The 934,482-nt window shown below is 48.2% G+C and overlaps 1 protein-coding gene and 1 pseudogene across 4 annotated transcripts; one reads left to right on the top strand and one right to left on the bottom strand.

Annotated features, from left to right (window-relative positions):
- Window positions 1-247,363: 247,363 nt before the first annotated feature.
- Window positions 247,364-760,535, bottom strand: OGT (O-linked N-acetylglucosamine (GlcNAc) transferase). Of its 4 annotated transcripts, none has more exons than XM_086948604.1 (22): window positions 760,068-760,535; window positions 691,635-691,785; window positions 654,460-654,703; window positions 622,907-622,975; window positions 598,324-598,440; window positions 597,519-597,598; window positions 584,997-585,192; window positions 584,556-584,696; window positions 582,960-583,060; window positions 582,559-582,712; window positions 565,654-565,755; window positions 563,504-563,683; window positions 534,842-535,000; window positions 495,655-495,744; window positions 472,738-472,863; window positions 456,684-456,854; window positions 456,459-456,575; window positions 456,205-456,372; window positions 379,902-380,054; window positions 305,617-305,920; window positions 283,647-283,770; window positions 247,364-248,804 (listed from the first exon to the last, which is right to left on the bottom strand). In XM_086948604.1, the coding sequence occupies exons 1-22, from the start codon at window positions 760,102-760,104 to the stop codon at window positions 248,630-248,632; spliced, it is 3,159 nt and encodes a 1,052-aa protein (XP_086804730.1). In that variant the 5' UTR covers window positions 760,105-760,535; the 3' UTR covers window positions 247,364-248,629. The 4 variants fall into 4 exon arrangements, with proteins under 4 accessions (XP_086804730.1, XP_086804729.1, XP_086804728.1 ...); XM_086948603.1 differs by having other exon boundaries at window positions 563,483-563,683; window positions 760,068-760,493; XM_086948602.1 differs by having other exon boundaries at window positions 691,635-691,815; window positions 760,068-760,483.
- LOC147668319 (protein BTG2 pseudogene) lies at window positions 681,831-682,289 on the top strand (annotated as a pseudogene).
- Window positions 760,536-934,482: the final 173,947 nt, after the last annotated feature.

Raw genomic sequence — 934,482 nt, forward strand, 5'->3', positions numbered from 1 at the left:
AGAGAGATTATTAGCTTACGCTCTAGTTCCTAAGTGGTACTGGGCTTGGGTATGAGTCTGTCTGGTCAACTCCTTACCGCTGTAAGAATACTTGGACGGTGTGATGATCCACTCGTTCCAGTCGGTTGTATTGCTTCCTCAGTACTGGGCGTAATCCAGCCGCTCTATTATATCCAGTCAGGTGATGGAAGTCACATGACGTGGGGTGATATGGCAGACATTTGGAGTGGGGTTTCCAGTGTGACCGGGAATGGCAGTGAGATTATACGAGTGCACCGTGGCCTGTCTGTATACGGCAGTGCTCGGGGACGATAGTGATTAAAAGTGCAACAGTTGTGTTAAAAGCATTTAGATGGATTATCAGATTACATTCAGACACATTATGCTCTGTCATATTCTCTTGTCCTTAATGCTATTAAGGCTTATACTGGAACAGTATTTTCGTTTACTCATGTTTAAGTAGCAGAATTGTCCAATGTACCAACTACAGTAGATTAGTCCAGTCCTCACTTTTGTTCAAACCAGTCCGGATAGTATTGAACTGGATTATGGACTTTAGTTCTTCTCTGTTCAGGAGTTGGGCGAGATTTCCACCCCTTTGCGGGAGCTTGATGACTTCGAGGATTGTCCATTTCATATCATCAGCTGTATGATTCAGCTCTGTGTAGTGTTCCACCAGCGGCGCATTAGGCGTCTTGCATCTAATTCTGCTCCGGTGCTGGCAGATGCGTGTCTTTGCTTTCTGGCTAGTTTGGCCAACATACATTTTCTGGCAGGGGCATAGTATAGCATAGATTACATTACAAGTGTTGCAATTCGTGAATGATTTCATTTCAAAATGAATGCCGTTATGCACGATGTTGCGAGCCTCAATTGTAAATTCACAAACATTGCAGTGGCCACATTTCACATGCCCAGATAATGGTGGAAGTCCCCAGTTGGAATCTATGGTGGTACGTGGAGTGGGGACTGGTAGGGATGCCCTGACCAAATGGTCTTTCAGGTTCTTGTTTTTCCGGAATGCAAAGATGGGTCTCTCTAGGTTGATGGGGCCTGCATTTATGGTGGGCCAATGTCTTAGGATAGGTTTCCGAATCCTGTTGGATATTGGGCAGAATGTGGTCACACAGGCTATTCTCTCCTTACTGTCCCGCGTTTTTGGTGTTAGGAGGACATCGCGTGGACAGTACCAAGCTCTTTTGGATGCTGCTCTGACTAATCTTCTGGGATAGCCGTGTGCTTTAAGTTTGTCTGATAACACATTGGCTTCCTTGGAGTAGTCTTCTTTGTTCGAGCAATTGCGCCTTATCCTGAGGAATTGGGAATAGGGTAAGGAGTCTTTTAGGGCTCTGGGGTGATTACTACTGTAGCTTAACAGAGTATTCCTCTCTGTAGGTTTTCTGTAGAGGCGTGTTAGTAACTCGCCTTCAAGGCTGTAGATTGTTAGGTCAAGGAAATCTATTTGGGTTTTATTGTGGGTCATGGTGAAGGTTAGGTCCGCACAATTGTTGTTAAGCCAGTGGAGAAACAGGTTCAATGAAGTGATGTCAAGGTTCCAGACTACAAAAATGTTGTCAATATAACAACGCCACAGGGAAATTCCTGTGAAGAAAGGGTTACTGTCAGTTAGGATGACGCCAGTTTCAAGTGCATCCATGAACAGTATTGCCAGGTTGGGAGCAAAAATTGCCCCCATGGATGTACCCTTTATTTGTTGGTAGTACATACCATCAAAGCTAAAAAAGTTCCTAGAGAGGCACAATTCTAGCAGTTGGAGGATGAAGAAGGTTGGAACCCTATGTGGACGAGGTCTTGTATCCAGAACCTTTTGGATCACACGTAGAGCCGCTATCTGTGGGATGTTCGTATAGAGCGACTCTACATCCATAGTGCACAGTGTGTTAATGGCAGGATTAAAGGGGTAGTGCTCGATCAAATTTATCATTGCCATGCTGTCTCTTACATAGCAGGCTGTGGAGGGCACAAACTCCTTAATAAAAAAGTCCACATAGGCTCCAAGGGGTTCCAAAATCGAGCCACATGCAGAGACAATTGGTCTGCCGGGGGGTTTATCAAGGTTTTTATGGACTTTCGGTAAGGTGTATATCACCGGAAGCCGGGGGCTTTTCACATTGAGAAAACAGTGTTCTTTTTTACTCAGAAATCCCTCATTACGTGCATGGGTGGTAAGCTCCATAATGGTAGCCTGAATCTCATTTGGTGGGATTCCTGGGTAGACGCTTGTAATGATCAGTATTCCCAAGTTGGCGGAGAATTTCTGTTTTATATGCGTCAATATCCTGAATGACAATCCCGCCACCTTTGTCGGCACTTTTGATGATGATGGAAGGGTTATCTTTCAAAGTACCGATCGCATCTTTCTCAGAGCGTGAGATATTGTATGGGATATAGAGTTTTTTCTTTTCTAGTCCAACCAGATCCTTTATGACAAGTTTTTCAAAGGTTGCAATTTCTGAGGGGACCATACTTGCTGTAGGTGAGAAGGTGGAGGGTGGGCGGAAAGGGGTATTGGAGCTACTTAGTGATGAGGGATGTGGCTGGAAAAAGGCTTTCAGGCTAATTAATCTGAAAAATTTAAGTAATTCTGCCTGTAAATCCATGAAATTCGGACGGATGGTTGGGACAAATGAAAGTCCTTTCTTCAGGAGTTCAAGTTCGGGGCCCTGCAGTATATGATGAGATAAATTAAAAATGGGAATTATCTCAGAAGGTGAATTAATATTGGCCACGTCTTCTACCATTGGTAGTAGTTGTTGCGTGTTTTTGGTTCCGCCCACCCTCCACCTTCTCACCTACTGCAAGTATGGTCCCCTCAGAAATTGCAACCTTTGGAAAACTTGTCATAAAGGATCTGGTTGGACTAGAAAAGAAAAAACTCTATATCCCATACAATATCTCACGCTCTGAGAAAGATGCGATCGGTACTTTGAAAGATAACCCTTCCATCATCATCAAAAGTGCCGACAAAGGTGGCGTGATTGTCATTCAGGATATTGACGCATATAAAACAGAAATCCTCCGCCAACTTGGGAATACTGATCATTACAAGCGTCTACCCAGGAATCCCACCAAATGAGATTCAGGCTACCATTATGGAGCTTACCACCCATGCACGTAATGAGGGATTTCTGAGTAAAAAAGAACACTGTTTTCTCAATGTGAAAAGCCCCCGGCTTCCGGTGATATACACCTTACCGAAAGTCCATAAAAACCTTGATAAACCCCCCGGCAGACCAATTGTCTCTGCATGTGGCTCGATTTTGGAACCCCTTGGAGCCTATGTGGACTTTTTTATTTAGGAGTTTGTGCCCTCCACAGCCTGCTATGTAAGAGACAGCATGGCAATGATAAATTTGATCGAGCACTACCCCTTTAATCCTGCCATTAACACACTGTGCACTATGGATGTAGAGTCGCTCTATACGAACATCCCACAGATAGCGGCTCTACGTGTGATCCAAAAGGTTCTGGATACAAGACCTCGTCCACATAGGGTTCCAACCTTCTTCATCCTCCAACTGCTAGAATTGTGCCTCTCTAGGAACTTTTTTAGCTTTGATCGTATGTACTACCAACAAATAAAGGGTACATCCATGGGGCAATTTTTGCTCCCAACCTGGCAATACTGTTCATGGATGCACTTGAAACTGGCGTCATCCTAACTGACAGTAACCCTTTCTTCACAGGAATTTCCCTGTGGCGTCGTTATATTGACGACAATTTTGTAGTCTGGAACCTTGACATCACTTCATTGAACCTGTTTCTCCACTGGCTTAACAACAATTGTGCGGACCTAACCTTCACCATGACCCACAATAAAACCCAAATAGATTTCCTTGACCTAACAATCTACAGCCTTGAAGGCGAGTTACTAACACGCCTCTACAGAAAACCTACAGAGAGGAATACTCTGTTAAGCTACACTAGTAATCACCCCAGAGCCCTAAAAGACTCCTTACCCTATTCCCAATTCCTCAGGATAAGGCGCAATTGCTCGAACAAAGAAGACTACTTCAAGGAAGCCAATGTGTTATCAGACAAACTTAAAGCACGTGGCTATCCCAGAAGATTAGTCAGAGCAGCATCCAAAAGAGCTTGGTACTGTCCACGCGATGTTCTCCTAACACCAAAAACGCGGGACAGTAAGGAGAGACTAGCCTGTGTGACCACATTCTGCCCAATATCCAACAGGATTCGGAAATCTATCCTGAGACATTGGCCCACCATAAATGCAGGCCCCATCAACCTAGAGAGACCCATCTTTGCATTCCGGAAAAACAAGAACCTGAAAGACCATTTGGTCAGGGCATCCCTACCAGTCCCCACTCCACGTACCACCATAGATTCCAACTGGGGACTTCCACCATTATCTGGGCATGTGAAATGTGGTCACTGCAATGTTTGTGAATTTACAGTTGAGGCTCGCAACATCGTGCATAACGGCATTAATTTTGAAATGAAATCATTCACGAATTGCAACACTTGTAATGTAATCTATGCTATACTATGCCCCTGCCAGAAAATGTATGTTGGCCAAACTAGCCAGAAAGCAAAGACACGCATCTGCCAGCACCGGAGCAGAATTAGATGCAAGACGCCTAATGCGCCGCTGGTGGAACACTACACAGAGCTGAATCATACAGCTGATGATATGAAATGGACAATCCTCGAAGTCATCAAGCTCCCGCAAAGGGGTGGAAATCTCGCCCAACTCCTGAACAGAGAAGAACTAAAGTCCATAATCCAGTTCAATACTATCCGGACTGGTTTGAACAAAAGTGAGGACTGGACTAATCTACTGTAGTTGGTACATTGGACAATTCTGCTACTTAAACATGAGTAAACGAAAATACTGTTCCAGTATAAGCCTTAATAGCATTAAGGACAAGAGAATATGACAGAGCATAATGTGTCTGAATGTAATCTGATAATCCATCTAAATGCTTTTAACACAACTGTTGCACTTTTAATCACTATCGTCCCCGAGCACTGCCGTATACAGACAGGCCACGGTGCACTCGTATAATCTCACTGCCATTCCCGGTCACACTGGAAACCCCACTCCAAGATGTCTGCCATATCACCCCACGTCATGTGACTTCCATCACCTGACCGGATATAATAGAGCGGCTGGATTACGCCCAGTACTGAGGAAGCAATACAACCAACTGGAACGAGTGGATCATCACATCGTCCAAGTATTCTTACAGTGGTAAGGAGTTGACCAGACAGACTCATACCCAAGCCCAGTACCACTTAGGAACTAGAGCGTAAGCTAATAATCTCGCTCTTTTCCCCATGCAGCGGATCGTGTATCTCACCGACCGCAGGACCGCTCAGTCGCTTCGCCAACGGTAAGAAGCCCTACTTCTTGTAGATTTAGGCCCCTTCCCCGTATGAGCATAGATTTGATTCCACTCTCCTCCTCCTCACAGCCAATCGAACTACTTATCGACCGCGTCAACCCCACCGGACAGGACCACAAATAGGGACCTGCCACAATACTTAGAAATCAAGCCGCAATCGGTAAGCCAATGTTACATAGGTTGCCGGCTGTCCTTAAGCTTCCTCGATAATTAATGTTTATTTTCCTATTTAGTGTCTCGGAAACGTATCACTGACCTCCTTTCCATAACCAAACCACGTGCAGCACAGCAGCTTCCCTGCACGGTGGGTACGTTACTAATTTACCTCTCCATTATATTAGTCAGTTCATAGCCGTCTCCACACCGGTATTCGGTCACCCTGGCAACCCCAAACCTCCCACCCCCCCCGGTTAAATACACAGGCTTCCGCATGGAGGAGCTAGTCTTTCACAACCGTTCTCATCACTTCACCAACTCTTTCCCAAATCAGCCCTTTTACAATAAGCATTCTCCTAATAGGCACGTATTACGCACAATTGCACGATCTTTTAAATATGGAACACTGGCTGGCACCTTCACCGCACTGCGATTCCGGAAAATGTAGATATCGAATGTGACTAAAGTTAAACTCAATTTATCGCCGCAAAAATGTGAATATAATTTCGTCTTTGCTTTTCTGTCTTTCCCTGTTTTCCATTACAGGCGTACATAACAAAAAGTGTACCAGGCAAAAATTAATAAGTCCTGATGATGATCCCATTATAAATTTGAGCCAGGGATCGAAACGCCGTCGACTTGGTTTAGTAAACATACAGCTAAATCTGTGAATACTACTGCATGTATGGTTTACTCTGGGGAGTACTGGCAATTCTAATGTATAGCAGTACCCAGTTTTGCTCACTACTTCTTGCCTGATGTAAACTTTCTTTCTTCTTTATTCTCCTCCTCCAACTTTCCAGTACGGCACAGGCTTGTGCCCTACTTCACATGTATATGGTTACTGTGAAACTGTAATTCAAATATTCTGAGTATATCAAATGAATAAATTCCTTGCCCGGCTGGGTACAGGATAAAACTATATAGTTTCCCATTGAGGTCTATATATACCTGTTTTTTGAAAATTCCAAGCTTAGGACCTTTTGTTTTTGAAAATACTTGATACCCATGGTCCAAAGCTACCTTTTGGGTCCCTCTTGTTTTTGGTAAAGTGTTGAAATGTGGTGGGCAGCCACTTGCTTGGTGCCAGTGGTAAGGGCTCTCACTCCAAGTGGCATTGGACGGCAAGATAATGTTCATACATGTGAGTAGTGGTACTCGACTTCCTTCCCGCGGGAGGGGTGGTGTGTGAAGTTGGCCTGGTATATACTGACCACTAATTAAAGTGGGCACCTTGTACCAGTCCAAACAACCCTTATTGATGAGTTAAAGATAACTTTTATTTAAAGCTATCCTAGTCTTGCCTATGGAGAGCAGCCTTCAGGCTAAGTCTCGAAGAAATGTAAAGCAGCTTGTTTTCCCAGTATACAACCTCCTGAATGACCAAATGAAAGGAGAACCACACAAGGAATATATAAAATATATGTATTTATTACTAAACACTCTCTACTAACCTCTTTATGAGATTAGAGAACCAAGCACACAATATTAAATCACTAGAACGACAGTAAATAGTACAATACACAGCGGGCTCCAGGGGGAGACCAAACCATATACTAAGAAAGTGGTATAACAACCACAACTTGATTAGACACAGTTCCTAGAGCACGTAGAATCGCTGGGACTCCAAGGAGCCACCCAAGGTAGGGAAACAGGGGACCCAGGGAGGATGGGTGCAGTGTGAGAACACAGACGCGAGCTCCGTACAACTCTATGGGAAAGTCGTGGTTGGAGTTTTAAATATTAAGGACACTTCTAAGAGGACTTTGAGCAAACCCTCTCAAACTTAGAAGGTTCTAAGGCCAGCACCCTTGCGAGTACCGGAGTACCCGTGTTACCTCACCCAGGAAATCCGGGTGCATAGGTGTCAAGTGGTGTTGGGAATCTTCGTTTTCAATGGCGTGATGCTGCTGTGAAGATGAAAAGTGACCGGTGTGATACAAGCCTGGATCGGGGTTGAGAAGAACCTGAAAGCAGAGGGGACAGAGTCTAGGTCACTTCAGGGTGACCAGGGACTCGGTGGATTAATGCCCACAGATGTTGGGTACTTCAGGTGAGAAGAGGTGAAACTTGACTCTGCAGCCACAGGGATCAGGAGACGTTGATGACAACCAAAGTCCGGAGGTGAGCTGTCCCGCGAAGGATGTCGAATGCTGGGGGGTCAGTGTGCGGATTGAACACCAACAAGCCTTGGCAACTGCAACCCATGCTGTCAGAGGAAATCAGCTTCTGTGAGGACCAGCAAGGTCCTGAGTACTCTCCAAGCTGTGGAGAGTCAGGGCACATCTGGAGCAACCAGGAAAGCCCACTGAAAGTCAAAGTTACCTTCACAGGGACCCACAGGTCGACGGACCAGGGATCGCGAAGGGACTTTGAGCTGAATCACGAAATACCAGCCCACGGAATACTCGTGGAGTGTAGGCCGGAAATCTTTGGTGCAATTACTGCTTGGGATCAGGACCACAAGTAGCCCAAAGCGCAGCCTCAGGGGGTCGCCAAAAAGCATATGCTGCTGTAAATATACGCGGTGCACAGGGGTTCGGGTTGCATGGTCCCCACGAGGGATACGGGCCTCAGAATAGCTGAGAGCGCAGATCAACCTCAGGGACCACGGAAACCCACCTCCTGTGTTGCAGAAATCTTCACAGTCCTCAGGAGCTTCGTAGATGCAAACCGGTCAGATGCGTTTATGTGCCTGCCTTGCAGGGGAGTAACTCCTTTTCTCCTAGGGAGATTTTTCCTTCTTCCAGCGTCATGCAGATGGTCAAAGTACTTGGTTTCTGTAGCAGAGTTTGGTCCAGGTAAAATCTAAAATCCTATAGTCAGGGTTCATACTTTATACCCAAGGAAGGAGTGAGACAAACTCTTGGGACCCACCTATGGGAGGGTCAGGACAAAGGGGTGGTTACACCTGTGTCCTTTGTCCAGTTTCGCACCAGAGCAGGAGCAAATGGCCCCCACAACCGGTTTGAGCTGGACTATGGACAGGGACACCAAATGTGTCCCAAGTGCAGACATCAAAGCACTCTCAGAGGGCACCCACCCAGCTCCAATACACTAAAGCCTGTCTGGGAGGTGGTCACACCTCCCTGTGACAGGAAACCTATTGTCAAGCCTTCTCCTGCCGGAGTTTCGTCCAGCAGCTGGAGGGCAGACTCGTGTCTGTGGCTGGCAGCATCCATCTTCTGATGCCAGGGTCGAGAAAGTTGGTACCGGGTGTACCGGTGTTGTCATATTTCTTCCTCTAGGAGGGTGGAATCATACCTCCCCTGCCAGTTACTGGCGGGGAGGTATGATTCCAAGGTGTTTGATACCAATCACGACATGTTTCCATGCAGCCGTTTTAAAGTTAGCATTTACCATGAGGTTATAATGCACTTAACAGTATATGGTTGGCTGCATCCCGAACAACCCCGGAATATAGGTTCCGAAGGCTGCAGAGGGGCTCTGCTTATGAAAGAGCACCCTCTCAGATAAATCCCAGCACCCTGCCTTCAGGATTGATAAGGCCTGCCATAGGTGTGACTGGTAGTGATATAGGATAGATATAGTGAACCTATATCCAAATAAGGAGCATGCACCACCGTACACAGGCTGCTGTAGTAGACCTGTGGTGTCAGTTTGAGTGGTCTCTCAGGGGAGGCATAATACATGCTGCAGCCCCTGGGAGGCCTCTGGGGTACCTATGCCCTGGGTATATAGTATACCATATACTAGGGACTGATAAGGGTACCCCAGAATACAATCTGGAGTGTGCCTAGAATACTTGCAATCAATTTAAAGGCGAAAGCAGCTAGGCTGGAGTCCAGGATAGCAGGATCCCGGATAGCAGGATCCCGGCCAGTCTAAGTTGAAAACAGTGAAACACCAGCAAAAAGTGGGGGTAACTATAAGAAGCAGATCCTACTCTCCTACAGGTGGGAATGTTTACGCAATTTCATCAAGAAGTATTTCCATCAGCTTATGTCTATTTGTAAATTGTTACTTAGTATTAATTAGTGAGTGTTTAATAAATGTACTTTTTTATAAAGAAAAGCACAGACTGGACAATCATTTATTGAGTGTCATTTCTGCCTTTCTGTCAATGGTGATTAATAACCCACACCACCTCCCTTGCTTAAGCCTTGGACTGCTCTGCAACGCCACCCTCTGAGAGTCAAGCGCTACCCTGGGGTCTTTGGTTCCCAGTGAAGGAAAAATTACTTATGCAAGCCACACAGCTAATGCCTTGTTTTCCAACAGATGGTCATATTTTTTTAATTTCTCACTGAATTCTGTAAAGAACCAATGACTTAGGTATAATTAATTTAATTTATTTATTTGAAGAGTTTTAAATAGCGCTGGCTAGACCCGAAGGTATCAGAGCGCTTTACATGACAATCAGCGAGTTACAAGTTACAAAATTACATCAGTTACAGGAGCCAAGTATAACATAGGAGAAAAACAGTGAATTCTCAATTAAATGGGTTATTAGCGCATAGCATAGCCAAGACACACGTCAAATGGGGCAGGTAGGGGGGATATGAAAAAGGGGTAAGGATTGCATAATCGGGTCAGGCAGACCGGCAAGAGAGAAAGTACTTACAAAACAGTCACAGTAAAAGACATACAAACCAGCTGGGGACCAGCAATCATAAATATCCCGTGAATCGGTGATAGTATAAGATGGGAGGGGAGTAGGAGACCGAAGGGGGGACGACTTGAGGAAAAGAACAGACAGGCGAACAAGGAGCAGTCCAGCAACAATGAGGATAGGTCGAAACAGCCAAGATGGAGGACCCAGGCCATGGGAACCGACAGCATCAACCCAAAATGGCGGAACACACAAAAATCCAACACGAAAACCACAAGGCAGCAGACTCGAAGGCTTCACGCAGGGTCAGATGGGGGAAGCAGCCACATGACCATGGAGGGAAGAGGGCAGAACACCGCCGATCACAAAGCAGGTTGTCGACGTACATACACCCGGGGCTCCAGGGGCAGCAGCATCGTCATTCAGAATGCAGCGAAGACAGGGGAATGTCAGATTTGGGCGCTAGGCAACAGCCCCGGAGAGGTGGACCAGGAGGACACGCCTTCCCAAAACTCAAGAAGCAAAAACAAGTTTGGGGTACTAATCAGCAGCGCCGCAGTACTCACTGCCGCTGAACCCCTGCCGGGTGAAGCAAGACTCATGCATCTCTGTCATCGCTAGGGAGGCGGTGCAAGAGGACAGGCAACTGCAGAAAAACCCAGAGGGTAGGGGACGGCCAGGAGGGGAGATCCCCAGCCGATCCCCTCCCCAGGCACCCATGCATACCTCACTGGTCATCGGCCGCTGAAACGGCTCTGCTACTAGCAGTTCCTCTGCAACTCATCGGAAGGCGGGGGAGAAGAGGAAAACACAGCGGAGAAAAGATGACAAACCATGTCCAATGTTCGGCTGGGTAGGTGACGGCTGAGCGGGAGAGCCAGAGGCAATCTCCTCTATAGCTGCCTAAACAGCTCCACCAGGCATCGGTCTTGTTGATCGAGGCTCCGCAGTCAGCACACTACCCAAGGTTCATCGGAAGATCTCGAACTGGGTCGCGGGAACTGGAGAGACGAATGGCCCCAGTCCATAAGAACCTCAGGTGAGCAAAAAAAGGTCCAATGGGGGTAGATTCCAGGGGATTAAGGCCAAAAAGGAAATCCCTGTCCAGGCGACCATCTTGTCCAGTGCAATGCATCATCACTCCACCAATTATTACCCTCAAATTCTTGGTCAGACTGAGAGCAATAATTAGGTTCTGGTACGGTATCGCCATTGTTTCTTAATGGATTACCAAGATCAGTTAACGCAATGGCTCCCTTTCATCAGAGTTTGTTCAAAATAATTCACTCTGCAGTGCCTTACATGTCTCTATTTTTTCCTGTTCACTTGAATAACATCCTAGAATCTGTGCAAGGAATTCTCATCTTCCATACTATACGTGATTTGTGGATAGCAGTAGCCAACCTGACTCTCCCTGTCATGTGCCTTGTCTTATTTCTGCTTTTGAGCCCCCCTGGCATCGCACATTTATTTATGTTCTTTTTATCATGTAGGTATATTTTACAATGCATGATTTTGTTTCTAATTTCATTTACATATGCTCACAGTATAATAACTTTTTTGTAGGTTGGTAGATTCAAACAATTAGTTCATTCATATATTTATGAATTATATTTAGAGAGAAACACAGTAGTCAGACAAAAGTGCAAGGTGAGTATCATGATTCCTTTCATCCCAAATACAGAGGATCATGATTTTCTTGTAACGATGCTCAGAAACGGTATATAAAGTCTCCAGCAAAAACCTTTTAATGCAAATACAATTCAAACATAAGACAAAAAGCATCTAACCTGAAACAGTCTGTTCAAGGTCAGACAGTGGTACTTGCTAGCAATAGAAATCAGCTTCCCGAAAGAATGGTGATACAATACATCAAGGTTAGATTTGTTTATCAGCGAAGACTGCAAACTAGAAAAAGACTGAACATGGAATTATGAGGAGTTATGAGTGATCAGCTCTATTTCGGAAGCTCTTATTTTTGGTAAGATCAAAGGGCATATTTGCAAGAAATAGCGATATTTATCGCTAAATGCGCTTAGCCCCTTTTTTTTAATCGCTGAATATGTTAGCGGAGAAAACCTGCTGTTAGCAACGTTTTTCTCCATTGTGCTAAAATATCCAGCGATAGTGGCAAAATACATGAATATCGCTGGAAATCCAGCGATATTCACTCATTAACGCGAATGGGGACTTAACCTGAGAATCCACCTCCCATTGGATAAACAGGTAAGTCATATTTTTAGCAGGTGTTAGTTAATAGCGATAATAGCGCTTAGCGCGATTTTTTTATCGCTATGCCTGCCTTGCTGATAGGCAATAGCGACGTTAGCAACTGCTTTCAGTCTCTAACAGGTTGGGTACGCCCACTTTGCATGTCATTAGCGATAAATATCGCTGACATGCAAAGCGGGCCCCAAACCGGTCGCTATCGCCTAAAAGCTGTCGCTAACTGTTGTTAGCAACAGCTTTCTAATAGGGCAATAAAAATATTGCTGCTTTAGCAGCAAAAAGTGCCGCTGAAGTGGCGATATGGCCCTTGCTAATATGCCCCTTAGTGCGAAGATAGACATTAGCTAGGACTAGAGAGAAAAGATTCCATCATTTATACCATCCAGTGAGTGCCATCTGTTATACAAATATGTAGCCAATTTTCAGTATATTTGCATGTATTGTCTTTATTTTCCTTAACATTGTGTTTATAGCTGTAATTACACGTATTCGTAGTCTCTCTATTAAAACTAGCCTTTAAAAATAACAGCCCCTTTTAAAATAACATTGTGGATTGCTTCAATGTCCTCATCCTTCAGTAAAAGTTATTCCAGTAACCTGCACCTAAATAAAATGAATTCTCACACTACAGAAAGTCAGAGAGGATACGAAGACTTGGAGCATGACCTTCGGGAACTCGTGGATCTGCTACTATGTTACATACAGCCCCCGAAACTCGGGTTGTGCCAGAACAAGTTGCAGGATTGGCGTTGACGTCAACCGTCTTCGGGAGCAATATCAACAGGCATGACAATGCCCTCGAGCATACTCAGGTGTATGAGAGTGGCCTTAATGGGCAGAGTCTCGCTTGGATTTCTTATGATTTTTCTTTGACTTACCGAAGATTTGGAGTGCGACAGCGATCGAACTTGGGACCAACTTCTGAACCGGGAATGGGACTGAGACCAACCTTTGGACTTAGAGTAGTCCTGTCGTGGGGTCTACTGATGCTTGGCCACAAAGAGTTTTGGCTTCAAGTCCTGAATTTATCGACTCACAGTCACTACAGGCCTTAGAGTAATGAGTCAACCCTAGGCACCACAGGCAAACCTGATGGAGATCTGTCACAAATATTTGCTTGTGACAATCCCTACAGGGTTCAAACCCTGTTGTCTTGGGAGGTGACATTTTCCCTTACACAGTGGTTATAGTCAGAATACTTTTAGGTAAAATTATCTCGATGAGAGGTAGCTTTGGATCCATGCCTGGTGGCGCAGAAAGAAAATTATGTCAGAGTGCAGGAGTGGCTCCTATATGGCTCTCCACGTCAGAGCCAAACTACTTCAATTTGGAGTTGCATGGTACCACCTACCAGCATACAGAGATACTGTTCAAAGGTTTCAGGATCCAGCCTGACGATTAGGGAAATATTCAAAAGGTGAGTAATTTGTGGTGCGAAGTGTCTATCAAAATGTCCTGCCATCTAGCAGTCCACCAACTGGAGCACACCAGCTTCGACTCCTGGACGATATGGTCACCAAGGGGCTAGTTACAGCCCCTCTACTTCTACATCCCACTTCAGCGGCCCCCTAAACCAATCTATTCCATACATTTCACTGCACTGCACCTTCCTCTGTATGGAGCCAGTATGTTATCGGAGACCTTGAAGGAGTGTTTGCCTCTCTGTACCCTCCCCTTTTTCTCTATGAAGTCTGTTTAGGTCTCGCTAGCGAACGCAGCGCATGCGCTGCTTCGCTAGCGAGCCTCTATTGTTGCCGCTTTGGTGCTGGAAGGGAGACAGGAGATGGTACGCGCGGACAGGAGATGTGCACGCGTACGGACAGGAGATGTGCACTCCGTACGCGTGCACATCTCCTGTCCCCGGAGGCTGGCAGCACGCGCATTGCGCGCTTTCAGTTTCCCTCCCCCCGTCGGCTTCACGGAGCCAGCTTGTTCATTTCAGTTACAAATCGTTAGTTTTAGATAAAAGCTGTCCAATTTGAGGTGCAAGATCTGAATTTAGAAATTCAGTGTGCCTCGCTGAGTATGTCATGCCGACTTTTCGGATGCCTTTTTCTGCCTCCGCCTGGGACGACTCATGGTGGCCTCCAGCCCTGGGAAACGCACCAATACCAACGGACCACGCACGTAACCTGGGCTTCATCCTGGACTCCTCCCTCTCGATGACCAGACAAGTCAACGACGTCTCATCATCATGCTTCAACATCCTACGTATGCTCAACAAAATCTTCCGTTGGATCCCCATCGAAACAAGAAAGACGGTCACCCATGCACTGATCACAAGCCGACTAGACTACGGAAACACCCTTTACGCCGTAACCACAGCCAAACTACAGAAAAAACTCCAACGCATCCAAAATGCCTCAGCCAGACTCATCCTAGACATCCCCCGCCAAGCTCACATTTCCGGTCACCTGAAAGACCTCCACTGGCTCCCCGTCAACAAGAGAATAACTTTCCGTCTCCTCACCCACGCACACAAAGCCCTCTACAACCTAGGACCCGAATACCTCAACACGCGCCTGTCCTTCTACAACCCCACCCGCCAACTTCGATCGTCCAATCAAGCCCTCGCCGCAATTCCACGCATCCAAAGATCCACTATGGGAGGAAGATCCTTCTCCTACTTAGCGGCCAAGACCTGGAATTCCCTCCCCACCCAACCCCGCCTCACACAGAACCACCTCTCCTTCAGAAAACAACTAAAAACTTGGATATTTGTAAAGCTCCCCCCCTCCCCTAAGCGCCTTGAGACCCTCTGGGTGAGTAGTGCGCTATACAAATTTAGCTAGAATCCACCTTATGCTGTGGTCGAAGTGGGAGGGATTGAGGTGCACGCGTGCCTATGTTATGAAAACCCGTTCCCCTGCTTTTTGTGAAAGGACAACCGTCCCAGAATGTTTAATTCCTAGAGTTCAAATGCTTCAGTAAGGCTTGGAGTCTCCTGTGCTGTGAAACAGAGGAAAGGGCTGACAACTAAACAACCCTTTCCGAGGTGCCTGCTTGCCTGAAAGAAATGCAGATGTGCACACCTTTTTAATCTGCAAATGTACTATTGCAGGAACCACAGGTATTGGAAAATCCATCAGAGAGTTGGGATGAGATCTGGAATGGGTCCTCCATTAAGATTGCTGCCGCTCCTGGGTAATGATTGCAATTGCAACGAAAGAGTTCTCTCCCCTCCATCAAGCAGAACATGTTATTGGTTCCTTCAAGTTAAGTAATAATCCGGCACCCCTTTAATTCAGTTAAAACCGTGTGAAAGGACAGGGAGGAAAGGGAGCATGGATACTAGGAAGACATGCAGGATCCTGAGTGAGCTTGACTTACAGCACCAGCACGTTCCTTCGCATTTCCAATGACTTTACAAGACTATCACTGGGAAGATAATCAACCATACAGCCAAACACCAGCACAAGCAAGCCAACTTCAGATGAAGCTTGTGAGCAAATCATCTGCAGAAATGTCAAAAAGGAACTAATAATTACAGAAGGCACTGTAAGTACCTGGGTTACTATTCATTTTCCTGATCGGTGTATGTGTTTGAACTACCTGCAACTAAGCTCTAGTCAAAAGCCCATTGCTCAGACATCTCACATTGCACCACTTGACGAAGCAAACACATCTCAGACCAGTTACTGAATGCTAAGGCTGGATATAAAACAAAATCCATAAAACTCACACACTGGCTTCAAACAGTTACTGTGGAAAAGGAAATGGAAGTTTTTGCAAAAACGTAAAAAGGATGGCGAAAAAGAGAATACAAAAAAATAAAAGGTACAGTTACTGTAGTCTGTTTTCAACTCCTGCCTGCAACCCTGAACAGAAGGCCAAATGAAAGAAGAGACGGGGGATAGAAAGAGGAAACAACTGAAAAATTAGAGGTTAATATGAATAGTATACTGCTGCATGACAAGGGGATACTAAAATGAGTGGGTGGGGGAGAAGAGTTGTGTTTTCAAAGGGCAAAGTAGCAGAACTGGGATGAAGAAAGTGAAGAAAGTAAGTCCAAAATATGGTCAAGGGTGCAATGGTGGAAGCTATATGAAGTGCTATGAGGCAACAGGGAGAGCAGAGGGGGAAGTCTTATTTGTTTGTAAAGTGAGAGTTTGGGAGAGTCAGGGTGGGGGAGGAATCAGCAAACTCTATTACAAGGGTGACAAAAGTGGAAATAATAAAAGAGGGCAAAGAAGTGAGGTTTGGAAGTTTCCAATATTCCACTCCCCACCCCCCAAAAAGAAAAACAGTAGGAAGAAAATGGTATATATGATCTAACGTAACGTGCAGCACAATTAAGCAATTGCCGGCATGCTGGGCATTCAACCTGGTAAATGTCATTCATTTTAAAAGTGTAATTGATTTGGGGTATACAGAAAAGGGGTGTCAAAACCAGTTTTATTGGGTTGTTTTGGCCCAGATTACATATAAACCTTTATTATTATTTTGTTTTAAATATTTTTTTTGCAAAATCATAAAAAGGCACAGGTTTACATGGTCATCCAAACCACTCATATGCAAGGTTATTAACATGCAGTTTCCAGGATAATACACAGCTGTATAGGCCCACATCCCGGAGGCTGGGCGGCGTAGAATCAGAGCATGTAGAAAGGAAAACTCAGTTGTGCGTTAAGGATACGGAACTATCTTTGTATTGGGTAATTTTCCTTTTTTCTTTTTTTAATTCTGTTTAACATAAAACAAGAAACAAACTCCCCCGAGCATGGCATCATTAGTAAAGTATTTAAAGAATCAGGCTATCTATGTGAGGCCCAACAAAGGCACAGTCATTATTATGCAGGAAAGACCTGTATGGATCACAGCAAATCACAGCTATACGCACCAAGGAATATTAGCGTACATTCGGTGGGGTACTACACCGGACTCAAACCCCCCATTTCAGCTCCTCCCCCAGCACACTCGGACTCAGACTCATCAGGGGTGAATAATTCAGCGCTGGTGGCATCAGAATCATTACGTGTCAACCCCTCTATGCACAGCATCCTCCAAGCAAGCAGATCATCTTGCAACTTCCCATCTCGGCGAGTGCGCTGCATGTGCATCTCTTCAGCTAGGGCCCATTCTCTGGCATCCTTCAGCCAGAGGGAAATCTCGGGAGCCCTTTGACCCATCCAGGTGATAGCCACGCGCCTCCTTGCCAAGACTAGCAGTAGTTGTAAAAATTTATAAGAAAGCTTCTTCTTTCTGGGCGTGGGCACTAGAGCCAGGAGACAATGGAGCAGGTCTAGCGCAAATCTAAGTTTTGTGGCACGACCGATATGGTCCACTACTTAACTCCAGAAGGTATTGACCAGAGGACATTCCCACGCGAGGTAGAAAAATCCCGCTTTCTGCGCACCACACCTAGGACAATTGTGTCGCCTATCTGCAGATATGCGATTCAGAGAGACTGGGGTCATATAGGTGCGGTGGACAAAGTTGAAGTGTATACGTTTGAAACAGGCATTACAGGAGACCTTACGGGTCAAGAGCCCGATTCGTTTACGCTGTTCCGGTTCCAACTCCACCCCCAAATCTGCCTCCCAGGCCGCCCAAGACGGCGCGGTCGGGGGGGTCGAGTCCCGATGCATGGCCGAATAGAGCAGGGAAATCAGCCTTCTACCTCTACCACAGGATAAAATGATGTCAAGAGTATAGGTCAGCGGGGGCGCCTCCGGGAACTGGGGCCACGTCGTTCTGGCTATGTCCTGAAGGCCTCTGTAGTGAAGGTATTGCCCCCTACTTAACCCAAAAACTCTGTGGCCCGTTCAAAGGACACAAAAGAGTCATCTGGGTAGAGGTCCGCCAGGGTCTCACATCCGCCACAGCGCCACTCTCGGTAGGACATGTTCTCCTCCATCCGGAGTACCGGGGCCAAGATCCACACCGGGAGCTACCTATGAAATGGGGCCCTTCTTAATACCTTCTCGACGAATCACTGCCAGATTCCTGCTGTGTGACGCACCACATATGGCAAAGTTTTATCAGCGCCACGTCCCTGCATCAAGGCCTCCCTCAGAGCCCTGTCATTCGCCGTGCCTGCCAGCAGAGCCAGTTCCCAGTTCTCCTCGTCAGCGAACCACTTTGCGGCTGGGAGAAGTTGCGCCGCATAGTAATATAAGTCAAATCTCGGGGCCTCAAGGCCTCCCTCTTCCCAACACTGGGTCACTGTGCGCAGAGCGACTCTACTGCGCCTGCCCGCCCAGAGCAGGGAGGTAAGGAGCGAGTCGAGTGTGCAAAACACTCGGGGAGGCAATGGACATAGGGTATTCTGCAAAACGTACAAAAGCCTGGGAAGCATCACCATTTTGGCGATCGCCAAGCGCCCCATAAGGGAGAGAGGGAGTGTGTTCCAAAAGGTGACAGATTTGTGGAGAGCTTGGAGTACTCTGTCGATGTTTTAAGTCAGCAGGGTCTCGTTAGTTGCGACCACTTGTATGCCAAGGTAGCGGAACGCTTCCTGCTTGCAACGTAGACCCAAATATGGGATGTCCACGCTTGGGTCCGGAGCACAGCCTGCCAATGGGAAAATCAGGGATTTACTGAGGTTAATATGCAGCCCAGAGGCCGCACCAAAGCGGTCCAGGGTCCGCATCAAAATGGGAAGGGCCTCGGAGGGAGAAGTTAGATAGAATAGTGCGTCGTCAGCATAAAGTGAGATCACATTGACCGTGTCACCTACCGTAATTCCCCATTGCTGTAGCTCTGCGCGGGCAGAGACCGCAAGGGGTTTGATCGCTAGAGCAAACAGAAGAGGGGAGAGAGGGCAACCCTGACGGGTGCCTCTCCCCAAGGACCATTCCTCCGACCGGGCCGAACCCAGCTGAACCCTGGCACGGGGCGCCCTGTAGAGCACAAGGATCCAACTGCAAAACCCAGGTCCAAACCCCGTCCTCTGGAGCACCTCCATCAGAAACCCCTAATGTACCGTATCAAAGGCTTTAGCTAGGTCAATTGATACAAGCACGTGAGGACCCTTTCTCTCACGTACCTCATGAAGGACATGATTTAGGCGACGCAGATTCATCGCTGTGTTACGGCCCGGGATAAATCTGCATTGGTCCGAGTGGATCAATTGAGTCATGTGTGGAGCTAGGCGAGTGGCTAACAGCTTAGTGAGGATCTTTGCATCCGTATTAATCAGGGTAATAGGATGGAATGCCGCTGGATCGCAACTATCTCCGCCAGGTTTCAAGATCATGCAGACTTCCCCTTGATTCGTGGTGGGTGGAAGGGTGCCAGTGTCCAGCGCTTCATTGTAAACTTGTAATAAGAAGGGAGCCAGAACGTTCCCGAAAGTGTGATAAAACTCAGATGGGAAACCGTCCCCGCCAGGGGTCTTAATTCGTGGGAGGGCGGCTAGCGCCGCGCCAATCTCGCCCAGCGTCAGCTTGGCCTCAAGTTCCTTCACTGCCGCCTCTGGCAGGGTCTGGAGGTCTAAGTCTCGAAGATATGGTCGATAGGAGTCCTCTGTAACCAAGGGGTCAGCCTCGTACACAGTCTGTAGATGGGAACGGAGGACCTCAAGGATATCTGACTCCGAATGGACCATATCACCACTCGAGTTTCGCAAGGCAACTATCCTTTCAGGCGCAAATTTACGACGAAGGATCCAGGCTAATAAGCGACTAGATTTGTCGCCTTCGCGATGGAGACGCTGCCTGTACTGGCCCAATGTGAACTTGTCAAGTCGGGTAAGGATGTCATGTATCGACACCTGCACCTCCTTCTCCGTCCACTGATCTAGAGCGTCAGGATCTGGTCTGGACTGGGTGCGTTGAAGCACAACCTCCGCATCATGCAGTTCAGACAACAACTGTTTCCGGACCCCGTATGTGAAGCCCATGCAGGCTCCACGCACCACCGCCTTCAGGGCCTCCCATTTAGTAGAGTAGGGTAGATCATCGCCCCCCCAGTAGAGATCTATGTAATTCGACAGAGCAGTCGCCACATGGTCCTTACCCACCTGATCCTGGAGAATGTCAGTGGGCATTTGCCAGGTGCGGGGACGGGCAGCTCGATCAGCCCACTGCGCCATGCACGTCACCCGGGCATGGTCTGACAAGTATCGGGCCTGATGCGTAACCATCAAGGTGAGAGACGGGGTGAGATAAGCCGCAAGCATGCGGTCCAATCTGCTATGGGTACCATGTGTCGGAGTATAACACGTGTACAGCTTCTGGGTGGGATGACAAGTTCGCCATACATCCAGCGCCCCCAAATTGTGCATCACTTTCCGACGGCGCGCCGTCATACGGGGCTTTGTGCCCGACCGAGGGGGATGTCGATCCAACTCAGGGTGCAATACGCAATTGAAATCTCCAAACCAGAGGAAGGGCGCATCCAGATCTGAAGCTACAAGATCTTGGATTCGAGAAAAAAAGGTTGGGTCATCGATATTCGGTGCATAGGAGTTAAGGAGTAATAATTCCTTGTCATCTAATTTAAGCCACACTAACAGATACCTGCCGTCTACGTCTGCCTCGACATACTGGACAGCGAAAGGGATCCATGGGGCCACCCAAATGAGGACCCCCCTGGCATATGTGGAAAAGGAGGAGTGGAAGATCTGACCTCTCCATTTCTTAGACAGTCGCTGTGCGCCGTCTTCATTCAAGCGGGTCTCCTGTAAACAGGCCACTGAGACCCCATGCCATTTAAGGAAGGAAAGGACTCTGTGTCTCTTGGTGCAGGTACCCAAACCACACACATTCCGAGTTAAAAATGTAAAACCCATGGTCGATGATTGCGCCCATCCGGGCCATAGTATATGTACAACATGACCTGCCGCCTCCCGGCCCCCACTCCAGTTAGACCGGAAGGAGTAGCCCTGTCAATGAGCCACACATATGTCGGATTCATTATGCATATAATGCCAGCAATAACCTCTACAGTAACCCTACCCCACCCTCCAAAAACCCTAGAACTCAGAACTTCTTCAAAAACAGTTTCCCCAGCCCCACCCACGAGCAAGAGGATAGCAACAAAATAAAACGCCACCCCGCCCTTCCCCTGCCAGTGCCAGGACGTACACAGCCACCCCATACAACTCACTCAACACACACTTCACACAACAAACCAAACCCACCCACTCTCCCCCCAGCTCCCTGAGAGACCCAGTGGTCTAAGACAGTTCCCGGGCATGTCTACTAAAGACAGTTATTAGTACGGGCAACATTTTGCTCAGGGTAAAAATGGACCCCCCCACCCCGTAACTCAGTCCATTGGGGTGCAAGTCCTCCTCTTCAGCCAGGTATCCAGAACCTCTAGTGCCGATTAGGAGCAGTATTGGACCAGTAGAGTTCCAATAAGAAGCCACCCAAATCGGAGGACAACAGAGCGTAAACCAAACAGTGTCTCAAGTTAAGTCTTTACTCCAACCTCGGTTCAGAAAGGGCAGTTTCCGGGATCACCGGAGCTGTGGAGTCCGTGTCCGGCAGCGTTTCCCGCAAGGTGTCTGGGACCAAAATCTCACTAGGGACGGACGCCCCAGGAGACTCCGGAACTGTCCTCCTCGGTGATGTTCCCATATGGAGTGCGCCATCTGCTCCTACTGGAAGCCGAGTCTCAGAAGAACCTCGGGATCTAGAACGGCGCCTTCCTCTGCCTCGACGCCTCTTCTGGGGCCTGGTCCCCCAGGTCTCACGTGGGCCACCACGCTCACCCGGGGGCAGGTCGTCTCCCCTAATCTCGAGCCACTCCCACACCTCCGCCGGGGACTCGAAGAAGTGAGCACGGCCATGGGAGAGGACCTTAAGCTTGGCTGGATATAAAAGCATGTATTGGAGTTTCATTTCCCGAAGTTTTTGTTTAACTCCCAAGTAGGACTTTCTCTGCTCCTGCACCTGTTGGGTATAGTCAGGGTAAATGGAGACGCAGCTGTTCTCAATTGTGTGGGACTCCGTTTCCCTTGCAGTCCTCAAAATACAGTCACGGTCTTTATAGTTCAGGATCTTGGCGATTAGGGCCCTACGGGGCTCGCCCGGCCACGGAGGGGGGACAAGGGCCCTATGCGCTCGCTCCATGATAAAGACACTGGACAGTCCAGTTGGGCACAGCTGAGTGCGGATCCAGGTTTCCAGGAAGCGCTCAGCCTCCAGTCGTTCCGGTACTCTCAGGACCCTGATGTTACTTCGACGGGTCCTACCTTCCGCGTCCTCAGCTCTTCTCTCCAGCGCACGGGTAGTGGATGTAAGTTGCTCGACTGACTTTTGCAAGGAGGCCACCTCAATTGCAATTGGGTGATATTACCCTCTGCGTCTGAAACCTTGTCTGCTACCTTGTGGAGATCCGTTCGGAGTAGATTAACATCTATGGAGACAGTCTCCATTTGCTTCTCCAGGGTAGAGTGGGATCCCTGAATAGCCATCAAGATCTCTGCTCTAGACAGCTCCGCCGGACTATCCCCTCCATCCTCTGGACCCGTCTGCCGTGTGATCCTCTGAGAGGGCAGATGCGGGGTAGTATACTGCACTATAGTGTTAGGTTGGGAGGACTTTGAGGATCTATCTTTGCTTGTTGCCATTGTGAGAGGCAGATCCTGCACCTATCCAATATGTTCCAAAGAGTTCCCCCCAGGCCCCGCTGGCCAGATACGGGATGTAAGGGTGGGCCGAGGTTGGGAACAACAGGAACGATGAAATCGCACCAGGCAGCTTCAGGCAAGCGCAATGCGGGTAGTGTCCAAACCAAGTGGGTTGGCCAACTAATAGTAGCAATGTTGAGGAATCAATCTCTTGTCTCCCCCTCAGTAAAAATATGCTTGTAGGGGCTGGAGTCCTGTACTTTCAATGGTGACGAGAAAATGGGCGGCCAGCAGGACACAGTTCAGGTAGTGGGATCTCAGGCAGCTCGGCCGAGACAGGTCAGCAGGGTCCCGCGTCAACAAGGGCACTCCAAGGCGCGCCCCTCACCTTCAAGCGGCAGCAGCACAATCCCCAAGGTTCTAGGTATGTCCCCCCCGAGGAGCACACAACTGCAGTGTAGGTTGGGCCAGGAATCTCTCACACCGCGTTCCTCCACAGAGCAGAGAAGGAAGCACCCCGGCACTCAGGCAAGATGGCAGGCAAGTGGGGGAGGGGCGCCAATTTGGTTGTGTCTCTTATAGCGCTGCATCATGGGTCTCCACAAGTCAGCAAGGTCACATCCAGCTCCCGGCGGGAGGTCTAGTGAAGACAATGGTTCGGGGGAGGGGTGGGTCCGTGGGCTCTGCAGATTGCGGCAACCGGGGTAGGCCGGGCCGGCCGCCCGACAGTTCCGAGTCGGCCCCACTTAGTCGCCGCCTCCAACAAGGGCCGAGGCAACAGTACCCCCGTCCACCTCCGCGTTCCACAAGCCCCCCAAGGTCGCAGGGGCCAGCCAACCACTCACCAGGGGCAGCGGCGCCTGATCGGCAGCTCCGCCTCAGGAGGGCAGCCCGGGGAGGGCAGGCGCTGTGATCTCCTCGCGCCGGCCGGCGTGTGTCGCCAAGGTCCCCCGGCGGCCGCCAATCGCTTCTAGATGTCCGCCGGTCGCAGCCTGCAGCACATGGGGGCTCGTCAGGGACGCGCCTGGTCCAGGATCAGTGGATCGCCGCGTCTGGGCGGGCCACTCGCACCTCGGTACCTCACCACAGGCCCAGACCATGGCGTCGCGTAGTTCGGCTTGGAGCTCCGGGCGCCGACAATGCCGCCGTCGCTGTTTTGTGGGGATTCCACGAATCGCTCCTTCAGCGTGGGGGTCTCATTTGATTCAGGGAGGCTTCCGGTGCGTTTTCCCTCGATTCGACAGCCCAGGTAGGATCTTTACTCAGGATTAATGGGTTCTCGGGACGGAGCTGGTGGAGCTCATGTCCTGTCGGCCATGCTGCTTGGCCACACCCCATCATATAAACCATTTATTGCCTCGATTCGAACACCCCTTGGTGCGTGTAAACAGGCGCAATGAAAGAAATGAGCCGGGGAGTTGCTTGCTTGGTGCCATCAATCAAGAAGCTTAGGGTTGTGTAGTTATGGAGGCTGTGATAAAACTGAAATGTTGTAGAAGTGCCAACAGCCCTGTGAAGGAGTTCCTGGGTCAAGAGGCTATGTGTCAATATTGATTAGGAGCCTCAGCGGGACGACTCACATCACTCCTCTTGGCCAACACATGTCCTTTTATACTCATGATGCCTGTTGGTGGGGCTTGAAGTGCTTTACAATGGCACACAGCTGCCAGGATTACATGAAAAACGAAGGGGTTTGGTAACTACAGCGCCTTGAGACCCTTACGGGTGAGTAGTGCGCTCTACAAATTTCCTGATTGGTTGATTGATTGATTGATTGATTGATTGATTGACTGGGGCCGGCAGAATCAACACACAGATACACCTATTTGCCTCAGGCAGCACTGAAATGGGGGCAGCGTTCAGATGAAGACACACCTGTCTCAAACCTGCCTGTATTATTCAGGATATTGTTAGTCCTTTCTGTATGTTTTTCCACAATTTCATTGTAACACTAGCAGTGCCAGTGCAAGCATTGGCAATGCCAATATGACAGCTTTCATTGTCAATGACTGGTGAGTTTAGGCACTCAGTAAGGTATCATCATACAGGCACTATTATCAGTCACTCTTGCACTTAGGAGTCAATCAATTCATCCACCCACTGGCTCATTCGTGCATTCACTCACTTACCGATCCAGACTAAAACACACACACAAACTCATCAAGGATATGCAAGATGACAGAAAAGACTAAAAGGAGAAAAAAGGAAGCACACTGCCACCTAAAAGTGGAATGCATATGCTTGCAATAAAAAAATAAAATTCAATCTAGAAGCTCCAGGCCGTCTTGCAACCGTTTTATACATAGTGTATCATTGTTTTAAAGTTCCCAAATGGCAGCCATTGTTAGAGGGTATGATCAGCCATTGTTAGAGGGTATGATCAGCCATTGTTAGAGGGTATGATCAACCATTGTTAGAGGGTATGATCAGCCATTTTTAAGCAATAAAACAATGCCACACCTTACCAATCCAAGTGACTACTCAGTAAACATCCAGCGGCCATCTTGGAACAGTACTGCACATAGTGTGTTATTGCTACACAGGCTCTCGTACTGCTTCTAAACATGGCGGTTTTCTGGAAACAACAAATCAATCATACGCTGTGGAGAGTATATTCCAAGATGTCCACTCACTTTAGAAGCAGTGGCCACACGGGATGGCCAAAGATAGCCATATCAATGGCCCAGAGTCACTGTCTGGGAGCTGCAGGATGCTCTTAAAACAAGCATTTGCAATGCAACAGGTCTCACATGATTAAAGTTTGAGCTATTGGCATTGCTAATAATCATGCAACACCAATAGCTCAAACATTCGCTCAAACTTTAATAATGCAAGACCTATTGCATTGCAAACGCTTGTTTCAGACCCTGGTGGACAGATTCAACAGTGTTTTGTCTCTCTTGGCCTTCCCCTGCTGCCCTTCAGTGTTTCAAAATGTGTCCTTTGGTCCTGTCCTTGACTACTGGAGGAGGAAGAGAAGGGGTAGTGTAGACATCAGTGATCTGTTGCATTTGTGTTGTTTCTTTCTATTGTTTTACAAGGTCTATACCTTAAAAAAAGGTAAAAATGCAGTGTTACCAAGATTGTCATTTTATATTTATTTATTTCAAGCGAGGATGCCTTTGGTAGGACAGTGCCTGTTTCTGTTGGCAGGGGCTGCAGGCATTGAAACTACAGAGGCCTTTAGGAAGGGGACTTATGTGGTGATGGAATCACCAACTTGAAGAGGAATGTAGATTACAGCCATTAGCAGCTGGACAGCTGCCCATGATTCTATGGGGCTGAAAACTGGGGTGGAAGCATTTATGGTGAAATAAGTTATAAAACGTATGATGCTTGCAAGACTGCTTGGGTTTTTAGGTTATTTTTTTAGTTATTCAAATATTATTGAGAATTTCATTTAACGCACAAAAGCAAATACCAATGTAAAGAGATGCACGGAGAGCCTGCCGTGAGGTAACCCCACTGTATGTTGAGTCCTCCGCAGCCCTCATAAATCAATGCCCTGGCTCCTCCCTGTGGTCCTCGGGTGAAAGATGCATGGAGAGCCTGCTGTGAGGCAACCCCACTGTATGTTGAGTCCGCCGCAGCCCTCATACATCAATGCCCTGGCTCCTCCCTGTGGTCCTCGGGTGAAAGATGCACGGAGAGCCTGCTGTGAGGTAACCCCACTGTATGTTGAGTCCGCCGCAGCCCTCATACATCAATGCCCTGGCTCCTCCCTGTGGTCCTCGGGTGAAAGATGCACGGAGAGCCTGCTGTGAGGTAACCCCACTGTATGTTGAGTCCGCCGCAGCCCTCATACATCAATGCCCTGGCTCCTCCCTGTGGTCCTCGGGTGAAAGATGCACGGAGAGCCTGCTGTGAGGCAACCCCACTGTATGTTGAGTCCTCCGCAGCCCTCATAAATCAATGCCCTGGCTCCTCCTTGTGGTCCTTGGGTGAAAGATGCATGCTCTGGGCTTTACTCCCCTTCACCCTACTCCCCTGTGCAAGCAGAGGAAGCTGCAAGGCCATAGCATGAGAACCACTAGCCCCAGGATCAACTTCTTGCTGCTATGTCTCCTCAACTTCACTTCCTAGGATTCATCAGCAGCAACTTACAGAATTCCTTTGATTGTGAACTGTAGAGCATGGCATATCATACAAATCGTGTGCTAAAAACACATGTGGGCATATTCTCAAGGACACATCGTAGATTTAGCGGCACTTTTCTGCCACGAAAGTGGCAATAGATTTATTGTCCTATTCACAAGCCTGCACTACGAGCCAACATTGTCAGTTTACCTGCAATAACTGCTGCTAAAAACATTGCCAAGGCGTACAGCAACAACTAATGCTAATCATATGCAGAGTAGGCGTTCCTGTCCTAAAACTCAAGATAACACCACTTTGCGATATTCTCAACGAGCAGCCAGATCGGCGATGCGGTCCAAAAACAGGCGATAAGGCACGTTAGCAGCAGGCACTTAAGAACAGTTTTTTCAGGTCATAAGTAGGACGAACACCTGCAGTATAAAGGGAGCCCCGCCCAGAGCAACATCTGAAGACCAACCGATGCCATGGGGCTACTAATCATGCAGCAGCTTTGAGACCCAAGAGGGCCACAACATCCACCGCCACCACCCCCAGGACCACCGCCGCCCCCAGGACCCCCTCCCCCCCCCCGGACTCCCACCTCCAGTCTGCATTGCGGTTTCCGGTCACTTCTCTTCACTCAGACTGCATTCACCTTGGCCAAGATGGACTGACATATTGCATTTTTAATTGCCAATGACGCAGTGGGGGTGATGAACAGCTGTTGGTGGTGTTTCACCACCTCCGTAATCAGGATCTTGTTTTCCTGCGGACTGAATCGTGGGTTCCTCTTCTTCTTCTCCTTGCCCTTCTTCTTCCCCGAGGTCCCTGACTGGGCCTCCGGGGGTTTTGTTGGGTTCTGGTTGGCCTCTTTAGTTGCTCCAGCTTCCTCCATGGTGCTTCTTAGTAGTTTTTTTTTTTTGTGAAGCTTTTATGTGATTTTTCCCGCCTGACGTGGGAATAGCAAGCCTGGCCCTGCTTATTGCTGATGTTTAGGTCTCGCAGAGAGACCTATTGCAGTCAAACCAGAAAGCTGAGTTCACAATGCGGATTTGTAGAAGTGCACGTGCTTGTGAACGCGCTTCTATCCCCCTGCCTTACTCTTCAAAGGCTCCCCTTACCATTTGCTCCTGCCTCCCCGCCCACTGCTTCACACTTCACGGCCGCCAGGCCGTGACTCGCATTTCTGTCCAGCCCAACCTCTTATTTACAACTGTTAGTCCTTTTGCTTTAGTTTAGAGCTGTATTTCATGCTTTCCCACTCTTAGACTGCCACTATCTTTATTTTACGAATGCACACACACACACCTCCCCTTCACCCTCGCTTTTCCTCTCCCTGTATCTCTTACTCGCTTTCTTCATTTCCACTTAATCTCTCACATGCTTTTAACCTTTCTCTTTCACTCTCTTTATTACTCATTTTCAATCTCACTTTCTCAAAAACAATATCTTTCGTGGCCTTGCAAACCGCTCGCACTCCGCCTTAGACTCTTTCTCACGCCCACTGTCTCCCCCCCCACATCCACTCTGAGCCTTTCACCCCCACCTTTCTCTCTCCCACTCGCAGCCTTCTTGATCTCTGTGTCCATGCCTTTCTTCCTTCTCTCACTCATCGTTTTCCCGACCTTTCTCTGCTCTCTGTTTAAACCTGTTCGAATGGCACAATATATGTTTTAATTTTACTAAAAAACCATGATCTGAGCAGTTATTTGTTACAACACAGCTGTTTGGTTGACGCAATCGAACAATGTTTTCAGATAGGCACAATTGATGTCATGTGCGTCTAATGTTGTGTAATGTTCGTTTCATGGCAGCAGGGCTTTCTTTGCACTATAAAGTGCCACTCTCCTCCAAGATAACCTGGCCAGATTTGTAAACTTTCTTAGCCCTTTTCAAGTGCCATATTTGCACGTATTGGCCCATGTGTGCGAAAGCCTCCGAGAAATGTCCCAAAAGTTCTTCCTTATAGTTCTCAGATCTCATTCTTTCGTTTGCTATGTTGTTTGTTTTTCAGAAGTTTTCAGTCCACCTTCCCACCTGAGCCAAGTCTATTATCCCCCTGCCTTGCTCTTCAAAGGCTCCCCTTACCATTTGCTCCTGCCTCCCGGCCCACTGCTTCACACTTCACGGCCGCCAGGCCGTGACTCGCATTTCTGCCCAGCCCCCCTCCCAGGCCCTCTTCTGTCTGTTTTACCCCTTCACGCTCTGCCTCTCACTCACAGCTTGGTGCCGCCAGCAGCTCTTCCCGCTCCGCCCCCTGCTGCATCAAAGGCTACCCTAATTATTCACGGCCCGCCGGCCGTACTTTCAGTTTCACGGCCTCCAGGCCGTGTCTCCTTTTATTTTAACTTTTTATTTTTATTTTACCCGTTGTTTGTCTTCTGCCAGCCTCCTTTTCTCTTCGCTACCCTTTTCTATGTTTTTTAATCTTTGTTTTCTCACTGTACTGCCTTTTGCCCATCTCTTTCTACTGTCTCTATCCCTTTTTTGCTCCTTCCCTTCTGTATGATGCATGTCTCTTTTCTGTATCGCACTTTGTCTGTCCTGCCCCACCCAGTCTCTCCCGTGGGTGCACTTACATTTCTCTATAATTTCTCATTGTCTCCACTAAGTGTCTTTATTGCTCTCTTCCTCTTGTGCGTTGATCTTCGTTTTTCTCATCCTCATTGCCTGTCTAATGCATGTCTCTTTCCTACTCTGCCCTTAAAATATTGGAATTCCGAGTTTCCCATTCACTCTCCTAGTCTCTTTATTGCTGTCACTCTATCTCTCGTTGCTATATTTCTCCCAGAGTATTCTATCACTTGCCTGTGTCTGTTTGTGCACCCATGCTTTTATTGTCTGTATAGCTCTCCTCTCTTGGACTCAAACTTTACACTTCCTCTTGCCTCTCTCTCTCTGTCACTTTTACCCAATGATGCCCTCTTCTTTCTCTTTCGTTCTCCCTGTGTCTCACTGTACGGCCTTTTGCCCATCTCTTTTTTTCAACTCGTCCATCTACTACCACTATCTCGTCTGTAGTACGTACTTCCCAGTCCCTCATTTGCTAGTCCCATGCATTCATTTTTCCCCAACTTCTCGTTGTGTCCCTCCAGTTTGTCTTACTCTTTCTCTCCCTTTTATTCATATTGTCTGCTCTCGTCTTTCTCTCTTGCAATCTCTCTGGCCCACTCATACCTTTTTCAGACTCACTATCTCCTTCTTTCATAGCACCTACAATCTAGCTGCCACTGCCCTTCAGTCTCTCTGTGCCCCTCCTCTCCCCGTGCTCTGCCTGCTCTATGCCTCTCCACGGCTTGACCTGCTCGGTGGATCGTCGTCTTCCATATCTGCCTTTGCCCCTCCTGTTTCTCACCGCATGATCTCTGTCTGCGGCACTCTTCTTCCTCAAAGCCTGCCATCCTTTCTCTCTTACTCCTTCTTTGTATCTTTTTCTCAGGCAGTTTCTGCCTTCTATCTCCCCTCCTCTCCCTCCTTCCCTCTCGTCCTCCCTCTCCCTCCCCTCACTCTCTTACTCTCCCTCTCTCTGTCTACCTCTCTCCCTTTCCCTCACTTCCCTCTCCCTCTCTCCTCTCTCCTCTCTCACCCTCTCCTTCTCTCTCTCCTCTCCCCCTCTCTCTCCTCTCTCCCTCTTTACCTTCCCCCTTCTCTCCTTTTTCTCCCTCTCCCCATCTCCCCCTCTTCCTGCTCTACTCTCTCTCTCCCTCTCTCCCTCCCCTCTCTCTCCCCTCCATCCTTCACTCTCGTCCTCCCCCTCTCTTCTTACCCTCCATCTCTCCCTCTACCCTCTCTCGCTTTCTCTCTCTCCTTTTCCCTCACTTCCCTCTCCCTCTCTCCCTTTCCCTCTCTTCCCTCTCCTCTCTCCCCGTCTCTGTCTCTCTCTCCTCTCTCTCTCATCTCTCCCCCTCTCTCCTCTCTCTCTCTCTTTACCCTCTCCCTCTCCCTGCTCTCCTTTTTCTCCCTCTCCCCATCTCCCACTCAGCACCACCACAGCATTACTCAACACCACAGCATCACTCAGCACCACTCAACGCCACAGAACCACTCAACGCCACAGAACCACTCAACACCACAGCACCACTCAACACCACAGCACCCCTCAACGCCACAGCATCACTCAACGCAACAGCATCACTCAGCGCCACAGCATCACTCGGCACCACTGAATGCCACAGCACCCCTCAACGCCACAGCGCCACTCAATGCCACAACACCACTCAACGCCACAGAACCACTCAGCGCACAGCATCCCTCAACGCCACAGCATCACTCAACACCACAGCATTACTCAATGCGACAGCATCACTCAATGCCACAGCACCACTCAACACCACAGCACCACTCAACACCACAGCACCACTCAACACCACAGCACCACTCAATGCCACAGCATCACTCAACGTCACAGCAACACTCGATGCCACAGCATCACTCAAGGAAACAGCATCACTCAATGCCACAGCATCACTCAACGTCACAGCAACACTCGATGCCACAGCATCACTCAAGGAAACAGCATCACTCAATGCCACAGCATCACTCAACGCCACAGTATCACTCAGCACCACTCAACGCCACAGCACCACTGAATGCCACAGCATCACTCAGCACCACTGAATGCCACAGCATCACTCAGCACCACTCAACGCCACAGCATCACTCAGCACCACTGAAGGCCACAGCATCACTCAGCACCACTGAAGGCCACAGCATCACTCTCTGCAACATTCAACAACAACTGGTTCTAATATGTTCTCTCAATGTTTCAAGCTTTATTACAAATGTCACAAAAAGATGTTAATATTTAACTGCTGTTCTTTTCATCACAATAAAATACACTGAACATAATCTTCCCAGAAGTTATTTACAAAAGTTTAAGCTATTGCCATTATAAATTACAATAACTTTTATTTAAGTATTAGTTATCAAAAAAATAAAAGCTATTGTTATTTGTAATATTAATACATCAACACATATTGCATTACAAATGCTACAGGTGTCACGCTTTCGAAAGTTAAAACTATTGGCATTGTAAATGACAAAGGGGCATATTATCAAGGGGGTTTATCTCTGCTTTTTTGGCTTTAAAAGCCAAGAAAGCGGAGATACAATTATCTCCCTATTACCTAGCTGTCGCTAACACCAGTTAGCGACAGCTAGTAGGAGATAGCGACCATCTTGGGCCCCACTTTGCATGTCATTGATATTTATCACTAATGACATGTAAAGTGGGCGTGCCAAGATGTTAGCGACTGGAAACAGTCGCTAACATCGCTATCTCCTATTACGAACTTTTGGAGATATTTGCGCTAAGCGCGAATATCTCCAAAAGCTAACACCTGCCCTGAGCTGTTCTTAGCCATGTTATCCAATGGGAGGTGGATAACATGGCTAAGAGCATTAGCACGCTAATGCATGAATATCGCAGACTTTTCAGCGATATTCATGCATTGCGGACGATTTTTTTCGCATTTGCGATAAACCTTGGTAATACCAAGGTTTATCTGCGATAAAAATCGCCGCAGCTCGGCGATAATTTTTTCACGCTAACCAAGCAATAGCGATAATTATCGCTATTGCTTGGTAATATGCCCCAAAGCTATTAATTTTGCTATTTTCAAAACCAACACATAAATAAAATATTTGTCATTTACAATACCAATCGATCAAACTTTCCTAATGCGAGACCTATTGCATTGCAAATGCTTGTTATCACTGTTGAGCCCATCGCAACTTTTTTCACGTTTGGATTTCCTTTTTTATTGGCGTCCCGGTAATTTTAACGCAGACATTTCATGCGTAATCCGTAAACTATCGCCTGTTGCCGGCATGTTGAGAATATGCAGTTAACACGTGGTTAGTTTCCCGCGATAGACTGCGTTATGTAAAATTGCGTTAACCTAGGTTGGCGATAATTATCGCCCGTTCTTGAGAATATCCCCCATTGAATAATCTGGCATTATTGCAATTATCATTGTCTCTCTACCACCAATTGTGGTGTTGCATTTAGAGTGTGTATGTGTGTATGTATATACATAAATGTATATATACCATAATGTGAGCAGAAAACCAACATAAAGGGATCCACATTCACTGCACTCACCTGTCTCAGCAGATGCAGAACTTAAATGTTTTTTCATAACAAACTGAAATGCCAACAGATACACTGGAGGGAGTTGGAGTGGGGCGGATCTGGGAGATATGGGGTAGTAACTACAGCCAGCTTGGCCAGAGATGTTGTGAAGTACAAAGTTACCAATAGATTTAAATAAAACAAAAAAACAGCAATATGCAAGGACATCATGACAACACATCTGTCTGTACACTGAAAGTTGACTAAAACAATACATGATTGCTGTCAATCTCCAAAAGCAGTTGCAAGTTGCAAATAGTATAGCAGCATTAAAAAACGATAGGCGGATGTTAATATTGATGTTAATGTTGATGTACGCAATGATACGTGCATGCAAAAAATCGAAATTGAATCACTGGTGTCGAAATCTCCCGCTTTGACCTCTCCATCAACCCCGAGTAAGAAATACGAGGTCAGGTAGGTGCTGCAACCTAGTCCTGATACTACTGATTGACAGATCACAGGTGCGGTGGCACGTAACCAGCAGGACAAACGCGCAAACAGGAAAAACCCAGATTAGTCCCAAGATAGCGGCAACACCACAATGGTCCTAGAAGATTGCCCCCAATAAAACGCAGATGGCGGGATGAGCTCACAATCCCAAAACACCATAAAATCAGATGCTACATGAAGTTTGGAACACTCAGCCAATCAAGCCACAGCAGTGATCATGGGTACCTCATGCCGGATATCTGGACACTTTACACGTTGACCCTCATTGGGTCCATGAAAGGTCGAGACCCATCACCATTTGTCATCAGGTAGGAGTAATTCATGGCTTCATGATAAGACCCACATTCCACTCCCATACCAGGATCTGTGAATTGCTTTATGATGCTTCAAGAAATATATTTAAAAAATTCAAAACGATTGTACTTTGAGTCCGGCCTCAGACCCGTTTCTGTATGCTGCACACACACGGCCGTAGTGTTTGATTAAACCAACTGTTCCTGTTTTCCCAAGAACCTCATGTCTTTGCTTTTTCAAAGTAAATTTATATTCAAGCAACATTTTGGCGAGCCAGCCAAGAGAGATTGGTGCTCCGAACCAGACTGCAGCCAAAGGAAAGGACCCCCTCTGACGGACTCACATCAGCGCTAAAAGGAAGTTGAGCAGACGCCACAATTGATTGAAAGCTCGGTTGACTCCGCCGGGTGGAGGTCCATCTGAAGATGCCATCAAGTCGGTACAAGACTACATCTGATCCTTAGTCCACAGCATTTCGCGTATGGCAAACCAAGAAGAAGCACAAACATGTAACTAGAGTGCCCTGCCACTGACAGAAGTCTGACATATTGCCCACTTCATGTGTACAAAATGAGCAGTCACAAGACGGCCTCAGGGGTGTTCCAGCAGAGGTTACTTTTCTTTGATAGTCAGCAGGCCAGGAAAGGTGAATATTGGCTGTCGCTTGGACCGCTGGGCGTGATACAGATGGTACACTTGTACCCTGGGTGTGATACAGGGGTGAGGCCTCACCGCTTGGACCCCTGGGCGTGATACAGATGGTACACTTGTACCCTGGGTGTGATACAGGGGTGAGGCCTCCCCGCTTGGATCGCTGGGCATGATACAGATGGTACACTTGTCCCCTGGGTGTGATACAGGGGTGAGGCCTCACCGCTTGGACCCCTGGGCGTGATACAGATGGTACACTTGTCCCCAGGGTGTGATACAGGGGTGAGGCCTCCCCGCTTGGATCGCTGGGCATGATACAGATGGTACACTTGTCCCCTGGGTGTGATACAGCAGTGAGGCCTCACCGCTGGGACCCCTGGGCGTGATACAGATGGTACACTTGTCCCCAGGGTGTGATACAGAGGTGAGGCCTCCCCGCTTGGATCGCTGGGCGTGATACAAATGGTACACTTGTCCACTGGGTGTGATACAGGGGTGAGACCTCACCGCTTGGACCCCTGGGCGTGATACAGATGGTACACTTGTCCCCTGGGTGTGATACGGAGGTGAGGCCTCACCGCTTGGATCGCTGGGCGTGATACAAATGGTACACTTGTCTCCAGGGTGTGATACAGGGGTGAGGCCTCACCGCTTGGACCAATGGGCGTGATGCAGATGGTACACATTTCCCCTGGGTGTGATACAGGGGAGAGGCCTCACCGCTTGGACCGCTGGGCATGATACAGATGGTACACTTGTCCCCTGGGTGGAATACAGGGGTGAGGTTTCACCGCTTGGAGCGCTGGGCGTCATACAGATGGTATGCATAGGCCCTAGGTGTGATACAGGCGTGAGGTCTCAATGCTTGGACCGATGGGCGTGATACAGATGGTACACTTGTCCCCTGGTTGTGATACAGAGGTGAGGCCTCACCGCTTGGACCCCTGGGTGTGATACAGGGGTGAGGCCTCACCGCTTGGATCTCTGGGTGTGATACAAATGGTACACTTGTCCCCTGGGTGTGATACAGAGGTGAGGCCTCCCCGCTTGGATCGCTGGGCGTGATACAAATGGTACACTTGTCCACTGGGTGTGATACAGGGGTGAGACCTCACCGCTTGGACCCCTGGGCGTGATACAGATGGTACACTTGTCCCCTGGGTGTGATACGGAGGTGAGGCCTCACCGCTTGGATCGCTGGGCGTGATACAAATGGTACACTTGTCTCCAGGGTGTGATACAGGGGTGAGGCCTCACCGCTTGGACCAATGGGCGTGATGCAGATGGTACACATTTCCCCTGGGTGTGATACAGGGGAGAGGCCTCACCGCTTGGACCGCTGGGCATGATACAGATGGTACACTTGTCCCCTGGGTGGAATACAGGGGTGAGGTTTCACCGCTTGGAGCGCTGGGCGTCATACAGATGGTATGCATAGGCCCTAGGTGTGATACAGGCGTGAGGTCTCAATGCTTGGACCGATGGGCGTGATACAGATGGTACACTTGTCCCCTGGTTGTGATACAGAGGTGAGGCCTCACCGCTTGGACCCCTGGGTGTGATACAGGGGTGAGGCCTCACCGCTTGGATCTCTGGGTGTGATACAAATGGTACACTTGTCCCCTGGGTGTGATACAGGGGTGAGGCCATACCACTTGGACCGCTGGGCGTAATACAAATGGTACACTTGTCCCCTGGGTGTGATACAGGGGTGAGGCCTTACCACTTGGACCGCTGGGCGTGATACAGATGGTACACTTGTCCCCTGGGTGTGATACGGAGGTGAGGCCTCACCGCTTGGATCGCTGGGCGTGATACAAATGGTACACTTGTCCCCTGGGTGTGATACAGGGGTGAGACCTCACCGCTGGGACCACTGGGCGTGATACAGATGGTACACTTGTCCCCTGCGTGTGATACAGGGGTGAGGCCTCACCGCTTGCCCTGGGTGTGATACACATGGTACACTTGTCTCCTGGGTGTGATACAGAGGTGAGGCCTCACCGCCTGGACCGATGGGCGTGATACAAATGGTACACTTATCTCCTGGGTGCGATACAGGGGTGAGGCCTCACCGCTTGGACCAATGGGAGTGATGCAGATGGTACACTTGTCCCCTGGGAGTGATACAGGGGAGAGGCCTCACCGCTTGGACCGCTGGGCATGATACAGATGGTACACTTGTCCCCTGGGTGGAATACAGGGGTGAGGCTTCACCGCTTGGACCGCTGGGCGTGATACAGATGGTATGCATAGGCCCTTGGTGTGATACAGGGGTGAGGTCTCAATGCTTGGACCGATGGGCATGATACAGATGGTACACTTGTCCCCTGGTTGTGATACAGAGGTGAGGCCTCACCGCTTGGATCTCTGGGTGTGATACAAATGGTACACTTGTCCCCTGGGTGTGATACAGGGGTGAGGCCTTACCATTTGGACCGCTGGGCGTAATACAAATGGTACACTTGTCCCCTGGGTGTGATACAGGGGTGAGGCCTTACCACTTGGACCGCTGGGCGTGATACAGATGGTACACTTGTCCCCTAGGTGTGATACAGAGGTGAGGCCTCACCGCTTGGATCTCTGGGCGTGATACAAATAGTACATTTGTCCCCTGAGTATGATATAGGGGTGAGGCCTCACCTCTTGGACTGCTGGGCGTGATGCAGATGGTACACATTTCCCCTGGGTGTGATACAGGGGAGAGGCCTCACCGCTTGGACCGCTGGGCATGATACAGATGGTACACTTGTCCCCTGGGTGGAATACAGGGGTGAGGCTTCACTGCTTGGACCGCTGGGCGTGATACAGATGGTATGCATAGGCCCTTGGTGTGATACAGGCGTGAGGTCTCAATGCTTGGACCGATGGGCGTGATACAGATGGTACACTTGTCCCCTGGTTGTGATACAGAGGTGAGGCCTCACCGCTTGGATCTCTGGGTGTGATACAAATGGTACACTTGTCCCCTGGGTGTGATACAGGGGTGAGGCCATACCACTTGGACCGCTGGGCGTAATACAAATGGTACACTTGTCCCCTGGGTGTGATACAGGGGTGAGGCCTTACCACTTGGACCGCTGGGCGTGATACAGATGGTACACTTGTCCCCTAGGTGTGATACAGGGGTAAGGCCTCCCCGCTTGGATCGCTGGGCGTGATACAAATGGTACACTTGTCCCCTTGTAGAAAATAAGAAGTATTGATGTACATAGGCAACGTTCATTTCCCTTTTCCCACTCCCCTCCCTGCACGCACCGTGAAATATTGTAAAGCATTGACTGCATCCCTCAGCCCGCAAAGGCCTGTACCCATGTGTACATGATAGCCATTTTAGGCACCTTGGCCTCTTGCCCACTCATTAGAATCACTGGCTTCCCTCCTGCGCGCATTTGAGCACACCCCCCCTCTCCCACTCTCACATACATAGACCATGAAACCCGGCACTCTGCGCGACCCTGCTATGAAAGGCAACCCTCCTGCTTGACCCAGGCACCACCCCCCCCCCCCATTTCCCTCTTGAAGAGGCATCCTTCGCCTCAGCTGACATAGCCCCCCAGTTGTATCTGACTGCCCCTGTTCTCTCATATACAGGTCATAAGATCTCTCTCTCTCTCTCCCTCTCTCTCTCTCTCTGCGCGACTCTGGCCCTGCATGCACCCTGACCCCCCCCCTCCTCCTCCTCATATGAGCAAGTCATAAACCCTCTTCTTTCGCAAAGCCCTGTCCTTGAGAGTCACGGCCGCGCCTGACCAGCACCTCCTTCCCTTCCATGAATGCCCCTCTATTGACGAGCCCTCCCTCCGCGCTCGATTGTCCACGCAGGCATGAATACCACTCCTTTGATGACCCCTTCCCCCGAGTTCGGCTGACCACACATGTCCGAGGCCATCGCCTAAGCCAGGAGATACCATTTACTGCCCTTATTGTATGCCTAGCCACCCCACCCCCTGGGCCATGATCAGGCGCACACATCCTACGACACACTCAGTTGCACGATCGCCCTTCCCTCTTATCAGCAGGTCAAGGGTCCCCATTGTGAACGTATGTGGAGTAGGATCATCACGAGGATTATAGGAATGTTTTCCTTTTGCGACACACTGACCTGATTGTATCATCAAATGTTCTGCAAATGTATAAAAGCCAGAGTCTCACGCTCACTTGTTAGAGCACCTCCCGAAAGACACTGTGTTTCGTGTCCGAAATGACTGGCTCTCCTCATGAGAAATAAACTCTGTTCTTGATTCCTGCTCCCAGCGCCCGTCTCTTTATTTGGTAAATTATTCGGAATGGAAACTAAGAGGCGGTTTGCGCCAGCAGCCTGGGCATTGGTAGAATTATGGGCTCACTTTCAACAATTGGCGTCCCAACGCGGGGTCCATCAGTGACATAGGGTTCGGTAAGAGAGATCCAGACGAAGAAGTGAACGTCTAAAATGATCGGAGTATACCTGCCTTGAGAGGGCCCTAGCCCGGCTGCCGATCGACAGAACTTCACCAATTCTGAACGGACCTCTCTTGAGTGACCTATTGTCCTGACTGGAATCCCACAGGAATGCTACATGGAGTAAGAGAACGATCGGGCGCTGGAGGAGGGAGTCGAAGAACTGTCCGTATGGTCCGGTCCGGGTAAGATTAAGTAGGGTGTTTTTACGCCTGATTGGTAGGGTGGTTCTATCCACCTGATTGATTGAATTGATTGTATTGAAATCGGTATTTGTATACTGATATTGTATTGGTTGGTATTGGTTCAGTTAGCTTTGAAGGCTACTTGACATATTGGTTCTCTTTTGAGAACGAGACATTCTCTGTTTGCAAACAGCGGCGAATAGGAACGTCGTCCCTCTTTGCAGATAGAGAAGGGTAGGTAATGCAGACTTTTGTCCCCGTTGTAATCCGTCATGCCTACTTTTCTCCCCACTGATTGTTTGAAGTCGATTAATAATCGATTGTTGCTCTTTGAGATCTTCCCTGTCCACAAACAGAGACGAATAGGAATATTCTGTTCCCTTTATGGATAGCGAAGGGCAGGTAATGCAGACATTTGTCCCCGTTGTAATCCGTCATGCCTGTTTTTCTCCCCACTGATTGGTTGGTTGCCTGGACATTGTTGTTCCAGGAATTGTTTCGTTTGAGGTATTTTCTATTTGCAAACAACGTGAAATAGAAACACTCTGTCTAGTCTTTGCAAGTAGAAAAGGGTAGGTTATGCCCCTTTGTGAATTCGTCAGTCCTACCCACTCCCCACTGGTTGGTTATTGTGGGGTAGCTCGCATGGTCCGCCCAGGAGACTACTATTATGGAGGACATATGCTCTCTACTCATGGACCATTTAATAGAAATAGACTGACTGGTCCGTCCAGGAGGCTACCCTAGTAAGTGGAAGTACATCGCTCGGTCTGTCCAGGATGATACCCTAATGAAGGAATATATGTTCCCCTTTTGATCGATAATCTCGTTCCACCCCGGACCATTTATTGGAGGGGACTCGTCTGGTCCGTCCAGATGTACCCCCCCCTAGTGAAAAGGACACATAAAAATATGAAGTGATCACCGTTCCCTACTAACAGAAAGCTTTAGCTCGAAACACGCTAAGGAAGAGAAAGAAAAATAAAAAGAAATCAGGCTAAGTCAGTAACCCCCTGATGAGCTTTTGACTTCACCAAAAATAAGAAACATTAGAAGTAGTTCGTAATAAGAAATGTAAAATGGCGAAAAGATTCGATAGCAGAGCATAGGCACGAGGTAGCTAGGCTTCACTGCCTGTTCCTGTTCCCAACATGTCTGCCTCATTGCCCGCCCCGCCCAAATAACGGTCACATGAAATAGAAACAACTCAATAGGTACCTACCCCCGTTCCGGAAGCTCCCGAAGTGCAACAGGTCCGCGGTTACGCCCATCCGGAAGGCGAGGCCTGGAGGCACGAGGGACTCGCCTGGCCACGGTCAGGAGGAGATGATGTTGGGCAGGCGGTCCAAAGGATGACAAGGACCTCTCCGTCTTCTCCCTTCTGCCGCCCTGGAGGCCGCGGGGAGAGAGGGGGCTGTCTTGCCTTGGCCACCGACCACCCCTCTCTCTCACCCGATCCGGCTTTTGCCGAAGGCCGACGCCAAGGCGAGAACGGCGGCGAATCAAGTAGTCCCGCCACATTTCAAATTCGCCGCATGCCATCGCCTGCTGGTCCAGAGCCGAAGCCAAGGCAAGAACGGCGGCAAATCAAATAGTCCCGCCAGATGCCAAATTCGCCGCCTGCCTGCATAGGTGCAGGCAGTCCCGCCACATTCCACGCTCCCTGGAGAGTTGAAGGTAGTCCCGCCACATGTCGCCAAGGGAAGGGGGGGGGCTGTCTTGCCTCAGCCGCCGACCACCCCCCCCCCATCATCAATGGCTGGCACGGCCAATGTCGAAAACGATGGAGCCGGGGAACGGCGCGGGGTCGCTGGAAGGGGGAGGTGCAGCGAACGACCCTCCCCCACCTCCCTCCAGGTGGAGGCTTCCAGCGACACCCCAACACTCTTCGCTTAAAGAGGGTCAACATCAAAAAGAGGTCTTCTGCCCAGGACGGGCACACGCTCCATATCGCCTCTCCTCGACCTTGAAGATTCTATAAGAGCCGGGGGGCCCCCGACCCTCTGCATGGGTGCCCCCGCCCCCTTCACTGGGAACCACGACATCGGTGCTACTCCTGCCGGCACCAGACTCGGATCGGAAATGGCTAAGATGCCGCCACGGCACAGGCTTGTTCAGTTCCGGAGGAACACCAGAATGACCCGGTAGGAAAATTGTTGCCGCCCTTCCCACTCTTTGACTCATGGTCCATATTGTTAGACTGTTAACAACATAGCACGAGACTTTTTGAACTGCCAACGGAAAGTCTGAGCCAACCATGTGAGACTAGAGACACTCTGACTGTGCTGGAACTTGCCTGACCCCACCCAAAATGGCGCCGACACAAAATGAGACGTTTTTAATGAACTTTGTTGCACCCTGATTGCGCAAGCTTTTTGCCCCGAGATATATATAACGTTTGGATAATGAAAGTAGATATGAAGGATATTGAGTATGTGCTTGGACAATGAATTGACTTAAGGGTGGGTACTGATTATGAGTTGGAAAATGAATTGGTGTAATTTAAGGTAATGAATGAACATTGGATGATGTATTTATGAATGTATTAAAGATGAATTACTGACATACATCCTGCTTGCTCTGTAGGGGAGTTTAATATGATTTTATTGCACTGCCGCACTTTATGCAATGAACTGCCACCAGCTTCGTTCTTCCCATGTACAGTTACAATCTGCTCCGTGGCTAGCCCACCGGGTTGTAGGCCTGTATTTATGTGTCAACCCTCTTTATTAAAGGTATTTTTGGAAACGAAAGCATAGTTGTAGCGGATTGCATTAATGAGTTTTGAATGTATTACTACTATGAGCAACGAGAAAGTATGATGAAGGCTAAAGGTTAAAAAGGACCCGATATTTAGCAGCCACACTATGTGTGACAGGCAGCCGGAAAGGTGCTTTAGAAGCCCTAAAAACGACACCACAGAAATGCCACCTGACCGCCACCCTTGTACCCGATCAAAAGGGGTTACTACCAAGTAGCTCATGTCGCACAGATCGTCAATGATTATCTGTCTGACCTTTCTGGTCCATCTGGGCTTAAACGCCGTGATGGTAGGGAAATGCACTACGTGAAAATAGGTCGAGTATGTGGTAGGTAAAGCGTTTCCGGATTACTGCACGTTGATGAGGTTTTGAATGTTGCCCCCCACCCCTTCTTTTTCCTCCCTTCTGCAGGTCACGTCGGAACACTGGCTGATGTATGGATGGACGACGACCGAACCGCCGATGAGAGGGGGAAAAAGGGAATATGAGCATGGTCCTTAGGACAAATAAAAGTTTTTAAAAGACGTAGACTTAAACATGACTGTTCCTCCTTAGAACATAGCAACGGGAGGATGGACTGACATAGAGACTGGACAAGTACTGAATGACAAAAAAATTTGACTAGAAACGACGCGTTAAATAATGTAACTGGACGTTTTGACTAGGTAGGGAAAGGACAAAGAAAAATTGTACGGGTAAGGGTTGCCACGGCACCACCAGCCTAGGAAGTTAGAAATGTTGCCGATGTTCAAAATGCACTGCCCCCTTTCTCACACTCTTACAGATATAGCCAAGCTGTCCGACTGTTTTCCGGATCAATACTTGCCGTCGCCTCAGCCTGGAGAACTTCCCACCAAAGGAAGGAACTGAAAAATGGTTTAAGATCCAACCATGGGTAACTAGCGCAACCAGGTTAATTTCCGATCAACCAACCGAGGTGTGAGTATTGGTAATTGGGAACGCTCGCAGGCGTGACAAACGAGAAGGAAAAGGGGGGAAGGGCAGAAAGAGCTAAGCACGTAGATAAATAGGATAGTAAAAGATACGTAGGATATATATAAAAACAGATGTTGTAGACTAACAATTGTTTTCTGTCTTGTTGTGAATGTCTTGTATGTGTGTAATACATGTGCCGTCTTCCCTGTCTGAGTTTGTGTGTGTGTAACGTACGAATATATGTCTCCCCTCTGTCTATATCTGCATGATACCCGACCTTTGCTGTTCTGTGTTGTGAGCGCACTAAATGACCTATTTTCGTACACGTCTCTCTCTCTCTCCACCCTTTTTCCTCTCTCTCTACATGTCATACGTGTACCGAATGGCTCGTTTAGATTGCGGACGACTCTCACTCTCTATGAGAGTCTCCCTATTTTCTCTCCCTCTTTTTGGTAAATTTGTGCCCCACCGGCACCAGTCTGATTTGATACATATTGAACACGAAGGTGTTCAGCGAAATTGACCGAAACTAAAATGACTGTATCTCGCCATGTTACTGCCTCTCCTTTCTGCAAAATGAATGAACTTGAATTGGCTGAGAAGGAAAGGACAGGTAAGACGGCTAAGGTCCCCCAATTTGGCCTTTTATAGGGGAACTATATGTCAATGGCATCCTAATTTTTATTGTTAGAAACAAGCGCCAAGGTCCAGATTGACCCCCAATGCCCAGATTGCCCCACCCCTTTGCACCCAAGCACGAATGCCCGAAGCGTCCCCGCCCCACTTGATCGACCCCAGCTACTGTCCCCGATATATATATATGATGACCATGAGTAACTGCCGCCCCTCGAGAAAAACATGTTTGACTCTGTCTTTCAATGATTGCACCCCCGCTTGTTTTAAAGAGTTAGCCAGCTCTAAAGGGAAATGTAAGACTGTTAAGGCTCGAATTAGAAGGACGAGTCTCTCCTGAATGTTGTCAGTCTTGGGGTTTTTGTTGAAATACGCAGGTGATAAGAGTCCGACCTCTGTCCATATATGTCATGAACGAACGCCGACTAGACCTGGTGCGAACGCAGTAGAAATACCCACCTACTTACTTCATGGTAATAGACTTCTGACTATGACCAATGAGCATAACGCCAGGTGCTAGGATTGCGAGTGGAATTCATATGTAAAAATCTCTTCTCCTGCCAGTTCTCTAAAACTTGTTTTTACCCATTTAAAGATACTCAATCACCGGAGGAGAAGGGCCGGACGTGACGCACAGCGTGGCTGCAGATCATGAGACACATGCAACCTCAACCAAAGGTGGAGCCGCAGGACAACAAGAAACGGGACGAGGCAGCACTCTCAAAGGCGGTAAAAGAAAGAATGAAGGGCTGTCCTGAAGCTCTCTGTCCGCCAACCCACGTGTGCCTGGAGCCTCCGTCCCTCTTTTCAAGCCCGATTGATGGGCCTGCTTGCTTGTTACCCATTGCTCCCTTGGTCCCTTTGGTGTGTCCCGGGAAAATCTGCCCCCACTCCGCCCTCTCACTCCCATCGACTAACGAAACAGCACACCCTCTTTTCCATGCGACTCTCTGCTGAAAGGAAGAACAGCATCTAGATGGAAATGGGGTTACGCCACGGAAATATAGGTGCCAAGCTTAAGGCGCCACTCAAAGGATTGGTTAGGGAACAGGACTGTGGTCTAACAGCAGAGGACTGACCGCACCCTGCAACGCGTAAGGATAGAACCGAGCTGGACCTATAGCTCCACCGCGGGTGCTCAACAGCGCCAACGAAAGGACACGGACTAGAGCCTACCAGTGATGGCTCACTGATAAAAGACACTGTGACGAAGAGATCTTGCGTATTGAACTGAATTCCTCCCTTGACTACTTGGTCAAAATGTTCATTGGTCACATTTTTAAGTCAGAAACATTTATGCTATGTAGTGATTTGAAATGATAGGAACTCGACAAATGCCATCCCCTATGTGCTGCGTTCTGCCAAACACATCAACTGTCCATGATTATATGCCCTATGTTAGTATTGACAAATGCAAATTCTTCGATCGCACCTGTTTATATGTACCTTCATCGACTGCAAAAATGAACTTTGCTATGTAAAAAGGGGCGACTGTAGAAAATAAGAAGTATTGATGTACATAGGCAACGTTCATTTCCCTTTTCCCACTCCCCTCCCTGCACGCACCGTGAAATATTGTAAAGCATTGACTGCATCCCTCAGCCCGCAAAGGCCTGTACCCATGTGTACATGATAGCCATTTTAGGCACCTTGGCCTCTTGCCCACTCATTAGAATCACTGGCTTCCCTCCTGCGCGCATTTGAGCACACCCCCCCTCTCCCACTCTCACATACATAGACCATGAAACCCGGCACTCTGCGCGACCCTGCTATGAAAGGCAACCCTCCTGCTTGACCCAGGCACCACCCCCCCCCATTTCCCTCTTGAAGAGGCATCCTTCGCCTCAGCTGACATAGCCCCCCAGTTGTATCTGACTGCCCCTGTTCTCTCATATACAGGTCATAAGATCTCTCTCTCTCTCTCCCTCTCTCTCTCTCTCTGCGCGACTCTGGCCCTGCATGCACCCTGACCCCCCCCTCCTCCTCCTCATATGAGCAAGTCATAAACCCTCTTCTTTCGCAAAGCCCTGTCCTTGAGAGTCACGGCCGCGCCTGACCAGCACCTCCTTCCCTTCCATGAATGCCCCTCTATTGACGAGCCCTCCCTCCGCGCTCGATTGTCCACGCAGGCATGAATACCACTCCTTTGATGACCCCTTCCCCCGAGTTCGGCTGACCACACATGTCCGAGGCCATCGCCTAAGCCAGGAGATACCATTTACTGCCCTTATTGTATGCCTAGCCACCCCACCCCCTGGGCCATGATCAGGCGCACACATCCTACGACACACTCAGTTGCACGATCGCCCTTCCCTCTTATCAGCAGGTCAAGGGTCCCCATTGTGAACGTATGTGGAGTAGGATCATCACGAGGATTATAGGAATGTTTTCCTTTTGCGACACACTGACCTGATTGTATCATCAAATGTTCTGCAAATGTATAAAAGCCAGAGTCTCACGCTCACTTGTTAGAGCACCTCCCGAAAGACACTGTGTTTCGTGTCCGAAATGACTGGCTCTCCTCATGAGAAATAAACTCTGTTCTTGATTCCTGCTCCCAGCGCCCGTCTCTTTATTTGGTAAATTATTCGGAATGGAAACTAAGAGGCGGTTTGCGCCAGCAGCCTGGGCATTGGTAGAATTATGGGCTCACTTTCAACACCCTGGGTGTGATACAGGGGGTGAGGCCTCACCTCTTGGACTGCTGGGCATGATTCAGATGGTACACTTGTCCCCTGGGTGTGATACAGGGGTAAGGCCTCACCGCTTGGACCCCTGGGCGTGATACAGATGGTACACCTGTCCCCTGGGTGTGATACGGAGGTGAGGCCTCACCGCTTGGATCGCTGGGCGTGATACAAATGGTACACTTGTCCCCTGGGTGTGATACAGGGGTGAGACCTCACCGCTGGGACCACTGGGCGTGATACAGATGGTACACTTGTCCCCTGCGTGTGATACAGGGGTGAGGCCTCACCGCTTGCCCTGGGTGTGATACACATGGTACACTTGTCTCCTGGGTGTGATACAGAGGTGAGGCCTCACCGCCTGGACCGATGGGCGTGATACAAATGGTACACTTATCTCCTGGGTGCGATACAGGGGTGAGGCCTCACCGCTTGGACCAATGGGAGTGATGCAGATGGTACACTTGTCCCCTGGGAGTGATACAGGGGAGAGGCCTCACCGCTTGGACCGCTGGGCATGATACAGATGGTACACTTGTCCCCTGGGTGGAATACAGGGGTGAGGCTTCACCGCTTGGACCGCTGGGCGTGATACAGATGGTATGCATAGGCCCTTGGTGTGATACAGGGGTGAGGTCTCAATGCTTGGACCGATGGGCGTGATACAGATGGTACACTTGTCCCCTGGTTGTGATACAGAGGTGAGGCCTCACCGCTTGGATCTCTGGGTGTGATACAAATGGTACACTTGTCCCCTGAGTGTGATACAGGGGTGAGGCCTTACCATTTGGACCGCTGGGCGTAATACAAATGGTACACTTGTCCCCTGGGTGTGATACAGGGGTGAGGCCTTACCACTTGGACCGCTGGGCGTGATACAGATGGTACACTTGTCCCCTAGGTGTGATACAGAGGTGAGGCCTCACCGCTTGGATCTCTGGGCGTGATACAAATAGTACACTTGTCCCCTGAGTATGATACAGGGGTGAGGCCTCAACACTTGGACTGCTGGGCATGATTCAGATGGTACTTCTTGTCCCCTGAGTATGATACAGGGGTGAGGCCTCACCTCTTGGACTGCTGGGCATGATTCAGATGGTACACTTGTCCCCTGGGTGTGATACAGGGGTGAGGCTTTGCTGCTTGGACCGCTGGGCGTGATACAGATGGTACGCATAGGCCCTTGGTGTGATACAGGGCCAGCACCTTGATCTCAATTTGTAGTCTAAAAGGGCTTTCTCGGTGCTACGGGTTCCTTAACACTGTTGGTATAAGAAAGACGTGGGAGGTGTTAGTCGCTTTGATTGCTGGGCGTGATACCGATGGTACGCATGACCCCTGGGTGTGATATAGGGTGTAATTCAGACATTAGGGAAAGTTTGGACCTGCGAGATGAAATGTAGCTTGTGCTTGACTATCCAGTCATATGAAAAAGCTCCCTATGGATATATCTGATTAGATCTCACACCCAATTAACATCCTTCTCACAATCATACCATATGTTTCCCTTGAGACATCAAGGTAGGACCCATGACTGTACACCTCTTTCTTTATTTGTAAAAATCACATTGTCTGTACTGAATACAAGATGTTTTATACATAAATTGTAAAAGGTATTTTGAAAACAAACTGTAACAAAGCAATCAGTCCTTTAGGTGCATAGGCATGAAATTGAACAGCAATAAGTACAAGCATTTGCAATGCAATAGATCTCGCATTTGCCAGCATTTGAGCTATTGGCATTGCAAATATCAATGCCTTTTATGTATGTATTTTAGAAACTTGCAAGCGGTGTGTAAACACGCACTTTGTACTTACAGTTGTTGCATACAATAAGTAATACTGGCAGTAACTAAATCTCTTTTACTGTCAGCCTTTCTTTTCGTAAGCAAGGACAATCAGTACAAAGGGCGTGTTTACGCACCACTTGCAGCTTTTTCCAAACACAAAGATAAAAGGCGTGGTCATTTACAATGCCAATAGCTCAAACTCTCCCAAATGCGAGACCTATTGCATTGCAAATGCTTATTCCGGCAGGGCAATACAGGAATCTGTAGTCAAGCATGGGTCCTAAAATATTGATATTTTTATTGGAAGGTCCATCAGGTTTCGGCATCCTGTCCGGGTCCTCCAGTGATAAAATAGACAATTTCTACTTGTCGCCAACTGCTAGGAAAATTCTTTCTCATCAGTCCTGATGTCTCCTTTCAGTTACGGCTCGTGAAGGGTCCAGTCCTCAGGTCAGCTAGGCCTTCTTGGAAATCCGTCGTCTTTGTGTACCCCTAGAACGACAAACAGGAAGACACCCACTTGAGCACAGTTCCCGACCCTGAGTGCTAGCAGGAGTGAGAACTTGTCTTCTTTCTGCAGGGCATTCTTCTCCAGGTGCAGTCTTTCCATGTCCAGGAAGGTTCTGAGGAGGTGGTGGTGATGAGTTGCTAGTTTTATCCTGAGCACTAACCAATGACTGAAGAGTTTTCCCTACCCAGGAATGTCTTCTTTCTTGCTCTTTGCACACCTCCTTTTGCAGCACTTTCTATTTGCTTTACTGTCAACATTCTCAAAAGTTCTAAATTTGAAAAGGCCCCGTTTTACCCTCTGAGGGCTCTACAGACAGGCCTCTGACATCACCACTACTTAGATGAGCTTTTCTCCTCGGTCATGACCAGAAATGGTTCTCCCTCCAGCTGGGGTTAGAAGCAATGTAAGTGAGTAAGTAAGTACAATTTTTTTATTGTATGTAGTTAATGAAAACCTTTACAATATTGATGACATAAAAAAGAAAAAAAACACGTGATTTAAAACTATAATGAACAAGCTGATGGATCATTAAAAAAGAAAACTTTCTGTAATGTCTGTGAGCATGATATATTTACGGATGTAACTGATTTATTACACGTTCACACAATCGAATTCAGACCTTTGGAATCCTTGTTCTCAATGTTCACTATTAACTGAAGTGCCTTTTGGCAAAATCTAGCGGCCCTGCAAGCTATCTGCAGTTGGTAACTGTTCAAAGCTGGCATAACGGCTGGGCGGCATGATCTGATTTGAGAAAGTCGGAATACGTGGAGTAAATAATAACGTCTCAAGTTTGTCAAAGCCGGACAAATGCACAGTATGTGCATCATAGTTTCTTCCATTTGGCCACATAGTCTACAAACAGGTGTCGCCATGTTTGTTTCCATGCAGGTGTCTGATCTTTTAATATGGAGGTTCCCAGCCGTAATTTTAGAAGTATTTTTTGGGCTGCTGGGGATATATGATTAACTAAATATGGTTGCGGCTCTAATTTCCTGTACGAGGCCAGCACAGTCTAACCGTGCTTTTTCTTCGCTGTAGCAGCTTTGTCTATTGCCCATGATCTTTGCTTTGCTGCCGCGTTGGTCTCTTTTTTGAAGGCCGCAAATGATTGATTTGTATTCCATGCCTTCTCCAACTTGAGGTTTGACACGGCGTTCTCCCATGCCATTTTCCATGTTTTTTTAAAAACTTTTTCCGGTTGTTCATCTCAATCCAACAGAGGCCCATGAGCGTGTTCTCTTCAGCAGATCTTAGTTTCCAACATGTTTTTAATAAGGCTGCTTGTCTGCTTAGGTGCTGATTTAGTGAACTAAATTCCAAGCGGATCTGTGGTTGGGAAACAAACCTCGGAATCTGGAAAATATATTTGAACACCTCTGATTGTTGTGTGTTCAAAAAGTTAGCGTCTTTTCCCTTGTACAGTTCCGACCCATATGTAAGAGATGGAAGAAATTTTGCAGCTATTACCTTCAACAAATGCGAGTTAGATGGACAATTCAGTTTCGTTTTTAATAGGTTTAGTGCAAAGCGTAGTTTGATTGCCTGAGCCTTTCTGTTTGACTGATGGTCTTTCAGCGACCACCTGGCATCGACTACTACTCCCAAGTATTTGTAAGTGGAGGTCTGCTCTATTTTGTTGCCTGCAATGTGCCAATTAAAGGATTTCCTCCCTGGCCGAGAGGCAAAACAGACTATCTTTGTTTTTTTGTAATTGATTTGCAGACCTTGTGCACTGATGTAATCGTTGAGCTTCGTGATGGAGCGTTGTAGACCCAACGGGGTCTGACTGCATAGTACGATGTCGTCTGCATACTGTATGCTCCTGATTTTGTGGTTGGCTAACTTTGGTAGATCACTTTCTATTTCCGCAATGCTCTTGTCCAGGTCCCCTGTAAAAATGTTGAAAAGAGTTGGTGCTAAAACGCAGCCCTGCTTGAGGCCTACGTAGGTGGGGATTTTTTCTGTCATTCTATCGCCATTGGCTAGTTTTATTCAAACCCAGGTGTACGAGTATAGGTTTATAATGGCCCGCAACAGTTTCGATGGTATTCCCCAGTTGTCCATCTTTCGCCATAATGCCTCCCTCGGGACTGTGTCGAACGCTGCTTTGAGGTCTACAAAGCATGTGTACAGCTTGGCTGATTTTTCCTTTCCTTTATCCACCATAAGATTTAGCGCCAGCAGGTTGCATGATGTATTGGTACCAGGCCTGAAACCTGTCTGCGTGATCGGCAGAATCTTATTCGCACAGACCCAATCTTCCAAGTCCCTCAGAAGATTTGAGGCATAGATTTTGGCCTCGACATCTATAAGTGCGATGAGGCGGTAATTGCCTGGATCGGACCTTGTACCGGCCTTGAAGATAGGATGTAAGATGCCGCCTCTCCGTGACTCAGGTATATTTCCGTTTTGAAATACATTGTTATAAAGTGGGGTGAGATATTCTTCCCAAAACTGTTGGCCTTGTTTGAATAGACCATTCGGTAGGCCGTTTGGGCCTGGGGCACCTTTGAAGCAATTGATCTAGAACCACTCTAGGAAAGAATGGGACCAGGAAGTCAAAAGAAGAGGTGTTTAAGATGCCCTTTGTTCTGCCATCTGTCCTACATTGTTTCCTAGATGGTTAATCCCTGCTAAGTGTCCAGTTGTTGACAGCACGTCTGCCCTCTTGGGTACAGAGCCAGGTTTTTGTTCTCTGGCAGGCAGTCATCAACTCCGGCCAGGAACGTTTATTGACATTTGGAGTACGAGGACTTGCAGAACTGGTTTTTGAAAGTTCTGGCTCAGGCAGCAGAAAGTGCATTTTTACAAAGTTACTTTTCCAATACAGTAATGAAAAATTATACTTTTAAAACTATGGGAAAAACAGCATTCATGCCCTTTCACAAGCAAAGATGTCAAATAAGTATTTTAATCTCACACCATTATTGTCTTATGGAAAAGGTAGCTGAATCTACACAACAGAAGTAGCTTTTAAGCCTTCAGTCACCATAAGGGCACCTCTGTCAAATATATGGCATGCCACTTTGTGTAAATTAGACAACCTATACTAGTGGCTTGCACTTTAGAGAGAACGTATTATTAAAATAAAAACAGGGCTTTTTACATTGTTATAGCACTTTTCCTGGCCAAGTGTCTTTAAATTGCAGCCCAGCCACAGTGCAGTGGTGCCCTATGCAATCACTATTCCAGTCAAATGTGAGTGATGCGAGTGCCCACTGCAGCCAGCATATGTTTTAGGAGCATCCGTTTGAGGGGGGTAAACATTCCAAGCGATGCCCTACATCTGGTAATGGGGATGGTTGGTATGTTCAGATGCCCCTGGTGAAAACACTATAAAACACAATTCATTAAAATGTAAAATTGACTAACAATATAAATGGAAGCCATAAAGCAAGTCAAAATTGTAGTTGCTTAAAGTGGAAGCTAAAACCAGTTAAAGTAATAGTTTGGCCATCAAAAGCAAACATGCAGCTAATTATCAAAAGGGACAAATAAGCCACATATCCAAAAACCATAAAATGTATCACCAAAAGTAAAAGGCTCAATCATTAAAAAACAAAACTAACTCCTCAATTTACGTAAAATTAAAAAACACAAATTTAGAGGGTGGGGCGTAACAACGAGAGCTGCCAACTTTGGACCTGGGGAACCAGGTTAGAGTTTCGGTGTCTGCACAACATCTAGTGATTCGGGGCAAATCACTCCATCTTTAATAGAACCAAGATGATTGGTTGGCTATAATGAATGAATAAATGACATTCAAACAATGTTATCGAATTCTTGTGGTACGCGGTTGGTGATTTTTTTTTTTTTACCACATATGGAATTTTAGAGGGAACCCCAAACGTTAGAATCCCATAACAAAATGAATTAAATCACAACTGCCAATATTTTGCTTTTACATACATTAATGTTTCAATTTTGTGCGTATGTTCTCATCAAGTGCATTGTTTTTTAGCTGCTGCAATCCCTCCGCGGGGACGAAAAGAGGTAATCACTGCTGTTCCCACATGGAGACCTCTCTGAAAGGCACCACTGTCTTGATCTGCTTTACTGAGACCTCCTGAGGGCTCCCCCTGAGCTCCTTCCTTCTGACCTAGAACTTTCACTGGTCTTCTAGTGATAGGATGCACCGCTATCTGTCGTCATTCGACCAGCTTTGCTTAGTGACACATCATCTTCAGAAGAGGAAAGCTATCGGTATAATGTATTCCAAGACGTGGACTACGCAGCAGGACAGACAAGGGATGACAAAGCACCATTTAGGGATATCAGGAACACAGAGCGATGCTCCCAGTCCAGTAACACAAGGGTGTTGTCAGTCAAGATTGAGTTTCATTAGCAGAGTCTGTTTATCACATTTGGTGTAATATTGGCACGTTGATACCTTTTTTGGGTTGAGCATTTACTAGCGCACGTGTCTCGCTTGCGAAACTCATGTATTAAAAAAGGGCTTGGAGCCCGCCCTTACTTACTCATTTGTTGACTAGCGTGTTACTATAGCCTTATACCCGCCGTAGAGGACTATACCGGCGATTAAAGGCCCTCTCCAGCGTTAAAGGCCCGAGCCAAAGGCGAGGGCCTTTAACAAGGGAGAGGGACTTTAATAGCCGGTATAGCCCAGCTACGAAGGGCTATAAGGCTATCAGAACATTCTGCCACTAGAGGGCAGAATGTTCTAACAAAAAAAACCAAAGCCTTATGGGAGCATGGGGGCATTGGAATCCCCTCAGGCTCCCCAAATCCTTTGTTCACAGCCAGAGCTGTGAACAAAGAAACATTGGAATGTTGGAGCTCCAGGCTTATACCAGCCACTATAAGCCCGGAGCACTCCATTGTTTTCAATGGATCTCCCAACATTCCAATGTTCTGATCTTCTTTACAGCCTCGTAATTAGTCACTTGAAATGTGTCCATAACTGTCTCCTGAGGCAAGCATGTATTCCTGAATTAGACTGCATGGCCCAGAGTGTAGTAACTGTATATCTCTTAGATCCCTGGCCACACATCACCCAGGATAATGTGCTGCTTGGCTAAACAATTAAAAGACCCCAAAAGCGGACCTATTGGCTATGCCAATGCTTGTTCAAGTTAGGGGGCCAGACACCTAAAGTGCCCTACTCTCCCTCCCCTTCAGAAATTAGAACAGCTTCTGTGTGGACCCTGATTTGCTCTGGGCACACTATTGATCCCATCTGGAAATTTGCCACATCAGGACTAACTGGATTTAGGGGCATTCTTGTTGGTACAGGCAGAATCTCCAGGTTGGGGTCCAACCTTCTTACAGGTGCGACACCAGGCCTCTAGCGGATCAAAATCTGGCACCCTTATACCCACCAGTCTGCTGAGAAGTCTTCTGGGACCCATCCTCCTCAATAGGTTTGTAGGGGCCGTGAGAAGACTTGTGGCTTTTGCCTGTGGTTGGTTTAGTTCAGGGATCCCCCTCTAGAAGGGACCCCTGAGTGCATGGAATAAATCAGACACTGAAATCGGTGCGGGCTCATTATTCTGAGATATTTAGTAATGGGCGGGTGGTATTTATATAGGGTAGTGGAGATACTAGGGGAAATTCACAAGCTGGTAAGCTCTGACCTTATCTTGAAAGCGGGGCTGAAGGGTAGAGAGAACCCCCCTTCTTCCTATAATGTGGCCTCGGCCAGCCGAACAACAAAAACACAATCCCCAGCACACGCAAAACTACAATCCAAACTCAATTAAATGCCAGAGTTGACAATCAAGTTATCTTCTTTTATTGCTTTTTTTCTCTTTATTTCTTTTCATTGTTCTAATTCCTTGGCTAAAACGTGTTTCGTCACCAGTGTGCATACTGTCCCGCGGCTTCCTCAAGGCTAAGTACAAAAGTAAATTACAAAAAAAGCACAAACCATTGTGGCAACCACTCAGAGTTATGCCGCGTATTTAGATCATCTCACCGTGACTTCAGAAAACAATCAGAGGTCGAATGATTCTTTCTGTAAGAGCACATCGTGGAAACCCATGCATTCCCATAAGTCATCACCATATTTCATCACTAGGAGAATTATCCAATTGAAATAACATCATACATTTTACAGTGAAAAGGGAAAACAAATGAATCAGTGTCTTGGTCCATTGTAAAAGTCTGCATGTGTAATTTATTCCTAATGTTTACCAAGAGAGTGCCGCACACACCAAGCCTCTCCCGAGGGACATGCGTAAAGGACATGCGTAAAGTTGAAAACCAAATAAATACCTCAATCTTCTGTATATAGAACCTAATGTCAAATAGAGGAAAATAAGTCAACACAAAAAGATCCAAATTGTTTCATCTATAGGAGATGGGTGTGAAAATAAAGCCATATTTCACCTACTTCTCTTTCGGTGATAATTCCATCCCGTAGGATTTGTAAAATCACCTCCTCTCCATGTATTACAGGCACAATCGTCACAGCTGTATTAACCAGTCATCAATCCTGGTAAGTGCACCCCGTGTACGGGGATTGTTCATAAACAGGCCTGTCCCTATAATCTGAAGTGAGACGATATCTATATAGCAATCGATGAGCCAGAACAAAAACGTGCCATTAACAAGTCGGTAAAAAATAGATAAAACGTCTCCTTACCAAAACGGCTGACTAGCGAGTATGCAGCGATTATAAAGAGGGCCACTCAGACAATAAACCGGGGCCCAGCACTGCCCCAGACAAGGGGAAATATATTCCCAATATGGAAAATAATGAAAAAGAAAAAGGGATCTGTGGAAACTTACTGTTTTCTCTTGGTACAGTCCACCCACCCCTTCCCCTCTTCTTAACTTGGAATGTTCCGCTGGAGCTTGGTTTAGAATGTTAACAATCGTCAGTTGTTGAGGAGAGTCAAAAATTTGCTAGCATTCGCGCCAAGAATTTTCAATTCTATTAAGGACACTGAGGCGAGGATTATGCTTCTCAATCTATACTGCAAAAACACAGCAGCCAATGAAAATGAGTATTTTCATAAATAACAGTATAACAAACTACATTGCCCATGATGCACACATGTATAGGCACGCCCCCACAGTCCATAAGAACCCTCTGCGTGCTCCCATCATCCTCTTTCTTTGTAGCGAAACAAGTCCAAACGCTAACTTGAATAACAGCATAGCTCCTCCAACATGGAAGAAACGTGATCCTCAGGCATAAGCTCCTGGCAGCCGTCTTCGTTTATTCAGACTACTTGTCTGATCCTGAAACAAAGGAAATGAAACAACCGTAACCACTGAATATATGAGTGGGCAAGCTTGTTACTCTTAACCAAGCCGGGTGGGATAATCCTCGCCTCCGCGTCTTTGATAGAATTGAAAATTCTTGGCGCGAATGCTAGCAAATTTTTGATTCTATTACAGGACCGGAGGCTTCAGATTATGCTAGTTTAACACTCATTAAAAACCACAGAAGTAATATCACCCACCGGCTAATAATAAAATGTCTTAAATGTTGACTCAGAGGAGCAATCTGCACAACGCATAATGTCCTGAATGTTAGAACCCAACATGAACGTTTTCGACGCCATAGCGCCTCTCACTTAATGAGCACCAAATATTTGAGTGTCAATACCAGCTTCTTGCATTATAAACCGAAGCCACCTGGCAATGGTGGCGGCCGCCACAGGTTTAAATGGTTTCTGCAGTGCAATCAGCAATTGAGAACAACCTTGAGGCCTTAAGGCCTTCGTACATTCCTCATACATCTTTAAACATTGTACCACACCTAATTTTTAATTTTCAGGAAAAGCATTATAATCAATATGACGTGACAATGTTTTAGTACGACCTGTAATAGTTAATGAAACCCCTTCAGGAGTAAATACTCTACCTGTAACGTCGAGTGCTCTCACATCCAATGAACATCTGCACGACGACAGGCAAAGCAGCATGGCCAGCTTGGCCGATAACTGCTTCCTAGATAAGAGTGCATTAACAGGCCATTTGTTAAATAAGGAAATGACTAAAGAAACGTCCCACAGACCTGTATATTTGGGTCTAGGTGGGTTGGCAACCCTAATTCCCTTAAGCAATTTGCATACCACCGGGTGCATACCTACCGGTTCCCGTCTATCTGGGCATGCCCCGCAGAAATGGCTGATCGGAAATTGTTCACTGATCGATAAGCTAGACCGTCTGCTGCCTTATCTGACAAAAAATTCAACACGTGGTGTAATTCCGCCCCCACGGTATCCAAATGTCGTTCCACGCACCAATCCACCCAGTTCTTCCAGGCTGAGGAATACCGTTTCCTGGTAGAAGGTGTCTAGGCCTGTCTGATAAACTCTGAAGTCCTGTTCGAAAATCCCGCTAGTTGCCACTGTTCCCTCCATGCCATCAGCGTTAGCCTGCCCTCTAGAATCAATGGGTGCCGTTCCTGAAGAGGACCCAGCAACAGCGATGCTGATTCCAGTAGTAACCTGGGAAGATCGCAACTCCACTGTAACAACTTGGGGAACCACGACTGGGACGTCCACCACGGCGTCACCATGACTATCTCCGCCCGTTGTCTGATGACCTGCGTCATTACTCTGGGGATCAGCAAGAACGGGGGAAACGCATACTGGATCCCATTCGACCAATCCTGCAGAAAGGCCTCCAGCTGAAAAACTGGGGAATCTGGTATGTGAGTCTGGAGGCAAATAGGTCCGTCTGGAATGGACCCCAAATCCTCTGAAGCCACTGGAAGACTTTGGGAAGCAACTTCCAGTCGCTGTAATCCCTGAGATGCCTGGAGTTCCAATCCGCCACCTGATTGGACTGGCCCGGGAGGTATTCTGCCATCACCGAGATCTGATTCGTGAGGCAGTAATGCCAAAAATCTTTGGCTATCTGTACAAGAAGAGACGATCTCGTGCCGCCCAACTTGTTGATGTACCTCACCGCTGACACATTGTTCATGCGGAGGAGGATGCAACAAGAGGTCTGCCTCGGGGATAGCGTCTGAATTGCGAACGACCCTGCGAGCAGTTCTAAGCAATTTATGTGCAAGGATAGCTCTTGCGGAGACCATCTACCACCCGTGGAGATATCCCCGCAGCGCGCGCTCCAGCCCCATCGGCTGGCGTCGGACTCGATTATCACCTCTGGCTGTGAGCCGAATATTGCTCTGCCGTTCCAGGCGTCCACATGTCCTAGCCACCACTGTAGCTCTGTCCTGACTTCCTGTGACAGTGGAATGGCGTCCAAATAGAGCAGTCCTTTCTGAAGATGCCTGATTTTCAGGCGCTGAAGGGCCTGTAATGAAGAGGGCCCGAGAATATCGCTTGAATTGATGAGGCCAATATCCCTACTACTCTGGCAATCGCCCTGAGTGTGACCATCTGACTGTTCAATAACTTCAGGATTTCCTTCTTGAGACCCTTCAGTTTTGTCTTTGGAAGGCACAGCTGGACTGACTGTGAGTCTATCGTAAATCCGAGGAAGTCTATCACCTGAGTCGGAACAATCACCGACTTCTTTGGATTGATGACAAATCCTAAGCTCTGAAGCAGCGTTGTCGTAAGGACGAGGTGCTGCTTGAGTGTGGTTTAACCCATGATCAAGATGTCGTCTAGGTATATTATGAGTCGTATTCCCCTCTCCCTGAGATGGGCCACCACTGGTTTCATCACTTTGGTGAAGCACCAAGGAGCTGAGGAGAGCCCGAAAGGAAGAGCCAAATATTCGTACCATCGGCCGTTCCAGCTGAACTGGAGAAACCTGCGATGCGGCGGGAAGATTGGAATGGAGAGGTAGGCGTCCTTGAGGTCCAACCTGACCATCCAATCCCCTTCCTGCAACAAATCCGCTAGAAGATGGATACCTTCCATCTTGAAATGGTTGTACGTTAGGAATTGATTGAATTGTTTGAGATTCAGAACCAGTCTGTTCCCACCTCCTTTCTTCTGTACTATAAAGATGTTGCTGCAGAAGCCATGAGGCTCCTGGTTGGACGGTGCTATTGCGTGCTTCTGCAGCAATTCTGCAATCTCCTTTTCTATAAAACTGCGATCTTGTAGGGAAAAATGGAGATCTGCTGGGCGACTTGACTGAAAAGGACGAGAGTAAAACTCTAACTGAAAACCCTGCACGGTTTGCAACACCCAGGCTTCCTGAGTTAGATCTTGCCACTGTCGTAGACAGTGCTGAGTACGACCCCCCAAAGGAAGAAGAGAAAGGTCTACAACACTCACCTGTGGATTGCTGGGCCTTGAAGTTCGCCCTGTTATTGCCGGACTGGAAACACCCTCTGTTGAACCTCCTGCGGGATGGATAGAAGGTACCTCCACGTGTGGAGTCATAGTCGTTTCTTCCGCGACCGAAGTCGCCTCTCTGGGAACCTTGGTGACCTCCACGTCCTGATGAGCGGCCCCCGCCTCGCCCAGCCCGATTAAAAACACCCTGGTTGAAGACTCGTTTTATCCCAGATTGCGCTTTATCCAGGGTAGTAAACGTACTGACGTACTTCGAAACGTTTATGATGAATCGCTCCCCAAAGAGCTGTCCAGCCGCTAGGGGTCTGGGTTCTGCATCTGCCAGCTCCGTAAGGTTGCTGCCCATCCTTATCAGGAGTGACTTACGTCTCTCCGATGATATCGCACAATTGGCGTTGCCTATGAGGCATATGGCCCATTGGGTCCAACTGGCCAGGATATCTGGGTCTATCGGGATAGAGGACTCCTTGGCCGCCAAGGCCATCTCTAGGATCTTGGCCAAAGGGCCCACAACGTCCAGCATTTTATCCTGGCATCCCCGCCAGGCGTGGTCGATGCCACGTTTGGGGTCCTTTGAGAATTTCCGTAGGAATGTTAAAAGGCTTGCATCAATTTCGGGAGTCTCCGCCACCTTGTCCGGCAGCTCGGTGCGCAGACATTCGGACTTCAGGCGATTGCGCACTTCCCTGGGGAAACTTTTCTTCAGGTTCTTATGGAGGTAGGCAGAAACTGCGGGGGAGGAACCCAGTCTGATGATCGTGGGTGCATAATCTCAGAAGGATCGAAGGTGAACGGGGTATTGGGAGGTTCCGCCATTGATGGAAGAGTCGTCCTCGCCTTCTTTTGTGGAGGAGGCTCCTCTGAGGTGTCGGTGTTGGTGTCTGTGTTTGTAGTGGTAGTGTCGGTATCTGTGTCGGTGTTGGCCTTGAGCTTTGCTTTGGCCTTTGCTCCTGAATAGGAGTGGTCAGCCGCCCCACTGGCGGGCAACGCGAAAGTAGCCTGTGCATGTGGCCACTGCTCGGGGTTGGAAGTGCCCTGACCAGACGTAGAAGCCTCTGACTTCCTCTTTTGCGGCTTTTTGTCATAGCTGTGTCTCTTGGCGAAGCCTTCCAGCTGCTTCCTGATAGGGCGCAGAGCCGCCGCTAAGGCCTGCTGAACAGTTTGCGGGACCGTGGTCTCCATTGCCCTATTAACAGAGGACTGGACCGAGGCGTCCAATGCATTCACTTGATTGTCCTCTAAAACAGCCTCCTGGTGTCCGTCATATGCCTCCTCCTCAGCATATTCCTCTGGGTATTGTACCCACTCATCCATTTTCAGGGGTGGCGTGAAGCTTTTATAGTATTTGTATTAATACAATTGAAATGATAGTCTCTGTTAGTCTCTTTCACAGCCACAAGGAGGGGTAATGGGGGGGTCAGCCCACCAGCACACAAACTTTACACCTAGAGACCCCATCAGCAAAGCTGTAGTCCAGCGGGTCAGAGACCCAGGCCAATCCAAAAATATAAAGATCGTGTGCTCACTCTCTTCTGGCCAGAATTTTACAACCTGAGACAGGCGATTTAGCAGGCAGAGCGATAACCGTCTGGAATGCATTTAAACTACGGGAAAATTTGTGCTGCTAACGCGCTGCCCAAAGCGGGACTGAAAAACCGCCCAAATACAGCCCAATTCAGCGCGGTTGGGGAGCGCGTCACTGCCGAGAGCCACCCGGTACTTGCAGCATCACAGGGCGATGAGGGAAGCCCTTGCGCCTGCGCGAGGAGCGCACGCCTAATGGGGAAATTAAACAACAAACCGGGAACGAGGCGCCGTGAAAGACAAAGGTATCGGTCTGCCCCGGTCAACGACCGTAACACCAGCGCGCCCTGAAACGGCGCAAGTCTAATATGTGAGCCACAGAGGAATGCGGAAAGAAAGCGGTCTGATGCGACGCGCTCCCGACCAATCGCTCGCCTGCTAATGCACCATTCCCTCACAATAGATCAAATTAAATACCATACCGTAAATAAACAAAGCTTAATCACTCATTAAAGTACCAGAATCCTTAAAATACTAAACAATATGCACTACAGCAGAGGGAGGGAACAAAGGTGCACTTATCTCTTGCTGTGAGCAGCAAAGAAAGAGGATGATGGGAGCAGGCAGAGGGTTCCTATGGACTGTGGGGGCGTGCCTATACAAGTGTGCATCATGGGCAATGTAGTTTGTTATACTGTTATTTATGAAAATACGCATTTTCATTGGCTGCTGTGTTCTTGCAGTAAAGATTGAGAAGCCTAATCTGAAGCCTCCGGTCCTGTAATAGAGTTGGATGGCCATTAAAGCATATTTGGAACTTTCTTTGTTTCCTGTGCTTTTACATTTAACAGGGTTGTATATAAAACCCACTCATTGGAAATAATACATTGTATTTAGTTAAGTAGAGTCCCCTCCTCATCACCATATCAATTCCTTACCAGTTCATAAACACCATCAGTCAGTCTCATCATCATCATAAAACTTTATTCGTTTTTTTGGTAAACCATAAAAGTCACACAGAAAAAAAAATACATAAAAAACATAGAAATAACAGAGAGGAACTTAACAAACTTTAGATTCATGAAAAAGCACGTCATAGCTTTCAGGTCACCGCAGAGAGAGTTCATTAAGCAGAGCATGTAAACATTCTAAAAAGTGCACAGTGACTTTTCAAAGTGGTAAGCAGGTTTCGATAAAATACATAGAGAACATGAAGCAAACAGTCAGTCTATCTCTGCATGAGTGATCTCAATCGGAGTGTCCACGTTCTTCCGCTGACTTTTTAAAGTTTCCGCGATGTAGGCAGGAAGTGAATATTCCAAATAGGACCAATGTTCCAGTGAGTACCAACCCGGGCGCCATCTTGTAATGTACAGCCAGCAGTAGCCGCTGTATTCATACAAATGAATTCAAGGCGTCACAGGTTCAATAACTTAAAAAAAGAATGAAGAGACTGTCTATTCCCAACTCCCAGTGTGTACGGTCTCAAACAGGTGTGTATGCTCATAAGTGCTTATGTCTAAATGATTCCATAATGTCTGTTATGAGTAAGCATAAAGAAGGGACTACTATCTATGTTTACTAATATAGTCACAACACGGTCCAAAGTTATGATTCCATCTTACTCGTAGTATCGGGAAGCCTATATTTGCTTCCATATGTTCCGAACGCTGCTAACAATATCAGGTATGGAAAAAGGGCCAATAAGTAGATTGCTAAATAGCACATTAGCAAATCATGAATATTGCTACCAATGTGTATGGCACTCCCAAAGTAGACCCTTGGTCATCCCTAGCATGTACATGGAGCAATTTATTTATCAATAAATAACATCAAAAATGAGTATCCATGCCTAAATTGTAATTTGTACCGGTCATACATCTGTCTGGTATAGATAAATACATTGTACAAATATATTCATGAAAACAAGGAACGGATCACAACATACTGTAGATAACATGCATGCCGTGCTTTCAAAATGGGCACACCTATATACATTCCTGCTTAGAGAGCTGTTAATATTTTCCAGAAACAAAGCAAACGCCCTTTCAATCAGCTGCCCAGAAAGTGATGCAACTCTTCATCTAAGTTTGGTCCGGTATCCACACTGCACAATCTCAGAATCCATAATGCCTCTCGTTTACGTAAGGCTAGTTCCCTATTTCCCCCTCTCAGGTGCCTTTGTGTGTGCTCAGTCCCCAAAAATGAAAATTCCTGTTTTTGTCTTGGGATGGGCAATGCGCTATGTGTGAGGAGATGGGATATCTTACATCTCCTTGTTTGACGGCTCTCATAAGCTCGCCCATCCTTTCTTTGAGGGCCCTGATTGGGCTCCCTACACATACTTCTTTCCATTTTTACTTTCTATAATCTAAACAACAAATTTGGTATTACAGTTTATACTAGAAGTGATTGTGTAGATCTTCCTCTGAGGGCCTTCAAAAAGCTTCTTTTTGTTGCAAGCCCACTTACATGAAGCGCGTACCCCCCACCCCAGCCATTAGATACGGAATGTGATTGGACTCTAGTAGAGCACCGGGGTGTGGGCAGGGTGGATAGGGGCTGGCACGGGCAACCATACGTATCCAGCCAAATACCCACACAAAATAGGTACAGCGGTCTGGAACTGGTCGACTGACTACAGCATATTAGGGATGAAACTCACGGGACTTCCGAAAGTGGGAGCAATGCACACTTTGAGGGAGTTTCGGAGCCAACCAGTAGCCAATTGTCTAGCGATTCTCCAGATCCCCATTTGTTTACTTGGGATACTACTACAGCTAATAATGATGACCTACTGGGGAGAACGACTGCAGCCCGAATCCCGCATATGGCTGTATGCAAGGAATTGGCTTATAATATTATCTCTTGGAATATTTCTGGGCTGGCGGGAAAGGTTAAAGACCCAAAGTGGGTAGAGTTCATTAGGCCATTCCCGGTGATTTGCCTGCAAGAGACGTGGTTGGTGGAATGCAATATATTTTTAGAAGGCTACAAAAGCTTTTTTGTGCCGGCTGAACCATCACGAAGTGGCAGAGCCAAAGGGGGTTTGGCCTCATATATTGACCCAGCCTTGAGCTGTGTTGTTAAAACAATAACTACCAACAACACTGATATTCAAGCAGTCACTATAAAAAAGGTAATGTAATGGTGTCCCTGATTTACTTCTACAATGCCGTAAATGTTAGAGGGGTATGTAGGATTGCAGAATTGGGCGACTTTATTAGACAGCACTGTGACAGCTCTTCTAACCGGATTCTTATTTCGGGGATTTCAATGTGCACCCCTGTGGGAATCCTATGAATACTGCCGTGGGAGGGTTGGGTTGCCCTAGGATGGGGGGCCTTCACTTCGAACACTCTGGCCGGGGAGACATGCTGAATCATTTATTAAATGAATTTGACCTAACTTCAGCTATGTCCTTGGTGGATGTGTGTAGTCACCAGTCCGTTCCTACATTTAAAGGTTACTCCGGGTTTTTTTTTATTGATCACATTCTGCTCTCTAATGGCCTACAATCCATTATATATCGGGCTTTAAAATCTTAGAAAGCATATATAGTGACCATAACCCAGTTTGTATTTTACTGGATGGTAACCTATTAAATTTACGGGCAAAGACGACAAACCAGGGCGTTTTGAAATGCACGGATGGAAGGCGTCGCCTAAAATGGTCTACTGTGAATTCGGATCTACTTTCTGACAAGATCCATAAAACATGTGCCCCTGAGCTATCATCGTGTGTGTCATCTGCATCTCTTCCGCCAGACATCCTCTTATCCTTTGATGGGATTGTCTCAAAAGTAGGCTATATGCTAACTGTTCCGTCATCGGGCCCCTCTTGCAGGGACCCTAAATGGTTTGATCACTTGTTCAAAAGCACCTTGAGAATTAAAGGCAGCATTGAAGATTAGCCCTAGAGACCCCCTACTGATCGGTCACTACGCCTGTCCTACAAAAAGGCCCTGGTAAAACGCAAAACAGAACTAAAGGGTAAAATCTGGCAAGAACTGTTAGATACCATCACTCTTTGCAACAGTGAGAGATTTTGGGGAATTATTAATAAACCACTGTTTGATGGGGCGGGGGATAACTCGGTACTAACATTACTGAAGATGAGTGGGTGTCTCATTTTAGTCTCATTTTTAATAGTAATACCTCACGGACAGATGAGGACAGCGGCGAACAAAGAGTAACTCTGCCACTCTTTACAATGAGTGAGGTTGAGAAAGGCATCTTGGGGCTATCGAGTAACAAAGCACCGGGACCAGACGGTATGCCCCCGGATTTATTTAAATCCAAAGTGTCTCTCTGGGTGCCGGTTTTCCCTGCTGTGCTTAACGCAGCCGCAGAACATGGCTGCCCAAGGTCATGGGGGACTTCTACGATAGTGCCAGTCTTTAAGAAAAGAGACCGTAATATTACCACCTGTTACAGGCCGATTTCACTCATCGACTCTGTGGTCAAGGTAGCGGGAGGAGTAATCCTGAACAGATTGACAGCCTGGGCTGATGAACATAGAGTCATTTCCAAAATCCAATATGGGTTTCGGCCAGGCCACTCAACAATGGCGCAATGCCTCAATTTGTATATGGTCCATGGGAAGTACACCATGGCCCGGCAGGGCACCGTCCACATGGCGTTCATTTTTTTTTTTTTTAAGACCAATGGTCCCAAATTTTATTTAGTTTCACAAGTAAGAAGTCAATTGATCACACAATGTCATAAAAAATAACTACTACAAACGTTACCCAGCTAGTAGCATGCTTTGACATGTCGGTCATACATAAGTGAAATTAAACAGTAGCCAGGGGAGATGCATTAGTCCGCAAACATCAGTGCCAGGAAAAGTCTCGGGGTGCAGTGCTTGTAGCACGCAGCACTGCAAAAGGACCAAGGTGGTCATGAAAGCCAACAACCATTGTCTTAGGCCGCGCTCCCTGGTCGGCACAGATGTAGTCAAAGGCAGGAATCGTCTCCCATATTGTCATATGGGTCGCTGGGCTACAGTCTCCTGATCTTGGCAGTGTCCAATAAGCATTGTGTGAAGAGTAAACGGGGAGGGGAAATCGAACATCATCATGAGTACAGCAGAAACAAACTCACTGTCTACCAAGAGACACAACAGGGAAATAATGAAAGAAGAATAAAAAAATGGAAAAAAAAGAGGGGAGGGAGAAACATTTCAACAACAGTTGGACTAGTATTAGTGTGTACTGTAATGTATCAGTGATCCTAGCTGTGTATGTTGCGCCCTATATGGGCCGTGCGGGGTTGGGGACGGCTGTGGATGTAGGGTTGCCGTGACCGCAGGGGGAGGGGGGGGCAACAGGGGACAGCTCTTGTTGGGTATGACCTCGGTGGCCGAGGGGGGGAAGGAGGGGGGGAGAAGGGGAAGGAGGGGGGGAGAAGGGGAGGGGGGGGGCTCGCGCGGTGTATGGCAGGTCCCTCACTGTTCCGTGTCAGGGTGGGCACGCTATACCGGCCTGGGTGCACGCCCGGTGGTACACAGTCAGGGTAGTGTCCCAGTCTTGGGCAATCGGGTACTTCCGGAGACCCGCTGTCTCTTCCCTGTGTAGAGACACACTCTCCGTGCGAGCCCAGTTGTCAAATGAGCGACGCCAGTCAGCAGGGCGTGGGGGGGCGACACTCTTCCATTGTTTCGTGATGAGTCGCTTAGCCGTAATGAGCCCTAGGTCCCAGAAACGTGCCCTTAGTTTGGTCTGTTTGGTTCTCTTATAGAGTCCCAGCAGGCATGCTTCCCAAGTCTTGGGGAGGGTATCGCCCGTGGCCGCCGTCAATGTGTCAGTGACTGCCGACCAGTACAAGGTGAGGTGAGCGCAACTCCAGAGTGCGTGCAGGATGTCCGAGTTCAGGAGGCCGCACCTGGGGCACGCTGACGATGTGAGTCCGAAGTAGCGGTTCAGTTTGTCTGGGGACAAATATGCACGGTGTATTATGTAATATTGGATGATCTTAAATTGCGCGTTGCGAGGAATATTTCTGGCGCCCGACAACACCGCGGCCCACTGTTTGTCCGTCCATTCACTACCCCGGTCGGTCATCCACTTCTCCCTCAGCCTTTGGGAGGAGAATTGAGTATGGCTGTTCAGCGCCTGTGCTAACCAATGCTCTATATGGGAGCCATCGCCCATCACATGTAGGTACTGAATAAGCATATGTGTGGTCGGCTCATGGGTCAGGTCACCCCATGCCTCCGTTAGCGCACGAAGAAGCCTGGCGTGCGCCAGAAATTGGCCTGCTGGCAGACCGGTGTCAGCGGCCAGAGTCTCGAAGGGCAACAGCTCCCCGTCGCTATACAGGCCGCCCAGGTCGTCCAAGTCTGCCGCAGTCCAACTGCGTAGCTCGGTTGAAGACAGCGCGCCAGTTCCCAGGGGGGTCCCCTGCAGAGGTAGGTTCGGGGCATAGGGTACCGTGCTCTTGGTGAGTCTGAGGCTCCGCATAAAGCACTGCCTTGCGACTGCCACATGGACCTGAATGGGGGGCCGGCCCCGCGTCAGGGGGTGGAAGAGCGTCAGCACCTGTATGGGGGACAGGGTAGTGTCTACCGTGGCCGTATCCATCAGGTTCTTACCACTCAGCCAGTAGGCAACCCATTGTAGCTGGGCCGCTAGGTAATATAGCTCCTGATTGGGAACCGCTGAGCCTCCAGAGTCCGAGGCCGCGTAGAGGGTCCTCAATGCTACCCGGGGGCGCCCTTTATTCCAGATGAATTAATAACTATTAATTGTTGTGCTCAATGGCAATGATTATAACAACTGAGGATTAAGAATGGCGGAAAGAAGTGCACTCACAATTATATTGTATACTTTAAACTTTATAGACTCTTACTGAGGACAATTTTTATCATACATAATGATTCATAGGAAAAACACAAACAGTACATAAGGGTGCAGTGTGTCCCAAGTGGGTAAAAAAACAACAACCAAACTCACAGTACATAAAACATGAAAGCTCCAAAGGCACAGTGGTTTCTAACTAAATATATATGTTGGAAAAAGACCCAGAAAAAATTACAACAAATGTAATGAGTGAATCTACACAGTCATAGGCACTCTCTTATAAGGGTTCTTTTTCACGTGGGCGTCCCTTATAAGAGAGTGCCTATGACTGTTTTATGTTTTATGTACTGTGAGTTTGGTTGTTGTTTTTTTACCCACTTGGGACACACTGCACCCTTATGTACTGTTTGTGTTTTTCCTATGAATCATTATGTATGATAAAAATTGTCCTCAGTAAGAGTCTATAAAGTTTAAAGTATACAATATAATTGTGAGTGCACTTCTTTCCGCCATTCTTAATCCTCAGTTGTTATAATCATTGCCATTGAGCACAACAATTAATAGTTATTAATTCAGAATATGCCACTGGAACCAATGTTCTTGATATAATTAATCGCCCTGGTTCCTTGTGAGTAGGGTCTCCCTTGTCCTTTGTGAAAGACTTTATTCCAGATGAGGCGCCTGGTGAGGGCTTCCAACCCCTTGAATATGCGTGTCGGTACATACACTGGTAGGTTAGCATAAAAATAGAGGAGCCGGGGGAGCATTATCATCTTAGTCAGCGCCACTCGGGCCGGCACATTCAGTGGGAGGGAGTTCCAGAACGTGACCTGGGCTGACAGCGAGGATATGGCTCTCACGAGGTTGCCCTCCAGTAGATCAATGGGGTCTCGATATATGAGGATCCCTAGATACCTGAATACCGTCGGGTGCCATCGGAGCGTCTCTCCCATCATGCGCACATCACATTGTGGCATTGTGTCACTGAATGCATAAGCTCCCGATTTAGCCCAGTTAACACGGAGCCCTGACATGTCCCCGAACGTTTGGAAGATGTCCGTGATTGCCGCGGGTATATGGGCGAGGTCCCTGATATATAACAATAAGTCGTCGGCATACAGAGACACCGAGTGGATGCCATCTGCCAGTGGGATACCCCAGGTGACGCCGGAGGCACGGAGCAGTTCTGCCAATGGCTCCATCACAAGGGCGAATAAGAGAGGGGAGAGGGGACAGCCATGCCTGGTGCCCCTCCCAATCCGAATTCTGTCAGAGAACAATCGCCCAGTCCGGACTCGTACCTCGGGTGCCTGGTAGAGGAGCCCCACCATCTGGACATAGGCGTCGCCCAGCTCGTACTTCTAGAGGACTCGGAGGAGATAGGGCCACTCCACTGAGTCAAACGCCTTTTCCAGATCAAGTACTATGCATCCTGAACGTGGCCAGGTGGAAGTCGCATATCGTTGGACTCTGAAGAAGCGGCGTAAACTGTAAGACGTGCTTCGGGTGGGCACAAAGTCGTTCTGGTCAGAGTGCACCAGTGTGAGGACTAGGGGTGCAAGCCTCCGAGCCAACGTCGCTGCTAAGATTTTGTAATCGGTGTTGAGGAGTGCCAACGGCCTGTACGAGCCGAGCTCGTTCGCCTCTCTACCCGGTTTTAGCAGGGAGATCACGTTGGCTTCGTTCAAGGACGCCGGAAGTTCAGCATCCTCGGATGCCGCCTTATACACCTTTAACAGTTCCGGTATTAATACCAAGGAATAGGCCTTGTAGAATTCAGCCGGGAGCCCGTCTGGGCCCGGTGCCTTGCCATTAGAGAGGGAAAAAATCACCTCCCGTAGTTCCTCACTGGTAAGCTCAGCTCCTAGCTCCGCCTGGTGGGCGGGAGTGGCTGTCGGAAGTTGTAGTGTCGCCCGATAGTCCGTGATCTCCACCTCGGTGGCACGCAGTTGTGAGCTGTATAAGGACCTGTAATGTGACGTGAACGCTTCGTGTATCTGTTTTTGGGTGAAGACTTCAACGCCCTGAGTCGTACGGATCGACAGCACCGACGCGGACTGAGTGTCTTGTCGTATCAGCCACGACAGGAGCCTGCCAGGTTTATCACCTGTGTTGTGGGTGCGTGCGGAGTGTGCTGCGAAATTAATGTTCTTCAGCCTCTCCATCAAAAGAGCGTGATCTGCCCCGGCCGAGACCAGTTGGGAGTCATCGCCCTCCGCCGCCTCTCGTTCTTTGTCTAGTAGCGCCACTTCCGCTTGTATCAGATCTCTCTCCACCTGTTCCCATAGGCCCGCTTGCACGCCGAGGCAGCTCCCCCGGGTCACTGCCTTGAAGGCGTCCCACTCAATTTTCGGGGACGAGGTCGAGTCGCTATTGTCCTCGAAATACTGTATTATCCTCCTAGATATCTCCTCTCGGAATGGGGTATCGAGTAGGAGATCCGGTTGTAGGCGCCATGTGGGTACAGGTGGGCGTGGGCGTCTCCATCCATAAACTAGAGTGTGTGGGTTGTGGTCTGAGTGTGTCCGCCCCAGGTAGTCAGTGTCTGTTACGGAAGGAATCAGGTCGCGGGACATCATATATCTATCTAGTCTGACGTGCAACGAGTGGGCTCCAGAGTAGTAGGAATACACCCGGGCGGTGGGGTTTCTGACTCGCCAGGCATCCTGTAGGTTCCACTGTGTCGCCCAATCAAGTAGGGCCCTGGAGGCTGCCTGCGCTGGGGCTATGGTAGCCGGGGGAGACGAGCGGTCAAGGGAGACATCCAGCACACTGTTGTAATCACCACCCAACAGTAGGGGTACGTCAGGCCAAGGTGCAATCACCGCTGATAATCGTGTTAGGAATTTCCCATGTTCGACATTAGGTGCGTAGATGGAGGCTATAACTATCTGCTGCCCGTCTAGTCTGCCCTGTATGAAGACATAGCGCCCCTCAGTGTCAACGTTGCTGTGTGTCAGTGCAAATGGAACCCCCGGCCGTACCCAGATCAGAGTCCCCCGTGCAAACGCTGAAAAGGTTGTGGCGAATATTTGCCCCCTCCACCTACGGCGAAGTGTGGCTACCTCTGCGGCTACCAGGTGGGTCTCCGCAAGCAGTGCAATGTGTATCTGATGTCTTTTAAGATAGGAGTACACCTGATATCTACGTGAGGGTGTGTGCATGCCCCTGACATTCCAGGTACAAAATTTAACCGTAGTCATCACAGTATCTATCTCGCCCAAGCACTCGCACCCCCCCCCTCAACCCCCAGCCCGTCCCGCCCACACATGCACATCAGCAGATATCAATGACCATTTTTCCAACCCGCCATCCCACACAGACCCAGGAATGTGCGCTGTAACACTTCAGTGCCAACACTAGTCTCAAAAAGAACAGTAACAGAACCATAATACCAAAAGGGCAACAACAAAACAAGTCGCCGCCCAAATGCTCTAACGAGCTCAATCAATCCGTGAGGTCAGTGGGGGGATGACAAAGTACGTTACTCAGGTAATACAAGATAAGTCACTAGGCCAAGAGAGCCGTGGTGGCACCCCTCCACGGGCAGTGGGCCAAAGGGCATCAAAAGTCAATGGCAGTGCCCACAATCAGGTCCAGAGTGTCTAATGTCACAGGACCTGGGTGCTCAGTTCCGGGGGGACCTCCTCTGCTTTCCCCCGAGGGGGCACTCACCTCTAGGGGTCCGTCCACCCCTTCAACACAATGTTTCCGGTGTTACTCAAGTGGAACGACTCCGACCCCCTTCCCGGTGGCAGGGACAGCTCAGAGTCCATCCGGGAGGTGGGGGGAGCGGAAGCAGAGCACAGGCCCCGGGGACGGAGCCGGTTGTGGCCACTGGAGTCTCTAGAAGTGCCGGTGGGGACCCCCAAGTGGGTCAACCATTGTAGTGTATAGACTGCTAAATGTCGCCAGCTGCAGCAGTCCATCCAGGACTAGGGTGAGGAGGGTTGCTATGCTATTAGGTCCGCCGTTTGGGGTGTGACATCTGGTAGGCCCTCTGTATTTGGGTCATCCGGCAGTCCGTACAAGTATTCGTCGTCTTCGCTCCCGCGTGATCGTGGGCTGGCGTTGGAGATCAGGATGGGTGACTGCGATCCACTGATCTCAGCCGCTATCCGGAGGGCCTCTTGCTGTTCACTTTGAATTTGCTCTGGTGTGGGGCCTATTTCCGTGTCCGCAGCGGGCGACCCGGCCATCGAGGTACGCCGGTGTCTTCGCCTGCGGGTGCCGCGGTTTCTACGTTGCTCCGTCGGTGCGGACCCGTGGCCCGTATCTATCCCAGAATCCAGCCAGGACGCCGCTGCCTCAGGAGTATCAAAGAAGTGAGTCTTGTCCTGTGCCACCACCCGGAGGCGTGCCGGGAACAGTAGTGAGTACTTGAGAGCCAGACGCCTGAGTCGCTGTTTCACCGCTAAGAACGATTGACGTTGCTGTTGGACTTGCACGGTGTAGTCGGGGAAGAACATCACCTTGGCGTTGTCCACCTTTATGTCCGATAGTTTCCGAGTTTCACGTAGGATGGCGTCCCGATCACGGTAGTTCAGCACCCGCATAAGCATTGGTCTAGGATTGGAGCCCTCCGGGGGTGGACGGGACGGCACTCTGTGTGCTCTTTCCACCACAAAATGTGGTGACAGTGTGCCCTCCGGCAATAGTTCTCGGAGCCAGGTCTCCATGTGTTCCGCTGTCTCCCTCCGCTCCCATCGTTCCGGCAGGCCTACTATGCGCACATTGTTCCTTCTGGCCCGCCCTTCCGCATCCTCCGCTCTGTCCTCGAGGAACTCCACCCGGTTGAGGAGGTCACGTATGTGCTTATCTGTCTGCACCAGCTTGGGCGAGGCCTCCGCCATTGTTTGTTCCAGGACCGTGGTGCATTCGGACAGTTTCTTGTGGTCCGCTCGGAGATGTGTCAGGTCCACCGCTACCTTATCGATCTTGGTCTCCAGCGACGTACGGGTCAACTGCATGGATTCCTCCAGGCGCTCCATGGCTGCCAGCATAGTGTCCAGTTTGGAGGCAGTCTGGTCAGCTTCGGAGTTCTTCACCATCTTTCCTTTGTTCAGTGTTCCACCGGTGCCGGTCTTCGCTCTAGTCCCCCCTGACATGGGGCTGGTCGACGCTGCAAAGCAGCCGGGTGGGTAGGCCCCCGCGATCAACACTGTTGAGTCCCGTGCGTGATGGCCACAAGGTCAGGCACTCTGCTCCACTCGTTCCGGGCGGTGCGTGGTCAGCGAGGGGACCACTATACTGCTAGGGCCCTCAGGATCCTGCTCTATGACACCGTCTGGGGAGAGCGAGATGGCGGCGTTGTGACTGATGCGGGAGCTCCTATGCGCCACCGGGTGTCACTGCGAGTGTCTCAATGGCGAACCGCCTCCTGGCAGTGCCACGTGTAGGTCGGCTAGGCCGGACCGCGTGGTCTCTCTGGTCGGTCCCGTCCCTCGGGTCTGGAAGGTTACGCCTGTCCGGGCGACCCTGGACACCACCCAGCGCTGTGCAGGGCTCCGTGCGTCTCAGCGCGGGGTAAGCAGTGGTGATGAGTGCGAGGCCGCACTGGTTCCGTACCCGCGCGGGCAAAGGCCAGTCCCCCCAGTGTAGGGCCGGCCGCCGGTGGGGTTGCTCAGGTGCGGTCGTAGTCTGCATAGAGCGTAGGCCGGGTCTCCGAGGGTGGGCCAGGCCCGATGCTGGTTAGTGCCTGCTGCTGGGTGGAAGGTGGGAGCAGGGGCCCCGGATATGGGACTTCGCAGCCTCCGTTGGTGGTCACTGGGGCCCAGGGGCAATATGGTCAGTGAGGGCCCCCAACCGGTAGAATGTGATCTTCCTCCGGAGACCACGAGGCTCGGCTGGGTGTTCCCGGGGTCGTCAGGCAGGAGGGCCGGTGTCACAGCCTTCGGTGGGCGAGGGTGTCGTCTCCGCTTTCAGTTTCTGGGGCCCCCGAGTAGTGGGGCCGACGGGGGCACCAGGCGCCGTGACGCGATCCCGTTCCCCGCTCTCTGTTGCGCAGGGGAGGGTGCACACGTCGCGGCCTACCTCGTAGGGCCGGATCCCCAGCCTCTGGTGGTCACGTTCGCCGGCCGGAAGTGAGCCCAGGGCGGGTAGGTGCTGGGGCTGCCGTCGGTCGGAGGGTCCGTCGCTCCGATCTGCCTCAAAATCGCACTGGCGGTGGATTAGGCTCCGGGGTGCACTCGGTCCAAGTCTGAGCCACAGCTAAAAATGACGGAGAAATGGCCCGTGGTAGGGGAGCTTCACTCGGAGCTCAGCCCGGGCACGTCCGTTCACATCGCGCGCTTAGCCACGCCCCCCCATCCACATGGCGTTCATGGACCTTTCCTCCGCGTTTGACTGTGTCAACCGGGGGAAACTGTGGGAATCTATGGGCGCCATGGGGGTGGAGCCTACTTTGGTTACCCTTCTGAGGGACCTGTATCGGGATACAAAGGCTAACGTGAGGTATTCGCAGGACCTTAGGGTATCAAGGGATTTTAGTGTCCATAGGGGCGTTAGGCAGGGCTGTATTTTGGCCCCACTTCTTTTTAATTTATACATTAATGATTTGTGCCAACTAAATACCGGAGCTGATTATCCTTATGTTGGCTGTAAGGGTCTACCTGTTCTATTATACGCAGACGACGCCGTCCTCTTGGCTAGAACTGCAAGGGGTCTCCAATCCTTATTAAGTGCCTTTTATAGTTTTATGGCTGCCCATGATTTATCTATTAATAATACCAAATCCTACACAATGCAGGTGGGACAGCGTAATAAGAAACTGTACTCATTTAGGGTAAATATGGAGACGGTCCCCATGACTAGAACATTCTCTTATTTGGGAGTCTTGTTCGATGATCAGTTAAAATGGGGCTCATTACCCCAAAGGAAAAGGGGTGAAATAATTTGGGCAAACGCTGCTATATTTAATTTTGCTAGGAAAATGGGCAAACGTACCATTGCTGCATTACTAAAGATCTACCAGGCAAAAAGTGTGGCACTAGGGAGCTACGGTAGTGAACTTTGGGGTTACATGGCAGCTGATGATATTGTGGTGGCTGAGAACATTTTTTTGAAACAGTTGTTGGGGGTTCCAAAGGGAACTTCCAACTTAATAGTGCATGAGGAAACTGGCACCCCTTTTATTAGTGATACCCTAGCACTATGGCCACTAACTTTCTGGCTAAAATGCTGGCTTCACAAAGATTCGGTCCTAAATCACTTGCTTTTATAGGAAGAATTGTCCATGGATTGCATGCTCAAAATCCCTTGGTTAAAATACTTAAAAGCCTGTTTTCTTGCATTGGGGCGCCCAGAACTCTTTTTTAATCCTGATTCAATTGCTTTTGCTGACGTGGAGTTTGTGAAAAAAAACGTTCTCTTTATTACAACAAATGAATCGTGATGAGGTCGAACTTATTAAACCCAGTGTCCGCAAATACGCTATGTTAAAAACTGCACCATTAATGGAGCCTTATGTATCATGGCCCATATCGGGCTATGAGCATTTTTTGTTATCCAGGTTCCGATTGGATTATTATCACCTTTTATTAACTGTTCCAAGGGGCTCTCATAGAGGCAAAGTGTTACCGTGCTGCATCTGCGACAACGAGTCTCCGCAGGATTTGGTGCACTTTTTATTTATGTGTCCCCTCTAGGATGCACCCCGGAGGTTCTTCCTAAAGCCCCTTTGAAAAAAACTGAATTTCACCCAGGTCCGACCAGCCCTTTGTTACCTGCAACTGGTAAAGCCTGAAAGCACTTTATTCCTGATTGGTTTCCTAAAATCAGCCCTAAAACTTAGAAATAGCAGGAGAATTAACTGTTCATAAATGCTGCTACTATTATACCTGCTCACCAGTGATTGTTGTTAATAATATACATTTTAACGGAATGATTTTTTATGATTGTATATTAAGGTTTTATTGTGTAACATATATTAACTGTGATATTGTGCTTTTATGTGTTTTTTTTTGAAAAACGGAATAAAGATTTTCTGATCTGATCAGTACCATGACTATTTCTAAGTGCGATGTGCTGAATCCCTTGCTGCTCAGCGCGCATCCTCTGCGGTTGTCATTCTTGAGCAAGCCTGCGTTACGAGAGCGGCTTTACTGTGAGCCATGGAAAGGCACGAGCATTGGTCTGGGGATTCTATATCAACTTTGCAAGGGCCTGGAAATCTAGACATTTGGTATCAAGTAAGAAAAGACGTTTCACATCACCACATCTGGTACCAAATCCCTAATTTGAATTATGTCTCATCATCCTCGGTCCCTTCATGACTCCTGTCAGTCCTGGACCTGTGGTGTTCGTGTACCTTGTATTGGCACACAGCAGGCACAACTGGATGCCAAAGCTGAAATTGATGCTGGGCAAACTTTGATCATTATATTCAGCATTATTAGTGTTGCTGATCCTATTACAATCACCAATATCCATGATCCCAGCTTCCCAACCTTGACATTAAGGAAGGGTATGTCAATGTCCCTTGCAAACATGACTGCAGTTACTATTATTCTTGGAACAGAGGTCAATTGTGCTGTCGGCACGCTGGCCACCCTCTCTCCGCCCTCCTTGTCCGAGCCATTGTCAACAGTTCTTGGAGTTGGAAAACTCTGACGGTTCTGGGCGAAGCAGTTAGTATCTTCATCTAACCAGCATGTCTTGTGCTCCTAGTGAGGCAGGCGCCGGCCATACTTTCAAAGGAAGTTGCTGATGCTCCTGGTGTGCACCGTCAGAGGTCCATGTGATGTCACTGAGCACTTGAAGAAAGCATAGGGACCCTCGGAAACATTACATCTGGAGGCCCGGCCTGCTGTGAGCAGGGATCTGCCTCTCCACACTTTACGCACGTGTTGCTAGTGTGGTTAGTTGGATCAAGGCCTTATCATCTGTTGTATTTTCACACTTTTCTAAGGTCTGCTGCGGAAGGGTGCAGAGCCTCCGTGATGATACCTGTGAACAGAAAAGTAACCGGTGGTGCTGGCCTTCAAGTATTCGAGAGGTTAGCAAGCACTTCAAATGCTTAGGCACTTTCAATATGAAGGAGGCAAACAGAGGAGAAATAGAGTGAAGATGTCTCGTGTCACAGGTTGTAGAAAGAGGGGTTGGGGTGTTGATATTCCAGGCATCTTTAGTTGATGTATTGTTGGGGCTCGCTCATTCACTCTTTCTTTCTCTGCTGTGTGCAGCACGCACAACCCTTCAGGATGCACCTGGGGGCCTTTCTCGCTTGTTACTTGTTGTGGAGCGCATGTTGTAACAATGCTGCCCTTGATGAGACACAGGGAAGGCGCTAGAGGCGGTGGCGTCACTTCTTTCTTTGTATGAGAGCCCTGGATCCAGGACGTCAGGTCCTCACACTTGGCCACTGTTGCTGTTGTCAAAAGGACCTGATAAGACCCCGGCCACATGTGTTGGAGACAGTGCCGTCTGTTCCCTGGCTGGAGGCCGTGGGCTGCAGTGTCTCCGCTTCAGGAGGGGCCCGATGCATCTAATGAGGTCAGTCTTTGGGGCAGGGTCAGGCTGCAGGCGAAGGTGGCCCTGGAGTTGTGAAGCTCCGCCAAACCGCCCCATATCCGGACAAATATCCTGCTAGTAACGCAGCCATCTTGGACTACGAAGCGCGGAATCGAAACTTCTAATGAGCCGTCTGCACATTGGGGGCCCGACGGCTCCAGAGGTCTGCACACCTCACGTTGCTCACCTGGTCTGGAGGCATCACTGGCAGCCGCAGTGCTCGGAGGATCGTGCCCTGGAACCCTCTGCGCTCTTTGCGTCCTCGGCGGCCTTCGCAGCTCCTGTGGCGCGAGAGCAGGTGAGTTCCCGGTTCAGGATTTTGGGGCGGCCTAGGAAGGCCTGTCTGCTGTTCCGGGGCCCGCTGGTGACGACATACATAGTGGAGAGGAGCCATCCGGCATTTGCTGCTGCCCTCTTGGTCTGCCTGGTCACCTGCTCAGGTAAGCTGGCCCGACATTCCCCGGAGGCCCTGGGGCAGCAGGGGCCACAGGTGAGCCTTGGGGCCGGACGCGCGGTCCAGCGGTGTGCGGGTGGCTAGGTTGGGAGGGATTGCTATGGTGGCTCTGGGGCGGCAGGGGCCACAGGTCAGCCTGGGGGCCGGACGCGCGGTCCAGGGTGTGCTTGTGGCTGGGTTGGGAGGGATTGCTAAGGTGGCCCGACTTTCCCCCGGAGGCCCTGGGGCGGCAGGGGGGCACAGGTCAGCCTGGGGGCCGGACGCGCGGTCCAGGGTGTGCTTGTGGCTGGGTTGGGAGGGATTGCTACGGTGGCCCTGCTTCTTCACTGGGAGGCCCACATCGGGACATGGGTCATTTTGCTGGACTTCTGCGTCACCAGTAACTGATTCTGTCCCTGAAGATAAGAGATGGAGTCTATGACCCCTTAATGACGAAACCAGTGGCATATGGCACACACCCTATTGTGGCCCCAGATTAAATATACTGAGGGATCACAGTCACTGGTTCCAGGCTGCTTGAGGAGTTGCATTCCTCCCCTGCTGTGGTAGTTCCCCCCAGACCAGCAACAGATTCCTGCAGCCACCTTGGGCCCCCCTGGACGGGTTGGTGGTACACAGTTTGTACTGAAAGGAAGCGGTTTACATCATGGTGCGGAAAGACCCGAAGCAAAGAATACCCCAGTTTGCTAAGGCCAGTGACCGTTCACGCAGCACTGATCCCAACATGGCGGAAGGAGGTGTGGAGCCCACCCACACAGCGAGTGCCCCTTCTGGCTCGGACACCATTATGACGGACCTGCGTGCAGGGTTCCGCTCCTCAGACAGTCAATTTGATTCCCTTGAAAAGAGGCTAGACACTATGGGGGCCTGACGGGATGTACATGACCGCAGGCTGGGCACGGCAGAGGCTCGAATTTCGGATTTAGAAGATGGAGCCACGCAGTCAGTCAAGAGGCTTGATAGTGTGGAAAAGATCCTAAAAACCATTGGAGATGAAACAATTAACGCATTTTCGGGCGGCCGAGTCCACGAACACTGGTCGAACTGACCTTTTTGTTGAAACATTACTCCCTGATCTGTTTTGGAAAGAGCCTTTCCCCATACTTTGGGGTAGAGAGGGCGCACAGGCCCCTTGGCCCCGGCCCAATCCGGGCGCCCCTGCTAGATCGATTATAGCGAGACTCATGAACGTCCGAGACAGGGACACAGCATTGCGTCTGATAATTCTCGCCTCGGTGCCTGTTCCAATCACGGAGTCCCACTCTGCAACTCTGGACAATAGCTTGCTTAATCTCCACAACGGCCCCCACAACGCTAAGGATGCCTTGCCTCCACCTTGGGGGTGCCCAGGAGTGGACGCCTCACAGAGAAAGCCAGGATGGGTTCCACAGCGGTATTCGTACAAGCGCCTTATGACCCTTGCGGGTGAGTAGTGCGCTATACAAGTATCTCGGGGATCTCCCCCGCACAGTGGGTCGGTGGTGCTAAGGCGGGAATTGTAATCTAGAATCGGAAATAGGACTCTAGAATCCTGTCACAGGTCGATCGGACCTTTTTACCTGTCATAGAGTGTAGAAGGAAATCTTTTTCAACATGTCAATCCGAACTACCTCCATCGCCTTCCCCAAAGAACCACTGACAAAAAGTCAAGTTTGAAAATTTATTATAAAGCCAAAAGCAGTTGTGTACATAAACACCTCAGTAAAAGGTTCAGCAAATATACGGGCACTAATACAAACATAATCCTACGGAAAAGTCTCAATCGACTGAGAAACAACACCAGTATGATTTCCAAGACCACAAGACTTGCAAGGATTGCTACAATTTGGGTCTTGGCAGGCATTGAAGAAAAGAAGAAATACATCAGGATAAATCTGTCCCTATGCTATACTAAATGACATCCCTATACCACAGGTTCCCTCTTAACAAAAGGTGTCAGCCGTGGTGACTTCCAAATGATGATGATGATGATGATGATGAGAATTTATAATGCGCAAAAACAATAACCCGCAGGTATCAAGGCGCCTAATAATATGATCAAAAGTTGAAACAGACGTCCTTACATATTGGCTTGCCGAAAGAGGAGAGTTTTTAGGGCAGTTCGGAAGTTCTGTAAAGACGGAAGGGATCTCAGGTCCAGGGGAAGATCATTCCACCATTTAGGGGCTAGAGTGGAGAAGGCCCTGCCACCCCATCTAGCTCTTCATACGCGGGGGGCTGTCAAAAGCAATTTCCCGGAGGAACGCAAGTTCCTTCCAGGGATGTAGTGGGAAATGATGGATCCAATTCCCGTGTCGCTATTTTTGGCTATGGCTCTGTAGGTCATGCATAAGACTTTGAACCGGATTCGATATTCTACCGGTAGCCAATGCAGCGTTTTCCTGGCCGCAGTGGCCGAGGAGCGTCTGGGAATATCCAGGACAAATCTGGCTATGGCGTTTTGGACTACCTGTAAGCGCTGCAGGTGGCTCCTGTTTAGCCCAGCATACAGCGCATTACAGTAGTCCAAACGAGAACCAATGAGTGCGACGACTATTTGTTTTCTAGCCTGCAAGGAAAGGTATTTCCTAATCCTTCGTAGGGTGTGAATCAAACCCCAGCAGGTGGAAACGGTTCTACTCACCTGGCTGCCCATGTCAAGGGCAGGGTCTATCATCACCCCGAGATTCTTGGCAGATGTTGTGGGGAAGGGCATATTCCTAGTGAGTCAGGCCACCAGTTGGCTGACCAGATGTTTTCTTTCCCCCCAAACACCATCACCTCAGTCTTCTCCCCATTCAGTTTAAGAGAGTTCTGAATCATCCAATGACCAACCGCCTCCATACAAGATCTAAACTTGGAGGCGGTTAGCACATCTGAATGGGGAGAGAGACGAGTATTTGGGTGTCATCTGCGTAAGAGACTACCTCCATCCCGAAAGATCTTATTAGTCTGGCTAGTGGGGTCACATAGATGTTGAAAAGGGTCGGGCTAAGCGCCGACCCTTGGGGGACCCCACACAGCACTGGTCGGGATGGAGATAGGAACTCCCCCAGCTTGACTCTTTGTTCCCTCCCCGTAAGGAAAGAAGTCAAGAGATCCAAGGCTGCGTCCTTCAGCCCCACATCCCTCAGGGGAGATGAAAGTACTGAGGGGGAGAGGGTATCGAAAGCCGCAGTTAGATCTAGCAGGACCAGGAGGGTGGTCTGGCCCCCATCCACTGTCGTGCGGATCTTATCGAGCACGATGGTGAGGGCTGACTCTGTGCTGTATTCCCTCCTGAATCCATGCTGGGAGGAATCCAGGCATCCCGAGCTTTCCACAAAAGCAGCGAGATGCTTGTTAAGATGTGCCTCAAGCATCTTCGCTGGGGCAGGAAGCAGCGAGATAGGCCGGAAGTTTTTTAGGACCTCCGGATCCAGGGAGGCCTTTTTTAACAGGGGTTTTACTACCGCCTTCTTCCATTCCATAGGGAAAATACCGTCTCTGATGGCTAGATTCATTACCTCTAGCAGCGGTGGCAGGAGGGTCTCCCTACACTGCTTGATGACTTTCAGTGGGCAGGTATCCAGGGGAGAACCAGACTTGGTCTTATTTAGCAGGGACTCCAGATCTTGCAAGGCCAGCGGAGGAAAAGAGTCCAGGGTGCACAGTGGGGAGATGTCTGTAGTAATCATGCTCATCTCAACCCCTGCAGTGGGCGCACTGATACAAACTCTTTGTTCCTCAAGTGCCAGGTGAATTTCCTGTATTTTGGTGTGGAAGAAGGAGGCAATCTTATCACATAGGTCCTGCGAAGGAATGACAGGATCAGGGGTTTGCAGTTTGACTAGAGAGTCGACAGTTTTAAAAAGCTCCTTCGGAGAGGAAAGCGAGGTAGTCATGGTAACAAAGTAGTCTTGTTTGGCCTGCACAATCTCAGCTTTATATTTTCTAACAAGGAGTTTGTGGGCTTCCTTGTTCTTAAGGTCCCAACTAGCGTGCCAGAGCCTCTCCTTTCTCCTCACTTCTTGCCTAAGAAGTCCGAGGGAATCAGAGAACCAGGGGGCAGATAGTCTCTTTCTGGCTCGGCGGCGGGACTGTACTGGGGCCAATTTATTCAAGGCCTCAGTGGTAACCTGTTCAAAATGGCCGACTGCGGTCTGTACGCTGTCCAAGCCAGTGATAGAAAGGCTTGCAGCCCAGGGGGCGAAGGAATCACTGCTGATATTCCTAAAATTTCTAGCAGTTTCCATTATGTGATTCCCTTTTTTGCGGGAGTCCACCCTATGGCGTTCCAAAAGAAAAGGAACCGCCAAATGGTCAGACCAAGATAGATAGATCGGATCCTTAATAGTCAGACGAGGGTCATTGGAAAAAATACCATCCAGTGTATGTCCTGCACGATGGGTGGCTCCGCTAACTTCCAAAGAAGTTCACTCACTTCGTTCGTATGAACCCATCTTCGCATAACATCGCTCTCTGCCTACCCAGCATCTCTCTTGGTCCTCGTACGCTTCTACTCTGCTCTCCTCCCCGGGGTGCTGTCCCTAATACGAAACCCACAATTCAGATGGCACGCCCTAAGGGACGCCCCTCTCAAAGTGTTAGTTTTCAAAGCGGCTTCATGGTGATATCTTCATCTTTGTTCGCCTTGGGTCCCACAGTCGTCTTCTCTTGAAGTTGCTTCCCTAAAATTCCACAGCCACTCCTCCAGGTCTGGAACTACCATCCTAACTCTCTTACACAATGGGCCCCTTTTCTACTATCTTTAGTTAACCTTGCACCTGCAAAGGAACGCACATAAATCGGGTTGCATTAACATGCTACTTGCAATTAATTCTCTAAGGCAACCTTCTAGGAAAAGGCAGTTCCATGATTTAATGTTAAGAGAAACATTCCTAGCTCGGCCTACACAATCCTCTATCCCCACCTGGGCCTCTGCACGTTTCGAGATGTCACCCCCTAACATTGGCAAACAGTTTTGCTAGTTAGGCCTACATCATTATAGCAAAAGAAAGAATACATTTTCCAACTAAATACTTCTATGTTGTTACATGAATACAATAATGAATTACTAAACATGCATTGGAATACATGATGCATTACTTCACAAATACATTTCTAGGTTAACATGGCATTAGTATTTCAAAAGCACTTTATGTTGCAGCTATGGAAAGTTCTGATACATGAGTTCATAGCTTGTGTCACACGTTAAACATGATTATAAGCCTCTATATATGCGGGTGCGGATTACTTGTGAATATGATGCACCCCTACAATTTCTAACACGAATTTTGCGCTCTCTCAGTGGCTACTGTAGAGTTGTTCACTTTGGATTGATTTGTTTCGGTTATCCAATGTTAGTGAAACACACTCTCTATAACTCCTCCGAACATTGAGATAAGTTTTGTGGGTGGGTTTGTATTGAAAGTGACTGTAATGGTGGGAGTTTAGCGAGGCGTTGCCACCCCCAGGTTTTTATCACCTTTGATTAGTTGCTTAGTGCACAATGCATTGTTTTGTTTACAGTGTCCCAATACTAGGGACTGTTTTTGTTGTTTTTTCCCTATTAGGCAGAGGGATATGTCCCTGCGATTGGGTGTGCAGGGATGGGAGGGGGTGTGGCGGGGAGGGGGATGTTAATTGTAGTTTAGGAAATTCACCATTGATTTTATTTGCTTTGCATAGCTGGTACACTGTCCTACAAGATACACGTTAAGACACATTGGTAAACACTTCACACTATGACTCGTAATCATTTGGCTCCCTTCTCGGAGTTAAAACTTCTCACTTGGAACGTTCGGGGGTTAAACAATACTAGAAAAGGGGAAAAGGTGATGTTCTACATGCTGCAGCACCGGGTTGACATTGCTTTCCTGCAGGAAACCCATCTTCCAAAAACTGCTACCACACCATATGCTACCTCCTGGGCCCCAATAGATACTTCGCAAACTATAGTTCTTACGCCAGGGGTGTGGCAGTCCTCGTGCGTAAAAGACTTCCTTTCCAGTTGACTAAGGCTCACATAGACGGGGAGGGTCATTATGTTATGGTAGCAGGCCACTTGTTTGGTTATAGGATAGCCCTTGTTTGTATCTATGCACCAAATCTGGATGATCCGGACTTCTTTTACACCGTTCACTCAGAGATTTTTCAGTTAGATGTCGACTATATCTGTATGGGAGGTGACTTCAATCTACTACTTGACCACACTAAAGACAGCATGTCAGCCACTGCAGACACCAAGCCCGAGCCCGTTGTGCGCTGATGGAGCTTTGCCACGACTTCAGCCTCTTAGCTATATTGCGCCATTGCTGCCCAGGGGAAGTGGTGTTTACCCATTACTCCGCTCCCCACCACACTTGGACAAGACTCGACTACTGGCTTACATCCCCCATGCTCTCTACGTGGTACAAGACTATTCAACGCTTACCTAGAACCCTTCCGGATCACTCCCCAGTAATATTGACCCTCACAACCCCACGCCCAGAGGGCTGCGAGAGACAGTGGCGATTCCCTGATCAGGCGCTGTTAGACGAATCCACACTGAGCTTCGCGACGCAATTGAGGAATATTTTGACATTAACACAGGGTTGTTTGACTCCTGGTCCACACTGTGGGAGGCATTCAAGGTGTATCTGAGGGGGGTGTGCATTTCTAAATAGGCAGAGCGTAGTGCGCGATCTGAGGCCCACGCTTAAAAAGTAGAGCAACAGCGAAGTGCGCTAGATAGGGAGGTGTTGGAGAGTCCTGACCAGACACAGCGGGGCTGTAGATAGAGGCTGCTAACGGAATTCAAGGAAAGTGCAGAACATGAGACACGTTTTTTAAGTAACTATGCTACGGCATGCCAATATGGTGAGGGAGAACAACCTGGCCATACCCTGGCGAGACCCTTGAGACCTGTGGCAAGATAGACATGCATTGCAGCGCTTCATTCTGTGCCAGGAAGGTTACTCACTAGCACTCCAGATGTTAGGGACGAATTCATGAGATATTATTCCCAGTTGTACACATCGAGACTACGCAAGGGAATGGGGAACGGAAGGCATAATTAGCCGAAGTGGCCTTGGTGTGGCTAGATAGAGGCATGCTGAAATTTCTGGCCTAGCCCTTCTCTACGGAGGAAATTATAAGCACTATTGACACCATAAATGGCACAACTTCTCCAGGATTAGACGGATATTCAGGAAACCTCTATAAAGCTTATAAGACTATACTCGCTCCACATCTCCTGGAAGTTTCTAATGAGACCAGAGAGCGACGGGCATCACTTCCCTCTCTGCGTGAAGCCGCCATAATTCTGCTCCCAAAGCAGTCATGTGGAAAATGGGTATGCCAAAGAACTCACATCCATCCTATATGAATTACCCACAGTTCGACTCCGTCTGAATGGCACTCTCTCCTGACGTGTGGCACCAGGCAAGGATGTCCGCTTTCTCCATTATTATTTATTATTGCCCTTGACACCCTCGTCCGGCAGCTACAAGAAAAGCATTTGCCCAGAGGCCTCCAATTTAAAACAGGACCTCTATTGATATCACTGTATGTGGATGACGTACTCCTATGTGTAAGCAAGCCTGAGGACAATGTAGTTCCTCTCATCAGGGAAATGATCCGGTTTGGCGGGCACTCTGGATTGGGTATTAAATGGAACAAGTCGGTAGTCTTCCCATTGACACCCTGCACAGTTCCACTGGGAGTGCGAGTTCCCATTGACGTGGTGTAGTGATACCACAAGATTCTTGGGGATTAATACTCATCTAGATGCTGAACCGGTGATTCGCTTAAACTATGGTCCGGCGATACATATGTTAGAACAGCAGGTAGAGGGCTGGATTAAGCTCCCCATCTCGCTGGCTGGTAGAGTGGCAATTATATAGATGGTGGTACTTCCCACATTTTTATATTTATTTCACAATATACCCATCCCCCTCCCCAACAGTTTTTTTTAGCACAATTCGTTCCCATCTTATCAGGCTTGTATGGGGTGGGAGGAAAGCATGGGTCAGTTGAGATACATTGACACTGCCCTACAAGAGGGTGGGTTTGGGGGTTCCGAACTTACACATCTATTATTTGGTGGCGCAATGTAGTTATGTACGATCGTGGTATCATCCAGACGCGTGACTGCCCTATTCCCAGTTAGAAACAGACCTAGTGCACCCTATACCGTTAAATGCCATTTTGCTGAAGGGTTTCCCCAGAGACCCGTGGGATATTCAGACTGTGTCTGCGACCTGCTGGGCTTGGAAGAAGTTAGCGCGAATGACTGGGGGACGTTCTCTTTATTCCTCTGCAATACCTCTGGCAAATAATCCATGGCTACCTCTAACGGAAGAGAAGATTGTACAGTGCACACTCAACTCCTATTCCTTAGGCACATGTGGTGACCTTTCCCCAGAGGGGTATGTATTCCACATCATGGAAGATGCACGATTCTGTGAAGCACCCTTCATGGACAGATTTGTCCTTAATAGACTCAGATGCGCGTTGAGAGCGCAAATTGCGGACTTTTCCCTAGAACCGGAGCCCTATTTGCCACTAACAACCCTAATTACTAGTGTTGAGGGAAATCACCTATTTTCAAAAGTATATAAGGCTTGCATGACTCTTGTCCCTGCCAGAGACTCTAAAATACGGGCTGTTTGCGAACGAGACTTAGGACACCCAATTGATGATTCACAATGGTCCTTTTGCTGCACGCAGATTAAAGAAGTGTCTTCCGATAGCAGGTACAAGTTGCTCCACTTTAAATTTCTGTGGAGAGCTTATCTGACACCGGCCGAACTTAACTCTTTCGACTCCTCCAAATCACATAAATGTCCCAAGTGCAGTGCGGATTATGCGGACTCTGCCCACATGACGTGGTCTGGTGTAAAAATAGAGGCCTACTGGAGCGCAGTGCAATTTATCCTTACTCGCATGACTGGCTTAATCGTGCACCCTACCCCAGAGGTGGCACTACTAGGGTATGTCTGTAACATTCCCAAGCAGCTACGCAGAAACACACCCATTGCGCGGTTACTAGCAAAACGAGAAATAGCTCTACACTGGGGCAGTAAGTTCGTCCCTACCACTAAGGCCTGGTTAAATAGTCTCATCTACTGGAACACGAGTAGTGATTTATATGCAACTACACTCCCCAGGACATCCAGAGATATTTGAGACCTCTTGACATCCTGTTTGTTAGAGATTGAGAATTCCACCTCATCACAACCACCATCGGGAATAGTTCCCACATGAGTGGGATGAATCCACCCTCCACCCCACAAACAGGAGTCTGATATATCTGTCGATGTGCGAACTGTTGAAGTGGTTATATGAATGTCTATGGAGGTAGAAGGGTGCTTTTGAGAATGGTAAAGAGTCTACCAAAATGTGTACTTTGTAGTGTGTATTGCAAATATTGTATTATGGACATGTACCCGATGCTTGTTCGAATATGATAAAATGGAAAAATAAAGTTATAAAAAAAAGTGTTAGTCTTTTGCAGTATTGAAGAAGCAGATCATTAGATACGGACAGAGGCACAATAGACCCGGGGCCTGTGATGTTCATTGGCCGTCCAAATGCTATTTCATGTGGGCTGATCTTTGTCACTCTGTCTGAAGTGCTTCTCATGGACAACTGGTCAAGTGGTAATGCATCAAGCCAGGTCAGTTCAGTGGATGCACAAATCTTCCCGATCGTATTTTTCAACACTCGGTTCTTTCTCTCAACAGCGCGCGCTGCTGGTGGATGATAGGCACAATGTCGTTTCTGTGTAGGTCCTAGCCCCTTGCACAGCCCCTCAATCACCTGTGAGATGAACGTCGGTCCATTGTTATAACACAAAAGCATAGACACTTAAAAGCGCAGAATGAACTCTTTCAAGAGGCATTTGGCAACAGTCTGTGCATCGCTGTTCTTGTATGGGTATGCCTCAGTCCATTTACTGACATCCACACTATTACCAATACATACTTCTACTTCTTAGTGGGGGAATGTCCATCTGGAGACTCTCAAAGGGTCCATGGGAGGTGGAAAGTGGCCAGGTGCAGTTGGTGTACTCTTCCCAGTGTTGTACTGTGCACAAACATTACATTTCTTGCAAAGTCTTTCCGCTATCGGACGGAACTTGGAGTTGTACTAACATTGTGAAAACAAGCGGTTCATGCCATCTCAGGCAACATGTGAGGGACCATGGAAGAGACGTGCCATGGAGGAGAGCAGTGATGAGGGCAAACATATTTTCCTATTCGGTCCTGTCCATAACCCCTCCTTTGTTTGCACACACCCTCTTTTTCGTTAATCAAAACAGGACGCTGATCTGTCACTGTAGTACTTTTGGGAATCAAAATACTCATAAAAAATATTTGAAATCACTCCTAAAGACTGGACTTGTAAACTGAAAGTCATCTTAAATCTGTACACATTGTATCCTGAAAACATTCTAATTATAATACGAAGCATAGTTATTCAATGCACACTTTCCTTCTAGATTGGCATACACTCATTACTAAACATCTATATATATATATATATAAACATGATATTACTACTTGTATCCTATCCTTTGTAGTCCCTGGCAAATGCACTGCATCAAAATGCAGTTTAGTGCATCCCACCTTACAATCAAAATCCTTATAATGATATTTTCTGTAACTTTGAAGAACCTATAAAACAAAAACATTAATATGCATCCACATTATTTTATTCAGATTCATACATTAAACAGTCACTTCTCCTCGCGCCGCTAATTGGTCAAAACCCTGCAAGAACTCGACATTCCGAGTACTATTCTATATGGCCTTGTTAAAGTGTGCAAAATTTTGGAACAAAATAAATATATTTTCATGGTCACTGGGGCGTGTGTGTGGGGATGGAGGTGTTGTAGGTGAGGTGGCCGTTTCTGAATGTGTTATACTTTTTTTTTTTTCTTCTTTTTTTTACACTTGTTCCACACTCAGTCGTTGCTGTAAACACCCACCTTCTGCTGTTCAGGGGTCCGGATGCCACCGGCAGGAGGGCCGGATGTGGCTCCCGGGCCGCACTTTCACTATGATGGCAGTTGCATTTCACATATGTTTGCATGTATGTGTCCTATAAAACTACATCCTACTTTTAATTAAGTAGCTTTTTAGTTCAAAGTAATGCAATCTCTTGTTCTTTAAAACAACAGTTGTCTCCTGTTGTACAGTACTTCTGTGAGGGTGGGGTGGGGGACCTTGGAATGCCATTACTCCGGCCCTTACAATGTCAATTGACAACAGACATACCATGAAACAAGACATAAAACACACGTACGAGAGAAAATGAACATCTCTTCACCCGCCGCAGTGCGTCCATTGGGGCGTAGGGGCGTAGCCCCACTAGCCACATGGACCCACCGTCGCGGCTGCAAGGACACTGAAAATATTGCCATGCAAATTAAATAATCATGATGAATTTAATAAGCGGCGCTACCCGCCCGCCGCCGCCGGGAATCCGGGCAGCACCCGACTTATCTGGAGTGCGCTGCGCGCAGGGGGGCTGGACTGCTGCAGCTTGAGTGACACTCCGCACACTCACTCAGCTGCAGCAGCAGACAGTACCTGTAGTGCGCAACTGAAGCTTGGGGCTGAAACTAGCCTGAGCATGCACATAATAAAGTTCCCCTTAGAGAGAGCGATCAGGGGGGTGCTGGCTTAACTGGGCCGCAGCCCCCGGTGTTACAAAGGGTGACTGGGCAAGCAGCGAGCAGTCAGTGTGCCCCCCTAGCCAAGCCTGGTGCTGCATGCAGCGCCGGGATTGGCCGGTCCACCGCGCAGCAGGGCAGGCAATCCATTATTGGATGCTGCGCGTGGGTGGTGGCACACTGCTCAGCCGCACTGCATAATGGCCAATCACTGTGTGACTTCATGTGAAGTCATGCAGTGATTGGCCATTCCAGGACTCGCGCGGCGCTGTGACGTCGGTTTGATCGGTTCTACTCTATCTCTGTTTAGCCTGTGACTCGCCACGTGACTCCCGCTGCCTGAGGCGCCTCACCGACCGTCACAACTTTTTCCTGTGCTGTCGCTGTGCCTGACTGTGTTGCTGTATCGATTCGCCATGCACGTGCTCTGCGGTACACAACACTACACTACTAGTAGTTAGTACCACCAGGTAAGGCCACAGTGCTGGGTCAGGGGCTCATCTATCGAGTACAAAAATGGAGCGAGAAAAAAAAATACACGTCTGGCCTGCCCTTGTAAAAGGACTTTACTCGTTAGACAACCTGCTGACTTTATTTTCTCCATTTACAACCTCTTCTATCGCCACATGCCATAATGTGAAATGCCCCATGACGGGTTACAAGAGATCGGTTTCGCGTGTTCTTTCCTTTGCTTTCTATGCCAGTCACTAAGCCTGCCTTCAGGGGAAACACTGTTTGCTTCAGTTGATAAAAGATTTTGGATTGCCAGCAGAGGCTCGGCACTGGAATACGGTGCTCCGGATCCTTAGATTCCAAATTAAAGCTCTTACTAAACAATGTCTAACTTTACATGTTTGAAAAGCATGTTACTGCCAGGCGCTTTGTGTCCGTGTTGGTCTTGGATGCTGGCGTAACCATGTTATTTTACTGATATAGGTGTGTTTTTTTTTAGAAAGAATCCAACGACACACCAGTCTCTGAAGGTGGGCTGCTCCATATTTTGATGGCGTAAAGAACACGTTAGAAGGAAGCCAAATGAATAGGAACAAGTTGCTATTGGTTTACTTAAACTACATGCGGTGGATTTGTTTTGTCTGTGTTGTTATACACCAAAGGAATGAGGGTTCCATCGAGAGCAGCCCCAGTGACAGTTGTCTCCCACCACGGACCAGTTATTTGCCTGGCCGCACTCGCGCTCCCGGTTCCATTTCAAGACACGTGATGTTAGTGCACCCGCCTTGAAGGCATCCGGTTGGCCATATTGTTGGGCTCTATTCAGATCCAGCAGATTGCACCTTGATTCACTGCCTTGGACCTATGCCATATTTATGTTATTCTACTCCAAACCATGCAAATAATTGCAGAGATACAGACTTGCCTATACTGAGTAATCCCAAGACTTGGGACTTCATTAAAACTCGACTTTACAAACCCTGAAGATTGTGCTTACCAGCGCTTCCACAGAATCTTAAACCAACCTCATCTTGAAGCACAGTGATCCCACTAAGAATCACGTGGGCTCGCGCGCCCCAGCTAGAAGGGCCCCCCTAACTGAAGCCAATACCTTCCCGGACCACCACCTTGGTGTTATAAATAATTATGTTCAGGCAATATTAATTTCTTGTCCTGATGATGATCCCGTGATATCTGAGCTAGGGATCGAAACGTCGACCTTAAAGTAATTCATACATGTACTTATATAATACTATTGTGTGTATGAATGACTCCAGGATACACTGCTAATGTATATTTAATGTCAGTGACCTGCTAGCTTACTTTGTTTGCCTGATAACTTTCCTCACTTACCTTTACCCTCTTGCTCTCCCCTTTTTTCTGTATGGCACAGGACTGTGCCCCAATTTAACCCTTACCGCTTGGGTTAATTGCTGTATCTATGACATCATAAACAATTGAACCAATAAACATTCCTTGGCCGGCTGGTCAAGGAATCTTAGACTATATATGATTCCATTGTGATCTATATATATCATTTTTCCCTTATTCTTGTATGCTCAGGACCACTTGTTGTTTTGATAAATACTTGCTACCCATGGTCCCGAGTGATTAAATGGGTTCCCCTTGTCCTCTCTAATGTCTCCTCCCAGAAGCTCAGAAAGCGCATGACGAACTCTATCAAACTGAAATCTCAATAGTGGAGTCGGCAACTCCAATTCAGTAACCACCTGGTCCCAAGTCCTGGCGACTCCCTCGACAAATAGATCCCCCGCAACCTTAATGTTAAATTTCAGCATTGCAGCTACCACCCTCCTCTCCCGGAGGGGAGGCAACCATCGTACCCAGTCGAAAGGCATAATAGGAGAGTACAGTAGCGCACCATTTTGGATACGCAACAGCCTGGACCATGTGTGATTCGTAGATGTAAGGGTATCTAGTATTCCAGTCCTGCGATCTGTGACCAAAGACCGTATGAGAGAGTGTGAGTGGCTGAGCGAACAAGGTCTCCATTTTAACGTGTGGTATATCCCGATTCTCGTGAACCCAAGTGTGTAGGTGTGCAGCCTGCGCTACTCTGTAGTACACTTCAAGGTCAGGTGTGCCTAGTCCCCCCTTGAAGTAGGGCAGAGTGAGAAGCGACCATTTAGCTCTGGGCTGACCGCCTGCCCAGGCAAGCTTCGTTAATAGTTGTTGCTAGGGTGACCAACCGTCCGTAAATTTCACGGACAGTCCGTAATTTCGGGCATCTGTCCGTTGTCCGTGAAGGATCTTTTAACGGACGCCATTTGTCCGTAATTTTAACAAGGCACCGGAAGCTGGCGCAGCTTCCACCCACCTCCCTTCTTGACTCCGATGCTGAGGTCGGGTGTAACAGACTCCGAGGCAGTACAAAAGCTCAGATACCCAGCAGAGTTGGAGAGGCACAGCGGGATGTCAACCCTCACACCTTCAGCTTTTGATGAGCTGTTAAGAGGTGCTTGCTTGAAGGTGACTGAGAGGGGGGGGGCGACAGCTTCAGGAGCGGGGCATCTATTCAGATGCAAACAGCCCTTAATGCGCCATGTCTCCGCAATTTAGAGGGGCTTCCCACATTCCATATTTTCCCAGAGCCCCAAACATCCTAGATTAGGACATGCCATGATTACACCGAGGCAGCACGTGGTTCTCTTCACAGAGCGTAATTACTGTCACTAGATTGTAAGCAAACCTCGGTTCTTTAAACATGCAGTCTATAATGTAAGAAAATAAAGAAATGGCACAATCGCACCCACACTGATTGACAAAGTATGGAGGACAATCAGTTAAATCAGTTCTCTTGGAGTATCTCCTGTAAGTACTGTACATCACAGTGGGGGAAGAGACTAAGATGATACCAGAATACTGCATGCCCACCCCCTGTGCCCGCCCTGGTGGATCCTGTTCCCCCTCCTGTGATGGGTCCTGCCCCCCACCCCGCCCCTGGTGATGGCTCCTGTCCCCCCATGTGGTGGCTCCTGCCCCCCCCCCTCCCCACCCTCTGCCTGTGATGGCTCCTGTGCACCCTGTGGTGGATCCTGTCTCTGCCCTGGGTGGCTTCTGTCCCAGTCCTGGAATGGCTCCTGCAGCGAGGGTGAAGTTCTTGATGGGCCTCTTCTCAAAAAGGCTCAGCTCAAAATTAATATGAAAAGGTTGGCGAGTGAGTAAGTGAAGGGATGGCTGGATTTATTAGTGAATGGATGAATGAAATATTGAATACATGGATAATGAGAGGATGGATGGATAGATGAGTGAGTGGAAGGATGGAAGAGAGAAAAGGTAAATAGCTGGATGTATGGGTGGAAGGGTAGCTGGATGGGAAAAAGGGTGGATGGATCAATGATTGAAAGGATGGATGAGTGAAAAGGTGGATGCTGAGTGAGTGAGTGGGTGGATGCATGAGTGAAATGATGGATGAATGGATTGATGAACTGATAAGTGCAAGGGTGAATGGATGGACAGATGAGCGAAAGGGTGGATGAGTGAGTGAGTGAAAAGGAAGGTAGATGGCCAAAAGGATGAATAGATGAGAGAAGGAGTGAAAGGATAAATGGATGAGAGAAAGGATGGATGAGTGATAGGGTCAATGGATGGATTCATGAGTGGATGAGTAGATGGGTGGGTGGGTGGATGGATGGAAGGAAGGATTGCTAAGTGAAAGGGTCGATGGAGAGAGAAAGGGAGGATGGATGACTGAAAGTGTGGAAGGATGAGTGACTGGGTGGATGGACAGTAAGTGAAAGGATGGCTGGATGGGTGAAAGGGTAAATGGCTGGATGATTGAGGGAATGGATGGATGGGTAGAAGAGTGGATGGATGAGTCTACAGATGGATAGGGTGAAAGGGTGGATGGATGGATAATGGATGGATGAGTGAAAGGATGAATGAAGGGATGGATGAGTGAAATGATAGATGGAAGGATACATGATGGATAGGTTTGCAAATGGTTGAATATGTTTGGATATGGCTGGGCTTACTTATATACTATTGCGCGACCTCTGATGTGTCTGTAAAACTTTTCCAATTGTCCTGAAGTTTTGTCCTGAATTTTGACCTCCTGTCCTGAATTTGTGTCCTGAATTTTGACCCTTTGTCCTGAATTTTTACACTCACCGTCCTGAATTTGCACCAATGCCAGTTGGTCACCCTAGTTGTTGCAGCCTCTGGAGAAACACCCTCGGAAGCACCATAGGGATGAACACAAACAGGAAGAGGAATCTGGGGAGTACCACCATCTTCATAATGGCAATTCGCCCCAGTAGGGAAAGGGGGAGTCTACACCAGACCTCCACATCATCCTCCAGTTTGCTGAACGCAGCGCCATAATTAGCCCTAAACATGGTCTCTGGGTCTATGTGTAGTTGGACCCCCAGATATCTTATCGTGTCAGTTGTCCATTGAAGTGGGTACTCCATGGTGGTCAGTTGTGTAATTGGAGTCAGGGGGAAGGCTAGTGATTTTGAGCAATTGACTTTTAATCCAGATAAGGTGTCGAAACGGACCACCTCTCTGAGAACCGACGACAAGTTATTGTCAGGGTCGCGGACATAAAGCAATGTGTCATCCGCATACATGGACACCACAATCTGATAGTTCGGGAAGCCTAGGCCCCTATTGCCATGATACTCCCGCAGGGCACAAGCCAAGGGCTCAGCCACGAGGGCATATAACAGGGGCGAGAGTGGGCATCCTTGCCTAGTACCCCTCGTGATCGGAAACAAGTCGGTGACAGAATCATTTATTCTGAGCCTAGCACGCGGTCGGAAGTACAGTGCTCCTATCATTTGGAGGAAAGGCTGCCCCTGAGAATGAAAGTGAACACAACACGATCATTTATCTGCTGCTCAATTGGTGCGTCTTCCACCAACATTCCCAGTTTCGTCAGGTTTTCCATATGATTTCTTGTGTATGCATGATTCTTTATTTTTTCCGATAAATGCTTCAAGTCTGTGATTCCTTGACGTGTCCAAGAAAAGTCACCACCAAACAGCAAGCAGGGGAAGCAGAACTGAGAATTTCTTATAGGGCATCCTGTAAGCCAATCAGCTTTTGTGTACCAGACATTTGAGAATGTACGTTTTGAAATGTTTCCTCTGTCCTGGGAAGTTTGCTGTAGGTTTATTTCAAATCATGAAAAAGGCTGATGAGTGGCCGTGACTGGTATTGATTAATTTATTCTTGATTTATTTATTCTCTTTTAATGAGAGGGGCCTATATGAACTACGGTCCTCCCTAGGCTTGCCCGGCTTCAGTATCGTCACTAGTAACGCCTCTCTCATTGAGTTTGGCATAGTGCCCTCTACACAAATATCGTCAAAAAGAGCCGACAAATGCGGGATAAGCTGGTCCTTGAAGGTTTTATAAAATGCAGCTGTGAGACCATCTGTGCCAGGAGCGCTTCCCGATTTCATTGCAGCCAAAGCATCCATTATTTCATCTTTTTCTATCGGCTGCATGAGGGTTTCCCAATCGGCGTTTGTTAACATGGGAATGTCTATATGGCTAAGGTTGTCCTCAATGTCATCCTCAAGGCTCCCACCCCGTGACATGTATAGTTTTGTGTGGTAATTTTCAAAAACTTCCACTACTTCTAGGGGATCGGAAAGGAGAACTCCGCTGGGCGACTTTATTTCTATGATGGAATGTCGTTTTCTAGTCCCTCCGATAATCCTGGCCAGCAAAGCGCCAAGCCTGTCACGTTCTCCATATACTCTCGCCGTCGCATACTTCCCCATGTGTTTATTTTCTCTATCAGCCTCCTCGTGGTACTCAGACAATAGCCTGTTAATGTCAGCTGCCACCGTCTCGTCTGCCTGTTCTCTCTGTCTCCTCTCTAGCGCCCCCAATTGTTTCTCCAGGTCTGCCAATCTCGTCCTAATGGATTTAAGTAGTCCAGAGTGCTTTGACATAGCCACACCGCGTATATACACTTTAAAAGCCTCCCAGACTACCTGAAAACTCTCGGCCGAGCCAGGTTAGTGTAAAAAAATGTGTCTATGGCTTCCGCCAACTCACCCCTAAACACCGGATCTAGTAGCGAGTATGGCGGGAACCGCCAGGTAAAAGGGGGGTGGGTCTGCCCGGAGTCAGCAGCTCCAGTAGCACAGGAGAGTGATCAGATAATGTCCTAGGGAGCACCCTACAGTCACCAACCGTACCCATTCTGAAGGAGTGAACAAGCATGTAGTCTATTCTAGTGTGTATGTCGTGGTAAGCGGAATAGTGCGTGTAGCCTCCCTGTTGTGGGTAGCAGGACCGCCGTACATCTTCAAGGCCCAGGCAAATCATAGCCCTCTGTAACTCCATTGCTGCCGCTGACGGCCTACGATGAGGGCCCGATGACCTATCTAGGGCAGGGTCAAGGGTGAGTTTCATATCCTCCCCCCACAACAGGAGACTAGGGTTGTGTTGTCGTGCCTTGGCCTCCAGTGCCCTGTAGAAATCAGGGGAATTAAAGTTGGGACCATAAGTGTCAATAATTACCAAGGTCAGCCTGAGACCAGTGCACCTGGAGATAACGTATCTGCCCTCAGGATCTGCCTCTAGGGTGTGCAGCGTTAGTGTGGATTTTGGATTTACCTAAGTCATCACACCCCTGGCATGGGTTGTAAAGCCCGCAACAGCCGTATTTCCCTCCAGGCCCCTGCACTTCAGCTTCCCACTATTGTTTGGAAGGTGAGTCTCCTGAATTAACGCTAGATCAATATGCTGACGCTGTAGGTAGCTAAGTACCTTCCTGATCTTCTTGACCTTCCTGTGGTCGTTGAGACCTCGTACATTCCACGTAAGTATCTTAAGCCTGGGCGGGGTTGTGCGGCCTCCGCTATCCGTCATTGCCGCCATTAATGCCAGTCATGAGTGTCGCCGCTATGGACGCCGCCTGCATGCGCTGTGTGGGCCCCGTGCTAGTAGGAGATCGGTACATTTTCCCTTGAGCAAATGAACAAACCCATCCCAGAACCCCTCCACCCCCTCCCACAGTAGACCAACCCCAACTCGGCCTAGCATGTCAGCTCCCCTCCCTAGAGTAACCACCCTGAGAACGCCAAAGGGCTCCCAAGGGAGCCAAAAAGGCACACAGCGCTGGGGCCGAGGTTACCAGAAGAAAAGTCAGTAACTCAGAAAATTTCCGACTTGTGAACCGCCCCAAGAGCCATCGCCCTACAGTCTTATCTCAACGAACATCAGCACAGCACTGTAATAACGAACACCTTAGATACAATGCCGCTTCAGCGTACAGACTCCAATATGTATACAGATAGGAACTGCTTACACTCCCGTCTAGGAGTGCTCTACCAGAGCATAGTGTCCAACATATTCATATACCAACATTACAAAACTATACAGTTCGGAATGATCTCACCCATAGGCCAGTTAGTCTGTTTCCTTGTGATTGTACAGGATACCCGTTCACAGCCCTCGGGCTGGAGCGGAAACGGCGTTCCCATCAGTGGCGAGTGTCAAATCCGATTTGAAGCATCATACCAGAGAAAGAGTCTTGTCTCGAGTCCTGTTCAGTGTACCGGCCCTCGCACTCATTCCTGTTCATCCAGTTGACTGTTATTGCTCTCTCCTTCAGTCTGGCCGCTGGGGCTTCCCGATGTCCACACCTTTAAGGTCTTTTGGAGATCCTTCGGGTCCGTGAAGAAGTGGGAATGGCCCTGTCGGTTAATTCTCAACTTTGCTAGGTACAGCATGGCATAATCCAACCCCAGGTCATGCAGCTGTTTTTTATATGGGGCGAAATGTTTACGCTCTTCCTGCACCTTTGCTGTAAAGTCCGGATATAAGGAGATTTCTGAGCCCTCGTATTGCAGGGTCTTCTTTTCTCGAGCAATACGTAAGGCCGTGTCTCTATCCCTATAGTTCAAAAGTTTTGCGATAATAGGCCTTGGGGGAAACCCCGGACGGGGTCGGGGGGCCAGCGTGCGGTGCGCTCTCTCTACAATGAACATTGGTGAGAAGACGTCTTCCCCCAGCAGCGAGAGGAGAAGTTTTTCAACGAAAAGTTCAATTTTTCCAGTGTGTGTAGTCTCTGCAAATCCAGTAATCCGTATGTTAGATCGACGTGAGCGGGCCTCCAAATCCTCCGACTTGTCTTGTATCACCTGAAGAAGCCTGCCCATCTGCTTGCGGTCCTTATCCAGTTCCGTTTGGGCTTCCTCCACTTCAGTCAGGCACCTCTCCGACATGTCGAGGCGCTCCGCATGCTTGTCCACATGCTCAGCCATGAGGTCCATCCGGTAGGTGAGGGCATCGATCTTGGTGCCGATGGACGCCATACTGTCCTGGAGGCCCTTCTCCATGGGGATCAGCAATTCTTTAATGTCCGAGTAGACATGGGTGCGCCATCCATTTCTTGGGCGTCAGAGGACTTGGCGCGGCGGCTCTCAAATGGGAGCTTGCTTTGTGACTTATCTCCTTTACCCATTCTGAAGCACAGCACCGCTCTGTCGCAGGGAGACGTCACCCCCAGTGGCAAGGAACACCAGGATCAGCGAACCCCGTAGTGTATCACACCAGTAGTATTCCGCTATGATATCGAGCCGCTGGGCCGCAGCAGGCACCCCGAGTGTAGCAAGCCGTGAGGGCCTCCCTTCGCCTTCAAGTTATAGCCAGGCGTCGCAGCTTAACCCTCGGTGCAAGACAGTGCAGCTTTTTCGCAGTCTGTCCGGTTGCAGAGCAGCAGCGATTAGGCCATACTCCCCATTAAAGGCGCGTCTGGGCACTCCACGCTCTCCACCAAGGGTCTCTCCGGGTCAGCACGCAGGGGACTCAAAGCCTTTAAGGGGATTGAAGCCCGCAGTACAGGGATCAATGCCCAGGTCGCAATCAGCTGCTCCCCACCATCCAGAGGGGGGGGGGGGGGGGGGGGGAATGTCCAAGAGTGCCCTCCGCAGGAGCAGGCCGGGGGGGAGGGGGAGGGAGGCGACCGCTCTAGGGTGCCACAGAGAGCCCCCATTCACCACCAAAATGATCTCCTCCATGCTCCCACGTCGTGCCCTGTAAGTGTGCTCAGTGGCAAGGATGACCGCCACTCTCCTCAGCGTGTCCTGCCGTCGATCCCAGGGCCGTCTCACAGAGCGATGTCAGCAGCCGGGCACAGCCCCCACCGCAACGCCACACGTCGAGTTACGCCGGCCGGCGTGCGTCTACCTCAGATCTGCGGCTCTGCGGCCCAGCGCTCGCAAGGTTCCTCCTCCCGCCGGCAGCTCTGTAAGAGCGGAACAGGGGTAATTGCGCCCGCACAGGAGACCGGAGGTGTCCGGCTAGCTGATGGTGCGATTTCCGGCCCCTGGGGCCCGTCCAGATAGGATTTTGGAAGGATAATGTGGGCGATGGCGTGGAGCTCTAGAATCAAGAATCCGCCATCATTGTGCACTGTTACACCCACCAACTCAATCTTATTATGCAACAGGCAGTATCAAAGATCAGAGCGACACAAATTTTCTTTCAGGATATAGGAGGCCTAGCAGCATTCTTCTCACGTTCCCCCAAAAGAACAGAAGCCCTTCATGAGATTGTGGACAAAAGCGTTCCAAGGGGATCCTCAACTCGTCGGAACATTTGTACAGTCAACCTAATCTTTGAAAATAGGGAGGGCCTTGAGAAATGTTTTGTCGCCATAGAAGCCAATGATGAGTTTGATCACACAAGTCAGAATGAAGCCCATGGCTTTATTAGAACACTACAAGACAGAGAGTTTCAGGGGCATATTACCAACAACTAGCGATAATTATCGCTATGTTGGCTTAGCGGCAATATTTTTATCGCCGAGCTGCGGCGATTTTTATTGCTTAGGAACCTTGCTATTATCAAGGTTTATCTCCTAAGCGATAAAAATCGGGCGAAATGCATGAATATCGCTGAAAAGTCCGCGATATTCATGCATTACCGAGCTAATGCTCTTAGCCATGTTATCCACCTACCAATGGATAACATGGCTAAGAACTGTTCAGGGGCAGGTGTTAGCTTTTGGAGATATTCACGCTTAGCGCAAATATCTCCAAAAGTTGGTAATAGGAGATAGCGATGTTAGCGACTGTTTCCAGTCGCTAACATCTTGGCACGCCCACTTTGCATGTCATTAGTGATAAATTTCACTGACATGCAAAGCGGGGCCCAAGATGGTCGCTATCTCCTACTAGCTGTCCCTAACTGGTGTTAGCGACAGCTAGGTAATAGGGAGATAATTTTATCTCCGCTTTATTGGCTTTTAAAGCCCAAAGAGCGGAGATAAACCCCCTTGATAATATGCCCCTCAGTTCTTACTGTTTTTATTTCATGAAATAATGCGTGATGTCGACGTGTTATACAATCGGTTACAAGGAACAGACGTAGATACTGTCTTTGTGAAACAATCTACCACTACATTTATACAAAGCATAAGGAAAGTGAGAGATGGGGTAGACAATTTAGAGAGCAAACGGCCGGAGCATTCTACTTTTGCAAACCGCAGGCAAAACATCACCTCTCTGGTTAGAAGTGCAAAGGAGATATGTGACATTGTAATTGTGCAGGCACAAGAACGTTTTTCATTCACTAAACATTTAGTGAGTGCCACATTATTGCAAAGTCAAGAGTTTGTAAAATATGATGAATCCTTCCCGGAGCGTGCTCTGAATGAGGCTGTGCAAGCATATCCGATGCTCAAAAAAGAGCAGCTGAGAACTGAGTTGACTGTACTGTACGCAATGCCTGTGTACCAGAAGCTCACAAGTGCCTTGACTTTGCTGACTTTAATACATAAACTGAATATGCAAAAGTCACTTACAGAGACAGAGACTTTACTAAACATTGTCATTACCACTCCAATGACAACAGCCGAAGCTCAACGATGTTTTTCAGCCTTAAAGCGCATTAAGACATTCCTCAGGAACACCATGCTAGAGGAAAGACTCAATGCTTTGGCGATGCTCTCTGTAGAGAGCAAGCTAGTCCAAAAAATACCGGACTTCAACAATTATTGACAAGTTTGCTACACTGAAAGAGAGACGTGCTGATTTAGTTTACAAAAAGTGAATGCTACTACTTGTTTGTTAAGTAAAAAAAATACTGAGAGAGGTACTCTGAAATGCATTGTTATCTCTGTTTTTAAAAGTTTTCTAGTGTTTGTTCTATTTGGGGACTAAACAGATTTTACTGATCAAATGGCACATTAAGTACATTTTGTTTCACCTAAACACTATAAACTGTGTGGAAAGACATGCGTGATAAAGTCACATGCGTTCTAATGGAAACGTGCTAAAGGTAATGCTTGGTTCCCAATGCTTTGTGAAGGCTGTTTCCCAACTGCTGTGCAACTTCTTCTACTCTTAGAGCTGAGATTTTCATGAAAGTCTTATAGTCTGAATTCAGCACCTGAGCATAATAGGACGGAATGTATGAAGCTCTGTGGTTATACTGAATAACCAGCTACCTATGTTATGCCATCTTTTAATGTAATAAATGCACTTTCACAATTGCTTTATTAAGCTTCCTGCTTTCTCAAATTTGCTTGAAAATGCACGATTTTTCTTCTCTTTTTTCAAAATTTTCTTGGGGGGGGGCTCGATGTGCTCGCTCGCTACGGTGCAGTATGCAAATCCGTTTACGCCCACCACTTTCAAATGTCACCAGCCGCCCCTGATCTTCACTGACGTTCTGCATCTGAAAAGGAAAATGTTAGGTAACCAACCTTTGCACCAAACATATTAAAGCCCATATATGCAAAATAACTTTTTTTTGTCTATCGTTAAATGACCTTTAAACAAACTATAAGTTGTAACAGTATTCAGTCCTATTTTATTCATATAAATTTAAGTATTTGCGTTCCTTTCCATTCTCAGCTGCGAAGAAAACTTTTTTAACTGACTGTGTGTTCTAGTTCCGTTCATAATCACAGGAAACGGTTACAGTCTGTGCTTTGATCTTGGTGCAAAGCCCAGACTCTGTGGCCAGCCAGGATCGTTATTTCAAAGGCGGCCCAGAATATTCTCTTTTAACCCTTGGATTTATATCATTGTGTTATAGGCCTTGCTGGACAGAACATCTCTCATTAATTAGTTGTAAAGTCTTCTAGTTACTTTTTGTGAGTACAGGGCATGCAGTTACCATCTCTAAGTTCTTTGGTACATCTAGAATTTTTAGTGAAGCCCGAAGGTCCCACCTCTGGCGTCATTTGTCGATCGCATATCCATAAACTTGATTTATTTGTGAATCTTCCCAAGATGGTAGGTCTGAATCGAAACCCCATAAATGTGTCATGTCCCAGCCGTGTTCCTGTCCCAAAGCGGTACAAAAGGGGGTGGTGATGGACGGAGCATCTGAACCAATCAAACACTCACACCCAGTCAACAGATCTGGGTTTGATCCATCACCGTTCTTTAGCCCACTCTGCCACCCCAGTTCCGACATGGCAATATGCAAATCAGTCTGACCCTGTGCCTCATGGGAACAGTCCAGCCCGAACTGCCAAGCCATGCCTTCCCTGGACCGGAAACAAGCTTCCGAGGACCGGTTTCTGGCATTTCAGCCGTCTTCAGCCCGGCTTGCTTGAATCCAGTGGCAAAGTGAACAAGGGACTCACGTCTGAGCATACCCTGCCAACTTATGGCGAACAAAGTGGTACAAAAGGGGGTGGTGATGGACGGAGCATCTGAACAAATCAAACACTCACACCCAGTCAACAGATCTGGGTTTGATCCATCACTGTTCTTTAGCCCACTCTGCCACCCCAGTTCTGACATGGCCATATGCAAATCAGTCTGACCCTGTGCCTCATGGGAACAGTCCAGCCCGAACTGCCAAGCCATGCCTTCCCTGGACCGGAAACAAGCTTCCGAGGACCGGTGTCTGGCATTTCAGCCGTCTTCAGCCCGGCTTGCTTGAATCCAGTGGCAAAGTGAGCAAGGGACTCACGTCTGAGCATACCCTGCCAACTTATGGCAAACAAAGCGGTACAAAAGGGGGTGGTGATGGACGGAGCATCTGAACCAATCAAACACTCACACCCAGTCAACAGATCTGGGTTTGATCCATCACCGTTCTTTAGCCCACTCTGCCACCCCAGTTCCGACATGGCCATATGCAAATCAGTCTGACCCTGTGCCTCATGGGAACAGTCCAGCCCGAACTGCCAAGCCATGCCTTCCCTGGACCGGAAACAAGCTTCCGAGGACCGGTGTCTGGCATTTCAGCCGTCTTCAGCCCGGCTTGCTTGAATCCAGTGGCAAAGTGAGCAAGGGACTCACGTCTGAGCATACCCTGTCAACTTATGGCGAACAAAGCGGTACAAAAGGGGGTGGTGATGGACGGAGCATCTGAACCAATCAAACACTCACACCCAGTCAACAGATCTGGGTTTGATCCATCACCGTTCTTTAGCCCACTCTGCCACCCCAGTTCCGACATGGCCATATGCAAATCAGTCTGACCCTGTGCCCCATGGGAACAGTTAAGCCCGAACTGCCAAGCCATGCCTAACGATGGATTAATCCCAGATCTATGAATGGGGGTGAATGTTTTGCCATTGTGCAACATTCCGCTCATCATCTTGTGTGTTTTGCTGTTCACCCTATGTGGGAAGGATATGCCCAGACGTGGGTCCCGTGCTCACTATGCCACTGGAGTCAAGCTATCCTGGCTGAAGACGGCTGATAGCCAGAAACCGGTCCTAGGATGCTTGATTCCGCTCTAGGAAAGACATGGCTTGGCAATTCGTTCTGGATTGTTCCCATGAGGCACAGGGTCAAGACTGATTTGCATATGGCCATGTCTGAACTGGGGTGGCTTGGTGAGCAAAATAACAATGGATTAAACCCAGATCTGTGACTGGGGGTGAATGTTTTGCCATTGTGCAACATTCCGTCCATCATCTTGTGTGTTTTGCTGTGTTCCTGTCCCATCCGTGTTCCTGTGGCAGCCGTGTTCCTGTGGCAGCCGTGTTCCTGTGGCAGCCGTGTTCCTGCCACAGCCGTGTTCCTGTGGCAGCCGTGTTCCTGTGGCAGCCGTGTTCCTGTGGCAGCCGTCTTCCTGTGCCAGCCGTGTTCCTGTCCCAGCCGTGTTCCTGTGCCAGCCGTGTTCCTGTCCCATCCGTGTTCCTGTCCAAGCCATGTTCGTGTGGCAGCCGTGTTCTTGTGGCAGCCGTGTTCCTGTGGCAGCCGTGTTCCTGTGGCAGCAGTGGTGCCACCCTTGGCACTGTAGTGCTGGTGTCTGCGCCCTGTGTGTGTTGCGCATCATCACGGCGCACAGAGGGCAGGTCATGCAGTAGTTTTGTTCCTGCTCGGAACAGCACAGCTTCTTGGGATTCTCTACTGTTGTTTGTCTGGAATTGATCAATTGTTCATTTTTCCTCAACTAATTCTTCTAGTCATTTTTGATATTTTTCACAGGCACTTTTTAGGAATCTTTGACGTGGTGTAAATTTTAATGGGCGCAGGTCTAAGTATGCTGTTTTCACTGGCGTCTCACAGGCATTTTGGGGGGCTACGATGTGCTGCTTTGTCTGAGAAGCATACCCTACCGCGTCCCACATTCGTGTTTGCTTCTGGGCCATGCTGCGTGCATCAGCAGCGTGTGTGCCACTCAGGTCGGTGCAGTCTAGCCCCATCCACAAGTCTTCAAATGGTCTGTGTTCTTTCTTTAAATAATTTGCCCTTTCACCTATTTCCTTTCTCAATGCAGCCCGGGAGCGAGTATTTGTGACTTCGTTGAGGTAGTCTTTCGACACTCCCCTTTCAGTAGTTTGGTGGCCGCATCGCTGCTGGCTGCCTGCTGTCTGTCTGTTTGCTGTTTGCGGTCTGTTAGCTCAGTGTGTTTGCTCCCTGCTGTGGAGGACTAAGTAATACCTTTCTTCTTCCCTAACCTCGCTGTTATTTTCTCTTCTCACATCTACTTCTCTTCCTGACCCTCCTCCTGTGACATGCGCTACTGAAAGGCTCCAACAACATCACGTGATCTTCTCTTCGAAACTGTGCAGCCTTTTGTTCCCAAAACCCTTATTTTAAATGCAGCAATTCTTTCAACAGTGATACAGCCTAACCCTCTATGGATTTGCTTATTTTCTGGATATTATTGCATTGAGTCGTGTTATAGTTGGTGGCCATGCTGGTCTGTTCTAAGGCTGTTTGTTCTTTACCTGCCTAGGCCTCCACCACTTTCTTTTCCTTCTCCATTTGCTCCTGGTATTTTCTGAACTCTTGGCCATTACATCTTTCCTGTCTGCTTCCATCCCCTTCACGCAGATGTGGAAATCGCCTCTTTGACCATCGTTCTATCAACGCCTCGCTCTAGCGATCCTCGCATTCACCGCGTGCATGAGTTACATAATGCAGCCCTGGTGCCACGTGCTGGATATAGGGTTGAGGGTTGCATGCCTTTACCACGCATGCGTTACAACGCGAATGCCATCACACGCATATCCTTTACCATGAAAATGCCTTTTACACGCATACTTTTACAACGATTTTCATTGTTAAAATATGCATGTTAATGGCATTTTCATGTTAAAGGACATCACCCTAAAAATGTACCCTTTAAATGTACCCTGCGTGACATCACCCCCTCATTCCCCCATACCTCTCCTCTCCTTCATCTTCAGAGGTGCACGTCGTTAAGAGGAAGCGGAAGTGTCCTTGCGTTTCTTCTAACAACGCAATTGTCGCCACATCTTTTGCTTTAAACGACGGAAAGAGGAGCGTTTTTTAAAATTTTATTTTGGGGGTGGCCCCCATTCCCTTTTTTAATCCCATCCCACGTTTTTTTGGGGGGGGGGAGACCCCCTCAAGCCCCCTCTTTTTTTTCTTTTAACTTTAGTACACATGCCTTTACTACATATCTCGTAGTAAAGGTATGCATGGTAAAGGCTTTTCGTTGCAACTACGCATGCGTTGTAATGCTTACGTGGTTATGGTAATGTGTGGAAACGGCGGCGTTGTAGTGGCCGTTTCCTGGGTGGAGCTGGTCCACTGAAGTGGTGTCTCTACCAACGTGGATGGGGACAGGTGTCAATTTGATGGCCTTGTTGGTGGTAACTGAAACATGTTGCACCACTCTTGGCCCTACCCCTCGTCCTTTCCACTGTAGGCCGGTCCCTTCTTGTTTTACCCTGTCTCTAGTGTAGTGTTTCCTTTAATCCTCTTCCTTATGGTGTAGAATGTTGGAATCTTACCCGCATAGCTATTTTAGTTTAATCTATATGCGCTGACAGGGCTGACAGTTAGTTCCTGGAGCTGGTGGTCCTGCTGCACGTCTGGTTGTGAATAAACCTTTCAAAACATATCTTTTGTCGAGTTTTCACTACACATTTATGGCGACGATTCACGACCAGACGGGACCCATGTCTCTTCATCTCGTCGTGTGGATCTGCCTCCTTTGACTCTTGAAGTTGCTGTTTCCAGTGACGCTGTTCTCTACTCGGACATCTGTCGGTTTCGCATGAGGCTGCTGCTCAATTCCTGCAATTCCTGCCTGGTGCCTTTGCCCGTATTTTCACCTGAGAGCACTTCCTCCATCGACGTCATATCTGGAGGCTGTTTTTAATTTTTTTTACTTTATTGTGCCCAGCTTTCGTTAAGGTGCCACTATGTGAAGGTGCTGCTTGGTCGACATACTCAGGGTTTGGAAACATCTGAGCTGTAGTGCCGCTGAGAGGAGCCGCTGCTGGTTTGTCACTTAGCTTTTGTGAGGAGCATTAGCTGAGGTGTTGCTAAGCTGAGGTGCCGCCCTCTTCCTCCAGCCTTCCTTCTTGCTGGCAGCGGATTGGGCACTTCTGTGTCTCCTCACTGTCCACACTGCCCAGCGAGACCTTAGTCAGCTGGGAGCTGGTTCCAACGTAGTTCAACGGACGCTGTGATTTTGAGCTGCTTTGGCACACAAGTCTTACGTGTAGGTCAGGCAAGCTTTCCAGCCTCTTTGGCCGTTTTCTCCTGCTTCCCAGGTTTTGTTTTGCTCGCGTATCTGCTTACGTGGTCCAGGGAAGCCATTTTGTTCGCTTCACTTTCTCTGGCAGGGTTACTTAGCAACCCGGACGCCCTGCATATTTTCATCTGACTTCTTCACTGTATCTACGCTCATTAGCACAGCAAATTCATTGTTTGAGCACAGATTCACACAGTTGTTTGTGTGTAGTATGTTTCAAGCTTCTGTTTACTATGTGCGATTTTTACACGCTGACTCGCACAGCGTCGCATTTCAATTTAATTTCTTTTGGGTTTTTTTCTCTTCTGTTTCTGTGTATATTTCTTTGGATTTCTGCTAGTTTAGATACCCTCTATATCTAGTTCCTGCGCTGATTCGCACAGCTTCTTCCCTTTAACTCACAGTGCGTTTTTAATCAGCATTATTTGTTCATTATCATTCCAAATATTGAAACTGCTACTCCTACATCACTGTGGTGCACAGTCAAAATATCGATTGCCTATTATCGACCTACAGTAATATCGAGTCAAAAATATCGAAGGTGAAGAATATCGAGGTCAAGAATATAATTTGACAGAATATCGACCCTAAGGTAAGTAATATCGATTTTGTTTATTGTTGTGTCTCGAGCTGTGCCGCGCGTGTATAGCCGCGTGTTAACCTAGTTGCAGTCTCCGTTGACAGCTCGTGTGCAACACTAGGTTGGTATGTTTTGAATGTGTGTGGGTTTCGAGGGTTTATCGTTGTGTAGTAAGGGACACAGTTAATGAGAAATCTGACCGGCGGCTGCGCCCGCAACCTCTGGATGCTACATGGATTCAAGCTATTAAATAGATATTACTCTTTAATGATTCTGAGTAATTCTTTTCAACAATGGCGACGATGGAGCTTGAATCCTCTTAAAGAACCTGCGCATTGTGAATTTGGATTTATCCATTTCTACAATTTTGGGATTTCAATCCATTTCATGGAACCTCGTACAATTTAGTTTCTACGTTTCGTGGATCGTGACTTTTGTGAACAGCATCCAGCGAGGATATATTTACACCTCTTAAGGTATTTCGCATTTATTTCAGCTTTTCAAAAAAACTAATTCAGACGAACTTGGCAGTGTGATTTTCTTTTCAAAAGTGATTACAGTTTACCGTGGTTGTTATCTAACACCTGCACATGTTTTAAACGTGATAATTTTAAGCTATTCTATCGCGTTTTACTTACTGTGCATCTTTTAACTTCCACCGGTCCAACAGGAAAGATTCCACTGTCGTCAGCGCAACTGGAAGCTGCCTAGTACACACATGCATGGAACTTTCTTATGGCGTGTTAGTCTTCCGTTCTTTGAACACTGCAAGTTTATTCTACGTATGTCGTCTGCACGTTAGGGGTCACGCAGCGTGACTCCATTTTGGAAAATATTTCAAAATCTATTTAAGGATTTTGTCACGGAGTCTGGTATTACTCACAGGACCACTTCTGTTTATCATCCCGAGGGTAATGGAAGCGTGGAACGCTTCAACAGGGTGGTCAAAGGATGTATTGAGTTATCCAACAGTAATGGGAGGAATTGGGAGGACGAATTAAGGAAGACTGTTGGCGCGTACAGAATCACTAAGTGTGATTCTTTAGGTTTTTCCCCTTTTGAAGTCATGAGAGGGCGCTCTCCACGTACTAAAGACAACATGGGTTGGCTTGCACACACCAGTAAGGTGAATTCGTCTGTGGAGGGTGTTAGACAAAATCTGGAAAAAAATCAGCAAGTGTGGTGTAACAAGTTACAGAAAAAGAAGAAGTGCATACTTTTGAAAGTTGGTGATGTTGTTAAAGTGAAGAAGGGGAGGATGGTGTGTAAGGGTGAAAGTAAGTACTCTACACCCCTCAAAGTCATTAAAGTCCTATGTAATTCTGCTCTTCTCAGTGATGGCAAAGTTTGGAATGCCAACAGGATTGCCTTGTTTAAAGGACAGCTCAAATCTAATGAGAGCAGTGGAAAATTTGATTGAATTGAGGATGTTGATGACAGTGTGGATCCTAAGGATACGGGGGTTACGGAACAACCTTCTTGTAGCAAGATTCCCACTGAGAACTGTGATTTGGGTGTGTGTGCTGATCCTGCTGTAGTACCATTTAATGGTGCACACAGTGGTGGGACCACAATTTGTGTCTCGAGCTGTGCCGCGCGTGTATAGCCGCGTGTTAACCTAGTTGCAGTCTCCGTTGACAGCTCGTGTGCAACACTAGGTTGGTATGTTTTGAATGTGTGTGGGGTTCGAGGGTTTATCGTTGTGTAGTAAGGGACACAGTTAATGAGAAGTCTGACCGGCGGCTGCGCCCGCAACCTCTGGATGCTACGTAGATTCAAGCTATTAAATAGATATTACTCTTTAATGATTCTGAGTAATTCTTTTCAACATTTATATCAATATAAGTAATATCGAAGTTAGTAAAATCGATATCAAATATCGATGTCACTAATTTTGATGTTACTAATATCGATATTTGTGTGTTATGTATTTTATTATGTATGTATTATATATTTTATATGTATCTGTTATATGTTTTTTGTTAAGTATTTTATTTGTTTTAAATTATATGTGTACTATTTTTTATGTATTAAAATTTTTATTTTTTATTTAATTTTATGTTTTAGTAGTGGAGCGGGTTGTGGGTTTATGGGAGAATAGTGTGGGAAGTAATTTAATTATAGTAAATTAATTATTACATTTTAGTAATTGTAAATTAATTTTAATTAATTTTTGCGTTTAAGGTCTGTAGCGGGTTGTGGGTTTATAGGGGAATTGGGTGGGAAGTAATTTAATTGTAATTAAGTAATTATTTATTTTTTATTGGTATTTATAATTATTTAATTTCTAATTAATTATTTTAATTGGTAATTAATTCTTTTATTTGGTAATTAAGGTTTGTAATTGGTAATTACATTTTCTAATTGGCAAATAGTTTTTTTAATTGGTAACTAAGGTTTGTAATTGGCTATTACATTTTTGAATTGGTTATGAATTTTTTAACGGTTAATTGATGTTTGTAATTGGTAATTAAATGTTTTAATTGGTAATTACTTTTTTAGTTGGTAATGATTTTTTTAAAATTGGTAATTGATAATTGTAATTGTTAATTAATTTTGATTAATTGGAAATTTATTTTATTCATTGGTAAATAATTTTCCATACAAAAAATATTTTTTAAAATAAATGTATTGTTTACCATTTTCTAATTGTTAAACAATTTGTAATTATTAATATGTTTTTTGTTTTGAAAAATATTTTAGTGCTCAATATGTATTATTTGGTCATTTACATTTATTAATTTATATGTATTGGTATTTATTGTTATTTTATTGTTAATTAATTATTGAATTGTAATTATGTTTTTATTAATTATTAATGGGTATTTGCAAATGATGTAGAGTTATTTAAAAATTAAATTGTTTAATATTTTATTTACAGCAATTATTTATAAGTATGTTATATTTAACTTCTACACTATCCAATGCTTTCCCTACTGTTGCACTCTCTGGAGTGGGAATAGTAATTTCCACCCCTACGCAATCCAACGCTTTCTCTACTGTTGCACTCTCTGGAGTGGGAATATTAATTTTTACCCCTACGCTATCCAACGTTTTCCCTACTGTTGCACTTTCTGGAGTTGGAATTGTAATTTTTACCTCTACGCTATCCAACGCTTTCCCTACTGTTGCTCTGTTTGGAGTTGGAATAGTAATTTTTATCTCTACGCTATCCAACGTTTTCCCTACTGTTGCACTCTTTGGAGTTGGAATAGTAATTTCTACCTCTACGCTATCCAACGTTTTCCCTACTGTTGCACTCTCTGGAGTATGAATAGTAATTTTTACCTCTACGCTATCCAACGCTTTCCCTACTGTTGCTCTGTTTGGAGTTGGAATAGTAATTTTTATCTCTACGCTATCCAACGTTTTCCCTACTGTTGCACTATCTGGAGTTGGAATAGTAATTTTTACCCCTACGCTATCCAATGCTTTCTCTACTGTTGCACTCTTTGGAGTTGGAATAGTAATTTCTACCTCTACGCTATCCAACGCTTTCCCTACTGTTGCACTCTCTGGATTTGGAATAGTAATTTTTAGCCCTACGCTATTCAACGCTTTCCCTACTGTTGCATGATCTGTAGTTGGAATAGTAATTTTTACCCCTACGCTATCCAATGTCATTCTTCAGCACTAAATTAGGCCGAGGAACATTTCATTGCCAGGGAGTAAACACCCCTTTATGCATAAGTAAAACGTTTCATTAGCCAGGCCCCAGGGACAATTATCATGGAAAACCCCTTTTGGATGTGACCTTAGCAGTGTTCTAAACTGGGGCAACACAGCAAATAGTTCCAGCATTACCTGTTCAGGGGTTAACTCTACTAAACTCAGGCCCAACTGTCACTGAGGGGCTTGGTCCATGGTCTGGCCGAACTTGGTGGCCTCCGGTGGGTAATCAAGGCCAACGGGGCTCAACAGCAGTGTTCCCCAGGGGAGGGGTGAGCCTAGGGCCTCCTGGAAGCCTCCCGCCCTCTTCCCCGGGGATTACCTACGTCTTCGGGCTTCCTTAGCCTCTTTCGTGGGTCCGGTTAACTGAGGAGGGCTCCTCCTGCCCGTGTGGCATCACTTGGCCCTGTGCTGTCAGAAGGACCGGGCCCGGGCCTCTGTCAGGCTACTCCAGCCTCGGTACCAGTCAGAGGCAAAACGGCATCTCGCGGAGGGCTCTCGGTACTCCCCGAGCTGTAAAAGGGTACGTAGACAACCAGTGACCAAAGACCCTTTTATGTTGCCCGGCGGTGTCGCCTCTATTACCCACAAAATATTAATTAATGAAGAAGCAGGCACTGGAGACTGAAAGGCAGGAAACGAGGGTTTATTCTCTCCGGAGGAGAACACATCAATTCGGACAGCAAGTATCGTCACGAGGTGCTCTAACCGCATCTCTGAGGCCTGGCCTCTTATACGCAGGTTTATTGCTTTATTACATGAAACACATATCTGTCAATACTTTGATGTTCGGAAAGGCATCCTAGGAATCCCCGCTTCAAGCCCGTTCCCACACGTTTACAGTTGAAATCCCCACCCTGGTCACAACAGGTGATGATCATCGCGCAGCTGGACATTCCGCCGATTCACGGAATGTGTGGAGTTGATCGGATCTCATGGGGTGAAGGGTGTTCGATCGACCCGAGGGTCCTTTGATAGGGGGAAGCTTCCTACTGTACGGGGGTGTGATAAACAGTATCCGCAGGGCCAGGTGGCGGCCTGGGAACAAGGGAGACAAACGGGCACACACAGGAAAAGGGGTTTGTATCAAAGGACTTGGGACCATGAAAGGGATGAAGGGAGGTGTCGCGCTGGGAACAGGATGGGATTCCGAGGTAGAGCTGCGCTGAAGGGGGGGTTTATGACCTGAGGCATATGGGAGCGGGAGGGGGTTGTCAGCGTGCGAGGGATGCCTGCGAGGTTAGGAGAGAGAGAGAGGCGCGCTGGCTATCAGCGAGGGCAGGGAGGCCATGGTGCTTAAAATGGCTGCCGCTTACGCGCATGAATGGGCTCGAAAAAGAGCAAGATGGCGCCGATAATGTTGACGTTTGCAGCCTAACTTTTAACAGTGCCCTCCGGTACAGTGATATCCTGTTCCCGGGAGCCAATCAGGAAGCGGCTCCGGGAGGCGCTGTAGCGTCAGCCAATCGCTGCATGGCAGTGGACGGGGGTGGGGCCGGTGACGCGGCCGTCACGTGGGGCTGGTAGGCGGCTTCACTGGGCCTAGCTGAAGTAGCGGCGGCCCTCTCCTGGTACCGGGGGCCGCCTAGGGGGGCACTGAAGATGGCACACAATCGGGCCGGGTGCGGCCCACCACGACGCGGTGGCAGCCCTCTCCTGGCACCAAGGGCCGCCGGGGCAAAGTACAGCTCCCCACAGGGCAGCCTCGGCTGCATGGACCACTGGGGCTGCGGCGGTGAGTAGAGGCAGCAGTGCTTCAGCGATGCACACAGCGCTCGGTCCTCGCATCGCCTCGTGGGGCAAGTGAGCGCTTGAGGGCAAAATGCATCGCTTATCAGGGGGTGACAGCGCTCGAAGGTAGCTTCAGGATTAGAGCGCTTCTCACGGGCGCAGTGGGGAAAAGTAAGCGCCTCGTGGAGGCAGCACTCCGGGCCCCAGACACAGCGCTAGCTTGCTCACAGCAGTTCTTGGGACCACAGCAGGTCAGGAATAACGCCCAGGAACTTCGTGGTACTTCAAGGCAGTTACAGCAGTTCAGATGATGAAGGGCAGGCCACACGACAGTGGCAGGATAGCAAAGGGGGTCCAGGACAGGATTAGAGGGCGCAGAAGTAATACAGCCCAGTACCTGGTTGATCCACAGCAGTCCTGTGGTAGTTAGGTTTCTTCTTGGCGCTGGATGGTTTTGGCGCCCTTGTAAATAGCAGTTTCTTGTTTCTTGAAGGAGGGGGTTGAGTTGAGGGCTGCAGGCAGGATTCCTCTGCAAGTCACTGTAGATGGTCCCTGGGTTCCCCTCCCGTGGGCCAGATCAGTGGGCTAGCTCAGAGTACCTCACTCAACTTAAGAGGCAGCACCTAAGTCCTGTCACTCCCAGTGGCATAAGTCCCTGACTAGGCCCTACCGCCTAAATCTCCTGCGTGGGTCCCCCAGATCAGTGATGCCCCAACTGACTGGAAAGTTTCCCTCCCTTTCCTTTTATAGGCCCAGGTCAGGTGACCACCCTCTGAGGCGGCAAAACTAAGCTCCGCCCCTATTCTAGAAGGTGCCAGGAGCTTCCCTACTCTAACTGTGGGCAGGCAAGGCCGGCTGGAATGGCAACAATGTATGGGGACTCAGCCAGCTCCTGGCAACTAGAATGCGCCTTAACAAGACCACGCTGCAGTAGCAGGGGCCTATGGCAGCCATGTTGAAGGTAGAGAGCACCTGCACCTATCATTGATTTTAACATTGCACAGGGCATTTTAACCTCACAGGGCCTATACAACTTTGTTACAACGGGGGGGACATCCTGGATTAGGGGAAGCGAAAAGCAAAGAATTTCCGGGAAAAGGGCCAAGTCCAACATAGTATATAATTCATTTTAAAAATATTAAAAGTATATTTAATTTTTTTAATTTATTAAACATTATTCTTTATTTTCTGTTTTAGTTTTTGTTTTATGTTTGTAAATGTATTTGTAATTTATAATATTTGTTATTAATTTATAAATTATTAAAATAATTATAACTTATTAAGTATGTATATATTATATATTTTCTGTATGTGTTTAATTAATGTATTATATATGTATTATTTATTAATTTTAAACATTATTAGATATTTTTAACTATGTTTATTTTATTTATTAGTGTTATTTACTTTACTTTACATTTATATTTTTACAGAAAAAAACGATATTTTTAACATCGATATTTTTGACATCTATATATTTTTTTCGATATTTTTGCACTTACCATGTTGTAGATGGGATGTCGATATTCTTGCCTTCGATATTTCTGCATCGATGTTCCTGTAGGTCGATTTTTTCTTGGTCGATATTTTGTCAGTGATTCATCACTGTTAATCGACCAAAATACTTTTTGTGTGTTCCTGGAGATCAACCAGTTCCTTGGTTACAGTGGAAGGAATATTTTGTGAATTATTTAATTACTATTGACCATGCTAATAAGTTGTCAGCAGAAAAGAAAAAAAGTTTGTCGTTGCACTCTTTAGGTCCTGAAGGCTTAAGAATTTATAGTCAATTGAACAAAGAAACAGTTGGTGATGAAAACGTTTTCAATGAAGCCATTAGGCATTTAGACAATTATTTTTCTCATAAAGGTTGTATTGGTATTACTCGTTATGAGTTTTTCCAAAGAAAACACGATAAAAGTGAATTCATTGATGAATATATAACTGCTTTAAAAAAAACTTGCATTAGACTGTCGCTTCGGGGTCATTCAAGAAGGTGGGGATCAAGTAGTAATGCATGCTTATGAAGCGTCTATACAAGAGAGATTGTGTATTAATGATGATAGTCCCCTAAAAGATGTTCTCACTGATGCTAGGAAGGCTGAAATGTCGGGAAGGTGTGCCAAAGCACTGCAGAAAGATGGGCAGTTACCTGAGCAACAGGAGTCTGTTGCCAGGGTGCTCTCTAATAAGTCCCAAGTTCTTAACTCAGCTAAATCTTCCAAGAAGAAAAATGCAAGTAAAAGTAAAAAAGAACTCAAATGTTTTTGTTGTGACAGTCAATATCATTTAGCCAATGATAGGAAGTCTCCAGCAATCAATCAAAGTGTACTAACTGTGGGAAAATTGATAATTTCAGCTGCATTTGCAATACTAAACAATTTAGAAATGATAAAGTTAAATGTCATGAAGAGTGTGTTCCTTCATCGTCTAATGATGATAGTGATGATGATGAAGATTGCAAGATTCAAATTTAAAAAAAAAACTTTCTTGCAGTGATGACTACAGTAAACCTATGTGTTCGATGTCGATGGTTGGGGTTAGTATAGACATTGCTGTGGATTCCGGTTCACCGTTTACTATTGTCAATGAATCCATTTGGCTAAACAAATTTGTTGATAAGCTTGGTCCTAATTTAGTTGATGCTGACATTTCCCCTGAGAGTTACACTGGTGAATTTATTGAATCGCTAGGTTATAGGAATCTAATTTTCAGTTTCAAAAACAGACACGCTTTTTGCAAGATGAATGTTTCAAAGAAAGGTCTGTCTGGTCTTGTATGGAAGGATCAAAGGAAACTTAATATTATTTTGGATCCTAATGGAGTTAAACAGGTGTTAGTTTTGGATGAAGGTGAGTATTTTGGTAAAAGAGTATGTGAGGAGTTTCCACGTGTTTTCCCTGTTAAATTAGGCAGATTAGATCGTTTTGAACAGAAAATTATTCTTAAATCCAATGCTTCTCCTAAAATTCATAAACTTAAAAGTGTTCCTTTATCTGTCAGAGATGAAGTGGCAAAGGAATTGGAGAGGTTGGTCAAGGATGGTGTCATTGAACCCATCGAGTCCACGGAGTGGATTTCTCCATTGGTCGTCGCCAAGAAGGCAAACGCAAAAATCAGATTGTGCATTGATTTGCGCAACCTTAATGGTAATATTTTGGTGGATCAATTTTCCCTTCCCAAAATCAGTGAAATGCTAACTAAAATAGAGGTATGGAAATTTCTTTACACTATTGACTTATCACAAGCCTGGCATCAAATTCCCCTGTGTGATGAGGGTAAAAAACTTAACGTGTTTCTTCTCTCATATTGGTTGTTTTCAATTCACATAAAATGATGTTTGGTTTGGCTTCTGCGGCCGCTGTTTTCCAGCGTATAATGCACAACATGTTTAGTCACTTGGAATCATGTTTTAATTTTCAAAGGTGATATTCTTGCCATGGTGAAGGAGTATAATGACCATAAAATAAAATTCAACCATGTGCTGTCACTGTTAATAATAATAATAATGATCTTTATTCGGTTTTTACAATTTGAAAAGCCATAAAAGATAACATGATGATTAAAAACAATCATTTAAGAAACAGTTACATTTAGGTAATTTTTAAAAAAAGGATTTTACGAGGAGTAAAAAGGTAGAAAATTACAGGTTTACAAATTGTTTCTATGTCTCATGATGCTTTTTAAAAAGTTTAGTACATGGTATACTGTACATTCAGAGTCCAAACATTGGAGTGATAACATCGCTGGACGACACTGCCTAGGACCCCATTTTTTTAATAAGGGAATTAGCCATGTCTTTCGATGTGGGTAATAGAACTTACAAAAAAGTACTGTATGAATGGTGGACTGGCGGGAATGCTCATCACAGGGGCAGAGGACCGTTTGGGTGCTCCAATTGTTTTTATCAGGAAAAGTCACTAGTCTGAAAAACTGGTTCAATCTGAACCTTGTTAGGAGCATCTTTTCATAGGTGGAAATCTCCAGTGTAAGGTATGGCTGGATTTTCAAGGTCTGTTGGATCAAAATGGCGTGGATGGCAGATTTTTTTGTGGCCATCGTTGCTAGTCTCAGAGAGTCTAGATGGCTCAGTGCTATATTTTTTAGATCTTTTTTAGAGATTTCACTCATTAGTTCTGGGTTATTATAGTATTTCTCAATACCCATATCGGAGAGGAAGTTTCTAATGTATGTGAGCCAGGGTATTTTTTTTACGTTATCCAACTCCATGATGTCTCTAAGAATATTTTTTGTCAAGTTGTTGTCTTCGGATAACCAGACTCTTCTCCATAGCATTAGGGGTTGGATTTTATCAGGTCTTCAATGAGGGGGATTCCCAGTTCAATATGCGAGGCGTAGATGGAGGTGCCTCGTGAAGTTGATAGGAGGAATCGCGTGAAGATGTTTTCCTCTTTTTGAATGTGGCTGGTGTTAGTATGCCCCCAAATCCCAGCACCGTATAATGCTATGGATTGGCACTTTGCGATGTATATTTGGAGCAGTTCGACTTGGGGTTTTTTCCCTAGTCTTCTTGAAAATTTCATAAGCGCCAGAATCGCTCTTTTGAAAAGATGTCTCCTGGCCTCAACCGCCGGTTTCCAGCTTAGGGCATCATCTATCATGATGCCCAAGTACGGGTATTGTGAGGTCCTTTCAATTCTTTGGTCTTTCAAAAAAATGGATTTTGCCTGTTTTTTTCCACCGCCTGCCACCATGACAAAGGTCTTTTTTACGTTTATGTGCAGATCCAGGGCGGCCATGAAATCTGCATATTTAGTCAGTAGCTTCTGTAGTTCAATTGGGGTCCGGGCTAAAATGACGGCATCATCAGCGTAGAGCAGGGCGGGGATCAGGCGATCTTTTGCTTTTGGAAGGTCTCTTCCCCCCTTCAACATGCACTCTTCGAGACCGTTGGTATATAGTGAAAAAAGAAAGGGGGCCAGGACACAACCTTGCCTCACTCCCCGCTCTACCCCAAATGGTGCCGTCAGTTCTCCTCTTGTACCAAACCTCACTCTCGCTGTGGCCCCGCTGTAGAGCTCCCTTAGATAATCCAAAAGGGGGGGGTCAACCCCCATCTTACTCAGCAGTGACCAGAGCTTAGAATGTGAGACGCAGTCGAATGCAGATGACAAATCCACGTATGTCATAAAGATTGTTCCTGTTTTTGCGAGGATATATTTAGATGTAAGCAGGGAGAGGTTCAAAACTTGGTCAATAGTTCCAAAGCCCTCCCTGAAGCCAAACTGTAGGTCGGAGAGAATGTTTTCATCCGCTGCCCACTGTTGCAGTTTACCAAGGAGGACTCTGCCAATCACTTTACCCACGGAATCAAGTAGGGAGATTGGGCGATAGCACTTAACGTCTTGCCTGTCCCCCTTCTTGAAAATGGGGACCATTATTGATGATGACCATGAGTCCAATAGTCCGAGTTCCGTGGTTGCCATACAAACTCTTGTTATTATTGGGGTCCAGAGATCGGGGAGAAATTTAAATAAATCAACAGGAACCCCGTCTGGACCGGGGGCTTTTCCAGGTCTACTTAGGGATAGGGCTTTTTCGAATTCTTGTAGATCAATTTCCATAGGAATAGGAAAAGCGGCTGGATTGTGTGCAGCCTGTTGCGATTCACAGTTAGATGTTGATTGGAAGATTTTCGAAAAATGACTCATCCATGTGACCTCATCAATGGCCACATCTATTTTTGGTCCGTTAGGGTCAGTTAGTGAGGGGGATTTAACTATTTTCCAGAAAGACTGGGAATCCTTCGCCAATGCACTCTCGTGTAGTGCTTTCCAAAGGGATGTTTTTAATTCTTTTTTCCTGATCTTTCTGGCAATGGTGTATTCTTTTCTGAGGCCCTGAATCTTTATTGGGTCTCTGTTAGTTTCTCCAAGGGCTTTCCTCAAGTTGGTATGTGCTTTTGTACAATCTTTATTAAACCAGCCTGTAGACTTTGTCTTATTTTCGTTGTGAGGTCTGGTTAATAAATTTTTGACATGTTCTATGATTATGTAGAAATTTTCTAAGATTTGGTTTGCCTCTGCGTTGGTATCAAGACATATCATGATGTTTTTGTAAGCGAGATTAACAAGTCTCTTCGTAAGGGTATTAGGGTCCACCTTATTCCATTTAATTGTAAAGCCATTTGTCTTATGCAACTCGAGCCTATTCTGTGATAGGGTGTTGGCTATTGTTACCATCAGAGGGTTCGGGTGAGATAGTTGAAGACTAAGGCTGAGGGCGGAGTGGTCACTGAGGCAGTTTTCCAAGATTTTAAATTTTCCAACTCGCGATTTTAGAGCTTCTGTAATTAATATATAGTCCACGGTGGTCTCATGGCCCCTTCCTTTATATGTTGGCTCAAATTTGTTACTAGTTTGTTGCACGGGGTTCAAAATATAGAGATCCAAGTCTAATAATATTTTATTCATAGCAGACCCCGGTCCTGAATGAGAAAAATGGGTTAGAGGAATATCCGATTCGTCTACTATTCCACAGACGTCGATGTTCTGGCAGGGATGCAGATTGAAGTCACCACCCCAAATTATGTAGGAGGAATCCACTTTCTGCTTATGGTGGATATGTTCTGTTAACTTGTCTTGGATCTGATCAAGAATGATTAGAAATTTGTCAGAATCCAAGTTATTATATATGTTGACTAATGATAAACGGATTTTTTTCCCTACAGAGAGCGTAAGAATCTGGAAATTCGGGAGAAGGTCAGTCTTGATGATCTTTATATCTGTGATGGTATTGGCCTGTCTGGTCTTGTATGGAAGGATCAAAGGAAACTTAATATTATTTTGGATCCTAATGGAGTTAAACAGGTGTTAGTTTTGGATGAAGGTGAGTATTTTGGTAAAAGAGTATGTGAGGAGTTTCCACGTGTTTTCCCTGTTAAATTAGGCAGATTAGATCGTTTTGAACAGAAAATTATTCTTAAATCCAATGCTTCTCCTAAAATTCATAAACTTAAAAGTGTTCCTTTATCTGTCAGAGATGAAGTGGCAAAGGAATTGGAGAGGTTGGTCAAGGATGGTGTCATTGAACCCATCGAGTCCACGGAGTGGATTTCTCCATTGGTCGTCGCCAAGAAGGCAAACGCAAAAATCAGATTGTGCATTGATTTGCGCAACCTTAATGGTAATATTTTGGTGGATCAATTTTCCCTTCCCAAAATCAGTGAAATGCTAACTAAAATAGAGGTATGGAAATTTCTTTACACTATTGACTTATCACAAGCCTGGCATCAAATTCCCCTGTGTGATGAGGGTAAAAAACTTAACGTGTTTCTTCTCTCATATTGGTTGTTTTCAATTCACATAAAATGATGTTTGGTTTGGCTTCTGCGGCCGCTGTTTTCCAGCGTATAATGCACAACATGTTTAGTCACTTGGAATCATGTTTTAATTTTCAAAGGTGATATTCTTGCCATGGTGAAGGAGTATAATGACCATAAAATAAAATTCAACCATGTGCTGTCACTGTTAAAAAAGTTTGGATTGACAGTGGAGTATTTCGAATTTAAATTTGCTGCTAAGAAGGTCACAAGATTAGCGCTGTTGGCATTCATCCTAAAAACCAAACTTGTTTCTGCTATTTCTGATGCTCCCAGTCCTAAAAACAAGGACGAGGTAAAATCCTTATTGTGACTTGTCGATTTTTTGCCAAATCTGTGGAAAATTGTTCTAGTAGAACTTTCCACATTAGGCAACTTTTTAAATTAAGAGCAAATTTTGAGTGGTCCGACTGTCAAAAGGAGTTTGTGGATGACAAAAATGCTATTTCCTTTGCCCCCACTTTGCAAGGTTTTGGCCCTTTGTGTGAGAGTGTGATTACCACTGATGCTAGTGGTGATAGCATTGGTGCGTTTCTTTCTCAAGTAGGAAAAAATGGATGTGAATGTGTTGTTGCGTATGCGTCAAGTTCGTTATCTCCTGCTGAATGGAATTACGCTGTAAATGAAAGAGAAGCTCTTGCGTGTGCATAGGCTCTCGAACATTGTCGCAATTTTTTTTTGTGTAGAGATGTTATCATCAAATGTGATCAAAAACCTTAGTCAAGGATTGTTTCCGCTAGACTAGCAAGGATTTCCATGAGGTTATTAAATTTCATTTATAAAATTGAATATTTATCTGGGAGAAAAAATACTGTTGCAGCTTTTCTGTCACGTGTGCTGATTCAAATGGTTGAAAACCAAGATGACCTTATGGAAAGTGTTCAGTTATCCTGGTTGTGGGACCAGGGTTTGGAATTTTGCAGCTTTTCTGTCACGTTTGCTGATTCAAATGGTTGAAAACCAAGATGACCTTATGGAAAGTGTTCAGGTATCCTGGTTGCGGGACCAGGGTTTTGATTTTTTTTAATAAGAATGAATGGATTGAAGGGTGCAAGAATGATTTGCGTTTCATGAGAGTGGCTGAATTTGTGAGTAATGGTTGGCCACGCAAAATAGAGTTGAAAGATCTCACTGCGTTCTGGGAAGTCAGGGATGAGTTGACCATTATTGACTGGAATATTGTGAGGCGAAAAGTTGGTTTCACCCAAAAATTTGAGAAGCAAAATAATATCTCTATGTCACGAAGGACATTTGGGGATTATTAAAATGAAATCTATCGTGAAAAGTAGGTACTGGTAGCCCGGCATGGACATCGAGGTGGAGACAGTGGTAAGAGAGTGTAGTTCATATTTGTCTGCTGACAAAACCCTTAAAACTTTGAGGCCTCCCATGAGTAATTTCATGTGTCCTGAGTCTCCCTGGGACATCATGGGTCCTGTTGGAAGTTCTGGAAAATTTGTAATCTCTCTTATGGAAGTTTTATCTAAATGGCCTGTTGAAAAGATTATTAGGAAATTAGACACTGTTACAGTCATAACATTTTTTAATGAAGTGTTTCTCAATGAAGGCACCCCGATCATCATCATCAGTGACAATGGGAAACAATTTACTTCTGATGTTATGTTGCAGTATCTGAAAAAGTGTGGAATCAAACACAAAACGACCTTGCTGTACAATCCTAGTGGCAACGCTCTTGTTGAACGTTATAATGGAGTTTTGAAGGGTGCATTTCAGTTATCTTGTAGGGAACACATACCCTGGGAGACTTGTGTTTACAATGGTCCGGCCATACAGAGTTTCAGTGGTTGATTCCACTAAGTTATCTCCTTTCGAACTAATGAGGGGAAGGAAACCTAGAGCCAAATGGTTTCCAGGTTGGATTAAAAGTATTGGTGACGCCAATTGGTCATCCACCGAGGTAAAAAAAAAATATGTTACTTAAAAATGATAAATATAGAGAGTTGTATGCCAATAAGTATAATACCAAACATACCAAGCTTTCTGTGGGTCAGAATTAAGAAACCTGGATTTGTAGCCAAAAATGAGAGCAAATTTCATGAACCTCAACGTATTGCTGAATTGAGGAAAAACTCTGATCTTAGATAATGGTACATGTTGTAGTCTCAAAAGAGTTGCCTTATGTGAGCAAGTTATCATGGATAATATCAATGGAGCAACCGTTGTTCAGAAGGAGAACGTCATAAGCCGAGGAAAGAGAAACCTCAATTGTTCCATTGCTTTAAATGATTAAATCTGTGATTAAGCTCTTTATCTCCTTATTTGCCTGCTTGCATAACCTTATTGTATTTAATATTGGGTTTTTTTTTTAGGGGGGGGGGAGTTATTGGCAAAGGGGGAGATGATGTAGTGTTTTCTTTAATCCTCTAACTCGTGGTGTAGAATGTTGGAATCTTACCTACGCAACAATGCCTGTTTTAATCTGTATGCGTTGACCAGACCGACAGTTGATAGTTGGTTCCTGGAGCTGGCGGTCCTGCTGCGTATCTGGTTGTGAATAAACCTTTCAAAACTTACTGTTTGTTGAGTTTTCACTACACATAGTTATATGTAATGCTATTCATCCCTGACCATCCTCCTCCAACCTTTTGTCTGCAACTGTTGTGACCTTGTCTATTATTTGCTTTCTGGTACTCTTGCCAGGACGCCAATAGTGGTGTCGACGGAGCACAGAGTCCATGTGCAAAACTGAGGGTGTCCTGTATGAGAGATGGTATTAAACTGTTGTAATAATATACTTTCCTCTGTTAGTTCAAGTTCAGAAATTTGTATAGCGCAGAATTCACCAAGAGGGTCTCAAGGCGCTTGAGGGAGGGGGGTACTTTACTTATCGAATATCCAAGTTTTTAGTTGCTTTCTGAAGGAGAGGTGGTTCTGTGTAAGGTGGAGGTGGGTGGGGAGAGAGTTCCAGGTTTTGGCCGGTAAATAGGAGAAGGATCTTCCCCCCATGGTGGATCTATGGAAGCGCGGAATTGCGGCGAGGGCTTGATTGGACGATCGTAGTTGGCGGGTGGGGGTGTAAAAGGACAGGCGCGAGTTGAGGCATTCGGGTCCTAGATCGTAGAGGGCTTTGTGTGCGTGGGTGAGGAGACGGAATGCTATTCTCTTGTTGACGGGGAGCCAGTGGAGGTCTTTCAGGTGATCGGAAATGTGAGCTTGGCGGGGGATGTCTAGTATGAGTCTGGCTGAGGCCTTTTGGATGCGTTAGAGTTTTTTCTGTAGTTTGGCTGTGGTTCCAGCGTACAGTGTGTTTCCGTAATCCAGTCGGCTTGTGACCAGTGCGTGGGTGACCGTCTTTCTTGTTTCGGTGGGGATCCAACTGAAGATTTTCTTGAGCATGCGTAGGATGTTGAAGCATGATGATGAGACGGCGTTGACTTGTCTGGTCATCGAGAGGGAGGAGTCCAGGATGAAGCCCAGGTTACGTGCGTGGTCCGTAGGTATGGGTGCGGTTCCCAGGGTCGGTGGCCACCATGAGTCGTCCCAGGCTGCTAACGTGAAGCATTGACCATCCACAGGCGAGTAGGCATGTATTGGTGTGCTGTCCACACCACCTTCCATGGTCTATTGTACAGTGCGGTGTTACTTCCCTTTTATACTGCTTTGCCCTTCTTTTAACAACGTCCTCAGTCCTAAACTTATTTATTCAATCCTTTTTACGAAAATAATCACAGTCACAATCAAGATATTGTAACGCATAAAATGTACTATTTAGTCCTTTGTCCTCTTTTCATCCACAACCTTTAAAGTCGATGAAATAATAATGCAGTCTGTTACTTTTAAGGCACTTGTACACAAATTGCAACTCTTTGTAAGTCCTTGTGGGAAGGAGTCAGCTGTCCCTTCCCTTCTGTGTCCTGTTGACTGCGTGTGCAAAACCGCTGATACTACTTGTGTTACCAACAGTTCAGTTATACTGGACAAGGAGACAAAAGAGGAAGGACAAACGGTACCACACACTTTTCGACCATTCTTTAACCTTTGCGGGAGCCATCCGTCATTCAACCTACAATGAAATTGCTACTAGTTCACCTAAGAATTCCCAAGTTGGAAGGGAAAGAAACATCCTGGGTACTGGTGTTCCTTGCCAGTATAAAAGATGACAGGCAGAAACATGAAATACAGAAGTAGGAATTCAGTCCCTGCACAGTGGTGATGTGTTATACCGTGTGCTATGGCTTAGTGATGTATTCCCAACCTAGTCCCAAAAGAATAATATTAGAACAGGAAGAGGATAATGGGGACCTCAAGTGTGATAAGAAATATCATACAGGCAGAGGGTCATCTGACCAATAGAAAGTATACGTCAGGAGGTCCGTTAGTCAAATCAACAGTCTGTATCAAAATAGCATCAACATAGCATTATGACATTTCAAAGAAACATTTGTAGTAAGGCGGCTGTTAATCAGTTTTTTGACATTCAAAAGCATATGAAATTTCAGTCGCAAAAAACGAAGAAGCTCAACGAATCACAATACGTTATGTGACAATCAAAGACAGCATATCAAAAAATAAAAGCACTTCAAATGAATGCATATAAGCAAAACCAACCCACTCCTTGTTGTGAGTAGGTGGACACCTATTCACATCTGGAGACCACCCTTGGTGTCCAGCAGGAGGCAGTCCTCCAGAGCCAACCGCTCTCTGGCTACACTACAGTGTGGCTAAGAGCACCAAACACCAAGGTTGTCACAAAAACAGACGCCAACGTACTTGTTGCAACAAACAGGGAGAAGCACTTCCTGCTAGCACCCCTACGATATCGTCAGGCACTCAATACCAGTGCCAAACTGGGGAGCAATGCCCCCATCAACACTAAACCTGAGGAGCACTACCTGCTATCTGTACAACGTGAAGCAATACCTGCTACCGCCCAAAATCTGAGGAGATTTACCTAGTGACGTCCTCTCCAGGAATACTCACCAACCTCTTGTGCTGCTCATGGCTGAAGCCTTCGGCCCCTGACTGAGGAGTCTCTGCTGGCAAGACAGGGTACTGCAGTACTTCACCCTCTCCGACCCACCATCCGTCAAAGGGCTGCTTAGAATCAGAGAGTAACTGCTCGTATGGGAAAATACGGAATTGTATGCCATCTCCAGTGCCCACGGGTGAAGGCGACAGCTCAGTGACTAAAATCCAAATTTAAACACACCTGAGTAAATAGGGAAATACGTGGCCAGGCAGCACAGATGGAGAGAATCGCACTAGTAGTGCAAAATCAATGGGGCCTGTGACCCAACGGTCGCCCAGAGGCAACAACAGCAGACAGAAAAAGAGAGGGAATAAAACAGAGGACAGCACAATCAGAGGATATATATGAGACCAAAACAAATCCTCCTCCCCTTTGTAACTGGCCCACCACCAGGGACAACTGAAGGGAAACACGCAGGGAGACGGCAACTTGTCCCTCAGAGGCTAGAGGCAACATGATGGTGCAGTACTTGCCCAGCGCCAGAAGTGCACATCAGAGAGAGACAGTCACCAACAGACAGCGTTGTGACAAACCCGAAAACACAAAACCAAAGAAACAATCAGGTAAAGGAAAGAAAGGGAAGGGCCAAGACTCCCGCCAGCAGGGCAACCACAGAGAAAAGACAGTTTCCACAGGTATACTTTGGGAGCCACATACACATTGGTAGTGATACTCTTGATTTGCTAAAGAGCTATTTAACAATCAACTTCTTGGCCCTTTTTCCATACCCAATATTATTAGCAGGGTTTGGAACGTATGGAAGCAAATATAGGATTCCCATTATTACAAGTGAGATGGAATCATAACTTTTGACCTTGTTGTGACTATATTAGTAAACACAGATAGTAGTCCCTTCTTTATGCTTACTCATAACAGGCATTGCGGACTCATTTAGACATAAGCAATCTCCACTTTATTGTTATAAGTTATTGAACCTGTGACTGTACGTTACAAGATGGTGCCCGAGTGGGTACTCACTGAAACATTGGTCCAATATCGATATTCACTTCCTGCCTACTTCGCGGAAGCTTAAAAAGTTAGCAGAAGAATGCGGACACTCTGATTGAGATCACACTTACGGAGATAGACTGACTGACGGTGTTTATGTCCCGGTAAGGAATTGATATGGTGATGAGGAGGGGACTCTGCTTAACTAAAAACGATGTGTTATATCTGATGAGTGGGTTTTATATACCAACCCCGGCTCTAGAAATGCCATCATCAACATGGAAATAAGTTGTGGACAACTCTACACGTGAGCCTGTAAGGACTCCAGGAGCACTTCTATGTCCGGCGGTACAACCAATGGAAGTGTCAGACACAGGTCTAACATGCAGCCAAAACCGCAGAAGAGGCAACGGATCACAGGCAGGACACAGTCTAGCCAGACCAGTCTAAAAGACAGGAACCAATGCTCACTCAGCTCTCGAAGCCGAGGCGTAGTCAGGTAGAACACCATACACTCTTGACAGCGTTGTTCCTGTAGTGTTCTCTCCATGTCTTGAAAGATTGCAATGTCCATTGCGAAGCAATAGGAATAAAATCAGGAGGTCAGCTATCGATAGCAGGGCCAAAGAAAGCCCTCCAAAAATGCTTCCAAGTACGGAGTGTATGAAAACTGGAATTACTCCGAAGATGGCCTGAAAGGTGGTTAAGAAGCCTGATCCATGGTGCTTAAATAAGTGTACAATCCCACTCATATCAGACATGTTAAAGATACGATGAACCAGTTCTCTGAATTGGATCGGGCAATTTGTACGGACCAGGGCCGTTGTCTCTGCTGAAGACCTTGCAATCTGGAGATCAAAAGTCTCTCGGCTGAAGCTAAGGCCACATTTTATTGAAACATGGCTTTCAGTCTGCTCAGCGAATCAAACCTTACACTGGAAACATTCAACGAAGGTCACAGTGGTGCCACCCTAACTATGGGAGCCGTGGGAAACAATACTTGCTTACAACAAACAACCCTGAGGTTTACTGTGACTAGATATGCAATGCCTGGTGCCATCCCGCAACAGCGTGGATCATTCAGCATTAAATAACTCCTATTCAAAAGTAACTCACAAAACTGGATGAATCACATGCAGCTGGGGTGCTTATCAAGTAGCAAGATAGGTTTGCCTTCAAAGCATTACATGCTCCATGAAGCGAGGCCTCCTTACACACTAAAGATGCACTTAAAGCCTTCTCGCAGTCTGTTCCACTTAAGAAAACTTCAGTGTCCCTATTTCTACACCTATATCTGTATGTACCCTTCACCCATCGCTTCATACCTGCATGCTTTCATATATCTAAGGCAGTATTGGAACTGGAATGTCGTGATTCGAAGTGTGATACAGACATGAATTAACCATTCCGTAGACAGTGACTCTGCTACCGTAAAAGGTAACTCCTCTAATTTCTCAATAAGCAGCATGGTGTACTTAGCATCTCTGTGTGCCATGGTCAACTGTCTGTCAGTCAGATTCTAAGTCGAAAACAGATTTGAGACGTTAATGTACTGCCATGGCACATGGCCAGAACGCAGTGATTGTGGCGTCCAGCTCAGAAGCAAAATGGAGCGCACTTGAGATTGCCCATGTTTTAGAATAGACAAATCTTGTTCCTTTATGTCAATTGCCAAGGATACAATGTTGCCCAGTGAAAAAATACGCAAAGAAAGTGTGGTCATACCATTGTCTACCACAGCCAAGACCTTTCTAGGTTAATCCTATCAATCTCACATAATCTCTCATCAGCATCCTGTTGGGAGACTTTCCACAGTTCATTGTAGATGGCATATAAGAAGCTTTTCTTACACAGTTTCTTTGGACCTAGCAAGAAATCCCTAAGATCCATGTGGTTGACAGAAGGGAGAAGTGTAGTTTCACCTATTGTAGCATTGAGGTTTTTAGCCATTCTAGGCACAACTTCTCAACACTAGAAGAAGTCACTACCCCTGGGTTGTCTGTGTGTACATAGCTTGAGTCAGGCCAATGGATACTAAACCCTGCAGTGGTATCCTTGAATCTTGACTGACACCTATTTGTGTTGATAGGCCAAACCATCTAACTCTTCCAATTGGGAGCTGAGGAGTTGTTGTGTATCATTGCACCCAGCATCTCCTCACTTGTTAGTGTGTCATTTAACATTCCTTCAGTAGGTGTGGGCAAGGAGATACGTGGTGTTTTCAGGTCTTTTATTTTTGCAAACCCATAGCAGGTAGTCTGCTGCACTGTTCTGTTCAGGATTATTATCTGTAAACGCATATGGTGCAATCTCTAAATAAAGCCTCAGATCCCTGAACTTGCCATTCTTTTGTCCCCCAGATGGATTTTGTGTCTATCGTGACCCTCCAAAGGAAAACACCCCCAGAAGAGAACGTATCACTCCCTGACTATGAATGAAACTCATAAAAAACACATCTCTCGTGAACCGGAGGTCGTATATTAAAGGGAAAAAGAAAGCAGAAAGTGATACTTTTTAAAGACAAGAACCCTCACTTACCCGATAGAGCCACTCCAGCCCAATGGATAGAGCAATAATCAAGGAGGGCTGGGCAAACGCTTACTCGATTAGGCGATCGAGGGGCAATTGCAAAATGCGCAGACTCTCAGGCTGAGGAGACCCAGGAATCAACCAACGGAGATCGCTGCCAACTACCAAAAGCAGTGTCCGCTGCAGACTTGTATTTGTATTTGTATTTGTATGTGGATTTGTAGAGCGCGATTGCTGCCCGGGGGCGTCCAAGCGCTAGGAACCAGCAGAGGTGATTGGCGGAAGCAGGAGGGCTAGCTGAGAATTACTGTGGGGAGTTGAAAAGGAATGTTTTGAGCTGTTTCCGGAATGAGGAGAGATTGGGGTTGTGTTAGACGGACCGGGAGGGTCGGCCGAGATTACGGGGAGAGGTCTCCAGGGAGAGCCGTCTCCAACGACTGTACAGATAAGTAACTTCCCCCCCACAGACGGACACCACACAAGATTGAAGGTTAACGAGACTTTATATGCACTTCTTAGGTTACGTTGATATAATACAAGGAGGTCTGGACTCAGGGGTCCCCTCGGTTCTGATCTCTGGTTGAGGAAAAGGGTAGCGGGACAGTCTTAGTTACCAATGAGTTCAATAGCTCTCAATCCTCGAGCTCGGCGTGGTTGCTGATCGGGCCGTGGAGGAGCCAAGCAGGTCCCGAGATGGATGAAGGGTGGTCGGCGGGCCGTGGAGAAGCCAAGCAGGTCCCGATATGGATGAAGGATGGTCGACGGGCCGTGGAGAAGCCAAGCAGGTCCCGATGCAGATGATAGTTACAACGGTCCGCGGCCTCGCCAGCAGATCCGGACGACGGTGAAGGATGAAGGTTACGACGGCTGTGGCAGCGCCAACAGGCAGGATGATGGTGCACAGGACAGAGCTACGGCAGCGCCAGTAGTCCGTCCAGGATGAGTTCTTCTTTCGTCTCTCGACTCCAAGATACAACTGCCTTCCTGTTCTGGAGCTGCCCCAGTTATAGGGCTGGCGTGCTTTGATGTCCGGACCCTCGCACTTGGAGGTCGGGAGGTCCGGGATGAGGGAGTCCAGACACCCAGCAGGGGGGTGGAGCCAGCGCCCGGGGAGGCGATGGGCGAGCGGCACTGGCCGGGGGAGAACCATCGACACCTCTTTCTCCCATTGACTGGCCAAGTAGCTCGCTCGCCTCCTGGGTGGAGGGTGGTGCCGGAATGTCTGAGGCCGGGCTAGGCCCAGGGTTGAGGTCGATCGGGGGCCAGGCGGCCTCGTGGCGAAGTGTCCAAGATGGCGGCCCGGGCTGGGCGCGTGGGTCGGCCGTGGATCGGACCCACGAGGTTATCATGCTCGAGGGCAGGTGTCCCTGAGGGGACGTAGGACGTGCAATGGTGGTGTGTGGTGCTTGTATGACTGGCTCGGGCTTGGTCGAGCCGGGGGAGAGCGGCCCGTCATGTGGCCTGTCCAACATGCGTCCCCCCCAGCTGAAGGCGGGGAGAGTTACCCATCCTCTTGGGGACTCTCTTCGTCGAGGCGGAAAAACCGGGACAGGCCATCCGCGTTGGCGTGGTCAGACCCAGGCCGGTGTTCAACGGTAAAGTCCATACCTTGCAAGGAGATGGACCAGCGTAGCAGTTTTGGGTTTTCCCCCCGCATATGCATCAACCACTGCAGGGGTCGGTGGTCAGTCTGCACCCGGAAGTGGGTGCCAAAAAGGTAGGGTCGGAGCTTCTTGAGGGCCCATACCACAGCGAAGGCTTCCCTCTCTATGGTGCTCCAGCGTTGCTCCCGTGGTAGGAGTCTCCGGCTGATGAAGGCCACCGGTTGATCAAGGCCTTCGGTGTTCACCTGGGACAGGACCGCCCCAATGCCCTGGTCGGAGGCATCCGTCTGGACGACGAACTCCCGGCTGTAGTCTGGGGCCTGGAGTACAGGAGCGGAACACATGGCGGCCTTTAGCTGTTCGAAGGCCGCTTGACATTCTGGGGTCCAGTTCACCTTCTTGGGCTGATTTTTCGACGTGAGTTCGGTGAGAGGCCCTACGATGGTACCATAGTCTTTCACGAACCTTCGGTAGTAGCCCGTGAGGCCCAGGAAGGCTCGCACCTCAGTTTGAGTGTTAGGGGGTTGCCAGTTCTGGATGGCGGCAATTTTCAGTTGAAGAGGGGCCACTAGACCGCTTCCCACTTGGTGTCCGAGGTAGGTCACTGACCCTTGTCCAATTTGACATTTGCTGGCCTTGATCGTGAGGCCAGCTCGCTGAAGGGCTTGCAACACTGCTTGGAGGTGGTGGAGGTGCTCGGTCCAGTGGTGGCTGTACACAGCGATGTCGTCCAGGTAGGCGGCGCTGAACTCTTCGAGCCCCGCCAGGACCTGATTGACGAGCCGTTGGAACGTCGCTGGGGCATTTTTCATGCCGAAGGGCATGACCGTGAAGTGATAGTGGCCATCGGGGGTGGAGAAGGCAGAACGTTCTTGTGCTCGGGGTGTGAGGCCGATCTGCCAATATCCTGCCGTTAGATCGAAGATGCTGAGGTAGCGGGCAGCGCCCATTCGGTCGACCAGTTCATCTGCCCGGGGGATGGGGTGTGCGTCCGTTCTGGTGACTTCATTCAGGCCCCGGTAGTCGACACAGAACCGGAGTTCGGGTGTGGTTCCGGGGGCGGCTGCTTTGGGGACCAGTACGACCGGGCTGGCCCATGGACTGTCGGAGGGCTCGATGACCCCGAGCGTGAGCATCTTAGTTACTTCCGCCTGGATGCAGGCCCGTACCCGATCAGGTACGCGGTAGGCCCGGTGGCGGATAGGAGGGCTGTCTCCGGTGTCCACATCGTCTCTCATTTTTGGCCAGAAGAAGTGGGTCACTAGGCGGCTGTAGGTTTTATCTTGTCCCAGGTGCCCTGCCAGGGGGACATCGTGGGCCAGATTTAGCAGGAAGTCTCTAAAGCGGAGTGGCACCACTAGTACTCGGTTGGCCCCCAGCTCGGCGATTCGTTGCTCGCTGTACAGTAGGTCATTGTCCCAGTAGACCCAATGAGTTCCGGAGGTATCCCCTGCGCTTTGGGCGAGCGCTTGTTGTCGGAGTCCCTCAAGGGAGGGACAGGTCTTCTGCTCCTGACGAAATTGTTCTTGTGTGGGCCCCCCTTCTTGAGCCCACTGGTCGAGATTAGCAAGGTCGGAAGGTTGAGCAGGTTCGAGGGGGATGCCCTGGTCGGGGGTCTCGGCGGGGGCGACCGGAGGCGGAGGCGCCGGCCATTCTGGTTCTTCTGGGTGATGGTTGGCACGGGCGGCCATAGACCGGGTGGTGACGCACGCCCAGTCTGGGACGCCCAACATCCCCAAGTGTTCTTTTCGCTCCACGGCTGCCCACGGGGAGCTTTCCAGGTCATTTCCGAGGAGGCAGTCCACGGGGGCGTCGTCTCGGACCGTTACTTTCAACATGCCGGAGACCCCTCCCCACTCAAAGGGGACGCAGGCCATCCGACACAGACTCTCCGAGTTGTCGGCTGATCGTACAGGGCAGAGAATGTTCGGTAGATATTGTTCTGGGGTCACCAGATGACAGCGGACGGCTGTCACACTGGCCCCGGTGTCTCGAAGGGCTTCGGCCCGTTGTCCATTGATGCTCACCCATTGGCTGTACTTCTGGGTGTTAGCGGGTAGGGGGACCCGCGGGACCATGTCTCTTCCCCCTAAGCACGCGAGAGTCATGGCGGCTGGCTCCCACCCTTGATACTCTTGCTCGTCTGTTTCTGGTTCCTCGGAGATCTGTTCTTCCCCTAGTGCCGCGGCGGCCACCTGGCGGGGTCTTGGGCTCGGATACTGCGGGCAGCTTGGGTCATTTGCATAGTGGCCTACTCGTTGGCATCGGTGACATGTAACATTGGCTCTGTATCCCGGTCGCGCCGGGGTGCTGCCCCGGTTGGCCGGGGGGGTGGTGCTGGTAGTGGGGGCGGCCGGAGTGTTGTCTCTTCCTCGTCCTTGGCCCCCTCCTCCTCCTCTGGATCGGTGGTGACCATTGTTGTTCCTGTTCTGCTCGTAGGACCCATTCCGGCCCACTCGGGTGATCTCCCACCGGTCAGCTTCGGCTGCGAGCTGCCGGGGATCGGTTAACTTGCTGTCGAGGAGGTGTTGGCGTAGTTCAATGAAGCAGTTGTTGGACAGATGCTCCCATACCATCAGATTGAACAACTGCTCGTAGGTCGTGACGTTGTTCCCTCTGATCCAGCCTTCGAAGGCTCGGCTGAAGTACGTTACATAGTCCACCCAAGTTGTACCTGGAATGCGTGTGCAGTCTCGGAACCTCTGACGGTACATCTCGGGCGTGAGGCCATAGCGAGTGAGGAGGGCCGCTTTCATATGGTCGTAGGAGGTCATCTGGTGGTCTGGGAGCTGTAACAGAGTATCGCGGCCCTCATTGAGGAATTTGCCCCATAGGCCGGCTCCCCAGTCGGCTCTATCGATCCGGTGCGCAGTCATCGCGATTTCATATGCCTTAAACCATTGCTGGATGTCGTCTTCTCGAAAATATTCTCGGACCACATCCTTGGGGATGTGCACTTTTTTGTCCGTGGTCCCGGGGGTGGACGGTCTGTCGGGCACCCCTAATTCTTTATTCTGTTTGCGCAGGTTGATCTCGGCTAGGTTCCGCTCGTGCTCGTACGTTAGTCTTTTTTCCTCGAGCTCCCTTTGCCTCTGTTTCTCCTCTCTTTCTTCTCGGAGGCGAAGGTGCTCTAAGTTTATTTTTTGCTCGGCCAATTTGAGTTCTATGTCCATCTTGAGTCGGGCCATTTCAAGTTCGTGTAGTCGGGCTTTTTCTCTTTCTTGGATCTCGTCTTGCGAGAGACCCGTTCTTTGCTCTTCAGGGGCCGTGTTGGTTTTTTTCGCGGTGCTTTGCTCCGGGGCTTCGACATCCCCGGTCTCTGCCCAAGATTCTAGGGCATGCTTAAAATCGTCCTTGGTACTTAGTCCGGTGGTAGCGATACCTAGTTCGATGCAGAACTGCTTTAGTTCACGATGGCTGTATTCCTCTAGCTTTTCCATTTGGAACTTCTCAGTTGATCCGCTCTCTTTAGTCGACATTGTTGTTCGTTGTGGGGTGAGCTACTCTCTGTACGTTATGCGGTGATTCGGATCGCGCCGCTGGCCACCAATGTTAGACGGACCGGGAGGGTCGGCCGAGATTACGGGGAGAGGTCTCCAGGGAGAGCCGTCTCCAACGACTGTACAGATAAGTAACTTCCCCCCCACAGACGGACACCACACAAGATTGAAGGTTAACGAGACTTTATATGCACTTCTTAGGTTACGTTGATATAATACAAGGAGGTCTGGACTCAGGGGTCCCCTCGGTTCTGATCTCTGGTTGAGGAAAAGGGTAGCGGGACAGTCTTAGTTACCAATGAGTTCAATAGCTCTCAATCCTCGAGCTCGGCGTGGTTGCTGATCGGGCCGTGGAGGAGCCAAGCAGGTCCCGAGATGGATGAAGGGTGGTCGGCGGGCCGTGGAGAAGCCAAGCAGGTCCCGATATGGATGAAGGATGGTCGACGGGCCGTGGAGAAGCCAAGCAGGTCCCGATGCAGATGATAGTTACAACGGTCCGCGGCCTCGCCAGCAGATCCGGACGACGGTGAAGGATGAAGGTTACGACGGCTGTGGCAGCGCCAACAGGCAGGATGATGGTGCACAGGACAGAGCTACGGCAGCGCCAGTAGTCCGTCCAGGATGAGTTCTTCTTTCGTCTCTCGACTCCAAGATACAACTGCCTTCCTGTTCTGGAGCTGCCCCAGTTATAGGGCTGGCGTGCTTTGATGTCCGGACCCTCGCACTTGGAGGTCGGGAGGTCCGGGATGAGGGAGTCCAGACACCCAGCAGGGGGGTGGAGCCAGCGCCCGGGGAGGCGATGGGCGAGCGGCACTGGCCGGGGGAGAACCATCGACACCTCTTTCTCCCATTGACTGGCCAAGTAGCTCGCTCGCCTCCTGGGTGGAGGGTGGTGCCGGAATGTCTGAGGCCGGGCTAGGCCCAGGGTTGAGGTCGATCGGGGGCCAGGCGGCCTCGTGGCGAAGTGTCCAAGATGGCGGCCCGGGCTGGGCGCGTGGGTCGGCCGTGGATCGGACCCACGAGGTTATCATGCTCGAGGGCAGGTGTCCCTGAGGGGACGTAGGACGTGCAATGGTGGTGTGTGGTGCTTGTATGACTGGCTCGGGCTTGGTCGAGCCGGGGGAGAGCGGCCCGTCATGTGGCCTGTCCAACAGGTTGGCTCTCAGATGAAGGGGTAGGGCATTCCACGTCCTGGAAGCATTATGGGTGAAGGTCCTACCACCTGATCTGGCCTTTTTTATTCTGGGTGCTGTGGCCATAAAGGCCTGGTTTGAGCGGAGGTTTCTGCTTGGTTGGTAATGGGAGACTAGGTTGCAGGTGATCAGAGGACCTGTGTCCCAGAAAGCCTGGTGGGCGATACACATGGCTTTGAAGTGGATTCTTTGGCGTACTGGCAACCAGTGTAGGTTGATCAAGCCAGCTCTTACTGATTGTCGACGAGGGAGCTGAAGTAGTGTGCGAGCTGCACAATTCTGCACTGTTTGAAGTCGCCGCAGTGTATAATCAGGAGCAGCAAGGTAGAGGGCGTTGTTAAAGTCCAGGCGGGACTGGATCAGACCCTGGATGGCTACCTGCTTAGCCTCCATGGGTAAAAGATGAAGAACTTTCTTTAGCATCCAGAAGGCCAAAGCAGGTAGCCGAGAGTTTGGTAGCTTGAATGCCAAATGAAAGGGATCTGTCCAGCCACACCCCGAGGCTCTTGATGTTATCCTTAGGTGCCGGGGGGGTGCCCAGACAGGGTGGCCATAGGGCATTGAAAGAGCTAGGGTCAGCGGGGCCCAGAAGCATCAGCTCTGTCTTGTCCCCGTTTAGTTTAAGTGATGAGGAGGACATCCAGCTCTTTACCTCCTCTAGACATTTTCTGAGCCCTCCTCCCATTGGCATATTGGCTTCCTGCGCCAATGAGACCACCAGCTGGGTGTCGTCAGCGTAGGAAATGATCTTAACTCCAAACAGACGGACAACCTCAGCCAGTGGCCTCATATAAATGTTGAAGAGCGCAGGGCTTAATGAGGAACCTTGTGGGTCCCCGCATCTTAATGGTCTGCTTGTGGACATTGACTCGCCGTCGAATACCCGAAAGGATCTGTCCTTCAAGAAGGACTCGAACCATAGCCATGCCTTGTGTTTAATTCCAATACTAGTCAGACGATTCAACAAAATGTCATAGCTGACTGTGTCAAAGGCCGCACTGAGGTCAAGGAGGATCACTGCCACTGATCCTCCTTGGTCCAGGATGTTTCTGGATTCCTCGGTGACCATGAGAAGGGCGGTTTCAGTTCCATGCTTGGGTCTGAAGCCTGTCTGGGTGGGGTCTAACAGTTGGTTGTTTTCTAGGTAAGCGACCAGTTGGCCGTTGATGTATCTCTCTAAGACTTTACTCAGCCAAGGGAGTAGGGAGATTGGACGGTAGTTGCTGAAGTCTGAAGGGTCCAAGCTAGGTTTCTTTAGCAGGGCTCGGACCATGGCCCGTTTCCATTCAGGCGGGACCGTGCCGGAGGTGATAGAAGAATTCAGAAGGTCCATTATGATGGGAAAAATGACCTGGGATGCTGACATAACAATGTCTGGCGGGGCTGGGTCGTCAGGGGAACCAGATTTAACTTTCCGAGCCACAGATTCCAGGGACGCCAGTTTGAGAGGGGGAAAGTGGTCCAGTGTTGGAAGAGGCTGAGATGAAGGGTGTGCCAGAGTTGTGTTGGTCCGAGCTGGGAGGGGGGTAGCCAGGGGGGAAGGATTCATAGATTTTATTGACTTTTTGGTGGAAGAAGTCTGCCATCTTGTTACAGTGTTCTGTGGATTTGGTCTCAAGCAGGCTAGGTGGCAGCTTTGTAAGATTTTTCACAATCTGGAAAATTTCTCTGGGTTTTGATTTGGCTGAAATAATTTTATTAGAGAAGTGTGCAGCTTGGGTGACTTTGATTTCTTCTTTTTACTCTTTGATTAAATTTCGGTATTGAGTTTTTTTCCCTGGTGAGAAATCTAGACGCCATTTCCTTTCAGCTTTCCTACACTGGCGTTTCTTTGCCCTAAGGGCCTCTGAGTACCAGGGAGCGGATTTATGGGAACGTTTCAATGTGGTTTTTCTTTTGGGGAGAGAGTAGTCCAGTGATTGGGTGATCCATTCTTTGTATGTCTGGTTCGCTAGGCAGGGGTCCTCATTGTAGAGAGGAAGGCTGCTAGCCAGTTTGGTGGTCCATTTTTCGACTGGAAGGCGAGACCAGGGTCTGGCTATTCTTACTGTGGGTCTGATGGTTAAGGGCCTAGATGTGGTCCAGGTTAAGGGGACCAATAGATGGTCAGTCCACGGGAGGGGGATTGTTAGACTAGTTGCCAGATCTACACAGTTGCTGAATACTGGGTCCAGCAAATGACCCTTAACGTGGGTTGGAGAACTGACAAATTGGATTAGTTGCAGAGCTGCTAAGTCGTCTGTAAGTGTGGTTGCCGTGTGATCTGCTACGGAGTCAAAGTAAAAGTTAAGATCACCTAGCAGGGTGAAGTTAGAGGAGGTGCTAACTCGTTCAGCCACAATCGAAGCAAGATGGTTGTGGAATTGCTTAGGGGGACCTGGGGGGCGGTAAATTAGAGTTCCTGAGAAGCAGTTGTTAGGGGAGAGTTCGAGACTGAAGGCTAAGCTCTCGCAATCAGGGATAGTTTCCGGGATAACTCGGCAGAGGAACTGATCTTTATAGATAATTGCTAAGCCTCCTCCTCTACCCTCAGGACGGTCCTGACAAGTGATTTGGAAGCCGGGGGGAAGGGCTGTGACCAGGGCAGGGTCCGAGTCTGTGGCAAGCCAAGTTTCCGTCAGGAAGACAATGTCTGGCATACGTTATTCCAGCAGTAGTGCAAACTCCGCCTTATGTTTAGGTAGGGATCTACAGTTTAGCATGAACATGCAGTACTCGTGTGACTGGTCTGGGGCCGGCTTGGGTTTAAGGGTAGATTTGCAGGTAGGGCAAGTTTGTGGGATTTTGCCTACGTGAAGCAAATGCTGGCTGCACTCCTTTCGATGGGGCCTTAGTCCAAGGAAGGTTTCGGCACTGTATTGCCTGGGTTTTGCGGCCTGAGATATAGGGGGGATGGCCCTAGGCCCGGTCTCGGCGCGGACGAGCGCAGACGAGCTTGCCTTAAGCGCGCCTTCGGCACGCAATCGTCACGCCCGCTGCGCTCGTCCGCTGCGCTTCCTCCACATACACATGATTTATGGGGGGATGGAAGGTGAAGGGGGGCATGGCCTCGAGGGGGCGTGGCCTCTGTGCACGCCAGTGATGGCGGCAGCTGTTATAATTTGCAGGAGGGCCGCGGCTGCGATAAGATCCGCAGCGCGGTATGTCAGCGTCGAGGTCTCTGACCTTGTCAGAGCATCAGAGAATGCTGGTGAGTTTTAAAAAAAGCACAATACAATAACATGACTCTCAAGTGTAAATTTTAAAAACAGCTAAGCAAGTAAGACTCCCGGCTTCCGCCTCAGGAGTGGTGGCTCTTAACCGGAACTCCTCCAACTGTGGTCCTGAGTGAGACATACACTCTCAATCAGCCGGCGACATCACTGACCTCTTCTGGGTAGACGTGGTAGTGCAAACTTACCGGCTACCCGTGGTTAGCAGCATAACAGGGGTCCTGGCGAGAGAAGGACTTCACGTAGTTGTGCGACCATGAAACCGTCGTCTCACTCACGGGTATGACGGCACGGCATCATACGCGTAAGGAGCATCTTGGAAAGTGTAGTCCCATGCGCGGAGCGCGGAACATGAAACGTAAGGTTTAATCAAAGTTGAACCCCCTGCCAGTAGGCTTGGAATATCATCGCCAGTGTAGGTTAGTTACAGGGTGTCCTAAACAAATGTGTGGGGATAAAAAAGGGTTATAAAGGAAGAATATGAACAAATGATGCAGAGGTCTAGCCCAGGACCAGGGTTCAATTCCCCGCCTCGGCAGGTCTTGGGCTCAAAATTCCACGGACCTGATAATACTCACCTCGGTGCCTATTCCTATCATGGAGTCCCACTCTGCAACTCTGGGCAATAGCTTGCTTAATCTCCACAACGGCCCCACAACGCTAAGGATGCCTGGCCTCCACCTTGGGGGTGCCCAGGAGTGGACGCCTCACCGGGAAAGCCAGGACGGGTTCCACAGCGGTATTCGTACAAGCGCCTTGAGACCCTTGCGGTTGAGTAGTGCGCTGTACAAGTATCAATTTACATATATAAGAGGAAAAAAGGCTTATCAAAATGAACGCAAGTAAAGTTAATGATACTCCCTCCAGGGCAATATTCGTTGTGCCTAGAATGAAAAATGGCTGCCCTCAGAGAGTCGGAAGAACTAGGTGTTGCGCATACAAAGAGGGGCTGAATAAAATTAATAATTAAATCACTGCAAACTCCAGTTGACTAAGTCAAAACGCATTAAGGGGTTGAGGGGGTGTCCCTCACAGGTAACCTGGACATGGGACAGCAGAAGTTGATACAGAAGTGGGTACAGTCGGACAAGGGTCTAGTAATGGGGACGCTAAAGTCCACTTAAGAGAGAGAGTTATCTTCCCAGACTGATCCAGGGGATGTCGTCATTAAGTACCTGGGTATCACACCAGAGTCTATAAATCCACCTCTACTCCATGTGGAACAGGACAGATTTGTGTGTGCCCATCCCCTTGACATACCTAGGCCTGTCAATGACTGCCCAAAATATGTCATCTTCAGAGTGACCTAGACTCAAATAGTGTCTTGTCAGCTTTGTGTTCTCCTTTTTACATCTAATAGAGCTCCTGTGCTTGCCTATCCTCAGTTTGACCTTTCGTGTCGTCATCCCTATATACAATAGGCTGCATGGACATCCCAGTAGGTAGATGACCCCATCTGTGTTGCAGTTTGTCAGGGAGTTAAGCAACAACTGGGTGGGCAGTCCCAGGTCCATTGTGAGCAGTATTGATGTCAAAGCACAGACAGAGCAAGACCCACACAGGTAGTGTCCTTTCGCCGGATTTTATGTCCATAGTCTGTTTTGTTTTGCCTTCATGACTGTGCTGCGTGGATGAGTATGTACTAACACATCCTTAATGTTCAGACTACGCTCCAGTGCAAACAAGGGCTTGGGAGGTGTGCAGTACCAGGGTTGAGGATGAGCCAGTTCCTATTGATCGATGTTTTTCACTGTTTTTTTTTTCTTTTTTTGTCCTCATTTGCCTGTACCTCTTGCCCGCAGACTATATAGCCAACCACCTGTTCGTGCGACTCGGGGTGGAACGCACTCACTATCGCCACATCTTTGGGGAACATTCTGGCGGGAGACCAAATCTGGGTTTACTGAGGTTTTTGTGACGAGTGACCACCAGCCATACCCGACACAGACTCCATCGAGGTAGGGACTACCGCGAGGTCCTTTACTTGTCTAACGGTACCGCCACAGTGGACTCTGAAGTTTGGAGGCATAATCATAGGACCGGGGAAAAAAAAAACCCGGCACACTAACACCAAGAAGATAGTAGATTCCAAAAAGAGAGGTTTTTTCTGCTGCAAGATCTAGCCAGATCTACCTTTTATGTTTTAATTAAAGATGATAGCCAGCTGGCATGTGTTGGCGCCTTGGAGTCAACCCAAAATTTACATATCTGACGCCTGGCGAGTAAAATTGCATAAAACAGTAACGGCCTTGCTGTACCAGTCACATTATCAACCATTCCAGAGATTATCAGTGTTAATGAACAGGTTAAGGATACTTTAAGTATCGAGCCCAGTGTATCCAGGACTTCCGCCCAGAAAGTCTTGATTGGTGGGCAGTCCATAAACATGTGAACGTCTGATGCGCCCTGAAGACTGCACTTATTACAACATTTACCAGCTTGGAACTTTGCCAGCTTTTGTGGTGACCAATAGGCTCTGTGTAGTGTGAAGAGGTGGTTTCGCCTCAACCATGCCGGTTTGACAGTTTTATATAAAAGAGTGAATGATCTTATCCACCAGTCTTCTCCTTGAAGGAGCGTATCCTCCGCCCATATTGCATCAGGAAGGTCGAAGTCTCCGTCCACCTCCTCCAATATTGCCCAGTACCAATGTGCCACTTCTTTGCTTCCCTGAGATTTCTCCACCAGCTGTTGTTCTAACATGCTACACCTCCCCACCAAGGCATTCTTTTTAAAGAGCTCTCTAGACCAGCTTACTAGTTGCATGTATTTAAACCTTGATAGCCCTGGGCTTACCTTTTCAAGCAGATTATCCCATGATATTAATGCCCCACCAGCTAACAAGTCTCCCCATCTCGTGATCCCCCCTTCTCTTAGTGGCATCGAGAGGTTGTCACCCAGACACGGAGGGAGCCCCGGGGAACCCCAAATTGGAGCCAAATTTGAATAGTAGGCCAGCCTTGTTGACCTCTTAATCCTTGTCCAGGCTCTGGCTAGCAACTACAAGATCTTCAACCTCACCTTCTTGAAAAATTTCTGGTCTCCAAATTTAAATAAAAACCCGTCCATTGGCAGGCCCATTCCAGTTAACATGGCCTTGAACATTCTCCCTACTGATGAGTCTGTTGGGGTTTTCAGTAGCATTCTTGAGAATGATAACTGAAAGGCCCAGGCATAGTATTGTATGTCTGGAAGGGAGAATCCACCCTTTTCCCTCCTCCTCCTCAGTTTCTTCCATGCTATCCGAGTTGCCTTATAAATCCAAACAAACGAGTTGATGTCCTGTTGACATTTCATGATTTGTTTTGGGTCAAAGGCTAATGGAATGCTGTTGAATATAAATGTAAGCTACGGTATAATTGACATTTTTGTAAGGCTTACCCTCCCATAGATCGTTAGTGGGAGAAAGGTCCATGCCTTTAGAAGCGCCCGACATTCTCGGGAAACCCGATCCAAATTTACCTGAGCTATATTCTAGACTTCCTGGGTGATCGTAATTCCCAGATAGCGCATTGAGGAAGTTGTGTCCAGTTGTGAGTTGTTGATATTCCACTCCATTATTTCAGTTTTCCCCGCATTTATCTCGTACCCCGAGATCTCACCAAATTCTTCTGCTCTCATGACAACTGTTGGAAAGGCCTGAATGGGATCTGACTTATATATAAGAATGTCGTCTGCATACATGCCCAGACGTTTCACCCATCCGCTGAACTGGAAGGGGATAATACTCTGTTCTTCTCTTATTATCTGTGCAAAAGGCTCTAGATAAAGGTTAAATAGAAGCGGGGAGAGGGGACAGCCCTGCCTAGTTCCTTGTGAAATCTTAAATGGCTCAGTGAGTGTGTCGTTTACTAATAACTTAGCGGTAGGAGCTCTATATAGGAGCTGGATAGTTCGGCAAAACTTCTCGCCTAGTTGGAACTTCCTTAATACTGCCGTCAGATAGGGCCAATTGACCCTGTCAAAGGCCTTTGTGGCATCTAATGTTAGGGTGGCCAGGGGTAAGGAAAAAGTTGTGGCGATGTCTATTGCCGCAACCAAGTCCCTAGTTAGGTCCGCCATCTGACGTCCCCTGATAAAGCCCTTTTGATCTTCATGGATTATCGAGCCGATCTCGCTTGCCAAACGTGCTGATAAAACTGCAGCGAAGATCTTATAATCTATATTCAGCAGCGAGATCGGCCTATAGGACCCGCAGTCAGTTGGATCTTTACCTGGTTTCGGTATAAGGACTATGGTTGCTTCACTCCATGATTCAGGAGGCACTAACCCTTTTGTGAAGATGTTATTGAATAACTGAGTCAATGTTGTTACTAGCTCTGAATGCAAAACCCGGTATAATTCCCCTGGGAGGCCATCTGGCCCAGCCGCCTTCCCCTTCTTTAATTGACCTATCACCTTACTCACTTCCTCCTCCGATATCTCCCTATCAAGGCGGTCGATCTGATCTCCTGAGAGGGTGGGTAGTTGGATCCTACCTAGCCATAGATTTCTTGCCTGGGGATCGTCTTCAATATCTTCGGTATATATGTTTTGAAAGAACTCCTGAAAAGCCCTACCGATCTCAGTGTTGGTGCTCCTAACAGTAGTGTCTCCCTCCTTACGGATGCCCTTTATAAACTTTTTAAATTTGCCTGTTTTGACTTTCCAAGCTAAAACCTTACCAGCCGCCTCTCCATATTCAAAATTCGAAATCTTGCTTGCCTCCCACCTCCTCTCTACTCTTTCCTGTAGTATTTTATTCAGTTCCCACTTCACTTTATTTCGCTCTTCCTGCTCTGCAGAGGTACCCCCAAAAGAACCACAACTCCTATCTAGGCTAACCAGATCCCGTTCTAGGTTCCTGATTTTTTCCCTATAAACTTTTCCTCTGAATGATGCACGATTTGTAATATGCCCTCTTAAAAAAGCTTTGAGGGTTTCCCATACAATACTTATTTCCGCAGAGTCCAGATTTTTTTCCAAGAAGTTTGACACTTCTTCTACAACAGGTCGATCTCCACCTGATCTAAGAGTATCGTCCGATCAAAAGACCATGACGAAAAATGTTTTTATTGCGTGAGTGTCAGAGAGAAAATTAGCGCTGAGTGGTCTGAGAGGTGGGGGGTAAATACCGTAACCCCTTCACCTTCTCTTGGATGCTGTAACTAAAGAGAGCATAATCAATCCTTGAACCATGTTTGTACTTGAGGTTCCTGTACGAAACCCCAAGAGCATTCACAGCCCTATCTCTCCATACATCTGCCAACCCCAGAGACGAAATTATGGACAGCATAACAGGTCTTGATTTGAATTATACCAACGCTCTGGAATTTGGGAACTTATCAAGCTTGGGGTTTAGGACGATATTGAAGTCCCCCACCCATATGATAGGATGATTCAAGGTGACTAATGCCCCTTGGATTTTTTGGAGGTAGGATTGTGGTTCCGTGGTCCCGAATTGGGTTCGATAGTTCCGAAACCCGATTTATAAAGATTGTCGGAAATGGACGATCTTGCTGTCAGCAGACCGCAAATGACGAGTCTAACGCGTCTGAGTGTTTTCGTATGAATCGATATAGGAGAACACTCTGTATTTGAGGATTTGGTTTGAACCCTCGAGTACCATTTTGTTTGTGGCAGCCATCTTGTATGGTTGCCCTAACATAGGCCCTATGATTGTGGCCGAACGAGTCCTTGACACGTACGCCTTAGCTGACTTCTGGTTGACCTGGCCGAACTGACTCCTCGCCTGGGGCGAATCCTGCTGAGCCAGTTCCTTGGTTAGCAGCTGTACTGATAAAGATCAAAGAACAGGACGTGGTCCGATTTTATGGCCCACCGTTCCCACTCCTTTATCTCCTTTCCATCTGTTTCTGCCTTTCCTTTACGACATGTTCATCGATCTGGGTTGAAGGTTTTATGATGGGTTTGTCCGGCCTGATCGAACAGGAAACTAGCATATGTGCGATCGTTTTGGTGGGCTTGACAACGGAAAGTGGGATTAACTTTGACTGTCGTGATTCGCTACTTTTTGAAATGCTACTCGTTCATTGGTCAGTTTTGTATGCACTGAATGTAAATTGTGATGTTGCCAGCAGCGTAATTTTCGGCATAAAAGACTGAGTTTTGTTCATTGAGATGGTGCAGTCTCTTTCGAACTACCCGTGTGTACTTCGTAGACCTCTGTCCCTGGTTGCAACCATTAAACTTTGGTCTTTGACGCCATCAAGAAGTATCCCGTGTCTCTGTTTGCCAAGACAGGGGAATCCGGGGTCTTTGGGTGTTGCCCTGACACCGCTGGGTTATTGTAGTAGTATCGGTTCCGAGAAAACCCAGTACCTCAGGATGGGTCGTCCTGGTTCGGACCGTAATACCCTACGAGTGTATGATGTTGACCATCTAACGTTATTTTCAAACCAGCCACCTACCACTAAGATCTTCCTCATAAGCCAGAATTTGCGCTTTTGCAGATTTTTTAAACAGAATGAGAATCCCACGAATGTTGGCGGACTGGTTTGTACAAATAAATTTATCAACCCACTTCTGTGTTTTCAATATTGTTTCCACTTCCTGTTTAAGCAGGTGTGTCTCCTGTAACATTATAATCTGGGCCGGGGAATCCCTGAAGTATTGTAGGATTCTATGGCTCCTCCCCTTCACTCGCAGCCCGTTGATGTTCCAGGATAAAAAATGTATTTCTGTCATGTTTTTTCTCCTCTTCTAACCCTCCACGACTCTTTATATCCCCCTCCCTTTAGCAGAGTTTTTAATCTCTCTCGGGGTGACGACGTAATGTTAGTTGATGTTGTTTGTGAGTGGACTTAAGAGTGTGATTGGAAAAGAGAAAATGGATACAGGCATCTGAGGTTTTTTCATTGCACCCCCCTACCCTCCCCCCACCCTTGGAAACCCCCCCCTCACTTCTCCTGGAGTGTTGGTTTGCCAGGTTTACGTAGGTGTGTTTGGTCTCTAACCCCATCACCCTCTATCGGTGAGACTGATTACCTGCTATTTTTAGAAGTTGGTATCCTCCATATCCCCCCACATTAAGTAAAAGTGGGAGAGGAAGGGTTTTTTTTTGTTAATTTTTTTCTTTTTTTTTATTGTTTAGTATGTTTTAGCTTATAGTTGTGTTTTTTCCTCTATTACCTTTTCCCTCCCTTTTCTCACTCTTTTTTTTTTAAAAAACCTTCACCCCGTACGGTGTAGGCGTGGGTGTGGTATGGATGGTACTTTTCTCCATGTTTTGTGGGAATGTCCGATTGTCTCGGCCTTCTGGTCCAGAGTGCACGATGTGATGGGACGTGTCACTGGAGTCCCCCTCCTTCCTGAGGCACGGCGTTGCTTGCTCAATGTGTGGGAGCCTACGGATTGTACTGCTGCTCAGACGTTCTGGGTCACTCTGGGCAACATGGTTGCTAAGAGGGACATAGCTCAGCTCTGGGGCTCCGCCAGACCACCACGGCTCAGTGCCTGGAAGGATAACATGGACTGGTGCATGTTTCGAGAAAAGACGGTGTATGAGGCACGGGGTCGTCCCAGGAAATGGTCCAGGGTTTGGGCACAGTGGAATTCATACCGTGGCGATATTTGTTCCCCTCCACTTGATTACGAGGTTCCTGTCCCCTCCTCCCCATGATCGGCGTTCCGCTTTCTGTTTTCCATATCTTCTGTATCCTTTCTTCCTTCATGTTCGCCGCCCCTTGCCAGATTCTTTCCTTTCTATATTTACTCCTTTTCCCCTTCCCCCCCCTCCTATGACCCTTGCCAGTATGATACCATGTGTTTGTGTGTTGTTGTTTTTCTTCGACAAAATCATAAAATTAAACCTTTAATATCCTTTTAGTACGGTTTTATGCTCCACACTATAATGTGCGCTCAGTGATCGTCTTACAAGTGTACTGTCCTTTTTTATTCTTTCAATATGTGTCATAGCGGCCGGCCCTGAGGGGTTGTAGGCAGACGCTGTGTAATGTGCATTTCATAAATAAAGGTTTAAAAAAAAAAAAAAAAAAAAAAACCTTCACCCTTTGATCTTCTCGTTTTTTTTTTAGTTTTTTTCTTTACTTTTACTATTTTCCCTTACATTTATGTTACATTTATGTTTTAAGTTTTTTTTTTTTTTAACTCATTATTTCCTTTAAGGGTTAGTACTTCACCCCCCGCCGGATGTCTGGGAGATGTATTTTCGTTCCTAGAGCTTCGTTCTCCCCGCGTGTTCAGAGATGGAGATAATTAACTCATCCGCTTCCCTGGGGGAGCGAATGTTGTACATCTTGTTGTTGTACATTATTTTTAGGAAGGCGGGAAACCTCATTTGTACCGTTGCCCCCACTGCCCTGAACTTGTCCATTCTTTGCCCTAACTCCCACTGCCTTTCTAAGGTGACCTTTGATAGGTCTGACGCACATCAAATGAAAAATCCGGGGCTTTTAACGATTTAGCTTTCAGGGCAAGATTGAGAATCTTCTCTTTCAGGGAGTATGTCAAAAAATTCAGAAGAATTTTCCTTGGCTTCACTCTCCCAGAAATGAGGCGAAATGGGTCCCTGTGGATTCTCTGAATGTCTTTGGCCAACTCTTCCTCAGTTTCTTCCAAATTGAGGGCGCCTTTTAATAGAGATAATATGTAAGTCTTAAGGTCTCCCCTTCCTTTGCTTCAGGAACCTTCAAGATTCGTAAGCTGTTTGTTCTAGAGAAGTTCTCCAAAGATTCGACCCTTTCCCTCATCTCGTCCCCCTCTTTCCTTAGGGACTGGATCCTGACTTGTGCTGTCTCCAAATTGGCTTTTAGCTCCCCTACAGATCCCTCTAGTGTCTCTGTTCTCTCTGAGAGCCCGTCTACTTTTCGCTCCAGGGTGTCGCAGGCTGTCCTGATCTCGCTCTGATTTTGTTTGGATTCTGCAAAACCCAACTTTATCTCTTTTCTCATAGCAATTAGCAGATCCTCTAGGGTGACCCCTCCTTGCTCCTCCCCCAGCTCCTTCTCCTTCTCCGTGTACCTTATACTCCCCTCTTCTCCGCCACTGGTACACCTGTCAACCACCCCGCCAGAGGCCTCTATTGGTAACGTAATTGCCTCAGGCACATGTAATTGTACAGGTACATCTAGCGTGACCCCCTCTGGACCCCTCAACTCTGCCATCTTCTGTGTGGATATTTCAGGAGCTTGTCTAACTGGGTTGTCTGGGCTGTGGGTGACCTTTAGGACCTGAGGAAAACACCTTAAAAAAGGCACGTAGCGAGGGAGTTATTCTCGAGACTGGAGCCTTCTTGTCTTTCCCCATTGCCTGTATGTTAAAATCAGGGGCCAGGTTATCTCCCTGTCCAGGCTCCCAGAGTTTTCCTGTACAGCCACCTGTTTCACCAATGATACCTTTGGCTGCCCCTTCTCCAAAACCGCCACTTTTGTCACTCGGGTCAGTCAGTTCTAGGGAACCCCCCACACAGTGTTCCTTACACCCTGGGCTAGCTCCCTTCCTCTTTCCTTTACCACCCTTTTTCTTCAAGGCCTCTTTCTTCCTGCTGTAACTAGTGTTTTTTGATGATTTCAAGCCCTGCTTACTGTCAAAAATCGGGGCTGCTTTTAACCCACCGCCACCCTCTAAATTAACTGTCCAACCCCTCTCCTTACTTTCACTGTAGGTGTTGTCTATATCACAATCCTCGCCTGCTGTATTAAACCCGTGGGCGGTCTCTTCGTGTAATGCAGCCGCTTTCAATTTCAGCTTTCTAGCAGCCGTCTTCACGGCCTCGAGCTCTCCGTTTCCTGATTGGATGCGTGTGGATACCGTGGACGCCGTCGGCGGGCGAGCTTTCTCGCACCCTTCTGTACCCCCTCTAACTCTGAGGCAACCGCGGGCCGCCACCCAACGCCCTCGCCGCAGCTCCACGGCTGCTCGGAACCACTGCTGCAAGGTGATGGGAGGGGCAGGCGACGCCGGGGCTGGAGCCGCGATTGCACACATCCGCGTCCGATCCTCCCCAACTGCCTTCGAAAGGGAGTCTGCAAGGGAGAGTCTGCGAGCTGTCACCGAAAAATAGGCAGAGCTGCCACTCGCGCCAGGACACCAAGACACGGCAAGACTCTAGATGCAGGTATTTTTTGCGTCCAAAATCAGCATGCGGGGGAAGAGACCATCACCTGCGTGCGAGCCGCTCTAACTCGCGGCCGCCATGTTTTCCTATGTGATTTTTTTTTTTTTTTTCACTGTGTTTGTCAAGTGACTATAGGTGCTGACACAGACCAATCTGTCCATAGGGCTCTTTGTTGCTGGACCCAGGAGAGCATCACGATTGTCATTCCTTGCTCGCTTCTGTGCTGTCGGTATGACCCTGAGTGGATATGCACGTTGTTGTAGACGAGTACTCCATGTTAGTGAATGTTCTTTAAATTTCCCTATTTCGGTACAGGCCTGCCGATGCCTCAAAAACTGGCCCACAGGAAGACTGTTCCTCAGTGAATGTGGGTGGAAACTGGTGTAGTTCAAGAGAGAGCTCCCAGCCATCGGTTTAGTGTAAAATTTGGAGCAGATACCTCCATTTCTCGGATACAGCAACAAGCCTAAGAAAGGTAAAGAGACTTTGCTGTGCTAGTGAGTGAACTTCAGGTAAGGATTCTGTGAATTCAATGAGATCGCAAAAGTTTCCAGGCTGGCTACTGTGCCCTCCCATATTATCAAGATGTCGTCAATATATCTCTTCCACAGTTTCATGTTGGAAGAGTAATGGTTTTCAGCTGGGTAGATGTGTTTAGTCTCAAAATCATGCACGTACAAATTTGCCATGCTAGGGGCAAATGTACTGCCCATCGCTGTTCCAGTCATCTGCAGGTACAGCTGTTTATTATATCAGAAGAATGACAGAGGGTACACTGGGATCCCTCTCTTGAACAGAGAATCACACAGAGCATGACATGGAATCCATCACCGTTGACAAGCACATGAATGAATTGACCCGCAATTTGAACTTTCGAACCCCTGCCCCTTTGGAACTTGATGTCCTGAATAAGGGTCTTGGATTTCTGCTGACACATCTAGGAGACGACTTCAACACACGAACAGAGTTGGCCCAATTTTTTGCGAAAATAAGATTGAACTTCTTTCAAGAAAGGACGATGGAGAACCTTGAGCAAGATACCAACACTGGCCTTAAACCTAAATCTACCTTCAACCCACTACTACATAAGGTGCCGGTTGAAGTAACGACGTTTGAAAAAGTGGTCATCAAGAAGTTTGAGAAATTGAGGCCATCAGCAAAGATCCTCTTTTTCAATATATCTAAGAAGGAGCTGAATTGTCTCCGTGCAGTGGGCACAGACCGAGAGTTTGTAATCAACCCAGCAAACAAAGGCGGGCCACTGTCATGATGGATGTGAACACCTACCATTCGGAATGTCAGTTGAACAACAAGACATACTATTGCCGGCTGAATAATGACCCCACACCACATAAACTGAAGATCGTCGTTGTGCTTCAACACCCTGCGTATGCTCCGGAAGATCTTCCGGTGGATCCCCACCGAAACCAGGAAGACGGTCACCCAGGTACTCGTCACCAGCCGACTGAACTTCGGAAACACCCTCTACGCCGGAACCACAGCCAAACTTCAGAAAAGACTCCAACGCATCCAGAACGCCTTCGCACGACTCATCCTGGACATCCACCGACACAGCCACATCTCCGGACACCTGAGAGACCTGCACTGGCTCCCTGTCAGCAAGAGGATCACGTTCAGACTCCTCACCCACGCACACAAGGCTCTCCACGACCTGGGCCCCAGGTACCTCAACACCCGCCTGTCCTTCTACACTTCCACCCGCCAGCTGCGATCCACCAGCCTCGCCCTCGCCGCCGTTCCACGCATCCGCAGAGCCACCACCGGAGGAAGATCCTTCTCCTACCTGGCAGCCAAGACATGGAACTCCCTCCCCATCCACCTCCGACGGACCCAGGACCACCTTTCCTTCAGGAAGCAACTCAAGACCTGGCTCTTCGAGCAGTAGCAGACCCCCCCCCCCCCAGTGCCTTGAGACCCCTCCGAGTGAGTAGTGCGCTATACAAATGCGATGAATGATTGATTGATAGATGATAGTTGAGCAAGATCTCGAGTCTGATTGGATCACAAATGGAAAAGCGGATTTCTTAGTCAATGCAAGACCTAAGACTCCTTACTTTTACGTGCTACCTAAGGTGCATAAAACAACGAGACCACCGCCGGGGAGAGCTATCGTATCTGGGATAGGCTCACAATTGGAACCACTTTTGAAGTTCATGGATTGGTTTCTTCGCCCCCCTAGTCACATAGATGCCTTCATACCTGCAGCACACGAAGCACATTCTAAATACTTTGACAGATATCCTTTGATCCAGAGGTTCACATTTTAGCATCCTTTGATGTAGAATCTGTGTACACTAATATCCCACAGGACGAATCTCTGAACACCATAAATTCACTATTGGAAGGACGTGAACAGGATGATTTGACACCAACCTCCTTTGTGCTACAATGTGACACACTGGCAATGAAGGAGAATTTCTTCCAATATAATGAACCTATTTGGAGAATGTGATTCTTATACATTATTCTCCCCCATTCACAGTTTGTTTTTCCTTTTCAGATGGAGATGGTGTATTAACCACCCATCATTTCCGTGACAGCACATGGACACGGGCAGTATAGCCATCTGATTGCTTTATTTCATTTTATTGTTGTATGCAGAGTGACTCGAATTATTTGTTTGTCCTGATGAATGCCTAAGAACTCCTGATGGAGTCTAACACAGACAGAAGCATGTTGACCCCTATGGGGGTATATTTGCTCTGAACCCCAGTCCTCTTAGTTTTTAACCCTATCCAAGGGTACAACCTGATAAAGTTATTGGGTCCCTGAGATAGTTTTAATGATATCACAGAATTGTTTTTTGCACTCTGCCCCTCACTCACCCTTGAGCTTAGGTTTAGCCCCCACTATAAAATACATCAGCTCCTCTCCACCCATCCTCTTCTTTGGTGGAGAGTCGTAGCCCACATCTGGGACCTAGCGGGCCTAATATGAGGAGAGAGCCCAATGATGAAGCATTCGGGTGAGTGAGGGTTCTAGTCCTTAAAAATCTGCTTTCTTTTTCCCTTTAACTTTTTTTTTTTTTTAAATATATTTTTATTGCAGGAATCAGCCAAAGTTACATAATAGATCAAAGACATAGCTGTAAAGGAAAACAGAAGCAACAAACCCCCCGTGGGGGAACACTTCTCGTACACAGCCATTCAGCCCACAACCCGTAGGTCGGGCGGCGCCTGCGGTAAGTCCGCGCACGGGGATCTGGTAGTCTGCTGGAGTCGATCTGAATAAATGAACGGTCTTCGTCTGCTTTTCTAAATCATCCTAAAAACTCCCCCTAATTCCCACCCAACCCAACTTCCCCCAGAGGATCGGGGACTAATCACGTAGAATGAAAAAAAAAAAACCCAGAATGACAGTGATATGAAATGAGAGTATCCTACCTCCCCTCTACCTCCATCCACCCCCTTCCCCATGCCTAGCCCCGCCATCAGTGTGTTGTGTGTGTGATAAGAGCTTGTGGAAAGGAACCTTCACCTGCTGTATAGAAGATCAGTGTGATGTATGTCTAACGGGACTCAGGTTGCGCCGCGTCATCACTCTCGGAATCGCTGGAAGAGCTGTAATCGCGCAAGGCCTGCACCAATGTCTCCCATTCCTGTGCAGCTTCTAGCGCCCTCTCATTCTGCTGTCGCCTCGCCAGTTGGTACCGCAGGGTGCTCTCCCCCGTAGCCCATTTCAGGAGTTCGTTGTGCCATTTAGTGCCTGTAGGACCAACTTGTGCTTTCCAATGCCTGGTTATCTCTCTCTTTGCCAGAATGAGCCCCAGGTCAATGAACTTACTGGAGATTTATGTTTTAGGGGTATGAGGGAACCAATGTAGGATCCCCACCTCCGCGTCAAAGGTCAGGGATCTCCTAGTGACTCCATTGAGGGTGTCACCTATCAACAGCCAGTATGAGGACAGCGCTGGGCAGGACCACAGCATGTGTATAAGGTCCGCCGCAGGTGATCGGCATCTGGGACAAGCCGCTGTGTCTGAGGCGAAGTATTGTTGAATTTTCGCCGGAGTCAGGTAGGCCCGGTGGAGTACGTAAAAATGAACCAATTGAAACCGGGCGTGGCGCGTTCCTTTCCAGGCACGACGCATTAGTTGTGCCCACGTGGTTTCCGGTATATCTTTCCCAACGTCGGCCTCCCACCGATTCCTTAGTGTATCGAGCGGGGGCAGCCCTTCATTGATCAATCTAGTATATAAACACGTGACCGCTTTGACCGTCCCCGACGACATCATGACATATTGGCACACCGGTGATGTTGGTGGCTCCTCCATACCCTTCTTCCAGTGCGTCTGAATTGCTCGAGTGACTGTGGTGTGGAGCAGGAAGTCGCCTCGGGGAATGTCAAAGCGGTCCAGAATCTCCTGGAAGGGCAGTTACACTCCGTCCTCATAGAGGTCTCCCACTAATTGTAACCCTGCATCTTCCCAGTGCCTTAAACGCGACCAGTCTCCACCGTGTGGCAAGGCAGTAATCATCCCCAACGGAATCTCCGGAGCGTACGGGAGTTTCAGCTCCCCTCGGCCATGGGCACGGTTCCAGCATAATCGTATAGTACGTTCCTCGAGCGTAAGGTCTTTCAGGGCTAAACGCTGGCGTAATGCAATGTAGGAGATAATGTGTCTGGGCATACCTCTTCCCCTTCGGAATTCCCTCGCTATCTCCTGGGTAAAGGTTTGCAATTGAGCTGCTAGATAGTATTTTTCGAAATCTGGCACCGCTAGGCCGCCCTCCGATTTTGGTCTCATCAGGGTCTTGAGCGCCACCCTACGGCGGCCCGATCCCCAGAGGAACCCCACCAACATGGATCTCAGGAGCCGGAAGGTGGCCGGCGGGATCCAAATCGGGAGCGCTCGGAAGTAATATAACAGCCGAGGGAGTGCCACCATTTTCAGCAGTGCTATACGTCCAGCCACCGATAGCGGCAAGGTGGCCCAAAAGTCCATACTGCCTCGTAGCGCGCGAATACAACGGGCTATATTGCCGTCCAGGAGATCGGCAGGGTCATTGTACACATATACTCCCAGGTACTTGAGGCAGCTAGGTTCCCATCTGATCTCTCTAGCGGTGTTAGGTCTGGACTCCCCTTTTCGAACCGGAAATAAGCAAGTTTTGGTCCAATTAACTTTGAGGCCGGAGATCTCTCCGAATGTCGTGAGGGCCGTGTCAGCCCCAACCAGGGCATTGCTCGAATCCTCGAGGAAGAGCAGCAGATCATCGGCATAAATAGAGATGTATTGTTGCCCCGATAAGGTCTGTAGCCCACCGAAGTAGGCCCCAGTCCGGATCGATAACGCCAGCAGTTCCACCGCGAGCGCAAAGAGCAGGGGGGATAACGAGCATCCCTGTCTCGTGCCTCGTTCCACTGGGTATTGTTGGGAGACCAGGGGGCCCGTTCTCACTCTGGCCGTCGCCGAGGCATATAGTACCATGGTCCATCTGGTAAACCCCTCTCCTAGACCAAAATGCGCTAACACCCTAAGTAAATATTCCCATTCCAGGCTGTCGAAGGCCTTTTCCAGGTCAATCGAAAGGATTAAGGGGCACGGGGCCTCTGCGTGGGATTCCTCTAGTAAACGGAATAAGCGACGGATATTCATAGTCGTATTGCGTTTAGGGATGAATCCTGCTTGATCTTCATGTACTACGGCACTCATGTGACCCAACAGTCTCGACGCTAATATGCTGCTCAGAATTTTATAATCAACCGTTAGCATCGATAGCAGTCGATAAGACGCTGGGTCATCGGCCTCCCTGCCAGGTTTGAGGAGGGGGACTACTAAGGCTTTGCACGTTGAGCCGGGGAGACGTCCCAGGCGTTTCGCTTCCCTATATACCACCAACAGTCGGGGAGCCAGGAGGGCCACGTAGGCGGAGTAAAATTCCACCAGGAGCCCGTCGAGGCCCGGAGTCTTGTTTCTCGCCATCCCCTTTATGGCGCTACGGATTTCTCCGAGCTCTATGTCTTTACCCAAGTCCTTCGCAATTTCAGGTTCCAGTGCGGGGATCTGCAAGGTCTGTAAGTAGTCATCAATCTGGGCAGTGTCCTGAGTCAGTCTACTATGATATAGCCTTTCGTAATACCTCAGAAAGCAGTTGAGTATCTCTGGCTGGGTGTGTACCTCGGTTCCCTCCGCGGTGCGCATAGACACCTTCGGGGTGGTTCGTCTCAGGGGTTGGCCAGCCAGGCTAGGAGTGAGCCAGATTTATCCCCTTCTGTAAGTGATCTGGTGACATAAGCCTTATAGTCAAAACACCGCAATCGTTCGACTTCCGCCGCCACCGCTTCCCTCGCTGCGGAAGTTCGTTCTTGAAGTTCTGGGCGGCCGGGGCGGCAAAGCTCCATCTCGCGGAGTTTCCGGTCTGCGTTGGCCAGGTCATCAAAGATGACCCTTCGCATTCCCACCTTCTTGGTTATAGAGTAGCCTCTAACCACAACTTTAAAAGCATCCCACTCCAAGGCCCTCGACCCAGCTGTGCCTTCGTTTGCCGCAAAATATTCAGCGATTTTATCCTCTAGGTCCGCCTTGAACACTATATCTTCCAATATCTCGGGGCGTAGCTTCCAAGTGGGTACACTAAGAACCCCCGGAAACCATCTGAAATCCACTAACAGGGGGTTGTGGTCAGAGATGGTCCTAGTCAAGTATTCAGACCGCACGGTCGCGGACACTAGTTCCGTCGACCCCAAGAACCTATCCAGTCTCACATGCAGTTCATGCATACCAGAAAAGTATGAGTAGTCATTAGTATAGGGGTGTTGTGCTCGCCAAACGTCTGTCAGCCCCCATTGAGTCTGCCACTCCCTCCTGCCTTTAGCCACCCCTCGGACTGGGGAATCTGGAAGGGGTGGGTGTGAACGATCCATGTCAACGTCCACCACCGAGTTAAAGTCTCCTCCCATCAGGAGGGTCCCCAATAGGAAATGGGCTAAGGATCCGATAGCGTGGTCAGGAAAGCGAGTTGGTCCACGTTAGGCGCATAAATGCAACAAATATTCAGAGCCCTACCCCCCAATGTGCCGTAAATCGCCACGTATCGTCCCTCTGGATCCACCATGGATTTGGAAACCTGCAGGGGTATCCCAGCCCGTATCCAGATCAACACCCCTCTCGCGTAAGCTGAGTATGTGGTGTAGTATACCTGCCCTCTCCACCTACGCTGTAGCGCCAACCCTTCTGCTTTAGTAAGATGTGTCTCTTGTAGCAGCGCTATCTGCACCCCTCTACGCACCAGATAAGCGTGGATCTTGTGCCGTCTGGACATGGTGTGAAGGCCTCGCACATTCCAAGTGATACATTTCAGATTAGTGACATTAGCCATTGTCCCAAATTGTCTCATCTAGGTTCCCCCAGCAACGCTCAGTTATGTATAGTCTTACAGTCAATTCAACACCAATGGCGGCCTCCCCTCCCAAGAACAAAAGAACTTCCCCCTGGAACAAACTCCCTCCCACCCTCCCCAGAACAGGTCCCAAATAGTACCATCTAGTTTCCATCCAAACCGTACCCTCAATAAACCCCCCTTTCCCAACTAACCCTACGGTAGTCACCGCAGGTATGCCTTAACGGCTGAGTGGGGGTTGAGCGCCAACAAGGGGTCACCGAGTCTCAGGCTACCGAGACTAGACCGAGCTCCAGATCATGAATATCAGGCATAGCAAGCCACCCCAACCCATCCGGTGATCCATGGCCCAGCAGCGACTTCCACAGTCCCTTCACCCCCCGCCACAGTCCGCCGCCCAAATGGAATCAGCTCACCCGAGTTCATCCCTGCCCATCTAGTAGGCCTTCTGCCGAGTCAGGAGTAATCATAGGTAAGTTCAAACTGTCAGTTTCCGAGTCCTCCGTGTCCGAGTGGCCCCCATCTCCGCCAGGTTCCGAGTCTTCGGCGATGGGTCCGCCCTGGGAGCCAGATAAGTTGGAAACCATTTCCAACACTCCTCGCCGCTCGGCCATAGTCTCTATCTTCGAGGGTTTGCCCGGTTTACCGCGGCGGCTCCGAAGTCTTTTGGATCTCCGTTGCTGTCCAGCCTCCGACGTCGCTTGAAAGGAGGAACCGAAGCTATCTTTAACAGCTCTGTACAGTTCAAGCCAATTGCAGACGTCCTCCGGAGTTTCAAAGAATTTGGTCGCGTCATCAAGGATGATGCGGAGTTTCGCTGGAAAGAGCAGGGAGTATTGTATACCTTCGCTCCGCAGCTCTCGTTTGACCGCTAGGAAAGAGGTCCGCTTACGCTGGGTCTCATAAGTATAGTCAGGGAAAATGTTCACTCGACTGTTCTCCACCTGATATGGGCCGTTGTACCTGGCGGCATTGAGGAGAAGATCTCTGTCCCGGAAATGTAATAGTCGCGCCACCACCGGTCGCAGGGGACGGCCTTGTTGAGGAGGTCTGGCCGGTACCCTGTGTGCCCGCTCCAGGGTATAGAAGGAGGAGAGCCCTTCAGGTGCCACTACAGTCCGGAGCCAATTCTCTAGATAGGTCACCATGTCGCCATTTTCAATCTTCTCTGGCAGGCCCACCACACGGATGTTGTTCCTCCTATTATGCCCTTCAGCGTCCTCCGCTCGTCTCTCCAATTCACCGATCCGGGTCAGGGCATCTTTTATCGTAGCGGCCAGGGTCTTTTGCGGTGGTTCCAGGACCCTCACCGAGCTCTCTACCTCTTTGACTCTGTCCGAGAGCTTACCGTGGTCCGCTCTGAGAAGGCCCAAACTCGTTGCAACTTGAGCGATGTCCTGTTGTAAGGCCGATCGTGTATCTGCGATCGCCTCTAGGATCCTATCAAATTGCTGCTGTAGGTGAGGGCTTCCGGATCTCTCCGGGTCATGTCGATCATCTTTGTCCGGAGCCTCCGTGTCCGAGACGGCTGGAGTGCCACCTTTAGGTCCCCTTGGCTTCCCCATGGCGGTCGTGCTCTGTAATAGAAGGCTTGACAGACGACCCGCCAGGAAGGGGTCTCAGCTGATAGCCTTCCGGTGAACGGCTGTGTTGATACGGGCCTTCTACCGTTCCCAGCGTAGTGGTGCAGGGTTCCTCCACTAGCCAGCCCTCTCGTGATGAGCCGCAGCGGAGTCCCCGGGAGCAACAGAGGGGGGAAGTAGGAGCGATCACCGTCAGGCAACGCAGTCTCGCCGGACCGAGTTAGGCCTCGGTCTTCCGCCACCGATGTAGCCGAACCCCCGGCAGGACATCCGAGTGTTGTATCGTCGCTTGTAATGTTCCTCAGGGCCCGAGGGGCCGGATTCAAGGCGTCGAGCACCCTCACCGGTAGTTTCAGGATCTCGGCGGAGTAAGTTCGCCCGTCTCGGGTGGCTCAGCGCCTCCAGCCACGCCCTCCAGCAATGAGGGCCCTCTCAACGCCGATAGATTGATCAGCAATCTTCCGGGGAGGTCTTCGGTGTCCGGAATCTCCCGGGCCGTCGGACTCCAAGAGAAGAGATGGAAAGAAGACGAGCGCAGAGCCGGCAGCCTCTTCCGGGCTGGGGTTCTCGCCAGTTCTATCGAGCCGGATCGGGCGCCATCTTGAGCTCCGCTCCACTCTCTCCGCAATTTCGCCTCTCGTCAAGATCAGCCGGTTTTTGGGTTTCTTCAGATGCCCCACCAGGTCGGCCCCACCAGGACCTTCAATTTGAGGGGATCGGGGCGCTTAACACCCTCGGGATTCAGGATAAATGCGGGCTCAGTCTCGGAGCCGAGCTCTCAGGCGACCACCGCCATTGGCGTCCAAGCCACGCCCCCTTTTTCCCTTTAACATACGACCTCTGGTTCACAAGAGACATTTTTTGTGATTTTCATTTGATGTATTGAACCCTGAAAAGTATGCAAATTCCTGTGCGAATGTGGCGGAACTACCTTATAGCTGTGTCAGGCAATGTTCCCATTGACGGTAAGCGTTAACAATGTATGGCACACTAGCTCTGTGCAAAAAGGGATAACCATAATGCTGGTAACAATATATACTGTCGAAGTCAGGTGTATCTTCATACAATTCCCTGTAAGAAAATGCAGCAGATTGTTCTAAATCTGAGAGCAAGTATTTGCAGTCTCAATGTCCCAATCATCAGAGAGTGTACTCGGGGTAATTAAATCATTCAATGAAATTTTAAATGCTTGCAGAATTTTCAAATCTTCAGTAGGACCAAATACATAATAATAAACCATATCCCAAACTATACCGTCCGGTACTGGAACTGCTGCAATGTTCACTAGGGAAAGGTCTCTTTGTTCACAGTGAGATGACGTAGGTGGCTTCAGGACCAAGTTCACAGGTTGTACTGCAGAGCATTGTGGGAGGTAATGTTCATTCAGTAGTAGGACAAAGACAGTTACTATGCCAATCCAACTTTTAACAGGAACATGCTCCCTAATGCAAACCAAAGATGCAGACAAGGGGACACAAAGTAAGTCTTTTTCAGCCAGAGATAGAATTGTCAAAATTGTTCTTTTTTTAGAAATGGGTGGCGTTTGCTCAGGTTCACTTGGATCTAAAGAAAAGTCCTTGAAGTTGATAAAGTAGCCAGACGCAGTTCGCTCTATCGTTGGGAGCTAAGCAGTGTTTGTAGAACTGGCAGTAGCTTGCTTCTTGTGAAGGCACATTGATGTAAACTTCATTTTTGGGCCGAATTGCAATTTGCGTTTCAGTTGCATTTGGATGTTGTTCACTTTCAACAGGTGTAATTTGTACTCAGTTATTGGCTACTCCGGCATCTTTCACAGAGGAGTTTTGGATCGCTATTTGTCTTTCCATCTGAACTTCTGTATAGTAGCGAGAGGAGATTTGCGGCCTACTGTTGAGAATCCGCCACATAGTGTGGTTTGATCAGATCAATGGAGACAAATCTGTTTTTCTTTTTGGCCGGCAGGAGGTGGAAGTAGTACTGTTCTTGTTCCTTGAACTGCTAGGATAGGTACAGGTGTTCTGTTTTATGGCCCAAACTCCTTCTGGTCCACAATCTTTTCTCTGACCAGGTCCCCAATCTCTGGGACCCAGGCAGGTCTTGCCATAACCGGTTTCACTTCCCAGTGCAGTGCGTTTTATTTGGACATTGTTCTGTAATGCCCAGAATTCATTGAGTTCCTGTAAAACAGCCAAACGATCATTCAAATCAAATGGTTTTACATCCGCTACTATGCTGGCACATTCGAGGTCAGGTTCCCACATTCTTGTCCTAAACAGGATCACATAGGGGGTACGTCCTCCAAAGGATTATCTTGGAATTTTGTTTAGTGCCCTCTGGACCCCATATGGTTGATTGTCCCAACTACTGCCCGCACCTAATACCCTTGCTGTCAACACCACCTGTATACCCGTCGTCGGGTCTGAATTTCGCTGGGGTTCTCCAGGAGGAACCAAACCTGCTTCTGTCCTCCAGTCAGATCCCGTAGTAGCGGATGTCTTTCTGTAGTTTGTCCAATTTCTTGGACTGGGTGTTAATGTCAAAGTCCTTGATGGTTTTGTCCAGGTGTTCTAAAGCCTCCTTGGTATTCTTAAGTGCTGTATCTCCAGTAATCTCTTGTTTGAGTTCAGCAATCTCTTTGAGGAGTTTCTCTACCTGTTCGATGGCGGTTTCATCCCCCAACACCATCCAGTGGCGTGAGCAATTGTTAGCCATGAAGCTAAAGTTCTCTTTGAATTTGGGGATTCCACAAATATCGCCGGCTTGTTCCTGACTTGAAGTCAAACCGGTATTATATTCACTCATAGATATTTGGTATGTAAATGCCCATGGAGTAGAGTACGAAATTTAGACCTGACGACGGGTATACAGGTGGTGAATACACAGAGCAGCCCTATTAAAATGTATCCTCCTACGAGCTCACCCCAGATGAGAAGGGGGTACTTTGTGCCCACCACCTGCTCAAATCAATTCAACATTAAGGCAGAGCTTCACCATTTCTTTAGGAAGGTTAGATTGAGGTACCATTAAAAAAAAATCCCCGGCACTTCCTTCCACATCACACACTGGCCTACGAGTACCATCAACCTCATGCCAATGGCACATCTTGTTTCCAACAAGATACGTACATATGAGAGCGTGGTGTCAGGGGATGTCTTGAAGGTATGATTTGAGAGACAATACGTCAAATACAATATTACCAAGTCAGAACGAGAAGCTCTACAGTCATTTAATAATAGCCGACAGAGTGTCATCAAGCCTGCAGACAAGGGCGGCGCCATACTGGTCCAGAACACCAAGGACTACAAAACGGATGTTCTTAACCAACTTGGTGATGGCATCAGTTACACCCGCCTGAGGATTGACCCCACTAAGAAGGTGGCTAAGTTGATTCTTAAAGTAGCAGAAGAAGGTCGGAGAATGTGATTCTTATCAGATTTGGAATGTAATTTTTTAAATCAGAAACAGCCTTGCCTTCATACGATCTATCCCTACGGAAGGTACACAAGAATTTGGAACATCCTCCAGGACAGCCGATAGTCTCTGGCTGCGGCTCCCTATTAGACTCACTTCGCAAGTACGTTGATTTCTTCTTGAAACCAATTGCGGAGGCAATCAGAACTTACTTAAGGGACACCATGGAGATGATTACAATGGCGGACAATTTATCCTTCAACCCAACACATCAGGGCCTTGTGACTTTGGACATAGTATCTCTGTATACTACTATCTCACAAAAACCAGCCTTGGAGGTCATCTGTGCAGTCAACAGATCTGGGTTTAATCCATCACCGTTCTTTAGCTCATTCTGCCACCCCAGTTCAGACATGGACATATGCAAATCAGTCTGACCCTATGCCTCATGGGAACAGTCCAGCTCGAACTGCCAAGCCATGACTTCCCTGGACGGGAAACAAGCTTCCTAGGACCAGTTCCTGGCATTACAGCCGTCTTCAGCCAGGCTTGCTTGAATCCAGTGGCAAAGTGAGCAAGGGAATCACGTCTGAGCATACCCTGCCAACATATGGTGAACAAAGCGGTACAAAGGGGGGTGGTGATGGACGGAGCATCTGAACCAATCAAACACTCACACCCAGTCAACAGATCTGGGTTTAATCCATCACCGTTCTTTAGCCCACTCTGCCACCCCAGTTCAGATATGGCCATATGCAAATCAGTCTGACTCTGTGCCCCATGGGAACTGTCCAGCCCGAACTGCCAAGCCATACCTTCCAAGGACAGGAAACAAGCTTCCTAGGACCGGTTTCTGGCATTACAGCCATCTTCAGCCCGGCTTGCTTGAATCCAGTGTCAAAGTTAGCAAGGGACTCACTCCCCATCCCAGATTAGTTCAGTTGTTTCCTCTTGCTTCTTTGCCCTCTGCACTATTAGGAAAATTTCCCGGTTTTTTTCTTTCCCCGCTTTGAAATTAATTTCAATGGCAATGGCCCTTTCCCGGCTGGACTACGGTAATTTGGTGTACAATGGTTCCCCCGCATACGCCTTTCACTGTCTCCAGCTAGTCCAAAATCAGGCTGCTCGCCTGATTTATGGGCTGCCCAGATTCCACCACTCTACCCCACTACTCAAATCCCTGCATTGGTTGCCTATTAAGGAACGGGCTCTCTTTAAACTAGGCTGCACTACTTTTCAGGCCGTTGCAGGGACTGCCCCAGCGTTTATTTCATCAGCCATTAAGGTTTATTGTCCTAACAGAGACCTTCGCTCCTCGACTCAATTTCTTCTTTCTGTTCCCCGGTTCAAGAAAAGCAGATCAGGGGGTTTGAAATTTGCTGTTCTAGCCCCTATCTTTTGGCACACCTCACCCCTGCAGATTAGATCTCTCCCTTGCTATCTTGAATTTCGTGGGGCCCTTAAGACTTTACTTTTTGCACGTGCCTTCCCTTCCCAGTGATCCTTTTTGCTCCAGCCCTCAGTTAGGCATCCTTCAGCGCCATGAAACCGCCAGGTAGACGTGCGCTATACAAATATCTGTAAATTCAAATTCACAGTGGTGCCACCCTAACTATGCGAGCCGGGGAAAACAATAATTGCTTACAATAAACAACCCTGAGGTTTACTGTGACTAGATATACGATGCTTGGTGTCATCCCACAACAGCCTTGATCATTCAGCATTAAATCACTCCCATTCAAAAGTAACTCACAAAACTGGATGAATCACATGCAGCTGGGGTGCTTATCAAGTAGCAAGATAGGTTTGCCTTCAAAGCATTACATGCTCCGTGAAGCAAGACCTCTTTACACACTAAAGAAGCACTTAAAGCCTTCTCGCAGTCTGTTCCACTTAAGAAAACTTCTGTGTCCATATTTTTACCCCTATATCTGTATGGCAACTCCCAGGTTTCCTGTATGTATCCTTCACCCAACACTTCATACCTGCCTGCTTGTATATATCTAAGGCAGTATTGGAACTGGAATGTCGTGATTGGAAGTGTGATACAGACATGAATTAACCATTCCGTAGACAGTGACTCTGCTACCGTAAAAGGTAACTCCTCTAATTTCTTAATAAGCAGCGTGGTGTACTTAGCATCTGTGTGTGCCATGGTCAACAGTCTGTCAGTCAAATTATTATAAGTCGAAAACAAAATTGAGACGTTAATGTACTGCCATGGCACATGACCAGAACGCAGTGATTGTGGCGTCCAGCTCAAAAGCAAAATGGAGCACAATTGAGATTGCCCATGTTGTAGAATTGACAAATCTTGTTCCATTATGTCAATTGCCAAGGATACAATGTTGGCCAGTGAATAAATACGTAAAGAAAGTGTGGTCATACCATTGTCTACCACAGCCAAGGCCTTTCTAGGTTAATCCTATCAATCTCACATAATCTCTCATCAGCATCCTGTTGGGAGACTTTCCACAGTTCATTGTAGATGGCATATAAGAAGCTTTTCTTACACAGTTTCTTGGGACCTAGCAAGAAATCCCTAAGACCCATGTTGTTGACAGAAGGGACAAGTGCTGTTTCACCTATTGTAGCATTGAGGTTTTTAACCATTCTAGGCACAACTTCTCAACACTAGAAGAAGTCACTACCCTGGGTTGTCTGTGTGTACATAGCTTGGGTCAGGCCTATGGATACGAAACCCTGCAGTGGTATAATTGAATCTTGACTGACACCTATTTGTGTTGATAGGCCAAACCATCCAACCCTTCCAATTGGAAGCTGAGGAGTTGTTCTGTATCATTGCACCCAGCATCTCCTCCGTTGTTAGTGTGTCATTTAACATTCCTTCAATAGGTGTGGGCAAGGAAATGCGTGGTGTTTTCAGGTCTTTTATTTTTGCAAACCCGTAGCAGGTAGTCTGTTGCACTGTTCTGTTCAGGAATATTATCTGTAAACGCATATGGCGCAATCTCTAAATACAGCCTCAGATCCCTGAACTTGCCATTCTTTTTACCCCCAGAAGGAATTTGGGTCTATCGTGACATTCCAATAGTCAAAACTCTGTATAGACAGTTGGGAGATAAAAGGTGCAGGATATATGAGCTTGGTGTTTGTCAGCATCATTTACTTCGCAGTTGTTTTCATTTGTACTAATTTATAGTAGTATGATATTGGATCTGATGTATTGAAAAGTCAAAAAACACACTAGGGATCCAAGGGAGACACCCCCAGAACAGAACGTATCACTCCCTGACTATGAATTAAACACACAAAAAAACATGTCTCTCGTGAACCGGAGGTCGTATATTAAAGGGAAAAAGAAAGCAGAAAGTGATCCTTTTTAAGGACAAGAACCCTCACTCACCCGATAGAGCCACTCCAGCCCAATGGATAGAGCAATAATCAAGGAGGGCTGGGCAAACGCTTACCCAATTAGCAATCGAGGGACAATTAAAACATGCGCAGACTCTGAGGAGACCCAGGAATCAGCCAATGGAGATCGCTGCCAACTACCAAGAGCAGTGTCCGCTGCAGACCTAACAGGACTTCCTCCCACTGTGGTCCCGAGTGAGACATACACTCTCAAACAGCAGGCAACATCGCTGACCGCTTCAGGGTAGATGTGGTAGTGCACACTTACCGGCTACTCGTGGTTAGCAGCATAACAGGGGTCCTGGCGAGAGAAGAACTTCACGTAGTTGTGCGACTATGAAACCGTCGTCTCACTCACGGGTATGACAGCACGGCATCATACCCGTAAGGAGCATCTTGGAAAGTGTAGTCCCATGCGCAGAGCGGGAAATGTAAGCGTTCGATCAAAGTTGAACCGCCTGCCAGGAGGCTTGGAATCTCATCTCCGTGCAGGTTAGTTACAGGGTGTCCTAAACAAATGTGTTGGGATACAAAAAGGGTTATAAAGGAAGAATATGAACGAAGGACCATTGCAGGCCATGATATAAGAGGAAAAAGGCTTATCAAAATGCACCCTAGTAAAATTAATGATACTCCCTCCAGGGCAATATTCGTTGTGCCTAGAATGAAAAATGGCTGCCCTCAGAGTGTCTGAAGAACTAGGTGTTGCGCATACAAAGAGGGGCTGAATAAAATGAATAATTGAATCACTGCAAACTTCAGTTGACTAAGTCAAAACGCATTAAGGGGTTGAGGGGGGTCCCTCACAGGTAACCTGGACATGGGACAGCAGAAGTTAATACAGAAGTGGGTACAGTCGGACAAGGGTCTAGTGAATGAGGACGCTAAAGTCCACTTAAGAGAGAGAGTTATCTTCCCAGACTGACCCAGGGGATGTCGTCATTAAGTACCTGGGTATCACACCAGAGTCTATAAATCCACCTCTGCTCCATGTGGAACAGGATAGATTTGTGTGTGCCCATCTCCTTGACATACCTAGGCCTGTCAATGACTGCCCAAAATATGTCATCTTCAGAGTGACCTAGACTCAAATAGTGTCTTGTCAGCTTTGTGTTCTCCTTTTTAGATCTAATAGAGCTCCTGTGCTTGCCTATCCTCAGTTTGACCTTTCGTGTCGTCATCCCTATATTCAATAGGCTGCATGGACATCGCAGTAGGTAGATGACCCCATCTGTGTTGCCGTTTGTCAGGGAGTTCAGCACCAACTGGGTGGGAAGTCCCAGGTCTATTGTGAGCAGTATTGATGTCAAAGCACAGACAGAGCAAGACCCACACAGGTAGTGTCCTTTCGCCGGATTTTATGGCCATAGTCTGTTTTGTTTTGCCTTCTTGACTGTGCTGCGTGGATGATTATGCACTAACACATCCTTAATGTTCAGACAACTTTCCAGTGCAAACAAGGGCTTGGGGAGGTGTGCAGTACCAGGGTTGAGGATGAGCCAGTTCCTATTGATCGATTTTTTTCACTATATTTGTCAAGTGACTATAGGTGCTGACACAGACCAATCTATCCATAGGGCTCTTTGTTGCTGGACCCAGGAGAGCATCACAATTGTCATTCCTTGCTCGCTTCTGTGCTGTCGGTATGACCCTGAGTGGATATGCACGTTGTTGTAGACGAGTACTCCATGTTAGTGCATGTTCTTTAAATTTCCCTATTTCGGTACAGGCCTGCCGATGACTCAAAAACTGGCTCACAGGAAGACTGTTCCACAGTGAATGTGGGTGGAAACTGGTGTAGTTCAAGAGAGAGCTCCGAGCCATCGGTTTAGTGTAAAATTTGGAGTAGATACCTCCATTTCTCGGATACAGCAACAAGCCTAAGAAAGGTAAAGAGGCTTTGCTGTGCTAGTGAGTGAACTTCAGGTAAGGATTCTGTGAATTCAATCAGATCGCAAAAGTTTCCAGGCTCTCTACTGTGCCTTCCCATATTATCAAGATGTCGTCAATATATCTCTTCCACGGTTTCATGTTGGAAGAGTAATGGTTTTCAGCTGGGTAGATGTGTTTAGTCTCAAAATCATGCACGTACAAATTTGCCATGCTAGGGGCAAATGTACTGCCCATCGCTGTTCCAGTTACCTGCAGGTACAGCTGTTTATTATATCGGAAGAATCACAGAGGGTACACTGGGATCCCTCTCTTGAACAGAGAATCACACAGAGCATGACAAGGGATCCATCACCGTTGACAAGCACATAAATGAATTGACCCTCAATTTGAACTTTCAAACCCCTGCCCCTTTGGAACTTGATGTCCTGAATAAGGGTCTTGGATTTCTGCCGACACATCTAGGAGACAACTTCAACACAGAGTTGGCCCAATTTTTGGAGAAAATAAGATTGAACTTCTTTCAAGAAAGGACGATGGAGAACCTTGAGCAAGATACCAACACTGGCCTTAAACCTAAATCTACCTTCAACCCACTACTACATAAGGTGCCTGTTGAAGTAACGACGTTTGAAAAAGTGGTCATCAAGAAGTTTGAGAAATTGAGGCCTTCAGCAAAGATCCTCTTTTCAATATATCTAAGAAGGAGCTGAATTGTCTCCGTGCAGTGGGCACAGACCGAGAGTTTGTAATCAACCCAGCAAACAAAGGCGGGCCACTGTCATGATGGATGTGAATACCTACCATTCGGAATGTCAGTTGAAAAACAAGACATACTATTGCCGGCTGAATAATGACCCCACACCACATAAACTGAAGATCGTCGTCGTGCTTCAACACCATGCATATGCTCCGGAAGATCTTCCGGTGGATCCCCACCGAAACCAGGAAAACGGTCACCCAGGTGCTCGTCACCAGCCGACTGGACTACGGAAACACCCTCTACGCCAGAACCACGGCCAAACTTCAGAAAAGACTCCAACGCATCCAGAACTCCTCCACACGACTCATCTTTGACATCCCCCGACAGAGCCACATCTCCGGACACCTGAGAGACCTTCACTGGCTCCCCGTCAGCAAGAGGATCACGTTCAGACTCCTCACCCACGCACACAAGGCTCTCCACGACCTGGGCCCCAGGTACCTCAACACCCGCCTGTGTTTCTACACTCCTACCTGCTAGCTACGATCCACCAGCCTCGCCCTCGCTCCACGCATCCGCAGAGCCACCACCGGAGGAAAATCCTTCTCCTACCTGGCAGCCAAGACATGGAACTCCCTCCCCATCCACCTCCGACGGACCCAGGACCACCTTTCCTTCAGGAAGCAACTCAAGACCTGGCTCTTCGAGCAGTAGCAGACCCCCCCCCTCACCCAGTGCCTTGAGACCCCTCCGGGTGAGTAGCGCGCTATACAAATGCGATGATTGATTGGTTGATAGATGATAGTTGAGCAAGATCTCGAGTCTGATTGGATCACAAATGGAGAAGCGGATTTCTTAGTCAATGCAAGACCTACGACTCCTTACTTTTACGTGCTACCTAAGGTGCATACAACAACGAGACCACCGCCGGGGAGAGCTATTGTATCTGAGATAGGCTCACAATTGGAACCACTTTTGAAGTTCATGGATTGGTTTCTTCGCCCCCTAGTCACATAGATGCCTTCATACCCGCAGGACACGAAGCACATTCTAAATACTTTGGCAGATATCCTTTGATCCAGAGGTTCACATTTTAGCATCCTTTGATGTAGAATCTGTGTACACTAATATCCCACAGGACGAATCTCTGAACACCATAAATTCACTATTGGAAGGACGTGAACAGGATGATTTGACACCAACCTCCTTTGTGCTACAATGTGACACACTGGCAATGAAGGAGAATTTCTTCCAATATAATGAACCTATTTGGAGAATGTGATTCTTATACATTATTCTCCCCCATTCACAGTTTGTTTTTCCTTTTCAGATGGAGATGGTGTATTAACCACCCATCATTTCCGTGACAGCACATGGACACGGGCAGTATAGCCATCGATTGCTTTATTTCATTTTATTGTTGTATGCAGAGTGACTCGAATTATTTGTTTGTCCTGATGAATGCCTAAGAACTCCTGATGGAGTCTAACACAGACAGAAGCATGTTGACCCCTATGGGGGTATATTTGCTCTGAACCCCAGTCCTCTTAGTTTTTAACCCTATCCAAGGGTACAACCTGATAAAGTTATTGGGTCCCTGAGATAGTTTTAATGATATCACAGAATTGTTTTTTGCACTCTGCCCCTCACTCACCCTTGAGCTTAGGGTAAGCCCCCACTATAAAATAGATCAGCTCCTCTCCACCCATCCTCTTCTTTGGTGGAGAGTCGTAGCCCACATTTGGGACATAGCGGGCCTAATATGAGGAGAGAGCCCAATGATGAAGCATTCGGTGAATGAAGGTTCTAGTCCTTAAAAATCTGCTTTCTTTTTCCCTTTAACATACGACCTCTGGTTCACAAGAGACATTTTTTGTGATTTTCATTTGATGTATTGAACCCTGAAAAGTATGCAAATTTCTGTGCGAATGTGGCGGAACTACCTCATAGCTGTGTCAGGCAATGTTCCCATTGACGGTAAGCGTTAACAATGTATGGCACACTAGCTCTGTGCAAAAAGGATGACCATAATGCTGGTAACAATATATACTGTCGAAGTCAGGTGTATCTTCATACAATTCCCTGTAAGAAAATGCAGCAGATTGTTCTAAATCTGAGAGCAAGTATTTGCAGTCTCAATGTCCCAATCATCAGAGAGTGTACTCGGGGTAATTAAATCATTCAATGAAATTTTAAATGCTTGCAGAATTTTCAAATCTTCAGTAGGACCAAATACATCATAATAAACCATATCCCAAACTATACCGTCCGGTACTGGAACTGCTGCAATGTTCACTAGGGACAGGTCTCTTTGTTCACGGTGAGATGACGTAGGTGGCTTCAGGACCAAGTTCACAGGTTGTACTGCAGAGCATTGTGGGAGGTAATGTCCATTCAGTAGTAGGACAAAGACAGTTACTATGCTAATCCAACTTTTAACAGGAACATGCTCCCTAATGCAAACCAAAGATGCAGATAAGGGGACACAAAGTAAGTCTTTTTCAGCCAGAGATAGAATTGTCAAAATTGTTCTTTTTTTAGAAATGGGTGGCGTTTGCTCAGGTTCACTTGGATCTAAAGAAAAGTCCTCGAAGTTGATAAAGTAGCCAGACGCAGTTCGCTCTATCTTTGGGAGCTAAGCAGTGTTTGTAGAACTGGCAGTAACTTGCTTCTTGTGAAGGCACATTGATGTAAACTTCATTTTTGGGCTGAATTGCAATTTGCGTTTCAGTTGCATTTGGATGTTGTTCACTTTCAACAGGTGTAATTTGTACTCAGTTATTGGCTACTCCGGCATCTTTCACAGAGGAGTTTTGGAACGCTATTTGTCTTTCCATCTGAACTTCTGTATAGTAGCGAGAGGAGATTTGCGGCCTACTGTTGAGAATCGGCCACATAGTGTGGTTTGATCAGATCAATGGAGACAAATCTGTTTTTCTTTTTGGCCGGCAGGAGGTGGAAGTAGTACTGTTCTTGTTCCTTGAACTGCTAGGATAGGTACAGGTGTTCTGTTTTATGGCCCAAACTCCTTCTGGTCCACAATCTTTTCTCTGACCAGGTCCCCAATCTCTGGGACCCAGGCAGGTCTTGCCATAACCGGTTTCACTTCCCAGTGCAGTGCGTTTTATTTGGACATTGTTCTGTAATGCCCAGAATTCATTAAGTTCCTGTAAAACAGCCAAACGATCATTCAAATCAAATGGTTTTACATCCGCTACTAGGCTGGCACATTCGAGGTCAGGTTCCCACATTCTTGTCCTAAACAGGATCACATAGGGGGTACGTCCTCCCAAGGATTATATTGGAATTTTGTTTAGTGCCCTCTGGACCCCATATGGTTGATTGTCCCAACTACTGCCCGCACCTAATACCCTTGCTGTCAACACCACCTGTATTCCCGTCGTCGGGTCTGAATTTCGCTGGGGTTCTCCAGGAGGAACCAAACCTGCTTCTGTCCTCCAGTCAGATCCCGTAGTAGCGGATGTCTTTCTGTAGTTTGTCCAATTTCTTGGACTGGGTGTTAATGTCAAAGTCCTTGATGGTTTTGTCCAGGTGTTCTAAAGCCTCCTTGGTATTCGTAAGTGCTGTATCTCCAGTAATCTCTTGTTTGAGTTCAGCAATCTCTTTGAGGAGTTTTTCTACCTGTTCGATGGCGGTTTCATCCCCCAACACCATCCAGTGGCGTGAGCAATTGTTAGCCATGAAGCTAAAGTTCTCTTTGAATTTGGGGATTCCACAAATATCGCCGGCTTGTTCCTGACTTGAAGTCAAACCGGTATTATATTCACTCGTAGGTATTTGGTATGTAAATGCCCATGGAGTAGAGTACGAAATTTAGACCTGACGACGGGTATACAGGTGGTGAATACACAGAGCAGCCCTATTAAAAATGTATCCTCCTACGAGCTCACCCCAGATGAGAAGGGGGTACTTTGTGCCCACCACCTGCTCAAATCAATTCAACATTAAGGCAGAGCTTCACCATTTCTTTAGGAAGGTTAGATTGAGGTACCATTAAAAAAAATCCCCGGCACTTCCTTCCACATCACACACTGGCCTTCGAGTACCATCAACCTCATGCCAATGGCACATCTTGTTTCCAACAAGATACGTACATATGAGAGCGTGGTGTCAGGGGATGTCTTGAAGGTATGATTTGAGAGACAATACGTCAAATACAATATTACCAAGTCAGAACGAGAAGCTCTACAGTCATTTAATAATAGCCGACAGAGTGTCATCAAGCCTGCAGACAAGGGCGGCGCCATACTGATCCAGAACACCAAGGACTACAAAACGGATGTCCTTAACCAACTTGGTGATGGCATCAGTTACACCCGCCTGAGGATTGACCCCACTATGAAGGTGGCTAAGTTGATTCTTAAAGTAGCAGAAGAAGGTCGAAGAATGTGAATCTTATCAGATTTGGAATGTAATTTTTTAAATCAGAAACAGCCTTGCCTTCATACGATCTATCCCTACGGAAGGTACACAAGAATTTGGAACATCCTCCAGGACAGCTGATAGTCTCTGGCTGCGGCTCCCTATTAGACTCACTTCGCAAGTACGTTGATTTCTTCTTGAAACCAATTGCGGAGGCAACCAGAACTTACTTAAGGGGCACCATGGAGATGATTACAATGGCGGACAATTTATCCTTCAACCCAACACATCAGGGCCTTGTGACTTTGGACATAGTATCTCTGTATACTACTATCTCACAAAAACCAGCCTTGGAGGTCATCTGTGCAGCCTTACACAAGAGACTTGCACCTACCCTTGTACCCATAGACTTCATTGTTAGATTGCTATGATGCATAACTTTTTCTTCTTTCAGGGAGAATTCTCTCTCCATACCAAAGGAGTTGCAATGGGGGCTATCTTTGCCCCAGATCCGGCCATTATACATATGAACCACTTTGAAGAGACTTTTGTACACAGGGAGAGGACGACGGTGCGCAATTCGTTGCTTAGATAGAACAGCCATCACCCCAGAGGGTTGCGTGATAATTTGCCCTTTGGCCAATTACTGAGGATACACAGGAATTGCTCTCGCAATTTGAGAATCTTACTGATTGCCTCATTGAGAGGGGGTATCCGCGCAGGTTGGTAAAGCGCACAAGAAAAAGAGCTTGGTTCAACCCCAGGGAACATCTACTTGTTGCCAAAACACGCAAAGAAGAGCTTGGCAAGAGACTGAAACGCGTCACCACCTTCTGTACCCACAGTAATGCCATAAAACAGATTATTAACCACTACTGGGAACACATCTCTGATGATTTGGGATTGTCTGAACTACCCATGCAGTCTTTCAAGAGGGGGAAGAGAATACGAGAGCACGTTGTGCACTCTCTCCTTGAAACTCCGCCAGCAACGACCATCCAATCCCTTTGGGACCTTCCGGAGATAGTTGGACACTACAAATGTGGACACTGTAAGGCTTGCAGCCTTACCATCAACACAATTGGAATACAAACACCACACAATTGATTTAAAAACCCATACCAATTGTAATACAGCAGATGTCATCTACGCCATCCTATGCCCATGCGATCTGATGTATGTTGGACAAACACATCAAAAAGTGTAGGCACATGTTTTGCAACACTGCAGTAGTACGTGTGGTGTAGTGGGGGCACGTTTGGTAGAAAACTTTCGGGGATCCAATCATTCACCAGACAGCATCAGTTGGGTTGTCCTTGAGAAGATCAGCTTGGGCATTAGGGGTGGTGACATACAGCAGGTCCTTAATACGTGAGAATGCAAATGGATGCATACCCATGACACAATCCAGAATGGGCTTAATGAGCTGGACGACAGCAGTGCCCAGCTATCATGCCTGGTGAGGGAATGATTGATGGTCTAGACTTACATCAGCGATCCCGCATAACGTAACATAGTATAGAAGCCCACCATTGGTTTTATGGCCTTCCACTAATATGTACACTATAATGGTTATACACATCTGTGTGCCGTTGAATGTTTTCTTAAATCACTCTGCAGACAATGATACATTTTATGGTGTCTCCATGTATTCATGCTTGACTTGGACGATTGTCACACTTGAATCACTTTTTCTGTATCAAGATTGTACGAAATCTATGTGTATCGCTCAACAAATGTGTTGTCTTACGTATACATAATCAAGTATTGTACATATGAGATACTCATATTGTTGTCTAACAATAAGGAACCTCTTGCCAACATGTTAGTATAGTGGAGAAGTGTGGCTCAATGATTAGAGTGGCAGACCCTGATGCAGAGGTCTAGCCCGGGACCAGGGTTCAATTCCCCGCCTCGGCGGGTCTTGGGCTAAAAAATTCCACGGATCTAATAATTCTCGCCTCGGTGCCTATTCCAATCATGGAGTCCCACTCTGCAACTCTGGGCAATAGCTTGCTCAATCTCCACAACGGCCCCCACAACGCTAAGGATGCCTGGCCTCCACCTTGGGGGTGCCCAGGAGTGGACGCCTCACAGGGATAGCCAGGATGGGTTCCACAGCGGTATTCGTACAAGCGCCTTGAGACCCTTGCGGGTGAGTAGTGCGCTATACAAGTATCAAGTTACATTTACATTTTAGTATACATTGATAATATTACATGTGTATGAATATTCTGTTCTCATTGACCATAAGGCATCTTTTGCCTACATGTTGGTATACATAGAGCACATTACATGTTTAGGGAGAGACTGCTCCCTTTGATGCCATGATGATGTCAAATGTTGTTGAACATTGCACACCATGTATTTTATCTGTAGCATATTTTCTCTAACTGCGTTAGAAAATACTAATTGTCTGGTTCATACACCCCTGTGCATCTCTTAGATGTGTGCACCGGGTTTGTCAAGTCCAAAACCAAGTCGAGTTCCTTTCCCACTCACATCCTTCTGGGATGTAATGTATCACATGTAAACACACTGCGCACAATGCTTTAAGCGTGCGCAGCCCAAGTTGACTTGTCGCATGCATTCGAGCGCAACTGTAGCATTTTATAAATGCCCTTAGAAACCCCCGTGTAACGTACATACCGGGTCTGTTATGTCCAAAACCCAGCTTGAGTTGTCAAAATCCTACCCAAATGTGATACATTGTATCACATGAATAACATACCGCGCATTAGGACTGGCAGCGTGTGCCCTTTATTATAACATGCCACTGTCAATATGGTGGTGTTTGAGAACTGAGGAATTTGTCCTTCCAATCAAACCAGGCGAAGCTGTTACTTCGGAATAGCTATTGGCTTTCACGAGGCGTTTCCGACACGTTGGCTCTGGGAGAACAGCATTCAGCTGCAGCTCACTGGAGCATAACGGATGCATGCATTCTGGCAGAGAGAGCCAGTATTTAGAAACCAAACAACTCCCAACAGTGGCTGACATAAGATTCAGCATATCAATCCCAGTCTGTAAATAATAAGTGTCCTGTGCATTCGCTTCCAGAGCCTGCCACAGTTAGGCTCCACTGGGATCCAGGAAAAACAAATTCTGTTGAGAAAGAAAGGTGCACAAGGGATGGAGTCAGAGTCACCCAAGTAAGTCCAGCAATTTTCTTTATTGGTATCAATATTTTAAAATGGCCATTAACCAACACGTTTCGTTCCTATGGAGGAACTTCATCAGGGCTTTGATTAAAATGTGAAGAGTTCTGTGCTCATATAAAGCAGCTCAGGAGAACAATCTCTCAATAGGGGTCAAACAGTAACACATCCAATCTCCTGAATTATCAGGTTGGAGGATATTTATCTAGTCACAAGCATTGCAACCTGGGAAGCACCCCGTAATACGGGCTGGCAGTATACCCTTTCAATATCCATAGTAAGATATGTCCATGCATTGGTCAATCCGGTATCGATATGCCAGTATTTATTCAGTTGCCGGCTCAGTGCGCATTCTCAGTTCGTTGAAACAGATGCAAGTCTTTACACAGAGGTATGTGCTCAACACCATGTCCCGTGGGACACATTAATCATTACGCAATTGCCTGAGTCTTCTCTTAGCGGTGGAGGCTAATCATTTCGGTGTCTCTTGTTTTTAATTTTTATGATCCTTGGGTACTTTTTGATTTACTCAAGCCCATGATCACATATAGATACTGCATTAGTAAATAAGTCCCATACTTGGTCTTGCTGAAGACCCTACAGTAAGAACTCCCGTTGTCAACATTCATCCCCCAGGGTCGAAACGTCAACTGCTAGATATTGTATTTACCATTGTGGACAAGAGTGATAGGTTCTTCACGTTTCCTAATATTATGGTGTTGTAAATATATTAGCCATGTACCTTAGGCCGGATTGGCATTTTACACGATTTGGATGTATATATTGCTCACTGCCCTCCCTCTCTCACATACCCTTGCCTTTGCACATCGATGCACTTACCCTTCCTTTCCCATTGGGGCACCTTCTTTGAATGTATACTATTGCTGTACTCGCAGTGAAAATGAGAATCTATGTTTCATATGAATAAATGTGCTGAATCTATCGCAAAACTGTTTTGAATTAATTCCACAGATGACGTCAAAAGACTGGTCTTAACTTTGTGTCCACTTGGGCCATTTTCTCCATGTACCGTTCATTACCCAGGTCTATAGTGATTTGTCGGGGTAAACCCCTTTGTTTCATAAGCCTTTAGAGGTGGGCAATTTTCGGGGAATAATTGTTGAAAGTAGTGGTCTAAAATAAAAAGCACACATAGTGGTGAGGCAATTAGGGCCTGTTGCTGCCATTACTTGTTCAGTTCTCAGCTATCTATGCCTCCGTTTATCTTCGTGCTAGAACAAGTGATTGTAGAAACAGCAAAAGTTTGCACTGTTGCCTTGGCGGCTTAATCAGCCAGTGAATTCCCTTCAACGTGTACACCAACACATTGATGACTCAAGGTATGAATAACTTGAGCCTGTGGCAGACATGCTTTCAGCTTTACCACTGATACCCATAACAATTTATGTGCAATTGTGCAACCCTTGGAATCTCTAAACCCATTCTGGCCCCAGTAATGAAGATATTCATGCTAGAACTGCACACAATAAAACAAATCGCACACTGTCAGTGAGGGGAATTCCCGATCTGTGTACTACAGTTCCAATATCAGGGCTTTCAGCTCTGCCAACTGCACAGTACAAACTCCTAGAGATTGCGTGGTCATATTGGTAGGATGGAGCTTACCATCCCGCCTACATCCCTTAACTAGATGTACTATACTGTTGTTTACTTCCTATGGGAGGCTGACCAGAACCACCATTATAAATGATGTATTCATATTTCTCTAGAGGAAGATTTCATTCAGGAGAGGATATTCTTGTTAGCACTGCAGGAACGCTTGTTTTTTTAATGTAGAATCAAATTTGTAATCTGCATCTGTTGCAGTCAGGGAATTAGCCCATTGTGTCCATCACGGATGCAGTGCTTTCACATTTGGAATGCTTGTTTGGGTAACAACTCCTAAAGTTGGTACCAGGGTTACAACAAAAATGCCTTTCCCCTGTGCTAGTGCTCTATCTCACACTACATCAGTCGGCACTGCAGTTGATATTTATTCAGTTGTCGCAAATTGCATTTCAGCATTTGTGTATAAATGTGACTTGTATGCAATTGGGACTGTCTCACCTTCATTGAAAGTGATGCATGTATATCCTTATAAACCCGTGTGCAAATGTTAGGATGCTATCTGTAAGAAATGGGGGTTACCCAAATCTCCAAGGGGGTAGCATGGAACCAAGCGGGCAGGCCAAACTTCGGAGGACATGTGAAGCACTCACGCAGTACCAACAGACCACACAACAGACGACACACAAGAGGCAGGACACCAGTTTGAGTTGGAAAATTAAAAAGTTTAGTATCTCCAACCTGCAAAGCAAAAATGCATAACAGTGGTATCATAACACGGCGCCACCTGGCACCAGAGCCAAGTGTATCAAGGGGGGATTATTTACATGGGAAGTAAGGGCTGAGTCTGTAAATCCATGCTGAAAGGAAAAAGGATGGCATTAAAATGACATTAGATCTGGGGCCAATCTGGCGGGGCCTACTCAGACTCTCATCCTTAGGGGTAGGCTGTAATTGCAAAATACCACATTAGCATAGATATAAATCATGCACGATAAAGCCAACCCAACCCCTGTAAAGGAAAACTGCAGGGCATCACAGTAAATCCCAACTAACAGGAACACCTGTCATAAATAATCAGTGGGTTATAACCAAGGGCCTGGAATAACACGTCAGGCCAACCTATAGACCAACATTAGGCAGAACATACCTCACCCAGCATTAATATCAGGTAGGGACCTTCCTCATAGACCAGAAACACCTGTAAGGAAACAGCTAGGCTCCCTCTACCATCAAACTAGGGGTATCAAACATCAGGGTGTACACAGCAGCCAACCCTCTTTACTTCTAGGCTCCCTTAGACATTTCCTTCCTCAGGCTTCCTTAATAACTGGGGACCTCAGGGCAACCCATACAGTAGGGACTCTCTACCCCAAAATATTCAATAAGGGCAACCGGCTTGCTCCCGAGTTGTCTGGTAGGGCAGTTAGTTGCAGGAAAATCAGGGCAGTTCAATACATCTGGAGCCCAAGTCGCAGGTGCCCTCTGCCATACGGGCACCTGATAAGGCAACACAGTCCCCGGGGCGGGCACCGGGAATGTACCCCGTTGCCCTCTCTGTCCCCCACACATTTAAGCGTAGGCCCCACTCACTGGGCTCTCCTCGATGGCTCCTGCGGGGCTCGGTAGGTTCTGCAGGCGTCCTCTGGGGTCTCCTCTGCAGGGGGGACCAGGCACCGACAATGTGCCTCGAGGCCCCAGCCGCACAGCACTTGCGTCGCGGGGCTCTCCCCACACTGGGTCACGGATTGCAGGCTGGGCGGTTCCCAACGTCTTTGCGGCCAGGGAAGACACTGCTCAAATGCCTCGCAGTCCCTACACTTCTCTCTCCTCACCACGGTCAGCTGGCGGCAGGCACGGGGAACAGGCGGGGCTCTTTCTCTGCTTCCCCGGGTCCCTCCTCTCTCACGAGGACCCGGGACTTCAAAGTGGCCTTTGTGAGGCTGCCGGCTCCTTTGGGGGCGGGGGACCAGCGCAGGGGAGGCTCCCGCCCAGCTCCTACTATTGCGGCGTCACCCGGGCCCCTCTTCCTCACGAGGGCCCGGGGGGGTTAACACGGCCTCTGCATGGCACAATCAGGGCTCCCCCGAATGCACGGGAGCCCCGCAGTCACTCTGCTCCTCCGGCCGGCTTCGTCCCCGGAGGCGGGGCTGGCACCGACAGTGTGCCCCGACCCCGCCTATCTCACCGGCCCCGCACTCAGGGGCACAGACCGGCGGGGTGGCCTCCCGCTCCGGTCACTGGCAATCGGGGCTCCCCCTCCGTCACGGGGGCCCCGCACCGACCCTTCACCTGGGTCCCCGTGATCCCCCTCCCTCACGGGGACCCAGGGCTGCGCGTTGCTCTTCTTCCCGGGCTGCCGGCCGGCAGCCAATCCCTGCGCGGCCTTCTGGAGGCCTGGCCGCGTGGGCCAATCCGGGAGTGGCGTTGGCGGAGGCGGGCCGATGATGCGGCCGGGCCCCAGTCACGTGATGGGGAATCTGACGGCCTCAGGGCCTAGCGCGGCCCTTTCTTCACTTCGGCGGCCCTCTCCTCACACCGGGGGCCGCCGCAACGGTATACACGATAGTGGGGGTCCCTTAAAGGCGGCGCCGGGCCGCGGTGGTGATTTTCACCAATTTACAACCGGCGCAAGGCAGCGCCAACACTCCTTGGGCTGCGGCGGTGATATCGGCGGCAATAAGGGGTAGGCTCCCTTTTAATTAATTATTTATCTGTCGCTATTCTCCACAGAAAAAGGGGCGCTTTTCTTGGAGGACAGCTCCTCCCTCAGCCCACACAGTTCTCAGGGCCAACAGCACTTCGGGGGCCACACCAATCACAGGGCACAGTCCCTTGGGGGCACAATCCTCCCCAGGCAGCTCCACAGGCAGCAACAGTCTTTGGACTCCCAGCGCTTAGGGGGCGATACTGCAGTTTACGCCAGTCAGCAGTCCACAGCCCTTCACCATAGGCACCTCACAGCCCAGCGCTTCCAAAGGCGCCACAGCTTCCTAGGGGGCATCAACCTCCCCAAAACAGCGCTATTGCAGCACAGCACCTGGCAGCACACCTCACAGGGGGGCGAACAGACCCACAGTCCGCCTCAGGGGCACACTCCTCACCTCCTGGGTGCTTCTTCACGCAGTGCTGGCGTGGTACCCGGTCCAAACAGCGTCAGTGACCTGGGTAGGGGCCCTCCCTTGTCAGGGGCCCGTGGAAACAGCAGAGGGAGGGGTTCTAGGCCCATGTGGCGGTAGCACATCACAGCAGGTCCCCTCTCTTCCTTGTCCCAGCTCTGACTGACTCTCTGGTGGCACTTCCCCCTTACTTATACCCTCCTCCCAGGCAGTGCCAGAACCTTCTAGAATGTTGGCAAAGCTGGCCTAAACTGGCTCAAGGGAAGGGGGTGAGCACCCTGGGTGCCAGGCTTTCCCTCCAAAAGCTAGGGGTGGCTGGGTAATATTATCTAGACCGCTGACCTATGCCAGTCCGGTGGCAAAACCCATGGCCATGGCATCCATTTTAAATACAGTACATTTTAGTCAGGTGCATTTTTAAAATGGGGAAATTTACAAGTGCTCACACCATTACATAGCATTACAATTTTAACAAGGTGTCTCACACCACTTATGGCCTATACAGGTTTAATCCCATGGGGGAGACATCCTAGACAAGGGGGTCAAAAGCGAAAAATTTTAGAGAAAAAGGCCAAGTCCAACACTATCATGTCAACCTGAACTGAGCGTAGTGTATCTGTATGTTCCTGTGCCCACTGATGTGCTGTGAAATCAGGTCTGAGTAAGTCATGGAAAGGTTTCACTCTTTCTGCATAATCTAGAATGTACGTTCTGCCAAAATTTAGAAATCCTAATATGGATTGCAAACCTTTGAGAGTCTTTGGAGGTTGGAGCAGAACACACTTTTCTAAAAAAGTTGGCTGCCAGACTCTTGCCTTCACCTGAGAGCTCATTTCCCCAAAATAGGACATTGAGATGGGCAATTGTTGATTTTTTAAAACTAAATTTGAAGCCCAAGCTGGCGAATCAAACAATTATGCTCTTCACCGTGCTCTATTAATTCATCGTCAGATAGATGTCCTCTACATAGGACACTGCAGCTTCATCACGTTTGTAATATTTCTGACACTCTTCCCAACGATAGCCCCGGGCAACCCCTGAGGCAAACAACTAAATATTAACCAAGTGCCTAGGGCAGAGAATGCTGTCAAACATCTGCTGTCAGGAGATATATTTTGGCAGAAGAATCCATTCGAGATTTTAATGTTGTTTTGTATTTCTTCCGCACAATGTTATTCATTAATGCGGCACTATGTGAGTTTTGAACTGCAAATGTTTGTGTGCTTGAGTTTAAATATTGGTAATCTAAAACTAGATGATATGTGTTATCATGTTTCATTACTGGAAACAAAGGATTATTCATCGGGGAGGTGCATATCTCATTAACACCTTGGTATTCAAGTTGGTCTAAAAAAATGTGACCCGTCTTTTTGCATCGTTTTTAATAGGGTACTGTCTCTGAGGATTTGGAGTAGATTTTAGTATAATATTTTGTGGTGAGTAGACTCCACGTCCCACCCTATATGGTTGCGGTATAATGCCGGAGCTAGTGCTAGCGCCCACTCCTGCGCGTATGAATGTTTTAGATTTTTGAACGAGGTCGGCGAAAAAAAGACAAAATGATGCTTTCCCCCTGTGGGCAATCCATCACAAAGTCAGGTGGCCAATCGTTTTCTGCTAGCAGAATGTCATATCCATATGTTAAGTTCTCCCAAAAGAGACCTTTAACCTTTCTTGAGATGTCCCCCTCTATTTGGAGCGTAATTTCGTGTAATCGATGTGGGACACTAATTCTTGTATCAGGTGTTTCCACTTTGATGTGTTTATTGAATACTGCGGTCACCAGAAAATCCTTCAGGTTCTGGCGAGTTATTGTTACTTCTGCTGCACTGTCTAGCATTGTCAGCTTCTGAACGAGAAATGGGTTCTGAGTGCTCACTAACCCCGGCATGTACAATTGTTAAGCCAGCTACTTTCTTCTGTTTGAATTGAGGTTTTGCCTTAGGATGTTCTTCCTTTTGATAAAGTAATCTGAAATTCAATGTTTTTTCCTTTGGTCGATCTTCCTGCTTTTGTTCTGATTGGCCAACCCTCTCCAAGTTTTTTGATGAACCCTGAAAGGAAGGTGTATCAGTGTCCTGATATCCATCAAGTCAAATCCAGTCCATCTACGACAACTTCAACAATGCCAGCCAACCCACCATCTCTACCTGGACCCCTTCTACCACCGAAGACACCAAATCAAATATGAAAGGCATCCACGCAGGAGCACCCATGGATCCCGGACCTCTGCACATCTTCCACAGAGCTGCCGCCATCGTACCGGAACTACGATGCATCCTTAACACAACCTTCAAAACCGTCACCGTCCCATATGACTGGAAACACGCAGACGTCAAGCCCCTGCTCAAAAAGCCCTCGGCAGACCCCTAAAGAACTATAGACCCATCTTCCTCCTTCCCTTCATGGACAAAGTCACTAAGAAGACCGTCAAAGCCCAACTAGCAAAATTAATTGAAGAGACTCCATCCTCGAACCCTCCCAATCCAGATTGGGAGGGTTCGATCCAGAGACTGCCCTACTCACTGCCACAGATGACATTCGCACCCTCCTTGGCCAAGCCCACATGGCGGCCTTGATCCTACTTGACCTCTCTGCAGCCTTCAACACCATCTCCCACAGCACACCCGCTGCCAGACTCCTCGAGGCTGGCATACAAGGAACCGCCCTTGAATGGCTCTGCTCCTTCCTCACCGGCAGGACCCAAAGAAACAGACTTCCACCCTTACTCTCCGAACCCACAGAGATCAACTGCAGAGTGCCTCAAGGATCGTCACTTAGTCCTATGCTCTTCAACATCTACAAGGCCCCCTCACCGCTAGACAGCACAGACTCAACATAGTCTCCTACGCCAACGACACCCAGCTCATCCTCTCCCTCACCAAGGACCCCATCACCACAAGACTCAACTTTCAAGAAGGAATGAAGAACGTTGCATCCTGGATGAGCAGAAGCTCCCTGATGCTCAACTCGGAGAAGACATAGGTCCTCGTCCTTGGGCCCTCCTCCACTACATGAGACATCACCTGGTGACCCACCGCCCTCTGCAGACCACCCGCCCACCCCAACCAACGACGCCCGAAACCTCTGCATCATACTCAATTGGGCTGTGGGCTTTCTCAAGGTTTATGGGGTCAAGAAGGGGAAAGGTAAGGATGTATTAGAAGGACAGGGTCCCATTGGGGAGTCAAGAGGAAAAAAGTGATAGAGTGAACAAAGTGGGATCATGGGGAAAATAGCAGAGTGGCAGAGCAGAGAGAAGAAATTGAATAAAACGTTAGAGAAAGAAGAAGAGTTGAGGTGTGGGGAGAAGTTAGGAGGGAAAGGAGGGAAAATGTCAGTGAAAAGGGAAGAGAAGGGCATGGGGAAAAGTTGGGCGGAAAGAAGAGGGAGGGAAAAAAAGGATAAACCACCACTCATTTCTACTCTGCAAACCATGTCATCAGATGACATGGTTTGTAGAGTAGAAATGAGTGGTGGTTTATCCTTTTCCCCTCAGGGCAAACAAGGGGCGATTCAAATGGTGTAGAAAGGGTGGACCCCATGTGAACAAACACCAAAAATAAGGTAAAGCGTTGAGATAGTGCATAAATTAGGGGATATTTAGAGACACAACATTTACATATGATAACGAAACTCTCCATTCGTGTTACAGAAGGAATACATTACCATGAAGGGCTGGATAAATTGAAACTAGAGAACCCTTGAAAATATCATTAACGGTTATGTAATCAGGTAAATTAACAAAATAATACCTGTTTAATCACAAAACCCGTACAGATCCTTACAATTTGGACTGTAGGATATATAACATATAAAAACAATAATAAGCGGGGAAATATAAACGAATGGAGAGAGGTAAAATCAGACTAATCCCCAGACAGAAATAACCTCATTCTACAAGTATGGTGTCCACACAAATGTTTCCCCATGCCCAAGCATCAGCGGTGGAGGCAATAGTTTGTGCATGTATAGAAGATAAAGTGATGGAAGTAGTGCACAATATGCATCCTGTAGTAGTTGGGAACAGGAAATGCCAGATATGTACAAAGGGCAGTTAAGGGGCCCCCCAAATGAAGTGTTTTCTGTAAAAGTGTGCTAAAAAGGAATAGCATGTCACTGCACAGTATTGATGAAACTATGAGGTGAGATTGAACCCCATGTATATGAATAATGTATTTTATGAATATAGCAAGAGTGTATAGGATGCCTATATAGAATGAAGGTGATATTCATGCAAGATACTTATGGAAATATGTTTATCTGCAGGACAAATCTTGTTAGTGGCAACCAACCAGTGCCCAGAAACAGGAGAGACTGATTATTTAGTCTTGATAAAGATGGTAGATTATCGATAGAAGCCATCGAAATGCGTCGACGCCACTTCTGCACAATCAAGAGACCGAATCTACCCTGTGGACAAGATATTGAGCGGGTCCAGGTTTAGATTTTCTGAACATTAGGTTCTCAGATGTGCAAACTTTATGACCAATAAGGAGTGTCCTTGTATGTCTCTCCCCCTTTTGTTATTTCCTTGTATAGCCAATTGATGACGACAAGAAGTGATTGTTAGCAAATGTATTTTTAAGTTTTATATGTAAAAAATTTCGATAATGAAATTGTAATGTGTTTTCAATGTAAGTGCACACTGTGTTGTTTTTAAGAAGTGTAATATCTATGACAAGTTTTTTTAACAAAAAATAAACAGTTATTCATATTATTGTTGTGTTGGTGTATCACATTGTGTTAGGACCCACTGCTAATATTTGGGTATTTAGATAACTACTAAGAATGTGAAATTCCAAGTCTGTCCGCCAAGGGAAATTTTTTTTTTTACTAAATTAATTGATAGCCATTAGCTGTGCTACCCAATAGTTTTTTTATTTTTTTATTTATTTAGGTTTTTATAGAGCGCGTAGTCACCCTCGAGTATCCCAGCGCTGAAACCTCGTACTCCTAAGGGGGGGGGGGGAGGAAACTTCAAGTGGATCAGGGGAAAAGGAGGGTTTTCAGGGACTTCCTAAATCTTAGGAGGTTTGGTTCCGCTCTGAGGTTCGGGGGAAGAGCGTTCCATTTTCTGGCCGTGTTTACCGAGAATCTGCGACCACCAAAGCGGGTTTTCTTCACCCTAGGGACAACGATGAGGTTCCCTGTTCAGGCGCTCTAGGTGGTCTGTATGGGGTGATCCACTTGCTCAGAATGGGGGGTCCAACGTTGTGCAGGGTCTTGTGGGCCAGGCAGAGGGCCTTGAATGCGACTCTTTCCCTCACGGGGAGCCAGTGAAGTTTTCTCAACGCCGGTTTGGCCGATGTTCTTGATGGGGTGTTTGTGAGCAGACGAGCTGCGGCATTTTGGGTTTTTTGTAAAATCTGGTAGGTGGCTTCCGGCGCTCCGAGGTAGATAGCGTTGCTGTAATCTAGCCTTGCTAGCACTAGACCTTGAATTAGCAGGAGGCGAGACTGGAATGGTAGCAGGGGAAGTACCTTTCTGCATGATCTAAGAAGCCCATAGCAGATGCCGGCTGTTTTCCTAGCCTGAGTCCTAAAGGTGAGATCTGTCTCTAGCCACACTCCTAGACTCTTTACCTCTGTTTTAGGGGAGGGGGGGGTCACCCATACAGGCAGGCCAGATGTCAGGTGGGAGACTCGAGGATTTGTGGCCGAGGAGCAGGATCTCTGTTTTTGACCCGTTGAGCTTTAGGTCAGAGTCGCTCATCCATTGGTGGACGGTGGAGAGACAGTCATGCAGGTTGGAGGGCTTTAGCTTGGGGTGTGAGAGGGCCACCACCAGCTGGGTGTCGTCAGCGTAGCTGACGATCGTGACTCCGAATGGGGCGACCAGCTCCTCCAGTGGGGCCATATACACGTTGAAAAGCGTGGGGCTCAGTGAGGAGCCCTGAGGCACTCCGCACTGGAGGGGGATTGAGGGGGAGCGGCTTTCTCCTTCCCAAACTTGGAAGGAGCGTTGGGAGAGGAAGGATGTAAGCCATCTCAGCGCACTGTCTTGTATGCCTGTGTTGTCTAGGCGCTGGGCTAGGACCTGATGGTTGACAGTGTCGAATGCCGCGCTGAGGTCCAGGAGGACCACTGCCACTGATCCTCCTGTGTCAATGATTTCCCTCGCTTTTTCTACGGCCGCCAGGAGGGCGGTGTCTGTCCCCTGACCTGGTCTGAAGCCAGTTTGGGAGTTTTTTAAGAGAAGGTTTGCCTCCAAGAAGTGGGACAGCTGTTTATTTGCAAGCTTCTCTGCAACCTTCCCTATCCAGGGGAGGAGCGAGATGGGTCTATAGTTGGACAAGTCCGTGGGGTCTAGTGACGGCTTCTTCAATAGACCTTTGACCACGGCCTCCTTCCAGCTTTGAGGGACTTCTCCTTGGGTAAACGAGGTGTTAATGAGGGCCGTGAGTCTAGCTGTAATGGTCCGAGCGATGTTTTTTGTGAACCGTACGGGCACTGAGTCGCTGGGAGCGCCACTTTTCGTGGCTGCTAGGGTGGTTGCCACTTCTTCTTCCGTGAATGGTCCGAATAGGGCTAGGCGAGGGGGCTCGGATGAGTCCGTGGGATTTCTTGCCGTGAGGGCACAATCCTTGGCTGATCCGGGGGTACCTGATTGATGGTAGGTAGGGAAGAAAGGATTTTCTTAATTTTATTATCAAAGAAATTAGCCAGGTTGGCGCATTTCTCCTCGGCTGCTTTAGGGTTCAAGGATATCTGTGGGGGGGCTGGGACGTGGAGAAGCTCTTTAAGGATAGAAAAAGTCTCCTTAGCAGAGCACGAGGAGTTCTTTATTCTCTCCTCAAAGAAGGAGCTTTTTGCACTGTGGAGGGCTTGTTTGTATGCCTTCATGGCTGTTTGATAGGCGATTTTGTTCGTCGCCGATTTATTTTTTCTCCAAGTCCGCTCCGTCTTTTTGCACTCCTTCCTGAAGATGTTCAGGGCCGGAGTGTACCAAGGAGCATGGTTAATCCTTTTTACATGCTTGAGGGAGCATGTAAGTGGGATGAGGCTGTCTAGGGGGTTGGTGAGCCAGCTGTTAAATTCTCTATCGGCGGTGTTAGGGTCAGTAGAGAGGGGGCCGTCGGATTCCCTCAGCTTCACTTCCCATTCTTCTGGTCTTAGCTTGTGCCAACGTCTGGTTAGAATCTTGGTTTTCTGTTTAGGAACCGTGGCGGGCTGGTAGGACCAGTGCATGGGGACTAGAAAGTGGTCGGTCCAAGGAAGGGGGGTAGGGTCTTGGGTTTGGAGACTTTTAATGTTGGAGAAAACTGGATCTAGGAGATGGCCTTTCTCGTGCGTGGGTTTCGAGTTCAGGAGCAGGAGGTCAGCTGACATGAGGTCTGCTAGAAGGTTGGCGGCCGTGTTGTCTGCCGGGTCTAGAAAGTGAAGGTTCAAGTCCCCTAGAAGGAGGAAGTTGGGCGTTTCTATTGTTTTTAAGAGGATGTGATCCATTAGTGTGCTTGGGAAGTCACCTGTCGCGCCTGGTGGTCGGTATACCAGCAGACCTGATAGTGAGGAGGTGGGGGAGATCTGGAGGGTAAAGTTGCAGTTTTCACAGTCCTTGACCGTGCCCTCGTTGATCCTGCAGCTGAAATTGCTTTTATAGAGAATGGCGAGCCCGCCACCTCTTCCAACTGGTCTATCAAGGCAGCAGACTTGATAGCCGGGGGGGGGTTGCATTAACCAGGTCCGAGCCATTGCTGGAGGTCAGCCAGGTTTCGGTCAAAAATAGGGCGTCTAACGAGAGGGTTTGAGTGAGGAGGTTAATCTCATGCGAGTGTCTTGCTAGCGACCTGCAATTCAGAAGGCCCAGTTGAAGCATATGACTAGGTTCAGTAGCTTTGGGGGTATCACAAAGGGGACATCCTGTGAACGGGGTGTCATCCTTAAGAATGAAATCGCACTGAGGGTTTTTCTTTGTGTTCCACAGACGGAGGGTATCCGGGGAGTAGGATAGGTGGAGTTGTGATTTGGGCATAGTGTCTGGTCCTAGGGCCGGCTGGGCCCGGACGGGCCCAGACGGGCTTGCCTTTGGCGCGCCTTCGGCACGCTGACGGCGCGCCCGCTGCGCCCGTCCGCTGCGCGTCCGGTAATTGCACATTTTTTATGGGTGGAGAAGGTGCGGGTGGGCGTGGCCTCGGGATAGGCGTGGCCTGTCTACCTCGCCGTCAATGGCGGCACAATTGTTCTGTGTCGATTCCTACGTTGCAGCGAAAAGGTCGCTGTTCGGCGCTTCTATCGCCTGTTTTCCGTGATGGCAGGGGGTGAGTGAGATTTAAAATTGCAATAATGCGCAAGGTGAAAGCAAGAAAATACAGTTTTTAAAATCAACAGGTCTCCCGGCTTCCGCCTCAGGAGAATTACAAGGTCTAAATGAGTAGCGCTGAAGGCAGCGTTTTTATGCTGTGGAGGGCGGGTGGGCGTGGCCTCGGGGTAGGCGTGGCCTGTCTACCTCGCCGTCAATGGCGGCACAATTGTTCTGTGTCGATTCCTACGTTGCAGCGAAAAGGTCGCTGTTCGGCGCTTCTATCGCCTGTTTTCCGTGATGGCAGGGGGTGAGTGAGATTTAAAATTGCAATAATGCGCAAGGTGAAAGCAAGAAAATACAGTTTTTAAAATCAACAGGTCTCCCGGCTTCCGCCTCAGGAGAATTACAAGGTCTAAATGAGTAGCGCTGAAGGCAGCGTTTTTATGCTGTGGAGGGCGGGTGGGCGTGGCCTCGGGGTAGGCGTGGCCTGTCTAGCTCGCCGTCAATGGCGGCACAATTGTTCTGTGTCGATTCCTACGTTGCAGCGAAAAGGTCGCTGTTCGGCGCTTCTATCGCCTGTTTTCCGTGATGGCAGGGGGTGAGTGAGATTTAAAATTGCAATAATGCGCAAGGTGAAAGCAAGAAAATACAGTTTTTAAAATCAACAGGTCTCCCGGCTTCCGCCTCAGGAGAATTACAAGGTCTGTATAGTATTTCTAAATGTTGAGGAGTTCTGTCCCTCCGTCATACCACCCCCTCACCAGCTTTTGGGTGGCTATGCGGGGTGGCTTCCCCACCCACTGGAGTTCTCTCTGTTCACTTTCAATGGTTCTAAAACAGGAGGTAGGGACTGGATATGGTGCATTGTGCAAAACATATAAAAAGCGTGGGAGGGACATCATTTTGAATACTGCAGCGGGTCCCAATAACAACAGCAGGAGGTTCCTCCAATGTCACAGGTCACTCTTCAGGTGCTGCAGCGGAGGCAGATGATTTTGGTTGTAAAATCGCACCTAGTCGTTAGTAATCTATAAGCCAAGGTATCAGAACCCTCCTCTGCCCTCACCACCTCACATCCCCTGGGTAGTGGTGGGGGGGAGAGAACTCATCGCTCAACATGAAGATTGACTTTGCCCAAAACTCAATTTGTTTAAGATTTGGGCGACGCTTACTACAACAATCTGTTGTCCGCATAGAGGGAAATTCGATATTCCCAGCCCTCTGTCCATCTCAGACCTCTAATCAATGGATCTTTGCATATCCATGATGCTAAAGGTTCAAGTAGTAAATCAAAAAGCAACAGCCCGGTCGTCCCTCTTCTGAAAGCGAAGACTGGGGACTTTTTATTATTTTTTCCATCACCTGAGCTAATGGGTCGTTGTATAGGTGTCTAATCCAGGCCACAAAGTTAGGACCAAACCCCATTTTGTTCAAGACTGCAAACAAATAGGGCCATTCAATTGTATCGAATGCCACTTTAGCATCTAGGGACATGATTGGTGTATTTACTCTTCCCCATACCCCATGCAGCCAAAAAAGATTGAGTGATATGTTCCTTTCCGGTATAAAGCCAGATTGGTCAGGTTGTATCACTTTCGGGATAACCTGTACTACGCGCGTGGCAAGCAGCTTTGCTAAGATTATAACTTCTGCATTAAGCAATGAGATGGGACTATATGAGGAGCATGTATTCTTCGGTTTACCTTCTTTCTGAATGACGACTATTATGGCCAATCTCTGGTATGTTGGAAGTCTACCCACTTCTTGACTCTCTAGATACATCTATCAGGTAGGGGGCTATTTTATTGAGAGCCAATTTGTAAAGATCTATTGGGAGGTCGTTGGGCCTCATCGTCTTTCTAGACTGTAGTGAAGCAGGGTCTATTTTTGACCCCAGGCCAATTCTGCCCACCCTTGCGGCATGAGACCCTGATAAGCCCCCACCAGCTAGCATAAAAGGAATCTGTTAAATTGACCCAATTGTCCCAGCTGTTCTTTTTCTATGAATAGGCCCCAAAGTGTCTCTCTCATACAAATCTTCTCAGCGAGGCTCAGCTCCCCCGGAGCCCCCACTTCCTTGATCTGCACCTCTTCTCTTACACCCACGTAGATACCGCAAGAATAGCAATACCGCAGGAGCTGGGAACTTCCCGAGCTAAAAGAGACATCACGCAATACCTGATGGTTGGGGCCACTTACCATCTGTCATCTTTCATATTATTGTATCTGTTGCTAGCTCTAATGTAACTAAGATATGCAACCAATATCTTCCTAAATGTTCCTCTTTCTTATAAAAGTTTCCCTGAAGTGACGCAAATCCTGGTCAATAGATGTGCAATTTCATTATGATTCATGGTCAAACATCCTGTGACCTTTTGAGAAATCTTTTGTAGCGTGGGTGGCACTTCTGTTTTCGTAAATGTTTTCCAGACGTGACCAAAATTTGTCATGTCCTATAGGTCAAAGACACCTGATAATGTCGTCATTATGTGGTCAATGGTTCATCATTGAAAGAGTATAAAGATCTGCTCCTCAGTCCATTCAACAGACTACCTAGATGCAGTGACCCCTTGGGTCACTGACGCCTGTGTGGTCTCCTTCAGCCCTCTATCTAAGCATCTTTGGCTGAAGCTCTAATTGTTTCTGGCACTTTGAAATTGTCTTTTTCTCTCTCCTCTGCGTCGCCCTTATTCTAAAACATTATTGCAATTGCAAAGTAATAACGTTGTTCCTACTAACTTAACATGTGCATTACTAGCATTGCAGTCAAGAGTAGTTTGCAATTTGAAAATATTTCCATAGGTTTAAAATATTTTTGCATTGCCTGAGTTTCTCCTTCACTCCAAAAATGTGTGTTTCATTCCCTAAGTAATTTCAATTGTGCCTTTTTAATAATCCTGGCCCCTCACATTTTGGGTCTCTTTAAAATGTTGAACCTGCATTAATTATTCTCTTCAGTAAGGCTTGTTTCAAGTTCTCTATATTTTCATAGAATGTATTATGTGTCTTTCTGAGTCTCTAGCTGATTTAAATGTGGTTTTGAATGGATCCTCACTCCAGCTTGCCTTATAGTTCTCATCAGCAAGACTTGATTCTAGGCACTATGATTTCATAACAAACGTACTCCATGTCTTTGGATCTCTAGCAGTTTTCCATTATGCATTTTTAAGAGTTACTCATTTCAGCTTTGCTCGCAGCATTTTAGAAGCGATTGCTATTTAGCATGTACTCCTGGCAGAGTGAAGCCAGGTTTTCTTAAGAGTGTTCACTAGCAATGGGTTTTATTGAAATACATGTGTTTTGTGTAATAAAAGTGCCACTTCAACATGAAATGTCGTCATCTCACCTCATTGTTCCTCCTTTCTCAGTGCATTATTGAGACGGTACTCCAGATCACAGTGAGCGTGACCACACCCTCAAAGGGGGCTCGGAAGGGCCTCCCCTCTGTCAGTAGGCATATGATGGCCTGCGCTATTTCTTAATTCGTTATGTCCCTTCCTAGTAGTGTTAGATCAGCTGTGAGGGATGGGAGGGGCATATCCACCAATACGGCTCTCAATTCCTCTTCGGGCAAGGTTTATTTATTTATTATTTATTTGAGTTTTATATAGCGCTGGCCAGACCTGGAGGTATCAGAGCGCTTTACATAAGGTACCACGAAATTACATCAGTTACAAATTACATCAGTTACAAGAACACATTTCAAGAGTGTCAGTTATCAGAAGTATCTAGGACGGCATGAATCCCATACTTGCCTGCGTCTCGTCAGCAATGATTCGTCTGAGCAAGAGAGGTCCTAAGGTTTTCCGGAACCCCCAGTAAGTTTCCAATGGCCATGTGTGTAGCGACCTTATAAACAAACAACATTGACTGATATCAATGCCTGGCTAGCTGAAGATAACATGTTTTCGGAGAACTGCTTTAATCTCAGACTCCCAATTCACCCAGTCCAGAGGACTTGTAGGGAATGAAATACGATTCTTCTGGCTGACTGAAGCCTCTCCTCTGGAGTAATATGTTTAGTGAAATAAAATCAGGATTGCCAGGAACTGGTCTGTGATGCCTGGACACCTCCCTATCTACCTGTGAGCAGAAACAGGGCTTTGACCAAGTGCCCATCAAAAACATCCCCATCATCATCTCCCTCTTGGGGCACGGAAAGAGAGGCAAAAAAGATAGTGCAGCTTCTGCTGTTGCGTCCGCCTTGGTACTTACACTGGTTCAGAGTCAAGCTGTATGAAGAGCTCTTTTGAAATCTTAAATTGTGACATCGGCTGAATCAAACTGGAAACATAACGGTGTCTGACATCAGAAATAGCACCAGATTCTCCCCCGACGCCGGCCACAAAGGCACCAGATTCGGTCATAATAGCCCGGTGCAGGTCTTGGAGAAGGATTTGATGTTTTTAATAAAGTTAGTACGTTGCCTGAAGTGGCTCCTAAACAGTCAGTTGCTGCTGAAGACAAATCTACTGACAGTAACCCAACTGGAGGCTCCTGAGGTTCCTTGGGGTCTGAATGCATGCCAAACAGAGGGTGCCAAAAATCGGCAGCATAGCCTTCTTTAAGGCATAATTTTGTTGAGGCATCATCGATAGTCCAGAAAACTCGGGCGCATCAGAATCATCTGGGGAATCGGCTTCACGACCAAGGTCCTGATGGTAGGATGACTTGACGTTGTGGCGCCCATGTGCCTTCTCTTTGAACGCAGAGTGGTGTGGTAGGGTTGAGTCCTACTTCGTGGATTGTTTTGCATTTGGAATTTACATTTTTGACTTTCCGGAGGTACCATTTGTGAGTAGTGTGCTGCGAACTCCTCCATCAATTGTGGATCATGTAGTATTTCTCCTCCATCTGCTATGAGCTCTGTTACTAGTCTATTCGCTAGCTGAGCCAGCAAAATCCCTGCCTTATCCCCCACCTCATATATCTTATTAAGAGTTGCTCTATTTAGTGCCTTTGCTGCATGGGTGACTACTAGGTCTTTATATTCTCTGTTTTGTGTCTAGCTTGTGTTTGATATCACCAATTCATCCCCTCTCAGCTCACCCTCCAAATGCAAGATGTCCCCCTCTAGTTTGACAAGCACCGCATGTGGGAAGCTGGCTCTGTATATGCTATACCAAAGTGAGGTATAGTGTGCACAGAGTCCAGTGGAAGGCAGAAGTAAAGTTAGAAAACACCTCACTCTCTATTTGTGGTAGTGTGGTCGAGCAGTAAGGCAGTGTCAGAGGAGTGTTAAGCATTTGTTGTACACACTCAGTCATCAAATTAATTCACTCACTCAAAGACTGAACTTCAGACCAATTGTTTTTGTATAAATATATTCTTTTAGTTATTTTATTTCCTAGAACCAAGCATGCCTGCCACAGGTAGCTGATGAGTACCTTGCGGTAAATATACAGATTGTAACACAGGTTGGATTGCAATTGTAAATGTACTTTGATTTGATTACAGCAATGTTACTGATAATGAAACGCTTTTCAGAATACAGTACATATATTTTTCATAGGATTTTAAATAACATTACATGTAAGTTACTTTTGAGATTACTTTTCTTACACAGTATAGAATACCTGGATACTACACTGGGACATTTCCTGTAAACAGGTAAGTATACTCGTTTTTGTTAAAACAATTTTAAAGAATTTCTTTAGGTTTTAAAATTCCACACTTAGAAACTTTTCCAAGAAAAACAGTCAATGTTATCCGATGTAGGAAAACAGTGTTCTCAGAATTAGGGTAAGTATTCGGTAGTGGGAGTTGAGGTTCTGGGAGTACACTCAGTGGTCCCAGAGGGTCAGGGATGCCCTCTCATTACACCCTCGGTGGCACAGGGGCGGCTGGGTGCACTGTGCTGAGGCTGAATGTTATCCATTGGGGGAGAGGGGGCTTCATGTTGGTGGCTGCTGACAAGCATCCCCTTTGGTTTTGCTTTGTTCGCCCTAAGTTGGCAGGGTATGCCCAGACGTGGGTCCCTTGCTCACTTTGCCACTGGATTCAAGCTAGCCTGGCTGATGATGGCTGATTAGCCAGAAACCGGTCCCAGGATTCTTGTTCCTGATCCAGGGAAGACATGGCTTGGCAGTTCGGGCTGGACTGTTCCCATGAGGCACAGGGTCAGACTGATTTGCATATGGCCATGTCTGAACTGGGGTGGCGGAATGAGCTAAAGAATGATGATGGATTAAACCCTGATCAGTTGACGGGGTGAGTGCTTGCAATGTTCAACACTCCGTCCATCATCCCCTTTGGTTTTGCTTTGTTCGCCCTAAGTTGGCAGGGTATGCCCAGACGTGGGTCCCTTGCTCACTTTGCCACTGGATTCAAGCTATCCTGGCTGAAGACGGCTGATTAGCCAGAAACTGGTCTCAGGATGATTGTTTCCGGTCCAGGGAAGACATGGTTTGGCAGTTCGGGCTGGACTGTTCCCATGAGGCACAGGGTCAGCCTGATTTGCATATGGCCATATCTGAACTGGGTGGCCGAGTGATCTAAAGAATGATGATGGATTAAACCCAGATCAGTTGTCTGGGGGTGAGTGCTTGCAATGTTCAACACTCCGTCCATCATTCCTTCTGTTTTGCTTTGATCGCCCTAAGTTGGCAGGGTATGCCCAGACGTGGGTCCCTTGCTCACTTTGCCACTGGATTCAAGCTAGCCTGGCTGATGATGGCTGATTAGCCAGAAACCGGTCCCAGGATGCTTGTTCCTGATCCAGGGAAGACATGGCTTGGCAGTTCGAGCTGGACTGTTCCCATGAGGCACAGGGTCAGACTGATTTGCATATGGCCATGTCTGAACTGGGTTGGCGGAGTGAGCTAAAGAATGATGATGGATTAAACCCAGATCAGTTGACAGGGTGAGTGCTTGCAATGTTCAACACTCCGTCCATCATCCCCTTTGGTTTTGCTTTGTTCGCCCTAAGTTGGCAGGGTATGCCCAGACGTGGGTCCCTTGCTCACTTTGCCACTGGATTCAAGATAGCTTGGCTGATGATGGCTAATTAGAAACCGGTCCCAGGATGCTTGTTCCCGGTCCAGGGAAGAAATGGCTTTGCAGTTCGGGCTCGACTGTTCCCATGAGGCACAGGGTCAGACTGATTTGCATATGGCCATGTCTGAATTGGGGTGGCGAAGTGAGCTAAAGAATGATGATGGACTAAACCCAGATCAGTTGACTGGGGGTGAGTGCTTGCAATATTCAACACTCTGTCCATCATCCACTTCTGTTTTGATTTCTTCGCCCTAACTTGGCAGGGTATGCCCAGACGTGGGCCCCTTGCTCACTTTACCACTGGATTCAAGCTAGCCTGGCTGATAACGGCTGATTAGGGAGAAACCAGTCCCAGGATGCTTGTTTCCGGTCCAGGGAAGACATGGATTTGCAGTTCGGGCTGGACTGTTCCCATGAAGCACAGGGTCAGACTGATTTGGATATGGCCATGTCTGAACTGGGTGGCGGAGTGAGCTAAAGAACGGTGGTGGATTAAACCCAGTTCAGTTGACTGGGGGTGAGTGCTTGCAATGTTCAGCACTCCGTCCATTATGCCCTTTGGTTTTGCTATGTTGGAAGTCTACCTACTTCTCGACTCTCTAGATACATCTCTCAGCTTGATTTGATTTGATTTAAATTTTATAAAGTGCAACAAATGCCCGCAGGCTTCTTGGTGCTGAGGACTGAGAGGGTCAAGCCAGAAAGGGTGCAGGGGAGAGTTAGAGGTCTTCTCAGAATAGCCAGGTTTTTAGTAATTTTCTGAATAAAGTGAGATTCGGGCTATTTTTGATTGAGAAAGGTAGGAGGTTCCAGAATAGGGGGCAATTTTATTGGGCGCCAATTTGTAAAGCTCTATTGGGAGGTCGTTGGTTTCCATCTTCTTTCTAGACTGTAGGCCTCTGATGGACTGCGCTATTTCTTAATTTATTATGTTCCTTTCTAGTGTGTTAGATCATCAGCTGTGAGGGATGCGAGGGGCATATCCACCAATAAGGCTCTCAATTCCTCTTCGGGTAAGGTATTAATGGATGCATACATTTGTGAGTAGTGTGCTGCGAACTCCTCCATTGATTGCGGATCACGTAGTATTTCTCCTCCATATGCTATAAGCGCTGTTACTAGTCGATTCGCTAGGTGAGCCATGCCGGCAACATCCCTGCCTTATCCCCCACCTCATATATCTTATTAAGAGTTGCTCTACTCAGTGCTTTTGCTGCATGGGTGACTAGGTCTTTATATTCTCTGTTTTATGTCTAGCTTGTGTTTGATATCACCAATTCATTTCCTCTCAGCTCACCATCCAAATGCAAGATGTCCCCCTCTAGTTTGATGAGCACCGCATGTAGGAAGCTGGCTCTGTATATGCTGTACCAAAGTGAGGTATAGTGTGCACATAGTCCAGTGGAGCCCCAAAGGTAGGCAGAGGTAAAGTTAGATAGCACCTCACTCTCTATTTGTGGTAGTGTGGTCGAGCAGTTAGGCAGTGTCAGAGGAGTGTTAAGCATTTGTTGTACCCACTCAGTCAGCAAATTAATTCACTCACTCAAAGTCTGAACTTCAGACCAATTGTTTTTGTATAAATATATTCTTTTAGTTCGTTTATTTCCTAGAACCAAGCAAGCCTGGCACAGGTAAGTGATAACTGCTTTGCAGTAAATATACAGATTGTACCACAGTTTGGGTTGCAATTGTAAATGCACTTTGATTTGATTACAGTAAAGTTACTGATAATGAAACGCTTTTCAGAATACAGTACATATACTTTGCATAGGATTTTGAGTAAAATTACAGGTAAGTTACTTTTGAATACCTGGATACTACACTGGGACATTTCCTGTAAACAGGTAAGTAAACTCGTTTTAGTTAGAACAATTTAAAGAATTTCTTTAGGTTTTCAAACACCACACTTAGAAACTTTTCCAAGAAAAACAGTCAATGTTATCCAATGTAGGAAAATAGGGCCCGATGTAGGTAAACGCGATTTTCCGATTTCAAAATACCGAGGCGGGCCGAATCGGTATTCTGAAATCGGAAAACGAGATGTAGGAAAAAAATACCGAATGAATACCGATTCGGCCGGCATCGGTAATGAGATTCGGTACGTTCCGATTCTGCTCGGTCCGAATCGGAAATTACCGAATCGGCCAACAACGAATCGGAAATCACCGAATCGGCTACCACCGAATCGGATATTCCCGAATCGGCGAATACCGATTCGGTAAAAGCCGAATCGGTAAAATCCGATTCGGCAATCATAGACCCATGGCGAAAAAGCCCATAGGAATGCATTGAATGAACCGAATCGGCTTTTACCGAATCGGATAATACCGAATCGGATTTTACCGATTCGGATATTACCGAATCGGTAAAAGCCGATTCGGCAATAGGCGATTCAGCCAATGAGGTGGCTCCCCCCCCCCCACCCAAACAGGGAGTGGCAACCCTGGCAGGTGCAGCTAATTAAGAAGTTTCTAGAAGTTTCTGGAAAGCCTGCCTGAGCCCAACACACACAGTTAGCAGCAGTGGGAGAAGGAGGTTGCAAACTGAACAGGAGAAAATGGCAGATCAGGCAGGAAGCCAGAAGTCCTCCCAAAAGAGGAAGCCCAAGTTCACCACCACCGAACTTCAGGTGCTGGTTGAGGAGGTGGTGAGGGTGCACCGCCAGCTGTTTGGCAAGCTGTCCCTCAACGTGCCAGACAGCACCAAGAGGAGAATGTGGGCCGACATCGCCCAGAAGGTCAATGCTGCTGGTGTCACCCCCAGGTCCATTGAGGAACTGAAGAAAAGGTTTTACGACCTCCGCAGCCTCACGAAGAGGAAGCTGGCGGACATTCAAAGGCAGGCTGGACACACCGGAGGAGGCCAGAACCCGGCGCCACCCCTCACCGAGCTGGAGGAAATTGTCTCCAGCACCATCGAGAGGGCGAGCATCGTAGGAATCGGGACCCTGGACAGCTCTGCGAGAGCCACAGCTACAGGTAAGAAGCATGCGCATCATGACACACCCTACCAGACACCTCCCCATTAGACACAATGCATAGGCAAACACCAGCACTGTACTGTCACCAACATACAAGAGACAAGCATCATGGTACATGTAGTCAGCAGAAGTTAGCCAAATATGTCAGTGCAGAATCTCAAGACAGGAAACAGTGTGACACAGTGTAAGGAGATGCAAGGACATGTGGAATGCCATAATTGTACTGACTGTAATACATCGGCACTCAGTTTACAAATGCTTCTTTGTACCTAGGGGCACCATCAGGCGGCACAACTGTGACAGCAGAGGGAGCAGCAACGTCCGACACTGCAGTCGCAGGGCCGAGCACCAGCCAGGCTGGCCAGGAGGAGGAGGAGGAGGATGAGGAAGGAGACACCCCAGGGCTAGGAATGGAGGGAGTCCTGGTGATTGATTTCCAAGCAGTGCACTCCCCAGTACTGTCCAGCACACCCCCCTTGCTATTCTCACCAGAAAACTCCCCTACAAGGCAGACCATTCCGCCTACACCAGCTCCTGCCACAATCGTGGCCTTGCCACCTGTCCAACCAGTCCTGGGAGCAGGGGCTCAGGGACCGGCCAGCACCACACCCCCACCAGTGGCACCCCAGCCCACTCAGCAGGCCGGAAGCAGCAGTGCCCGACGCCGTGCCACCACCACCACCACTGCTGCACCAGCACGGGAGGGCAGTGTGTTCCTGGGCCTGGAGGGACAGATGGTCAAAGTCCAGCGCCAACAGGCCAGATCCACCATGGCCTGCCAACGCCAGCTCCTGCAGCACAACATGCAGATGGGGGAGTTGGTGAAGGGTTTCCAGGCTGTTGTGGACAGCAACAAGGAGGTGGCAGCAGGGTTAGGCAGGCTGACCACTGCCATCACCCACTCATCTGCCCGACAGGAGGAGCATGAGGTTGCGCGCAGGAGGGATGCCCGGGTGCTCAACCGGGCCATGGCCCGCCTTGCAGCGGCGACCGCACAACTGTGCCATCGCAGCTCCAATCAAGAGTCTGTGCTCAGTCAGCATACGGCTGAGCTGACTAGGGGGATGGCCAGGATCACCACGGCCATGGAGGCCATGTTAATATCAAACGCCGCCTCCAATCCTGCCCTGGACCTGGGTGATGCTGGAGACAGCAGCAGCCGCAGCAGCCCAGCCAGCGCTGCATCAGAGCCACGGAGGAGCACCAGGCGATCCGCTGATGCTGCTGGCCATTCGGAGGGGGCCGAGGGACACCCCAGTGGGTCTGGAAAGCGGGCCAAAAAATAGCCTGGCAAGGGGGGATGAGCAAACCAGAACACTGGACTTTATTTGAGTTTACAATCTCCATTTTTTGATGCACATCAGTGCTGTAACTGTGGTGCATCACTATTAAAAATTTATTTTTTGCAAGCAACATTTAGCTGTCTTTGCATCTGTACTCAGTCAGAAATAGTTCTCAGTGATCTCCTCACGTCTGTATCTGCCATCACTTGGCGTACACACCCCAGCTGGCTGTGTCAGTGGCACAGCTTCGTCGTCGTCATAGTCCTCGTAGTCAGACAACTCCACCTCAGTGCCCTTCTTGACCGCAAGGTTGTGTAACATTGCACATACAGCTATGATCTTGCAGCAGGTGATGGGGGTATACTGCCTTGCACCTCCACTCTTGTGCAGGCATCTGAATCTACTTTTCCAGATGCCAAAGGTCCGTTCAACAACATTCCTGGTGCGTATGTGGGCCCGGTTATACCTCCTTTGGCTGGGTGTGGAGGGGTTGAGGTAGGGGGTGAGTATGAATGAGCGGAGGGCATATGCACTGTCGCCTGGAAGAGAAAGGGGTCACATTAGACACATGCATACATGTATTCCACCTACCTACTATGTGTTATGGGGGTCTGATGATGTGTCTCACCTAGGAGGTATCCTTCTCCAAATTCGCCAGCCATCAGCCGTGCATATATGCCGCTCTGTTGGAATATATAGGAGTCATGGGTACTTCCTGGAAATTTTGCTACCAGGTCTGTGATGGTGCACTTGGCATTGCAGATCACCTGCACGTTGATGGTGTGTGTAGATTTCCGATTGCGGTATATGTATTCGGTGTCCGCTGGTGGGCAAATCGGAATATGCGTGCCATCTATGCAACCGATGATTTGGGGAAATTGTGCCATCTGGTAGAAGTCAGCTTTGGTTTGTAGCAGTTCTGCGTGGGTTGCAGGGAATGAGATGTATTGGTCCATCCTGTCTATCATGGCGTCAAGGAATATGTGGAAGAACCTTGACAGGCTGCTCTGGCTCACCCCTCCTGCTGCTGCTACTCCACTTTGATAGCTGCCAGACGCTACCAGGTGTAGGCTGCATAGCACCTGGACGTGCGCAGGGATGGCGTGTGCCCTTGGGGTGTGGTGGTCCAAGTATGGCTTAAGGTCCCTGATGAGCTCAAGTATGGTGTCAGAGTCCAGCCTGTATCTCTGTAGGATCTCAGCCTCAGTGAGCATGAACAGGGTTATCCTCTGTCTGTAGACCTGTTCATTTCTTAGCCATTCCCTCTGTCCTTCCTGCTGTAGCCGTAGCCGCCTCGCAATGACATAGAAAGCTGCCATCCTGCAAGTTGCAATGCATTTTGGGACTGTTTATATGGGTTGGAGTTGGTTACCACCTGATTGCAATCCATGGTAAATACCGAGTGAATTCTACCGATTTTGAGCCGATTTCGGTGTTTCTGTGCCTCCCTACATCTCCCCAACTGTCGGAATCGGGGAATTTCCCGATCGGAGAATCATACGAATCGGCATGTTTTCCGATTCGGCTCATGTCCGATTCGGTATTTTTTCCGATTCGGTACGTGGACCGAATCGGTGATTTTCCGATTCGGTGTCACTTACGAATCGGTTCTTGGACCGATTCGGTGATTTTCCGATTCGGTGTCACTAACGATTCGGTAGTAGGACCGAATCGGTGATTTTCCGAATCGGTGTCACTAACGAATCGGTTCTTGGCCCGATTCGGTGTCACTAACGATTCGGTACATGGACCGATTCGGTCTTTGTAACCAATTCGGTGTTTTTCCGATTCGTTATATATCCGATTTTCGGTATGTACGTATCGGATTCTTTCCCATTCGGTACTCATTCCGAATCGGTTTTCTATCCGATTCGTTCTGTTTTTGGTTCCCTACATCTCGATGGCTGTTTACCGATCGGTAAGGGCCAAAAATCGGTATTTTCGGCCGATACCGATCGGTAAAGCCCTACCTACATCGGGCCCTCAGTGTTCCCGGAATTAGGGTGAGTATTCGGTAGCGGGAGTTGAGGTTCTGGGAGTGCACTCACGGGTCCCCCAGGATCAGGGATGCACTCTCATTACACCCTCAGCGGCACAGGGGCGGCCGGGTGCAGCGTGCTGAGGCCGAATGTTATGCAATGGGGAAGAGGGGGCTTCCGGTTGGTGGCTGCTGACAAGCAGGCCACTTGGCTGTGGGAGCAAGGCTCCTGGGCTTTAACTCAGGGTACATGGGTAAACAAAATAGCCCCAAAGGTGCACCCTCACCAGCACCAGCCGGGTCCAGGGTGCTGTATTGGAGTCGGGCGTCCTGTTTGCAATGGGGAACCTTCGGTTTGCAAAGGCACTGCAGGCTCGGAGACAAAGATCTTCTGGGTGCGATCACCACTTCGAGAGATAAGTTGGTTGGGAGTTGGTTAGGCACCGTCAGTTGGGCCACCCAAGCCTTGGGGCGTCTGGTGCAGGGATGCCTTTTAGGGTCAGATCTTCTTACCAGCTCCTGGTTGCGGTTGGGTGGGGGCCTTCCAGATTTAGGCAGCAGGCGTTGGCTGGAGGCTTCAGGCAGGTCATGGGTCGATGGATCTCGTGTCAGGATTGCCGGGAAGACCTCCTCGTGGTGTTTGTCCACTCGAGCTTGGGCCTTGGACTGCAGGTGCAGAGTGGTGTGGGATTGTGTTGTCCGGCCGGAGCCAGCGGTTGGAGATTAACAAATCTGGTGATCAGGGGAGACACAGTCTTTGTGGTTGAAGGCAGGCAGGTCCTCCGGGGTTTGAGGTTGCTGGCTGCAGGACACACAAGGATTTCGCAGGATGAGGTTTGAGGTGGAAACAGGCCGGTAGGGCTGAGGCCAAGTCAGTGGGCGTCTTCCTCTTATTAGCTTCAGCACGGCTGTTCGGTCGTATCCTTTTCTTGTAGTTTCTTCTGGTCTGAGGAAGCAAGGTTCATGGGTGCCCCTAAATACTAGATTTAGGGTTGTTACAGGTAGGTAAAAAGGTTGGGACCAATGGGTCCCTTCGCTGGGGTGGGTACACCCCCTATTCCATCCTCCAGTGGAAGGTGAGGGCATATGTCTTTTCAAGGTTGGCTGAGTCCCCCCCCCATCTGCAAGATGGTGGGGCCTGAGAATTGCTTTACCTCGCCTCCCCCACCTGAGGAGTGGAGTTGGCAGAGGTGGACACACCTCTCTTCTTCACTTGTTTTTCCTGCTGGTTCTCACCCCCAAAGTGGGGTTCAGAATCCGTGGCGACCAGTTGCTGAAAGCAGCAAGTGGCCTGGAGAAGCTCAGAAAGGTGGCAAACCTTTGAAGCGTCCCCTTCGTGGACCCTTCTCATCCTGGGGGACAAGACTTGGCACCTCTTTCCAGGATGTGCATTGTTTCAGGTCCCCGAGAGCAGTAAGCTCTCCACCCAGGGATCCAGAAACATGCCTGGTGGTGGAAGCTGAAAGCAGCCACTCAGCCTGGACACTAGTGGTAGGTCAGTTTTCAGGGGGCCCTCTGTGTTCATTTTTAATTAAATCACACACTGACATCAGTGTGAGTGCAACATGCTGAGAAGAATGCAGGAAGGAATACAGGCCCTGGGTACCTGTGTGGCAGGAGCCCAGGGACCACTTAGTCAAAGCACATCAGCAATTCAGCGAAGAGTGGGGGCAGCCATTCAGAAAGAGGGCACTTTCATACACTGCCGCCTGCCCTCTGGGCATGAAAACGTCTCCCCCCCCCGACTCGACCTGTCGTGGTTCTTTTGGGGAGCAAGTATCAGCTTTAAGTTACTGCCATAGGGTCCCTTCATCAAACCACTCCTGCCGTAGTGGAGCCCTGGCACATCACCGATACCTCGCGCCTGGGCACGGTCTGATGCTTCTCAGACAGCGAAGTCCCAGTGCAACACCATAAGGGCCTCCACCATCTTCTGAACCACCCCGATCCGCTGAGCTGTAGAGGCCAGCACCTGGCCCACAGTTGATTCTTTTATCTTGTAGCGCGGTCTCCGGCTTCCAGGCCTAAATTTGCGATCCTCTTATTTCAGAGGGGGTGGGGGAAAGACACCCGCCTCCGACCGGGGCCACTCGACAGTCTCTCCGAAGCCCCAGCAACATGTCATCAATCTCACATCTGCACTGAGCTCTCCCAATTCCCAGAGGCGCTACAAATTCCTATATGGGTGGCTTGGCAGTTCGGGCTGGACTGTTCCCATGGGGCACAGGGTCAAGACTGATTTGCATATGGCTGGGTTCAAACTGAATGGCATGGTGAGCAACAAAACGATGAATTTAGGCCCAGATCTCTGTACTGGGGTGAATGTATGACATTGTTCTGCATTCTGTCCATCAACTTGTTTTTGCATTGGTCACCCTGAGTGGGACGTGTATGCTCAGACGTGAGTCCTGTGCTCTCCATGCCACTGGAATCAAGCTATCCTGGCGGATGAGGGCTGAAAGCCCGAAACCGGTCCTAGGGTGCTTGTTTCCAGTCCAGGGAGGACCTGGCTTCGCAATTCGTGCTGGACTGTTCCCAGGGGGCACAGGGTCAAGACTGATTTGCATATGGCTGGGTTCAAACTGGAATGGCATGGTGAGCTAAAAAAAATATTGATTTCGGCCCAGATCTCTGTACTGGGGTTAATGTATGACATTGTTCTGCATTCTGTCCATCAACTGTTGTTTTTGCATATGGGTGGCCTATGGCACCGGGCCCCTCGCTCACCCGGAGTGCAGATTTGGGACCACACCCTTCTGGCGGGCCACCAGTTGTGCTTGTATTCAGTCGAGGTCACGGCCCACAATATCTACTGGGGTTGGATGCCCCAACGGACCCCATTCTCTGCTCCTGGTACACAACCACCCGCACACAATCTTCCCCTTGGGCGTACTCCTCCAGCACTGGCGTCTTCTCTCCCTAACCTCAGGGATTCACTGTGGGTGCTGCGGGAGAAAAGGAGCTGTCTCGATCTCAACTCCGCTCTCCCAGCTCACGACTGTAGCCCACACGGGCTGACTCCTGCTTCTGTAGAGCCACGGGCCCACTAATTGAGTCCGAGGCTCAGGATCGTCCGCAGGCCTCCGCTCACCTTAGTGCCATCAGCTGCACGGGAGACGAGCGTGGTTTTACTTATAGTTTGATGCAGTGGTCTCAGGGGCGACACAGCCCTGTTGCTGCTTTGTACTTCGGATTATTGACAGATTTTTAGGCGGTGGAGGCTAGAGTGTCTCGGCCTCTAACTTGCGGCCATTTTCGCTGATGCTTAGCCACGCCCACCCCCCAAAGTGATTCTTGATGACAAACTAAATCTCAGCAAACAAGTAAACTTCGATATAGCCGCCTCTTACAATACTCTATCATGAAGATTCTACTCTACATAGCTATTAGTGCCAGAAAAACAGTTGTATCCTCTTATTCTATCCAAAATTGCTATTGGCTTATATATCAATCTACAGAAACAATACCTCAATAAATTGCAGGTCCTTCAAAACTCAGCCGTCAGAGTGCTTCTTGATCTCCCGAAACATCATTCTGTGTCCCTTGCCATTAAGGAACTGTACTGGCTCAGTCAGGAAACGCATCAAATTCAAAACGGTCTCACTTTTAAGGCACTAAGGGCCCGATGTAAGTAAACGCGATTTTCCGATTTCAAAATACCGAGGCGGGCCGAATCGGTATTCTGAAATCGGAAAACGAGATGTAGGAAAAAAAAACCGAATGAATACCGAATCGGTCGGCATCGGTAATGAGATTCGGTACGTTCCGATTCTGCTCGGTCCGAATCGGAAAGTACCGAATCGGCCAACAACGAATCGGAAATCACCGAATCGGCTACCACCGATTCGGATATTCCCGATTCGGCGAATACCGATTCGGTAAAAGCCGATTCGGTAAAATCCGATTCGGCAATCATAGATTCGTAGCCATGAAAACAGACCCATGGCGAAAAAGCCCATAGGAATGCATTGAATGAACCGATTCGGCTTTTACCGATTCGGATAATACCGAATCGGATTTTACCGATTCGGATATTACCGAATCGGTAAAAGCCGATTCGGCAATAGGCGATTCAGCCAATGAGGTGGCTCCCCCTCCCCCACCCAAACAGGGAGTGGCAACCCTGGCAGGTGCAGCTAATTAAGAAGTTTCTGGAAAGCCTGCCTGAGCCCAACACACACAGTTAGCAGCAGTGGGAGAAGGAGGTTGCAAACTGAACCAGAGAAAATGGCAGATCAGTCTGGAAGCCAGAAGTCCTCCCAGAAGAGGAAGCCCAAGTTCACCACCACCGAACTTCAGGTGCTGGTTGAGGAGGTGGTGAGGGTGCACCGCCAGCTGTTTGGCAAGCTGTCCCTCAACGTGCCAGACAGCACCAAGAGGAGAATCTGGGCCGACATCGCCCAGAAGGTGAATGCTGCGGGTGTCACCCCCAGGTCCATAGAGGAACTGAAAAAAAGGTTTTACGACATCCGCAGCCTCACGAAGAGGAAGCTGGCTGACATTCAAAGGCAGGCTGGACACACTGGAGGAGGCCAGAACCCGGCGCCACCCCTCACCGAGCTTGAGGAAATCGTCTCCAGCACCATCGAGAGGGAGAGTATCGTAGGAATCGGGACCCTGGACAGCTCTGCGAGAGCCACAGCTACAGGTAAGAAGCATGCGCATCATGACACACCCTACCAGACACCTCCCCATTAGACACAATGCATAGGCAAACACCAGCACTGTACTGTCACCAACATACAAGAGACAAGCATCATGGTACATGTAGTCAGCAGAAGTTAGCCAAATATGTCAGTGCAGAATCACAAGACAGGAAACAGTGTGACACGGTGTAAGGAGATGCAAGGACATGTGGAATGCCATAATTGTACTGACTGTAATACATCGGCACTCAGTTTACAAATGCTTCTTTGTACCTAGGGGCCCCATCAGGCGGAACACCTGTGACAGCAGAGGGAGTAGCAACGTCCAACACTGCAGTCGCAGGGCCGAGCACCAGCCAGGCTGGCCAGGAGGAGGATGAGGATGAGGAAGGAGACACCCCAGGGCTAGGAATGGAGGGAGTCCTGGTCATTGACTTCCAAGCAGTGCACTCCCCAGTACTGCCCAGCACACCCCCCTTGCAATTCTCACCACAAAACTCCCCTACAAGGCAGACCATTCCGCCTACACCAGCTCCTGCCACAACCGTGGCCTTGCCACCTGTCCAACCTGTCCTGGGAGCAGGGGCTCAGGGACCGGCCAGCACCACACCCCCACCAGTGGCACCCCAGCCCACTCAGCAGGCCGGAAGCAGCAGTGCCCGACGCCGTGCCACCACCACCACTGCTGCTGCACCAGCACGGGAGGGCAGTGTGTTCCTGGGCCTGGAGGGACAGATGGTTAAAATCCAGCGCCAACAGGCCAGATCCACCATGGCCTGCCAACGCCAGCTCCTGCAAACAAAACAGGTGATGGACCGAATGTGGATCAATGTCACACATTCAACCCAGTCCAAAGATCTGGGCCCAAATCCATCGTTTTTTTGCACTCCACACCACCCTGGGTTAGACAATGGCGATATGCAAATCAGCTCTGACCCTGTGCCCCATGGGAACAGTCCAGGCCGAACTACAAAAGCCATGTCCTTCCCAGAACGGAATCCAGCATCCGAGGACCGGACCGGTTTCGAGGTAACACCTCTCATCAGCCCGGCTAGCTTGACTCCAGTGGTATGGAGTGCCTGGGACCCACGTCTGAGCATCCCCAGCGCACTTATGGCGGCAATTGCAAACAAAACAGGTGATGGACCGAATGTGGATCAATGTCACACATTCAACCCAGTCCAAAGATCTGGGCCCAAATCCATCGTTTTTTTGCACTCCACACCACCCTGGGTTAGACAATGGCGATATGCAAATCAGCTCTGACCCTGTGCCCCATGGGAACAGTCCAGGCCGAACTACAAAAGCCATGTCCTTCCCAGAACGGAATCCAGCATCCGAGGACCGGACCGGTTTCGAGGTAACACCTCTCATCAGCCCGGCTAGCTTGACTCCAGTGGTGTGGAGTGCCTGGGACCCACGTCTGAGCATCCCCAGCGCACTTATGGCGGCAATTGCAAACAAAACAGGTGATGGACCGAATGTGGATCAATGTCACACATTCAACCCAGTCCAAAGATCTGGGCCCAAATCCATCGTTTTTTTGCACTCCACACCACCCTGGGTTAGACAATGGCGATATGCAAATCAGCTCTGACCCTGTGCCCCATGGGAACAGTCCAGGCCGAACTACAAAAGCCATGTCCTTCCCAGAACGGAATCCAGCATCCGAGGACCGGACCGGTTTCGAGGTAACACCTCTCATCAGCCCGGCTAGCTTGACTCCAGTGGTGTGGAGTGCCTGGGACCCACGTCTGAGCATCCCCAGCGCACTTATGGCGGCAATTGCAAACAAAACAGGTGATGGACCGAATGTGGATCAATGTCACACATTCAACCCAGTCCAGTCCAGCTCCTGCAGCACAACATGCAGATGGGGGAGTTGGTGAAGGGTTTCCAGGCTGTTGTGGACAGCAACAAGGAGGTGGCAGCAGGGTTAGGCAGGCTGACCACTGCCATCACCCACTCATCTGCCAGACAGGAGGAGCATGAGGTTGCGCGCAGGAGGGATGCCCGGGTGCTGAACCGGGCCATGGCCCGCCTTGCAGCAGCGACCGCACAACTGTGCCATCGCAGCTCCAACCAAGAATCTGTGCTCAGTCAGCATACGGCTGAGCTCACTAGGGGGATGGCCAGGATCACCACGGCCATGGAGGCCATGATAATATCAAACACCGCCTCCAATCCTGCCCTGGACCTGGCTGATGCTGGAGACAGCAGCAGCCGCAGCAGCCCGGCCAGCGCTGCATCTGAGCCACGGAGGAGCACCAGGCGATCCGCTGATGTTGCTGGGCATTCGGAGGGGGCCGAGGGACACCCCAGTGGGTCTGCCAAGCGGGCAAAAAAATAGCCTGGCAAGGGGGGATGAGCAAACCAGAACCCTGGACTTTATTTTATTTTACAAACTCCATTTTTTGATGCACATCAGTGCTGTAACTGTGGTGCATCACTATTAAAATTTGTTTTTTGCAAGCAACATTTAGCTGTCTTTGCATCTGTACTCAGTCAGAAATAGTTCTCAGTGATCTCCTCACGTCTGTATCTGCCATCACTTGGCGTACACACCCCAGCTGGCTGTGTCAGTGGCACAGCTTCGTCGTCGTCATAGTCCTCGTAGTCAGACAACTCCACCTCAGTGCCCTTCTTGACCGCAAGGTTGTGTAACATTGCACATACAGCTATGATCTTGCAGCAGGTGATGGGGGTATACTGCCTTGCACCTCCACTCTTGTGCAGGCATCTGAATCTACTTTTCCAGATGCCAAAGGTCCGTTCAACAACATTCCTTGTGCGTATGTGGGCCCGGTTATACCTCCTTTGGCTGGGTGTGGAGGGGTTGAGGTAGGGGGTGAGTATGAATGAGCGGAGGGCATATGCACTGTCGCCTGGAAGAGAAAGGGGTCACATTAGACACATGCATACATGTATTCCACCTACCTACTATGTGTTATGGGGGTCTGATGATGTGTCTCACCTAGGAGGTATCCTTCTCCAAATTCGCCAGCCATCAGCCGTGCATATATGCCGCTCTGTTGGAATATATAGGAGTCATGGGTACTCCCTGGAAATTTTGCTACCAGGTCTGTGATGGTGCACTTGGCATTGCAGATCACCTGCACGTTGATGGTGTGTGTAGATTTCCGATTGCGGTATATGTATTCGGTGTCCGCTGGTGGGCAAATCGGAATGTGTGTGCCATCTATGCAACCGATGATTTGGGGAAATTGTGCCATCTGGTAGAAGTCAGCTTTAGTTTGTAGCAGTTCTGCGTGGGTTGCAGGGAAAGAGATGTATTGGTCCATCCTGTCTATCATGGCGTCAAGGAATATGTGGAAGAACCTTGACAGGCTGCTCTGGCTCACCCCTCCTGCTGCTGCTACTCCACTTTGATAGCTGCCAGACGCAAGCAGGTGTAGGCTGCATAGCACCTGGACGTGCGCAGGGATGGCGTGTGCCCTTGGGGTGTGGTGGTCCAAGAATGGTTTGAGGTCCCTGATGAGCTCAAGTATGGTGTCAGAGTCCAACCTGTATCTCTGTAGGATCTCAGCCTCAGTGAGCATGAACAGGGTTACCCTCCTGTCTGTAGACCTGTTCATTTCTTAGCCATTCCCTCTGTCCTTCCTGCTGTAGCCGTAGCCGCCTCGCAATGACATAGAAAGCTGCCATCCTGCAAGTTGCAATGCATTTTGGGACTGTTTATATGGGTTGGAGTTGGTTACCACCTGATTGCAATCCATGGTAAATACCGAGTGAATTCTACCGATTTTGAGCCGATTTCGGTGTTTCTGTGCCTCCCTACATCTCCCCAACTGTCGGAATCGGGGAATTTCCCGATCGGAGATTCATACGAATCGGCATGTTTTCCGATTCGGATCATGTCCGATTCGGTATTTGTACCGAATCGGTAATTGGACCGAATCGGTGAATTTCCGAATCGGTGTCACTAACGAATCGGTAATTGGACCGAATCGGTGATTTTCCGATTCGGTGTCACTTACGAATCGGTAATTGGACCGAATCGGTGATTTTCCGATTCGGTGTCACTAACGATTCGGTAATTGGACCGAATCGGTGATTTCCCGATTCGGTGTCACTAACGAATCGGTAATTGGACCGAATCGGTCTTTGCATCCGATTCGGTGTTTTTCCGATTCGTTACATATCCGATTTTCGGTATGTACGTATCGGATTCTTTCCCATTCGGTACTCATTCCGATTCGGTTTTCTATCCGATTCTTTCTGTTTTTGGTTCCCTACATCTCGATGGCTGTTTACCGATCGGTAAGGGCCAAAAATCGGTATTTTCGGCCGTTACCGATCGGTAACGCCCTACCTACATCGGGCCCTATATGGCATGGGTCCCGAATATCTAAAAAAAATGCCATCTCTTGGTATACCGCCAGCAGGAATCTCAGATCTCTGGGTACCCACATAGTCTCACTCTCTAGGTTCAAGAAAACCAAATGGGGTGGCAGCAGCTTCCTTGCTGGAGCTCCTAGATGCCGGAACACCTTGCCCCTCCACATTAGATCCACAGCATCTTTACTGACTTAGAAAACTTCTCAAAACTTGGCTTTTCAATAGGTAAACTTTCTTTCCACTGCTTTCCCTTACTCTGCTTAGTTTCAGTGCCTAGACACCCTGGTGTATACACTGCACTATACAAATTAATTTAACAACGCATCAGGCATCAAGGGAACCACAGAACCACCAAATTGGGCCACAGGAAGTTGTTAGGCTGACAGGACTAGCAGACCAGTCAGCTTCGTTGCAGGACCAGCAGATTCAAGGGAGTGACTCCTTCACTCCAAGGGAGTTTTCCTTGAAACTCCTTTATGCCCACAGGTCTTCTGGAAAACCGGAGCAAAGCAGAGACAGGCAAGGCAAGAGCAGGAGTCTTCTTTGATGCAGTCTTGGTTACAGGCAAGTCCGACAAAGTCCAAACGTCTAGACTGTAAAAGAGTGTCTTGGTTTCAGAGGCAAGTCTGAATCGGAGAACACACCCACAGCGCAGCTCGTACAAACCCCCCAAAAAAGGATTGGAACAACTCGTGGATGCCTCCCATAAGAGGGGCTGGACAGAGGGGAAGATACTCCCCTGTCCTGGTTGTATGATGTTGCAACGCGATCCAAAAGATCGCGGTACATCACAACACATCTTTTACAATGCAAGTCGTTAACACGACTTGCGCTGTAGGGTGCTGGACTTAGGAATAGTAAGATTTACTATTCCAACTCCAGCCTACGTACAGTAAGGAAGGTGTTGGAATAGTAAATCTACAATTCCTTAGTCTAGTGGGCCTTCCAGCGCCAATTTTGGTAATGACTTACATTGTAAAAGACGCGTCGTAATGGCACCGCAGTGTTTTGACCGCGGTGTAAAGGCTGTTTACCCATGTCCTTGGTCCAGTTTCGTGCTAAAGAGGGAACCAAGGGTTCCTAAACTGGTTCAAGCCGGAGTATGCATGGAGGTCAACAAATGTGCTCTTTGCAGCAGTCTGGTGGTGCTGAAAAGCACCCCCAAAGTTCTACACCTCACTGACAGGAAACATTGTTCTACCCACCCCTGCTTGAGCTCAGCTCAGCTCAGCAGCAGGAAGGCAAAACAGTGTCTTAGGTCAGCAGCAGCGCTAGATTTCTGGCAGACCCCGAAAGGCAGTAACTAGGACAGGGGGCTTGAGTAAATTCCCTGTTGCTTTTGAAAGAATGAAACCTCCTCTTCCGCTTCTTTTTGGAGCAGCGGGTCTACTTTGTTTTGCAATAAGACATGTTGATGACCGGCTTGATGTTGCTGCCGTATCCAGTGAAGGGGTGTAACGCTCTGTTGGTATGATTGCCGATCACAGGGACATAACTTGCAACAGAATTTCTTACACCTCTTCAGGCCCACTGCCTTGAGGATATCTAGTTCTGATTTCATTTTTGCCATGTCATCATCCGCTTATGTTCCGAACATAGAATTGCCTTGAAAGGTAGATTTAGGGCCCGATTCACAGTTTGGTGGTTCGTGGACCACCAAAACGAGGGTGGTGCAGCGGTGGCGGTGCGCCTGGACTGCGTTATTTGGAGTTTGGTGGTCGGACCGCCATTGAACCATCGCCAGGGATCTGTGATCCCTTGGCGGTGGCAGTGAGCCCGCCACAACTACTGTGCCCCCTGCTGCCTCAGGTCAATGGGGACGCTTGCAGGGGGCACATGGTGTGCCCACCAGTATGCATACACCCCCAGTTCCTGCACTCCTTGTCTGAAGTCCCAGTCAAAGATGATGCTGCAGTGTGTGTTTTTATTGTAGCAGCTGGGATGATGGAATCTGGAGCAGGACCAGATCCAGAAGAGTGAGCCTTGTCTTCTCAAGTATGCATGATCTTGCAGCCTGTGGTGATGCTGGAGTCAGGTGGCTCCAAGAGATCTGGAGCTCGAGGTAGAAGGTCTGGAGGCTGCTCTGTGATGGAGAGCCTTGAATATGACTGAAGAAGTGACCGGTGAAGTAATGTCAACATTCAGCTGCTCCTCTCGGGAGTGCGTCCTTGAAAGTGTTGAGATCATTCACCGGAGAAGCCCCTCACTGGGGGGGGGGAGGCTCTGCCTATGCTGGTGAAAGCCTCGAGCTCTGGACAGTCTACTTCTGTGGGGGTCCTAGATCTCTCTCTGCCTCCACCGGGTCCTGCATAAAGACCTCCCAGCCCTGTGGACTCAGATCTTTGCAGGGCGGCCGGTACCTCAGGAAGTGAGGCTGGAGCCTGAGGATGAAATGCTGGGGAGGAGCCCATTGTGGCAGGGGTGTGATGCACGGGGAGGAGCCCATTGTAGCAGGGGTGCGCGCTCCCAGACCCTGGACGGGGTACAAGTCTGAGAATGATCCGACCCAGGGCTCTGAGGAGGGTCTCGCCATTAAGTAATGCTTTGTAGCCACCGGGGAGGAAGCCTGATGGGTGGGTTAGCAGGAGACTTTCCTGTAATTGGAGCTCCTCCTCATATGGGAAACCACCTTCTTGGCGCAGCCTCTCCTTTCAGCAGGCTCACAAACTGAAAAGTACCCGGCTGCTTCACTACTTTGTATCCTCTGCAGTGAATCATCCAGTGCTGACCTGAAAATGGCATGTTCACTACTCCTGCTCGAACCCAGACACCCTCAGGAATGCAAGCCTTCTTAGGGCGCACAGCTGTCTGTATGGCTGCATCCAAGACAGATTTTAAGCAAGTGTTGCTTTTCTGCATTTGTTCTCTTCCTATACTGCTCTGGGAGATGTTGCATTAACTCCTACTCACCCTCCTATTGGTGTCTATGTTTTGAGCAGCACTGAAATTAGCAATTTGCCTTTAGGTGAAGAATCGCCTCTCTATTTTCACTCTTATCCATTTTGTTGCTCTCACTGGTGGCGGTCCAATGGCAGTGGGGCGTTGGACGCTTCGCGCATTGTGGTGACAATTCAATCTACTGCCACATTTCCCTGTATATATGCAGCAGGGTCCTGATGTTTATGACTGTGGCCATCACCAAACAGATTCTGAGGGTCACCTGGAACCACATGATGCCACCTGGACACCAGAGAACCATTTCTGGAGAAAACGTTTCCCGAAGCGGTCTGAAGTCAGGAAGGAGTATTCCTAAGGTTGGTAACCTGTAGGAAGATATGTCCATCTGAAGTCTACTTTTCCTGCTTTTGTGATTGTCCACCGTTTACCAAGTGTTGAATTATTGTTCTAGAAAATTCATCTCAAAACAATGGATCGTCATACTGCCCCCCATAGGACCCACATGGAAGCACAAAGCATCACATTCGCTTTACAAACCAACAATTTGTCTTTATGCCCTTCTTCCGGTTTGCTTCGTTTACATGCAAAAAACAAGATCATTCTTTAAGAAACCGTGCAAGGGCTCTGCCTTTGAGCAATGCTGAATTTTGCAAAGAAGCTTCTACACCTCTGTAGGCAGCCGCCGAAGCTTTTGTGAAGCCGGTAGAAGGACAGTACGCGTTCTGTGCTGTCTGCAAAGGTTCATGGAGCGACACAAAACCTGCGCAGAGGCTGCAGCAAAGCCCCGACCTCTGCAGTGGGGGATTCTGGGGAAAGTGCTGTATTCTTTAGATTTTACAAATGCGGTTCAGCCCCTTCACTTGGATCCAGCAGTGCAAGAAAAGCGGTTGTCCCACATTTGATAAATGAAATCAAACCAGGCTAAGGAGGGTGTGCTTAACTTTATTCTGGGAATGTGTGTGCGTAGCATCCTTTTGGAGGGAAGCTGCTCACAGATTTGTATATGCTCCTTATGCAGCTGCAGAGAATCTACCTAGGAGGCTTCCACTTATTTACACGTGTAATTCTTTTCAGTCAATAACCAGTACTGCTGTTTTTGCCAAATATATTACTGGATTTGGACCAAAAGAAAACAAGTTACTTACCTGTAACTACAGTTATCCAGTATTGGTGTCTTTCATAGATTCACATGCCTGAATCATTCACCGTCGGCAAGGCAGGAGTCCCACGGTAAATTACAAAAGTAGTGCCATGAATAAATAACAGTAGTAGGCTAAAAGAAAAAAGCCTGAGGCCTAAATCTTAGTAGCCTATCTACATCCTTATAGTAAAAAGACCCCCTGCGGTGATACGTAGGTCTTACGAGCGTTACAAGCGCTGGGTATACACAAAGCGGGAGAACTGTTTTCGAACGGAGTCGCCAAAACATGGGACAAAGCCACGGCCAATACAGAAACACTCTCTTTACTGCAACCCTTCTAGTTCCACACAGTACGCATAACGCTGCATCAACAGCTAGGGGATGATTTGAACAAGCCCCCTGAGGTGCAAGAACTATTGTATCTTATTAAAACTAAAGCTCCCCGTAAACTTGTCTCCAACATATACAAACTGGCTATGTCCCATAGAGCTAATCAGTACACTAGGGCTAGGCTGGTCTGGCAACGCGACCTGGACAGGATAATAGATGATGCCATGTGGTCTTATTGCTGCAACAACACGAAACGCACATCACTGCACGGCAAACACAGACTGATTCACTTCAAATATATTAATAGAGTGTACTACACGCCAGAGAGATTGCATAGGTATGGATTGAGAAAGGACGCAGCCTGCGACAGATGTCGTTCCCCGAGGGCAGATTTCATACATTTAGTGTGGGGTTGCCCGGGAGTTTTTCAGTACTGGGAAAAGGTATTCCATGAGATAAGCATTATAGTAGAATTGGAAGTCGCTCCCGACCCAGTGGTGGCGTGGCAGGCTATTCCAAAAAAACTGCCAAAGGCAGCTCGCAGACTGGTGGACTTAGGTCGGTCTACTGATGGCAAAATGCAGAGTTGCAATGCGCTGGTTGAGGGGACCCTTGGCTACAGTGTCACAGTGGTCACGCGATGACCTTTATTGTTGCATACAATCAGAAAACTTCAGCGAATTACTCCCTCCACGGAGCAGACCAAAGAACCTCTGGGGGATATACACTACATACCTGAAAGGAAAAGGAGAGGGCCCCACTGAAGAGACAACGATAGGGTCAGAATTAGGAGCCCATACCCCAGCACCATAGAGGACAGAGCTACTTTACAAACTAGGACGCACACTACATACAGGGACAACTACTGAGCTCCGACTGATAAATGGGGCTGGAAAATAGGGTGGAACTTTGTGGACATAAGTAATGACAGGTGGGAGGGAATAGGAACGGATAGGTACACGGACAAGAGACTCATTGTTTAGATTATACGCAAGTTGTAAGAGTCCTGATAGCGGCAGGTTGGGCTGACACCTCTTTGTTTGTTATAAAATGTGTGACCCGCCTAGGTTTACTGAGGCGCAGCAGGCCCACTTTGTACATCAACAAGAATTGCAACCCTTAAGAATGACGCTGCCTGGCCTCCAGGATGTGAACAATGCCGCTGTGTAAAGTGCCTTATGTATATACGCTGCTGCCTCAGGGTTGTACTGCTGGCCTCAGGGTTGTAGGCGAACTGCTGTGTATGTCTGTCACCTTGTACAATATATTTGGTTAAAAAAAAAGTTTTGATTATGCTCTGAGCATGAGATTTGGCCAAAATTTCACAACAGTCTTGCGAAATGTCGAGGTCCTTGAACTTTAAGAAATCAGGAGCCATGCGTGCAAGTGTAAGGACCGTGGGTCCGGATGAACTACTTGGCCTCTGTCCCTTGTCAACATCGTTGGGAGTCTGTAGAAGGCGAATGGGATTGTATTGAGACAATCGCAGAAGTTCCTGGAACCAATACTGTCTTTGCCAACGGGGAGCAATCAGAATTAGAGAGCAACCCTCTAGCTTCATCTTGCAGAGCACTTTCGGGATCAATGGTATTGGGGTAAAAGCGTATGCACAAATCTCTGACCACCGCATGGACAGGGCGTTCCCCCTTTGAGCCCTGTTGAGGGAACCTGCTGGCATAGTATCTGCATTTCTTGTTTTCTCTCGTTGCAGATAGATCCAGTGCTGAATTGCCCAAAGCCTGGAATACTCTGTTCATCTGCTCCTGCTCCAGCTAGTGAAAATCTGATTTACACCTGCGCAGCGTATCCACCAGAGTATTAGGAAGACGCCTGACGTATTGTCGGTACGGACCAGAACTGAGGAACCCGCAATCCTTGGGAGGAACGCTTGCAGAGACAGAAAGATGGCGCGGAACTCCAGTCTGTTGATATGCTGCTGTTTGTGAACTTGAGACCATTTCCCATGAATCTGCAAATCTTGCAGATGACCTCTCCATGGAGGCATTGGTCGTTAAGGCAAAGTCTGGAATGGTTTGCAGGAATGTGAGATCTTGATCTAGGTTCGTTGTTTGTGTCCAGCAATGCAGAGAATCTACCATGCACGGTGTGATCTTGATGGAATGGTCGTATGACCCCAAAGCTTGTTGCCATTGAAGGTGTAGCTCCTCCTGAAGAGGCCTCATTTTGAGCCGTGCCAAGGGTATGAGATTTATTGCAGAGAGCACATCCCTAGGAGTGAAGCAAACCTTCAGACAGAAACTGACCTTTTTGAAATTATAGTGGCCATTTTGGAGACATACTTGGCGTTTGTGTGACAAGAATGCATAGTACTGGACCGTGTCTAGCATTGCTCCGAGAAAAGGAATGACTTTAAGTGGACGCAACTGCGATTTGCTCTACTGAGAGTCAGCCCCAGAGAAGCGAGGAGCAGAGTATTTTTTCTCTATGCGAGGAAGCACCGCCGGAATGGTTGCGGGAGTCTTCATGATCTTAACATACAGCTTGCATGATTTTCTGGACTCCTCCTTGAAATCAATCAAAAAACAGAGTCTGTTCGACATTAACCCTTTCGATGCTGATGACGAGCTCAGCTCGTCATCACCCACGGGTGTCGTGTGCTGATGACGAGCTGAGCTCGACATGGTGCTAGCAAATGGTAATTTGCAGCACAGCGCAAAAATCCCCGCAGCAGCCATGTGGTTAACAGGCAGTTGGAATTTAGCAGCTGCCGGCTGCATTAAATTATGAAAGCCCCTGATGTCCTCAGGAGGAGAAACAGAGGGTAGCGGATGAGGTGGAGAAGGCATGGGAATTATATGTCCGTCCCAGAGATAGGTCATGGGATTATTCTCAGGTAACTCTTCCCTCCTCAACCTCAACCTCAGAGGAGGTAGTATCATGCTGCACTTGATCAGAAGGACCCAAATGATGAGCTGGCGTAAACAGAGTCTTAGGATCAGGTAATGGATAAGGAACCACCGCAGGCGGGTTCTCTGAGACAGCCTGCTGGGGGGGGGGGGAAACCTTTGATGGTAATCCCCCAGCATATCCTGAAAATCCTTTATGAGCGTTGGAGGCAGGTGACTCATTTCCCTCTGGCGTGGCTCCCTTTGATGGAATTGATATCTATGATGCAGAACCATAAGTTGTTCCTGATAATATTGTTCCTGGTAATCGGCATCATATTGACACTTGATGTTAAGCTCAGAAGGGTGGTGAGCTGTGCCAAATGGTCCCTCATCATCTTCGTTCACATAGTGATCATCCTCAACGTAGGTTTCTAAGATGTGCTAAGGCAGAAATCTTAGTATAATCCTGTTGTCTTTGGAAAGTCAGGTGTTTGTAAGATCCAGTCGACATTGGGGTTGACTGTGGAGGTATAGTGATCACTGCTGATACATTAGAGTGAATTGGTACATCCGTAGTCGACAGGCTTAGTCAGTGTCTTCACCGATGGTGCAGCCGTCGACGGAACAATAGTCGACGGGGCAGACGTAGTAGACTTTGTCGATGGTAATACCTTAGTCGACGGTGGAGGCTTCGTCGACGGTACCGTCGTCAATGGACTAGACGTCGACCTAGTCAATTTCCTCGTCGACGATTCTTCAAGAACAGCATTTTTGGAGGCAATTAAGATTCTGGTACACAGAATAAGTGAGGTAATGGCCGTCGGACCGTAGCCGTCGACGATGGGGCAGAAGAAGTCACAGAAATCGTCAGCAATGGAGTCAAAGTGACAGTTTTAAGATGTCCTTTATTCATGGTTTTTGATGAAGATGTTTTCTTACACTTCTTGACCGATGTGAAGGGTGGAGACAGCGTTGACCCAGAGGAAAGCTTAGGTGACCTCTGAAGGGTCAGAAACCTCATGGGACGATTTATGGTGTTTTCTTCCCTCACTTGAAGAGCTGTCATGTGAGCTAGCTCTCTTGCTGGAACTAGAGGCTCGGTCATCCTCCTCAGCCGAAGACGATTTGAGCCATAAAAGCAGTCTTGCCTCTCTATCCCTAAGGGTCTAAGGGCCATATGTATGAACACATTTTCCCATAGACACAGAATGAGTAAAATCCTTTGATACATCTGGCCCTTAGTAGGGAAAGTACGGCAAATCTTACATACTTTTGACTCATGCTTAGGATAAAGGCAATACATGCAGTCCTTATGTTGATCATCAACATGGATCCTCTCATCACAGGTCCTGCAGGGTTTGAAAGGAAAATGCTATTTACCAGTATGCAGCGGTTCTTGGCATGTAGAGCTGCAGATTCTCACACGGAGCATTAGATCGCCACCTGGTGTTGGGCTCGGATGCTTGCACCTTGTTGTCTTGGAAGAAGTCTTTGTAGTCATGAGATAGGTGACTCCTCCCTTGGACGATAATGCACAAGGGCCTCGACTCCATCCTTTGATTGATTTTCGCCATGATGGAAAATGGAGTTAGTAGAAACAGAAAAGATGGCTGTGTGTATATCTAAAGAAGATAACAACTGGAACAGATACAGGTCCCGGGGAGGTGTGTGGGGGTGTGAGAACCTGCAGCTCTACATGCCAAGAACAGAGGCCAACTGGTAAGGAGCATTTTCCGTTCGAGGCATATGAGCTGCAGATCTCACACTGAGCCTTGACTGTACAGCAGTATCTCCCCTAGTGGTGGTCACCTGTATTTGTTGCAGTAGTTTGAAAGAGAGTTTTAAGAACAGCTTGGCCTACAGCAGCTTGCTGCTTGGCTTATACATCAACACAATAGTGTTTAGTAAATGAGTGTGTGTTGTACACCATGCTGCTGCTTTAAAGAAAGCCATAGAGGCTCCTAGTTTGCGTGTGGAATGCGCTCTAGGAGGGACTGTTAATGTACGCTTTGCTTTTTGATAGCATATCTGGAAACATTCAAGATCCACCTTGCAATCCCAGCTTTTGAAATGGTATATCCTTTATGTGGTAGAGAAAAATCTACAAACAATTGTTTTGTTTTATTAAAGGATTTTGTCCTGTCAATGTAATAAAGTGCTCTTTTAACATCTAGAGTGTGTAGTGCTCTCTCTGCTACAGAGTTTGGGTTTTGAAAAAAACACTGGCAACTCGACTGACTGATTAAGATGAAAAGGGGAGATGACTTTAGGAAGGAATTTTGTATTTGTTCTAAGGACCACTTTGTTACGATGTAACTGTAAGAATGGTTCCTGTATAGTGAACGCTTGAATTTCACTTACTCTTCTAAGAGAGGTAATGGCAATTAGGAAGGAAAATGCTACTTACCAGTATGCATCTGTTCTTGGCATGTAGAGCTGCAGAGTTACACACTGTGCATAGATGGCCACCTAGTGTTGGGCCCGGATGTTTGCAGTTTGTTTTGTTATAGATAAGTCAACGGAAGTCACAGGATAGGTGACTCCTCCTTTGGATGAAACTGCGCATGGGCATCGGCTCCATCCCCAGATTGTTTTTCGCCATTAGGGAAGTGATGGAGCTGTACAAGAAGTAGTGATGTCCATGTGATTTGTATCTAATTAAGATAATACTGGAACAGATAAAGGTAGCCGGGTGGGCGTGTATAACTCTGCAGCTCTACATGCCAAGAATAGATGCATACTGGTAAGTAGCATTTTCCGTTTGAGGCATATAAGCTGTAGATTACATACTGTGCATAGATTGTATAGCAGTACCCACACCTAGCGGCGACCACCAGTATCTGTTGCAGTTGTTTGAAACAGTTTTTAGTACAGCCTGGACCACAGTGGCTTGTTGTTTAGTTTGCAAATCTACACAATAGTGTTTTGTGGATGTGTGCGGTGTAAACCATGTAGCTGATTTGCATGTCATCTAGGGGAATGTTCCCTAGGAATGCCATTGAAGCCCCTATTTTCCTTGTAGAATGGACTTTTGGAGGAATTGTTAACATACGTTTGGCTTTGTGGTAACATATTTGTATACATTTAACAATCCACCTAGCTATCCCACGATTTTGATATGGGGTTGCCTTTATGTGGTGGTGAAAAAGACACGAAAAGTTGTTTTGTTTTACGAGAAGTTTGTGTTCTTTCGATGTAGTACAGTAATGCTCTTTTGACATCTAAGGTGTGTAGACCTCTTTCTGTGACTGAGGCCGCAAGAAAAATACAGGAAGCTCAACAGATTGATTTAGATGGAATGGTGAAATGACTTTTGGAAGGAATTTAGGATTAGTGTGGAGAACCACTTTGTTATGATGCATTTGCAGAAAGGGTTCTTGAATGGTAAATGCTTGTAGTTCACTAACCTGTCTGAGAGAATAGCTACCAGGAAAGCTACTTTCCAGGTTAGGAATTGCAATTCACATTTATGTAATGGTTCAAAGGGAGGTCCCATTAATCGTGGGAGAACAATGTTTAAGTTCCACACTGGTGAAGGTGGCGTTCTGGGAGGATTATTCTATTGAGTCCTTCCATGAAAACCTTTATAGCTGGTACTCTAAAAAGAGATAGATGTCTATTGTGTAAGTATGCTGCAATGGCAGCGAGGTGTAGCCTGATAGACGTATCGGCTAAATTACACATTTGAAGGTGTAATAGATAACCTATGATGTGTTGAATAGACATGTCTAAGGGATTTATGTGGTTGTTTTGACAGTATATGGCAAACCTTTTCGACTTAGCAGCATAACAGGCTCCAGTAGTGGAACGTCTAGCTTCCTTGATAACATTCATACATTCTGGAGGAAGGTGGAGGTAACCAAACTCTGACTTCAGGAGCCAGATCACTAGGTTGAGCTGAGCTGGATCCAGGTGTCTGATCTCTCCATGGGTCTGTGTTAATAGGTGTGGAGATAGGCTTAGTTTTTGGTGTGGTACCATAGATAGTTGCAGCAGTGTGGTGTACCACAATTGTCTGGCCCAAGTTGGAGCTACTAGAATGAGCGTTCAGGAATGTTGCTGTAGTTTGTGTACCACTAACGGACGTAGTGGGAGAGGAGGAAAAGCGTACGCAAATTGTCCTGACCAGTTCACCCATATCGTTGCCTTTGGACAATGGGTGTGGGTATCTGGCAGCAAAGTTTGGGCATTTTGCATTTTCATGGGTGGCGAAGAGGTCTATCTGAGGTTGTCCCGACATTTGAAATAACGGTTGAAGAACTTGCGGATGAAGTTCCCACTCGTGAATCTGCTGCGTTTGTCGACTTAGCAGATCTGCTATGGTGTTTTGTACTCCTGCGACGTGTTGGGCTACGAGGAAGATCTTTAGTGGTATAGCCCATCTCTATATCTGCTGTGCTAATGGGGATCTGCAGAGAGTGTGTTCCCCCATTTGTTTATGTAGTACATAGCTGTCATATTGTCTGTGCGGACTAAGACAGCTTTGCCTGACACTCGATTTTGGAATGCTTTTAGGGCTAGAAAAACAGCTAGCAGTTCCAAATGGTTGATGTGGAGTAACTTTTGTTGCAGTGTCCACCTGCCTTGCTTGGTGTGATGCAGTAAGTGAGCTCCCCAGAAGGAGAGCGATGCGTCCGCTGTCATGACTATTTGAGGAACTGTCTCTAGAAACGGTCGCCCCTTGGAAATGTTTTTGTTGTTCCACCATTGCAGAGAACGATGAGTCCGACCGTCTGCCAACACTAGGTCTGTTAATTGACCCAGAGCCTGATTCCATTGGCGTGCTAGACACTCTTGAAGTGGACGCAATTGCAATCTTGCGTGAGGTACTATGAATATGCAAGATGCCATCATTCCTAAGAGCTGCATGAACACTCGAACTGGAAGCGAGTGTTGCAGTTTGAATTTTGTTAGGAGAGTTTGAACACTTGTTATCCTGGCTGGAGAGGGATAGGCTAGTGTTAGGTGGGTGTTTATTGTAGCACTGAGATATTGTTGTATGTGTGAGGGTTGCAGATGTAACTTGGTGTGATTTACTGTGAATCCCAAGTCGTGAAGCAGTTGGATAGTAGCGTGAGTGTGTTGTACACACTGGCTGCATGAGCTGGCTTTTATGAACTAGTCGTCCAGGTATAGGAAGACATGAATATGTTGTCTTCTTAAGTGTGATGCTACTACTGCTAGGCATTTGGTAAACACCCTTGGCGCTGTTGTGACTCCGAATGGGAGCACTTTGAACTGGTAGTCCTGCCCGTCTTGCACAAATCTGAGATATTTTCTGTGTGCTGGGAATATGGATATAGGCGTCCTTGAGATCTAGAGTGACAAGGAAGTCGTTTTGTAACAGGAGTGGAATGACTTGTTGGAGTGTGACCATGTGAAAATGGTCCGACTATGTAAATGTTTAGAGGTCTGAGGTCTAGGATAGGTCTTAGAGATCCGCCCTTCTATGGAATTAGGAAATTTAGGAAGTATACTCCTTTGTTTTCTTGATGCTTTGGGACTATTTCTATTGCATTTTTCTGCAGGAGGGTTATTACTTTGTTGTATTCTAGGTTTCATGTTATGTACCTTTAAGACACTTGCCTGCAGCTGCCACTGTATCTATGATGTCACTGCATCAAGTCTATTGTGGAATGTTATATTTCAATACTGTGAGCCAACCGACTTGGGGACAGATGTGACCTGCAGATGATGAGCTGTGTAGTGTTTATTCAATTAAACTTAAATTGATGAAGTATCCAGTCTCCTGAGATTACTACAAAATTTGGCAATGAGGACCTACACAGCTGAACCCACGCATATTTTAAGAAGACTCATCATTCTTCAATCCAAGAGTTATCATCTGCATCAACTGTCCCATCCTTTTCAACCAGCTAATTTATCAATGAGCTCAACCTTTACTTGTGGATTCTATCATCGGATTTCAACAGATCCTAAGAACATTTTGACAGCCTTCAATTCAGATAAGTCTATTTTGCATATTACCATCATTTTTGAAGTAAGACTTTACTCCTTGGTAAATCTATTACTCACTCTTACTGTCGCGGTTTATGAGACTCTTCAAAAACCAACACGAGTTAAGTGCATTTTTTCCTAACGGCACATTTTGACTTGTGATGACGGTCCTCTAAATCAGTGTGTGTGCTTCCTGACACTACGGCTGTTGAGGTTTCCACATCACGTATTGTAAGGAATATGCTACTTACCAGTATGCATCTGTTCTTGGCATGTAGGGCTGCTGACATTCATATCTGTGCATAGATCGCCGCCTAGTGTTGGGTCCGGATGATTGCACATTGTTGTCCTGGAAGAGTCTTCGAAGTATCACGAGATAGGTGGCTCCTCCCCTGGACTACAGTGCGCATGGGCATCCTCTCCATCTTCAGATTGTTTTTCGCCATTGTGGCAGAGATGGAGTGTAATACAGTAAGTGATGACCATGCCTGAGAATGATTCTGAGTGCTACAGTTGCGACAGGCACCAGGGAGGAGGGCGGGCGATCTGAATGTCAGCAGCCCTACATGCCAAGAACAGATGCATACTGGTAAGTAGCATATTCCATTCAAGGCATGTGGGCTGCTGAATTCATATCTGTGCATAGAATAAATAGCAGGTACCTCCTTAGCGGTAGTTGCCCGTGCCAGCTACAGCAGTCTGAAAAAGAGTTTTGAGAACAGCCTGTCCTACAGCAGCTTGATGTTTGGAGTGTACATCTACGCAGTAGTGTTTGGTAAATATATGTATGGTGGTCCATGGGGCTGCCCTACATATATCCTCTAGAGGAATGTTACCCAGGAAAGCCATGGATGCCCCTAATTTGCGTGTGGAATGCGCTCTTGGGGGGAACTGTTAACGTGCGTTTAGCCTTTTGATAACATATCTGTATGCACTTAACAATCCATCTGGCTATACCGGATTTGGAAATGGGGTTGCCTTTGTGTTGTGGAGAGAAGGCAACAAACAGTTGCTTAGTTTTCCTGAAATCTTTTGTCCTGTCAATGTAATACAGGAGAGCTCTTTTAACATCTAAAGTGTGCAGTGCTCGGTCTGCCACTGAATCTGGATTTGGGAAAAAAACGGGCAGTTCTATGGTTTGATTAATGTGGAACTGCGACACCACCTTTGGCATGAATTTAAGGGTTGGTACGGAGCACTACCCTATTAGCATGAATCTGTATGAAAGGCTCTTGAATAGTTAGGGCTTGACGCTCACTAACTCTTCTTAGTGATGTGATTGCTACTAGAAATGACACTTTCCATGTCAGAAACTGTATCTCACAAGAGTGAAAAGGTTCAAAGGGTGGTCCCATTAGTCTGGTGAGAACTATGTTCAGATTCCAGACAGGTGAAGGAGGGTGTCTGGGAGGAATCACTCTTTTGAGCCCTTCCATAAAAGCTTTAATGGCTGGCACTCTGAAAAGAGAAAGATGCTGTCTGTTTTGAAGATAAGCTGCGATTGCAGCCAAATGTATCCTGATGGAACTATATGCCAGATTGCATCTGTATAGCTGCAACAAATAACATATAATGTTTTGCGTGGACGCATCTAGCGGATTTATGTAATTATTGGAACAGTAAATGACAAATCGCTTCCATTTGGCCGCATAGCATGCCCTGGTTGTAGGTCTTCTTGCCTCCTTGATGATGTTCATACAGTCAGAGGGCAAGTTGAGGTAGCCAAACTCTATGACCTCAGGAGCCATATTGCAAGGCTCAACTGTTGCGCATCTGGGTGCTGAATGTCTCCATGGCTCTGAGTGAGGAGACTGGGCGTGAGGCGCAGTCGTTGGTGAGGCACCACTGAAAGTTCTAGGAACGTGGTGTACCACGCCTGCCTTGCCCACGTTGGAGCAACCAGGATGAGCGTCATGGAGTGCTGTCACAGTTTGCGTGCCACTAGCGGGATGAGCGGTGCTGGAGGAAAAGCGTACGCAAATCTGCCTGACCAGTTCATCCATATCACAATGCCCTGTGACTGCGGGTGTGGGAATCTGGCGGCGAAGGTTTGGCATTTTGCATTTTCCTTTGTGGTGAATAGGTCTATCTCTGGATGACCACACTGCTGGAAATATGGTTGGAGCACCGAGGGGTGTATCTCCCACTCGTGCATTTGATGGCTGTGCCTGCTGAGCAGGTCCGTCATCTGGTTGTCCTTGCCTGGGAGATGTTCCGCCATGAGGAACATGTTTCTTTGAATGGCCAACTTCCACATGCTCTGTGCTAGATGAGACAATTGTGGAGAGTGTGTGCCTCCCTGCTTCTGGATGTAATACATGGCAGTCATGTTGTCCGTCCGGATCAGCACAATTTTGTAACACAAATGCAATTTGAACGCCTTCATTGCCATGAAGATTGCCATCAGCTCTAACAGGTTGATATGCATCTTTTACTGCTGCGTCGTCCATATTCCCTGCACCGTATAATGGAGGACATGCGCTCCCCAGCCCTGGAGAGATGCGTCCGTTGTCAGCACTATTTGTGGTACAGGCTCTTGGAACGGTCGTCCCCTGCAAAGGTTTTGTGTGTTCCACCAATGCAAAGAGTTGTATGCACGACCGGTCACCAACACTAGGTCTTTTAGATGTCTATGAGCCTGGTTCCACAGTCGTGCTAAACACTCTTGAAGGGGACGCATGTGTAGCTTTGCGTGCGGGACTATGAAGATGCAGGAGGCCATCATACCTATCAGCTGCATAAATACCTGCGCTGGGAGTGAGCGTCGGAGCCTGAATTTCTAAATTAGCAATTGCATGCTGTTGACTCTGGCAGAGTTTGGCTGCGCTGATGCTGTCAGAGTGTTTATTGTCGCACCTAGGTACTGTTGCATATGTGCAGGTTGAAGGTGTGATTTCGGGTAATTCAGTGAAAATCCTAGACTGTGTAGGAGGTGAATTGTGCGGGACATGTGGCTGGCACATTGCTGGGCCGACTTTGCTTGGACAAGCCAGTCGTCCAGATAAGGATAGACATGGATGTGTTGCCTACGAAGGTGCGCAGCCACTGTCGCCAAGCACTTGGTGAACACCCTGGGGGCAGTAGTGACCCCGAAAGGTAGGACCTTGAAGTGGTAATGCTGGTTGTTTATGGTGAACCTGAGCTATTTCCTGTGTCCTGGGTGAATGGGAATGTGGAAATATGCGTCCTTTAGGTCAAGGGTTGCTAGGAAGTCCCCCTGACTGAGCAATGGTAGAACTTGCTGCAAAGTTAGCATGTGAAAATGTTTTGACAAGATGTACTGGTTCAGGGGTCTGAGGTCTAGAATGGACCGGAGAGACCCGTCTTTTTTTGGGATTAAGAAGAACAGTGAGTACACCCCTGTACCCTGCTGTTCTAAAGGCACGAGTTCTATGGCCCCTTTTTGCAGCATGCAGATTACTTCTTGCTGCAATAAGTGCATGTGCTCTGCGGACATAGGACGGTGCCTTGGGGGTATGTTGGGTGGAGTGGAAGTTAGTTCCAGACAATAGCCGGATTGGATAAGTTGTCTCACCCACCTGTCTGTGGTAATGCTTTCCCAGACTGTCAGGAACTGCTGGTCGTCCCCCGAGCAGTGTTATATGGTCTGGGGGCAGTGACAAGGAGTCACTGCTTATTGGTGGCGGAGGATCTGGCATTATTATTTCCACGCCCTCTGTCTTTGGTGCTGTTCCCACGATATCCACCCCTATTGTTCTGGTTATAGGTGGCCTGTGTGCTCCCTTTGTAGTATTGTGCTTGCTGTGACGCTTGACCTCTAGAGGCTCCCCTGTTACCAGAGCGACGAAAGGAACCGTCCCTGAACTGTTGTGACTGCAGAGCCCCCATGGATTTTGCGGTCTCAGTGTCTTTCTTAATCTTTTCAGAGGTCGTGTCTACATCAGGGCCAAAGAGGAAGTCAGGGTTAACAGGCTGATTGAGCAAAGTTGTTTGGATCTCTGGCTTAAAACCAGCGATGCGTAGCCAGGCATGCCTTCTAAGCATTACACTCGTGTTAATGGCCCTAGCTGCCGTGTCTGAAGCATCTAGTGCACACTTGATGGATGCATTGGAAATCAACTTCCCCTCCTGTATCAGCATTTCTGCTCCCTCCTTATAGGTGTCAGGCAGGTGTTGTAGTAGCTGCTCTAACGTGTCGTAGTAAGCCCTATCATATCTGGCTAATAGGGTCTGTGTATTTGAGATCCTCCAAATATTAGCCGCTACTCGTTTGCCAGAAGCTTCCAAGATTTTGGATTCTCTGTCTGGAGGAGGAGCATCACCACTTGTTTGAGAGTTCGCTCTCTTAAGAGCATTAGCCACCACTAGGGAGTCCAATGGGAGCTGGCCTTTGATGTACGTAGGGTCAACCGGCGCAGGCCGGTATTTCCTTTCAATCCTTAGGTTTACAACCCTCGCCCTTGTGGTCTCCTTGAAAATGTCAGTAGCGTGTTTAAGGACACCCTTTAGAATAGGCAATGTCTTTACTGATCTTTCTGAAGTTGAGAAAGTATCAAACAAAAAGTCCTCTTCCACGGGGTCAGCATGCATTTCCACGTCATGGTTATTGGCTGCCCTTTCAATAAATGCGTTAAGCGCAGCAGTATCTTCAGTAGGCGAGGTTTTGACGGTATAGGACTGAGTGTCAGGCGTGGTGTGTGGCTCACCAGGGTCAGTCCAGGGTTGAGGTTCTTCTTGATCTGTGTCAACAGGATAAGTAAATTCCTCCTCATTGTATCCCTCCCCCACATCCTCATTGGTGCGTGTGGGAGAATAGGCATAGTCTCGTCCATAGGACTCCGCAGGTTCAAAAAGAACAAGTGAGGTGGCAGAATCCCTTTTCCTTTTAAGAGGGATTTTATATGACTCCAAAGGTGTTTCTGGAATGATTTTTCTTTTGTAAATGGTGAGTCGACCAGAATCCGAGTCGATGAACAGTTTCGACTGATTGTCATAGGAGGGTGTTTGGAACACCATATCCTCCTCAGTGGGCTGAGTCCTGGAAACTACTGACACCTTTTTGGCCGTGTCGGCGCTCTTTTGTGGTTCGAACGCTTTGGGTCGAGAAGCTGGAGGCAGTCCGTACCTAATTTGTGACGCAAGCATTGGAGACAAACCAACCTTTTTTGAGGGTGGCGCTGTCTTCGATCCGATCGACTTCGTGTGATCACCAGTTGGCTTGCGGCTCGACTCAAACTCTTGGTGCGCAGCAGGCACGCTCTTTTGCTTCAACGCGACATGCTCTTTCGGGTCGGGTTTGCTCTTCGACTCGAAAGCCTTACTCAATATTGGCTTGGAGGCTGTAAGCTTCGGATCGATAGCCTTTTTAGCCTCGAGTCCTTTGCCAGTGTCGCCATCTTTGGACGTAGACGTCGACGGCATTAAGGCGACGTGCTTGACTGTAGAGACAGGCTTCGGAGCCCCGGTCTTCGGGCCGACGCCCCCTTGTGACCCCGAAGGGTCGATGACACTTTTCGATTTGATTGGAGCCGACGAATCAGAGGCCGTCGATCAGAGGACTGGCTTTAGCAGTTTTGGTTTCGATTTCACCGCTGAGAGTGGTTGATCGACCGATGGCTCTTTAGAAGTATCTTAGCCGGGCCTTGACGCAGGGCTATAGAATGTGGATGAAGATCTTGGCTAAGGCCTTCCGGCGATGCCTCGACCCGCGCCTTAGAGAGTACGGTGTCAGTATTGGGCCGTGTTCATCGCTCGAGTTGTCATCGACGGCTCCGATGGCCTCTGCGTCGTCTCCTACCTCGACGTCTTCCTCATGGACGTAGTCTTCTTCTTCGTCCACATCATAGGTAGAGTCGTGCTCCGACGCAGGGTCCGACTGCTGGTCAGGATCCTCTTCATCGACGCCCACGTCGTCATCAGTCTCGAAGATGTTCTCCGGGTCGGGTGCCGTTGTCCGCGCCGACTGTCATGTGGCGCGTCGAAGCCGAAGCGTTTTCTTTGACCGGAACTTGGAACAGGCCATGCAGCTGGCCTCGTCGTGGTCCGGAGAGAGGCATTTATTGCACAGTGGGTGCACATCAATGTGAGGGTATTTGGAGTTGCAGACGGGGCACCTCTTGAACGGGCTCCGTTCCATCGTCGATCGTAGTTGGGGCCTTGGTGTCGAAAAAGGCAAATAGCCTTCGACTTCCCGTTCGAAGAACTGGATCAAGTACTAGGCACCGAACGAGAGACAATACCGACGCCCCGAAGGCCTTTTGGCCTTGCGAAAATAGTTTTATATCGATTCCGAACTTGAGTCAAGAAAGTACATCCGAACCCAATGGCGGAAAAAAACAATCTGAAGATGGAGAGGATGCCCATGCGCACTGTAGTCCAGGGGAGGAGCCACCTATCTTGTGATACTTCGAAGACTCTTCCAGGACAACAATGTGCAATAATCCGGACACAACACTAGGTGGCGATCTATGCACAGATATGAATTCAGCAGCCCACATGCCTCAAACACATTTTTCTTACAAGCTGTTCTTCCAATAAAAACTAGTGTTCCTGTTACTATTGGCTTGCGCATTATTCCATATTGCCCTCGCGCATTATCGTGAGCTTTGAATACTTGCTCTGTGCGGGTAATCCTTATTTTGCCAACCACTACACTGCGTTGCCAATCAAGTGTTGCTGTATGCTTAAGAACGTCGTCCAGTGCTTTTGCCAACCACGTTTTTTCTTTACGCTGCCAACCACGTACTGACGAACTCAAAACGTCATACTGCATTGTGTTGATCACGATTTGCTGCGTGTTTAGAACATCTTCCAGCACTGTTGCTAACCACGTTGCTGTTTCTTTACGCTGCCAACCACGTAGTTCCTGGAATGCAGTATTTATGATGTCACTGTAACTATTAGCCCTTTCATCAAGATTCTATTCTAAGAGTGTCACAATACTGTTTCAGCAAACAAAGGCTTGCTCACTTTGCTTGACCAACGAGGTCCTAATACTCTTCTGGAATTATCTACTGGTCTTTACATGGACATCACTACAAAGCATTTTTTTTTTAAATTAATTTCTCCCACTTCTTTATTAATATCTAAAACAATTTTTATGGATTTATTATTTCTTTCAACTTTAAAAGTGCTTTTATTCTAGGCTGAATTTTTCTGCAAGGTACAGGAAAGTTACTTATTCTGCGGTGGCTCACATATCTAGATTTTCACAGAGTGGATCACTATATCCTTATTTATTAAAGAGTGCTTCTGTGATTTGTACACTACATTATTACTGTGAATTTCAAGTGCTTTTTGTGTTTTATCACCTTTACCACCTTTCACTATTATGTCTTCTTTACAATCTATCAATGCTCCTCCCTCTTTCTGGATACCCCGGGAGATCCTCCAGTAAAGTGGGATGTGTAGTTTCATGCCTTTGAAACTTACCTTGGTGCCATCGGAGCTTTGAGATACCGTCCTGAAAGAAAAAATTGTCTTGTTACAATCTCTGCAAAGTAGTTATGAAACTTAAGCTTCGTTTCGACAAACAACCTAATCTGATTGTCCTCAGGCATAAATTCTTCAAGAAAAAATAATCAGAAAACAAGGATGCTGATGCTTAGACCTCAGTTCTCAGGAAATTAGCTTCAGTCTGTCTTTTTGAGAATTTTACTGAACAGTTAATTTGTGATCAATTTGTTGGTCACTGCAAAGACAAAAAGATTAGGCAGAAGCTACTTTCTATGGACAATCCTTTACTTGATGAAACCATCAAGGTAGCAAAGAGCATTGAGACATCCCGCTCTTAAAGAACTTGAAGACAAACCAGTTGAGTGTCAATTTTGTTGTTCCCTCTATGAAGTCTATGAACAAATCTATGAAGAGTGGTTACAACCATTCTCCCAAGTTCAAAAATGATAATTCTGTCACAGGTGTGCCCAATAATGTTTGTTTACGTTGTGGTAGTTCTACTCATGGTAAGGGGTCAAAATGTCCAGCTTTGAATTCTATGTGTAACTACTGTAAAAAAAAGTTGGACACTTCGCCACTGTATGTCTAAAGAGAAAATTCCAAAAGAAAACTGTGGCCTGTGTTTTAGAATCAGATGATGATTCGGATGCAGAAATTATTTCTGTTGTCCAAGATCATACTGGCTCTAATGTATCTTCAATACCCCCTCACTGGTGATCCCTCATCTTGTATTGAACCTATAGTTGAAATATTTGTAGGTGAAAAGAAATTTAACTTGTTAGTAGATTTGGGTGCCAGGATTACTATAATCACGCAAAAGCTCTTCCATGAAACATGGGGAGGGAGAGACATGTTTCCTCCTAACAGATCTCCGGTCTCTTATGTGGGACGGAGAATTGAATTACTGGGGTTCATTGAAGATTATCTAGTATTCAAAGGAATGAAAATCAGGGGTAAAATCTATGTGGCAGTCAAAGGACTTAACATACTAGGATGGTTTCGAAAAAGGCCTTTTTGGCATGCAACTTAAAGCTGGTACCAAAGAACAGGTTATGCTCGTCACTTGTGAAGAGGAAAGTAGCAAGTGGATTGATGAATTTCCATTTGTTTTCAACAATGAATTGGGAAAGATCACTGGGTTCAAACATAAAATCATTGTTAAGGAAGGTGCAACCCCTATCAAACAAACTCAGGAGTGTTCCTATCAGCATAAGAGAGAATCTAAACAAGGAACTTTCCTCTTTATGTGAGAAGGGAATTATTGAATCTACTGATTCATCCTTATGGTTGTCTCCTCTAGTTGTCGCACGTAAACGTGATGGCAAGCTAAGGGTGTGTGTGGATCTCAGATCCCCAGAGTTACCATGTTTCATAACTATAGATGCCAGCAAGGTTGGTTTAGGAGCAATTCTCACACAAATATCTGGTAATCAGGAGTACACTGTTGAGTTTGCTTCTAGGGTTCTTAGAAGTGCTGAAACACCATACTCTTGTGATTGAAAAGGAATTGTTAGGCTGTCTCTGGGCTATCGATAAGTATCGCCCTTATGTTTGGGGAAGACACTTCAATTTAATGACAGATCACAAGCCACTTGTTTCAATTTTGTCTTCTGGTCCGAGCAAATGTCGTACACCTAGAATTACTAGGATGGTCAGTAAGATACTTCAAAATCAATTTGAAATTTCACACATTGCTGGTGGTAAGAGCACAAGGGCCGATTTATTATTAAGTTTTTCCCAAAGTGGTGACATTAGTGATGGAACAAGCTTTCAAGAATTAAATGAGGAGGATGAAGAAGATTGTTTTGTGGCATCTGTAGAAATTCCTATTTTAGCGGTTGGTACTGAAGAAGATTGTAGAGCATCTCTGGTGAAAGCGTTTTACAGGATGTTTATATGTTTGTCAAAAATGGGTGGCCCAAAGAAAAGTCTTTGTCTTCTGAAATACAACCGTACTGGAAGGTGGAATCAGACTTCGATAGAGGATGGTTTTATTATGAGATGTGAGAAGTTAATTCCACCTCATTCTCTTAGACCCATCACTGTAAAAGAAGCTCAGAAGGGGCATTTAGGGATTTCCCTTACCACACAGCGAGTTAGTCAAGATTTTTGGAGGCCCAGTATGGACAATGAAATCAAAACAATTATAGAAAATTGTCCGGTGTGTAGTTCTTCGGAAAAAACACTTAAGGTTGTTGTTCCGCCTTTGTCTCCTATAGAGTGTCCATCTAGACCAGGGTTCTCGAAACCGGTCCTGGAGGGCCGGATCCATGCCAGATTTTTTGGATATCCCCATTGAGATACATGTAGTAATTTTAAAAATCTGGCATGGATCTGGCCCTCCAGGACCAGTTTGGAGACCCCTGATCTAGACCATGGGTCAAAGTAGGTGTTGATATCATGGGTCCATATGAGGTTTTACTGTGGGGAATGAAATTTGTTTTGGTTTTGATGGACTACACATCCAAGTGGCAAGAAGTCAAGGTTGCTAGGGAAGCCAATACTTCTAGTGTTATCAAATTTCGTAAGGAAATGTTCTTGAGGGAAGGGTTTCCACAGTTTCTTGTCTCAGACAATGGGACACAATTTTGAGCGAGGAATTTCAAACCTTCTTGAAATGTAGTGGTGTCAAACATCTTAGAAGTTCACTTTATTATCCACAGACCTATGGTCTATTTATGGAGAGAATGAACAGAGTCATAGGTGATTGTGTCAAATAGGCAGCCTAGGCAGGCATGATGTTTTTTCATCTCTTGAAAGCATGTTGTGGTTTTATAGAACTACCACACATTCATCCACTAAGGTGTCTCCATTTGAAGTTTTGAGGGGGGAGGAAAGCAAATACCAGTTTTCGACCAGGATGGATGTGCAAGTGGGTTGACTATATTTAATGTTGAATCACTTTTAGAGACAGTTAAAATGAATTCGGAAGTCACAAGATAAAGAGAAAAAATGGTTTGACAAAAAAGGTGCCAAAGTGGTTTCTTTGTGTGTTGGTGATTTTGTTAAAATTAGAAGTTCCGGGCATACAAAGAAAGGTAAGGGTAAATTTAGTGAATCTATTAAGGTTACAAGAATTGGTAATAATGCTGTCCAAGTAGAAGGCGGTTGTCGGTGGAATCTTTCCAAGGTGGTTAAAACGAGATGTTTTTCCTCTGGTAATCAGAGTCCAAGCGGTCAAGGTGCCAACATTAATCCATCTGTTTCACAAAGGAGGAAAAGTACTAGAATTTCAATAACAACTCGAAGATTTTGTGATTGAACATCGTTTTACTCATGGTTTTTTTTTTATAGAAGGAAAGGAAATGTTACATTACTTCTTCATAATCACCAGATTTTGTTTTCACTTTGTTTCTGGTTCTATCTTCGGTTTTGTAAATATTTTTGCTATGCTTTTATGTTTCAGGTTTTATTGTTTTTTTTTTAGAAGAAAGGGAGGTATATTGTATTCTAGGTTTCATGTTATGTACCTTTAAGACACTTGCCTGCAGCTGCATCTATGATGTCACTGCCTCAAGTCTTTTGTGGAATGTTTTATTTCAATGCTGTGTGCCAACCAACTGGGGTACAGATGTGACCTCCAGATGATGAGCTGTGTAGTGTTTATTCAATTAAACTTAAATTGATGAAGGATCCAGTCTACTGAGATTACTACATACTTTCTGTCTGAGCAGTGTTAAATGTTCTTGTGACATTGGACGCTGCCTGGGTGGTATGTTGGGGGGAAGGGGGGGTGAGGATGTTAGTTCTAGACAGTAACCGGATTGAATTATTTGACGCACCCACCTGTCTGATGTGATGTTTTCCAAGACTGGCGGTACTGTTGTAGTCTTTACCCGACAGGAGTGGAATGGGAGAGGGGAGTCATTGGGCAGGGGTAGAGGCAGAGCGGGAGTTGTTTTAACCTCTGCCTTTATTATTGTTACCCCTGTAACCACCCTTTTGGTAGCCCTTACTATAGGTGGATTGTGTAGGAGCTTTGTAGAAGGTGTGTCCGAAGAGTATCCCCTGGTGGCGCCTCAGTAAGATGAGCGACTAAATGAACGTCTGGGAGCCTGCGACCATAGATTTGGCTGTATCTGTATCCTTTTTCATTTTTGGAAGTGATACATCTACATTGGGTCCGTAATTTCTTTAGGTTTTTTGCCAATGTCTTCAACCGGAGAAGTAGGAGTCTTTTTCGGCTCCGATGATTTTTTCGGCTCCGATGTAGTTTTAGGATTTGATGGTTTTTTCAGTTCAGGCAGTCTTTTTGAATCCGAAGTGGGTTTGCTTAGTTCAGACCTGGGTTTCGGTGCCAAAGGAGTAACAGTATGCTTCAGCGCCGATGGTTTGGATGTGGGAGTGGCCGTTGCCTTTTTCGGTGCCGGTAGTATGCTGGCACCATGGGAAGGGCGACTCGAGCCCGAGTCGCCTGAAGACTTAGCTAGCTTCTTAGCCGGGCCCAAAGGTGGGGCAGTAGAAGCAGTGTGTCTGTGTGCACCCGAGGCCCTCTTTGAGTGTGCCTACGGTCTTACTTACGACCCGCTGTGCTGGAGTGAGGTCCTCAACATCGGAATCTTATGCCTCGGAGTTGCTGTCGACGTCATGTTGTTCTGGGACGTCGACGCCTTCTTCAAAGATGTAGTCTGGAATTGGAGCTGAAGATCGAGCTATTGTTCTTCTAGCTCTTGGGTCCGGATAGTCTTTTTGGAGCGGAAAGAGGCACAAGCAGAACAGTCTCTGGCCTCATGCTCCGGGGAGAGGCAAAGGTTATACACTTCATGGAGGTCGGTGTGGGGAAACTTCGACCCCACATTGAGGACAATTTTTAAATGGCGTCCTTTCCATGAGCTGGAGTCGAGGCCTAGTTAGGCCCGAAGGCGTCGACGATGACCAAAATCTTCAGTGTTGAGAGTAGCTTCGACTGGAAAAGCGTTCGAAACTAAGTTTTGCAAGTTGGTGAGGATTGGACGCCGAAGGAACTCTGTTTCAACACGGAGCACTGGAACACATCAGAGACTGGTGGCGGAAAAAAACAATCTGGGGATGGAGCTGATGTCCATGCGCAGTATCATCCAAAGGAGGGGTCACCTATCCCGTGACTTCCAAAGACTTTTCTACAGCAAAACAAACTGCAAACATCCGGGCCCAACACTAGGTGGCCATCTAGGCACAGTGTGTAATCTGCAGCTCATATGCCTTGAACAGCTGTTTTCCATGTGAGGAATTGTAGTTCACATTTGTGTAAAGGCTCAAATGGGGGACCCACAAGCCTAGTAAGAATAATATTTAGGTTCCATACTGGAGAGGGTAGTAACCTAGGAGGAATTATCCTTTTTAAGCCTTCCATAAAGGCTTTAATTTCAGGTATTGTAAATAATGACAGGTGTCCGTTTTGTAAGTAGGCAGCGAGATGTAAACGTATAGATGAATATGCTAGATTACATCTTTGCAAATGCAGTAGGTAGCAAATTATATTTTGGATGGAAGCATCCAGTGTATCAATTTGATTGCTGTTGCATTAAATTGCAAATCTTTTCCATTTTGCAGCATAGCACACCCTAGTAGTAAGTAGGTCGTCTGGCTTCTTTAATAATGTTCATACAGTCTGGTGGTAGGTTAACGTAACCAAACTCTAAGACTTCAGGAGCCAGATCGCCAGATTCATCTGATTGGATCTAAATGCCTGATCTCTCCATGGTTCTGCATTAGCAGGGATAGAGACAGGCACAGTCTTTGATGTGGAACTAGTGAGAGTTCTAGCAGAGTTGTGAACCATGGCTGGCGAGCCCATGTGGGAGCTACTAGAATTAGTTTCGGACTGTTGTCGGAGCTTGCGTACCACTAGTGGAATTAGTGGGAGCAAATCTGCTTGACTAGTTCATCCACATCGCATTGCCCTTGCACAACAGGTGGGAAACCTGGTGGCGAAGGTTGGGCATTTTGCGTTGTCGTGTGTGGCAAACACATATATGTCTGGTTGACCCCACTTGAGAAAGAATGGTAGAAGAATGTAGTTCCCATTCGTGAATCTGTTGTGTCTGTCAACTTAACAGATCTGCAATCTGATTGTGAACGCCTGGAAGGTGTTCGGCCAGTAGGTATATTTTCTGAGGGATGGCCCATCTCCAAATGTTCTGTGCAAGCTGGGACAGTTGCAGAGAGTGTGTCCCCTCCTTGTTTATGTATATAGAACATGGCTGTCATATTGTCCGTTCGGATTAAGACCGCTTTGTTTTGTACATGTATTTGAAATGATTTTAGAGCTAGGAATATTGCTAGTAGCTCTACATGATTTATGTGGAGCACTTTCTGTTGAGTGGTCCATTTGCCTGGAGTCGTATGTTGGAGGAGATGAGCTCCCCAACCTGTGAGTGATGCGTCTGTTAGTACTATCTGTGGAACAGGTTCTAGAAATGGCCGCCCCTCGGACAGGTTTTTGGTGTTCCACCACTGCAGAGTGCGATGTGTGCAGCTGTTCACCAACACCAGATCTGTAAGATATCCTTGAGCCTGTTTCCACTGTAGTGCTAGACACTCTTGCAATGGGCACATTTGAAGTCTTGTATATGGTACAGTAAAGATGCAAGATGCCATCATGCCAAGAAGTTGCATGAACACTTTGGCTGGAAGAAAGTGTTGGTTTTAAATTTTGCAACTAAGGCTTGAATGCTCGCTATCCTGGCTGGACTGGGATATGCTAGAGCTGTAGAGGTGTTTACTGTGGCTTCCAGATACCGGTGTATATGGGAGGGCTAGAGATGCGACTTGTAGTTGATTGTGAACCCTAAGTCGTGTAATGTTTGAATGGTTTGACGAGTGTGATGCACAAGATTGAGTGACTTGACTTTTATTAGCCGGTCCTCGAGATATGGGAAGACATGAATCTGTTGTCTTCTGAGATGTGCTACTACTGCGAGGTACTTTGTAAACACTCTTGGTGCAGTTCTCACAACGAATGGGAGGACTTTGAACTGGTAGTGTTCTGTCTAAGACAAACCTTAGATACTTCCTGTGAGAAGGATGTAAAGGATGTATGGGAATGTGGAAGTAGGTCTCCTTGAGATCTAGTCTGGCAAGGAAGTCGCCTTGTTGTAACAGTGGAAGTACTTGTTGCAGAGTGACCATGTGAAAAGGATCTGACTGTATATATTTAGTTGAGGGGCCTGAGATTGAGAACTGGTCTTAGTGTCCCGTCCTTATTGGGTTTTAGGAAGTACAGCGAGTAAACCCGTTCCTTGACGCTGTAAGGGAACAATCTATATTGCATTCTTTTGAAGCAATGAGAGAAATTCTTGTTTTAGTAGCGTAAGATGTTCTGTGGATATAGGACGTTGCTTGGGTGGTATGTGTGGAGGTGTAGCTGGTAGCTCTAGGCAGTGACCATGTTGGATAATTTGTCTCACCCACCTGTCTGTTGTGATGGAATTCCAGACAAGTAGGAACTGTGTCAATCTCCTCCCGACTGGAGTAGGATGTTGCAGGGGAGCGGAAGGAAGTCACTGTTTAGTGTTGGGAGAGGTACGGTTGGTGTTATTACCGCAACCTCTTCCCTTATTGCGGTTTCCTCTATATCCTCCTCTGAAATATCCTCTACTGGGCGATGTTTGTGTGTGGGATTTAAAGGAAGAGGAACTGTCTGCTCCCATTTGTTTGTAGGTTCCTCAGTAGAAGGAGCGACAAAAGGAGCAATGTGCTTGTGGGGACTGTAAAGCTCCCATGGATTTGGCAGTTTGTGTCCTTTTTCATTTTTTTTTAGTGCAGTGCCCACAGCCGGGCCAAAAAGAAGTTGTTGGTTAAATGGCTGATTAAGAATAGTAGTTTGGACTTCCTGCTTGAAACCTGAGATGTGTAGCCAGGCGTGACGTCTAAGGAGCACACTAGTATTTATAGCTCTAGAAGCAGTATCTGCTACATCAAGTGCACATTTTATTGATGCATTTGAAATTAGTTTACCCTCTTGGATGAGTTATTTTGCTTGTGTCTTGTAATGATCAGGCAAATGCTGTAGTAGGGTTTCTAACTGGTCGTAGCGAGCCCTGTCATATCTTGTGAGCAGTGCTTGGGTGTTAGCTACGCGCCATGTATTGGATGCTTGGAAAGCTATTCTTTTGCCTGAAGCATTTATCATTTTGGATTCTTTATCAGGAGGTGGAGCTTCTCCTGATGTTTGGGAGTTAGCTCACTTCCTAGCATTAGAAACAACCAAAGAATCTAAGGGCAGCTGACCTTTAATTATAGGCATGATCTGAAGGTGCAGCCCTATACTTTCTCTATTCCTGGGTTTAGGATCCTAGCTCGTACAGGATCTTAAAATATATCAGGGGCATGCCTAATGACTCCTTTGATCATAGGTAACTCTAGTAGTTGGGTCTGGAATCGTAGTCTTTTCCTTCTTTTTTTTTTGTAGCCCAGGTGGGCGTCGACGTCCCACCTTTTGTTGTACTTCCTGTGATGTCGGCACTCTTCCTGCGGAAGCTCGCACCTTTGGGCGCCATCTTCGGATTCTTTTTTCTCTTGTTTTTGTGCCCTCTCCGTGAATCCTTGGCAATGTTTTCAAGTTCTTCCTTAAGTAAATGATTTCTCACTTTGTCCCTTAAAGTGTCTCTTTGTATTTTATGCTCTGTATTTCCACCTTCTTCTCCTGCCTCATCTTTCTGGTGGGTGGGTTCGCTAGTGATTCCAGAAAGATCTTGAAGCTGCATAACTACACAGACAGGTAAGAAACTACTTTGCAGCGTGAATCTTTCTGGATTCACTATGCTGTGCATCGACTTTGTAGCGGTTTGTTATGTTTGTGGAGGCTGGGTGGAAGATGAGCGTTGGTTGTTGATTATATGTTGAACCACTTTATGTCCTACTTGTGCTTCCTTGTTCATTTGTATATCCACGCAGTAGTGCTTAGTGAACATGTGCACTGAAGCCCATGTTGCCGCCAGGCATATGTCCTGAATGGGTGTATTAGCCAGGAAGGCTATTTTTGCTTCCGTTTTCCTGGTCAAATGGGCTTGTGCCTCCTCCGATAGTTCTTGACCTGCCTATGTGGCAGAATTGTATCATTTAGTGCGATCCATCGTGTGATGGTGTCTTTTGTTACTGGTTTACTCAGGAAACTGGTTGCGAAGGACACGAAGAACTGCTTTGTTTTCCTGTGCTCCTTCGTTCTTTCTATGTAATGCATTACTGTCCTTCTAGCGTCCAGAGTGTGCAGTGCCCTCTCTGCGCTTGTTGATGGTTTCTGAAAGAAGCTTGGTATCTGTATTGTTTGGTTAATGCGGAACCTTGACACCACCTTTGGCATGAAGTGTGGGTCAGTTCTCATTACCACCCTGTCATTGTGTACTTGGATGTAGGGTTCTTTCAGCATCAGTGCTTGCAGCTCGCTTACCCTGCGCAGCGAGGTGGAGTGAAGAAGTGTGGCTCAATGATTAGAGCGGCAGACCCTGGTGCAGAGGTCTAGCCCGGGACCAGGGTTCAATTCCCCGCCTCGGCGGGTCTTGGGCTCAAAATTCCACGGACCTGATAATTCTTGCCTCGGTGCCTATTCCAATCATGGAGTCCCACTCTGCAACTCTGGGCAATAGCTTGCTTAATCCCCACAACGCTAAGGATGACTGGCCTCAACCTTGGGGGGGCCCAGGAGTGGATGCCTCACAGGAAAAGCCAGGATGGGTTCCACAGCGGTCGTACAAAGCGCCTTGAGACCCTTGCGGGTGAATAGTGCGCTATACAAGTATCAATTTACATTTACATTATATTGCCACCAGAAAGGCTTTCTTCATTGTCAGCATTTGAAGTGAGGCCTTATGTATGGGTTCAATGGGCGCTTCCATAAGCTCTGTTAGGATTAAATTAAGGTTCCATGCTGGTGGCGGCATCCTCTTAGGTGGTGCGATCCTTTTAGCCCCGTCCAGGAGTCTCTTTACTACTTGCAATGTAAAGAACCTCTTTCCTGTCTCTCCTCTTGTGTAGGCTACTATCGCTGCTAGGTGTACTCTTAACGAGGATGAACTCAGTTTTGCTTTCAGCAGGTGTGAGTGAGATCTTAGCACCGTTGATTCCCTTGTCATCTTCTTGTGCAGTTTTTTCTTGCTGTAGCATTGTGTGAATCTCTTATTTTGCCACATAGCACCTTCGTGTGGTAGGTCTCTTTGCCTCTCATACAAACCCGCAGGGTGCTCTCCGCTAGCTGTTCTTCAGGAGCCATGCAGCTAGGCTGAGGCTCTCTGGGTGTAGTACTTCTCAGTTTTGCATAGAGTAAGTCTTTTATTTTCCAGAACTTGTGGGGTGGTCCCTGTGCCATTTCCGTTATTTGTGAGTAACAGGTCTGCCTTGCCCACTGTGGTGCCAAAAGGATCAGCGTCATGTTGCTGGTTCTGCACTTGCTGAGTACCCTGTGTATCAGTGGTATCGGGGGAAAAGTGTAGACAAATGTTTTCGACCAGCTTATCCATAGGGTATTCCCCTGGTTGCCTGGATGCGAAGTATTGGCATTTTGCATTCTGGTGTGTTGCAAATAGGTCTATCGTTGGTTTTCCCCACCGCCTGAATAGCCTTTGCGTTCCTGTGCATTGAGCTCACACTCGCGAGATGCTGTCTGTCTACTGAGCCTGTCTGCTTCCACATTGTCCTTCCCTGGTAGGTGTATGGCTAGAAAGTCTATTTTGAGTGGGATGGCCCATCTCCATATTTCCTGCACTAGGTTGGATAGCGCGACTTATTGTGCTCCTCCCTGTTGATGTAGAACATCGTTGTTGTGTTGTCTGTTTGTATCAACACTCTAGTTGTACAGTTGTTTCTGGAAGGCTTTCAGGGCGAGGAACACTGTCTTCAGTTCCAGGTAGTTGATGTGTCTGACCGCATCTGCTGGAGTCCACAGACCCCTCACCTTGAGCTTGTTCATGTGTGCTCCCCATCCCATCTGGGATGAGTCTGGTCACCGTTGTGGTTGGTGGTGTTCAAGGCTTCCCTTTTGTTATGTTCTCCTTGTTCCACCACGTTATCTCCTCCTGCACTGCATGCGTTACAACCACTAGATCTTCCCAACTTCCTGTAGCTTGTGACCATTGTTGTTGCAGCCATTCCTGGAATGGTCTCATGTGGAGCCGTATATTGGGGACCAAAAGTATGCAGGACGCCATCATCCCCATGATCTTGCTCGCTATCCTCACTGTCAGAGCTCACCCCTTCTGGTAGTGGCGTGTCTCCTTCAGCAGGGCCAGGGTTCTCTTGTCGCTAGGGAACACCTTGCTCTGTGTGGTGTTGATCTGTGCACGCAGGAAGATCTTCACTTGCTCTGGTTCCATTGAGGATTCCCCCAGTGTATGGAGAATCCCAGGTCTGCCAGCGTTTGTGACCCGCTGTGCGTGTTCCTTACATGTCCTGTGGGAACTTGCTTTTATTAGCCAGTTGTCGAGGTAAAGGTATACATGAATCCCTTCCCTCGGCAGGTAGGCTGCCACGGCAGCGAGACATTGGTGAAGACCCTTGGTGCGGATTTTAGTCCGAAGACTAGGGCTGTGAACTGGTAGTGTTCTTTGTGGTGGTAAATCTTAGTAGATGTTTGTGCTGTCTGTTCATGGGAATGTGCTGGTAGGCATCTTTGAGGTCTAAAATAGTTTGAGTACACTCCCTTGTTTCTTTCTCTGAATGGAATTGGTTAGATGGCCTCCTTTCGGAGGAGTTCTTGTGCTTCCTCTAGGAGTAGCGCTAGTTCTTTTCCTGACTGCGCCTTCCTTTTTGGTTTTCTGTTTGGTGGTTTCTTTTCCAGTTCTATGCAGTATCCAAACTGTATGTTGAGTATCCATTTGCCTGTTAACTTCTTCCATTCCTGGAAGAAATGTCTTAGCCTGCCTCCTACTGGTGTTACATGTTCGTTGCTGTTTGGTCCGTGTAACCCTCTTTTGTTGACCTTGTTGTTCTCCACCCTCGGAGGGTTCATGTGGGTGGGCACGCTTTGCAGGGCGAAGTCACTTTGAGGTGGGTTGCTGGCCCCCTCTTGTTTGTCCTCGCCCATTCGCCCTCCCGCGAAAGGACTGGCCCAGAGATTGGTACTGCCAAGTTTGTTTTTGCTGTCCCTGCTGTGCTTGATGGACACCCTGGTGGGCCGGCTGGAATGTCTGGTGTGACATTCCCGGCTGGTTTCCCCCCTTCTGTTTGGTCTCTGTGTCGGGGTACCCCTTCTCATCCCCATCCCTCTGAATTGAAGGCCCCCATGGACCTTGCAGTTTCATTTTCTTTCTTGAGCTGGGTGAGTTTTTCATCCACCGGTGCCCCAGACAGTGTTTCTCCGTTTAAAGGGGTGCTCAGAATGTTCTGCACTTCCGGCTTAAAGCCTGAGATCCTCAGCCAGGCATGCCTTTTTTCTGTGACTCCGATCATCATAAGCCTGCTGGATGTGTCAGCCCCATCCAATGCTGTTTTCAGGCAAGAATTTGCTATATTTTTTACTTTCTCTACCAGGTGCGACGCTCTTTGTTGGTATTGCTCGGGGAGGTGCTTGAGCAGCTGTCCGACCGCGTCCAAATGCTGGTATTGGTGTCTGTTTAGCAGGGCATTGGAGATTTCCATGCGCCAGTGTACAGCTGCATTCCTCTCTATTTTTCTCCCAGTTAGGTCCATCCTCCTACAAAAAGAAAAATGGTTTTTAGATGTCAGAAAATGGGCGCACTGCCAGTATGGAAGCACTGTAGGATAAAGTGGGAGGTGGTGCAACTGGGTGAGTGGACAACCATATAACCACTCAAAGGAGAAGTCAGCAAGCTGCACTAATCCTACGCTATAGAGAAAAACCTACCCTATGCACACACTCTATAAGTACAAATGGCCACAATGTGGCTTAATACAAAAGTCCAATATAGTGCAGAGAAACAAAAGTAATAGACAGTAATAAAATGGACATGTGTTGAAAGAAGGTCTTGGTTTCCGTGTTTTTAATGGAACAAAACTTGAAAACAACCAGCCGACACGTGTTTCATCGCATCTCGCGAATCTTCAGGGCTCAAATGGTTGTGCTTGGACCAAGAGGTCGCTCTTCCGGTGATACTTCCGACCCGGAAGGGCTCAAGACCAGCAAATTTCAGTATTCAATTAAAGTTAATTAGCTTGCAAGCGTAATGCGCTTTTATTGATCGCCCGGGAGAAGATGTAATGATAGAAATAATCGGTTCACTCAATATCTCAGGGTTTGTAGTTCGAGGACTGAAAAGAGGTTGCTCTGTGGCCTCGCGTTAGTTCGATGTCTGAAAGACGTCTTGATTCTTTCTTGTCTCCCGGGTCTCTGTGTTCGAAATGACCGAACACAGAGACCCGGGAGACAAGAAAGAATCAAGACGTCTTTCAGACATCGAACTAACGCGAGGCCACAGAGCAACCTCTTTTCAGTCCTCGAACTACAAACCCTGAGATATTGAGTGAACCGATTATTTCTATCATTACATCTTCTCCCGGTCGATCAATAAAAGCGCATTACGCTTGCAAGCTAATTAACTTTAATTGAATACTGAAATTTGCTGGTCTTGAGCCCTTCCGGGTCGGAAGTATCACCGGAAGAGCGACCTCTTGGTCCAAGCACAACCATTTGAGCCCTGAAGATTCGCGAGATGCGATGAAACACGTGTCGGCTGGTTGTTTTCAAGTTTTGTTCCATTAAAAACACGGAAACCAAGACCTTCTTTCAACACATGTCCATTTTATTACTGTCTATTACTTTTGTTTCTCTGCACTATATTGGACTTTTGTATTAAGCCACATTGTGGCCATTTGTACTTATAGAGTGTGTGCATAGGGTAGGTTTTTCTCTAGGTCCATCCTCCTACTTTCTTTGTCTGGTGGTGGGCCTGATGTTGGAACGTTTGCCCTTTTCCTGGCTGTTGCCGCAATAATGGAGTCACGCGACGGATCCCTGGAATGTAGAGAGGGTCCTTAGAGGACTGCTTGTATTTCTTCTCGGTCCTAGCCGTGACAGACCTGCAGGTTGCTGGATCCTTGAACGCCGCCCTCCCTTGGTCCAGGACACTCGGAAGCATGGGGAGGAATTGACTCATTGTTTGAGTGGGAAACAGGGTCTCTAAGAGGAAGCATGCCCTTGTTTTTTTTCTCCTCCAATTTGACTCCATAAGCCGTTGCAGAGTTCCTGATGACCATGTTGTAGGCCCCAATATCATCTGGTGGCAAAGGCGTCGAAGTGTACGTCTCCACAGGCTCTTCCGGGATTTCAGCATCTAGGTCCTGCCACTCCAGGTCCTGTGCCAGAGGATGCCGAGCCGAAACTCGTCCGCTGGTCGTCGCCTTCTTCCTCGTAGTATAGGCCCTCTTCCCCTAGGTGTTCCTGGGGCTCGGGAGTTTTTGGCGGCGTCAAACTCCTCTTCAATTTCGGCAATTCGATGGAATCGTGAACCTTTTCATTTTCTCGTCAAACTCTCTCTTCCTTTGCAGGATGTTATCCATTTCGGCCTCAAGCCTACTCTTCTTTCTCTCCATCTCGGCGGCCTGTTCGTTGTTGAGCCTTCCAGCCGAACTCTTAGACGTAGTCGTCGACGTCTAAGCAACCTTCGGGTCCTTCTCCTTCGAAGTTGAGTTGTCTTTTTCGGGGACTTGCTTCAACGACCATGGCTTTTTACCGGTCTTCGCCGCCTGGGAGTCCTTTTCGAAGGATCCGCTGGGCTGTTTGTCCTTGGATGCAGCTGCAGCTGTCGAGATTTTCGGCGCCAGTGCTCCCTTCCAGGACTTACTCTTTTGAGTCTGGCTCAGGCTTTCAAGAGTCTGTTGGGGTTTAGGGTCTCGATGTCTCTCCTACCTCTTTAGATGTTTTCTTATCGGTCTCTACTACCGTGTAGTCATCTAGTCCCTCGGCGATGTGGTCCTCTTCGTCGCTGGAGAGGCCCAGGTCCCGAAGCGACGGAGGTTGGCCTTTGTCCTGCATGGTGTAGTTGGCTCTTCTCTGTCTCTCTCTAACCTTGTGTGTGCTCGGGGTGAAGGTGGAGCAGGCGTTGCAATCCTTGATCTCATGGTCGACCGGCAGGCAGAGGTTGCAGAGCGGGTGCTGGTCCTTCTGCGCGTATTTGTGGTGGCAGTTACGGCAGAATTGAAAAGGTGTTTTGTCCATTCCTGCCCTTAGGGGGCTCCCTGTGTGTGCATTCTCTATTGGACATCTAAGTTCTCCTCTTTCTTCGTCGTATCGGATTGGTGGTCTTGTTCCTCTGTGTCTTATCCAATCTTTTCCGTGTAAAATTAGTCTTTTCCGTCTTCTTTCCTCCAAAAACTCTGGAGCCTCTCGGTGACGCTCCAGACTTAACGACGGAAAAAAGAATCTGAAGATGGCGCCAAAAGGTGGAAGCTTCTGCAGGAAGCGTGTCAATGTCATGGGAAGTATACCAGAAGGTGGGACATCGAGGCCCAATTGGGCTACAAAAGAAAGAAAAGACTACGATTCCGGACCCAACCACTTGACGGCGGAATAATGCACAGCATAGTGAATCCAGAAAGATTCACGCTGCAAAATATTTGTACCGACTTTTGGGAGTGCTCAAAAGTGTAATAAAAAGTCCTTCTTCATGTGAGTGCATTGTGACCCCATGATAGATGGCAGCTCTATTATTTAAATGTCCAAAATCCATGTTGTCCTCCGGATGAGATGGTTTTGAGGGGTGTGTGTGTGGACTTGGGATGTCTGGGATCTTTTGTGGTACAGGGTACTCCCATTCAGGTGGGTCAGTTGGGTATGTGAAAGGGTCATCTAGGTCGCCCCCAAGTCCCATGTCCTCATCATCCTCATTAGGAGGGGGTGTATGTGGAGAAATATTAGGTGGAGCAGTGTGAGGTGGAGGTGTAACAGGCTTAGGCAGAGGAAGAGGGTTAGGAGGAATTATAGGAGAAGAAGGATGCATAGGAGATGTGGCAAAGTCCTTTTTAACAGGCACTGGAAGAACAAGTACTGTATCTAATTTCCTCTGTTTGGTTCAGAGGTAACATGTACTGTTTTTGGATCAATATAGATCTTTTTCTGCTTTGGGTCAATAGGATCCGGCTGAAAAAGCTCCTCTATCTCATGATCCGCTATTGGTGCCCATTTTTTCAGTTCTGAGCAGGGTTGTTACTTGTTCTTGTCTTTAGCCTTAGGAGTTGTAAAAGAGTCCTTCGGCGCAGCTTTTGGCTCTGAGGGTTTCGGCTTCGGCGCCAAAGCTAGCTTTTTCGATACGGAAGCCATTTTATCTACGGGCTTCAAAGCTTTCAAGCTCCGGTTGTCTCTCGAAGTCGACGGCGTTGGAATCTGTTTCGGACCTGGGACTTCTTTCGGTTTCGGTGCCGAAGGCGCTGGAGATATTGGAACATGCGGTTTGCTCGGTCCCGAGCTACTGGAAGGCTTTTGGGTTTTCTTCGGAGCCGAGCTCGAAGGCAGAGCTTCTGAAGGTTGTTTTCAGTCTCTACTGTGCCCAGCAGGCAGCGTGTTGACCAATGCCTTCTTTGGTGAAGAGGTTGGGGTAGGGGCAGTAGTACTCACGCTTTGACCCGGAGTAATGGAGTCATCGTAGTAATCTGCCCCTGAAGCGAATTGGAGATCTTCAGAATCTTCTTTGGGAACATCTGGGACTTCATCGAACATGTCCACCGGTTCCGGAGCGGATCTCTGCATGATGTGTCGACGGGCCCTTCGATCTCGGATGGATTTCTTGGATCGAAATGAAGCGCATGCTGGACTCGTCGTGTTCCGGTGATAGGCCCAGGTTACAGACCTTGTGATGGTCACTGTGCGGGAACTTTGCTCCACACTGGGGGCATTTTTTTGAATGGCATCCTTTCCATGGGCTGTAGGGCTCAGGGCGTGGATAGGCCCCAACGGCAGACGTCAACAACCGGAATGGAAGCGATGAAGTTGAGTAGAAGGCTTTGTTGTTTTCGAAGTAAATTTGAAGTTTTAAGTAAGTTTTTTCGCATTGAACTAGTAGTTCTAACAGGAACGGAAAAGTTAAATCCGAACCCCTATGGGGGAAAAAAATTATCTAAGGATGGAGTCGATGCCCATGCGCACTATCGTCTAAGGGAGGAGTCTCCTATCTCGTGACTACAAAGACTTCTTCCAAGACAACAACAAGGGGCAAGCATCTGCGCCCAACACCAGGTGGCGATCTAATGCTCAGTGCGAGATCTGCAGCTCATATTCCTCGAACAGAGCTTTTCTGTCACCAATTCTAAAGAGTTGAAGAGAAGAAACTGAGTGGCACGCAGGGAGACTCCCTTCCACACGGCGTGCAGTGAAAATCTGAGAACTGACTCTGCTGAGTGTTCTAGAGGGTGCTGGTAGCTGATTGGTTGGAGCTGACTTTTGGCTCTTTTTACTATAAAGATGTAGATAGGCTACTAAGATTTAGGCCTTGGGCTTTTTTCTTTTAGCCTACTTCTATTTATTTATGGCACTACTTTTGTAATTTACTGTGGGACTCCCGCCTCGGCAATGGGGAATGATTCAGGCATGTGAATCTATGAAAGATACCCCAATACTGGATAAGAATAGTTGCAAGTTGAACAGCTAATCATCATCAGTCATAGTCCATACTAAGACTGGATGGTGCATTGGTAATTGATTCTATTTTGGAAGAGCACAGCCATGTTTCGATACTGAAACTGATGGAGAAGCAGTGAGTGGTTCTGAAACAGGAGCAGGTGCTATTTTTTTTTTAGCATCAATGGGAGGGTAAGGACCATTAACATAGTATACTGGGGCTCAGACACCAGAGTGAATGCCTTTTCCCATACTTAAATTATGCTGTTAGTCTAGAAACCCACAAAGATCCCAGGAGGCGCTTGATAATTAAATTCCCTCTATGCAGAGCAACTCTCAAAGATTTAATTACAAACTGAAAGCTGAATTAAATCCTTTGGAACTGAGAAAAAAAACAATGTGCTGTTCTTTTTAATAAGTAACTAGCATCAGCAAAGCCAACTGGTTTGTATTCTAAATGGAAGTGTCTGGATACATCCATCCATCCAGTTAATCGCTCATCATTTAACCCCTTCGCTGCTCATGACGAGCTCAGGGACCCCCAACAGCCAAGGTGTTAATGCCCTCAGTCACTGTTGCACTCATCCGCACAGTCATTCTTGCATTCACCCACATACCTATCTATACCACACAGATAAACTCACCAGTCAATGAAGAGGCACTTTTAGTTATAAGCTTGAACTATTAGGTTTACCAATTACTGTTTTAAACTGCAAATTAGAAAGGTATTTTAAAAAAGCATGCAACATTTCTAGTTAGTTTAGAATTAGTATAGCATCTTCTATGGTCATTACAGTGTCTCTAGATGAGTTACACTAGCATTGATTAATTAGCGTCCCCATTCAAGGTGAGTCATCTACAAAGGTAACAAAATGTTCCAGAGGAACGCAGACATTGTGCACAGTCTTGTGCAAGGGTGCTTTTTCTCTTTACAACAGTCTAATGTATACAGTCCCATAACCCACAAACCTGAAATTAAACGCAGACTAGAAGAAGATTCATCATTTAATGAACATATATCTACCAAGTCAACTCCAAGCCAATACTTACCTGGGATCTGCTGAAAGCGACGAAAACAAAACTCAAAATGGAGGACAAGAAAATCCAATGTTTCCCAACACTTGATCTTGAACAAATTACAAATGCGCATAGAACAAAGAAATACAAAGCAAAACAATTAATGGGGGCTGTGAACACGGCTGCCTGAAAGCAATGCATTACACTGGGCAAACCACAACTTCATTAAAACAACAAAAACAGCTCCCCCGTTTCCTCTAGCCTTGGGAGATTCCTTTTTGTTTTGTGAACATTTGGTATTTGGCACCAGATCATAAGTAATGACAGGAAACCGGGCTTTCACTCGGGGGGAGTGGGGCGGGTGTGAAAGGCTTCCATGAGCTAATGGAGCCAATGGAGAAAACGTCTCTAACTCATACTGGGCCAGGGTTGCCAAAACAGGGCACCCGACTTTACATACAGGGCAGTGACTGAGTGGTTTATAAAACCTATAAAATACAATGAACTACTTATTCTTGTTTCTGCTTATTCAACCTACATTATGAGAACAGATTTCACTCCTCTGTAAGGAGCCATAACTCCTAAAGCAGGTCCCATATATCAGATGGTATTTACATGCTGGCATAAGCTACCAGCTTCGGAGGAGGGGGGGGAGGGATGGGGGGGAAGGAACATACATAAAGGTCATCTGTACAAAGTCAGGGGTGAGCTAATACAGGCCCGTCTAATCCTGAGAGCAGACAGTGCACAGCATCTAAGTTCACGGACCATACAATAGATGTCCCATTTCAATTAAGGGACCATTCAAAAGGTGGTGCATTTTCTGGCGATGAAAGAACGTCACACGCACACATCTCAAAAACAAATAATTAAAAAGCCTCAATTCCAAATGTACATACTGATAAAGAAGACATGAACTGAATTCACATGAACAGAGTACTCAGTCCATAAAGCATAATTTCCTGGCAGTAAAACACACACACCACCCACCAGATATTTTAAGGAAACTGCTCCAAATTAATTCTTAACGTAAAGACCTATGCAAACACATCCCACCTGAAGGGCCGCATGGCAGTACCCTGGTGTAGCTGCACTCTACCGCGGGTATTTTTCAGGTTGTGGTCTATTCATTTGCCTTTTTACTATTATATATTAGCGGCCACAAAGTACCAGGTAGGTGAAATAGAAATAGCACAGTCAAGAGGCCAAGTACACAACAGCTCCTTGGAGCACGAGGTCCTTCACGCAGACTCCGTCGTTTCCACTGGTTTGACAAGATGATCAGGCTTGTTTCCAGCTGCATAGTGCTCCCACATCTGCAGATAAAGCCGCTCCAGGTCCATTGTGTACTGCTTCGTGTTGAAGAGAGGGCTAGATATCCTCTGCTTCCAAACCTTGGCACGGATTTTCTTCAGACTACAAAGAAATTAAAGTGAAACTCACATCACATAGGACTATTGTCATTGAAATCAACATCTTTAAGTACTTTAATAGTTCCCTCTCTGTGTAGAATGGAAGTTACTTACCTATAAGGAAAATGTTACCCTGAAATCATCTGCTCGTGGCATGTAGAGCTGTAGATTCACATGCAATGCATACTCTTACCATTTTGAGTTGGGCTTGGATGTGTGAAAGTTGTTTTTCTTCTAAGAAATCTTTGGAGTCACGTGGTGGTGACGAAGACTCTTGGTGATAATACGAATGGGCATAGTCTCCTTTGAGAGATTGTTTACCCGCATGGAGGGAGGTGTGAGAAACGAAGAGGCAAGTAAGAAGATGTCAATGCACAAGAGGAAAAAAATGCTACTTAGCAGTATGCATCTGTTCTTGGCATGTAGAGCAGTCGATTCCTATACTGTGAATAGATCGCCATCTGGTGTTGGGCTCGGATGTTTGCACTTTGCTCTATTGGAAGAAGTTCTTTGTAGTCACAAGATAGGTGACTCCTCCTTATGACGATAGTGCGCATGGGCATCGACTCCATCCTCAGATTGTTTTTCGCCAAAGGGTAATGATCGAGTTTGTGAGAAATAGAAAGAGATGTACATGTGTGATGTGTCTAAGTAAGATAGTATTGCAACAGATAAAGGTACCTGGGGAGGCGGGTGGGCGTATATAATTCTGCAGCTCTACATGCCAAGAACAGATAACTGGTAAGTACATTTTCCGTTCGAGGGACATGAGCAGCAGAATATATACTTGTGCATAGACTGTACAGCAATTCTCTCCCTAGCGGTGGCCAACTATATCTGTTGCAGTGGTTTTTAAAATAAAAAAGTCCTCAGAAAAGCCTGACCCACACTATCCTGTTTTGCGTGCACATCTACACAGTAGTGCTTTGTGAAAGTGTGTGGTGTAGACCATATGTTACTGCTTTACAAATGTCATCCAAGGGAACGTTACTTAAGAATGCCATAGAAGCCCCTAGTTTGTGTGTGGAATGCGCTCTAGGGGGAATGGATAATGTACGCTTTGCTTTTTGGTAGCCTATCTGGATGCATTTACCGATCCACCTGGCAATTCCAGGTTTTGATAAAGGATTGCCCCATGTGGTGGTGAGAAAGCCACAAAAAGTTGTTTACTTTTCCTGAAAGTTTGTCCTTCCAATGTAGTAAATAATAGCTCTTGACGTCAAGCGTATGTAGAACCTGTTAAGCTACTGAGTCTGGTTCAGGAAAAAGACTGGTAGTTAAACAGACTGGTTAAGGTGAATGAAATGAAAAGAATATTTGTAAAGCACATGGCTACCAGAAGGCCTCCCAGCACTAGGCAAACTCATGATGAGGTGGAACAGCAACATTCAAGGGAACAGGAAGTTTAAGTTGTTTCCAGAAGGCAAGATGACCAGTCTCTTTCCCGATATGAGGGGGCAGAGCGTTCCAAAGCCTGCCGGCATTAAGAAAGAAGAGTCAACCGCCACTTCTGCCTCGTTTGATTCTGGGGATGTTGACTAGAAGAAGTTCATCCGAGCGAAGTTCTCTTCTAGCTTTATAAGGCTCAATTCCAGAGGAGGACCCTCCGCTGCAAGGATCTGTGAACGAGAGAGGTTTAAAAATAACTCGTTCTTTCACTGGGAGCCAGTGTAGTAGGCGGAGGGCTGGTTTTGCGGAAAGGAAAGCAGAAACTACTTTTGGTAAGAATTTCGGGTTGGTCATAAGAACCACTTTGTTGTGATGTATTTGTAAAAATGGTTCTTGTAAGGTTAATGCCTGGAGTTCGCTAACTCTTCTGAGAGATGTGATCGCCACAAGGAAAGCTACTTTCCATGTAAGAAATTGTAATTCACATTTATGTAAAGGTTCAAATGGGGGACCCATGAGCCTGGTAAGGACAATGTTTAAATTCCACTCTGGAGAAGTGGAACTCTGGGAGGAATTATTCTGTTAAGGCCTTCTATGAATGCTTTAATGGCAGGCACCCTAAACAATGACAACTGCTGCCTGTTTTGTAGGTAAGCAGCTTTCGCGGCAAGATGTGATCGTATAGATAAGAATGCTAGGTTACATTTTTGTAGATGCAGGAGATAACAAATAATGTTTTGAATTGAAGCGTCAAGTGGATTGATTGTGTTATTGCAGTAGATCACAAATCTTTTCCATTTAGCTGCATAGCATACTCTAGTGGTAGGACGTCTAGCCTCCTTAATGACGTTCACACAGTCTGGCGGGAGATTGAGGTAACCAAACTCTAAGACTTCAGGAGCCAGATTTCTAGATTCAGTTGAGTTGGATCTGGATGCCTTATGTCTCCATGGTTCTGCTTGAGAAGCTTTGGGGAGAGAACTTTTGATGTGGAACTACTGAGCGTTCCATCAGGGTTGTGAACCATGGTTGCCAGGCCCATGTTGAAGCAATTAGGATCATTGTGAGACTGAGCTTGCGCACCAGTAATGGAATGAGCGGGAGAGGCGGAAAAGCGTACGCAAATCTGCCTCACCAGTTCGATATCTCATTGCCTTTCGACAAGGGGTGTGGATACCTGGAGGCGTAGCTTGGGCATTTTGTGCTTAACTGTATGTCTGGGTGGCCCCACATTTGAAACAGGTTTGAGCTATTGACATTGTAAATGACAATGTCTTATTTATTTTTTGGGTTTTAAAACATAAATAAAAGGCATTGTCATTTATAATACTAATAGCTTAAACTTGCAAATGCGAGACCTATTGCATTGCAATAAAAGGCATTCTCAACTGCGTGTTAGGTTGTAAATATCAGAGGAACATAAAACAGTCCATGACCAGTAAGTGGGAGTCCTCTTGAAGGGATATAGTATCTGGAGAGTCTATAGGGAACAAGTTTGGTGACCACCATTGTCGTATCAGTGAGTATTTACACATTGGTGCAAGTTTCCTAACTTCTCAGTCAATGTTTTTTTCGCCCAGCCGCAATTGGTTCTTTTTCAGGGGGTGTGGGGTGTGGGGGGTGGGGGGGGGGGGGGGGGAATCTCCGAAACTTCAAATGGGAGCTCTGTCACCTCTCCTTCATATTCAACAGCCTGACCTGATTAAAAGGCTGCCCACAGTGACATTACAAGGTCTGGGGCAAGTAGAGAAGTAATAACGTCGCCGCCGATTATGGAGTATAGCACAGTTTCGGTAAATAACTTAAAGAGGAGCACCAGAACATGCATAATAAAAGTAGCAGGGAATTTATAAAAAAGAGGGCGGCGGTGTATGAAATGCAAATGCTACTTACCAGTATGCATCTGTTCTTGGCATGTAGGGCTGCTGACATTCATATCTGTGCATAGATCGCCACCTAGTGTTGGGTCCGGATGATTGCACATTGTTGTCCTGGAAGAGTCTTCGAAGTATCACGAGATAGGTGGCTCCTCCCCTGGACTACAGTGCGCATGGGCATCGCCTCCATCCCCAGATTGTTTTTAGCCATTGGCAGAGATGGAGTGAAGAATGTGAGTGATGACCATGCTATGAGCATATGTATGTATATGATAAAAATCTGCAGCTGCTACAGGCGCCGGGGAGGAGGGTGGGCGATATGAATGTCAGCAGCCCTACATGCCAAGAACAGATGCATACTGGTAAGTAGCATTTGCAGTTCGAGGCATGTGGGCTGCTGAATTCATATCTGTGCATAGAATACATAGCAGTCCCTCCATTAACGGCGGCCGCCCGTGCCAGCTGCAGCAGTCTGAAAAAGCGTTTTTAGAACAGCCTGACCAACAGCTGCCTGCTGTTTGGAATGTACGTCTACACAGTAGTGTTTAGTGAAAGTATGTGTGGTAGACCATGTGGCTGCTCTACAGATATCTTCTAAGGGAATGTTACCTAGGAAAGCCATAGAGGCCCCCAACTTCCTGGTGGAGTGGGCCCTCGGTGGGATAGTGAGAGTGTGTTTAGCTTTAGCGTAACAGATCTGGATGCACTTTACTATCCACCTAGCAATCCCCGCTTTGGAGATTGCGTTTCCCTTGTGGTGAGTAGCAAAAGCAACAAAAAGTTGTTTGGTTTTGCGGAAATCTTTTGTCCTGTCTACATAATACATCAAGGCCCTCTTAACATCAAGGGTGTGGAGCATGCGCTCCGCCAGCGTCTCTGGGTTTTGGAAAAACACTGGCAATTCGATGGTCTGGTTAATGTGGAATTGGGATACCACCTTGGGCAGGAATTTAGGGTTAGTGCGGAGCACCACCCTGTTAGCATGTACCTGGAAGAAAGGTTCTTGGATGGTGAGCGCCTGCAGCTCGCTAACCCTCCTAAGCGATGTAATCGCTACTAAGAACGCAACCTTCCAAGTAAGAAACTGAAGCTCACAAGAGTGCATTGGCTCAAAGGGAGGACCCATCAGCCTTGTAAGAACCACATTGAGGTTCCATTCTGGAGCTGGTGGGGTCCTTGGTGGAATGACCCTTTTGAGTCCTTCCAGAAAGGCCTTGATAGCAGGGACCTTAAAGAGTGACAGGTGCTGCCTATTCTGGAGGTATGCTGCCATAGCAGACAGGTGAATACGGATGGAAGAGTACGCTAGATTGCATTGATACAGGTGGAAAAGGTAACAGATGATTTTCTGAATGGAAGCATCTAGCGGGTCAATATTGTGGTTAGCACAGTAGATGACAAACCTCTTCCATTTAGCCGCATAACAAGCTCTAGTAGTGGGCTTCCTTGCCTCCCGAATGATGTCCATACAATCGGGGGGAAGATTGAGATAGCCAAACTCTAGGACTTCAGGAGCCAGATCGCCAGGTTGAGCTGTTGCGGATCTGGGTGCTGAATGTCGCCATGGCTCTGCGTCAGAAGGCTGGGAGTGAGATGAAGCCTCTGATGCGGTACCACGGAGAGTTCCAGAAACGTGGTGTACCATGGTTGGCGAGCCCACGTCGGAGCAACCAGGATGAGCGTCATCGAGTGCTGCCGGAGCTTGCGTGCCACCAGCGGTATCAGAGGTGCTGGGGGAAAAGCGTACGCAAATCTGCCTGACCAGTTCATCCACATCGCATTGCCCTGTGATTGCGGGTGTGGGAACCTGGCGGCGAAGTTTCGGCATTTTGCGTTCTCCTTTGTGGCAAATAGGTCTATCTCTGGATGACCCCACCTTTGGAAGTACGGTTGGAGTACTGATGGATGTATCTCCCACTCGTGCATCTGATGGCTGTGCCTGCTGAGCAGATCCGCCATTTCATTGTCCTTGCCCGGGAGATGCTCTGCCATGAGGAAGATGTTCCTCTGAATGGCCCACTTCCACATGCTCTGAGCCAGATGAGACAGCTGTGGAGAGTGTGTGCCTCCCTGCTTCTGGATGTAGTACATGGCCGTCATGTTGTCCGTCCGGATCAACACGACCTTGTTGCACAGATGTACTTTGAACGCCTTTAAGGCCATGAAGATTGCCATCAGTTCTAACACATTGATGTGCATCTTCCTTTGCTGTAGTGTCCATAGTCCCTGCACCGTGTAGTGGAGTACATGCGCTCCCCAACCCTGGAGAGAAGCGTCCGTTGTCAGGACAATCTGTGGGACAGGCTCTTGGAATGGTCGGCCTTTGCAAAGTTGTGGATTCCACCAATGCAGAGAGTTGTATGCCCGACCGCTCACCAACACTAGGTCTGTCAGTTGCCCACGAGCCTGAGTCCACTGACGTGCTAGGCACTCCTGAAGCGGACGCATGTGTAGTCTCGCGTGCGGGACAATGGAGATGCAGGAGGCCATCATGCCTATCAACTGCATGAACCCCTTCGCTGGAAGCGAGTGCTGGGGTCTGAATCGTTGGATCAGCGCCTGGATACTGGCGATTCTCACTGAATTTGGCTGCGCAGTGGCTGCCAGAGTGTCGATGGTCGCGCCCAGATACTGTCGCACGTGGGCGGGCTGGAGATGGGACTTGGGGTAGTTCAGAGAGAAACCCAGATCGTGCAGGAGATGAATGGTGCGTGACACATGGTCCACGCACTGTAGTTCCGTCCTTGCCTGAATGAGCCAGTCGTCCAGATAAGGAAAGACGTGGACGTGCTGGCGACGGAGATGCGCCGCCACAGTCGCTAGGCACTTCGTGAATACCCTTGGTGCCGTGGTGACCCCGAACGGCAGGACCTTGAACTGGTAATGCTGGTCTAAGATCGTGAATCTGAGATACTTTCTGTGGGAAGGATGCAGGGGGATATGAAAATAGGCATCTTTCAGATCCAGCGTAGCCAGAAAATCCCCTTGCTGAAGCAGGGGAAGCACTTGTTGCAACGTGAGCATATGGAAGTGCTCCGAGAGTATGTACCAGTTCAGGGGCCTGAGGTCCAGGATGGGCCTGAGGGATCCGTCCTTCTTGGGAATCAGGAAATACAGGGAGTAAACCCCTGTTCCCCGCTCTTGCAAAGGAACGAGCTCTATTGCCCCTTTTTGCAGCATGACTAGAACTTCCTGCTGCAACAAGGTCAAATGCTCGCCTGACATAGGACGGCTTCTTGGGGGTATGTCCGGCGGAATGGAAGTAAGCTCTAGACAGTACCCGTCCCGGATAAGGGACCTCACCCACCTGTCCGTGGTGATGTTCTTCCACGCCGGCAGGAACTGCTGGAGTCTCCCCCCAACCGGTGTTGTATGGTCGGGGGGCAGTGACAAGACGTCACTGCTTGTTGGTGGTGGTGGACCTGGAGCTATTGTTTCCACGTCCCCTGCCCTTGACATTTTTGCCTCTGTAACCACCTCTACCCTTGTTGTTGTACGTGGTCTGGGTGTTACTTTTGTAATACTGCGAGGATTGGGATGCCTGCCCCCTTGTGGTGCCCCTGGAGTTTGAGCGGCGAAAGGAACCACTCCGAAACTGCTGACTTTGTAAAGCCCCCATTGATTTGGCAGTTTCCGTATCTTTTTTCATTTTTTCCAGGGTGGCATCCACCTCAGGTCCAAACAGGTGGTCAGGATTCACTGTTTGATTCAATATCGTAGTTTGGATGTCGGGTTTGAACCCTGAAATTCGAAGCCAGGCATGGCGTCTAAGCAACACACTGGTGTTGATAGCCCTGGAGGCTGTTTCTGCCACGTCTAATGCACATTTGATGGATGCATTTGTAATGAGTTTGCCTTCCTGGATCAGCATCTCCCCTGCCTCCTTGTATTGGTCAGATAAGTGTTGCAGTATGGCCTCTAAGGTGTCATAATAGGCCCTATCATAACGTGCAAGCAGGGCTTGGGTGTTAGAAATTCTCCAGATATTAGCTGCCTGTGCAGCAATCCGTTTGCCTGATGCCTCGAAGACCTTGGACTCTTGGTCTGGGGGAGGAGAGTCACCAGTAGTCTGAGAGTTCGCCCTCTTCCGAGCGTTGGAAACAACCAAGGAGTCTAATGGCAAGTGTCCCTTGATATAGGTAGGATCCGTCGGCGCCGCCTTATATTTCCTGTCGATTCGAGGGTTGACCACACGCGCCCGTGTGGGCTCCCTGAAGACCTCCGTTGCATGTTTAAGCACGCCTTTGAGCATCGGCAGCGTTTTGACTGTCTTCTCAGCCACAAAGAAGGTGTCGAATAAGAAGTCCACATCCACGGGGTCCGAGTGCAGCTCGACGTCGTGGTTCGCCGCAGCTCGCTCGATCAGAGCATTAAAGGCCGCCGAGTCCTCCGTCGGGGACGTCTTGGCCGCAAAGAGTTGCGTGTCCTGACCCGATTGCGGGTCCTCCGTGTCGCCTCCGGCGGACCAAGGGGCACGCTCCTCCTCCGGATCCGAGTACGCCGGATAGGTGTACTCGGCATCGTCTTCGTCCACATCGGCTGCGGGGGAATGCGTTGGCGAGAGTCCCAGGGCCTGTGGGGACACAGGTTCCACCAGAGTCGAAGAGTCCCTTTTGTTTTTGAGAGGGATCTTGAAATGCTCCAACGCCGGCTCCGTCGTGATCTTCCTCTTGAGGAGAGACAGTTTTCCGGTGTTGGCGTCGATGATTACCTCACGACGTTCTTCCTCAGCAAGCGGCTGGAGCCGAAGCTTCGATGCCACCAAGGTAGCTTTCGGCGTTAATACCTCCTTCGAGTGTCCGCCCTGTGTCGACGCGAAGGCCTTCGGCGCCGTCTTGGGTGGTAGGGTGAAACGAATAGGCGTTTGCCCCTTCGCAGGCTTAAGTGGGAGCTGAGGCGCCACAGCGTCCTGAGCGGAAACCACACTGTCCTTTCGGATCCGCTGCAGGGATTCCGTTACCTTCATCGTCAAGGCCGGTGAGGGCTTGACCGGTCCGACCGACCCTCCGCCGTCGAGAGCCTGATCGCCGGCAGCCACCTTCTTCGGAGCCGACGCCCCATGGCCATGAGCGTTGTCGCCCTGCCGCTTCCTCGGAGCCTTTTTCGGGTCCGCGACCCCTTTCGAAGCCGACGCAGACGCGTCGGACGATTTCGCCTTCGGCACCGACCCCGAGGGCTTCGGGTCGGCCATTTTGGCGTGGCTCCTAGAGTCGGCCATTTTGACTTTCTTGGAAGTTGACGCCTCCAGAACCTTCTTGACCATCTCAACTTTCGCTTTCGGTTTCGCATCCGAGGGTGCGGGACCAGTCGGCTTCACTTTCGTTTTCTTCGAAGTAAGCGATGGTTCACAAATGTCCGTGACCGGGCCCAAAGGCGGGGACGTAGGACTCATAGTTAGATCTTGGGTAAGGCCCGAAGGCGATCCCTCGACCTGGGCCGTATGAAGGGGACTAACCCCTGAGTCTGTTTGGGGATGCTCCTCCTCCGAGCTATCCCCCATCGTGGTAAAAGTCTGATCGTCGTCCCCTACCTCGTCGGTGACTTCGGCACAGTTCTCCTCACCCGCGTCGTAGGTCTCCCCTTCGGATGCGGGATTAGAGTCCGAACCTTGCTCGTCGCCTTCGTCCTCGACAGATTCTTGAAAAATGTCATCTGGTGGGGGCGCCGCAGCTGATAACTTAGCCTGGAGCCTATGGGCTCGACGAATCTTTAAAGTCTTCTTGCTCCGGAACTTCGAGCACGCCATGCAGGCGTCTTCGCGGTGATCCGGTGACAAGCAGGTATTGCACACCGGGTGCACATCGAGGTGTGAGTATTTAGAGTTACACACCGGGCACTTCTTAAACGGAGTCCGCTCCATAGCAAGAGTGTAGTGTAGGCCCGTCCGCGCCGAAAGCACGTGGAAGGGCAGCAAGAGATTGGGGCTGAGAGTCAGAAAGAAACCCGAACGCAACTATACCGACGCCCAGCCTAAAGACCTTTTGGTCTCGAGTAGAAGTTGAACAACTATCGGTTCCGACAGAGGGAACCGAAACACATCCGAACCCAATGGCGGAAAAAAACAATCTGGGGATGGAGGCGATGCCCATGCGCTCTGTAGTCCAGGGGAGGAGCCACCTATCTCGTGATACTTCGAAGACTCTTCCAGGACAACAATGTGCAATCATCCGGACCCAACACTAGGTGGCGATCTATGCACAGATATGAATTCAGCAGCCCACATGCCTCGAACATCAATAAACCAAAGCCCCAAATGTAAACAAGTTGAGTGGGGCTGAAGATCAACCCTATGTCTTTTTGATTTAAAAACAAATAATGAAACTGAAGTCATGTGTACACAGACCGATTGAAGAAGTGGCAATTGTGGATGCATGGAGACCAATAATGAGACGAGAAGTGTCCTGTATCTTGAAATTGATATGAAATCACTTGGCATGCTGTAATTAGACAAAGAAAACGATCTCCGACAGCTGCGCCAACGCAGTACTCAAATAAGGGCAGTATCTAGCCGGTCAAAGTGGAACATACCGGGTAAGTAAAAGCGTGACACACCCAACCTGGTGTTGAAAGAGGGTAAAAAAGTACACAGGAGGCTTGATAAGCCTGAAACCAAAGACACAAATACATTTATGTGTTGATGTGACGTGCTATCATGACAGAAAGGCAGAGTGATATCAAGTTAGAATCGAAGTGCACGGAGCTCTTACCTTCAGAAGTGACAAGCAGTCTGTGAATGTAATCCCGACAATGTGCCAATGATATAGATCACGGCTGAGAGAGAAGGACTGGCAATGAGACGAGAGCTATATTTAAGGTGCAGACGGTTGCCAACATAGCAGAGGGAATTGTCCCCAAATGCGCGAATGCAGCAGCATGTATTTTATTTTGCATTGCGCTTTCACTTTAACTATAGCAGTTAAAGTGAAAGCGAGATACTTAAATAAACACGCGGCTGCTGTTGTAGGGTGACCAGATTCTCAAAACAAAATGGAAGTGTGTGAGTCTCGCCCTGCAAACTAAAATAAAATAGGGAGACATGATGGGTGGGAACACACGGAGTATGGAGGGAGACATGACGTTCGAACTCCTTATCCGTCAGCGGGGATATGAGGAGAATTAAACAGGCAGCCAGTTTTTGGTGGTGGGAGGGAGGGCACCCTACGGGGAGATGAAGCTGCTAAGATGAAAGCACGGCGCTCATGAAATGGACACCGCGCTGAATAGTTTAAAGTAATAAAAACAAGCCTGCAAAAAGAAAAGACCAGCTCCGACAGCGAAAGGGAAACCTTCCTTGGGGCGGCTCTTCCGTCTTCGGAAGCGCGCGCATGCGCCCACGGAGAAGCAGTGCTGGTGACGTGGGGCTCATGCCCAAGGGAGAGCCCCGCGGAGGCAGCAAGACTTCAGAATGACGGTAAGTGGGGGGGCGCTTGCATGTATGCGGCGGCTGGGGGTGGGGGGGGGGGGGCACTTGTATGTATGCAGCGGCTGGGGGGGGGGCACTTTTATGTATACGGCGGCGGCGGGCGGCGCTTCTATGTATGCGGCGGCGACGGCCAGGGGAAGGGGGGCCGCTTCTATCTATGCGGGGGCGCGGGGGAGGGGTGGCCCTTCTATGTATGCGGCGGCGGGGGGGCTTCTATGTAGGCGGCGGGGGGCCTTCTATGTATGCGGCGGCGGGGGGGGGGGGGGGGGGATCTATGCATCTATGTATGCGGCGTCGGCGGTTCTGTATGTGTGTAGGTGCTCTCCTGTGTGTGTGTGCCTTCCTGCCTGCATGTGTGTGTTCAGTGTGGCTTTCCTTGCGCGGCGACGTGCGCGCTCACGAGATACAATCTCCGGCTGGAGAAGCTCGTGACAGTCTGCTGTCCACATTCCCCCAAAAGTGATTGCATAAGTTGTCTCGCCCTAGACAGCAAAAAGCTTCGCTTTTTGCTTTCGTCTAGGCGAGACCTAAAAAAACAGACTAAGAACTTGCGGATCAAGTTCCCATTCGTGGATGTTTCTGACAACTGAGCAGATCCGCAATCTGTGTATCCCTTGAAGATGTTCTGCTAAGAGGTATATTTTTTGAGGAATGGCCCATCTTCATATGCTTTGCGCTGCGCGTGAAAGCTGCAGTGTGTCCCCCCTCCCCCCCCCCCCTCCTGTTTTGGTACATAGTACATTGTCATATTGTCTGTACGGATGATTTTAATTCGAGGTGATTGATGTGGAGCAGTTTGTTGATGGGTCCAGATACCCTGAATGGTATGGTTTAAGAGATTACTACCCCCCCCCCCCCCCCCCAAGCTGGTGAGCGATATGTCCGTTGTTAGTACCATCTGTTGAACCGGGTCTAGGAACGGCTGCCCTTTGGAAAGGTTTTGTGTGTTCCACCACTGCAGAGAGCGATGTGTGCGGCTATCCACCATCACCAGATCGGTAAGTTGACCTTGAGACTGGTTCCACTGATGAGCTAAGCATTCCTGTAATGAACACATTTGAAGTCTTGCATAAGATAAGAATAAAATGCAAGAGGCCATCATCCCTATTAGTGGCATAAACACTTGGGCTGGTAGTGAGTGTTGAGGTTGAAATTTTGTTATGAGAGCTTGCATGCTGGCTATCCTGGCAGAATTGGAATATGCAAGGGCTTTTGAAGTATCTATTGTGGTGCCTAGATACTGTTTGGTGTGGGACGGTTGAAGATGTGACTCGGTGAGGTTTGTGAATCCTGTCGTGCAGCAGCTGGATTGTTTGTGTGTGTGTGGTGCACACAATCGCTGTGTTACTTGGCTTTTATGAGCCAGTCATAGAGGTAAGGAAATCCATGAATGTGTTGTCTTCTCCAGTGAGCTGCTACTACTGCGAGACATTGTGTGAAGACTATGGGTGTTATAGTCACTCCGAATGGGAGCACTTTGAACTGGTAGTGCTGACCGTCCACTAAGAACTGTAGATATTTCATGCGAGCAGGGTGAATAGGAATGCAAAAGTAGGCATCCTGGAGATGTAGTGCCAAGGAAATCGGCTTGTTAGAGCAATGGGAGAGTAACCATGTGAAAGTGGTCCGGTTGTATGTACAGGTTTAACAGTCTGAGGTCTAATATTGGCCGGAGAGTACCGTCCTTTGGGATGAGGAAGTAAAGGGAGTAAACCCCTGTACCTTGATGGTGTACGGAAACCGGTTCTATAGCATGCTTTTGCAAGAGAGAGAATCTCTTGTTTTAAAAGTGTGAGATGTTCTGTGGACATTGAACATTGTTTGGGAGGTATGTGTGGAGGGGTAGAGGCAAGTTCCAGGCAGTAACTATATTGGATAATTTGTCTCACCCACCTGTCTGTGGTGATGGAATTCCAGACAGGTAGGAACTGGGACAGTCTTCCTCCGACCGGAGAGGAAGGGTCTGTGGGGGTGAGAGGGCGGAGAGGAGTCACTTGTTTAGTAGGGGGTGCGGGTGTTATTACTGCTGCCTCTTCCTTTGTTATTTCCTCTGTAACCCCCTCTAAAATATCCTCTGTTAGAGGAAGTTTGAGTCGGGCTATTGTAGGAAGAAGTGTTGTCTTTCCCCATGGTTATGGAGGCTCCCCTTTAAAAGGAGCGACAAAAGGAACCTCTAGTTCAGGGGTCTCCAAACCAGTCTTGGAGGGCCGGATCCATGCCAGATCTTTAAAATTACCACATGTACCTCAATGGGGATATCCAAAAAATCTGGAATGGATCCGGCCCTCAAGGACCGGTTTGGAGACCCCTGCTCTAGTTGTTGGTAACTGTAGGGACCCCATGGACTTAGCTGTGTCAGTGTCTTTTTTCATCTTCTCTAAAGAAGTCTACAGTAGGTCCAAACAAGTATTCTTGATCAAAAGGCTGATTAAGAATTTGAGACTGGGGGGAGGAGCCAAGATGGCGACCGCGACGGCTGCTTAGACGCCCGGCTCAGGGGGCCTCCTCGCCCCGCTCCCGCATCCTGACGCCCATCCTGAACCAGGACCGCATTTCTATTAATGCGATGTTTTCCTGTCGCTGGCGGTGGTATCCCGAGATTCCTGCGAGCTCGGAAACCGAAGAACTCTCCTCCCGCGATACGCGGCCTTTTTAGTGCCGAGACAGGGGCGTTGCGTGCGGAGCACAGCCGGACAACACAGCATCAACATCGGTCACTGGAGTGTGATGATTCGATAGACCCGAGCTTAGCAACGCCCTTTCAGATTGACCTGTGGTACGCTCCGGGACTGGACTGAGCGCCGTAAGTCTGTGGGCTTTTTACAGTTTATTGACCCTTGGCGTATAGTTCAGCCCGGCCATTGCCCTAGTTTCTCCGTGAGGAGTGGCCCTCCTAGGAACTTAGAGAACCCGGCCGACATTCTTGGGGGCCTCGGACAGTGGCATTTTGTCTGGCGATTTGACCTGAGAGAGGTATCCGGGTGGTTGGTGCTAAACTGAGTGAGGAGCTACATCACGAGAGACGGACATTGGCCCAGACACGCACGATGGAGCCCACGGTTCGAGACCTCCGTGCTGCTCTCGGCTCCCTCCATGCCGCCCTGGAGGGAGGAGCCAGAGAGCTTGGACAGAAGCTGGACGCCATTGTTGTCCCATCGGTGAATGGGAGCCCCGATGATCCTCAGACAAGTGATGCCACTCACGATTTTGCACCGGCACCGAGGGTTATTGCTGCACAACTACAGTTGGCTACGTGGGGGGCCCTGGCAGGTATGAGGGACGGGTTCCACTCTGCCGATTACACGAGTGCTGCGTGGGGGCTTGGAACTACACCGCAGGCGGAACATTTCCACAGAACAGTGCTTTGCCCACCCGAGTTGCACCTCCTTTGCACCCTGTTGATGTGGCTCTCTATCCTCTGCAGCCCTTGCTGTGTCGTGATTTGAGAGGGTGGCTTGGAACCTTGTTATCGGACCTGGACATTCGTATGTTGTGTTTTGTCGGTTCTTTGCTGCTGGAGTCTCACGAGGAGTTGGTTTTGCTTTGCTTTCCTGGCGCTTCGGATCGTGTGGGATTGTACTGTATGGCGAATGTTCATTTGACGTGTACAAATGGACGGGTTAGAGCGGGTCAGGGGTGAATTTCTTCCAGATGCCAAGGGACGGATGCCTAGCCAGCGACTGAGAGGGGTGTGCTTTATTGTTTTGTTCTTAATAATGCTATAGTCTATTGACACTCCCCGGGTTTATTTAAGACCGATCCTGGGCTACTTAGTGCGAGCGGGGCGGGGGAAGGCCGGGGCCCGGTCTTGATGGCTCTCCTCCGCTTTTTCCCTTCTTTGGGGTTTTCACTTAGGGGGCGACAGGCACGCTGGTAGGGGGGTAGGCCGTAGCCTCTTCAGATGTGCAGGGTGGGGGGTTGGGAGAGGTGGGGTTTTTAGTTTTGTGTATTCCTTATTTCTATGGCCCTCTTTCTTTTGCTGTGCTCTTTCTCTGCTATTGTCTTCGTTCACGGGTTTTCCCTTCTATCTAGTGTAAAAGTCTTTTCTTCTCTTGCTGTATCTATATTTCGGGTACTCGTTTTATGGGTGACAGGCACGCTCCTGGGGGGGGGGGGGGGGGGGGGGGGGTTGGGGAGGTAGGCCGTAGCCTCTGCAAGGGTGCAGGGTGGGGGATGGGCTTTTTGTTTCGTCCTCTTAGTTACTATGGGCCTTCTTTTTTCTCCTTCTCTTTCTCTCTTGTTTCCCTTATCTGTCCTTTCTTCTTTTGGGTCAGTATGGTGGGTCAGCGTGGTGCCTCTTGCTGTTTTCGCTCACTGCTGTGATGCAAAAGGTATTAGGGTTGTCCCACGCTCATGGGGTGGGCGATGACTGGTGCGACAAGTGAATATGTACCCCCTTATCCTGTTAAGTGTATTTTAGCACCGGTATTCTGATTATCTGCTTTGTTGCCATCCTGATGTGTGAATTGCCCACTCGTTGTCTTTGTTCGATTGTATAGCATCTGATCCTTCATATTCTTAAATTTTAAAATGAACCTTATCTACTCCTGCATCTCAGTGGTCACGTTCACCTTAAGTGCTACACGGAATATTTGCTGTTTTTCTATCGGTGGACTGCTGAGTTGTCGTATAATTTGCGTATATGATGCAAATTGATGTCGAGGCCGGCCAGGATGGTTGTAGGCCGTAACTGTATGCTATTACTGCACAATAAAGGTTTAAAAAAAAAATAAAATAGAATTTGAGACTGAACCTCCTGCTTAAAAACAGATATGCATAGCAATGTGGGCCTGTGCAGTAAAACACGTGTATTAACAGCACGAGATGCGGCCGAACGGGGCTAGGGGCCAGGCCCCCGGTTTGTCCGCCCCCGAGAGAGCACTATAACGCTCAGCAGCTAATGTCTCTTCGCCCCCCCATTGGGGAGAAATGTAAGCACAGTATGAGGCTGGGGAACTCTGACAAGAAATGTATGTTCTGCCCTTTTACTATCAGCCGCCAGCGGGAGGTCAGATGTAAGGAACAAACACTGAATCTTGCCCTTATCAACTGCCGGTCATTAGCTAAGCATAGGTTGGAACTCGGTGACCTCCTGCTGGATGGACAGGTAGACTCCCTCTTCCTTACCGAAACCTGGCTTTCTAACACCTCGGCTCCCGACATCATAGCTGCTCTCCCGCCAGGGTATGGTATTAACAGAATGGACAGGCAGAAGGGAAAAGGGGGTGGGATTGCTATAATCCACAAACACTAGCTGACATGCACCTTGGAGAACGCAGAAATTGTGGACAGTGAGACGGGCTCCTTGTCCATATCTGCGTCCCATAACCATATTCTCAAGGGACTTCTGGTTTATAGACCCCCAGGACCAGGGGCGCGGTTCGCTGCTCATTTGATTGAGAACTTAATGCAGCCAGCCCTTCGGTACGAGAGACTCCTTATTTTAGGAGACTTGAACCTACATTTTGATGACCCCTTAAGCGGGGAAGCACAGGAACTTCGACAAGAGCTAGCTGGAATGCAACTTATGCTAAAATCCGAGCTACCTACCCACTGCCAAGGCCACCTTTTAGACCCCATTTTTTGCTAACTGGAACATGCTTTTCGTAACCCCTCCCATTCCTGTGATCTGGTGGACCATTATTTGGTCACGTTCAGAGCCGGAGTACCTGAGCTCACAGTACGGGATGAAATGGACACGAAAATTAGATGGAGAAAATGGGCTAAGTTCTCAGTAGAGGCATTCAACAAGGCCTTTGGCAGGGACGGCCCACCAAGAGGGATGGGAGTGGATGTAGCCTGCGAGGCATTAGATAGGCGCATTACTGAAGCTCTGGACTGCACAGCACCTTGGTCACACAGGGCCCCTCTGAGAAAGTCCAAATCTGCACCCTGGTTTAACGCGGAACTTGGAGACAAAAAGAGATTTAAACAATTGGAGAGGCTGTGGAGAAGAAGCTACTCCGAATCAGAGAGAAACATCTATAAAGCTAGCCGGAGGGAATACCATGCTCTAATCAGGAAGGCCCAGAGAATCTACTACTGCAGCAGGATAGAGGGAGCTGACAACTAAGAGGGAACTGTTTATGGTCTACAAAGAGCTGTCAGACCTGTCTAGTACAGGTACCCCTATGCTGAGGGGTTCAGTAGAATCCTGCAATCAGATAGAGTATTTTGCCAATAAGGTGGATAAAATCTATTCCACCTTTCCGGACACGGCCAGGGTAAACGACGGAAAAGACGTTGCCCCCGTAAACCCGGGCAGGAACCATCTAACTGCTTTTGAGGTGCCCCCGCGGGAGACCCTATGTCAGAAGTATCAAGTCAGGCTCCCCTGCAGACCCTGCACCCCCCAAAGCACTTCATGGATGTGTGGAAATTCTTGAGCCACATATCACACAACTATTAGAACTCTCCTTTGAATTAGAGCAGGTGCCTAAATCATGGAAAGAGGCGGTGGTTCTGCCTTTGAGGAAAAAACCAAATGTCAGTATGGAACAACTTGACAACCTACGCCCCATTTCGCTTCTTCCATACTTTGCAAAGATTGCGGAAAAGGCAGTCAATAGACTCCACTGAGTCAGCACTGCTCTTGTCAACTGAAAGCTTGAGGAAACATGCGGATGAGGGTCAAACAGCGGCACCGATCCTGCTCGATCTGAGCGCCGCGTTCGACACTGTGGCTCACCACACTCTGCTACGGTGTCTAAAGAGGGGAGGAGTGGTAGGCAAAGCATGGGAGTGGCTGGAATCTTTTCTGGCTGATTGTAGCTTCCAAGTGGCACAGGGTCCCTTACGATTGAACAAAATTAACCTAAAACAGGGAGTACCCCAGGGATCCAGACTCAGCCCAACTCTATTTAATCTGTATGTAGCTCCGGTTGCTGACATCACTGACAGATTTGGGATAGAAGTAGTATCCTATGCGGATGACACGCAATTGGTGGTGACACTGACACAAACTAAGGAGCAATGTGCCACCAACTTCAATGCGTGCATGCAGGAACTCGCCACGTGGATGGCGGAGAACTGCCTTAAATTGAACGGAAATAAAACGGAGGTGCTGATTGTGGGCAGGGCCCCCTCAGTATGGACCTCGGCATGGTGGCCCTCCACGCTGGGCAATCTACCCCATTCCCAGCAATCCAATAAAAAACCTTGGTATCTGGCTGGACAATAAGATCTCTTTCGAGCACCAGACCAAACAAGTGGCAGGCACTTGTTTTGGAATGCTGAGGATCCTCAGAAAAACCCTGAACCTCCTACCACAGTCGGCTAGACAGACTCTAATCCATGCCGTAATCACATCTAGACTGGATTATGGAAATGTCTTATACTTGGGAGCCAGTGCCAAATGCTTACAGAGGTTGCAGCGCGTTCAAAACGCAGCGGCCCGTCTGATTCTGATGCTCCCTAAGAGAGCGTCAGCTAAGAAAACACTTTCTACCCTGCACTGGCTGCCAATCAAGGAACGGGTGGTCTTTAAAGCACTCTGTGTAGGCCACCGGATCTTACAGAGGAAGGGCCCTAAGTACCTTCACAATATGCTTGAACCCTGTAGTCCGACGCGCCAACTGAGATCTAGTGGAACTGGGCGAGTCCAGGTCCCAAAGTTCTCCAGAGCTAGAATGTGGGGAAGATCCTTTAGAGTCATGACTGCTACCTACTAGAACAAACTCCCACAGAGATTACGACTTGAAACATCTGAAGCGGTTTTACGCAAAGAGCTCAAAACCAGCCTGTTTCCCACTAGCTAACTTACGCGCTAGGGGGCTCCTAGATCTCTGCTCTCCAGTCTGTCACTCAGTCTGACTTCTTAGCGCGGGGACACACTAGCTAGTGTAACCATGCGCTTTATAAGGTTCACATAAATAAATAAATGCTGTGTCCGCTGCATCAAGAGCACATCTGATAGAGGTGTTCGTAATTAGCTTTCCCTCTTGTATGAGGTTGTTAGCTTTAAATCTATATTGTTCTGAAAGATATTGCAAGAGTGTCTCAAGCTTATTGTAATGTGCTCTATCATACCCGGCCGGCAAAGCTTGGGCGTTGGCAATGCGCCAGTAATTTGCCGCCGATGACGCAACCCATTTACCAGATGAGTCCAATAATTTAGATTCTTTATCCGGAGGAGGGACGTCACCTATTTGGGAATTTGCCCGTTTACGGGCATTTGACACTACTAGAGAATCTAGAGGGAGTTGCCCCTTGATATAAGCTGGATTATTTGGAGCTGGTTTATATTTTTTATCAACCCTGGGGTAGAGAACTCTAGGCCTGACAGGGACTTTAAATACACCAGGGGCATGCTTAATCATACCTTTTAACATAGGTAAAGTATTTGTTGACTTTTGTGATTATGTAAAAGTCTCTAATAAAAAATCTTCCTTAAAGGGTCTGAGTGTACTTCTACTCCATGATATATGGCTGCTCTATTTAGGAGTTGCGCAAAACCTACGTTGTCGTCTGGAAGGGATGGTTTAGATGGATACAAGTCTGGCTCAGGTATATCTGGGATATTAGTATAATAATCCTCCCACGGGTCAGGTTGTGGGAGACTGTGGATATCATCATCATCATCCCTTGTTAGTCTCCATCGCCATCCCCACCCCCAAATTCCTCTTAATCATCTTGTGGTGCAGGTGAAGGAAGTAGAGGAGAGAGTGCTGGAGAAAGAAGTATATTTGGAAGATTTGAAGAAGGAGTAGAGGGTCTGAAAGGTGAATTTGCTATGTCTTCTTTAAGGGTATCTCGGGTGCCTCTGAGGTGTCCAATTTCCTTTTTTAGGTGGTATTGTGATGACATGGCCAGTAACAGGGTCAATGTGTAGAATCTGTTGTTTCGGATCCAAGGGATCTGGTTGAAACTGTTCCTTTGAGCTATTGTCTTTTTGGCACCGAAGACTCAGAGTGGTGCTTTGGTTTAGGCTCTGTAGCTTTAGGAAGTGTCTTGGTCTCCTTATGCTTCGGTGAAGTTAAGTCAGAAATCTTTTTCGGCTCTTAAGATTTGACTTTTCGGTTCCGAGGGCTTGTCCTCTGTGTTTCGGTGCCGAAGCACTCGGCATCGAAGCAGTCTTCGGTGTCGATAGAACCGGGCGTGACACTGTCTCTGGTTTTGTTTCGGTGCCCAAGATGGTTTTCGGTACCACGATGTGGCTGGCTCGATCCCAAGCCCCCTGGAGGCTCATCTCTGGACTTCGGAGCTTGGCCCGAGGGCGGGGTATCTGAAGTATTATCATGTGTGGACCTGAGCCCAAAGGTGAAGGTGTCACCGGAGCCTTGCATTTCATTTTGGATGGGGCAGGGCTCTGGATCTGGGTACTCACGATCCTTTGACCTGGAGAAACCGTCTGATCCTCTGCATTTGATTAGTCGGCCTCGGAGACGCTGATGTCTTCATCCTCCGGTTCTTGTGGAACATCGGGCCTGCATCAAAGATGTTGTCCAGCGCCGAGGTAGTTGATTGAGACATTACGTGACGTCGAGCCCGGCGATCACGTATGGTTTTCTTTGATCTGAAGGAAGCACAGGCCTTGCAGTCTGTCCTAGTGTTCTTGAGAGAGGCAAAGGTTACAGACCTCGTGGAGATCAGTGTGTGTGAATTTAGCACCACACAGGGGGCATTTTTTTAAAAGGAGTTCTTTCCATTGACTACCGGGCCTGACGGCGCAGAAAGGCCAACGGCCCGCGTCGATGACCGGAATCAAAGGACTTGATTAATTTTTTGGATGCACTTCGAAGGGGAACGTGATTGAAACAATACCGTCAAGTGGTGAGGGATTGCGCAAAGGGGGATCGAGTACGACACCGACCCGCACCAATTTACGTCTGAACCCGATGGCGGAAGAAAACAATCGGAGGATGGAGTTGATGCTTAAGCGCACTATCGTCCTAAGGAGGAGTCACCTATCTCGTGACTACAAAGAACTTCTTTCAGTACAACAACAAAGTGCAAACATCCGAGCCCAACACCAGGTGGCGATCTATGCACAAGTATATATTCTGCCGCTCATATGCCTCGAACATAAAAGTTAGAAAATACTGCAACTGCTAAAGGCACCCAGGGAAGAGAGAGGGGACATGTCATTCTACAGAACTACATGCCATAAACAGATGCTTAACAAGGTAAGTAGCATTTTCAATTTGAGGCATGTGTTGCTGTAGATACACATGCTATGCTATGTATATACCACACCAAAATGAAGTATAGTGTGCAGCGGTATAGCAGAGGCTAAATTAGTACTACTAACAGCTCTCTTTATGGTAGTGTGGGCGAGCAGTTAGGCTTATCGAGAGGGTATGTTAAGCATTATTTTATTCACTGAATCATGGACTCTACACACTCAGCGACATAATCCAGACCAATTAGGTAAGTATAAAAAAGGTATACTTGTGTTTTATTTTAAAAGCAAGCAGGACTTGGCACGGGTAAGTAAAGGAAAATGCTACTTACCAGTATGAATCTGTTCTTGGCATGTAGAGCTGCAGAGTCCTACACTTAGCAATAGATCGCCACCTGGTGTTGGGCTCGGATGATTGCAGGTTGTTGTCTTCTTGGAAGAAGTCTTTGTAGTCACGAGATAGGTGACTCCTCCCTTGGACAATACTGCGCATGGTCATCGACTCCATCCTCAGATTGTTTTTCGCCATGATGGGAAATGATGGAGTTAGTAGACGTAAAGAGAAAGGATGTCCATGCGTGTGCATCTAAATGAGATGAGTACTGGAACGGATACAAGTCCCGTGGAGGCGGGAGGGCGTGTAGGACTCTGCAGCTCTACATGCCAAGAACAGATGCATACTGGTAAGTAGCATTTTCCGTTCGAGGCATACGAGCTGCAGATCCTACACTTAGCAACGATTGTGCAGCAGTGTCTCCCCTAGCGGTGGTCGCTTGTATCCGTTGCAGCATACTGAAATAGTGTTTTAAGGACAGCTTGGCCCACTGCAGCTTGCTGCTTGGCTTGCACATCAACACAATAGTGTTTAGTGAAGGTGTGCATTGTAGACCATGTTGCTGCCTTGCATATGTCCTCTAGTGGTATGTTTCCTAAGAAAGCCAAAGAGGCTCCTAGTTTGCGAGTGGATTGTGCTCTAGGAGGAACTGTTCGTGTACGTTTAGCTTTTTGATAGCATATTTGAATACACTTTACAATCCATCTAGCAATTCCTCCTTTAGTTATGGGATTGCCTTTGTGTGGGGGAAAGAAAGATACAAATAGTTGTTTTGTCTTTCTGAAGGATTTAGTCAGGTCTGTGTAATATAGTTGAGCTCTTCTAACATCTAAGGTGCGTAAGGCCCTTTCTGGTTCCACGTCGCCATGAGAGGATTCTGTGAAGACTAGCCCCCGCAGTCTGGAAGTACTCCTATCGCGAACTCTCAGAGAGATCTGTTCGACCTTACCCGGGCCCTTGAAAAGAGAACGTATGCCGTTGAAGTCTCCCGTCCAACACCGTCCTTCAAACCCAGACGCGGCCATGATCACTAGCTAATTATCGGGAATCCATCCCTGCTGTTTAAACGCTGCCCCAGGAAGCGAAAGTTATGAAACTCGACTCCCGGCCGGCCTTTGACTGTTAGACGTGGCCTCCATGCCCTTGACAACATCAGGAATCCTTCCCTGCTGGTTAAACGCTGCCCTAGGAAACATAAGTTATGAAACTCCGCTCCCGGCCAGCCTCTGACTGTTAGACGTGGCCTCCATGCCCTTGACATCATCAGTGTGACTCCTCAAAATCCGAGCATTGGATACATGAAGTTATAAAGACCTTTTGAATGGAGCTGTATACCGGATTCTTTTTCCAATGCTAGTGAAAGCTTGTGTGTTCCTCTCCCCTACCATCTCTGCCAGCCCTGACGAAGGTGCCCTACACCGAAACGCGCGTTGGCGCTACCACCAAGAACGGCAATATTATTCATTCTAATCTGCCCTTTCATAGTTGCACCCCCGTCCATGCAACCATAAGTCCAGCTCTTTGTTGCAGGTCACGCGAGATCTACCCTTGTGAATTGGTTGAATATGTATGAGTGTGAATGACCCCACGAAGGTGTGAGTCTGTTGAGCCCCCTGTAATGTGCCGGAGTGAGTGGAACACCTAACTCTTTGGAGAATGTTTTTCCCTATATGAAATGATGAACTTTATTGACTGTATTTATTAATTCCGGAATCTGTTACCTGTGAATGTTTTTTAGAAATGACTGATTGCATAAAAATCAATAAAAAAAATATATATTTTCCACAAAAACATGAACTGAATGCTATCTATTTGTTGCCTCTGTATCCTCCTCTAAAGTATCCTTTATTAGAGGAGGTTTGCGTGTTTGTTTTAAAAGATGAAGTGGTCTCTGTGTCTGTTTGCGCCTCCTCTATAGAAGGAGCGGCGAAAAGAAACCTTTATTTTGGATTGTAACGCACCCATAGACTTAGCTGTGTCTGTGTCCTTTTTCATTTTCTCTACTGTGTTGTCTATCTCCGGCCCAAACAACTGGTTTTGATTGAAGGGCTGGTTCAGGATGGTAGTTCGTACCTCTGGTTTAAAACCTGAAATGCGTAACCACGCATGACGTCTGAGAATCACACTAGTATTGACTGCTCTGGATGCTGTGTCAGCTACATCTAGTGCGCATTTAATTGAGGCATTGGATATTAGTTTGCCTTCTTGTAAGAGCTCTGCTGCCTGATCTTTGTATTGATCAGGGAGATGTTCCATTAACTTTTCTAGTTGGTCGTAGTGAGCCCTGTCGTAGCGTGAAAATAAGGCTTGTGTGTTTGCTATGCGCCATATGTTTGCTGCTTGTGCAGCAATCCTTTTTCCCGACGCATCAATAATTTTTGATTCCTTGTCAGGCGGGGGTTTGTCACCAGAAGTTTGGGAATTGGCTCTTTTACGTGCATTTGACACTACCAAAGAGTCTAGTGGCAGATGTCCCTTAATATAGACCAGATCAGCTGGTGCTGGTCTATACTTTTTTTCTACTCTGGGATTTAGCACCCTACATCTTACTGGATCTTTAAAAATGTCCGATGCATGTTTAATGACCCCTTTGATCATAGGTAATATTTGAGTAGACCTTTGTGACTGCTCAAAAGTGTCTAGTAAGAAATCCTACTCAATGGCATCAGAGTGCATGGACACCCCATGGTAAAGGGCAGCTCTGTTTAATAAATGATTAAACCCAATACTATCTTCTGTAGGGGAGGGTTTTGTTGGGTAGTACTGAGGCTCAGGGATGTCTGGTGTAAAACCGTATGCCTCGTCCTCCTTGGGATATTGGGGGTTGACATCCTCATTTAAAGGGTATGTTGCGTCATTGCCCCCACCTACATCATACTCTTCGTCAGTGTGGTGTGATGATGCAGGAGATTGAACTGGAGAAGTTATAGGTTCAATGTAAGGATTAGGAGAGGAAGAAGGTGAAGGAGAGGAAGGGTGCATTTGAGAAGTTGCAGTCTTTCTTTTTGGCAGGAACCACCGGTGGAAGTGGTGTGTCTGCTGGTCTTTATTATAGGGAATTGCTTCTGGTCTTTTCTTATATCGAATTGCTTCCACATGTCCAGTTTTTGGATTAATATAGATCTTTTTTCTGTTTAAGATCTGGCTTACACAGTTCTTGCTCTACAATCTTTTTTGGCGTCGATTTTTTCGGTGCCAATAGAGTTTGATTAGTGTTCTTTGCCTTAGAAGGAGTGATCGAGTCCTGTCTGGTAAGTAGAGGCCTGGATAACCAGGCTCTCGGGGGTGGGGTGGGTGGACAAGAAGCAAGGGTCGCCCGGAGCCGGGCGGTAGTATCTGGCCACGTTCCTATCCACAGGCTGACCTGTAGCGGGCCTGGACCAAGTGCCCAAAAGAACGTCACACAAGGCCTCATTAAACGGCAGCAGAGGCTCAGCCGAGCTTGCCTGCGGTTTAAGGACCTCAGTGAAGAGGTAAGTCCTCACGGCCGCGACGGGGAGCTCCAGGCTCAAGGGCTTGGCCGCCCGCATCAACACTACACTTTAGGCAGCCCCCTCCTCCGTAGCCAAGGTTGGAGGGGAGACAAAACCAGTGTCTGGCGAAGTGCCCAGTCCACTGGCATCCCCAAGCTCACATGTCCAGTCCTGCTGAGACTGGCACTTCTGTGCCAGAGGGTCCACAGACCCCTCCCAATCCCCCTCGTCATCCATCACCTGAAATTCAGGGTCAAAGGATGGGGTCGGTTCGTGGAAATAAAAATCTCCAAACTATGTCGAGAGCGGCATCCAGCGGCGCTGCTCTGGCGCCGGAACTGAATCTAGGGCAGGATTGGGGACGGCGTCGCCCGTAGGAGGCGCCGGGGGTGACACTCTAGGGGCCGGCGTCTGAGGTCGACCAGCGACGACCCGGATCCGGAAGCGGATCCAGTGAGGGCATGCGGCGCCGGGACCGAAGTCGCCGGTGGCGTCTGGGCCAAAGCATCCGGCGGCGGAGCCTTAGCACCTGACCCGCTAGGCCCCCCCAGCCAGGACCGCTGGGCCCGAAGGCGCCACGGAGCCCAGCAGATGAGGGAGGGACCTCATGGCCATGAGGTACCGCTCGACCTCAGGCGTTGCATCGTGCCCAGGGACCGGAAGGTGTGGGGCAGGATGCGGCACCCGCGACTCCGTCGGAGCCACGTGGGTGGTGTCACCCGAACCCCCAGCCACGTCGCGCGAGCGTCGGGGTGGGTCGGAAGAGCTATGACGCCTTTCCGACCTCTCATGCCTCTTACCTGAGGATCTTCATTCCGAAGACCGATGCAGACTCTCTGAGCTACGAGGGCTCCGACCTCGCGACCGGTCCCTCGACCTCCTGTGTTACTGGGACCGGGACCTTGAATGGCGTGGGGCAGGTACGGTCGTTGTGGTCGAGGCCTAAACACTGAAGACACCAGCGATGGGGGTCGGTAACCGACATCATTCGGTTACACTTGGATCAGGGTTTGAACCCGGGCATCCCTACCGGCACCGTAGGAGTCGAACGACTCGAGAAAAAACAGATCAAAAGATCAAAAAAGTTTAGTCAAAAAAGTGACTAAGGGGTAGAGCTTTTCCGGATATGCGCTAGCTGGCGTGGAAAAAAGAAGAACTGACGTCACCCCACGAGGGCGGCGTCTAAGTACTCCAGTGACGTCATTCCGGCGCCTAAGACGCAGATGACGGGCGCGGAGCCGCGGATGACGCCTACCGACGCGCAGGGGTATTGCTACCCAAAGTTTCCAGATCCAGTCTGACGCCTGGGTATATTCTAAGGTAGGGAATCTATCACTAACGTGTCTCTTTCAGATACCTGAATTTTCTTTCATTGGATAACATTGCCAGATTTACACTGAAAAGTGTGAACTTTTAAAATACCTTTTTATTCCTTAAAATCATTGCAGTAACCAAAACGTTTTTACTAAACTGTTTCCAGCTTAGACCCCAGGACTGAATCTAGGATCCAGTTCTGGACTCACAAGTGAATATGCTACTTACCAGTATGCATCTGTTCTTGGCATGTAGGGCTGCTGACATTCATATCTGTGCATAGATCGCCGCCTAGTGTTAGGTATGGATGATTGCACATTGTTGTCCTGGAAGAGTCTTCGAAGTATCACGAGATAGGTGGCTCCTCCCCTGGACTACAGTGCGCATGGGCATCCTCTCCATGCTCAGATTGTTTTTTGCCATTGTGGCAGAGATGGAGTGTAATACAGTGAGTGATGTCCATGCTCCATAGTAATTCAAAGTGCTACAGCTGCTACAGGCGCCGGGGAGGAGGGCGGGCGATATGAATGTCAGCAGCCCTACATGCCAAAAACAGATGCATACTGGTAAGTAGCATATTCGGTTTGAGGCATGTGGGCTGTCTAATTCATATCTGTGCATAGATTATATAGCAGTCCCTCCTGTTAGCGGCGGCTGCCCGTGCCAGCTGCAGCAGTCTGAAAAAGAGTTTTGAGAACAACCTGTCCTACAGCTGCCTGCTGTCTTGAATGCACTACTACGCAGTAGTGTTTCGTAAATGTATGTGTGGTGGACCATGTGGCTGCTCTACATATCTCTTCTAAAGGAATATTTCCCAGGAAAGCCATGGATGCTCCTAACTTACGTGTGGAGTGTGCTCTTGGAGGAATGGTTAGTGTGACTTTAGCCTTTGCGTAGCAAATCTGTATACACTTAACGATCCATCTGGCTATTCCTGCTTTGGAAATGGGGTTGCCTTTGTGCTGTGGAGAAAAGGCAACAAATAGTTGTTTTGTTTTCCTGAAATCCTTTGTTCTGTCTATATAGTACATAAGAGCTCTTTTGACGTCTAATGTGTGTAGAGATCTCTCTGCGACATTTTCTGGATTAGGATAGAAAACAGGCAGTTCTATGGTTTGGTTCATGTGGAACTGCGAAATCACCTTAGGCATGAACGTAGGGTTGGTGCGTAGTACAACTCTATTTGCGTGGACCTGAATGAATGGCTCTTGAATGGTTAGTGCCTGGAGTTCACTAACTCTTCTTAGTGAGGTAATGGCTACTAGGAAAGCAACTTTCCAGGTAAGAAATTGAATCTCACAAGAGTGTAGAGGTTCAAAAGGTGGTCCCATCAGTCTGGTGAGGACCACATTCAGGTTCCATACAGGTGAAGGTGGGTGTCTGGGAGGGATCACTCTTGAGTCCCTCCAGAAAAGCTTTAATGGCAGGCACTCTGAATAGTGAGAGGTGCTGCCTGTTTTGAAGATAAGCTGCTATTGCGGATAAATGTATACAAATGGAACTGTACGCCAGATTACATCTGTATAAGTGCAACAAATAACAGATAATGTTTTGAATAGATACATCCAGTGGGTCAATGTCATTATTGTTACAATATATGACAAACCTCTTCCATTTAGCCGCATAACATGCTCTGGTTGTGGGTCTTCTTGCCTCCTTGATGATGTTCATGCATTCTGGTGACAAGTTGAGGTAGCCAAATTCTAAGACTTCAGGAGCCAGATCGCCAGGTTGAGCGGTTGCAGATCTGGGTGCTGAATTTCGCCATGGCTCTGCGTTAAAAGTCTGGGTGTTGGCCCCAGTCTTTGATGCGGTACCACGGAAAGTTCTACTAGCGTGGTGTACGATGGCTGGCGTGCCCACGTTGGAGCAACCAGGATGAGTGTCGAGTGTTGCTTCAGCTTGCGTGCCACCAGCAGTATTAGAGGCACTGGGGGAAAAGCTTACGCAAACCTGCCTGACCAGTTCACCCATATCGCATTGCCCTGTGACTGCGGATGTGGGAGCCTGGCGGCGAAGCTTTGGCATTTTGCGTTTTCCCTTGTGGCGAATGTGAGAAGGTGGCCTGATATGCAGTGCTCACTATTCTAGTGAACACTATGTATCAGTCCAGCAACCCTTATTGATGATTGGTTGTAAGTCAACCTTATAGACCAGCTATCCTAGTAGCGTGGATACGAGCAGTCTAAGGCTAAAGACTCGAGAGGGCGTGTTAAGCCAGCTGTTTACCACACATATACCCCTTGAATACCAAGTGAAAGGACACCACACAAGTGTTATGAAAATAAACAGTTATTTATTTAAAGATCACAACAGCCCTGTACTCGTTATGAGGACAGGGTACTAAGCACAAACCAAAACTCTTACAAAAATACTTAAGTTAGCACAGTATATACAAATGCCCGAGGGGCACGGAAAACCATATACTCTGAAAGTGGAATGCGAAATTCCTAGCAGGTAAGTACAGTACTAATAGCTTTTGGAATCGCTAGGACTTGACTAGGGAATCGTTAGATTACTTCTAGGAGGCCTAGGGGACTCGGGTGCAGTGTGTGCACTCTCACGCGAGATGCGGGACAAAAGTCTATGGTAGCTAGGAATTAGAAAGTTAGTGTTCTCGGGCGAACCCGACCTGGTAGGGAGAAAACGAAAGTAGATTCTGACCCTTGGATAGTGAGGCTATGCTGGGGCACCGAAATGCCGAAGTTACCTAGCCCAGGGGCTGCAGCTGCATAGGTCTGAAAAGACGTCGGGAATCCTCGTAGACGGACCAGGAGCCGGAAGAAAAGATGCTGGCCGGTGACCAGTGAAGAAAGTTCAGTTGGATCCAAGCCTGGATCTCGAAGAAAGATGACACCTGAAAGCAGAGGGGACCAAGTTCGAGACTACTAGCCAGTAGTCAGTGGGCACCAGGAGGGCACCGGATGGTAGCCACCTCGACAAGGTGAGTGGGTGACGCTTGACTCGAAGATCTCACGGACCAGGAGGCGTTGTCGGCGACCAGGATGGAGGATCGAGCTGTCCCACGAAGATAGAAGCTGTCGGCGTCGCTGGACCCAGGATTGGGCAACAAAGCCTTGGCAAATTCAAGCCCACGCGGTGGACCTAAAATGGCGTCTGGAGTGGACCAGGAGGGTCCGGGGTGCCTCTCTTGAGGAAGGAAGCAAGGGCCAGCCTGGAGCAACCAGACCAGCAGTCGTGAAGTCGTTGGGCGTCGTTCAGAGGGCCACAAGCCAGCCGGCTAGTAGCCAAACAACGCGGTGCACAGCTAACAGCAGAAGGGCCCCACGCAGATCGTGGAGATGCAGGGGGGCTGATCTTGGGTGCTGGAGCTGCGCAGGGTCGGGGCTTCTCGGACCCCAAAGCACTCACCAGTGGAGGACACGGTGGGCTTGCAGTAAAGATGTCGTGCAGTCTTGGCGATCGTCGGTCCCTTGAGGTCTCGTCGCACTCACGGTTCTCAGCTTGGCTGTAGAGGTGAGTAGAGGTCAGAGGTGCCAGGGAAGCCGGGTCTCGTCGAGCTGGGTCGTCGGATTCGTGATGAAGGACTTGCAGCAGACCGCAGTGTTCTTTAGGATGGTGCCTGCGGATGCAGGGTGACTACTCCTTAGCCACAAGGGAGATTCTTGAAGAAGAAATCGTGAAGTCCTTTCGAAGAAAGTGGTATCTTGATTCCAAAGATGATCTAATTTTAACAGGGGGCCCGCTCCTATCTTTATACTAAAAAAGGGGGCTGGCCCGGTGACTAGGTCCTGCCTATGGGTGGGACTAGGTGGGGGGTGGTTACACCCCTCAGCCATGCCGGACTTCCCCAGGCCAGGGGCTGGTGTGCCCCTGGAACTGGTTCAGACCGGCCTATGCGTAGTGAGCACCGGGGTGCCACTCAGCAGTCACCTTCCTGTAAAGCCCTGCCTACCCAGGATACACAAAACCATGTCTGGGACGGTGCTAGCACCGCCCCTGACAGGAAACCCTTTGTCCAGGCTCCCCTCGCTGGAAGGACTCCCAGCTGTAGGGGGTCAGACTCGTGTCTGTGGTGGCAGCATCCATTTTGTGGAGCTGAGGCTTCAGTTAACTTTAACCGGGGTTCATGGTTACATACATGTCGTGTCCCTCTAGAAGGGTGGAATGCTAACCCCGTCGCCAGAATTGGCGAGGGGTTAGTATTCCAATTCGTATGACACCTTACTCGACATGTTTTGATAAAGCAATACCAAAGATAGCATTTAACCGCGAGGATTATAATGCACTTAAGAGTATATGGTATGCGATATCATGGAACAGCTATTAGGACTTGATTCCGCAAGCTGCAGACAGGCTCAGCTCATGCCAGAGCACCATCTCACATGATTCCAAGCACTCTGCCTTCAGGATTGTCAAGGCCTGCCATAGGAGTGACTGATAGGAATCTGTGTGTCCATTTTAGGGTTAGGTATAGGTATACTACACCTACAGCAAAGGGTGATTACACGACTTTGCCCCAGCTGTCATGCAGCCAGTTGTGTCAAATTTAGGAGGCCAGCCAGGGGTGGCACAATACGTGCTGCAGCCCCTGGCAGCCCTGGGTACACCTATGCCCTGAGTTACAGGGTCTGATAGGGTGGCCCAGTACCAATTGGAAATGTACCTAGGGTACATGGAATCCATTTTAAAGAGAGAGCAGTAGGCCTGGGGTCCTGATTGGCAGGGTCCCAGGTCGACTATGTCCAAAACCAGCTAAAACACAGGGCAAAAAGTTGGGGGCAACCATAGTCAGGAGGTACCTTCCTACAGCGAATAGGTCTATCTCTGGATGACCCCACTGCTGGAAGTACAGCTGGAGTACTGATGGATGCATCTCCCACTCGTGCATCTGGTGGCTGTGTCTGCTGAGCAGATCCGCCATCTGGTTGTCTTTGCCCAGGAGGCGTTCCGCCATGAGGAAGATGTTCCTCTGAATGGCCCACTTCCACATGGTCTGAGCCAGATGAGACAACTGTGGAGGGTGTGTTCCTCTCTGCTTCTGTATGTAGTACATGGCAGTCATGTTGTCCGTCCGGATGAACAAGACCTTGTTGCACAAGTGTACTTTGAAAGCCTTCATTGCCATGAAGATTGTTATCAATTCCAGAAGGTTGATATGCATCTTCTTTTGCTGTGCTGTACATAGTCCCTGCACTGTGTAATGGAGGACATGCGCTCCCCATCCCAGGAGAGATGCGTCCGTCGTCCGTATAATTTGTGGCACAGGCTCTTGGAACAGATGGCCCTTGCAAAGGTTTTGTGGGTTCCACCAATGCAGAGAGTTGAATGCCCGACCGCTCACCAACACTAGGTCTTTTAATTGTCCTTGAGCCTGATTCCACTGACGTGCCAAGCACTCCTGAAGCCGACGCATTTGTAGTCTCGCATGCGGGAATATGAAGATGCAGGAGGCCATCATGCCTAACAACTGCATGAACACTTTTGCTGGAAGCGAGTGTTGAGGTCTGAATTTTTGTATCAGCAATTGCATGCTGAATTTGGCTGAGCTTTGGCTGCCAGAGTGTTTGTCGCGCCCAGGTACTGTCGCACGTGGGCGGGTTGAAGATGTGACTTTGGATAATTCAGCGAGAATCCCAGATTGTGAAGAAGATAAATGGTGTGGGACATGTGGCTGGCACACTGCTGATCTGTCTTTGCTTGAATAAGCCAGTCGTCCAGATAAGGGTAGACATGTTTGTGCTGTCTCCTTAGGTGTGCTGCTACTGTCGCCAGGCACTTTGTGAACACCCTGGGTGCCGTTGTTACTCCGAAAGGGAGGACTTTGAACTGATAATGTTGATTCTGAATAGTGAACCGGAGATACTGTCTGTGTGATGGGTGTATGGGTATATGGAAATACGCATCTTTTAGATCCAGTGTTGCGAGGAAGTCTCCCTGACTGAGTAACGGCAGAACCTGCTGTAAGGTGAGCATATGAAAATGCTGTGACAGAAAGTATCTGTTTAGAGGCCTGAGGTCTAGTATAGGTCTGAGAGACCCGTCCTTTTTGGGTATTAAAATATACAGAGAGTACACCCCTGAGCCTTGGTCTTCTACAGGCACGATCTCTATGGCTCCTTTTGCAGCATGCTGATGACCTCCTGCTGCAATAAGTGTAAGTGCTCTATCTGGCTAAGAGTGCCTGAGTGTTGGAAATGCGCCAGATGTTAGCTGCCTGCGCAGCCACCCTCTTTCCTGAAGTTTCCAGTACTTTCGACTGTTTGTCAGGAGGAGCATCACCTGTAGTCTGGGAGTTTGCTCTCTTACGTGCATTAGAAACAACTAATGAGTCCAATGGCAACTGTCCTCTTATATAAGTAGGGTCCACAGGTGCCGGTCTATTTCTTTTCGATTCTTGGGTTTAATATCCTAGCCCTGGTGGTTTCCTTAAAAATGTCACCAGCATGCTTAAGGACCCCTTTTAGCATGGGCAGGGTCTTGACTGTTCTTTCTGAAGTGGAAAAGGTGTCGACTAGAAAGTCTTCCTCCACAGGGTCAGCATGTAGTTGCACGTCATGGTTACTTGCCGCTCTTTCAATAAGGGCGTTAAAGGCAGTAGTGTCCTCAGTAGGAGATGTTTTTACACTGTATACATGTGTGTCAGGGGCAGTCTGCGGATCCCTTGGGTCAACCGGGTCAGCCCATGGTTGGTTTTGATTATCGGGATCATTGTCCACATGATAAGTGTCATCCTCATTATTGTCATCCCCCACATCCACATCTGAGTATGTGGGTGAAAAAGACTGAGGTTCCTGTCCATAGGATTGCAGAGGTTCCACAAGAACTGGTGATGTGGTTGAATCCCTCTTCTTCTTTAATGGAATCTTATATGACTCCATGGGTGTTTCTGGTATTATTTTCCTCTTATACATGGACAGTCTACCAGTGTCCGAGTTGATGAACTGCCTCGACTCCTGTTCTTCGGGCTCTTCTGTAGCCCCTATTCCCATCGACACTTCTTTAATGGCTCCGATACCCTTTTTGGGTTCGAACATCTTCGGTTGCACCATCGGTGGCAACCCGAATTTGATTGGTGCCGATGCGGTCTGAATTTTCCCCGACCAACTTCGGGGTTGGGGCCTTCTTCGGTCCGACCGCCGTAGCCTTTTCTTTGATACGTTGGATTGACTCAGACACCTGTTTGGATACGAATGGGGTCAGCTGTGTCGACTGGACAGGGTCCTTGGAGCCAGTCTGTCTTGGTCTCGGGCCTTGTCTGAGGATCTACCCCTTCTCTCGGTTCGAGCCTTTTGTCTGTGTCGACTCTCTTTGGTGCCGACTTCGTCGGTTCGACAGCCTTGACCTTGGTCTTCGGTGCACCAACCTTCGGCTCGACGACCTTTTTGAACTTCTCGGTATCGATGGCCTTCTTCTGTTTCTTCGGCTCAGAGGGGTTTGAGGTCTTGGAACCGACCAGAGTGAGCTGCACTTTCGGTTTCGTTTTTGGTAGTGATGCTTTCGGTTTTTTTGGATCGACCGATGGCATTTTCGATACCGATGGCTCTTTATATATGTCCATAGCCGGGCCTGTATGCGGAGCTGTAGAACGATTCGATAGATCTTGGGTAAGGCCTTGAGGCGATCCCTCGACCTGAGCCTTATTGAGTGCTTCATCGTTGGCCCCCGTATCGACGGTTGGGCCTAGCTCCTCGCCTGAGCTATCTTCTACGGCCCCAAGGGCCTCTACGTCGTCTCCTACCTCATCGACGACGTTTTCTTCTTCCAATATCTCTTCATCTTCGGCGTCATACTCCGAGTGTTCTTCCCGATCCTCCAGATCAATGACCTCTTCGTCTTCGGTCCCGAAGAGGTTTTCTGGATTAGGCGCTGATCTCTGCGACTCTAATCGAGCCGCGCGTCGAATCCGAAGAGTTTTCTTTGACCTGAACCGGGCTTCGTTTTGATCCGGGGACAGGCACTTGTTGCACACCGGGTTGACATCGATGTGCGGGTATTTTGCATTGCAAAGTGGACACCTCTTGAATGGGCTTCTTTCCATCGTAGATCGAAGATCAGGTCGAGTGTGGAAAAGAAAAACCGTCTGATTCCTCGATGTCCTCTCGAAGCAAAGTTACCGGTACCGAACAAAACGATACCAACGCTGTCGAAAGCCTTTTGGCTTTGTAGAAAGTTTTCCTAACTTGAGCTAAGATAGTAACATCTGAACCCAATGGCAGAAAAAAGCAATCTGAGGATGGAGAGGATGCCCATGCGCACTGTAGTCCAGGGGAGGAGCCACCTATCTTGTGATACGTCGAAGACTCTTCCAGGACAACAATGTGCAATCATCCGGACCCAACACTAGGCGGCGATCTATGCACAGATATGAATTTAGCAGCCCACATGCCTCAAACCTATATTTTTATATACAAAACAATTAGCCTAGAGTTCAGTTCTTGAGTGTGAGAGACCATTTGCTGACTGAGTGTGCACAACAAATGCTTCACACTGTCCTTTGATACTGCCTTACTGCTAGACCAATCTACTATTTTAAAGAGTAAGGTTATATCTAACGTCAGCCTCTGCAAAACCTTTGGAGACTGGGGACTCTATACATACTGTACCTTACTTTGGTGCAATATATACAGAGCTACTTTCTTACAATCAGTCCTCATCCAATGGTACTGCAGTGGCCTTTTTATTGAGGACTGGACAAACTATTCTTTCAAGAACAGATAAGTGATTCTAGATCCAATCACTTTCATTTACATCTGCAAGGTCTAAACTAGATTTACCAATCATGAAACAAACCTGAAAACAACTTCTTGTTTACCATCTGACAACTTCTCTCTGCTCTAGGTACAGACGTTAAATGTAATGCTCCTCTTAGCTGAGGGGGCTCTTGCATGCATAAAGTGTCTCACTTCTCTCATGTAACGTTTTGCTCTTCCCACAGATGTATACGTTACTTACTATTCCAGCTCCGTTCCAAGTTTCACAGCAATATCCTCATACTCCTGCCTGTTTTTTGCAATTAGTTCTGGACAACCAAGGCAGGTGAGCTGTGATGCAGCTACTCTGGATGCAAGCGTTTCTCCTAAAAATAAAGGTAAATTTACTTGTACCAAAATGAAAATATATACTGAACTTCAAACAAAACATTTAATTAAACCAAGTGGAAAGCAGTGATGCAGAAAGAGCAAACTTGGAGATACACACACTGAAAACACTGTCCACGTGTACTACAGAAAACAGATCTTTGTTGAAAAGAACACAGAATCCTATCCTTAACCGTGTTTGAAACACATGATGTGATAAACATGCTCCGACCCCAGTAATCAAAATCCATCCATGTGCAAGCTCTGATGTGTGAATGACCCTGACCCAAGATCAATAATCTGTCACTTCTGAGTTGAAGGTTAACTAGACCACACCATCACAAAGCTGCAAACTGCATGCTGCAGCGCTGTCTCAACTATGCTTGGTTAGAAAACCACTTCCACTCCATCCATATTTTAATATGGCACACCCTCAGGTGTTTAGTCATGCATACAGACTGCAAGGGCCCCAGTCTCCTCAAATGGCCTGGAAGGCAAAAAGAAAAGGAGAACTTGACACGCTGTACAGTACGTAAGACCTCTAAATTTAGCAGTAAGCATTGGAAGAAAACTTACAGTGGGGAGCTAGAGGGGGCAGTATGCGATTTCATGGAAGAAATATTTCATTTAATCCCATTACAGAATAACCATTTCACCTAAACTGTTACACGGAAATTTGCAGGATGAATGGCCTTTCAATGCACAGAAACCAGTTCATAGAAAGTCATTTTTGGAAATTGTCATTTGCATGTTTATTTTTTTAAGGCGTAAAAGCAAAAGGGTGCAGGTCTTACTTTCAGATTTTTCTTTTGTCTGAGGTACGTATTTCAACGCTTTCAAGTGGCATTTTTGGGTTAATATTTTTACACTTTACCATTACGCTGGATGCAATTAATTCCCTCACCTCTCAATACACAACCCCATCTATCTCTGACCCCTTCATTCAATCCATCCTAACCCCCTAAAGACCATTCACTACACCTAAACATACCCATCAGTGATCCCTAACCTCCAACAGTTCTACCCCTACACTCCACTCATCCTTGAACCCTAGAATGGTTTCTAGACAAACTCCACATACCAAACTCCTAAAACCGGTCACCAACTTGTCATTGAACCTTAAAAATCCTCACCAGCCCTAAACTCCACCCAGCCCTAAATCCTATAAACTCCTCAGCACCGCTAAACTCTATTCATACGGGAATGCTAAAAACTCCTCAGCAGCTCTATCCATTCCTGATCAGTAAAAAAACCACCACCCTTAAACTCCACTCGTTCCCGACCCCTAAAAAACCCTTTCCGCACCTCATCTCCAACCACTTGCTGATCCCTAAAACCCCCTCATCACACCGAATCATCCATTCCTGAACCCAAAAACCTCTGAACTACACCCAAGTATAATGTAATTTTTAATTGTCCTTGAAGGATTAGGTTACTTACCCTGTAAGCATCTGATCTTGGCATTTAGTGCTGTAGATTCACATGCTTTGCATATGACCGCCATCTAGTGTTGGGCTCGGATGAATATAAGTTGTTTTTGTTCCAAGAGCTTTCTTGCAAGTCATGAGGCTGTGACGCTCCTCTTTGAAATACTGTGCATGGTCATCTACACCATCTTCAGATTGATTTGCCATGGTTAGGTGAGAACATAAGAATGCTGTGTATGTAAGCACTGAGATGGCCATGCATAACTATGAAATAAAGTGTATCAACTGCAACCTACACAATTATTTGTGAGGAGGGTTGTCACATGTGAATCTATAGCACTACATGCCAAGAACAGATGCTTACAGGGTAACTAACCTAATCAGTTTGAGGCATGTGAGGTGTAAATACACATGCTTTCCATTAACTGTAAAGCAGTCCCTCTCCCTAGGTAGTGGTTAACTTGTGGGGGTTGAGACACTGGCTTGTTTAAATCCATCCACGCAATAATGTTTTCTGACGGTGTGTGGAGTAGACCATGTTGATGCTTTACAGATATCAGCAATAGGAATGTTCCCTAAGAACATATGGAAGCTCCAATTTTTCTTGTGGTGTGTGCTTTTGGGGGAACAGGTAAAAGTTGTTTAGCTTATGCATCGCACGTTTGGATGCATTAAACTATCCATCTTGAAATGCCAGATTTAGAAATTGCTTTCCCTAAATGAGGAGGTGCAAAGGAAACAAACAATTGTTTTGTTTTTCTAAATGATTTAGTCTTATAGATGTAATACATTAATGCCCTTGTGACATCTAAAGTGTGTAATGCCATTTCTGTAACTGTGTCTGGCTGTGGGGAAAAACACAGGTAAAGCAATGAACTGATTAATATGGAAGCTACTTTTGGTAGGAATTTAGTGTTGGTTCTAAGCACAACCCTGTCCTGTTGTTGAAAGAAAGGCTCTTCTAGGGGTTAAGGCCTGCATTTTACTGACTCTTCTAAAATAAGTAATGGCAATTAAAAAGGCAACTTTCAATGCAAGATATTGCAATTGACAAGACGGTAATGGTTCGAAAGGAGGGCCCATTCATTTTGTTACAACAATGTTTAAATTCCATTCTGGAGCAGGTGGAAGTTTAGGGGGAATTATTCTTTAAGTCCCTCCATGAAAGCTTTTATAACAATCCTTTTCTTAAATCTTTTTTTTTTTTTTTAAACAATCCTTTTCTGGATTCACATGCTATGCATCAGATTACGTGGCGGTTTCTCCCTTCTTGGTGAGGCTGTGGTAAAAGGTAGAATTTGCGAACGTGTGTTGAAGTACCTATTGTCCTATTTCTGCTTCCTTATTTATTTGTATGTCCATACAGTAAGGTTCAGTGAAGGTGTGTGGCCTAGCTCATGTAGCTGCTGCACATATAGTGTCTATGGGCAAATTGGCTATAAATGCCAGTAGCTCCCTTCGTCCTAGTTGAGTGAGCTGTTGGTTGTACTGTTAGTTCTTGGTTTGCGGTGGTATAGCATAGTTGTGTGGTGTAGACTATCCATCCTGCATATATTGCCTTTGTGACAGTGTTAGTATGTGAATAGGCAACAAATGCATTTTGTTTTGCAAGTTTGTTCTGTTTTCTGTAGCTAGTACAGTAGTGCCCTCCTTACCTCCAGGGCATGGAGGCTTCTTCCCCCTCTTGCTTTGATATTTGCATATCACTTTTGGTAGGAATTGTGGGTTCGTTTTTAAAATAAACTTGTCCTAATGGATTTGCATGTATGGTTAGCACTTGTAACTCACTCTTCGTAAGGATGTCATGGCAATTAGAAAAGCTGTCTTTAAAGCGATGTTTGAGGTCTGCTTTATGCATGGGCTCAAACGGTTTTGTCATTCGTTGTGTGAACACTGTATTTAACTACACATGGGGACCGGAGCTGTTCTAGGGAGTGCAATTCTTTTGGACCCCTCTAGGAACCGTTTTATGACCGGCCCTGATGTGCTTTGACTGAGTGTGCCCTGAGCTCCTGCCAATCATGTTCCCAGGGCCTTTGTTCTTCCCCTAAAACTGCATTGAAAACAAAACCTAATTGGCATCTCTGCCCACATGTCAGCCCCTATTAAAGGGCACCGTGGGGTACCCAGGGCACTGTGACCAGAGAAGGCTCCTAAGGGCTGCAGCACCCTTAGAGGCCCTGTACCCTGACACATACACACTACATTTGCAGGCTGCGTGTCTTGGTGAAGAACTAAGTGAGGAGTCGACATGGCACAAATCTGTGTGCCATGCCTACAATCCACTGCCCTGGCATAGGTCAGTCACCCTACTAGCTGGGTGCGCCCTATGCCAGTGGTGAGGGTACAGGTGCATGAGCCCTGTACCCCTACAGTATCCAGGTCCATTCCTGGGCACTGTGAGTGCAGTGCTGCCATTAAGAGTATATGGTAAAGTTTCATTACGAACTCCACAGCACCATAATGGCTACACTGAAGACTGAGATGTTTGGTATCAAACTTCTCAGCACATTAAACCCACACTGATGAGAGTGTGGGATATAATGTGAAATGCACAACAGAGGGCATCTTAGAGATGCCCCCTAAAACTCTACCAACTCCCAGTGACCGGACTAAGTACCTGCCACCACCAGACATGTTTCTGGACCCCTGGGTCGAGAGCTGCTGCTCTAGGGGTCCTGAAACAATGCACATCCTGGGACGAGGTTCCAAGCCTCCTCTCCCAGGACGGGCAGGGTTCACGAAGGAGAAGCTTCAAAGGCCTACCGCGTTTGTGAGCCTCTCCAGACCACTTGCTGTACTCAGCAACTGGTCACCACTGGTTCTACCCCCCACTTTTGGCGGTAGACCCGGTGGGAAAAACAAAGTGAGGAAGAGAGGTATGCCCAACTATACCCCTAAGGTGGTGTAGGCGAGGTGAAGCACAACCTCGAGTCCCTGCCAACCAGGGACAGGCTCCCCCCACCCCCTTCCACTGGAGAGTGGCAGAATAGGGGTGTGCCCACCCCAGGGAAGGGACCTGTTGGTCCCTGCCCTTTACAACCCTTTAACACCCTTAAATTTAGTATTTAGGGGCTTCCTGAACCTTCCTTCCTCAGATACAGCAACCACAAGAAAAGAAGGAAAAGAAGCTGTGCAGAGCTAACAAGAGGACGATGCCCACTGACTTGGCTCCAGCCCTACATGCCTGTCTCCCCTAGAACCTGCTCCTGCGAAACCCGGCGTGTCCAGCAGCCAGCAACCTCAAAAATCCCGGAGGACCTGCCTGCATTCACTTTACAAGCTGTTTCTCCTGTGAACACCAGACGTGTTTTAACTGCAGCTTCTGGTGCCAGCCAGAAACCGCAAATCTAGCACTCTGCACCCATCAAGCCCGGCCCATGATTGAGTGAACAAACACCACGAGGAGGTCCCCCCGGCAACCCCTGACCTGCCTCAAGCCTCCAGACAATGCCTGCAGCCTCAATCCAGAGGACCCCCCCTACCTCGACCAGAGTGGGTAAGAAAATCCGACGTCTAAAGGCACCCCTGCACCCAACGGCCTTGTGTCCCCAACCCAGCGGTGCCTAACCATCCGTCTACATCCCAACTTACCCCTCAAAGTGGTGGTCACTCCAGGAAGATCCTCGTCCCCGACCTGTAGTGTTTTTGTCACGGGTAATCACCATTGAAATCAACAGGGAACCCGACCTCAAAACAGCACCCTGCACCCAGGTGCCCTAGCGCCGCAGAGGGTGCCCCTTCGGTGCTAACTTGGTCCCCAACTTGCCCTGAGCTTAACCCTAGGAGCTTTGCTCCCACAACCCTGTGGCCTGCTTGCCAGCTGCCAACACTCTGCACCCGGGTGCCCGCGTGCCGCTGAGGGTGCAATAGTGCATCACTGACCCTGGGAGATTCCTAGACTCTAACCCCAGAACCCCAATTCAAAAGACTATTACTTACCTTGAAACCGATAACTCATTTTTCCTGGGGGGAGGAGGCTTGGAACCTCGTCCCAGGATGTGCATTGTTTCAGGCCCCAGAGAGCAGCAGGGCCTTGACCCAGGGGTGCAGAAACGTGTCTGGTGGTGGCAGCTGAAAGCAGCCACTCAGCATGGACACTAGAGGTAGGTTAGTTTTCAGTCCCACCCAATGTCCGTCCCATGGGACGGATGGTTCCAATCTTTTTCTTTTTTGTTGCCAACTAGAGACCTACGATAAAAGTATCAGAGACAACACCTGAGCTTGATCTCTGGAACCTCAGCTTGTCGAACAGGTTGAAAATTCTTTGGGAAATACACGAAAGTGAGTATATAACGGACATTTTTTGTATACTGTAGGAAAGGTTTGAGAGGAACTCCAATACGTGAAGAATTTAAGAGTACTTTTGTGTTCTGATTGTACTGTTCAGAACACTGTTGAAATGTACGTCATAGTCTCCTCCTGCACAGCCTATGAAGAAGCGGGGTCAGCCGTTATTAAGAGTAGTAAATCTATTCTAGAAAGGTCAGTTGTTGGAACTTTTCCATTAAGGAATACGTCTCACACTGGGTGCCACATATGATTATTACAAAGTGTTCACAACCTAATCTTTGCACAATTATGTTCTTGGTCTGTATTCTCACTTCTTTTTTGTCCTTTTAATTGTAAGACAACTTCTTTTCACCCTTTGAAATAGAATTTCATTCTTTGATCAAGAGAGGATCACGCATTTGTTTTCATCCCAATAACTAAGCATTTTCTCTGGAATCTTTTTCCTTCTTGGCTCACTTAATATTTATAAAAGTACCAGTTTGCAGATTATGTGTTGGACAATGTTTTTATAGATTTGGCTACTTAAGATATTTAGATAGTATGTATGAATTTCTGTCATTATCTTTGCAGTCTTGAGAAAGTCACTGGATGTGACCAAACACGTGTCTGCTGTTCTTGTGCCCAAACCAAACACAACAAAACACAGCATAGCTAAACAAAACAAAACCTACCAAACACAACAAAACATAGCATAGCATAGCATGCAGCATCACTCAGCACCACCACAGCATCACTCGGGGGCACCACAGCATCACTCGGGGGCACCACAGCATCACTCGGGGGCACCACAGCATCACTCGGGGGCACCACAGCATCACTCGGGGGCACCGCAGCATCACTCGGGGGCACCGCAGCATCACTCGGGGGCACCGCAGCATCACTCGTTCGCTACCACAATATCACTGAGCACCATCACAGCATCAATCTGTGCAACCATTCAACAACACCTGGTTCAAATATGTTCTCTCAATGTTTCAAGCTTTATTACAAATGTAACAAAAAGATGTTAATATTTCACTTCTGTTCTTGGCTTTTCGTCACAATAAAATACACTGAACATAATCTTCACAAAAGTTATTTGCAAAAGTTTAAGCTATTGCATTTATAAATTACAAAGTTTAAGTTATTGCCATTATAAATTACAATAACTTATTCAACTATTATTTAAAAAAATTAAAAGCCATTGTTTGTACTATCAATACATGTAAGTCACATAAATGCAACACATATTGCAATACAAATACTATAGGTGTCACATTTGCGAAAGTTATAACTATTGGTATTGTAAATGACAAAGCTATTAATTTCGCTATTTTCAAAAACTAAACAAATAAAAAAGGTGTCATTTACAATACCAATAGCTCAAACTTTCCTAATGCGAGACCTATTGCATTGCAAATGCTTATTATTTTGTGTTGTCTTAATTATTTCCTGAAATTGTGTTTTTAAATGCTTTACATACCTGTCTTTGAAGTTAAGCCTGTCTGCTCGCAGCCACGTTACCAAGGGTTGAGCATAGGAATACTGTTCTAAGACCTATGCTGAGTCTTACCATGTGCCAGTGGCAGACCTACATTTGCCCCTACCAATAACCCACTTTCCAACAAGAGGGTAATCAAAGGCATTGTTCATTAATGGTTTACACATCACTAGAAAAAGAACATGTATTTCAACACATTTTCTTTACAGTAGTTATTTTAAAATGCTAGAATCTAGTGCACATAATATTGGCAACCACAGAAAATAAAAAGCAGCTAGGCCTTTAATTAACAGTGAAAAAGGGAATTATAACATCACAATGTGTAGCCCTTGACACACACTGTGCTATCTCTAAGTGCTATGTGCTAGTTCTAGCAGATGAATTAATAAGCCTGAAATTCGGTTGTGGTGCGCACAGCTGGACAGCAGGGTTTGTTGTCTGGAAGAGTTGTGAGCTTTTTTTTCAAGCTCCAGGCCAAGACGTATGAGATTGCGTCTTTGCCAGAACACAATCCTAGCACCAGTAAATAAAGCAGAATGGAATGTGTTGCAGAGCCTGGGACAGTTTTGTTGGAGGCTTCTTTGGTCGAGATGGTGTCTGGTGCTCTGCTAATCGGAATTTGCTATGTGCTTCTGTGGTCTGGATGAGGTTTCTCTCCCACCTAAGTGGTCAAGTGATAGTCCTTAAATACTGTACCTTATCGGAGATGGAATTTGCAATACTGTAGGAATGTGCCCCTTTATGCATGGTTACCCCCCTAACGTTTTCCCAGATACCCGATGTCAACTTGACTGAGTGTGCCCTGGGTCCCTGCCGATCAAGTTCCCAGTGCATGTCTTCTTTCCCCAAAATATACCTTTAACTCCACAATTGGCACACCGCTGTTATATCCCCTCAAATGTGGAACCTTAAGTTGACTTCACAAAAATGTATCACCAATGTATCACAGACAAACAGATGAAGTTGTACAAAAAGCTTTTTTTTCTTTAATTTGTGCAAATATCTTAAAACATGACAATTACAGTCAAGACGGTATAAACCCCTATTTTGCGATCCATACAAATGGGGAGCTATTGTACAAAGAACTTAATGCTACAGTCTTGATCAAGATGGGAGGGTGTGGGGTTGTGGGGGTGGGATTGGGAGGGTGTGGGATTGGGAGGGTGTGGGGTTGTGGGGGTGGGATTTGGAGGTTGTGGGGTTGGGATTGGGAGGGTGTGGGGTTGGGAGGATGTGGGGTTGGGATTGGGAGGGGGTGGGGTTGTGAGGGAGTGAGGGCGGTGGGTTGTGAGGGAGTGAGGGCGGTAGAGTGAGGGAGTGAGGGCGGTAGAGTGAGGGAGTGAGGGCGGTAGAGTGAGGGAGTGAGGGCGGTAGAGTGAGGGGATGGTAGAGTGGTAGAGTGCGGGGGTGTGAGTGGTAGAGTGCGGGGGTGTGAGTGGTAGAGTGCGGGGGTGTGAGTGGTAGAGTGCGGGGGTGTGAGTGGTAGAGTGCGGGGGTGTGAGTGGTAGAGTGAGGGGGTGCGAGTGGTAGAGTGAGGGGGTGCGAGTGGTAGAGTGAGGGGGTGCGAGTGGTAGAGTGAGGGGGTGCGAGTGGTAGAGTGCGGGGGTGTGAGTGGTAGAGTGCGGGGGTGTGAGTGGTAGAGTGCGGGGGTGTGAGTGGTAGAGTGCGGGGGTGCGAGTGGTAGAGTGAGGGGGTGCGAGTGGTAGAGTGAGGGGTGCGAGTGGTAGAGTGCAGGGGTGTGAGTGGTAGAGTGCGGGGGTGTGAGTGGTAGAGTGCGGGGGTGTGAGTGGTAGAGTGAGGGGGTGCGAGTGGTAGAGTGAGGGGGTGCGAGTGGTAGAGTGAGGGGGTGCGAGTGGTAGAGTGAGGGGGTGCGAGTGGTAGAGTGCGGGGGTGCGAGTGGTAGAGTGAGGGGGTGCGAGTGGTAGAGTGAGGGGGTGCGAGTGGTAGAGTGCGGGGGTGCGAGTGGTAGAGTGCGGGGGTGTGAGTGGTAGAGTGCGGGGGTGTGAGTGGTAGAGTGCGGGGGTGTGAGTGGTAGAGTGAGGGGGTGTGAGTGGTAGAGTGCGGGGGTGCGAGTGGTAGAGTGAGGGGGTGCGAGTGGTAGAGTGAGGGGGTGCGAGTGGTAGAGTGAGGGGGTGCGAGTGGTAGAGTGCGGGGGTGCGAGTGGTAAAGTGCGGGGGTGCGAGTGGTAGAGTGCGGGGGTGCGAGTGGTAGAGTGCGGGGGTGCGAGTGGTAGAGTGCGGGGGTGTGAGTGGTAGAGTGCGGGGGTGTGAGTGGTAGAGTGCGGGGGTGTGAGTGGTAGAGTGAGGGGGTGTGAGTGGTAGAGTGAGGGGGTGCGAGTGGTAGAGTGAGGGGGTGCGAGTGGTAGAGTGAGGGGGTGCGAGTGGTAGAGTGAGGGGGTGCGAGTGGTAGAGTGAGGGGGTGCGAGTGGTAGAGTGAGGGGGTGCGAGTGGTAGAGTGAGGGGGTGCGAGTGGTAGAGTGAGGGGGTGCGAGTGGTAGAGTGCGGGGGTGCGAGTGGTAGAGTGAGGGGGTGCGAGTGGTAGAGTGAGGGGGTGCGAGTGGTAGAGTGAGGGGGTGCGAGTGGTAGAGTGAGGGGGTGCGAGTGGTAGAGTGAGGGGGTGCGAGTGGTAGAGTGAGGGGGTGCGAGTGGTAGAGTGAGGGGGTGCGAGTGGTAGAGTGAGGGGGTGTGAGTGGTAGAGTGAGGGGGTGTGAGTGGTAGAGTGCAGGGGTGTGAGTGGTAGAGTGCGGGGGTGTGAGTGGTAGAGTGCGGGGGTGTGAGTGGTAGAGTGCGGGGGTGTGAGTGGTAGAGTGCGGGGTTGTGAGTGGTAGAGTGCGGGGGTGTGAGTGGTAGAGTGCGGGGGTGTGAGTGGTGGGGGTGTGAGTGGTAGAGTGAGGGCGGCAGAGTCAGGGCGGTACAGTCAGGGCGGCAGAGCGAGGGCGGCAGAGCGAGGGCGGCAGAGCGAGGGCGTGAGGGCGGTAGGGTCAGGGCGGTAGAGTGGTAGAGTCAGGGCGGTAGAGTGGTAGAGTCAGGGCGGTAGAGTGGTAGAGTCAGGGCGGTAGAGTGGTAGAGTCAGGGCGGTAGAGTGGTAGAGTCAGGGCGGTAGAGTGGTAGAGTCAGGGCGGTAGAGTGGTAGAGTCAGGGCGGTAGAGTGGTAGAGTCAGGGCGGTAGAGTGGTAGAGTCAGGGCGGTAGAGTGAGGTTTTTTAAATAGTAAAAGGTTATTTGGCTAATAATACCTATAGACCCTTAACTCATGACATCATCACCTCGGGTAAATAGTGCACTCTGAATTCTGAATATACTCGCCTATTATCACTTATCCTATCGGTGCACAGCGCGTGCAGTTCTGGGTGGTAGGGAGGGTGCTGCGTGAGGCAGTACTGGGCATGTACAACACAGAAACACCATGTCCGAACTCAAACATCTGCCAGGGGTAACGTCATGAGAGCAGGGGGCGAGGATAGATTGCATCCCTGCAGGCTGGGCTAGGTTACCTCCCAGGGTAGTGCGCGAGGTTGACATCTGTATCCTCTCCCCCACTCGGCCATCCTGGAATCCCCGCCCCACTGCTGCCACAGTTTATTTGGAAAGAGTATGTTTGTTTAGCGAGGTGATGTCATGTGTTTGTGTGTGTGTATGTATGTGTATAACACGAGGGTGGCGCGTGGCATGTGATGTAGAAGAGGGGCGTCGACAGATGGAAAAGGGTGGAGGCCGGAGAACAAGAAAGAGGCTGTGGGGGCAGATACGACGCAAAAACGAAAGAAAGAGCGAAGGGGGTCACAGAGGAGGTATACTGAGGTAAAGAAAGAAAGAAAACTGAAAACTGAGTGAAAGGAAAGAATACGTAAGGCAGAACTAAGACAACCGAGAAAGGGAGCACAGGGACAAAATAGTGAGTTACAATGGAGAACTAAGGAGAGAGCGAGAGAGGGAACACCGGTGATGGAAACTGAGGGAAACAAAGAAATGGGTAGAGAGAATGGAGAAGTTAGGGACAAAAGGGAATATAAGCCGATGATGGAGGAAGAATATGCAATAGAGAATGGACAGGCAAAGGAGGGGGACATGAGCTAGGGGGGGCATAAATGGGGAAGAGAAAAGATATGAAAACGGAAATAAACAAATGAGCACAAAAAAAACAAGCTCTCAGCATTGCATGGCGTGGGAGCGGCTTCCTTTGAAGTCGGATGCCGAGGCTCAGACAAATGGTGTGGGATGTGGCTGGCAATAGTGTGGGTGTGCGATGTGCACACGCCTGGCTCACATGAACTGTACGCGATCCGCAGCTAGGTAGACTTTTCGGACCGCTTACTATAATCTCGCCTATCCATCCCTACGGGATAGAATATGCGAGACCTAAAAATGCAACACCAGTTTATAAACATAAGTAATCTTTTTATCTTTTAAATGACACCAAAACGAAAAAATCCACTGTAGGGAACCAGAGATGTGAATTTGTAAAGATTAGTCACTTTCTAGTGCTTAGAAACCAACAGTGCGCCTTTTAGTCATTTAGTTTTGTCTGTCAGGGTCACACCTTTATAAATTGTTCTGAAGAACTTTCTCACTACAGTGCTGGGCCGCCTCCTTCAGCAAGCAGGGTCCAGTTAGAACACCTTCCTGGAGTTTTGCTTGCGGGTCCTAAAGTATCCCACACACAATCCAAGGTTCTGGAATCTCCAAGAGGGTCCTTGAAAGTGGGAAACTTTAATTCCGCAATCCACTTGAACAAAACCCTTACAAATCCACTGGTACTCCAGGCTTAGAATTTTTTGTGGGGCTGTCCAGGTGAGCTCTGTTAACCTGTAGCTTGCAGGGAGTCCACAGAGTCTTTTTTCAGCAAGGTAATCCACAGGGCTGCAGTTTCACTTGGTGCAGTCTTCAGAGGTCAGGCCTTAGAAATCTTTGCACAGCAAGCTTCTTTTCAGCAGGGCACTTCTTGCTTCAGTAAGTTTCAAGCAGCAGATCTGGAGGGCTCTGCCCCTCTCAGATACGTATTCAAAATTCTCTGGGTCAAGCACCAGGTCACTTCTGACCAATGAGAGCAGGGCAACTCCTCATAGTTATGACCACATCCTGTTGAGTGTGGCATTATTTTGTCAGAGTGCATCATTCTTCCAAATCTATAATGGCTGATTTTCCAGCGAGGAGATAAGAGCTGGCTACACACACCCCCTGGGATGGCTTATTTCCATGGACTCTCCCCCTACCATCGGCACATACCTTCCTTAAGCCTAGCCCTGACTCTGGATTAAAAGTGTCAGAGTAAAACTTAAACCCAGGCCTTCCCTCTGCCTTTGAAGAGGATGGTTTATAACTCCACCCCCTGGCCTGGCATCCCTATAGACCAGCACACTGCACTCCCAGCAGAGTGATTAACCCTAGGGGTTCCTTATCAACTCTTCAAAGCAGCCTGGCTAATCCACTTAACTCTGACCAATCAGGGCAGACCATTGGAAGGCTGAATTTGGACTTACAAACAAGAAAGTCTTATAACTTCTTGTATGTATACTTTAGGAGAAATTCAACAATATTGTTGGATTTACTGCCACCATTCTGGGAAGTCTTTGAATGGTCCGGCTAGTTAGTCCTCTATCAATACTTATTAATCAATAACTTCCTACTATGTTAACCTATGGGACATGGGGTTTGCAATGGGGAAAATGACTTGGGCCAGTTTTCTATCACCAGGGCTTATAAAAACATTTTATAAGCATTTCCCCAATTTCTACAGGACCCACACTCCATGTGCAACTAGGGGAGACTTCAGGGGTTCTGAATCTGCATAAATATTGCAGATCCTCCACGCCCACTTCTTCTAGCATCAAAGTCGAATTTGAGCAGCTCTTTAATAGAATGTGGGGAGTGAAATGTAAAATTTCACTTTACCCAGGCATATAAAAACTAAATTTATATGGGCGTACCTTATAGATAACTGACCCCCATCCCTGGCATACTTAGGGGTGGGCCTGGGGGTCCCAAATATGCAAAAACATGGTAGATTTTTAATTTTAAGGGCCACTACACCCAAAGTCGAGTTTGGGCACAATGTAAGGTTTAAAAGCTGTCCTGGCAACCAGTGCTGCTTTTAAACTGACCTCGGGCTTCAGCACTGCACACATGCTGGTGCAGAGAATCTGCTGGCCTCTAAACTGCCATGCCCCAGGATACTGGAGACTTCTAGGTAGTTTCAATCCCCTGCCCCATTACATACTAGGGGCTTATGGGGTAGGTCATGCCAATTACAGCGGTACCCCACCAATGCATAGTGTACCCTAGTGTATGTTGGGTGTCTTAATTATTATTCTAATGTGTTCCTTTTAGCTTGGCACTGGCCCGGGGCCTGGTTAAACAGAGCCCAGGGTCAGTCAGAGTCAGTTACCACCAGTTCCAGTCAGCAAAAAAGTTGGGGGGTGCACAGGATGACTTTGCAACACTTCTCTCCGTTAGCAACCTAAAAGCATTGACACCACCTCATTTATGTACTGGGTCGAGTCCTGCGGGGCAACAATCGCCTGTTTTCAATTTCAGTGCTGGTTAACAGAACCAAGTTCACTTGTTTAACCTGCGGTGTGGAAAACTGTAGAGCTTAGCCAGTTGATACCGTTCATTATTCCATTGATGGTCTATAATGCTGTAAGTGAAATGTCCACCTTCTACTGATCAGAGTTGTGGGAAAACTTTGCATACTGGAACCTCTCTGTGACGATCCAGACCCAACGGCGGAAAAAAGAATCTGAAGATGGCGACCAAAGGAGGGAGCTTCCCGAGGAATCGCGCAGATGTCACAGGACACCAAATGGTGGGACGTTGACGCCCACCTGGGCTACGAAAAACAATGCTAAGATTCCGGACCCAACCACTAGACCGCGGAATAATGCACAGCATAGTGAATCCATACAGATTCATGCTGCAAAACTAAAATGTCCACCTTCTACTTATCAGTGTTGTGGGAAAACTTGGCATACCCTGGTCCACATCAGGGTCATACCCAAATAATGCCTTTTGCCTTCGATAGTCGAGGCAGATTAAGGATCTGGCTACAGACTAACTGGCTGCTGTTTTATAATCTTGTAGCAAGTCATAGGTTTGGAGTGGTTGCATGACTGCTCATTATCAGAGACAAGCTCTGGAATCCGGTCTGGAGTAGTCTGCATATGTTCTGACAGAAAGGATTGGGCTGCATCCAGGGCCCAGAGTGGAAGTGTGCACCTGTGTCAGAACAGGAAAAGGAATGGGTTCCACAGGGTCAATCTGTATGAAGGAAGGGCCTGCCAGTGGACACCTTGCAGTCTGTGGGGCTCACAGGCATGCCAGAGAGCCATAAGCATCTGAAAGAGCTAAGCCATGGCCTCCTTGAAGGTGGCCATTTGCAGCAGGGTCTATAGTGGCTAGGGAGATTTGGGGTGAGCAAAGACCACTTGCAGGACCAGATTCAGAAGACACTATTGGGTATGATCTTTTGATTGTTGCCCATGTCCCTGCTCACATGATTTCAAATGCTGGGATTGGGAAGACTCTCCTTAAGCTTTCTTGGCATTATGGCGCATCTTCAACTTCCTGAAGACTTGGAGTGAGAATAGAAGTTCACACTGGACTGGCTTCTTGAACAGCATCACACGTGGCTTTACTGCTATGCTTAAGTCATGAATGGAGCTCCAATCATGAAAGACACATTGTACGGGTTTAAGACACACATCTGATCATGAAGTTGTGGGACAGCTTGAAGACTTTCCTGTCACAGTCCAGGTACATTGTGAAACTGCTGGAAGACAGAGCTGGGAGCAACACTCAGTCAATGGGCATGGACAGAAAGACCCTGATGTCAGCGTACAGGAGTGGTACTTATATGGAGCCCTGCTCTGGAATCTTCTGGGTAGTAGTCTCTCTACAGAGTCAGCACTCGATGGTGCATTGCTGTGAAATCCTCTGGATCCAGTGTGGTGCCCCAGGAGGTTCTAAGGGTTTAGGAACCTGTGATTAGATGTATCCATCAGAAATGAAAGTGAAAAAACTAATTCTGCATTTTATGGCTGCCTTTGAGTGCTGATGAGAGCATGAACTTGTTTGAGTCACACCCTTGCTAAAGAGTCCTAATATACAGCTACCTTGTGCCTTCTACTATTGCTGATGCTTGGACATTGTACTTATCAAGTCCCTGGCATTATATCATCCCGGTGAGAAGTTGGCCTGATATATGATGCTCACTACAGGGGTGTGGAATTTTTAAAATAGTCTACTTGTCCAGGGGACTAAAGGAAACAGAAATCTACTTGTCCTGTAAAGAGATCAACTTGTCCTAGCTGTTGCCTAAATGGATCTGCTGGTCTACGGGTTTTATTCTCACACACACCATAGGCTTGCATATCCCCATACACGACACAGGGATTGGTGACGTTACAACGCAGGCTATTACAACGCCTGCTGTTACAACGCGGTTTTTACATCGCATACCACTACAACGCATAGTGCTTTTAAGCGCTGGATAGTTATTTATTTAATTTACTATTCCAACTCCAGTCCCCGTGGATAGTAGGGAAGGTGTTGGATAGTAAATTAAATATATTCCCTATCCTAGAGCGCCCCCCAGCGCAAGGCGTTGTAATGGTTTGCGTTGTAATGGTTGCGTTGTAATGGTAGTGCGTTGTAATAAATGCGTTGTAAGTGATGTTTCCCACGACACAGAGTTATGAGTTCCTTCTCTCAACTCTTAGAGTATAGCATAAATTCCCTTCAGCCTCTATTTCATGAACTTTCCATGCTTAGTGTGTTGTGGTGTGAGAGCAGGGGGTGCTCTCCCACCACAGCCTACGTGTTCCCTTTCATATATTTTCTCACAATGCAGTCTTCCATTATGTTTCACTATTTCCTCAATTTCTTTCATTGCCATTTTCTCATCACAGGTCCAAGCTTACCTTATAGTATCCACTCTGTTGCCAGCAACACCATTCCCTTTTGCTTCCAATCTTTCACCACAGGCTGACTCCAGAAGTCTTGCTATATCAGCCACCCACCTTAAGCTGCATACCTTTTTTTCATCAAATTTCTAACCATATGCAGGCTGTTCTGTCTGCACAGCTACTCTTCTACCATACTCTACATGTTTCATTTTCTTCTACTATTTTAACAAAATCTCCATTCCACTTCACCTAATCCCTGTCATTGCAGACTCCATTTCATTTCCACATCCTACCAGAGGCCCGTTCCCATTCTTCTCCAGCACACTGGCTTGAAATCCTCGTTTGTTTTGTGGCAACTGCTCCTTCTCACTTTACACCTACTCACAGACCTTAGGCTTCTTAGAACTCCATTTTCAATATGTGAATTGAGCTGTGCTTGCTAGTGGTAAAACTTCTTCACTAAATGAAAATGAAGTCAGAGGGGAAAACCCGTGCATCCAACCATCTATTATTGCACTGGAAAGACAGACAAAACAAATGTATTTAATAGTCAGTTCAAGTGGCAATAGCCACTATGATAATGCAAAAGAAATAATGGTTATGTTTTTTGGCACTAGCATAAGTGGGAACTAAGGGGGCTGTGCTTTGTTTTCTGGGACTTGATAAACATATACCAGACGGTCCTTAATTGTTTACCGACAACAGTGTTAAGAAAAGTGGTCCATGTTAGTTGCTGATGCAGTTCAAACACAATGGTGGATGAAGGTGCAGGATTTTCTTTTCCTAACAAAATACAGGTCCTGTTATCCTGACTTCATTTGGAAATGTAAAGGGCAGGCAGATGTTGCGGCTATAAAATGTTCTGATAGCACAACCCCCGCCATCAGTCATGACACATTAATTAACCAGTGAGAAAGAACACTCCACTCTGAGGCAGATTAGAAGTTGGAAACCGTGCATTAGATTTTTTTGTGTGCACATTTAACTGTAAAATGAATTGGCATACTCTTTTAAATAGACCTGTAAAGACAAATACTTCCTTTTTAGTTACGATTCCACAGGTCGATCTAGAATTCACCCTGCATGTGAGGATGTGTAGAGTCATTGCTTCTTGCATCCTCTGTGTTTACAGTGTAAGGCAAGAGGGGGGGTCGGGGCTGTAGTCCATATGGAAACTTGATCTGCAATGCTGCAAACAATCGCAAGGCAGACGTGTGGGTTTTCCATGGCAGACTTGGTTACCTAATGACTAAGTAGTGACGGTGGCACTTGAAGACTGACACTGCGTTCCCATCAGCTCCGTATTACATAAACAAATCTTTCATACTGCCTAAAGTACTTAATTTTTTCTCGCTCCAATGTTGAATTTTTTTCAAATAAGTTCTTTCTTGGGCTCTTCCTAAAGTGCTTCACGACCTGCAGAAGGCTTGCAGACTCCTAACAGCACAGTCAAGTAAAGATCTGTTTTACGCTGGCTCAGTGGGAATTCAAAATTATCAGATGTGTTTGGGGCTTTGATTCTGAGCAGAGTCGACTGTGTCCTGTGTAACGTTCATGCATTTCTCCATTGCACTTGTATGCCCTTAGCGCCCTGGGCTCGTAAACACTAACATGGAGCAACATTTTTAAACCAAATAGGACAACTGCACGCCAAAGAAAAGAAGAACATATTATAAGTTCCTAACCGAGTACACCATCGAAGAGAGGGGCTAAAGGTCCACACGTTTACTAAACTCAACAGCTGATCTCAGCCTCGAGAACAGACTCGGGTTTCCAGCAAATCAGAGAGTGTAAAACATTTCCTTCCACTGGCGAGATTTGCCTCCACGTTTCTCATAGATTGTATTCAGAATCGCCTCAGTGCTGGTTCTGTTTACCGTATTTACGGGTTAAAACAGTTACAGACAAGGAATTTTAGGCTGCTCGTTAAAAATAATTGACAATCAGGTGTAGCAGTGTAGAAAGAATGTCTGCTTGCCCATCGGACAAAATGGAGTTTAAAACTTCTTGTCTCTGACTAAAATCCACATGTTCCGGGCGTCGGGCGATATAAATTCCCCACCCCTGTCACTAGTTCTAGTGATCACCTTGTATCAATCCAAACAACAGGTATGTGATTGGTTGTAAGTCAACCTTTTAGACCAGCTATCCTAATGGTAGCATGGACAAAGCAGTCTTAGGCTAAACCCTTTTGGCATGTGAAGCCAGCTGTTTTACCACATATAACCCCTTGAATACCAAATGAAAGGACACGAAACAGGTTATGATGAAAATAAACAATATATTTATTAATAACAAACACTCTTTATGAGGTCAGAGGGCTAAGCACATGACAATACTCTTAAGAAAAATACGTTAAGTTGCACGAGTTACAATGTTGCCTTAGGGGCGCAACAAACCATATACTAAACAAGTGGTATAAGGAAGTCGATAGAAGGAATGGAGCTGTCCAGAGGCTGTAGGATCGCTGGGACTACACTATCCTAACTTTAGGTAAGTAATAGGAGGCCCACGGAACGAGTGTGCAGAGTGTGAACTCACTCGCGAGATGCTTAACAAAGTCAATGGACAGTACAGTTTACGAAAAAGGTGAGTACGGACAATCCTGACTAGTTAGGACTAGAACGACTGTGAATCTGGACACTAGGAGAGTCAATCTACCCTTGAGCACCGAAATGCTCTTGTTACCTCACCCACAGGCTGCGGGTGCATAGGTGCGAAGTTGTGTCAGGTTTCTGCAATGAAGTCTATGGAGCCTGGAAGAAAAGATGTTGCAGGCCCAGGAGGAAGATGTCCGGTGTGATCCAAGGGTGGATCAGGGAAGCTGAAGACCTGAAAGCAGAGGGGACAATGTTCAAAGTCACTAGCCAGTGACGGGAGTGGAACCAGGAAGGAACCAGATGCTGTTGTCGCGATCAGGTGAAGAGTGGACGCTTGACCCTGCAGCCACGTGGACCAGGAGGTGTCTTCGACGACCAGGATGGAGGCACGAGCTGTCCCACGCAGGCTCTCGCTGTCGGCGGTGTTGGTTCCGGATTAGGCGTCAACAGGCCTTGGCAAAGGCAACCCACGCGGTGAGTGGAAAAGGCGTCTGGTGCGGACCAGGAGGGTCTGAGGTACTTCTCTTTTGGAATCAAGCAAGGGCCAGTCTGAGCAACCAGACCAGCAGTGTTGATGTCGTGGATCGTCGTCTAGGAGGCCACTAGCCAGCCGGCAAGTGACCAGACAACGCGTCGAGCAGCAATCAAGCAAAAGGGCCCCACACAGATCTTGTGGATGCTGGAGGGCTGATCTTCTGTGCAGGAGCTGCGTGGGGCTGGGGCTTCTCAATCCCCAAAGCACTTTGTCGAGGATACCTCCGAAGTCGTGCTGGAAGCAAAGTGCAGTTTCGTCAAGATGGCCGGTCCCACGTGTCTCGTCGCACCCACGGATCTCAGCTGTGCTGCAGATGTAGGTTGAGGTCGGAGAGGTCTGGAAGTCCGGGTCTCATCGGGCTCTGAAGTCTGGATCCACTCGGGAAGACGACAAAGTGAACTGCTGGAACGCTTGATGGTGCCTGCTTGTGCAGGGTGGTCACTCCTTGGCCACAAGGGAGATTTCTTCAGTCTTCTGTGGAGCAGAACGTCGAAGTCCATAGTTTCTTCTTGTAGATTCAATTCAGGATAATCTAATTTGGAATGGGACCAGCTCCTACCTTTATTCTCCTAAAGGGGGCTGTACTATCACTAGGTCCCTCCTATGGGTGGGACCAGGAAGGGGGGGTGGTTACACCCCTATCCTTTGTCCGGTTTCGCGCCAGAGTGGGGCTGGAGTGCCCCAGCAACTGGTTTGAACCGGTGTATGCACAGGGCACCTCGTGTGCCCCAGGCATGTCTAATTCCTTTCAGCACCACTCCAGACAGAATTTTGTGTATTAACAAAAACATGTCTGGGGAGGTGCTAGCACCTCCTAAGGCAGGAAACCCTTTGTGCAGGCCTCCCTCGCTGGAAGGACTCCCAGCAGCAGTAGGTCAGACTTGTGTCTGGTGGCAGCATCCATTTTGTGATGCTGAGGCTCTAGTTTAACACCTTGGCTGCTAGCAGTTTTCCCGTCCTGTGCTGCAAATTGCCATTTTGCTGGTGTCCTGACGAGCTCAGCTCGTCATCAGCACAGCTCAACCGTGGATCATGACGAGCTGAGCTCGTCATCAGCATCGAAAGGGTTAACTTTAACCGGGGTTCACAGTTACATGCATGTCGTGTCCCTCTAGAAGGGTGGAATGCTACCCCCGTCGGCAGAATTGGCAAGGGGGTAGTCCAATTCGTATGACACCTTATTTGACATGTTTTGATAATGCTATGCCAAAGTTAGCAATAACCTTGAGGATTATGATGCACTTAAGAGTATATGGTATAGAGTTATCATGGAAACAGCTAAAGGACTTGGTTCCGAAAGCTGCAGACGGGCTCAGCTCATGCTAGAGCACCATCTCACATAATTCCAAGCACTCTGCCTCCAGAATTGTTAAGGCCGGCCATAGGAGTGACTTATAGGAATCTGTGTGTCCATTTTAGGTTTAGATATAGGTATACTATATCTAAAGCAAAGGGTGAATACACCACCTTGCCCCAGCTGATTGATCAGCCAGTTGTGTCAGATTTGGATGGCCATCCAGGGGTGGCATAATACATGCTGCAGCCCCTGGTAGGCCTTGGGTTCACTTATGCCCTGGGTACCTATGGTACACTGTACAGGGACTTACAAGAGTGACCCAATACCAATTGGTAAATGCACCTAAAGTACATGGATGTCAATTTAGAGAGAGAACAGCTAGGCTGTGGGTCTGATTAGCAGGCCCACAGCCAGGGAAAGTCGTAAACCAGTGAAGCAAAAAGCAAAAATCTGGGGTGACCATAGGATTGCAGACCCTACTCTCCTACAATCCCTACTCTACAAAGTGGCGTTAATTGTTTACTGGTACAGTAAGCGTTAAATCGTGCAACACATTGTAAATGAACATCTTGTGTACAGGTATGTCATTAACTCCAAACCCAAATAATATACCGTAAGAAATAGGCATGGGTATGGAAACAATTTTCAAGTCAACTACTGAGCTAGTGTACAAGGTGCAATTAACTAAAGTCACTCGCTTGGATTAGATTCAGAAAGGGCTAAAAGTCATATGAAAACTTGCCTCACAGAATCAAAAGTATCTGCCCATGTTGCCAGCAGTAAGGGCTGGACAATAATGGGTAACACTCCCCATAGGCAGAAAAAGAAGGTACTGCCAGTGAGATGTGGATGAGACTGAACTTCAGTGATGCACACTATCAGCAAAAAGCATTCTGCATGTGTAAAGCACACTCATCTCAGACTGTGAGCCAAACCAGGTTTCTGCACAGCCTCAGATTCAGCACAAGACAATCCCACCCCTTCACAACACCCTGTAGTATGTATTCCTGCGCAAGTCAGGTACCATGACACTGTAGAATTAGATGGTAGCTATACTGGGCCCTATGAATTCTATGTATTAAACAGAAGCACAACCCTCCCAATTCCTTACGTAAACCAGCACAACACTAAACAGACGAGCATGCAGAAACTCAAGCAAGAGATATATTACCGGGCACCCAAAAAGACAAAATCATCAAGGCATAAAACAAATTACCGTCACTATATTTCAGACAGTCTTTACAGAGGGACAACAAGTGAAACACACAAATGCAATCCTAATTGAAATCAAAGTAATAAAAATTCAAATTACCTGAAGAACAACCCCTGTTGAGCACAACTAAGCTTTCCGTTGGTTCCTTACCTGGCATAGTGACCATGGGCGTTCCTGCCCAGAGCACATCCATGCCAGTGGTGTGCCCGTTACAGAGGGGAGTGTCTAGACAAACATCGGCCAACTGGCCTCTCCTCACGTGTTCCTCCTTGGGGGCAACAGGAGAAAAGATAATCCTGCTCTGAGGAAGACCCATGCTTTGGGCATACTGCTGTATATTTGGTTCTCCCACAGCTGGAAACCGTAGTAGCCACAGTACGCTGTTCGGGACACGTTTTAGAATCTATAAAAGAAAAAGTAAAGATTATATTCAAACTTAGCAAAGTCCTAAAATTCCAAAAGAATTCAATTAACTTAAATGTCTGCTGGGTTTCAGACTTTTACAGCCATATATATTCTACAGTAGTGAGTAGAAAAGCAAAGGAATATGCTACTTACCAGTATGCATCTGTTCTTGGCATGTAGGGCTGCTGACATTCAAATCGGTGTATAGATCGCCGCCTAGTGTTGGGTCCGGATGATTGCACATTGTTGTCCTGGAAGAGTCTTCGAAGTATCACGAGATAGGTGGCTCCTCCCCTGGACTACAGTGCGCATGGGCATCCGTTCCATCCTTAGGATTGTTTTTCGCCATTGTGGCAGAGATGGAGTATAGTACAGTAAGAGATGGCCATACAAAGAGTGAATGCTAAAGCTGCGACAGGCACCGGGGAGGCGGGTGGGCGATATCAATGTCAGCAGCCCTAAATGCCAAGAACAAATGCATACTGGTAAGTAGTATATTCCGTTTGAGGCATGTGGTCTGCTGAATTCATATCTGTGCATAGAATGTATAGCAGTATCTCCCCTTTGGTTGCCCGTGCCAGCGGCAGCAGTCTGAAAAAGAGTTTTGAGAACAGCCTGTCCTACAGCAGCTTGCGGTTTGGAAGGTACATCTAAACAATAGTGTTTGGTAAATGTATGTATGGTTGACCATGTGGCTGCTTTACAAATTTTGTGTAAAGGAATATTTCCTAGGAAAGCCATGGATGCCCCTAGTTTGCGTGTAGAATGCGCCCTAGGGGGAACTGTTAAGGTGCAGTTTGCCTTTAAATAACATCGTTGAATGCACTTAACGATCCATCTGGCTATACCGGATTAAGAAATAGGGTTGCCTTTGTGTTGCGGTGAGAAGGCAACAAACAACTGTTTTGTCTTGTGAAATGCCTTAGTTCTATCTATGTAGTGTAGCAGAGCTCTTTTGACATCTAGAGTATGTAAGGCCCTTTCAGCAACTGTCTGTGGGTTTTGAAAGAACACTGGCAGTTCTATTGTTTGATTTATATGAAAATGGGATACCACTTTTGGCATGAATTTAGGGTTTGCTCTTAGAACTACTCTATTTGCATGTTTTTGGATGAATGGCTCTTGAATAGTTAGGGCTTGCAGCTCGCTAACTCTTCTAAGTGAAGTAATGGCAATAAGGAAAGCCACTTTCCAAGTAAGAAATTGTAGTTCGTATGAGTGTAGTGGTTCAAAAGGTGGTCCCATAAGTCTAGTTAAAACAATGTTTAGATTCCAGACTGGTGAAGGTGGGTGCCTTGGGGGAATTACTCGTTTAAGTCCCTCCATAAATGCTTTAATTGCTGGCACTCTAAATAGTGAAAGGTGTTGCCTGTTTTGGAGATATGCTGCTAACGCAGCTAAATGTATCCTGATGGATGAGTAGGCTAAATTGCAACGTTGTAGGTGCAAGAGATAGCAAATGATGTTCTGTGTAGAAGCATCTAATGGGTTTATATTGTTGTTACTGCAGTAAATGACTAATCGTTTCCACTTAGCCGCATAGCATGCCCTAGTAGTGGGTCTTCTTGCCTCTTTGATAATATTCATGCAGTCTGGAGGCAAGTTCAGGTATGCAAACTCTAGGATTTCAGGAGCCAGATCGCCAGGTTCAGCTGTTGCGGATCTGGGTGTTGGATTTCCCCATGGCTCCGAGTTAGAAGATTGGGTGTGAGTCGCAGTATTTGATGAGGCACCACTGACAGTTCTAGGAAGGTTGTGTACCATGGTTGCCTCGCCCATGTGGGAGCAACTAGGATTAGCGTCAGTGAATGTTGGCGCATTTTGCGTGCAACTAGTGGTATTAATGGAGCTGGGGGAAAAGCGTACACAAATTTGCCTGACCAGTTCATCCATATCGCATTGCCCTGCGACTGCAGATGTGGGAACCTGGCGGCAAAGTACTGGCATTTTGCGTGTTCGCTTGTGGCAAACAGATCTATCTCCGGTTGTCCCCACTGCCGGAAGAATGGTCGGAGCACATTGGGGTGAATCTCCCATTCGTGCATCTGTTGACTGTGCCTGCTGAGCAGGTCGGCTACTTGATTGTTCTTGCCTGGGAGGTGTTTTGCCATGAGAAACCTGTTCCTCTGAAGAGCCCATTTCCACACACTTTGCGCTAGATGCGACAGTTGTGGGGAATGTGTTCATCCCTGTTTTGAATATAATACATAGCTGTCATGTTGTCCGTCCGGATCAACACAGTCTTGTTGCATAAGTGTTTCTTGAACGCTTTTAGTGCTAGAAAGACCACCGTCAACTCTAGTAGGTTGATGTGCATCTTCTGTTGTGTAGTCCAGAGACCCTGGACTGTGTAATGCAGGACATGGGCTCCCCAGCCTTGCAGGGATGCGTCCGCCGTCATCACTATTTGTGGGACAGGCTCCTGGAACAGTCGCCCTTTTCAAAGGTTTTGTGGATTCCACCAATGCAGAGAGTTGTATGCCCAACTGGTCACCAACACTAGGTCTTTTAATTGCCCCTGAGCCTGGTTCCACTGCCTTGCTAGGCACTCCTGTAGCGGACGCATGTGTAGTCTGGCATGAGGGACTATGAATATGCAGGAGGCCATCATGCCTATTAGTTGCATGAACACTCGAGCTGGCAATGAGTGTTGTGGTTTGAACCTTTGGATTAACTTTTGCATTCCATTAATACGTGCTGTGTTTGGATATGCCTTTGCTGCCAGTGCATCAATTGTAGCTCCCAGGTACTGTTGTACGTTGGAGGGTTGTAGGTGTGACTTTGGCTAGTTAAGCGAGAAACCTAGACTGTGCAGGAGATGAATGGTCTTTAAAATGTGGCTGGCACATTGCTGGGCCGATGGCGCTTGTATTAGCCAATCGTCCAGGTATGGGTACACATGAATGTGTTGTCTCCTGAGATACGCCGCCACTGTTGCTAGGCATTTTGTGAACACCCGTGGAGCTGTTGCTACACCGAATGGCAGGACTTTGAACTGGTAGTGTTGTCCTTGAATTGTAAACCTGAGATACTTTCTGTGAGCAGGGTGTATTGGTATATGAAAGTATGCTTCTTTGAGGTCTAGAGTTGCTAGGAAGTCTCCCTGCCGCAGCAGTGGTAAGACTTGTTGCAGAGTGAGCATGTGAAAATGCTCTGACAAAACGTACTGGTTGAGGGGCCTGAGGTCCAATATTGGTCGGAGAGACCCGTCCTTTTTGGGAATGAGGAAGTATAGTGAGTATACTCTTGTTCCTTGATGTTTTAATGGGACTGGTTCTATGGCCCCCTTTTGCAGCATACTGATGACCTCTTGCTGCAATAATGTTATATGGTCCTTTGACATTGGACGGTGTACGGGTGGTATGTTGGGTGGTGTGGATGTGAGTTCTAGGCAATAGCCATGTTGGATAATTTGCCTGACCCACTTGTCTGTAGTGATGTTTAGCCAGACTGGTAGGAACTGTTGTAGTCTTCCCCCGGCTGGTGTTGTATGGTACGGGGGTAGTGCCACGAAGTCACTGTTTGGGATTAGTGGAGGATCTATTGGTATTGCCTCCACGCCCTCTGCCTTTATTATTTCCTCGGTGTCCACCACGATTTGTGTTTTTATTGTATGTGGACTGCGTATTACTCTTGTATGTGGAGGATTGCTGCGATGTATTACCTCGTGCTCCTCCTCTGTAGTTTGAGCGACGAAAGGAGCCTCTGTGTTGTTGTGACTGAAGAGCCCCCATTGACTTTGCAGTCTGTGTCCTTTTTCATTTTGTCCAGAATTGAGACAACTGCTGGACCAAATAAAAAATCAGGATTGATTGGCTGGTTAAGAAATGTGGTCTGGACCTCACTCTTAAATCCAGATATCCGAAGCCATGCGTGTCTCCTAAGCAGTACGCTTGTGTTGATAGATCTGCAGTGTTTGGAGCACACTTAATGGAGACATTGGTAATGAACTTTCCCTCCTGTACAAGTTCATCGGCCTGCTGTTTGAAGGGCTCAGGTAAGTGGTTCTAAAGTGTCATAGGGCGCTCTGTCGTATCTAGCCAACAAGGCTTGGGTATTGGCAATTCTCCAGGAGTTTGCTGCTTGAGCAGCTACTCTCTTGCCTGATGCTTCTAAAACCTTTGACTCCTTGTCGGGAGGAGGAGCCTCTCCAGTAGTTTGAGAATCAGCACACTTACGTGCATTGGAGACTGCCAGTGAGTCTAGAGGCAGTTGTCCCCTGATGTAAGTAGGGTCTAATGGTGCAGCCCTATACTTTTTTTCAATTCTAGGGTTGATGACTCTTGCCCTAGCAGTGTCTTTGAATATTTCATTTGCGTGCTTTAGGACCCCTTTCAACATGGGAAGTGTTTTGACACTTTTTTCTGATGTTGCAAGCGTATCAAACAAAGTCTTCCTCTATAGGATCTGCATGCATTTCTACATTATGGTAGAGCGCTGCTCTATCTATTAATGAGTTGAATGCCACTGTCTACTGTAGGTGATGGCTTAGCTGGGTATGCAGGTGCGTCTAGAATGGGTTGAGCCTCATCAAGGTCTGGGTCAACCCCCCATGGTTGTGAGTTGGGGTCTACATCTGGGTTTTGTGGATATCCAAAATTACCATCTGTGTCCTGATCTACATCTGGCTCGTAGTCAGAGCGTGTAGGAGTAGTAGGCATAGCTGGAGAGATAGGCTCGAAAAGAATAGGAGAGGTTGCATAGTCTCTTTTCTTTTTGAGTGGAATAGTAGAAAAGTCTTCAGCAGGGGCTGGTCTTTTCTTCCATTTGTAAACAGTCACTTTCCCAGTATTTGGGTCCATATATAGTTTACACTGATCTTCTGTAGAGGGGTCTGGATGGATGATCTCCTCTTCCACAGTCTTTTGCTGCCTTGGCGCCGAGGTTTGCGGTTTGACCTTTTTCGGTTCGATGCCTTTTTTCGGTTCGACCGGTTTCGGTGCCTGGATCAGCTTTTGAGGCTTTATGGGCAGTGTCTGTCCGATCGGTTTTGTCGGTGCGACGGATTTCACAGGTTGCATCACTGCTTTTGGGCCGATTGGTTTTGTTGGTTCGATAACCTTTATCGGGTGTTTCGGCTTGTTCGGCTGTAGAGGTGTCCTCGGAGCCTGTGGTTTCAGCTCGATGCCCTTCTTCCTATCAATGGGCTTCGGCTCAACTGTTTTTGGTTGGTCTACTTTAGGGTTCGCTTTCGGTTAGACGACTGTTTTGGGCGTAGCCCTTCTGGTTTCGTAGACAACCTTTTGTCCCTTTTCGGATGTTGAACTGTATTTGTTCGAGTCGATGGGCCTAGGCTTCGAAGGTTTATATGGAACGCAGGACTTCGGCTCAGCACCCTTTGTGTTTATCACCTTCGGTTCGACGACGTTCAGTCCGAAGACAGTCTTGCCGATGACTTTCGGGTGAACCGCTCTTGGATGACGTGTCTCAGAAGGCTCTTTTTGTATATTCTTAGCCGGGCTGTATTGCGGGGCTATAGAATCAGTGTTTAGATCTTGGCTAAGGCCTGTTGGCGATGCCTCGACCTGAGTCTCTGATAATGGCGTAGTGTCTGTGTCGGGCGGTGTACTCACGGTTCGCCCCCCGTTGTCATCGGAGTCGTCCTCGACAGCTACGATGTCTTGGTCATACTCCCCGACCGACGATTTGTTCTTCGTCGTCAATATAATTGTCAGAGTCGTGCTCGGATCCTTGATCCTCTTCTTGATCCGAGTCTTCGACGCCACCTAGTTCTTCCTTGTCGAAGATATTCTCTTGCTCCGGTGCCAACCTCTGCATCTCTTGCCTTGCCGCCCGCCGATTCCGGATCGTCTTCTTGGACCGGAACTGGGAACAAGCTAGGCAATCGCTTTCATTATGATCTGGCGATAAACATTTGTTGCATACAGGATGCTTATCTGTATGCGGAAACTTTGAGTTGCACTGCGGGCAGTATTTGAATGGATTTTGTTCCATCGACCGTCGGTCCACGTGGCATCGAGAAGGCCAAACGGCCCGATTCGACGACCCGATTGTGAAGAAAGCTTTTCGGTACCGATCGAAAACAATAACCGACGAATCCCAAGGCCTTTTGGCCTTTTAGATAAGTTTATTTCGATTCTAAACTTGGAGTACAGGAAAATGCATCCGAACCGCCGAGCACCTCTACTTCCAGATACACACCGACCCAAAGACAACCCTCAGAGTCACCCTCGTCTACAGACCCCCAGGACCACGCACACAATTCAGCGAAGACATCACAGACTTCATCAGCCCGCACGCCCTCCCCTCCGCGGACTACATCCTCCTAGGGGACCTCAACTTCCACCTGGAGAACAACAAGGACCGCAACACCGCCGCCCTGCTGGACAACCTCGCAAACCTCGGACTCAAGCAACTGGTCAACACCCCCACTCACTACGCCGGCCACACGCTTGATCCCGTTGTCTCATCCAGCAAGCACATCACCTCAGCCACTCCACCGGACTTCACTGGACCGACCACAGCTGCGTCCACTTCAGCTTCAGAAGAACAACGACCCACCACCACCCACAACAGGTTCCTCACAGGAGCTGGAGCAAGATCACCGCCGAGCAGCTCACCACCTCCCTCAGCCAGAAACCGCCCGCCAGCACAACGGACCCCAACGAAGCAGCCCGCAACTTCACACAGTGGCTGACTGCCTGCGCAGACTACCTTGCGCCACTGAAGAACCCTCCCAGCAGACCCAGAAGCAAGAAAGCCACCTGGTTCACCGACGAACTCAAGGACTCCAAGAAGAACTGCCGCACCCTCGAGAAAGCCTGGCTCCTCGACCAGACCACAGACAACATGACCACCCTCAAACAAGCCACCCGCAAGCACCACCAGCTCATGAGCACCACCAAGAAGAAATCCCTGAAGGAACGACTGGACAACAACGCCCACGGCAGCAAGGAACTCTTCAGCATCGTCAAGGAGTTCTCCAACCCCAGCACCGGCAACAACGACACTCCTTCACAAGACCTCTGCGACTCTCTCGCCTCGTTCTTCCACCGCAAGATCGCCGACATCCACAACAGCTTCGGCGCACCATCCACGCACCCTACCGTCGAACCAACGCCCCCCACCGCCACCCTCCGCACATGGACCACGGTGACCACTGAAGACAGCCCACACGATGAACACCATCCACTCCGGATCTCCAACCGACCCCTGCCCCCACCACATCTTCAACAAGGCCGACTCCATCATCGCACCCCAACTCCGGGACATCATCAACATCTCCTTCAACACCGCCACCTTCCCGGAGAGCTGGAAGCACACCGAGCTCAGCGCCCTACAGAAGAAACCAACAGTGGACCCCACCGACCTCAAGAACTTCAGCCCCATCTCGCTCCTCCCTTTTCCTGCCAAAGTCATCGAGAAGACCGTCAGACAGCTTGCCGCCTTCCTCGAGACGAACGGATCCCTTGACCCCTCGCAGTCCGGTTTCCGAGCCAATCACAGCACCGAGACCGCCCTCATCGCAGCCACCGACGACATCAGAACCCTGCTCGACAACGGGGAAACAGCGGCCCTCATCCTCCTGGACCTCTCCGCAGCGTTCGACACTGTCTGCCACCGCACCCTAGTCCAACGCCTCAGCAACACAGGTGTCCAAGAGAAGGCACTGGAATGGATCATCTCGTTCCTCGCCGGAAGAACACAGAGAGTCCGCCTCCCCCCGTTTCGATCCGAGGCCACCGAAGTCATCTGCGGCGTACCACAAGGATCATCACTCAGCCTCACCCTCTTCAACGTCTACATGAGACCCTTTGCAGCCATCGCACGCCAACACAACCTCAACATCATCTCCTACGCCGACGACACCCAACTGATCCTCTCCCTCACCAGAGACCCCGCCACCGCCAGAACTAACCTACACGAAGGGATGAAAGACGTCACCGAGTGGATGAAGAACAGCCGCCTGAAACTGAACTCAGACAAGACGGAAGTACTCATTGTGGGACCATCGCCCTCCGCCTGGGACGACTCCTGGTGGCCCCCAGCCCTGGGCATCCCTCCCAAGCCAACAGACCACGCACGCAACCTGGGCTTCATCCTGGACTCCTCCTTCACGATGACCAGACAAGTCAACGCCGTCTCCTCAGCATGCTTCAACACCCTACACATGCTCCGCAAGATCTTCCGATGGATCCCGACCGAAACCAGGAAGACTGTCACCCAGGCACTCGTCACAAGCCGACTGGACTACGGAAACACCCTCTACGCCGGAACCACAGCCAAGCTACAGAAAAGACTCCCAAAGCATCCAGAACGCCTCAGCCCGACTCATCCTGGACATCCCCCGACGCAGCCACATCTCCGGCCACGAAAGACCTGCACTGGTTCCCCGTCAGCAAGAGAATCACGTTCAGACTCCTCACCCACGCACACAAGTCCCTCCACGACCTGGGCCCCAAGTACCTCAACGACCACTTGACCTTCTACACGCCCACCCGCCAGCTACATTCGACAAGCCTCGCCCTCGCCGCCGTACCACGCATCCGAAGAGCCACTGCCAGAGGACGATCCTTCTCCTACCTGGCAGCCAAGACATGGAACTCCCTCCCCACCCACCTTCAGCTGACCCAGGACCATCTCACCTTCAGGACACAACTCAAGACCTGGCTGTTCGAGCAATAGCAGACCCTCCTTCCCCCAAGCGCCTTGAGACCCTCCGGTTGAGTAGTGCGCTATACAAATGCTATGATTGTTTTTTTCCTCCATTGTGTTCAATCAATCAATCTAAAGATGGAGGATGCCCATGCGCACTGTAGTCCAAGGGAGGAGCCACCTATTTGTGATACTTCAAAGACTCTTCCAGGACAACAATGTGCAATCATCCGGGCCCAACACTAGGCGGCGATCTATGCAGAGATATGAATTCAGCAGCCCACATGCCTCGAACCATTTATACTCGAGACATTACTTTTGCCGCCTCCACCAGACCATCACAAGGTAACCTTCTTATGATAATCTACACACTACACCAACCCATCCTCTGTTAATCAACCCACACTGCCCAATCCCATGACAATCTGCACTGTACAGCCCCCATTTTACAATAATCACTACACAGCTCCACAGCCCTATTCACTCATGCATCACGCTGCACAAGACTATGAAACCAATGACTCAGTGATAATGGTGGTAGGGTCTAGTAGGGCTTGTACAGAAAACTTTACTGTGAATGGGCGTCAGTGTTTGCTTGTGACATCTATCTCTATCGAACCCACAATGCCCCTCTACATAACCATTATTTTAGATTTGATATATATAAATATATATATATATATATATATATATATACATACAGCCCTTGAGACTCATTCTAACTTTTAGCGATCAGCATCAGGCTATTAGGAGAATTATTACCAGGAATTGGCCTCTGATTAAGAACGATCCAATTTTGGGGGAGAAACTCACGTTCCCCCAATTTGACTTTCAGAAAAGCTAACTCCATGAGTAACACCTTGGTTTCCAGTAGTCCTGAAATTAAATCTTCTACAGACTGGCTGACGAAAAGTAAGGGCTTTATCAAATGTGCTGTTTGTAAAGCATGTAAGCAGGGTATTAACAAGACTGAATATCATAGCCCATTCCATAGTACACCTAGGAAAATAGATAAAAAACTTACATGCAAAACGGAATATGCGATCTATGTATTGGAGTGCCCCTGCGGATTAAAATATGTAGGGAGCACTAGACCTCAGTGTCATAAGAGAGTCCTTCAACATCTACGGGCTATTAAAAATGGGGATGAATCATACCCCGTGGCTCGTCATTTTTCTGCAGTTCATGCAAAGGATTCTGATCTGCTGAAATATTACATTGTTGATTGCATCCTACCCCTGAGGCGTGGTGGTGACAGAAATGCTAGATTAAGATTGGAAACAAAATACATTCTTGAGATGGACACTAAGAGCCCCAATGGGTTGAATTCAACGGAAGATTTTTATACGTTTTTATAAATCTATATCGGAAGTTTAAGGTGGTTTTAAAGCTGTATATATCTTCTAGTGTCCTTCCATAATGAATAAGTCAATATGCCGCATGTAAAATGAATTAATTTTAAGTATTTTATATTTTCTATTTTTGTTCAAAATATCTTGGGTTTGGGTGGTGAATACACTGTTCTGATATATATCGAGTTGGTGGATGATTAGAAGTATGCCCACTTGGGCTTTATTCAAGAGAATTCACTCTCATGTTCCTGCAGGGGCAGAGGCTTAATACAACCCTCCTCATGTGCCAGTCACGGATGTGACTCATGTTTGAGTGAACTAGACCCATTATTTGAAGCAGCCGTGGAGGACTTTTGTAGCATAGATTTTTTAATCATGCGTTTATTTTAGAAAGTTCCTTTTATTGAGGTTGTTTTTTAATAATGGAATGTTTATCAGAAATAATGAATTTAATTATTTATTGATGTTTTTTACTCGATGTAGCAAATATTTATTGTAAATGTTTACTCGAATTGCGAATTTGCACATGATTTTGGCACGTTTTGCACTTAAATTTTATTGTATTTAACAGCAATATTTGCACAGGAGGTTAGCACAACAAGCCAAAGCCAAATAGTACTGTATTTTACAGATATAACTGCATTTAAGCAGGGACTGAGTCTTTCATCCATGTTTAGCACATTGGTAATTGCACTGTCACTTTAAAAAGTGTTGATCTGCCCATGTGATTGTCATGTGATCAAGGTACGAGAGGGACCGAAACGCGTCATGGCGGTGGTGTTGGGCGAGTAACCACAATATAGGAATATTTAGCACAATTTTGGGTCTGCATCGTCTCTTGGGATTCGAATCCTGTGTGCTAGAGGCGAAATCAGGATATATATATATATATATATATATATATATATATATATATAGAGATATAGAGATATAGAGATATAGAGATATAGAGATATAGAGATATAGAGATATAGAGATATAGAGATATAGAGATATAGAGATATAGAGATATAGAGATATAGAGATATAGAGATATAGAGATATAGAGATATAGAGATATAGAGATATAGAGATATAGAGATATAGAGATATAGAGATATAGAGATATATAGAGATATATAGAGATATATAGAGATATATAGAGATATATAGAGATATATAGAGATATATAGAGATATATAGAGATATATAGAGATATATAGAGATATATAGAGAGATATAGAGAGATATAGAGAGATATAGAGAGATATAGAGAGATATAGAGAGATATAGAGAGATATAGAGAGATATCACGAAGACGAAACCAATTACCAAAAAGCCTTAAGCATATATCACAAAGCTATACGATCTGCACGCAAGAACCATGTTACCTCACAGTTGGAGGCAGCTGGTAACGATTTTAAAGTTCTGTACCAGATTGTTAACACTTTTTTAAAACCCGTAGCATGTGAAAGTGCAGACATAGCGTCACAACACCTCTGCGATAACATCTCGAACTTTTTCACTGAAAAAATTGATGCCATTTATGAAAAAAAAGAGGCACTTATCCCTGCCACGACTAGCCAGGATAATCAAACTCTGGTACAAACTGTGCCTACTAATTCTTATTCATTTAATGATTTCCCCGAAATATCCTTACTAGAGGTTCAGAAGCTGCTCACGGACATCAAAAGTGGGAGTCCAACTGACCCACTTCCAGCCAGGCTTATGGGTCCTTTAGGGAGAACACTTGGTCCTGACATTCAGAGACTGGTGAATCTCTCACTTACAACAGCAAATGTCCCACAGCAGTGGAAAACGGCCTTATTTAGACCAATTAGGAAAAATATATCTTCCCCCTGGACCAACATGTCTAACCTTAGGCCGATTTCCCTACTACCATTCTTAGGGAAAATTATCGAGAAGTACACCAACAAACATCTTTCTAACTACCTTGAGCAATCAGACAGCCTTGATCCATCACAGTCAGGTTTTAGGCAAAAATACAGCACCGAAACGGCCCTGCTGTCGATAACGGACGATCTACGTATGTACCAGGACAATGGTTATTCCGTTGTCCTGGTGCTACTTGATTTATCGGCAGCGTTCAATACCATCTCACACAACATCTTGATCGAACGACTGTCTGAGTGGAATCGGCGGAAAGGCACTGGACTGGATTAAAAGCTTCCTCTCCAACCGCACCCAACGTGTCACCATGGGTGAGTTTAGGTCGGAAGAGGTCAAGATCACCAAGGGGGTCCCGCAGGGATCGTGTTTGAGTTCGACCCTGTTTAATACCTATGTGGCTCCCCTGGCAGAAATAACCAGAGCCTTAGGCTTCTGCCCAGTGTCGTACGCTGACGATACGCAGCTACTCTTCCCCTTTAAACAACTTACACCGGAGATTATACAATCTTTCTCCGATGGGATGAAGGCAGTAGCGCGATGGATGTCTTCCAACTTTCTTCAATGTAATGTTGGGAAGACCGAGGTGATGCTCTTCGGTAAAGCCAGGGTCCAATAGTCCCCTGATTGGTGGCCTCTGGATCTAGGCCCAGTCCCTGAGCCTAAATCAATAATCAAGAACCTGGGGGTACGACTGGAACCGGAGTTGACCATGAAACAGCATGTCAACATCACTGTGGGATCTTGTTTCCACGTGATAGGTCTCCTCCGTAGGATATTTCCTTTCCTTCCCGACTCCCACAGAAGAACTTTAGTTCAGGCTTTAGTGATCAGCCGTCTTGATTATTGTAATGGTCTTCTGGCAAATGCTAATGAAGAGGTTCTAGACAGTCTGCAGGTAGTGCAGAATACAGCAGCCAGGCTGGTGCTCAATGCACCTCCTAGATCTCCATCTAAACCTTTATTACAAAAACTTCACTGGCTGCCCATACGTCTACGAGTGAAGTTCAAGACCTGTTGTATTATTCATAAAAGTCTTAATGAACTAGGACCAGAATATTTGGCTAGAAAATTTGTCCCATATGTTCCTGCCCGCACCCTTAGGTCCAGCGAACAGCTGCTATTAAATGTACCTAAGATCAGTAAAACCAGGCTAGGCGGCAGGGCCTTACATGTGATGGGTCCCAATTTCTGGAACATGCTCCCACTTTCATTGAGACAATGCTCTAACCATCTTCGTTTCAGAAAGAATTTGAAAACGTTTTTGTTTCGTTCATTTTAGCTAATTTCCCTTTCGTGGGATTCTGATTCTCTGTCCCAATAAATTTAATATCTTTGCTACCTCTATAGTTTCTCAGGCAGGCTGTCATAAGCGCGGAGATACTCCTCCGGGAGTTTATTCATAGCGCTATAAAAACCAGCAAACAAATAAATAAATATTAGAGCTATCACGGGTAAAGATCAAGCGCACCCGGTTGCTAGACATTTTGAGCAGTCGCACAACAGCAATCCCAATTTGGTGCAATATTATGTAATCGGCATGGTTGACCCCATGAAACGGGGTGGCAACCGAGAAGCCAAACTTAGTCTCCTTGAGACATGTTACATAATAGAATTAGACACTATGCATCCTTTGGGGTTGAACTCTAGCGAAGATTTTCACACCTGTCTGTAACCTATTTTAGAACTGCATTATATAATGCTGCTATTCTTTTAAAAGTCTGGGTCCTCTGCCTTTTACATCCTTTTGATATATTAGTAACTGAATTTGATTAGGATCTTCTTTTATCAATATGGGCTCATACTGAAAAAGATGGAGTTGACTGACAATATTTAAATAGGATTTGTCTAGAAGTATTTTTTTTCACAACATAGGGTTTGGGGTTTTCACTTTCTAGTGGAAGTACACAGCATCAGTATTAGATGGCTTAGGCTATAGTTTTAGAGATGCTAGGTGACAAGATTATTGGCTCTTGCACTTTTACACAATTTCAGATTTAATAGTATATTATGCACATATATTTCACATTCAGTAATTTGACAATTTCATAGATTCGAACCAACACGGAACTAAATAATGCCCACTTGGGCTAGATTCAGTGTTTACAATAATGGTGCAAGTCAAACATCACAGTCTAGAAACGGCCACTTGGGCTAGATACAGTCTGTTTAACATAATTATATGTAAGGGCAACATGATTGCACACAGCGTTTTATTTTTTCATATGATGAAACCCATTAAATAGAGTTATATATATTTTTATATTTCTATTTTTGCAAAAACTTGTGCTTTTAATATCAATTCAATGAGCGAAAACATTTTTTTAATTTAAAGTCTACAATTTTTGGTTATTCATAATTTAACATTTAAAATGTATGTTGCTGCTATTATATTGCTGCTATAACATCGTTTACATACTTTGCTGAAATTACATTTGTGAGATTTGCACATCCAGTCGTTAATAGGCTGCTACTTCGTCTTACATTCCAAATGTATTTTGCTGCTAATACAAAGCGGCTATATAACTGTTTACATATTTTGTTTACAGTGCGAAATGTGCATATTTAGTTTTTACTAGGCTGCTATCCATATTTTGCTGTTATTTCAATGGTTGTGATGAATATCTAAAATACCCTGCACTAATTTTTGCTTATTTTGCACAAATCCAATGACAATTTGTTTGATGTAGTAATTCTTTACGGTCTATGACGGACTGGGTCAAATGCCACTTCCTGTATTTGCACTAAGTAACCTCCGCCTCCATGACAATGATTCATGTGATCAAGACCCAGTGGGGGTCAAAACGCGTCATGGCAGACAGGCTGGTCGACAATTTGAGCAAATAAACTTGATTGGTACGAATTTACGGGTCCACTTCTCGTTCTTGCCAGGCTAACGGCAGTTGAAAAGCGGAGGGGGGGGGGGGGGGGAGGGATATATATATATATTCAAACACAAAAGGTTACCCTCGTGAGGATGCCGCTTTCAATAGGGTTACCGCACTCAGCGCCGTAGGTAGCAGTTGGGTGAGCTGGCTGCCCCATTTCTTTAGGCCAAACGCGTTTCGAGCTCCCTTGAGCTCTTGTTCACTGGCGAAAAGGAAACAGGATGCGGAGTAAGAACAGCTGTTTTATTAGCATTTGGAGTCCCGCCCCAGTGGGCATAGGCATGCTGGTCATGGTAGTTCATAGCGCTGTCCCCGGACTCTCAGTTCATCAAACCCAGTGGATGCCGCTCCTGCGCCCTTAATAAAATAGTTGTTCCTTGCTAGGAGAAAGGTGTTGTCAGTACTGCTTCCCTCAGCCAATTTCATCCTATGGCTCAGGCCCCCGATGTCCTCGTAGCACTCGTGTTTGCAAGCGCCAAGGATCCGCCTCTCAGCGTCAGAGCATCCTCGCGGCCGGGCACAGCCGCTTAATTTATTCAAACACAAAAGGTTACCCTCGTGAGGATGCCGCTTTCAACAGGGTTACCGCACTCAGCGCCGTAGGTAGCAGTTGGGTGAGCAGGCTGCCCCCTTTCTTTAGGCCGAACGCGTTTCGAGCTCCCTTGAGCTCTTGTTCACTGGCGAAAAGGAAACAGGATGCGGAGTAAGAACAGCTGTTTTATTAGCATTTGGAGTCCCGCCCCAGTGGGCATAGGCATGCTGGTCATGGTAGTTCATAGCGCTGTCCCTGGACTCGCAGTTCATCAAACCCAGTGGATGCCGCTCCTGCGCCCTTAATAAAATAGTTGGGTTTGATGAACTGCGAGTCCGGGGACAGCGCTATTAAAAGATCCACACTTCATGGGTCTCGGGAGGGGGGTGGTGGCGACAATGGCACACCGCCCGCAACGCCAAACACCCGCTAGGCACCTAACGCTCTCCTTGAACTGGATCAATCCACGGGGGAACCGGACCCCGTGGATTAATACACAAACCACAGGTTCCCTAATTTTGTTTGAACCCTCTTTTTTCTGGTTTGTTCTTTTTGCACATTTTTTGACACATAATTCTGTCTTAACTTTCACGTCCTCTGGCTAGGGTAGGCCTTAGCGCGCCTATACCACCGAGGTACACAATTACATGGTCCTGACGAATGCCCAGTAACACCCATACACCTAAAGGGCAGAAACACGTTGACCCCGTTGTAATTTAAAAGGGGAAAACACCCAACACATTAGTTGGTATATTTCCCTACACATACTTTTAACCAATACCCAGCTAACCACGGAATAAAGTTTTTTGTTTGGTAAAGCGGTTTGGTATTTTTTAAACTCACTTTTTTGCACACTTTGTCACAAAAAAACCCCGCTCCGCAGTAACCTGGCGTAGCAGCACACCAGGGAGGCATTCGGTTTCTCCTGGTGGGCCCAATGATGAAGCATGTCACCACCCAGGGTGGTGAGTGAGGGCTTACAAGAAATCCCTGGGAAATTCCTGTTCAGGTTGATTTGACTTTCCCATCTCTGTGCTGGACACTACTACCCCTGTGTGGACACTCTTCTGTTTGTAATTACTTCCCGGGGGACCGAGAGTGCCCCTTCTCTTCCTCTCTCTCTCGTTGTTGTTATTGTTGTCTGTCTGTAGCAACACCCTCTGCCTGTACAGTCTTGTCTGGAAGGCTTTCAGTGCAAGGAAGATTGTCTTCAGTTCTAGGTAATTGATGTGCTTTGTCGCATCTGCTGGCGTCCAAAGACCCCTCACCTTGAGTTCCTCCATGTGAGCGCCCCATCCCTTCAGGGATGCGTCCGTGGTGATGGTCACTGTCGGAGTTGGGAGTGTAAGAGGCTGTCCCCTTGTTAAGTTCTCCAGGGTCCACCATGCCATCTCCTTCTGCACTGCGTGGGTCACCACCACAAGATCCTCCCAACTGCCCGAAGCCTGTGACCATTGTTCCTGCAGCCATTCTTGCATGGGTCTCATGTGGAGCCGCACACTCGGCACTAGGTGGATGCATGATGCCATTATCTCCATGATCTTGCTCGCAGTCCTCACTGTCCGAGCTTGCCCCTTCCGGTATAGGCGTGTTTCCTTGACCAGTGCCCTTGCTCTCTTCTTGCTGGGGAACACTTTGCCCTGTAAGGTGTTGATCTCTGCCCCCAAGAAGATCTTCACTTGCTCCGGCTCCATTGATGATTTCTTCCAATGGACGGAGAACCCCAAGTTTATGAGTGTGCTCGTCACTGTATGTGCATGCTGCTTGCACTTCTGGTACGAGTTTGCTTTCACCAGCCAGTCGTCGAGGTAAGGGTATACGTGTATCCCCTGTCTTCGTAAGTGCGCTGCGACTGCCGCGAGGCACTTCGTGAATACCCTCGGTGCTGATTTCAGTCCGAAGGCCAGCGTTGTGAACTGGTAGTGGCCTCCTCCGATTGTGAACCTGAGCATATGCTTGTGCTTCTCTTTCATCGGTATGTGTAAGTAGGCGTCCTTGAGGTCTATCGTGACCATGAAGTCTCCGACCTGCAACTGCGGCAGCACCTCCTGCAAGGAGGTCATTTTGAACTTTTGTGTTCTTATGAATTTGTTGAGGAACCTCAGGTCTAGGATGGGTCTCATTTTGTCGTCGACCTTTGGTACTAGGAAGTACGTTGAGTATATTCCCTTGTTCCTTTCCCTGAAGGGAACTCTTTCTATGGCCTTTTTTTGTAGAAGTTCTTGCACTTCTTCCTGGAGCCTCGCCAGTTGTTCTTTTGCTGGTGGCTTCCCCCTTGGTTTTCTGTTTGTTGGTTTTCTCTCCAACTCCAAGCAGTATCCGAATTGAATGATGTTTAGGATCCATTTGTCTGATGTTATTTCTCTCCATTCCTGGAGATAGAATTTTAATCTTCCTCCCACTGGTGTCATGTGGTCGTAGGTCATTAGATTGTCCTGACCCCTTCGTACGTGGTGCCCCCGGGATCTTTTCTGTGGTCGGGCAACCGGGGGAGTGTGAAGTCACTTCGAGGTGGGCTGCTGCCCCCCTCTTCTATTCTGGCCACGTCCATTTCTCCCTCGAAAGGACTGACCCCTTGGTTGGTATTGCCAGGACTGCTTCTGGTGACCTTGCTGAGCCTGCGAGTCTGCCTGGTGCGTCTGCTGGAAGGCCTGGTGCGATGTACCTGGCTGGTTTCACCTCTCCCGCCGGGCCTCCGTGCCTCTTCTGTTGCCTCTGCTCTCCCGCCGGGCCTCCGTGCCTCTTCTGTTGCCTCTGAACTGCAATGCCCCATGGATCTTGCAGTCTCGTTATCTTTTTTGAGTTGGCATAGTTTGTCGTCAACCGTTGCTCCGAAAAGCATTTCGCCGTTGAACGGTGTGTTCAGGATAATGTGTTGTACCTCGGGTTTGAACCCTGAGATCCTGACCCAGGCGTGTCTCCTTTCCGTGACACCCATCATCATTAGCCTGCTGGCGGTGTCTGCTCCGTCCAGGGCAGTCTTAAGGCAAGAATTTGCCGCGTTCTTCCCTTCTTCGATCAATTTTTCGGCCTTCTGCCTGGCATCCTGGGGTAGGTCCTTCACCAAGTGCCCCAGCCCCTCCATGATCTGGTACATGTGTCTGTTTAACAGGGCGTTGGAATTAGCCATGCGCCAGTGGGTCGCGGCATTTCGCTCGATCCTTCTCCCCACCAGATCCATCCTCTTGCTCTCCTTATCCGGCGGTGGGCCCGAGGTAGTAGATACGCTCGCCCTCTTCCTAGCTGTGGCCGTGATAATGGAGTCAGCGGAGACATCGCCTCGAATGTAGGCCGGGTCCTTCGGGGAGTGTTTGTATTTTTTCTCTGTTCTGGGAGTTACCGCCTTGCATGTTGCGGGCTCTTTGAACGCTTCCTTTCCCTGCGCCAAGACGCTCTCGAGCATTGGGAGGAACTGGCTTCTTGTTTGCGTTGGGAGCAATGTCTAGCAGGAAGTCTGCTTTCTGCTTTTCTTCGTCGAGCTTTAACTTGAATGCAGTCGCGGCAGATTGTATCGCCGAGTTGTATGCCCCGATGTCGTCCGGCGGCGAGGGTCTCGAGGGGTATGAGTCGACCGCCTCCTCCGGGCGCTCGGTGTCGACGTCTAGGTAATCCACCTCACGTGGGTCAGAGGTGACCGACTCGGCGTCCACTCTACTGCCCTCTTCGTCCTCGTAGCTGAAATCCTCGTAGGGATTTTCTTCAGCTTCCCGGTCGTCGACCATCTCGTCGCTAGGCACATGGTCGTCGACGTGTTCCTCTTCCTCCTCGACCAGATCTAGCACGGCGTGCTTGGTCTTGTGTGGAATCGTGAAGGCACTCATCTCGGCGGCGACCTCCTTTCTCCGCTGCAAGAGGCTTGCCATCTCTGCTTCCAGCCGACGTCTTTTCCTTTCCACCTCGGCCGCGTTTTCGGCTTCGGAACGTTCGGCTCCTCTCTTCGGCGCCTGGTTTGGCGTCGAGATTTTCGGCGTCGACGGCTTGGACGTCGAACTGGCTTTCGGGTCCTTGGACGTTGCAGAGGCTTTAGGGTCTTTCTCCCTCGACGTCGATCGGTCCCTTTCGGCGACGATCTTCGACGCTTTCTGCTGGTCAACAGCCTTCGGCGCCAGGGACTCCTTCTCCGAGGATCCGCTGGGCCTGCTCGTGGTCGCGGACGGCAGATGTTGCTGCGTCGGCGCCTTCGGGCTCTTGGCCTCGTGCTTTCGAGACTCAGAGTCTCTCGTGTTCTTGTGGGACGTCGAGTCTCCTACCTTATCAGGTGTCTTCTTGTAATCGGTCTCTACGACCGTGTAGCCGTCATCTTCGGCGGCAGCGTTGTCCTCCTCCTCTGAGGACATCCCCAGCTCGTACAGCGATGGCGTCGGGGATTTTCCTCCGAGGGCGGCGTGTGCTACCCTCTGTCTCTTCCTCACACGGAGGGGTCTTCTGGGCGAAGACGGCGCAGGCGTTGCAGTCCTCGCTTCTGTGTTCTACCGGTAAGCAGAGGTTGCAAACCGGGTGCTGGTCTTTCTGTGCGTACTTGTGTCTGCAGTTTGGGCAGAACTTGAACGGCGTGTTGTCCATCCTCGTGCGTTCAGGCCTCCCTGAGCGCGTGGGCGTCGACGATCGTCGAAGTTCGAGGTTTTCACCTTCTTTCCTCTTCGTCAATGTTTTGTGAAGTCTTCTTTAGTCTTCTTCTTCCAATATCTCCTCCAACTTCCACTCTTTTCAGTACTTTCTCCAAAAATGTCTGGAGCCCAACGGGAACGATCCAGACCCGACCGCGGAAAAAAGAATCTGAAGATGGCGCCCAAGAGTGGGAGCTTCCGCAGGAAGCATGCCGACGTCACCGGAAATGCACCCGAGGAGGTGTGACGCAGACGCCCACAAGGGCTACAAAAACAAAAAAAAAAACACCAAAGAAAAGACTACGAATACGGACCCAACCACAAGACCACGGAATATGCACAGCATAGTGAATCCAGAAAGATTCACGCTGCAAAACTGAACGTCCCAAAAAACTGCTGGCATAGGAAACAAAGAACTGCTATGTGTTTCTGCACTCCTTTGTCCTTTCTATATAGTGCATTACTGCCCTCCTGGCGTCCAGTGTGTGTAGTGCTCATTCTGTGCTTGTGGCGGGGTTTTTTTTTTGGAAAAAACTAATAGTTTACCTGTCGGTGTAGTTTTGCAGCTTGAAGATCTTTCTGGATTAACTATGCTGTGCATATTCCGCAATCTGGTGGTTGGGTCCGGAATCGTAGTCTTTTTTTTTTTGTAGCCCAGGTGGGCGTCTACGTCCCACCATTTGGTGTACCTTCGGTGACGTCGGCATGCTTCCGGCGGAAGCTACCACCCTTGGGTGCCATCTTCGGATTCTATTTTTTTTTTCTGTCTCTTTTTTGTTTTCTGTGTTTAGTGAATCCATGGCTATGTTTGTTAATCTTTTTTTTTTACGTAATTCTTTTCACGTATCTTGTAGGCTTCAACTTTCTTTTTCTATGCGTTTCCACCTTCTTTTCCAGCCTCATCTTCAAGCTGCAAAACTACACCGACAGGTAAGAAACTATTCGTTTTGCAGCGTGAATCTTTCTGGATTCACTATGCTGTGCATAGATTTTGTAGCGGTTTTTGTTACTTTTGTGGCGGTTGGGTGGAAGATGACTGTTGGTTGTTAAATATATGTTGAAGCACTTTTTGTCCTACTTGTGCTTCTTTGTTCATTTGTACATCCACGCAATAGTGCTTAGTGAACGTGTGCACTGAAGCCCATGTTGCCGCCAGGCATATGTCCTGAATTGGTGTGTTGGCCAGAAAGGCAATTGTTGCTCCTTTCTTCCTGGTCGAGTGGGCCTGTGCCCCCTCCTGTTAGCTCCTGCCCCGCTTGCTTGTGGCTGAATTGTATTGTCTGCGCGATCCATCGAGCTATGGTGTTTTTAGTCACTGGTTTACCCATGTAACTGTTTGCGAAGGATACGAAGAACTGTTTTGTCTTCCTGTGTCCCTTCGTCCTTTCAATGTAGTGCATCACTGCCCTTCCTGCATCCAGAGTGTGGAGTGCCCTCTCAGCGCTTGTAATGGGGTTTTGGAAGAAGCTCGGGATCTGAATACTCAGATTCATGTGGAACCTTGATACCACCTTCGGCATGAAGTGCGGGTCTGTTCTCATCACGACCCTGTCACTGTGTATCTGGATGTAGGGTTCCTGCAGTGTTAGAGCCTGCAGTTCGCTCACCCGCCGTAGCGAGGTGATTGCTACCAGAAAGGCCGTTTTCATTGTCCGCATTTGCTGTGATGCTTTGTGGATGGGTTCGAAAGGTGCTTTCATGAGCTCTGTCAGTACCACATTAAGGTTCCAAGCCGGTGGCGGCATTCTTTTTGGTGGCGCTATTCTTTTAGCCCCTTCCAGGAATCTTTACGACTTGAGATGTGAAGAAGCTTCTCCCTGTTTCTCCTCTTGTGTATGCCACAATCGCTGCCAGGTGTATCCTTAGCGAAGATGAGCTTAGCTTAGCCTTTATTAGGTGCGTGAGGTACCTTAGCAACGTAGATTCCCTGGTCAGTTTTCTATGTAGTTCTTTCTTGCAACACCATTGAGTGAATCTTTTCCATGTTTCCCCATAGCACTTGCGTGTGCTGGGCCTTCTTGCCTCTCGCAGCACCCGCAGGGTGCTCTCTGGCAGTTTTAGATGCGCAAACTCCAAGTCCTCAGGAGCCAGGCTGAGAGGTTGAGGCTCTCCGGCTCTGGGTGTAGAACTTCTCCGTTTCCCATGGAGAGTAGGTCTCTTCTTTTCAAGAACTTGGGGGGGGGGGGGGGTTGGCCTGCGCCATCTCCATTATCTGAGAGTACCAGGTCTGCCTGGCCCATTGTGGTGCCACCAGGATGAGAGTCATGCTGCTAGTCATGCATTTGTTGAGAACCCTGGGGATCAGTGGTATCGGGGGAAAGGCGTAGGCAGATGTTTTTGACCAACTTATCCATAGGGCATTCCCCTGTGATAGTGCCTCTGGTTGCCTGGATGCAAATTATTGGCATTTTGCATTCCGGCGTGTTGCAAACAGGTCTATTGTTGGGGTGCCCCACCTCCTGAATAGTCTCTCAGTTTCCTGTATATTGAGTTCCCACTCGTGGGATGCTGAAGTCTGGCCCATCTCCAGATTTCCTGTGCCAAGCTTGACAGAGGGAATGATTGAGTTCCCCCCTGTTTGTTGATATAAAACATTGTTGTGGTGTTGTCTGTTTGTATCAGCACCTTCTGGCTGTACAGGTGTTTCTGGAAGGCCTTGAGGGCTAGCAACACTGTTTTCAGCTCCAGGTAATTGATGTGTCTGACCGCATCGGTAGGGCTCCACAGACCCCTCACTCTGAGCTTGTTCTTGTGTGCGCCCCATCCCTTCTGGGATGCGTCTGTGGTGATGGTCACTGTTGGGTCCGGTGGGGTTAGAGGTTTCCCTATTGTTATCCTTTCTTTGGTCCACCACCTTATTTCTTCCTGCACCCTGTGCGTTACAACCACTAGATCCTCCCAACTTCCTGTAGCTTGTGACCATTGCTGTTGTAGCCACTCCTGGAGTGGTCTCATCTGTAGGCCTACATTGGGGACCAGGTTTATGCATGACCATCATTCTCAAGATTTTGCTCACTGTCCTCACTGTCAGAGCTCGCCCCTTCTGGTAGTGACGTTTCTCCCTCGGTAGGCTGAGTATCCTCTTTTCTCTGGGTAACACCCTGCATTGGACGGTGTCGATTTGTGCAACCAGGAAGATCTTCACCTGCTCCGGTTCCATTGAGCATTTTCCCCAGTGTATGGCGAATCCCAGGCCTGTTAGCGTTCTTGTGACCTGCTCTGCGTGATCTTCGCATGTCCTGTAAGAGCTTGCCTTTATGAGCCAGTCGTCGAGGTAGGGGTACACGTGTATCCCCTCCCTTCGCAGATGTGCGGCCACTGCCGTGAGGCATTTGGTGAACACCCTTGGTGCGGACTTGAGACCGAAAGCTAGGGTTGTGAATTGGTAAGGATCCTGGTTCACTGTGAATCTTAGCATGTGCTTGTGCTGCCTGTTCATGGGGATGTGCAGGTACGCATCTTTGAGGTCTATGGTGGACAAGAAGTCCCCGGCCTTTATCTGCGGGATGACCTCTTGTAGGGACGTCATCTTGAATTTTTGAGTCTTTACATATTTGTTTAGGAACCGTAGGTCCAGGATTGGTCTTAGGCTTTCGTCCACTTTTGGCACCAGGAAGTAGTTTGAGTACACTCCCCTGTTCCGTTTTTTGAATGGGACCGTTTCGATGACCTCTTTGAGGAGGAGTTTTTGAGATTCTTTTTGGAGCAATTGCAGCTCTCTTCCCGAGTGCTCTCTTCTCTTTGGCTTACTGTTTGGTGGATTCTTTACCAGCTCTATGCAGTATCCGAACTGCATGATGTTTAGTATCCACTTGTCTGTGGTTATTTTTCTCCACTCCTGGAGAAAAAATCTTAGCCTGCCTCCTACTGGTGTTACATGTTCCTTTGTGTCTAGTCCGTGTAGCCCTCTCCTCTTTGTTTTTCCGTGCTCCTCCGCCGGAGGGTTCGAGTGGGTGAGCACCTTTTCCCGTGTGCAGTCACTTAGAGGGGGGTTCACCGCCTCTCCTCTGTCCACGTCTGTTTCCTCTTGATCGAAAGGACTGGAACCTGTTCTGGTAGTTCCAGTTTTGCCTCTGCTGGCCCTGGTTACCTTGGTTGTCACTCTGTTGGCCCTGGTGGAACGCCTGGTGTGATTCTCCTCGCTGGTTTCCACCCCTGCCGTTCGGCCTCCATGTAGGAGTGCCCCTTCTCATGCCCCTGAATTGCAGGGCCCCCATGGACCTTGTCGTCTCGTCGTCCTTCTTCAGTTGTGTGAGCTTCTCATTAACTAGGGCTCCGAACAGTGTTTCACCATTGAAGGGTGTGTTCAGGATGTTCTGAACCTCAGCTTTGAAGCCTGAGATCCTGAGCCAGGCTTGCCTTCTCTCTGTGATGCCTATAGCCATCAGTCTGCTGGATGTTTCAGCCCCATCCAAGGCTGTCTTCAGGCACGAGTTGGCAATGCTTTTACCCTCTTCCACAAGGTGTGATGCCCTCTCACGGTATTGCTCCGGGAGGTGCTTGAGCAATTGGCCCATCTCATCCTAATGCTGGTATTGATGACTGTTCAGGAGGGCGTTGGAGTTCGCCATCCGCCAGTGCGTTGCGGCGTTCCTCTCTATTTTCCTGCCCGTTAGGTCCATCCTCCTGCTTTCCTTGTCAGGTGGAGGCCCAGATGTTGGGACGTTGGCCCTCCTTCTGGCCGTCGCAGCGATTATTGAATCTGCTGTGACAGACCCCTTGATGTAAGCCGGGTCCTGGGAGGAGAACTTTTATTTCTTTTCCGTCCTCTGCGTTACTGATCTGCATGTAGCCGGGTCCTTGAAGACTTCCTACCCCTGGTCTGTGATACTTTTCAGCATGGGCAGGAATTGGCTTCTTTTCTGCGTGGGGAGCAATGTTTCCAGCAGGAAATCTGCTTTTGGCTTCTCCTCCTCCAGCTTAACCCCATAAGCTGCTGCTGCCTTCCTGACGACCTCATTGTATGCCCCGATGTCATCCGGCGGCGAAGGCCTCGAGGGGTATGTCTCCACAGCCTCCTCCGGGTTTTCGGCCTCGATGTCCTGCCAATCCTGGTCTTGGGCCGTCGAGGAACCTGAGCCGTAGCTTGACTGCTGTGCCCCGTAATCACCTGTGTAATAGAGGTCCTCTGCCTCTTCGTGCTCCGAGGGCTCCGTTTTCGGCGGCTCTTCGACGTCGAACTCCCCGTGCTCCTGCACCTCAGCGACGACCGTTGCCGGCCTCGAGGGGATCTTTTAACTTCTCATCCGTTTATCGAAGTCTTTCTTTCTCTGAAGGATGTTCTCCATTTCGGCCTCGACCCTTCTTTTCATGCTCAGCATTTCTGCGGCCGGCTCATCGAGCGTTTCAGCTGCTCTCTTTAACGGCGGCGTGGACGTCGAAGCTTTCTTCAGCTCCTTTTCTTTCGAAGTCGAAGACCCTTTTTCGGGGGCTTGCTTCGACTACCTTTGCTTTTCGCCGGTCTTCGACCTCCGGGAGTCCTTCTCGAAGGATCCGCTGGGCTCTTTTTCGGAGGATGCAGCTTCGGACATCGAACTTTTCGGCGCCAGTGATCCTTTCAAGGCTCTGGACTCTGACTTACGAGAGACCGCCTCTGGCTTTCGAGGCCCTGTGGGAGTTTTCGGGTAGACTCTCCTACCTTGTCAGGCGTTTTCTTATCGGTCTCTGCGACCGTGAAGTCATCTGGACCTTTGGCGATGTTGTCCTAGTCATCGGTGGAGAGGCCCAGTTCGTAAAGCGTCGGGCCTGGCCCTTGCCCTGCATTGTGTGGTGAGCTGTCCTCTGTTTCTCTCAAACCCTGAGTGTCTTCGGCTTGAAGACGAAGCAGGAGTTGCAGTCTCTGCTCTCGTGGTCGATTGGCAGGCAGAGGTTGCAGACCGGGTGCTGGTCCTTCTGCGCGAACTTGTGGCAGTTTTTGCAGAATTTAAAGGGTGTCTTGTACATCCCTGCGCTCAGGGGGCCCCCTGTGTGCGCATTCCTCCAAGGACGTCGAAGATCTCAATGTTCTTCCCTTTCTTCGTTGTCTCTTCTCTGATGGTCTTCTTCCAATCTTCTCAGGTCTTTACCGTCGGAGACTTGTTATATTTCCTCCTTTTCTCCTCCAAAACTTCTGGAGCTTTAAGCGACGATCCAGACCCAATGGCGGAAAAAAGAATCTGAAGATGGCGCCCAAGGGTGGTAGCTTCCGCCGGAAGCATGCAGACGTCACCGAAGGTACACCAAATGGTGGGACGTCGACGCCCACCTGGGCTACAAAAAAAAAAAGACTACGATTCCGGACCCAACCAGCATAGTGAATCCAGAAAGAGTCACGCTGCAAAACTAGGTATTTGAATTGTTTGTTTGATGTGGAACCGTGACCCCACCTTTAGCATGAAGTGTGGGTCTGTTCTCATTACAATCCTATCGTGCATTTGTAGGTAGGGCTCCTGCAGTGTTTGCGCTTGTAATTCGCTTACTCTTCATAGTGATGTGATAGCCACTAAGAAGGCTGTCTTTAGCTTGAGCATGTGCAGTGACGCATGACACCATCATTCCCATTAGTTTGCTCACTGCCACAACTTGCTCCTTGCAGTACAGACGTCTTTCCTTCAGTATTGCCAAAATCCTCTTTGTGCTGGGGAACACCTTGCATCTCTGCCCCTAAGAATATCTTCACCTGTTCCAGCTCTATTGACAACTTTCCCCAATGGATTGAAAAGCCCAGTTGAATTAGTTTTTGTATCACCTGCTGGATGTGTTTGCACTGGCTGTAGGAGCTTGCCTTCAACAAGCCAGTCGTCGAGGTAGGGGTACACATGTATTCCCTGTCCCCTTAGGTGAGCTGCTACTGCTGCTAGGCATTTTGTAAACACCCTTGGAGCTGACTTGAGGCCGAATGTGAGCACTGTGAACTGTTAGTGAGTCTTGCTGATCTCAAATCTTAGTAGGCATTTGTGTCCTTTGTTGATGGGGATGTTCAAGTATGTGTCCTTTAAGACTATAGTTGCCATGTAATCCCCTTCCTGTACCTGGGGTATTACTTTTTGCAGAGAAGATATTTTGAATCTTTGTGTTCTTATGAACTTTTTTAAGAACCTTAGGTCCAAGCTAGGCCTTAGTGTTTCGTCCACTTTTCCTACGAGCAAATATTTGGAATAAACACCCTTTCCTTGTACGGTACTATCTCTAGTGCCTCCTTGTTGAGCAGTTCCAGAGCCTTTAGTAGCAAGAGTGAAAGTTATTTTGCTGAGTGCGCCTTGTGTTTTGGCTTCTTGCTGGGAGGATGTTTTAGTAGTTCTATACAGTAGCCGTATTGTATGAGGTTTAGTATCCATTTGTCCATTGTGACCTTCGATTCCCGGAGGAAGTTCCTTATTCTGTCTTCTACTGGTGTTATATGTTCAGGGAACTGTTTGTCTTGTGAAATCTGTTCTTGGACTATTCTTCTCTTTGGTTGCCCCCCTAGAGGTGTTATCTGGGTGGGTGTTTGCCTTTCGGCGAAGTCACATGGAGGTGGGTAGTTGCCCTCCCCTCTGTGCCTGTGCTCGTCTGTTTGAGAGACATCGAAAGGACTGCCCTCGTGGCTGGCACTGCCAGTTCTGCTGCGGTCCCTGCTGCTGTTGGCCATGGCAGTTTCCCTGCTAACATTGTTGGAAGGTTTGGTGCAAGGTACTTGGTAGGTTGCCTCCCCTACCATTTGTACTTCTTGAGGGCGTACCCCTTGTCATCCCTCTGAACTGTAGTGCTCCCATGGACCTTGCAGTTTCGTTATCCTTCTTGAGTGGAGTAACTTTTTGTCAACTGGTGTCTCAAAAACTTGTTCTCTGATGAAGGGGTGTGTTCAGGATGTTGTTCTGTACCTCAGACTTGAAGCCCGAGATCCTAAGCCATGCGTACCTTCTCTTCACCCCAATCATCATCTGCCTGCTGGAAGTCTCCGCTGCGTCCAAGGCCAACTTTAAACATGTGTTTGCTATGTTTTTCCCTTCCTCTACCAGGTGGGTTGCCCTCTGCTGGTACTGATCCGGTAGGTGCTTCAGGAGTTGCCCTACTTCCTCTCCCAGTGCTGGTATGCTTTTCTGTTGATTAGGGCATTGGAGCTGGCGATGCGCCATTGAATTGCTGCACTCTGTTCTACTTTCCTCCCTGTGAGGTCCATTCTCCTACTCTGGAGGGGGTCCTGCATTTGTAGGCACATTGGCCCTTTTCCTAGGTGTTGCAGTAATTATTGAATCAGCTGGCACTGCTCCCTGAGTGTATGCAGGGCCCTTTGAGGAGTGCTTGTACTTCTTTGTTCTCTGGGTCACAGATTTACATATAGCTGGCTCCCTGAAAGCCTCTCTGCCCTGGTCCACCACACTAGGGAGCATGGGCAGGAATTGACTCCTTGTTTGTGTGAGTAAAGAGTCTCCAGGAGAAAGCAAGCCTTGGGCTTCTCCTTCTCCAATTTTACCCCATATGTCTGTGCAGCATTCTTGACCACCACATTATAGACCCCTATATCGTCTGGTGGTAAAGACCTCGAAAAGTATGAGTCTACACCTTCCGACATTTCGGCATGGAGGTCATGCCACTCCAAGTCTTGCACACAAAAAAAAAACAGCACAGAGGCAACACAAGGTACAACAGCATAAATGCTATAAAAGGCAAGGATTTTGCCGGACTCTTCAATGGCGTCAATCACAATATTTTAATAGTTGCTTTGTTCAAAACATTGATGCACCAATGCAGCCAACGTGTTTCACCCTGAATAGGGCTTCCTCAGGGCAATAGACAACTGTACCGCGGTTCAAAATAGTTTCTTTAGCTGCGCAGTTGGAGGAAATTTGTCAAATGTAAAATTTATGAAGTATGTGAGGCACTTGAAGTATATTATTTCGTCCAGTCCCAAAATACGCTAAGTTGTCCACTGTGGCAAGTTGAAACAAAATAGGTAGAATTTCCAGATAGTGGACTCGAAGGTACAGAAACATTTGGTGGGACACGATCTTTCATGCTCCCGCCATCACGGAAGTAGTGTGTCCAAGTCTAGCGCCTCCGAGGACGTCGAGTGAAGGGAGGTTAGCGGCTCCTCCTCGCCTTGTCCCCAAAGTAATACAAGGCTTCTTCCTCCTCTTCGACCGGTTCAGGCGTTTTCAGCGGTTCAGGGTCTTCAAAGCCCATTTCGACCTCTGGCTTCGGTGAGATTGTGTGCTGACTCATCTTGTCGAAGTCCTTCTTCCAATGCAGGATGTTCGCCATTTCAGCTTCGAGCCTCCTTTTCTTTCTTTCCATCTCAGCAGCCTGTTCGGCGTCGAGAGTGAACGCTTCACAGTCGTCGACGTGGTCATCGAAGCAGTTGTTGACCCTTCCTTTCTCGGCTTTAAGGAGTCCTTTACCGGCACTTCCTTCAGCAACCTTGATTTTTCATGGGACTTTGCCATCTGGGAATCCTTTTCGAAGGATCCGCTGGGGTGTTTGTCTCTGGGTGCAGTTGCTTTCGTCGAGTGTTTCAACGGCACTGTTTACTTCGAGGACTTGGTCTCACTCTTTTGAATGTCGGTCAAGTGTTTGGGAGTCGTCGACTCTTACCTCCTTCGACGTTTTCTTATTGACTTCAACCACCTTGCAGTCCTCTGGTCTTTCAGTGATGTTGTCGTCCTCCCCACTGGAGAGGCCCAAGTCTCTGAGCAATGGACGTGGCCCCTGCATGGTGTTGTTCGCCCTTCTCTGCCTCTCTTACTCTCAGGGTCTTGGGTGTGAACTCCAAGCAACGTTGCAGTCCTTGCTGTTGTGGTCGAGCTGCAGGCAGAGGTTGCAGACTGGATGCTGGTCCTTCTGGGCGTATTTGTGGTGGCAATTGGTGCAAAACTTGAAGGGGGTGTGTCCATTCCTGCACTCTGGGAGCCCCCTGTGTTCGAATTCTCATGTGAACGAGTTCTCTCGAAAATTTCTTCTCCTTAGTAGTCCCGGCAACCTGGCTTGTAGTTGGGTGCGATGATAACCTTCAATTGTGTTGATTTTTTTCAGTTTTCCGTCGATTCCTTTCCCAAAACTCTGGAACTAGAATCTGAAGATGGCGACCAACAATAGGAGCTTCAGGATTAAGCTTGTGCGAAGTCACAAAAGACACCAATTGGTGGTATGTCGACGCCCAGCTGGGCCACGAAAAAGGAATGAAAAAAGGCTACAATTCTGGACCCAACCACTAGATGGCGGAATAATGCACAGCATAGTGGATCCAGAAAGATTCAAACAGCAAAACTGTTTTGATTTGCTATCTGAAATCTATTTAATATTCACATGCTCTGCATCAATTATGAATTTCCTCCAGTGGGAAAGATGTGAAAAGATGTTTTTCTAAAATTGTCGAACTGCAACCTCAGGTCTCTACTTACAAAATGGTGTTTTCAGTAAGTGTGTTGTTAGGACCATGTGGCTGTCCTATAGATATCTCACATTGGGATTTTGGCTATGCATGCTTAGCTGGCCTTTCTTTCTGGTAGGTAAACTGTTCCCCAGGCCTGGCTTAAAGTGTATTATTAGCCAATATTTTTAACTATTATCTGGCGATTGTGTTCTTGGTTAGTTCTGTGCTAAGAATCTGGTGAATACCGTCCAAAGCATTGCTTCTAATGTGGTGTGTAAAATGCACCTAACTCAGGTGTCCTGACTGAGTGGTTGCTCACCAGCTGCCACCACAATACAGGTTTCTGGACCACTAGGTCGAGGGCCTGCCGCTCTTGGGGTCCTGAAACAAAGCACAAACCGGGACGAGGTGCCAAGCCTCCTTCCCCAGGATGGGCATGGTCCACGAAGAGGAAGCTTCAAAGGCTTGCCGCCTTTGTGAGCTACCCCAGACATTTGGTGCTCCCAGCAACTGACCCCCACCGGTTCTGACCCCCACTTTTGGGCAGGAGAATCAGCAGGAAAACTAAGAGCAAGCGAGACGTGCCCACCTTTGCCAACTTCCATCCCTCAGGTGGGGGAGGCGAGGTGAAGCACAACTCTGTCCCCGCCATCTTCCAGATGGGGGAGCCAGGCAACCAGAGTGAGGCTTATGGCCCTCTCCCACTGGTGGGTGGCATAATAGGGGGTGTGCCCACCCCAAGGATGGGACACATTGTTTCCGACCTGTAGCTACCTTTAACACCCCTAAGTCTAGTATTTAGGGGAACCCCAAACATTGCCTCCTCAGACAAGAAGAAACAAGAAGGACACCAACTAACTTGTCCCCAGCCCTACCGGTGTGTCTAGACCTCTAACGACTACAGCGAAATCCCGGATTGTCCTGCAGCCAGCAGCCCCCAAGAATCCGGAGGACCTGCCCTGCCTTCCCAAACTAGACTTTGCCTCCCGTGAGCACCGGATTTACACACAGAGTGGCTCCGGTTAAATCTGTAAGTCTGCACCCGACGCCTACGGCCCAAGTATGAGTGGCCCAACACGACTGGGAAGTTTCCCCCACGATCCAGACTTCGGATCTGGTGATTCCTGATCTGCCTCAAGTCTCCAACCGACACTTCCAGCCCCTTTCTGGAGGATCACCCCAACCGCAAGTGGAGCTGGTAAGAAAACGAGATGCCTAAAGAAACCCCTGCACCAGACGTTCCACAGACTTGGGTGGCCGATGGGGTCGAGCATTCCCAGGCATTCCAACTTACCTCTCCAACCGGTGGTCACCTCCAGAAGATCGCTGTCCCCGAACAGAGGCCCTGGGCACCTGGTTGGCAGGAGCACAGGGCACACTCAGTAAAAGCACATCAGCAGTTCAGCAAAAAGTGGAGGCATACCAATGCAAGAAAGATGGACCTCTCTCACAATTTGGTTGTTTACTCCTGGAAGATGTTCTGCTAGGAGATACTGCTAGGTGGTTCAAACACTATGGGCCACCCAGATTTTTTTCTTTTAGAGCACCTAATTGTTGATACAAAAACAATTAGAACAGTGGGACCTTCTAGCTGCCAGCACCTAACATTATCACTCCAACAGAAATATCCCTTCTGTACTTTTAAGGGTCAGTGTGCACACACATTAGCACCCACCGTCACAGTGCTTGTTCCCTCAGGAACCCAACAGTTTGAACCAAAAGCAAAGGTGCACCACACAAAAAAATTAGATCAGTAAGAACAATCATAAAGTCCATCTATACTACTATTATAAAGAGAGAACTTGCACCTTTAGGCAAGGTAAACTCGGGAACTATAGCGCCAATCTACACACCCAAGACATCTTAGAAAACCTCAGGGCAAGCAGAAGGACATAGGCTACATAAAAATAAAAATAAATCGTTTTTTAAAATATTAAATACATTTTAAAAAGTAGTCCCTTGCAACTAGCGCCGACCGCGACGTCTGCGTGAGGGGAGGAGCGGCGTTGACCACAACCAGGAAGAGCGGAGGACAACAGCGCCGGTAGGAGCTGCGAGAACCGGAGGAGCAGTGGCGGTGAGAGGTACGTTGATGGGGCGGGAGGCGGGAGGGAGTCGGCGGGCGCACCGCGCGGGCTGCTACCTAACTTTAAAACTAATGTTTATGGAGTCCGGGCGGGAGGCGGGACGAAGCACTGCTACTTAACTTAATTCGAGTCCGGGCGGGAGGCGAGCGGCCGACATGCTTCTTGCAAGGGAAAATGTGGCATCGAGAGACGCCCTCACCCGTAGAAATACAAGAACATCCTCTGCTGCCTAGGGAATACAGGCCATTAATATTAGCTATAACTGCAGGTCAATGTTCTGCTTCCTAGAAAATATGAAGCATCAACTGCAACAGTCAGTGCCAGACACGCAGGCCCTGGTCCTGCTTCCAAGAGAATATGTGGCATCAGCAGCAGCCATCAACGTTAGAAATTAAAGATCTTCTAGCAAAGGAATATGTACCATCACTACAAGGCTAAAACTACAGGTCCGTGTTCTGCTTCCTAGGGAATAGGGTTCATCAAGGGCAGCCCTCAGTGCTACAAAAGCAGGCCCCTCGATAACATGCTGCCCCAGCCACCTTCAGCCCCGGGGTAAAAATGCAGCGCCCAGCCCCCTTCTGCCCCAGGCAACGCTGGGGCGGGCTGCTAGTATCTAATAACAAGAGAAAAGGGTTCCTGAGTTTTTCCTCTCTTCATTTCATTTTTCATAGAAAACAGAGTCCAGTTCAAACATACATTACAGCCGACGCGTTTCGTCCTAGTACAGGACTTCTTCAGGGCACTGGCTAGTAGTGGAGTCAACGATTTCCAAGGGCTGAAGAGGACTTTAATTTTTCTGTTCTTTAGGCTGGTTCCCGACTGGCAAAATATAATATCAAGACTTTAGAAGCAGTCTGTACAAGAGCCATGACTGGTCAATAATTACAATGCCATCCCGCAAATCTGGAGTCCATTATTTGCCTCAGAATAATTGCGATGAAGATGAAGTTCAGATTAAACCTATAGTAAATGGTCTTCAAAGTGTCACATGAAGGTCTAAGGATAGGCTGGATAACACCAAATGATGAGAAAAGGCTTGAGTGATGGAAAACACCACTGGATCTATATCATCTCCAAATGGACGAAGCATCCCATCACCAAGCAACTTCTCGCTGGTAGCCCGAACAGGCAGGAAAACTATCAGCTGCAATATAATAGTTGCGATCACCGGCAAGTGCTTCAATACGTCGCAGCAAGGGAAAGACCTCGAGCAGGAAAACCTAATTGTTGAGCTTTTACTGTGGGGAATCTTCATAAGTTGGGACTCACCCACGGTGAACTCAGGATGTATGAGACTGCATGGGGATTTTACTGGTGGCCCCTTGGCTTGTCCAGGCCACTGCGCAGCAGCTGGAGTAAGGGACACCAGGCTGGTTACATGCAGACACATGTACATGCGTGTGCACACGTGTAGGGGCTGCGCAGGGGAGATTCCTAGGGTACGCAGTATAGGAGCAGCTACAGAGTGAATGATATAGCAGGACTTATGCAGACTTGGGTGGTGACATGGAATAGGCTTTATACACTGGAAAGAAACATGCCAGGGCTCTGCGTCAAAAGCTTGGGTGTGAGGTGCAGCCTTTGATGCGGTACCACAGAGTTCTAGAAACGTGGTGTACTATGGTTGGCGCGCCCACGTTGGAGCAACCAGGATGAGAGTCATCGAGTGTTGCCTCAGTTTGTGTGCCGCTAGCGGTATTAGCGGTGCTGGGGGAAAAGAGTACGCAAATATGCCTGACCAGTTCATCCATTTCGCATTCCCCTGCGACTGTGGGTGTGGGAACCTGGCGGCAAAGCTTTGGCATTTTGCGTTTTCCCTTGTGGCGAATAGGTCTATCTCTGTATGACCCCACTGCTGGAAGTACGGTTGGAGTACTGATGGATGTATCTCCCACTCGTGCATCTGGTGGCTGTGCCTGCTGAGCAGGTCCGCCATTGGATTGTCCTTGCCTGGGAGGTGTTCTGCCATGAGGATGATGTTTCTCTGAATGGCCCACTTCCACATGCTCTGAGCCAGATGAGACAACTGTGGAGAGTGTGTACCTCCCTGTTTCTGTATGTAGTACATGGCCGTCATGTTGTCCGTCCGGATCAACACTACCTTGTTGCACAAATGTACTTTGAATGCTTTCATTGGCATGAAGATAGCCATCAGTTCCAGAAGGTTGATGTGCATCTTTTTCTGCTGTGCTGTCCATAGTCCCTGCACTGTGTAGTGGAGTGCATGAGCTCCCCATCCCTGGAGAGATGCGTCCTTCGTCAGTATAATCTGTTGCACAGGCTCCTGGAACGGTCGGCCCTTGCAAAGGTTTTGTGGGTTCCACCAATGCAGAGAGTTGTATGCGCGACCGGTCACCAACACTAGGTCTTTCAATTGTCCGTGAGCCTGATTCCACTGACGTGCTAAGCACTCCTGAAGCTGACGCATGTGTAGTCTCGCGTGTGGGACTATGAAGATGCAGGAGGCCATCATGCCTATCAACTGCATGAACACTCGTGCTGGAAGCGAGAGTTGTGGTTTGAATTTCCGTATCAGCAATTGCATGCTTTTGATCCTCACTGAATTTGGCTGTGCTTTGGCTGCCAGAGTGTCTATTGTCGCGCCCAAGTACTGCCGTATGTAGGCGGGTTGCAGGTGGCACTTTGGGTAATTCAGTGAGAATCCCAGATCGTGAAGAAGGTGAATGGTGTGGGACATGTGGGCGGCACACTGCTGGGCCGACTTTGCCTGGATTAGCCAGTCGTCCAGATAAGGGTAGACGTGAATGTTCTGTCTCCGTAGGTGTGCCGCCACTGTCGCCAGGCACTTTGTAAACACCCTGGGTGCCGTGGTGACTCCGAAAGGTAGAACCTTGAACTGGTAATGTTGATTTTGGATGGTGAACCCGAGGTATTTTCTGTGTGACGGGTGCAGTGGAATATGAAAATACGCATCTTTCAGATCTAATGTTGCGAGAAAATCTCCCTGACTGAGCAATGGTAGGACCTGCTGCAGTGTTAGCATGTGAAAGTGCTCTGATAGAATGTACTGATTGAGGGGTCTGAGGTCCAGTATGGGTCTGAGGGACCCGTCCTTTTTTGGGATTAAGAAGTACAGTGAGTACACTCCTGTACCCTTTTGTTCCACAGGCACGAGCTCGATTGCTCCTTTTTGCAGCATGGCTAGTACCTCCTGCTGCAATAAGTGCAAATGCTCTGTGGACATAGGACGGTGTCTTTGGGGTATGTTGGGTGGAGTGGACGTTAACTCCAGACAATAACCGTACTAGATAAGCTTTGTGACCCACCTGTCTGTGGTGATGGACTTCCAGACTGGCAGGAACTGTTGAAGTCTCCCCTCGACAGGTGTTGTATGGTCGGGGGCAGTGACAAGGCTTCACTGTTTGTTATCGGCGGAGGACCTGGAGCTGTTGTTTCCACGACCTCTGCCCTTGGCGCTGTTTCCAAGATAACCACCTCTACTTTGTTTGGTGTATGTGGTTTGCACGCCACCTTTATTGTACTGTGTTTGCTGGTACAGCTGGCCTCTGGAAACACCTCTATTGCTTGAGCGACGAAAAGAACCATCCCTGAACTGATGCGACCGTAGAGCCCCCATAGACTTTGCAGTCTCAGTGTCTTTCTTGATCTTCTCCAAGGTGGTGTCCACCTCTGGGCCAAATAGATGGTCAGGGTTTACTGGCTGATTCAGAATGGTGGTCTGTATCTCTGGCTTGAACCCGGAGATTCTGAGCCAGGCATGTCGTCTCAACATGACACTAGTGTTAACGTCTCTGGCCGCGGTGTCTGCTGCGTCTAGTGCACATTTGATAGAAGCATTTGATATGAGCGTTCCTTCCTGTATGAGCATCTCAGCTGCCTCCTTATATTCATCTGGTAGGTGCTGCAACAGGGTCTCTAGTGTGTCGTAATGGGCCCTGTCATACCTGGCTAAGATTGCCTGAGTGCCGCTTGAGCTGCCACCCTTTTCCCTGATGCCTCTAACACCTTAGATTCCTTATCTGGGGGGAGGAGCATCACCCGTTATTTGTGAATTAGCCCTCTTCCGGGCATTAGAAACAACAAGAGAGTCCAACGGCAACTGTCCCTTAATGTAAGTAGGGTCCCCAGGCGCCGGTTTGTACTTCTTTACAATCCTGGAGTTTATCACCCTGGCTCTTGTAGGCTCCTTAAATATTTCCCCAGCATGTTTCAAGACACCCTTCAACATAGGCAGAGTCTTGACAGTCCTCTCTGAGATGGAAAAGGTGTCAAAAAGAAAGTTCACTTCAATAGGGTCAGCATGGAGCTGGACGTCATGATTCTTGGCTGCCCTTTCAATGAGTGCATTAAACGCTGCTGAATCCTCAGTAGGCGACGTTTTTACAGTATACACATGTGTCTGGAGCAGTGTGTGGATCCCCAGGGTCAGCAGCATCTGCCCAAGGTTCATTAGTATCCTCTGGATCAGTATCCACAGGATAGCTGTATTAGTCATTATCACCTTCCCCAGTGTCCACATCTGAATAAGTGGGCGAGACATCATGGCCACGTGGAGATACAGGTTCTACAAGAACAGGTGTTGTAGTAGAATCCTTTTTTAGTGGGATTTTATAGGACTCCATTGGATGTTCCGGTGCAATCTTTCGTTTATAAAGAGAAAGTCTGCCTGAAAGCTAAAACAAGTTTTGTTTTATACACCTTTAGATTATTCTATAAAGACAAAGCCCTGATGAGAATCCGTTGAGGGAACATACCAGATTCGAAACGCGTTGGCGCAAAAGAGAGTAGACATCAGTTTACTAATAGACTAAAGAATTAATTTATGGTCTATTTTTTGGAAAAGAATAGTTAATTGTATTGATTTATTGTCTATTTTTGGTTTTCATCAATTGTCTATTCTAACTTGGAGTCCATAGCGTGACTTATCTTTACAAGAAAATGAATGCTTGTTGTTTGTGTATATATCAAAACAAATAACTGTTGGTGTATTTATGTGATGTTATGAAAATGTTTTGTGTTGTAAATAATTGTTCTTATGTGTGAGCAAAATAATACGAAAAGTGTTCTTTTCATATATGAAAAAGAAAAAAAAGATGAAAATAATAAACAGAAGAGAGTAATAGCAATATACCCAAATAAACCCAGGAGTTCCACTTGGTTTTTTCCTCAAAATAGAGGACCCAAAACAATTGTGCAGTTGGCATTCAGTTTTTTCGAAGTATAACTTATGGTCCAGCCGACTGCACGTCCCAGGACCTGACTCCCCCTTTCTTTACCTTCATCATCCCCGGCATCGAAGATGTCCACTGGTTCAGGTGCAGTCTGCTGGGCTTCCTTGAGCGCAGCGCGCCGATGCAGAAGTGTCTTCTTGCATCGAAAACAGGAACAAGCCATACAGCTGGCTTCATCATGATCCGGCGACAGACACTTGTTGCACACCGGGTGGACGTCGATGTGGGGATATTTCGAGTTGCACACAGGACATCTCTTGAACGGGCTCCGTTCCATGATGGGTCGTCGATAAGGCCTCTGGAGTTGACCGGGCCTTCAGCGTCGAAAAGCACGCGGCTCTCATGGATATCCGGCTCTGGAACTGAGCTGGAACAGAACTGGGCACCGATCGCAAGACAATACCGACGAAAAAAATAAAGGCCTTTTGGCCTAAAGAAACTTTTATATCGATTCCGACCTGAGGGAACCAATAGGCATCCAAACCCAAAGGCGGAAAAAAACAATCTGAGGATGGAGTCGATGCCCATGCGCACTGTAGTCCAGGGGAGGAGCCACCTATCTCGTGATACTTCGAAGACTCTTCCAGGACAACAATGTGCGATCATCCGGACCCAACACTAGGCGGCGATCTATGCACAGATAGGAATTCAGCAGCCCACATGCCTCGAACTGTTCTGACAGGATGTACTGGTTTAGGGGCCTGAGGTCCAATATGGGTCTAAGGGACCCGTCCTTTTTTGGGATCAAGAAGTACAGCGAGTACACCCCCGTACCTTTTTGTTCCACAGGCACAAGCTCTATGGCTCCTTTTTGCAGCATGCAGACTACCTCTTGCTGCAATAACTGTATATGCTCTGCGGACATAGGACGGTGTCTTGGGGGTATGTTGGGTGGAGTGGATGTTAACTCTAGACAATAACCGTACTGGATAAGCTGCCTCACCCACCTGTCTATAGTGATTGAGTTCCAGACCGGCAGGAACTGTTGTAGTCTCCCTCCGACTGGTGTCATATGGTCGGGGGGTAGTGACAAGACGTCACTGTTTGTTAGTGGCGGAGGATCGGGAGCTGTTGTTTCCACGACCTCTGCCCTTGGTGCTGTTTCCAAAATAGCCACCCCTATTGTTCTTGTTGTAGGTGGTCTGCGTGCCTCCTTTTCTGTACTGTGTCTGTTGGGACACCTGGCCTCTGGAAGCTCCTCTATTGTTGGAGCGACGAAAAGAACCACCCCTGAACTGCTGCACTGTAGAGCCCCCATAGACTTTGCAGTCTGTGTCCTTTTTTATTTTTTCTAAGGTGGTGTCTACTTCTGGGCCAAATAAGTAATCAGGGTTAACTGGCTGATTGAGTATGGTGGTTTGTATCTCAGGCTTGAAGTTTGAGATTCTTAGCCAGGCATGTCTCCGTAACATAACGCTTGTATTAATAGCCCTGGCTGCAGTGTCTGCTGCGTCTAGCACACACTTAATAGACGCGTTGGATATAGGTTTCCCTTCTTGTATTAGCATTTCTGCTGCCTCCTTATACTCATCAGGCAAGTGTTGTAACAGGGTCTCAAGTGTATCATAATGAGCCCTGTCATATCTGGCCAAGAGTGCCTGTGTGTTGGAGATTTGCCGGAGATTTGCCAGACATTGGCCACTTGAGCTGCCACCCTTTTCCCTGAGGCTTCTAGCACTTTAGATTCCTTGTCAGGGGGAGGAGCATCACCCGGCTTAACACGCCCTCTCGAGTCTTTAGCCTTAGACTGCTCGTATCCATGCTACTAGGATAGCTGGTCTATAAGGTTGACTTACAACCAATCATCAATAAGGGTTGCTGGACTGATACATAGTGGGCACTAGAATAGTGACCACTGCATATCAGGCCACCTTCTCACATTGGTGGCAGCGGTGGGATTCGAACCCACGCCTCCAGTCTCTCCGGAGGCGTGGGTTCGAATCCCACCGCTGCCACCAATGTGAGAAGGTGGCCTGATATGCAGTGGTCACTATTCTAGTGCCCACTATGTATCAGTCCAGCAACCCTTATTGATGATTGGTTGTAAGTCAACCTTATAGACCAGCTATCCTAGTAGCATGGATACGAGCAGTCTAAGGCTAAAGACTCGAGAGGGCGTGTTAAGCCAGCTGTTTACCACACATATACCCCTTGAATACCCAGTGAAAGGACACCACACAAGTGTTATGAAAATAAACAGTTATTTATTTAAAGATCACAACAGCCCTGTACTCTTTATGAGGACAGGGTACTAAGCACAAACCAAAACTCTTACAAAAATACTTAAGTTAGCACAGTATATACAAATGCCCGAGGGGCACGGAAAACCATATACTCTGAAAGTGGAATGCGAAATTCCTAGCAGGTAAGTACAGTACTAATAGCTTTTGGAATCGCTAGGACTTGACTAGGGAATCGTTAGATTACTTCTAGGAGGCCTAGGGGACTCGGGTGCAGTGTGTGCACTCTCACGCGAGATGCGGGACAAAAGTCTATGGTAGCTAGGAATTAGAAAGTTAGTGTTCTCGGGCGAACCCGACCTGGTAGGGAGAAAACGAAAGTAGATTCTGACCCTTGGATAGTGAGGCTATGCTGGGGCACCGAAATGCCGAAGTTACCTAGCCCAGGGGCTGCAGCTGCATAGGTCTGAAAAGACGTCGGGAATCCTCGTAGACGGACCAGGAGCCGGAAGAAAAGATGCTGGCCGGTGACCAGTGAAGAAAGTTCAGTCGGATCCAAGCCTGGATCTTGAAGATAGATGACACCTGAAAGCAGAGGGGACCAAGTTCGAGACTACTAGCCAGTAGTCAGTGGGCGCCAGGAGGGCACCGGATGGTAGCCACCTCGACAAGGTGAGTGGGTGACGCTTGACTCGAAGATCTCACGGACCAGGAGGCGTTGTCGGCGACCAGGATGGAGGATCGAGCTGTCCCACGAAGATAGAAGCTGTCGGCGTCGCTGGACCCAGGATTGGGCAACAAAGCCTTGGCAAATTCAAGCCCACGCGGTGGACCTAAAATGGCGTCTGGAGTGGACCAGGAGGGTCCGGGGTGCCTCTCTTGAACAAGGAAGCAAGGGCCAGCCTGGAGCAACCAGACCAGCAGAAGAGTTGTCGTCGGGCGTCGTTCAGAAGGCCACAAGCCAGCCGGCTAGTAGCCAAACAACGCGGTGCACAGCAAACAGCAGAAGGGCCCCACGCCGATCGTGGAGATGCAGGGAGGCTGATCTTGGGTGCTGGAGCTGCGCAGGGTTGGGGCTTCTCGGACCCCAAAGCACTCACCAGTGGAAGACTCGGTGGGCTTGCAATAAAGATGTCGTGCAGTCTTGGCGATCGTCGGTCCCTTGAGGTCTCGTCGCACTCACGGTTCTCAGCTTTGCTGTAGAGGTGAGTAGAGGTCAGAGGTGCCAGGGAAGCCGGGTCTCGTCGTGCTGGGTCGTCGGATTCGTGATGAAGGACTTGCAGCAGACCGCAGTGTTCTTTAGGATGGTGCCTGCGGATGCAGGGTGACTACTCCTTAGCCACAAGGGAGAATCTTGAAGAAGAAATCGTGAAGTCCTTTCGAAGAAAGTGGTATCTTGATTCCAAAGATGATCTAATTTGAACAGGGGGCCCGCTCCTATCTTTATACTAAAAAAGGGGGCTGACCCGGTGACTAGGTCCTACCTATGGGTGGGACTAGGTGGGGGGTGGTTACACCCCTCTGCCATGCCGGACTTCCCCAGGCCAGGGGCTGGTGTGCCCCTGGAACTGGTTCAGACCGGCCTATGCGTAGTGAGCACCGGGGTGCCACTCAGCAGTCACCTTCCTGTAAAGCCCTGCCTACCCAGGATACACAAAACCATGTCTGGGACGGTGCTAGCACCGCCCCTGACAGGAAACCCTTTGTCCAGGCTCCCCTCGCTGGAAGGACTCCCAGCTGCAGGGGGTCAGACTCGTGTCTGTGGTGGCAGCATCCATTTTGTGGAGCTGAGGCTTCAGTTAACTTTAACCGGGGTTCACAGTTACATACATGTCGTGTCCCTCTAGAAGGGTGGAATGCTAACCCCGTCGCCAGAATTGGCGAGGGGTTAGTATTCCAATTCGTATGACACCTTACTCGACATGTTTTGATAAAGCAATACCAAAGATAGCATTTAACCGCGAGGATTATAATGCACTTAAGAGTATATGGTATGCGATATCATGGAACAGCTATTAGGACTTGATTCCGCAAGCTGCAGGCAGGCTCAGCTCATGCCAGAGCACCATCTCACATGATTCCAAGCACTCTGCCTTCAGGATTGTCAAGGCCTGCCATAGGAGTGACTGATAGGAATCTGTGTGTCCATTTTAGGGTTAGGTATAGGTATACTACACCTACAGCAAAGGGTGATTACACGACTTTGCCCCAGCTGTCATGCAGCCAGTTGTGTCAAATTTAGGAGGCCAGCCAGGGGTGGCATAATACATGCTGCGGCCCCTGGCAGCCCTGGGTACACCCATGCCCTGAGTTACAGGGTCTGATAGGGTGGCCCAGTACCAATTGGAAATGCACCTAGGGTACATGGAATCCATTTTAAAGAGAGAGCAGTAGGCCTGGGGTCCTGATTGGCAGGGTCCCAGGTCGACTATGTCCAAAACCAGCTAAAACACAGGGCAAAAAGTTGGGGGCAACCATAGTCAGGATGTACCTTCCTACAGTCTGCAAGTTCGCTCTTTTACGAGCATTAGAAACAACAAGAGAGTCCAATGGCAACTGTCTCCTGATATACGTAGGGTCCACAGGTGCTGGTTTTTATTTTTTCTCATTCCTGGTGTTTACCACTCTTGCCCTTGTGGTCTCTTTAAACAAACCCCCCAGGATATAGCGGCATGAATTAGCAAATTTAGAGGCACAAAAATTGAAATTTAGCAGCACAAATATGGAAATTTAGCGGCAATTTTGCGGCATTTTATGTGGCCATTTTTCCCACAACAAACACAAATATCGTACTTTTTGTAGTTATTTAACAACATGAAGCACACGCGCACACACCCCCACACACATCTTCTACCATCTCTCTCCTTTCTACCCGCTCTCGTGCCCTCTTCTCTCTTCCCCTTCTGTTTCCTCACTCCCTCATCTTCGACCGCTATCTTCCTCTCTTTCTCCCTGTCCTCTCTCTCCATTCTCTCTCCCACATTTCTGTCTGTCTCCCTCTTTCGCTTTTCTCTTTCTTATCACCCCCTTTCTCCCCTCCCTCCACACTCTCCCCCGCCTCTTTCCTTCATGTCCCCTTCCTATCACCCACACCTTCTCTTTGCTTCTTCGCTCTCCCCATTTTCCAACTCCTCTCTCCTCCTTATCCTCTTTCCTTCTACTGCCTTACCTTCACCTCGGTTGTGCTTATCTAATGCTTCTCTCTCGCTGCTCTCCCACCTCTTTCCCAATTATCTCTCTCGCTTTCTCTCCCACTCCTTTTTTCTCTCTCTCCTTACCCTGTCCCTCACTGACCTCTCTCCTTCTCACTCTCACTGATCTTTCTCACTGCCCTTTCTTTCCCTCTGTCTCCCTCGTTCACCTTTATCCCTCCCTCTCTTTCTCACATCACTTCCTCGCTCTCGGATTCTCTTTCCTCGCTCTTCCCTTCTTTCTCCTCACCCCGTCCTCCATATGTCGCACCCCATCTCCTTCTGTTTCTTTTTCCTTTCTCTCTCTCCCTCTCTCTGATTCCGTTTCCTCTTTCTCTCCCTCCACTCTCCTTTTCCTCACTACCCCCTAGCTCTGTATCTCTTACCCTCTCTCTCTTTCTCCTCAATTCCCCTTGTTCCCCTCACCCATCCTCTCCCTCCCTTCTCTCATTCTCACTCCCTCTCCCGCTCCCTCCACTCTTTCCCCTCACTTCACCCTCCACTCTTTCCCCTCACTTCACCCTCTCCCATTTTGTATCTCATACCCTCTCTTTATCCTCACTTCCTTCTCTTCCCCTCTCCCCACCCCGCTCTGTAACTCATCCCCTCTTCTTGTTTCTGTTTCCTGTGTCTCTCCCTCCATTCTCTCTCCTCACCTCTCCCCGTTTTGAATCTCGTAACCACCCCCCCTTTCCATATGACAACTACTGCCTATCCCTCCCCCGGGTGCTACAAACTGCTTGCCAATGCCTAATCTTTCCAGCCTCGTTTGCCACCCCTTACAAATGAGCTCCCAATATCACTCCTCCGATTGCCTCGCTTCTGAAATGGAAACAAAAAACAAAAGCAGCTGTTCTGCCGTTCGAAGCCATCCTGGGTTTATTTAGGCGCTTCAATTACAACCTGGACGTGGACGCGCTGCTCGGAGCCGGAAGCTCGCCTGTTGGGCCAACAAAGGCTTTGTCTGCTCCCAGCAGGCGAGACGAGCAGCCGCGTTCATTATCACCCGCAGCATTATTAAGATTCTTCCATCAGGACCCCTAATATCCCGCTGCAGAAGAGGGTGCAGTTAAAACCCTTGCTCAAATTTAAATCACTACCGTAGCTGCCTGAGAGCCTGCCGTGGTGCACCACGCGATCATGTGATGCATTTTTCATTTTTGCGACCTAGTCAGACCCCCCTCGACCTCCTCGCTCCTTCTCGCCGCGAAATCTAAGGCGGAAACGGCGCAAACGGCAAATTTCGCGGGCTTTTTGGCAAATATCGCTGCATTTCCCGAGATCGGCCGATTTCGCGATTTTTTTGCAAATCGCGAAATCGCGATAAGCTGGAGGGTCTGTTTAAAGAAGTCTCCAGCGTGTTTCAGGACACCTTTTAGCATGGGTTGAGTCTTGACAGTTCTCTCCGAGGTTGAGAAGGTGTCAAATAAAAAGTCCTCTTCAATAGGGTCAGCATGGAGCTGGACATCATGATTTTTTGCTGCCCTCTCAGTAAGTGCGTTAAACGCAGCCGTGTCTTCTGTAGGTGATGTTTAAACAGCATAGATATGACCGTCCGGGGCATTTTGTGGCTCCCCTGGGTCAACAGTGTCTGTCCAGGGTTCAGTGTGGTCTTCTGGATCAGTGTTTACAGGATAACTGTAATCCTCATTGTCACCATCCCCTGCATCCACATCTGAATGTGTGGGTGAAAAAGGAGCAGGTTCTTGTCCATACTGTAGTAGAGGTTCAAACAGAAGAGGTGATGTTGCAGAATCTCTTTCTTTAATGGAATGTTATACGACTCCATAGGCTGTTCTGGGGCGATCTTTCGCTTGAAAATGGAAAGTCTACCAGTCTCAGCGTCAATGAATTGCCTCGACTGATCTTTCTGCAGAGGCTGTCTATGCTTGGTGGCCCCTTCAGTAGTTGTAGGCTTTGGCCCCATGGACACCTTCTTGGCCGCTTCGATGCCCGTCTTAGGGGCGAACGCCTTAGGTGCCACTGGCGGCGGCAGTGTAAATGTAATCGGTGCCGACGACTTCGGAGGTCTACTGACTGTCTTTGGGGGCTGAGTGGCCTTCGGTCCGACAGCAATAGCCTTCTCCTTAATGCGCTGCAGCGAGTCCGACACCTGCTTCGAAAAAGAGGCGGATGGTTGTGTTGACTCGACGGGGTCCTTAGAGCCACTGCTTGTTTTGGACTCTAGGTCTTTACTGACCTTTGCTTTGTCGAGTCGACGTTTAGGATCGAGAACGTTCTGTGTATTGAGTCCTTTGTGTCTACGGTCTTCGGCGCCGACTTCTTCGGGTCGATGTCCTTGACCACCTTCTTCGGTGCCCCGGCCTTCGGCTCGACACCCTTTAGCGACCTCTCCTGGTCGATAACACTTTTGTTTTGTCGGAGCCGATGGTTTAGAAGCCTTCGACCCGACGAAAGTAATGTGTACTTTCGGTTTCGATTTTGATTCCGGTGCTTTCGTAGTCACCGATGTTTTTGGTTTCGATTTTGATCGATCAACCGATGGCTCTTTGGAATTGTCCGTAGCCAGGCCTTGAGGCGAGGCTGTAGAACTATGCGTTTGATCTTGGGTAAGGCCTCGTGGCGATCCCTCGACCTGAGCCTTATAGAGTGTTCCAGTCTCGGCCCCCATACCAACGGTTGGGCCTAGCTCCTCGCTCGAGCTATCTTCTACGGCCCCAAGGGCCTCATCGTCGTCTCCTAACTAGTCAACGACGTCTTCATTTTCGACCATTTCCTCATCTGCGTCGTAACTGGAGTCAATCTCTGATGCAGGATCAGACAGGTTCCCTTGAACTTCCTGCTCGACTCCCTCACCTTCCTCGGCATCGAAGATGTTCATCGGGTCAGGTGCCGTCTGCTGGGCTTCCTTCCGCGCCGCGCGTCGAAGGCGAATTGTTTTTTGGATCGGAACCGATAACAAGCCATACAGCTGGCTTCATCGTGTTCCAGGGACAGGCACTTGTTGCACACCAGGTGGACATCGATGTGAGGATACTTGGAGTTGCAAACGGGACATCTTTTAAAGGGGCTCCGTTCCATAATGGATCGTTGATAAGGCCTCTGGCGTCGACCGGGCCTTAGTGCTGAATAGCCACGCAGCTCTTCTTGACATCCGGCTCGAGGATAGAGCTGGAACAAGTACTGGGCACTGATCGCAAAGACAATACCAACGATAACTAGAGGCCTTTTGGCCAAATCTAAAGTTTTTTATCGATTCCGAACTTGAGTTAACAAATATACATCAGAACCCAATGGCGGAAAAAAACAATCTGAGGATGGAGAGGATGCCCATGCGCACTGTAGTCCAGGTGAGGAGCCACCTATCTCGTGATACTTCGAAGACTCTTCCAGGACAACAATGTGCCATCATCCGGACCCAACACTAGGCGGCGATCTATGCACAGATATGAATTCAGCAGCCCACATGCCTTGAACTAGAGAGTATACTCTAGTGCCTTGATGTTGAAAAGGGACTGGCTCTATGGCACCCTTTTCCAGCATGGATAGCACCTCTTGTTGTAACAGCGTGATGTGTTCTTTGGACATTGGATGGTGTTTGGGTGGTATGTTGGGTAGAGTAGAAGTGAGTTCCAGGCAGTAACCATACTGGATAATTCACCTGTCTGTCGTAATGGCGTTACAGACTGGTAGGAATTGTGTTAGTCTGCCTCCGACTGGTGTTAAGTGGTCTGGAGGGAGTGTGAATAAGTCACTGTTCGTTGGCGGTGGAGGCTCTGGAGCTATTACCACCACGTCTTCTGCCCTTGGTATTGTTCCCTCTATAACCTCTGTTGGAGCCTTTATTAAAGGTGCCTTGAGTAGTACTTTTAAATGATGAAGAGGTTTGGGATGAGTTTCCTCTGCCTGAGCTTCGAAAAGAGGAGCGATGAAAGGAGCTCCTAGACTGTTGAAATTGAAGTCAGCCATGGACTTAGCGGTGTCAGTATCTTTTTTCATCTTTTCTAAGATGGTATCAACTGCAGGGCCAAACAAGTTGATTGAGTATGCTAGATTGCACCTCATTTTTAAAACCCGATATGTGGAGCCAGGTATGCCGGCGTAGCAACACACTAGTGTTAACAGACCTAGCGGCTGTATCAGCTGCATCAAGGGCGCATTTTATGGATGCGTTAGTGATGAATTTCCCTTCCTGTATTAGATTAGCTTTTGATTTATAGGATTCTGGTAGATGTTGTAATAATCCCTCCAGTTCATCATAGTGTGCTCTGTCATAGCGTGCTAGGAGAGCTTGTGCATTGGCAATTCTCCAGGTATTTGCTGCCTGAGGGGCAACTCTATTCCCTGAGGCTTTTAAGATTTATGACTCCTTGTCAGGAGGGGGGGGGGGGCATCACCTGTTTGCAAATTTGCCCTTTTCCTAGCATTAGAAACAACTAGAGAGTCTAGTGGTAACTGAGACTTGATATAAGAGGGGTCTGTAGGGGCTGGTTTATATTTCTTTTCAATTCGTGGATTGAGGACACGCTCTCTGGCTGGGTCTTTAAAGATGTATGGTGCGTGCTTTAGTACTCCCTTTAGCATAGGGAGTGTACGTACACTTTTCTCTGATGTTGGGAAGGTGTTTGTAGGAGAGTAGGGTCTGCAATCCTATGATCACCCCAGATTTTTGCTTCACTGGTTTACGGCTTCACCTGGCTGTGGGCCTGCTAATCAGACCCACAGCCTAGCTGTTCTCTCACTAAATTGACACGTGTACCTTAGGTGCATTTACCAATTGGTACTGGGCCACCTTATCAGACCCTGTAACTCAGGGCATAGGTGTACCCAGGGCCTACCAGGGGCTGCAGCATGTATTATGCCACCCCTGGCTGGCCATCTAAACCTGACACAACTGGCTGCACGACAGCTGGGGCAAAGTGGTGTAATCACCCTTTGCTTTAGATATAGTATACCTATATCTAACCCTAAAATGGACACATAGATTCCTATCAGTCACTCCTATGGCAGGCCTTAGCAATCCTGAAGGCAGAGTGCTTGGAATCATGTGAGATGGTGCTCTGGCATGAGCTGAGCCTGTTTGCAGCTTGCGGAACCAAGTCCTAATAGCTGTTCCATGATATCGCATACCATATACTCTTAAGTGCATTATAATCCTCGCGGTTATATGCCAACTCTGGTATCGCTTTATCAAAACATGTCGAGTAAGGTGTCATACGAATTGGAATACTAACCCCTCGCCAATTCTGGCGACGGGGTTAGCATTCCACCCTTCTAGAGGGACACAACATGTATGTAACTGTGAACCCCGGTTGAAGTTAACTCGAGCCTCAGTATCACAAAATGGATGCTGCCACCACAGACACCAGTCTGACCTCCTGCTGCTGGGAGTCCTTCCAGCGAGGAGAGCTTGGACAAAGGGTTTCCTGTCAGGGGCGATGCTAGCACCATCCCAGACAGGGTTTTGTGTATCCTGGGTAGGCAGGGCTGAATAGGAAGGTGACTGCAAGTGGCACCCCGGTGCTCACTATGCATAGGCCGGCTTGAACCAGTTCCAGGGGCACACCAGCCCCTGAGCTGGGGAAAGTCCGGCATGGGAGAGGGGTGTAACCACCCCCCTTCCTGGTCCCACCCATGGGCAGGACCAAGTCCCGTACCAGCCCCTTTCTTTAGTATAAAGGTGAGAGCGGGGACCCTTCCAAATTAGATCATCTTTGAATCCTGAAACTACTTTCTACGAAAGGAACTCAAGACTTCTTCTCAAGATTTCTCCCTTGTGACTAAGGAGTAGTCACCCTGCATCTGCGGGCACCAACTAAGTAACCTGCGGTTTGCTGCACGTCCTTCCTCCGGAACCAGACCGACCAGCACGACGAGACCCGGCTTCCCTGGCACCTCTGACCTCTACCTGCATCATCAGCCCAGCTGAGATTCGTGGGTGTGACGAGACCTCGAGGGACTGGCCATCTCCAGAACTGCACTACACTTATCCAGCACGACCACCGAGGGATCCTCGAGTGAGTGCTTTGGGGTTTAAGAAGCCCTAACCCTGAGCAGCTCCAGCACCGAAGTCCAGCCCCCCAGCATCGACGAGATCTGCGTGGGGCCCTTCTGCTCTTTGCTGCTCACCGCGTTGTCCGGCCACTTGCCTGCTGGCTTGTAGCCTCTTGACGACGAATGACGACATCTCCATCGCTGGTCTGGTTGCTCCAGACTGGCCCTTGCTCCCCTCCAACAGAGGAGCACCCCGGACCCTCCCGGTCCACTTCAGACGCCATTTTGAGTCCACCGCGTGGGCTTGCATTTGCCAAGAGTTGTTGCCCCAATCCTGGGTCCAGCGACGTCGACAGTAGATACCTCCGTGGGACAGCTCGCACCTCCATCCTGGTCGCCGACAACGCCTCCTGGTCCGAGAGACTGCAGAGCCCAGCGTCGCCCACTCACCTGGTCGAGGTGACTTCGTCCGGTGCCATCCAGGTGCCCATCTAATCACTGGCTAGTGATTCAGAACTTGGTCCCCTCTGCTTACAGGTATCCTTCATCACCGATCCAGGCTTGGATCACATCGAACTTCATCACCGGTCGCCTGCCAGCAACTTCTTCTTTCAGGCTCCATAGACTGCAACGAGGATTCCCGACGTCTTTTCAGCCCTATGCAGCCGCAGCTCCTGGGCTAGGTAACCGGAGCATTTCAGTGCTCCAGCATAGCTTAACTATCTAAGTGTCCAGATCCTTTTTCGTTTCAGCTCTACCTAGTCGGATTCGTCCGATAACACTAACTTTACGAAATCTAGCAACCATAGATTTTGTCCCGCATTACGCGTGAGAGTTTCCACTCTGCACACGACGTCCCTAGGCCTCCTGCTTCTAAGCTAAGGGTTCAGCATTGTAGGTCCAACGTTTCTAAAGCCTATGAGAGTAGTACTTACCTGCTAGTAATTTCGCATTCCACTTCCATAGTATATGGTTTTTCGTGCCCCTCGGGCATTTGTGTAAATTGTGCGACTTTCGGTATTTCTTTAAGAGCTTTGTATTGTGCTTAGCGCCCTGTCCTCATAAAGAGTCCAGGGCTGTTGTGTTCTAAATAAATATCCTTTTATTTTCATAACAACTTGTGTGGTGTCCTTTCACTTGGTGTTCAAGGGGTATATGTGATGGTATAACAGCTGGCTTAACACGCCCTCTAGAGTTTAGCCTAAAGACTGCTCTTGTCCATGCTACTAGGATAGCTGGTCTATCAGGTTGACTTACAACCAATCATCAATAAGGGTTGTTTGGACTGATACATAGTGATCACTAGAATAGTGAGCACTGCATATCAGGCCAACTTCTCACAGTGTTAAATAGGAAATCCTCCTCTACAGGGTCAGTGTGCATGCTTACGCCATGATACTGAGCTGCTCTGTCAACTAACTGGTTAAAGGCGACAGTGTTGTCAGTAGGAGATGGCATTGAGGAGTATGTCGAGGGATCGGGTATGGGTTGTGTAATATATGGGTCATCATCGTCATTCTGATCGTCCCATGTGTGATCCTGGTTTCATTGATCATCGTGGTCTTCACCCATGTCTTCTCCCTCAGTGTGGAGGTGTAGGAGAATATGGAACATAAGGCATGTGAGGTGTGAAAGGTCTAGAAGGGGATGTCCCAAAGTCCTTTTTCTTAGGAGGAACAGGAGAAGGAGCCTCAGTGTCCAGTCTTCTCTTGCTCTCATTGTAAACTGCTATATGTCCTGTATCGGGTTCTATATGGTCTATTTTGGTCTGGACTCACTGGATCAGGCTGAAAGAGCTCTTCTTCCACTGTCCGTGGCTTCGATGTTTCTGGATCAGTCGCTTGCTTGTTTTTATTTTTCTGTTGAGCTTTTGTCGGCTCGGCGGTTCTCGGCTCGACGGCCTTGGTCGGGTCGACGGCCTTTTTCGGGTCGACAGTCTTTTTCCGATCAACGTCCTTCTTTGGTTCAACGGTCTTTTTCGGATCGACATTTTTTAATGTCTGCGTCCGTTCTCGGCTCTGCAGCCATTTTTGAGTCGACGGCCTTTTAGGTAAGTATTTTGCTCGGTCCCGGGGTTTCGGAAGGCTTGGGTATTGTCTTCGGAGCCCAGCGGAAGGGGGGCTTCTGAAGCAGTGTTTCGGTCACGGCTAAGGCTTTTAGGCGATGCTTTGACCGGAGCCTTGTCTGGAGGTGGAGGCAGGGAAGGGGCTTTGGTACTCATGGTTTGCCCCGGTGGGATGTCATCGGAGTCCAACTAGTCTTCTACTGTGACTAGTTCCAGGTCGGAGTCCACTGCCTCTGGGAGTTCATGTTCGTCGTCGAAAATGTTTTCCGGTTCAGGTGCCTGTCGCTGCATCTCTTGTCGAGCAGCTCCTCGGTTCCGGATAGTTTTTTCGACCGGAACTGAGCACAAGCTGGACAGTTTTCTTCGTTGTGCTCCGGAGATAGGCACCTGTTGCATACTGTATGCTTGTCGCTATGTGGAAACATGGATCGACATTGTGGGCATCTTTTGAACTGGGTCCTTTCCATCAGCAGGAGGCCCACGTGGGGTCAAAAAGGCCCAACAGCCCACGTCGACTACCAGAGATAGATGGAAAGAGTTGTCGAGTCGCGGGATACCGAGCAGAAAAAATACAGTCAAAAGTATAAGGTTTTTGGCCTTAGAAAATTGGAAAAAAATCGGTCCCAAAGTTGGAGTTGTCGAAGTGTATCCGAACCCAATGGCGGAGAAAAACAATCTGAAGATGGAGAAGATGCCCATGCGCACTGTAGTCCAGAAGAGGGGGGGGGGGGGGGTCACCTATTTCGTGATACTTCAAAGACTCTTCCAAGACAATAAGGTGCAAACATCCGGACCCAACACTAGGCTGCGATCTATGCGAAGATATGAATGTCAGCAGCCCTACATGCCAGGAACAGATGCATACTGGTAAGTACCATTTTTCGTTCGAGGCAAGTGGGCTGCTGAATTCATATCTTAACAGACTGTATAGCAGTATCTCGTCTAGCGGCGGTCAACTGTACCAGCTGCAGCAGTCTGAAGGAATATGCTACTTACCAGTATGCATCTGTTCTTGGCATAGAGGGCTGCAGAGTGGTACATTTATGAATAGATCGCCATCTGATGTTGGGCTCGGATGATTGCACTTGTTTTTCTCTTGGAGAAGTCTTTTCTAGTCACGAGGCTGGTGACTCCTCCCTTGGGCGATAGTGCGCATGGGCATCAGTTCCATCCTTAGATTGTTATGCCATAGTAGGGTTAGATGGAGTAGTATGATAGAATACAGAAAGATGCCCAAGTAAGTGTATCTAAATAAGATAATGTTGGAACAGACACAGGTTTCCGGGGAGGCAGGGAGGGCATGTACCACTCTGCAGCCCTCTATGTCAAGAACAGATTCATACTGGTAACACCCTTGGTGCTGTTGTGACTCCAAACGGAAGGACCTTGAATTGATAATGTTGTCCTTCTATTACAAATCTGAGGTATTTTCTGAGAGCTTTGTGAATTGGGATATGAAAGTAGGCGTCTTTTAGATCCAGTGTAGAAAGAAAGTCCCCTTTCTTCAGTAAAGGAAGTACCTGTTGGAGAGTGACCATGTGGAAATGTTCCGAATTTATGTATGCATTGAGAGGTCTGAGGTCTAGTATAGGCCTTAGAGATCCGTCTTTTTTGGGAATTAGAAAGTATAGAGAGTATACTCCTGTTCCTTGTTGATGTTGTGGAACCTCCTCTATCGCATGCTTTTGTAGCAGCAATAGTACTTCCTGTTTTAATAATGTCAGATGATCTTGACTCATTGGACGCTGTCTGGGGGGATGTTTGGTGGGGTAGCAGAGAGTTCTAGGCAATAACCATGTTGGATAATTTTCTCACCCACTTGTCCGATGTGATGTTTTCCCAGACAGGCAGAACTGTAATATGCGTCCCCAGACCGGTGTTGCATGGTCTGGGGGAGCTGCATGAAGTCACTGTTTTGGGGTAGGAGAGTTGCGGTTGTGGTTGTTTCCGTGACCTCTACCCTTGTTGTTGTTACCTCTGTAACTGCCTCTAGAAATACCTTTAGGTGATGTTGGTGTAAAAGAGGTTGATTGCTGGTTTGTGCCTGTATTTTTTGATCCGCCTCTATAGGTTGACCTACGAAAGCAACCTCTCTGAGATGGCTGTTGCAATGCTTCCATTGACTTAGCCGTTTGTGTCCTTTTTCCTTTTCTCCAACGCCTCATCTGTGCTGGAGCCGAAGAGTGCTTTCCCATCAAAAGGCTGGTTCAATAAAGAAGTTTGTACCTCCTGTTTGAACCCTGAGACCCTGAGCCATGCATGTCTTCTTAACATGATACTGGTGTTTATAGATCTTGCCGCAGTGTCTGCTGCGTCTAAGGCACACTTAATGGAAGTGTTGGTTATTATCTTTGTGAGAAGTTGGCTTGATATATAATGTTCACTATTCTAGTGAGCACTTTGTATCAGTCCAAACAACCCTTATTGATGATTGGTTGTAAGTCAACCTTCTAGACCAGCTATCCTAGTAGCATGGATACGAGCAGTCTTCGGGCTAAACTCTAGAGGGCGTGTTAAGCCAGCTGTTATACCATCACATATACCCCTTGAACACCAAGTGAAAGGACACCACACAAGTGTTATGAAAATAAACAGTGTATTTATTTAGATCACAACAGCCCTGTACTCTTTATGAGGACAGGGTACTAAGCACACAACAAAACTCTTACGAAAATACTATAAGTTGCACAATTTACACAAATGCCCGAGGGGCACGGAAAACCATATACTACAAAAGTGGAATGCGAAATTACTAGCAGGTAAGTACTGGACTAATAGGCTTTGGAATCGCTAGGACTCTACTACTGAACCTTCAGATTACTAGCAGGAGGCCTAGGGGACTCGGGTGCAGAGTGTCCACTCTCACGCGGGATGCGGGACAAAGTCTATGGAGGCTAGTAAAAGCAAAGTTAAGGATATCGGACGAATCCGACTAGTTAGGCTGAAAACGAAAAAGGATCTGGACCCTTGGATAGTGAGGCTATGCTGGGGCACCGAAATGCCGAAGGTCTGCATAGGTCTGAAAAGACGTCGGGAATCCTCGTTGCAGTCTATGGAGCCTGAAAGAAGAAGTTGCTGGCAGGCGACCAGTGACAATTGTTCGGTGGATCCAAGCCTGGATCGAAGATGGAGGACACCTGTAAGCAGAGGGGACCAAGTTCTGAATCACTAGCCAGTGATTAGATGGGCACCAGGATGGCACCGGCTGAAGTCACCTCGACCAGGTGAGTGGGCGACGCTGGGCTCTGCAGTCTCACGGACCAGGAGGGGTTGTCGGCGACCAGGATGGAGGTGCGAGCTGTCCCACGATGGTTGCTGCCGTCGACGCCGCTGGACCCAGGATTGGGGCAACATGTCTTGGCAAATTCAAGCCCACGCGGTGGACCTAAAATGGCGTCTGGAGTGGACCAGGAGGGTCCGGGGTGCTCCTCTTTTGGAAGGGAGCAAGGGCCAGTCTGGAGCAACCAGACCAGCAGTGTTGTTGTCGTCTGTCGTCGTCGGGAAGGCCACAAGCCAGCGGGCTAGTAGCCAGACAACGCGGTGAGCAGCAAAAAGCAGAAGGGCCCCACGCAGATCTCGTGGATGCTGGGGGGCTGGACTTCGGTGCTGGAGCTGCTCAGGGTCGGGGCTTCTCGGACCCCAAAGCACTCACCAGAGGATCCCTCGGCGGTCGTGCTGGATAGAAGTCGTGCAGTTCTGATGATGGCGGTCCCTCGAGGTCTCGTCGCACCTACGGTTCTCAGCTTAGCTGTAGAGATAGGTAGAGGTCAGAGGTGCCAGGGAAGCCGGGTCTCGTCGTGCTGGTCGGTCGGATTCCGGAGGAAGGACGTGCAGCAAACCGCAGTGTTCTTAGATGGTGCCTGCGGATGCAGGGTGACTACTCCTTAGTCACAAGGGAGAAATCTTGAGAAGAAGTCGAGAGTTCCTTTCGTAGAAAGTAGTGTCTTGATTCAAAGATGATCTAATTTGGAAGGGTCCCCGCTCCTGCCTTTATCCTAAAGAAAGGGGTGGGTACGCGACTAGGTCCTGCCCTAGGGGTGGGACCAGGAAGGGGGGTGGTTACACCCCTCTCCCATGCCGGACTTTCCCCAGTTCAGGGGCTGGTGTGCCCCTAGAACTGGTTCTAGCCGGCAGATGCAGTGAGCACCGGGGTGCCACTTGCAGTCACCTTCCTCTAAATCCCTGCCTACCCAGGATACACAAAACCCTGTCTGGGATGGTGCTAGCACCGCCCCTGACAGGAAACCTTTGACCAAGCTCCCCTGCTGGAAGGACTCCCAGCTGTAGGGGGTCAGACTTGTGTCTGTGGTGGCACAATCCATTTTGTGATGCTGAGGCTCAAGTTAACTTTAACCGGGGTTCACAGTTACATACATGTCGTGTCCCTCTAGAAGGGTGGAATGCTAACCCCGTCGCCAGAATTGGCGAGGTGTTAGTATTCCAATTCGTATGACACCTTACTCGACATGTTTTGATAAAGCGATACCAAAGATAGCAGTTAACCGCGAGGATTATAATGCACTTAAGAGTATATGGTATGCGTTATCATGGAACAGCTATTAGGACTTGGTTCCGCAAGCTGCAAACGGGCTCAGCTCATGCCAGAGCACCATCTCACACGATTCCATGCACTCTGCCTTCAGGATTGTCAAGGCCTGCCATAGGAGTGACTGATAGGAATCTGTGTGTCCATTTTAGGGTTAGATATAGGTATACTATATCTAAAGCAAAGGGTGATTACACCACCTTGCCCCAGCTGTCGTGCAGCCAGTTGTGTCAGATTTAGATGGCCAGCCAGGGGTGGCATAATACATGCTGCAGCCCCTGGTAGGCCTCGGGTACATCTATGCCCTGAGTTACAGGGTCTGATAAGGTGGCCCAGTACCAATTGGATAATGCACCTAAGGTGCACGTGTCAATTTAGTGAGAGAACAGCAAGGCTGTGGGTCTGATTAGCAGGCCCACAGCCAGAGAAGTCGTAAACCAGTGAAGCAAAAAGCAAAAATCTGGGGTGATCATAGGATTGCAGACCGTACTCTCCTACAATCTTCCCTTCTTGTATCTGGCCTTTTTTGATGTTCCTTAGGGAGCTGTGTAATGAGTTTCTCTAACTCATCATAATGAGCTCTATCATAGCGTGCAAGTAGCGCTTGAGTATTTGCTATGCGCCAGCTGTTTGAGATGCTACTCTCTTGCCATAGGCATCTTTTAACTTCGACTCCTTGTCAGGAGGAGGAGCTTCTCCGGTTAGTGAGTTCGCCCTCTTACGAGCATTTGAGACTACTAACTAGTCCAGAGGTATTTGGCCCTTAATAAATACTGGGTCTTTTGGGGCTGCCTTATACTTTTTGTCAATTCATGGGTTTAACACCCTAGCCCTCACAGGATCTTTAAATATATCTGATGTGTGAGTGAGGAGACCCTTTAGCATTAGTAGGGTCCCTGAAGATTTTTGTGATAGTGTTTCTAAAAGGAAATCTTCTATCTGAGGTTCCGCATGTAAATCTACCTTGTGGTATTTTGCTGCCCTATTAATTGTGCAAAACCCGAATTATCATCAGGGGGAGAGGGTTTTGAGGGATACAGGTCAGGGTCATTACCATTATCTGTCACTGCATCATAATCTTCCCATGGGTCTGTATCTTCTGGGATAGTATTGTTATCATCCCCAGGAAGGTCCCCATCCCCTGTGTCACTTTCTACATCTGTTTGAGGTGTAGATGGTCTTGGTGTAAAAGGTCGAGCGATAGCTGGCAGAGCATGAGGAAGAGGAGAAGAGGGTGTGTCCATAGGCTGTGGAGAAAGGGGAGGAGTTGTATTTGTCCGAATTGTTCTCTTAGGAGGAGGAGCTTTCCCCTCTAACGGTTGGGTCTTCCTCTTTTTAGGTGGTTTGTCACCACCTTGCCAGTTTGTGGCTCAATGAACAAAGTCTTTTGTTTTGGATCTGTCTCTTGCTCCTGTGTCGGTACCGAAGCCTTTGGGTCAGATAGGTGCTTTTGCTTCTGTGTCTCAGTGTTATGTGTTTTCGGCACAAGAGTTTGCTAGAGTCCGATTTTTTCGGTGTCGAGGGAGTCTGACGTCGAAGCATGTTTTGGTTTCGACATGGAATGTTTCGACTTCGAGCTCTCTTTGGTATGGAGCGCCAATGTCTATGTCGACCGTTTCTCGGATCTGACATAATGGGAGACCGAGTGTTTCGGTTTCGTTGCCGAGCCAGAAGGCGCAGCGTCGGAAACTTTTTTCGGTTGTCTGACCGGGCTCGAAGGCGGGGTCGACACCAATTGGGGTCGGTTTTTTGGCAAAGGGACGTCGCCACTCACGGTTTGATGAACGTCAACTTCTTCGACATCAGACTCGTCCGCTTCTGACCCGACCCGTCCTCATCTTCCTCCTCCTCCTCGGAGTGTTCGTCCTCGAACAGTTCTGGGATTGCACCTGACTACATCCTCGAAATCTCGTGTCTTCGGGCTCGACTGTTTCTAATCGTCGACTTGGAGGAGAAAGCCGCACAGGCTTCACAATCCCTGGATTCGTGGTCAGGTGACAGAGGTTGCACACCTCGTGTAGGTCCTTGCGTGGGAATTTAGCACCACACGTTGGACATTTCTTGGAGTTCTTTCCATGGACTCCGGGCTGGACTACGGCGAAATAGGCCTCCCGGTCCCGTCGACGTGAAGAAATCTTCAGTGTTGACGTAGAAGCGCGTCGAAATGGGAATAAACTCGCGCTCGATAAACAATACTGTTGAAAGGGAATACGCGCCGAAATATAACTTTTTCCCGAAGTCGATCCGGAGCGCTTCGATCCTCATTCGAACCCGATGGCGGAAAAAAACAATTTAAGGATGGAGCCGATGCCCATGCGCACTATCGCCCAAGGGAGCAGTCACCAGCCTTGTGACTACAAAAGACTTCTCCAAGAGAAAAACAAGAGCAATCATCCGAGCCCAACACCAGCTGGCAATATATTCATAAATGTACCATCTGCATCCCATATGCCTCGAACAAAGAGTTTTAAGGACAGCCTGGCCTACAGCAGCTTGCTGCTTTGTTTGCAAGTCTACACAATAGTGTTTAGTGAAAGTGTGTACGGTAGACCATGTAGCTGCCCTACATAGGTCTTCAAGAAGAATATTCCCTAGGAAAGGCTTGGATGCGCCCATTTTTTGCGTAGAGTGTGCTTTTGGGGGGATCTGTTAAGAGTGCGTTTAGCTTTTTGATAGCATATTTGAATGCATTTAACTATCCACCTGGCTATTCCTGATTTTGAGATGGGATTACCTTCATGTTGTGGGGAAAAAGCAACAAACAGTTGCTTTGTTTTCCTAAATGATTTAGTCCTGTCAACATAATATAGCAGAGCTCTCCTTACATCTAATGTGTGTAGGGCTCTTTCAGCTACTGACTGGGTTTTGGAAGAAAACTGGCAATTCTATTGATTGATATGGAAAGTGAATATGACTTTTGGCATAAACTTAGGGTTAGTTCGAAATACTACCTTATTTGCATGTATTTGCATGATAGGTTCTTGAATGGTTAGAGCCTGTAGCTCACTCACTCGCCTGAGGGAGGTAATGGCAATCTAGAATGCCACCTTCCAAGTTAGAAATTGTAATTCACATGAATGAAGTGGTTCGAAAGGAGGTCCCATAAGTCTGGTAAGTACTCCATTTAAGTTCCAGACTGGTGAAGGCGGGTGCTTTGGAGGATTATCCTTTTAAGACCTTCCATAAAAGCTTTGATTGGGGGTACTTTAAACAGGGAAAGGGGTCGTCTGTTCTGGAGATATGCTGCTATAGCAGCAAGATGTAGCCTTATGGAAGAGTATGGTAGATAGCATCTTTGAAGATGCAAGAGGTAACAGATAATGTTTTGGATGGAAGCATCTAATGGATGGATTTGGTTATTGCAATAAATTACAAATCTTTTCCATTTAGCTGCATAGCATGCTCTAGTAGTTGGCCGTATTGCCTCCTTGATAATGTTCATGCAATCAGGAGGCAAGTGAAGGTATCCAAATTAAGACTTCAGCAGCCAGATCGCTAGGTTCATCTGATTGGGATCTGGGTGCCTGATTTATTCATGGTTCTGAGTTAAAAGATGGGGCGAGAGGCGCAGTCTTTGGTGTGCAACTACTGAAAGTTCTAGTAACATTGTGTACCATGGCTGTGTTGCCCATGTGGGAGCAACCAGGATCATTGTGAGAGACTGCTGGCGTAGTTGGCCTGCCACCAGCGAAATCAGTGGGGCTGGTGGAAAAGCGTATGCAAATCTGCCTGACCAGTTCATCCATATCACATTGCCCTGTGACAACGGATGTGGGAACCTGGCAGCAAAGTACTGGCATTTTGAGTTTTCGTTTGTGGCAAACTGATCTATCTCTGGAAGCCCCCATTTTTGGAAGAATGGCCAGAGAACTGGAGGGTGAATCTCCCATTCGTGTAGCTGTGTCTGCTTAACAGATCTGCTATTTGATGGTCTTTCCCTGGCAGGTGTTCTGCTAGGAGAAAAATGTTTTTTGGAATTGCCCACCTCCATATGCTCTGTACTAGGTGAGACAGTTGTGGAGAGTGTGTCCCTCCTTGTTTCCGGATGTAATACATGGCTGTCATGTCCGTCCGGATCAACACAGCCTTGTTGTACTAGTATTTCTGGAATGCTTTTAGTGCCAGAAATATTGTTAGCAACTCTAAGTGGTTGATATGCAGCGTCTTTTGTTTTATTGTCCAGAGCCCTTGGACTGTGTATTGAAGTAAGTGGGCTCCCCAAACGGTCAGTGATGCGTCCGCTGTTGGTACTACTTGTGGAACCGGCTCTTGGAACAGTCGCCCATTGGAAAGGTTTTGTGGGTTCCACCACTGCAGAGAGTTGTAAGCGCGACTGTCTACCAACACTAGGTCTTTTAGTTGTCCTTGAACTTGGTTTCACTGCCGTGCTAGGCATTCTTGCAGTGGACGCATTTGAAGTCGGGAATGAGGGACAATGAATATGCAGGAGGCCATCATGCCTATGAGCTGCATGAACACTCGAGCTGGCAAAGAGTGTTGTGGCTGAAACTTTTGAATGAGAGTCTGCATGTTGGCTACCCTGGATGGATTTGGATATGCCTTTGCTACTGAGGTATCTATTGTCGCCCCCAGATATTGCTGTACGTGGGAGGGCTGTAGATGTGATTTTGGGTAATTTATGGAAAAACCCAGACTGTGCAGCAGCTGGAGTGTCTGAGACTTATGGCTTGCACACTGCACGTACGAGTTGGCTTTTATGAGCCAATCGTCGAGGTATGGAAACACTTGGATGTGTTGCCTTCTGAGGTGTGCTGCTACTACCGCTAAATATTTTGTGAAAACTCTTGGGGCTGTGGTTACCCCGAAGGGGAGAACTTTGAATTGACCTATTGAGAACCTGAGGTATTTCCTGTGAGCTGGATGTATAGGTATGTTAAAATATGCATCTTTGAGGTCTAATGTAGCAAGGAAGTAACCTTGCTGGAGTAACGGGAGTACTTGTAGAGTAATCATATGGAAATGCTCTGAGAGTATGTGTTGATTTAGCGGTCTGAGGTCTAGTATGGGTCTGAGGGATCCATCATTCTTGGGAATTAGGAAGTATAGAGAGTATACCCCTGTTCCTTAGTGTTGAAAAGGGACTTGTTCTATTGCACCTTTTTGTAGCATGGAAGCGACCTCTTGTTGTAACAATGTGATGTGTTCTTTGGACATAGGACGGTGTTTGGGTGGTATGTTGGGAGGAGTAGAAGTGAGTTCCAGGCAATAACCATATTGGATAATTTGTCTCACCCACCTGTCTGTGGTAATGGAGTTCCAGACTGGTAGGAATTGTTTGACTCTGCCTCCGACTGGTGTTAGATGGTCTGGTCTGGAGGGAGAGTGATGAAGTCACTGTTTGGTGGCAGTGGAGGCTCTGGTGTTATTGCTGCCACGTCCTCTGCCCTTGTTATTATTGCCCCTATAACCTCCCCTGTTAGAGCCTTTGTTAAAGGAACTTTGGGTGTTGCTTTTGTATGTAGAGGAAGTCTGATGTGTTGCCTCTTGCGGAGCCTCTGTAGGAGGAGCGACAAAAGGAACCTCTATGTTGTTGAAACTGCAGTGCGCCCATAGATTTAGCAGTTTCGTTATCTTTTTTCCTTTTGTCTAAGATGGTATCTACTGCAGGGCCAAACAGGAAGTCTTGGTTAACTGTTTGGTTGAGGATGGTGGATTGCACATAGTTTTTAAAACCAGTGATGCGTAGCCAGGCGTGTCTGCGTATTAATGGACCTGGCTGATGTGTCAGCTGCGTCAAGCGCACATTTAATGGGAGCAGTAGTTATAAATTTGCCTTCCTGTATGAGGTCGTTAGCCTGAGCTTTGAACGGTTCTGGCAGGTGTTGCAGTAAACCTTCAAGTTGATTGTAATGTGCTCTATTATAGCGTGCTAGTAGAGCTTGTGTGTTCGCAATCCTCCATGAATTAGCAGCCTGTGAGGCTACTCTTTTGCCTGAGGCTTCTAATATTTTAGACTGTCAGGAGTGGGAGCATCTCCTGTTTGTGAGTTCCCTCTTTTTCGAGCGTTTGCTACTACTAGTGAGTCTAAAGACAACTGGGATTTAATATAAGTAGGGCCGCCTTATATTTCTTCTCAATCCTGGGATTGAGTAAACGTGCTCTGGCTAGATCTTTGAATATGTCTGGTGCGTGATTTAGTACCCCTTTTAACTTAGGAAGTGACCTGACGTTTTCTCAGAGGTAGGAAAAGTGTCAAATAGAAAATCTTCTATTGGATCAGTGTGCATGTCGACCTTGTGGTATTTTGCTACCTGTAGGAGAGTAGGGTCTGCAATCCTATGATCACCCAGATTTTTTGCTTTTGTTTCACTGGTTTACGACTTTCTCTGGCTGTGGGCCTGCCAATCAGACCCACAGCCTGGCTGTTCTCTTTCTAAATTACGACATGTACCCTAGGTGCATCTACCAATTGGTACTGGGCCACCTTATTAGACCCTGTAACTCAGGGCATAGGTGTACCCAGGGCTGCCAGGGGCTGCAGCATGTATTATGCCACCCCTGGCTGGCCTCCTAAATTTGACACAACTGGCTGCATGACAGCTGGGGCAAAGTCGTGTAATCACCCTTTGCTGTAGGTGTAGTATACCTATACCTAACCCTAAAATGGACACACAGATTCCTATCAGTCACTCCTATGGCAGGCCTTGACAATCCTGAAGGCAGAGTGCTTGGAATCGTGTGAGATGGTGCTCTGGCATGAGCTGAGCCTGTCTGCAGCTTGCGGAACCAAGTCCTAATAGCTGTTCCATGATATCGCATACCATATACTCTTAAGTGCATTATAATCCTCGCGGTTAAATGCTAACTTTGGTATTGCTTTATCAAAACATGTCGAGTAAGGTGTCATACGAATTGGAATACTAACCCCTCGCCAATTCTGGCGACGGGGTTAGCATTCCACCCTTCTAGAGGGACACGACATGTATGTAACTGTGAACCCCGGTTAAAGTTAACTGAAGCCTCAGCTCCACAAAATGGATGCTGCCACCACAGACACGAGTCTGACCTCCTGCTGCTGGGAGTCCTTCCAGCGAGGGAGGCCTGGACAAAGGGTTTCCTGTCCGGGGCGGTGCTAGCACCGTCCCAGACATGGTTTTGTGTATCCTGGGTAGGCAGGGCTTTTCAGGAAGGTGACTGCTGAGTGGCACCCCGGTGCTCACTACGCATAGGCCAGTCAGAACCAGTTCCAGGGGCACACCAGCCCCTGGCCTGGGGAAGTCCGGCAGGGGAGAGGGGTGTAACCACCCCCCTCCTGGTCCCACCCATAGGCAGGACCTAGTCACCGGGTCAGCCCCCTTTTTTAGTATAAAGATAGGAGCGGGCCCCCTGTTCAAATTAGATCATCTTTGGAATCAAGATACCACTTTCTTCGAAAGGACTTCACGATTTCTTCTTCAAGATTCTCCCTTGTGGCTAAGGAGTAGTCACCCTGCATCCGCAGGCACCATCCTAAAGAACACTGCGGTCTGCTGCAAGTCCTTCATCACGAATCCGACGACCCAGCTCGACGAGACCCGGCTTCCCTGGCACCTCTGACCTCTACTCACCTCTACAGCCAAGCTGAGAACCGTGAGTGCGACGAGACCTCGAGGGACCGACGATCGCCAAGACTGCACGACATCTTTACTGCAAGCCCACCGTGTCCTTCACTGGTGAGTGCTTTGGGGTCCGAGAAGCCCCGACCCTGCGCAGCTCCAGCACCCAAGGTCAGCCTCCCTGCATCTCCACGATCGGCGTGGGGCCCTTCTGCTGTTTGCTGTGCACCGCGTTGTTTGGCTACTAGCCGGCTGGCTTGTGGCCTTCTGAACGACGCCCGACGACAACTCTTCTGCTGGTCTGGTTGCTCCAGGCTGGCCCTTGCTTCCTTTTTCAAGAGAGGCACCCCGGACCCTCCTGGTCCACTCCAGACGCCATTTTAGGTCCACCGCGTGGGCTTGAATTTGCCAAGGCTTTGTTGCCCAATCCTGGGTCCAGCGACGCCGACAGCTTCTATCTTCGTGGGACAGCTCGATCCTCCATCCTGGTCGCCGACAACGCCTCCTGGTCCGTGAGATCTTCGAGCTCCAGCGTCACCCACTCACCTTGTCGAGGTGGCTACCATCCGGTGCCCTCCTGGTGCCCACTGACTACTGGCTAGTAGTCTCGAACTTGGTCCCCTCTGCTTTCAGGTGTCATCCATCTTCGAGATCCAGGCTTGGATCCAACTGAACTTTCTTCACTGGTCACCGGCCAGCATCTTTTCTTCCGGCTCCTGGTCCGTCTACGAGGATTCCCGACGTCTTTTCAGACCTATGCAGCTGCAGCCCCTGGGCTAGGTAACTTCGGCATTTCGGTGCCCCAGCATAGCCTCACTATCCAAGGGTCAGAATCTATCTTCGTTTTCTCCCTACCAGGTCGGGTTCGCCCGAGAACACTAACTTTCTCTTTCCTAGCTACCATAGACTTTTGTCCGCATCTCGCGTGAGAGTGCACACACTGCACCCGAGTCCCCTAGGCCTCCTAGTCGTAATCTAACGATTCCCTAGTCAAGTCCTAGCGATTCCAAAAGCTATTAGTACTGTACTTACCTGCTAGGAATTTCACATTCCACTTTTAGAGTATATGGTTTTCCGTGCCCCTCGGGCATTTGTATATACTGTGCTAACTTAAGTATTTTTGTAAGAGTTTTGGTTTGTGCTTAGTACCCTGTCCTCATAAAGAGTACAGGGCTGTTGTGATCTTTAATAAATAACTGTTTATTTTCATAACACTTGTGTGGTGTCCTTTCACTGGGTATTCAAGGGGTATATGTGTGGTAAACAGCTGGCTTAACACGCCCTCTCGAGTCTTTAGCCTTAGACTGCTCGTATCCATGCTACTAGGATAGCTGGTCTATAAGGTTGACTTACAACCAATCATCAATAAGGGTTGCTGGACTGATACATAGTGGGCACTAGAATAGTGACCACTGCATATCAGGCCACCTTCTCACACTACCCTATCAAGCAATTGGTTAAAAACAATAGTGTTGTCAGTAGGCAACGGCTTTGTAGGGTATGGGGAGGTGTCTGGGATGGGTTGTGTGTCATATGGATCATTCTGGTCATCCCATGTATCATCCTGTGCATGATGATCCTCTGGTTCATTAAAATCATCCTGAGGATCTTCCCCCAAGTTATCCCCATCATTATAATCTGAATTTGTAGGAGAGTAGGGCACAAAAGGCATATTAGGATAGTAAGGAGGAGGAGTAAAAGGCCTTGAGGGAGATGTCCCGAAGTATTTTCTTTGGAGGAACAGGGGAAGGAGTGTGTGTCCAATGGTCTCTTTCCGGTGATAAACTGTAATGTGTCCTGTTTCAGGGTCTATATACAGTTTAGGTTGTTCCTCAGTTACTGGATCAGGATGGAAGAGTTCTTCCTGAACTGTCCGTGGCTTTGGCGCCTATGTTTTTGGCTTTGTGACTTGTTTGTGGCCTTTCGGCTCGAGGGCCTTTGGTTGTGGAGTTTTATTCGGCTTGACTGTTGCTTTAGGGTCGGTAACCTTTTTCGGTTCGATGTCCTTTGTTGGTTTCACAGTCTTTTTCGGACCGGCGACCTTGTTTGGGTCGACGACCTGTTTCGGATCGACCGGAGCTTTTGGTTAGATACGTTTTTTATGCTCGAAGGCTTTTTTCGGCTCAAGGTTTTTGGTCGAGTCAATGGCCGATTTCGTCTCGACAGGCTTTGTGGTGTGATCCTGTTTTTGTTGAACGACACTTTTTAGGATCGACAGCCTGCTTTGGTTTTGGATCGACGACTGGTTTTGGTTCGAGGCTCTTCTTTGGCTCGATACCTTTCGACTCGATAACCTGTTTGGGTTGGGCGACCTTCTTTGGTGCGACCACCTTCTTGGGTTCGACGACCTTCTTCGGATCGACGACCTTCGGTTCGACAACCCTCTTGGGGTCGATAACCTTCTTGGGGAGAATGGTACTCGGTCCTGGGCTATCATAAGGCCTGGTTTTTAGCTTTGGAGCAGAGCCGGGTCTTCTGAAGGAGCTGGTCGATCTTGGCTAAGGCCTTGAGGTGATGCTTCGACCAGAGCCTTATCTTTTGAGATAAGAGGTGTTGGGGGCTGGGTACTCACTGTTCGCCCCGGCGAGATCTGGTCATCGGAGTCTGACTGGTCATCAACAGTGACTATTTCTAGATACGAGTCCGCCGCTTCTGGGAGGTCGTGTTAATCATCGAAGATGTACTCCGGTTGCGGTGCCGGCCGCTGCATCTCTTGCCTAGCGGCCCGTCGATTCTGGTCTTCTTCGAACGGAATTGGGCACACTCTGGGCAATTTTCTTCGTTGTGCTCTGGTGATAAGCACTTGTTGCATACTGTATATTTGTCAGTATGCGGGAATTTGGAGTGGCATTTTGGGCACCTTTTGAACAGGCTCCTTTCCATCGACAGCAGGCCCACGTGGCGTCGAAAGGCCCAACGGCCCGCATCGACGAGCGGATCGAGATGGAAAGTTTGGTTGAGTCAAAAAGTACCGAACGAGAACAATACCGTCGAAGTAGAAGGTCTTCTGGCCTTAGAAAATAGTTTAGTTTCGGTTCCGAAGTTGGAGTAGAGGAATGACATCCGAACCCAATGGCGGAAAAAAACAATCTGAGGAGGAAGAAGATGCCCATGCGCACTGTAGTCCAGGGGAGGAGTCACCTATCTCGTGACACATCGAAGACTCTTCCAGGACAACAAGGTGCGATCATCCGGACCCAACACTAGGCGGCGATCTATGCTAAGATATGTATTCAGCAGCCCACATTCCTCGAAAAAAAAAAATATATATATATATAGGCGTCTGCTGTAAAAAGCTTGGGGATCAGGATAAGCAGTGACATCAATGAAAACCCAGATTAACTCAGTGGCCTCTGCTTGCTTCTTCCTACGTAAAATTAAGAAAATCAGGATATTTTTTTATCAACAGAAGCACTCACCTTGGTTGTCTTAGCGCTCATCACCTCACGATTAGACTATTCCAACTCCCTTTATGTTGACATTCCTGCGTATCAAGTGCGGCGCTTGCAATTAATTCAGAACCACACTGCCAGGTTAATTTTCAATCTCCCTGTTCGTCAGCATGTGAAGCCTCTGCTGAAACAACTTCATTGGCTCCCGGTGGTTCAAAGCAGCACCTTTAAACTTGGATGTACAATACGCAAGGCGCTTTCAAAAAATGGTCCGAAGTTGATTGCCGAAAAAATACAGAGGTATATTCCTCCTCGTACCCTTCAATCATCTAGCCACAACCTTCTGTTCATTCCTAGGTTCAAGCGCATCAAACAATGGGGACTTAGGTTCTATACGTTAGCTTCCTAACTTTGGAACTCCATCCCCCTATCAATACGCACTACTGACGCTCATCTTCAGTTCAGAAAACAACTGAAAACCTGTTTTTTTATCAAAAGCTTACAACGAATAGCCCACTGACTTAGCTCAGATCTGCCATGTCCCAAAGCGCCAAGAAACCAACCCGGTGAACGTTGCGCTATATAAGCAATTTAACATAACATAACATTTTAAATGTCCCACCACTGATCCTATGGGCACTGCACGTCTGCACAGTTTAAGAGTAATTAAGAACCTACTGGAGGAATAAAGTTGTTATTAATGCTGAGAACTTATCGGAAAGCACTTTAACCTTATGGGACATTTTGACTGAGACCCATGGAACCAACTGTGTTTGTGTTTTCCCAATTGCTATCAAGCATATTAAACACCTGGGCCAAGCTCAAGAATTTAGGATTAAAGGTTGGGAAATTCGAAGGGTGTGTTCTACATGCCCTTCCTCCAAACTAGTCATTTTGGTATGACACTCTATTGACCCAGTACCTAAGTGGTCAAAGGATTTCTGATGTACTCCGATATTTTCTTTAGTAGCCAACAGTTTATCATACAATGGATCGTCTTTTTCTTTCCCAGGGAGGCCCGGTCTTCTGGTGGAAAGCTGTACCTTTGTAGACCGAATCTCCTGAGGCGGAAAGCCGGGAGAAGCACCAATTGCTTTTTACTGTGTTTGCTGTGTTTTTAAAACCAAACCTTAATCTGTTGATATTTCGCGCTGACACTCGACCTACCTGGGTATTCCTCCCGCCCTCACCGACGCCGAGGCTGCTGGCCACGCCCACTCTTAGGCCACGCCCCCTCCCGCCCTTCTAGCTTCATAAGCGCTGATCGCTAGCGCTTCGTGAAGACCGAATCTCCTGAGGCGGAAAGCCGGGAGAAGCACCAATTGCTTTTTACTGTGTTTGCTGTGTTTTTAAAACCAAACCTTAATCTGTTGATATTTCGCGCTGACACTCGACCTACCTGGGTATTCCTCCCGCCCTCACCGACGCCGAGGCTGCTGGCCACGCCCACTCTTAGGCCACGCCCCCTCCCGCCCTTCTAGCTTCATAAGCGCTGATCGCTAGCGCTTCGTGAAGACCGAATCTCCTGAGGCGGAAAGCCGGGAGAAGCACCAATTGCTTTTTACTGTGTTTGCTGTGTTTTTAAAACCAAACCTTAATCTGTTGATAAGCAGCACTTTCCGGGCTCGGGCTCGGGCGGACAGGTCAGCGTTCTAGTGGCCCCTACGGCCTATAAATGTGTATAGGCCAGCGACCGCGCAGCGGACGCGTGCAGCGGGCGCGCCGGAAGCGCGCCGAAGTCGAGCCAAAGTCAAGCCCGTCTGCGCCCGTCCGCGACTGGACGGGGCGCGGGGCCATAAACCCTGGCTCACCGACATCGACCATCACAAGGTATGGCAGGCAAGAGCTGCTGGATATACGCTCCAACATCCCTTTATGTGATAAACAACCGATGCATGTCCTATCGCTAATAAACTGCTCCTCTTGCACTTTTTCCCCTGTCACCCCTGTCACCATTCAGAAACCGGCCAGTGATAGTAATACAATAAAGTCAGCTCTGTTAAATTGCAGATCCCTCCGAAAACATAGCTTAGAAATTTTTCATCTACTGGAGGACGATACTATCCAAATTCTGTTTCTTACAGAAACATGGCTGGATGAACACTCCGAGCCTGATATCATACAAACCCTTCCTCCTGGCTTCGTCCTTTCCAGATTGGATAGGAAAGATGGCAGAGGGGGGGGCATTGCGATAGCCACTAAAACCCCATTAGAATGTACCCTCTCTTCTACCATGATTGACCACTGTGAAGCGGCCACTTTCACCATCACCACTCGTCCCAATCATTCCCTCTCGGGTATTCTGGTGTACCGACCCCCTGGACAACTGTATGATTTCACTCCTACTCTGGTAGAAGCCATCACTCATCTTGCGCTCAAAAAAACCTGCATTCTAGTGCTTGGTGACTTTAACGTCCATTTTGACGACCTACTCAATAAAGAGGCGGCGGATATCAAATCAGAGCTACTCTCCTTAGAACTAGAGCTAAAAAATACCGATCCTACCCACCACCATGGTCATCTACTAGACCCGGTATTTGGAAATTGGAAGGGAATTCAAACCTCTGCTCCTCAGCCAATTCCTTGGTCTGATCACTTCATAGTGCCAATATCCATTCAACTAGAAAGGTCTGAGCAGTACAAACAAAGCTCACAACGTTTCAAGCGTAGAAGATGGAAAAATTTCTCCATTGACTCCTTTTCTAACATCATACAGGATGCTGGCCCCCCAAAAGGATCTGATAGTGAGACAACCTATGCTCACTTACAGGATAATATCACTAAAGCGCTGGATGCTACCGCTCCCATTCGTACTACCACCAATGCCACAAGAACTAGAAAAACTGCCCCATGGTTTAGTCAGGAGCTCCAGATCGCGAAAACAGCGTGCAAAAAGCTCGAAAGAGATTGGCGTGTCAATTTCTGCCCTGAAATAAAAACCAGATATAAAACAGCACAAAAAGATTACTACAGAATGGTACGTACATCTAAAGCTTCCTACTATAATAAGCGGATCCAGGAAGCTGAGAACTCCTCTAAAGAGCTTTTTCTGATCTATAAGGAGATCTCTATAGTTGAGTCCAACCCCACTCCCCAGAATGATTCAGTGGATATTTGCAATAAGATTGCCAAGTATTTCTCCGACAAAATCACCAACATCTATGCTAATTTTTCTAGCAACATAAAATCTGGCAATGACTTCATAGAGAATGATGCTTATATAAGCACTCCCATCCATCTAAGTACCTTTTCTGTACCTCCAACCGAAACTCTAACTAAAATCTGTAAGAGTATTAAGTCTGGTTCACCACGCGATCCCGCCCCTCCTAAAATTCTAACGGCCAGTCTCCCGGCCCTGGAACCGCATTTCAGACATATGTTGCAAGTATCATTCTCTACAGCTACTCTCCCCGCGGACTGGAAAAAAGCTATAGTATTCCCTATTAAGAAAAAACCTAACCTGAGCCAGGATATATTGGAGAATCTACGTCCAATTTCTCTACTCCCTTACCTCGCTAAATTAGCTGAGAAAGTAGCTAATGCCCAACTTATGAGACATCTTGAAACACAAGAAACCTTCCATCCCTCACAATCGGGCTTTAGATCAGGCTTCTCCACAGAGACAGCACTCCTAAGAGCTACTGAAACTCTGCGGGAGGGAGCGGACATAGGCAAAACCATGGCCTTGATCATGCTAGACCCCAGTGCCGCGTTTGACACTGTAGCCCACTCCATACTGCTACAGTGTCTAAACAGAGCGGGAGTCACAAAAGAGGCTCTAGGATGGCTGAAAGCTTTTTTAACCAACAGAAGCTTTCAGGTCCAAAGAGGGACCTGTCTCTCGGACAGCCTAACCTTAGAACAGGGGGTACCTCAGGGCTCGGCCCTGAGCCCCACCCTGTTCAATTTGTATATGACACCTTTGGCAGAGGTGGTCCAATCGTTCGGCGTGGAGCTTGTCTCCTACGCCGACGATACACAACTCCTGATCTCCCTGTCCCAATCCCCCTCCTCGGAGGCCGATAACTTCAAATCCTGTATGTGCAAGCTGGCCATATGGATGAATGAGCACTGTCTCAAATTAAACGGAACAAAAACAGAGGTGCTCATTATAGGGGGAAACAACACCAATTGGACCAAAGACTGGTGGCCTACATGTCTGGGACCAATACCTACCCCCAGTCAGGAGGCCAAGAATTTGGGTGTCTGGATTGACAACAAACTCTCGTATGACAGTCATGTTAGAAAAACAGTTGGAAAATGTTTTGGAGTTATGAAGACGCTCAGCCGCACCATGGACCTACTCCCATTGAGTTCCAGGCGCACCATGACACAAGCTCTGATCACTTCCCGCATTGATTACGGGAATGTGCTTTTGTTGGGCACTTCTGAAAAAAACATTAGAAAGCTGCAGGTCCTGCAAAACTCAGCGGCACGCCTTGTGCTCAGACTCCCGCGCAGAGCTCCATCTAAACCTTCCTTGGATGCTCTGCATTGGCTGCCCATTAGAAAGAGGCTAATTTTCAAGGCACTCCTCTGGTGCCATAGGATCATTCATCAGAGAGCACCCTCCTATTTGTCCGACCTAGTTTCCCGTTATGAACCCTCCAGATCTCTACGTTCTAAGGGAACAGGCTTGCTTAAAACCACACGCCCAAAAAGAGCCAGACTTGGAGGCAGGTCCTTTCGCACTCTTGCGGCCAAGGAGTGGAACACCCTCCCCATGAATATTAGACAGGAAAAAAGCGAAACATCTTTTAGGAAACTTCTAAAAACACATCTTTTCATCAGCTAATTTCACTGGTTGCTGCCTGTCTCTTCTTCCGCCCAAGTAATACTCTCTCCTAAGCGCGGGGACACGCCGGGAGGCATCACCAGGCGCTTTATAAACTCCTATAATAATAATAATAATAATACCTTTGGTGCAGAACAGAGCATTTAAAGAAGTCAGAACCAGAAGGGTGAAAAACAAGAGACCAGATTGGTATCAACAATCTATCAACAATCTTATAAAGCGGGGAACTACTTCCGGTGTGGGTCTCAAGCCAGGGGTTGGTCAGACTGCAGGTCAGTCGAAGAGCTAAGTCTTGAGGTCCTTCCTGAATTGCGGTAGCGTTGGTGATTGCCGGAAATGCAGAGGCAGGGAGTTACAGATCTTTTCAGCGAGGTAGGAGAAGGATCTCCTCCAGCTGGGGTCTTGTTGACCCGTAGGACGGTGGCCAAAGACTGTTGGGTGGAGCAGAGATGTCTGGTGGAAGTGAAGGAGAGGCTGAGGATGAGGTATGCAGGTCCAGCGTTGTGGAGGGTTTTGTAGGCATGCGCGAGAATCGTGAAGGGGATTCTTTTGTTGACAGGTAGCAAGTAAAGGTCCATCAGGTGGCCAGTGATTTAGTTGCAGCGTGGAATGTTCAGGACGAGTTTGGCAGAGGCGTTCTGAATGGTATGTTTTTTCCCCCAAATGACTCTGGCTGATACTGGCATAAAGTGCGTTGCTGAAGTCAAGCCTGCTGCTGACAAGCGCAGGGTGATAGTTTTCCTGGTGAGGATCCATTTGAAGAGCTTACTCAGGAGGCGGAGGGTGTGGTAGCAGAACAACAAAATGGCATTGACTTGGCCGAGAATTGAGGGTGAAATCCAAGGTGATGCAGAGGTTTTGTGTGTGATGGGTGGGGGCTGTTTACCTGTGAGTTTTCCTGAGGGGGGACAGTGTGTTGGCGTGGTCTGAGCGAGCTACAACGGTGGAGGTTGCTTGCTTGGGTGTTGGCATCTATGTGTGTTTGAGGTGAGGTCTTGCTGAGGGAGGGGGTGAGCTGGTCTTCGGTGATTTGTACCAGCTTCTACAATGATATTTTTGGGTGTGGTACCGTGCAGTGGGTTTGGTTAAGGAGAAGTGAACACAGTGGTGGTCCGTCCAGTGTGACTCGGAAGTATAGCTGGCGAGGATGTTGTTGCTGGCTGAGAATATGGGGGTCGAACGCGTGTCCTGCCGAGTTGGTTGGCTTTGTGATCAGTTGAGACCGATTGTGGCGAGGTTCTCCAGTAGGGATGAGGCTTTGTGGTCCTTAAGGTTCTCCAGTTGGAAATTAATGTTGCCAAGGAGGATGTAGTCCATTGACACCAAATTGTGGTGAGCAATGAAGTCTGTTGGGGCTTCACTGAAGGGAGGCAGGGGCTGGGGGTATGAAGAGGAGAGTGCCCGGAGGGTGGCATTAGGATGGGACTGGATCTTGAAGTGGAGGTGCTCCATGTTGGGGGAATGGTCATCGGAGCTGGCTGTGAGGCACAGGGTGAACGTGTACAATTCCTCCCTGTAAGTTGACGCAGTCCTTGTGGGCGATTAGTAGCCGTGTGGGATGGCGATTGAGATATCCAGGACACAGCTGGACTTCATCCAAGTTTGTGAAGGAGACATCGGAGGAGATGGAGTCGAGCAGGTCCCAGATCTCCACAGTGTGTCTTCTGAGGGAACGAGTTGAGTAGGATGCATCTGAGGTCTTCTGGTCCAGTTCTTGAGGGTTGTGAGGTCGGTGAGTCTGGTGCTTGAAGGTCGACAAAGATGTAGTTGCAAGAGCAGGAGGTGAACGGGCTTTAGGTGTTCTTCCGCGACCAGAGGTGGCAGGTAAGGGTAACATCTGGTGTTGAGAGCCTGGAGGGGGCTGGCGTCGCAGTGGTGGAAGGTCCAAGGATCAGATTCTGTGGCACTGGGTGCGTTTCAGGCAGGGATGAGCTTGCCTTTGGTGCGAGAGCAGCACAGCGGCCACCATTAGGTATTGCGAGGGGGAGGGCTGGACAGCTGGGAATCAGCGCTGGAAGGGGCGGTAACGAGCAATGGCAGGGACACGGCAAGCAAAACGCACAAAAGTAAAAAGTACAGAATTGAGAAAGTGACCAAAGAGCAGAAAAACTAAAGATGAAAGGAGGAACAAAGAAGTAAGAGGAGAAATGGCAGAAAGAGAGATAGAGTAGTAGCATAGCAGAGATACTCCCCACTGGAACACCAGGGAGGAGGCGGCGGCGGGTGCCTGCTGATGGAGGAGGGCCCCGAGCTCGCAGACCTGCAAGGGTCATGGGCAGCAGCTACCAGGCGGAGGTGTGCAAAAAAGGGAAGCAGTTCACTGTTTAGTACATTGTGGGTTTCCAGACAGAAAAGAATCAGTGATAGTACTCAGCTTTAATTTACTGGTCAAACTAAACAGTTAGGCAAGTTAAGGAGCATTAGAGCAGGATCTCAAAGGAAGCAGATCATTAGAGAATAATAAGATACAATGAGAGTAAGGAAACGTTACCTGTTTGCTAGTTCTGAGCACTGCTAATTTAAATGTGCAGGATCATGTACAATAAATCTGGTGAAGAGAATCACAAATTCTAGCAAAAGATTCTCCTGCTTTAAAAATACAACATACAGTTGTAAGGTGTTCTCTCATGTATAAAAGCAATGATCTGGACAACCCACCCTCGCTTCCCCATTCAGTGCCCCTGCAAGTAAGTGCAGCTGCATTCGGGGGCAACATCAGGAAGTAACAAACACAGAATTAACCCCGAATGCCAAGTGATCACAGAGGTAGTTTATCCTGTTACTTACATTGGCCCACATCTGCAGTGTAGAGGGGTCGATCTTGTAGAGTTGGTTGAAGTTACAGTACACCACAGCATCTTCTGGCAGACCATACTGTGAACGAGTAGTGACTATTATTGTGCGGGGTACTTCCTCACCAGTTGCAGCCTTATTGTTGATCTGGAAAAATAAGAATGAATAAGTATTTATTTCAACTGAGTTATCACAGTAAGGAATTCATCCTTTAGGTATATTTTGGCAGCCTAGTGTAGGAAAGAGCCCCTTTTTGGATGGTTGCACTCCAGTTTTTGGATGATGTTTGATGCTCCTTGACCAAGTGTGCCCTAGGTTCCTGCTAATCAGTGTAAGAAACTGGCTCTACATATACTGCACCAAAGTGAGGTACAGTGTGTATTGAGTCCAAGGGTCTCCAGAGGTAAGCAGAGGTTACTCTCTATTTGGGGTAGAGTGGTGGAGCAGTAAGGCTGTATGAGAGGACCGTGTTAAGCATTTGATGTACACACTCAGTCAGCAAATTAATTTACACACACAAGAACTGAAATCTAGGCCAATTGTTTTTGTATAAAAATAAACTGTTTATTTTTAAAACCAAGCAAGCCTGGTACAGGTAAGCATTAAATACTTTTCAGTAACAAGTTAATGGATATAGAACAGTTTGAAAATGCTACAGGAATTGTACTTTATTTGTACGATTTTTAAAGAATATCTTTAGTTTTCAAAACTCCACACTTAGTCGTTTTTTAGAGGGAAAAATTGACAATTTTATCCTATGGAGGAAAAACAGGTTATGGGTTTGCAGGTAAGTAAACAACTATGGGAGTTAAGGCTCTGGGGTTGGACTCTGTAGTGTCTCCCAGGGTCAGTGATGCACAGGAATTGCACCCTCAGTGTTACTAGGGTGGCCAGTTGCAGAGTGTTGAGGCTCAATGTCATCCTATGGGGGATAGGGGGTCTCCGGTCGGTGGCTGCTAGCAAGCAGGCCACAAGGCGGTGAGAGCAAAGCTCCTAGGGTTTAGCTCAGGGAAAGTTGGGGACCAAAGTAGCACCAAAGAGACACCCTCTGCGGCGCTAGGGCAGCTGGGTGCAGGGTGCTGTTTTGAGGTTGGGTGACCTGTTTCCAATGGAGAACGTACGGGACAAAAACACTGCAGGCTCGGGGACTAGGATCTTCCAGGTGCGACCACCACTTCAAGGGGTAAGTTGGGATGTTGAGGGTTGATTAGGCACCGTTGGTTTGGTCACACAAGGCCATGGAGCGTCGGGTGCAGGGGTGACTTGGGACGTCTATTTTCTGACCCACTCCGGTCTCCAGTAAGGGGGGGGGGGGGGGGGGTCCTCTGGATTGAGGTTGCAGGCGTCGTCTGGAGGCTTGAGGCAGGTTTGGGGTCGCCGAATCTCGGGTCAGGATACCCGGGGGGACCTCCTCGTGGTGTTTTCCACTCTAGCTCGGGCCGGGTTTGGCAGAGCAGCGTGGGCTGGATTCACGGTTTCTGGCTGGCACCAGAAGCTGCAATTTAAACACGTCCGGTGTTCACGGGAGAAACAGTCCTGAAAGTGAAGGCAGGCAGGTCCTCCGGAGTTTTTGAGGTTGCTGGTCGCTGGACATGCCGGGGTTTTGCAGGAGCAGGTTCGAGGGGAGACAGGCCTGTAGGGCTGGGGCGAAGTCAGTGGACGTTGTCCTCTTGTTAGCTCTGCACGGCTTCTAGTCCTTCTCTTCTTGTGGTTGCTGCATCTGAGGAAGGAAGGTTCAGGGTGCCCCTAAATACTAAATTTAGGGGTGTTACAGGTAGGTAAGGGGCAGGGACCAATGGGTTCCTTTCCTGGGGTGAGTACACCACCTATTCCGCCACTCTTCAGCCTGGTTGGCTGGGTCCCCCCTATCCTCAAGATGGCGGGGACTTGAGGTTGTGCTTCACCTCGCCTCCCCCACCTTAGAGGTGGAGTTGGCAGAGGTGGGCACAGCTCTCTTCCTCACTAGTTTTTTCCGTCGGTTCTCGGGCTCAAAGTGGGGGGTAGAACCAGTGGGGACCAGTTTATGAAATCAACAATGGTCTGGAGAGGCTCACAAAGGCGGTTTGCCTTTGAACCTTCTCCTACATGAACACTGCCCATCCTGGGGGATGAGGCTTTGTATCTTGTCCCAGGATGTGCATTGTTTCAGGCCCCCCGAGAGCGGCAAGCTCTCGACCCAGGGGTCCAGAAACATGTCTGTTGGTAGCAGCCTAGGCAGCCACTCAGTCATGTCACTGGATGTTGGTCGAGTTTCAGAGGAAATCTCTAAGATGCCCTCTGTGGTACCAGTCGGTGTAGTTTAGCAGCTTGAAGACTTTCTGGATTCAATATGTGGTGCATCATTCCGCCATCTAGTGGTTGGGTCCGGAATGGTCTCGAATTAATTTTTTCGTGGCCCAGGTGGGCGTCGCCATACCACCATTTGGTGCCACTTTGTGACGTAGACGAGCTTCCTCCGGAAGCCCCCACCTTTGGTCACCATCTTCGGATTTCTTTTTTTAAATTTGGTTCTTGTCCTTCAATATTCTTCCTACGGTCTCATCTTTCTGGCAGAGTAGGGTGGGATCGCGAGTGAATCCAGAAAGTCTTCAAGCTGCAAAACTACACATGGGATAAGACTATTGCAGCGTGAATCTTTCTGGATTCACTATGCTGTGCATAGACTTTGTAGCGGTGTGAGAAAGTGGCTCTATATATACTGGACTATAATGAAGTACAGTGTGTATAGAGTCCACCAACCCCAGAGGTATACCAGAGGTTAAAGTCAGAACTGACCTTACTCTCCAAAGTGGTAGCTTGCTCGAGCAGTAAGGCAATACCAGAGGACAATGTAAAGCATTTGTTATACACACTCAGTCAGCAATAGGTTTCACACACTCAAGGACTGAACTCCAGGCCAATTGTTTTTTATATCTACAGATATAGGTGTTTTATTATTAGAACCAACAGTTATACAAATACACTTTTCTTGTTATGAGTTCTCATGTGATTACTTGGCAAAGGAGCAATAAAGTTTGTGCACACAATTAATGCAGTATTGGCAGTAAGCAACACAATCCTGAAACACACTATAGCATTGAGCTCAATGGGTTTTCCACATGTAAGTACAGTTGATTACTATACATATTACTTTAGTAATCCTCCCAGAACTAGATCTTAGATTCGGTCCAGGGGTCCAAGCTGAAACCAGATTAGCAAAAACTTTTCGTTACTGTAGTGAATTTTCAGGAATATAAAGCTTTTAAAAGTTCACACTTAGAAACTTTTCAATGAAATCTGACAATGTTATTCAATGGGAGATAATTCAGGTTGCAGGTAAAGTACGATCGCGTTACTTTTGTAACCCAGCACTGGTCTCCTAGGGCCAGCTCTGGGGTCTTAACTCAAAACAGGTAGGTAATTGCGTGTCAGTATTTCGTGTGATTTTTAAAGAATATTGAAAGTTTTCAAAAGTAGACAAAAGAAATTTCATAGAAAAGCAGACAACGGGTTCCTATGGAGAAAATACAGATTACTAGTAACCCCGCTAGGGATTACTTTTGCGGTTCAGTACTAGGCTGAAAGGTACAGAACTGGCTTCTCGCCGGATCACAGACGAGTACTTCGGAATTTGGCTGATTTTATGTGAATATTTTTAGATTTCAAAACTTCACACTTCGAAAATGTTTGAGTCAATGAGCCAATGTTATCCAATGGCAGGTAAGTAAATTACGTTCAGGGCATAGACTCAGGGGTCCCCCAGGGTCAGGTAAGTACAGTTAGTGCACTCCCAGCAGCACAGGGGCGGCCGGGTGCAGAGGTAGGTAGGCCCAATGATATCCAATAAGGGAAGGGGGGCCTTCGGATGGTGGCTGCTGGCTAGCAGGCCACGCGGCTGTGAGAGCTGGGCTCCTGATCACTTGCTTAGGGCAAGGGGGAGAAGTAGGATAGGACACAGGGGTCACAGACAGCGGCACTCGGGCGGCTGGGTGCAGGGTGCTTTTGAGCCTTCGGGCGCTCAATGTTATCCAATGGGAAAGGTCAAAAAGGAACAAAGGCTGCAGGCTCGGGGACGGAGACTCTCCAGGGGCGACCAGCACTTCGAGAGGTAAATTGGGATCTTGGAGCACAGGTAGGTACTTTAAAGTGAGGCACAGGGGGCTGTAGGGCGTCGGGTGCAGGGGTGTCTTTGGGTGTCGGAAAAGCTTACCCTCGGCTGGTCGCGGTTGGGGTGGCCCCTGGTTCTGAGTCTGCAGGTGTCGGCTGGTTCGTCGAGGAGGGTCTTTGGACACTGGACTTCGGGTCTCAGTCGCCGGGGGGACGTCCTCGTGGACTTGGTTCGGTTGGGTCCGGCCCAGGCTCGGAGGGTGCAGAGTGGGCTGGTCCGGAGCTTCCTGGCTGGCACCAAGTGGGTTATTGCAGCAGAGCCTCTGCTGATCAGAGTCCCAATCTTCAAGAGGGTCAAGGCAGGCAGGTCCCTCTGGGTGTCCCAAGGTTGCTGTCCGCGGGAATCGCCGGGTTTTAGGCAGGTGCAGATTCCAGGATCAACAGGCCGGTAGGGCTGGGGACAAGTCAGTTGTCCTGTTAGCAGCTGCACGGCGGGTCTTCTTGATCTTTTTGGTATCGGGAGGAAGGTTCAGGGAGCCCCTAAACACTGAATTTAGGGACGTTACAGGTAGGGCAAGGACAGGGACCAATGGGTCCTTGTCCCGGGGTTAGTACACTCCCAAGCTTGCTCCTCTCCTGTGGGAGGGGGGCAGGAGCCTACCTGTGATTGGGCAGGGCTCCCCATCTTCAAGATGGCCGGAGCCCAGGGTCGTGCTTCACCTCGTCTTCCCCACCTGAGGGGTGGTGTCGGCACAGGGTGGCACCCCCCCTTCCTGACGTACTTTTTTTCGCCAGTCTTCCCGCCAGAGTGGGGGTCAGGACTGGTGGGAGCTGGTTGCTGGGTACAGCAAATGGTCTGGAGAAGCTCAGAGGCAGCATGCCTTTGAAGCTTTCCCCTGCTCATCTTGGGGGAGGAGACCTAGCACCTCGCCCAGGATGTGCATTGTTACAGGCCCAGGAGAGCGGGGGCTCTCCTACCCAGGTGTCCAGCAACATGTCTGTTGTGTGGCAGCCTCTGCAGCCACTCAGCCGGACGTGGATTGTAGCGAATAGTTTCTTACCTGTCATTGTAGTTTTGCAGCTTGAAGATCTTTCTGGATTCACTATGCTGTGCATTATTCCACGGTCTAGTGGTTGGGTCCGGAATCATAGTCTTTTCTTTTTGTTTTTTGAAGCCCAGGTGGGCGTCGACGTCCCACCTTTTGGTGTCTTGCCTGTGACGTCGGCATGCTTCCTGCGGAAGCTCCCACCCTTGGGACCCATCTTCGTATTCTTTTTTCCCTGTTTGTGTTCTGTTTCTGATAGTATGGCAATGTCTGAATATTTGTTTCACCGCTTTTTCCTTCAAGTATGTTCAAGTCCTTGCCCCGTTTTTACCATCTCTTAATCCAGTCTCATCTTTCAGGCGGAGGTGGGTGGGTTCGCTAGTGAATCCAGAAAGATCTTCAAGCTGCAAAACTACACCGACAGGTAAGAAACTATTCGTTTTTGCAGCGTGAATCTTTCTGGATTCACTCTGCTGTGCATCGACTTTGTAGCGGTCTGTTATCATTGTGGCGGCTGGGTGGAAGATGAGCTTTGATTTTTGAATATGTGTTGAAGCACCTTCTTTCCCACTTGTGCTTCCTTGTTCATTTGTAGGTCCACAGTGTAGTGTTTTGTGAACGTGTGCACTGAAGCCCATGTTGCCGCCAGGCATATGTCCTGAATGGGAGTGTTAGCCAGGAAGGCTATTGTTGCACCCTTTTTCCTGGTTGAATGGGCCTGTGGCCCCTCTGCCAGTTCTTGCCCAGCTTGTTTGTGGCAGAATTGTATTGCTTGTGCGATCCATTGTGCAATTGTCCCCTTAGTAACTGCTTTTCCCATGAAACTGTCTGCGAATGACACAAAAAAATGTTTTGTTTTTCTGTGTTCCTTAGTTCTCTCTATGTAGTGCATGACAGCTCGTCTGGCGTCCAGAGTATGCAGTGCCCTTTCTGAGTTTGTTGTTGGTTTTTGGAAGAAACTAGGTATTTGAATAGATTGGTTGATGTGGAACCTAGACACCACCTTTGGCATAAAATGTGGGTCCGTTCTCATCACAACGCTATTGTTGTGAATTTGTATGCAAGGTTCTTGCAGCGTTAACGCCTGTAACTCGCTCACCCTGCGCAGCGAGGTGATTGCCACCAGGAAAGCAGTATTCAAGGTTAACATTTGTAGGGAGTGTAGGAAGGTACCTCCTGACTATGGTTGCCCCCAACTTTTTGCCCTGTGTTTTAGCTGGTTTTGGACATAGTCGACCTGGGACCCTGCCAATCAGGACCCCAGGCCTACTGCTCTCTCTTTAAAATGGATTCCATGTACCCTAGGTGCATTACCAATTGGTACTGGGCCACCCTATCAGACCCTGTAACTCAGGGCATGAGTGTACCCAGGGCTGCCAGGGGCTGCAGCATGTATTATGCCACCCCTGGCTGGCCTCCTAAATTTGACACAACTGGCTGCATGACAGCTGGGGCAAAGTCGTGTAATCACCCTTTGCTGTAGGTGTAGCATACCTATACCTAACCCTAAAATGGACACACAGATTCCTATCAGTCACTCCTATGGCAGGCCTTGACAATCCTGAAGGCAGAGTGCTTGGAATCGTGTGAGATGGTGCTCTGGCATGAGCTGAGCCTGTCTGCAGCTTGCGGAATCAAGTCCTAATAGCTGTTCCATGATATCGCATACCATATACTCTTACGTGCATTATAATCCTCGCGGTTAAATGCTAACTTTGGTATTGCTTTATCAAAACATGTCGAGTAAGGTGCCGTACGAATTGGAATACTAACCCCTCGCCAATTCTGGCGACGGGGTTAGCATTCCACCCTTCTAGAGGGACACGACATGTATGTAACTGTGAACCCCGGTTAAAGTTAACTGAAGCCTCAGCTCCACAAAATGGATGCTGCCACCACAGACACGAGTCTGACCCCCTGCAGCTGGGAGTCCTTCCAGCGAGGGGAGCCTGGACAAAGGGTTTCCTGTCAGGGGCGGTGCTAGCACCGTCCCAGACATGGTTTTGTGTATCCTGGGTAGGCAGGGCTTTTCAGGAAGGTGACTGCTGAGTGGCACCCCGGTGCTCACTACGCATAGGCCAGTCAGAACCAGTTCCAGGGGCACACCAGCCCCTGGCCTGGGGAAGTCCGGCAGGGGAGAGGGGTGTAACCACCCCCCTCCTGGTCCCACCCATAGGCAGGACCTAGTCACTGGGTCAGCCCCCTTTTTTAGTATAAAGATAGGAGCGGGCCCCCTGTTCAAATTAGATCATCTTTGGAATCAAGATACCACTTTCTTCGAAAGGACTTCACGATTTCTTCTTCAAGATTCTCCCTTGTGGCTAAGGAGTAGTCACCCTGCATCAAGCGGGCACCATCCTAAGAACACTGCGGTCTGCTGCAAGTCCTTCTTCACGAATCCGACGACCCAGCTCGACGAGACCCGGCTTCCCTGGCACCTCTGACCTCTACTCACCTCTACAGCCGAGCTGAGAACCGTGAGTGCGACGAGACCTCGAGGGACCGACGATCGCCAAGACTGCACGACATCTTTACTGCAAGCCCACCGTGTCCTCCACTGGTGAGTGCTTTGGGGTCCGAGAAGCCCCGACCCTGCGCAGCTCCAGCACCCAAGGTCAGCCTCCCTGCATCTCCACGATCTGCGTGGGGCCCTTCTGCTGTTTGCTGTGCACCGCGTTGTTTGGCTACTAGCCGGCTGGCTTGTGGCCTTCTGAACGACGCCCGACGACATCACCGCTGCTGGTCTGGTTGCTCCAGGCTGGCCCTTGCTTCCTTCTTAAAGAGAGGCACCCCGGACCCTCCTGGTCCACTCCAGACGCCATTTTAGGTCCACCGGGTGGGCTTGAATTTGCCAAGGCTTTGTTGCCCAATCCTGGGTCCAGCGACGCCGACAGCTTCTATCTTCGTGGGACAGCTCGATTCTCCATCCTGGTCGCCAACAACGCCTCCTGGTCCGTGAGATCTTCGAGCTCAAGCGTCACCCACTCACCTTGTCGAGGTGGCTACCATCCGGTGCCCTCCTGGTGCCCACTGACTACTGGCTAGTAGTCTCGAACTTGGTCCCCTCTGCTTTCAGGTGTCATCTATCTTCGAGATCCAGGCTTGGATCCAACTGAACTTTCTTCACTGGTCACCGGCCAGCATCTTTTCTTCCGGCTCCTGGTCCGTCTACGAGGATTCCCGACGTCTTTTCAGACCTATGCAGCTGCAGCCCCTGGGCTAGGTAACTTCGGCATTTCGGTGCCCCAGCATAGCCTCACTATCCAAGGGTCAGAATCTACTTTCGTTTTCTCCCTACCAGGTCGGGTTCGCCCGAGAACACTAACTTTCTACTTCCTAGCTACCATAGACTTTTGTCCGCATCTCGCGTGAGAGTGCACACACTGCACCCGAGTCCCCTAGGCCTCCTAGAAGTAATCTAACGATTCCCTAGTCAAGTCCTAGCGATTCCAAAAGCTATTAGTACTGTACTTACCTGCTAGGAATTTCACATTCCACTTTCAGAGTATATGGTTTTCCGTGCCCCTCGGGCATTTGTATATACTGTGCTAACTTAAGTATTTTTGTAAGAGTTTTGGTTTGTGCTTAGTACCCTGTCCTCATAAAGAGTACAGGGCTGTTGTGATCTTTAATAAATAACTGTTTATTTTCATAACACTTGTGTGGTGTCCTTTCACTTGGTGTTCAAGGGGTATATGTGTGGTAAACAGCTGGCTTAACACGCCCTCTCGAGTCTTTAGCCTTAGACTGCTCGTATCCATGCTACTAGGATAGCTGGTCTATAAGGTTGACTTACAACCAATCATCAATAAGGGTTGCTGGACTGATACATAGGGTTCACTAGAATAGTGAGCACTGCATATCAGGCCACCTTCTCACAGGGAGGCCTTATGGATCGGTTCAAAGGGAGCTTTCATGAGTTCTGTCAGTACTAGGTTGAGGTTCCACGCGGGTGCTGGTAACCTCTTTGGCAGTGCGATCCTCTTTGCTCCTTCCAAGAATCTCTTTACAATTGGTGAAGTAAAGAAGCTCTTCCTGGTCTCTCCTCTAGTGTACGCTACTATGGCTGCCAGGTGTACCCCTTAGCGAGGATGAGCTCAGATTAGTCTCAAGCAGGCACGTGAGGTATTTAAGCACTGTTGAGTCTCTTGTTATCTTGTTGTGCAGTTTTTCCTTTCGGCACCATAGTGTGAACCTCTTCCATTTGGCCACGTAGCACTTTCACGTGCTAGGTCTTCTCGCCTCTCGAAGTACCTTCAGGGTGCTCTCAGGTAATTTAAGGTGTGCGAATTCTATGTCCTCAGGAGCCAGGCTGCCAGGCTGAGGCTTTCTGGTTCTGGATGCAACACCTCTCCGTTTTGCATGGAGAGTAGGTCTTTCCTCCTCCCAAACCTGTGCGGTGCACTCTGTGTCATCTCCATAATCTGCAAGTACCAGGTCGGTCTGGCCCACTGTGGTATAACCAGTATCAGGGTCATGTTGCTTGTTCTGCACTTGCGGAGTACCCTGTGTATCAGGGGGATCGGCGGAAAAGCGTAAGCAAATGTCTTTGACCAGCTTATCCATATGGCATTCCCCAGTGACCCTTCCTCTGGTTGCCTGGATGCGAAGTACTGGCATTTTGCATTCTGGCGTGTTGCAAACAGGTCTATTGACGGTGTTCCCCACCTGTCGAACAGTCTCCTTGTCTCTTGGGCATTGAGCTCCCATTCGCGTGAAGCCGATGTCTGTCTGCTGAGTCAGTCCGCTTCCACGTTGTCCTTCCCTGGTAGGTGAATGGCCAGTAGATCTCTTTTTAGTGGGATGGCCCATTTCCATATTGCCTGTGCTAGTTCTGACAGCGGGGCTGATTGTGTTCCTCCCTGCTTGTTTATGTAGAACATCGCTGTTGTGTTGTCAGTCTAGATCAACACGGTTTGGTTGTACAGCTCTGTCTGGAATGGCTTTAGTGCGAGGAACACTGTCTTCAGCTCTAGGTAATTGATGTGTTTGACCGCATCCACTGATGTCCACAGACCCCTCACTGAGATTTTTCATGTGTGTTCCCCATCCCTTCTGGGATGCTTCTGTGGTGATGGTCACAGTTGGTGTTGGTGGCGTTAAAAGGCTTCCCTTTTGTTATGTTTCGAATATGCACTTACCAGTATGCATCTGTTCTTGGCATGTAGGGCTGCTGACATTCATATCTTGTGCATAGATCACCGCCTAGTGTTTGGTCCGGATGATCGCACATTGTTGTCCTGGAAGAGTCTTCGAAGTATCACGAGATAGGTGGCTCCTCCCCTGGACTACAGTGCGCATGGGCATCGACTCCATCCTCAGATTGTTTTTAGCCATTGTGGCCAAGATGGAGTGAAACTAAGTGAATGATGACCATGCTAAAAGTATACGTGAATTCCGCAGCTGCTACAGGCGCCGGGGAGGAGGGCGGGCGATGTTAATGTCAGCAGCCCTACATGCCAAGAACAGATGCATACTGGTAAGTAGCATATTCGGTTCGAGGCATGTGGGCTGCTGGATTCATATCTTGTGCATAGAATACATAGCAGTCCCTCCATTAACGGCGGCTGCCTGTGCCAGCTGCAGCAGTATGGAAAAGTGTTTTTAGAACAGCCTGCCCTACAGCTGCCTGCTGTTTGGAGTGCACATCAACACAGTAATGTTTTGTAAATGTGTGTGTGGTAGACCATGTGGCTGCTCTACATATGTCTTCCAAAGGAATATTTCCAAGGAAAGCCATGGAGGCCCCTAACTTTCGAGTGGAGTGGGCCCGTGGTGGAATAGTGAGAGTGCGCTTGGCTTTCAAATAGCAGATCTGAATACATTTAACTATCCACCTGGCTATACCAGCCTTGGAAATGGGGTTACCTTTGTGTTGTGGAGCAAAGGCAACAAAGAGTTGTTTAGTCTTCCTAAAATCTTTGGTCCTATCAATGTAATACATTAGGGCCTCAAGTGTGTGGAGCCTTCTCTCCGCCAGTGACTCTGGATTTTGGAAGAACACGGTTAGTTCTATAGTCTGGTTGATATGGAACTGAGACACTACCTTAGGAAGGAATTTAGGGTTAGTGCAAAGCACCACCCTGTTAGAATGAATTTGAATAAAAGGCTCTTGGATAGTTAGTGCCTGGAGTTCACTAACTCGTCGCAGAGACGTAATCGCTAAAAGGAAAGCCACTTTCCATGTCAAGAATTGAATCTCGCAGGAATGCAGTGGTTCAAAAGGGGGACCCATCAGCCGGGTGAGGACCACATTGAGGTTCCACTACGGAGCTGGTGGAGTCCGCGGAGGAATGACTCGTTTGAGTCCTTCCAGAAAGGCTTTAATGGCAGGCACCCTGAAGAGTGAGAGGTGCTGCCTGTTTTGGAGATAAGCAGCCATTGCAGATAAATGTATGCGAATGGAAGCATAGGCTAGATTACATTTGTACAGATGTAAAAGATAACAAATGATGTTCTGAATAGATGCATCTAGCGGGTTAATGTTGTGGTCTGCACAATAAATGACAGACTGCTTCCACTTTGCCGCATAGCATGCTCTAGTGGTGGGCTTCCTTGCCTCCCGGATGATGTTCATACAGTCAGGAGGTAAGTTGAGGTAGTCAAACTAAGATCTCAGGAGCCAGATCGCCAGGTTGAGCTGTTGCAGATCTGGGTCCTGAATGTCGCCATGGCTCTGCGTCAAAAGCCTGGGTATGAGGCGCAGCCTTTGATGCGGTACCACGGACAGTTCCAGAAACGTGGTGTACCATGGTTGGCGAGCCCACGTTGGAGCAACCAGGATGAGAGTCATCGAGTGCTGATTGAGCTTGCGTGCCACCAGCGGTATTAGAGGTGCTGGGGGAAAAGCGTACGCAAATTTGCCTGACCAGTTCATCGATATCGCATTGCCTTGCGACTGTGGATGTGGAAACCTGGCGGCGAAGCTTTGGCATTTTGCGTTCTCCTTTGTGGCGAACAGGTCTATCTCTGGATGACCTCACCTTTGGAAGTACGGGTGGAGTACTGATGGATTTATCTCCCACTCGTGCATTTGGTGGCTGTACCTGCTGAGCAGGTCCGCCATCTGATTGTCCTTGCCTGGGAGGTGTTCTGCCATGAGAAAGATGTTCCTCTGAATGGCCCACTTCCACATGCTCTGAGCCAGATGAGACAGCTGTGGAAAGTGTGTCCCTCCCTTCTTCTGAATGTAGTACATGGCTGTCATGTCCGTCCGGATCAACACGACCTTGTTGCACAGATGTACTTTGAAGGCCTTTAGAGCCATGAAGATTGCCATCAGTTCCAGAACATTGATGTGCATCCTCCGTTGCTGTGGTGTCCATAGTCCCTGCACAGTGTAATGGAGTACATGAGCTCCCCATCCCTGGAGAGAAGCGTCCGTCGTCAGGATGATCTGTGGCATAGGCTCTTGGAACGGTCGCCCCTTGCAAAGGTTTTGTGGGTTCCACCAATGCAGAGAGTTGTATGCCCGACCGCTCACCAACACTAGGTCTATCAACTGTCCGTGAGCCTGAGTCCACTGACGTGCTAAGCACTCCTGAAGCGGACGCATATGTAGTCCCGCATGCGGGACTATGGAGATGCAGGAGGCCATCATGCCTATCATGAACTGCATGAACACTCTTGCTGGAAGCGAGTGTTGAGGTCTGAACTTCTGTATCAGCGATTGAATGCTGTTGACCCTCACTGAATTTGGCTGTGCTGTGGCTGCCAGAGTGTTTATCGTCGCACCCAGATACTGCCGTATGTGGGCGGGTTGCAGGTGGGACTTCGGGTAATTCAGTGAGAACCCCAGATCGTGAAGGAGGTGAATGGTGTGGGACATGTGGGCGGCACACTGCTGGGCTGACTTTGCCTGAATGAGCCAGTCGTCCAGATAAGGGTAGAGGTGAATGTTTTGTCTCCTCAGGTGCGCTGCCACTGTCGCCAGGCACTTTGTAAACACCCTGGGTGCCGTGGTGACTCCGAAAGGCAAAACCTTGAACTGGTAATGTTGGTTTTGGATGGTGAACCGGAGGTATTTTCTGTGCGACGGGTGCAGCAGAATGAAAATACGCATCCTTTAGGTCTAAAGTTGCGAGGAAATCCCCTTGACTGAGCAACGGGAGTACTTGCTGCAGGGTCAACATATGAAAGTGCTCCGATAGAATGTACTGATTGAGGGGTCTGAGGTCCAGTATGGGTCTGAGGGACTCTTCCTCCTTTGGTATCAAGAAGTACAGTGAGTAAACTCCTGTGCCTCTTTCTTCCACAGGCACGAGCTCGATTGCCCCTTTTTGCAGCATGACTAGTACCTCCTGCTGCAATAAGTGCAAATGCTCGGCAGACATAAGACGGTGTCTTGGGGGTATGTTGAGTGGATGTTAACTCCAGACAATAACCGTACTGGACAAGTTTTGTGACCCACCTGTCTGTGGTGATGGACTTGCAGACTGGCAGGAACTGCTGAAGTCTCCCCCCGACCGGTGTTGCGTGATCGGGGGGCAGTGACAAGGCGTCACTATTTGTGGTTGTTGGCAGAGGATCTGGAGTTGTTGTTTCCTCTGCCCCTGCCCTTGGTACTGTTCCCACGATATCCACCACGATTCTGTTTGGCGTAGGTGGATTGTGTGTTGCCCTTATAATACTGTGTGGTTTGTGAGCTCTGGCCTCTAGAAACACCTCTATTGCTGGAGCAACGAAAAGAACCACCCCTGAATTGCTGGGACTGCAAGGCCCCTATGGACTTAGCAGTGTCAGTGTCCTTCTTTATCTTTTCTAAGGTGGTGTCCACCTCTGGGCCAAACAGATGATCAGGGTTAACTGTTTGATTAAGAATGGTGGTCTGTATCTCTGGCTTAAATCCCGAGATTCTAAGCCAGGCATGTCATCTCAGCATGACGCTAGTGTTGACGGCCCTGGCCGCGGTGTCAGCCGCGTCCAGTGCACATTTAATAGAAGCATTCGATATTAGTTTCCCCTCTTGGATGAGTATCTCAGCCGCCTCTTTGTATTCGTCAGGCAGGTGTTGCAACAGGGTTTCCAGTGTGTCATAGTGTGCCCTGTCATACCTTGCTAGAAGTGCTTGTGTATTCGAAATGCGCCAGATATTGGCCGCTTGAGCCGTCACCCTTTTCCCTGATGCCTCAAGCACCTTTGATTCTTTATCTGGGGGAGGAGCATCACCCGTTGTTTGAGAATTAGCCCTCTTCCGGGCATTTGAAACAACAAGAGAGTCTAGAGGGAGCTGTCCCTTGATGTAAGTAGGGTCAGTAGGTGCTGGCTTACACTTCTTCTCTATCCTAGGGTTTATCACCCTGGCTCTGGTAGGCTTCTTAAAAATGTCCCCAGCATGCTTTAAGACACCCTTCAACATAGGGAGAGTTTTTACAGTCCTCTCCGAGACGGAAAAGGTGTCAAAGAGAAAGTCCTCCACAATAGGGTCAGCATGGAGCTGGACGTCATGGTTCTTAGCCGCCCGTTCAATGAGGGCATGAAAAGCCGCAGAATCCTCAGTGGGTGACGTTTTCACCGCGTAGAGTTGAGTGTCCGGGGCAGAGTGAGGGTCACCAGGGTCAGCTCCAGCTGCCCAGGGCTCATTGACATCAGTGTCTGTGTAGACAGGATAGCTGTACTCATCCTCATCATCACCCTCACCAGCTTCCACGTCAGTAAGTGGGCGAGGCATTATGGGCAGGTGAAGAGAGTGGTTCCACAAGAACAGGAGTCTAAGTGGAATCCTTTTTCTTCTTCAAAGGAATCTTGTAGGACTCCATAGGCCTTTCCGGGGCAATTTTCCGTTTATGTAGGGAAAGCCTGCCCGTTTTGGCATCAATAAAGTGTTCACGTTGTTCCTCCAACGAAGATTGTCGATGCTTCTGGGTTGGAACCCCTGTGGTCGACTTCGGTACCGAGGGCACCATCTCGGGCACACCCGTTCCCAACTTCGGGGCGAAAGCCTTCGGCGCCACTTTTGGTGGAAACGTGAAATGAATGGGCGTCGACCACTTTTGAGGCATCTCAACCAGCTTCGAGGGTGGAGCATCTTTAGGGCTGACCGTCGAGGCCTTCTCCCTGATGCGCTGTAGGGAGTCGGTCACCTTGGTGAAAGCGGTGGACGGCTGCACTGAATCGCCGGGATCCTTCGAGGCACCACCAGACACGGACTCGTGGGTTGCACCGCTCTTGGCCTTATCTTGTTGGCACGGAGTCTCGTGAGCCTTCGGATCACCAAGCCCTTTATTGGCGCCGACCTTCTTCGGCACAGATTTACTCGACCACCTTGACTTGTGTCTTCGGCGTGGCAGACTTAGACTCGACGCCCTTGACTTGCGTCTTCGGCTCGACCACAGCCTTGTGCTTCGTCGGCTCAGAGTGCTTGGATCCGACCAAGGTAACTTGCACTTTCGGTTTCGTGGAGGGTACCGGTGCTTTCGCCTGCGTCGAGACCGCTGGTTTTGCTTTCGGTTGCGATTTCTCAGGGCGCGGCTCTCGACCCCGAAGGCGGGGCCGTAGAACCCATTGCAAGGTTTTGGGTAAGGCCTACTGGCGATCCCTCGACCTGAGCCTGTTGAAGCGGTACGGCCCCAATGTCTGTTTGAGTTAGCTCTTCACTCGAGCTATATTCCATGGCCCTAAAGGCCCCGTCGTCGTCTCTTACCTCTTCGACGACTTCTTCAGCCTCAAACATTTTAGCGTCGTAGTCTACCTCCGATGCGGGATTCGACAAATTTTCTTCAACTTCCCGTCATCTCCATCATCCCCGACATCGAAGATGTCCGCAGGTGCAGTCTGCTGGGCCTCCTGGCGAGTAGCGCGTCGATGCTGAAGCGTCTTCTTGGACCTGAAACGGGAACAAGCCATGCAACTGGCTTCATCGTGATCCGGCGACAGACTTGTTGCACACCGGGTGGACGTCGATGTGGGGATACTTGGAGTTGCACACGGGACATCTCTTGAACGGACTCCGGTCCATGATGATCAGTCGATAGCGTCTTCGACTGGGCCTTCCGCGTCGAGAGCACGCGGTTCTTTAGACTCCGGCTCGGGACCGAACCAAACAAGTAGGCACCGAACGCGAGACAATACCGATGAATAAGACTAAAGACCTTTTGGTCTTAAGAAAGTTCTTTATCGATTCCGACAGAGTGAACCAATATACATCCGAACCCAATGGCGGAAAAAAACAATCGGAGGATGGAGTCGATGCCCTTGCGCACTGTAGTCCAGGAGAGGATCCACCTATCTCGTGATACTTCGAAGACTCTTCCAGGACAACAATGTGCGATCATCCGGACCCAAAACTAGGCGGCGATCTATGCACAAGATATGAATTCAGCAGCCCACATGCCTCAAACCCTTTGTTCCACCATGATATCTCCTTGTGCACTGCGTGCGTTACAACCACTAGATCTTCTCAACAACCTGTAGCTTGTGACCATTGGTCCTGTAGCCACTCCAGGAGTGGTCTCATGTGGAGTCGTTCATTCGGCACTATGTGTATGCATGAGGCCATCATGCCCAACATCTTGCTCGCTGCCCTCACTGTCAGAGGACGCCCCTTCTGGTAGAGTTGCGCCTCCTTCACCAGTGCCAACGTTCTCTTCTCGCTGGGGAACACCTTCTACTGTACGGTGTTGATCTGCGCACCCAGGAAAATTTTTACTTGGTCTGGGTTCATTGAGGATTTTCCCCAGTGGATGGAGAAACCCAGGTCCATTAGTGTATCTGTCACTCGCCATGCGTCCGTTTGCATGTCTTGTATGATCTTGCCTTTACTAGCCAGTCGTCCAGGCAAGGGTATACGTGGATCCCTTCCCTCCTTAAGTGTGCTGGGACTGCTGCAAGGCACTTTGTAAATATCCTTGGTGCTGTTTTTAGTCCGAATGCCAGTGCCGTGAATTGTTAGTGATTTGTGTGGACGACAAATCTTAGCAGATGTTTGTGCTCGCCTGTTCATTGGTGACAATGAAGTCCTTGCCTTGTATCTGTGAAGGACCTCTTGCAGGGACGTCATTTTGAATTTTTGGGTTTTTATTTATTTGTTGAGGAACCTTAGGTCTAGGATGGGTCTCACTGTTTAGTCTACCTTTGGTACCAGGAAGTACGTGGAGTACAACCCCTTTTTTCTCTCTACGGGAGGTACAGGCTCGATAGCCTCTTTTAACAGGAGTTCTTGTGCTTCCCTTTGAAGCAGCTCTAGTTCCTTGTATGCTAGTGCTCTTCTTTTTGGTTTTCTGTTTGGTGGTGTCTTTTCCAACTCTATGCAGTACCTGTACTGTATGGTGTTGGGAATCCATCTGTCTGTAGTTATTTTCTTCCTCTCCTGGAAGAAACGGTTCAATCTTCCTCCCACCGGTGTTACGTGCTCTTGCATGTGTAGTCCGAGCCACTCCTCTTTTTTTGTATGTGTGCTCCACCCCTGGAGTTGAGAGGGTGTGCACTGGTAGTGTGGCAGAGTCACTTGGAGGTGGGTTGTTGTCCACCTCTTCTGTTTCCCCGGCCAGTCCCCTTCCTGCGAAAGGACTGGCCCCTCTGTTGGTACTGCCATTGTTGTTTTTGCTGGGCCCTGTTGCGTCTGAGTGTCGCCCTGGTGTGACTGGTGGAAGGTCTGGTGGGACGTTGCCGGCTGGTTTCCCCCTCTCCCGTTTGGTCTCCGTGACGGGGTTCCTCTTTTTGTTCCACTGAACTGCAAGGCCCCCATGGATCTTGCGGTGTCATTGTCCTTTTTCAGATGGCTGAGCTTTTCGTCCACTGGTGCTCCGAACAGTGTTTCGCTGTTTAACGGGGTGTTCAGGATATTGTGTTGCACCTCGGGTTTAAAGCCTGATATTCTGAGCCAGGCTTGTCTCCTTACCGTGATGCCCAGCATCATAAGTCTGCTGGCTGTGTCTGCAATATCCAGTGCTGTTTTTAGGGAAGTATTTGCCACGTTCTTCCCCTCCTCTACCAGGTGCGTAGCTCTTTGCTGGAATTCTTGTGGGAGATGTTTGAGTAACTGGCCCAGGTCGTCCAGGATCTGGTGTTGGTGTCTGTTCAGCAGGGCGTTGGAATTGGCCATGCGCCAGTGCGTTGCGGCATTTCTCTCGGTCTTCCTTCCAGTCAGGTCCATCCTTCTGCTCTCCTTGTCTGGAGGTGGTCCTGACGTTGTCGGGACATTGGCTCTTTTCCTTGCTGTTGCAGCAATGATGGAGTCTGCAGTGAGTGTTCCCTGGGTGTAGGGTGGGTCCTTGGGGGAGTGCTTGTATTTTTTCTCCGTCCTGGGTGTGACGGGTTTACAAGTCACCGGCTCTTTGAAGGCCTCTCTCCCTTGTCCTTTAATGCTTTCGAGCATTGGCAGGTACTGGCTCCTTGTTTGTATTGGGAGCAGTGTTTCCATGAGAAAATCTGCCTTCGGCTGTTCCTCTTCTAGTTTTACTTTGAGCGCTGCTGCTGCATTCTTGACGACTTCATTGTAAAGTCCAATGTCGTCGGGTGGCGAGGGTCTCGCCAGATATGTGTCCACTCCCTCTTCTGGACTCTCTGCCTCGATGTCCTGCCACTCTAGGTCCTCAGAGTATGAAGAGCCCTGAAAGGTACTCTGGTCGTCATCTTCCTCCTCGTAGTAGGGGGTCTCTTCTCGATATCCCGGATCTTCCTGGCCTTCCGACGGTGCTTCGACCTCAAACTCCTCTTCTTCCTCGACTAACTCGACCACCGGTGGCTTTGACTTCGACGGAATTGTATATGCTTTCATCTTTGTCAAAATCTTTATTTCGCTGCAGGATGTTCTCCATCTCTGCCTCGAGTCTTCTCTTCTTTCTTTCCATCTCGGCAGCTTGTTCGGCGTCGATTGGTTGTGCCAGTCTCTTTGTCTGGCTTGATGGTGCCGAGACGGGTTTCGGCGTCGAGATGGTTTCGGTGTCGAGATGGTTTCGGCGTCGAGACTGATCTTGCGTCTGTCGGCGCTTAAGAGGTCTTTGGCGTCGAACGTTCCTTTTTGTGGACGCTTTTCGACGACCTTGGTTGGTCGCCACCCTTCGGCGCCTGGGAGTCCTTCTGTGAAGATCCACTGGCCCTGGGTGTTGCTGCGGACGCCGGAGATTCCGGCGTCTGCGCTTTCAGGGTCTTTCCCTCGTTTCTTCGAGAGTCTTGGGCAGACGGTCGAGAGTCTTTCGGGCCTTTTTGGGGCATCGAGTCTCCAACCTTTTCTGGAGTCTTCCTATTATCAGTCTCTACGACCGTGTAGCCGTCTTCTTCGGCGACGTAATCCTCCTCGTCGGTCAATAGTCCCAGGTCTCGAAGCAACAGAGGTTGGCCCTTGCCCTCCATGGCGAAGTTAGCTCTTCTTTGCCTCTCTCTCACTCAAAGGGTCTTCGGCGTGAAGGCGGAGCAGGCGTTGCAGTCCCTGCTTTCGTGGTCGACCGGCAGGCAAAGGTTGCAAACTGGGCGCTGGTCTTTCTGTGCGTACTTGTGGTGGCAGTTCCGGCAGAAATGAATGGTGTGTTGTCCATCTCTTGCGTTCAGGGAGCCCCCTGATTGCGCATTCTCTTCTGGACGTCGAAGTTCCTCGAAGATCTTCTTCCTTAGTCGTTCCCTTCGATGCTGTAGTCTCACTTAGTCTTCTTAAGTCTTTTCTTCCCAAAAACTTGGTTCCTGGCTTCTCTTTTCTCCAAATCTCCGGAGCCCTCTCGGGACCGATCCAGACCCAACGGCGGAAAAAAGAATCTGAAGAGATGGCGCCCAAGTGTGGGAGCTTCCGCAGGAAGCATGCCGACGTCACAGGAAAGACACCAAAAGGTGGGACGTCGACGCCCACCTGGACTACAAAAAAAAAAAACAAAGAAAAGACTACGTATCCGGACCCAACCACTAGACCGCATAGTGAATCCAGAAAGATTCACGCTGCAAAAGTTAGGTTTTCAGTGGGCATCTCTATGATGCCCTCTGGTGCATTTTACATTAAATCTCACACTGGCATCAGAGCGGGTTTAATGTGCTGAGAAATTTGGTCCCAAACTGGTCAGTCTTCAGTGTAGCCATTATGGTACTGTGGAGTTCGTAATGACAACCTCCCAGCACCATATTCTCTTAATGGCATCACTGCACTAACAGTGCCCAGGAATGGCCCTGGGTATTGTAGGGGCACAGGGCTCATGCACCTGGGCCCACACCACTGGCATAGGGCACCCAGCTAGAGGGGTGATTGATGTATGCCAGGGCAGTGGGTTTGTAAATGTAAATGTAGTATACTTGTAAAGCGCACAGCTGCCCCAGCAATGGGGCGTCCCGGCGCTGTATAACGCTGTGGAACCCTTCCTGGCTCTCCCTGTGAGATGCCCTTCCTGGGCACCCCCAAGGTGAAGCCAGGCATCCCAGTGTTGTTGGGGCTGTTGTGGAGATTAAGCAAGCTATTACTAAGAGTTGCAGCTTGGGACCCATGATTAGAGTAGGCGCCGAGGCGATAATTATCGAGTCCGCGGACATTGAGCCCAAGACCCTGCCGCGTCAGGACTTGAACCCTGGTCCCGGGCCTGATCTCTGCTTCAGAGTCTGCCGCTCTAACCAGTGAGCCACACTTCTCCACATGTGGGCATGGCAAACAGGGATGTGTGCCATGTCGACTCTTTGTTTAGTTCTGTACTTGGGCACTTACCCTGCCAAAGGCAGTGTGTGGGTACCCAGGTACAGGGCCCCTAAGGGTGGCACAATAAGTGCTGCAGCCCTTAGGGGTCTTCCCTGGTCACCATGCCCTGGGTACCTAGTGTAACATTTACTAGGGGCTGATAGGTGGCCAGTGATGCCAATTGGGTTTTGTTTCAACACAGTTTTTAGGTAAGGAACTCAAGCCCTGGGTACCTGGTTAGCAGGAGCCCAGGACGCGCACAGTCAAAGCATATCAGCAATTCAGAAAAAAGTGCGGGCATACCAAGGCAAGAAAGATGGCACTTTCTCACACAAACCCCCCCCCCCCCCGCCCAAACAAAAGGTGATGAGACTAACCTTGCCCTAGGGAGTCTTCATTGTCTGAGTGGAAGAACCTGGAAAGTCCATCTGCATTGGCATGGGCAGTCCCTGGTCGGTGTTCCACTTCCAAGTCCATACCCTGTAGGCAGATGGACCATCTCAGTAGTTTGGGATTTTCCCCGTTCATTTGCATTAACCATCTGAGAGGTATGTGGTCAGCTCGAACCAGGAAGTGGGTCCCAAACAGGTAGGGCATCAACTTTTTCAGGGAACAAACCACAGCAAAGGCCTCCCTCTCAATGGCACTCTAATGCTGCTCTCTGAGTAGTAGCCTCCTGCTTATAAAAGCAACAGGTTGGTCTCGGCCTTCCTCATTTATTTGGGAGAGGACCGCTCCTATACCCAGCTCTGAGGCATCAGTCTGCACTATGAACTGCTTGGAGTAGTCTGGTGCTTTTAGAATGGGTGCGGAGCACATTGCTTCTTTCAGGGTGTCAAAAGCCTTTTGGCAGCTAACAGTCCAGTTTACTTTCTTGGGCATTTTATTGGATGTGAGTTCTGTGAGGGGAGTCACAATAGACCCATATCCCTTCACAAACGTTCTGTAGTACCCAGTCAAGCCAAGGAATGCCCTGACTTGGGTCTGGGTGGTTGGAGCTGCCCAGTCCAGGATGCTCTGGATCTTGGGCTGTAAGGGTTGGACCTGGCCACCCACAAGGTAGCCCATGTACACCACAGTGCCCTGCCCTATCTGGCATTTGGATGCCTTGATAGTCAGTCCTGCAGATTGCAGGGCTTGTAGTACCTTCCCAAGATGGATCAGGTGATCCTGCCAGGTGGAGCTAAAGACAGCAATATCATCAAGCTTCCAACCCAGTCAAGACTTAGTGCACCAACCTCTGGAAGGGGGCAGGGGCATTCTTTAATCCAAAAGGCATCACAGTAAACTGATAGTGCCCATCTGGGGTGGAGAATGCAGTTCTCTCTTTGGCTCCTGGGACCATGCCAATTTGCCAGTACCCTGCAATTAAGTCAAAGGTGCTTAGGAATGTGGCTGCCCCTAGTTTGTCTATCAACTCATCTGCTCTTGGAATGGGGTGAGCATCTGTCTTGGTGACAGAGTTGAGCCCTCTATTGTCCACACAGAACCTCATCCCTCTTTCCACCTTGTTAAAGAGGTTTGGGGACTTGAACCACTGGGCTAGCCCAGGGGCTCTCAGAAGGTTCAATCACCCCTAGCTCCAGCATCTTGCTGACTTCAGCTTTGATGCTTTTCTTGACTTGGTCTGATTGTTGATAGATTTTGTTTTTGACAGGGTTACTGTCACCAGTGTCCACATCATGGGTACACCAGCTGGTCAGACCAGGGGTCAAGGAAAAGATGCTAGCAAACTGCTGCAAGTCTTGCTTGCAGTCAGTCTGCTGTTGGGGAGTAAGGGTGTCTGAAAAGACTACTCCATCCACTGGCCCATCTTTTGGGCTGGAAAAGAGGAGATCAGGGAGAGGTTCACTCTCTGCTTCTTGTTCTTCATCAGTCACCATCAGCATGGTGAGGTCAGCCCCTTCATTGTAGAGCTTGAGGCGGTTCACATGGATAACCCTTTTGGGTGTCCTGCTAGTGCCCAGGTCCACTAAGTAAGTGACCTCACTCTTTCTCTAGGATAGGGTAAGGGCCACTCCATCTGTTTAGGAGAGCCCTTGTTGCTACTGGCTCCAAAACCACACCTGTTGCCCAGGTTGAAATTCAACCATGGCAGCTTTTTGGTCATACCAGTACTTCTGCAGCTCCTGGCTGGCCTCAAGATTTTTGGATGCCTTATCCATTTACTCAGCCATTCTGGACCTTAGGCCAAGCACATAGTCCACAATGTCTTGTTTGGGTTCTTGGAGAGGCCTCTCCCAACCCTCCTTTACAAGACAAAGTGGTCCCCACACAGGATGACCAAACAGAAGTTCAAAGGGTGAAAACCCCACTCCCTTCTGTGGAACTTCCCTATAAGTGAAAAGCAGGCATGGCAGCAGGACATCCCATCTTTTTTTGAGTTTTTCAGGGAGCCCCATGATAATACCTTTCAATATCTTGTTGAACCTTTCTAAAAGACCATTGGTTTGTGGGTGGTATGGGGTAGTGAACTTGTACTGCACCCCACACTCCTTCCACATGTGTTTCAGGTAAGCAGATTTTAAGTTGGTACCTATGTCTGAAACCACCTCCTTAGGAAACCCTACCCTGGTGAAGACACCTAGGAGGGCCTCGGCTACTACAGGAGCTGTAGTAACCCTAAGGGGAATTGCTTCAGGGTACCTAGTAGCATGATCCACTACTACTACAATAAATTTGTTCCCTGAGGCTGTGGGAGGCTCAAGTGGACCCACAATGTCCACATCAACACGTTCAAAGGGTACCCCCACCACTGGCAGTGGTATCTGGGGGGCATTGGGCTTGCCACCTGTCTTGCCACTGGCCTGACAGGTAAAAGCAGCTCACAAACTCATTCACTTTTTGGCTCATCTGGGGCCAGTAAAAGTGGCTAACCAGCCTTTCCCAAGTTTTGGTTTACACCCAGGTGTCCAGCTAGGGGGATGTCATGAGCTAAAGTTAGGAGGAACTCCCTGCACTTCTGTGGCACTACCACTCTCCTGGTAGCTCCAGGATTGGGGTTTCTTGCCTCAGTATACAGTAATCCCTCTTCCTAATAAGCTCTGTGGGTACCACTGACATCTCCCTTTGCTTCTGCTTGCTGCCTCAGGCTTTCAAGAGTGGGGCAGTCTCGCTGAACCTGGCACAGCTATTCCCTAGTAGGTCCCCCTGGGCCCAGGAGTCCAGCCTGGTAAGGCTCAAGCTCCATAGGCTCAGTTCCCTATAGGGTTTCCAACCCTCTCCCTGAGGAGAGTGGTCCTGAGAAGCTGGCTGTGTAGAAGCTGGTCCCCCCTCAGTCTTCTTGCTTTTTCTCTTGGTTGGTTGGGCCATACTTTCAGGCTCCAACCTCACTTGTTCACCCTTCTTTTTGCTCTGGGCTCTGGTTTGGACACACCAGTCTAGGGATACCCAGCATGGCTGCATGGGCTACTTGCTCAACCTCAGCGCAGGCTGAGGTTTCCAGGTCATTTCCAAGCAGACAGTCAGCTGGCAATTGTGGAGAGACCACGACCAGTTTCAGGCCAGTAACCTCCCCCATCCTAATGTCACCATAGCCAGAAGGCGTTGGGTGGTAATGCGGTCAGCATTGGTGACTGGGTAAGTTTTCCCAACCAGGTATTGCTCTGGGGAAACCAGCTTTTCCCTTACCATAGTGATGCTGGCACCTGTATCCCTCAGGGCTTCTACTTTAGTTCCATTAATGGAGGGGTATTGCAGATTCTGGTTACAGTTGGGTGGCCTGAATCAGTTTGTGACTTTATTATGCGGTATGATGGCGAGAGAGAGATGGATAATTAAACCCGTTTATATATAAGGGCAACTTCCTCTTCGCAACATAACCGGGTTATATCACTGCACTGTTTTTGAATCATAGACGGGCCGTTTCTCTTTATTACCTGCCATGCCATATCGACAATCTAAAATATATTAGAATTAACATCAAACTGAATTGATGTAATCGATAGTCTTTTAAATCGGGCCGTTTCACTCCATTATATGGCATTGGTATGTCGACAAATTAGAAGATATTAGAATTTACATCGAATGGAATTGATTTAATCGAAAGCAGTTGTTTTCAATCACCAGGAGCTCCATATATACTACATGGGTATTAACCCATAACAAGGGTGACCGCTTCCCATATGAGACTTACTGTACCTCTTCCATCCGGCCCCTAGAAACTAGATATCATAAAAACGTCAGTACAACATCAAGTACAACTATCAGAAATCTATATGTGCAATAGACGGCTACCTGATGAAGGCACGTATGCCGAAACGCGCGTAGTTGACACCTGCCGCACTGCCTCCATCAACTTCACGTCTATCGTTTTTTGTATATAATTGTGTTGGATATGATGAAATAATTTTTATGAAATAATTGTTATTAAATAGAAACTATTAATGGATATATGACAGGGATTTCTCTCTGCTTTGGACGCCGCTGCTACATTCTACAGAGCCTTTCGTTTTAATTCATTTCAACCCACATCTTGCGGTACCCGCTCCGCGGGTCCCGCTGCGAGGAAGGCGGACTCACAGCTTCAACGAGGGAAAGTGAGAGAAGCAGGGCTGCGAGCTGTTGCTGGCGCAGGACTACCTGTCCCAGGAGCGCCAGCAACCTCCCCAAATTGAGACCAGCTGGGGCGCTCTCCCTGCCGGCTCCTCCCTCGCACCAGCAGTGCTGATAAGCCTCTCCCCCTCTGCTTACCGGTGGATTTCTCTCTGCTTTGGACGCCGCTGCTACATTCTACAGAGCCTTTCGTTTTAATTAATTTCAACCCACATCTTGCGGTACCCGCTCCGCGGGTCCCGCTGCGAGGAAGGCGGACTCACAGCTTCAACGAGGGAAAGTGAGAGAAGCAGGGCTGCGAGCTGTTGCTGGCCCAGGACTACCTGTCCCAGGAGCGCCAGCAACCTCCCCAAATTGAGACCAGCTGGGGCGCTCTCCCTGCCGGCTCCTCCCTCGCACCAGCAGTGCTGATAAGCCTCTCCCCCTCTGCTTACCGGTGGATTTCTCTCTGCTTTGGACGCCGCTGCTACATTCTACAGAGCCTTTCGTTTTAATTCATTTCAACCCACATCTTGCGGTACCCGCTCCGCGGGTCCCGCTGCGAGGAAGGCGGACTCACAGCTTCAACGAGGGAAAGTGAGAGAAGCAGGGCTGCGAGCTGTTGCTGGCGCAGGACTACCTGTCCCAGGAGCGCCAGCAACCTCCCCAAATTGAGACCAGCTGGGGCGCTCTCCCTGCCGGCTCCTCCCTCGCACCAGCAGTGCTGATAAGCCTCTCCCCCTCTGCTTACCGGTGGATTTCTCTCTGCTTTGGACGCCGCTGCTACATTCTACAGAGCCTTTCGTTTTAATTCATTTCAACCCACATCTTGCGGTACCCGCTCCGCGGGTCCCGCTGCGAGGAAGGCGGACTCACAGCTTCAACGAGGGAAAGTGAGAGAAGCAGGGCTGCGAGCTGTTGCTGGCGCAGGACTACCTGTCCCAGGAGCGCCAGCAACCTCCCCAAATTGAGACCAGCTGGGGCGCTCTCCCTGCCGGCTCCTCCCTCGCACCAGCAGTGCTGATAAGCCTCTCCCCCTCTGCTTACCGGTGGATTTCTCTCTGCTTTGGACGCCGCTGCTACATTCTACAGAGCCTTTCGTTTTAATTCATTTCAACCCACATCTTGCGGTACCCGCTCCGCGGGTCCCGCTGCGAGGAAGGCGGACTCACAGCTTCAACGAGGGAAAGTGAGAGAAGCAGGGCTGCGAGCTGTTGCTGGCGCAGGACTACCTGTCCCAGGAGCGCCAGCAACCTCCCCAAATTGAGACCAGCTGGGGCGCTCTCCCTGCCGGCTCCTCCCCCCATAGCTCAAATAGTTCATTAGCAGTCGAAGGGTCCCGCTGCGCGGGAGGGCGCCGGGAGAAGCCCGGGACAAGGGCGGGACCGACTGCGACCGACAGAGACTGATAGAGGCTGGGCTGGGACACATCCCTTTTATCTTTCATTTAGGTTAATACTGGTAACATTTATACCCATTTATTACCATCCTTATTGTTCAATTTTATATTATTGATATTTATAGGATTGTATTGTGTCCCACATTCGCCCTCGTCCTTTATATATAAGATGACTACCAAGAAACTAAGATCCGGGCGAGTACTAGTTGGTAGAGCCTGTTCTAAAACCAAATCTAATCCTTTGCGAAATAGAAACGGGCCAGCCCTACAAGTAAAAAGTACATGCCAGTTATATTCATTATGGGATAAGGGTAAAGACAAAGTGGATCGAGAAGAAGTCAACTCTGAAAATACTATCATTAGTACTAAAGGTCAGGTACAAGACTCCTGCATGAATAAGATAGCTAGTATTTCGCCAGATATTACAGCTCCATCCCACACTGAAGTGTTAACCTATAAGAATCAAGAACAAGATATAGTTCTCCCTCCAGAAACCCAAAATCTGGTAACTAAAGTGGTAGATCAAGGTTCCCCATTATTAATTATAGCTCATAATCCTTCTCCCTTTTTAAATAATGATCAAAATATATGTCCTGGTTCGTCAACCCCGCTGCATATTCCTCCAGAGGACTACACCCTTCCTGATATTAATCTTGAGTCCCAGAAAGTTTCAACTCAGAATCTTACCCCAAGACAGGATATTATGGCTACTCCTATGTTGCATCTATACAGCAGCACACCCTCTCATAAATCTGATTTTTCTACCCCAGAAATGAATCTATTTGTTAGTCCCTCTCACGTCCAAAATCAAGATAAGGATCGACATAATTCATATGTACGAGAAAATAATGTAATCTCCGATTCCTTAACTACCCTAGAGCGACTAATTTCTTCTATTTTAATACTTTTGGAAAAATTAGTAAATGGATCAGATAATGTCTTTGATACAGTAACCCTGATCCTAAAGGCACTATTGAGTAATCATACAGGACTGGAAGATATCATCTATCCAAAAATAACAAATTCACCTCAAAATTTAGGTGAGGAACAACAATATGAAATAAAGGATAAAATAATTACTGATCTGCCTACTGCGTCCGATTCTCCGGGTAAGACTAATACAGACCTTATAGTCCCGATCCACTCTCCCATTCAAAGGAATGGGAATTTAATTAAAAATAATTGTGCCGCTCTTATTGGACAAGAGATTGAGACTTCTCCGCTTTTGGAGAATAAAGAGAGTAATACCCTACCTCCTATCTTTCCTATCTTTGTCCCTCAAACAAATAAAGAAACACTAAATTCGTTGGCCTTATTGGACAAAGCGCCTCCCTCAGATGAGAATAAAATCGAAATAAAGGTATCTAAAAAACAAAAAGGGAAAAAAAGAAAACTAAATCGTAGATTCTATAAAAAGAGAAAACGGAAAATTATTTTCGAAAATGTTAAAGATTCTCTAATGAACAACTCCAATCTGGTGGATTCGGATCCTAATTTATCAAATGAACTAGTGTCAAGTCCAAAGGTAACTTCTCCAGTAGTACAACAAGAACTAATAAGCCACACAAATCAGCAATATACTGATGTTCAACGTACCATTGTAAATGACTTAAATTTAATTCCCGCCTCTGATTCAGTTTCAAGAGCAATCCTTAATCCCTTGGCTATTCCTTTTTCACAAGTTGTTGTACCTGAAATTACATGTAAGACAGCCCCTAAGATTAGAGAACATGTAGATACTCTCTTTCTTGATTTTATTCCCATCTTTGATCCAGACCTGATTCTAAATAGATCTGTATTAGTTAATTGCTTTCAGGAAATAGAGAGCCTAAAATTAATCCACTCGGCAGATATAGACGTTGTAAATCTAATAACTTCGAATAATGGAAAGATAGCTCGTGTGAAATTTTACTCCAAATTGGTATTAAACCACATTCTTCAGTGGGCAGAAGAATTCCAAATAAGAGGAATTGATGTTGATACTCACATACCGGCCAAATTAGTCGGCCAAAATTGTAAAGGATTGTTAACCTATCAGGGGTTGAAAGCCTGTTCTTCGGACAATCTTCCTATAAAGAATGAAGAGTTGAAAATACGGATACAAAAAAATAAGCGACAAGTGATAGTCAATAATCCACTCCCGTTAAAACAGACTAGGGTAAAAGATGCTGATTTTGAGTGGAGTTGGTTACCCTCTATTCTGTCGAATAAATCGGGTCCTTCATTTGGAGTCAATCCTAATCTTTAGCGATAACTTAAAAATAATTTCATGGAACGTTGCTGGTTTAACCCAGAGTTCCGATAAATTGTTATTTTTAAACTCTTTAGATACAGATATAATCTGCTTGCAGGAAACCTGGCTAATAGGGCACTTTCCAGTCGTGAAAGATTATTACGTGCTAGAGAGTAGCGCCACTCCTATAAGAGGCCGAGCGAAAGGTGGGCTAGCTTGTTTGCTATCTAACAAAATTACATGGAATTATACCCACTTTGTAGATTCGAATAAATTATTCCAGGCGATCACATTAATAAATTTCCTGAATGATGGCTCGAACAAATCGGTCATAATAATAAATGCTTACTTACCTCCTGACTTAAAATATAACTGTGGTATTAAGAAGATCTGCTCCTTTATCCTTAATCTACAGGAATCTTGTCCCCCTCCATACATTATACTGGTGGGTGATTTAAATGCAAAAATATCTAATGGAGCTTTAGAGTTATTTAGAAATAAAACAAAGGAGGAAATGTTCCAGATACCAAAAGCCATATTCCCAAAGAACATTAAAACAAATAAAAGAGGGAAATTAATCCTAGAGAGCTTAATCGAAGCAGACTGTATTATAGCCAATGGGAGGTTTTCCTCTGACAGTCCTGCTCATTTAACACATAAATCAGGAAATGGTGGTTCGATTTTGGATTATGTGATTGTCGATAGCACATTTTTTAGTTTTTTGATGGACTTGGTAGTGTTAGCTACCGATCTTAGTGATCATAATGTCTTGATGTTGAAGTTGAATGTATCATCTCCTCATAAAAATCACTGGAAAATTGGGGATGATTTATTGAACTTTAATATTAAAAGCAGGAAGTGCTATTGGAACCCCGGGACTATTAAAAATCTGTCCAACTTACTGGAATATACAGTAGATAATTTAGCTTTATGGGAAGGCAGAGAATTAGGCTGCTTTACGTCATTTTTACAAATTTTAAAATTAAAAGCTCAAAAGCCACTAACAGCTAAGGTAATGCCCAAAATTCCCTCTGATCTCCTTAATTTAAATAAGGAAATAAATAAGCTGGTAAGGGCCCAATACCTTTTCCCCTCGCCAGACCGTAGACAAAGAATTTCACTTTTGAAGAGGAGAAGAAATAGGCTGAAGGTCAGATTAAAACGTCAGAAGGAAGATGCTCTTTGGTGTAAATTACGTGAAGCAGCCAAGAATGGTCGAACTAAGACCTTTTGGTCATTAATTGGGGAGGGTTGTGGGGTGAGAGCCAGACCCTCTCCGATATCAATAAATGAGCAGACTTGGGTAAATTTTGTTCAGGGTCTATATAGTAGTAATGGTGAGGAGTTTGATCTTAATAAATTGCAGGAAGATTTATGTCCTTATGATCCTCCATCCGAATTAGAAATTGAAACCGCAATTAAAGCTCTCCGCTCGTCCGGTGCCCTCGGCCCAGATGAAATTCCAATTTCAGTATTGAAATCTCATAGTGCCTTATGGGGAAAAATTCTATACCCCGTTTTTAAAGCTTGTTATAATAATGGCATTGTTCCACACTCTTGGAAAGGGAGCCTGTTAATCCCTATCTACAAAAAGGGCGCCAGGGATTCTCCTGAAAATTATAGACAAATAGCTCTCCTAGACGCTATAGGCAAGGTTTTCACCAAGTGTCTACTGAATTCTATAAATGACTGGGTGACCATGTCTGCAATTCTTCCACTAGAGCAGACTGGATTTAGAAAACAACACGGTACCTTAGATAACTCTACTGCTCTCCAAATTTTGATTGAAAAATATGTCACAGTCCGTAGAGGAGGTCTTTATGGAGCATTTATTGACTTCTCTACGGCCTTTGACAAGGTGGAAAGAGTTCTGCTTTGGAGTAAGCTAATAAAATTAGGAATGCCCACAAGCCTATTGAAACTAGTTATCGCACTCCATACAGACACCTGGTGCAGAGTTTTAATGGGTGGTGATAGAGGACTTTCCAGGATAATACCTACCAATAATGGGCTTAAACAGGGCTGCCTCCTGGCGCCCCTGTTATTTTCCCTATACATTGCGGATTTACCTAAAGCCATATTATCCACGAGCAATGGTATTGCCCCTGTATTAGGGGGATCATCCATCGCATGCTTAATGTATGCTGACGATATTTTAATTCTAGACCTCACCCCAAAGGGTCTGAATAATCGTTTAAAAAGTTTGAACTCCTACTCCGAGGCCCACTTTTTAAAAATTAATACCTCAAAAAGTAAAATAATGTGCTTCTGTGGAAGGAGAAAACCTAAATACAGCGATTATTTCTGGTCTGTCGGGGGTGAAAGATTAGAAGTAGTTAAATCCTACCCCTTCCTTGGGAAGATCGTCACGAGTAGTCTTTCAGAAAAAACCCATACAGAGAAGAATGGTAGGAAAGCTCTCGCTCAAGGGAGGAGCCTTATCTCCTTATACAAAGCGACAGGTCGGAGGCATTTTTCTATATTGCTCGAAGTCTATCGGGCAAAAATCCCCGCATCTCTAATCTACGGACTAGAAATTGTGGACATGGCATGCTGGAAATTCCTGGATTCTATTGAAGGAAGAATTCTTCGTAATTTAGCCTCTGTAAACACTGCAAGCTCTACGTCATCGTTACGACAAGAGTTTGGTCTGCGAAGTGCACGGTCCCAGGCAGTGGCGAGTGTGGTGCGATGGGTTTTTTATATTGCTGAAGGAAAACCTGGCACCCTGAGGTTTCAAATAAAAAATGAGCTGCTGGGTTCCTATAATGTTTACTCCTCTATTGTAAAAAACTTCAGACAGGCAATTTCTCTATTACAGATAGACGAACAAAGTCTTTTTACACTATCAGCTCCCCAACTAAAGTTATCTTTAAAGACCTCGTCTTGGGAGTTGAGTTTTAGAGCTGACAGTACGATCCGAAAGTCTAAGAGAGGAATGTTCCCCCTCGGTAACTCTTGTGAAATTAAAAAATTTCAACCATATTTAGGTTGGAATCTTCCTCATGCAGTTAGGCGATTTATTTTTTTGATAAGATATGATTTACCTCCATTGAATTGTTTATTATCTAAATGGCATGGCGGTACAGATATCTGTGACCTCTGTAAACTTTATCCCCAGGATTTATACCATGTAGTTTTTGTTTGCCCAGCCCTTATGGTACACAGACGAAAATGGGTAAAACCTTTGTGTTTTCAGCTGGGTATTTTTACTGCTTATGATTTCATTGTAGCTATGTTTAATCCTCCTAACGAAATGTTTTGCTTTAAATTGTTTTCCTTCTTTAAATGTTTTTTAACACTGTATTGACATTTCTATTTAATCATGTAATCAATGTTTTTCTTTTTTTCTTTTTTTTCTTTATTGCTAAACTGTTATGTGGATCTCGACAGAGTTCCGTTATCATAAAAATAAAAACTTGAAACTTGACTTTTAAAGCGGATTATGAGCTATATACAAAATAAGAAAATACATTTGGTTTGATTAATTATTTTGTGTGTATACATCTATTAGAATAGGATGGTTTCCTTTTGCTTCTGAGATATAATATGTGTTTGTGTTTTCTATCAGTACCTAGCTTAACTTTTTTCTTAAAATAGAGTTGAGTGGCCAACCAGCTACATTGGCAACCTCCATTTCTCCCAAGGAGACCAGACTAGCTTTAGTGTATTCCCAGATTTGCTCTGGGCACTCCTCTGATCCGATCTGTAAATTTACTGTCCCTGGAGTGGCCGTATTGGGTGCCTAAGGGGCTTGGTTGTAGGTGCAGTTTTTGTCAACAGTTAAATGTCCCAACTTCTCACAGTTGTTACAATAGGCCTTGTTATGATCAAAGTTTCTTCCTCTATAGCGCTGAGGCGCATAGGGAGTAGTTTAGGACCCACCCACCTGCACAGGTTTTTGAGGCCCTTTGTTAGACTCAAGACTTTATCTTGGGGATTCTCACCACCTTTCCCCTGGGGAGGTTTTGTGACCACTTTCTTTTGGTCACCCACAGTGTCCGTCGTTGTCGCCCTAGTCTTGACCCAGTGGTCTGCCTTCTTTCCCAATTCTTGGGGAGAAATTAGACCTAGGTCTACCAAATGCTGATGCAACTTTTCATTTGTGCAATTACTCAAAATGTGTTCCTTCATAAACAAATTATAAATTCCAGTAAAATCATGTACATTGTGTCCAGATATCCAACCATCCAGTGTCTTTACGGAGTAGTCGACAAAATCTATCCAGGATTGGTTCTGGGTTTGGTGAGCCTCCCGAACCTAATTGTATACTCCTCAGTAGTGAGTCCAAATCCCTCAATCAGAGTTTTCTTCATGAGTTCATAGGACCCTGCATCTAGCCCATAGAGGGTCAGAAGCCTGTCTACAGTTCCCAGAGAAGTGGCCCCCAGAGAGGTTTCTTTAGTTTTCTGATATCACAAGCCCTCTAAAAGGCTGTGAACCACTTGGTGAGGTCATAACCTTCCTCAAAATTAGGGACAATCCCTTTGGGGATTTTAGGATCATAAGATTGCTCTCTATCCTTGTTATTGGTATTGCTGCCACCAGAGATGGGGGCTAAGTCCATCTCTTTTCTTTCTTTTTCGAGAGCCAGGAGTTTGCTAAGAAGTGGTCCTCTTCATTGGGGCTTTCCCAAATGTATTCTCTGGGGCCCAGTCCACCTGTGTGGTTCTCATGCTCCCAAAGGCTGACTCTTGGGGTCCAGGGACAAGTGACCCCTTCTTCCCTAGGAATGATGGAGGGGATTATTAACATCCTTCTCATCCACTCCTTCCTCTGGCTGGGTGTCACCCTGCTCAGAGGGGTGGTCTTTTGCATACTCAGCCAGGAGCTCCTGGAGCCCTTGTTTGGTTCGATGCAGACCTGCAGCTATTTTTTTAAACTTTGCATAGGGCCCTCAATTCCTTGAAGTCCAGGTGCAATTAAGGTGTGAGGTAGAGTTCCTCAACCAGGTTTACATTATCTTCACTAACTGGGTTCTTTTGAGACATTCTAACCTGACAGTTCTAACCCTCTATCCTAGCTGGTAGTGACTTATTTTTCAAAAATTCTAATGGGACTTAAGCAAGGCCCTACCAGACTTTTAGTATTTTTTGAAAAGACCAATTTCAGAATTCTAAAGGAAATTTATGAGTTCTATTGTGTGATCAGATGGTAACCAAGTAGTCCAACAAATGCAAGTTTGTATCCCACCCCTGCCAGCAATGTGAGAAAGTGGCTCTATATATACTGGAATTGAATGAAGTACAGTGTGTATAGAGTCCATCAACTTCAGAGGTATAACAGAGGTTAAAGTCAGAACTGACCTTACTCTCCAAAGAGGTAGCTTGGTCGAGCAGTAAGGCAGTACGAGAGGACAATGTAAAGCATTTGTTATGCACTCAGTCAGCAAAAGGTTTCACACACTCCAGGACTGAACTCCAGGCCAATTGCTTTTATATCCACAGATATAGGTGTTTTATTTTTAGAACCAACAGTTATAAAAGTAAAATGCTACTTACCAGTATGCATCTGTTCTTGGCATGTAAAGCTGCAGAGTTGTACAATATGCATAGATCGCCACCTAGTGTTGGGCCTGGATGTTTGCAGTTTGTGGTCCTGAAAAGTTCTTTGGAAGTCACAAGATAGGTGACTCCTGCTTAGGACCACATTGCGCATGGGCATCGGCTCCATCCCCAGATTGTTTTTTGCCATTAGGGAAATGATGGAGCTTTGCAAATACAGGAAGGATGCCCGTGTAATTTGTATCCAATAAAGATAATACTGGAACAGATAAGGGTAGCCGGGGACGCGGGTGGGCGTGTACTGTTGCTTTGGCCAGGAGGACAGTCACTTGGATTGTCTCCCTGCCTGGAGACCCAGTGAGCTGGCTCGGGGCCCAGCCTTGCCCCCTGCCTGCTGCATTTCTTGAAGGGCTCTTGCTGTACTTTTGGAGCCTCCAGCGCCTGGAAGCGCTGTATTGGTTGCCTGCTAGCGCTCAGAGCACTTTGTTTTCCACTTATAGCGCTTGCCTAGCGCTTGGGAGCGCTTCATTTCCCTGAAGCGCCTGGGAGCGCTTGATCTTGGGGCCCCAGCGCTTAAGAGTGCTTTATTTTGTCTCTAGCGGCTGCCCACGCCGCATTTTGAGTGAGGAAAGCAGGTGCCCACCCTGCGTGTCGCTGCTTGTTCGCAGCTGCACACGCCGCACCTGTGGCCGTTTTGATTGCCCCGATCGAGTGCCCACCTAGATCTATTCTTTATTTAAAAAACAGCCGGTGCCCACCCGGCATTGCCCCTCGAAAATCACCGCCGCAGCCCAGGGGCATTGAAATAGTTGCCGGGCCGCTGCCTAGTGCGACCCGGAAGTGCCGCCTCCACGTCCCCAGGGCCGCGCTACTACTGGCTGCCCTCAGCAGCGCGACCCGGAAATGCCCGTGGCTCGCCTGGTTGTAGGTGGGACTTCTGGACAACAGGAAGAGGCCGGGAGCCCACCCCGCCTCCTCTGGAAGCTGCAGAGGAGTCCGGGCAGCCCACGCCTGAGAAGCCGAGCCGGAGGAAGAGACCAGGTGGAGCCGTCCTGGGACCGGTAGGGAGAGCCCTGCATAGAGAAGAAGAGCAGGGCCAGTAGAGAAGCCGGTGAGTGACCGGGAGGGAGCACACTGAGAGGCATAGCCCTCAAGGGCTCCAAGGCACTTTTCCTCCTCGAGTTCCCTGGAGGAAGGGGGCCCCACCCACGCCGCAGTTGCTGCCAGAGCCTGTCGAGGCTGCACGATCCAAGGCGGCATATGTTGTTGGAGCCACGAGTCTCCGGGGCAGTTTCCTTTCCCTGTTGAGCGGCCCCAGTTGGTAGAGGGCCGCTCCAGCGACTCCGGGGGCAGTGGTTTCTCTCGAGTCCCAGAGGGGGACTCCACCAGAGGCCCACAGCACCCCAAGTGTTCCCGGGTCTCCCGTGAGGGACCCCACCGCCCAGTGAGGCTGCAATTTGTTCTTGAGCCCTGAGAGAAGGCTCGTGGCGGAATTCATTGATTTAGAGTCCCCAGAGGGCGGACTCCAACGTTGGTGCCACATTTGCTCGAGCCCAGAGAGGCTCAGGGGGACAGCGTAATTGTTCAGAGCCTGAGAGGCTCCCACGTGGCCCCCTCATTGTCCACACAGCTGCCCAGCACTTCGTGGGCAGCTGCCACGTTTAGGCACCCTTGACACTGGGACACACGACATCCTAGCCCCAACAAGGCCAGAGGGCCTAGGGACTGTCACAGGTGGTGACTTATGTGAGTTTGGCTCAATTGTTCTTTTGCTGCACCTCTGAATGTGTTTTTATGCGTCAGGTGCTTTGTTTTTACACTGCTGAATGTAGGTTCTGCATCATGTGTTTTCCTCCCCTACACCTCTGAATGTGTTGTGATGCATCATGTGTAATGTGCTTATACCCCTACAGGTATTGTGATACGTAGGTGGTTGTTTTTCTCCTAGTACAGGTGGTGCTAGTGAGGTCCTGGTTCCCTGCGTGACCTGTTCCTAAGGTTGTTAGGATTGCGTAGGTGGTACTTACCGGTTACCAGTGATTATTGGTTGTGTGCTTTATGTTCTATTTTGTGCTACAGTGATTTATATTCCATGTTCTAAGTGCTAATTCTACCAAGTGCTAAGTTCTAAAAGTGCTGATTCCTGACAGTGGTCCAGGTGGCCCTGTCTTGTACATATCCCCTATAAATTCTGCCCTTGCCTGTTGGCACATTGTAAAGTGTGCGTTTTTATCTAATGTGTTTTGGTGTAATACAAAGGCTATTTTTATATATAACCTTGTGTGGAGTTTCCTTTGTTGTGGGCCTTGGGTGTTGCTGGGGTGTGTGCGCAAATACTTAACTCACATAGCCTACAAGTTTAGCCTTGCTGCTCGCGCCACGTTACCTAGAGGGTTAGCAGGGGTTATCTTGGCGTGTAACTCCCTTGCCCTGACTTTGGAGTGGTGGTCTCTGAATGACTTTGGCGCAAGCCCTGGCCAGCCAGGGATACCATTTCTAACACCTTCCAACTCTATGCAGTACCCGAACTGTATGATGTTGAGTACCCATTTGTCTGAAGTTATTCTCTTCCACTCCTGGAAGAAGTGCTTCAGTCTTCCTCCCACTGGTCTTACATGCTCGCAGGTGTTTAATTCGCATAACTCCTGTCCGTTGTGCTTGTGCTCCACCCTGGGAGTTTTTGCTTGGGTGGGCACATGGAGCTTGATTAAGTCACTTCGAGGGGGGCTGTTGTCCCCCTATCCTATTCTGTCCACGTCCATTCCCTCTCCCGCGAAAGGACTGGCCTCTTTGCTGGTACTGCCAGGACTGCTTTTGTTGCCCTTGCTGTGTCTGGGTGTCTGCCTGGTGGGCTTGATGGAACTCCTGGTGCGATGTTCCCGGCTGGTTTCCTCCCCTCCCGTAAGGTCTTCGTGATGGGGTGCCGCTCTTAGTACCTCTGAACTGCAATGCCCCCATGGATCTTGCAGTCTCATTGTTCTTCAGTTGGCTGAGCTTCTCATCTACTGAGGCACCGAACAACGTCTCTCCGTTGAACGGAGTGTTCAGGATGCGGTGTTGCACTTCTGGCTTGAAGCCTGAAATCTTGAGTCAGGCTTGTCTCCTTTCCGTGATGCCCATCATCATGAGTCTGCTGGAGGTGTCTGCTCCGTCCAGGGCAGTTTTGAGGCACGATTTTGCCACATTCTTCACCTCTTCGACAAGGGTTTCAGCACTTTGCCTGCATTCCTGAGGCAGGTTCTTTATTAACTGGCCCAGCTCTTCCAGGATCTGGTACTGGTGCGCGTTGAGCAGCGCGTTGGAATTTGTCATGCGCAAGTGCATTGCGGCAATCCGTTCAATTCTTCTCGCCACGAGGTCCATTCTCCTGTTTTCTTTGTCTGGAGGTGGCCATGAAGTAGTAGGCACATTGGCCCTCTTCCTTGCCGTGGCCGCGATGATTGAGTCTGCTGAGACCGAGCAATGAATGTAGGGTGGGTCCTTGGAGGAATGTTTATGCTTTTTCTCTGTCCTGGGAGTGACTGCTTTGCAGGCTACAGGCTCCTTGAAAGCCTCTTTCCCCTGTGCCATGACGCTTCAGAGTATGGGCAGGTACTGGCTCCTGGTTTGTGTGTGGAGCAGTGTCTCTAGAAGAAAGTCTGCCTTCTCCTTCTCTTAGTCGTTTTACCTTGAAAACTGCAGCTGTATTTCTGAGGACTGTTGTAAATCCCAATGTCATCAGGCAGCGAGGACCTCGAAGGATACGGGTCGACGCTTTCTTACGGGCTCTCGGTGTCGACGTTTTGCCAATCTATTTCCTGAGTTTCCGAGGATGCAAAACCGAGGAGCGTCCTGCGGTCGTCGTCCCCTTCATAGTCTTAGTAGGAGGCTTCCTCTTCTTCTGGTTCGTCGAAGGCCTCAACGCTCTCCGACTGTCCTTCGACGTCGTAGTCCTCCTCCTCCGTTATCGACCACCTGTGTCTTAGGTTTTGTCGGGATCATGAAGTCTTTCATCCATGTGTCGAATTCTTTCTTTCGCTGCAGGATGTTCTCCATCTCGGCCTCGAGCCGTCTCTTCTTTTTCTCCACATCGGCAGTGTGGTCTGTGTCGAATGGTTCGGCCTGTCTTTTCGGCGGACAGGTCGGTGCTGAGCCGACCTTCGGCGTCAAAGGTTTTGGTGCCGAGCTGACTTTCAGGTTTTTTGCCGGCACCGAAGAGTTCTTCGGGTTTTTTTCCCACTGCGTCGAACGCTCCTTTTCGGAGACGTTTTTTGCTGTACTCCAGCTCTCAGCACCGGGGAGTCCGAGGATCCGCTGGGCATGGGAGTAGCCGCGAACGCCGAAGTCTTCGGCGTCGGCGCTTGAGGGTTTCCCCTCGTTTTTTCGAGACTCCGGGTCTTTCGGGGGTCTAGGGGCCGTAGAGTCTCCTACCTTCTTCGGAGTCTTTGTATTATCGGTCTCTATGACCGTGTAGCTGTCTTCTTCGGCAGCGGCGTTCTCCTCTTCGTCTGATGATAGCCCCAGGTGTCGAAGGGACGGTGGCTGGCCCTTGCCCTGCATGTTGGCGTTGGCTACCCTCTGTCTCGCTCTAACTCGAAGTCTCTTCGGCGTGAAGGCGGAGCAGGCGTTGCAGTCCTAGCTCTCATGGTCGACCGGTAGGCAAAGGTTGCAAACCAGGTGGTGGTCCTTCTGCGTGTACTTGTGGTGGCAGTTACGGCAGAATTTGAAAGGAGTGTTGTTCATCTCATGCGTTCAGGGGGCCCCCTGAGCGTGCATTTCCCGATGGACGTCTAAGTTCTTGAAGTTCTTCTTTTCCTTCTTCGTCCTCTTCGATGATGTTGTCTCCTGTAGTCTTACCCAATATCTTTTCGTCCAAAAATGCGTATTTTTCTCCTACTTCCTCTAAAAAAAGTCTGGAGCCCTTTCGGGAACGATCCAGACCCAACCGCGGATAAAGGAATCTGAAGATAGCGCCCAGGAGTAGGAGCTTCCGCAGGAAGCGTGCCGACGTCACCGGAAATTCACCAAAGGTGGGACGTCGACGCCCACCTGCCCATCTTCAGCTCTACATGCCAAGAACAGATTCATGTGGTAAGTAGCAGTTTCCTTTCGAGGCACACGAGCTGCAGATTGCACACTATGCATAGATTATATAGCAGTACCCACTCTTAGCGGCGACCACCCCTACCTGTTGCAGTAGTTTGGAATAATGTTTTGAGAACAGCCTGGCCCACATTAGCTTGTTTTGTTTGCACATCTACACAATAGTGTTTTGTGAATGTGTGCGGTGTAGCCCATGTGGCTGCTCTGCAGATGTCATCTAGGGGAATGTTCCCTAAAAATGCCATTGAAGCCTCTATCGTTCTGGTAGAGTGGGCTTTAGGAGGAACAGATAGTGTACGTTTAGCTTTGTGGTAGCAAATCTGTATGCATTTGACAATCCATCCAGCTATTCCAGATTTTGAAATGGGATTGCCCTTGTGTGGTGGTGAGAAAGACACAAAAAGTTGTTTGGTTTTACAAAAGGGTTGTGTTCTTTCTATGTAGTATAGCAATGCTCTTTTGACATCTAAAGTGTGAAGAGCTCTTTCTGCTACTGACTGTGGTTGCGAGAAGAAAACGGGCAGTTCCAAGGATTGATTGAGATGGAATGGAGAAATGACTTTAGGCAGAAATTTTGGATTGGTACGCAGAACAACCTTATTTTGATGCATTTGCAAAAAGGGTTTGTAGGAGAGTAGGGTCTGCAATCCTATGATCACCCAGATTTTTTGCTTTTGTTTCACTGGTTTACGACTTTCTCTGGCTCTAGGCCTGCTAATCAGACCCACAGCCTTGCTGTTCTCTCACTAAATTGACATATGTACCTTAGGTGCATTATCCAATTGGTACTGGGCCACCTTATCAGACCCTGTAACTCAGGGCATAGGTGTACCCAGGGCCTACCAGGGGCTGAAGCATGTATTATGCCACCCATGATTGGCCATCTAAATCGGACACAACTGGCTGCACGACAGCTGGGGCAAGGTGGTGTAATCACCCTTTGCTTTAGATATAGTATACCTATATCTAACCCTAAAAATGGACACACAGATTCCTATCAGTCACTCCTATGGCAGGCCTCGACAATCCTGAAGGCAGAGTGCTTGGAATCGTGTGAGATGGCGCTCTGGCATGAGCTGAGCCCGTTTGCAGCTTGCGGAACCAAGTCCTAATAGCTGTTCCATGATAACGCATACCATATACTCTTAAGTGCATTATAATCCTCGCGGTTAAATGCTATCTTTGGTATTGCTTTATCAAAACATGTCTAGTAAGGTGTCATACAAATTGGAATACTAACCCCTCGCCAATTCTGGCAACGGGGTTACCATTCCACCCTTCTAGAGGGACACGATATGTATGTAACTGTGAACCCCGGTTAAAGTTAACTCGAGCCTCAGCATCACAAAATGGATGCTGCCTCCACAGACACAAGTCTGAACCCCTGCAGCTGGGAGTCCTTCCAGCGAGGGGAGCTTGGACAAAGGGTTTCCTGTCAGGCGGTGCTAGCACCATCCCAGACAAGGTTTTGTGTATCCTGGGTAGGCAGGGCTTTACAGGAAGGTGACTGCAAGTGGCACCCCGATTGCTCACTATGCATCTGCCGGCTAGAACCAGTTCCAGGGACACACCAGTCCCTGGCCTGGGGAAAGTCCGGCATGGGAGAGGGGTGTAACCACCCCCCTTCCTGGTCCCACCCCTAGGGTAGGACCTAGTCGCGTACCCACCCCTTTCTTTAGGATAAAGGCAGGAGCGGGGACCCTTCCAAATTAGATCATCTTTGAATCAAGAAACTACTTTCTACGAAAGGAACTCTCGACTCTTCTCAAGATTTCTCCCTTGTGGCTAAGGAGTAGTCACCCTGCATCCGCAGGCACCATCTAAGAACTCTGCGGTTTGCTGCACGTCCTTCCTCCGGAATCAGACTGACCAGCTCGACGAGACCCGGCTTCCCTGGCACCTCTGACCTCTACCTACCTCTACAGCTAAGCTGAGAACCGTAGGTGCGACGAGACCTCGAGGGACCGGCCATCATCAGAACTGCACAACTTCTATCCAGCACGACCGCCAAGGGATCCTCTGGTGAGTGCTTTGGGGTCCGAGAAGCCCCGACCCGGAGCAGCTCCAGCACTGAAGACCAGCCCCCCAGCATCCACGAGATCTGCGTGGGGCCCTTCTGCTTTTTGGCTGCTCACCGCGTTGTCTGGCTACCAGCCCGCTGGCTTGTGGCCTTCCCGAAGACGACCGACGACATCCCCACTGCTGGTCTGGTTGCTCCAGACTGGCCCTTGCTCCCTTCCAAAAGAGGAGCACCCCGGACCCTCCTGGTCCACTCCAGACGCCATTTTAGGTCCACCGCGTGGGCTTGAATTTGCCAAGACTTGTTGCCCCAATCCTGGGTCCAGCGACGTCGACAGCATCAACCATCGTGGGACAGCTCGCACCTCCATCCTGGTCGCCGACAACGCCTCCTGGTCCGTGAGACTGCAGAGCCCAGTGTCGCCCACTCACCTGGTCGAGGTGACTACCATCCGGTGACATCCTGGTGCCCATCTGAATCACTGGCTAGTGATTAAGAACTTGGTCCCCTCTGCTTTCAGGTGTCATCCATCTTCGATCCAGGCTTGGATCCATCGAACAATCTTCACTGGTCGCCTGCCAGCAACTTCTTTCTTCAGGCTCCTGGTTCGTCAACGAGGATTCCCGACGTCTTTTCAGACCTATGCTGCCGCAGCCCCTGGGATAGGTAACTTCGGCATTTCGGTGCCCCAGCATAGCCTCACTATCCAAGGGTCCAGATCCACTTTCGTTTTCAACCTACCTACTCGGGTTCGCCAGAGAACACTAACTTTGCCTTTACTAGCCTCCATAGACTTTGTCCCGCATCCCGCGTGAGAGTGCACACTCTGCACCCGAGTCCTAGGCCTCCTACTAGTAATCTGAAGGTTCAGTAACGTAGTCCTAGCAATTCCAAAGCCTATTAGTCCAGTACTTACCTGCTAGTAATTTCGCATTCCACTTTCATAGTATATGGTTTTTCGTGCCCCTCGGGCATTTGTGTAAATTGTGCAACTTGAAGTATTTTCGTAAGTTTTGTTGTGTGCTTAGTACCCTGTCCTCATAAAGAGTACAGGGCTGTTGTGATCTAAATAAATACACTGTTTATTTCCATAACACTTGTGTGGTGTCCTTTCACTTGGTGTTCAAGGGGTATATGTGATGGTATAACAGCTGGCTTAACACGCCCTCTAGAGTTTAGCCCGAAGACTGCTCGTATCCATGCTACTAGGATAGCTGGTCTATAAGGTTGACTTACAACCAATGATCAATAAGGGTTGTTTGGACTGATACAAAGTGCTCACTAGAATAGTGAACATTGTATATCAGGCCAACTTCTCACATTGGTGAGCAGCGGTTGGGATTTGAGCTTGCTGTTTTACCACACGCATTCTAAGAATATCTTGTGAAAGATCACATAAGTATAAGTACATATAACTTAGCTTAGAATAATGAGTTCTACTGAACCAGCTGTTGCAGTTTAACAAGGCTTAGCACACCTTGACTACAACTCTTAGCAAGGGATCAGTAGGCAAACAAATAGTGTAGGTAGGTGCATCACTTACACCACACTAGAAGCATGTCTAACCACGGAGAGTCATCAGAGACCCCTCTTGTGGTTGTGGACCCTCCACAGGTCCCTTCCAGATATGCTGCTCTTAGCTTCCAGGAGATGAGACAAATCTGTACATCCAGGAAGCTAAAACAGGGTTCTAACCCTACCATTCCTTTTCTGATTGGTCTCTTAGAGACTGATGCCAGGAGGTCTGCCAACACAGATCCTTCTCATCCAGATGGGAATTTGCCCCCCTTACAGGGTCCCTTTGATAACCATGACCATCCCCTCCAGGAGGCAGATGATGCTGAGGATGAGGATGAAGATGAGTTATCAGGGGAGGAGGCAGAAAAAGGTCAGGTAGAAGTCAGTAGACTCACTAGGACCAACTTAAGCAGGCATGAGAATGGATTTGGGGGACCCCCAGGGCCACTCTCAGGCAGACTTAACATTGGGAATGGACGAGATAGGTCTCTATCCAGAGGCTCTAACAGATCCATTCGAACCAATGGCTCTCAGACCTCTTCTCGTAGAGGGATGTCATCCCCTAAGAGAAGGGAGCATGAAGCTAAGATGAGGGAAGCCAAACTGAGGATTGAAAGGGAAGAACTTGCCCTGGCCAAAGAGAGGCTTGCCTTTGCTAGACAGCAAAAGTTAAGTGGACTAGATTCCACTGGTGGCAGCATTCTCCCAAGAGAAAAGGACAGGAGTTTAGACACTAGACACCTGAGTAAGATAGTGCCCCCCTTTAAACAAGGGGATGATATCCACAAATGGATGACTGCTTTGGAGAGGGCTTGCACTGTACAGTGTGTCCCCCAGAGTCAGTGGGCAGCTATCTTGTGGCTCTCCTTTGAAGGTAAAGGTAGAGACAAGCTCCTCACTACTAGAGCTGAGGATGCTAACAATTACCAAGTCCTGAAGAATACACTGATAGATGGGTTTGGCCTAACCACTGAGCAGTACAGGTTGCTGTTCAGGGATACCCAGAAAACTCAGTCTCAGGATTGGTCTGACTTTGTAGATTGTGCCACTAAGGCTTTGGAGGGCTGGTTGCTGGGCAGTAAGGTTACTGATTACACAGGATTGTATAATCTGATCATGAGGGAACAGATTTTAAACAATTGTCAGAACCAGTTGTTGCATCAGCACCTTGTTGACTCAGATCTGACCTCTCCCCAAGAATTGGGAAAGAAAGCAGACAGATGGGTCAGAACAAGGGTTAAGCAGAACAAGGGCCAGAACCAGGGTGGTCAGAAGAAAGCAGACCAGAAGGGTAAAGATACTAAGGGTGAACAAAATGACCAGAAGTCTTCAACAGGTCCCCAACAACCCAAAGAGGGTGGGGGTCAGGCTTCCCAGAAGAAGAAGAATCAAGAAGGCCAGTCAAAAAGGTGGTGCCAATACTGTAAAAGTAAAACTCACTGGTTTAGTGAGTGCACCAAGAAAGGAGGGCAAACTCCTGCCACTGCAGCCCCTAAGGCAACTGCACCCCCTAGTACAGCCAGCAGTGGTAGTGCACCTCCCAAGGGATTAGTTGGGTTAACCTTGGGTTCTGAGGGGTATGACAACTTAGTTGGCACACTCACTCAGGCTGTCCTTGTCTGTACAGGGGATAAGGATATATCCCCTGATGTCAGTCCCAATACTTTGGGCAAATACAGGCAGACACCTTTGATAAATGGCAAAATGGCTCAGGCCTATAGGGACACTTGTGCCAGTGTCACCATGGTGACACCTAACTTTGTGGACCCTGGACAGATCATGCCAGGTACAGATTTCCTGGTGACCAATGCCAGCAACGTCACTACCAGTCATAGTATGGAGATTGTTGCTTTCTCCTGGGGAGGGGTAAATGGCCAAAAGAAGGTTGTAGTTAGTTCAGACCTCCCAGTGGATTGTTTGTTGGGCAATGATTTGGAGTCATCACAATGGTCAGAAGTGGAGCATAGAACTCACATGGAGATGTTAGGCTTGCCAGCACATGTGCTTGCTGTGACTAGGTCACAGGCCAGAAGATGCCCCACTGAACAGGGGCTGGATCCTGGAACAATGGACCAGACACCTTCCAAGAAGAAGAGCAGTAGGGTTAAGGCATTGCCTTCCCCCTTGCCCCAGGTTGAGGATCAAGTCTCAGAGGAGGCTGACCTACAGGAACTGAGGGCAACTCAGCCTAAAGAATTTGAACTTGATCAAGTTGAATTTCTGGGCTCAGGGGGACCCTCCAGAGCAGACCAGGGGAAGGAACAGTTAGCCTGCCCTTCTCTTGAAACCCTCAGACAGCAGGGTGCTGCTGAGGCTGCAGGGAACGCCACAGGTGCCCACAAGGTATACTGGGAAGATGGACTCCTATACTCTGAGTCAAGAGACCCCAAGCCTGGTGCAACCAGGAAGCTGGTCATCCCCTCGTCTCTGAGAGGTTTCCTTCTCATCTTGGCCTATGATACTCCCCTTGCAGGTCACTTAGGCCAGAACAAGACTTGGGACAGAATTGTCTCACACTTTCACTGGCCTCACATGAATGAAGATACCAAGGAGTTTTGTTGCTCCTGTGTCACTTGCCGAGCCAGTGGTAAGTCAGGTGGCACAACAAAGGCCCCCCTTATACCAATGCCTGTGGATTGACATTGTTGGACCAATGGAACCCCAGACAGCATCAGGGCACAAGTTTATACTGGTGGTGGTGGACCATGCCACCAGGTATCTTGAAGCTATTCCCCTTAGGACCACTACAGCACCTGTTGTGGCCAGAGCCCTAGTTGGAGTGTTCTCCAGAGTGGGCTTCCCTAAGGAGGTTGTCTCTGACAGAGGTGCACACGTCATGTCAAGCTACGTAACTGCTATGTGGAAGGAATGTGGAGTCAACTACAAGTTCACTACACCCTATCATCCACAATGCAATGGGCTTGTTGAAAGGTTCAACAGGACCCTAAAAGGGATGATTCATGGACTACCTGAAAAGCTGAGGCGTAGATCGGATGTCCCGATTCCCTGCCTTTTGTTTGCTTACAGAGAGGTCCCACAGAAGGGGGTTGGCTTCAGCCCTTTTTAACTTCTGTATGGGCATCCTGTGAGAGGACCCCTGTGTTTGGTGAAGGAAGGATGGGAGAGACCTCTCAAAAAGCCTGCAACCAGCATAGTGGACTATGTACTTGGTCTCCGCTCCAGGATGGCTGAGTATATGGAAAAGGCATCTGAAAACCTTAAGGCCAGTCAAGAACTCCAAAAAGCTTGGCATGACCAAAAGACTGTCCTGACTGTTTATCAGCCTGGACAGAAGGTGTGGGTGTTGGAGCCAGTGGCCCCAGCAGCACTCAAAGACAAATGGTCTGGGCCCCACACAATCCTTGAGCAAAAGGGAGAGGTCACCTACCTGGTGGACCTTGGAACTCCCAGGAGCCCCCACAGAGTGCTCCATGTAAACAGGCTCAAAGCATATGTCGACAGGAAGGACATGAGCTTGCTCATGGCCACAGATGAGGGACAGGAGGAAGAGAGTGACCCTCTCCCAGACCTGCTCACTCAGAATCCTGATGATGGATCAGTAGATGTTGTCGTCTTTTGTGGCAGACTCTCTGAACATCAACAGAAGGATTGCAAACAAGTTCTTCAAACCTTCAGGCATATGTTCTCTCTAACACCCAGTCAGACCAATTGGTGTACCCATGAGGTTGACACTGGTGACAGCTTGCCAGTTAAGAGTAAAATCTACAGGCAGCCTGATCATGTTAGAGACCGCATCAAAACAGAAGTGCAGAAAATGTTGGAGGTGGGAGTCATTGAACCCTCAGATAGCCCTTGGGCTAGTCCAGTAGTTCTAGTGCCAAAGCCTCACACCCAGGGTGGTAAGAAAGAGATGAGGTTTTGCGTAGACTACAGAGGTCTCAATGCAGTCACTAAGACTGATGCCCACCCAATACCAAGGGCAGATGAACTTATAGATTGGCTTCTGCCAACTACTTAAGTACATTTGACCTGACAGCTGGGTATTGGCAAATCCGGTTAGCTGAGGATGCCAAGCCCAAGACAGCATTTTCAACCCCTGGTGGACATTATCAATTTGTGGTAATGCCCTTTGGTCTGAAGATTGCACCTGCCACCTTCCAAAGGCTGGTGAATCAAGTTCTCACTGGGCTGGATGACTTCTGTGCAGCAAATCTCGATGATATAGCTGTCTTTAGTTCCACCTGGGAGGATCACCTGGTCCACCTGAGGAAAGTGTTAGAGGCACTGCAAGCAGCAGGTCTCACTATCAAGGCCACAAAGTGCCAGATAGGGCAGACACAGGTTGTATACTTGGGCCACCTTGTAGGTGGAGGCCAAGTTCAGCCACTGGAGAGAAAGATACAGTCAATCAGGGACTGGGCTCCTCCAACCACCCAGACTCAGGTTCGAGCTTTCTTGGGCCTGACTGGTTACTACAGAAAGTTTGTCAGGAATTATGGGTCAATTGTGACTCCACTAAATGAACTGACAAGTAAAAAGATGCCAAAGAAAGTTCAGTGGACAGAAGGCTGTCAAAAAGCATTTGATGATCTAAAGCAGGCCATGTGCACAGCACCTATCCTCAAGAGTCCAGACTACTCCAAACCATTCATTGTCCAAACAGACGCTTCTGAGTTGGGTGTGGGAGCTGTTCTATCTCAACTGAATTTTGATGGTAATGACCAGCCCATTGCTTTTATAAGCAGAAGGCTGACCCCCAGAGAGAAAAATTAGTCAGCTATTTAGAGGGAGGCCTTTGCTGTGGTTTGGGCCCTGAAGAAACTGAGGCCATACTTGTTTGGCACTCATTTCAAGATTCAGACCGACCATAAGCCCCTCTTGTGGCTAAATCAGATGAAGGGTGAAAACCCCAAACTGCTTAGGTGGTCCATTTCCCTACAGGGGATGGATTTTACAGTGGAGCATAGACCTGGCACTGATCATGGCAATGCAGATGGGCTCTCCAGGTATTTCCACTTAGAGCAAGAAGACTCACCTGGTCAAGGTTAGTTTATTGTCCCAAAGTTGGGGGGGGGGGGGGGGGGTCATGTAGGAGAGTAGGGTCTGCAATCCTATGATCACCCAGATTTTTTGCTTTTGTTTCACTGGTTTACGACTTTCTCTGGCTGTGGGCCTGCTAATCAGACCCACAGCCTGGCTGTTCTCTCACTAAATTGACACGTGTACCTTAGGTGCATTACCCAATTGGTACTGGGCCACCCTGTCAGACCCTGTAACTCAGGGCATAGGTGTACCCAGGGCCTACCAGGGGCTGAAGCATGTACTATGCCACCCCTGGATGGCCATCTGAATCTGACACAACTGGCTGCACGACAGCTGGGGCAAGGTGGTGTAATGACCCTTTGCTTTAGATATAGTATACCTATATCTAACCCTAAAAATGGACACACAGATTCCTATCAGTCACTCCTATGGCAGGCCTTGACAATCCTGAAGGCTGAGTGCTTGGAATCGTGTGAGATGGTGCTCTGGCATGAGCTGAGCCTGTTTGCAGCTTGCGGAACCAAGTCCTAATAGCTGTTCCATGATAACGCATACCATATACTCTTACGTGCATTATAATCCTCACGGTTAAATGCTATCTCTGGTATTGCTTTATCAAAACATGTCGAGTAAGGTGCCGTACGAATTGGAATACTAACCCCTCGCCAATTCTGGCGACGGGGTTAGCATTCCACCCTTCGAGAGGGACACGACATGTATGTAACTGTGAACCCCGGTTAAAGTTAACTCAAGCCTCAGCATCACAAAATAGATGCTGCCACCACAGACACTAGTCTGACCCCCTGCAGCTGGGAGTTCTTCCAGCGAGGGGAGCTTGGACAAAGGGTTTCCTGTCAGGGGCGGTGCTAGCACCATCCCAGACAGGGTTTTGTGTATCCTGGGTAGGCAGGGCTTTACAGGAAGGTGACTGCAAGTGGCACCCCGGTGCTCACTACGCATCTGCCGGCTAGAACCAGTTCCAGGGGCACACCAGCCCCTGGCCTGGGGAAAGTCCGGCATGGGAGAGGGGTGTAATCACCCCCCTTCCTGGTCCCACCCCTAGGGCAGGACCTAGTCGCGTACCCACCCCTTTCTTTAGGATAAAGGCAGGAGCGGGGACCCTTCCAAATTAGATCATCTTTGAATCAAGAAACTACTTTCCCCGAAAGGAACTCTCGACTCTTCTCAAGATTTCTCCCTTGTGACTAAGGAGTAGTCACCCTGCATCCGCAGGCACCATCTAAGAACACTGCGGTTTGCTGCACGTCCTTCCTCCGGAATCCGACCGACCAGCACGACGAGACCCGGCTTCCCTGGCACCTCTGACATCTACCTACCTCTACAGCTAAGCTGAGAACCGTAGGTGCGACGAGACCGAGGGACCGGCCATCATCAGAACTGCACAACTTCTATCAAGCACGACCGCCGAGGGATCCTCTGGTGAGTGCTTTGGGGTCCGAGAAGCCCCGACCCTGAGCAGCTCCAGCACCGAAGTCCAGCCCCCCATCATCCACAAGATCTGCGTGGGGCCCTTCTGCTTTTTGGCTGCTCACCGCGCTGTCTGGCTACTAGCCCGCTGGCTTGTGGCCTTCCCGACGACGACCAACGACAACACTGCTGGTCTGGTTGCTCCAGACTGGCCCTTGCTCCCTTCCAAAAGAGGAGCACCCCGGACCCTCCTGGTCCACCCCAGACGCCGTTGCAGGTCCACCGCGTGGGCCTGAATTTGCCAAGACTTGTTGCCCCAATCCTGGGTCCAGCGACGTCGACAGCATCAACCATCATGGGACAGCTCGCACCTCCATCCTGGTCGCCGACAACACCTCCTGGTCCGTGAGACTGCAGAGCCCAGCGTCGCCCACTCACCTGGTCGAGGTGACTACCATCCGGTGCCATCCTGGTGCCCATCTGATCACTGGCTAGTGGTTAAGAACTTGGTCCCCTCTGCTTTCAGGTGTCATCCATCTTCGATCCAGGCTTGGATCACTTCGAACAATCTTCACTGGTCGCCTGCCAGCAACTCCTTCTTTCAGGCTCCTGGTTCGTCAACGAAGATACCCGACGTCTTTTCAGACCTATGCAGCCGCAGCCCCTGGGCTAGGTAACTTCGGCATTTCGGTGCCCCAGCATAGCCTCACTATCCAAGGGTCCAAATCCACTTTCGTTTTCAACCTACCTAGTCGGGTTCGCCCGAGAACACTAACTTTGCTTTTACTAGCCTCCATAGACTTTGTCCCGCATCCCGCGTGAGAGTGCACACTTGCACACTCTGCACCCGAGTCCCCTAGGCCTCCTACTAGTAATCTGAAGGTTCAGTAACGTAGTCCTAGCGATTCCAAAGCCTATTAGTCCAGTACTTACCTGCTAGTAATTTCGCATTCCACTTTCATAGTATATGGTTTTTCGTGCCCCTCGGGCATTTGTGTAAATTGTGAGACTTAAAGTATTTTCGTAAGAGTTTTGTTGTGTGCTTAGTACCCTGTCCTCATAAAGAGTACAGGGCTGTTGTGATTTAAATAAATACACTGTTTATTTTCATAACACTTGTGTGGTGTCCTTTCACTTGGTGTTCAAGGGGTATATGTGATGGTTTAACAGCTGGCTTAACACGCCCTCTAGAGTCTAGCCTAAAGACTGCTCTTGTCCATGCTACTAGGATAGCTGGTCTATCGGTTGACTTACAACCAATCACCATAAGGGTTGTTTGGACTGATACATAGTGATCACTAGAATAGTGAGCACTGCATATCAGGCCAACTTCTCACAGCCTTTATCAACCAATCGTCCAGGTACGGGTAGACAAACACCTTGTTCTTCCTTAGGTGTGCTGCTACCACTGCAATGCACTTCGAGAATGTTCTGGGCGCAGACTTCAGTCCGAATGGCAGTACTACGTACTGATAATGATTGGTGCAGACTTGGAATCGCAGGAACTTCCTGTGTTTGTGTGCAATGGGCACATGGAAGTACGCATCTTGTAGGTCTATAGCACATAGCCAGTCTCCCTGTTGCAAATGAGGATAAATCTGATGCAACTACAGCATTCGAAACTGCTCTCTGCAAATCCACTTGTTTGCCTGTCGCAAATCCAGAATGGGACTGAACTCGTTCTTGTCCTTCTTGCGAACCAGGAAGAACCGGGAGTACAGACCTCTTCCTCTTTGAGACAGAGGTACGTCTTCTATCGCCCTTTTCCTTAACAGGATATCTGCCTCCGCCTGGAGCTCGCGCAGCTGAAACTGCGAGCCGACCGGAGGAATTGATGGAGGCGGGCTGGTGAACCGAAGACTGTATCCATTGCAAACAATATTCAGCACCCACTTGTTTAGAGTTATTTTTCTCCACTCTGCCAGAAAAAATTGAACGCTTCCCCCCACCGGAGTGGGTAACGGATGCAGGGGAAGTAAAAACTCAGGGCCTATATGTGAGAAGTTGGCCTGATATATAATGTTCACTATTCTAGTGAGCACTTTGTATCAGTCCAAACAACCCTTATTGATGATTGGTTGCAAGTCAACCTTATAGACCAGCTATCCTAGTAGCATGGATACGAGCAGTCTTCGGGCTAAACTCTAGAGGGCGTGTTAAGCCAGCTGTTATACCATCACATATACCCCTTGAACACCAAGTGAAAGGACACCACACAAGTGTTATGAAAATAAACAGTGTATTTATTTAGATCACAACAGCCCTGTACTCTTTATGAGGACAGGGTACTAAGCACACAACAAAACTCTTACGAAAATACTATAAGTTGCACAATTTACACAAATGCCCGAGGGGCACAAAAAACCATATACTATGAAAGTGGAATGCGAAATTACTAGCAGGTAAGTACTGGACTAATAGGCTTTGGAATTGCTAGGACTACGTTACTGAACCTTCAGATTACTAGTAGGAGGCCTAGGGGACTCGGGTGCAGTGTGTGCATTCTCACGCGGGATGCAGGACAAAGTCTATGGAGGCTAGTAAAAGCAAAGTTAGTGTTCTCGGGCGAACCCGACTAGGTAGGTTGATAACGAAAGTGGATCTGGACCCTTGGATAGTGAGGCTATGCTGGGGCACCGAAATGCCGAAGTTACCTAGCCCAGGGGCTGCAGCTGCATAGGTCTGAAAAGACGTCTGGAATCCTCGTTGACGAACCAGGAGCCTGAAGAAAGAAGTTGCTGGCAGGCGACCAGTGACGATTGTTTGATGGATCCAAGCCTGGATCTAAGATGGATGACACCTGAAAGCAGAGGGGACCAAGTTCTTAATCACTAGCCAGTGATTCAGATGGGCACCAGGATGGCACCGGATGGTAGTCACCTCGACCAGGTGAGTGGGCGATGCTGGGCTCTGCAGTCTCACGGACCAGGAGGCGTTGTCGGCGACCAGGATGGAGGTGCGAGCTGTCCCACGATGGTTGATGCTGTCGACGTCGCTGGACCCAGGATTGGGGCAAAATGTCTTGGCAAATTCAAGCCCACGCGGTGGACCTAAAATGGTGTCTGGAGTGGACCAGGAGGGTCCGGGGTGCTCCTCTTTTGGAAGGGAGCAAGGGCCAGTCTGGAGCAACCAGACCAGCAGTGTTGTCGTCGATCGTCGTCGGGAAGGCAACAAGCCAGAGGGCTAGTAGCCAGACAACGCGGTGAGCAGCCAAAAAGCAGAAGGGCCCCACGCAGATCTCGTGGATGCTGGGGGGCTGGTCTTCGGTGCTGGAGATGCTCAGGGTCGGGGCTTCTCGGACCCCAAAGCACTCACCAGAGGATCCCTCAGCGGTCGTGCTGGATAGAAGTCGTGCAGTTCTGATGATGGCCGGTCCCTCGAGGTCTCGTCGCACCTACGGTTCTCAGCTTAGCTGTAGAGGTAGGTAGAGGTCAGAGGTGCCAGGGAAGCCGGGTCTCGTCGTGCTGGTCGGTCGGATTCCGGAGGAAGGACGTGCAGCAAACCGCAGAGTTCTTAGATGGTGCCTGCGGATGCAGGGTGACTACTCCTTAGTCACAAGGGAGAAATCTTGAGAAGAGTCGAGAGTTCCTTTCGGGGAAAGTAGTTTCTTGATTCAAAGATGATCTAATTTGGAAGGGTCCCCGCTCCTGCCTTTATCCTAAAGAAAGGGGTGGGTACGCGACTAGGTCCTGCCCTAGGGGTGGGACCAGGAAGGGGGGTGGTTACACCCCTCTCCCATGCCGGACTTTCCCCAGGCCAGGGACTGGTGTGTCCCTGGAACTGGTTCTAGCCGGCAGATGCATAGTGAGCACCGGGGTGCCACTTGCAGTCACCTTCCTGTAAAGCCCTGCCTACCCAGGATACACAAAACCCTGTCTGGGATGGTGCTAGCACCGCCCCTGACAGGAAACCCTTTGTCCAAGCTCCCCTCGCTGGAAGGACTCCCAGCTGCAGGGGGTCAGACTCGTGTCTGTGGTGGCAGCATCCATTTTGTGGAGCTGAGGCTTCAGTTAAATTTAACCGGGGTTCACAGTTACATACATGTCGTGTCCCTCTAGAAGGGTGGAATGCAAATGCTACTTACCAGTATGCATCTGTTCTTGGCATGTAGGGCTGCTGACATTCATATCTGTGCATAGATCGCCGCCTAGTGTTGGGTCCGGATGATTGCACATTGTTGTCCTGGAAGAGTCTTCGAAGTATCACGAGATAGGTGGCTCCTCCCCTGGACTACAGTGCGCATGGGCATCGCCTCCATCCCCAGATTGTTTTTAGCCATTGGCAGAGATGGAGTGAAGTATGTGAATGATGCACATGCTAAGAGCATATAAATATATGTAAATGAATGCTGCAGCTGCTACAGGCGCCGGGGAGGAGGGCGGGCGATATGAATGTCAGCAGCCCTACATGCCAAGAACAGATGCATACTGGTAAGTAGCATTTGCAGTTCGAGGCATGTGGGCTGCTGAATTCATATCTGTGCATAGAATACATAGCAGTCCCTCCATTAGCGGCGGCCGCCCGTGCCAGCTGCAGCCGTCTGAAAAAGCGTTTTGAGAACAGCCTGGCCAACAGCTGCCTGTTGTTTAGAGTGCACATCTACACAGTAATGCTTTGTGAAAGTATGTGTGGTTGACCATGTAGCCGCTCTACAAATATCTTCCAAGGGAATGTTACCTAGGAAAGCCATAGAGGCCCCCAACTTTCTAGTGGAGTGGGCTCTTGGTGGAATTGTGAGAGTGCGTTTAGCTTTAGCGTAACAGATCTGAATGCATTTCACTATCCACCTAGCGATCCCAGCTTTGGAGATAGCGTTTCCCTTGTGATGTGTGGCAAAAGCAACGAAAAGCTGCTTGGTTTTGCGAAAACCCTTTGTCCTGTCTACATAGTACATCAAGGCTCTCTTAACGTCAAGGGTGTGGAGCATCCGCTCCGCCAGCGTCTCTGGGTTCTGGAAAAACACTGGCAACTCAATTGTCTGGTTTATATGGAATTGAGACACAACCTTGGGTAAGAATTTAGGGTTAGTGCGGAGCACAACCCTGTTAGCGTGTACCTGGAAGAAAGGTTCTTGGATGGTGAGCGCCTGCAGCTCGCTAACCCTCCGTAGCGATGTGATTGCTACCAAGAACGCAACCTTCCAAGTTAGGAACTGAAGCTCACAAGAGTGCAGTGGCTCGAAGGGAGGACCCATCAGCCTTGTAAGAACCACATTGAGGTTCCATTCCAGAGCTGGTGGTGTCCTTGGTGGAATGACTCTTTTGAGTCCTTCCAAAAAGGCCTTGATCGCAGGGACCTTAAAGAGCGACAGATGTTGCCTATTCTGGAGGTATGCTGCCATAGCAGACAGGTGAATGCGGATGGAAGAGTACGCCAAATTGCATTGATACAGGTGGAACAGGTAACAAATGATGTTTTGAATGGAAGCATCTAGCGGGTCAATATTGTGGTTAACACAGTAGATGACAAACCTCTTCCATTTAGCCGCATAACAAGCTCTAGTAGTGGGCTTCCTTGCCTCCCGAATGATGTCCATGCAATCGGGAGGAAGATTGAGGTAGCCAAACTCTAGGACTTCAGGAGCCAGATCGCCAGGTTGAGCTGTTGCGGATCTGGGTGCTGAATGTCGCCATGGCTCTGCGTCAGAAGGCTGGGGGTGAGATGAAGCCTCTGATGCGGTACCACGGAGAGTTCCAGAAACGTGGTGTACCATGGTTGGCGAGCCCATGTTGGAGCAACCAGGATGAGAGTCATCGAGTGCTGCCTGAGTTTGCGTGCCACCAGCGGTATCAGAGGTGCTGGGGGAAAAGCGTACGCAAATCTGCCTGACCAGTTCATCCACATCGCATTGCCCTGTGATTGCGGGTGTGGGAACCTGGCGGCGAAGCTTTGGCATTTTGCGTTCTCTTTCGTGGCGAACAGGTCTATCTCTGGATGACCCCACTTTTGGAAGTACGGTTGGAGTACCGATGGATGTATCTCCCACTCGTGCATTTGATGGCTGTGCCTGCTGAGCAGATCCGCCATCTGATTGTCCTTGCCCGGGAGATGCTCTGCCATGAGGAAGATGTTCCTCTGAATGGCCCACTTCCACATGCTCTGAGCCAGATGAGACAGCTGTGGAGAGTGTGTGCCTCCCTGCTTTTGGATGTAGTACATGGCCGTCATGTTGTCCGTCCGGATCAACACGACCTTGTTGCACAGATGTACTTTGAACGCCTTCAAGGCCATGAAGATTGCCATCAGTTCCAACACATTGATGTGCATCTTCCTTTGCTGTAGTGTCCATAGTCCCTGCACCGTGTAGTGGAGTACATGCGCTCCCCATCCCTGGAGAGAAGCGTCCGTTGTCAGGATAATCTGTGGCACAGGCTCCTGGAATGGTCGGCCCTTGCAAAGGTTTTGTGGATTCCACCAATGCAGAGAGTTGTATGCCCGACCGCTCACCAACACTAGGTCTGTCAGTTGCCCATGAGCCTGAGTCCACTGACGTGCCAAGCACTCCTGAAGCGGACGCATATGTAGTCTCGCGTGCGGGACGATGGAGATGCAGGAGGCCATCATGCCTATCAACTGCATGAACACCTTCGCCGGAAGCGAGTGTTGGGGTCTGAATCGTTGGATCAGCGCCTGGATACTGGCGATTCTCACTGAATTTGGCTGCGCAGTGGCTGCCAGAGTGTTGATAGTCGCGCCCAGATACTGTCGCACGTGGGCGGGCTGGAGATGGGACTTGGGGTAGTTCAGAGAGAATCCCAGATCGTGCAGGAGATGAATGGTGCGTGACACATGGTCGACGCACTGTTGTTCTGTCTTTGCTTGAATGAGCCAGTCGTCCAGGTAGGGGTAGACATGGACGTTCTGGCGCCGGAGATGCGCCGCCACGGTCGCCAAGCACTTTGTAAATACCCTCGGCGCCGTGGTGACCCCGAACGGCAGAACCCTGAACTGGTAATGCTGGTCCCGAATCGTGAACCTGAGATACTTCCTGTGGGAAGGATGGAGTGGGATTGCAAATGCTACTTACCAGTATGCATCTGTTCTTGGCATGTAGGGCTGCTGACATTCATATCTGTGCATAGACCGCCACCTAGTGTTGGGTCCGGATGATTGCACATTGTTGTCCTGGAAGAGTCTTCGAAGTATCACGAGATAGGTGGCTCCTCCCCTGGACTACAGTGCGCATGGGCATCGCCTCCATCCCCAGATTGTTTTTAGCCATTGGCAGAGATGGAGTGAAGAATGTGAGTGATGACCATGCTATGAGCATATGTGTTTGTATGAATAAATACTGCAGCTGCTACAGGCGCCGGGGAGGAGGGCGGGCGATATGAATGTCAGCAGCCCTACATGCCAAGAACAGATGCATACTGGTAAGTAGCATTTGCAGTTCGAGGCATGTGGGCTGCTGAATTCATATCTGTGCATAGAATACATAGCAGTCCCTCCATTAACGGCGGCCGCGCGTGCCAGCTGCAGCAGTCTGAAAAAGCGTTTTTAGAACAGCCTGACCAACAGCTGCCTGCTGTTTGGAATGCACGTCTACACAGTAGTGCTTAGTGAAAGTATGTGTGGTAGACCATGTGGCTGCTCTACAGATATCTTCTAAGGGAATGTTACCTAGGAAAGCCATAGAGGCCCCTAACTTCCTAGTGGAGTGGGCCCTCGGTGGGATAGTGAGAGTGCGCTTAGCTTTAGCGTAGCAGATCTGAATGCACTTTACTATCAATCTAGCAATCCCCGCTTTGGAGATAGCGTTTCCCTTGTGTTGTGTGGCAAAAGCAACAAAAAGCTGTTTGGTTTTGCGGAAATCTTTAGTCCTGTCCACATAGTACATCAAGGCCCTTTTCACATCAAGGGTGTGGAGCATGCGCTCCGCCAGCGTCTCCGGGTTTTGGAAAAACACCGGCAATTCAATTGTTTGGTTTATGTGGAATTGTGAGACCACTTTGGGTAAGAATTTAGGGTTAGTGCGGAGCACCACCCTGTTAGCATGTACTTGGAAAAATGGTTCTTGGATGGTGAGTGCCTGCAACTCACTAACCCTCCGTAGCGATGTAATTGCTACTAAGAAAGCCACCTTCCAAGTCAGAAACTGAAGCTCACAAGAGTGCAGTGGCTCAAAAGGAGGACCCATCAGCCTTGTAAGAACCACATTGAGGTTCCATTCCGGAGCTGGTGGTGTCCGTGGTGGAATGACTCTTGAGTCCTTCCAGAAAAGCCTTGATAGCAGGGACCTTAAAGAGTGACAGGTGCTGCCTATTCTGGAGGTATGCTGCCATAGCAGACAGGTGAATGCGGATGGAAGAGTACGCTAGATTACATCGATACAGGTGAAAAAGGTAACATATGATGTTTTGAATGGAAGCATCTAGCGGGTCAATGTCGTGGTTCACACAGTAGATGACAAACCTCTTCCATTTAGCCGCATAACAAGATCTAGTAGTGGGCTTCCTTGCCTCCCGAATGATGTCCATGCAATCGGGAGGAAGATTGAGGTAGTCAAACTCTAGGACTTCAGGAGCCAGATCGCCAGGTTGAGCTGTTGCTGATCTGGGTGCTGAATGTCGCCATGGCTCTGCGTCAGAAGGCTGGGAGTGAGATGAAGCCTTTGATGCGGTACCACGGAGAGTTCCAGAAACGTGGTGTACCATGGCTGGCGAGCCCACGTCGGAGCAACCAGGATGAGCGTCATCGAGTGTTGCCTGAGCTTGCGTGCCACCAGCGGTATCAGAGGTGCTGGGGGAAAAGCGTACGCAAATTTGCCGGACCAGTTCATCCACATCGCATTGCCCTGTGATTGGGGGTGTGGGAACCTGGCGGCGAAGCTTTGGCATTTTGCGTTCTCCTTTGTGGCGAACAGGTCTATCTCTGGATGACCCCACATTTGGAAGTACGGTTGGAGTACCGATGGATGTATCTCCCACTCGTGCATCTGATGGCTGTGCCTGCTGAGGAGGTCCGCCATCGGATTGTCCTTGCCCGGGAGGTGCTCTGCCATGAGGAAGATGTTCCTCTGAATAGCCCACTTCCACATGCTCTGAGCCAGATGAGACAGCTGTGGAGAGTGTGTGCCCCCCTGTTTCTGGATGTAGTACATGGCCGTCATGTTGTCCGTCCGGATCAACACGACCTTGTTGCACAGATGTACTTTGAACGCCTTTAAGGCCATGAAGATTGCCATCAGTTCCAACACATTGATGTGCATCTTCCTCTGCTGTAGTGTCCATAGTCCCTGCACAGTGTAATGGAGTACATGCGCTCCCCATCCCTGGAGAGAGGCGTCCGTCGTCAGGATAATCTGTGGGACAGGCTCCTGGAATGGTCGGCCTTTGCAAAGGTTTTGTGGATTCCACCAATGCAGAGAGTTGTATGCCCGACCGCTCACCAACACTAGGTCTGTCAGTTGCCCATGAGCCTGAGTCCACTGACGTGCTAGGCACTCCTGAAGCGGACGCATATGTAGTCTCGCGTGCGGGACAATGGAGATGCAGGAGGCCATCATGCCTATCAACTGCATGAACACCTTCGCTGGAAGCGAGTGTTGGGGTCTGAACCGTTGGATCAGCGCCTGGATACTGGCGATTCTCACTGAATTTGGCTGCGCAGTGGCCGCCAGAGTGTTGATTGTCGCGCCCAGATACTGTCGCACGTGGGCGGGCTGGAGATGGGACTTGGGGTAGTTCAGTGAGAAACCCAGATCGTGCAGGAGATGAATGGTGCGTGACACATGGTCTACGCACTGCTGTTCCGTCCTTGCCTGAATGAGCCAGTCGTCCAGGTAAGGAAAGACGTGGACGTTTTGGCGACGGAGATGCGCCGCCACAGTCGCTAGGCACTTCTTAAAGACCCTTGGTGCCGTGGTGACACCGAACGGCAGGACCTTGAACTGGTAATGCTGGTCTAAGAGCGTGAATCTGAGATACTTCCTGTGGGAAGGATGTAGGGGGATATGAAAATAGGCATCTTTCAGATCCAGTGTAGCCAGAAAATCCCCCTGCTGGAGCAGGGGAAGCACTTGCTGCAACGTGAGCATATGGAAGTGCTCCGAGAGTATGTACCAGTTTAGGGGCCTGAGGTCCAGGATAGGTCTGAGGGATCCGTCCTTCTTGGGAATTAGGAAATAGAGGGAGTAAACCCCTGTTCCCCGCTCTTGCAGTGGAACGAGCTCTATTGCCCCTTTTTGCAGCATAACTAGAACTTCCTGCTGCAACAAGGTCAAATGCTCGCATGACATAGGACGGCTTCTTGGGGGTATGTCTGGTGGAATGGAAGTAAGCTCTAGACAGTACCCGTACTGGATAAGGGACCTCACCCACCTGTCCGTGGTGATGTTCTTCCACGCCGGCAGGAACTGCTGAAGTCTCCCCCCAACCGGTGTTGCATGGTTGGGGGGCAGTGACAAGACGTCACTGTTTGTTGGTGGTGGTGGTGGACCTGGAGCTGTTGTTTCCACGTCCCCTGCCCTTGATGTTATTGCCTCTGTAGACACCTCTACCCTTGTTGTTGTATGAGGGTTGGGTGTTACTTTTGTAATACCGAGTGGACTGCGATGCCTGACCCCTCGAGGTGCCTCTGGAATTGGAGCGACGAAAGGAACCGCTCCGAAACTGCTGGGACTGGAGGGCCCCCATCGACTTGGCAGTGTCCGTATCTTTTTTCATCTTTTCCAGCGTGGCATCCACCTCAGGGCCAAATAGGTGGTCAGGATTAACAGTTTGGTTCAGTATTGTTTGGGCTTGGGTGTTAGATATTCTCCAGATGTTAGCTGCCTGTGCAGCAATGCGTTTGCCCGAGGCCTCAAAGATTTTTGACTCTTTGTCTGGGGGAGGAGCGTCACCAGTAGTTTGAGAATTCGCCCTTTTCCGAGCGTTGGAAACAACCAAGGAGTCCAATGGAAAGTGTCCCTTGATATAAGTGGGATCCGTGGGTGCCGCCTTATATTTCCTGTCGATGCGAGGGTTGACCACCCGCGCCCGGGTGGGCTCTTTGAAGACCTCCGGTGCATGTTTAAGCACCCCTTTAAGCATCGGTAGCGTTTTGACTTGCTTTTCGGCTACCGAGAAGGTGTCGAATAAGAAGTCCGCATCCACGGGGTCCGAGTGCAGCTCGACATCGTGGTTCGCCGCAGCTCTCTCTATCAAAGCATTGAAGGCCGCCGAGTCCTCTGTCGGGGACGTCTTGGCGGTGAAAAGTTGAGAGTCCTGACCCGACTGCGGGTCGTCTGTGTCGCCTCCTGCGGCCCAAGGCACATGCTCCTCCTCCGGATCCGGTACGCAGGATAGTTGTACTCGGCATCTTCCTCGTCCGCATCGGCCGCTGGGGAATGCGTCGGCGAGTGTTCCAAGGCCTGTGGGGACACAGGTTCCACCAGAGCCGAAGAGTCCGCAGAGTACTTTTTATTCTTGAGCGGGATCTTAAACGGTTCCAACGCCGGCTCCGACGTGATCTTTCGTTTGAGGAGCGACAGTTTCCCGGTGTTGGCGTCGATGATGACCTCACGACGTTCTTCTACCGCAAGCGGTTGGAGCCGAAGCTTCGACACCACCAAGGCAGCTTTCGGCGTTAACACCTCCCCTGGATGTCCGCCCTGTTTCGGCGCGAAGGCCTTCGGCGCCGACTTGGGTGGAAGGATGAAACGAATAGGCGTTTTCTCTTTAGTAGGCTTAGGCGTGAGCGTAGGCACTACAGTGTCCTGATCGGGAACCACCGTGGTCTTTCGGGTCCGCTGTAAGGATTCCCCCACTTTCTTTGTAAAGGTTGCCGAGGGTTGCACCTGCTCGAGCGACCCCTCATCTTCGAGAGACTGATCGCCGGTAGGCTTCTTCTTCGGGCCCTGACGCTTCTTCGAAACCGTCTTCGGGTCCCCGACCCCTTTCGGCACCGACGCGGTCGCGTCGGAGGCCTTCGCCTTTGGCGTCGACCCCGAGGGCTTCGGGTCGGCCATCTTGGCGTGGCTCTTTAAGTCGGCCATTTTGGTTTTCTTGGAAGTTGACGCCTCCAGAACCTTCTTTACCAACGCAACTTTCAGTTTCGGTTTCGCATCCGAGGGTGCGTGACCAGTCGGTTTCACTTTTGTTTTCTTCAACATAAGTGATGGCTTAGAAATGTCCGTGACCGGGCCCGGAGGCGGGGACGTAGGACTGATAGGTAGATCTTGGGTAAGGCCCGAAGGCGATCCCTCGACCTGGGCCGTATGAAGGGGAATAACCCCTGAGTCTGATTGGGGATGCTCCTCCTCTGAGCTATCTCCCATCGTGGCACAAGCCAGATCGTCGTCCCCTACCTCGTCGGAGACTTCGTTAAAGTCCGCCTCACCCGCGTCGTAGTTTTCCTCCTCGGACGCGGGTCCAGAGTCCGACTCTCTCACATCGTCTTCTCCCTCGACAGATTCCTGGAAAATGTCATCTGGTGGGGGCGCCGAAGCCGACAATTGAGCCTGGAGCCGATTGGCCCGGCGAATCTTTAAAGTCTTCTTGCTTCGGAACTTCGAACACGCCATGCAGGTGTCTTCGCGGTGATCCGGCGACAAGCAGGTATTGCACACAGGGTGCACGTCGAGGTGTGAATATTTGGAGTGACACAGCGGACACTTTTTGAATGGAGTCCGCTCCATAGCAAAGGTTGTAGTGTAGGCCCGTCCGCGCCGAAGGCACGTGGAAGGGCAGCAAGAGATAGGAGCTGAGAGTCAGAAAGAAACCCGAACGCAACTATACCGACGCCCAGCCTAAAGACCTTTTGGTCTCGAGTAGAAGTTGAACAACTATCGGTTCCAACAGAGGGAACCGAGACACATCCGAACCCAATGGCGGAAAAAAACAATCTGGGGATGGAGGCGATGCCCATGCGCACTGTAGTCCAGGGGAGGAGCCACCTATCTCGTGATACTTCGAAGACTCTTCCAGGACAACAATGTGCAATCATCCGGACCCAACACTAGGTGGCGGTCTATGCACAGATATGAATTCAGCAGCCCACATGCCTCGAACATGAAAATATGCATCTTTCAGATCCAGCGTAGCCAGGAAGTCCCCCTGCTGAAGCAGAGGGAGTACTTGCTGTAACGTGAGGATATGGAAGTGCTCCGAGAGAATGTACCAGTTGAGGGGCCTTAGGTCCAGGATGGGCCTGAGGGATCCGTCCTTTTTGGGGATTAGAAAATACAGGGAGTAAACCCCTGTTCCCCTTTCCTGCAATGGAACGGGCTCTATTGCCCCTTTTTGCAGCATGACATGGACTTCCTGCTGCAACAAGGTCAAGTGCTCGCCGGACATAGGACGGCTTCTTGGGGGTATGTTTGGTGGAATGGAAGTAAGTTCCAGACAGTAACCGTACTGGATAAGAGACTTGACCCACCTGTCCGTGGTGATGGATTTCCACGTGGGCAGGAACTGCTGGAGTCTCCCCCCGACCGGTGTTGTATGGTCGGGGGGCAGTGACAAGACGTCACTGTTTGTTGGTGGTGGTGGTGGACCTGGAGCTGTTGTTTCCACGTCCCCTGCCCTTGATGTTATTGCCTCTGTAGACACCTCTACCCTTGTTGTTGTATGAGGGTTGGGTGTTACTTTTGTAATACTGAGTGGACTGCGATGCCTGACCCCTCGAGGTGCCTCTGGAATTGGAGCGACGAAAGGAACCGCTCCGAAACTGCTGGGACTGGAGGGCCCCCATCGACTTGGCAGTGTCCGTATCTTTTTTCATCTTTTCCAGCGTGGCATCCACCTCAGGGCCAAATAGGTGGTCAGGATTAACAGTTTGGTTCAGTATTGTTGTCTGAATATCGGGCTTGAACCCTGAAATTCTCAGCCAAGCATGCCGTCTAAGCAACACACTGGTGTTGATTGCCCTGGAGGCTGTATCGGCCACATCCAGCGCACATTTTATGGACGCGTTTGTGATGAGCTTTCCCTCCTGAATCAGCATTTCTCCTGGCCCTTGTATTGGTCAAGCAGGTGTTGCAGTAGTGTTTCTAAGGTGTCATAATGAGCCCTATCATAGCGTGCAAGTAGGGCCTGTGTGTTTGAGATTCTCCAAATGTTTGCTGCCTGTGCAGCAATACGTTTCCCTGAGGCTTCAAAGATTTTGGACTCTTTGTCTGGGGGAGGAGCGTCACCAGTGGTCTGCGAGTTCGCCCTCTTCCGAGCGTTGGATACAACCAACGAGTCCAGTGGCAAGTGTCCCTTGATGTATGTAGGATCCGAGGGCGCTGCCTTATATTTTCTGCCAATGCGAGGGTTGATGACCCGCGCCCGGGTGGGCTCCCTGAAGACCTCCGTTGCGTGTTTCAGCACCCCCTTAAGCATCGGCAGTGTCTTGACTGACTTTTCGGCTACTGAAAAAGTGTCAAATAAAAAGTCCACATCCACCGGGTCTGAGTGGAGCTCGACGTCGTGGTTAGCCGCAGCTCTCTCAAGGAGAGCGTTGAAAGCCGCTGAGTCCTCCGTCGGTGAGGTCTTTGCCGCAAATAGCTGCGGGTCCTGACCCGAGTGCGGGTCGTCTGGGTCGGCTCCGGCAGACCAAGGAGCATGTTTCTCCTCCGGATCCGAGTACGCCGGATAGTTGTACTCGTCGTACTCATCGTCACCTTCACCTGCATTATAACCAGTAGGAGACCGTTCCACATGCGTGGGAGACGAAGGCTCCATAGGGTCCGAAGCACCCGTCGAGTCCTTTTTGTTCTTAAGAGGAATCCTAAAATGCTCTAGCACCGGTTCCGCGGTGATTTTTCTCTTGAGGAGGGACAATTTCCCAGTATTGGCGTCGATGATGACCTCTCGGCGCTCTTCCTCTCCGAGTGGCCGGAGCCGAGGCTTCGACACCCCTGACGCCGCCTTGGACGTTGATGACTCTTTTGAGGGCACGTCCGCCCCCTGCTTCGGAGCGAAGGCCTTCGGCGCCGACTTCGGCGGCAGGGTGTAGCGAATAGGCGTCTGCGCCTTCGCCGGCTTCGATGCGGGCTTCGGCTTCACTCCCTCCTGCTCGAGAACCTCAGTACTTCGAATCCGTTGGAGGGATTCCACTACCTTCCTCGCTAGCGTCGGAGAGGGCTTGACCGGCTTGTGCGCTTCCCCCGAGTCTGAAGTCGAGCCTGCCGGGGGCAGCGTCTTCGAAGTCGACACCGTGCCATCCTTGGTCCCCAAGTTCGGAGCCGGCACAGCCGGAGCCGAGGAATCGCTGTGGCGCTTCTTCTGAGCCTTTTTCGGGTCGTCGACCCCCACCGTCTTCGGCGCCGACGCAGCCGCGTCGGACACCTTTGCCTTCGGCATCGACCCCGAGGCCCTGGGGTCGGCCATCTTGGCGTGGCTCTTCAAGTCGGCCATCTTGATCGTCTTAGGTGTTGACACCTCCAGAGCCTTCTGCACCATCAATGGAGCTTTCACTTTCGGTTTCGAAACCGACTGCGTGGATCTCGATGGCTTCACTTTCGTTTCCTTCAACGGGAGTGGCCCCTCCGAAATGTCCGTGGCCGGGCCGAGAGGCGGGGCTGCTGGACTAGTAACGAGGTCTTGGGTAAGGCCCGAAGGCGATCCCTCGACCTGGGCCGTGTGTCGGGGATTGACCCCTGAGTCAGTTTGGGGATGCTCTTCCTCCGAGCTATCCCCCACGGTGGCAATGGCCTCATCGTCGCCCCCTACCTCGTCGCCGGCTTCATAAAAGTCTTCATCTTCAGCGTCGCCGGGTTCCTCTCCCTCCGACGCAGGGTTAGAGTCCGAAACCTCCAAACCTTCGAAGATGTTGTCCGGCAGGGTCGCAGGGGGTTCTGCCAACTGGGCCTGGAGCCGAGCAGCGCGACGCTGCTTTAGGGTCTTCTTGCACCAGAACTTTGAACAGGCCATACACCTGGTCTCGTCATGTTTCGGTGTTAAACACTTGTTGCACACAGGGTGCACGTCGAGGTGTGAATATTTGGAATTGCACACCGGGCACTTCTTGAACGGAGTCCGTTCCATGATAGGAACTTCGAGCGTCGAGTAGGCCTGTCCGCGCCTAGAGCATGCGGAGGGGCAGAGAGTGTTCGGAGCTGAGAGTAAGATAACCCGAACGAAACAGTACCGACGCCCAACCTAAAGACCTTTTGGTCTCAAGTAGAAAGTAAACCAACTATTGGTTCCGAGAGGGAACCGAAAGACATCCGAACCCAATGGCGGAAAAAAACAATCTGGGGATGGAGGCGATGCCCATGCGCACTGTAGTCCAGGGGAGGAGCCACCTATCTCGTGATACTTCGAAGACTCTTCCAGGACAACAATGTGCAATCATCCGGACCCAACACTAGGCGGCGATCTATGCACAGATATGAATTCAGCAGCCCACATGCCTCGAACTGCTAACCCCGTCGCCAGAATTGGCGAGGGGTTAGTATTCCAATTCGTATGACACCTTACTCGACATGTTTTGATAAAGCAATACCAAAGATAGCATTTAACCGCGAGGATTATAATGCACTTCAGAGTATATGGTATGCGTTATCATGGAACAGCTAGTAGGACTTGGTTCCGCAAGCTGCAAACGGGCTCAGCTCATGCCAGAGCACCATCTCACACGATTCCAAGCACTCTGCCTTCAGGATTGTCAAGGCCTGCCATAGGAGTGACTGATAGGAATCTGTGTGTCCATTTTTAGGGTTAGATATAGGTATACTATATCTAAAGCAAAGGGTGATTACACCACCTTGCCCCAGCTGTCGTGCAGCCAGTTGTGTCAGATTTAGATGGCCATCCAGGGGTGGTATAATACATGCTTCAGCCCCTGGTAGGCCCTGGGTACACCTATGCCCTGAGTTACAGGGTCTGATAAGGTGGCCAAGTACCAATTGGAAATGTACCTAAGGTACATGGAATCCATTTTAGAGAGAGAGCAGTAGGCCTGAGGTCCTGATTGGCAGGGCCCCAGGTCAACTAAGTCGGAAAACCAGCAAAACACCAGGCAAAAAATTTGGGGGCAACCATAGTCACGTATCCACCTTCCTACACTATACCAGGCCGGGCCTTTGGTCGCTGCTGCAGACTGTTGGCCGCCTCTGCCTTTCTGGCGCTTCTGGAAAGGTCTTCAGATTTGCTGCTGTTGTTGCTGCTGTCCCGAAGTCTGGCCACGCCCTCTGCCCTGTCCACCGAACCGCCTCTGGAACGGGTGGTAAGATTTCTTGGTATCCTTGGGCTTTTCCAGACCCACAGCTGTGAGCGTTTCGGCCTCCGCCTTCATGTGGGCCATTTCGTCATCTGCATGTTTTCCAAACAGGGTTTTGCCAGAGAATGGTAAATTGGCAATCCTTTGTTGTACGTCAGGCTTCAGCGACGTGGGGCGGAGCCAGGCATGTCGTCGGTGGTTAACTCCATGGCAGTACCCATGCGCCGCCAGGAGGGAAGAATCGGCTGCAGCACGGATGACCTGATTCACCACCAACATCCCCTCATTCATCACCTCTTGGAAATCTTCTCTTGTCACAAGGCAGGTGTTCTACAAACTGCTGGAGGGATTCCCAGAGGGCTCGGTCATACCGCCCTAAGGCAGTGGCACTCGCCGCCTTCATGGAAGTTGCCGATGTCCCACAGACCTTTCTCCCCGCTGAGTCCAACCATCTAGATTCCTTATCTGGCGGGACTGTGGATGACGGAGTGATGGCATGCTGCTTCCGAGCCGCCGTCACTATCACCAAGTCTGGCGGAGGATCCACCCTCAGAAAAGTTGGATCCTAGTCGGGAGCCCGGTACTTCTTCTGGAGTCTCGAGGGGGCCACCTTACTCACCGCCGGGGTGAGGAACAGGTTCATGGCCGGCTCCTCCAAGCCCGGCACCAGCGGTAGTAATGGCTGAGACAGATGTTTCTGGTGCAGCGTCTCGAAGATCACCGATGTTTTGGGCGTGGGCACCGTCAACGAGATGCCCAACTTCGCTGCACCCCTCAACAGGACATCATGGAAGGACACAAGATCGTCAACCGGTGACACCCTTGTCCCCGGAGACCCCGACAACGTCGGTGAATAGTCCCTGGTCTCTGAAGCCCCCGTATGCGAACGGGACCTGCGCCTCCTGTGGCGTCGTCTCGAGCTTGTCGACCTGTTGTGACTCCGTGATCGCTCCCTCCTCCTGGAACGAGATCGCGACCTCCCAGTTTGTGGACGCTCCACAGGCCTCCGCGGAGGTGTCTTCTGTGGCCTATCCAGGGGCTTCGGCTTAGGCGTCCCCAAAGGCGGTGTAGGGTAGCGAGGCAGCGACACCAACCTCGGTGGAACAACAGGAGGCACGTCTGGCAGAGGGCCGTCCTGAGGAGGCGGAGGTTGTGGGGGCCGTGGCAGCGATGGCGGAAGTGGTGGAAGAGGAGGATTGCTGGGAGGAGACTCCTTAGGAGGAGGTGGGGGCGTCTTCGGCCGAGGCGGTGTATAAACCACCGAGCCCGGTGACTTTTTCGGGGGAGGGGACTGCGAACCAGCCCCTCCAGTCGGTGATCGCCGTATCCGGCATCCACCACCAGATCCAGCGTGGCTTCAAGCGCCATAACTCCTTCTGCACCGCTTAGGAGAGTTGGAAAGCCTCCGAGACGCTGATCTTCTCGATGCCGAGCGCCGCTTCTCCGGCGTCGAACGTCGCCTCCGCGACGTTGAGCGTCTCCTCTCCGGCGTCGAACGCCGCCTCCGCGACGTCGAACGTCCAGTCCTCGGCGACGAGCGTCTACTCCCTTCTCGACGCCGACCGCTCGAGGTCCTCGACGCCGACCGCCTTCTCGACGCCGACCTGCGGTATCGCCTCGACGGCGAGCGTCGACGCCCGCCGCTCTCTCTGACGTCAATGGCTCGACACTGACGTCGTCGTCGACGAAGAATCCATCGACTGATCGACGGCGGCCTACCCAGGCCCTTCGACGTCGATCCTCCACGACGTCTCGACCCAGAGCCCTGGGGAGATGGGGAACACGCAGTCATCCCTCTCGACGACATCGACGGAGACCGGGACTGTTTGCTGGGCTTCCTGCCTCTGGGGAGCCCCCCAGAGGCCTCAGCAGGGGCAGAGGGAGCCTTCCCAGCCTGCCCAGACCCACCAGCAGCCGTCTCTGCTCTAGGCCTTGCAGCCTGCTCTTCAGCCTTTCCCTCAGGGTCCTTGCTGAAAAGTTCTGGCAGATGTCACATTCCTCAGGGGCATGTGCAGCAGGGCGACAGAGGATGCAGACGTCGTGTGGATCGGACTGACTTCTTCATTTCACATTCTGGGCACTTATGTTATGTTATGTTATGTTATATTGATTTATTATGCGCACAGATACCCCAGCCAAGGGGCGTCCCGGCGCAGAGACAAGGTAGAACATAACACAACAGGAAACTAAAAACATGAAAGCAGCTAAAACAGGAAAGTTTTTAAAGCCCTCCGGAAAGTCAAGAGGTCCTCCATCAGACGAATTTCAACAGGAAGGGAGTTCCATGCTGACGCGGCCTTTACACTAAACGAGCGGCCACCCATGCGACTAAGCCTAAATCTGGGGACCACCGCAAGGGCCAAACCCTGGGAACGGAGGGTGCGGGTGGGAACATAAAAGGAAAGACAGCTGGATAGGATTTCCGGGCCAATACCTCTCAGAATCTTAAAAGCGAGACACAAGACCTTAAAAAGGATGCGCTTCCTGACAGGGAGCATATGTAGGGTACGAAGGACAGTTGCCACCGAGCTGAATCTGGGCAGGCCGACAATCGCCCTCGCCGCAGCATTCTGAACCCGCTGCAGACGGGTTAGCTCGGCCTGGTTAGCCCCAGCCAGAAGAGAGCTGGCATAATCCAGGCGGGAGATGATAGTTGCCTGGATCACCAGCTGCCTGGTCGGGGCGTCAAAGAACTTGAGAACAGGTCTCAAGCCCCTTAGGAGACCGAAACAGGCCGCAGTTTTTTTAGTATGCCCTACAAAGGAGAGGCCCGCATCCAGCCAGACCCCCAGGTTTTTCACCTCAGATACCGGGGTCGGAGTGGGTCCCAGCTCAGAGGGCCACCATTGGTCACCCCACAGCTCCACTCCCTTACCGACAACCATCACCTCCGTTTTTGTGGCATTTAGCTGAAGGCAGTTGCCTGTCAACCAGCTAGCCACCGCCTTCAGTCCAGACTGAAACCTGGGGGCCTCAGTCTCCGCATCCCCGCTGAGAGTAACCGCCAGCTGTGTGTCGTCGGCATATGAGACCAAAGTTAGGCCCCACTGCCTAGCGACATCAGCCAGCGGTCTCACGTAAAGATTGAACAACGTGGGACTCAGCGAGGACCCTTGCGGAACCCCCATGGCCAGCGGTTGGAAATTGGACTTGAAGGGAGGGATGGCAACACAGAAGGAGCGGTTATCTAGAAAGGAGTGGAACCATTGCAACACCTGACCGCCAATGCCGGTCTCCTCAAGCCGATGCAGGAGGATGCTGTGGTCTACCGTGTCAAAGGCGGCGCTAAGGTCTAACAATATAAGCGCCGCCGTTTGACCAGCATCCAAAGAGAGCAGGCATTTTAGAGCACTAAAAAGCCTGAACTAATACACAGATATGAAGAAAAACACCAAGCACACAAACTGAAACACTTTTAGACACCAAAAGTGCACAAAAATCCAATAGACCCGTGGGAGAGCTCAATGCTCCAGGGTCCTGCTAGCAGGAGCCAGAAAAAAACTGAAAGTAAAAGGAACCTGCAGTGCATTCTGGGATACTGTGAAGTTCTGGAAAGTTCTCTTAAAGGCACAGTATCCTGTTCTGAGCCACATAATGGCAGCCTATGGGGCTTGTCTGTTCATGTCTTCCGCTCTATCATTCCAGAGGGTTTTTGCTGTTAAAGCAAGGGAAATCTGGACAGACTTTGCTGTTTGTGGATTTTTGGGTGGAATTTCTAGTTGAAGTACTGGACAGTGTAGCCTGGTAATATAGGCTGCATTATCGGTCTTTAATTCTCTTAAGTGTCTGTGCAGTTCTGCATTTTTCGACACCTCAAGAGATTATTTTTGATTGCACATGGGCGGGACTATTCACTAGATTATGACTGTACACAGAGATCCCCTACTACAGAAGTTATACAACTTTGTAAGTCAAAATTCAGCCTTCCAGTGGTCTGCCCTGATTTGTAAGAGTTAAGTGGATTAGCCAGGCTGCTTTGAAGAGATGAAAAAGAACCACTCTGCTTGGAGGGCAGTGTGCTGGTCTATAGGAATGCCAGGCCAGGGAGTGGAGGTTAAACCATGCTCTTCAAAGGCAGGGAGGCCTGGATTTCAGTTTCACTTTTACACTCTTGACCCAGAGTCAGGGCTAGGCTTATGGAGGGTATGTGCAGATGGTAGGGGGAGAGGCCATGGAAATAAGCCATCCCAGGAGGTGTGTTTAGCCAGCTCTCACCTGCTTCCTGGAAAATCAGCCATTATGGATTTGGAAGATTGGTGCCGTTGGAAAACGAGGCAGCATCTGTGAGCCCTGCACAAACAGGAATACATTTGTCCTTCACTGGGAACCAAACACCCAACTGTAGCGCCTGACTCTGAGGGTAGCGTTGCAGAGCAGTCTGAGGCTTACTCAAGAAAGGTGGTGTGGGCTAGTAATCGCCATTTGCAGGTGCGCAAAAATAACACTCAATTTATTGTCAAGTTTACTTTGCTTTATTAAAGAGTACATGTATTAAACACACACATTCTATGCACCAATTTACAAATATACATAAGCTGTTTGAATTACTTTGTGACGTTGCATAAAATCTCCAACCCTCCCGCAGGGGGGGTGGGGTCTAGTACCACCACTCCCACGTATGCACATCATCTTGCCCCCAAATGCAGGTGGTTGAACATAACCTGGAGCGTGGGCCCTGCGTACTGGCACCATCCCAGTGGGGAACCACCTCACTCCCTCAACAAGCATTAAAAATGGGTATAGCTGCCTTGGTGACATGACCCTGAGCATCTCCTACTAACCATAAAGTATGAACCTCTATATCTTATGGGCTAGCAGTCTGGGGTCACCTAAATGCAGCAGCAAGAATACATGCTTACGCACACTTTAGAATGACCGCACTCCGCACATTTGTGGCTCCTTAGAATGCATTGCAATTACAGCCCCTAAAGGCATCACAGATGAAATCACCAGATTAGGATTATGCATATACAGCAAGACACCCTAGCTGGAGTGTGACAAAATAACCACTCTTTGCTTAGGACATCACCTTTACCATGTACTTCACATTAAAAACATGAACATTAGTCTCCATAAAAGAAATAACCATTAGTGAATGCAGTTCTGGTGCAATTACACCTCTTAACCTCCAAGGGATGCCCTTCTGCAGATATCCCCTACTCAGCCATTCACTCCATGAAGCACTTTTCAATTCACCCTCATCTGAAGAACAAAAGTTCCAGCCCAGAAGGTGTTAATTGCAGGCTGAACCCTAGAGGTGTTATTCTTTCCAATCCCCAAGACACACAGGGTGGGACTTTTCTCTTTGTGCAGGGGGGGGGAGACTGCGCTTCTCCAGCAGGTCCCCCAGCCCCTGCACATTATTGTAGTGGTGACGTCGTCCTCCTGGGGCCACCACAAGCAAAAAACACGCTGTTTTGACCCTGCAGGCCGGTCCGTGCCTGCAAGGAATTATGGGGCAATTCCTCTTTAGCAGTGAATATGGTAGCAGCTGCTCCCCCGCTGCATTGGGGTGTAGCGTTCTAATCTAGGACCCTGATCGATACTGTGACCTTATGCCCCTATTCGGCTATAAATCCATTTATTCCCTATATTGGCATAACCGTTCAAGTGCAATATTCAGAAACTCGTCTCTGGCCTTACACGAACAGAGCCACATTTCAGAATCGCTTTCTCTGCCACTTCCTTTGCAACCAATTAGTGCAATGACATAGCAGAAGTTAGTATCTGAGATTCCTAGATTAACACTCTTCTTCAACAAGATAAAAACTCAGCAACCTGGAAATCCCCGCTTGCTATGTTTTGATTAGTAATAGAACTCTAATGAACACTGATAGACGATCACTTCCTAGTGACATCTTTATTGACGTCTTATGTCCAGCAAACTTACGTCAAACAAGGCACCTTTCAGGTATAAATATTACCAACGTTGCCTTAAGCAAATGCTGCTGTTTTGCTGAAGCTATCGCTGTCTCGCTGCTGAAGAAGTTGCTGTTATGCTGATGATACCATAGCTGCTATCGCTACTGCTATCGCTGCTAACTAGCGAACGATGGTGTGGTGAACTTAGGAGCTGAACAGCCGTCCCCTGCAAGAGCCCAGCAGATGCAAGCTGCCCGCGGACGCTGCCCCTCCTCTTCCTCGACGCGCTGAGAGAGACGCTGTCTTTTCTCCAGCAGAGAAATCCAGCTCCGGCGTTTCCAGCCACTCTTGCGAGTGACTGGGATATCGACCCCCTGAAGGAGATACCAGACCTCCATCATTCTATTCCAGAGGTATGATGTTGACTAAACCCTTAGAGAATTCTTGAAGCAAACCTTGGCAAAACCAACTTAACTTAAAGCTACTTACTTACTCCCTTCCCAAGTATTAGGCTTAGGTCAGGTACACTGGGGTAGGCGTAGTTAGAAGCACCAGTTGAGTATTTTAGCCTAATGTATATATGAATGTATATATGTTTTATTCATTTTAAACCATTGTATGGCTAAGAAACCATATCAATGCTTTTACAGTATTATTTCGCAATACTCATCTTACTGTACGTACTTTTTATAATAACAAGTCTTGCAATTGTGGCAATTCATTTCTCTTGTACGAGAAGAAAGACTGTTCAATAAATGTTACCCTTTATTGAAAACGCCCGTCTCTCTATTCTCTACATATTGTGAAAGTAATCTGCACTACCACTGACTGAGTAAAATAACTGTATTGTTTCACACGACCCTAGAGACTGACTCTGATCTGAGGAGCAAAGTTGTCATGTTGCACGGTTGTTGGAAAGCTGATCACTTCCTATTCAGTCAAGAAAGTTTCCAGTGACCTCTGAGCTAGTTGGTAACAAACCCAATTAAGTTTAGCATAGTCAGTGGAGGCCTGGAAGATCCGCACTTCTACGTCGATACTACTGTTTATGTTATTCCAATGCGCAGGGCCTATTGGGAAAATAGGAACTACACTACAGGGGAGAGCCGCGATCTCACAACCGTGGCTTCAGTACCACCTCTCCAGGCTTCGTTGGGGGCCTGGTCCCACCCGGACCCCCAAGGTACGTCTATCTGCGGCTCGGGAAGCCCACCCCCAGCCGCTCCGCTGGGTGATGGGGGCCCGGTCCCACCCGTGCCCCTGCCACTCCCCTTCTTCCTGCGGGGCCCCGGTCCCACCAGGGCCCCCCACGCCGATTGCAGAGGTGGGGCACTTCGGGGCCCAGGGATAGGGCCCCCGGACATCTTCGCGGAGGGGGGTGTGTGTGTGTGGAGGTATGAGGGGGGCAGGGTGGGGGGGGGGGGGGGGGGTGCGACGGCGCTCCCCCGCCTCCATCTTTTGGTGGGGGCCAGGGTGGGCTCCTGGCCCCCATGAAGGGCAACTTCACGGGGAGCACGACAACACTCCCTGGCTTCCCTTCTCCGTGGGGGCAGGCCCCAGGACCTGACCCACCCAGAGGGCATCTCTGAGAACAGTGGCGGACCCCCTCGTGCTTCGCCGTTGGTCTTGTTAGGGGTCAAAGGTCGCCAACCTTCCGGGGGCCATATCTCAGGCCCTGAGGGTCCTATCAGCCACATTTTCACATCTTATCGCTCCTTGTGGCGTCCCCCAGCCACTAGGAGCACTCTCCTCTGTTTTCTCTGGCTCCCTGCACCAGACTTTCACCTGGCTCTCCTCCTGGGTCTCTCTTCTCCATGCGCAAAGGCCACTGCTTCTGCGCACCGGTCCTGGGATCTTCTGGCGCTGCTAGGGCCCTGAGAGGCAGTCAGGAGGTCCTTCCTTCCAACTGCCCATTGCCAGGCTCCAGCACATTTCGTCTCCGCAGACCACACCCTAGAGAGCTTCTCTTCCTGTGCAAGTACTTTTTAAAAGTTGAGTAGGGGGCTGGCAGGAAGTCTCTATGTGTTCTATCAACCAGCGACACAACTTCCCTGCCCCTGCTCCCTCCTTGTCCAGTCTCTGGCCACATGGCTCCCCTTCCCCCAGTGCTGCCTTCACCCTGGTTCAACTTGGTGCCTGGCACCAGGCGACAGCGGTTGATGGGTTGGCTTATAGCTCCACCTATCTCCCGTCCTTTGAGGGAAGATCTTCGCTCAGTGAAGAATGGGCATTAATCTAACCTGCCAGGGCCAGACCCCAGCCAGGGACTCCAAGAAATATGACATTTCTGGACGACCCAAAAGCTGTACAAATATGACTGGAATCTGCAGAATACTTCCTTTCACCTTCACTACGCTGGACTTTAGTGCTTGTCTGGAATCTGTAGGTCTTGTTGAAGTCATTCTAGCCTTGGACCCCACATCCCCATAGGGGAATATGGAAGTGAAAACACAGTAAAACACACTTACTTTCCCTGGCATGTTTCTTTCCAGTGTATAAAGCCTATTACAGGTCACCACCCAATTCTGCATAAGTCCTGCCACACCATTCAATTTTACCTGATCCTGGACTGCGCACGCTAGGAATTTCCCCTGCGCAGCCGCTACACGTGTGCACACGCATGTGTCTGCATGTAACCAGCCCTGTGCCCCATACTCCAGCTGCTGCGCAGCGGCCTAGTCAAGCCAGGGGGACACCAGTAAAATCTCCATGCAGTCTCCTTCATTAGGAGTTCACTGTGGGTGAGTCCCTGATTATGAGGCTCCCCACAGTAAAAGCTCAACAATTAGGTGCTCAAAAAGCAAAAAATCCGGGTGGCCCCTACTGTCAGAACCACCTTCTAACAGGTGCACTCTGGGACAAAATAATGCCACTCTCTACAGGATGTGGTCATAACTATGAGGAGTTACCCTGCTCTCATTGCTGCCTCGTTTTCCAACAGGTTAGTTTTGGGGAACAAACACAGGCCCTGTGAACCTGGGACAGGGACCCAGGGCACATCAAGTCAAAGTACATCCGTTGTCTGGCAAAAAGTGGGGGGGTTTACTGCAACAGAAACCCACTTTCCTACAGGGCACAATTTACTCTAAAAGCAGTACTGTAAAACAGGGCTACTTTTAAACTGACCTCAGGCTCAGCAGTGGACACATGCAAGTGCAGAAAAGGGCTGCTGGCCTCCAAATTACCATGCCCCGTTACACACTAGGGACAGAGGTAGTTTCAATCCACCTGCCCTATTATGTAATAGATCCCTATGGGGTAGGTCATGCCAATCACAGGTGTACCATGTACCCTATAGTATGTAGGTGTTTTCACTGTATTTTGAGTGTTTTCAGAATAGCACTGGCCCTGGGCCTAATTAGGCAGATCCCAGGGTCAGTCAGTTACCACCAGTAAGCAAAAAGTTGGGGTTGCCCAGGGAACAGGATGACTTTGCAACACTTGTGGCACCACAATGCACAATTTACATATATAACATAAAACAGATTACCTATGTGCACAGTAGACAAACAAACGCAAATGTCACTTGAGTTCTCCAAAGTTCCCATTTCTGGTAGCATTTTATACTTTTATATGCTTTTCACATTAAAGTGCATATCTTGGGTATGGCTGAACTGCTCTCAATTCTTAAGGTGCGTTTTGCACTGGCTGCTGGTCTCTACATATCTTTAATAACTGTTTCACATAATGCCGGACAGATCACTTCAGCACCTTTACATGACTCGCAGGCTTGGTCTCTGCTACCAAATGTCACCCTCTTTATCTACATATGGATGGAACCAGCTCCACTACAATCATCTACTGCTGTAGCAGCTAGCAGGGGCATATTCGCCACATAATATCCAATGAAGGGTTCATTTCCCTTTTACCTGTGTAGTTGCCAATCCATTGCTGATGTTGAAGCCGTTAATGGTTATCTGAATCTGTCCACGGTTGATCATTTCAATTATTGCCTCAGCAATGGTGTTCATGGGGATGACTGGCATGCTGAGAGCAGAGTTGCTGTCTGAATTGTCACCACCATCGGGGCATTTCATCTGAGGAATGGAATGTGAGGATTAGAGACTGTTCATGAATCTGTACTTGCCTCAGAGAATGAGCAGTTCATACAGAGATGACTTACCTTCACCATTTTCACATCTGGCAAGCTGTCAAGGAACACCTTCAGGTCGATGCCATTTAGAACGATGCGGTTGTCATAAATATGGCCATTAGATTTGAAATCGATCACTGCCTTTTTCTGCAAATTGAGACAAACCCAAGATTAACCTTCCAGTCAGTAAACACCAGCCAATGATGCATGCACCCTACAAAACAGCCCAGATGACTCCATCATGGAGGAGATTACCTTCAGGTGTGGAAACATGTTGGCATGGTCACCAATGAAGAAGGTGTTGGGCATGTAAGCCAGCTTCTCAGAATACTGCTCTGCCACTTCAATGGGTGATGTTTCCTTGTCAGTGATTATATAATCCATGAATGGAGCCCCACTGGTTCCTGGGTAACCCAACCACATGGCCTGCAAGGAAAGGAAATAATGGGTGGGTTTGTAAGGTAGGCAGAACTGGAAAACATCAAAAGATTAATATCACGACCATCTTGTAGATGGGGAGCCCTGCCCAATCATAGCTAGGCTCCTGCCCCCCTCCCACAGGAGAGGAGCAGGCTAGGGGGTGTACCCACCCCAGGACAGGGACCTATTGGTCCCTGTCCTAGCGCTACCTGTAACGTCCCTAAATTCAGTATTCGTGCAGCTGCTAGCAGGACGACAACAACTGACTTTGCCCCAGCCCTAGCGGCCTGTCGATCCTGGAACCTGCACCTGGACCTGCCTAGACCCTCTTAAAGCCTGGGACTCACATCAGCAGAGGCTCTGCTGCAACAACCCCCCCCCCTGGTGCCAGCCAGGAAGCTCCGTACCAACCCACTCTGCACCCGCCGAGCAAGGCCCGTGCCAGATTGATCAAGGACCACGACGATCCGGCGACTGGGACCCTCCTCGACGACCCAGACGACGCCTGCAGCCTCAGGACAGAGGACCCCTCCGACTGCCACCAGCAGGGGTCAAGATTTCCTGACCTCAAAAGACACCCCGGCACCCGGCGCCCCACGGCCCCCTGTGCCCCACTCCTGGGTGCCTACCTATCCTCCAAGATCACAACTTACCCCTCGAAGTGTTAGTCGCTCCAGAAGATCCTTCGTCCCCGAGCCTGCAGCCCGTTACCTTTTCAAGTTCCTCATTGAATAACATTGAGCGCCCGACGGCTCCAAAGCACCCTGCACCCAGTCACCCAAGTGCACCTGGCAGTGCAACCTGTACCCTATCCTACTTCCCCATTTGCCCTGAGCAAGTGACCAGGAGCCCAGCTCCCACCGCCGCGTGGCCTGCTATCCATCAGCCACCAACCAGAGGCCCCCTTTCTCTCATTGGATAACACTGGGCCTACCTAACTCTGCACCCGGCCACCCCGGTGCCACTGGGGGTGTACCAACTGTACTTATCTGACCCTGGGGGGCCCCTGAGTCTATGCTCAGAACCGTAAATTCACCAGCCAAGTACTCACCTGGAAACCGGTAACTCACTTACCTGCCATTGAATAACATTGACTTATTTTGACCCGAAATTTTTTTAAGTGTGAAGTTTTGGAAACTGAAAATATTCATATATAATCAGCCGAATTCCGAAGTACTCGCCTGTGAGCAGGGGAGAAGCCAGTACTGTACCTGGTAGCCCAGTCCTGAGCCGCAAAAGTAATCCTTATCGGGTTTACTAGTAATCTGTATTTTCTCCATAGGAACCCATTGTCTGTTTTTCTCTGAAATTTCTTCGAAGTGTCTACTTTTGAAAACTTGAAATATTCTTTAAAAATCATACGAAATACTGAAACGCAATTACCTACCTGTTTGGAGTTAAGACCCCAGTGCTGGTCCTAGGAGACCAGTGCTGGATTACAAAAGTAACACGATCGTACTTTACCTGCAACCTGAATTTTCTCCCATTGGATAACATTGTCTGATTTACATTGAAAAGTTTCTAAGTGTGAACTTTTAAAACCGCTTTATATTCATGAAAAATTCACAACAGTAACTAAAACGGTTGTACTAAATTGGTTTCAGTTTAGACCCAAGGACTGAATCTACTAAAGTAATCTGTGTGGTAATCAACTGTAATTATATGTTGAAACCCCATTGAGCTCAATGCTAAAGTGTGTCTAGACTTGTGTTGCCTTCAGCAACACCTGTATCTATTGTGTTTACAAACTTTATTGCTTCCTTGCAAAGTAATTACATGAGAATACTCATATCGAGAAAAGTATATTTTTATGCCGGTTGGTTCTAAAAATAAAACTATATATTTCTATATAAAAACAATTAGCCTGGAGTTCAGTCCTTGAGTATGTGAAACCTTTTGCAACTGAGTGTTTAGAACAAATGCTTTACACTGTCCTCTGGTACTGCCTTACTGCTTGACCAAGCTACCACTTTTGAGAGTGGTGTCAGTCCTGACTTTAACCTCTGTTATACCTCTGGAGTTGGTGGACTCTATACACACTGTACTGCATTATAGTCCAGTATATATAAAGTTACTTTCTCACACCCTTGATCTCCAGGTCCCCCAGATGAGAACCCCACCCTAAAGTGGATGCATCCGTAATCACTGTGGCCACTGATGGAGGGAGATGGAAGGGCTTTGCTTGAGACAGATTGCCCTCCACGCTCCACCAAGACAAATCCGCTACAGCCTCTCTGGAGATCCAGATTGACTCCCCTAGATCTCCGTTGTGTTGATACCACTGTCTGCGGAGGCACCACTGGAGCGCCCTCCTGTGCCAGCGTGCATGGTTGACCAACAGAATGCAGGAAGCAAACAGACCGAGCAGAAACAAGGGAATAATTTCCTGAATGTCGAGATTCCTTTGTGGTGGAGGGAATGCTCGACAGACAGTGTCCAGTACCGCCCCTATGAACAGGTTGCGTTGAGAGGGCACCAGGTGAGACTTGGGCACGTTTATTTAAAAACCTAATTGGAACAACAGATGGGTTGTTCCCTGCAGATGATGAAGCACCATCTCTGGCGACTGTTTTGAGAAGCCAGTCCAGATAGGGGAAATCTAGAATCCCCGATCGTCTAAGATGGGCTGCCACCACTGCCATCACCTTAGGTTAAGTAGTAAGCTGCAAACCCACCCTAAAACGGAGATACTTCCTGTGCGACTTAAGATTCGGGATATGAAAATACGAGTCCTGCAAGTCTATCGACACCATCCAGTTCTCTTGTTGCAGCGCCTGCTGAACCTGCGCAAGGGTGAGCATCTTGAACTTTTCTTGCTTCAGAAAAAGATTCAAGATCCTGAAATCCAGGACTGGACGTAACCTGCCATCCTTCTTGGGTATCAGGAAATACTGGCAGTAGCATCTCTGACCTCTCCCGCTCTGGAACCACCTCTATTGTACCTTTTTAAAATAAGGTTAGGACTTCCCCCTGCAGGAGAAGGAGATGGTCCCCTGAGCAAGCACCTTGGTAAGGAGGGTAATTTGGAGGGAATTCCCAAAAGGGAAGGGCATACCCATTTCCCACAAGATTGAGAACCCAAAGGTCCGTTGTGACAGATTCCCAATCTTGTCGAAAATGAGTAAGCCGACCCCCCACAGGACCAACATGATTCAGAATGGGGAATCTAGGGCTGCTTTGCTGTGGTAAGGGGGGGTGTAGAGGGAGGAGGAGGGCTGACAGCCTTGAGGGCAACCCCTGTTTTTGCCTCTATAGGATTTGTATAAGGTGTTTTGTTGCTGCTTTTGATTGCCTATATGTCCGAAAGGACGACCTCCCAATACCTCTATCTGCTAAATGACAAGCATCTAGATTGAGCTTGTAGACCAAGAGATTTGGCTGTTGCCTTGCTGTCTTTAAATCTCTCCAAAGCAGCATCTGCCTTGTTCCTATTAAGTCCTGAACCATCAACGGGTAGGTCTAAAAGCGTAGCTTGAGCATCTGCCCAGAACTCTGTGGACTTCAGCCATCCACCCTAGTAGCCACAGAAGATCCCATGATTCTGGCGACAGAGTCAGCAGTGTCTAATCCACTTTGTATCACCGGACGTGCAGCCACCTGAGTATCATGTAACACTTCCTCAAAATTCTTTCTATCCTCCTCGGACAATTTAGGTGCCAGCAGTTTAGCCGAATCCATTAAAGCATGGATATATCTACCCATAAGGCAGGTAGCATTAGTTGACTTTAATGCCATGCTTGCCGAGGAGAATACTTTCTTGGGAGATTAATCAAGTCTCTTCGACTCGGTCTGCCTGAACCTGCAGAAATGCACCCGAAGATCTTTAGGAAAAGGCAGCCTGAACAACTAGACTTTCCGGAGAAGTATGAGTGGATAAAAATTCAACATCCCCCGAAGCCACCCTGTATCTCCGTGCAATGGTTTTGGAAACTGAAGCAGAAAAAGGCTTGCGCCAATCTTCCATCACAGGGTCAGTGATTGCCTCATTGAATGTCAGTAGAATTTCTAATTCAGAAGGTGAATGGAGAACTTCTGTTAAAATGTTCGACTTAAACTCAGTGGGAAGCTGAATAGCCAAAAGTTCTGCTGCCTTTTTGATCACTGTATGATATGGGACCACATCCTTGGAAGGAGTATCAGATGCAGGTGAAAGTTACCACTCTGGAGAGATAAAGGCCACTTGATTCTCTCAACTCAGGAAAATATTCATCAGAGTCCTGGAGCTCACCTTACTCCATCTTCTCCAACTGGTAACTCTGTTCCTCTAAAACCCTTCAGGCTTCTCTCCTAGATCTTTATTCTAGGTGCAGGTGTCGATGGAGCCAAGACCGACTCCATTGGATTCGGAGCCGGCGTCGTGCACGGATCAGACGGCACAGTTTGCGCCGAACGAGGTCCAATAGAAGGCACCGGAGAAGATGGAAGCGGCGTCGATATTCTCAGCGCTGGGAAATGCCAAGACAGCGCCGCCGGAAGAAAAGGCATGAAAGGGGCCTGGGTTTAGGCCTAAGGAACCCCCAAATTAAAAGCTAATGGACCCATGGGACCCGAAGGCGCACCAGAGGGGTGCATTGCCCTGTTAAAGATTCCGTACATAGCATTGAGGATGTGACGGATCTTGACCCGGAGCTGGAGAGGCTAGACTCCCAGGACTAAAACTGAGGCAGGCGTTACCGTATTCGGGCCAGCCGACGTCGGAACCAATGGAGTCGCCTGATCATCCGGCACATGAATCTCTTATTCTGGAGCCGGAGAATAAACCTAAGCCGGTGAGAGAACCGGCGTCGGAGAGCGAGGTGGAGAAACTGCAGGTGAAGCCGATTTTTCAGGAGAAGCTGGATTCGAGAGGAAGGAGACACAAAGTCCGTACGGCAAGAGGTCGACTTCGGCGCCGCTTCTTTATCAGAATGGAGTCTTGATGAATGACTCCTTGTGTTTCTTGGCTCTCGAAGTATGCCCCGACTTAGAGCCAGACCTCGATCTGGAACGAGACCTAGACCTTCTCCTACCTCTTTTTTCTTTTCTCATTTTCACTATGAAGAGCTTTGCTTCTCTCTCCTTCAGCGCCTTCGGATTTATTTTTCTGCAGCAAGCACATCCCTCGACGTCATGGTCCGAAGATAAACACCAAACACAGTCCTCGTGTGAATCAGTAATGGACATAGGTCCTCCGCATTCCCTGCAAGACTTGAAACCGGACTTCCTCAACATCCTTGAAAGGAAACCAGAAGCAGCACAGGAATACAGCCAGAAAAAAAGAAGTATCAAGCGTAACAACGGAGAGCCCTAGAAAACCGTTAGCGTCGAAGGCGCAGAAAAAAGGGAACGGACGTCATCACGCCGACGAGGCTCCTTTATGGCTCTAGTGACTTCAGCGGAGTCGCGAGCGTAGCCAAGGTTCTACGACGCCGTCCTCGTCAGCATGGAGAGCTACAAAATATTTCCGAAAGGCTGCTGGCACAGGGGATATTCACAAGGTGAGGAATCCACTGGCAGATGTATCCATCAGAAAACCCTTTACCACTTCTAGGGTAGCGCAAGGTGAGCCCTTCCCAGTTTAACAAGCCTGCATGACCATGAGACAGGCCTAGGTCATGGCGTAGACATATCTGTTCGTCTGACCAAAAATCAGTAGCAGGGATCCTGATGCCCGTGCACCCAGGACACTGAGTGAAGGGATGCACGCCCATCACCACACATGGGACATTTCTGTCAGAACACACACTATGTTGGCCAGACCAGAAAAATTTCTACTTGCACTTATGGAAAAAAGTGGAAGGATATTTTCTCCATACCACCTACCCCTCAGTCATTCTCCAAATAAGACCGGAATTCTCAGTTGCAGCAATGCTGCTCCAAGGTGAGGTACCGTCTAACAGTCATGTAAAGTCTCGTCACAAGAACGGAAGAAGTCCACAGCTGAAACCCAAGATACACTGTCGGCAGATGTTTTTCCGTTGCAGGGTTAGAAGTCCCAGAGCTGGCACTTGAAAGTCCAAAAGGAAATGTAGGAAAAATACAATCTAAAGGTGGAGTCTTAACGAATAGTTTCTTACCTGTCGGTGTAGTTTTGCAGCTTGAAGATCTTTCTAGATTCACTATGCTGTGCATTATTCCGCGGTCTTGTGGTTGGGTCCGGAATCGTAGTCTTTTCTTTGGGTTTTTTTCGGAGCAGACGTGGGCGTCGACGTCTCACCTTTTGGTGTATTTCCAGGGACGTCGGCATGCTTCCTGCGGAAGCTCCCACTCTTGGGCGCCATCTTCGGATTCTTTTTTCTCGTGTTTGTTCTGTTACCGAAGTTATGGCAATGTTTAACCAAAATTATTCACCGCTTTAACCTCCAAGGTTTGTTATTCCAAGAATTGTCTTTGTTTAAACCCCCTTTTCTCTCCAGCCTCATCTTTCTGGCGGAGGTGACTGGGTTCGCTAGTGAATCCAGAAAGATCTTCAAGCTGCAAAACTATACAGACAGGTAAGAAACGATTCGTTTTGCAGCGAGAATCTTTCTGGATTCACTACGCTGTGCATAGACTTTATAGTGGTTTCTCATGTTTGTGGCGGCTGGGTGGAAGAAGAGCTTTGGTTATTGAATATGTGTTGAAGCACCTTTTGTCCGACTTGTGCTTCCTTGTTCATCTGTATATCCACACAGTAGTGCTTCGTGAACGTGTGCACCGAAGCCCATGTTGCCGCCAGGCATATGTCTTGAATGGGTTGGTTGGCTAGGAAGGCTATTGTAGCTCCCTTTTTCCTGGTAGAGTGGGCACGTGTCCCCCCTGCTAGTTCCTGTCCTGCCCGCTTGTGGCAGAACTGTATTGTTTGGGCGATCCATCGCACAATTGTTCCTTTAGTTACTGGTTTACCCATGAAACTGTTAGCGAAGGACACAAAGAACTGCTTTGTCTTCCTGTGGCCCTTTGTTCTCTCAATGTAGTGCATGACTACAGAAGCCGGTACTGTTCATGTATTGTGACTGCTGCTAATATTTTAAAAATACTGCTGCTATTTGTTTTAGATAGATTGCGTGTATAAAGACTGCCCATGTGTTTTTAAACTTTATTGGAGAGTGCAGGGCGCGAACCCCCGTTCCCACCTCACTGGTCCCGCCATCTTGCGTGAGGGGGACGAGCTGAGCGAGCATTCTAGTGCTCTGCCCCGCCCGCACCTGACTCCATACAATGACACCCTGGCCCAGGAGGCGCAGCGGACGGGCGCAGCGGGCGCGCCGGGCGCGCGCCGAAGCCGCGCCAAAGCCAAGCCCGTCTGCGCCCGTCCGCGTCCGGACACGGCCCAGGGCCTCAACCCCTGGTCCTGTGGATCGGATCATATGGAGTAGGGACGAGCTTTTAAATCTGTCCTCCGCAAAATGCAGACCTGGACTTCACATCTTGCACACAGGGGTGGACTCAGACTGCAAGCACTGCCAATATCAGTTCTGCACTACTATTTCAGACATCGGGAACAACCCCTCCCTGTCATGTGGCCTACTAAATGCGAGATCGCTGCGCTGCCATAAGCTTGACATCCATGACTTACTCATGGATAGACAATTGGACCTACTGTTCCTTACAGAAACATGGCTGGATGCGCACTCCGACCCGGAAATCATTCAAGCACTGCCGGAAGATTATCAAATGGTTAGATTGGATAGATCTGAGGGCAGAGGAGGAGGCATAGCGCTTGCATTTAAACATCACCTGGCCTGTCAACTGGAATCAGTCCATTTGGCGGCAGGTGAAGTGGGGGTGTTCACAATAAAAATTAATGGGGGTACCACTGTGAAGGGTTACTTAGTTTATCGCCCGCCGGGCCCTCTGGCGAGGTTTAAGGGCACTCTCATAGAATGTGTTACGGAGATAGCGCTGCGGAGAGACAGGTTTTTGCTACTGGGAGATCTTAACATGCATCTCGAAGATCTATCCGACATAGGTACGAGGGAGTTCTTGCAGGATCTTCAATCACTTCAATTAGAGTTAAAAAGCCAACTCCCTACACACCAACATGGCCACCTACTCGATCCAGTTTTCGCTAACTGGGAGGAAGTAAGTGTGGCGCCCCCAGTGCCTCTCCCGTGGACCGATCATTTTTTGGTACCTTTTGAAATCCACCTCCCCAAGCAAAAGGTGACCGATTCCACTCCTCTCAATTATCCTAGACGCAAATGGGCTAGGTTCTCCCTGCCGAAATTCCATGTAGCTCTCACTGCTGAGGGTCCCCCTGGTGGTGACGATGCGGATTCGGCAAATAAATTGCTCAACGATCGCATCACGGCTGCATTAGATCGCACCGCCCCACTGGGTCACACTAAGGAGGGCGGGCGCAAACAGAGATCGGCACCATGGTTCAATGAGGAGCTGCGCGGTGCCAAAAGGGAGTGCAAGCGAGCGGAAAGGCAATGGAGGGAAGCCTTTGATAGTCAGGCGAGAGAGAGATATCTCGTCAACAGAAGAGTATACCATAATTTGATCAGGAGAACTAAGACCGCCCACTACACCAGTAGAATAATGGATGCCGAGAACTCAGCGAAAGAACTGTTCAGTGTATACAAGTCTCTGGCTGTCCCCAATTCATCAGCGGGGCCAGTGGACTGCTCTGCGGTCACCTGTAATCGCATTGCCGAGTATTTCGCCGACAAAGTGTCCAAAATTTACTCCGCCTTTCCCGCCCAACCAATAGTCGGAGGAGAGTTCGTAGCTCCTGATAGGGAGGTGAACGGACAAAACTTGCTGCTCAATTTTTCTATCCCGTCAGCAGCAGACCTGATTAAAATTTGTAGGTCAGTGAAGTCAGGCTCCCCACGGGACCCTGTGTCTCCGAAACGGCTGGCTGACAGCCTGACGACACTAGAACCATATATCAGGCACCTGTTGGACATCTCCTTCAGGTCCAGCACCCTGCCTCGTGAGTGGAAACAGGCAGTTGTGCTTCCCCTCCGAAAAAAGCCCAACATCAGCTTCGAAAAGCTGGAAAATCTACGACCCATATCCCTCCTTCCTTACTTTTCGAAAGTGGCGGAGAAGGTGGCAAATTTGCAGCTAATGCAGTTCATGGAAGAGACAAATCTCCTACACCCCACCCAATTTGGATTTAGACCTCGACATTCGACTGAGTCGGCACTCCTCATGGCATCAGAAGCCATCCGACAGGGGGCCGACGAGGGCCATACCATGGCTCTGATCCTGCTGGATCTCAGCGCTGCATTCGACACTGTAGCACATTCCATCTTGCTACAGTGTCTGAACATAGCAGGGGTAGGCAACGCAGCGCTAAAATGGATTCAGTCGTTTCTGTCGGGCCGAGGTTTTCAAGTCAGGCAGGGCGACTGCTACTCCAGGAGAGTGGCACTGGACCAAGGGGTACCTCAGGGCTCGTCCCTAAGCCCGACGCTTTTTAACCTTTATGTTGCCCCGGTCGCCTCCATAGTTGAGAGACACGGCCTGCGCATGGTATCCTACGCCGACGACACGCAGCTAGTCATCTCCCTATCGCGAGCGCCCGGTCTTGCGGCAGACATCTTCAGAGCATGCATGCAAGAACTTGCTGCCTGGATGTCTGCCAACTGCCTTAAACTCAACGGCGACAAGACTGAGGTGCTGGTGGTAGGGGGTGATCGGGCGGCATGGACGTCGGCGTGGTGGCCGCCGTGCTTGGGACCAGCTCCTACTCCCTGCCGGGAGGCGAGGAATTTAGGTATTTGGTTCGATTGCGATCTGACCTTTGGTCCCCAGGTAAACAGGGTGGTTGGCACCTGTTTCGGGATCCTTAAGACCATCAGGAAGGTATTGGAGCTCCTTCCCACCGAAGCCCGCAGGACACTAGTGCACGCTTTAGTCACGTCCAAAATGGACTACGGCAACCTGCTCTATTTGGGTACCCTTGAGAAAAACCTGAGCCGCCTTCAGGTTTTGCAAAATGCCGCTGCCCGGCTGGTGCTCAAACTGCCGAGAAGATCAGCCTCCAAAGCCGCTCTCCAGGCCTTACACTGGCTCCCGGTCAGAAGCAGGGTGGAATTCAAGGCCCTCTGCACCTGTCATCGGATTATTAACGGCAGGGCACCCTTTCCACTTCAGGGTCTCCTGACTCATTACGAGCCGACACGCGAACTCAGATCCTCTGGATCAGGGCGCCTTACCATTCCCAAAGTGACCAGAGCTAGGATGGGCGGCAGGTCCTTTAGGTATCTTGCCTCATCCAGCTGGAATAAACTTCCGGTTGCGCTGCGCTTGGAACCTAATGAGTCGATATTCAGAGCAAAGCTAAAAACACTCCTATATGTGAAATAACGGCCTCCCCTCAGTACCGCCTCTTACCATGCTCGTATCGGAGCGCGGGGATACGCCGTTGTGCGTCACCATGCGCTTTACATGACCCCCTATTATTATTATTATTATTATTATGACTGCCCTTCTGGCGTCTAGGGTGTGCAGAGCCCGTTCGGCACTTGTGGCCGGTGTCTGGAAGAAACTTGGTATTTGTATAGTCTGGTTCATGTGGAACTTTGACACCACCTTTGGCATGAAGTGTGGGTCCGTTCTCATTACCACCCTATCGTTGTGAATCTGGATGTAGGTTTCTTGTAGCGTTAGCGCCTGTAGCTCGCTTACTCTGCACAGTGAGGTGATTGCTACCAGGAAAGCTGTTTTCATGGTTAGCATTTCTAGGGATGCTTTCTGAATTGGCTCGAAAGGCTCTTTCATGAGCTCCGTTAGGACTAGGTTAAGGTTCCATTCAGGTGGCGGCACCCTCTTTGGTGGTGCAATCCTCTTTCCTGCCTCCAGGAATCTCAACCACCTGTGATGTGAAGAATCTCTTACATGTTTCCCCTCTTGTGTAAGCGACTATCGCTGCCAAGTGAACTCTCAATGAGGATGAGCTTAGTTTTTTTTCGAGCAGGTGCGTGAGGTATTTTAGCACTGTTGAGACCTTCTGCATCTTATTGTGCCGCCTTTCCCTCCTGCACCACAGTGTGAATCTCTTCGATTTTGATACGTAGCACTTTCGTGTGCTGGGGCTCCGTGCCTCCCGAAGCAGCCTCAGGGTGTTTTCCGGTAGTTTCAGATGCCCAAATTCTATGTCCTCAGGAGCCACGCTTCTAGGCTCTGGCTCTTTGGCTCTGGGTGCAGCACCTCTCCGTTTTGCATGGAGAGTAGGTCTTTTCTCCTCCCGAACCTGTGGGGTGCCCTCTGCCATCTCCATGATCTGTGAGTACCAGGTCTGCCTGGCCCACTGCGGTGCGACCAGTATCAGTGTCATGTTGCTCGTTCTGCACTTGTTGAGTACCTTGTGCATCAGCGGTATCGGGAGAAAAGCGTAAGCAAATGTCTTCGACCAGTCTATCCATAGGGCATTCCCCAGGGACCTCTCCCCGGGTAGCGAAGTTTCAGCATTTTGCATTCTGGCGTGTTGCAAATAGGTCCACAGACGGTGTTCCCTACCTGTCGAACAGCCCCCTTGTTTTTTGTGCATGGAGATCCCACTCGTGAGATGCCGATGTCTGTCTGCTGAGCCAATCTGCCTCTACATTGTCCTTCCCTGGTAGATGTATGACTAGCAGGTCTATCTTAAGTGGGATGGCCCATGCCCATATCTCCTGCGCTAGCTTAGAAAGCGGGGTTGATTGTGTCCCACCCTGCTTGTTGATGTAGAACATCGCTGTTGTGTTGTCTGTCTGGATCAACATTCTCTGGTTGTACAGCTTTGTCTGGAATGCTTTTATAGTGAGGAAAATTGTCTTCAACTCCAGGTAAATGAGGTGTCTGACCGCATCTGCTGGTGTCCACAGACCCCTCACACTGAGTTTCTCCATGTGAGCTCCCCATCCTTTCTGGGATGAGTCTGTGGTGATGGTCACTGTTGGCGTTGGTGGCGTCAGAGGCTTCCCCCTTGTTATGTTCCCCATGTTCCACCATGCCATCTCTTTCTGCACTGAGTGCGTTACAACCACTAGATCCTCCCAACGACCTGTAGCTTGTGACCATTGCTCCTGTAGCCATTCCTGTAAGGGTCTCCGTATATTTGGCACTAGGTGTATGCATGATGCCATCATGCCCATGATTTTGCTCGCTGTCCGAGCTTGCCCCTTCTGGTAGAGCAGAGTCTCCTTCACCAGTGCTACCGCTCTCTTCTTGCTCTGGAACACTTTGCTTTGTAAGGTGTCGATCTGTGCTCCCAGGAAGATTTTTATCTGCTCTGGTTCCATTGAGGATTTCCCCCAGTGGATGGAGAATCCCAGGTTCATCAGTGTGCTTGTCACCCTCTGTGCGTGCTGCTTGCATGTTCTGTATGAGCTATGGGTTTACGTGTATCCCTCCCTTCGTAGGTGTGTTGAGAGTGTTGCGAGGCACTTTGTGAAGACAACAAAGGGGGTGGGAGCATGCCGCTGACACGTCCAGCGTGATTACCTCTAGCATCATGGTTCATGTAGTTCGTGTTTCTCGCTCAGTTCTCAGTTCATAGCCAGTGCTCGCATCATTATTTCAAAGCGTATCCCTAGACACGTGTTTCTGGATTATTCCTTCATCAGTTGAGAAAAAATATTAACAGGTTTCTGGACATGCTGCCGTCATCCATCAGGACCAGTTACGCTCTCAGCATGCAGGCTCTGCTCCCGAGCTCGTCAGCTCGGCGGCTCACAGGAGCCATTTTAAACAACAAAGGGGGTGGGAGCATGCAGCTGACACGTCCAGCGTGATTACCTCTAGCATCATGGTTCATGTAGTTCGTGTTTCTCGCTCAGTTCTCAGTTCATAGCCAGTGCTCGCATCCTTATTTCAAATGGTATCCCTAGACACGTGTGAAGACCCTTGGTGCGGATGAGTACGAACGCCAGTGTTATGAACTGGTAGTGGTCTTCTCCGATGATGAATCGGAGCAGATGATTTGTGCCCTCTGTTCATTGGGATGTGCAGGTAGGCATCCTTGAGGTCTATGGTGACCATGAAGTCTCCGCCTTGCAATTGAGGAAGTACCTCTTGTAGGGAGGTCATTGTGAACTTTTGCGTTCTTATGAATTTAAGAATCTTAGGTCTAGGATGCGTCTCATTGTTTAGTCTACTTTTGGCACCAGAAAGTATGTTTAGTACACACCACTGTTCCTTTCTCTGTAAGGCACTGGTTCTATGGCCTGCTTTTGCAGGAGCTCTTTTGCTTCCTCTTGAAGTAGCTCTAGCTCTTTCCTTGATAGCTTTCTTCTTTTTGGCTTTGTTTGCTGGTTTCCTTTCCAACTCTATGCAGTACCCGAACTGTATGATGTTGAGTACCCATTTGTCTGAAGTTATCCTCTTCCACTCCTGGAAGAAGTGCTGAGTCTTCCTCCCACTGGTCTTACATGCTTGCAGGTGTTTAATTCGCATAACTCCTGTGTTTAGTGTTTGTGCTTTTGCTTGGGAGGGCACATGGAGTTCGATTAAGTCACTTAGAGGGGGGTTGTTGTCCCCCTCTCCTACTCTGTCCACGTCCATTTCCTTCCCCGCTAAAGGACTCGTCTCTCTGCTTGTACTGCCGGGACTGTTTGTGCTGCCCTTGCTGTGACTGGGTGTCTGGCTGGTGGTGTGATGTTCCTGGTTGGTTACCTCCCCTCCCGTTAGGTTTTCGCGAGGGGGTGCCTCTTTTAGTACCTCTGAACTGCAATGCTCCCATGAATCTTGCAGTCTCGTTCTCCTTTTTTAGTTGGCTGATCTTATCTACTGGGGCCCCGAACAACGTCTCTCCATTGAACGGGGTGTTCAGGATGCAGTGTTGCACTACTGGCTTGAAGCCTGAAATCTTGAGCCAGGCTAGTCTCCTTTCCGTGATGCCCATCATCATGAGCCTGCTGGAGGAGTCTGCTCCGTCTAGGGCAGTTTTGATGCAAGAGTTTGCCACATTCTTCCCCTCCGACAAGATTTTCAGCTCTTTGCTTGAATTCCTGAAGCATGTTCTTTATTAACTGGCCCAGTTCAACCAAGATTCGGCACTGGTGCCTGTTGAACAGCGCGTTGGAATTTGCCATGCGCCAGTGCATTGCAGCATTCCGTTTAATTCTTCTGCCCACGAGGTCCATTCTCCTGCTTTCTTTGTCTGGAGGTGTCCCTGAAGTAGTAGACACATTGGCCCTTTTCCTTGACGTGGCTGCAATGATGGAATCTGCTGAGACCGAGCCCTGGATGTAGGGTGGGTCCTTGGAGGAATGCTTATACTTTTTCTCCGTCCTGGGAGTGACGGCTTTGCAGCTTGCAGGCTCCTTGAAAGCCTCTTTCCCCTGTTCCATGACGCTTTCGAGCATGGGCAGGTACTGGCTCCTAGTTTGTGTGGGGAGAGGTGTCTCTAGAAGGAAGTCTGCTTTCTGCTTCTCTTCGTAGAGTTTTACCTTGAAAACTGCAGCCGCATTTCTGATGACTGTTGTAAACCCCAATGTCATCCAGCGGCAAGGGCCTCGAAGGATACGTGTCGACACCCTCTTTCGGGCTCTCTGTGTTGACGTCTTGCCATTCTATCTCCGAGGATGCTGACTAGGAGCGTCCTGCGGTAGTCGTCCCCTTCATAGTCTTAGTAGGAAGCCTCTTCTTCTGGATCGTCGAAAGCCTCAACGTTCTCAGACTGCCCTTAGACGTTGTATTCCTCCTCCTCCGCTATCTCGACCACCTGTGGCTTAGGCTTCGTCGAGATTATGAAGTCTTTCATCCTGGCGTCAAATTCTTTCTTTCGCTGCAGGATGTTCTCCATTTCAGCCTCGAGTCGTCTCTTTTTTTTCTCCATTTCGGCAGCGTGACCTGTGTCGAATGGTTCTGCCAGCCTTTTCGGCGGACAGGTCGGCGCCGAGCCGACCTTCGGCGTCAAAGGTTTCGGTTCCGAGCCGACTTTCGGGTTTTTTGTCGGCGCCGAAGTGCTCTTCTGGGACGTTTTTCCATGTCTTTTGCTGTTCATCAGCTCTCTGCGCCAGGGAGTCCTTCTCAGAGGATCCGCTGGGCCTGGGAGTAGCAGCGGACGCCGAAGTTTTCGGCATCAGCGCTTTCGAGGTTTTGGCCTTGTTTCTTCGAGACTCCGGGTCTCTCGGGAGTCTAAGGGCCGTAGAGTCTCATACCTTCTTAAAAGGCTTCGTATTATCGGTCTCTACGACCGTGTAGCAGTCTTCTTCGGCGACATTGGTTGTCCTCCTTGTCTGATGATAGCCCCAGGTCTCGAAGGGACAGTGGCTAGCCCTTGCCCTGCATGCTGGCGTTGGCTACCCTCTGTCTCGCTCTAACTCAGAGTCTCCGGCGTGAAGGAAGAACAGGCGTTGCAGTCCTCGCTCTCGTGGTCGTGCAAACCGGGTGCTGGTCCTTCTGCGCGTACTTGTGGTGGTAGAATTTGAAAGGAGTGTTGTCCATCTCATACGTTCAGGTGGCCCCCTGAGCGTGCATTCCCCAATGGACATCGAAGTTCTTGAAGTTCTTTTCTTCCTTCGTCGTCCTTTAAGATGTAGTCTCCTGTAGTCTTCCCAATATCTTTTCGTCCAAAACTGCGTGTTTTTCTTCTTTCTCCCAAAAAGTCTGGAGCACTTTCGGGAACGATCCAGACCCAACCGCGCAAAAAATTATCTTTAGATGGCGCCCAAGAGTGGGAGCTTCCGCAGGAAGCATGCCGACGTCACCGGAAATACACCAAAAGGTGAGACTTAGACGCCCACCTGGGCTACGAAAAAAAACAAAACAAGGAAAAGACTAAGATTCCTGACCCAACCACAAGACCACAGAATAATGCACAGCATAGTGAATCCAGAAAGATTCACGCTGCAAAATTATGGTTTATTGTAGGCTAAGGAAGGAGTTTAAACAAATTGAGACTCAAAACACAACTTTGTAGGATACGTGGCTGTAGGTATGCATGCAAGCAGTTTATCTTCAAACACTTTATTCTCAACTATCTCACCTGGATGGGTGCTGCTCGCAGAGCAAAAAGTTCATTCCGCGCGCCCTTGGTATAGCCGTTCATGTTTACCAGAATGTGAACTCCATCCTGATGTATACGATCAGCTGCTTTTCCATTACACGGAATCTAGTGGAAAAACAAAACTGAGTTTCAAATATCAACACATTACAGGAAACAGACCACTTTAATCAAGAACAACCATAGTACAAGATTCACAGGACAACTAATATAACAAGTAAGAGAGGGACCTGACCTCAGTGGGTGACACACATTGCTGATTTACTGCATTAAGCGTTTGCAAGAAAATACATTTTGACAAGTGAAACTCACTCTAGTGGGGTGATGAATTTCAGCAAACATTTGCCTGTTGGTGTGCTAATACATCCACGCAATAGTGTTTGGTAAATGTATGTGGTCTAGACCATGTTGCCGCCTTACAGATATCAGCTATAAGGATGTTACCTAAAAATGCCATAGATGCCCCTATTTTGCGAGTGAAATGCGCTCTCGGAGGCATTAAAAAAAGTTCATGTTAGATTCTGCGTCGCAACTTTGAATGCACTTAATCATCTTGAAATGCCAGATTTAGAAATAGGATTGCCTTTGTGGGGTGGTGTAAATGAAACAAACGTTTGCTTTGTTTTACGAATGGCTTTTGTTCTTTAGATATAATTAGGGCTCCCGGTTTTATGGTATTTATTTTTTTGCCATTTCCGTCTGTATTTATCTACATTTATTTTTGCCACAAGCAAAAGACGCTACAGCTAGTATTTTTCCACATTTATTTAAACCAACAATTTTATTTGTTTTCTAGTACAATATAGGCTATATTGCACTAGAAAATGAATTAAAAAATGGTTTAAAAAAAGGGCAGGAAGTTAACGGTGGAGAGAGAAGCATGAGGTGGAAGCATAACTATAGAGCCTTTGGTGTTTGGTAACTCGGGGGCTTCTAACAAAAAACTCTGGGCCTATATAATGCGACACTTACCCCGGGCTGTAACGTCCCTTACCCGCGCTGCAACAGCCTTTGCTATTCCATTTCACCACATAGGTCTCTGCAAACGCCCTGGATTGCTGGCCTTCCTCACCCCTGAAATCCCAGTTCTGGGACCAAGTAAACACTGTGCCAGTGCTCCTGCTTCCTGGCCTTCAGTGCCTCTGCTTGTCCAGCACTCGTACCCCATTCAGCTGTCTGTGCACCCCGCCTGCTCTTCCTTACTACTGCCATTAAAGCACCAGAATCCAGACACAGACCAGCCAACATGCATCAATCGGAAGCAGCAGGTCGCTGCTGCTGCAGAGCGGGACCCAGGCACCTCTGTGAATGTACTTGTAAGAGAGGAAGAAATAGCTACTAATTCTGTGTTGGGAAAGTCTCACATCAAGAGAACGATGAAGGATCGCGCAGAGCTTTAGTAGGAGGGGTGTCCACCTACACCCAGAGTCCCAACAGAACTCCCCAGTACTTATATATAAGGTACTGAGAACGTTGACCAGCTCTGAGATATGTACTTTAAGAGCTACCCAGCTTTGATAAGGTTGACAACACTGTCCAGCTATGACAAAGTACTGAGGACACTGCTCAGCACTGAATGTAGTGAGCGAGCTGCCCAGCACTCAGCAATGTACTAAGATATCTGTCCATCACGGACATCGTATTAAGGATGTCGCTATGTACAATGTATCGAAAAAGCTGTGCGGCACTGAGTAATGTCCATCTGTTCGCCCTCAAAGTAATAGCGAAGCAGCCAGCTACCTTCACTGCAGTGGACAAAGGTACTGGGGCAGGGCAAATAATCTCTTCTGAAGGGCTTGGTCTTTCTCACCTCTTCGCTTGCAACTACATGCTGAAAGTATCCGGACATCAGCCTGCTCAGTCAATACAATCCTCGAGACTCGTCCAACTACCACAGCATGTCTATTGCATGATTATTGACTGGCATGCTCTGGAGGTGCCAAATCCTAATGGCAGTACTAGCAGCTAGTGAGGTTTTCAGCCCCCTACGACAATTGGCAATGTACACATGCGCTCGATTGTTATATGAGGGCAGTGCCACCCTCCCCCACCGTCCTGTGTGTCAGCCCAGGCTGCCAGCTGCACCAGAGTACTTCGCAGGTCTTTTAAAAGACCATTCACTTGTTAACTAGGCTTTGTTTTTTTCACTCCTTCTTACCAGACTGCAGGCAGTGTCCACAGGACCCCCCCCCCCCCGATGCTCAGTGGCTTAAACCCCGAACTGTGAAGAGCTGCTTTAAACACAGGACAGCAGAATTGTTTGGACCAAAGAACGTGCACTGACAGAGGGAAGCAACTCCGCATTCACTGCTTCACGCCAGGGTCGAAATAGAATATAGACCCTCTCTCCACTAAGTACAAGCAGCTTGTAGGAAGGTGGATACCAGACTATGGTTGCCCCCAACTTTTTGCCTGGTGTTTTGCTGGTTTTCCGACTTAGTTGACCTGGGACCCTGCTATTCAGGGCCCCAGGCCCACTGCTCTCTCTCTAAAAATGGATTCCATGTACCTTAGGTACATATCTAATTGGTACTGGGCCACCTTATCAGACCCTGTAACTCAGGGCATAGGTGTACCCAGGGCCTACCAGGGGCTGCAGCATGTATTATGCCACCCCTGGCTGGCCATCTAAATCTGACACAACTGGCTGCACGACAGCTGGGGCAAGGTGGTGTAATCACCCTTTGCTTTAGATATAGTATACCTATATCTAACCCTAAAATGGACACACAGATTCCTATCAGTCACTCCTATGGCAGGCCTTGACAATCCTGAAGGCAGAGTGCTTGGAATCGTGTGAGATGGTGCTCTGGCATGAGCTGAGCCCGGTTGCAGCTTGCGGAACCAAGTCCTAATAGCTGTTCCATGATAACGCATACCATATACTCTGAAGTGCATTATAATCCTCGCGGTTAAATGCTATCTCTGGTATCGCTTTATCAAAACAGGTCGAGTAAGGTGTCATACAAATTGGAATACTAACCCCTCGCCAATTCTGGCGAGGGGGTTAGCATTCCACCCTTCTAGAGGGACACGACATGTATGTAACTGAACCCCGGTTAAAGTTAACTCGAGCCTCAGCATCACAAAATGGATGCTGCCACCACAGACACAAGTCTGACCCCCTGCAGCTGGGAGCCCTTCCAGCGAGGGGAGCTTGGACAAAGGGTTTCCTGTCAGGGGCGGTGCTAGCACCATCCCAGACAGGGTTTTGTGTATCCTGGGTAGGCAGGGCTTTACAGGAAGGTGACTGCAAGTGGCACCCCAGTGCTCACTATGCATCTGCCGGCTAGAACCAGTTCCAGGGGCACACCAGCCCCTGAGCTGGGGAAAGTCCGGCATGGGAGAGGGGTGTAACCACCCCCCTTCCTGGTCCCACGCATGGGCAGGACCTAGTCGCGTGCCAGCCCCTTTCCTTAGTATAAAGATAGGAGCGGGCCCCCTTCCAAATTAGATCATCTTTGAATCCTGAAACTACTTTCTACGAAAGGAACTATCGACTTCCTCTCACGATTTCTCCCTTGTGACTAAGGAGTAGTCACCCTGCACCCGCAGGCACCATCTAAGAACACTGCGGTTTGCTGCACGTCCTTCCTCCGGAATCCGACCGACTAGCACGACGAGACCCGGCTTCCCTGGAACCTCTGACCTCTACCTACCTCTACAGCTAAGCTGAGAACCGTAGGTCCGACGAGACCTCGAGGGACCGGCCATCATCAGAACTGCACAACTTCTATCCAGCACGACCGCCGAGGGATCCTCGAGTGAGTGCTTTGGGGTCCGAGAAGCCCCAACCCTGAGCAGCTCAAGCACCGAAGACCAGCCCCCCAGCATCCACGAGATCTGCGTGGGGCCCTTCTGCTTTTTGCTGTCTGGCTACTAGCCCGACATCACCACTGCTGGTCTGGTTGCTCCAGACTGGCCCTTGCTCCCCTCCCAAAAGAGGTGCACCCTGGACCCTCCTGGTCCACTCCAGACGCCATTTTAGGTCCACCGCGTGGGCTTGAGTTTGCCAAGACTTGTTGCCCCAATCCTGGGTCCAGCGACGTCGACAGCAGCAACCATCGTGGGACAGCTCGCACCTCCATCCTGGTCGCCGACAACGCCTCCTGGTCCGTGAGACTGCAGAGCCCAGCGTCGCCCACTCACCTGGTCGAGGTGACTCCATCCGGTGCCATCCTGGTGCCCATCTAATCACTGGCTAGTGATTCAGAACTTGGTCCCCTCTGCTTACAGGTGTCCTCCATCTTCGATCCAGGCTTAGATCACTTCGAACTTCTTCACTGGTAGCCTGCCAGCAACAACTTCTTTCAGGCTACATAGACTGCAACAAGGATTCCCGACGTCTTTCCAGACCTATGCATCCGCAGCCCCTGAGCTAGGTAACTTCGGCATTTCGGTGCCCCAGCATAGCCTCACTATCCAAGGGTCCAGATCCTTTTTCGTTTTCAGCCTAACTAGTCGGGTTCGCCCGAGAACACTAACTTTGCTTTTACTAGCCTCCATAGACTTTGTCCCGCATCCCGCGTGAGAGTGCACACTCTGCACCCGAGTCCCCTAGGCCTCCTGCTAGTAATCTGAAGGTTCAGTAGTCCAGTCCTAGCGATTCCAAAGCCTATTAGTCCAGTACTTACCTGCTAGTAATTTCGCATTCCACTTTTGTAGTATATGGTTTTCCGTGCCCCTCGGGCATTTGTGTAAATTGTGCAACTTATAGTATTTTCGTAAGAGTTTTGTTGTGTGCTTAGTACCCTGTCCTCATAAAGAGTACAGGGCTGTTGTGATCTAAATAAATACACTGTTTATTTTCATAACACTTGTGTGGTGTCCTTTCACTTGGTGTTCAAGGGGTATATGTGATGGTTTAACAGCTGGCTTAATACGCCCTCTAGAGTTTAGCCCGAAGACTGCCCGTATCCATGCTACTAGGATAGCTGGTCTATAAGGTTGACTTGCAACCAATCATCAATAAGGGTTGTTTGGACTGATACAAAGTGCTCACTAGAATAGTGAACATTATATATCAGGCCAACTTCTCACACACCTCACAGTACAAGAAAATGAAACCGAGGTGTATATCCCATGTTCACCTTCACCATGTAAAGACAGCGCTTGCCGGAGTATTAATTCTATAAACGCTCTTGCAGCCATTGTAACCATGTAATACACCTTACACTGGGTCTAACTCCACAAAGCAGCTGCGTATAACCGGTCTAGACACCACTGTTTACATGAGTCAGTGAATTACACTGAATTTACGTTACACAGAGATTCCTCCACTCACAGCTGCTCACAGCGGGGTCCAAGTAGCAGGCAGTGTCAGGTATTGTCGATGGAGCAGACTTATACCAGGTCTAAGTCAGGGCCACTGAAGTCAAGAGATTCTGCAGCAAAATACAGACGGCAGCGCGGCAAATTTTTCTAGTATTTTGCAGTTTCTAAATATAAATACAGACAAAGGAAATCTAGTTTTCTGTCTGTATTTATATGTAAAAATCTGTTAAAACGGAAAACCGGGAGCCGTGGATATAATACAACAGAGCTCATCTGACAAGTATGTAAAGAGCCCATTTTACTACTGAATCTGGTTGAGGAAAGAACACAGGTAACTCAACTGATTGGTTAATATGGAAAGCAGAAACCACTTTAGGAAGGAATCTGGGATTGGCGTGAAGAACGTGCCTATCTTTATTGAGTTGACAGTAGGTTTCTTCTATGGTTAATGCTTGTAGCTCACCAAATCTAAATAAAGTTCTTGCAATGAAAGATGCAACCTTCCATGAGAGAAGCTATAAAGGACACTTGTGCAGTGATACAAAGGGTGGACCCATAAGTCTTGTAAGTACCATATTAAGATTCCATACTGGCGTTGGGGGAATTCTATTAGGTACAACATTAAGCCTTTAATAAAGGCTTTAATGACAGTAACTTTGAACAAAGACAAATGCGGTCTGTTTTGCAAATGCGCAGCTACTGCTGCCAGATGCAACCGAATTGATGTGTAAGCTATCCCACATTGCTGTAGGTGCAGAAGATAACAATGTTCTGAATAGAAGCATCCAGAGGTAGAATTTTGTTATTACAGTAGACAAATCATAAACTCAAGCTCTGGTAGGTTTTCTTGCTTCCTTCAGAATAGTCCTACAGTCTGCTGGCAAATAAGAATATCCAAACTCTGACTTCAGTAGCCAAATCACTAAGTTGAGCTCCTTGGGATATGGATGCTTGATTTCTCCATGGTTCTGAGTGAGAAGAAAGGAGGGAAGATGCAGCTTTTGATGTTGTACTACTGAGAGCTCGAAGGGGTGGTGTACCACAGTTGACAGGCCCATGCGGGAGCTACTAGAAATAGTGTGAGGCATGTTTGCATGAGCACCGAACCAGAAATGGAGGGGAAGGGAGAGGCGGAAAAGCATAGGCACATATCCCTGACCAATTCATCCATAGGGTATTGCCTTTGGATAGAGGGTGTGGGAACCTGGAGGCAAAGTTTGGGCATTGTACGTTGTCTGCTGTGGTGAACAGATCTATCTGAGGATATCCCCATTGTTGAAAGTATGGAAGGAGAACTTGGGGATGAAGTTCCCAGTTGTGTATTTGTCGTCTCCTGCTGAGGAGGTTGGCAATTTGATTCTTCACTCCTGAGGTGTTCTGCCAGAAGGTGAATCTTGTGATGGATTGCCCAGTTCCAAATTGTGAGACATTTGTGACAGTTTGAGAGTGGGTCTACCTCCCTGTTTTTCTACATAGTACATTGCTGACATGTCCATGCGGAATAGGACAACTTTGGCTGAGAGATGACTGAAAAGCTTTCAGCGCTAGAAATACTGCTAGCCGCTCTAGATACTTGATGAGGAGTCGTTTGTGTTTGTCATGTTATGTTATACTTACTTATATAGCTCGCAGCTGCCCCAGCAAAGGGGCATGCCGGCGCTTATCAAGAGGAAAGAAGAGGACAGACGCAGCAGATGTGCAAGAAGGAATAACATATCGGCGCTGTCTAGCAGAAGAGAGGAGTTTTAATTGCTTTTCTGAAAGCCAGGAGATCATTCAGCCCACGTATCTGCGGTGGTAAAGCATTCCAGAGTTTTGCAGCCGTATGTCGGAAGGAGCGTCCTCTCATCCGGGAACGCTTTATTCGGGGAACCATTGCAAGGTTCTGTCCTTCCGATCTTAGAGTTCGCCGGGGAGAATACTTGGTCAGAAGAGAGCATTGCATGGGAGGAGAGGCAGTTTTCAGGATTTTAAATGCAAGGCATAAGGTCTTGAATTGAATCCTCTTTTCCACAGGGAGCCAGTGGAGTTTGGTGAGGGTGCTTTCCGCCGACTGGAAGCGGGGGAGCCCTGTCAGGGCTCTAGCAGCTGCATTCTGCACACGCTGTAGTCGCCCCTTCTCCGTCTGGTTGGCTCCTAGGAACAAGGAGTTTGCATAATCCAGCCGCGAGAGAATGGCAGACTGCACCACGAGCGGACGTGTGGAGGGAGGGGGGGGTCGAAAAATTTCAAGATTGGCTTGAGATTTCGCAGGATTCCAAAACAAGTTGCAGCAACTTTCTTTGTATGGTAGACAAAATTCAACGAGGAGTCGATCCAGACTCCAAGGCTTTTTACTTCGCTTTTGGGCTCAGAGGGATTTCCAAGAATGTCCGGCCACCATTTATCACCCCAGGCTGAGGCTTCATTACCTACCAACAGGACTTCAGTTTTTTCAGCGTTAAGATGTAGGTAGTTAGCTGTCATCCATGTGGTTACTGCGGTAAGGCCCTGTCTGAAGTTGTGTGCCTTCACCCTGGATTCATCACTCAACATCACCACCAGCTGAGTGTCGTCCGCCTATGAGACTATAGACAGTTCCCATCGTTTAGCGACCTCAGCCAGTGGTTGAACGTAAAGATTAAAAAGCAGACTGAGCGCAGACCCCTGGGGCACATCCTGCTCAACTGCACGTTCTTTGGACAGAAACGGAGGGGTAGAGACCCGAAAGGATCTACCAGTCAGAAATGATTTAAGCCATGCCAGGGCCTGTCCTGTAATCTCTGCCTCCTCCAGACGATACAGCAAGACCTTGTGTGAAACGGTGTCGAAGGCAGCACTGAGGTCTAATAAAATCAGTGCTGCCGTCTGCCCGGAGTCCAGAATGGTCCGGAGGTGTTCCGTCACACTGAGGAGTGAGGTTTCAGTGCTGTGGCCAGCACGAAAGCCGTGCTGGGAGGCATCCAGAGTTTGGGTACTGGAAGATCAGGCTGCATTAGGGGAGTCTAGAGCCATGAGAGGGGAGTGTGGCTCCTAGATTGGATTGTATCTCGGAAGACTGAAGGCGAGACTTTTGAATAATGACTGAAACCCAATTTGTGGAGTAGGAGGTGTAGTGTGGTCTGAGTGTGATCTAAAAACTTGGAGTGCGCTTGTTTTGATGAGCCAGTTGTCTAGGTACGGAAAGACAGGAATTGATTGTTTCCTGAGATGAGCTCCCAGTACGCTGGGAGCAGTAGTTACTCAGAATGGGAGTACTTTGAACCCATAGTGTTTGCCTGCTATCACAAATGGGAGATATTTGCAAAGAGCTGGATGAACAGGAATGTGAAAATATGCGTCTTTTACATCCAGTGTGGACATAAAATCGCCTTGATGTAGACGTGGAAGTGCCTGTTGAAGCGTTACCATATGGATATGCACTGGTTTAATTCTCGGAGTTCCAATAATGGTCTTAATGAGCCGTCCTTTTTGGGGATCAGAAAATAAAGAGTAAACCCCTGTACCTTTGTATTGTAAAGGAACTGGTTCTATGGCTCCCTTTTCTAAGAAAGATAGAACTTCTTATTTGAGTAACTAAGTGGTCTGATGACAGTTTGTGAATGCGAGTGGAATGTTTGGTGGAAACTTCCAGGAAATAACCATGTTGGATAAGGTCGAGCATCCATTGGTCTTTTGTTATAGATTGCCAAATGGGGAGAAAAAGTAGAAATCGTCCACCGAAAGGTTGTAAGGGATCGGGGGTAAGTGTGGGCAAGTCACTGTTTGTTAGATGAAAGGGGGGTTATGCGGTGTGGCGCCTTTACCTCCCTGTACCGTAGGAATTGTTTCCTCTATATCCTCCTCTATAGAAATCTCTAGAGGGAGAGGACTGGGTATTGCTTTTATAAGAGGAAGCATTTGGATCTGATGATGTTTCGGGCCCGGCTCTGTTAAATGAGCAGCAAAAGGAGCCTCTATTGGATGGGGACTGGAGAGCTCCCAAAGATTGCACTACTTTGGTGTTCATTATTTTCTCTAAGGACTGGTCGACTACAGGACCAAACAGGTGTTCCATGTCAACGGGGCTGTTCAAAATTGACTATTGAACTTCAGGCTTAAGGAATATGCTACTTACCAGTATGCATCTGTTCTTGGCATGTAGGGCTGCTGACATTCATATCTGTGCATAGATCGCCGCCTAGTGTTGGGTCCGGATGATTGCACATTGTTGTCCTGGAAGAGTCTTCGAAGAATCATGAGGCTCCTCCCCTGGACTACAGTGCGCATGGGCATCCTATCCATCCTCAGATTGTTTTTCGCCATTGTGGCATAGATGGAGTGTAATACAGTAAGAGATGACCATGCCTGAGAAGTATTCTGAGTGCTACAGCTGCGACAGGCACCGGGGAGGTGGGACATATGAATGTCAGCAGCCCTACATGCCAAGAACAGATGCATACTGGTAAGTAGCATATTCCGTTCGAGGCATGTGGGCTGCTGAATTTATATCTGTGCATAGAATAAATAGCAGTTACCTCCCTAACGGCGGTTACCAGTGCCAGCTGCAGCAGTCTGAAAGAGTTCTGAGAACAGCCTGTCCTACAGCAGCTTGCTGTTTGGAGTGTACATCTACACAGTAGTGTTTTGTAAATGTATGTATGGTGGTCCATGTGGCTGCTCTACATATGTCCTCTAAAGGAATGTTACCCAGGAAAGCCATGGATGCCCCTAGCTTGCGTGTGGAATGCGCTCTTGGGGGGACTGTTAAAGTAAGTTTAGCCTTATGATAACAGATTTGAATGCATTCAACTATCCACCTGGCTATACCTGATTTGGAAATAGGGTTGCCTTTATGTTGTGGAGAGAAGGCAACAAACAGTTGCTTAGTGTTGCGAAAGTCTTTTGTCTTGTCGATGTAATACAGGAGAGCCCTTTTGACATCGAAGGTGTGCAGTGCTCTGTCTGCCACTGCGTCAGGGTTTAGAAAGAAAACTGGCAGTTCTATGTTTTGATTAATGTGTAACTGCGAGATTACCTTCGGCATGAACTTGGGGTTGGTGCGCAACACCACCCTATTAGCATGAATTTGTAGGAAGGGCTCCTGAATTGTGAGGGCTTGAAGCTCGCTGACCCTTCGCAGCGATGTAATGGCTATTAGAAAGGCCACTTTCCAAGAAAGAAACTGTATCTCACAAGAATGGAGAGACTCAAAGGGGGGCCCCATGAGCCTGGTGAGAAAGATATTTAGATTCCAGACAGGCGAAGGAGGGCGTCTGGGAGGGATCACTCTTTTAAGGCCCTCCCAAAAGGCTTTGATGGCAGGTACTCTGAAAAAAGAAAGGTGCTGCCTGTTTTGAAGGTAAGCAGCTATAGCAGACAAATGTATCCTGATGGAACTATATGCTAGGTTGCATTGGTACAGATGCAGTAGGTAACATATGATGTGTTGCGTGGATGCATCTAGCGGATTAATGTCATTGTTGGAACAGTAAATGACAAACCGTTTCCATTTGGCTGCATAGCACGCCCTAGTTGTAGGTCGCCTTGCCTCTTTGATGATGTTCATACACTCAGGGGGCAAGATGAGGTAGCCAAACTATGACCTCAGGAGCCAAATCGCTAGGCTCAACTGTTGAGGATCTGGGTGCTGAATGTCGCCATGGCTCTAAGTGAGGAGACTGGGAGTGAAGCGCAGCCGCGGGTGAGGCACCACCGAAAGTTCCAGGAACGTGGTGTACCAGGCCGGCCGTGCCCACGTTGGAGCAACCAGGATGAGCGTCATGGAGTGCTGCCGCAGTTTGCGCGCCACCAGCGGTATGAGTGGGGCTGGGGGAAAAGCGTACGCAAATCTGCCTGACCAGTTCATCCATATCGCATTGCCCTGAGACTGCGGGTGTGTGAACCTGGCGGCGAAGCTTTGGCATTACGCGTTCTCTTTTGTGGCGAAGAGGTCGATCTCTGGATGACCCCACTGCTGGAAGTATGGCTGGAGTACTGATGGGTGGATTTCCCACTCGTGCATCTGATGACTGTGCCTGCTGAGCAGGTCCGCCATCTGGTTGTCTACTCTCCGGGGGGTGCTCCGCCATGAGGAATATGTTCCTTTGAATGGCCCACTTCCACATGCTCTGGGCTAGGTGAGATAGCTGCGGGGAGTGTGTTCCTCCCTGTTTCTGGATGTAATACATGGCAGTCATGTTGTCCGTTCCGGATCAACACGACCTTGTTGCATAGGTGCAACTTGAATGCTTTCAGTGCCATGAAGATTGCCATCAGCTCTTACAGATTGATATGCATCTTCTGCTGTTGTGTTGTCCATAGCCCCTGCACTGTGTAATGGAGGACATGCGCTCCCCAACCCTGGAGAGATGCGTCCGTCGTCAACACTATCTGTGGGACAGGCTCTTGGAACGGTCGTCCCCTGCAAAGGTTTTGTGGGTTCCACCAATGCAGAGCGTTGTAAGCACAACCGGTCACCAACACTAGGTCCTTCAGATGCCCATGAGCCTGGTTACACTGACGAGCTAAGCACTCTTGAAGGGAACGCATGTGCAGTCTTGCGTGCGGGACTATGAATATACAGGATGCCATCATACCGATCAGTTGCATGAACACCTGCGCTGGGAGTGATTGTTGAGGTCTGAACCTCCGAATGAGCAGCTGCATGCTGTCGACTGGCAGAGTTTGGCTGCGCTGTTGTCGTCAGAGTGTTCAGTGTTGCCCCTAGGTACTGTTGCACATGGGCTGGCTGCAGGTGTGACTGTGTAGTTGAGTGAGAACTCCAGGCTGTGGAGGAGGTGAATCGTGCGCGACATGTGGCTGGCACACTGCTGGGCCCACTTGGCCTGAACGAGCCAGTCGTCCAGGTAGGGATGGACGTGAACATGTCTGCGAAGGTGTGCAGCCACGGTTGCCAAGCACTTGGTAAACACTCTGGGGGCAGTGGTGACCCCGAAAGGCAGAACCCTGAATTGGTAATGCTGATTGTTGATGGTGAACCTGAGAGATTTCTTGTGACTTGGGTGAATGGGAATGTGGAAATATGCATCCTTGAGGTCTAGGGTCGCTAGGAAGTCGCCCTGACTAAGCAAAGGCAGGACCTGCTGTAAGGTTAACATGTGAAAGTGTTCTGAAAGGATGTATTGGTTGAGGGGTCTGAGGTCTAGAATGGGCCGCAGGGATCCGTCCTTTTTTGGGATTAAGAAGTACAGAGAGTACACCCCTGAACCTCGTTCTTCTGCCGGCACGAGCTCTATTGCCCCTTTTTGCAGCATGGAGAGTACCTCTTGCTGCAATAAGGTCATGTGCTCTGCTGACATAAGACGGTGCCTTGGGGGTATGTTGGGGGGGGTGGAGGTTAATTCCAGACAATAGCCGTATCGGATAAGTTGTCTCACCCACCTGTCCGTGGTAATGCCTTCCCAGACTGGCAGGAACTGCTGGAGTCTTCCCCCGACAGGTGTTAGATGGTCGGGGGCAGTGACAAGGCGTCACTGTTTGTTGGGAGCGGAGGATCTGGCGTTGTTATTGCCACAATCCTCTGCCCTTGGCGCTGTTCCCACGGTATCCACCCCTGGTATTCTTTGTGTAGGTGGATTGCGTGCCCCCTTTGGTATACTGGGACTGCTGTAAAGCCTGTCCTCTCGAGGCTCCACTATTACCGGAGGGACGAAAGGAACTGCCTCGAAACTGCTGAGATTGTAGAGCCCCCATGGATTTGGCTGTCTCAGTGTCTTTCTTTATTTTCGAGTGTTGTGTCTACCTCGGGACCAAAAAGGAAGTGCGGATTAACCGGCTGGTTGAGCAGAGTTGTTTGAATTTCGGGCTTGAAACCAGAGATGCAGAGCCATGCGTGACGTCTTGGCATCGCACTAGTGTTTATGGCCCTAGCAGCTGTGTCTGCTGGGTCCAGTGCGCACTTGATGGACGCATTAGAAATTAGTTTGCCTTCTTGTATAATCATCTCTGCTCCTTCCTTGTACATATCAGGCAGGTGTTGCAACAACTGTTCTAATGTGTCGTAGTGTGCCCTGTCGTATCTAGTCAACAGGGCCTGTGTATTTGAAATCCTCCAAATATTAGCAGTCTGCGCCCCCACTCGCTTCCCCGACGCCTCCAGAATCTTCGATTCCTTGTCCGGAGGTGGAGCGTCACCACTAGTTTGTGAGTTAGCCCTCTTGCGGGCATTGGCCACTACAAGGGAGTCCAAGGGGAGCTGTCCTTTGATGTAGGTAGGGTCCACTGGAGCAGGCCTATACTTTTTTTTCAATCCGTGGGTTGATAACCCTAGCTTTAGTGGGTTCCTTGAAAATGTCTGTAGCATGCTTGAGGACCCCCTTAAGCAAAGGCAAAGTTTTTGTGGAACGTTCAGAGGTGGAGAAAGTGTTGTAGGAAGGTGGATACCTGACTATGGTTGCCCCCAACTTTTTGCCTGGTGTTTTGCTGGTTTTCCGACTTAGTTGGCCTGGGACCCTGCCAATCAGGACCCCAGGCCTACTGCTCTCTCTGTAAAATGGATTCCCTGTACCTTAGGTACATAACCAATTGGTACTAGGCCACCTTATCAGACCCTGTAACTCAGGGCATAGGTGTACCCAGGGCCTACCAGGGGCTGCAGCATGTATTATGCCACCCCTGGCTGGCCATCTAAATCTGACACAACTGGCTGCACGACAGCTGGGGCAAGGTGGTGTAATCACCCTTTGCTTTAGATATAGTAATCCTATATCTAACCCTAAAATGGACACCCGTATTCCTATCAGTCACTCCTATGGCAGGCCTTGACAATCCTGAAGGCAGAGTGCTTGGAATCGTGTGAGACGGTGCTCTGGCATGAGCTGAGCCCGTTTGCAGCTTGCGGAACCAAGTCCTAATAGCTGTTCCATGATCACGCATACCATATACTCTGAAGTGCATTATAATCCTCGCGGTTAAATGCTATCTCTGGTATCGCTTTATCAAAACATGTAGAGTAAGGTGTCATACGAATTGGAATACTAACCCCTCGCCAATTCTGGCGACGGGGTTAGCATTCCACCCTTCTAGAGGGACACGACATGTATGTAACTGTGAACCCCGGTTGAAGTTAACTCGAGCCTCAGCATCACAAAATGGATGCTGCCACCACAGACACAAGTCTGACCCCCTGCAGCTGGGAGCCCTTCCAGCGAGGGGAGCTTGGACAAAGGGTTTCCTGTCAGGGGCGGTGCTAGCACCATCCCAGACAGGGTTTTGTGTATCCTGGGTAGGCAGGGCTTTAGAGGAAGGTGACTGCAAGTGGCACCCCGGTGCTCACTATGCATAGGCCAGCTAGAACCAGTTCCAGGGGCACACCAGCCCCTGACCTGGGGAAAGTCCGGCATGGGAGAGGGGTGTAACCACCCCCCCTTCCTGGTCCCACCCAAGGGCAGGACCTAGTCGCGTGCCAGCCCCTTTTCCTAGTATAAAGATAGGAGCGGGCCCCCTTCCAAATTAGATCATCTTTGAATCCTGAAACTACTTTCTACGAAAGGAACTCTCGACTTCTTCCTAAGATTTCTCCCTTGTGGCAAAGGAGTAGTCACCCTGCACCTGCAGGCACCATCTAAGAACACTGCGGTTTGCTGCACGTCCTTCCTCCGGAATCCGACTGCCCAGCACAACGAGACCCGGCTTCCCTGGAACCTCTGACCTCTACCTACCTCTACAGCTAAGCTGAGAACCGTAGGTGCGACGAGACCTCGAGGGACCGGCCATTATCAGAACTGCACGACTTCTATTCAGCACGACCGCCGAGGGATCCTCGAGAGTGCTTTGGGGTCCGAGAAGCCCCGACCCTGAGCAGCTCCAGCACCGAAGTCCAGCCCCCCAGCATCCACAAGATCTGCGTGGGGCCCTTCTGCTTTTTGCTGCTCACCGCGTTGTCTGGCTACTAGCCCGCTGGCTTGTGGCCTTCCCGACGACGAACAACGACATCAACACCGCTGGTCTGGTTGCTCCAGACTGGCCCTTGCTCCCTTCCAAAAGAGGAGCACCCCGGACCCTCCTGGTCCACTCCAGACGCCATTTTGATTCCACCGCGTGGGCTTGAATTTGCCAAGACTTGTTGCCCCAATCCTGGGTCCAGCGACGTCGACAGCAGCAACCATTGTGGGACAGCTCGCACCTCCATCCTGGTCGCCGACAACGCCTCCTGGTCCGTGAGACTGCAGAACCCAGCGTCGCCCACTCACCTGGCCGAGGTGACTCCATCCGGTGCCATCCTGGTGCCCATCTAATCACTGGCTAGTGATTCATAACTTGGTCCCCTCTGCTTACAGGTGTCTTCCATCTCCGATCCAGGCTTGGGTCACTTCGAACTTCTTCACTGGTCGCCTGCCAGCAACTTCTTCTTTCAGGCTCCTGGTTCGTCAACGAGGGTTTCCGACGACACTTGAACCCTATGCAGCCGCAGCCCCTGGGCTAGGTAAACAGAGTACCCCGGTGCTCCAGCGTAGAAAAACTCTCTAAGTGCCAAGATCCACTTTCGTTTTTGACCTACCTAGTCGGGTTCGCCCGAGAACACTAACTTTTGCTTTTACTAGCCTCCATAGACTTTATCCCGCATCCCGCGTGAGAGTGCACACGCTGCACCCGAGTCCCCTAGGCCTCCTGCTAGTAATCTGAAGGTTCAGTAGTCCAGTCCTAGCGATTCCAAACCCTATGAGATTAGTACTTACCTGCTAGTAATTTCGCATTCCACTTTTGTAGTATATGGTTTTCCGTGCCCCTCGGGCATTTGTGTAATTTGTGCAACTTAAAGTATTTTCGTAAGAGTTTTGTTGTGTGCTTAGTACCCTGTCCTCATAAAGAGTACAGGGCTGTTGTGATCTAAATAAATACACTGTTTATTTTCATAACACTTGTGTGGTGTCCTTTCACTTGGTGTTCAAGGGGTATATGTGATGGTGTAACAGCTGGCTTAACACGCCCTCTAGAGTTTAGCCCGAAGACTGCTCGTATCCATGCTACTAGGATAGCTGGTCTATAAGGTTGACTTACAACCAATCAATAAGGGTTGTTTGGACTGATACAAAGTGCTCACTAGAATAGTGAACATTATATATCAGGCCAACTTCTCACACACAGTATGATCAACAGCCTCAGACCACTGTTGTGGCTCATCCTGATCAGTGTCAGCGTGATAAGCGAAGGCCGCTTGACCATAGACTTCACCCATGTCCTCCTCGCTTTGTGCTGGAGAATATGACATTTGCTGCGAATAGTCCTGAACGCTCTCAAAGAGAACCGGTGAGGTAGCAGAGTCCTCCTTGCGTTTAAGGGGGATTTTGTAACCCTCTAAGGGATGTTCAGGCACGATCTTCCGCTTGTGGATGGTCAGCCTGCCTGACTCCGAGTCGATAAAGTCGACTGGTTGTCGTATGAGGGCTCGTGGAACACAACCCCTTCGGAGGCGGGCTTCAAGGGCGCCGACGACGTCTTGGAAGGTTCAGCGCTTTTGTGGAGGTCGAGCTGCTTCGCGCGGGCCGTTGGCGATAGACCAAACTTAATCGAAGGTTGTCCGACGGTTTTGGTGCTGGATGCAGTGGTCGAGTCGAGCTGCTTCAGCGCTTGAGGTGGACGGGTGCCAGATGGCGTCGACCCAAGCTCCTGGCGTGTAGCCTTTTCAGCCTTAGACGTCGACGATACCTGATGTTTCGGGTCGGCTTTGCTTTTTTGCTCGAGGTGCTTGCTGAGCAGTGGCTTGAGCCCTGAAATCTTCGGCTCAACAGCCTTCTTTGCCTGGAGGCCCTTGGCCTGGTCGCCATGTTCTTTCGTCGAGGTCGACGGCGTCGAGGAGACGTGTTTGCTAGATGAGCCGTGCTTCGACGCTCCAGTCTTCGAGGCGAGAGGCACTTTCGACGCCGAAGGGGTGTTGACAGTCTTGGATTGGACTGGCGTCGAACAGACCACCATCTTAAGTAGTTTCGGTTTCGATTTTGGCTCCGTTGGTTTCGGTTTTGAGGAATCGACCGATGGCTCCTAAGTTGTGTTCTTAGCCTGGCTTCGGCGCGGGGCTATAGAACGTGCTTGAAGATCTTGGCTAAGGCCTTTTGGCAATGCCTCGACCTGAGCCGTAGGAAGCACAATGTCAGTAATAGGCCCCGCCACTGCGGTTGGGCCTGGCTCATCACTGGAGTCGTCATCGACGGCTCAGATGGCCCCTTCGTCGTCCCCTACCTCGACGACGTCTTCGTGAACGTACTAATCAGCTTGCTCGTGCACTTCGAAGTTGGAATCATGCTCCGCGCTGGTTCCGACTGTTCAGGAACCTCTTCTTCCTCGTCGTCTTCCTCTTCGACGCCTTCTTCATCACCGGCTTCGAAGATGTTGACCGGCTCTGGCGCCGACTGCTGCGCCGACTGCAGCGCGGCGAAGTTTAAGCATTTTCTTGGAGCGGAACTTCGAGCAGGCCATACATCTGGCCTCGTCGTGGTCGGGGGACAAACATTTATTGCACACAGGGTGCACATCTATGTGGGGGTATTTCGAATTACAGACGGGGCATCGTTTAAACGGGCTCCGGTCCATCGTCGTCGTAGTCTGGGCCTGTGGTGTGGAAGCGAGGAAACAGCTTCCGACGTCCGGTTTAAAGAAACTGGAAGGAACAGGCACCGAACTAGACAATACCGACGCTTTGAAGGCCTTTTGGCCTTAGGAAAGAGTTAATACAAAGTTTCTGAACTAGAGTCGAGAAAGTACATCCGAACCCAATGGCAGAAAAAAAACAGAAGGATGGATAGGATGCCCATGCGCACTGTAGTCCAGGGGAGGAGCCACCTATCTCGTGATACTTCGAACACTCTTCCAGGACAACAATGTGCAATCATCCGGACCCAACACTGGGCGGCGATCTATGCACAGATATGAATTCAGCAGCCCACATGCCTCGAACACCTCCTAAGTAGAATGCACGGTTCGCTGCATCTAAAGTACATTTGATTGAAGAGTTAGACATTGTTTCTCTTCTTCAACTAACTGCTGTGCTTCAGTTTTGTGTTCATCTGATTCCCAAACTTTTTCAACCCCTGGCTCCCTTGGCTTATTGGTAGCGGCTCCCTATGATGTGACTTTTTGTGCGGGTGGATGGATGCAAGTCAAGCTACGGGAGTACTTACACTTTTCTCCTTGAAAATAACTGGGATAGAGTTGGGTCATGTACCATGACATGCCGATCAGTCATGGTACATGACCCAATTCTTTTATATTTATCAGACATTAGGAAGATGTACTTTATAACTTCAGGAAGCCAAATATTGCAGTCTGCTCTCAGAATAAATGTTTGTGGTTACTTGGTAGCTAAAACTATGCTGTGGGCTGTCTGACCATCTATGACAGAAATACAGCTTCAATGGTATGTTCATTTTTGTAGCTAAGGCACAAAGTCAGGGTACAGTTTTGCAAGGCTATATCCAACTTGGTTCTGTAGATGGAATACACTGTTCTTGTTGAGCAGCATTGGTGGAACTGCGCTGCTCGAGCACCATCCATGCCGGGGGTCGGTTGTACTTTCTTCCTATCTCCGTTTCGTTTTAGCTCAAGGTGTGTGCTCCTGTTGAGCAGATGTGTTCTGCAGTGCTGTAGAGGTGGTAGAATAGTCCGAGGACTGTGTCAGGTGCCGTTGTAAATCTGAACACTTTAAAATGTGATACAAGTATTTGGGTGTTTGAAAAGATTCAATAGCACCCCTCGCATTTCACGTGCAATGGACTACTTTAGGTCAGTAAAAACATCAGTGTAACACCTCTTTGTAGAAGCACCTTCCACACTTAACAGTGATAGAAACAATGAACACAGTTCAAATTATCGCATATTTTGCATTTATGAAAATGTCTGCATCTGAAATCACACAAAAGGGTTTCCAGGGAGACTAAAAATAACTTGACGCCGGCATTAAGCATAGTACATGCAGTCAAATTATGCATGGCAGGCAGGGAACGTGTGGTAGTTTGTCCCCAAAATTTCAAAATTAAAACTAAAGGGAAGTATTTATTTTACAGTTAGCAACGGCACTCTGTAAGAAAGTGGCTCTGCATATACTGGACCAAAGTAAGGTACAGTGTGTATGGAGTCCACAGATGTTTGACAGAGGCTAAAGTTGGATATAACCTTACTCTCTAAAGTGGTAGCTTGTTTGAGCAGTAAGGCAGTATTAGAGGACAGTGTAAAGCATTTGATGTGCACACTCAGTCAGCAAATGGTCTCACACACAAGAACTGAACTCTAGGCCAATGGTTTTGTATCAAAATATATGGTTTTATTTTAGAACTACTAAGGTATCAAAATATACTTTCTCAAAATGAATTACTTTAGTTTAAATACTTTGTGAATAGGCAATAGACTTTTTAAGTACAGTAGTTACAGTTGTTGCAATGGGCAACACAATTTCAAACAATGCAACATTGAGGTCAATGGCAATTTCTAGTCAAATGCAATTAGTTACTTTATGGATTACTTTTCTAACCACAGGACTGGATTCTGGATCCAGCATTGGTGCATCTCCTGTAAACAGTTGAAAGTATGTGTTTAAGTCATACAGGCAATTTTTAAGCAATATTTGTAGTTTGTGAAAATCGACACTTAGAAACTTTCCAGGTGAAAACTTATAAAAGGAAATACAAGTTACTGGTAAGTATGGTTAAAATTACTTTTCAGGGTCAGTGCTGGGCTAAAAGATGCAGCACCGGGTTCTCTCCTCGTAACAGGCGAGTACATCGGAATTCATTGTTCAGCTGATTTTAGATTAATATCTTAAAGTTTCAAAACTCCACACACAAAAGAATTTCCATGTGAAACCAGTCAATGTTACCCTATGGAAGAAAAGTGAGGTATCTGCTTTGGGGTAAGTTCTCGACTGGCAGAGTTAAGGTTCTGGGCATAGACTCAAGGGTCTCCCAGGGTCAGGTAAGTACAGTTGGTACACCCTCAGCGGCACATGGGGGAAGTGGACTAGGACAAAGGTTGCACTGCCAGGGGCACTCGGGCGGCTGGGTGCAGGGTGCTTTTGAGCCGTCGGGCGCTCAATGTTATTCAATGGAGATCTTGGAAGGTGAACAAAGGCTGCAGGCTCGGGGACGGACACTCTTCAAGAGCGACCAACACTTCGAGGGGCAAGTTGGGATCTTGGAGGATAGGTGGGCACCCAGGAGTTGGGCAATGGGGGCCGTGGGGCGCCGGGTGCGGGTTTGTCTTTTGAGGTCGGGAAATCTTACCCTCTGCTGGTCGCAGTTGGAGGGGTCTCCTTTAATGAGACTGCGGGCATCGTCTGGGTCATTGAGGAGGGTCCTTCAGCATTGGATTTCAGGTCACAATCGCCGGGGGGACGTCCTCAGGGTCGTTGTCCACTCTGGCACAGGCCGGGCTTGGCGGGTGTAGAGTCGGCTGGATTTGCGGTTCCTGGCAACAGGGGTATTGCTGTTTGAGCAGAGCCACTGCTCGTGAGAGTCCCAGTCTCTAAGAGGATCAAGGCAGGCAGGTCCTCCGGGGTTTTCAAGGTTGCTGTCCATAGGAGATGCCAGGATTTAGCAGGAGCAGGTTCAAGGATCAACAGGACTGTAGGGCTGGGGCCAAGTCAGTTGGTGTGGTCCTCTTGTTAGCAGCTGCACGGCAAGTCTTCTTCTTGATCTTTCTTGTTTTCGAATCGGGATCTGGGGAAGGAAGGTTCAGGGTGCCTTTAAATACTACATTTAGGGGCGTTACAGATAGAGGAAGGGCAGGGACCTGGGGTGAGTACACCCCTATCCTGCTCCTCTCCTGTGGGAGGGGGGGCAGGAGCCTATCTAGGATTGGGCAGGGCTCAGAATCCTAAAGATGGCCGGAGCCCGGAGTTGTGCTTCACCTCACTTCTCCCACCTGAGGGGTGGAGTTGGCACAGGCTGGCACATCCCCTTTCCTCACGTAGGGTTTCCCGCAAGTCTTCCCGCCAGAGTGGGGGTCAGAATAGGTGGGGGCCAGTTGCTGGGTACAGCAAGTGGTCTGGAGACGCTCACAAAGGTGGCATGCCTTTGAAGCTTACCCTGCCCATCCTGGGGGAGGAGACCTAGCACCTCGCCCAGGATGTGCATTGTTTCAGGCCCAGGAGAGCGGATGGCTCTCTACCAAGTGGTCCAGCAACATGTCGGCTGTGTGGCAGCCTAGGCAGCCTCTCAGACAAGACGTGGATTGTAGGTTAGGTTCAGGGGGCATCTCTAAGATGTCCACTGGCGTGAATTTGGCATTAAATCCCACACTGGCATCAATGTGGGTTTAATGTGCTGAGAAGTTTGATATCAAACTGCTCAGTCTTGAGTGAAGCCATCATGGTGCTGTGGAGTTCGTAATGACAACCTCCCAGCACCATATACTCTTAACGGCAGCACTGCACTTACAGTGCCTAGGTATGGCCCTGGGTACTGTAGGGGCACAGGGCTCATTCACCTGTGCCCACACCACTGGCATAGTGCACCCAGCTAGGGGTGACTGATGGATGCCAGTGCAGTGTGTTGTAGGCATGGCACACGGGGATTTGTGCCATGTCGACTCTTTGTTTAGTTCTGCAGCAAGACACTCGCCTGCAAAGGCAGTATGTGTCTGTCAGGGTACAGGGCCCCCAAGGATGGCACAATAAGTGCTGCTGCCCTTAGGGGTTTTCTCTGGTCACAATGCCCTTGGTACCTAGGGTACCATTTACCAGGGGCTGAAAGCTGGCCAGAGATGCCAATTGTGTTTTAGTTTCAACACAGTTTTAGGGAAGGAACACAGGCCATGGGCACCTGGTTGCTAGGAGCACAGGGCACACTCAAAGCACATCTGCAATCCAGCAAAAGTGGGGGCATACCAATGCAAGTAAGATGGCACTTTCTCACAGTATGATTTGGACTTCGGCCTCAACATCCCCTTCTGGCCCCTTGGCGAAGTTCTCATCGCTAGACAGGCCCAAATCTTGCAGGGATAGTGTATGTTAGCCATGCATGGTATGGTGAGCTACTGTGTCATTATCTTACCCTCAGGGTCTTCAGCACAAAAAATACACAGACATTACAATCTTCACGGCAATAGTCCACCAAAAGGCAGAGATTGCAAACTGGCTGTTGGTCCATGGTCCTTTGTCGCGAACTTGTGATGGCAGTTCTTGCAGAACTGGACTGGTGTTCTCTCCATCACGGAGTAAAGCACCCACCCCAACGTGCTTTTTTTCATGTTCTTTGGTGAAAATACCCTGTTTTGCTCCCAGACCTTCCCTTTATTTTCCCTCGCTGACTACTACTCTCTGGAGTAGATTTTGGTCTTTGATTACTTTATCCTTCCCGTCGATGGAAATATAGCCAGACCCAACGGCGGATAAATATCTGATGATGGAGACCAAAGGTGGGAGCTTCCAGAGGAAGCACAATAACTTCACAAGGTGTACCAAACGGAGGTACGTCGACAACAAAAACAAACAGAAGGACAAATGTTTTCAGAGACAGCTCTAGACATAACCACTAGATGGTGGAATAATGCACAGCATGCGGATCAAGAAAAGATTCACGCTGCAAAACCCAGTTTCCCCCAACATTCAAAATTGACTGCAGTACACAATTCTTCACAAGTGTAGTCCACAAACTATGTTGCATCACTCAACAAAACTGCTTATTTACAGAACTAAAGAAATGTGGAGAACCTCACCTGCGATAGGTCAGTGAAATGGTTTGCTTCAGCCATAACTTTCACTCGAAAATTTGTACCATCATCAGGACTGAGGGCATAACAAAACACCTACAGTTAAACAAAACAAATACAACATACATTAGATCTGGGAACAGCACAGAATTACAAACCAAGTTAAAAAAAAAAATGCAGAGAGCCAGAAGTGCACTCCTAAACCATGTTGCCCGTTCAGTGCAGAGCTGTCTAAATATGCAAGACCGAATTACCCAGCATTATGGAAAACGTTACCTACTCATAACTAGGAATCTCCATCAAAAATACCTTTCAAAGAATATAATACTTCAATTGATCTCAGTCAGACTCTTCGAAGCAGCGCCTGTCTCACTAGTGGTTCCACTTTGGACTCAAGGCATGAGTTCTCGTCGTTGACACTACATAAAATCCCCAAGGATATTCAGGCAAGAAGAGCAGTTGTGGGAGAAGGGAGATTGTATCTCAATAGAACATACTTACTCTAAAATAGAACACAAAATATAAACGGGACACACTGAGAAAGTGCCCTCTTTCTACATGGTTGCCCCCACTTTTTGCTGAACTGCCGAGTGTGTCCTGGGCTCCTGCCTATCAAGTACCCAGGGCCTATGTTCTTCCCTAAAACTGCATTGAAGCCTAAACCGAATTGGCATCTATGGCCACAGGTCAGCCCCTGGTAAATGGTACCAGAGGTACCCAGGGCACTGTAACCAGGGAAGACCTCTAAGGGATACAGCACTTACTGTGCCACCCTTAGAGGCCCTGTTTGTGTGCGCGCGCGCACACACACACACACACCCACACTCCTTCCCCCGCCCACCCCACCTTTGCAGGCTGCGTGTCTTGGTGCAGAAGAAAGTGAATAGTCAACTTGATAAACATTCCTGTGTGCCATGCCTACAACCCACTGCCCTTGCATACATCAGTCATCTCTCTAGCTGGGTGCACTATACCAGTGGTGAGGGTACAGGTGCATGAGCCCTGTACCCCTAGAGTGTTCAAGTCCATTTTTAGACTTGAAGTGCAGTGCTGCCATTACGAGTATATGGTGCTGGGAGCTTGTCATTACGAACTCCACAGCACCATAATGGCTACACTAAAAACTGAAGTTTGGTTTCAAACTTCTCAGCACATTAAACCCACACCGATGCCAGTGTGGGTTTACATTTAAAAATGCACTTGGAGGGTATCTTTGATGCTGCCTTAAAAACGACCTACCACTAGAGTCCAGGCTGAGTGGCTGTTTCCAGCTGCCACCACCAGACATGCTTCTGGACACCTAGGCCGAGATCCTGTTGCTCTCGGGGCCTGCAACTATGCACATTCTGGGACGAGGTGCTAAGCCTCCTCACTTAGGGTGGGCATGGTACACGAAGGGGAAGTTTCAAAGGCATGCCGCCTTCGTGAGCTTCCATAGGTCACTTGCTGCTTTTCGGCAACTGGTCCCCACTCGTTCGGACACCCACTTTGGGCAGGAGAACCAGCAGGAAAAACAAGTGAGTTAGAGGTGTGCACACCTCTGCCAACTCAACTCCTCAGATGGGGAGGAGAGGTGAAGCACAACCTCGTGTCCCCGCCATCTTGCAGATGGGGGACCCAGCCAACCGGGGAAAGGCTTATGCCCCCCCCCCCTTCCCACTGGAGGGTGGCGTAATAGGGGTTGTACCTACCGCAGGGAAGGGACCCATTGGTGCCAACCTTTTTACCTATTGGTAAAGCCCCTAAATCCTAGATTTAGGGGCACCCCTGAACCTTGCTTCCTCAGACAAGAACCTACAAGAAGAGCAGAAGGACCGAACAGCTTTGCCGAAGCTAAAAAGGAGGACGCCTATTGACTTGGCCCCAGCCCTATTGGCCTGTCCCTACCTCGAACCTTTTCCAGCGAAATCCCAGTGTTTTATGCGGCCAACAACCTTGAGAAACCCAGAGGATCGGCCTGCCTTCAAATCCAAAGACTGGCTCCTGTGAACACCGGATTTGTTCAAACAGTTACCAGCTCTGCAGGGATCCATGAGTTTGCAGCCCTCTGCACCAGACACCCACGGCCTGAGTTAGAGTGGCCCAACACCAAGAGGAGGTCTGCCCGGCGATCCTGACCAGAGATCCAGTGGCCCCTGACCTGCCTCAAGCAGACGCCTGCAGCCTAAATCTGGAAGGTCCCCCCCAAACGCGACTAGGAGCTGGTAAGAAGATCCAACCCTAAAAGGCAGCCCTGCATTCAATGCCCCACAGCCTTGGGTGGCCCAACCGACAGTGACTAACCAACCCCTAGCACGCCAACTTACCTCACGAAGTGGTGGTCGCACCCAGAAGACCTTAGTCCCTGAGCCTGGAGTGCCTTTGCAAACAGCAGGTTACCCATTGCAAAGAGGGCGCAGACTTCGAAACAGCACCCTGCTCCAGGCCGCCCTAGTGCCGCTGAGGGTGTAACGAGTGCGCATCCCTGGCCCAGGGGGACTCCTGAGTGTACCACTAGAACCTCAACTCCCACTACTGAATAATTGCCCTAAAACAGATAACACTATTTTCCGGCATAGGATAGCGTTGACTGTTTCTTGGAAAAAGTTTCCGCATGTGGAGTTTGAAAACGAAATGGTTACCAGTAGTAGTTTTGCAGCTTGAAGAATTTTCTATATTCACTTGCTGTGCATCATTCCGCCATCTAGTGGTTGGGTCCGGAATGGTCTGGTTTTTTTCTTGTTTTGGTCGCTGTCAACCAAAATTTGGTGTTGGGTATGTCCCCTGTGTGATCATCTTTAGATTCTTTGTTCTGTTCTTGTCTTTGTAATCCTTCAGATGGTTTAAGCAATACCGATATAATTCTTTGCTTCCCCACCTGTTTGTTTTCCTTATAGGGGAGACCGGGTGGGTCGCATGTGAATCCAGTAAATTCTTCAAGCTGCAAAACTACTCCTACTGGTAAGTAACCATTTTGTTTTGAGCGCGAATCCTTTTCTGAATTCACATGCTGTGCATCCGATTACGTAGTGATTTCTCCAGTGTCTGGGAGGCTGTGGTGTAAAAAAGACCTTGCAAACAGGTGTTGGAGCACCCTTTGTCCAATTTGAGCTTCCTTATTCATTTGTATGTCCACTCAATGTCTTGTAAAGGTGTGTGGTGATGCCCCTGATGCTGCTGCGCAAATGGAATCAATGGGAACATTAGCCATAAAGGCTAGCGTTGCTTCTTTCTTTCTAGTGGAGTGAGCAGTTGGTTGCATTCTTATTTCCTTTTTGGCATTGGAACAACATAATTGGAGGGTTGTACTATCCATCTTGCAATAGTTGCTTTTGTGACCGCTGACCCTGTGTTGGTGTGTGCATAGGCGACGAACAATTGCTTGGTCTTCCGGATTGGTTCTGCTTTTGCAAATAGTATATGTGAGAAGGTGGCCTGATATGCAGTGGTCACTATTCTAGTGCCCACTATGTATCAGTCCAGCAACCCTTATTGATGATTGGTTGTAAGTCAACCTTATAGACCAGCTATCCTAGTAGCATGGATACGAGCAGTCTAAGGCTAAAGACTCGAGAGGGCGTGTTAAGCCAGCTGTTTACCACACATATACCCCTTGAATACCCAGTGAAAGGACACCACACAAGTGTTATGAAAATAAACAGTTATTTATTAAAGATCACAACAGCCCTGTACTCTTTATGAGGACAGGGTACTAAGCACAAACCAAAACTCTTACAAAAATACTTAAGTTAGCACAGTATATACAAATGCCCGAGGGGCACGGAAAACCATATACTCTAAAAGTGGAATGTGAAATTCCTAGCAGGTAAGTACAGTACTAATAGCTTTTGGAATCGCTAGGACTTGACTAGGGAATCGTTAGATTACGTCTAGGAGGCCTAGGGGACTCGGGTGCAGTGTGTGCACTCTCACGCGAGATGCGGACAAAAGTCTATGGTAGCTAGGAAATAGAAAGTTAGTGTTCTCGGGCGAACCCGACCTGGTAGGGAGAAAACGAAAGTAGATTCTGACCCTTGGATAGTGAGGCTATGCTGGGGCACCGAAATGCCGAAGTTACCTAGCCCAGGGGCTGCAGCTGCATAGGTCTGAAAAGACGTCGGGAATCCTCGTAGACGGACCAGGAGCCGGAAGAAAAGATGCTGGCCGGTGACCAGTGAAGAAAGTTCAGTTGGATCCAAGCCTGGATCTCGAAGATAGATGACACCTGAAAGCAGAGGGGACCAAGTTCGAGACTACTAGCCAGTAGTCAGTGGGCACCAGGAGGGCACCGGATGGTAGCCACCTCGACAAGGTGAGTGGGTGACGCTTGACTCGAAGATCTCACGGACCAGGAGGCGTTGTCGGCGACCAGGATGGAGGATCGAGCTGTCCCACGAAGATAGAAGCTGTCGGCGTCGCTGGACCCAGGATTGGGCAACAAAGCCTTGGCAAATTCAAGCCCACGCGGTGGACCTAAAATGGCGTCTGGAGTGGACCAGGAGGGTCCGGGGTGCCTCTCTTGAACAAGGAAGCAAGGGCCAGCCTGGAGCAACCAGACCAGCAGAAGAGTTGTCGTCGGGCGTCGTTCGGAAGGCCACAAGCCAGCCGGCTAGTAGCCAAACAACGCAGTGCACAGCAAACAGCAGAAGGGCCCCACGCCGATCGTGGAGATGCAGGGAGGCTGACCTTGGGTGCTGGAGCTGCGCTGGGTCGGGGCTTCTCGGACCCCAAAGCACTCACCAGTGGAGGACACGGTGGGCTTGCAGTAAAGATGTCGTGCAGTCTTGGCGATCGTCGGTCCCTTGAGGTCTCGTCGCACTCACGGTTCTCAGCTTGGCTGTAGAGGTGAGTAGAGGTCAGAGGTGCCAGGGAAGCCGGGTCTCGTCGAGCTGGGTCGTCGGATTCGTGATGAAGGACTTGCAGCAGACCGCAGTGTTCTTTAGGATGGTGCCTGCGGATGCAGGGTGACTACTCCTTAGCCACAAGGGAGAATCTTGAAGAAGAAATCGTGAAGTCCTTTCGAAGAAAGTGGTATCTTGATTCCAAAGATGATCTAATTTGAACAGGGGGCCCGCTCCTATCTTTATACTAAAAAAGGGGGCTGACCCGGTGACTAGGTCCTGCCTATGGGTGGGACCAGGAGGGGGGTGGTTACACCCCTCTCCCCTGCCGGACTTCCCCAGGCCAGGGGCTGGTGTGCCCCTGGAACTGGTTCTGACTGGCCTATGCGTAGTGAGCACCGGGGTGCCACTCAGCAGTCACCTTCCTGGAAAGCCCTGCCTACCCAGGATACACAAAACCATGTCTGGGACGGTGCTAGCACCGCCCCTGACAGGAAACCCTTTGTCCAGGCTCCCCTCACTGGGAGGACTCCCAGCTGCAGGGGGTCAGACTCGTGTCTGTGGTGGCAGCATCCATTTTGTGGAGCTGAGGCTTTGCTTAACTTTAACCGGGGTTCACAGTTACATACATGTCGTGTCCCTCTAGAAGGGTGGAATGCTAACCCCGTCGCCAGAATTGGCGAGGGGTTAGTATTCCAATTCGTATGACACCTTACTCGACATGTTTTGATAAAGCAATACCAAAGATAGCATTTAACCGCGAGGATTATAATGCACTTAAGAGTATATGGTATGCGATATCATGGAACAGCTATTAGGACTTGATTCCGCAAGCTGCAGACAGGCTCAGCTCATGCCAGAGCACCATCTCACACGATTCCAAGCACTCTGCCTTCAGGATTGTCAAGGCCTGCCATAGGAGTGACTGATAGGAATCTGTGTGTCCATTTTTAGGGTTAGGTATAGGTATACTACACCTACAGCAAAGGGTGATTACACGACTTTGCCCCAGCTGTCATGCAGCCAGTTGTGTCAAATTTAGGAGGCCAGCCAGGGGTGGCATAATACATGCTGCAGCCCCTGGCAGCCCTGGGTACCCATGCCCTGAGTTACAGGGTCTGATAGGGTGGCCCAGTACCAATTGGAAATGTACCTAGGGTACATGGAATCCATTTTAAAGAGAGAGCAGTAGGCCTGGGGTCCTGATTGGCAGGGTCCCAGGTCGACTATGTCCAAAACCAGCTAAAACACAGGGCAAAAAGTTGGGGGCAACCATAGTCAGGATGTACCTTCCTACAGTATATTAAGGCCCTCCTTACATCCAGGGTATGGAGGCTCTCTCCTTTAGCTTTTGGGTCTTTGGGGAAAAAACGGCGGGCAAACTTTTTGATTTAACTGATACTTAGATATCACTTTTGGTAAAAACTGTGGATTGGTTTTTAAGATAACTTTATCCTTCTGAATTTGTAAGTAGGGCTCTTGTATTGTTAACGGTTGCAGTTCAATTACTCCTAGTAGTGATGTTCGAGCATTGAGAAAGGCTGTCTTCATAGTAATATCCTTGAGGTCCGCTGCATGCACGGGCTATACTGAAGCTCCATGTTGGTACAGGAGCAGCTCTTGGTGGAGCTATTCTCTTGGCTCCTTCTAAGAAGCTTTTAATGACTGGTCTTGTAAAAAAGCTTTTGCAGGATTTTCCTCTTGTGTATGCCACTATGGCCGCAAGGCGCACTTTAAGGCTGGAAAAGTTGATGTTGCTGTCCAAGAGGTAAGTAAGGTATGTAAGAACGGTTTCTTGTGTATAGATTAACCACATTTGTTGTTAGCGGTGCACCATGTAGCGTATTGCTTCCATTTAGTTGTATAGCACTTTCTTGTTGAGTGCTTCCTTGCTTCCCTTAGAACTTCCATAGTTCACAGAGGCAGGTTGAGATGCCCCAACTGTATGTACAAGCTGCTAGCTGTAGTATCGCCGGTTCTGGGTGGGAAATCTGATGTGCTGCATTGTATTAGGTCTTGTTCTGCTTTGATCCGGACCATCTCTCCCTTGGTTAGTTCTAGGAGGGTTGAGTACCATGTTTGTCTTGGCCATTAAGGGGCAATGCGAATCACTTCTTACTGGGCTTTTTGCAACATTCTTTGCTTCAGGGGTATTGGTGGAAAGGAGAAAGCAAATGTCCGACCAATTGAGTGAAAGTGCATTTCCCTTTGATAGGTGGTGTGGAAACCTCAAGGCAAAGCGCTGGCATTTCTTGTTCTGCACTGTTGCGAACAGATCTAGCACTGCGGTTCCCCAGATGTTGAATTGATATTGTACTGTAGAACAAGTTACTTACCTTCGGTAACGATATATCTGTAAGAAACATTAGTTAGTGTTAGATTCCTTACCTTAGAATATCCCCAGGCGTCAGTCTGGATCCGGAAACTTTTGCGTAGCAGTACCCCTGCGCGTCGGTAGGCGTCGTCTGCAGGCGTCCCCTGCGGCTCCGCGTCCGTCGTCGGCGTCGTGCGCCGTGATGACGTCGCTGGAGTACATAGACGCCGCCTCCGCGCGCTGACGTCAGTTCTTTGCACACAGCATTTCCGCGCCAGGAGACGCAGAGCCATGAGAGAACCAACACTGGTGCCATTTGAAACTAGGGCCCTGAAAGGGATGACCTTAACCCTAGGTATCAGTTCGCAGAACGGGGAGGATGGGTGGGTTCGGTAAGGAATCTAACACTAACTAATGTTTCTTACAGATATATCGTTACCGAAGGTAAGTAACTTGTTCATCTGAAAGAAACACGTTAGTGTTAGATTCCTTACCTTAGAATACATACCCCAGCAATACCAACCCCGGTGGTGGGTCTGCGAACCAATACAAAACTACACCAGAAAGTCCTGGAGGACAGAACGGCCAAAGAAGCCATCCCTCCGGACTTGACTGTCCAGGCAGTAGTGCCTCGCAAAGGTGTGCAGCGAGGCCCACGTAGCCGCTTGGCAAATGTCCTGCAAGGGGACTCCCCGGCCCAGGGCAGTGGTAGCCGCCGTGGCCAGAGTGGAATGGGCCCTCAGCCCAACAGGAGGCTCCTTCCGAGCCAAAGAGTAGCACGCTTTGATGCAGAGGACGACCCATCGAGAGATGGTTCGTTTACAGACCGCCCGTCCCTTCTTCGCACCCACGTAGCCAACAAACAGTTGGTCATCCACCCGGAACTGGCGTGTGCGATCCATGTAAAATGAAAGCGCACGTTTTGGGTCCAGACGATGGAGCCGCTCTTCATCCTTTGAAGGATGCGGAGGCGGGAAGAAGGAAGGGAGGGTGATGGACTGCCCGATGTGAAAGGCCGAAACAACCTTGGGCAGGAAAGAAGGTCTAGTCCTCAGAACCACCTTATCAGGATGAATGGACAGGAAAGGAGGTTGGACAGAAAGAGCCTGGAGCTCACTCACTCTCCTGGCAGAGGTGATGGCAACCAGGAAAGCCGTCTTTAAAGTCAGGAGACGGAGAGGGCAAGAATGAAGGGGCTCAAAGGGAGCACACATGAGAAAGGTCAGAACCAGGTTCAAATCCCACTGAGGCATCACAAACGGAACAGGTGGAAACATGTGAGTGATGCCTTTCAAGAATCGAGTGACAATCGGGGATTTGAACAAAGAAGGCTGATCAGGAAGCCTCAAAAAGGCTGAAAGGGCAGAAAGGTAGCCCTTGATAGTGCCCAGAGCAGAGCCCTGCTGGGCAAGAGAAAGAAGAAACAGAAGAACCTCCGAAAGAGGGGCAGAAAGAGGATCCACAGCCTTTGCTGTGCACCATGCCACAAATCTGTTCCACCGACAGGCGTATACCGACTTAGTGGAGGGACGCCTGGCTGCCAGAATAACATCACAGACTTCAGGAGGCAAGTCAAATGGCCTCAACTGCCGCCGCTCAATCTCCAAGCATGGAGGTGGAGACTGGACAGGTTCGGGTGGAGGACCGTCCCCTGCTGCTGCGACAGAAGGTCCTCCTGAAGGGGCAGGCGGATCGGGGGACCGACTGACATGCTGAGTAGCTCGGGATACCAATACCTTCGAGCCCAGTCCGGAGCCACAAGGATAACTTGGGCCCGGTCGCGCCTGATCTTCTTCAGCACTCTGGGCAGAAGTGGTATAGGCGGAAAGGCGTATAACAGACCGCAACTCCACTCGCGCCGAAAGGCGTCGCCGTGCGAGTGCCGTCTTGGAAACTCCAACGCGCAGAACTGATGACATTGCGCGTTCTCTTCTGTGGCGAATAGATCTAACCAAGGCTCTCCCCATTGCCGAAAGATGCCTTGCGCCACGTCCGAGTTCAGACGCCATTCGTGATCCATCGAGCACCGACGGCTGAGTTAGTCCGCCCTGGCGTTCAGAGAACCTGCCAGGTGTTGAACCGTCAGAGTCACGCTCTGACGTTCCAGCCATTGCCAGAGGCGCAGAGCCTCCTGGCAAAGGGTCCACGACCCCACTCCGCCCTGTTTGTTGCAGTACCACATGGCGGTGGTGTTGTCGGTGAACACCTGCACTACACTCCCGTTGACAAAGGGGAGGAATGCCTTCAGTGCCAGACGAATCGCCCGCAGCTCCAACAGGTTGATATGGAGCCGGGACTCCGCCGGAGACCAGATGCCTCTGATCTCTGCCTCTCCCAAGTGGCCACCCCAGCCCTGGAGGGACGCGTCCGTCACGACTACGTGCTCCGTTTGGGGAAGGGAGAGGGACTTGCCCCTGACCCAATCGCGGTCCGTAAGCCACCACTGCAGTTGTCTCGCAGTGCCCTCCGAGATCAAGACGTGGTTGGACAAGTTGCCCTGATGCTGGGCCCACTGAAACTTCAGGTCCCACTGCAGAGCCCGCATCCGCCACCGGGCGTGATGCACCAGAAGGATGCAGGAAGCCATCAGTCCCAGCAGCCGCAGCGTCAACCTGACCGAAACTCGGGATAGCGGCTGAAAGATGGGAATCAAAGCCTGAATATCCCGAACCCGCCGTTCCGGAGGATAAACCCGAAACTGCGCCGAGTCCAGAACCGCTCCAATGAAAAGGAGCTTTTGAGAGGGACACAGGTGTGATTTCGGCACGTTGATGGAGAACCCCAGGTCGTGCAAGAGGTCTGCCGTCATCTGAAGGTGGTGGACGACTGTTTGGGGCAAGCCCGCCTTCAACAACCAATCGTCTAGGTAGGGGAAGACTGAAACCCCCAACCTGCGCAGATGGGCTGCGACCACCGCCATCACCGTTGTGAACACCCGTGGGGCGCTGGTAAGGCCGAAGGGGAGCACGATAAACTGAAAGTGCTCCAGGCCTACCGTGAACCGCAGGTAACGCCGGTGGGCCGGCAGGACGGGGATGTGAAAATAGGCATCCTGCAAGTCCAACGCTACCATCCAGTCTTGTGGGTCTAGAGCAGCCAAGACCTGAGCTAACGTCAACATCTTGAACTTCTCCTTCCGGAGGAAGCCGTTGACGTTCCTTAGATCCAAGATAGGACGTAGGCCCCCCTTGTCCTTCTTGGGCACCAGAAAGTAGTGGGAATAGCAACCACGCCCTACTTCTGGCCCAGGAACGCGCTCGATGGCCCCCTTGGCCAAGAGGGCCGTAACTTCCTCCTGCAGAAGTGTCAAGTGGTCCCCCGACACACGGTGGTTCTGCGGTGGCATGGCTGGAGGAGAGGTCTCGAAGGGGAGGGAGTAGCCCCTTCGGACGATTTGCAGCACCCACCTGTCCGAAGTGATCGTGCGCCAGTGAGCGTGGTGATGGCGAACCCTGCCACCCACTGGCGTCACATGGGGCCGAAAGCACGGACTAGGAGGATTTTGGGGTAGATGCTGCGGGGGAAGGTGTGGTCTGACCCCGCCGTTGTCCCCGACCGCCACCACGGCGGTTTCCACGGCCGCCACCGCGTTGGAAGGATTGTTGCGGCGCGTGGCTTCCTACCTGACGAGCCTGACGAGTGGTGTCGACTTCCGGAGCGCCCGGCGCGGCTCCGCGACCGCTCCCTCGAACGCTCTCTCGACCTCCGGCCGGACCGGGACCGCTCCCGGTCCCGACGTGGGGCCAACACCCGGAGCTCCAGTAGCTAGCGGGACCGCTCCCGCCTAGCCTTGTTGGTAAGGGCCCGGCAGTCGACGCAGGAGTCCACGTCGTGGTCGGGGCCCAGACACCGGAGACAGAGGCGGTGATGGTCTGTGACCGACATCGTGCGCTCACAGTCATCGCAATTCTTAAACCCAGGCATCCTATCAGGCACAATAGAGAAAAAACAATCGAAAAACTTGGTCAAAGACCGGAGTACTGCTCTTCAGATCTGCGTCCACTGGCGCGGAAAAAAGAAGAACTGACGTCAGCGCGCGGAGGCGGCGTCTATGTACTCCAGCGACGTCATCACGGCGCACGACGCCGACGACGGACGCGGAGCCGCAGGGGACGCCTGCAGACGACGCCTACCGACGCGCAGGGGTACTGCTACGCAAAAGTTTCCGGATCCAGACTGACGCCTGGGGATATTCTAAGGTAAGGAATCTAACACTAACGTGTTTCTTTCAGATCTCTGCTTCAACTCCCATTCGTGGGAGCAGTTGTTTCGTCTGCTCAGTTGGTCTGCTGTAATGTTGTGTATCCCTGGTAGATGTACTGTCTCTAGATTGATCTTTTGAAGAATTGCCCATTGCCAGATTTCCTGTGCGAGTTTGCTTAGTGGAAAACACTGTGCACCACCCTGTTTGTTCAGGTAGAACATTGGTGTATTGTCTGTTTGGATTAAGAGGTTCTTCCCCTGAATAGGTTTCTGGAATGCCTTGAGTGCCAGAAAACAGTTTATCATCTCCAAGAAGTTGATGTTTCGTGGAGTTCCGTTTACTCCACTGACCATGAACTTTTAGCTGGTTTAAGTGTGCACCCCATCCATTGAGGAATGCATCCGTGGTGATGGTCACAGATGGAGTTGGGTTCCTGAAAGATCTCCCATGTGCTAGGTTGTTGGATGCCCACCATTGTGTTTGTGATTGCACCCAACTTCCTGTGGCTTAAGACCAGCTGTTGGTGAGCCATTCTTGGAATAGGCGCATGTGTAGGCGAGCGTGAGGGATAAGTGGGATGCATGATGCCATCATGCCCATTAGTTTCATTACTTTCCTTACGGTCAGACTGATCACTCTGGTAGATGGCTGTTTCGTTGTGGATAGCTTGTATCCTGGCCTGTGTGGGGTAAGCCTTTGCATTTGTTGTGTTTAGTCTTGCTCCTAGGAAGGTTTTCTCTCTTTCTGGTGCTGTAGAAGATTTGCGGTTAGAGAAACCTGGGTCTTGTAGCATTTGAATTTTTTTTTAATATGATTGTGACAGGTCTGTTTTGTATGCCCCCTTACTAGCAAGTCGTCTATGTAGGGGTAGACGTGGATTCCTTCTCTTTTCAGGTGTGCCGCCACTGCGTCTAGACGCTTTGTGAACACCCATGGAGCAGATTTTATGCCAAAATGGAGGACCTTGAATTGGTAGTATGTTCTATTGTGCAAGAATCTTAGGTACTTTGTGTCTTTTGTTCATAGGGATACGTAGGTAGGAGTCCTTGAGGTCTATTTTGCCAAGGAATACCCTTTTTGAATTTGTGGGATTTCTTGGAGTGTACACACTTTGAAGCGTTGTGTTCGTATGAACTTGTTTAAGAATCTTAAGTCCATGATTTGATCCTGTTTGGGTACCAGGAAGTATGGCGAGAAATTTCCTTTGAACCATTCTAGTGTTGGTACCTTGTCTAGTGCCAGTTTGAGGTATAGCTCTTTGATCTTTGCGTTTAACAGTGTTTGTTAATCTTTCAGTTTTGGGCAGATTTGCAGGTGGGGTTCTTGTGAGCTCTATGCAGTATCCGTATTTTATCAAATGTAATATCCAATTGTCTGTTGTGATCCTTTTCCACTGTATGTGGAAAAAGAATATACTTCCCACCACTGGTGTTGTGTGGGACCTTTTTTGGAATTAAGTCAGTTAGACCCATTTCCTCTTCCTCTAGAGGATTGGCCTCTTCCTCTGCCATGGCCTTTTCCCCAAAAGGGCTGCTTTAGTTGTTGTTGCCAACCTTGGTAGCTAGACTGTTGGCCCATTTGTTGGTTTTGGTTCTGTCCTTGGGATTGTTGTGGCATTTGCTAATCTTGACCAAAGGTGCCTCCACCTGTGGGCTTTCTGTCACTGAAACCTCCTCTTCTGAATGAAATTCTTCACTGTAGGACCCCTATTGCCATTGAATTTTGTTGTCCTTTTTAATTTGCTGAACGGATCCATCCACTTCCTTGCCAAATAGACCTTCCCCATTGAAGTCTGTTAAAGATTGATGTTTGAACTTCCTGCTTGAAACCTAAAGTTCTGAGCCAGGCGTGCCTTCTGAGGATGATTCCTGTGCCCATTTGCCTACTTGCAGTATCTCCTGCATCTGGGGCAGACTTTAGGCAGGTATTGGCCACATTTTTATTTTTTTGGACAACAGATTTTGCCCTCTTTTTGTCTTCTTCGGGGAGTTTGTTTACCAACTCTTCCATCATCCCACTGCTGGAGGCCATATTTATTTAACAGTGCATTGGAGTTAGCGTTGCGTCATTGTTGTTGCTGCCGCCTCCATTCTTTCTCACCACTATAACAATCCTTTTACTTTCTTTTTTTGGTGGAGGACCGATGTTGGAGACTGCATTTGCTCTCCTTCTGGCAGTGGTGACAATGATGGAGTCCGGTACTGTACTTCCCTGAATGTATTTAGGGTCCTTTGAAGAAGGTTTATACTTTTTCTCCACCCTGGGGATTACCCCCGTGTTTGAAGCTGCCTCTTTGAAAGGTTCTTTGCCCTGATCCAAGATACTGGGTAACATAGGTATATACTGGGTTCCTTTTGTGGTGGGTGCCAGGGTTTCCAGTAAGAACCAGGTGTCCCGCTTTTCTTCCTCTAAAGGTAGACAAAACAGATTTGCTGCCCTCTATACAATGTCATTGTAGAATGCAATGTCATCTGGGAGGGGGGTGGGGGGGAGCTTTCGAAGGGTGGCAGCAAATCTCTTCTGGGCTCGCAGTGTTGAGGTCGTTCCATGTATCCATGAAGATTCCAGAGTTTCTCTTCCTCAGGTAGGACTCCGTAATCCTCTGGGTCTTAGCATCGAGGTTCTGGTGTTGAAGGGGATTTGAAGACACCTTCTTCCTCTCCTTCTGAGTCTTCAAGATAGACTCTCTTAAGTTCGGATAACGTTTTAGGGATCGAAAATCCTTCAGTGAGGCGTCAAAATCTCTTTTCTTTTGTATGAGCGTAGCCATCTCCTCCGCAAGTCTTTCCCTTTCGACTTCGAGGGCCCTCTCTGTCAGAGGCCGGAGATTTTCTCTTCTTCCCGGCATCGACGTTAGTCTTTGGCGGTGTTGTGCCCTTCGCTGGTTCGTTGTAGACCCTGATCTTCGGTGCCTTCTGCGACTTTCCCTCCTCTGTGACCTTTGGTAGGGTTCTGTGGGGTTCTTTTAATTGAGGCTGACCCTTAATGGTTTTTTTGCTCTGCGTCGGGGCTGCCTTGGGCGTTTTATGCTCGTGGCCCTTCGGTTCTGACGGATCTTCATGGTGTCTTGCCTTCCTAGTCTTTTTTTTTTTTAATCCCTCGCCTTCTTCTCGGCGTGGAGTTTTTCGGAGTCTTTATAGGATTTCAACGTCCAATCCTTCGTTTGTCAACTCTGCTGGAGCTCCTTCGCTAGAGAAACCCAGGTCCTTCATGGAAGTTTTGTTCCTAGACTAAAACACTGGTGTAGTGGGCCGGTCTTTGGTTTCGGTGTGTCACGAGTGTCTTCGGCAGGAACGCTGCGCAGGTCTCACAGTCCTTGTCCTTATGATCTTCGGGCAGGCAAGGGTTGCACAAGTCGTGTGGGTCGCGTTGTGCATATTTGTGGTGGCACTTAGGGCAGACTTTGAAAGGGGACTTTCCGCGCCAGGACCACAGAGCCATGCAAGACACTGACCACCGGTGCACAAACCTAGAGCACTGAAAGGATGTCCTTAACCCTAGAAATCAGTTCGCATAACGGGGAGGATGGGTGGGGCAGTAAGGAATCTATAACTAATGCTGCTTACAGACATATTGTTACCGAAGGTAAGAAACAGTTACAGATTCCTTACCTTAGAATAGATAACCCAGCAATACCAACTTCAGAGGAGAGTCTGCGAACCAAGATCACACCAGAAACCCCTGGAGAACAGAACAGAACTGCCAAAGAAGCAGTCTCTCTGGACTTGACTGTCCAAGCAGAAGTGTCTCGTTAACGTCTGCAACAATGCCCATGTAGCTGCCCAATACATGTCATTCAGAGGGAATACTCGTCCCAAAGCAGTAGTGGCTGCTGTCGCCCTGGTGGAATTTATTATTTTACAAAGTTTTATATAGCGCGAACTTGACCCAAATCTGGTATCAGAGCGCTTTACATAGCACCAGGAATGAGTGCGTAGCCCCACTGGAGGCTCCTTATGAGCAAGAGAGTAACAGGCTTTAAATACACAAAACGACCCATCTAAAAATGGTGCGCTTGTGTACGGACCAACATTTCTTGGCACCCACGTAGCCAACAAAGAGCTGGTCATCCACCCAGAACTGTTGGGTGCGGTTCAGGTAAAATGAGAGCGCACGTTTTGGGTCCAGACTGTGGAGCCTGCCTTCCTATCTGCAATAATGTGGAGGCAGAAAGAAGGTGGGCAAAGTGATGGTTTGCCTGATGTGAAAGGAGGTGACCACCTTGGGAAGAAAGGTTGGACGAGTTCTTAGGACAACCTTGTCCAGCTGTACAGCCAGAAAAGGAGACTTGGATGATAGAGCCTGGAGCTCAATCACTCTAGCAGATGTGATGGCTCCCAGGAATGCAGTCTTAAGAGTTGAGTCTCGAAGAGGACAGCTGTGAAGCGGCTCAAAGGGAGCACACATCAAATAGGTCAAGACCAAATTCAAGTCACACTGAGGCACCACGAAGGGAATAAGAGGAAAGAGATGAGTGATTCCTTTTAAGAAAAGATTTAAAACGGGGGACTTGGAGAGAAGGCTGATCAGGAAGCCCAAGTGTTAGAATTGGGGGTCTCCAGTTGGCACAGGTAGGTACTGGTAACAAATTGGGACCCTCTCCTCTAGTCAGGGTAAGGAGGTACACTCCTAAAATAACCCCTGCTCACCCCCTTGGTAGCTTGGCACGAGCAGACAGGCTTATATCAGAGGCAGTGTGTAAAGCATTTGTGAACACATATAGTAATCCAGTGACAACACTACAAATGGACACCACACAAGGTTTTATGTCAAAAATAAGTATTCTTTTATATAGAGTTACCACAAGACCATAAATGACAAAAATAATCCACAATACTATTAGAATTCAAGAGTTCTGTTGAATATTGTGTGCTTTTAAAATTTGTTGCACTGTGCAAACACCTTTGGCCCTACCTGTGCTACAGCTCAGCGGCAGACAGCTTGTCGCTTCGCTCGTAGAGCACATCGCGTCCTGCCGTCATTCCAGGTCGCCGGCAGACACGCCCACCGCGCCTGGCCACGCCCCCCCGCCCAATTGATATAAATTACGCGCCAAAGCGCCAGCGCCCATTTGACAACTTGGAATACTACTGAGGCGGAAGCCGGTAGTCGCTCGTTTTTAAAAATTGAATCTGTTGAATATTGTGTGCTTTTAAAATTTGTTGCACTGTGCAAACACCTTTGGCCCTACCTGTGCTACAGCTCAGCGGCAGACAGCTTGTCGCTTCGCTCTTAGAGCACATCGCGTCCTGTCGTCATTCCAGGTCGCCGCCACACGCCCACTGCGCCTGGCCACACCCCCCTCCTACGCAACGACGCCGCCCATCAATTATGAGCCTCTGTCGCAAGCGCAGCGGGCGCGATGAATGCGCGCCGAAGGCGCGCATAAGGCAAGCTCGTCTGCGCTCGTCCGCGCCTCGGCAGCGACCGCAGCGCTCTCCAATGCTCCTGCCCTTTCACCTACCACCAGCATTCCGTATCTGACACGTGAGTCTCTACTCTCCCTTAGAGACTGTGCTCATGAAGGTCAACTCTCCTTCGCGGACACCGCCTACCCCCTACATGACTTCGCCTGTAAAGGCTTACTGATGGCCGGCCTGCTGAATGTCAGGTCATTGCCTAAACACGCAAATGAAATTTCCCAGCTTATTGAGAATCATCACCTCGACGTATTGTTCATGACCGAGACCTGGACCCACTCCGACTGTAATATAGATCTGGACTGGGCATGCCCACAAGACTTTAAAATCTTGCATCTCCCCAGACCTAAGGGTCGGTGGAGTTGGCATAATTTACAGAGCCTCCTGGTCCATAAAAACACTCGACATGGACCCAGTGGCTGGTACGGAAATACTTGGTCTTTCAATCAACTGTCTCTCCGGAACAACTTTCACGGCTGTAATATGTTACCGCCCGCCGGGAGCTTTTAATTCTACACAGCAGCAGTCGCTTCTTACGACTATCACTAATCTGGCCACTTCCCACAACAAGTTGATTGTTCTGGGCGATTTTAATCTTTGGCCCAATGGCAGCTTGGACTCTGCTCTAAACAATCTCTTACTCTCCTGCGAAGGCATGGGACTTTCTCAAATGGTCAGTAAACCCACACACTCGGCTGGAAATCAGCTCGATTTAATTTTTTCCTCCACCCAGTTAGTTTCCCTGAGCGACATCCTGCCTATGTGCTGGACTGATCATGCGCTTATCAAATTTTACATAGCCAGCGGCAGAGCCAACAAACCGTCACTCAGTGCCGCACCTGCCCCCCTGTATAGAGATTGGAAAGCCTTGGATAAACGGAGGCTGGCCGGCCCCGTTTTTGAGGTGGAATGTAGGAAGGTACATCCTGACTATGGTTGCCCCCAACTTTTTTTGCCCTGTGTTTTAGCTGGTTTTGGACATAGTCGACCTGGGACCCTGCCAATCAGGACCCCAGGCCTACTGCTCTCTCTTTAAAATGGATTCCATGTACCCTAGGTACATTTCCAATTGGTACTGGGCCACCCTATCAGACCCTGTAACTCAGGGCATGGGTGTACCCAGGGCTGCCAGGGGCTGCAGCATGTATTATGCCACCCCTGGCTGGCCTCCTAAATTTGACACAACTGGCTGCATGACAGCTGGGGCAAAGTCGTGTAATCACCCTTTGCTGTAGGTGTAGTATACCTATACCTAACCCTAAAATGGACACACAGATTCCTATCAGTCACTCCTATGGCAGGCCTTGACAATCCTGAAGGCAGAGTGCTTGGAATCGTGTGAGATGGTGCTCTGGCATGAGCTGAGCCTGTCTGCAGCTTGCGGAATCAAGTCCTAATAGCTGTTCCATGATATCGCATACCATATACTCTTAAGTGCATTATAATCCTCGCGGTTAAATGCTAACTTTGGTATTGCTTTATCAAAACATGTCGAGTAAGGTGTCATACGAATTGGAATACTAACCCCTCGCCAATTCTGGCGACGGGGTTAGCATTCCACCCTTCTAGAGGGACACGACATGTATGTAACTGTGAACCCCGGTTAAAGTTAAGCAAAGCCTCAGCTCCACAAAATGGATGCTGCCACCACAGACACGAGTCTGACCCCCTGCAGCTGGGAGTCCTCCCAGTGAAGGGAGCCTGGACAAAGGGTTTCCTGTCAGGGGCGGTGCTAGCACCGTCCCAGACATGGTTTTGTGTATCCTGGGTAGGCAGGGCTTTTCAGGAAGGTGACTGCTGAGTGGCACCCCGGTGCTCACTACGCATAGGCCAGTCAGAACCAGTTCCAGGGGCACACCAGCCCCTGGCCTGGGGAAGTCCGGCAGGGGAGAGGGGTGTAACCACCCCCTCCTGGTCCCACCCATAGGCAGGACCTAGTCACTGGGTCAGCCCCCTTTTTTAGTATAAAGATAGGAGCGGGCCCCCTGTTCAAATTAGATCATCTTTGGAATCAAGATACCACTTTCTTCGAAAGGACTTCACGATTTCTTCTTCAAGATTCTCCCTTGTGGCTAAGGAGTAGTCACCCTGCATCCGCAGGCACCATCCTAAAGAACACTGCGGTCTGCTGCAAGTCCTTCATCACGAATCCGACGACCCAGCTCGACGAGACCCGGCTTCCCTGGCACCTCTGACCTCTACTCACCTCTACAGCAAAGCTGAGAACCGTGAGTGCGACGAGACCTCGAGGGACCGACGATCGCCAAGACTGCACGACATCTTTACTGCAAGCCCACCGTGTCCTCCACTGGTGAGTGCTTTGGGGTCCGAGAAGCCCCGACCCTGCGCAGCTCCAGCACCCAAGGTCAGCCTCCCTGCATCTCCACGATCGGCGTGGGGCCCTTCTGCTGTTTGCTGTGCACCGCGTTGTTTGGCTACTAGCCGGCTGGCTTGTGGCCTTCTGAACGACGCCCGACGACAACTCTTCTGCTGGTCTGGTTGCTCCAGGCTGGCCCTTGCTTCCTTTTCCAAGAGAGGCACCCCGGACCCTCCTGGTCCACTCCAGACGCCATTTTAGGTCCACCGCGTGGGCTTGAATTTGCCAAGGCTTTGTTGCCCAATCCTGGGTCCAGCGACGCCGACAGCTTCTATCTTCGTGGGACAGCTCGATCCTCCATCCTGGTCGCCGACAACGCCTCCTGGTCCGTGAGATCTTCGAGTCAAGCGTCACCCACTCACCTTGTCGAGGTGGCTACCATCCGGTGCCCTCCTGGTGCCCACTGACTACTGGCTAGTAGTCTCGAACTTGGTCCCCTCCGCTTTCAGGTGTCATCTATCTTCGAGATCCAGGCTTGGATCCAACTGAACTTTCTTCACTGGTCACCGGCCAGCATCTTTTCTTCCGGCTCCTGGTCCGTCTACGAGGATTCCCGACGTCTTTTCAGACCTATGCAGCTGCAGCCCCTGGGCTAGGTAACTTCGGCATTTCGGTGCCCCAGCATAGCCTCACTATCCAAGGGTCAGAATCTATCTTCGTTTTCTCCCTACCAGGTCGGGTTCGCCCGAGAACACTAACTTTCTATTTCCTAGCTACCATAGACTTTTGTCCGCATCTCGCGTGAGAGTGCACACACTGCACCCGAGTCCCCTAGGCCTCCTAGTCGTAATCTAACGATTCCCTAGTCAAGTCCTAGCGATTCCAAAAGCTATTAGTACTGTACTTACCTGCTAGGAATTTCACATTCCACTTTTAGAGTATATGGTTTTCCGTGCCCCTCGGGCATTTGTATATACTGTGCTAACTTAAGTATTTTTGTAAGAGTTTTGGTTTGTGCTTAGTACCCTGTCCTCATAAAGAGTACAGGGCTGTTGTGATCTTTAATAAATAACTGTTTATTTTCATAACACTTGTGTGGTGTCCTTTCACTGGGTATTCAAGGGGTATATGTGTGGTAAACAGCTGGCTTAACACGCCCTCTCGAGTCTTTAGCCTTAGACTGCTCGTATCCATGCTACTAGGATAGCTGGTCTATAAGGTTGACTTACAACCAATCATCAATAAGGGTTGCTGGACTGATACATAGTGGGCACTAGAATAGTGACCACTGCATATCAGGCCACCTTCTCACATGGAAGATAGCTTCTCCACCGCCCGGTCGGTGGAGGACAACTACTTGTCCCTCTGCACCAAGATCACCAATACCTCAGAGCGTCTCGTCCCTCGGAAAAAATGCAAACCAAGGAGTAGAGCAGCCGCCCCCTGGTTTAACGACTCATTGAGAGCCCTGAAGCTGGCCTGCAAACAATCTGAGAGAAAGTGGAGACAAGGCTATCTTGACTCCAACAAAATTCTCTGGAAAAATAACCTTCGGGCGTATAAAACTGCCATTGTCCAAGAAAAGGCTAACTACTACTGTTCTACTATTTCCAACGCCACCAACAGCTCAAAAAGTATTTTCCAGATACGTAGAAATCTAACTCACCCAGAATGCGCTACGTCAACGCAGCCTCCCACCCAAGCCCTCTGCGATAATCTGGCAACTTTTTTCATTAATAAAATCAATATCATTATTCAAAACTTGAAGACCCCCCCCTTACTGGGAGATGCCAACACCCAGGGAGCCAGTACCTGCCCTCACGATTTGCCGCCTCGATCCTCCAGCTTATCGGCTAGACTGCGAGAATTTCCTAAGATCTCTGAACCCGAGTTTGAAAACCTGGCGCTCGGAATCACCTCGGGTTCCCCGCTCGACCCTCTGCCTCCAAAAATTTGGAAAAGCTCGGGAACAGAACTTTTTGGCATCCTGCGCCAAATATGCAACCAGTCTCTGCAATGTGGCTACGTCCCTACCCCGTGGAAACAGGCGCTTGTAACTCCGCTCTTGAAGAAACCCTCCCTGAGCCCAGATTGTCTTTCTAACTATCGACCCATCTCCCTACTGCCTTTCCCTGTGAAGGTAGTGGAACGATGGGTCAGTTCTTGCCTCTCCATTCATCTTGAGCAGAACAACCTTTTAGACGATCTCCAGTTCGGTTTCCGCCCTGCCCACGGCACCGAAACTGCGGTTCTAACAGCCATGGAGGATCTTCGCATGCGTGCAGACAGGGGCCAGCCAGTAGCATTAATACTGCTGGACCTGTCTGCCGCATTCGACACGGTCAACCATAGGACGTTGCTACTGAGACTCAGGGAAGCTGGTGTGGAAGGCTCAGCTTTGCTTTGGTTTCACTCTTACCTGCAGGACAGGAGACAGGCTGTCTCCCTCCCCCCATTCCAATCCGCCTTCTCACCTGTGCCACAGGGAGTCCCCCAGGGATCTTCCATTAGTCCCATCCTTTTTAATGTGTACCTTACACCACTGATCACATTAATTAAGTCATTCGGGTTAAAAACAATCAACTACGCAGACGACACCCAGCTCATTCTCTCCTGCGAAGGAGAAGATTCCATCTCTCTGACCTCCTTCCATGAGTGTCTTAGAGAAACGGCTGGATGGCTCCATAGGAACTCTTCAATTTAACGCCTCCAAAACAGAGGTTCTGTTCTGTGCTGGCACCACTCTATCCTGCCAGTTCCCGAGTGACTTTTGGCCGCCTGAGACAAGAGAGAAACCTAAACCCGTCTCCTCGGTCCGCAACCTGGGGGTCATGCTCAATAACAAGCTGAGTATGGAAACCCAGGTTGCAAAAACAGTGGGGATATGCACGGCTTTGCTACGCTCCCTGCGAAAAATTATGCCACTTCTCCCTGCACAAGCCCGGGCGTTGGTAGTCAGGTGTACGATTCTGAGTCGCCTTGACTACTGCAACGCCCTGCTCCTAGAGTCTCCTGTCACGTTACTGGACCGGTTGCAGCGAATTCAATCAGCCGCGGCCAAGTTGGCTCTTGGCTGGTCGAGAAGGTCTTCGGCCACAGCGGCATTGGCCGAACTGCATTGGCTACCCCTAAAGCAGCGGGTGGCCTTCAAGTCCCTTTGCATTGTATTCAGGGCTCTGCATGGACTCGGGCCCAGGCCCTTGCAAGCCTTGTTTCAGTGGTATACTCCCGCCAGAGACCTGCGATCATCCTCGGCGTATCTGGTAAGGGTGCCCAGATACAATAAAGCCAGAACTGGGGGTAGATCCTTTAGGGTCGCAGCCGCCAAATTATGGAACAGCTTGCCCATTGACATACGCCAGATCCCCCAACTTCTTCCATTTAGGAAGCGCATCAAGACCTGGCTTTTCCCTTAGACCTCCCCGCCTCTACATACCTCGGTCTCTTTCTCAGTAGAGTATTCTCCAGCGCCAGGAAGCCTGCAAGGTATCAGCTGCGCTATATAAATAATTAAAATAATAATAAATAATAATAAAAAGGCTAAAATCCAGGTTCTGTACGAGGCGGTAGCCCTGTCCGGCTACAGCGTTGCTGAAAGAACACAGAGTCTAACAAATCCAGTGGACCGCGACGGTCCGGGCCCACTTAAATGTCGACAGACTCAGTCACAGTACCTTTTACTTGATGTGACTGGCACAGACGTGCAAGCCGGTTCCGGTGTTCGTCGCAGTGCAGAAAAGAAAAGGTTGCAGGATGCATTGTCCCTCAATGCAGTACAGGCAGTGGCCCGTTGACGGAGTCGGTGGATCCAAGGCGTGCGTTGCAGGGCGAGATGGTTGCTTCGCTGCGGTGCGGCGACAAAGCCGGAGTTCGTGAGATGGCGATCAGTCCGGACAGCGGTCAAGTCGGGAGGTGCGTCGGGAAGAGTGCGAGGCGGTGCCCAACTCCGGTGCGTTCACAGGATTCGAAGTCAGCAGCAGTGACCGCCACGGTCAGACCAGTACGAGTCGGTGTAGGGAGGAGTTGCATGTCACGGTGTCCACCAGTCACGGTGCATGCAACGGCTCGGTGACGGCATCTGGACGGAGTCGGTGAGCTCAGACCATGCGTTGTTCGAGGCGGGCGTTGGTCGATGCGGTGCCTACAGGACACCAGAGCGGTCGTGGGAGTGTCATAGCTCCCTGCCTCTGTAGCCACTGAAACAGCGTTTCCAGCAGCAATCCACAAAGGCTGGTGAAGACTACTGGTTCAGAGACTTCAGTCAGGGGGAAAGCTCTCTTCCAAGCCCTTGGAGATCTTTCACAAGTTGAAAATAAAGTACACAAAGTTCTCTCTCCTTCCTTTGGCAATCAGGCAACCACTGCAGGCCAATCCCCCAAGCAGCACTTCAGCTTGGGAATAGTCTCTCCTCAGTTTCTTCAGGTTCCTCTCCTCAGCAAAGGTTTCTTCTTGTAGTCCAAAAGTGATCTAATTTCTTGGGATCAGGGTCCCAATATTTATACCCTAAAATCCTTTGTTCTCTGAGGGGAGAGGGGCCTGTGCCTAGTCCAAACCAGTTCTGAAGCACTCTATTTACGAGACTTCTCCTTTCCTTTCACAGTGCCGGGCAGGAACATCAGACGCCCCACAGGAGGTGGAGCCAGCATTGTGTAAGGAGAGTACAGCCCTGGAGCACTTTGACAGTCTTCCTTCTCTTCCTTCAGTGTGCAGGGCAGAGACATCAGCCGCACCCCAGGAGGAGGAGCCAGCTTTATGGAAGGCAGGCACAGCCCTATTCAGAGTTCAGGTGCACCCCTCTCCTCCCATCTAGATGCAGATGGAGTATTTTCTGTCCTGTAACTCCAGTTCTGTAGTAGGGGTAGCTCTGTTATAGTCATAATCTAGTGAATAGTCCTGCCCATGTGCGTGGACCCCGGCAATCAAAAATAATTTCTTAAGTTGTCAAAACATGCAGAACTGCAAAGACACTTAAGAGAGAATTTAAAGACAAATAATGCAGCCTATATCCACAGGCTACACTGTCCAGTACTTCAACTAGAAATTCCACCAAACAAAAACCACACACAACACAGCCTGCCCAGTTTCTTCTTTAGAGAAACTTGCCTCTACCAGTAAAAGACTCTGGAATGATAGAGAGGAAGGCATGGACAGACAAGCCCCATAGGCTGCCATTATGTGGCGTAAATAGGATACTGTGCCTTTTAGAGAACTTTACAGAACTTCTCCCAGAATGCACAGCAGGTCCCTTTTACTTACAGTTCTTTTTTCCGGCTCCTGCTAACGGGACCCTGGCATTGAGCTCTCCCTTTTTCAAGGGTTTATTGGATTTTTGTTCACTTTTTTGATAAGTGTTAAAGTTTATATATCTTGGTGGTTCCCTTCACTCCAGTGTGTTTGCTCAGGCTTTTTATGGCTCTAAAATGCCTGCTCTTTTCGACAAGTGCCCAGCATGTGGAAGGAAGAAGTCCAAGACTGATCCACACGACGTCTGCATTATCTGTCTCCCTGAAGCACATGTCCCTGGAGAATGTGACTGGGCGGGACTATTCACTAGATTATGACTATACACAGAGATCCCCTACTACAGAACTTTCTATTCATCACTGGGCTGACTCACCCTGTCCCCTGGGATCCCGCAGCCCTGTCACTCACAAAACCAGACAAAGGAATACACAACCAAGCAGAGGCAGGTTTGAAAGGTCAGGCAAACAAATACCTACTTTCTAAAAGTGATATTTGCAAACAGAATATTAAAATAAACTTTATTAAAATATATATTTTATTATTCTGAGTCCAGGCATACTAAACTTGAATTTCTACCATGTTCTCCGAGTCGGTTAGGATTATAAAATGTAATAATTCTAACAGTCAATTCTGGCCTATGGAGACCAGGTAGCAATGCAATAGTGAAAAACGAAAATGGCTGTAATTCACTATTAGGTCATGCCACACACATCGGGGCTTGTCCAACCTTATACTTACAATGCACCCTGCCCTTGGGCCTACCAAAGGGGTGTCTGATATGAAGAAAACAGAAGGATCAGGGACTGGCAAGTGGGTGCAATTGCCCAGTCAGCATAACAGTACCAGACTGCACGCAGGCTCTGCAATGGCAGACCTTAGACACATTTTACAAAGCTGCTTCTGTGGGTGGCACAACCAGTGCTGCAAGCCCACTAGCAGCATTTGGATTTACATGCCCTGGGCACATTCAGTGCACTGTACTAGTGTCTAACATGTAAACCAAATAGTCAATCATGGAATCACTAAATAATAAGGAATATGCTACTTACCAGTATGCATTTGTTCTTGGCATGTAGGGCTGCTGATATTCATATTTATCAATTGCTCGCCGCCTAGTGTTGGGTCTGGTGATTGCACATTGTTGTCCTGGAAGAGTCTTCGAAGTATCACGAGATAGGTGGCTCCTCCCTCGGACTACAGTGCGCATGGGCATCCTCTCCATCCCCAGATTGTTTTTCGCCATTGTGGCAGAGATGTATAGTATAGTAAGAGATGGCCATGCAAAGAGTGAATGCTACAGCTGCGACAGGCACCGGGGAGGCGGTGGGCAAGAACAGATGCATACTGGTAAGTAGCATATTCCGTTCGAAGCATGTGGGCTGCTAAATTCATATCTGTGCATAGAATGTATAGCAGTATCTCCCTTAGCGGTGGTTGCCCGTGCCAGCTGCAGCAGTCTGAAAAAGAGTTTTGAGAACAGCCTGTCCTACAGCAGCTTGCTGTCTGGAATGTACATCTACACAATAGTGTTTGCTAAATGTATGTATGGTTGACCATGTGGCTGCTCTACAAATTTCGTGTAAAGGAATATTTCCTAGGAAAGCTATGGATGCCCCTAGTTTGCCTGTAGAATGCGCCCTAGGGGGAACTGTTGCCTTTAAGTAACATATCTGAATACACTTAACGATCCATCTGGCTATGCCCGATTTAGAAATAGGGTTGCCTTTGTGTTGTGGTGAGAAAGCAACAAACAACTGTTTTGTCTTTCCAAATGCCTTAGTTCTATCTATATAGTATGGCAGAGCTCTTGACATCTAGAGTATGCAAGGCCCTTTCAGCAACTGTCTGTGGGTTTTGAAAGAACACTGGCAGGTCGATTGTTCGATTTATGTGGAAATGGGATACCACTTTTGGCATGAATTTAGGGTTTGTTCTGAGAACTACTCTATTCGCATGTATTTGAATGAATGGCTCCTGAATAGTTAGGGCTTGCAGCTCACTAACTCTTCTAAGTGAAGTAATGGCAATAAGGAAAGCCACTTTCCAAGTAAGAAATTGTATTTCGCATTAGTGTAGTGGTTCAAAAGGTGGTCCCATAAGTCTGGTTAAAACAATGTTTAGATTCCAGACTGGTGAAGGTGGGTGCCTTGGGGGAATTACTCGTTTAAGTCCCTCCATAAATGCTTTAATTGCTGGCACTCTAAATAGTGAAAGGTGTTGCCTGTTTGAGATATGCTGCTAATGTAGCTAAATGTATCCTGATGGATGAGTAGGCTAAATTGCAACGTTGTAGGTGCAAGAGATAGCAAATGATGTTCTGTGTAGAAGCATCTAATGGGTTAATATTGTTGTTACTGCAGTAAATGATGAAACGTTTCCACTTTGCTGCATAACATGACCTGGTAGTGGGTCTTCTTGCCTCTTTGATAATATTCATGCAGTCTGGAGGCAAGTTGAGGTATCCAAATTCTAGGATCTCAGGAGCCCGATCGCCAGGTTCAGCTGTTGCGGATCTGTGTGTTGGATTTCCCCATGGCTCCGAGTTAGAAGAGTGGGAGTGAGTCTCAGTCTTTGATAAAGCACCACTGACAGTTCTAGGAACGTTGTGTACCATGGTAGCCTTACCCATGTGGGAGCAACTAGGATTAGCGTCAGTGAATGTTGACGCATTTTGCGTGCAACTAGTGGTATTAATGGAGCTGGGGGAAAAGCGTACGCAAATTTGCCTGACCAGTTCATCCATATCGCATTGCCCTGCGACTGCGGATGTGGGAACCTGGCAGCAAAGTACTGGCATTTTGCATTTTCGCTTGTGGCAAACAGATTTATCTCCGGTTGTCCCCACTGCTGGAAGAATGGTTGGAGCACATTGGGGTGAATCTCCCATTCGTGCATCTGTTGACTGACTGCTGAGCAGGTCGGCTATCTGATTGTCCTTGCCTGGGAGGTGTTCTGCCATGAGAAACATGTTCCTTTGAATGGCCCATTTCCACACACTCTGAGCTAGATGCGATAGTTGTGGGGAATGAGAACCTCCCTGTTTTTGAATATAATACATAGCTGTCATGTTGTCCGTCCGGATCAACACAGTCTTGTTGCATAAGTGTTTCTTGAACGCTTTTAGTGCTAGAAAGACCGCCGTCAACTCTAGTAGGTTGATGTGCATCTTCTTCTGTTGTGTAGTCCATAGACCCTGGACTGTGTAATGCAGGACATGGGCTCCCCAGCCTATCAGGGATGCGTCCGCCGTCATCACTATTTGTGGGACATGCTCCTGGAACAGTCGTCCTTTGCAAAGGTTTTGTGGATTCCACCAATGCAGAGAGTTGTATGCCCAACTGGTCACCAACACTATGTCTTTTAATTGTCCCTGAGCCTGGTTCCACTGCCTTGCTAGGCACTCCTATAGCGGACGTATGTGTAGTCTGGCATGAGGGACTATGAATATGCAGGAGGCCATCATGCCTATTAGTTGCATGAACACTCGAGCTGGCAATGAGTGTTGTGGTTTGAACCTTTGGATTAACGTTTGCATTCCGTTGATACGTGCTGTGTTTGGATATGCCTTTGCTGCCAGTGCATCTATTGTAGCTCCCAGGTACTGTTGTATGTTGGAGGGTTGTAGGTGTGACTTTGGGTAGTTCAGCGAGAAACCTAGACTGTGCAGGAGATGAATGGTCTTTAAAATGTGGCTGGCACATTGCTGGGCCGATGGCGCTTGTATTAGCCAATCGTCCAGGTATGGGTACACATGAATGTGTTGTCTCCTGAGATACGCCGCCACTGTTGCTAGGCATTTTGTGAACACCCGTGGAGCTGTTGCTACACCGAATGGCAGGACTTTGAACTGGTAGTGTTGTCCTTGAATTGTAAAACCGAGATACTGTCTGTGAGCAGGGTGTATTGGTATATGAAAGTATGCATCTTTGAGGTCTAGAGTTGCTAGGAAGTCTCCCTGCCGCAGCAGTGGTAAGACTTGTTGCAGAGTGAGCATGTGAAAATGCTCTGACAAAATGTACTGGTTGAGGGGCCTGAGGTCCAATATTGGTCTGAGAGGCCCGTCCTTCTTTGGAATGAGGAAGTATAGAGAGTATACTCCTGTTCCGTGATGTTTTAATGGGACTGGTTCTATGGCCCCCTTTTGCAGCATACTGATGACCTCTTGCTGCAATAATGTTATATGGTCCTTTGACATTGGACGGTGTACAGGTGGTATGTTGGGTGGTGTGGATGTGAGTTCTAGGCAATAGCCATGTTGGATAATTTGCCTGACCCACTTGTCTGTAGTGATGTTTAGCCAGACTGGTAGGAACTGTTGTAGTCTTCCCCCGACTGGTGTTGTATGGTCTGGGGGTAGTGCCAAGAAGTCACTGTTTGGGATTAGTGGAGGATCTATTGGTATTGCCTCCACGCCCTCTGCATTTGTTATTATTTCCTCGGTATCCACCACGATATGGGTTTTTATTGTATGTGGTTCGCGTATTACTCTTGTATGTGGAGGATTGCTGTGAAGTGTTACCTCGGGCTCCTCCTCTGTAGTTTGAGCGACGAAAGGAGCCTCTGTGTTGTTGGGACTGAAGAGCCCTCATTGACTTTGCGGTCTGTGTCCTTTTTCATTTTGTCCAGAATTGAGTCAACTGCTGGACCGAACAAAAAATCTGGATTGATTGGCTGGTTAAGAATGGTGTTCTGGACCTCAGTATTAAATCCAGATATGCGAAGCCATGAGGGTCTCCTAAGCAGTACGCTTGTGTTGATAGATCTGGCAGCTGTGTCTGCCGCGTCTAGAGCACACTTAATAGAGGCATTCGTAATGAACTTTCCCTCCTGTACAAGTTCATTGGCCTGCTCTTTGAGAAGTGGTTCTAAACCGTCATAGTGCGCCCTATCATATTTAGCCAACAAGTCTTGAGTATTGGCAATTCTTTATGAGTTTGCTGCTTGAGCAGCTGCTCTATTGCCTGGTGCTTCTAAAACCTTTGACTCCTTGTCGGGAGGAGGAGCCTCTCCAGTACTTTGAGAATTTGCACGCTTTCGTGCGTTGGAGACCACCAGTGAGTCCAGAGGCCGTTGTCCCCTAATGTAAGTAGGGTCTAATGGTGCAGCCTTATACTTTTTTTTTTAATTCTAGGGTTGACGGCTCTTGCCCTAGCAGTGTCTTTGAATATGTCATTTGCGTGCTTTAGGACCCCTTTCAACATGGGAAGTGTTTTGACAGTCTTTTCTGATGTTGCAAGCGTATCAAACAAAGTCTTCCTCTATAGGATCTGCATGCATTTTTACATTATGGTAGAGCGCTGCTCTATCTATTAATGAGTTGAATGCCACAGTGTCTTCGCTAGGTGATGGCTTAGCTGGGTATGCAGGTGCGTCTATAATGGGTTGAGCCTTATCAGGGTCAGGGTCTGGGTCTGAGTCACCCCCCAATGTTTGTGAATTGGGGTCTACATTTGGGTTTTGTGGATATCCAAAATTACCATCTGTGTCCTGATCTACATCTGGCTCGTAGTCAGAGCATGCAGGTGAGTATGGTGCATGTGTAGTAGGCATAGCTGGAGAGAAAGACTCGAAAAGAATAGGAGAGGTTGCACAGTCTCTTTTCTTTTTGAGTGGAATAGTAGAAAAGTCTTCAGCAGGGGCTGGTCTTTTCTTCCTTTTGTAAACAGTCAACTTTCCCAGTATTTGGGTCAATATATAGTTTAGACGGATCTTCTGTAGAGGGGTCTGGATGGATGATCTCCTCTACCACAGTCTTTTGCCTAGGTGCCAATAATTTAGGTTTGACCTTTCTCGGTTCGAAGCTTTGTTTCGGTTCGACCGTTTTTGGTGCCGTGATCTGCTTTTGCGGTTTTATGGGCAGTGTCTGACAGGTTTTGTCGGTGCGACGTCTTTTACCGGTTGCACCACCTTTTTTGGGCCGATTGGTTTTATTAGCTCGACAACCTTTATCGGGAGTTTTGGCTTGTTCGGTTGTACAGGTGTTCTTGGAGCCTGTGTCTTCGGCTCAGCGCCCTTCTTCGGGTCGATGTGCTTCAGCTCGACAGTTCTTGGTTGGTCTACTTTCGGTTTCGGGTCGACGACCGGCTTGGGCGTAGCCTCTTTGCTTTCGTAGACCAGCTTTTGCCCTTTTTTGGCTGTCGAACTGGATTTGTTCGAGTAGACGGCCCTTGGTTTAGAAGGTTTATATGGAACGCTGGCCTTTGGCTCGGCGCCCTTTTTGTTTATCTCCTTCGGTTCGACGACGTTCGGTCCGAAGACTGTTGTGTCGATGACTTTCGGTTTTGATTGAACCGGTCTTGGATTACGTGTTTCAGAAGGCTCTTTTTATATATTCTTAGCCGGGCTGAATTGCGGGCCTATAGAATCAGTGTTTAGATCTTGGCTATGGCCTGTTGGCGATGTCTCGACCTGAGTCTCTGATATAAGTGTAGTGTCTGTGTGGGGCGTTTTACTCACGGTTCGCCCCTCGTTGTCATCGGAGTCGTCCTCGACAGCTACGATGTCTTGGTCGTATTCATCGACCTCGACGATGTGTTCTTCCTAGTCGATATAATATTCAGAGTAGTACTCTGAGTCCTGATCCTCTTCTTGATCAGAGTCTTCGACGTCTACTAGTTCTTCCTCGTCGAAGATATTCTCTGGCTCCGGTGCCGACCTCTGCATCTCTTGCCTTGCCGCCCGCCGGTTCCGGATCATCTTTTTTGACCGGAACTGGGCACAAGTTAGGCAATCTTCTACATTATGATCTGGTGATAAGCATCCTGTATGCAACAAATGCTTATCTGTATGCGGGAACTTAGAGTTGCACTGCGGGCAATATTTGAATGGACTTCGTTCCATCGACCGTTGGACCACGTGGCATCGAGAAGGCCCAAGGACCTGATTTGACTACCGGAGTGCACGTAAATTGTGAAGAATGCTTTTCAGCACCGATCGAAAACAATACCGACGAATCCGAAGGCCTTTTGGCCTATTAGAGAAGTTCATTTTGATTGTAGTATAGAAAAATGCATCCAAACCCAATGGCGGAAAAAAACAATCTGGGGGGGATGGAGAGGATGCCCATGCGCACTGTAGTCCGAGGGAGGAGCCACCTATCTCGTGATACTTCGAAGACTCTTCCAGGACAACAATGTGCAATCATCAGGACCCAACACTAGGTGGCAATCTATGCACAGATATGAATTCAGCAGCCCACATGCCTGGAACTTTCATTTACAAAAGGGAGCACTTGCACTGTGGCACTGGACAGCAGTGGCACAGTGCCCAAAGCATCTAACACCAGCAAAAACACACGAGGCAACAGCAAAAATGGAAGGGAGACCCACGCCAATGGTGCCAGGTCTAACACGTGTCCCCTCCAGCTGAAATGTGGGGAGAACTACACTACCTCCTGGGAGTTATCACTAAGGCGGAAAAATCTGGACAGACCATCAGTGTTGGCGTGTTCTGTACTAGGGAGGTGTTCCACCGTTAAGTCCATACCCTGTAGGGAAATGGACCACCTCAACAGCTTTGGATTCTCATCCCTCATCTGCATCAACCATCTGAGGTCTGTCTGAACCCGGAAATGAGTCCTAAACAGGTATGGTCTCAGCTTCTTCAGTGCCCAGACCACAGCAAATGCCTCACGCTCAATAGCACTCCACCTCTGTTCCAGTGGAAGTAACCTTCTACTGATGAAGGCTACAGGTTGATCTAGGCCCTCGTCATCTGTGACAAAACAGCCTCCACACCATGCTCTGAAGTGTCTGCTTGAACGATTAACTCTTTGAAGAAGTTGGGTGCCAGGAGCACGGGCGCCGTGCACATGGCAGCTTTCAGGGCCTCAAAAGCTTTGACAGGTGTCAGTCCGAATCACTTTCTTGAGCTGCTTCCTGGAAGTCAGCTCTGTCAAGGGTGCAACAATGATGCCATACCCCTTGACAAACCTCCTGTAGTACCCTGTGAGTCCTAAAAAGGCCCTCACCACTGTCTGGGTTTTGGGGGGTTCCCAAGCCAGGACGGTTTCAATCTTGGGTTGTAGGGGGATCACTTGATGGCGGCATACAATTTGGTGTCCCAAGTACACCACAGAACCCTGCCCGATCTGGTACTTACTCGCCTTGATCGTGAGGTCTGCCCTACGCAGCGCCAACACCACTTCCCAGAGGTGGCGCAGATGTTCCAACCAACTGACGCTGAACACTGCGATGTGATCCAGGTAGGCGCCACTGAATTCCTCCAATCCAACCAACACCTGGTTGACCAACCTCTGAAAGGTGGCAGGGCATTCTTCATCCCAAAGATTAAGTGTTGTATCTAGGTCCCAGCATAAAAATGGCAAAATTATCAGTCAAATCTACACCTCGCAATTACCATAAAAAGTGGGGAAGGTGTGGTTTTCGGGCTGCTAACAAGGTGGTAATCTTAATGGCACAGAGTAAATTATTCAAGCAATCTCCAGTCAGCATTTTTAAGATTTAATTTAAAAGGAATATGCTACTTACCAGTATGCATCTGTTCTTGGCATGTAGGGCTGCTGACATTCATATCTGTGCATAGATCGCCGCCTAGTGTTGGGTCCGGATGATTGCACATTGTTGTCCAGGAAGAGTCTTCGAAGTATCACAAGATAGGTGGCTCCTCCCCTGGACTACAGTGCGCGTGGGCATCCTCTCCATCTTCAGATTGTTCTTCGCCATTGTGGCAGAGATGGAGTATAGTACAGTAAGAAATGTCCATGCAAAAGAGAATGCTACAGCTGTAACAGGCACCGGGGAGGAAGGTGGGCGATATGAATGTCAGCAGCCCTACATGCCAAGAACAGATGCATACTGGTAAGCAGCATATTCCGTTCGAGGCACGTGGGCTGCTGAATTCATATCTGTGCATAGACTGTATAGCAGTATCTCCTCTAGCGGTGGTCACCTGTGCCAGCTGCAGCAGTTTGAAAAAGTTTTAAGAACAGCCTGTCCTACAGCAGCTTGCTGTTTGGAATGTACGTCTACACAATAATGTTTTGTGAAAGTGTGTATGGTAGACCATGTGCTGCTCTACAGATATCCTCAAGGAGAATATTTCCAAGGAAAGCCATGGATGCCCCCATTTTGCGCGTGGAGTGTGCTCTTGGGGGAACTGTTAAAGTGTGTTTACCTTTTTGATAGCATATTTGAATGCACTTAACTATCCATCTGGCTGTTCCTGACTTTGATATGGGATTTCCTCTGTGTTGTGGTGCGAAAGCAACAAACTTTTGTTTTTCTGAATGCCTTTGTCCTGTGAACATAATATAGCAGAGCTCTTTTGACATCTAGGGTGTGTAGGGCTCTTTCAGCTACTGACTGGATTTTGGATAAACACTGGCAGTTCTATAGATTGGTTGATGTGGAAATTGGATATGACTTTTGGCATAAACTTAGGGTTTGTTTTAAGTACTACCCTGTTTGCGTGTATTTGCATTAAGGGTTCTTGAATAGTTAGTGCTTGTAGCTCGCTACCTCTTCCAAGTGAGGTAATAGCAATAAGGAAAGCCACCTTCCATGTGAGAAATTGTAGTTCACAGGAATGTAGGGGTTCAAAGGGAGGCCCCAAAAGTCTGGTGAGTACAATGTTTAGATTCCAGACTGGTGAAGGTGGGTTTTTTGGAGGAATTACTCTTTTGAGGCCCTCCATGAGCGCTTTTATTGCTGGTAAATGTGTGGTCTGTTTTGGAGGTATGCTGCTATAGCAGCTAAGTGTAGTCTTATAGAAGAATAAGCTAGGTTGCACCTTTGAAGGTGCAATACGTAGCATATGATGTTTTGTATAGAAGCATCTAATGGATTAATTTGCTTATTGTTACAGTAAATAACAAATCTTTTCCATTTAGCTGCATAACATGCCTAATAGTTGGCCTTCTTGCCCCCTTAATAATGTCCATGCAGTCTGGAGGCAAGTTAAGGTATCCGAACTCTAAGACTTCAGTAGCCAGATCGCTAGGTTCAACTGATTGGGATCTGGGTGTTTGATTTCTCCGTGGCTCTGAGTCAGAAGTTTGGGTGTGAGTTTTAGTCTTTGATGAGGCACTACTGAGAGTTCTAGGAACGTTGTGTACCATGGCTGCCTTGCCCATGTTGGAGAAACTAGGATAATTGTGACTGACTGTTGCCGGAGTTTGCGTGCCACTAGTGGAATTAGTGGAGCTGGGGGGAAAGTGTACGCAAATCTGCCTGACCAGTTCATCCATATCGCATAGCCCTGTGACAACGGATGTGGGAACCTGGCGGCAAAGTACTGGCATTTTGAGTTTTCTTTTGTGGCAAACCGGTCTATTTCTGGGTGCCCTCATTTTTTAAAGAATGGTTGGAGGACTGGAGGGTGAATCTCCCATTTGTGTAGCTGCTGGCTGTGTCTGCTGAGTAGATCCGCTATTTGATTGTCCTTCCCTGGGAGGTGTTCTGCCAGGAGAAAGATGTTTTTTGGAATTGCCCACTTCCATATGCTTTGCGCTAAGTGAGACAGATGTAGAGAGTACGTTCCTCCCCGTTTCTGTATGTAGTACATGGCTGTCATGTTGTCCGTCAGGATCAACACAGTCTTGTTGTACAGGTGTTTCTGGAATGCTTTTAGAGCTAGAAATATTGCTAGCAACTCCAAATGGTTGATATGCAATTTTTTCTTCTGGGTTGTCCAAAGGCTCTGCACTGTGTATTGGAGTACGTGGGCTCCCCAACCTAACAGTGATGCGTCCGCTGTTAACACTATCTGTGGAACCTGCTCTTGGAACAGTCGTCCTTTGGAAAGGTTTTGTGGGTTCCACCACTGCAGAGAGTTTTATGCACGACTGTTACCAACACTAGGTCCTTTAATAGTCCCTGAGCTTGGTTCCATTGGTTTGCTAGGCATTCCTGCAGTGGACGCATGTGAAGTCGGGCATGAGGGACAATGAAAATGCAGGAGGCCATCGTGCCTATAAGCTGCATGAACACTCGAGCTGACAGGGAGTGTTGTGGTTGGAATTTGCGAATGAGCATTTGCATACTGGTTATTCTCGCTGCGTTTGGATATGCCTTATCCAGCGAGGTGTTTATAGTAGCTCCCAGATATTGCTGTATGTGGGATGGCTGTAGGTTGGATTTTGGGAAGTTTATAGAAAAGCCTAAGCTGTGTAGCAGCTGAAGTGTTTGAGACATATGGCTCTTGCACTGTTTGTACGATTTTGCTTGTATCAGCCAGTCGTCCAGATATGGATAAACATGAATGTGTGTCTCCTTAGATGCGCAGCTACTGTCGCTAGACATTTTGTGAACACTCTTGGAGCTGTGGTCACCCCAAAGGGGAGAACTTTGAATTGATAGTGCTGGTTTTGGATTTTGAACCTGAGATACTTTCTGTGAGAAGGATGTAAGGTATGTGGAAGCATGCATCCTTGAGGTCTAAGGTTGCTAGGAATTCTCCTTGCCTTAGCAACGGTAGGACTTGCTTTAGAGTGATCATGTGGAAGTGCTCCGAAAGTATATACTGGTTTAGGGGTCTGAGGTCCAGTATTGGTCTGAGGGACCCGTCCTTCTTGGGAATGAGGAAGTATAGTGAGTATACTCCTGTTCCTTGGTGCTGGAGAGGGACTGGCTCTATGGCCCCCTTTTCCAGCACACTTTGTACCTCTTGTTGTAACAGAGCGATGTGTTCCGTGGACATTGGACGGTGTTTGGGTGGTATGTTGGGTGGAGTAGAAGTCAGTTCTAGGCAGTAGCCATACTGGATAATTTGTCTTACCCACCCGTCTTTGGTAATGTTGTTCCAGACCGGTAGGAACGGTTGTATTCTTCCTCCGACCGGTGTTGTGTGCTGGAGGTAATGTATTGAAGTCACTGTTTTGTGGCAGTGGAGGTTCTGTTATTGCCTCCACGTCCTCTCCCCTTATTGCTATTTCCTCTGTATCCACCTCGATTGGGACTTTTATTTAAGCTGGACTGGGTATTGGCTTTATATGCTGAGGCACCTTGTGCGGTGTTGCCTCGTGCAGCTCCTATGTATGATGAGCGCCGAAAGGAGCTTTAATGCTGTTGGAACTGCAACGCACCCATTGATTTTGCAGTCAGTGTCTTTATTTTATCCAGAATATTATCTACTGCTGGTCCAAAGAGGAAGTCTGGATTGACCGGCTGGTTTAGAATAGTAGATTGCAGCTTGCTTTTAAAGCCTGAGATGCGTAGCCATGAGTATTGTCTTAGCAAGACACTAGTGTTAACGGATCTTGCTGCGGTATCTGCTGCGTCTAATGCACATTTAATGGAAGCATTTGTGATGAGCTTCCCCTCCTGAATAAGAGCATCAGCTTGTTCTTTGAATGGCTCAGGTAGATGTTGCAGTATGCTCTCTAGTCTATCATAGTGTGCCCTATCATAGCGAGCTAGTTGAGCCTGCGTGTTAGCTATTCTTCATGAATTGGCTACCTGTGCAGCCACTCTTTTTCCTGAGGCTTCAAGGATTTTTGATTCTTTATCGGGAGGTAGTGCTTCTCCAGTTGTTTGGGAGTTAGCCCTTTTACATGCATTAGATAAAACTAGTGAATCAAGTGGTAGTTGACCTCTAATGTATGTGGGGTCTGTAGGGGCAGGCCTATATTTTTTCTCAACCCTAGGATTGATAACACGTGCTCTGGCTGTATCCTTAAAGATATCAGTGGCGTGTTTTAGTACACCCTTTAACATAGGGAGTGTTTTAACATCTCAGAAGAGGCAAATGTGTCAAAAAGGAAATCCTCCTCTATTGGGTCACTATGCACATCAACATTGTGGTATAGTGCGGCCCTGTCCACTAGTAGGTTAAATGCTACTGTATCATCTGTGGGTGATGGTTTTAACGGGATAGGAGGAGGTGTCAGGGATGGGATGTGTATCATATGGGTCTTGTTGATTGTCCCATGTGTTATCCTGTGTCTCTTGGTCCTGTGGATAGTTATAATCCTGCTCAGGATCCTCTTCTTCATAATCTACATTATACTCAGACTGTGGTAGGCATAGTAGGAGAGACAGGTTGGAAAGGTCTAAGTGGAGAAGTGGCAGAGTCTTTCTTTTTCTTTAGAGGAATTGGTGAAGGTGGTTCAGTGTCCACAGGTCTCCTCTTTTTCGGTAAACTGTTACTTTGTCAGTCTTAGGGTCTATGTACATTTTTGATTGTTCCTCTGCTATAGGATCAGGGTGAAAGAGTTATTCTTCCATTGTCCTTGGTTTTGGAGTCGAATCCTTGGGTTTTGTCTTTTTTGGTTGGACGTTTGTTTTTGGATCGACAGGTTTTGTAGGCTTAGGTGTTTTTTCAGCCTTTTTCGGGTCGAGGCTTGGTTTCGGATCGACCGGACTTGTAGGTCGGACCGTTTTTTTTAGGAGTTTCGAACTTCTTTGGTTGTTTGTCCTTTGTCGAATCGATTGGTTTCTTCAGTTCGACTGGGTTCTTCGGAGCAGTTGTGCTCGGGTCGATTGGCTTTGGCACAACCTTCTTTGGTTGGACTGCTTTCGGTTCGTAAACTTTGGTTCGACCGGCTTTTTCGGGGTGACGGAGTCGATGCCCCTTTTCGTGTCGACGACCTTCAGTTGTAAAGGCTTACGCGGCACGTCGAGTCTCGGCGAGCTTCGGGTCTGCGACTTTCATTACGATGACATTCAGTCTGACAGCCTTCGGATCGACAACCTTTGGTTTTTTGAGAACGTGACTTGGGCCTGGAGTGTCAAAAGGCTTTTTCTTGGTATTCGTAGCCGAGCTTGAAGGCGGGGCTATTGAATCAGTGTCTTGATCTTGGCTAAAGCCTGTTGGCGATGCCTCGACTGGAGCCTTTATTCTCGGTAGAGTGGGTTTCAGGGGCAGTGTACTCACAGTTCGCCGCTGCGCGACCTGTACGTCTTCCGAATCGTCCGACGGCCACGATCTCTAGATCTGATTCTTGTACGTCGACAAGCTCTTGGTAGTCGTCGAAAATGTTTTCCGGGACTGGTGCTGGTCTCTGCATCTCTTGCCTAGCGTCTCGTCGATTCCGGATAGTCTTTTTGGAACGGAATTCGTCACAAGCCAGGCAATCTTCTTTATGGTCCGGTGACAACGACTTGTTGCATACTGGATGTCTGTCAGTATGCGGGTACTTGGAATGGCATTGTGGGCAGAATTTAAATGGACTCCGTTCCATCGACGATAGGCCCACGTGGCGTCGAAAGGCCCAACGGGCCGCGTCGACGACCGGAGAGGGGGAAGTTTATCCGAGGTAATAGGCACAGAGCGGAAAGCGGAAACAATACAGTCGATTCCGAAGGCCTTTTGGCCTTTAAAAAAAGTTTTGTTTCGATTCCGAACTTAGAGTGAAGGAAAAACATCCAAACCTAATGGAGGAAAAAAACAATCTGAAGATGGAGAGGAGGCCCATGCACACTGTAGTCCAGGGGAGGAGCCACCTTTCTCATGATACTTCGAAGACTCTTCCAGGACAACAAGGTGCAATCAACCGGACCCAACACTAGGCGGCGATCTATGCACAGATATGAATTCAGCAGCCCACATGCCTCGAACAAAGGTGTTATCAGATTCCTACATGTTTAAGGATGCTGCGTCATGTGTCGGATGAATTATGATGACAATCATATGAAGAGAAATATCATAAAGGACATTGTGCAGGTTGTGTAACTTGCAAAGGCATTTCGACATCAGAACAGATAGATGAATATATTAGTGATTCTTCGCAGATAGTCGAATGGGTGGAAAAATGGAGGTCCCGCCCATCTCATGCTCAGGATGAAACTGAAAATTGACAAAATATAGAATCCTATCAATGCTGAAGCACAGAATCATTTTGTGGGCCAAAAAGGCACTTCGATAGGAGCACATAAGCTGGTTAACAGTGATTGTGCACCAACATTTTATGCTTACCTCAAATTTGTCCGGGTCATGCATGCCAGGGATAGACTGCATAAGATGGGAGGTTGGGTGATTTCCAAAGTCTGAACTAACGTAACCAACACGCAGCCTGCCTTCGCTCGCTTTCAGGTCTTTTGGGTGCTCGTAGGGTGGCTTGTGAAGGACATTAATCTGCAAAATATATCACAGTGAGTTCAAATTCTGAACACAAATGTGTAAAATGTTAAGCATGTATAGCTGACTGTTGGAAAGTGGATTATTGGTAGGGGCAAAAGTAGGTCTGCCACTAGCAATAAGGCCACTAACACATGATAGGACTCAGCATAGGTCTTAGAAATTTATTCCTATGCTCAACCCTTGGTAACGTGGCTGCAAGCAGACAGGCTTAACTTCAAAGACAGGTACTTAAAGCATTTAAAAACAATTTCAGGAAATAATTAAGACAAAACAAAATAAAAATCCATCATTAGTTTATAAAAATAGGTAATATTTTTATCTTTTAAATTACACCAAAACGATAAAAAATCCACTGTAGGGAACCGGAGATGTGAATTTTTAAACATTAGTCACTTTCTAGTTCTTATGGGTCAGAGCAAGGGTTTTTTCCTCTAGCACAGCTATGTAATAACGCTAATATACCAAAAAGTGGTGATTCCCTGAGAGTTGAGGTGCAAGCGGGTGAGGGGATAAGCCCTAAAACCCCCCAAAAAGAAGTACTAACTGGCGCTAGCTCTGGATAATTACAAAAACAAAATACCCATGAACACTTTAAAATAAGTTAGACAGTAATGTCAGTATTGAAATGTGAAACATTACGGAGACAAAGGCCTGAAAAAACACACAATAATGATGATATATTTAGGCTATTCAGGCGTTGATGTGAAGTGTCTTAATGTTCAGACACGGAAAGACCAGCCGACGCGCGTTTCGTCGCGTGTGCAGTCTGCATGCGACTCTTCAGGGCTGGGTGAGGATACAAGGAGGAATGTTTTGGGATGTATACCAACATTGTTAAACTTTTGCTTTGCAGTGTTACAATTACTGCATAAAACGGAGGTGCCAAAGGAAAAAAAAAACAATACGTGTTGTGTGGGGTAAGGGTTTGGTGAGGGGTGTGGTTGGATAAGGAAACCACACTGAGTGTCCCTGGATAATTGTAGAGAATCACCCCAGGGCCAACAGAGGTGAGTTATGATGAACGTTGTGAATTGAACAACAGTATGCAATGGTGAGGGTGAAAATCGTGACAGTCAGGATGGGGAGCAAGGGAGACAAAAACAGTGCTGTGAGTAAACATGACAAACACTGCCTTTGTGCCTGAGGAGAGTTGCCAACAGCTGATCGTACCTGTACAAGGAGAGTTTAGGATAAGAAGGTCTGTAAAACACAAAGGTGAACTACTATAAGCTGCTTGCTTTTAGTGGTATACGGGTCAAATTGTATAAGTCATCGACCTTGTGGAAAACTAATCATGGAATATCTCTCCGCTCTGTCGGATGATAATTCCGACCAGCTAGAGCCTCTGGACCGGGTAAAAATCGTCTAGTCGATAGGTGTAGCCCTGTACTTTCGTTTGCATTATTTAGGTATCTACCTATCTCAGGTGTAAGTGTACAGGTGAAGCAGCCATCCTACTGGGTTTCGAGTAAAGCACATCTGTGACCGCTTGCCAGAAAGGAAGTGTCCTATTGGGTATCCCGTAGGGTCGTAGAAAACGATACACTTTGAGTTTAGCGGTCAACTCTAGTAAGAACATAACGGGAGGAAAGGCGGAGTTAAAAACGGGAAAAAACTAGATGAACAACTCTGCTAACAATAGGGGGAAATCAATATTGGCCACTGTGGTGTATAAAAGCAACCAATAATGTATCCATACAAAGGTGACAAGCCGTGTAGGGGGAGTGGGGTGCTCAGCCCACAATGAGCTCGCTAGGTCATGTAGTCCATAATAAAGTATGGCGTGACATAGTCGAGACACGACTGGGAAAAGATAATCTCACATGTGTATTGGCATAAGAGTAGTGGTTATAATGTCGAGCCATGTCGTGGTAAGCGCGCTCATAAGCGGCTGAGAAGCCTACTGTAAATATCCCGAAAGTCCTATACATAAACGAAGTGGATAACGAGCAGAGTGAAGTGGACCACTGATTTGAATACATGTCATGGGTATGAGCAAGTGTGAGATTAATAAAGGGGAGAACTTACAGGTGAGTGGTCAGAAGGATACAACCACAGTGTGGTAAAAGCATGTGGATCAACGATCCCAAATAGCGGAACTGAAAACAAAAAGTAGAGGGGAAAAAGTCTAAAAACCAGTAAGTACGAGAATATCGAAAATATTACAACTGCGAGTACACCGGCCGGTGTATCTCAAAGTGGAAGACTTACCAAGTTTTTCGACGGGTGCGTCTGAAAACAGTATCTCTTCTGTGCGCCTGATATGGTCACAGTAAATTTCCGCTGGATGCAGAAATAAGTACCCCGCCCCGTGGGAGTGACGCAGACCCGATTCGGGAAAGCTAGACTGCTACTCGGAAGGAGTGAAAACAACTTCCGGTGCCCGTGTCATATGACTAGAACGTTAACCTGGAAATATTGTGTGATGCGACAATAGGACTTAAGGTTGTGTTACGAGCGCTAAGAGTGACACCCAAGTCACTAGTAAGTTAAACAGTGAGAGAAATCACAAAAACTATTAAGTGTGCAGAGTTGTAGTGAGCCAGAGACTCAAGCGAGAAAAGAGACAACATAAAATTAAAAGGTACCGATGAGAGTGAGTGTGATACAGAAAGGGGAATGGTGGAGACTGGGAAGATTTTGTGCATTTGAAAGCAAAAAGTAGAGAAAAGGCTGCGATGACACCTTAGTACAAAGTGAGCATGCGCAACCACAAATCGTTCCTGTTATATGCAGGCAATATATTAGCCAGTCTTAGTTGTATTCATATAGCAAATATTAAACAGGTTAAAATACATGTTTATGCATTACTTGTTAAATCATTAAATATGGGCAGAATTCTTGGACAGTTCAAACAATATGTGCCCCAAAGCATGTTATATATATTGCATGATCGCCGTCAACATAGGATATTTATAATGCTCATTTATGGATGCATATACAAGTTACAGCGTAAAAAAGGACATTCAAGTGTATCCATTATTCAAAACAAATACCACATTCAGTTTTCGAACAATTTTAGGTCATTATTAGTAGGTTGAGGAAGACTGGAAACATTTCATGGTGGTTTCAAAATATGTAACAAGCGAAAGTGACATCATCAGTAACAGATATTCTAATCCCCTAGGAAGTACTGAAGCTCATGGTCATAATTAAGACCGCACTCAACTGAACAATGGAGCATGATCACATGGCCTCATTCCGTCTTAATTGCAATTCCCTGTTGCCACCCCGAATAGTGGGTGGGATGATGTATATGCCAAAGAACTTAACCTTTGGGTGATCATCACAGGATGCCTGACATGCGGCCGCATGCAATGCAACTGGGTATCATGGATCTTGTTTTTGAATTGCACATGTGTTCAGTGATCCCGTTTTTCAACGGTCTGATTGTGCTGCCTACATACATTTTACCCCAGGTACACTCAATTATATATGTGACGCATCTAGTAGTGCAGTTGATGTTACTTTTGATCGTGTGTTTCTCTCCGTTGGGACTAATGAAATCTTTGGTGTTGTGTTTAGCCCATCTGCCCATAGAGCAAGACCTGCACTTATAAAAACCAATACTGTGCTTGCTCTATGTGCAGAAGAGCTAAACACAACATCAAAGATTTAATTAGTCTTACTAGATTCGTCACATATATAATGGAGTGTACCTGTGGAAAAAGTATGTAGGCAGCACAATCTGACCGTTCGCTTGGTACATATTTTGAAACCACCATGAAATGTTGCCAGTCTTCCTCAACCTACTAATAATGACCTACAATCGTTCGAAAACTGAATGTGATATTTTTTTTAGTTTAGTTTAGTTTATGGCATTTATTAAGCGCTTGGTTGCACAGAGAACAGTGCGTCCCCGCGCTGACAACCCTTCCTACAACTCTTCGGCCGGGCTCAAGAGGCTGGACACAGGGGCAAGGGAACACTATGCTGAGTTTAACCTGGGAAAAAGATGGGTTTTCAGCCTCTGTCTGAACCTGGTTTCAGAGGGCTCCATCCTCAGTTCGATAGGTAGGTTATTCCAGTTGTTGCTGGCATGGTATCTGAAAGAGCGTCCTCCCATCCTTGCTCTATGTGTCCGAGGTACCACTAATTGCATGCTACCCATTGACCTCAAAGGACGTGTAGGGCGATATACTGGAAGCAAGTCCTGGAGATATGGAGGTGCTTTTTTGTAAGCTATACGGTGGGTGATGCACATGGTTTTGAAATTGATTCTTTCCATTATTGGGAGCCAATGAAGGGTGCGTAATGCATGTTTCCCAGAGGCTCTCCTAGGGAGGTTGAGGACCAGCCTCACTGCAGCGTTCTGGACGCGTTGAAGCTGTGTTAGGCCCTTTTTACTAAGTCCACATAGGAGGGAGTTCCCATAGTTCCCAGGAGGGAGTTCCCATAATCTAACTTTTGAATAATGGATACACTTGAATGCCCTTTTCTACGCCGTCACTTGTATATGCATCCATAAGGAATATGCTACTTACCAGTATGCATCTGTTCATGGCATGTAGGAGCTGACATTCATATCTGTATATAGATCGCCGCCTAGTGTTGGGTCCGGATGATTGCACCTGGTTGTCCTGGAAGAGTCTTCGAAGTATCACGAGATAGACGACTGCTCCCCTGGACTACAGTGCGCATGCGCATCTTCTCCATCCTCAAATTGTTTTTCGCCATTGTGGCAGAGATGGAGATAGTAAAGTAAGAGATGTCCATGCAAAAGATAATGCTGCAGCTGCAACAGGCACCGGGGAGGAGGACGGGCAATATGAATATCAGCAGCCCTACATGCCAAGAACAGATGCATACTGGTAAGTAGCATATTCCGTTCGAGGCATGTGGGATGCTGAATTCATATCTGTGCATAGAATACATAGCAGTATCTCTTCTAGCGGGGGTCACCTGTGCCAGCTGCAGCAGTTTGAAAAAGAGTTTTGAGGACAGCCTGGCCTACAGCAGCTTGCTGCTTTGCTTGCACGTCTACACAGTAGTGTTCTGTGAAGGTGTGTATGATAGTCCATGTGGCTGCTCTACATACGTCTTCAAGAGGAATATTCCCTAGGAAAGCCATGGATGCCCCAATTTTTCACGTAGAGTGTGCTCTCGGGGGGACAGTTAAAGTGCGTTTGGCCTTTTGATAGCATATTTGATTGCATTTAACGAACCATCCGACTATTCCGGATTTTGATATTGGATTTCCTTTATATTGTGGTAAAAAAGCAACAAATAAATGCTTTGTCTTCCTAAATGATTTCGTTCTGTCAACATAATAAAGCAGAGCTCTCTTTACATCCAGTGTGTGTAGAGCTCTTTTAGCTACAGACTGTGGATTTTGGAAGAACACTGGCAGTTCTATTGATTGATTAAAATGGAAGTTGGATAGGACCTGATCGCAAGATTCATCTGATTGGGATCTGGGTGTCTGATGTCTCCATGGTTCCGAGTTAGAAGATAGGATGCCAGGCGCAGCGTTTGAGGAGGAACTACTGAAAGTTCCAGGAACGTTGTGTACCATGGCTGTCTCGCCCATGTGGGAGCAACTAGGATCAGTGTGAGTGACTGTTTCCGCAGTTTGCGTGCCACCAGCGAAATCAGTGGTGCTGGGGGAAAAGCGTACACAAATCTGCCTGACCAGTTCATCCATATCGCATTGCCTTGTGACAACGGATGAGGGAACCTGGCGGCAAAGTACTGGCATTTTGAGTTTTCGCTTGTGGCAAACAGGTCTATCTCTGGGTGCCCCCACTGCCTGAAGAATGGTTGGAGAACTTGGGGGTGAATCTCCCATTTGTGTAGTTGCTGGCTGTGCCTGCTGAGCAGGTCTGCAATCTGATTGTCTTTCCCTGGGAGGTGTTCTGCCAGGAGAAAGATATCTTTTGGAATTGCCCACTTCCATATGCTCTGTGCTAGGTGGGACAGTTGTGGAGAGTGTGTTCTTCCCCGTTTGTGTCAGCTGTCAGCCCAGAAGGCAGCGTGGAGTACCGACGGAGAGAGCGGTGCCCCTAGAACCTGAGCTGTAGCCAGGTGAGAAGCACATTCCTCTCGCATTTAAGGAGGACTGATAGGACGAATCGGGTGATATCCTGCTCTTTTGTTTTTTCACTTACACATATTTTTGAAACAGTAGCAGAGTTCTAATTGGTCCTGATGAAGCAGTAGATACCTTTTGAGGATCATAAAACTGCAGGAACATGTCGACCTAAACATCTAGTCAGTAGTTATTTGTTGAACCCACTGACTCTTTGCACTAATTATGTTTTTATCCATTGGAAGTGTACGGCCATAGAATAAAGCAAATTTTGCGTCCACTCTCCAATTTTAATTGAGCACTTTATCTCACTCATCTTTCTTTATGCACTGTTTCTAGTAACCAATCCTTGCCTACTTAACAACTTAGTGAGTCCCACACACTTCACAGCTAGATTCTAGTGAAGTGGTTGCAACGAGGACTCTCCCCTCTGTGCAGTGGCCCAAATGATGGAAAGGGCGGTATAGGATGGTTAACTGATGGTAACCTGACACGTTGTGCGAGTATCCTGTTGCATACCATACTGACACATTGGATGTATTTAGGTAATAAGTCATAACACATGAGACATACTATAGGGCCTTTTTGCCTAAGACCCACAGTTACTCTTTTGTATTTATATGTTCTGTTAGGGGACTGTAAATGTTGTGGGGTCTATAAATATTCCCTTGGACCCTCCTTTCAATAAATGCTTTTGTTTTTATAGTACATTGCGGTCATGTCTGTCCGGATAAACACAGTCTTGCTGTACAAGTATCTTTGGAATGCTTTCAGGGCTAGGAATATCGCTAGCAACTCTAGTTGGTTGATATGCAGTTTATTTTGTTTGTTTGTCCATAGCCTGTGTACTGTGTAGTGAAGGAGGTGGGCTTCCCAGCCTGTAAGTGATGCGTCCGCTGTTAGTACTAGTTGTGGAACCAGCTCTTGGAACAGTCGCCCCTTGGAAAGGTTTGGTGGGTTCCGCCCCTGCAGAGAGTTATGAGCGCGACTGTATCAACACTAGGTCTTTTAGTTGTCCTTGAGCCTGGTTCCACTGCGTGCTAGGCATTCCTGCAATGGGCGCATTTGAAGTCTGGCATGGGGGACAATGAATATGCAGGAGGCCATCATGCCTATGAGCTGCATGAAGACTCTTGCTGGAAGAGAGTTGTGGCAGAAATGTGCGAATGAGCATCTGCATGCTGGCTATCCTCGCTGAGTTTGGGTATGCCTTTGCCACTGAAGTATCTATAGTCGCTCCCAGATATTGTTGTAAGTGGGATGGTTGTAGATGCGATGTTGGGTAGTTTATGGAAAACCCTAGTCTGTGTAGCAGCTGGAGGGTTTGAGATGTGTCTTTTGCTCACTATTGGTACGATTTTGCTTGTATGAGCCAATCGTCTAGGTACGGGAACACATGGATGTGCTGCCTCCTGAAATGTGAAACTACTGTGGCTAAGCATTTTATAAACACTCTTGGAGCTGTGTTCACCCGGAAGGGGAGAACCTTGAATTGGTAGCTGACCTATTGTGAACCGGAGATATTTCCTGTGAGCTGGATGGATGGGTATGTGAAAATACGCGTCCTTGAGGTCCAGCATTGCCAGGAAGTCTCCTTGCTGTAGCAAGGGGAGCACTTGCTGTAGTGTGATCATATGGAAGTGCTCCGGCAGTATGTATTGCTTTAGGGGTCTGAGGTCCAATATTGGTCTGAGGAAACCGTCTTTCTTGGGAATAAGGAAGTATAGGGAGTATACCCCCGTCTCTTGGCGTTGGAAGGAGTAGTTTCTGTCCTGTAACTCCAGTACTGTAGTAGGGGTATCTGTTATAGTCCTAATCTAGTGAATAGTCCGCCCCCTTGTGCGTGGACCACGGAGCAATCAAAAATAATCTCCTACGGTGTCGAAAAATGCAGAACTGCACAGACACTTAAGAGAATTAAAGACAGATAATGCAGCCTATATCACCAGGCTACACTGTCCAGTACTTCAACTAGAAATTCCACCAAAAATCCACAAACAGCAAAGTCTGTCCAGATTTCCCTTGCTTCAGCAGCAAAAACCCTCTGGAATGAGAGAGGAAGATATGGACAGACAAGCCCCATAGGCTGCCATTATGTGGCTCAAAACAGGATACTGTGCCTTTAAGAGAACTTTCCAGAACTTCACAGTATACTAGAATGCACTGCAGGTCCCTTTTACTTTCAGTTCTTTTTGAAGGCGTAACACGCCAGACCTGTAGCATTCCTTACATGAATATCTCTCTCCGCCGGGGAGGAGGGCAGGCGCTCATGACTATAACAGATACCCCTACCACAGAACTGGAGTTACAGGACAGAAACTATTCCTTCTGTAGTAGGGGATCTCTGTGTATAGTCATAATCTAGTGAATAGAAGGCAAGCCCATCCCCACACCAAAGCGGCGGTGGATAAACGAGAAATAACACCACTACTGTGCGAACAAATTTCGCAGCGAAGCCTGCCCAACCTGAGCGTCTGCCCTGGCATCAGTGTCCAGGCAGTAATGCTTGGCAAAGGTATGGACCGACTTCCAAGTGGCAGCCTTGCAGATTTCTGCAATTGGAACATTACGTAGCAAAGCCGCCATGGCAGCTTTTCCCCTGGTGGAATGAGCCTTAGGTTTACCCCCAAGGTCTTATTAGCCTTTTGGTAACTAAGTTGTATGCAGGTCACAATCCACCTAGAGATGGACTGCTTAGAGGTAGCAAGACCCGTCCTGACTGATCTATAATTGATTAATAATTGGTCTGACCTACGATTATCTTTGGTCTTATCCAGATGAAATGTTAACACCCTCCTAACATCCAGGGAATGTAAAGACCTTTCCGCTGGAGATGAAGGATTCTGAAAAAACATAGGCAAAGTTATAGTCTGGTTGGCACGAAAATCAAAAATAACCTTGGGAAGAAATTTAGGGTGAGTACGCATAACAACCTTAGCAGCATGAAATACAGTATAAGGTTCTTGGCAACACAACGCCTGAATTTCACTCACCCTGCGGGCCGATGTAATGGCCACGAGGAACGCCGCCTTCCAGGACAGATGCTGCAACGAAGCCTTATGAATAGGTTCAAAAGGCTCCTTCATCAATCTGGACAGCACCACATTCAATTCCCATGAAGGCGAAGGAAGCCTGACAGGAAGGAATACTTTCTTCAAGCCTTCCAAAACATCTTTGATCACAGGGATCTGGAAGAAGGAAGTCTATGAAGGGCATTTCCTGTAGGCATTCAAATGCAGCTAGATGAACCTTAATGGAATGAACATTAAGGCCAGACTGCGCCAAAAGTAGAAGGTAAGGAAGGATGACGTCCTCCTTGCACGTCGTAGGGTCATAGTTCTTGGACTTGCACCAGATACAAAACCTCTTCCACTTGTAAGCATAGGAAGTCCGAGTGGAAGGCCGCTTAGCCTCCTTCAGTAGGTCCATGCAATCTCCGGGAAGATACAAATAGCCATATTGCACTCTCTCAGGAACCATGCTGCCAAACTCAAAGACGAGAGGTTGGGGTGCAACATCCGCCCCTGAACTTTGTGAGAAGGTCCGGCCTGCACGGCAGCCGTATGTGAGGAAAGAGATCGGGGAAGCAGGTCCGTGAACCACCACTGTCTGGGCCATTCCGGGGCGATCAGTATCATACGCGCCCTGGACCGGGACAGCTTGATAAGCACCGCTGGAATCAGGGGAATGGGTGGAAAAGCGTACAGAAAGCTGTTCGACCAGCTGATCCATAGCGCATCCCCCAGCGTCCCTTGCTGGTAGTACCTGGAGGTGAAGTCTCGGCATTTGCTGTTTTCGGCGGTGGCGAACAGATCTATGTCTGGAGTTCCCCACCTTGCGAAGACTTCTCCTAGTACTTCGTCGTTTATGACCCATTCATGATTTTCCTGAATCAGTCTGCTCAGTGCGTCCGCCTGAACATTCTGCACACCTGGCATATGGGTAGCCGTTATCGTCAGTCCTCTGGCCAGAAGCCAGTGCCAGGTCGCCTGCGCCTCCTGCGACAGTGCGTGATCTCGAGCTCCCCTGCTTGTTGAGGTAATACAGCGTGGTCGTATTGTCCGTCTGTACAAGCAGAGATTTGGTCTGAAAGGACGGATGAAAGGCCTTCAGTGCCAAGTGAACAGCTCTGAGTTCCAGGAAATTGATGTGATACGTGGACTCCATCTGGGACCACGTTCCTTGAATTTGTAAGTCTCCGGAGTACGCCTCCAACCGTGGAGAGAAGCATCCGTCACGATAGTCTGAGTGGGAATGTCCTTGTGGAAGGGGACCCCTCTGAGGAGATTCCTCGCTGAACACCACCACTTCAGAGACTGAAGAGCATGCAGAGACAATCGTATCTTGTCGTCCCAAGACCCTCTCTTCTGATCCCACTGATCCTCCAAGCACTCCTGCAACGGTCTCATGTGCAGCCATGCGTGGCGTTAGGAAGATACAAGAGGCCATCGATCCCAGTAGAGAAGACACCGTCCTCAATGTTGTAGATGGAGTGGTCATAAGAGCCTGAACCTTCCGAAGGAGTGATAATAGTCGCTCCTCCGAAGGAGACACGCTTGCTGACAGCGTATTGCTGGTGGCTCCCAAGTACTGAATGCACTGGACCGGAGTCGGGACAGACTTGGACATGTTGATGTGCAACCCCAGCTTGTTCAAGAGAACGCACGTCTTCTGGAAGTGTGCCTGAGCTTCCGAGAAGGAGGCCTTGATCAACCAATCGTCCAGGTATGGGTAGACAAACACCTTGTTCTTCCTTAGGTGCACTGCTACCACTGCCATGCACTTCGAGAATGTTCTGGGCGCAGACTTCAGCCCGAATGGCAGTACTGTGTATGGATAATGATTGGTGTTGACTTGAAATCGCAGGAACTTCCTGTGTTTGTGTGCAATGGGTACATGGAAGTACGCATCATGTAGGTCTATTGCACATAGCCAGTCTCCCTGTTGCAACTGAGGATAAATCTGATGCAACGACAGCATGCAAAACTTTTCTCTGCGAATCCACTTGTTTGCCTGTCGCAAGTCCAGAATGGGCCTGAACTCGTTCTTGTCCTTCTTGCAAACCAGGAAGAACCGGGAGTACAGACTTCTTCCTCTTTGAGACAGAGGTACGTTTTCTATCGCCCTTTTCCTTAACAGGATATCGGCCTCCGCCTGGAGCTCGAGCAGTTGAAACCGCGAGCTGACCTGAGGAATTAATGGAGGCGGGCTGGTGAACCGAAGACTGTATGCATTGCAAACAATATTCAGCACCCACTTGTCCCGAGTAATTTTTCTCCACTCTGCCAGAAAAAAATTGAACGCTTCCCCCCCACCGGAGCGGGTAACGGATGGAGGGGGAAGTAACCGCTCAGGGTCAAGACCCGGCCGGGCCCTTGTTCGCTGTAGAGGACTGCTGTCCCCCTCTACCCTTCTGGCGCTTCTGGAAGGGTCTCCGGAACTGCTGCGGTTGCTGCTGCTGCTGTCCCGAAGACTGACCTCGTCCTCTTCCCTGTGCACCGAACCGTCTCTGGAACGGGCGGTAGGCCTTCTTTTCTTTGGGCTTCTCCAAGCCCACAGCCGTCAGGGTCTCTGCCTCTGCCTTCATGCGGGCCATCTCATCATCTGCATGCTTTCCGGACAGGGCAGACTGGCCACCCGCTGCTGGGCCTTCGGCTTGAGTGATCTGAGCCTGAGCCAAGCATGGCGCCGCTGGTTGATCCCATGACAGTATCCATGGGCAGCCAAAAGAGACATCCGCAGCCGAGCTGATGACCTGGTTTGACACCTTGTGTAAATTTTACAGGAGTGTAACCCATATACCAATTCAGGACTGGGTAGGTAAGGTGCAACAAAGAAACAATGTCCTGAGAGGTAAGGATATGTAGACAATTAAACATGCATGCATATAGCATTACTTGTAAGGAAAGAAGGAGAGCACTCATTGGTATGAGAAAAGATAGTTCACCCAGAGTTTGTCTATACCCAGAACTTATAGGCTAGCAACCTTACTAACACTGAACTACCTAATACACTGTCTCAACCTCTAGACCACCCTCGGCCTCCCATCTAGAAGGCTATCCATACCCACAGCCGCCCTCCCTTACATATTGTTCCTTTCTATATCACAATTGTATAATATGTCGCAGTGAGGCACACTCAATTCTAAGGATCTCCACGAAATGCTGACAATAGACTGCCCATTGAAACTGTCTCCTCCGCAATGCTTTTAATGTTTTTGAGCAATTGTATGATATGTATAAACAGGAGAGAAAGGGCAAAGTTGAATACTCTCACACCCCTTCGGATAATCAATCAAAAACAACTAAAGAGTATCTTTAACTATAATTTACATAAAGCTCAAAAGGAGAAACGGTAAGACCAACCGTCCACCAACACTCTTAAGTGCCCCATGCAGAAATATTAGCTGTGTCAAAAAGGTAGTGAATTTTCAATGAGGAAAAAAGGGGAACCCTCAGGCACCCACACTAGGTAGGTAGCCGTTTGTCTTTATCGGGTTCCTTTAGTTAGTGCGTGTAATGGTACAACAAACCAAAAAGGTGCAGATTAACACCTTGGCTGCTAGGTGTTTTCCCCCTCCTGTGCTGGAAATTGCCATTTTGCTGGTGTTGTGACGAGCTCAGCTCGTCATCAGCACAGCTCAACTGTGCATCATGACGAGCTGAGCTCGTCATGAGCATCGAAAGGGTTAAAAGGAGTATAGACCACTCCCTCGACCAACACTTAATAGAGGGGTGATTCGAACCCAATTAAAAAACAGTGTACTTGAACGGACAAAAAAGGGTTAATTAAATTTGAACCCCCTGTCCTAAAAATCGGACATGTTTCAGCTTTAGGGTCTTGTTCGACCCAGCATTCCTCAGGACCAGTAATGTAAAAACTCTTGAAACGAGGCAGTACACCCCCTAAAGTGCCTACTCACATTGGAAGGAAGATCAGCTATAGATATGCGTTTTTACCAATTTGTGTTCGCTGCACTGGTAAAAAAAAAAACTCAGGTGCGTTACCTCTGTTCTATGAGGATTATGGAATTCAGTTAGTTTTCCAATTTCCTACTAAACACAAGGAAAGACAAACTTTCTCTTTAGGATTCAGTTATTCCTAAACAAACATCTCCATGAGTCCGTGGTGGGGGAAATCTTCACGTCAACATTCGCTGGCTGACGGCTCCCCACATCTCCACCTACTCTTGGCTCATCCACGGCTCGAAAACAAGCACTTAAGGGTGTTGGTGGACGGTTCGTCTTACCGTTTCTCCTTTTGAGCTTTATGTAAATTACAGTTAAAGATACTCTTTAGTTGTTTTTGATTGATCAATTGTATGATATGTCTATGCATTGCACAAGCAATCCTTGAAATAGTCCTTTTGACACTTTATTTCAAAAATCACAATACTCTGATAATTAATTTGTTGCTCTTCTTAACGACTTATGCTGAAACAATGTCTCAAAATGTCCGTATGTGCGAGTCACGATATGCATGTCCTTGTTAATTAAGATTTCCAGTTCGAGTTGCTTTCCACGGTCACAACAGACGCGTCACTATGGATACGCTTGACGCCTCCCCCTCCTAAACCCGGACATGTAATCAGCGACACGTCCGTCACGCTTTGTTCCCCGTAGGCTCTCTGTCTCTGACATCACTCAGGTACGCCTGCGGGAACGCCCAGATCCCGCCCCCCTCCCCTGACCTAACTCCGCCCAGACACGGAAGTTAAACACCCACACCCTACAGGCTTTCACACACGTAGATCGAGTCTAGCAGCAGCACCCGATTGAATCCGGTACGTGCCCGCTCCACCAGCCAACTTCCATGATCGCACCGCTACTGTTTCGCGATCCGGCTCACGACCCGATTCTAAATGCCACATTGATTTCTCTGCAGATAACATGCTGGAACACGGCCAAATCTAAGAAGGCTGATTTAGGCACAGATTCTTCCAAGGTATGTCGCAAATACATTCCCCAGCGGCTGCGCATACCTCCTACCCCAAATTGATCGCTTAACAGCCATCACAGGTTTGATGGCTTAACAAAGACGGCCGCATTTTCATCCACAGCGCGCCTGCCCAGCCATACCATACAGAGTTTAATTGATCCCCTCCCCCCTTTCTTTCCTCAGTGCGCACAAGCAGGCCCCAGATGATCCCTGATTGGACCAGCCACATGCATTGCAGGCTGCCCCACATAATCGTGATGGCTTGTTACCAAGCAACCTACTTTTCGGGCTACCGGAATCTAATCAAGGTAACTTGACATCCTGCCTCCCATCCCATTCTTTTAACCCACCACCTTTCCCCGCCCCCCCATTCCCCCATCCCCACCTTTGAACCGCCCACCAACTTTCTCCTTTCCTTGCAGCACGCCCCAAATCAGACAACCAAGTCCTGATGACGATCCTAACTAATGGGGATCGAAACGCCGTCGACCTAACAGCCCAACAATAGGCGCACCTCTCCTCCGTGGCTCATCAAATTGAAAGAACTACTGTTTACTGTGATATCACATTGTCACATGTTTCTTGAGCCACTCACTGTAAAATATCAGCACTTTGTTCACAGTGCGCCGCTCACGCTGTTCACTCCTTCACTTGCGTCGCCACCCTCACTTTGAACACCTTATGCACCAAGTACTATATGGTTGTCACTAATTCAATCTATGCAGTGCTGTTTCTAACTGTATATAAGTCGTACCATGAAATTAATGTCATGTCAAAGATGATTAACTATCTTTTCTCATACCAATGAGTGCTCTCCTACAAGTAATGCTATATGCATGCATGTTCAATTGTCTACATATGTATAGTTAATCAAAAAAGGACTAGCTGGGATGGGGTTGGTATGATATTATATTGTAATCATACTGGTGACTCAGTATTGTTTTGTCAGGGGGAGGTGGCACCTGTTGGGTGTCTTTAGAAAGCCCTCACCCACCAACCTGGTTGGTGGCATGCTTCATCATCGGGCCCACCCAGTGACACCTAGCGCGTCCCGGGTGTGCTACGACGCCTGACTACAGCGGAGCAGGTATGTCACTGTGTGTGCGGTGAAGGGTGTTAAGTAAGTGAGTTTAAAACGGCTTGACCGGTTCTGCGAAGGAGGCACAACAGGTCCCACGCCGGCTCTGACCAGTAATCCTGGTCAACCCCATGCCACTTCAATAACCTTGAAGTCTGACCTACCTAAAACTAGCGTGATCTTGAGAAGGGAATCCCCCCTCTCACAGTTAGATACACTTTAGGGCGTGTAGACACATAGCCTGCACTACACAACCCTATTTTAACCACACACATTCTTATCAGTCCTGAAAGAAAGCCAGATTACAGATAAGGCACTGGCTGAAACATGTTGACACATTAAAGGACGTAGGAGGTCGTGACTCGCCTCCAACGTCCCGCTGCCTTATTTTTAACCGCTGGCGGAGGCCCATTTAATAAAGTATTTTTACCCTTTGGGTATTGGGACCCCCGCCAAGCCGTTTTAAACTCACTTACTTAACACCCTTCACCGCACACACAGTGACATACCTGCTCCGCTGTAGTCAGGCGTCGTAGCACACCCGGGACGCGCTAGGTGTCACTGGGTGGGCCCGATGATGAAGCATGCCACCAACTAGGTTGGTGGGTGAGGGCTTTCTAAAGACACCCAACAGGTGCCACCTCCCCCTGACAAAACAATACTGAGTCACCAGTATGATTACAATATAATATCATACCAACCCCATCCCAGCTAGTCCTTTTTTGATTAACTATACATATAAACCGGGGATCTGGACTAACTACCTGGTCCTCTCTCTCCCTCTTGATACACGTAATTGTCTACATAGCCTTACCTCTCAGGACATTGTTTCTTTGTTGCACCTGGTTTCACACCAGCATCCCCTCCGTGAGGATCTCTTGGTAGTCCTCCCTCTTGTCTCGTGGCAGAAGTTCCGTGAACTGTTGCAGGTAGTCCCACAGGGCACGTTCATAGCGCCCTAGCAACGCCGCATCGCTGGACGCCTTCATGGCCGTGGATGCAGTCCCACAAGCCTTCCTTCCAGCCGAGTCGAACCATCGACTCTCCTTGTCAGGCGGCACTGTTGGCCTCAGTAAAAGGGGACTGACCCAGTTACAATGTGTCCAAAATGCGGCGGCCAGGCAGGTGCTGAAGCTGCCGAGGAGGTGGTCAGGTAAGCGTGTTCTTCAGCGCTTGCACTGGCTCCCCATGAGGGAACGCATTAGGCTGAAGACCATGTGCTTTAGTCATCGTATTGCACAGGGCAAGGGTCCGATCTATCTTCACAAGTTGACTATCTATCGTCCTAGATGACTTCTGAGATCCATGGGCAGTATGCAGTTTGCGATACCTCGCAAACATTAAATACATAAAGCACGGACGGGAGGGCGATCTTTTAGATTCCTGGCCAACCAACAATGGAATGACCTTCCTGTTGAATTGCCGATGGAGCTGTCTGAAACTGAAGACCCATCTATTTCCGGAAGATTAGTTTTAACTTAGGGTTTTCTTTCCTCTGAACCCACCCCCCCCCCCCCCCACCCCCACCCCCCCCCCCTCCGCCCCATCTCCTTGGTCTGCTCTTGATCTTTCTGTGTTGGAACGCATCCTAGCGCGGAGACGCACTGTCCTAGTGTATTCAGGCGCTTAATAAATGTTTATTATTTTCATTATATATCGTTACCGAAGGCAAGTAACTTGTTTGTAATGACAACTTCCAAGCGCCATATACTCTTAATGGCAGCACTGCACTTACAATGTCTAAGAATGGACTTAGACACTGTAGGGGCACAGGGTTCATGCACCTGTATCCTCACCACTGGTATAAGGCACCCAGCTAGAGGGGCGGCTGATCTATGCCAGGGCAATGGGTTGTAGGCATGGCACACAGGGATGTGTGCCATATCAACTCTTCACTTTGTTCTGCACCAAGACACGCGGGCTGCAAAGGCAGTGTGTGTGTGTCAAGGGATAGGGCCTCTAAGGGTGGCAAAATTAGGGCTGCAGCCCTTAGAGGTCTTCCCTGGTCACAGTACCCTGGGTACCTGTGGTACCATTTACCAGTGGCTGACCTGTGGCCAGAGATGCCAATTGGGTGTACAAGGTACAGTTTGGGAAAGAACAGGGTCCTGGTTACCTGATTGGCAGGAGCCCAGGGCACATCAAGTCAAAGTGCATCAGTAGTCTGGCAAAAAGTGGAGGGGTTACTGCAACAGAAACCAAGCCTCAGTCCTCTTCTCCAGGGCGCAGGGCGGCTCAATACAGGGGTGTCTAGAGGTCTGATTTCACGATGCCAGGCCATTATCAGTTGGGTAAGGGGGTCTCTGTGCAGAGGGTGCAGGCGATGTCAGGGAGTCCGGGAGGGGCCAACTCATGGTGGACTCGTACTCTGGAGCGCTGGGGGACATCACTGGGACTGGTAGGAACTCTGATACAGGTCTTAGGCATCTGGTGCAGTGGTGGTTCAAGGCATCTTGGTTTCTTTGTCCTCAGCAGGCTCAGAGTGTCTCGGGAGCTTCTTATAAACAAAGCTGCTGTTCACAGGATATCCAGTCTTTGTTGAAAGCAGTCAGTCCTCCCAGGGGTTATGGAGATAGCTGGCTGCAGGACAAGGAAAGTTTGGCACAGTCTCCCTGAAACCTGCAGACGGGCTGGTAGGGCTTCGCCCAAGTCAGTTCTTCTCTGCAGTCTGCTCTGCTGGGCGTCTTTCATCCTTCCTCTTCGTAGGTTGCGGGAATCTGGAATCTTGTTTCTGGGCTGTATTTACGGGGCATTTTAGGGGTCTCGAGGTAAGTAGCCAATGGGCTACTAACCTTTGGGTGACTACACCCTTGGTGTGCTCACCCCACATGGGGGAGTGGGCCCATCCCTAATCCTGATTGGAGAGTGCCTGTCATCTGCAAGATGGTGGGCACTGAAGAGTGGGCTTCACCTCGCTACCCCCACCTGAGGGGTGGGGCTGACAGAAGTGGGCACACTGTCTGGGCTTTGCTACTTTTTGCCACCTGTCTTCCTGTCGAAAAGGAGGACACACAGGAAGGGGGCAGGCTCCTGATAGCAGGAGAGGCTGGGGGTTGCGTTACAAAGGTGGGAAGGTCTTTGAAGCTCCACTGTCACAGATGGCTCTTCCTGGCCTGGGAGAGGTGTTCACCTTAGCCCAGGACAGGCTTTGTTTCTGGGCGCGGGGAGCGAAGTGGCAGGCTGGTTTTTACAAGTCAGGGAATCCACAAGAGGCTGTTAGTTTTTCAGGGGTCATCTCTAAGACACCCTCTGAAAAGATTGTATAATAAATCCTACACTAGCATCAGTGTGGGTTTATTATGTTGAGTAGTTTGCTAAAAAACTTCCCAGAATTCAGTAAAGGTATGATGGTGCTGTGGACTTCGCAATGACAAACTCACACCACCATATACTCTTTATGGGTTTACTGCACTTACAATGTCTTAGAGTCGACTTAGACACTTTAGGGGTACACTGCTCATCCAACTGTACCCGCACCAGTGGTAGCACACCCAGCTAGAGGGGTATCTTACCTATACCATAGGCAGTGGGCTGCATGCATGGCATACAGTTGTGTGCCATTTAGACTGCACTTTTCTGTGGCCAGAGGTGCAAATTGGGGGTACAAAAGTACAGTTTTGGGAAAGAATCTAGGCTTTTTTCTTAGGTCCTCACATATCCAGTTTCTAGGTCTGTGGGAGCCATTTAAATATTACATTTAGGATGCGTTTTAGGGGAGCAGGAGGTGGGGGCGAATGGGCACCTTACCATGGGAGATTAAACAGTCTATTTATTATGCCACCCTTTTGTGTGGTCTCCCCATTTTCAAGATGGCAGGTACTTGAGGTTGTGCTTCACCTCCCGTCCTTACCTTAGGGCTGGGTTGGCCCACCTCCTTTTCTTTTGAATCTTTGCTGCCTAAAGGGGGGTTGAAAATCAGACCTGCCTCTGCTACTAGCAGCAGAGGCTAGGGGTGGCATTACAAAGGCGGCTGGGGCTTTGCAGCTTCCCTCTTCAAACACAGGCCCATCTTGGAGGAGGAGGTGCGACACCGCCGCCCAGAATGTGCATTGCTACTGGTCCCAGAGACCGGGAGCTCTCTACCTTGGGGTCCACAAACATGTCTGGTGGTGGCTGCCTACAGCTGGTCAGAGACCACACTGGGGTTGGTAGGTATTTAGGGTGCACCTCTGAAGTGCCCTCTGAGTACATGGAACAATAAATCCCACACTTGCATCAGTTGGATTTATTGGAAGGAGTAGTTTGGTACCAAACACTCCTGTGTTCATTGAGGCCCTCATTGTGCTTTGGAACTCAAGTTGTCAAGTTCCCATGCCATTTACTCTATAGCTTACCTGGCACAATATTAGGAAAATGGACCCCAATATTTTAGGGGCATATCTGCTCATGCAGATATGGCCTCACCGGTGGAATAGTGCACACTGCCTTAAGACTGAGGCCTGCCAGAGGGGTGGCGTAACTATGCCTACAGGCAGTGCTGGCTGGCATTGTTGTATTCTTTGTTGTTTTTCCCTCACAAGGGTCTGGCCTCTTGGAGGGGGGGTGGGAGAACAGTGCCAGTGGACCCTCTTCAGATCCCAGGCCCAAAGTACCCAGGATACCATTTACTAGGGACTTCTAGGAGGAAGACTTACCAATTGGGGCATTGTTTTTAGGGAAGAAGCAATGGTACAGGGGACCTGCTTGGCAGAACAGCGTGCACTACATTTGGAACTACATCAAAATCAAGCAGACTCTTGTGGAGTCAAGAAGAGAACTGGTACCGAAGTCAGACCTAAGCCCTGAGTGGATCCAGAGGTCTCTAATGGAGCCAAGGGCAGATACATCGGCAGTGGCCCAGTTGGGAGACCTTGAGGCCCACAGGAGCACCAGTGAGAGTTTTGCTAAAGTCCTCAATTTGCTGCTGTGCAGAAATTCTGGTTGCCACGGAAAAAGGGTCAGAATAGACTCCAGAGTAGTGACTTCTGGAGCACAACAGAGGCACAATGATGCCCTTATCGTGGGATAGAGAGAGGCAGGAAGGGGCAGAGTCTTGCTTGTAATTTTTCAACTTCTTGTTTTTGTCTGTGGATTTAGATCGTAAAGACCTGTCACTGGAACAGGTCCTACCTTTAGACCTCGAATGATCATGGCATGTGGTCTTGCTGTGCTTTGGCAAGAAGAGCTTTGCTTCTCTGTCTCAAATGGCCTTGAGTTTCATCAAAACACATTCACTGCATACGTTAGAATTGCAGTACGACCCCAGGCAAATCACGTGAAGCAGTCAAACAAATTTGTTTGAAACATTCCCACAGAGTTTAAAGCCTATAGATTAGGAAGGCCACATATTCCAATGTGCACTGCTTAAGTAAAATTCTTTGATGAAGTCTTTCAATGAGACATGAGTGGTATCATGGTTTCATGGTGTGCTGAAGGGGCGTGGCTTGGATGCCGAGGAGGTAGGCAGCGTGAGCTCGGAGCTCCGTGCCCGATCCCGGAAAATATCCTGAAAATTCATTCGAACCCCGAGATAAAGGACATTATCCGGTACTAGACGGTACTGCGGAGGGTCCGGGACCCGCGGAGAACGACACCGAGCCTTCCCGCAGCAGTATCTTAACTTTGAAAGCTGAACTCGGCCGAGAAGTCGCGGACCCCAAAATGGCAGCGGTGGCATGAGACTGCTTGTGACGGAGACATCTGCCCGGAGACCCACTGAAGACCGCTCCCGGACACGCTAGGGGTGCTGGCGGCCGCGTCGCGCCTCTCCCCAGGTGCTGGAAGAACTTTGGGCGCGCCCTTGGGCGGTGGTTGAGGACCGTCTCCTGATTGGGGCGACAACGGTGCGACAGTGACTCGGAGACGAGGACCCCGGATCTCAGGCGCAACTGGCGCTGGCCGGGCCACGACCGCTCGGTGCTTCCTGCCTCTTGGTGACATTTCTGGGCCTGAGAACCCGGCCGGGGGACGGTGCCCGGCGACGCTCGGAGGGCGACCAGGAACACATTTGAGGATCACCGCCCATCCCGGCCCAGATGGGGAAGCCGAAGGGGAAGGGAGATGGCGCGACCGACACTGAGGCGGCGGAAGGAGCGGAGAGAGACCAAGCGGCGTTACAGCGGATGCAGGATCGTATCCTGGAAGCCATCGCCACCACAAAGGATGCCCTGCAGCAAGATATAGCTCAGGTGGCAACGGGCTTGGGCCTCCTGAAGGCCGACCATGATAAACTCAAGGACAGGGTGAAATCCGTGGAGACCACGGTTAAGGACTTAGCCCCGGCCCAGGCAACGGTGAAGGCCCAGATGGCCGACGTGATGGACCGTCTGAAGGTACTGGAAAGGAGGGCCGAGGATGCAGAAAACAGGAACAGGCGCAACAACGTACGCCTAGTGGGCCTGCCGGAGAAAATTGAAGGCGACGACATGGTGGGCTACTTGGATAACTGGCTGCGGACGGAGGTGGCACCTGAAGGTCTGTCCCCCTTCTTCTCCCTAGAGCGGGCACATAGAGTTCCGGCGCGTCCGCCTGCCTTGGGCCTTCCTCCTCGCCCGGTGGTGTTCAAGTTGCTCCATTACCGGGACAGAGACTGGCTTTTACAGAGGGCGAGAGAGGCAGGGCCCTTTCAAGTGGAAAACAACAGAGTCACCATGTTCCCGGACTACACGTTTGAGACTCAGCGGCTTCGGGCAAACTTCTTGTCCCTCAAGCGAGAGCTCCGCCAGGAAGGCATCAAGTACTCCCTGTTGTTTCCTGCCAAGCTAAGAGTGGTGGTGGACGAAAAGTCTTTATTCTTCACGACTTCCGCGGATGCATGGGACTGGTGGGACACTTATAAGGCAGGAACGGACGGTGCTAAGACCAGGGAGGAAGAGGCCAAGGTGGAAAAGCCGATCAGGCAGTCCCAACGGATCAGAAAGAATCGCAGGAGGACCGGGAAACCCTCGATGTCGCAGACGGAGGCAGAGAGGCAGGCGGCCCTACAGGCGGTGGTGGACTTATCTAGAGCCGCCAGGACTCAGTCTGGGAAGGGCACGGATTCGGAGGCCCCGGGAACGGGCTCAGAGACAGGTCTATCGGAATTTGGTGGAGCCCGGGGCCCTATTGTGACGCCGCAGACCTCGGGAGAGATACTGGAGGCGTGTTGAACTGGTTTGGCGGAATGGACTCGCTGGTTGGACACCGGGGCGATGGACCCACAGCAGTGGAATGATATTGACTGAGGTTTTGGGGATCTGTAATGTGGGGATTGTGGGGTGGAGCGCGCGGGGCTGATTTGTCGGAGGTCTTATAGCACTGAGCCGCGCCTTACTGGCCCCTAAGGTCGTCGCAGTGGGGACTGCGAATATTACCACCTTTCCTTGAGGGGTGGTCGGGAGTGTTGGTTTGGATGGGGGTACTTCCAGTTGCGGGGGGGCCTGTCCTGGGGGGGTGGGAGTTGCGAGCAGTTTGGGTTGCTCAAGGGGTTGTAGTTGTTGGAGGGGTTTGGCTTCCTGTTTGGAGAGGGTGGGGGGGAGGGCCCGTGGTCGCGAGACTTAGGCGAACACTGTTCTTTGCTATATGGTCCGGTTGTGTAGGGGGGAATGGCTAGTACTGGAGCGTTGAAATGTGTGACCTGGAATGTGCGGGGCATGCAGTCCATGACGCGCAGACATAAGGTTCAGGCGTACCTCAAGCGTAGGGGGGTTCACATAGCGTTCCTGCAGGAGACGCACCTCAATAAGCAGGAAGGGGCGGCTCTACAAAGGCGCTGGAGGGGGCAGTTGTTCTACACGACATTTTCGGCATTTGCGAGGGGGACATTGATTTGGATACGGGCGGGGGTCCCCTTCCAGGTTTCGAAGTCGTCGATAGACCCAGAGGGCAGATATGTGGCGGTGGAAGGAAGGCTGAGAGGCAGGATGATATCGCTCTGCAATGTATATGCTCCTAATGTAGACCTGCCCGCTTTCTTGTCTAATGTCTCGGGCAAATTGGCGGGTTACTTGGCAGGACCGGTCCTCCTGGGGGGGGACTTCAACTCGGTTGAGGATGTGCTACTAGATAGGTCCCACCCCCCGCTACGCGCGTCCCCAGCACATAGGATCGCCAAGCGTAGATTAGAATGGCAGGAGAGCTGGGCCCTCACGGATGCATGGAGGGCGTTGCACCCCACCACTAGGGACTACTCCTTTCACTCGCACCTGCATGATTTACATGTAAGGCTGGATGCGTTTCTTTGTTCGGAATGTGTGCTCCCTGCGGTGGGAGGGGCGGAATACTTGGCAAGGACAATATCGGACCACAACCCCTTGTTGATGTCTCTGGAATGGATGGTGACTGTTAACTGCGTGCCAACATGGCGCCTGCAACCTGACACCCTGGACGACTTGTTGTTCAGGGAGGCCCTGAGTGAACGTATCGAGAGGTATTTTGAGGAGAACAGTGGCTCGGCTTCCACGAGGGCGGTTGAATGGGATGCTTTCAAGGTGGTGGTGCGGGGACACTGTATTGGGCACACGGCAGGGGCACGGAAGACTTTGTTGGATGATTTAGATAAGGCTGAGACACGGCTGAGGGATCTTGAGAAGAGGCGCCCGAATCACCCAGAACTGCAGGAGGGGCTTAGTGGGGCGCGGGAGGGGCTGGCGGTAGAGCTAGAGCGGCTGCGTAGCTTCGACCACAAGGCGTACGTGACGAGGGCGCATGCGGAAGGTGATAAGGCGGGGGCGATGTTGGCTTGGCTTGCTAACCCTATCCGGGGGGGAGGGCCGATCATGAGGATCCAGGAGCCAGGGGAGGAGCCTTGCCACTCCCAACCCGGGATCCTGAACAAGTTCCGAGCCTATTATGAAGGGCTCTATCTGAGTGGTGATACGGGAGGGACGGAGGAGCTTGAGGAGTTCCTGGACGGGCTAGAGTTGCCGCGCGTGGAGGACTCGGAGGCAGAAGAGTTAGGGCGGCCCATCTCCCTCGGAGAAATAGGTTGCGCTGTAAAACAGATGGCTAGAAACAAGACCCCGGGCCTTGACGGTCTACCGATCGAATTTTATGGCAAATACCTAGAGCATCTTGCTCCGCGGCTGCGCGAGGTATACAATGAGGCGCAGGAGAAGGGCCGACTCCCGGGCTCTATGTGCGAGGCCCTTATGATCCCACTCTTGAAGAAGGGCAGAGAGGGTACGGCGCTGTCCTCGTACCGTCCGTTATCTATGTTGACGACGGATTATAAAATCCTCAGTAAAATTCTGGCCAACAGACTGCTAGTGCACATGACGAGCCTGGTTCATGGTGACCAGTGCGGTTTCATACCGACACGCAACACCACTCATAACATCCGTAGACTCACGAGACTGATGGGTGTGGACTGGCCAGATACCGTCTCCCCATTTGTCCTGTCCATCGACATTGAGAAGGCATTTGACAGCCTCGAATGGGGATACCTGTATGAGGTGATGCGTCGCTTCGGGTTGGGAGACGGATATATACAGTGGACCAAGGTCCTCTACACTGAGGCGGTAGCGAGGGTCCGGGTGGGTGCGCTGATCTCGAGACAATACCCGATCAGGCGTGGAACTAGACAGGGTTGTTCCCTATCCCCGCTACTGTTTGCGTTAGCGATGGAACCCTTCGCTGCGGTAGCCAGACTGGGCCGCCACTACGCAGGTTTGCCTTTTAGGGGGAGGCCGCACCTCATCTCCCTTTATGCGGATGACCTGTTGATGTTTTTGGCCAATGCCGGCGCCGAACTACAGGGGGCGCGGAGGCTACTGGAGCAGTTCGGTAGGTTATCGGGCCTGAAGGTCAACTGGCCTAAATCCTGTCTGTTTCCCCTGAGGCCGGGGGAGCCGTGCCCACTCACTGCTCAGGAACTCCGGTGGGAGCCGCGCTGCCTCCATTATCTAGGGGTCTATGTTTACCACACCCCGTCCGACCTGCTGGATGGCAACGTAACACGCTGTATTAACGCCCTGCGTGGATCTATGGACTTCTGGGCGACCCTACCGCTCTCTCTGGCTGGTAGAATTTCCCTGCTTAAAATGATAGCCCTGCCCAGGCTTTTGTACTATTTTAGGACACTGCCGGTATGGATCCCGAGTTCGGTTTTCAAACGCCTGAGGTCACTGATCATAGCGTTCCTGTGGGGCACGGGTAGGAGACGCATAGCGCTCGACACGCTGTTACGCCCCAAAGATGAGGGAGGCATGGCAGTGCCGGACTTCGAGGGATATTACCTCGCTGCCCAGCTGCAGACTTTTACTCAGGAGGTGGCGAGAGTATATAGAGGCCCCGAGGACGCGAGAGTCGAAGGCACCCCGCGACACGTTCTGGCTTATATCACGCTACACCGGAAACTCCGAGTGGGAGACCTGACGGTCGAGGAGCAGTCTTTCCGTCTATGTTGGGACCGAGCCCGTAAGCGGGCGGGTGTCCGCCTTATGTACGCCCCCGAAATACCGCTGGGGATGGTCACTGCCCTCCCACATGGAGGTGACTGGTCACGCTTGCTAGGGTGGGAGGAGGCGGGAATACACGTGCTGGGTGACCTCTACGAAGATGGGGTGTTGCTGCCGTTTCGGGACCTGCAAGAGAGATTTGACCTACCGAGGGGTGACTATCTGCTGCACGCGGCAGTCACAGGCGCCATGCGAGCCCACTGGGGGGAAGGGCTGCAGGAACCAGGTACCTCGATGGCCTGCCAGTACGCCATGATGGCGGCGGGGACCTTTAAGGCCGTCACATGCCTGTACTCGAGGATGCAGCGGGAGGCCTTGCAACCTTTGGCAGCCCTGAAGGCCAAGTGGGAGCTGGACCTCCAGGTGGAGATACCAGACACGACCTGGGGCCAACTGCTGAGGAGGGCGCGGAAGAGCTCGAGGAATGCCAGGTTCCAATTGATCCACTTTTATGTTATCCACAGGGCATACCTCACGCCCGGGAAAATCCAACAGTACTTTGGGGCGGCCGACGCTGCTTGCCCCAGATGTAATACAGCGGGGGCGGATCTGTGTCATATGCTGTGGGATTGCCCTTCTTTAGGCGACTATTGGCAGGAAGTTGGGCGGGCCCTTAACGGTGCGACGGACCGGGATATCCAGTATACTAAAGCAGTTGGCATCCTTCACTGGTTCCCGCACACACCTAGAAATACGATGTCGAGTAAATTTATAGACTTAGGGCTTATCTTGGCCAAGCGGGAGATCACACGAAATTGGAAGTCCAGAGTGGGGCCCACGTATAAAAGATGGTATGGGGAGTGTCTGAGATGGGCCGCGTGTGATAGTACCCTACGATACCAGATGGCCTGGAGGTCGAATGATGAGAAAGCGCTAGAAAGGGCGACAGCATGGGAGGTGATGGTGCAGGCGCTCAGGGATGTGGACGATGAGGGGCAGGAAGGCGAGAGCGAACTAGCCGGAGCAGACCCTAACACTATACAGGAGAACACACCTTAGCGATTGTTTGCTTCCTCCTGCAACACACCAAGCACTGATACATGGTTACTCAAGCGCAGCGCGACCACGGGGGAGGGAGGGTAGGAAGCTGGTTTGGAGGGATGTTGGGGTACCGAAATTTGAGGAGGGGGAGGGGCGAAAACCACAAAAGCATTCCAGGGTTATGTGCAAAATGAAGCGGTCAGACAATGTAAGAAGTACGAGACCGAGACGGAGATGAAGCCACCCGCATCACTAGCGGGGGAAGCCCCCAGGACGAAACACGAATATCGCCAATTGAACTGGTCCATGTCATACTACTTTTGCTGAATATCTTGTCTGTACATTTATATTGGTGATGCAATAAAAATCTTTAAAAAAAAAAAAAAAAAAAAATGGTTTCATGGTGTGCTGGCGCAGAAAATATCTGATGTCAGCATGTATGGGTGCAAAAACAACAGTTGATGGACAGAATGCAGAACAATGTCATACATTCACCCCAGTACAGAGATCTGGGCCGAAATCCATCTTTTTTTGCACTCCACACCACCCCAGTTCAGACATGGCCATATGCAAATCAAGCATCCTAGGACCCATCCCATTGAGCATTGTTGTTTTTGCATTTGTCACCCCGAGTGGGCTGGGTATGCTCAAACGTGAGTCCCATGCTCTCCACACCACTGGAGTCAAGCTATCCTGGCTGAAGACGGCTGATAGCCAGAAACCGGTCCTAGGATGCTTGATTCCGGTCCAGGAAAGACATGGCTTGGCAGTTCGGGCTGGACTGTTCCCATGAGGGACAGGGTCAAGGCTGATTTGCATATGGCCATGTCTGAACTGGGATGGCGTGCAAAAAAACGATGGATTTAGGCCCAGATTTCTGTACGGGGGTGAATGTATGGCATTGTTCTGCATTCTGTCCATCAATTGTTTTTGCATGTATGGGTGGCATCTATATCGGCCCGAACCGGTCACATCAGGCGCAGAACTGATAAGCCTGAGTCACCTGCCACTGCACACAGCTGCAAATGCATAGGATTGAGTCCGAGGGAGTATTTAAAAAGTGAAGATTCTGCAGTTAGGAGTGTGTCAGGATAGATTAACAACTGACTAAGATATAGCATTATATATCAACAAGGAGAGAGGTAGGGAGAGTCAAAGACACTCTTAGTCCCCGGTTAAATGTCAAACAACAAAAAAAGAGAGGTCTAATCTGGTCAAGCACACGGCTACCAGAGATATGGAGCAAAAAGATAAGTGGATGGTATTGATCACAGTCACTCTATTTGAGTGGGATCACAGTCACTCTATTTGAGTAGGAAAGCCCTCACACACCGACCTGGTCAGTGTCATGCTTCATCATCGGGCCCCACCAAAGAGACCGAGTGTCTCTTCGGTGTGCTGCGACGCCAGAAAGACTGCGGAGCTGGTTGTGTGGCTGAATTTAAACAAAATCCTAATAACCTTGGCTATTAAATTCAGACACATATACCACTTACACGTGTCTTAGGGATCACTCATTAAAGTTTTTTTGATACCCTATTAGTCACTTTTAATTTGAGAATTTTCACAACACATCCTCCCCACACAACCAGCTCCGCAGTCTTTCTGGCGTCGCAGCACACCGAAGAGACACTCGGTCTCTTCGGTGGGGCCCGATGATGAAGCATGACACTGACCAGGTCGGTGTGTGAGGGCTTTCCTACTCAAATAGAGTGACTGTGATCAATACCATCCACTTATCTTTTTGCTCCATATCTCTGGTAGCCGTGTGCTTGACCAGATTAGACCTCTCTTTTTTTGTTGTTTAAGATATAGCATTGTCAAGTAAATTCCAATATTTGCTGCAGAACTTTAGTAAGGTGTCTGTGAAAATCATGCCAGCAATAGAACACAGTTCAAATACACTAGCTGCAGGCCTATTCAGACATTTTATGCCATTACACTACTTTCACAAGACTTGGATACCTAGGCATGCAAACATTCCTTCAGATGCTATCCACTGTGCAGTTAAGCAGGTGCCTATCGTTAAAGTATACCTTTGTACGCTCAGATGTTACCTTGTCCAAACACAGGTTTCCATGTCTTTCTGCAATGGCCTTTCGGAAAGCATGAGAAAGTGGGTAGAGCATGCTGTGGTGCGGATGGACAGATGGCAGTCGATTCTTCTCCAACTGGTCAGCAACAATACTGACCAGCTTCTTCATTCGTTCATCATAATCAGTCCAATCGCATACAATCTAAAGGAGCAAACAAAACTTAGTGCCCAAATCTGACACTGAAGTGCACATAAAACAATGAAAGAAGAGGAGAACATTCGGCAGGGAAGGACTCTTGTGCAGCCCTGCTTCAAAGGATAGAAGAAGCCACCAAAGAATGACAAGAGATTACCATCTGCCGTCAATTTACAACAAGATAAAAAATGGCTTATTTGGAGAGAAAAAAAAATCAAAATCTACTTTCAGGTAGTTTGTTAATGATTCTTGTGAGGAAACTGGGTGTATTATGGTGTGAAGTGACCTACTGTGAAAAAGGGCCCCGTTTCTGCATGGTTGCTCCAAATTGTTGCTGAGCTGCTGATATAATTTGACCGAGAGTGCCCTGGGCTCCTGCCAATCGGGTACCCAGGGCCTGTGTTCTTTCCCTAAAACTGTGGTAAAGGCCAAAATCCAATTGGCACTCTCTGGCCACAGGTCAACCGCTGGTAAATGGTACCACAGGTACCCAGGGCACTGTGACCAGGGAAGACATGTAAGAGCTGCAGCACTTATTGTGCCACCCTCAGAGGCCCTCCACCCTGACACACACACACTGCCTTTGCAGGCTGCATGTTTTGATGCAAAGTGAAGTCTCGACATGGCACACACCCCTGTGTGCCATGCCTATAACCACCTGCCCTGGCATAGATCAGTCACCCCTCTAGCTGGGTGCACTCTACCAGTGGCGAGGGTGCAGGTGCATTAGCCCTACACCCCTACATTGTCTAAGCCAATCCTTAGCCGTTGTAAGTGCAGTGCTGCCATAAAGAGTATATGGTGCTGAGAGTTTATCATTACGAACGCCACAGCCCCATAATGGCAGCACTGAGAAGTTTGGTATCAAACTTCTCAGCACATTAAACCCACACACATGCCAGTGTGGAATTTAATAAAAAATGCACACAGAGGGCATCTTAAAGATGACCCCTAAAAAATGACCTCACACTAGTGTCCAGGCAGAGTGGCTGCTTTCAGCTGCCACCATTAGACAGGTTTCTAGACCCCTGGGTCGAGAGCCTGCTCCTCTCGAGGGTCTGAAATAATGCACATCCTGGGACGAAGTGCCAAGCCTCCTCCCCCAGAATGGTTAGGGTCCATGAAGGGTAAGCTTCAAAGGCTTAGAGGTATTCCTTGGTCACAGTGCCCTGAGGACGTGTGGTACCAATTACAAGAGTCTGACCTGTGGCCAGCGATGCCAACTGGGTTTGTTCTCCAATGCAGTTTTAGAGAAATAACAAAGGCCCTGGAAACCTGATTGACAGGAGCCCAGCACACACTCAAAGTACATAAGCAGTTCGGCAAAGCAAAAACTGGGGAAAACCATGTAGAAAGAGGGCACTTTCTCATAAACGGCTTAGCTCTTTTTGGTATACTATACAGGGAGCCAGCTTTCTACACCTGGTGAATTGTTTGTCCTCTTTACTCTATGAACATGCTGCTATCGTCTTAAAATACGAACCACGTGTTTATGGAGGGCATACCATGTGTGACACCTTCATTTCCCTAGTCTCATGGCATAACAAAACTGGCAGAAACAAATCTTTCAAATGTCCTTAACAACTTGCATTATTCAAGGGCTCCAACCACGTCGGCGTAATGCATCTTGCATTTACAATCAATATTGCACATATGTAACTAGCAATGGCATTCCCCTAAGAACAACATTACACATTTAGAGTCCATTGATTCAACTCACTTTCAAAACCCCATAAAATAATCCAATTTAAATGCTCATGGTTCCCAAATCTAATTCAATCCAAACGACAGTCAATAGACACTTTTTACTTAAACATACATATATAACATGCCAGCGTCCTTTATCTTTCACTCCTTTGTCCCAGACTAAAGGAAAGACTTCAGAAAGGCTCAAGTTATAAACCAAATAATATATCCAATGTTAGATGTTTGAGTATGTATATCCCCACTCAGTTGCACATGCAAACACCCCTCACCTGCAAGCAGTGCGCTAAATTGCAGTAGGCATCTGGGAAGTCTGGCTTCAGTTTAAGAGCAGTGCGGTATGAAGCAATTGCTTCTGGAATATTTCCTGAATCCTAAACAAATGCAAAACACAATTAAGCATTTTAGAGCCAGAGAAAGTGAAGTACAATTACAGAAAATAAAGCATTTTTTCTTTAAGATATTTATATCACCTACACAGAAAATACTCTGGCACACTGATTGAACCAGTTTCCGATCCCATTAGGGCATCAGAAAACGTTTTTGGGGAAACATACGAGTCAGCACTTAAGAAACTCATCACAACAGGATAATTAAACACAAATAACTGATCGGGTAACCATAGAAAGGCCAAATAACCTTAAACTGTCACCCCATTAAGAACTTGCTGGAACAACGGAAGGGAAAAAAGCAGGAAGTCAGTAACTGGGTTGATAGGGTCTAGATATGCCTACAACGCCTCCACAAAAAACTACTCCCAGCTTACGCATAGATTTTATGGAGACTTCTTGCCGTCCGACATTTACTACCCCGAGAGTAAGGTAACCAGCAGTTTACTTTTATGAAGATATAGGACCCTGCCCTAAAACATGAGACCCTTCCAAAGCGGTAACCGGATAGGAGGAAAGATGTTCTTTGTTCCACACTCTGCTAGCCTTAACAGAGCCCCTAGCATAACTTGAGCTCCCTTGTTCTTGATCTTCAGAACTCTGGGAAGGAGAGCTAGAGGCAGGAAGGCATAAAAGAGTGTCTGCCCCAATCTAACGGAAAGTCATCTCAGAAAGAACTGCATTGGGAACGTAAAAGAATGAATATAAAAATATTGTGCATTCTCGGGGATATCGAAAAGATAGAGATTGGGTTATCCACATTGTTGAAAGATGCGCGGTGCACCTGGATTGTAGCCCCAAATCGAGCTTATCTAGTTAACACCGGTTGAGTTTGTTCACTCTGCCATTTAAAGATCTGTCGGTGTTGTACAACCAGTGAAATGCACTCACAACTCAGCCAGATCCAAAGAGACAGAGTAGCTTGTGACAGGGCACACAACTTAACTCTGGTTGTTGTAGAACCAAATGGTAGTGGTATCTGTTGCAAAGTCATCCTGTGCCCTGGGCACCCCCCAGCTTTTTGCTGACTGGAACTAGTGGTACCTGACTCTTACCCTGGGCTCTGTTTAACCAGGCCCAGGGCCAGTGCCAAGCTAAAAGGAGCACATTAGAATACAGTTAAGACACCCAACATACACTAGGGTACACTATGGTATGGTGGGGTACCCCTGTAATTGGCATGACCTACCACCTAAGCCCCTAGTATGTAATAGGGCAGGTGATTGAAACTACCTAGAAGTCTCCAGTATCCTGGGGCATGGCAGTTTAGAGGCCAGCAGATTCTCTGCACCAGCATGTGTGTAGTGCTGAAGCCCGAGGTCAGTTTAAAAGCAGCACTGGTTGCCAGGACAGCTTTTAAACCTTACATTGTGCCCAAACTCGACTTTAGGTGTAGTAGCCCTTAAAAATGAAAAATCTACCATGTTTTTGCAAATTCGGGACCCCCATGGCCACCCCTAAGTATGCCAGGGATGGGGGGTCAGTTATCTATAAGGTACGCCCATATAAATTTAGTTTTTATATGCCTGGGTAAAGTGAAATTTTACATTTCACTCCCCACATTCTATTAAAGAGATGCTCAAATTCGACTTTGATGCTGGAAGAATTGGGTAAGGATGATCTGCAATATTTCTGCAGATTCAGAACCCCTCAAGCCTCCCCTAGTTGCACAGGGTGTGGGGGTCCAGTAGAAATTAGGGAAATGCCTAAAAAATATGGCTTTATAAGCACTGGTTCTTGAAAAGTGGCCGAAGTCATTTTCCCTATTGCAAACCCCATGGCCCATAGGTTAACATGGTAGGAAGTGATTGATTAATAAATATTGATAGGAGAGGACTAGCCGGACCATTCAAAGACTTCCCAGAATGGTATTAGTAAATCCAACAATATTATATTGTTAAATTTCTCCTAGAGTGTACATACAATAAGTTATGAGACTTTCTTGTTTGTAAGTCCAAATTCAGCCTTTCAGTGGTCTGCCGGATTGGTCAGAGTTAAGTGGATTAGCCAGGTTGCTGGGAGGGCAGTGTGCTGTTCTATAGGAATGCCAGGCCAGGAGCTGGCGTCGTGAACTATGCTCTTCAAAGGCAAGAGGGGAGGCCTGGGTTTCAGTCCACTATGACAGTCTGACCCAGAGCCAGGACTAGGCTTAAGGAAGGTATGTGCAGATGGGAGGGGGTGTGTTTAGCCAGCTCTTACTTCCTTGCTGGAAAATCAGCCATTATGGATTTGGAGAATGATGCACTCTGGGACAAACTAATGCCACACTCACCAGGATGTGGTCATAACTATGAGGAGTTGCCCTGCTCACCAGTGACCTGGTGCTTGACCCAGAGAATTTTGAATACGTATATGAGAGGAGCAGAGCCCTCCAGATCTGCTGCTTGAAACTGAATGAAGCAAGAAGTGCCCTGCTGATGATTTTTGCTGTGCTAGGAACTCTAAGGCCTGACCTCTGGAGACTGCACCAAGTGAAACTTCAGCCCTGTGGATTACCTTGCTGCCAAAGGACTCAAGAGCTGAACTCCCTGCAAGCTACATGTTAACAGAGCTCACCTGGACAGCCCCACAAAGAATTCAAAGCCTGAGTACCAGTGGATTTGTAAGGGTTTCGTTCAAGTGGATTGCGGAATTGAAGTTTCACACTTTCAAGGACCCTCTTGGAGATTCCAGAACCTTGGATTGTGTGTTGGATACTTTGGGACCTGCAAGCAGAACGCCAGGAAGGTGTTCTAGTTGGACCCCGCTTGCTGAAGAAGGCAGCCCACTACAGTGGTGAGAATTCTTCAGAACAGTTTATAAAGGTGTGTCCCTGACAGAGAAAACGAGATGACTTGAGGGGCACCGTTGGTTTCTAAGCACCAGAAAGTGACTAATCTTTAAAAATTCATATCTCTGGTTCCCTACAGTGGATTATTTTCGTTTTGGTGACCTTTAAAAGATAAAAATATTACCTATGCTTATACATTGGTGTTGGATTTTTATTTTTTGTTGTGTCTTGATTTACTGAAATTGTGTTTTTAAATGCTTTACATACCGGTCTTTGAAGTTAAGCCTGTCTGCTCGCAGTCACTTTACCAAGGGTTGAGCAAAGGAATTATTTTCTAAGACCTATGCTGAGTCCTATCATGTGTTAGTGGCCTTATTGCCAGTGGCAGACCTACATTGGCCGTTACCAATAACCCACTTTCCAACAGTATCTGTAAGACTCTGAACCACTTTCCCCTTGAAGGACAGGAGGAAAGCATTTATTGCTAAGCATAATGCTTGTAATTCCAACAGGTTGATGTGGATGGAGTAGTTTCTGTCCTGTAACTCCAGTTCTGTAGTAGGGGGTATCTCTGTTATAATCATAATCTAGTGAATAGTCCCGCCCATGTGCGTGGACCCCGGAGCAATCAAAAATAATCTCTTAAGGTGTCGAAAAATGCAGAACTGCACAGACACTTAAGAGAGAATTAAAGACAGATAATGCAGCCTATATGGCCAGGCTAGACTGTCCAGTACTTCAACTAGAAATTCCACCAAAAAATCCACAAACTTTAAAGTCTGTCAAGATTTCCCTTGCTTTAGCAGCAAAAACCCTCTGGAATGATAGAGAGGAAGACATGGACAGACAAGCCCCATAGGCTGCCATTATGTGGCTCAGAACAGGATACTGTGCCTTTAAGAGAACTTTCCAGAACTTCACAGTATCCCAGAATGCACTGCAGGTCCCTTTTACTTTCAGTTCTTTTTGAAGGCGTAACACACCAGACCTGTAGCATTCCTTACATGAATATCTCTCTCCACCGGGGAGGAGGGCAGGGCGCTTATGACTAAAACAGAGATAACCCTACTACAGAAGGAATATGCTACTTACCAGTATGCATCTGTTCTTGGCATGTAGGGCTGCTGACATTCATATCTGTGCATAGATCACCGCCTAGTGTTGGGTCCGGATGATTGCACATTGTTGTCCTGGAAGAGTCTTCGAAGTATCACGAGATAGGTGGCTCCTCCCCTGGACTACAGTGCGCATGGGCATCGACTCCATCCCCCAGATTGTTTTTAGCCATTGTGGCCAAGATGGAGTGAAACTCAGTGAATGATGACCATGCTATGAGTATATATGTGAATACTGCAGCTGCTACAGGCGCCGGGGAGGAGGGCGGGCGATATGAATGTCAGCAGCCCTACATGCCAAGAACAGATGCATACTGGTAAGTAGCATTTTCAGTTCGAGGCATGTGGGCTGCTGAATTCATATCTGTGCATAGAATATACAGCAGTCCCTCCATTAGCGGCGGCCGCCCGTGCCAGCTGCAGCAGTTTGGAAAAGTGTCTTGAGAACAGCCTGCCCTACAGCTGCCTGCTGTTTGGAGTGCACGTCTACACAGTAATGCTTAGTAAATGTGTGTGTGGTAGACCATGTGGCTGCTCTACATATGTCCTCTAAGGGAATGTTTCCAAGGAAAGCCATAGAGGCCCCCAACTTTCTGGTGGAGTGGGCTCTTGGTGGAATGGGAAGAGTGCGTTTTGTTTTTGCATAGCAGATTTTAATACATTTCACGATCCACCTAGCAATACCAGCCTTGGAAATAGGGTTACCTTTGTGATGTGGCGCAAAGGCGACAAAAAGCTGCTTAGTCTTTCTAAAATCCTTGGTCCTATCGATGTAATACATTAGGGCCCGTTTAACGTCAAGGGTGTGGAGCATCCGCTCCGCCAGTGACTCGGGATTTTGAAAGAAAACCGGCAACTCAATAGTTTGGTCGATGTGGAACTGAGACACAACTTTGGGCAGAAACTTAGGGTTAGTGCGGAGCACTACCCTGTTGGAATGAATTTGGAAAAAAGGCTCTTGGATGGTGAGGGCTTGCCGTTCACTAACCCTCCGTAGCGATGTAATTGCTACAAGGCAAGCCACTTTCCATGTCAAGAACTGAATCTCGCAGGAATGCAGTGGCTCAAAGGGAGGACCCATCAGTCTGGTAAGAACCACATTGAGGTTCCACTAAGGAGCTGGTGGAGTCCCTGGCGGAATGACTCTTGAGGCCTTCCAGAAATGCTTTGATGGCAGGCACCTTGAAAAGTGAAAGGTGCTGTCTATTTAGGAGATACGCGGCCATCGCAGACAGGTGAATGCGAATGGACGTATAGGCCAGATTACACTTGTATAGATGAAACAGGTAACAGATGATCTTCTGAATAGAAGCATCTAGCGGATCAATGTTGTGGTTCGCACAATAGATGACAAACCGCTTCCATTTTGCCACGTAGCAGGCTCTAGTAGTGGGCTTCCTAGCCTCCCGAATGATGTCCATGCAATTGGGAGGAAGGTTGAGGTAGCCAAACTCTAGGACTTCAGGAGCCAGATTGCCAGGTTGAGCTGTTGCGGATTTGGGTGCTGAATGTCGCCATGGCTCTGCGTCAGAAGGCTGGGTGTGAGATGTAGCCTTTGATGCGGTACCACGGACAGTTCCAGAAACGTGGTGTACCATGGTTGGCGAGCCCACGTTGGAGCAACTAGGATGAGAGTCATCGAGTGCTGCCTGAGTTTGCGTGCCACCAGCGGAATCAGAGGTGCTGGGGGAAAAGCGTACGCAAATTTGCCTGACCAGTTCATCCATATCGCATTGCCCTGCGACTGTGGGTGTGGGAACCTGGCGGCGAAGCTTTGGCATTTTGCGTTCTCCCTTGTGGCGAACAGGTCTATCTCTGAATGACCCCACCTTCGGAAGTACGGTTGGAGTACAGATGGATGTATCTCCCACTCGTGCATCTGGTGGCTGTGCCTGCTGAGCAGGTCCGCCATCTGATTGTCCTTGCCCGGGAGATGCTCTGCCATGAGGAAGACGTTCCTCTGAGTGGCCCACTTCCACATGCTCTGGGCCAGATGAGACAGCTGCGGAGAGTGTGTGCCTCCCTGTTTCTGAATGTAGTACATCGCCGTCATGTTGTCCGTCCGAATCAACACGACCTTGTTGCACAGATGTACTTTGAAGGCTTTGAGTGCCATGAAGATCGCCATCAGTTCCAGAACATTGATGTGCATCTTCCCCCGTTGCTGCGTCCATAGTCCCTGCACAGTGTATTGGAGTACATGCGCTCCCCAACCTTGGAGAGAAGCGTCCGTTGTCAGGATAATCTGTGGCACAGGCTCTTGAAACGGTCGGCCCTTGCAACGGTTTCGTGGATTCCACCAATGCAGAGAGTTGTATGCCTGACCGCTCACCAACACTAGGTCTTTCAACTGGTTGTGAGCCTGCGTCCACTGACGTGCCAAGCACTCCTGAAGCGGACGCATATGTAGTCTTGCGTGCAGGAAAATGGAGATGCAGGAGGCCATTATGCCTATCAACTGCATGAACACTCTTGCCGGAAGCGAGTGTTGAGGTCTGAATTTTTGGATCAGCGATTGAATGCTGTCGATTCTCACTGAATTTGGCTGTGCTGTAACCGCCAGAGTGTTTATGGTCGCACCCAGATACTGCCGTATGTGAGCGGGCTGGAGATGGGACTTTGGGTAATTCAGTGAGAACCCCAGATCGTGCAGAAGGTGAATGGTTTGGGACACGTGGTCGGTGCACTGCTAGGCCGACTTTGCTTGAATGAGCCAGTCGTCCAGATAGGGGTAGACGTGGATGTTTTGACGTCTTAGATGCGCGCCACCGTCGCAAGGCACTTTGTGAAAACCCTGGGTGCCGTGATGACCCCAAAAGGCAAAACCTTGAACTGGTAGTGTTGGTTTTGGATGGTGAATCGGAGGTATTTTCTGTGTGAAGGATGTAGTGGAATGTGGAAGTATGCATCCTTCAGGTCCAGAGTTGCCAGGTAGTCCCCCGGTTGAAGCAGTGGAAGAACCTGCTGCAGTGTGAGCATATGGAAATGCTCTGATAGGATGTAAAGATTGAGTGGCCTGAGGTCTAGGATGGGCCTGAGGGATCCGTCCTTCTTTGGAATCAGAAAGTACAGGGAGTAAACTCCTGTACCTTTTTCCTGCATGGGCACGAGCTCTATTGCTCCTTTTTGCAGCATGACGTTGACTTCCTGCTGCAAAAAGTGCAAGTGCTCGCCGGACATAGGACGGCTCTTTGGGGGTATGTTGGGTGGAGTGGATGTGAGCTTTAGACAATAACCATATTGGATAAGAGATCTGACCCACCTGTCCGTGGTGATGGACTTCCACACGGGCAGGAACTGCTGGAGTCTCCCCCCCGACCGGTGTTGCGTGGTCAGGGGGCAGTGACAAGGCATCACTGTTTGTTGGTGGTGGAGGACCTGGAGCTGTTATTACCACGTCCTCTGCCTTTGACGTTGTTGCCACGGTATCCACCCCAACCCTTGTTGGTATAGGAGGGTTGGGTGTTACTCTTATAGAATTGCGTTGACTGTGACACTTGACCCCTCGAGGTGCCTCTATTATTGGAGCGACGAAAGGAACCACCCCGAAACTGCTGGGACTGCAAGGCACCCATAGACTTAGCGGTGTCGGTGTCCTTTTTCATTTTCTCGAGGGTGGTATCAACTTCTGGGCCAATCAGGTGGTCTGGGTTGACAGTTTGGTTGAGGATGGTAGTTTGAATGTCTAGTTTGAAACCGGATATTCTGAGCCATGCATGCCTACGCAGTAGAACGCTAGTGTTTATCGCTCTTGAGGCGGTGTCAGCCACATCCAGAGCGCACTTAATTGAAGCATTGGTGATAAGCTTCCCCTCCTGTATCAACATCTCAGCTGATTCCTTATAATGCTCTGGCAGGTGTTGTAGAAGGGTCTCTAGAGTGTCGTAGTGTGCCCTGTCGTAACGCGCAAGCAGCGCCTGTGTGTTGGATATGCGCCATATGTTGGCTGCCTGCGCAGCAACATGCTTCCCCGAAGCCTCAAATACTTTTGATTCCTTGTCTGGGGGAGGAGCATCACCCGTAGTCTGTGAGTTGGCTCTTTTGCGAGCATTGGAGACAACCAAGGAATCCAGAGGCAACTGTCCTTTGATGTATGTTGGATCAGTGGGCGCTGCCTTGTACTTCTTGTCAATACGTGGGTTGACGACTTGCTCGGGTGGGCTCCTTGAAGACCTCTGGTGCATGTTTCAACACCTCTTTTAGCATTGGCAAAGTCTTTACAGTTTTTTCAGCGACTGAAAAGGTGTCAAAAAGAAAATCGACGTCTACTGGGTCAGCATGGAGATCGATGTCATGGTTGGCTGCCGCTCTTTCAATTAGAGCATTGAAAGCTGCAGAGTCCTCAGTTGGGGAAGTTTTTGCTGAAAAGAGCTGAGGCTCCTGTCCTGAATGCGGGTCCCCAGGGTCGCCACCAGCAGACCAAGGCTCAGTCACATCCTCTGGGTCTGAGTAGACTGGACAGGCATACTCATCCTCGTTGTTACCATCACCCTCCTCAACATTAGAATGAGTGGGTGAAAGTTCATGGCCTCGGGGTGATGCAGGCTCCAAAGGGGCAGAGGCACCAGCAGAGTCCATCTTTTTCTTAAGTGGGATTTGGAAATGCTCCAAAGCTGGTTCAGGGGTGATCTTCCTTTTAAGGAGAGAGAGTTTGCCTGTGTTGGCGTCTATGATCACTTCGACGCTCTTCTTCTGCCAGTGGTTGGTGCCGCGGGCTTGGAACCACCAACGATGCCTTCGGCGTCGAAGATAACTTCAAGGGCACCCCGGCCCCAGGCTTCGCTGTGAAAGCCTTCGGCGCCGTCTTCGGCGGCAACGTGAACAGAATCGGCGTTGGCGCTTTTGCCGGTTTCTGAAGAGGCTTGGGCGGCACAGTGTCCTGCGGCTCGACTGCTGCGGTCCCCTCCCTAATACGCTGAAGGGACTCGTTGACCTTTCTAGTGAGCGAGGCGGAGGGACGCACCGGCTCGAGAGAGTCTTCTGAAGCAGATTTTGGGCCGGCGACCGAGGCCGCAGTCTTCGGAGCCGACGCAGCTGGCCCCTTGGCCTTGTCGATTGGAAGCGGGGCAGTGATAGACTTGGGGTCGTCCTGCCGCTTCTTCGTGGCCTTCTTATGGTCGTCGACCTTCTTGGTATCGATGCGACTTTTAAGTGTGTCAACCAACTTCGGCGCCGACGCAGCCGCGTCGGCTGTCTTCACCTTCGGCTTCGACACCGTAGTCTTTGGGTCGGCCATTTTGGCGTGGCTCTTGAGCTCGACGGCCATCTTGGATTTCTTCGGCGCCGAGGCCTCCGAAGCCTTCGACCCGACCAGTGCGACTTGCGCTTTCGGTTTCGATACGTCTGGCGTCGAGACCGATGGTTTCACTTTCGGTTTCTGTACCGTAAGTGGTGCCGTATCAATGTCCGTGGCCGGGCCGGAAGGCGGAGCCGTGGGACGGGAATCAAGACTTTGGGTAAGGCCCGAAGACGATCCCTCGGCCTGGGCCTTAGAATGGTGGCTGGCCCCGGAGTCAGTGTGAGGAAGCTCCTCTTCCGAGCTATCCTCTACGGTGGCAATGGCCCCGTCGTCGTCCCCTACCTCCTCGACGACTACATCGAAATCCTTGTCTTCCGCGTCGTAGTCTTCCTCGACCTCAGACGCCGGGTTAGATTCCGTGATATCTTGGATAGTGTCGTCGCCGACATCCTCCGTGTCGAAGATGTCCGTCGGAGGGGGTGCCGATCGCTGGGCCTGCAGTCTTGCAGCTCGGCGGAGCTTAAGTGTCTTCTTCGACCGGAACTTGGAGCAGGCCATACACTTGGCCTCGTCGTGGTCCGGCGACAAGCACTTATTGCACACTGGGTGCACGTCGATATGTGGGTACTTCGAGGCACACACCGGGCACCTCTTAAATGGACTTCGTTCCATGATTAAAGTAGTTTGGAGCGTCGTGTAGGCCCGTCCGCGCCGAAAGCACGCGGAAGTGCAGTGTTGGCTCGGATTCGATGAAACAAACGAACCCGAACGATAGACAATACCGACGCGAGTCCTAAAGACCTTTTGGTCTCAAGTAAAAGAAGTTAAACAACTATCGATTCCGACAGAGGGAACCGAACACATCCGAACCCAATGGCGGAAAAAAACAATCTGGGGATGGAGTCGATGCCCATGCGCACTGTAGTCCAGGGGAGGAGCCACCTATCTCGTGATACTTCGAAGACTCTTCCAGGACAACAATGTGCAATCATCCGGACCCAACACTAGGCGGCGATCTATGCACAGATATGAATTCAGCAGCCCACATGCCTCGAACAAGTAGGATCAGTGGGCGCTGCCTTGTATTTCTTGTCGATTCTTGGGTTGATGACCCTCGCCCCGGTGGGCTCTTTGAACACCTCAGCCGCATGTTTCAACACCCCTTTTAGCATTGGCAGAGAGTCTTTACAGTCTTTTCAGAGACCGAAAAGGTGTCAAAGAGAAAGTCGACGTCCACTGGGTCAGCATGGAGCTCGACGTCGTGATTGGCTGCTGCCCTCTCGATGAGGGCATTGAAAGCCGCGGAGTCCTCTGTGGGGGAAGTCTTGGCTGAGAAAAGCTGAGGCTCCTGCCCTGAGTGCGTGTCCCCAGGATCGCCACCAGCAGACCATGGTTCAGTCACATCCTCTGGGTCTGTGTAGACGGGATAGCTATACTCATCCTCGTGGTCGCCGTCACCTGCCTCGACATTGGAATGAGTGGGTGTGAGCTCGGAAGCCTGTGGCGAAACGGGCTCTATCAAGGCAGAGGCACCAGCAGAGTCCATCTTTCTTTTGAGTGGAATCTTGTAAGACTCCAATTGTGGTTCAGGGGTGATCTCTCTCTTTAGGAGGGAGAGCCTGCCCGTGTCGGCGTCGATGAAAACCTCCTGACGCTCCTCTTCTGTTAGTTGACGTTGCCATGGGCCTGGGACCACCAACAACGGCTTTGGCGTCGAAGACACCTTCACGGGCACTCCGGCCCCTGATTTCGCTGTGAAAGCCTTTAGCGCCGTCTTGGGCGGCAAGGTGAAAAGTAACGGCGTTGGCGCCTTCGCCGGTTTCTCCAGAGGCTTGGGCGGCACAGGGTCCTTCGGCTCGACTGCTGCGGCCCCCTCCCTAATTCGTTGTAGGGACTCCGTAACCTTTTCGTGAACGAGGCGGAGGGACGCACCGGCTCGAGAGAGTCTTTTCCAGCTGGTTTCGGGGTGGCGACCGACGATGCGCTCTTCGGAGTCGACGCACTTGGCGTGGCCCCCTTGGCTTGGTCGAGTGGAAGCGAGGCAGAGAGGGACTTGGGGTTGTCCTGCTGCTTCTTTGGATCGAGAGTGGACTTCTTATGGTCGTCGACCTGCTTTTTGTGATCGAGTCGACCCTTACTGGCGTCGACCGTCTTCGGCGCCGATGCAGCTGCGTCGGTCCCTTTAACCTTTGGCTTCGATGCAGTAGCCTTCGGGTCGGCCATTTTGGCGTGGCTCTTCGGCTCGACGGCCATCTTAGATTTCTTCGGCGCCGAGGCCTCCGAAGTCTTCGACCCGACCAGCGCGATCTGCACTTTCGGTTTCGATACGTCTGGCGTCGAGACCGTGGGTTTCACTTTCGGTTTAGGATGTACCGGGAGTGATGCTGTATCAATGTCCGTGGCCGGGCCGGAAGGCGGAGCCGTGGGACGGTCATCAAGGTTTTGGGTAAGGCCCGAAGGCGATCCCTCGACCTGGGCCTCATAATGGCGGATGGCCCCGGAGTCAGTCTGAGGAAGCTCCTCGTCCGAGCTATCCTCCACGGTGGCAAGGGCCCCGTCGTCGTCCCCTACCTCCTCGACGGCTTCATCGAAATCCTCGTCCTCCGCGTCGTAGTCGTCCTCGACCTCTGACGCTGGGTTAGATTCCGTGATCTCCTGGATAGCGTCGTCCCCGACATCCCCGGCTTCGAAGATGTCCGTAGGAGGTGGTGCCGATCGCTGGGCCTCCAGGCGCGCATCTCGGCGGAGCTGGAGTGTCTTTTTGGACCGGAACTTGAAACAGGCCATACATTTGGCCTCGTCGTGGTCCGGCGACAAGCACTTGTTGCACACCGGGTGTACATCGATATGCGGGTACTTCGAGGCACACACCAGGCACCGTTTAAATGGACTTGGTTCGATGATGGAAGAGTTTGGAGCGTCGAGTAGGCCCGTCCGCGCCAAAAGCACGCGGAAGGACAGTGTTGGTTCGGAGCCGAGGAAATTACAAACCCGAACGAGAGACAATACCAACGCAAGTCCTAAAGACCTTTTGGTCTCAAGCAAAGTAAAGTTAACAACTATCGATTCCGACAGAGGGAACCGAACACATCCGAACCCAATGGCGGAAAAAAACAATCTGGGGATGGAGTCGATGCCCATGCGCACTGTAGTCCAGGGGAGGAGCCACCTATCTCGTGATACTTCGAAGACTCTTCCAGGACAACAATGTGCAATCATCCGGACCCAACACTAGGCGGCGATCTATGCACAGATATGAATTCAGCAGCCCACATGCCTCGAACATGTATGTATGGTAGTCCATGTGGCTGCTCTACATATGTCCTCTAGAGGAATGTTTCCTAGGAAAGCCATGGATGCCCCTAACTTGCGTGTTGAATGCGCTCTTGGGGGAACTATTAATGTGCATTTAGCTTTCTGATTACAAATTTGTATGCACTTAACAATCCATCTCGCTATACATTATTTGGAAAGGAAATGGGGTTGCCTTTGTGCTGTGGTGAAAAGGCAACTAACAGTTGCTTAGTTTTCCTGAAAAGTTTTGTCCTGTCTGTATAGTACAGGAGAGCTCTTTTAACGTCTAGGGTATGCAGAGCTCTTTCTGCCACTGAATCTGGATTTGGGAAGAACACTGGTAGTTCTATAGTTTGATGTGAAACTGGGATACCACCTTTGGCAGAAATTTAGGGTTTGTACGTAGCACTACCCTATTTGCACGCATTTGTATGAATGGCTCCTGAATAGTTAGGGCTTGCAGCTCACTAACTCTTCTAAGTGATGTAATTGCCACTAAAAAAGACACTTTCCACGTTAGGAATTGTATCTCACGAGTGTAGAGGTTCAAAAGGTGGTCCCATCAGTCTGGTTAGAACCACGTTCAGGTTCCAGACAGGTGAAGGTAGGTGTCTTGGAGGAATCACTCGTTTGAGTCCCTCCATGACAGCTTTAACAGCAGGTACTCTGAAGAGTGAAAGGTGCTGCCTGTTCTGAAGATAAGCTGCCACCGCAGCTAAATGTATACGTATGGAACTATAGGCTAGATTGCATCTGTGTAAATGTAACAGGTAACATGATGTTTTGAGTTGATGCATCTAGCGGATTTATGTCAATATTGGTACAATAGATGGCAAAAAGTTTCCACTTCGCCGCATAGCATGCTCTGGTTGTAGGTCTTCTTGCCTCTTTGATAATATTCATACAGTCAGGAGGCAAGTTCAGGTAACCAAACTGACTTCAGGAGCCAGATCGCAAGGTTCAACTGTTGCGGATCTGGGTGCTGAATGTATCCATGGCTCTGCGTTTAAAGACTGTGTTAATCGCAGCCTTCGATGAGGCAACATGGAAAGTTCTAGAAACGTGGTGTACCATGGTTGCCTCGCCCACTTTGGAGCAACTAGGTTGAGTGTCATTGAGTGTTGTCACTGCTGGAAGTACGGTTGTAGCACTGAGGGATGTATCTCCCACTCGTGCATCTGGTGGCTGTGTCTGCTGAGCAGGTCCGCCATCTGGTTGTCCTTGCCCGGGAGGTGTTCAGCCATTAGGAAGATGTTCCTCTGAATGGCCCACTTCCACATGCTCTGAGCCAGATGAGACAGCTGCGGAGAGTGTGTTACTCCCTGCTTCTGGATGCAGTACATGGCCGCCATGTTGTCCGTCCGAATCAACACGACCTTGTTGCACAGATGTACTTTGAAGGCTTTGAGTGCCATGAAGATTGCCATCAGTTCGAGAACATTGATGTGCATCTTCCGTTGCGGTTGCGTCCATAGTCCCTGCACTGTGTAATGGAGTACATGAGCTCCCCATCCCTGGAGAGAGGCGTCCGTTATCAGGATGAACTGTGGCACAGGCTCTTGAAACGGTCGGCCCTTGCAAAGGTTTCGTGGATTCCACCAATGCAGAGAGTTGTATGCCCAACCGCTCACCAACACTAGGTCTTTTAACTGCCCATGAGCCTGAGTTCACTGACGTGCTAAGCACTCCTGAAGCGGGCGCATATGTAGTCTCGCGTGCAGGGCTATGGAAATGCAGGAGGCCATCATGCCTATCAACTGCATGAACACTCTTGCTGGAAGCGAGTGTTGAGGTCTGAATTTTTTTATCAGCAATTGAATGCTGCTGACTCTCACTGAATTTGGCTGTGCTGTGGCCGCCAGAGTATTTATAGTCGCACCCAGATACTGCCGTATGTGGGCGGGCTGAAGGTGGGATTTTGGGTAATTCAGTGAGAATCCCAGATCGTGCAGGAGGTGAATGGTGTGGGACATGTGGGCGGCACACTGCTGGGCTGACTTTGCCTGGACGAGCCAGTCGTCCAGATAAGGGTAGACGTGAATGTTCCGTCTCCTGAGATGCGCCGCCACTGTCGCCAGCACTTTGTGAACACCCTGGGTGCCGTGGTGACACCGAAAGGCAAAACCTTGAACTGGTAGTGCTGGTTTTGGATGGTGAACCGGAGGTATTTCCTGTGGGAAGGGTGCAGTGGAATGTGAAAGTACGCATCTTTTAGGTCTAAAGTTGCGAGAAAATCCCCCTGACTGAGCAACGGGAGCACTTGCTGCAGGGTCAGCATATGGAAGTGCTCCAACAGGATGTCTTAGTTGAGTGGCCTGAGGTCCAGGATGGGCCGGAGGGACCCGTCCTTCTTTGGTATTAAGAAGTACAGGGAGTAGACCCCTGTGCCTCTTTCTTGCATAGGCACGAGCTCTATTGCTCCTTTTTGCAGCATAACGGTGACTTCCTGCTGCAATAAGTACAAATGCTCGGCCGACATAGGACGGTGTTTTGGTGGCATGTTGGGTGGAGTGGATGTTAACTCCAGACAATAACTGTATTGAATAAGTTTCCTGACTCACCTGTCTGTGGTGATGGACTTCCAGACCGGCAGGAACTGCTGGAGTCTCCCCCCGACCTGTGTTGTGTGGTCGGGGGGCAGTGACAAGACGTCACTGTTTGCTGGTGGCAGAGGATCTGGAGCTGTTTCCACGATCTCTGCCCTTGGCGCTGTTGCCACGATATCCACCTCGACTCTTGTTGGTGTATGTGGACTGAGTGTTGCCCTTGTAGGAGGAGTGTGGCTCAATGGTTAGAGCGGCAGACCCTGATGCAGAGTTCTGGTCCGGGACCAGGGTTCAATTCCCGCCTCGGTGGGTCTTGGGCTCATAATTCCTCGGACCTGATTTCTCGCCTCGGTGCCTATTCTAATCATGGGCCCCACACTGCAACTCTGGGCAATAGCTTGCTTAACCTCCACACCGGCCCCAACAGCGCTGTGGATGCCTGGCTTCACCCTGGGGGTGCCCAGGAGTGGACACTTCACAGGGAAAGCCAGGAGGGGTTCCACAGCGGTATGAGTAATAGCGCCAGGAAACCGCTTGGTGACAGTGCGCTCTACAAATACCTTGACATTTACATTTACATTTACATTTACTTGTAGTACTGCGTGGAATGGGAGAGCTGGCCCCTTGAAACGCCTCTAGTGTTTGAGCGACGAAAAGACCCACCCCGAAACTGCTGGGACTGTAAGGCACCCATGGATTTCGCAGTCTCCGTGTCCTTTTTTAATTTTTTCTAGGGTGGTGTCAACCTCCGGGTCAAACAGGTGATCTGGGTTGACCGTTTGGTTAAGGATGATGGTTTGGATCTCTGGCTTAAATCCAGAGATTCTCAGCCAGGCATGTCGCAGCAGCATAACACTAGTGTTTATAGCCCTGGCGGCGTTATCAGCCGCGTCCAGAGCGCACTTAATTGAAGCGTTAGAGATCAGCTTCCCTTCCTGAATCAGCATCTCAGCCGCCTCCTTGTATTCATTAGGCAGGTGCTGCAACAGAGTCTCCAGTGTGTCGTAGTGTGCCCTGTCATAGCGCGCCAGCAGCACTTGTGTGTTAGAAATGCACCAAAACACACAGGCTGCAATGTCTGGGTGTAGGTTTGTGGTGAGAGGTCTCTGAGGGTGGCATAATACATGCTGCAGCCCTCAGAGGCCTTTACATAGCTACCATGCCCCTGGTAGCATAGGCACCACTTACAAGGGACTGACAGGCAGGCAAGAGTTGTACTAATAGTGGAAACAATGGTACGGGTTAGGGAAAGAACACAGGCACTGGGAACCAGACTGGCTGGGACCCAGGGCACATCAAGTCAAAGTGCATCAGGTATATGGCAAAAGGTTAAGGGTAACTATGCAAAAAGGGGCACTTCCCTACAAGAGAAATGCAAAATTAACAGTAAACACAATAAGAGTTGGAGCCTGGACTCAACGTTTACACCATGTCAGAGAAATATGTACTGCTTGTTTCTCAAACAGGAGTTGCATTTCATAGCCTCCAGTTTACTGAATTTTATTTGTATTCCGCTTACGTTTAAGGCATTTTCATGCGAGAAGAGAAGTACAGCACCAATAAGATCACCACATTTGGTCGCAGTAGCAGAAAACTGGAACAGAGCTCACCTGGTTTGTCCATGAGGTAAGTGTTTTTTGGAGTGCTTCACACAGTGAAGCGCTCCTTCATAATTATTCAACTCAATGAAAGCTCGAGCACCATGATCATGATACAGTTCTCACCAGGATATGAACAAGTGAATTAAGGAAATGAACATTCTTGCATTTCAAGGGGGAAAAATATGAACTGCAGCAAAATATCCAAAATGGGCTTTCAACCCACCTTGTGGATGGAGGCCAGGTTACTGTGGGCATCTGCAAAGGCCGGGTTGATTTGAATGGCGCGAGTGTAGCACTGCAGAGCTCCCTGCACATCCTGCATCTCCTTCAGCGTGTTACCCATGTTGGAGTAGGCATCAGCAAATGTGGGGCTGATTCTGTAACAAGAGCAGCACTTAACAAAACCATTTCCAACGGAACCTTCTACAGTTTGGCAACAAACTACATCCACTAGTAATCTCCAACAAGAAGGGATGGGAGCGGATCTACACGAGGCCCAATTTAAAGAACAGGGCCTTTAATTTCAAGCAAACCGCTGAAGTGGTCAGATTTCTACTCAGTGAACACCTCACTAAATAGGGCTCCTTTTAAGTGACCACCATATCATGAGAATCAAAGTCCTACCTGATGGCCTCCTTGTAGTGCATCAAGGCCTCTTGGAGTTTACCCTGCTGCTGAAGAACACTGGCCAAGTTTGAATGAGCAGCTGCAAACTCAGGGAAGACCTGCAAACATGCAACAAGATCAGTTAGGAGCAAGGACTGTTCGCATTACCACTTTACGGGAGGATTCCCACCCATTCACTCAGGCATCATCTCATCATCTACAGACCTTTTCATAGCCTAACATACCATCTTCTCTCACACCTCATCCAAGATCCAAGAGTCAATTTAAAGTCACCAGTCCTGGAGGCAAATAACTTGCACTACAATGGCAAAGCTCATACATTTACAAAGCAAGCACTGAACCCTTTGCAGCTCCAATTGAATCATTCTCCTCTGGGCACTTCACGATCCTTCGGCATTCAAGTTAATCTGCCAAAGCATAATCTACAGCATGGTAGTGGTTTACAAGCTCTGATGTAGCGTGATGCAGTAATGGTGGCTAGTACACAACGCTTTTTGCATGGTTTTTAAAGTAGTATTGCCCTGCCACTAGAATTGTTCTGAGCAGTCCAGTATGTTAAATCTAGGGAGGTCAATTATGAGCTCACTGGAGCTGCTCCATGTTTGTGATTCTTACTGACAAAGCTGGGATTTGATGTGAGGGAGTCCTCAGTTCTGACTGAAAGTGGCGGCCACTCACTTCTAGCAATGCTGGATCCAATGGTGGTGGAAGCAGATTTTTTAGTTTAGAGCAAAGTTCTCCTTAAATGTACCACTATGGTGAGACGGACTACTAGCTCTCACCAGTAAATGTCTATTAAATTCCCAAAACATGGAGTCCTAAATGTATCTCATCAGGGACATGGGTGTAGGATTTTGATAATGTACATGTGGGATGTGTGGTTCACGGATGTTTTGGCCAAATGAGAGATTTGTTTATAGCCTGCGTGTTCTTCACATAATGGTAACTTGTGCAGATAATTCTGAAGACCTCCGACATGCCAGCATGTGTATACCCCTTCCTGCTACGTCCCACAACTGGTAAACCTAGTAGCATGGATGTATTTCAGCCCACTCACTTGAACCTACTTTACCCTGCTGCAACAGCCTTTTTTTGGTAAAGGGAACAGATGCAGACATGAAGTGTGGCTACGTTTTCCACCAAACTATCAAAAAAATATATATTTTTTTTTAAATCAAGGTTTTTACTACAGTATAAATGAGGACCAATGGATCGTCTGGTTTATGATCATTCTCAATGCAGGTGGGCACATTAAAATTCACTTAACAGGTTAAATATACCATCCAAATAAAAAATGAATAGCAATCCATCAGCAAGATCTTCCCATCTTCTATAACACAAATGTTAGAATGAAAGTCAGAAGCTGCTCAACCTGCATCTGGAGGATACTTGTTCAGTACATGAGTGAGTCTTAAAGGACACCGTTGTATCCAGTGCACCAGGTGGTAAACAAGAATGACCAGGGTAAACTGCACACAAAATCCCTCCTATAAACAAACTTATTGCAAGATCACTTCTAGCTACACTTAACTCCCTCTCTTCATCTAGAGTGCTTATTAATAGGAAGACTTTTTGAACATCTCTTTTGCTTACTTCTAGTGCTTTCCGGTAGAGACGCACAGCTTCTTCAATATTCCCCTGTTCTCGCTTGATGTTTGCCAAGTTATTGAGCGAATCGGCATGTGTAGGACAGAGACGTAGAGCAGTATTATAACATTCTTCTGCCTCAGTAACCTGTGGAATAAAGAAAATCCAACTCCATCAGGACATACCAATTGACAGCTCCGTTTTTATTTAATGGCTAGAAATATGTACAACAGTTTGCTTAAAAAATACCATATCCGACGTCACTAGTACGTGTCCCATTCACTGTAGAAATGTCACTTCAACAGATCAAGGACCATCTCTGAGCAACATGAAACAAATGCTGTGCTGGTAAACTAGATGCCCCAACTGCATTATTCATACCATGTTCTTGAACAATCAGAAATCCCAGTCAGAGCCTCCCCCTTAATTTAAGCCATGAATACGTACACTTCCTTTCTCCTTGAGAGCATTGGCCAGGTTGCAGTAAGCATCAGGGAAGTGAGGCTGCAGCTCGATTGCCCGTCTGTAGGTGTCGATAGCCAGATCGATGAGCCCCTGTTCATAGTACACGCACGCCAGGTTACCATGCACCACTGCATGATTGGGACTTAAGCTTAGTGCACGGAGATAGGCCGCCACTGCTCTGTGAAGCACAGCACAAAATCACTATTAGCCCTGATATACCAAGGGATAAAAGCAGCTAAATGTTCAGTTCATACAGGAGCAGAGCTGATGAAAGTTTACTTATGTATAGTAGTCAAAAGGTTAATATATTGGACAGCCACTAAAAAAACTACAAGAAACTAGGTCTGTACTATATCCACAGGGAAAGCAGAAGTTCTGTAAGAAAACTAGTCTAGTGACAACCCAACTGATTTGAGTCCTTTTAACCCCTTCCATGCTGGTGACGAACCCCAGCCGTCATGCACTACAGTGCTCGTGTGCTGATGACGGCTGGGGTTCGTCATGGCTCGCCCGTGTTCTGCCGGCGGCAGCACACGGGGAAAATCGCGGCCGCACGGAAGGGGTTAAGATTGTGCACATAAAGCCAGAAACTCTTAAAGAAGCCACACATTCCATGCAGAATATCAAAGTTTTCCAAATGTGAATAATGTGAAATAGTTCCATTGAGGAGTAAACTTGCAGATATCACAGAAAAACCATGAAGAATTATTCCCTGAAGTAATAACCTTAGGAATTAATGAACTATTCTAAACCCCCAAAAATCTATTTTTTTTAAAAAAGTCAATTTTTGGCTTTACAACGGTCTTAAAAACTTGACTGAAAAAATTCCCAAGGGTGGCACAAGTGCTGCAGCCCATAGGGGTCTTCTCTGGTCACAGTGCCCTGGGTACCATTTACCAGGGGCTGACATGTGGCCAGAGATGCCAATTGGGTGTAGGCTTTAGTACATTTTTTAGGGAAGGAACACAGGCCCTGGGTACCAGATTGGAAGGGACCCAGGGCACACCAAGGAAAAGTGCATCTGTGTTAGAAGGTGGTTCTGACACTAGGGGCCGCCTGGATTTTTTGCTTCTGGAGCACCTAATTGTTGAGCTTTTACTGTGGGGGAGCCTCCTAATCTGGGACTCACCCACAGTGAACTCACAATGAAGGAGTCAGCATGGAGATTTTACTGGTATCCGCCTGGCTCTACTAGGCCGCAGCGCAGCAGCTGGAGTATGGGACACTGTGCTGGTTACATGCAGACACAGGTGTACATGCTTGTGCACACGTGTAGAAGCTGCGCAGGGGAGATTCCTAGCGTGCGCAGTCCAGGATCAGCTCGAGAGTGAATGGTGTGGCATGGAATAGGCTTTATACCCTGGAAAGGAACATGCCAGGGAAAGTCAGTGTGTTTCACTGTGTTTTCACTTCATTATTCCCTTATGGAGATGTGGGGCCTGTGAGAAGTTGACCTGATATGCAGTGCTCACTATTCTAGTGATCACTATGTATCAGTCCAAACAACCCTTATTGATGATTGGTTGTAAGTCAACCGATAGACCAGCTATCCTAGTAGCATGGACAAGAGCAGTCTTTAGGCTAGACTCTAGAGGGCGTGTTAAGCCAGCTGTTATACCATCACATACCCCTTGAACACCAAGTGAAAGGACACCACACAAGTTTTATGAAAATAAACAGTGTATTTATTTAGATCACAACAGCCCTGTACTCTTTATGAGGACAGGGTACTAAGCACACAACAAAACTCTTACGAAAATACTATAAGTTGCACAATTTACACAAATGCCCGAGGGGCACGAAAAACCATATACTATGGAAGTGGAATGCGAAATTACTAGCAGGTAAGTACTATACTAATAGGCTTTGGAATCGCTAGGACTTGACTACTGAACCTTCAGATTACTAGCAAGAGGCCTAGGGGAGTCGGGTGCAGAGTGTGCACTCTCACGCGGGATGCGGGACAAAGTCTATGGTTGCTAGGAATTACAAAGTTAAGGATATCAGACGAATCAGACTAGGTAGGCTGAAAACGAAAAAGGATCTGGACCCTTGGATAGTGAGGCTATGCTGGGGCGCCGAAGTTACCTAGCCCAGGGGCTGCGGCTGCATAGGTCTGAAAAGACGTCAGGAATCCTCGTTGCAGTCTATGGAGCCTGAAAGAAGAAGTTGCTGGCAGGCGACCAGTGAAGATTGTTCGGTGGATCCAAGACTGGATCGAAGATGGAAGACACCTGTAAGCAGAGGGGACCAAGTTCTGAATCACTAGCCAGTGATTAGATTGGCACCAGGATGGCACCGGATGGAGTCACCTCGACCAGGTGAGTGGGCGACGCTGGGCTCTGCAGTCTCACTGACCAGGAGGCGTTGTCGGCGACCAGGATGGAGGTGCGAGCTGTCCCACGATGGTTGCTGCTGTCGACGTCGCTGGACCCAGGATTGGGGCAACAAGTCTTGGCAAATTCAAGCCCACGCGGTGGACTCAAAATGGCGTCTGAAGTGGACCAGGAGGGTCCGGGGTGCTCCTCTTTTGGAAGGGAGCTAGGGCCAGTCTGGAGCAACCAGACCAGCGGTGTTGATGTTGTCGGTCGTCGTCGGGAAGGCCACAAGCCAGCGGGCTAGTAGCCAGACAACGCGGTGAGCAGCAAACAGGCAGAAGGGCCCCACGCAGATCTCGTGGAGGCTGGGAGGCTGAACTTCGGTGCTGGAGCTGCTCAGGGTTGGGGCTTCTCGGACCCCAAAGCACCCACTCGAGGATCCCTCGGCGGTCGTGCTGGGCAAGAGTCGTGCAGTCTTGAAGATGGCCGGTCCCTCAAGGTCTTGTCGCACCCACGGATCTCAGCTGAGCTGACGATGTGGGTAGAGGTCAGAGGTGCCAGGGAAGCCGGTTCTCGTCGTACTGGTCAGTCGGATTCCGGAGGAAGGACGTGCAGCAAACCGCAGTGTTCTTGGATGGTGCCTGCGGATGCAGGGTGACTACTCCTTAGTCACAAGGGAGAAATCTTGAGAAGAAGTTGAGAGTTCCTTTCGTAGAAAGTAGTTTCAGGATTCAAAGATGGTCTAATTTGAAAGGGGGCCCACTCCTATCTTTATACTAAGAAAAGGGGCAGGCACGCGACTAGGTCCTGCCCATGGGTGGGACCAGGAAGGGGGGGTGGTTACACCCCTCTCCCATGCTGGACTTTCCCCAGCTCAGGGGCTGGTGTGCCCCTGGAACTGGTTCTAGCCGGAAGATGCATTGTGAGCACCGGGGTGCCACTTGCAGTCACCTTCCTCTAAAGCCCTGCCTACCCAGGATACACAAAACCCTGTCTGGGATGGTGCTAGCACAGCCCCTGACAGGAAACCCTTTGTCCAAGCTCCCCTCGCTGGAAGGACTCCCAGCTGCAGGGGGTCAGACTTGTGTCTGTGGTGGCAGCATCCATTTTGTGATGCTGAGGCTCGAGTTAACTTTAACCGGGGTTCACAGTTACATACATGTCGTGTCCTTCTAGAAGGGTGGAATGCTAACCCCGTTGCCAGAATTGGCGAGGGGTTAGTATTCCAATTCGTATGACACCTTACTCGACATGTTTTGATAAAGCGATACCAGAGTTAGCATTTAACCGCGAGGATTATAATGCACTTCAGAGTATATGGTATGCGTTATCATGGAACAGCTATTAGGACTTGGTTCCGCAAGCTGCAAACGGGCTCAGCTCATGCTAGAGCACCATCTCACACGATTCCATGCACTCTGCCTTCAGGATTGTCAAGGCCTGCCATAGGAGTGACTGATAGGAATACATGTGTCCATTTTAGGGTTAGATATAGGTATACTATATCTAAAGCAAAGGGTGATTACACCACCTTGCCCCAGCTGTCGTGCAGCCAGTTGTGTCAGATTTAGATGGCCAGCCAGGGGTGGCATAATACATGCTGCAGCCCCTGGTAGGCCCTGGGTACACCTATGCCCTGAGTTACAGGGTCTGATAAGGTGGCCCAGTACCAATTGGATATGTACCTAAGGTACATGGAATCCATTTTACAGAGAGAGCAGTAGGCCTGGGGTCCTGATTGGCAGTGTCCCAGGCCAACTAAGTCGGAAAATCAGCAAAACACCAGGCAAAAAGTTGGGGGCAACCATAGTCAGGTATCCACCTTCCTACAGGGCCCATGGCTAAAATGACTTCCACAAGACCTACAGATTCCAGACCCGCACTAAAGTCCATTGTAGAGTAGGTGAAAATAAGTATTCTACAGAGTCAAGTCATATGTACTGCTTTTGGGTCATACAGAACTGTCATATTTCTCTGAGCCAGCCATGACCAGACCCAGGCTGAGGGTTAACCTCAGCTGGATGGATTGATTACCTTTCTTCCACAAGCTAGGGCCTCCTCTCCACAAAGAAGATGGGTGGGGCTACAGGCTCATCCATTAGCAGCTGTCACTGGGTGCCAGGCATCAGGCTGCACCAAGGAGGAAAGAGTTGGGTTTCAGTGGCCAGAGACACTGGACGACTTCATTTTGAACAAACCCAGAGTCTGGACAAGGAGGGAGCAGGGGCAAGGAAGTGATGTGTCGCTGTTCGATAGGACCCACAGAGACTTTCTGCCAGTCCCCTACTCAACTTTAAAAAGTACTTGCACAGGAAGAGAAGCTCTGGTGTGTGGTCTGCAGAGGCGAAAGGTGCTGGAGCTTGGTGCAATGGGCAGTTGCAAGGACACCCCCGACTGCCCCCCAGCCCCTAACAGCACCAGAAGAAGAGCCCAGGACCGGTGCGCAGAACAAGAGGCCTCTGCAACGGGAGAAGAGAGGCGCAGCAGGAGAGCCAGGCAAAAGGCTGGCGCAGGGAGCCAGTGCAGACCGCTCCCTGCTGAATGCACCCTCTCGGAGACCGGGAGGGTGAAGGAGAGTGCTCCCAGTCTCTGCGGGTCACCGCCAGGAGCAATAAGACACGCAAATGGGGCAGATCGGACCTCCAGGGGCTGAGATATGGCCCCCAGAAGGTGAGCGACCTTTGACTTGTGGCCCCCTGATGGCGAAGCGCGTGAGGCTCTGCCGCCGGTCTAGAAAAGGTCCCCAGGGTGGGTCAGGTCCCGGGGACTGCCCTCCAACGTGAACCGCCTTCAGGGGTCCCGAGTGGGACCGGGGCCCCGAACAAGGTAGGGGGAGCCAGGGGCCAGGGTGGGCCCGGACCCCTGACCAAAGCGCGGAGCGGCCGAGCGGGGCTACCCGCGTCGTATACCCTTACCCAGGGGTCCGGGTGGGACCGGGCCCCTCACCGAGGCCCCAGAAAGCAGCAGGAGCTTGAAGAGCACCATGATGCCTTGCAAGGCATGAGGAATGGATTGTTTTGGGCGTTTTGGTGGCCCCCAGAAGTGACGGGTCACCCTTGAGTGTGAAAAGGTGCTGGGGAGCTGCTGGAGCAGCGCAGTCTCGCCCCCAGCACAAAGCTAAGTCCCACCCTAAGTTTCTTGAGGATTTAAAAAGAATAACCCCTCAACTCTCAGCGAAGATTGCATCACCTCCTAGGCTGGAACTTTTGTTCTACAGCTGGGGTTTCATTGAGAAGTGCATCAAGATTGAAGGGCTGAGTTGGAGATGTCTACAGAAGAGCATCCCCTGGAGGTGAAATGGCATAATTGCACGGAAATGCATTTATTAATGGTTATTTCTTTTAGAGGGACTGATGTTCAATGTGAAGTACTGGTGTAAGGTGATGTCACTAGCAAAGTGGATTTAAGTGGCTAGACACTCCTGCTAGGCTGTCTGACGGTATTTATTACTTAATCCTGTGATCATCAGTGATGCCTTTAGGGCCTGCAATTGCAATGCATTTTTAATGATATCGAAATGTGCCGAGTACTGCCATTCTAAAGTGTGCGTAAACATGTAGTCTTGCTGCTGCGCTTAGGTGAAGACCCCAGACTGTTAGCCCTTAAGATGTAGAGGGGCATACTTTAGGGTCAGTAGGAGATGCTTGGTCAGGGTCATGTGTCACCAAGGCAGGTGTATCCCTGTTTAATGCTTGTTGAGGTAATGGGATGGGGACGCCACTGGGATGGTGCCAGTGCGCAGGGCCCTCGCTCCAGGATAGCTTCAACTAATTGCATTTGGGGGCAAGATGATGTGAATACACGGGAGTGGTGCTACTAGACCCCACCCCCCCCTTGCGGGAGGGTGTAGATGTTCTGCAATGTCACAAAGTAATTCCAACAGCTTATGTATCGAATATGCTACTTACCAGTATGCATCTGTTCTTGGCATGTAGGGCTGCTGACATTCATATCTGTGCATAGATCGCCGCCTAGTGTTGGGTCCAGATGATTGCACATTGTTGTCCTGGAAGAGTCTTTGAAGTATCACAAGATAGGTGGCTCCTCCCCTGGACTACAGTGCGCATGGGCATCCTCTCCATCCTCAGATTGTTTTTCGCCATTGTGGCAGAGATGGAGTGTAATACAGCGAGTGATGTCCATGCTACATAGTAATTCTGAATGCTACAGCTGCTACAGGCGCAGGGGAGGAGGGTGGGCGATATGAATGTCAGCAGCCCTACATGCCAAGAACAGATGCATACTGGTAAGTAGCATATTCCGTTCGAGGCATGTGGGCTGCTGAATTCATATCTGTGCACAGATTACATAGCAGTACCTCCTATTAGCGGCGGCTGCCCGTGCCAGCTGTAGCAGTCTGAAAAAGAGTTTTGAGAACAGCCTGTCCTACAGCTGCCTGCTGTCTTGAATGCACATCTACGCAGTAGTGTTTCGTAAATGTATGTGTGGTGGACCATGTGGCTGCCTTACATATCTCTTCTAAAGGAATATTTCCCAGGAAAGCCATGGATGCTCCTAACTTACGTGTGGAGTGTGCTCTTGGAGGAATGGTTAGTGTGACTTTAGCCTTTGCGTAGCAAATTTGTATACATCCATCTGGCTATTCCCGCTTTGGAAATGAGGTTGCCTTTGTGCTGTGGAGAAAAGGCAACAAACAGTTGTTTTGTTTTCCTGAAATTCTGTGTTCTGTCTATATAGTACATAAGAGCTCTTTTGACGTCTAATGTGTGTAGAGATCTCTGCGACATTTTCTGGATTAGGATAGAAAACAGGCAGTTCTATGGTTGGGTTCATGTGGAACTGCGAAATCACCTTAGGCATGAACGTAGGGTTGGTGTGTAGTACAACCCTATTTGCGTGGACCTGAATGAATGGCTCTTGAATGGTTAGTGCCTGGAGTTCACTAACTCTTCTTAGTGAGGTAATGGCTACTAGGAAAGCAACTTTCCAGGTAAGAAATTGAATCTCACAAGAGTGTAGAGGTTCAAAAGGTGGTCCCATCAGTCTGGTGAGGACCACATTCAGGTTCCATACAGGCGAAGGTGGGTGTCTGGGAGGGATCACTCTTTTGAGTCCCTCCAGAAAAGCTTTAATGGCAGGACTCTTAATAGTGAGAGGTGCTGCCTATTTTGAAGATAAGCTGCTATTGCAGATACATGTATACGAATGGAACTGTACACCAGATTACATCTGTATAGGTGCAACAAATAACAGATAATATTTTGAATGGATGCATCCAGAGGGTTAATGTCATTATTGTTACAATATATGACAAACCTCTTCCATAGAGCCGCATAACATGCTCTGGTTGTGGGTCTTCTTGCCTCGATGTGCATGCATTCTGGTGGCAAGTTGAGGTAGCCAAATTCTAAGACTTCAGCAGCCAGATCACCAGGTTGAGCTGTTGCGGATCTGGGTGCTGAATTTCGCCATGGCTCTGCGTTAAAAGTCTGGGTGTTAGCCGCGTTCTTTGATGCGGTACCACGGAAAAGTTCCACTAGCGTGGTGTACCATGGCTGGCGTGCACACGTCGGAGCAACCAGGATGAGTGTCATCAATTGTTGCTTCAGCTTGCGTGCCACCAGCAGTATTAGAGGTGCTGGGGGAAAAGCGTACGCAAACCTGCCTGACCAGTTCATCCATATCGCATTGCCCTGTGACTGCGGATGTGGGAACCTAGCGGCGAACCTTTGGCATTTTGCGTTTTCCCTTGTGCCGAATAGGTCTTTCTCTGGATGACCCCACTACTGGAAGTACAGTTGGAGTACTGATGGATGTATCTCCCCTCGTGCATCTGGTGGCTGTGCCTGCTGAGCAGATCCGCCATCTGGTTGTCCTTGCACGGGAGGTGTTCCGCCATGAGGAAAATGTTTCTCTGAATGGCCCACTTCCACATGCTCTGAGCCAGATGAGACAACTGTAGAGAGTGTGTTCCTCCCTGCTTCTGTATGTAGTACATGGCAGTCAAGTTGTCCGTCCGGATCAACACGACCTTGTTCCACAAGTGTACCTTGAAAGCTTTCATCGCCATGAAGATTGCCATCAGTTCCAGAAGGTTGATGTGCATTTTCTTCTGCTGTGCTGTCCATAGTCCCTGCACTGTGTAGTGGAGTACATGAGCTCCCCATCCCTGGAGATGCGTCCGCCGTCAGTATAATCTGTATTATCAAAAACAATGGCCCAATCCGTATTTGTTGGTTGTATCAATCAATGATATGTTCTCAGTTTATCACTTTGGAAATTTAACGAGGATTCAAGTTATTTACCTCCAAGGTGACTAAATCATGAAAAGTTCATTCTACAGGGAAAAAACAACCACCTGTCACAACTCATTTATTTACAAAGGAGGGAGTTTTTAATAGAATACTCCAAAAACAGCGACACATTTATTTATATACATTTTTACAATATTCACAGCGAACGGTAAAAGGAAAGAGCTAGTGCTTCTATAAGGGTGCCAGAAAAAAGAGAAATGGTGATTTGAAGGAAAAAGGGGTGTAAGCCTCAAATGAAAACGTGAGAAAAAAGATTCAATAAACTTAAGAGCAAGGCTGGTGTTTATCCAGCGTATTGAGTAACCAGGCCACTGTTAATGTCAGTCCAATTATTTAGACAATCATACAGTCTTAACTGGCATGTATGATGTTCAAAGGGATAGTGGTCCTGATGGTTGAACAAAAGGGGGCGTCGACGTTTCGACCCGTCTTGTGGTGCTAGGGTAACTGGGGACCTCGACCTGCGGGTCTTCCTCAGGACGTAAAAGGCAAAAGCCTTTGTACCGTGGCTAAAGCGCTGTCAGCCCAAATTGCTATGATGGGGGATTCACAATCCTCGTGTCTCTAGAAGGACGTGAAGGGAATGGCCATGGTATAATCTGTGGCACAGGGTCCTGGAACGGTCAGCCCTTGCAAAGGTTTTGTGGGTTCCACCAATGCAGAGAGTTGAATGCCCGACTGCTCACCCAACACTAGGTCTTTTAAATTGTCCTTGAGTCTGATTCCACTGACGTGCCAAGCACTCCTGAAGCGGACGCATATGTAGCCTCGCGTGCAGGACTATGAAGATGCAGGAGACCATCATGCCTATCAACTGCATGAACACTTTTGCTGGAAGCGAGTGTTGAGGTCTGAATTTTAGTATCAGCGATAGAATGCTGTATATCCTCGCTGAATTTGGCGGAGCGTTGGCTGCCAGTGTTTATTGTCGCGCCCAGGTACTGTCGCACATGGGCGGGTTGAAGATGTGACTTTGGATAATTCAGCGAGAATCCCAGATTGTGAAGAAGATGAATGGTGCGGGACATGTGGCTGGCACACTGCTGGGCCGTTTCGGCTTGAATAAGCCAGTCGTCCAGATAAGGGTAGACATGTATGTGCTGTCTCCTTAGGTGTGCTGCTACTGTCGCCAGGCACTTTGTGAACACCCTGGGTGCCGTTGTTACTCCGAAAGGGAGGACTTTGAACTGATAATGTTGATTTTGAATAGTGAACCTGAGATACTGTCTGTGTGATGGGTGTATGGGTATATGGAAATACACATCTTTTAGAATCAGTGTTGCGAGGAAGTCTCCCTGACTGAGTAACGGCAGAACCTGCTGTAAGGTCAGCATATGAAAATGCTCTGACAGAATGTATCTGTTCAGAGGCCTGAGGTCTTATATAGGTCAGAGAGACCCGTCCTTTTAGGGCATTAAGAAATACAGAGAATACACCCCTGAGCCTTGGTCTTCTACAGGCACGAGCTCTACGGCTCCTTTTTGCAGCATGCGGATGACCTCCTGCTGCAATAAGTATAAGTGCTCTGCGGACATAGGACGGTGTCTTGGTGGTATGTTGGGTGGAGTGGATGTTATTTCCAGACAATACCCGTACTGGACAATGTCTCTCACCCACCTGTCTGTGGTGATGGATTTCCAGACCGGCAGGAACTGTTGTAGTCTCCCCCGACAGGTGTTATATGGTCAGAGGCAGTGACAGGGCGTCACTGTTTGTTATAGGCAGAGGATCTGGAATTGTTGTTTCCTCTTCCTCTGCCCTTGACGTTGTTTCCACGATATCAACCCCTATTTTTACTGTAGGTGGATTGTGTACCTCCTTTATTGTACTGTGTCTGCTGTGTGGATTGGCCTCTTGAAGGTCCTCTAGTATTGGAGGGACGAAAGGAGCCACCCCGAAACTGCTGGGACTGCAGAGCCCCCATAGACTTGGCAGTCTGTGTGTCTTTTATTTTTTCAAGGGTGGTGTCAACCTCAGGTCCAAATAAGTAGTCCGGGTTAACTGGCTGATTGAGGATATAAGTTTGTATTTCTGGTTTGAATCCAGAGATTCTCAACCAGGCATGTCTCCTCAACATTACACTAGTGTTGATGGCCCTGGCTGCAGTGTCAGCTGCGTCTAGCGCGCACTTGATGGAAGCATTGGTTATAAGCTTTCCTTCTTGGATTAGCAGCTCTGCTCCCTCTTTGTACTGATCTGGTAGGTGTTGCAACAGTCCAACGGCAACTGTCCTCTTATATAAGTAGGGTCCACAGGTGCCGGTCTATATTTCTTTTCAATTCTTGGGTTTAACACCCTGGCCCTGTTGGTTTCCTTAAAAATGTCACCAGCATGCTTAAGGACCCCTTTTAGCATGGGCAGGGTCTTGACTGTTCTTTCTGAAGTGGAAAAGGTGTCGACCAGAAAGTCTTCCTCCACAGGGTCAGCATGTAGTTGCACGTCATGGTTACTTGCCGCTCTTTCAATAAGGGCATTAAAGGCAGTAGTGTCCTCAGTGGGAGATGTTTTTACACTGTATACATGTGTGTCAGGGGCTGTCTGCTGACCTTTTGGCTCAGCTGGGTCTGCCCATGGTTGGTCTTGATCATCAGGATCAGTGTCCACATGAAGAGTGTCATCCCCTGCATGTGGGTGAAAAAGTCTGAGGTTCTTGTCCAGAGGATTGGGGAGGTTCCACAAGAACTGGCTACGTTGAATCCCTCTTCCTTTTTAAGGGAATCCTATATGACTCCATGGGTGTTTCTGGTATGATCTTCCTTTCATATATGGACAGTCTACCAGTTTGAGTCGATGAACTGCCTCGACTCCTGTTCTTCAGGCTCCTCTGTAGGCTCCACTTCCATCAACACTTTTTTATTGGCCCTGATACCTTTCTTTGGTTCGAACATCTTCGGACGCACTGTGGGTGTGATTGGTGCCGATGCGCTCTGAACGTTTCCGACCAGCTTCGGTGTTGGGGCCTTCTTTGGCCCGACCGCTGTAACCTTATCTTAGATGCGTTGGAGTGACTCCGACACCTCCTTGGCTATGAATGGGCTCGGCTGCTTCGACTCGACAGGGTCCTTGGAGCCAGTCTTTGTCCGCAGGCCTCGAATCAAACCCTTCTTTTGGTTCGGGCCTTGTGTGTGTGTCGACTCCCTTCGGTGTCGGCTTCGTCGGTTCCACAGCCTTGACTTTGGTCTTCGATGCCCCAACCTTTAGTTCGATGACCTTCTTGAGCTATGAATCGACGGCCTTTTTCTGTTTCGGCTCAGAGGGGTTTGAGGCCCTGGGGCCGACCAGAGCCAGCTGCACTTTTGGTTTCGGTTTTGGCAGCGATGGTTTCGATTTCTTTGGATCGACCGATGGCGGTTTCGATACAGATGGCTCTTTACATAAGTTCGAAGCCGGGCCTTTATACGGGGCTGTTGAACGAGTCTGTAGATCTTGGGTAAGGCCTTGTGGCGATCCCTCGACCTGAGCCTTAGTGAGTGCTTCATAGTCGGCCCCCGTATAGCTGGTCTCAGACAATGGCACATCAATCTTATGTCAGTCAGGTTTTACAAACCTAAACTATACCAGGGTTCTCAGATTCTGATAAGTGAGGTTCTAAGGAAAAAGCCCCACTAAGCAGTTTCTACAAGACATTTAGTTTACAAAACAGCATCCAGTGGTACAGGGCCCCAAGTTTTACAAGCCGTTGAAATTTACAAATATACAACCCCTAATCCAAGAGATATGGGGTAGATGCAGGGGACACAAACACATGAAGTATGAGGGCAGAGATTTTTATAGCCTCAACCAGGAGTTACATCGTAAAAATTTAAGCCTACTGCTCATCTTGGTGCCTGCCACTCTAGACGATAACCTAATCAAAGTGGACAAAAGAAATTAAATGAAAATATATTGAGAGCAGGTCATCTCCATCATACCTGTCAAAGATCCGTGCCTCCTTCAGCACATTACCCAGATTGATATAAGCATCCAGGAAATTAGGATCGAGCGTAACAGCCTAAAAAGACAATTAATACAACACCATAAATATTTAGTGAAACTGAACTATGCATAGTGACACCCATCTCTCCATATCCCCCTAACCGGACCATCAGGTGCCACAGATGCATGCAGTCACCACAATCTATATACAAACACATCCAATTTTAGCCCAGTAGTCAAAAGCATCAAGAAGCCAAATCATAGCCACATAACCGAACACAAACTGCAACCAGTATGCACTACTACAGAGGTCCAACCATGCATACCAAAGAGTGTAAAGATACGAAGTACTCCAATATGGGTTTAACCATTCACTGATGAAAGGAATCCTGGATTCGTTGACCATTAGCTTAGCAGTGTGGGCTACTTGCACAGTTATGAAAAGTAAGAGTACATCTGTGTGGTATCCCCGCTCTAAACAGACTACAGAAAGCTAGAAACATCAGCACTGGAGACAAGTGCAGCTCAGCCATATAGGGCTCTCCAGGTAACAACTAGGGCATTTCATGAAGACATAAGCCCCAAACCTTTCCCCCGAAGTGGAAAATAAATGAGACTATTTATTCCTTTGGTCAGAGCTTTGGGCACACCAACAAGGAGAGTTTATAAAATACGCTAACCATTAAAGTCAACACTAGATACATTTTAGCTGTATACATACACACTTCAGAAAGTAGCGGTTCACAAGAAAGGTAAATGACACGCCTCAGTCCATGGTTCAAGGTTACCAGCCATACCTACCTTTTCAAAGTGGTGGATTGCAAGCCATATCTCCCCTTGAGCATTAAATACACAGCCCAAGTTACTCCATGCAACCGCAAAGTTGGGCTGAGTCTCGATAGCTTTCAGGTAGCAAGCCTTGGAAGAGTGAATGAAGGAAGAGAGGGGGTGGTAGTAGTAAGGAGAGGGAAGGAGAATTTGCAAAGCAAGAGTGAGAAAAAAAAGAAAGTAACAGTTAATATTCATCCTCATAACTACCAAAAGTGAACCTGCAGTATAGGCTTTGCAGACGCCCCAGATAATTCGCTGCACACGCCTGGAGGTCCTATGCGCGCGCTAACCAGAACCCAGGTGCAGGCTGCCATTTTCTAGTTCAGCTGAACTCTAAGTGTTAAATACCCAACTGAAAAAGGATTACGTAATGTATCAAGTGGTTCTCTAGCATGGCCCCTCTTCAGGCTCACATGCTGGTTTCAATGTTGACAGAGGATACTCGACAACACTGAAAATAAAAATAGAAAAAAAAGAAAACTTGCTCAATATCCTAACGTAGTTCATTTGGCGAGCTGGAAAAGAGGAGCCAGAGTCTCATTGGAATTGTGGAACTTGTGGGGTCATATGGGAATCTACGACTGATTCCTTACCACACAAGTTTTTTATTTGCCTGCACATTTTCCTTGCTCTGTATGCAGTCTGCTACACTGCAGGACTATACATCCACAGCACACAAGAATTTAAATGCTTATTGACGAAAAGCATAGACTGGTTAGTAACAGAACTGCATTTCTGCAAGAGAGCATTTCTTGAACACTACAGCGGAGAGGCATTAGTTTCTTCCATTAAGAGTACCTAGATTCTGAAAGCGTTACTGGACCATATGAACAGCACAAAAGTACTACATGAATGGGTGTAAAATCACCAAATCAGATTGTAAATAGTTCATAGAAACATGTTGCTTCGTAATTCTTCCCTTCACATCAACATTTGCACTTTCATCAAAGTGGGGATAAAGTGTGGTGAAGAATGACATGGACAGTTCGATCTTAAAATCTGACACCCTAGAAAAACACCCGATTCTAGAAGAGACTTTATTCTGAAAAAAACTTGATACAGCATCACAGCAGTTTTTGTGTGTTAAAGATTGAATTAAAAATAACTCCAAATAAGCATGTGTGCGATGTTGAAATACACTCCCAATTGCAAGCAGCGCAGCACAACATTGGGTAATGCATCCTCCGCTTTCTAAACAAATTAAGAATCTAAAACAGGTTTTTGAAGATAGATGCTGAAACTGCCTAGAGTGTGACATGGAAATCTGGAAACAGTAATGTGGCATTCTGCTTCTCTAACAAAATGTGAGGATTAACAATGCTACCTATGTTCAAAAGGGTCACAGAAACTAAAATACCTTCATCTTGAAAAGATTTTATATTGGCACAGTGCTCTAGTTGACTGTGTTTGTATGCATAGAGTGCATGGCCAGACATCAACCAGAGGACAGTATGACAAGGCCGCTACAGCTGAACTGATCGAAAGACACCCGCCACCATGAGAAACCACCAAAGATCCAAGCATGGAGTAAGCGACACTACTGGTTACAACAGGTTTATGGGAGTTCTACGGCCCACTTAAAACAAGCAGCTACCTTTGGCTCTCATCATAAAAGTACAGGAAGTATACAAATAAAACTCAAGGTAGGTCTGCAACAAAGACAGTGCCTGATGTAACGAGATCTTTACTTTGCAGCCATAAGATGCTGGCTTTAAAATAGATTTTAGAACGAGATTAACATGCTGTTAGTTTACTATACGCTACTTGTGTGTCATCAAGTAGTAGCTCACTGGTCTCACCCACAGGGATATCCACATGCACTGCCACTGGATTTTTGCGCTTCTGCCGGTTTTCTCATCATTTTCGAATGGTCACATTTGCCACAATCTTCTGCTGCAAAAACTGCAGATTTTACCAAAAATAAATTCGTTTCTAGCTCAAACAGATCAAAAGTTACTAAAAATATGAGGACATGTGTTCCAGTGCAGTGGAAGGGCCTTTGCAAAGGTAGACTCACCTTTCAGATACTTATTGCTGCATTTAGGTATTAAATTAGAACTAAGGTGAAATATTTTCCCAGTGTTACCAGGTTTAAAAATGGCAACACCCTGCAGTAACACTATTACAAAATGTGATGCATTCTGCTGTACACAGACTTCTTATTGCATAATTTAGTCAACCTTGTCGCATAATTTAGTCCTTCAATGGTGCAGAATTCCAGTAGTTCTGTCAATGTTAATTATAGCGTCTGTTTCTTTTGTCAGCACCACATAAGACTGTATAGGGGTTCAAGTGAATGTTAACTTAACTCCGCTATTTGGGTATTCATGTGGCCTCGACGGAGGAGCAATCACTGGCCTGCAATATTGACAGGGTGATTAGGTCCCTGCAGCGCTCTGTGTCCTTCGGGAACACCCTGCCGTTATCACTCATGGGTCGGTTGGCTGTCGCTAAGATGGTGATGTTGCCTAGAACACTTTACATATTCAGAACACACTGTGTCCTCTTCCCCATAGAGTCTTCCGGACTCTGAATGTGCTCCTTACGTCTCTACTCTGGGCGGGCAGGCGTAGTAGAGTAGCCCTTCATACAATGGTGCGTTTATTAGGAGGAAGGAGGACTAGAGGCATCACCCTTTGATTTGTATTATGCTGCGCAGCTGCTACCAACTGCTAGATGGTTTGCGGATACAGACGTCTGGGAGACACAACTGTTGGCAGGTAGAGCAACGGTACTAGAGCTACGGGAGGCTTTGATGCGGGGCAGAGGGGCAAGTGAGACTTTGCCCTACGTAGTGAGGCACATGGCGAGGATTTGGCACAGATTCGTAGAGAGGGTGTTGAAGACAGCACCCTTCCACAGGGGCTTACGAATTTGGATCCTGGTGCCCATGGTGACAATGGAACATCATGTCCTTCCGGGCCTGGCGGGAGGGGGGCTGTGAAACTTTGGCCGACCTGTACCCCACCGAGACCTTTCTGACTTACGAACAAGCGGAGGAGGCCTTCGGTCTTCGAAGAGAGCAGTATCTGCATTATCAGGGGCTACGCGATGTAGTGCGGTCGCTTTGGACTCAATATGCAGAGGCGCCCCCTATGACTCACACCTTAAATATCCTGCTGTCATGTGGTAGGGGCCATAGACTTATTTCCCAACTATATGATGCCATGCGTCGGGACTAAGCCCCGCAGGTGCCACCGACGTGGGCGGCCTGGGAGGCGGACTTAGGTACACCACTTGACCAGGGGCAAGGTAAGCGAATAGGTGCTCTTACTCGGAAGTTATCTTGTAATGCACGCTTTAAAATATTACATTTTCATTTCATGCACCGCACCTACCTCACTCCAATCTTATTGAAGCGCTATTCCCTGGATAGAGATTATGCTGGTCCCAGATGTGGCGTGGGAGAGGCAGCGTTTCTGCACTTGGCTCGGAACTGCCCGCTAATTCAGAGTTTTTGGGCGAGCGTAGTAGAACATAGTGGCCACGACGGGATTACGCATCAGACTGACACCTTTGCACTACCTGTTGGCACTGGTCCCTAGGCCAATGAAACGAAAGCTGTCCTATAGATTAATGCAATTGATGTTGGTCCAAGCTAGACGCAGGGTGGCTATTACCTGGATGGGTCAGAAAGCCCCGGAGATGCACACGTGGCTCAGGGATCTGAGGGAATGGACCCTAGCTGAGAAAACACATATGCAGAGCAGCAGGAGGGATGAAAAATTACAGGAGGACCTACTGGCCTGGCGGGTTATGTGAGCTACAAGCTTGGGGGGGATGGGGACACACGTCCCACAGCGATTCTGAAGGGATGAGTGATGAGCTATTCTCGCCGCGGGGATCGGGTTCTGAGTAGGAGGCCAAGGGTATCCCATGTCAGCAGCCTTACATGCCAAGAACAGATGCATACTGGTAAGTAGCATATTCCGTTCGAGGCATGTGGGCTGCTGAATTCATATCTGTACATAGAATATATAGCAGTCTCTCCCTTAGCGGTGGCTACCTGTGCCAGCTGCAGCAGTTTGAAAAAGAGTTTTTAGAACAGCCTGTCCTACAGCAGCTTGCTGTTTGGAATGTACATCTACACGGTAGTGTTTTGTGAAGGTATGTATGGTAGACCATGTGGCTGCTTTACATATTTCCTCTAGAGGAAAGTTTCCCAGGAAAACCATAGATGCCCCTAGTTTGCATGTAGAATGCGCTCTTGGGGGAACTGTTAAGGTGAGTTTTGCTTTTTGATAACATATTTGAATGCACTTAACGATCCATCTGGCTAACCTGGATTTTGAAATTGGGTTGCCTTTGTGTTGTGGTGAAAAGTCAACAAACAATTGTTTAGTTTTCCTAAAATCCTTAGTTCTGTCAATGTAGTAAAGAAGAGCCATTTTGACATCTAGTGTATGTAGTGCTCTTTCAGGTACTGGTTGTGGATTTGGAAAGAACACTGGCAGTTCTATTGTATGATTGATATGAAAGTGGGATACCACCTTTGGCATGAATTTAGGGTTTGTTCTAAGCACCACCCTATTTGCATGTATTTGGATAAATGGCTCTAGAATAGTTAGGGCTTGCAGCTCGCTAACTCTTCGAAGCGAAGTAATCGCTACCAGAAAAGCCACCTTCCATGTTAGAAATTGTAATTCACATGAATGTAACGGCTCAAATGGTGGTCCCATCAGTCTGGTTAAAACAATGTTTAGGTTTCAGACTGGTGAAGGTGGGTGTTTTGGAGGAATGATTCGTTTGAGTCCCTCCATGAATGCTTTAATTGCTGGCACTCGAAACAGCGAAAGATGCTGTCTGTTTTGAAGAGAAGCTGCTATGGCAGCTAAGTGTATTCGTATAGATGAATAAGCTAAATTGCAAAGATGGAAGTGCAAAAGATAGCAAATGATGTTTTGTGTTGAAGCATCTAATGGGTTTATGTCATTATTACAATTAATGACAAAACGCTTTCACTTTGAAGCGTAACATGCTCTGGTAGCAGGTTTTCTTGCCTCTTTGATAATATTCATGCAGTCTGGAGGTAAGTTTAGGTACCCAAACTCTAGGACTTCAGGAGCGAGGTTCAGCCATTGCGGATCTGGGTGCGGTATGTCTCCATGGCTCTGCGTTAGAAGAGCAGGTGTTAAATGCAGTCTTTGATGAGGCACCACGGAGAGTTCTAGAAATGTTACATACCACGGTTGCCTCGCCCATGTTGGAGCAACTAGGATTAGGGTCATTGGATGCTGGTGTAGTTTGCGTGCCACCAGCGGTATTAGTGGTGCTGGTGGAAAAGCGAACGCAAATTTGCCTGACCAGTTAATGTATATCGCATTCCCCTGCGACTGCGGATGTGGGAACCTGGCGGCAAAGTACTGGCATTTTGCGTTTTCCTTTGTGGCGAACAGGTCTATGTCTGGTTGTCTCCACTGTTGGAAGTATGGTTGTAGCACTTTAAGATGAATCTCCCACTTGTGCATCTGTTGGCTGTGTCTGCTGAGCAGATCCACTATTTGATTGTCCTCGCCTGGGAGGTGTTCCGCTATGAGAAAAATGTTTCTTTGAATGGCCCACTTCCACATGCTTTGAGCTAGGTGTGATAGTTGTGGAGAGTGTGTTCCTCCCTGCTTCTGTATGTAATACATTGCTGTCATGTTGTCTGTCCGGATCAACGCAGTCTTGTTGCACAAATGTATTTTCAATGATTTCAGTGACAGAAAAACTGCCATCAGTTCTAGTAAGTTGATGTGCATTTTCTTTTGGGTTGTTGTCCATAGGCCTTGCACTGTGTACTGAAGGGCATTGTCTCCACATCCTAACAGGGATGCTTCCGCCGTGGTTCATTGGGACCCCTTCCTCTTAACACTCCGCCGTGGTACAGGCTCTTAAAACAGTCGACCTTTGCAAAGGTTTTGTGGATTTCACCAATGCAGAGTGTTGTATGCACGACTGGTTACCAATACTAGGCGTTTCAATTGTCCTTGAGCCTGGTTCAATTGTTGTGCTAGGCACTGTTGTAGTGGACGCATGTGTAGTCGTGCGTGAGGGACTATGAATATGCACGAAGCCATCATGCCTATGAGTTGCATAAACACTTGTGCAGAGAGCGAGTGTTGTGGCTTGAACTTTTGGATGAGCAGTAGCATACTGTTGATCCTTGCTGTGCTTGGGTATGCTTTTGCTGATAGAGTATCTACTGTTGCTCTCAGGTACTGCTGTACATGGGACGGCTGTAGGTGAGATTTTGGGTAGTTCAGCGAGAAGCCTAGACTGTGTAGGAGATGAATGGTGGGAGACATGTGGCTGGCACATTGCTGGTCCGACTTTGCTTGTATTAGCCAGTCGTCCAGGTACAAGTAGACATGAATATGCGGTCTTCTTAGATGTGCAGCTACTGTCGCTAGGCATTTTGTGAACACCCGTGGGGCTGTTGTCACGCCAAAAGGAATGTTGTATCGGTACTGGTTCTATGGCTCCTTTTTGCAGCATGCTGATAACTTCTTGCTGCAATAGGTTGAGATGTTCTGTGGACATAGAACGGTGTACGGGTGGTATGTTGGGCGGTGTAGAGATGAGCTCTAGGCAATAGTCATTTTGGATAATTTGTATTACCCCACCTGTCCGTGGTGATGTTTTGCCAGGCAGGTAGGACTGCTGTAGTCGTCCCCCGACTGGTGTTGTATGGTCTGGGGGTAGCGACAAGAAGTCACTGCTTGGTGTTGGTAGAGGATCTGGTGGTATTACCTCCTCTCTCGGTAACCACCTCTATTATTGTTTTTGTTGTAGGTGGTTTGCGTTTTCCCCTTGTAGTTTGAGCTGTGCTGTGACAAGGTACCTCTTGCAGCTCCTCTGTAATTGGAGCGACGAAAGGAGCCCCTATGTTGTTGGGATTGCAATGCTCCCATCGACTTAGCAGTCTGTGTCCTTCATTTTGTCCAGAATGTGGTCTACAGCTGGACCAAACAAGAAATCTGGATTTACTGGCTGATTTAATATAGTGGACTGAAATTCATTTTTGAAACCTGAGATGCGAAGCCACGCATGTCTTCTGAGCAGGACACTGGTGTTAATTGACCTGGCAGCTGTGTCTGCAACGTCTAAGGCACATTTAATGGAGGCATTAGTAATGAACTTTCCCTCCTGTACTAGTTCCTCAGCCTGTTCCTTGTAAGGTTCTGGTAAATGCTGGAGGAGTGTCTCTAAGGTGTCATAATGTGCCCTGTCGTACCTAGCTAGCAGGGCTTGCGTATTTGCAATACGCCATGTGTTTGCTGCTTGTGCAGCTACCCTTTTGCCTCAAGCCTCAAGAATTTTCAACTCTTTGACTGGAGGAGGAGCTTCTCCTGTTTGAGTTTGCACGTTTACGTGCATTGGATACAACCAATGAATCTAGAGGCAGTTGCCCCTTAATATATGTGGGGTCTAATGGTGCTTGCCTGCATTTCCTCTATTCTGGGGTTAATTACCCTTGCCCTAGTTGTTTCCTTAAATATGGCTCCGGCATGTTTAAGTACCCCTTTCAACATAGGTAATGTTTTTACAGACCTTTCTGATGTTGCAAAAGTGTCAAAAAGGAAATCCTCCTCAAAGGGGTCTGCATGCATCTCTACATTGTGATGGAGGGCTGCTCTGTCTATTAGTGCATTAAATGCAGCCGTATCCTCTGTAGGGGAAGACTTAGTAGGGGTATGCAGGTGTATCTGGAATGGGTTTAGAGCTCTAAAGGTCCACTGAGTCCGCCCACGGATGTGGCTGGGTGTCTGGGTCAGAGTCTACTGGGTAAATGTAATCCTCATTATCTTGATCAATAACCTCTTCCTCCGAGTGTGTGGGTGAATCTGTGTATGGGTTAGGCATAGCTGGATGGATAGGCTCAAATAGAATAGGGGGGAAGTAGCACAGTCCCTTTTCTTCTTTAGTGGGATAGTATAGGAGTCTTTACTGGATACTGGTCTGACTGTCCTTTTGTAGAGAGTAACTTTGTCAGTATTAGGGTCAATATAGAGTTTTGACTGTTCTTCTGCTGAGGGGTCCAGGTATAAGATCTCCTCTTCAGCAGTTTTTGTCTTTAATTGTTTCAGTCAGACACTGCTCTTTGGGTCGACCAGTCTTGACGTGACAAGAGTTTTTTGCGTTTTGTCAAGGGGAGTTGGTAGTCCAAATTTCATTGGTCCCAAAGGCTTCGGCAGTCCAACCGTGTTTTTTGGCTGTGCTGGTTTCTTTAGTGCTGATGTTTTGATCGGTTCGGCGTTTCTAGTCTGCTCGATCGACCCCTTTTGAACTTGCGGCGTCTTCGAAAGCTGTTGTTTCGGAACGATGTCTTGAGTTTTCAGCTCTATGCCCCTCTTTGGATTGATTGGCTTCGGCTGGATAGTTTGATGGAACTACTTTTGGCTTGTCGACTGTTTCGGTTCGACGACCCTTTTGGGATCGAGGCCTTCTCGAAGAACCCCTTTTGTTTTATTTGCAGTCGGAGCCGATTTTATCGGGTCGACAGCCTTCGGTTTCATAGTTTGTATAGGCACGTTTGCCTTCGGCTCGGCGACCTTTCTGTTTGACTCCGATGGGTCTACATATTTCGGTCCGAAGACTGTATTGTCTATCAGTTTCGGTTCCACTGTTTTTGGTTTCGAGACCAATTTTTTATGATATTTATGAGATGGCTCTTTTTGAATATTCTTAGCCGAGCTGGGGTGCGGGGCTATAGAATCGGTATCGCGATTTTGGCTAAGGTCTTCCGGCGATGCCGCAACCTGAGCCTTTGTAACCGACGTAATGTTTTTGTGGGGTGGTGTACTCACGATTCGCCCCGCTTCGTCACTGGAGTCGTCCTCGACAGCTCCAATCCCTTGATCGTCGTCTCCTACCTCGACGATGTCTTAGTCATCGACGTAGTAATTGGATTCATGCTCTTAGTCTTGATCGGACTTTCCCTCCGATTCTTCGGCTTCGACAAGTTCTTCCTCGAAGATATTTTCTGGCTCCGGCGCTGATTGTTGCATTATTAACCTAGCGGACCTTCGATTCCAGATCATCTTTTTGGATCGAAACTGGGCACAGGCTAGGCAGTCTTAGTTATGATCTGGGGATAGACATCTGTTACATACAGGGTTTTTGTATGTGGGAATTTAGCGTTACATTGAGGGCATCTTTTAAAAGGAGTCCGTTCCATCGACGACCGATCCACGTGGAGTCGAGAAGGCCCTGCGACACGATTAGACGTCCGGAGCTGGATAACTCTAAACAAAGTTTCTCTAGATCGATCGAAACAATACCGACCAACTCGAAGGCCTTTTGGCCTTTTAGAATAACTTTTTACGATTCTGAACTTCGAGTAAAGGAATGTACATCCGAACCCAATGGCGGAAAAAAACCAATCTGAGGATGGAGAGGACGCCCATGCGCACTGTAGTCCGAGGGAGGAGCCACCTATCTCGTGATACTTCAAAGACTCTTCCAGGACAACAATATGCAATCAGCCGGACCCAACACTATGCGGCGATCTATGCACAGATATGAATTCAGCAGCCCACATGCCTCGAACAAAGTTTAAAAAAAAATGTATTAACTTAACTCCGGGCTACAGCTAGTCATCACATGAAGCAAGCTCCCATACCAATAATCTTGAGGTAATGTAATAAAGAAAGAGTTGGTGGTCGCTTGATGTTACACATTCACAAAGAGGGGCCCTTTTACCCTCACCAGGCATTGTTACAGGGATGCCCGCCTCAGGCACCAACGTGGTACAAGGAAGGTAAAGAGATAACCAGTAACAAACTAGAAGGATTCAGATGCCAGAATTGGACCATCATTTTACAGGACTATCCTAAAATCTATAATGCACGCGAGCGTTTAGGTCAGACGGAAGAGCCCCCTCGAGTGGGGAGAAGCTGCATCTTCTGCTTGCAGGCGCATGCACATTTATTAAATGATGCAACAAAGTAATGGCCCAGTCACTTAGGCTGGAACCTTAGGCAGCAACTACACTGCTCGCTTCTTAGAAGACTCAAGTAGCTCATTTAACCCCAAATAGTAATTTGGTGCCCAGTGTAAATATAAAGGACATAATGTGCTTTTATTTTAGGGTATAGGAAATCAAACCCCTCTAAAGCTACTTGCGCTGACCCAACAGTTTTAAGTTGTTCAAATACAAAGAACAAATCAGCAAATGGCCTCGACAGAGCCTAGACAGACAGAGCATGGAGGATTCCTAATGGATAGAACTGAGACACTCGCTATCCAACTAAAATGTTGTAGGGGGAGAACAGCCTGGTTATACAGCCATCGGCCGTTTACACCACAGCCTGTAGAGTGTCTACAATCTATGGCTGAGTGGGCATGGTTCCTTTTTTGCAAGGTTTTGTGATTCTGCTCTTCTACTCCTTTTCATAGCACAGAATCCACAGAACCCTGCAGTCGAGAGATTCTGACATGGATTACTCGCTGCAAAGAATCTCCTCACCGTGGCAATGGTGCTTGAGGCAAGTCAAGCTTGGATTGCTGCCTCGAGTTTCATAGCACATGTGCTTGTAAGGCATATCTCACCTGATCCCTGTTCATTTTATCAATAGGCCTGTCTACAGAGAGGTCCAGCGTTTCAAAACAGTCATCCAGAGACGGGACTATGCAGCAGATACTAGTTTACTAAAACGGACCCCAAAAGGTTTTTTTCAATGTCAGTTCTCGGTTTTTCTACATTACAATGCGTTTCTCAAGGTAAAGAACGGTCTCTAATGGCCTCGAAGCATCTAAGCGCAAGGCCAACCAAGCAATCTCAGGGGTTTTGCAAAGTGAGGCACTGTTCCACTTTTCAGTAAGAAGCACAATAGTTCTAATGAATAGTTCAAATATTTGTTCCAGACTCAGGAGAAAGAAGCCCAAACTCTGCATAGCGTTGAGTGTGTACAGCACATCAAGTCACACAAGAACTACTGAATATTCACAGAAGCAACCAACGGCAAGGACAGAATCACTAGACGGCAGGAGAACGCAGCATCATCCACATGGATATAGTGGGCAGGCTAGAAAAGGGTTTTACGATGCATTTGCGAATTCGCAACCATTAGAAGAGCAATGGCCAATGTGACATCAAAAAGGTCAATAACGGACAAGCGTAACATTACAGTCCTGGGCTTCTACCGGATGTACACGTGGCGAGATGAAAAACATTTTTATGTCTAGCTCCCAATCATTCCTTTCTTCATTTAAAGCCTCTACTGTAGAACTAAATGTAGAAATGAAATCTGCAGAAGGTGCATTCAAGGCCAGCATCTCATAATTGCCTTTAAATAAAAAGAAAAGGAGTAGTTTGTCCTGTAACTCCAGTTCTGTAGTAGGGGTATCTCTGTTATAGTCATAATCTAGTGAATAGTCCCACCCATGTGCGTGGACCCCGGAGCAATCAAAAATAATCTCTTAAGGTGTCGAAAAATGCAGAACTGCACAGACACTTAAGAGGATTAAAGACAGATAATGCAGCCTATATCACCAGGCTAGACTGTCCAGTACTTCAACTAGAAATTCCACCAAAAAATCCACAAACTTCAAAGTCTGTCCATATTTCCCTTGCTTTAGCCCTCTGGAATGATCGAGAGGAAGACATGGACAGCCAAGCCCCCTAGGCTGCCATTATGTGCTCAGAACAGGATACTGTGCCTTTAAAGAGAACTTTACAGAACTTAACAGTATCCCAAAATGCACTGCAGGTCCCTTTTACTTTCAGTTCTTTTTGAAGGCGTAACACGCCAGACCTGTAGCATTCTTTACATGAATCGACCTCTCCACCGGGGAGGAGGGCGGGCGCTTATGACTATAACAGAGATACCCCTACTACAGAACTGGAGTTACAGGACAGAAACTACTTCTGTAGTAGGGGATCTCTGTGTATAGTCATGATCTAGTGAATAGAATGGCAAGCCCATTCTGGGTACATTTGCTAGCTGTCTGAAAGATATGGGACCACAAGTCCTAGAATGCACCTGCTCAGGTTTGAGCATAAAACAAACAGGAAAATAGCGGCGGCCAATTTTACTGAGAGAAAGCAGACCCCAGCATTATCGAGCAGTGGCTGAGTAGCAGGTAATCACCCATACTGCTTTAGTAAGCGTTCAACTTGCACCACCATACGCTTGAATATACTGCTACGGTCGCGTTTTGTTTTCAATAGGACGGTGACAGTGACACACCTTTCCTTTGAGAATAAGAAAACGAACTAAGGTAGGCTAACTTCCTTGATTGTTAGATTTTATCTAACGTGACACACTGGTTGTACGCTGCCTCGCTAGTAGCGCAGATCTCCCCCATATTGTAGATCTAACCCTGATGGTCACGCCGCACAATTGATTCCGCCGCAATCCGGCAGTTCTTAAAGAATAAGGTACGCTTCCCCCCTCCACTTTTGATCTGTTCTCGTAACTAGCGAAACAAACGGATAAATATTGCAACTTACAAACATTCTAAAAAATCTCTTTAGGCATCTCTGTCTGGCCACATTAGTTAGCAACAGGACCACCACAAGACCCTTCACGAAGCCCTCCTTCAAACAGAATTGGTATGTAGCTCAGAACGGTTTGTAGCTATTGTATGGAAATAAGGAATCCACATGCTAGGTTAAGTAAAACAATGTCTTTGCATCTTGCAGATATAAAGAATATACAGCCCTGATGACAGACCAGTGACTTTGCGCCTGGTCTTGAAACGCGTCGGCAGTGTTGTTTGGGAGAAATAAATCACCATTTTTAAGATACTAGGACCGGCTAATCCAGTATTCAAACGTCTATAAGTCATTGAGTTACTTACATTTTTTCCCCCCAAACTGAGTTTCTCTCATTAATTGTTTGTAATAATTGTTTGTGACATAATTATCATTTTTTGTAATGCTTGATGTCGAAATGTTTTCTAATGTGTAAAAAATGTTTGTCTTTAATGTATGTACAAAGTCTATTTAGCCTTGTAAATATTTGAATTTATTGTCTTTTTTCTTCTATGATTTTTTTGAAAATATGAAAAAGATATAAAATAATGGACACAAAGTAACGCTGTCTAGGGAAGTGACAATAAATTGGTTTCTTACCCGTGAAAAACATGTATTGAGTAATTGTGGTGTGGGCACTGTGTGTTGATTGCGATTTATATAGGGTCTAGCCCCCCACCACGTAAAGGACCTAACCCCTGTTCACCAACATCCCTACACCAAAGCGGCGGTGGAGAAACGAGAAATAACACCACTATTGTGCGAACAGATTTCGCAGCGAAGCCTGCCCAACCTGAGCGTCTGCCCTGGCATCAGTGTCGAGGCAGTAATGCTTAGCAAAGGTATGGAGCGACTTCCAAGTGGCGGCCTTGCAGATTTCTGCAATTGGAACATTACAGAGCAAAGCCGTAGTGGCAGCTTGCCCCTGGTGGAATGAGCCTTAGGTTTACCCCCTACGGTCTTATTAGCCTTTTGGTAACACAGTTGTATGCAGGACACAATCCACCTAGAGATGGACTGTTTAGACCTGTCCTGACTGATCCATAATTGACAAACAATTGGTCTGACCTACGAATATCCTTATTTATCGAGATTAAATTGCAACACCCTCCTAACACCCAGGGAATGCAGCGACCTTTCCGCTGGAGAGGAAGGATTCTGAACAAAAGTAGGTAAAGTTATGGTCTTGTTAACATGAAAATCAGATATAACCGTTGGAAGAAATTTAGGGTGAGTACGCATAACAACCTTAGCTTTATGAAATACAGTATAAGGTTCCTGGCAACACAACGCCTAAATTTCACTCACCCTGCGGGCGATGTAATTGCCACGAGGAACGCCGCCTTCCAGGACAGGTGCTGCAACAAAGCCTTATGAATAGGTTCAAAAGGCTCCTTCATCAATCTGGACAGCACCACATTCAATTCCCATGAAGGCGAAGGAAGCCGGACAGGAGGGAACACTTTCTTCAAGCCTTCCAAAAAATCTTTGATCACAGGGATCTGAAAGAAGGAAGTCTGTGAAGGGCATTTCCTGCAGGCAGTCAGCGCAGCAAGATGAACCTTAATGGAATGGACATTAAGGCCAGACTGCGCCAGATGCAGAAGATACGGAAGGATGACATCTTCCTTACACGTCGTCGGGTCATAATTCTTAGACTTGCACCAAATGCAAAACCTCTTCCAATTGTAAGCATAGGAATTCCGAGTGGAAGGTCGCTTAGCCTCCTTCAGTATGTCCATGCAATCTTCAGGTAGATTCAAATGGCCATATTGCACTATCTCAGGAGCCATGCCGCCAAACTCCAACACGAGAGGTTGGGGTGCAATATCTGCCCGCCGAACATTGTGATAAGGTCCGGCCTGCACGGCAGCCGTATGTGAGGAAGGAGAGACTGGTGAAGAAGGTCCGTGAACCACCACTGCCTGGGCCATTCCGGGGCAATCAAGATCATCCGCGCCCTGGACTGGGACAGCTTGATGAGCACCGCCGGAATCAGGGAAATGGTTTGAAAAGCGTACAGTTCGACCAGTTGATCCATAGCGCATTACCCAGCGTCCCCTTCTGGTAGTACCTGGAGGCGAAGTCTCGGCATTTGCTGTTTTCGGCGGTGGCGAACAGATCTACGTCTGGAGTCCCCCACCTTGCAAAGACTTCTCCAAGTACTTCGTCGTTTTTGACCCATTCGTGGTTTTCCTGAATCAGTCTGCTCAATGCGTCCGCCTGAACATTCTGCACACCTGGTAGATGGGTAGCCGTGATCGTCAGTCCTCTGGCCAGAAGCCATCGCCAGATCGCCTGCGCCTCCTGCGACAAAGTGCGTGATCTCAAGCCCCCCTGCTTGTTGAGGTAATACATCGTGGTCGAATTGTCCCTCTGTACAAGCAGAGAGTTGGTCTGGAAGGACGGATGAAAGGCCTTCAGTGCCAAGTGAACAGCTCTGAGTTCCAGGCAATTGATGGGATACGTGGACTCCGTCGGGGACCACGTGACTTTAATCTGTAAGTCTCCGGAATGCGCCCCCCAGCCATGGAGAGAAGCATCAGTCACGATAGTCTGAGTGGGAATGTCCTTGTGGAAGGGAAGCCCTGAGGAGATTCTCCGCTGAACACCACCACTTCAGAGACTGAAGAGCATGCAGAGACAGTCGTATCTTGTCGTCCCAAGACCCTTTCCTCGGATCCCACTGATCCTCCAAGCACTCCTGCAACGGTCTCATGTGCAGTCGTGCGTGTGGCATTAGGAAGATACAAGAGGCCATCGATCCCAGTAGAGAAGACACCGTCCTCACTGTTGTAGATGGAGCGGTCATAAGAGCCCGAGCCTTCCGAAGGAGTGATAATCGTCACTCCTCCGAAGGAGACACGCTTCATGACAGCGTATTGATGGAGGCTCCCAAGTACTGAAAGCATTGATCGGAGTCGGGTCAGACTTGGACATGTTGATGTGCAACCCCAGCTTGTTCAAGAGAATGCACGTCTTCTGGAAGTGTGCTTGAGCTTCCGAGAAGGAGGAGGCCTTGATCAACCAACCGTCCAGGTACGGGTAGAGAAACACCTTGTTCTTCCTTAGGTGTGCTACCACCACTGCCATGCACTTCGAGAATGTTCTGGGTGCAGACTTCAGTCCGAATGGCAGGACTGCGTACTGATAATGATTGGTGCAGACTTGGAATCGCAGGAACTTCCTGTGTTTGTGTGCAATGGGCACATGGAAGTACGCATCTTGTAGGTCTATAGCACATAGCCAGTCTCCGTTGCAACTGAGGATAAATCTGATGCAACAACAGCATGCAAAAGTCTGCGAATCCACTTGTTTGCCTGTAGCAAATCCAAAATGGGCCTTAACTCGTTCTTTTCCTTCTTGCGAACCAGGAAGAACCGGGAGTACAGACCTCTTCCTCTTTGAGAGAGAGAGATACGTCTTCTATCGCTTTTTTCCTTAACAGGATATCGGCCTCCACCTGGAGCTCGCGCAGCTGAAACTGCGAGCCGACCGGAGGAATTGATGGAGGCGGGCTGGTGAACCGAAGACTGTATCTATTGCAAACAATATTCAGCACCCACTTGTCCTGAATAATTTTTCTCCACTCTGCCAGAAAAAATTGAACGCTTACCCCCACCGGAGTGGGTAACTGATGCAGGGGAAGTAAACGCTCAGGGCCTAGACCCGGCCGGGCCTTTGGTCCCTGCTGCAGACTGTTGGCCGCCTCTGCCTTTCTGGCGCTTCTAGAAAGATCTTCGGAACTGCTGCTGTTGTTGCTGCTGCTGCTGTCCCGAAGTCTGGCCACGCCCTCTGCCCTGTCCACCGAACCGTCTCTGGAACGGGGGGTAAGATTTCTTGGTATCCTTGGGCTTTTCCAGACCCACAGCTGTGAGCGTTTCGGCCTCCGCCTTCATGCTGGCCATTTCGTCATCTGCATCTTTTCCAAACAGGGTTTCGCCAGAGAATGGTAAATTAGCAACCCTTTGTTGTGCGTCAGGCTTCAGCGACGTGAGGCGGAGCCAGGCGTGTCGTCGGTGGTTAACTCCATGGCAGTACCATTGCGCCGCCAGGAGGGAATAATCGGCTGCAACACTGATTACCTGATTCGCCACCAACATCCCCTGATTCACCACCTCTTGGAAATCTTCTCTCGTCACAAGGCAGGTGTTCTACAAACTGCTGGAGGGATTCCCAGAGGGCTCGGTCATACGGCCCTAATAAGGCAGAGGCACTCGCCGCCTTCATTGGAAGTTGCCAATGTCCCACAGACCTTCCTCCCCGCCGAGTCCAGCCATCTAGATTCCTTATCTGGCGGGAATGTGGATGACGGAGTGGTGGCATGCTGCTTCCGAGCCGCCGTCACTATCACTGAGTCTGGCGGAGGATCCACCCTCAGAAAAGCCGGATCAGAGTCGGGAGCCCGGTACTTCTTCTTGAGTCTCGAGGGGGCCGCCTTAGTCACCGCCGGGGTGAGGAACAGGTCCATGGCCAGCTCCTCCAAGCCCTGCACCAGCTGTAGTAATGGCCGAGACAGATGTTTCTGGTGCAGCGTCTCGAAGATCACTGATGTTTTGGGCGTGGGCACAATCTTCGCTGCACCCCTCAACAGGACATCATGGAAAGACAAGATCGTCAAGCGGCAACACCCTTGTCCCCGGAGACCACGACAACGTCTGTGAATAGTCCCTGGTATCTTAAGACGCCGTATGCGAACAGGACCTGCGCCTCCTGTGGCGTCGTCTCAACCACGTCGATGGCCTGTTGCGACTCCGCGATCGCTCCCTCCTGGAACGAGATCGCGACCTCCCAGTTAGTGGACGCTCCACAGGCCTCCGCGGAGTTGTCTTCCGTGACCTATCCAGGGGCTTCGGCGTCCCCTTAGGCGGTGTAGGGTAGCGAGGCAGCAACACCGACCTCGGCGGAACAGGAGGCACCTCAGGCCGAGGGACGTCCTGTGAAGGCAGAGGTGGTGGGGGCCGTGGCAGCGATGGCGGAAGTGGTGAAGAGGAGGATTGCTGGGAGGAGCCTCCTTAGGTAGAGGTGGAGGAGGTGGGGGCGTCTTCGGCTGAAGCGGTGTATAAACCACTGAGCACACCGAGCCCGGTGACTTCTTCGGGGGGAGGGGACTGCAAACCAGCCCCTTTAGTCGGTGATCACCGCCTCCGGCGTCCTCCCCCAGATCCAGCATGACTTCCGGCGCCAGAACTCCTTCTGCACTGCTTAGGAGAGTTGGAAAGCCTCTGAGACGCTGATCTTTTGTTCTCTACGCCGAGCGTCGCTTCTCCGGCGTCGACCGTCGCCTCCGCGACGTCGAGCATCTCCTCTCCGGAGTTGAATGCCGCCTCCGAAACGTTGAACGCTTCTTCCTAGACGCCGAACGACACCTCCGCGACGTCGAACGTCCAGTCCTCGACTACGAGCGTCGACTCCTTTTCGACGCTGACCGCTTTCCTCGAGGTCCTCAACGTCGAGGATCCCCTCTACGCCGACCGTCTTCTCAACAGTGACCGGCGGTACTGCCTCGACGACGAGCGCGGACGCCTGCCGCTCTCTCTCAGACGTCGATGGCTCGACGTGGACGTCTACGACGAAGAATCAGTCGACGGTGATCTCGGCGGCAGCCTACCCAGGCCCTTAGACGTCGATCCCCCACGCCATCTCGACCCAGAGCCCTGGGGAGATGGGGAACATCCCTCTCGACGTCGTCGAAGCAATCGACCCTGACTGAGACCGGGACCGTTTGCTGGGCTTCCTGCCTCTGGGGAGCCCACCAGAGGCCTCAGCAGGGGCAGAGGGAGCCTTCCCAGCCTGCCCAGACCCACCTGCAGTCCTCTCTCCTCTAGGCTTCGCAGCCTGCTCTTCAGCCTTTCCCTCAGGGTTCTTGCTGAAAAGTTCTGGCAGAGGTCACATTCCTCAGGGGCAGGTGCAGCAGGGAGACAGAGGATGCGGACGTCGTGTGGATCGGACTTGGACTTCTTCCCTCCACATTCTGGGCACTTGTCGAAGAGAGCAGGCATTTTAGAGCCCTAAAAAGCCTGAACAAATACACAGAAGTGAAGAAAAACACCAAGCACACAAACTGAAACACTTTTAGACACCAAAAGTGCACAAAAATCCAATAAACCCTTTAAAAGGGAGAGCTCAATGCTCCAGGGTCCTGCTAGCAGGAGCCGGAAAAAAGAACTGAAAGTAAAAATGGACCTGCAGTGCATTCTGGGATACTGTGAAGTTCTGGAAAGTTTTCTTAAAGGCACAGTATCCTGTTCTGAGCCACATAAAGGCAGCCTATGGGGCTTGTCTGTCCATGTCTTCCTCTCTATCATTCCAGAGGGTTTTTGCTGCTAAAACAAGGGAAATCTGGACAGACTACTGTTTGGGGATTTTTTGGTGGAATTTCTAGTTGAAGTACTGGACAGGGTAGCCTGGTGATAAAGGCTGCATTACCAGTCTTTAATTCTCTTAAGTGTCTGTGCAGTTCTGCATTTTTCGACACCGTAAGAGATTTTTGATTGCTCCGGGGTCCACGCACATGGGCGGGACTACTCACTAGATTATGACTATACACAGAGATCCCCTACTACAGAACTATCACTTCACCTTGCAGGTGTTGAACCCGCACTTTAATTCACTTTTATAAGGGAAACAAACAGACTGGTGGGCAAAAACATTCCTGTCTGAACAGTTTGACACAGCCACTTCACAGCTACAAGGGCAGCGGCTGTCAACAGTTGGGGCCTTTGGTTTTGAAATAAACTAGAGCCTTGCAATCAATGTTAACTGGGAGGAGCAAATCCAAAAATGATGGGCAGAGAACAAGGAGACCACCTTATTTCTGCATCATATAATCACTGATAAGCATCTGCGCCAAACAAGGGGACCTTAGCAGCATAGGGAAAAGAACGTCCAGTAGAGCAAGGCTTGGCCTAGCAGGGTGTCCACACCACAGAGTACAGGCCACAAAGCTACAAAAACTAAACTGATTTCCAGATAAGCTCATTCAATTCAAGTCTGAGAAGCAGCAGCATCCTTGTCCTTGCAGGAACGACCGCTACATCTAGCAAAGCTTTCCTATAGCTTTTAAAAACAAATTGAGGCAGAAGCAGATTTTATGAGCAACAGAGTTTCTAAAATACAAACCCTTTCCAAATAGCACAACAGCTACAGAAAATCTCATCAGCATGTCACATCACACCTTTAAGTATGGGAATGGTCTTGTGATGACCTGTGTGTAGAAGCTAAAGTCTCGCACAAAAAAAGCTTTTAGTGATTCTTTGTGCAGTTCAACCCCGTAGTAACGTGCAGCCTTGGCAATGAGATCTTGGTGGGATACATTGTCGTCTGAAGGAGATTGTTTGGCTGGGTAAAGGTCTTGATCAGTATCACCTGGGGGGGTCAATTGTGCCATCTGTCCATTGATCTCCCCATCATCTGCATCGTCATGGTGTTATTGTGGGGAATCCGGAGGTGTAATATCCAAAGGATTCGGAGGTGGAGACGGAGGTGCTGAGGAAGGTGATGGAAGATGGAAAAGACTTTTAGATATATAGATTTATTTCTTCAAGGGGATCTTGTCAGAAATGTCCTCATCTTTAAGCTTGCGTTTTTGATGTGGTCTTGTTTAAATATGACCAGTCTCTGGGTTAATTTGTAGCCTCTTCTGCTTTGGATCTAGTGTTAGAGGAATAGTGTCTAGTTTTGGATCCAAAAGGGGCTCTTTGTGTTTTGGTACCAAAGCTTTTGGTGCCGGTGTTTTTGGTGCAGAGGAAGGCCTTTCGTCGTGGAAGGTTACGGCTCTGAAGAGTTCTTGGGATTCAGCAGGGAGGATTTTGATTCTGTGCCTGACTTACTTGTAACTAGAGGGTTTCGGCTCAGAGAAAGACTTTTGGCGACTCAGTACCGAGCCGGAAGGCTTGAATGGCTGTTTCAGAGCTGGGTCCGACGGCGGGGCATTGGTGACGTCGTCTCTGCGACCTTGGGTAGAAGGTGGAGGTGGTGCTGAACCCTTGAATTTATTTCGTGTTTGAGGGGGCAAGGTGTCTTTGGTACTCATGTCACCATGTCCCTGCGGCAGTTGTTCGGCGTCGAGGTCTATCTCTAGCTCAGAGATGGAGTCTTGTTGGGAGAAGGCTTCCTCCTCTTCTACCGCTGATGCCTCAATGTCTTCTTGGCTGGATTCTTCACCGCAGATGTCCGGCGTGTCTTCGATGCTTTATAAGAAGCACAAGGGGAGCTTGGCCCTAGAGGACAAGTGGGGAGGCTGGGCCTAAGTATATGAACAATCAAAGAAGAGTGCCTCACCACTTACATTTGCAACCACATTTACGGAAAGTTGAACACGTTGTTTGTCGTTATCAACTGGGTATTTTTATTTATACCGAATACTTTTTTGATTAAACTCTGTCAGACACAACATATTATGGACAGACAAAAACATATGTACAATGTGACTTTGAACCAAGGTTAGACTTTTCTACACAACAAAGTGTCACAAACTAAATGTAGTCATTGATCACGAAAAATGAAAAACAATGTGAAACAGACAGTTATGTCTCGATGTAGAGCCCGACTGTCACAGAGTGTCTTTTTTACTGGAACGATTTACAAGCGTCACAGTTTTCTTCTTTGAGCTCAGGAGCTAAGTACAAGTTGCACACTTCATGTTAGTTGATTAGCGGAAACAATAGAGTTGATGCCCATGCGCACTATGGCTGAAAGGTGGAGTCACCTTACTTCATGACTAGAAAAGACAAACATCCGGACCCAACACTAGATGGCAGGAGTATGCAAAGCATGTGAATCTACAGCATATATCATACCAAAAGTGCAAACGGTAAAGTGGCAGAGACTCAATCATAGCCTCTATAACTAAGTCACATTATGGTCATCAGATACAATCCTGTAAACCAGCTATTAACAGAGCAGTCTAAAAAGCAGTTTAAAAACAACCAAAAGGTGGCAAAGTGTGACCGTCACAATTCAGACAAAATCTTTATGTACAAGTAAACAAGACCGTTTAAAACATGTTAAGCCTCTTTTAGAGTAGTTATGTTAATCAGTGCTGAATGTGTTTAATTGTTGCAAAGATTGACATTTTAACTAGTAACTTAATTTATGGGTCATAGGAAAGAATGTCTTATGTAAGGGAGACTTAAGGGGCTCTAGTGCAACCTGCCGTTCAAAGAGTTGTCAAATTATCTAAAGTTAGTTGTTCTCCAAATGTTTAATACTGTAGAGATAGATTACAGCTCTCTATGCTGCGTTGTAAGACATTTACATGTCAAATCCTTGACCAATTTGCATTCGTACAGGTCATTAAAAGACTACATTAAATTTATCCAAGCGATTTATTTAGCATGACTTTTCTTGGGAACCGATGCTGCCATTGACTAAACTAAGTTCTTCTAAAAAATGAGATTAATCTCCACTTTCCACCACTGAAGAGCATAGCTGCTAGTACCCTAACGTCACTTTTTTAGTCCTTTAGACCTTACTCAGTCTCAAGCAAGCAAAAACTAGAACTATTAGAACTGATGCCACTTACTATAATGCACATGACTACTCTACACGACAGGTTAAGAAGCCCTTCAAATAAAAAAGGGGACAGTCAAACTAAGAAAACAATGTAATTTTAAATATAGTATTGAAATAAGTGACAATTAAAGTTTCATGAGATCAAGGAAATACCCCCTCCCCTCAATCAGGGCTCGAGACACTGCCATACCGCACCCAAACCTTGAATGGCAGCCCTGCACAATGGTTGAGGTCCCTGTAACGCAAGCGCAAGTCGCCAGCCGCTCACCAACGCGCAACGCAATCGCTGCGCAGCGCAGCCGCTTGAGATGAATGGCCAACCTGAGTAATCCACCAAGAGTAACTGGAATTTGGTTTTGACTTAAGTAGTAGTGACCCAACGCAATCATATTCCCCAAAACCACCAGCCCACCACAGTGTATTCCTCAAGTTGACCAATCATGTGCATCGCCCCTCCCCCCCCACGCGCAGCACAATCCCAGCGGCGCGGCCTCTGCGCTACTGCAGGTCCACAGCGCATCATGAGAAGAGCAATCCAAACAAAGAAAAAGGAAATAAAATGGATCAACCAGGAGAGTTAGAAGCTTGTACTAGTTAAACTAACTCCAATTACAGCTGCATTTAGGGGCTTATTCTCTTTTTACTTTTACTATATTGCTCTGAAAGAACTGTGGCAAATAGAAAACATTCTCTTACATTACTTGCTTGTCAATAAAATAACTTAAGCTGTTCCTGAAGCCACAAGACAGAAGAGTCAGGCATGGAGCAAATGGTTTTGCTGTGGCAGTTACAAACCCGTTACCATCTCTCATCATCTGCCTGTACGGTGCGTTCCTTGCTGGAAGAGGAGGAGGTGCATGTCTGCCCTAGATCCAGGCCTCGAGCTCCCTTCAGCGAGGCACCTTTACGCATGGAATAGCAGGTTTCACCCACCTGAAACCTTCTAAATACAATGTCAATGGTGAAAAACCAAAAACAAGAGAGAAAATACAAGATTAGTACAATCTCAAGACAGCATTTGTATTCTTTGGCTCTACAACAAACATTGGAATGAGGGCATCTCGGGTCTGGTAACATGAATATCATGCAGTAGGATGACAGGTCTTGGCGCTCGGCTACCAGGGGCCAGTTAGGAGGCTCTCAAATTTTCAAGGGGCGGGGCAGTTGGTTTGGGAGGAATTGGCTGGCTTGATGTAACAAATGCACTGATTGCAAAAGAGTCAGGTTTAAACACAAACTGGTTGTTGATTAAAATCCGCAGAGAGAAACGCTTCCCAACTGGGCGGCTCCAGTTCTGAAATAAAGAGGTGAGCGGCAACCTACGCAGCGCGGTGTCGCATCCTGAGCCAGTCACACTGAAGCTGCAGTGGAGTGTAGATTAGTGCTAGCTGTCCGCTCCGAGAGCTGGCTGCCCATGGCAAAACTCAGCATGAGCATCACCCCGCCTGCCAAGCCCCCTCCCCATATCTGCGCCATCATAGGCACTATCAGCCTTGTATAAGTATCCAAGCTGTGTAACAAATTATCTCCTTGCATGTTCTCCAATCCTGGGCAGTCTGCTCCCGCACTTACCCAGTCACTTAAACTGTGTTCTTTTTCCCATCTCTGACTATGGAAATCTAACTGTTTGTGGGTGTACAAAAGCCTTCTTTCATCTGCCTTACCAGCCCCCAAAAAAAAGAACCCTTCCATCCAACCCTCAGAGCTGGGTTTAAAAGTGATTGCCTTCCCAGTGGCTGCAGCAGCAGAACGGACAGCTACGCGGCGCGTACACTCCACGTAGTAGCATGCGCGTGGGGCAGGGAGCGGCGGAGAGCCGTAGCAGCGGCGACATCCCTTGGCATCTCCGTACTCGCCACCCCGGGCAGCGCAGACGCACAAGGTGGCTTGTAACAAGACAAATCTCATTTCTCAATCATGGTTTATTAATGAGTGCAAAGCTGCAGCATTTGATCTCTTGGGTCAAATTTGCAAGGTTTGGAAAAGGCGAACTGCTAGAAGCCACCTTCTTATCTCAGCACGATTTTCTTTCCATCAACCCATTTCCTCCAACAAGCCAGCCTCATCCTTACCCAGGGCAGTTTCAGGGTCAATGGGGGGGGACGGGGGAAGGAGTGAGAGGGCAGGGCTAGACTGGGGATCAGATTCTCCTGCAGTGATCAAACCAGCCTTTCTTCCTCAGGACAGTGGTGTCGGAGGATGAGGGTGAAATGTCAACAATGGTTCTCGTGGCCATCCAGGTTGAAATGACAAGACACAAAAGACTTGAAAACACCTGAAACCTGTGGGAGACTGGAGTAAAATCCTACGGTCTGGATTACACCCAGGGAAGAAACTCCAAGGGTGTAACGGGGAAATGGTGGCAGGGAGTGGGCATGAAGGCCCCTCCCACAATGAAGGAAAGCTAAGTGTGCAGGTCAGCTCCTTACTGTTCACGTTCAGACAGGAGGTGGGCTTGGTGTCCGTGGATGATCCATCACTTCTGCTCCTCGAGCTTCCAGGACTGGAGTCGTCACAAAAAAGACTTGCTAACAAATTTTAAACGCTCTGCGCAAATAGTTCACACTAAACACCTACCTTGGCTTCTTCCAGCCGACCAAGGGCTTTCAGCAGGTTTCCCAGGTCACTGCGGACACAGTACAAATCCTACAATAGAAGAGTGAACTCAGCAAACTCAAAACCACCAGAATATTGTATAGAAATAAATACTCCATAAGCTGTCTGAAGAGAAAATCTACAGTACCCTCACTGAACTCCCAAAAATCAGACAAACATATCCACGTAAAAAGAAAAGTCCACTGTTCCAGCAGATGCAATAACTAAGTGTAGGAAGCTGGCTCTGTATATACAATACCAAAGAAAGGTATAGTGTGCACAAAGTCCATTGGATCCCCAAAGCTTACAGAGGTAAAAGTAGATAACACCTTACTCTCGATTTCAGGTTGTGTGGGCGAGCAGTAAGGCTTTATCAGAGGATATCCTTACGCATTTCTTTTACACACTCAGGCAAGAAATGATTTCACACACAGACTGAACTCAGACCAATTTTTGGTATAAAAATATTTGTTATTTTATTTTTAGAACGAAGCCAAACTTGGTGCAGGTAAGTAAAAGGAAAATGCTACTTAGCAGATGGCATCTGTACTTGGCATGTAGAGCTGCAGAGTCACACACTGTGCATAGATAGCCATCTTGTGTTGGGCCCGGATGTTTGCACTTTGTTGTTGTCCTGGAAAAGTCTTTGGAAGTTACGAGATAGGGAATTCCTCCTTTGGACCATAGTGCGCATGGGCATCGGCTCCATCTTGAGATTTTTTTCGCCAGTTTGAGAAATTATGGAGTTTTTTCGTTAGTTAGGGAAATTATGGAGTTTTTTGAGAAACAGAAACAATGCCCATGTATATTGTACTAAGTAAGATAATACTGGAACACAAAAGGTAGCCGAGGATGTGGGCGTGTGTGAAATCTGCAGCTCCACATGCCAAGAACAGATGCATACTGCTAAGTAGCATTTTCCGTTCGAGGCATATGAGCTGCAGATCACACACTGATATATAGCAGTACCCCACCCTAGCGGCGACCACCAATATCTGTTGCAGTTGTTTGATAGAGTGCTTTGAGTACAGCCTGGCCCACACTTGATAGTTGCTTTGCTTGCACATCTACACAATAGTGTTTTGTGAATGTGTGTGGTGTAGGCCATGTAGCGGCTCTGATGTCATCTATGGGGATGTTCCCTAAGAAAGCAATTGAAGCCCCTATTTTTCTGGTAGAGTGGGCTTTAGGGGGAATAGATAACGTGTGTTTTGCTTTTTGATAGCAAATGTTTATGCATTTGTCAATCCACCTTGCAATTCCAGCTTTTGATACAAGATTGCCTTTATGTGGTGGTGAGAAGGATACAAAAAGTTGTTGAGCTTTACAAAAAGGTTTTGTTTTGTCAATATAATTAAGGAGTGCTCTTTTGTGAGTCTAGCGTATGAAGAGCTCTTTCTGCGACTGTTTGAGGTTGCGAGAAGAATATTGGCAACTCTACAGCCTGGTTGAGATGAAAGGGAGAAATAACTTTAGGAAGGAATTTTGGGTTTGTTCTGAGAACCACTTTGTTATGATGGAGTTGTAAAAATGGTTCTTGAATAGTAAGTGCTCGAAGCTCACTGACTCTTCTAAGGGAAGTGATAGCCAGCCACTAGAAAAGCGACTTTCCATGTGAGAAACTGCAATTCGCATTTGTGCAGGGGTTCGAATGGAGGACCCATTAATCTTGTGAGCACAATATTTAAGTTCCACACAGGTGAGGGTGGTACCCTGGGTGGAATTATTTTGAGTCCTTCCATAAAGGCTTTGATGGCAGGTACTCCGAATAGTGACAAATGTTGTCTATTTTGCAAGTAAGCTGCTATAGCAGCAAGGTAAACCTAATAGATGTGTATGCTAGGTTAGACCTTTGGAGATGTAGTAGGTAACCTATGATGTATTGGATTGACACATCTAAGGGATTGATGTTATTGTTGCAGTATATAATTAATGGTTTCCACTTGGCTGCATAGCAAGCTCTAGTGGTGGGGCGTCTAGCTTCTCTGATCACATTTATGCAATCAGGAGGAAGGTTAAGGTAACCAAACTCTAGGACTTCAGGAGCCAGATCGCTAGGTTGAGCAGTGCCGGATCTGGGTGTCTGATGTTTCCATGGCTCTGGGTTAGGAGGTGCGGAGAGAGGTGTAGTTTTTGGTACGGGACTACAGATAGTTCCAGTAATGTGGTGTACCACGGTTGTCTGGCCCATGTTGGAGCAACTAGGATGAGAGTCAGTGAGTGTTGCTGCAGTTTGCGCACCACCAGTGGAATGAGTGGGAGAGGCAGAGAAGCGTACGCAAATTTGCCTGACCAATTCATCCATATTGCATTGCCTCTAGACAATGGGTGTGGATACCTGGCGGCAAAGCTTGGGAATTTGGCGTTTTTGTGTGTGGCTAAGAGATCTATCTCTGGGTGCCCCCACTACTGGAAAAATGGTTGAAGAACTTGGATAAAGTTCCCACTAGTGAGTCTGTTGCATTTGACAACTTAACAGATCTGCTATAGTGTTTTGGACTCCTGGAACATGTTGGGCTAGGAGAAATTGTTTTTGAGGAATAGCCCATCTCCATATGCTTTGTGCTAGTTTGGAGAGCTGCAGGGAGTGTGTTCCGCCCTGTTTTTGTTGGTACTCATCTGGTAGGTGCTGCAGCAGCTGTCCGATCTCATTCAGGATTTGGTACGGATGCCTGTTCAGCAGGGCGTTTGAGTTTGCCATGCGCCAGTGCATTGCAGCGTTTCTATTTTTCTCCCAGTTAGGTCCATCCTCTTGCTTTCCTTGTCTAGAGGTGGTCCTGATGTCGTTGGCACATTAGCCCTTTTCCTCGCGGTTGCCGCAATAATGGAGTCCGCCGTAACAGATCAACGGATGTATGGAGGGTCCTTGGTGGAGTGTTCATATTTCTTCTCCATCCTAGGCGTGACGGACCTGCATGTCGCTGGTTCCATGAACGCCTCCTTCCCCTGGGCCACGACACTCAAGCATGGGGAAGTACTGGCTCCTAGTCTGCGTGGGGAGCAGGGACTAAAGGAGGAAGTATGCTTTCGGTTTCTCCACATCTAGCTAGACTCCAAAAGCTGTTGCCACATTCTTGATAACTATATTGTAGACCCCAATGTCATCTGGCGGCGAAGGTCTCGAAGGGTACGTGTCCACAGCCTCTTCTAGGCTCTCTGTGTCAAGGTCCTGCCTCTCCAGGTCCTGTGTCCCGGAGGATGCTGATCCGAGGGTCGTCTGCTGATAGTCTTTCCCCTCCTCCTCGTGGTATGAGGCTTCTTCCTCCAGGTGTTCCTGGGTCTGGGGACTTTGGCGGCTCTTCGGCCTCAAAGTCCTCCTCCTCTTCTATTTCAACGACCACCGTGCTTGGCTTCGACGGGATGTTGAACCTCTTCATCCTTTCGTCGAACTCCTTCTTTCTTTGAAGGATGTGCTCCATCTCGGGCTCGAGCAGTCTCTTCTTCCTCTCCATTTCAGTGGCCTGTTCGGCGTCGAACGGTTTGGCTGCTCTTAGACGTAAATTTCGACGTCGAGATGGGCTTCAGATCCTTTGTCGGCGCCAAAGCTATCTTCGGGCCTCCTCTTTAGAAGTCGAACGTTCCTTCTCGGGAACTTGCTTCGACGACCTTGGCTCTTCGGCGGTCTTTGCCGCCTGGGAGTCCTTGTCGAAGGATCCGCTGGGCTCTTTGTCCTTGGATGCAGCTATAGCAATCGAGATTTTCGGCGCCAGTGCTCTCTTCGATGACTTTGACTCGGTTTTTCGAGAGTCTGTCTCAGACTTTCGAGGCTCTGTCATGGTTTTAGGAGTCGTTGACTCTCCTACCTCTTTGGAAGTCTTCTAATCGGTCTCCAAGACCGTGTAGCTGTTGTCTTCTCCGGCGACGTTGTCCTCCTCGTCACTTCAAGAACCCCATGACTCGCAGGGACGGCTGTTGACTTTAGCCCTGCATTTTGTACTTTTCTCGTCTCTGCCGCTCTCTAACCCAGAGAGGCTTCGGTGTGAAGGCGGAGCAGGAGTTTTAGTCCTTGCTCTCGTGGTCGACCGGTAGTCAGAGGTTGCAAACCGGTGCTGATCCTTCTGCGCGTATTTGTGGTGGCAGTTACAGCAGAATTTAAAAGGTGTGTTGTCCATGCCGCGCGTTCAGGGGGCCCCCTGTGCGCATCCTCAGTTGGACGTCGAAGTTTTTCGAAGTTCTGCTTGTTCGTCGTCCCGGCTCGATGTTATCCCTCGTCGTCTTCTCAGGCTTTTCCTCACAAAAGCGGCTTTTCAGTGTCTTCTTTCCCTCCAAAAGTCTGGAGCCCCTCGGAACCGATCCTGACCCAACGGGGGAAAAAAGAATCTGAAGATGGTGCCCAAGGGTGGGAGCTTCCGCAGGAAGCGTGCCAACGTCATGAGAAGGACACCAAAATGTGGGACGTAGACTCCCACCTGGGCTACAAAAAACAAAAAAAAACAAAGAAAAGACTACGATTCCGGACCCAACCACTAGACCGCGGAATAATGCACAGCATAGTGAATCCAGAAAGATTCACGCTGCAAAATTATCTTTCCCTCAAGGGTCTCAAGTTCATCGTAATGTGCCATATCATACCTGGCTAACAAAGTTTGAGTGTTGGCGATACGCCATATGTTACCTGCTTGTGACGCTGTTCTTTTGCCAGAGGCGTCTAGTGTGGACTCTTTATCAGGGGTGGAGCGTCCCCGGATGTCTGAGAGTTGGCCCTCTTCCTTGCATTGGAAATGAATATGCTACTTACCAGTATGCATCTGTTCTTGGCATGTAGGGCTGCTAACATTCATATCTTAGCATTAGATCGCCACCTAGTGTTGGGTCCGGATGATCGCACATTGTTGTCCTGGAAGAGTCTTCGAAGTATCCTGAGATGGGTGGCTCCTCCCCTGGACTACAGTGCGCATGGGCATCGGCTCCATCCCCAGATTGTTTTTCGCCATTGTGGCAGAGGATGGAGTGAAAAGTGTAAAGGATGTCCATGCTAATGATTGAATACAATAGTATATCTGCAGCTGCGACGGGCACCGGGGAGGAGGGTGGGCGATATGAATGTTAGCAGCCCTACATGCCAAGAACAGATGCATACTGGTAAGTAGCATATTCAGTTCGAGGCATGTGGGCTGCTAAATTCATATCTTAGCATAGAATACATAGCAGTCCCTCCATTAGCGGCGGTTGCCCGTGCCAGCTGCAGAAACCTGAAAAAGTGTTTTGAGAACAGCCTGCCCTACAGCCGCTTGCTGTTTGGAATGTACATCAACACAGTAGTGTTTTGTAAAGGTATGTGGTGTAACCCACGTGGCTGCTCTGCAAATGTCCTCAAGAGGAATGTTTCCTAGGAAAGCCATGGATGCCCCCAACTTGCGTGTGGAGTGTGCCTTTGGGGGTATTGTTAAAGTGCGCTTGGCTTTTTGATAACAGATTTGAATGCACTTAACAATCCATCTGGCTATTCCCGCTTTGGAAATCGGGTTGCCTTTGTGTTGTGGTGAGAAGGCAACAAAGAGTTGTTTCGTCTTCCTAAAGTGTTGTGTCCTGTCTATGTAGTACATCAATGCCCTCCGTACGTCTAACGTATGGAGCATTCTTTCTGCCACTGTCTGTGGGTTCTGGAAGAATGCCGGCAAATCGATAGTTTGGTTGAGATGAAAATGTGACACCACCTTTGGAAGGAACTTGGGGTTAGTACGTAGCACCACCCTATTTGGATGAATTTGAATGAAAGGCTCTTGTATTGTGAGCGCTTGCAGCTCACTAACCCGCCTTAGTGACGTAATCGCAATTAGGAAAGCAACTTTCCACGACAGGAATTGCAGTTCACACGAGTGCAGTGGCTCAAATGGTGGTCCCATCAGTCTGGTGAGGACCACATTGACGTTCCACACCGGAGCTGGCGGTGTTCTTGGGGGAATGACTCGTTTCAGACCTTCAAGAAACGCTTTAATGGCAGGCACCCTGAAGACTGAGAGATGCTGCCTGTTTTGAAGGTAAGCTGCGATGGCGGATAGGTGTATCCGAATAGAAGTGAACGCTAGTTTGCACTTATAAAGGTGTAACAGATAGCAAATGATGTTAGGGATAGATGCATCTAGCGGGTTTATGTCATTGTCCGCACAGTAAATGACAAAACGCTTCCACTTTGCGGCATAGCATGCTCTGGTTGACGGCTTCCTCGCCTCCTTGATGATGTTCATGCATTCAGGAGGTAGGTTGAGGTATCCAAACTCTAAGACTTCAGGAGCCAGATCGCCAGGTTGAGCTGTTGCGGATCTGGATGCTGAATTTCTCCATGGTTCTGCGTCAGAAGTCTGGGCGTGAGGCGCAGTCTTTGATGCGGCACCACTGAGAGTTCGAGGAACGTGGTGTACCAGGCTTGGCGCGCCCACGTTGGAGCAACTAGGATAAGTGTCATCGAGTGTTGCCGTAGTTTTCTCGCCACCAGTGGTATCAGAGGTGTCGGGGGAAAAGCGTAAGCAAATTTGCCTGACCAGTTCATCCATATCGCATTGCCCTGCGATTGGGGGTGTGGGAACCTGGCGGCGAAGCTTTGGCATTTTGTGTTCTCCCTTGTGGCGAACAGGTCTATGTCTGGACGACCCCACCTTTGGAAGTACGGCTGGAGTACCGATGGATGTATCTCCCACTCGTGCATTTGATGGCTGTATCTGCTGAGCAGATCCGCCATCTGATTGTCCTTCCCTGGGAGGTGTTCTGCCATGAGGAAGATGTTCCTCTGAATGGCCCACTTCCACATGCTCTGAGCCAGGTGAGACAGCTGTGGTGAGTGGGTGCCCCCCTGCTTTTGGATGTAGTACATCGCGGTCATGTTGTCCGTCCGGACTAACACCACCTTGTTGCACAGATGTACAATGAAGGACTTGAGCGCCATGAAGATCGCCATCAGTTCTAGATAGTTGATGTGCATCTTCTGTTGCTGCGTCGTCCATAGTCCCTGCACTGTGTAAGTGAGCAGATGAGCTCCCCATCCCTGGAGAGATGCGTCCGTTGTCAGGATAACCTGTGGCACTGGCTCCTGGAACAGTCGGCCCTTGCAAAGGTTGTGTGGAGTCCACCAATGCAGAGAGTTGTATGCCCGACTGGTAACCAACACTAGGTCTGTTAATTGTCCCTGAGCCTGTGTCCACTGATTTGCTAAGCACTCCTGGAGCGGGCGCATATGCAACCGTGCGTGCGGGACTATGAAGATGCAGGAGGCCATCATGCCTATCAACTGCATGAACATTCTTGCTGGCAGTGATTGTCCCGGTCTGAATTTTTGGATCAGAGACTGTATGCCGTCTATCCTGACCTGGTTTGGTTGCGCCTTGGCCGTCAGGGTATTGATTGACGCACCCAGAAACTGCCGGACATGTGCCGGCTGAAGGTGTGACTTTGGGTAATTCAACGAGAAACCCAGGTCGTGAAGGAGATGAATGGTAGTTGACATGTCCGCGGCGCACTGCTGTTCCGACCTGGCTTGAACGAGCCAGTCGTCGAGGTAGGGATAGACATGGATGTTCTGCCTCCTGAGGTGCGCTGCCACTGTCGCCAGACACTTGGTAAACACCCTTGGGGCAGTTGTGACTCCGAAGGGTAGGACTTTGAACTGATAATGCGTGCCCTGGATAGTGAACCTGAGGTACTTCCTGTGGGACGGGTGTAGCGGAATGTGGAAATAAGCATCCTTGAGATCTAAGGTTGCTAAGAAGTCTCCTTTGTTTAACATAGGAAGAATCTGTTGGAGTGTAAGCATGTGGAAATGCTCTGACAGTATGTACAGATTGAGGGGACGGAGATCCAGAATTGGTCTGAGAGATCCATCCTTCTTTGGAATGAGGAAGTACAGGGAATAGACCCCTGTGCCTTCCTCCCCCACTGGCACGAGCTCGATTGCTCCTTTTTGCAGCATCACCAACACTTCCTGCTGCAATAAGTGCAAGTGCTCTGCGGACATAGGCCTTTGCCTTGGTGGAATGTTGGGTGGAGTGGATTTTAACTCTAGACAATAACCGTACTGGATAAGCTGTCGCACCCACCTGTCTGTGGTGATGTTGATCCAGACGGGCAGGAACTGCTGTATTCTCCCCCCGACAGGTGTTAAGTGGTCGGGGGGCAGTGACAGCGAGTCACTGGCTGCTTGGTGCAGAGGAGCGTGAATTGTTGCCTCCTTTGCCGCGTCCTTTGTTGCTGTTTCCCCTGTAGCCCCTCCTGTTTTGTTTGGGGTACGAGGATTGTGCTCCACCTCTAGGGAACTGTGACTGCTGACCCAACTGTCCTCTGGTGACTCCACGGGCACCTGAGCGACGAAAATTATTGCCACGAAACTGCTGTGATTGTAGGGCCCCCATAGATTTAGCAGTTTCAGTATCTTTTTTAATTTTTTCCAGGGTGGTGTCAACATCTGGACCAAACAGTCTATCCGGGTTGACTGGTTGATTAAGTATTGTTGTCTGAATGTCAGGTTTGAACCCTGATATGCGGAGCCACGCCTGCCTTCTGAGCATAACACTGGTGTTAATGGCCCTAGCGGCTGTGTCCGCGGCATCAAGTGCACACTTTATGGCCGCGTTGGAGATCAGTTGCCCTTCTTGTATAATCATTTTGGTGCCCTCTTGAAACTGCGGAGGCAGGTGTTCCACAATCTGCTCTAGTGTGTCGTAATGTGATCTATCATAACGTGCCAGTAGTGCCTGTGTATTTGCAATACGCCAGAAATTGGCAGCCTGCGCAGCCACTCTTTTGCCTCCTGCCTCTAGCACTTTGGACTCCTTATCCGGGGGAGGAGCTTCACCCGTTGATTGGGAGTTGGCCCTTTTGCGTGCGTTTGCGACCACCAGGGAGTCAAGCGGCAACTGTCCTCGAATGTATGCAGGGTCCGCAGGCGCTGGTCTGTACTTTTTTTCAATACGTGGATTGACCACCCTCGCCCTGGTAGGCTCCTTAAAGATGTCCGCAGCGTGCTTGAGGACCCCTTTGAGCATAGGCAGTGTCTTTACAGTTTTCTCCGAAACTGCAAAGGTGTCGAACAGAAAGTCTTCCTCAACTGGGTCAGCATGCATGTCCACATCATGATTAGCAGCTGCCCTTTCAATGAGTGCATGAAAACCTGTGGAATCCTCTGTAGGGGACGCACGTGTACTGAAAGTCTGTGGGTCTTGTCCCATATCTTGGGTGCCCTGGTCCCCAATGACATCATATGAATCTGGCTGTGCCTCAGGCTCATTGACTGGGAACGTGTATTGTTCATCTTCACCATAGCCTTCACCTTCAGAGTGGTCTGGAGACGGTGTTAGGCTCCTTCCCATAGGAGGCTGGATAGGTTCCATGAGGCCTGAGGCGTCTTGTGGAAACTTTTTCTTCTTTAGGGGAATGACATAGGATTCCACCGGCTGCGAAGTGATCTTTCTTTTGTAAAGGGTTAACTTCCCCGTGTCCGCATCTATGAAACACTCCGAATCCTCTTCCTGGTCGAGCACCTGACCCGAAGATGGCCCAGCTGCAGAAGATTCCGCCTTCTTTGGCGTCGATTTCGACGAAAAGGCCTTCGGCGCCACTTTTGGCGGTAGAAGGAAGAGGAGTTTACTTGCGGGCTTGACCGGCACGTCTGCCGCCTTCTGCGTCGATGGCGCTGGCGTCGACGAAGAAAAAGCCTTCTCCTTAATTCTTTGTAGTGAAGAAGCAACGAGAGATGCGTCGGTGACCGATGTCTTTGGCACCGACGAGGCGGCCTTGCCGTCGGAAGCGACGTTCCGGTGCTCCTTTGGAGGGACGGACGACGCCGACCCCGAGTCCTTGGAGCGATGCGCAGATGTCCCCGTTGGAGCCGGGGCTGTGTCGCTTACTTTGGTTGGCTTTGCCGGCGCCGACGCGCTAGTTTTGTGCGTGCCACTCTTTTTAGCGGGTCTCTCCTCCGGCGCCGATTTTGACCTTGTGGAATCGCCGTGTTTCTTCGACTTCTGTGGACCGGAGGTCGACGGAGTCGATGAGGCTGCCGGTGTAGGTGTTTTTGCGGTGACGACCGCCATCTTAGGGACGTTTGAGTCCTTGACTTTCGGTTTCGGTTTTGGGTCGGCCATCTTAGGTGCTGCCGAGACCGTTGCTTTCAGTTTCGGTTTCGAAACCCTTGGCGCAGCAAGTGTGTCCGTGGCCGGGCCAGCAGGCGAGGCCGTGGCTTGCGCTCCAGGGTCTTGGGTAAGGCCGACAGGCGATCCCGCGACCCTCTCCTGATGTCCGTCAACTTCGGGGCATAGCTCGTCCCCTGAGCTATCTTCCGCGGCCCCATAAACCATATTGTCGTCCCCTACCTCGTCGACGTATTCAAGGTCTTGATCCACGACTCCGTCGTCGTCATATTCCGGATCGGCCTCGACCTCCGTCTCGGGCGGGGAGATTTGAAGATGATGACTCTGGTCCTCGTCTTCTTGGTCGTCGAAGATGTTTTCTGGATCCGGGGCCGCCTGTTTGGCCACAAGGCGCACCGCGCGCCGAATCGTGAGAGTCTTCTTCGACCTGAAACTCGCACAGGCCCTGCAACTGCCTTCGTCGTGGTCCGGCGAAAGGCATTTATTACAGACCGGATGCACGTCTATGTGTGGGTATTTAGACCCACAGAGCGGACAGAGTTTAAACGGACTCCGCTCCATGTTGGGAACTTGTTGTCGAGTCGCGATGAGAAGGCCTCGATGTCCGAAGAGTGTTACAAACTCCGCTGAATCCGGCTCCGAGAGACGGAAGAACTCGAGACCGTACGCAAACAATACCGACGTAAAGAACCCAAGCCTTTTGGCCGTAAAGATTGATGTTTATTCGGTTCCGACGGAGAGACGTCGAGACCGCATCCGAACCCAATGGCGGAAAAAAACAATCTGGGGATGGAGCCGATGCCCATGCGCACTGTAGTCCAGGGGAGGAGCCACCCATCTCAGGATACTTCGAAGACTCTTCCAGGACAACAATGTGCGATCATCCGGACCCAACACTAGGTGGCGATCTAATGCTAAGATATGAATTTAGCAGCCCACATGCCTCGAACCTACTATTTAATCTAAAGGTATTGGGACTTTAATATAGTCTGGGTCCCTAGGGGCAGCTTTATACTTGTTCTTGATCCTGGGGTTAATAACGCCAGCCCTTACAGGATCTTTAAACACTTCATGTGCATGCTTGATGACCCCTTTTATCATGAGTAAAATAGAAGTGGACCTTTGTGAGTTATCAAAAGTGTCCATTAGGAAATCCTCTTCCACTGGGTGAGTGTATAGGTTAACCCTGAGGTATTGGGCGACTGTGAAGCAGCGGATTAAAACACTTGTGTCCTCAGGAGGGGAAGGCCTAGAGGGGTTGATGTCCTCCTGTGGAACATTAGGGACGTCTGGCGAGTTGTAATTGTCCCAAGGATCAGGGGAAGAAGGTAGACTATGGTCCTCTAGTGGCTCCTCATCTGCACCCCCCCTTAATCAGAAGTGTTATCATCGTTCCTTGGTGAAGGAGATGGTGCAGGAGAATGGGGTGGTGGGGGGGAAAGTGGAGGAGGCGGTGGAGGAGTGACCCTGAGGGGAGATGTGGCAATGTCCCTCTTTTTAGGTGGTGGAGCCAGTGCAGGTGTATCCAATGCGCTCTTTTTCGAACTTAGGGTGAGTTCACCAGTGTTAGGGTCTTTTTGAAGAGTTTTTTGTTAAGGGTCTGGTGTAAAAAGTTCTTCTGATGGAGGCTGATCTTTCGGCACAGATTTCTGTAGGCTTACGCGGCACCGACTCGGTAACAGTTTTGTGGTCTTTTGGCTTGGCACCGTGATGTTTTACAGTCTCTGTGGCTGTTTGTGGAACCGGTTGTTTCCTTGGTTCCGAGGTTTTTTTTCGGCTCCGAAGGGCGTGGCTCTGAACTTTTAGGGAGCGGCTTTTTGCTCGGCTCCGAGTTTTTTTCGGAGTGGACGGGTCGGTGCTTTGTAGATGTAGGTGCTGAGTGCTTGGATGTGGAGGCCGCGATCGGCAAGGAGGAGGAGGGCGTTTTTTTTGCCGGTGCCGGTGACCGGGTTTTGGTACCTGTGGCAGACTGACTCGAGCCAGAGTCGCCTGAAGGCCTAATAGGCTTCTTTGCGGAGCCCGAGGGCGGGGCATGGGAAGGAGTCTCTCAGTGTACACCTGGGCATAAAGGTGTAGGTGTGACCGAAGCCTTTTTAGATGGTGTATGGAGGGAGTAAGAGCAGACGTCTTTAGTTACAACCCCCTGCGCAGGAGTGATTTCTTCAACTTCGGAGTCGTCCTCTTCAGAGCTGCTGCCGAGTGGTTCTTGGATTCGCTCCTTTTCAGGTACGTCGACACCCTCTTGGAAGATGGCATCGGGAAGCTTGTGCTTGGATGACGTGAATATGACCTGCATCAGGAATATAGAGTTTCTTTTGCTTGTGATCAGATTTGGACGGTACAATGTCCATTTTCGGATTTGAAGGATCTGAAGGGACTGAATGTTTTGGAGCGGAGATGGAGTGACCTTTCGGCGTAGAAGATTACTGCTCGGAAGGTGGTTTGCTGCCTCTTGGAGTCAAAGATTTTGGCTCCAAATCAACTTTGTGCTTGGAACCAGAAGGTTTTGGCTCAGAAGTGGATTTGAACCAAACTGGTCCCGAGCCGGAGGGCTTGACAGTGTGTTTCGGTGCCTAACCGGTGGGCGGAGCATCAGAAACGTTGTCTGGGTGCCAGCCTTGGCCAGAAGGAAGGCGTGGTGCTGAAGCCTTAGATTGTTTAGGGATTGGTAGACGGGGCAAGGGGACTTCTGTACTCATCACCCTGACCCTGTGGCACATCGTCAATGTAGAGGTCTATCGCCAGCTGTGATTTTTGAGTCTGACACGAAGGCCTGTTCTTCCTCTGTCGCTGTGGGCTCAGGGTCATCTTGCTCGGAGTCTTCCTTAGATATCCGGCGTATCGTCTTTATACTGGTGCTTTATCGCCAGACTAGTACGGAGAGTTTTTGGACCAAAACGAATTACACGCGTCGCAGTCCTGCTCTCTGTGCTCTGAAACAAGCACAAGTTACACACCTGGTGCATGTTGGTACGCGGGTACTTGAGTGGCACCGGGGGCAGAATTTGAATGGAGTCCGTTCCATCAACGAAGAGCGAGACAGGCGTGTTTAGGCCCGAAGGCCTCACACAAAACTTTGATTGGAAATAGAGATTTCTTTGACCAAATGGAAAGCAGAGAAGTGATAAGGAGTAGTTTCTTACCTGTAAAACCAGTTCCGTAGTAGGGGTATCTCTGTTATAGTCAAGTAGTGACTATAACAGAGATAGTGAAGTAGTGTGGCTCACTGGTTAGAGGCGGCAGACCCGAGAGCAGAGGACGGCCCGGGACCAGGGTTCGATTCCCGGCGCGGCAGGTTTCTGGACCAGGTTCAGCGGACTCGATAATTCTCTCGCCTCGGTGCCCACTCTGATCAGCGATCACACTCGGCAATGCAAATGCTACTTACCAGTATGCATCTGTTCTTGGCATGTAGGGCTGCTGATATTCATATCTGTGCATAGTCCGCCACCTAGTGTTGGGTCCGGATGATTGCACATTGTTGTCCTGGAAGAGTCTTCGAAGTATCACGAGATAGGTGGCTCCTCCCTTGGACTACAGTGCGCATGGGCATCGCCTCCATCCCCAGATTGTTTTTAGCCATTGGCAGAGATGGAGTGAAGAAAGTGAGTGATGACCATGCTATGAGCATATGTGTATATGAATGAATACTGCAGCTGCTACAGGCGCCGGGGAGGAGGGTGGGCGATATGAATATCAGCAGCCCTACATGCCAAGAACAGATGCATACTGGTAAGTAGCATTTGCAGTTCGAGGCATGTGGGCTGCTGAATTCATATCTGTGCATAGAATACATAGCAGTCCCTCCATTAACAGCGGCCGCCCGTGCCAGCTGCAGCAGTTTGAAAAAGCGTTTTTAGAACAGCCTGACCAACAGCTGCCTGCTGTCTGGAATGCACGTCTACACAGTAGTGCTTAGTGAAGGTATGTGTGGTAGACCATGTGGCTGCTCTACAGATGTCTTCCAAGGGAATGTTACCTAGGAAGGCCATAGAGGCCCCCAACTTCCTAGTGGAGTGGGCCCTCGGTGGGATAGTAAGAGTGCGCTTAGCTTTAGCATAACAGATCTGAATGCACTTTACTATCCATCTAGCAATCCCCGCTTTGGAGATTGCATTTCCCTTGTGTTGTGTGGCAAAAGCAACAAAGAGTTGTTTGGTTTTGCGGAAATCCTTTGTCCTGTCCACATAATACATCAAGGCCCTTTTCACATCAAGAGTGTGGAGCATGCGCTCCGCCAGCGTCTCTGGGTTTTGGAAAAACACTGGCAATTCAATTGTCTGGTTCATGTGGAACTGTGAGACTACTTTGGGTAAGAATTTAGGGTTAGTGCGGAGCACCACCCTGTTAGCATGTATTTGGAAGAAAGGTTCTTGGATGGTGAGCGCCTGCAGCTCGCTCACCCTCCGCAGCGAGGTAATTGCTACTAGGAACGCAACCTTCCAAGTCAAGAACTGGAGCTCACAAGAGTGCAGTGGCTCAAAGGGAGGACCCATCAGCCTTGTAAGAACCACATTGAGGTTCCATTCTGGAGCTGGTGGGGTCCTTGGTGGAATGACCCTTTTGAGTCCTTCCAGAAAGGCCTTGATAGCAGGGACCTTAAAGAGTGACAGGTGCTGCCTATTCTGGAGGTATGCTGCCATGGCAGACAGGTGAATGCGGATGGAAGAGTACGCTAGATTACATCGATACAGGTGAAGGAGGTAACATATGATGTTCTGAATGGAAGCATCTAGCGGGTCAATGCTGTGGTTCGCACAGTAGATGACAAACCTCTTCCATTTAGCCGCATAACAAGCTCTCGTAGTGGGCTTCCTTGCCTCCCGAATGATGTCCATACAATCGGGGGGAAGATTGAGGTAGCCAAACTCTAGGACTTCAGGAGCCAGATCGCCAGGTTGAGCTGTTGCGGATCTGGGTGCTGAATGTCGCCATGGCTCTGCGTCAGAAGGCTGGGAGTGAGATGAAGCCTCTGATGCGGTACCACGGAGAGTTCCAGAAACGTGGTGTACCATGGTTGGCGAGCCCACGTTGGAGCAACCAGGATGAGCGTCATCGAGTGTTGCCTGAGCTTGCGTGCCACCAGCGGTATCAGAGGCGCTGGTGGAAAAGCGTACGCAAATCTGCCTGACCAGTTCATCCACATCGCATTGCCCTGTGATTGGGGGTGTGGGAACCTGGCGGCGAAGCTTTGGCATTTTGCGTTCTCCTTTGTGGCGAACAGGTCTATCTCTGGATGACCCCACCTTTGGAAGTACGGTTGGAGTACTGATGGATGTATCTCCCACTCGTGCATCTGATGGCTGTGCCTGCTGAGCAGATCTGCCATTTGATTGTCCTTGCCCGGGAGATGCTCTGCCATGAGGAAGATGTTCCTCTGAATGGCCCACTTCCACATGCTCTGAGCCAGGTGAGACAGCTGTGGAGAGTGTGTACCTCCCTGCTTCTGGATGTAGTACATGGCCGTCATGTTGTCCGTCCGGATCAACACGACCTTGTTGCACAGATGTACTTTGAACGCCTTTAGGGCCATGAAGATTGCCATCAGTTCCAACACATTGATGTGCATCTTCCTTTGCTGAAGTGTCCACAGTCCCTGCACAGTGTAGTGGAGTACATGCGCTCCCCATCCCTGGAGAGAGGCGTCCGTCGTCAGGATGATCTGTGGGACAGGCTCCTGGAATGGTCGGCCCTTGCAAAGGTTTTCTGGATTCCACCAATGCAGAGAGTTGTATGCCCGACCGCTCACCAACACTAGGTCTGTCAGTCGCCCATGAGCCTGAGTCCACTGACGTGCAAGGCACTCCTGAAGCGGACGCATATGTAGTCTCGCGTGCGGGACAATGGAGATGCAGGAGGCCATCATGCCTATCAACTGCATGAACACCCTCGCTGGAAGCGAGTGTTGGGGTCTGAATCGTTGGATCAGCGCCTGGATACTGGCGATTCTCACTGAATTTGGCTGCGCAGTGGCTGCCAGAGTGTTGATAGTCGCGCCCAGATACTGTCGCACGTGGGCGGGCTGAAGATGGGACTTTGGGTAGTTCAGAGAGAATCCCAGATCGTGCAGGAGGTGAATGGTGCGTGACACGTGGTCTACGCCCTGCTGTTCCGTCTTTGCCTGAATAAGCCAATCGTCCAGGTATGGAAAGACATGGACGTGCTGGCGACGGAGATGCGCCGCCACCGTCGCTAGGCATTTTGTAAAAACTCTTGGTGCCGTGGTGACCCCGAACGGCAGGACCCTGAACTGGTAGTGCTGGTCTAAAATCTTGAATCTGAGAAACCTTCTGTGGGAAGGATGCAGGGGAATATGAAAATAGGCATCCTTCAGATCCAGCGTCGCTAGGAAGTCCCCCTGTTGAAGCAGGGGAAGCACCTGCTGCAATGTGAGCATATGGAAGTGCTCCGAGTTGATGTACCAGTTCAGTGGCCTGAGGTCCAGGATCGGCCTGAGTGATCCGTCCTTTTTGGGGATTAGGAAATACAGGGAGTAAACCCCCGTTCCCCGTTCTTGCAATGGAACGAGCTCTATTGCCCCTTTTTGCAGCATGACCAGAACTTCTTGCTGCAACAAGGTCAAGTGCTCGTCGGACATAGCACGGCTTCTTGGCGGTATGTCTGGTGGAATAGATGTAAGTTCTAGACAGTACCCGTACTGGATAAGAGACCTCACCCACCTGTCCGTGGTGATGGATCTCCACGCCGGCAGGAACTGTTGGAGTCTCCCCCCGACAGGTGTCGTGTGATCGGGGGGAAGTGACAAGACGTCACTGCTTGTTGGTGGTGGTGGACCTGGATGCATTGTTTCCACGTCCCCTGCCTTTGATATTGTTGCCTCTGTAGCCACCCCTGCCCTTGTTGTTGTTATACGAGGACTGGGAGCCACCCTTGTAGTATTGCGTGGATTGGGATGCCTGGCCCCTTGAGGTGCCTCTTGAGTTGGAGTGGCGAAAAGAACCACCCCGAAACTGCTAGCTTTGTAAAGCTCCCATAGATTTGGCAGTTTCAGTATCTTTTTTCATTTTTTCTAGGGAGGCATCCACCTCTGGGCCGAACAGATGGTCAGGATTCACTGTCTGCCCCAATATTGTGGTCTGTATGTCAGGTTTGAACCCTGAAATACGAAGCCAGGCATGACGTCTAAGTAAAACACTTGTATTGATGGCCCTTGAGGCAGTGTCAGCTACATCTAGGGCACACTTGATGGACGCATTTGTAATGAGTTTACCCTCCTGAATGAGCATCTCCCCCGCCTCCTTATACTGGTCAGGCAAGTGTTGAAGGATGGCCTCTAATGTGTCATAATGGGCCCTATCATAACGTGCGAGCAGGGCTTGAGTGTTAGAGATCCTCCAGATGTTTGCTGCCTGTGCAGCAATGCGTTTGCCTGATGCCTCAAAGATTTTGGACTCTTTGTCAGGGGGAGGAGCGTCACCAGTCGTTTGCGAATTTGCCCTTTTTCGAGCGTTGGAAACCACCAGGGAGTCCAATGGCAAGTGTCCCTTAATATAAGTGGGATCCGTGGGCGCCGCTTTATACTTCCTGTCGATGCGAGGATTGACCACCCGTGCCCGGGTGGGCTCCTTGAACACCTCCTGTGCATGCTTCAGCACTCCTTTAAGCATTGGAAGCGTCTTGACTTGCTTTTCGGCGACTGAGAAGGTGTCGACCAAAAAGTCCGCATCCACTGGATCCGAGTGGAGCTCGACGTCATGGTTCGCCGCAGCTCTCTCTATCAGTGCATTGAATGCCGCCGAGTCCTCCGTCGGGGACGTCTTTGCGGCGAAAAGTTGAGTGCCTTGCCCCGACTGCGGGTCGTTTGCGTCGTCGCCTGCTGTCCAGGGCACCTGCGCCTCGTCCGGATCCGAGTACGCAGGATAGGTGTACTCGGCCTCTTCCTCGTCGACGTCAGGCACGGGGGAATAGGCCGGCGAGTGTTCCAGGGCTTGTGGAGACAGTGGTTCCATCAGAGCCGAAGAGTCCGCAGAGTACTTTTTGCTCTTGAGTGGAATCTTAAAAGGTTCCAAGGTCGGCTCCGATGTAATCTTCCTCTTGAGGAGCGACAATTTTCCCGTGTTGGCGTCGATGTGCACCTCACGACGTTCTTCCGCCGCGAGCGGCTGGAGCCGAAGCTTCGACACCACCAAGGCAGCCTTCGGCGACAAGATGTCCTGAGAGTGTCCGCTCTGCTTAGGCGCGAAGGCTTTCGGCGCCGACTTGGGAGGAAGGGTAAAACGAATGGGCGTTTGCCCCTTGGCAGGCTTCGTCGTGGGCTTAGGCCCCGCAGGGTCCTGGCTGGGAACCACAGACTGCTGGATACGCCGTAAGGATTCTCCCACCTTCTTGGTAAGGGACGCCGAGGGCTCAAACGACTCGAGCGACTCTTCGTCTTCGAGAGCGTGTTCGACGGTAAGCCTCTTCTTCGGCGCCGACGCCCCATGGCCTGGCGCACTGTCGGCGTGACGCTTTTTAGAAGGCGTCTTCGGGTCCGCGACCCCTTTCGGTGCCGACGCATCCGCGTCGGATGCCTTCACCTTCGGCGCCGACCCAGATGGCTTTGGGTCGGCCACTTTTGCGCGGCTCCTCTGGTCAGCCATTTTGGCGTGGCTCTTCAAGTCGGCCATTTTGGGTTTCGTGGAAGTTGACGCCTCCAGAACCTTTTTCACCAGCGCCACTTTTGGTTTCGGTTTCGCATCCGAGGGTGCGAGACCAGTTGGCTTCACTTTCGGTTTCTTGTGAGAAATGTCCGTGACCGGGCCCGGAGGCGGGGACGTAGGACTGGTCGTTAGATCTTGGGTAAGGCCCGAAGGCGATCCCTCGACCTGGGCCGTATAACGGGGAGGAACCCCGGAGTCTTGTTGGGGATGCTCTTCGTCCGAGCTATCACCCATTGCGGGACAAGCCCGGTCGTCGTCCCCTACCTCGTCGGAGACTTCGGCATAGGCCTCATCATTCGCGTCGCCGGTCTCTTCTTCGGACGCGGGGCCGGAGTCCGATTCTTGTACGTCGTCTTCTCCCTCAACCGATTCCTGGAAGATATCATCAGGTGGGGGTGCCGAAGCCGACAATTGAGCCTGGAGCCGATTAGCCCGGCGAATCTTCAAAGTTTTCTTGCTCCTAAATTTGGAACACGCCATGCAAGTGTCCTCACGATGATCCGGTGACAAGCATGTATTGCACACGGGGTGCACGTCAAGGTGAGAATACTTTGAGTGACACAGCGGACACTTTTTGAATGGCGTCCGCTCCATAGCAAGAGTGTAGTGTAGGCCCGTCCGCGTCGAAGCACGTGGAGGGGCAGTAGGAGATCGGAGCTGAGAGTCAGTAAGTAAATCCGAACGCAACAATACCGACGCCCAGCCTAAAGACCTTTTGGTCTCGAGAAAAGTAGAACAAACTATCGGTCCCGAGAGAGGGTACCGAAACACATCCGAACCCGATGGCGGAAAAAAACAATCTGGGGATGGAGGCGATGCCCATGCGCACTGTAGTCCAAGGGAGGAGCCACCTATCTCGTGATACTTCGAAGACTCTTCCAGGACAACAATGTGCAATCATCCGGACCCAACACTAGGTGGCGGACTATGCACAGATATGAATTCAGCAGCCCACATGCCTCGAACCTCTGGGCATTAGCTTGCCTCATCTTCACTAACGGCCCCACCAGACCGCCCGGGATGTCTGGTCTCACCCTGGAGATACCCATTAAGGGACCATCTCTCAGGGAAGCCAGGAAGGGTTTCGCAGCGGTCGAAGCGCCTTGGGACCCTACGGGTAAGTAGTGCGCTATATAAATGCCAATACATTACATTACATAATCTAGTGAATAGTCCCGCTCATGTGCGGGGACCCCGGAGCAATCAAAAAATCTCTTAAGTGGTCTTCTTTGCAGTACTGCATAGACACTTAAGAGAAAATTAAAGACAAATAATGCAGCCTATACATGCAAGGCTACACTGTCCAGTACTTCAACTAGAAATTCAAGGATATTCCAAAAGTATCCCACTGTAGACCGGTTTTGGCAGGTTTCACCATGGAGAACACTTCCCTTCCCCCCCCTCATGTCTCCAAATCCTTGGAATGATGGAGAGGAAGGACAGGACAGACAAGCCCCCATAGGCTGCCATTAAGTGGCTTAATAAGGGATACCGTGCCTTTAAGGAATCTTTCAAGAACTCTCCTGGTATCCCAAAATGCACAGCAACTCCCTCCACTTTCAGTTCTTTTTGGAGGTGTATCAGCTAGACCTGTAGCATTCATCATTTCATCACTTTCTCCACCAGGGAGGAGGGCGGGCGCTTATGACTATAACAGAGATACCCCTACTACAGAGCTGGAGTTACAGGTAAGAAACTACTCCTTCTGTAGTAGGGGATCTCTGTGTAAAGTCAATCTAGTGAATAGAATGGCAAGCCCACCCAAAAACAACCCGGCGGTGGAGAAAAAGACTCCACTATTATGCGAACAGATTTCGCAGCGAAGCCTATCCGACCTGAGCATCTGCCCTGGCATCAGAGTTCAGACAATAATGTTTAGCAAAGGTATGGACTGACTTCCAAGTGGCAGCCTTGCAGATCTCTGCAATGGGAACATTACGAAGCAAAGCAGTTGTGGCCACTTTGCCCCATGAGCCTTAGGCTTAACCCCTAAGGTCTTATTCGCTTTCGGATAACAAAGCTGGATACACAACACAATCCACCTAGAGATAGATTGCTTCGAAGTAGCCAGACCCATAGTAAGTAAGCCAGACTAAATGACCCATAGTTAACAAACAATTGGTCAGACTTCGAATGTCTTTAGTCTTATCCAGATAGAATTTCAACCCCCTCCTAACATCCGGGAATGTAGAGACCTTTCCGCTGGAGTGGAAGGATTCTGGAAAAAAGTTGGTAAAGTTATAGTCTGATTAACATGAAAATCAGATATCACCTTGGGAAGGAACTCCTAGCAGCATGAAACATAGTATAAGGTTCTTGGCAACATAACGCCTGAATCTCACTCAACCTGCGGGCCTATGTAATGGCCATGAGGAACGCCGCCTTCCAAGACAGGTGCTGCAGCAAAGCCTTGTGAATAGGCTCGAAAGGTTCCTTCATCAGCCTGGACAGCACCACATTCAGTTCCCATGCCGGCGAAGAAAGCCGAACAGTAGGGAACACCTTCTTCAACCCTTCCAAAAAATCCTTAATCACAGGGACCTGGAAAAAGGACGTCTGCGAAGGGCATTTTCTGTAAGCAGTCAATGCAGCCAGATGAACCTTAATGGAATGGAAATTAAGGCCAAACTGAGCCAGATGCAGAAGGTATGGAAGGATGATATCCTCCTTGCAGGTCGTGGGATCATATTTCTTAGACATGCACCAGATGCAGAATCTCTTCCATTTGTAAGCATAAGAGGTCCTAGTAGCCGGCCTCTTAGCCTCCTTCAATATGTCCATTCAATGCTCAGGCAGATTTAAGTGGCGATTTTGCACTCTCTCAGGAGCCATGCTGCCAAACTCAAGGATGAGAGGTTGGGGTGCACCATCTGCCCCCCGAACTTCGTGAGAAGGTCCGCACGACACGGCAGCCGCCGATGATGATGCAGAATAGAGCGATGAAGCAGGTCCGTGAATCACCACTGCCTGGGCCATTCCAGAGCAATGAGGATCATCCGCGCCCGGGCCAGCTTGATGAGCACCGCCGGAATCAGGGGAATGGGTGGAAAAGCGTACAGAAAGCTGTTCGACCAGTTGATCCATAACTTGTTATCCAAAGTCCCCGGTTGGTAATACCTCGAGGCGAAGTCGCAGCATTTGCTGTTTTCGGCGGTGGCGAACAGATCGACGTCTGGAGTGCCCCACGCGGCTAAGAGGTCTTCGAGCACATCGTCGTTTATGACCCATGTGAGAAGTTGGCCTGATATTCAGTGTTCACTATTCTAGGGATCACTATGTATCAGTCCAAACAACCCTTATGGTGATTGGTTGTAAGTCAACCGATAGACCAGCTATCCTAGTAGCATGGACAAGAGCAGTCTTCGGGCTAAACTCTAGAGGGCGTGTTAAGCCAGCTGTTATACCATCACATATACCCCTTGAACACCAAGTGAAAGGACACCACACAAGTGTTATGAAAATAAACAGTGTATTTATTTAGATCACAACAGCCCTGTACTCTTTATGAGGACAGGGTACTAAGCACACAACAAAACTCTTACGAAAATACTTTAAGTTGCACAATTTACACAAATGCCCGAGGGGCACGGAAAACCATATACTATGGAAGTGGAATGCGAAATTACTAGCAGGTAAGTACTGGAATAATAGGCTTTGGAATCGCTAGGACTACGTTACTGAACCTTCAGATTACTAGTAGGAGGCCTAGGGGACTCGGGTGCAGAGTGTGCACTCTCACGCGGGATGCGGGACAAAGTCTATGGAGGCTAGTAAAAGCAAAGTTAGTGTTCTCGGGCGAACCCGATAAGGTAGGTTGAAAACGAAAGTGGATCTGGACCCTTGGATAGTGAGGCTATGCTGGGGCACCGAAATGCCAAAGTTACCTAGCCCAGGGGCTGCGGCTGCATAGGTCTGGAAAGACGTCGGGAATCCTTGTTGACGAACCAGGAGCCTGAAGAAAGAGTTGCTGGCAGGCGACCAGTGAATATTGTTCGAAGTGATCCAAGCCTGGATCGAAGATGGATGACACCTGAAAGCAGAGGGGACCAAGTTCTTAATCACTAGCCAGTGATCAGATGGGCACCAGGATGGCACCGGATGGTAGTCACCTCAACCAGGTGAGTGGGCGACGCTGGGCTCTGCAGTCTCACGGACCAGGAGGCGTTGTCGGCGACCAGGATGGAGGTGCGAGCTGTCCCACGATGGTTGATGCTGTCGACGTCGCTGGACCCAGGATTGGCAACAAGTCTTGGCAAATTCAAGCCCACGCGGTGGACCTAAAATGGCGTCTGGAGTGGACCAGGAGGGTCCTGGGTGCTCCTCTTTTGGAAGGGAGCAAGGGCCAGTCTGGAGCAACCAGACCAGCAGTGTTGTTGTCATCGGTCGTCGTCGGGAAGGCCACAAGCCAGCGGGCTAGTAGCCAGACAACGCGGTAAGCAGCCAAAAAGCAGAAGGGCCCCACGCAGATCTCGTGGATGCTGGGGGGCTGGACTTCGGTGCTGGAGCTGCTCAGGGTCGGGGCTTCTCGGACCCCAAAGCACTCACCAGAGGATCCCTCGGTGGTCGTGCTGGATAGAAGTCGTGCAGTTCTGATGATGGCCGGTCCCTCGAGGTCTCGTCGCACCTACGGTTCTCAGCTTAGCTGTAGAGGTAGGTAGTGGTCAGAGGTGCCAGGGAAGCCGGGTCTCGTCGAGCTGGTCAGTCGGATTCCGGAGGAAGGACGTGCAGCAAACCGCAGAGTTCTTAGATGGAGCCTGCGGATGCAGGGTGACTACTCCTTAGCCACAAGGGAGAAATCTTGAGAAGAAGTCGAGAGTTCCTTTCGTAGAAAGTAGTTTCTTGATTCAAAGATGATCTAATTTGGAAGGGTCCCCGCTCCTGCCTTTATCCTAAAGAAAGGGGTGGGTACGCGACTAGGTCCTGCCCTAGGGGTGGGACCAGGAAGGGGGGTGGTTACACCCCTCTCCCATGCCGGACTTTCCCCAGGCCAGGGGATGGTGTGCCCCTGGAACTGGTTCTAGCCGGCAGATGCGTAGTGAGCACCGGGGTGCCACTTGCAGTCACCTTCCTGTAAAGCCCTGCCTACCCAGGATACACAAAACCCTGTCTGGGAGGGTGCTAGCACCGCCCCTGACAGGAAACCCTTTGTCCAAGCTCCCCTCGCTGGAAGGACTCCCAGCTGTAGGGGGTCAGACTTGTGTCTGTGGTGGCAGCATCCATTTTGTGATGCAGAGGCTTGAGTTAACTTTAACCGGGGTTCACAGTGTCCCTCTAGAAGGGTGGAATGCTAACCCCGTCGCCAGAATTGGCGAGGGGTTAGTATTCCAATTCGTATGACACCTTACTCGACATGTTTTGATAAAGCGATACCAAAGATAGCATTTAACCGCGAGGATTCTAATGCACTTAAGAGTATATGGCATGCGTTATCATGGAACAGCTATTAAGACTTGGTTCCGCAAGCTGCAAACGGGCTCAGCTCATGCCAGAGCACCATCTCACACGATTCCAAGCACTCTGCCTTCAGGATTGTCAAGGCCTGCCATAGGAGTGACTGATAGGAATCTGTGTGTCCATTTTTAGGGTTAGATATAGGTATACTATATCTAAAGCAAAGGGTGATTACACCATCTTGCCCCAGCTGTCGTGCAGCCAGTTGTGTCAGGTTTAGATGGCCATCCAAGGGTGGCATAATACATGCTTCAGCCCCTGGTAGGCCCTGGGTACACCTATGCCCTGAGTGACAGGGTCTGATAAGGTGGCCCAGTACCAATTGGATAATGCACCTAAGGTACACTTGTCAATTTAGTGAGAGAACAGCTAGGCTGTGGGTCTGATTAGCAGGCCCACAGCCAGAGAAAGTCGTAAACCAGTGAAACAAAAGCAAAAAATCTGGGTGATCATAGGATTGCAGACCCTACTCTCCTACAACCCACTCGTGGTTTTCTTGCAGCAACCTGCTGAGGGCGTCTGCCTGAACATTCTGTACACCGGGCAGGTGAGTCGCAGTTATCGTCAGTCCTCGGGGTAGCAGCCAGTGCCAGATCGCCTGCGCCTCCTGTGACAGGGTGCGCAATCGAGCCCCCCTGCTTGTTGAGGTAATACATGTGGTTGTATTGTCCGTCTGTACAAGCAAGGAGCTGGTCTGGAAGGACGGAAGAAAAGCCTTCAGTGCCAAATGAACAGCTCCGAGTTACAAGAAATTAATGTGATACATGGACTCTGCCTGAGACCACTGTCCTTGGATCTGCGGATGGTCTGAATGCACTCCCCAGCCCAGGAGAGACGCATCCGTCACGATATTCCGAGTCTGGATATCCTTGTGGACAGGAACCCCTCTTGAGTAGATTCTCTGATGAGCACCACCATCTCAGGGACTGTTGGGCGTGAAAAGACAACTGAATCCGGTCATTCCAACACCCTTTTTTCTGGTCCCACTGGTCCTCCAAACATTCCTGTAGCGGCCGCATGTGTAGGCGCACATGTGGAGTGAGGAAGATACAAGAGGCCATCGAGCCCAGTAGAAAAGACACCGTCCTCACTGTTGTAGATGGCGCAGCTATGAGAGCCTGAGCCTTCCAAAGGATGGATAAGCGTCTCTCCTCCGAAGGAGACATGCTTGCCGACAACAAATTGATGGAGGCTCCCAGGTACTGCAGACACTGCACAGGAATCGGGACAGACTTGGACAGATTTATGTGCAACCCCAGACTGTTCAGTAGGACGTCCGTCCTGTTGAAGTGCAATTGTGCTTCCTGGAAGGTGGAGGCCTTGATCAACCAGTCTTCCAGGTACGGTTAGACAAACACCTTGTTCTTTCTCAGGTGCGCTGCTACCACAGCCATGCATTTTGAAAAAGTCCTGGGTGCGGACTTCAGTCCAAACGGTAGTCGGTGTACTGATAGTGATTGGTACCGACTAGGAAGCGCATGAACTTCCGATATTTTCGTGCAATGGGCACATAGAAGTACGCATCTCGCAGATCTATCGCACACAGCCAGTCTCCCCTTTGCAGCCGAGGATAGATCTGGTGCAAAGACAGCATGCAAAACTTTTCCCTGCGCATCCACTTGCTTGTCGCAAATTCAGAATGGCCTGAACTCGTTCTTGTCCTTCTTCTGTAATAGGAAGAAGCGCGAGTAAAGACCCTTTCCCCTTTGAGACAGATGGACGTCTTCTATCGCCCAGGGTATCGGCCTCCGCCTGGAGCTCGCGCAGTCAGAACTGCAAGCCGACCGTTGGAATTACTGGAGGCAGGCTGGTGAAACGAAGACTGTATCCATGGCAAACAATATTCAGCACCCACTTGTCCTGAGTAATGTTTCTCCACTCTGCCAGGTAATGTTGAATGCTTCCCCCCCACCGGAGCGGGTAACGGATGAAGGGGAAGTAACAGCTTAGGGCCTAGACCCAGCGGGCCTTTGGTCGCGGATGAAGCCTGCTGACCACCCCGGCCGTTCTGGCGCTTTTGGAACGGGCGCTGCTGGAACTGCTGCTGTTGTTGTCCAGCCTGGCGACCTTGCGTCCCTTACCGTCTCTGGAACGAGCAGAAGGTCTTCTGTTCCTTCGGCTTTTCCAATCCTACAGCCGTCAAGGTCTCCGCCTTCATAGGGGCCATCTCCTAGTCTGCGTGTTTTCCAAACAGGGTCTCACCAGAGAAGGGTAGATTGGCAAACCTCTGCTTCGCCTCGGGCTTCAAGGACGTCAGACGCAGCCAGGCGTGGCACCTCAGGTTCACCCCATGGCAGTATCTGTGCGCTGCCAGGAGGGATGAATCCGCAGCCGAACTGATCACTTGGTTGGAGACCATCAGTCCTTCATTAAGGATTTCTTGGAATTCTTCCCTATCCTCCCGTGGAAGACGTTCCACGAACCGTGTTAGGGACCCCAGAGGGACCGATCATAACGTCCCAACAAGGCTGAGGCACTCGCGGCCTTCATAGACGTGGCTGCCGTCCTGCAGAACTTCCTGCCTGCTGAATTTTCCAGCGGCTCTCCTAGTCAGGAGGCACTGTCGATGACTGGGTGGTTGCGGACTGCTTCCTCGCCTCTGTCACAATCACCGAATCCGGAGCAGGGTCCAAGCGAAGAAATGCAGGGTCCGTGTCAGGGGCCAGATACTTCTTCTGCAGCCTGAAAGGCGCTGCTTTAGTAACCGCATGGGTGAGTAAGAGCTCCATGGCGGGTTCCACCAGCCCTGGCACCAACGGAAACTTTGGGCGAGACAATTGCTTTTTGTGAAGGGTCTCGAAAATAACGCAAGTCAAGGGGGTGGGCGTAGTGAGCGAGATGCCCAGCTTAGCCGGTCCTCGCAGCAACACCTCCTGAAGGAGACAATGTCGTCTATCGGGGAGTCTAGGCTGTGGAAGCCCCGTAGGCGGCGTCGGCAAATGAGGCAGCGAGACAGACCTCGGCGGAGCCGGTGGAGGAGGGCGGTGAGGAGGAACCGGAGGGGGTGGAGGCTGTGGCGGAGGAGTCTGGGTACGCAGAAGGATCAACGGGTAAAGGAGGAGGTGTAGGCTTCCTCGGTTTGGAGGGCAAGTAGACTGGAGTACTCCGAGCCCGGAGACTGTCCCACTCCTTTTCTTCCTGCCAGATGGGGGCGATCTAGAGGCCCTCCCCCTCGTGGACGAGCGACGGCACCGCCGCGACCGCATGCTCGCTGAAGCTGAGGACTCTGTCCTAGTCTGTCTAGTCTTCCCCCTTGACGCGGAGTGTCCTTTCGACGCCGACTAACTTCTCCTGGACTAAGACCAACGTCGTCTCAACGCCGACGAGCATCTGATTTCGACAACAGCTAAGGTGCACCACAAGCAATAATATATAAATGAATATTACAATAAGTTGCAAACGATGATTTTCATTTTATGGATTTTCAATCTTTATTCAGCCAAAAATGGAGTACCACACAGCCGATGTTTCTCGTCCCATGCAGGGGACTTCTTCAGGGCTTGTTATAATTAAAGCTGACCTCCTGATGGATGTGACCAGTGTTCTATAAAGCGTTATACGTAATGCCTCAGTTGTCAAGTGGTATCTTAACGTTTATATATATGTATAGCCTAAACTCCTATTCAGGGTGTTTTCTTGGTTTGAGAGGCGGTCATAGGCTAACTTAAATCACCAGTCACAAGGTGGAGATCAAAATATAGTGGTCTCTTTAAAATTTAGTTCAGGTCCTTGGTTGAAGCTTTGAAGATATTATAGAAAGTGGTATTTCTCCAGACACAAGTAGATTCTGTATTTTATTTTTGAGAACCAGTCTTAGTAGAACTGCTCTCTGGATAACATGTGGGAAACTTCCGTCTGAAGCATGATAAGTCCTCCGGAGGCATCTGCTCGGCGTCGATGGCAGTCTCTTCGACGAGCGGTGCCTCGACGTCTATCGTCTCCTCGACGACAGCGTTCACCTCGGCGTCGACGACCTCCGTCTCGACACCGATCTTAGTCTCGACGCCGCTGACTTAAGTGTTGACGTCGATTGCGACCGGCGGTGTCGCCTCGACGGCGAGCGCCGGCATCTTGACCCCTCTCGGCGTCGATGATAGCTCAACGACGAACCAGTCCTCTACGTCAGAGGTCTCTAAGTCAGGCCCCTCTACGTCGAACGTCGATGACGCTTCGACCCAGAGCCCCGGGGAGACGGGGAACAGACTGTGGTCATTCCTTTCGACGCGGACGTTGAGGGTATCGACGTCGATGGAGAACAGTGGTGTTTTCTGGCCTTTTCTCTACTGGGGAGCCCCCCAGAGGCGACGCACTGGCAGAGGAAGGAGCCCCTTTATGGCCAGACCCACCTTGTCCTTGCTGCCTTCCCAGCTCCAAGCCTTGGAGCCTAGTCTTCTCCCTGTCCTTGAGGGTCCTTATAGGGAACTGCAGACAGATATCACACTCCTCAGGAACATGAGAAGAGGCAGGCACAGGATGCACACCCTGGGAGGATAGATTTTGCCTTTTTCCTGGAGCACTCAGGACATTTATCAAATAATGCAGGCATATTTGATAAAAGAGCAGCCAAAACAGCAGAGAAACTCCAGCCAGATGAGACGAGGCAAAAACACATCGAGCGAACACACTAACACTTTTAAAAGTGCACAATTAGTAGAAAATAAACCCAAAAAAGGGAGAGCTCAATGCTCCAGGGTCCTGCTAGCAAGAGCCGGAAAAAAGAACTTCAAGTGGAGGGAGTTGCTGTGCATTCTGGGATACCAGGAGAGTTCTGGAACGTTTCCTTAAAGGCACAGTATCCCTTTTTAAGCTACATAATGGCAACCTATTGGGGGCTTGTCTGTCCTGTCCTTCCTCTCTATCATTCCAAGGATTTGGTGAAGGGGGGGGGGGGGGGGGGGGGGGGGAGGAAGGAGGGTGTGGGTGTTCTCCATGGTGAAACCTGGCAGACAGGGCAGACCGGTCTAAAGTGGGATATTTTTTGAATATCCTTGCATTTCTAGTTGAAGTACTGGACAGTGTAGCCTTGAATGTATAGGCTGCATTATTTGTCTTTAATTTGCTCTTTAAGTGTCTGCAAAGAAGACATCTTAAGAGATTTACACAGATCCCCTACTACAGAAAGCTCATATGGAAACAATACTGTCAAGGGTAGAGTGGATTGTGCTCAGAGGGTAATCTGAGGAACGATTCCGAACCAGAGCTTAGCAATACAAGTACGAACCCGATGGCGGAAAGAAACTAACAATGGAGTCGATGACCTTACCTCTTCACTGGAAAGACTTCTTCGAAGACAATAATTTGCAAACATCCAGACCTAACATTACATGGCAAGAGTATGCAAAGCATGTGTATCTACCACACACATGCCTATAACACGGGGTTATTGTTTTGAGGGTAAGTGAACGGTCTTGAGAGTTTAGGTTCTGGGGCTAGAATAAGGTTCCCCCGGGGTCAAGGATGAACTCACAAAACACCCTGAGCTACACTAGGGCGGGGGATAAGGGGCCTCTAGTTGGTGGCTGCTCACGAGCAGGCCACAAGGTTTATGGAGCAAACCTCCCAAGGTTAAGCTCGGGGCAAGGGGGGGGTCAAGTTATCACACAAAGAGCACCCACAGTGGCACAACGGGTACAGGGGGCTGTTTTGGCATCAGGTGCCCTGTTTTCAATGGGGATTCTATGGTTTCAACAAACACTGCAGGCTCGGTGACGAAGATCTTCTGGGGCGACCACAAGTTGGAGAGGTAAGTTGAGAGTTTGTGGGATGCCGGGACACAGTAGGTTGGGCCACCCAAGGCAGTGGGGAGTCAGGTGCAGGGATTTTTTTGGTGTCAGGATTTTCTTGCCGGTCGCAGTCATCCTCCAGAAAGGGGCTGCAGGCGTCGTCAGGAGACTTGAGGTAGGTCAGGGGTCACCAGATGCCAGGTCAGGATCGCCAGGGAGACCTATACTTGGTGTTGGGCCAATCGAACTCCGGCCATGGGCATTGGGTGCAGCGTGGTGCAGGTTCACAGATTTGGCCAGGCCAGAGTCTTTTAGTGAGCAAATCCAGTGCTCACGGGAGACAAAGTCTTGTTGGGGAATGCAAGGCTGGTCCTCCGGGTTCTTGGAAGCTGATGGCTGCAGGACACACTGGAATTCCGCTGGAGGTCGGGACAGGCGGGTAGGGCTGGGGCCAAGTCAGTTGGTGTCGCCCACTTCTTCCTTCAGAACAGCTCTTCGGTCCTTCTGAAGCGGTGAGGTTCCGGGTTGCCCCTAAATACTAGATTTAGGGGCGTTTCAGGTCAGTACAGGTTGGGACCAATGGGTCACTCCCTGGGGGTGGGTACACCCCCTTTTATTCCACCCTTCAGAGGGGTTGGGGGGCATAAGCCTCAATGGCTGGCTGAGTACTCCCATTTTCAAGATGGCAGGGACAGAGTTGTGCTGCACCTCAGCTCCCCCACCTGAGGGGTGGGGTTGTCAAATGTGGGCGTACCTCTCCTCCTATCTAGGTTTTCCTGCAGATTCTCCAGCCTAAAGTGAGGGTCAGAACAGGTGGGGGCAAGTTGCTGGAAGTAGCAAATGCCAGGGTAAACTCACAAAGGCGGCAAACCTTTGACGCCTCCCCTTTGTGGACTCTGCTCATCCTGGAGTAGAAAGATTGGTACCTCTGCCCCAGATGTGCGTTTCAGGATCCAGAGTGGGAGGCTCTCGACCCAGGGGGTCCGGAAACAAGCGTGGGGGTGGTAGCTGGCGAGCAGCCAGTCTGCAAGGACACTAAAGTCAAGTCATTTTTCAGAGGTATCTCCAAGATGCCCTGTGAGTGCATTCTTCATTAAATTCCACACTGGCACTAGTGTGGGTTTAATGTGCGGAGAAGTTGGATACCAAACCTCCCAGATTTCAGTTAAGGCATTATGGTGCTGTGGAGTTGATAATGTTATGTTATGTTATGTTATACATGGTATCTAGGAGCTCACATGTGGCCAGAGAGGTGCCAGTATGGGGGTACACAGTACAGTTTTAGGGAAAGAACATAGGTCTTGGGTACCTGGTTGGCAGGAACCCAGTGCACAGTCAAAGAGCATCAACATCAGACAAAAAGTGGGGCAACCATGTAAAACGAGGCACTTTCCTACACCAACTGTCTCCCCATCTGCGGCAGTAGCGAGTAGCCCCCACGACCGAGGATGCATTAGCAAGCCACAACCACTTTTATAAGACATTAATTTACCAAAACAAGCAGCAATCTCAAATAGATTTCCACACACACACACACACACACACACCAATGCACAAATATGAGCCAAGATTCACTGTAAGGGAAAGTGCATATGATCCTTTGACCATTTGGGTAAGGTACTCACAGGGTTGTACTGGAGTGCAGAGACATAGGCCTGCACTGCCCCCTCCATATCACCAGCTGCCACCAAAGCAGCAGCCAGGTTGATGTATCCATCGATGAAGTCTGGTTTCAGACGAAGAGCATGGCGGTAATGCTCAATCGCCTCTTGCAGCTGTCCACGCTCCTTGTAGACATTGCCCAAGTTGGAGTAGGCCTCTGCCAGCAGCGGATTCTGTTTGATAGCCAGTGTGCTAAAGTGAGCAGACCTGCAGCAGGAGGTTGCATTGAGAAATGTTAATATATAGGACCTAAAAGCAGGTCCATGAAGTGCAGTTTATATCACAATTATCACATTCACCGTATTCAGTAGCTTGTTTAACAAAAAGGACAATCACAAGAAACAAACTAAAAAGGAGTTACCCTAAAAAAGCAGTGACATTTTTCTTTGGTGAAGTGTTTACTAATAATCAGATAAATGCATATTTTGAAACTAGCAGTTCTAGAAAGAAAATATCACAAAGTAAATGTTGATCGCCGATATGGAAGCAGAAAGCTGCATCTATTTGCTGAACAGACTGCATTAGAAGAGTGAAGTTGCGCCCTCAAAGAAGAAGAGTTATGAAGAGTTTTGAGGAGGTTTTTGTTGTAAGCGGTGAACTTAAGTATTCACAGTAGACCCTTGTAAACAGACCAGTATTTTTTTAACCCTCTTTTTTTTTTTTTAAAACATTTTAATTAGTTTCAGCAGGCTTGGCAATACATACAGAAATCACTTACATTACAATAATGACTCTAGTGCATTCCATCCATAAGTGTTTGAGTTTTTGATATGATGCGCACCCTCACCCTGCGTCAATACCCCCTTTCCAGTAATTTCCCAGTCTATACCTCCTCCATCTCCTCATCCGAACTATCTCCATCTGATTCCGCCAGCGGATTACAAATGTCCCCTCTGAAGGCATTCCAGGGAGCCCATATTTTATTTTCATGGACATTTCCGTACGGTATACACCAAGTTCAGTAATCATTTTTAGGTCCATGTTTCTGTACCAAGCGGACAGCGTCTGTGCCTCCGTAGCTCCCCGTATCTGAGCAATGTCTCTCTTAGCAATTAAGAGCCCCAGCGTGACCCATATCAGTCCATATCGTGTGAGATAACTTGGTTACCATATGTTTAGCAGACATCGTCTTGGTTCTGGCAGTAGCGAAATGGTGCGTAGCACCTGTCTCCAATAGTTCATTATTATTGGGCAGTCCCATACTGTATGAAAAAAGGAGGGGGGTGTATATTAGCAGGTTGACAAAATACTATAAAAACCACAGGATGGTCACAATTTCAGTACGAGCCACTGCCTGTAAGTGGAAGCGTACTCCAGATCATCTAGGATCTAACGGCAGTTAGTGTTCTGCCCAGGTTGCCATTGAATAAATCCGATGACTGCATATATACTTTTATACCTATGTAACAAAATGTGTCTGCCTTCCACAGTTTCCTTTCACCATTGATAACATACCCAGGGTATGAGTACCGGCATTAACTCTGTTCCGAAAGGGCAGAAAAATCTTGCAGGGTATGCGCCAACTGCTGAGGCACATTTTCAATCTCTCTAATATAGACCAACAGGTCATCCGCATATAGGAACACTTTGTGTTTGCCAACCCCTAATAGGATACCGTCTCTCAATGTAGCACTGATTGTCTCTACCTAGTGGCTCTATGGTTGCGTGAAGTGGATGGGGGGGTGGACTGCCTAGTCCGTACTGGGATGGAGTCTAATATATATGGATCTACTTTGACTGACTGCTTCGTGTATAGTACACAAACCAGTTGAAGGAATGTGGGGCCTAGATTATAACTCTCTAGCGGTGCAAATAAATAAAAAAACATTCCAGAGTCAAATGCTTTCTCTAGGTCTAATATTAGACAAACTGTGAGCAGCTGTAGGAAGCTGGCTCTGTGTATATACTATACCAAAGTGAGGTATTGTGTGCACAGAGTCCAGTGGAACCAAAAAGGTGGGCAGAGGTAATGTAGATAGCACCTCACTATTTGCGGTAGTGTGGTCGGGCAGTAACTCTTTATCAGAGGCCCATGTTAAGTATTTGTTGTACACACTCTGGCAATAAATGTTGTCCCACACTCAAAGACGGAACTCGGACCAATTGTTTTTGTATAAAAGGGAACTTACCCAGTATTCATGTTATGTTAGGTTATGTTATTAAGATATTTATTGAGCGCACTATCACCGATTGGTTTCTTGGCGCTAAAGTAAACAGTAACATAAGCGTGGATGAGGAGTGGAGAGTTATTAAAGTGCTTGTCTGAAGAGCCAGGTCTTCAAGGCTTTCCGGAAGGAGAGAAGGTCTTGGCAGTTTCGAATCTCCAGAGGGAAGGTGTTCCATAGGCGAGTGGCAGGTGTTGCGAACCTACGGCCTCCAGCGCGCTTAAGTTTGAAAGGAGGCGTAAGCAGGAGGCTCTGATGTAGTGAGCGTAGGTTTCGCGATGGTGTGTATCTGATGATTAGTTGGTCAATGAATTTAGGGCTTTTACAATACAGAGATTTGAATATCAGACAGCCAGTTTTAAAGGCACAACTCTGAGTGACTGGGAGCCAGTGCAATTTCCTAAGTAGGGGAGTGGCTGCCTGCCATCTTGGCTGATTTAGAATTAGCATCGCGGCATAGTTCTGTACCATCTGGAGAAGTTTAGATAAGTAGTTAAGAAGACCTAGATAAATGGCATTCGCGTAATCCAAATGGGACAGAACGGTGGAGATCACGACCTGGGTGATTGCCTTGGGCGGGCGTAGGCGACGGACCTTCCGAATTTTTTTAGCTGCAAAAAAACACTTTGAGACCACCTGGCCTACTTGTGCTTTCAGTGAGAGTTCGCAGTCAACGATGACTCCGAGTGTTTTGGCCGATGAAGAGGGTGTCGGAGCTGGACCAAAATCCGAAGGCCAATAATGTGGGCCCCAGTGCTTGGCGCTTGTGAGAAGTTGGCCTGATATATGATGCTCACTAGTTCTAGTGATCACCTTGTATCAGTCCAAACAACCCTAATGGTGATTGGTTTTAAGTCAACCTTATAGACCAGCTATCCTAATGGTAGCATAGACAAAGCAGTCTTTGGGCTAAACTCTTTTGGCATGTGAAGCCAGCTGTTTTACCACATATAACCCCTTGAATACCAAGTGAAAGGACACCACACAGGTTGTTTTGAAAATAAACAAGTATTTATTAACTAACATACACCTCTGAACTCTATGAGATCAGAGGGCTAAGCACATGACAATCTCTTAGGACAAATACGTTTAAGTTGCACGAATTACAATGGTGCCCTAGGGGCACAACAAACCATATACTAAGTAAATGGAATGAGAAAGTCGATAAAAGGAATGGAGCTGTCCAGAGGCTGTAGGATCGCTGGGACCACGCTATACTAACTCTAGGTAGGCACTAGGGGGCCCACGGAACGCGTGTGCAGAGTGTGAATCACACGCGAGATGCGTAGCAGTGTCTATGGACAGTACAGTTCAAGAAAAAGGCTAGTACGGACAATCCGGACTAGGTAGAACTAAAACGACCTTGGAACTGGACACTAGGAGAGTCAAGCTACCCTTGAGCACCGAAATGCTCGTGTTACCTCACCCACGGGCTGCTGGTGCATAGGTGCCAAGTTGTGTCGGGTTCCGGCGTTGAAGTCTATGGAGCCTGAAAGAAAAGATACTGCAGGCGGTCAGGAGGAAGATGTCCGGTGTGATCCAAGAGTGGCTCAGTGAAGAGAAGAACCTGAAAGCAGAGGGGACAATGTTCAAAGTCACTAGCCAGTGACTTGAGTGGAACCAGGAGTGGAACCAGATGTCGTCGCGATCAGGTGAAGGTGGACGCTTGTCTCTGCAGCCACGTGGACCAGGTGGTGTCTTCGACGACCAGGATGGAGGCACGAGCTGTCCCACGCAGGCTCTCGCTGTCGGCGGTGTCGGCTTCGCATTCGGAGTCAATAGGCCTTGGCAAAGGCAACCCACGCAGTGAGTGCAAACGGCGTCTGGAGTGGACCAGGTGGGTCCGGGGTGCTCCTCTTTTGGAAGGGAGCAAGGGCCAGTCTAGAGCAACCAGACCAGCATTGAAGATTTTGCAGTTCGTCGCCTAGGAGGTCTCTAGCCAGCCGGCAAGTGACCAGACAACGCGTCGAGCAGCAAACCGGCAGAAGGGCCCCACGCAGATCTCGTGGGTGCTGGAGGGCTAGTCTTCGGTGCAGGAGCTGCTCAGCGTCTGGGCTTCTCAGTCCCCAAAGCACTTGGATGAGGATGCCTCAGAAGTCGTGCTGGATCGAAGTGCTGCTTCTTTCAAGATGGCCGGTCCCACGTGTCTCATCGCACCCACGGATCTCAGCTGTGCTGCAGATGTAGGTAGAGGTCAGAGAGGTCTGGGAATCCGGGTCTCGTCGGGCTCTGAAGTTTGGATCCTGGCAGGAAGACGACAAAGGGAAGCCGCTGGACGCTGATGGTGCCTGCTTGTGCAGGGTGGACACTCCTTGCCCACAAGGGAGATTTCTTCAGTCTTCTGTGGAGCAGAACGTCGAAGTCCAGAGTTTCTTCTTGTAAAGTTGTTCAAGATAATCTAATTTGGCATGGGACCAGCTCCTACCTTTATCCGGCTAAAGGGGGCTGTACTATGACTAGGTCCCTCCTCTGGGTGGGACCTAAACCCCCTATCCTTTGTCCGGTCTTGTGCCAGCTCTGGGGCTGGAGTGCCCCAGGAACTGGTTTAGACCGGTGTATGCACAGGGACACCTTGTGTGCCCCAAGCAAGTCTCATTCCTTTCAGCCCTGTCCTACCTAATACACAAAATCCAGTCTGGGGTGGTGCTAGCACCTCCCAAGGCAGGAAACCCTTTGTCCGAGCCTCCCTCGCTGGAAGGACTCCCAGCTGAAGGAGGTCAGACTTGTGTCTGTGGTGGCAGCATCCATTTTGTGATGCCGAGGCTCGAGTTAACTTTAACCGGGGTTCACAGTTACATACATGTTGTGTCCCTCTAGAAGGGTAGAATGCTACCCCCGTCGCCAGAATTGGCGAGGGGGTAGTATTCCAATTCGTATGACACCTTACTCGACATGTTTTGATAATGTTATACCAAAGTTGGCAATAACCGCGAGGATTGTAATGCACTTAGGAGTATATGGTATAGCGTCATCATGGAAACAGCTAAAGGACTTGGTTCCGAAAGCTGCAGACAGGCTCAGCTCATGCTAGAGCACCATCTCACATAATTCCAAGCACTCTGCCTTCAGGATTGATAAGGCCAGCCATAGGAGTGACTGATAGGAGGATATGTGTCCATTTTAGGGTTAGATATAGGGATACTATATCTAAAGCAAAGGGTGATTACACCACCTTGCCCCAGCTGATTGATCAGCCAGTTGTGTCAGATTTGGATGGCCAGCCAGGGGTGGCATAATACATGCTGCAGCCCCTGGTAGGCCCCGAGTGCACCTATGCCCGGGGTACCTAGGGTACACTGTACAGGGACTGATAAGGTGACTCAGTATCCAATTAGATATGCACCTAAGGTACATTGTTAATTTAGAGAGAGCACAGCGAGGCTGTGGGTCTGATTAGCAGGCCCACAGCCAGGGAAAGTTGTAAACCAGTGAAGCAAAAAAGCAAAAATCGGGGGTGACCATAGGATTGCAGACCCTACTCTCCTACATGACCCCCCCCCCCCCCAAACTTAGGGACATTAAACTAACCTTGACCAGGTGAGTCTTCTTGTTCTAAGAAGAAGTACCTGGAGAGACCATCTGCATTGCCATGGTCAGTCCCTGGTCTGTGCTCCACTGTAAAGTCCCATTTCCCTACAGGGAATGACCACCTAAGAAGTTTGGGGTTTTCACCCTTCATTTGATTTAGCCATTAGAGGTACTTCTGGTCGGTCTGAATCTTGAAGTGAGTTCCAAACAAGTATGGCCTCAACTTCTTCAGGGCCCAAACCACAGCAAAGGCCTCCCTCTCAATAGCTGACCAACGTTTCTCTCTAGGGGTCAGCCTTCTACTTATAAAAGCAATGGGCTGGTCATGACCATCAATATTCAGTTGAGATAGAACAGCTCCCACACCCAAATCAGAAGCATCCGTTTGGACAATGAAAGGTTTGGAGTAGTCTGGACTCTTGAGAATAGGTGCAGTGCACATGGCCTGATTTAGGTCATCAAATGCCTTTTGACAGCTAACTGTCCACTGAACTTTCTTTGGCATTTTCTTACTTGTCAGTTCATTAAGTGGAGTCACAATGGTTCCATAATTTCTGACAAATTTCTTATAGTAACCAGACAGGCCCAAGAAAGCTCTGACCTGTGTCTGGGTGGTTGGAGGAGCCCAGTCCTTTATGGCCTGTATCTTGCTCTCCAAAGGTTGAACTTGGCCTCCACCTACAAGGTGGCCCAAGTATACAACTTGACTCGGCCCTATCTGGCACTTAGTAGCCTTGATAGTGAGGCCTGCCTTTTGCAGGGCCTCCAAAACTTTCCTCGGGTGGATCAGGTGATCCTCCCAGGTGGAGCTAAAGACAGCAATATCACCTAGATATGCTGCACAGAAGTCATTCACCCAGTGAGAACTTGGTTCACCAACCTTTGAAAAGTGGCAGGTGCATTTTTCAAACCAAAGGGCATCACCACAAATTGGTAATGACCTCCTGGGGTAGAAAATGCTGTTTTGGCCTTAGCATCCTCGGCTAACCTGATTTGCCAATAACCAGCTGTGAGGTCAAATGTACTCAAGAATTTGGCAGAAGCCAATTTATCTAGGAGTTCATCTGCTCTTGGTATTGGATGGGCATCTGTCTTAGTGACAGCATTGAGACGCCTGTAGTCTACACAAAACCTCACCTCTCTCTTACCATCCTGGGTGTAAGGTTTAGGCACTAGAACTACAGGACTAGCCCAAGGGCTCTCTGAGGGTTCAATGACTCCCAATTCCAACATCTTTTGTACTTCTTGTTTTATGCAGTCCCTGACGTGGTCAGGTTGCCTATAGATTTTACTCTTTATAGGCAGACTGTCACCAGTGTCCACCTCATGGGTGCACCAGTTTGACTGGGTGTCAGAGAGAAAATTTGTCTAAAGGATTGAAGAACTTGTTTGCAATCCTTTTGCTGATGTTCAGAGAGGCTGTCAGAAAAGACTACACCATCTACTGACCCATCATCAGGGTTCTGAGTGAGCAGGTCTGGGAGAGGGTCACTCTCTTCCTACTGTCCCTCATCTGTAGCCATGAGCAAGCCCATGTCTTCCCTGTTGACAAATGCCTTGAGCCTGTTCACATGAAGTACTCTGAGGGCTCCTGGGAGTTCCAAGGTCTACAAGATAGGTGACCTCTCAATTCTGTTCAATGATAGTATGGGGTCCAGACCATTTGTCTTGGAGAGCTGCTGGGGCCACTGGCTCCAACACCCACACCTTCTGTCCAGGCTGGTAAACAGTAAGGACAGCCTTTTGGTCATGCCAAGCTTTTTGCAGTTCTTGGCTGGCCTCAAGGTTTTTAGATGCCTTCTCCATGTGCTCTGCCATCCTGGAGCGGAGATCAAGTACATCGTCCATTATGTCTTGCTTAGGCTTTTTGAGAGGTAACTCCCATCCTTCCTTCACAGGACAGAGGGGTCCCTCTTACAAGATGCCCAAATAGAAGCTCAAAAGGGCTGTAGCCAACCCCCTTCTGTGGGACCTCTCTGTAAGCAAACAAAAGGCAGGGTAAAAGGATGTCCCATCTTCGCCTAAGATTTTCTGGTAACCCTTTTATCATCCCTTTGAGGGTCTTGTTGAATCTCTCCACAAGCCCATTGCACTGTGGGTGATAGGGGGTGGTGAATTTGTAATTGACACTACACTCCTTCCACATAGCAGTCAAGTATCCTGACATGAAGTTTGCACCTCGGTCAGAGACAACCTTCTTAGGAAACCCCACTCTGGAGAAAACTCCAAGTAGGGCCCTGGCCACAACAGGAGCTGTAGTGGTCCTAAGGGGAATAGCTTCTGGATACCTGGTGGCATGATCCACTACCACCAGTATAAATCTGTGCCCAGATGCTGTTGGGGGGTCCATTGGTCCAACAATGTCAATCCCCACTCTTTCAAAGGGTACCCCCACCACAGGTAGTGGTATAAGGGGGGCCTTTGTGGTGCCACCTGATTTGCCACTGGCTTGGCAGGTGACACATGAGCGACAAAACTATTAGTGTCTTCAGACATATGAGGCCAGTGAAAGTGAGGGACAAGCCTGTCCCAAGTCTTGTTCTGGCCTAAGTGACCTGCAAGGGGCATCTCATGGGCCAAGGTAAGAAGGAAACCTCTCAGAGACAAGGGGATGACCAGCCTCCTGGTAGCACTAGGCTTGGGGTCTCTTGCCTCAGAGTAAAGGAGTCCATCATCCCAGTACACCTTGTGGGTACCTATGGCATTCCCTGCAGCCTCAGCAGCAGCCTGCTGTCTGAGGGGTTCAAGAGAGGAACAGTTTAACTGTGCCTGCCTCAAGTCTGCCCTGGAAGGTCCCCCTGTCCCAAGAAACTCAACCTGTTCAGGCTGGAGCTCTTCTAGGACAGTTCCTTCTGGGGTCTTTGGGTCAGCCTCCTGAGAGAGCTGATCCATACCTTGAGGCAGGGGGGAAGGCACTGCCTTAACCCTACTGCTCTTTCTCTTGGGAAGTGTCTGGTCCATTGTTCCAGGATCCAGCACTTGTTCAGCTGGGCATTTTTTGGCCTGTGACCTAGTCACAGCAAGGACATGTGCTGACAAACCTAACATTTCCAAATGAGTCCTATACTCCACATCTGACCATAAGGAGGATTCCAAATCATTGCCCAAAAGACAGTCCACTGGGAGGTCTGAAATAACTACAACCCTTTTGAGGCCAGTTACCCCTCCCCAGGAGAAATTAACAAGTGCCATACTATGGTTGGTAGTGACATTGCTAGCATTGGTCACTAGGTAGTCTGAACCTAGTATTACCTGTTCAGGGTCCACAAATGCTGGTGTCACCATAGTGACACTGGCACAGGTGTCCCGAGCCATTTTTCCATTGATTAAAGGCGTTTGCCTGTACTTGCCCAGAGTACTGGGACTTATTGTAGGGGTCATATCCATGTCCCCAGTACAAACAAGAGCAGCCCGAGTAGGTACCCTGACTCGGTCAGAGCCTGCCTCCGATACCAAGGTTAACCCCACTATAGCCTTGGGAGGAGCACTACCACTACCAACTGTACTAGGGGGTGAAGGTGCATTAGGGGCAGTAGTGGTAGGAGCTGGGAGTTTTCTTGGTGCACTCACTAAACCAGTGAGTTTTACTTTTACAGTATTGGCACCATGGTTTCCTCTGACCATCCTTCTTTTGGGAATTCTGGGACCCACCCTCCTTAGATTGTTGGGGCCGTGTTGAAGACTTCTGGTCATTTTGCTTATTCTCATTACCCTTCTGGTCTGCTTTCTTCTGGCCACCACCCTGGTTCTGGTTCTGCTGCTTGACCCTTGTCCTGACCCATATGTCTGCCTTCTTTCCCAATTCTTGGGGAGAGGTCAGATCAATAAGGTGCTGATGCAACAACTGATTCTGACAATTACTTAAGATTTGCTCGCTCATAATTAGATTATACAACTCTGTGTAATCAGTAACTTTACTTCCCAGTAACCAGCCTTCAAAAGCCTTAGTGGCACAATCAACAGTCTCAGCCCAATCCTGAGACTGAATTTTCTGGGTGTCTCTGAACAGCAAACTGTACTGCTCAGTGGTTAAGCCAAACCCATCAATCAGTGTATTCTTCAGGACTTGGTAATTGATAGTGAGGAGCTTATCTCTACCTTTACCTTCAAAGGAGAGCCACGTATAGCTGCCCACTGACTCTGGGGGATGCACTGGACAGTGCAGGCCCTCTCCAGAGCAGTCATCTATTTGTGGATGTCATCCCCTTGCTTAAAGGGGGGCACTATTTTACTCAGGTGTCTAGTATCAAATCTCCTGTCTTTATCTCTAGGGATAATGCTGCCACCAGTGGGGTCTACCCCACTCAATTTCTGCTCTCTGGCAAAGGCAAGTCTTTCTTTGGCAAGGGCAAGTTCTTCCCTCTCAATCCTCAGATTGACTTCCCTCATCTTAGCTTCATGCTCTCTTCTCTGAGGGGATGTCATCCCTCCCTGAGAAGATGCCTGAGAGACATGGGTGCGAATAGATCTGTTAGAGCCTCTGGAGTGAGACCTAACTCGTCTTTTCCCAAGGTTAAGCCTGCTTGAGGATAGGCCTGGGGCTCCCCCAGTTCCATTCTCATGCATGCTTAAGTTGGCCCAGGTAAGTCTGCTGACTCCTCCCTGACAATGGTTTACCTCACCATCAGATGAGTCTCCATCTCCCTCCACTTCATCAGTTTCAGGAAGATTAGAGTCCACCTCTACTGGGGGTATGGTTCCCTCTGTAGGATCCGATGGGCCTGGATTAGAAGTCCTTCTGGCATCAAATGTCTCTAAGAGACCTATCAGAAAAGGAATTGTAGGGTTAGAACCCTGTTTCAGTTTACTGGAGGTGCACAATTGTCTCATCTCCTGGAAGCTAAGGGCTGCATATCTTGACATGACCTGTGGAGGGTCAATATCACCAAGGGGAGCCACTGTGTTCTCTCCTGTGGTAGACATGCTTTTCTAATGAGGTGTAAATGGTGCACTTACCTACACTATGGGTTTACCCACTGATCCCTTGCTAAGAGTTGTAGTCAGGGTGTGCTAATCCCTTTCTACTACAACAGCTGGTTCAGTAGAACTCAGAGTATTTCTAAGCTTGTTATATGTACCTATGGTACCTTATGTGATCTTTCAAATGATCTCAAGATTATATTTGGTAAAAACAGCAAGCTCAAATCCCAACCGCTGCACACCAATGTGAGAAGTTGGCCTGATATATGATGTTCACTAGTTCTAGTGATCACCTTGTATCAGTCCAAACAACCCTTATGGTGATTGGTTGTAAGTCAACCTTATGGACCAGCTATCCTAATGGTAGCATGGACAATGCAGTCTTTAGGCTAAACTCTTTTGGCATGTGAAGCCAGCTGTTTTACCACATATAACCCCTTGAATACCAAGTGAAAGGACAGCACACAGGTTGTTATGAAAATAAACAAAGTATTTATTAACTAACATACACCTCTGAACTCTTTATGAGATCAGAGGGCTAAGCACATGACAATCTCTTAGGACAAATACGTTTAATCCCTTCGCTGCTGGCCCGTTTCCGCCGCTGTGCGGTAAACAAACGAACAGGGGCGGGCCATGACAAACCCCTGGCGTCATCAGCACACGAGCACCGTAGTGCATGACTTCTGGGGTTCGTCATCAGCATACAAGGGGTTAAGTTGCACGAATTACAATGGTGCCCTAGGGGCACGACAAACCATATACTAAGTAAGTGGAATGTGAAAGTCGATAAAAGGAATGGAGCTGTCCAGAGGCTGTAGGATCGCTGGGACCACACTATACTAACTCTAGGTAAGTACTAGGAGGCCCACGGAACGCGTGTGCAGAGTGTGAACCACACACGCGATGCGTAACAGTGTCTATGGACAGTACAGTTCAAGAAAAAGGTGAGTACGGACAACCCTGACTAGGTGGAACTAAAACGACTGTGGAACTGGACACAAGGAGAGCCAAGCTACCCTTGAGCAGCGAAATGCTCGTGTTACCTCACCCACGGGCTGCGGGTGCATAGGTGCCAAGTCGTGTCGGGTTCCAGCGTTGAAGTCTATGGAGCCTGGAAGAAAAGATACTGCAGGCGGTCAGGAAGAAGATGTCCGGTGTGATCCAAGGGTGGATCAGTGAAGAGAAGAACCTGAAAGCAGAGGGGACAATGTTCAAAGTCACTTGCCAGTGACTGGAGTGGAACCAGGAGTGGAACCAGATGTCATCGCGATCAGGTGAAGGTGGACGCTTGTCTCTGCAGCCACGTGGACCAGGTGGTGTCTTCGACGACCAGGATGGAGGCACGAGCTGTCCCACGCAGGCTCTTGCTGTCGGCGGTGTCAGCTTCGGAGTCAACAGGCCTTGGCAAAGGCAATGTGTAGAGATGACTAATATGGAATGTTAATGGTTGCCTAGCAGCTTAGAATGTTATCTCTTGAGAGATGAAACTGAGCTGTGAAGCAGGCTGTGGATGAGCTGGAGGTTTCTGTACCTACTCTTCAATAAAGACTACAATTTTAATATTTTCTTGGACTCATCTTTACATTGGCGACGAGGGAAACCTTTCTGCGCAAGGGGCAGATGCTGGGTACCTCCACCCTTGGATTTTGGAACAGTTTAAATGCATCATCCACCGATTTGTGAGTAATTGATTAAATTCTGAACTCAACTTCGAACTAATTTGCATTCAGATTGACTATTTTAGATATTTTTAAAATGATATCTGAATATCTGGAAGTTCGTTTGAATTGCTGCCGATATTTACAAGCCTTCTGCTATGAAAATGTTTAATAGCGCTTGTGAAATGCTAGCTGATGCAAGTAGACAGCGCTGAGAATGGTTCTTCGTGCACATCTCTACTTGGGATAAGTTCCCTTCACTTCTGTGTTTCACCCGCTGTACTTTATCCGATTTCGAATTGCGACCCTGCATGAAAGGAAAACTTTCTCTTACTGCTTTGAAGGAGGAAATCTGCAGTTCAAACTTCGTATCTTGGAGTCATCATTTTTTTTAAAGAAGAGAGAAAACGAAGATTTCGATCTTGACAATCTGGTGACTCTGGACTTAACTTTGTCAAGAATTGAAGGTTTTTATTTTAATTTGTTATGTTAGTTTCTTTATTTTAAACTAACTTTTCCTTCTTTTACAGGTGCAATTTGTTTAAAATGTCTGATCAAGCTTTGTCCACTCCACCTGCCTTTTTGCCAACTCCTGGAGAACCAATAATTCCTTGGAAAGAATGGAAAAAGTTGTTTTCTACCTACATTCTTGCCACTGGTGCTGATAAATATGGTCCAGTGCGTAGGCAAGCTATTTTACTACACAATTTGGGGGTGGAAGGTCGTAGATTATATGAAAATCTACCAGAAGTTTCCCTTGGTAGTGGAGATGGACAAGCTGCAAATGTTTATGAAATGAGTTTACAAATGCTTGAAATAAGGTTTACCACAAAAGTAAATTTAGTTATTGAAAGATACAAGTTTTTCTGTAGAGTGCAAAAAGTTGATGAAGATATAGCGTCATATGTTGGTGATTTGAGAGGGTTGTCACTGACTTGTCAATTCGGCACTTTAACAGACTCACTTATTCGTGATCAGATAGTTAGATGTACTAATAATAAGAGAGTACGTGAAAAGTTATTGATTAAAGATTCTGGTGTAGAAGAAGCTATTCAAATAGCAAAGGGCTTGGAGCATATTGACATTTGGATTAAAGAAATGGATAAATGTACAAATTCTATTGTAAATAAGGAGGGTGCATTGAAAGTTTCTAGTTCTAAAGGATTCTGAAATTCATGCAAACATTGATAAAACCAAAATAACCAAACCTTTGGCTAAAATTCATGAAAACCCCAGTACTAAAGTTTTTGATAAGAATAGGGAATTTCGCCAACAGTGGTTTTATTAATGTACGACCTATCAAATGTTACCGTTGTGGTGCACCCAGTCATATTGCTTCCAGTGTGAAGTGTATGGCCAGGAACGCAATATGTAGGACATGTGGTATGAGAGGCCATCTTGCTAAGGTTTGTAGAACTAAAATTCCTTCTGTTCATCAAATTGATGATTCTTGTGAAGATGTTTGTGAATTTATCCCCTCTATTGATAATGTCAACGGTTTTCAACTTAATGTTGGTGCTGAGGTTGAAATTAACAATATTGATTTGTCAGGTATTCCTAGGGAGAGCACTGACAAGCTGGATAAGCCTCATTACGTTATCAAGTTTGATGCTGTGGGGGTAAACATGTTAATTGATTCTGGAAGTTTATATACCTTGATGTCAAAGGAAATGTACATTAAGTCATGGGGAGTATCTGCTAATGTAAATAACTGGGATCCATCAGATATCAGAGGTGTAGGTCAGATATCAGAGCTACAGGCTATGGGGGAAAGAACATTGACATTTTGGGTTTAAAATGGATGGTAATTGAATTTGATAACAAGAAACTCTATGGTAGAGTGTACCTAACTGAACAAGGTTCAAATTTATTGGGATGGCGTCACCAGAGAGATTTAGGTATAGTTTTAAATCCGAATGCCACTGTTCCAGTTCAGTCTATATGCTTAGTAAATAGTGAGGGTTATGGTTCCTTAATTATGGGAAAGTACTCTGATGTCTTTTGTGATGAATTGGGAAAGTTTAGAAATTTTTCTCATAAAATTATTCTCAAAAGTAATGCTACTCCCGTAGTTCCCAAAGTTAGATCTGTTCCCCATCTCATGAAAGGTCCTTTACAAGTTGAACTTGATAGGTTACTGAATTTGGGGATAATTGAGCCTATTGAGGCTTCTGAGTGGCTTGCGCCCATTGTCGTCGCGCCCAAGGATGGGGGAAAGAAGATTCGTTAATTAATGAAAAGTGGTGTTGAGTTTGTATGGAGTGATGCTTGTGGAAAAGCATTCCAAGATGTTAAAGATGGAATATTGTCTGCACCCAGCCTTGGACACTTTGATGTTAGAGCAAAAACTTTTATCACCACTGATGCGAGCGCTATAGGTATTGGTGCAGTTTTAACGCAAGTATGTAATGGAGAATAAAGAATTATTGGGTTTGCATCTAGAAGACTACAGGGTGCTGAGAGGTCATATTCAGTGATAGAAAAAGAGGCCTTGGGATGTTGTTGGGGCATTAAACATTTCAAATACTTTGTATGGGGTTTACCATTTAGACTTCGTACTGATCACAAACCTTTAGTTCATTTGTTTAAGGGGGCAAAGGTTTAGAAGGGAGTGTTACTTCGAGGATATCAAGGTGGATTTTATCAGTTTTAGAGTACAATTTTGAAGTGGAATACATGAAGGGATTGAAGAATATAGTAGCGGATTGCTTGTCGAGAATACCTGTTGTTGTGAGTGATATTGAGTCTGAAGTTGATGTTGAGGAAGTGAGACATACTGAAGAACAAGCTTTTGGGTTGGAGCAATGGGATGCTGCAATGTTGGAAGATGAAATATTGGAAAGAGTTATGTTTTCTATTTCTAATGGATGGGATGCGCAATTGTGCAATGATTTACGGTTTAAAGGTTTCATTAATGTTGCAGAAGAGTTAAGTGTAAGAGAAGGGAAACTGTGGAGGAGAGACAAATTAGTACCACCGAAGAATCTTAGATCTAAAATTCTCATCATGGCACACGAAGGTCATTTGGGGAGAAATATGACTAAGACGTGTACGTCAGTTATTCTGGTGGCCTACTTTAGATAATGAGGTTGAAGCAGTTGTCAAAGATTGTTATGCTTGTGCTGCTAGTGACAAGACCAAAGTTTTACGTCAATCTCCTATTTCTTCTGTGAAGTTTCCTGAGCGTCCTTGGGAAAGGTTGGCTTTAGATTTCATTGGTCCTATTTCCAAGTTGGGAACAAATTGCAAATTCTTAATGGTTTTGGTGGATTATCACTCCAAGTGGTTTGTGGTTGAGACATCTGAGAGTATTACAACTGAAAAAGTAATTAAGTTTCTTGAGAAGGTTTTCTTGAATGAGGGGATTCCAAAGGTCTTGGTGTCAGACAATGGTCCGCAATCAATTTCTAGGAAAATGGTGGAGTTCCTGTGTGGGAAAGGGATTAAACATGAGAGAGTTGCTTTATTTAGGCCACAAGCCAATGGCTTAGTTGAGAGGATTAATCGCCTGATCTTGGACAATATACAACTTTCTTTGTGCAATGGTTTGTCCTGGTCTGAAGAATTGAAGGAGCTGATGTGGTCTTATAGGGTAACACCACATTCCATGACTGGAGTGTCACCTTTCATTTCTCTTATAGGAAGGGAACCAGGTTTGAAAGAAGTACCAGGGTGGTTGAAAGACAGGGAATATGTATGGGTGAATCGTGATGAGGTTGGAGATCAAGTGCTTAACAAACAAATCATTGCTGCCTAACATTATGATCACTTAAAAGGTGTCAAATTTCCTAACATAAAATCTGGTGATTGGGTTGTAGTGAGACGTGGAGGTTTTATTGTCAAGGGTGATAGCAAGTTCTCTAAACCTGTTCAGGTGAAGGAAGTGAAGAAGAATGTGGTGATTCTGTGTGATGGGACTACTTGGAGTTTGGGAAATGTATCTAAGTGTTTTTCTCCTTGTAGTTAAATTGATTGTCACTCATCTTTCTGTTCTGTATAATAGTTTCCTTCAAGTTTTTGTTGTGGGATATATTAGGGGGAAGGTGTGTAGAGATGACTTATGTGGAATGTTAATGGTTGCCTAGCAGCTTAGAATGTTATCTCTTGAGAGATGAAACTGAGCTGTGAAGCAGGCTGTGGATGAGCTGGAGGTTCCTGTACCTACTCTTCAATAAAGACTACAATTTTAATATTTTCTTGGACTCATCTTTACACAACCCACGCGGTGAGTGGAAACGGCATCTGGAGAGGACCAGGAGGGTCCGGGGTGCTCCTCTTTTGGAAGGGAGCAAGGGCCAGTCTGGAGCAACCAGACCAGCAGTGAAGATTTCGCAGTTCGTCGTCTAGGAGATCACTAGCCAGCCGGCAAGTGACCAGACAACGTGTCGAGCAGCAAACAGGCAGAAGGGCCCCATGCAGATCTCGTGGATGCTGGAGGGCTGATCTTCGGTGCAGGAGCTGCTCAGGGTTTCTCAATCCCCAAAGCACTTGGACGAGGATGCCTCTGAAGTCGTGCTGGAGCGAAGTGCTGCTTCTTTCAAGATGGCCGGTCCCACGTGTCTCGTCGCACCCACGGATCTCAGCTGTGCTGCAGATGTAGGTAGAGGTCGGAGAGGTATGGGAATCCGGGTCTCGTCGGGCTCTGAAGTCTGGATCCTAGCAAGAAGACTACAAAGGGAAGCCGCTGGACGCCGATGGGGCCTGCTTGTGCAGGGTGGACACTCCTTGCCCACAAGGGAGATTTCTTCAGTCTTCTGTGGAGCAGAATGTCGAAGTCCAGAGTTTCTTCTTGTAAAGTTGTTCAGGATAATCTAATTTGGAATGGGACCAGCTCCTACATTTATTCGGCTAAAGGGGGCTGCACTACGTCTAGGTCCCTCCTCTGGGTGGGACCAGGAAGGGGGGTGGTTACACCCCCTTTCCTTTGTCCGGTCTTGCGCCAGCTCCGGGGCTGGAGTGCCCCAGGAACTGGTTTAGACCGGTGTATGCACAGGGACACCTTTTGTGCCCCAGGCATGTCTCATTTCTTTCAGCCCTGTCCTACCTAATACACAAAATCCTGTCTGGGGTGGTGCTAGCACCTCCCAAGGCAGGAAACCCTTTGTCCGAGCCTCCCTCGCTGGAAGGACTCCCAGCAGCAGGATGTCAGACTTGTGTCTGTGGTGGCATCATCTATTTTGTGATGCTGAGGCTCGAGTTAACTTTAACCGGGGTTCACAGTTACATACAGGTTGTGTCCCTCTAGAAGGGTGGAATGCTACCCCCGTCGCCAGAATTGGCGAGGGGGTAGTATTCCAATTCGTATGACACTTTACTCGACATGTTTTTTGATAATGTTATACCAAAGTTAGCAATAACCGCGAGGATTATAATGCACTTAAGAGTATATGGTATAGCGTTATCATGGAAACAGCTAAAGGACTTGGTTCCGAAAGCTGCAGACATCCTTAGCTCATGCTAGAGCACCATCTCACATAATTCCAAGCACTCTGCCTTCAGGATTGATAAGGCCTGCCATAGGAGTGACTGATTGGAGGATATGTGTCCATTTTAGGGTTAGATATGGAGATACTATATCTAAAGCAAAGGGTGATTACACCACCTTGCCCCAGCTGATTGATCAGCCAGTTGTGTCAGATATGGATGGCCAGCCAGGGGTGGCATAATACATGCTGCAGCCCCTGATAGGCCCCGAGTGCACCTATTCCCGGGGTACCTAGGGTACACTGTTCAGGGACTTATAAGGTGACTCAGTATCCAATTAGATATGCACCTAAGGTACATGGTTGTCAATTTAGAGAGCACAGTGAGGCTGTGGGTCTGATTAGCAGGCCCACAGCCAGGGAAAGTCGTAAACCAGTGAAGCAAAAAAGCAAAAATCGGGGGTGACTTTAGGATTGCAGACCCTCCTCTCATACAGTGCTGTCCCCAGTAAGAACCAACTCGGTTTTTCCTGGGTTCAGTTTCAGCTGGTTTTGGTCCATCCAAGATTTGATGAATCGCATGGTTGACTGAAAGTGCAGGATGGAGTTTTCAGTATTGTCGATGGTGAAAAGTAGTTGTAAGTCATCGGCGTAGTTGAAAACCCTCACCTGTTCGTCTCTAATGGTCTGAATCAGAGAAAGTATGTATAAATTGAATAGGTGAGGTGATAAGAGCCCTGTGGCACTCCACATGTGATGGGTTGTTTGGCACCTGTTAGGTCTCCCCTTTCCTCAAATAATAACGTGCAGGGTGCTAGCGTTCCTATGACACGTATGCGCGCTATCAACCTTAGGCGAACCCCAAAAATGCTGTTAATACACCCCTCCCTCGAATAATTACGTGCAGGGTGCAATCGTTCCTCTGACACGTATGCGCGCTATCAACCTTAGGCGCTACCCCTCTATTAATCATCCTTATACCTTGGCCACCTCTAACTCCCCCTTAACAAGGGCTGTAAGTGTAATGTTACATCGTCCTTTGTAAATACTGACGCGCTGTCACACCGTGGCGCTAGTCCCATAAAACTGCCTCTATCTCCCAGTTAAATCAAAGCCTCAGCCGGCAACATGCGCCAGTGTCTGGGAGTTACCCATGCGCGTTGAGGATCTCAGACTTAGCCGAATCCCGGGCGCGACGCATGCGCAGATTCATCAGCGCTAGCTTCTAGCGCATGCGCACTCCACTCCCGCACCGCGGCCCTGCCCATCGCGCAGCACCGGACTTAGTCTGCCTGGAACACTAGTATTTGGGCATGTTTCCGTGCCTAATTAACCAATTTACTTCCCTCAATTGGAAGCCTGGGCAGTATATAATAGAAACTCGCCAACCTCACTCCACACTTCATCGGAGCAGCGTTGAGGGGAAGGCAGGCTATTAGACCATGCAGTAACCGTGAGTTGGGTCGCAACATCTAGGATGAGCATTTTTAACCTTTTGTTTACCTTACCACTATAACAACCTAAAACCCACCCTTAACCCCTTGCATGCTGATGACTAACCCCAGCCGTCATGCACTACGGTGCTCGTGTGCTGATGACGGCTGGGGTTCGTCATGGCCCGCCCCTGTTCATTTGTTTACAGCACAGGGGCGGAAACGGGCCAGCAGTGAAGGGGTTAATATCCTTTAGGTTGCTTTACTGAGCAGTGAGGAAGGAATCCCCCAATACCACGCTTAGGCTCATGAGGTCATCAAACCTTGAAATATAAGTAAGCCTCCATTCAACAACTCCTCCCTCCTCTCCACAGTAATGTCTGGGAGAACAAATACCCTAACGTAATTTATACTATAGATGTATGTCTATGTCTACGGTGTGTCTTTTTCAATGTTTTATTTTACAGGGTCCCTGAACCTTATTTTTGGTTCTTTTTACCCTGTATTGACTGGAAAGCATTGTTTTTTCCTTTGTTCCTGGACGTCCGACTGTGATGTTAAGTATGTCTTTTTACTCCACAGGTTTCTCTAACGCCAATTGGGCGCAACTGAGCTTATCCATAACTAACATTGATAGGTACATTTCACCTAGTTTATATTTTTTGGTAGAACACACTGATATTCTACATCCCATGTGAGTAAGGTGAGGATAACGTGCATATCCTCTTCCTGAAAAAGGAGTCGCTGTACTCCGAAACAGGTTGACACTCTTAATGGTTGATATACCCTAATACGTATATTATCCACCTCACTTTGCACTTTTTAATGATACCAGCCGAGGACATAATAAATAATTTTTTCCTACGAGCCAGGTATTTTTTAATTAAACCTCATTTATTTCACCTCACCTCACTAACTCACATTTCTTCCCTAAACACACACCTACACATAGTTCACTACCAAGTGCTCCTACGTAGTCGTGAGTCACAGCACGCTGCATTCCGTAGAGGGGTGCGAAGGCCCCGATGATGAAGCATGACACCAAGGGGCCTGTTGGGGTGTGAGGGGCATTTAAACAACACTGTGTGCTCCCCATCACTTTAGGGATCACCACCACTTTGAGTGGATTCTATTTTGTTTAACCAGGTCTCCAAGACGTACTGCTTAGTTTAGTTTAGTTTATGGCATTTATTAAGCGCTTGGTTGCACAGAGAACAGTGCGTCCCCGCGCTGACAACCCTACCTACAACTCTTCGGCCGAGCTCAAGAGGCTGGACACAGGGGCAAGAATACACTATGCTGAGTTTAACCTGGGAAAGAGATGGGTTTTCAACCTCTGTCTGAACCTGGTTTCAGAGGGCTCCATCCTCAGTTCGATAGGTAAGTTGTTCCAGTTGTTGCTGGCGTGGAGTCTGAAAGAGCGTCCTCCCATCCTTGCTCTGTGTATCCGAGGTACCACTAATTGCATGCTACCCATCGACCTCAAAGGACGTGTAGGGCGATATACTGGAAGCAAGTCCTGGAGATATGGAGGTGCTTTTTTGTGGGCTATGCGGTGGGTGATGCACATGGTTTTGAAATTGATTCTTTCCTTTATTGGGAGCCAGTGAAGGGTGCGTAATGCATGTTTCCCCGAGGCTCTCCTAGGGAGGTTGAGGACCAGCCTCGCTGCAGCGTTCTGGACGCGTTGAAGCTGTGTTAAGCCCTTTTTACTAAGTCCACATAGGAGGGAGTTCCCATAATCTAACTGGGAAGTGACCAAGGCGTGTACCATGGTTTTTCTGGAGCTAGGGGGCAATAGGTCCAGGATTTTCCTTAGGACCTTCAAAAGTCCGTAGCATTTTCCCGCAACCATACCCACATGAATGGTGTAGGCAAGATTAGAGTCCAGATGAAAGCCAAGGTTCTTAACTGTGTCCACTGGGACCGGGACAGAGCCCAGTTCGGTGGGCCACCAGGCAGAGGTCCAGATGGAAGGACGTGGACCTACAATAAGAACTTCCGTCTTGTTACCATTAAGGCGGAGACAGTTTTGTTTCATCCAGCCGTCTAGAGCCACAAGGCAAGCCGAGAAATTCTCAGCATCCACAACTGGATCACGGGACAAATTGATCACCAGTTGTGTGTCATCTGCATAGGAGACTATTGCCACACCATATGACTCCACCAGTTTGGCAAGGGGTTCCATGTACAGGTTGAATAATGTAGGGCTCAAAATAGAGCCCTGAGGAACCCCTTGCCTGAGACACCTTACACTGGATTTGCATGGTGGGCAATGCACTTGAAATCTTCTGTTTTTCAGAAAGGATACCAGCCGGTTATTCCCTTTTCCCTCAGTCGGTCCAGTAGTACGGGATGTGATACGGTTTCAAACGCCGCACTTAAGTCTAGTAAGACTAGTGCGGCCGTGTGACCTTCGTCCGCCTTGCTCCGCAGCAACTCTGTTGATAGGAGGAGGGCAGTCTCAGTCGAGTGTTTCGCTCTGAAACCCGATTGAGACGTGTGCAGGAGCAAGTTTTCCTCCATAAAACTTACCAGCTGTCGATTGGCCAGTTTTTCTACTACCTTCGCGCAGTAGGGGAGAAGGGAGATAGGCCTTAGATTGTCGAGTTGCGCTATGCTTAAGTGGGCTTTCTTTTTTATTGGGACGACTTGGGCCAGTTTCCAGCTGTCCGGCACTAGACATTCATCGAAGGAAAGCGTGGCCATATTACCTATCTGCTTCGCCACCTGGGGAAGATGATTACGGAGAATTCTCGCTGGTACCGCGTCAAGGGGAGAGCCTGAGTGGATGTCCGATAGGATGTTGATAAACTCCTCAGTTTGGGGAACCGCAAATTTCCTGAGTTCTTTTTTGACCATATTACCGCGGTTATGGTCGGGCAAGTTAGTGGCCTCTAAATTAGTCTGGAAAGAAGCATAGATCTTTTCTACCTTCCCTATAAAAAAGTCTGCGATCTCGTTGCATGACTCGGTCGTGGGTGGGACTTCCCCTGAGCTCGCGGGAGTAGTGGAGAGTTCCTTTAGAATCATAAAGAGTTCTTTCGAAGTATTCTCTGCACCACCTATCCTGTTATAATACTCTCTTTTAGAGTTCCTGATCTGGCTGTGGTAGACTCTGAGCTCGCTCTTATAAGCTTCGCGTAGTGAGGGGGCGTAATCCACTCTCCATCTACGCTCCAAGGTTTTGCATTTGGTTTTAGCGGAGCGTAGCTCAGCGGTGAACCACGGAGCGGATTTGGTGCTCCTTGCCATGGGTTTATGAGTCCAAGGGGCTACATTGTCCAGCGCACCTTGAACCCATTCTTCATACATCTTGTATGCCTCCTCCAAATTGTCACTATGCTTTGGGGGGTCCTGTTGTAGGACTTGACGGAAGGCCTCGTGACTGAATTTCCTCCAGTCCCTGCGTCTAATAGCGGGAGGTTTCCGTAAGGGCCCCCTGTTGGGCAGTTTTCTGAATTGAAATGGTATCAGATAATGATCTGACCATAGGATCTTAATCGGAGCAGAGACCCTTATATCGTCCCAGTTAGTAAAAATAGGGTCTAATAGATGTCCTGCTTGATGGGTGGCTCTATTGTCAGCTAACTCAAACATAAGAGCTCTGAGTTCATTAATTAAGGAAACGGCCTCTCTGCAGTAGACATCCTCTAAGTGCACGTTGAGGTCTCCTACAATCATGAATTTATTATGGCGTAAGGCCGATTGCGTTAAAACATCCAGGAGGCTGTCAATGAACGCAGTTGCCACACCCGGGGGGCGGTATATAAGGAAGCCCTTAATGGTACAGTTAGGGCTGACCGTGATAGAGAAGAGTCCTGATTCACATTTACTAATGGGAGTTGGTTCAAGAGAGACTGATAGATCGCTTTTGTGAATAATAGCTATCCCCCCCCCCTTTGGTCCCCTCTATTGATGTGAAGACTATCGAAGCCGGGAGGAAGGGCCTCTACTATATCAGGGATGGATTGTTCATCTAGCCATGTCTCGGTCAAGAAGACTAAGTCGGGTCTGTCGTCAGTCAATAGGTCATAGATATTCAAGCTATGTTTTTTCATTGAGCGGCAGTTCAGTAATACGGCAGAAAGTTCCTTACCCTCATTACTCGTTGCTTGATCTCTGCGTATAGTATGGCCACAGCCCGCACATTTCAGGGGCCATTGTTCCACCTGCAGCTTGTGATAGCATTCCGTCGGCAGCCTCCTGCGCAGCTGAAGTAATGCCTGCCTCGTATATGTTATATTCCCATATTGGTCTGATATGGTTTGGACAGGGGGACAGGGCCTGGGCCGCGGACGGGCGCAGACGGGCTTGCCTTAGGCGCGCCTTCGGCGCGCAAACGCCGCTCCCGCTGCGCTCGTCCGCTGCGCTTGCGAGGCTGGCACATTTGAGGAGGGAGTAGGCGTGGCCAGAGAGATGGGCGTGGCCTCGCGAAGCAGCGATGGCGGCCCTTTCCCTGTCAAACCCGCGATGCAGCGCTGGCTCCGCTGCTCGTGGGGTGCCCTGAATTAGGCTAAAAGGTGCTATTAACCTCAAGAGAGGAGTAAGTAAGTTTTAAAAAATGTCAAACACAAAATGCTAATTTTTTAAAAAACACGAGTGCAACTAGCCTCCGGCTTCCGCCTCAGAGGTGACTGCGGTTGACTGCGGTTTTCCAGAAAGGACCTCAACCAACAGGCCGCCGTGTCCCGTATGCTGGCCTGTCCGACACGATCGATCAAGATGTTGTGGTCGACCGTGTCGAATGCGGCCGACAAGTCCAGGAGCACCAAGGCCTGTGGGGAGCGTCTATCAGTGCAATCTCGCAGTTTATCCAGAACTGTAGTGACTACTGCCTCAGTTGAGTGTGCCGGCCGAAAACCTGCCTGATGAGATTCAAAGCAGGACTCCTCCTCAAGGAAGTTGGAGATGCATTTAGCCACATGAGCCTCCAGGACTTAAGCCAGGTAAGGCAGTAAGGAGATGGGTCTGTAGTTAGCTTTGCATGCTGGGTCAGCCCCGGGTTTTTTTTTTTTAGGAGCAGGATGACCGTGGCCTCTTTAAACGCTAAAGAGACTACGCCGGAGGTTAAAGAGTCATTCAGGAGTGTAAGGGCAGGGGCCGGGTGTGTAGAGAAACACTCTTTCAAGATGTGGGGAGGGCAGCTATCTGAGGGTGTGCCAGATTTTACTCTTGTCAGTAGTTCCTGAACTTGGTCCAGGGTTATGGGTGAAAACCTGCTACGGGTGCCATTGTTAGGCTTGATTGTCATACCAGTGGCAAGAAGGGAAGACGGTTGGAGAATGCTAGCTTTGATAGCTGTGATTTTATCAGTGAAGTAGATGTTAAGTTAATCACAGAGAGACTGGGTGGGAGTTATCTTGGGGCGGACGTTGTCCAGATTGGTCAGTTCATTAAGGATAGAAAAGATATCCTTAGATTTATTTGAGTATTCTAGGATTCGGGACGAGAAATAAGCCGCCTTGGCAGTGGAGATGGCAATCATGTACTCCTTCCTGGCCCTTATATAGTTCAGTTTTAACTCAGGATTATATTTACGGCGCCATTGGCGTTCTAACTGTCGCAAAGCCGATTTTATGATTTTTAGATCGGAGGAGAACCATCTGTTAGCATTAGCCCGCCGTGCCAGTCTGACTTTTTTTATAAGGGGCATGAAGATCGCTGGCCGCTTGTAACCAGCTAGTAAGAGTGGATACTGAGGAGTTAATCTCGCTCTGAGACGGTGGGATGGTATTAGCTAGTGACTGTAAAAAAGCAGTTTTGTCCATTGCGTTCCAGTTCCTGGCTAACTTGCCAGTAGCTGCTGCGGTAGTTGTAGCAGGGATAGTACATAGTTTGAATTTAAGGAAGAGATGGTCTGACCAGAGGCATGGCACAATGGTAGGGGTAGTTACGCAGGTGGTGTTAGACCACACCTGGTCTAAGATGTGACCCTTGCAATGGGTAGGGGAAAGCACTAGTTGAGTGAAATTCAAGTTGATCATAAGACCAGTCAGTTCGGCCGATTGAGGGCCCTCCAGGCTATCTTTATACCAGTAGTTTAGGTCTCCTACTAGAAGGACCCTAGCATGTACGAGTGCCAAATTAGCAATTTGGTCACTCAGGGACAGGGAACGATGGCATCGAGTTTGGGGGTCTATATAAGAGGATACAAGCTATTGTCATGCAGGGGGTGGTAATTTTCAGCACTAGGTTGTCTGTGTTTTTTAACGGGAAGCTGGTCAGGGTAGTGACGACCAGATTAGAGCGGATAATTGCCGCAACTCCACCCCCCCCTTTCCCCGTGGCACGGTCTGCGTGAATATTATAATAGTTCGGTGGGAGAGCCGCTATTATATTGGGGGCGGAATCAGGAGTTAGCTACGTCTCAGTGAGTAAGAGGATGTCCTGTTTCTCCATGTCCAACAGCAGAAAAATATCCTGCTGGTGTTTGACAAGGGAACGGGTGTTTAGGTAGAGAATAGTAAGCGAGGGGAGAAGTGGGACGGACTGAACCTGGTTCTTTGCAGGGGTTGTCAAATGACAGCCTTGACTCAGAATGCCATACTTGCAGAGTCGACTAAGTCTCCCTCGATAGAAGGCCCTGGGCGCTGTTTCTGAAGTCCATTAGGTCGGACCTGGAATAGTGAGTAGGATGGGCGGCATGGTATGCCCCTGGTCCCGGCAGGGCGCGGACGGGCGCAGAAGGGCTTGCCTTTGGCGCGTCCGCTGCGCGTACGAAATGGCGCCTGCATAAATGCGTATTGGTGGGCGTGGTCAGGAGAGCTACTAGTCCGTACCCTCGAGTGCCTACCAATCAGCGCACGGGACGGCCACAGCAGCTCCAGTCGTCTGTGTGGGCGGGGGGACTAGCGCGAGTGGGCAACAAGTAACAAATGTGCAAAACAGGCAATTTTAAAAGGTTTAAAATAGCAGTAATCCTTTTTCCCGGCTTCCGCCTCAGGAAAACATCCTTACGCTAGTTAGTGCAATCAACCGGCGTTAGGGAAACTCGCGGCTTTTGTAGTGGTGTGGGCGGGGTCCTGTGCCAACCAAATCAGCGCACGGGACGGCCACAGCAGCTCCAGTCGTCTGTGCGGGCGGGGGGACTAGCGCGAGTGGGAAACAAGTAACAAATGTGCAAAACAGGCAATTTTAAAAGGTTTAAAACAGCAGTAATCCTTTTTCCCGGCTTCCGCCTCAGGAAAACATCCTTACGCTAGTTAGTGCAATCAACCGGCGTTAGGGAAACTCGCGGCTTATGTAGTGGTGTGGGCGGGGTCCTGTGCCAACCAATCAGCACACCTGCATCTGTTCTTGGCATGTAGAGCTGTAGAATCTCATGCTTTCCATAAGATCACCCAGGGGTGGGGGAATCATATCGCCCGACGCCCGAACCAAGTTGTTTTTATCGGTGGGCAAGAAGATTTAATGTCTATTTCGTCCGACGGACAAGTAGACATTAAATCACATAAATAAGACGGGCTGGGTGCACTCTGGGGCTCACAGCCAATCAGATAAGCCTGCCAGAAGCCTTTGGAGGCTTCTGATTGGCTAGCAGCCCATAAACTGGGCTCTAGACAGTGATTGGATTAGAGTGAAAACGTCACTCAGTCTCAGCAAGCAGGAGTTTGTGGCCGCCGCGAGGCAATACATTAAGGTAAAATAAGCACTGCCATAATGCCCGCCATAGCACTTGTAGAGTGTTCAAAATGGTTATATTGTGCTCAGCTTGCAGATTGCTCTGTAATTAGAATAGAACTGGTGCGCAGGCCTGCTGTGAGAGACCGTGTATAATGCGTGTCCTTATGGTTCCAGAAAGCGCGGGCTCTCATCGCTGTTATCAGAGCGTGAGACAGCATAAAACGTGGGGGCCCTGAAGCAGAGGGCCCAGTAAAGCTGCGCCGCAGTACGGGGGATCCGAAATAAGAGGTAACTTGACCCGGCCTGATTAAGGACCGGTCTGTGGGCCTCGGAGAGACTGCCGATCGATAGGGCCGGAGACAACAGAGTATTGAAAACAAGCTGCAGACCGAATTAGCTGGGAGCTGTATCCCACTGTCCAAGAGAGCAGTCACTGTCCCTTTTAGTACAGCCACGCGAACTTCAACTTACTCCACACACTGTGGCACTATCAAGCGTCCGTAACCATCCAAGGGATCCGAAAATCAGAAGACATTCTGCCCCCCCACCCACCACTCTTCTTTACACGAGGCCCCGTTATGACACAGGACCCTGCCGCCGCCACTACCTAGTCCTGCTGTCCCATGGGCACCGAGAGATCAGTGCTGCCGGCTTCCTATCCTCGTTGCTTCGGGGTGAGTGAGCGAGAGCAGACTGCGGGGTTTTGAAGGGGCGGTGGGCGAGGCGCTAGCAGAACACTAGAAACATGATCACTGGTTTCCACTTCCAGAGAAGCCCGCCAAAGGATCCGGGTACTGCTGCATTTGCGTCAAGCACAGTAAGGTGGGGGGAGTCTGATCGGCCTTACGAGCCATCAGCTCTTCACGCTGCTGCCTCTGTTTTGGTTCGGGTAGGACGGTTCCATTTGTCTGCTTTGAGGCAGCAGCCCTACCCCCGTCCCCATTCCACCTACCTTACCGTCACTGCCGACCTGTAAGATGATGATGATGGGGTGCACGAGCATGTCCAAAAGCTACATGTAGACTGCAGCTAGCTAACGCCTCCATGGTTGTGTGCACGCCAGGGGGTGAAGTGGGGCCGTCACCTACATTCTAAAGAGCAAGTCACTGAAATAGAGCAACAACTAAAAGCAAGCGGGGAGGGGGGGAGCGGGATTGTGTATACTCTAAAGCTAAATGAACCTGATGCGTTTGCTTAATGTAAGGGAGGGGGCGAGGTAGCAGGGTGGATATTGCTCTTTAAAGATTAAAAGATTACCGGGTTTCAAGCCTGGCCTGATCAAGAACCCACTGAGTCCTTATTATCGGGGCCCAGTCACTGCCCGTTTACTACGGCTTGTGACCTTTTACCAAATCCTCCCAGCACTACGCTGCCTCTTTGTGGGGTTTTGAATATTCATATATATCACTTTGGGCCTTGCATTTCAAATTCACTGTGCCCTCACCCCCCCTGTTTTGTTCTGTTGACAACATATCAGGAACGAGTGACTTTGTTGCCCATGATGTTCGGTGTAAGTGCTCTAGCTCCCGGTGCCCCGGAATTCAGTTAACTTCACACCTTAAGTACCAACAGATGTTACCAACCGCTGCTATTGGAGCCGTGCTTTAAGTCGTGCCAACTGCGCACGTTTCCATTGCTGTGCAGAGAGCAGATTAGAACTCCCTTTCACACTAGATGTGTGACCCAGAATTGGTATATTGGGCAATTTCCTTCACAAATGGGCGATATCTTTCCCATTCGTGTGAGAAAATGCTCAATTGGCCAGTGCCTTGTATTTTAGTGGGTATAATTCAGCCCGTTATGAGCATTTCTTTTAAGCTGCCACAGCGCTACAGTTTCTTTCTTGAGCTGCCAGGCTTGCTTAATTGCTAACTAAAGGACACTGGATAATTAGGTAAAGAGGTTGTCCAGATTACACCACGTTGGTAAAGTGAGGACATGAGCTTGGATTAGAAGGTGCGTTTTTTGGGCCTCTACAACCTAAATGTCCCCTCTGCATAACACATTTGATTTCCTGTGCAACTGCGCCAATGTAATAATGCAGCGAAAAAAATGAATGTGTCCTGTAAATGTAACTGGCGCTCCTGTAAAGCGCTCCAATACCTTCAGGTCGAGTTCGCTGTATATAAAACCGCAAAAAAATATGCCATTCTTTTATTAGCACTGAAAGTCAAATGCTAGCATATTCATGCCACATTAAAATTCACATCGATCCATACCGTGTAGAAAAAGAATGTCCAGCTTTTTTTTTTAAAGCACCAAACGCAACTTTAAAGTGCGTGCGCACTACCTACAGGGCAAGTGGCTGTGGGCACAGGCCATCTGCTCGGAGCCTGGATCCCCCTTGAGAAGCAAGACATTATTTCCCTCCTTTATTGTGCCCCAAGGTGAGACAACCGCACAGGGGGTCTGCATGAGGGACATTTCTGCAAGCCTCACCGCCCATGGGTATTTCCTAAATATCCTGCACACAGCAGCAGAAAAGGCAAAGCTTGATCCGGGCGAGAACAGGCAGCGCAATGGCTCTATTTCCATTTCAAAAGGTTGAAGCTGTTTTTTCCTCACCTTCTTATCTGTTACTCAGTGGTGTGGTGATCCTCCCACCTCCGCCTCCCCCTCGCTCTGTCAGCTGGAAGAGGGAGCGAGGGCTGCTACTGGGCCCCACTCAGCCTGTCATCCTCAAAATAAAGAGCAATGAATTCTACAGTGTGTGAAGTGTAGCACTGTAATAAGTGTTGCTTGTGTGCCCCAAATAACTGATATGTATGGGGGGCCCAAGTTAGCTTCTAAGGGTAGACCAGAACTACATAGTGGAGCAGGAACTCAGTGCTACCTGTTTGCTACTTCTCACTCTAGCCGAGACCTGACTTGCTGCCTGAGGCATTCTCATTGTTCAGACATCTTTGACTTGTGTTTGAATAAAAATAATCATTAAAACTGCTCTAATTATCAGAATAACCTATCCCGTCCAGTATACTAGTTAAGTCTTAAAATGACTTGACTAGTGAAATGGTGGTGAGGTATGAAGGGTGCCATTAAAAAAGAGAACATGATGATTTCACTTGGCAGCAGTACAAAAATCTGGTGGTTTGTTCAGTTGGTATGTGCTAGTTTATACATATGCAGAGCTCTGCCAATGAAAACAACTAGAACACTCGGACAGTGCTTGTGTGAAACCAGGGGGCCTCCATTTAAATACTCATAGTTTGTGAAAGAGAACCTGGCTAGTTGAAAATTGGCTTCCATGCTTAAATGGTGTGATCTTAGGCAAATATTTTAATTCACCAAAACTAACTTTTAATAAATAATCAAGGGAACCACTTTCAAATGCATGCGTTCAGAATATGAGCTGTACAAAAACCCATTTTTGAATTAATATGGACTACAATGTTGCTCTATATTCTGGTCACATACAGTGTTCACTTCTGCCGTGCCTCTTGGTTCACTAATGGCACTGTCATCAGTGCGGTACATCGTCCATTCTTCAAGAATGTCAAGACTGATGGCGCGGACAAACAGATCATGACGGTTCCGTTTTCTCCTTGGCAGGGCATGAAACATGCTTCTGTCTGTAGGCAAGCCAACGGGTGTTCATTTTTAATCAGTAAATAAATATTTTCAAAACATTTAGCCCCTCATTCCATAGGTGAATGCATTTATGGTGATGCATACACTTGTTTCTCCGTCAGCCCTTATGTTTGATGTATGGACGGGAGAAGGTGGGACAAGTGGATTTTACGGGACATGTAGATCTCAGTGGCATTTTGTCCCTTGGACAAGTAGATTATTTTGAAAATTCCACATCCCTGTCACCATCTAGTGTTGTGTCCGGATGTTTGCACTTTGTTTTTCTGGAAATAGTTCTCCCTAGTCATGAGGTAGGGGACTACTCCCTAAGGTGATAGTGCGCACAGTGATTGTAGGAAGCTGGATCTGTATATACTAGACCAAAGTGAGGTATAGTGTACACAGTCCAGTGGAACCCAAAAGGTAGGCAGAGGAAAAGTTAGGTAACACCTCACTATATGTGGTAGTGTGGTTGAGCAGTAAGGCAGTATCGGAAGACCGCGTTAACCATTTGTTATACACACGCAGTCAGCAAATGAATTCACACACAACTGAACTTCAGACCAATTGTGTTTGTATACAATATTAGTTATTTTATTTCTAGAACCAAGAAAGCCAGGCTTTTTCTTGCTGGAAAAGAACTGAAGAGTAGACTCCCTGAAAGCTACAGGTTAAAAGAAGCTCAACAGAAACATCACCCACTAAATCTACACCTTGGAGACCCATCAGTGGATTTGTAATGGTAGTGTTCAAGTGGATTGCGGAATTGAAGTTTCACACTTTCAAGGACCCTCTTGGAGATTCCAGAACCTTGGATTGTGTGTTCGATACTTTGGGACCCGCAAGCAGAACTTCAGGAAGGTGTTCTAACTGGACCCGCCTGCTGAAGAAGGCGCAACACATTTGGTGAGATTCTCCAGTACCATTAAAGGTGTCCCTGTCAGAAAACGAAATGACTAAAAGGGGCACTCTTGGTTTCTAAACACTAGAATGTGACTAATCTTTGAAAATTCGTCTCTGGTTCCCTACAGTGGATTTTTTCGTTTTGGTGTCATTTAAAAGATACAAATATTACTTATTTGTATAAATTGCTGTTGGATTTTTATTTTGTGATGGTCTTAATTATTTACTGAAATGGTGTTTTTAAATGCTTTACATACCTGTCTTATGTGTTGGTGGCCTTATTGCCAGTGGCAGACCTTCACTCTGGTGGGAAGGCAGGCGGGAAAAACAAAAGGAAGGAAAGGGGGTGTGCCAGCCTCTGCCAACCCCACCCCTCAGGTGGGGAAGGCGAGGTGAAGCACAACTCCAGGCTCTCACCATCTTGAGGATGGGGAGCCCTACCCGATCAGGGCTAGCTCCTGTCCCCTCCCCCCTGGAGAGTGGCAGGATAGGGGGTGTACTCACCCCAGGAAAGGGACAGATTGGTCCCTGCCCTTTCCCTACCTGTAACACCACTAAATTTAGTATTTACTTTTTCTCTACTACTGTTGTATGTTGATTGGGTTGACTTCGCAAAACATGGCTGTCTAGTGATAAAGTAGTGAAGATGGCATATCTTCGATGTGCTGAGAGTTGTTTTACTTTACATTTTAAGAATATCTAAACTAATATATTGTTTATGAATTAAGTTTCAGGCATAACTGTCTAATATGTTGCCAGTTTAGGAAACTATAGCTTTATTGGCTTGTTTTGTAAATACACATTTCCAGTCGTGGATGCTCATTGATTGGAATAAACTGTGAATATTCACACACAAAAAAGTAGAGTTCTTCCTCATGTACTTGTCGCCATATCCTGCTGAGGAGGTCGGCAAATTTGTTGTATGTCCCTGGAAGGTGTTCTGCTAGCAATTGGATTTTGTGATGTACTGCCAGCACCAAATGGTCAAGAGAGGTTTGGTAACTGTAGCGAGTGTGTTCCCCTGTTTGCAAATAGTACATAGTGGTCATATTGTCCCTCCAAACTAAGACAACGTACCCTATTAGGCGATGTAGAAATGCTTTCAGCTAGGTGAACAGCTAGAAGCTCAAGGTAGTTGATGTGGATACTTGTGTTCGGTGTCACAGAGACCCTGAACTGTTAGACGTTCCACCACTGCAGAGAGCGATGGATGCGGCTGTCTACCAACACTAGATCTTTTAGCTGACCCAGTGATTGATTCCATTGTCATGCTAAGCATTTCTGTAAAGGACGCATGTTTAATCCTGCATGAAATACTATGGCAATGCATGATGCAATCATGCGAACAAGTTGCATGAAAGTTCTTACTGTTAGATATTGGGTGCTTTGAAATTGTTGTAGCAGTGTTTGAAAATTGTGAATTCATGCTGCATCTGTATAGGCTAAACCTGTCTGAGTGCTTAGGATAGCTCCGAGATAGGGCTGCAGCTGTGTAGGTTGAAGATGGGATTTTTGCACATGGATTGTGAATCCCAATTGATGAATATTTATTGTAATTGGAGTTGTAAACCCTTGAGATGTGTGTTGTCATAGATGAGCTGCTACACATTTTGAGAATACTCTGGGTGCTGTAGTTACTCCAAAAAGCAGCACATTTAATTGATAATGTTTCACTGCTACCACAAACGTGAGGTATTTGCAATGTGTTGGGTGAATAGGGATGTAACAGTAGGGGTCCTTTGAGTCTAGTGCGGACAGTAGTGTTGTTCTTAAAGGGGAAGCACTTGTTGAAGTGGGACCATACAGAGGTGTTCTGACACTAAGCATATATTTTGAGGCTGGAGTTCTAATATTGGTCGTAGAGACCGTCTTTTTGTTGGGATTAGAAGCGAGAAAACCCCTGACCCTTGGTGTTGTATTGGAACTGGTTCTACAGCTCCTTTTGTTAGAAGAGCTTGTACCCAGTGTTTGAGCAGTTGTTGGTGCTCTAGAGAGTGTGAATGCGAGGTGGAATATTGGCAGGATTGCTGGTGAGCTCCAGGCAATAACCAGGTTGGCTAATATCCAACACATTTGTCTGATATGGACTGCCAAATGGGCAGAAATTGATGGTCTTCCCCAACAGGTGTATGAGGGTCCAGGGGAATTTTATTAAGTCACTGCTTGTTGGGAGAGAGTTATGTGTTGGGGTACCGTTACCTCTGCCTTTAAAACTATTCCCTCTGAAACCACTTTTATCAAATCCTCTAGAGGGGGAGATTTGATTCTGTGGTTTACAGAAGATGTGCTGGCACCAGTAGAGGTATTTTTGGAGCCTTCCCAATAAAACGAGTAGCGAAAGGACCCTCTGTTAGAGGGTGACTAGTGCACCCATAGATTGTACTACTTCTGTATCTTTCTTCATTTTTTCAAGTGATTCATCCACGTGAGGACTAAATGGATGCTCCTTGTTGAATGGGGCATTTAGCATGGTCTGTTGTACTTCTGGTTTAAAACCAGAGATTCGTAACCATGCGTGTTGTCTAAGGAGAATACTAGTGTTGAGTCCGCTAGCTGCAGTATCAGAAGCATCTAACGCACATCTAATATGAATGAGATTATTTTTCCGTCTAGTACTAATTCCGGACCTCTTTTTCGGTATTCTTCTGGGAGATATTGAGTTAAGTCTTCCATTTTGTCCCAGTGGGCCCGGTCATATCAAGCCAAAAGACCTTGTGTACTGGCTATACGACAGCAGTGGGCAGATTGTGCAGCCACGCTCTTACCAAAGGCATGTATTTGTTTGACTTTGTACGGAGGTGGTGCATCCCAGGTAGCTTGCAAATTTGCTTTTTCACAAGCATTAGTTACAACCAAGAAATCTAAAGGAAGGTGGCCCTTAATAAAAAAAATTGGGTCAGATGGTGGGGTTTATATTTTTATCCACCCAAGGTGTTATAATACTTGCCGTTACTAGATCTTTCAAAAGTCCTCAGTATGCCTCATCATACCTTTAAACCCGGGTAATGACTGTTGTCTTATGTGTGGTTCCGAATAAGAAACCTTCCAAAGATTTCTTATGTAAAGCAGCTCCACAGTATGCGGCAGCCCTGGCAGTTAACTCCTGGTATGAGGTGTCATCAGGAGGGGAAGGTTTAGCAGGGTGAAGAACTGGGTCTTTATCGGTAGGAAGCTCCACAGTGTAATCATCCCATGGATCTGGCAGTTGTCGATAATGGTCCTCCCCATCCCCTGCCTCAGGATATATATGTGGAGAGCCCTGCTGTGTGAGGTCTATAGTGTCTGCTTGAGGTACAGTAGGTACTGGTGAAGAGGGTGGAAGGGTAGGAGAATTAGGATGAAGAAGGCTAGCAGCCATGTCCGTCTTAAAAGGGACTTTGTATCCTGAGTCTTTATTTTGGAGGATGGTATCACCAGTTTTGCTGGTGTCTGGATTTATATACAGTGTTTTCGGTTTTGGATCCAGCTTTTGCTGCATGGTCTCCAAAATTAGCTCTTGAGGCTTTTGAATAGTATATTTTTGTTTTGGTGCCAAGCAGAATTGGTCTTTGTCTTTCAGAACTGAATTGTTCAGTGCCGAACTATCTTGACTCGAGCCAGAAGGCTTGGTTTGTGCTTTCGGTGCCAAGCCAGTGGGTGGCATTCAAAGAAGAGTCTCAGTGCCTACCATGTCCGGAAGGCAGTGGTGGCTAAGAAGCCTATGTTTGATGGAAGCGAGTTTTGTGGGTAAAGGTGCCTTGGTACTCGCAGCACCTTGGACGGCTGGAACATCTGGGGACTCCAATTCTTTCCAGCTCGGAATCTGAATCTCGGACAGAGAAGGCCTAATTATCCGCTGCAGACGCTTTCATTTCTTCCTGTTCAATATCATCTATGAAGATATTGGGGGTTCTCTTCGATGTTTTGTCGCTGCATTTCTTTCCGTCAAGCCCTGTTGTCTTGGAAGGTCTTTTTAGAGCAGCATGAGCAACAAGCATCGCAGTCTTCTTCCTTGTGCTCCGGAGACAGGCACAGTTACACACTTTGAAGGTCGGTGCATGGATATCTAGAGTGGCAAAGAGGGCAGAATTGGAATGGAGTCCATTCCATCTGTTGATTTACTCGATGTTGACCTCTCAAAGTGGAAGAGAAAGAATGAACTAGGCCTGAAGGCCACGGTTAGAGTTTAGTCTATCCAACTGTGATAGTTTTCTGATTTTCAACACGCAGAGAATGAGAAAACGCGTTTGAAACATTATCGACTAGGGTACAGGGGGTTGCAAACTGAATGAATTCCTGCAAACAGTCTCGGCCTGGAGCACAGCAAACCATGTCCGAACCCAATGGTGAAAAGAAAATCTAACAATAGAGTTGATGCCCATGCGTACTATCACCGAAAGGAGGAGTCACCTTGCCGGGAAAAGACTTCTTGAAGAAAAACTTGCTAACATCCAGACTCAACACTGGAAGGCAAGAGTATGGAAAGCATGTGAATCTACAGCACCCTCCTCAAACAGCACACCTGGTACTGAATAGATCTACAAATGTCCTAATGAAAGAGCAGGATGAGAATGCCATCCCTCACAGTGAAGTTAACCAGGTAACCAATGGCTGAAGGTAAAGAGGGCTTACTTAAAGCTTCCAGGATTATATTGGACATATATAATCTCAACAGGTATGTGTAAATATTGTTAATGCCCGCAAGTGGAGAAAATGTGGCTGGGTGCAGTGGTTAGTGAAGCTTAAGTATGGGTCAGGCAGACACTTGATCTAAGACTGCAAATCATTTCAAATGAAACGAACTAGTACATATTTGCTAGTTTTACATTGAATCCACGCCCATCAACCCAGGCAAGAATAAATGCATGGGATGCTTTAATAGCTATTTAAAGTGGGCATAATATTTGCAGCCACCCTTTCCTCTAGAGCTTTTTTTCCCGGTCACTGGATCCAGAATGCAGACCTTCCTCCTCACCAACTGAAAACTGGACTGATTCCAACCTGCCTTTGGCTCCCAGAGAAGCAGTTAGAAGATCTCCTTACACCAGCTGCAAGACATTTTGAACAGTTCTCTTCATGCATTGGTGTCAAGATTGTCAATCGTTTTTGTTCTGAACCTTACAGCATGAGCTCAGCCCCTTTATCCCTTGGCTTAGCTTTGGATTGGCAGCATTCTGCTTTTGTGAAGACACAAAAAGTAGCCCCCTTGCACAGCGTTACAAAAATGATTTTCAAACATTGGAAAAACCAAAAGATGGCAACCAACCCCAGACCAAATAGCTTTCCCAATGCTTGTTCCGTTATTGAATACCTCGTTAACACAAATCACGAAATCCTCAACACGCTTCACCAATTTAGTTAGGTCATCTCATTGAAACCCAAAATCAACAAGCTCACTAAAATGCACCGTCAGGTTTTCCTGAAATTCCATACAATAGCACAGCCTCTAATAGATTCCCAAATGTACCCAGAGTGCCTACATCGTAACAATGTCCTAGTGCTTTAGAATACTTTTACAGGCTCACACGGCACTTCAATCATCCCCATAACTCATTGAGTAGCAACAGAACATAATGCATCAGAAAACCCCTGTAGATCAGCCTTCTTCCAAATGTGTCCAGGCTGCATGCCCTGTACACATGATTTCGCTCAAACCAGAGTCACTGCAAGCACTGGTCTAACTCTCTGCACTGTATTATCTTGATTGGGTTTTAAATAGTTTGCTTCCCTTCCAAGATAAAATCAAGTAAACAATGTCAATAACAAAAGGATGGCAAGAGGATTATTCATGGTGTCTTCAAACACCGCCGTATGGCAGAAAGTGAAACAGACAAGGATCAAAATTTCTCCCCATCCACGGCCATGACGCCCAAGTCAGAACAAAAAAAACAAGATAATTCAGGCTCACTACGAGACCACCATTAGGAACATACCTGTCCAGCCTTCGGCACTGGAAGTGGATGGACGAGAGCAGCAGCAGGACACCCGTGTTGTCTGGTTCCTGCCTCCACAGTTGCATGCAGTGTCTCTCCGCTGCTTCAAAGTCCCCCGCCTGATATTCGCGATGAGCCAACTCCGCTAAGCCTTGGAAGGAAAGCATACGTTTCGTTGGTTCTGGAGAAAATCACCAAAGCATTCAGGGGGAAAACAAAATGTTAGAAAACGGGGAAAAAGGATGAAGTAAATAAAAATGTATGAAAAGCTTGAAACAAAAGTAAAATGCAACAGTGTCTGGCATTTTAACCACATCAGTGCTAAGGGAATTCCCTTGGAGTGCTTTTACTCCAGGATCCCCATTGTTCATGACGAGCTCAGCTCGTCATGAGCACACGACCTGTGTACTGCATGACGAGCTGATTTCGTCATGAGCAGCGAAGGGGTTAAACTCCTACGTTTACTTTACTCGAAAGCATGTCTCTGCTTCTTCCCTGGGGCCTCTGCTAGCGGAGTTCTCCCACAGCATGGTGCACTGGTTAGCGGAGAAGCCCCACAGCATGGCGCCCAGGCTAGCGGAGTTCTCCCACAGCATGGCGCCCTGGCTAGCGGAGTTCTCCCACAGCATGGCGCCCTGGCTAGCGGAGTTCTCCCACAGCATGGCGCCCTGGCTAGCGGAGTTCTCCCACAGCATGGCGCCCTGGCTAGCGGAGTTCTCCCACAGCATGGCGCCCTGGCTAGCGGAGTTCTCCCACAGCATGGCGCCCTGGCTAGCGGAGTTCTCCCACAGCATGGTGCCTTGGCTAGCGGAGAAGCCCCACAGCATGGCGCCCTGGCTAGCGGAGAAGCCCCACAGCATGGCGCCCTGGCTAGCGGAGAAGCCCCACAGCATGGCGCCCTGGCTAGCGGAGATGCCCCACAGCATGGCGCCCTGGCTAGCGGAGAAGCCCCACAGCATGGCGCCCTGACTAGCGGATTTCTCCCACAGCATGGCGCCCTAGCTAGCGGAGTTCTCCCACAGCATGGCGCCCCTGCTAGCGGAGAAGGCCCACAGCATGGCACCCTGGCTAGCGGAGACACCCCACAACATGGCGGCCTGGCTAGCAGAGTTCTCCCACAGCATGGCGCCCTGGCTAGCGGATTTCTCCCAACTTGCTAGCGGAGAAGCCCAACAGCATGACACCCTGGCTAGCGGAGAAGCCCCACAGCATGGCACCTTGGCTAGCAGAGAAGCAATACAGCATGGCACCCTGGCTAGCAAAGCAGGACCACAGCATTGAGTCCTAGCTAGCTGAGCAGCACAACAGCATGCCAGAGATAAAATCGTCTCCAGCGGGCAGTGAGGGCAGTAGGTGACCTGGTCAGAATATCAGAGCTATTCTTGTAAATTTAGTGTTCTGGAAAACTACTCAGAACACCGTGGACAACATGAAAATCCTGATGGAAGAAAACTTTGTTCCTGCCATGGCAATGAAAAAGGCCTTACTGCTTTATCAGGCACAGTTGGCCGCTTTCACTTCCCTTGCACATGTGTGCATCAATAAATAGCCTAGGACTTCAGACTGGGGCAATGTTCAGAATGGAGACCAAAAATACCCTTTGGTTCAAGGAACACTTTGGTCCCCCTAGACGACAAACACCCTCTGGAGGTGAGGAGAGATTTCTCTTATAGGGGTTTTGCTGAGGGTCATTGGTGTACAGCCAGCAGCACAGGACGGCTGGAATTAAAAATGACTGGTGTCTGACAAGGAAGTTTTTCGATACACAGCAGGTAGAACTTGCTTTCATTATGAAATCACACACACAAAATGTCTGGAGCTGTGTATCCTTCCTGTAAGAAAAACTCCAAGATGCATTTGCAACTTCAGTACTTCACTGGTTTAACGAACTCCAGTAAAATATAGAGTCAGATGAACTCTTAGTTTTCACTAAGACCTTTGATATTCAAACATTCCAGGAGCTCATAGTGCGAGAACTAAGCTGGGTTTGCCCATGTAAGATCAATGCCTCATACAGCTAGAGTGCTCAGAGGCGGCGGTGCCTAGAGCTCTACTGGCAATCTACACCCTGGGTATCTCGAAGAGCAACCCAAACCCTGTGCTGTGCACTTGATTAAAATCTAAAATGCGCATTCACTGAGGTTTTACAAAAAATTCAAGCTCCAAACAAAAGTGAGATGAAAGAACAAAAACAAAGGGAGTAAAGACGAAGACAAGGAAGAAATAAAGAGATGCACATTTGGATAGCGCACAGGATCCCAAAGAAAAGGGAATACACCGTTATGATCAAGAGCACAACAGGTCTTGCAGCAGTTCAGCAGTAATACAAACAAAATGGTGGTAGTGTTTCTCAACAGAGAAAACGTCCGCACCTACTGTTGTTAGTTATTCTCCCTGGGTACGTAATACGTGAGGTATAGAGAAGATATAGAGGTGCACTGAGAACTTGATAAGACACCCACCACCAGGGGTGTTTGAGCAATGCAACTGAATGCAAAAACCATGAATCAAGCGAGAAAACCAAATTGCACAAGCACCCTCTTAACAGTCCATTAATCTATGAACATGAATGTGGTCATTTCCGAGGTTATTGCACCAACATTATTAAATGGTTCGATGTCAATGTAAAATATGGATCCAAAACCGAATCTTGTTCTTAAAGTTCTTTATTATTCAAATAGGTTAAAAGATTCCCAGCTTATCTTTGCCGACACGTGTTTCGCCCTCTCCAGGGCTTTTTCAAGGCTGGAAATATAAAAGTTGCAATAAGTATCTCATAAAATATATATACACTAAATATATACAAAATCCCTAGATAGATACATTTGGCCTATTTACATGGTCTCATACATATAATCCCGTATATATACATTCATATTAACATCCCTAGAAAACCACTAAAAAACAGGGACATTACTATGTTGCCTGTGGGCTGATCACAGAGAGATAGAAATATGTCAGATACTGTCTGTAAAGAGATGGAGTACAGCATATGTTATATAGCTATTGGGATCAAGATGTTTAAATGTAAGCAAGATTGTGATCTAATTAAAAAGATTACCCTACCTATTGAAGGTTTTTAGTCACAGCGAGCTCTTAAGCAAGTAGGTTCCCTTTAGGTAACACGGATCTAGTTTAATCCCTCATGGATCATTGAACGAACAGAGCTGATTTGAATTAGTCCTATAATATAGACAAGAAATGGATGCATTAATTTTAGTTCTGGGTGCAGCAAAGGAAACACACAAAAAGAGAGTATAGGTGTGTAGGCATATAGATCAAGCTGCTTGTATCGGTGTATAGACAGTACTCTTTATAGCTGCAAGATATTAATCCAGCTCCAAGAGACAAACTTCCTACAGTGAGAACAATGGTTTTGTGTTTGTAATTCCTTGTAGCATATACAAGGAATTGGGAAAATTAGAAAAATTCCAAAAGAGAGATTTAATTACTAATCACTCACTTGTTATGAGGGTGCGTCTCACTGCGTGGAGGTACGTCCTATCTCGTTAGATGAGAGATTATTAAAGACCTTTTTAATTAGATCACAATCTTGCTTACATTTAAACATCTTGATCCCAATAGCTATATAACATATGCTGTACTCCATCTCTATCAGGCTTCGCATAAAACGCTTCGTACCAGCACCCTTTTGATTACAAACCAGTCCGATGCCAGAGCAGCACAAGACCAGAGCAGCATAAGACCAGAACAAGATAGGTAGGTCTTTGTCTCACTACAGTTGCATCTTGTGTATTTATAGCCTACCATTTGTTGCAGAATACTGTGTTTCTCAATCTTGAACATGGTTAAGTGAAGAGTGAAAAAGCAACAATATCTGGATACCACTCAGACATTAGACAATTTCATTATACTGGAGCCAAGAAGCCTTTAACATACTAAGTTTACACATGCAGTGTTATGATACTACAGTCTCGTAGCGTGAAACTATATGTATATATTTCTTTAGCCTGTCCTGATATGTTTGTGATGTCTTTACAGACAGTATCTGACATATTTCTATCTCTCTGTGATCAGCCCACAGGCAACATAGTAATGTCCCTGTTTTTTAGTGGTTTTCTAGGGATGTTAATATGAATGTATATATACGGGATTATATGTATGAGACCATGTAAATAGGCCAAATGTATCTATCTAGGGATTTTGTATATATTTAGTGTATATATATTTTATGAGATACTTATTGCAACTTTTATATTTCCAGCCTTGAAAAAGCCCTGGAGAGGGCGAAACACGTGTCGGCAAAGATAAGCTGGGAATCTTTTAACCTATTTGAATAATAAAGAACTTTAAGAACAAGATTCGGTTTTGGATCCATATTTTACATTGACATCGAACCATTTAATAATGTTGGTGCAATAACCTCGGAAATGACCACATTCATGTTCATAGATTAATGGACTGTTAAGAGGGTGCTTGTGCAATTTGGTTTTCTCGCTTGATTCAGCAGTTCAGCAGTAACAACCACCTCCAAGGCCCACTACACACGGTCCTGAAAGCTCCACCTGTTCCTCTTTCTTGCCAGGATTTTGCAGTTTAATGTAAACTTATTGTGAGAAACATGTAGACTGAAAAAACGAGTTAAAAATGTAATCTACAGAAAAAATAGAATGAAAAGCTGCGGCTATAAAAAAAATGGAAAAGTGCCAAGCTTTCTAGCAGAAGTACACTGGGTGCAGGGCATGTCCGGCTAATGTAGAGATGGATTCACAATGAGGTGGGGGGGGGGGGCGACAGGGGACTAGTTAAGGGTTTTAGGATCAACAGAAGAGTAGAGTAAGGAGTTGGTTGGGTTCGGAAACCATAAGTTGAACTAAGGGGCTTTTAGCTTTTGGGGTTCAAGGAACGTGTGCGAAGGGACATTACGGCCTTTCTGGGGTTCAGGGAAGAGAAGAATTAAGGGGTACTAAAGGGTTTGTAGGGTTTAGGGATTGGTAGCATACATGAGTAGGTAGGGGATTTTAGGGTCCAGTGAAAGGTATCAGTAAGGTTTAGTAACTGTATAATTCTAGTTCAGGGAAGCATAGCACTAAACATAGCTTAGGGTGTCAAGGCTTGAGGGATGGGAAGTGTTAAGGAGTAACAAGGTGTCCTCAACATACAGTTACATAAATTAAAGAACAAATGAATACAACTTGTTAAAACTCAGCACTTTGGGAATTCGCACAGGTAATAAAGGGTACAACATTGCCATGACAATTTCAATTCAACTTTAATTTAGCAGACAACTTAAAAGGCAACTATATTACATACAACCGATTTAGCAACTTCACCAGAGCAGGGATGAGCTAGGAGTATCCACTTGGCAGAGGAAACAGCCAGGTCTTTTAAAATTTACGGAACTTTAAAAGAGATGGCTCAAAAGCAAGTCACTGAAAAAGATGTTTAGATCAAGAGAGTCTCAACTCTGCGATCCAGAGAAGGAAAAAATGCCATGATCCCAGCAGGCAACTGGGTTTGTACCACAAAAATGGACGTGTCTTCACATCCACCTTTTAGAAGGATGGTTACCTATGCTCAAACTCTTCCACATCATAGAAAGGGCAGCCTGCGCACAGCCTCTCCCTCATCTTAAAAAGCATTGGCACAGCCAATAGGTCTCGCTTTTGGGACCTTATAAGTGTTTAGCCATGAAACACCTGATGTTGTTCAATCAAGGATATTGTGCTGGATAACTAAACACTTATGTCCCAAAGGAGAGACTTAGTGGCTATGCATTGTGGGGGCCTTATAAGTGTTGAGAGCTTCTGAGTTTGCCAATGTTTCTAAGCTATGCTGTATAGAAGCATGGCTGCTGTGCAGCATGCTGAGAAGTTGTAATTAAAGAGTGTAAGAAGCACCGAGTGATGCTGTGGTGTTGTTGAGTGATGCTGTGGTGGCGTGGAGTGATGCTGTGCTGGCTGTGAGTGATACTCCGGTGGCCCTGAGTGATGCTGTGGTGGATAACAATAATTCAGCTAGCAGCAGCAAGGATACGCTATTTCATTAAAGAAGCCAGAACTCATTACAGATAAGAAGAATATTCCAAAAAACAGCAATTGTTCTCTCTCGCCTTCCCAGTGGCTACAATTAATGCTCAGATTTATAGCACACAAAGGAAGAAAATCACCGCCTTCCTGCAAACCTTGGACAGTCAGAATACATGCTAATGAGCCGTACATATGCACAGTTCATCCTCTCAGCTCGTGCTCTCCACCTGCATGTAAACACGTACATGGTTTTCCCATCATATCAATACAAGCGCGCGCCCCACACCCCCTTAAAATGAGAAACTTCCTAGTGTCGCCATCCTAAAAGCACAAAGAGGTAACACTGCTGTATGCCACATTCCTTGTAGTACACCTGACAAAGCTTCCTTTTCTGCAGAGGCAGCAGCCTTTTAGGACTCATTCCTGCTGATTAAGGATAGGGAACACAGTTTCAGCTCTAAAGTTGCACACAATGGCAAGAAAGCACCACCCCCCCACCCCAGTGTGCGAAGCAGCCCGACCTTGCCTTCTGTAGGCGTTGTGTAACGGCAGCCACAATGCAAGCTGCACACTGACCACAAATGATAGGATGGTACTTGGCAGACATGGCAGAGACCTGGGTGGAGTGGGAGGTGGGGTGTACACTGCTGGATCGGTACCCGCGTGCCACACAATATTTGGGACACATTTACGTGGTAGACCGAAGCCCCTAGGGAATATGCCAAGTGTGATAAATAGTGGGATGAGACCTCAACACAGAAGGGCCGTTAAAACCAGGAAAATGTTTAACCCCTCCCCTGCTGATGACTGAACCGCTCCGTCATCAGCTGCGGTGGAGCTGTGCTGATGACGGAGCGGTTCCGCCATGGCCTGCCAGACGCGAATTTCGCGCCTGTGCTGAGCGTTCTATTGAGCGGGTGGGGCCTTGACGGAACCGCTCCGTCATAAGCACAGCGCAACCGACGCTGGTGACGGAGCGGTTCCGTCACCAGCATGCGCCCGCCACATTTCCGCTCCAACCCCTTAGCACTGCGGCAGAATAGCCGCCGCAGTGAAGGGGTTAAGGGAATATGCGCCGATTGTGAGTTTACATACTGGCAGGATTGGGGTGCCCCATCAATAACATACGAGCTGATATGGGAAATCCCTACATGAGACATACCGATTGGTATAGGGCATCTGTGTGGATGACATACAGTTTGATATTGGACATTTGTGTCGATAACATGGAGGCTGCTAAGGAAAGCCCCTGTAGTTGACTTGCCGGGGCACATGGGATGTGTTTGAAGGTGACATACAAACAGGGATCGGATGTCGCAGTAAATGACAGGCAGACACGCAGAGGGAGAAGACTAAGTGGATTACAATAATTCAGTTAGCAGCAGGGATACGCTATTTCATAAAAGAAGCCAGATGGCAGAAAAGCGCTACTTAGAGGGAACCTACAGAGCATGAAAAAACAAGGCTTTTAAGGAGGCAAACACTAGTGGAGAAAATGTTCTGCCTGCAGACGGCCATAATCCATCAGAGCAAAGCCATCCAAGCATGAAGCCATAAACTAAAGTAGGGGAGAAGAAAAACAAGATGCCCAGCAAGACCCGCTCTGTGGTGGGGGAGGGGCGAGCAAGACAGAGGCAGAGCGAGGCGCGAGCGCTAGGGAGAGCAAGAGGAAAGCCAGATGGCGCCTCTGCTCATGTCTATGTGCGTAACCGCACGCAGTATGCCACACAAAAAGCTGTGGTAGGCTTTTTAAAGCCCACTCACTAAATGTCTCCGCAGTCCAGCACATGCTCTGGCTCAAGCGAGACCTTAAAAGGACGGCCTGCGCACAACATCTTCCACATCTTGAAAAGGACAGCCTGCGCACAACCTCTTCCACATCTTGAAAAGGACGGCCTGCGCACAACCTCTTCCACATCTTGAAAAGGACAGCCTGCGCACATCATCTTCCACATCTTGAAAAGGACGGCCTGCACACAACCTCTTCCACATCTTTGAAAGGACGGCCTGTGCACAACCTTTTTCACATCTTGGAAAGGAGGGCCTGTGCACAACCTTATACACATCTTAGAAAGGACGGCCTGGGCACAACCTCTTCCATATCCAATTCATCCAGTGCCTTCCACTTATTCTCTACCGAGGTTTCCTAGATTTGAAGATCAGCTTCATGACCACATTGGGCATATTTTTCCGGAACCAAATATCTACATAGAAAGAAAGGAGTTCTAAAAAAACTGGGCATGAATAGCCAGTGCTCTCCTCAGAAGGCATAGGGCTGTGACTAGCTTCAGAGGACTGAGCATATATGCGGTTATCGCAGTCTCCAGAGCTTATCAGCACAATGCCTTATAACTGGCCCCACATCAATCACTCACCTTAGCCCCTTCACTGTTAGGCCCCCCCCCCTCTCGTGCGAAGCTTTTTTTTGGGCTATATGGGATAGCTCGCGCTTAAGCGCCTATAACTTAATCTCCACTTAAGGTATCCATGGCAAATTTGCGTCCTTTTCTCCCAACATCTTGATTTTAAAGGTACCCAAGCTTTGTAGATTCCTCTGGAGAGGACCCAGAAATTAGCCAAAATACAGCATTTTTTTTGTAAATGGGAAAGAAGTGTTGCAGAAGAAAGTGTCTGTTTTTTGAGGTCCTGAAATCACATTGCCCCCATCTGGGGGAGAAAAGGCCCTTGCCCGATGGGCTGCTCCCCCCCCCCTCCGTGGTGCCCAGTAGGTGGATCCCTTCTTGGGGGGGGGGGGGGTGATTACCATCCTGGGATGATCCACCAGCAGGGATCTACTAGGGAAGGGTACCATTGGGAAGGGGAGATTCTCCCATGTAATTCGGTGCTTTAGGCCAGGGGGACCACAGATGGCCCCAAGGGCACTGAAACAAAAACAAACTAGGTTTCAGTTTCATTTTTAAATTAAGGACATCACGCCATGCACAAGATAGTCATTACTTTGACAAAAAAAAGTTAACAAAGACTTGGCAGGTTGGGGAAGCTCCTCCGCACCTCCCGTGGAAAAAATTTTAAAAAAGGAAAGCCCTCTGCTTTTTTGGGCACCTGTGTACATGATGAAATGGTTCCATTGTGAGCACAGCAGCACTGGTGCTCTTAACAGAACCATTCCGTCATAAGCACCGAAAAGGTTAATACCCACCCCCTCTCCCTTACAGACCTCCCACCTTCCTCAGTCTTTGATCAAAATCACAACTTGGAATGACTATGACCGCAATAGTTCCATCAACTACAGCTCTGATCACGCCTTTTCATACAGAGATCCCCTCATTCCCAGCTCTTTCTATATAGGATATGCCAATGGCCTGTTCTACCACTTGAGGGCCACACCAAAAGCTTCACCTACCACACCTTCAGGCCATTATCACAGCCCGCCTCACCACCATTTGACGCTGGACAGCACCTACTGCAGCCGATTACACACCTCATTCTACATCATCTCTGCAGCCATAGCAGTCTGCTTCCCTCTCAGTCTACTACATCTGATTATACACCTCATTCTACATCTGTACAGCCATAGCAGGCTGCTTCCCTCTCAGCATCTGCTGCATCCCATTACACACTTCATTCTACATCATATCTGCAGCCATAGCAGTCAGTTTCCCTTAGCATCTGCAGCATTCGAATACACACCCCATCTCTGGAAAGAGAGGGAAGGCCTGAGTCGACACAACAGGCTCCACGAGCAGAGCCGGACAACTACCTTCCACTACCTGCGTCTGCCGTCAGACGGGAGAAATGCGAAGAGCTGCGATGCTTATTCGCCTTCTTGTGCTGCGACTTACCCAAGGACGAGAACTTTGATGACGAGTGGTGGTGGTGGCGATGGCTCAGCGACTGGTCCAGCAACCCACTCTCGACCGGGACCTTTAACAGCACGGAGCCGACGGCCGGGCCCCGAAAAGCTTTCAGGACCGCTCCTGCAAAGAATTCGGGTTCATGTTCCAGCAGTCGGAGCACGTCTTGGGGTCCTAGTCGTGCTCCAGGCACCAAAGGCACACGAGGTTCGGGTCCATGACCGACATCCACTTGCAGCAGGAGTTGCAAGCCTTGAAGCCAATCCGACATGACATCCCTCCGTACACCCGGAGTCGATCTACTCAAAAAAGGTGTTGACAAAAGTCGCAAAAAGTGGAGTCATATGGTGACTCTAGGTAAAGCACTCTCCAGATCTGCGCTGGCTGGCAGAAAAAAAAAAACTAATGTCAAAGGATGAGGACCGCGTCTAAGTAGATACGGCAACGTCATTCTGGCGGCCACGAAGTCCAGGACCAACGCAGAGTGGACCGACGCCACTTATCGACACGCAGGGATACTGCTAAGGAAAAAGTTATCCGGATCCAGTCGGACGCCTGGGGGTAATTCTAAGGTGAGGAATCCATCTCTTTCAGAAAGTAGGTTGTGCAATGATGAAGCCTCCTGGTTGGGAGGTTTAGATCAGTATTTGATAAACAAGAAGCGAGTCTTCTTCCTCCCCATAAGTACGACTGCAGGATTGATCGGATCCAGGGAGCATTAATTCCGTGCAGCTGAATCTACGCCCTGTCCAAACCTGAAACGCAACACCATTGAGCATATGTGGATGAAAATTTAGCCAACGGAATAATACGTTCTTAGTCTCCCGCTTCTTCTCCCCTCTTCTTCATTCTGAAGAAAGAGATAGATCTGAGGACTTGTATGGACTACAGAGTCAGCAATAGAGTCACGGTAAGGAACCGGTAGCAGTTGCCCGTTTTACCAGTGTTGTTGGACCAACTAAAGGGTTCTACCATCTTCACTAAGCTGGATCTCTGTGGTCCTATCACCTGGTGAGAAAGTGGCAGGGTGACGAATGGAAAACAGCCTTCAGGACGAAATTCGTACTGTTCGAATTTCAGGTTATGCCTTTCGGTCTGTGCAATGCACCCGCTGCATTTCAGTATTTCATGGATGAGCTGCGAGGGCTTATGGAGTTTATGTATATGGTTTACATAGACATTTTGATTTATTCCTCCAAAGTGGCAGACCATATCAAACATGTGAGAACAGTTTTGGAAAGACTACAAAGAAACTCGCTATATGCAAAACTCGAGAAATGTGTATGTCACGCCTCTGAAGTGGAATTCTTGGGTTACGTGATCGGTGCCAATGGCATGCAGACGGACACGCGGGAGATGACGGCAATCACTCAGTGCAAGTTTCCTTCTTTGAAAACCTTGCAAAGCTTCATTGGCTTTGCTACCTTCTGTAGGAGATTTGTCAAGGTTTTTTCAGCCTCTCACTCTGTTGTTGAGGTAAGGGGTTTCTTTTAATTGGACGGACGCAGCAGAAGACTCCTTTCAGATATTGAAATCCAGGTATGTCCAGGCTCCCATTCTAAAGCATCCTGATGTGCAACTGCTGAACATGTTGGAGGCAGATGCTTCCTACCATGCACTGGGTGGAATCTTATCCCAGACACACCCAGACAGGACAGCTGCATCGCGTTGCCTTTTACTCAAGGAAGCTTTCGCCATGCGAGATCAACTGTAGAGTCCCTGAAAAGAAATTGCTGACAATTAAAAGTTCAGGGATGTGGAATTCCTATAGCCCGACTCCCAGGACATGTTGTTTGGGGTCAAGGGCACCAAGTTTTAATGTTTATTTTGTCCTTGGGACAAGTAGGCCCAACCCCCTGCAGCACAAACCCTTTGGCTGCCAGTTTGCAGTACCACATTATGGATCAGGGTAGGAGACTATCTGCAGTTAAGGTAATATTTTTGCCCATATGTTACTGCTGTTCAAACTAGTATTTATGGTTCATTAATTAAAAGCCTTTATTATTAGGGTGAGCGCTCTAATTAAATATTGTAAGTGCCAACTACACTGCTGACAGTGGTTCCAGTACAAAAATGTTTGCACACGTGTTCAAAGTTTAGCAAAATGAAGCTATGTATAATGCTCCCGGAATGCTCTCTGATTTGATGCAAATTTTTGCAAAAGCCTGAAATCACAATTGATCCATTACTTTCAAAATAAAATGTTCATTAAAAAAATGAAAGCTGAAAGCTGGAAAAAAAAAATGTTGCTAAACTACTGTCAAGTTTCAGGCACCCTTTCTTTGCATCATCATTTAGTAACATGTTGATGCATGCTAGTGTTTCCCAAAAATATTCATAATGGAAGATCAGTGTAACCAGTCAATAGGATTATTAGGGGGGGGGGGGGGGGGGGGGGGGGGGGGGGTTGGGGAACAAGCATTGGCAAAGCCAGTCGGTCTGAAATTAGGGGTCAGCTTTTTAGTTACGTCAATGTGTCACTTGTTTATGCATGGTGTGAAATCTGACAAATTCGATGTACATAGACAGCATTCATTTCACTTCTTCTCCCACTCCTCTCCCTGTGGGTACCATGGATACTGTAAATTGTTGACCGTATCACCCTGCCAGTAAGAACCCGTACCCCTATGCATATGTACAGCCATTCTAGGCACCATGGCCTTTTTACCCATTAGAATCCCCAGCTTCCCTCCTGCGCGTATCTTGCACCCCCTCTCTCATGTATAGGCCATGAAACCCGCTCCCTCTACGCAATCCTGATGCGAAAGGTAACCCTCCTGCTTGACCCAGGCCTTCCCCATCTCCCTCTCGAAGAAGCATCCTTCGCCTCAGCTGACATGCCCCCCCCCCCCCCCAGTTGTATCTGGCTGCCCCTGTTCCCCCATGTACAGGTCGTAAGATCTCTCTCTCTCCCTCTCTCTCTGCGCGGCTCTGGCCCTGCACGCACCCCGTCCCCCCCCCTCCTTCTCCTCACATGAGCAAGCCATAAACCCTCTTCTTTCGCAAAGCCTTGTCCTTGAGAGTCACGGCCGCGCCTGACCAGCACCTCCTTCCCTTCCATGAATGCCCCTCTATTGACGAGCCCTCCCTCCGCGCTCGATTGTCCACGCAGGCATGAATACCACTCCTTTGATGACCCCTTCCCCCGAGTCCGGCTGACCACACATGTCCGAGGCCATCGCCTAAGCCAGGAGATACCATTTACTGCCCTTATTGTATGCCTAGCCACCCCACCCCCTGGGCCATGATCAGGCGCACACATCCTACGACACACTCAGCTGCATGATTGCCCTCCCCCCTTATCAGCAGGTCAAGGGTCCCCATTGTGAATGTATTTGGAATAGGATCATCACGAGGATTAATAGGAATGTTTCCCTTTTGCGACACATTGACCCGATTGTATCATCAAATGTTCTGCAAATGTATAAAAGCCGGAGTCTCACGCTCACTTGTTAGAGCACCTCCCGAAAGACACCGTGTTTCGTGTCCGAAATGACATGCTCTCCTCATGAGTAATAAACTCTGTTCTTGATTCCTGCTCCCAGCGCCCGTCTCTTTATTTGCTAATTATTCAGAATGGGAACTGAGAGGCGGTTTGCGCCAGCAGCCTGGGCATCGTTAGAATTATGGGCTCACTTTCCACAATTGGCGTCCCAACGCGGGGTCCATCAGTGACATGGGGTTCGGTAAGAGAGATCCAGACGAAAAAGTGAACGTCTAAAATGATCGGGGTATGCCTGCCTTGAGAGGGCCCTAGCCCGGCTGCCGATCGACAGAACTTCACCAATTCTGAACGGACCTCTCTTGAGTGACCTATTGTCCTGACTGGAAACCCACAGGAATGCTACATGGAGTAAGAGAACGATCGGGCGCTGGAGGAAGGAGTCGAAGAACTGTCCGTATGGTCCGGTCCGGGTAAGATTAAGTAGGGTGTTTTTACACCTGATTGGTAGGGTGGCCCTGCCCACCTGATTGATTGATTGTTTGTATTGAAATCGGTATTTGTATACTGATATTGTATTGGTTGGTATTGGTTCATTTAGCTTTGAGGGCTACTTGACATATTGGTTCTCTTGTGAGAACGAGACATTCTCTGTTTGCAAACAGCGGCGAATAGGAACGTCGTCCCTCTTTGCAGATAGAGAAGGGTAGGTAATGCAGACTTTTGTCCCCGTTGTAATCCGTCATGCCTACTTTTCTCCCCACTGAATTGTTTGAAGTCGATTAATAATCGATTGTTGCTCTTTGAGATCTTCCCTGTCCACAAACAGAGATGAATAGGAATATTCTGTTCCCTTTATGGATAGCGAAGGGCAGGTAATGCAGACATTTGTCCCCGTTGTAATCCGTCATGCCTGTTTTTCTCCCCACTGATTGGTTGGTTGCCTGGACATTGTTGTTCCAGGAATTGTTTCGTTTGAGGTATTTTCTATTTGCAAACAACGTAAAATAGAAACACTCTGTCTAGTCTTTGCAAGTAGAAAAGGGTAGGTTATGCCCCTTTGTGAATTCGTCAGTCCTACCCACTCCCCACTGGTTGGTTATTGTGGGGTAGCTCGCATGGTCCGCCCAGGAGACTACTCTTATGGAGGACATATGCTCTCTACTCATGGGCCATTTAATAGAAATAGACCGACTGGTCCGTCCAGGAGGCTACCCTAGTAAGTGGAAGTACATCGCTCGGTCTGTCCAGGATGATACCCTAATGAAGGAATATATGTTCCCCTTTTGATCGATAATCTCGTTCCACCCCGGACCATTTATTGGAGGGGACTCGTCTGGTCCGTCCAGATGTACCCCCCTAGTGAAAAGGACACATAAAAATATGAAGTGATCACCGTTCCCTACTAACAAAAAGCTTTAGCTCGAAACACGCTAAGGAAGAGAAAGAAAAATAAAAGGAAATCAGGCTAAGTCAGTAACCCCCTGATGAGCTCTTGACTTCACCAAAAATAAGAAACATTAGAAGTAGTTCGTAATAAGAAATGTAAAATGGCGAAAAGATTCGATATCAGAACACAGCCACGAGGTAGCTAGGCTTCACTGCCTGTTCCTGTTCCCAACGTGTCTGCCTCATTGCCCGCCCCGCCCAAATAACGGTCACATGAAATAGAAACAACTCAATAGGTACCTACCCCCATTCCGGAAGCTCCCGAAGTGCAACGGGTCCGCGGTTACGCCCATCCGGAAGGCAAGGCCTGGAGGCACGAGGGACTCGCCTGCCCACGGTCAGAAGGAGACGATGTTGGGCAGGCGGTCCAAAAAGGATGACAAGGACCTCTCCGTCTTCTCCCTTCTGCCGCCCTGCAGGCCGCGGGGAGAGAGGGGGCTGTCTTGCCTCGGCCGCCGACCACCCCTCTCTCTCACCCGATCCGGCTCCTGTTGAGGGCCGAAGCCAAGGCAAGAACGGCGGCAGATCAGATAGTCCCGCCACATTTCAAATTCGCCGCATGTCATCATCTGCTGGTCCAGAGCCGAAGCCAAGGCAAGAACGGCGGCAGATCAGATAGTCCCGCCACATGCCAAATTCGCCGCCGCTTGCATAGGGACAGGCAGTCCCGCCACATTTCAAGCTCCCTGGAGAATCAGGTAGTCCCGCCACATGTCAAAAAGGGAGGGGGGGGGGCTGTCTTGCCTCAGCCGCCGACCACCCCCCCCCCCCCCATCATCAATGGCTGGCATGGCCGATGTCGAAAACTATGGAGCCGGGGAACGGCGCGGGGTCGCTGGAAGGGGGAGGTGCCGCGAACGGCCCTCCCCCACCTCCCTCCAGGTGGAGGCTTCCAGCGACACCCCAACGCTCTTCGCTTAAGGGTCAACATCAAAAAGAGGTCCTCTGCCCAGGACGGGCACACGCTCCATATCGCCTCTCCTCGACCTTGAAGATTCTATAAGAGCCGGGGGGCCCCCGACCCCCTGCATGGGTGCCCCCGTCCCCTTCGCCGGGAACCACGACAGCGGCGCTGCTCCTGCCGGCACCAGACTCGGATCGGAAATGGCTAAGATACCGCCACGGCACAAGCTTGTTCAGTTCCGGAGGAACATCAGAATGACCCGGTAGGAAAATTGTTGCCGCCCTTCCCACTCTTTGACTCATGGTCCATATTGTTAGACTGTTAACCACATTGCACGAGACTTTCTGAAACTGCCAATGGAAAGTTCTGGGCCAACCTTGCGAGACTAGAGACACTCTGACTATGCTAGAACTCGCCTGACCCCACCCAAAATGGCGCCGACGCGAAATGTGACGTTTTTAATGAACTTTGTTGCACCCTGATCGCGCAACCTTTTTGCACCGAGATATATATAACGTTTGGATAATGAAAGTAAATATGAAGGGTATTGAGTATGTGCTTGAACAATGAATTGACTTAAGGGTGGGTACTGTTTATGAGTTGGGAAATGAATTGGTATAAATGAATGATCATAGGACGATGTATTTATGAACGTATTTAAGATGAATTACTGACATGCTTCATGCTTGCTCTGTAGGAGAGTTTAATATGATTTTATTGCACTGCCAAACTTTGTACAATGAACTGCCACTAGCTTCGTTCTTCCCATGCACAGTCCCAATCTGCTCCGTGGCTAGCCCACCGGGTTGTAGGCCTGTATTTATGTGTCAACCCTCTTTTATTAAAGGTATTTTGGAAACGAAAGCATCATTGTAGCGGATTGCATTAATGAGTTTTGAATGAATTACTACTATGAGCAACGAGAAAGTATGATGAAGGTTAAAGGTTAAAAAGGACCCGATAGTTAGCAGCCACACTATGTGTGACAGGCAGCCGGAAAGGTGCTTTAGAAGCCCTGAAACGACACCACAGAAATGCCACCTGGCCGCCACCCTTGTACCCGATCAAAAGAGGGTTACGACCGAGTAACTCATGTAGATAGGCAGTTCGCCAATGATTATCTATCTGACCTCTCTGGTCAAATCTGGGCTTAAACGCCGAGATGGTAAAGAAAGGCGGTACGTGAAGATGGGTCGAGTATGTGGTAAGTAAAAACATTTTCGGGCTACTACATGCTGATGTACTTTGAATGCTGCCACCCCCACCCCTTCTTTTCCCTCCCTTCTGCAGGTCACGTCGGAACGTCGGCTGAAGTGTGGAAGAGCGACGGTCAGACCACCTACGAAAAAGGAAAAGAGGGAATATGTGTGAAGTCGTTATAACGATAGGTTCTTAAAAGACAAGACGTAGACTTAACATGACTGTTCTTCCTTAGGACATAGCGACTGAGAGGATGGACTGACATAGAGACTGGACAGGTACTGAGTGACAAAAATAAAATTGACTAGAAAAGACGCGTTAGATGAAATGACTGGACGTTTTGACTAGGTAGGGAAAGGACAAAAAGAAAATTGTACGTATAAGGGTTGCCACGGCGCCACCCGTCTAGGAAGTTAGAAATGTCGCCGATGTTCAAATGCACTACTCCCTTTCTCACACTTTTGCAGATATAGCCAAGCTGTCCGACTGTTTTCCCGATCAATACTTGCCGTTGCCTCAGCCTGGAGAACTTCCCACCACAGGAGGGAACAGAAAAATGGTTTAAGATCCAACCATGGGTAACTAGCATGACCAGGTTAATTTCCGATCAGCCAACGGAGGTGTGAGTATTGGTAATTGGGAACGCTCACAGGCGTGACAAACGAGAAGAAAAAGGGGGGAAAGGCAGAAAGAGCTAAGCACGTAGATAAATAGGATAGTAAAGATATGTAGGATATATATATAAAAAGCAGATGTTGTGGACTAACAATTGTTTCCCGTCTTGTTGTGAATGTCTTGTCTATGTGTAATACATGTGCCGTCTTCCCTGTCTGAGTTTGTGTGTGTGTAACGTACGAATATATGTCTCCCCTCTGTCTATATCTGCATGTTACCTGACCTTTGCTGTTCCGTGTTGTGAACGCACTAAATGACCTATTTTCGTACACGTCTCTCTCTCCACCCTTCTTTCTCTCTCTCTCCTTACATGTCATACGTGTACCGAATGGCTCGTTTAGACTGCGGACGACTCTCACTCTCTTTGAGAGCCTCCCTATTTTCTGTCCATCTTTTTGGTAAAATTGTGCCCCACCGGCACCACTCCGATTTGATACATATTTGAACACGAAGGTGTTCAGCGAAATTGACCAAAACTAAAATGACTGTATCTTGCCATGTTACTGCCTCTCCTTTCTGCAAAATGAATGAACTTGAATTGGCTAAGAAGGAAAGGACAGGTAAGACGACTAAAGTCCCCCAAATCAGGCCATTTATAGGGGAACTGTATGTCAATGGCATCCTATGTCTGTTCTTCAGAGACGAACGCCAACGTCTAGATTGACGCCCAATACCCAGATTGCCCCACCCCTTTGCACCCAAGCGCAAGCGCCCGAAGCATCCCCGCCCCACTTTTTGATAGAACCGCTTCCGTTGTCCCAGGTATAAACATAGTGACCATGGGTAGCTGCTGACCCTTGAGGAAATGTTGTTTTGCCCGATTCTCGACGATAGTATCCCCGCCCTGTCCGAAAATGTTAGCCAAGCCCTGAAGGGAAATGCTCTGTAATATTGAATGCAATGTAACGCACAGTTGATGGAAATGTCATTTATCCTCGCATAAGTTGTAAATAGGACAATGAATATACCTGCCATAAACTCAGTAGGAATGCTGACACATGCACTGCTTGGTAATAGACCTCTGACTGTGACCAATGACCATAAGAACTCAAATGCGAAAAATTGAGGGAGGAATTCACATGCGTAGATATCTTCTTCTGCCATTTCTCTAAAACACTGTCTTGTACTCATTCAAAGATGCACGATCACCGAAGGAGATGGGTCGGATGTGACGTACAGCCTGGCTACAGATCTTGGGACACGTGTGACCTCGACCGAAGGTGGAGCTGCAGAGCAATAAGATACGGACGAGACAGCACTTTCGACGTGGAAAATGAAAAATGACGGGCTGCCCTGAAGCCCTCCGTCTGCTAACCCATGTGTGCCTGGAGTCTCCGTCCCCCTTCTTTGGGCCCGATTGATGGGCCTGCCTGCTTGTTATCCTTTGCTCCCTTGGTCCCTTTTGTGTGTCCCAGGAACTCTGACCCAACTCCGCTTACTCTTTCTCCCATTGACTGTTTGAACGACATCCACCCACCTTCCCACGTGACTTTTTGCCAAAGGAAAGAACTGCAATTTTATGGGAAGAGGGTGTTGCCATAGAACTCTAGGTGCCGAGCATAAGGCACCGCCAAATGGACTGTTTAGGGAACAGGACTGTGGTCTAACAGCAGAGGACTGACCGCACCCTGCAACGCGTGAGGATGGAACCGAGCTGGACCCGTAGCTCCATCGCCGGTGCTCAACAGCGCCACCGAAAGTACCCGGATTAGAGCCTACCAGTGATGGCTCGCTGATAAAAAGACACTGTGACGAAGAAATACTGTGCATTGGACTGAATTCCGCTCTCAACTGCCTGGTCAAAACTGTTCATTGGTCACATTTTTTAAGTCAGAAAGCCTTGTGCTATGTAATGCGTTTAACTGTTAGGAACACACCGAAAATGTAATTTCGTATGTACTGCATTCTTCCCTTCACCTTAACTGTCTATGATTGTACGCCACATGTTAGTATCGACAAAGTGCTAATTCGTCATCGATGCTTGCCTGCCCGTAATGTCATCAGCTGTAAAAATGATTGCTGCTATGTAAAAAGGGGCGACTGTGAAATCTGACAAATTCGATGTACATAGACAGCATTCATTTCACTTCTTCTCCCACTCCTCTCCCTGTGGGTACCATGGATACTGTAAATTGTTGACCGTATCACCCTGCCAGTAAGAACCCGTACCCCTATGCATATGTACAGCCATTCTAGGCACCATGGCCTTTTTACCCATTAGAATCCCCAGCTTCCCTCCTGCGCGTATCTTGCACCCCCTCTCTCATGTATAGGCCATGAAACCCGCTCCCTCTACGCGATCCTGATGCGAAAGGTAACCCTCCTGCTTGACCCAGGCCTTCCCCATCTCCCTCTCGAAGAAGCATCCTTCGCCTCAGCTGACATGCCCCCCCCCCCCCCCAGTTGTATCTGGCTGCCCCTGTTCCCCCATGTACAGGTCGTAAGATCTCTCTCTCTCCCTCTCTCTCTGCGCGGCTCTGGCCCTGCACGCACCCCGTCCCCCCCCCTCCTTCTCCTCACATGAGCAAGCCATAAACCCTCTTTTTTCGCAAAGCCTTGTCCTTGAGAGTCACGGCCGCGCCTGACCAGCACCTCCTTCCCTTCCATGAATGCCCCTCTATTGACGAGCCCTCCCTCCGCGCTCGATTGTCCACGCAGGCATGAATACCACTCCTTTGATGACCCCTTCCCCCGAGTCCGGCTGACCACACATGTCCGAGGCCATCGCCTAAGCCAGGAGATACCATTTACTGCCCTTATTGTATGCCTAGCCACCCCACCCCCTGGGCCATGATCAGGCGCACACATCCTACGACACACTCAGCTGCATGATTGCCCTCCCCCCTTATCAGCAGGTCAAGGGTCCCCATTGTGAATGTATTTGGAATAGGATCATCACGAGGATTAATAGGAATGTTTCCCTTTTGCGACACATTGACCCGATTGTATCATCAAATGTTCTGCAAATGTATAAAAGCCGGAGTCTCACGCTCACTTGTTAGAGCACCTCCCGAAAGACACCGTGTTTCGTGTCCGAAATGACATGCTCTCCTCATGAGTAATAAACTCTGTTCTTGATTCCTGCTCCCAGCGCCCGTCTCTTTATTTGCTAATTATTCAGAATGGGAACTGAGAGGCGGTTTGCGCCAGCAGCCTGGGCATCGTTAGAATTATGGGCTCACTTTCCACAATGGTATTTGTAAAACCTTATTGGGGTGCAAGCTGCTAGGCCCTCAACCTTAAACAAACATTGGCAAAAGCAAAAAATAGTAGTTTGGTCTCAAAAAGCACACACTGCCACAGTAGTAACTGGCAATGAACAAAAATACTTTGTGTATCGATATGCTCCTTGTGAAAGAACGGAATGCTGTCAACTCACAGTGAAGCCAGCCGAAACAGAACTTTAAGAAACACAAAAGGTCACGGTCAACGCCAGACCATATTAGATTATTAAATACAATTTCAAAAGTGCACTCAAGATACATGTCCTTGCATTAAGGGTAGTTATGTGGCTTTTCGTGAATTCCCAAGAATTTATAGAAGTAGGACAATAAATAGTACTCCTAGAAAATATTTGTGAACTGCATTTTTGTATGGGCAAATATGCATGTGTAGATTTGCTCATGCAAAAATCTGAGTCTTTGCAAGTTCACTTTCCCTCCAACCACTTTTTTCCTAAGTAGGTTTACGTCTACCATCGTCAGGAGTAAATTTCCAACATTTCTCTGTATGGGAATATATTAGAAAATAGTTTTTGATACCCTTAAAACATGCAAGTTAGTAGGTTTGCACCGACTCAAAAGGGCACTCTGACCCTGGAACTATTGCTTATCACTACCTTCAGCCCCAGTATGTAGATCTGCGGAAACGTGGTAACATAAGTGGATTGCAAGTATTCAAATACTACTATGGTATGAGCCCTGGCATAATCAAGGAGGCTATATTAGAACTCTTATATAATGAGATTGCGGCCATAATTTGTCGCTGCTGTACATGGCACCAAGTGGGCAAGTGGATTTTGTTACCGGACAAGTAGATTTATGAAGCAACTTGCCCCATGGACAAGTAGATATTTTAGTAAATTCCACACCCCTGAAAAGGGCTTGTGAGAAGTGGAGACATCTTATGGGGGCCAGTACCCAGTTGAAATCTACACCGATCATCACAATCTTCTGTTTTTGAAGACAGCAAGAGCCCTCACGCCACAGCAACTACGCTGGTCCCTCTATTTTGTGGACTAGGATTTCATTATCAAGTATCGACCAGGTGTTCCGACCTCACTTACCTGAATGCCAGGTACCACAGGAACGACAAGAGTCTCCCCTCTCCCACACAGAGTAATCCTCCACACAGATTAAATACTGATAGGGCGATTACTCTCCAGGGGAAGAATGCACCTCAAGGAAGGGGGGTGTATTCTGTACGGAATAAAGGTGCTGGGAAGAGCGTGGATGCGGGAAGGGGAGCCCAGGTATTCTGGACATCAAGGGGGTTGCAATTCAGCAGGACCCTGACGAAAACAACAAAAGAGAACCACTTTTCTTAATACACACTATGCACTGTTCGTGCTGTAGCAGAACGGTAATGAATTCTAAGCCGCACGGCCCTCACCAGTCTTGGTCTTACCCTGTAGGAATCCACCAAGTGCCTAGAATTGAGGGGAAACCATAGCCCTGGTAATTCTCTCCATGGTGCATAGAATTTCCCTTCAGAAAGGGAAGGGTAGCTGGGATATTGGAGGCGATGCCGCCGGCTCCTGCCGTGCGCCTCGAAATGGATTTGCGAATAGGAACAGAAGTTCCCGAGAAACATTGGAGGCGGTGCTGCCGGCTCCTGCCGTGCGCCTCAGGGTAGACTTTGATACCCTTCTGATGGAGTCAAATATAATAAACAGTCCTGTAACAAGGTGATAAACAGCTCACCCAGTTTCTTCCATTTAAAGTAACCAGGAGAGAAAACCTAGGTTTTTCCCTAAGAGAAAATCCTCCCCTAAAGATGCACGTCCAGAACTCCCTTAACACAAGGTCACAATCTCTAGGCTAACAAGGAGAAATCCACAATGCGCAAATGTACTCACGCACTCAGACTCTCCTTAACCAATTGGACAGTTGTCGATGAACCAGGGGCGTCTACTGCCCTGTCCCAACACCGAAACTGCTTTTGCTGTGTCTTTGTGAGGAAATGGCAAGGACCGCTCAAGGGATATCGCGGTCTGCTTCTGCCGAGGAACGCGGCTTTTCCACAATAAATGAACCCGCCTGGGTGCACTTAACTGCCGGTGACGGAAATGTCCGTCGAGAAGTTCCCAGCGGCTCCGACCGAGTTAGTGCCTTCAGCGGCCCAGCCGCTCCCCTCGAGAAGAACAACAAACTGCTCCAGCCGCGTAATGGGATGTCGAAGGTAAAGAAGGCTCACTGTATTTTGGGGCCAGAAAGGGCAGAGACTCACTCGAGGCTCTGAAGCAGGGGAACCAAGAAGGAAAGAAAGGTTGGGGCAATGCGGGAGACAAGGGAAACTGGAAGGGGCCTGGAACGGGTGGGGGAATGTGCAATAAAGCCAAGCACTGGCTTAACCGAAGGGAGGGGGCTTATGTACCACCTCCCTTCCTTCGGTTACCACGTGAATTTAAAGGGGCAGTAATACAGGTACAGGTGAAGAAGGGGTCACAGGTTTCCTATGCTGCAAACGCTCAGAAGGTGGTAACACCAAGACCCCAACACGGCAGGGCTGACGCATTGTCCAGGTCTGATGTCAATCCCTCAGAAGAGAAAATAATGGTTATGGAACCTCCACACATTCTAAGCAAGGCCGTATTCAAGGAAAAACAACAGTTGATGGAAAGAATGCAGAACAATTTCATACATTCACCCCAGTACAGAGATCTGGGCCTAAATGCATCTTTTTTTGATCACCATGCCATTCCAGTTTGAACCCAGCCATATGCAAATCAGTCTTGACCCTGTGCCACATGGGAACAGTCCAGTTCGAACTGCCAAGCCAGGTCCTCCCTGGACTGGAAACAAGCATCCTAGGACCAGTTTCGGGCTTTTAGCCCTCATCAGGCAGGATAGCTTGATTCCAGTGGCATGGAGAGCACGGGACTGAGCATACCCGTCCCACTCTGGGTGAGAAATGCAAACACAACAGTTGGCCATGTCTGAACTGGGGTGGTGGAGGGAGCTAAAGAATGGTGCTGGATTAAACCCAGATCTGTTGACATGGGGTGAGTGTTTGATTTGCTCAAACTCTCCGTCCATCAGCCCCTTTGGTATCGATTCATGGAACAAGAGATAGCATTAATCATTGAAGACAACTACTTAGAAGACCTGAAGACATGCTCGGACATGATGGGAAAACAAGCATGGGTGGCAGAAGTCCAAACAACAGAAGTGAGAAGGAGAATCTGTTGTATCATTTCCACACATTGTACAAACAAGAAGCAGAGCTACAAAAATGCAGCATCCAAATGAATCACAACTCCTTCTTGGGGGGGGGGGGGGGGGCTAAATGGGAATTTACACGACAATTGCTTTGGTAGAAAGACATTTCTGGTGGCTTGGTTTGCGTGAGAGCGTTAAACAGTACATTACTGGATGTGCAGTCTGTGCACAGGGTAAATCTAGCCATACCAAACCTGCAGGACTTCTGTGTTCTATACCCATTCCGCCTTCTCCATGGCACACTATCAATGGATTTGAAATGCCTCCTAGTAATGGATACACAGTAATCCTGGTATAAGCGGATCTGACCAAAATGGAACACTTGGTACTGTTGAAAGCACTGCCTACTTCCTTTACCTTAGCAGGAATGTTCCTATAACATATGGAATACATAGCTCATGGAATACCATCAGGTCTCATCACTGATAGGGTAACAGTTAACCTCACAAACCTGGCAGGAATTATGTAAAACAATGCACATCGATGGCAGTTATCGACCAGCTATCACGCTCAGACTGATAGAAAAACGGAGCGCCTGAATCAAACATTAGAACAATACCGCCAGTGTTTTTCAGTGCTCCAGGAAGAGTAATGGAGCACGCTATTGTGGACTGCCAAATTTGCACAAAACAATGGGAAGAACACAAAATTGGGATGCTCTCCTTTCTACTGTCTGTACGGATATTCGGCAAGGCCAAGGAACTAAAAATAGATGGGTGTGGTGAAAGCCCGCAGAATATACAGCATATTGAGATACAGCATATACGCTGCCTAGGTTCAACCTAACAATGAACCCTTGTTCATAAATGCAATAGACTAGCCCGGGTTCTTCCTAGCAGGCAGGTACACTAAGACTAGGTAGAGCAACACTGTGTTCATGGACATCATAGGAGAAAAAAAATGTAAACGAAAGTTTCAATGGATTTGAATTACAGTAATATGAACACCTAAGTCAAACACAAGGATGAAATAAAAAAGAATGACAGCATAAAGCATTGGCAAAGTAATGACATATCAGCTATGGAATTTTTTTTGACAGATGTGGACATGTGATCAGGGTATTTCGCTTCTGACAGTGCAACAGGGCCTATAGCAATAATAGGCAGAGTCCTTGCCTCTTTCTGTATGCTGAGGTGAGAGGGAGGAACATGTGAATGATTGGTGAAGAGACCAATGGACGGATATATAATTAAAGACTATCCCAGGATTCCAGTAATTTATTGTCTTCCAATGATACATAAGAACCTTCAGGGCCCCCTGGAAGACAGTTTGTTAGATTGAATGGGTCTCTGTTAAAGATTATTGGATTTGTTTTTGTCATTGTGTCATCACTTTTGCATCATACATACAGGACACAAATGATTTTTAAGTAAGGTGAATAACATCCCATGGTGTAGTAGCTACATCATGGTGACATTAGAGGTTTGCTCCCTATATACTTCAATTTCACATGAATATGGGATAGAGGTATGTCATTTTTTAAGATCAAAGTCTTTGGCACTTACTCAACATACTATGCTGCTTCTCACAATGCTCTCATGTCTTACCCACAACATCTTTCTCTTTGACAACAAAAAAAATCTCCTAAAACAGGGGACTGCGATGGGGGCAGCCTTTGCCCCCACATATGCCAACATCTACTTGGGATGATGGGAGAAATAAATTGCTTAGGCAGAATGCAATGCATATTACCCCAGTAAGATCACCACGTAGGTACGTTTCATTGATGATTTGTTTATTTTGTGGGAAGGAGATGAGACCTATTTGTGTGAATATATAGCTATCCTGAATGCTAATCCATACAATATACAACTGACTGCCAATTGAAGTATGCAAGAAATTGATTTCCTGGATAAGAAATTGAAAGAAGTGGGTGACTATACAAACCAAGCTTTTTCGGAAAAAGACTGACTGTAATTCCATCTTACATGGTAATAGTGGACACCAATATTATCTAAAATGGGGTATCCCATATTGCCAGTTACTCATGGCCGGTAGAATTTGCTCCACTGATGAATTATTGAAAATGAAGCCAATATGCTGATTGCCATATTTTTAGAAAGGGGTCATCCACTGCAGGTCGCAAGAGAAGCGAAACACAGGGTCCGGACTAAAAACAGGGAGCAGTTGTGGAGTACGCAAGCCATATCCACTCTGATATGGGAGGTGGATGAGGACTGGGACCAAGCTGTACATTATTTCTTGGGATATAATATGAATACAGCTCCATCAGTTCCCTGATCAATAGGAATTAGCACATTTTAAAACATGATTAACATTTGAAAGATGTAATTGGTCAGCATCCCAAGATTACGTATGGGAAGGCATCATCCTTGGGGGATATGTTAACTAGATTTATGTACCATCAAGAACCAGATTGGCTGATCAGTAGAAGTTTGGGTTTTAGAAAATGTGCCACCTGGAAATTTTGAATTAATTATACTGAATATAAAACATTTGAAGGCAAGACTATCAAAGTCAGGGAATGGATGACCTGTAAAACAAAATTTGTGGTAATGCCTTGGAATGTGGTTGTGGCCTGCGATATTTTGGGCAATCCAATCAATCTGCTAAAACAAAGGATTTTGCAGCATAACAGGGACATAAAGCACCATGAACTTACATACACCATGGCTAAACATTTTTGGGAACAGCATCAAGGAGATACATCTTTTCAATATTATGGCTTGAAATACATTAAAACTCATCCGCATAGAGGCAATAGAGAACTGCACTTGTGCCAGTGTGAATCAGGGATGATCATTCTTTTGGGCACTGAGAAACCTTGGGACCATAACCTTGATGCGGAGGTGCATGACCATTTGGGAGTTTGATTTAGCCTGTATTCTGTTCCACATGTTATTAGAGGTCCTGGTCAGTGCTTTGGCAGTCACTACAGAATAGATTGTACTGATTATTTACTCTGATTTGAAGAAAAAGGACACATCTGTGTTATCGACACTGAACTGTATGTATGTATGGTTGATGTTTATCACTGCACAGCACTTGCACTTTAGGCAAAACAGCAGTGCTACATTTCCGTTTGGGGCAGCGTTCAACTATTTATTTGGGTAATGAGATGCAACCACGGACAATTCTTCTTGAATTTCTGTAAGGAAATTAATGAGTTTAGATGCATATGCACTCATTCCACATGAATATGAAATTGAAATATATGCATTTTTTACGTGATTGATCTTACTTTTATTCCTTTCTTTACTGTTGCAACTTACATTTTTAAATTTTTTAAATTTTATTTATTAACATTTTTTGAACAAAGAGAATGAAGATAATTTACACCATGACCAGGCATTACAATTGCATGTTACATCTTTCAATGTGTTGTCTAACAAGACAGCAGAAAATATGAAAATATAGAAAAATAGATTCCCCTCTGGCACATTTACATTTAGGTACCTTGTGCTTGACACTATTGCACTCCAATTTAACATCAGTCTTACTCCAGCAAGCCCTCTTCCAGTGCCGTTACGTAGAGTATATGGCACCATGGGACGCCCTCACCACATTTACCCGCAGTCACAAATCTCCCCGCGCTCTCTCGGGCGCCTCCCTATGGTTTCCTTCCATGTCACTAGACTTTGCTCTTGCTTCCTTACTGAGAAGATATGATCAGGACCCCAATAGCTCTTGGTCTACTGGAGGGGAGGGGGGTGTGGGGGACATATGGGGGGGGGGGGAGGGAGGAGTTTATTTTATGTACCTGCTTGTGCATTGCAGTAAGTCATATCTGTGTGCTGCTCTTACTTTCAGGGGCCAAGCCCATCTCATAGCCACTCGCCTTTTGGCTAAGAGGAGGCCAATAGCTATTAAGGGGTGTGCAGTTGTTTCTACTCTTAAATCCCATCCCAACAGTGCTAGCTTAGGGTCTGGCTCTAAATCTGCACTTCTTATTGTTCGGAGCTCTTGGAATATTTCATGCCAGAATACCTGTACGCCTGGGCACTGCCAGACTAGATGAGAAAATCCTGCTAACTGACTCCCACATATCTGCACTGCCTTTCAGGTGTATAATAGGTTTTGTGTAGGAATTTATAACGGATGAGTCTATGGCTCCCATTCAGAGAGACAGTTTGTCCGGGCACAGCAGTTCTGCCACCCTTTGTCACTTAATGGGGTACCCAGATACTTCTGCCAGTCTAGTCAATGCTCCCGCCAGATTGGTTTCCTGCATGCTGAAACGTGGTAACCAGTTTGGAGGGCGTAGCTGATTTTATGAGATTAGTTAGGGCACCCATGGATTGAGGTTCTATCGTATCTTTCCCCAAAGTGGCTTGCCAGGTGTGCCAGGCCCCGTAATAATGGTGCTCAACTATTCCTGACACTTGTGGCCCTTTCTCTTGGAATGTTTATTTATTTTTTAAGTTTTCTATAGCGCGAACAAGACCCTTGCGGGTGTCGGAGCGCTTCACAGGCAGGAGGATGGTCATAACTAAGAAGTACGATCAGCTAGTACAGATATGGTACAATATCACGGCTAACACATATATATTAAGTGAATTTGGCTAATAGAATCGCTTTAACTTTTCTGAAAAAGGCTACGGATGGGTTGAGTCTTCTTTCTGGGTGCCATTCCTGAGAAGGTACAGATGTAGGTCTTCTTCTTGGAGGACCGTTGTGGCTTGAGAAGTAAATTGTTAGAGCTCCTGGTGGATCTGTTACCACCAGATAGTACTAGTTTCTCTGCTAGGTATCTCAGGGTTTTTTGATGCAACGCTTTAGGTGTCATCACGGCGATTTTCAAGTGGATTCTGGCCTCAAAAGGGAGACATTGGAGGGCGCGGAGGTCAGGGGAAATGTGGCAGTTTCTTTAGGCGCCAGTGGTGAGTCTGACGGCTGATTTGATTGATGCTTTAAGGGGAGCAGTAGTAGATCTGGGCAATCCGCAGAGGTCAAAGCTTCCATAGTCCACTCTCGGGATAACTAGAGATCGAACTGCTTGTTTGAGGTCATTAGGCGGGATGAAGTGTTTCAGTTTTCTAAGAGTATCCATTTGGAGGTTGGCTCCTTTAGTTGCCGCACTGATGTGCTTCTGCATATTTAGCTTATTGTCAAGTGTTATTCCTAGGGATTTAGCGGAATCTATGATGAGCGGTTGGCCTTGGAGTGCTGTGAGGTGCTTTATCCACTCGCCGATGCTAGCTGTTTGTTTGCGGGGGCGATTATTAGAAAATCTGTTTTTAGGGTGTTTGTGTATTTTGAAGTGTTAAGTTCAAGGCCATGATGTCTTCAGGTGATTGGACCTTAACCCCCTTCCATGCTGCAGTCTGCCAATGGCCGACGCGGATTTGCCTGTTTTTTAAAACAGCCGCACTGCCGTGAAATCGCGGGAGCAGCCAACGGGTTAATGTAAAGTTGTGTATCGTCGGCGTACATGTGGTATTGGATATTTGAAGAATTGAGTAGCTCCACGAGAGGTTCCATGAAGATTGAAGGGTGTCGGGGAGAGGCAGGATACCTGTGGGACTCCTAGGGTGAATGGAGCGGGTTTACATAGCGATTGGTTGATTGTGAATCTTTGGGTTCTGTTTTTGGGGGGGGGGTGGGGGGGAGAACCAGTTTAACACCGTTTCTGATGGGCCCATTTTGTGTTCGAGGAGGTCAAGTAGGTTGCCGTGCTTGACTGTGTCGAAGGCTGATGATAAATCAAGCAGGATTAACAAGCAGGCCCTGTTTTGGTCCAGTAGTTGAAGTGCGTCGTCGATTTTGTGTCATGGCTGATTCAGTGCTATGACCTGATCTGAAGCCTGACTGGAGCTGATCGAGCAGGTTGAAGTGATCGATGTGATTACTGAGTTGCATGTGAACACATTTTTCTAGTAGTTTTGAGACAGTCGAGATGTTGGAGATTGGGCAATAATTGTTCAGGTCTGACGGGTCCGCCGTAGGTTTCTTTAGGATGGGGGATACCTGGCCCACTTTGAGGATGTCTGGAATAGTTCTGAGCAGAAGGGAGCTATTTATGATCATAGTCCAGTGGGGCACCAGCAATGGAATGAAGGCTTTTAAGTGGGAAGCTGGTAGAGGGTCCGTGAAGTGGTTGGAGAGATTGAGAGAGACAAGAGTTTTGTAGAAGTTGAAGGCGGTCCAAGCGGCGTTCTTGGGGTCTGGTTTAGCTAAGCAGGTCATGCGAGTGGTCAGTGGGGAATTCATGGGTGAGATGTTAAGAGATGCTAGATCCTCAAGCAGGTCTGTCTTTAGTCTTTCTGTCTTTGTTGTGAAGAAGGAAGAGAGTTCCTCGCAGTTGGGTAATGCTTCCGGATTCGTTTGGGGGGGGAATGTGAGACGCCCGTAGATTGAGATATAAATATTTCAAACAATCTTTTCGGTCGGTTTTTGACCTGATCTAGTTGATTGCGTAGGAAATCAGCTTTTGATAGTCTGATCTTCCTGAAGTAGGTGGTTCTCGTGCTTCTTAACAGTCTGAGGCGGCTAGCAGATGGAGCGGCTCTCCATTGTCTTTCAATTGCTCTCAGTGCTCTCCTATCTTCGTTTAATCTCCCATCATACCAGGGGTTCGTAACATTTGTGGAGACTCTAATTGAAGGGGAGCGAAGTGGTCTAGTGCACTCTGCATAGAGTGGAAGCACTGATTAGTCAGATCATGAACGTCATTTAATGCCTCAGTTGGGGGTGTGAAGAGAGGACTGACTGTGGCGAGAGAATCGTGGTTAATGTTATCTAGGTTCCTCTTCCAAATTTTTGTTCTCCTGGGTTGGACAGAGTGGTTTGGCTTCTACCTGGATGTGGAATGTGATTATGTGATGGTCGGACCAGTCACAGGGGAGGATGGACTCAAGCTGGGTAGTGTCTGCTTTGGAGAATGCGAGGTCGAGGATTGCACCCTTTTCATGGGTGGCGCTGGTGCAGATTTGCCATAGGTTGAGGTCGGCAGGAAGGTTTTGAGACTGTTAACCTCTGGATCGTCACAATTATTCCAGTGTAGATTGAAGTCCCCCAGGAAGATCTGGGTATTCTGTTCGACATTCGTGTTTAGTATATCCATGATCTGTTCGATGAAGATATGGTTGTTTCCCGGAGGGTGGTAGAAAGCGTGTAGAGAGCATACTGGTTTGTTATTGTTAGTAATGTCTAGGCTCAGGTATTCATAGGAGGAGAGCACTGGTAAATTGGAGCAGGACACAGTGAGGTTGTTCCTATGAATGCATGCAATGCCCCCTGCCATCTTCTCGCGTCTATCTTATCGTGTGATGTGATAGTGTGGAGGCACTAGTATGTCTAGGATGGGTCCGGATGATGTAGTTAGCCACGTTTCCGTTAGGATTGTGAGGTCTGGTTCTTTTATTATGAGGTCTGCTATGTAGGCCGCGTGGCGTGCTGCCGATCTACAGTTTAATAGTACACATTTAAGCGGAGTCTTGACGGGAATAGCGTTATAGGTCTGAGTGATGGGTATTCTCTTGAGGTTGTTTTCAACGATACCTCTGGGACGGTGTCTTGCAGTTCTAGAGATATTGGCCTGTATAGGTTGGATTGAGAATTGCTTCAGCGTGCTGTCCGTGTAAGCTGCTTCATATGGTGTAGAAGGGGGCTTGTAGAGTTTGAGTTTGAGTTTAAAAGTTCTTATATAGCGCTCTTACACCAGCGGTTTCATGGCGCTGTAACTGGCAGATCTCCACAATGGACAAGGAAAGGAGGTCTGGTGACAAAGGACTAACTGAAGGTTTTGCTAAAGAAATAAGCATAAAGTTTCTTTCGAAACTGGGAATATGGGGTTAGGGATCTGAGATCTAGGGGTAATGAGTTCCAGAGGGTTGGGGCAAGGGTCGCAAATTTTGAGCCCCCCCACTTTTTCCGGCGAAACCGGGGAACTGTCAGGAGGGATTGGGAAGAAGATCGGAGCTCCCTAGTTGGCAAGTAGGGGATAATCTCCGAAGAAATGAATGCAGGGGCCGTGCCCAATCGAGCCTGGTAAGTGATAGATGCAAGCTTGAATTGGATACGTTCCCGAACCGGGAGCCAATGTAAAAGTTTCAGAAGGGGGGTGACATGTGAGGATTTAGGAAGGTTAAAGACCAGCCGAGCCGCCTGGTTTTGGATAACCTGCAACCGCTTGAGACTATATGCAGGTATACCTGCATATAGGGCGTTGCCATAATCCAGGCGGGAGATGACCATCGCAAGGACGATCAGTTTCAAGGCCTCAAAGGTGAAGAATCGAGAGACCTTGCGGATGGTGCGAAGAGAAAGAAAAGAGGAAGAAACCACAGAACTAACCTGGGAGTGAAGGGTAAGGTGAGAGTGGAGTTTAATACCAAGGGTTTTGACCGAAGTAGAGGGGACCGGAGAGGGACCAAGGGAAGGGGGCCAAAAAAGTGAAGACCAGGGACTGGAACAACCACCCGTCAACACCAACTCGGTCTTATCAGGGTTGAGTTTCAGGTGGTTGAAATCCATCCAGTCCCTGATGAAAATCATAGTGGACTGAAAATTAGAGATAGAGGCAGAAGAAGAGGACAGATTGAAGACAAGTTGGAGGTCATCCGCATAGTTATATACGGCGACCTCCATTTGTTCTAAAGAAAAGATGAGGGGAGAAATGTAAAGATTAAACAGAAGAGGTAAAAGGGAGGAGCCTTGGGGGACCCCGCACAGAACCTTCAGAAAGTCCGCAGTGAAGTCGCCCAGGCGAACTGCCTGGGAGCGGTCCCTCAGGAAGGAGGACAACCTTAACCAGGGCCGTACCCCCGATCCCCGCGACACGGGAAAGTAAGATGGTATGATCCACCGTGTCAAAGGCGGCAGAGAGATCGAGGAGGACCAGAGCCTGGAATTGATCGGTGTCCCTCCCCCCCCTGAGGTTGTCAAGGACCGAAAGGACTACGGACTCCGTAGAGTGTGCGGGGCGAAAACCAGCCTGACGGGAAGCCAATACCCCATTCTCTTCCACAAAGGTGCTCAGAGACCTGGTGACATGGCGCTCAAGCACCTTAGCCAAAAATGGTAGGAGAGAAATGGGGCGAAAGTTGGCTGGGATCGAGGGGTCTGCGCCAGGTTTTTTTAAAATGGGTAAAATGATAGCCGATTTCAAGGGGCTGGGGACAACCCCCTGAGAGAGTGAGCTGTTTAGCAAGTGAAGGGGAGGATCAGGGCAAGAGGTGTAAATGTGACGAAGTATGTGAGCGGGACAGGTGTCAAGGGGAGAGCCAGATTTTACAAGGGGGATTAAAGATGTGAAGGATTCCTTGGTCAGAAGGGGGAGAGAGTTTAATGGTCCTTGGGAAGGAGGGCACTGAGGATCAACAAAAGACGGGGAAGGTGCAGGGATATTAGCTTTAATGGCAGCAATTTTATCGATAAAAAAGCTATTCAGAGAGTGACAAAGGGCAAGGGAGGGAGAGGGCTTAAGAGAGGTACGATCTGAAAAGGCTAGGTTCTGAACAATCAAGAAAATTTCCCTTGATTGGTTCTCGGCTGTGAGGATCTTGGAGGAGAAATAGGCCGTTTTAGCGGCCAAGATGGCTTTCTTATATTGGGCTAATAGAGTGGTAAAATCAGCTCTTAAGATGGGACAATAGTTTCTCCTCCAGGCCCTCTCAGCACGGCGTACCGATAATTTGATGGTTTTCAGGTCATCGGTAAACCACAAGTTGGCATCTTTCTCCCGCTTGGAGGTCAGACGTTTCAAGGGGGCAATGGACTCACTGGTTGAGGAGAGCCATTGTTCAATGATGTTAGCCTGAGCTGAGGTGGAAAGACCGTGTAAGACGGGGTAGGAAGCACTTAAAAGGACTGATAAGTTCGCCGGGTCAACTCTACTCCACGAGCGGACCCAGACATTTTTGGGAAGAGGGGCCCTAGCTGCAGAACTGATAGGAAGAATAAAGGAAATCAAGTGATGATCTGACCAAGTGCAAGGAGAAATAAAAAAGGGAGTCGACAGGGCAGTTCAAGGACCAAATCTGGTCCAAGATATGCCCCTTGACGTGAGTTGGGGAAGATACGTGAGAAACAAAATTAAGAGATAAAAGTGTGTCTGAAAACTCTCTTGAAGATGAACACTCTGCTGGGTCGGAGGGCCAAAAATTAAAATCACCCAGTAATAACACAGAAGAGTTATTAACCGAGAGGGTGGCTAGCACCTCCTGGAAATCAGGGAGAAATCATAGAGGCGACTGGGGAGGCCGATAAATGAGAAGACAGGTGAGAAGGGGGGATGTGGACGTGGTTCGAATAGCAAGATACTCTGAGGTGGCAATATCGGGGAGAGAGAGCAGTTGAAATGGAAGATCAGAACGAGCAATGACAGCTACGCCACCTCCCGTTCTGCCAGATGAACGATCCGCCCGAAGTGCATAGTAGGGGGCGGGCAATGTAGCTAGCAAGGTGGGTAGGGAGTCATCACAGAACCATGTCTCGGTTAAAAGGAGAAGATCTGGTGCATGATGATCTAACAACACTGATAGTTCATGTGAATGAGCCACCGCCGATCTGGTATTCAAAAAATACGCCTTGAGGGTCTTAACTGGGGCAGTAGAACTGAAGAAGGGAAGAAAGGTCTCTAGGTGGTAGGGGTGATTAGGTTCTGAACAGACAGGAAGGCGCGTTTGGGTAGGGTACTGTGATCCACCTGGTGGCCAGTTGCGGTGGGGAGCTCTTGTGGATTAGGGCCTGAAGGGATTTGATGTCCTCTTTGATTTGATGTAGAGATAGTAGAATCTCAGAGTTTGTGGACGGATGAGGGAACTGTCATATTGAAGTTGTGTGCTGTTAGGTGGGGAGGGACTATTGCTCTTATGGTGTTCAGGGGAGCGTCGTGGGCTGGTTCATCATGTGGCTGAGAAACCCTGAGGTGGTCCGAGGATAGGGGAGGGATGGAGAGGGAGTGGGAGGGTGATGGAGTCTTAATGAGGGAAAATGAAGGAATGGGTGTGTGATGAGAGCCTCTAGGATGGTCAGCGATAGGTGAGCGTGGAGAGCTAGGAGTAAGGTTTGTCATGAGGACTTTGGGGGTGGGATTGTCGTTCGAAATGGGTAGGCTGAAACAAGGGTGGGCAGGGGTGTGCCTGTGAGGAAGGAGAATAGTGGTGAGGGACGTGAGGGCGTCTGGTGACAAGTTAAAAGGTGCGTAGGGCGAGAGTAGTCGCAGTGGTGGTGCTACTGGGGGAGGAGTCTAGATTGCGGGGATGAGTGTTATTACCTGGGGTGCCAGTTACGCCTGGGGTGGGTTAATTTTCATTATGGTGTAAAGCTAGATGGTGACCTACAGGGGAGTTCAGTGGGGGACAGTCAGCACACTAGGTGGGAGGTGTGTTGGTGTAGTGAGTCGGGCGCTAGCGATAGTGACTTGATTTGATGAGCAGGTAGATGTCGTCAATTAGGCTAAGGTTATGGTCTGATGCCTGTATGAGGACGCCCCAGTTATGGTAGATGGTTACTGTGGCAGTTGCTTTGAAAAACGGTGAAGGAATGATGGGTAGAATAAGACCATGTGCTGTTTTCTTACTGGGTGCCGTTGCAAATAGGGCGAGAAAGGCTTTACGCCATTGGGCTCTTTGGTGAAGAAGATGAAGTCACTGGTTAAATGACCATTATTGTTGAAAAGTAGGGGTGGGAGAATGGAGTTTCCGGGTGGGATTGAAAAAAATTGTGTTTAAAGCCCTTGGCTGCCTTTTTTGTGAGATCAGGGGGGTATCTGATAGAGTAAGTATGTGCCCCGGTCAGCTCCATAATGAAGGTGGAGCTTATAGGGAGGAGGGAGAAAGGTGTTAGGGGGAGGTAGGAAGGTGTTAGGGGGTGGGAGAGGTGAGGCCCCTCAGTCGGTGGGCTTGTAGGGATGCGGGCAAACTGGGGCGGGAGGTAGTGCGACACTAGCCTGCAGTGTGAGGGTTGTGTACTCAGGGTGTGGTCTAAGATGTATGTGCCATAATGTTTGATGTTATGTGGGATCGAGCGCCATTTTGAAGTTAGGCATCCCGTTCTGCTAATATCTTGCCGGTATTAGCCCAAATACATAACATTCCATCCTGAAAGAAGCATGCCCAACGTTGTACGGCGTGCGTAGCCCCTCCTTCCTGGCCCATCGGGAACCATAAACACCAGCGCAGTGGGACTTCTGGTGAATACACTAACGCTCCTACTTGCATTTACAATAGCACTTGCCACGCCTGCGCCGTGGTGGCTAACAAGTCAAAAACCTGCTGCCGCCTTAATGGGGCACGGAAGTGTCTGAAGCAATGTCAGTGGGTCAGCAGCGTCTTTTTCTAGATATAAATAACGGGTGTCGGGTGGGCCATCTATCTCGTAGTGTGCAAATGTGCTCGGCGCTGCTCTACAACTGCTTCGCCACGGCGGAATTTCACGCGCGCGCAGAACGGACGCCCCCCCGGCCATCCAACGCACACGACCACCTTTGCGTCGGACGCCTCCGTGCTGTCCGATGCATCGAAGAGGATAAAAAAAATTCAGGAGCGGGGAGCCTAACCCTCCGAGATCATAAGGTAATGTTAGGGAGTCCCACCGTACTGGCGGTTGCTTGCCCGCCCATGCTAGCCTGATCATTTGTGTGCGTAATTGCTTTAACAGTTTGTGTGGCAATGAAATTGGTACATTTTGGAATAAAGATATAAATCTTGGCAAGACTACCATTTTCTTCAGAGCAACCTGCCCCACCAATGACAATGGAAGCCTGATCCATCTGTCCACATAGTCTGTCAATTTCTGCACCGCCATACCATAGATCATAACTGGCGATACAGTGACTGGCGTGAGGAAATAAGATTGACTTGTCCCAGTTAATGAAAAGCCCAGAGTGTCTGCCAAATTAGACTATTTCCCACAGTATAGGGGAGAGGTTGGCGCCCGGATTACGGATGTACAGCAAGGTGTCATCTACATACGCAGAGATGTGGAGTGTACCCTGGAAATCTCAACCCTCTGTGGCAAGTGATATTCACAGATTGTTTCATACTGAGGAATAGTGTGTGTAGCCTTCCAGGTTAGGGAATGTATGTCTCCATATGTTCAACAGCCCCCCCCCCTTTGCAATATATCTAATATGGCCAAAGCTGCTGCAGCTGGATGCCTGGTTGGTCTTTTGGATCAGTCTATATCCGGTTTAAGGATACAATTGAAGTCTCCTCCCCATACCTGTGGTATCCCGGCCCATTGCACCAATTTTGCTTCAAGCGAATTATAGACAAGGGGATCATCATGATTCGGCACGTAAAAACCCACTAGTAAAAATGTTAGGTCTCCATTACTACAGTTCGCTACTGCATATTTGCCATTTAACTCTTTGAGAAGTCCTGTCATGGTTACCCTGGCATGCCAGTCTCCCCATAATAATACCCCTCTGGCATGTGATGAGTAGTCCGTGGTGTAACACTGGCCCCGCATTTTACATTGCACTGCTACACTGCCATCTGGTTGGAGGTGTGTCTCTTGCAAAACTATAAATAAGATTAATTTATATTTGTGTGTTGCAAACACCCACTGGGGAATCCTAATATGGCAATGCCCGATGATGGAATTAAGTGTGCATTCTATCTAACCTTTTTTAACACACCCACTGCACTTCACCTTATCTACACTTTTACGGCCCACACTTCATCATATGGCTTCAGGAACAAAAGATCTCAGAGAAAGTGCCCATTCGCGGGTGCCAGTCGGGTATTGCACCGCCCTCCTGACGAAGAGCAGGTCCAAATTATGAAGCATGACACCTTGCTTGCTGGGTGTGTGAGGACCCTAGTTACGCCACAGCGGGATCCCCCTCTTCCCCCCTACACACCCCCTCTCCCTCCTGTCTCCTAAAACCTCCACACCACAACCAACCTTTATTTGTTGTTGGCCTTGGTCTTAGGTCGTTCTCTAGGTAATATCCTTTTAGAGGAACGTCATCCACATTTGCTTTTTTGATCTGACTAGGCAGTTGTTGGACCTCTTTGAAAAGTCCTTTAGTCCCCTCCTTTGATAAACAAAGGCTAAAGTACTCACAGTGTGTAAAGTGTCCACAATCCCCAGAGGTATAACAGTGGTTGAAGCCAGGTATGACCTTACTCTCCAAAGTGGTAGCTTGGTCGAGCCGTAAGGCAGTATCAGGGGAAAGTGTAAAGCATTTGTTGTACACACTCAGTCAGCAAAAGGTTTCACACACTCAAGGACTGAACTTCAGGCCAATTGTTTTTTATTTCAAAAATATAGTTTTATTTTCAGAACCAACGGGTATCAAAATATACTTCTCTCAATATGAGTGATCTCAGGTAGTTACTTTGCAGAAAGACAATAAACTTTCTAAACACAATAGGTACAGTGGGTGCAATAGGCAACACAATTTAACATTGAGCTCAATGGGTTTTTCTACATAAATGCAGTTGATTACTTTATAGATTACTTTTGTAACTCCAGGGCTGGACTCCTAGGTTCAGTACTGGGGTCTCCACCTAAGACAGGTAAGTAATTACGTTTCAGTAGTTGGTACGATTTTTAAGGAATATTTGTAATTTTCAAAAGTAGACACTTAGAAGAAATTTCATAGAAAAGCAGTCAATGGTTTCCTATGGGAGAAAATTCAGGTTATGGGCAAGTACTGTTAAAATTACTTTTGCGGTTCAGCACTGGGCTGAGCACATGTACGCATCCCATCCCTTCGCTGCCACAACTTCTCTCTCCTCCAATCCCTTCTTGTATTTAAACTCCGCACGGTCACCCCTCTCTATCACCTCTGATCTCAAGTGATTGTGCTACTTGGTTAATAAAAATAAAAGTTTAATCCTAAAAAGCCTTCTGAGAGAGACATGGGGGTTAGAACCCCATGTGGCTCTTAACCTTCAGTACTATCACAAGTCACACTGTGTGTGCTTGCGAGTTCAGGCTTAGGGCCACGGCACTAACCAGGAAGATCAAATCTAGACACTATGAGCTGAGAAAGGAAGCTTTAGTCAGCCCAAAATTCTCCCTCCGCTCTGAAAAACTGCCTTCGACAGTCAAAGCAGTTTCGAAAAGTTGAGCAGAATTACCCTCTCCCTCCTTTCGAGGCTCTGGTGATTTTGTGAGCTAACGAGGGGCAGAAGCTCGCCGAGTGCCCTCATCCTCATGTCTGCAAGAGGCAGTGGCGAGTGCGACTCGCAGTAACTGTGGGCATTGCAAACGTGAAAGGACTGGGCCAATACCAGTGTTTATAGCCCGCTGCGGATTCATTGGAGCTCTCAAGATTTCCATGTTCAAAAGGAGGAGCATTGTATTCATCAAATGGAACAATTAATTAGCAATGAGTTTAATAACAAAAGATCTTTCTAGATAGAAAGGTTAAATAAACATTTTCCCGATGGGAGTAAACAACAACTCGATTGGAAATTCTTTTTTGTAGAGCTGCACCGGATGAATATCGACGAGACAAATGGCCAATAGAAGCAGATTTGCTGTTTCTGGTCTAGTCCGGAGCCAGGGTGAGATTGGAGAATGGCACCATCTTCCAAGTTTTTAAGGGATGAAGCCGGTGGGTATGAGACCTCAAACGAGAGCTCTTCAGATACTATAACAGCCAGGTTCCGGGGACTGTCACGGGGTACGAGGCCTGATAAACCAGAGCTGGTTCGGAGCATCGACAGCAGAAACAAGACAGATTTGTTGATAAACTAGGGCTCTTCAGCCAATATCACTGCCAGGCTCGGGGGGCTGTCAGTGTCTGGGAGGTAAAAGGCCTGATAAACCAGAGCTGGTTGTGAGCACAAACACTGGGTACAAGACCGGTTTGGTGAGGAGCAAGGGCTCTACAGACCATATCACAGGTTCGAGGAGGATACCTACCAGGACAGATGTGAGGTGATTCATTTGCCACAGAACACTGACCTCTGCCTCAAACGGATGAAATTTAAAGTCCTTCATTTTCAGACATCCACAGGCAATGTCCAAAGTGTAGCTCTAAAGCAGTGGAATCTCTATAACACCAAATAAACAGTGCTAGGAACCGCAACAACCAAAGTACTTTTGGCCAAACAAGAGCGAAGAAGGATTTCCACGTTCGCTAGGCACATGCCACTGAATGCAGGCTCTCATAGGTAGATATTTTACACAATGCCAATCTCCTGGCTGCTAAAGACAGAGAATACTCCTGCCACTGTGACCCAGTGGACAACGTCTTATTCTGACCCCTGCTCCAGAGTATACATTGGTTTACCAAACATAGTATTTTACAACAGATTGAGAGGTAATCTCAGCAGAGATGGCACTTTCTGTGCCGTGGTAAGAGGGCAGCACCTGCTGATCTGGAGCAGTTCACATGATTACAAGCTGGCACAAGAAGGAATGTGTGGTATTTTATACGACTGCACCCTATGTGACTAAGTCCATTGAGGTGCCTGTGAATGTGGCATGCCCCAGTGCAAAACACCTTCAGTTCTGTTCCCTTGTGGGTAGAGCATAGCCGCATGTTTAAGCCCTGCTTGGCAGTTCACAGCAGTGATGTCCATTACCAATAGGTGAAGAAGCTGTGTACCCTTTCACTGGTCTACATTCATGCAACCCCTTGCTCACTTTGCCACTGGATCCAAGCTAGCCTCGCTGATGAAGGGTGTTACCCAGAAACCGGTCCCAGAATGCTCGTTTCCGGTCCAGGGAAAACATGGCTTGGCAGTTCGGGCTGGACTATTCCCATGATGCACAGGGTCAAGACTGATTTGCATATAGCGGTGTCTGAACTGGGGCGGTGAAGTGAGCTAAAGAATGATGGTGGATTTAACCCAGATCTGTGACTGGGGGTGAGTGTCTGAAAAGTTTCAGTGCTTCGTCCATCATCTGAAGGGTTTGCTTTCTTCCAAAATGAAGGACATCAATATTCAGGCCAGAAAAGGTAAACAAGCCATCAGGTAAACTCAATCGTGTGAACAAGCTTCAGACTTGAAATGGCAATTCAGCCATTTCTCATATCCAGCAACATGAGCAACTCTAGCCTCAAAGGGTGCCTGGTTGTTTTCCCATAGTCAATGATGCGAGCAAAGGGTGCCCTGGTCCAATATCTTTACATTGCCACCATCCCATAGGAGTACCAATTGCCAATCATGGCCCAAGCTGGTGTTTGAGCATCATACGCATCAACATTATTAATAACCCAGAGACATACAAAATAGGTCATGCTGCCTTCAATGAAAAGGAAAACTATATCTTAGACCTCTGGAACACCACAGACCCTTTCATCGACCAAATCTTTGTAAGCAACTGAGAAATGATTCACACGCTGCCTTCCACCGAGAATCCCTTTACACATCCAAGTCCACTTAGGCACCAGATGGCATTCAGGACTACATTGCAAAAGGTCAGATATTTTTTGTAATGCAGACCATTCTCCCACAAATCAGAGGGTCCAAATTTGAGAAAAACAAACCTTCCCCATGACAAAAGACTCCTCCTTCATGTGATACAAAGCAACTTCCCAAGACAGACATGCTTTTACAAGTGCACCAGCATAGTTACAAACTCAGTTTGCTTCAATCTCACCCCTTCTTTTTGAATGACCAAAACGTCTGCAGCGAAGATCCCATCCTAAATCACATTGGCTGCAATCTACCATCTTTGCCGTTGCTTGTTTTGTGGTGCAATGGTTTTTGCATAACATTGTTGGGAAAGTTGAAAGGCATTTTTAAGAAGAAACAAATTGAAACCACAAAAAATCTAACATTTCAATCTCAAAAAATGCCCACTGTCATACCAGCCCCTTAAAAGAACTACTTCGTGGGTTGGTGTGCACACTGTGAAAGGACAGACTCATTCACACGGAATGTGAAAGGACAGACTCCCTTGCACTGAATTTATCCAACAGTTTAAGTAGGCTGACTCACGGCCCTATTCTGTAGTGGGTGGAACAACAAATTTGGATACAATATCAGACCAATTGAAGAAGTCTGGCTAAATCCCGGCATACGGATACTATACATACGAGTTTATTAACCTAAAATGCAAAGGAGATATCTTTGTACAGCGTCAGCTCTGTGCTTTTAAGCATGAAACCAAGGTTCTTCTAAAAGCAGGAACTGATTTTGGAACTGCAGCCTACGGGGTGCAGGAAGGTTATAGTGCAGCAGAACTGAAGAGTTAATCGCAGCAAACAGAGCCCGGGACATGGAAGTAGAAGAACCATCTAGTGCTTCGTGGCGGCTGAACTGGCGCATTTCCCAAAATCAAACTGCTCTAGTATGTGATCCACCAGTAGAGGGGCTGCGCTGTTAAAGAATGGATCCCAAACCTAAGCAGATCTCAAACATAGGGAAATCCTGGAGCGCCTACTACTGTGTAATAACTCATCAATGAAGGATTGGGGAAGGCCCTTTTCAATGAGCAGGCTACTGTACTGCAACAAACCCAAACTAGCACTTGTGAACTTCAGGCTGCAAAAGTTAAAGAGCAGACATTTCCATTCAAGATATCAATCCTGGATGGTCTGTCAATCAAGCAGAATCAGTTGCTTAGCTAAGGAATGACTAATTTCAGAGAGCAAAGCAGAACTTGATGGATGACTGCGAGTCAGCCCTTTTGTATTCAGACCCCAGTATCAATACGCAGGTCTTACAAGAATATGAATAGATTGAAAAACAAAACATCTTTGCATAGCAAGATGGTATTTTGTTAATACTTCGAATTTTGATGAGATACCAATATTTACTAAAGTTCTAGATCATTAAAGCAGGCTCCCTCCTCCCAGGTCTTTCCCCCGAAATGAGTTAGATGCAGATTGATATTTTGTTAACAAATTGGCGACAATGGACTCTCGCCACAGGGACGGAGCTAATAAAATTCCTTGTAGTCATTCAGGTACATCTTGTCTGCGAAACTACACGCCAACTTGCTATGCTCACGAAGAATGCTCATCTAGGTCTTAGTAGGAAACTAAAACTGAAAGAGGCTTTGAGACTCCAATTTCTAGTTCACGTGCAGGTAATAAATACAGGCTTGTGAGTCACATTCCAGACTTGCAAGAGGGTGTCAGCGGCTAGACAGGTTTACTATAATAGTTGGTCAGACAAGAAGCTGGTCACTGGAGTTTGTTGCACTCATTCCTTTCCCAATAGTGTCCGACTACTGGCCAGTGATTGTGGTGCTTATCCGACACAATCACAACGAGAATTGATGTTCAATACCGGACAATCACTCAAGCCGCTTACAGCAGATGATCAGATAATAGAACACCCATGACAGGGTGCAGCATTATTATTTACCAATGCCCAGAACACACTTCAGACACAAGTTTACTTTCTCCTATACCTTTCTGCATCGCAGACCTGCAGTACCAGTCAACAGTGTGGAGAAGCCAAAAAGGATTCCTGTGCTTTGAGGGCAATGCAATCGTGTATAAAAGTTGATCAGAATCAGATGCATTTGAGCAAAAGCTCTAATGTCTTGGCAAATGGAGAGAGCACAAATTCAATATGAATTTATTGAGAGAAATGTCAAATGAAATGTGAAATATCTGTAGAATGTAACATTGCCTGTATTCGACATTTAACACTTAAGTGCTGCCTCGGTGCATTGGCCGACGGCAGCACTACCTCCCCAGTGCTGCGCACGACCATTGAACGTCCATTCAGCACTAGTTCTAATGGACAGCGCAGCACTGGGGAGGAATGTTTAATAGCAGCTATGAGGCTAACACTTCTTCAGATACAAGAGGAATGTCAAACAAGCATTTACAATGCAATGGTCTCGGCATTATTAAAGGAAGAGCTATTGGCATTGCTCATGACTTTTTTTCTTAAAAAACAAATAAATGGTATTGTTATTGACATTGGCAATAGGTTAGCATTAGAGTGTAGTAGAGAGTATTCACAGACACAGAGCCACACACAGCGACCCCCCCACACACACAGCGACTTCCCACACACACACACAGCGACCCCCACACACACACAGCGACCCCCACACACACACACACAGCGACCCCCACACACACAGCGACCCCCACACACACAGCGACCCCCACACACACAGCGACCCCCACACACACAGCAACCCCACACACACAGCAACCCCACACACACAGCAACCCCCACACACACAGCAACCCCACACACACAGCGACCCCACACACACAGCGACCCCACACACACACAGCGACCCCACACACACACAGCGAGCCCACACACACACACAGCGACCCCACACACACACACACAGCGACCCCACACACACACACAGCGACCCCACACACACACACAGCGACCCCACACACACACAGCGAGCCCACACACACACAGCGACCCCACACACACACAGCGAGCCCACACACACACAGCGAGCCCACACACACACAGCGACCCCACACACACACAGCGACCCCACACACACACAGCGACCCCACACACACACAGCGACCCCACACACAGCGCACTCTTATGTGAACATTTTTACTTTTATGCAATATAAACATTTCAAACTATACATTGTGGGGGCCTATGTGCCTTTTTGAGCCTATGCAACTTTGTGGGCTTGTTCACCTTTTGTGAGCCTATGTACAATTTTGGATCTAGACAACTCAACAGTTGTCTTTACTCCTGCACTCAGCAAACTCTTAAACATGGATCTGGACGGCAGTGTTCTCCTGTAGAAGCATGCCTGCGTAATAATGCTGCCTAAGTGTATGTGTACTTGACAAGACATGTGTGATCTGGTTTGATCTGCGTTGGTCTTCCCTTGCGTTGCATGGGGTTTGCAGTGGTATTTACCACTTGACAGTACAAGAGCAGACACAACATGGGAGAACAGCACTCACAACAAATTGAGAAAGAGGCTGAGAAATAGATGGTGCTCTGTGATTCAATGAGAGTTGTTTGCCTCATAGATCACAAAGTAACTTGTCTCCATTAGCCTCATGACAGATTGTCAGCAAATGTCACTATACTTCAATCACAGTGGTAAGAGTATTCCATAGCCTGTATCCACAGTGTAGGCTAATTAGCCTCTCATCCGATCACAGTAGAAAACACTTACTACTCTCCCCCATCAAGAGTAGACCAGGTTTTTCTCTGTCCTCCAGACACAGTGAGAGTACATTCCCCTGTCCCCTATTCACAGGGGAGATGGTTTTGCACTGTCCCCTGTGTCACAGAGTGAACACATTCTGCTGTCCTTCATTTACAGAGTAAAAACCTTCCTCTGCCGCCATTCACAGCATAGAAGACGTGGGTGACACCATCTGGTAGTGACAGTGGGATTATAGTCTGCTTCCGTCAGTCACAACGAGTGGGTCTTCTACTGACCGCTACTTACAACAGAGAGGACTTTCCACAACCCAATAACCACTGTAGGAACACCCTCCACTGCCATTCTATCACAAACAGAGCAGGATGTTCCCCTTCATGGTACATAGGACATTCAACAGTTCCTCTAATCACAAGAAAACGGAGGAGCTGTCAATCCTAACCAGGGGTGACTCAGAGGCACTCTTGCTCAAGCATGTAACAATCCACCAGGTGTAATGTTAAGGTGGTCTGATTTGGCACCGACATCTGCCTTCCTTAAACAGTCATGATCCTCAGACTGCAGCACCCACGGTTCAGTTTGCTCTCTTAAAACGCCTCGCCTCTCCTTTTCGTAGTACCTACACAATCACACCACAATTAAAAAAATATACAGAACCAGCGGCAGGCAAGTGCACCTCCTGCCTTGGCAACCACGTCCCCTCAAGCTTCATTAGGTGTCATCCCCAACTTAACAGACACTCACAAATAGATCTTAGACAAAAGCAGTTTTCCCATGACCCTCAAGGTGAGTATCCCCCAAAACAAGCCATATATATACAGTTAAGGGCCTTGCTGGGCGTAATTAGAACCAGAAAGAGAAACCAGAAGAAAGAGTGAGAGATACAACAGGAGAAAAAGAGGAAGAAAGCAATTCATAAAAAAAAAGAAATTAGGTACAAAGTGAGAATGGCAAAGGAAGAAAGTTGAAAAGGTAATGTGTGAACCGAGAAAAGAGTGAAGAAGGGAAGGAAGAAGGGAAGGAAGAAGGGAAGGAAGAAGGGAAGGAAGAAGGGAAGGAAGAAGGGAAGGAAGAAGGGAAGGAAGAAGGGAAGGAAGAAGGGAAGGAAGAAGGGAAGGAAGAAGGGAAGGAAGAAGGGAAGGCAGGAGGGAAGGAGGGAAGGAGGGAAGGAGGGAAGTGTTGAACAGAATCTGTTTCCCCGGAACACATTACAGTTTCCCTATGGCAGTTTTCTCCATCTCCAGGGCTGATCATGGACGTCCTTTTGAGCTCATCCCACTCTTGGCAGCCTCAAGTGTTAGGTTTCAAAGAACAAACCTCGGGTTTAGAAGTCCACCCACCTCAGCCATTGTCTCGCTCAGGCTGTGCCAAAGTATTTCGCCCAATAAATGCAACTCATAGCACGATATCCAGTGCCAGACGTGGAGGACCAATATTTTACCTAGCCAGTGCTTTTTACTTGACAGCGCAGCAGTGGAAACAGACCTATTTTCCAATATACACATAGTGGGCTTCTGTTCCATGCGTCTCTTCAGAGACACCAGTGCCGCTAATCTGGCATACTATTCGCCCTTGTTGAAATTAGGCAAGTGGAGGGAAAAAAAGAGGTACTCAACGGTAGAGTTTCCCAAGTCCAGAACAAACACCAGACACACAAAAGAACCACAGGCAAGGAGAGCAAGTGCTTCTCAGATGAAGTCTCACACTTACAGTATCTGCCAGTTTTGGATCACTACCATTAGCTACTCATTCCATGTGCCAATCCTAGATTAGGTTCATGTGTTTCTTTGTGGAAGGCAGACTCGTGCTCTCCGGTAATATTTATTCTAACACATGGTGCAACCCAGAAGCAATTTTAGTCAGCTGATACAAGAGGATCCAGCAATACTTCTCCAACTCCTATGCTACCCTTAAGGCACAAGCGAAACTCATGAAATGAAGAGGAACGCACCAACACACGTCAAAGCAGGGGTGGAGCTGTGGTTTCAGTTCATCTGACGCCCGTTTATACAAGAGACCAGCTTAAACTAATGTACAGGAGGGCACGTACCAGTGCCATACGCGGAACAGACTCAACAAGCTTGCTGCCTACTACCAGCTCCTTAAATAACTTCAAAGTGGGATTTACATTGTTATTGTTATATTCATTTGTAATGCGCACGACTCACCCTGGGGCATCTCAGCGCAGTCCCAATGATACAACCCTAACTATTCCAGAAGCAGAGGGTACCCAGATTAAAAAAGAAAGGCTTTAAGATGCTTCCTGAAAGCGGAGTAACTGGGGAGTTCCCTTATGGATTGGGGTAAAGCATTCCAGTACTTTGGGGCCAGGAAGGAGAACGCCATTCCTCCAGTTCTTTGTAGTCGAATGCGAGGGATCTCGAGAAGCCCGGCCGTTGAGGATCTAAGCTGACGACCTGGCGCATACCTTTTTAGCTTTAATTGTAAGTACAAAGGGCCTTGACCCTTCAGTGCTTTAAAGGATAGGCAGCACATTTTGAAGAAAGAGCGTTTCTTAACTGGAAGCCAGTGAAGTGATTTTAACAGCGGCAGAGAAGGGGTGCCTGCATTGAGAATCATTCTTGCTGCAGTGTTTTGTATAATCTGTAATTTTTTCAGGAGGGTGGAACCCACCTCCACAAGAAGTGCATTCCTATAATCCATGCGACTGGTAACCATTGCATGGATTGAGTGTTCTGCGGTGGTTAGTGGGAATGTATGGGAACATTTTCCTGAGGAGGCGAAGATTATAATAACAGGAGCTCAAAGTGGCAGACATGATCACGCATGGAGAGTGCGTGATCCAACTGCACTCCTAAATTCCTTACATGTTCCTTGGGGACCGGGGGCACTCCCAGTATCTCTGGCCATTATTCGTCGTTCCAGCTGTTGGTTGCGTTTCCCAGCAGCATTACCTCCGTTTTTCCCGGATTCAATTGGAGGAAATTTCGGGACATCCATTCGGATATAGCAAGCATTCCTGATATGAAGCGGAGCCTGTCCACTTCTGGATTCGGGCCAATCTTGAACAACAGCTGGGTGTCGTCAGCGTAAGAGAGTCTCAAAGCCGTGGGCTTCCACTACCTCAGCCAAGGGGGCGAGATTCCAATCAAAGAACATTAACCCATTGCTTTAATAGTCATTTAAACAAATTTTGCCACTCATTCTTAAACCAATTTCACATTTCAATTTACAGTTGCATGTTAAAGCTGCAATGACATTAAGAACGGCTGAATGCGGAATTACACCCTTGAACCGTTCTGATCTGAGTTTAACACTTCAGAATTATACACAAAAAATGTGCTTTCCTAACGGTTGATCTATTTTGAAATATTTGTGTAGTTAATGTGTGAGCTATTTAAATGGTGAGTTATTAAAGAAATTACATCCTAAAACTGTGCCCAGCAACATTGTCACAGTTCACCTTGCAAAACTGCAGCCAGAGCAAGAAAAGCAAACAATCTCCAGAATAAAATAAGCAACAATTTGTAAGAAGACATAAAAAAAACTCCAATTTGACCTCAGTCTAACACAGTAATTGTGAGCGATAAAAACATGATTAAAGGCAGCCATCTTTATTACTAATCAGTTTCCTGAATGATCGCGACACCAGTTCTTTGCCGATTTGGGCTATTGCGCCAGAAGTAGCCTCTAAACAAGACAGCCAAGCAAAAGTATAGTTAAACGGACATGCTCCTGGAGAGGGACAAGCAGAAGGAAAACCACTGAAAAAGCAGCAAGCAAACCAAAGTGACAAAGTGCACCAGAGAAAGCGGCACTGCTGCTCAGCATCGCGAGAATGGTAACATTCAAGTGCCAAGACATGGCACCACTGAAAGCTTCATACTGCTTTGACTGTTATATAGTGGCTTTTTAATGTTTTCACGCTTCATGGCTGCTGTGCAGCGGGCTGGGGAAAGGAATATAAAGCGGCCACCGTTGACCGAGGCATAGCACCTTCAGCCATGGAGTACAGTAGGTGGGTTGCTTTACAGAATATACTAATAAACTGACAAAGCCAATAGAGCTCGCATAGGCAAATTTTTGAGTTTGTTGTTTTTAAATACATTTATCCAACTTGTAGGCAGAGCATTGCCTTTAGACATGACTGGCATAGGGTTGATGTCGAACCTCAAGCCCCCACCTCTCCCCCCCCCCCCCACCTCTCCTCCCCCCCCCCCCCCCCCCACCCCCCGCCCCCACCAACCACGTCCTGGTCTTTGGCAGGCTGCCTAACAGGAAAAAAATCATTTCACAAGCAAAGCAGAGTCAACATGGACAAATCCTGAACAGCTCCCCGCATCAAAGAACAGAACATGTTTGAGAGGACAAGAGCTAGTGCACTTCTCCCTACAGAATCCTACAGCACCGTCTGGCTTCAAGCACCCGCCCTCCTGCTCCTCAGACATGGACCCACACCGCTCACTCATGGGGGGCCCATTCTCAAGTGTTGAGCACCGCCATGTGCGCCACACTCACTGGGCAACGCTAATTGTTGGAATAAACAAATAAAATGAGAGTTTGAAAGCAGCATTAAATGTAAAGCACACAATATATATACACTCGGCAAAATCCTTTGGTATAACCCTTGACGGCAGCCTGAATATGCAAGGCCATATAAACTTTATGGCCAAAACGGCTAGATTCCACCTGAGCTACCTAAGAAACCCAAAACTCTTCCTCGCTGCCTCAGACCTGAAAACGGCAACCCAGGCCCTAGTCATCTAGGAGTGACCTCTGACCCTGCTTGCAGGCCAGTTCACCCCCATGCTGCAGAACAGCTCCACCAGTTTTTTGCCTGCTCCTGTGCACATGTTCGCGCCATCTGTCTGCCGCTGTTCACCGCCGTGACCGGGTCAGACCTGTGCTTTATTATTGCCTCCTATATCTCGCCGTGCGCTCTGTATTCGCTGTGTGTCTCTCTCAGCCACTTTTTTTTTGCTTATTTGTGCCTTCCTTTTAGCCCCTTGCCACCCCCCAGCCCCTTGCTAGTTCTTGTCACCCCCAACCCCCCTTGACTTCTGTTAAATCCCACTCTTTCCCCGCTGCTGCCCCTGAGGCCACGCCCCATCGCCGCCCCATCGCCACCCCGCTCCTGCCTCCCAGCTGCTCCTCCCTCCTCGCCTTAAATGGGGGCCGCTGCCTGGACGCGCCGTTTGCACACCAAAGGCAAGCCCATCTATGCCAGTCCGAGCCTGGACCGCGCCCAGTGCAAGAACCCCTGGACTCCGCACACGCCACGACGCCAGACTCCGATACGATGCCAACACCCTTCACGCCCTCAACACCAGCCGAGACCACCACTGCTTCCAGGCCGCCCGAAACGCACCCACAGACACTTCTCCTGCCACACCTGCAACTTCACATGCAACAGAACCACCAAACCTCCAAGGACAGGACCAAATCACATCCGCTGCATACTCCTCAACACCCACTCCGCACGCAAATACGCCGTCAAGCTCTGAGACCTGCTAGACACCTCCGCACCAGACGTTGCCTTCCTGACCGAGACCTGGTGGAACGACTCCTCGGCACCCGACCGCCATAGCTATCCAGGACGGCTACAAAATCTCCTGCAGAGATCGCACCAACGGAACTGGAGGTATATCCATCGCCCACAAATCCACCCTCCAGGTCCACACCTTCACAGACGACTCCCTCAACTCCGCCAAACACCTTCACTTCCGGATCCACACCGACCCAAACATTACCAAAAGAGGAACACTTATCTACCGAACTCCTGTACCCCGGAACGCCTTCAGCGACTCCATCGCCAACCTCGCATGCACCCACGCACTCGCCTCCAAGGACTTTAATATGGACGCTCTACTCTCGCAGGGCTACCCAAAAACTCTGGCCCCATTGAAAGCCTGCCTCAGCACCGCTACCAGACTCCTAACGGGCTCAAGAAAATTTGACCACATCTCTCCCCACCTTCCCCTGGCGGCCACAATACAATATAATCTACCCTGCATTACTCACAAAGCTCTATACTCTAAGTCCCCTACATTTCTCGCACAAAAAATCCCGATATCCGGAGGAGCCAGAAACTCCCGATCTGCCAAAAACCTGTTGCTGCAACCAGCACGCTTCCGGAAGAAAAAAACTTACACTCTGACCTTTTCTGGGGCCGCACCAAGAATCTGGAACTCTCTTCCTCCCTCCATCAGAAGACTTCCATCCCTGGCACACTTTAAGAAGGAGACCAGGAGGAGGAGCTTCGCGCGCATCCGAGATGGCCGCGTGAGCACAGGTGTCCCGAGACCCTCGCCGCCCTCCGCATAAATCCTGAACGACATCCTGATTACGAAGACGGGTTGTTGGAGATGGAAGTCCAGCTGATGGAATAGTCTTTTTCAGAAATTGAATCAGACATCGGGAACCGCTACTACGACATCCTGAACTTTTGAGGCCCACCCCAAGGCATAGCCTGGGGTTCGAGTCGCAAGGATGCCCAGGCAGTAGTTGAACAACGGTCGCTGGGCACAGCCTGCTACCTGGAGTTAGCTTTCGGTCATTGGCCCGTCCCTGTCTCGAGTTCTATTTGGTTGCCCAAGGTCTAGCTGAACCCTGTGGATTTACTGTGTGCCAACGGTCTCGGGGGTTTGTGCGTTGGGCGACAGCTCCTGGCGCCTGCTTCGGAAGACTCCGGTGGGTCGACAGCGAAGGGCCATTCTCACCAGGTCTCACAGACCCCTCAGGGGCACTTTGCCCAACATGGCGGGCAGGCTCGATACGGAGAAGCGCAAAACCAAGATGCCTCTCCGGGGGGAGCGACTCAAACAAACGTCATGGATCGGTATACCCAGCCTAAGGGGTCCCCCGGTGCTACGAGTAAGACTCTGGAGGAGGTATGGGAGGACCCGGCTGCGTTGATCGAGTTGACCCTGCAAGATGTCATGGGCACCATTGCTGATATCAAGACCTCCATCGGCCAGCAATATGAGGCTCTCGCCCTTAAGCTCGACACCGTAGCTACTGATGTAAATTTGATTAAAGCTGACCTATGGAAAACGAATGAGAAGGTCAAATCCTTAGATCTAAAGACCTCCAGCCTTACGACCGACGTGTCCGACTTACAGACTGAGGTCAGCAACTTGCGATCCTCCAATGATCTCATGTCGCGTCGACTTGAGGATTTTGAAAACAAGGCCAGACGTAATAATGTACGTATTATTGGGGTCCCTGAAAAATCGGACAATTCTGCTGCAGATCTACTTGTGGAGGACCTCATTTTAAATCATCTCGCCCCCAGAGGCCTAAGTAAATTCTTTGCCGTGGAACGTGCGCACTGGGTGCCGGGTGGGAAGCCGAAGCCAGGTGCTCCTCCGAGGCCGATTATTGCCAGGATTTTCAACTTCAGAGACAAGAGACGCTATCCTGCAGGCATCGCGGGTGGGTGGCCCGGTGAAGTTCGAAAACTCAACGGTGAGCTTCTACCCGGACTTTACCCAGTTTGTTCGGAGACAGAGGATGGAGTTTCAGGGGGTGAAGCGACGCTTGAGAGATATGGGCCTGAAATATGCGATGCTGTTTCCAACCAGGCTCCGTGTTGAAGAGGAGGACCGGACGTTTTTCTTTAACCGCCCAGAGAACGTGAGTGACTGGTTGGACACTTTGCCAAAGCGGAGCGATCAGACGAACACTCGGGGTGGAGCGGAGGGTGGTGTGCCGGAGCAAGAATAACAATGTGGTTCCTGATTTCCAAACATTCAACATACCATGAAGCTTGGTCTGATATCTTTTATACTTATGCTACTTACGGCGGCATACCCGAGGGTGGCGGGGGGAGTGGAACTCTTTCCTCCCCTGGGTTTCTTTTCGTGGACTAGTTAATGTTAGGGCGACAGGCACACTGCAAGTTGGGGATGTTTTTGAGTTTAACGCAGGGATGCAGGGTGGGGGGTGTTGTAACGGGACCATGTTGGGGGGTGTTTGGGATTGTTTTATTTCTTCTCAAGGCCACGTCGATTCTTCTGTCTGGGCATTGTGTTCGCCGTGGGGTGGATTCTGCATTTGCTGCTGGGATAGGGGGTAGTGAGTTGAAACTGCTGTGTTGGAATGTTAATGGGTTTGGGGGATAGTTTTTAAGCGGGGTGTAGTGTTGCAACTGTTAAGGCGCATCTCTCCTGATGTTGTATTGTTGCAGGAGACGCACTTGATTGGAAACACATGCCATGCACCGGCGAGGATATCGTCTGGCTATACACTCTGGGTTCACTACTGCTCTAGGGGCGTGGGCATCCTTGTCAAGAACTCCCTCCCTCTGGAAATAGATAACATGGCATGACAGGGGACTTACGCTGCAATCAAAGGGAGGTTGGAGGGGACGATTGTTTCGCTGGCCTCCGTATATGTCCCGCCTGGTCTACAGACCTAGACTTTTGCGGATCTCGGGCGTATGATACTCGGACTCCCAGACAGTATACTGGTGATGGGTGGAGATTTTAATTCAGTTGTCTCCGGTAGAGTAGATCGCTACCCCCCCAGAGACCTCACCAGGTCACAGTCCTGGTTAAGTGGGTTTCTGGAGACTCTGGGCTTAGTAGACTGTTGGAGGTTGATGCATCCGGGACAGACACAATACACCTATCACTCTGGGGCCCATGGCAGTCTCTCCAGACTTGACTATGTCTTGGTGCCGGCGGCGCATGCCTCCTCTGTAAGGGAAATTAGACATCTGGCCCAGGGTATATCAGATCACTCCCGATTGTGGCTCCAGAGCGGCACTCGTATGAGTGTCGAGGGTCGAGTTGCCCCGATCAATCCCTGGTACCTCCGTGACCCCAATACTCGAGCGCCTTGGTTAAGTCCCTTGATCAATATTTGGCTGATAACGAGGGGTCCGTGTCCTCCTCTGTCTCATTGTGGGAGGCATTTAAGACGGTCATCCGAGGGCAGGCATTATTGTTAATTGCTGGCGCTAAGAAAAGTAAGAATGAGGAGGTGGTCCGCTTAGAGGCTGAAATAACAGTTAGAAAGGAACCTAGAACTGGGTGTGACTCGCGACAAACTTCATGCCCTCAGCCTCAAACAACTGAATTATAGGGCCCTGGTGACTGATGTCGCAAAAGTCATGAGTAGAGAGCAACAGGGCAGGCTGTATGATGTGGGTGATAAGGCTGGGAAACTGATTGCTTGGTTGGATAAAAGGGAGAGGGCAAGTTGTGTGGTTCCTGTGATTGAGAAACTTGATGGAGTGTGTTTGACTGATCCGGCTGAGATTGTTGAGTGTTTCGCTGAACATTTTCGTAAGGTGTACTCTTCAGTCTCTGATAGACCGGAGGAAGACTCCCATCTGTTGTTGCATGACATTGCATTGACTTGACTGTCGGACTCAGATAGGGACTTAATGGATGCGCCATTCTTTGCGGACGAGATAGCCCTCGCTATTCGCTCTGTGCGCTCGGGCAAGGCCATGGGCCCAAATGGCCTGCCCATGGAGCTCTACAAGCTGCGCCCTGACAAAATGGCGCCCTATCTCCGTGACATGTTCCTAGAGTCGCGAGACGTTGGCTCCCTTCCTTGTGATCAGCGTCTTGCTACCATCGTGGTGATCCACAAGGAGGGGAAACCGCAAGATCGATGTGCATCGTACAGGCCCATTTCGCTCTTAAGCGCCGAACCAAAGATTCTCGCAAAGTTGTTGGCGAACCGCTTGATAAAAGCGATTAGTGACTTGATTCATCCGGACCAGTCCGGTTTCATTCCACATCGCAATACAGCGCTTAACCTGAGGCGCTTGAATGGTGTTCTCGCGAGGGCGGAGTCACTGCGTGAGCAGGCCATTTTGGTTTCTCTGGATGCTACAATGGCTTTTGACGCGGTGGAGTGGCCATACCTTTGGGCCATTCTTGCAAAATTTGGTTTTGGTCCCGATTTCATTAGCTGGGTGAAACTTTTGTATGAGGAGCCGTTGACACAAGTGGTGGTGAATGGTCGAGTCTCTAAACCTTTTGTTCTCGGGAGGGGTACGCGGCAGGGCTGTCCCCCCTTCTGTTTGCCCTTGCCTTGGAGCCCTTGGCTGCCTGGCTGCGATGGGAGCCCTCTATGAAGGGTATTCAGTGGACCCCGGAGTTTGAGAATCGCATGTCGCTCTACACGTACGACATTCTGTTGTACCTTACGTCCCCTCGCAAGTCGTTGAATGTATTGTTTGATGTGCTCACATCGTTCGGCAAGAATTCCGGTCTTGTGATCAACTGGACCAAGTCCTTTGTCTATGTGCTGTCGGGTGGTGCTCCCCCTCTGCCGCGTCGTTGTCCTATTCAGGTGTCGCAATCTGGATTCAAGTACCTGGGGATTTTTATAACCCTAGATCCTGTGGCTCGTTATGATCGCAACCTGCTCCCTCCCCTCCAGAGGTTAAAATCGGACGCTGCGGGCTGGCTCAGATTACTGCTTTCACCGCTTGGGCGCGCGGCTCTCTTTAAAATGTCGTCCTTACCGCGATTTTTATACGCGCTCCAGAATACTTTCGATGTCGTTCCGGCGAGTTATTTTCGTGAGGTGGAGAGTCTGCAGAGGCGATTGATTTGGAATGGACGCTCGTGTATTGCTCTCTCCAAGCTTACGCTTCCTTGGTACGACGGGGGTATGGCACTTCCGGATATCAGGCGATATTACTGGGCTGCTCAGTTGGGAGCGATTAATCATGGAATGTATGGCCCTGCCTCTAATCCTGCATTCGAGATGGATAAGTACCTGGTACCGAGTGGGGACTACAACAGGGCCCTTTATTCCAATGCAGCGGGCAGGGAATTCTTGGGACATACCAAGATAGCAGTAAGAGTGTGGTACGATGCGAGTGCGGCAACGGGGTGGGGTGGGGGGGTGGAAATCGCCTGACCCATGCAACTCCGCTTTATGCATCTGAAAGACTGGGTTCCCTATGGAAGACTAAAGGATTTGAAAAATGGGATATGATTGGCATTAGCAGGGTGAGTGACCTATGGGGCAAGGGTAAAATCAAGACCTTCGAGGCTCTTAAGGTAGAGTATGAGCTGAGCGATAGAGAATACTTCCGTTATGTCCAGATTACCCACACGCTGCGTTCGTTTTTTCCGGAGGTTATAGACATTCCCGAATCCTCCCCACTAGAAGATCGGGTGCTTGACGGCCACGTGCCCGACAATACCATTTCTCTGATATATAAGAAATTGATTAATAATCGAGCGGATCTGTTGACGCGGCTTCGAGAGGTCTGGACTAGCAATGGTTTGGAATTGGACGACGAGGACCGGCAACTGGCGCTATCCTCGCCGAAAGAGGTCGCGATTCCGGCCTGTCTCAGACTCATTCAACTCAAAATCCTACACCGTATATATGTCACCGGCCCGCGCTTGAAACACATGGGTTATTCAGTAGATGGGTTATGTAAGCGTGGCTGTGGATTGGTTGGTACCTTCCTCCATATAATTTGGGAGTGCCCCGGAGTGGTGGTGTTGTGGAATCGTGTGCATGCTGTGATGGAAAGAGTCACGGCGGTGGCATTGCTGCCCAAAGCAAGACGCTGCCTGTTGAACGTCTGGGACCCGAATGACTATGACGTGGCACAGACTCAGTGGGCGACCCTTGGGAATAGGATTGCTAAGAGAGACATTGCGCAGTTGTGGGGCTCCCAGCGGCCGTCCACGGTCTTGGCCTGGAAGGATAACATGGACTGGTGTAGGTTTAGAGAGAAAACGGTGTATGTGGCACGAGGTAAACCCAAGAAATGGAAAAAAAATTGGAACCAGTGGAACTCCTACCGTGGGAACAGATGCACGCCCCCATTTGTTGAGACCTCAGAGGTTACCCTCTCCCCCTGATTCGACATTTCAAGTATAGTGTAACCGATATAATCACTGCTATTGTTTCCACACTGCCCCCCCCTCTTATGTCAATGAAGTCTGTGTTAAATTGTTCTGCGGTCTCCTTCCTTCCTGAACATATGCCGAATGTAATGTTTATTGCCTTGTGTGCAAGTTTTCCTCTTAATAAAATAAAAATGATATTAAAAAAAAAAAAGAAGGAGACCAAAACCTTCTTAATGGGAAAATACCTCACCTAAAGTATACATTTCAATCACCTCATCGACTTGTTCCACCCTCCTCCTCAGCATTATCCATGACCTCCACCGATGACACATTTTTCTGCACTCCGGGGCTTCTCCCCATGAGATGAAACAGCGTGTATATTATACCTACCTGCCTCAATTTTTATCTGCTTTAATTGGTTATCCCTCATGTAGATCGGACTTTTGACGGCTTGCACCTCCTGTACATTCTGCTTTAATTTTATCCCACATGTAGCTTGGACTTAAGACTGCGTGCTCACCCCTTACAATGTATGCTTGGCTCTCCCAATGTGATACTTCCCATCCTCACTACTTGTATTCATTCCCCATAAGCCTACTGTAAAGCGCTCTGATACCCTCACGGGTCTGGTTCACGCTCTATAAAACTATCAAATAAATAATTAAATATGGCTTTCTGTGTCAGTTCTATACTAAGTAGAAAGGCACTGGGATCACCACCTATTCCATAGACACCATGAAGATTGAAGGGGTCCGGCTCCCTGTAAAGCTCTCCGTGCTGCTTGAAGCTGACTGAGCCAGTTCACTAGCCGGGGTCTACACACTTCTCTCCCACTAGAGATGCAATAAACTCCTCTCAGCCCAGTTACGGCTGAGCAGGAGTCAGCGGAAGTGGTCAGCCATGGCTTCCCAGAACCAGCAAAATAACCAAAGTCGTCGAATCATTCTCCCTGGAGAAACAAGGACCTGCAGATGCTGGGGCCACCCCATGAGTGCTGGGATCCTCTATGCCACAGACGTCCTTCCAGGGCATGACGAACTAGAGATTCAGCCATACAGCTTTAGGTACAAGTAAAACAGAAATATGGAACAATAAAATGGCCAAGTTTCTAAAGCAAAATATCCGTTCTTACTAAAAAGTAGTCACCTATGTAATATGTAAACATAAAAAGGCTTCCATGGAGCACTGGGCCTCATACAACTGTTGGTGTGATAAAGCAGCGAAGCAACTTGCTATGGTCGTGTTCAATCCCTGGCAACAGATTGCTTCTGGCAGCCGCCCAAAAACCAACCTCAGGTACAGGCGAGTTTGCACAGGAAAGCTCACATTGTCCGCCACTGAACAAATCCGGGATCCGGCTGCTTTACCTTGGTGTAAACGCCGCACCTGGGAGTTTGCAGCATTTGCGCTCACCCCTCCGGAGCCAGGGTGCTTGAACCACAGCCCAAAGGTGTATCCGAGTACAAACGTTCCAATATACTTATTTAGATCAAGTAGTGCTCAGGCCAGCCCAAACCGGTTTAACCGCATAGTAATCATCCTCAAGAAACCTAGTCCGATTTGACCAGGTCAGGCAAGATTTAGATCATACTCGAATGTCCTGGGGAGCAGAGCAGAGAAAGAATAGGTGTTGTGTTGACAAGAAGAGAAGGAGCAATAAGGATCTTTTTAAATCTGATTTGCGTCTGGTCACATTTGCTCTGTGTATAGAGACAGAGGTCAGAAGTCAGGTTACAACTTCTTACAATTACTTCTTTTTCTCTGACTGCAGAGCTCCAGGATTTTGTAAAGTGAAGTGTCTGACGTGCTGTAGAAAGAGAGGGAAATAAAAGGCTGTAGGGTGTCAGGTTTCTTTAACAACATTTAATTACCCAATAAGTGAACTGTACAAAAAAGTTAATATATGACAGTTATAAAATCCCTTTTTTATTCTGTGTAATGAAAAATATTTTAATAGGATGAAAACATCAGAACACTTTACTGGGTGTCAGATTTATATGCATGTTAATGGGGATGTTTTTGACCCTTTCAATGGGACATTTCGTGTCTGCAGAGGACAGTGCGTAACCACCTTATGCTTTAGTAATGTTTATTAAAAGGGAGTAGCAAATATGAACTGAGAAACACTCCTACCCATGCCCTGATGGCAAGCCTAATGGTAATGCCATTGGTAAAGTAACCGGCAAGTCCGATCATGTGGATAGATACTTACTGCACACAGTGGAAACGTTCACTCGAGTCAAAGCAAAGCCCTTTTGTGTGCAGCAGAAATGCAGAACTCATAATTGAGTGTGCTCTCAAATGTGATGGAACAACAAGATTGTCTAGATTTGCCTAGGATCACATCATTGGAGACAAGTTTACAAGTCAAGTACATAACCGGTCTAGTCTAGTAAGTTTGAGGCTTGTACTCCATGCAGCCCCTGGCGACATTTTTCCAGATAGGCTACACTAAAGCTAAGCACTAAGAGCATCCCTCTGGCACTACTGCCTTTGAGACGTTGAGGACCCCATTGGACGCCAACCAAGATCTCAAAACAGCTGGACTGTCCCTAAATTTCGAAAATACCACGTCAAACAAGAGTGACAATGAAGCCAGCAATTGTTTAGGAATGGGCTGCAAACCAATTTACACAATCTCTCAATCAAACATTTCACAAGCAGCTGTGCAGCCAGCGCACAAATTATCGCAGGCGAGGCCTAGAAATGAAGAAAGCCTACGGAAGCCGAAGAACAAGAAGCAAATGAGCGACAATGAAGGCAGCCAATGGGAAGCCTCCAAGCCCCCTGCAAGGTAACGAAGCCGTCACTAGACACAGGGCCTGCTTTGTAGTAGGAGAGACCTTAAAAGACGTGTAATAGTCAGACGGGCCCAATGGAATTGTGTGGCCGCTACATGTTCTATATAGTGATGGATGTGCTGCATTTGCCATATATTCGATCCTCTGTTGCACAATCTGCAGATTTTAACACAAAAAATAGTTTCTGGCCTAAACGGATCAGAAGTTACTAACAAGCATTTACAATGCAATAGGTCTCGCAATGACATTTTAAATTATTGACATTGAAAATTGTATTGGTTTTTCCCCCCCCTTCGTGAAGCATTAATCAAGTAATGGAAGAGAGTTCATTATGTTTTTCTATTATTTGTACTCTTTTTTGGTGCCCAACATTCCGAACTACAAGGTCCAGAATGCTAAGTTAAAACACAGAGCTGGGTCAGATACTCTGTCATGGCATAGGAAATTAAGCTGCCTGGTAAACTTGTTACAAAGATCTAAAACTCCTCCCGAACGGTTGTGAGCAGGGACTCCACGGGCAAAGGGCGACGCTGCACTCGCGTAGTTTGCGCAACTTCGCACTACGTAAACTGCACGTAGCACAGTGCAAACACACATAGCGTAGCGCAGCGGTCATTTTTTGCTTTCTCCAAGTTCTCAACTTCAAGCTGGCGACCGCGAGCAAGCAAAATGACAACCCGGCAAGGCGTTTTCCTCGTTCACTGATAGTGAGCGTGGAAAATAAACCTCCCGGTGAGATTCTCAATGCGAGGAGGTCAGGTTTCTCATTACAAGTGGTCGCGCAGCTCGCGCCGAGAAACTACCAGTCCGCTTTAAGAAAGCTGCCGCTCGAATAAAAAAAAAAATCTACTCCAGCCGCAGTAAAAGACAGCTCACAATGTGCAAGATGCCGTTTTCGATGATTGCACAGCATTCGGCACTGTGCAATCATCGCGAACATGGTACTATGCAGTTCGCAAGTGCACTTCGCGTAGCTACGCATAGCGCTACTTTGCCAACTACGCCCAGGGTTACTCAAGAGTTGCGGTTTTCCTTTGCATTATGGGACATGCGGCCCTTGCAGAGATGTAAAGAAGTGTCAGCGCAGCACTTGTTGTCTCTACTCACACCTAGCCAGGGACCACTTGTGATGTCCAATGTTAGACAGTCTGCATCAGCCGAGAGACAAGGTATGGCATAATGAACAGCCCCCTGCCCTCTCTGGACAGTGCTTAAGAGCCTTTCACAAACATTTGCTATCCACAGTGCTGTGAAGTTATTCAGTTCACGTGGGCGCCGTTCATAATGAGGACAAAGCGAAGACAATGTTTGTTGTGTGCTTTCTGCTGCTTCTGCCACATACCCCAGTGTCGGGCTGAACAGGCACATGGACCTCACTTAACAAGCGCTCGCCATCTGTTTTCATTCAGCCACTTGTTTGCATCGCGCTTTCACTATAAGTGAAAGCGCAATGCAAAAATAAACGTGCGGCTGAGTGAAAACAGATGGCCCCCTACTAATGATAAGAAATTGTTTTGCAACAGCCGCAAAGCAGACGACCCTGTTCAGATCGACAGGACGAAAAGGCAAAAGGGCGGCAACAACAAAAAACTCATTTCCAATAGCAGGCCAAGGTTTAGCATAAACTGTGACGCCAGCCGATGGAAATGAGTGGTGGGGCTTCAAGTCCCCATCTCAAATCTACTCTCTAGACTATATGGCTCACAGAGCGAGCAACGCATGCGCTGCAACGCTAGGCGTGACCTAAAAACTCAGCAATACGCACTGCCATGCAGTGAGAGGTCCTTTACAAATGCTGACGCTTACGGCTGTATAAATGACCAAACAATAAGAGTAATGCTATCACAAAAAGGGCTGTATTACCCGCATCATTTGCAGTTCCCTGCCTCACAGTTGAGTCAACCCTACTCCATAATTAAAGTGGCGATAGTTATGAAGAATCCATATAAAACCATTGAAGTCAACATGGAAAAAAATAAGGGCCTGATTTTTCGATGAAGTCAAACCTGCATCAGCAAGTAGACGTCCTTGTACTAGTGTAGATTTCATGTGGAAACCATTCTCCCAGCAAACGTCTGTGAATTGCCTTTCCATGATCACAAATATATACATGTATTAGCTCGCGTAAAAGAAAATCCAATGAGCAATTCTGAATTCCCTTTTTCTACTCTCACCCTCTGCCTTTGTCAGGAGCACATTTCCAACTACTTTCCAGGGTGGGAAGATGGACAAAATGAAATACCAACATAAAATGTGCTGCATCCTCTACAGCCGGATAATCCAGTGTCCCCCGATAGAAAGCTAAATGGTTAGCTAGGGATACTAAATTAAGGATATATGATTTGGTGTGAATAGTCTTGAGGGTGGGGGGTAAGTGTTGAACTCTACGATAAAGTGTATTTAGCGTCACCATTACAATTTAAAGCGTATGCAATCATAAAAGTGTTAACACACACATGCTATTTCTCAGTAAAAGAAAATCAGCTTAACATGGCACAACTCAGCGCAAAACAAAAGTGCAGACTGCAGGTTGCTTTCTGTCCTCATTTTTCTTTGGTCTTCGGAGCATCTTCACCAGAGATGGGGTCGCCTGTGAAGGGAGATCTTACACCGGGCACACAACTGTAGTAGGGTTCTTAGCAAACAAAGGATGCTTTCGTCCTTCCATTCTCCCCGGAGGTACCGCTGCGCACAAAGACCTCCTACCAAACATGACAACAAACAGAAACCACCTGTCTGAAGAACTACCTCCAACCATCAAGGGCAAACCTTTTGTTAACAGAAGAAATTAAGACAAGAGAAATTACCAAGACAACAATGACCTCTCACAAATAAGGACCAACAAGTCCATTGATCGTCAGGAAAGCCTACAGCTACACTGGACCATCGCAGGTCACCAAAGTAGGTGCCAGCCAACATTCAAGGCACTCAACTTCAAAGCAGAGGATGAACTCAAACTAGACCAAGGGAAAAGCCATCAAGGCATCCCTCCATGATGATCGGGTCGAGCATCCACGGCCAGCATTCCCACCACACCATAATCACAAGCACCACCCCTGTCCTTTGTGACCTTCATGTTCTGCAGGGGAAATGATGCAAACACATAGGCGGAACCAAGGCCACAAAAGCACTCCTGTCCGTTAAGCACCTCGTTTTGCTGGTCATGGACAGCATGGAACACCTCGGAAAGGCCCGCCATGTGCATACATAAGTGGAGAGTATAGTGAAGCTGCACAGACTGATCACCTCTCCCTTGCCCCAATAAGGCTGAATCAATGTGCTTCCTCCAGTGTGAAGAGGAGTGGAACTTCCTGTACTCCAGGCGAGTACAGAGCAGCTTTACACTGATCCTTTTCTTCACATGTAGAAGTATCCTCAATGCGCCGTATTCTATACATGCTACTGAAGTCCTACATCAAAAGGGAATCCTAGACTACTACTACTTTGCTGTTGGCCAGCGATACAGAACAGATCGCATTATGCATATTAAGAACATGTTTGTGAGGTCAGACCATACTGGGACCAGTTTTATCTGACCTATTCTGGCTTTTATTAACATCCCATTATTGCTTGCCTTGAAAAAGTCAGTTGGACGAAACACATGTCTGCTGCAATACTGCTGGTTTTGTACGAAAAGCAGGGATAATAAAGACAAAAACCATTCTGGTCTGCTTTTGTATACTTGTGTAGCTACAAATCAGCACTACTGTATGGACTATCTATGGGTGCCTCTGTACTTTTGTATGTTATTTCACATTTCCTCTATGAGAGGCTCTCCAACATGTGACACTGAAATAGGCATTATGCTCAAAGGGATGGATGAAATCGGTCAAGAAGTACTAGGAGACTTCTGTGCGAGGTGAAGTTTGTCTGAAGAGCATCAGTTGTTGATGTAACATCCCTCCCAGGATATCCTGTCCGCAGAAGTAGCTCAGTTTACCCAAGTGTCATGGCTTTTTGAAGTTTTGTCTGCATTTTAAGATTTTGACAAATACTCCTTTACTTGATGATTTCATAAATATGCATAAGCGCTCCCACCCGCTACACAATGTGGAGTAGCATTATCTTACTACCAGCGCTCCCCTCTAACTTGGGCTGTTTTTCCAGCGGCCGATGAGGTTCCTGTTCAAAGGACAAAACACAAGGTAGATGGGGGATATACGTATAGTATGTGAATCTAGACGTCTATGCTAGAAAACAAACCTATCACCACCAAAGAAAGATCAAGCCTGAGTAAAGGCCGAGCTCAATCCAAGACACCGTTTTAATCAAATCAGAGTCCTTCATGAAAGCTTGGGGGCTGAACCAGAGACAGGAGCCCAGGCGGCACTGCCAGATTAAGGACTCCTAGGTGAGGACTGCTGTTGTTCCAGGGGCTGGGAACCATGGCCAGTGATGGGCCCAACCCTGAAGTAATTCCGTCAGGGTCAAGAGATGAGGCTGCAGAGTGTGAGATCCTGGATACCCCCGAAACCAGCCGCTCTTGCTAAATGAGGCTGCCAGCTAGTTGTGCCTTGAATATGTGAGCACTAACAAGGTGATGTGGCTGCTTGCCATGAGAATTGCCTTCTGTGACGTGTGGTGTCAGCCACAGCCTGTTACGGTCATCTGCGTTAGTGGGTGTTAAGTTGTTGTTCCTTCTTCTGTAAAGGTGCTGAAAGCTGTGTTTAGTGGTGTGGTGTGCATTCCAGAGCAAGTGCCGCTACCTGTGATCTGTGTGTGTATTGTGTCTGCTTCTTTAACAGGTGCTTGCAGGTGTTTGTGTTGGCCTCTGTGGCATGTGTTGTGTGATGGTCAGAGTCCAGTGCCATAACCCGTCATGCATTTGACACATTGCTGTTATTCCAGGCATGTACTGTGCCTTGCAGGTCTGAAGCCTGCCACAGTGAAGAGTGCTGTTGAGTGTGTGGCATACACTGTACCTGCTGTAGTTGCATGTGCACTACCTGCTGAGGTGACATGCTGTTTCCGCTATAGTGGCACGCTGATGTGTACTGTATTGTTCCTGTGGTGACAATAGCCATGTGATGCGCAGTGCTGCTGTAGCCTGCAGTGGTGGCATATGCTGTACCCTACTGAGGTTCGGTGTGATGATGTGCAGTGTTCCTGCTGTGGTGGCATGCACTGGAGGGTGTGTTGGCCACTGTGGGGTGTGATGTCTAAAGCCAGTACCTGTGATACAGGTGACAAGCATTGCTGTGTTTGCTTCCCAGGCATGTGCTGTTCCTGCTGTGGTGACATGTCCTGCAAAGGGTGTGTTGTGTGCCTCTGTGACATGTGATGTCTAAACCTGGTGCCTAGGATACAGGGGCCCAAAATTGCTGTGTTTGTATCCCAGACACGTGCTGTTCCTGCTGTGGCGTCATGTGATTGAAGGAGAGTGGCTTTTGAGTCCTGTGCAGTGTGATGTCTAAAGCCGGTGCCTTTGAGGCATGAGACACGTGTTTGGGCCTCTGCTGTGTGGTAGCTGTGCCTGATGAATGTGACACGTTGCTGTGTTTTCATCCCAGGCACGTGGTGTTCCTGCTGTGACAGCATGTCATGGAGGGCATGTGGGTTTCTGTGTCATGTGCCGTTTTAGGTCTAAAGCGGATGCCTGTGATTCACAGGACAAACGTTGCTGTGTTTGCATCCCAGGTTGTGCTGTACCTGTTGTAGTGTCATGCCCAGCAAAGGGTGTGTGCCTCTGTGGTATGTGATGTCTAAAGCAGGTGCATGTGACCGATGTCGCTATGCTTGTATCCCAGGCGTGTACAGCTCCTGCTGCGGTTGCATGTGCTGTGCCTGCTGTGGTGTCATGTGCTGAATTGTGCCTGCTGTTGTCACATGCCCTGGAGGGTGTGTTGGCCTGTATAGCATGTGCTGTGGGATGTCTAAAGCCAGTATCTGTGATGCATGTGTCACGTTGCTGTGTCTGCATCCCAGGCATGTGCTGTTCCGGCTGCGGTTGGCGGCAGGTGCTGTGTTGTCCCTGCTGGGGTTGGCGGCAGGTGCTGTGTTGTGTTGTCCCTGCTGGGGTTGGCGGCAGGTGCTGTGTTGTCCCTGCTGTGGCCACATGTACTGTCCTTGCTGTGTTGTCCCTGCTGCAGGTGCTGTGTTGTCCCTGCTGCAGGTGCTGTGTTGTCCCTGCTGCAGGTAGTGGTAGGTGCAAACCTTGGAACATGTGTTATTCGCTTGCCCAAATCTGACTGGTAGAAGCTAGAAAGAGGTTTATACAACTAATTCGAACAAAATGTAAAATTAACTCGGTTCAGAACCTGATTTCTCTTTGTAAGGCACCACCTAATGAATTTGAGAGTTATACAAGAACTGCCCCGATATTGTTATGGCACAGAGTTTGGACAACTGATGAATGCGGTCTAAACCGTCTGTTTCTGAATAACGTGTTAGGCTTAGAAAAGAAGGGCAAAATTTGTTTGTTGTCGTACTTGAAGAAATTTCTTGAGGATCTGGGAACTGCACACTATTTTAATGACAAACCTCTTCAAGTAATATCTCTAGGAAAGATTTGAAAGAAAAGTGTATGGCATTTTTACACAATCGCAGAGTGCAAACAAATGAAAAAGAAATCTGTAGATGCACATGCACAAATTGTAATTTCAAATAAAATGCAGCCATATGTAAAACTTCAAATGACCGATTACGATAGGTTTCTATTAACCCGGTTTAGGTTTAACCTATTGTTTCGGTTAATTAGTTTCCCGGATATGAAGGACTGGGCAAAACACCTGATCAAATGTCCTTGTGATGACTTGTCAGAGCAATCAGACATGCACTTTCTCTTCTTCTGTAAATGTTACACTAAGCCCCTATTGAAGATTATGGATGTAAACGCTGTCGCCCTGCCTTTTTAGCTGTACAAAAACTGGACAATATTTTAACTGTCATATTTATTTCCTCTGTAATTTTTAACTTATGAAAAACAATGTTATTCTGATTTATAATGTTTTGCTTATGAAATTTTAATGAACTCTCTCTGGAATTAAGTAGATATTTCTTTGGTATTATGGCACAATGCTTATGCATCTATGACAAATTGATAATGGTGCTTATGAAGAATTTCTTAACTGGTTGTGATTTTATCTGTACTTTTATGGTTATTGAGTTTTGATAACCGAATAAAGAATCTTGAATTGAATTGAGTGTTACATATGTTTAAATTGATTTAATCTTTTTTACCTTTGTACTTGAATTATATTTATTTTAAAGGTAATTTTACGCTTTAAATATTTGTTGGTCTCAGTTGCGAACGAAATCCAATAAACTTAAACTTGACAGGTGATGTGTTCTTTCTGCTGGGTTAGCAGGTGTGAGTTGGTCCTGCTGTGGTGGCAGGTGCTGAGCTGTCCCTGCTGTGGTTGCATGTGTGGAGGGTGTGTGGGCCTCGATAGCACATGCCATGTGGTGTCTAAAGTAGGTCTGAATGGTAAATTCCATTCCACTCGCGGAATTTGAATCATTTAACGTTCCGCGGAGAACACGGAATTGCCAAAATTCTGTGATCCGCGGCTCCGCAGAATTTTTAGCTTGTTTGCGCTTTCAAAATGCATTTTTGAGAGATATTTCTCCCCGAGCGCGCAAAAAGCGCCTGCGAACAGGAAATAAAGCACCACGAACAGGCGGAACAAGCAATTCTAAGTGTTCGGGGAACGTTCGTGTGCTCGCAGAGATTTTTACCATTCTGAGGAGCTTTGCGTATCGTGACCACACAAATTTCACCCACCCCTAGTGTAAAGCCTGTGATGCATGCAACACGTTGCTTTGGTTGTATCCCAGACATGTACTGTGCGTGCTGTGTTCCTGCTGTGGTGGCATGTGTTGGTCCTGCTGTGGTGACATGTTTTGAGCTGGTCCTGCTGTGGTGGCATGTGTTGGTCCTGCTGTGGTGGCATGTGTTGAGCTGGTCCTGCTGTGGTGGCATGTGTTGAGCTGGTCCTGCTGTGGTGGCATGTGTTGGTCCTGCTGTCGTGGCATGAGCTGTTCCTGCTGTGGTGGCATGAGCTGTTCCTGCTGTGGTGGCATGTGTGGGCCTCGATAGCACATGCCATGTGGTGTCTAAAATAGGCCTGAATGGTAAATTCCATTCCGCTTGCGGAATTTGCATCATTTAACGTCCCGCGGAGAAAACTGAATTGCCAAAATTCCGTGATCTGCGGCTCCGCAGAATTTTTAGCTTGTTTGCGCTTTCAAAATGCATGTTCAGAAGATATTTCTCCCCGAGCACGCAAAAAGCATCCGCGAACAGGAAATAAAGCACGGCGAACAGGTGGAACAAGCAATTCTAAGTGTTCGGGGAACTTTCATGTACTCGCAGAGATTTTTACCATTCCGTGGAACTTTGCGTATCACGACCACGCAAATTTCACCCACCCCTAGTCTTAATGCAGCGCCTGTGATGCATGTGACACGTTGCTTTGGTTGCATCCCAGACATGTACTGTGCACGGTGTTACTGCTGTGGTGGCATGTGTTGATCCTGCTGTGGTGGCATGTGATAAGCTGGCCCTACTGTGGTGGCATGCGTTGGTCCTGCTGTGGTGGCATGTGTTGGTCCTGCTGTGGTGGCATGCGTGGGGGGGGGTAAATTGATATGTCCTGGGGGTGGGGGGTCTTGGAAGGGGTGGGGCCCTCAGTGTGTGTGGTGCCTGACCCACGCTGCTCTGTTTGTATCCCAGCTCTGTACTGTGCCTGCTGTGTTTGCATGCCCTTGGGGTGAGGGGTAGCATGCCCGGGGGGAGGCATACTCTGGAGGGTGAAGGGGGGGAGCCCCGTCTGTGAGGGGGGGGAGCCCCGGAGGGTGTCCGGCGCCTCCACGCTGCCGTGTTGTCATGCCGGCCATGTGCGGCTCTTTCCCCTGCCCCCACGCGGAGCTCCCTCTGCAGCCCCGGGGGCGGCGCTGGCGTGGGCCCCCGAGGCCCGCCGGGTCCAGGGGAGGGTGGCAGGGGCTGTGCCCGGGTCCCGCCGCCCTTACCTGTGCTGTCGGCCACGTTGCCCACGGATGAAGCCATGGTGTCCGGGCTGGCTGCCGGGGGGTGCGGGCGGTTCTCCGGGGTGCAGGTAGGGGTCCAGGGGGCGTTGTGCTCCCTCCGACCGGGGCTGGCTCGGCTCCTCTCCTGACTGCGGCTCGGCTCGGCGCTCCTCGCTCTGACGTCGCCTCTGAAATGGCGAACGCGGGGACCGAGGACAACAGCCGCGCCGGGACTACTTCCACACAAACAAGTGCGATGAATAACAAGCCCCGCCCACAACGGAAGGGGCACCGGCGGAAACCAGCGTGGGACTCACACCGAGCACGGCTCACGCTGGTCTCACGGGCTCAGGCAGCGGTCTCTGTGAGCAAGAGGGCGGCCAGAGAGCGGAAATACCGACATCCGACACCGGTATCCCTCCGCGCTGTAGCAATGCGACAAACACGGGCGCACCGCGCATGCGCACCGGTGCAAGCGGCGCTCATATGAAGTGTGACACAGAACGGAGCGACAGAGTTCCGCTGTCAGGCCTCTTCCAACGACGTCAACATTAATGTATGTCACAGTCCAATGTATGCAACAACAAATCACATTCTGTTATAATGACTACAAAAAATCAATATCACATGGGACGAAGGGAAACAAAAGTAAGACGCAGAATGCGTGTTATTCGATTATTTAAAATATGAGTATAAAGTTGTCTCTCTGAAAATATGTGTATCCCGTGAAAATACTAGCTAACTTGGAGAAAATTATACCCCTTTCATACAAACCATTTCGCTCAACGATGGCTCCCTGTTTACAAAAAGCTGTTCTTGTCCTTCTTCTGTCTCTAAAGCTCCCCATCTATCTTTAAACCTATAGCATCAGCCACCCTCCAGGCTCTGTGAGCCCCGCCCCTCCCAACACGTCACCGCAGGTATTTTTCCTTAGGGTTCTAATGGAAAATTTCTTAGCAATCCTAAAGGAAAGTTTCGATTCTATTAGGACATGGATGCCAGGATTATGTTTAAGTTTCTGTACTATTTACTCGCATCAGCTAATAAAAATACACCTACCGTACCCAACAGGCAGGTGTTAAACTACAAAATACATGATGTGGGAATGCCCAATCAGAACATGGACAGTCCCATGTCCTTGGGTTTGTGATATATATTCTTTTGTTCATTTATGAAATTGTAAATTATTAACACGGTGCAAAATAAGGACTTGCACTTGAATATACATGTATAAACATAAGATGTTGCACTTTAAATTAATTGACTGTGACATATTAAAGTGACCTTTTGTGGCTAATGCTATCTAGGCCTCAGTTAGGCCTCAACGCCATCTTGTTTATAATGGATGCCTCACCCTGCAAGTTCCCCTTATATTATTTCTGCTGCACACAGTCAAGTAAGGTCATGTCTGATTATTTCCATTGACGTTGTGCTCCTATCTGCCAACTTTTCACATTACTTATGTGTAACATTTCCATGGCTTCAAAGCACTTATGATTGACATTCAACTACTCAATGTGTGACACTTAGAATGACACATGTTTATTAAAGGTTCTGTTGTGAACATGAATATACAACGATACACCCTCAATTATAACATCATACAGAGCCAGTAGGTGAGGAACAAGTCTAAAACCCTAATCGTCTGTACAACTGCATCAATACATCCATCCATTTTTGCATGACAAGGCATTTCCCACCTGTCATATGACTACTACTCCTGTCCAAATTTCTGCACAAACACGTTATGGTACATTGAAAAACTTTAACTTTGCCCTACTTTTCGATTACAGAAGTAAAATGCTTCTGGCTTTACACCGCCATATCACAGTAATCTGTTTAGTAAGTCAAAAATGTTATAAAAAAACAACCTCTAACATGGGAGGAACTATTGGGATTGCGGTGGGAAGGGAAATGGGGGCCGCAAACACTTATAGGAGGGAATAAAGATTTCGGCCGACATAGAGGGGGTGCACAGCCTGTGTGCTAGGAGAAATGACCGCCCAGTGTGGGGTACAAGGGTGTCGCAGGGATTCTGCTCCTAAACAGAACTGTGCACAGAGACCCAGGACCTCAGTGAATTGTGGTGTACCAAAAAACTCACCTCAGTGCCTAGAAACCCTAACCAGCTAGCATCAGTGTCACATTAGCTCTTCGTCCTATAGCAAAGTAACCAATTATTAGACAACCCAGAACATGCAACTTAGGTTATACTCAGGGATGGTGGGAAGCAAGAACACTCTTTCGTTATACTGTCATACAAGCCCACAACTGGAGTAATAAGAGACACAGGCAAAGTTAAAATATTTATTTTAAGGATGTTCTCTAAGATGCAGTATTTTTCCTAACGTAAGCAGACATACAATCAGAAATAATATGGTCAGCATTGTTACAATTCCATAAAACACAAAAGGAGAAATCATATTACAATAATGGTGAAATAGGTCTTATAGCGCCTAATATTACACCCTCCCAAGATAGGAACTATGTTTTATAAACTATAGAAGGTCTCTAAGGCTTGTTTAGGGGACCCCATACCTCTAAGATCAGCAGTATTGTATCATATCAGGATCTGCAAAAAGCTCTCTGTTTCTCTGGAAAAATGGGCTTCTTCCAAGTGTGTGAAATCATGCTTACAGTGCATTATTAAAGGCGCCAGAATCACGTTGGCTGAAGCTGCATATATGTGATGGCTAGAACGTGAGACGATCAACCCAAACAACAGCTACCTTGTTATGATAACCTTGGAGGCTTTACCTCTCAGTTTGCAGACTAGAGTCACAATGTAAGTCTAGAGATGCTGAAAACATGCCATTCTCATGTGATGCATTTCACGCAGCCTAACTTACAACAACATTCATATGTAGTGTCATGTGCAAAAGCGGCAAAAAGGTAAAATGGGGTTTAAACTTCTAATAAGCCTATGCTAACATAGCAGTGTGAGTAACTAGGCCCAGCACTTACTACACCCTCCCTTGATCGGAGAACGCACAATAGCGGGGGCAAATTTTTTAGAACGCAGAGTTCAAGTTCGAATGAGAAAGAACCAAGCTTAAAATTTCGCCAAACTGGATAATTGGGAGTAAAATCCGAAATTAGGAACAATAAAAATTGTAAAACCCAACAGGGGTGTAAAATGACAAAACACATGTAACTCGTGAAATGTGAAAAAAGGAAAAAATGAAGGAAAAATATTCATCAGTCCATTACGTGTCTATGTAGCAGAAAAAATTGTACCTTCAATCATCCACTAGCGTATAGGCACAGTACGTTGCAACCGCCTCCAACAGGAAGTCGTTGTTTTCGTCAGTGAACATTTCAGCCATCCAATTCAGAAATGGAAAAGAACACACATGTTCTTCAACAGCCGGAGCCTCTAGCACCATCAGAGGAAAACTTGGATGTTCTTCGAGATAACTGCGTGCTAGAAAGTCATGGGCTGCAGTCCATATATTTCACTTGCCTAGGACTCCATGAGCTACTGCACAGGCCATAATCCCAATACCAGAATAGTCTAGTTCGAGAGCAACTAAGAGACTCATTAGTAGATCATAATGCAGGTTTGAAGACACCGTGTTGCAGAGACACAAATCCAGAGCCCATTCAAAATTGCAATCCAGGCAGTGGAAAACTGGCTGCACGCACGCAAAGTACAAATACTTGAAAGACAAACCATACGCCACACTTAGAGTAGCCAGTGGCAACGATCCATAGTATTCAAGTATCCGGTTACGAAGCTGGCGGAGCCGGGGCGGATTGTCGAGGGGCACAGAATGTGCAACCAATTTTCAGCAAGAAAATCAACAGCAATATACTGGCAGTAAGAGCAAGTATTAATGGGAAACCTTCAAACAGGCTGGAAAAAATAGAATGAAAAAATGCCGGTATTACACCGAATATAGTTTCGAAAGAGGTCACTAGGGCCAGAACTAACTACTTTAAAAAAGTGTGCCAAGCCTGTGCTTGAGGAGGCATTAAAGATAGTGTGAATCAATGCCTCAAAATGCAGGGGGAGATCTGTGTTTAGTAATGTCAGGACTTATCGAACGGCGCCTGCCTAGCAACTAAGAACTACATTTCCCATGATCCTCGGGTGGGAGGAAGTATAACTATCAGAAAAGCTCATTGGCCGGTGCGCGTAATTCTGGATAATTCCTGCATTGCCGATGTCTGACGAGTCTGTTTCCGGGTTGATGTGATCGCCCGTTCTGAAATTTCCTTGCTGATTAGAACTTGGAAGCTGCCGCACGTCTTGGTTCTGGTTCGGTAAGAGCTTGGCCCTGTGCTAAATAGATCGGAGCGCGGTGGAGAAATCCAACCACGCGTTATCGACTTCTGTTACTGCATTAGTGCTTTCAAAAGGAGCGTGGAGTGTCTGTTTAACTCGCGCTGCCGTTTTTTCTTATTCTTTTGTCGGTGCCTTAGAGAGCAGCACAGAGTTGGTAACAGTCTCGTGTTACCGTTCTTCTGTATTCTTTACCCGTGCAGGGGTGTTGAGCAGCGGAACGCTGTGGTTTACTACTACGCGCTACCGTTGCCCTTGTGAGGCACTTTTTTGCTATTTCCTATTTCTCCGGAGCGGCAGTGATGATTGTAACCACACGCGGCCGGATACTAGGTGGTTTTCTTTGGGCTATTGTGAGAGTGGAGCACGTGGTGGTCACAACCACGCGTTACCGTTACCCGTTTGTTGGATAACTATGCAGCTCTGCGCAGAGCGCAGTGGTGGTCGCAACCACGCGCTGCCGTCTGCCTTAACTTTCTAGGAGTACTCCTTCAGCTTGTTGAATCTTCATTGTGGAAGTTATTTCTTAGTAAAGTGCCTTTTTTTGGGACAGGAAGGAGACCTGAAACTTACTAAGAGACTTTCTTTATAGTATTGGGAAGAAAGGGAAATTTCACGATCCCATTTGTAGTACAAAGAACCCCTTATCTTTTCAAAGACACTTTATTTATTTATGGTACGCTGCTTGCGTCGAACACTGTTTTCTGTCATCATATGTTAATGGTGTATAGAGTCCATGCTATTCATGTAATGTCTTTTCGTTTACGGAAGCATAAAGACTGAATGACTGTTTGATGAATACAGAAAGTATGTTGTGCTCCAACTCATAACAGGTATACAGGGTTTAGTGAGATTACATGAATGTAGAAATATCTCTGGGCCTTGTTTATATTTTTCTTGTTCTTTTGTTGTTTCAGGTTCCTTTCCCTGCGGACCCTTCCCTTTTCTTTCCCTCGCCTGATAGTTTGAACCCCCTGTGTAATTTATTCAGGGTGTTGGTGACATCAGGAGGTGGACCCTTATTTTCGACATCTGGATCCTGCGGAGCATATCTGTAACACTGGGCAGGGGCCGGGAGGGAAAGACCCTATTGATACGGAGTGGTGGCGTAGTGAATTGACGCCCCCCCCTCTCTGCCCCATTTCCAGCATGACTGGAACAGTGGAGATGTCTGTCCGTGGGACATAGCCGACAAACTGGAAGATGACGGCGCCTTTAAGTTGAAGACCCCAGAGAACAAGGCTCCGCCCCCTGATGAAGACGCGGGATTCCTGTTAGACCTGGCACCTTGGCGTGAGTCTCCCTTCCACTTTTTGCTGATGTGCCTCAGATGTTTTTGCTGGTGTTCGATGCTCAGGGCACTATGCCACGGCCAATCCGTGCCGCGGTGCAAGTGCTCCCTATATAAAGTGTATCCGTAATTGATTTCGATGATTGGCTTATTTGGTTTACTGTCAGTCCCCAGTAACGTGCACCAGGAGTGCCGGGGCTTGTAGATATAAATGCCGCTAGTGGGCCTGCAGCGCTGGTTGCGCCACCCACCGAAGCGGCCTCGTAAAAGATGTCTCGGGTCCGACATTGCAGACCCTGCGTACAGTCTGGTACTGTCACGCTGACTATGCAAGTGCCCACACTTGCCAGTCCCTAAACCTTCCCTAACCTTCATATCAGTCACCCCTATGGTAGGCCCACGGGCAGGGTGCATTGTAAGCGTAAGGTAGGACAAGCCCTGATGTGTGTGGCATGTCCTAGTAGTGAATTACCTCCCTTTTGCGTTCTTCACTATTGAAGGGCTGCCTGTTCTCTTAGGCCAAGGTGAGCGGCTGGAACTATTACACGCCATAGTCCCGGCCGGCTCAGGGAACACGGTGGCGTGTCGAGTTTGGTATGCCTGAACTCAGAATAATAAAATACTTCCTTTAGCAAGGTTTATTTTAATATCCTGTGTTTGCAACTGCTACTTTTAGAAAGTTAGCATTTGCTCACCTGACTATTTCAGCCCGCCTCTGCCAGGATGTGTATCTGCTGTCTGGGTTTGTGTGAGTGACAGGGCTGGGGAATTCCCAGGGACAGTCTGGGTGACCAGGTGGTGAATAGAGTGCTTACACCAGGATCGGTGGGCGGAGTAGTCCTTGACTCTGAATAGGTTTGTGCTCCACCACCACAATGCTGGCTCCACCTCCTGCAGAGCGTCTGATGTCCCTGCCCTGCACCCTGAAAGAAGACGGCAGCGTCCTGTCAACAGAGTACTCCAAAACCGGGTTGAACCAGGCTCAGGCCCCCTGACCTGCCAAAAGAAAAGAAACAGAGTATAAAGGTAGGAGCCCTACTCCTAAGAAATTAGATCCAGTTTGGACCACGACGAACCTCTGCCTGACTAGAAGGACCACGAGAAGCTGAGGAGAAGGAATCCTGCAGTGGTGCCTTGCTGAGGACGGAGAGGAAAAGACCAAAAAGGACTTTGAAGACTTGTGCCTGAAACTATCTCCAAGGGCTTGATCACGAGCTTGCCCCCTGAATGGAACCCCAGGACCATTGGGTTCTATTCTGCCTGTGCCCGTTTGCTGTTGGGCCTTTAGTTCTTATTCCCTCGCCAGAGTTGTGGCTCGGGTGCCTTCGCCCTCCAAGGTCGTGACAGCTCGGAGCCTGGTCACCCCGCCGCAGAGAGCCCCGCTCAACCTTGAGTCGCTCTCCGCTTCAGTGCCGGGCCGCCCGCTCTCCCGTCACCTTGCCTGCTACGGAGCACGCTGTGCGCCTCTCATCTTCTCTCGCCGGAATCTGCACGGAGCGCATCTGATAGCCTCGGACGGTCCGTACGTCGTAACGTACCCGACTGTCTCGTTTTGCCCTCCTGCATACCAAGGCCGTGCCGCACCTCAAGAAGGTCTTCCGTACTTTGGTACCGAAGGCCCGGTGCTGCACCCGTCTGCCGAGAACGCGACACCCCACACAGATCCACAGGTACAAACTGGTGTGCTAAGAAGTAGTACGCCCTGCAGGCCTGAACGGCGCCTCGCCCCATGAGCTGCATCAGATCCCGGATCGCCATAACCCTCCACACGGTCCCGCTCACCTGCCTCACACCTCGAGGGGGCTCCAAGCGGGATAGATCCTTTGGAGAACCGTTGGCCTCGTCCAGGGTCCGCCCTCACCAGTAGCCGCGCCTGAAACGCCTCGGACACTCATCACAAGGTACATTGGAACTTTATCCCGAGTTCGCATCGGATCCAGGGTCCGCAACGTTTGTTTTCCCTGTCATCGTACCTTGCTAACCAAGAACACTTAAGAACAATTGCCTATTTAAATCTGGTGGCCTTCATTCGCTAAACGTTATATGGTCTTGTGATAATTCTGCAGATATTTTTACATAAAGTCTACGTATTTTTGATACAATCCTACGACTGGTGTCCGTTTGTGGTGGGTCAGTGGGTTTCCTGTATTTTTTTTTTAAATTATATTTTTATTGCAGAGTTATAAACTACAGGATACAATTAAACAGCCAGCACACTTGTGGGCTCCCCCCATCCAATGATAGTTCACAGTCGTACACAGCCATTCAGCCCGCATCCCGGAGGCCGGGCGGCATATCACATCGCTCAAAAAGGAACACATCACAGTGTACGTCCCATTGGGACCCTGGCTGGAAGGACGTTTTGTGTATCTGCTTTTACCCCCCCACCCACAACAACATTCCCGTCAGCCATCTCCGTGATAATCAATGAAATCGCCCTTACCGGGGCCTGCCCTAGGCTATATGGACCTTCGCACCTGGCCGTTCCACCCAGTCGGTCTACCCTCCACTCAGTGCCCACCGTCCCAGTAGATCCAAGGCCCTAACAAGCAACCCTCCCAATGGCTTCCGGCCCTCCCCAAACCCCCTACAACCAACCCCCCCAAAGCCCCCCCTCCCCTGGCAACTGCTAAGGTGTGTGCTTCGCCCTATCGAATTGGATGGGTCCACTACAGTGCGTAGGACCATACTTCTGTGTTCGCCCCGCGGTGTCCAGCGGCTTAGTTCTCGCCTTCCTCATCCTCAACCAAAGAATCACGCAAAGCCTGTACCACTAACTCCCATGCACGCGCCGCATCCAGTGCCTTCTCATTCCCCAACTTTACTGCTTGCTTCATCCGGAGCACACTCTCGCAGTCAGACCACCGCAGCAGCTCATTCTTCCATCTACGCAGTGAGGGACCTCCCCTGGACTTCCAGTGCCACGATATTTCCCTCTGTGCCAATATCAGACCCAGGTCTATGAATTTACTTGTCACCTTGGTGTGCTTAGTATGCGGGAACCAGAGCAGTAGGCACGCCGCCATGTCGAATTCTACCTCCCTGTCAGTCACTTCATTCAGGAGCTCCCCTACCTCCGCCCAATAGGTCCCCAGTTGTGGACACCCCCAAAACAAGTGGTCCATGTCCGCCCCTAGGGACGAACACCGGGGGCAACAGGCATCCGGCACCCGAAAGTACCGCTGTAGTCTCTCAGGAGTTAAATAGGCCCCATGGAGCACATAGAAATGGACCTGCTGAAAGCGCGCGTTCCTAGTGCCCTTCCACGTGCGTCGCAGGATATGGCCCCATGCCGTATCCGGTATGGGCCGGCCAACGCTCACCTCCCATTTAGCTTTGAGCCCGTGGAGTGGTTCCAGCCCTTCGTTCAGCATCCTATTATGGAGGCACGTCACAGCTTTGAATGTACCAGCCGCCATTACTACATATTGGCACGCCATAGTCGTCGCGGGTTCCAAGAGCCCCTCTTTCCAGTGCTTTTGTACGGCAGCCACAACTGCCGCATGTAGGAGGAAACCCCCCTCAGGCAGTCCGAACTGGTCCCGGAGCACTTCGAACGGCGCCAAAGCCCCATCTACGTACAAGTCGCCCACCACCTGCAACCCCGCCTCCTCCCAATCCAACAACGGGGACCAATCTCCTCCGTGCGGCAATGCCGTCAACATCCCGATCGGGATCTCCGGGGCATAAGGCCGCGATGCCCTCGCTCTCCGAAGGCTCCTCTGCCAGCACAGCCGGAGCGTCCGCTCTTCCATGGTGAGGGCCCGTAGCTCGAGCCGCTGCTGCATGATGATGTAGGACAGCACGTGGCGCTGTATACCCCGATCCCGGTCCTCCTCCGGTCCCCGGAACACCCTGGCTACATTCTGCGTGAGGACCTGCAGCTGCGCCGCTAGATAATACAGCTCCAGGTCGGGCACGGCCATGCCCCCTTCCAGCTTGGGGCGAAGTAGCGTGCTCAGGGCTATTCTGCGGCGGCCATGCCCCCATAGAAAGCCAGTTATCATTGACCGCAGTTCCTTAAATACCCCCTGGGGTATCCAGACAGGCAGCGTCCGGAAATAATATAGGAAGCGGGGGAGCGCCACCATTTTCAACAGTGCTATCCTGCCCAGGACTGTCAGCGGGAGGGTCGACCAGAAAGTCAAGCTGCCCCGCAGCGCCCGGACACAGCGGCCAATGTTACCCTCCAAAAGGTCCGCGGCCGAGTGGTAAATGCGGACGCCCAAGTAGGTGATGCAAGAGGGTTCCCATACCAAACCCAAATCGCTGCTAGGGGCTGGCGATCCCGCTCTCAGCGGAAACACGCAAGTCTTCGCCCGATTGACCTTAAGGCCCGACAGCCGGCCGAACTCAGACAGCAGATCCATCGCTCCAACCAATGCCCCCGAGGTGTCAGCTAGGTACAGGAGCAAGTCATCCGCATAGAGCGATATATAATGCCATTGCCCATCACTCACTATCCCCGCGTATCGGTCGCCTGACCTCGCATGGACCGCCAAGGGTTCCATCGCCAGGGCAAACAACAGAGGGGAGAGGGAGCACCCCTGTCGTGTTCCCCTGCCCACCGGGTACGCCTCAGACACCAGGCCGCCCAATCGCACTCTCGCCGTCGCCGAGGTATATAAGACCCTCGTCCACCTTCGAAACCCGTCACCCATGCCAAACCTCTCCAGCACACCATCCAGGAAAGGCCATTCCAAGCTATCGAAGGCCTTCTCGATGTCCACAGACAGAACCGCCGGCACTCCCTCCCCATCCAAGATGGCGTCCATTATTCCCACCAGGCGGCGGATATTCATCGCCGTGCTCCTCGTGGGTATAAACCCGGCCTGGTCCCTGTGCACCAGGCCCGTCATATGCGGGGCCAGTCTGGTGGCTAGGATGCGACTCAGGATTTTATAGTCCACCGTCAGCATGGACAGCGGGCGATAAGACCTCACGTCCTCGGCATCCCGGTCAGGCTTGAGGAGCGGTACTATCAAGGCCTCCCGCATGGACCCAGGCAATGCCCCCTTCTCGAAGGCTTCCGTATACACCACCAGCAGCCTGGGCGCCAGGTTGTCCACATAATGTTGATAGAACTCGATGGGCAGTCCGTCCACCCCGGGCGTCTTGTTACGGGCCATATGTTTGATGGCCACCCGAATTTCCGTAAGCGTGATCGGGCTACCCAGTTCCCTCGCGTCCTCCTCGTCCAGGACCGGGAGCGGCCTCTCCCCCAAGTACTCCGCGATGTCCTGAACCCCCACTCCCAGCTGGCTCCGGTACAGTTCCTCATAGTATCCCCTGAAGCGGTCCAATACAGCCGCCTGGGAGTACACCATCTCTCCCTGCGCATTATTAATGCTGAGAATCGGGCAGCCCCTAAGTTCCGGGTTAGCTAGTCTGGCCAAGAGGGTACCCACCTTGTCCCTCTCTGCGTGTGCCCTGATAATGTACTGCCTATAGTCATAACATCTCAACCGTTCCGTCTCCGCGGCTACCACTTCCTTCGCCTCCAACAACTGGGCCTGTAGGCCTGGCCTAGCTGGCCTGCGGCGCTCCAAGTCCCTCAAAGTTTCCTCCGCTTTCATTAGGTCATTCAGCACAGTCGTACGAGCATTCGAGAACCTGCCCAAACACACCCCTCTCACCACCACTTTCATTGCATCCCATTCAGTAGATCTACTCGCAGCCGTGCCTTCATTCACACCGAAATAACTATCAATGCCCTGCCGGACCGCATCGGCAAACACAGAATCCTCTAGCGTCTCCGGGCGAAGCCGCCATGTTGGTATCACTGAGCGCTCCCTCTGCCACTGAATATGCACCAATAGGGGGTTATGATCGGATATAGTCCTAGCCAGGTACTCCGCATGGGTAATCAATGGGGCTAGGGATCCCCCGCAAAGCACCGAGTCGATCCTGACATGCAGATCATGGAGAGCGGAATAAAAGGAATAATCCCTGGTTCCCCTGTGCCCCTCCCTCCAGATATCCAGCAACCCCCATCGTTCCTGCCAGTCCTTCCTGTGCGCGGCCAGCCTGCGCACAGGAGAGTCTACCAGGGGGGGATGGGACCTATCCAGAGCAACATCCGTAATCGAGTTGAAGTCCCCCCCTAGCACTATCGGACCCGCCAGGAAAGAGGCCAAGGACCCCGAGAGGCTATCGAAGTATCGGCCTTGGTCAGTGTTCGGTGCATAAACACAACAGAAAACCACATCCCGTCCATATAATCTCCCCTCCACCGCTACAAACCTGCCATCCGGATCTACTACTTGATTCAGCACTTGAAAGGGGATCCCCGCCCTCACCCAGATCAATACCCCCCTGGCATACGCCGAGTAAGTGGTGCCAAAGACCTGGCCCCGCCATCTTTTCTGCAAGGCAGCGCACTCCTTTTTGGTGAGATGAGTCTCCTGGAGCATAGCAATCTGAACCCCCCTGCGTACCAGGTATGCATGTACTTTGTGACGTTTCACCATAGTCCGCAGCCCCCGGACATTCCACGTTAGGCATTTCAAGTTAGGTAATGTCCCCATTCCAACTCCGTACAATCCGAATCAAATAACAACGATCCACGGCCCTCCCAATGCAGTTGCCCCCCCCCCAAACAGTCCCAAAACTGAAACAGTACCCAAACCCCACTCCCCAGGACAGAGCACACGAACCCAATGGCCGCCCCCATCCAAACCTTGATCCAACTTCTCACACACTTACCCTGTGGTCTCCACCACAGTCGACCTTAAGGGCCTAGGGGGGGTGAGTCGCCGCCGACCCCAGCTTGCGGAGCCCGCGTCCCGCACTTCATCCCCTCCAAACACACAGCTCCCCCTCCCGGCAACCCGCCCCCCGTCAACAGGATATCACCCTACCATGAAGTCCCGATCTAGTCCCAGTTCTATCTCAGCCGCAGAAAATAACATCCGAAGTCTGTGGGGTTACTATTGGCCCCTTCTGGCTCTCCGCCTCCGAAAGTTCCTCTCCTGTTCTGCTGCCTTCCCCTCCCGAGTCCGTTTCGGCCCGTTCACTGTTCTGTTGCGACCCTGTAATGGCCGCCGTCGCTGCGAGTGCATCCCTCTTCTCCGCCGCCATTTGAGCCTCCCGTTTCTCCCGCTAGCGCCTGTTGCGGGATCTGATGCGTTGTGACTGCCGTACCCGGGGCTGCTTGGGTTGGTCTCGCCGACTTTGGTGTGATCTGTCCGTCCCCGCTCTATACGACTCAAGCCATTGCCAGACTTCGTCCGGAGTCTGGAAAAAGTGCGTGGTGCCATCCATGATAATCCGCAGTTTGGCCGGGTAGAGCAAGGAGTACTGGATGCTTTCCTCCCTGAGCTCCTTCTTCACAGCAAGGAACGATGCCCTGTCCTTCTGGACCGCCTGCGTATAATCGGGAAAGATCGTTACCTTGCTGTTCTCCACCTCATAAGGGCCCGACATCCTGGCCCGCTGGATGAGGAGATTTCGGTCCTTGTAGTGGAGGAGCCGCACCACCATCGGTCGGGGGGGGGGGCGGCCAAGTCCCGGCGGGCGAGCGGGCACCCGGTGAGCTCGCTCCAGAGTGAAAAATGGAGTAAGCCCCTCCGGCGCCACCACAGTGCGGAACCAGTTCTCCATGTAGGCCACCGCATCCTCCCCCTCAATCCGTTCCGGCAGGCCTACGACCCGCACGTTGTTCCGCCTATTGCGGCCTTCGGCATCCTCCGCCCTCCGCTCCAGTGTGTCCAGTCGGGCCAAAATGTCCGTGATCCTGTGCTCCGCGGTCACCACCGATGGCTTCAGGTCCAGCAACAGTTGGTCATGATCCTTGACCCGATCCGCCAGCTTCGCGTGATCCGCGCGTAGCAGCCCCAGGCCCGTGGCCACTTGGGCAATGTCATTGTGCAATGCCTCCTTAGTGGAGGTAATCGCCTCAAGGATGGCATCCAAACGCCGGTTCAGCCGCTGTTCCTGATCAAGCTCCGGGGAGGGACTCTCACGCAGCCGAGTCGATGTCGCCGAATCCCCCTCGCGGCTCCCGGGCATCGGCCCTCCGATCGCCGCCATGTCAGGGCGCTGCGTCACAAGTCCGGCCACCCGTACTGCGGGTACACCCGTGGGTCCGTGCCTGCCACCGGGCACCGGGCAGTGCTATGTACCCGCCGACGTTCTCAGGAACAATGGCCAGGCGGACGAGCTCCGTTCCGTCCCCCCTCTTTGGCCTGCGGGGGGAAGGATGGGTCTTAGGGCGGCGGCCAGCAAGGGCCCCCGATCTTCTGGGTGAGTCGGGTCAGCGTCCCCTGGTCTCAGGACATCGCGCCGCCAATCCTAGTGTGCCGGGCAGCCGGGTGCAGGGTCCCTTGCTACTTAGCGACACCCGGACTCAGGGCTGAAGTTCGGGACCGTCTGACCTCCTCGCCGCCATTTTCTTCACACCCTGGGTTACACCTCGGCCGCCTCTTCTCTCGATCTCTTCGGGGCCAGCAGTCCCCCAGCGACTCCCCGATTACGCCCGGCTGTCCCCTTACACTTCAGAGGGCAGAAGCGTCGTCTCCGGGTCGCCTAGGGTCCCGAAAAACAGGAGAATTAGCGGGATTCCGCGCGGAGCTGCGAGCTCACGCCGCCATCCCGATCGGCGTCCAAGCCACGCCCCCCGTGGGTTTCCTGTATGTGATCATAAATGCTTAACTAACTATGGCCCTGAAGATTAGCCTTGTCTGCTCGCGCCACACTACCTAGAGGGTGAGCAAGGGTTATTTCTAAAGGAGTAGTTCTCTTACCCAGACTAGAGGAGAGGGTCCCTGTTTGTCACAAGTGCATACCTGTGCCAACCAGAGACCCCCGAGTCTAACAATTCCTAATGGGTAAAAGCCAGGAAGAAGTTATCCTGGCGTGTGACGTCACCCTTGGAGGAGCGAGAGCAGGAGAGCCGAGTGGAGCGGAGGCAGGAGCGTTTGGAGCAGAACCCGAGGACGACAGGAGTAAGCCAGGAGGCCACCGGATTTGTGATTCGCTGTGCTACACTCCTGAGGGAGGAGTGTGGCTACAGCAGGTACGGCAGCATTTGGCGGGCTGGGTAGGAAGACCGGGATCTTTGAGACCGTAACCTCGTTATCAATAGCCTTACCCACACCGACCGTCACAACCCTTTCCCCTCCTAGTGTAAACATAACCCTCCTCACGCGTTGACACATCGCCTCACTATTACCTGTATGTTCGAGTGTATGTGTATAGCACCGTAGCACTGGTGATCCCTGCACTTACCTGGTTCCCTGTGGGCTAAAATAGATAAAGAACCTGTCCTGACAGTCTGTACCCTTTCTTTTCACGGCGGAGACCAACCCAGCCTGAGAGTACAGTAGAAGACAGGAAGCCCTGAACACCCCTGAAGATTGCCTCAGAGCCAGGTCGAATCAAGACCCGATACAGAAGCCATCACGGACCCCCGGGATTTTCAGAAAGACAGACTGACAACCTGCCACAAAAAGACCTTTTCCAAAGTAAAACCATACCTACCCCGAGCTGGTCTTCAATCTCTTTTTGATCCCACGTCACAACTGGTGTCAGAAGTGGGATCTCCCCCTTCCATCCCTCAACAGAAGATGGACCAGTTAATACAGCACCTTATAAAGGGGCAAGAAAAGCTAGAATGGGGGGTAGAAACACAAATGACGTCAGCCCAAGCAGACAGGGATGTTTTCAAGAACACCATTACGGCCCAAATAGAAGGATTAAATAAATCGGTCCAACAACCCAGTGCTCTATTAGGTGGGGAGCGAAGAGCCACTCCGGCGCACCCCTCCGGAGTATCATTACAGAAATATAATGCAGGGGAGGACCCAGATGCCTTTTTAACCAACTTTGAACGAGCAGCCAGGGTCTGTGGTTGGGCCGAAGAAAAATGGCCGTTTTTTTTAGCCCCCTTGTTAACAGGGGAAGCTCAGGCTGCATACCAGGTGGCCAATGCCACAGGGAATACGCCATATCAAGAGATCAAAGAAATAATCCTGGACCACTTAGAAGTAGACCCCGAGGCCTATCGTGTACGGTTCAGGAAGGAAAAAGGAATACCCGGTGAAAACCACAAGACCCTATATCTCCGGTTGAAAATGGCAGCCGATAAGTGGCTTAAACCCGAGAGTAGAACCAAAGAAGAAATAATGACAAGTATATACTTGGAACAATTTCTGGAAGCGTTACCGTACAGAACCCAACATTGGCTTAAGCAACATTCTGGACATACTGCTCAGCAAGCCGTAAAAATGGCCACCAACACCAATTATTCCCGGGCACAGCCTTGATCCCTCCCTTGGGATCAAGAAAAATCAACAAAGACATCCGCAGTACCAAAGCCGGAGAGAAAGTTCAAAGTCGGTCCAGAACAGCCAAAAGTGAAACCCATGAGAATGGAACCAGTTTTCAAAGGCCCACGGTGCTTCGAGTGCGACAAATGGGGCCATATCGCGAGACTGTGTCCTAGAAGAAAGTCCCCCAAAGAACCAATAGAGGTTGGGTACATACCTAAGGCCGTGATGTACACCGCTGAGATGGGACCTTTTCTTTCTATGTAAGGGTAACGGTCATTCAACGACAAATAAGGGCGCTGTTGGACTCAGGATTCTGACAGTCAGTTATCCAAAAGAAACTAGTGCTACTGCAACAGCTCATCCCCAAATCATTAGTCTATATTAGATGTGTACATGGGGACGTAAAACCCTATCCGTTGGCCCACATCACGATTACCACTGTAGGGAGAACTCCTTGTTCAGTGAGAGTAGGACTGGTAGACTCCCTTCCGGAAGACCTCATAATAGGGGTAGATATCCCGGAGTTTTTGGACCTATTTCAGAGGGAAATTAAAGAACTCAAACCAGAGAAACCTAATACATGCCCGGCCTTCTTGTCTACTGAACCCTGGTTACTGGATCATAGTTTCCACTTTGCCCAAATTAACGATGCTTCCCTATTTAATGCTTGTGAAAAGGCACATATGGAACAAGCCCTTCCTAGTCAAACCTTCCCTAAGTTCCTGATAAAAGACCTATTTTATAGGCAAGGTAAACCCATGGATTCCCTCCAATTGTTAGTACCAAGGGAATTCAGAGAACAAATCCTGTTTTATGCCCACGCTCACCTAACTGCCGGTCATTCAGGTGCCGAAAAAACTACACAACACCTGCTGAAGCTCTTCTACTGGCCAGGGATTTATAAAGAGGCAGAGGATTATTGTAAACAATGTGACATTTGCCAGAAAAGAAACATGTATAAGCCCCCTGCTGTTCCCTTACAACCTCTCCCCATATTGGGGAATCCCTATGAAAGGGTCGGCATGGATATTATCGGGCCCCTCCCTCGCACTTCAAAAGGACATTCCTATGCCCTGGTCCTAGTGGACTACACAACCAGATTTCCATAGGCCTTTCCCTTAAAAGTACCCAATGCTTAGAACATTGCCGAGAAATTAATAGAATTATTCTCGAGGGTGAGAATTCTAAAGGAAATCTTAACGGACCAGAGGATCCCTTTTGTCTCCCGATTAATGAAGAAAGTCTGTAAATTAGTAGATTTGAGTCACATAAAAACCTCAGGCTACCACCCACAAACGGATGGGTTGGTAGAAAGGTACAACCGGTCCATAAAAACAACCCTAAAAAAAATGCTCTCTATTGAACACAAAGACTGGGATCAAGTCCTACCCTTAGCACTGAATGTCTGATAAAATATAGAAAACAAAAATATCGATATACAAAAATATCGGAACAAAAATATCGAAGTCAAAAATATAGGAATCCTATCCCTAACAAGGTAAGTACAAATATATCGAAAATAAAATATAGATTGACAAAAATATAGTTTTTTGTAAAATATCGTTTTTTTAAATATAATAAAAATGTAATATTAACAAAATAATACTTATAAATGTAATAAACATATTTAAAATGTACTATAATATTAAAACTTAATACATAATGTAATACAAATTATTATTAATAAATATATAATACATAATATATTTTTCATTAATAATAACTCTAAATTAATTATTGTCATAACTTAAAAACAAAAAAAGTAATAAATTACTAATACATTTATTTACATACAATATTCACATGAATAACAATTAATAACAACATAATACTAATAAAAAAGCTAAATACATTTTAGATAGCGTATGAGTAAAAATTACTATTCCCACTCCAGAGAGTGCGACAGTAGGGAAAGTGTTGGATAGCGTAGCAGTAACAATTACTATTCCCACTCCAGAGAGTGCAACAGTAGGGAAAGTGTTGGATAGCGTAGGGTTAAAAATTACTATTCCAACTCCAGAGAATGCAACAGTAGGGAAAGTGTTGGATAGCGTAGGGGTAACTATTACTATTCCTACTCCAGAGAGTGCAACAGTAGGGAAAGTTTTGGATAGCGTAGGGGTAAAAATTACTATTCCCACTCCAGAGAGTGCAACAGTAGGGAAAGTGTTGGATAGCGTCAGGGTAACAATTACTATTCCAACTCCAGAGAGTGCAACAGTAGGGAAAGTGCTGAATAGCGTAGGATTAAAAATTACTATTCCAACTCCAGAGAGTGCAACAGTAGGGAAAGTGTTGGATAGTGTCAGGGTAACAATTACTATTCCAACTCCAGAGAGTGCAACAGTAGGGAAATAGTTGGATAGCGTAGGATTAAAAATTACTATTCCAACTCCAGAGAGTGCAACAGTAGGGAAAGTGTTGGATAGCGTAGGGTTAAAAATTACTATTCCAACTCCAGAGAGTGCAACAGTAGGGAAAGTGTTGGATAGCGTAGGGGTAAAAATTACTATTTCCACTCCAGAGAGTGCAACAGTAGGGAAAGTGTTGGATAGCGTAGGGGTAACAATTACTATTCCAACTCCAGAGAGTGCAACAGTAGGGAAAGTGTTGGATAGCGTAAGATTAAAAATTACTATTCTAACTCCAGAGAGTGCAACAGTAGGGAAAGTGTTGGATAGCGTAGGGGTAACAATGACTATTCCAATTCCAGGGAGTGCAACAGTAGGGAAAGTGTTGAATAGCGTAGGAGTAACAAATACTATTCCCACTCCAGAGAGTGCAACAGTAGGGAAAGTGTTGGATAGCGTAGGGGTAACAATTACTATTCCAACTCCAGAGAGTGCAACAGTAGGGAAAGTGTTGGATAGCGTAGGGGTAAAAATTACTATTCCCACTCTAGAGAGTGCAGCAGTAGGGAAAGTGTTGGATAGCGTAGGGGTAACAATTACTATTCCAACTCCAGAGAGTGCAACAGTAGGGAAAGTGTTGGATAGCGTAGGGGTTTAAATTACATACTTATAAATTACATCTATCAATTAATTAATTATTTAAAATTAATTACCAATTAATTACATTTATTTACCAATTAATAAAAATAAATGTATGCTTCCTACTAATTAATAATTAATTCTACATAATGAAATTACTTCCCACCCTATTCCCCTATAAACCCATAACCCGCTACAGAACATATTTATCAATTAATTAAAAATAATTACCAAAATAATTAAATATAATTACCAATTATTTTTAATTAATGTATGATTCCTACTAATTAATAATTATTTAAACATTATTACATTACTTCCAACCCTATTCCCCTATAAACCCATAACCCGCTACAGAACATATTTATCAATTAATCAATTAATTAAAAGTATCTACAAATAATTATCAATTAATTAATTATTAATTCCTACTAATTAATAATTAATTTAACATGATTAAATTACTTCCCACTCTATTTCCCTAAAAACCCATAACCCGCTACAGAACATATTTATCAATTAATCAATTAATTAAAATTAATTAAATATTAATTCTCAATTAATTAATTAATAATTCCTACTAATAATAATTAATTTAACATAATTAAATTACTTCCCACCCTATTCCCCTATAAACCCACAACCCGCTACAGTACTAAAAGACAATATTTAATTAAATTACATTAAAAATAAATAATAAAACATAATAAATACAATATAATATACACAATTTTTTTTTAAAAATCGATATTAGTAACATCGAAATTATGTATTTCGATATTATTGACATCGATATTGAAAACTTCGAAATTACTAATATCATACTAATATCGATATTAAGACTGTCGATATTACTTACCTTCTATATTATGTCCCATCGATATTTAAACTTCGATATAATTGTATATCGAAATTTAAAACTCGATATTTTGTCTGTGTACCCTTAGCACTATATGTACTGAGGGCCCAGTTACAAAGTAGTTTAGGTTGTTCAGCCTTCGAGCTGCTATATGGCAGACAGCCTCGGTCACTATTAGAAATAACTAAGGACACTTGGGAACAAGAGAGACACCACGAACAGAAAACCCTGTTAGAGTATACTCAACAGCTGAAATCAAAGCTCAGCAAATTGAGGGATTTGGCCTACTCTTCCTTAGAAAACAGCCAGAGTAGGCAAAAGAAATACTATGACAAAGGAAAGAAATGGAGAACCCTAGAAAAGGGAGACTGGGTATTAGTGTTGTAACCTTCCTCCTCTAACAAATTTAAGAGTGAATGGTTGGGTCCCTATCCAATAATAGACACTATTGGGCGAACCACCTACAGGGTACAGATCTCCCCTTCGAGGATGCAGATCTTTCACATCAATCCATTAAAAAAATGGATAGGTCCGATACCCAAGGTAGCTCAATTCGGTATCCCTACAGGGTCAGTTCAGAGCACCTTAGAGAACCTACCTGTCAATGAGGAACTTACATAAACCCAGAAAACTGAGCTTAAACACACCTTACATCCCTTCTCTCAAATGTTTTCGGACCTGCCCGGACAAACTCATTTGATAGAGCACAAAATTGACACAGAACCAGAAAAATGTGTTAAACAAAAACCCTACAGGGTGCTGGCAGCACGAAGACAGGATATAAAAAGGGAAGTACAGGACATGCTCAAGTTGGGGGTTATACGTCTGTGAGAAGTTTGCCTGATATATAATGTTCACTATTCTAGTGAGCACTTTGTATCAGTCCAAACAACCCTTATTGATGATTGGTTGTAAGTCAACCTTATAGACCAGCTATCCTAGTAGCATGGATACGAGCAGTCTTCGGGCTAAACTCTAGCGGGCGTGTTAAGCCAGCTGTTATACCATCACATATACCCCTTGAACACCAAGTGAAAGGACACCACACAAGTGTTATGAAAATAAACAGTGTATTTATTTAGATCACAACAGCCCTGTACCCTTTATGAGGACAGGGTACTAAGCACACAACAAAACTCTTACGAAAATACTTTAAGTTGCACAATTTAAACAAATGCCTGAGGGGCACGAAAAACCATATACTATGAATGTGGAATGCGAAACTACTAGCAGGTAAGTACTTGACTAATAGGCTTTGGAATCGCTAGGACTATGTTACTGAACCTTCAGATTACTAGTAGGAGGCCTAGGGGACTCGGGTGCAGAGTGTGCACTCTCACGCGGGATGCGGGACAAAGTCTATGGAGGCTAGTAAAAGCAAAGTTAGTGTTCTCGGGCGAACCCAACTAGGTAGGTTGAAAACGAAAGTGGATCTGGACCCTTGGATAGTGAGGCTATGCTGGGGCACCGAAATGCCGAAGTTACCTAGCCCAGGGGCTGCAGCTGCATAGGTCTGAAAAGACGTCGGGAATCCTCGTTGACTAACCAGGAGCCTGAAGAAAGAAGTTGCTGGCAGGCGACCAGTGAAGATTGTTCGAGTGATCCAAGCCTGGATCGAAGATGGATGACACCTGAAAGCAGAGGGGACCAAGTTCTTAATCACTAGCCAGTGATTGTGTGGGCACCAGGATGGCACCGGATGGTAGTCACCTCGACCAGGTGAGTGGGCGACGCTGGGCTCTGCAGTCTCACGGACCAGGAGGCGTTGTCGGCGACCAGGATGGAGGTGCGAGCTGTCCCACGATGGTTGATGCTGTCGACGTCGCTGGACCCAGGATTGGGACAACAAGTCTTGGCAAATTCAAGCCCACGCGGTGGACCTAAAATGGCGTCTGGGGTGGACCAGGAGGGTCCGGGGTGCTCCTATTTTGGAAGGGAGCAAGGGCCAGTCTGGAGCAACCAGACCAGCAGTGTTGTCGTCGTTGATCGTCGTTGGGAAGGCCACAAGCCAGCGGGCTAGTAGCCAGACAGCGCGGTGAGCAGCCAAAAAGCAGAAGGGCCCCACGCAGATCTCGTGGATGCTGGGGGGCTGGACTTCGGTGCTGGAGCTGCTCAGGGTCGGGGCTTCTCGGACCCCAAAGCACTCACCGGAGGATCCTTCGGCGGTCGTGCTGGAAAGAAGTCGTGCAGTTCTGATGATGGCCGGTCCCTCGAGGTCTCGTCGCACCTACGGTTCTCAGCTTAGCTGTAGAGGTAGGTAGAGGTCAGAGGTGCCAGGGAAGCCGGGTCTCGTCGAGCTGGTCAGTCGGATTCCGGGGGAAGGACGTGCAGCAAACCGCAGAGTTCTTAGATGGTGCCTGCGGATGCAGGGTGACTACTCCTTAGCCACAAGGGAGAAATCTTGAGAAGAAGTCGAGAGTTCCTTTCGTAGAAAGTAGTTTCTTGATTCAAAGATGATCTAATTTGGAAGGGTCCACGCTCCTGCCTTTATCCCAAAGAAAGGGGTGGGTACGCGACTAGGTCCTGCCCTAGGGGTGGGACCAGGAAGGGGGGTGGTTACACCACCTCCCATGCCGGACTTTCCCCAGGCCAGGGACTGGTGTGTCCCTGGAACTGGTTCTAGCCGGCAGATGCGTAGTGAGCACCGGGGTGCCACTTGCAGTCACCTTCCTGTAAAGCCCTGCCTACCCAGGATACACAAAACCCTGTCTGGGATGGTGCTAGCACCGCCCCTGACAGGAAACCCTTTGTCCAAGCTCCCCTCGCTGGAAGGACTCCCAGCTGCAGGGGGTCAGACTCGTGTCTGTGGTGGCAGCATCCATTTTGTGATGCTGAGGCTCGAGTTAACTTTAACCGGGGTTCACAGTTACATACATGTCGTGTCCCTCTAGAAGGGTGGAATGCTAACCCCGTCACCAGAATTGGCGAGGGGTTAGTATTCCAATTCGTATGACACCTTACTCGACATTTTTTGATAAAGCGATACCAGAGATAGCATTTAACCGCGAGGATTATAATGCACTTAAGAGTATATGGTATGCGTTATCATGGAACAGCCATTAGGACTTGGTTCCGCAAGCTGCAAACGGGCTCAGCTCATGCCAGATCACCATCTCACACGATTCCAAGCACTCTGCCATCAGGATTGTCAAGGCCTGCCATAGGAGTGACTGATAGGAATCTGTGTGTCCATTTTTAGGGTTAGATATAGGTATACTATATCTAAAGCAAAGGGTGATTACAGCACCTTGCCCCAGCTGCCGTGCAGCCAGTTGTGTCAGATTTAGATGGCCATCCAGGGGTGGCATAATACATGCTTCAGCCCCTGGTAGGCCCTGGGTACACCTATGCCCTGAGTTACAGGGTCTGATAAGGTGGCCCAGTACCAATTGGATAATGCACCTAAGGTACACGTGTCAATTTAGTGAGAGAACAGCCAGGCTGTGGGTCTGATTGGCAGGCCCACAGCTAGAGAAAGTCGTAAACCAGTGAAACAAAAGCAAAAAATATGGGTGATCATAGGATTGCAGACCCTACTCTCCTACATGACCCCCCAAACTTTGGGACAATAAACTAACCTTGACCAGATGAGTCTTCTTGCTCTAAGTGGAAATACCTGGAGAGCCCATCTGCATTGCCATGATCAGTGCCAGGTCTATGCTCCACTGTAAAATCCATCCCCTGTAGGGAAATGGACCACCTAAGCAGTTTGGGGTTTTCACCCTTCATCTGATTTAGCCATAAGAGGGGCTTATGGTCGGTCTGAATCTTGAAATGAGTGCCAAACAAGTATGGCCTCAGTTTCTTCAGGGCCCAAACCACAGCAAAGGCCTCCCTCTCAATTGCTGACCAATTTTTCTCTCTGGGGGTCAGCCTTCTGCTTATAAAAGCAATGGGCTGGTCTTAACCATCAAAATTCAGTTGAGATAGAACAGCTCCCACACCCAACTCATAAGCATCTGTTTGGACAATGAATGGTTTGGAGTAGTCTGGACTCTTGAGGATAGGTGCTGTGCACATGGCCTGCTTTAGGTCATCGAATGCTTTTTGACAGCCTGCTGTCCACTGAACTTTCTTTGGCATCTTTTTACTTGTCAGTTCATTAAGTGGAGTCACAAATGATCCATAATTCCTGGCAAACTTTCTGTAGTAACCAGTCAGGCCCAAGAAAGCTCGAACCTGAGTCTGGGTGGTTGGAGGAGCCCAGTCCCTGATTGACTGTATTTTGCTCTCCAGTGGCTGAACTTGGCCTCCACCTACAAGGTGGCCCAGGTATACAACATGTGTCTGCCCTATCTGGCACTTTGTGGCCTTGATAGTGAGACCTGCTGCTTGCAGTGCCTCTAACACTTTCCTCAGGTGGACCAGGTGATCCTCCCAGGTGGAACTAAAGACAGCTATATCATCAAGATATGCTGCACAGAAGTCATCCAGCCCAGTGAGAACATGATTCACCAGCCTTTGGAAGGTGGCAGGTGCATTTTTCAAACCAAAGGGCATTACCACAAATTGATAATGCCCACTAGGGGTAGAAAATGCTGTTTTGGGCTTGGCATCCTCAGCTAACCTGATTTGCCAATACCCAGCTGTCAGGTCAAATGTACTTAAGTAGTTGGCAGAAGCCAATCTATCTATAAGTTCATCTGCCCTTGGTATTGGGTGGGCATCAGCCTTAGTGACTGCATTGAGACCCCTGTAGTCTACGCAAAACCTCATCTCTTTCTTACCACCCTGGGTGTGAGGCTTTGGCACTAGAACTACTGGACTAGCCCAAGGGCTATCTGAGGGTTCAGTGACTCCCAACTCCAACATTTTCTGCACTTCTGTCTTGATGCAGTCTCTAACATGATCAGGCTGCCTGTAGATTTTACTCTTGACTGGCAAGCTGTCACCAGTGTCAACCTCATGGGTACACCAATTGGTTTGACTGGGTGTTAGAGAGAACATATGCCTGAAGGATTGAAGAACTTGTTTGCAATCCTTCTGTTGATGTTCAGAGAGGCTGCCACAAAAGACAACACCATCTACTGATCCATCATCAGGATTCTGAGTGAGCAGGTCTGGGAGAGGCTCACTCTCTTCCTCCTGTCCCTCATCTATGGCCATGAGCAAGCTCATGTCCTTCCTGTCGACATATGCTTTGAGCCTGTTTACATGGAGCACCCTGTGCGGGCTCCTGGGAGTTCCAAGGTCCACCAGGTAGGTGACCTCTTCCTTTTTCTCAAGGATTGTGTGGGGCCCAGACCATTTGTCTTTGAGTGCTGCTGGGGCCACTGGCTCCAACACCCACACCTTCTGTCCAGGCTGATACACAGTCATGACAGCCTTTTGGTCATGCCAAGCTTTTTGGAATTCTTGGTGGCCTTAAGGTTTTCAGATGCCTCCTCCATATACTCAACCATCCTGCAACCAACATAGTCCACTATGTTGGTTGCAGGCTTTTTGAGAGGTTTCTCCCATCCTCCCTTCACAAACACAGGGGTCCTCTTACAGGATGCCCATACAAAAGTTCAAAAGGGCTGTAGCCAACCCCCTTTTGTGGGACCTCTCTGTAAGCAAACAGAAGGCAGGGTATCAGGACATCCCATCTACGCCTGAGCTTTTCAGGTAGTCCATGAATCATCCCTTTTAGGGTCCTGTTGAACCTTTCAACAAGCCCATTGCATTGTGGATGATAGGGTGTAGTGAACTTGTAGTTGACACCACATTCCTTCCACATAGCAGTTAGATAGCTTGACATGAAGTTTGCACCTCTGGCAGAAACAACCTCCTTAGGGAAGCCCACTCTGGAGAACACTCCAACTAGGGTTCTTGCCACTACAGGTGCTGTAGTGGTCCTAAGTGGAATAGCTTCAGGATACCTGGTGGCATGATCCAATACCACCAGTATAAACTTGTGCCCTGATGCTGTCTGGGCTTCCATTGGACCAACTATGTCAATCCCCACTCTTTCAAAGGGCACCCCCACCACAGGCATTGGTATAAGGGGGGCCTTTGTTGTGCCACCTGACTTACCTCTGGCTTGGCAAGTGACACAGGAGCGACAAAACTCCTTGGTATCTTCCTTCATGTGAGGCCAGTGAAAGTGTGAGACAAGTCTGTCCCAAGTCTTTGTCTGGCCTAATTGTCCTGCTAAGGGAATCTCATGGGCCAAGGTAAGAAGGAAACCTCTCTGAGACAAGGGGATAACCAGCCTCCTGGCCATGCCAGGCTTGGGGTCTCTTGCCTCAGTGTACAGGAGTCCATCATCCCAGTATACCTTGTGGGTACCTGTGGCGTTCCCAGCAGCCTCAGCAGCAGACTGCTGTCCGAGGGGTTCAAGGGAAGGGCAGTCTAATTGTTCCTTCCCCAGGTCTTCTCTTGAGGGTCCCCCTGAGCCCAGAATTTCAACTTGATCAAGTTCAAATTCTTTAGGCTCAGTTTCCCTCAGTTCTTGTAGGTCAGCCTCCTCTGAGACTTGATCCTCAACCTGGGGCAAGGGGGAAGGCAATGCCTTAACCCTACTGCTCTTCTTCTTGGAAGGTGTCTGGTCCATTGTTCCAGGATCCAGCACCTGTTCAGTGGGGCATTTTCTGGCCTGTGACCTAGTCACAGCAAGCACATGTGCTGGCAAGCCTAACATCTCCATGTGAGTCCTCTGCTCCACTTCTGACCATTGTGACGACTCCAAATCATTGCCCAACAAACAATCCACTGGGAGGTCTGAACTAACTACAACCTTCTTTTGGCCATTTACCCCTCCCCTGGAGAAAGCAACAATCGCCATACTATGACTGGTAGTGACGTTGCTGGCATTGGTCACCAGGAAATCTGTACCTGGTATGATCTGTCCAGGGTCCACAAAGTTAGGTGTCACCATGGTGACACTGGCACAAGTGTCCCTATAGGCCTGAGCCATTTTGCCATTTATCAAAGGTGTTTGCCTGTATTTGCCCAAAGTATTGGGACTGACATCAGGGGATATATCCACATCCCCTGTACTGACAAGGACAGCCTGAGTGAGTGTGCCAACTAAGTTGTCATACCCCTCAGAACCCAAGGTTAACCCAACTAATCCCTTGGGAGGTGCACTACTACTGCTGGCTGTACTAGGGGGCACAGGTGCCTTAGGGGCTGCAGTAGTAGGAGGCTGCCCTCCTTTCTTGGTGCACTCACTAAACCAGTGAGTTTTACTTTTACAGTATTGGCACCACCTTTTAGACTGGCCTTCTTGATTCTTCTTCTTCTGGGAAGCCTGACCCCCGCCCTCTTTGGATTGTTGGGGACCTGTTGAAGTCTTCTGGTCATTTTGTTCACCTTTAGTATCTTTACCCTTCTGGTCTGCTTTCTTCTGACCACCCTGGTTCTGGCCCTGGTTCTGCTTAACCCTTGTTCTGACCCATCTGTCTGCCTTCTTTCCCAATTCTTGGGGAGAGGTCAGATCTGAGACAACAAGGTGCTGATGCAACAACTGGTTCTGACAATTGTTTAAAATCTGTTCCCTCATGATCAGATTATACAATCCTGTGTAATCAGTAACCTTACTGCCCAGCAACCAGCCCTCCAAAGCCTTAGTGGCACAATCTACAAAATCAGACCAATCCTGAGACTGAGTTTTCTGGGTATCCCTGAACAGCAACCTGTACTGCTCAGTGGTTAGGCCAAACCCTTCAACCAGTGTATTCTTCAGGACTTGGTAATTGTTAGCATCCTAAGCTCTAGTAGTGAGGAGCTTGTCTCTACCTTTACCCTCAAAGGAGAGCCACAAGATAGCTGCCCACTGACTCTGGGGGACACACTGTACAGTACAAGCCCTCTCCAAAGCAGTCATCCATTTGTGGATATCATCCCCATGTTTAAAGGGGGGCACTATCTTACTCAGGTGTCTAATGTCTAAACTCCTGTCTTTTTCTCTTGGGAGAATGCTGCCACCAGTGGAATCTAGTCCACTTAACTCTTGCTCTCTAGCGAAGGCAAGCCTCTCTTTGGCCAGGGCAAGTTCTAGTCAAGTCAAGTCAAAAGATTTATATAGCGCACTACATACCCGGAGGGTCTCAAGGCGCTTGAAGAGGGTGGGGAATTACTTGTTGAATATCCAAGTTTTAAGTTGCTTTCTGAATGCTAGGTGGTTCTGAGTGAGACGAAGGTGAGTGGGGAGTGAGTTTCAGGTTTTAGCTGCGAGGTAGGAGAAGGATCTACCTCCCATGGTGGTTTTGTTGATGCGAGGTACGGTAGCAAGGGCTTGGTTGGAGGATCGTAGCTGGCGGGAGGGGGTGTAGAAGGAAAGTCGTGTGTTGAGGCATTCGGGTCCAAGTTCGTACAGTGCTTTGTGTGCGTGGGTTAGGAGGCGGAAAGTGATCCTCTTATTGACGGGAAGCCAGTGGAGGTTTTTCAGGTGACTAGAGATGTGGTCTTTACGCGGGATGTCTAGTATGAGTCTGGCTGATGCGTTCTGGATGCGTTGGAGTTTTTTCTGGAGTTTTGCGGTGATACCGGCGTAAAGGGTGTTTCCGTAGTCCAGGCGGCTTGTGACCAGAGCATGGGTGACCGTTTTTCTGGTTTCGGTGGGGATCCAGCGAAATGTTTTTTGAGCATGCGAAGAATGTTGAAGCAAGATGATGAAACGGCGTTGGCTTGTCTGTTCATAGAGAGTGAGGAGTCGAGAATGACGCCCAGGTTCCGTGCGTGGTCCGTCGGGATGGGTGCTTTTCCAAGGGCCTCTGGCCACCAAGAGTCATCCCAGGAGGAGGGGGAGGTACCTAAGATAAGGACTTCTATTTTGTCTGAGTTTAGTTTCAGACGGCTGTGCTTCATCCACTCGGCCACTTCTTTCATTCCTTCATGTAGGTTGGTTTTGGCGGTGTTAGGGTCTTTGGTGAGTGAGAGGATCAGTTGAGTGTCGTCGGCGTAGGAGATGATGTTGAGGTTGTGTTGGCGTGCGATGGCCGCGAGGAGGCTCATGTATACGTTGAAGAGGGTGGGGCTGAGTGAGGATCCTTGTGGTACGCCGCAGATGACTTCAGTGGTCTCTGACTTGAATGGTGGGAGGCGGACTCTCTGGGTTCTTCCGGTGAGGAACGAGGTGATCCATTCCAGTGCTTTTCCTTGGATTCCGATGTTTTTGAGGCGCTGTAGAAGGGTGCTAAGGCAGACTGTGTCGAAGGCTGCGGAGAGGTCGAGGAGGATGAGGGCGACTGTGTCTCCGTTGTCCAGTAGAGTTCGAATGTCATCTGTTGCTGCGATGAGGGCGGTCTCTGTGCTGTGTTTGGCTCAGAAGCCGGACTGTGAGGAGTCGAGGGATTTGTTGGTTTCGAGGAAGGCGGCGAGCTGGTTGTTGACAGCTTTCTCGATGACTTTGGCCGGGAATGGAAGGAGCGAGATGGGGCGGTAGTTTTTGAGTTCGGTGGGGTCCGCTGTGGGTTTTTTCAGAAGGGCGCTAAGTTCTGCGTGTTTCCAGCTTTCCGGGAAGGTGGCGGAGTTGAGGGAGCAGTTGATGACGTCTCGGAGGTGCGGTGCAATGATGGAGTCTGCTTTGTTGAAGATGTGGTGAGGGCAAGGGTCTGTGGGGGATCCTGAGTGGATGGAGTTTATCAGGCGGATGGTGTCCTCAGTGGAGATTGGGTTCCAGCTATTAAGGATGTTCAATGGGGGTGAAGGTTCTGCAGAAGGTTGGGTGGGTTGGTCTCTGGGTCGGTTGTCGAAGCTGTTGTGGATGTCTGCGATTTTGTTGTGGAAGAACAAAGCTAGGGAGTCGCAGAGGGCTTGGGAGGGGGTGATGTCGTTGGAGTTGGCTGAGGGGTTGGTACATTCTTTGACGATGTTGAATAGTTCCTTGCTGTTGTGGGCGTTGTTATTTAGTCGGTCTTTGAATGCGGCTTTCTTGGCAGACCGGATTAGTTGGTGGTGTATGCGGGTGGCATTTTTGAAGGCGTTCCTGGTGCTGGTGTTTGGGTCTTTTTTCCAGGCCTTCTCGAGGGTGCGACAGAGTTTCTTCGATTTCTTAAGATCATCGTTGAACCAGGAGGCGTTTTTGCTGCCTAGTTTGATTTGACGTTTTTTCAACGGTGCTAGGATGTCGGCGCTGTTGGATAGCCATTGGGTGAGGTTAGTGGCTGCTTGGTCGGGGTTTGAAGAGTGGGCAGGGGGGTTTTGAAGAAGCGATGAGGAGATCTGGTCGATTGTGATTTTGTTCCAGTTTCTTCGCAGAGTGCGTTGAGTATGGTTGTGAGTTGTGGTCTTATTGTAGATAAAGTGTATGCAGCTGTGGTCCGTCCAATGGAGAGCTGTGGTGTGACTGAAGGAGACATGTTTGCTGGGGGTGAAGATAGGGTCGAGTGTGTGACCTGCGATGTGGGTGGGCGTACTGACAAGTTGTTTGAGTCCGAGGTTGGTGAGATTGTCCAGAAGGGAGGTGGCGTTGCTGTCGTTGCTCTTTTCCAGGTGAAAGTTGAGGTCTCCCAGTAGAATGTATTCCTCGGAGCGGAGGGCGTGTGGGGTGATAAAGTCAGTGATGTCGTCGCTGAATTGTGCACGGGGTCCTGGTGGCCTGTAGAGGAGGGTGCCTCTGAGTGTGGTCTTGGGGTTGGTGTGGATCTGGAAGTGAAGGTGTTCGGCGTTGGCAAGGTTGACGTCAGAGCTGGTTGAGATGCGGATGGAGTTTTTATGGACGATGGCGATGCCTCCTCCTGTTTGGTCGGTGCGGTCCTTACGAATGATCTTGTATCCTTCCGGAATGGCAATGGTGATGTCTGGGGCTGATGAGGCGTTCATCCATGTTTGAGTTAGGAAGGCGATGTCGGGAGAAATGGTGTCTAGTAAGTTCCAGAGGTCGATGGCGTGTCTGTGAACTGAGCGGGTGTTGAGCAGGATGCATTTTAGGTGGGTGGAGTCAGATATCTGTTTTGTGTTCGTGGATGAGGAGTTTTTCTTTGTGCCGTTGAACTTGCAGGAGTAGCATGTGAAGGGTCCATGAGTGTGTCCAGGAGCGGCTTGGGCGCAGTTGGGGAGTCGGCCGGGGTTAAGGGCTAGGAGGGTGGAGGCGTCGTATGTAATGCGGGGGATGTGGGTGGAGCAGGGGCCAGGGGGACTGGCGCTAGGCGCGGTCCAGGCGCGGACGGGCGTAGACGGGCTTACCTTTGGCGCACCTTCGGCGCGACCGCTGCGCGTGAACGCTGCGCGGGAAGGCTTCCCTCATCTTAGCTTCATGCTCCCTTCTCTTAGGGGATGACATCCCTCTATGAGAAGAGGTCTGAGAGCCATTGGTTCGAATGGATCTGTTCGAGCCTCTGGATAGAGACCTATCTCGTCCATTCCCAATATTAAGTCTGCCTGAGAGTGGCCCTGGGGGTCCCCCAAATCCATTCTCATGCCTACTTAAGTTGGCCCTAGAGAGTCTACTGACTTCTTCCTGACCTTTGTCTGCCTCCTCCCCTGATAACTCATCTTCATCCTCATCCTCAGCATCATCTGCCTCTTGGAGGGGGTGGCCATGGTTATCAAAGGGACCCTGTAAGGGGGGCATATTCCCATCTGCATGAGAAGGATCTGTGTTGGCAGACCTCCTGGCATCATAAGTCTCTAAGAGACCAATCAGAAAGGGAATGGTAGGGTTTGAACCCTGTTTTAGTTTACTGGAGGTACACACTTGTCTCATCTCCTGGAAACGAAGAGCAGCATATCTGGAAGGGACCTGTGGAGGGTCCTCAACCACAAGAGGGGTCTCTGAAGACTCTCCGTGGTTAGACATGCTTCTAGTGTGGTGTAAGTGATGCACCTACCTACACTATTTGTTTGCCTACTGATCCCTTGCTAAGAGTTGTAGTCAAGGTGTGCTAAGCCTTGTTGAACTACAACAGCTGGTTCAGTAGAACTCAGAGTATTCTAAGCTAAGTTATATGTACCTGGAGAACTTATGTGATCTTTCACAAGATATTCTTAGGATACGTGTGGTAAAACAACAGCAAGCTCAAATCCCCACCGCTGCTCACCAATGTGAGAAGTTGGCCTGATATATAATGTTCACTATTCTAGTGAGCACTTTGTATCAGTCCAAACAACCCTTATTGATGATTGGTTGTAAATCAACCTTTTAGACCAGCTATCCTAGTAGCATGGATACGAGCAGTCTTCGGGCTAAACTCTAGAGGGCGTATTAAGCCAGCTGTTATACCATCACATATACCCCTTGAACACCAAGTGAAAAGACACCACACAAGTGTTATGAAAATAAACAGTGTATTTATTTAGATCACAACACCCCTGTACCCTTTATGAGGACAGGGTACTAAGCACAAAACAAAACTCTTACGAAAATACTTTAAGTTGCACAATTTACACAAATGCCCGAGGGGCAAGAAAAACCATATACTATGAATGTGGAATGCGAAATTACTAGCAGGTAAGTACTTGACTAATAGGCTTTGGAATCGCTAGGACTATGTTACTGAACCTTCAGATTACTAGTAGGAGGCCTAGGGGACTCGGGTGCAGAGTGTGCACTCTCACGCGGGATGCGGGACAAAGTCTATGGAGGCTAGTAAAAGCAAAGTTAGTGTTCTCGGGCGAACCCAACTAGGTAGGTTGAAAACGAAAGTGGATCTGGACCCTTGGATAGTGAGGCTATGCTGGGGCACCGAAATGCCGAAGTTACCTAGCCCAGGGGCTGCAGCTGCATAGGTCTGAAAAGACGTCGGGAATCCTCGTTGACGAACCAGGAGCCTGAAGAAAGAAGTTGCTGGCAGGCGACCAGTGAAGATTGTTCGAGTGATCCAAGCCTGGATCGAAGATGGATGACACCTGAAAGCAGAGGGGACCAAGTTCTTAATCACTAGCCAGTGATTGTGTGGGCACCAGGATGGCACCGGATGGTAGTCACCTCGACCAGGTGAGTGGGCGACGCTGGGCTCTGCAGTCTCATGGACCAGGAGGCGTTGTCGGTGACCAGGATGGAGGTGCGAGCTGTCCCACGATGGTTGATGCTGTCGACGTCACTGGACCCAGGATTGGGGCAACAAGTCTTGGCAAATTCAAGCCCACGCGGTGGACCTAAAATGGCGTCTGGGGTGGACCAGGAGGGTCCGGGGTGCTCCTCTTTTAAAAGGAAGCAAGGGCCAGTCTGGAGCAACCAGACCAGCAGTGTTGTCGTCGTTGATCGTCGTCGGGAAGGCCACAAGCCAGCGGGCTAGTAGCCAGACAACGCGGTGAGCAGCCAAAAAGCAGAAGGGCCCCACGCAGATCTCGTGGATGCTGGGGGGCTGGACTTCGGTGCTGGAGCTGCTCAGGGTCGGGGCTTCTCGGACCCCAAAGCACTCACCAGAGGATCCCTCGGCGGTCGTGCTGGAAAGAAGTCGTGCAGTTCTGATGATGGCCGGTCCCTCGAGGTCTCGTTGCACCTACGGTTCTCAGCTTAGCTGTAGAGGTAGGTAGAGGTCAGAGGTGCCAGGGAAGCCGGGTCTCGTCGAGCTGGTCAGTCGGATTCCGGGGGAAGGACGTGCAGCAAACCGCAGAGTTCTTAGATGGTACCTGTGGATGCAGGGTGACTACTCCTTAGCCACAAGGGAGAAATCTTAAGAAGAAGTCGAGAGTTCCTTTCGTAGAAAGTAGTTTCTTGATTCAAAGATGATCTAATTTGGAAGGGTCCACGCTCCTGCCTTTATCCCAAAGAAAGGGGTGGGTACGCGACTAGGTCCTGCCCTAGGGGTGGGACCAGGAAGGGGGGTGGTTACACCCCTCTCCCATGCCGGACTTTCCCCAGGCCAGGGACTGGTGTGTCCCTGGAACTGGTTCTAGCCGGCAGATGCGTAGTGAGCACCGGGGTGCCACTTGCAGTCACCTTCCTGTAAAGCCCTGCCTACCCAGGATACACAAAACCCTGTCTGGGATGGTGCTAGCACCGCCCCTGACAGGAAACCCTTTGTCCAAGCTCCCCTCGCTGGAAAGACTCCCAGCTGCAGGGGGTCAGACTCGTGTCTGTGGTGGCAGCATCCATTTTGTGATGCTGAGGCTCGAGTTAACTTTAACCGGGGTTCACAGTTACATACATGTCGTGTCCCTCTAGAAGGGTGGAATGCTAACCCCGTCGCCAGAATTGGCGAGGGGTTAGTATTCCAATTTGTATGACACCTTACTCGACATGTTTTGATAAAGCGATACCAGAGATAGCATTTGACCGCGAGGATTATAATGCACCTAAGAGTATATGGTATGCGTTATCATGGAACAGCCATTAGGACTTGGTTCCGCAAGCTGCAAACAGGCTCAGCTCATGCCAGAGCACCATCTCACACGATTCCAAGCATTCTGCCTTCAGAATTGTCAAGGCCTGCCATAGGAGTGACTGATAGGAATCTGTGTGTCCATTTTTAGGGTTAGATATAGGTATACTATATCTAAAGCAAAGGGTGATTACACCACCTTGCCCCAGCTGTCGTGCAGCCAGTTGTGTCAGATTTAGATGGCCATCCAGGGGGGGGGTGGCATAATACATACTTCAGCCCCTGGTAGGCCCTGGGTACACCTATGCCCTGAGTTACAGGGTCTGATAAGGTGGCCCAGTACCAATTGGATAATGCACCTAAGGTGCACGTGTCAATTTAGTGAGAGAACAGCCAGGCTGTGGGTCTGATTGGCAGGCCCACAGCCAGAGAAAGTCGTAAACCAGTGAAACAAAAGCAAAAAATCTGTGTGATCATAGGATTGCAGACCCTACTCTCCTACAACGTCCATCTAGGAGTAACTGGTCGTCCCCCATTGTGATGATTCCTAAACCAGATGGGACGACCAGGTTCTGTATGGACTTTAGAGCATTAAACAACATCTCCTCCTTTGATGCCTATCCCATTCCCAGAGTGGATGATTTAATAGAAAGAATAGGAGAAGCCAAGTTTATCACCACGCTAGACCTCACTAAGGGGTACTGGCAGGAACCCCTTAGGAAAGAAGATAGATGAAAGACTGCCTTTGCAACAGAGGAAGGCTTCTATGAGTTCAACGTCCTGCCCTTTGGGCTGCATGGGGCACCTGCTACCTTCCAGAGGTTGATGAACACCACCTTACATCCCTTTTCCTCCTTCTGCTCCGTCTATCTCGACGAAATTGTAATGTTTAGCAACACCTGGTCAGATCACTTAACACACTTAACATCGATTCTGGAAGCCCTACACAAGGCAGGATTACAAATAAAAGTAAAAAATTCCAGAGCGGCATACTCTAAGGTTAAATACCTGGGGTACATGTTGGGGGAAGGTGTAATAGCCCCACAAGAAGAAAAAGTAGAAGCCATCATGAATGCTCCCTTCCCCAAAACAAAGAGAGAGATACAAGCCTTTCTAGGCCTTATAGGCTATTACAGGAGATTTATAGACAACTTCGCAGTGACAGCAGCTCCTCTCACAGACCTATTATGAAAGGATGTTAAACACGTCTCCATACTACATCCTTCTGAGGAGGCCAAAAAAGCCTTTAAGACCCTTAAAGTGGCCATCACTACAAGCCCAGTATTGATACCTCCCAACTTCAGTAAACCTTTCTCTGTAGCCACTGATGCGTCGGACATGGGGCTAGGGGCGGTAATGTCTCAAATAGGAGACGACGGATGAGAACATCCGATCCTCTACATTAGCAGGAAACTATACCCTAGGGAGTGCAAATATCCCACAATTGAAAGAGAATGCCTCGTGATAAGATGGGCAGTGGATAAGTTATAGTACTACCTGGAAGGCAAGCCATTTGTACTGTATACAGATCACGCTCCTCTACAATGGATGAATAGGGCCAAAGCCCATAATCCTAGAGTACTCAGGTGGTTCCTTTTTCTACAACCCTTTTCTTTTTCAATACACCATCGAAAGGGCACTGAGAATGGAAATGCTGATTTCCTATCCAGACAATTCATTCTTCCCAATCGGCAGGATCCAGGGGGGGAGGAATGTAACACTGGGCAAGGGCCGGGAGGGAAAGAACCTATTGATACGGAGTGGTGGCATAGTGAATTGACTTCCCCCCCTCCCCCTCTCTGCCCCATTTCCAGCATGACTGGAACAGTGGAGATGTCTGTCCATGGGACATAGCCGACGAACTGGAAGATGACGGCGCCATTAAGTGGAAGACCCCAGAGAACGTGACTCCGCCCCTGATGCCGCTCTGCGTGAAGGCAAACAATCTGCTGGAAACTATGGAAAGCCTGAATCTCAAACAATTAGTCGTAGGTCCCACTCATGTGGCTGGTCACACCTTAGACCTCATATTCGCCAATTTCTCGAATATCACTGTCCTCCCACCCCTCCCTCTCACCTGGACTGACCATTACCTCATCCCTTTCTCCCTTGCCCTCGGACGAAAAACTGCCCCCCTGGCCCCTAGGAAGGAGTTGGGAAGAAAGTGGCACAAGGTTACATGTGACACCTTGGACCCGGTATTCCACTTTCAGACGGAGTACCTCTCCTCTGATATAGATGAAAATGTCTCTAGGCTGAATGCTGCTCTCGTCAATGCGATTGACTCCATTGCTCCTCAGAAAATCATTACCTCCACTAGATCGCGACCCTCCGCTCCCTGGTTTTCTACCCCCCTTCGTGAGGAGAAAAGCAGATGCAAAGCTCTCGAACGTAAGTGGAGACTAAACTACGACCCTGAAGCCAAACTTTTATACAGATCTGCCCTGAAAATTTTCCTCAAACAAAAAAAAATCGCTATGAAAGATCACTTCTCCTCTCAAATTACCAAGGCCAAAAACTCATATAAAACCCTTTTTAGCATTGTTAAAGACTTTATTAATCCTCCGGCCAGGGCTCCTCAAAACACCGCGAGTCAGGCTCTTTGCGAGGGACTTTCAGACTACTTCCTCGAAAAGATAAACAAACTTTGTGTCTCCTTCCCCATAGGGCTAGCCCCCCTGCCTTCCCCCACTAGTCCCCCAGATTCCCCGTCCTTTCTCTCTTTTAATAAACTCAACCGGGATGATGCTATTAGGCTACTCACCCATTGCAAATCCGGCGCCCCCTCCGATCCTGTGCCTGCGAAACTTATGGGAGAACTGGCGCCTTCGCTAGCCTGCCCCTTCCTTTCCATCTGGAATGCCTCCCTCCACCATGGCTTCTTCCCTACCACCTGGAAGGAGGCCTTGGTGATTCCCATCCTAAAAAAAGCGGATGCAGATCCCACTGTTTTTGCTAACTATCGCCCCATCTCCCTTCTCCCTAAACCCGCAAAAGTCCCCGAAAAAGCCGTGCAGCTGCAACTCACGGAATACCTGGAAAACCACTCTCTACTGCACGAATCACAATCCGGATTCAGAGCTGGATTTAGCACTGAGACGGCATTGTTGGAAGTATCCGAAACAATTCGGGAATGCGTGGACAGGGGCGAGGAGGCCATGTTGGTCCTCCTCGACCTGTCCGCAGCTTTCGATACGGTCTCCCACCCTATCCTCCTTGACCGACTTAAACAGATAGGCATTGGTGGCACTGCTTTCAGCTGGATCGAGTCCTTCCTCTCGACAAGAAGTCAGAGGGTATTGTTGCGGCCCTTCAAGTCAGAGAAAAAACCCCTGTCATGCGGGGTGCCACAAGGTTCTGCCCTCAGCCCCCTGTTCTTCAACGTCTATCTTGCCCCACTGGCCGACGTGGTGGAATCTTACGGAGTCAGGGTGGTCTCCTATGCTGACGACACTCAGCTGGTGTTTTCCTTTAGGGACCACTCTGACTCCGCATTCGCCAACTTCCGCCAGTGCCTCAACAACATCAGTGTCTGGATGACCGCTAACCACCTCAGATTGAATGCAGACAAAACGGAGGTACTGTTTTTCAATCAGAAAGCCTCCATCCCCTCTTCTTGGTGGTGGCCCACGGCGCTTGATCCCGCCCCATCTCCCGTTCACTCGGCTCGGAATCTGGGTTTCCAGTTTGATGACTCCCTCTCATGCAAAACTCAGGTTAATAAAGTGACGTCTGCCTGTTTCCTGAAGTTGCGCATGATCAGAAAAATTCTTCCCTATCTCCCCCTGGATTCCCGCCGCACAGTTACCCAAGCCCTCATCACGTCCCACCTGGATTATGCTAACAGCCTCTATGCTGGTGCCCCCCAGTATCTGGTAGGCCGGCTGCAGATTGTCCAGAATGCTGTGGCCAGACTGATTGGTAACATCCCCTACCGCCAATCTGTCTCTGCGTATCGTAAGGAACTCCACTGGCTTCCAGTGGTTAGCCGCATCCAGTTCAAGGTCCTTACCCTCACCTATCGAGCTGTCAACGACCGCGGACCCAACTACTTGAAAAAACGTGTCTCGATATCCCGCTCCACCAGATCCTTGAGATCCAATGACCTCCGCCTCCTGATCTCGCCCCGTTTTAGATTATCTAGAATGGGTGGCAGAGGGTTCAGCGTCCTTGCTGCTAAACTGTGGAACTCCCTACCAATCGAGTTGAGATTCTGTCCCTCCGAACCCATCTTCCGAGCCAAACTCAAAACCTGGCTCTTCTCCGGACTTTGAGTCACCCTACTGTTTCTCCTTGCTCTTTGCTCCCTCTTCTCCCTTGGAGGCTCAGGTTTTTAGCGCCGGGACACCCCTTCGGGGGTAGCTGTGCGCTCTATAAACTACATAAAATAAAAAATAAAAATGACAACGCGGGATTCCTAATGGGTAAAAGCCAGGAAGAAGATGTCCTGGCGTGTGACGTCACCCCTGGAGCAGCGAGAGCAGGAGAGCCGAGTGGAGCGGAGGCAGGAGCGTTTGGAGCAGAACCCGAGGACGACAGGAGTAAACCAGGAAGCCAGCGGATTCGTGATTCACCGTGCCACACTCCCGAGGGAGGAGTGTGGCTACAGCAGGTATGGCAGCGTTTGGCGGGCTGGGTAGGAAGACGGGGATCTTCCTGACCATAACCTCGTTATCAGTAGCCTTACCCAAACCGACCGTCATAACCCTTTGCCCTCCTAGTGTAAATTTAACCCTCCTCACGCGTTGACACATCGCCTCACTATTACCTGGTATGTTCAAGTGTATGTGTATAGCACCGTAGCACTAGTGATCTCTACACTTACCCGGTTCCCTGTGGGCTAAAATAGATAGAGAACCTGTCCTGACAGTCTGTATCCTTTCTTTTCACGGCAGAGACCAATCCGGCCTGAGAGTGCAGTAGAAGACAGGAAGCCCTGAACACCCCTGAAGATTGCCTCAGAGCCAGGTCGAATCAAGACCAGATACAGAAGCCATCACGGACCCCCGGGATTTTCAGAAAGACCGACTGACAACCCGCCACAAAAAGACCATTTCCAAAATAAAACCATACCTACCCCGAGCTGGTCTGCGGTCTCTTTTTGATCCCACACCTCAATATCCTGACAAGTAAGGTATTTACCTCAGTACGAGTATTTGCCACGAGAAGGACGAATGTTTCACGAGCAGATGTAAGGGCAACTTCTTTTTGAGACAAAAGAACTCTTATTCGACTCATCTTGTTGAACTCTGCTTTCAAGATCAGAATGGAAGGCCAGATGGATACATCAAGCTTCCCATTCGGAGGAGGTAATAGGCCATTCTTACAGCAGACAACACGTTGAGAAACAGTCACTATGTACGGAATCCCTGCCAGCATACCACAGCAATCTTCATTACTTAAAAGTAAATAACTATCGTTTTCTGATAATGTGAAAGTAGGTATAATAGCCGGGGCGGGTGTACCTTTTAAAATACAGGCCAAATTCGGTGCGTCTTTATTACAGGAACCATGCAATTGTAAATTCCTACAGACCAAAGAGTGATCAGGCGTGGAAGTGCAATCCTCATCTTTTAAATAAACTTCTTTTCCCTCCCTCAGACACCTATAGGTGAACGGAAGAGACCAAACCTCATGCAGATATGCGCTACCGAATGGTTCATATCTGCCTATGGCATAGTACTTTATACATGCTTCAAATTTAAACAGCGGGAAAGGTAGCATTGTTAACCCATGAATAAGCCAAACTGCAGTATTTGTCTCGGCCACAGAGAATGGTAAAGGTTCCAATTTTTCAATATGCAAAAGTGAAAATGTAGCATCTTTCATTGACATAAATAGTTGTTTAACAGTCAGATTAAATGGTAAAAACAGTGAAGAAGTGTTCATATAGACCCAAGGCACCTTCCCTGCCTTCAACGTTTGTAAAGTCCATGCAAACTGCATAATGGAACACAATTGATTTTGAACGTTGGGACAGGACAGAGACTTCATCGTGCAAAATATGAACAACAGAAGAAACAATATTGTCTAATGTGTAAATACGGGAAGAGAGTGTATTAATGCTATTATCTACAACCGCAAGCACTTTTTCTAAATTAGCTTGATCAATAGCTCGCAATCTAGAAGCAGCTTCAATTTGGGATAGTTTCCAAACTTCACTGTAAATAGCATATATCCATTGTTTGGACCTGCCTGATGCAGGACCTTTCACAAAGTCATTCAAATCAACATCATCATTCAATTTCGGCAAGTGCAGCTTAACCGATGCTAAAGTGGAGTGTTTGAGCCAGTTCTGACAAAGCTTGCCTACAGAATAGGTAGTGACAGAATGGTCACTCTCAAAACGGGGATCCAGCCTAACCTGTGTGTAGCCAGGGGCCAAATTTAGAAAACGTTGCTCGCATGAATTCACACTTTTTTGCCATAACAGCCAGCCTTAGGGATTTAAACTAGAAATGTTAAAAGTTGAATTTCGTAACAGAGTCTGCAAATCAGTAAGGGACTTACTGGTGTGATTATTCCAATTGGAGTATTCCCCCGAATCAGGAATTGAAGGAGCATTTATTTTTTTAGATGTAGCCAATCCAAAGCAGGTGGTTTGTGAAATAGTCTGTCAGGCTCTGCTTTCTGGCCTCTTCGGAGCTGTGCTGAATTACCTATAACCTCCCCCTATGAACCGCCTCGGAGTCCGATGTAATAACACAGACAACTAAGTGAGTCCAACCGGGGAGGGAAAGGAAGGGGACAGCGGGGAGGGAGATCTGCAATGACAAATAACAGGTATTTAGAGACACCCCCGTACCTTCCACTGCTATCCCACCCGCCTGTGCCCCTTAAAGCCAACACTTCAAACAAGCCCCCCACAAACCTGAAAAGGAAAATACAATTGACTACTTCATAGGAGACTAGAAGGCACCAGAGATTCTACCCAGCTGTAGGAGAGGAACAGAAAGGCATACAATGAAGTTATGCAATCCGATGAGAGCTATGTTATAATCAATGAGGTCCACCACACATACCAAAATCATGAACGAATACACGGCAATGGGTTAGATTTAATCTCTCTGAATAGGTATCCTTCATGTGTCTCCTGTTTTAGGATATAAAAGATAAACAACGATGTGTAAGGAAATCCAAAGAACAAACGAGCAGACTGGGCAACAGGTTCATCAACAATGTCTGCTGGTGCAGCTGTGCGTTATTGTACGAGTGTTCTGAACACACCCATAGCCCTTTGCACATTCAACCGCTGACCAAGAAATACGCCTGCGTTTGTTATTGATAGAATGCAAGCTCAGCAGCGCCCTGGCAACACCAAAGTTAAAGGCACTTTGGAAATCGAGGTAAAGTTTGCAAGAACAAACCACCAAGTCCGCTGTTAAGCTAGTTCACTCTCAGCCGAGAGGAGAAATGCCAGATCAGAGCGCCACACAGGAAACGGGGCCCGCAGCTCGATATCAAGAAAGTTACCAACTAAATACCAAGAAGGTGTCAAGGCTCCGTGGGGGTAAGACCCTCTATCTTACCGCATCTTCAGGCATACCAACCGACTGCAAGGTACTGGAACAGAATAATCGGGAAAACAGAACAGGTTGGCTGGTCAGGATCATTAACAAACAACTCTAGGCACACGCAGTCAATATATACTACGTGACCAATGGAAATATATTCCAAGAAGATTTATTTACATTTAAACTTAGAATTCATAAATTTCAACGTCAACAGACATAAACGGAAGACTGTCAGTGCAGTTGGTTCAACGACATACAATCATGTATACAATATCTACAAATGTACAATTTTACAAATCTGCAGACAGCTGAGGTGAAGAAGTCAAACAAAAAACATATTGACACACCAAAAAACAGTACTAATCCAAATAAATTGCAAAGTACAAGTGCTAATAGAAACAATACATTGTTTGTGCATGAAAGAAATGACAAAAGGAAACCAGTCCTTAGAACTAACAACCACTGGACAGGCGGAACAGGGGTGGAAAAAGGTGCCTGCCTGTCTTACACAGCCTGTGGTCGAATGTTTTTTAGGATTACACTGCTAGGGCCCAATGGAGTGGTGTAATTTTCACCCTAGCTGCACCCTTTTATCTTGCCACAGGTTGGGGATGTCAAACAGAATAATCAGCACAGCCGATTCCGTGTAAGGCTCTTTTACTTCCGGGGATGTGCGCGTAACGCGCGTCACTTGCGTCACGTGCCGCCTAGCATGATGGGCATTGTAGTTCCTTGTCTTTCCGATGCCCTTTACTGCACACTATCCGGATCAACGCACTATACACGTGCGAGTCTTGACATAGTCGTATTCAGAAACAACATATGGTTCGGGATGAAACATGCACAATGCAAAGCCTCAGTGCCTTGCACTTGCCAACTTTTAGAACCCCAAACAGATTTAAGATCAATGGTATCTTTCCACAGTTCATAACCCCCAACAGCCAATTGGTTAATAAAGGACTTAGAATACAGTCATTTTGTGTGGGTAAGTCTAACTTTGAAAGAGGACTTCTCAGTCATCTTAAAATAAAATGCATCAGGGTTGGATTGATTAAAATAAGTAAAGTAAGAAAACTTTTCCAAAAGAGTTTTAGAGCTTCCTTCAATGGGGGCTGGACAATCTTCCCATTGTGTGTAAGTAACCGCATTCCTAAATGTATTTGCTTTGTGCAGAAAATGATTGCCATAGTGTTGGTAACAGAACAAATCAGCATATTTAGCAGAATCTAAGTACAAATCTTCAGCATCAAAGGAATGAATGAATCAAAAATCATTTATAAAGCGTGACCTAAGCCCAAGGGCTTCAAGGCGCTATGAGACAGTCAGGCCTGCAGGTACGACCAGCATGCATACTAAGATTTACTTTACAGAGAACAACCAGGTCTTTAGGATCTTACGAAAGATAGAATGAGCTTGCTGGTCCGAGAGGGAGACGGGGAGAGCATTCCACGCCTTGGCAGCCAAAAGTGAAAAAGCTCTCCCCCCCCCGCCCCCATCTCATCCTTTTAAATCTAGGAACCACTAACAAATGTTTATTGGCTGACCTGAGATTCCAAGCAGGCGCGTACCTGTGGAAAATATTCTTTATACCCACCGGGCCCTGTCCATAAAAAGCATTATGGGTAAGGCAAAGAGTCCTAAACAAGACTCTACGGTCCACTGGAAGCCAGTGCAATGAACTGAGAGCAGATGAGGCCGAGGAGCGCTTGGAGAGAGGGCAGCGTAATATTTCAAATCAGAAAATAGAGCCTCTACGGCTTGGACGTCCCAATCATCAGAGCAAATATTTTGTTTAACCACATCCCCCATTGAAACACGAAGTACATTTGGAACATTAATAATCTCTGTGGGTCCGTGTATCTGGAATTTGACAGTGTCCCATACTATCCCATCTAAGACAGGCCATGCAGTGATATTCACAAATGTCTGGTCCCTCTTCATTCTGTGTGATGAGGAGTGGGGAGCCAAAATTCCATCAATTAGTCTAATTGCAGTTCTTTCTTTAACATTGTGGCCATTCACAAGACGAAAAAAATACACTACAAATCCAATGGACATGAACAAAAGAATTGAAAAAAACACCAGCCAAATTTAAGTTCAAGGAGGAATCAAAAAATGCTTTTTAAACCAAACCGCAAAAAGTTAAATTTTTGAGGGAGACTTTGATGTGGTAGAGTTAGTGTCAAATGAAAAACGTGATTGATTAGCCACACAGGGCTCCAAGTCAGGCATTGACAAATTTGTGGGGTAAGTGTACTCAGTATCATCAAGAGGATCAGCAGCCGGTGTATTCAATAAAGGATTTGTAACTGTATTCATATCAATGGCAACATCAGATCCGGCAGCAGGTGTCGGGGCCAAAACAGAGTTTCACAGCAAAGCTTGACAAGAGACAGCAGGTGTCATACTAAGAAGAATCGGCCACTCTGTGTAGTTAACATTGTCAATGGAGATGTACCCGCTTTCCTTATGACCAGGAAGTGGAGGTAAAATGACTGTTTGTGTACCCTGCATGCCAAGCACAGGAACTGGAGCACGATATGAGGTACCAAACTCCTTCTTGTTTGCAACCTTTTCTTGGACCAATTCACCAACTTGGGGTAGCCAGCAAACTACCGTGATCTACAGCCCAGCATCAGATGTGGAGGGCATGTTCTCCTTTGCAAGACTGTCACAGGTCTTTTGTAGATTCTGGAAAACAGTACAATGTTCATCTACGTCAAAGAGGGCGGCAGACGCTGCTTGGTCTAGACCTTCAAGGTACGGAACAAACATTTTGATGCCAAAGAGCATTTCGTATGGGGTCCGCCCAACCAGAGACCTTCTAGGGAGATTATTAAGTGCAAACTGAACGCTATTGAGGTGGACTAGCCAGTTCCGGCCTGTACTTAATACCCTAACTGTCAAGGATTGCTTTAAGTCACGGTTTATCCGCTCCACAACACTATTGCCCTCAGGCCGATATGGAGACAAAAATTTGACTTGGACCACCAAAGAAAGCATGGCATCCTTGTATGCCTTAGAGGTGAACGCTGGACCCTGGTCTGAATGGAAGGTACCACATGCAAAAATTCCCTCAAAGACACGCAAATCCCATACAACAGTTCGGGAATCAGCACTCCTTTGGGGCAAGAATCAACTGCAACTAAGATGTCTTTATTCGCAGTATCAGAGGAGAGAGGACCACAGTGTTCTAAATAAACACACGCAAGCGGTTTATTAGATATGTACAATTGTGTCTGGGGCGGGCGTGCAGCAGTAGAAGGTTTAATCTGCTGGCAAATGTCACAATGAAGGACATAATCACACCTTTGTTCGTACAATCCCCGCCACCAGTACCGCTGTTGTAGGAGAGATACAGTAGCTACCATGCCGGCATGCGCCTAGGCCATGCCCCCATGTGCTTCTGTAATCAAAGTCTGCCTGCAGTTCATGTTGGGAATCAACCTGTCACCAACATCGTTAATTCTCACATAAGGAACTTTAGCAGGACTTAAATGATAGGAGTATTTAGAAGGGAAACCTTTCGGGTAATTACCTCCCTTCTCTGTTGCAGCAATAGCTCCAAGATGTCATCATCAATCTTACTTTTGGAATGTATAACTGCTACTACTGAGTATGTTGCAACTGCTGTCTTCGCCGCTTCATCGGCAAGACTATTGCCAACAGTGTGAACTCCAACACGCTGGTGACAAAGAGTATGAATCACAAACACGAGCTGGAGCCGTTCTTTTATTTCAGCCACTCGAACCCAGATCATTTTATGTTTTATTATGCGACCTTGGAATCACGAAAATCATTTTGAGTCCAAAAGTATAAATTGTCATTGTATGATTGGACACAGTAGTAAGAGTCACTTACGACAAGAGTAGTCACACTAGGATATGCGTACTCCAATGCAAGCATCAGAGCACGAAGCTCTGCCAATTGGGCGGTACAGTCCCCTAATGTCTGTGTATGTATGACATCGGACTTGAATTCACCATCCACCATAGTACCAACCACTATTGCGCAGGCTGAAGAATAGGCGTGTCTAGAAACCGTAGCTGGTTGCACGGAAGTGCCAGTGTAAATGATACAATGGAAATCCACTAATTGGCCGCATGGTCAGAGGAGCAGGATGAACAAATTCATACTGCAAAAACTCCTGTGTCTGCAGAGAGGAATCAAAAATGAACGTGACATCCAGAGATGTCAAGGACGTTGCCCATTGCATCCACCGTGGGTGCAAAGCCTTTGAAATTGGTACACTGGCTTTAGTCACTACCTCCAAGGCAGGATACGGAGTGACAACCAAAATGTGCTTTCCCTGCGACAGTGCACGTTCCTTAAGAATTGCCATTTGCACTGCTGTCAAAGCTTTTTCCACAGTGGAAAACCGCAACCCAGCCGAAGTGTACTTGTAAGCGATAGGGACCGCGTCACCCTCATTAAAAGTCAGGTACGTGAAACCCACCATGCCAGGTACAATCACCAGGTTGATGTGGTTATTACGGGTCAGCAAAAATTTTGATTCTAGAAGATCAGCCTGCTAAGATTGCAGGGTGGCGAATGAGCAGGCAGCCAGCAAGATTTGGAGAAAGTAGGTTGTACCAAAGCGTAAAGAGGCTTGATACGCTGGGCATAATCGGGAATGTAAGTAGGCCCGAAATTCAAAAAGCCCAGTAAAGACTGAAGTTTTTTCAGTGTTGTAGGAGCGCACAGCTGTGCGCATTTCTCCAGGAAGTGAGGAGCCAAATCTCGACCTTCATTGTTGTGCTCATAACCCAGGAACAACACTGTGTACTCTGCAATGTGTAATTTTGCAAAGTTGAATTTATAGCCAAAATCAGCAAAATTGCAAATTATGCAGTCAACCAGACATAGATGCTGCCTTAATTCGTCGTCTGTGAGATAAATGTCATCCACATACGAACATGCATCTGCGTCGAGACCCTCTAAAAGAGAGACTATTCGGTCGGCAAAGACGCATGGACTGTTTTGATAGCCCATAGCCAAACAACGGAATTGGATCTGTTTGCCACCAGTGGTAAAAGCTGTCCATTGATTACTAATAGAAGACAGATTGTGGGCAAAAAAGCCATTGGATGTGTCAAGTGTGGTTTTAAACTGTTTGCGCAAGAGACTATCCACAAGAGCAGAACTGTGAGTATTCTGTACCACACACGTATGACAATGAGAGTTCAGGTGGCAGGAATCCAATACCAAATGGTACCAGCCATCAGGCTTAGTCACAGTAAAAAGAGGGTCATTAATCCGAGACACACATGTTTCAATCACGCCTTGATATGACAATTGCTCAAGGATTTCTGCTATGGGAGCTTTCGCCTCACGTCGCATGGGGTATTGGGGTTGAGGCTGTGGCATAGACTGCATGGGAATCTCATGTCTGGGGGATCATTTGTCCCACCCACAGTGAGTACGGTACAAAGCTGGTGCAAGGACCTTATCCCAATCTTCTGCAAAACACATGGCCTGATCTATCGGCACTGTGTGCCCAAAACTAGGGAGGATTACCTCCTCCCCTTGCGAACCTGGTAAAACAAAAGGTAGGGGCCAGTCAGCCTCCGCCAACAAAATGTCATATGTAGTAGTTAGATTCTCCCAAAATGCCCCTGTTATGGTACGTTGTATGTCACCTTCAATCAAAAGGACAATTTCGAAAAGTCTTTCAGGGGGAGCCACTCTAGTGTCAGCAGTCTCAACTGCAACAAATGTATCAGTCGCTGTCACCTTCAGTAGTGGACGCAGCGCTTCCTGCACTGTGGTAATATCCCCTGCGCTGTCCAACAGCGTCAGCGCCCATGTCAGATTCCGAAGCTACGTTCTCGCTATCCATGGCATATCTCACTGTTAAAGCAGCAACTTTCTTCTTCTGAAACTGGGGTCTCTGTCGCGGAGAGTCGTCCTGCTTGCCTTTACCGTCCGTCTTCCGGGGTTGCTCTTGCTTTGCACCCCTTCCTCTGCTGCCGTCTCCTCCACCGGTTGGTGAGACCGATGAATCCTGCAAAGAGTGAGGAGAACATTGCTCAGGAACCGACAGGAACGATCGGTCGCGCAATTCATAAGTTCGCTCAGTAGACACAGGTATTGGCGAAGCGGGACGGGACCCCTGATTCTGTTGCTTTTTCCCCTGTTTTTTATTTTTATTCCAAGTCTGTTTTGGAACAGAGGGGTGATCATCTTTGTCAGACTTCCCCGCCTGAGTTTGCTTTTGTGTGGCAAAAGGCTTAACACCCAAACTATTATGGCCAATGGTCTTGTAGAAAATAGAAACCTACACTGATATACCTGGTTCTTTTAAACCAACAAAGAAGAGATTGGCACAGAAGCTGTAATATAAAATACATATTTTAATAACCTTAAATGAGGGAGACTATGTCACACAGTACCCTCAGGAAACTGTATGAGGCAGTCTAAGGAGCACAGAAAACATGCTTAGGTTACATAGTCAGCATAAAACCAAGGGGAGGTCCTGGCGCATATAAGCATGCAAAATGACTAATATGGGTATACAAGATCTGCTTGCTCAACAAAGTGGGAGGAGAGTTACTTCTCCTTTCATCAGCAAGAATAGCCTGACAGTTCTATACTAGGAGCAGGCGCATTCTACTAGCTAGCCCTCTCTTAGCATGTGCAAGGCTCTGAAGAGGGAAACAGTACATGGCGAGCACGTGGCTACCTAAAATGGCTGCCAAGTACAAAAACTGCTTTCAGCTCATGCTAACAAATCCCTGCAATCTTCAACAGATGGTCCTTTCAGCATGAGCTAAAGACATTCCTATTACCCAGTAGGAACACAGAAAATATTTGCACATTAATTTCAATAAATTTATCAATATCCTAATTCATTGCTAGGTGAGGATTTTCCATTCTAAATATTTCATTAAGCAGGTATATATGAGGTATAAGCAGGAATGCAAAGGGAACAAAGCATTAGGTCATAATTAAGAGAGGAGAGAGAAATTACCATTATCACAAACAGAATTATACGTTTTTTTCTTTTGTTTTTGCTAAGCAAAAAGCAAATCCTAGAACCATCTAGTAAAACATTTTCAGGGATCCTATGCATTTCAGTGACCATCCATTTCAATTTCAGAATAGCCAACAGCACATATCTAATAAAAACATTTTCACTAGACTTTTCCATTTCCCTTTTATGAGGTCTAGATCATTAATCATATTTGGGACCAGAAGGACCACACAGGGCCATGGGAATTGGGACGAAGAGCTGCAAAGGGCTACTCCTCCTCAAAAACGGGACGACCAAAGGGGTACATTATTGATGAAAAAGAAGAAGAAGTCCTTGGGGAAATTGAAGCTGCTGTACAACCAGCCAGAGGAGAGTCTTCTCCCTGTGCCCGTTTGAGCCTCACAGGCAGGCTCTTGTTGTTTCCACGGTGGAGCTGCACAACTCGCAACTGAAGAATCAGGACCCAGTTTCAAGGAAAAAGTTTCTTCTTTCAGGATAGGGCAATCACCCACCAGGGCAAATGCTCTCAGCGATCCTGTCCAGTTTCTCAGGCAGTGCACCAGTTATCTTCACTTCAATCTAAGAGGCACCAGAGACACAGCACCTGTACCCTAAACTCAAGTCCTTCCCTAACTCCTGTATTGCTCTGCTGGCGCACTGCTCATTCATTGGGGCCACACATTGCATCCTGTGTGCCCAGGCACCTCTTGACCAACAAAAAAAGGAGCAAACCTGCATTCACTTTTGGGACCAGAATTCAGAGGCCTGATGCCGGGATCTTTGATGCAACCCATGTTTCAAAAGGGGTCACCTCAAGCAAAGCCTCCTTGCCGTTCTGGTCAGTCTGTGACTCTCATCTGGGCATCAAAAACTTACTTGATCCACGATCTCTCCTTTCTGGTTTGTGACCCCGTCTTTCACCCAAGACAGTGGCAAGGGTACACACTTTTACATCCCAGGGCTTCCGTCTTCATTGAGATCCTAGTTGCCACAGCGCTTGTGCTGGTTACCTTCACCTTGGCTTCAAGCTGAACTGGTGCTGATTCCCCAGGCTGAATCCGATGTCCGGGACCCTCTGGCAATGGTTGTGAGGCAGCAAATATCTATTGGTGGACAGAACAAAAGGTCTTTAGACAAGGCACAGAAATAATCTACGAACAGAGGGGATAGTCTCAGAATACTTCCTAGTCTTGGGACACCTCATATATTAGCAAGGTACCCAAGAACCACATTCATCTATGTGAGAGTAAAAAAAAAAGCCTGGACCTATTAGCAAGTACAAAAGGAACTATTTGGTGAACTGACAAGAGTAATATATCACCCAATCCCAAGCAGTCAAGGAAGTCTGTGTTCATTTATTAAATTCTGAGGAAAAGAGAAAAACAACATAGACATACCCTAAATCCTTACATTGGTGTATTCCTGTGTACTAATCAGACCCCCCAGGATATAGCGGCATGGATTCGCAAATTTAGCGGCATAAACATGGAAATTTAGCGGCACAAATATGGAAATTTAGCGGCATTTAAGCGGCACTTTATTTTACTCATAAGCATTCATTTTCAGCCTTAAATCAATGGAAACTGTTTAATCAGAGTATTCCACTTTGATTAGGCAAGCTGGAATATGGAGTAGAGGAAGCAGCCCACAGGTTAAGGCTGTTATCCCTTGGAATTGCAATTCTTCATCTGCCAGTTGGGCTAAACAGAAGTGTGAGGTCTAAAAGTTTGTGTCACATTTTGTGATGTCAATTCCTGTGAGGTGATGGGTCTTGATGCCACTTCCTGTGATGCGACGTGCCATGTCGCGCTCAATGATGTCACTCAATGTGATGTCACGCGCTATGCTGCCTAACTTGGTTAGACCCCCCACTTCTGTTTTTAGGACCTGCTAAATTATACATTTTCCTTCCTTCCAGAAACTGATGAGGAACTTCTGATTTCTCTAGGATCCCTTTCACTGATGAATATGTGAGGTAGTGTTCTAGTAGTACTGATTCTCGTAATCTTAGACACCTTTGTTAATCTGACCTACTGCGTTATTTTTATTTTTCCAAAGATGGCGCTGAGCTGGTACGGGTTATCACTCCGCCACTCTTCAGTAGTGCCAGACTGGGAACTTAAAACAGCCCAGGCAATAATGATAAATTCAGCCGCCATGTGCGGTGAGTGTGCGTTAGCCCAGCTGGCCAGTCCAGCCATGCTCTTCAGTGCTACCAATGGAGTCAGACCTCCTGACTCTGGCCAAGATGCAGACACCTAATACCGCAATCATCCTTAACTGAAACTGACCTCATGGTTTTTACAGCAGGAGCTCACAGGCATTTCAGTATGGCTTACACATTTAAAAAAGCATTGTTTCTGCAACACTTTTTATTAGACAGACCCACATTGAAACCAATACTATGGCTGTCGGAGTTTAAGGAGGATTATCTCTTTTTGCTTCTGTGGAAGACTGATTCATTTACATGTACTAGGAACCAAATGAGCTGTTTAGTGACTTAACTCCGGTTCTCATTATAATTTGACCTCTGAATGATTTAGAACGACATTCCAAAGTCTGATGTGAACAAAATGGAAATTGTTTTTGGTCATGATGCAGTTTTTCGATTTCTATTTTAGGCAGTTCACTAAAGGGGACGGATTCCTTCACGATGCACTGTGCAGCCCACAACGAGGCGCTTCACAGGTCGTAACCAGGGGGCCCGGCCTGGAAAGGATAAAAAGAATGCGCCCCTTCCAGCCATAAAAGCCTCATTAACAAGTGAAAGGTCTTTTAATGACCTGTGAAGTACTCGCGGCTGGCAGCTCAAAAACTGACTGTCTGTGTGTGTCCCGGGAAGCTGGTGACACACACGAGTGGGGGGGGGGGGCGGCGCACAGCCAATAAAAGGCATAATATCGCGGCCAATATGGTTATTATCGCGGCCATCGCTGTAATCTGCCGATTTCGCGATTTTTTCGTGAATCGCGAAATCGCGATAAACTGGAGGGTCTGACTAATCTGAAAACCCTCAAGAAAAAAGGAAATGTTCTACACTTTTACTCATAGATTTTAAACTACTTGTAAAGGACTGCAGACACTTCTAAAAAGATTCTTCTTAATAAAAGCACCTACATTGTACGCTTAGGACCATGCTATCATGTTATAGGAGTAGCTGGAAAATCTAAAACTGCTAATTTAACAGGTGTTCTTATTACATAAAGAGTACATTTTCTCCAACAGAACATGTTGTGACAAACAAACTCCTATAAAACAATATTTTCTTCAAAAATGTTTGCTAAGGATCACATGGGCATCTTCCCTGCGTTCTACTTTTCATGATCCAAACTATGCAACATCAGCTCTAATATGGACTGTCGAGGAGGAGCTTAGCGCGAGTCATAGATGGCCGCATGAGCTTGGTGCTCCCGAGACCCCCGCCTCCCCATACATATCCTGCTGAAAATCCTGCGCCCTGAAGGCGGAAACCTGCACAGGAAGACAAGCGTTCCGCGCCCCGTTCCGATGCAGAGGGCCGGAGAAATATTGCCGGCAAATTTGCGGTCTGCCTGTCTGCAAGCCGGGGTCTCGAGTTGAAGCAGACCCTGGCGAGAGTGAAACAACAACGGGGCCGGAAACCAGAAGTCGCCGGTCCGGCCCGCATCTAGCCCGGAGCTTTCTTGTTTCGAGAGCGGCCCCCCTCCCCCTCCCGTCGTACTGCTGGAGAATAATGCAAGTGCAGATAGTGGTGATATTGAGGGGCGATTGTGCCGAGGACATGGCCATGTACACTCTGCCTGAGGGGGGCGAACATCAGATACTGTGCTGTTGAGTGGAGTTGCGGCCTGGTTGCTCCCACAGTGCTATCAGACCGCTGGATGTGGTCAGAAGTGGCCCCGTCGATGTTGCGCAGGCCAGAGGACACAAGTGGGTTGCATGGGCAGAGCTTTTGGAGCGGCGGTGGTCCTGGGCAAGACGTTCTGAGAGCCAGCGCGACGGAAGGTCGCTAGTAACTGGTGGGGTGCAGTAGAAGTGGTGTCCTATCCTGTCTACAGAAAACTGGGCTTATTACTCGAAAAGTGTGATGATAATTGCATAATAAGTCGTCGCAGGTCCGGCCGGCCCTCTGATTCAATGGTGAACTGAGCTGTTGGTAACGTACGCGGATCTACCCAGAGTGCGGCCAGAACCCCTCGGTCAGTGGTAGTCTTCTGCTATTTTCGCAGGAAATTGGGATACCAAATATATGGTCCTGGGCCTACCCTTGAAATGGCGATGAAACCAGATGCGGAGAAGCACCAATCTAAGCCCAACAGGGGAGCCCGATACGTCCAAGCCGACAAACTGGATTGATACACGCAGGCCAGAGGCTCGTCTACGGGGACTGGAAAACCACTAGACGGGGGTGGGGAAGCCTCTGGCCCTACAATGGAACCTACATTAGTTGATGTGATGGCCGCTATAGAGGGGGTTGAAACCTCTCTTGGACAGAAGATGGAGTCCCTGGAGCACAAGTTAGACACAGTAACTATTGAGGTTAATTTAAATCGGGCTAATCTCACTAAAACCAGTGAAAAGGTAAAGTCGTTGGATATAAAAACGGCGAGTTTGACGGACAATGTGGCGCAGCTGCAGCAGGAGGGTCCGGAACCTTAAGGCCTCTAGCGATATGGCAAGCCGCAAGCTGGACGAATATGAAGGAAGGGCCCGGAGAAACAACGTGCGCATTATTGGGTTCCCAGAGAAGGCTGAGGGTATGGCCCGGACCTTTTTGTGGAAGATATTATACTTAACCATTTGAAACCGAAGGGACTGGGAAATTTCTTTACAGTGGAGCGAGCACACAGAATTCCGGGAGGAAGGCCGCGACTGGGGGCTCCACCTCGGCCGATGATTGTGAGGGTGCTCAACTTTAGAGACAGAGACGCTATGCTGCAAGCCTCCAGGTCCGGGGTCCCTCTGAAGTACGAGAACTCTACCCTCAACTTCTTTCCAGACTTTGCACAGGCAGTTCAGAAGCAGCGTCAAAGTTTCATCGGAGTCAAGAAGCGGCTCTGTGAAAAAGGACTCAAGTACACCAGGATATATCCTGCTAAGTTGCGTGTTGAAGCAGAGGGAAAGGTTTGTTTCTTCGACAATCCGGAAAATGCTTCGGACTGGGTAGAGTCTTCTCTCTCGCGGAGAGGAGCACAGACGGAGTGGCAAAGATGAAGAGGGCTCACAAGAACAGTAATGTTAAGTGACATTGTTGCAGGTGACGTGGGGCCGGGATGGGAGGTGGGTCATGTACGAGATGTTTCCGCAGGTATGCCTTTTTTGGGAAATAGATTTAAAACAGGTGTAGCAATATCCTAGGGGTAGGCGGGGAAGTGGAGTGCCGCACTCCTCCTCAGATCTATTTTTAGATTGTTGATTAGTTAGAATATGGGGCGACAGGCACACTGCGAGTTGGGGGTTGGCGAATGCTGTGAGCAGGGGTGCGGGGTCGGGGATGGGGAGAGGGGACTGTTTATGGGGAGGGTTTTGTTTTGTGTTTTTTATTTATTTTGTGTGTTTTTAGTTTTCATTGATCAAGGTATTGAGTTGAAATGTAGCATATATATCTTGCAGCAGTTAGAGGATTGTCGCTTCCATTTCATGTTTGATGATGGGGGTAAGGAACTGAAGGTATTGAGCTGGAATGTGAATGGATTGGGGGACAAAATTAAACATAGTGTGGTTTTTCAGTATCTCAAACCTCACGCGCCTAATGTTGTTTTACTCCAGGAACGCACTTAGTAGGCAATTTGTGTAAAGCGATGCCTAGAATGGGCTACAGGTTGGTGGCTCATGCGGGATTTACAACGGGATCCAGGGGGGTGGGCATCCTGGCTCGGAGAGCGCTTCCGTTGGTGATTGACTCTGTTTTGGAGGATGATAGAGGCAGATATGTTGGGGTGACGGGTCGATGGGAGGGGCAGGTCCTGACTCTGTTGTCGATGTATGTCCCCCGAGTATGCAGGCTATCACTTTAGCCGACTTGGGGAAGATTCTGCTAGTAGTCCGAGGGGACTACTAATTTTGGGAGAAGACTTTAATTCTGTGGTTTCTGGAGTGATGGATAGGCACCCCCAGCGTGACACGGGGTGTGTGCGGAGATGGCTCCCTGACTTTCTGGATGCTCTGGGGTTAGTGGATAGCTGGAGACTGCTTCACCCGGACCAGAGGCAATAGACCTTTCACTCTGGGCCCCATGGTAGTCTTTTGCGTTTGGACTATTGCCTTGTGCCTGCTGCCCACGCATCTTACATTGCTGAGGCAGTTCACCTGGCTAGGGGCATCTCTGATCAATCCCCGCTCCTAATCCGTTATTGTATTGAGTCGAGGTATGCGGGTAGGATAACCCCTATTAACCCCTTCGCTGCGGGGGATATTCCCCCGCAGTGCTGGAGTGCGCGCACAGCGCTCACATGCTCATGACGAGCTGAGCTCCTTATGAGGCACGGCGCTCCTATGCTCATGAAGAGCTCAGCTCGTCACGGCCACACCCATTCCCGTGGAACGCTCAGCACAGCAGGGGAATTATCCCCGCATGCGAGCGTTCCACGGCTATGAGCAACGGAGCGCCGTGGCTCATGACGAGTTTAGCTCGTCATGAGCTTTCAAGGGGTTAATCCCTGGTATCTGCGTAATCCCAGAATTCGTAAGGATCTGATTAAGGCTCTAGAACAGTATTTTCTGGAAAATGAGGGATTGTTGTCCTCTTCTGTTTCTCTCTGGGAAGCTTTTAATACTGTTATAAGGGGTCAGGCTCTGTCCTTGATAGTGGGAGCGAAGAAGGAGAGAACTAGGGAAGTTGTTGAAGCAGAGGCTGAGATAGGTCGCCTGGAGGCAGGACTGGAACAGGAAGTAACACGTGCTAAACTGCATGTTCTAAATCTAAATCAACTTGAGTATAGATCTCTGGTCACTGATAGTGCCAGAGCCCTGAGTAGAGAGCAGCAGGGTCGGTTATATGACCTCGGTAATAAGGCAGGGAAGCTTATTGCTTGGTTGGACAAAAAGGATAGGGCAGATCGTGTAGTTCCAGAACTTGTGACGGCGGAGGGGGCACGGCTTACTGATTCCCAGGGGATAGTGGATAGTTTTGAGACTTATGTTCACACTGTTTATACCTCGGTGTCGGATCGACCGGAGGAGGACTCCCATTCGCTGCTGTTAGATATACAGCTCCCGTGAGGAGGACTGTGAGTTCATGGATAGTGCCTTTACTGCTGATGAAATATCCTTGGCGGTTCGCTCCTTGAACTCTGGTAAGGCACTGGGACCCAACGGGCTCCCAATTGAGCTATATAAGCTTCGGCCTGATAAGATCGCTCCTTACCTTAGGGGTATGTTTGTTGAGGCCCGCAAGCAGGGGATACTACCTTATGACCAGAGAGTAGCGTCGGTGGTGGTTATTCATAAGGAGGGCAAGCCAGGGACTAAGTGTTCCTCTTATAGGCCTATCTCGCTATTGAACGCAGAGCCCAAAATACTTGCCAAGCTTCTCGCCAACAGGCTGATTAAAGTGATTAGTGGACTGGTACATCCGGATCAGTCGGGCTTTATTCCCCATAGAAACACTGCCCTAAATTTGCGCAGATTGCACGGTGTGATAGCCAGGGCTCATACCCTTAAGGAACCGGCCATAATAGCCTCGCTTGATGCAACTATGGCCTTTGACACCGTGTAATGGCAGTATTAGTGGGCAGTCCTGGCTAAATTTGGGGTTGGTCCCGACTTCATTGACTGGGTGCGCTTGTTATATACTGAACCGCTCGCCCAAGTAGTGGTGAATAACCGGGACTCGGCGTTCTTCTGTCTTGGGCGGGGCACCCGACAGGGATGTCCCCTCTCTCCTCTTCTTTTCTCGCTCGCTCTTGAACCTTTGGAAGCTTGGATTCGTTGGGAGCCTTCTATCCGGGGTATTCGATGGTCCCCAGATTGGAAGGACCGAATCTCCCTGTATGCGGACGACATTCTACTTTATTTTACCTCACCCAGAAAGTCCCTAATTGTCATTTGTGACATGTTGGCATCCTTTGGTAGGAATTCTGGGTTGTCTATAAACTGGGTGAAGTCTCTCTTGTTCGTTCTTAGTGGGGATTCTCCGGTCCCTCCGCGAAACTGTCCGATTCAAATCGCTACAGGCGGTTTTAAGTATTTGGGGATTTCCATTCCCTTGGACCCGGCGGTCGGGTATGCAAGGAATCTCCTTCCCCCGTTGCAGAGACTAAGGAGAGATACGATTAACTCGAAGAAACTTCCTCTTTCCCTCTTGGTGCGTGCAGTCCTCCTTAAAATTATGTCTCTGCCTCGGTTTGTGTATGCCCTTCAGAATACTTTAGATATAGTGCCTGCCAGTTATTTTCGTGAGGTGGAAGGGTTGCAGTGTAGTCTACTTTGGGAGGCAGACCACGTATTGCTTTGGCAAAATTGACGCTTCCATGGTATGACGGCGGTGTCGCTCTCCCTGACATCAAGCGATATTACTGGGTTTCCCAGCTTGCCGCCATTAACCAGGCCACTTATGGATCTGTCACGATGGATAGGTGGCTTCTCCCTGGAAGTAATTACAATAGAGCATTGTATTCTAAGTCAGTGACATTGCGCTTGACAGGGCCAACTAAAAATGTGGTTCGGATCTGGCACGACGCCACGAGTGTGTTGGGATGGAGAGACCGATTGACACTAGCCACTCCCCTGTTTGACTCTGAGAAACTGGGAAAGCTTTGGAATACAAGAGGTTTTGACAAGTGGGATTTGATAGGGATTTCAACCATCCGGGACATCTGGGATAAGGGGAGGATTAAAACATTTGAAGACCTGCAGGTCGAATTTGCCCTGAGTAGAACTGAGTACTTTTGCTATGCACAGGTCCAGCATGCGCTGAAGGCGGCCCTGCCTGTGGAGGCGGACCTTCCAGAGGCCTCACCCCTTGAGGATAGGATTCTAGATGGCCATTTGCCTGATAAGACTATCTCCCTGATCTATAAGAAATTGATTAATCACAGAGCGGATCTCCTCACAGCTCTGAGGGATAAATGGATGCGGGCTGGCATTGAATTGGATGATGAGGACTGGCAATCTGCTGTGTTCTCGCCGAAGGAAGTTGCGATCCCAGCGCGACTGAGGCTTGTTCAGTTGAAGATACTACACAGGGTTTATGTCCAGGGCCCCGCTTAGTACAGATGGGGCTATCAGCAACAGAGCTGTGTAGGTGGAAGTGTGGTCTTGTGGGTACGTTCCTCCATGTCCTTTGGGAATGTCGGTATATACTGGAGTATTGGGGTGGGATCCACGACACTATGCATGAGGTCTTGGGAGTTGCAGTATTGCCGGAGGCAAGGAGATGCCTCCTGAATATTTGGGAGCCCACTGATCTTAACCTGGCACAGACTAATTGGGCAACACTCGGTTATATGGTTGTGAAGAGAAATATTGCTCAGCTGTGGGAATCCAAGCGAGTTCCTATCCTTGAGGGGAAGAAGGAAGACATGGATTGGTGTATGTTTTGGGAAAAGACTGTTTACATAGTGAGAGGCAAGCCTCGAAAGTGGGCGTCAGTGTGGGGACCATGGAACCGGTATAGGGGGGAGATCTGTGTACCGCCTAGAGACTCTATTGAATTTTCCACATCCCCTTGAGTTCTTGATGTTTATGTACCCCACTTCCCCCCCTCCTCAATGACGTTTTGTAATGTGAAAAGTGTCTCTTCTGTTCTGTGATTTTTATTGTTGATGCCTGGTCTTAATAAAAAGAAAAAGAAAAAAAGAAAGAAAGAAATAATAATATTATGGACTGCCAGTTTATTTACACAGACTAGCTAATAAAAACTAGTACTGCCCTTGCAAAACTATGTAGCATGAGAATAACATACAATAATTGTGTTATCACCTAAGAATTTTAGAACAAAAACTACCCACATCTAGTTCCCCTTAAAGATCAAAATAAGGGAACAGCAATCTAGACTACTCATCCTGTCATAATTTCATCAAACAGGATGGGCAGTAACATAACATGTATACTTATTCCTTTTATTAATGTTAACAATGTTTAAAACAGTTTTACTGAATAGCCAATTAAATGTCTCATTACTATTTCACAGACAGCTTAGACAGGCTCAAAAAAAATTGAGAAAAAAAGAGAGAAACATACCTACCCTTAATTTGTAGAGGAGCCAGCCTCCTTCCCCCATTTTGACAGTAGGAAACCTGAAACAGGTTTCACTACTGTCAACACTATCTACCCCTATTTGTAGCAACTGGGCATAAACAAAGTTATAGGAGGTAAATACTAGCAAATTTGAGCGAGCCAAAGAACATGAATAACCAACCGCCAACCCCTTTAGCAAATGTACAAGTGTAACATGAGGGAAAATGAATTCAAACTAAATTTAATTGCCTTAGCTTTTGTACAGTAATCGCCAAACCAAAAGCATCAGTGCTGTATATATATCAAAGTTATCTGTTAAACAAAGTTCACATATACCATTATATAGTTTTTGATCATATGGGTGCATAAAGTGTTTGCTTTTGCCAAAACAAGTAAGTAAAACTACTCCTTCTCTCCCCTGTTGTCTTTCAAAAAGTTTCAGAGGTCAAAATGTCAAAGCAAATCTTACTCTGGGAGCCCTGCTAGGCTTCTAAATATAGAACTCGACCTTTAACCCAATATCAACTGTCCTATTTTGTGTGCAAGGGTTTCCATGTGACTTTCCCTAATTCAAAGTCACCATGGAGACAGAGAGCTGGAAAGCAGACCTATTCCCCTGTTTGCCAGTTTAGAGGTAAGAGAATAACTTCTGCTGTTTTTGATACATATTTTCAATAGTAAGTAGTGTGCAGTATACTTTTCTAGCAATATAGAAGTCAGCTGTTTGTGATATACCTAAATGTGTGCATTTACTGAAGCCTAAGGCACTTTAAAAGCTGCTCTGAATGGCAGAACTGCATTTAAATAGTACATTTTACCCAATTTCGACTTTGATATTTGGGGCACTTAAAAGTGAATATCCTCCAATGTTTTTGCATAATAGTCATCCCCAGAATGTTCTCTACACATTCCAGAGATGGGGGCATCAGAAATATATGATGTAAACCCTTAAAAAAATTATTTTGTTTACGCCTGCGCAGAGTGACATTTCACATGCAAGTTTCCTCATTATGCGGTACAACACAACTTAAATTTAATTTTAATGCTAGGCGGTCACAGTATGAATGTTACACTTTATAAAGATTAAAAAACGAATTTAATGCACATCTTTTTTAATAATTTATTTTTCCATATAATTTTTTTTTATAAAACCAATCATTTTGATAATTCCACATATGAAAAGTGTTTCTGGGGTTATTTCACGCTCTTCTTCTTCCTTTGCTCTTTCCTCCTGTTCAGCCTAGTTGCCTATAGAATGTGATGACTGCATAGACTGTTGGGTGCAGGGGTTTAGGCAGTTGGTGTCAACAGGCTGAGCAGTAATGATATACTGCTCCTGGTTGGGCGTATTTTACAGCCTATTTACCATCATGGCTCACCTTAAGCTTCCTGTAACTTACCTACAAAGAAAGTTACTACTTGGAATCAACTACTTGACTTCCTGAAGATTCTTACTTTGTAACAAAAATCAAGCTTAATTTCTTGCCTATCATATCTAGACGCATTCATTCATAAGCCTAAGCACAGAAGCCTAACTTGAAATCTAAAAATTCTATGCCACTTTTTAAAGGACAGTCACTATTTAACATCAGAACCACGAATGTGCTTATGTAAAAGGCATTAAGAAAGAAAATCCTTACTTTAAAATTTTTCCTGTTATCTAAAATAATGAAACTGATTTTTGTAACTTTTTAAAACAGCAGTCTGAAATGCAGGGTTTTACACCATGTTTGCACTGACTTAAATCCTAGCTGAGTCAGTATCCCTTTCTCTCTGTGGCCTACAGTCAAAAGGACAGCTGCTTCTCAGCGACAGTTAAAACACAGCTGCTGGAAAGCTTCTTTTTTAGTGTTGAAATATAATCTCCGTGACAGTCTATTTAAAACTGAGGCATTTCAATGTATCGTTCTATAATGTGTGTTTAGTTCAACAACAACGAAATTCACTCAGATGATATGTTTGCCTGTTAATATCTAATACAACGTATCTAAGGAAAATGCTGTTATAGTTCAGTTTATTTATTGCAAAACACACAAATTTGTTTTTGAGGCCTATTTTATTCCTATTCAATATGAATTCTAATTTTATCTTTTTAGCATTGTGGCAGTTTGTACATGTGCATAGTTGCTTACTCTATCATTTTAATAGTAACATGTAGTTATGTAGCATATGTTTTCTAATTGATTTATGAATTTTTATTTAATATTAATTAAATTACATTTTGCATAACAGAATGATGACAGCAAAAAACACAAACAAACAGATTGAGCTCGTTCCAGACATTTACAGAAGGGGGTCATACACTCAGAACACACAATACAGCACGCTTAAGGTTAGCCATTCTTACACAAAGAGTGCAATCGCTATTTACTCACACTAGTACCACCAATGTCAGATCACAAACCACATATACATTTGAACACACATTTAACCCACATATCAACACTTAGGACAAAAACAAAAGACAGCCCACAGACTGTACTTAAACCAAACCATTTGTAAATACTAGTTGTGAGTCATATTTACAAGAAGAGCTTCTCAATAGTATTCCAAAAGACTGCACGGAACAGCCTGTTCCATTTTCAAGAAGCTAAAATACACCAAATTCACTAGTTTTGGATGGCAGAACACCCAAAGAATCGCTCTGCATATCTCAGCGCCTTGAGACCCTACGGGTGAGTAGCGCGCTTTACAAATTCTGTTGATTGATTGATTGATTGATATCTTCATTTATAAAAGTGCGCAAAATAGGATCCTTTTTGTTTATGTACATATTTTAATTCCATGGGGTACTGAGTCACCAATGAAGAAATATGTTTTTATACCTAAATATTCCCTTATATTCCCATATCACTATATATCACTGTATCACTTTATCACTTTGTATCACGTTTTCACTATATTTTGCTCTATCACGTTTTATATCTCACTTTTATCTCACTCTATATTTCATTGTATCTCAAGTTATATCTCTATATATCTCACGTTATATCTCTGTATATCTCACGTTATATCTCTTTATATCTCACAGTGTGCACTTTATATCTCACTGTTATATCACGTTATATTGCTTCACTTTTGTATATATTTCACTTATTCTCACTTTTATCTGTGCAGCCGGCGCACTTCTCTCACTATCTCACAAATGACCTTACCGAGTATAGGTTTCCAGATTCTAACTGCCAAGTTCTGAATGACCCAACGGTCGTTTTTTTCAAAATACTCACGCCAAAAAGGTTCTCAGTCAGGGGTGAAATCATGTGGAGGATCAAAATCAGGAAGACCAGAAATATACTGGGCTGCAGAGACAGAGAATCCCCAGAATCTCTGTGCACAGAGTACTGCCTTAGTAGAGTCCCGTCCAGTCCTCCTCAGTAGATTCCTGTCTCCTGTCAAGATCACTCCCTTGGATATCCACTTCTCTGATGAGGTCCACGTTGGAGCGCCATTTGTAGAAAATAGAAACCTTCTCAGGGGTCTCACTGATAAACCTGGTTCTTTTAAACCAACAAAGAAGAGATTGGCACAGAAGCTGTAATATAAAATAGATATTTTAATAACCTCAGATGAGGGAGACTACGTCACACAGTACCCTCAGGAAACTGTATGAGGCAGTCTAAGGAGCACAGAAAACAGAGACCTTATGTTATGTTAATAGATGCTTATATAGCGCATGTACACCCTTGAGTTTCATGGCGCTGTCAACCAAGTGCTTGCAGTGAGATAGTACCAGCGTTAGAGATTACAAATGTAAGCTTGCTCAAATAGCCATGTCTTTAGTGCCTTCCTGAAACTCAAGAGATTGTCACTGTTTCTGAGTGTCAGAGGCAGTGAGTTCCACAACCTAGGGGCCAGGTAAGAGAAGCGACAGACTCCCAAACGTTTCCGTTTAAAGGTCGGGACAGTGAGCAAGTTGAGATGTGCGGCGCGAAGATTGCGATTGGGGGTATGCTTGGTGATCATACTTTTGATGAATTTAGGGATATTGCCTTGCAAAGCCTTAAAGGCTAGGCAGCCCGTTTTAAAGGCCACTCGCTGAGCTATCGGGAGTCAGTGTAATTTCTTCATGGCTTGGCAGACGTCCATTTGGGTTGTTTTCCAATCAGCCGTGCTGCCTGGTTCTGTACCATTTGAAGTCTTTTTTGCAGGCCGATGGGCAGTCCCAAGTAGATCGAGTTGGAGAAGTCAAGCCGTGAAAGAATGAGGGCTAACACTACCTGTGTTAAAGCAGAGTGGGTCAACAGATGAGCGATTTTCTAAATTTTGCGCAATTGGTGGACACTAGAGGAGATTACAGCTCCTACCTGTCCGTGGAGCGAGAGGTCGGCATTGATAATGACCCCTAAGCATTTCACCGAAGGGGTGGGGACAGTTCTGCTGGCCAGTAGTTAGGGCTCCAGCTGTTCTCGCTCTTCCCCGGCAGAATCAACTCTGTTTTCCCCGGGTTAAGCTTAAGATGATTCATGTCCATGCAGTGCTGGATGTGGAGCATCGTGGACTGGAACTCATCTACAGCATTGGGGGAACAGAGGGGGAAATGAGTTGGAGATCGTCCGCGTAATTGAAAAGAGTGACATTTCTATTTTTTAGTGAGTTAATCAGAGGTCTCAGGTATAAATTAAACTGCAGTGGAGACAGGGATGAGCCCTGTGGTACCCCACAAGCGGAGGTAAGTTTTGAGGCGGTGAAGTTCCCCAGCCTTACTGCTTGGGTACGATCCTCGAGGAAAGATTTAATCCACCCAAGTGCCGGGCCCCGTAGGCCCGCTTGTTCGACGCGGTTCAACAGGCTGGTATTGTCGACCGTGTCGAACGCGGCCGACATGTCCAGAAGCACAAGTGCTTGATGGTTGCCCCTATCTGCCGCTCTGAGCTCATCCAGGATAGCAAGAATCACAGCTTCCGTGGAGTGTAGAGTGTGGAAGCCAGCCTGTTTCGACTGTGGGTAATTCGAGCGTTCGATAAAGCTGGACACGCACCCGGCTACATGAGCTTCTAATAGTTTTGACAGGAAAGGGAGGAGAGAAAAAGGGCGATAATTTGCTGGATTACTAGAGTCGGACCCGGGTTTTTTTTATAAGGGGGACGACCGTAGCATGTTTGAAGGCGCTGGGAACTATGCCCTGTACAAGTGATTCGTTAAGAAGTGTAACCACAATGTCCAGATAAATGTGGGCTAAGGGAACCAGAGGCACGGGGTACTGGTAGACGGCAGCCTCCAACATGAACTGTGTACCACAACGAACCGCTACCAGTCTGAGTATTGCTAGTGTAAGTGAAGTGTTATCTTGTGTGTGCGGGCATCTCACAAAAAGTGAAGGACTGGTCTCACACACCACCGGGTGTCATGCTTCATCATTGACCAGTCCTCGCCCTTTAAAAACTTGGTTTGATAGAGGGCGGGCATACACCTGACGACAGGGATGCACTTCATGTTGATCTCACATACAGCGGTGGGGGGACACTAATATCCCCATGGCACCAATCACTTTATTTTAAATTACCATATGGATGTCGACACTATTAAAATTAAGTAGACACCCATAATGGCCTTTTAACTCACTGTATATCTTTCTTTGGGCCCCCACTTAGTTTAGAAGTGCATCCCTGTCGTCAGGTGTATGCCCGCCCTCTATCAAACCAAGTTTTTAGAGGGCGAGGACTGGTCAATGATGAAGCATGACACCCGGTGGTGTGTGAGACCAGTCCTTCACTTTTTGTGAGATGCCAGCACTCACAAAATAACACTTCACTTACACGAGTAATATTCCTACTGGTAGCGGTTCATTGTGGTATATTTGTTAAGAAGTGGCAGAACTCTGTGAGGCAAAGAGGTAAGGATGAATTTCAGGACATGCGGAGGGCAGCAGTCCTGTGAAGTTGAAGTTGAGGTTGAAAAGATTTATAAAGCGCACTAACACCATGCGTTTTCTTGGCGCTACGCAAAGAAAGCGACTGAGGGGAGGCCGGGAGAAAACTACAGAGGATAAACTAGGGAGAAGAGGTGGGTTTTAAGAGCTGTACGAAAGACCATATGGGTGGGGGCGGACCTGATGGTAAACGGGAGCGAATTCCAGAAGTGGGGGGCAAGAGTAGAGAACCTCGTGCCTCCAAATTTTTTCCTCCGAAAGCGAGGAACGTTCAGTAGGATCTGCGTGGAGGAGCGGAGGCTTCTGCTGGGAACGTAGGTGCAAATCAGCGAGTTGATAAAAGCTGGAGCAGTGCCAGCTAAAGCCATGAAGATCAGGCAGCCCATCTTAAAAAGAGATCGCTGAGAGATGGGTAGCCAGTGAAGCGCTTTTAGCAGGGGAGTGACTCGATGGGATTTGGGAAGTCTATAGATAAGATTTGATTTTGGATCAATTGTAGGCGCCAAATTTCATAAGCAGGGGCATTGCCGTAGTCAAGGCGGGATAGAATCATGGCCAAGAGGATGAGTTTGAGGGCATCAGTGGAGAAAAACCTGGAAATTTTGCGTATGACCCTAAGAGACAGGAAACAGGATGAAACAACTGTACTGAATTGGGAGCGCATAGTGAGATCTTGACTGATTTTGATGCCGAGAGCTTTAACAGAGGCAGAGGGTGTGGGAGGGGGACCGAGGGGGTAGACAGTCAAAATATCGAGTTGGAAATATCGACCTACCATAATATCGAGTCTGAAATATCGAAGGAGCATAATATCGAAGGCAAGAATATCGTAGGACAGAATATCGACCCAAGGTAAGTAATATCGATATACTTAATATCGATGTAAGTAATATCGAAGTTAGTAATATCGATAGCATATATATCGATGTTAATAATTTCGATGACACTAATATCGATATTTGTATTATTTTATAGTTTTTTATTATGTATGTGTTATATGTTTAATTTAAGTATTTAAAATAATTACTATTATATGTGTATACATTTTCTATAATAATATATACATTTATAATGAAATTTGATGTTTTAGTACCGGAGCGGGTTGTGGGTTTATAGGGGAATAGGGTGGGAAGTAATTTAATTATGGTAAGTTGATTAATAATTAGTAGGATTAATTAATTAATTATAATTATTTGCTAATTAATATTGATTAATTGGGAAATAATTAATTGATTAATTGATATATATTTTCTGTAGCGGGATGTGGGTTTATAGGGGAATAGGGTGGGGAGTAATTTAATATTAATTAATTAATTAATATATGTTTTTAAATATTTATAACTAATTCATTGGCAAATAAAGAATATTAATTAGGTAATTAATTAATATAATTGTGAACATATTTTAAATTAGTAATTAATTGGTAATTAAATAATATTAATTAGTTAATTACATTAATTAGAGTAATTTATTTATATATATAATTTTTAGTTACTGTTAATTAATTATTTGGGGAAAATGATATTAATTAATAAATTATATTAATTACAGCTTATGTGCTAATATATTTACTTTATTGTTATTGTTAATTAATTATTAATTGCTAATTAAATAATATTATTTAACTTTGGGTTAAGGAGTATTTTTAGGGTTCAGGGTCATTTTTGGGTTTTTGGGTAAAGGGGTATTTTTAGTGTACAGGGTCAGTTTTCAGTTTTTGGGTAAAGGGGTATTTTTAGGGTTCAGGGTCAGTTTTCAGTTTTTGGGTAAAGGGGTATTTTTAGGGTTCAGGGTCAGTTTTCAGTTCATGGGTAAAGGGGTATTTTTAGGGTTCAGGGTTAGTTTTCAGTTCATGGGTAAAGGGGTATTTTTAGGGTTCAGGGTCAGTTTTCAGTTCTTGGGTAAAGGGGTATTTTTAGGGTTAAGGGTCAGTTTTCAGTTCATGGGTAAAGGGGTATTTTTAGAGTTCAGGGTCAGTTTTTAGTTCTTGGGTAAAGGGGTATTTTAGGGTTCAGGGTCAGTTTTCAGTTCTTGGGTAAAGGGGTATTTTTAGGGTTCAGGGTCAGTTTTCAGTTTTTGGGTAAAGGGGTATTTTTAGGGTTCAGGGTCAGTTTTCAGTTGTTGGGTAAAGGGGTATTTTTAGGGTTCAGGGTCAGTTTTAAGTTTTTGGGTAAAGGGGTATTTTTAGTGTTCAGGGTCAGTTTTCAGTTCGTGGGTAAAGGGGTGTTTTTTGGGTTCAGGGTCAGTTTTCTCGACTGTTGCACTCTCTGGAGTGGGAATAGTAATTTTATCCCTACGCTATCAAACGCTTTCCCTACTGTTCCACTCTATGCAGTAGGAATAGTAATTTTTACCCTTACGCTATCCAACGTTTTATATAATTAATTGTTAAAATATCACATGTTTATTTTATTTTGTATATTACTTACATTTTATTTATGTTATTGTTTTATGTTTTTAAATGTATTAGTAAATTAGAATATATTTCATTAATTTATAAATTAGTAAATTAATTATTAATACTTATTGTTCAGTACATATATATTATATCTTTACTGTATATATTTAATTAATGTATTATTAATATATATGTAATATTTATTAATTTTAAACATTATTAGATACTTTTAAATATGTATATTTTATTTATTAGTGTTATATACTTACTTTTACATTTATATATATATAAAAAAAAAACGATATTTTTAACATCGATATTTTTTACATCAATATTATTTTTTCGATATTTTTGTACTTACCATGTTGTAGATAGGATGTCGATATTTTTGCCCTCGATATTGTTGACTCGATATTCTTGTAGGTCGATATTTCTGAGGTCGAAATTCTGTCAGTGATCCGACCGAGGGCAGGGGGCCAGAAAGCAGGAGTCCAGGGACTAGGGGAGGCACAAGTAAGAACCAGCTCAGTCTTGTCAGGGTTGGAGTTTTAAATGATTATGATTCATCCAGTCATAGATGAAGGTCAGAGTGGATTGAAACTGAAGAATAGAATCGGGGGAAGAAGAAAGGTTGAAGATGAGCTGAAGGTCGTCGGCAGAGTTGAATACCGTGAGCCCCATCTGTAGCAGGACAGTTATGAGAGGATAGATATAGAGATTGAAAAGAAGACGGGAAAGAGAAGAACCCTGGGGGACCCCGCAAGAGACCGGGAGGGAGGGGGCAGAGAAACCCGCCAGCTGGACGGCCTGAGTGCGGTTATGTAAGAAGAAGGCGAGCCAGGCCAGGGAAGACCCCAAAATGCTGGCGCCCTCGACACGATCGAGAAGGATGGAATGGTCGACCGTGTCGAAGGAGGCGGACAAATCGAGGAGAACCAGAGGCTGGGGGGAGTTAATGTCAGCACTTCTCCTAAGCTCATCCAGGACGGAGAGAACAACAGATTCCGTCAAGTGAGCTGGGCGAAAGCCGGCCTGGTGGGAAGCGAGAAGATGATGCTCCTCAATATAGGCAGTGAGGCACGTGGTAACATGGCTCTCCAGGATCTTACAAAGGAGAGGAAGCAGAGAAATAGGGCAAAAGTTAGAAAGAGAGGTAGGGTCAGAACCAGGTTTCTTTAGAATGGGAATGACTATGGCTGATTTGAGAGAGTCTGGGACAATTCCCTGGGTGATAGAAGAGTTAAGAAAAGTAAGTGGGAGGTCAGGCAGCTGGAGAAAACGTGCCTCAGAATGTGAGCAGGGCAACAGTCGGAGGGGGACCCTGATTTCGCTTTTTTGAGCAGGATGAAGAAGGCCTCCTTGGAGATAGGAGGGAATTGATGAAGGGAAGAGGACGTGGGGGACAATATGGGAGAGGCAAAAGAAGGGGAGGGCAGGGGAATGTTACGTTTGATGATCGAAATCTTCTCAATGAAATAGGCATTAAGGGAATTGCAGAGGGATTGAGAGGGGTAGGTTTGGGGGATACTCTGTCGGCGGCTGCTAGGTCGTGTACTATGGCAAAGATCTCCTTGGGTTTGTTAACCGCAAGGAGAATCTTGGAGGAAAAGAATTGCGTCTTGGCTAAAAGGATGGCTTTTTTGTACTCTCGGAGGAGGGCCAGGTACTGTGTCTTAAGGGTGGGGCAGTACTCACGTCTCCAGTGGCGTTCGGCCTGCCTGAGTGCCAATTTAAGGGTCTGAAGCTCATTGGTGAACCATCTATTGGCCTCGTGAGAACAGCGCGTTCTAACCAGCCGGAGAGGGGCAACTGAGTCACAGGAGGCGGAGATCCAGCTGTTAATTGCAGCGACCTGAGAGTCAGGGGAGGCATCAATAAGGCAAGGAAGCGAAGCCACTAGGGAGGAGCAGAGTGCAGCGGAGTCTACACAGTTCCAATTCCGAGCCAAGACATTTTGGGGGGGGGGTTTGTTAATGGTCCCAAGGTCAAGGGAGAAAGAGATCAGGAAATGGTCAGACCAGGTGCAAGGGAGGACAGTGAGGGAGGGAATGGACAAATTGGCTGACCAAATCTGGTCGAGAATGTGGCCGTGTATGTGGGTGGGGAAGTGAATCTGGGAGGTAAGGTTTAAGCAGTGAAGAGATTCTGTAAAATGTTTAGATGCAAGGTCCTCCTGGGGGTCACAGGGCCAGAAATTAAAATCGCCCAGTATCAGGACAGAAGAGTTGTTGACCACCAAGGTGGCCAGTAGTTCCTGTATAGCCGGAATAAAATGAGGCATGGTATAAGGAGGACGGTAGAAGAAGGCGCAGGTGAGGGGAACTGCAAGGTTGACGGAGCGAGCGACTAAAAAGTCAACTGCGGTGATGGAAGGGTAAGAGAGAAGCTTGAACTGAAGGTTAGAGCGGGCTATCAGAGCCACGCCACCTCCGGCCTTCCCAGCAGGGCAGTCGGCTCGGAGAGCATAGTAAGAATCAGGGAGGGCTGCTAGTATATCCGGTAAAGAGTCAGGGGAAAACCAGGTTTCGGTGAGGAACAAGAGGTCAGGGGTAGCCGTGTCCAGGAGTTTGAAAAATTCTAATTGGTGCTTAGCTGCTGATCGAGTATTAAGAAGAAAGGCCGTAGCCACAGCAGACAGGGTAGAAGAGGCAGGGAGGGAGGCTTTGTTTGGGCAGCTGATGACAAGGCAGTCAGGGTTATGGGGATGGGAGACGGCGCTGAGGGGGGAGTGGGTTGAGAAATGCCAAGATTTCGAATATGGCCAACGATGGAAGGGCTAAGAGGCCAGGCACACTGACAGGTGAGGAGTTGAGTAGAGGGGTAACATAAGGAACCGGCATGGTAACGGGCCCCGGGTCCCGACCGGGCACGGACGGGTGCAGACGGGCTAGCCTTTTGCGAGCCGCCGGCGCTCCCGCTGCGCACGTCCGCTGCGCGGCCGGGAGGTGGTGATCATTATATGGTGCCTGAAGATGGGAGTGGCCGTGCGACTGCACCGCAAACCCGGGCTTCCCCCAAGATGGCGGCAATTCTGCCCGTTCCCCGCTACCGCTCCAGCATCAAATCGGCTGTGAGGGAGAGCAGAGGACAGAGAGTAGGGCCGGGAAGTAATCGGGGTAAGTGCTGAAAGTGAAGTTAAAAATACAAACAAGTTAAAAGCAGGTAGAGCTCCCGGCTTTCCGCCTCAGGAGTGAGAAATGGGAGCCGGATTTGACCCGAGTTGTAAGTTCTACTAGTGTGTTAGGACCTATGGGTGGGAACGTATCTAGCAAGCATTGGTTGCTAAAGGTGTCGTCTAGAGTTTCCCAGTTGGTGGTACACGGGAGACTAGGTCTAACAGAAGATACCTTGTTTAAAAAGTAATCATTCAAGGAGTTACAGAGATCCTGTGTGGGGGTCTGGACAGGCGAGGATCTAGTATCATTGCATAGGTCATTCACGATTTGGAAAATTTCTTTAGATTTGTTATGGGCGTTAAGTAATTTTCCAGAAAAGTAGGCCGTTTTGGTACTTAAGATGGTTTTCCTGTATCCACGGCGAGCCATCAGGAATTGTTCCCTGGTGGCCGCGGAATAATTTAGTCTCCATTTCCTTTCGATTTGACGCAGTTCCAGTTTTTGTTTTTTAGGTCGTTCGTGAACCATTTGTGAGCGTCAGAATGGCGTGCACGAGATAATTTGACCGTAGGAGCATAGATATTGCTGGCTGATAGTAACCACTCATTGACCTCTCCCTCCATGGAATTAACATCTTGATTAGAGATGGGTACCGTGTTCTCCAGGGTCTTAATGAAATCCACTTTGTTTAGTGAGTTCCATTTCCTGGTTACTCCATCCACCGAGGAGATAGATTTTTTTACACCATTGGCGGTGACGGAGAATTGTATTAAATGGTGATCTGACCAGATGCATGGGGAGATCAGAGGGATGGAGAGAAGAGTATTATGGGCCCAGATATGATCCAGTGGGTGCCCCTTTTCATGGGTGGGGGAGTGAACATGTTGAACTAAATTAAGGTTAGATAGTAATTCGGCTAGTTCTATGGCATGAGGTCCCCCCAGAGCCTCATCATACCAGTTGTTCAAGTCCCCAATGAGGAGTGCTTCAGCATGGTTAATCCCTAAAGTGGCCATCTGCTCACTGAGGGACGCAGGGAAGGAGGGCACTGCCTGTGAGGGGGGGGGGGGCGGTAAATGAGAACCAGTACCAAAGAGCCTGAGTCTGTGTCAAGTTTTATGACCAAATTCCCCACCTCAGGGAGGCTGAGAGAGGTCATAGAGGAAAATTTAAAGTCTTTGTTAATTATAGCCACTACCCCACCTCCTGTCTTCCCAGGAACCCTGTTATCCGACAGGATGTAATAGTTAGAGGGAAGGAGAACTAGGATGTCAGGCAAGGAATCTTGGGTGAGCCATGTTTCTGTGAGAAGGAATACATCTGGTTTCTCCGAGATAAGCAGTAGAAATATGTCAATCTGGTGTTTGGGTAGGGAGCGAGTATTAAGGTAGAGGAAACGTAGAGCGGCCTGCCTAGTTGCCATGTTCTCGCTAGCAGCGTGAGGGTGACTAGAAAGGGCTACCTCTGCCTGAGATAGGGGGATACCATTCGCTGAAGTGCGGCTGCAAGTGATAGAGTCCGGGGGGGGACATGCACTCGCCGAGGGTCTCCAGGCCCGTAGCTCTTCAGGGGCATATCTAATGAGTTGGCCAGGGTCCCTGGCTCCTGGGCTCCGTCGGGCGTGGACAGGCGCAGACGGGCTTGCCTTTGGCGCGTGTCCGCTGCGCGTTCTCATCATGGCCTGGAAATATCAGTTCAAGAGGAAGGGGGCGTGTCTCGCTCTACCCTGTCCGCCCTCCACTCAAACAGCTATCAGCTGCGGTGGGCCTGGTTGTCGGAGCAGGAGGCGTGCGGCGCGATGTCAGGAAGAACCAAGTTGGCAATGAGGTATTACTATTTAAAAGTCCTAGGTACAACAAGTTGGCGAGCTAAGTAAATAAAATAACGCTGCTGCAGGAGTTAAGGTCTCGCACTGCAGAGGCAGCCTTCAACCAGTTCAGCCCAACAGGATGCGCCACAACACCAGGGGCCCGCCCTGGAGGTTGCGGGAAATGTAATGAACTAAGGCCCTAATAACCGCTACTAAAGAGGTATAAAGGGGCCTCAATTCAGCAATAGGACATTGCCCCGCACGTGGGTGCGTGGTAAATCCAGCCAAAACAGCCCAAGAAGTGCCTGGAATGGACAATGGACCTAATCTAACCGCCGTTAGAGAGTGGTGGCGGGCGCCATCAAACCAAACGCTGGGCTGCCAAGCAGATATCGGAACCTCCTGTGTCAGATATGGAGTGTACTCCATAGGCACGGCAGTGTGAGTGTAAGTATGAAACAAATTGGTATCTGCATTGACCGCAGAACACGTAACCCATGAGTAGAAAAGCTCAAACGGGTAAGCCGTGTCAGCACTCACAACAAAAACTACTGTCATGAGGGGGGCGTGGCTAGCAGCCGGCGATGGCGGCAGCCTAGAAGAAGAGCTCCGTGCTTGAGGCGGCTCCCGGATCAATCCGATCATCTATCCGTTTTTTAAAACTTCCCGGGCGGGAAGGCACAGAAGCCTAGGACCAAGCGGCAGCGAACCGGACCAGCGGGACCTCAATCCGAGGTCGGGAAGTACGGTTCTGGCAGTGCCCAGGAGGGGCCTGTGCGCAGCGTCCAGACCGGGGACCACAGTGAGCGGCAAGCCTGGGAGGAAGTGGCCCGTCTCGGGCAACGAACCACCGGAAGTGCCCGGCCGCGGAGAGCGGCGGCGATAAACAGACCGGAGCACCCAGCCGCCATCACCGGACATCAGGAGCCCGCGATTCCTGGCGTGGGGCACATCGGAGGTGAGGGGGATACAATCACGAACGCCCGGCGAGGGCGAAGGCCGGCGCACAGAGCGGCGAAATCCAAGCCGGCAACCGCCATCTTGACCGGCGGCGGCCAGAGCGCTGGGGCAGGAGACGGGGGATCCGCGCTGCTAACTAGACCGTACAGCAACTCCCCCCCGCCGCCCGAGGGCGCATTGAGCGGCGAAGAGCCCACATACTGAATAGACTTCAAGACACCCCCGCCAGGCTTGGGCCCTGAGACCTGACGGGCGTCTACACGGGGCACTCGTCCTTTACCCGGTAGGGTCTGTCTGGCGCCAGCCCGGGGCCCCCCACCTACATCAGAGGTCCCGAGCAGTGGATCCGACGGCCACGAGAAGAAGGTGGCACACGTGGAAATTACGGGGGGCAGTGAAAGTTCCCTCAGGGCGACACCGATCGGTTGCCTACCACGCAAATTAGCCCGAGACCCTACTGGCAGCCTCACACCACCAAACAACAGAGACCCTGTCCAGCCTGGTACCTTTACTGGACGCAGCACCTAGAGCGCCCCTCAAAGGCTGCACCTCACCCCTACACACCGAGTGGGCCCCGGGACAATCCCCTAATAGCTGTCTGAGGAGGTCAGGGAGGCACGGCCCCCAGTGGAACTTGGGGTGAAGCGACTACACAACATCAGGTCGGCCCAAGAGACGCCGAAATGGCCAGCAAGGGGCCTAAAAACGTGGCGGCGCAGTCACGCCTGGACCGGTTTGCGTATGAAAAGCCCGGCTCTCCCTCGCAGGAAGCCAAACCACAATCAAGCAAGACGGCCGACATGCCCAGTGGCAAGAAGGCGACAATTGACGACGTCATGCGGGCCCTCACGCAGGTACAAGCCACGGTGGGGTCGATCTCAGCTGAGATTACGCTTATAAGGGCGGACTTTCATAAAATGACAGAGAAGGTGAATAACATGGAAGTGGTGACCAAATCCTTGGTTGAAGACGTGTCTGAACTGCAAATTAGCATGGAACGCATCTCAAAAGAAAATAAGGAACTGCGCGATAAGCTCGATGACCAGGAAGGGCGCTCAAGGCGGAATAACATCCGTATAATAGGTGTGCCAGAATCGGAAGACACGAGGGCGATGGACCTATACGTGGAGAACCTGATCAAAGAGACTCTGAAGCCCAAAGGACTCTCAGCCTTCTTCACAGTGGAAAGGGCGCACCGGGTACCGGGAGGACGCCATAAGACAGGCGCTAACCCCAGACCAATAATAGCGAGACTCTTCAATTTCAGGGATCGAGACGCCATCCTACAGGCGGCGAGGAACTCACCTCCCATTAAGATCCAAAACGCGACACTGGCATTCTTTCCTGACTACACGGCCGAGGTTGCACGGAGGAGGAGAACCTTCTTTGAAGTCAAAAAAGAACTGAGGGCCAGGGAAATCCCGTACTCAATGCTCTTCCCGGCCAAGCTTCGGGTTGTGGCTGACAACAAGACTTGGTTTTTTGATTCCCCGGAGGTGGCGCAAGATTGGTTGGAGGGATGGAGAACGGCGGGCCTCCCCCGTCGGTCCAACAGACAGAACAAGCACCGTACTGCTGGCTCTCGACAGGGCTCGCAAGCCAACGACGAAGACGCAGAGATACATTCTCCTTTGGCCGATCGTCATGAGGACAGTGCTGACGGAGGGCTATGAATCACTGCTGTTGACTGGATGAACCGATGAAAACGAAGAATGACAAGGCCGCTTTGGACACTGGGCGGAAGGGCCTCCGCAGCTGAGGAAGGGGGCCGCCGACCACGGAGAAACCTTCACCCCAGCGAGCAAGTACTATGTTATGGGTTGGGATCAAGCACTCTGCTGAGTTGGGGGGGCGGGCAGTTTTGAGTCCGTTGAGCAGGGGGGCAGGGAGGGGGGGAGTTGGGGGTAGGATGGGGTTATGGTTCTTAGTTTCTACACGGGGTCAAGATTGCTACGAAGGGGCACATGAACACAGAATGATAATGTCACGGTACTGCACGCAGAGTCGCTACACGGACCTCCTGGTCCTCCATGTGCACGACTTCTCAGTCCGCATACCCGAACATGATGGGGGAGGGCACTGATGTAGGGCGGGCGTCCCCGTTGAGCCTCATGTCCTGGAATGTGAGGGGTCTGGGCGACAAAATTAAACGAGGGCTGGTCCTGCAAAGTATAAAAAGACTGAATCCCGCCCTGGTCCTACTACAAGAAACACACCTCACAGGCACGGCCACAAAGGCCCTAGACAGGAAGGGCTATAGCATGGTGGCCCACTCTGAGTTCACGAAGGGGTCCCGGGGCACCGGGATACTAATTCACCGCTCGTCCAGGTTTGTAATCCAATCAGTGGCAGTGGACACACAGGGCCGCTTCGCAGCGGTGAATGGACAATGGGAGGGAAAACCACTTAACGTGGTATCGGTATACATCCCGCCGGCACTACACACTATAGCCTTCCCGGAACTAGGTAAATTCCTATTAGACCTTCCAGAGGGGGCTCTTGTACTGGGCGGGGATTTTAATGCAGTGGCTCAAGACTCCCTAGATCGACACCCAATGCGTACACAAACACCGGCACACTCCAAATTACATGACTTCATGGAAGCGCAGGGCTTAGTGGACATATGGAGGCGGCTCCACCCAGTGGACCGGCAATACACATATTACTCGGCAGTTCACAACAGCCTGTCGCGGATTGACTATTTCCTGACGTTGGAAGGGGGTCTCCTCACTTTCACTGACTCTCAGATTAGACCGCGAGGGGTCTCCGACCACTCCCCGCTAACACTGACTCTCTCCAGTCAGGAACGGACCCGTAGGCGAATCTTCCCTATCTACCCGGGTTACCTTGGGGAGCCTGACATAGCCAAGGCCTTGAAAAGAAATACACGATCTTACCTCACCGAAAATGTGGGTTCAGTGGCGTCGCCTACGATCCTGTGGGAGGCCTACAAAACGGTACTCCGCGGGCAGGCGATTTCAGTGATCGCACAGCACAAGCACACACAGCGTCAGGAACTGATAGGTCTGGAGGGACACCTTGACAAGGCAACACAGGACCACGAAGGGAACCCAACTGGGGACACACAGCACGCGCTCCGAATGGCCCAGCAACGCCATACCGATTTTCTGCGCCGCAGAGTGAGGGAACATATGTCAGCGACTACGAGTAGGGTATACGACATAGGCGACAAAGCAGGGAAGCTCCTGGCATGGTTGGAGAAAGCACGGGGAGGTCAGAGGGCCATACTCCATCTGAAAGACCCTAATGGCGAGATGCATACCAGTCCGGCAAGAATAGTGGAACTCCTGGCAGACCACTTCCACTCCGTGTACACCCCTGAGTATGAGGTCACACGGGAGATGGCAGAGAGCTCGCTCATTGGAGTGCCGACCCGCACACTCACCCCCGACCAACGGGACGAGCTTGACTCCGACCTGACAGCGGAAGAAATACAGATAGCCATAACAGCACTACACCCGGGGAAAGCGCTAGGCCCCAATGGTGTGCCGATAGAGTGGTACAAAATTATGTCCGAAACACTATCCACGCCATTGCTTGATATGTTCCAGGAGTGTCGGGAACAGGGGCGACTGCCTCCTGACCAACGCACGGCCACAATTGTCGCGATACCCAAGCCCGGCAAACCCCCTGAGGACTGCGGATCGTACCGCCCGATCTCCCTCCTTAACGCTGAGAGTAAAATCCTGGCGAAACTGTTGGCCACCAGACTCCTGCCTCACCTGACGCATTTGATACACCCGGACCAGTCGGGCTTCATGCCGCACCGGAGTACGGCGCTGAACCTGAGACGGCTGCACGGGGTACTGGCCCGAGCCCCGCGGTTGGAGGAACCAGCGGCGGTACTGTCACTAGATGCCAAAATGGCGTTTGACATGGTGGAGTGGCCCTATCTCTTTGCGGTCCTGGAACACATGGGTATTGGCCCGACATTCATATCATGGGTCAGATTACTGTATACCGAACCCGTGGCGCGGGTAACCGCAAATGGCCACATATCAAGGGAGTTTCCGCTGGCACGGGGCACGAGGCAAGGGTGCCCACTCTCGCCACTACTGTTCGCCCTAGTGTTGGAACCCCTAGCCACAATTATCAGAACCACCCGGCTGCTGAAAGGCGTACAATGGGGAGGTGGTTGGGAAGATAGAGTATCCTTATACGCCGACGACATGCTCGTCTACCTCATGGACCTCACGAACAGCATCCCGGTCCTACTGGCACTGTGCGAAACCCACGGTACAGCCTCGGGATATAAACTTAACTGGTCCAAGTCCATAATCTTCATGGTGCAGGGCGACCTTCCAGCCGTGCCTGAGGATTGCCAATTGCTCGTAGAACACGTCTCTTTTAAGTACCTAGGGATACGGATCACGAGGGATCACTCGACCTTCCTTGACCTGAATCTTAAGCCCCAGCTGGATAGGCTGAAGGCGGACGTGCGCCACTGGAAAAATCTCCCCTTAACACTATTAGGTAGAGCAGCGCTCTTCAAGATGATGGCGCTGCCTCGCTTCCTCTATGTCCTGGAAAACACGCCGGCGATGGTCCCCGTATCATTCTTCCGCCACGTGTCGGCACAATTGTCCGGCCTTCTGTGGGGTGACAAACCGGCTAGGGTTGCGCAATTGAAGTTAACCAGGGACTGGTACAGTGGGGGGATCGCCCTCCCCAACCTCGGACTGTACTACTGGGCCGCTCACCTCAAGGTGATCAACCAATGGGTCCACGCGGCACATGACGACCCGGCATATGAGGCGGATAGGCACCAGCTGGGCACGTCCACCCTTCTGGCCCCACTCTACAACAAAGGAATAGTGAGAAAGTTGGAGGGACCTACCAAACACACAGTAGCCATCTGGCACAAAGCGCAAAGGCGGCTGGCATGGGAGGGAGTGATCACTAAACTCACGCCACTATGGGACACCAAAGCCCTCGGCAACCTGCGCAGTTCAAAAGGGTTTGATCAATGGGATACCATTGGGATCTCCACGGTGGGCGACCTATGGACAAGGGATGGCGTGCTCTATGTGTGAGGCGTTGGTGGTTCCTCTCCTCAAGCCAGGCCGAGACTCGTCTGACCCGGGGTCCTACCGTCCCCTCTCAATGCTGACGGTGGACTACAAAATATTGAGCAGCATCTTGGCCTCGAGGCTGTTAGGACATATGAGCTCCCTAGTACACGAGGAGCAGGCCGGTTTCATCCCACGGCGAAATACGACCATGAACATCCGAAGGTTGTTTCGCTTGCTTGGGGAACCATTCGTGGATGCCCCGTCCCCAGTTTTGTCGGTGGACCTGGAGAAGGCTTTTGATAGCCTGGAGTGGGACTACTTAAGCGCGGTATTGCGGAAATTCGGCCTCGGGGAGGGATTTATCAAATGGACAGCAGTTCTCTACGCTTCCGCTTCAGCCAGGGTTAGATCGGGCCCTTTGATTTCATCGCGATATCCGGTGGAGCGTGGCACACGGCAAGGGTGCTCCTTATCCCCGCTTCTTTTTGCACTAGCGGTGGAGCCACTAGCGATGCATCTTCGCTCGGGAGCCCACTATACGGGCTTACGGACAGCGGCGGGCCCGCATTACGTCTCGCTCTATGCGGACGACCTGTTGCTCTTCCTGGAGGATCCGGTCGACGCATTACGGGGAGCGGAATTAGCGCTTACGGAGTTCGGAGACGTCTCAGGCCTACATGTGAACTGGTCTAAGACCTGCCTCTTCCCGATGCGTAGGGGTGTCCCCACTCCGGCGCTAAGTAAGGAGATCAGATGGGAACCCGACTGCTTTAAATACCTTGGGGTATTTGTGTACCACGACCAGCCCGACCTCCTAGACGGAAACATTGCCCGTTGCATACGAGCACTCCGAGGCAGCATGGACTTTTGGGCCACACTGCCGCTCTCCGTGGCAGGACGCATCGCCCTGCTCAAAATGGTGGCGCTCCCCCGATTATTGTATTACTTTCGGACTTTGCCGATCTGGGTCCCGCCGGCTACGTTTCGCCGCTTGCGTTCTATGGTGGTCGGGTTCCTTTGGGGCACGGGCCGGCGGCGAGTGGCCCTCAATACCCTGATGAGGCCGAAGGACGAGGGGGGGCTCGCTGTGCCGGACTTCGAGAAGTATTACCTAGCGGCGCAGCTCCAGACATACACCCAGGAGATAGCCAGGGAGTTCAGAGGCCCGGAAGACGGTAGAGGGACGGGCATAGCCAGGCACGTCCTCTCCTTTATCGCGCTGCGACAGCGTTTGGTCCTTCGGGACCTGTCGATGGAGGAGCGGACTATCCGACTCTGTTGGAATCGGGCTCATAACAGAGGTCACCTGCGGACCCCATATGCACCTGAAATTCCATTGGGGATGCTGACGGCCCTCCCCCACGGAGGAGACTGGTCGCGACTGGCGGACTGGGAGGATTCGGGTTTACAGCTCGTCGGGGACCTGTATGAGGACGGAGTGCTCCTGTCCTTTCAGGATCTCATTGACCGCTTTGGGATCTCCCGGGGCGACTTTTTGCTGCACTCGGCCATTGTGCGAGTGATCCAGGCGCACTGGCAAAACGGACTAGAGGAACCTCAATTGTCCCAGGTGTGCCAGTATGTAATGATGTCGGCGGGCACAGTGAAGGCGGTCACTTGCCTTTACGGCAGGCTGATTACCGAGGGGTTGGTCCCTCTCGCCACACTGAAGTCCCGCTGGGAAGAGGACATCGGTAGGGAGATCCCGGAGACGACCTGGTCCCAGCTGGTGAGGCGAGCATGGAAGGGTACACGTAGCGCCCGTTTCCAACTGGTCCACTATTATGTTCTCCATAGGGCGTACCTGACCCCGGTTAAGATCAGGCGTTACTTTGCCACGGCTTCGGCGGAATGCCCTAGGTGCCCGGCTCAGGAGGCGGACCTCCTACACATGCTATGGGCCTGTCCAGGATTGACGTCCTACTGGCAGGAGGTGGCGGCGACTTTGGAAGAGGTGACGGGGAGGCACTTATCGTTCGATGCGGCGGTAGGGCTATTGCACTGGTTCCCCCATACCCCCCGGAATAAAATCACCAGTAAATTTATCGACCTGGGGCTCCTACTTGCTAAGCGAGAGGTGACCAGGAACTGGAAGGCACGTGCTGGTCCTGCGGGCAGCAGATGGCACGGTGAACTTTTGAAATGGGCGGCGGGGGAGAGCGCGCTGCGATATCAGTTGGCTTGGAGGCAAAGCAATGAGAAGGCGCAGGAGGCCGCGTTAGAATGGGAAACGCTGGTGCAGGCCCTCAGGGATTATTGTGCCCCCAGCGACTCCGAAAGCGAAGAAGCAACTAGACCTGAGTCCCGTTAGGCACTAGCATTAACAGCACTATTACCTTCCCCGTGGGTCAAGCAGTGGATCCTAAAGTGATAAGCTCCCTGGCGCTGATGGTGGGGGGGGGGAGGGGGGAGTTTCACATTGACTGGAAGTTTGAGGGGGGGGTATCTTTTTGGGGGTTGGGGTTCGTTTAGAAAAGCAGAGGACGGACAGTGTGTTATCCGGACCAGCTCCCGCATCCTACTGACCCCAGCTACATTCGCCGCCCAACCCCAGGGATATGGGCTGCTTGGCTGTATAGCAATGCTATGGAAGGGGGTCGGTGGGCTATATCTGGTAAAAGTTGGCTATAATATGATGCTGGTCGTTACTGTATTGTTGTACTGATTCCTGCAATAAAAATATATTTTAAAAAAAATTAAAAAAAAAAAAAAAGGGATGGCGTGCCCTCCTTTGCGACCCTGAGGGAGCAATATAACCTAGAGGCGACCGAAACATACAGATACATACAAATTAGGCACGCACTCTTGTCAGTGTTGGAACCAGGTGTGACGCTTCCGGAATCAGCCCCGTTAGAGGACCGATTGCTTACGGACTACATGGAGTCCAGTGCAACCTCCCTCACTTACCGCAAGCTGATGAACAACCTACCGGATCCCCTTGGAAAGCTGAAGGAATACTGGGAGGACGAGATAGGAGACATCGGAATCCAGGACAAGGCGCTGGAATGGATCATCTCCTTCCTCGACGGAAGAACACAGAGAGTCCGCCTACCACCGTACAAGTCAGAGGCCTCCGAAGTCATCTGCGGCGTCCCCCAAGGATCATCACTGAGCCCCACCCTCTTCAACGTCTACATGAGCCCCCTCGCGGCCATCGTACGCAAACACCACCTCAGCATAATCTCCTACGCCGACGACACCCAGCTGATCCTCTCCCTGACTAACGACCCCGCCGCCGCCAGAGCCAACCTGCACGAAGGGATGAGAGAGGTAGCCGAGTGGATGACGACCAGCCGCCTGAAACTGAACTCGGACAAGACGGAGGTCCTCATCCTGGGCTCCTCACCCTCCGCCTGGGACGACTCCTGGTGGCCTCCCGCCCTGGGCACCGCACCCAAACCGACAGACCATGCACGAAACCTGGGCTTCATCCTGGACTCCTCCCTCGCCATGACCAGGCAAGTCAACAGCGTCTCCTCGGCGTGCTTCAACATCCTACGCATGCTACGGAAGATCTTCTGGTGGATCCCCACAGAGACCAGGAAGACCGTCACCCAGGCCCTCGTCACCAGCCGACTGGACTACGGCAACGCCCTCTACGCCGGGACCACCGTCAAGCTCCAGAAGAGACTCCAGCGGATCCAAAACGCCTCAGCCAGACTAATCCTCGACATCCCACGATCCAGCCACATCTCCGGACATCTGAGAGACCTTCACTGGCTCCCCGTCAACAAGAGAATCACCTTCCGCCTCCTCACCCACGCACACAAAGCCCTACACGACCAAGGCCCGAGCTACCTCAACAGCCGAGTCAACTTCTACGCTCCCAAACGCCACCTCCGATCAGCCAACCACGCCCTCGCCGCCGTCCCCCGCATCCGAAGAGCGACTACAGGAGGAAGGTCCTTCTCCTACCTGGCCGCCAAGACCTGGAACTCCCTCCCGTCCGACCTGCGCCTGACCCAAGACCACCTCTCCTTCAGGAAGAAGCTGAAGACCTGGCTGTTCGAGCAGTAGCGGCACCCCCCCCTCCCCCCAGCGCCTTGAGACCCTACGGGTATGTAGCGCGCTTAATAAGTGTCACTGATTGATTGATTGATTGACCTAGATGAGGCAGACTGGAACACAGCCCTGGCATCGCCCAGGGAGGCGGGTATTTCCACCCGATTCAGGCTGGTCCAACTCAAAGTACTACATAGGGTCTACTACACCCGCACTACACTATATAAAATACACAGAGCAGAACACCCGTATTGCCTGAGAAAATGTGGGGAGGAGGGTACACTGTTCCACACTATATGGACCTGCCCAATCATACAGGACTACTGGAGGCGTGTCACACGCACGATCAGTCAAGCCCTCCAGAACCCGTTCACGCCTGAACCCAGAATTTGTCTCTTGAATGTATGGGGCCCAACAGATTTGTCATTGCATGCAAAGGGCTGGGTGATCATTGGCGTAATGATGGCAAAGCGTGATATCGCGAAAAACTGGGGGGCACTAGAGGCACCGACACTGGCGCAATGGTGCAGGAATATGGACGTGCTCATGGTGACAGAGAGGGCAGTATATCAACAGAGACATAATCCACGTAAATGGAACAGAATTTGGACACCATGGAATACATACAGGGGGGACATTTGTGAGCCTTTGCCCGAAGAGGAGGATGGGGACAGCTCAGGGGACGATGAGGATCTGGAGTAATGAGAGGGGGGAGGAGGGAGGCCCAGATGCACAGCATGGCCCCGGGACCTGGAGAACATAAATGGAGGAGAGAATGTTATTACCAGAGACTGTCTTTAGGGCTGCTGAACGCCTAGATACACACCAATGTTGCAATAGACTACAGTTCAGGATCATGCACTGCAACCCTTGAAGTAGCAAGTTTTAAGTTGGGGGGGGAAAAAAATAAAAAGTTGCTCTATTAATTGTAGACAGCTGAATGTTGACGCTGCTCTACAGAACGATTGATTGTCATTGTATACCATGTGATAGCAACAACAAAAATAAAAATTTAAAATAAAAAAACTACTGTCATGCCTTCCAAGGAGACTGTGGCGGGGTCGACGGAAGGGCACGGAGACTAGATCGTGGGATATGCGGCTTTATTTTACCAAGAGTCTTTTTCTTTCTCAAAGTGAGTCTTTCCTGGGCCAATATCGCGGGGTCCGTGGTTGCTGTCTCTTCAAGTGGTCTTCTGGCGCCTTGGGGAAGGGATGTAGGGTCGCTAGCTGGATATTCTTCGTGAGGCTCTCCACCGTGGGACATAAGAGAGAGGAAGAGACACTTCTGTCAGGTACAACTGTCTAATGTTGCTACTCCCACTATAGGAAGCCAGGGGTGTGAGGGACCACTAGTGTGTGAGTGTATATACAATTCTATATACACAAAAAGAACAGCGTGGTGGAAGTGAGGAAGGTGAGGGTAGCGTGGGGAGGGGTTACACAAATGAATATATCACTATTTACAAAAATATACAAAAACACTCTCGGTGTTTCAGTCAGGAGCTTTAATCACTGACTCTAAGCGTTCTCAGCACTTCGCTCGGGAGCTTTAACCACTGTCTCTCTCCGCCTCCCCACCCAGCCCGACACGCACTGACGCACCTGGCTGAGCCACACTCCTCCTCTCTGAGTGTGGCTGGGCGATGCACGGGAACGGTGGCCTCCAGGCACAGGAACCTCCGTCTTCGGTTCTTCGGCACCTCCGGACCTCTCCTTCTCTTGCGGACCTTCTCCTACTCGTAGTTTCACCGGCTCTCCTCTGCAAACAACTCTCTCGTCGGTGACGTCACACGCCGATGTTTTCTCTTCAGTCCTTTTCTCCAATCCGGGATAATATCCAACGTCATCAGGAGGCGTGTCCTCGCTGTCTATTTCGATGGAATTAAAGGGACCATCCTCGTTTTCAGTGTTCCATAGTTCACCCCCGTCTTTTATCCAGTCACTCTGCTTGGGGTGTAAAGAGGGAAGGGCACTCAAGTCAGCGACCCACCACTCGCTCTGGGCTAAAACCCCCTCTCCTGGCCTAGGCTCTTTATTACACTCCTCCCTTCCCGGTTTCTCCCGATCTGGGAGAGAAAAATGCCTGGACAGTTAATCAGCATTGCCATTCTTCCTACCTTTCTTGTGTCTGATGATAAAGGAGTAAGGCTGCAAGTATAGGAACCACCTCAGTATTCTAGCATTTTGAGATTTATTTCTATACATCCACTGAAGTGGAGCGTGATCAGTGTATAGTACAAATGCTTTCCTTCCAGATAATATTTGAGCTTTTCTATGGCCCACCGAATGGCTAGACATTCCCTCTCTGTAGTGGGGTATTTCTTCTCTCTAGGATGTAATTTCCTACTTATAAAGAGGATGGGATGCTCCATGCTATCTTTTCCTTTCTGTGAGAGTACCGCTCCTATGCCAGTATCTGATGCATCGGTAGCTAGGAAGAATGTATCATTAAAATTTGGTGCGACAAGAACTGGGCTAGATGTTATGGCGCTTTTTAGGTTTTCGAATGCTTGTCTAGCTTCTGCTGGGGGTTGTTAATGATGTATAGGGCGTACTTCTTTTTTGAGTAGATCAGAAAGGGGACTGGCCATTTCGGCGAAATTGGTCAGAAAGTGTCGATAATAACCTATTAACCCCAGAAAGGCTCTTAGTTCTCTTTTTGGGAAGGGAAAAGGAGTACCTACTATGGCTTTTATTTTCTCCTCTTGCGGTGCTATGACTCCATCCCCAAGCATGAAGCCTAGGTATTTAACCTTGGAGTAAGCGGCCCTGCTTTTTTGCATTGACATGCAATCCTGCTTCTCTTAGGGCAGAGAGGACGGTTTGAAGGTGTAACAAGTGCTCAGGCTAAGAACTGCAAAAAATTACAATATCCTCCAGATACACCAAGCAGAATGATGTATAGGACTGTAGGACCTTATTCATTAATCTTTGAAATGTTGCTGGTGCACCGTGTAGTCCGAATGGCAGGACATTAAATTCGAAGAGTCCATCATCGGTAGAAAAAGCTATTTTACACCGATCCTCTTCTCGGAGTGGCACCTGCCAGTAACCTTTCGTCAGGTCTAGTGTGGTGATGTAAGCAGCCTCCCCTATCCTTTTAATTAGTTCATTCACTCTTGGAATCGGAAAGGCATCAAATGAGGATATGTCATTTAGGGCGCGGAAGTCCATACAGAACCGAGTGGTTCCATCAGGTTTCGACACCATAATGATGGGCGAGGACCAACTACTTCTGGATGGTCTTATTACCCCCAATCGTAGCATCTCTTGGACTTCCCTCTTGATGTCCTGTCTCCTAGCTGCTGGTATTCTGTATGGTTTGACCTTGACGTGTTTTCCCGGCTCGGTTTCAATTTTATGTTCTGCCAAAGTTGTGCGTCCTGGTACATCTGAAAACATCTGGGAATAATCTTGAAGAACAGTCATTAGTTCTTCTTTCATTTCTGGGGTTAGTTCGTTATTCACTGGTAACACGTCCAAAGTGGTCTGACTTGTGGACGGGGGTAAACCGAATTGGTTGTTCTTGGGTACTGGACTCAACCAATTTTTTTAAGAGGTTTATAAGGAAGCAGTGCTTCCTTGAGGGAGATGCCATTGCACTACTGTCCCGTCTACCTCCCAACCCGGATCCTCCATATCAGGGATAAAAGGATACAGGCAAGACTTGCCCCAATGTACCCGCAGTCCAGACAGAGACTCGAAGGACCGCAATGTAGCAGGAATGACTTGGGGAATCACACAAATGTCCTTAATATATAACAAAATGTCTGCATAAAGCAAAATCGCATGTGTACCGTCCCCAACACGTATCCCCCATTCTGTCGCCGAGGTGCGTAGTGCGAGAGGAACCCTTGGTGGGTCCCCCGTTCTATCAAGATAGGGCCAGAAAAAAAGAATCCTTAGCTGCATTTGAACCTTGGGAGCCAGTACAGCAGCTGGATAAGGTTTAAAATGTAAGGCCCAAGTCAGAAGCAATGAAGTACAACAAACATGAAAGACCATTCAACAGTGTCAAAGGCCTTCTCTAGGTCCAGCACAATACAACCGGCCATCGGCCAATCCATTGGAGCGCTGCGCATCACCCTGAACAGCCGCCGTATATTAAGCGATGTATTACAGGTCAGTACAAAACCATTTTGATCTTGGTGGACCAATTGAGGGATCAAGGACGCCAACCTACCAGCCAGGATGCCTGCTAGTATCTTGTAGTCCCCATTCAGGAGCTCCAGGCGTCAATAAGCCCCCATGGAAGTGGGGTCCCTACCTGGTTTGGGGAGCGTGATCAATGTAGCCTCTGTCATCGAGGCCGGGAGAGCAAGGGTCTCAAGTGCCGCGGTGTAGACTTTGAGCATCTGTGGACTAAGAGAGTCTGCATAAGACTTATAGAATTCGAGGGGGAAGCCGTCGAGGCCAGGAACCTTCCCAGATGGCATCGCCCACATCGTGCCCCAAACTTCATCTACCGAGATCGGAGCATCTAACTCCATCCGCTGCTCGCTCGACAGAACTGGGAATGGAAGGCCCTCCAAGAATTGGCTTATCGCCACCTCCGAGGCCTGCCGGCCCACTTTATACAATTGTGCAAAATGTGCGGACAATTGGCCATGAATTTACAGCTGATTGTACCAAAGGTCACCTTGCGAAGAGCGAATAGCCGTGATTCGCTCACCAACTGCTCTTGTTTAATCAACCATGCAAGAAGGGGCCCGAGTGATCTGCTTTAGCATACACGGACGCAGCAAAATTAAGGCAGCACTGTCGATCCATTAGCTCCGCATGTTCCTTGCTCGCCTCTACCAGATATGCCATTCCGCCAGCAACTATCAGCACCCTAGATCCCAATGTTAACAGACGTTGCTCGACATCAAGCAGGTCCGATGCCACCTATTGTCGCAACCCAGCACCAAACACTTCCCTCGTAGGATGACTTTCATAGTCAGCCATGCCACCATTGCAGAGGAGGCAGGCCCCGCATTGTGTGTTAAGTATTCCCCAATAGACTCTCCAATTGCCTCACGAAACATCGAGTCTTCAAGCATGGCCGGTTGCAGCCTCCATGTGGGGATTCTCGGGATCCTGCCCTCCCAGGCCAGTACAACACAGTTAGGATTGTGGTCTGAGCGCGTGCGTCCCCAATATTTCGATTTCGAGATATACGGAAGGAGACAAGTGGACCCAAAGAACCTGTCAAGCCGAACAAGTAGGTTATGAGGTGCTGAGAAAAATGAGTACACCCTCTATCCCTGGTGATGATGTCTCCAGACATCAACCAATCCCCAATCCCCTGCCCATCCGTTCAACACTATAGAGTTGGTCATGGATACCGTGCCCCTAAGCGGAGGAAAGGGTCTGTCGGTCCCAACACCTAAGACACTGTTAAAATCACCGTCCAACAACCACAGGATCTCACACCACTTCCCCAGGGTAAGGGACAGCTGGCAAAAGAACTGACCCTGATCCACATTCGGTGCATACACATTACCCAGTAATACATGGCGTCCATCCAGTTTACCCTTTACCAACACATACCTGCCCTCCCCATCCATAAGAACCTCCTTCATAGCAACTGGAGTTCCAGGGCGTATCCAGATGATGGCCCCCTTAGCATACAGGGAATAACCTGTGGCAAATATTTTACCCCTCCAACTGCGCTGTAGTCGGGTAACCTTTAGTGCATTAAGGTGTGTCTCCTGCAGTAGCGCTACGTGTACGTTATGTCGTTTTAGATAAGAGTACACTGCGTACCTACAAGAGAGCGCGTGGAGACCCCGAACATTCCAGGTGAGTATCACAAGACCCATGACAGAGTTAAGGGAAACAAGTAACAGTGGCCAGTGGTCCCCCCACCCAGACCTCAATAGGATGCAGATGTACATGCACCATAACAGTTTCGATCGCCCCACCACAGCCTCCCGCAGCAAAAGGGAATTGGGAAAAATCAACTAGGGAAGGGAATAACCATATAGGGGCAACCCCCAAAACATAGGGGACTCATCCAAACACACCATACAGCAACCCAGCCGCATGTCCCACTGATCCCGAGAAGAAGGGGAAAACAGGGGGTAGTGTAACCATGCCGGATAACCTCTCCCTGATCCCCCTGAAACAGGCACCAACGCTGATCCCAAGAGCCACCGTCCAGACTGCTGCCGTAGAGGTCCTCTGCCACCTGTGTCCCCAAGCCATATCGCAGCAGTGCCCGTTGGTCATGGGCCAGAATATAGACCGACGTCTCCACCCAGACCCAGACATCCTGAGGCGTATCAAAGAATCAAAAGCGCGGACGAGCGCAGTCCATGGGTGATTATTAGCACTGCTACAACACTTAAGGCTTGGCATTTCTGGAGTTCCTTGACCAAGTGGTGTGGCTATCTTTTTAATATTAGTTGTGTGGCATTCTAACTCTGGCTTTCGTCGGACGCAGTGCACAAGTCTGGGACTCTTCTCATTTACCCAGCTTGTTTGTTTTAGTTCGAGGGCTTTGGTGTGAGCTTCGAGTCTCTTGCTCAGCAGCCCCTGTGCTTTGTTTTTAAAATAGTTTGTCTTACCTTCCTCTCTCGCTGTGTGCAGCCTCCCCCTCATTGTCGGTGCCTCTCACTACAGCCTGATCCGACGCCGGGTTTTCCCGTTCGAGCGGAGGGCCTGTGGGGATACGAATCACCTGACCTCGCTACACATGGTCCTGGGGGGCGGAGCTTCACCTAAGGAGTCACGTTGGTGGACTACAAAGCCCACATGTCATTCTGGCCGCGCAGCGGACGCGCTCAGCAGGAGCGCCAAAGGCAAGCCCGTCTGCGCCCGACCGGGGCCAGGGGCCTGGGATGCTGCCCAGTTTTCCACCTACACTCCTTCAGAGTTAATGGCATGTCAGAGTAGATGGCCTATCTCTGAACGTATACAGGCCAAGTTAGTCGCTTTGGGTCTTTTTTGTCCCTTTGACTCTCCCTTTTTAATCCTTGTAGCTGGGGAATCCATTGACCACAAAGATGGCGTCAACCTGTCTACAGTGTCCTCCTCTGTCTGTCCTCCCGTGGCATTTTAGGCATGTAAGCTGAACACTCGGTCATTAGTCAAGCACCAGCTAGAGACTTTCTGCTTTCTTGATCAAGTCCAACCTGATTGCTTATTTCTTACCGAAACTTGGCTTTCCCCGGCATCCTCTGCTGATATCTTAGCTGCCCTCCCTGAAAATTACTATCTCCTGCACTCTGATCGGGCTACAGGTTAAGTTGGGGGTGGGGTGGCTGCCATTATTTATTCTAGATGGTCTTTTTCTTTAATGTCTTCTCCGGTGATCCCTGCTGTAGATTATTTAGATATGAAAACCCTATCTGTCTCTCCCCCGTTAGTTTGTGTCTTGTTCTATCGTCCCCCTCAATCTATGCCTGCCTTTCCTTCTCTAGTGAGTGAAATCTTGGCCAACTTGACAGTTAACAACTCGCGCATAGTGATTTTAGGCGACTTTAATTACTGGCCTGGTGATCCCATGGAGGACTCCCACTCTGAGGAGTTCTCTGGTTTGCTCACTGATTTGAACTTGATACAATTGGTACACTCACCCACCCACAAGTTTGGTCACATTTTAGACCAAATTTGGTCGGCCAATTTGGATATTTCTTTACTTTTAGTCTCTCCCTGTTTGTGGTCTGAACACTTTATGGTCTCATTTTCTCTGCTGCTAAAACTCCCCTTTACCCGCCAACGTTAAAGTGAGAAACTGGGGACGAGTTAGTATTAACTCCCTCTGTTCCTCGCTTTCCGCCTCCAGCCCGACTAATGCTGATAATCCAGACTCTTCCCTTCATGACCAGGCCTTGGCCATTAATTTTTGGCTTACCTCGTCCTGTGATGAACTGATCCCTTGGAGATCGGTTGTCTTAAACGCCCACATGATGCACAGAGATGGTTCTCTCCTTCCTTACAAGCTAAGAAACTTCAGCTTAGGCAGGCAGAACGTAAGTGGCGTCAGCATTATGATCTCTCTGATATGATCATTTACTCCGCCATTCTTAGGGAATATAAAAATTACATTCTTGCCGCTAAAACCCAATATTTTTCTGCAATGATACTTTCATCTCCCAATAAGTCTAAGGAATTTTTTTCTGTCCTTAATAGTCTCTCCAAACTTGACCGAGTGACCGTCAAACCCCTTCCCTCTCAGGACCTGTGTGATTCCCTTGATGATTTTTTTTTCACTAAAATGTCTACTATTAAGTCTCACATTCCTCCTCCGTCCCCCTCTTTTGCCCCTCCTTTGCCACCCCCTGGTGCACATTCCTTCTCACATTTCCCACCTATTCTGATAGAGAATGTTCTTAGCTTGGTGAGCTCTACCAAATCTGGCTCCCCCACTGATAGTTGCCCTTCACATATCCTCCGTGAAACTTTTTCGATCTGTGTCGAGCCTCCGCTCACCCTCCTCAATAAATCATTGACCTTGGGTGTTTTTCCTAACCTTTTCAAGTCAGCCATGATTGTTCCAGTGTTGAAAAAGGTGGGAGCCGATCCGACTATCTCTTCCATCTTTCGTCCCATCTCCCTTCTTCCCTTTTTGGGTAAGGTTTTGGAGAGACATGTCACCCAATGCCTTAGCACCTTCATAGAGGCCTCTGAATATTTTAATCCTTATCAGGCCGGCTTTCGCCCTTCTCATTCTACGGAAACGGTCACTCTGGCAGTGCTAGATGAACTGAGAGTTAGTGCTGACCGTGGATCCACTCAGGGCCTCGTTCTTCTCGATCTGTTGGCTGCCTTTGACACGGTCGACCACTCCCTTTTGGTCGACCGTGTCAGGGCAGCTTGCATTTCTGACGTGGCCCTGAGTTGGGTCTCCTCAGTCTTGGAGAACCGCCAACAGGCGGTTCAGCTTTCCCCTTATTCCTCTGCCCTGCGCACAGTATCTTGTGGTGTTCCCCAAGGCTCTGCTCTCTCCCCTCTTCTTTTCAATCTTTATATTCTTCCTTTAATTTTTGCCTTCGCAATAGGGAGGTCTCAGTGTTTAATTACTCTGATGACCTTCAACTTATTTTTACTTTCTCCTCTTCTTCTGACTCTAGCTCCCACTTCCAGAATACTATGATTTTCATCCAGGACTGGATGAATGTAAGCCATTTAAAGTTAAATCCCGACAAAACGGAGTTAGTCTTGTTCGGAGGCTCTTCCAATCCCTGGTCCTCGAATTTTTGGCCTTCTTCCTTTGGATCCGCCCCTTCCCCTGTTAAGTCGGTGAAGAGTCTAGGCATCAAAATCAGCGACGATTTTTCAATGCATACCCAGATTAGTATGATCGTCTCTTTCTGCTTTCTATGTCTCCGGACTATTCGCAAGGTCTCTCGGTTTTTTACTACTGATACTCTCAAGGCTAGCCTCCTTGCCCTAGTTATTTCTTGGGTCGATTACGCCAATTCCCTTTATATTGGCATTCCGGCCTATGAATTACGCCGACTCCAGCTTATTTAAAACCAGGCGGCTAGGCTGATTTATAATCGGCCCAGATTCCATCATGCCCTTCCGTTGCTGAGGCAACTACACTGGTTACCGGTTGCTCACAGATGCTTTTTTAAACTAGGTTGTCTTATTTTTAAATGATTAGTTGGTTCAGCTCCCTTCTATGTAGCTTCTAGGCTATCAACCTACAATCCCTCTAGGCATTTATGGTCCTCTTCCAAGAACCTCCTGGTTATTCCTCGTTTTGTTTGAAAGAAACATGGGGAGTCAAGCTTTTCCTTCCAGGCTCTCCTTTTTTGGAACTCCCTCCCTGATCATCTCCGATCTTCTCAATCTTACTTGGAGTTCCCCAAGGGTCTGAATACCTGGTTGTTTACTAGAGCTTTTGCTGTTTAATTGTCATCCCGCATTGTTGCCGTCTGCTTAGCGCCATGAAACCTTTTGGTATACAAGCGCTCTATTAATTTCCCCAACTTCAACCTGGTCTTCCCATCCAAGACGGCACGGAGCCGGGTCAGGAACAACAGTGAATAAGATAGGTCCAGTTGTCGGAGCTGTCTTTTAACCAACAAGAAGGACCCCCGCTGGCGCTGGACTTTCATAGTATAGTCTGGAAAAAACAATACCTTGGCATTTTCATATTGGATGTGGTCCAGATTCCTGGTCTCCCAGAGGATCACATCCCGATCCTTGAAGTGCAGGAGTCTGAAGATGAGTGGGCTTGCCCTGTCTCTGGGGGCCGGCTTCCTACCCAGAACCCAGTGGGCCCGCTCAATGGTGAATTACTGGGAGAATACAGAATGAGGCAGGATAGACTGAAGCCAAGTTTCCAGGAATGTGACTGCGTCCTGGCCCTCCCCACCTTCCGGCATCCTAATCAGCCGAACATTGTTCCGTCATGAGCGTCCCTCTGCATCCTCAATACGGTCCTCGAGATACCGAATCCGGACTTCATGGGCGTTCTGCTGTTGATCCTGAAACTCTGTGGCTGGCATCAGTTCAGCAATCTCCTGTTCGACGGCAACGACCCGGTCCTTCAAGTTCAGATGGTCCACATGTAACAAGTTAAGGTCCAGAGCCACTTTGTCCAATTTGGCTTCCATGGATGCGCTAGAACGTTGGATCGCCTGTAAAATGGCATCAAGTCGATCTTCTGGAGCCATCCGTTCACTCACTGACTGCGGCGGTTCAGCATCACCAGCAATCCATTTCCCCTGGTGCGCCCCATTGTCCTGTATATACCGAACTCAGTCTGCTATACTTCCAGAATGTTCCACAGGTCCCCACACAGCGCTTCCCCACCCAACGCTAGGCTGCACCGGCCACGATAGTAGGCCGCAGCCTGCTGCGTCATGTACGTGCACCCATGTTCAGCACACTCCCTGGGGAGGTCACCACTCCTGGATGTAGCGCGAACAGTACTGCTATGCGTGGTGATCCACTCGATGACTAATCAGAGGCCTCCTCCTCACTTATCATACCAAAGTGAAACAGCAAGCCAAAACATCTACAAAACAATGTACATGCGACGCACTTCGCCCAATTTAAAAATCCCCCACAAATATCCAACGCATCGAGTAACATACTCATGCGGTGTGCACCTACAACACTCCAGCTGTTTCCAGGGAGCAGTCACCAAGACCAATGTTAAATCAATTGCACATGTGGATTGCACCACCAGTTCCAGATTCCAAAGTGACTCCATCCAAGGTTTGTACCACAAAGTTGCTTTATTCTTTACTTCAAAATTTTAGTTAAAAACAGCTAAACAGCCAACGCATTTCGTCCAACTTCCGTGGACTTCCTCAGGGCGTAATATTTAGGTATATTGATCAAAGAACCAATGAGATTTAAAGCCACACTGTATGGTGACTGTACAACAGTGTATGTCTTTAGTTGGAATTGAACCCTCCTGTATCCAGGCAACGTTATAGAGTTACTCGGCTCCTGTGCCAAGCTGCATCAGAATGAGACCACCATTGTCCACGTCTTTGTTTCACTTTGAAACGTTACATAAACAGGAGCCGGTTTCTGGATAACGCACCTTCATCAGCGAGGCTAGCTAGAATCCAGTGGCAAAGTAAGCAAGGGACCCACATCTGGGCATACCCTGCCAGTCTAAACTGTGCCTGGGGAGTGTGTCTGTGACTGTCAGCTGAGCTCCTGGCTTGGGAATGGTTATGCTTTCCTGTTTTTAGTTTCTATTTTTGGTAAATTCTGGTGGGGGGTTGTCAGTGTTTTCAAGTGATTTCAATGCCTTAAAAAACAGTTGTTATCAGTGGTTAAGGATTTTCGAGCCACTAAAAACAAAACCTGCTTTTTTTACGAAGTGTTGCTTATTTATTTAAACAGCGCCAGGATTCTATAGCGTTTCAGTGTTGTTTATTTATTTATTTCAATAGCGCAAGGATTCTATAGCGTTTCAGTGTTTATTTATTTATTTCAACAGCGCCAGGATTCATTAGCGTTTTTAATTGCTTGGTCACTGCTTTACTGGCTGCTTGCTTGCTCGCTCTGATATTTACCTGCGCATTGTGATATTGACCTCGTGTGTTATCCCCCGGTGCCCTGCTCTGCCCTCCCCTCCATTTTGATTTTGTTGTTGTTGTTGTTCCCTTGAGCCCGCCACGCCTCCCAGCTGAGCCGCCCTCCCACTACCAATATAGAGCGCCCTCTGACCTCGCAGCGCCGTGATCCACTCCTCGCTCCTGCCTTGAGTGGTCGCTCCCCTGTCTGCTTGCTGAAAGGCGGTATCGTACTGTGAAGCTGCTTTTTTTACGAAGTGTTGCTTATTTATTTAAACAGCGCCAGGATTCTATAGCGTTTCAGTGTTGTTTATTTATTTATTTCAATAGCGCAAGGATTCTATAGCGTTTCAGTGTTTATTTATTTATTTCAACAGCGCTCTGATATTTACCTGCGCATTGTGACATTGACCTCGTGTGTTATCCCCCGGCGCCCTGCTCTGCCCTCCCCTCCATTTTGTTGTTGTTGTTGTTCCCTTGAGCCCGCCTCCCAGCTGAGCCGCCCTCGCCCCTCCCCCCTCCACTATCCATATATGACAGTTCTTCCCGCGCGCAGCGTTCACGCGCAGCAACCGCGCCCAATCCGCGCCGAAGGTGCGCCAAAGGTAAGCCCGTCTACGCCCGTCCGCGCCTGGACCGCGCTCAGCGACAGACCCCCTGCCCCTCGCGCTGCCCAGTCCTCCCGCATTACCTACGATGCCGCCACCCTCCTAGCCCTTAACCCCGGTCGCGCCCCCAACTGCGTCCAAGCCGCTCCTGGACACACCCATGGACCTTTCTCTTGCTATTCCTGCAAATTCGTCGGCACCGACAACATCTCCGCTGCGACCACACCACAGACTCCCGACCCCAACCACCTACAATGCATCTTGCTGAACACCCGCTCGGTCCACAGGCACGCCATTGACCTATGGAATATACTAGACACCACCTCTCCGGACGTCGCTTTCCTAACGGAAACATGGATGAACGCTTCCTCCGCCCCAGACATCACCATTGCCATCCCTGAAGACTATAAGATCATTCGCAAGGACCGTACCGGCCACACAGGAGGAGGAATCGCTATCGTCCATAAAAAATCAATCCACATCTCAACCAGCTCTGACGCCAATCTCGCCAACTCTGAACACCTTCACTTCCAGATCCACATCGACCCCAAGACCACACTCAGAGGCACCCTCCTCTACAGACCACCAGGACCCCGCGCAAAATTCAGTGATGACATCACGGACTTCATCACTCCACACGCGCTCCCCTCCAAAGATTACATCCTTCTGGGAGACCTCAACTTTCACCTTGAAAAGAACAACGACCGCAACACCACCACCCTCTTGGACAACCTCGCCAACCTCGGACTTAAACAACTGGTCACTTCCCCCACCCACATAGCAGGTCATACTCTCGACCCTATCTTCACCTCCAGCAACCACGTCTCCTTCAGCCACACCACGGCTCTCCTTTGGACTGACCACAGCTGCGTCCACTTTACCTACAACAAGCCTAAACTCATCAACCACCCCCAACCAACTCTTCAAAGAAACTGGAACAAAATCACCATCGACCAGATCTCCTCATCGCTCCTTCTTAACACCCCAGCCCACTCTTCTAACCCAGACCAAGCCGCCGCCAACTTCACCCTATGGTTATCCAACAGCGCCGACATCCTAGCACCACTGAAAAAACGACAAAGCAAACCTGGCAACAAAAAGGCCTCATGGTTCAACGATGATCTTAAGAAGTCCAAGAAACTCTGCCGCTCCCTTGAGAAGGCCTGGAAATTAATTGCAGGTTTATATAGCGCTAGGATCGACTCCCGGAGGAGTATCTCCACGCTTCGACCGCTGCGAAACCCTTCCTGGCTTCCCTGAGAGATGGTCCCTTAGTGGGTATCTCCAGGGTGAGACCAGGCATCCCCGGCGGTCTGGTGGGGCCGTTAGTGAAGATGAGGCAAGCTAATGCCCAGAGTTGCCGAGTGTGATCGCTGATCAAAGTGGGCACCGAGGCGAGAGAATTATCAAGTCCGCTGACCCTGGTCCAGAAACCTGCCGCGTCGGGAATCGAACCCTGGTCCCGGGCCGTCCTCTGCTCTCGGGTCTGCCGCCTCTAACCAGTGAGCCACACTACTTCACTAAAAAGACCCAACCACCAGCACCAAGGAAGCCTTCAAAAACGCCACCCGCATACACCACCAACTAATCCGAAAGGCCAAAAAAACAGCATTCAAGGATCGACTAGACAACAACGCCCACAATAGCAAGGAACTGTTCAACATCGTCAAGGAATTTACCAATCCCTCAGCCAACTCCAACGACATCACCCCCTCTCAAGCCCTCTGCGACTCCCTGGCTTTATTCTTCCACAACAAAATTGCAGACATCCACAACAGCTTCGACAACCAACCCGGAGACCAACCCACCCAACCATATGCTGAACATCCTCCCCCATTGAACACCCTTAACGACTGGAACCCAATCTCCACTGAGGACACCATCAGCATGATGAACTCCATCCACTCAGGATCCCCCACAGACCCATGTCCTCACCACATCTTCAACAAAGCAAACTCCGTCATAGCACCGCACCTCCGAGACGTCATCAACTGCTCCTTCAACTCCGCCACCGTCCCGGAAAGCTGGAAACACGCTGAACTCACCGCCCTTCTGAAAAAACCCACAGCGGACCCCACCGAACTCAAAAATTACCGCCCCATCTCGCTCCTTCCTTTCCCGGCCAAAATCATCGAGAAAGCTGTCAACAACCAGCTCGCCGCCTTCCTCGAAGCCAACAAATCCCTCGACTCCTCACAGTCTGGCTTCCGAGCTAAACACAGCACTGAGACCGCCCTCATCGCAGCAACAGACGACATTCGAACTCTACTGGACAATGGAGACACAGTCGCCCTCATCCTCCTCGACCTCTCTGCAGGCTTCGACACAGTCTGCCACAGCACCCTCTTACAACGCCTCAGAAACATCGGAATACAAGGAAAAGCACTGGAATGGATCACCTCGTTCCTCACCGGAAGAACACAGAGAGTCCGCCTCCCACCATTCAAGTCCGAGGCCACTGAAGTCATCTGTGGCGTACCACAAGGATCCTCACTCAGTCCCACCCTCTTCAACGTATACATGAGCCCCCTCGCGGCCATCGCCCGCCAACACAACCTCAACATCATCTCTTACGCGGATGACACTCAACTGATCCTTTCTCTCACCAATGACCCCAGCACCGCCAAAACTAACTTACACGAAGGAATGAAAGAAGTCGCCGAATGGATGAAACACAGCCGTCTGAAACTGAACTCAGATAAAACAGAAGTCCTCATCTTAGGTACATCCCCCTCTGCATGGGACGACTCCTGGTGGCCGGAAGCCCTTGGAAAAGCACCCATCCCGACAGACCACGCACGGAACCTAGGCGTTATCCTGGATTCTTCACTTTCAATGAACAGACAAGTCAGCGCCGTCTCCTCATCCTGCTTCAACATTCTTCGCATGCTCAAAAAAACATTCCGCTGGATCCCCACCGAAACCAGAAAAACAGTCACCCATGCTCTGGTCACGAGCCGACTGGACTACGGAAACACCCTCTACGCAGGTACTACCGCTAAACTCCAGAAAAAACTCCAACGAATCCAAAACGCCTCAGCCAGGATCATATTGGACATTCCGCGTAACGAACACATCTCTGGTCACCTAAAAAACCTCCACTGGCTACCCGTCAATAAGAGGATCACTTTCCGACTTCTGACCCACGCACACAAGGCACTCTACGAAATCGGACCAGAATGCCTCAACTCTCGACTGTCCTTCTACACCCCCCCCCGCCAACTACGATCCTCCAGCCAAGCCCTCGCCACTGTACCTCGCATCAACAAGACCACCATGGGAGGTCGATCCTTCTCATACCTGGCGGCTAAAACATGGAACTCACTTCCCACTTACCTTCGCCTTACCCAGAACCACCTAGCATTCAGAAAGCAACTTAAAACGTGGATATTTGACAAGTAATCCTCCTCCCCTCCCTAAGCGCCTTGAGACCCTCTGGGTATGTAGTGCGCTATATAAATTCTATGACTTGACTTGACTTGGTATATGGACAGTGTACGTATAGTGTACATGAGGTCCAAATAGATTTTTGCTAATTAAGCCTATTGTAGTACATCATACAATACTTCTTCAGTGAGTCTTTGGTCATGTGCACTCGCTCTTTCCTTCCCATGTAAACTTCTGTGAAAAGGCTCTCTCAAAATTGGCACTTGAGACGGGCAATGCCAAAACAGCCAGGTCTCAATTTGTTAACTCTGGCCACTGACATAGCTTTCCATGCCAATACTGGTGCACTTGAAGATTGCGATTCTCAGGGCAGGTCCTGCAACATTTGCATTGAGACTGTGTTTTTATTAGTTGTTCTTGTTATTCAAACTCCTTTATTGATTTCTCTGTTTAAATTTAATTTCTTCCAAAGCACCATAGTAGCCAACGCGTTTCGTCCTCCTTTGAGGACTTCTTCAGGGCTTAAATTTCAGATATTAGCTTCTGTAAAAATGAACCACTTCTGATCTCATTACAGTGAGCCTTCTGGTATTAATCCCAAGTCCTGTATTTATTTACTAGTGTCCAGTGCTGGAATTCTGTTTTTTTTTCTCTCTTAAGCCTGGTACAAATTGCAGCATGTGATGTCTTCGTCCGTTATATTAAGCTGTGGTGGGCATCATATACTTTCGAAGCCGGTAGCGCGTTCCCTTCGTGTTCGTGTGGTAATTGAAACAATGTCGCTCATCGCCTCTGGTCACCATAGCAACCAGTTTCCCAGGCAGAGCGGCAGACTAAATTGCCAGGCAGGCAGAGCTGAGCACAGCAGTGCACAGATACAGCGCTGTGCACGGACTGATTTTGGAGGTCTAATGATCCCTGCAGGGTGTTAGGGAGCTTTATATGCAGACTAATGCCTTTTACTGCAGTGATGCGGTCACCTGCACTTGAATGCGTTAGTGTAACCCCTGATGCTTGGTACTTGGCAGGGCTGTATGCTCGCCGTTCTCAGGGAATACTTTTTTCAGTATCTGCTCAGTAATGTTGTTACCACTCAAGGTCTCTTCCACTAGTTCGCCAGACTGCATTCATTCACAATAGTTCACTGTTGTTTTGTAACTAGTTTGTTCTGCCATCTTCGGATGACGTAAGCATTGAATGGGCTATAACACTACTCATATAGTGGGATAGTGCTTAGAGGGTTAGCCAATATCACACATAGTAGTTCTGAGCTCTTGTGAGAGCCAAACCCAATAATCTACTGAACCCCAATAATCAAGACACTCTGATTTTTATCTCAAGCAGGTTCCTTTCTGCTAATATAGCGGCAAGAGACACCAACCTCCACTATCATCAATAATTCAATTAACAGAGTACAAATCAAAGAGGAACTGGGACCACTCAACCGCTGGGTGCTAGAACATAGAAAGGTTTTAAAGATTTATTACAAATTATTTATATAAGCGATGCAGAAGAATGCAGAACATTCCAAGAAAGTCTCGAGTTCAGATTGCAAAATCAGGAAAATAATAATCCCTAGTTATGCAGTTAAATCCCTCTTGGTTCTAAGGGTCAAACTCATAAATGGAGTGGACAGCATTCGTAGGGAGGAGAGAAAGTCTCAAGAAAATTGGACAGAGTGTGATGAAAATGAGAAGTTGTCCCGATCCATCAAATAAAGGGTTTTTATACCCATTTTATGCATAAAGATTAAACAAAACTGCAAAACTGCAAATTCAGCACAGCATGATCAGGGTTAGCTCACATTGGACAAATCAAAAACATTTGTAATGACTAATAGCCCTTAGCACTAACCCATTTCTTGAGAGAAATCTTCTGTTTGTTTCCTCCGCAACTGCCCTCCGGAGATGTCGATTTCAAAATGAAACATTTCCCAGATAAAGAATCATTCAAAATGTTCTTTTACAGGCCTACATCAAACCTTCGTGCGGAAAACCTTTTAAATGATATACAGTGAACATGGTAAATGTTTTATTCACAATACATGTTTTCTAAGGACGGCTATCTACTGTAGGAAGCTGGCTTTGTATGCAGTGTGCCAATATAAGAGCACACCATGCAAACAGTCCGGACAACCCTGATTGGTTTACAGGGGCTTACTTTAATAATTCCAAATGCTTCATTTGTGGTAGTGTGGCTGGGCAGCTTGGGCTTATCAGAGGGAGTGTTAAGCATTTGTTGCACACACAGTCAATAAATGGTACCCACACTCAAGAAGAAATCTGCGAGAAGCAGGCTTGGTACATGGTGCACACTTATGTAAGTGGGCACCTTGCACCAATCCAGACAATCCATTTAATGAGCTTAGACAACCTTAGAAAGCTCTCCAAGTGGTAGCAGTGGAGAGCAGCCTTCAGGCTTAGTCTAGGAGGAGTGTAAAGCAGCCTGTTTACCAGAACATAATCGTATAGGTACAGATTAAGTGAAAAAGAACCACAGAGTGTATTTATAAAAATATGTATTTATTATAAGACATTCACTAACACATACAGATCTCTCCTAGCCGGAGATATACACAATGCAGACAATACTTTTCCATAGAAATAGGTAAGTAGCACCAATGCACAGTGGTCGCCCCAGGGAGACCAAACCATATACTAAAATAGTGGTATGCGAACCACGACTTGAGTTAAGACTATACCCAGTAGACGTAGAAGTGCCGGAGACCCAAAGAACCACCTGAGGTAAGTAACCAGGTGCCGCACGGAGGCCGTGTGCAGAGTGGGAACTCGACCGTCGGTTCAATGCAGGTCAATGGGTAAGTCGCAGGTGCAATTTTAAAGAAGAAGGACTCTTCCCAGTGGACCCTAAAGAAATCACGTGGAAGACAGAAGGTTGGAGAGCCACCCCACCCGTGGATTCCCTAGGAAGCAGGATACCTACAGCAGGGAAGACAGTGCATAGGGGTGAAATGGCTTCGGAAACCAACATCAAACTAAATGGAGGACTGCAGGAAGATGCCGCTGCTAGACAAGGTAAAAGTGTCAGGTGGAACCCAAAGGTGGATTCAAGTTGAGAAGTACCTGTGAGCAGAGGGAACAGAGTCCATGCCACTCAGGAGTGACCAGGAGGCACGGAAGCTAATGTCCACCAATTTCGAGTGTTGCAGGAGAGATGACTGGGATCGTGGAGCTGCACCTGTGAGGACCAGGTGACGCTGTGGAAGACCAGGGGCTGTTCATGAGCTGTCCTACGTCGGATGTCAAGAGATGAGTGGTCGGTGTCTGTCGAGAGCACAAACAAGCCTTGGCAACTGCAAATAACGTGGAAAGTGAGGAACTTGCAGTGTCGGGACCAGCGAAGTCCATATCACTCAACACAAACAGGGGAGTCAGGGCAGCCCCGGGCAATCAGGGGAGTCCACAGAATTCAAAGAGGACTCTCAATGGACCTACAGGCCAAAGGCACTGGAGTCACAAGACGACCTCGAGCTGCTCACCAAAGATGCAGGCCCACGATGAAGTGATGTGGTGAAGACTGTCACAAGTGATAAAGGTTCGCTAACCTTTATGCCGGATACAGCAGGAGCGATGCTAAGATACCTTATCCCTTTCTATGGCACTACCTGCGAGTTTAAGATAACACTCCACAGACTAAACCATATCTGGGGAAAGGGTAAAAAGGGGCAAAGGAAACAATAAAGACGCGGCAGCATAAAACATCTAGTGGCGTGCAGAGGAATGGAGAGTCTTCACTGTCTTACTCGCCCCAGGTTTCCTGTAGCAGAAACACAATAACAAGGTGAGTATGACCCTGCCCTCCCCTAGGTAAACAAACTATCATAAACATATTTTCATAAACTTACATGTCCAGGCAACCACATTCACTCCAAGAAAAAAGGCTAAAAAAAAGGAAAGATAAAGGAATGGAAATAACCAAGGTGCAGCGTCTTCTACTTTTGTCAATGATTGAGATACAGCTCTCAATCCACTTTTCCTCCTTCTGGTCAGACAACTGTAGCGAGGAGTAAAGGAATAGGTATTTAGCTCTATTCAATCGTCGATGGTAATCACAGAGAAATGGTCCTTCAGGTATAAGCAGGAGACTTCCAAATGCACACTGTCTCTGGCAACGTCTGTTAATTATCAGACTCCGGCTCCAGATATTTGGCAAACAACTGAAAGAGGTTGAACATGCACCCAGCACTGCAACCGGAAACATCCTTCTAGAACGCTGTGTTAGACTGCCACACAGCGTCTTGAAACGAAACCGCACATACAACGACCAGCGCTATAATTTAATGCGCGTTGCTCAGCGGTTTCTCTGCTTACTGTACGCCACCGCATACAAAGGGAAATGCGCGAAAGAAAAATGTTTATCATCCGGCCTCTCGCTCATCCATAGCGAGGCAAGGAACAGAGTCGTGCTGCGGCGCGACTCGAGAAATAAACAAAGAAAGTAACGCCAAGGCAGTTCTTAGGTAGGATAACTCAGAACCTTCTGGGTAGGAACACCAAGTAACACGGAGAAAAACGCCAACTTGACTCCTCTGGAACACGGCTAACAATCACTAGTGACAAGCAAGGTGAAAGGGGGAGGGGAGTGTTTAGATAGCAATAGATAGGAAAGAGAGGTAGGACTGCCATACAGGTTTTCTGGGATATGTAGTCCCCCTTTCATTCCTCATATTCATAACCTATCGCCTAGGTGTGACAAGGACACAGGTCTTGGTCACAGGAGATGCTTGAGGTTGAGGCTACTTGGAGCTTGAAGATCTTGGTGGAAGGAAGCCAACTAGCCTTTGCAACTGCAAGTCAACGTGGTGCACAGGGTTTCGGTTCCGGCTGCTTCGACGAGGGATACTGGCCTCAAACTTGGTGAGAGGACATGGGCAGGCCTCGAGGGATGTAAAGAACTACCTCCTGTGTTGCTGAGCTTTTCGGAGTCCATGGGAGCACAGGATCAGCAGACAGGTCAGCTTAGTTGCGGTGCCTGCAGATGCAGGGGAGTGACTCCTTCACTTCATGAGACATTCCTTCGGGTGACTTGGGTGCCCACAGGCCTTGGAAGGTTCCTGTATGGAGCACAAGCACAGCAGAAAAGCAGGGCTACAAGATCAGGAGCAGCAGGAGTCTTCCCAGTTGCAGCCTTGATTCCCAGAGCAAAGTCCAGCAAAGTCCAGAGTGCCTAATAGAAGTGGCACCTGAATTGAATCTTGTCCCATGATGATTTCAGGGGCCCACCTTCAGGTAAGCTCTTAAGTACCCTAAGGAAAGGGTTGGGACGATTCAGGGTTCACTCCCAGGAAAGGGGTCAGACAGTGGGGAGGATACTCCCATGTCTTTTGTCCAGTTTCGCGCCAGAGTGGGAGCCAGCAGCTCTCAGGACTGGTTTGAACTGGACTATGCAAGGAGGGCACCAAATATGCCCTTAAAACAGACTGAGTGGCGCTGGCAAGTGCTCCCACCTGCCCCAATACACTAAACCCTGCCTGGGAGGTGGTCACTCCTCCCTGTGACAGGATACCTATTGTTCTGCCTTCCCCTGCTCGAGCTTGACTCAGCAGCAGGAGGGCAGAATTGTGTCTTTGGTTGGCAGCATCCATGTTGTGCTGTCCGGGTCTAGAAGACAAGTACCTGGAGCACTAAGGGCCTCCCGGAGGAGCTTTACAGTGCATTGAATCAAACCTCAGGTAAGCAAACTTCTTCTCTCTTTCTTCCACCCCCCTAACCGCCTCTTTTTAGGTCTTGGCCTGGCAAAAAGCAGCGCATGCGCTGCTCTGCCATGCAGAGGACCTTTTGGAATCGATACGATTCCAGCGTGCACGCGGGGAGACAAACAAGACAAAAGATGTGCACGCTGGGACTGAATCCTTTACTGGCGGCGTGATACACTGGGGACTTCTTTTTGCGCCACCAGTAAAGGCAGTCGCCGTATGCACATCTTCTGTCCCTGCCATGACGGGCCGCGCTTGTTCTTGTTGTAAAGAAAGTTTGTCGCCCGTTTCAACTTCCCCTGTTACACCAGGCCAGGTTGCCTTTCTCTCCTCACATCTCCCTTTCACCCACTGTAAGGAAAAAAGATACAAAGAATCATGCTTTGGGTACCTATGATGTCGCCTTGCAATTCACATCCTCCTCCACTCGCGAAAGACTGATTAAGTTTCACAAACATCTTCATTGCTTGCGCCTGTTCACGCTTTGATCAAATCCGGTCAGTAGTACTGTACAGCTTTACAAACATTTGTGAACGAATGTTCGAATATACTTTCTCTTGTCATAAATGCTCAAATAAATCCAAAGAGTGCGATTCTTTTAAATCGTGTTAAGGACTTGTTGTCTATCTGAACATTTCCAAACTGATAGACCTATTTTAAAAGCATGTTTTGAGTCCTCGTTCCTCTCAAGGCCAGTGTTCTGTCTGTTGAAGCTCCCCCGTGTGTCACTGCACATGTACCGGATTCCAAACATGCATACACACCCTGCCGTTTCACCCCCGGGTTTGCAAAGATTGCGGCAGGGGTCACAAAAACACTTGCTCAATTTTCGAGTACTGCAGTTAGGGTAAAGTAGTGTGAAGTAGTGTGGCTCACTGGTTAGAGGCGGCAGACCCGAGAGCAGAGGACAGCCCGGGACCAGGGTTCGATTCCCGGCGCGGCAGGTTTCTGGACCAGGGTCAGCGGACTCGATAATTCTCTCGCCTCGGTGCCCACTCTGATCAGCGATCACACTCGGCAACTCTGGGCATTAGCTTGCCTCATCTTCACTAACGGCCCCACCAGACCGCCGGGGATGCCTGGTCTCACCCTGGAGATACCCATTAAGGGACCATCTCTCAGGGAAGCCAGGAAGGGTTTCGCAGCGGTCGAAGCGCCTTGGGACCCTACGGGTAAGTAGTGCGCTATATAAATGCCTATACATTTACATTTACATTTAAAACATCCCCACCTCGAGTATTCATATCTTCTTGGTCTCCGGTGGAAGTACTGAAATACAAATACTAGAGGGAAGAATGGGCAGATATGGGAGAAGTAACGTTTGGAAGTACACTGAGGGATTCTAGAGCTACTTATTATAGTATTTCAAACACAACACAACCTTTTGTATGTATATAATTCATATTTTCCTGTGATGAGCCTTAAAATTAAAAAGGGTGTGTATGCCACTTCTCAGAACACCTGCCTGCAAGGATGCATTCGTACTGGTCTGGAAGACTACAGAATTAAGGTGGTGGATTGTTTTCTTTCTTCTTAATTTGTGACCTATGATGCAAAATAAAATGATTACAAAAACTAAATAAGGCTTGTTATATTTTAAGTTTTTCATTTAGTGCCTGTTTAGCTCTAAGGTTCAGCAGAGCACATTTTTCTAGCCTGTACATTCGCAGCGTAAGGTGCTGTGTATAGAACAGTATGGTATGGAGCGTGTTTTAGACCGTTGAGCGAGGATTTATTGGGACATAACTAACCACACGCTGTTTTTTGTTTCATAATATTTAACATTTTTCTTTTGTACATTACACAATTACACTTCCACAAATTAGGGCTCAGGGAAGTGAAGCGATTTGCACAGAATCACTTAGGGCCATTTGTATCAAGCACTAATGCGTTCGCAAACGAATTTCGGCGTTTGCAAACGCATTGTGCTAAATGGTATGTATCAAAGAAATCTGCGTGCAAAATAAGGAATCGCAAAATGTGCGATTCCTTATTTTGCGATTGCATTTAAGGAATCGCAAATTTTGCAATTCCTAAATGAAATGTAAGAAGCACAAAAAAAATGCAAATTGGCCCTAAGAAATCGCAAATCGCAAATTACTTCAAGTTGGTGGTAATTTGCGAATTCCTTGATAAAGGCACTTTTTCGCATTTTTCAAAGTGCAATGTGAAGCACATACATGCCCTTAGGGCATGTATGTGCGCCACATGTGCACCCATGCTTATTTCAGGAGTGCAACAGGGTGTCCTTCGGAACCCTTGCACCCTTGAAATTATTCTCAATTTGCGATTCTCAAATTGCGAATCGCAAATTGAGAATAACTTCCCATTCATTTCTCTGGGCCTCCTGGCACATAGAGATGAATGGGAAAGTATTCCTTAATTGCGATTTGTACATACATCCCTATTTGCGATTTTCAAATAGCGATTAAAAAAAATCGCTATTTGAGAATCGTAAATCAGGTTGTTGATACATATGGCCCATAATGTTACTGGTCGAATGGAAAAGCCAGGATTAAAACCATATTTTTGGTCATAAGCGCAATCTGGGCTGGGTGGGCGGGGAGGGGGGGGAAGGGGTGTAGGTTAATTGGCTCGCCGGACTCAGTTCTCTGGTGGGGGAACCTGTTTCTCTGTTAGGCCCAAGGCCCGCTTGAGCTTCATATAGTGCTGTGGCAGTGGCCTCTGGAGTGCATAGCCCTGCGCCGTTAGATGGGCGCTTTGAACGAGACTCTTTATTGGACAGGAATGTATTTCATTTATTTGGGTGCCTAACGCAGATGCGCACAGAGAAATAAGGTCGACACTGCTACATGTTTTGCTGTACATTTATAAGTAGGATGAGCCAAGGGGGTGGGGGGGTGGTGGTTGGGTTTTGTTCCCCTTTTAGGTTCCTCATATGTTAATTGAGAAATGATATATAGTCACAGTACAGCTGGACTAGATGTCTGATTTATGCATGATGTGCTGCCCTCAAATTCAAGGTACGAAAATGTAATTCATGGCTAGGTCTCCTCGCGGATCTGCGTTCTATCTTGTCACAATTCCGTTGGGGGGATGCACAGTCTGCTTATGTACTGTAATGTTTTTCTGCAATAAAATATGTTTTAAAAAAAACATATTTTTGGAGTCCGAGGTCAGCGGTTTAGCCGCTAGACCCCATCTCCTCACTGTTTTTGCTGATATTCAGCATGCAGGGCACAGGTAGTATGAGAAATATATGTGCCACGGGCGCTGGCACTTTTACTCTTTTTTTGGCTTGCTGCGAGCCTGAAGTTCTTGGTTATCTTTCAAGTGCTTGTTAGAATTGCAGACTATCACAGGCAGGGAAGGCTCCTCCGTTTTTGCTGGAGAAGCGTCGCACCCCTTCCGGAAGACAGCACATGAAATGTAAAATAATAATAAAACTAAGTTATTATAATTTTATTTTTCACTTACTTGGCTGAGTCTGGGGGGGGGGCATGCTCTGCAGCAGCCAGGCCCAGGGAGGAGCAGTGGTAGGGGCACTATAAGTGCGCGCCGGGTTGGCCGACTGTCTTAGGATATCCAAACCGACATGCACACTTATGTTTCTCCAACCCAGCTGTCTTGCACAGCAGGGTGGGAGAAGATCAGGGCTTTAAGTGGGCCGGGTCTCACCGGGTCTGAGCACTGGCAGTTTTTAAAGGGGGCCTCGAAACAAGTCTCTATCGGGCTCTGTTTTGTGCCGTGGCACAGGCGGTCCGTTTTTTTTTTGCCGGACTGCAGTGACAGCAGGCACATGGATGTACGCATGTTGAGCATTGTAGGGGAAGGGAAATCCTTTAAAAAAAGTCATTTTCTCTATGGATTTGCCTTCTCTTTTCGAATCTCAGGAGCAGCAACATTGTCATGGAGCCACCACCAGGGCTTTAAGTGGAAGTGTTTTCAATATTATATACAAGCCATAGTTGCTACTTATTTATCTTATGCAACTAGCAACTGTGAAAAAATGCAATTTTTCTTGCATGGTATCCCCCACTTTTTGCTGAATTGCTGATGTAGTTTGACTAAGTGTGCCCTGGGCTCCTGCCAATCAGGTACCCAGGGACTGTGTTCCTTCCCTAAAACTGTGTTGAAGCTAAAACCCAATTGGCATCTCTGGCCACCTGTCAACCCCTGGTAAATGTTACCCTAGGTACCCAGGGCACTGTGACCAGAGAAGACCCCTAAGGGCTGCAGCACTCATTGCATCACCCTTAGAGGCTCTGTACCCTGGCGCACACACTGCCTTTGCAGGCTGAGTGTCTTGGTGCAGAACTAAACAGAGAGTCGACATGGCACACATCCCTGTGTGCCATGCCCATAAACACACAGCCCTGGCATACCTAAGTCACCCCTCTAGCTGGGTGCACTATGCCAGTGGTGTGGGCACAGGTGCATGAGCCCGTGCCCCTGCAGTACCCAGGGCTGTTCCAGGGAATTGTAAGTTCAGTGATGCCATTAAGAGTATATGGTGCTGGGAGGTGGTCATTACGAACTCCAAAGCACCATAATGGCTTCACTGAAGACTGAGAAGTTTGATATCAAACTTCTCAGCACATTAAAACCTCACTGATGCCAGTGTGGGGTTTAATGTAAAGTATTTATGATACCTACTTTTGGTTCTAAAATAAACAACAATTTTTTTTATATACAAAACAATTGGCCTTGAGTTCAGTCCTTGAGTGTGTGAAACCTTTTGCTGACTGAGTGTGTACAACAAATGCTTTACACTGTCCTCTGATACTGCCTTACAGCTCGACCAAGCTACCACTTTAGAGAGTGAGGTTATCTGTAACTTTAGCCTCTGCCAAACCACTGGGGACTCTATACACACTGTACCTTACTTTGGTCCAGTATATACAGAGCCACTTTTTTACAGCAAACATTGACAAAGCCAATAGTCCTGACTTGTAGGTATGATGCGACTTACTGTATCATATATCTGGACGCAATGACAGGAATAGCAGAATACAAGTCGGGTAGCACACTGTGCTAAACACATTTTAGCTTATGCGTTTTTAAGCCATGCCCTTAACGTCTTCGGTGCGGGCGTTCTAGAGGGTGGGCGGAGCTGCGTCGGCCGTTGGTCGTACGCAGCACGGGGAGGGAGTGCTCACGACGGCCAACAGCTGACGGCAGCCTGCAAAGGGTTAATTACATTGACTACGACCCTTTGAGAGACCCCCTCAGTTTTTTCATCCCACTTAAAGCCCTGGAGAGGAGGCACTGGCTCCCTGTCCCTAACTGAGCAGCATTTCAGCCCGCTCAAACTAATCCCAGCACGTCTCTCATGCTGGGTAATAGCACAAGATCGACATCTGGATTGGGTCGGGAGGGGAGCAGAGGGGCACCGAGGCAGAGTCAGGGAGCTCGAGGTAAGGTCTTTAAAAAAATATATATATTATTATTATTTACCTCCCTCCCCTTGCGCTGCCCCACCAAGTTTTATTGGCATCAGTAGCTACTGGTCACATGTCTAATCTCTTTGCCACAATTGTTTCATTTCCATAAGTATATTTGAGTACTTTGTGTACACAGTCAAGTGGAGAACATACAGAAGTTAAGTGACACTCATTGTACGGTAAAAGTTTGTTACACAGAGTCGGGTACAAGTAATTTTTAAGTCGAGTGTTAAACGAAGTAAAAGAGGGGGGTCCCATACTTTTTGTTTAATATTTTGAGGGGCATAATCTGAGATGCAGCAGGGTAAAGTTGACATCTTGTTCCATCTTTTATAGTCGGATCGATTTATTATTTGGCCTTCAGTGCGCTTCACCAACAACTTATTTGCTGAGCTTTGGATTAAGGATTGCTAGCTTTTCTATTTGCTCAAACATCTAGGTCGAATGAAGACTAGGGGTGCTGTGGGTGTGTGTGTGTGCTTTGTTGGTAACAAGTGTGGCTGTGTGCAGCAAACATCAGCTAGGTGTCATGCTTGGGAGGGCAGTGAAGGATTTAGGTTAGGATTTCTGTCCAATGTTGTGTGAAAGAGCCATCTTTCTTGCCTGGTATGCCCCCACGTTTTGCTGAACTGCTGATGTGCTTTGACTGTTTGTGCCCAGGGCTCCTTCCAACCAGGTACCCAGGGCCTGTGTTCCTTCCCTAAAAACGGTGTTGAAACTAAAACCCAATTGACACCTCTGGCCACCTGTCAGCCCCTAGTAAATGGTACCCTAGGTACCCAGGGCATGGTGACCAGAGAATACCTCTAAGGGCTGCAGCACTTATTGTGCCACCCTTAGGGGCCCTGTACCCTGACAACCACACACTGTCTTTGCAGGCTGCATGTCTAAGTACAGAACTAAACCAAGAGTCAACATGGCACACATCCCTGTGTGCCATGCCCACGGAATCCATTGCCCTGGCCTACATCACCCACCCCTCTAGCTGGGTGCCCTATGCCAGTGGTGTGGGCACAGGTGCATGAGCCTGGGTCCCTACAGTACCCAGGGCCATTCCTGGGCACTGTAAGTGCAGTGATGCCATTCAGAGTATATGGTACTGGGAGGTCGCCATTACGAACTCCACAACACCATAATGGCTACACTGAAGACTGACAAGTTTGATATTAAACTTCTCAGCACATTAAACCCACACTGATGCCAGTGTGGGATTTAATGTAAAATGCACCACAGAGGGCATATTAGAGATTCCCCCTGAAACCTAACCTACAATCCACGTCTGGACTGAGTGACTGCCCAGGCTGCCACACAGCAGACATGTTGCTGGATCCCTGGGTGGAGAGCCCCTCGCTCTCCTGGGCCAGCAACAATGCACATCCAGGGCGAGGTGCTAGGTCTCCTCCCCCAGGATGGACAGGGGGGAGCTTCAAAGGCATGCTGCCTTTGTGAGCTTCCCCAGGCCACTTGTTGTACTCAGCAACTGGCCCCCACCAGTTCTGACCCCCACTCTGGCGGGAAGACTGGCGGGAAACCCTACATCAGGAAGGGGGGTGTGCCAGCCTATGCCAACCCCACCCCTCAGGTGGGAGAGGCGAGGTGAAGCATGACCCCGGGCTCTGGCTATCTTGAAGATGGGGAGCCCTGCCCAATCACAACAAGGCTCCTGCCCCCCTCCCACAGGAGAGGAGCAGGCTAGGGGGTGTACCCACCCCAGGACAGGGACCTATTGGTCCCTGCCCTTGCCCTACCTGTAACGCCCCTAAACGTAGTATTTAGGGGCTCCCTGAACCTTCCTTCCTCAGATCCCGATAAGAAAAGAAGAAAGAAGCTCAAGAAGAAGAAGACTCCCCGTGCAGCAGCTAACAACAGGATGACACCAACTGACTTGGCCCCAGCCCTACAGGCCTGTCGACCCTGGAACTTGCTCCTGCCTAATCCCATCGACTCCTGCGGACAGCAACCTTAGGACACCCAGAGGACCTGCCTGCCTTGACCCTCTCGAAGATTGGGACTCCCATCAGCAGAGGCTCTGCTGCAACAACCACCCTGGTGCCAGCCAGGAAGTTCCGGACCAGCCCACTCTGCACCAGCCGAGCCCGGGCCGGGCCACCCCGAACCAAGACCACGAGGACGTTTCCCCGGCGACTGGGACCCGAAGTCCAGTGCCCAAAGACCGTCCTCGATGAACCAGATGACGCCTGCGGCCTCAGAACCAGGGACCCCTCCAACCGCGACCAGCTGAGGGTAAGATTTCCCGACGCCCAAAGACACCCCTGCACCCGGTGCTCTGCGGCTCCCTGTGCCTCCTTTTGGGGTACCTACCTCTTCTCCAAGATCCCAACTTACCTCACGAAGTGGCGGTCGCACCTGAAGAATCACCGTCCCCGGGTCTGCAGCCTTTGTTCCCTTTTTACCTTTCCCATTGAATAACATTGAGCGCCCGACGGCTCAAAAGCACCCTGCACCCAGCCGCCCAAGTGCCGCTGGCCGTGCACCCTGTGTCCTATCCTACTTCCCCCTTTGGCCTGAGAAAGTGACCAGGAGCCCAGCTCCCACAGCCGCTTGGCCTGCTAGCCACCAACCGGAGGCCACCTGCCCCCCATTGGATAACATTGGGCCTAACTACCTCTGCACCCGGCTGCCCCTGTGCCGCTGAGGGTGTATCAGCTGTACCTACCTGACCCTGGGGGACCCCTGAGTCTATGCCCAGAACCTTAATTTCACCAGTCGAGTACTCAACTGGAAACCGATAACTCCCTTACCTGCTATAGGATAACATTGACTGGTTTGACTCGAAAAATCTTCCAAGTGTGAAGTTTTGAAACTTTGAAATATTCCTATAAAATTAGCCGAATCCCGAATTCCGAAGTACTCACCTGTGATCAGAAGAGAAGCCAGTACTGTACCTTGTAGCCCAGTACTAAACTGCAAAAGTAATCCTAACCGGGTTTACCTGTAGCCTGAATTTTCTCCATAGGAATCCATTGTCTGCTTTTCTGTGAAATTTCTTCAAATGTGTCTACTTTTGAAAATTATAAATATTCCTTAAAAATTGTACCAACTACTAAAACGTAATTACCTACCTGTCTTAAGTAGAGATCCCAGTGCTGGACCTAGGAGCCCAGTAATGGATTACAAAAGGAACGAGGACATACTTTACCTGTAACCTGAATTTTCTCCCATTGGATATTATTGCTAGATTTTCACTGAAAAGTTTCTAAGTGTGAACTTTTAAAATACCTTTTTATTCCTTAAATATCATTGCAATATCTAAAACTTTTTTACTAAACTGTTTCCAGCTAAGACCCCAGGTCTGAATCTAGTATCCAGTCCTGGAATTACAAAAGTATAATCTATCAAGTAATTACCTGCATTTATGTAGAAAACCCCATTGAGCTCAATGCTAAATTGTGTTTAGAATTGTGTTGCCTACTGCAACCCCCGTACCTATTGTGTTTACAAAGTTATTCCCTTCTGCAAAATGCTCATCTGATATCACTCATATTGAGAAAAGTATATTTTGATACCTGTTGGTTCTAAAAATAAAACAACTATATCTTTTGATATAAAAACAATTGGCCTGGAGTTAAGTCCTTGAGTGTGTGAGACCCTTTGCTGACTGAGTGTGTACAATAATACAATGTCTCAACAGGGATATCTTATAGACGGACAGATTAAAAAGTGAGTTAATCACAATGCAATAGAGAGGAAAAAGGACAAGGGAGACCAAAGAATAATACAAAGTTAATATTTTGCATATAAAGAGCACGTTAGCAAAATAATTTTTTTTACATTTATATACAAAATGAAAAGCTACAATTGGCGTTGCTGGGTCTTGACCCAGCAACGCCAATTGGGGCTTTTCAGTTTTTGGTCAATTTGAGAATAATAAATGTGATTTTTGTATATAAATGTAAATATTGTATTTTGACCATTTTACACTGTTTATCTTACGCCGCCCCACGTTGTCACATAATCACCTGTGTCACTGCGCCGTTTATCTCCTTCACTTGCCAGTACACTTTTGGGTATTTTTGGTTACTGCAATTTATTTTGCTAATGTGCTCTTTATAGGCAAAATAATAACTTTGTATTATTCTTTGGTCTCCCTTGTCCTTTTTCCTCTCTGTTGCATTGTGATTAACTCACTTTTTAATCTGTCCGTCTATAAGATATCCCTGTTGAGACATTGTATTATTGTTATTAGTATTACCCGGTCTCAACTGGGTTAACAGGTTTACTCCTGTTATATGTTTTTTTGACTGAGTTTGTACAACAAATGCTTTCCGCTGTCCTCTGATACTGCCTTACTGCTCGACCAAGCTACCACTTTAGAGAGTAAGGTCAGACCTGGCTTTAACCTCTGTTATACCTCTGGGGATTGTGGACTCTATACACACTGCACCTTACTTTAGTCCAGTATATATATATATAGAGCCACTTTCTCACATTGGTGGATCAGCGGTGGGATACAAACTTGCATTTGTTGGACTACTTGGTTACCATCTGATCACACAACAGAATTGCCTTTAGAATTCGGAAATTGGCTTTTCCAAAATACTAAAAGTCTGGTAGGGCCTTGCTTAAAGTACCATTAGAATTTTAGAAAAATAAAAGTCACTATAGTTAGGGTAGAGGGTAAGAACTGTCAGGTTAGAATGTCTCAACAGAACCCAGCTATTAGTGGAGAAAGCAACATGGACCTCGTTGAGGAGCTCGACCTCACACCTTACGTACACTTGAATTTCAAGGAATTGTGGGCCTTATGCAAACTTAAAAACATAGTCATGGGCCTGCATCCAACCAAACAAGAGCTCCAGGAGCTCCTGGCTGAAATGCAAAAGACCACCCCTCTGAGCAGGGTGACACTCAGTCAGAGGAAGAAGAGGTGGAGGAGGAGGATGATAGTAAGTCCCCCACCATCTCCAGGGAAGGAAGGGTCCCTGTACCCTTAACTCCAAGAGTCAGCTTCTGGGAGCCTGGGAACCACTCAGGTGGGCTAGGTCCCAGAGAACACATTGGGGAGAGCCCCAATGAAGAGGACAACTTCTTAGCAAAGTTGGCCAAGAGATTAGAACTAGAGTCCAGACTCCTGGCTCTGGAAAAAGAAAGGAAAGAGATGGGCCTAGCCCCCATCTCTGGTGGCAGGAATACCAATAATAAGGACAAAGAGCAATCTTATGATTCTAAAATCCCCAAAGGGATTTCCCTACATTTGAGGATGATATCACCAAGTGGTTCACAGCCTTTGAGAGGGCTTGTGATATCAGAAGATTAAAGAAACCTCTCTGGGGGCACTCCTATGGGAACTGTTCTCTGGTAACTGCAGAGAAAGACTACTGACCCTCTCTGGGCCAGATGCAGGGTCTTATGACCTCATGAAGAAAACTCTGAATGAGGGATTTGGACTTACTACTGGGGGGTATAGAATTAGGTTCAAGGGGGGCTCACCAAACCCAGACCCAATCCTGGATAGATTTTGTCGACTACTCCGTAAAGACACTGGATGGTTGGTTATCTGGACACAATGTGCATGATTTTACTGGACTTTAAAATTTGTTTATGAAGGAACACATTTTGAGTAATTGCACACATGAAAAGTTACATCAGCATTTGGTAGACCTAGGTCTAATTTTTCCCCAAGAATTGGGAAAGAAGGCAGACCACTGGGTCAAGACTAGGGCGACAAGGATAGCCACTGGGGGTGACCAAAAGAAAGTGGTCACAAAACCTCCCCAGGGGAAAGGTGGTGAGAATCCCCAAGATTAAGTCTTGAGTCTTCCAAAGGGCCCCAAAAACCTGTGCAGGTGGATGGGTCCCAAACTACTCCCTATGTGCCTCAGCCCTATAGGGGAAGAAACTTTGATCATAACAAGGCCTATTGTAACAACTGTAAGAAGTTGGAACATTTAACTGTAGACAAGAACTGCCCCTACAACAAAGCCCCTAAGGCACCCATTCCAGCCACTCCAGGGACAGTAAATCTACAGATCGGATCAGAGGAGTGCCCAGAGCAAATCTGGGAATACACTCAGGCTAGTCTAGTCTCCTTGGGGTAAATGGAGTTTGCCACTGTAGCTGGTTGGCCACCCAACTGTAAAAAGTACTTGCAATACCCCTCCATTAATGGAACTAAAGTAGAAGCCCTGAGGGATACAGGTGCCAGCATCACTATGGTAAGGGAAAAGCTGGTTTCCCCAGAGCAATACCTGGTTGGGAAAACTTACCCAGTCACCAATGCTGACAGCATTACCACCCAACGCCTTCTGGCTATGGTGACATTAGGATGGGGGAGGTTACTGGCCTGAAACTGGTCGTGGTCTCTCCACAATTGCCAGCTGACTGTCTGCTTGGAAATGACCTGGAAACCTCAGCCTGCGCTGAGGTTGAGCAAGTAGCCCATGCAGCCATGCTGGGTATCCCTAGACTGGTGTGTGTCCAAACCAGAGCCCAGAGCAAAAAGAAGGGTGAACAAGTGAGGTTGGAGCCTGAAAGTATGGCCCAACCAACCAAGAGAAAAAGCAAGAAGACTGGGGGGGGGGGGGGACCAGCTTCTACACAGCCAGCTTCTCAGGACCACTCTCCTCAGGGAGAGGACTTGGAAACCCTATAGGGAACTGAGCCTATGGAGCTTGAGCCTTACCAGGCTGGACTCCTGGGCCCAGGGGGACCTACTAGGGAATAGCTGTGCCAGGTTCAGCGAGACTGCCCCACTCTTGAAAGCCTGAGGCAGCAAGCAGCTGCAGAAGCAAAGGGAGATGCCAGTGGTACCCACAGAGCTTATTAGGAAGAGGGATTACTGTATACCAGTATAACTTTTTGATGCTGAGACCCCCTTGTAAAACCTTTTTAGGCGTAAGGACCCCCTTCCAACAAAAGTTTCTAGAAACTGGTACTCCTCATCATCAACTTTTGACAACCATAAATGTGCCGGCAACTATTTCAATGCCCCTGGGCTGCGGCGGTGATTTTCGAGGGGCAATGCCGGGTGGGCACCGGCTGTTTTTTAAATAAAGAATAGATCTAGGTGGGCACTCGATCGGGGCAATCAAAACGGCCACAGGTGCGGCATGTGCAGCCGCGAACAAGCAGCGACACGCAGGGTGGGCACCTGTTTTCCTCACTCAAAATGCGGCGTGGGCAGCCGCTAGAGACCAAATAAAGCGCTCTTAAGCGCTGGGGCCCCAAGATAAAGCGCTCCCAGGCGCTTCAGGGAAATGAAGCGCTCCCAAGCGCTAGGCAAGCGCTATAAGTGGAAAACAAAGTGCTCTGAGCGCTAGCAGGCAACAAATACAGCGCTTCCAGGCGCTGGAGGCTCCAAAAGTACAGCAAGAGCCCTTCAAGAAATGCAGCAGGCAGGGGGCAAGGCTGGGCCCAGAGCCAGCTCACTGGGTCTCCAGGCAGGGAGACAATCCAAGTGACTGTCCTCCTGGCCAAAGCAACAGTACACGCCCACCCGCGTCCCCGGCTACCCTTATCTGTTCCAGTATTATCTTAATTGGATACAAATTACACGGGCATCCTTCCTGTATTTGCAAAGCTCCATCATTTCCCTAATGGCTAAAAACAATCTGGGGATGGAGCCGATGCCCATGCGCAATGTGGTCCTAAGCAGGAGTCACCTATCTTGTGACTTCCAAAGAACTTTTCAGGACCACAAACTGCAAACATCCAGGCCCAACACTAGGTGGCGATCTATGCATATTGTACAACTCTGCAGCTTTACATGCCAAGAACAGATGCATACTGGTAAGTAGCTGTTGGTAACTGTTAGTTCTAAAAATAAAACACCTATATCTGTGGATATAAAAGCAATTGGCCTGGAGTTCAGTCCTGGAGTGTGTGAAACCTTTTGCAGACTGAGTGCATAAATGCTTTACATTGTCCTCTCGTACTGCCTTACTGCTCGACCAAGCTACCTCTTTGGAGAGTAAGGTCAGTTCTGACTTTAACCTCTGTTATACCTCTGAAGTTGATGGACTCTATACACACTGTACTTCATTCAATTCCAGTATATATAGAGCCACTTTCTCACATTGCTGGCAGGGGTGGGATACAAACTTGCATTTGTTGGACTACTTGGTTACCATCTGATCACACAATAGAACTCATAAATTTCCTTTAGAATTCTGAAATTGGTCTTTTCAAAAAATACTAAGTCTGGTAGGGCCTTGCTTAAGTCCCATTAGAATTTTTGAAAAATAAGTCACTACAAGCTAGGATAGAGGGTTAGAACTGTCAGGTTAGAATGTCTCAAAAGAACCCAGTTAGTGAAGATAATGTAAACCTGGTTGAGGAACTCTACCTCACACCTTAATTGCACTTGGACTTCAAGGAATTGAGGGCCCTATGCAAAGTTTAAAAAAATAGCTGCAGGTCTGCATCCAACCAAACAAGGGCTCCAGGAGCTCCTGGCTGAGTATGCAAAAGACCACCCCTCTGAGCAGGGTGACACCCAGCCAGAGGAAGGAGTGGATGAGAAGGATGTTAATAATCCCCTCCATCATTCCTAGGGAAGAAGAGGTCACTGTACCCTGGACTCCAAGAGTCAGCCTTTGGGAGCATGAGAACCACACAGGTGGACTGGGCCCCAGAGAATACATTTGGGAGAGCCCCAATGAAGAGGACCACTTCTTAGCAAACTCCTGGCTCTCGAAAAAGAAAGAAAAGAGATGGACTTAGCCCCCATCTCTGGTGGCAGCAATACCAATAACAAGGATAGAGAGCAATCTTATGATCCTAAAATCCCCAAAGGGATTGTCCCTAATTTTGAGGAAGGTTATGACATCACCAAGTGGTTCACAGCCTTTTAGAGGGCTTGTGATATCAGAAAACTAAAGAAACCTCTCTGGGGGCCACTTCTCTGGGAACTGTAGACAGGCTTCTGACCCTCTATGGGCCAGATGCAGGGTCCTATGAACTCATGCAGAAAACTCTGATTGAGGGATTTGGACTCACTACTGAGGAGTATACAATTAGGTTCGGGAGGCTCACCAAACTCAGAACCAATCCTGGATAGATTTTGTCGACTACTCCGTAAAGACACTGGATGGTTGGTTATCTGGACACAATGTGCATGATTTTACTGGAATTTATAATTTGTTTATGAAGGAACACATTTTGAGTAATTGCACAAATGAAAAGTTGCATCTGCATTTGGTAGACCTAGGTCTATTTTCTCCCCAAGAATTGGGAAAGAAGGCAGACCACTGGGTCAAGACTAGGGCGACAACGACGGACACTGGGGGTGACCAAAAGAAAGTGGTCACAAAACCTCCCCAGGGGAAAGGTGGTGAGAATCCCCAAGATAAAGTCTTGAGTCTTCCAAAGGGCCTCAAAAACCTGTGCAGGTGGGTGGGTCCTAAACTACTCCCTATGTGCCTCAGCCCTATAGAGGAAGAAACTTTGATCATAACAAGGCCTATTGTAACAACTGTGAGAAGTTGGGACATTTAACTGTTAACAAAAACTGCACCTACAACCAAGCCCCTTAGGCACCCAATACAGCCACTCCAGGGACAGTAAATTTACAGATCGGATCAGAGGAGTGCCCAGAGCAAATCTGGGAATACACTTAAGCTAGTCTGGTCTCCTTGGGAGAAATGGAGGTTGCCAATGTAGCTGGTTGGCCACTCAACTCTATTTTAAGAAAAAAGTTAAGCTAGGTACTGATAGAAAACACAAACACATATTATATCTCAGAAGCAAAAGGAAACCATCCTATTCTAATAGATGTATACACACAAAATAATTAATCTAACCAAATGTATTTTCTTATTTTGTATATAGCTCATAATCAGCTTTTAAAGTCATATATCCATTAATAGTTTCTATTTAATAACAATTATTTCATAAAAATTATTTCATCATATCCAACACAATTATATACAAAAAACGATAGACGTGAAGTTGATGGCGGCAGTGCGGCAGGTGTCAACTACGCGCGTTTCGGCATACGTGCCTTCATCAGGTAGCCGTCTATTGCACATATAGATTTCTGATAGTTGTACTTGATGTTGTACTGACGTTTTTATGATATCTAGTTTCTAGGGGCCGGATGGAAGAGGTACAGTAAGTCTCATATGGGAAGCGGTCACCCTTGTTATGGGTTAATACCCATGTAGTATATATGGAGCTCCTGGTGATTGAAAACAACTGCTTTCGATTAAATCAATTCCATTCGATGTAAATTCTAATATCTTCTAATTTGTCGACATACCAATGCCATATAATGGAGTGAAACTGCCCGATTTAAAAGACTATCGATTACATCAATTCAGTTTGATGTTAATTCTAATATATTTTAGATTGTCGATATGGCATGGCAGGTAATAAAGAGAAACGGCCCGTCTATGATTAAAAAACAGTGCAATGATATAACCCGGTTATGTTGCGAAGAGGAAGTTGCCCTCATATATAAACGGGTTTAATTATCCATCTCTCTCTCGCCATCATACCGCATAATAAAGTCACAAACTGATTCAGGCCACCCAACTGTAACCAGTATCTGCAATACCCCTCCATTAATGGAACTAAAGTAGAAGCCCTGAGGGATACAGGTGCCAGCATCACTATGGTAAGGGAAAAGCTGGTTTCCCCAGAGCAATACCTGGTTGGGAAAACTTACCCAGTCACCAATGCTGACCGCATTACCACCCAACGCCTTCTGGCTATGGTGACATTAGGATGGGGGAGGTTACTGGCCTGAAACTGGTCGTGGTCTCTCCACAATTGCCAGCTGACTGTCTGCTTGGAAATGACCTGGAAACCTCAGCCTGCGCTGAGGTTGAGCAAGTAGCCCATGCAGCCATGCTGGGTATCCCTAGACTGGTGTGTGTGCAAACCAGAGCCCAGAGCAAACAGAAGGGTGAACAAGTGAGGTTGGAGCCTGAAAGTATGGCCCAACCAACCAAGAGAAAAAGCAAGAAGACTGGGGAACCAGCTTCTACACAGCAAACCTCTCGGGACCCCTCTCCACAGGGAGAGGACTTGGAAACCCCAGAGCAGAGGTCTTCAAACCTTTGGATGCCGAGACCCCCCTGTCAACATTTTGAGGCGTAAGGACCCCCTCCAGACAAAAACTTCTAAACCTGTAGACAGGGCTAATAGAGTTATGAGGCAGGTGAGGACCAAATTACGCGATAGGCTTGACTAAATTGTGTGGGAAGAAAATGTAAGTAATGTTATGTGATGCCGCGTATTTTGGGGTAGCATTGCTTCTTTATTTTGACATTTTTTACACACAGTAACACTGAGGAAAGATTTCACCCCAGCAGTACCCGTTTATAACCAAAATACAGCAATTAACATCAGAAAGATTTCTAGTCAACCTTTGAGAAGGGCCTTCCACTCCACAGGAATACTTGCTGCCACATTAGAAGCTCACCTGGCCCTGGCCAGGAGAGGCAGGGGTCCGTTAAAAACCTGGCGGTTTTGTGCAGAGTTAAGCAGTTTACCCATGCAGCTTTCCTCTCACCCCCTCACTTCCACCCCTCTCTCCTCTCCTAACCCTGGATCCCTCTCTTTTCACTTCCCTCATCTCTAACAGTCTCTCGCATTTATCTCATGGCCTCTCTGGCCCCGTCACCACCTGTGCCCCTCAGCACTTCTTATTCACCTCGTCTCTCCATTCAACTTTTTGTCTATTTGTATCTTACACCTCTCCAGTCCTCCCATTCAACTTTCACATCTCCCCTTTGTTCTAACAGAAGCCCTCGCCTTTGGCTCACACTCACTTCTTGCGTGTCCACACTTCTCTTTGGCAATTCACATTTCTCCTCATCCCTGACCTCTTCAATTGAATTCTGTCACTCCCTTGCTGTATTGAGCAGTGAGGGGGACAGGTGAGTGAAGTGTCACATGAGTGCAGGATGAGTAGTGTACTGTGTGACTGCAGGGTGAGGTATAGGGTGAACAGCGCAAGTGCATTGTGAGTGCAGAGTGATCACTGTGAGTGCAGGGTGAGTGGGTGAATGGTGTGAGTGCAGGGTGATCCGTGTGAGTGCAGGGTGATCCGTGTGAGTGCAGGGTGATCAGTGTGAGCGCAGGGTGATAAGTGTGAGTGCAGAGTGATCAGTGTGAGTGCAGAGTGATCAGTGTGAGTGCATGGTGATCAGTGTGAGTGCAGGGTGATAAGTGTGAGTGCAGAGTGATCAGTGTGAGTGCAGAGTGATCAGTGTGAGTGCAGAGTGATCAGTGTGAGTGCAGGGTGATCAGTGTGAGTGCAGGGTGATAAGTGTGAGTGCAGAGTGATCACTGTGAGTGCAGGGTGAGTGGGTGAATGGTGTGAGTGCAGGGTGATCCGTGTGAGTGCAGGGTGATCCGTGTGAGTGCAGGGTGATCAGTGTGAGCGCAGGGTGATAAGTGTGAGTGCAGAGTGATCAGTGTGAGTGCAGAGTGATCAGTGTGAGTGCATGGTGATCAGTGTGAGTGCAGGGTGATAAGTGTGAGTGCAGAGTGATCAGTGTGAGTGCAGAGTGATCAGTGTGAGTGCATGGTGATCAGTGTGAGTGCAGGGTGATCAGTGTGAGTGCATGGTGATCAGTGTGAGTGCAGGGTGATAAGTGTGAGTGCAGAGTGATCAGTGTGAGTGCAGAGTGATCAGTGTGAGTGCATGGTGATCAGTGTGAGTGCAGGGTGATCAGTGTGAGTGCAGGGTGATCAGTGTGAGTGCATGGTGATCAGTGTGAGTGCAGGGTGATCAGTGTGAGTGCAGGGTGATCAGTGTGAGTGCAGGGTGAGCGTGAGAGTGAAGGGCGAGAATGAGGAGTGAGTTGTCTAAATGCAGGGTGCATTCCCCGACACTTGAAGTAACTCATCATGTTATTGATGGCGGCGTAGGGTTTAAGATCTAAGTTAAACTATTGCGGCATTAATCAAGGGTGAAGGAAATAAATAATGTGCTGATCCTGCAACAAACTTACAGTCCTATGGTTAAGGTTGCCAGCAGATTATTTTGATGGCCCAGTCGGTACAAAATTAAGCAGTCACCTAAAGCTGTATTTTCAGCACTTATCTGTGCATACTTTGAACAGCAAATATAAATAAAAAGCACTTTTAATTGTGTTCTAGGGCTGCCTCCATGATCCATGACTGACAAAGAGAAAAAAGACAGACAATGCATACATACTTTTGTATTTAAAAGTCTATTAAGTGTCGGATGATGAAATCAGAGTGGCCATAAGTCGGATAAAATCAGGAAAAGCGATGGGGCCCAACGGTACCCCAGTGGAATTTCTGAAAGTGACAGTCACCCAAATGGTCCCACATTTGAAAGCCATGTACCAAGAAAGTTGGGAAAATGGTCCCCCTCCGCCTGATCAGAGGCTGGCAAGTATAGTTGTTATCCATAAAACGGGTAAGCCGGTGGAGGAATGTCGTTCCTATAGACCGATATTGCTAATCAACGTGGAGGCAAAGGTCCTAGCGAAAGTACTGGCCACACGCTTGGGGGCAGTGATATCCTCCCTAGTGCATCCCGATCAGTCCGGTTTTATGCCGGGTAGAAATACAGCCCTTAATATCCGTCGTTTACATAACATGTTGGCCCGACAGGTATTTCTGGAAGAGGACGCGGCTATATTGTCCTTAGACTCCTCTATGGCCTTCGATTCAATTGAATGTTCCTACATGTTTGAGGTACTAGTCAGAACAGGATTGGGCCCAAAATTCCTGAAGTGGGTACGACTGCTCTACCCAGACATAGCTGGACAAGTGAGAGTGAACAACTTCACGTCTAGGCAGTTTTCTCTTTGTAGGGGTACTAGACAGGGCTGCCCTTTGTCCCCGCTATTATTTGCACTGATGTTGGAGCCCCTGGCGGCTTGGGTGCGGAAAGATGTCATGACCAGAGGGCTGAGATGGTCCCCGGAGTATCAGGACAGAATATCATTACATGCTGACGACATAGTACTATACCTGGCGTATCCCTATAGATCCATTCGAGGGGTCTTAGACATCTTTATTAATTTTGGAAAGTATTCAGGGTATGCTATTAACTGGGATAAGTCAATACTGTATATGCTCCATGGACAGGTTCCCCGTCTTCCTAAAGATTGTGCGTTGATGATTGCGACATATGGTTTTAAATACCTAGGGATCTTCGTCACACTAGATTCGGCTCTTTTCTATAAGAGCAATTTGGCGCCACTACTGGCGCAGCTGCGAGCAGACGTCCAACATTGGCGGTCCCTCCCCCTGTCATTGATTGGTCGGGCGGCACCCTTCAAAATGCTTGCCCTTCCTCGCTTTCTGTATATTCTACAGAATAGCCCGACTAAAGTTCCTGATACCTTTTTTTGTGGCGGTGGAGGGGGAACAACAGTTTGCAACATTAGGATTTACTTTATTTAAGAGAGAATTAGCTAGGGGGTGGGGTAGCGCCAGGCTGCCAGGGGTTGCAACATGGCGTAGGGAATTGGATAAATGTATGGTGGCCGAGAAAGAAGTATTTATTGCGCGTGGGTGTCCAAAGAAATGGGATAAGAAATGGGCCAAATGGAATTTATACAGAGGTGAAATATGTGTGTCCCTATCGGTGGACTTAGAAATGCGGAGGGTTAGAAGGAGAGAGCAGGAAATGTAATGAATCCTTGTATTTAATATATTGGTCACTGCAAAGGTCACTATGATTAGTAATATGAAACAAATGTATCAATGTCATGGTCTGTCACTACTGCAAAGTTAAAATAAAAAATATTAAAAAAAAAAAAGTCTATTAAGTGTCAAGAGGAGGTCTTTCCAGGCTCTTTAAACAAAAAAAGGCAGCCATTTTTCTTTTGGCAACCCTACTTTGAATGAATGAATGACTACACATTTGTATAGCGCATGACTACCCGAAGGCATCCCAGCGCTTCTGTGGCCCATTCACTCCCAGGGTTTAGGAAAACAGGAAGGTTTTTAACATCTTCCTGAACCCGAGATGGTTTACTTCCAATTTGACGGAATCAGGGAGATTATTCCAAAGCTTTGCGGCCTGTAAGGAAAAACGCCTGCCGCCCATGCGGACTCTCTTTGTCCTGGGAATTGCCAGTAGGTTCTTATTATTGGATTTTAGGGTCCGACAGGTTTGATAGGGGCGGAACATGGGTTGGATCAAGGCAGGTCCCGCCTTGGTCACGGCTTTATGAACGATGGTCAAGGCCTTAAACTCAATCCTATGTTGCATTGCCAGCCAGTGAAGTTGCCGCAGTGCTGGTTTGGCCGATGTCCTTTGCGGGATGTTCAATAACATTCGGGCCGCACAGTTCTGTATGGTCTGCAGGATCTTAATTGTCCCCTGTGGGGTCCCTAAGTAAACCGCATTAGAATAATCTAAGCGTGACAGAATCAAGGCCTGTACTAATATCCTCCTGGCTTCGAATGGAAGGAGCCTAATGATTTTCCTGAGTAGTCTAATTAGGGCGTAGCATGGATGCTACCTTCCGGGCTTGCACCAAGAAATTCAGAGCCGAGTCCAGCCAGACCCCCAAGCTCTTAATTTGCTCATTTGGGAGAGGGGGCTGGCCAAGGCTACTCGGCTACCAGACATCCACCGAGGAGGGTGCTGTGTGTCCCAGCATCATGACCTCCGTTTTTGCTCCGTTGAGTTTTAGGAAGGATTCATCCATCCACTCACGGACTTTGCTGAGACAAGAGGAGAGGTTGACATGCGGAGCATCCTGCCCTGCCAGGGTGATAATAAGCTGGGTGTCATCAGCGTACGTCACCAGTTGCACCCCCCAGGGAAGCACCACCTCAGCCAATGGTCTCACATAGATGTTAAATAAGGTTGGGCTGAGAGATGGGCACTGGGGAACGCCACACTGTAGGTGCATCTGGGGGGAGGATGCGTCCTCCTCAAACACAGCAAATGTCCTATCGGACAAAAAGAGTGCTGCCATTTTAATGCAGGCCCATGACCCCTACATTGCTCAGCCTTTGAATCAAGATGGAGTGACTCACGGTATCAAAGGCCGCGCTGAGATCTAAAAGTAGTATGGCTGCACAATTTCCACTGTCCACAATCTTCCTCGTTTCCTCAACCACCGTAAGGAGGGCTGTTTCGGTGCCCTGTTTACATCTGAACCCTGTCTGGGTGGAGTGTAGGGAGTTGTTATTTTCAAGAAAGGTGGCTAACAGGGCATTTACATGTTTTTCGGCGAGCTTACTGATGGTAGGGAACAGGGAGATGGGACGGTAATTTGCCCAGTCTTCTGAGTTGAGATTGGGTTTCTTCAGTAACGCTTTTACTCTTGCCTGTTTCCATGAAGGTGGAACTACTCCAGATGCTAAAGAGGAATTGATCACCTCCTGGATAACTGGGGCCACAGTGTCTGAAACCATGTTGAGAATGGTAGGTGGTGCAGGATCAGCCGGGGAGCCTGATTTCAGATTATTTAAAAAGGCCTGAACTCTCGGGCAATCGAGCGGGGTGAATTCCTCGAGCCTAATCATATCTAGGGGTGGGGGCAAAGTTGACTCTGTAGGAATCTGCTGAAAGGATGAATATATATTCGCCTCTTTTGAGGCAAAGAATTTTGCTAATTTCATGCAGCGGGTATGAGCTAAACAGGGGTCGCTAATTGAGGAAGGGGGGGGGGGGGTAACAAGGGATTTCAACATTTAAAAAATTGCCCTAGGGGAGCTAGAGGCAGACTTAATTTTGTCCTGGAAATAATTGGACTGGGTGGCTTTAATTTCCTGTTTATAATTCCGTAAGGCCATTCTATAGTGGTCTTTACTGATTTCGGAGTCGTTTTTCCTCCACTTTCTCTCCTGTTGTTTGCAGACCTGTTTAAGGGCTTTTAGCTCGGGCGAATACCAAAGTTTTCTGTTCCCACCGCTACGATGGGAGAGTTCAGTTTTTGAGAGGGTAAGATCCAATGATGCCTCCAACCATTGATTATAGCGGGCATCAGCTTCAGGGGGTCATTAGTGGCCTTAGGTATAGTTTCCTTGAGATTCGAGATCCATTTCTCAGTTGATAGTTTGGACCAGATTCGGCTTACTTCCTTAGTTATGTTAGCAGGTCCTAGCAGCTCCTGGGGAGCCAGAGAGAAGAGCAGGAGAGCACGGTCGGACCAGGGAACTCTCATAGAGTGGTCAAAGTTCAAGGTGTTCACGTTGCTTTAGCAATGATCCAGCGTGTTGAGGTAATATAAATTTTATGGTCAAGTTGTGTTCCCTAGCGCGTACCCCACCGACTCCATGTACGAGTTAAAGTGCATGTAACTTCCCTCCTGTGTCAGCTATGAAGACGCAAATACATTTGCGTCCAACGTTAACATGTCCTCTTTCAGACCCACCATGAATGGGTCGAATGGTCCGTTCCTAAGTATGCTATGCCAACGTCTTTTTGTAGTGTACTCTCAAGTTTTTCAGCCCTGGCTGAAGTAGGCCCTGAATCTCTGCCACCGAGCCTCTTTTCTGGCTTCTGACTCCGAGAAATCCCTGCCCAGGCAGCCCCCGTACCCGTGAACTCTGACTTACTTCTAGCGCGGCCCTCCGTGCTCAGCTCAGCCCGCTGCCTGCCAAGATTGACTATAACCTTCGAGTTATCTGTTTCCCTCCCCGAAAATACATTCCTGCCTGCTAGCTTCAGTAAACATCCTTCCTCAGCTGCAGGGCTAAAGGGCCGACCTGTCTCTGTGCAAGTAATTCATAGCTTCGTTGCCATGCTTCCATGGAAGGCCCCATGCCCCCACGCTTCTCATACAGACACCCAGGCGCTTATACACGCACTCACAGCAAGTATAGAATAGCTTCTGCTCTAGAGACCTTTCTGCCCAGATAGCTTAGTTCCTAAACATCAGATATCAGATATGATAGAAGCACAAGTTGATCTGACATGCCAGACTTCTGTCTCTTTCCGTCAGTGTAAATGTCAAGTCCCCTGCACCCCTCCAATTACACGTCATGCAGCTGCGCACGCATCCAAGCTTCCGATTTCTGCTGACATTGCCACATTTTCTGTTAGTGCCACCCCTTTGTGACACCTATCAGTGACGTTTCCAGAACACACCTCTAGTTCACGCCTCTTGATTACGCACATGTACCACGTGTATACTGTTATCTTGTCTTCTCTCAGCTGTTACGCCTTCTATACTGTTTCCAATGATGCAAAATAAGTATATAAGCTATGTACTGTTAATAAAATGTGAGCGCGTTCATCTATCCCTTCTGACACCCTGTGTGGTGGTCAGAACATGATATTTTGGTCATGACCATTCCTTTTTAAGGAATAAAACCCCTTAGAACTCTAACACCACGGACTCTGTCTTTTTTCATCCGATCTGAGTTATTATTGATTAAGTACTTACCTGCATAGAAATTAAGAGAGTAAATTAATTATTTACGTCAGTGTGTCCGGCTTTATGCGTAGGGTCTTTGACTCTTTGCCTAAGGTGGAGGACCTCCAGACCGGTGGTCAAATTATGACAAGCCGGAGTGTCTGGCTCATCTAAGTGGATATTAAAATCCCCCAGGATGGTGAAGTTGGGGGTACTACTGAAAAAATGTATTGCGCTATTCGGGAGATCTTCGCAGAATTGGCTGTGCGCCCCTGGGGGCCTATAAAGCAGGAGCCCAGAGAATGTGCATGTCGGAGACGGTGTAATGGCAAACATTACACTCTCCGCACCTGAGATGGCGCCTTTCTCACTTCTGCATCCCAAGGTGTTTTTGTACACAATAGCAATGCCCCCCGCCCCCGCGGCCGTCTGCGCGGTCTTGCCTCAATATAGCGTAATTGGTGGGCAGAGCTCGGACAATATCCGGCTCGAAGCTGTCATTAGTCCAAGTTTCCATCAGGAAGAGCACATCCAGGTCTCGTTCCTCAAGGGGCATGGAAATCTGAGTCGCATATTTAGGCAATGAACGGCAGTTAAGTAGTGCAAGTAGAAACGGGCGCGTTTCCACTCCTGCGCCTCTGTGGTTGTCTGGGGTAAATTTATAGTTGCAGCCTGTACAGGATCTGAGGTCCCTCATGAGGGTGGCTAATTGAACACATTAGAAGCCTTCCCTCCCTCTTAATTTTAGTAGTTGGTCACGACTGTACCTTATAACAGGCCTTATTTGCCCAATTGGAGCAGGGAGACTGGCCCCTGGGCCCGACCTGGCCCGGACGGGCCCAGACGGGCTTTCCTTAGGCGCTCCTTTTTGCGCGTTGTTGGCGCGTCCACAGAGCGCGTCCGCTGCGCGCGTCCGCTGGGCGGAGGCATAACCCTCTGATTATGTACTAGCGCCGAGTGCCTTGCGCCTGAGCAACTAGACTGCAACCTGGGAGATACCTCCCCAAGATGGCCGCGTTCCTTCAGCTTTGCCTCCCAAGGTCGAGGCCGGACTCAGCGCCTAATCAGCTGAGTCACAAGAGTGAAGGTAGGAATTTAAAAATGCCCCAAAGGCCAAAGTAACAATTCAAATCAAATTATACAAGTTTTTAAAAACAGTGCTAGGTATACAGATTTTAGGTGCAGAAATTTAAATACAGTGCGCTCAGTCTCCCGGCTTCCGCCTCAGGAGAATGAACGGGTCTTTATATTCCTTTTCATTAAATGCATTCTCACAGTACAACAGTACATGTAACATACAAATGTAAGGAACAGGCAGAGTGGGGGCCCAGGGGGTACTGGAACCAGGCAAAAAAACTAAGCCTCTGTAACCAGTTTACAAAGGCATGCAAATATGCAAATGCTCTTTAAAGACCTGTGGAAAACTCGGGCGGCTGGAGATGACTCCAGACACTGTACAGCCGAGCCCCCAGCAGCTCGAGTTTCACTGCAGCAGCAGCCCAGCTGAGACACACGATGAGGGAGGAGGGGGGCTGAAGCCCTTGGGCCTGGGCAGAAGTGTAACTGTGAAGGCGTGATCCCCTTTGCATCACTCCATGGCCCCCCTGGGGGTCGCGCCCCACAGTTTGAAGACCCCTGCCCTAGAGGGAACTGAGCCCACGGAGCTTGAGCCTTACCAGGTTGGACTCCTGGGCCCAGGGAGACCCACTAGGGAAGAGCTGTGCCAGGGTCAGCAAGACTGCCCCACTCTTGAAAGCCTGAGGCACAAGCTGTTTCAGAAGCGCAGGGAGATGTCAGTGGTACCCACAGAGCTTATTGGGAAGAGGGATTACTGTATGCTGAGACAAGAAACCCCACTCCTGGAGCTACAAGGAAGGTGGTAGAGCCACAGAAGTACAGGGAGTTCCTCCTAACTTTAGCTCATGACATCCCCCTAGCTGGACATCCTGGGCAGAACAAAACTTGGGAAAGGCTAGTTAGTCATTTCTACTGGCCCCAGATGTACCAAAAGGTGAAGGAGTTTGTGAGCTCCTGTGTTACCTGTCAGGCCAGTGGCAAGACAGTTGGCAAACCAAAGGCCCCCCTAATATCACTGCCACTGGTGGCGGTACACTTTGAAAGGGTAGGGGTGGACATTGTGGGTCCACTTGAACCTCCCACAGCCTCAGGGAACAAATTCATTCTAGTAGTAGTGGATCATGCTACTAGGTACCATGAAGCAATTCCCCTTAGGGTTACTACAGCTCCTGCAGTAGCCATGGCCCTCCTAGGTTTCTTCACCAGGGTAGGGTTTCCTAAGGAGGTGATTTCAGACAGGGGTTCCAACTTCATGTGTGCTTACCTGAAACATATGTGGAAGGAGTGTGGGGTGCAGTACAAGTTTACTACCCCATACCACCCACAAACCAATGGCCTTGTTGAGAGATTCAACAAGACATTGAAAGGTATAATCATGGGACTCCCTGAAAAACTCAAAAGGAGATGGGATGTCCTGTTGCCATGCCTGCATTTTGCTTATAGGGAAGTGAAACAGAAGGGATTGGGGTTTTCACCCTTTGAACTTCTGTTGGGTCATCCTGTAAGGGGACCACTTTGTCTTGTGAAAGAGGGTTGGGAGAGGCCTCTCCAAGAACCCAAGCAAGACATTGTGGACTATGTGCTTGGCCTCAGGTCCAGAAAGGCTCAGTACATGGATAAGGTATCCAAGTATCTTGAGGCCAGCCAGGAGCTGCAGAAGCACTGGTATGACCAAAAAGCTGCCATGGTTGAATTACAACCTGGGCAACAGGTGTGGGTGTGGGTTTTGGAGCCAGTGGCACCAAGGGCTCTCCAAGACAGATGGAGTGGCCCTCACGTACCTAGTGGACCTGGGCACAAGCAGGACACCCAAAAGGGTTATCCTTGTGAACCGCCTTAAACTCTACAAAGACAGGGCTGACCTCACCATGCTAATGGTGACTGATGAGGAACAGGAAGCAGAGAGTGAACCTCTCCCTGATCTCCTCTCTTACAGCCCAAAAGATGGGTCAGTGGATGGAGTGGTCTTTTCAGACACCCTCTCTACCCAACAGCAGGCTGACTGCAAGCAGGTCTTGCAACAGTTTGCTAATCTCTTTTCCTTGACCCCTAGTCTGACCAGCTGGTGTACCCATGATGTGGACACTGGTGACAGTAACCCTGTCAAAAACAAAATCTATCGACAATCAGACCAAGTCAAGGAAAGCATCAAAGCTGAAGTCAGCAAGATGCTGGAGCTAGGGGTGATTGAACCCTCTGAGAGCCCCTGGGCTAGCCCAGTGGTTCCGGTCCCCAATCCTCATCAACAGGGTGGAAAGAGAGAGATTAGGTTCTGTGTGGACTATTGTGGACTCAACTCTGTAACCAAGACAGATGCTCACCCCATTCCAGGAGCAGATGAATTGATGGACAAGCTGGGGGCAGCCAAATTCCTCAGTACCTTTGACTTGACTGCAGGGTACTGGCAGATTGGCATGGCCCCAGGAGCCAAAGAGAAAATAGCATTCTCCATCCTTGATGGGTACTATCAGTTTACTGTGATGCCTTTTGCCTTAAAGAATGCCCCTGCCACCTTCCAGACTAGTGAACCAAGTCCTGGCTGGATTGGAGACCTTTAGTGCAGCATATCTTGATGATATTGCTGTCTTTAGCTCCACCTGGCAGGATCACCTGATTCACCTTGGGAAGGTTCTGCAAGCCCTGGAATCTGCAGGACTGACTATCAAGGCATCCAAATGCCAGATAGGGCAGGGCACTGTGGTGTACATGGGCTACCTTGTGGGTGGAGGCCAGGTCCAACCCTTACAGCCCAAGATCCAGAGTATCCTGGACTGGGCAGCTCCAACCACTCAGTCCCAAGTCAGGGCATTCCTTGGCTTGACTGGATACTACAGGAGGTTTGTGAAGGGATATGGGTCCATTGTGACTCCCCTCAAAGAACTCACCTCCCAAAAAATGCCCAAGAAAGTAAACTGGACTGTTAGCTGCCAAAAGGCTTTTGACACCCTGAAAGAAGCAATGTGCTCAGCACCCATTCTAAAAGCACCAGACTACACCAAGCAGTTCATAGTGCAGACTGATGCCTCGGAGCTGGGGATAGGAGCGGTCCTCTCCCAGATCAATGAGGAAGGCCAAGACCAACCTGTTGCTTTTATAAGCAGGAGGCTACTCCCCAGAGAGCAGTGTTGGAGTGCCATTGAGAGGGAGGCCTTTGCTGTGGTTTGGTCCCCGAAGAAGTTGAGGCCCTACTTGTTTGGAACTCAATTCCTGGTTCAAACTGACCACAGACCTCTCAGATTGCTAATGCAAATGAAAGGGGAAAATCCAAACCTACTAAGATGGTCCATCTCCCTACAGGGAATGGACTTTGAAATGGAACACCAGCCAGGGACTGCCCATGCCAATGCAGATGGACTTTCCAGGTTCTTCCACTTAGACAATGAAAACTCCATAGGGCAAGGTTAGTCTCATCACCTTTCGTTTGGGGGGGGGATGGGGGTTGTGTGAGAAAGTGCCATCTTTCTTGCATTGGTATGCCCCCACTTTTTGCCAAACTGCTGATGTGCTTTGACTGAGTGTGCCCTGGGCTCCTGACAACCAGGTACCCAGGGCCTGTGTTCCTTCCCTAAAAACTGTGTTGAAACTAAAACCCAATTGGCATCTCTGGCCACCTGTCAGCCCCTAGTAAATGGTAACCTAGGTACCCAGGGCATGGTGACGAGAGAAGACCTCTAAGGGCTGCAGCACTTATTGTGCCACCCTTAGGCGCCCTGTACCCTGACACCAAAACACTGCCTTTGCAGGCTGAGTATCTAAGTACAGAACTAAACCAAGAGTCAACATAGCACACATCCCTGTGTGCCATGGCCACAAACCCACTGCCCTGGCAAACATCAGTCACCCCTCAAGCTGGGTGCCCTATGCCAGTGGTATGGGGGCACAGGTGCATGAGCCCTGTGCCCCTACAGTACCCAGGGCCATTCCTGGGCCCTGTAATTGCAATGATGTCATTAAGAGTATATGGTGCTGGGAGGTCATCATTACGAACTCCAAAGCACCATAATGGCTACACTGAAGACTGACAAGTTTGATATCAAACTTCTCAGCACATTAAACCCACACTGTTGCTAGTGTGGGATTTAATGTAAAATGCACCAGAGGGCATATTAGAGATTCCCCCTGAAACCTAACCTACAATCCACGTCTGGACTGAGTGACTGCCCTGGCTGCCACACAGCAGACATGTTGCTGGATCCCTGGGTGGAGAGCCCCCGCTCTCCTGGGCCAGCAACAATGCACATCCTGGACGAGGTGCTAGGTCTCCTCCCCAGATGGGCATGGGGAAGCTTCAAAGGCATTCTGCCTTTGTGAACTTCTCCAGACCACTTGCTGTACTCAGCAACGGGCCCCCACCGGTTCTGACCCCCACTCTGGCGGGAAGACTGGCGGGAAAAACTACGTCAGGAAGGGGGGGTGCCAGCCTGGGCCAACCCCACCCCTCAGGTGGGGGAGACGAGGTGAAGCACGCCCCAGGCCATCTTGAAGATGGGGAGCCCTGCCCAATCACAGCTAGGTTCCTGCCCTCCTCCCACAGGAGAGGAGCAGGCTAGGGGGTGTACCCACCCCAGGACAGGGACCTATTGGTCCCCACCCTTACCCTACCTGTAACGTCCCTAAACTTAGTATTTAGGGGCTCCCTGAACCTTCCTTCCTCAGATCCCGATAATAAAAGAAGAAAGAAGTTCAAGAAGACCCGCTGTGCAGCTGCTAACAACAGGAAGACACCAACTGACTTGGCCCAGCCCTACCGGCCGGTCAACCCTGGAACCTGCTCCTGCTTAATCCCGGCGACTCCTGTAGACAGCAACCCTGGGACACCCGGAGGACCTGCCTGCCTTGACCCTCCTAAAGACTGGGACTCCCCATCAGCAGAGGCTCTGCTTCAACAACCATACCCTTGGTGCCAGCCAGGAAGAACAAGACCAACCAACTCTGCACCCGCCGAGCCCGGCCTGTTCCAGAGTGATCCAAGACCACGAGGACATCCCCCCGGCAACTGGGACCCGAAGTCCAGTGCCCAAAGACCCTCCTTGAAGAGTCAGATGACGCCTGCGGCCTCAGAACCAGGGAACCAGGGACCCCTCCAACCGCGACCAGCTGAGGGTAAGATTACCCGACACCCAAAGACACCCCTGCACCCGGTGCCCTAAGGCTACCGGTGCCTCCCTTTGGGGTACCTACCTCTTCTCCAAGATCCCAACTTACCTCTCGAAGTGGTGGTTGCACCTGAAAAATCACCGTCCCCGAGCCTGCAGCCTTTGTTCACTTTTTACCTTTCACATTGAATAACATTGAGCGCCCAACAGCTCAAAAGCACCCTGCACCCAGCCGCCTGAGTGCCTCTGGCTGTGCACCCTGTGTCCTATCCTACTTCCCCCTTTGCCTTGAGCAAGTGACCAGGAGCCCAGCTGCCACAGCCGCATGGCCTGCTATCCAGCAGCCACCAAACGGAGGACCCTGCCCCCATTGGATAACATTGGTCCTAACTACCTCTGCAGCCGGCTGCCCCTGTGCCGCTGAGGGTGTACCAACTGTACCTACCTGACTCTGGGGGACCTCTGAGTCTATGGCCAGAACCTTAACTTCACTAGTCGAGTATTCACCTGGAAACCAATAACTCACTTACCTGCCATTGGATAACATTGACTGGTTTGACGCGAAAAATCTTCTAAGTGTGAAGTTTTGAAACTGAAATATTCCTATAAAATCAGCCGAATCCCGAATTCCGAAGTACTCACCTGTGATCAGAAGAGAAGCCAGTACTGTACCTTGTAGCCCAGTACTGAACTGCAAAAGTAATCCTAACCGGGTTTACCTGTAGCCTGAATTTTCTCCATAGGAATCCATTGTCTGCTTTTCTGTAAAATTTCTTCTGTCTACTTTTGAAAATTACAAATATTCCTTAAAAATCGTACCAACTACTGAAACCTAATTACTTACCTGTCTGAAGTAGAGATCCCAGTGCTGGACCTAGGAGCCCAGTACTGGATTACAAAATTAACGAGAACATACTTTACCTGTAACCTGAATTTTCTCCCATTGGATATCATTGGTAGATTTCACTGAAAAGTTTCAAAGTTTGAACTTTTAAAATACCTTTTTATTCCTTAAAATTCATTGCAATAACTAAAACTTTTTTTACTAAACTGTTTCCAGCTTAGACCCCAGGACTGAATCTAGTATCCAGTCCTGGAATTACAAAAGTAATCTATCAAGTAATTACCTGCATTTATGTGGAAAAACCCATTGAGCTCAATGCTAAATTGTGTTTAGAATTGTGTTGCCTACTGCAACCCCTGTACCTATTGTGTTTACAAAGTTATTGCCTTCTGCAAAATGCTCATCTGATATCACTCATATTGAGAAAAGTATATTTTGATACCTGTTGGTTCTAAAAATAAAACAACTATTTCTTTTGATATAAAAACAATTGTCCTGGAGTTCAGTCCTTGAGTGTGTGAAACCTTTTGCTGACTGAGTGTGTACAACAAATGCTTTAAACTGTCCTCTGGTACTACCTTACTGCTCGACCAAGCTACCAGCTCGACCAAGCTACCACTTTAGAGAGTAAGGTCAGACCTGACTTTAACCTCTGTTATACCTCTGGGGATTGTGGACTCTGTGCACCCTGTACCTTACTTAGGTCCAGTATATATAGAGCCACTTTCTCACAAATGTGTTTTGTTCGTTGTTAGTGCGATATATCATGGTTGGATTTGTTGTGTAAACACAGTGATAGCCAAATACCTGGCATATCTGTTCTGTGACGAAGATATACAAAATTAACTGTCTAGTGTGTCCTGTTGGTAGATGATACTTAGTGTTTCGTGTTGTGAGCCACGTGATAGCTGAGTATACACTAGTTGTGTGGATAAAAGGTCTTTTGTTTACTTTGTTTTCTTGATGGCGTGTGTGTTTACGCAAAGAATAGCCTAATCGCAATAGAATTTGCAAACCAGATAGTAACATGAGCAGAACCATACAAACATTTAATGGGAGTCGTTTGGCCAACTGTTGTACAATTATGCCAACTAATCCAAATACAAATTGGAACAGCAATCAACAGAACCCACAATACCTTTAAAGGTCCAGTGTTCACCTACTCCAAGGTTGGAAGAGAATAGTTTTGAGCAGTGTTTCAAACCTCAAACCTCTCTCATGCTTCCAAAGTCCCAGTATCTCTCATGGCTCAGTGCTGCCCCAAATTAGCACTCTGCACATGCGAGGGTGAGAAAGGAAAAGCTTGATAGGTTACGCTACCCGAAGAACAAGAGCAAAGAATAAGAATAAGAGCATGTCTCTTGCCTGTCCTCACCCCTCCACTTTAGCCTGATAATTTATTTTAGGTCTCAGAGGGGCATATTAGCAAGGTCGTGCAATAAAGATCGCAAATTGCGCTTACCGCATATTTTTTCATCGCTGTCTATCGCTGGATCTTATCGCGGAGATATCGCGTTATTAGCAACGTTTTCTTCAATGCGATGAAAGAACCTGCGATGAAAGATCCAGCAATAGTGGCAAAATCCCCCAAAAACACAAGTCAAACAGTGATAAAACTTTTATCGCTAACGTAAAGCTTGCTAATAGGCAGGGGAGGATTCAGCCTTAGAATCCACCTCCCATTGAGAATCATGGCTAAGTCAGGATTGTCAAAAAAAGCTTTATCACACTTGCACTCAAAGTAAGTCAATAGTTCAAAGTTGTTGCGTGCTCTAGGGTGTACCCTCCGATGTGGAGTACCAGTATATCCAAGAATTGCGTGACCCAATATGGGTGACGTCCCCTAGTTACAGCTTGGTCCCATATAGGGTTGTAAAGTTCAAAAAACAGAAAGTTCAATCTCAATGATCCAAGATTTTCTTTATTTTTCAAACTTATTCAATGTTATTTCATGGTTTCAAAATTAATATCTTGCATTTTCAAAGTAAATTATTATGCATCCAGCTTTGTGTCCAAGAACATATTCATATCCAATGCATTTCGGCTGTCGAAGCCTTCATCAGGGATATTGATTCTACAACCAAAAAGGATAAATCATACATGAGGGTATTTAGGAAAAATACATCATTTCAATGGTTAAAGCAAAAAGAATAGTAATCATGGTATAAAGTTATATATCTACAACCAATAAATGCGAATGTTCAGATAGTGCCAGAATGAAAGTGAAAAGCACAGGTGATATAAAGTCACCACGGGTAATTCAACTGAGTTCTCCAAGTAAAAAACAAAAACAAAAGATACGTCATATTGCAATCACCAAAAGTAATAACCAAGTGTGTCAGATGGTGCCAGAATAAAGGTGAAGAGCTCGGGTGTGTAAAATTTCAACGGATCTATGCTATTCAATCGTTGTGGTAAGAAGCAAACGAATATCTAATTGTAATCACAAAATCGATAATCAAGTGTGTGCCCAGATAGAGGAAAAAGGAACCTGTGTGTTCTCGATAAAGTTGCAGTGGAACGAATGCTCCATCATCCGTTCAGTGCATATACGGCAATTATTTTAAAACGGTCTAACTCTCCTACGTGTTATGGGAAGGAAAAGAACTTACATGCAAGTGAACTTCAATCCTCTCTACGAAACGCCGTTCATCCGAGTAAACCGGCAGCCTGCATAGCCGCGTTATCTATTCTGGTGCTAAAATCGAGGTAGGACTTAGCCTAAAATCTCAGTGGGTGAATCAAACCTTTTCAATGCGGCCATCTTATAAATGGGTCACAGTGAAGATCTACAATATCAGTAACAGTAGGTTATTCGCACACTAAATATATATAAAATGGAATTGTATTGTAAATGGAATTATATATAAAAGTGGAGAAGTGTGGCTCAAGGGTTAGAGCGGCAGACCCTGATGCAGAGGTCTGGCCCGGGACCAGGGTTCAATTCCCGCCTCGGCGGCTCTTGGACTCAATTATCCCTGGATCTGATAATTCTCGCCTCGGTGCCTAGTCTAATCATGGGTCCCACTCTGTGACTCTGGGCAATAGCTTGCTTAATCTCCACAACGGCCCCAGCAGCGCTGTGGATGCCTGGCTTCACCTTGGGGGTGCCCAGGAGTGGACATTTCACAGGAAAGCCAGGATGGGTTCCACAGCGGTATCAATACAGCGCTACGAGGCCTCCGGGTAGAAGTGCGCTATATAAATACTCAACATTTACATTTACATTTACAATTGCGACGATTTAGAATGACTGAGAGAATATCAATGATATTCCAAATAAAACGAGGAGGGATTACAGATTACGGTGAATTACGGTGGCCATCTTGGAATGGGTCATATCCCTTGCTCTAATGTGATATCCCTCAAACATAATGATATATCAAACTTGTTATGTGTATCATGTATCTGCAGTGCAACTGTGAGATAATAATTAACAATTAGTATCTGGTAAAAATAAAGAATGAAAAGGATTAAAATGTGCAAAAATTACACAAGTATACATTGGTGTAGACATGATCAGGGCGAAAAAAGAGAATTAGCAAGCAATGTATCGATTCATATGGATATATCAGAAATCTATAAAAAAACAGCTGTATTCAGTCCGGTCATTCATTCCACGCTTGCGTCTGGGTTTGAAGAATCTCAGATAATATGCGCACTACCTTGTGTGTCCGTTGTGGGTAATTATACCGAAATTAAGTTGGTGCGTAGGAGCGAACGGTAAAACCCTTAACCGTTCAACAGTGGAGTCTAAAAGGCTCCACACTAAATCAACACAGCAATGCTCTTGCACACAAAAACACCGGGTATAACATAGGTAAAATCAGGTAATATGTGTATACAGATAAAGCCAATAAACAGTTGCAGGAATTCCAGTGAAACTTGAACGTGGGTAGTTTATTAGGGTCCACAACCAGCCGACACGTGTTTCGTCGTGTAGGGTAAGTCACAACGACTCTTCAGGGCTCGTGGCACAGCCTATCGATACGTGGGCCCAGTCAAGAAGGATATAATGTTGGTAAAGACTCAGAAGATTTCTAATGGAAATCGTAGAAGAGAGATTCGTGGTCAGTAAACCTAAAAGTCCTTTGTTAAAGGTACCACTGGTACCAAGGGCTTCGTGACTGGAGAGGGTCTCGAGGGGCTGTTGCATGTATTATTCCAGCCTCAGAGACCCCCTCACCAAACACATGCACACTGCTGTTGCAGACTGTGGGGCAGATTTTCAAGAAAGTGTCGCATCTGTAGGGATGAGTCACTTTTCCTGCGCCACCCTGAGAAACCCTTGCGCCACCATGGATGCACCGTATTTACAATAAGGCGCAACATGGCAGAAGGATTGACAGATGTGTCAGAAAGTCTGAAGCATCTGTTGGTGCAAAAGTCACGCATTGCTGGAGTTGTGTCGCAAGTACGACGCAACTTCAGCAATGCAGGGGGAGGCCTATCCTCATTGTGCTGCGTCACTCCTTACGCCTGCTTCTAGCGGGCGTAAGATTTTGACGCAGTGGCATCCTAGAAGTGGTGCAGTGCATTGTTGAGGCTATTGAGGCCCTGCGCACGTCCTCCGTTCCGGGTCTCGACGGCTTCTCTGCCGACTTTTATAAAGCCTATAAGGACATATTAGTGTGGCGCTTAGTGGAAGTTTATGCCGAGGCTCTCGAAGTGGGTTTCCTTCCCCCAACATTTCGAGAAGCAGTGATTATTCTATTGCTCAAGCCCGGGAAGAATCCTTCACTCTGCGGTTCTTACAGACCACCATCTCTGTTGAATTTAGATTATAAAATCCTTGCCAAAGTCATTGCCATCAGATTATCCTTATTGATGGAATCCATTATCTCCCCGGTAGAGTCGGGCTTTGTTCCCCATAGGACCACCTCCCTTAATCTTCGGACGCTGTTTACGGTGGAGAAGTGTGGCTCACTGGTTAGAGGAGGCAGACCTGGAAGCAGATGTCAGCCCGGGACCAGGGTTCATTTCCCGGCTCTGCAGGGTCTTGAGTCCTATAAATGTCCATGGACTCGACAATTCTCGCTCCAGTGCCTACTCGATTCATGGGTTCACACTCTGCGACTCTGGGCAATAGCTTGCTTAATCTCCACAACGGCCCCTCGCAGCGGGATGCCTTGCTTTCACCTTGCGGGTACCCTGCTGGGGTTATCTCACAGGGGAATACCAGGACGGGTTCCCTAAGCAAGCACTTAGAAACCGCTCGGTGATTTGCGCTATATAAATTCCTGTACATTTACATTTACATTTACATTTACGGTGTTACACAGAATCGAACCATCTACCCCCGCTGCCGCGATTTTACTTCACGCTGAAATGGCATTTGACTCTCTTGAATGGCCTTTTTTCCTTTCAATCATGCGTCACATGGGCATGCTGGAGTGCTTCGTTGCAACAGTTGCTCTATTGTATACTAGGCCCACATCCCGGCTGTGCCAGAAACGGCACATTATCCGATCCCTTCCCCTTGTCTCGCGGCACCAGACAGGGATTTCGTTTATCACCCTCTTCTTTTCATTTTAGCCATGGATTCCTTAGCTCTGCAAATCCAGGAAAAGCATCTGATTCGTGGCCTGGAATTCCGTACAGATCCTCTGCTGCTTTCAATGTACGCGGACGACACAGTGCTATATGTCCGCATGCCCCAAGACAATCTGTCCCCCTTGATTCGGGAAATCCTTCGATTCAGCGGTTTTTCTGGGCTTCATATTAATTGGCACAAGTCAGTAATTTTCCCACTCACCGACGGTACTGCTCCCTGGGAGTGTGAGTTCCCTCTGGAGTAGTGTTATGATTCAGTTAAGTATCTCGGGGTCCACATCCACCTTGACACCACCTCGTTAATTTGTCTCAATTATGGCAGCACTATTGGGTCTCTGGAGTCGCAGGTCGCGAAGTGGCTCAGACTGCCCCTGTCCATGGCAGACATAGTCGCCATTATTAAAATAGTAGTCCTGCCTCGCTTTTTGTATTATTTTAATAATATTCCCGTCCCCCTCACCAAGGCCTTCTTCACACAGCTCTGCTCCGTTCTATTGCGCCTGGTTTGGGGGGATAAGACGCCCCGTGTCAGCTAAAAGATCCTAACATCGCCACCAGACAAAGGCGGACTTGGCATCCCCGACTTTTATTTTTATTATTTAGTCGCGCAGTGCTGTTACACATACGCTTAGTTCCACCCTGATGCACGCATCCCATATTTAAAGCCAGAGGCGGACCTGGTACTCCCGCAGCAGCTTCTTATGCTCCTTCCCCCGTGACCCCCGTGACATCCAGACAGTCTACACCACGTGCTGGGCTTGGAGCAGGCTATGCAAGCTTTTGGGGTTTGACCTATTATATTCCCCTGCTTTACCTCTTCCTAACTCCTCCCTTCTCCCGATCTCCCATCCGCCGGATGTATTTCACTCCCGCCCATGCTCACAGAATTGACGAGGCCAGGCCGCATCACTGTCAGAAATGCTTGGCTCCCTTTGCAGACTTTGCACACCTCATCTGGACCTGTCCAAAAATCCACCAGTACTGGTTGGACGTCCACTCCACAATGGGTGACATTTTGTCCATGCAGCTCCTTCCTATCCCTGAGGTTGCTCTTTTAGGATACGTGGGGAACTTCCCAGTGGGGGTTCGGAAAATTGCCGCGCTTGGTTTCCTTCTGGCCAAACGAGAGATAGCGCTACTGTGGGGCAGTAAACGCGCCCCTAAACTTCGCTCCTGGCTGAACAGTCTTGCGTTCTGCAATGCAAATTGCGAAGAATTCAGTACTCTGCTCCCCAGCTCATCCAGGCCCGCTGACATTTGGGGCCCGTATAGGGATTACCTCTCCCGGCGTCAGACGCTGCAGAACTCTCAGGCACAGACCGGCATTACCCCTGAAGGAAGGGGCCAGATCTCTGCTGATGCCGGGATGAAGTTGCTGAGATGGTGTTCATGACTTATATGCATTACACTTTGAGTATTGTCATTGGTTATGTGCGCTTCCCCGGGTCACGTCACCCTACTTGACTGTTATTATGTACTGTATCACATTCCCTTTTTTCCCCTTTCTTTTCCTTTTGTCAGTGTTATGTGTCTCGCATGATTCTTTGACATCATCTGAGGTATTTTTTTATTGAGTTCACACAAATGTCGAGATATCTCGTTGCATCGTATCTTTAAACGCTTATTGCAAACTTCGAAAATAAAGTTTACAAAAAATATATATATATATTCCTGATGCAGTGCCAAAAAAAAAAAAAAAAAAGTGGTGCAGTGAAATCTTGTAGATTTCACGGCGTCACTTTTACGAGGCTTTCCTACGTGGGAACGCCCACCCTGCATCTCATTATACCTGATGTAGGTATAATGAGACGCAGGGCTTTACAACGTGACGCATCTCCCTAGATGTGTCACGTTGTAAATGCGTCGCATTTTTACGCTGCCGCTGCATCATGAAAAGTGAACAGATGACGAAGAGGGCAAATAAAATAAAACAAAAAGAAACCCACTTACCTTTCACTCGCTGCATCCATAAATTGGCGATGTGGTGAGCGCAAGGTAAGTGTTTTTCTTTTTGAAATTTTATTTTGCCTCATTGTCGTCTGTCGACTCTCCCCCACGCTGCCCCCCCCACTCTGCCCCCAAGAATCCTTTCCTGGCCAACCATATGGTCTAACATCACCCCAAGGCCCACCCTTTTTTTCACAGCGCTGCGATACCTCAGCACCACTGCAAAGTTACACCAAAGCCGGATGGTACCATGAAAAAAGTGGTATTTTTTATTTTACCCTGTGGGGTTCTTCTGGGTACCTCCCCCCACCAAGGACCAGGGGAGACGGGGTATGCCTGCCCTTATTCCTTATTTGTATTAGTTTTCTAGTAATAGTATGAAACCCCAGAGTTATAAATGGCAGCCACAACTTTCTTTTTTTTTTTATTTTATAAATTTTTATTGAAAAATATAAGTGGAATATTCATTGGCAATTTGTATTTCTTGTATACAGTACATTTGTGCTTGCTTTCTTTCTTGGCTTTCCCCGGATAAGAGAAAAAAGGAGAGAAAAAAAGAGAGGGGGGGGGCGCGGGGGGGGGGGGTTGTTTATTGCGTTGTCTTTAAATGTTCGTCGAGTGGGCCCCACATGAGCACTTTGGGGGTGTGTTCTTTAGAGAAGTTGCCTGTGATGTTGTCCGCTCCTCTCAGGAAGGTGACCCAGTTAATCCATGTTTTGAAGTTTGCTTTGGCAGTGTTTTTCCAATTCGTTAGGATTGTCTTTAGGGCCGCTGTGAGTAGCAGGTCTAGTAGGTCCCTCTCTTCTCTGCTGTTTAGGTTCGCGGTCAGGTGCTCTGTCGCAAGGCTAGCATAGCTGATTGTTAGGTCTATTTTGAGCATATCGTTTAGGAATGCGTTGATCTGCGCCCAGAACTTCTTGACTTTCACGCATTTGAAGATGAGGTGTTCGAGGGTACCTTCCTCCTTTTGACAGTTCCAGCAGTTGCTTGATTCTGCGATGCCGACCTTGTGGAGCCTGGACGGGGTCCAGTAGGCTCTGTGGAGGAGCCAGTATTTCGTTTGTGCCAGTTGTGGGGTTATTTTGTTCGTTGTCACTGAGCTCCACATTTGTGCCCGTTCTTTTTCATTTAGCTGCCTGCCTAGAAGTGTTTCCCATGAATTTGTCGTTTTTTTGTTTTGCGACAGAGTGGATGGGCTAAGTAGTTTATAGATCTTTGCGGTCTGGTGACCCGCTGAGTTTAGGGTTTGCACATATTTGATGATGCCCGGTTCTTCTCTGTGTAGGTTAGCTCTGGTTATGGCAGTTTTGATCTTAAGAAAGTTGTAGAGCTCTTTGTTTGGAAGGTCGTGTAGTTGTTGTATGTTTTGAAATGTCAGCGGTTTTTTCTTGGTTTCCATCTGTTTGGGGAGGCCGATTCCTTTCTTAATCCATGTGTCGTTATTCATTGTTGCCCCTTGGTATGTTACTTTTGTGTTGAACCAGTTGGATTCCCATGCTGTGCCTCTCAGCTTCTGCATCATTCGCCTGTCTATTTTCATCAGCGCTTCTCTGGTGTGTTTCAGTATTGGGTTAGACCTTAGGGGGTGTTTGTTTGCCGTTAGCAGAGCTATCGGGTCGAGGCCTCCCAGGAGGTCTTTCTCCAACTCTAGCCAGACTGGTTTGTACGTTTGCGTGTCGTCAATCCATGCCATCCCTTGTCTTGCCAGGCATGCTGTTTGGTATGTTTTAAAGTTTGCCAGGTTGATGACCCCCAAGTTCTTTGGTTAGTCTCAGTTTGAGTAGGCTGATTCTGGGTCTTTTGTTTCTCCATAGGAAGGTGTTGATCATGCTGTCCAGTCTCTTGTGGAAGCTTTCTGTCATTGGGAGTGGTAGCCTGTTTAGTGTGTAGTTTATTGCCGGTGTTATCATCATTTTTATCGTTTCTATCCTTCCCCACCAGCTGATGTATTTTGGCGACCATAGTTCTAGTCTTTCTTTTATTTTTTTCAGCAGTGAGTCCTCATTATGTTGTAGCGTGGATGTTAGGTCTCTCCCAAAGTGTAGTCCTAGGTACTTGAGCGGTTTTGTTTGCCAGGCTAGGCCTGAATCCCCGAGTACTTCTCTTGTGGTGTGGATGTTCATTGGTTTGCATTCCGATTTGTCTTTGTTGAGTTTGTACCCTGATGCTTCTGCGTACTCTCCTATTGTATCCATCAGCGCTGTTATTGACGTTGATGGGTTTGTGGTTGTGATGAGGATGTCGTCTGCGTATGCTGCCAGTTTAACTGTCTTCTCTTTGAACCTTAACACCCGTGATCTTCTCATTGTCTCTGATTTTCGCTAGTAGGGGTTCTAGCGCCAGCAGGAAGAGGCCTGGTGACAGTGGGCATCCTTGCCTGGTGCCTCTTCCTAGTGTGAGCGTCTCAGATGCGCTTCCATTCACCACTATTTTTGCTCTGGGTTTGCTGTAGAGTGCCATCACCATTGCTATGTATTTCTCCCCTAGACCGAACTTTGCCATGCAGTTCCTAAGGAAAGGCCATGAGACTCTATCAAAAGCCTTCTCCGCGTCCAGCGCTATCATGACTGCCTGTTCGCTGTTCTGTGTTGTGTGGTTGATTAGGTGGCATAGTAACCTTGTGTTGTCTTGCGATAGTCTATGTTTGATGTATCCTACTTGTGAGTTGTGGATGATGTCTGGTAGGACTCTGTTTAGTCTATTGGCCAGTATCTTCGCATAGATTTTGCAATCGACATTTATTAGTGAAATAGGTCTGTAGTTCTGCGGGTACTGAGGGTCTTTCCCCTCCTTGGGGATTATTGTGATGTTGGCTTCGCTCATGGTGTCTGTCATCTTGCCGTTGTGTATGCAGGCGGAGTAGGTTTCCGACAGTAGTCTTTTGATTTGTTGGCAGAATGTTTTATAGAACACGGAGGAATATCCGTCCGGTCCTGGCGCTTTGTTCCCTTTTAGCTGGCTGATTGCCGCTTCGATTTCTTCTTCCGTTATGTCTGCCTCGAGGGGTATTCTCTCCTCCTCTTTGAGTGCCGGCAGGTTGATGTCTTTTAGGAGAGCGCAACCTCCATCTCTGCTCAGGTTCATATCTTCGGAATACAGTTCTTGGTAGAACTGTCTGAAGACTTCTAGTATTCCTTTGTTTGTTGTTTGCGATTTATTTGTTTTGTCTGTTATTGCTGCTATTGTGTGTTGCCTTTGCTTCGCTTTGAGGTAGGATGCCAGCTGTTTCCCTGCTTTGTTGGCCCTGCACAGATTTACAGATTTGAATTTTGTTAGCCACGAGCCTGCTCGTTCGCTCAGAATTTTGTTCAGTTCGTATTTCTTTTTTGTGAGCGTGGTGAGTGTGTTCTTGTCTGCTATGTTTGCGCAGTGGCCTCTTTCCAGTGCTGCTATTTCGTCTTCTATCTCTGAGATTTTTTTGTTCCTGCTTCTGTTCATTCTCGATTTAATGTTTATCAGTTTGCCTCTTAGTGTCGCTTTGAGGGCATCCCAAATGGTACTTTTCCCAACCTCCCCGTTGTCGTTGTGTTCAAGGTAGTCCTTTAGTGCTTCCTCTATCTCTTTCACATTCTCTTTGTTCTGTAGGATGTCGTCATTTAGTCTCCATCTTCTCGTCGGGTTTTCGTTGTGTTTGCCGCTCAGGGCGAGGGATACGTGCGCGTGGTCAGAGATGGTTATTGGGGCTATCTCCGTGTTGTCAATTTGGTGCGTATGGTTGTTGGACATCAGTATATAATCGATCCTGCTGTAGGAATTGTGCGGGTGTGAGTAGAAGGTGTACTCACGCGCTGTTGGGTGCTGTAGCCTCCATGGGTCTGCTAGGTGGTGTTTGATGCATAGGTCTTTCAGGGTGTTGCTGCTTTGGGAGTTGTGGCTTGGTCTGGTTGGGTGCCTATCCGTAGCCTGATCCATCGTCTTGTTCATGTCACCTGCTGCGATCAGAAGGTCTTCCTGTGGTAAGTCACTTAGCTTGCTGTCTACCATTTGCCAGAACTGTTTGTCTTCAGAATTTGGTCCATAGATGTTGGCTACGTGTATCCGATCGTTGCCTTTCTGGACGCTTGCTATCAGCAGGCGTCCGTCTTCGTCCGCGTTTGTCGTTTGGATGGTAAGGTTGGCCTTCTTGCTTAGGATGGTTATTACACCTCGTTTCTTCCCCTTTGCTGGCGAGCATAGGACGTCTCCTATCCATCTCGCTTTGAGTAGCTTTGCTTCTTCCTCTGAGAGTTTGGTCTCCTGCAGCGTGTATATATCCCCTTTAAGTTTTGCCAAGTGCTCTAAAATTTTCCTACGTTTAATTGGATGGTTCAGGCCTTTAACGTTCATGGACACCACCTTCAGGTTCGTGGCTAGGCTAACCTTTGTTGGGTCTGTCATGGAGGTTTTGTGTTTTCGCTGGTGTTTCTGTCTTCTTTTTGATCTGGCTCTGTCGTGCAAGTCTCTGTTCCGTTGTGTGCCATGGGTGCCCCCCCAGAGGTCTGGGTGTATGAAATGGGGTAGTAGGTAAGGAAAGGATATAGCAAGGGAAGAAAAAGGAAATAATCGTTACACAAATGCCTGTTGTCTCGTTAGCCATCATGTCCACGGGACAGGTGGCAGCCACAACTTTCTCTCCATGTTCCCGCCAGCCAATCAAATTGCATGTTTTGACTTTGCGGTGCCACAGTGGAAACAACTGAGTACTGCGCCAGCCAATCAGCTCCTGTGGTTTACTTTGAAGGCACTGCGGTACTCTGCTGAAAGTCTGTGGTGGCATCATGTCACTAAATCATACATGCCAATAGACCCGATTCAGGCCGGGGATTACCGATCTTTCAAGTCAAAACTGGCTTTATTTCAGCGGTCTCCCGCCTGAAATTGCATTTTCTACAATATAAGCCAATGCGGAATTTTCATTCTCCCGATTTTTTATTTTAAATCTCCCACGTCCCTGTCCTAAAATGTTGGCCTGTATGCTTAATATACATACATTGTGTACCTTAATTTCACAAAAACTCATGAACGGATTCACACCATGCTGGAGCAGTCACCTGGCTGGTATTTAAGGCGGTTGGGGCAGATGGCGCAGTCTGATGCAGTGTAATATTCTTCTGTAATCAAGTGAAGGGCTCAATGATTGCAACACCTTCTGTAATCAGCTGCAGGAGGAAGTAGTTTATTATAAGACGAAGAAAAGAAAGTCCTCTTCCATGTAGCAAGGGAGAGGAGTTATTCTGTGGTCTGATGCAGAATCAGCATCTCCTTCTGCAATATAGTAAAATACAGTAAAATGAAGTCATCACTTTTGATAACCTGGTGCAGTGAACAGAAGCGGGAGTCATCGCTCATGTAATGTAGAGTGGAGTGAAGAAATACATACTCTTATGTAATGTGGGAAAGAAGGGGGTCCCCAGTGCGATCTAATGCAGCCAGGTCATGTCATCTGAAGCAGGTTCATCGGAGTAATTGGAGTCTGGGGTCTGAAGCAGAGGAAACAAAGGATCTCAGAGGAACCCTGACCTGATATTAAAATCAGGCATCAAAGAACTTTCCTTCTGCATCTCAGTAGAAAAACAGAGTGAGCTGAGGAACCGTGACGTCATCGGAAGAAGCTGCTCCCTGTGGTTCATGCAGGGTGAAGCCAAGAGTGCAATGTCCGTCTGTAGAGTGATGCAGGACAAACGGACATCTGGAAGAAAACCTCCTGGGATGGGACTATGGGGAAGCGTGGGGGGAATCAATGGAGAGCTCCTGCCTAATCTGTGAGGAGACAGCGCCACCTGGTGATATCACAGGGGATAGCGCCTGAGAAAGCAAAAGACACACAAATGACGGATGGAAGGCAGAACAAACCAACAAACCAATCATCCCCCGCCGTTATTTTTCTCAGCATGCCAGTCCATTTTGAACCCAGCCATATGCAAATCAGCCTTGACCCTGTGCCTCATGGGAACAGTCCAGCCCGAATTGCCAAGCCAGGTCTTCCCTGGACCGGAATCAAGCATCCTAGGGCCGGTTTCTGGCTATCAGCCTTCATCAGCCAGGATAGCTTGACTCCAGTGGCAATGTGAGCCCAGGACCCACATCTGGGCAGACCCGTCCCACTCGGGGTGACAATGCCTTTTATTTATGTTTTGGTTTTCAAAACTAATAAAAGGCATTGAGGAGGAGGAGTCGCGTTAGCAACCTGCCAGCAATTCGCGATCTGCAGGAGTAGCAGGAGCCGTGGCGGACTGGAGCAGTGAGCCGAGCTGAGATTCAACAAGGGGGAGGAACCCAGGGTCCAGGGTCGAACCAGCGTCGAGCTGTCGGGACCGAGTGGTTGAGCGGAGGTGGAGGCGGAGGCAAGCAGGATGCGGTTGACCAGGTTGGTGTGGTTTTCCTGCTCTCCCCCGCTCTCCCCAGCTCCCCAGCTCCCCCCACCGGCATCCGCACCGCCACCTCCTCCACCTGCAGCCTGTAGTCCGCTCACCTTCCTCCCTCCCCGCATCTGGGGGTAAAAAGCTACACCCCATTGCCCCATTCACTAGGGGCAAGAGAGCAAGAAAGCCACTTGGAGTGGAGTCGAGCCGACTCGCAGAAGAGAGAGTGAGACTCCGGCCCCGGTTTCCGCTGCAGCTTCAGGCAGCCTGACTTCTCTGGTAGCCAGGGAGCCCGGGAACAACCGACAAAGAATCAGCAGAATATCAACAATCCGAACAGACGATAGCCAACGTTCATAAAAAATTGGCAAGATCGAGCACTCCAAATTGCCCTTCAAGCACTGATGATCCACCAAAATCTCCAACCGATTTAGAAATACAGGCAGTATTCGACTGCCCAAGCAGTTTATCTATCTGCCATCAGGAACTTGGTCAACCATCAAGCGCCCAGTCGGGACCATCTCTTTTGCATCAAACTATTTTATCACCTCCCAATGCATACCCAAAAATAGACCCTGAGGCCTGGGAAAAAAGGGTAAAACACCCACTCCCGGCTCACCTCAGGGTGGAGATCCACGAAATTTAGACCGGAACAAACCAGGGGATAAAACTCTGTTCAGCCCCCAAACCAGCAGTAAACAAACAGACTCTCTTCCTCCAGCACAGGTTCCTCTGTGGGCGCCATTTATAAGTATCATGGAAACCATCTCTTCAGCATTACTCCAACACTCTCAAAAATTGGAATTACAGATCGATCTCCTACAAATTCTGGCATCCCACGTGGTGGGCAAAGACAATAAGATACTGGAGCTAAACTCCCTTATCGAAAGGGTACAGAAAGACCCGGACACAACGTATCACGAATGGCAGTGTTCAGAAGCGATGAATCAACTCAAAGTTCTACCGATTATTCTAACAGACATTTTGTCAGAAGTAAAAAACAAAACAAATGAGCACCACAAAATTATCGAAACCACAGGTACAGTAACCGTTCTTGATCATTCTACAAGTACAACCAGCAGTGACACCATAACCAGTGAATGCACAATGGTGGACCCAACTGACGGCAGTCCAACAATTTTTTAAGCAAACGCCCACATTGCAACTTTCGAAAACATGCCACTTCAGAAAAAAGACCTTGACGAACCTGTCAACCAATGGAGAGTAGATTCAGGGTCTCCAACTAAAGGGCATGAATATCAAACTCATCCTTTAACAAAACGAGAACGTAAGAAATTGAGGAAAGCCATACACAACAAGCACCAAGGCAAAAAAGTAACAGCAATCCCCAATAGGCACAAGGACAAGGAGCCCCCAACGGCCAGAACGAAAATCATTACCTCGCCCTCAGTAACAACACTGAAAGAACCGAAGGGCAAAGGGTCAATAAAAAAAGACCAGGAAGAGCAAGGTGAAACTCGGGAGGACCCCGCAACTATAACCCAGTGCCATGCAGTGACACTAATAGAAAATCTCAGCAGTCAAAGAGCCCATAACACAACAAAATATACCACAATAATGCAACTCGCAGACAGCGCACCAGCGCAAAAGACACAAGTTGAACAAAAAAACATTTCGTACTACTTCCCAAAAATGGAAAAGGGACAAAAAGAAATCTCTTTGGCCATCGACCAGCAGCAAAGAGGGCTTACACACAGCCCAGAATGTTCAAGACCCCACCAACTCATTTTCGATATCGAGCCAGCAGCCCAGCCCATCTCGTCAAACCAGGGATACCTTGAAAATCATTCAAAAAAAACACCCAAAGTAGGCACGTGGACCAAAAAGAAGAAAGAGATTTAGACCCTATCCAGCAGGCGCACTAACACACAAAATTATTCCGCACTACAGTTCCAGGGGTAAGCATGATATCCTCAATCTGAGCGCCATTTGGAAACTTACGGATTCGATTCAAACCTTGAGACACCTAAAAACAAACCATATAGAAAGCATCGCATTTACACCAATCCCAAACACAAACGGGAGAGAGATGACAGTGGTAACATGGAAGGACCCCATAAAAGCCAAAGAATTTTGGCACCACAGGGAAGAGTTTGCAAAATGGGGAATCGAAATAAGACCAGTAGAAATGGAAAGATACCCGGGCCCTTTACTAATGTCAGCAGAGTTAAGACCACAGCCTGATAGTGGGATTCTCTGAGGGGCAGTTGGTAGCACGGACAGCATTAAGGGTGGCTGGACCAACCGGAGTATCATTCATCAAGGCTTAACAGGAGGATCCAGCGTAATCCGGAAAGTTCTTCCCTTAACCCCAAACTCCGGGGACAACATGATGAACGAAGCATGAAAACCGAACTTGAAAGTATGCTCATGGAACATTAACGGACTGGGGGGTAAAACAAACGATGCAGAATTATTGGAATTTCTTAAACAATTCAACATCATACTGTTCCAAGAGACCTGGTCAATATCACCCGACCACATCAACGGCTTCAAAGAAATCCAACTAAAGGCCATCAAACGAGGCATATTAGGTAGGGCGGCTGGAGGTCTATCGATCTACTTGACCACTAGCATTCCTTGGTCCTATGTTACAATTGACACAGGACAATCATGGGTCCAGTGCATCAAAATTAAGCTTCCGTCGGTCCTTAGCCCAGGCTCCCAGGGGGCCCGAGACTCCCAGTCACTGGTTATCTACAACGTTTACATACACCCGGAAGCCAAGAAGAAACCAGAGAAAATTCTGACCCTGAAAGCACTACTTAAATCTATGCAAACCACTTATCCTGAGGTGGGTCTGGTCGTGTTAGGCGATCTGAACATGTCCCTACTACAAAGGGACCACGCTCAAGATATCCAATTTAACAAACTGAATGGCCAAACCATTCCCCCATTGCTAACAAACCACCGGAAAAAGGATAAGCATGGCCAGCAGTGAGCTCAAATGTTCGCCAAAATCGGAATGATCATCTTGAATGGCCGCTTTCCGCAAGATCAGCCTGCAGCCCCGACCAGAATCGCCAAACAGGCCCAAGCAGTTCTAGATTACACCATAGTGGACCTGGAGGTTCTTCAATCAATCGCTTCCTACAGAATAATCCATAAACTGGAGAGCGATCACAGCCTGCAATCAATGGAGCTCAGCTATCATCACTCAAGGGCCCCAGCATGCAAAGATCTGATTGAAATTTGAGTCCCTTCCATCTCAAGCGATTAATTTGGAATGGAAAGAATATTGAGAAAATCATGTTACTTGTGAAAAAGGTGCAGGAAGAACTCACTGAGAAAAGCCAACCTACACTCCAGGGCAATTGGGAAAAGACGATTTCAATCCTAACCGATAGATTTGGTCATCAATCTTACCTCAATAAAAGTAAAACAAGCAAATCACACCTGGTCCCCAGGGACTAATAGGGTCCAAAAAAAGGATTTTAAACCAGGAAATCAGAAAATTACAAGCAAAAGACATGCCAAAGGGCGAAGACAACAAGCGAAAAATCCACACCCTAAGGCAAAAATACAAAAAAGACATCTGGTTGGAAAAATCTAAACATCTGACAGAAATTTGGCAACAGTTATTAGAATCCAGCAAATCCAATAACAACAGGAAATGTTGGGCAGAAATCAATAAAGTAGCAAACAGAGCGGCTCAAGTCTCGAATGCAAACATACTACAAGAAGATTGGGTCCAGTATTTAGAGCAAAGCCAAGGGAACAAATCTCAAGTAAGGATTTTAGATCACACCACTCACCAACAAAATGAAAATGCAGATGCAGACCAAGACTTTGGCGATAACTGGATCACCTCAAGTACAGATGATCTTAAAGAAATTGAGGACAAAAGGTGCGCCAGGCCCAAACGGTATGCCAAATGGGCTCCTCAAACACGACCAACCATTTTGGGCAGAATACCTCACCCCCTTGTATAACAACGCTTTTCAAACAGGAAGCATACTTCCTTCATGGAGAGGGAGCATCTTGCATCCAATCTTCAAGGCAGGTGCTTGATCAGACCCAGAGAAATATAGGCTGATCGCCCTCATCGACGTAGAGGCCAAAACATACGCAGCAAACCTCCTGCAAGCATTGGAAGACTGGGGGAGCTCGAGTAAGATTCTTCCAATCACCCAGACGGGGTTTAGGCCTGGAACAAACACATCATGTAATTTGCTTGCACGAAATCTTCTTGTCGACAGAGCCAAGGAAAAGTCAACAAAATTGTACACCTGCTTTGTAGATCTAAAAGCGGCGTTCGACACAGTCCCAAGGGAGATCCAATGGCAGAAGATGGCTAACTGGGGCATACCATTGAAGCTGTTGCGGGCCATTATAAACCTATACACATCCACATGGGTCAAGATAAAACTAGGCAATGGTGACAGAACAATAGCGAAAATCCCCACTTACATTGGCCTTAAGCAGGGATGTGTACTGGCCCCCACTCTTTTCAACATCTTCACCGTGGACCTCGACAAGTGTATCGCAAAGACACAAAGTGACCCCCCCAAAGTTAGCCAACCTCAAAATAAGGGGCATGCAGTATGCAGATGATATCGTACTCTGTAGCCAGACCCCCCTGGGATTGCAACGTTCCATTACAAGGTTGCACGAATACATCACTGAGCACGGGTTGCTATTTAATTACAAAAAAACAAAGATTGTATGTTTCGCATGATGGACAAGACGGCAACCATTTAAGTGGCATATCGCAGGTAACCTTATAGAGCAAAGCCTCTCCTACAAGTATCTGGGAGTAGTGGTCGACTCAAGGTGGACACTAAAAGATCACTTACTACACAGAAAAGCTCAGTCCAACAAACTACGGTTTGCTTTAAACCTATTAACCCCTTCGATGCGGATGACAAAGCCAGCTCATCATGGGCGTTACCTGCGCTGCGCGCATGACGAGCTGGCTCTGTCACGAAAGCCGCGATTTTCAAATTTCAGCGCGCAGCGGGAAAACCCGCTAGTGCGCATGCGGTTAAAAACAAAACTGAATTGCCCATCCAAATCACACCTGCTGAAGGTGATTTGGGCAAAGTTTTTACCATCCCTAACGTATGGTTCCGATTTATTCAGAGGCAAAGATGCAAACTTCCTGAACTTACAACAGTCAGAGTTGTTCAAATACATCTTCCAGATTCCGAACTTCGTTTCACAAGCGCAAATACGTCTGGAATTTGGGTTATTAAATTAGCACCAAGTCAGACAAGCGGCCATACTAAAAATGTGCTGGAAATTAAGAGCTGCACAAGAGGACACGTTGATGAGTCTCTGTTCGATTGAAATAAACTAGCAACCAAAATTTAAAAACGCCTGGAAAACAGTACTCGAAGAAGCATCGGCAAAGCTCAACATGCAAGAGGCATAAAACACCTGCCACACCTTTGCGGCCTTTAAAAAAGGAGCCAACGGCGCGGCAAAACACCATTCCAGGCTTGTAGACAAAGCCGAATTAGCAAAGAAAAAACATGGCTGGATGGTACTGGCCACATACGAGAGATGTGCCCCACAACCATATCTAGTCAACCATATAACACCATCCGTCCAACAAATGCTTCTCTGAATACGGCTGGGAACTTACATTTCAAAAGACCAGATCCCCGCATGGAAGCAAACATGGCCGTCATCTCTATGCAGACTCTGTGGCCAAACTGAAGAAACTTTGATCCATATATTGTGTATTTGCCCATCCCTGACCAACCTGCGACGCTATTATCTATTACACATATTTCGTTCATTTCAAATCAGAACATGTCGGCCTGCTGTCATGTTAGCATTGAATAGTCAACAGCTGCAGAGAGCTTGCTGAGCCACCAGATTTCTCCAGAAGGCGAGTCTCCTAATATTGAAAACTGAAAAAATTGGCGACGAACGGCACAACATCTAAGGCCTGAAGCGCAACAAAAGTTTCAGAACACCGTCAATGTAAATTAGTTTTATAAAGAAAAAGGACATCACTGAAAGTGGATGTATTTTTATTCAATGTCAGTTCGAATATTTTTTTTTTCTTCCTCTTTTTTTTTTTCTCCATTTTTTGTTTTTGTTTTCCTTTCTTCGTAACAAAATTGTAAAGGTTTTAATTAACCATACACAATGAAAAATTTACTTACTTTACTTACTTGCATTGTCATTTACAACGCTAACAGCTTAAAGTCTCGCAAAAGCGAGACTATTGCATTGGCATTACTAAAAAAAAAAAAGAAGTACTGTTATGGCTGTATTTTAGACAATACTCGTTCATTGCTATAATTTTTGTATTTACCGTATTTTGCAGTATCCAAAGTAGGTTACCTAACCCTTAAGCCCCGAATTGTTAAACAACCCATAAAAAGAAGTGTTTTACAGTTGAGAAAATGTAATTTGGTAGTGCCACGGAATGATCATCCAATGAGCTGCTCGATGAGCGGGTATTTAACTCCATATTCAAAATGTACAGTTTTGTGGCAGTTGGTTGTTTGTACACAACCGACAGAGCGCCATCTGCCGGGCAGAGCTTACTGAGGAGCGAGGAAAGCACAGAACAACATGAATTTAGTTATCCTGAGTGTGAAGGCACTCGGAGGGCTTGGGTGCCTACCCAAAGAGGCGAGCGATCCCAGCGCATCTACAGACACTGCCTTGACCCTCGGCACCAGCAGGCCACAGCAGCTCGGAATGTGCTGCTTCTGCTAAGGATGGGTTGGGGAGGAGGTTGGGGCACGCGGGCATTTTAGGCAGATTTCTAGGTTGTTGAAAGTGATGGTTCAGACATGAGGCAGTGGAGATGGACTTTGTCTGTTTGTCTACACCAGTTTATTTCTGTACCATCTCTCCTTATTACAGGCGGGCAAGCCAATACCTTTGCTAGACCTGTAATACTTTACTAATGGTCAATCCTATTTCGATTTAGTTAAAGGGACAACTAAAGGCCAGGGAAACAAAGGACACGACACAAATGTTCGTCTGCCCAAGCCCTTCGGTCTCCAGGTCCTACACCACAACATATGTTATATGTTATAAGAAGATCAAAACACGGTTGTATCCTACTGGGTTGCCAGCTTGTTGCATTCAATTCTGTCGACGAGCTCACTCGATTGATGATGAGGCTTTCATTGCTGTGCCACAGAAAACTCCTGAACCAATCCAGAGTGAATACCTCTCAATCAAGAGTGAATACCTCTCAATCAAGAGTGAATATCTCTCAATCAAGAGTGAATACCTCTCAATCAAGAGTGAATATCTCTCAATCAAGAGTGAATATCTCTCAATCAAGAGTGAATACCTCTCAATCAAGAGTGAATACCTCTCAATCAAGAGTGAATATCTCTTTTTCAAGAGTGAATACCTCTCAATCAAGAGTGAATACCTCTCAATCAAGAGTGAATACCTCTCAATCAAGAGTGAATACCTCTCAATCAAGAGTGAATATCTCTCAATCAAGAGTGAATACCTCTCAATCAAGAGTGAATACCTCTCAATCAAGAGTGAATATCTCTTTTTCAAGAGTGAATACCTCTCAATCAAGAGTGAATATCTCTCAATCAAGAGTGAATACCTCTCAATCAAGAGTGAATACCTCTCAATCAAGAGTGAATACCTCTCAATCAAGAGTGAATATCTCTCAATCAAGAGTGAATATCTCTCAATCAAGAGTGAATACCTCTCAATCAAGAGTGAATACCTCTCAATCAAGAGTGAATATCTCTTTTTCAAGAGTGAATACCTCTCAATCAAGAGTGAATATCTCTCAATCAAGAGTGAATACCTCTCAATCAAGAGTGAATACCTCTCAATCAAGAGTGAATACCTCTCAATCAAGAGTGCATATCTCTCTTTCAAGAGTGAATAACTCTTTTTCAAGAGTGAATACCTCTCAATCAAGAGTGAATATCTCTCAATCAAGAGTGAATACCTCTCAATCAAGAGTGAATATCTCTCAATCAAGAGTGAATACCTCTCAATCAAGAGTGAATACCTCTCAATCAAGAGTGAATACCTCTCAATCAAGAGTGAATACCTCTCAATCAAGAGTGAATATCTCTTTTTCAAGAGTGAATACCTCTCAATCAAGAGTGAATATCTCTCAATCAAGAGTGAATACCTCTCAATCAAGAGTGAATACCTCTCAATCAAGAGTGAATACCTCTCAATCAAGAGTGAATACCTCTCAATCAAGAGTGAATATCTCTCTTTCAAGAGTGAATACCTCTCAATCAAGAGTGAATACCTCTCAATCAAGAGTGAATACCTCTCAATCAAGAGTGAATACCTCTCAATCAAGAGTGAATACCTCTCAATCAAGAGTGCATATCTCTCTTTCAAGAGTGAATATCTCTCAATCAAGAGTGAATACCTCCCAATCAAGAGTGAATACCTCCCAATCAAGAGTGAATACCTCTCAATCAAGAGTGAATACCTCTCAATCAAGAGTGAATACCTCTCAATCAAGAGTGAATACCTCTCAATCAAGAGTGATTACCTCTCAATCAAGAGTGAATATCTCTCAATCAAGAGTGAATATCTCTCCATCAAGAGTGAATACCTCTCAATCAAGAGTGAATATCTCTCTTTCAAGAGTGAATACCTCTCAATCAAGAGTGAATATCTCTCCATCAAGAGTGAATACCTCTCAATCAAGAGTGAATACCTCTCAATCAAGAGTGAATACCTCTCAATCAAGAGTGAATACCTCTCAATCAAGAGTGAATATCTCTCAATCAAGAGTGAATATCTCTCAATCAAGAGTGAATACCTCTCAATCAAGAGTGAATACCTCTCAATCAAGAGTGAATATCTCTTTTTCAAGAGTGAATACCTCTCAATCAAGAGTGAATATCTCTCAATCAAGAGTGAATACCTCTCAATCAAGAGTGAATACCTCTCAATCAAGAGTGAATACCTCTCAATCAAGAGTGCATATCTCTCTTTCAAGAGTGAATAACTCTTTTTCAAGAGTGAATACCTCTCAATCAAGAGTGAATATCTCTCAATCAAGAGTGAATACCTCTCAATCAAGAGTGAATATCTCTCAATCAAGAGTGAATACCTCTCAATCAAGAGTGAATACCTCTCAATCAAGAGTGAATACCTCTCAATCAAGAGTGAATACCTCTCAATCAAGAGTGAATATCTCTTTTTCAAGAGTGAATACCTCTCAATCAAGAGTGAATATCTCTCAATCAAGAGTGAATACCTCTCAATCAAGAGTGAATACCTCTCAATCAAGAGTGAATACCTCTCAATCAAGAGTGAATACCTCTCAATCAAGAGTGAATATCTCTCTTTCAAGAGTGAATACCTCTCAATCAAGAGTGAATACCTCTCAATCAAGAGTGAATACCTCTCAATCAAGAGTGAATACCTCTCAATCAAGAGTGAATACCTCTCAATCAAGAGTGCATATCTCTCTTTCAAGAGTGAATATCTCTCAATCAAGAGTGAATACCTCCCAATCAAGAGTGAATACCTCCCAATCAAGAGTGAATACCTCTCAATCAAGAGTGAATACCTCTCAATCAAGAGTGAATACCTCTCAATCAAGAGTGAATACCTCTCAATCAAGAGTGATTACCTCTCAATCAAGAGTGAATATCTCTCAATCAAGAGTGAATATCTCTCCATCAAGAGTGAATACCTCTCAATCAAGAGTGAATATCTCTCTTTCAAGAGTGAATACCTCTCAATCAAGAGTGAATATCTCTCCATCAAGAGTGAATACCTCTCAATCAAGAGTGAATACCTCTCAATCAAGAGTGAATATCTCTCAATCAAGAGTTAATACCTCTCAAACAAGAGTGAATACCTCTCAATCAAGAGTGCATATCTCTCTTTCAAGAGTGAATATCTCTCAATCAAGAGTGAATACCTCCCAATCAAGAGTGAATACCTCTCAAACAAGAGTGAATACCTCTCAATCAAGAGTGCATATCTCTCTTTCAAGAGTGAATATCTCTCAATCAAGAGTGAATACCTCCCAATCAAGAGTGAATACCTCTCAATCAAGAGTGAATACCTCTCAATCAAGAGTGAATACCTCTCAATCAAGAGTGAATACCTCTCAATCAAGAGTGAATACCTCTCAATCAAGAGTGCATATCTCTCTTTCAAGAGTGAATATCTCTCAATCAAGAGTGAATACCTCCCAATCAAGAGTGAATACCTCCCAATCAAGAGTGAATAACTCTCAATCAAGAGTGAATACCTCTCAATCAAGAGTGAATACCTCTCAATCAAGAGTGAATACCTCTCAATCAAGAGTGAATACCTCTCAATCAAGAGTGAATATCTCTCTTTCAAGAGTGAATACCTCTCAATCAAGAGTGAATACCTCTCTTTCAAGAGTGAATACCTCTCAATCAAGAGTGAATACCTCTCTTTCAAGAGTGAATACCTCTCAATCAAGAGTGAATACCTCTCAATCAAGAGTGAATACCTCTCAATCAAGAGTGAATACCTCTCAATCAAGAGTGAATATCTCTCTTTCAAGAGTGAATACCTCTCAATCAAGAGTGAATACCTCTCAATCAAGAGTGAATACCTCTCAATCAAGAGTGAATACCTCTCAATCAAGAGTGAATACCTCTCAATCAAGAGTGAATACCTCTCAATCAAGAGTGCATATCTCTCAATCAAGAGTGAATACCTCCCAATCAAGAGTGAATACCTCCCAATCAAGAGTGAATACCTCTCAATCAAGAGTGAATACCTCTCAATCAAGAGTGAATACCTCTCAATCAAGAGTGAATATCTCTCTTTCAAGAGTGAATACCTCTCAATCAAGAGTGAATACCTCTCAATCAAGAGTGAATACCTCTCCATCAAGAGTGAATACCTCTCAATCAAGAGTGAATATCTCTCTTTCAAGAGTGAATACCTCTCAATCAAGAGTGAATATCTCTCAGTCAAGAGTGAATACCTCTCAATCAAGAGTGAATACCTCTAAATCAAGAGTGAATACCTGCCAATCAAGAGTGAATACCTCTCAATCAAGAGTGAATACCTCTCAGTCAAGAGTGAATATCTCTCAGTCAAGAGTGAATACCTCTCAATCAAGAGTGAATACCTCTCAATCAAGAGTGAATATCTCTCAATCAAGAGTGAATACCTCTCAATCAAGAGTGAATACCTCTCAATCAAGAGTGAATACCTCTCAATCAAGAGTGAATACCTCTCAATCAAAAGTGAATACCTCTCAATCAAGAGTGAATATCTCTCTTTCAAGAGTGAATACCTCTCAATCAAGAGTGAATACCTCTCAATCAAGAGTGAATACCTCTCAATCAAGAGTGCATATCTCTCTTTCAAGAGTGAATATCTCTCAATCAAGAGTGAATACCTCCCAATCAAGAGTGAATACCTCCCAATCAAGAGTGAATACCTCTCAATCAAGAGTGAATACCTCTCAATCAAGAGTGAATACCTCTCAATCAAGAGTGAATACCTCTCAATCAAGAGTGAATACCTCTCAATCAAGAGTGAATACCTCTCAATCAAGAGTGAATATCTGTCTTTCAAGAGTGAATACCTCTCAATCAAGAGTGAATACCTCTCAATCAAGAGTGAATACCTGCCAATCAAGAGTGAATACCTCTCAATCAAGAGTGAATATCTCTCTTTCAAGTTAAAGGGACAACTAAAGGCCAGGGAAACAAAGGACACGACACAAATGTTCGTCTGCCCAAGCCCTTCGGTCTCCAGGTCCTACACCACAACATATGTTATATGTTATAAGAAGATCAAAACACGGTTGTATCCTACTGGGTTGCCAGATTGTTGCATTCAATTCTGTCGATGAGCTCACTCGATTGATGATGAGGCTTTCATTGCTGTGCCACAGAAAACTCCTGAACCAATCCAGAGTGAATACCTCTCAATCAAGAGTGAATATCTCTCTTTCAAGAGTGAATACCTCTCAATCAAGAGTGAATACCTCTCAATCAAGAGTGAATACCTCTCAATCAAGAGTGAATACCTCTCAATCAAGAGTGAATACCTCTCAATCAAGAGTGAATATCTCTCAATCAAGAGTGAATACCTCTCAATCAAGAGTGAATACCTCTCAATCAAGAGTGAATACCTCTCAATCAAGAGTGAATACCTCTCAATCAAGAGTGAATACCTCTCAATCAAGAGTGAATATCTCTTTCAAGAGTGAATACCTCTCAATCAAGAGTGAATACCTCTCAATCAAGAGTGAATACCTCTCAATCAAGAGTGAATACCTCTCAATCAAGAGTGCATATCTCTCTTTCAAGAGTGAATATCTCTCAATCAAGAGTGAATACCTCCCAATCAAGAGTGAATACCTCTCAATCAAGAGTGAATACCTCTCAATCAAGAGTGAATACCTCTCAATCAAGAGTGAATATCTCTTTCAAGAGTGAATACCTCTCAATCAAGAGTGAATATCTCTCAATCAAGAGTGAATACCTCTCCATCAAGAGTGAATACCTCTCAATCAAGAGTGAATATCTCTCTTTCAAGAGTGAATACCTCTCAATCAAGAGTGAATATCCCTCAATCAAGAGTGAATACCTCTCAATCAAGAGTGAATACCTCTCAATCAAGAGTGAATATCTCTCAATCAAGAGGGAATACCTCTCAATCAAGAGTGAATACCTCTCAATCAAGAGTGAATACCTCTCAATCAAGAGTGAATACCTCTCAATCAAGAGTGAATATCTCTCTTTCAAGAGTGAATACCTCTCAATCAAGAGTGAATACCTCTCAATCAAGAGTGAATATCTCTCTTTCAAGAGTGAATACCTCTCAATCAAGAGTGAATACCTCTCAATCAAGAGTGAATACCTCTCTTTCAAGAGTGAATACCTCTCAACCAAGAGTGAATACCTCTAAATCAAGAGTGAATACCTGCCAATCAAGAGTGAATACCTCTCAATCAAGAGTGAATATCTCTCTTTCAAGTTAAAGGGACAACTAAAGGCCAGGGAAACAAAGGACATGACACAAATGTTCGTCTGCCCAAGCCCTTCGGTCTCCAGGTCCTACACCACAACATATGTTATATGTTATAAGAAGATCAAAACACGGTTGTATCCTACTGGGTTGCCAGATTGTTGCATTCAATTCTGTCGATGAGCTCACTCGATTGATGATGAGGCTTTCATTGCTGTGCCACAGAAAACTCCTGAACCAATCCAGAGTGAATACCTCTCAATCAAGAGTGAATACCTCTCAATCAAGAGTGAATATCTCTCAATCAAGAGTGAATACCTCTCAATCAAGAGTGAATACCTCTCAATCAAGAGTGAATACCTCTCAATCAAGAGTGAATATCTCTCTTTCAAGAGTGAATACCTCTCAATCAAGAGTGAATACCTCCCAATCAAGAGTGAATACCTCTCAATCAAGAGTGAATACCTCCCAATCAAGAGTGAATACCTCCCAATCAAGAGTGAATACCTCCCAATCAAGAGTGAATACCTCCCAATCAAGAGTGAATACCTCTCAATCAAGAGTGAATACCTCTCAATCAAGAGTGAATACCTCTCAATCAAGAGTGAATACCTCTCAATCAAGAGTGAATACCTCTCAATCAAGAGTGAATACCTCTCAATCAAGAGTGCATATCTCTCTTTCAAGAGTGAATATCTCTCAATCAAGAGTGAATACCTCCCAATCAAGAGTGAATACCTCCCAATCAAGAGTGAATACCTCTCATTCAAGAGTGAATACCTCTCAATCAAGAGTGAATACCTCTCAATCAAGAGTGAATACCTCTCAATCAAGAGTGAATACCTCTCAATCAAGAGTGAATACCTCTCTTTCAAGAGTGAATACCTCTCTTTCAAGAGTGAATACCTCTCAATCAAGAGTGAATACCTCTAAATCAAGAGTGAATACCTGCCAATCAAGAGTGAATACCTCTCAATCAAGAGTGAATATCTCTCTTTCAAGTTAAAGGGACAACTAAAGGCCAGGGAAACAAAGGACACGACACAAATGTTCGTCTGCCCAAGCCCTTCGGTCTCCAGGTCCTACACCACAACATATGTTATATGTTATAAGAAGATCAAAACACGGTTGTATCCTACTGGGTTGCCAGATTGTTGCATTCAATTCTGTCGATGAGCTCACTCGATTGATGATGAGGCTTTCATTGCTGTGCCACAGAAAACTCCTGAACCAATCCAGAGTGAATACCTCTCAATCAAGAGTGAATATCTCTCTTTCAAGAGTGAATACCTCTCAATCAAGAGTGAATATCTCTCAATCAAGAGTGAATACCTCTCAATCAAGAGTGAATACCTCTCAATCAAGAGTGAATATCTCTCTTTCAAGAGTGAATATCTCTCTTTCAAGAGTGAATACCTCTCAATCAAGAGTGAATACCTCTCAATCAAGAGTGAATACCTCTCAATCAAGAGTGAATACCTCTCAATCAAGAGTGAATACCTCTCAATCAAGAGTGAATACCTCTCAATCAAGAGTGAATACCTCTCAATCAAGAGTGAATACCTCTCTTTCAAGAAAGAATACCTCTCAATCAAGAGTGAATACCTCTAAATCAAGAGTGAATACCTGCCAATCAAGAGTGAATACCTCTCAATCAAGAGTGAATACCTCTCAATCAAGAGTGAATATCTCTCTTTCAAGAGTGAATACCTCTCAATCAAGAGTGAATATCTCCTAATCAAGAGTGAATACCTCTCAATCAAGAGTGAATACCTCTCAATCAAGAGTGAATACCTCTCAATCAAGAGTGAGTATCTCTCTTTCAAGAGTGAATGCCTCCCAATCAAGAGTGAATACCTCTCAATCAAGAGTAAATACCTCTCAATCAAGAGTGAATATCTCTCAATCAAGAGTGAATATCTCTCAATCAAGAGTGAATACCTCTCGATCAAGAGTGAATACCTCTCTTTCAAGAGTGAATACCTCTCAATCAAGAGTGAATACCTCTCAATCAAGAGTGAATACCTCTCAATCAAGAGTGAATATCTCTCTTTCAAGAGTGAATACCTGCCAATCAAGAGTGAATACCTCTCAATCAAGAGTGAATACCTCTCAATCAAGAGTGAATATCTCTCTTTCAAGCGTGAATACCTCTCTTTCAAGTGTGAATACCTCTCAATCAAGAGTGAATATCTCTCAATCAAGAGTGAATACCTCTCAGTGAATACCTCTCAATCAAGAGTGAATATCTCTCAATCAAGAGTGAATACCTCTCAATCAAGAGTGAATACCTCTCAATCAAGAGTGAATACCTCTCAATCAAGAGTGAATACCTCTCAATCAAGAGTGAATACCTCTCAATCAAGAGTGAATACCTCTCAATCAAGAGTGAATACCTCTCAATCAAGAGTGAATATCTCTCTTTCAAGAGTGAATACCTCTCAATCAAGAGTGAATACCTCCCAATCAAGAGTGAATACCTCTCAATCAAGAGTGAATACCTCTCAATCAAGAGTGAATACCTCTCAATCAAGAGTGAATACCTCTCAATCAAGAGTGAATACCTCTCAATCAAGAGTGAATACCTCTCAATCAAGAGTGAATACCTCTCAATCAAGAGTGAATACCTCTCTTTCAAGAGTGAATACCTCTCAATCAAGAGTGAATACCTCTCAATCAAGAGTGAATACCTCTCAATCAAGAGTGAATATCTCCCAATCAAGAGTGAATACCTCTCAATCAAGAGTGAATATCTCTTTCAAGAGTGAATACCTCTCAATCAAGAGTGAATATCTCTCAATCAAGAGTGAATACCTCCCAATCAAGAGTGAATACCTCTCAATCAAGAGTGAATACCTCTCAATCAAGAGTGAATATATCTCAATCAAGAGTGAATACCTCCGAATCAAGAGTGAATACCTCCCAATCAAGAGTGAATACCTCTCAATCAAAGTGAATACCTCTCAATCAAGAGTGAATACCTCTCAATCAAGAGTGAATACCTCTCTATCAAGAGTGAATACCTCTCCATCAAGAGTGAATACCTCTCAATCAAGAGTGTATACCTCTCATTCAAGAGTGAATACCTCTCATTCAAGAGTGAATACCTCTCAATCAAGAGTGAATACCTCTCAATCAAGAGTGAATACCTCTCAATCAAGAGTGAATACCTCTCATTCAAGAGTGAATACCTCTCAATCAAGAGTGAATACCTCTCATTCAAGAGTGAATATCTCTCTTTCAAGAGTGAATACCTCTCAATCAAGAGTGGATATCTCTTTCAAGAGTGAATACCTCTCAATCAAGAGTGAATATCTCTCTTTCAAGAGTGAATACCTCTCAATCAAGAGTGAATATCTCTCAATCAAGAGTGAATACCTCCCAATCAAGAGTGAATACCTCACAATCAAGAGTGAATACCTCTCAATCAAGAGTGAATACCTCTCAATCAAGAGTGAATATCTCTCTTTCAAGAGTGAATAACTCTCAATCAAGAGTGAATATCTCTCTTTCAAGAGTGAATACCTCTCAATCAAGAGTGAGTATCTCTCTTTCAAGAGTGAATACCTCTCAATCAAGAGTCTATATCTCTCTTTCAAGAGTAAATACCTCTCAATCAAGATTGAATACCTCTCAATCAAGAGTGAATACCTCTCAATCAAGAGTGAATACCTCTCAATCAAGAGTGAATACCTCTCAATCAAGAGTGAATATCTCTCTTTCAAGAGTGAATACCTCTCAATCAAGAGTGAATACCTCTCAATCAAGAGTGAATACCTCTCAATCAAGAGTGAGTATCTCTCTTTCAAGAGTGAATGCCTCCCAATCAAGAGTGAATACCTCTCAATCAAGAGTAAATACCTCTCAATCAAGAGTGAATACCTCTCAATCAAGAGTGAATACCTCTCAATCAAGAGTGAATATCTCTCTTTCAAGAGTGAATACCTCTCAATCAAGAGTGAATACCTCTCAATCAAGAGTGAATACCTCTCAATCAAGAGTGAGTATCTCTCTTTCAAGAGTGAATGCCTCCCAATCAAGAGTGAATACCTCTCAATCAAGAGTGAATACCTCTCAATCAAGAGTGAATACCTCTCAATCAAGTGAATATCTCTCTTTCAAGAGTGAATACCTCTTAATCAAGAGTGAATACCTCTCAATCAAGAGTGTATACCTCTCCATCAAGAGTGAATACCTCTCAATCAAGAGTGAATACCTCTCAATCAAGAGTGAACACCTCTCAATCAAGAGTGAATACCTCTCAATCAAGAGTGAATACCTCTCAATCAAGAGTGAATACCTCTCAATCAAGAGTGAATACCTCTCCATCAAGAGTGTATACCTCTCCATCAAGAGTGAATACCTCTCAATCAAGAGTGAATACCTCTCAATCAAGAGTGAATACCTCTCAATCAAAAGTGAATACCTCTCAATCAAGAGTGAATACCTCTCATTCAAGAGTGAATACCTCTCAATCAAGAGTGAATATCTCTCTTTCAAGAGTGAATCCCTCTCAATCAAGAGTGAATATCTCTCAATCAAGAGTGAATACCTCCCAATCAAGAGTGAATACCTCTCAATCAAGAGTGAATACCTCTCAATCAAGAGTGAATACCTCTCAATCAAGAGTGAATACCTCCCAATCAAGAGTGAACACCTCTCAATCAAGAGTGAATATCTCTCAATCAAGAGTGAATATCTCTCAATCAAGAGTGAATACCTCTCAATCAAGAGTGAATACCTCCCAATCAAGAGTGAATACCTCTCAATCAAGAGTGAATACCTCTCAATCAAGAGTGAATACCTCTCAATCAAGAGTGAATACCTCTCAATCAAGAGTGCATATCTCTCAATCAAGAGTGAATATCTCTCAATCAAGAGTGAATACCTCCCAATCAAGAGTGAATACCTCTCAATCAAGAGTGAATACCTCTCAATCAAGAGTGAATATATCTCAATCAAGAGTGAATACCTCCCAATCAAGAGTGAATACCTCCCAATCAAGAGTGAATACCTCTCAATCAAAGTGAATACCTCTCAATCAAGAGTGAATACCTCTCAATCAAGAGTGAATACCTCTCCATCAAGAGTGAATACCTCTCCATCAAGAGTGAATACCTCTCAATCAAGAGTGTATACCTCTCATTCAAGAGTGAATACCTCTCAATCAAGAGTGAATACCTCTCAATCAAGAGTGAATACCTCTCATTCAAGAGTGAATACCTCTCAATCAAGAGTGAATACCTCTCATTCAAGAGTGAATATCTCTCTTTCAAGAGTGAATACCTCTCAATCAAGTGACGTAAATAATTAATTTACTCTCTTAATTTCTATGCAGGTAAGTACATAATCAATAATAACTCAATCAGAATGAAGGAAAACAGAGTCCGTGGTGTAAGAGTTTCTAAGGGTTTTATTCCTCATAAAGGAATCAGGATATCATGTTCTGACCACCACACAGGGTGTCAGAAGGGATAGATGAGCGCGCTTTCGTTTATTGACAATACATAGCTTATATACTTGATTTACATCATAATGTTCAATGTAAGAGGCGTAACAGCTGAGAGAAGACGAGATAACAGTATACACGTGGTACTAGTACATCATCAAGAGGCGTAAACTAGGCGTGAACTAGAGGTGAGTGCTAGAAACGTCACTGATAGGTGACGCAAGTGGGTGGCACCAAGGGGTGGTGCTAACAGAATGTTGCAATGTCAGCAGAAATCGGAAGCTTGGATGCGCGCGCAGCTGCATGACGTGTGATTGACGGGGTGCAGGGGGCTTGACATTTGCACTGACGGAAAGAGACAGAAGTCTGGCATGTCAGATCAACTCGTGCTTCTATCATATCTGATATCTGATGTTTAGGAACTAAGCTATCTGGGCAGAAAGGTCTCTAGAGCAGAAGCTATTCTATACTTGCTGTGAGTGCGTGTATAAGCGCCTGAGTGTCTGTATGAGAAGCGTGGGGCGAGGGGCTTTCCATGAAAGCATGGCAACGGAGGCTATGAATTACTTGCATAGAGACAGGTCGGCCCTTTAGCCCTGCAGCTGAGGAAGGATGTTTACTGAAACTAGCAGGCTGGAATGTATTTTCGGGGAGGGAAACAGATAACTCGAAGGTTATAGTCAATCTTGGCAGGCAGCAGGCTGAGCTGAGCACGGAGGGCCGCGCTAGAAGTAAGTCAGAGTTCACGGGTACGGGGGCTGCTTGGGCAGGGGCCCTCGCAGTCAGAAGCCAGAAAAGAGGCTCGGTGGCAGAGATTCAGGGCCTACTTTCAGCCAGGCTGAAAAACGTAGGAGTACACTTCAAAAAGACGTTGGCATAGCATACTTAGGAACGGACCATCCAACCCATTCATGGTGGGTCTGAAAGAGGACAAGTTAACGTTGGACGCAAATGTATTTGCGTCTTCATAGCTGGTACAGGAGGGAAGTTACATGCACTTTAACTCGTACATGGAGTCGGTGGGGTACGCGCTAGGGAACATAACTTGACCATAAAATTTATATTACCTCATTCCCTCCTTGTTCCCTACGGACCCTTCATGATATATCAATCCTCATGAATCTATCAGTCTGTTCTTGTAACATTATATGTTCATCTTTCTTTCTTTGACTGTTTGAGAGACAACTGGAATGCTCAATGCAGGATGTGGCACACAGTCCACATATCGCTGGCCCACACTGTAGGCACAGGCAGCAACTGAATACTATAACAAGGCCAATGCCTAGGAATGATAAGATCTTCCATCCCCAAGCGGTTAACGTTGTCCAGAACCAACCGGACCAAGTCCAGGTGCCTGAATTCTGATGTATCTGATTTGCAATTTTATGCAAACGGGTAATAGCTTGATAGACGGATGGTGCGTTTTGTGGAATGAAAACACAGCAACTTGACCCGATGACCTTACAGGCTCCACCTCTATCTGCCAAGATGACGTCAATCACAAGACGATTTTGAAGGACAACAACCCGCATAGCAGATTGCTCCTCTGTTAAGTTACCTAAGGCGGAGGCAGTTTCATGTACTACTGCTTCAAGTGTTCTCGTTAATCTGCGTATTAATTTACTGTTTTGGACAGGTCCTAGGAAGAAAAAGAATCCTTTATTGAAATCAGTGTACTGTTCCCATGCCGTTTCTGTGTAGTCGACAAGGGGAATATCTCTTTTGGGTCTATTCGGTGCTAGATTCGTATTTCTATGGTAATCAGGAGGAGCTAGAAAAACAGGTGGCAGAAGGAATGCAATGTAACAGGTACCATCCCAATCTGGAGGTAGGCTAATGTATGCGGTATGACCACAAACAAAGTAAGAATGACTGGTAGCTTTAAAGGACGATTTACCATGGTCACTGAACTCGACCACAGTAGTGCATTTACTATGACCTACGTGTACTGAACCTTTCTTGCTAACACATAATTCACCTGTGACTGGTAATACTAACATATGGGGCAAAACTGGAGCAGCTTCAGATTCAACAGTAAGGATCATAAGGCTAATTGTGTAATTACCTAATCCATATACTTCGTTTTCTAGATCAGTTCCTATTCGAGTGGGAAGTCCTTCTTTATCAGGATAACAGACGTGGAGCAGGACTAAGTTCAAGTTTCCCCAAACCCAGCCCCCATCGAAAACAGCAATATCAGGATCTAAGGAATTAATTATTTTAAACCATGCTCCACAGGAGCCATTGTGAGTGAATGGGTACGGAAAGAGGGGCAGAGCTCCCTTGTAATTCTGGTAGGGAGGGAGTCGGCCACATATCCAGCAGTCGGTAGCATTGTTTGTCTGATGGGAGTGGTGTAACATACTAATGAATGTATTGTTGCGCAGCGCAAGTCTGTAAGAGAGTTCATGTGCAGGAAGTTCACTAAAAGTGTGTTCAGCAGACACATTGTAAGCAGATTGTTCACGCCTGAAAATAGGCCAATATATAGGTAGCAGAATGCTGGCAATAATAATTAGAATACTTAGAAAAAACATTATTAACAACGTCACTATGCAGTGACTACGCAGTGATTTACAGTATGTACGTTTCTTTTCTTCTCTCTCTCTCTCTCTATCTCGATCTAGGGGATACATGTCAGAAACTATTTAACCGATTCACCTAGGGGAGGACTTAAACAATTAAACTGTCTGACTTGCTAGATCGGAGTTTCATTCGGTAGAGTTCTTGGGGAGTCTTTTCTCTTTTAGGGACGGTAACGTCTTGTGCTTCAACACAGTCTTTGGTGGGGGTGGACGAGTCAGAGTCCTGTTTCAGTCCGTTTTTTAGTTCATTGCATAGTTTGATGTGACTCGTGTGGACCCACCCCTTTCTCCCCTCGATCTTCACAGCGGTCCTTGTGGTAAGGAGGACGGTCTTCGGAGACTTCCAGCGGGGCTCCAGCGGACTTTTCCGGTCGAAATTCCGGACGAGAACCAGGTCCCCTGGACGGACCTCATGCGCCTTTACATCGGTATTGTCAGGGAAGGCTGCGGCAACCTGTGAACGACATGATTGGAGTGCAGACATCAAGGAGGCAAGGTAATCTGTCAACATGTTACAATCAACATCAGTGATCTTTTTCGGAATGGGCGTCCCCCACATATTCGGTGGTCTGCCAAAGACCACTTCGTACGGGGATAGCCCTGATCTTGAGTGGGCGACCATTCTCATGTAGAATAGTGCCACGGGCAGGGCGACTATCCAGTCGACCCCTTTTTCCTGACAGATCTTGGCAAGACGGATTTTTAGTGTCTGATTATGCCTTTCTACAAGGCCAGCTGCTTCGGGATGTCGGACACAGTGGAACCTCCACTGATATCCTAGCAAGAGGGAAACTTGTCTCATCAACTCGGACGAGAACGGCTGTCCGTTATCTGAATACACGACACGGGGCAAACCGTACCGTGGGAAGAATTCACGAACCAACTGTCTGGCAGTGGTCGGAGCAGTGTAGTCTGGGACTGGGTATGCTTCGGTCCAACGGGACAGAGCACAAACAATTACAAGGACATACTTAAATCCTCTACAGCTATTCATCTGGATATAATCCATCTGGAGGACTTCAAAAGGGTGATCGGGAGGATGGAATCCACCTTGCTCAACAGGGACGCTTTTACCTGGATTGAACTGACAACAGATCATGCAAGTACGCACTTTCTGTTTTGCTGCTGCTCGTAAGTGTTTGTTGTACCAGAGATTCTGTAAACTGTCTAACATCGCCTTTTCTCCTAGATGGGCCGGGCTATGTGCTGTATTTATCATGACCTGAACCATTGAGTCGGGGAGAAACCATATGGATTTTCCCTTCGTCACCCAACCTTGATCTGTCTGAATCCCTCCTAGTTCAGTCCATTTCTTTATCTCCTCTGGAGTAGCATGTGTCTGGATATCAATTACGTCTAGGGCGGGATCTCTAACTGCCATACACTGTGTCTGTACTATTGTCTTTGTCACATCAGTAGTCTGGGTGTGAGTCAGTGCTGTATGTTTTGCTGTCTGGTCTGCCAGGTCATTACCCTGGGAAACAGAATCTGTGACTTTAGTATGTGCCTTACACTTCATGACTGATATGCCCGAGGGCAAATGTATTGCTTCTAACAGTGCTTGAATGAGGGGGCCATGCTGTATCTTGGCCCCATGGGAAGTCAGAAAACCTCGTTCTTGCCAGAGGACTCCGAAGTCGTGTACAACTCCGAAGGCATAGCGGGAATCTGTGTATATGTTAACATTTCTGTCCTTGGCTAGAATACAAGCTCGGGTCAGAGCGATGAGCTCTGCTGCTTGAGCAGACAGTGTGTCAATACGATGTGTTTCTTTAATTTCAGTTTCAGTGGTCACGGCATACGCGGCCACTAATTCTCCTGTACTTGTTCTCATGCATGAACCGTCCACATAAAGTGTCAGGTCTGGATTTGTCAATGGGACATCTGTTAAGTCTCGTCTAGGCTTAGTTACTGCATTAATTATTTCTATACAATCATGTGGAGCTGGATCTGTCATAACTGTAGGTAACAGTGTTGCTGGATTCAGGATGCTGCAACGTCTGATTTCTATGTGTGGCTGGAATAGTGTTAATTCATAACCTGTCAGTCGTGCTATAGTTAAGTGTTGAGTCTGGGTTCTGTTTAACAAAACCTCTACAGAATGTGGTACTTGAACTGTTAACTGATGACCTAAAACAATTGAATCACTTTGTCTTATTGCTAACGCTGTTGCTGCTACTGACTTTAAGCACGCAGGGAGTGCTTGGGCTACTGAATCCAATGTACTAGAAAAATAAGCACAAGGCTTATGTGAACCTGCTTGATCTTGAGTGAGGACAGACAGCGCTGTACCATCACGTTCTGTAACAAAAAGTGTAAACGGTTTGCTGTAACATGGTGTTGCTAAAACTGGTGCTTGGCATAAGGCTTTCTTTAAGTCTTCAAAAGCTTGTGTATGTTCCTGAGTCCAAGGGAGGGCAGTCGAAGTCGCTGCCTCCTGTGTCGTTAACTGGATGAGTGGTTTAGCTAGAAATGCATACTGGGGAATCCATTGTCTGCAGTACGAGGTGAGGCCTATGAAGGCCCGCACTTCCTTTTGTGTCTGGGGTTGTGGCATATTTGCAATTAACTGAATGCGATCGGGAGTGAGCTGTCTCCCCACTTTGGACAGCAAGTGACCCAAGTACACAACTTGCTGAACACAGAATTGTAGCTTCGAAGGAGACACCTTGTGTCCCTTGTCGGCCAGGAAATGTAAAACTGTCAGTGATGCTTTTTCACATTCGGGCTCACTTCGTGCGGTGATCAGCAGATCATCGACGTATTGTAGTAAAGCGGTGTTAACTGGCATTTGAATACAATCTAGTTGTCTCTTCAGTGCTTGACTATAGATGCTGGGGCTTTCTGTGAATCCTTGAGGTGCGCGCGAAAATTTGAAACTGCGTCCATTTAAACAGAATCCGAAGAGATATTGGCTCTCTGGATCAATAGGCACGCTGAAGAAGGCGTTCTTGAGATCAATTACAGTAAAGAACGTTGCTTCTGAATCAATAGCAGTCAAGAGAGATGATATATCGGGGACCACAGGATACTGTGGGATAATGCATTTATTCAATTCTCGAAGATCAATCACCAGCCGATATACTGGCGGTGCATTGGGATCAGTACGTTTAAGAATCGGAATGATGGGTGAATTACAGATATTGGAGTCGGTTTCGACGACCACTCCTTGGGCAATGAGTTCTTCAATGATTTTCAGTAAAGCCACTACAGCATCGGGTGGTAACTTGTATTGTCTGATTCTGGGTAATACAACACCTGCCTTGAGTGTAACGCGGTATGGTGTAATGTGCATACATCCTACATCAGTTGGGCCTTTTGCCCACAAGTAATCAGGTACATTTTTCAATCTGACGTCGAACTCACGAAGAACATAATGACCCTTGAAATCCCGCAGAAAGAGTCTAACTCCCTCCGGGGAGCAGCAGATTATAGCTCCTAGAGCCTTCAATGTTTTAATTCCTAACAGATTTTCCGGACATGATTTTGTTAGTAACAGGTCCGTAACGCGTGATAATGGACCCACAGCCAGGGGAACTGGTTCTGATACTTCATTTACAATAGGCTGTCCTGAAAAACCAAGGGAAACATTTTGTGAGCCTGAGAGGGGTGCCCCTGGAACTTCGTCATGACTTATTGTAGTGCGACTTGCCCCCGTGTCAATTAAAAACTTTCTGTCTTTCCCCAATACTTGACTGTGTACATAAGGACCTTCTTGATCTACAGGAATCTCAATAAGAGGCAAGCCACCTTCCCTCTCTAGGCTGTTTCATGTATATCGGGAATATTCGGGGTAAGCAGACTGGGCATACTGGTACATCTGTTGTGAGACTTGCTGAGTTGCAGCAATGGGCTGTGGCTGTGGTACTGCTACGGTCTGTGCTGTCTGTGCGGATGCATGCATAGGCTGTGTATTCTGTGTAGACTGATGCTGGTTATGGTCTTGTCTAGGCGGATGCGGTCTTTCTTTAGTTTTACCTGTCGCTATGTTATGTTTCAGAACTGGGCATTCGTGTACGTAGTGACCTGGCTGCTTGCAATAATTGCATGTCCCTTTAACAGGAGCTGCAGTGTGACTTGTCTGGGTCGTACCTTTTCTGTGACTGTCGGATGGGACCGTCTGAGCTACTAACATTTTCATTTTCGTGTCTTTCATACGTTTCTGTTCCTGATCTTGTTCTTCCCTAATTCTATTCTGGTGATATTGTAACATTTGTAACATCTGGGATGGCGTATTTGCTTGCCATGTACTCTCGACTTTATACACTCTATTTTTAACTAACGGTAGGGAATTCTCGACTAACTTTGATACAAAAAGATGTGGGTACGACTCGCTACTTGGCTGGAGGCCACTATTGATAATAAAACATTTCTCGAATCTTGAATAAAAGTCGCTAGTATCTTCATCTTGTTTCTGTTTACAGGACGAGATTGCGTCCCAATCTTCTTTTCTAGTTGTCAATAATCTGGGCAAGACCTGTACTATCAAACCTGGTAATGCTTTAGTTTTGTCCCCAAGGCCTAACCCTGGAACCCGTTTTTTCTCTTCTTCTTCTATTTCTGCCCAGGCAATCTTTGTGTCTCCCACCTCCCATTCCTTTTCCTTCAGTTTCTCGAATATACCCGTAGGCAGTAATACTTTCAACATTTTCATGATATCATCATACGTGTAGTCTCCCATCAGTAACATATCTTTGAGCTCTCTATGAAAACCTGCAGGGTCTTTATCATGGCACGGGACTAATTTCTTCATTTCTAACAGTTCTAATTTAGTCAGAGGCGTGTGTACATACACGCGTTTCAAAACCTTGTCCTCACCCATAACAGGGTGCACTTCTCGTAAGGGGTTCTGACTTTCAATACCACCCCCGCACTGCATATGGTACATTTTCCTCTCTGGAGGTGGGGCGGGAACATATTCAGAACTTACAAAGGTATCATATCTGCGTCGTTGTTCTAGAATTATTTGAATTAATTTGGTACTTAAGCCTCTCCATCTATCCATCAGTAGTGCTTCTAGTGTCTCGTGTAAGGGACCTGGATCGGAATAATGTTTTCTGTATTTAATGAGAAGGTGCTGAATCATGTATACACCTGCTAATTTCTGTTCGTCGGGGGAGAGGTTCAAAAATGTCTGTGCTACGGTATCATCATTATATATGTCTGCATTCTCGGCCCATGATACAGCTGATCGGGCTAGTTCTTGTTCCTCCATAGAATTGAGTACATGGTACCCAACTCGATCTCGAAGCCGTTTATCAGTTTCCTGGAACTGATGCTCAGCAGAATTCGGATTTGTTAAGGCAGAGAAGAAAACTCTCTTGCTCTCCGGACGGACACCTTTCCTAAGGTAGTTTCCCCTACCTACATATGCTATAATGTCTGTAGACTTTCCTGACGTCTCATCTTCATTTTCCTCCTCGGAGGAAGCTTTATCAGTTCCTTCCTGGTGTGCAGTTAATACTGCCTTTCTGATTTTCTGGGACATAGCGGCTATGCAAGTCCCCTTGTCATGTTTTGCT

This window comes from Lissotriton vulgaris, unplaced genomic scaffold (genome assembly GCF_964263255.1).
Source record: "Lissotriton vulgaris unplaced genomic scaffold, aLisVul1.2 SCAFFOLD_759, whole genome shotgun sequence".
NCBI lineage: Eukaryota > Metazoa > Chordata > Amphibia > Caudata > Salamandridae > Lissotriton > Lissotriton vulgaris.

Excerpts from the sequence above, each read along its gene's own strand:
- OGT (XM_086948605.1), bottom strand. The coding sequence starts at position 760,104 with ATGGCTTCATCCGTGGGCAACGTGGCCGACAGCACAG. Across the intron at positions 654,704-691,634 it reads CAGTGCCGAAGGCTGGACAG|GTCTGCTCACTTTAGCACAC; the intron begins GTATGTTCCTAA and ends CTCCTGCTGCAG. Across the intron at positions 305,921-379,901 it reads CACTGCAGATGTGGGCCAAT|ATTCTAAAACGTGTCCCGAA; the intron begins GTAAGTAACAGG and ends TTTCTTTTATAG.